This window comes from Mustela putorius, unplaced genomic scaffold (genome assembly GCF_011764305.1).
Source record: "Mustela putorius furo isolate JIRA1106 unplaced genomic scaffold, ASM1176430v1.1 tig00000421_pilon_pilon_pilon, whole genome shotgun sequence".
NCBI classification, from domain to species: domain Eukaryota; kingdom Metazoa; phylum Chordata; class Mammalia; order Carnivora; family Mustelidae; genus Mustela; species Mustela putorius.
The window spans coordinates 5,589,772-6,743,204 of NW_025421375.1; the positions used below are offsets into that span (position 1 = coordinate 5,589,772).

General features: G+C 40.2%; 5 protein-coding genes, 1 long non-coding RNA gene, 1 other non-coding gene and 2 pseudogenes across 13 annotated transcripts; 3 read left to right on the plus strand and 6 right to left on the minus strand.

The window, feature by feature from the left end:
- The first annotated feature begins 14,328 nt into the window (after window positions 1-14,328).
- Window positions 14,329-913,425, plus strand: ADAMTSL1 (ADAMTS like 1). 3 transcript variants are annotated; one of them, XM_004765700.3, is made up of 30 exons: window positions 14,362-14,695; window positions 269,159-269,278; window positions 562,662-562,789; window positions 585,956-586,001; window positions 619,310-619,546; window positions 659,750-659,876; window positions 672,781-672,855; window positions 676,546-676,703; window positions 682,116-682,227; window positions 685,746-685,884; window positions 698,951-699,001; window positions 703,527-703,731; window positions 704,956-705,103; window positions 707,657-707,741; window positions 726,629-726,930; window positions 733,036-733,165; window positions 767,068-767,278; window positions 783,246-783,425; window positions 789,031-789,184; window positions 790,085-791,210; window positions 819,053-819,180; window positions 835,319-835,447; window positions 843,668-843,847; window positions 848,424-848,558; window positions 884,038-884,250; window positions 885,875-886,055; window positions 889,153-889,360; window positions 908,549-908,658; window positions 909,400-909,620; window positions 910,902-913,425. In XM_004765700.3, exons 1-30 carry the CDS (start codon window positions 14,609-14,611, stop codon window positions 911,006-911,008), a joined length of 5,433 nt encoding a protein of 1,810 aa, XP_004765757.1. In that variant the 5' UTR covers window positions 14,362-14,608; the 3' UTR covers window positions 911,009-913,425. The 3 variants fall into 3 exon arrangements, with proteins under 3 accessions (XP_012918556.1, XP_004765757.1, XP_004765758.1); XM_013063102.2 differs by lacking the exon at window positions 698,951-699,001 and having other exon boundaries at window positions 14,329-14,695; XM_004765701.3 differs by lacking the exons at window positions 14,362-14,695; window positions 269,159-269,278 and adding an exon at window positions 530,585-530,787.
- Window positions 278,180-283,879, minus strand: LOC106007162. The gene is made up of 3 exons (XR_001181733.2): window positions 283,771-283,879; window positions 282,473-282,652; window positions 278,180-278,750 (listed from the first exon to the last, which is right to left on the minus strand). It is a non-coding gene; the product is annotated as an uncharacterized LOC106007162 (long non-coding RNA).
- LOC123391982 lies at window positions 653,144-653,609 on the minus strand (annotated as a pseudogene).
- Window positions 913,426-936,420: 22,995 nt separating the features above from the next.
- SAXO1 (stabilizer of axonemal microtubules 1) lies at window positions 936,421-1,039,424 on the minus strand. The gene is made up of 4 exons (XM_045079655.1): window positions 1,039,028-1,039,424; window positions 964,730-964,909; window positions 954,275-954,477; window positions 936,421-938,319 (listed from the first exon to the last, which is right to left on the minus strand). Exons 1-4 carry the CDS (start codon window positions 1,039,072-1,039,074, stop codon window positions 937,316-937,318), a joined length of 1,434 nt encoding a protein of 477 aa, XP_044935590.1. The 5' UTR covers window positions 1,039,075-1,039,424; the 3' UTR covers window positions 936,421-937,315.
- Window positions 991,754-991,912, plus strand: LOC123392004 (annotated as a pseudogene).
- Window positions 1,039,425-1,047,856: 8,432 nt separating the features above from the next.
- On the plus strand, window positions 1,047,857-1,049,550 carry RRAGA (Ras related GTP binding A). Its single transcript, XM_004782288.3, has one exon. It carries the CDS (start codon window positions 1,048,142-1,048,144, stop codon window positions 1,049,081-1,049,083), a length of 942 nt encoding a protein of 313 aa, XP_004782345.1. The 5' UTR covers window positions 1,047,857-1,048,141; the 3' UTR covers window positions 1,049,084-1,049,550.
- A 4,969-nt stretch (window positions 1,049,551-1,054,519) lies between these two features.
- Window positions 1,054,520-1,094,313, minus strand: HAUS6 (HAUS augmin like complex subunit 6). Of its 2 annotated transcripts, XM_004782286.3 has the most exons (17): window positions 1,093,897-1,094,312; window positions 1,089,029-1,089,124; window positions 1,086,582-1,086,660; window positions 1,085,338-1,085,470; window positions 1,083,611-1,083,758; window positions 1,081,877-1,081,942; window positions 1,081,134-1,081,182; window positions 1,078,400-1,078,570; window positions 1,076,726-1,076,919; window positions 1,075,970-1,076,096; window positions 1,075,406-1,075,508; window positions 1,066,829-1,066,910; window positions 1,061,435-1,061,501; window positions 1,060,993-1,061,178; window positions 1,059,025-1,059,160; window positions 1,056,854-1,057,930; window positions 1,054,520-1,055,390 (listed from the first exon to the last, which is right to left on the minus strand). In XM_004782286.3, exons 1-17 carry the CDS (start codon window positions 1,094,022-1,094,024, stop codon window positions 1,055,305-1,055,307), a joined length of 2,928 nt encoding a protein of 975 aa, XP_004782343.1. In that variant the 5' UTR covers window positions 1,094,025-1,094,312; the 3' UTR covers window positions 1,054,520-1,055,304. The 2 variants fall into 2 exon arrangements, with proteins under 2 accessions (XP_004782343.1, XP_044935591.1); XM_045079656.1 differs by lacking the exons at window positions 1,054,520-1,055,390; window positions 1,056,854-1,057,930 and adding an exon at window positions 1,058,356-1,058,901 and having other exon boundaries at window positions 1,093,897-1,094,313.
- On the minus strand, window positions 1,061,582-1,061,712 carry LOC123392024. Its single transcript, XR_006606698.1, has one exon.
- A 3,558-nt stretch (window positions 1,094,314-1,097,871) lies between the features above and the next one.
- PLIN2 (perilipin 2) lies at window positions 1,097,872-1,115,065 on the minus strand. Of its 4 annotated transcripts, none has more exons than XM_045079659.1 (9): window positions 1,114,976-1,115,065; window positions 1,113,779-1,113,831; window positions 1,113,499-1,113,694; window positions 1,111,436-1,111,518; window positions 1,110,343-1,110,628; window positions 1,109,351-1,109,529; window positions 1,108,393-1,108,527; window positions 1,107,217-1,107,507; window positions 1,097,872-1,098,318 (listed from the first exon to the last, which is right to left on the minus strand). In XM_045079659.1, the coding sequence occupies exons 2-9, from the start codon at window positions 1,113,806-1,113,808 to the stop codon at window positions 1,098,178-1,098,180; spliced, it is 1,341 nt and encodes a 446-aa protein (XP_044935594.1). In that variant the 5' UTR covers window positions 1,113,809-1,113,831; window positions 1,114,976-1,115,065; the 3' UTR covers window positions 1,097,872-1,098,177. The 4 variants fall into 4 exon arrangements, with proteins under 4 accessions (XP_044935594.1, XP_044935592.1, XP_044935593.1 ...); XM_045079657.1 differs by having other exon boundaries at window positions 1,109,351-1,109,532; window positions 1,114,972-1,115,061; XM_045079658.1 differs by having other exon boundaries at window positions 1,109,351-1,109,532; window positions 1,114,980-1,115,054.
- Between the last annotated feature and the right edge of the window lie 38,368 nt (window positions 1,115,066-1,153,433).

The following is a 1,153,433-nucleotide window of genomic DNA, read 5'->3' on the forward strand; positions in this document are numbered from 1 at the left end:
ATGACCTTAAAAAAAAAAAATCGTAAATTTTATTTAGATACAGAGAAAGGGCAATAATTTTAAGATTTAAAAAAAAGGAGTTTGAGGAGTAGGAAAGGAATAAATGAAACAAGATGGGATCGGGAGGGAGACAAACAATAAGAGACTTTTAATCTCACAAAATAAACTGAGGGTTGCTGGGGGGAGGCAGGTAGGGAGAGGGTGGTGGGGTTATGGACATTGGGGAGGGAAAGTGCTATGGTGAGTGCTGTGAAGTGTGTAAAACTGGAAATTCACAGACCTGTACCCCTGGGGCTAATAATACGTTATATGTTAATTAAAAAATTAAAAATTAAATAAAATTAAATTTTTAAAAACTGTTGACCAGAGAAGTTCAAATAATCAAAGCTTTAGTTAACAAAGTGGTTAAGAGACTAGGGGTGTCTGAGAACTTTCTAAATTGCACTCACATCACACAATAGCAATTGTCCTGGGGGAGCTGAAGGGAGACAGACTTCCAGGAGCTCACAGAGTGGGATGAAATGCTGACAAATAGACCAACAGAACATGAGCAACGACTCTCCCCTCATCACCCACCTTCCCACTCATTTCATGGATGAGTAAATAGCTATTCTTCATTCTGTCTCACTATTTGTAACAACACATGCCTTATTTAGGTCACAGGTTAATAACCACATTAAAATCCATGATATGACGAGCTACAGCAAAAGTAATCCACAGTGTCCAACGACAGAGTCATTGGATTAAATGCTTCAGCACCCCAGCGCTTCCATATTATTTTCTCATTAATTTTCCTACTACTCCTGTGGGGAGGTGGAAGCTACGATATCCGTTTGACAAATAAAGACACTGATGCAAGGAGAGAGCCAAATCCAAAAAAAAAGTCCAGGTGGGAAAATGGCAGCAGAATCCGGATTTAAAGACTCTCTATTACTAGATCCACAATGGCACAATCCATTGAATTTCACATTTTAAAAAAGTGCCTTTCTCTAAGTAGAAACAGAACAGACACCCTGGGCTTATGTTGGCTTCTTTTATGAGAAGAAACTTTTTTTCCCTATTTTTCCCAGGGGATCTGAAAGGCCCTCATTATAGAACTTGCTGTTTAATTATGTAAAGTGTTCATTTTTAGGGTTTGAAGGTACATAGTTGGACACCTTAGTAGGCAATTTAGATTGTTAGAGCAGCACTATACACACCTGTGGTCAGCCAGGCTCTCAGCCTCATGCCGGTCCCACTGACCTTGACATACAGAGCACCCCCCTCGCCAATCCTCCAGTAAGTCCTCTTAAATTGTTTCTGAACCCAAGACCATGAACTGATGCTTGATTACAAAATGCCACATCCTAACTATCAAAATTGGCCATCAGGAGTCTCCACTAACTCTTCTTTTCTACCCTTTGCTCTCATTCATTTATTCAATGAATATTCATTGGCTGTCCATGTATCTGAGGCACTATTTTAGCTTTGTTATCCAAACCATCATCTTCCATCCCCAGAGCAACTCACATTTACTAAAGGGGGACGAAACAATTATTTAACAACAAAACAGGTGAAATAATGCATTGGGGGTACAACGAGAGGACTGTGTCCATATAAAGAGGAAAAACTAAAAAAAAGTAGATCATTATATTGAAAGTAGTTTTAATATCGAAGGGGGAAAAGGATTCAGAAAAAATTTAGCTGTAAGGCTGTTCATAATAGGCTTATTTATCATAGAAAAGAATTTAAAAATATCATATGCAACTCTCTTAGAATGGGAAATAAGTTAAATCATTATGGTTCATTCCCAGGTTAGAATATTAGGCAATTTGAAGTGGAATGCTCCTAGCCTCTTCCCAGTCTCTCAAGGAGTGAGACAGAATCTTCTTCCACCACTAGTGTGTGGTTCTCCGCCAGGGGCCATGCATGGAGTGTCTGATGATGTGCTTGTATGGGAACTCTTCCTGGCTTGGGAGAGCTTTTCATAATGCACCTTTCTACTTCCTGCCCATGAGCTTTCTGGGAGGTATAGTCTTTGGTTGGTAGAGATTGTACTCAAGGATAATCAAACATAGACTCTTCTTCCCACAAGGAGTAACCACTTGGAACAAGGATGCTTCCTCGATGTTGTGTTTGGAATAGGATTTAGAGTGGACTGACAGTGAAATACAGTGAAAAAGGATTCTCTTACAGAGCCTCAGGTAGGCAGAGCACATAATTCTGCCATCTAACTCCAGCCATCTTGTAAGTGGTAATTCTTTTCAAATAGCTTGACTGATAGTATTGTTTTTCACTATAGTTGTTGGTTTTCATCTTTTTTTTTTCCTTCTCAATCTTTGTAGGTATTTTAGGGGAGAAGTTTAGGAAAGTATTTGCAGGGATACATGCCAGGAGTATTTAAAACTGACTGTTTTATTTGGCTTGTACAGTTTTTAAAAATTCCTTCAGGCTGGACATCAATTCTCCACGTTGCTGTAGATTCTACCCCTTCCTACTATCTTAAAATGGCTTGTATGCTCATTTAAATTCTTTCTTGGCCTTTGAAGCTATCAGTGTTTGCCATTCTGGTTGCATAGGCATAACTGAAGTGGAAAAAAAAACCAATCACCTGGACAGGTTTTAGGCTGCTATCAGAGATGTCTAACATTTCCATTTAGAAGTGAATAGGAATCAATAATAAGTTCATACAAGGAACCCTTAAGAAATCCTAGAATTTCCCATTCATTCCTACATACAGGGAGGGAACTTCTTTTGTAAACCCGTGAAGTCTGTCTTCAGTCCTTGAATGGGAGAAAGGAATGTGAGGCCTAACAAAATTGATGTATATGAAAGGACTAGGAAATGCAAGCTATAAGGAATGACATGTAATGGGAATTTTGCCAAGTAATAAAGCAATTGCCTTTCAAGCCAGGCACAGGGCCCAAATCAACTAGCGGAATCCTTCATGGTTCAGATCCTCTTCATTTTCTCTCTACCTCTCCATCTTGCTAGTCAACTCGGATGTTTTCCAAACATTTAGAAACTGGAATGTAATCCCAGAAAGTGAGGGATTTCCTCTGGGCAGCCACCCTGATCTTGGAAAGAAACAAGACTTCAGATTCCACACCCTTCTTCCTGGAAAGCCCATTTCAGATTCCTTTCTGATAAGTATTGGGGGAATGCAGATGACATTTAGGAAGACATAGACCTTCCCATCACTCAGTGGACTCCCCAACAGTGAACCCTGATAGTCTCATTTGGGAGAATTCTTCTTAGAATGAACCACTTGGAGAGGTGTAGAAGTATCTATGATCTATGTTGACCAGATAATCCATTTTTTTTCGAATTGTTACTCTTTTGTCTCAAAAACATTAAAATACAGAAGGCAGACTTTGAGACTTGGGAATATGTATTTTTAATAAGCCCGTCAGGTGATTCTGCTGCAGATGGTCCCCAGAACACACCTTGAGAAATACTAAGACTTTACTCACCTGAACTGTATCTGCAATCTTTCCACTGTGAACTTGTAATTATTCTTGATTACAAGGGCCCCAGGTAATAAAAATCTGCTAATAATTCAAAACTCTCCTTTTAGCCATCGACTCCAATAACTTCTCATATCTCTACACCCTGACAGAAAGAATTTCTTCACTTGAACAAGGAAGAGAAGCAAATGAATCTTCTGTTCATCAACTGGGTAATCAATCCAAGTTCATTACTGAGATCAAGTTAAAGTTCTTTGGGTGTTAAAGTTTCAATGGCACAAAAATTCAAAAAGGAAATATCAGTTTAGTGAAACTGACTTAATTCAGAATTTCTTACAGAAAAAGAACACAGGTAATGGGAAACACAAGTAATGAGGAATGTGAGCTTATTTGTTATTTAAAAAAAGGACAAGAAATATATTATCTCTAATGAAATTTAAGGGATATAGTGGATTGTGTAAAAATCAGTTACAGAAATGTAAATGTAGACTTAGCAAATTGGGCAGAGTATTTCAAGATCATGTATTTATACTTCTGTGAAACTTGTATCAGTCATGCTAAATAAAAGTACATCTTAAAAATACATAAATTAAAATAGTGTAAAAATTGTCCTTATCAAAGTCAATAAAGGATGGAGTTTTGAATATATATGATATTAATATTACGAGTTATAATTAGCAGGTATTTCTTTGTAGATTTTGCTCACTTTATGTATTAATTTTGTTTCATATCTTAATGATTAAGTTCAAGAGGAAAATGGAATCCTGTTAAAAGTGTATGTGGAAATATTTAGAGAAGTGCAAATGTTGCATAGATGAACAAGTTCCTGAGGTAATTTACAACTTTTACCCTTTTATAAGTATCCCCATAAGCTTCAGACTTTATTTTCTCAAATAAGTCTAGAATTCACTTAAGATGACTGCTAGTAGGGAGCTTTATAATCTCCGATAAGACTGTCACAGACTTTGAAAAGATTCCATATATGGTTCCATCAATGACTAAAGTAAGGGGGCCTTGTTTACACAACCAACACTATAATTAGCACATATAGCTTGGGGAACACATCATGCACTCTTAATTAGTATCTGAGATAGGAGGGTTTCAGGAGATGTTATTTGCTTTGTATCTCTGTCCAAAAATTTATTTATTTACTTTTTTAAAAAAGATGGAATTAGGCACAAATGGCATTTACTCCCAAAGTAAAGTCTTTACATGTTATAGTTAAATAAATTAATATTAGCTGTTTAATCCTAATGTTTCTTCCCTAGATTTTAAAATTATTTTCACTTAATGGCAAGTAATAGAAAAGCTTAAAAGCAAAAATGAAATCTACTCTGTTTTATTTTTACCCCCAGCCTAAAGACTTTTAAAATTTTAGATTGATTACATTTCTGTGATTTACTTTCTAATCAACTAACTTTCTTTATGCAACTAGAAGACTATAGCTAATCTTTATATTCTAGGGTTTTACAACTTCATGAGTTCTTGTGCTTCTCTTCTCCATTTCTCCTTTTCTTTTTGCCTCCATCCATTCCTTCAACGAATGTGAATGATGATCACCTTCTACATGCCAGACACTCTCTGAGCACTGAGAATGCAGGGTGAGAAGACAACTTTGGTTCTTCCGGGGGTTTACAGTCTAGTGGGGATAAAATAAGGAAACAGTTGCAATATGTTGTGTGGTGGGCACCATGATAGGGAGAGCATAGAGGGAAAGTAGGAGTTGAGTGGGAGGGCAAGAGAGGTCAAAGAGGGTTTCCTGGAGACTCTCCATTAGGTGGTTGTTAATTTAGGACCATTTCAGTCTTGTATTGTTTTGGTTGGCTTTAAGTTTTTATGCACAACTATATAGTCAACTAATCTTTGACAAAGCAGGAGAGCATATCCAGTGGAGAAAAGTCTCTTCAAAAAATAGTGTAGGTCAACTGGACAGTCACAGGCAAAAGAATGAAACTGGACTACATTCTTACACCACACACAAAAGAAATTCAAATCGATGAAGAACCGAGTGTAAGACAGGAAACCATCAAAATCCTAGAAAAGAACACAGACAGCAACCTCTGTGACATCGGCCACAACAACTTCTTACTAGATACATCTCCAGAGGCCAGGGAGTCAGTGAATCAGTCTTTTAACTCCAGATGGCATCATCATTCCTTGCACTTTATAACGATAGTTTTCTGAAAGTTCCCTTGACCTTCAGATAAGATTTCTCACAGATTCTAGCCACCAGGCCATTGGCCAAACTTTACCTATTCATCTGAAACAGCTATTGTGTTAAGCCATGGAGATTTAGGGCTTTATCTCTCACAGCAGTTACTGTTCCCCATCCCTTGATCCATATTCAGCCTGAGGCCAAATCCTCTGGAAATCCCAGATGCCCTCTAAGAGCCTTGTCTCTCCCCCTTCTCCATTACCTGCTCTTTGATCAAAGTAAGAATTTGTGTTACTTACTTAACTTACTTTCTCCAAACTTCAATTCTGAATTTTCTCCAATATTCCTTTTTATGTCTTGACTTACTTGATATTTTGTTTAAACAAATATCTTTACAAGCTGTCTTAAATTCTTCTGAAATTTTGGTACACACTCTTAAAAAGAGACAAGCCTTAAATAGTCACTTGTGCTAAGCCCCATGTAAGCAAACCAAGATGTAATATCTAATTTAATTGCAGTTTCAGCCTCTACACAGGAATGTAACCTTTTACTAGTCAATCTAGAATTCCCGGGTCAGCACCAGTGAGATAATCTGCCTGACAGACCCTTGCCTTTCCTTAAATGTAAGTGAATTTGCCTGAAATAATCTACTCTTTGTAGGACTTCCTCACCCCACCTCTACCTGCCTATAAAAGCCTTGGCTTTCGTGCAGCTTCTTGGAGCTCTTTTCTATCTGTTAAGACGGGATGCTGTGTGATTCATGAATCATTAAATAGAGCCAGTTAGATGTTCAAACTTTGCTGAATTTGGTTTTAACACCTCCAAATAATGAATAAAGGTGCTTGTAATAGTGTTTTACAAACTATAGAGCACTGTCACAAGCTTTAGTTCATTTAATCTTATAAATGAAGATCAGCTGTATCTTCTAAAACGTGTATTTTATTGTTGCCAAAAATCCCTTATTTTTGATTTGATTGAATTTTATTTTCTTACCACCGCATTATTTTTTATTTTAATTTAAAATTTTTTTTTTGACCAGTGTATCCAATTCAGAAAAAAACTATGTCATGCTTCAGACTTTATGTTCCCATTCTTCCCAGTGGGTAGTGACATCATTGGTATTTGCGTCTTAGAACAGGAAGGACAACATAAGAATACACAGAACAGTAGAGCAGTTAAAAATATATCAGTCATTACTTGGGGGTCAAAGTAACAATTGCTTTTAAATTCTGTTTCATATTATAATTTGTTTTACTTATGATTCTATGAGGAATTATGTTTACTAAATTGTTCCTGAAAAGCAAACAAAATCGTGTGTTCCCAGGTATTGTGTGATTCTTCTGGAACTATCCAGAGACTTGATTTTCTGATTTCTTTTTCTAACAAAACTAAAGGGGATTATGTCCACATATACACTGATATTTCTTTCAGAATAAGCCAAACAGCAGTGGGACTTGCGCTGTTTCCTTTTCTGATGCCTCTAGGGAAACTGAGGATAAATCTTAGTTTGAAAGAAAGAGGTCCATTTTCCTTTTTCATAAACACAGCTTTCAAAAAGAAAAGAAAAGAAAAGGTAGTTCTGATATCCAGTCACAGGCAACAACTGAAAAGTGGAATGTTGCTTGGGTACATAAATGACAGTATTTTGCTTTTGTTACATTGGGTAAAGCAATCTTGTGCCATAGAAACCCAGCTCCTGGGACTTACTTTGGAAGTCTTGTGTCACAGTCAAGAAACTTCAGATGCTGAGTTTGGAATAGTAATATACTTCAGCCCCCAGCTTTCTGGTATGCCTGGTCTGCCTGGGACCAGAGAGAGCATGAAAACAGCTACAGTGCCGGGTAATGTCATGATGAAGCAAAACATACTAAAACACCCCAAATACTCGGATTTGAAAATGGTATATTCTTTTATATAAGAACAAATCCTTGTAATAAAATGACCAATTAGCTGATTGAGAGCTATCTATGAAACCACTTGCTGCATCACAGTTTAAATCATATGTGGGAGCTCACCATATCAGCATTTGAGAGAAATAAGGTTTCTGATCACTGATATACTCTGATGGGGCTTTACAAAGCTAGTCCAAAGTACAGAATTCCTGTTTGCTCCTCACGGTGCTCACCGATGTGGTTTGCACTAGAATAAGGATTTGATGCAGTTTATCACACATCTGAGGGTCTGTTGTGTGATAGTTGTTGAAGATACAGAACTGACTGCGACAGGATACCATGCTTGCAGAAGGGCTTCTGAAATAATGAGGAACAAATATTTTGGAGATACACATTTCTCACATAAATGTATTTTGTGAAACTTAATGGTGACTTCTGGAAGAGCAGGGATTTTTTTTTTTTTTTTACTACTTTTACATAGTTTCATAATGGCTAGTACAAAAGGGAAACTGAATATTATTGTTGACAGACTGACTGAATTATGGAAAAATTGTTGCCAAGTTCAGGTAAACAGTTTCTGAGGTCTCCAGAGAGGAGGAAGGGAATTCATGTCTGTTTCTAAATGTAATTTTTTGATTCCTTTATAATCTCTGTTGTCCTTTGCTGTGTTATTTGGACAAATCCTTCAACACATGGAGAAAGAATGACAATTTTTTTGCAAAGACTGTTATTATATAAGATTTTCTGCGTGATAGAACCACACCCAATGGGCCTCACCCAACAGAACTTATATATGTTCCTAGCCTTAGGAATGTTAAGTGTGTTAGATTCGGCCCCTGTTGGGCTGTCATATGACGCAAACAGTGACTCTGAAATGAAGCCATAATATATGGTTTAACCTCTTAACAGTTTGTGATGTCATTTTTTATGTGGTAAGAAAAACAAATGCTGTCACATTTTATATGTGAGACTCCCGCAAGCCAACATGGAGAGATTAAGTGTGCGCATTACTTAACACACTATCATGGCCGCCGCATAAATGGATGCCAGGACACCCCCGCGACCTCAGGCATGCCTCAGCCAGTCAGTCAATGTTACAGAACGGAAAGATAAGTCAGCCGATAAGTCATAACCCTCATGGGACACTGTGCTTTCCCCTCAGAAGGAAGCAGAGGTAACTTAAAATATTTTGATCTGGATGTTAATTCACATAACTCTGTTTATCTGGTTTCAGCTAATCTTTATGCTTTCAATTTAAAAATCCACAAACATGATAGCTAAAAAGAAAGAAAAATCTGTATGTTCCTCTAAAAGACAGAATTAGACCGGAGATTAAATTAAGGCAGAGAATCAGTAAAACTGCTGGTTTCCAGTGTTTACGTTCTCGAAATATGGTTTTGAGTCATTTTTGTGAGATATAAACATACTACTTTATGTTTCCTATCATTTTTATTATGCACATAATTTAACAGTTTGTAATAGTTGAAGCCACATGTCTCTATGGACTGGAATATTGTTGAAACAGCTTCACTCAAGTGAGGAGACTTTTAACTGTATAATTCAGGTATGTATATTTTCTTTGAACAAAGTGTGTGACATTCAACTTGTCAAAAACGAATATTTTGCTTGACTGAACAGCTTTGCTCTGTGTTTTGCTTGTCTACCGAGGCAAATAATGGCTGACAAGAAGGGCATTTCCAGCTAGTTAAAGAACCAGAGGGGAATGAAGCAGAATTTGAGCCAGTTATCAGAAAATTCCTTTCTTGCTGAATATTTTATAATGTACATGATATACTAACTGGAAATAATTTAGATAAATCTTAACTCTGGCTAATAGAATGTGCACCTCCCCCTTCCTACTGCTTCTAAGTATTTAGTAAGAAATGTAATTTGTGTTCTGGTGGATATTCTGTACCTATTATTTAAATCATTTACTTTTTGTTTTCTCCTTATGGGGAAACTTCGAGGTGCTGATAAGAAACATAGTTAGCTTGGTACCAAACTTTATTTTATTTTTTAAAAGAATGAATATAGTTGGAAATTTTTACCTATTCGGGAATTGTTTGGTCTATGAATTTTTATCTGGAGTTTGCCTAGATATTTACCTGATGAGGCAGTTTACCATTCTGTTAGTGGCTTCTGTTCTTTCACTTAACCAGGGCTTTTTCTTTTTCTTTCTGTATTTCTCTTTTTGTCTCTGTTTCCATCTGTCTGTCTGTCTGTTCTGTCTCTCTTTCTTACCTATTATGTTCCTAGGCCTTTTGTAAATACTGGGATAACAGTCAATAGCATATAATGTCTGTCCTCAAGGAGTTTGCAGTTTGTGTTCTACTCGATGGTTATATTTCCAGGTCAGGTCAGTTGAATGGTGGGAAGTACTAATTCATCCCTTTGTTAATTTAATTTTGATTTTTGTCAAACATGACTTGCTAGGAATTTGGACTGGAAGGCATTGTACCCACATGGTAAACTGCTCTTACAGAATTTACAACCTAGTGGGAACTGAAAGACACATTTTGGTCAATTAGTCACACTAGTAAAAGTATAATTACAAATTAGAATAAATTTTATGAAGGAAAATAATACAGATACATGAGTATATATAAATAAGGAATCCAACCCAGATGTTGGAGGGGCTTAGTAATGAGGTAACTAGATAAAGGGTTGGGGAGGGAAAGGGATGCCCTGGAAAAAAATATATTCTAAGAAGTACTATGCCAATATCTGAGGAATACTCAAGAATGAAAGAATGATTGGACATGCCATATGGTTTTGTGAGGACAAGTCAGAAGAGGACCAAAGATCATTTGTTGGATTTGACCTCATGGATGCAACTGGTGACTGGAACAGTTTCTCTATCTAAGGTGATGGTGGCTGAATTTTGACTGGTCTGAGGATTAAATAGAAAGGGAATAAGGCAATAAACGGTGTAAATAAATCCTTCAGTAAGTAAGGTCATGAAGAAAAGGTAAGAGGTGGTTGGAGAGTGAATATATTTTTTGTTATACATGGCAGAGGCCGCAAAGTATTTAAAGATGGGAGACAGTTTTCAGGGCATTGTTGAATATACCACACACAGAAGGGAAAATTATAGTAAGTCTCCTTCCCAGTGGAAGGCAAGGGGGGAAATGGGGCCAAGAGCACTATGAAAGGATTGGCCTTGGAAAGAAAACAGAGGTAAACAGACGGCTATGGTTATAAGCAGATTTGGTGGGAAAAGGTAAAGGTGGAAGTTGTTCCCATTTGACTGCTTTGGTTTTCTCTGAAAAGCTGGAGCTCTGCCTATCTGGAAAGAGAGGCCGGTGAAGGAGGAGACAGCTGGAGGTTTGGAGAAAGGACAAGGTTTGAAATAGTCATTATAAGGGGCAGGATGGTACTGGAGTGAAAGGTCCAGGAGGCTCGAGGGGCAGTGTGGAGCCCATTGAAGTTGGAGAGACGATCTGATGACGCCACTTATCTGTCCTATTTTGTGGCTCTCACTTGCAAAGTTTGGCGCTTATGTAGGGCAGAAGCAGATAACTGAGTTTGTTTTGAGTTGGAATGTGAAGAAAACCAAGAGGCGAGGAAGTGGAGGGTACTGGGAAGTATTCTGGAAACGATGGGCTCTGGGGGGAGAAGTATGTTGTATAGAAAAGGACAGGAGCAAAAGAGAGGGCTGAAGAAGGATTTGGGAGGTAGCAAGCAGTCAGTGGAGTAGAAGTGTCCTGGAGATCAACAGGTAGACTGGTCCGTCCCAGAATCTTGTAGTCTGGTGTTCCAATGGAATGCTTCTGAGAGGGCTTACCAGTGATGCCAGAACAAGAGATGTCCTGCTGCAAGTCCCAGATGAAAAGGCTTGTGGCCCAGAGCAGAGGCTCTGGCAATACTGAGGCCAGCTTGAGAAGAAGAGCCAATGGTGGTGGCAGGCGTCTTCAGATAGTCTGTGTGGATTCCAAGACCTGAGGAATGTGGCAGTTCTCAGTCCTTTTGTTACAGTGAGGTTATTAAGATGTTAAGCAAAGACATCTGTTTTAAAACACCCTCCCTGTGTTTTATGCAGTATCAAAGAAACTTGATCTTCAGTGGATAATGATTCCCTCAATTATTTCTTATACTATCAGTAATATTCATTGGAAATAGTTTAAGAATTTATAGATTTTTGGGTGCCTGGGTGGCTCAGCTGGTTGAGGGACTGCCTTTGGCTCAGGTCATGATCCTGGAGTCCTGGGATCAAGTCCCACATTGGGCTCCCAGCTCAGTGGGGAGTCTGCTTCTCTCTCTGACCCTCTCCCCTCTCATGCTCTCTCTCACTCTCTCTCTCAATTAAATAAAAAAAATCTTTAAAAAAAAGAATGTATACATTTTTAAACAAATGGTGGAAGTCAACAAAATCAGACTATTTGTTAACATTGGAGTTTGGTGTTCAAGGATTTGGAGTTGAACCTCTGGTATGGAGATGTTCTACAGAAGTGCCATCTTCACACACAGAACTAATAATGTTTGCCTTCTCTTGTGTGGCTTTCCAAACACCAACTTTGTTCTCTGGTAGCTGGAGTGCCCCTCTGGTAATGGAAGCCTTCATCACCTTGTGGGTGGTTTACAGCAGCATTGTCTTAGCTGGTCTCCCTCCTTTTGGGCTAACTACCCTCTTTACCTTATACTTAACTGGCCCATTAATTTAAATTCCTGTTTCCTTCTGTTACCTCATTCAAGGCATAGAAGCTCCCCTTCTTTTTCTCTTTCTTTCTTTTTTATTCTGTCACAAGGAGGTGAGAACAAATTCATAAACTTCTTAAATGAGACAATGGACAAGTCACCTAACTTTTCTGGGCCTTAGTCTGTTCACCTATTTAAAAATAAAAATGTGCCTTTTGAGCTAGATAACCAAGCTCTCTGGGATTGGGATATACAGTTGGGCTAGAGTTCTCTTCCAGTGCCCAAAATACTGTTCCTGTGTGCCCCTCCAGGTCTGGCTCCAATCCCGATAGTATAGCCATTGAGGGTACAGCTCTACCTATCTGGAGGACAGTTTAAAGATTTAATTCAGCTAATGCTGCCTGGTATACCAATGCGGCTTCCCTTTTATCTTCTACCCTGGTGCTTTCCTTTCTCCCACCCCATCATGTTAGGACCACCACCCCACCAAGCAAAGTGCCTTGCCTTTTTTTGCTTAACCTGTGGCTCAAACATCCTAGCAAGACAAGCCATTTGCAATCCTCCACAGAACACTTTCCTATTTCCAGCCTCTGTGGCCTTTGTTCCTTTTTGTGTTTGGTATCTTATCTTTAAATATCTTACCCTTTCCTCTTTACCAACTGAGGCTGAAAACCTGGCCTATAATCCTTAAGACAAATTTCAAGGTTTTGAACTTCAAGCTTTGACTTTCTGGCATTCTAAGTTCAAAGAGGGATTTTATTTTTTTCTTTTTCTCCTCTGATTTTTTTTTTTGAGAACTCAGGTAATACACAGATAATGAGTAAATAGGTGAATTCTGAGAAGCAGCTCCTTGACTCTTTACCAGTTTAAAAAAAAAAAAAATCACCCTATTCTGGACGCAAACCCTCATGCTGACACATGTTAAACATTCACTTCCTATAGGCATTTCTACCCTGACTATGCCTCATGTGGTCAGCAGGCAGTTTGCGTCCAGTCTTTTCATGCAATTAAAATGGGCAAGATCCAAATCTGTCTAGGTCACTCATGGGCTAGGGCGCTTAAGCCCAGTGCTTGTCTTTAAGAATACGTGGCTTGAATGAATGGTTGCTAGGGAGTATGGCGGCGTCTTCATTTTATGCTGGGCTCATCCCAACGCGCGCACGTGGGAACTTCACAAAAGTTGTTTCACGAGCGCTGCGCTGAATCCTCTTATCGTAGAGTTTACTGAAGTGGGGCCAGCTCCCCGCCTCTGTAAGCTCTACTGCCAAGGTTCCGGAGGGGTGGAGTGGCCTGCAAGAAGGTTGGGAGAAGGGTGGGGGATTTACTTTCTCATAAATATGCTTTGGGAGACTGGCTCAGGAGCATTAGGTTTTCAGGAAGAAATCAGCCTGGGTCCCAATGGCAAAGAGCTCCAAAGGGCATGAAGTTTGCTTTCTGTTACAGAGAAAGCGTGAAAGCCTCCAGTCTAATTAATAAGAACACGACCCGCAGTGGACAAGGGGGAGAGTGCTCTGGCTTGCCCCAGAAAATCACTGGCACAAGAAGACAAGCGAAGTCAGCTTCACTGAACCCATTTCTTGGGCTCCTTATGGGTGATGCTGGCTCTTGTTTCACTGCGTCCCAACCCAGCTGTGCTGGGGCCCTGGCGCTCTCGAGCGAAGTCCTCTTCCCCCAGACTCAGGTTGCAAAACAGTAACTCCACGGGAGTATCTCTCTGCGTACTCAGAGGATGGGTCTCCACGGGCAACACACCATTATGTTTAGTGCGGCGCATTGTGTGGGGGTAGAGTTTCTTAATCATCGCCCCCACATCCCCCGTCCCTTGAGGGCCTTGCGTGGTTTCCAGGGCGGCTGCAGCGCGCCAAGCTCCAGGGACAGCGCGCAGGGAATGGCCCCGGAGACTCGTTCCGGGGAGAGCGCCAGCGTCAGGGGAGAGCCTCTCCCTCTCATCCAGTATTCTCCCGGGGCGGGCAGGGTCGGATTCCACACGCGTCCAAGGTGTGCAGTGCGAGACCCTCCCTTTAAAAAGAATAAATAAATAGAAGCCAGCGCTTAGCCCCGCTCGGGTTTCCCGAAAGGCGCACACAGTCGCTGCCGGGGCGGCTGGGTGTCTGCGCTCCCCGCCTTTGCTGGGCTGACACAGGAGGGGAGGAGCAGGAGCCAGAGGGGGTGCCGGGAGGGGGGGGGGGTTGGAGCGCAAACCATCCCGAGCCAAGACAAGCAGCACATTCACAAATAACGCCCCCGCCCCCAGCGCACGCGCTCCCATTCAAAGCAGCGGGGCTCGGCGGCCGCAGGGCGGCTCAGAGGACGCGCGGCCGAGCGGAGCGCAGCGCAGCCCAGCCCAACCCAGCCCAGCCCCACAGGCGCACGCCCCAGTCCGCCCGCCGGCTGCCGAGCCCTGCAGTCCGCGCGGGAGGCGGCTGCCGCTTCTAGGGAGGGGTCTCGCCCGGACTCCCCTCCCTCCCCGCCGGGGGACCATGGCACGGCCGGCTGCGCCCTGGCACTCGAGGCTCCTGGCTCACATCCTCGGCGGCACTTGGTGCCTGTTCTACGTCGCCGGACAGGTGAGGCGGTCTGCGCGTCGGGAGTTCCTCCCCACCCTCCTAAGACTTCTGGTCGGCTAAAGCGGCGAGAGCTGTAGCCGGGGCCTGTCCCGGGGCTGTGCTGCCACCCCAGCGAGGACAGGTGGCACGGGTTAGGGCTAAGGCGGCCTCTCGTGGCGAGCTCCGGGCTACCCGGGTCAAATCCTGCGCTGAGCCTCAGCCCAGCTTCCTGCGGGGTGTCCCGGCGTCCCGCTCGCGCCCGGGTCCTGCCTCCGGCGGGACAGAGTCGGGGGGAGGAGACGGCGCCTGAGCCAGGGTACGGTCCTCTTCCAGGGAGTCCGCGACCCCGCACCTTTTCCGGACAGTCCTTCGCGAAGACCCTTCTTGCAGGTCGAGGCTCGGGCGGTGCGGGGGAGGCTCGGCCTCCGGGACACTCCTCCTCACTTCCGTCCTTCCCGGGACCAGTGAACTTCTGACATTCTAGTCCTAGGGCCACCTGCGTCCGAGTGGCGGGGGCGGAGCGTTGTAAGGTGTGCAGGACAGCGGGGCTCTTGGAGCCTTGGCGGTGGAGAAAAGGAGGTTCTGGACGGCGTCCTGAGACTTGTCCTCACCACACCCCCTCGAATGCTCCTATGTTTTTTTCTCGAGCTAGAAGGGCGTAGGAATTGGGGCGTTCTCCGGAGTGGGTGGCTCAGGTCCCAAGGCAGAGCAGAAGGGCCCTGGGAGAGTGTTGGATTCACAGTCTGCTCAGGGTTCTGGTTTGTTACTGCAAGACCCCAGAGGGAGATGCTTAGGAAAGGGGTCAGGGGCCAGTCAAACCTCTGATGCACGTGGTGTCTTTGGCATTAACAGTTTCCAGAGTCAGGTAACTTTGATTAAAACTCACGAGTTGGGCAGTTTGTACCTAATGTAGCCTACATAGATTCCCTTTTTCACGGGATTACTTGGGTAATTCTGGGAAAATGCCCAAACACTCTTGGCTGGAATAATCGCCAGATAGCCTCCCTTTCCTCTGTTTTGCTTATGGAGACTTGTCCAAATCATGAGGAGGGGGGTGTGTGTGTGGATTTCCTTCCCTCTCTTTTACTTAACGTTTTGAAACTTGTTTCCGGTCTCTCTCTTAATGGTCATTTTGATGGCAGTGGTGAGCTTTTAGAGGCTGAGTGTACCCGACAGTGGTGGTTAAGAAGAACAAGGAGCTGGCTAGAACCCGAGGAGCAGGGAACACCCTAATAAACCAGAGAAATTTTCAACAAGGAACACCTGCCTAGATTGGAGTATGAAAAACCATTGCAAAGCTCCTCTTAATGATTAGCAAGTTTCTTTGCCAATAGGCTTTGCTCCATGGCAAGTCTTCTCAGAGGTGACTGCACTTTAGGATTGCCCAAAGGAGCTCTTGAAACTCCCCAAGTTCAGCCACACCTCAGCTGGATTACATCAGAACACTTCAGGGTTGGGGAGGTGAAGTTTCGGGGTCAGAATTTATGTGGCTCCCAGGTGATTCCATTGTGTAGTTGGGTTAGAAAGAGCTGTGTAAAAATGACCTGCCTCTCAGTGACCTGTTCTGACAGAATCTTGACCCCAAAAGGAAAGTCAAAGGAGATCAGGAAAGGGCCTAAGAGAGGCTGAGGTGAGAGCCTTAAGGTCTAGCATCCCGTCCTGGCTGCATCTCTGTCATTTTGGTCAAGGCCCTTGACCTTCCATTTCCTTTTCTGCAAAATGAGGGTGTTGGTCCATGTTCTCCAAGGTACTACCAGCCCCGCTAACAGGCACGTTGACACCTAAGCCAAACCAAGACAGAAAGCCTTCTGTCTTACTTCGATGTCATCGCAGGGGCAGTAATTTGACCTTATCCTTGAGATTTTGGTAACTTATCTGATAATTGAACCCAGCAAAGATGGCAAAGCACGTGCTAAGAGGCATATCATAGGATTTGTGTGTGTGTGTGTGTGTGCATGCTGTTTTCTCCTTCAGGTCAGTCAGTGCCTCTCGGTGTTCCTTAAAAACTGATTTTTCCTAGCATTACATACCTGTTCTTCCTTGCTCCACTTCTCAACCAACTTTCTTCTGGATAAAGATGATAGAAGCAGATTTGAGCCTTTTGTGTGTGTTGGAATCAGTTTATTGTTCAATTCCTAGTGAGTTTTTCTTGTTGCATTCGGCAGGGCTGCTCTCCACATGTGAGAAGCCTGACGAAACTTGTCATCGAAGGGATAGAGAAGAGTTTAAAGTGGTAGCTGGGTTCTGTATCCTGGTGGAACACAGTCCCCTGTAGAATTAACCTGGGTGATGGGCAGACATAGCTAGTCTTGGAACATGGCTTAATGTCCTCACTTAACCACACGGGCATTATTTCTAATCAGTGAATTAAGCAGACCAGAAAGTTGAGGTTATTTAATATCAAGAAGAAATCATTCTATAAACCATAGCCAATGCCAAATGATTTGAACATTGTTTGGAATGTATACATTCTTTAAGCTATTTTTAAATCAAAGCCCTCAGTACACAAAAGCATGACTATCCGAGTTACCAGAGCTCTCTGTGTATATATCATAGCCCTAATAGAAGGAGGGTCTGTGTTCAAGAGTTTCTGGCTACCTGAGCCCTATTTCCCCAAAGTCCAAAGAACAATCTTAATGCAAATAAAATTATTTCAAACACCAGCGTTTCCCCATTTTTTCTTGCCGAATATCTGCTTTTAAGGGGTTGTTTTCCTTTTCTTCTGTTCTAACGGAATTACTAACTGGCAAGATAATTTTCTTTCCCTGTGTAATTGGAAGGTAGTTCACTCTAGGCTCTTCTGAAACTGATTATTTTACTGATATCAATTTCATTTCATCAGCTGAATCCAAATTCATCCCATTGCTCAAATTGCTCCCAGGTAAGGAAATAAATAATTAATAGTTTAAACCAGTAGGGGTTATCAACTACTTAATGATTTCTACAACCCATCTGCAGCAAGCCACTGTAAAAATAAACAAGGTTGTGGAGAAGGTTGTGGCTAGATCTGCACAAGTCCATTACTATGGCTTAAAAATGTCACTTAGTAGCAGTTTATGTTCTTTTGTTGGCGTATGAGTGATAGCGTATTCAAACATTAAAATGGAACATTTTCACTTACTATGGTATTCTAAATTGCATCTTTGTTAGGAATTCAGTAATGAAGTAAATAGTTACAGGGTGGCTAGAAAGAATTTGTGCCTTTAAGAGCAGCTGATTTTCAACTAAAGACCTTAAAGGAAAGTCTTTCTTGTCTCTTTTGTTATCCTCTTGTAGCTCTTGCTCTTGTTTTATTTTTATTTACATTTTTACCAGGATGATTCTGCATGATTTAAAAAAACAAACAAACAAACAAAAAACAACACAACAATTACAGGCTTATAAGAAAACACAGCAAATTTTTATTCCACTCTTTCTCCTCACCTCAGATCTCATGGCCCCGAAGTGACTTTTTTGTTAGGTTTGTATTATTTTGAGTTATCATTAACATACAATAAACTGCACATACTAAAAGTATGCAATTTTAAGTTCTGACATATGCATACACCCAGAACATCATTACCCCAAGGGGTCCTCATTACCTTTGGCAGTCCCTCCGTGCCGCCCTTTCTCATATCCAAAATCACCAGGCAAACTGTGATGTGCTTTGTGTAAATATAGATTAGTTTGCATTTTCTAGAATTTTATGCTAATGTAATCATACAGTAGCAACGCTCTTCCCCAATTCTCTTGACCTGGCTTTTTTGCACTTAGTCTAATGATCTGGAGATTGTCCATGCTGTGTTCCTGAGTGGTGCTAAGTCGCATGTATATACCATAGTTTGTCGCCCAAGGCTTTCACCTGCAGTTGGGCAATGTGTTTCCAATTTTTAGCTGTCACAAAGTTGTTATGAAGATTCATATGTAAGTCTTTGTTTGGACCTGCACTTTCATCTGTCTTAGGTAGATACCTGGGAATGGAACAGCTGAACTATTGGTAGGTGTATGTTTATGTTTTTAGGAAAATGTCAGTTTTGCAGAAGGTTGTACCATTTTCCATTCTTACTAGTACTATGTACGAGTTCCAGTTTCTCTGCATCCTTGCCAACACCATGAGGTCAGTCTTGCATTTTAGCTATGCAAGAAGGTATAGTAGGAGCTTGGGTTTGAATTTGCAGTTCCCTAATGATAAATGATGATGAACATTTTCTCATGGGTTTATTTAAAATCCATGTATCTTCTCTGGTAAAATTTCTATTCAACCATTTTGCTCATTTCTTACTGTGTTGTTTTCACACTGAATTCTGAGAGTTGTTTATATATTGTGGCTATCAGTCTTTTATCAGTGAATCATTTGCAGATATTCTCTCCCAGTCTGTGGCTTGTCTTTGTTTTCTTTCTTGACTGTGTTTTTGATGGGCAGAAGTTTTAATTTTGATGAAACAGAAGTTATTACATCGTGTCTTGGTAGATTGCATGTTTCTTCTTGTTTTAAAGAAATGCTTGCTTAACCTAAGGTCATGGAGGTTTTACCCCAGAAATCTGTGGTTTTATGTCTTACATTAGTTCTGTGTTCCATTTTGAGTTAATTTTTGTATGTGGTACAAGATGACCCAAGTTCACTTTTTTTTTGTCTATGTCATTTCAATTGTTCTAGCATGATTTTTAAAAAAAAAACTTACTTATTTTAGAGAGAGAGAATGAGTGTGCACAGGCGGGAGGGTGGGGCAGAAGGAGAGAATCTCAAGTGACTCCTGCTGAGTGAGGAACCGAGTCGGGGCTCCATCTCAGCACCCTGAGATCATGACCTGCGTGGACATGAAGAGTCAGCTGCTAAACCGACTGAGCCACCCAGATGCCGCTCTAGCATGATATTTTTCAAAGGCTTTCCTTTCTCCACTAAATTGCCTTTGCAGTTCTCTGGAAAATCAGTTGTCCATATACGAGCAGGTCTGTCTTTTGGATTCTCTATTCTGGGGAACTATGTCTTTCTTGCCGTGTTAGTAGGACACTATCTTTAATACTTTACAGTAAGTCTGGAACTGAGAAAGCATGATTTTTCTATCTTTGTCCTTCATTCTCAAGAATGTTGACCCTGTCTGAATTTGAGAATCAACTTACCAATTAAAAAAAACATGCAGGGAGGGGCGCCTGGGTGGCTCAGTGGGTTAAGCCTCTGCCTTCAGCTTGGGTCATGGTCTCAGGGTTCTGGGATCGAGCCTGCATCGGGCTCTCTGCTCAGCGGGGAGCCTGCTTCCTCCTCTCTCTCTGCCTGCCTGTCTGCCTACTTGTGATCTCTATCTGTCAAATAAATAAATAAAATCTTTAAAAAAAAATACATGCAGGGATTTGATTTGGTGTTATGAGGGAATTAGCCTCCTAACAATATTCAATTTTATGGTCTTTCTCTACCTAGTTCAGTCTTTAATTTCTCTAAGTAGTATCTGGTAGTTTTCTGTGTACAGATCTTACATATTTTTTGTCAAATTATACTAAGTATTCCACATTTTTGGTTCTCTTTTAAATGGCACTGTTTCTAAAAAATTGTGCCTGATTATTCCTTGTTAGTATATAAAAACAATTGATTTTGGCATAGTCTGCAACATTACCAAACCTGCTTATTAGTTACAGTAGCTTTTTGTCAGACTTTCTGCACCTAGGGTCCTGTCATGAAAATAAAGACCCTTCTTCCTCACCAATATGGATATTTTCAATGTCTTGTTTAATAACACTGATTAGAACACTGCCTTTTCCTGATTTTAGGAAAAAGAATTTGATGTTTTACTATTAATTATTATGTTCGGTGTAAGTTTTTTGTAGATGCCCTTTATCAGGTTGGAGGAAGTTCTTTTTATTCTTCTATTTGCTGAGAGCTTTTATTAGAAATGAATGTTGGATTTTTATCAGATGCTTTTTCTGCATCTCATTAGCACATGGATTTTCCTTTGTCATTTGTTAATATGGCAAATTACATTGATTTTTCATGTGTTAACCACCTTGCGTTCTTGGGAAAACTTGGTTTGGTGATTAGTATATTATCTTTTCTAAAAATATTGTTAGGGGTGCCAGGGTGGCATAGCTGGTTCAGTTTCCAACTCTTGATTTCAGCTCAGGTCATGATCTCAGGGTCCTGAGATTGAGCCTCGCGTCCAGCTCTATGCTCAGGGGGCGCCTGCTTGGGGTTTTCTATTTCTCTTTCCCTCTGCCCCTCTGTGTCCCACTCAATCTCTTTCTCTCTCTAAAAAAAAAAAAAAAAAAAAAAAAAAAAAAAAGTTAGATTCAGTTTACTAAGCTTTGATTCACATATTTGCATCTATGTCCATGGAAGATACTGGTCTGTAGTTTTCTTGTGATGTCTTTGTTTTTAGTATCAATGTAATGCTGGTCTCCTAGAATAAGTTGGAAAATATTCCTTCAATTTTCTGGAAGAGCTTGTGTCTGATTTCTTCACTAAATGTTTTGTAGAATTCAACAGGGAAGCCACCTGGATTTGGAGTTGGCTTACTTAGTATAAAGATTAACCACAAATTTAAATTCTTGAATAGAGGGCTCTCCAGGTAATCTATTTTTTCTTGAGTTAGCTTTAGTAGTTTTTTTTTCATAAATTTGTCTATTTTGTCTAAGTTGTTGAATTTATTGGCATAAAGTAGTTCATAATGCTCCCTTATTTTTAAAATAGCATTATAACATGGAGTTATATCTTCTATTATTCCTGATAATGGTTATTTATGTATTCTTTCTTTTTTCCTGATCAATCTGCTTAGTGGCTCTTTAATTTTATAGACGTTCTTAAAGAACCAGCTTTGGTTTCACAGATTTTCTCTATTGTTTTCTATTTTACTCCTTCCTTCTCTTATCTTTATTATATATATTTTTCTGTTTTGTATTTTCTTTGGTCCTATTTTTCTAGTTTTATTAGGTGGATACTAGGGCCACTGATAGGAGACTTTCTATGTTTTCAAATATGGGTGTGTAGTGATCTTAATTTTTCTTTGGTGCTAAATGTGTTTTCATTTTTCTTTAGTTTAAAATATTTTCTAATTTCTCTTTGGTTTCTTCTTTGACTTACATGTATTTTTTTAAATTAAATTTAATTTTTTTCAGTGTTCCAAAATTCATTGTTTTCCAAAATTCATTGTTTATGACTTATGTATATTTTGAAGTGAGTTGTTTAGTTTCCAAATATTTGGAGATTTTCCAGGTATCATTGTTAACAATTTCTCATTTCAGTATGGTCAGAGAACACACCTGATGTAACTTGGATCCTTTTAGGTTTATTGGCAGTTGTTTTATGGCCCAGAATATGGTCTGTGTTGGTAAATGTTTTATGTTTATTCATAAAGAATTAATCTTTCTACAGATTTGTGTCTTCTAAGTTTCCCTAATCAGTCTAGATGTGGTTGGGTGGACTGCTCTATCAATGTCAACCAGATCAAGCTGATTGGGAGTATATTCTGTATCTTTACTGATTTCTACATATTTAGTGTATCAGTTATTTAGAGAGGGATATTGCAGTCTCCATCTGCTAGTGTGGATTTGTCTATTTCTTCTTATGGTTCTATCAGTTTTTATTTTGTTTATTTTGAAGCTCTATAATTGGGCGCATAAACATTTAGGATTATTTTGTCTTTTTGGTCAGTTGGCCCCCTTTTCATTAATGAATGACCTTTCTAGCCCTAGAAATAGACTGTGCTCTAAAATCACTTTGCTTTTGGCTATGTTCATATTAGATAACTATTTTTAGTTCTTTGAGGTTTTTCATAGACTGGTCACCTCCATAGTTCTTACACCGTTAATGTGATTTTTCATATTCCGTTAGAATCCCATTATGGTTTGATTTCTTCATTCTCTTTTATATTCTATTTTCATCATTCTTGCATGATCTTTTATTACATTTTACATTTTTTTTAATGTGACAAGTCAACATTAATAAACTGGAATGATTGGTATTAATGGTCAGTACTAGTGGTCAGCATTAATATATGGGAGTGGGTTCAGTGGGCCAAGTAGTATATTATTATTCTATTTTTTTCTGGTATGTTTCCTTTTTTAAAAACCAGTTTTATTGAGCTATAACTAACATATCACAGAGCTTATCCATTTCAAGTATACAACTTGGTGGATTTTTAAATTATATTGGCAATAATAAATTATAGGCAACCATCCCCGAGTCAATTTTAGAAATTCTTGTCAACTCAAAAGAAACTTTGTACCCTTTAACTATCACCCCTACTTTTCATCCACCCCTTTGTACCCCAAGCAGCCAACCATCTATTTTCTTCCTCTGTAGATTTCGTTACTCTGGATTTTCCTATGAATGAAATCACATCGTACGTAAGCCTTGGGGACTGGCTTCTTTCCCTTAGCATGTTTTCACTGTTCATCCAAGCGGTGGCATTTATCAGCACTTTATTCCTTGATAGTCAAAAAATATTCTGCTCTATACAGATACCATATTTTGTTTATCCATTTGTCTGTGGCTAGACATTTGGGTTGTTTCTCCCTTTTGGCACTGAGGGCTAATGCTGCTAAGAGCATACGCGTACAAGATTCTGTGTGGATATGTTTTCATTTCTCTTAGGAAAATATTTCAGGCTTCGTGGATATGCTGTCTTTGTTGCCACCCCCTCAACTCTGCCACTGCCGCAGGAAAGCAGCCACAGACAATATTATAAATGAATGAACCTGTTTGTGTTCCAGTAAACTATTTACCCAAATGGACAATGGGCCAGATTCGGACCATGGACCACAAAAGGCCAGTGACTGAGTCAGAGTCTCATGATGCTGTGATTTGGCCTGGGCTATTTGAATTCAGCATGCCAGGCTTTCCACGGATCCTGAATAGGTCAATGCCCTTCCCTTTGGGGAATGTTTATTTTCACGTTTCTTTGATAATTTCCTTCCTGGCCCCTTATGTGTTTGCTTTTTGTGGAACTCCTGTTAATTATTAAATCTTTTGGATCAACCATCTATGTTTTAAAAACCTTTTCTCTTGTCTTTATTGTTACTTTTTCTTATACTTGCTTTCTTTTTCTTTTTTTTTTTTAAGATTTTATTTATTTAGTACAGAGAGAGAGAGAGAGCATGCACAAGCAGGGGGAGAGGCAGAGGGAGAGGAAGAAGCAGGCTCCTCACTGAGCAGGGAGCCCTACGTGGGGCTCCATCCCAGGATCCTGGGATTGAGACCTGAGCCAAAGGCAAGCACTTAAGCAACTGAGCCACCCAGGTGCCCCCTTTTTTTTACACTTTCTAAGAATTTTCTCAATTTTATTTTTCAACGGAGTTGTGGTTTAGGTAATTTCAACTGGTATCTGTTGTTGTAGCTGAAACTTCACCCCCCCACACCTTCTTGCAGCACCAGTTGCCTCCAAGTTTGAAGCCTTTCTGGAGTTTCACAGCCCATGCGGTCTTCCTTCTCATCACTGTATCCCTTTGCAAGCACAATTCTGTTAAGTCGGTAACAATTCTTCTATCCATTTCCCATATCCCAAAAACTTACTGACATCTTTTGTCTGCTGTTGATGCCTCTCCAGTTCTCTCATCATCTTTATTGTTATTTTAGAAGACATTTGGGAGGGAAGAGAGAAAAATAAGGTGTTCCATCTACCGTGTTTAACTGAAAGTTTAACTGAAATAGTTAACTGCAACTATTTTACCTCTTTCGTTATATCTATTTTCCTTTCCCGATTCATCTCCGAACCCCAGTAGAGCTCATTTTAGTCATTGTGCCCATTTTTAAAAGACTCCTGCATTTCCCAGTGTACGTAAAACTTTGGTCAGTGTTGCAGAAAAGATCATGGACCTGAGTTCTAAAGAGGCAGGTGCTAGTTCCAGATTTACTGAGTGCGTGTGTAACTAGGAGTTAGACTTCTTCCGGGAAGGGCATCAGTGCCGCCTGCTTGCTAGTTGCGGAGCATGATCATAGGTTCTCTCTCCATTCCCATGTTTGTGTTTTAGTTTTTTCATCTTTGAACAAGTATTTATTGTCCCTTTGCTGCTTAAGTGTATATAGAATAGTCACACCTATTGGCTTATGGATCCAGCACAGAAATATTTTACTGTTTTGCAAATTTTGATGTTTGGAGAGAGTTTTACGAGAAAACATGGAGTTAACATGCTGTAAAGATCTGGCCTTAAAATATCCCATGCGGTATTAGCATGTGTTCTCTACGGCGTGATTGGGCTTGGACTCTCTTGAGGTAGAGCACGGTGACAAGGTGTAACAAACAGGGAAATCGTGTTCAGTAGTTAGTAATAGCCTAATGGTTTTAATAATTGATTTTACACTGGGATGAACTCTAGAACATGATGCCTTTTTGGGGGGGTGGATAGAAAGAGTCATGTTGGAGCTACTTGTTTTCAGCTCTGCTCGTGACTATGGGCTCACATAGCCAGAAGACTCAGGGATTCTTCAGTATTATGTATGGGTCACAAACTTCATCGTGCATTGGTCAGTTCGGCTGTTATCACTCAATTCCAAAGGTCCCCAAAGTCTAGATCCAAGAAGCTAAAAATCGAGGAAGCTCTAACTGCAGATTCCTGGACCTCACTCTCAGATTCGCATTCAGTGGGAAAAGGATAGGTCCTAGGAGTCTGCATTTGTGGGGGACCCTGTCCCCCTCACGCACATACCCACAGAGGATTCGCACATAGTTAGGCCAGAGATCATATTTTGGGAAACACTGATTCGATCTCTCTTATTTATGGATGCGAGAAATAAGGTCCTAGGAAGTTGAGCGACATGTCCTGGGTTGTTAGTGGGAGAGGAGGGAGCGGACCCACCCGTGTCCTAAATCTACTTGGTGATTTTTCCCACCAGAGCAAATGCTGCTCTTTTAGTGTCTAATTACATCATGAACTAAAGATATGAACCACCAGCTTAAAGTGTCTTTATTTGTAGTAACCTCAGTTTTTTATAAATGGTTTTCAGATGTTTGGGAGTAGCTGCAGGTCTCAGTCACTCTGCCTGCAGCGAGGAATGATGGGGAGTGACGGAGGCAGGAACCCTTTGTCCTTAAACCCCCCCCCCCCCCAGAACCTGCTGGAGCCTGGCTCCTGTGTATTTTCTCCTCGAGTCATCATGCCCCTGGAAGATTAACAGATACTTATTTAGAAAATCGGCCGCAGCCTCCAGGAACTTGACACTTGGTGAAAGGGAGAGGATGTGCCGCTACACACCTTCTCTACCCAAGTGTGATGCAGCAACTGTTGCTCCGTTCTTGGAGGAGAGGAAGGAAATGTTTCATGTGCCTGTTATTTACGATGTGCTCCCCATCTCTATCACCAGCCAGCCAAACAAAATATACACAGGCTCTCCACTGAGTCATGCGTAGGCTCTGATGTGGTACCACGTGTGGGAAGAAGGAAGTTTTCCTTACTGCGAACAGTCTGTCAGACATCTTGTACATTTCAGGAAGCGTGCTAATTGTGTATTTTCTTTCCGAAATCAGTTACAGAGAAATGAAGTTTTGTTTTGTTTTACTATTAAAGAACATTTGTTAATATAATCTGAAATTCAGATTCTTGTGCCTTAGAATACTCCCTGTTAGTCCACATGGGGCAGATTATGCCCAGGTAACAAACCACCCCCAGATCATAGTGACTTCATACAAGAAAGGTGTCTTTCCCCATCAGGCCGCCTCTTCAGCTTGGGTTGTTGGGAGGGGTTGGCTCACCGTGGGTGCTGTGTCCACACAGAGAGCTGCTCTGCCGGACCCCACCAGCTTCTGGAGCAGCCAGGGCAGGGAAAGGATAGCGTTGCTCTGCTTTCTACTGGCCATTAAGTGCTTCTCCTCAGAGTGACACATATTACCTCTGCTCCCCTGGTGTTGGCCAAACCAAATTCAAGAGGTTTAAAAAGGTAATGTGGCCATGAACCCAGACTTGGGGGACTTCCAAGCTGCCTAGGTGTTTGTTTTCTGATTGGGTATATATATGTGAACAGAGGTTCTCTGAAATTACTGCAAAAACACTTAAAATTTCTTTAACTTATTCATTAAAATTTAAAAATTTTTTTAAGTGTAAAATAGATGTAACAGATTTACCCTTGTAACCATTTTTAAGTCTAGGTTTTGGCAGTGTTAAATACAATCACATCGTTAGGCAGCCAATCTCCAGAACTCTTCATCTCGCCCAAGAAGCTCTATACTCACTATGTAAGAACTCGTTTCCCATTCCCCTCACCCCGTCACCCCTGCCCATTCTGTTTTCTGTCTGTATGAATTATACTGCTCTCTGTACCTTCTACAGGTGGGATCATAACAGGATGTCTCTTTTAGTGATTGGCATATTTCTCTTAGTGGGATGTCCTCAAGGCTCATCCAGGTTGTAGCAGGTGTTGGATTGTCCTTTTTAGGCTGAATAATAAGCCATTTTACAAAGTAGCACATTTTGTTTATCCATTCATCTATTAGCGGACACTTGGGTTGCTTCCACATTTGGCCCTTGTGAATGGTGCCACTATGAACATTGGTGTTCTGTTTTGTTTCGAGTGTGCTCCTTTTTCTCCATCAAAGAGAAGTGACGTCTTCTTCTGAACTCCAGTTTCCTCTTCACACCCAGGGGACAGTTATTTCAATTTAGACTAAATGCTCCCTTTTGAGACTCGTCTGCCAGTGGTTACAACAAAAGCTGAGCAAAACTTTGACTTCCCCCTACATGTTCTCCTGAATTGACAGAGCTAATGGATTCTTGTGTTTTCTAACCTACAGATCTTGACAGTCTTCAGAATAGTGACAGCAGAAGGCTAGGACATTATTTTTTCCCTAAAAATCTAGGAGCATGGCAAAAAGTTACATTTTCTCCCTTTTTGTTCATCTGACTCAAATATCATGTAAAAGGGTGGTCAAGTATGAATCAGTATGTAAAATGCAGCTAGGCAAATTAATTGGATGGACAGCATAGATATGTGTGGGACAGTGTAGGATTTGGGGAACAGTGATGAAGGAAGTAGAACAGGATTCAGACTTTGTTTGCTGCTTCATAATTGCAAGATTCTCAACACACAAGGTACAGAGCCTTTCTGAGTTTCATTTTCCTTTTGAATCTACAATGAAGAGCTTGGATTATATGATTTTAGTGTGTTAATATCAGTTAGCCATAACTTCTAAAATGAACAAAGGTTTCCATACTTTTCTAATATGAACTTTTAGCACAAAAATTTTAATAACTCTGACAGGGCTTTTAGAAATGAACATCAGATTGTGGCACTCCCCTGCCTAACACCTTCAGTGGATTCCCATTGGCTTTAGACCTGTGTTTCTGAGACTGTCGTTTATTATTGCCTCCTTTTTTAGACAGTTTAAGATACTTCCTCTTAATCCCCTGCGATCCCCATGAGATTTTAATGCCACAAATAAATAATCTATTTCCATGTGCTGTGGCCTTTGAATGGACTCACTGTATTATCTTCAAACCACTGCTATGGGGAGGTGTCCTCTTTTCCCCCATCCAAGAACCCAGTATTTCATCTGTTTGGGGATATTATTACCCCAATTGAAAATATATGCTTTATTTTTTAAAATATTGTATTTATTTGAGAGAGAACAAGCAATGGGGATGGGCTGTTGAGAGAGAGAGAGAGAGAGAGAGAGAGAGAAAAGCAGACTCCCAGCTGAGCAGGGAGCCTGATGCTGGACTCAATCCCAGGACCCTGGGATCCTGACCTGAGCCAAAGGCAGCTGCTTAACTGACTCAACACCAAGGTGCCCCACTTTCCTTATTCTTAATTAATTAGTTTACTTTATCCACCTGTTCTCCAGCTTACATGTGCCATCCCCAAGAAGTCCCTCCAGTCCCCCAAACCCCAGTCTCTTAAGTCTCTTCTGTGACTCTCTCACAATGCTCTGTTTGCTTCAAGCACTTGGGGTTGCAATGATGTACTTCTTTGTATTTTTAGGGTATGTCTGCCTTCCCAATATACTATAAGCTTGAGACCACGGATTGTCTTACTTCCCTCTGTATATGGCTCAGCATCTGGAAATGTTGAAAATGTTAATTGCTTTTCAAGCAAATATATAGCCAGGAAAAAAACCACCTCTGAACTGGGTATTGCTTTTTAAATGAATCTATACCCTGCTGTTAAGTATCCTTCCCAAAATGAAAACTAAATTGAATTGTATACCATTGTGAATCCCAGCAGCACCTATGTATGTGTATTAGTTAAAGAAACATTCGCTCCTGTAATAGTAAAATCCTGAAATCTCAGAGTTGTGACAGAATAGTGCTTTGTTGTTGATGTTCACAATAAAGTCGAATTGGCAGAGCTGAAAGGGGGCTAGGGGGTCTGCTGCCCGAACTTATTCAGGGTCTGGTCTGATGCAGGCTGCACTGTCTTTAATGCCTGGCTTCCAAGGTCACCCTGACACCTGTGTCCGGGTGACCAAGGGGGAAGAGGATGTTGGGAACTGCATAGGAGGTTTTCTTGGGGGTAGTCTTAGGAGTGGAATGTATCTCTCCTGCCCACGTCCATTTTTTTTGCGTTCCTGATGAGACTCAAATCTCCAGTAGGGTCCCAATCCTTATGATCCCACCAAAGAATCCAGTCAGTCGCATGGCTACACCACCTAGCCAGGGAGGCTGGGGGGACAGTTGTGTATTTGGGAGGTAACACAAGCTGGCCTTTGCCACAATGCCCTTGGAAAGTCACATATATCTGGGCAAGTGTATAGTTGATGTCTTGATGTATGTGGCTTTACAAATCATTGTCCGTAACTTGTGGGTCTTGGTGTCCAAGACCCAGAGAATGGGAATCACTAAAACTAGGAGTATGTGAGTTTTATTTTAGGAGAAGTTTTTGGTCCTGCATTTTCAAAATTATAAGGTGAGATATGATGGACTTGGGGTAGGGAAGAGGGGAAATCGGCTGTGGGTTAGAAAGGCACTATAGACATTCAACAGAACAAAATTTACTGCTATACAACAACAAACTTCCCAGGCTCTCTTGCACAGCTGTGTTCCTGATTGTGCTGATTAGCATCTTGTCAGCTGAATGTTAGCCCAGGTGGGGTTCTAGCGGGCGGCTGGCAGCATTGTCCTTCATCAAAGGGAGCCTTTTTACCAGTGGACTGTGTTCAGTTCCTCAACCACCTGATAAGTCTTATTCTTTTGATGGACTACAAATGAAAACAAGTTCTCCATTCCATGGGGGCTGATCAAATAGTGTCTGTTTGTTTAAAGTAAAAAAAAAAAAAAAAAAAAAGGCATATTGCATGTCTGGTTCCTAAGACTACAAGGCAATTGTAATTGATCTATGAAATCGTGATACTGTACTTTAATCTGGGCCAGAGGTTACTGGGCTGTCCTTCGGGTTTACAATTCTTCCCTACGCCATGCAGTGGGAGCAGAAATATGAGCCTGGGCATTTCTTTGGCATACAGTTTGTGAGCTTGTCCCAACTCCTGTCCCTGGCAGAAAGAAAGAAAGAAAGAAAAAAAAAGAATGAATGGATTCAGAGCACGGTTGGCTAGGTGGGCTGCCGTGTACCTTCTGCTGGATCGTATTGTGGGGCTGTGGAGGCTTTGCCCTTTTCTTTCCTTTCTGTCACTCATCTCCACAATCTAGTTCTTCCTTTAAAAAAGCTGGGAGGAGAAGCAGCTTTTGGAGGCCACCTCTCACCTCCAAATAGAAGAACGTTTACATTTTAAAATTCTAAGATTTCAAACAAGTTACTTGGCAAACTGGATGTTTTTTAACATGAGTAAACATTTTCCACCTCCTGCTTCTTTCAGTTCTTTTGTTTTTCCTTTTACATCTGGTGTAGGTTCAGATCAATGTTGTTCTACTTGTTTCCCCCCCTCCCTTTTTTTAAGAGAGTGCATGAGACAGCACGTGGGTGTGAGCGAGTACATTCCTGCATGAGAGAGCAGGGGCAGAGGGAGAGGGAGAGAGAGAGAGAATCCCAAGCAGCCTCCATGCCCAGTGAGAACTTGAGGCAGGACTTGATCCCACGACCCAAGATCATGACTTGAGCCAAAATCAAGAGTCAGACGCTTAACCGATTGAACCATCCCGGCACCCCTGTTGTCCTGCTTTCTATGTTTCAGATGAAGCTGGAAAGTGTTTGGCATTATCAGAAAGCTGGGGCAGTTGTGAACATGACCACCGAAGCAGGCTGGTGAGGTCACACGGGTATCATTGCTGGTGCCTCAGTAGGATTACTAGAGGTCTGTGCTGGCATTCCAGCCAGAACCAGAGCTGGATGGGGGCCTCCCCAACCCAAGGAATCCCAGCTTGGTAAAACTTGACCGAGCTGCTGACATGCAGCAAGTTGGCAGGTTCCCCTTCTCCTCCTGGGTATTACCACAAACGATCTCCTACACGGCAAGACAGCTGTGTAGACGCAGGGCAGAAGTGGCTCTGAGGGGTCCCTGCAGCAGCAGGAGTATTAGGGTTACATCTCATCTGACTCTGCCTGCGACGAGTTTGAAGTGTCCCTGTGTTTGGGAACAGGCCATTCCCTGCTGGGTTTTGTTCTAGGTTATCCCGCGCATAGAAGATGACTGCTCAGAGGAATGCTTATCGAGTGGGAGTTCAGGAGCCTGTATGCCACCCATGAGCTCCAGCAGTTCTCTCTGCCTGCAGCCGGACTCGATTATGTCTTAGCTGCCACTGTTAATGAGGCAGAAGCGGCTTCCACCGGGAGCTGGGCTGGCATGCCCAGGGCGATCTGCCACCTTCCCATCACTTGGGGCAAAGAGGGTCCAGCATGCAGAGCAGATAACCCTGAATATTGGGCATGTGGTTCTTTGAAGCTGTTTTTGAGGATGCATTTGACATTGATTGCATTTGACATTGAGTGACTTGCCAGTTACAGCGTATACCTCTCAAGGGTCTTTTTTGTGTCTTGTTGGTGCTTGTTTCAGTTAGAAGATTTTCTTAGGGGTGAGCTTGGCTTTGGTGGAAGTTGTCCCAACTCCACCAAGGCTTGGAAGAGTTGTTGCTCGTAAATTGAAAGTCGCCTCCTAAGTCAAGTCATTAGTTTCTTGGGTGGTTTCTGAAGCTGAAACTTGGGGACAGATGATACTAAATTATTTCATTCATTTTGTAAGTCTGTTCTGGGTTTGGTGGGTTCCCTTCTGTGCCTGCTATTCCAGAAAATGCTTGCATTTTGAATACGCTGATTGAAGTAACCAGGTTATTGACTACTCTCTGTGTTGTTTTTTTTTTTTTTTTTGGAAACAAATCTAAAGTGCAAGCTTTTTGGAATTTTTCAGGAATCCATAATCGGGATAACCCCTCTTATATTGTGACTTGACATAGGATCTTCTTTCCACATTTCAAGACATACTTCTTCAAGGGGCTTGACTTCTTCTTTTCTGGATTTGATTGACCCCCCCCCCCATCAAACTAGATTGTTAGAACCTTCAAGAAAAGAACCAAGTTCTAGGCATCTTGGATTTTCCCAAAGTGCCCAACCTAACATCAAGCCTGGCAGACACTCAGTAGATTAAGTTGTTCATGGTTTTTTGGCTGCTATGATCAAAGACCACAAAGTAAGTTGCTTAGAAAAAATAAGAACTATATTTTCTCACAGTTTTGGAGGCAAGGAACCCCAAATCAGGGTGCCAGCAGGCCATGTTCCCTCCAGAGACACTGGGTGGTGGTGGGAGCAGGTCATCTGTTCCTTGCTTCTTCTGGCTTCTGCTGGTTGCTGGCCTTCCATGGTATTCCTTGGCTTGTGGCTGCATCACTGTAGAACCTGCCTCTGTCTTTACATCATCTCCTTTGTGTGTGTCAAACTTGCTCTCCACCTCTCTCTTGTGATTGCATGATCTTCTCATCTCAGAAATTTTAACCTAATTGCAATCTACAAAGGCCTTCCCCCCACCACTGGGCACCACGTATCTTTGGGAGCCATTGTTGGGCTACCACAGCCATGGATGGTTTCTGCATATTCTTGTGGCCAGTTGTTGAATCTTCATCTAAAGCACTTAACCTCAAGGGTATTTGCTTCTGTGTGATTTTTGATGGACAGTTTGCCTCAAGTCATTTTTGTTTTCATATGATCTTTATTATATGATCTTTCATATGTTCTTTATTCTTTTGTTTTAAAGACTTTTGTAGTGAAAATTTCTTTCCTTGCAGTAGGAATGCTTTGGCCTTGGCTGTGACTGAGGACAAGGCATTGTAGCCATCAAAATTATAACTAAGGAAAAGTTGGGTGTGGTGTCCAGAGGAGGCTTGTTGTGCCTTTGTTGGTTAGATGGACCAAAGTCTTGCCATTAACAATATATTTAATTTCTCCATCATCTCAGCATCACTCACTTTAGTTTCTAAGTTTTACTCTTGTCTTTTGAATTTGCTTCCTCATGAATGCTCAACCCCATAATTCTTCAACTCCTATCACCTTTTCATTATACCTCACTCATCTTTCTTCCCTCCTGGGCCAACTTCAATGCCTCGGCCCATGATCATAACCACTCCTTCACTTTCTTTCTCTTCTATTTGCTGCTCTCACTTGACTAAACCTTCATCCAAGGTCATTATTCCTATGCAGCTGGGTGGGATTGCTTCAAGTGACCAGTAGTTATACTGTATTTCCCTTGTCTGTCTGCTCTTCCCCTCCTTCAGATGACCATTTTGTTCTTTTGTCTCATCAAACCTCTCACACTATCTTCCTTATCCCCACTTATACCTTCTTTAATTGGGAAAATACAAACCACCAGAAGAAAACATCTACATTTCCCCACCTACCTGCATCCGGTTAGCAGCACTCCTCTTCGGCTATACGGGGTAAATCACCCATTCTCCTAGCAAAGTCTGGTCTTCCCACTTGGCATTCCAGATCTCACCCTGATTTGCCTATTCAGAGATATTGCTCTAATTTTTCTCTTTCCTGCATTCTATTTCTTTTGTTTTTCCTCCTCCTTCTTTTTTTCTTATATGCTAGACTTTTCTCACTAGTCCACAAATATTCTATTACTTCTGCCATGTTTTAAAGCTTTCTCTTGTGACTACTTGTACCTTTATTTACCACCCCTTTTCTCCACTTTCTTATACATTAAAACTTTGAAAGAGTTGTCTATATTTGCTGTAAGATCTCTTAACTACATTTTGGTCAACGTTTCATGCCATCACTTCTCTGAAATTGTTTTTTATAAAGGCATCAGTAGTCTTCACTCCAAATCCAGTGGACATTTCTTAGTCCTCATTTTACTTACTCAGCACCTTAACATCAACGGTCATCTCCCTTTTTCCAAGAAGACATTTATCAGTTTGCCTCCATAGTTCACTCTCCTTTTCTTCTTCTTATGGGTTTGCTCTGCTTCTGTCTCCCTGCTTCTCAAGAATCAGTTCTTGGACTTTTTTTTAACATATTCACTTCTTGGTAATCTCACTCAGTATCATGGCCTTAACTACTAATTAGATTCTGACATCCAGATTTGTAACAGTAACCTAGAACTGCCCTGAACTTCACCCTCCCATATTCACCACCTTCTTAGCCCTCCTACCTGAATACATAATAGGCATCTCAAACATAACATGTAAAACGTAGTTCCTGATCCCTCCCACTCCACAAAAACAAAAACAAAAAGACAAACCTGTAATAAAGCAAAACTTGCTGTTTCTCCCATAGACCATCCCCCCATGTCTTATTGGAAGCTAACACATATCTTTTTTTTTTTTTAAGATTTTATTTATTTATTTATTTGACAAGTAGGCAGAGAGGCAGGCAGAGAGAGTAGAAGAAGCAGGTGCTCTGCCCAGCAGAGAGCCTGATGCAGGGTTCGATCCCAGGACCCTGGGATCATGATCTGAGCCCAAGGCAGAGACTTTAACCCACTAAGTCACCCAGGTGTCCCAAGCTAACACATTTCTATCATTTTCTCTGGTTCAAAACACTGGGGTTGTTCTTGACTCTGTTATTTCTGTCACGCTGCTCACTTACTAGCCATGCTCTGAGCTCCTCCTTCTGTAAGTGCAGAAGAAAGTCGCTTCTTAAGTCTTTGATGTCACCATCTTCGTTCAGCTAATGTACTGTTTGGCTGGATTACTGGGAAAGTGCCATCCACCAGGTCTCAGCTTCTGCTGTTAGCTGCTTTAGTCTCCTCCCAGTGAGCCTGTTGGGACATGTCACATACTCCTGCATACTCCACTTACTCCAGTACCCTCCCATCTCCCTGAGAGGAAGCGCTGAAGCTTTAAAATGGGTTACAGTGCCCTCTAAATGTGGCCACCTCTTCAATCTCCCATCACACTGGTCTCCCCCTTCCTTACTGTGTTCTGGCACATTGATCTTCGGGCTGATCCTCGACACACCACGCGTATGCTACCTCAAGGCTTTGTGTTTCATATTTACCTGTTTAGAAAAATAACATAAAAACAATGTCTTTGTGCTCATTTTTATTTCCCAAATTTGGAAACCTATATGAGCATGATGTGTTTTTTCTAAGCATATTTCCTTGCTGTTTGCTAAATAAAAATATTTCCATGTCAAATGAATTTACATTTGAGACTCTTGTGCTTTGTGTCATTTTCACAGACCTCCCTTCTCTTTGCAACAAAATAGTTGAAATGCTCATTGTCTTGTGCATTTTTGAGAATCACTGCGTCTCACTTCTTAATTATCATTCTTTTATCTTTAACTCTTGGGGGTATAGTCAATACTCATTGGCCCCATAGACCTAGCAGAAGAAGATAGAAGGCCCCCCTAACATAAGTAGATGTCCACAGATGACAAGGGACATGTTAATGTCTAAGTCTTCTCTCATCCAGAGCCTGTGAGGGAAAGCATACAGGTTGGGTGCTGGGTCATCCACACAACTGGCAACATGACCTCAGGCAAACCCCATCACCTCTTTGAGTCTTCGCTTCCCCGGGGTAAAGAGCAAGGGGTTGAACCAGAGGGGTTGATCTCAGGCCTTTTTCAGCCCTAACAATCTGTGAATGTGGACAGTAGTACTAGTCGGGGTCATACATCCCGGCTCAGTTATATTGAGGTCTCTCGCCTTTCCTACCCACTCTTGACCAGCTTTCAGATTAAAATTTTCCACTGAACAGGAACACCAGAGGCAAAGGACTTCCAGGCAAGTACCACCCCTGCTCACCACCAAACATCTTACCAACCCAAGCACTGCCTGCATGGATGGGCTTTTGTGTGTGAAATTGGCCAGCTTGCGTCCCCCTCTACAAATAAACCTTAAAGTACTCTCTCGAAAAGCGAGGAGCTGCCAGTGGTACTGGCAGTGAGTTTTATAATTATTTTTTGATGTTTTCCGTGTGACTTCTGGTCTGAGGGCAGTGTGTTCGGCTGGGCTGTCTCGATGGTTTTCCCATGGTCATGGTTTGCACCTGCTGGCTGTGCAGGAAACTGTGGTAGGAGAGCTCCTTGTTCCTCAGGCCCTCTCCTAACCTTGGGACATGCTGACTTCAGTCTCTGCAGCTGTAACCATGGCCAGCCTGTCTGTCATTATTTGTGTGTCACACGTGGCTGCTGCTAAGAAGGGGCTTGGACTACTCAGCTCATACAACCTGAATCAAGACTTGGAAAGCATTTTCCCTGAAATGATGTTGTAGATAGTGATGAAGGATGACCAGAAAAGCATATTGCAATGATCCGGGCTCTGGGTTGGCCTTACATTTAATACTCGCAGGTGCCCTTCTAGGAGGGGCTTTAGAGCGATGTTAGGAATAATGAATGTGATCTAGGTATTAATTAGCAAGCAGTAAAAGGTTGAGCTAAATTGGGACTCAGACCGTTCTGACTTCATAGTGCATCTCTGTACTATTCTACCCTGCCTCTTAAGTGCAGTCTGTGCTGGACTTCAATGCTTTATTTTAATGGGTTGACCAGGAGTCCAGATCTTTTATTGTGTATCAGTTATTTTATGGTGGGGGGGATGGAGAAGAATTCTTATTTTTAAACAAATTTAGAAGCTTTGGTAATACTAACCCTTTGTGGGTTGAGGGGAATTGTTTCACTTGTTGATTTAAGTTCCATTGTTTGATCATTACTGAAGCACCTCCTCTAATAAAAAATGAAGACATTTGAGGTTAGTTGAGCATTGGCCTACTAAAATTGTTGGCTGTATTATTTTCTGCATCTCTTTCTTGATTATGGTAAAAAACAAAACAAAACAAAACAAAAAACCCTACCAACAAAACCACAGAATTAGAAATTAGGAGAAGGGGGAGACTCTAATGCTTTCTTTTAAAACACATGGATCTTGAGGTTTGAGTAACAGTGACGGTGTTTTTGCAATTCCTATCTGTTTAATTGTGATGAGGTACACCTGCTTGCTTTTAAGAAGAGAAGTAATACAAGTTTAAGGAGGGAGGAAAGTGACGTGGACACCCGATAACTCTTCTCCAGTGATATCCTGATGAGTTAAGCATAAATGAATCAGAAACAGATGGATTTTTTTCCTCCTTAAAACACACATGGGTTTAAAAACCAAGGGAAAATATGCCTGGAAAAAAATGTTCTTTGTTCAAGCCCCAATGTTTGAGATATAATTTAAGATTTTCATAGTTCCAGCAAGTAGTCGTGCGCACTCATCTCTAATTTAGATGGGGTGTGTGCCCAAGTCAAGCATTTCAACTATTCTGTGGAGCTGCTGTCAGGGAGGCATAACGGTCCTGTAAAATGACATAAGGCACAAGGGCCTTATGTGCAAACTCGTTTCACATGGCTTCTTGGGTATTGAGTAACATGAACTTCATGTAATCTGATTCCTGAAAATTTCATAAGGTTTACCTCAATCTTTGTGTGTGAAAGTGGAAACAGTTTCAAAGGGAGAACTCCAGGTGCTGTGCTCAGCATCTCTACTCTCCATCCTCCTGCCGAGGGTGGAGTGTCATCTCCATGACCTTGTGCTCAACTGATTCTCCATTACTTTCTTTGGTCATTGTGTCAGGTTTGATTGAAGCCAGTATCCCCTATTATTTGTTCTAGCTGCAGGTGTTCCTAAGGATGGGGACTTAATTTTGACTTTACCCTAAACTGGCAAACTTCTGGAAGGTGTCAGCTGGATATCGGGAAATCCCCCTGACCAGCAAGAGCTGAGTTCTAGAAGAGATTACCCAGTCACCTCCCTTTGATCAGGTCCTTCACGGTTGACTGGAGTACTTTGTTGTGGGATCTCTGAGGAGTTGGGGTAATGGTGACTTTTGTGAGCACTCTTTTCCAATGATGAAGCTATTTGTCTCAAAGGGGTGCACTGCTTTCTCCTGATATTTCTGACTGGGTATACTGCCCCCCTGTCTTAAGTCAGACATGGAGAAGAGCCATTTTTTGGCAAATCATTAGACAGCTTTTCTGCCTAGTGCCTCTGTTCCTGTTCAGAGAGAAAATATCCCTCCTTACACTTATAATTGCTCCACACTGAACTCTTACCACATCTTTCCTTTTCTTTCTCACAGAAGCTCACTATTTTTTTTTTTAACTGGTATAATCACCATCTAGTTTCCAAGTTCTTTTTAGTTTCCAGTTCTTTTTAAGCTAATCTCTTCTTGGGTTCCCATTCATGTCTCACTCGTGAATTATGTTCTGTGCCATCCTCAAGGTCTAAAATACCTTTTCACTTCATCAGTGCCTTCATCTTATTCAAAAATCTTCAAGATCTCTTTAAAAATAATGTATACTTGGCTCAAAACAATGATTCATGACTACTGATATGTAAAATTCCACCTCAGGGGAAGCTATGGTTCACTTAAAGATAGAATGGTTCTAATGACCGTAATGAATCTGATTGGGACTTCAATTTTTTCAGTTGGTGTTTAATGTTCTACATCATTCATTCATTCACTTACTTAACATCCATATATTGAACCTACACCATTTTCTCCTTAGGCACTGGAGATACAAATATGACTAACATGTTACTTGGAAAGCACATAAACAGAGGAAGACAGGCATGTATAAGTTACAGTATATTTGACTGTATATACTTTGGTGATTTATTTATTTATTTATTTATTTATTTATTTTTACAGAGTCCTGTAGGCACAAGGAGGAGAGAGTCATAAAGTCAGTTCAAGAAAGGGGTGGTGGGACGCCTGGGTGGCTCAGTTGGTTAAGCAGCTGCCTTCAGCTCAGGTCATGATCCCAGCGTCCTGAGATCGAGTCCCACATCAGGCTCCTTGCTCTGCGGGGAGCCTGCTTCTCCCTCTGACTCTGCCTGCCACTCTGTCTGCTTGTGCTCGCGCTCACTCTACCTCTCTCTCTGACAAATAAATAAATAAAAATAAAATCTTAAAAAAAAAAAAAGAAAGGGATGGTGTGATGGATAAAGGGACATCAGACTTGAGTTCCTGGCTGAGTGGAAGAATGGTTGGAACAAGGGTATCAATAGAGAATAGCATTACAGAGGCGTGAAAAAGAATTGTGAGGTAGGGGTAGGAGGCTAGAATGAAGCAGTAAGCATAGTTAAAAATGTAGGCTGTGGTGGGACCCATCAGAGGACATAAGCAGGCTGGCAGATTAGGCCAGATTTGTGAAAAATCTTTGCACTTTGATAGGGAGTTTGATGTTAACCCAGAGTTCTTGGATTTTGTTCCCTGCTTATGTGTGTGTGTGTGTGTGTGTGTGTGTGTGTGTGTGTTTCAGCATAATAAAATGATCTAGTTTGTTTTTAAGGTTTAGCCATTGTTACACCATTGTGGAGGAAGGATTTGGGAAGAGAAAAGATCAGCTGGGGAGATGAATTAGCTTAAGTATTCCAAAGACTTGGTTGGGAGAAAATGGTGGCTCGAGCAGAGGATGTGGCAGTTGGATGGGAAAGGACAGACTCCTTGGATAGAATCTGGTAGCAGACTGACTTCAGGGCCAGATAGAGTGGGAGAAGTAGCTGCTGACTCTGACGTCACCGCTTGGGTGGATGATAGTGCAGTGCGGGAGAGAGTTCTTCCTGTGTTCCTATTTGGGGCCAGTAGATAAAGGTGTTAGATTGTCAAATTGGAATTGGCTGGGCAGCATCCAAGTAAAGCTTCCTGGTAGGCACTTGGAGACGCAAGATGGGTGTGCAAAAGGGCGGAGGGTGCTAGAACTAGTAACCTGTCATGTCTTTAGAGTTCTGTGGCCTGCATAGTGACTATGAAGTCAACTTCATAGATGCAGTTGACCCCAAATCACATTGGGTTTAGGGGTCCCAGCTCCCTTCCCCCAGAGTCAAAAATCCACATAGAACTTTTGACCCTCCCAAAACTTAATTACTGATTGCCTACTGTTGACTGGAAGCCTTACGAAAAATAGTTGATACCCACATATTGTGTATGCTATATGTATTCTCTACTATATTCTTACAATAAATTAAGCTAGCAAAAGTGATGGAGACATTGTAAGAGAAAATGCATTTACAACACTTCACTGTATTTGTGTGTGTGTGTGTGTGTGTGTGTGTGTGTATACATACATACACACACATACATGCATACATATATCTGTGTATATGGCCCCACAGCACCTCAACCTTGTGTTGTTCACGGCTCACCTGGACACTTGAAGTTCTCTAGGACAACACTGCTAATGCCTACTGACTCTTTGCTCTTAGCGATTTTCACATTTTCTTGACCAGTTGTTCCATTATTATCTCCTCTGTGGCTCTAGATTTTCATGTTGGTTCCTTTAAAAAAAAGTTATTATTTTTGGCTTCAACTTCAGACCTTTTGGAGTGATAACAATTGTATTTCTTTATTCTATTTTCAAGTTGTAGTTCTTGGGCCAACCATGTCTTGTATCATAAAAGGAAGAAGCCAAGAGTATTTCTCTTGGCTTCGACATTACAGGCAGGTGATTTCACAGCTGTTGTCTCTTGGAAATCTTCCCATTCTTTTCCTCATTTCATTGGGCAAACTGAAAACCCTCAAAGTCTGTGATTCTCAATTTGTAGTTATAGAAATTTATGGTTTGATTCCCCAACCAAAACAGCCAGAGTGGTAGTTAGAAGGCATTACATAAAGAGGCTTCAAACATTACTCTAGTTTTTGAATACTTGTAATTTATTCCATAGTTGAAGGGACAACTTTATATGCCATTTCATACAGAATCATGCAATTTCATATAGAAATGCAATTTCATATAGAATCAAAAGATTTTCACAGTTGATGCAATCTTCAACATTTATCCTATCAACACGGAGAATAACAAACATGTCAGACTTCATTCTTCAAAGATCCTGAGATTTCCAGATAGAGTCAGGAGTAGTATCAATATATAGTAATATGTATATGTTTATGCTTATTTAAAATATATTTCCTACTGATATTGTATGATTCCACCCACCTATCTGAGGTATATAATAGACAAATTCTCAAAGATGGAAAAAATGTAAGTTACTAAGTGTCTAGAAGAATGGAGAGTTATTGTTTAGTGGGTACTGAGTTTCTGTTTGGGATGATGGAAAAGTTCTGGAAATGAACAGTGATGATGGCTGCACAATATAGTTAATATATTTAATGAGACTGTGCTTTTAAAAATGTTGCTTTGTTACAAGTGGCAAGAGCTTATTCCTTTTTATGGCTGAGTAATATTTCATTTTACACACATACCCCACAATGTAACATGGACAGATGTAGAGAGGGTATAATGCTAAGTGAAATAGGTCAAAGACAAATACCATGTGATTTTACTTATATGTGTAATCTGAAGAACAAACCATAATCAAAGAGACCAAAAAAAATGACTCTTAAAACAGAGAACCAGAGATTGCCAGTGGGGGGAAGGGTGCAATCAGTGGTCAGGGGACTAAGTGAAATAGATAAAGAGAATTAAGAGGTATAAACTTCCAGTTATAAAATAAACAAGTTATGGAGATGAGAAGTTTAGCATAGAGAATGTAGTCAATAATATTGTAATAATGTTGTCAGGCAACAGATGGCGACTGCATTTACCATGGTGAGCACTCAGTAATGTATAGAATTGTTGAATCAGTATGTCATACACCTGCAACTAATAATGTATGTTAGTTATACTTCAGTAAAAAAAAAAAATTGTCTTGCATTCTCTAAAGGATAAATATACATCATAAAATTGCCTACTGAGTGTAGCTCAACTTACTCATCAAATTAGTATAATAATATCCAAGTTGTAGATGCTTGGAAATTATCAGTGTGGTCTTCTGTTTGGTAAATGATGTCTTCGTCCGAGCTCTGATGTGACACAGGACACTGCATCACACTCTTCCAAGTTCCCCATTAAATCAGTGGTCAGTTAGGTGCCCGGCCCTGGTGCTTTGTTACAACTGAGATGACTGGCTGATGTGTGCTTAGAAGCCAGTCCTTCCCACATGACCTGGAAACAATCTGTGCTTTGGCCTCCACAAAGAATGTTGCTACCAACCCAGCCATGGTAACCCCTCACACACACTGAGGCACCACGTCCTTGTGCCACCACCTCCTAGGACATTTTGGCAGCCACAGGCAGTGACCCACATCTGGGATGTCACCATTCCAAGGCCCATTACCTGCTGTGTGGCTGACATAGTTCAGTAGCTTGTGGTCTCAGTGAAGGATTTCTTTTTACCAACTGGTATGGAAGTATTTCACCATCTTTACCCCCAGGACTACCATTGGAATGTCAACTGTGTTTATTTACTACAAGGCACTTTATATAAGAGAGTTTATAAGAATAGTGTTCACTGAGTAGGTGATAATGGTTTATTTCTTAGGGCTTGACATATTAAACCTGGACTTGACCTAGATGGCATGTTGAATGAAGTCTTGGGTTTTGGGTAGTTCAGAGGTATTTCTATTGGTTTTGAGATGGGGTAAAAGCTCAGTTTTACCCTATCATGGGTTAATGCAGAGACTTTATTTTGCCGCCAAATAATCATTCCCTGAAGCTCATGGGAGGGTAGTGGCAGGAATGCTGTTTAAATTTTTTCATCACTTTATTTGGACATACATGCTTTTATTTTTGCCTCTTCTTTCTTTGAACCATTTAAGAAATATGAAAATGGTGTGAAAGCTCCTCAGGCCGTTCCCCAGAGACCTTCATCATGGCTCATAAATTTGGATTCTCGTTTGTGTTATTTTGCATTGAACTTTATTGGCATCCTTTAGAAAATCTGCTTCTACCACAGATAACTTTTAGGTGTGTTTATCATTCTTTGTACTGAAAGATGAGCTCAGTGTATATGTGAACAAGGAGAATGGAATGAAGTAGAATCACTAGTGTATTAACTACTTGTTCTAATCAGTTGCGACAGCCAAATCCACAGGGCCTAGCTGATAACAGTTACCGTTTATTGAGCCAGGTATTGTATTAGGCTTTTTACATAAGTTCTTGTGAGGGTGGTTCTAAAATTTAATGTTCAAGTAGATGAACTTATGTGAGTGAAAGTGGGCAATAAATAATAAAATGATAGACTTCTCTGAAAAACGTTAATCAACAGATCAGCTTTATTATATATAAAATATTTCATCTAAGAAATTCCATCTAATATTCCACCAATATTCCATCTAAGAAAGAAAACTCACATTATTTTATAGTAACTTAAGAATTTTAAATTTCTTGGAGCACTTCGGTGGCTTGGTCATTAAGCACTGCCTTCGGCTCAGGTCATGATTCCAGGGTCCCGGGATCGAGTCCCGCATTGAGATCCCTGCTCCATGGGAAGCCTGCTTCTCCCTCTCCCACTTCCCCTGCTTGTATTCCCTCTCTTTCTCTCAAATAAATAATCTTTAAAAAATTTTAAAAAATTTCTTTATGTTGATTCTTTGAAGAGTAGGATGACTATCCAAGTAATATATATGCACAACTTCATCAATTACATTGACAATGTCAATGTACATTGACATTTATGTCCCTAATAAAATATCTTTTGTGCTTTTCTGAATCTTCTATTTTTAAAGCATGGTTTTTATATATAAATAGTTGCCTCCAAACTTCTTTCAATTTTCATTCTTAATAATTTCAAATGATGGTCTCCTTCAAATGTCTCTTCTTTGTAAACCTTAATATTTTTCATAAAACAAATATTTTGAAAAAAAAATTTCATTAGTTTGTGCTCCAGTACCTGATAAGTCAGAGAGTATTCTGATAAATAGAATATATTATCAATTTTATATATTTTTAGAAAGATTTTATTTATTTACTTGTCAGGGAGCATGAGCAGAGAGAGAAGCAGACAGAGGAGAAGCAGGCTCCCTGCTGAACAGGGAACCCATGTGGGACTCGACCCCAGGATGCTGGGATCATGACCTGAGCCAAAGGCAGCCACCCAGGTGTCCCACAATTTTATATTTTTTAGTAATTTATAATTATTCCAGCCGAAATGACCTTATTTTCTTTGAGTCTGTATCTAGAAGACTTTTCTTTCACAAATATGTTTACAAAATTAAATTCACAGAATACTTTGCCACTATGACTTTCTTTAATAGTTTGCTAAATTTAGATGCTGTGAAATTTGAGGCCTTTCAAACTTTGTTTCATTCTAACCAATGTAAATTTTCTGATTAAAGATAGCATTTCTGGAATTTCTTCAAAAGATTCTTCCCACTTGTGAAGCTAATACAAAGTGCAATTAGAGACTCAAACTAAATCTTGTACTCCATCTGAGGAGCTGTAATTTAATTATTTCAGTTGTTTTCTTTCTTTTGTAGGAATAGATTTTAATATCTTCTTGTTTAAAAGCTTTGCTTTTAGAATAGCAATTTATTAAAAGCTTCAAAAACCCAACTCTTGGCATTTCATTGACACTTTGATTACTTCAGTAAAGATTTCTCATAGATTTTTAGCAGAATGTGATACAATTTAGGGTATTTGTTTATAGAAATAGGTCAATACCACTGTAGGTCAATAAGGGGTTGACTTAGGAAATAGTTCTGCAAGTTTTCTAGAATCTGATTAATCACCGAGAGCAAGGAGAAAAGATACACTGTTGTGCAGAAGTGTGTGTAAGCAAACTCAGGCTTCCTCAGGAAAATTTTGCTCCTAGCTACTTTTTTTTTTTTTTTTTTTTTTTTTTTTTTTTTTGTCAGAGAGAGAGCGAGCAAGAGCGAGCACAGGCAGACAGAGTGGAAGGCAGAATCAGAGGGAGAAGCAGGCTCCCTGCGGAGCAAGGATCCCAATGTGGGACTCAATCCCAGGACGCTGGGATCATGACCTGAGCCAAAGGCAGCTGCTTAACCAACTGAGCCACCCAGGCATCCCTGCTCCTAGCTACTTTGACTGGGTATGTGTACATAGATATAAACTATATAATTACATTGTTTATAGTTATATATATATTAGTATACTATAGTATAGTATATATATTATACTATGTATATTAAATAGTCATTTATATTAAATAGTCACAAATAAATCTTTTGGATATGTATTTTTATATATGTAACTGTAGATGTAACTATATACATGTATAGATGTGTATATACATGTTATACACATATACTTTATATGTATGACTACATATGTGTATGTATATATACACATCTACATGCATGTGCATACATATAGCTTAGTTAAGATAGCTAAGAATTATAAGGCACTGTCTTTGTAACACACATGCATATATATATATGTATTACACGGTATTTTGTAAATTACAGCTATTTTGATTGACTAAAACATTTTTGGCATTTTATTTTATGTTGTGTTATTTTATTTATGTTTGGAGAGAGAGCACGCGCATGAGTTGAGGGCAAGGGACAGAAGGAGAGGGAGAGAGAGAATCTTAAGCAGGCTCCATAATTAGCACAGAACCCAGGGGCGGGGCTCCATCTCCTGGTCCTGAGATCCTGACCTGAGCCCTAATCAAGAGTCAGGTGCTTAATTGACAGAACCACCCAGGTGCCCCAGGGCATAATTCTATATTATTTCAAGTATACTTCTGCTCTGTATTTTTTAATTTTGTGAGAACTTTGTTTCTGCCAGGATGCTATGTTTGACTAAATTTGTTTATATTTACATCACGAAGATAAATACTTTTATCTTCAACAAGTACTTATCTTCAACAATGACCTCTTAACTGAGTTTGCCATCCATAGCAATCACACACACTATTGTCAGCTTTTTCACTTAAGACAGAGTAAACTTCCCAAAGCTCCTTTCCCAGGAAGCATATGAGGAATCAAATGATTCTTGGCCTTCACTGAGTGGATTTCCCTTTGAAGCATCTTTGCCATTGATCACTTAACTGTTTGCAAATAAATGCCAGTCAGTGGAGCATTCAGTTAATTGTGTTGCTTTCTTTTTCTTCCTTGGGCAAAAAAGCTGGAATTGAAATGTGTGAGTGGAGGAGCAAGTATTTTGTCTCACAGAGCAATGCACAAACACTTCCTGTAGTTGCACATGCTGTACCATCACAGCATCATCTTCAGGTACCACCTTCAGGAAATAATCCATTTTTGGAATAGATACCGATGCTTGAGGCACACTGAGGTCCCTGGGCTCCTGTGGTCTAAGATTCACCATGGCAGTAAACGTTGAAAAGCATTCTGTTCTGTTTACTTATTCAACTTCAATTTTCTTTTGCAATGGAACCTCTGTACTTTGTTTCTTACTATGTTTTTTTTTTTTCATTTTTTGAGCTCACCGCTGTCGAAAGAGTTCATAGCAATATCACAAAGTATTACCAAAAAATTAAATAAGTTCAGCTTTCCACTACAATAAATGATGAAACCAATTTAACCAGAGTATTCAGACTATACCCAGTGTGCTCTCCAGGAGGACCACTCAGCCTCTGTAGCCTATACACATTTCATAAATAATTTATACTCCCTGCCCCTTTCCTTATCATCCCTGCTAACCCGTGAGCTCGCAGCTCTGTGCCTTTTGCAGGCTAAAGCATGGCTCATAACACAACTGATGATCCTATCTAGTGGCTGGCTCTACCTGCCATGGAGCATATTCCCCCAACCATCTGAGACCGGGGGCAGCTGTCCCAAGCCAGCGGCTTTAGGGAGTGTCATGGATACTGCCCTTGGAAGTGAAATATAATTTGTGTTAAGACAAGAAAGCATCTAGAAAACAGCATCAGTTGAATACTGGCTGACTCTAGATTTAACATCTTGTTTTAGTGAGAACTCTTTCTTTAAAAACAGCATTATTGGGCGCCTGGGTGGCTCAGTGGGTTAAGCCGCTGCCTTCGGCTCAGGTCATGATCTCAGGGTCCTGGGATCGAGTCCCGCATCGGGCTCTCTGCTCGGCAGGAAGCCTACTTCCCTCTCTCTCTCTCTCTGCCTGCCTCTCTATCTACTTGTGATCTCTCTCTGTCAAATAAATAAATAAAATCTTCAAAAAAAAAAAAAAACCACAGCATTATTGGGGCACCTGGGTGGCTCAGTGGATTAAGCCGCTGCCTTTGGCTCAGGTCATGATCTCGGGGTCCTGGGATCGAGTCCTGCATCGGGCTCTCTGCTCAGCAGGGAGCCTGCTTCCTCCTCTCTCTCTGCCTGCCTCTCTGCCTCCTTGTGATCTCTCTCTGTCAAATAAATAATAAATAAAATCTTTAAAAAAAAAACCAGCATTACTGAGGTATAATTGACCAATGATGAACTGCACGTGTTTCAAGAATGTGCAGATAAAATTGATATATTCTGACACATGTGCACATGTGACATTATCACCACAATCAAGATAAGGAACATACTCATCACCCCCTATAAGTTTCCTTTTACCCCTCCATATCTCTCTGCTGACCCTCCCACCTTCGCCCACTCTGCCTTAGGGAACCACACTGGCCTGTTTTCTGTAACCATAGATTTGTTTGCATTTTGTAGGGTATCATAGCATAGGGAACCCTATGGTATGCTCTTTGTTTTTCTTTTTCTTTCTTTCTCTCTTTTTTTTAGATTTATTTATTTATTTATTTATTTATTTATTTATTTGACAGAGAGAGAGAGATCACAAGTAGGCAGAGAGGCAGTCAGAGAGAGAGGAAGCAGGCTCCCTGCTGGGCAGAGAGTCCAATGTGGGGCTCCATCCCACAACCCTTGGATCATGACCTGAGCCAAAGGCAGAGGCTTTAACCCACTGAGCCACCCAGGTGCCCCTGCTTTTTGTTTTTCATTCAGAGTAATTATTTTAAGATTCACCTTTGTTAGCTGTATCATGACTTCATTCCTTTTTATTGCTTAGGAATGTTCTATCGTATGGATCTATCACCATAGGTTTAACTTTTTACATGTTAATGGGCATCAGGGTTGTTTCTGGTTTTGGGTTCTTATAAGTAAAATAGTGAAAATTACTTTTATTTGTTTATTTGACCCAGAGAGAGGGCATAAGCAGGTGGAGCAGGAGAGGGAGAAGCAGTCTCCCCACTGAGCAGGAACCCCGATGTGGAGCACTATCCCAGAACCCTGGGAATGTGACCTGAGTGGAAGACAGGTGCTTAACCTACTGAACCACCCACATGCCCCCAATTGGTGAGAATTCTTGGAATGAACAAGGATCTTACATATTAGTAGGGTAAGACCGTGGCAGAATCTTGAAGTACAATGTGGTCTCCTGTAATATAGAAGTAACTAGAAACTAGTTAAATAATTTTGGTTTAATTAATTCATCAATTTTAAGATTTATTTATTTATTTTAGAGAAAAAGGGAGAGAGCAAGTGAGTGTGGCAGGGAGGGGCAGAGGCAGAGGGAAGAGGGGAGAGAGAATCTCAAGCAGACTTCCCACTGAGTGCAGAGCCCAGTGGAGTTCAGCGCAATGAGATCAAGCCCTGGGCCAAAATCAAGTCAGATGTTTAATCAACTGAACCACCCAGGCGTCCAAATTTTGGTTTAATTTAATGTAAAGGTTAATAAAAATATTTTAAAAACAAAACTAGCAACAACAATAGGACAAATGCTAGGCTGGAAGCTATACCAGGACAATAGATGCAGACCATGACTATAGTGTAATCCTCTACAAGGTGGCACTATTACCCCCATTTAACAGGGGAGGAAATTGAGGTGCAGGCAGTTGAAGCAGTTCATCTGGGATCATAGAGCTAGTTAGTCACATCTGTATGATTACGAATTCTTATCCCGCTGGAAATTGCTGCCATTTTAGTATCTGACAACATTAAGCATCCAGTGAAGGGGTACAGTGTTAGAGAATATACTTGTATTAAACATTTAAAATGCATATACTTTTGGAACCTTTATATTGAGGGCAAGAAGATTGCATGAGAGTTTAAATTACGACCACTTTTCCAGAGAGGACTTCAGGGTACTGAGAGCCAGTGGTAGGAGTGAGGAACGTGTTATACCAGGGAGCCCAGCCCCGGGGTAAAGAGCTCAGTGAGGGGTTGAAGAGTGCTTGATGTAATGGTTTTCTGAGCAGGAATTGAAAGGTCAGTTGGTAAAGGAAAAATGAATTAGGTGATTTTGATCATTAAGCAGAACTTTGAATGAGTGAAAGTCTTGTATTTATAGCTCAATAGGGGAAACATCCTAGGTCCCTAAGAAGAGGAGTGGCTGATTGGTGTTTCCATGTTTCTTTTTCATGAATCAAATATTATAACTCTTTAAGACCCTTATTTGTTTGTTTGGAATCCCAGCTGTTCCAGACCATCACAGGCTGGTTCTCAGTCAAGAACACGGGCAGATGGTATGTTTCTGTCTTACTCCTCTTGGGCAAGCTAGTGGAAAGCCGAGGGCCTGGCTCATCTCTCTTCTCTAGGGCTGACCTGTGCAGTGCCTAGATGTTTCTTGGGCGCTCTCCACACTAGCACTCCCGGCCGGCATGTGGCATCAGTCTCTGTGCAGAGATGGCCACATGGGTGCCCAAGTTTCTAACTTGATTCCCTGAAATGCTTCTGACATGTCACCACTCCTTGTTTTGACACCAAAGGATGGAAAACTTATGACCGTCCTAAATTTTGTTCCATGCTACCACCATAGTGTTTGTATTAAGCTTTTTTTTGGAGACACATTAAAAACCAGACACGAAAACAATACCACCCATAATGTTATAAAAGGTACTCATGAACCTACCACCTAGAATGAATGTGTATTGCATTTTGTCATGTTTCTTCTCACTTTATGAAAGAATAAAAGATTATGGATAGTAGTGAAGTCCTCTTGGAATCTTTTTTCCTAATCCTAGTTCCTTTCTTCCCTAGAGACGCCTGCTACCATGAATTTCATCAGTCCCCTCATCCCTCTTTTATACTTTTAACCACATATGGATGGATGGATTCTAAAATTCTAAAAAAAAATTCTAAACATTTATATAAATTATATATATTATGCTTCATGAAACAGTCTGTAACTATTTTATGCCACACTACGCTTTGGATCTAATTATGAATTTTAATCACCTTTAAATATCTCCATTTTATGAATATAACAGTTTATGCAATTCTGTTGATAAATGTACAAGTTTATATCCATCAGAGTCACAATAAGAAAGAGCTGGCACACTCATGCTGCGTCATTGAGGACTATTTAATAGAGGATTTGCTTACAGCTATGTGGGCAACATGTTAGCATACAGCAAGGGAAAGTACAGTGTCCTGCAGAAGCAAGAATATACTTATGACCACCCCATGCTGGATGCAAGACTCTTGTTCCCAGAGAGAGACAACTGTCCACAGAGACCTGACATGAGCTGTATCCTTCACAGAGATGAGCCACAGGTTCTCAAAGAGTGGACACCTTGACTGCATTCTCTTTTCTTCCTCTGACTTATTGGGATTGCCCACCAGATGCTTTCAACTGGAAGAAAAAGGCCCAAGAGAGTCATTGCTGTAGTCCTTGAAGAATAGCTTCCCAGGCATGGCAGCATGGAAAAGGGTGGATTCTGGCTCTGGGAGGGTAAAGAGAAGGTAGGCAGCATACCACTCTTTGGTATAGTTTGCTACCACACGCAGTGCTTCAGGGGCCATATTTGTTCTGCATCCATATTCTCCTTTCTAGAGTTTCTTCAGGGTGAACATATAGCAGTGGAGGTGATCAGCTTTTTTTTGGCAAGATTTTATTTACGTGCGATAGAGCAGAGGTAAAGAGAGAGCACAAGTGGTGTGTGTGTGTGGTGGCAGCGAGGAGACAGAAGAAGAGGGAGAAGCAGGCTCCGCTCTGAGGAGGGAGCCCGGATGTGGGACTATATCTCTGAGGTCATGACCTGAGCTGAAGGCAGATGCTTAACCCACTGAGCCACCCAGGTGCCCCTGGAGTTGCTTAGTCTTAAGAATTGCAGATTATTCACTTTATGGATATTGGCATTTACCCCCCTCCAAAGTAATTGTATTTTCATCATGTTTGCCCACAGATTTCTTTTCCCATGTGCTCACTGGCACTTAACATTTTATTTTTGCCAGAATGGTGAGTTTGAAATGGTATTACAACTTGGATTTTGTTTTAAGGCTTTATTTATTTATTTGAGAGAGAGAGAGCATGAGAGGGGAGAGGGTCCGAAAGAGAAGCAGACTCCCTGCTAAACAGGGAGCTCCTTGTGGGACTTGATTCCAGGACCCCGAGATCATGACCTGAGCTGAAGGCAGTCACTTAACCAACTGAGCCACCCAGGCACCCCTACAACATGGATTTTTAACAAACCTTTTCTTGAATATCTGTGTGATTGATTACCTTTGCCTATTTTTATTAGATATTCTAGTTTTCCTGTGTTTTACTATTCATAGCTATTACCCTTTTTTCTACTGAGTTGTTAGTCCTTATCGATCTCTAAGAATTCTTTATGATTATGGATCCTAATCCTTCATTTCTTGTATATGTTGCAAGTATCTCCTAATATGTGGCTTATCTTTTAATTTTGTTTATAATCTTCTCATATTCTGAGTTTTTATGACATCATTCATTTTTTTCTGTGTTAAATCCTTTTAGGTTCTGTTTATGAATAACTTTCTGGCCCTGAGATCATAAAAATATTCTTTTATTTTCACTAATATTTTACTTTTTCTTATAAGTCTTTAATCCATTTGGAATTTCTTTTTGTTTACTGTGAGATAGACATCTAACTTACTCTTTTGCCTTGGAAAATTCAACTACTCCAACACAATTTACTGATTAACATTATTCTCCTATTTATGATGCCTTTTTCTGATACAGTTTCTCTTACAAGTATAAGATTGCATCTTGGCTTTCTATTCTACTGCATTATTATTTTTGAATATTCTTGCATAGATACCACCATGTTTTAATTACCACAATTTAGGGGCACCTGGGTGGCTTTGTCGGTTAAGGTCATGACCTCAGAGTCCTGGGATTGAGCCTCACATCGGGCTGTCTTCTCAGTGGGGAGTCTGCCTCTGCCTCTCCTGGTGAGGGCATCCTACTTATTTTCTCTCTCTCTCTCTCAAAAAATAAATAAATTTTAAAAGTCTTTAATTACTACAATTTAATATGCTATCGTGTGGTAAGTTCTGTTTCCTGGAAGGCAATTTCCCCTTCGCATTCTGCTGCCTCCTCCTCCTGTCTTCTTCAGAATGTCTTACCTACATTCAAACCTTGATTCTTTCACATGAATTTTATTATCAACTAGTCTATTTTCATAGAAATTTGATTGGAATTATACTGTTTGCCTATTTTAACTTGTGTAGAAATAAAACCTTTATGATATTAAATTCTTTCATTCTTGAGTTTGGTATATCTGTCCACTTAAGGTCTCCCATGCCCTTCAATCAAGTTTGTATTTTCTCAGAAAGATCTTGTACATCTTTGTTTGGGTTTCTTCCTAACTGCCTCATTGTTACTTCCTGGTTATTATTGAGAATGAGTTTTTTTCCTCCCATTATATTTTCTAATTGGTCATTATTAGTGTGAAGGAATGGTATGTCATTATTGTGGAGAAATGTTATATATTTCATTTATTATTTTTGTATCAGATTATGTTATTCTTTGCTCAGAATCTTCCACAGGATTTCCATCTGAATTAGTGTAACATCGAAAGTCATTTTGGTGACTCATACGGCCCTACTGTGATCTGGTCTCATTATCCGTTTTTGGGTTTATCTCCTACCTTTAGTTCCCCTGTTCCCTTTATGTATCTGTATAATATAACACCTTCTGCTTCATCATTTTTTCCTTTACTATACTTTGGTTTTCTTCTTAGGTCTTGTGACAAGTGGTCATTTTTTTATTCTTGGCTCTCTTCCTGGCTCCCCACACTGTAAGTTAGCTCTCCAACAATAGGGACCTCATTGGACTTACTGTTGTTTCTTCAGTGCCTGGAACAGTGCTGACACACGATAGGCTCTTAATAAATACTTGTTGAATGAGTGAATAAATGAATCCAGTAACTTTGCTGAATTCTCCATTAGAAAAATCCAAGTATTAGACCTCTGGCTGTCTACAAATCCCAACAGTAATGAAAGAGATGGACCTTTTATTTGCCCCTTCTCCTCAGGACTCGGCTGTGAGCTCCCATAGCTGGCTGAGAGCTCACATACGTGGACCCAGGTTACTCCAACATCTCCTGTGAAGCCTTGGAACCTTCTTGGCACTCAAGCCCTCTCTTCCCCTAGGCTGAGCTGCTTTCCCACAACACACTGGAAGGAATCCCTGGTGAACTTTAGTGTTTCCCTTAAAAGTATATCGGGGCCTCAGCATCGGTCTCATTGTCCCCTTTATAACACGGAGCTTCGTGGCGATTTGGCCGACAAACCAGAGCTGCCCTTAGGAGGAAGCTTTGTCATAGACATTACGGCTTTGCTGGAAGTTCTGGTTGTTTTATCACCGCTATTGCTGCTTAACAGTGTATTTGTCACAATGTACACCAGCGCCTTGTCCATCACTTCATTTATTCATCCTGCAAACTTTGACTGAGCAAGGGTGTGCTCAAGGCACTCTATTGGCTGGGGTAAGTCATATGGTAACTGTGGCAGACACCTACTCTTGGGCAGTTCGTAGTCTTAATGGAAATAGTTAAAATGCATCATGTTCAGGGAAACCAGGGAAGAAATCCGGGAAGAAGAGTAACTCATCCTACCTGGAAGAATCTTGGGAGAGTTCACAGAGAGGGCGGCTAAGCTTGGCCTTGTTTGTTAAAGGACAAAGTTTAAACGAACAAAAAGCTGTCTTTACAAAAGCAAAGTAGTTTTGGTCTAGAATTTCACTTATAGCAATTTGTGTTGCATATGGCTGTGTATACAGATTTACTTCACTCAGTATTGTTTATAAAATCAAAATGATGATAAATGTTTAAATGCCCATTATGGTGGCATGTGATGTAATGAACACTGGGGTGTTATATACCACCGATGAATCACTGACCTCTGCCTTTGGAACTAATCATATACTATATGTTAATTAATTGAATTTAAATAAAATACAATTTTAAAAAAAGAAAGAAAAAAAAATCAGACTAAACATGCCTGGCTGGCTCAATTGGTAGAGCACGTGACTCTTGATCTCAGGGTTATAAGTTTGAGCCCCATGCTGGAATGCAGAGATGACTTTAATATCTTTAAAACAGATGAAGTATAAATTATACAACTTTTCATGTAAGTATAAAAAAGATTTGGGTGGCATTTAATTCTTATTTAATTTTTATGAAATAAACCCTACAAAGATGTCTGAAAGGAAAAGAAAAGATCCATTATGGAGCTCCTATAATAGTCAGCAAATTTTAACAATATTAAGTAAGTCTGTATGCGCTAATTTAGAACGATAGAACATTACATTTGAAAACAAACCCCTCAAGTCTTAGAGTTAACACATATGGAAAGAAAAAGGATATGCTTATAGTGCATAGAAAAAATCTGGAAAGATACTATTTTAGTTATCTATTGTTGCAAAACAAACCACTCCAAAGCTTAGTGGTTCAGAATGAACAAGATTTATGCTCTTGACTTTTTGCATGAAAAATCTGGGCAAGAGAAATATGGGAAGGCTTCCAGCTTCTCCAGATAACTGGGGTCTCTGCTGAGGTAGAGTGGATGACTGGAGTTGGCTGGATGGCTTGAAGGAGCCATCTATCTGGCTGTTGATTGGGTTTCTTGGTTCATTTCCACACTACATCCATATTTAATATGGCTTCACTCACAAGTCCAGTGCCTTCGCTGGGGTTATTGGAAGATCAAGGGCTAGCCAGAGTGGTCTCTCTCTGACCCCTCTGTCCCCGCCCCAAGTGGCATCTCCCTGTAGGAAGCATGGGCTTCCTCATAGCCTGGCAATCTCGGAGTAGGAAGACTTGTAGTATGGCAGCTGACTTCTCCCATGGTGAATATTCTGAAAGGCCCAGGTGGAAGCTGCAAGGCTTCTTATAACCTGGCCTTCGAGGTTCCAGAACATTACTTCTGGCACATTCTATTCCATATTCAAGTCCTTAAAAGCAGCCTGAATTCTAAAAATGGGATGCCCCCTCTCCATGGTGGAAGAGCACAGAATTTTCACCTTCTATTAATTGATCATAAATCTATTTCTTTTTAAAGATTTTATGTATTTAGTTGATAGAGAGATAAAGACAGATAGAGAACCAGCAGGGAAAGGTGAGAAGGAGAAAGCAGCTCCTCATGGAGTAGGTTACTCAGTGCTGGGCTCAATGTGGGGCTTGATCCTGGGACCTAGGCATCATGACCTGAGTCAAAGGCAGATGCTCAATAGACTTAGCCACCCAGGCATCCCAATCTTAGATCTGTTCTTAAGATAGTCTTTATCTTAGTTTCTATATCTAGACTCAGTTATTTAACATGTTTGTTAATAGTAATTGCCTCTGGAGAGAGACTTAGAGGGTAGGGGATATTAGACTTTTATTTCATTTTTTTCCAGAATGGTTTAATTTGAAAAAAAAAATGTATAACATTTTTAATTAGAAATCAGCCCCTAAACATTGTTATTCATAACAAGCTCAGGAGACATATAATTGTGTTGTGCTCAACTTTTTTTTTTTTTTTAATTTTTTTTTTTTTTTAAGATTTTATTTATTCCTTTGACAGAGACAGATCAGAAGTAGACAGAGAGGCAGGCAGAGAGAGAGGAGGAAGCAGGCTCCCTGCCGAGCAGAGAGCCCGATGCGGGACTTGATCCCAGGACCCTGAGATCATGACCTGAGCTGAAGGCAGAGGCTTTAACCCACTGAGCCACCCAGGCGCCCCTGTGCTCAACTTTTTAAATCATCCCTCAGTGTGCCCATGAAGCATTTGCTTTCTTGCACCAATAAAAGGGTTAGATCCTGAGAATAGGGGAAGTAGGGGGCCAGTGTTTTAGTTGAAGTTAACAACCTTAAGTTCTAAAAGGGGAAAAAAAAAATCAAACCCAGTTAGGTCTGTTTAGGGTTTTCACTTAAAGTGGAAATCACTCCGTACAGGAAAGGTTCATGTTTCCCCTAAACTTCCTAAATTCCCACTCCTTCCAGTTTAGCTATTTGATGGGACTGGACCTGGAGTCTGTCAGACCGAAGGGGAAAAGGTCCTGGGCTGCTCTTGAACTCCTGAGGCCCCTTCGGAAGTGGGACTAGCATTCAGCTTGCAAGACAGAGGTTAGGTGCGAGTGGGTGTGAGCACAGTTCAAAATCGTGAAGACAATGGTAATGGACAGTGAGAAAGATTTCATCTACCACTTTGCATATACATGCCACAGCTTTCTCTTAATAATGCAGGGGAGCCTTCCTCCCATGGGACTGGGAAGCCTGTTCCCTGTGACCCTCAGATGCTCAGGCTGGTGAGTGACCCAAATGTCTTCTTTCCTGGGACGTGGAATAAGAGACTCTTCTGGCTATTCCATCAGCACAAGGAAAGGGAGACTTTTGCTTTTTAAATTTTCTTGGTTTGCTGAGGCTTGACTTTTAAGAAAAAAAATTCCAAATCAAGATTGTGGTTATAATGTCTTTTGGGCTTCTAATTTTGTTTCTTTGATTTATATTTCAGGAAACTTTTTTTTTTAATCTGAAATCTTTCAAAGGAGAAAAGAATTTTTAAAATACTGGCCTAAGTTTTTATAAATGACCACCAAAATACCATGGAAAGATCTGAATATTTCAATTTCTTAACCCAAATATGCACAGTTATCCATGAGACTAAAATAATGTAAATCAAATATTTTATTATACAGAAAGTTACCTTTTTAATGAAACTATTTTACCTTATAGCGCTTTTTGAAGGGATTATAATACTTTCCTTGGAGATGAATGCCATCCAGTGTTTTGCAAAGAGATGATTCAAGTCTTCAAACAAATTACCCTACATATAAAAAGGAGTTTGAGCACAGAATTCTGACTTCGTTTGTTTGTTGGGCTATGTTGCTTGGTACAAATAGTCTTGCTAGTATTAGACTATTGATAGTCTTGATGGTAATCGGCAGTATTGTAGAACTGACAATATTGTTGGCAGCATGCTCTTCTTTCGACAAAACCATTAGAAACTCTAGTGAGGTTTTATGTGAGTTAAGGAAAAAAAAATTGAAAATAAATTTTCAGAGTCAAGCAACTTCTGCTTGAAAAGTAGTTCACTATTTCTCATGTCACCTGCACATTGATAGGATGATTCCATGTTCCTTTCCTTGGCTCAAACTGGAAAGTTTGGTGTGGAGGTTGCTGCTTTTCTTTTCTTGTTAGCTTATAACAATTAAAACCATCCTGCTTTGGTGCCTCTTACTAGTTACCACTAACATGTATGCTAACATTGGAGAGCTGTTGGATCCTCAGAACCATATCTTATATTTTTCTAGATTTTCATGAAAACAAAAGCAGAATTAAAATGTGCTGCAGTGTTCCCAAGAAAACTAGTGTTAGAAAGACTAATCAGAGTTCAGACATGGATCAAACAGATATGTGTGTATGGAGATACACATACATGTTAAAAATATACATATAAGTATTTAAGATAGATCTATATCTATAGATATTTAAAACATATAAAAATAAGTGTTCCAGAGTTCCACAGACCCAAACACCCTAAGACTGAGAAATACCACTGGAGAATTAGAGCCTACAGGATCCCACTCTCATTTCCTCAGAATTCTGTCCTCCATCCCTTTCTGCCTTCCAGATACTGCTGGTCCTCCTCTTTAAGCCCCAGTGGTTATCACTGATCGGCATGTTGACATCAATGGACTCTGATGGATATGGCCACCAGGGCAGGTCCTCAAGGCTGCAATTATTGGCCTTATAGTCTTTTAGGCTTCTGACACCTTCATCCTCAAGCTGTCTCTTCATCTCTGCTGCTTTCTTGGCAGCCTAATTTTTGTCTCTCCATAGGTCAACCTCCAAAGGTAGGGGAAGCCAGAGCTCTGAGTTGGTCTTTGTTCCCTGCTGTAGTAAGTTAATTAACAACTGCTCAAATTCATGTCCATCTAGAACCTCAGAATGTGACCTTATTTGACAATGTCATTAAGATGAGACCATAGTGAATTAGGGAGGGTCCTAAATCCACTGACTGGTGTCTATAAGAAGAGGGAAAGGCCATGTGAAGAAGGGGGTAGAGATGGGAGGGATGTAGCTACAAGCCAAGGAACCCCAGCTGCTGAGAACCACCAGAAGCTAGGAAGAGGCTAGGATAGATATCCCCCCTACACCCAGAGCCTTTAGAGGGAGCATGGTCCTGGCAACACCTTGATTTCAGAGCTTCAAGCCTCTAAGACTGTGTTAAGAATAAATTTCTATTGTAAACCTCCCAGTTTTAATGGTAATTATGGCAGTCTTGGGAAATGAATAAAACCACCTACCAAAACATACTGGTCTTACCCCTTAACTCCATTTTCCCTAGTTGCTTTTCTCTTAAGTCTTCCTTCTAGATGTCTCTTCCTTTGTTCTTCCTTTTTATGTCTCAGGTCCTTTGACCTCTTTCTAGTTTACTATTTCAGAAGGGATGGGTAAGTTTTAGGTGTAGAGTGCAAGCAAGCCATCATTTCACACAAAACCCTCTTCTTAGTTCCTATGAACAGCTCTGTAGACAATACAGCCACAGTAAACAGTGTTAAGATCTGTTTTTCCATTCGACACTCCGATGAGATAATGGGGAAAAGAAGCAACTTGTAGAAACATTCCCTCTATCTTGGGAAATGCAGTCTTGTTTATTAAAGGCTCAAGTTTTGTGAGCAAGTTTATCACATTAATATTTGTTACAGGAAGATTATTTTCGCTGACGTTTTTCTTCCAAGTAAAATTCATGGAGTGCTAACAATGTCTTAGGCTGGATGCTGAGCCAAAATAATTTGCTTATCCTTAGATGAAGAATGGCTCATTAATTGGGCATTGGACAAAATGTTCTTTCCCTCTATTTGTCCTTAATTACATTAATTAGCTGAAGTTTCTGTGGCATTGTATGTTTTGTGCATAACACATTCCAGGGAAGTTCAAGTAAGGCGATTTAAAAATTGGATTTGCGTATCAAAACCCAAAACTCAAAACCAAACCAAAACCTACATTTCTCCTATGCCAATGAAAAGGAAAGTAAGCCTTAAAAATTACATTTGAGAACATGTGAGATCTTGGCTGAAATAAACAATATGTCCTAGTATAGAAAGATAGCCCTGCTAAATTCCATGACAAACTTGGGCTTGTCAGAAGTTAAGACAGACCATATCATGTCATTTTGTTATTAATACTGTCATACTTAAAATCAGAACTAAACCAAATTCTGACTAGGCAGAATTATAGTTTTGTTTTTTAAAGATTTTATTTATTTATTTGAGAGAGAGTGAGAGAGAGCATGAGAGAAGAGAAGGTCAGAGGGAGAAGGAGACTTCCTATGATGCTGGGAGCCAGATGCGGGACTTGATTCTGGCACTCTAGGACCATGACCTGAGCCGAAGGCAGTTGCCCAACCAACTGAGCCACCCAGGTGCCCCAGTTTGTTTGTTTGTTTTTGTTTTTGTTTTTACCAGCACAGTAAAAGTATTGAATTGAGTACCCTACAAATATTTTTCTGAATCTATATCTGTTCTTAAATTATTCTAAAGATTTCTGTCATAGGAATACTTTTTTTTAAGTATTGATTGATTGATTGATTAATTTGACACAGAGAGAGAGCATGAGCCTGGTGAGCAGTAGAGGGAGAGGGATTCAGTAGAGCTGAACTGGGAGCCCTATGTGGGGCTCCATACTAGGACTCTGGGATCGCCTCCTGAACCAAAGGCAGATGCTTAACTGTTTGAGCCACCCATGCACCACTCTGTTGTAGGAATAGTAGCTCACTCAACATAATTCCTCCTTCCTCCTGTGGTGGTGCCTTGGTGGCTCAAATGAGCCACAGACTCTTGATTTCGACTCAGGTCCTGATCTCAGGGCTGTTAGACTGAGGCCCACGTCAGTCTCCATGTTCAGTAGGGAGTCTGTTTGAGGTTCTCTCCTTCTCCCTCTCCTTCTGCCCCCTCCCCTCTCTCTTTAAAATAAATAAATAACTGCTTCCTTTGCTGTGCAGAAGCTTTTCATCTTGATGAAGTCCCAAAAGTTCATTTTCACTTTTGTTTCCTTTGCCTTTGGAGACATATCTTGAAAGAAGTTGCTGTGGCCGATATTGAAGAGGTTACTGCCTATGTTCTCCTCTAGGATTCTGATGGATTCCTGCCTCATGTTGAGGTCTTTTATCCATTTTGAGTTTATCTTTGTATATGGTATAAGAGAATGGTCGAGTTTCATTCTTCTACACATAGCTGTCCAATTTTCCCAGCACCATTTATTGAAGAGACTGTCTTTTTTCCACTGTATATTTTTTCCTGCTTTGTTGAGGATTATTTGACCATTAAGTTGAGGGTCCATATCTGGGCTCTCTACTCTGTTCCACTGGTTTATGTGTCTGTTTTTGTGCCAGTACCATGTTGTCTTGGTGATCACAGCTTTGTAGTAAAACTTGAAATCAGGCGATATGATGCCCCTGATTTTGTTTTTCTTTTTCAACAATTTCTTAGCAATTTGGAGTCTTTTCTGGTTCCATACAAATTTTAGGATTCTTTGTTCCAGTGCTTTGAAAAATGCTGGTAGAATTTTGATTGGGGTGGCATTGAAAGTACAGATTGCTCTGGGCAGTACAGACATTTTGACAATGTTTATTCTTCTGATCCATGAGCATGGAATGGTCTTCCAACTTTTTGTGTCTTCTTCAGTTTCTTTCATGAGTGTTCTGTAGTTCCTTGAGTACAGATCCTTTACCTCTTTGGTTAGGTTTTTCCCCAGACACCTTATGGTTCTTGGTGCTATAGTAAATGGAATTGATTATCTAATTTCCCTTTCTATATTTTCATTGTTAGTGTATAAGAAAGCAACTGATTTCTTTGCATTGATTTTGTATCCAGCCACATTACTGAATTGCTGTATAAGTTCTAGTAGTTTGGGGGTGGAGTCTTTTGGATTTTTCCATATAAAGTACCCCAATGTTCATAGAAGTAATGGCCACAATTGCCAAAATGTGGGAAGAGCCACGATGCTTTTCAATGGACGAATGAATAAAGAAGATATGGTCCATCTATATAATGGAATATTATGCCTCCATTAGAAGGGATAAATATCCAACTTTTGTATCAACATGGGTGGGACTGGAGGAGATTATGCTGAGTGAAATAAGTCAAGCAGACAAAGTCAATTATCATATGGTTTTACTTACTTTTGGAGCATAAGGAATAACATGAAGGACATTAGGAGAAGGAACGGAAAAATGAAGTGGGGGAAATCAGAGGGGAGATGAACCATGAGAGACTGTGGACTCTGAGAACAAACTGAGGGTTTTGGAGGGGAGAGAGGTGGGGGGTCAGTTGAGCATGGTGATGGGTATTAAGGTGGGCACGTATTGCATGGAGCACTGGGTGTGTTGCATAAACAATGAGTCTTGGAACATTGAAAAAATTAAATTAAAAAGAAAGTCAATACACCATATTCATGGACTTTCTTCTTATTGACCTATATAAATATACTTACTTGACCACCAAAAAAAAAATAAATCTTTAAAAAATAATTACTCCTTTAATACATTATAATTTCAAATACTGACAAAATTTCTGTGTGTGATTTAAAATGTGAAAAACTTGAAAGGACTTCTAAATATCTTGAATGTGTTTAAGTTCTCAAAGAAGGTAAAGGAAGTCGATTTTGTGCCTAGGATTTTGCCAAACAGAGTTTTAGACTTTTGGTTATGTGATTAATGTCATTTTTTATTTAGTATATGACCAAATGTGATACTTTTCCCTTCATCTACTGCCTTCAGGGTCTGCTACTGTTGGATTTTTCTGTATGATTATTTAACTAGTGCCATAGAAATAGGTGACAGTGGTAACCCTTCTCTCCTCACCTACAGCTTCACTGAGTATTTGAAATACATCGCAGTTCTAGTTAAATTTGTAACCTGACCTGTTTTCTTTTCCTGTATTTTCCTCTTTCTTCTACCCTGACTTCTGCATTCTGTTCAAGAGTGTCATGTTTTCAGTTTGATTTTCCAAGTCTGATCTGACTTACCCATAAAATGCGTCTCTATGACCATCTGCTCGTAGTGGTTTGGGTCCTGCTTATCCTTCAGGTCTATCTCAGGAGTCACTGAGAGGAAGGGCAGCATGTTTGTGGGGGTCAAGTTCAGCTGTGAGAGAGCATCCAAAGTCTTACAGTGCCTTAAGCACTGTAATGTAAAATACATTTCTCTTCCTCATCAAGCATCGATGGTCTAGGCTAGTTTCTGGCTTCAGGATCCTTGGCTCCCTTTCTGGAGTCTCCATTGTCTTGTCCTCAACACAGTTTTTGGTTTGGTCAAGATGGCTTCTCCTGCTCCCCTTTCATGGCTACATTCCATCCAGCAAGAGGGGCATGGGGATAAAGGAAAGTATGTCCCTCCCATGAAGGAAACTTGTTGGAAACTGTAGGTATCAATCTGCTTGCATCTTACTGGCCCAAAGCTAATCACATGGACACACCTAACTGAGGAGAAAGATATGAAAATAGGGTTTTTATTCCAGGTAGCTATTTGTTGAGCAAGGGACTTGGGGTTCTATTACTGAGGAAGAAGGAGAGAAAGAATAGAAAGAATAACCAGCAGTCTTGGTCACTGTTACAGAAAGAAAAGTCAAAAAGCTTTAGGGAAGGTCTCACACTCTGCCACTGACTGTGCGACCTTCTCTAAGACACCCACTCTGGATCTCAGTTTCTAATCTTCACTTATTTTGTAAACACTAATTGATCTCTGCTTTGTCATAGCTTTGCACTCAGTATGGAGTAGATAGGAAAACATATAACATTGTCCTTTTCTTCAAGGACCAAGAGTCTAGTAGATGGGAGAGATGTTCTTTTCCCTCCTTTTCGGTGTTCATCTCAGACTTTTTAACATCTTACCTGAGGACGCACCACCACTGGCACTCCTACCTTACAGACTTCCTTTGCATTCTCACAGAGCCTTTCTGTTTCACATCAGCACCTTGCCCAGTGCCTGGTATACAGTAAATTCTCAATGAACAGGAGCCATGTCAGGTTTCTGAACTGTTTACCCTTTTCCTTTCTGGATCCTCCATTAACATATTAACATGTTTATGGTTCATTTATAGAAGTCTTCACTAAGTTAATATCATTCTGGAAATGAACAGTTCAGTCAGGCTAGAAAATGATTTAAAAGTGTGTCTTAAACCAGTTTACTTTTTAAAATTTTTTATTTAAAAAATTTAACTTTACTTCTCCCATGTATGTCCTAATTTCCTTGGAAATTTAGTTTTTAGGCAACTTAGCATAATGCATTAAAGGATTTTGGCATCATTTGATTCTTTTTTATTTTAATTTATTTTTTAGATTTTATTTAAATTCAAGTTAGTTAATGTAACTTTTTAAATTTATTTTTTATTTAAATTCAATTTAATGAACATATAGTGCATTATTAGTTTCAGGGGTGCAGTTCAGTGATTCATCAGTCTTTTTTTTTAAGATTTTATTTATTTATTTGATAGAGATCTCAAGTAGGCAGAGAGGCAGGCAGTGAGAGAGGAAGTAGCAGGCTCCTCACTGAGCAGAGAGCCTGATGCCACTCAATCCCAGGCCCCTGAGACCATGACCTGAACTAAAGGTGGAGGCTTTAACCCACTGAGCCACCCAGGCACCCCAGTGATTCATCAGTTTTATATAATACCAAGTGCTCATCACATCATGTGCCCTCCTTAATGCCCATCACCTAGTTACCCCATCCTCAACCCACCTCCCCTCCAGCAATCCTCAGTGTACATCCTATAATTAAGAGTCTCTTATACTTTTCTCCCTCTCTGATTTTGCCTTATTTTATTTTTGCCTACCTTCCCCTGTATTCATGTTTTGTTTCTTAAATTCCACATATGAGTGAAATCTGATATTTTTCTTTCTCTGATTGACTTATTTCACTAAGCATAATACCCTCTAGTTCCATCCACTGTCGTTGCAAATGGCAAGATTTCATCTTTTTGATGGCTGAGTAATGTTCCATTGTATGTATATGTGTGTGTGTATACATATATACACTCTTCATCTTCTTTATCCATCATCTGTCAGTGGACATCTAGGCTCTTTCCACTGTTTGACTATTGTGGACAGTGCTGCTATAAACATGGGGATGCAGGTTTCCCTTCAGATCACTATTTTTGTGTCCTTTGGATAAATCCCTAGTAATGCAATCATTGGGTTGTAGGGTAGCTCTATTTTCAACTTTTTCAGGAACCTCCATGCTCTTTTCCAGAGTAGCTGCCCCAGTTTGCATTCTCACCGACAGTGTAGGAGGGTTCCCCTTTTTCCACAACCTCACCAACATCTGTTATTTCCTGAATTGTTCATTTTAGCCATTCTGACAGGTGTGAGGTGATATCTCATTGTGGTTTTGATTTGTAGTTCCCTGATGCCGAGTGATGCGGAGCATTGTTTCATGAGCCTGTTAGCCATTTGTGCATTATTGGTTCTAAATATGTGCATTGGCTCTGCTAATTTTCAGTGTGTGAACCTGGACAGATTTTCAATTTCTCCGGGCCTTTTTTCATATTTCTGATAGGTAGAATAATAACTCTTCATGAATTTTGCAACTACATATAAGGAGATAGTGAAGGATGGTGGTGCTACACTTGTCCCTTTGTTGTTGTTTTTGTCCCAGCGGTTCTTAAATGATTGCATTCAGTTGGCTTCTTTGAGTTCAGCCTCAGAAGTGCTTTGATTTCAAGCATCCTTCACCTTTGTGGGAAGCACCAGGGGTAAAAAGGAGCGTGCTCTAGGAACTTACTCTCTCTCTCTGGGACCCTTTAGTCTTGGGGCTGACCCATTTCTGGCCAGTTTCAGGGAGTTTTCAGGTAGAGCAACATGAGTGTGGTTATCTGACCCTAGCCATCCCGAGAACCCCTTGAGTCTAGGTTTCCTTTCCAGGACTCTGGGCTCAGAAGATTAATCAGAAGTAGAATTCCCATGCCAGTCCTAGACCCATGTTAACTCATTTTTTACACAGAACTTTATCATATAAGGACATGTCCCTTTGCAGCAGGAAGACTGGTTATCTGTACTACACAGATGACAAAACTTGAGTTTTGTAGAGGCTGAGCTAGTTAGAGGTCACAAAATAACTGAAGGGCAGAGCTGGGGATTGGATCCAGGTGTCCTCATTCCCAGTTCCATTTTTATTAGGTGTGTCTTGATCTTCTCCTGGCAGACCAGAATGGGAACTACAACCCAGGCAAGGTCTTACCAGCCTCAGGGGACACTTGAAGGCCTGTCAGGACAGCACACTCTGGGACTGGGAGGGCAAGGAAAGCTTGACCTAGAAATGTACTCTTCACTAGGAATTTACTTCACAATGTGTATCACAGGATACCTTCTGAATACTTTCCAGTCAATCTTCTTATATTTTTTATCCTGGTCTTTCACTCAATATCAAGTGTGATGATCTTGGTAGAAATAAGCCCTAGTTAGAGTGAGTTTTCTAACATTTCCCTTCTCAATGTGATTCTTTCCCTTATATATCCAATGTGAGTCCTGGCTGGTTAGCTCAGTTGGTTAGAGCATGGTGCTAATAACATCCAATGTTAGAGCCAAAATCCAGGACCAGCTGAATGTGTGTAAAGAAAACCTCCTATAGAACATGTTGTCTGAATCATTAATGACTATAATTGAGACACAGCAGAAAAATAGGGGATCTTGGTAAAAGCAATGCTTAATGTTCAGAAATTTTGAGTTCTAGATCTTCTTATGATCTCCTTTGTAGAGTTAGTTTCCTTGAACCAATTATGTAATTTTCTCCATATGATATTTTTAAAAAATTTTTAAATAGTAAATGATTCCTGATATAGTTGTGTATTTTTCCAAATTTCAAGTATGTTTTCATCTATTTTTCTTAAGAAATGCTTTTTTCCCCTTTGAAGACAGCCATCTACAGCATGTCATTGGCTCCACAGTGACGTCATACTCAAAGTACATGGCCTTGATGCCAAGTTTCCTGGTGAAGTAATTGTCAGTTGGTATTTAAGAACCCACATCAATTGAAGCTATTTCTCATGATGTCACCCTGCAGCAGGGCAGGGGTCCAGAAGATAGGATTCCCTTTGACCTTCAGGGCCCAGAAATGTGCAATTAGCTACCTTTTGGCAAAATGCCCTTGAGAAAAGAACATGAGATTAAGAGGTCTGTTTGAACAATTCCATGAATGTACTTTAAAATTATTTATTTATGATGATTTTTCTAATTCTAACCAGCGCCCTTTCTGAGGCTGAAGTTCTTTTTCCATTTTTATTGTGGAAAAATTTCAAACATAAAAAAGTCAAATATACAAGAGAGTACTATGAAAATCCTTATACCACTGCATGGATTCTGTGAACAACATGTTGTTGTGTTTGCTGTATCACATTGATTCATTCATCCCTTTACATGGATGGAGTTTTTAAGCATCAGTAGATACAAAAGAAGGCTAACTGTAGACTTAAGGGCATTTGGACAATGTAGGGGAAAATTAGAGCATGTCTATGAGTCCTGCAAGAAGATGGTTTATTACAGAAAGAGTGACTTAAAGATAATTATTGTTCAAGTAACATGGCAATAGTTTTGTTGACATCAGCGTACTCTGATGCCTGCATGTTTTTGACTGCAAAAGGGATGGACATTCAGTTCAGAAAGTGAAGTTCTAGTGGCTTTCTGCTTCTTCTTTTTTTTTTTTTTTAAGATATTATTTATTTATTTGACAGACAGAGATCACAAGTAAGCAGAGAGGCAGGCAGAGAGAGAGAGAGAGAGAGGAGGAAGGAGGAAGCAGGCTTCCTGTTGATCAATGAGCCTGATGTGGGTCTCAATCCCAGGACCCTGAGACTATGACCTGAGCTGAAAGCAGAGGCATTAACACACTGAGCCACTCAGGCACCCCACCTCCCTGCTTCTTAATGAGTAACTTCATCATGTAGCATCAGTCAAGATTGAGATCCAAATTGAAGGACACTAAACTGTTGTGGGCTTTTACCCCTCTGGCCTAACAGATATCTTTGGGAGAAGATCCCTTCAATTTTACTGTTGAAAGATTCCCAGGTATAACAGAATTCTATACCCTGTCTCTTCATCTTCTTACTTAAGAGATAAATTAAAAAAAAAATCCTCAATGATAGCCCGAATAGTCATGCTGGCTCTCACTTTTCAATTCCCCTTAGTGACATTTAGCTGTGCCTTTGACATCAAATAAGTTTATGTCCCACAGATTAGTATTTTTTAGTTTAGTCAAACATACAGCATATAAATCAGTCAAACTTCTACAAAGCATGGAAAGAGAATTGAGAAGTGAGAAAAGCATGTCCCTTTAACCACCCTTGTCTTTAAAATTGATTAAAAGTTTATAAGGTTAATTATTATTGACACATTATGGAAAATAGCTCTTTCTGGGCAGTAAAAGTACTTTGTTGGTCTCTTGATGTAACACTATATGCTCTGGGTGGTTTTAGTTAAAAGTGGCTGCTGTCTTGCTCAGAAAATATCATCACTGTGGGGTGACTGGGTGGGTCAGTGGGTTGAGTGTCTGATTCTTGATTTTGGCTCAGGTTGTGTGATCTCAGGATCATGGGATGTAATCCCATGTCTGGCTCCATGCCCCCCTTGGGAGTCTGCTTGGGATTCTTTCTTCCTCTCCCTCTGCCCCTCCCCCTGCTCACACACACATGCTCTCTCTCAAAAATAAATAAAGTCTTAAAAGAAAAAAGAAAAGAAAATGTCATCACTATGTTTTCTTCCCCCAGAGTTTTTGCCTTTAAAACTAACTATTTATTTCCTAGAATCATACATTCTTCAAACTCTAAAAAGAATATACCAATTGCATGATTGCATTTATATAACATTCTTGATGAGATCATAGACAGAATGGATAAATGCTTTCAAGAAGCTAAGAAGAGGGAACGAGGCAGGAGGCAGGTATGGTTATAAAAAGTGTAACACAAGTGATCCTGTGTGGGTATGAAACTCTTCTATGCTTTCATACATGTGTCTACGGTGGTAGGTGCATGAACTTGCACATTGGACAAAATTGCTCAGAACTAAACATGTCCATACACACGAGTAAGTGCAAGTAAACCTGTGGAAATCTGAACGAAATAGGTGGATTTTATCAATATTAATCTGCTGATTATTAGGACATGGTACTATTGTTACATTGATATGTTCCCATTAAGATAAATGAGTAGAGAGTACATGGGTTGTTTGTATTATTTCATAGAACTGCATGTGAATCTATAATGATCTAAAAATAAATTTAAGAGGGGCACCTGGGTGGCCTATTGGGTTAAGCCTCTGCCTTCAGCTCAGGTCATGATCTCAGGGTTGTGGGATCGAGCCCCATACTGGGCTCTCTGCTCAATGGGAAGCCTGCTTCCCCCCCTCTCTCTGTCTTGCCTCTCTGCCTACTTGTGATCTCTCTCTCCCTGTCAAGTAAATAAAATCTTTAAAAACATCCAAACACAAAAAAAGGAAAAATGAAAAATAAGTTTAAGAAATTTTATTCAATAACTTTCTTTTGGGAGAAATAGTTCTGTTTAAAAACAGAATTCACACATTGATTTCACCTAGATTTTTTTTTCCCTTGTAGCATTTTTACAATTACAGTGACATATATCAGACAACTTGGAAATTAATTAAAATCACCATAACATAAAACTTAATTTTTAAAACTCTCATGGTTATTTTTGCTTTATATCTATTTTCTGATGGATATCTCAGTAGGATAGTTTCGATTTCTTTTTTAGGTATGTTTTGCAAAAGAAAATAACATTATACCAGAATAGAAGTGAATAATTTATTAGGAAGAAGAAATATGATACAACTGAAATCTAGCATATTTTGTACTCTGTATCTCTAGAGAATATGCTTATGTTAAAGAGCAATGAATTATTATAGACCATAAAAGCATGCATATTGATTTCTCATTGATTCAATGCTGAATATTTGGAATTATGGAATAAAAATAATCCATCAATGTTAATTACTAATTGACGTTTACTAACCAGATTATAGACAGATTTTCTTTAATTAAAAGAATCATACCACTTACTATTTATAATTTATCTAATCATTGAGGACAAAACAAACCAACTGAATCCTGGTAAAGATTGCTATGGTATCCTTAAGGAAAATTCTGTTAGCTATAATTCATTGGAGTATTAATTGGGTTTTTGACAATTCTACAACTAAGAGGAATTTATTTTCAGAATTTCAATTCAGTGGGGCTTGAAAAATTGGTTCTGTAAGAGTTGGAGACCCCAAGAGTACGCAAGTGCCCATCAAAGGACATGTGATTGACTGCTTCTCCAGGCAATGGGAATGCTAGATGGCTTTGGTCTGCTCAGAACTCTCAGATATCCCAGTCCTCTGGAGGAGCCAATTCTATACCCCAGAAGTAAAGCCAGCACCTTTTTTTTTCTTTTTTTTTTTGCTTATGACTGCACATCTACTAGCCAGTGACTGCTGCCTATCCAATTCTTGTGTATTTTGTTCTTCTCCTGCCAAATGGTGAACAAGTGAGAAGAAGCAAAATAATTTCCTTTTACTGAGTATCAGTTTAGTGGAGCAAAAGACATTTGTTACCTTATTGCAATTCTAGTTTAAAGTATACACATTTTAGGAATGCAGAGGTCCTCCAAGAGTTTGAAGGATAGATCCAGACAAAGATGGGCCCAGGAGACCTGAATCTATGAGATGAACTCCTCAAGGCGCAGTTCCCACTTTAGGAAACAAGTCTGTAGGGAAGGCAGACAAGGAGTGAATAATTGCAGTCATTGCCTTAGCAGAGTGCTAGGTTGGAAGACATATGTTTATTTGCTGATTTGCTAATTTTTTCTTTTAACATTTTACTTATAAAACACAGATACAAAAAAAAAATCACAGAAATAAAATATATAGCTTAATGAATTATGAGGTGAAAACCACCCAAATCAAGAAACAAAACTGTGTTTCCATGTGCCACATTAGTCACAAACCCTTCCTTTTGGTAATAAATAACCACTGTTCTGCCTTTTATAGTGATTTTTTATTCCTTGTGTTTTACCACCAAAATGTGATTGAGCAAAGTGTGCATGCGTAGATAACATAGTTTAGACTTGTCCTTTGTAAAATACGGTATGCCTTTTAGTTTTCTTCTTTAATCTGCAAATCTACCCACCCCCAACCCATCTCTTTCTTGTGCTTTCATTTTTGCAGTATTGAATGAAGGCTATTTGACTAGTAAAGTTACTGTATCTAAGTATTTTTGATTGCCCACTCACAGTACAGTTTAACATGGTCCTCTGTCCTTGGTATTTTTGCAAACCATCTTTTAGACCCAGAGCCCAGATAAGACTCTGGTTCTATCTTTTGGGCAAGACTTTATCACTTATAGCACACAATGTCTTTATTGTCTTTTTTGTGGTTTTAGCAAATGTTGATACTTAATGCTTCTATCTCTTTATCCATTGAAATTTGAAATGCTGCTGTTCTAATTCTAGCATTTCTTTTTCACTTATTAGTTGGATTATATTTTATTTTTTAAAGATTTTATTTATTTATTTAACAGATCACAAGTAGCAGAGAGGCAGGCAGAGAGAGAGAGAGACAGAGAGGAGGAAGCAGGCTCCCTGCTGAGCAGAGAGCCCCATGTGGGGCTTGATCTCAGGACCCTGGGATCATGACTGAGCTGAAGGCAGAGGCTTTAACCCACTGAGCCACTTAGGTGCCCCTGGATTATATTTTAAAGAAATATTTCCCGTTGTCCTATTTGATCATGTAGTGGTACAGTTCATGTAAAAAAAGAAAACAAGTGCTGAGTGTTTCCTTTTATTTAGTAGTTACCAAGATGATGACAGGTTTCAATCATCCTTTGAAGGTGACCACTATTTTAAAATACGGTTGTGAACTCATGGATTTAAGGTAGGTGGGCTTCGGTCCATAGAAGATTTTATTATTGAAATTCAAAATTACTTAATTCAAATATTTCCCCCAAAACCATGATTACTTTTTGTGATAATGACATTTAATGATATATGAAATGATTTATTTAATGATAATGATGATATGGGCCCTAAAAGAAGCTTATGGCTATGAGGTTAATCACTGTCTTTTGGACATTCAGTTGACATAAATAGGAAATTAACAAAAATACATGTATGAATTCATTCCTAGAATTTGAATTTCTGGGAATTCTTGGTATATTCCTCTTTACAACTCTTGGGGTGTGTGTGTGTTTGTGTTTGTGTGTGTGTGTGTGTGTGTGTGTGTGTGTGTATGTGTACACCATATTCTTTCCAGATAATTTATACTAACCTGTATTTCTACTGCTACATTATTTGTAATTTTATGGTTAACTCGTTTCATTCTTCTTGCTAATCCAATTTGCCATAATTTGCTGTTCTATGTTCTTAATTTGGATTCCTCTCTAAGTTACTTAGTGTATTTGTAATTGTTAAAAGATGGGCAATAATAGTAATAATGACAGCAACAACCAATATTTCTTGATCAACTATTGTGAATCAGATACTTTACATAATATTTCACACTCAGTCCTCAACACAATCCAATTAGGTAAGCATATACTGACTTTCTAAGTGCTGAAAATGAGATGTAGGGAGGTTCAGGACTTCCAGTAAATCTTTCATTGAATTTTTTGATTTTTGATTTTTCATTTTTAGGTTTCTTACCATATTTCTCCTGATTTAGTTTACCTTTTTTTTTTTTTTTTAAATCTCTGCTTTTTTTTTTTTTTTTCCTCCTTTACAGAGGTCTTTGTATTGAGGATGTCAATCCTCAATTGAGGATGTCAGCTATTTTTCTGAAATGTTCTATTGGTTCTATAGTAAGTAATTTTTAAATGTATACACTTTTCTAGATTTTTTTCCAAATATTGTCTAACATTTCTTATTTTGCCCAGGGTGTTTTTCTTTTTCATAGTTACTCACCCTGGGACAGTAATAAAATCTATCCAGACTTGGTATTTGCCAACAGACTGGGTTGTGTAGCTTGCTCTTGGCCTTGCTCACTGACCCCTTGTGAACTGTCGGATCTCCTTTTCTGTTACACAGCTGGATGGCAAGTTGCTGTGATCGTTGCTGACTATTTGTCTAATGCAGCTTCCGTTGTCTGTGGAGGAATCTTCTCTTCCTCTCTTTCCATTTCGCTAAAACTGAACTGATAAATTACATCAAGGACTCCACATCTTACTGTGTACTGGCTTCATCATATCTGTGGCCTCCAGCATCTCATGGTGCTGTAATACCGTGTGTCAATGTAATACTGATTCCATACATCTCAGAACATGTGTGTCGCTAGTGATTCCTTATTCATGTGATAAGTGCATGCGTGTGTGTGTGTGTGTGTGTGTGTGTGTGTATGGTCTGTGTATGTATTTTCTTCCTGAGTATTGCAGATTCTCTGCACTTGTTGGAAGAGAAGAACTGAGAGGATGGTATGAGAACAGCATGCTAGCCATTACAGGTTGCTTATTCATGCTCTAGGGCTATGGCTGCCTACCTTTCTGCTTAGCTCAGATGCTAGGTCTACCACCAATGGCTCAGCAATATCCCTTCAGCTAGGTGACTGTGCTTTGTTTCAGCTGGGAAAGCAAGTGTTGCCTCCTGAAACTTGTTCTTTGTTTGCCTATAACAAAGGTAGTTACGTATTTCGTAGAATTTTCCCATATTCTTGAAGTGTGTTATTCTCATTTACTGGAGCTGATTGGACTTCATCTAGGTCTGGATCTTCATGCAGATTTTAGTGTACTATTAGGAAAACCTGTCTTATGGGGCGCCTGGGTGGCTCAGTGGGTTAAAGCCTCTGCCTTTGGCTCAGGTCCTGATCCCAGGGTCCTGGAATTGAGCCCCACATCGGGCTCTTTACTCAGCAGGGAGCCTGCTTCCTCCTCTCTCTCTGCCTGCCTCTCTGCCTACTTATGATCTTTATCTGTCAAATAAATAAATAAAATCTTTAAAAAAAAAAGAAAGCCTGTCTTATATGCTAGCTAGCACTATGCCATTTTCAAACTAACATCCATAAATGAATTTTGATTACAGGTTATTTTTGGAAGACTGCCACCATGTTGACAGCCCTTCATTGAGGTTTCCAACATAATTTCTTTAAATGCAGAATGATGTAGCCCTAACTTAGTGACCTTTTATACGGGATTTTCTTTTTATTCTATGTACTCTTAGTACTGGCTTTTAATTGCACTGACCCTTAAGATATTTTTGATGTAATTCACCAGTTGTTTCTTTTGAAGCCTCTTTCTGAATTCTGCTTAAGGAATCTGTGTGATAAAAGTCTGTTCCTCCTCTGATACCTTCATGATTAAATTATACCACTCACTGCTTAAGAGTTGTTTTCTTTCCATTTATATAGTGAGTTTGAGTTTGATACTTTGCATAGATATCAACTCTGCATAAACATCAAAGAAGAAATAAAACAGAAATGGAGTGTTTAATTACATTTTGCAGTAAAATCAAATTCTCCTTTATACTGGGAGAAGTTTTATAGGAAATAAGAACGATGTGTAATATTAGAGAATGATATTTTGAGGGAAATTTTTATCTTTCCTCAGCAAGGAAGAAAATGTTTTCTGGAATACTAAATGGGAGTGAGTTATGAGCAAGAGAGATCTGAGATAGAGGAGGTCAACTTTGCCTTCATGAGGTATCTGGTTTCAGATACATTGTTCAGCTACATTCTATTAAACAACAAGGAATCAGAGTCAGTAAATCAACACCCTTTGGAAGGATTTAAGGTCTTAAGCAGTAATAATCTTTCCTTTCCACATCTTACCTTTTTTATCCAGAGCTAAAGAAATATACATGAACTTCTGTTAGATTAAATGCTGTTTATTGTCTAAAAAGGAGATCACAAGAAATACTTGAGGTAGAAATGAGGTAGAAAACCTAGTTGTGGATTAAAAACATATGTCTTATCTACACACAAAATTATTCATAGAGTTTTTAATAGGCTGGATGTAGATAATTTTTGAAGTCTAATATTTGTAACTTAACAGTAGTGAAGTAGAAAATTATTTTCTAAAGGAAGAAGTTATTTTAACCATATGCAAACTTTTGTTGATGTTGAGTCTATATTATGTGCTATATTAAAATGTCTGTAATAAAATTCTTGGTAAAGGTAAAATCACTAAAATAATTCATATAGCACAACACTAACATGAAAAGATATGATGCTGTGATCATAATATAATATAAATGCTTCATCTCATGGGGAATTTACATAATTTCAGATAGAATTCAGTCAGGACCCCAGTTTTGCTTTTTGAAATAAGGTACAACCAAATAAACTTTTGTTTATTTGTATGTGGTTTTGAAAAGATAAAATGATAGAATAGTATCCTATTATGCTGCATTACACTATTATAAAGTACTTGGAAGAGACATACATTTACTTAAACTAGAAAATTGTTGGTTTTCTATTTCCACAGATGTCCTCTTTAATACCCTCTGTTTAGAAATGTTATCTAAATTCAAGGACTTACTTAGAGTGTCCACAGAATGAGTATACATAATAAAAACACACGGCTCCGTTGCTTGTATAATGAAATGAAGGCTCAGGGGAGTGTGTGAAAACAAAGGACACGTAACTGGGATTTTCCTGTAGAATATATGTAAGAATATGTGTCTATACGTAAATGTAGCTTCTTAATAAACAAATTGAGTGACTTAGCATTAGCCTATGTGTCATTGAACTAGAGCAGTAAATGTTAAGTCCTCTTGAAAATTTATTTATTTTCTTGGCCACAAGGAGGGCAATGTTAAAGAGGACATTTTGGCCACATTTCTCTCCTATGTTCTGGAAGTGGTTTACATATAAGGTCAATGATGTAGCGACATATTTCTCACAGTCAGGCCAGACTGTGTTTTATTTGCTGATTTACATAAATAAGTTCTAAGGCCCAATGAGGTTTAACCTGGTTTCAGTATCCAATGTCCCTATGTCTGGTACTGCTGGCTTATTCTTTTAATGTATAAATTTAAGTCCTTCCTTTTTACCTACCTAACTGCCTACCTAGTGAAAAAATTGGGATGATCATACATCGATGGAGTAATCTAACTCCACACTTCTGGGCTGACCTTGTTACTCAACTTTCATTTCTTGGCTAATCTTCAAGTAGTATATTCAGATGCCTGTTGGACATTTTCACTTGGGTTTCAGGATCGATTTTGCTTATTTAATAATTGTCTTTGCCCAGCTCCCATTTTAGACCATCAGTATTTCCTACTTCAATTTATATTCGACCATCTATCCAGTTACCTCAACAAACATCATGTGAGCCATCTTAGACTTCCTATGTGAACCCATTATATCTGAACAACAAGATCTCCAAACTGTCTCTCCTACCCTACACTGACTGCCTTGTTAACTCTTTTTCTGAACAGGATGATATCCTCCTCACCTGTCCAAATTATTCACACCTATGCTATTCCCTGTTTACAACTCTTCAGTGACTGACCACTGTCCTCAGAGTAGCCATGGAGCACATACCTCGTGGTGACCCTTTCCAAGCCTCTGGACACCTTGTTCCCTTTCCCTCATGCTCTATTTAACCTTATGCGTTGGTGATTCTGAGCCATGTGGTTATGGAAGCTACCATACTGATCCCCCTTCTATGCCAAGGCTATTTCCTTGAACAGAATGACAGTCTCCTCTATCTGACGTGCTTCTTCTCACGCTTTAAGTCTCAGCTTCAGTGTCCTCTTATACAGGCTGTTGCCTCTGGTTCTACTCCCTTCCACCACTCAGGTGGGATGGGGTGCTTCTGTACTCCACTGATACCATGTGCTTACTCTTGTCTTTGCAATCACTTTGGTATACCTCTGGCATTGCATTTATCAAAAATTATCAGCTATGTTCTTCTCTGTGAAACTCCATTGTTTTTTGAGGGCTGAAATCAAGTCTAGTGTATTTTGTACAGTTCCTGGAGCATAGAAAATGATGATTTGAATTATATATACAATTATAAGTATGCCAACTTTTGATTAATAGATGTTTCCTTAACCATTTATATATATTGCTGTTTATTTATGTTTTTTATAATTTTTTTGAGAGAGAGCTAGTGCTTGAGATCATGACCTGAGATCATGACTCTGAGATCATGACCTGAGCCAAAACCAAGAGTTGGAGGCTTAACCAAAGAGCCACACAGGTCCCCCTATTTGCTGTTTAGTAAGTTTGGTTTTTGGTACACGTATATCTTTTTGCACACATGCGCATATACATATAAATGACTAATTCCGTTTGTATACCAAGACTTTAATTCTTGAAATATGGCCTTAATGCTGTTTGTTTTGTGAATGGCAATCAGGTATAAGAAAATGAAATGTACCATCAGAACATTGTTTTCTTCAATTGAGTTTTTGGGGGAAGGGGTAAAGATACAAAAAATGTAGTCAAACAAACTGCCAAGTATCATTTGAACATTAAAACAGTCTTCTTTTCTGGAGCCAGCTTGTGGCTTTGAAGAATAATTCCTTGTCTTCTCATCTGACAAGAGCAAATTCCTAAGGATCGCCAAACCTAGTGAACAGTTATGTGCCTTAGATTTGTTTTGGCTCCAAATGCCCGATAACTAACCTCCAAATGCCCGATAACTATCAATGCTCATTTAACTCTGATTTTAAATGGGCTTTTAAATCTAAGATACACATGGTCCTAGCTAATTAGAGTTCTTAGGAGTCTTAGAATTGGCCTATCATTAAATTAACCAATGAGTATGAAATTAAAAAAGAAAAATCCTTAACCTATGAAATAGCTATGCTGTAAGTGGAAAGGTAAACATGTTCAGTAGATGACTTTATTTATTAGAGTAATTTTTTCCATGTCAACAGCTGTTTTTAAAGTGTGGCCAAATTTAAGTAGCTCTACAAATTTCAATGGGGGCTTTTATTCAATTTTATTTTCTAAAATTTACTTATGTTTTAGTGATTTTTCTGCCTGTACACTTGAACATGCCTGTCTAAACGATAATTTCAACTGCTTAAACATGACCATTGATCAGGAGAAAGTCATTCTTTTTGTTGTTTACTTTCTGGGGAAAGAAAACTAATTGAAAGCACACCATTGGTGTGTTTTCCTTCTGGGATTTTAATCAGCATTAGGTTAGACCTTTCCCCTAAACCCTCAGTATCTCTATTCAATATTTTCCATCTTTCCATTTCTCTATACCACATTCTGGAGAATATTTTTTTCCTTTTTTATCTTCTGATACATGAATTCTTCTGTTACCAAACATGGCCATTGGATTTTAATTTTGGTGGTTAAATCTTTCATTTCTACTACTTCCAGTTGACTTTTATTTTTTTTTTCTTCAAATCATCTATGTCACTTTTTATGCTTCCTTGTTCCCTGGAGATATTTTCAAGCTTGTCGTGATACTCATGATAAAGTTACTTTGGTAGTTTTAATATCTAAAGTCTCTACAGGACTCTTTATGTTTGTTGTTTCTGCTCATTCTTGCTCACATTGCCTTGTTTTCTGTGCTCCTCATTAATTTTCACTGCTTGCTTGCTGTCAACCTTGCAAATTGTGTGAGCCAACTTTTCTGGTCCAGGATGAACGTGCCCTTCTTCAAAGGTGCTTTGCATTTTCTCCTGTCAGCCACCTGAGGGCGCTATCTTAACAAAGCCCCTTTCTACTTATGGTTGAGGTTTTTGTTTTTCTTAAGATTTTATTTATTTGACAGAGACACAAGCAGAGGGGGTGGGAGAGGGAGAAGCAGACTTCCCGCTAATTATGGAGCCCGATGTGGGGACGGAAGGCAGACGCGTAAGGACTGAGCCACCCAGGCACCCCATATGGTTGAGTTTTTTTGTCCACTCAGGGTGCTAACAGTCCAGGTGCAGACCTACTCGAGGTACAGTCTGTGACCACACATGCCTACATACAGGCCCTTTGTCCTTTTTCTTTTGTTCTGCTTGGCACCAGGGAATCTCTCTTTTCTGTCCCTGGAGGCAGCTGGGAGCAGAGTGGGCTTGGTTCTAGGTCACTTTTGACAGAGGATGTAGCCACTGGGGCTCTTACTTACTGTGTAAGTAAGACTTTGGCAGTGAGTAGGCCTTAGCTTCTACGGTCAAGAAACAAAGGCTGAAGGGTGCAGTGTTAGTATAGGCCCTGGGGACAGAAGTGGCCGGAGGCTCCTAAGAAAGAGAAAAGGCACACTACTTGCTTACATATTTCCTGTACTTAACAATTCTACACTTTGAGTACTAGTCAGGTTTTGTGAATACATATTCACTGTTGACATGGCATGACCTGACGTTAGTTTTGTCATAAAGCCATGAAAATCATAGAGCAGTCAAATAATTTAAATATCTATGAATTAGCTGTGGCCCTACCAGGCATGAAGACTATGAACAGAAGTAAGAATCAAATCAGGCCGTGTATAGAACGGCAGACTCAAGCCAAATGGCAGAATCAGTTAATGCGCAGCTTTGCCGATTAAACCATTCCGTGTGTGGGGAATGAAATATATATATATTTTTTAAAGACTTTATTCACTCATTTGACAGAGAGAAACCACAAGTACACTGAGAGGCAGGCAGAGAGAGAGAGAGAAGGAAGCAGGCTCCCTGCTGAGCAGAGAGCCCGATGCGGGACTCAATCCCAGGACCCTGAGATCATGACCCGAGCCGAAGGCAGCAGCCCAACCCACTGAGCCACCCAGGCGCCCCGGGAATGAAATATTTCAAGGGACTCATCTGTGTAAATTTCAGGGACATTCAACCTCTTGGTCAGCCCCTAAAACTTCATCAGAATAAGCAGTGTCAGGGGATTGCCATTTGCCACTGAGATAGTAAAGCTGGGTCTTGCTTGGCACAATTATTTCCTTAGAACAGAGGTTCTCAACGCTGGCTGCATAATTCCATCACCTGAACAACTTTGGGGACAAAACAAATTCCCAGAGATTCTCTCTGGGGTGTATTGCAGTTAGGCTTTGAACATTTTCTTTTTTCCTTTAAAAAAATCCTTGGTGAAATAAAAAAAAAATCATTTAAATAAATAAATAAAAGAGAACTGATCTTTCAAACCACTTAAAAAAAAAAAAAAATCCTTGCTGATTTAAGGCATAGCCAGGACTGAGAACCTCTTCCTTCATGAATATGCATGTCCTTTAACCCTTAACAGTTTAGTATTGAAAAAAAAAGTTTAGTATTGAATATAAAGATAAAAAACACATTGTATTAAAATTTTACTTTGCATTTGACAATAAACTCTGCATGTGGTTATTAATTAAGGTTTTTGTTAATGTTGAAGAAAATTTGATGTTATTTAATTGACTAGCTTTATGATTCCATTCTAAAATGTTTAATTAGTTTTAGGATTTGGGATCTTGAAATGTAATAAGGCAGTTTGGCTAAATTTATAGACATAATTGGACTATTAAAAGAGCTTGAGAGACCAGGTTTATGTCTGACTAGATTTATTAGGATTAATAACCAAGGAATGTTTTGTTTGTTATTCAGACTTTTGAAGATTTTTGGAAAAAAAATAAAAACCCATGTATTAAATTTTAAAATGCAGTTTGAAATGTTTATGAGGCTTAATAATCTAATTTCACAAATGAGACAAAATATTAATCAAATTTTCTCTTGAAGGTGATTTTAAATATGTTATTTGGCTTACAAGGAATACTAGAATCTTTAATTTATAATTTTGTTAATTGAATATTTTCAGAATAGTCATAATGGTCTTTTTTTTTTTTTTTTTTCATTTCAAGAACAAGTCTCAAGAATACCAAAAACTTACTTGGACCACAGTGATTTTTTTCTATTTCCTTCCCAAAATAAAAAGATTTTTCCCCCTATTTCTAACGGTGACACACAATTCAGAGTGCAGTAAGGTGCAAGGAATGAAGGGAAAGACATTCATAGCCCCTGGTTGTGGTGGTTAGCAGTTAGCAATATCCTTTCTAACAACTGGCTGGATGATTGATGGGTTTAACAGATCTATGTATTTGTATCTTTCTGTCATCTCTCTATTAATATTTGACTAAATGGGATGATATTACATGTGCTCCTTTATAGCCTTTGATAATCTCTTTTGATCATTTGTCCTTATAACTTTCAACTGTAAAGATGGTATTATGTTCATTGTAGGGATTTACCATAGCTAATAGGAGCAGTGTACCAATTAACAAGTCCTTTTCCAAATTTTCCATTATACACATAACTGAGAAGAACATACCTGAGTTTTTACCTTCAGGCAATTGTGTGACTACCTCCAGAGGGGTCATTTCTAGAAGTGCAAATTGCTCTGAGTTACGAATTTTGGGATGTATTACCAAGTTGGCTACTAGAAGATTCCTAGGTCTACAAGATTCAAAGAAATAAACCAGTTCTTCTGAGGGAAGTTGGACATTTTCAGGTAATTTAAGCCTTTTCCTTCTTTTGAAACGAATTAATGGCTGGACTCTAGTTTGGATTTAGGTTAATAGTAGTGGGAAGAGTTTGAATGGCCGGATCAAAATCCTAGCCTTAATCTACCCCATCTACCTTTGGTATTTTAATTGTTACTTAAATTCCTCATTTTCTTATTTTGTTAGTAAAGTTAATATTTACCTTAAAGCAATTCTGAGAGAGAATAACTGTGTGAAAGCAGTAGATTGGAGCCCAACACAGAGGAAGAGCTCAGTATATATTTATTTTCTCTCTACATGGACATAAAAAATTGGAATTCAGTGGGTTCCTGCTAGGACTGACTGTCACTCTGAATTGTGTAAGAGGTGGGGCACAATTTAATTTTTCAGCTCCTGCTTGAGACTTCACACTCATGTCTCTTTCAGAGTGGCTGATGTTTACTAAAATTTTCAGTAGAATGACGTGATGATCCTGTTTGGTATAGAAGCTCCTTATATGTTTTTCATGACCGAAATATGTTTTTATGACATTACAACTTCCTTTGAAGAGATAACTAGCAGGTCATTTGAAATAGTTACAACAGTGTCTTTTTCCTATCTGTATCATAAAATTTAAGTGGACAGATTTAATCACAGGGAAAATAAAGTCTCGATAAACATCACCTAGTTCTGAGTATTAATACGAAGAGGTATATTTGGACTGAGACATAAAGGTGAGAATTTTCTTTCAGTAGGTAAAACAAGGAGAAAATGAATGCAAAAACATTTACTTTATTGCGTTTGAGTATATGCAGTTTAGCAAAAAGAATTTTTTCCTCTGAATGAGCAACATCACCATCAGTTGTGTGCCTGTACCTGGGATCCCTCAATCCCTGAGTATCATTTACGAAACAAACTTAGCGCATAGTTCAATTCCTTCATGTTACAAATAAGCAGAATGTGATTCAGGAAGGCTCTAACGAATATTTGATTTCCTTAAAAAGAAGCTCCTAGAGTTTTTGTTGGATGGACTGCAGACACATGGTCTTTTTCTGCTCAAGGCAACCAATAGCTGGAGAATCTGAAATGAATCGGTAGTGATTAACCAGGATCCGGCCGGGGGGTTGGGGGGGGAGTTGTGCTTGGACTCTAGGGTTCCTGTAACGCTGATCAACACACATGGCGAAGAGGCAGGAATAATAGATGGTTTTATTTATCAGCCTGAAACTTTTCAAAATGTGAAGGAAAATTCAAAATCAATTCAAGTGTTTGCAGATAGTTTTGTGGACCCTTGGCTTTTTCTCGGAGGCTCTGGGCTCATGAGCACAGAAAGGTTTTCAGGGGTGTAGTTTAAGGATGATTAGGAGGCCAGTCCCATAGTCCCAAGTATTTCTACCCAAGATAAATTGACCATCAGAAGACACACATTGTTTTCACTGCCCAGACGCAGTGACCGCTGTCCTTAGGGACTCCGTTCTCCAGTCGCCCATGTAGAGGCGGACCCATTCACGCACCTGTCATGCAAGCGCAGAAACTTTAGAAGGAAAAACCAAAAGAAATAGTTCTGAGTATATACATGAGTAAAAAAGGAGTGGACAGAAGCAGGAAATTCAGTGTGTATAACAGTGATCAGAAAGACCACCATTGTGTCAATCCATGTTTTCAGGTCTCCTCCCTTCTCTGTCCCCTGGTTGTCAGAGGTAGGAGGGATGCCTACGTGAAGACTGTGGAGAATTGAAAGAGACGACATCAGGGCATCCCTTTAACTCGCTGTCCTCGAGGAGGGTGTGAGGTGTCAGGTGAGCCCTCCCCATGTCCCGAGCTGCAATCCCAAACCGAGAGCCCAGCTTGCAGCACAATAACCTACTTCAAACTCCAGGTGTGTATGCAGCACTGGTATTTGGCCTTAAAAAAATTTATTACAGATGTCTGGAATTGAAGACTGTTGACTAGGTGCAAACATTACCTCATACTCCATTTGACACTAGCACAGTTGGGGAGGGGGAGATTATAAAGGTAAATAAAAATGTGCTAAAATGTAAACGTGCGCGATTTCTTCAGCAAATTGGGTTTTCTTGTTATAACCATTTCAGGGTTTTATGAGTCAGATAATAGAAATCCTGAAATGAGGTACAGATTTACAGCTTGTTAGGGGAACAGTCCCTACTAATCCCCTCGAATATTTGATCCTCACAGTCTCCTTCATGGACTTTGGAAGAATAGCTTTTTTAACGTCCTGTTCCTTTTAGAGCCTTGAGTCTGTAAAATTTAATGATGGGCAAAGGTTGACTGTCTCTTTGCATGGAAAGATCTGAAGCAATGGCAGTAGTAAGGGCACCAGGGCAAGTGACAGAGACTGGGGTTTTTGTCACTGGGTTCATGTCCTGTTTTCCCATCCTGGTGGTAGGTCCCCAGATGGGAAGTGCCATATTGTATTCGTTTTGGAGGATTGAGGGAGCAGAGCAGAGAGAACAGTCGGTACTATGGGATGGTTATCACCCAGGAAGCAGAATGCAGAGGACGGTAGATGCCATTTGATGACTATCAGCAATAGAATGTGGCTAAGGGAAATGAAAGGCCATAGCGATCTGACCTCAGTGTCCTAGGACGTAGACTGAAAAGTGACATGCAGATCTGACCCATACCGTTAAAGCAAAGAGGATTTAGAAGAAATATTTTTGGGATGAGGGACTCTTTGGATCCTTTGGGATGTATAGGATTAGCCTGTTTGTAATAGGTTACTAAGCAGCGTTTTTTTTTAAAGGGCTGGGAAGGGTGCGCAAAGTCTTGGCCAATGAAGTGACCTGAAGTGTGCCTCTAGAAGCATCCAGGAATGAAAGAATTGGTTAACCCTGAAATCCTTGTGGAAGACTGCCAGCATTCTATTGTGATGGTCCCAAATGTCCTGCGTTGGCTTTGGAGCTGTTGAAAACCTTTCTTGTCTCTCTTTCACAGGGTGGCAGAATCAAGTTCCCTAAGTGTGTTGCTTGACTGGTTGGAGTCAAGTGTGGGCTCTGTCATCAGGAGTGGGGGGAGGGGGAGTGGCTCTTGAAAGAGCTCCTGTATTCTTGTTAATCTTTCTTGTGACAACCCAGGATACGTGTGCTTGTCTTTGCGAAGACACCATTCCCAGGACCCCAGCCTCTTTCTGCCTCTTTCTTTCAATTACATGTGTTATGACAAACATGTTTCAGTCTGTGAAAATAGTAATTGTAAAATCCCTCTTATTTCAGTGTGTGACTTTTCATTTTGTGTTGCCTATCGTTTATCGCTGCTATGACTATTCTGACGTTTATGGCTGCGTTTCCTTTTGGAAACCAGGGGTGGTTGTCACCAGGAATTGGCAGGTACAAGAAAAGAGTAAAGTGAAGCTTCATTGACACTGTTTTAGTCTTTGAGATTCCTTTCAGAAGGTGAAATAAATAATAATTCGGAGGCACGACACATTTGAGCCCGTTAACAGTGTGGCTGGACTTTGAGTTCATGTGCTCTATTCTACCGACGTCGCTGCTGGAGTCACAAATATAGCATGGGGTTTTAAATATCAACCTTCATAATTATTCTTTCCCACAATGAACAGTAATCAGTTCATGCAGAATTAGAGATCAGATGGTTCCTAAGTGAACAGATTGTAAGTGTCCCTAGGGATTACTGCACTGATGGGAAAAAATCACATGCATTCTCATCATTCCATGTGTTATTAGTTACATAGTTCTCTTATAAAATGCCTTATTGGTCTTTTAAAAAATCAATTTATTGGAGGTGGTGGCCAAGAGTACCATCATTTTCAAGGAAAATATCTGACTTGACCTGCCAAGAGTAGCCAATTTGACATTAGGTCTGTTAATGATTTAACTTTCTCCTGCTGATGTCAGCGTGAGTGTTACCACTTTCAGTTATCAGTGAGATCTCTGTCTCTTGACAGAGGAAGAGAATACACATAGATCATATATGTTAGAAAAATGATTTTGGTTTTTATTATAAATTAGGACTATACTTTATATGAATCATGGTAAAAATTTTATTTTGGTCTACTTCATTGCTTCTTAATTTTTTTTCTTATTGCCCTCTAAGAAGCTTTATTTTAGACAGTATTTTCTCTAACTACTCTCCTTTACCCCACCTAAAGTTAAACACTAAGAGTAAGAAGAATTTGTTGGGTAGTGTGTTTTATAGTCCCAAGGCTGAATTTACACCCTTTGGGGAGTGAGTCCCTCACTGAAAATGCATGGTTTATTTGAAATGAACTGAGGTATAATAAAGTAATTTTTACAGTTTTATTTATTATAAAGCAATTTATGTTCAGTGCAGAAAAATCAGAATGCAAGGCAAAAAGAACATGAACCCATCCAACCAGATAGTCATAGATAACTTTGATGTCCCTACTTGCAAGTCCTTATCTTGATATGTTGTGTGTTTAGTATCTTAGACAAACAAAAATACTGTACTGTATATAATGTTTCATAACTTGCTTTATTCATTTAGTAATATTCTGTAAATACTTTTTTTTAGACTAAAAATAGACTAATACATTTTTGCTGACTTCCTGTTGCATCAATTTGTCATAATTTATTTAACCAACACCCTATTATTTGACATTTTGGTTGTTTTAAAAATCATTGCACGATTGAAAATCATTTAAAAAGTCACTATGCTTTTCTTATAATTAAGACTTTTAGCACATTAATTGCTTAACATTTTCAGGAAGAGAATTAAAACCCATGTACACAACAAAGCCTTTTTGTAAGAATCGTACACCAGTTTCCATTCTTACCAGCAGTAATTGAGATTGCTCATTTTCTTACAACTTAAACAACAGAAAGTATTATCATTTTTTAAATCATTTCCAATTTTGATGGGCCCAACCACTGTTTTAGCAGGTTTTCCTTTATTTCTAGAAAAGTGGTATTTTTTTTCATATACTTCCTGCCTATTTGATTTTGTTAGCCTTTTTCTAACTTAAAAAATCAGTATCTGATTTTTTCCTTCAGCTTTGTACAAAGTCAATGTAAAAAGAAAAGCCAATCCTGAATATAAGTTTACATTAGGGAAAAACAAATATTTGTATTTAACACATAGACTTGTTAAATGAAAAGTAGTAGTATTTAAATAGAGCCTGTTTGGGGACAGGAGAAGTTTAGGGGGATCAAGCAGGAATGACCTACAGATTTTGGATTTATTAAAAGGAGTAATCTTTCTCAAAGGAGAAGACATCTTGTAAGTTGTTAACATGGTACAGAGAGTCATGTGTCTATAACCTAATTCTTATGTGACAGGCTTGACCTTTTGAAGAGTTAGAGAAATAGTTCTGTTTCGGTGCTTTTGTAGACGACCGTTTATGAAATATAATCCACATCATTGATTCTTGCAAGTTCACATACTTTGTTGTTGGGATGCTTGGACTTCTTTCATTTTGTTTTTGTTCTTCTTGTTGATTCAATGAATTAGATCAACTCTTTGCCACCAAATAGTAACTAATTTTCAAGGAAAATATCTGACTTGACCTGCCAAGAGTAGCCAATTTGACATTAGGTCTGTTAATGATTTAACTTTCTCCTGCTGATGTCAGCCCTGCATCAGGATCCCTGCTCAACAGGGAGCCTGCTTGCCCCTCTCACTCTGTCTGTCTCTCTGCCGGCCTACTTGTGATCTTTCTCTCTCTTTCTCTCTCTCTCTGTCAAATAAATAAAATCTAAAAACAAAGAAAAAAACCAGAAACACCAAAAAACAAAGACACATTAACTTTGGACAGAAAATCCCACATATTTTTGCTAAAACTCGATACTAAAATATACAGGATAAAGACAAACATGTGGAAATCGCATGTGGACAAACTGGGCACCACAGGACCCAGCAGAACTTCTGTTGATAACCCAGTCCTGAGTCCCTTAACCTTTTCTCAGACGTTGAAAAGCCAGTCTTCTCCAGGGCGAATGGTCACGGTAGAGCTCCTATTGCCCAGATCCCTTGCCGGGGGCCCCTGTGTCAGTAACTCCAGTTTCCCACCACAGTGCCTGAGCCCCATGGAGGAGGACACAAACAACAACCTGGAGTGCTTTGATTTCTTGAAATCCGATTTCATTCTTGTACGAAAGCTGGGAAAGCCTTCATCAACCCCTTCTGAGTGATGTGCCTGTCTTCCCTTCCTCTGCCCTCCCCCTGACTCATGCAGAGCAGTGTGACTTCTGCTAGTTAGCTTCGCGTCCTGTTAGAGTCTGAATCTGGCCTGTGATGGAAGGAAAGAATACTCCACATTCATCGAGTCTTCCTCTGCCAGGGGCTTTCCTATTTGGGAACTCCTCAGATTTCCTGGTTGTACTGTTTGACGTGCATGTCTGTCTTCCATCCCATTTCCTTTGCTAAATGATCTGTAGTCTAAGGAGTGATTTGATTAACTCATGGAAATTTCTTGCATCCTCTCCAGAGGTGCTTCTCTGGGAGCACGGGTAGGTCTCTGTATCCCCAATACCCTACACCATCTCTTTGCTCCCCTCTCCTTGCCACTACCTCCTTTGCAATGGAGACCCTCAAGCACTAAGGGCTCCATGCTTGATCTCGCTCTCCAGCAAGGACATGTTTTGCCTCTCCCTGCCCGGCTTCCCATCCCACATTTTTTTTTTTAATTTTTAACCCCACTTTCGTCTATGAGACCCCACTTGCTCGTGGGATATACAGAGTGGGCAAAGCCAGCAGCAGGGAAGACACCTTTCCTACACACATTCAACTTTCCCTGATTATATACCAGACCCTCATGAAGAGGTTGGGGGGGAGCAGAGTTCAAGGCCGGAGTGGGACCTTTTCAGAGGCCAGCATCCTGTGAAAGTTTATCTCTATTTGTTCTGTTGTCTGCAATTCTCATGTTTTAGAAATGGGTGCCTTCTAGTATGTTGCTGCTTGTAAAATACATGTAATGCCTTTCGTATTATTTAATCTCAGCTATCCCATCTGTTCTAAATGACTTAGAAAATTTCACCAGTGATGGTTTTGTTAATTTTGTTTGTTTCCAGAAAAATACTTATGTTTGGTCTCTTTAACCTGTGGGAAATACATGTTAGTGTCCTATCTCTTATGACATAGAGGACCGAGAGGTCACAGAAGTAGAGAATAAAGATGAGATTCAAAACCTGGTTGGCATAATTTCTAAAATCATACCTGGTACATAATCCATGCTGCTTTCCACATTATCAGTGACCCTTTATGGAATTTGAAAATCAGACTGAATGGAAAATGGTATATGTGGAGAGAAGAATATTCATTTATATGAATTCATATATGATGTGAAGTTTACTAAAGCAAAGAGCTAATTTATGGGTTATAAATAACCTATCCCAATGCTGTATTCAAAAGATGACAGAGACAGATGATACATTCTTACCAGCATGGGATCTATTTCTCTAGATATTTACGTGGCAGGTCTTCATGGAAGAGAAGACTGATGATAAAAACACTGGTAGGTTATCTCGTTGGGTGGAGTTTAAAGAATTATGAAATCATGCAGAAGGGTGTAGCATACATCTGGCCTTTTATGAAGTTGGGGAAAGTGTGACATTCCCTCCTATTCAACATGTGAAATTACATATTTTGTCATAACTTTTTTTCATTTTTGAGATTTTTCTCATTGTGTGTTTTCTAGAATAAATGGATATTTATTGTGGAAGTAATGATTGAAGATGCCTTTAAGATTGTCCATAAATAATATAATAGGAGTCTGTCACAACTCATAGAATTCCAATAGAAATTCTTTGGTTATTGGGAATATGTTTACTTTTATGTCTATTGTCATAAATTTCCACTTGTGGGTAATCTGTTCTAATCTAATGAAAATTGGTAAGATTTTGTCATTGTCAGTGATGTCTATGTGGTCACCATTATCCTTGCTCTTTGTTAGGTTTCTCACAGAAATTACATGGTTATGCTTACTAATGTTTTTAAGTTGGAGGGTGGTTAATCCCTGAAGTTTTTCTAAATCAGAGTGCTATTAGGATCCCACTTTTATTAATGAAATTGACTTTTACATTCTACAAATTTTTGTTTTCTTTAGCATTTTCAAATACGCAATCATCTTGAACTTCATGACTAAAATTGTACACCCCCATCTTGTGGAATTTGGGTATCCCATTGAAGAATGGTTAAATCTAAGATATTCCTTAAGATCCTGATCTCTACACTGATTGAATCATACTTCCTTGTTTTATGTACCTTTGTGTATTTCTTGAGGTATCAGAGGTGTTCAGAAACTAATTAATGTTTGATGAGTTTGATGAGTTGGTTTTTTTTTTTTTTAAAGATTTTTGAAATTTATTTGACAGAGATCACAAGTAGGCAGCCGGGGGGCAAGGGGTGGGAAGCAGGCTCCCTGCTGAGCAGAGAGCCCAATGCAGAACCTGATCCCAGGACCCTGGGATCATGACCTGAGCCAAAGGCAGAGGCTTTAGCCCACTGAGCCACTCAGGTGCCCCGATGTGTTTCTTTTTTTAAGACCGCCCCCCCCAAATCCTACCTTTTATGCTTCTTCTTGTTACAGGTTATTTTCTACCTTGGCAGGAATAACCCTCTTAAAAAATTGTCATTGTATATTGGGTATAAGGGATACTCAGAACATTTAGCCACTGTTTCACCAAAGGCACTGGCTGATCTGGACAGCAGCTCTGGCCATCTACAAGAGACACTGGTGTAAACTGCTAGGACGGCTGGTCCATGCGCTCATCTGAGTGATTGCTGGTTAGGGATATTTGCTGAGCATCTGTCTTGAATAACTTTTTTGTCTTTGTGCTTTTTGCTAACTACACAGTCAGTATCATAGATCATGGAAATGTTGACAGAGAGACCATTGCAATCGTCGTTGAAAATGATCCTGATGAAAGAGCAATTAGAAAATCGCTTCCATGTCTTTTTCATGTGGACCTGTAATCATTAGATGGTTCAATGCAATTCAGAGATTTTTGTGAATCCGGTTTTACCCTTGTTTCATTTTCTGCAAATGAAACATACTTTGCAAATATTAATTCCCAGCACTTGTACATAATGTAGGAGTGTTAACTCTGCTGTATTTAAGATAAAGTTAACAAAGCAGGGAGATTAAATCTAAGTGCTGTCAGGTCAGTGGTAAACCCAGGATAAAGATTCAAAAGAAACATTTCACTTATAATCCTGATTTTTTTCATGTTCCTCTGTAGTCCAGGCTTGGGCTCTTCCAGGTAGACAAGAATGTTTGTTTAAATATTTTAAAGTGATTTATTGAAGTAGATGTGTCAGTATTTTCTGTATGCACATGAGATCCTTGAGAGATGATACAATTAAAAAGAAAATAGATTAGACCTCGCCCTGTTTGCAGGACCAAAATTCCCTTTAGCTGAAAGCAGATTTGGAGAAAGAGATTTTGCTCTTTTTAAAGAGGCATGTAATCTGTATGTTTATTTCCTTACTTATACCGGAGATCCTTTCTCATAATCAGAATGAGTTGCTTAGCACTGCCTGGGGGATTGCAAGCTTTTCTCCATTTTCTAACTTATGGAACAGAGAAAGGGAGGTGGAAGTTAGGGGCCAGTCATATCTTTTCTTTTAGCTACATTGCATATTAATGCATCTATCTCCCTTTTCTTAAGCTGTAGGACTCAGCTTCTTTCTGACACCTTCTTTCTGAAGAGAAAAGAAAGGGGAATTGGGAAACACTGTGATCACATCATTCTTTGTTAGGACCAGCCAAGGCATGGGGAATCACATATTTAAAAAACAAAACAAAAACCAAAAAAACTTTTGTTTGTTTATTTATCTAATTATTTAAGGTGGGGTGGATAGGGAGAGTGAGAGAGAAAATCCTTAGGCAGACCCCCGAAGAGCTTGGAGGGAGTTGCATTTGCAAGGCTCGATCTCAGAACCCTGAGATCGTGACCTGAGTCAAAACCAAGAGTCAGATGCTTAACTGACTGAGACACCCAGGTGCCCCCAGGAAATCATATTTCTAATGGGAAGTAGAAAGACTAGCTCAGAATAACTTTGAGTATTTGATTTGACCGGATAGATGCTAAGAAAAAATACTGTGTTCTCTCTGCTGGCAAAAGAAAGGCAGCTAGAGAAATGCAAGGCAGGTAGGCTGAAGTGACGAGTTAAAATGAACATAAAGTCTTACTAAGGAGGAATTTATATTTATGCCCAAATGGAAGTTAAGGGCTTACGTGTTCTAGTTCTAATGAAAACCCTTTCATTTTAGATTAATTTGGAATAGTTTGGCCAGCAGGAATGAAAAGACTAAAGATAAAATTTTAAGTAACTTCAGCTTTATTATGTTAAAGAGCATAGTAATTTGTTTCAGTTCAAACCTTTTATTCTGCTAATTCCTTGTCACATTGTTTCATCAGAGAAAGGATGCAAGAAAAGTCTTGCCAAGATGACTTAACTTAATAGAAGAGATACATTTAAAATTAGTGGTATGTGTGTATGATAGGAGTTGGAATGCTAGAAACGGAAACACACCGTATTAAGTATGTCGTATGGATGGAAATGCTGGTTCTGGAATCAGATGATTCAGCGCAAAGCCTGGCTCTACCCCCACCCCAGTGGACTTGAAACACTGACTCCGCCCATCTCTGTGTCTTCACCGCATCCCCTAAGTTGATAAAGTACGTGTAGTAACAGCACAGGCATAAGGAGAGAACTAAAGTAATGTTAAGTGCCTCAGACTCCTGCCAGCCCAAAGCTGGGGCTCTAGCCATGTCACTTGTTAACTACTGAGTTAGTGTCATTCCTTTTATATGCTAATGATTTTATCTGTTCCTTTCTCCTGGGTCAACTTCCAGTTCCTCTATATTAAGTGATCATAATTTAAATTTCCAGTGTCCAGAGTGTATTCAAGGTTGTTGTTGTTGTTTTTTTAAACAAAATTCTTTGCAAGCTTTCCGTTGTGTTCCATCCCAACTCCCCACCCACTGGTGCCGCCCCTCCCCCATCGTCCCTCCCCCACCCCCAGCCTTCATTAAGGACCCAGTACTGGCTTAATAATGATGAGTACAGACCTTGACTTGGTTTTCATTGGATGGCTTTTACTTCCCTGGCACACAAACCAAGATGTTAGACAAGATGGATTTGGGGATAGCAGAAACCCTTTTAGTCAAAGGTGAAGATGATACTGATTGTGCCCCAATGTTATTTTCAGGTAAAGTAACTGCCTCTTTTGTTACTTGTTCAGAATGGGGACAGAGGGGAAGATAAAACACGGGGATCCTTGGGCAAGGCAGAATGCATTCCTGGAGAACTTCACAATACACTGCCCTACAGTTTTGAAAGGTCATCACTGTGCTACTTAATATTCTTAATGTGCTGGGTTTTGTTTTCCGTATTGAATCCCAAAGTGCTTTCAGCGGCTTGTTAGCTGCCAACCCTCCCCTCCCACCCCCGCATTTTCTGCATTTTCTATTCCTTTCCCTGCCTCACTCCACCACCCATCTCCTCTCTTTTGCTTTCTAGGTCTTTGTGCTCCACATCTCATTTCCTACTCCCCTCTTGCCACCACTCCCTGTTGCTTTTTTTTTTTTTTTTAATGGTGAATACAGTAATTGTATGGTGTAAGCCCACAGGGATAATGCATATTTGTTTCTGCATAACTTTTTGGTAACTTAAGCCAGAGAAAAATCGTGAGTATCCACTTATTTACAAACAGTATATTCATAATCCCATTTAATGGAAGATAGCTTAGGCGGCTCTCTGATGTAACCTCCTGATTACTTCAGATAAAGAATCTACCCAAGTTTTCAGCTGAGCAGGCATTTTTCCTAAAAATTGACCCTGTGATAGTTAGTCTCCAGGCAGTTGTGTATTACCTGTGCCTTAGCCTTTCGAGTGCATGGTGAAATGTAGCATACCGATTTGGATGCAACCCAATCATATAGAGTCTAATCGAAACTTGTACCAAGTATAAAAGAAAAAAAAATTACATCAAGCCAGTTGGTCTAGTAATAGATTCCCCAAATAGAATATGAAGTTTTTGGTTAAGGACCCTTCTTGCATTTTGATACGAACTCTCCCAAATTAGGGTGTTGGTTACAAGTTCATAGAGCCCAGTTATCTTGTTGAACAAAGAACGAACTGACAATTGGTTGTGATGAAGAAGTATTATGTCATACATATGGGTGAGGGAATACATATGTATCCTATTATAAATCAGAACACTTGTCCCTCCTAAATATTCCAGCCAGGAAATGAACTTGTTGGAAATCGTATTTACACGTATGTTGGTAATGTTTATTACTTGTTCGTTCTATGTAAATGGCTCTACTTTCATTAAAGACAAATATCTGTTGGAAAAGAAAAATGCTGCTCAGCAGGGCTCTCAGCTCAGTGATGCCTGCGTCTCACTGAGCTTTGTGAGTAAGTGCTGGCTCTTGAATGGACATGTGACTATTTTGCACAGATAAAGAAAAGAGTTTCTAAAGACTAACCTGAAGGATTCTTTCAAAGATCATACACGCAGTAGGAGGTAGATGTTAGCATTTCACAAATGGCGGTTAGTATTTTAAGAAAACATATTTTCTGTAAAAATGGTCTTCCTCCTTCATATTGGATCTCTTGTCTTTAATTAAGCTCCTGATACGCTGAGTTAACTGCCACCTCCAACTATCTCCCACTGAAAATGCCACCCTGACAGCTCTGCCTTAATGTGGCCTGGAATGACTGGCACCACAGGATCCCTCCATTAATAAAAATGAAAATAATATTCATCCATAACAAAAATTGGGCCATTTTCAGACAGCCTGTCCTACAGTGTCCTGCAAGCCACCTCCCTTGTGGTATAGTCAATAAACTCTTGTCTCCTTTAAAAAAAAAAAAAAAAGTAGGGGAGGCACCTGGAGGGGTAGCTCAGTCAATCAAGCATCCACCTTTGGCTCAGGTCATGATCCTGGGGTCCTGGGATTGAGGCTCTCATTGGGCTCCCTGTTCAGTGGGAAGCCTGCTTCTCCCCCTCCTCCCCATTCCTGCGCTCTCTTACTGTCTCTTTCATTCTCTCTCTCTCAAACAAATAAATATCTAAAAAAAAAAAAATCGGGCCATTTTCTATTAATAAAAATTGGAGGGGTGCCTGAGTGGCTCAGTAGGTTAAGCCTCTGCCTTCAGCTCAAGTCATAATCTCAGGGTCCTGGGATTGAGCCCCACATCGGGCTCTCTGCTCAGAGGGGAGCCTGCTTCCCCATCTCTCTCTCTGCCTGCTGCTCTGCCTACTTGAGATCTGTCAAATAAATAAATAAAACCTTTAAGAAAAAAGTATTTGGACCTTTCACACGTCTCATCTAATCTTAGCCTTTCCATTCTTAACAAGTTAAAAAAATAGCCAATTTAACCCAATAAGTAGAAGCAGATACGTGTTAAAAGAATACATATTTAACATATGCACATATGTTTATGAATATACGTCCACATATGTCCACACATACGTATGCTTGCGGAAATTCAAGCACCACGTCATTTATTAATGGAAACCAATGCTGCCAGAGAAGGCAAAGCACAGTATTAAAACAGAAGGTGGTAAAAATGAAAGAAGTTGGAAAGAATATGGTGAGCCTACACAGGTAAAGAAATGATAAGGGAGGCAGGGGGCTGGGAGGCAGAGCTACACAGGGGAAAGGCTGAAGAGTAGAGAGTAGCTCTACTACTAGCATGAAAGTAATCCCAGGTTGCAAGCCCGTGGTAAAAAATAACATGGAGGACATGGGGAGATGGAGAGGAGAAGGGAGTTGGGGGAAATTGGAGGGGGAGACAAACCATGTGAGACTGTGGACTCTGAAAAACAATCTGAGGGCTTTGGAGGGGTGCTGGGGGGAGGAGGTTGGGTGAGCCTGGTGATGGGTATTATGGAGGGCATGCAGTCCATGGAGCACTGGGTGTGGTGCATAAACAATGAATTCTGGAACACTGAAAAGAAATTTAAAAAATTAAAATTAAAAAAAAAAGAATGTGTAGGAACTGTCATAGTCTCACAGATAAAGCTAATCGAGGAAGAAGCTTTTCTGGAAAGAAAGAAGGAAGTAAGGATTCCTCACTCCTGTATGTTGGGAGGATCTCCATAGCATGGGAGTTGTTTAGCTAAGTATTTTTCCTTTTAATAATTGGATATTACTAGGTCATCTGGGGAAGGAAATGTTTTGGAAAAGGAAGTGGTAATGAGGGGAAAAATCTTAAGAAGTCAGACTGGGGAATGGGTTGGTGGGTTCTTTGTAAGTATTTAATTTCCTGTCTGGGAGTCTTACAAGTGAGGTGACCTATTGGACCATTTGCTGTGACGTCTGCTGCTTTCCCGCCTGTTTTATCTCTTGGATGCCTAGAATAATCTGAGAGGAGACAACGGAGAGCAAGCATATGTTCGATACAAAGGCCCCATGAAATCTGTGAGCCTGCTGTGCATCAAGTAGATGTAATTCATTTATTTTTTTAAAGTGGTGATGATACGCTCTTTCCTCCAGATGACAAATTACAGAGCACATCTGAAAAGTCCTCTCTTTGGGGAAAACATTCTGCTGCTTTTTGTTCCTTGCATAGCATCTTTATTATGTATGATGAATAAAGAAAAGCAACGTTGACTGAAGAGCCCTAAAAAGAAAAAAAAAAAGATAAAAGAACTAGATTTGAATATGTGATTATAATAATGAACAGAAAAGCCATACACATACTATAGAGATATTATTAAGCTAGGAGAAGCAGTCCTTTGAAAGTATGTTACATATTCATCTAAAATATGAATTATGGCTAAGTCTTATTGTCTTGTCACTATGCTGGGGTCAGAATCTAGAGCTGGGTCAGTCTGTTGTAACAGAGGTTCACCATGAAAATTTCTCTCTCTAGGATTCAGTAGGTTAGCTGCAAATTGTGATACCTCCCTAACAAATACAGTAAGAAAATAGTGTTGCTTCTCTAAAAGAATATACTTTTCACTAGTTATTACTCAGACTTTTTTTTTGTCCTTATAGTGTCTTTGTTTTACTTGCAGTGGTAACGACTTACTAGTGATGTTTTAATATCATGATTATGATGCATTGATACTAGTCTTCAAGCTGCCCAGCGTCTTTATCATCTCTCATTTCTTAGTGTCCCCCTCCCAGCCATTTCAGACACTTGGCTTGTCTCCTAAAACCCCCTTGTCTTCCTCCCTGCACATAAGTATCTTCTTCTCTAATAAAAATCAAAGTCATGTAGCCTGGCCACCCTCATCTGCTCTTTTCCTATGTTTCATTTATCTCTTCCATGAACTCAGAACCAAAGAGGAAGGGCATTTCTTGCCTGGGCCAAGTCCCTTTGTCACCCACCATTGAGATCCTCTTTTTTCCTGCCTCAAGGGTCTTCCTATGTTCATTGTCTTTGTAAACAATGTACTTCCTCCCCAAACTCCATGCTTCTAGGAATTTGTAGTTTCCTTTTAAGTTGGGAAAAACATTCCTTTGATTCAAATATTCATTCATCATAATTTAGTGAACTTTGTTGAATGCCGATGTGTCACGTAGTGTTGGGTGTTTGCAAGCGACTGAAACATCTGGTTACCTCGAACACAGAAGGAATGTAATGGAAGGCTATGAGGTAACCATAAAATGGATGGAAAAGTTGAAGGATCTGGCCTTGGAGACAACCTAGACCAGAGCAATTCAGGAGAATCCAGGTGGCAAAGAATAAAGAAAAAATCTCTTCTTGCATGAATCAATTAAAAACACTCTTGGTCTCTGCATCATGCTTCCCCAAATTTGAATTCCAAAGAATAACTGTCTGATTGGCTTGGGACACAACCCCATCTGTGCACCTGAGAAAAGTAGGAAATCCAGACTGAGAGTCTCACTGGACTGCATCCAGTATGGGAGAAGTAGTTGGAAGGTGCTGTTACTGCCAGGAGTAAGAGAACGGGTATCAGTGAGGTCAAAATAATAGCTAGTCACTATCACCTATGACAGATGAGACAGCCACCATGCCAGCCTTGGGACTGGATGAAAAAAGGGAAGCTAACATTTACTAAAAGGAAAAAAAAAATGATAAAAGTGGTCAAATGGAATGGCAGTTTGTGATAAATAGTCCAAAGATGAACAGATGTGCATGTACCATGAGATATATAAAGAGAAATAGTCCCTTTTCAAAGACGAAGAACTCTGCGGAAACACAAATTTTGGCTAATCATGCTATCTTGCCCCAATGAGAAGAGAAGAGAAGAGGCTGGAGCCAGTCCAAAATGAACAAGTACCTGTGCTCAAGAGTGTATGGTCAGTGGTGGGGATGGGGGGAGGTCTAATGAAGGAAGAAGGAATTTGAGGACAGTATTGCTATGAGGACACAGAGAAAGTGTACCTAATCATAAGGTGGGCTGATTCTGTGGTAGACAGAATAGTGCCGTGGAGAGAAGAGCGCTCTAGGAAGAGAGACCAGCTGGAGGACAGAAACAGCATGACTGTTTAACATCATGGTGACTGTGTGGGAAAGGAATTTGAGGGAACAGAGTTGGAGGTATGTCTGAAAGGCACTGTGGCGGCCATCGAGGAACATATTAGAGAGGGCCAGTGGCATGAGGAGTGGAAAATGCCTGCTGGTTTGGTAGGTTGGAAGCCGGTGGTGAGGGAGGGAGAGGGTGGTGAGTGGAACAGGGCAGGCGGAAGCCAGGTGTGGTGCCCAGGAGGGAACTGAAGGTTCATGGGAAGGAAAGGAAGGAGGCTACTGTGGAGAGAAATGGAGAGAAAGGAACAGAGACAGACTCACAGCTGGTGGGGACGGAGCAGGGATATCTGCACTCTTCCGCGCTGCAAGGATGAGGGTAGAGAGGAAGAGACTGAGGATACGCAGGGGTGGGTCATGGAAAGATCCGAGTGACAGGAGGGAGTGTTGGCCTTACATGGAAGACATGACTTATCCTTTGATACTGGGGATTAGGACATAGGAACAGTTGTCAATCTACAGAAGTCTGTGGCTGGGAGGACGAGGATGTTGACGAGGACGTAGGCGCAAGAGGACACGAGGCACACTTGGGGATTAAAACCTGGGGTCAAAATTTGGTTCTGCAATATAAAAGCCTGGTGACCTCTGGAAAGTTACTTAACTACTGTAAGCCTCAGTTTCCCATTTGTAGAATGGAAGCATTTATCAAAATGAAAACACTGTATTGTCAGTGCCACCTAGGATGGATTAATAACGGTATCTATTAGTAGCTATGTAAGTATGCACAAACATAGTATTAATGATACACCTTCTAATATACCTAATCCCGTGTTTAACGGTGGAGTCTGGAGCCAGCATGCCCCAGCTCTGCCACTTACCTGCTGTGTGACCTTGGGGATGATAATAGTACTTCACTTCACAGGGTTATGGTAAAGATGAGATCAATTAATTCATATAAAACACTCAGTGAGTGTTCTATTATTGGTATGCTGATATTTATTTAAGGTTCCAAACAGTACCCTTCTATATTTATCATTGTCTGTATTTTGTAAGGGAGGGCGTCAAAGTGCAGAAGAGTTGCATGGCCTCCCCAGAGCTAGAGATCTGACAAATGGCAAAGTATACTTATGACCCAAATTCCCCTACTCCCCACATTTTATGCACCAGGCATGAACTATGACTTTGGACCCACTGCCTACTTTTGACCTTCAGGACCTGCTCACCCATGCTCTCATTGTCCACTATCACCTACTCTGTCGCTTCTTCTTGACCATTAGCTCCCAGGCTCGTCCTTGGGTCTAGCCAACCCCTTTTTTGAGCTGCCTTTGTGACCGGCCACCGAAGCTCCAGCTACTATGGACTGTCTGCGTGTAGGTAAAAAAGCCCGAGGGTAAATATAAATTTGATTTACCCAAGGAGAGTTCTACAAGTTCACGATGGAGGTCACAAATACTTAAGAGAGGGAAAGGATCCCATAATGCCTACCAAATGTCCCATTTGTGTCTGTGAATGCAGTGAAAGAAATCTGGCCAGTTCCAAAGATGGTGCTCGTCTGTGGGTGCTCTACCTACTCGGGGCTGTATTTCTTTCTCGTCAGCATGGTTGACTGTTTGATTGCCATTCGAGTCAGCACGTTGGAGACACCCGGCAACTTGCCATTTGGATTGTAGTATGGATGCTTGGTGTTAAAAGTCTGACCCTGTTTCTGCTCTTATAGCAAGTCTGACAGGAATAGCAGTTCCAAACGTTCCAAACATGGCGACCTTTCTTTGATGTGTCTTGGTGTGGCAGACAGATGTATCTAAACACCAAATCCAAAGTATTTCAGACTTCCCTGGCTCTTCGTAACAGCGTCAGGAGACAGAACGGGACTTCTGTGCTATCCGGCTTTACCATACAAAAGAAACGTATGTAAAAAGCAGATTCTCCGTATTTAGAAATGAGGTTCTTTGGGGTCAGGCTTTATTTAATTTAAATACACTTAGGTTTTACATTCAAACTGTATTTCCACTTCATGGACTTAACGAGTCAAACATTAGAGATTGAAAGGAGAATTCCAAGAGTGTTTTAAAACAATTAAGCCATAGAATGTCAATATTTGGACACCTAAAAAGAAAATATTTCTTTTAATGAGTGTTAATGTAATCATTAATATACCAAAGAAAGAGTTCATAGAGACTATTGAATTCACTAATGTCTTGAAGAAGGGCAGTTTTAGTTCAACTGCTGAGGAAATGTTTTATTTCAGTTAGGGATAAAAGGGTTTTATATACAAATGAAATGGTTTTACAGTATGGAAAGGATTTGGAGGGAAGCGAAAAAGAAAACCCTAAGCATCAGAAGTGTTAAACAGGGATGTGCAGGAAGGACAAGAAGGAGAGGGGGTTGGGGAAGAGGGTCCTCTCTGGAGAGGCTTCATTTTAGATCTTGGCTACTCCTGTAAGTGGTTAATAGACCCTTACAGATAGCCAGGCCTGCTGACCCATGGACGTGAACCTCACAAAATATAGGGCAAGTGAAGACACAAAACGATGGGGGGCCAGGGGAGGGCACCCGCTTTAAGCCCAAAAGAGAGCAGAAAGATGTGGAGACCTAAACCACATGGGTGCCACACAGATGGTTTCTCCTTGACACTCTGTTACCTCAAACCCATAGGACAGATGTCCACTTCAAGGCAGATTTAGGAACCTGGAGTCTCGGGAGTTGTCCACATCCTCTCCATCCCCAGTAGGAACTTTGATGTTCGTCCTTCTCAGAGGGACTGTGGAATAGGTCCTTCTGGTAGATTCTGTGGTATAACTAAAGATAACAACTTGGGACTTCCAGTTTCTTGGAAAATGTAGCGAATGAGTATCATTCATTAGAAGAAGAAACCTTGAGACAACAGGGCTTACAAATGTGTGGACTGAAGAAAAACAATTAAATAGAAACTTGGGTGCCAAAGAAGTGAAGAGATGGAAAAATGTAACCCACCCTCTGAAGATTTCATAAAACCATTCGTTTACTTAGCAAGTGTTTTCAAAGCACCTAACATGGGCTAAGCATGGTAGCTGCTGATGTTGTGGAGGGTTCAGATGAATAGACAAGTGTTGGCAGTGAAGTTTGTCCGCATTCTGACAGAAGATCATACCATAATGAGACAAAGAGCCAGAGGAACAAGCTGAGCTTAGGGTGCCTCATGGATGGCTTCTCAGGAGGCATGACACTTCACTGAAAACTGCAGGGGAGAAGATAGCCAGGCAAACACAAGCATGCCTGGAAGACTGCCTGAGACCTGGAGGACACCCAAAGCCTGCACAGCTCACTAGGGAAGTTGGCGGGAGAGGTAGACCGTGCTGCCGGGGGAAGCCTGCTGAAGGATGCAAGTTCCCATCATGGGCCACGTGCTTTACAGGACTTACCAGATTTAAACTTCACTATAACAGATTTTGCCTTCATTTCCCAGATGAAGAAGAAAGAACTGCAGGGCGAATAAGTGACTTGACCAGGGACACACAGCTTAGTGCCAGCCCCACCTAGAGCCCCTCTTCTACCATGGCTGTCCCTTTGCTTTCGTGCTTCCTGTGGATTTAGAGAAAAATAACCAATTTCCCAAAGATGGCTCTTTAAACCACAAACCAAGTGAGTCTTAACTTTTAAATAATACTGACTCTTTATTGTGGAAAAGTTTCACATCTGATATGTAATCCCTCAACCTGTGAGCGATGGAGTGTGTGGGATGAGAAGAAAAGGACCAGAATGTACTGGAAGCCAAGGTCTTCCTTTCCTTGGAGCTTCCATGTATCACTTAATGTTGAGGTGCATTTACAAAGTTCAGGTCACACTGCCTTTTCTTGTACTCATGCTGAAGGCAGAATTCACTGCTTCCTGCTCCATTCATTTCAGGACTATAGGACTTTTTCTGATTATAGTTAGTTTTGTACTGGTCTTTGTCTTCTACGAGCTATAAAATCTGGCTCACAGACTTGCGTGTTAGAGTGTGTGAGATCATGCATATGTCACTTCCTCATCCTGCTGTAAACTACATGTGACAGTACAGAGCACTCGGTATATATTGGTTGAACACAGGGGTAGGGCGGTAAATGAACCACCAGTTCCCAGGGGAAGGGAATTGCTAACCTGGAGCATTTGCCAATTTCCGTAGGGCAAATGCTCCCCTGGTTGCAAGCCAGCAACGTGGTGTCTCTGAGTGAGGACTTTGAGGAGCTGTGTCAGAAGGTTGCGTGCCATTCACGTACGCTAGACGTCAAGAGCCTCAATGGCGATGTAGCAAGATAATTAGCAAGTGCTGTGTTTTGAGTACTTGCCGCCTTTAAGGTCAACATAATTTACTTAATTTTTAATAATGGGTGTGTTTAACGATTGGCTCACAGAATTCCTGAGAATTTAACAATTGGCCCTTCAGAGCCGGGGGCAAGTGTTCCAGCACACACACCACTGAATCATGAGAGTGTCAGGCAGGAACCTCTTTGTGTCCGTCTGTGTTTTTAGGGCTTAATATATGTCCTGGAACTCAGAAGATACCTGGATCATCAATAAATGATGAATAACAACAATAGTAATAATAATAATAATCAGGAATACATGTGAATGGAAAACAGAGTTGCTGTTGCAACATGAAAGAGACCTTAGATCTATCCCAGAGCCCTCTTGGTCTCAGTTTCTTCATCTGGAAACAAGGGGCTTGCATGATTTTGACTGACTTTAGGCTCCCCATAGCTCTCACATTCTACATGTTCTCATGACCAGAAGTGAATTCTGTGCTTATGCCCACTGTTTTCTTAGCTGTATGCTTACATTGTGATGACAACATTAAAACTACCTCATTTAGGACTGAAGCATGGAGGGGAGTGGGAGTTTCAGACCTTGCTTTATTTTGAATAGAAATGAAGACTACTTTACTCACTTCCTTTATTACCGAATCATTAGAACATTTGTCTAGATTTGCTTTAGCAGGCTCTCACACATTTGGGTTTAATGAAGAAATCTGGTTAAATGATAAGAAACAGAAAGCTATGGGGCACCTGGGTGGCTCAGTGGATTAAAGCCTCTGCCTTCAGCTCAGGTCATGATCCCAGGGTCCTGGGATCGAGCCCCGAGTAGGGCCCTCTGCTCCTCAGGGAGCCTGCTTTCTCCTCTCTCTCTGCCTCCCTCTCTGCCTTCTTGTGATCTCTGTCTGTCAAATAAATAAATAAAAGCTTAAAAAAAAAAAACAAACCCAAAAAACAGAAAGCCAGAATGTCCTTGCTTTCAGATGTTTGATAAAGCTTAAATGCTAACTTTTTGGATCTCTGAGCTTAAGATTAATTTTGCCAAGCATTCACTTTTAGTAAACAACTAAAGATAACACCTTTAACATAGTTTAAGTCACCTCTCTGAAACTTATCTGATCCTAGAACCTCTTTTCCCTATACAACAGAGTAACACCTCGTGGGACACTGGTCCTCCATGAAACCCAGTTTGGTAAATGCCGCTGATGCTTCTTTAATAACTAGCCACGAATTGGACCAGAAATAAGTGGTTTTATTACTTGTTGATATGTGTTGGATAATTTATAATTTTGAAGTCTCATGTGTTCAATGATTATTTTAAAATTCTACTTTTCCAGGTGTTAAACTACCAAATCCATGAACTATCTGTACTAAAAAGCAAAACAGATGGTGTATTAGAGTAATCTCAAAGTAAATGTAGAAAGTCTAGGACCTTTTCCTCTTCCAGATTTCTTGAAGATATCCAGTATAATTTGCCACTCCATTTACGTTATTTGTAAAACAAAGCTGGTGGATTAGACACACCCCAGCATGGAAGATTTATACTGTTAGCCACGTGGTCAATACACAGGGAGCCCTAGCAATGGGGAGGATTATGGTCCTAAAGCCTTAAAAACATTCAGAGAAGTAAGGTGGGGGGGTGGGCGAGAGAGGAGTTTAATTAATCTAAATGTTCTCAGGTTTGAATGTTGACACACTCAAACCACCCTTAGGTCCAAGAGAACTTAAAACAAAATTTCCCCTGGGAGAAGAGACTTGATTTACATGGGACTTCTTTCATTAAATTCAGCGAAGCCTGCAAAACTTGCTAATGAAGGAAAATTATGAAGTATTCTGGCTCAATTTACGTGCTTTTTCCATAATAATTTGGCCTCAGACCATCTTATGCAGAGTCTAAGGTAATCAGATTTCAAAGAAATTAGCCCTTCATTCTTTAGCTTAGAGTTCAAAGAAGTATGTTTTGCTCTTATCAGAAAGATTAAGAGGACATTTAAAACTGGGCTGGTGCTTCCACAGTATTGTAAGACACATAAGTTATGTAAGACATGAGATTTTAACATATTTTTAGAATATGTGCCAGTGTCTCCATAGCAGTTTCCAACTTTTCTGAGGCATTACAGATCTCTTGACCCTTAGGAAATAGGTCTGGAACAGATGTTTAAGTCTGGGGGTGGCGAAATAGTTAAGTATGTCTTGGCTGTTTCAAGAATTGGGGATTTTCATGTCACTCCCTCCAATTCTATTCTGCACTTTGCAGTCAGAGGGATCAATATCAAGGTGCAACTCTGATTACAACTTCCCTTAAATCCCTTTAAAGCAATCCCAATGCTCTGAGTGTCAGATACAAACTCCTTAGCTTGGAGGCTCGACATGACATGATGGTCCGCCACTCTCTTCTTGAATAAGTTAGGATGCACTTTCCCGTGGTTTTTGCTTTTGTTTTTGTTTTTAATTCTGTGGGCTCACACAACTCTCAGGGGCCTACCACACACAGATTACTCAGGCACCAAGAACAACTCATGTCCGCGGCAAGGATTTATTCATTGTAATCTGCTCAGGGACTTGTGCTACCTGGGCATCTCCACCTCGAGTGTTTCTGGCTGTCCTCCTAGAGGAAGAAAGAGCTCTGGAGAGTCCCACCTCAGTAACTAGGTGCTCTGACCATGAAGTGACACTTGTGTTCACAGCTCATGGCCCTAACTAGTTGTAAGGTCTCATCTGATCACAAGAGAGCCTGCTGTGTGTCCAAAGGCAGAGAGGAAGTTAGAGAACACTGAGCAGCTCTACCGACCACTGCGAGCTTCAGGTTTCTTGCTGTTGACTCCCCTCCACAGATCTACACTCCAGATGTCATTAAAACAGCATCCATTTCACTGTTCACACCCTTCATGGCGTCACTAGATCTGTTCATCCAGCCAATTTGCCCATGTAATTCCTTCATTCATTCCTCTCTCTTCCTTCCTTCTCCTCCACTTCACACTGAGGCTCGGAATATTCCTCCTCCTCTTCCCTTCCTCTTCCTTTATAACTCAGTTTTTTCCATCACCTTTCTCAGGTGTTACCTTTCTCAGGAGGCTTCTCTCTGCACCCCACAAAACTGCCTTATTGGTCCTTTCTCTGGTCTCTAACATAAACCGTAACATGCTGCGTTGTACATGCTTATTTATTTTCTCTTAGATATGGGCAAATAAGCATTTCTAATTCACTGTTGTGTCCCAAGTACTTTGCGTACTGCCTGGCAGATAGTCAGTGAGTAAGCACTTAATTAATATTTGCTGTTTGAATTAGTTACAAGAGATTCCTTATAGTGAAGAACTTAGCATCATTATGGCTACGAGAAATTCCCCATACTTTAGTTTTCAGACTGTTGATTTCAGTTTTAAAAAATGAACCATCTCCAGGTCTGTTGGTTTTTTTGATGAAGACAGTTCAGAAAATGAATTTTAGATTTCCAATGGGCTCAGAACATAACTAGCTGCTGAAGGTAGTGGTGTCCTAAAAGAGGTTGACCGGCAGTTTCTTTTGATCTTCAAAAGAAACCTTCAGCTTCTGCATCCGTCCTATAGGAAAGTTAAACTTAAAGTAAGAATAATTTTATTTCTCATTCCACATTTGATAGTGTGTGGTGAAGTAACCCAAGGGGGCAGTTGAGAGCACCAATCCTCGTACATTGGCCTATTCAAATTCTGCCCTATAATTTGCCAAGTTACTCAGATGAAGCTCAAGCAACTCTTAAGAATTAACACAATTGTTAAGGCTGATTCTTAAAGTTTAAGCATTGGGGATTAGCTCTGAGCCTTATGTGGGAAAATTGCCAGAAAACCAAGGGGATAATAGTATATAAGCAGAAAGAAAGTTTTTGTACTATGCACACCCACAAACATTATTTAGAAATATATGCTTTTTTATTTTTTATTTTTTAAGATTTTATTTATTTGACAGAGAGATAGCTAGAGAGTAAATACAAGTGGGCAGGAATGGGAGAGGGAGGAGCACATTTCCTGCTGTGCAGGGAGCCCAATGCCAAACTCGATCCCAGGACCCAGGGATTATGACCTGAGCCTAAGGCAGATGTTAATGACTGAGCCACACACGCACCTGTATTATATGCTTTAAAGTATGAGGAAATTGTTACTAGAACATTAAATACCAGAGGAAATAATTTCATGGAAAAAGAATACATCCCAAGAAAGGATTCAAAAACAAATAGTCTATTTCTGTAAAATACTTAGCTCAGATTGTAAGGACATGTATTAGTTTTCTTCAGAGCCATAACTGGCAGAGATGAATCGTGAACCACAGTGAATAAGTTGTGAGGCCCAAACTTAACATCTGATGAAGGATAGGTGTTAATTCTAATTCCGTGGGATGCTGGGGAAGAGAACCCCCTCCGGGTATCTTCAGGGCTGCTTTCTCATCCCAGGAAACGCATGTAGCCTCAACAGAGGGGCAAAGCTCGCTTAGCAACAGAGGACCCCCAGGCTGAGATTTGTTCCATTTGGTCAATGTAACCCAAGACCCAAGGGGGGTCTTTACATAATTACCAAATCCAACACCATTTTGCAAGGTCCCCAAATGCTTTCAACTTTATATGTTATAATGCACAATTAATTTTGCTCATGAATTTTATGTGATTGTTGCATCTTGATATATAGTTACCTTGGTATATGTACCATGTTTGTTTAAATTGTTTTATAATTTCTATAGGTAATCAGTTTCTTGTAGACATGGATTCTGTGTGGAATGAAAACTATACACCTTTTTTATGAACTAGTGTCAGGTATATGAGGAAAGGTCAATATATGAGAATAAAAATGAAAAAGCTATTCCAAAAATGACATGAAAGTGCTGAAAAGTTCTTAAGACTTTACAGAGAGCCTAGAACGAATGTTTGATTTTGGGACAAAAGAGAGAGGAGTCAGAAAAGATCTTTCCCAATGGTGAAGTTAGTTGAGGATAATTTGGGAGCTAATTATTTATGAAAAATAATAGCTAACTTGTTTGCATTCTTCTTCTTTTTTTTTTTTTTAATTTATTTGACAGAGATCACAGGTAGGCAGAGAGGCAGGCAGAGAGAGAGGAAGGAAAGCAGGCTCCTTGCTGAGCAGAGAGCCCGATGCGGGGCATGATCCCAGGACCCTGGGAGATCATGATCCCAGCCGAAAACAGAGGTTTTAACCCACTGAGCCACCCAGGCACCCCTTGTTTGCATTATTGTCACAATATAATCATCACCTCCATCAAACACTATCTAAGGATTTTAACCAAAAAGAAGAGTGAAGGTCACTCTGATGCCCTTGAGAAAGAGTGGAAGAGGGCAGGCAGCTGCCCGCACTATTGGAACTTTGGTTCTCAGAGCTAGAAAAGGCAGATCTAGATGAAATCACTGGCTCTGGAAATCTGCCTTCCTCCTGTCTTAACTCTTTTGCTAGATGGGTCCTGAGCCTGCCAAAGTCCAGGACCTAACTGAAGCTTTCAGATAGAGAACATGCATGATAAGACATCTAAAAATCAGCGTTTCAGAGCTCACGAGAGTGATGAAGGTCACTGAGCCCAACTCTTTCATTTTACAGATGGGAAACCTGAGACCAAAAGGGGTTCTGTGACTTGCCCAAGCTCACACAACAAGTGAGTAACACAAAAGCCAGACTCTTCGCTTCCAGCCCAATGTATTTTCCATGACACAACACAACACTTGAGTCATCTGGAGAAAGGAGCCTAGAATTACAAGGGTGGGGCGGCAGTTGAAGGGAGATTGAGGTATGTGCCTTTGGCAAAGTGCTCCCTTTTAAGACAAAGGGGTTATTCTGGAGAAAATGCCCCCAGTGTTAACATTTAGAAATATAAAATACCCACTGGGATCCTTAGCTGTCAGAGTAAGAAGGTTCTTTTCTAGAGGGGAGAAAAAAAAAGGGGGGAGAGAAAAACCAAGTTTGCTGGGTCAAGGTCTAAAGATTGCAGGGGCTCTTTGTGGGACCACGTTCAGAAAAGCTTGCTTCGGTTTGTCAGAGGGAACCCCTCCATGGAAGGGTGACCTGCAGGACTCCGTGGCTAGTAGGAAAGGTGGCTTTGGGAAGGGTAGTAATACCTTCTAGCAGATGTCTCCCATCTGACCACCAAGTCAGAATCACTTTTATGGAAAGGCTGTCGCTTTCCAGGGTTTCTGGCATGTGCATTCCAAAAACGGATCAAGAACATCTGGAGAACTTGGAACCAGAAATACACTGAGGTCATGGCCTCTAGGCAAATGATCAGCAAACGGAGTCACTGAAATAAATCTCTCTTTCATGCAGCATGAGCTGAGGGTCTGGAAGCAGTGCCAAGGCCAGCCCATGTCCATGGAGTCTACTTCCGTCCTCCTGTTTCCCTGGGTTGGGCTTGTAATGGAGCCCAAGTCTCATATGTGAACATTGCTATCCAAGTAAGGAATTAAAAGTGTGAGGGAAGAGAATAGTCATAGATTCCTAAGGGATGCTGAAACAGGTGGCTGAAGACCCGATCCTTGAGCTATGGTGGGTATTAGGAGGAAAGTGGTGAGGGTATGGGCTTCTCCCAAGAGACTGAGAGACCTCCAAGATATTTTGATCCTTCTTAGCATCTTGGATCAGCTGATCGAAGAAATGCCATGAAGTGTGAGGGCTTTGTTTTTCTTGCTGTTCCAGGTACTTTCTGTGCCCAGGGAGAAGGGAAAGAAGAAACTTAATGTGCGTAATATACATTTTACTCCAAAATGGCATTAGCAGAAAAGGACCTTTCCAGTTAGGACCTCGAATCCAAAAGCATTCTCTTTCTTTTGGAGCTGTCTACCTCCCCCTTCATCTGCTCACCCAGTTATCATCTTAGTGCATATTACCTTGGAATTTTCCATTTTCTTGCTTTGGTTACTCTTAGATCTTAAGTACTGTAAGGGTTTTATTCAGTGATCCATTCAGCCCTTGGAAGTGTACTTACTGTAGGACTAGAAGCAATGATACTAATACAGCAATAATTGTCAGTGACAATTATAATTATAATAACAATTGTACGGGGACAGCATTCTGTATGTGGCTTGGAAAGCACTCTTACATTCATTGCATCATTTCAAAATTTGACTAAACCTGTGGAGATGGATGGTTCCCTTTGGGGAAATTGGACCTAATTGGAAGCACTTGCCCTTAGGCTCCCAAATAATAACTGATGGAAATTTCGTTCCAGCCCTGGTCTCCTGACTCCAAACCAGGTGCTTTTTTACTGGTTAAGAGGATATCTAGATTTCAGAGCCATGCATTCAGCCAGAAAACTGACTGACCAAAGTTGCTAGTTTTATATGTATACATCATGAGAAACGGAGGTATGTACAGTCTTGCTTTCAGTGTTTAATTATGCCAAATTTCAGAACAACAGCACAGTTTTGTAAATTTTTAAAGGAAGAAGCTTTTTAATGGTAAAGACTAATTCCAAACAAAACCAATCAAAGGGACTCTAAAACCTTAAATGAGGAAATTCTTGAGGAAAAAATTAGTTTTTTGATCCCTGATTTTGGTGCCACAAGGAATATATCTTTATTTAAATCATTTAACTTTGATTTTTCTCATCTGAAAAATGATAAAGTGAACCCAATGGTGCATCTTTTAATTTCTTATTCTGCATGCTGCTATAACAAAAATACCATACACTGGGCAGCTTAAGCAACCAAAACTATTTCTCATAGTTTTAGAGGTTAGGAAGTCCAAGATCAAGGTGCTAGTAGATTTTTATGTCTGGTAAGGACTATGGTTCACAGATTTTCATCTTCTCACTGTGTTGTCTCTGGTGGAAGAGTAAAAGAACTCTATGGGGTCTCTATAGTAAGGGCACTAATCTCATACACGAGGACTGCTCCAACCCTCCTGACCTAATCACTTCCTTGAGGCTAAAGGTGTATCTCCCAGTACCATCATTTTAGGGAGTAGGAATTCAATATATACATTTTGGGAGGACGCAAGCATACAGTCCTTAACACATCCCATGACAGAATTCCATGCTTCTATTATAGTAATTAAAAGAGCTGGAAGGTAAGCATTTAAAAACCTAGAACACATTTCTAGTGTGGGACCGTCTCTTATCTTGCCACCTGAGTGCAGAGTTACTGAGATGCTTTAATGAGGATTCAAGAGATAAAGTTCTCCATATACAAAACAGAAGCCAAGGTTTGAATGGTCACTTTTCATCAGTCTGGGTCTATGGGAAAATCAAGAAACTGGGAGACACGTTGCTCAAAGGGTTGAAATTGGTGACCCTTAGAGAGTTGTCTCAGACCATCTTCCACAGATTACCATCAGTCAAGGACAAAGTCAAGCATATTGAGTAAAACTAAATGGAAGTTTGTATTCTTAAAAATAAGAGGTTTATTAAATATACTTTTTCATGTCCTATATATGCTATCACCCTCCTCCACCCAGGACCTGTGCCAGCAGGGCCCCATGCATCGCCAGTTCAGAATCACTTTTACACAAACAATGAAACATGGAACAGGACATCAAAAACTAATAATGTACTCTATGGTGACTAACATAACATAAAAATAATACTAAAAAAGAAGAATGACTTCAAGGATGCCATTTCTCAGCAGGACTTATGCTCTGCTGGTGCTAATAGGTGCAAAACCTGAAATCCAGTGCTATGTGGAAAGTCAGGGCTGTTTCAGCAACCTCACAGGATGGATTCACAGTCCTATTAAAGCATGATTTGGGAATGGAAGCCCTGCTTTTGTAGGGACTGTCAATGTAAATGTAGGCTCTTGTTCACTCTCAGAATTTCCTAAAGGGCATTCATTTAAATCTCTGATGAGGGAACTCAGAACCTAGAATTATTCCATCAATAAAATACTAAAATGGCCCTTGGGAAATGAATGCACTGAGGGCTTCCACCTGATGCATTCAAAGCTCAACAATTTTAATGCAAGCCAGATATTCGTGAAAGGCCCAGAAAGTTGCAGGCTGAAATCTTAATGCAGCCGTCTCTGTGTGTAAAGTCTTTTAAACTGTAGGTTTCAAAGCAAAGTTGCAAAGACTGGAGGACTGTATTAGATCAGCAGGAATTGCTTGCAGAGGACTAGCAGAGAGGCCAGGGCAGTGGAGACTGATGATGGGTTGTGTCTGAATCATCCAGAATGGCATCAGGTGATGCACCCAAATACACCAGAACCATTTACCAGTTTCAGAATCATTTCTAGGAGTGTATGGAGCTTGTGGAAAATTAACCACTCAGTAGGGCCTTCCCTTCTCTGTTATATTTTTAATGAGTAAAACCAGAGTAGAATGCACATGAAGGAAAACCATGATAGAACTAATCTAAAGTGTAGACATCAGAAAAGTCCATACATGGTAATGGAAATAATATCCGTAGTGACATAAGCAGCACACATTGAATGTTTACTGCTGAATGTATGTTGAGATTCATTTCTCACAACATCCATATGGGAGTAGGTATTAATATTCTGATTTTATTGAATTAAGGACTTGAGCCTGGGAGAAGAGAAGCAGCATGCTCCAGGACATAGGCCAATGAGCTCAGTAGCCAGGGTTGCACAGCTTGAGAGTCAGCTCATGTTCTCTCACCCCTTCCTTGCTGGGGGCAGACTAACCCAAGTCTGGTAAACAACATGGAGGAAGTTGAGAAATGAGATCCATGATGATCTCATTTCATATGATGAGGAAAATTAAATTTCAGCTTCTAGCAATTAATAGCCCTCTTTAAGTCCTATTCCTGCCACTGCCTTGGGGTCTCCCAAAGCTTGGATATTAACCATGGAGCGGAGATTTTTTTGATACTAGAGAATGTTTTATTTAATGCCATTTATTCCAAGCTGCTGGTGGCCCAAGGTCTATGACACTCCCTTGGCATGTATTATTGCTGTGAGCCTCACTATGACACAGCAAGGTGGGTGGTATTCCCTTTTTGCAGTTGATTAAAAAAAAAAAAGTTTCAGAAAGTTTAAGTAATATTCTTAATATCCTACATCCTTTAAGTGCTGAGATGGCATAAGAACTAAGAGCTGCTTGACTCTGACAGCCTTCTCTCAGGATATGACCTGTGTTTCTCCTCCCAGACCACTCATTAGAAACAGCTAGTACTTCAAAAAATAAAAATGCCTGGGCCCCTTCCCAGACCAATCAAAAAGAATATCAGGATGAGGGAGGACCTGGGCCTCAGTATTTCCCAAAAACTCCTCAAAGGATTCTAATAAGTGGACAAGATTGAGAACCATTGCCATTTGTAGCCACCAATTAAGCTACTTTATGGAATATAATAATCTTTTTAAACAGCACAGCAACTGAATGGTTTTTTTTCTTTTTTTAGCTACTATGACAGATCTAATCTCTTCTGCATAGCCTTAGCCTTATATGCCAGGTAAATGGTATCTGATAGCTGATATTATCTGCTAAATTTTTAAGGATTTGAGTAAGGAGGGATTTTCCTGGTATGGGGTAAACATAAGGAGGGTCAGAAGAGGTACAACAAATGTTTGCCCATCCTGATAGCTGCTTCATTTTTCTAGTACACACAGAAATGGAATTAGTAACCATTGTGTTCAGGACCTATGCCCTGTGAATATCAGAGTATCCGGTCCCCAGGAAGTCTTACAAGAGCCTTAGGGGCACTGAGAAGAAAACTCATGTCATTATCCTGGACACTCACTTCAGGGAGCCCATATTCTTGATGGAATAACCACAGGTAATTCTTGTCATCGCTCCCAGTATCAGTCTTCCTTCTGCAAACTGGTGGTCAGCATGGCATGGCATGCCATGGCATGAATTCCGTTTTACTTGAGCTCAAAGAATAATAGAATGAAGGATCCTGTGGGTAGATAATTAGGTAATTTCCCCCAGCCACATTTGCAAGGTCCATGACTAAAGAGACTTTATGGTTACAGTATTTCTTCTATTTCTTCCTTCCCACCCAGACACAAAGTAAATTATTTTTAAAACTTGGAGGAAAATCTGGTCCAGAAGCAAGAGACTCCGCTATGTTTTAAAAGATTCCCTGAGATGATTCAAGTCCCCTAAAGGTACCATGTTAAAAAAATAAAATAAAATAAAAAGTTCCTAGTGATTTGTGTTGGCAGTTGTGATGATGTTGAATTTAACTTCAGATTGGTAGATGGCTAGCAGAATGGATTCTGAGTTTAAGTTGGCAGTGGTCCGTGTCAAGTTTAAAATCAGTGTGCTCAAACTGTGAAAGCTGACTTTGTAGTAGAATTTGTGACTGAAATGGTAAAGATATATTTTTTAAAAACATGAATACATTGGAAGAAGTAATGTACTTGTTGGATGGCAGATACTTAGCAGGCTCCCATGTCTCTGCAGGACATTCGTGATTGATCAAGATGCTTTACCTACTCTCTCGGCTGAGGCACAGTCATGTACTCAGAAACATCACCAGCACTGTGACCTATGCAGTGATTACCAGTAGATCAGATCTGGCACAAAAGATCAAACCTGGGGCACTTGGGTGGCTCAGTGGGTTCAAGCCTCTGCCTTCGGCTCAGGTCATGATCTCAGGGTCCTGGGATCGAGCCCTACATCGGGCTTTCTGTCCGACAGGGAGCCTGCTTCCTCCTGTCTCTCTGCCTGCCTCTCTACCTACTCGTGATCTCTCTCTGTCAAATAAATAAATAACATCTTTAAAAAAAGAAAAGATCAAACCTATTATAGTAAGTTGTAGTTTACAAATATTATTCAAGCCTGTTACCTTGTTAATGTTGCTGTTTGCAAAGGTAAAAACTCTATAGGTAATAAGGTGGAGGTGGTTATCTAAAAATGGCAGCGCTCCTCGTATGCCTTTTGAATGATAGGTGAATACGGCAACCTCTTTTTTTGTTTTTGGTTTTGTTTTTAGTTTTTGAACACGCTTCCATGTTCCTAAATCCAGCAGGGGGAGTATCCTGCTTTTGTAGACCCTGCTTTTAACACCTGCTTAGTTCTAGTGCTGACAGTTTATTTAAAAAACAGACAAACAAACAAACGAACAAAACACCCAGATTGGAGGAACCTATTGGGAAAAGACCCATTAGGCCGTAACAGGTTCGACCGTCAAGGGAATTAGAGGTCAATTTCTCCACAGCTGAAAGAGTCCTATCTGTGGTACCTCTTGATCTTCTCTTCTATTTGGCACCAAAGCCACATACAAAGCCACATGGGCTTCAAGGATTTTTGGTGGAAGTCCCATCTTTGTAATTGAACATGAAATCATGATCTGATTTTCTCTTGAGTCTAGTAGTTTGTGTGATCTCTTTGGATACTGGATAGGTTTTAACTTAAGTAATTATACCCAACCTCCCAAATTCCAACTTGGTTTATATGGTTTTCTTTCTGTACTCCCTCATTAAAGGAAAGATTGCGGCATTCCTTATAGGAACAGGCAGCCTTTCCTGGCATGTGAAATAATGTCCCTTTGCTAATTGGCATCACACTGGTTAGATCAGTACATAGGTTGTTGCATGCTTTAGTATAAAGAATATCAATCTTTGTTGCCCTCAAAATTGTGCTTTACTTATCAAGAATTAGCAAATGATGATTCATGGGCTAAATACAGCCTATAACCTCTGTTTGTACAGCACTTGAGCTAAAAATGGGTTCAACGTTTTTAAAACATCGTAAAACAACTACAACAAAACCCAAAGCTCCATACATGAATATGCAGCCAATATGCAACCCAGACTTTGTATGTGGCCTGTGAAGTCTACAGTGTTTTATAACTTGCCTTTTACAGAATAAGTTTTCTGAGTTGTACTTAAGATGATAATAATAATAATGACAGTATGAGTAAGATCCCACGATATAGTGCTTACTATGTAATGTTTTAAGCATCTTCATATTTTAACTTAGTTAATCTTCATAGAGACTCTATGAGATAGTGCGGTAGGAAAGCTTTAAGACTTTCTCCAATAATCCCTCTTCTGGCATTCGCTCTCCTGTGTGGACCCTTCCCCTTATGTGTGGGCTGTATTTTAGAGACTACTTTGATGAATAGCTATTTCCTTCTAACAGAATATGGCATGGGATATAGAATATTGATGAGATATTGCTGAGATTAGATTATAAAAGACTGTGGCTTCCTTCTTAGATTTTCTCTTGGGCTCTCACACCATCCCTTTCATCCCACTTCCTGTCCTCTTCCATCCCTCTCCTTCTCCATCTGATGGTTGCCATGGAAGAAACCAGATGCTATGTAGAGATGCTCATGTAGTTGGTGACTGAAACCTTCCAATTAAACCCATTTGTGAACTAGGGAGCCTATCCCTCACCATAATCAAGTCTTTAGATGAGATCACACCCTCAGCCAGCAAACAACTTGCCTGAGAGACCTTGTGAGAGATGCTGAACCAGAGACAGCCACCTATACCGCATCCAGATTCCTGACCCCATAGAAACTGAGATTATAGATAATGTTTGAAGTCCTGAGTTTGGGGGTAAGCTGTTGGTTATTAATAGGTAAATACAGATGCTGGCCCCTGGAAATGAAGATATTGCTATGCCAAATACATAAATGTGGAGTGGCTTTGGAACTGGGTAGCGGTAAAAGCTAGAGAACATATAAGATTTTTAGGAGAACATTAATGAAAGCCCAAAGCACCTTGAACACATTATTCAGAGAACTAGATATTTAAGGACACTGAGGGTGAGAAACTGCAGGAAAGTGAGGACTATGAGAGAAGGGGGATTTTCTTGGAAGCAGAAAGATTAGCAACACTGAGTCCTGTAGTTATGCGGAAAATAGAAAATGGGGCTAATGAATTGGCTGATGGACAAGCAAAGTGTTGAAGATGCTGCCTCATTTCTTCTTCCTGGTAACAGTAAACTGAGAGAGGAGAGACAGAGAGAGATTGAGAGATAAGAAAAAAGGAGCCAGGATTGGTGGCTTTGAAAATTATTGTCTATGAATGACAAATGAGTCTCAAATAAGAAATAGCTTCTAAGCAAAGATCAGATAGAGAGTACTGTCAGGAAAACATAATCAGAAGATGAAGCCAACCATGTGACTGCAAACCTGCTCTTGAGGACTCTGAGAGAAAATGTAGTGCCTCAGTTTACCAGTTAACCATACAAAAGGCCCTTTAGAGCAGTTGAGGCTGTACCTGCCATGTCCTCCCTGTGACACAGCAGGACCTCTGGGAAGGTTAAGGCTCTTGTTTCTTGGACACCTCAGCAGTAAGTAGCCCAAGTAGAGAAGGACAATCTGGAAGAGATTCATAGATGTGACTTCAGTTTAATGGCGTGAACAGAAGTAGTTTCACATAGGACCCATTAAGGTCTTATAACTGTTACATGTGCAGAAACATGAATGCTCAAAGGGAGGGAACAGAGGGCAGAAGGAAGATATGCTTTTGTACACTCAGAACTCTCTATTGTCAGGAAGCAGGCTGGGAGAGCTGCTCAGCTGCAAACCCAAGCTACTTTTCCTTAATAAAAGGAAAGATGACTCAGAGAACAGAGCCAAAAGCCCAGAGGACACAGATGAGAGCCATGGAGAATTATTCTCAGGCCTTTAGAGCTGACCAGGGAGTTTTCCACATTTTCCTGGCTAGATTTTAGAATTCCCATGGACTGTCACTCCCTTGTGCCTCCCTTTACCTCTGTGTGAATGGAATATGTACAGCAGTTATCCTGTGCTGTCTCACTACCATATTTTGGGTGTGTGTAGGGAAGGGACATTTTCAGTTTCTCAAGTCTAGAATCTCCATCTGAAGAGCTATACTCAGGAACTACATGTGAGGAGAGTTGTCTCCAACTGGACCTCACTTACCTAACAAGAGTCTGGACTTGAGATGACACTGTCATTGGATGAAACTTTTAGGGGCCTTTGAAGGGGATGAATCTATTTTCAATGTAGAAGTGATGTGAGTCACTGGGTGGGGGGTTCAAAGAGAAGACTGTGACAGGCAGCTTCTAGAGAGTGCCCATCTACTGGTGTTCATGTTCTTGAGTGCAAGCAAGATTCAGTGACTCATTTTTGACAAATACTCCAGTGCAGAAGTGACAGGATGTGACTTCCAATCATAAATTATAAAAAAAAAAAAATTGTGGCTGCTATCCTGGGTGCTCTCCTCTTACTCTCTTTTGCATTGCTAGCTCTGGGGAAAGCCAGATAGTGTGAGGAAGCCAGGTGGAGAGGCATTGAGGCTGCCAAGAACCATGTGAGTGAGTTTAGAAGCAGACCTTCCCCTTCCTCAGGTGAACCTTCAGATGAGACCACATCCTAGGCCAGTAGTTTGACTGCTGAGAGATCATGAGCTAGAAGCTCAGCCAACCACAACTGGATTTCTGACTGTGAGATAATAAATGTTTTGTTGTTTTTAACTGCTAGATTTGGGGATAGTTTGTTACCTATCAATAAATAACTAATATAGGTAGGTACAGCTATTACCAACATTTTGTAAAAGAAAATGAGATATAGGAATGTATTTTGTGCCATCTCGCAAATGAGGGGCGGAGCTCAGATTTGAACTCAGGCAGTCTGGATTCAGATTCTGCATTTTGAATCATAAAGATCATAAATAGACCAAAGTAAAATAGATGAGAATGTACATTTTTTAAATGACTCAATAGGGTTCGTAAGCATTAAAGTTCCCTTTGCTAGTATGGGTATAAGGGTTTGTAAGCACAAGATATATTCACCATTAGCATTCTTGAAAAGCAGGGATGGTGCCTTCTGGGAACTTTATTGCCAGGTGCTGCTGGGTATAAGCATATATTTTTTAAATAGTTCTTTTCTGTCAAGTAATATCTACTGGAAGTCCAGACTAGCATTCTGTAGCAATCTGGGAATGCCTGAAAGTACCCAAAATTTAGGGAGAATGTGTAGGAGTAAGCTCAAAGCAATGAAATAAGTCCTAGAGCCGAGTTCCCCCTTCCATTAATGTTTATAATATTGTACACATTATGAGTAAGATGTGGGTTTCAAACTATTTAAGTAACTTTGGCACAAGCAAAAGATGGTTGTTGTGATGTTGCATGACCTACTTAGAGAAAGAAGCAAAGGCATTATTCACTTTTATGTTTAATATCTTTAAAATATTTTATTAATAGACTTTACTTAATTTATTTTTAAAGATTTATTTTAGAGAGGGAGAGATACACAAGTGAGTGGGAGTGGGGGAGTGTTGAGGGGAGGGGCAAAGGTGGGGAGAGAGAGAGAGAGAGAATCTTGAAGACCACTTCACACTGAGTACAGAGGCTGATGATGTGGGGCTCTATCCTAGGACCCTGAGTTCAGGACTTGAGCCAAAATCAAGAGTCAGACGCCTAACTGACTGAGCTACCGAGGCACCCTGAGACTTTATTTTTTAAAGCAATTTTAGATTCACAGCCAAAATGGAGGTACAGAGATTTCCTTTATAGTCTCTGACCCCTCCCCTATCACCCATGCATAGCCTCCAACTAATACCTTTTAAAAGTCAAATCACCAAGTTCTCAGTGAAAACCCTCCAATGGCATCATCACACAATTAACTCAGTTAGTTCCTCACGTATTAATGTGCCAGAGACACATATATTCTCTTCGGTTCCAGAGCTGCAATAAACTGCTAGGTGATAACTTCAACTTGAGGAATTTAACAAACCTCACTATTTTTATCTGCCCGTTCTGTACATTTCCTTTTTGTGTGTGCAAAATGCCACCAGGAGACCAGGATTTTGTAGACACTGCTCAGTAAGTAGTGGCAGCTTTCCTTCTTTTCTTCTTAAGGGGTTGAGGCTCGGGTGTCAGGATCTGGGGACATGGAGCAAGTATGGCTCCCAGCGATGGAAGGCTGTTCCTGTCAGACTTCTGGGTTATGTTAAAGACATCTGTCAGTTGTCAGCTTGTTTTCTGGGGTTCCTTAGTGTAAGTGTTGACTGCCATAGCATAGACCTCTTGAAATGTGTGTCCGCCTCATTGTCGCTCCTGAGACATCATTTTTGTTTGCTTGGTGATTAACTACCAGTGAAAGAGGGAGCAAAGCATCAGTGACTTTGAACTTACTGGTGCTATCACTTTTCTGAAGCTAGGATTGGGTCAAAGAGAAGGAGACAGATAGATGCCCCTGCAGTACGACTTTATGTCTTTAAAATTTTATTATTTCTTTTCTTTTGTGTGTATGTGTGTGTTATGACTTCAACCCAGCTTCTCTTCTCAAAATGCCTAGTGATCAGGGGATGGATCCAGCACCCCTCAAAAGTGGGTCTGTCTACTGGGAATGTCGATTTCACCTCCGAGCTGGTGAAAACTATAAATGTTCAAGCCTCATCCAGGTGTCCTTAGTCAGCGTCAGTGGAGCTGGCCCCAGCAAGCTGTGCTTTAACTGGCCATTCTTATACACACCAGAGTTTGAGAAGCAAGCTTGGAAGGCTAAGCTGTAGGTGTGATTAACCCTGTCACAGTTTTCTGAAATCGGCAATACAGGTTTCCCCTGCTCTCCAAAAGTAGAGCTTTGCTATGAAACCTTTCATAAATGGAAAGCGTATAAAGTGAAGAGTGCCCACTCTTTTCTGAAAGTTCACATGATCCCTTCACTTTTACGAAAGGCCTATATCAGTATGGTAATGGCTTTTTTCATAAAAGCAAAAATCCCCTTCGGGATTTCTTTCAGTTGGCAAAAACAGATACCAGTATAGGTCTCTCCTAAAAGCAATGTGATGTAACAAGAAACTTGGGAAAGCAGGGGGCACCTGTAAAATATTTTCAGCTCTTCTGGTGAAAGTTACTTTGTTTACATAAAATTTTTTTCTTAATGCCTTATTTTTCTTCCGTGTAGCCACGATATTCGAAATGCCTTCTTAAGAAATCTTTTAAAAGAGGGAAAAGAACAAGTGGGTTCTCCTGTAACTCCTTTTCTCTGTGGGCTGTCCTGTAAATTTTGATGGCCTAGAGATTAGTTTTTGTTTTCATTTCCAAAATGCCGCTAACTTGACTAATTGTAACAACTTCAGAATTTGAATTTGAGTTAGAACTGAAATGTCTACCCTTAAATCCTCTCTTTACAAAACAAGCGATTGTTGTCATGGTTCCATGGGACAAACATAAACTTTCAGTGTCGTTAGAAAACAATTATTAGCAAGCTCTAATAACCATTTATCATAGATAAAAAGTTATTTAGTTAGATAACTTCTCAGATGACGCTATTTAAAGGAAGATGGGTATCTCTTAATGTATCTGGGGGGCTCCTCATTAATTGTCGGTTGAACTGTGCCAGGAAATTATTCTGCCATTTATATACTCTTTTAAGCTTATTGCAGATGTAGAGCCTCATGTCAAGGCTGGAACATTCTTAATCTCTCCTGTCTCTTCAGAACGAGAAGATAATAAACATTTCTGACAAACTGTAATCAGAAACTGGCTTGGTAGTTAGTGAACAGGTCAGAGGTGGTCATCAGGGACGGTTCTGAAGAATGTTCATAAAGAGTGCTCATTGGCCTAGACCTACAGCTCCATGAAAGTGGTGATAAAAGGCATAGGGGAGGGGGAGGGATGGAGGAGATTAAAGACAGGAGGTTTCTCCGTGGCTTCCACGAGTCACAGCACTCACTCTTCCCTCGTTTTGCTCTCCTAGTATTTCAGGGAGTCTAGGGATGTACCTAAACCATCCATCCCACCATAAACTAGGAGGAAAGAATATGAGGTCAAATTTGGGTTTGGGTACTAACCTCTGCCTCAGAGTGAGGCTGGGGAAGTTAGAGATATTGGAGCAGCTAGCTGAAAGGGATGTCCCAGCAAGGCCCCCATAGGAGGCAAGAGGTTTTGTCCTGTGTCTCCCTTCCTTTTGCAGTCCTGTGACTGATAACTGATGCTTTGTTCTTTGAAGGAGGCAGGTACCACATGCCATCTTTGTCTGCTGCTGCCACCATATTCCTCCTTCTAGCTGATTAAAGCGGGTAGGGAGCATAAATCCTCCAGTAATTCTTGTTTCTCTCACCTCTTCCTCCTAGTCTGTAGCATGAATAAAACATTACTTTTTGGTTGAAGGAGAGTGTTTATGTGATTAAGGCTGCCTGTGTGCTGAATCTGATTTTTATGTGTCCTGTAAGGTGAATGTCAAGTATATTACATAGAAAGAGACCCTTATTTACTAAGGGATACCATAAAGAAAAAGCAATATTAGAAAAGCTAACAACCTTTGTAACCAAAATATACATAGAGACATGATTAATACGTATGCTAAATTGTTTCCCATTGTGAACATGAACCAGAATTTTCTCCTCTATTTATATGTAATCTGAAAATATTTTTTGAGCTCCTACTATTTGCTCATTTTGATCCTGGTACTATCTTGCACAATTTGACGCCTGTCCCTGTTACTAAGTAGACCCTGGTCAAGCTCACCAGCTCATTGTCCTTCCCTCCTCCCCCTCCCCCCCCCCACCCAACCTCCTTTGCAATTTTCTGTTCCCCTCTCTCATCCTCTTCCCTTTCTTTTCCCTCTCTCTGTGTTCTTAACATTTTTCATGTAACTGAGTCACTCAATGGTATGACTGGTTTGAAAGTCATTCTAAAATGGCTGGTTCCTAAAAATACTTCTCACATTCATGGATTCTACATCTCTGTCAGGATGATTTACTATGTGTATATAAAGATAGTGATTTACCTAGCACAGTGTATTTCAAGTTCTGGAATGCATTGGAACCACCCAGAGGGTGTGTTAAACCACGAATTGCTGAGTCTCACTCCCAGAGGACCTGATTAGTAGGTCTAGGAAAGGGCTCAAGAATTTGCCTCTCGAATAACTTCCCAGCTGATACTGACGCTAACAGTCCCAGAACCACACTTCATGAACTACTGACTTAGAACATTGTCTTAGGGACCATTTGGTTTTGTGTCTCTCTTTGTGGAATAAAGAAGAAAAATTTGTGGTAGGATATTTTCTGGGGATGAAAGATCAGATGGGGTTAAGAACCTAAAGATCTTCCACTTTCTCCAGACTGCCCTTAATCCCCAGGAAATGCCCTGTATCAGGCTCATTAACACTGAAATGTACATTCCTGTTGATGGAGCCAGTGTGGCTGTTGGCTAAGGGATTTGATTTTCACCAGGTGGGAATGGAGTAAGTATTATGGTATATCTTCTCTTCAGCTTTTTCCTGCTGGGTAGATTGTGGACATCTGTGCATTATACTCCATTTCAGGATGTTTGTGTCCTTTTTCTCTTTCTTTGTGTGAAAACTCCAAATAACTGCTCATATGCCTCTTCAAAGACTATTCTAATCTTTGGCAATGAAAGCAAATGGGAAATTAGCTAAATGGTCTGGGTATTCAAATATGTAGTAATGTAGAGAGTTCAGGAGAAAATAGTTTGGTAAAATTTAATTGTTCAAGATGTCTCAACTTATTAAATAGTCATGTTCAGGAAGAAGAATGAAAATATTTACTTTTAAAAATGCTGGGATAGTCAATTAAAATACTTTTTCCTTTGTCAGTATTTATTTAATATTTCTTTCCTTCTTTCCTGTTTTGCATTATCTTTTTGCTTCTAATTACGTCTTAAGTTAGTCACCTTCTTTAATATCACATAATGCTTCATATGTATTGGCAAAAATGAATTCATAGTATTTTTCTTAATAATGGTAAATATTTTATAGTTTCTATGGTCATCAAAACAAAATGGTTTTGTTACAATTAAAATAAAAACAGCATTTTAAATTTGTATGAACATTATCATTTCCTCATTTCTGACCCTAATAGCCTGTAAGAAATAGATCTGTCCATTCTCCATTTGACCCCTCCACCAAGGATAAGCACTAATTACTTTACGAAATTAGTGAATAATATTCCAGATTGAATTAGTATACTCTTCTCTTGAGCTTGGGCATGGTTTGGTAGTGAGATAGATTTATTCTTATGGTATCACATTAAAGGTAAGAAATTCCTTACTAGGGGCACCTAGGTAGTGCTTTTGGCTAAGCATCTGATGAGGTTGTGATCTCAGGGTCTTGACATCGAGCCCTGCACCAGGCTTCACATTCACTGTGGAGTCTGCTTACGACTCTCTCCCTCTCCTTCTGCCTGTCCACCTTACACATTCTGTCTCTCAAATAAACAAATCTTTAAAAAACAAAAAACAAAAAACAACGACTTGCTAAAGTTTGCTAAATTCTGTAAATGTAATTTTGGCACATCTTTTATGCTTCCTTTCAAAGCTCTTTTAGTTGTTCAAAGTCTCCTTCAAATAGAGGTACTAATCTATGAGTAAAAGAGGTTTTAAGAAAGGCCCCCTCTTTTTTTGCCCGAATCCTAGGTGTAAGCCTGGAGGTATGACTCTACTGGTAGCCATCTACTGAAATAGAAATGGAAAAAAAATCTCTCAATGTGGTGTCTTCATTTTGAACTTGAGACAGCCAGGTTTCATGTATAGTCCATGGTTAGTTCTTACTACATTAGCCTTACTTCCAACTTTGCGCTTTGAATAGAAATAAGCATTCACCATTTGTATCTCTTGACTATACCCATTAGCCCAAGTTCCATTAAGGAGAGAGACTATCTTTAACTCGTGTCTGTCTTCCCCATGTAACACAACCAAATAAGCACTCAATACAAGTTTATTTGTTCATTTCATCTTTTTACTTCAACACAGCTAATCATAAACTCTTCCTCTCTAACTCATGTTTTGTCTATGTTCTCATTCTTTGCATGTTCCTTCCTTCCTTTCCTCTCTGAGTTAGAGAATAGAAATCAAAGCTAACAGCTCTTACTTGAATAATCTATTTCTAGTACTTCATCTTGAAACAACAACAGAAGCTTTTCTTTGAATCTCTAACCCTTTGAGTGAACACTCTTATTTTTAACTTTTTCACTGTTGACCTTCTGAAGAAGACAGCTGCCCCTTTCTTAGCACCTTCCATTCACTTCCTGACGAAGCTCCACTGAAACCCCTTTGTGAACATTACTCTTGACTTTCTAATTCCCAAACAATACCTTAATACCTTAATCCATCTTGTCTTTCTTCAAGCTCTCCTCTATCGTCTTCCCTGACACAGAGCCATCTCTATTCCTGTTTTTCATTATTCTGTCTCATAGACCATTCCTTCTTTGAGTCATTGTCACCTCTCCTTTCTGTTATTTAAGTGTAGATATGCTCCAAGCTTCTCTTCCTATCCACTTCTGTTCTTTGTTTTCCACTTTCTTTCTTCTATTTGTTTCAAGGGCTCACATGATTCCACTTTGAATTTTATATGAGTAACTCTTAGATCTTTATCTCAGTCCCACCATTTTCTATGAAGCTCCTGATCCATGTTTCTATCTAGCTCCAGAAACATATATTTGGGTTTCTCACCTAGATTTTATTTTGTTTTTATATTATTATTATTATTATTATTATTATTATTATTATTATTTTAGGGAGAGAAAGAGAGAGGAAGGGAGGGAGGAAGCAGGGGCAGAAGGAGAGGGAGAGAGAGAGGATCTTAAACAGGCTCTACACTCAGCTTGGAGCCCAATGCAGGGCTCCATCTCATGACCCTGAGATCATGACCTGAGCCGAAACTAAGAGTTGGACCCTTAAATGACTGAGCCACCCAGGTGCTCCTCACCTGGATTTTAACTTAAGTATATTTAAATATAAACTCATCAGTTTCTTTTTCTTCTCTCAAATCAGTTTTTCCTTTGATTTCTATACATCTGTGAAGAAAGCCATCTTTCCTGTAGTAACTTTAGCTCAAAACTTAAGTACCATCTTTGGTAATTTCCTCCTATTCAACCAAATCATCAAGTCCTGATAGTTCTTCTGTCACTCATGTCATCATTTTCGCTTGTTCTCTTCTCACCCTAGTGCGGTCCCCCCTTAACTCCTACTTGAACTATTGCTACCAAGATTGCACAGATCATTTTGTTTTTGGTTTTCTCTATTTTCTACCCATTTGAGCCATCCTGAAAACTTAGTTTTACTTTAATAAAACAACACAAAAGTTGTATTCTTTGCTGTTCTGAACATGTCAGTCTTTCCTCATGTCCTAACAAGTAAATTTTATTTATCTATCTATCTATCTATTTATTTATTTATTTTAAGGATTGTTATTTATTTATTTGAGAGAGAGAGAGAATGAGCAGGATAAGAGGAAGGGAGAAACAGACTCCCTGATGAGCAGGGAACATGATGTGGGGCTCTATCCCAGGACTCCAGGATCATGACCTTGAATGTAAATCATGAACTGAATGTAAATGCTTAACCAATTGAGCCACCCAGGCACCCCACAGCAAGTAAATTTTAAACTCATTGGTCTGATCATTAGAATGTTTTAGTCATAACTTGCCTGTCCCATGATAGCTAGTCTATAGTCTGTATTCTAATCATGTTACCCTCTTATTGTTTCAGGTTTGATCCCAGAGTCTGCTGGTTTTCCTAGACTAGGATGTTTCTTTTAGGTATTTACAGTGATTAAAATTATTTTGACATTAACACTTTATCAAAGGAAAAATTATGTTTAAATTAGTATGTTCATAGGGGCACCTGGGTGGCTCAGACAGATAAGTGTCTTCCTTTGGCTCAGGTCATGATTCCAGTGTCCTGGGAATCAGGCCAGGACTGGCCCCTCTGCTCAGTGGGGAGCCTATTTCTCCCTCTTCTTCCTGCTTGTGCTCTCTCTCACTCTCTCTGTTGCTATATCTTCCTCTCTCAAATAAATAAAATATTTTAAAAATTAGTGTGTTAATAAATAAAGAACTGTGAGTGAAGAGGACTTGAAAATTCCTGAAGCACTTCTTAGCGTTCTCAGGTTCTCAGCTTAGATAGGGAGAGGAAAAATGGTGTGCTCCAACTGAGCTGGGCCTGTGTTTTCCTTTTGGCAGCCAAGTGGGGCAGCAGAAAAGGCCAGACTATGTTCCTGTACTGGAGGAATTGCAGTGGTGGGGAGGAGCAGAAGTTATCCTGGAGAAGGAAGTCCATTTATTTTGTCCAAGATATCCTGTTATTTGTAGGATTGATTCCCTTACCATGTTGTCAAGTCTCTTTAAATGGCTACCTTCTCAGTAAGGCCCATCTTGGTCATCTTGTTTGAAATTATAAGCTGTTTCCCTCAAGTATTCTTTTCCCCCCTTTACCCTGCCTATTTTCTTTTACCCCACAGAGCTCCCCACCTCCTGACATTCCTTTTAGTTGTTTATTATGTTCATCATCTGCTAGTATTTAAGCTTTATGAGGATGGCTGTCATTGACTGCTTTATTGTGATAATGCTCTTTGAATGATGTCTGACACATAGTAGATGCTCAGTAAATATGTGTTGAATCAAGGAAGAAATTATTCAACAAATAATTTTTGTCATGCTGAATACATGCTAAGAACTGCACTGATTATGGGGACAGACAATGGAAAACAAAACAATAGTTGGTCCTTGCCCTTGTCTCCCTAATAGTCTAGTCCAGAAAACCTATGCCAACATTACAATGAAATGGATGAGTGTTTCGATCTGGGAACATTGAGCTACACAAGGGACATTTTGCAAGCTTTATTAAAGCTTCATTAAAGCTTCCCTGAACAAATAATAACCAAGCTGAGAACTCAGGATGATTATGAGTTGACCAAGTAAAGAATGAGACGAAAGAAGAGGTTTCTCCCATCATACTTACACATTACTTGTTGAGGGAATTGCAAGAAATCAAATGGCTAGCCTGCGGAAAGTGGAAGGCTGGTGTTGGAAAGAGAAGCAGGTAAGAGGTCAGAGAGGTCTTTTCAAGTTCTTCTAAGGATTTTGCACTTTGCCCAAGCACCAGTGGTCCCTCTGTATACACTCTGTTAGCTGGTGGAATAGAATGCATTTCCGAGTATGAATGTCTTCCAGTTGACTTTGCTCCTCAGTGGGTTGGAAAAATACTTTGTAAAGAAGCATGCATTTGGATAAAGTGTAATAGTTTTAATATCATATTTTTATTTTTAGTATTTGTGGCTGTAGAGCAGTCACGATTCTGACCATAGAATGTTTGGTTTGGTCTTCGCCAGCAGCTTGTTGTTCAATACTCACATTTTGCTTAAAACAGCACAGCACAGTTTAATGTTATTCTCCAGAGTAAGGTAGGGAAAGAAACTATTTTTAGGACATACTAGACATCTTTCTTAGTAAAACCTATTGTGATATAGGTCTCCTCTAATTAAGATATGTTAAAATCCTGCTTTCAGTATATAAGCCAAAGCCCAGACCATGTTATTAACATGGGTAGGGGTTTATGTTAAACTTTCTCTTAACACCCTCCCTTTAGTTCCCCTCTCTCTCTCTTATTATTGTAGAGTTCTCTGTGGACACATTAATATCCTGCAACTCTCTGGTTACCTGGAAGGACACTCTAGCCCTGTTATTACGTGACATTATTGGTTTTTCACCCAACCAGTCTCTGCTCTTTAACCACCAACAGCCTCACAACTTACCCCTTCTCTTTCCTATTCCCTTACGGTCTTCCTAGGTGATTCGCTAGCTACTCTCTAATAATGCTAATTCATTCTGCTGCTATTATGACTATTAGATCTCTTGGGAGTATTTGCATTATAAATGATAAAAGAGGCATTTAATCAGTTTGTACTCATGAAGCAAGCTTCAGTGCAGCTGAGTTGGAGAAATCTTGTTTCTCAAGAAAAAATAAGAATACATGGTGGGACTTGTAGTCCCTTGAATTTGATCCTTACGTGTCTGATACTTGGCCTATTTCTAAAGCCTGTCAGTTTCCAGTGGAATCTATCTGGATGATAAAACTCCTGTGTTATCCTTTCCAATGGAACTCCTTTCCAGTGGAATCTATCCAGATGATAAAAGATCACAAGAGCTTTACTGTCTTGTTTGTGACAGACTGCCCTGTTTGTGGTGAAGAAACTGCTTAGTAGTGTAGAGTAAACATATTGGCATTACAGGTAGAGGATCTCTGGTTCCTGATAATCATGGAAACTCGTAATTGCCTAGCTTCTTGGAGGCTTATTTTTCCTCCTTTTCTAAAATGTACTACTTTCCGTAACATATCAGCTAAGTATTAAATGATTATCAAAATATTTCAGAACTACAAAGTATACACAAATAGATGGTATTTAAAGCCTTCCTTCTAGAGTTCCAAAGATTTTATTTGTATGTGATTTAGGGTAACTGTTAACATGAAGAATTCCAGCTTATTGCAACTCAAATACTGATGCATAAAATTTTAAAGGCTTATATTTTTATTTGTTTAACTAGAACTCACAGTTATAACTTCTTCTTGACGGAAGTAAAATTGTTCCATATAAGAGAAATATATCTTCTCCAAATAGAATGTACAGAAATAACATCTGAAGATTTATTACAGAAAGAAAACAAATGGTGCACAATTAAAATAGGCATGTTCTCCAGGAAAAAATGTCTCTAGCAGGCCTCAAAACGCTGACTCTACTTTTGGATTTGTCTAGTCTGGCATACATACCAAGAATCTAAAGTATTTTAGGGTGATGCAATATTTTTATTTTAGTGATCATGATATGTGAAATCAAAGGGCACTCGGGAGACTGTGATTCAAAACCTGGCCCAACATGAGGCAGTATCCAGGGATGTCAGTGACCTGGCTTGACCCCACTGCTAGGCAGCCGCCTTCACGGCCATTAACTGTGCCCATCCATCACTGGACATGACAGGCACACCTCTGTCATCAGGTAGACCAGCTGCTCATGCTACTTGTCCATGTGAGCCTTGGTTGTTCATTCCTGGGTGGCTATTAATGGGACAGCATCTTGGGGACGTTTCAAAGTGGCATTTTTGTCTGTTGCCCTTCTGGGCCTCTGGGAATCTTAGAATAGTTCATTCTCCCCATACTCCAAAGCCAAAACCCAAATCAAAACCAAAACTTTTCCTGCCAGCATTTCAATTAATTATGAAATCAAGAAGGGTCTAATCTCCTTGAAAGATCAATGCGGAAAGAAAGGCTTTTTTTTTTTTCCGCTTAAAATAAGTCTGATTTCAAAAGTATTAAATGCATTGGTAATTATAATAGCTTTCAACTAATGGAAATTTAATGTTTTCTCTCAACCTGTAATTTTGATATCTTGCCTACAGGATTTCAAAGAGTAATAGAGAAAAGACAGAGAATAGAGAAGTCAGCTGGACAAAGTAGCATGACCTAGAGGACAGAACTAGCTTGGGGTCTACTTGACATGGGTTTGAATCCCAGCTCCACTGGTTCCTAGCTGTCTGACTTTAAAAAGTGACCACTAATTCGTACATGGATTTTGATTTAGATAATGAACTTAAAACACCTAACTCAGTATAGGATACGTGTGTTCCACTTTTGCAAAGGAATAAAAACATTAAGGAGAGACGGTTCTCAAAAGTTTACTGATACCATAATTTCCCTTGCAGCTAATGGTCAGATTTGACATCAATTAAAAAAAACTGACAAAGCTATGAATTCATAACATAAGTAAGTTAAAAAATGGATATAAAAGTCAAATAGTCCCTCTTCAGAGGAATAACAAAGCACTAACCCTAGAGTCTAACCAGCTATTTATGAAAAGAAAATGGAATCCCAGGACCTCACAGATCCCAGCAACAAGATAAAGCTAACACCAGTTAAGGCAGAACTTCACAGAAAAAAAATACGACACTAAGTTGTCTGGGTCATTATTTTAGGAACAACTGTGTTGCTAACCTCAACAGAAAGGTTATCTTGTGCCATTAAGAGAAGACTGAATTATGTTTGGCAAATATCTTTTATAATATAATATCAACAAGTGATTAAGATTTGGAGACATAAATGGATCTTTATTTATCTAGAAAAATCACCATGTAGAACATCACATCGACAGATTAAGGGGATATTACTCTAGTTTATTCTGAATGATAATAATGTCTTCCTTTAAGTTATTTAAAAAAAATAGCCCCTTACTCAAAGAATCATAATAAATCAAGAGGGTCTTCTAGTAATTTTGGTGGGCTCAAGAATTAACATGAGTATATATTATTATTTTATTAACTTTTCTTGTTATGGGATGGAGTTTCTTTCTGTAGAACAAACATTTCACACAAGGAGCTTTTATACTCACAATGCATTGAGTGAACTAAGTGAATTAGTTTCCAAGGTTTTTACTGGTGGGAATTAAAAAAATTTAGACTGGGAAAACTGTCAAGTTAACTCTATAGAGACGTGCATACATAAACACCTCTCCCCGAAACTTGCTTGTTTCATCCCATTTCTCCTAATGACTACCGTTGATCAAATAATGTTAAAATTAGGATTTTATGATACCCACTTAAAAAAATTAACTTTGTTCCTGAGTCAAGTAAAGATTAGGGAAGGAAGGCAGGTTGATTCTGTGGATGTTTATATATTAAACTAGCTAATCAGATGTTTGAATCTGATTCGTCTCCCTCCTTGGCATGTGGAAATAGGCAATTTTCCTTTTTAAGCATATGCTACTATATATCGCTATGACAAAATATACATGTAAAGGGTAGGGTTACCATATATCCTTGTTTCCCCAGGGCAGACATGATTTATGTCTTATGTCTTGACGTTCTGTCTGGTTTAGCATGTATCTAGTATTTTATTTTTTAATCAAGTGATATCATTAATGTCATATTAAAAATAAACCACGTTGTTCTACCACAGTCTCGTTCAGTTGTGCATGAGAAATATTTGCAGGGAACAGAGCTCCCCCTTTAAACTGTGATTAAATCAGAAAGCCAGCTGATGATGACCTGCTTCTTTTTCCCAGCCTTTTCCAGAAGCAAGGTAAGTTAACAGCTCTCTTTCCTAGGCTGCATACAGGCTGATAAAAGTAAGCCCTCTTGGCCGTCAGTATAGACGGAGAGTTAACTACTTACAGTCTTATGTTGTGATGGAAGAAGTCCTTGATACTGCCCTTCCTGCTGGCCATTTGGTTTTCCAACTAGTTGGGCTGTGGCACTGGCTACAAAGTGCACAGACTTTTCAGGCCGCTAGGAAGTGGGGCCAGTGGGGAATAGTAAATTATACATTAGGAGCACATGAAATATGTGTGGGGAAATAGAGGTCAAGCCATCCTGTCATGATGCCCATAGAGACAAATCTATGTACTTCCTTCTGCTGTGGTGATTTCAGCCCTGTCATCACTGCTGTGGTGATTTCTAGTACTGTCTGGTACAAATCCATGTTTATTTTGTGTTTGTTTTACCCAGTTGTGAGAATTATTGCAGAGTTACCAGAGGGAACTCTTATAAGCCAAATTGTCCACTGCTTCAAATTTTACTGGTTTCTTTCTGGAAGCCAGGTGAAATAGAAAATCAATTAGGGGGAGACTGGGTTTATGAAAGTCTGGAGATTTCATTTCTATTTAGTGCCCAATAAGATACCCCAGAAGTCTGAGTTTCAGTTCAAGCTACCATTTGTGCTATTGTTTTTTTAACACAAATTTCAGTAAACCCATTTGACCCTAATGAGTTTTAAGGATACACCACTGGGTGGGACAGGGGAGAGTAATATTAGTAACTGCATGAAAACCAAAGATACAAATTTGAAGGAGCATCAGGAGCTATTTCAGGAACTACTGATTATGTTGAAGAGATTGAATGTGGAAAAGATGACTGAGCACATAATGCTGCAGAAAGTGCTTTTATCACCACTCTGCCCCTTTCTTTAGAATAAATGGCTGTTTGCCTGAGTTATTGAGCCCATCCATTTCAAATTATCTTGTGTAAAAAAATGAAGCAAGGAGAGAGTTGTTAATGTATTGACTTTGCTAGTAGAAGAGTTTTGTAAATATTGTATAAATTTTATATCAATGTCATCAGCTGCTTCAAATAGAAAAATCAGGTAAGCTAATTCTAATAATGGCTTGATTATTTCCATTCAGTTGATGGAATAATGGTAAATATTGGGAAGTTAATTTTGTTGAAGATGAAGCACTTGACAATATTATTAAGTATTATGGTAGATTCTGTTAAAAACTCAGGCATAATGTGAGACTTTTTTTGTCATAATAATACTATTATACATGTTGGTGGAGGACTGAATCATCTTCAAAATGGCCTTGTTAAATTAAGCCTATAGAGCAAAAATTACTTGGAATTTACTGGGTGTGTATACAAGCCATGATTATGACCAAACCAGCTGACATTCTGCCAATTGTGGTATTTGCCCAATTGTCAATATTTGTAAATATTTTGCATATACAGAGTTAGGATGATTGATATGCAAAGTCAGCTGATGTTGAATATAAGAATAGAACAAAACAATTTAGTGTGGTGGTAAGTGCTTTTTCTCTTGACTTTCCACAAATCAGATTTTAGGAATGTTTAAAACTTTGAAGAATTGCAGCAGATCAACTTTAGTGTCCTTTAATCACATTGAAATGTTTTTGTAATGAACTGTTCAAAATTTTGGTTACATGTTGTTTAAAATTAGTTGAGTAAAATCTTTGACCAAATTATTTAAGAAATAAAGTGCTAAATTTTTTACCTCCAAAGCTTTTAGTGAATTGCAACTATTGGGGGAAAAGCTTGCAAACAGTAAGAAATTGAAATTTATTTCTCCATAAATATGGAAGGTGTTGAACAAATTAAACCATGAAATCTTAAATGATGTGCAAATTATAGATCACAGAAATAGTTACAGTTCATATGCAGAAGTCTGCTGAACTTGATTTAGGAAAAACTGCTTAATATAGCAAATATTATGAACATTAGGATTCTAATTCTGCCTGAGTATTGCAAAATCAATGATTTCTACCAGAGGAAACTAAAAAGGAACTTTACTGGTGTTCATTATATGGCAGAGACTCTTCATGGACAATCTCATTAAATCCTCACAACAACTCTCTGAGATGGGTTAAAATGATCTCTGCAGGTTAAAGACATTACAGGGTGGATTAGTCAAGTGGATTGTTCAAGGTTATCACTAATATGTGGGGTCTGAAACCAGATATGCTTGATAAGAAAGCACCACCTTTGGGGCGCCTGGGTGGCTTAGTGGGTTAAAGCCTCTGCCTTCGGCTCAGGTCATGATCCCAGGGTCCTGGGATCGAGCCCCGCATGGGGTTCTCTGCTCAGCAGGGAGCCTGCTTTCTCCTCTCTCTCTGCCTGCCTCTCTGCCTACTTGGGATCTCTGTCTGTCAAATAAATAAATAAAATCTTAAAAAAAAAAGTTTAAATTTAAAAAAAATAGAAAGCACCACCTTTCATTGCTACTTTCCACTGCCTCTGTGTATTGAGGGATCACATCAAAGAAAGATCTTACAATTTCAGATGCTCATTGTTAGAGCTTTTATTTAGTTTTTGTTTTTTTCTGCAACCCAGTTGAGATGGGAGGTTGTATTTTGGGAGTATTAGACTCATGAAACCTGGAGTTATATCTACTCAGTTGTTAATGGAGTAACTATTGAGATATCCTTAAAAATACTGCAGCCAGTTTAAGTCTTGGCTAATATGTAATACAGAAGGTGGGATTGTGAGGGGATAGCCTTCCAAGTCTGTGGTGATCAAGACTTCCACAGGAAAAAACCCACAAGGAACTATTTGCCCAATTGTTTTGAAGTGTTTTGTGGTAAGGTGCGAGTAAAGCCAACATTTATAGCTGGATAATGAAATGAGGATTTTTTCTGCAAGCCAAAATTTGGGGCAAAGAAAGCCATGAACAAGAATATATGCAGTGTAGAAGACCTGATTGGCTGAAACAGTGTGATATAGGCCAGTCTTCTTAAAATCTGCCATACATCAGAATTACCTGTGACTCTTAAAATAGTACCTGTTCATATGCCCCATGGAGAAGGACTGTATCTCAATTTCTGGCAGTGGGATCCATGCATGTTATTAAGAGCTTCCAAGATGATTAGGAACTACTAGATCAGAATACTGTCAAGCAATAGGAAGCTGGGAAAAAATTATCCCAGGGAAGTAGTTGAGTTCCTTAAAAAAAAAAAAAAAATGTGTATAGATTTTTGAGATAATGACAACCAGAGAGACTTTCTGGACCAACCAGGCAATTCAAATTATTTTTTACCTCTTTTGCTAGAGCAAGTGAAGATAATTTGGATAAATAAGAATAATTCCAGATTGTAGTGAATTCTCCTAAGTAGGATGGTAGAATCACTTATTGATGGTGAGCAGTTTTACTGGCATCAGTACCGAGTAACCCAATGGCTATCCACTTCCCTCCCCCTCCTTTATTTTCCTTCATCCAGTAGGTAGTGAGTTTTTACAACTGTGTTATGCCTAGTCTCATGTAATTTACGCCCCCGCCCAGTAATTTACTTTCTACCATTTCCGACTTTTGTCACCCTTGGGAACCATTGCTGTCATCATGACCAACAACAAATATTTATTAGGCACCTGCTATGTGTAGGCTAGTACATGAGGTATAAAAATAGGTCCAAGTCCTTTCCTGTAGAGAGAGGACTTTGATCTAGTTTTGGGACAGGGCATTCATTCACTGAGACCAAGGGCCAAGCAGTTAAGAATCAAACTGATGGCCAGAAAAAAGTCATTGCAAAGGACTAGGCGAATGCTACATGGAGGAAGTTGGGCTCAAGTTGGGTCTTAAAGGAAATAACAAGACTTTAGTAGTTAGAAATGAGGAGGGTAGTCAGCAAAGACCACGAAGCAGGAAAGTTGGTGGTTCTCTCTGAAACAATGAATGGACCAAGTGGGAGGATGGCTTTGTTGTTTCTCTTTAGTTCGTCTGAGGAGAATGTTAGGAATGGGCTTTATAGCTTTTGACCTCTGTTTTGGTTCAGGGAGTTGAAGGTGGAAGAAAATATTAATAATTTATTTAGCTGCTTGTATTTTTTTTTCTCCAGTACTTCCTTCACTTCTTATTACCAAGTCTTGAAAAGGTTAGAAGACAGGGAAGATGGATAAATTTATTTCAAAATGCCAAGGCAAGTCAGGGTGTTCCATGATCTTTCTCCCAGTCCTAGGATCCTAGAAGCAGAGCGCAGAAGGAGCCTTTAAGAATATGAATCAATCCCCTCATTGTACATTATCTGAATTCATCTAAGTCATCTCTGAAAGTTATTAGCAGAGTCATGCCTGGAATAGGGATCCCCTGGCTCCCATTTCAAGACTCTTTCCTCTGAAAAGTGTGCCTTGCCTCAGCCCTGTGATATGAGGAAGCTATTTTCCTATTTTTTAACTGTCAAACTAATTTGAAAGACTAATTTGAAAGATTCCAACTCATTTTTACTCCTTAGATATCATTCTTGGTCTTGAATGTACTGCAGTGGAGAACAGAGGAGACCCTGCTGTAAGCCAAATTCTGGAGTCTGTGGCAGGCTCTTCTGCTGCCCGACACAAATTCTGAGACTTTTGTGCCTCCGTGCTCTCACCTGCAAATGAAGATTCTTTTAGATGGGCACTAAACTGCTGTCTTTATTTGCTCTGAATTCCATTTTTCTTTTCATGTTGGAAGTGTCACTTGCCAGAAAGTTGGGATGTCTCATGACTAAGTAGATTTATTCTCTCACTCAGTGTACACTGATGTGGTGGGTTTTTCTACTTGTCAAGTGTTTCTTAAATCAGCAGTTGGAGTTGGCATTAGTGAATGGGTACCGGTGACTGTAGCTCTGGAGTCTTAGCACAAAGAAAATGATTTTGCCTTCTTTTGCTGACTCTGGGCTAATTTAGCAAGGAAGAAAAAATCTGCAGAGATGGTTTTGACGAAAACTTGGCATTTTGCTTTAACTCTGTCCACAAAGATACCCATTCATGATTAATGAATGCTTATTAAATTAGATGAATGGGGAGGTCCCAGAGGGAATTTCATTGCCCAAATACAAAAGCATTGCCCTTCCATAGAAATTCTCACGTATAGTGATAGAAAGTGCAGCTTTCTGCTGTGAATTTAACTCTACTTTATCCTCATACGTTGTAATCCTCATTTTTCATGGATCAGGCTATCTGTTGTTGGTTTTTAAGCCTTAGATTATTTTCTTCAGGTTGCCTCGGTCTTTCCTACCCTCGGTTCTAACGTGTTTCTGGCACCTTTATTTTTTAGATACTCATCTGGCATCTTAATTTTCAGTGTGATATTGACATACATAAGTTCAAATATGTTAACATTCTCATCTTATACAACACTCTTAGAGCCTAAAAAGTTCCTATTCTAAAGAGAAGAGAACAAGAAAAAGAGAGAGCTAGATATCAGAGAAGCCATTTGTACTTAAAATATAGAGTACTAAAACTAGTACTATAGAGTACTATTTTCCCCTCAGGGGAAAAATATCTGTTGTAGCCATTATGGAGAGAATCATTGCTTTCCTGCATGAGGGGTCCTGGATAATTTTTTTTCCCAGTGTTCAAATCCACCAACACAAAACCACAAGGATTTTTTAAAGAAATGGCAAGTTGAGGCTAAATTATGGAAGGTGTATATCATAAAGGAAATGTATTTGTTGTGATGAATTTTGGTTACTATGATGAAGAGACCCAAAAACGATAGTTGTGTAAGATAAGATTTTGTTGTTGTTGTTGATCTGCCATCATGCATGCCTTTCATCTAGTGGTTCACGATGGATGTTCCTGCTCAAATTGTCCCATACATACATCAGTCAGTAGGAACTAGAGAAAGAAAGAGGTAGGCATGTTCTTTCTTGTTAAAGACATGACCCATAAGTTGCACTAGTCCTTCTGTTCTCATCCTGTTGGCTAGAACCTAGTGATGTGATCACATCTCACTGGAGGAGAAGCTACAACACAGTCTTCAGTTTGGTGGCATGTGCACCGCGAAAAGTTGTTAGTATGTTAGAAAAGAATAACTGTAGTCTCTGTCACAGGAGATAAAATTTACAGAAGCCCTATTTTATACACTTAGCTATTTACCTAAATACTCATTAGTATGTATTAATAGTAAAAACAATAATAATAGCAATAAAATCTACCATTTACTGAACTGTACTGCCTCATGACTTATATATCTGTCATCTTCCAATGACTCTCCAAGTTAAGCAGTTCGTTATCTTACAGAGAGGGAAATGAGGCTCAGAAAAGATAATCAACATGCACCAAAATGCATAGCTGGGTCATCCTCTTGGGAATTGTAGGAAAATTCTCTGATTTCTGGAGATCTCAGAAGGCCAAGATAAAGAGGTGTGGATCCTCTTCTATAGGCTATCCAGCATTTGGAGAAAACTAGATGAGAATGTATTTGGAGATCAAGATGGATGGCTGAGTAGAGGGTGGAAAGCTTAGCAGCTGACTATGTAGGATCACAAGCCCTTACCTCAAACCAGCCAGGGTGAAAATCAAAATGTAGAATACATGCAGGAGATGTTATTAGACAACACTGGAGGGTCCAGACAGAAGACAGAAACTACACCGACTACCCGAATGAGAGAATTTCCTAGGAGAAGGGTTAACGAGGTTAACTAGGTACTAACTAGGTTAACTAACTAGGTAGCCAAAGAGTAAAAAACAAAGTCTAAGATAGTGGTCCTCAACCCTGGGTGATTTTATCCTTCCCCCAAGGTGTTTGGCAATGTCTGGGGATATTCTTGATGGTGGGAACTTATGGGGAGGAGCCACTGCCATCCAGTGGGTAGAAGTCTGAAATGCTGCTGCACATCTTAAAATGTATAGAACTAATCTCAATAACAAATAAGTATCTAATTTGAAATGTTGGTATTGCTGAGGTCAAGAAACCCTGCTATGAAGTATGGAGTGGTAATGACCACAAGAAGCAACTCTCCCTCACCCCATTCCTTATGGCTTCAGAAGTAGAGGGAAGTGACTGACATTAGTGACATTTAGGAGAAAGGGCCTTGTGGTCCTGACATTGATCTCTGAGGAGAGGGTCCAGGTCAGCTGGTGCTCATGGCCTGAAGACACAGGGTTATGGGGGAAGGATAAGTCTAAGTGCTCGAGAAACTGCAAACTGGATCCAGCCTAACAGAGATAAAATAGGCATACTGGTCTAGAATCAGATGTGGGGCTCAGGAAAAGAGGGAAGAAACAGAGCTCTGTGGTCTAATGCTCAATGTTACTCATACTGAGAGAAGTACTTCCCTAACCACTTGATTTGGGAAAAATTCAGTTTTTAGATTCTTGACCTTCCTGTGGAATCATGCAGGAGGCAGTAGGAGGACATTTGGTCTATCTAGAGAGAATAGCAGGAATGACACAGTTATTTTATGTGTGTGGGGTATTTTGCCAATGATAAAGCTACTGTATAGAGAAGAGCAGAGCTGAGAGTCAGAGAGAAACAAAGTTAAAGCCTCAGGAAACTTTGTATACCTGAAGCTTCCTATTTTCCAACTTCTTACTTCCTGGAGAAAACTGCTTTTATTTTTATTTTGTTAAAAAAGTTATTTATTTGTTTGTTTGTTTGTTTACTTCTTATTTAGAGTGAGTGAACAGGGAGAGGGGCAGAGGGAGAGAGAGAATCCCTAGCCAACTTCACGCTGGGCATGGAGCTGACCCAAGGCTCCATCACAAGACACAGAGATAATGACTGACGGGGCCACCCCCCAAAAAAATGTCTTTATTTTATAAGGCATTTGACTTGGGATCCTCTGTTCCTTGCAGGCAAAGAAAATGCAACAGATATGGTGAATGTGTTTACATATTTCTTGGAAGAAAATGTAATGGTCTCAGTCATCCAGTGGAAAATTTCAGACTGTGTTCGGGTTTTCTCACAGCCTAGTATGACATGACATCAAATAAAAGTTAAATTGTAAGGAGTTAAAATCTCATATAGAAGATAGAAAATATCCTTAAATTATTAAAATTAGAGTATGGGCTCTTATGCATTAACTAGTGGATTTTGATACAACAAATACTTTGTTTACTTTTCAATTTTCTGATAAGTGGGTATTCCTTTCTAAAAGCAAGCATAGACTTTAGTAAACTCCTTGAGTTTACATGCATCTATATAAAATTATTGAATACTTGGGTTGGGAGTCAATAATCTGCCATATTCCAAAAGTAACTTTGTAATATGAATTCCATACAAGATTTCAAGCTTTATTACAAAGCTGTGATCACCAGGACAGCATGGTACTGGCATAAAAACAGACACATAGACCAGTGGAACAGAGTAGACAGCCCAGATATGGACCCTCAACTCTATGGTCAATTAATCCTCGACAAAACAGGAAAAAATATACAGTGGAAAAAAGACAGTCTCTTCAATAAATGGTGCTGGGAAAACTGGACAGCTATATGTAGAAGAATGAAACTTGACCTTTCTCTTACACCATACACAAAGATAAACTCAAAATGGATAAAAGACCTCAACTTGACACAGGAATCCATCAGAATCCTAGAGGAGAACATAGGCAGTAATCTCTTCGATATCAGCCACAGCAACTTCTTTCAAGATATGTCTCCAAAGCAGCCACAGCAACTTCTTTCAAGATATGTCTCCAAAGGCAAAGGAAACAAAAGTGAAAATAAACTTTTGGGACTTCATCAAAATCAAAAGCTTCTGCACAGCAAAGGAAACAGTCAAAAAAAACAAAGGGGCAACCCATGGAATGGGAGAAGATATTTGCAAATGACAGTACAGACAAAAGGTTGATATCCAGGATCTACTCCTCAAACTCAACACACACGAAACAGGCAAACATATCAAAAAATGGGCAGAAGATATGATCAGATACTTCTCCAATCAAGACATACAAATGGCTATCAGACACATGAAAAAATGTTCATCATCATTAGCCCTCAGGGAGATTCAAATTAAAACGAGATATCACCTTAATCCAGTTAGAATGGCCAAAATTAACAAAACAGGAAACAACATGTGTTGGAGAGGATGTGGAGAAAGGGGAACCCTCTTACACTGTTGGTGGGAATGCAAGTTGGTGCAGCCTCTTTGGAGAACAGTGTGGAGATTCCTCAAGAAATTAAAAATAGAACTTCCCTATGACCCTGCAATTGCATTCCTGGGTATTTACCCCAAAGATACAGATGTGAAAAGAAGAGCCATCTTTACCCCAATGTTTATAGCAGCAATGGCCACGGTCGCCAAACTATGGAAAGAACCAAGATGCCCTTCAACGGACGAATGGATAAGGAAGATGTGGTCTATATACACTATGGAGTATTATGCCTCTATCAGAAAGGATGAATACCCAACTTTTGTAGCAACATGGACGGGACTGGAAGAGATTATGCTGAGTGAAATAAGTCAAGCAGAGAGAGTCAATTATCATATGGTTTCACTTATTTGTGGAGCATAACAAATATCATGGAGGACAAGGGTGTTAGAGAAGAGAAGGGAGTTGGGGTAAATTGGAAGGGGAGGTGAATCACGAGAGACTATGGACTCTGAAAAACAATCTGAGGGGTTTGAAGTGGCGGGGGTGTGGGAGGTTGGGGTACCAGGTGGTGGGTATTATAGAGGGCACGGATTGCATGGAGCACTGGGTGTGGTGAAAAAATAATGAATACTGTTTTTCTAAAAATGAATAAATTGAAAAAATTAAAAAAAAGAATTCCATACAAGAAGAATTTTTTTAAAAAGTTCATAGCATTGCTAAAAGTTCTAAAAGTTCTAGCATTACTTCAGGTGACAAATTTTCAACAGACATAGCTTCTTCTACATTAGAGAATCTTCTTCTTTGATCAAAATAAGGCCTCTGTGAAATCATATTGGATCTTTAAATACATTTTAAGTCAGGTTGTTGCAAAAATTGTTCTGGGAAATCTAGACTTTCATATATCTAAGTGCTGACTTTCAGGCTGATTTTACCTAGTTATTTTGACGTTCAGGCTGATTGTTTTCTATTACTGATTTTATTGATATTATTTGCTGACTTGATTTTATTACTGATTTTATTGCTATGAACTTTTTGTGATGTGTCACTCCTATTGAGGCCCAGAGGAAGATCCAAAGGGACATTGGGACAAGTGACATGGATCTGGAGCCCAACACACCTCCAAAGGAAGGGGGGAGTGGGGGAGTGAGGACTGTGTTACCATAGCAACATGACTGGGGTGCCATGTTTCTGTGTCAAAGAGCTTGTTTCAGTAAAACAACGAAATTGTTTTATATTCTTGGTGCTGGTAACATGATCATTGCCCATATGATGTATCGTTACTTTGTACACATTGAGACTTTACTGCTTTTAAAAGTCCTTCGAGGGGCACCCAGGTGGCTCAGGTTGGTTAAGTGTCCAACTCTTGGTTTCAGATCAGGCCGTGTTCTCCAGGTTATGGGACTGAGCCCAGCATCAGGCTCTGTGCTCAGTGTGGAGTCTGCTTCAGATTCTTTCTCCCTCTCCCTCTGTTCCTTCCTGCTCTCTCACACACACACTCTCTCTCTAATAAATAAATAAATAAATAAATCTTTTAAAAAAATAATTCTAATCAATGACATCACTTTACTGAATCCCTTAAATATCTAGACTGTAAAGGCTGGTAATCCTTTACTCTAGGTTGGAAGCTGAAGGATCTCATGGGAGGGAGGCATCAATGAAGGGAAAGGTAGCAATCCTTGGAACATCTGGCCAGTGGTAGATTCCAACTAACCATTTCAGTGGCATATGTTCTCTTGGGGTCCCTGGATTCTGCCCCAGAATTGGGTTCTCTCTGGACAGTGAGAAACTTAAAAAAACACAGACAACTTTTGGAGTGTCTTTTATCCATAGGGAACTGGATCAGGTTATCATTCTTCAGTTAACAATTAGGTTATTCATTTTATTTTGTAGTTAAATGGTATATCCCTATCAAGTCAGTATCTATATAGTATGGCACAAATGACATAAATAAAATAGATGAAAAAAGATACCTTGTCTGCTTCACCAGATGCTTGGTGGACTCAGCAGATTTTCTAAAGCCTGTTTGGTTATCTGTGTCTATGGGTACAGGGAAACATCATGGAAGAGGACAGTCATTTCCAATTTTTTTCTCTTAACAATGCTTTGTATAAATATCTTATGAGGTAGCTGAAGATATAAACAGATGAACATGAAGCCTCTGTGTTCAGAACAGGCAGGGTGCAAATGCCTTCACCACTATCTTTTGAAAATCATTGTCATACTTGGTCATTTCAGCCAACGGATCAGTCAGCCAACAAATATTTAATAATTCCTCTTGTAGACATGGCCCTTGCCTGTGTGTTGCAGTTTAGATCTGAAAGCAGGCACTAAATACATAAGCACAAAACTGAACACATATGTCACCCTGAGGTTAATGCCCTAAAGGAAAAGGACAGGATGCCAAGCAAGAAACAAGCAGGTGCTTACTTTGAGTTCAATGGACAGGTAAGGCTTTTCTGAGGCAGTGACATTTAAGCTGGACATCAAAGGACGAGTAAGAGTTATGGAGAGATGGGGATGGGAGGGGGAAGAATGTTCCACTCAGAGGACCCAGTGAGTACAAAGTGCCTGAGGGATACAAATTTGGTGGTTTTAAGAGATTTGGGGTCAGGGGAGCCTGGGCTAGACTTTTGGTTCTGAGTCTGTGTTTAGCAGTTCTGGAAATTCCATCAGGTTATCTGCTTTCTCTGGGTCTCATTTCTTCAGCTGGAATGTGAGGGGTCAGCAGTACCTCCTTGCAGGCTTGTCCTGGGGAGTAAAGATGACTGCCAAAAGCAGTTGTGCTCAGTAGAAGCACCACCCTTGGTATTAGCATCACCCCTGTCATTAGGTTTACTAGTTTAAACTCTTTTGGCCAGTCTTTTTATGTTGTTTTATAGTTAATCCAGCCGTGTTTTGTACTAAGGGATTGTTGGGTGGTGGCGGTCATATTTTGGAAGTCAGAACAGGAAATCCTCTAAACATTTAGAAAACTATTAGCCCAAACCAGAGTAAGATCCTCTTCACCACCCTGTCATGCTCCCATCTCTTCAGGACTTAGAGGTTTGAATGTGGGCATCTTCAAGTTCTATCCTGTTTCTTCAATCTTTCATGTAAATTTTAGGGAATCTTTTTATTTCATTGATTCTTGCTTTGGTAGTACTTGCTCAAAACCAAAACCCATAAAGCTGAGGCAACAGTGAGTATGCCATGCTCTGCTCTGTGTGGAAATGGCACCTCAGAGAGCGAGGGCTTGTTGCCTGGGTGGGAAGGCTTACCTTCATGGAGAAGAGCCTTCAGGTGGTGCAGTGGTGCCCCAGGTAAGCACTGCTTTCCACTTGGGATTTTGTCCTAGAACTTACAATGACATGAAGAGAGCAGGAGAGGGAGGAGACAGCTATTTCATTGCTCCTGATATAGCCCTTTTTTTCCCTTAAAAGTCCTCTTGAATTAGAATTTTTCATGCTCTTTCAATGAAGAGATGAATGTGTTTCCAGAAAGTATAAGAAAATTGGTTCTGGGGGCGCCTGGGTGGCTCGGTGGGTTAAAGCCTCTGCCTTCGGCTCGGGTCATGATCCCGGGATCGTGGGATCGAGTCCCACGTCGGGCTCTCGGCTCAGTGGGGAGCCTGCTTCCTCCTCTCTCTCTGCCTGACTCTGCCTACTTGTGATCTCTGTCAAATAAATAAATAAAATCTTAAAAAAAAAAAAAAAGAAAATTGGTTCAGCAAGTTTCATGTGTGACACTGTCACAATTTTTAAAAGCATGGGGCTACTTTCTGATTTCAGGAGACGTCATATATGTAATAATCATACACTGTGCTTCACCTTCTTAATTGTCAACAATTCTTGTCTCATTCCGGATACATTTCTTTGAACATTGCTTGTCCAAGTCTTTTTGTTGCCAAGGAAGAAGAAAACAAAATAGAAACCATGAAAGCCATTATGATTATCCATCACTCCCCTGCTACATTTATTTATTAGTTCTTTGAACAAATATTTACTGAGCACTTACCAACGCACCAGGCTCAAGCAAGCTTCAAGGATAAAACACGGGCAAGACTCTCATTATTCTGATCTGTGTCTTGCAAGCCATAACAGTGATCAGACAGGGTGTTTTGAAGCACAGGTGTCTTTTACTTTTTCTTTAACTGTTGGTGTTCAGCTTGCACTATTTATGATATATTGGCTAACATTCTAATGGTGTTAAAAGCGTGGAATGAGGACATGCCACTATCTTTTTTTCACAGTGTTTCAGTAGCCTGTACAGCTCCAGACATGAAAGGACAGAGATGTTTAGGTATAATGGAAAGTATTCATCCACATCTTTTACAGAGTATTTTTCTAATTATACAAGATATATCTTACTTATAAATGTATGTGTGTATACACTGTATGCATACACACACACACAGCACACATTGTTGAAAATTGAAAAAAAAATTGGAAAAGCCCAAGCCTATATCCAACAGATAGCCTCTGTTAATATTTTGGATTATGGTCTTACATGTTTTATTCTATGTATATGTGACATGTGGGTATTGGGGGAAGTGGAAGTTAATATATTTTTGAGTCTTATATTTGGTGCTATTATGCTAGGTATACATGTTTTCTTGGAGGTGGGGAAACAGTGTTATGTCCAGTTTATTAATCAGGAGGCTGTGACTTACCCGTGGCCTCTTGGCTATTAGTGGTTGTATACAAACAAAGAATATTACTTAAAAACCCTTTCTTTTCTTTTCTTTTCTTTTTTTTTAATATTCTGTTATTTTTATTTCACCAACATAGTATTAAGAAAATAAGAATAAATTTACACAAATAACAACGTGAGTAGCAGAGACCTTGGAAATGATGAAACCCTTAAGGTATAATTAATAATTTAGCTTAGGTCAAAATGATATGAATATATGCAGTTCAAGATTTTCTTGTCTTTATTGGTACAGCATTAGTCCTTTAGAAAGATGCTTAAGAAAGTATCTGTGATTTCTAGGTTGACAATGACAAGGATGGGTATATGTAACAAAAAATAGTTGTTATATGTATGTGGTTAAGTTGATATAGGTAGGGTAGAAGCCCAGTTTTATTCTTAAAAGGTCACAGTTATAACATATGGTCATTTCTTGTGTTAACAGAACACAGTTGATTATCACAATTCAAAGATTTTGGAAACTAGTGAAACATTTCATATATGTGGACTACTAAACAGATTTGAAATTCCTTACCACATGAGAACATTATTGGAAATACATCAATATATGCTCTATTACTAATGTTTTCTTTTGTGATTTTATCCCTAGAATTCCAACATTTGGCTGGTCTTAAAATTGTTGACACCTATGTACCAAATAAAATAAGATAAGAAATAAAGAAAAATATTGGTTTTTTTACTGGTAATAATACCGTTATGATAGAGACACTTAGATATACTTTTATATCCTTATATATAAGGAGGAGCCAAGGTTTCTTCTTAGTAATCTAGACCAGTTTATAATTTCTATGTATTGCGGTTCTTTTCTTTTCTTTTTTTTTTTTTACCTTTTTTTTTTAATATAATTTTTTATTTTTTATAAACATATATTTTTATCCCCAGGGGTACAGGTCTGTGAATCACCAGGTTTACACACTTCACAGCACTCACCAAAACACATACCCTCCCCAATGTCCATAATACCACCCCCTTCTCCCAAACCCCCTCCCGCCAACAACCCTCAGTTTGTTTTGTGAGATTAAGAGTCACTTATGGTTTGTCTCCCTCCCAATCCCATCTTCTTTCATTTATTCTTCTCGTACCCACTTAAGCCCCCATGTTGCATCACCACTTCCTCATATCAGGGAGATCATATGATAGTTGTCTTTCTCTGCTTGACTTATTTCACTAAGCATGATACGCTCTAGTTCCATCCATGTTGTCGCAAATGGCAAAATTTCATTTCTTTTGATGGCTGCATAGTATTCCATTGTGTATATATACCACATTTCTTGATCCATTCATCTGTTGATGGACATCTAGGTTCTTTCCATAGTTTGGCTATTGTGGACATTGCTGCTATAAACATTCGAGTACACGTGCCCCTTTGGATCACTACGTTTGTATCTTTAGGGTAAATGCCCAATAGTGCAATTGCTGGGTCATAGGGCAGTTCTATTTTCAACATTTTGAGGAACCTCCATGCTGTTTTCCAGAGAGGTTGCACCAGCGTGCATTCCCACCAACAGTGTAGGAGGGTTCCCCTTTCTCCGCATCCTCGCCAGCATCTGTCATTTCCTGACTTGTTGATTTTAGCCATTCTGACTGGTGTGAGGTGATATCGCATTGTGGTTTTGATTTGTATTTCCCTGATGCCGAGTGATATGGAGCACTTTTTCATGTGTCTGTTGGCCATCTGGATGTCTTCTTTGCAGAAATGTCTGCTCATGTCCTCTGCCCATTTCTTGATTGGATTATTTGTTCTTTGGGTGTTGAGTTTGCTAAGTTCTTTATAGATTCTGGACACTAGTCCTTTATCTGATATGTCGTTTGCAAATGTCTTCTCCCATTCTGTCAGTTGTCTTTTGATTTTGTTAACTGTTTCCTTTGCTGTGCAAAAGCTTTTGATCTTGATGAAATCCCAATCGTTCATTTTTGCCCTTGCTTCCCTTGCCTTTGGCGTTGTTCCTAGGAAGATGTTGCTGCGGCTGAGGTCGAAGAGGTTGCTGCCTGTGTTCTCCTCAAGGATTTTGATGGATTCCTTTCGCACATTGAGGTCCTTCATCCATTTTGAGTCTATTTTTGTGTGTGGTATAAGGAAATGGTCCAATTTCATTTTTCTGCATGTGGCTGTCCAATTTTCCCAGCACCATTTATTGAAGAGGCTGTCTTTTTTCCATTGGACATTCTTTCCTGCTTTGTCGAAGATTAGTTGACCATAGAGTTGAGAGTCTATTTCTGGGCTCTCTATTCTGTTCCACTGATCTATGGGTCTGTTTTTGTGCCAGTACCATGCTGTCTTGATGATGACAGCTTTGTAATAGAGGTTGAAGTCCGGGATTGTGATGCCACCAACGTTGGCTTTCTTTTTCAATATCCCTTTGGCTATTCGAGGTCTTTTCTGGTTCCATATAAATTTTAGAATTATTTGTTCCATTTCTTTGAAAAAGATGGATGGTACTTTGATAGGAATTGCATTAAATGTGTAGATTGCTTTAGGTAGCATAGACATTTTCACAATATTTATTCTTCCAATCCAGGAGCATGGAACATTTTTCCATTTCTTTGTGTCTTCCTCAATTTCTTTCATGAGTACTTTATAGTTTTCTGAGTATAGATTCTATGTCTCTTTGGTTAGGTTTATTCCTAGGTATCTTATGGTTTTGGGTGCAATTGTAAATGGGATTGACTCCTTAATTTCCCTTTCTTCTGTCTTGCTGTTGGTGTAGAGAAATGCAACTGATTTCTGTGCATTGATTTTATATCCTGATACTTTACTGAATTCCTGTATAAGTTCTAGCAGTTTTGGAGTGGAGTCTTTTGGGTTTTCCACATATAGTATCATATCATCTGCGAAGAGTGATAATTTGACTTCTTCTTTGCCGATTTGGATGCCTTTAATTTCCTTTTGTTGTCTGATTGCTGAGGCTAGGACCTCTAGTACTATGTTGAATAGCAGTGGTGATAATGGACATCCCTGCCATGTTCCTGACCTTAGTGGAAAAGCTTTCAGTTTTTCTCCATTGAGAATGATATTTGCGGTGGGTTTTTCATAGATGGCTTTGATGATATTGAGGTATGTGCCCTCTATCCCTACACTTTGAAGAGTTTTGATCAGGAAGGGATGCTGTACTTTGTCAAATGCTTTTTCAGCATCTATTGAGAGTATCATATGGGTCTTGTTCTTACTTTTATTGATGTGTTGTATCACATTGACTGATTTGCGGATGTTGAACCAACCTTGCAGCCCTGGAATAAATCCCACTTGGTCGTGGTGAATAATCTTTTTAATGTACTGTTGAATCCTATTGGCTAGTATTTTGTTGAGTATTTTCGCATCTGTGTTCATCAAGGATATTGGTCTATAGCTCTCTTTTTTGGTGGGATCCTTGTCTGGTTTTGGGATCAAGGTGATGCTGGCCTCATAAAATGAGTTTGGAAGTTTTCCTTCCATTTCTATTTTTTGGAACAGTTTTAGGAGAATAGGAATTAGTTCTTCTTTAAATGTTTGGTAGAATTCCCCCGGGAAGCCGTCTGGCCCTGGGCTTTTGTTTGTTTGGAGATTTTTAATGACTGTTTCAATCTCCTTACTGGTTATGGGTCTGTTCAGGCTTTCTATTTCTTCCTGGTTCAGTTGTGGTAGTTTATATGTTTCTAGGAATGCATCCATTTCTTCCAGATTGTCAAATTTATTGCCGTAGAGTTGCTCATAGTATGTTCTTATAATAGTTTGTATTTCTTTGGTGTTAGTTGTGATCTCTCCTCTTTCATTCATGATTTTATAAATTTGGGCCCTTTCTCTTTTCTTTTTGATACGTCTGACCAGGGGTTTATCAATTTTATTAATTCTTTCAAAGAACCAGCTCCTACTTTCGTTGATTTGTTCTATTGTTTTTTTGGTTTCTATTTCATTGATTTCTGCTCTGATCTTTATGATTTCTCTTCTCCTGCTAGGCTTAGGGTTTCTTTCTTGTTCTTTCTCCAGCTCCTTTAGGTGTAGGGTTAGATTGTGTACCTGAGACCTTTCTTGTTTCTTGAGAAAGGCTTGTACCGCTATATATTTTCCTCTCAGGACTGCCTTTGTTGTGTCCCACAGATTTTGAACCATTGTATTTTCATTATCATTTGTTTCCATGATTTTTTTCAATTCTTCTTTAATTTCCCGGGTGACCCATTCATTCTTTAGAAGGATACTGTTTAGTCTCCATGTATTTTGGTTCTTTTCAAACTTCCTTTTGTGGTTGAGTTCTAGCTTTAGAGCATTGTGGTCTGAAAATATGCAGGGAATGATCCCAATCTTTTGATACCGGTTGAGTCCTGATTTAGGACCCAGGATGTGATCTATTCTGGAGAATGTTCCATGTGCACTAGAGAAGAATGTGTATTCTGTTGCTTTGGGATGAAATGTTCTGAATATATCTGTAATGTCCATCTGGCCCAGTGTGTCGTTTAAGGCCTTTATTTCCTTGCTGATCTTTTGCTTGGATGATCTGTCCATTTCAGTGAGGGGAGTGTTAAAGTCCCCTACTATTATTGTATTATTGTTGATGTGTTTCTTTGATTTTGTTATTAATTGGTTTATATAGTTGGCTGCTCCCACGTTGGGGGCATAGATATTTAAAATTGTTAAATCTTCTTGTTGGACAGACCCTTTGAGTATGATATAGTGTCCTTCCTCATCTCTTATTATAGTCTTTGGCTTAAAATCTAATTGATCTGATATAAGGATTGCCACTCCTGCTTTCTTCTGATGTCCATTAGCATGAAAACCCTTTCTTTTCTTTTTTTAAATTTTTATTGTGTTATGTTAGTCACCATAAAATACATCATTAGTTTTTGATGCAGTGTTCCAAGATTCATTGTTTACCTATAACCCCCAGTGCTCCATGCAATGTGTGCCCTTTTTAATACCCACCACGCAGGCTCACCTATTCCCCTACCCCCTCCCCTCTAATCCTCAGTTTGTTTCTCGGAGTCCACAGTCTCTCATGGTTCATCTTCCCCTCCGATTTCCCCCCTTCACTTTTCCCTTCCTTCTAATGTCCTCCATGCTATTCCTATGTTCCACAAGCAAGTGAAACCATATAATAACTGGCTTTCTCTGCTTGACTTATATCACTTAGCATAATCTCCTCCAGTTCCATCCATGTTGATGTGAAAGTTGGGTATCTATCCTTTCTGATGGCTGAGTAATATTCCATTGTATATATATGGACCACATGTTCTTTATCCATTCATCTATTGAATGGCATCTTGGCTCTTTCCACTGTTTGGTTATTGTGGACATTGCTGTTTTGAACATTGGGGTACATACGGCCCTTCTTTTCACTACATCTGTATCTTTGTGGTAAATACCAGTAGTGCAATTGCTGGGTCATAGGGTAGCTCTATTTTTTATGTTTGGAGGAATCTCCATACTGTTTTCCAAAGTTGCTACATCAGCTTGCATTCCCACCAATAGGGTAAGAGTGTTCCCTTTCTCCACAACCTCTACAACATTTGTTCTTTCCTGCCTTGTTAATCTTTGCCATTCTAACTGGTGTAATGTGGTATCTCAATGTGGTTTTGATTTGAATTTCCCTGGTGGCTAATGATGATGAACATTTTTTCATGTGTCTGCTAGCCATTTCTATGTCTTCATTGGAGAAGTGTCTGTTCATGTCTTCTGTCCATTTTTTGACATGATTACCTGTTTTAAAAACTCTATCAGAGCTGACTGTTTATTATCCAGATAGTTTCTTATATATTTAGATACTTGGCGGGATGAGGAAAAATTAGAAATTGACGTTGTTGGAATGCCTGGGGGGCACACTCGGTTCAGCATCCAGCGTTTGATATTGGCTCAAGTCTTGATCTCAAGGTCATGATCTCAAGGGTTGTGAGATGGAGCATGGAGCCTGCTTAAGATCCTCTCTCTCTCCCCCACCCCCCATGCATGAGCTCAATCTTTCTCTCAAAAAAGAAACTGGCATTATCCTGGTTGGATGGGGGGCGTTCTGCTTCTAAGATGTGAAGTTTTTTCTTTGCTTTCTTTTATTTAATGAAGCATTAAAAAAAAGAAAACCCAAATCCTTCTGTAACATAAATGAACTGGCCCAACTATTTGTTTGTCACTTCCTAGAAAGTTCTGAAGGATATTTGTTCTGATGCTAGCGAATGTGCCTGTACCCACCTGGCCCTGCTGGAGAGAAAGGAGTGGATTTCTGGCACACAAGGCACCACGTGGGATGGCCTGTCACTCCCTGTCTGAGACCTCAGACTCCATATTGTGCATCCTTTGAATGGACTGCGGTGCACACACCATCTCCACTGGAGAGTTTTCCTAAGAAGCCGAGTAAAATGACAGGACTTGGTATCTCAACCAGGATGCTACAGTAGGAACAGGGTCTATTTCGGTGCGTGTGCATTGTCAGTTTAGTAAAAAGAGTTGTGTAGGCATTCTTACAAACTTGAGTTGTCACACAGAAGACTTGGGGCCTCACAGTCACAGCCCAGTTTTAGTGGTTCTGTTTTCAAAGCAGTTGCTTATAACCATCCTCCTTGTATTGCTTTTCCCCCTGTGGTGAGTGCTACCACACCTCAGCCAAAGGAAGTGTGGAAAAGTAAGGTCAATCTCATTGTACTTTGGTGGATTAAAGTTTTCTCATGGAAACTGTAAAAGCTCATCTCAAAACCCTTCCATAAACTATAAAATAAGCCCCTAAGACCTACTTGAATGACTGTCCATTAAATGTTTAATGTAGGTACAGAGACCAGAGGATTTTTGCTTTTCTAGGGTTTCCTTCTGAAATTCCACAGTCTTTCAAAGTTACAACCTCACGGAATTCTAGATGCATACTTCAGCTGGATGTCCCCTAATCATTGTGGTGGTGTGTCTTAGAGCCTGCTGGGCCTAACATCACTGAACGTGCCTCTGGCTGTTTAGAATATTTATGATCGAGAACAAAAACCAAGGAAATTAAGATGGAGCTCTGGCTTTGGTTTTAAATTTCTTAGATTTTACAAGTCTGAGCATTCATTGGCCATCCTGACAAGGTTAAGGTTCAAGATAGGAGCCTGAAGCCCTTGTGAGGGTAATCAGATATCAATGGAGCTTTCATGTTTCCTTCTTGAGGAGTTTAAAAATGTTCTTACTAATTGGCATTGCTACTCGTGCAACATCCAGTTTTTGAAAATGTTACTGCCTGAACTACTCACCAGATAGCGATGGCAAAAGCACTTGCCCAGTGTTGGCTGTACAGACTGTGGGCCTCTGCTGTACCCTTTCCCCGGAAGAGGAAAGAGGCCTGAGGAACTGATGGATATTTAGAGTGGTGACGTGATCTCCCTGTCAGCAAAAGCAAAAGCCTTTCTTGTCCTTTTTCTAAGATACCAACATCATAAAACCATCTTGTACACTTAAAAAGTTTTTTTTTTTTTTGGAAGTTATGAAATGTGAATACGGAAGGAGAATTTTTCCAGAACTCTGAAGGTCTGCCGTCATGAACGTGGAGGCAGGCTTGGGTCCCATGAGTGCGTGACTGCCCAGTCAGAGGCTTATTTCCTGCCTTGACTCTGGTGTTGGCTCTGGCAGAGTTTGCCGACTGCGATAGCGCAGAGGTTAATGTCAGGCCTGGGCCCTGCTTTGGAAAGCAGAGGAGTAACCCCCCCCTTCGGAGGGTGACACTTCCTCACACATTCTCAGCATAAACAAGGAGCAGGCAGCGAGGTATTCGTTGGCAAGGTATGTTTCTGTGGGAGGTAGGGAGCAAAAGCAGAGGCAATAAAAAGAGACTTAGATAGTTGAAAACTACAAATCTCAACATGGCAAGCAGTTTAGAGTGTGGTAGCTAGCCAAGAGGAGGAATCTTAAATGCACAAACATACGTGTCATCTCTGAGACCCTCCAGGTGGATCTACAGCGGGGAAAATGTCCTGATGCATTTCACCTAGCACATTCTCTAGACCGCACAGAGGAACCCCTCTGGGTTTCTTCCTTGCCTTTCTCCTCGTGCCGTCACTCCTGGCTCTTTCTCCAGTGTCTTTTCTCCTCTTTTCATTTGTCTCCCTGTACATGCTTCTTGGAAGAGCAGAGGCTAACCTAAATATAACATTTCTTTTTGATGTGCACGATTGCCCCTTTCATCAACCAGGAGTCTCTCATAACCACATGAACAGCATCTGGAAATATCCAGCTAGGCCTCGGGTTGTCCTTGTGGAAGAGAACTTTTACATTTAGGAAAGGAGAGACCTTCACCCCCTACCCCTCACCCCCCAGTAGGCAGGTAGTGGCCTCTAGAAGGCAGTCTTTCTGAGAGCTGCAGAGACCATAGACTTTGCATTCTCCATATAAAGAATGAGTCTGCACTTACTTTTCCTGTGTGTGGAACAGAGGTACAGTATTGGATCCGATTCTTTCCCCCTTCCCTGCCCCCGTCATGGGAAATCTTTTAGAAATACCAGAGTAGGAGACTTGACTATTTCCCTAAGTCATTTTTGGGGAAACAGGTTATGCGGTGCTGGTCTAAGGAATGGTTTCACAGACATCATGGATGACGAAATAAATAGATTTTTTTAAAAGTGAAAAGATCATTCTGTTCACCCAGCATGAGGGCTGGAGGCCTGTTTCTAAAGTGCCTCTGAAGACCCAGGCAGAGCTGGCTACAGATGCATTTATCATGAGTTGTCAGATAGAAGGTGCTAATCAAATAGAAGGAACTAATCCCCCCCAATTCGCAGGCATTTGTGATTCAAGTGTTAAAAATGAGGGAGAAATCATATAAGTGAATTCAGTACCTAGTGTCTAGACAGAGCATTGAGAATGATCTTTTTTAAAATGGTCTATAGATCCTGGGTCACCCAGACCCTGTCTGTAATTATGCCTGACCACCACGTCCATGTTCTCTGGGTTCCAGTCTTGCCTGCGGAGCTCACGGGTTCCTTTCTACCTGAGATCATTTGCACATGCTCCTCCCTCTGGCCCTGAAGTTCTTTCCAGGCACTTTTGATCTACCGAACTTTTCCTCACTTCCGAGCACCGAGTTTTAATGTCATTTTCTTCTGGTTGGCCATCTTTGAACTCTGAGTCTTGTTTTCCTCCCTCCCATTATCTAACTGAATTGCCTACAGTATTTCTTTTTTAGAGCACTTATATCAACTATGAATACATGGCCAAGTGGATGGTTGTATTTCATTGTCTCCGTGGCTTGGCTAGACTATAAGTATAGGAGCAAGGAAACCTCCTCTGCATCCGTTTTCATCACTGTGTCTTCACTCAGCACAGAACATGGTACCTTGAAGCACCCAAATAAATATTTGCTTCATGGACGGGTTGAAAAATGGGTAAGTAGAAAATGGGTGGTTGGAAGAATAGATAAATGGAAGAATGGTTCAAAGAATGCAGGGATGCTTAAAATAGAATTTTGTTGTTGTTGTTGTTTTTACCTAATCAGTAGTCTGACTTCAGTCACCTTAATTAAATATCAGGAGATAAGCCCTCTCATCCCTAAATGCCAGAAGGATCATCTATCCTCTGGAAAGCTGAAAAAAGCCTTTCTACAAAAAGAAGAGACCAAATGGGCATTGCCTTTTTGGGAGTCTTTGTTTAATATTTAACAGGCCTATTAACTTCAGTCACTGTCCAATCCTAAGATTAACCATTGGAGAGAAATTATGCCATTTCATCGGTGTGTATGCCATTTATTGTATTTCCAAAAGCAATGCTCCAATATTATGAATATTGTGAACTGCTCCTCCTTCAATGAATATGACTATAAATGAGGATTTTAAGATGAATGGGCTTTTACTGGTACAAATGAACTACTGGCATCAGTTACTTAAGGAAAACTATGTAAAATCCCACACCTTTGACCCACGCAGCGGGTTTCATTGATTCTTTCCAAAGCAGAGTACTTGCTCGGTCCTATGTTGTGCATGCCCAGAGAAGCTATATTAAAACATTTTTGTCTGTACATCTATTGTATTTATACACTGTTTTATTTTATGAATAAGCCAAGGCGGGACTTTTGCCTCTCATAAATCTTTTACAAGAACAATTCCAGCAAAAGAAACTGCAGACGTAACTGCCAGTTTTAAATTTCTAACAAATTACTCTGCCAGCCCCACGCGAGCTTCCAAGTTGAAAGCTTGCAATACTTAGAAATTTTATGGAGATTCCTGCATTTCGGCTTTGGGATAAACTCTGCCGGTGATAAAATCATGTTCTTATTTAGACCTAAGGAATCACGGCGTTTAATGTTCACTTGCAACTAGCCTCTGCTACTTTGTCCTTGTCTAGTGCCCTGCCCCCCTGTGCTTCCTTTCTTCACAAAGGTCCCCAGTGCTCCGTTAAATTCAGCACATCGTGGGCAGGGTGGGCATCACAAGCCCAAACTCTCCACCTCCAAAGTCCTACTCATCAAATAATCTCGCCTCCGTAAGTTAATTTTCCTACCGGACTGCTAGGGCCTTGCGCAGAGAGGACGCGTGTGAGTTTCGTACCTCTCAACACTGGATGGTGACTGGTGTCTTGAGGATGCTGGGTTCGTGTTTGTAGAAGTAAGCTAAACTGAGTGTCTTTGGTTGTTGCTGTTATTTATGGGACTAACTTTATGTCCCCTATTTTGCAAACATTTTGAAATGTGTACAAAATGGCCACCTCTTAATATAGTGGGATGGTGATGTGGAAAGCAAGCGCATTCAAACCCAGTAACATTATGGTGTATATGGCCTGTATTCTAATCCAATGTATGGTAGGACTTTAATAAGCTGTCGCGGAACATAGAATATTTTTCTCATAGACACTGATAAAGAAGTGGATAGTTTTATGCATAGACATGCATGAACATGACATTAGGTTCAAGGACTCTGTAAAAAAGCAAACGCAAGGTCTACTCTTGAATGATTGCTCCTGATCTTGTAAAATCTTACTGAGGGATGTTTGTATATCCCATTTTTATACTTTTTCTAAGCTATAAAAGTGCGCTTCTACCTCACCTCATTAAATTTTGAAATATTACAGTTTGGAATTAAATAAAAATACAGAATTTGGCTTGATTTTTCAGCCTGTATTATAAATCTTACTCTGGTACCATTTAAAGTTCTCTTTATATGTGTTTTTTCCTCCTATTTCAAAAGTCCTTAACAAGACTTTCTTTAAAAAAAAAAAGTTTAATATTACGCATTGAATAAATAATACAGTCACATGGCACAAAACACTACAAAATAAGTCTCTTTTCCTCTAACCCCCAGCACCCAGTTTAGCTCCTTGGAAGTAATCACTATCGACTGCAACTTATATATCTTTCCAGAGTTGTTTATACTTATATGCTTATACATAAACATGTGTATTATGTGTGTGTGTTTAAATGTGAATGGTGGTATACCGTATACCTTCCTTTGCACCTGTTTTCACTTTAGAGTATATGTTCAATCCTTTCTTTAACCTGGGTCAAATATTTGTATTACATTGACTTTCCATTTGTGGGTTCATGTGAATGTCTGTTGCAAGTCTGTTCAGTTACTGTTGTCTGTAATTCAGATAATCTGTAAAATGACCCTATGGACTGAGCCACCTACGATATTTTGCTTTCTTTTATTTCAGAAGTGGATAAGACTCTGGCTTCTGTCCATTGAGGGTCACAGTCTCTGTGATTATCCTTATTACCAGCTTCAGTTTCTGACATGTTGGGCAAGATGAAACACAAAACTGCTTTAGTAAGCTGCCTATAGAAATTTGGCAAAGAAACAAGAAATGCCTATCATTTATTTCTTATTATATTCTGCCTCCTTAAAAAATATCTTAATTTTGCTCTGACATGTCTACCCTACTGATTGCAGTCACTAATTCTTCTCACCCCCACCCCAACTTTCACAAATTCTCAGGTCCTGTGTTTACTTGCTTAGAATCCCGATGCTGTCCTCCCACACGGAGTCTATCTGCGCTTTACCTAATAACTTTTTGGCTTGTCCTTGCTGGACCAGAAAATGTCAGTGATGAGAAAACATATTTTCCTTTCCTCTTTGTCATTTCTTTCTTTACCTCAGAAATTAAAAAGGAGCCATGTCACCTGAGAACTCAAACTGGACTAGAGCAGAATTCTTCCTGTTGATGGTGATAATAATAATTCTGTGACTCAAACGCCTTTGCAGTGAGATGCATGGTATCATGGATTCTAAGAGTAGACTTCAGTCTTTTCTTCTTTTTTTTTTTTTTCTTTTTTCTTTTTCAGTTCAGACAATCCAAATTCTGTACTTTTTATTTTTATTTTTTTATTTTTTGAAGCCACTTGAAGGTTTATTTCCCTTTATAGTACTTTTTGTCATTGAAAACATCTCTGGAGACCGGCAGAATAAAAGCTTCACAACCTTAATGATGGAACTCTTCATTGCTTAAGATTTCAATGTGGCTAGTGAGGTCTAAATAGCCCCGCCCTTAATTTCATCTTGGTAGAGTTGAGAACAAAAACTGAGTAAGGGAAAAATCCAAATTCCCAATAAAATATAAGCAAAACAAATCTTTACACACAATAAAATATATCCTAAACACAAAGTAAGGGTATAATATACTCTGCAGCATGACACTGTCTTTATTTCTCAGCTGTACTTCTTCCATTTAGAAATGAGAAACCATCTTTTCTGTACTTTTAAGGCAGGGAGTGGGAGTAATGGAAGAAGGCACCATGACTTATTATCAGAAAGTCTTGTTCCAATCCAAATACTTGCACTTAACTAATTGTGTGACACGAGACAAGCCACTCAGCATCTCTAAGATGGCATCATCAACTGCTCTGAACCCGAGAGGGCATGTTTCCTTCCATGTCGGCTTCATTTGTTTCCCATCGATTTCTCCTTCTTCTGATGTGCTGTTACATTTATTTGCACCGCAGATCACGGGAGACTTGGTTTTGGCTCTTGTATAAAGCTGTAAAACCTTACTCCTCACCCTTTCTCTGACTGTCCCACAACACTGCTGTAGAGATCAAACATGGATCCTATATGTGAGATACTACATAGTATCTGCAGATAAAAAATAATGAGTCTACTGTTTCCTTACATGTGCACTGGATCAGTGCTCTGATTGCTTCACATGACTCCTGTCTCCTCCACGAGGCTCAGATCAGTGAACTCTGGAACAGCTGGATGGAACCACGCTACAGGCACATGGAACTGACTGCATCCACTCCCCTGGGGTGCCTGGGTGGCTCAGTTGGTCAAAGCCTCCGCCGTTGGTGGGGTGGGGGGGTGGAAGCTCTGCCTTTGGATCAGGTCCTGGGATGGAGCCCCACATCAGGCTCTCTGCTCAGTGGGGATCCTGCTTCCTCTCTCTCTGCCTGCCTTTCTGCTTACTTGTGATCTCTCTCTCTGTCAAATAAATGAATAGATAGATAGATAGATAGATAGATAACAAAGAAATGAACTTGTGGAAGGGACGCCTGGGTGGCTCAGTTGTTTAAGCATCTGCCTTTGGCTCAGGTTATGATCCCAGGACCCTAGCATTGAGTCCTGTGTCAGGCTCCTGGCTCAGTGGGGATCCTGTTTCTTTCTCTGCCTATAGCTCCCCTTGCTTGTTCTCTCTCTCTCTGACAAATAAGTAAATAAAATCTTAAAAAAAAAAAAAAGAAGAAATGAACTTGTCTGAAGTTGGTATCCTATCATTTGATAACCAATTATAGTTACTGATCTCTTACAAGTCATTCTTTCTTTTCTTTTCTTTCCTTTTTTTTAATTTTTTTATTTTATTTTTTTTGTATTTCGAGGAGATTAGTTTGTAGTCTGTCTAGTGGAGTCTGTGTAATGGATAAAATGCATTGATGGTTTCAGAGTCTTGGATAATAGAAATGCTTTGAATTATCCACAGGTAATTCTTATTCCATCTTCAGTGGAAAAATGACAAGACTGAGAAGTATAAATTATCGTTCAGTGAGTTAGGGTGAGGCATGAGTGACGCACAACATTCCAGATCACGACTTTGGGGGCATCTTCAATACACAGTGACAGATCAATTAAAAAAAAAAATGGGCATTTTGTGAAGCACTTACATTCCCTCAAGAGACATGGCTAAGATAGGCCTCGAGAAAAGCTAGTAATTTAGGGTAACATAAAATATTTCATCTTTATTATCTATTTTAGTCTAATGACTCTGTTTTTGGAACATTTCAGGCTTATACTATTTTTTTTTCTGGATGAAAAATGTCATGATAGACTTGGGCATGAATGTTAGGGAATATGCTCATTTTATGCTAGTCTTTTCAGATAAAGGCAAATCAGAACTTAACATTGAATTATCAAGTTACTGAACATTAAACTAGCTTGCAAAATATCACAGAATATATTTGAACGTTGTTGATGTTATTGAGTAAATAATATAAATTATAATAAATTATAATAAATGAGGGAAGTTGTATAATAATCAACTGTCCTTTTATTTGGTAAATACTTATACATTACCAGCTATAAGCTAATTAATGTATCTTAAACCATCTGTCCTTAATTGTAAATGAGCTAAGGAAGAAAATCAGAAATTTTTAGAGGAATAAGATATCATTTTGAGCAGCCTGTAAGGAGAAGAGTGACAGCATAAGTATTTGAGATTAAGAAATTAAACAAGATTCTAAAAATGTATTATGCCTAATTGAGTAATTATGTTTTATCCATTCAATCTGTGGGGTTTACTGATAGCAATGAAAAACAATTCTAATGCTTTTCAAAATACAAGTTAAAAATTATTTTTCTTTTTTTAAATTAATTTATTTATTTTCAGAAAAACAGTATTCATTATATTTTCACCACACCCAGTGCTCCATGCAATCCGTGCCTTCTATTAATACCCACCACCTAGTACCCTAACCTCATGCAAGTTGGTGCAGCCTCTTTGGAAAAATTATTTTTCTATTTTGCTTTTGATTTGTGGCCAGATACTTTGATGAAACCTCCCATTAACAAATACTTGCTAACATTACTTCCTCTTTAAATTTCTTTACATTTACTATAATTTTATTCCTTAGGCTGTGGAAAAGAAACTATTTTACATAGTGTATTATGTCAAGAGATCACTTTATTAAATAAATTCAAGTAACATACCGTATTACTATTACACAAGATTTCATATTTTTAAAAATAAGTTGGTATCTGCCCTTTTGTTTTGGAAGAGTTAACCCAGGGCTCACTCTAGTAACCAGGAGGAAAATACTGTATTATGAAATGAATAACTTAAATACATCTCCTCTTTTATCAGTCGTGTTTGGGAAGTATTCAGTTTTGGTCCTGGATGAGACCACACTACAAAGTGTTCAAACAGGGATAATTCCAGGGTCCTTTATCTGTCAGTGAAGCCAATGCAGGGGAAAGGTCAGGTTTAAATGGGACGCATCAGAATGGTGGGGGCATCACATGGGACAGAGCAGGAATCCTCTTGTCATTGTCCCTCAAGAAAGAGCTTGTGGATGGCATGCTTTGATTTCATTCATTTCATAAAATAATTGGAAAAAGTAAACATTTAGAAAAATAATTGGAAAAAGTAAACTAGACTCATCTTTTGAGTATCTCCCTATGCATAACTTTTTGGGCTTAGTGGTTTCATTGTCATAAAGTGCCCTCTTTTCTCATAGCTTCTGCCTCTTGCTGCTGCAGGGACCTTTGGCTCTGTACCTCCTTTATGAGCCGGTGTTCTACACCAGAGCCAGGACTCCGATTTCCATCCTGGCTCAGAATCAGCCTTCACAGGACTCTCATTTTATCCTTTCTTTGGCTCCTTTATCTCCCTTCATTTATGGAATCATGTATATTTTTATGAATCCCTTCCCTTTTTCAAAGTTAATAGAAATAGAAAAACACTGTTGCTCCTGCTGTAACTCCATATGGAAACCCACTTTTTAAATGAGCGGGTTGTAGATCTAAGAGCGCTGAGCTGTCTGTCTCGAACTCTTCCCTCTGGGAATGTGCAGCTGGATGGGATTCTTAATTCAAAGAGCAAAGAAGAAGGATATGTGTGTTGGGGGGTGGGGTGCATGCCAGGGAATGATCAATGTAGTCTATAGGGACACACAGGGAAAAACCTGTAAAATGTTCATCTCCACCATCCCAGACAATTCTCAGCCTATTCAATTTTAAGTTGACAGTAGCATCCTAAAGACACTTGGAATGTGAGAAGTCAGGATTAGATGAACTTTCTGGCTGTTTCTTTTGCCATTCACAATTTAGGGGTCCCATTTCATCAGAACTAATTCCAAAAGGCTAGGGTGCCTGGGTGGCTCAGTGGGTTAAGCCTCTGCCTTCAGCTCAGGTCATGATCTCAGAGTCGTGGGATTGAGTCCCGCATCGGGCTCTCTGCTTGGCAGGGAGTCTGCTTCCTCCTCTCTCTCTCTACCTGCCTCTCTGCCTACTGTCAAATAATACCTCTCTGTCAAATAAATAAATAAATAATCTCAAAAATAAGAGAGAACTAATTCCAAAGGGCTATCAGTAGGAACATAAATTCAAAGTTCTATGATCTCCTCCTTCATGTGTAATTTCTGTAGTCACATTTTGGAATCTAGTATATATTTAGTACAGATATAACATCTTTAAGAGGAGGGACTCTCTTCTGTTTCTCTGTATTCTGTGTCATTAACCAAGTATTGTGGATATTCATGAATAGATAGATATGTCAATAAAAAGATGATTGCACATAGCTTAAAATTAATGATCAATGACTAGATTTCTGTGAAATCTCATTGGCTTCTTTGCTTCGTTTAATTTATAGATGTATACTCATTTTGGGGGTTTGTAAATGCTAAATCTCAAATTTTATATGTATTTTTGAGAACTCTGTAGAACATAAGTAAGCTCATATTTTCTGGAGATATCTTCGAGTCATGAAGTTGAAAAGAAATAACAAATAGAAGTGTTGCTCACCGCCATCAGAATTATGCTGGTATTCAAAGATAGATTCATAAAGTGATATTTGCTGTAGATTTTGTTTGGCCATCTCAGAATAAATCTGGGAACATGGAAAGGGTTGATAAAGATATGGAGTTTTAGCAAATATCTTTGAAGCATTCCATACAATGGGGAAAAGCAGTTTCAAACTTCCAAGAGCTTCTCTGCTGCTGGGAAAGTAAAGTCCTATAAAACTTTTTTTATGGTTAACTCCAAAGTATGAAGGTCAGTTCTATACACTGTACTGACTCATGTTTTACCCAGAGGGACAGATTCCCAACTCTGTTGAGATGTGCCCGCAAGGATCTCCTGTACACAGAGAAGGAACCACTCTTGCCTTTGCTGGCAATTTGTAATCATAGAGTGAGGAGACTGCATGCCTTTAAGGATGTAGGTTTTCATCTTTAATTACAGTGGGTTAGCCCATGGGGTTTCATCATCCTTTCACCAAATTCACTTATTTGTATGTCCACTTTATAATTAGTGCCATTTTCATGTACCATTGTCATCTTCATGTATTTCATTAAATCAGCTCACTTTGAAGTTCAAGTACTTTAGAAGTAAACTTGCTATCACAACCATAAATGTAAAGTCAATGACATAGGCCATGAGCCAAAGGTAATTAAACATACACACAAAGAAAATTAAACAGTGTTGCTAGACTTTATACACTGCTGTCTAGGCGTCTGTGCTTGAGATCTGTTCACTCCTTGTTAAATGGGAGATTATCAAGTCTTGTGAAAGAAGTTAATGCATAGGACCACCACAATGATCCGGGCTCCTTCACTTAATCAGCATGATTGAAAGAGATGCAACAGGAGATAAACTTGTGGACCTTATGGTGTTATTTGATACAGTGTAACTATGTTCTTTTAGCTTATCTTGCATATTCTAGAAAACAGTTTCAATATACTTAAAATCCTAGGTACCATCAGTAGTGAGGCATCCCACATCTCAGGAAACACTACCATCCACTAAAGTAAGGCTTTCTGCACAGAAACTAAAGCAGAAATAACAAAGTTACTGAGTTTCTATTTCTCATGTTATTGAGAGGCTAGCCCTGTCAGTTAACTAACGAGCTTTGAGTTACACAAAGAAAGGTAGTTACAGATGTTCATAAATTTAAGATTCAGAAGGTAAGCTTTTTTAAGACTGGTTAACTTTATGGTGGCTTCAAAACACCCAAAATAATGGTTTTATTCTTATTTTTTTATGTATCTCTACTCTAACCCTCTTGAAAATAATATATGGTCCCTTGATACAATATGTACCTAGATATATAAAACATATATGATTATGATGAGACTAGCTCTTTACTGAAATGCTGTTCCTATATTTTTTGGTAATGAATGACTACTATCCTTCTTGAAATATTTTTGTTGATGTTTATTCTTTTAACTCCAACAGCAATTTCTGGAGAGATTTAAAAAAATATATATGGCTGTAAGGTTCTGCTAAGGATAGTAGCAGTGAGTTCGGAAAACAAGCTGTTAGATTAGAAACCATCGTGGTTAAGGGTATGGAAGACTCTTCTGGATTGTAATCCTAGCTCTACCATTTACTATCTGTGTAAATTTGGTGAAGTTTCTTCATCTTTTTGTGTCTGGTTTTTCACCAGGAACATGATAATAGTGACCATCACTTGTTTTCCTTTAAAAGTTAGTATAGGTGTATAATCTGTATAGTACCTCACACGCAGTAAAGATTGAAAAACATTAGCTGACATTGCTGCTGCTGCTGCTGACCCTAGATGACCTTTTGCCCTAATACTAGATAAATAAGAAAGCATCAAATGCCACCCAACTAACTTGGGTAGAGGTAGTGGGCAACTTCAGTGAAACAGAAAAAGGTCCAGAGTTTGAGAATTACTGTCATGAAGTCTTCCTGAGGCCATGGCACAACAGGAAGGGACTATTATTCATAGGGAGGCTGCCCTAATGCTCAGCACGTAGACCCGTGGATGGTGCTAAGCTTTACAACAGCAGTAGGACCGAGGAGCTTGGAGAATCTAGCTTGGAGGCGTGCCACAGCAGTGATTAAAAGCTTGTAAAGTAAGATCTATGGAGGAAGGCTAAAGAAATTTGGATTGTTTACCCTGGAGAAGAGAAGACTTAAGGGTGATTTAGTGCTGTTATTGAAGCCTAAGAGGGTTCTTTTTTAGAGTCTCATGGAAAGCTCTTCTGTAGTTCTCCCCAGATCCAAACAGGAGGATGTGGGCTGACAGTGCAGCGCAAAGGATTTCGGAGAGGTAAGAAAAACTTTTCAAAGGAGGCATTTTTTAATAATTTGAAAGAGAGACTATGCGTTTTTTCTAGAGGTCTTAGTAATAACCTGGTCCTGTGTTGAGACATAGGAGTAGGTATTTTGTCCTAGAATATTCCCCTTCTACAAATCAGTAAAGGACTGGCCCACCTGACTTTCAGCAATAGCGACTTTATTAAGATAACAGCTCTTCCCGTTAGCATAAATATAAGTAGCCCCCAGTAGGAAAGCCTACCAGGAAGGACTATGGCCTAGGTTTATTAAGAAGAAACACAAACATTTCTTAGTCTTGGCGACTAAGGCTCTCAGCTGGAGCCATGACTACTATGTGTCCTTCTGGATCCTTCTATAAGTTTTCTGAGTTGTCAGTCTAGAAATTTCAATATATTTAACATGTTCTCACTGAACTCACTCTGTGCGGTAGTAACTGTGCTAAGTTCTGGATATAAACATAATTAAGATGTATTTTTTGCCTTCAAGAAGTTCACACTCTAACTAGGGGAGGCAGGGCATTAAAAAACGATTACAGGACCGTATAATGTTGCCTTAGGAGTGTTTTGCTCTGAGACCCTGGAGGAGAGTGCCTAATTTGGCCTTTTGGGTCAGGGAAGTTTCCGGTGGAGATGACCCTTGATATAAATCTAAAGAGATGAACAGGATTTACCAAATGAATTTCAAAAAAAGAGGACCAAACTGAAGGAGATTCCAGGCATAGGGATCAGCATGTGCAAAGGCAGGAAGGATTAAGGAAGAATGGATTATTTAGGTGATTCACTGTCTAGAACTGTTCTACCAGTACAGTAGTCACTAACCACATGTGGCTAGTAAGATATACTTGAAATGCAGTATCTGAATTAAAATATGCTTTGAGGGTAGCATATAAAGATTTCAAAGACAGAGTACAAAAAAGAATATATTTCACTATAACGTTTTATGTGTTACATGTTGAAATGATATTATAGGTATATTCAGTTAAAATGTCGTTAAAGCTAATTTCACCTATTTGGTATTACTTTTTTTTATGTGGTTACTAAAAAAATTTACATTACCTCTATGACTCACCTTGGTGGTTTACATTACATTTCTGTTGGAATGCTCTGGTCTAGAATATAAAGTTCTGCTGGAAGTGAGGCAAAGGTGGAGACGTATTCAGGGATTAGATTACTACAGAGCAGGAGGTTTAGAAATTTTATCTGCAAATCACAGTGTAAAGTATACAATATACTGCCACTTATTACATACATACATGTATATACACATACCTATAAACACATATAAACATACACATAATAGAAACATGCATAGAAACTGAACAAAAAGTTTATCAAGTTTACTCCCCTGCTTTGCAGTATGTTCTGATATTCTCTATCCTATTCTATTTCATATTCTTTCATTGCTGGTTGAAACCCATTAAATTGATTCCCAAATTCACTACTCCACTAGTGGGTCACAGCTTAACTTAAAAATGCTGAAATACAAGCTTACCAACCAATCTGGCTTTGTCCTTTAGTTGCTGAAGTGCTTTATTTCAGCACGGTGAATAGTATTGGATTTATCTTTAGTTTCTATTCACGAGGTCAAGGTGGATTGGGTAGAAGTGAGGAAATGACCCGAATGTAGACACAGAGTTGAAATCACTTAAACAGTCTATGGGAAAGGTCAGAAGCCTCCAAACTATAGCCGTGGCATTAGCAGTAAAGAGTAGAGAATCAATAAGAAGGTGGTGAACATGAAGAGAAAAGCTGGTTAGAAGGCATATGAACGGGATTTGGTAGGTGGCTGGAGGGGAGAGGAGGGAGTGTAAGAGTCTGTAGACTTTGGTTTCTGGGTTGAGCCACAAGATGGAGGTGGTGCCATCTGCAGTGATAAGAAGTTCACACAGAGCCAGTTTGGGGAAGGTAGGGAGTTCTGGTCTAGACATATTGACTGGAGATACCTGCATGATATGGAGAGTGAACCGCTGGGCAAAGTCCTCAGTGTTTAGCTTAGACATGAGATTGCAGGTATAAATAAGAGAACCCAAGGACAGTGTGTGGCATGAAAAGAGAGTAGAGAAGAGGACTGAATTCTGAGAAATAACATGTGGAAAGCCAGAAGAGCCACAGAAAAGGGTAGGTAGGAGAACGTGATCTAGGGAAGCCAGGGAAGGAGAGAGGGTCAAGGAGGAGTGGGCAGCTGGTCATTCTAACAGAGAGCTAAATGCTGGGAAAAGCCGGTCTGCTTTGGTCTAGGAAGCTGTTCATAAAAGATGGTTCCACAGAGGCTTAGGATACTGCAGTTGGGTGAAAAACTACCCAAAAAAGAACAGAGATGATACACTGTAGACAGTTTTTCAAGAATTTTGGCTGGGGAGGGAATGTGAGATTAAGGAAAGGTGAAAAAGAGATATTGGAATAAGAATTCATGAGTAGATCGGGGCACCTGGGTGGCTCAGTGGGTTAAAGCCTCTGCCTTCGGCTCAGGTCATGGTCTCAGGGTCTTTGGGATCGAGCCCCATATCAACCTCTCTGCTCGGCGGGGAGCCTGCTTCCCCTTCTCTCTCTGCCTGCCTCTCTGCCTAATTGTGATTTCTCTCTCTGTGTGTGTCAATAAAATAAAATAAAATAAAATAAAATAAAATAAAATAAAATAAAATAAAAAACAATTCATGAGTAGATGAATTAAGAGTGGAAAATGGAGGGCACAACCTTGAACAACTGTTTTGGGTATTGGATTTGTTTTTGTTCTTGTTTTTGTTTTTGTTTTTTAATTTTTAAGAAGGAAAAACTTGAGTATCCTTATAAGCTAAGTTAAGTGAGCCAATGGAGAGGGAAAATATGAAGACAAAATCGTGGAAGAATTTCATGAAAAAAAAGCCTATCAGGAGATAAAGAGATCTTATAGCTGAGTCAGAGGCTGTGGAATGATGAGTGAGGGACAGGACTAAATGGGGAGAAAGGGGGAGAATGAAGGTGGTGGGGACACACAATGAGTTGCTGAGCAGAATAGAAAGACCCCTTTCCCACCCCACGCCCTGGGGAATTGGGCATCCTGTAGAGCTGGTGACACGAAATACACCCTCCAGCAGCAGCAGTCATCACCCTGGGTCAAGGGTGTGAGGAAGAAAGGTGGTGGGTAGATTCAGGATAAGTCATGCCAGAGCTTTAGAACCAGAGCTAAACAGGGCAAGAAGCAATGCAAAGCAAGAAGCAGGGAGGGGCCAAGGGAGTAAGGAACTTAATGAGGTCACAGATCAAGTGCATTTGGAATAAAAGACGAAGAAGAAAGGAGAGGAGATTGTAGTCAGGATTTAAGCTTCTAAGGTCAGTTCTCTGAGATAGAGGTTTTGTGCTAAATGGCATGTTCTCCAGTTGTGGTCCCAATTCCCTGAAAACAAGTGGGCAGGATAGGGAACTGTAATTGAAGTCACAAAATTATTTTTTGTTTGTTTGTTATTGGACGTTCTCAGGTTAAAAATTTGGTCCTTCCAGAGAATATCCATGGAAGTACTTTAGAATTGATTTGGGTAACAAGGAGAAATGTGGGTATGCATTTGTGTGTTCCCCAGTCTGTCCAGATACTTGGGATGTTGGGGATGCTTGCCTTATACAAAAGGATCTTCATGGTGAAGAAATAGTTTCGTGTAGTTCAGGATTCAGTTAAAAGATTAGTACCCTCAGTTGTGGCACGTGCTCTGTACATTATTAGGATATGATAAAAATGTAAGGAATGCTAATATAATTTAGGCAACAGTCATGTGAAAGCTGATTTCAGGCACGGGAGGTGTTATTTGTCAATGGCATTCCACTTTTCTGAATACACCTCACAGAGCTCAAGCGAATACATGAAGGGAATATGTCCGGTCATGCAGTTTCCTGTATCAGGGTGTTTCCCTTAAAGAGGGAGATAACTATTGTAGACATGGGCCAATAGCTCAGAGTGCAGCCAGTGTGTTATTTGACATACTGTGTATTCCAGAATGACTCAATTTGGGGAGCTTGGATGTCAGTGTTAGAGAGACCCAGGGAAGGGTGCTAAATAATGAGACTGGTCAGCCTCACTTTCCACGTGCCCTTTGCTAGAACATGATCTTCAACTTCATCCCCATTTGAGAAAAAGGACTCAGAGTTCTGTTCTAATACAGACAAAGTCTAAAATTTCCAAGCCCTTGACAGTGCCAGAAACTTCCTAAGGCTCTTAGCTACTGGCAACTGTTAGAACAAGGACATTGCCCTCTTTGTGGCCGAACTTGTGTTTTCCGGGAGGTCCAAAAGCCACAGGCCTTGGGGATTCTCCTTTTGGACGGTATTTGTCATTTTTTCCCCTGTTTTCAGGGAAATGATAGTTACAAAAGCACAAAATGGACAGATTGAAGGCCTCTGAGTATTTTTTGTTACTGTCAGTGGCAACTGTTGGCTTTTGTGTTTCTTACTACTGTTGTAAAAAAGCCTGATTTCATGTGATGGTCATGTTGCTGGATGTGCAACAATAGGAAGAAAGTAAACGTGACCCTCAAATGTGAGTCAAGATAGAACAACCCAAGGCTGGAGTGTGTCCATAGCTTGGAGAGTTTTGAGAAGTTAAGTCCTGCAGATCTTAACCATCCTTCAGAACGAACATATTTTGCTAGTACACTAATTGAACTGTGTATAAGAACTCAACTCTAAGTGTGTTAATGTTTTTAAAGTAGAGAATGTTATTTTTTTTACCTTGCAAATAATGTGCCGTAAACATTGGTATTACCAAAGATGGGTCAACAGCAGATATCTCAGAATTGGCATTGCTCAGACAGGAAAAAAGTAACAAACAGACAACATAGACCACCTGTAATTTTTATCAACCTGTTTCTGTAAGGCCCACTTCTCTTCAAAGTGTTAGTAGCTATGAGGCTGACAATTTTCCATACACACTGAGCACCAAGAGGGGCGAAGGAGGTCTCAGTCCCCTGGTTCACTCTGCCAGGAACCAACATAGAAAACCACCTGCTGTCTTAGAGGGCATCTCTTCTCTTTCCCAAAGACAAAATGATAAGGTTCCTTGCTAGTAGGGATTTTATGCATTTGCAGCTTAGGAGCAATAGTGTGGGTAATTTGTGTGGTGTTCAGTTCAAGGTTGGTTCCCTCTTAGGAACTGAGATAATGAAGGTGATATGTATTTACTTTCCCTTTGGGTATGTTCCTACAATTGTCATCATGGTCACTGTTGTCTTCATCACTGAATCACACTTAAATCCAGCACATTACAAGAGGCACCGGATAGGTATACCATGCCCATCACCACATCTTTTCCCTCCCCCCAAATTCTAGGAGTCCTTGGGATTCATGGATCAAATATACTCACTGTCGACTCTTGAGGATAACTCCCAAAGTCTGTGATACACAGCAATTCAGATGTTGAATTGTGGGCACCAGGAGGAGAAGTCTGCTTGGAGATGAGTGATTGAGTGCAGATGGGTGCCCAGCCTGATGACCATTCCATCTCAGCTAGTTTTGATGCCTTCTACTTGGTCACTTGAACTCTTATGAATGACTGTTCTAGAAATCAATCTAGGTGATATTTATAGAATCATTTAGATTGAAAGGGGTTATGTCTGGTTTTCATTTGTATTTACACCTTTGTAGAGGAGATTACATGCCAGAGTGGTATTTGCTACTGGGCATTGGTGAAGGCCTATTAATAGGGCCATCATGCATGTCTAGAAGCAGCACAGAATGGCCTCTTTCCTGAATGAAAATAGGAATACTTTCACCCATTAACTAAATCACACTTTTAGATTTTAATGTGCATTTTTGATGCCTGTGGACCTGTATGGAGATGAGAGACAACTTGCAGTATTCCTGGCAAGGACTTTAAAATAATGGGTTCTGACTCCCACTGAGTGAGTGACCTTGAGAAAATCACCTAGCATCCGGGGCCAGGGTGTCATCATTTGCTAAATAAGGTGGTACTAGGTACAACTTCAGAATATACTTGGGGACTAGGAATTCTACATCAGCATCCTCAAACCCTGTTTGAGGTTAAAGCTCTAAGAGATGACTTAGCACAGAAGGTCACTGGCCTGCTTTACGCTTGACTCATAAAACTCTGAATTTCTTACATTAAAGGGGGTGAAGGTGCAAGAGGAAGCAACTTTATTTTTTGATGAAATGTATAAGATGTTAGACTCATTTCCCATTTTTTAGAGCACTTCAAAACTCCCTATGTCTTGAGCTAGGGACAGGAGATTTAAAATCCTATCCCTCTGCATTGGTACTGGCCCAAAGCACCCACCAGCCGACCCATACCCCATCTGTTCTAATGGCAGACAACTCAGGCCCCCCTTTGGCTTAACAAACATCATTTAAGCATCTAGGGTCATTTCCTTTTATAAAACTGTAAACACAATGCAGGAAGCTCTATCCAGGATGTCCAGGCATTGCCAAAGAATGTGATGCTTGGGATGGAGATGCCTGCAAATAGATGTGACATAGCAGAGATGAAAGGGGAGGTTGTCTATTCTCAGTGGCTACAGAGGAGAGGGCTCAGCAGCCGTTGTAGAAGTGGGGAAAGGGGGCTGTTGGCTTTTCAGAGGCCTTGTCTCATGCACTGCCCTTGACCTTGTGTTCTCTGGAGTTCATCCCTGAAATGTTTCAGGGAGGTGAGCTCTGGACATTCCTGCTCTGCTGTTTGCATTGCACAAAGCTTAGAAACCCCCAGGGTCTCCGTGGGTCTTCTGTGTTTGCACAAGAAATAGTCAAGGGTCGCAGTAGCTTCCTTCTTCTCCAAGGCTTCTTTGGCTTCTCACTTTGGCCATTCTTGCTTCAGCAAATTTATTTTTTAACTTTGAGTTCTTCATATTCAGAAAGGGATGCTATTCAGCCACTCAGAACAAATTTATTTGAAATGAATGCTCTTTCCTTATTTCCCTCCCTCTTTTCCTCCTTCCCTCTTTCCTTCTTTTTCTTTCTTCCCCTTCCCACCCCTTCCCTCTCACCCTTTCTCTCCCTCTGCTCTCCCTTCCTTTCTTCTTTTATACAAGTTCTGTGAGGGGAGAAACAAATTACTTTCCTCTGAGCTCTTATGCAGATTTCTTTACTATGATGTTATAATGGTAATTGACATCTGTATCATTTCTTATTTGAATGAAGATACTGCAATAGCTATTACTCAGGTTATTAAACCTCCAATAACGTGGCATATGTAAGGTTTACTTATATGCATTTTTAAAAACTAAGCACCTAATCTGAGGTCACAGTCAATGTCTAAAAGTTTTATTTGAAGCAAAAAAGCCATGGTAGTTTAACCGTAGAGGAGCCATTAAGGATTCTCAGGACTCATTCCACCCTACCACACTCTTCTGAGGCAGGCCTTTGATTACTATGTAAATTAAATGGGTTTAATATATATATTTTGATGAACCAGTCTCAATATAGAGGTCTTGTAAATGTCAACTACAGTGCTGTACAGCACGCCAGAATCATTTAGTTTTGGCATATACCTGCACTGACTGCATTGATTTATCCAAGAAGGAAAACCGTTTCATTTCTAAAGGAAGAAGGGGCAACAAAATCAGAGCCAGTATCAGAAAACGAATTAGGGAGGAAGAGTAACATCCTTGGCCTGAGCCCACCCTGGGAAGGCGGTGTGACCCCAGCAGGAGGCCTCAGCAACTTAGAGCTGACCCAGCCTTTCTACCATTTCTTGGCTGAGAGCTAAGCTAATCTTGGGAAGCTCCTGCTGAGGGCAGTCTGTGCATGTAGAAGATGTGGATTGAATATTATCAATAAGCTATTAATTAAATCCGAAGAATCTCAAACTGGCATTTAATCCATCTGAATTCCAAAGGAAGTAGTATCGTGTTTATTAATAAATAAACTCACCAAAGTCATGAGCAACTAAAAATGTTGCACAATTTAAACATCTTCTCACATTGAATGCTGAGTTCCAGGTGGCAGGGGTGGTAATTAGGTTTTCTCTTTTATTAGTTTCTTTTTGATTGTCCTATGTGGTGTTTAATTACTATGTGATTGTACTATGTGGTGTTTAATTACTGTGACTTCCTCAAATCCTTTGAAACAGAAGACTGTTCCTGTGGTTTGTTCACTTTCTCTGAGTGGATAGCCAAACCCTAATAAAAGCATTGCTCAGTCCAGGAAATACCTGGAATATTTTATGAAATTTAGGTCAAGGCCATGTTGACATGCCACCAGATTAATATATTATTTTGCACATATTATTCTGTAGGTCAGGTATTGTCTTCCTTCTTGTGTGGACACAAGTAAACAATACCAACATGGTTCATAGCTTTAAAGAACTTAATACTTGCAAAAAAAAATCTCGTAAGCAAACACATGCATGGTTATAAGTGGTTGGAAGGTCTATGGAAGAAGCGATGAGTACACAGTGATAAAAATGATGGCTTGCTGAGGTGATCAGGAAAGAACTGTCTGAGAAGCTCATCATTAAAAGTGAGTCTTCAGAAAGAACTAGAAGCACCCTGTGTTTGGCAGCTGTGCTTTGAAGAGTATTCCAGTCAGAAAGAACAGAGCATTACAGGACCTCTCAGAGGCTAGTACAGGCAACTAAGTTGGCCAGTGTGGCAGCCTCGTGTGCCTAACTACAAGGATTTGGACTTAGTGGCTGAGGGACAGAATTTTGTTGAGTGATTTGAGAGTCTTTGTGTCTGGGGACAGGAGTTGGGGATGATACGTACATTGTTAGAGTATCATTTTTTAATAATATGTGGATTGTGGGTTGGCAGAGAGTAGGAGAGAAATGGGCTAGTGAGGAGTTTTTTGCACTGGTCTAAATGAGCCCTTTGACAGCAGTAGTGATGGAGATGAGTGGTTCCAGATATACTTGGAATTACCATTTAGGAGATAGGCTGTGGGAGAAAAGGCATATGTAAGGATACAGAATGACATACCATGATGTTGACATTTACCGAGATGGAAAGTGTGAAAGCAAAAGGGTCTGGATGGAGAAGGAGGATGAAGATTGAGTAGTCTATTTTGGGCAAGTAGAATTCCACGTGCCTGTGACATGTTCAAGTGGAAATGAGGAGTTGTATATAAAAACCTGAACTTTACAGGAGAAGTTTGGGCTGGAAATATAAATGTGGTAGTTAGCCACATAGCCACATACCGATGACATTTAAGCCACAGAGAGAAAAAAGGTGGCCAAAGGACAAAGATATGAAGGCCCAGAAGCATATTATGAGGTAAGGTAGTAGAGGAGGAGCCAGAAGCAGCTGTAAGAGAGTAAGAGAAAGGAGAGGTGGGTGATGGTATGGAAGTCAGTGGGATAATGTGATAATGAGTTCCACGCCTGAAAAAGAACCCCTCAGAGTTAACAAGTTAAGTCACTAGTGACCTTACTGAACAGTTTCAAGAAGGGAATAGTGGTCACAAGCCACAGTAGAGTGGCCGAGGAATAAAGGGGAGGTAGAGAAGTGTAGGCATCAAGTAAACACTATGTAAATGAAAATGAACTGTGAAGAAAAGCCAAGACGTGGAAGAATATCTCAGAAGTATTGTGAAACACAGGGAAGATTTTTTAAATGTCTGTTTGCCTTCAGTAGGTGGATGAGTAAGCAAACTATGGTCCATCCAGACAATGGACTATTATTTAGCCATAAAAAGAAATGAACTGTCAAGACTTGAAAAGACATGGAGGAACTATATATATGTATCACTGGGTGAGAGAAGCCAAGCTGAGAAAGCTACCAGTACTGTATGGTTCCAACTCAATGACATTCTAGAAAAGACAAAACTATAAAGACAATAAAAAGGTCAGTGGTTGGGTAGGAGTGCTGGGGCTGAGTGCTGGGGAAAGGAGATGATTGAGTAGAGCACAAAGGATGTTTGGGCAGTGAAAATACTTCGTATTTTACCTTAATAATGATCAATATATGTCAGGGTGCCTTTGTCCAGACTCATAGGATATACAACACCAAGAATGAACCCTAAGGTAAATCATGGATTTTGTATGATTATGATGTATCAGTGTTGGTTCATCCTGGCTAAAAATGTACCATTTTGGTGAAGGACTACGCATGAACTATGGCAGAAGGCATATGGAAAACTGTACCTTTCACTCAATTTTATTGTTAACCTAAAACTGCTCTTAAAAAGAGCCTTAAAAATGTGTGTATGCTGATAGTAGGAGGGAGAGGGGGTGGAGGGAAGAAGGGGATAATCCCAGGAGGTGGGAAGGGATGGAGAGGGATCAGTTTCTTTGAAAAGAGTCTTCTTGGGGTGTAGCCAGAGAAGATGGGGCCAATTTAGGCCGTCTCATGGGTGAGAAGTTTGGGCATCACCTTCTTAGAACTTCTGGCTCCAAATGAAGTATGGGATATATTCATCTAAAGGGAAAGTGGTGGGAAGAGATAGAGGTAGAAGATTTGAACTGAGAGAGAAGGTATCAAACAGTTATATAGGAGACTAAAGGGAATGCAAGCCTACGAGAGAAGTAAAAATAGCATTGCTGGGCGGTGCTGAGAGCTCGTGTAGGGCTTGGGAATATGGAGTTCAAGTAAAACCAGTATAGTCTCTAGCATGACTCATGCTAGAGAATAAGGATAATTTCCTTAAAGTTTTTTTTTAATTTTTTATATTTTTCTCTCCCATTGTCCCTTTTATAGTTGTGCAGTAGGATAAGTTCTCTCTTTGCCTCACGTTAAAAGCTAGACAATCCATGTGTTTCTTAGGGAAAAGAAGGTCCTACATGTATAGCAAGTTGAAAAACACTCTAGATTAGAAATTAGAATGTTGAGTTCTCTATATTTGTCTGTATTTCAGCCTTCAGTTTTCATCCAGAGGTAAGGTTTCTTTTCTTTCCACACCTCCTTTGTTCCCACTCCCAGCCAAGGCCTTGCTGACTCTGACTTTCACGCTCATCCTGGATTGGTGTTCAGGCAGAAAGGAGAGGAAAGGAAGCACAGAGGGTTTCTGTTCTGCTTGACCAATGCATAGTAAATGGGTAGATATTTTGGGGCCTGACATACATCTCAATCTGTATCATCTTCTGACTACTTTAATGGGTTTTCCTAGAATCCCCTTCTAAGTACTCCAAGTACTTCTCTTGTGATAGAGGATATGCATTCCTGTGACTACCTCTCTCTCAGCTTCTGTTTTAAAGAAGTCCATCCCAGCAGATATACTTGGTGGGAATCCCATTAGCCTCCCAGTTAGTTTTCATTCCCACAAGCCAAAAAGGCTTTAGGCTGGTGCTCTCCTTCATGGGCCAACTCTGGCCTCAGGAAACAATGGTGCTTCCTTTACTCTAATAAATTGCAGGTTGTGGATTTCATGTAGCCACCTCTCCTTGGCTTCCACATCAAAGCAGTTTGTCATCCCATCTCTCTTGTCCTCAAGATTTCTGAGACAGGGACCATAACTGTGGTCTCCTAATCCCCTCATCCACAAGTGTGATGCATTGAGCTCTAATTTCTCCCTTAGACATATCCCTGTCTAGTGTTGACTTTAGGGAGTGGGTATCCCTAGACACCCCTTCCTTTGGTGGTATTAGATCCAGTATTTTTAGCTGTTCCCACTGAACAGAGCTGCCTCTTCTCAAAATTCATCCTGAGCCCTTTACTGCCATCCTCAGGGATGAGGAATCTGTAAATGTCAGGAATCGTTTTCACTCTTTTTCTTTGAAACTTTGCATTCTGGTTAATACTTGGCATCGGAATTTTATGTTTATCGTTTTCTGATACCTCAAGTGAAAGTTCCAATTTGATATCCTTTAAACCATTTGTATATTTAAGAGAACCTTGATACGTATCTGAGGAGCACCGTTATGGAGGATATCTAGATTTAGTATTTTCAGGCGAGTAGCATAGACTCATGAAAGTTGGATGTGATCCCAAAGGCATGGTTTCATCATGGATCTCAGAGTTACAGCTGGACCATAAGAAGAACTGAAGACAGAAACAGACTGATGGACAGTGAAGAAGTGGTCAAATTCAAAGTCACTGTGAGGTTGAAGAATGTTGTAGTAGAGGTACCTGGCCAGGTGAGCTGGACAGGGAGGAAATGGTAGTTAGAATAGATTGTTCACTGATGATGACGGGCATTGAAGGATGGCCACAGGAGAGCATGGAAGAGCTAGAATGAAGGAAAAGGCGACTGTTGGTCAAATGATGAGAAGACAGAGTGATGGGTGGCTCATCTTCAAGGTGGTCTAGTCTGTGACTGCTGCCTGGACTGGTATAGGTGGGAAGACAGATGAGAAGTAAAAGTCCTGAGTGAACCAGGCATAGTGGCCACAAAGTAGGTAGAAATGAAGAGACAGGGTGAAGAGTAGAGAATTTAAATGGTGTGAGGATTAAAGGAGCTGTGGTTTTTGTTAGAATGATGCTGAAGTGAGAAGGACAAGCTGGAGAAACACAAGATGCCTCTGAATCAAGATTTTAAGATTCCTTCTGCATTACATGTCATGATCCTATCCCTTTTTCTGGGAGTAGGTATACAACACAAGAGAGAAAGGTATACCATATTAGGAAGGGCACAGCCAAGAGCCAGGAAACCAGAAACTACAAGTTATGCTGTTTCTACCACTAAATGGCTGTGGGATCTAGAGGCAGTCACCTCACCCTGGATGCCAAACCCTGCACTGAAACAGCAGCTTACAAAGCACTTTTGTCATCAAGTCGTCATTTTATAGGGGTCACTACCCTATGTGGTACACTTATCCTTTTTGCAGTTAGGGAACTGAGGCCCAGAAGCATCAAGTGATTTGCCCAAAGAGCACGGTTGGATTTGAGTGTATATAATCTGGTCCAAGTCACGTGCCATTCATTTCTACTCTATAGTCATCCTCTCTTTTCCCTCTAGACAGAGCAGTGCCCATCTAGACCAATAGAATGTGTATTTTGAGTTGAAAAAAAAAAAACAACAACTTCTCTATTACGTCAATCTTGAACATACTTTTAACTGAAATTGGAAACTATTAATATTTTAGGTATTTGTGAGTCTCCCTTTTTATATTAATGATTATCTGGCAGCATCATACACACATTAAACCAAAAGTATTTCTAATTATGCTTCCCCCCTGAAGCTCACTTGATATCTTTAACCATTCACTCTCCTGGGAAGAGGACAACATTGGACAGGTTGCTAATATTTCTGCTGCTTGCAGCTTTGTGTTGTGAAGGACTTTGGGAAGTCTAGGTTATCAGGTTTAGTAGGCAGGGAATGAAGACCACTGAGATGCCAGCCAATCTCGTGCCTAGAGCTGTGTGCCCCCAAATGTATTTATTAGAATGTTTTTCACTTTTAGGCATGCTTTACTGGGAAAGAATAGCTTTTCTTTTTTAAGCTTGTAACAAAGATAACTCTTTTCCATTTGTTTTTTCTGCCTTGTAGTACTCTCACTTTATAGAACCTTCCCAATCTTTAAGAGTAGGTAACCATTCCACAACTAATCTTGCACACGAGAGTACATAGCAGTCCTGTTAAACATTGAACAAGACTTGATGAAAATTGTATGCACATGGATCACAGAAAAACTCTTAAAAATCAGTATATCTGGGGCACCTGGGTGGCTCAGTGGGTTAAGCCTCTGCCTTCAGCTCAGGTCATGATCCCAGGATCCTGGGACCCTGCTCTTTCCTCTCTCTCTGCCTGCCTCTCTGCCTACTTGTTATCTCTGTCTGTCAAATAAATAAATAAAATCTTTTTAAAAAAATCAGTCTGTTTGAATGACATATTTTTATTTATTTATTTATTTATTTGTCAGAGAGAGAGAGAGAGAGCACAGGCAGACAGAAAGGCAGAATGGCAGGCAGAGACAGAGGGAGAAGCAGGCCCCCTGCTGAGCATGTGGGACTCTCGATCCCAAGACCCTGGAATTGTGACCTGCGCCCAAGGCAGCCGCTTAACCAACTGAGCCACCCAGGCGTCCCTGAATGATACATTTTTATATATATTTGTAAATCCAGTGATTTTTTTTTTTTTAATTTTTTATTTTTTATAAACATATATTTTTATCCCCAGGGGTACAGGTCTGTGAATCACCAGGTTTACACACTTCACAGCACTCACCAAATCACATACCCTCCCCAATGTCCATAATCCCACCCCCTTCTCCCAAACCCCCTCCCCCCGGCAACCCTCAGTTTGTTTTGTGAGATTAAGAGTCACTTATGGTTTGTCTCCCTCCCAATCCCATCTTGTTTCATTTATTCTTCTACCCACTTAAGCCTCGATGTTGCATCACCACTTCCTCATATCAGGGAGATCATATGATAGTTGTCTTTCTCTGCTTGACTTATCAATTGCACTATTGGGTATTTACCCTAAAGATACAAATGTAGTGATCCAAAGGGACACATGCACCCGAATGTTTATAGCAGCAATGTCCACAATAGCCAAACTATGGAAAGAACCTAGATGTCCATCAACAGATGAATGGATCAAGAAGATGTGGTATATATACACAATGGAATACTATGCAGCCATCAAAAGAAATGAAATCTTGCCATTTGCAACAACATGGATGGAACTAGAGCGTATCATGCTTAGCGAAATCCAGTGATTTTGTTGTTGGGTCAATCTCATCTTCTTGAAGAAACTAAGATCAGGGATAGAATTTTAATATGGAGAAAGTGATTTTTCTCAGTTCATTCATACCAAACTGAGAAACAAAAGGAGAATCCCCAATTTTTGTTTGTTTCCATTTCTTTATGTAGTTTTAAGAGTTTAGCTTTTTAAAGATTTTGATATAAGAATATGTAAATGGCATTGGCATTATTTTAACCAATTGTCTTAATACATTGAAGAAAAACCTATGTATCTGTGAAGAAACAAGAATGTGCTTGTCGTAGATAAACTGAATAAACTCTTTAGAAGTACTTAGGGCATAAGTACAATGTTAAGATTATTGAAGGGTATTACATGATAAAGGTTATAAATTGGTAGTTTAATATGTTTTAAAATGCTTTTAATTTCTTATAAGTCATTTTGGGGGAATACATCTGTTGGAGTAATTTTTTTTAAATGAAAACAAAATCTGAGTAAGCACATTTGCAACTACAGTTATTTTTAATGTTGAACTTTGAATTCCCACTTTTTAGGGCAACAGAATTCTTTAAGGGAATACCAGTACATTTATTTTGTCAAATAACATATAGAGCATAAAGAGGAACATCTTAAATATGTGCCCGTATTAAGTTCATTCTTCATTTTTGAAGAAGTGGAAAAGGCAAACTGTGATGGAGATTTGCAATTTGATTACTTTTTACCTAGACTAACTCTCCCCCCATTTTTAGCCCCTAAAGGATGCCTGAGGCACATACCACCCTTCACTTGCCCACTTGTAAAGCCTCCGCAAACCAGATGCCCCCCTCCACCCAGGCCTGCCCCTGCACCTATGGCCTGTCTCTAGATGACCTCCTGGTATAGTCTCAGACAGATGTTGGACTTGTTCTCCCAACGCTCCTCTGCGTAGCTACTGTGAAGGACCTTGCGGAAGGAGGAGGAGCTGACAAGGGGAAGAGGTAAAGAGGGAAAAAGTAAAAGAGGTTAAGGGACTAAGAAAGAGTGTCTGGCCTTATTATCTAAAAATCCTTAAGTGACAAAGGACATGAAAAAATTGATAAGAAAGTTAGAAAAGCCCATAATTAAAAGTGAAAACCCAATGTGACCAATTGCAATTGGAAATGATATGCCACAACTTAATGTTTCTGGGAACTCTGATGCAATCAACTACTAAGGAAAATGTTGTTAGATAAGGATTAAACAAATGAAGAAATTAAAAGCTTCTCTAGTACAATAGTATAGACCAACGTATGGAACAGAAGATTTGAGACCAATTAAAGAGCTTTTTTTTTTTTTTTTTTTTTTTCCCTTAGGATTTGGGGCCAAACATTATATTCATTATATTTTGTGTCTTTAGGTTTGACTACTGCTTAAGTCAATTTGTGAGGTCTTTAGGGCCACTGGAGTACTGATAGTCTGAGAAGTCTAGGAGAATTGGAAAATCAGTGGTTAAGTGTAGGTTCAGGCACTTTGAAAACAGATTTTTCTTATATAACTTCAAGTATGAAGGTTAGAACTCTGTAATACTGAAATGATATTTCAAGATATTTATCTAACACTGGCTAAAGCCATTGAAGAAGAAAGTTATTGTGTTAGGAAATCTTTCAATGCCAATGAGACTAGGCTTTTCTGGATAAAAATGCCCATAAGCTTGACTATGGTATACATCACCCAAGAAAAATCTATGTCTGGTTTTAATGTTGATATTTAGCCTTTGGCTAGGTTCAAATGCTGCAGGTAATTTCAGGCTTAAACCCTCACTTGTGTAAAGCTCTGAAAAATCTCAGAGCACTTAAGAATTATATGAAAGACAGACCTGCAGTCATCTGGAATTCTAATTCTAAACTTGGTGCAACTGGGGCTCTTTATGAGGAACAATTTGCTCTTTTGTGCCTGCCATTCGGAATTGTGTGAATAACCTTGTCCATAAGACATTAATTTTAAACAATGGTTCTGGATATTCTGTATAGCTTGTAAATATAATTCCTGACATTAATGTTAGCTTATTTCCCCCACTTTCAACACAACATTCTTGCTCTAGCCCTAAAAATTGGGTTATTTATTATTCTTTTCTTTTTGTTCCCTTAGGATTACTACCTTAGAAAACCCTTTGCCCCAATTCTCATTTCTATAAGACCTAGACCAAAGCATAGTCTTGCTTTCTTTCTACTCAGAGAATTCTAGATAGGGGTCAGTAAAGATGAGATAAAGCATTCTGAAAATGAAGGGAGGCCAATGAAATATGCCAAATGGAAAAGAGTATTTTTTTAAAGATTTTACTTATTTATTTGACAGACAGAGATCACAAGTAGGCAGAAAGGCAGACAGAAAGAGAGAGGGGGGAAGCAGGCTCACTGCTGAGCAGATAGCCTGATGGGCTCGATCCCAAAACTCTGGGATCATAAGCTAAGCTGAAGGCAGAGGCTTTGACCCACTGAGCCACCCAGGTGCTCCAAGTATTTGTTTTGATTCTTAATAAGAAGACTTCTCTCCTCTTGTTTCCCATTGTAAACAAATTTTCCTACTTCCCAAGCCACTTCACAGAGTGAACTCCAATTCCTTGCCATAGTGAAACTCAAGACTCATATCGGGATACTTCTTCCCATGCCAATTAGGTAGGTGTGGTCTGCTGTTTGCAGTCAGATTAGGATGTGGTGATGGAATTCTCCTAGCTTCCCATTAGCGTTCAACTAGAAGTAAACCTATCAGTGACAATATACGGCTCAAGCTGACTTTCTTTCTCCCTCTCTTCCTTCGGTGTTGAAGACCCAGAGTGAACAAAACAAACAAAAATCGTTATCATCATGTAATGTGCATTATAGTGGGGTATAATATATAGAAATTCATATTTCTGAATATTATTGCAGAAATATACACAATTAGAACATATGTCTTGTCAGGTGATGCTGCTGTTGGGGATAAAAATAAGGCAGACGGGAGAGATGAATAAGGGGAGACAAGGACTGCAGTCTGAAGTGGGAGCTTTAGGTAAGACTCTGCTGACAATCTGACATTGGAGCAAACCATGTGGGTATCTGGAGGAAGCGTGTTCAATGCCAGGGAAACAGCAGGTGTCCGTATGCGGCCCATGAGAGTGCTGGTGTGTTTGAGAGAGAGCAAGGAGTTGTGAGATTGGAGTAGAAGGAGAAAGGAAGTGAGAGCAGACATGATATGAGGAGAGAGGGCCAGGTTACCTCGGATCTTGTAGACTTTGATTATACCCCGAAGAAGATGTGAGCCCTCTGGAAACAGCACAGGAACTCATGGCCAGACTTGTCTGGATTTGAATCCCACCTTTGCCACTTACCAGCCGTGTGACCTTGAGCACAATACTTAACCTTTCTGGGCCTCAGTTACCTCCTCTGTAAATAGGGATGATAATTGGACCTTCATAGGGTTTTGATGATAAAATGACTTATTGTAGGTGAAGCATTGTATAGTGCCTGATGGCTGATAAACATTATATGTGTGTTAACTGGCTGGTTGGCCCTTGGAAGGCTCACACTGCTTGGAGAAATGACCCCAGGAGGCTCGGGGTGGGAACAGGGATCGCAGTGAGCAGACACTCTGTGTGATGCAGGCAAGATGTAATAGGGGCTTGGAGAAGGGCAGAGCGGTGGATGTGGTGAGAAATGGTCAGACTACAGATCCATTTGTAAAGTAGAATCAACAAGGTCAGCTGCCTAACCAGATATGTGTGAGAAGAAGAGGAGGGTCAAGGATGACTCCCGGGATTTTGCCCTCAGCAAATTGTCATCTACCAAAAAGGAGGAAGACTATGTGTAAAGCAGTTACTGCTTTTGAAAATCAGAAATTCTGTTTTTAGGCATATTAAGTGATGTGTCCCTTGCTCATCTAAGTGACATTGGGTAGGCAGATACTGCCTTTGTTTTAGAGCAAAGCAAGCATCATCAGAGAAGGTCCAGACCACAAGGAAAGCAGACCTCCCCAGAGAAAGGGATCACCAAATAGAGAGAAGCCTGCTGGCATTTGGCAGTTACAATTACAGTTTAAAGGAATAGAACCTAACCTGAAATAAACCGGAATGACCAGTGACTTGAAATCTCTTGCTTGTGCTTCATTCAAAGGAATTTACAATGAATAAAAACAAAGGCAAAATGAACAGCCCAAATCAATGTCTTTAAGAGCCATCACAAAATCCTCCATCTTCTTAAAAGTTAGATGGGAATCTCCCCCAATGCTGCCTCTCTGAGTTCCAGGACTATGATAATAACATTCTTCTACCTTCTGATTTATTGTTGTACAAATAAAATGGATATTAGTAAGCAGTAAGATAAGAACTTGGACTGTATGCTCTGATACTGCATATTAAATACAATCTTAAGTGAGTGATAACTGTAATGCTTTGTTTAATTGATTTGTTTAGAAAACTTTAAAATAATTTTATATGAGAAGGATGGTTATAGTTGATTAAAATTCTGCTCGTGATAATTTTGGCATAAAGTTGGGCATTGGTCCTTGATTAAGGCCAGTGTTATATTTTAGTTTTAAATGTGTTAGCTTTGTCTTTCTTTCATTTCAGGTACTTTGAAAAGAATGTGTATTTCTTACATTTTATGCTTTCCATATTTAAGACTTCTGATTTTGATGAGTTACGATTGCTGATTGCTTGCAATTTTAATAAGACTCAAACATTGGCCTATTATCTAACACCACAATCAGTCCTCTCTGTAAAGGAATCTCCCAATCAAAAATCTCATGGGGTTGAGTTAATTTTGTTATTAGACATTAAACTCTTGCTTTGCTTGACTTGGGTTGGATAGCTACTTTGTTGTATAAACTTTGTTTTTTGCTGTTGTTTTTCTCATTTAGCACATACTAGAGTTAATTTCAGGCATAACCTTCTTTTTATCCCCTTCCTGAGTACTTAAAAAAAGAAAGGGTGGGAGCTTTTGACCAGAAATTTTTCATGCTTAATTTTATATCAAAGCACTACCTTCTTGAAAGTTTTAGCAAAATATATTTAACAATGGGTACATTTTAGAGCGGAAGTAAACTGTCCATTTTTAAAGCAATTAAGTTCTGTAATACTTGCATTGATGGACTATAAGTTGGAAATAATATCCATGTGTTTAGCTAGATTTTAATGAGGAATTCTGGGTCATTCATTCATTCATTCATTTATTATATAATAGTGAATAGGGAGGGGGCAAAGGGAGTGGGAGAAAATCTCAAGCAGACTACACAGTGCCCAGAGCCTGATGTGAGACTCTATTCCACATCCCTGAGATCATGACCTGAGCTAAAACCAAGAGTCTGATGCTCAACCAACTGAGCTACCCAGGCACCCCTCTGGGTCATTTAAAGTCAGACAATATGAAAGTGGTGAGTTCTACAAATCAGCCCATACACTCATGTTAATTTTTTTTACACATCTCTCCAAAAATATACTTTCTTTTTGATAGATCTAGAGCTTTGTTGCCATGTTATTTTGGATTTTCATTTTATGTTAAAAAAATTTAGAGTTTTTTAAGGAGGCATGTTTGAGTTTAGGATATAGAAAGTTATATAGCAATTTAACAGAGATAATTTTGGGAGAGTTGAGGTAATGGATGTTTACATAATTTTCTTGACAATATATTTTGGGTTTCCTGTAAAAAGCAGAGGGAATAATATAAATTTCACTTTCAAGTAAAAGAAACAAGGCAATTTGTATCAGTACCATATCTCATTCCTCATGTTGGCCTTTTGCAATGAGAAATTGTAGAAAATGCGAATAGTGTCAGCTACAGTCCGTCCTTTATGGATGGAATGGAAGATGATGGGTCATGTTAGGAGGTGTCTGTGAAATAATAGTCCATCACTTCCTGACCTCTTTGGGCCCTATTATTTATATTAAATAATTAGCCTATAGAAATTGAGGTTAATGAAATATGGTTAGGAAATTTTTATAGTGTTTTAAACATTAGTTCTTTAAATATTCAGTTCAAATGCTTGGTTATTAAAAATTACTTGTTCACACCCATTAGGACTGCTCTTATACAGAAAAAAAAAATGTTGACAGAGATGTGGAAAGACTGGAACACCATGAATTGTTGGTGGGATTGTAAAGCATTAATTATAGTAGCCAAAAGGTGGAGTCAACCCAGTTTCCATTGATGGATGAATGGATAAAGAAGATATAGTATATACATACATATGATGGGATATTATTTGGCATTGAAAAGAAGAGAAATTCTGTTTCACTTTACAACATGGATGAAACTTGAAGACATTATGCTTGGTGAAATAAACCAGATAAAAATGGCAAATAGTGTACAAGTCCACTTATATGAGGTGCCTAGAATGTGCAAATTCATAGACACTATTCCAGAATAGTGGAATGGTGGTTGTGAGGAGCTGGGGAGGAAGGAACTTGGGGAGTTAGTGTTCAATAGGCACACATTGAGTTGAAGAAGATGTAAAGAATTCTGAAGATGGATAGTGATGGTGGTTGCCCAACAATGTGAATGTACTTAATGCCACAGAACTGTACTTTAAAGTGATTAAAATGGTAAATTTTATGTCATGTATATTTAACCATGATACAAAACAGTTACCTGTAAAATAAAACCTATTCCACTCTACGCCACTTGACGTTTAACATTCTTTCCAACTTTATCTTCTATCCTTCAAGTCCCTGGGATCTGAAGATGTTTCCCTGCTGTCCTTCATGACCACCGCACCCTTCTCCTGCTGGAGTACACCTGGAATGTCCTGCATGTCCCTTTGCCCTCCTATCTGCCTTTCCGGGTTCTGCCCAATGACAGCTGGAGAGTTTCTCTTAAGTCGGGAGAACTCTGTGTGTGTATACTGAACACCAAACAGTGAGCTGGGTGACATAATTGATCATCACCCATTCTCCCCACTTTACTATTTCTTAAAACCACTTATTTGGTAACAAACACAATTTTTTTTTTTTTTTTAGAGAGATTTTATTTATTTATTTGACAGAGATCATAAGCAGGCAGAGAGGCAGGCAGAGAGAAAGGGGGATGCAGGCTCCCCGCAGAGCAGAGAGCCCAATGCGGGGCTCAATCCCAGGACTCTGAGATCATGACCTGAGCCGAAGGCAGAGACTTAACCCACTGAGCCACCCAGGTGCTTCTCAAACATAATTCTTCACCTTAAAATTGGTTACTAATGTAATGTATAAATGGTGTCTTACCTATCTTATTGTTGTTAGCATTATCTACTTTTTGGAAAGGGTCATACCGAAGTGTCATTATAGTAAATTATCATTCATATTTCTGTTTTTTTTTTTTAAGAAAAAGGAATATCAAATAGGTGAGTCTTTGAATTGATAAACCCATGTGGAGCCTTGATCCTGCCCTGCCTCTGGCTGTGCTTCCTAAAGATCTTTGAATGTATCATTTAACTTCTCTCATCCTGATGGTTTTCTCTCTGCAATTCAGAATCTTCCTTATACTATAATGATAAGCTATAGCACCATCAAGATAGTGTTTAGGACATTATTTAAGATATTAGAGAATCACAGGTATTTCAGTCATGATCCTAGTGTCCTTTGTTAGCTGTGTAAGTTCAGACAAGTCACTTTCCTTGATTCTTAGCCTTTACATTTGCAAATGAGGATAGCAGCCACAATGAGCTTCTAGAACTAACAGTGATTTGTAAACACAACATTATATTAAAGATTAAAGGAACATTATAGGGGTGCCTGGGTGGCTCAGTTGGTTGAGCATCTGAACAGGGGTTCCGTGCTCTGTGGGCTATGTGCTCAGCAGGGGTCTGCTTCAGGTTCTCTCCCTCTGCCCCATGCATAGCCCCATCCACCTAGTGCAGAAACACTTCTTGTGCCTTAAAGGATATAACAGAGGTCACAGAGTAGTTTGAATAGTGAATGCTGGAGAGGTAATAAAATAAAATAAAATTATAAAGGTCCAAGAAAAATATCTCATGAAATCCTCTCCCGATTTAGTTCTTTGGGAATGATCTATGTCAGTTGCTAATCCCAATTTGATATTTCACCTGATATTTTTCTTCATCTGTAGATAGTTCTGGGATACCTCTTTCCCAATTAAGTTAAGATTTCAATCAATTGAAAATGTTTCCTGGGCATTGTCTATGCTTGGGGCTTGGACAACAAAATGATTAAGACATTGGCTTTACCCTGTGAATCTTCCAAGACATCTGGGAAAGACCAACACGTAATGAGACCATTACAGTTCAACATAACACATGCTGTAAGAAGACAGAGAATATTTCCCAGGGGAGGGCAGGGAGGGCTTCACGGAGAAAGTGGTATTTGTATTGGGTCATAAAGGATGAGTGGACTTTGTCAGACAGATGACAATGGCAGAGAAAATGGCCTAAATAGTACAATTGGGAAAGGGAAACGTGTGTGTGTGCGTGTGTGTGTGCACACATACACGCACACACAAGTATACCTTTGTTCCAAAGTCAAACATGGATAATTTGGGGATTATCTGCTGTCCTTGGTCTATACCACTACTTCTTTATTCTTTCTGTGGATGACTGAGAAACAATTCTAATGACATAGGAGCTTTTAGGATAATCCTTTATGCCTGGCACTCACACTTTAGATTTTTCCAGTCTTTCCCCTATGCTCATGGTCCACGGGGCTCCTTGTAAGGAATTTTTCATTTGCTCTAGAATCCCCCAGTTCCACCTCCCACAAAGATAGTCTGGTCAGGATACTTTAGGGCCACCAACAGAACCGCAAGTTGCCAAAATAAATGTTTTCCATCAAGATTTCACACTTGAACTTAATGAAATAGACATTTTCCAAACTGTTTCTTTAGAGCTAAGTTTTTCTTTAAGATTTGTAATGAAAATATTTCATGACCTGTTGACATATTCATATGGTGATTTTCAAAAAGCAGATTTCGTTTACAAAATGGACTTGGCAACAAGTAGGAATATCTGGGAAGTTGAACAAGGCTGTTGACAGGGAAAATTAGGGCTGAATCATAACTGACATTGTTCTGCAGCTGTGCCATTTTTTTAAGACTGACCAGTGGGACAGAGTTTGCAGAGGCCTTATGATAATAATGCTGAGATTGGCAGCTAATGACTGCATAGGTAGTAGCTCACAAGTACAGAAAAAATTGTTCCTGTAACTGATTTTTCTGGGTAAGTGCCAAGGGAGAAGTGATGCCACTTAGAAGAAAGATAGTAAAGATGAAATTCTATAGCATTTTTCAAAAGAGAAAAATTAAAAAGAAAACTAAATTAAAGAATTAAAAAAGAAAATTCTCAGCCCTATATTTTTCTTTTATCTGTGTTCTTCAGTTGTTCTGCTGATTGAACTAGTTGACTGACAGATATCTAGTTTAAGTTTATAGTAATGATGCAGTTTTAAGTAGAATATATTCTGTGTTCAAACCAGTAGTTGAAGATTAACAAGTTATGTTTAAATTCAGATGAAAACAAGGCAGCGTTCAAAATAACTTTAAAAATTAATCAGTTTCAACTACTGTTTTAGGTTTATGAAATGTTTATTAGTTTTTTCCTCGTGTTTCTAAGTTTCTGCTCTTAACATCAGTAGGGTAAAAGGATATAAGAAAGATAGACATTTGTCACTTAAAGTTCCCTAGTGACAAATATAACTAAAAATTCATCAAATTCCTTAGATGCTGTAAAGTTTTTAACCATTCCTGGAAACAGTATCAAAAGACCCTGCAAAGAGTATGGTATTTGAGCTTTGGTCTTGGAAGAGAAAGAAATTACTTTTTGGTGAGGAAGAGATCACAGAGGGCTTCTTGGAGAAGGTGGTATTTGGGGGCTTGGGATCAGGTGATGATGGGGTTCACTAGGGAAGAAGAAATATGGGATGGTAACTGTGCAATGGGATAACTCCAAAAGGAAGAGAAAAGAAGTACGTAATTATCAGTTGTATAAGGTAGATGGAGAGATAAGGAGGTCCCAGATGGAATCCAGGTTTGGAAGTTGATGTAGTATTTTATTTTGTCAGACATTTGGAAAATATTAAGAGGGTAGTTTTCATTTGATAACATAGCCAGAGTAGATTTTAGAAGTTAGAAACTGAAGTCAGGAAACCTATGAGTAATAGCTACCATTTTTGATTACCTAGTAAATATCACTCACAGTAAAACAAAATTTGGATGCCCTTTTAAAAATCCTTTAAAGAATTCATTTAGATTTTTATAGATGGAGAAATTAAGGTCTACGGTCACTCAGTTGGTGACAGGCTGACACTAGCCAGGTTTATCTGACTTCATCACCATTTTCTTAACCACCAAATACTCTACCAATATGTGAGCTTCTTAGTCATGGGCTTGATACTCTAGTTCTCTACTTTGTTCTTCCTCCATTACACACTTCACCTATGCATTTATTGTCCACCTGATTTTTTTCCCAGTTTTACTGAGATATATCAATAAATAACATTGCCTAAGTTTAAGGTGTACTGTGCAGTGATTTCATACACCTATATGTTGTGAAATGGTTATCATGAGAAAGCTAGTTAATACTCCCATCACCTCACATAATTACCATTTTTATGTATGTATGTGTGGTGAGAATCTTTAGGATCCACTGTCTTAGCCAATTTCAAGTATGTAATATAGTATTGTTAATGGTAGTCACCGTGCTATACATTATATCCCCAGAATTTTTTGATCTGATAACTGCAAATTTGTTCTGTGTGACCAATATCTTGCATTTACTCTACTTCCCAGCCTCTGGCAACCATCATTCTACTCTCTATTTCTATGATTTTAAGTTTTTAGGTTCCACATGTGAGATCATCCAACATTTGTTTTTCTCTGTCTGACTTATTTCACTCAGCATAATGCCATTTAGGTCCACCCATGTTGCCACAAGTGGCAGAACTTTTTTATGGCTAAATAGTACTCTATCATCTATTTATCTATCATCTTTCTATAATCTACCTATCTATCTATTCACCACATTCTCTTTATCCATTCAAACTTGATGGACATTTAGGTCATTTCATGTCTTGGCTATTTTAAATAATGCTGCAGTAAACAGGAGAATGCAGATATCTCTTCAGGAAAGTAAATTAATTTCCTTCCAATACGTACTCAGAAGCAGGGTTGCTGGATCATTTAGTAGTTCTTTTTGTAATTATCTGAAGAAATTCCATGCTGTTTTTCATACTGATCGTACCAATTTACGATCCCACTAACTGTATAAAAGGTTGCCCTTTTCTTCACATCCTTGCCAACACTTAATTTTTTATTTTTTAGTTTCTGTATCATTTCTGCTTCAATTTTTATTACTTCCTTCCTTCTGCTGACTTCAGGCTGTGTTGTTCTTTTTCTAGCTTCTTTAGCTGTAAGGTTAGTTGTTTTTGTTTTTGTTTTCTTCTGGAGGTAGGCCTGGATTGCTATATACTTCCATTTTAGGACCACTTTTGCTGCATCCCAAAGGTTTTGGACCATTATGTTTTCCATTTTCACTTGTTTCCATGTATTTTTAAATTTCTTCTCTGATTTCCTGGTTGATCCATTCATTGTTCATTTTTAAATTATTTATTTATTTTTGACCCATTCATTGTTTAGTAGCATGTTGTTTGACTTTCACGTATTTGTGGTCTTTCCAAATTTTTATTTGTAGTTAACTGCCAGTTTCATAGTGGTGTGGTCAGAAAAGATGCATGGTATGATTTCAGTCTTTTTGTGTTTGTTGAAGCCTGATTTTTGACCTAACATGTGATCTACTCTGGAGAGTATCCCATGTGGACTTGAAAGGAGCATGTATTCTGCTGTTTAGGGATGGAATGTTCTGAATATATCTGTTAAGTCCTTATGGCCCATTATGTTATTAAAAGCCATTGTTTCCTTATTTATTTTCTATATAATCTGTCCATTGATGTAAATGGGGCATTAAAGTCCCCTACTATTATTGTATTATTATCAATTAGTTCTTTTATGTTTGTTATTGTTTTATATATTTGGGTGTTCCCATGTTGGATGTATAAATATTTACAACCTTTTATCTCTAGGCATTCTAAAAATAGACATTCTAAAGGGTGTTAAGTGTTGTGTAGTTTTAAATTGCCTTTCCTGATGATTAGTAATGCTGAGCACATTTTCATATATCTGCTGGCCATTTGTATGATTTCTTTGGAAAAATTCAACTCCTTTGCCTATTTGTTAGTTTTTGTTTGTGTATTTATTTATTTATTTATTTAAATTTATTTGCTGTTACATTATATGATTTTCTTATATATTTTGGATATTAACTCTTTATCAGATATGTGATTTGTAAAGATTTTCTTCCATTCTATAGGCTGCCTTTAAAAAAAATTTTTTTTTAAATTTTTTAGACAGACAGGGATCACAAGTAGGCAGAGAGGCAGGCAGAAAAAGAGGAAGGGAAGCAGGCTCCCTGCTGAGCAGAGAGCTGGACACAGGGCTCCATCCCAGGACCCTGGGATCATGACCTGAGCCGAAGGCAGAGGCTTCAACCCACTGAGCCACCCAGGCATTCCTAGGCTGCCTTTTCATTTTGTGGATTATTTCTTTTGCTGTGCAGATAGATGCATTTTAGTTTGATGTAGTTCCACTTTTTTTTTGCCTTTTTTTTTTTATTGTGTTGCTTGTACCTTTGGTGTCATATCAAAAAAAGACAAATGTCAAAAAGCTTTTCCCCTGTTTTTTTGAGGAGTTTTATGGTCTCAAGTTTGCATTTAAGTCTTTAATCCATTTTGAGTTAATTTTTGTGAGGGGTATAAGATAGGGGTCCAGTTTCATTGTGTGTGTGTGTGTGTGTGTGTGTGTGTGACTATCCAGTGTTCATATTTACTGAAGAGACTATTTTTTCCCCAGTGAATATTCTTGGATCCTTTATAAATAATTGTGTGTGACTGTGTGGGGGGATTATTTGTAGATCCTTGATTCTTTTCCACTGGTCTGTAGGTCTGCCTTTATATCAGAGCCAAATTGTTTTGATTACTGTAGTCTTGTATATAGTTTGAAATTAGGAAATGTGATGTTTCCAACTTTGTTCTTCTATCTCAGGATTACTTTGGCTATTTGGTGGTTCAGTTTTATACAAACTTTAGAATTGTTTTTTCTATTTTGATAAGAATTGCAATGGGTCTAAACATGGCTTTGGATAGCATGCATATTTTAATAATATGAATTCTTCGGATCCATGAACATGGGTTATCTTTTCCATGTATTTGTGCCTTTTCCATTTGTTTCATCAGTGTCCTAGTTTTCAGTGTATAGGTCTTTCACCTCCTTGGTTATCTTCATTCCTAGATATTTTCTTGTTTTTGTGCTATGTTAATGGGATTGTTTTCTTTTAAAAAATATTTTTAGTATAGTTGACACAATGTTATTTTAGTTTCAGGTGTACAACATAGTACATCATTGATTATGATGTTAGTTGTGGGTTGTCATACATGACCTTTATCATGTTGAAGTATATTCTTTCTATACCCAATTTATTGAGAGTTTTTAATCATAGTGAATTTTGTCAGATTTTTTTCATCTATTGAGATGATCATATAATTTTCTTCCTCCATTCCATTAATGTGGTGTATCACATTTATCGATCTGTGTATGTTGAGTCATTCTTGCATGACAGAGATAAATGCCACTTGATTAGGCTATATGATCCTTCTAATGTGATGTTATATTGGATTTGCTAGCATTTTGTTGAGAGTTTGTACATTTATAGTGACCAAGAATAGTGGTCTATAGTTTCTTTTCTTGTAATACCCTTATCTGACTTTGGTATCATGGCAATGCTAGCTTTATGAAATGAGTATTTGGGAGTACACTGGACTCTTAAATTTTCTGGATGATTGAAAAGGATTGACATTAATTCTTCTTTACATGTTTGATAGAATTCACCAGTAAAGCGGCTTCTAGGTGGCTCAGTTGGTTAAGCATCTGTCTTCGGTTCAGGTCATGATCTCAAGGTCCAGGGATGGAGCCTTGCGGTGATCTCCCTTTTCACTGGGGAGTCTGCTTCTCTCCCTCTCCCCCACCCATGCTCTCTCTCTGTTTCGCTCTCTCTCAAATAAATAAAACCTTAAAAAAAACAAAACAAAACAAACAGAATTCACCAGTAAAAACATCTTGTCCTGGGTTTTTCTTTGTTGAGAGGTTTTTGATTACTGGTTCAATCTCCTTACTGGTTAGTTGTGTGTTCAGATTTTCTATGTCTTCATGATTCAGTTGTGTCTGTTACATGTTTCCAAGGATTTACTCTTCTAGAAATCTGTTTCTTAACCAAGGAGGTGAAAGACTTGTATACTGAAAAATATAGAACATTGATGAAAGAAATAGAAAAAGACACAAATAAATAGAATCTAATTTGTTGACATATAATTGTTCATGATATTTTGTATTTCTGTAGTGTCAGTTGTAATGTCTTCTCTTTCACTTCTGATTTTATTTGAGTCTTTGCTCTTGCTCATTGGAACAATAATTGCTAAGATTTTTTAAAGAAATCATCTTTATCTGAAGTATAATTTATATAAAATAAACACATTAAAAATTTAGTGGGTTTTGATAAATGTGTATGTTATATAATCGCTACCCAGATCAAAGGTTAGAACATTTTCGTCACTCCAGATACTTCCCGAGTTGCTCTTTGCCAATTAATTCCTTCTTACTGCTGCTCCAAATAACCACTGACCTGATTTCTATCTCTATCAATTAGTTTTACCAGTTCTAGAACCTCATATAAATAGAATAATATGGTGCGTACTTCTTCTGTATCAGTTTCTTTAACTCAACATATTTTTTAATAAACTTTGTTGAGGTATACTGAACATATAATAAAAGGCACCCACTTTAACTATACATTTTGATGAGTTTTGATGATTATATATACTTGTGTATCAGGTATACTATTAAGACATACAACATTTCCATCATCAAAAAATACTTCCTTGTCCACCTTCCTAGTCAGTTACCTATCCCTACTCTAAGCAAACCCTGATATGCTGTGTCACTGTATGTTAGATTTATTTTTTCTAGAGTTTGATATAAATGCAATAACATGACACATATTCATATAGGCCTGCCTTCTTTTGAATGTTGTGTGTGACAGTATTGCTATGTAACATTCCAGTGTAGGCATATATCATGATGTATTGATCCATTCACCTGTTGATAGATGTATGTGTTGTTTCTAGTTTTGGGCTATTATGAGTAACAATGATAATAAACTTCAGTATACAATATTTTGGTAGTTATATGTTTTCATTTCTTTTAGGTAAATACTTAGAAATATAATTGGTGCTATTTAATGATAACTTTATATTTCACTTTATAAGAAACTTCCAGACTGTTTTTCAAAGTGATTATCATATTATACTTCTATCAGAAATGGATAAAAGACCTCAACATGAGACAGGAATCCATCAGAATTCTAGAGGAGAACACAAGCAATAACCTCTTTGATATCAGCCACAGCAACTTCTTTCAAGATATGTCTCCAAAGGCAAAGGAAACAAAGCAAAAGTGAACTTTTGGGACTTCATCAAGATCAAAAGCTTCTGCACAGCAAAGGAAACAATCAACAAAACAAAGAGGCAATCCACAGAATGGGAGAAGATATTTGCAAATGACAGTAAAGACAAAAGGCTGATATCCAGGATTTATAAAGAACTTCTCAAACTCAATACACACAAAACAGATAATCATGTCAAAAAATGGGCAGATTCCATACAAATTTTGGGATTATTTGCTCCAGCTCTTTGAAGAATACCGGTGGAATTTTGATCAGAATGGCATTAAAAGTATATATTGCTCTAGGCAGTATACACATTTTAACAATGTTTATTCTTCCGATCCAAGAGTGTGGAATGGTCTTCCATCTTTTTGTGTCTTCTTCAATTTCTTTCATGAGTGTTCTGTAGTTCCTCAAGTACAGATCCTTTACCTCTTTGGTTAGGTTTATTCCCATGTATCTTATAGTTCTTGGTGCTATAGTAAATGGAACCGATTCTCTAATTTCCCTTTCTGTATTTTCATTGTTAGTGTATAAGAAAGCCACTGATATCTGCACATTGACTTTGTATCCTGCCACGTTGCTGAATTGCTGTATGAGTTCTAGTGGTTTGGTTCCCCTTTCTCCACATCCTCTCCAACACATGTTGTTTCCTGTTTTGTTAATTTTGGCCATTCTAACTGGATTAAGGTGATATCTCAATGTGGTTTTAATTTGAATCTCCCTGATGGCTAATGATGATGAACATTTTTCATGTGTCTGATAGCCATTTGTATGTCTTGATTGGAGAAGTGTCTGTTCATATCTTCTTCCCATTTTTTGATATGTTTGCCTGTTTCGTGTGTGAGTTTGAGGAGTTCATTATAGATCCTGGATATCAACCTTTTGTCTGTACTGTCATTTGCAAATATCTTCTCCCATTCTGTGGGTTGCCTCTTTGTTTTGTTGACTGTTTCCTTTGCTGTGCAGAAGCTTTTGATTTTGATGAAGTCCCAAAAGTTTATTTTCGCTTTTGTTTCCTTTGCCTTTGGAGACATGTCTTGAAAGAAGTTGCTGTGGCTGATATCGAAGAAATTACTGCCTATGTTCTCCTCTAGGATTCTGATGGATTCCTGTCTCACGTTGAGGTATTTTATCCATTTTGAGTTTATCTTTGTGTACAGTGTAAGAGAATGGTCGAGTTTCATTCTTCTACATATAGCTGTCCAGTTTTCCCAGCACCATTTATTGAAGAGACTGTCTTTTTTCCACTGTATATTTTTTCCTGTTTTGTCGAAGATTAATTGACCATAGAGTTGAGGGTCCATATCTGGGCTGTCTACTCTGTTCCACTGGTCTATGTGTCTGTTTTTATGCCAGTACCATGCTGTCTTGGTGATCACAGCTTTGTAATGAAGCTTGAAATCAGGTAACGTGATGCCTCCAGCTTTATTTTTGTTTTTCAACATTTCCTTAGCGATTCGGGATGCCTCCATCAGAAAGGATGAATACCCAACTTTTGTAGCAACATGGACGGGACTGGAAGAGATTATGCTGAGTGAAATAAGTCAAGCAGAGAGAGTCAATTATCATATGGCTTCACTTATTTGTGAAGCATAACAAATATCATGGAGGACAGGGGTGTTAGAGAGGAAAAGGGAGTTGGTGTAAATTGGAAGGGGAGGTGAATCATGAGAGACTATGGACTCTGAAAAACAATCTGAGGGCTTTGAAGTGGCGGGGGTGTGGGAAGTTGGGGTACCATGTGGTGGGTATTATAGAGGGCACGGATTGCATGGAGCACTGGGTGTGGTGAAAAAATAATGAATACTGTTTTTCTGAAAATAAATAAATTGAAAAAAAAAGAAAAAAATGGGCAGAATACATGAACAGACACTTCTCCAATGAAGACATACAAATAGCTATGAGACACATGAAAAAATGTTCATCATCACTAGCCATCAGAGAGATTCAGATTAAAACTACATTGAGATACCACCTTTACCAGTTAGAATGGCCAAAATTAGCAAGACAGGAAACAACATGTGTTAGAGAGGATGTGGAGAAACGAGAACCCTCTTACACTGTTGGTAGGAATGCAATTTGGTGCATCCTCTTTGGAAAACAGTGTGGAGATTCCTTAATAAATTAAAAATAGAGCCTCCTTATGACCCTGCAATTGCACTCCTGGGTATTTACCCCAAAGATACAGATGTCGTGAAAAGAAGGACCATCTGTACCCCAATGTTTATAGCAGCAATGGCCACGGTCACCAAACTGTGGAAAGAACCAAGATGCCCTTCAGTGGAAGAATGGATAAGGAAGATGTGGTCCATATACACTATGGAGTATTATGCCTCCATCAGAAAGGATGAATACCCAACTTTTGTATCAACATGGACGGGACTGGAAGAGATTAAACTGAGTGAAATAAGTCAAGCAGAGAGAGTCAATTATTATATGGTTTCACTTATTTGTGGAGTGTAAGAAATAACATGGAGGGCTTGGGGAGATGGGGAGGAGAAGGGAGTTGAGGGAAATTGGAGGGAGAGGTGAACCATGAGAGACTATGGACTCTAAGAAACAATCTGAGGGTTTTGAAGGGGTGAGGGTGGGAGGTTTGGGGAGTGTCATGGTAGGTATTCTGGAGGACAAATATTGCTTGGAACAGTGGGTGTGGTGCATAGACAATGAATTCTGTTACACTGAAAAGAATTAAATAAAATTTTTAAAAATGTAAAAAAAAAAAAAAAGAAAGAAAAGAAATGCCTAAAAGTTTGGTTGCCCCATGTCCTTACTAACACTCTGTAATTTTTTTTTTTCTAATTTTGGCCAATCTAATGTTCATGTTGTGATATATCATTGTAGTTTTGTTGGCATTTTCCAGACTAATGATGTTGAACATCTTTTCACATGAGTATTGCCATTCATACATCTTTTTTGTGAGTCCTTTACAGAATTTAATTTTGGTTTTGCCTTCCTATTACTAAGTTGTAAGAGTTCCTTACATATTCTGGATATGCTCCTTAATCAAATATATTTTTAGAAATATATTTTACAAATGTATTTATTATTTTTTAAGTTATTGCAATTTTTTGTATACTGAAAAAACTCTGCATACCCCCAAGGTGGTGAAGAATTTCTCTTATGCTTTTTCTAGAAGTTTTACAGTTTTATCTTTTAATTCTAGTTTTGTGATCCATTTTCAATTAATTTTTGTATATGATGTAAAGTAGAGGTTGAGGTTTATTTTTTCTCCAGATTGATAGCCAATTTTTATAGCAACATTAATTAGAAAGATGATTCAATCTCCCACTGAATTATGTTAGTACCTTTGTCAGAAATTAATTGTGTGGGTCATTTCTGGAATTTGTTTATATGTTTATCTTTATTCTGTTACCACACTGACTTAATCACTATTATAATAAGACTTGAAATGAGGTAGTGTAAGTCCTTCAACTTTGTTCTTCTCTTTACAAGATTATTTTGACTATTCTAAGTTCTTTGCAATTTCATATGAGGTTTAGAATCAATTATCAATTTATGCAAAAGTCTTGGTAAGATTTTAACTTGAATTGTGTTGAATTTATTGATCAATTTTTTAAATTTTTAAATTTTATTTATTTATTTATTTATTTTTAAAATTTTTTGAATTTATTGATCAATTTTGAGGGAAAGGAAATCTTAACACTTCTGGGTCTTTTAATTCATGAACATGATATATCTGTCCTTTAATTTAGATTTTCTTTAATTTTTTTCACAGCATCATTTTAGTTTTAAATGAAGACAACTTAGATATAGTGTGATAAATTTATTCTTATCTTATTTTAAATGGTATTGTGTCTTAAGTTGAATTTTTCAGATTTACATGCTGGTCTTTCTTTGTTAATCTTTCTAAGGATCATTAATTTTGTTGATATTTTAATAAAATATTCATATTTAAATATGAATTCATATCTTAATAAATATTCATATTTTATTTTATGAATATTTTATTTAATTTATAATTTATATTTCAATAAAATATTCATATTTAAGTATGAATATCCTGATTAAATATTAATATTTTATTAATATTTCAAAATAAATTTTAAATATTTATTGCTATTTTAAATATCAATAATTGTATTAATGTTAATATTTTAAATTAATGTTTTGATAATTTTTATATTAATTGATATTAATATTTTAAAATTAATTCACTTTAGGTTTTGCTAAATTTCTCCATTGTTTTCCATTTCATTGTGTTCTCTTTATTTCTCTCTTCCTTATTTTGGTCATATTTTGATCTTTAAATTTACTTTCTGTCTTTCTAAGCTAGAAATCTTAAAAGTGGACATGGAGATAATTCATATTAAATTTTCTTTTCTAATATAAAGTATTTAAAGCAGTATTTTTTCCTACACACTGTATTAGCTATGTCTCATAAATGTTAATATTTTCCATTTTCATTAAGTTTGAAATAATTTCAAATGTCCTTTGTGAATCTTGCTTTGACCCATGGTAGAAAGCTCATTATTTAATTTCCAGACATTTGAACATTTTCTAAATACCTTATTTTTATTTATTCTTAATTTAATTTTTTTGTGATCAAAGAATGTATTGAGACTCCTTTTAGGACTCAGTATATGGTCTATTCTGGTATACTTTCCTGGGCAAAGCTCCTATAGTCTCTCTGTGCTCATGCACAGTCTAGCCCTTTGCCAAGAACTCAACAAGGACCCATCCCCTGCATACCCTTCCCCCCAACCCCACCCCATACACACACATTCTCACAGAATTCTGGATACCTTCTTTGTGCCTCTCTTTTCTCTGGTGTTCTGCCCTGCGGATTCTATCCAATTTGCCTACTTTGAACTCTGATTCACGCCTCCTAATCTCCACAGGACCACAGTGCTCTGCTGGACTCCAACTCGCTGAACTGTATTAGGGAATTGAGAAATGCCCCTATGTAAGGATCAGGTCAGTTCTGGGGCTCACTTTGTGAGCTTCCCTTATCTCAGGAATCACAGTGGTAAGCTGTTTGTTGATCAATGTCTGAAAATAGTTGCCTTATGTATTTTGTTTGGTTTTATCATTTAAACTAGAAGGACTGATTAGTTTATTTCATCATGCCTGGAAGTTGAAGTCCATTCCATGAGTTTTTGCATGTAGATGACAATTTTGTATATGTGTGCCCTTTATATTTGAAAATGGATTTTGCTGGATATGAAATCCTCAGCTCACATTTTCTGTCTTCGAGTATTTAAATATGCTTCTCTTGAAGAATTCTGATGATAATCTAGTTTTCTCTCCCATGTAAGTTACTGACTTTTTTCTTCAATGCTAAGTGGATTTTTTTAGACATAAAGTCCAATAATCTCACCGGAATATGTCTTGGTCATTCTGAACATTAGTATTATCTAATACGGTTTGTGTTCTTTTAATAGGAAGCTTCCATAGTTTCCTTTAATTTCAGAAACTTTTTAAAAAATACATTGTTTTAGGGTTTTTTTTTTTTTCATTCTCGTGGTTTTCTTCAGAGACTCATTTACATTTTGGATTTTCTTTCAATATTTGTCTTTTTCTCTTGAATCCCTTTTCTTTCTTTCCTCCTTATTTTTTTTCTTTTTCCTTTTAAAAGTTCTCTTTTTGTACCTTGCCTTTATATTAAGATCTTATCTCTTGTCATCATGTTTGTAATCCTTCTAATTTAATTTTATTTCTGATATAATTTTTCTTATAATTCTAATTCCCTTCTGATGTAATTATTTCATTTCTGTGTTTTTTTAATTCTCATTTTTCTTTTCCTTTGTGTGTTGTACTATTTTCTTAATATGCTTTAGACTAGCTAAACAGCCTAGCTAGTTAAATAGAACATTACAGTTTTAAACTGTTCTGTGGATATGTCTTTGAGGTATATTTTCTTTCTCTGTAGCAGAGTCATTCACTTTCTTTCTCTATTTTTTTTCTTCAGTAACTTTGTGTGGGAGTTGACCTCAATATTTTTATGTTACTTTTTTTTATGTGAAACTCGTTTCCCTGATCTTTTAGAAGGAGCATCAAGATAGTTTTTCTAACATGACAGAGCTCTATCTTCTGCTGGTTTTATGTGCTATTAAAGAATATGTCAGGGACGCCTGGGTGGCTCAGTTGGTTAAGCAGCTGCCTTCGGCTCAGGTCATGATCCCAGCGTCCTGGGATCGAGTCCCACATCGGGCTCCTTGCTCCGCAGGGAGCCTGCTTCTCCCTCTGACTCTGCCTTCCACTCTGTCTGCCTGTGCTCGCTCTCACTCTCTCTCTCTCTTACAAATAAATTAATAAAATCTTAAAAAAAAAAGAATATGACAAAGTACAAGTGAAAGATTGGTTTTTAAATGAGACATCTCTATTAGTGAAACTGATTTGGGAGTTATTTACATGGAAGCAAAAGCGGAAATATTTGGGATGGATGAGATTTCCAAGAGAATAAGTGAAGAAAAAGAACAAAGGCCCAAAACCAGAAATTGCTGGAAATCCATACTTTCTGGCTAAAGATGATAAGGAAGGAAGGAAGGAAGGAAGGAAGGAAGGAAGGATAAGAGAAAGAGAAACGAAAGGAAAACAGAAAGTAAAGAAAAAGGAAAGAAAGGTGAAAGAAAAGAAAAAAAAAGCTTGAAAAAGAAGTTATTCCTAGATTTAAAAGGAGAAATGGTATGGTGCCTTGAGAGTTAAGAGAAAATTGTGACTGAAAAGAGATGGCAACAAGATTTAAAATGACGTAAAGCAAGTTAGTAAAATAAGGGCTCAGGAAAATCGTTGATACGGTTGGTTAGAGGAGGTGAGAGCAGCAAGTGTGAAACCCTTGTCTGACTAGTGTAGGGGTAGAGAGAAGGAGGGAAGAGTCAATGTGAATGGTGGAGTTGAATAAACTCTTTTTTTTTCCCAAGGTAGTTGCAATCTGATTATGTTTGGAAGCCAAGAGGAAAAAAATCTGTGTAAAGAGAAAAATAGAAGATGCTAAAGAGAGAAATTAAGTGAGAAACAAAGGAACACGAGGAAATGAAGGGATTTTTCATCCTCTGAGGTATGAGGGAAAGAAGAAAAAAAATACATAAAGGATAGACTTGCAGTTAAGAAGGCTAAGAAACATATATTGAATGATGCCTAATTAAAAAATTAAAGGTAGCAACTTGCTTTCTGAAATTTCCTGATTGTATTTATTGCCCTCCTCCATTTTCTTATGTGACCTTCTCTTTCCTTCACATTTGTTTCCCTTTTGCTGCTCAATTTTCATTCCATTCCCAGTAGTCTATATTCAGTGTGGAACGCTGTCCTGGGACGGAGTCCTGGCTGCTTAGTTTTGCGTGTCCACAGGCTGGCCCCTAACCATTAGCCCCTTGTATTCACCTATTATTGGACTGATCAGACCCCTCTCAGTTTCAGCTTTTAAATACCTGTTGGATATTTTGGGATTCTTTTCTTCTGTGGTGTTTCAAATATCCCATTTTTCTCTGTGCTGTCTCTTACATAAATATTACCAGGCTTTTGTTTTGTTTTGCTTTTACTGTTGTTGGCTTATCCTTATCATAGCTGGGGAATCATGGGGATACCTGTGTTGTCTATGTGATTTCTTTTTCCCTTCCTTCCTCCCTCTCTCCTTCCCTTCATTTCTTCTGTCTAGATATATTGACTTCTTAAGACCACCATGATTTCTGCACTCTTTCTAGAGTTCCTATGTTGCATGGTTATTTAAATACAGATTCTAAGGGAAATCAAACAAAGAGAAATGTGAAAACAAAGAGAGTGTGAAAAATACTTGCCCTTAATAGCACAATGTTATCAATATATCTGTCAGTTGAGCCTCTCTTCAGAGCTCTTGTTCTGGGCCAGTATAGGTCCTGGGAAGGAGAATCACCCTGAATTTGGATGAAAAGGCAGGGAGTAGAAGTTTAAGAGATGCAGAGATAAGGCAAGGAAGACAGTTGTTCTAGGTTGGAGTAAACAAATGTGCTATGTTCAGGTAAGAAGGGAAAGGCATACTCAAGAATCTACCTGATCAGAAGAAAGGAAGGACTAGCTAGCCCTTAGCTCTTGTAATGATACAAAATCAGAGGGTGGGGCTCCTTGTCTCACATTAGTGTTCTTCCTGGTAAAGTGGTTGGTTCTATGTATGGAGTAGATGGTGATGATAAAGAAGTCAGGGACACATAAGCAAAACTTACTGTATTTAGGGTAGGGGTAGAAATTTTCATTTAACCTAAAATTATGTGAAAGTGTATTTTTATGTTTTACTCACCTGTTCATTGAGTGCTTCTTAGGAAAAATGTCACATAATATTTTTTTTAAATGTATCATTTTTGTAGATATACTGAATAAACTCCTTAAAAGGATGCCATTCTAAATCCTTATGAATTTAATTTGCTACCTTCTAACTTAAGGTGATTTTTTTTTTTACATATTCAGATTTTTTTAAAGTGTTCGTGTATGTCCTTTATTTGATACACAAGTCTTGAAATTCATTTATTTCTGAAAATATTATTTACCAAGTGCCTGAGATAAAGACATGATATATCATGGTCTTTTTCCTATGCATCATATATAAACCTGGCAGATCATAAATGCTTCATAAAAGCGTTAAGGTAGGGAGGAAGTATTGGTTCAGTTAGTTAGTGATCACTTTTGTATGAAGGCAACAGAGTGATTCAAGGAAAAGTTAGGAGTGATCAAGGTCTTAGATGGTTAATATGATTTTGACCAGTAGGATATGGCAGTGGAAACTGAAGAAAGAACAGAGCAGACCATCCAGCAAGAGGGACTGGCTTGAAGAAAAGTACCAGAAGTATCTTGCAGTGTCAAACAGAGCAGTCTGGCTTGAATATGGGACATGTGTAAGGAGGTTGTGAGAATTATTCTAGATAAGTATATACATGTTATCAGGGCTGAATGGCAGGTAGAAGAATCTGTACTTAATTTTGTAGGTTAAAGGGATCTTTCCGAAGTTTTCAAGTAATAGATTTATGTGATCAGAGCTAAAAGATAACTCTGTGTGCAAGGTAGGTCAAAGATGTTAGAGTACAAAGTTATGGAGCCCACAGTTTTGAAAATTTCAAACTTGATTATGACAAAGCTGATTGGTTTTGTTTAGGTTTGAGCTGATGCCCTTGACGATTAGTGTTCTCTTCTCTCTGTATGTGTACACATGTCACTTTTTTGTCTGTTGTCTGAAAAGTAGGCTATGTAATGAGAAATGGTTTCTCTATATTCCTGGGCTATTTCATAATAAGCAGAGATGCCAAAAATTTCCAGGAGAAAGAGATCCTTAATGATATATAACAAATTAGATTGTGGAAGGTCAGGAAAACACTTTTTTCATTGAAAAATTAAGGACATCTGGGTTTTTCATTGTAAATATTTTACATGCTTAGGACTTAGTTAACTGATAATTTTAGGGACAATTTGCAGTAAAACATATGACTTTCTAAGCTCATTACATGCTACATATATTTTTTAAAATCAGAGTTGGATACCTATAACTGTGTTCTCCCAGGAGATGATAATCTTTTCTGAGGATTTTTATGATGTCAAGAACACGAGTGAATTTTAAGAAATAATCTGAGCAAGAGAATAGAGCTCAACTTTGTTTCACTTTCCCCTCAGGCCAGCACTATGTATTTCTGAAAAATAGATACAAAATTATCTCAAGTTCCTACAGCAAGTAGGCATCTCAGGATTACACACCCTGCTTGATCAATAATTTTATAGTGTGAGAAGGCATATTTTAGGTTTACCCGCTATAAAGTATCTGTCATTACAGGTTTATAGTAACATTCGAGTGCTGGCCATAAAAAGAGCAATGCATGTGAACCGGGCAACTTTTTTGAAGTGAAATTCAGATCCTTCAACCTATATTCCACAAAATCATATTTAAGGACTTAAGAGCTAAAAGAAGCATCAGCTGTCTTCTAGGCCAGTGTTGTGAATGTGTGTCCCGTGGATCACTAGTCCCACAGGTAGTCTGTAAATGAGAATTTCTTAGGGCTATATGCCATCCCTCTTACTTTGGATATAAACATGTATATATCCAAAGTTTTATATATATATATATATATATATATATATATATGTGTGTGTGTGTGTGTGTGTGTGTGTGTGTGTGTGTATAACTTTGGATATATACATATATATATACGCCTATATATGTATACATACATATGTATATACATACATATATATACATATATGCATACATATATATACATATATATGTATATATCCAAACATGTATATATCCAAGTTGGTTTGATTTTTTATAACCCAAAGTTTCTCAGACTTACTTGATCATGTGTGTATGTATATCATGTGTGTACGCATTCAATAAATTAACCCCCAGGGGAAATTGTGTTATTTAGAAGATGCTTTAGGAAACTAATTGTTCAGTCTCTTCATCTTACGGGAAACTTAGATTGAGGGAGCTTTATTCCCTCTCAGGTTCACACAGCTCTTCCCAGAGCTACGGGGCCATATTTCCCAATTCCCATAATCCCACTTCTCTTTTCAATGATCTCCTTGAACCACATGTGATAGATATACTACTGGCATAGTTGTAATTATCCATTTCATTTTTCCCCTACTTAACTGACAGAACTTTTCATAGAAATAGAAAGATGAAGCCAGGGACAAAGAACTCTCCTAATTACGAAGGTTCTATAGTGCTTAGCACTAAAGGGCCCGGTCTCCATGGTCTCCAAGGTCTCCATTTTGAGTCCACCTGTGCTTCCAGTGTCCTGCCTGTTCCTTCCGTGGAGGTGTCAGATCACTTCTGTAATTGCTGAAATGGGGTTATTCATGTTTTGCATATTCCACTCATGAATCACGAGCACCCCTTGCTTTCTTCATCCTCTGGAGCCCGTTTGCCACTCTGTCACTTAGACGATGATGCTCCAAACAGGGTCAACAGGAGCAGAGTAGTGAAGGGTGGCTTCACCTCGAAAGGGGGAGTTACGGTTTATTCAGCACTTACGTGCTAAGGATTTTTATTTTGGGAAAAGCAGTCAAGGTTGTAGGTCAAAATGAATAAAATCAAAATAAATAAAAAGAATAAAGCCTGTGGAAATAATTCGTGAGAAAGAGTACAAAGAGAGAAGGAAACTGTGAGTCAGAAACTCAATTCTAGGCTCTAACCCTTATTAGGTATGTGAACTTGCAAGGCACTTAACTTCTCTGACTTGATTACCTCACCTGTAAAACAAACGAATTGGACTAAGCGTTCTCTGACTTCCTTTCTAGCTCTAACTTTATATGAGTCTATGATCTGTGAGGGTTAATTGTCCATGACCTTGATCACTAAGGATAATCAAGATTTGGCTATCCTTGTTCAGACTGACAGCATCTTGATGGAATGGCTTGGAAAGAAAAGGAAAGGCAGAATCTTTGTTCATGTTTTTACTACCTTCCAGGCTACGCACTTTATTTCACTTAAAACTGCAAAATAAAAATCACCTTATTGTTTGCGATAGTGTATTTTTAAGGCTTCCATTGCATAAGGCGCAGTGTTCTTAATTTTTGGAGACGTCTAGCCTAGAGGGAAAAAAAATGGTACTTGAAAGAGTATTACTCGACTAGAGGAATCACATAGCAACAAGAAAGCAGAAAGTAAACTGGCCTCCCAAAGAGTCCTTTGCAGACCTCACCCGTAATGCCAAATGCAATAAAGGACATGGGCTGTTTCCATGGGGAAGATGTTGTAGAAAGACACAACCCATTAGAATGTATACATAGCCATAATTCTATTTAAGTTTGTGACATCTTATACAGCCTAGCCATTTCTCCTTTTGGGAAAACCATAGTCAAGTAATCCTCCCTGGAGAGCCGAACAAAAAAACATAGACCCTCTGGACCATGTCAGGGTTCTAAAAATTAGGGAAGCTCACCAAACAAATTGGCTGGGGGACAGCTTTAGTGATAGCAGCTGGATGCTCCATTCTGGGACCAGACTCATGATCAACTCTGCAAAATACGTCAGGAGGTTCCTTGTTTACCCTCCGTACAGATATTTCCTATCGTTGAACTCCCAGGGCGACGCTCATCACCTCCCCTCTTCTCTCAAGTTTTGTGTAGTGTTTGGGGGAAGCTATCCTGTCTGTCCCTAATCAGGCCAGTAGTGAGGGGGGTTGCTTGGAGGAAAGTGGGGGCACACTGCTTAAGGCTAACATCTCCCTTTCACCCCCTTACTCGGAATCCTGTTCTTGGAGCGCCTCAATGAAGGCAGCTAACCAGGAGAGAGAGTGAACCACCCATGAATAGACATTTGTTTTCACACACAATGCTAAACTGGGATTGCTGGCCCATGCTGTTTTGCATCAGCAGATGCTTTAAGAATGCAGTGAAAACATCTTATAAAGTGAAAACCTATCATTTGTAAAGCTGCAAAGAGAGAGCTTTGTTTGCCCACACAGCATTTCTCAATGGAACCCCCGAGGCCAGGAGTTTTTCAGGACAAGTTTCAACTCTGCTTAGCACACATTTATTGTGCTAAAGAGAAAAGGCCCGAATAAGCAGGGCCTACTATTGTGAATCTTGTAAAGACTGCATGAGTTGAAAATCGCTGTCTGTCCGTCTTTGAACTAGAGCCAATTCACAATTACCTGTGATCAAAAGACAGAGTGTAGGCAAATTAAAATGGAATCCACATAATCTCTTCTTGACATTGAAAATGCCACCCTCACCTTCTTGTTTCGTTATTTGCAACAGAACCGCCTACAAGTAGCAACAATTGTACTTTCGAGTTTGAGGCTGAGGTTCTAGCCAATAGGAAATGTGGTCCAAGTCTAGATAATAAGAATGGTCCTGGATGTCCAGTTCAAATATGATCAAAGAGACTGTGAATATTGCCATGGCACTTTTTAAAAGGATGAACTTTCACAAAGATCTGGTAATCCCCACATTAAAATTTTCTTGATTGTCTAACAAGAAGAGATGATAGACTATATAGATTTGGGATTTTTAAAAATGCAACTCTGTGCTCGTGTCAGCAGCGCATATACTAAAATGCAACTTCTTCCAGCCATTTGTGAATAAAATGTCATTTTTGTTCATTATCCTTCTGCATTCTCCCATCTTCTGTTCTCCTATTCTTCTTTTATTAATTCCACACCTAATCTTTTTTTCCATACCTGTGGCACCATGCCTGTTCTAGGGACATGGAGAGGCTGGATGCCGTACTTGTAAGTTATTCCTGTGATTTGGAGATAGAATTTATCCACATATAAGGCTGTGCTACCTTTCATCTCCCGCCATAATCTGTGAACTGGATGGCTTCTGATCCAGCAGTTTTACATTGTTTTCATGTATATAAATTTTGTAATTTCTAGGACATCACTGCAGATTTTAATTATATTAGCACCAGAACTTACCTCTAACTTCTGCATTAGAAGCATTTCCTCAGGCAGGCCTGGGTGGCTCCATGGGTTAAAGGCTCTGCCTTTGGCTCAGGTCATGATCTCAGTGTCCTGGGATCCAGCTATGTCAGGCTCCTTGCTCAGCGGGGAGTCTGCTTCTCCGTTTCCCTCTGCCGCTCCTCCACCACTTATGCTATCTCTCTTTCTCTCTCTCTCTCAAATAAGTAAAATCTTGAAGAAACCCAGGATGCCTGTGTGGCACAGTATGTTAAGCATCTGCCTTCGGCTCAAGTCATGATCCCAGGGTCCTGGGATCGAGTCCTGCACTGGGGCGGGGTGGGGGGGGGGTGGTCCTTGCTCAGCAGGGAGCCTTCATCTCTCTCTGCCTGCCTCTCTCTCTCACTCTCTGAGAAATAAAATAAATGGACTTAAAAAAAAAATAAAAAGCATTTCCTCATGAAATGCTTGAAACAATGCTTTTTTCCTTGAAACAAAACTTCCTGGGTAGAAATCAACTCTGAGGGGCAACATAAAATGTGAATACTTAGTTGTAGTGCTGAACATGGCAGTACTTTGGGCAAAAGGAACTGAAGTTCTGGATGAACATGGAAATAATACGATCTTTACAATGAAACGCTAAGATATGAGAAGAATATAGACCTCACCACTTCCTTCCCAGGAAGGAAGGAAGGAAGGAAGGGACGGAGGGGAGGGAGAAAGAAAAGGAAGAAAGAACAGATGGATGAACAGTTTCAAGACTTGAAAATAATTTAGACACAAAGAAAGAAAGAAAGAAAGAAAGAAGACAGATAGAAAAACAAATACCCATTTCCTTGAGCTTCAGACCAGAAAGGTTCATGTGGTCCAGACTGTTTCATGTGCTGCCGTTTTCCCCAACATTAAATCATCACTGTGAATCTGAAATCAGCTGCGTGCCTCAGGACATTACCTGGAAGACAGGTCTGCAGCCTGGTACAGGTGAGGAAGTTCCACCACCAGGTGTTTAATGCTGACCAAAGGGTGAGTCTGGACTAGCCCGGCTCTTCATGCCCACAGCGCCAAGCCTCTAAGTGCAGTTTCCTGCCACCAAACCACTGCTGATTCCTGGTGGGCAAATAGAATAAAACAGCTCCTGAAAGAAGCCTGTCTTTAAACAGAGAGGGAGCAGCTTTATACTTAGTGGTTTTAGAAAATAGTTCTTTATTAGACTAGAGCAAAGGATTTCCAGAGCTAAAGCCTCTTTTGAAGAAAGAATTTGTGGTGTTTACATTCCTCTAAGGCCCATGAATCTTAAATTGGAGAGAAGTGGGCAAAAATATCCACGTTAACTATTAAAAGCGAGAGTTTGGCATACAGCGATCTTAACGATTGTTGGAGGCCAGATCGCGGAAAATGTTAAAAGAAAAAATAGCAATTAGGAGGCAGTGGAGCCCCCAGAGTTAGTCTAGTCCAGCTTCTTTGATTAAAAACAAAAACAAAACTGCATCTTCAATATCAAGTTTGGTACTTAGAGTTCTTAATTTTATCCTTAGCATCTACTTAGAGATTAATGAGTAAGACAGCAGGATAAACCATTTAGTTTTCTCTGTCATGGACTTTTGAGGAGAGGATTATATGGATTTTTTTTCTTTTTCACTGTATAGTTATTTATCTCTCGAAGCTCTTTTCAATATTAAAATAAAAATTGCAAGAATAAATTTGCCATTTTAAATTCACTAGCATTACCCCCACGAGGGCAATGGTGAGTACAGGGGACACATTACATTGTTTTCCCTGACAGTGGTATAGAATTGGTGAAAATGTGGGGCCATGATGAATTGCTAGGCAGTAGCCAATCATCCAGCTTTTTCATGGCCTGCCCTTGCATTCAGAAAATGACTTTTTAGAAGGTATCATGAGAGACTCTTTCCAGCTGCATATGCAGATACCAGAAGTTTAGCACTGTGAATACAAAATCTCTTTGCACAAATTTCTATCCCTTACATAATTTGCATTTTATTGGAAAAAATAAAGTCTCATTATAATCCACTTCCCCGAGACACCTAGGTGGCTCAGTCGGTGAAGCATCTGCCTTCCCGCTCAGGTCGTGGTAGGGTCCTAGGAAAACGTAAGTCCTGAGCTAAAGTCGGGTGATAGAAGGCAGGAGGGTGATTCATGGCCCGGGCAGCCTACATTCTTTAAAATGTCTCTAAATTGGCCAAGCATGTGTTCTAAAGAAGCACGCAGTCAACTGTTTCCCGGGCTAATGTGCACAGCGTCTTCCTGGATGGCCTGGTATGGGAGAAAACCCCGGAATAGTTCTGAGTGATTCCCAGCAGTGCTTTCTAGAACACCACAACCTCTCTCATCATTGCGCATCTCCAGAATCCCCAATTTCTTTATGTCTCCTATGTGAGACATAGGATTAAACAGGTATGAATGAAAGGGAGGGATGATTATTTTAAAAGATTTTATTTATTTAATTTGAGAGAGAGAGCACACATGCACTCATGAGCTGGGGTAGGGGCAGTGGGAGAGGGAAGAGGTTCTCTGCTGGGTAAGGAGCCCGATAAGGGGTTGGATCCCAGGACTCTGGGATCATGGCCTGAGCCAAAGGCAGATGCTTAATCAACTGAGCCACCCAGGCACCCCTCCCTGAGAACTCTGAGCGGCTGGCCTCAGGATCTCACTCTTGCTGTCGCACAGCGCCCACGGTCATCTGCCGTCTGTGTGGGAGTGATTTATAGTTTTTACTCCTGCTGCCACTTGCCACTGCCCATAAAACTGAAGAGCAGAGGGAGAGTGACGAGTGGATAGCTTATTTTCTGTCATTAGCAGTATCGCTTTTCACTGTTCCTTGCAAATTGTTTTGTGACAGGAGTAGAGAGATCTAGAAGGGAGAAAGGAGGAACATGTGCAGGGGAAGAAATTAAGTTCCTCATGCCCGGCCACTCGAGACAAACAGTAAGCCCTGGGGCCCCCTTTCTTTATTCAGTAATGTTTTTGCTCTACTCTTTTCCTAAAGACTACATTCAGTCCCTCAGTTTTCCTTGAATTGTGCACCTGCCGCTGGTAGAGGAGGGCTTTCTGAATATTTTCCAGAGGCAGCTGTTATTCCTTCCTGACCTGGACCTGAGAGGAGTTGGCTAGGGACTTTCTAGTTCTCAGCTGTCAGACATCTTATGACTGATCAAGACTTATGGATGATCAAGGGCCATTCAATTCATATTGATTCCAGGTAGATCAGGGTATCCACCAGAAGGCACTGGGTCTGAGAACTGTGGCCCAGGGAATGCTGTGGGTAGGGGAGGTAGAGGACTGGAGAGATTTAGAGAATCTCTGAGCATTCCAGCCAGCAGAGTCCAAGATTAAAATCAAGATGTTCAGTTCAAGGGATGGAGCCCAATGATAGATGATTTCCTGGGACCTCCTTCCTTTGTGCCATCTTTTGAAAGAGCCACAAATCCCAACTGGGACATCCTGAGCCAGAAGCTTTTTGGGGTCCAGATCTGAGCCACTAATTTACTGTCCATCTCTTGCAGGAGATGGAATTGTGAGTGTGGCCATGTTTTCATGGTGACTACAGAGCTTGAGCTCAGTCGTGAGGACTCTAGGCTCAAAGGAAATCAGCACATTTTGCTTATTAGGAAAAGCTACCAGTTTACACAAAAAGCACTTAGGATCTTACTTTGCTCTGCCCACTTGTAGGTGATAAGGAACAAAATGAATCTGGGCACCCTTGAACAGTGTAAGTTAATCTAACCCACTCCTCCCAGGATCAGCTGAGTAGGGGGAGGAGGAATAAAAATTTAGTTTTGATCAACCTTATTTAATGAACTGAAGTAAAGCAAATACTCCTCTCATCTGCCTCTAAATCATAACCTAGTATTAGCTGATGTGAAAAACGTAGCAACAATGTTATTCTCTAAATTGATGCTGTTTCCATGTATTCATTCTTCAGAGAGAAGTGCAGAAATTGTTTCTTCAAGCTTTCCTTGCATTAAAAAAACAAACAAACAAACAAACAAACAAAAACACCACAAAAACAAAAGAAAAAAAAAAAAAAAAGACCAGCAAGAAAATGGCCATTTTGCCTTTAAATAAGATTGAAGAATTTTCTCCATCCTCAGTCAGGGCCAAGTTCTCATAACTATCTGTACTATCTTCCCAATCATTATATGACAAGAGTTGTTTTATAAATCAAGAGCTTATACTCAAGTTAGACACATTGAATTGTAATTTGGTTTAATATCCAAAACTAAAAATAATTTTTGCAGTGGGCAAAACCCCAGATGTGTTTTGTCAGTCTCTTTTTCACTTAATGGCTAAAGCTTTATGTATTTAAGGAAAATTTTATCCATGTGTTTCTCATTTATTTACACTTAACTCATCAGTATGTTTAGTATGAGTTATTTGATGTCCAAGAACCCATTTTTAACCATTTTATGTGCTTATTTTATATGCCTATGAAATGGGAAGTTATTCTATGCCAAGAAAAGGCAAACTATGTGAAGCCTGTCACCATCACTGTCAATAAATATTTCTCCCTAAAATTTCAAGATTGATTTAAAAATATGAACAAGGAATTTCTGAATAGTTCCAGGCTAATCAATATAATACCTGTATCTGTTCTCTTCAAACTATCTTGTGTGTTCAGGGGCTTTTATAGTTAAATACAGCCTTGTATAAACAAAGAATTTGGGGTCAGTGTCTTCATAAGGATATATGCCAGGTATTGAGCCCAAGGAAAGCCAAACACTGGCTTTTTCCATGCAACTCTTTCCTGATGGCTTTGGTTGAACCCACCTCACCAGTACTGTGCATCTCTTCAATTGCTGTGAGATACTGTGTATCTCTTCTTAGCTTGCTCGGGCTGCCTAGCAAATACCATAGGGTGGCTTAAACAACAGAAATTTATTCCTCACAGTTCTGGAGACTGACAAGTCTAAGACTTCACAGGGTTGGTTTCTGGTGAGGATGTTTCATGGTTTGCAGACAGATGCTTTCTCACTGTATCTTCACATGGTGTGGAATGAGAGAGAGAGAAGGAGAGAGAGCGAGCACGAGAGTGAATGCATGCACAGGTAAGTGTGAGTGCTCCGGTGTCTCTTTGTATAAGGATATCAATCCTATTGGATCAGAGTCCCTCCAACCTTATGACCTCATTTAAACTTAATTACCTCCATTAAAGGCCCCCTCTCCAGACATAGTCACATTGAGGATTGAGGCTTCAACATATCAGTTAGGAAATGCAGGGGACAAAAACATTCAGTCCATAATAGTGGTCAGTGATTAGAAAGAGAGAAAGAAATATTTTTAGGCACATAATCATTGGGTTTCAAATCTGGTACTTCAGCAAGGAAACCATTTCCCCAATAGTTTTGTGAGCTTTTCCTCCTCACCTGCTTCCATTCCGCCATCCGTGTTTCAAACCGACAGGATCCTGTTGAAAGTATTTCTTTCATCTTGCTGATGTTGTGGAGAGTCATCCATTTATTTAGCACGCTCTAGCCCAGGCACTCTGTTAAGTCCCATGAACAGGAAGATGAGTAATGCACCCTTAGGAGATGCTCAGAAGGTAGGGCAATTGGACAGTGTAGTAGGTGTTATTGAGGTCTTGCCCATTCTTCCCTTGCCATCTGAGTTGATCCTAATGCAAATGCACCTGCATGTTTAATGGAGTTAAAGTTAAATGGAATTTAATGGAGTTAGATACATTTCCCACAGTTTAACAGTTATTTGAGAGGGATTGAGACCCAGTTTCCCATAGCTACCATCTATCCTTTAATTCACCCTTTATTGGGTTTTTCTTGTCTCACGTTTCCTCATCTGTGATTTTGAGGTCGTCCTGAAAATAAATAACCTGCATTGAATACCAGGAGTTGGAAAAAAAAAGAATATGAGAAGTTGCAATATAATGATATGAAATGTAACAGAAGTCTTCATAGTAGAAGAAGACAGTAGCAAAACACTGACCAGTTATTTCTTTTGGTAGAGATTCAACATCCCCCACCTTGTACAGTATAAACCTTACAAAGGCAAGGGTACCATCTATTTACTGTTTTATCCTTAGAGCCAAGCCCAAGTATGGCATAGAAGATCTTATTGCATATTTGTTGAATGGATGATCCTTCTTTGCCAGAGTAAAATCTGAGTTTTAGAGGGGTATATAACTTGTAAAGTCAGTCAGTCAGTCAGTATTGATACTCAATCACACATGTTCTCATGTTTAGCTCAGGGCTTCTCCAAACCAACTCTAAAAGGATAAAGAGTTGGCTAGAAGATTATAGAGACAGGAAGTGGGGTTGTATTATTAAGGCTGAATTCTGAACAATTATGGTATACTGGGGGAAACAAAAGACTTTTTAAATATGATTGGATTGTAAAATGGGAACATTGGCTGGAAAAACAGAGATGAAGTGTGGTAAATATGTCGTGGTCAAATAGGGAGACGTAGTAGGCCATGCTAAGGCATTTGGGCTCCCACTGACTAATGATGGTGGTAGTGGTGGTGGTGGTGGTAGATCAATAGTTTTATGGAAGAGTTTTTATTGGTGGCAATATTTGGTTACATCTTAGAAAAAAACCTCTGATTTTCCTCCTCCACAAGTGAGGAGAATAGATGGAATTGGGTAGGACTAGAGATAGCAGAATGGATTCCAAATATGTTTAAGAAAGATAATTAACAAGACTGATAGTGATTTGTGTAAGCTGAACTAGAAGAAAGAGTTAAGGTCCATGTCTCGGCATGTCTGGCTGATGAGTTGGAACAGGTAAGAACCTAGTATTATGAGAGCTGATAGATCTTAAGGTACACCGTCCAGATGAGGTTATTTTATCTGGGTTCTAGAGATAAATCTTTGTTGGAAATGTAGGTCTGGAGGTATAGATCTGCATATGGGTGATAATTTGAAGCCATGAGGGTTAATGGAAAGAAGAAGAAGAAGAAACATTCAAATCATGCTTACTATACGCCAGTCACTGTTCTTAGTACTTATAAATATTAACTCTATTTAACTATTCAGTACACCTAATACTAAGAATACTGATATTAAGTAACTCTACTTATTCTTGATAACCATTCTTAACTATTAAGGTAGTAAATATTAATTGAGCTTCGAACTCAACCTTATGATATAGATACTGTTAATCCACTTTGTAGAGGAGGAACCTTAGACACAAAGGAGCTAAATAACTTTCTCATGATCGTATAGCTAGTGAGTGCTGGAGCTGGAACTGCTCAGTTGTGTGAACAGAGAAAGAAAGGACAAGTGTCACAACTGCAAGGAATGGAATTGGAGCTCAAAATAGATTAAGACCCCTTATGGGAGGAAAGAGGAATTTTAAGAAAAGGTGGAAATTTAGGAGATTGGAAAGAAGATTTTAGTTGGATCCCATGTCCCTGAGAGAGCAAGCAACGAGGAGGCTGGAAGATATTCATTGGATTTCACACGGGGAAAAGTCACTAATGATGGTAGTTTTAATGACATGATGGCAGTTGGTCATCCAACTCAATTTCTGAGGTTGGGAAAAGCTATGGGCAAAGCTCTAAAGACCAAAGAGCTTAACCAAGCTAAAGGAATCCATTCAGAGAATGAGACTGAACTGACAAGTTCACGCAGCAGATACTATCTGAAGAGATCTAAGGTGACCTGCATTTTCTGGAGGCTGCAGCTACCAACCCTGATACCCAAATGGGCAAGCCTTAGGCAGCAATAATGCCAAAAAAGGGAGGAGGGAAAAAGGGAAAACATGAATGAGGAACACAGCAAAACATGAAAATCAATTTTATAACCCATAAGGATGTTCCCCAAATTATCATTTTTTGAGACCCAAATTATTTGCTTTTGATATTGTTCATACATGAAGAAATAAAAGTGTTACATCAGACTCTGGAGCTCAAAATATCAAGAATAAAAAGAGGATTCATGTTAAATCCCTTGCTGATGGATATTGGCAGCCTACAAGAAACATGTGGGAGAAAGTTCTCAAGCTCGGAGTACAAGTGGAATGACTTTTGCACATGCAGGAAAAAGCATGTCCAAAGACAGTGGTGAAGGCTGAATGTGGGAGTTAGAAATCAGTGTAGGCAGGCCTAATGAGGTGGAGACAATTCTTTCCTCGGTCATGTTTTAAGGTAAGTCAGGAGCGTTTGGGTGTAAGGTGCTGTGGTCAGTGCTCTCTGTAAGGGACTTTTGCTGATACCTGCAGTGAATTCATTAGTTGTCAATGATAATTGAATCAATTCAGGATATTTGCCTGGGAGAGACTCTATCTTCATTCTGACTTGCCAGCTTTTAAAAAACAAAGCTTTAAATCGGTCAGCTGAAATTGGTTTATGAATTGCTGGAAATCCCTAGATAGATTTCCATCAATTCAAAACATCATGGACAATCCTGTATTTGCAGTGGGCTTTGAGTTATTCATGAAATCCTATTGAACATCTTTTTTGCATTAATTTAGTGATATTTCTCACTGACGTCAAGGTGATGAAAAATAACACTAAACCTAACTTGGCTGGCTGTGGAGAACTTGGAACCCCACCAGGCATGCTGCAGGCAATTTCTGGAAGGCAGGCAGGGGGACCCGGCATGCCTCAGAAACTACCTCAGAGATGAGCTTTAGAGACAAACGAATCTACAATTATAAGACTAAAACTTAAAAATATTTAACTGCTAACAGCAGTTTCTGAAAAGTTATAAAAAATATGAAAACCATGCACTGATGGCAGAAGTTTAAGCAGAAGGAGGTACTTTAAAACAGAAAAGTCAGCATTTTTATTTACTTACCAAACACTTCCATGGGTTTTACTATGTTCCAGGTACTTTTCTAGTGAACATATCAATATAAATACATTTAATATTCTTTTTAAAAAGATTTTATTTATTTGACAGAGAGATACCACAAGTAGGCAGTGAGGCAGGCAGAGAGAGGTGGAAGCAGGCTCCCCCTGAGTGGAGAGCCTGATGTGGGGCTCGATCCCAGGACCCTGAAACAATCACCTAAGCCAAACACAGCAGCTTAACCCACTGAGCCACCCAGTCGCTCCCACATTTAATATTCTTGATAACCCCGAATAGGTGGGTACCGTGATCATTCTCATTTTGTAGGACAGAGAAGATACATAGCTTCCCTGTGGTCATACAGCTTGTATTGAGCTGAGCTTTAGGGTTGGGGAGTCTGGCTCCAGGGGAAACCAAGAGAAACAGCCTATTATCTCTAATACTCAGAATGGCTTTCCCACATGGTGGGTTCTCCTTAATTCTAGTTCTACAACGTTGTGCCTTATGAAACTTTTTTCAGTATTATGGAGTTAGTCATCTCTTATGCCATTCCAGCATGGTTAGAGGAAGCACAAGCACAACATCAGTGCTCTTCAAGAGGGGATGATGCTGGTTTCCTTCTCAGTGTAGTTGGACACATGCTGAAAGCTTATAAATAGGAATAATTTTCACTGCATAAACTGTGAACACAGACTTTATGGAAAAGTTATAGACTACATAGTTCTAAGGGATTGTCTCCAGAGAATTAGTAGCTTCAAGAAGTTGCGAGGAGCAGAAGCGGAGAAGGGAAAATGTGTAAATAGCTTCTCTAAAGGAGCCTTCTCTTGAGACCTACATTTTTTAGATCAGAATCAGCACATTTGCATACTTGATGTTTGTTTCAAAGAATATTTGCATTTCTTATTCACTTGAGAAGGTATCTGCACCCTCATGTTCATGGCAGCACTATTTACAACAGGTGAGACATGGCCACAGCCTATGTGTCCATAGATGGATGAAGGAATAAAGCAATTCATTCTCTCTCTCTCTCTCTCTCTCACTCTCTCTCTCTCTCTCACACACACACACACACAGGAATATTATTCAGCTATAAAAAATGAGGAAAGCCTACCATTTTCAATAACACGGATGGACCTCTTAGACATTATGTTAAGAGAAATGACTCAGAGAAAGGCAAATACCATGTGATCTCACTTATATGTGGAATCTTAAAAAAAAAAAAAAAAGCTATAGGAAAAGAGATCAGACTTACAATTACCAGAGGCAGGTGGTAAGGGAAGGAGGAATTGGAAGGAAGTAGTCAAATGGTACAAACTTCCAGTTATAAGACCAGTAAGGACTAAGGCTGTAATGTACAACATGTTGACTACAGCTAACACTGCTGTGTAAGAGGGGGAAATTAAGAGAAATTAAGAGAGTAAATCCCTAGACTTCTCATCAAAAAGAAATTTTTTTTATTCTTTTATTTAGAGTGTCTGTATGAGAACATGGATATCAGCTAAGTCTGTTGTTTAGTCTGTTGCCTACAGTATATGTAGATCAAACCATCATGCTGGATCCCTTAGATTTATACAGGGATGTATGTCAATTATTTCTCAGTAAAATTGGCAGGAGGGGAGAATATAGTGTTTCTGACATGAGGACTCTTGGTTACGAGGTTTTTGTTTTGCACAGATTTCTGTCCATTTGATTGAAACATTGCTTGGAAGTGAGGTTCTTCATGTGCTATTATGAAGTCTCCCTCTCAGTTCTTTTTAGCCAATCGTATTTCTCCCAAGAATCTTGTGGCTTATTATGGAGGGGGCTTGCTTTTTACATAGTAGGTGTCTTATATAATAGTCAAAAGAACAGGCCATTCTTATTAAAAAGATATTAGTCGAAACTTCTCTCTTCAGATTCTGGTATCCAACGGTCTATTCATCATCTCCAGTCAGACTTCTGATTGATACCTCAAATTTAACATCTCTAAGATGACCATTCTCCTACCTGTAGCCTTCTCCATATTAGTTGAAGGAAATTTTATTCAGGTTAAAGTTTAGAGGCATCTTGAGGTCTCACTTTTTCTCATACCCATTATCCAACCCAGCAACATATCCTGACTCTATCTTTAGAGGATGTCCAACATCCAGTCAGATCTTGTTTTTAAGATCAGGCTACCACCTGTTTGAACCAGCATCTTCTCCTACTTGGCTCACTGTATTAGTCTGTTTAATGGTCTCTGTGGTTCTCCTATTGTCCCTCTACAGCAGCCAAAGTGATCTGGTAAAAATATGTCAAACAAACATCACATTCTGCCAGGAACCCTGCAGTAGGTCCTCCTTCCAAGTGGCACTTGAAATTTTTTTTTATCTTATTTATTTATTTAAGAGAGAGAGTGAGAGAGACAGCACAAGTTGGGGAAAGGGACTGAAGGAGAGGGAGAAAGAGACTCCCCACTGAGCAGGAGCCCAATGCAGGACTTGATCCCAGGACCCAAGGATCATGATCTGAGCTGAAGGCGGATGCTTTACTGGCTGAACCACCCAGTCACCCACTTGAAGTCCTTTAAATGGCCTTTGTTACTTCTTCTCTAACTACTTTCACCCTTGTTTCTCTGCTCTAGCCATCTGGCTCACTGCTGCTTCTCGGATGTCAGGCATGCTTCAACCTTGGAGCATTTGCATTGGCTGCTTCCATTAACTGGAAGGTTCTTTTCACAGATAGACCCATGATGAATTCCCTCAGCTGCTTTTGAATCTTACCTGAAATGTCACTTTCTAAAGGGGTTCACCTTGGTCGTCTTATTTAAAATAGGACTACAAGTTCTCCCAGTCCTCTTCCCCTTTCGTTTTCCTGTGGCACCTCTCACTTAGCAAATGGTAGAGTTTACTTTTGACATTTATCTTGTAGCGTCTTATTTAGAAAGTATATTCCTTAGGGCCAGGGATCTTTGTTTGCTTTGTTCCCTGAAACATCCCAAGTGTCTAGAAGAGCATCTGACACAGAGTAGATACTCAATAAATATTTGCTGAACACACAAACAAAAGAATTAACTTAAAAATGTGTGTTACATGGGACCTCTCCAATGAAACCATCCTCGGCTATCTTGTTTTTTCCTTTCCTCATCGTTAGCCACAAGTATTACAAATTCGTATTAACTGTATGTTTTGCTTTAATACTTCACTATGTAAAACTTCATATTCTTTAAACTTTCATGTAATATACCTCCTTACAAAATAGTCCTAAAAATAGTATTCACCATTTTCATTAAATCCATCATGAATGTATCATTATCTAAAACACAAAAATAAGCTCCTAGAGAAACATCTGCCAAGTAGGGCTAGATTTGCTATCATTTCATGAGTTTCATAAATCTCCTTTCTATTCAGAGAGTCAAAAAAAAAATGATCAGTTACCTCTTGATTAAAAAAAAGGAAACAAATAACTATTGATGTTATTTGAAAATGCAGAAGATGAACAATAATTTTGGTTAACTCAATGATTCTTACGACAAAACAGATTTGCTAGAAAAGGATTCCAGCCTTGCCTGAGGAGATGTGCACTGGAATCAGAGGGCCCAGTGTGAAATCTCCTTCTATTTTGATTTAAGATGCTAAGCAATAAACAGTCCTTGAAGCTACCAGTATCCAAGGACACAGATCTAGTGTTTTCCACCTTGTTTGGATGTTCAGTTTAGGCAACACATGGCAGCTGGACTCCATCCTGTTGTTAGGAACGTCCCTAAATGAAAGTGCCCGGTCATTACTCATGATCCGATTGGTATGCTTAGAGAAGTGGGCCAGCCAGCTTTCAGACTGAGATCGCCTTTAATGGGGGAGAAGGAGAAAACTTTGGAACTACGAAGCAGAAAACAAAGATAAACATAGAAACAGCATGGCCAAGTGTTAAAATCACAAAATGCTGATGGGACAATTTTATCTTTCTATAGTCAGCAGATAGGAGTAGGTGGGACCCTGAAGGGTACAGAGTCATCCGCCCTGTTGGTCTGACAGTGTGGGGACCATTGCTCCCAAAGACCCCTGCACTCATTAGCTTTTATTCAAAACTGTACTTTATTTGAAGCTACTACTCTTCCCAAGCTGACTAGAATCCCCCTATTTCACAACTATGAGAGTAAATAGTATAAGATACGTTAATTTCACCATGGCAGTTCCTCGATACTTAAACTAACGGTATTTTAATGTAGTAAATGTATTTGTTATTTATGAGAGCCCGTATCAAGGGGTTGAGAACATGGACTCTGGAGCCAGACCAGTCCCAGGATAAAACTGGCTGTTTGACTCTGGGCAAATTACCTAACTTACAATTTTTTCATCTGTAAAATGGAAATAATCATAATGTCTACTTCATGAATTCATGAGAACGGCAGGAGTTAATATATAAAAAGGGGCAGTATTGTAATAATATTATATAAGTGTTCGTTTTTATTCCAGTGAACTACCATTGTCATCACGATGCTGTTAATTTTTGTGGAGGCTCAACATTATTATTTGTACCTAAGAACTAGTTCTTGCCTTTCTGAGTATCTTCAACATAAGCCTGTGATCTATCACACCAAGGAAGGGAAACAGAAGAGGATGGGCGCTACTTCCTGCTACTTTACATCACTGGTTTCCAGAGGGGTCCCAGCCAGCCTGCTGAAGTGGGAAAACGTGCAGTGATAACTGCCAGGGGTGGAGGTCAGGGAGTGTGTGCACGAGGGGGAACGAGCCACACTCCCACCTGCTCCTCACACCAGTCTCCCATAGAGTGATATGGCTTTCCAAACCATTACTCAGTGAGAGATAACAGATCCTATTAGAAATTTCATGAATTCCAGAAAAAGACCACTTTTCCATGGATTCACTAATATATATGTATATGTGAGGGGGATATATAGATAGATAGATGTAGATATAGATCTACATCTATATGTATCTACATCTATATCTATCTATCTGTATAGATAGATCTACATCTATCTATCTATCTATAGGTAGATAGATAGATAGATAATTTTTGCCCATGTATCTGTTGTCTGTGGTTATGTATGTGCTCCCAAAGTTGGCAGCTTAAAGCAATACACTTTAATGACATCAGAGTTTCCGAGGGTCAAAAATCGTGGAGTAGCTTAGGCACTCTAAGGTCATAGCCAAGATGTAGACTGAAGCTGTAGTCATCTGAAAACTTGACTGGCCTGAGGATCCCCTTCCAAGTTTACTAACACAGCTCTTGGTAGGAGAGCTCACTCAGTTCCTCACCACGTGGGCCTCTCCATAGCACTGAACACATTATGGCAGCTGGCTGTCTCCAGAGTGCAAGATCCAGGGAGCACACAGGAGAGCCCAAGATGGGAGTGACTGTGTCTTTTATAAGTTAGTATCAGAGGTGACATAGCATCTGTATGATCACATACCAATCCTGGTATAATATGGGAAGGGGTTACTGGACATGTAAGTATCAGAGGCCGGGATCACTGGAGCTGTCTTGGAGGTTGGCTACCACAACCATATTTAGCTTTTCAAGGGGAATTCCCATCTTTTTTTGAATAAGGCTATAGGCATAAAATAGTCTGAGTTAAAAATAAAATGACAAGGGGCGCCTGGCTAGCTCTGTGGGTAGAGAATGCAATGCTTCTCTAAGTTTAAGGTCCATGTTGGGTGTAGAATTTACTTACGAGAAATAAAATGACAAAAATTATGTCTAAAATCATATTATTCATTAAACATGGTAATTTTAATCTATCTATATAAGATTACTGTATCAGACACAGTATACACATACACACACATGTACACACACACATTATAAATACAGAATTTTAGCCCTACCCAGACTTCCAGGTCAGAATCTACTTTTTGACCAAACGCTCAGTTAGCTAATATGCACATCATTTGAGCAACACTAATATAGGGCAGATTTTAAACATTTTCAATCATAAAACCTGATAGATCCTGAAAATTAATAATGGAAAGGAACTAAAAAAATTACCTATTCAGTTAATGTGGACATCAACCAAAGCTTTTTCTTTCTTGCCTCACAAGAAAATAGGTGGAGTATTGCAATGACATTTCAAAAAAAAAAAAAGGCAAAAAACCCATGTTTTGAGATAAGGATTGTTTTTATTGATGGCAGATGGGACTAGACTTCCAAAGGATACAGTTGGCTCTAAGAAAAAGAAATAGTTTTGAAAATCATCAACTGGTATTTGCAAAATGTCATCAGGGACTTTCTTTCCCCCTCGCCTAAAATGAATACAGACAATTCTACAGAAAGAGAAAGCCTATGTATACAATTCAGCCATGTGTTTGAAATGATTCTATTCTTTTAAGACGGCTTGAAGTGCCATGACAGTTGTGCAGACAAGAACTTAAACTAATTTGTTTTTGTGGTAGTAATGAATTTGTGTTGGTCTTGTTGGCATCAGGATTCATACCCACCCACTATTTCTTACAGGGTCGGTCCTGAGGGGGGAAGCCTGGTAGGAAAAGCAGTTATGCAGCCTGAAGCTTATTTAAACTGGCCATTAGAATATATTTTTCTCTAATTAAAAGAGTAATGCAAATTCAATAGAGAACATCTGAGAAATTAAAAAAATAACTTATAAGGAAAATAAAAGTTATTTGAAATCCCACTGAAAGAGAACTCCTTTAAAAAAGAGAGAGATTCTATTAATGTTTTGAGCTATTCCTTACACTCTTTTTCTATGTATGCCTCATATATATGTATACCAAACAGATGACGTACACATATCACATGAGAGGGAAATGCGTAACATTCTTGCTAGGAGGAAAAAAAAAAAACCAGTATATTTTTACAGTGTAAACAGAACTTCCAAAACTGTTGAGTCTAGGTGAGCATTTTCTGCCATCTGGACACTGAACGAAATTTACATGGTGTTTGCAACTGTTATCAGTCTTAGAACTCTACAATATTTTTGTCACCTCCAAAGGAAACCCCATACCAATGAGTGGCAAGCACCCATACCCCACCCCCACCCCACCAGCCCCAAGGAACCACTAACCTACTTTCGCTTTCTGTGTATTTGCCTAATCTAGACATTTCATGTTAATAGAGTCACATAATGTGTCATCTTTTGCATCAGGTTCCTTTCACTTAGCATGTCTTCAAGGTCCATCTACATTGAACCATCGATCAATACTTCAGTCCTCTTTATGGCCAAATAATATATCATTGTATGGCTATACCATATTTTTGTGTTGTTTATGAGTTCATGAACATACAAATTGTTCCCACTTTTTGGCAATTATAAATAATAATGCTATGAACATTCATATACAAGCTTTGGTACAGACATATGTTTTTAATTCTTCTGTGTATATACCTTGAAGGTTAACTAATGTGTCGTATGAAACTCTAACGTTACATGGACTCCATGTTAAACTCTGTATGTAACTCCTCTTTTAAAAACTTTATTTTAATTTTTTTTAATTTTTTATTTTTTATAAACATATATTTTTATCTCCAGGGGTACAGGTCTGTGAATCACCAGGTTTACACACTTCACAGCACTCACCAAAGCACATACCCTCCCCAATGTCCATAACCCTACCCCCTTCTCCCAAACACCCTCCCCCCAGCAACCCTCAGTTTGTTTTGTGAGATTAAGAGTCACTTATGGTTTGTCTCCCTCCCAATCCCATCTTGTTTCATTTATTCTTCTCGTACCCACTTAAGCCCCCATGTTGCATCACCACTTCCTCATATCAGGGAGATCATATGATAGTGGTCTTTCTCTGCTTGACTTATTTCGCTAAGCATGATACGCTCTAGTTCCATCCATGTTGTCGCAAATGGCAAGATTTCATTTCTTTTGATGGCTGCATAGTATTCCATTGTGTATATATACCACATCTTCTTGATCCATTCATCTGTTGATGGACATCTAGGTTCTTTCCATAGTTTGGCTATTGTGGACATTGCTGCTATAAACATTCGGGTGCACGTGCCCCTTTGGATCACTACGTTTGTATCTTTAGGGTAAATACCCAATAGTGCAATTGCTGGGTCATAGGGCAGTTCTATTTTCAACATTTTGAGGAACCTCCATGCTGTTTTCCAGAGGGCTGCACCAGCTTGCATTCCCACCAACAGTGTAGGAGGGTTCCCCTTTCTCCGCATCCTCGCCAGCATCTGTCATTTCCTGACTTGTTGATTTTAGCCATTCTGACTGGTGTGAGGTGATATCTCATTGTGGTTTTGATTTGTATTTCCCTGATGCCAAGTGATGTGGAGCACTTTTTCATGTGTCTGTTGGCCATCTGGATGTCTTCTTTGCAGCAATGTCTGTTCATGTCCTCTGCCCATTTCTTGATTGGATTATTTGTTCTTTGGGTGTTGAGTTTGCTAAGTTCTTTATAGATTCTGGACACTAGTCCTTTATCTGATATGTCGTTTGCAAATGTCTTCTCCCATTCTGTCAGTTGTCTTTTGATTTTGTTAACTGTTTCCTTTGCTGTGCAAAAGCTTTTGATCTTGATGAAATCCCAATCGTTCATTTTTGCCCTTGCTTCCCTTGCCTTTGGCGTTGTTCCTAGGAAGATGGTGCTGCGGCTGAGGTCGAAGAGGTTGCTGCCTGTGTTCTCCTCAAGGATTTTGATGGATTCCTTTTGCACATTGAGGTCCTTCATCCATTTTGAGTCTATTTTTGTGTGTGGTGTAAGGAAATGGTCCAATTTTTTTTCTGCATGTGGCTGTCCAATTTTCCCAGCACCATTTATTGAAGAGGCAGTCTTTTTTCCATTGGACATTCTTTCCTGCTTTGTCGAAGATTAGTTGACTGTAGAGTTGAGGGTCTATTTCTGGGCTCTCTATTCTGTTCCATTGATCTATGTGTCTGTTTTTGTGCCAGTACCATGCTGTCTTGATGATGACAGCTTTGTAATAGAGCTTGAAGTCTGGAATTGTGATGCCACCAATGTTGGCTTTCTTTTTCAATATCCCTTTGGCTATTCGAGATCTTTTCTGGTTCCATATAAATTTTAGAATTATTTGTTCCATTTCTTTGAAAAAGATGGATGGTACTTTGATAGGAATTGCATTAAATGTGTAGATTGCTTTAGGTAGCATAGACATTTTCACAATATTTATTCTTCCAATCCAGGAGCATGGAACATTTTTCCATTTCTTTGTGTCTTCCTCAATTTCTTTCATGAGTACTATATAGTTTTCTGAGTATAGATTCTGTGCCTCTTTGGTTAGGTTTATTCCTAGGTATCTTATGGTTTTATTTTAATTTTAAGTAATCTTTACATCCATTGTGGGGCTTGAACTTACAACCTCAAGACCAAGAGTCGCATGCTCTACTGACTGAGCGAGCCAGGTGCCTCTCCATCTTTAACTTTCTAAGAAACTGCCAAACTGTTTTCCAAAGTAACTGCACAACTCTGTAGTACTAACAGTAAGGTACGAGTGTTCCTATTTCTCCACATTCTTGCCAAGGCTTGTTATTGTCTTTCTCATTTTAGCTGTTCTGCTGAGTGTGAAGTGGTATCTCATTCTGGATTTGATTTACTTTTTGCATTTTTCTAACGATTAATGATGTTGAGCAATTTTTTTTCATATGCTTATTGGTCATTTGTATATTTTCATTGGGAAAATGTCTATTCAAACCTTTTGCCCAGTTTTATCTGTCTTTTTATTGTGGAATTATAATAGAGGGCCATACATTCTGAATACTAGCCCCTTATCAGTTAAGTGATTTGCACATATTTTATTCTATTCTGTCTTTTCTTTTTTTTTATTTAAGATTTTGTTTATTTATTTGAGAGAGAGACAGAGAAAAAGAGCATGAGAGGGTAAAAGGTCAGAGGGTGAAGCCGACTCCCCGTGAAGCTGGAGCCCGATGTGGGACTTGATTCCGGGACTCCGGGATCATGACCTGAGCTGAAGGCAGTCGCTTAACCAACTGAGCCACCCAGGTGCCCCTGTGGGCTGTCTTTTCAATTTGTTGATAATGTCCTTTTCATGAATGAATCTAAGCTGTAGATTTCAATGAAGTACAGTTTTGAGGAATTTCAACTGAATATGCCTGATATATGTGAAATAGCATACGGATCACACACGTACATAAAATGAAGGTCATACTCAATCGGGACTTTCAAAGTAATTATTTAAATAGAATTTCTGAATATATGGAATGTATGTGTGTGTGTGTTTATATATGTATATACATATATAGTCCTTTGAATTGAATGTATTTGAAATTCCTAGTATTCAATTGCCAGAAACACTTTTGAACAAAGATAAGAGGTAGAATCTCCTCCTTTCTTATGAATCAGTTGGAAGGACTCATTCACTTACTTTTGCATTACTTGCCAAGGGAAGTGTTTCACATTCTTAGAGTAAGTTCCATCTTTTATTTAAAAAAAATTAATAGAAGTGTAACTGATCATTTCTTTGGTTGCTTATGCTTAGGTGTCCAGTCTAATAAATCATTGTTTAATTTAAGGTCATGAAGATTTGTACCTGTGTTTTCTTCTAAGAGTTTTGTAGTTTAGATCTTTGATCCTTTTTGAGTTAAATTTTCTATATGGTAGTGTAAGGGTACAAATTCATTCTTTTGCATGTGGGTATCCAGTTGTCCCAAAGACCTTTGTTGAAAAGACTATTCTCATCCCCATTTAATTGTCTTGACACCTTTGTTGATAATCAGCTGTCCATAGATGTACGGAACTTTCTCTGTTGAATTTTTTCTCCATGCTGTTGCCAGTGGTTATTCTAAACTATAGATTTTTTAAAAGTTTTTATTTAAATTCCAGCTAATTAGCATTCAGTGTAATATTAGTTTCAGGTGTACAATAGAGTGACTCAATCCTTCCATATAATAACTGGTGTAAATTGTAGATTTGATCATGTTTTCCTACTATTGAAGTATCTTCAATGGCTTCCATGAATTATAAGAAAAAGATGAAATCTGGCCACATGCAGTATGCTAGGAAGGGCAGGAGTTGTGGAATAAACACAGTTTTGAATCTTGCTCTGCCTTGTAATCAAAGTGTGACCTGGAACAAATTAGTCAGGTCCAACTAGCACGTGAACATCACACGGTTAGGGACCTTGCCGGACTTGGTCACCTGCAGAAGCCTGACACCAGTGGGGAGCCTACTATATTGCCATGTTCAGAAAATATTCATTCGGTGGTGAACGAACCTTAGGTTCCTCATCACAAAATGGAGGTTACTGTAACTATTTCATAAGTTCTGATTAATGTTAAATTAATCAGAAAAAGATGCTCCAGCGATCTTCACGATTTTTTTCTGAAACAGAAAATACTTCCAGAAAGATGCACAAATAACAGTGTAATGAACTAAAGCCAAGTGAACACACTTGTTAACCACCACCCAGATCCATCACCCCAGAATCTCCCCCTAACAAGCCCCTTCTTATCACTGATTCTATCACTCTTCCCTATATATAGCCACGGACCTTTTAAGATTTGGTTCCAGCCTGACCTTGTCATTGGAAGTCCCTCTTGAGCATGATGTCTTTCTGTATGCTTCCAAATGTCCTTGGACACACTCTCTACCACGATGTGTCGTACTCTTCTCTTGAATTCCTCCGTCTCGCCTACTAAGTAGTGAATCCACCACACAGAGCAACATCCCTACCATTTAGAGTAGACATTCAATAAACACTTGGGGAATTAAATCAGCTGATGTCATTTTGAGCCCATGGAAACGAGAACTATTTCATTTCAAGCTATTATAATATTTTAGAAAACTCCAAGTAATGACAGTCTGGAAGAATAACACGGGAATGGAAGAAGGCTGCGGAACTCACAATCTGGGCAAATGTAATATTAAGCAGTCATCCAAACAAATTCTGTGTGGGTTTTAATTAGTTATCACTGAATCTTTGAAAAACGTGTCCACGGTCATGCCTCTGGGTGCAACAACAGTGTGTTGAAAACCCAGATTGCAATGCATAGTTGCCTCGTGAGACGAGAGAGGGAGTTTCCTACACGAGCTCGTTCAGTTTATCGACAGCAGCATGCATGACCACAACCAGTGTCTTTTGCCAACCTGGGCGGGGAAGGAGAAGGGACAAGGGAGATCTTCTAAACTGTGTGTCCCCCGAGCACAGCACAGCCAGCAGGGAAGCATCTAGGCGTTGTAAAGACAGCGGTTCAGTGTGTAACCAGGACTCCTTGTTAATAATGTGTGACACATGGCACAGCTGTGAAGGTTTGATGCCAGGCAGGGTGGGCTAGTGGGAAAGCGGGTGGAAGAACCAGACCATTTAGACCTGAAGGGTAGCCCGTCCTGCTAGGAGGAGCCAGCCAGTGATAAAGCCATTTTCCTTCCCAGCATGGAGAAACCACTTTGTGATTCACTTTCTACGCTGCCAGAGGGTTGTGCGGTCCTGCGCCCTGAGATAGTATTTTCTGATGTCATAGCAATGGAAAATGGGTGTGGGTGTATCTGAGTGGAGTGGGAGTGGATGGGGGAAAAATTAAAGGGAATTTAACTAATGGAGTGTGTGGATGTGTGTGGGGGGTGCCTATGCAGGCTCACGCACATTTTAGTAGGAGAACACAAACATTTTCACCAGAGCCAGAATGTTCCTCCAGCTTAGGGGGCTTGAAAAGTAATCCATCTAGTTTAGACGCTTGGCATGTTGTACATGGAAAGTTTTCACGTTTTGTCATTCCGGTTCTAAAGAGTCTTTATTGTCAAAGTTGAGCAGGTTAGCGACCCTGGGAATGGGTGGGGAGAAAGGAGAGGTGTGTGTCAGTTTGGCCGCATACACAAAGTAGGAAATGGTCACCCGGAAACTCACCACAGTCTCAGAAGTGCTGTTAATATCTCATTTTTTTTCTTCCCCACATGGCAAGAATCTTAACATATGTTTCCCTCATGTTTCTATGGCAATAGTGTGGCAATGTAATATATGAAGATTGGAACTTTATCTTTGTTTAGAAGAGGTGTCTGCAAATACATGACAGCTTAAGGGGATGGTCAAGTGTAGAGGGTTTTTTTTTTTTTTATTGTTAAAGAAGTGGCAAGTTACCTTATGGTTGTCAAGTTTCAGTACAATTTTAGTCTATCAGATGACTCATTATATAAAGTTGTCAAATGGTTTGTGTCATGTGAGAGTTTTATTTAGGTAAAAAGACATCTAAGCATATAGAGTCTCAAAAACAGTTTAAATTGGGGGAGAATTCTCTTAGACTCTGATTTTAGAGGGATATAGCTATGGAAAACCAGAAAATTACTTTGTATTTCCCCTTAAGCTATTAATGGGCTTCCAGGATAGTGAGATTTGTATTTCCAAACAAAGCACTGGTGACAGTCTTTCAGGATGTCTTTTTCTGTTGCTTATACAACTGGAACTAAAATATCGAACATAATACACGAATCAGCACTTTTAATGAAATAGGGAATCACTAAGATTTTATAAACTTATCAGTTCGAATGAACAAAAATTAACAATTTCTTCCCACCTCCAGTTCCCATCCTCCCTTTCCTGTTTGGGCCCAACAAATACCTAAGAAAGTAGGTCTTTAGGCTAGAGGATAACCTTAACACACAGATAACCCTAACAAAGCGCAGGAGAAGGAAGGCGATGAGAGAAAGGTTTCGTGGGTCTTACTGAAAGAATATCAAGGTCCCAAATTATTACCTTTTAAAAAAGGAAGAAGGTGTATGCTTCGTGCATTACAAAAAAACTAAACAAACAAAAAAGAAACAAACCATAGTCTATTTAAAGTCTTTTGTACAAAGATCATAAATTATAGATATATCTCTATATTGTTTTTTCCAAATGTGCATAAATTTCTGAATTTAATAATGTAATCTTTTAGCAGCAATACAATCTGTTTTGTATCTATGTCTGGGGAGAATAAACTATGATCAGCCTAACACAATATTATGATTAAAGGAGACAGAAAGCCCACCTACTAAATATAATTTTCCCTCTGAACACAATTCGTAGTGATGTTGAACTGTAAAAGCCTTAAAACCTCTTGAAAGCAAATGTGTTTCCTGGAAGTTCATATTATCATAGGAGTGAGGTTCAGAATCAGAGACTGATAATAGAGTTGGGGCAAGATTTGAAGGATTTTTGCAGTATTGTCTCTGTAAAAGATGAGAACTTTGCAGTCCAGAGGGAAACAGGGGCTCGTCCTAAGTCATGGTTTGTTGGGAGCAGAACTGTGGACTGGACACAAATTTCCTGAAAGAACTGATGGCCTTCCTTGACAAGACCTTCTCTCTTCATCTTGTTTCTCTCATTATCTTTTCTTTCTTGTCCTTTTCTGTGGGTGTCTATCTTTGTATCAATTAATAGATGAGGGGTGGGCCGATGAGCAGTAAGACATAAGGATGGATATGTGTTTTTTTTTAAGTTGTATTTTTATAAAGTTAATCATACTGATGATAAAATAGCAAAGTATTAAGAACATCATAAACAGAAGAGTATTTGTCCTTCATGTAATGCCAGCTTTTTATAATAGAGGGTGGATGGTGATCGAACTTCTCTTCAGCCCTGAGATTCTGTAATTCTGACTTGGAACTGCAAAATGGTGGACGTACGGTCTGGCAGCTGGTATGAGCTTCGTAGCCAGGAGGAAGTAGTTTGAGGTTAAAAAATTGTTTCTTTCCCCCAGGGAAACAGGGAAAGGAAGGAAATATTTGTCTGGGGAGAAGGTTCTAGTCACTGGTTCTCTTCCCACACTCCTTACTCTGAGTTGCCCATTGCCAGCCCACATTGGCCTCTTTGGGTCTCACATGCTATGGTCTTTGGCAAGGCAGTGTGTCCTTGAGCTGAAGGTAAGGCACCCACACCCCACTACAGGGCACCAGGTCCTGTGGAACTTCTGACCTCCTGTCAACTTCTCACCATCAGAGTAACCCCCACTGCTGCTTTCTCTACTTGTTCCATTGGCCTCCATCTGCCACAGGTGAGTTTTTACTTAATTTCACCTTTTTTGGGAGAACAGGAAGTTTCATGACCATCAAGCCATCTTCTTGAAACTGGGAAAGGAAGTATTTCAAGGCAAACAAACAAATTAATATTTAACAAGTGCTGCCCCCAAATTCTTTTATTTTGTTACTTTTATTTCCTTGCTCCTTTCAACCAGTTGTCACACTGATGTTTCTTACAAAAGTTTGACCAACTGGATATGAACATTTGTCATGTCTTCCTGGGCGGAATCAAACCAGCAGGGACTGGAATAGAGCTGTTCATTTCATTGTCAAGTGAGGGTCAAGACCCCTCTTTTATCACAATTTATCTCTACAGAGAAAAGCTAGTAAGTTTTTAAAAGATACTGATTTTGCATTTTAGATGGGCAAGAAAATACATTATTAAAATAGTTAGAGCAAATTAGGAATACAGACTACTGAATGAGATCTAAAACCCAGCATTACCACCAGACACGTAGGAACGTTTTTCTTCCAACAGACAGTGGTCTCCTCTAAATCCCTTAGGGTACGATGAATAATCAGTTTCTCTATCACAACCTCAGAGCATGAGCAGAGACAGCACAGGTGAGGGCAGTCCCCCCATGGTTTGGCAGCTTCTGTCTCCATCATCAACTTTTCTGGACCTTTTTGAAAAGTAGCTGTCATTCCTGGCCTGTGGTTTCACTCAATTCCATCAGAAACTAAAGCCTGGGTGGCCTGGAAGCCTCAAGAGCAGGTTAAGAAGCCAGAGAAACCAGTGTCCCCAAGGTATAACCAATCCTAGAGGTAGAAAATGTCTTAGGAAGGGAGTTTGGCCTGGCACCATATTGGCTTCGAGAAAAGCCCCCGTTTGGCTCCAAATCCTATGTTCTTCCTGCAATACCACTCTACCTAAGGCATAAGTCTTGGAGTCACTGGCTGTGTTTGGGTCTTATTTATTTTGACTAAGTCATTTACAGAAGTTTTGATATTTTCCTTTAAATTTTCTTTCCACACCTTATGGTATAGTAGGTCATTTGGGGATTCTATGGGAACAAACCCCAAAGTTATACCAATATGTCTTTGGCAAATTTGTCTCTCTATAATATTGTTTTAAATAAAGTTGACATCTCCAAGAACAACGTTATTGGAGTACACATTCTGTGAGTGTTGTGGGATCTTTTGGCAGAGATGTAGTTACTATTTGTTAAAGCTTCTTAGAGAAGGTCAGTTTTGTGGGATGCAAGCATCAAGAGACTCAGAGGATCAGTAGAAATGAGTCCAGAGGTTCTTTTCTGAGCTTTCACTTTGAGCTTCCAAGTTCACTCTCTGCTTGAAGTTCTCTCTCCTAGTTCTTATTCATAAGCTCTCCAGCACTTCTCATTTCTCTTTATCCTCCCCTGGGCCATGTTGCCTATGGGCATTCTGTAGAATAACCATCATCTCTCTCTCCTTTCCCTTAATATTATCTTTTCCAAGGGATTTAGGTTCTTACCTAATCTAGGATGATCACTCCTGGATAAGCAAAATGAAATGGAAAAACCACTGGGCTGTCTTTCAGAAAGCCTAGTATACTGTCTTAGGTCAACTCGTAGGAGCCACCTGACTTCCCTAGGGCTTGATTTCTCCATTGAGAAAAAGAGCTGGTGATATCAGGTGATCATAGTAGTGAGTCTTGAGAAGGAAAGTAAAGCACCTCAACTCTAGACTTCCATTTTGTGACATTGGTGATAATTCCTCAATTTACAGAATCACTTCTGATTATCACTCAAGCTCAGTCTATATTTCTAACTAAAGTTCATCATTTTTTTTCTTATGTGTACTTCCAGCCCCCAAATACAAATGCCCACCCTTGCAATTGTAATCTTCCTGCCAAACAAGATCTACTTCATTATTGATTTCCAAAAGTGCTCTCCCTGTGGACCTGGGACTGAACTATTATGGTCTTTTTTGATCCATTCTTGACTGTCTATGGCTATTAGTAACTTAGTGTGCCATATTTTCTCTTTAAGTATCTCATGTCTTTGTGTTTATTTCTTCCTGTCTACTGTGTGTATATGTATGTGTGTTAAAATATGCACAACATAGAATTTACTCTTTTTACCCTTTTGAGAATATGATTCATTGGCATTAAGTTCATCCACATTGTCTGCAGCTGTCACTGCTTCCAGCTCCAGAACTGTCCCATCATCCTAAACTGAAACTCTGTCCCCATTAAACCATATCTTCATGCCTACCCTTAAATGGCATGATGGAGTATCTTTGAATGCCAGAGCTAAATAGTTCAAGATCATCTACAAAAACCTGTCATTTGACAGGCCACATGCTTTACACCATGTACTCACCTTAATTGTGCTGGTATACCTGTAACATAATACACATATTACATTACCACTCTCTTAGCTTGCTTCTTTGGCTCTGACAACTCCAACTTCCCATCTGTCACATAAATTACTTCAGGAATCTACTTTTACTTTTTTCCTTTCACTCCCTGCTCAGAAACCAGAAGATTCACAGTTATAGTTCATTCAAATATCAATTTCCCATCCTTTTTGTTGCATATTCTCTACTGTCAGGTTGGTGGACCACCTGCTTCCACCATACATACACTTGTTTTGGTGGTTATAACATGTTTATTTTTTGGTCCTTAGAGATTCAGACAAGTTTAAGAAATAACCCAGGATTATAGAGTGAGGAATCAGATTCTCTTCCAGAGGGCCCATCTGATATAGTGAGGTAGTGACCAATATCAGCAGTAAGGGGCCACTTCAGTTAGCTTTGGTCTAGCTCCACATGGCCAGTCCAACTCAGGTCACTGCTCCTTTTCTCTCTTCTTCTTTAGCAACTAACTACCAGCATTATTGACTTGTGTGTGCCAGGGCCTGAGCTAACCTTTTCATAATGTATTTCATTGAATTCTCATATTTATCTGTATTTTACAAGTCCAACAACTAATTATTAGACTAGGGATTTTCAATCCTGGCTGCACATTAAAATTACCTAGGCTGCTATTAAAAAGTACCAATGTTCAGGCTTTACCCCTTGAGCTTCTGATTCTGTTTGTTTGGGATGAGACCTGAAAGCTGTGTAACTTGCTCAAGGTCATGCAGCCAGTAAATGGTGAAACCTGTATTCAAGCCCAGGTCACTGTGACTTCGGAACCCAGGCTCTTAATTTGGAGTTATCAATGCAAGTTGTGGATCAGAGTCACCTGTGAATCTGTAAAAATTGCATTATAGGGAAATTTTGATGGGAGCTAAGGTAAGAACTAAGTATAATATTTTTTAAAAAGAAATAGGGGCCCCAAGGTGGCTCAGTAATTTGAGGGTCTAACTCTTGGTTTTGGCTAAGGTCATGATCCCCTGGGTCAGGGGTCAAGTACCTCATCAGGCCCCACACTAGGTGGGGAGTCTGCTTGAAGATTTTCTCCCTCTGTCTCTCCCCCACCCATACTTGCTCTCTTTCTCTCTCTCTCAAAAATAAACAATTAAAAAAAAAAAAGACATAAGTAAATGAAAATAGCCCCTTAGATGACTCTAATGGTCAACTGGAATTGAAAACACGGCTTTAGCCATGATGCAGTATTACATCTCTTTAGATCTGATTCAACAAATGCATGGTTTCTTTGTCCATTGATAAAGAGGTGTTTGCGGGCAGGGTGGCATGTTGGAAAGTGCTGGGAGAATATGGAACAGTAACAACGTTGTATTGTTGAATATTAAGTAATGAAAATAGGGCATGTAATTCCTTAAGTAACCTACATTTGCAAGCAATTATTGAAATAAACTCCCATTAAACCATATATTTGCAAGCCTCATTTGGCACAATACAGTTCTGATCGTTCAATAGAAACTCCACATATGGAAGTAAGTATCCATAGTGGAAGGAAATAGAGACTATGACCTGAAGAGTTTTAGTGTAAAGATTTGTGAGTGCTCTGAACGTAAGAACTAACAAGGATGTCCAGTGTGCTGCTACTTGTTCGAACTTCTACAGAGGACAGTCTGTTGTTGCTGCAAAGCATGAGTACCATTTGATTATTAATATCATTAAGCTGATGGCTTGGGAGCATAGCCATTATCCTATTTCAGCTTCACATTCAATGCTGGTTATTGACAAATGGTGGGATGGGAGTCGAGATGGACTTTGCTGCAAGAAAGAGGCCCTGAGAGGATAATGTCTCTAAGGGCCCTGTAAAAAGTACAGTTATATAATTTGTTGAGATGAGTTAAGTGGTAATTATCCTAATGTTTGACATTTACAGATTCTTCCCATAGTCCTAGACATTTAACTTCTATGTTATGTGCTCAAAACTTGCCAGTGGGTGTGGTGTTTTTTTCCTTAAAATAAACAAACAGACTGAGATTTACCAAAGTCATTGTAGAACACAGGGAAATGAATTCACTAGCATATTTCTAAAAGGTTATCTGTAAATGTGATAATCTAATACACTTGAAAAGGGTTACCATGTTTGTCTCCATTAAAATGTTAAGGTTAAAAAAAAATGTTAAGGGTATATTGCTTTGCTATGACTTCTACTCTCTTTCCCTAAATTTTGACATGTGGTGCGGTCATCTTCAGGAGGGGCCAGTTTCATCATCTCAGCTCCTAGTCAAGCAGCACCCTCCATTCATGCAGTGCTTTATAAAGAATACCCCTCAAAAGCAGTCCCCTAAGAGTGCCTGGGTGGCTCAGTCAGTTGAGCATCTGCCTTCGGTTCAGGTCATGATCTCAGGGTCCTGAGATCTAGCCCCACATTGGGCTCCCTGCTACTGGGGAGTCTGCTTCTCCCTCGCACTCGCACTCTGCCTGCTGTTCCCTCTGCTTGTTCTCTCTCTATCTCTCGCGCTCTCTCTCACTCTCTATCAAATAAATAAATAAAATCTTAAAAAAAAAAAAGAGTCCCCTAAGAAATGTAGCATTTCTCTCATTTAAAATAAGAAATCTAAGACAAAACTTAGTTCATTTATTTGCCCACATGATCATGTAGCTAGGATGTAGCGACAAACTTCAAACAGTCTCACTTCACAACCCATTCCCTACACAACCTCCCTCTCAGTCATATACTGCTATTGGGGAAGAAGATAGTAATAAGACAGTAAGTCAAGTAAGTGGTGCAGTGGTCCCCAAATCTGGCTGCACATCAGAATTATGTGTCAAGCTTATTAAAAATAAAGATTTGCAAGCCTTAGAGAGGCTGATTACAAAAGTTAACGTGTGGTCATAACACAGTGTCTAGGGTCCTCTGCTCTACCAGCTGAGCTTATGCTCCCTGAAATAAGTCAAAGAAAAACAAGTACCATACGATTTCACTCATATGTGGAATCTAAAGAACAAAGCAAATGAACAAACAAGAAAAAGAATCAGACCTTTAAGTACACAAAACAAACTGATGGTTGCCAGAGGGAAGGGACTGGGGGATTGTCAAAATGGGTAAAGGGGAGTGAGAGATACAGTGTTCAAGATATGGAATGAACATGTGGAAATAAAAGGCACAGCACAGGGAATATGATATTGTAATAGGAAATGATATTGTAATAGCATTGTATGGTGACCGATGGTCACGACATTTGTGAACACAGAATGAGGTATAAGGATGTGGAATCACTGTGTTGTAGACCTGAAACTAATGCAACATTGTGTGTCAGTGATACCCAATTTAAAAAAAGGGGGGGGGGGTCAAGAGAAAACCTTGGAGATCATTTCTGTAGCTGCTCCCAGATGATTCTGATGTAGATGGTCAACATAGCATTCATACCCCTAAATCAGGTAATACATATTAGCACAGCACATTTAGTTAAGAAGAGGTTGCATTCTCTAAGAAAGGTGACTACATTCCAAATGTATGTAGATATTAGGGATGTAGTATGAATACTGAAAACAGCCTCAGCACCACAATATGTTAGGGGAGATCATTGATAAACCACAGCGTCCAGGTAATGTGCTTTCTTAGAGGTAAGTGACACTGTCACACCAATATGGCGCAGGAAAGAGAAGGATGACACCTATTTGTGGAAGCCAGCAAAGGCTTGCTTTGTCTCTACAACAGAAAAAGAAAGAAAGAAAGAAAGAAAGAAAGAAAGAAAGAAAGAAAGAAAAAAGAAAAGAAAAGAAAAGAAAGGATCCCAAGCAAGAGGCTGCAAGATCAAGGACCGTGAAGCAAGGAAAGCAGGTCTTTGGGCAATAACTTAGAGATGTTGGTGTGGCTGATCTCATGCACTGGGGTGAGAAATGAGAACTTGTGTAGTAATCAGTGACCACTCTCATGTTGAAATGAGGTGGTGAAGGATGAGGGCTGCCTCTGAAAAATATGCCTGTGGCTGAAGTGTGGGGCTGAGTGAAGGGAGTGAGTTTGGAGGGAGAGAGATGGAGATCACAGGGAGGCTAAGCAATAGGGTCAGTGAGTATAGAGGAAAGAGAGGGAGTTGGCGCCACACATCTGAGGGAACAAACTGGATGGGCAGAGGCAAGGAGTCAGGGAAGAGACTGCAATTTCTAGATCCCTACAGACAGTGATGGTAGCCCAGCTTTCTGGGAGAACATCTGTGTTTCTTGGAGGTGCTCAGTCAAGTCCAAGGTTTTCTTTCTATTTTTCTGGCACAGCCCATCATTTGAAATAGAAAATAAATTAATGTCAGCTAAAAGACAGGTGAAAAAATAATTTTATTCTTGAAATAATTACATATATAGGAAGAGAATTATAGTTTTTATTATTTTATTAATGTTAAATTGGGATTGATGGAAGCCTTGGGCCTTCCATATTCAACTTTGAAAAACACATGGGGATCTAAAAAAAAAAAGAAAAGAAAAAAACCCTTTTTAAATGTTTTCTGATAGACTAACGTTGAAAGCCCCAGCTCCATTAGTCCCACTGGTCAAACTTAAATCTCTTAACATGTAAGTCTTTCTGTAGTTGCTTTCCAGTAATAAAATGGGTGATGGAATTTTTAAGAAAACATTTTACAGCTCTGCAATAGATGAATTTTTCCACTGGGGTTTATATAATGACTTTGGAGAAAGCTAAAACAATGTATAAAATAGAACCCAGTGGAAGAAAAAAAAATTATAAAGAATTCCCACCTGAAATGATGGAATGCCTCAAGTTGTAGAGTTCTGTATTTCCTTTCACTATCTATTTAATAATTAAAGGGCCCCGTTAGCAACCAGAATTTACATTTTGCAGCACTTCCTTCTAGGGTGCTATGAATTCCATTGGCAGAAAACAATTACTTTTTCCAAATGTTGGGAGAGAAGCATTCAAAAGCGGTGACCTGGGCCTGACACTCGATCAAGTGGATACAGACAGGGAAGATTGTTCTTCCTGGCTGGACGATTTCTTGAGATAGGGATCACCTACTGGAGCCCTGAACCAACAATTAAGTCCTGACTTGCTAAACCTTTGGCTCTGTCTTGCAATCCCATAGAACCTGGTTTGGGTCCCTGCTGTGTGCCTTGTTGGCTGCATTTTCCTAAGCAATCAACTTAGATTTTCTGAATCTCATTTTCCTTCTCTGTAAGATAAGGATGATAAAACTCCCCTAATGGGATTATTGTCAAAACTATTAAAAATGTGTTCAGATTGCCTTGTAAATTAGAAAGACTTACATAATTGCAATTATTACAGTTTTAGGACTTTGTTCCATGCATAAACACAACTTGGTTTTATTTTATCTTGAGAGTTTTTTCTAGATAGAAATCTTCCTGTTTATGTCTTCTTCACCAGTGTAGCCAACAGCCAACATCGTGAAGGCACAGTAGGCTGAGTTGAGGGAATAATGAATGTAAGGGGGCTCTCGTTGTGTGGTTTGCATTTTCAAAATGAGCTATTTGCAATTGTTAACATAATTAATAACTTCCAGTGCTGTAGTATGCAAAGAAGCTGGTATATGACCATGGAGACTGGCTACCAAGATGAACCATAGCTCCTGCCGTGGTGTTCTGCTGGGGGAAAACCAATTATGAAAGCAAGTGTTGTTTTATTAGGACTGTTCTTAAAATACCCAGATGAAAAAGAATGTATTACAGAGACACAGGGAGGGTGGGATGGTGCTTTTTGTAGCATCTTCATTAACTCCTGCTGGAGTCCAGCATTCCACTGAGATTGTTTAGGAAGTTTAAGATTGATTTCATCTTGGGTGGTCGAATTGTCAAGAGCTAAATCTAACGCTCTGCTTCCCATGAACTGCTTCATAGCCAAGAGTCTCCTATGTCCCCATGAGTATGCTCGGCATACAGGTGGGAATGCATGTTTATGTATACATGCATCAAAGTGCATGCAGTAGGAAGACTGGAAATCAGGGGATGTGGATCTTATGCTATTGGTCACTAAAGAGCTATGAGAACATGAGGGAAGTCATCTCACCTGCCTGAATCTCATTTCTCCCAGGTGAAAGATAGAGGGGAGGATAAGATATTCTAGAATTCTATAGTCTTGTAACCAACTGACTCACTGATTAATTCAGAAAACCTCAGAATTTATAGTATTTTCATTCTAAACTCAGTGTTCCAAGGACAAGCTTTAGTCTACCTGGATTCTGTGGTCAGAAGGCATAGACTTCACTAAATTAGTATTAGATTCTTGACACCCCCTCTTCCAAGTCAGTAGGGAGTTCTCTGGGACCCAGACATCTGATTCTACAGTCTCCTATTCCTTAATGAAGAACTGATAATACTTCTTGGGAGGAGATTTTAAAACATTAAGAAAGTCTTCACTTCCAATGGAGAAAAAGCTTCCCAATTTGGTGATAGGAGAACAGAGTCAACAAAAGGGGAAGCCCTCTTCTTGTGCTGTATTCTACTCTCTGCTGAACTTCCTATTTTGATGAACTCTTGGAAATCCACAGAAACATTTTCTACCCCTGTACACTAGAACCCTCCCTCAAAACAAGTTCCATCCAACTAACAGGTGGCCAGAAAATCATGAACTAATAGATCCTGAATATATGCCATGTTACATGACCTTTCTGCAAAATGATTCTCCTAGCCATCCTATGTGATTGTTGTGTGGATTATACTTCAATCTTATAAACTTTACAAGTCAACACAAGCTATACATAGAAATCACAATTTTGCCCACTGATACTGGGCTACTGAAGTTTGAAATTCTAACTTAGAAAAAGAAGATATAGTCTATGTATACTATGGAGTAGTACACTTCCATCAGAAAGGATGAATACCCAACTTTTGTATCAACATGGATGGACTGGAGGAGATTATGCTGAGTGAAATAAGTCAAGCAGAAGAAGTCAATTATCATATGGTTTCACTTACTTGTGGAGCATAAGGAATAACATGGAGGACATTAGGAGAAGTAAAGTAAAGGAGAAGTGAGTTGGGCGAAATTGGAGGGTGAGACAAACCATGAGAGACTGTGGACTCTGAGAAACAAACTGAGGGTTTTGGAGGGGAAAGGGGGTTTGGGATGAGCCTGGTGGTGGGTATTATGGAGGGCATGTATTACATGGAGCACTGGGTGGGGTGCATACACAATGAATTTTGGAACACTGAAAAAAAATAAAATTTTAAAAAGTATTTCAAAACAACTAGTAAGTTCCACTAGACAGAGATCTTCAGTTTTGTTCTTTGTGGTCTCCCTGGGCCTAGCACAGTATCTGGTCCACAGAAGATACTCAATGAACATGAGTTAGGGGATGACTAGGAAGAGTAGGACTGCTTTGTGCAGGAACCTTGCTGCCCCTCCACCTGGATTGAATCCTAGCTCTCCCACTTCCTAACTCTATAACTTCAAGCTCAAAATTTTTATTGTTTTTTTAATTTTGTATGGAACAACAACCAAAAACCCCCACACATGAGCAATTAAAGTCAGTATAAGTAATGAAAGCCACCCTTGACCTAATTTGAGCTACTCATCCCAACTCTGCCCCAGAGAAAAGAGCTATTTTTATAAATGTTGCTCTGCCTTCTCCTTAGCCCTCTTTCTGTAAATTAACATATGAAGGTAAATAAAAATACCTTTATTTTGCTTTAAAAAAAAAGAAAATTTCAAAAATACATCCTGCACTCCTTCCTCCAAATGGGAATGCGATCCCCTTGTCTGTTTCTTATGATCTTCAGTCAATCCCAAGAGAGTGTGTCTGTATCTGTATATGTCTGTCTCTACAGACATATGGAATTTTTAGGTTCTGGATGTTTAGGAGATGCTAATGATTTCACATTCAAACAGGCCAAATAAAAGTATACAATATTTTGAGCCAGCCATTGTAGTTGAGAGACATATCTAAGTGGAGGGGCGCCTGGGTGGCTCAGTGGGTTAAGCCTCTGCCTTAGGCTCAGGTCTTGATCTCAGGGTCCTGGGATCGAGCCCCACATCGGGCTCTTTACTCAGCAGGGAGCCTGCTTCCTCCTCTCTCTCTGCCTGCCTCTCTGCCTACTTGTGATCTCTCTCTGACAAATAAATATATAAAATCTTTAAAAAAAAAAAAAAGAAATACCTAAGTGGCATTCATCCTTTCATATACCAACTATTTACTAGGTATATTCTTTGTATAAGGCATTGCTCTGCATGACACCGAGATGAATTAAGTCGTGGCCTATTCTTAAAGAATTAACAGCCCAATAGGGAAGTTAGGCTTAGCAAAAAGGACCAAAATACAGAGTAAAAAGCTGAGGCTGTAAGAGGAATATAGCTGAGGCAGGAAAGGTTTCTAAGATTTTATAAAATCTGGGGTTTTTTTTTCCTTTACCCTATGTGTTGGGGGTCCCCCAAACCACCTTCATGTTTATGAATTTGCTGGAACTCACAGAACTCAGCCTATGGTCATACTCATGACTGTGATGCAAAGTAAAAACAAAGGGTAAAAGTGTTTGTGCCCAAGTCCAAAGGAAACCAGAAGCAAGCTTCTAAGAGTCCTCTCTCCCAGTGGAGTTACACAGAATGAACTGAATTCCTCCAGCAACAAGTTATGGAAACACATGTGAAATGTTGTCTTCCAGGGAAGCCCAGCTGATGCTCAGCACCCAAGGACTAGGTGGGAGTGCTGGTCATCTAGGGACCCTCTTCCTAGCACGTTCCAGAATTCCAGACTCCCAGAAAGAAAGCAGGTGTTCAGTATAAGTCCCATTGTTTGTATACACATTTGAGGCACAGTGAGCTATTCTTTACCAGTTCTGGGGATGATGGGAACACTTCCCCAAATCCAAGTTCCAGATGCTAACAGAGGACCAACCTTGTAAGCAAACCTTTCAAAGGATAGCAGCATTTGGGCTGGTAGATTAACTATTTTTTGTATACCATCAAAAAAAAAAATTTAAAAAGTAGTAACAGAGAAAATGTCCCAGAATAATCAACTTGTCATTAGTAGACTAGAACTGCCCCAAACTGGGCTACTTGGAACACTTTCAAAGGGAGGCAGAGTTCCTTGTAATCATATCATTCATCCTTTCATTTTTGTGTCTCTATGTAGTATGTGGTGAGCTCTAGATGAGGGAGTGAAAACCACTTATTCATTTACATCTATCATATGAGTCAGTACCCTAAAGTCAGAGATTTCATTTAGACATTCCCAGTTTTTCACTGAATGTTTTGGGCCAGATACTGTGCTGGGTGCTGGCACACCTAGCATGGCCCAGTCGGAGTGTGTTCCTGACCTCACAGAACTCACAATTTGCCACGTTCCACTTCCTTAACATCAGCTTCATGATGCTGAGCTCAGACAGAAGGGGAAGCTCAGATGGGGAAGGTTTGATTTCTCATCAGTTATGGGGTTATGTGGTCCCCTGGGGAAGTAGTGCCTTTTATAGCCCACGGAACTCTGGGTGGGAAACAAAGGCTCTGACAAAACAGCTCTGGATCAAAACAGTTGATGCCATCAATGTGGCATGCCATGTCCTGGAGTGTCAGACCAGTCTCTCTAGGACCCAGAGTCATGAGTTCTATGGTGAAAGCAGTTGAAACCAACACCAACCCCATGGTTGGAAAAACTGGAGAGTCCTCTCACTCCAGTCCAAGAGGCCAGATAGTGACAGCACAGTGGTGCCTGGCAGCCCAACCACACAAGTATGGTCAGCACCTCCTCCCAGAAGTCCTCCTGGTTGGTGGCCTTCTTTTTCTGGATGATTCTCTCATTGCCCTTGACAGTGTTGGTGCACTCCCCTCTTCTACACTGAAGCTAGTATTAGGGTATTCTCTTGCAATACAGGCTAGCCCTCATCCCAGCAGACTGGAGACTTGTTTCCCCACTTGCTGCCCATATAAGCAGCTATTCCATGATCAGGGGTGTTCATGGAAGGCACAATCCTAGCTGATTTCCCCAGCGATTGGTTTTGATTCAACCTTGAGAAGCCGGTTGGATCCTTAAGCATGCTTCTGAGTAATCACGGTTATCGTACTGTGGGATGGTTTAGGGAAAGCAAGTACTAAGTCAGAAAGCCAAACTGCTAATGCTTGTGAGGATAGATGCACATTGATCCTAGTTATGATAAAAAAAAAAATCAACAAACCGACGTGACACGCTTTTGGTTCCACCTGACTCAACAGATATATTTCTATGTGAAAGTTGTCTTTTCTTCCCCCCATGGTTTGAAGAGTGAATGACTTCGTAAACCTAGCCGGGAATGCAGTCGAAAGCAAAGCACGACTCATGACTGAGCAAGAGGAGTGAACTGAGAATTGGGAATTATGGGTTGTGTTTAGTCTAACTATTGATTTAACCTCTGAGCAAGTTACTTAACCTCTTGTTCTCAGGAACGCTTCTCCACCTCTTGTATAATAATTTTTGACTAACAGGTGTTTTAACAACAAGTAAAAAAAAATTGGCAGGACAGCTGACTGGCTCCAAATTGACTGGCTCTGTCCACAGGCACAGCTCAGAGCCACCAGACCTTAAGAGCAATGACATGACAGGACCAAGAGCTGATGCTGGCGTTTTCCAACTCCATCCATAAAATCTGTGCTTATTTGTAGTACATTTTGCTTCTCTCTCAAATGACAAGGAATGTCAGGAGTGATTTCCTATGCTTTGCTGTGGCATGTTGCTTCCTCATCAAACTCCTATCTAAGGCAAACAATAACAGTAAACACTTCTCGAGGGCCTTCTTATTGCCAAGTAACCCTGTCTGAACTTTGTAGCTGGCCATCCATCAGCCTCATGCACAACCTATGGAGGAGCGCAGCTGAGCCAAGTGAGGCACAGAGAAGCTCAGGAACTTGTTAGTTCCTCAGCAAGCAAGGGACAGAGCTAGGATTTGCAACAAGGAGGTCTGGGGTCTGTCTATATGCTTGTCCATGACACTGTAGCGCCTCTCTATGAGGAAAAGTGGCCCTTCAATAGGAGCGTCACAAAGTCCCCTTCCTAAAACTGACCAAAGCCATGTGTATGCACTAGAGTGTGTGGCAGTATAAAAACTGCCCACTTTGGATTTTACCCTAATCTTCTGAGCCATTTCTCATCCACAAGATTGGATGAATAATGAATGCTTCCTTCTGGTGTGATTTTGAGGATTTTGAGGAGTGAAGGTACATGAAGCCCTAGACGGGTCTGGCATCTAGGTGGAGCTAAGTAGCCCTTAGCTCTGGCAAAAGACCATGGTGGTTGGTCCTCAGGGGGCAGTTTGACTCCGCCCCTGACAGGGCAATATGGAGCCTGGATAAAGCAGGACTGAGGGAAGTTAAGCAAATTTGCGATCAGGGGGTTTAACCACCACTTACCTCCTCTGCCATCTGGGTGAAATGAACCAGAGACATAAGGATACCCTCACCATTTTAGTACCGCCATCAGCCTGTGCCCAGTAAGGGCTATGCTCAGAGGAACCCCAGGGGGCTTCTGGAGCAGGTCCCCTTCTCCTTCACTGAGCCTACTGAGGAGCGCAGATCAGCTGGCTCTAACTGGGTCTGTAGCTTCTCCATCCTGAGTACATCCCCCTTTCCCACAGCCAGCAGCTTCCACTTCGCTTTATGTTTTATGGTGGTCGGGGGTAGGAGCTGGGGAAGCGGGACAGTGTTGCTTAGCAGCGAAGCTGAGAGCTGCCATGTGCTTTTGTGTTTCTTCAAGGCAGGGTTTTTGTCACTCCGGCCGGTGGAATCATATTGGCGTTCTCCCTTGTCAGAACCCCATGGGTCAAGTGTAGGCGTGTGTGTGCTTTATAGAAGGGTCCCCCGTCCTGCCTGGTGCCTGCTCGAGAGGATGGCTGTGGCTGGTTTTGTTTAAGAGACACTTCATGCTGCAAATTCTCAAGTGCAAATCACCTTTTGTTTCTTTTATCCCTGGCAATAATGAAGGGCTGAACTGGAGCTTAAATAATTCTTCCAATGAACACATTAAACAGACTCTTTCATTATAGAGGTTAGAGGAATGAAAATAATCTGCACAAAGCCACATTTCCTTCACAAAGTTTTAAAAGGAGTGAGGGAACTGCCATGGAGGGAACAATTAATTTTGTTTCTGTAGGAAAATGGGGAAGGGGGGGATGAAATATGTTTTAAGACTTTCGAAAAGATTTCTGGTGGGAACGTTTAACAACTGAGTAAAACATTCCCTGGGGAAAGACAGTGCTATTTGGGTCTGTGTTTCTGTGGCAGTTTCTTATTATCTTCAGAGCAGATGAAGAGTAGAATTCCTCCTGTTTTCGAGAGCTGAAACTTACTACAGAGACACATTTTGAGAATGGCATTTCTGTGAAGGCTCTGGAAGCCACTTGACATGTTCATAATACTGTATGTCCCTTTGTGGCTAAACCGACACAAAGTTGGCTATGGAAACCCTCTTTCTCCTAGTTCAATGCCTCTTTCATCCTTCCTGTGATGCCCCAGGTATTTTCCCATGACTTACTTCCATTTTTAGTTGAGTGAAGACTAATTTTTACAAATTCAGTAGCTTTTTCTTTTAGCACCAGAGCATTTGCAAACTTGACTGAAATGAGAGAATTAATATCTATGGGAATGAAATGCCTGGCCCAGAATCACCCAGCTCAGATGCGTACCTCAATATCTTTTGTTTGGTCAGTGTTCTTTCCAAGACACCAGATGGAGGACATTCTCTATGTTCAAAAGGATGGGACTTTTGTGGCATGACAGGGAAGCAAACTCTGACTCCGTATGATGATGGAGATGTTTCTCCCTGAATATTCAGAGCTGTCAGGAGGTCAGCAAGCTGCCTCAGAAAATGCAAACCCTTAGCAGGGGAGTCCTAACACAGGCTGGGAGGGCAGCTGATCTAGGAAGGGAGGTGGTGAGCATCATTCTAGCTCAGGGTCTGCAAAGCTGTGTTGTTGAGGTGGAACCTGATAACGCTAACAACCGAAGTGGTAAAACCACTCCCAGTGTATGTGTATGTTAAAAGTAGACTATTGAAGAATGAGAGGACTCCAGAAGCCAGAAGAATGAGAGGACTCCAGAAACCATAAAGGTGTAGTAGTAACAGAGAGTTAAGCCTTCTTGAATAATAGTCTGTGGGTAGTGTGCATTGTGCATAGTAACTACCATCATTTATTTTCAGTGATTGCCTTTAGCAAATGACTACCTCTGCAGAGCCTCAGTTTCTTCTAAATGGCTCATGGTAATGACTTCTAACACTTTGCAAATGGAGAGGCATTTTTTTGGAGAAAAAATTGATATACATCAGGTTATCAGTTTCAGGTGTACAGCATGGATGGTCTGATTTACATCTACTGTGAAATTATTACCACAATAAATTCAGTTAATCTCCATCTTCTTGTATAGACAAAAAAGGAAAGGAAAGGAAAGAAATAGAAAAAAAAATCCTTGTGATGAACACTCTCAGGATTTAATCTCTTAAACAATTTCCTATATATTACACACCAGTGTAATATAGAAAAGGAAAGGAAAGGAAACAAATAGAAAAAAAAATCCTTGTGATGAACACTCACAGGATTTAATCTCTTAAACAATTTCCTATATATTAACACCAGTGTTAGCTATGGTCATTAAAGTTGTATATGACATGCCTAGTACTTACTGATCTTATAATTGATTTTGTGCATTCTGAACTCCTTCCTCTGGTTGTACTTCCCTCCACCCTCCCTAATTTTTCTTCTCTTTTTTCTTTCATTCTACATGTAAGTGAGGTCATATGCCTACAGGAGTGAATTTACCTTTCTCTGAATTATTTCATGTAGCATAATGACTTCAGGGCCCATCCATGTTGTCATAAATGGTAGGATTTCTTTTTTTTTTTTATGGCTGAAAAATATTCTGGTGTGTGTGTGTGTGTGTGTGTGTGTGTGTGTGTATTTCTTTATGCATTTATCTATCAATGGACACTTAGGTTGTTTCCATGTCTTGGGCTATTATAAATAATGCTACTGTGAGCATGGGGGTACATATATATTTTTGAGTTAGTGTTTTTGTTTCCTTTGGATGTAGTCCCAGAAGTAGAATTGCTGGATCATATGGTAGTTCTATTTTTAATTTTGTGAGGATTCTGTATACTGTTTTTCACAGTGGCTGTGCCACTTTATAGTTCCACCAGCTTCCCTTCCTATATGCCCACACTACCGTTTGTTATCTCTTGTCTTTTTGATGATAGCCGTTCTTTTTTTTTTTTTAAAGATTTTATTTATTTATTTGACAGAGAGAAATTACAAGTACACTGAGAGGCAGGCAGAGAGAGAGAGAGAAGGAAGCAGACTCCCTGCTGAGCAGAGAGCCCGATGCGGGACTCGATCCCAGGACCCTGAGATCATGACCTGAGCCGAAGGCAGAGGCTTTAACCCACTGAGCCACCCAGGCGCCCCGATGATAGCCGTTCTAACAGGTCTCAGGTCAAAGTCATTCTAATCATCATGTTAGTTTTATGCATTAATCCATTTATAACTGCATGCAACTTACAACAACCCTCTCATTCTAGTGATAACAAATTGCATGATTATGCTGGAACACCTGTCTACAAGGAACACCATGAACCCAGATATAGACCTACATCTTTCTCAAAAACTAACCAAATAAATGGATCATAGACCCAAATAACAAGCAAAAACTATTAAAGCTTTAGACTAAAACATACCAAAAAAAATTTGTAACCTTGTGTTTTGGTTACAAGTTTTTAGATAAAGTACTAAAAGCATAATCCATGAAACAAAACAGAGATAAACTGAATTTTATTAAAATGAAAATCTTCAGCTCTGCGAAAGACACTGTTAAGAGAATGAAAAAAAAAAAAGCCACAGAGTGAGAGAAAATATTTGCAAAAGACATATCTGATTTAAAAAAAAAAAAAAAAAGGACTTACATCAGGGCACCTGGTTGGCTCAGGTGGTTAAGCATCTGCCTTAGGCTTAGGTCATAATCTCCAGGTCCTGGGATTGAGCCCCATGTCTGGCTCCCTGTTCACTGCGGAGTCTGTTTCTCCCTCTCCCTCTGCATTTCCCCTGGCTTGTGCTCTTTCTCTCTCCCTGCCCCCCATCTCTGTTTCTATCTGTCTCTCAAATGAATAAAGAAAATCTTTTTTAAAGAAAGGATTTATATCTAAAACATGCAAAGAGCACTGAAAAGTCAACAATATGAAAACCAATAAAAATAGGCAAAAGCTCTGAATAGATACCTCACCAAAAAAGATATACAAATGATAAAATAAGCATATGGAAAGATGTTCAGCATTATTTATCATTGGGGAGATGCAAATGAAAGCAAGTAAGTTACTACTATACCTACTGGAATGACTAGGGTGGGGGTTAGGGGGATGGGCAAAATGGGCAGAGGGGAGTAAGAGATCCAGGCTTCTAGTTATGGAATGAATAAGTCATTGGAATAAAATGTACAGCATAGGGAATATAGTGAATAGTATTGAAATGCAGTGGCATGGTGATAGGCGGAAGTATGCTTGTGATGAGCACCAGTGTAAAGTCACTGTGATACACACTTGGAACTGATATAATGTTGTGTATCAACTACATAAGAAAATAATTCATCAGTTGTACATCATGACCAGCTAAGGGAGAAAGAAAAATGGTAGGATACAGACAGAAAATGAGAAAAAAAATGGGGGGGGGGACAGAAACAGTGAAAAAATGAATGACATGGAATAAAGGCATAGAAATAAAAGCAAAAAACAAAAAGATACAATGAAAGAACTAAAAAAGATGGAGAGAGTCCATCTTTTTGGACTATGTGTTCAGCCTAAACACTAAGAAGGATCTAAAACACTGACAACACCAGTTTCTGGGGAGAAAGCAAGGCATCAGGAACTCTTCTTCATTGCGAGTGGGATTGCAAAATATTCAGCAATTTAAAAAAAAAGAGGTATCAAGGCATGCAAAAACGTTGATGAATCTTAAATGTATATTACTAAGTAAAAAAAGTTAATCTGGGGGTGCCTGGGTGGCTCAGTGGGTTAAAGCCTCTGCCTTCGGCTCAGGTCATGATCTCAGGGTCCTGGGATGGAGCCCCGCATCAGGCTCTCTGCTCAGCGGGGAGCCTGCTTCCTCCTCTCTCTCTGACTGCCTCTCTGCCTACTTGTGATCTCTGTCTGTCAAATAAATAAATAAAATCTTTAAAAAATAAAAAATAAATTAAAAAGTTAATCTGAAAAGTTTACTTACTGTATAATTTGAATTTTATGAAATTCTCTAAAAGGCAAAACTACAAAGACCATAGACGTATCAGTGGTTGCCAGGAGGAGAGAGAGGGTAGAATTAAGTGAAGCAGAGTTGATAACTTAGGGTTGTGGTTTTTATGTGATACCATAATGGTGGATACATTACACTAAGAACAAATATTTTTTTACCACATACTATCTGCAGATCATGTGCTCAAAAAATACTTATTGCATATTTGGGTCTTCAGTGAGTGTGGTAGCATGCCCTTATAAAGAATTAGAATTTAAGGAGTTAGAGACTATCGTTATATGTGTTATCTGCCTCTATATTAATGAAAACAATTTATAAGAATGTATTTGTACATTATATCCATATATAAAAACATAAAATTTCTTGTGTAGCTTTTTATGATGACTTAATACAAATGGAAAGCAAGTTTATTCTGGTCTGTATTTCTAAGTGGTTAACACCCCTCCATTTCCCTCTCTCCTTTTAGATTCTAACTCTTTTAGGGCAGAGATCTTACCTTCGAGTTGTTTTTAGCTTCTGTTTACAGTGTTTCTTATGTAGGAAGGTGCCCAATAATATTTATTTAAGTGACTATTCTGTTTTAATTTCTAAGAAAACATAACCCTGAATTCAAATTCCAGCTCTCCTATTGGGCAGGGTATGTAATCTCTCTGAAACATAATTTCATCAACTATGCAATAAAAATAAGGTTGAATTTGTCTTGCTTATTTGTGAGCATTCAAAAAGATTCTACTGTAAAGCACTCAGATCAAATCCTGGTATAAGTTAGGAATCCAGTAAATGGTCTTGAAGAAAGTAATGGTTACAGACTGATAAAAAGACATGCCAGTGTATTTGATTTACTCAGGGGGAAAAAAAAGGTTCAGTAACCAGAACAAGAAAGAAAGATGGTGGATTGGTAGGTGAGGAGGTGGCATGATCCATCGTTCGGCATCTGTTTGGCATAGTCTCAGTTTCCATCAGCCCGTTCATTGTCTGAAGGCGAGTTGCAACCTGTCTATCTGCATTATTGTAGAAGGGTATAATTTTTGGGAATTCCCTCTACCTAGCTGCTATTAACACTGGTGAAAATACCCAAGAAATGGATGTGCTTGAATTTTTATAGGTCTCATTTTCATAACCACCCAACCAATGGAATAGGACTTTTCATACAGTCTTGCACACAGCGTAGACTCGATTGCTAATTGTTGATTGATTCATTCCTGAGATTGGTCCAAAAGACCAAGGCAGCCAAGGATATTGTTAGCTAGGGGCTTCAGACCTTCCAATGAGCAGGCTTAAAGGTGAACATGAGTGGTTTGCAGTTCTTAAAGCACATGTCATTATTCTTGGAGCAACCACTCTATTCCACTCCTTTTATGGATCCAAGCATGAAGCTTGTATCCCCATATCCCCAAAATGTAGCAGATACCACATTTTGACAATATGTTACTACTACACCTTAAGGAGATACTAATTAAAATCAATAAAATACCACCAGACACCTACCTATTATGGTTATCTACCATTCTCTTTCTTCCACTAGACGATCTTAAAGTCCAGGGACCATATTCACTTTTGTGTCCACTCCCTCCTGCACAGCTCTTTTAGTATAGTAGAAACTAAATAAATATTTGTTGAAATAAAATAAGGTTTAAAAAGGCCAAAATCTGCATCATAATGTAAAGAAAGCTTAAAAACCTTAAAAACTTAGTATTTTTTTTTTTTACAACAGAAAACCTAAAAAACATTTAGAGTTAAAAAATATAGTTTGGGAAGTGGAGGGAGTGGGATTTTTTTTTAAATAAAGGAGAAGAAAGTTCACATATTTTAATGATTATATAGTATAAACAAATGGTACATCATATTTTCAGCCTGAATATGAAAAAGAAAGTTTACTTAACATTCAGTTACCTATACTTCACTGACAGAAATAAAAATTAGTAACAGATTATAGGAATTTATTTGGTAGGTATAAAATAGAAATGTCTCTTAGAGTCAAGTTTAGATGCTAAAGCTGAGTCAAATAGGAATCTGCAAAAATATTAAAATCTACAACATTCATGAAGAATGAACAAGATATTGGAAGTAGCCATTGGTTCTGTCTAGGAAAGATAAGAAGGGAAAATTAAAAAGTTTAAAGAATCCTACCTTTAATAAGTAAATAAATATGTATCTTACTTAATTATTTCACTTTTCCCAGGGTATTGATAATGCTCGATGATTCGATGCCAGGCAGTGAGGATATAAAAATTAATGACTCATTAGCTTATCCTCAGTATTAGCTAATTGTGATTGGTGACAAATTTTGTAATTGGTGACACATTTAATACATTTAGTAATGTACTCAGGGGACACATTTAAATGAAAGAGTTTGGTGAAGCAATTTGAAAAAGATGAAAACATTTTTTGTTAGTGATAAAGTTGCTGAAATTCCAGTTGATTAAATATAAGATACAACTCTATATGTAATATGTGCTTACATTATATATCTTTTCCTCATCTACTCCCAATTTAGTATGTGTCTTATCTCAAAGAGGAAAAATGATCTATATTTATTTCACTGGAATTTCTGTTTTATGATTACCAGCCATCATGTTCCACCAGGAAGTATTTATGGAGCAATGGGATTTTTTAAGGGACTTACACTGTAAACAAATAGATCAAGTACCAGTTCACTGAACTTAGGAGACTAGTTCCTCTGGGATGCAGTACTCTACAGGTTAGGACCTTGGAGTTGAGTCAGACTCTTCCTTAAAGGAGCTAATGGTCTGGTGGGGAGACAGACTTGTGAAGATAGAGTTGATCTAAGAGTTAACCAATAGACTTCTGTAGGTGTGCATGCCAGGCAGATGGAACTGAAAGTGTTAGGCATAGAGGAGCAGATGGCTGCTATGTGTTTGGACATCCACAAGCCATTCAGTGATGCTGGAGCATTAAGAGGAAAGGAGGAAAGAGCTGGATGGAGAAGAGGATGCATTGATATGTAGAGGACCAACGAAAAAGGTTTTGGGGGCCTTTAATGATTTTACCAATTTATTTTCAGAGAGAGTACATGAGTAAGGACAGAGAGGGGCAGAGGGAGAGGGAGAGAACCTCAAGCAGACTCCACACTGAGTGAAGAGCGTGATGCAGCCCTGATCTCATGACTCTGAGATCATGACCTGAGCTGAGAGCAGGAGTTGGACGCTTAACTGACTGAGCCACCCAGGCACCCCAGTTTTGGAGGCCTTCAAAAGGAGGTTGGGTTGTAATCGGTAGAACCTCGCTGCTAAAAACACGGCTGCTGGACCACAGCATAAGCATCATCAGGGAATGTGTTAGAAATGCAGAATCTCAGGCCCAAACCCCGACCTCCTAAATCAGAATCTGCATTATAATGAGAACCCCTTGCAGTTGACTCTAAAATACATTAAAATGTGAGGAACTGCATGAAAAGATAAAGAATTGTTAAATGTCATGTGAGAGAGAGACATGACTGGAATTTTTTTTTTTCTAGAAAGCTCACTCCAGCAGCAATGCTGGTGTTGGACCAAAGAAGGGATAAGATTAAAAACAGAGAGCTTGCTAATAATGGTCCTGTAGTAGTCTAGGGGATAACTGACCACATCTGGAAATGTAAAGTAGGAAAGACACTTAGAAGACAGCAATGACAAAATTTGGCAATCAATTTGTGTAGGGGGAAGATAAAAGATTCTAGGCAGACTAAAAGATTTCTAGCTTGAGACACATGGAAAGATGTGTTGCCAATGTAGATAAAGTCTGCAGGAGGAGGGGCATATTTTAAAAACTGGACATGATGAAATGCTGAAATATCCATTTAGAGGTGCCTATGGGACATTTGGTTGTGGATGCTTAATAGGTAACTGGGCTCATGCATCTGGAGTTTGGGCTAGACATACATAGTTTTGCAAGTTGTTATCTTATCAATGCTGTCTCACTCCATGGTCATAGAAGAAATTTCCAGGAATAAATTGTAGAGTAAGACACAAGTTGTATAAGGATGGAGCGACAAAGAGCACCAGCGTTTAAGGGATGGACAGATGAATATGAAACCATGGAGAGATTGAGAAAAACTCGAAGGGTGTGGTGTCATGGGAAGGAAAGCAGAAGCTAATTTCAAACAAAAGACAGTGGCTAACGAAGTCATGATTCGAGGATGTAAGATGAAGACTGGACAATGTCTATTATATTTGGTACCTGGGAAGTCGCTGATGACCATAGCCAGAGAAATTTTAGTTGGATGATGATATCAAAATGCATGGTTGCTACTGGTCAAGCTTGTGGTGCCATTAAGTGTAGTAAAGCATTATTTCTAGAAAAGTGCTGAGAGGAGGAAAAAATGTTTTTTTATAGGAACACAGAGTAAAAATAAGTTATATTTTCTCTTTCTCTCATTCCTCTTCCTCTTTTCTCTCTTTTTCTTTTCTTTTTCTTTATTTTTTAAGATTTTATTTATTCATTTGAGAGAGAGAGCAGGGGGGAAGGGCAGAGGGAGAGAGACAAACAGATTCCTCCCTGAGTAGGGAGCCCAGTGCGGGACTCAATCTCATGACCCTGAGATCATGACCAGAGCTGAAATCAAGAATCGGATGCTTACTTGACTGAGCCACCCATGCGCCCCATCTCCTTTTTTTTTTTTTTTAAATATGAAGAGGTAAACCTAGAAAATGGTTAATGGTGGATAAATAATGACAATATGTAGGTACGTAGGGAGGAGAGGGAAATAACTGCTGGAGCAAGATCACTACAGGAATGTAGTGAATTGAATTCAGATACAGGTGGAAGATGTTTGCCTTAGGGCTGAGAAAAGACATGTTAATGTGTGGGGCTTAGGGGGGCTTGGGGACAGGGGCATGTAGTTTTGAAAAAGTGGTCATTTTAGGATATTCACATATAAGCGACTTAATTTTTTTGGTGAAACAGGAGACAATGATATTCACACAGAAGGGAAAGCTGCTAGTAGAAATAGGAGTGCCAAGAGAGAATGAGGGAAAAAGCTGACTGGGAATGCAGTTGGGGAGGTGAGGGGCCTTAGCAGGCTGTATTTAAAATTACTCAACCTAGATTGTTTTAGTCTAGAAAATGTATTTTGGTAGTTTCTGCATTATCTAGTCCATCTATTTGATGAATAAGCATATTCAAATGTGTGTGAATAATCTATGATCTGTGATTCTAATGAATGATCAAAGAGGCCATTATTCAGATGCCTGAGAACTAGAAAGTGCTCCAAAGATGCCCAAAACAAGCAAACAGAAAGACCGTTCCATGACTACGGTGTTGGCACCAGTTGCTGGACATCTATTTTTTGTCTACTATTTATAGAAGAAGTGAGGAATGATAGTGGAAATAATAGCAATTACTTTAGCTAATTAATCTGCAACTTGGAGTTAGAAAGACTCTCAGAATTTATATAAATGCTTCCTTCATGTCCTGTGCAAATGCTTATAGTGCCAGAATCTTCATTATCTGCTAATTAGCCAACTTCATCTCAAGACATCATATTTAATTGTTTGAAAACTACTTTATCAGGATAGGTTATGGCTAACTTCCACTTCCCTTAAACTAGGTGTGCCAAATTTATTTCATTCAACAAATATTGTACACATACTAAGTTTAAGGTATTATTCTTGGACTTCCAGGATGATCAATAGGTCAGGGTCTCTGACTTTGATATCTTTATAGACCAGTAGGGGAGGTAAGACAAGTTCCCAAATGACCACAAAAGAGATGAAAATACACCCATTAGCGAAGTAATAATATGTTGTGCTTTCTTGTTTAAAAATGAGGTGCCAGGACTCATATCTCAATAAATTATGACATGTGTCTCCTACACCTCCTCCCCAATCCTGTTTACATTGGAATGTCTGCATGTTTTTCCAGCCAAGTGAGTCAGTCAAGATGGAAATGCTAATTTATTTGACTGAACATACTCTGCTGGCTCATACTGTTGGGGGAAAAAAAAAAGGAAAAAACCTCACTGGTAATAATGTTACTACCAAATTCTGTTTATATATCACTTGATAGTTTACAAATCACTTTTCATATATTAACCTATGTAATCATCACAACAATTCTGTAAGGCACATAGTAATATTCTCCCCCATTTACACCTGAAGGACCCAAGACTCAGTTTAAGTAATTTACCCATATTACCCAACAGGGAAGAGGTGAGTTATGCTATTCAGGTTTCATGACTCCAGATCTCAACTAGAAGATCAAGGCCTCTGGATTCAGTGAAGGGGTAATTATGGATACTTAGAGGGTCTGGGGAGGGCATTTAGAGAAAGAAGGCTTTAAAGAGTCATGTAATTTCAGGAGGAAATAGAAGGAAGCCTTTCTAGGTGGAGGGCATGGCAAAATTCAAATTGTGGATACAGGAAGTGTAGGACATGATCATGTAAAAGCCAAGTTTCCATATAGGTGTTTGAGAATCATCTGTTTAGAAGAGATGGCTGACTCTCCGAGAGCTAATAAAAATTTTAGGGCAAGAAAAGAGGGAGAAAAGAAGCTCATGAATGGAGCCCCAACATCACCTATGGTTAGTGGGTGGGAAGCACAGGAGGAACTACCAAATGAGAAATCAAAGAAATGGTCAAAGAATTACTATCATTCCCAGTTGCTATATAAACCATGGGGGAGAGGCTTTCAAGAAAGAGCATATGATCATTAAGGATGATGACGGAGGACAAGTGGATAAAAGACCGGCCTTGGAGAGCTTGGAGAGGGCAGAGGAGTGACAACAAAAGTCCTAATGTAAGAACCAAGTAGATGGGAAGGGGAATGAAGATCAGGAACGGGGCGTGGAGGACTGAGGCAAGAAAGTTTCCTCCCTCTAAGAAGTGAATCCTTCAAGTATTTGAAGATAGCTCTCAAATCTTCTTCCCTTTATCAGGCAAAATGCCATTAACTAATACCACTGATTATCATATGCTTTCCAAATAGGTACCATTGTATTTTCTTCTTTAGAAATTGTTGGTTTGTCAGTTGTCCTTAAAGTTTGGCATCTAGAAATTCACTCTGTATCCCATGTTCATGGTCAGTTGAGCATAGAGTAGAAGAAAGCTATTATATGTTTGTTTCTTATACTCTGTTTTTAACAGCAGCCCACATTTCAATTAGCCACATTTCACTTTTGATTTATTGATCTTGTAGTCCATTGATTCCATGTCATCCACATCCTTTACTTGCCAACTATTTGGAGAGACAACCCAGACATGGGAGATGGACACTGGAGCTCTGGAGTGGCAGAGCATGGGACTGACATCCAGAAATATACATGGTAGCCTGGACTTTCACACATCAAATATATGCTCTTGGGAAAGTCAATTGTCTTTTCTCTGGGCTCCAGAGAGAGTTATATTAGATGATTTTTAAGCCTCTTTCTAGCTCTAGAAAGTCTAATATTAACAATTGGCAAACAAAACACCTTCATTGATTTACTACTCAGATATTTATAGAGCTCAACATGTATAGAGAGAGTGGTTCTGAGCCCTGGGGCTTATAGACTCCTGGTGACATTATGAAGCAGAAAAGTACTTGGTAAAATGCAGGGAAGAATGGATAAAGAGCAAAGACCCAGATAATTCTTTCAAATTATTACCTACCAAAAGGTGTCTGGAAGGACAGTGGCCTAGGGCCTTTCAAAATACAAAATGAAGAATAGAGGGGCATCTGAGTAGCTCAGTCAGTTAAGCATCTGACTTCGGCTCAAGTCATGATCTCAGTGTCCTCCAATAGAGAGCACCCCCAGCTCAGCAGGGGGGTCTGCTTGTCTTTCTCCCTCTTCCTCTCCCCTTGCTCACTCTCTCTCGAATAAATGAAATCCTTAAAATATGAAGGATAGAGTTCCTACATCTGGCATTATACCAAGAAGTAATCATTTTATGCCATTTCACAGTTACCAAATTTATCTGTGGCATAACACAGTGAACAAAAGACTAGAAGTGTATTACAGTGAAACTTTTTCCAAGGGCTTAGTATTTACAGGAACTACAGCCACTTATATTGAAGAAGATGATGTTAATAACAACACCATCCATGATAGGGCAGTATCATTGGCTGGCTTTGACGTTATCTACCCAAAACATAAAATTAGTGAAGCGTACAAGAAATTTCTAGCAGCAGCCAATCTTGAAATTTGTAGGATGTGTCACAAAATCAGAGGGGCCTACCGAAAGATTATTATTTTTTTCCCAGAATATCAACTGTAGGTCAGTTTCTTTGACAGTTTTAAGATTCCAGTTTTCAACAGTTATAGATAATCTAGGAGGAAAACTGCCCCCCTCCCTTGTGTGTTCCGAAAGCAAACATAGACTATGAAGATAAATTTCTCCTTTCCCTCTTCAGTGTATGCTACTATGGTGTTTCGTTACCTATTGCTATGCACTAAATTAACCCCAAACTTAGTGGTTTAAATCAATAACTATGTCATTATTACCTCCCATAATTTCATGGGTTAAAAATTTCGTGGCTCAGCTGGATGTTTTTTCTACTCCATGTGATATCAGCTGGGACTATACTCATCTTGAAGCTTAATTAGACTAGAATGTCCAGGATGGTTTAGTCATGTATCTTATACCTTAGTATGGACAGGTAGAAAACTGGACTCAACTAGGGCATTGAAATATCTGTGTCTCTCCACATAGTCTTAAGGTTTTTTCTATTTCATGCAGCCCTCTCCATTTGGTACCTTTACATAGCCTCCTTAGCTGGGTGCTTGGACTTCATATTTGGTGACCGGAATTCCGCAAAATACAAAAGTGAAAGCTGTTAGGCCTCAACACTCTTTGGCCCTAAACTCTCATGATGCCACTTCTACCTTATTCTATTGGTTAAAGCAGGTCACAGAGCCAACCCAGATTTAGTGTGTATGTAGGGGACAGTGGAGGGGGGTGTTCATTCATTCATTCTAGAAGACATGGTTCAGTTGGGACCATATTGGAAAATAGTACAACCAGGGCACATGGTTCAGTTGAGACCATTTTAGCAAACAGTTACCCCTTGAAAAGTATTGAAAATGGACACCAAAAATCAAGAACTAGACCCAACTAAATATGACCTGGCTCCACTGAGCTCATTTTTCATAGAATAGAAAATAAGAAAAAGTATTTGATTGCTGGCTTTCTATTGATTTTTCTTTTAGTATAAACCCAAATATGGATTGTGAAAATTGGCAATAAAAATTATTTTTAATAAATCCGTGGTCAAGTGTTTGCTTTGGCAACACATATAATAATAACCTCATGGTCAAGAAGAAAGGTAGTGTGTATGTATGGGGGGCATATAATTGGTGATCCCCAGGCTATTTCAGTGAACAATTTATACAAGAGTCACATTATCATTAGCTTAAATGATGAATATGACTTAATTTTGCTCTACCTTATACTGTAAACCTTTGATATCTTTTCAAGCTCTTGTCCTTTTGGGCTGCTTCCATGAGTGGTACCTACAAATAAGCACTGTTCACTACCATGGAAAGACCACCATTTTCTTTCCTTCCCTGTTCCAGCCTTTATGGCGTTTTCTACTGTCAAGACTTCTGTACCTGAGAAGTTGAATGGAAATACCACGTAACTGTTGGCAGTGGTCACAGGTGAACCACTTCCTGCCACAATGCCCACCCGCCTTTTACCTGGGTATCCCTATCCTTTCTGTAGGTGCTGTTGTCTTCCTTGGTATAGGCCCTGTCCTTGTTAGGCACTCTTGCTGGTCCATGCCACTGACGCTCTAAGTCTATAGGGGCCAGATCTCCCACAGGTCAAATGAGAAAGCAGGCTTCCATGCTTTGTTAGCTATCATGCTTGGTTTTTAGTGCCACCCCTTTTTGTTTTTTCCTTAAAGTCTCACTGCCCCGAAGAAATCTGAGTAATAATAATCACTATGTTGAGTGTAGAGTTGTTCTTTTTTTTTCTTTAATATCCAAGTCCAGACCAATCTGAAATGACCTATCAGGTGCCTGGGTTTCCCATTTTTGGGTCACATTGAGATTTTTGCAACACACATGCACATATACACATTCATACATAAATATCACATGCATATATACCTTTCAGATGCTTTCATTTCCTTACAAAGATTATGCTTCTTTAATAGGAACAAATTATTACTAATATATAATAAAGTAATAATACATTAATATGACAAATATATTCACTGTTCCACATCTCTTTCCCCAAGAAATACATGGGCTGAATTTCAGAAATAACTTGGAAGTTGAGAGACAAGAGTTTTGGAGAACCAGCTGCCATCTCTGTGAAGTACACTGAGAATGACAGATAAGGGTGAGGAGGGAAGAGTGGACATTGAAAGAACGCTTGCTATGTGTTAAGTGTAAACCTTCCCATTTCTTGGTCATTTTCTTGAGATACTGAGTAAATATTTGAAATTCTTTAAGATATGTATACAATTTAAATACTGATAGACATTTCTCCCAATTCTTTGTGTTTACATTTCTTAGAGACCGGGCCATGCGGTATGTGTGTGCTGGTTGGGGAGGGTGTGGTGAACTCACATGATCTCAGTTACACTATTACTATTAAGGCAGTACCCATAGAACTGTGCCTTGAATACTTCCTTAAAGGGGAAGTAAATCTACACAGGACCATACTATCCTTTTTTTTCTTCTTGGTACATGTTGATAAGACTTCTAGCCAGTGACAGAGAAGCTTCTAGAGTTCATGAAACAGTAAAAGTTGATTTGTCTAGAAAATGCTTTAACTTATCACCTTGATACTTCTGTGTGCAATTAAAGCCATTGGGACAACTGAATACAGTATTGGATGTACTATCCTACATTTCAGTAGTAGGACAAAGAAACTTGCTAGAGTAGGGGTGAATTTGGAGCTGGGTATAGGTGTCTGGGTGAGGAACCAGGAGACAGAATCAGAGCTATCTCTTATCCACCAATTTTGATCATTGTTTCCCAATACTGTAGAGAACTAACTGAGACTTCAGTGGCAGAGAGAGTGAAAAGAAACCCAGGTGTTCTCACCATTTATTTAGCATCGTGGGGACTGGATGGCCTTTTTGCTATAGATAGGGATGGTGAATTGGAAACACGAGTTCTAGTCCCATAGCGCTTGGGAAGAAGAGAAGTTGTGTTAGCTGGAATCCAGAAACAGATGTCAAGACAAGATTAAGAATGCAAAAGGATTAATGGGGGAAAAGAGGAGGGAGGCAGAGGAGGCCAAAGAGCCAATGGATGACTACATTTCAGCTATCCCCAGTGGAGGGAAGAAAGAAAACAGAAAGGTTGGGTAAGAAGAGTCTCAGACCACAGTGAGGTGTTGAGAAGGGTTTGGCCAGCCAGTAAGAAGTTCTACAGAGAAGTCACGCATCATAGGTGAGGTTGAGGATCTCCCCATCTCTCAGGCATAGAGCTGCTTTGGTAACTGCTATGTGTAGCGTAGGGCTGGAAGCAGTCTCTGGGCAAGAAGGAAGTGGATTCAGTGCACATCTGGCCCATCTTACAATGAAGCTTTCTGCAGCAGGAGATATGACTGGCACATCTTTATGGCCTCCAAAGGAGTTAATATAAATTAAGCAAGGGCAAAGACAGAATTTCTGCCCTAATTAATCTTCATTTTGATTCACAATATGAGAGATACCAGGAGAAATATCAATCTTCAACTCCTTTCAGCTAAGCAACTTTAGAAAACCCTGAGTAATAATGTTGATCTAAATAAACATTGCCAAGTATACAGCTAAAGAAGATTGATTCCTACCACCACAGTGTGTAAGTAGAAGCCTTTATGTTCTTCCTTTTTTTCATCTTACAATTTTCCTCTAACTGCTCAACTCTCTTAATTCTTGCATTAATGAGTGTTTACTTTTGCATGTAAGATTTAAAGCATAAACCTAAGCACAAAGGAGCAATTTTAAGACCATATCTGTCTCTCTTTGTCTTTAGAAGATGTGACAATAATGTGCCCTTCTACTTAAGAGTAAAACACAGGGAATTCCGCCTTTTCTGTTTTGTGTGTTCTTTTGCTGTCTAAGTGTAGACCTGAGTCACAGCTGTTACCATCTTTCTCAGGTTGAGTATTCTAACTTTGGAAATTGTACTCTGCTCCCCACTTGGTAGGAATGGGGTATAATGTGTCTTAACGTGTTTGAGGAAGGTAAGGAAGAAGAGAATTTACTATGTTTCTTGGGGAAATTGTTGCCTTCTTTGAGTTATTTGGCTGCTTTGCCATCATGTATGTCATGGGCTTTGTCTCAAAACCCACATCTTTTCTCTACCTGATGGCTCAAGAAGGCAATGGATGTTTCCCCTCCTCTGAAAAGATAAGAGGCTGGTGAAGAGGGTCTCCAAAGTTCTTTCTAGCACTTCGATTTCAACACTCGTGCCTACAATCAGTTATGGAAATGCAATAGCTCACCTGCAGATCGAGCCCACATTATACACAGTGCCTCCATACCCTTTGATGGAATTCCTTTTGCTGCTACTTTTTTTTTTTTTTTTTTTTTTACACATTGTTCTGTGAGGGTACATTTCTCTGTATGTGTTTGTTCATTTCTTATTTTGCCGCCCTTGTTGTTTTAATGACTCCTTGCCTTGTCAAGGTCGCTATCTATTTACCTTAAAGTTAAAGTAGATCTCTTTAAGCATTCCCCCCTACCCCACAGCATAAAGGTTATTTTGCTAGGGTAATGGAGTTTCTTTTCATTGACATTCTGGGACAGATCTTTAAATTCCGCTACATCTGGTCACCTTGCCTCAAACCATATTATAGCTGTTACCCTAAATCAGACCTGAACTAAGCATGAACATCTGTACCAGGAATTATGAGGCCCAGCTGAGCACTTTGGACCAGTATGTTCCATCTCACTTCTTTCTGCTTTAACTGTTTAGCAATTATCTTTACAATCCTTAGAAATAGTAATTAAAGTTGGTAAAAGAACAAACAGAATACTGAAATGTCTTTAAGCTCCAAACACCAGGTATATAAATGTCAGTGGCTTAAATATGGTTATGAGAAAGTTTTTATTCACTCCCCGCACCAGTCTTCTTGGGGATCATATTTAGCCTTTCCTTGAGGGAGTATAACAGTGCTAATCAGCTCACAGAGTTGGCAGCCATTAGCTGGGGACACCTGAAGCCACTTCAAGAACTTTTTCATTTTCACAGACAAGCCTGCTGTGGCAGTAGTAGGGACGGATAGCTTTGTTTTAATCACCAAGTGTCCATCTAAAGAGATTGAGTCACCCCCCACCCCCCACCTTAAACAACCAACAGTACTTTCAGAGATAAGCAGATGATTTTCTAAGTGGGCTCTTCCAACCATGAAAGCAGTTTATTCAGTGACGGTGTCTCCCTGCTCTCTAGACACATTTGTGAACATGGGCACACACGGTGGTTGATCTCAGCATAAGTTGATAGAGCCTCTTCGGACAGGCGACTGTGAATTTGGAAATATTTACAAATACCATTACTTTGGGACATGGTCTCATAAGTGTCTGAAATACTTTTTCTGCATTTTAATAAGGAAATTTCTTTAGTAAGATTATATGCCCATAATTTTTTTGTTTACATCAAATTACTGTTTATTCATTTTCCCATCTTACTATATTTGAATATTCCTACCAGGAATGAAATTATAGGGATTAATGGAAGGGGAGCCATTGAAAGTAGGCTGGATATTGTTTTGTTTTGTTTTTTCATTGTATTTGTGTCCATTAGCATAGCCCTAACATAAATAGACTGTTAAATTATTAATTTCCTTTTCCATATCAGGGACCCTTGTTTATTGCCAAATGGAATTTACTAATGTCAGGCAAACTCAATTTGTTACCAAATGTCAGGCTCTTTAGTAAAGTTAGAAATATCTATATTTTTTTTGTTTAGAATCTACTTCTCAGTATATTTAGTCCCCAGATTTCATTTAGGACTATTCTTGTTTGCAGCTTAGTGTATAAATATTTTAGGGGGTAGTGATAGGATATTCATCCTTTGGCTTGATTTCCTTCAAACCAAAAGTTACTCATTCTTTTAGATTGGGAACAGATTTTCTTTTCCTTCCCTGGTCTCTGAGTCACTTAGATTTTGAGGATCAGATGGTATTGATATTGGGGGGCAGAGCTACCTTTGGGCTCTTGGAGTCCATATAAATTCTTACTTCCTCCTATTATTTGGTAGGGTTTCTCAGAAATGGAGCTAGATGTTTTTGAGCGTCCAAGGAAACTTCCTATTCAGCTATTTATTCAGTAAGCATTTAAACGTCACTTGTGCTCATGACCCTGACACCAATCATTTCAGTGTCCATTGGCATCTAAACATAGGTATTTATTCAGAAAACACAGGAACCAGGTACCTAAGTTGTTTTGATGATTATTTTAATCTAATGAGAATTTACAGCTTCACTACCTTAATTCTTAGTAAACGAAGAACCAAAATGCAGACATAAACAGATGTTACAAAATCCTTTTGGTCGGAAAAAACGGTGTGGTTTTCAGTGCTACACTTTGTAAGTCATATTGAAACCTAAATCTGACCCATGGGACATGAACTTGGCTACCTTTCAGTTTTCACAGAAAAACTAAACGAAGAAAGAACAACAATAAACTGATAATTTGAGGGCGTCTTTATATGTTTAAACTTCTATTATTTCCACATCCCTTTCTCCAAGCCTGGAAGCCAATGGTTGCTTCTCCTGGAGTCGTAAGAACATGATAGCTGCTTCAAAGCTCTGGCCATAATCCATTCCTATCATCAACATTGCAATTGCTATAGAAATTTCAGCTCTTCCTTAATGATGGCGGAGATTCCAAAATTTGAACCAGTTGCTCTGTGCTTTCATATTCCAAATTCTAGTCACAACCCATAGAGCAAACTTGTACAAAGTAGGATATTTGGTGGGGCAGCCGGGGGGTGGGTGGGGATTCCTAGCTTTTCTTCCACCAATCGTGTTCATTGTGAGCCGACAACTGTGGGTCAGAATACTAACCAGTATTCTCTGGAGCCACCAAGTGTCAGGTCAAGCAGGGGAATGCTTGGTGCCAGGTTATGATGGGAGTGAGTGTGAAGCCGGAGACAAAAGTTGACATAGTTTGAGTTTCTGACTATATCCTAAAGCCAAATATAAAACCTTTAGTTATTATTCAGTGACTTTGGTTTTTCAGTTAAGCTACCTTTACCTCCTTTTCCCCTCTCAGGAGATGAAGAATAGAGAGCTACTTGAAAGACTTCCTTGTTTCCTGTATTTACCTATGTCCCTCCCTAAAATCTCTTTATGTTTGATCGCTCAGCTCCACTCGAGAACACATAAACCACAACAATAAATTGCTTCCATGCCTTCCTGGATCTAATGAGACTCTTCTGGGAGCTGGTATTTCTACATTCCTGGGTTCTCTAAGGAGTACCCCCATGTGCCAAGGACCAGAAAGAGGAGTCAATGTTTGAAGCAGGAAATGAGATTATAATTGGAAAAGCAATCGTCCCCATAGGGAACAAATTCCAGCACATGACAGTCTTTGTGATTCCTGAGGAGCAGTCCTCAGGAGTCTAGAAATCCTGGAGAAACAGGTGACTCAGTCATGATTAATTTTTTCTTGCCCTGTTCCTACAGGTGAATAGCCCAGTTTGAATCCCGTAGAGACTTGAATATTTTTTTTAACATTTGATTTCTTAAAAAATAAAATAATTTTTATTTTTAATTTATTAATAAAATTAATAACATTAATAAATTAAATATACTAATTTTTAAATTTATTCATAAGTAAATAGTGACAGAGAGAGAGATAGTGAGAGAGGGAACACAAACGGGGCAGTGGAGAAGGAGAAGCAGGCTTCCCTCTGAGCAGGGAGCCCATCACGGGGCTTGATCCCAGAACCCTGGGATCATGACTTGAGCGAAAGACAGATGCTTAATGACTGAGCCACCCAGGCCCCTGAGACTTGAGTTTTTTGGAGACACTGTCTCTGATTCCTAATCCTAACATCGGCACTGGCTATGTGTAAAATTCCTCCCCTTCTCACATTTCTGTTTTCTGACTGAAAAACTAACACCATTGCATCTAAAACATAATGGGGTGCCAGTTTTGCTGCATCTTTTATAATATGCTAACTACCTTATAACTGCAAGGGGAGTTTTGCCATATCAGGTGTAAAGTAACTGTATTTCCCAAACCGAGAATCAGGAAACTTGGTCTAACCATGGGAAAAAGAATTTTTAAACTGTGAGTTATCTGGAAATTTTCATGTTTCAGTCAACATTTAGTTGAATCCAGGGCCTGGGGAATGATAGCGCAAAGAACCATAGGTGGCTCTCAAGTAACTAATTGTAACAAGTTGAATGTAATGTCCTGAATGTATTTTCATGGAAAACCAATAGAAGAATGCCTAAAAATGATGAAATGTAGTATGTTTGGATTGTCCTTGTTAATAATTTCTGTTGGTATAACTAGACCATTAGACCCAGTTGCATGTTACGTATCTGTTCTTCCCGGATGGTTCTTATCTCAACTCTCGTATCCTCACATTTGCCATACTTTCTCTCCACAACCTCATTCACCCCAACTTATTATCTACCCCCCATATGATGCCAACACTTACATATCATCTCTGGACCGGTCTCCTTGTAGTACACAAAACTCAGCTTCCTTTGCCTAACGCTCCACTAAAGCTCCACTTCTCTGGAACCAGACTTCCCATCTAACTCACACAATTGCTCTTCCTGAAGTATTTCCTATTTGTTGTAAGGGCTCCTATCCACTTTTCTCTTCTGGTCAAATCCAGACAGAAAATATAGACATAACCTGAGACTTATCACTTGCATTTAGCTGGCCACCAGATTTTCTGGTCCTTTCCTTTTCTCCTAGCCCCTCAGGTCTTCTTGAGTTCTCATGATCTGAAACTGGCCCCCTCATCTCCAGTCTTACCTCCTCAAGGCTACCAGAATGCACTTCCAAACTCATAAGACCAAGCAAGACTGGCTGCTTTGGTCTTTCAGTGAGTGTAATTCATAATCTGTTGCTATCCCATGCTCTCGTGTACCTCCAGACTCTTGCCCATGCTTGATTTCATAAAACACAAATATGGTATCTCATGCCTTACTGCCTTTCCTCAATCCCCCTCCCCTTCCCCTTGTCGGGCTAGTAAATCCTGACCCTTCCTTTAACCTCACTTTAAAGTCTTTCATAATCAACCTTGCTCTGTATTCTCATGGCATCCCGTGTTTACTTAGAATTTTTTCATTGTTGGGGCACCTGGGTGTCTCAGTGGGTTAAGCCTCTGCCTTCAGCTTGGGTCATGATCCCACTTTCCTGGGATCGAGCCCCGCATTGGGCTCTCTGCTAGGCGGGGAGTCTGCTTCCCTTCTCCCTCTCTGCCTGCCTCTCTGCCTACTTGTGATCTCTGTCTGTCAAATAAATAAATAAAATCTTAAAAAAAATAATTTTTTCATTTTACTAATTAGAGCAGGTTAGCCATAGTAACAAATAGTGTCTTACATGTGCACCTTCCAACACAGTAACTGTTACTTCTTGATCATGTTACAATATGAGGTAAGGGAACAGGTCATGGGACGGCCTTCCTGCATACAGTCATTCAGGGAGCCAGGCTAATGGAACCTCTGACACCTTTAACAATTGACGTCAGGATTTCCCTGAGGCTGTTACCATTCCAGACGGACCTGAGGGCAACAGAGCACAGAAGGAATGTGGGAGACTTTTATGAGTAGTCCTAGTGTATCACCAGTCACTTCGACAAGCTAAAACTCAGCCTTGGCCACCTTCGCTACAGAGGAGGCTAGAAAATGGGCTTTAGGTATACCAGTGATGATGAAAAGATGACAGCTTTTGGTGAGCATCTAGTAGACTCTGTTACATCCATGTACGCATGAGACAGTACCCTGAAAGGAAGAACTCTATCCAATAATACAGGTCCTGGTACTTGGTAGTACTTGAGTAAATGTGTGTACATATGAATAACTGAAAAAAAAAACCCAAATGAATAAAAGATACTACTTTGCATGGATTGACTGATTGATTGGTCAATTTAAAGATTTTATTTTTTTATTTGACAGAGAGAGACAAAGTGAGGGGGAAACACAAGCAGGAGTAGTTGGAGAGAGAGAAGCAGGCTTCCTGCTGTGCAGGGAGCCTGATGCGGGGCTCAATCACAGGAACCTGGGATCATGACCTGAGCCGAAAGCAGACACTTAATGACTGAACCACCCAGGTGCCCCACTACTTTGGATTTAAGTAATCATTTTGAAAATCAGTTTGAAATAGAAGTCTAAGATTTACATATTTATCTATCTATCTCTCTATATATATATCTCCTTCATTGTAACAGTATTTCTAAAACACACAGACAGTAAAAATTATTATCCATAATTTGATAGATACAGATATTCAAAACTAACTTAATAATGATCAAATTAATTTGGGTACTCTAAATTGCCTAATTAGTAATAATTGTTCATGAATAGAAATTAAATTAGAAACAGATAAGCACAGGATATCTATAGGGAGAAAGTGGTTATAATTACATTCCTCTAACTTGTATGTTCTTATCTATTCTCAATATTAAATTGAATTTTAGTTTAATTAAGACCTTCTGCCTTAGTATCACATCAAAGTATTGGGGAAGTTGAGCATCTTGGTAAGAGTTGTGATTTATAAATGTCAACATTCTTGGGAAATATAAACAGGCAGAAATGCTTTCTAAATCAAATACACAGCTATGATTGAGAATTAAAACCTAAACCAAATAAACTAAGTGTTTGCTGATAATTCTTCCTTTTTGTAGCATTGCATCTTCAGTCTTTGTGTTTGACATCTCACTTTCTCTTTTGGAGCATATTTGAGTCATTTGTCTCTTTCTTTTATCAGTTTAACAAAAGAAACCTGTTTTTCATAGGCATAAATTTCTCCCGAGGAAAATACACAGAAGTTGATTAGTCTCTTCAGATTTTTAGCTTTTAAAGACTATGACATTGCCTGACAAGGTGGCCACCATTTTGAATAATGGAGTTAGAATTAGAAAGAGCCTAAGATTGCTGGAGAAATCATTGATGAAACTTCAGTAGTGATCAGCATACATTAGTCCTTTTGCAAAGAGTGACACGAAAACACATGAATTCTAGGTCACTTTAAACTCAGGTTGTGATCTTTTTGAGAAAAAGCTGCACAAGTGTGGCTACTCTTTATCTGGAGCTTGAATGGCTGTGAGGAGTCCTTGAGCACAGGGAGGTGAATTTGGAATGCGCCCAACCGGAAGTGGAGAATCCCTGAGCTTCTGATCGGGGACGTTACAGGGTCAAGACAGGTTTTGAAGTGTATGTAACTACAGACTCCAGGAATGATTGACCCTGATAAGAAAAGAAATGAGAAATTCAATTTTAAGTGTAACAGGAATAAGTTAGGTTACCCAGAAGGATCCATTTCCAAGAATTACTTGCAATTCTACCTCTGCTTATTTAGTACTGGCTAATTCTTAAGAAACAGTGTAGGCAAAGAAACAAGATAACCTCTCATCAACCCTGCCTCTTGATGATTATACCAATTTTCGATTGCTGTATAACAAATTACCACAGATTTAATGGCTGAAAACAAGACACAAGTGTTATCTCACAGTTTCTGTACGTCAGAAGTCTGGCAGCCATGGCTAGATTCTCCAGTGAGAGTCTCACTGGGCTAAAATCAAAGTATTGGCAAAGATGTAGTTTTCCTCTAGGACAAAGGTCCTCTTCCAAGCTCTCCATTGTTGGTAGAACACATTTTCCTCTCACGCTTCCCATGTGCCTCCTGCCTTGATCTTCAAATCAAAAATGGCAGGTCAAGTCCTTGTCATACTTTGAATCTTTTTGACTTTCTCTCCTGCCCTCAGCTCAGAGAACGTTGTTTTTAAGGCCTTCTATGATTACACTGGGCCCACTTTGATAATCCAGGATACTAACCCTATTTTGAAGTCAGCTAATAAGTAAACTTTATTACATCTGCCAAGTCCCTTTGCCATGTTAAGCAATATATTCACAGATAGGATACTAGGGAGTTGGGGGGCCCAAGACTCTGTCTACCCCAGTGATACTGACTATGCTATATAACAGAATCCATTTACATATAAATTACAGAAAATTCTATTCCTTTCCTACAAGTTTAAGGATTAAAATTATTTGAATTTATTATGAATTATTACAGACATTGAAGAAGGCATAAATTAATAATATGAACAGCCACATATTCCTCAAATGATATTACCGATACCATAAAAAGGTGTGCAATTTAAAATGTATAAAAATTAAATTTATACTAACATGAAGATAATGCAATACCGATTGACAATATCTATTAAGGACATTATAAAAATGGTCAAAGAATTTCATGTATGTTAAAAGCTGAAATTTTTAATTGTTCCTTGAGGAGAATGTGCTTTTGATAGTAACTATGGCTCTCATCTGTTGATTACTTCCTCTAGGTCAGTCACTGTACTAAATGCTTTCCATGTATTAAATGTATTTAATATAATAAGTGTGTTTCCGTGTATCTCCTGTCTTTTCAGCAACCCAGTCATGCTGATATAAGTCCTGTCTTGTAATGTGTAGGTAAACATGTTTGGAGGAGTAGTGGGAAGCCTGGGTGAATCCACAGCCCCTTGAATTTATGGGAGTTGTACTCAACAATGTGTCCTCTGCCAGAGGTTTGAGGCCCTCAGTAGCGCAATGTGATAATGAAAAGAAGGGAGTTTTAGAGTCAGACCCATATTTGAGTCCCCATTTCAACACTTACTGACTTGCCAAATTCCTGAAACCGCTTTGCCTCCAGTTCCTAATTTGTAAAGTGTGGCTAATAACAGACACCTCCTGGGGCTACTGCAAGATAACTCGAGTAAAGAACCTGGTATGTGATAAGCTCTAGATAAAAGTTCTCCAGTGCCTCCCTCCAGAGTAGCTGAAGTGCATCTGATTCTAAAGTACTTGAATAACTCAGGAAGTCATGTGTGGGCACAGGCCAGCTTCTTCTTATCTGGTAGATAGTTAACAGGACGTGAGAATTCACCTAGATACTCCTATCAGTGGAAATAGGGATTGATCCCTGTGGGTACAAGATACCTGGGTGGCGTATACATAAGGATAGCCCGATAGATTAAATATACCCTTGACCTGGCCTCAAAGATAACTTATGATCTCTGAATTTGGCAGTCAATAAAGAGGTGCCAACTTAGCAGCGGACTTCCCTGGCATCCATCCAAGAAGCTGCATGCCAGAACATTCTAGTGGTTCTCACATTAATATGTATTTGCATGTGTTGTGTTTGATTGCTCTAATCGGACTTGAAATGCGTCCAAGAAGTTTCTTCAACTCAGAGACATTATTTCCTCAGTGTCCCCTCCCTCCAGGCTCTGTCTGAAGGCTTAATTGGCTATCTTATCTCCCTAGGTATGCGGAGACCAAAGCCAAGGGGCTGTTTTCCTGAGGGAATTTACGCTAATTCGGCAAGAGAGCCTTCATGAAGATTTCCTGTCTGACCTCTTGAATAGTCACAAAACTGAAGATCTGGTAGAGTATCTCTTTTATTTCTTCTTAGAAACACTGAAGTTCATTTGGCGATTCTGACTTGCAATGGTGGTTGGTTTTAGCAAATGTGAAGAGGTTTGAACGGTATTTTCTCATATCCATGAGGAGAAAGAAGCAAAGTGAGAGCTCAGTGGACAGACTGTGGGGGCAGCTTTCTACCCCTTTCTGGGTCTGGCTAGCTACAAACCTTTCAGTCCAGCGTTTAAGTTTGTCTGGGGCAGCCTGCAAAGGATTCACATGAAAATCACTGATGTTTTGCTAGTGAGTCTGAACAAGAAATGGTAGTAATTTAAATGAGTGAAAAAGGAAAAAGGAGATTTATATATGAATTGTTTGATGAGTCAATGGAAATTCCACCATCTTCCCATCCTGGTTCCTTTGTGGCTATTTTTACTTCAAAGTGTTAGTCACATTTATTTTATGAAAGTTTGTTTCTCTGGTGGTAGTTTTGAAAAAACAAAAAACAAACAAACAAAAAAAATTGGAAGTCTTCATAATGAGCTCTGAAATTAAAACAAGCAGCATAGTTGACTGGAGATGTCAAGAGAGGATCTTCTCTACTTGCAAATAGAGCTGTAATTTGTCATCTGTGCTTTATTGTGAGAATCGGAAAGAACTGCTGAAAATTTTAAGTGTGGCTCTTCAGGGTGGTGACCTTGTGCTCAGAAGTGCTCAGGCTGGAATTAGAGGAGCCCAGTGGATTTCCTTTGCAGTCAGAATATAATGTCTTAGGCGGGTGCCTGGGGGGCTCAGTGGGTTGAGCATCTGCCTTCGGCTCAGGTCGTGATCCCAGGGTCCTGGGATCGAATCCCACATTGGGCTCCTTGCTTGCTGGGAGACTGCTTCTCCCTCTGCCTGCTGCTCCCCCTGTTTGTGCTCTCTCTGTGTCTCCCTGAAAAATAAATAAACAAAGAATTCTTTTAAAAAAGAAAGAAAGAATGGGCTTTCCTCTGTACGTAAGGATCTTCTTTGTCCTAGCTGCTTTCAGGAGGTTCTGCCTACAATTATAATTCTTCATTCTTACTATTAGGTGTCTCGAGGACTTGAAGTGGCGGGGGGTGGGGGGGTGGGAGGGCGGAGTACCAGGTGGTGGGTATTATAGAGGGCACGCATTGCATGGAGCACTGGGTGTGGTGAAAAAAATAATGATACTGTTATGATGAAAATAAATAAATGAAAAAAATAAATAAAAAGATAATTAAAGGAAAAAAGAAAGAAAGAAAGAATGAATGAATGAAAGAAGGAAGAAAGAACATGTCCAAAGCAAACACACAAGTGGCTTTCTTTCTACCTCCTCTATCCCGCCTGCTATAGCCTCTCTTAAGAGGGCGTTTTGGGCACATTTATCTCATAAACTTCCCTTCTATTTACTGAATAAATCCGTTTTCTTGGTGGCCACTTGCGGCCACCGCTTACTGTTTCTGTCATTTCCATCTTCTCTATGACAGACGTTCACATTCTTCTCAAAGCTTGTGCCCCAGCATGGGCAGGAAGAGTGGTAAAGATTCCCAAGAGTACTGTAATTAATTTTCATAAAGTTCATATATATTTCTCACTAAACTCAGAAAATGCAGAGCTGACCTTTTAAACTTTTCTTGTTTGCTTAAGGCTTTTTTTGTGTGATCTGCTATGGTACACACACGTTCCCACCTAAGTTTTATTACCTCTTTCTCAGAACATTATCTCATAATTATCTTTAAATTTTGTCCCACTGATGTTAAACAAATCTGAAATATGTTAGCTCACTTTGGACTGGGTCTATGAAAAGATCAAGTAAGTATTGCTCTGTGGATACCATGGACAAACCTCAGAAGCAAGTCTAATTATTACATAATTTACACCATAAAGGAAATTGAATAATATTAACTAATTATGAACATAATGGAACTGTGATAGTGGTGCCACGGAATACAATTTTTGTCACTTGGCAAGCATTAAGGGGTGTTGCCAATGTTTTGTTACATACTATTACCTGGATTTGCATTGTAATAAAAACTGTTGATGCCCCAGAGTTTTCTCAAACCCACTGACATTGTAAGAGTGGAGAGGGTGGAAGCATTTAAGCTGAAAGAGGAATTACCTACCAGCATAAATAGAAGTGGGGTTGTACAAGAAAATGGGAAGGAAGAGAAAAGATCAAAGCTTCCTGAATACCAGAAGCTAATCCAGTATCCTAATAAATTTGTGAAATTCTGTCAATTTCTTTGGAAGTTATGTCTATTTGAGGACTTCTTTTGTCCCCTAGGATATAAATCTTTTAAAATATGAGTTTAGGGGTGCCTGGATGGCTCAGTGGGTTAAACCTCTGCCTTTGGCTCAGGTCATGATCCAAGGGTCCTGGGATAGAGCCCTGCATCAGGCTCTCTGCTCAGCAGGGAGCCTGCTTCCCCCCACCCCCGCTTGCCTCTCTGCCTGCTTGTGATCTCTGTCTGTCAAATAAATAAATTAAAAATCTTAAAATAAAAAATAAAGTATGACTTTATTTTTCTGAAGAGACATTAAAAGATGAATCACCACTTGCTATGTTTGTCTAAGGGGAAGAGTTCAAACATGAATTGTTACTTGTAGCATTAGCCAGAACCCGGAAACTCCTTTTGTGGCCCAGATGTATGAATCTCTGCTACATTGTGAGGAGGCTCTGAAGCGGAATGGGAGAATCATCAGTGAGAAAACTTCCTGGTATAGGTCACAAAAACCACTTCCCAGTGGTTGAGCATAATCTGTCCATTTCTATCTGCCTACAAGCAAGTCTTCATTAGTAGCCCAGTGATAATCATATTCACTCCTCCTACTGGATTAGCAGCTCTACTCCTTGAGGCGGGATCCACGCTGAGGCAAATATGCACAAGAAGGGCCTTATATATGTGAAAATCTGGGGCTCCTGGATGGCTTAGTTAATCGTCCAACTCATGATTTTGGCTCAGGTCATGGTCTCAGGGTCTGGCATTGAGCCCTGCATCAGGCTCTGCTCAAAACGGAACCTGCTTGTCTGTCCCCTCCCCCTGCTCTCTCCCTCTTGCTCTCAAATAAATAATAAATCTTAAAAAAAAATGTGAAAATCTTTCTAAATGCAAAGTATTTTTGTTAATTGCATGAATGACTTCAGTTTTTAATGAAGGGTTGAAAGAACATTTGGGATTGTCTTCCATGATGTTCTTTCAAGCCAGTATATGTTTATAATAAAGAATATGAAAGCAGGGGATTGAAAATTTATAGTTGTGGAAGTAACAAATTTATCCCAGTATGTATAACATTTTGGGCAGAAGTGGCATTAAGTGTAAGAAACACCTTGTCACACTGTTGGGTAAAATTATTGCTATCCTCATTTTAAGTCTTTAATTTTTCTTCTCTCATGCTCTTTCTTTTATTCTTTCAAAAAAAATTTGAAAACCAGAACAGCCTGACTTAACAGACTTGTGGAAAATTCTTTTACCTAAAACCTTATTTTGGGGGCACCGGGGTGGCTCAGTGGGTTAAAGCCTCTGCCTTCGGCTCCGGTCATGATCCCAAGGTCCTGGGATCGAGCCCCACATCGGGCTGTCTGCTCAGCAGGGAGCCTGCTTCCTCCTCTCTCTCTCTGCCTACCTCTCAGCCTACTTGTGATCTCTATCTGTCAAATAAATAAATAAAATCTTTAAAAAAAAATAAAAATAAAATAAAACCTTATTTTGGTCATTTTGACCTTAAAGTGACACTTCCTCAACCAAGACCTTGTGGCACAAATTGTCTTCTACATTGCATTAGGAAAACTTTCTAGTTTCCTACTAGAAACTCTCTCTCCAGCGGCTAATTCCATTGTCCATACTTCGAAAGGCAGAGTAAGGGAGCTGTTTGTCTAGAATCTAGAAACTTCTAATCCTTGTCTGAAACTGTATGTATGTGATTTGCATTGTTTGCAAAAATAGGATGTTTGTCAAAGGCCATTATTCAATATTGGAATAGTTGAGAAACAGCCCCTGTTGGCTTTGGTTGTCAGCTAGATACAAAATTAAGATGATAATTAACATGAAATTCACTACAGAATGAGATTTCCTTGAGTAGGTAGTTTAATGCAAACCTCACTTGCCTGCGGACTTGTGGTTCACAAAGCAGTTTTTTTAAGCCACTCTTGTACCTTTGTACAAAATGAAAGTCATTTAAGCAATTTCATATTTAATAATACTTTATTATAAAATAAATCATAAGTTATTTCAGTCGAGGGTAGAGTGTTCCTTGAATAACTGGGAAAATAGAGGTGAGCTTTCAGGAGAGGGACCCTCAGAAAGGCCTATTTTTTCATAATCATGTGTGAAAAGGGAGTTTGTTTTTAAGGTCAAGTCAGTAATTCTCTGAAGCTCGACTGAAATAAAAAATCCAATTGATTAAAAATGGTTCTGCTTTGAAGTAAATTAGTTTTTTCTTCCTCAGTTGAGATGGGGGAACTGGTGGGGACAAGTATTATTTCTATGAACTGAAAAATGAGTTCAACCAACACATAAACACTTACATAAAACGTAATATAACCATTCCCATATGTTCTCAAGGTGTTCACCAACCTCCTCCCCAACCTGCCAAGGGAGAGGAAACAGTGGAATTTAACTGCTAACATCTGAAGATAATAACTTCATTGCTTAATTGTACTTCTAAGTCGGCTACTATTTTTTGAGCATTTAGTGTACATAAACACAAGGAAGTAGCCCTGTGTCAATTAAGTTACAATTTAAGTTACTGAATGTGAGCAATTAAATGTTTTTAAAACAAATTTAAAAATTTGTTGATCTCTCAGCAGCATCTTCCCATCTGCCCTGATTCCATACCCTCTGGACTTTTCCTAAGACTGTGAAGCAGGTATTAACTTTTCATTGCAAACACACAACACTCAAAAGTGGGACACAGCTTCATAAAGCCTTATTGATTAGCGACTAGTGCATTTTTTTCTTAACTGATTTTATGCAGAGAAGAAATGCGCAGTGATATTGAAGGAGACAGGTGTTTTAAAAGTGGAAGTGCATTCCCATTCAGTCTGTGATTTTTGTGACATCCTTATGGGTGTAACTTGAATTGGCTATCCCATGGGAAGATATACTGAGACAGAAAGACTAGATTTGGTTTCTAGTACATTTGCCACTTCAAGTTATATAATATGATATCACTGAGAAAAAATTCAGAACACCCTACAAAGTATATATAATATGTCACCCTGTGAGGGTTTTAAATATTTTATTTGCCTGCGTTTGCAAGACTTAGCTAATGCATTCTGACTCTATTGGTCATGAACTATTGAAAAAAAATACTGTAACTTCAGCATATGAATATTTTATATAACTTCACATTTTCTGATTATTTGGTATTCTAAACAAGTAGTCTACATCATTTCTACACTTCTGTGAAGGAAGCTTGGAGAAGACCAAATAGGGATCAGGCACCTTTCTGTAGGGAGTTTCTACAAATTTCTCAGAACAACTTGAGATAGAGTAATAACAGCTCCGTTTGGCAATAGTGTCGACCAATTGGGAATGTAATTTTTGAAAGATACCACTCATAATTGTAATAAAACTATAGGAACAAAAGTCTGAAAAAGATGTAAAATAATTCAAAGGTGAAGAGTTTATCAGTGGCATGCCAATACTCATTAACCATCTATTTTCAATGTTAGTAGTCATCAGGGATTTATAAATTAAAACAACAGCATTCAGTACCCATCGTATTGGCAAAAAGTTAGAAGAACCAACCAAGGCAATATCAGCGAGGAAGAAAGGTAGTAAGAAACTCCTGTATTGCTGTTGGGGTACAAATTGATAGAGACACTTTGAAGAGCAACTTTCTGATGTCTATGAAGTTGAGTATAAGCATAGCCAAAATCCTATCAATTTCCCTTTAGAAGCCTACCCTAGAGAAACAATTACACAGATGTTCAACGAAGTATTGAATGTTTCAGCCTACAACTGAAAGAAAACCTTAAATATTCATTAGAAGGTAAGTGAATGAGCTATCGGCGGTTTAGTCATAAAATAAGATGCTCTAGAAGCAGTTAAAATAAATAACTAGATCTATATGCATTGGATCAATTTCAAAACTATAATGTTGAGGGGAAAATGATACTACTTTATAATGTACAATTTATATTAATTTTAGTATCACATAAATATTTATTAGATAATGTTTAGAGAAAATGATGATGTATAAACCAAGGGTGGAAAAAATTTGCTCCAGCTTTGTAATGTTGGTTACTCTCTGCATAGGCAGAAAAGAAGAACATCAGGTTGGGACCCTGTGCATAGTACACTTTAACCATATCTGTAATATTTTATTTTTCAAAAAAAGTTCATGGTAAGATGTTAATATGCTTAAATGGCTAGTGGTTGCAAAAAAAAGTTTATTTTATTATTCCCTGCACTTTTTATGATTGGAATATTTTTAAATACATGCATAATAAAAACTTCAGGAAAATGTCTGGCAAAAATCAGCACAAAATGCTGTTTTTATTAGCAGTGGTTGAACTGGCAAATCATTGAAACATAACGTGACAAAGCTCAGTACCCAAGATTTAGTATATACACAATTCACATTTTTGCCTCACCATATAATTAAGGAGTAGTCAAATGTATGACAACAGAATTCGAGATCATGAGGCCTCCTATCAGTTCATGAACTGCAGCTTTAGTAAATAATGTCAGGATGATGAATCTCAGTATTTAAGGAGAGAGACTACTTCTTACACTTGACCTTTGGAATTAACTGAAAAAAAAAAAAAAAAACATTATCCTGGGGGGGTGTTTTTTTTTTTTTCTTTTTCAATTTCCAATTTCCTTACAGCTTATACAGTTCCTATCTATTGTTTATGAGATAACCACCATTTGCTAGGAGTCTGTCATTTACTCCAAACAACAAATAGATATGAAGATTAATTATCTAAAAGACACGGGAACTAATAAAATGTGAAGCATTATAAATCCCAACTCTCAAACAAGCAGATTATTAAGGCCAAACAACCTCTCAGATAAAAAATATATATATATAATTCTGTTAAAAAATTAACATTAGTTAGAAATATATAAATAACGTGTGAACTTGAGGACTCTGTTCGAATACATTTTCAGGTTTCATGCTGTGAGATTCTTCCCAAAGAAACTGTCGTACTAGTGAAATTTTGGTATTAAAGAAATTCTTCCTAATTTCACACCAACGCTGTTCCTTTAAATGAGTGTTCAAATTCCTGAGATAGGGTCCATTCCCAGTTATCCCAAAGTAAGCCAGAGTACTTTGAAATGACTACTGAATATCTTAAGTAGCAGTTACAAATGCAAGCAACTGATTCCTTGCTGCTTTACTTTGGAAGTTTGCTAATAAGCACAGACTAACTAAGGACTGTGATTTAAATTGCTCCTCAGAAAATCACTTGGGGCACCAAAAAATAATTTATTGCTTCTTTAATAAAAAGAGCTAATTCAGCTCATGAAAAAAGACAACTTTCAGAGGAGTTCCTTAGCAGCTTCTGAGGTAGTGCTGAAACTGTCTGGCTGTATGATGAGTTCCAATGCCTGTCTCCAACAGACCACTGATGACCTGCTTGTGCGTGAAGGTGATGTCCAGTGTCCATCAGTAGTTGAAGGCAGCTGGAGGGGGGGCAGTGGCCGACTCCGCCAGCAGCTGGACAAGGTCACTGGCACCAGGCATCTGCGTAGGGAGGTGCTGAGTAGAATCAGAGAGGTCAGAGGACAGCCTAATGGAATCCTATAACGGAGAGTCCAAATTCTGCCACTTGAATTTAAGAAAATATGACAGAATACTGTGGGTTGTGGGCAGGAGCAAAGTGACCCCTTGATGCCTCACATCCTCTTGGAGTTTATATAATTTTGTAATTGGATAGACTTTTTTTTTTTTTAAGTAGGTGCTATTTAAAAGTAGGTAGATATTTAGGTGTTTACACTGAGATTATAATTGGGTGGGCCAATTGAAGCAAAACATTAAAAGGACATTCTTTACTAGCATGATATTATTGAATAGAAACAATCTCTAAAGATTGATTTTAAAATGCTCTATACCATTTTTACATTTGTTAGTAGTAACTTGTAAGTAAGAAGAAGGTCACGGTCATGTTTTTGTTCGACTTCAGAAATAACAGCATTATTGCTCAATGGAATGTTTTGAAAGGAACACATTTTAGTTTTCCTTTGTCTTTATTAAGTTTGATTTCAACTTGATATTGACAAAGAGCAAAAGGAATGCTAAAAAAAATAAAGATCTGTTATTTATATTACTTAATTGTACATATGTAACTTCTGCTAAGTGAAAAGACCTTTATCTACAATTATATAGTTTTACCTAAACTAAAAATGTGGAATTTGATGTAAAAGTGTCACTTATGGAGCCTAAAACCCAAGGAGGGTTTGTGTTGTTGGGTTGAGGCTTTCCAATAGGTTATGAGACTTGAGGCAAGACATATATCTTCCTGAACCTCGTTTTCCTGACCTTTAAGATAAAATATACTCTGGATGGCTTTGCAGCTCCAGAATACTGTGTTTCAAATTAGATATTTAATGGAAACTTCAAATTCTGTGGAATTGCTTTTTGGTGATATTGTTTGATTACCACTCCAATTATTTTTTTTTATTTTTAAAGATTTTTATTTATTTATTTGAGAGAGAGACAGTGAGAGAGAACATGAGAAGCGAGAAGGTCAGAGGGAGAAGCAGACTCCCCATGGAGCTGGGAGCCTGATGCGGGACTCGATCCCGGGACTCCGGGACCGTGACCTGAGCCGAAGACAGTTGCTTAACCAACTGAGCCACCCAGGCGCCCTACCACTCCAATTATTTTTTATGTCAGAACTAGTTCTGTGTTTCTAGAGTCAGAGCTTCCTACCTGTAATAGATTTCATCTTCCTTCTCAATTGTCCACAGATACGCACAGTCTGCCTGGGCTTCTACATGTACCTTTACCAACATAATATTCCAAAAGCTCCACTTTGCCCTTCATGTAATGAGTACTTGTATGTCAAAGCCAATTATATGTTTCAGGAAAGTTGAATTCTTCAAACACAGTTTAATGCCAAAACCCCTTTGTATGGTCCCCACTCAACTTTAACCTTGTTTCTGACAACATCTATTTAGATTGTCTTCCCTGCAGCTTGCTGAGACCACGCTGTGTTCCCATGTGCAATTACCAGCTCAGATCTTTGCTTATAGAGCCTCTTCCACCTGGTACATCCTTCTTCCCTCTTCTCTAGACCTTTCTTCGGTAACCAGCTCAGGTATCACTTGCTCATGTTCTCTCAGGATGGGCTTGTCTCTCCAAACTCCTACAGAACTCATGATCTTTGATTATGGAACCAGATAGGGCCCTGCCTTCTTAGGTTGCCCAGCGGACCTTACGCAGGTGTGAAGAGTCCTTGGCTTTGGCTTCAGGGCAGTCTGTCATTAGGATCTTAATCTTCATGGATGATATCTGCCCAGCGGGGAATATTAGTGCAGCTCTGGGGAAAGAAGCAGGAAATTGGAAATCTTAGTGGGTAAAATACGGAGCAACGACAGTGGGGGTAGGGAGAGGGAGGCAAGTGGAAGTTTGGCTGGAGCTACAGCAGGGCACAAGGCAGTCAACAAATTCAGACTAGGAGTGAATTCCTGGATCCCATCCCAAGAACATTGTCCATTGGCTGTCACATCCCTCCAACTTTGGGTCTCCATTTATTTTTTCATATCTATAGACCATCTGCCTTGGAAATCTTCTAAGCAAGGACTATGTTCCACAATACTTTGTCCAGCATGCAGAACAGAATCTAAAGCAGAGTAATAATAATAATGACATACTGACAATACAAATAATAGTAATAAGAATACCAAGTATCATTTATTGTCCACTTTCTGTACCACGTGCTACCTAAGGCACTTTGCATACATACCTCATTAATCTTGGGAAGAGGGTTCTATCCCCTTCTAACAGATGAGGATATGAAAAAGAAAGGTAAATTTCTCAAGATCACGAAACTTATTTGTCACTTTAATGATGAAAGTAATACACATTTTAAAAATGCAGATTCATCTCAACAACCATTTACTAAGCACCTACTATATTTAACATACTAGTCTAGGAGCTACCAGGGAATATATATGTGGGTTAAGCAGTCCTTACTCTCTAGTTTAGACCATCAACACTTTAATTCTAACTATTGAAATGTTTTTGTTTTGGGGGGAGGTCACCAGGGTAATGGCAAAGTAGTTAGATTATGAGTATCATTTTAGAATACCTCATCATTTTAATAGGAAAGTCTTTAGAAATAGCACTTGATTTATTTTGCCTTTTTCTTTTAAAGGGTTGGGCTTGATTATATATGAAGCAGGTTCAAAGTTGCTGCTGAACACACTAAATTTCAGGTGGACTTAATTTTAGTTTGAATTAGATTCCCTTGTAGAGTTATCGCTTTGCACACTCCATTGCCCTTTAATGGGTTTGAGTGGATGTGTGTTCAGAGGGCTGCTTGCCTCCAGTCTGAAAGTACAATTTAAGTAGATTGCTTTGGTTAGAACACTAACCATTGCTGGTTAGTGTTCCAAGTTTCTAGAGACAATTGATCTTCATGTATTACATATTAGCCCAACTATATGAATGAGTGAGTATGTGGAGAATATACCTTCCAAGCTTTGTTAAAGAAGTTGATTGAAACGATGGTATTCTGTGCTGAACTCAAATTTGATACAAATCATATGAAAATCAGAAAAAATGATCTTAGCTTTTCAAGTGTCTTACCTTCCTGGCAACTCAAAATTTATGCCACCGATGGGAATTTGGCTAAAAGATCATGTCACTTAATATTCAACCCACTGCATGTAACTGAAATATCCCCAATGGTGGTAAAAGCGTAAGTATTTGTTTCTCTTCTATGTGAAAGAAATTTTCCAAGGATAGAAATTTCAGGGTCACTATGGACTAAGGTGCTACGGACCCAGGCTCATTCCATTTTCTCCTAAATCATCTTAGCTTCTGCCTCTTATTCTTGAGGACATCTTGTGATCCAAAAAATGGCTCCTAGAGTTCCAACCACTCATATTCTGGGAAATAAAATGTAGGAAGGGACAAACAATAAGGTGATAATGGAGGAAAAGGTATATACCATATGGCTCTCAAGGACTTTTCCAGAAGCTTCCATTTGTATCCTCTGAATAGCTCACTGGCATGAACTAAGCCACAGAGCCCTGCCTAGGGGCAGGGGATTCAGGCTCATGCAGTCTTCATACTATGCAGAGTATGTACTATGTACCTAATTTAAGGAGGAAGGGAGAATAAGTTTTAGAGTGAGAAGCCAGTGGTCTTTTCCACAGGGATACACTAGGTAGGATCATGGAACTAAATCCCTAGTTTATATGTGGTCTGTAAAGTTTCAATCTAAGAGGAATGGACATAGATGCAAAAATCTTTATTTCCCAGAGTGCAAGGAGGGTAACTCCAAAGAAAGAACAAAGGCTATGCCAACATGGCTCAGTGGTTCTCTTTGATAGAAGGGGGCCCACCGCCATGCTGGTACCCTCTCCCTGATGCTGGATTGTAAGGGACATGCAGGAAAACTGGTTGAACTCTGGAGCAGCTAGTAGTGATGGTAACAGTGATGAGTATGGCAACAGCAAACATTTATCTAAGTGAGTTATATATGTAATAATCAAAGTGGCAAACACTTCAGATAATATGAGGATAATCCTTATGGGGAAACTGAGGCACGTTTTGGTTAACTAACTTGTCAAGGTCACACCCTTGGTATGTAGTAGAAGCTGGTTTCAAATCCAGTAGCCTGACTCCATGGTTCATGTTGAACTGCTTACACAACCCTTTGAGGCTTTCTCCTACTATCAGAAGTTATCCTTCCTATTTTAATGCAGAAGTCCCCTTCTTCTATGAATTTTGTGATTTTTATAATATATATTTGATTATAGTTATCTAGGGTATTTTATGAACTAGCACAGGATAACTTCTGTCTCAGGGTTGACTTTGGTTGCTTTTTGTAATTAAATTTCATTTTATTTTGTGTATTATTCCACCCTCTGCCCCATTGGGCCTGATGTAGAAGGCGAATTTAGTACAAGTTAGTGATTTGGGTCCAGGATTGTCTCTGTTGTATGTGCCCATCACCTCACCCCCATTCTCTGGGAAGCATATACACATGCCACTACAGAAAAGAGGGGAAACGTGTGTGGTTGTAATCTGGCTCCTTACTCAGGATCTTACTCATCTTACTGGTTCTTGGCATAGATGAGGTTTGTGGCCACTCAAAAGAAGACGAGGTGAAGGGAAATGCAGCTTAGATCTCCTTCCAGTGCTGATCGAGCTCTGGATCCTTGCTACTAACTACCCGCCAAGGAGTAGCCTCATCCGTCAAATTCACGTGAGAACTGTCTACCCTATCCATCTCACCAAGCATTATCAGTGATGACCATTTTGGCCATGATGTCCTCTTTCTCTAATAACCCCCAAGACCCTCTGGAATCCATAGGGTCTTTTAGATGCTGCACTAGATCCAAGGGACACTGGAATTCAGGGTGTGGACATGAGAGTTTGGAGTCTCTTTCATTCCTAGGTCCTTACATCATGCCACCATTACTACTCTGGCCGCTAGGGTGGCATGAGGACTTTTCTCTGAAGATTGTATCCCTTCCGGCTGAGACAAAGTGGGCAATGTCTTTTCTTCCCTAAGATCCCCAAACTTAAAAAATTAAAGTAGGTGTACATGCTGCCCTCTTGCCCAAGCAAGTCTTTCCAGTGGTCAAGAAAGGTAAACCATTTCCAGACACATCGATCTTGAATCCTTTCCATACTCTACCTTCTTAGCCTTTATAGAAGGTTCTCATTAAATTATATCTCAGTAAATTATATAAAAATGAACAAACCTGCCTTATTTGTAGATTAGTTGACTTTGTGCATAATTTCATTGCTCTAGCTACAGTTTGAAGGATTCCTGTGCTATGAATCTTTCATTTTGAATGGATTCCTGTGCTATAAATCTTGCTATTATTTTGAATTTGCACTATGGAGTTATGTTTTGCATAGTAGTAACAAGCACAAGCTAATTAAATACCTTAACTAGGGGGAAAAACAATTTAACAATTTAATTTAAATTTAAAAACAATTTAATTGTGATGCAAAGTAAGAGATACTGTTTTAGTATATAGTATATAGTATTTAGTATATAGGATTTAGTCATAGAGTTACCTCCCCGTGTTGTCTTGTGTTCCCAGTGATGCCTACATCAGGGAGAGATTATTCATCATCCAATGAATAATTCCTCAATGTAATGAATGCTGGTAGAAGTGGCAAGCATTTGATTTTCTTCCAATGAATTCTAAAGGTCATTCTACTTGCTGCATACATTTCCTGTTTTCTGAATAACAACTGAAAAAGAGTTTAAAGTCTAACAACAACTTTGGTCTAAAATAGTTATGCATGGGATGCCTAAGTAGCTTAATCAGTGGAACTTCTGACCCTCATTTTTTGGCTCAGGTCATGATCTCAGGATCATGAGACTGAGCCCCACGTCAGACTCTGTGTTGGGCGTAGAGCTTGAATAAGATTCTCTCCCCTGCTGCCCCTCTTGTCTTTCCCCTCCCCCTCTTAAAAAAAAAAAAGTTAGATACACTAAAAATGATGCCAGTGATCTCTACTTCATGGTACCAAAGAAGGCACAAAGATCTGACCTTTTAACCTAGAAGAAGAAACTAACTTAAACAAGTTCCAGACTGGTGTGTGTAATGAAAGAGGTAGAAATTTTGTGCAAGTTTATCTATAATTATTTGGGTATTTTCTACAGAGAACTTTCACATAGATTTTTTTAAATTACCAATTAGAAAGAATTCTATAGGCAGTCAAACAGCACAAGGCTTCAGAGGCTAAGCTTCCTGTTTTCCAGGAGTCAGAAGAGTAGGAAGATATTCACTTTTGCTTTGCTTACTATTCTGGGTCTTTTGCCATAGCAAATGCCTGGCCCTGACCCACCGTGTGGGTTAGGCAGTGTTTAGAAACTGAACAGTAGTCATACACAGACAGACTCAACTACTCAGTAACAAGCTGTTTTCATGTAGTAATGATAGTGAACTGGCCAGCATTTTTACAACCTATTTTGAGAAGAAAGAAAATAGGAGCTAGTGGTGGTATTTCTTGAAAGTCACCATTTCTGGCTTGAGAACTCATCCATATAGCTAAAAATCACACAATGAATAGCCAGGGTGTCCAGAACATGCTCAAGAGTCAGACAGTAATTAAAATGGAAGTCATGGGGCGCCTGGGTGGCTCAGTCGTTAGGTGTCTGCCTTCACCTCAGGTCATGCTCCCAGGGTCCCGGGATGGAGCCCCACATCAGGCTCCCTGCTCAGTGGGAAGTCTGCTTCTCCCTCTCCCACTACCCCTGCTTATGTTCCCTCTCTTGCTATGTCTTTCTCTCAAATGAATAAATAAAATCTTAAAAAAATAAATAAATAAAATGGAAGTCATAAAAGTAGTTACAGTTAACTCACAAGGACTCTTCTGGCCTCTCATTATGGCTGTATTATCCTAACTTTGCATTTGATTCCTAGTGGATTAACTGGTATTGCTATGGCTGACAGGTTCTAGGGTAGCCACATGATCCCCTCCTCCTTGGTGTTTATGACCTCATATAATTCCTTCCCTGGAGTTTGGGGAGGACCAGTGACTTGCTTCTAACCAACAGAATATAACAAAGGTGATAAGATGTCACTCCTGTGATTATGTTACATAGGACTCTATCTTGCTCAAGACTTAATTGAGAGACTTGTTTTCCTTTCTGTTGGCTTTAAAGAGACAAGATACCGTGAATCCTACAGACACAGGAAGTGAATTCTTCTAACAAATTAAAAATATCTGACGGGAACACTTTCCCAAGCGAGCCTCCAGATGAGAGCCCAGCCCTGGTAGGTGCTCTATAGCCTGGCAGAAGACCCAGCTAAACCATGCCCAGACCCCTGACACAGAAAGGCTAGGAGATAATAAATTTGTGTTATGTGTATCCTTTAATTTTGTGGTAGTTGGATACGCAGCATAACAAACTAACACAACTGCTTTCTTAAACGATTAATGAGAGATATTGCTATTTGACTGAGGTATTAATAGCAAGAAGAGAAGAGACAACTGACAAGGAGACAATAGATACAAGAACATAAAACATACAAAATATAAGAACAAAAGATATGAGCCCCCCAAAGTCACATTGCTATCTGAGCCAACATAGCATGGAAAACAGTAGCCTCATACACCAGTATAATTACTGAAAACATAATTGAACAATAAATGGCATTCATAGTGATGACTTTGAGTCCACAAGCAGCAGTGTATTGTGTGAAACGCATTCTGCTCAAGAAGGTAGAGAGCTATGTAATACAGTTGTGAAACAAATTTCATAATCATTGACCTAGCATTGGATGCGTTTGACCATGGATACAGAATTATCCATATCGAAATTGCCTGAGAATTTGATATTTATCCTAGGATTAAGTCAAAGAGATCAGAAAATAACAAAATACTTACAATCAAAGAGTTACATGTGCCTTTCTCCCAATATGATATGCCAGAATGTTTATTGAATTTTAAGTTGCAAATAAAATTCAAGTATCACTTATTTCCACATAGCCAATGGACAGCATGGCCTCTATTTCCAAGCTGGAATTAGAAACAATAAAGAATGCTGATAGCAGTGGTGGACCACAGGTTGGTCTTCCCTTTGGCGTGTAGGATATGAGAGGGAGAGAGGTTCCTTGGTGTGTGGAAGAGATCATAAGGGAAACAACTACTATCTAATACTTACTTAAAAGGCCCAAACTTGATGCATATTTGTATAGCTGTGCCATAAATCCACTTGAGGTTTACTTTTCATGATCTTCTCTACATCTTGTGAGGTTTGGAGTAGGAAGAGGTAGTGTGAGTAAATGTTGGAAATGCCCTGGATTGTGCAGAAAGGTAAGGCCGGGTAAGCTAGTTCCAGCTCAGACCCACAACAGCCATGTCATCTGTCTGGGATTTAGTGTTGCCGACTGTAAAATAGGGGTAATAGTCTCTACATAAATGTAGATTTTATACTATCTACCCCTTTGACAGACTCTTTTTAAGAAAATTTTGTTGCAGTAGTTTTTCAAATGGTGTCAATTTCCAAAAAAAAATAAATAAATAAAAAGAACCCATCTAAACAGTTTATGAAACCTATAAGATGAAATGTCTTGAGAAGAATCTCTTTATATAATTTGAACATGGGATTGCATTTCAGTTTCTAAAAGTACTTTTCATGGCAGGTGATCATTTGATCTTCTTGCTGTCCTGGGAGGTAGGTTTTATCAGCCTGTCATGTCGTCAGTGATTCTTACTGCTTTGCAGTGTGTGCATGCGTGCATGCACACTATGGATTATTGAAGAACACAGTTATCCAGTGTCCCATAACTGGTAAATGGTGGATCCAGGACTGAGACCAGACTTTTGTCTAAATCCCATCCTTACTCTGGAGTACTTTGATGTTAGCTTACCACTTACTTATAAGCAGCAGTGGTCCTCTCCCAAGAGGAAATGTGCCTCTGAGTCACCACACTGCCTTTTGATAGGCAGCGGTGTCAGGTTCCTACTGAGGGACTCACATCTGGAGTGGTATTTTAACTCTCTCACAGGCCTAGGGAACTGCTCTCTGCTCATGCAGAGTTGTAGGTAAGCGAGGAAATCCTTGTCATCAACCTCTTTCTAGTAACTCTTCTTAAGGAGTCCATTTCTCCTAGAAGATTGTACAAACATGATCTTCATCCTTGTGTCTAGAGCCCTGGAGCTAATTAACTCATGTGTAAAATATGGTTCCTCTTTTTTAAAAAATTATTAGATTCTAAAAAAGGAGCAAAGTTTGAACATGGCCTATCCCTATGTTCATATTGGGGATTATTCATTTTTAAAATCCTTTAAAGATCTGAAGTGTTTAAATATCTAAATCTAATAAACAAAATAATAAGTTTATACAAAAATGTTTATAATATGACCCCTGTGTTGGACCAAAAATAAAAATAAATTTAAAAATCTGTGTACATTTATAAAAACAGAGAGAAAGAAGACGCTACTACCTGAGAAAAGCAGGGCTTTCTGACTACTTTTTTATTTTTTTAATATCTGGAGTTTTTTCACTTGTGATCGAAGAGTAACTTTGTCATTTAAAATTGTCCAATAAATTTAAATAAATATGGATGAAAGGAAAGGAGAAAGGGAGGAAGGATGGAAAATGAGCTCTCATTCTACAGCAGACATGGAGCTCATTTACTTAACTCAAAGAAATGTTACTTGTTGTCGTTATGCAAGAAATAAGAATATATTGTATGTAATTAAGCAGTGTGTTCATCCTGTATTTCAATAAGTTTGTTTAAATGTCACTTATACATTTCTGAAATATGTATTGCTTATATTACTGACATGAAAGAACATGAGATTTTGATAGATACTGTAGAGTGTGTGTAATGTGGGATAAAGCCATTCAATTATGCATTCCTACAGCAGGCACAAGGGAGCACAGGGTGAATACAGTATGATCCCCCCCCAAAATTAAAAAGACCTGGGAAAGCTCATAACTTGTTTACGGAGGATCATCGATAGCTGGCACTCTTCTTACCTCTGCCGTCCCTCACACCCCCACCCCACCTGTAAAAGTCTCTAATTGTGTTATTCTTGGCTATTGAGAGAACATCCTTCAGGTTGCCTCTGAACCCTAGGCATGAACAGTCACTGGGGACTGGTTGGCGTGGCCGTTCTCACTGTGGTAGAATTATACTTCTGGGGAACTTAAAGCCCATAGGGTCTTTCTGTTGGTTTCTCATTGACCATGAAAACTTGAAAGTATTTGATCTTGGAGGAGAAAGGGAAGGAATGTGAAAAACAGTGGCAGGCCATTTTTAGAGAATTTAAAGACTTGTTTTCAAGGGAAAATATTGCAATAAGTAGATCTGCCTGCCCCATGAGGTGTGTGGGGTTTTTTTGTTTGTTTGGTTTGGTTTGGTTTTGGGTTTTTTTGTGGGTTATTTTGTGTGTGTGTGTGTGTGTGTGTGTGTGTGTGTTTCGTTTTTTTGTTGTTGTTGGTGGTTTTGGTGGGTTTTTTTTGTTTGTTTTGTTTTTTTGTTTGTTTGTTTGTTTTTTGTCAAATCTGTCCTAATGGTCTCTGGTGACAAATTGTCAGGGATATTATAGAGACGATGCATGGTTTAACACTCCTTGGTGCTTTCACTGTATCTTGTACCTACCCTTTGTGGTTGCTCTATGACACTGTTTTATAATTATTTATCTGTTTATTTGCCTATTACACGATGACAGTAATTCACAGGACACTGCTATGAACCAGGCAACCCTGTGTGCTGCTAGCATGCTTTTGGCACTTAATCTTTGCAGTAAGAGTAGAAAGCAGAAATGAACTCTATTTGACAAGTAAGGACACTGAGGCATCGGAAGGTTAAATAACTTGCTTACGTCACTGTGTTAGCAACTCCGTGCTCTTTCCCCCTGCACAGTACAACTTCTCAAGAAAATTAGCAGCTGAGTGATGCTTGGATGAGAATGGTAATAGGTTTGAGTAAGAGGAAAAGCTGTCTCTCAAGTAAATCATTTCTATTTCCCACCAGCTAATTGGAGAGAGGCGTTAAGAGGAAGGAATTAGTTCCACTCTGCAGTGGCCAGGCTGAGAGGTGTATTGCCCCAACGGGGGCCAGGGGTGAGTGACACAAGAACATTGTTCTGAGCGAGGTCCTGGAGGAAATTGCTCTCGAAATGGCTGTGAATGGCCATATTGAAGATTGATTTGATATTTCATTAACTTACAAAGCACGATTATTAGGTAAATTTTGCCAGTGTAGTGTACAAAGCAGCAAACTTCCCCCATTAATTTCAGCTTGCTCTAGAATAGGCGAGGTGATGTCTAGATAATATTTTTCTTGAGATAACTGCCAACCAAATACAAGTCTTTCTATCGAACCAAGTACTGTAAACCCAAGAAATCCTTTCTATGTAACTTCAAAGGACAGGCTGGAATGCCTTTTTTCCTCTAATTTTTTTTTAAATCAATAAAACAAGTTATAGGTATGATTCATAGATAATCTTTCTCCTTCCCCATGTACACAGCTCCCTATGACTATCTAGAGTAAAAGCCTGATATCAACTAATTTCTGTTAGGATGTAACTCTTTAAACCCTCAGAATTAGACATGGTTGGAATTCAGTCATGGAACTCTTTGGTAAGATATGAATTTTCTTAACTTCTCAGGTTTCTTTCTTTCTTTCTTTCTTTTTTAATGCAAGCTAGTTAGTGGACTTTTAAGCTTTCCAAGAACCACCCTTTGAAAGGTTTTGTGCCCTCTCTTTATCAAGTATTATTCAATAAATCATTCTCAATGACTATGCCCAATAAGCATAGTAGTCTATGGGATACACTGAAACAAGCCTATTAAACAGGGCCGCATTTTGGCTGCGCGCCCAATTAAAGGTTGTCATAATGAATTGAGCTAGGAGAGGAATGAGCCTGGTCAGGTTTCAAATGAAATGTCTGTTTTTGTATAAGTAACCGCTGAGGGGTTCCAGCACTGCAAATTGCCCAACGTGGTAGGATAGTCACAGAAGCTCAGAAATTCAGGAAAATGAAGTGCAGCCTAGTCTTCCAACTATGTCATACATTCATCAAAACGGTTTAGTGTCAGCTTTTGCTTTTAAATTCCAGTGAACAAGAAGCCAGCTTATTTTTATAAGGATAGCATGATGTGTATGTGTATTTTAAGGGGAATGTTACAAGAATGAGTTACGCTTGTCCCACCGGCTCCTTTTAATCCTTGACCATTTAAATGGAAAATCCATGTAAGCTGACTTTATTCCGTGGAAGTCACTTTTCAGGGGGGAAGATTAGGAGCTGTCATTGTGATCAGCCCACTCTGTACTTTACACAGAGCGCTGTTCTTATGCCCGTCTGAATTTTGTCCTTTATTTTGTTCATTAGAGTGGCTATTTCAGCCAGATTTCAAGCCAGGCTTTTATTGATTGTTCCCAAACAGGGAGAGAATTCATCTATTTACAAGATAAGAATTAACTGCTGGCTCTTAGTCTATGACAGTGTTCTCTAGATTTGAGCCCATTAAATAAATTAACCAGGAGGATACTGCAGAAGAATTGCCATCATTATTTGAAATTTGACCCAAAGAATTATTTCATATTAATTTTTTAAATGATTTTATTGTATTTAGTTTTCCCCAACCTCCCATTCTTCTCATTGGTGTTCATAAATGGAAGGCTGGGAGGTGGGTTCTGACTGACAGTCCACCACGAGGTGGCCCTATGTCTTTGTCATTCCAGAGTCACGGGTGGTGCTCTCGCTTACCCCTAAGGCAAATGAGCCCATGTGTTTTCTTGTGAACCTGTCTGCAGGTGTCAAAATAATCCAGATTTCTACATGAAATCTGGGCTGATGTTACAAATAAGCAGATGAAAATTATCCTCTTAGAATAGTTTTTATAGCGGTAAAGGGAACAGGAGAGGAACAGGAGAGGACTCCAAAAGAAATATTTAGATTATGTATTTCTGCTGGAAGGTGCCAGTTGGGGACTGGGTTCAGTGAGGAATGCTTATGACTAGGCCTCCATATTTTGCCTGGGTGGCGCCCCCCCCCCCCCGCACTCATCTGGCCTGACAGATGGGGATGAGAAGGGGGGAAAAATCAGTTTGTATGCTCATCCCTCCCTCCCATGACTCTCAGAAAATCCCTAGTAGGAGCTTCTGTGGATGTGTCTCAGAGCTCCAGCGACCCTGCTGTTACCAGGCCATCTCCTTCCCTCCCCACTGAGGAGGACAGTCCTGCTTTTTCTCGGAGGCCCACACAACAGGGCTTGAAGACTGGTGTCACCTCCACCAACAGAGAGCACCCGGCCTGGCCCACTCTTCCTTAATCCCTGGAGATGCAAACCTCAGTAACGTGGCCTGGCAGGTTCAGCCCACAGTCTGGAGAAAGTGGCCCGTTACCTGGGCCAGAACGGGGCGTCTTAGCTGTGCATCACAACCCTGAGTTCAAAGAAGATTTTTGAAAGGCTCTGGCCTTGGCAGGAAGACTTTTTCATTGAATCTAATTACCAGCTTAAAATGCAGTTGCCAACACAGAGAACCAGCTCCCATGAATTTCCAGGCCTGCTTATTAAGATGTCACTTAAGGCTGCAAATAATTGTGGTAACTGGCATCAATTCTTAGAGGGCTCTGTGAAGATTATTCTTCCAGAGACTGGCCTTTCTTGAAATATCTTATTATACCCGTATTCTCTCTCCATTTCTTGAAGTTATAATACCACATTCGAAGAAAGGCTTTGACAGAGGACAGTTTTAAAAGAGTTTCTTAGGGGGCACCTGGGTGGCTCAGTAGGTTAAAGCCTCTGCTTTTGGCTCAGGTTATGATCTCAGGGTCCCGGGATCGGGCCCCGCATCAGGCTCTCTGCTCAGCAGGGAACCTGCTTTGCCCCCTGCCTGCCTCTCTGCCTACTTGTGATTTCCGTCTGTCAAATAAATAAATAAATAAAATCTTAAAAAAAAAAAAAAAGAGTTTCTTAGGATCTTGCCTTGGAAACTTTACTGTTATTTGAGTCATCGTTGCACAACTGACCCCATGATAAATGCAAGTAAAATCCACGTGTGATCAGGGAAACTGAGTATTAGAGTCGTGATGTTTAACATTGATAGGTTAGTCTTTACTGAAAATGGTGCGCTTTTCATGGCCATTTTATTTTGTCATCTTGCTGTCTTTGTGTTTAATTAATGCTGTTCAATGTTTCTAATAGGAATACTTGCGTTCTTTGTTGCTGCCCTTTCTACTCTTACAATGACTTACTCTATTTCATCCTTCTATATTTTAAAATAAATCTGTAACCATGTTTCTGTAAGACCTGTTTCTGCAGACTTCGTTATTGCAAAGTCCACCACGTGGGGGCGCCTGGGTGGCTCAGTTAGTGAAGGGTTTAGGCTTTTGATTTAGGCTCAGGTCATGATCTCAGGGTCATGAATTCAAACCCTGTGTGGTGTTCCCTGCTCAACTCAGAGTCTACATGTCTCTCACCCTTTGCTTCCCCCTCCCCACTCATAGTTGCGTGCTCTCTCTCACAAATAAATGCATACAATGGAAAGAAGGAAGAAATGGAAGGAGGGAGGAAAGGAGAAAAGGCCACCACTTGGTGCATATCAGGAAGACTAGATTCTAAATTGAGTTGTTTTCTGATGCGATCAAGGACTGTTCATATTTTGGTTTCTTCGAGTGCACTAAAATGATATCAGGTTGACTGTCTGAATTATGATTATTAACAGGTCAAATATTATACAACTTGAACATATGATGGGGGGTGGTACCCAGAAATTCATCCTATCATGTTTGTCTAATGTGGAGAGTATGAAGCTTGCTGATCCTTTCATGACTTGATTTTTATAATGTTTATAATGTTTTTTGAAGAAAAGAGATAAGATTTTGGAAGCTATAGCATTCTCCAAAGGTCTTCTACAGTAAATGATAGTGACCTACGGTCCATGGAGAAGACATTTTTAAATTTCTTTTACTTGTATAATTTATGGATTACTTAAAGCAAATGTTCAGCGCTATGTGTTTACTAGGCCACAAAAACATTTAGAGGACTGTGTTGAAGAAGAATTGATACAGAAGAAAATATGAAAGTAAAGAAGATTACTCAATGCATGGCTCTAAAGAAAGGTGGAAAAAGCTTGGCCAACATAGATCATTTGTACACCCCTATTCCTAAGAGGTTTCAATTATTCAGCATGCATTTCTTACGCAGCATCTACCTCAAGCACTGTACTAAACATAAACCCTCAAGGAGCTGATTTTTGCTTTCTATAATTCCTATTTTAATATTAGATATAATATGCACAGGAATTACCTAACCATGGAAAGGAAAGATGTAATGAATATTTAGACCTCATGCGTCGAAGAAATTAAGGGGAAGTAAGATCAGTGGCGTGGGAGTCATTGTGCCAGATCTGGATTGCCTTTTCCAGAGTTTCTTGTTGGACAAAATACATAAAGCTGCTGTAGCTGGGGCTTTCTATTTCTCTCAGAGCACATTCCCCACAGATTCAAGCTATTCTCAAGACTGTATTCGAGCCTCAAGGGTCAGTGTAGACCTGTCCAGTCACTAAAGCTGAGTTTGTTTTCAGTTGTTGAAAGGGTTTTTGGAAGGTGATCCTGTGAGTTGTGAGATGAAGACAGATAACTGGGAATTAACAAGGACTTGTTTCAAGTGGGTGAGGATATTGCAGGAGACTCACAGAATCAGTGTCATGGCAGGCAAAGCAAGGGGACATTGGGTCATAGAATATGAGGGACAGAAGGAATGGTGATGAGCAGTTCCAGTTTGCTGCACCCCAGGAATGATGTGCCTTTATCAGTCATGGAGCTGCTGGGAGAAACTTCTTTGCCTTGGATGAAGGTCCTCCCCCACTGCTACCCCCACTCCTGTTCTTTTTATTTTCCAATCAGATTTCAGTTGTCCAAATGTAGTTGAAGGGAACGAAAAGCAAGAGGGTCCCAAAAATAGAAGAGTGAAAAGATAAATGGAAGGAAAATCAGAATTACAGTCTGCCACATGTATCAAAAGAAGGAGCAGGTCTGTTTGGACAGTCCTCTTCCATAGCAACTTATACAATTTTTTTTTTTTTTAACCATTTACTGAAACCCCCAGCATGGGATTTGAAAAGCAGTTCTCTCTGTGCCATAACCCTGGGAATTTTACCAGAAGGACTAAATATCCCTCTTCTTTTTCTACCAACCCCTTAACTGTTTCAATCACTCTGTTAAAATTGTTTGAACTCCCTTAGCTTTTCCCATATTCTGCGAGGTTGGAGAGTATGCTTTGTGATTCCCTACCTGTCCCCTTTACTCAGTGTATTGAGTAAAAACAATTACTATATATATATATATAACTCAATATTAGTAAGTACAGTTACTACTTGTTGCTATAGAGCATAACAGCAGCCATAATTATAGTAGAGAAGAGCTATTGGATTTTGCTAGATTTAAAAAATGTGATTGATAAACCTCATGAAGAGGATAGTGGGTGAAGTAATTAAACTGTAACTGGGAAAAAAAAAAAAGGTGCTCAGAAGGCAGGTGTGTGGGAGGAAAAAAGACTATTCATTTGAACTTGGGTACTGAAATGATGACTTATTCTCCTCCTCAGGCCAAGTAAAAAGGGAAATAAACCCGACACGAGTGGCAGAATCAGATGATTTTTTTTCAATAAGAGATTTCAACATATTATAAGGCAGATGGCATCCTAGAGAAGACATTCAAAATGTCGGCCGCAGAACAAGTAGTTTTTGTAAAAGGAGGTGAATAGAATAGAAATTTAGCAAAAGCAACAAACGCTCCCTCTAAGACACTATTCTCTCCCTACTGACCCCACCCACCACTACGGATCCCACGACACGGGCTGGTGATAACGTTGGCACGTCTTGCTTTCTAACCACAACTGTCCCTTTCCCCTACCCCAGGGGATGGGGCTTGATGAAGGTCTAGGCAGCACTGAGTTCAGGGGGGTCTGAGAGTTCTGAAGAGCAATAATCTTGCTTTCCCTGCCACAGAGGTTACCCTCCCCATCCTCTTTCTGTGTGTTTTTCCATCAGCGCTGGCAGTGTACACACCTCATGCCCCAGGTGTCAGGGACTGTGAAAAATCATGTTGCTGTGGTCCCAGCCCCCGAGCCAGATGGCAAAGGAAAACAATGCCTCTCTTATCTGCTTCTTCGTTCTTCCCTCCTCCAACTCCCCTTCCATGCTGCTCACTCAGACTTGCCTTATACCCACATTCTCCAGTGTGTGTTCTGTTCATGACAGCCAAGTCCATATTTTCTAGGATTCCCTCACCAAGGGTGCCATCTGATTCAGGCACTTGACACTAAGAGGTGAGTAACACATTAGCCTAATCTCTGGAGTTACTGACCCGGCCTCTTCATAATGTCCAAGACAAGAATGCATGGAATACTTGTAACCCCATCAGTCCTTTGAAAATAATAGTACTTTTACATAATACATACTAACAATGAATAGGATGCCTGGCATATAGTAAGCACTCAGTAAAATTGAGCTGTTATTACTTGTATTTTTTTATGTTGTGGATTTTTGGAGAGGTGGGGTTTTAGCAGGGTCCAACAAAGAATGATATGTGCAGTCCACATCCTTGAGTGTAGCAGGGCTTCACCTTTGGAGTGGCCCTGACCTCCAGGAGCTGTGCCCCCCTCCAGACAGCATTCAAGTGCCAAGTGGGGAGGTCTCCAGGTCAGTTCCTTCATATAACCTGGCCTCCGGTGGTTAAGGATCAAGACTGCCTCAGGGGTGGGGGTGGGGAGCTTCCATGGGCCAGCCTGCATTTCATTTCATCCTCCTGACAACCTGAGAAACAGGCCACCAGGTCACCACTACCTCATTTTAGGGAAGAGGAACTAGGGTCGGAGGGCTAAGGGACACGCTAGTAAATAGCAAGATGGGAATACACACAGCTTGCCTGAGTCCAAATCTCACTACTTCTAGGGATGTGGTTGAAAATTTGAAAGTTGGTTCTGTGGGGCTCCTGGGTGGCTCAGTGAGTTAAAGCCCCTGCCTTTGGCTCAGGTCATGATCCCAAGATCCTGAGATTGAGCCCTGCATTGGGCTCTCTGCTCAGCAACGAGCCTGCTTCCTCCTCTCTCTCTGCCTGCCTCTCTGCCTACTTGTGATCTCTGTCAAATAAATAAATCTTAAAAAAAAAAGTTGGTTCTGAAGAAATAATGATTTATTTGCTCAGAGATGTGTCTCCCAGGGGTGTTTTCTTTGGCCTTTATAATTTCAAAACAGCTAATAATTACAATCTTTATTTGATAGTTAGCTTCACATTTGAAAATGGTTTATCTCCATGCCCTTTAAGGCTATTTCTATTTTCTTTGTTAAAATGAAAATCCTATGTTCATTTGGTAAGATGTTTAACAAACTGTGAGTTAGATGTCCATCTAGGGTGATTTTCTCCATACATTTCTCTTTTTATCCTTGGAAACTATTTGGGCTGGTTCCCATTGTCCCAGGAGAAATGAAAACCACACTTTTGAACTTTAGGAGAAAAAAGCAATTCCTGTATCACTTTCCATTTCTATTTAGGATCAGTCAAATACATTTGTATGTTTTAGGACATTGACTGTAACCTGCTCTGGGTTCTGAGTTCTCCAGACTTGCATTCTTCCTTCCATATTCCCCACTCCCAAGACAAATTCAATTGACTGCAAAATAGATGAACTACTGATTTGAGTAGCTTAAGAAACAACGCGAGCTGATTTGCATTTTGAGGTGTGTGCCTGTGCACATGTGTATTTTATTCTTGGCCTCATTGTAAAAGATGACTTCCTGAAACTGGATTTCTGGGAAAGCTCAGAGATATTAATGGAATAGATGTATTCAAGCTCAGTTATAGAAACCTGGCCATTGTAGCCCAAGAGAATAGATGGGCCACCTTAGAGATTCTTGGTTAAACTTTTAGAGAAAACAATCAAGTAGCTTCAAGTTCTTTAATGGCCAACATCTCTTTAATTGTTTCCTTTAAAAAGTATACAAGATATCATTGAAATATTTATTAGTACTCGTGTTTTGTGATAAATGTGAATTTTATTCTGGGAAGACATCTAAGAGATAATGATCCCAAACTGCTATAAGTTATACCAAGGAAAACAAGTCCTTTGTTGGTCTGTGCTGTCAGTTAACTTAAGAGTTGCCAAAATGGGTTATTGTACACATCACTTGACTTTGAATGGTATGCTATGGTAATTGTTTGCTTAGGTAACATATTAAACTTCTCGTGCTTTTACTCTTCAGTGAAACAATGCAACAAATTAATAGGGTCCTGCTTTAGGGCCCAGTTTCCAAATGAGTTATGTATCAGCTGAAAAGTAGTAGGTACAAATAATCATCTCTTTTTCCTTTTCTTCATGAGATCTTAGCAATAGAAATAGAAGGCAAATAAGACAGAAGAACTAATTAAAGAGGAACAGCCACGATGTCCTCTTTCAATGTGCTTTTTTTATTTTCCAGAAGTAAACATTGTGGCCCTCAGAACTACATAATTTTCATGAATTAGAAACTATACTATCCAATGCTAGACTTCTGGTCTTCCCCTCTGCTGACCTTTTGCAACACTGAGAAACTTGTTAAGGCTTTGAAATATCCAATCTGGAAAAAATCTTGATTGTATCCCTCTGCAAATTCATCTGTGTTGCTTGGTACACTAGCTTAAGATGTCAGTTTTTTTAACTGAAAGCATAGACAGTTTATCAAACGGTGTTTTGGAGTTTGAGAAAAGAAATTGATTTCCCACAGAGAGTCAAATCTGGTCCAGGAATGAATTCAGCACATTGGCCTTTTAAAGGAAATGCTTGGCTGTATCCATTTGGGAATCTCTTTGAGCAATAAATTTGATGATTTAGGCATGTACCTTCTAGTGTGTCTACTGTGTTGGATAATGTTGAGTTATCTCTGATTAAGGGGAACATGCTTCGTTATGCTAAGTTGCTTTCATCATTATTCATTTTTTAGCTGCTTTCATGTATTCTCCTGATATTCTCACATTAATAACGAGAGTCAACTTGGATTTTGCCAGACATTTTTGGAAGGTTCCTAAGAACATTCCTCTTTCACTTTTTCTCTGCCTCTTCTTTCCCTGCTAAAGACTATACAATATTATGTCCTTAGAAGGAAAAATAGACTAAAAAACTTCTCCTCTTGTTTTATCGAGGTAAGAATAGGAATTTAAGGGACTAGCCAGGGCTTTATGTATGAAAACTTTAAGTAAGTTTAATTTTATATGTATAAAAACTCTAATTAAGTAATGGGAAGAATACAATTTTTATCCTACTATAGTCTTGTTCTCATATATTATACGTAAGCACGTGGGGCTTGGGATCTTGAAGACCTCAGTATGAATCCTGGCTCTGCAACTTATTATCTTTGTCTCTGGTTTTATTATAAAATGTACTTACCTTTAGGTTCTCCATCTGTGAAATAGGAATAATAATTTCCATATTATTGTTTTGTTTCAAGAATTTGTTGTGAAAAATATAGATGAAGTACTTGTAATATATGACACATCTTAATTTATCGAAAGTGAATGTCTTCTTTTCAAATTTTGTATATAAAATTTATATACTTCCTAAATAGAATATTTTATAAGAAAATCATTCAGTATGACTTGCTGTGACCATATTACTCAGGATTGTGATAGTGATTGTTATGGTAGATGAAATAAGTAGGTTATAAATAAATAGATGAAATCCATGCACTTTCCAGACAAACCTGATATTGTAGTGGAAAAATCGTAGTGTTGATTCAGATAGAACTGGCTTAAATATTACTTCTAAGATATTAAGCCTGTTTGACAGAGAAATTTATTAAATAGTTTCCTTGGTTTCTTTAATTCAATAGGACAAAAAAGATAAAGCTATATAAAGGTGAAAGAATCGTTTTGAAGGTAATCCATGTTAAATACTTAAACTAGTGCTTGGGATTTCCTATAGATCAGTTTATGTCAATATTCATTTAATATCTCCCCTCAGTCTTCTGTGGAGCTACTACATAGTCATACCAATGATGATCCCTGAAATATTTTATCTCTCACATTTTTCCCATCATCAGACTTCATCTGTTGTTTTAAGCTTCTTCCCACCAGATTGTTATTCTGTCTCCCACATTTGTCTTCCTGCCCAATGTGAAGATACCCTCTTGCTTGTCAGAGCCAGACAACAGCTTCTCTGACTGCCAGTAGAATGAATGAATCCTCTTCCATGTCTCCACCATACCCTGAACACATCACAAGTTAGCACTTATAGCACTTTTGTCCCCTTATTCATTTGTGTATATGCTTCTCTCCTTTTTTAAAAATATTTTATTTATTTATTTTACAGACATAGATCCCAAGTAGGCAGAGAGGCAGGCAGAGAGAGGAGGAAGCAGGCTCCACACTGAGCAGAGAGCCCGATGCGGGGCTCAATCCCAGGATCCTGAGATCATGACCTGAGCCAAAGGCAGAGGCTTAACCCACTGAGCCACCCAGGTGCCCCTATGCTTCTCTCCTTAAGACTAAATGCAGTCCTTGGAGGCCAGGATCATATCTTGTCTAATTTTGTTTTGTTTGTTTGTTCATCTGTTTTATTACCAGCGCTTGGCACAGAGTAAACATTCAATGTTTTGTTGAGTGGATTAGGTGGGTTGGTGGATGGATGGGTGGATGGATGGATGGATGGATGAGTAAGAGAAATAAGTATATTGTTGGATAAATGACCCCCAAAGCTCTTTCTAACGTGCCTTAAAAAATTAGCTAACTGGAACCAGGAATGCTGCCTCCCAAGAGCAGTGGTTCTATACAAACTCAGTGTTCATGGTAGACAAAGCTCTCAACTACCAAGTCTCCAGACGACAGGTAGCACCCCTTCCCAGCTTTTCCCTGACCAGGTTCTATCTAAGCTCAGACTTTGCATCCAAGCTTTTCATGAATCCCACAAGGCCATGCCCATTCTTGCTCTATAAAGAGAGAACAGCAAACGTTGCTGCAGGCTTACTGTTAAAACCTAACCCTCCTCCTACCTCTGGCTGCACCTCACCCCTGGGGTGCCTCTTGGGGGACCCTAAGAGAATGGGGGAGGGACTGCATTCACCTGGCAACACTTCTTCCTGGACATGAGTTCCAGGCTGAATCTGGTGACACTGTTGGTACCTTTTCCAAGTTCCTTTCAGGGTAGTAAGTTGATTTGACAAAGGCATTCAGTCTCTTAAATGATAATTAAAGAATGTAGGGCCTGTGTAATTGAAGAGTTTGTAAAAGCAGGCAGATAACCATACCAACAAGCCTAGGCTCAGGATAAATGCTAGATTAGAACAGAAATTTCAGACCTGGAATACATAAAACATAAGGTCTTAAAGCCAAGCCCTCAAAAGAATAAAACACACCTGATTATATCTTTATGCACATATATATTTAAAAAAAATATGAGGCAACTCACAAGCTCACCTACAAGAAGATAGAAAAACACAAGAGAAAATCAAGGGCAGGGCAAGTACAGACTATCCTGAAAGGTTAGTCTCGGGGAAATGAGAATGACGTGAGCCCATGAGATCCGAGGTGGCTAATGCCAAGTGTGTCTCAGATTTGGCCTGAGCTCCACAGACAGACATTCTCAGTGAAAGAATCTGGTCAGAAAATTGTCTTTGCCCTATGTTTATGTTAGAAATAGCACTGAGAAGAACAGAAGGCTTCTGTGTCCTCCATAGCTTCAGCATAACCAAAAGAAACAAAGAAGTAATTTTGTGGGGGAGGGGGAAAGAGAAGAAAAAGGTGAACTTACTGAATTATTATATAAATGTAAGTGGGAGAATCTGAGGTCCTGTCATCTTGAGCTGAATGCTAAATATCATCTCTGAACCTTTTAATTAGAACACATAGCAATATTAAGAATGCTATTTAGTGTCTCCTGCAGACTCACTGCTGTTCAGAATTTTGTCATGTATCTGCTCTGTAGGGGTACAATACACACTTGAGAAAATTGACAAGTCCAGGGACTTCTATGCCTAGCAAGCAGATAGATACAGATCGGTGAGACTCCTAAGCCTCCTGACTTAGCATGATATCATACTGCTTCCAGATAGACCCACCTGAACATGTAGAGATTGATTTGCCAGAAGTCTTCTGTTGCACAGCATGTCATGTTTGGGTTTAACCAGAAATTTACAAAGGTGGAGACTCTTTTGTCTATGGTAAAGCAAGCAGTCTTCAAGCCAGCAATGTGACTGTCCCGGCTGATAACTCTAATACAGGACTTGAGAGGCACCATCTGTTCAGACTTGTTTGTTTGTTCTAGAATAAGGGGGTAAGAACATCTCTGCTCATTTTTATTCACTATCTGTGGTAGCACCAGGGTAATGAGTGCGACTGGCCTGATACTAGAATTCGGCATTAAAACAGACGAAAGGCAACAAGTATCATTATAACAAAATCATTTCATAAGGTTCCCACAGAAGGAGGCGAGTAGAACCAAATCCACATGGAGGCACCAGCGGGAGTTGTGGACACGCCTTGCATCTCGTCACAGGGCTGTCTTCCAAAAAGAGATCAAGCTCAGCCTTGTTTTGTTAATGAGATCTGACAGAATTATTGCCTCGGGTGGTATATAAACACTGATTTTATTCTTTTAAAACAATTTAAAAATCATCAAAAGACTTTAAGCATCAGTTGTAATTATAGACACTATAGTACTCTGAGAAATACGATTTACCAGTTTAATTGATCTCAGAACTAAGAAAGGTGAAAATGAAAATACACAGTGATTTCTTAGGATATAATTTTACAGTTCTCAGAATTTGTGTTTCCAAAACAAACTTATCTTTCATTGTTATTACTTTTAAACAAATACAATGATGGATTTATGTCCTCTCATTCTGCTTTGAGTTAGCCTCAAAAAAGTGTTCCAGTGTCACTTGTATTTCATCTCTAATAGATGTTTTACAGTTACTGGGCTCAATTATTTTCAAAATTATTATTAAAGTTATTATAATATTATTGACTATGTTCCTTATGCTGTACATTACATCCCTGTGACTTAATTTATTTTGTAAGTGGGAACTTTTCACCTGTTAATCCCATAGGTTCCCTGGCCCCCTCTCCACCCTGAGCCACCTCTGGTAACCAACAGTTTGTTTCTTACATCTGTGAGTCTGTTTCTGTTTTGCTTCTTTGTTTTGTTTTTTAGATTCCACATATGAGTGAAATTGCATGGTATTTGTCTTTCTCTGACTGACTTCATTTAGCATCATAACCTCCAGGTCCATCCGTGCTGTCACAGATGGCAAGGTGTCATTCTTTTTTATGGCTGAGTAATGTTCCATTGTGTACACAGACCACAATTTCTTTGTCAGTGCATCCATTGATGGACACTTAGGTTGCTTCCACATAGAGACTATTATAAATAATACTTCAGTGAACATAGGTATGCATATATCTCTTTGAATTGGTGTTTTTGTTTGCTTTGGATAAATACCAGAAGTAGAATTGCTGGACTGCATGGTATTTCTATTTTTAACCTTTGTTGTTGTTGTTGTTGTAATTAGTTGTACCAAGTTACATTCATATCCAAAATGTAAAGTATAAGAAAGTGGTCCATGTAGTCAAAATCTTTTATATGTAGGTATCCGATTTTTCCGGCACCGTTAAATAAAAACTGCCATTTCCCCATTGTATATTCTTGCCTCCTTTGTCATAGATTAATTGAATATATGGATCTATTTCTGGGCTCCCAATGCTGTTCTACTGATCAATGTGTCTCTTTTCATGCTAATACTATACTGTGTTGATAACTATAGCTTTGTAGTATATAGTTCGAAATTAGGAAAAGTGATACCTCTAGCTTTGCTTTTCTTTCTCATGATTGCTTTGGCTAGTTGGGGTCTTTTATGGTTCCATACAAATTTTAGAACTCTCTGCTCTAGTTGTATGAAAAATACCCTAGGTATTTTGTTGGCGATTACATTGAATTTGTAGATTGCTTTGGGTGGTATGGACAATATTCAGCAATAATCTTCCAATTCATGAGCACAGTGTATCTCTCTTTTTGTGTCCTTTTCAATTGCTTTCATCAAAAGTCTTAAAGTTTTTAGAGTGCAGGTCTTTCACCTCCTTCGTTCAATTTAGGAGCTTAATTTTCATGCCAGCTTTGAGAGATCAGAAGCAGAGAGGAGTCAGAAAACCTGGTGAAGGTGTCCAAATCCTGCTCTCTCCCCATGCTCCATGTTCTTCTGTCCTGTGAATCCATTCACATTTTCCGGAGCAAGTAAATACTAGCATCCTTGCCTGAAATTGTAAGTCTTGTGAGATTTGGAATCAGGGGGCTTCTTCACAAAAGCCAAGTTCTCAGATTTTTACATGGAAACTTCCCAGCATTAGGTTTGTGATATCTTATTGCTCACTAAGGATCATCTTTCATTGCAGAAGCCAAAAGTTGGAACCTCAGGCCAGGAAGGTGTCCATTAGAGGCTGATATACTTTTTGTCCTTGACCGCTGCCTTCTTTGATTTGAGGCATTTGCCAGGTATACTGTTCAATTTACTTTCTCAGAGCTGTGCAGGTGATTGACACAGAGCCAAGTCTGCTGGGTGTCCTGGAGTGTGTTTGCTGGCTGAGTCTTGTATTGTCCTCTTTTTTCCTATCTCAATTTCCTTTCTCCTCCCTTCTCAAGCTGCTTCCCTTTAGTATTGCTCTCAGGAAAAAAATAAAATAAAATAAAACAAAACACCTTCCTCTTTGTTCTCTTTGATTTCATCAGGTTCAAATATTGTATTTTCTAATTATTGTTTGTTGTCCCTTTCATCTCCATGCTCCTGAAACAATGTGTCTACATCTAGTCCTGTATTCACCATGTAGCATCAGAATGATCTCTTTACCAGTGCTTCCCTTTAACCTCCTGTATCCGTTGTCCTATCCCCAGCTTGTAGACATTAAAAATATATTTGTCTACTCTTTGTTAAGAATATGAACTCCTTGGGCACCTGGGTGGCTCAGTTGTTAAACATCTGCCTTCTGCTCAGGTCATGATCCCAGGGTCGTGGGATTGAGCCCCTACATCAGGCTCCCTGATTGGCAGGAAGCCTTCTTCTCCCTCCCCCCCCTCACCTTACTTGTGTTCCCTCCCTCACTGTGTCTCTCTCTGTCAAATAAATAAATAAAATCTTTTAAAAAATAATATGAATTCCTTAAAAATGGAAGTCATATTTTCTTATTTTGCACCCTATCTTTTCCTTAGCCAGTACTCCTCTATCTCAGATAGTAATTTGGAATGTATCCCTGAAGTATTTAGAAATCTCTTGACCTAGGTGGAACTGAAACTAATCCTGGAGGTGACTAGCCAAGAAGCAAAAGGCAGGGAAAGGAAGAAGGTAGGAAGGGGAAGAGAGGAAAAAGGAGAGGTGAGGAATAAAAGCAGTAATAGATTGCGAGAATATTGTCATAATCACAATAGCTGTTAATTATTGAGTTCTTGCTAGGTTATTTGTCACTTATTTTATAGGACAGAAGCTCATCCATGTCCTCAATCACTGTGCGACATAAGTGCTATTTTACAGGTGTAGAAACTAAACCTCAAGTTCGGTAACTGTCCAGAAATGACCCAGCTAGTGGCCAAATGGAGATTAGATAGTTCAGTACACTCTATTCAAGAGTAACTTGCATGTGCCTACATACACCCTATGTAACCTTAATATTGCATGATTCTCCCATAATAAGTTAACCTCCTTAATGCTGATGAGAAGTTTCATTCATAGCCTGGTGCTAGTCATTTTAGCCTGCCCTGATAGCATGTTTTTCATACACTATTTTTTAAATCTGGCTTCAACTCTGGGTTCTCTTTTCTGATTTTCATCCTCTTTGAAAATTTCTGTTCAGTTACACTTTGGTATAAGGAGTCTCAGGCCATTCGGAAACCATACCAAGTATAAAACAAAATAGGATAAATTCAGTTTTGTTTTAGGGTAATATGAGGTAGGATAAATAAATATCACATGATTTGGCCCCCGAAGGAAGCCCTGTATGATGTCACAGGTATAGGTTTCTTAGTCAGACGACACCTGTGAACCCAGCTAAGGCTGGTTTTGCAACTTTTCTACTGCTTTTTTTTATTATGTTACGTTAGTCGCCATACAGTACATCATTAGTTTTTGATGTAGTGTTCCATGATTCATTTTTTTGCGTATAACTTGCTAACTTGCTGTGGTGTCTTTGGATAAATTAAGTCCTCAGTGTCCCGTTTATGAACTTTGTAAGGAGTACAAAAACAGAAAGCACTTAGCACAGTGTTGTACATCTCAGTAAGTGGCAACCGTTATTATTTACAATATTTATTATTTACAATATTATTATTTATAAAAAATTGAAATATAAAAGAATGGAACTTCTTTAAGTGTAAATTATGATTAGTACTCTGGTTAGGAAGAGGCTGAGTTCCAAGTTCCAAGCTCCACGTCCTCGGGTAAGATGCTCTGAAATTGCTTAACAAAATGTAGAAAAGGGATCTCCCAGCCTCCTGGCAGCAGGACTGCCGGTCATTGATGCTGAAAGCTCATCTCACTGAAGTGTGGGGGCAGGGGACAGGGGCACATGCGCACCTGCAGCCTGTGGGTCGTCCTCTATGTGGCCGTCACCAAGTGTCCCAGCGGTCAACCCTCAGGGCCAACATGTTACTCTGGGAAGCTGAAATTTGAAGAATTTCATTTATCATGTGCCAGATACCGTTTTAAGGGATTCACAAATATTTTAATCCTTGTGACAGTGCTAGAAGGTAGATGATATTATTAGACCAAATTTATATCCATCGAAAAAGGCACAGAGAGGTTAAATAACTTGGCTAAGATCACACAATCGGTAAGTGGTGGAGTTGAGACTTGCAACCAGGCAGTAGGAATTGTTTTCGTTGCCAAAAGGGAATAACATATCATAATAACTTTTATGTTACCTAAGTAACTTATGTGCGGAGGATGAAAATTAGAAACAGAAGAACTTGACTGATGTTTACCATTGTGTTAAACAAACGGATCTTAATTTCCTCATCTATAAAATGGGGATGATTAAAATGAATGACCTTGCAAGGGTGTTAGGAAGATAATATACCCAAAGATGTTTTTGTGAATTGTGACACACTCTACAAAGGGAAGTATTACTGACTGCTTATAATTTAAGCTTATATTATTCTAAGAGGTGTGGGTATGCTGCAGATTCAAACCTGCTTTCTACAAACTTGGAGCAACATTGTACCCACTTCCATTTTTCCTTTTTGAAATGTTTGCTGTTTGCTTACAGTTGGGAAAAAAAAATTCTAGTGATAGAAATTCATGTAAAATTCATACCAGACAGACTTGATTGTGATAACTGAAAGAAACCACTTGGGTTTATTATTATGCATTCTGTATGTCATCATTAGAAATTTCCCTATTGTTCTGCTGAATATGGCACATTTTTGCATTTTATAAACTGCTGGAATGTGTAGTATAATGCCTTTTTGTTACGGAATCAGTACCTATTATCAGAGTTATGCGACCATTCATTTGAGACCTAGTATAAACATTTAGACCATGGAACCAAAACCAAACTCTGCTCGAACTCTGTGTTCAGATTTAGTATATAGAAATTAATCTTACAATGCTATAGAGAAGCCCTGATTAACTTAATTCTTGCATCTAAATAAAGCACCTGAATTCAATTTAATTATCTTAACCATCTAATTAATAGGTTGTGATCTTTAAGAAAGTAAGTTTAAACTTTGCTGTTATAACTTTCTTCCTTTCTTTCTCTCTTTCTTTCTTTTCCTTCTTTCCCTTCCTTCCTTCTTTCCTTCTGTAACTGTTCTTCTTAGAAGATACCCTTGTTCATTTAAACAGCTTCCAGTTGCTTTTTGCCAGATAATTCTGACTTTTCTCTCTCATACTTCCCCCTTTAGTCTGTTTGAGTGACACAGCATATTGGATAATTAGTTCTTTTTGTTAGTCTGTAATTTTGAGGGGAACTACAGAGGACATCTGCCAGCTTGCATGTAGATGGTGGAAAAATTGTAACTGCTCTGAATTATTTCTCTGAACCTGTTTCTGTGGGGTGTGGATCCTAAATATGGAAATACCTTCCCAATACAGAATATATGGAAGGAACATGTTTTGCTTTCCACAAGTTATATTTATGTTTATGTCTCTCTTTAAAACAAATTCTGTTTTGGGGTGGGCAGCTGGGCAGCTCAGTCAGTTAAGTGTCTAACTTCAGCTCAGGTCGTGATCCCAGCATCCTGGGATCAAGCCCTGATTCAGGCTCTCTGCTCAGCAGGGAGTCTGCTTCTCCCTCTCCCTCTGTCCCTACCAGCTCCCACCATCACACTTGTGCTCTCTCTCCTTTTATCTCAAATAAACAAATAAAATCCTAAAAAAAAAAAGGGGGAGGGCACCTAAAGAATATATGCATAGATGGAAGCAGGGATGCTGAGATGAGTTTATTAATAGATGCAAAACTAGTCAGTATTCACTGGGTAATAATCAATTGCATATTCACCAAAACCATTTGCTTTCCTGTGGATAAGAATCATTTGTGTTACTGTCCATTTTCTACAACTTACAGAATTGAAAACAACTCAGTGAACTGCTCAGATAACCCAGAAAGGTGCACTACACAGGACACCTACGAGTCTCCATGCCCATAATTTCTTTCCCAACTTCTCCAGATACTTTGTTTCCTAAATATGATTTGAGTGCCTGGCCGGGCATTATGTCACAATTAACTACAGAAGAAAAACTGTCACCATAGAGTTTAAAATCATTTAGAAACAGAAACACACCAAGAAATACATGATTACACATTGTGGTAAGTGCTATCAAGGAAAGGTACAAAACAGCAGGAAAGTATAATAAGAGGAGCAACAAGGGAGGTCTGAGAGAGTATTAGAGCCATTTTTATTTTTTTTTTAATTTTATTTATTTGTTTGACAGAGAGAGAGATCACAAGTAGGCAGAGAGGCAGGCAGAGGGAGAGAGGGAAGCAGGCTCCCTGCTGAGCAAGAGTCCAATGCAGGGCTCGATCCCAGGACCCTGAGATCATGACTTGAGCCAAAGGCAGAAGCTTTAACCCACTGAGCCACCCAGGTGCCCTGGAGCCATTTTTAGAACGAGCCAGAGCTGGCTATGCAGACAGAGAGGATAACATCCCAGCTTCGTGAACTAGTTAAATCAATCCAGAGGCTACACATCTAAACCCTGGAATACTATTTGATGGTCCCCCATTTTTAAATCCTCTTCAGTTCATCTTTTCTCTCCTTTTCTCCCAAGCAGTGAACTGTTGATGTCACCAATATTTCTTAATTCTTAAAATGTCTTCAACTTTCTTATTGCATAGGTTTTTTGTTGTTGTCGTTAACTTCTGGGTCAGCATTTATTCAAAAAATTTGTGATCATGACCACCCACATAGTAAGAAACGCATTGTTTTTTCTGCCCTCCATATGCAAAACTAAGATAGTTATTCCACAAAGTAACACCCTTAATATGTGGGATATTCTCAGCTATTTTCTGTTTGTTTTTCTTTCCTGTTTGATTTCATTCTAAAGATGCCAGTGTCATGACCCACTAAATTGATTTTATAAGCCAAATGGGCAGCCATTTAAAATTTGAAAAGTACTGTTCTAAAACCAGAAGTTTTATTTACTTAGCTTTAGTATCTCTGTCATTCGTCTTATTAAAAAGCAGCAGATAAAACAGAAACCCCTTTAGAATCCTATCCTGAACTCTGTCCTCTGGTTCAGGGATTGAGAATCTCTTGATCCTTTTTCTGCAAAGCACCGGCTTGGATTTCCAAACAAAACATTCAAGTATACATCACAGTTTATTTTTTAAAAATATCTTATTTATTTATTTTACACAGAGAGAGAGATCACAAGTAGTCAGAGAGGCAGGCAGAGAGACAGGAGAAGCAGGCTCCCTGCTGAGAAGAGAGCCGGATGTGGGGCTCGATCCCAGGACCCTGAGACCATGACCTGAGCCGAAGGCAGAGGCTTTAACACACTGAGCCACCCAGGCACCCCGCAAGTACACATCACAGTTCTATACCCTGAGACCAAATATCTAAACTTGATGTTTAAAAGACTCCCTCTCCCTTTTAACTTAGCTTTAGTTCCCAAGTAATCCATGTTTATCCAAATGGTGCATTTGGACATCCCTTTCTGGTTTCCCAAACCCTCTCTACCTGTCATTCTTCTGGATAGCTTCTACTCTATCCGTCTGAGTTCCAACCAAGACTCTCCCAGCAAGACTTGGGGGTCCCTCTCCAATGCTTGTTCTGCCCTTTTATAAAAGCCATGGCCCTCAGGACGACTTTAATCTTATACCCTAAATATCTGTGGACAAGTAGTCTCCCTGCCAAGAATTGAAGATTCCTGAGGACAAGATACATCTATCTTCTAACTCCCACATCTGTCTCCTACTATTGTGGGAATCGGGTGGGATGAAGTCCTCTTAGTCCACCCCTCACATGATCAAAGAGCTTCAAATGACATCATCTTCATCTAAGAAGCCCTGTTTACAGCCTTAGAGATACACTAAGAGAACTAGAAAATGCTCATATGTATCTGTAGATCCTTGTTTTTTTACTAGGTCATATGGCCTATAGTGTGTTGTAAGTTAATTTTTTCATGTATTCCATCATTATCTACAAGTAGCACAATCATGCTGTATTGAGTTTTCACATTTTTAATTTCTAAAATGTGAAGACTTAAAAATACCACAGCTTTGGCATTATTCTTTTCTCATTTCTTTGTTTTTGAAAATAGATGTGGGAGCTTAAAACACAAAAGTGGGCTGTACCACTATTCACCTCTTAATGGGGTAACCATGGATATTGTTGAGTGAATAAATGAATGATACATAGATCACATCAGTCTAATGTTGGACAGGAAAAGTAGGGATTGGGGCAAGAACTAAAAAGTTGTCAGTAATAAATTTCACCCTCCTGTGATGGCATTTCTGTGTTTTGAGGCTGTGATTCAACTTCCTGGACCAAAGTTTCTTGTGTGACATGGTTAAGTTCCAAGTGCGCTTATGAGGGCACGTATTGCATGGAACACTAGGTGTGGTACATAAACAATGAATTCTAGTACACTGAATTTTTTTTTTTAATGCGCTTATGATTTTAAAATGAGTATGGGGCGCCTGGGTGGCTCAGTGGGTTAAATCTGCCTTTGGCTCAGGTCATGATCTCAGGGTCCTGGGATCGAGCCCCACATCGGGCTCTCTGCTCAGCAGGGAGCCTGCTTCCTCCTCTCTCTCTCTCTGCCTGCCTCTCCCCCTGCTTGAGATCTCTGTCTGTCAAATAAATAATAAACAAAAATGAATATAGATCATGTTTGGCAATTGTATTTATGACTACTCATGTTAACCAACCAAAGAAAAATTTCATGGAAGTAATATTTTACTCATCAGTTTTGTCAACTAACAGATTCATCCTGCTGGTCTTGACAAAGAATGGGTTGATTAGACTGAAGTGTAATTTAAAAAGTTGTTACTCTAATCGCTTGGTACAGTCTTCTCTTCGTCATTTCATATACAAGAGAAAATGCATATGCAAATTAATGTTAGTCTTTTTTAAAAACGTGCATAGATCAAAAGTCCCAGAGACTACTAAATTACGCAGTTTCTATAATATGTAGTTAGAGTTTGAATTGTCTTCCATCTGAAGGCAAGACAACCTCTGTCTATAAAGTGAATTTCCCCTTTGTCACTATGGATGATAACCCTCAGTTGGGCAAGGAGATGAGGAGAGACATGCTTCAACATTCCCTCTTCCACCTCCACCCCCAAGTTTTTTTCATGTTAGTCATAACACTAAAATGATTTAGGACAGAATGACATCTGAAAGTCATACTTTAATTTTGCCTCTTTTATAAAATGTGTGGCTGATGGTCCTCAATGTACATCCCCTGCCCTTAGAGATATTATTATAATGGAATCTTGTATATTATGCTAACAGTAGCTCAAAACATCAACTCACCCTGACTTTGAATAATGCAGTATGTGACCATTTGCAAAGGTTTTTGAAGGTAAGTAAGTGTTTGCTATTTTGGCAGAAACTTTCACAGGTACACTCACCACACCAAAAATGTGTTAATCTGCGTGACTTGAACAAAAGAAACTGCCACTACAAGCTTGGTTCTTGCCCCAAAGCTCTCACTGGATTCTACTTAATATCTTTTCCACCTGGTTAGCCAATCAGCTAGGAGTCTGTCTGAGCCAGCGAGGTTCTTCCCTCTCTTTCTGACTTCAGACAAAACACTTTTACAGGTTCATGATCTTGTTTCATCGGAGCGGTGATGGTAAGGGACATTTTCGGGGACTGAATTCCGGTTGTCAGGAAGACAGAACACTGGGTGTTGCTAGCTGGAAAGGCTTTGAGTTGCAAACTGCTGGCGCCCTCTAGTGTTGCTTTCCCGGGGTACTCGGCCAGCCCTGACGCTTCTGCGCTAAGATGCTTGCTGGAGGAAACAGAATGGAACTCTCTGGTCCAGTGATTCGACAATCAACTATATGAGTGTCTTTTTATTTTCTGCTACTCCATGTTTGTAACTAGAAAATGAGGGTAGTCTGTGTTCGATTTTTTGGGGATTCTAATAAGCAAAACACAGTCTTCACTCCGTCTCTGCAGGAACGTAGAGATTTTTAAGACAGCACATAGGAGACACCAAGGTTAGAGACGTTGGACCTGAAAGAGGTAAAAGACAGACTCTGGGTCCAAAGAACTTGAATTGTGATTTTTAAAATTTCACTTATTTATTATATTTAGATAATGTTTTTAGACACACAAGTAGCTCTTAGTGATCTAAAGTCTTAATTCTCACTGTCAAATCATCACCCCGTATTTCCTTCTTCTCTAACAACTATATCTCTCTATTATGTGCATCTATCCAATGAAACAGACTACAAATTTCCCTTTTTTTTAAATAGAAATCATGCTATGCAGTTATACTAAATGTTCTCATAAAAGATATTCCAAAATCAAATGTGACTTGTTTTCAAGTATCTTATTGGAAATTACTTTCGGTATTTGTTATTAGGAGGTATAGCTTCTAATGTGCTCGTAGCAACAACATCCTTTTGAAAAACTCAAACATTGTCTTTTGGATCTGTTCAAATATGGAACATCTTGATGCAACAAAATTTTGGTGATACTTAAATTCACCTCATAGCCACTGTTGGACACCTGATAGCTGGAAATGCCAACTCAGTGTTATTAAACTATTTAGATTAATTTTAGAAATGCACTAGAATGGTTTTGTGACATCACAAAAGATCCATAGTGAAGTGAATTATTGTCTTTTGCAGAAATATATTTTGAATTTGTGCTATCCATGGCCATTTGGTGTGAACTGTTGCTGGCTATTAATGATGTTCACAAAACTTGTATTTCATAAAAACCAGAAATATCAAAGTCTGTAAATATAATAAATAAATGAAAGGACATAAAAATATTTTAAAACATCTCAGAGAAAATGGCTTTAACTAAATGAGAAGAAACTCAAAAGCAACACAAGAAAAGTGATGTTCCATGAAGAATGTCATGAACATTGTAAAAGGGAAGATTTATATATATCTAACCCTGAAAGTAATTTCTAGAGACATAATTTTCTGGCTACTGAAAGATTTTAACAAACTGAACAACATATGGCTGGTTTTGGTTTTCTTTATAGTAATTCTACATTGAAGAATTTGAAAGAAGAAAACCTAAATGCTTTACAGTTATAGATACTGCTTCAAGAGAGAGTGGAAGTTAAATATGAGAGGCTGGCATGAATTATCAGGTTAAAATATTGTTCTGTTCTACAGAGATACAAAAATTATGTTACTCCATTGAAGTAATTAAACATCAACATTTGAACATTAAATTAATACATAAAACTAAGGAACCATTTTTAAATCTGTTTTACTTTAAGAATTTTACTGACAGTTCTAGTAGTTATTGCCTCAACAAAAGAAGTTTATCTAAATTGAAGTTAATGACAAATTATAAGAATTGTGAAAGATTATCTAATTCAGCTTTTTTGTCAATCTAAGAAAATCTATGAAAATCTCAACTATAATAACCATTATTTTACAAAATTAAGGCAAGGAAAATTAAGTGTTGGAATAGATATAATATCTATGAATTATGTATGTGTTTATATTATGACTCATCTAAACATTGCTGGTCTATCAAAAGAACCCTGAGACATATACAGTAATAATTAACATTAACCATCTTGGATGTCTCACTATCATTCATGAAAAACCCATAGCTTTATCCTTTTTCAGTCTTATTGTCATGGAGGTTTATTCATCAAGGTGGGAGGGTAGAATATTTTATTTAATGGTTTGTTATCTTGATTTATAACCTTTTAAATAGATTTGTGGTATGAGAAGCCCCCATGTGTTTCCCTTGTTTCTGCTCTTGCATATGTGAGGGCTGACCTGTAGAGGGAGCCTCTGGGCACGACCCTAAGACAGGGGCACGAGCACCTGCTGTCCCCACCAAGAGCTCTGATTTGTCCACATCTGTCAGGTCAACTGCTGCAAAAGCGAGATGCAGGTGCGTTTTATCAGTTCACTGGATGTTCAGGGTTGTGAATACTCTTACTCCCGACTGAGAGTTATTCAGGAGAATAGAGTTAGGATCACAAACCTTTATCTACACTGGGAAAGATTCTATGGTAAAGCCCTGTGATAGCTCAACTTGTAATACCACAACTCCTGGTAAGACATCCTAATTTATGTTTAAGTACATGTTTTTCATGCATTTCGTTGGTTACTTGAACCAAGATATGTCTCTTTTTAATAAAAGGATCCTCAATACAACTGCTTTTAAAAAAAAAAAAAGTACTCAGCTTATGCTAAGTGAAAAAAATGAGATCCAATTTCTGTCATTCTTTTTCAGGATTCCTTACACACCCTCAGGTGTGTCCTGATTTGGAGGAAGAGTTGACTTTAATCTGAGGTTGAAGCAGAGTTTGGAGTGTAGTTGTATTTCATTTTAAGTGATTTACAGGTATGACTGGAAGTAGAAATTCTGCCAGGTTATAGCTGTTGATTGGACGGCTTTCATCAAAACTAATTCTTTTACACTTGTACTGGATGCCTCAAAAAAAAAAACCGCATGTGAAAATATTAACAAGAGAAAATTTAGACATGAGGTATGAGGGGAGCAAACACTACCTTGTTTAGAAGGTTGGCGGCAACATCAAGCTCACTCTGACAGGTAAGCCCTTAAGCCAAGATAGTGAAAGTGGGACAAGCCAGCACTTCCCCAGACTGATTTGGGCACGCAACAGTAACACATTACTTATGCCCTCCGGTGGCCATCTTTCCTGCCCTCCTGTTATTTTTTGTTTCAAGAAGACAAGCATTTCATAACTCTCTTGCTTTCTCCTTTAGTCTTTTATCACTCTCTTCTACCCCACCGTCCTGGTGAATGGTGCATCCATATACTAACATTTTCATCTTCATTAATTTCATTTTTTAACTTTGAAATTTTAGATTATGTGCTGGGACCATGATGGCTTTGTTCACACTTGGCTTTATCCTCTATTAACTGGGTGGCCTAAATTTGTCTTGGACTCCACTTTCTCCTCTCTAAAATGGGAGTACTCTTAGTGTCCTCTCATTAGGTTGTTGAGAGTTGAGATGGGACTATAAGGAAAACTAGTAAAAATCCAACAGACACTCTAGAAAGGTGACTAGAGAGGGCTCTCTAGGGAAATGGCATTTAATCCGGGCCCTAAAGGAAGAGAGAAGGGGCCAGTAGGAAATCTGTCCCGAGAGGCATTAGTGTCACATTGCCTGATTTTTTCCCCTGTGTTGGCAAGTTGGTCACTGTGTGCCACAGTATGCTAGTTATCAAGGCGCTTTCAGGTATTGTATCTTTATACCATGTGTTCTTCGTCATGGTCCTGTGAAGTTTAGATCGGAAACAGGCTCAGAGAAGTCCATTTGCTTATTTTTTAGTCCATTTTGTAGTGAATTTGCTCATTTTGCTCATGTGCTGTTTCTATGACATCATCACGGCTCCTCATCCTGGATGCTCTCATGCAAATGCTTCTGGAAGCTCTGCAGGAATGGTGCCATCTTCACTCTGCTCTAGAAATCATAGAATTTTGGATTTCCTGCTCTCTAGAATTTGAAAGCCTTGCTCTTTTTGAAGGACTTAGCTAGTTGCTCTCCATCTCCCCCCTTCTCACCACCGTGTTTCTCTAATAAGATGTGTGAACAACCATAGACATGACCAGGGATGTCTGAAGTGTCGTCTTGGTTCATAAGCATTCAACTCTGTCTCTCTTGCCTCATCATCTCTCCTATTAATTCCAAAAGCCATTTGCACCTGATTCTTTGGTCATTGTTCCCCGAGATCTTGGCCAAGATGGGTGATGGCTTCACTAGAAAAGGTAGGATTTCCAGAAAAATGGAGCTGTTGGCTGAATTCTTCACCACAGGAAAAAAAAAAACGGCTCTTGATTTAGGCACAGGAAGGCTTTCTTCCCTGTATCCTAAGAATGTGCAGTGCTGAGAAACCCATGGAGACCTACAGCTTCAGGGAGCAATAATTGCTAATGGCTAGAATTTGAAGTTCTTTTTAGCAAGCAACAAGTTAAATGAGAAGTAGTTATTATAATTTAAGTGGGAGAAGGAAGATAATTTGAAGAAATATTAAAAAATAAGAAAGTTTAATCTTGACTCTTGACATTTTCAAAATGCTTGCTTAGTGTATATGGGAAACAAATGCTTTTTTAAATTTCAATTTCTCCAGTTACAGCTATCTTACAATTAGTCATGTTCATAAAGTGAAACACAGGCTGAAGATCCAAACCATAAACGCTATTTTGTCATTTTTTTTTCTGACATATCCAACTCTACAGAAAACACAATAAGTCCTACCAAATATCATACCTCTCTTAAAATCATAGACATAATTTATCTGGCTTCACTTTGAAAAAGGCTTTTCATGTAAGTTAATTTTGGATATTAAGTCCATGTTATTTAGCTGCTAATTTTTATTGTATACATTTTTCTGTCACAAATATATTGAGCACTTGTTAATTTTTTATGATAAAGTTCATCCATCCGGCCATTTTTAGAAGAAGTTATAGAATGATATGAAATGAAATATACAGTTATGAAGACTTTCTTTGATTACAATTGATGTTGGTAATCTTTGTATATGTTTATTTACCCTTTTGACTTCCTTTTCTGTTGATTGCTAGTTTGAATCTTTTGCCCATTTTATATTAGGTTGATTGTCTTTATCTTAGTGATTTGCATGTGCTCTTTATATATTCTGGAAACCAATCACTTGTCTACATATGGAGATATTTTCTTTTCAGCTGTGGCTTACTTTATATTTTTGCCTTTGTAGCATTTGCTTATATAAATATTTTTAATTTTGATGCATTCAATTTGTCAGTCTTTTCAATTCTGATTTGTGCTTAGTTTAAAAAATCCTTTTCTGTCCAGTATGGATTACCAATTTTCCTATCTTCTTGTTCATATTGATTTATAATGCTATATCTGTCAACAACCATTTCAATATATATTCTCCATTTAGTTTCATTACTCTGTTGGTTTATAGTTGTGCCAATGTTACATTTCTCTAATTTGCTGTCAGTTTATTGAATCCTACTATAGTATTATTTTTCAAAGTTGTCTCATCTCTTCACTGCTCAATATGGATTAGATTTGTTTTTTTTAAAAAACCCTGCTGAAATGAGTATGGCATGGGCTTAATAGAAGAAGATATGGATAATCTATATCTTCATGATATTTTATCCTCCTGTCTCTTAACTTAGCATATATACCCTGCTAGTTAAAATAATGTTATATCTTTTATTAAAGTTTCTTAATTTTCCCCATAGTGATTTTGAATACCTTGTTAGTTTTATGCCAAGGTTCTTTGTAACTTATATTTATAAAATATATTTTTTAAAATTTTATCATTTGCTGGTAAATAGGACCACAATTAATATTATGGAAATACTGGTTTTAACCCATTAGTTTTTTGTTTTTTGTTTTTTTAATTTATTTATTTGACAGAGAGAGAGATCACAAGTAGGCAGAGAGGCAGGCAGAGAAGAAGGCTCCCTGCTGAGCAGAGAGCCCGATGCGGGGCTCAATCCCAGGACCCTGGGATCATGACCCAAGCTGAAGGCAGAGGCCTTAACCTACTGAGCCACCCGGGCACCCCTATACTGGTTTTATATACTGGTTTTATACTAGCAATCCTATTAAACTCTGCTAGACTTTGTTTATATAAATTGCTTATATTTTCTGTATAGATAAGCATGATGTCTGAAAACAAGGACAGTCTTGTATCTTCCTTTTTAGCCTTTCATTCTGTGGTGTTACCATAATAAAAATTCCTTTTCATTCATTGGCTCATGCCACAAGCCATACTGGCCTCCTTTATTATTTTAATGAAAAAGGTTTTAATATTTTCCCATTAAGTAGTTGTTTTCTGAGTATTTGTTAGGTTAAAATGTTTCATATCACTCTTTGTCAAGATGAAATTTTCTATAATTTTACCAATATTTATTTCATCTGCATGACTCATCAATTTTTGGTTTATCTCTGGTAATATTTTCCCTTATGATGACGGATTTAATGATTTCTTTTTCTTAGGCTCTTTTGTCTATATTCAGAATTTGCTTTTTAGGTTTTGTTTGTTTGCTTGCTTGCTTTTAAGTGTAAATTTAGAATTTTTTATCTTGATGATGGACTATTCTTTTTACTATGAAGCAGTGACCCTCATTATCCTGATATAATCCTGTTTTCCTTAAACTCTATACTGCCTAATATTTTTCTAGCTATACCAGCTTTTCAGCTTTCAGTTAATAAGATATAATTTTCAATACTTTCACCAATTACCATCCCTATGTGTCCCATATTGGATTATTTTACTGCTGTTTTAAAATCAAATAGGAGAATCTTTTGTTCTTTAAGTGGTGAAATTAGTTCAGTTGCATTTGTGAATACTAACATTTTGATTTATTTTTGCCATCTTATTTTGCACTTCCTATTTTTAATGCATTTTTTTCCTTTCTTATCTGTTATTGTGTTGATCAAATTTTCCTTACCCATCTTTGACTGCTGATTGTTTTTCAGCAATATGTTCTACTTCAACCTCTCAGTAGTTTCTTTTTCACTTTAGGCATGCATGCATCTTTAAAGAAAATCTAATTTAATAAATACCATGCCCTCTTCTTTAAAAAGCCTTAGATTGCCTTAGATTCAGTCTCATCACTGTTTAGTTTTTTAGTTGCACTTTGTTTTTAAGCTTCCCAAATTAGACACAATTATTGCTATTGCTATACACAGCGACGTGATCAGCTGTAAATTTATTTAATCTTGAAAATTCATTGCACTGCTTCAGTATGAGGATTCCATAATCTTTTTGCAATTCTGAGGAAATCTCAGCCATTATGTGTTCACATATTGTCTTCCTCGATCTATTCTCTTATTCTAGTAGGATTCCTACTACATATGTGTTCTTATGTCTTATTTTTCTTTCACCTATTTTAACCTAATTTGCATATTTTCCTCATATTTATTTCGCTATACTATAGTATGCTGATTGCTTTGTGCATTTGCTTTTAGGCTTATCTTTTTTAATATCAGAGTTGTCTATAGATCTGTCTTTAATAAATTTTTGCTATGTTCTACATGTTTTGATGTGCAATTTTTTAAAAAAGATTATTATTGGAGGGAGGGAGAGAGCACGCACAAGCAGGAGTTAGGGGGATGGCAGAGAGAGAGAAGCAGACTCCTCACTGGACAGGGACCCTAATGTGTGGCTTGATCCCAGGACCCTGAGATCATGACCTGAGCCAAAGGCAGATGCTTAACCAACTGAACCCCCAAGGGCCCCGACATGCAATATTTTTTATTATCATATGATTCTAAATATTCCCTGATTTTCATTACAATTTATTATTTAGAAGTTTATAAGTTTCCTAATATATTTATCTTTTTGTTAGTATTCTAGTGCAATGTCAGTCATGTCTGTTATCTAATTGTTGGTGCAGGGTTCTATATATGTCCCCTAGATTTATATTATTTTATAATTGGTATTGTTTCTATATTTATAGCCTTCTTTTATTTCTGTCTACTTTGTCAATTCATTCAGGTATGGTAGAACCTCCTACCATGATGAAAAATTTATAATTTCCTTTTTCGTGTTTATTGAGTGTTTTCTTTTTATATTTTGGGCCATATTATTAAATGCATACAAGTTTAAAATTGTATCTTAAGACTTGTCTAAGTATTATCTAGTCTTTTTACCACTACTAATAATTTTACCTTGAAGTCTACTTTATTACCCATTAAAATAGCTTATCTATGATTTCTTTTAGTAGTATTTTCCTGTTAAACTTTTACATCTTTAACTTTCAATATTTTGTTTCCTTATGTGTTAAATGTGTCTTTTATATATAGTGTATGGTTAATTTTGCTTTTGCTTTTTCTTTATCTAGTGTGATCAACTTTTTTAGTTATTAGTCTATTTATATTATTATTATTGTCATTTTCACTCATCTATATTTTATCATTTCTCTTTTCCTATTACTTTATATTATCTTTTTCTCATGTTTTATCTTCTTATTTGCTTCATTCTGTGTCTTCCTTCAAGATTTTTTATTTTTAATTAATGTTTACACCCAACATGGGCCTTGAATTCACAACCCTGAGACGAAGAGTTGCCTCTCCACCAAATGAGCAAGCCAGATGTTCCAACCTGTATCTTCCTTCAAACAGTTTGGAGCATAAAGTTTCTATTCATTTTGAAGTTATCTTGAAAATAGCTGAAAATATTTCAGCTCCCAGTGTCGAGAGTTACTATATAACTTCAATCACCTCACAAACAAGACCATTTGAAATGCTTTACCCACAAGCATCCTCTTGCAGTTCATTTTCTGCTTTTCTCTAGAATCTTAGTCCTAATCTATCTTGATTTTATTTTTACTCCATAAATTAATTATTATTAGCATTGTATAGTACAGAAAGTCTGTTTCAGCATGCTCGTGCACCATTTTTTCTCCCCTTTTTTTCCTTCTTCATTTTCCATGAAATAATTTAGAGTTTCATGTATTCAATAGGTAAAAAAAATAAATACTTCCCTTATTAGTTTGTCTGCAAACGTTTATGATGCAACCCAATTCTTAAAAAGTAGTTTCCCTTGGTAGAGAGTTGTGAGTTAACAGTTATTTTTTTCTCTGTGCTCTCCAAAATATACAACATTGTATAATCTCCCATTGTGGTTATGGAGAATACAGCTGCCGTTTCAATTGACCTCTTTTCTTTACACCTTTAAGCTTTCTCTTTGTTGCTGCTCTGCAGTCCCTCTGTGATGTGTCTAGATACAGATTTCATTTTTATTCATTCTCGGTGAAGTTGGTGGGGTTTTTTTTGTTTGTACTTTTACTGTTTAAGAATTATTGTCTTTTATCAGTTCTGGAAAATTTCTAGCCAATATATCTTCAAAATTTACCTCTTCCCCAATATCTCTGTGATATCCTTTAAGAACTGTGAGTACGTAGGTCAGAACTTTTCACTTGATTCTCCATGTTTCTTTACCATGTTTTTCTTTTTGCTGCATTTGATTTAATATACATTTATCTCTATTTCAATTCATTAATTCTGCTCTTTAATCTATAATCTGAATTGTAACTTTTTAAGTTTTTTAACTTTTTTATAAACATACCATGTTCTGAATTGTAACTTTAAGTAGTTATTCTTTTTATCTCCAGAAGTTCTATTTGGTTCAAATATGCTTGGTCAATTCTGAAAATGTCCTGTTACTTGATAACTCCAAGAATTTTATTTCATTCTTTTAAATATATTAAACTTCCTATTATGTATTTTGTACCTGAAAATTCTAATATATGCAGCGCATCCTGCTCTAACTCCTTACATGGTACTTCTCCTGACTCTCATCCACGGTAGCTTATTTCTTCATGGGTTTGCTGATGTTTTCTCATTGTGAGCTAATTTTCTTTTAAATTTATCTGTGGTAAATTTTTGAAGCGTTGGTTCAAAGTGTGTTCTTCCATAAAGGTTTTATATTTGCTTCTACTAGGCATCTAGGAGCATTTCTAACCCAGGATTTTTTATGTGTTAATTTTTTAAGCACATAGATTCTTATCAATCTAGCTTCCAAACCAGTATGAGTAAAACCTGTGGTCTCCTTTTTCTTTTCTCTACTCTCCCAGAGCCAGGGCTGAGTTTTGACCATATCCCACCCCCTCCTCAGAAATCAGAGTTTTGTCCTGGGACCTCTGTTGGGAAATTATCCATCTGGGACCTTGAACTTATATGAGATTCTCCAATTCTCTAGTTTATTTTCTTTGGGGCTAGTTTGGCCTTCTCTTACCAGAATGAATAGCTCAGATAAACAACAACAACAACAACAACAACAACAACAACACACACACACACACAGAAATTCCAGGCTAACTAGCAAATACCTATATGGTAAATACCAGCTTTCAAACTCACTTCTTCCTCTTATTTGTGCTTTCTGAAGTATCTGGTTTCTGGGAAATTCTCTTTTTTGGGGGCCAGATCAGCGAAACCATGAAAAAAAAACTTTTTTCTCACTTGTATTTTTCTAGTATTTTCAGGCTTGCTGTACTAGGACAATTTCTCTGAGCATCATGTCCACCAAATTATTGGGAGGGGAAACCCCTACTCATAAATAGATTTGCTAAACACCACTTGAGTTTTTTTGTGTGTGGATGGACTCATGGTTACCAATATATACATATCTGTTATTGTTTTGAGTCATGGTAAATGACAGTTGGATAAATGATAGTCTCAAGGCTGATTTATTTATGTAAAGCTATTTTCCCTATATTACATTGTCCCATATTTCTATGCTTTTTGGTGCTCATAGTATTTTTTGTTTCCCTCTCAATCATCAAACTTCCTTTCTTGTGCCTATCTAAAGGAACACCTCACTTCCTAATATTTACCAACTTTTTCCCCTGAATGTGTTTAAAAAACCTTCTGTACCCCAACCTCCCCCCGCTGCCACTTCAAAACCCTCAGTTGTTTTTCAGAGTCCATGGTAACAGGTGGTGGGTATTATAGAGGGCACAGATTGCATGGAGCACTGGGTGTGGTGAAAAAATAATGAATACTGTTTTTCTGAAAATAAATAAATTAATTTAATTAAAAAAAAACTTTCTGTAAAAGTAATATATTTTGGGGGCACCTGGGTGGCTCATTGGGTTAAGCCTCTGCCTTCGGCCCAGGTCATGATCTCGGGGTCCTGGGATCGAGCCCAGCATCGGGCTCTCCACTCAGCGGGGAGCCTGCTTCCCTCTCTCTGCCTGCTGCTCTGCCTACTTGTGATCTCTCTCCCTCTGTCAAATAAATAATTTTTTTTAAAAAAGTAACATATTTTGAAAAGAGGAAAATAGGTAGCACTTGAAGTCCCACCTCCCAGATATAATCACTATTTATATGCTGACAGTCCGCTCTTGCCTTTTTGTCTGTGTGTGTCCCATCTACATGAAATCACCCTTGTGCCCCAGCAAAGGCAAAGAGAGAGCACTTTACCCAGCAGCCTGAAGAAATGCCTCAGAGCTCCTGTCAGCCAACAAAGGGCATGGGGCAGATGGAGCTTTTCCCTTTCCGAAACCGTGGTTCTTCCCAGAAAGCAATGCTGATGAAAGAATGACTCAGTTGAACAATTGTGTTGTTTATTATTGTCATAGAATTTATCAGCCAATAGCAAAAAATAAATAAGTAAAATTAAGTCAGGAGATTCATGCTGTCAGACTTCAAAGTATGTTTTATACATTTAAGTTCTCCAACTTCATTACATCTTTCTTTGTAGTGTACGTAAACTTCTCAGATCTTCCCCTAAAGTAGGCCACCTAGGACATAAGTGGCCATTCCTCTAATTATTTCCTCACTTGCATATAGATTTTCTCATTTTATACTATGAACACAGGTGGGTGTAGAGTGCATGTATCATCACATTTCTACTGTTGGACCCTGGATACGGTTGAGAATTTACTATACTGACAATCTTATATCCTGCTTTTTCATTTAATAACATAATGATGTAAGACTATTACCATATAATTATTTTAATAAACATACAGCATTCTGTCATATTGTTTTTCTGTGATTTATTTTCTATTATTTCTCTATTGAATTTTTTCCTAATATTTCACTATGGCAAATACCTCATTATGAACATATTCATGCATAAAGCTTTTTCTACATTCCCAATCTTTGTAAAGTATATAAATCTGTTCCTATAAACTAATCATCTGCTGCTTCTAAACCACCCTAGGAGAGGAAACCTGATAAATAAGCTTATTAGAAGTAAACCCAAGTTAAAAGTCAACAGACTGAAGAAAGATTAAGTCTGGGGACTTTGTGCCTTTTTTTTTTTTTTTGCCTTCCTTCATAGCTTTTATTTATTTAGTTTTTAAAGATTTTATTTATTTATTTGACAGAGATCACAAGTAGGCAGAGAGGCAGGCAGAGAGAGAGAGAGAAGCAGGCTCCCCGCTGAGCAGAGAGGCCCATGCAGGGCTCGATCCCAGGACCCTGGGATCATGACCCAAGCTGAAGGTAGAGGCTTAACCACTGAGCCACCCAGGCACCCCAAATAGCTTTTATTTTTTATTTAAAGTCAATTTAGTTAACATATAGTGTTTATTACTCTATTTAGAGGCAGGATTTTTGTGATTCGTAAGTTGCATATAACACGCAGTGTTAATTACATCAAGTGCCTCCTTAATGCCCATCACCCAATTACCCCATCCCCCCAATCTCTCCTCCAGCAACCCTGTTTTTTTCCTAAAGTTAAGTTGCTTATGGTTTGCCTCCCTTTCTGTTTTTATCTTATTTTATTTTTCCTTCCCTTCCTCTATGTTCATGTTTTGCTTCTTAAATTCCACATATGAGTGAAATCATACAGTATTTGTCTTTCTCTGACTGATTTATTTTGCTTGGCATAATACCCTCTAGTTCCATCTATGTCATTGCAATGGCAAGATCTCATCCTGTTTGATCCTGAGTAATATTTCATTATGAGTGTGGGTGTGTGTGTGTGTGTACATCCCATTTATTCTTTATCCTATCATCTGCCCATGGACATCTAGGTTCTTTCCATACTTAGGCTATGGTAGACATTGCTTCTATAAACATTGGGGTTCGTGTGGCCCTTTGAATCACTATTTTTGTGTCCTTTGGATAAATCCCTAGCAGTGCAATTGTTGGGTTGTAGGGTAGCTCTGTTTTCAACTTTTTTTTTTAATTTTTTTAATTTTTTATTTTTTATAAACATATAATATATTTTTATTCCCCGGGGTACAGGTCTGTGAATCACCAGGTTTACACACTTCACAGCACTCACCATAGCACATACCCTCCCCAATGTCCATAACCCCACCCCCTTTCTCCCAACCCCCCTCCCCACAGCAACCCTCAGTTTGTTTTATGAGATTAAGAGTCACTTATGGTTTGTCTCCCTCCCAATCTTTTTGAGGAACCTCCATGCTGTTTTCAGAGTGACTGCACCAGCTTGCATTCCCACCAACAGGGTAGGGGGGTTCCCCTTTCTCCACATCCTCCCCCACATCCGTCATTTCCTGACTTGTTAATTTTAGCCATTCTGACTGGTGGGAGGTGGTATCTCATTGTGGTTTTGATTTGTATTTCCCTGATGCCGAGTGATGTTGAGCAGTTTTTCATGTGTCTGTTGGCCATTTGGAGGTCTTCTTTGGAGGAATGTCTGTTCGTGTCTTCTGCCCATGTCTTGGCTGGATTTGTTGGTTTTTTGGATGTTGAGTTGGTAAGTTCTTTATAGATTTTATCTATTCATCTCATCCATCAGAACTTTGTGAAATTTTGATGTCAGAAAAGCCTATTGTGTCCCATCTCCTGCACCTCTGCTCCTCAGCCCCCAACCCCACTTCCATACTGGTCCGTGTGTTGAGCGTGGCTTAGTAAATGCCTTCCCCCAAAATGAGGCACCAATTTCTGTAGACATTTCATAGCTCAGACATTTCATAGCTCAGATTGTTAATGTGGTTTGGGAGAGGCATAGACATAAAGTAAACCTCATTCATGGAGATCCCATCGAGTCACTATTTATATATCATCATGCAGGCCAGAACTTACTTTGTCCTAACAGGTGTCTCCATAATGGAAATAAATAATGTAGGCCTTTTTAAAATTCAGGGTTTGTAAAAAGTACATATTTATTCGTTAGCTATATCTTTTTTTTTAAAGGTTTTATTTATTTATTTGACACACAGAGATCACAAGTAGGCAGAGAGGCAGGCATAGAGAGAGAGGGGGAAGCAGACTCCCTGCTGAGCAGAGAGCCTGATGTGGGACTCAATCCCAGGACCCTGAGATCATGACCTGAGCCAAAGGCAGAGGCTTAACCCACTAAGCCACCCAGGCACCCCATTAGCTATATCTTTGATAAAAACCTTCTACTAGGCAATTACTTATTAACACAGTGTGAATTATTCTTTATATTTGAAAGCAATAAAATCACATTTTTCTAAAATATTAAAAAAAATGCTGAACTATGACCCCTTCAGATGATCCTTAGTTATTCTAATTACTGACTTTCTATGGCATTTACAGTAGAAATGTTTCCTTGTTCAGAAGCATTTTTAATAATGCTAAGGATAATTAATGCAGAAAAGACAAAAATTGAGTTTGGCTCCTGGCCAGTTAAACTTAAATATGATCCTTTATGGAATAATTATTATTTTGCACAATTTAGCTAAAATCCCCAGATACTTAGCTTGCTTTATTCTTGCCTAAGGTGTATATTCAAATAGATATTTGTGAACTGAGGGCTTAGGTTTGTGTTCTGTTTCTGTCTGATTGATCTTCTCTTCTCTCTATAATTATTTGCTACCCCAGATAGATGGGTACTGATTTCATAGTCAAATTTATGTTAGGAGAATAAAGGTTTATATCTGGTAGGCACACAGCTATATTTTCTTTGTAATGTAGGCAAAGAAAAAAAGGCAGTTATACCTGCTTTTTATAAAGAGTGGTAGTGAAGTCAAAGTAGCAGCAAAGAATTAAAGAGAACAATTTTTTTTTTGTAGTTGACAGGCCAAATTATATAAATTTCAGGTGTATAACCTAGTGATTTGACACTTATATACATTGGGAAGTGATCACCACTATGAATCTCTCATCTGTCTCCATACGAAGTTGTTATAATATGATTGTCTCTATTCCCTGTGCTGCACAGTGAATCCTCGTGACTCATTTATTTTATAACTACATGTTTATACCTTTGAATCCCCTTCTCCTATTCGCCCATCCTCCCACCCCACTCCCCTGTGGCGACCACCAATTTGTTGTCTGCATTTATGCGTCTCTTCTGTTCTGTTTATTCATACTGTTTAGATTCCACAAATAAATGAAATTGTATGGTACTCTTCTTTCTCTGTGTGGCTTATTTTGCTTTGCATGGCACCCTCTAGTCCAGAGATTGCAATTTTTTTTTAAAGATTTTATTTATTTATTTGACAGACAGAGATCACAAACAGGCAGAAAGGCAGGCAGAGAGAGAGGAGGAAGCAGGCTCCCTGCTGAGCAGAGAGCCTGGTGCGGGGCTCCATCCCAGGACCCTGAGATCATGACCTGAGCCAAAGGCAGAGGCTTAACCCTCTGAGCCACTCAGGCACCCCAGAGATTGCAATTTTTGAAGTAACTTTACGTTTAATAGTGTTTCTGATCATGAAAATGTATTCACACCCATCACCCTGGGAGCCCATCTCTACCAAATCCTCCACTGCCCCTCCTGCCATTGCTGTCACTCAGGTTGGAAATGACAGTTCTTTTCTGCCAACCTCCCCCCCCCATTCAGTCTAGTTTCAGTTTTGTTTTTTTTTTTTAAGATTTTATTTATTTATTTGTGAGAGTGCGCATGAGATGGGAGAAGGTCAGAGGGAGAAGCAGACTCCCCGTGGAGCTGGGAGCCTGATAGGGACTCGATCCCGGGACTCCAGGATCATGACCTGAGATGAAGGCAGATGCTCAACCAACTGAGCCACCCAGACACCCCCTGGTTTCAGTTCTTATAGCTGCTTCTCTTCATCCTCCTCATGCTTTCTACCAGCTAAAGGCCGTCTCTATCTTTCCTAGATGGTTGCATTCGTATCCTGGTTACTCTTTGGTTTCGAGAGCCTCCCATCTCTTTCTGAACATTTTCATTTCTGTTCTTTCTTCTAAGGAGTCTAACTATGTCTCTACCCTACTTGTTAGTTTTCACCTACCTTAACATAACCTGTGGGGCTCTTCTCATGCAGCCTTCACCTGTCTTTCCAGACCTCTCTCCTCCTGCTCGGTTTATCCACAGGCCAACTCATCTACCAGACAGGATAGCACAGTCCCTCGTGCCCAAAAGACTCTTTGGGGTTCATAATAATATTTTAATTTTAATGAATTATAAAATTAGAAGAAAACATAAAGATAATGGTAATAATAATCATGAAATTAGCCTGAATATATTTAGCTTTATACCAACACAGCTGTAAAATATAATTTTTAATATGGTTTCTAATGGAGGAATGGGTCCACAAATGCAAAAGTGCCTAATGCCATGAAATCAATAATGCATCCCTGTTTGCATACATTAAATTCTGGCCCCATTAGATTTCTCATTGTTCTTCATGTACCACTCATGATTTCTTGTTTTCATCACTGTTATTCTCTATACCTAGAAGTCATAGATAGACCTAACTCATCCGTTTTTTCCTGAGAAAACTGTACCCATACTTAAAAGCACAAGTAGTTCTTTTTCCCTCCTCTTCCCTACCCTCCATCTATTTTATATCTATTCTAAATCATGTGTTTTACACTGCCATGCATTTTTTGACTCAGTAATGATTTTCTGAACACCTACTATGTATCAGGCTTTATACAGGAGGAGTCTAAGAGGAATCAAACACCCAATTCCCAACAGGTTTTCATCTCAATGGTATGCCTAAAATACTCTTTGCATTCCCTGCTGCCCATTAAAAAGTTAGCTTGACAGTGTCTTTTGAAACCTTGCCTTATACCCTAGGTAGGTAGCACGGATCACTTTATCTCTTCCATGCCCATACGATGTTTGGATGGCATATATTATATCATATAATATATTATAATTGTTTCAGAATGAGGCAGGAAAAGGTGTGGTTGCTAATTCCTTAAGGATACTGTGTCTTCCTTCATTTTTGAGTCACAGAGCCTGGCCTATAGAAGGGGTTCAAGGTATGTTTATTAAGTAAGTCACTGAAAGAATAATGAAGTCAGTTTTTTGGAACGCAGAACATATTTTTCCATTTTATCATAGAAACACTGTGCAAGGAGTTAACTCTTCTAGTCCAGCTTACAAATGAATAACGAGAAGCACAAATGAAATAAAATCCCATAGTCCAGTTCCACCTAAAAACCGTGGGTTGGGTAATAATGTTTCTATGCAAAATTTATTCAAAATACCAGTGAATGATATAACAAATCCTTCTTTCTTGGAGAGTGGATATTGGATTCAACCTTTGTTGGCTGGTGGAAGTGGGAGAAAAGTCTTCCAGACCTTAAGATCTGATGATGGTACCTGAAAAGCTTAGATCCCAAACTCCAGAAATGTTGGCTATAGGCACATGGACATAAAAGGACCAGGAAAATAAGGCCTTGAGAAGGAGGAAATGGTGAGACTAGAGACTCGTCTACTTACCAAAAAAAAAAAAAAAAAAAAAAAAAAAGAAAAAGAAAAAAAAATCCTATCCCCAACCCTCACTACCACTTCTGTCCAAAGCAAAGGCCAAGTCCTCTTACCCTGCCTGAATCAGTATTCTCATGCAGAAGTAAATTGTACTCTTTCTATTCTATGTATCTCTCAGGAAACAGATGTAGAGTTGGGATTGAATAGTTCCATTGTTTAATCCTTTGTTTCCCTTAAGATTCAATTACAGGCTTTAAACAGCAAGTGTTACTTACTGGGCTACTTCCTTGATCTCAATATCACAAATTACCTTTGAGTATTCATAGCACATTTGGGAAAATCTTAACAATCATTTTGAGCTTACAGATCCGGTCTATTTTATGTATTCTTCCTTGATTATCCCTCCCTCCCTCTATCTTTGTAATGGGCCTTTTGTTTGTAAATTCACCACTGCCTCTCATGCCAGTATGTCCTGGTTGGCATCATCATCAGAAAACTCTCATACATGACATACATATTAGTTGCCAGTGCTTTTCAAGGTCTTCCAAGTCTATCAGCTCATTTAATCTTCACTTCAAAGCACACAAAAAATTGTCAGTTTCCAGGACAAATCTGTTTTCCCCCCAAGTCATCTCTAATTCCTTATCTGCTGTATGTGTGTATGTATGTATGTATCTATCTATCTATCTATCTATCTATCTATTTTTCTTGAAATATAATTGACATACAACTTTATATTAGTTCTAGGTGTATAACATGATTCATTATTTGTATATGTGAAATGATCATCACAATAAGTCTAGTTATCCATCACCACACAGTTACAATTTTTTTTCTCTTGTGATGAGAACTTCTAAGACTCTCTTAGCAACCCTCAAATATACAATACAGTATTATTAACTCTAGTTGCCAGACTGTGTATTATATTTCTAGGACTTATTTATTTTGTAACTGGGAATCTGTACCTTTTGACCTCCCATCTGCTTTACATTCATCTCAAGCACCTACAATATTCCACATTATCATCTGTCTTTGTAATATCTTCCAGATCTTAACACTTGGTGTGGCCTGGATCTCAAACTCTGGAAAAGCTGGTTATGGGTACCTCTGAATAGAAGGACCAGACCTAACTCCAGGGCTTTGGGAAGGAGTAGCTGATGGAGACCAGAGCCTCTTGTTGGATTACACCTGCATTTTTCTTCTCCATGCCAAGGGCAAATACTGTCATCCTGAATGAAACTTTACAGAGATAGTGATGTCTCCATGGGGTTCAGAATGACAGTTGGAAGCTGACTGGGAGAAATGTGAAAAAGGGCCCCTTCAGGCAAAGAACAATGTGAGGAAAGATCTGGAAGCCAGAGAGATAATGGCTTACTTGAGGAAGTGCACTCACCTGACAGGAACATAGAATCCAAAGGGGAAAACAGAGATGGCTAGTGTCCTGGTACAGATAGGTGCTTAGTAAATATGAATGTATGGACATTTGAGTGAGACTGAAGAGAGATGTGCCGCAAAATCTATCTTCCCTAAATATCAAGAGAGAAGTTATTGCAAGAGGGATCGGTAGAGCTATATGCCTATCAGATGTCATCTGCCAACTGGAAAGATAATGCAGGATGTTTCAAACATATATGCACTACTTTTTGGTCAAACAGTATTATGATTCATTCAAAAAACACAAGTTCAAATTAAAGGATCATTGAATTCATGTAGAATTTTGTCATAAATTTTAGGCAGTAGACATTAAAATTACATGGATTCTCCTGCAAGTGGCTGGGAATATCGTTTGTATTAAATTCAAATTAAAATGCTGAAATTTACTGATCTGTTGAAGTGATTTCTTTCTCTACTTAGCTGGTTGAAGGTATGATGAAGGGGTGTTGAATTTTGTCAAGTACTTTTTCTGTCTGTCATGATAATTGTGTGGGTTTTATCCTTCAGTCTATTAGTGTGGTATACCCCATCAACTGATTTTTGTATGGTGATGAAAGTCACTAATCTGGACTATACACTCACATCTAATACACTCCTCCTCTGGGCCATTTTCCTCTTCTCCAACCAGAAACCATTTGTCAATTTTGTTTAACTTTCTGTTAGTGTACCACATCCTTCTTTGTACCTCCTCATCAGACTAGACAAAGCTTTCTCACACTGGACTTGTCAGCACCAGCTCTACCTTCCTTGATGTCTTTTTTGTAACCCCAGGCAATTTTTCTGCTTTTCTCTTGGGAGAACTACTGAGAAGTAACCATTGGCCACTTTTCCTACTGTCTACCTCTCTGTACTCTCTGATACCAAATCTTCCAAACATGTTCTCTATCACTATTTCCATTTTTACTCATTCCTTTCTCACTCATTTTAGTCAGGCGTTTACCCTCACCATTCCACCAAAACCATCCTCATCCTCATCCTCATCACATACTAGTGATTTCCATATTGTTAAGGGCTATGGCCAGTTGCCTATTCTGTGACCTGGTAGTAACATTTGACCTGTTGACCCATAATCCTTCCTCCAAGGAATCCCTTGGCACTTAGCTTCCAGAATAACCGTTCTTTGGCCTTTCCTTCTACACTTCTGGCTGTTCTAACTTTTTTTTTCCTTGTTCCTTCTCACATCCAGGGCTCAAAACTTGGACTGTTTCTTTATTTACTTGCATGCCTTTGGGATCTCTGCCCGTCTCGTGGCTTGAAATATGACTAATGCAGTGAGACTTGTAAAATTTCCTTCTGCTCTGAATCTCTCCCCTAAATTCCCAACTGGTGTATCCACCTGCTTACCTGATAGCCTCACTTGGATATCTATGAGGGATCTCAGCTGAACTTAAAGTGAACTCCTGATCTTCTCCCCCTGCCAGTTTGTGGCCACTCTATCCCTCCAGTTACTCAAGCCAAAAACCTTTAAGTCATATTTGATTCATCTTGGCCAGGCCTACAGCAAATTCTTTCTGTTCTACCTTCGATATATCCTAAATCTTGCCGCCGTTACCCATACCACTGCCGCTCTGGTCTAAGCCGACAGCACTTCTGCCCAGAGACGAGGGTCTCCTAATGCGTTTCCATGCCTCCGTCCTCACCTTTGACCCCAGAGCTTGTTCTCAGGACAGCAGTCGGGAGTGTAATAGAGTGATGTTGTCAGAGCACAAGTCAGATCACATCACCCCTCAGGTCTCCACTTCACTCAGAGTAAAAACCAAAGTTGGAACAGTAGCTAGAGGGCCCCGTGGATGCCAGTCTCCTGTCTCCTCCCTGACTTTTTTCCATTCTCTTCTTCCCCAGCTCACTATGCTCTAGCCAACAGCTTTCTTTACTGTTCCCCAGATATGCCTGCCTGGTCCTTTGTGCTTGCTGTTCCCTCTGCTTGGATGACTCTTCCTCAGATAATTCCCCCCTCGTCCAATTCAGCTCCTCTTTGATAGATAAGTTGCCTTTTTGACTCTTTGGCCCTCTCTGATGGCTCTATTAAATCACAACTTCCATCTCCTTTGCTTTGTTTTGTATGTCCCCATTTATCACTTCTTTATTATTTATTCAGCAATCTTGTTTATTCCATAAAGGTGTTGTATTTGTCCTTTTTGTCCCTCCCACTGCTGTCTATGTAGGGTCCAGAAAAGTGCCCAGTGCATAGCTGAAGCTCACTAAATATTTGTTGGTTGAATGAGTGAATTGGATGGAATACATATTTATAGTCAGACCTCTGGGGTTTGACTCACTCAAATTCCTTCTGTTTCCACTCTGAATCATGCCATCAAATACAATGTCTGAGTCACCAGGCCTATTTTTCTTTCTGAATTCATATGACAGCAGTGCCACTATTATGCCAATATTTTTTGTCGTCTTTATTTAGAGAAACAGCATCTCGTTCAAGTGTGCCATAGGACCTGTTAAAAAAGCCACTCTGGTTACAGGGAAAAAATGTCTTTTATATTTCTGTATATTAATATATTTTATAAATAGCTGGTTACAGGGAAAAATGGCTTTCATATTTTTATATGTTAATATGTTTTATAAACAGAATATGTATATCTCTTCTGGAAGGTTTTGGTAGAGTACAGATGATGCTTGAGGGGGATCGTGACAATTATATTTTCATGCTATTTTATAGTTCCCCAAAAACAAAGGTAGGACAGGCATTACGATCTGTGAGGTTTCTGTTTGTGGAACGCAGAGTTGGCCAGTGCCGAAATTAAAACAGTGACTTTGACTGCAGAAACCAAGTATTTTTAACAGAATAACATAGCTGCCAACTTAGATGGCAGCACGCACACACATGCACACACAAGTTCACTTAGCTAGAGGGCATCTTATTCTTTTTGTCATGAAGTCACTGTTCTTTGTTTTGACATGAAATAAAAAATTTTTTTGCAGCATCAAGGTAATATTCATGGGAGAGAAATTGGAAAATATAGAAATACAAAAAAACTAACCTCTAACTCCATCAGTTAAAGGTAATAACATAAATATTTTGGTGAAATTTGTCTTACTTCTATGTATTTATCATATGATTTATTTAAATAAAATTAGGAACATGCTATGACTCTCCATTTTTATGGGGGCTTTTCCAGAGAATTGAAAGATACCGTATTTACTGATTCGTTCATTCAATAAATTGGGTACCGTTGTATGCCAGGGAATTTTCCAGACGCTGGGTTTGTTTCAGTAAATAAAAAGACTTATTGTCTCCCCTCTGAATGCTCACAAAAGTGAGACAGGCAGCAAACAAAGAGATAAAGCATTATGAAATGTAAGCTGCTATGAAGAAAATGAATAAAGAACAAGGAGAGGGGAAAATGAGCCCTTGAAAAGATTATGAGAAAGGATGACAAGAGAGAGAAGCCATCAATCCCTAAAGGTTAGGAATAGCCAGTTGTGGTATGTGATAGGGAAATAGCATTCCCAAAAGAGGGAACGGCACAAGAGATTGAGAAAGGTCTGTATGGCACTGAATGGCCAGTGAGAGGAAGAGTGGTGTGCCATGGGATGCTTGAGTGGCTCAGACAGTTAAGCATCTGCCTTTGGCTCAGGTCATGATCCCAGGGTCCTGGGATTGGGCCCCACATTGGCCTCCCCACTCAGCGGGGAGCCTGCTTTTCCCTCTCCTCCCTTCTCCTGCTCTCTCTTGTTATCCCCATTTCTTTTTCTCTCTCCAATAAATAAAGAAAATCTTAAAAAAAAAAAGTGGTGTAGGGATTTGACTTTATTCTAAAAATTATGAGAAATCCTTGAACTCTGTTTAGAATGGAAATGACATGCCCCAGTGAATGCTTTTAAAGCTTTATTTGACTGTGATGGGCAGAAGTGAGAAGACCTATTCATGGCACTAATGGCTTGGAATAGGCTGGTGGCAAGGCAGATGGAGAGACGTGGACAGACCTGAGAACTGTCTCACAGATGGAGAGGATAAGACTTGCTGAAGGAATGGATGGGGAGGGCGAGAGTGAGAAAAAGGAAGGAAACAAGGATGACTCCTACATTTCTGGCATGAACAAGTGGGTGTCGGGTGGGCTGGTAATGCCATGTACTGAATCGGGGAGGTCTGGGAGAAAAACGTGTCAGCAGGAAAAGGAGTGTGAGAAGATGAATCCAGAGTTTGGTTTGAAACCTGTTAACTTTGAGATATTTGAAAGACATCCAGGCAGAGAAGTCAGAGAGGTAGTTCGATGGCAGCAGTTGAAAACAGAAGTAGAAGGGGAGGAAACTGACATTTCTTGAGCATCTGTAAGACTTAGATACCGCGTGTATGCGGTTTAGTACTCCCCAGACGTAGGTAAACCTATTTAATAGAGAAACCAAAAATCAGAGTGGTCCTGAATGTGAATAGTGGGAATACCAGGCCAAGACTTGAATCTTTCTATGCCTGGCTCCAAAATCCAGTTTCCATCCACCAAGACTAACAGTTGTTCCCATTGTTTAACATTTAACTGACCTAGACTTAGCTAGATGAACAATCAATTAATCATGCTTTAGGAGTATTTAAGAACGTAGTAGTACATGTGCTCATTTACTACAGCAAATTAGGGGCACCTGGGTGGCTCAGTTGGTTAAATGTCTGCCTTGGGCTCAGGTCATGATCCCAGGGTCCTGGGATCGAGCCCCACATCTGGCTGCTGCTCAATGGGAAGCCTGCTTCTCCTTCTCCCTCTGCTGCTCCCCCTGCTTGTGCTCTCTCTCAGTCAAATAAATAAATAAAATCTTAATACAGCAAATTATACAATGTATGCCTGTGTATGATCACTGCATCCCATCACTGCACTTCCCAGTCTTCTTATGAAACGTGTCAAATATGTTGTCGTAACAGCTCAAGCCCCAAATTTTCCATGGAGTATATTTTTAAATAAATATTTTATTTTTACTTAACTTTAGATTCATGAAAACCTTGTAAAGTTAGTACAGAGTTCCCATATGTTTCGCACACCTAGATTCCCCTGTGGCTAACATCTTACATGACCACGGTACATTTGTCAGAAATAAGGAATGGACATTAGTCCATTATTCATTAAATTCTAAACATGATTCTGATTGACAAGTTTTCCCCTAATACTTTTTATGGGTCCAGAAGCCCATCCAGGAAAATACATTATATTTAGGCATCATGTATCCTTAGGATCCGTTTGGCTCAGAGGGATTCTCAGACTTCCCATGTGTTTAATGATCTTGACAGTGTTGAGGAATAGTAGTCAGGTATTTTGTGTAAGTTCTGCAGATTGAGTTTGTCTGGTGGTTAGAGAATGGCCAGCCTGGTTTTAGGCTTCACGGGAGGAAGGCCACAGAGGGGCATACCCTCCCCTTATACTCATATAGAGGGTAACTATTGACAAGACATTACTCATGATGTTGACTTTGATCACTAGGCTGAGGTAGTGCTCGCCAGGTTTCTTTGCTGTAAAGTGACCACCTCCATCTCATGAGGCATATTTTAAATATCAGGGATTTCCTTCATGTGCTTCTGGAGCTGACATATTGTACCTACAGAGGTATTCATTTTGACAATGAATAGAATACTGAGTACTTGTCAATTACCTCAAAACAACACCACGTGTCATAGTAATATCTCCATTTTATGTGTGAGGGGAAAAAAAAAACCTGCTCAAGCTGGGAGGTTACATAACTTGCCTCCGGCTGCCTGGCTGTCCACTCTGGGTGGCATGGTCCTATGCCCACCTTTCAAGGGTGGAGCTGACCCCAGGTTCTGCCTCTTGCTTCATCTCTGCAGAGCTCATGACAGAGTAGAAAGGCCAAGCTGAGGGCACTGAAGACTTTGTCATCCTCCCTCTGGGGATTTCTCTATCTTTGGCTTTTAGGTCTCTGTTCCCCTTGCTCTTAGCATTTATTGTGGATGATTACAACAACTGAGGAAGAAGTATATTTGTGGGTGGGATGGTACTATTGCCATGTTTCAACTATCGGAAAAGAAGTCCAGCTTCTTTTTTTTAAGATTTTATTTATTTGACAGAGAGAGATCACAAGTAGGCAGAAAGGCAGGCAGAGAGAGAAGGGGAAGCAGGCTCCCTGCTGAGCAGAGAGCAGGGCTCAATCCCAGGACCCTGAGATCATGACCTGAGCCAAGGGCAGAGGCTTAACCCCTGAACCACCCAGGCGCCCCTGGTCCAGCGTCATTTTAACTTTGATTTCTTCAGATTCTAACAGAAATGATTTTTTTGAAGCCCTTACAGGGATTGCTGCCTTCCTATTTATCCTCCAAGTAATCAACATCCTAACCCTGCATTGATCAGCGGTGTTTTGTTTGTGCCACTGACACACTCTTGTGTCTAGCTACATCCATACTGCGTCAGATTCCAGACCCAGGTTGAATATCTTTGAATGAAAAGACTCGTACTGTTCATATCAAATGCTGTTTCATCCTTAGCAAGACTAGGATCTACTTCCTCCTCCCATGATAATGATGGAAAATGTGTGTTTGCACTTTCATCAGAGTTGGAGAGAAATTCCATCTAGTTGTTATTTTTAGGTTGCTGAAGGAGATAAGAAGCTACAAGTCTGTCTCCTAAATTCAATATGTATTCATACAGCCAAGATTAGATCTATCAAGTTAATTTATTTCAGAAGTACAGAAATTCAATTAAAGCTTTGATGTATTTTCAGGAGACTTAGAAGAAAAATATACATATCATTCATATATATTCTTTTGGAAAATGCAAAATGCAATAGGAGCCATTGGTATTCTTGACATTCCAGGGCTATTCAGTTTCCCATAATGTAATACATCTTTTATCTTAAAGAATCATAAAGGATATGGTTATGAAAATTTTGTATTTATGTGCATCTCCAATTACAGAGTCAATAGCATGTTGTTAAAATTTTCATATGTACTCCAATCTGAGAGACAGAATCTTTACACAGATAATCTTTCTTCCAGAGGCTAACTCTTGTCCTACAAATTTTCAAACATCCTACTACATATTTAGTCAGATTTTTATGTCTCCAAGTGAAAGCGGACTTAGATAATGTACAAATATCACTTGGACTAAATGTTGACTAACGTTGACTCTAGCCCCCCATGAGAATAACTATCACATGGCTTTCTTTAAGAGATCTTGCATGAGTAATTCTTATGATTGTGTGGCGATTCTCTGAGAAGGTGAATCTTTTTTTTTTTTTTTTTTTTTTTTTTTAGATTTTATTTATTTATTTGACAGAGCCAGAGAGCCAGAGAGCACAAGCAAAGGAAGCAGCTGGCAGAGGGAGAGGGAGAAGCAGACTCCCCACTGAGCGGGAACCCCATGTGAGGTTCGATTCCAGGACCCTGGGATCATGACCCGAGCGGAAGGCAGCCGCTTAACCATCTGAGTCATGTAGGCGCCCCTGAAATGGTCAGTCTTTAATTTTATACCCCTCAGACTTCCAAAAAGATGTCATGTGTCAGACGCTATGTCCTCCATGCCGGACTGTGATCCCTTCAGTGTGGGAGATGGGCCACCCAGGAATTCCGTCCCTGGAATTAGTACTCTTTGCCCTGTGCCACACACCCAAGCGGAGTGATCTGCCTTGGCATATCTGTTTACTAGCTCAGGAGTGACAATATGCCAGTGGTATTTAAGGCACTGTGCACAGAAAAGATTGCTTTATCCTACATTGGCCCTTTAGATCCATGTGCATCAATATTTCTGTTCTTATTTTCCCGCCATTCTCAGATCCCGCGCTCTGCTGTTTACGTGAGTTGCTTTTGGCATTTGGGGAAGTGTTTGGTACTTTTTATGTAAATGTTATGGAAAAATCACTTTGAGCTCTTCAGAAGAAAATCACTATACAAATCTTGTAAAACTAAAATATCCTTTTGTACAGAAACCTAATACAGACTGCCTCTAAGATACATAGATATGATTTACTTCTATGTCATATAAGTGAAATGAGGGTATTAAGAGAAACTTAAGTAATCAACTGAATCTTTTTTTGTTGTACTCTGCTGCATTTGAAAAGATTTTGTAACCCCGATAAAGTGTTCTATTTTACATAGAGCATGAATACTTAATGATACAGTTTCTCCCTTTGTCAAACTTTTATTTTAAACTTCGAATTCGATGTATCTTTTGGTTAAAGCAAAGCAAGATTAATGTAATTGTTCTACTAAAAGTTATGATTTTTTTTTTTTTCATTCATTCTTTGAACCTTTCCTGTACTAGGCCATGAGCCAGGCACACCAGAACATACCGGGGAAATAGACAGAAGGCTGGGATTCAGCCATTGCGCACAATTTATCGCCCTCTAGAGACCAAAAAGGGAACTTCAGTCACCTTCTCTGAGGAAGGATTTCTCTGAAGAAACCTCCCTTTTTTTGCTACAATTCTGATTTAGATTCAGAGTTCTAGGAGACATTGACTTTAGCCCTCTACGGGAATAATTGCAACACAGCTTTCTTTAAGAGCTCTTAAGTGAATAATTCTTATGATTGTGTGGAAATTCTCTGAGATGTTCAAGATTCCCACATAAAATTTTAAAATGGGGTAAATTTCAACAGAGAAAAAAAGAACTAGTTCTCTGTCATTACACTTACAGTGATTCCATTTCTATGGTTTCCAGTGAGGGAGTGACTCATTGATAACTTAGGGAGGAGGACATGCTCAGTTTGAACCAAACCCCTTTGGGCAGCCCAGTATGGTGGAATGAACTGGGGTTTGGGGCCAAATCTTGGGTACAAAATTGGGTATAAATCTTGCCTCTGCTCTCTAGCTGTTAATCAGTCTACCTGAGTGTGTTTCTTTACCTTTAAATTGGGGATAGAGTGGGATTACCAAGAATGTTAGATGATATTAGCACAGTGCTTGACTTGAAACAGGTACCAAAAAAAAAAAAAAAAAAAAAAAGGTTATGTTTCTCATCCCTTCTCTCATATTATACAAAGAAGAGAGGAGTAAAAGAAAAACAATGATTTAACTCTCTATTGAGGAGAAACCTTAAAAATTATCTTGAAATTACAAGGAAGGACTAGAAGTTTCTAGCAAGAAGACAGTATTTGGGAAAAGGTTGTGATTCCCTTGAGAGATGGAAAATATTTGTTACAGATATATGTGGTATATCAATATTGGTTCCTAATGACTTGCTTGAGTTTCTGAGATATTCAAAGAGTATGAAGTAATTAAGGAACATTTGGGGGAGGTTCTTAATTGACTGAAACTTTAACACAATTCACTTTCATTCTTGATAGAGGTAACGTCAGATAGGAACAAACTTTAATAGTCTAACATAAAGGAAACATAGAGAAATATTCTTGTTGAATTTAGGGAAACATTTAGAACATTGGTAATATATTGTTAATAATGTTGGAGTTTTTTAATAGATGAATATGTTCTCAGGACACCTTGGTAGTTCAGTCGGTTAAGCATTTGCCTTTGACTCAGGTCATGATCCCAGGGACCTGGGATGGAGCCCCATGGTGGGGTCTCTGCTCATCAGGGAGTCTGCTTCTCCCTCTGCCTCCTCCCTTTCCCTGATTTCATGCTCTGTCTCTCTCACATAAATAAATAAAATCTAAAAAAAAAAAAAAAAAAAAAAAAAAAAAAGGTGAGTTCTATTCTCTAGAAGAGCCAAGCAGTTACAATAAAGTTGGTTAAGGCTGCCTTCTGCCTTAATGGAGTAAGTGGTGATCCTTGTAGATTTTATTTTATTTTACTTTATTGAGTGATCCCTATAGATTTTAAGAGGACTGGATATGGCCTCACTTTCTTATTATCTCATCAACTTAGGTGTCGGAGTTATTTATATTAGAGAATCATGGCCAGAATTGTCTCGTTTTAGCATACATTAAAAATGAAACCATACTAGTGGGCATTATTAAACTAATTTAGGTGTTAACTGTTGGTAAGTTTTTTTTCAACTTACTTTCTTGTACAAAGGGAGAGTGAGATTGCCAAGTGGAACAGAAGAGAACTAGATCATGGAGTGCCGCCTCTTAATTTCAGCTCAGGTCACTATCTCAGGGTCCTGGGTTGGAGCCCCTCATCTGGCTCTGTGCTCAGTGGAGAGTCGGCTTGAGATTCTTCTCTCCCTCTCCCTTTGCCCTTCCCCCCCACTTGCACTATTTCTCTCTCTCTCCCAAACAAATCTTTAAAAAAAGAAGAGAAATAGATCAAAAGTGATAAAGACATCAAGATACCAAATTCAGAACGGATTATAGAGAAACGGAATAGGCTCCACATAAATTGTGTTTACTTGTAAAAATGTGGCAGATAATTTCTCTTCCTTAGACTTGACAAGGTACGTATTAAGTAACGTTTTTATCACTGATGAATGTTATCATTTTTACTAAGAGATGAATGTTTTATCCCAATATTTTTATAAACAGAAAATGAAGTAACTGAAGAGAAGCCTTTATTCTATTGTTTTAATTAAGCAGAAGAACACAGAAGTTCTTAAAAGTTCTTAAAAAACTTTTTAAGTCATAAATTTTTATTTTCACCACTTCTCGCTTTGTGAGCTCTGCAACAGTGGCATTGGCATGAAAACATGGATAGTTCCTGTATTAAAGTAAGGTGGCAAAGTCAATAAAGTGGTGAGGGATCGACCACAGATGTGGTGAATGAATATTGAATCTTTTTTCTAAGTTACTATTTCATGTTAATAGACCATAATTCATACCACAGGCATTCTCTAACTCCATACACTAGTATGACTCTCCCCACTCCCAACACATCCTTGAAAGCCTATGTCGCACATGCCAGAAAGTCTCTTCAGCCGGGCTGTGTTCTGGGGTGCTGGCTGACCACTGGATGTATGTTCCCACCCGATAGTCTGAATCAGACTAGAGCCTTGAGCTAGACTGAAAGGCCAGCATTTTAGGTTGCTAGAGTGAGAAACAGAGAATGGTATTTCTAGTGACCAATAAACGTGTTGCCCATTTTCTTATGACGTCTACATCTAAAGGATTGCACCCTAGTAACTGACACAATGATTTGGTTGCTCACCTATTTATGAATCCAGCAAACATTAAACCCTTTCTGTCTGCCAGGCTCTGTGACAGAGGATGTGCTTTAAACCCCTAAGGATTGAGGGCAATGGCCATGACCCTGGGCTTTGAAGCCAGGCAGGTCTGGGCTAGAATCTCGGCTCCCTAACTGATGCAGGGACTGGTGGTAAGTTGCTTACTCACCTTCCCTGAGTTGATAAATAACCCTGTTTTTATTCATCCCCCCACCCCCCGCTTTCTTCACTCCCGGCTCACAGCTCACGAGTGCCGTCATCTGGCTTCTCCTAACTTCACCCCACTGTGCCCTCGGTCACATTTTCTTAAACTTCCTGTTTCACTTCATCAATGGTATCTTTTCCAGGTTATAGTAATTTGCTTTTTTGTGGCAAAGTTTTCTTCTCACCCTATTAATATACCCATTTCAAGTCTTCTCTTGCCTGAATTAATCAAAATGCATTCCTTCTCTCTTGCAATTCAGTAGAAACTTTATTCCCTTTTTTCTGCTGTTCTTTCCTATGCAGAGTGCTTTTGTGTTTTTTTTTAAATTAATAAATTTATTTGATATAGAGAGAGACAACTTGAGGGGGAACACAAGCAGGGGGAGAGGTAGAGGGAGAAGCAGGATCCCTGATGAGCAGGGAGCCTAATGTGGGGCTCGATCCCATGACCCTGGGATCATGACCTGAGCCAAAGGCAGATGCTTAATAACTGAGCCACCCAGGTGCCCCTGCTTCTGTGTTCTTAGTGATCAGCTCATTTCCTTGTAGACTCGCTTCCAACCCCACCATCTCTAACTTTGAGGACCCTCCCGAAGATTACTAGGGGTCCCGCAACTAACAAATTTGGTTATCTTTTTTATCAGGACTGACCACTCAGAAGCAAAACACAGGTCTTCCTAAAATTCTTTCCCCCTTCAGTATCTGCGGTACTGCATTTGCTCTTACTGGGCCTCTGTGGCCATAGGTAAGCTCTGCCCCTCCTTCATCTCACCATACCAGTATAAGCATGCTCTAGAATTCTCTCCTCGTACCTTTCCACATCATCCTCCAAACCCATATCTTCAACTGTGAATTCTGGGTAGAAGAATTTCCCATCAAGACCTTCTGACCCATCCTCTCTCCGTAGGCCCAATATCTAAGCCTTCCTGGGATTTTTCTCCCCAGATTCTCTACAGCAGGTTCATACGTAGCATGTGTGCAGTGAAACTCATCGTTTTCTGAAGGAAGACCACAGTCTTGCTGAGTTTCTCAGTAGCATTAGGACTGCCCTAGTCAAGCAAGCATGGGTGCCTCGTGCAGTCATATTCCCTTTCCAATGAGATGCCAGATGTAGGCATTCAACCTCTGAGATGATTTGATCTTTTTTTTCTCTCTGCCCATGTTGATACCATCCTGATTAAGGGTCCTAAAACTTCGGCTGAATAAAAAATAGAAAATAAATGTTCTTCCATGTGCCAGTGGATAGCTTCCTGCAAACACAGTGTTAAGAATTCAGAGATTGCGGGGCGCCTGGGTGGCTCAGTGGGTTAAGCCTCTGCTTTCAGCTCAGGTCATGATCTCAGGGTCCTGGGATCAAGCCCCGCATCCGGCTCTCTGCTCAGCAGAGAGCCTGCTTCCCCCCTCTCTCTCTGCCTGCCTCTCTGCCTATTTGTGATCTTCCTCTCTGTTGAATAAATAAATAAAATCTTAAAAAAAAAAAAGAATTCAGAGATTGCTTTTGGGAAACAACGCCATGGGCAGCTGGCGATAATTTGCCGGGAGTGTAGAAGGGAGAATGACAGTCTCTCTGGCATAGACAATTCCAAGAGTTTCCTAATTGGTCTTTTCATTTCTGGCATCTGCTTCTTTTCACTGCAACCATACACCATTATGATTATTCTTCCTGAAGCGTATAGCTGTGATGGCTCACGACTGTCTACCACGTTAAGTAAAAACTCCGTGACCCGGAATCCAGTGTTCTCCCATTTCCTGCCCCAACTTCTGTCTACCCCTCCAGCTTTTTGGCCCCTTTGCTGCAGCCAAACTCAATTACTCATCCTTCCCCTCCCTGCCCCCTTTGCTTTGCTCAGAATATAGGATCCTTCATTCTTCTGCCTTAGCCTGCAAGCATGAGCTCATCTATCATTTTTTTCCTTGAGACTTTTGCTGATTTCTCCACCTATCTGGATTTTCTCTCATTTCTAAACCCCTGTGGTGCTTTATAACTTTCTGATACAGACGAGCAGTGGTGATGAATTGGGGTGTTGTGTGAGAACCAAGGCACCCAAGGGAACTTGTCCACTCCTTCCTACTGAGTCAGACCCTCCCTCCTGACAGCTCATTGCCCGGAGCTCACCACACCTGTACCTCGCTTGCCTCCTTGCAGTCTCTGCCTTGTCTTGCATAGTTTACTGCGTAATGGAATTGGATCAAGTTGTCATAACTATTATAAAGCAGTGCTGTCCTTGCCTTTTATTGGCATCTCAGTTAAAAGTTCTGAAATAGGGGTGCCTGGGTGGCTCAGTGGGTTAAAGCCTCTGCCTTCAGCAGCCTTTAAACTATATGGAAAGCGGAAACCCAAAACATCATTAAAGGAGTCTAGCACAGTACTGTGCAATGGAAATATAGGGCAAGCCATATATGTAATTTAAAATTTTCTAGTGGGCCTGGTTTTAGAAAGTATAAAGAGGTAAAATTAATTTTAATAGATGCTACTTAACCTAGTATATTAAAAATGTCACTTTGACATTAATCAATATACAAAAGTATTATGAGATATTATATTCGTTTTAACATAGTAAATCTTAGAAATCTAGTGTGGATTTTATACTCAGAGCATGTCTTCACTTGGGCCAGTCATATATCACGTGCTGCATAGCCCCATGTGGCTTATTCCTACCTTACTTAGCATTGCTGATCTAGGAGATCACCCAAGCAAAGATACTCTGGGTTCATACAGCAGCTGGAGTTCAGAACTCTGAAGCCGGGAATTATGGGGATGAGAAAAAATGGGTCAGGGTGCAGGGGTTAAGCGACTGCTTTCAGCCCAGGTCATGATCCCAGGGTCCTGGGATCGAGTCCCGCATCGAGCTCCCTGCTCAGAGGGGAGTCTGCTTCTCCCTCTCAGCCTCCCCCCCTCCCATGCTCTCTTTCACTCTTTCTCCCTCAAATAAATAAATAAAATCTTTTAAAAAACAAACAACAACAACAACAACAACAAAAAACAGAAAAATGGGTTGGTTAGGAAATCAGAGTGGGAGAAGTAAGTGGGGCCTTACAGGCTCAGGCTCAAGATCTGAATAATAGTTTGTTCCAGAATTAGTATAGTGACCATATAAGCAGTTCATTCAAATTCTGGGAGCCAAGAAACAAAATCAACTCCAAGCCCTGATTCCAAATGAGTTCATGAATATCAACCTTTTCCTGATGGGTTAAATCCAGTAGGTGATCATTTGAAGGGTTTGTGGGAACTTAGAACAAAGGATATTTACAAGGATACTTGGTCAAATAGTTGTCTGGTTGGTTGAATTTTATTTTCAAAAGATTTTATTTAATTTATTAGAGAGAGAGAGAGAGAAAGAGCACAAGCAGGGGGAGCCGCAGACAGAGGCAGAAGCAGGCTCCCCACCGAGCAAGGAACCCAATAAGAGACTTGATCCCAGAGTCCTGGGATCATGACCTGAGCAGAAGGCAGACACTTAACCAATGGAGCTACCCAGGAATCCCAGGTTGGTTCAATTTTAAAAGAAGGACTTAATCCGATGCCTGGCTGACTCCGTCAATAGAACATATGACTCTTGACCTTGAGGTTGTGAGCCTAAGCCCCATGTTGGGTGTACCTCTTGCTTAAAGAAAAAAAAAATAAATAAAAGGAAGGATTTATACTTGTGCTTAAGTCACTTCTTTTGTTGCAGATACATGTTTATACATGACTATAAGAGTAGAATCTCATTAAGGGAACTGGGAAACAAATACTTCATTTCTGCTCACAAACCTCCGTCTCTGCCTTCTACCCCTTCCCCTGCAGGGGAGCAGACAACGTAGCCTCCATGAGGGTAGACACGTCTTTTTTGTTCTTCGTTGAGTCCCTAGGACCTAGAAGAGTGCCAGGTACAGATCAGAGCACAGCCTTTCTTTAAAAAATTATTATTTATTTTTAATTTTTTTCATTAAGAAATGAGATTAGAGAGCAAAGAATATGGGGCACCTGGGTGTCTCAGTCAGTTAAGTGTGTGCCTTGGGCTCAGGTCATGATCTCAGGGTCCCAGGATCGAACCCCCCAGGGGGCTCCCTGCTCAGCGGAGAGCCTGCTTCTCCCTCTGCCTGCCATTCCCCTTGCTTTTGCTCTTTTCTCTTTCTCTCCCCAGCTCTCTCTCTCTGTCAAATAAATAAACAAAATCCTTAAAAGAGAGAGAGCGAGCGAGCGAGCGAAGACTCTGGTCTGGAGTCCTTACTCAGACCGTAGTTGGCGTAGCACAATGACATGCCCCTCTTGAGTTTTCAGACTTCCAGCTGAGGACCTGCAAGAAGGATGTCATGTCTTCCTTATCCTTTGACGTTGCTTCCTGCCCTCCTTAGAAATGCGAGCGTCGCCGTTCGTTTTGTCCTCTTTGAAATCTTCAAATCTTTTTGGACAAATTAGCAGACAATTTTGTTCTTTCAAGAAGGGCACATTTTTACCTTTACCGTAAATTAAAATACACTTCAATTCTGTGTCCCTCAGTTGGCTGCTATGGTTAAGTTACAGACACAGATGAGACACAGATTTTGCCCTTGGGGAAACTGTAAACAATCAAGACTTCTATTTTTTTAATAACCATGTCACCCTAGAGCCATCTGGTGTATATTTAGAGTAATGTAATTTCTACTCTTGCTTGATGATACTGATGTTATACAGCAAATATATTGCCATTTTGAAAAATAATTGGGTTAATTTCTGCATGTAATCCAACAGTGATTTAATCTTTCATTCTGTGCGAACCACAATAAATTCTGAATTAGTTCCATTTTTAGAAAAACAGTCACGAAAAGAGTACACTCAAAGGCCAATGTCTATTGCTACATGGAAAGTCAGTGATTTTTAAAATGTGTCCATCTGGCAGGCTTGTCTTAGGATGTCCAAATAGAGAGAGAGGAGACCATCAGCTAAAGGAAAATTGGTATCTAAACGAGATACTGATAATTAACATTTCTTGTGCACTAGCTTATTCCAGGTATGCTGCACTGAGGAGATTTTATGTGTGTTTTCTTATATAATTTCTGTGATAGTCCTCTAAATTACACACACACACACACACACACAAACACACACACATTATTTTCCTCTTTTTAAAAGTAAGGAAAACAAATCAGAGAGAAATTAAATGACTTGCCTGCATTTTGACTGTAGCAAGATGACATAATTGACATGCCAACCAAGGTTTCCCATTACTTTTCTATTAATATGTCAGTCCTAGTGGGAACACACACACACACACACACACACACACACACACACACTTTCACACCACTATCAACCACATCAAAATTAAAGTAAATACCCCTAGTAAAAGAATGAGTAATTCAGGAGGTCTAGTGTAACAAATGTTTAGTTGTGGACCGGAGACTTCCTAATTGATAATTCTGCAAGATGATATGTACATAGCTCTTTCTAAAGCTCAATAATAGAAACTTCTTACCTATGATGGGGTTAAGCTTAGAAGCATTCACAAATGCACAGATTTTCCAGAGACGTTAGGCATGTCTGTATTTTTCGGGGTATGGGATCCCATAGATTTAACCAGTTAATCATGATCTCAAAGAGATATATAACAATCCAAGTTAAGAACAGCTGTATTAACAAGCATAAAAACAGGGAGTGTTGGAATCATGAGATGCACTGGATTTTCCTCATGAAGAACAAAATACATCAATCATCCCATGTTGTAATGTTAATAGTAACCCATAAGAACAACTATAGCACCCATAGCTAAAGTGGTTATCCATTTATGACATTTATAAAATGCATTAAGATACCCTCGTGAGAAGCAGGATATAATACGCTCATATTGACTTAAGTTTTGAAGAAAGGGGGACAGAATGTCATTTATCCATCCATTTTTGTCCCCAAGAGTATTTAGTTCATTTGTTGCACAAATAAATATATCAAGCAACTAATGTTCTGGGTGTTTTGGACATAGCAGTGCTCTGACTTCCTTCACTTGTGGAGTTGACCTTGATAGAAGGGACAAGTAAGGGAAATAAACACCTAATATGTGTTTGGTGGGAAGTGCTCTAATGAAAATAGAATGAGTGTGATGGTTTTGACTTGGTCGTTTGGGAAGGTCCAGAAGGGGACGGAGTGTTTATTCAGAAGAGTGACTTGACCTGTCAGACTAGATCATTATTTTCCTTTTGTGTGGACTGGGGAATATATTCCAAGGCTTACTTTTGCATGGTAAGTGGATCATTTCAAAGTTTTCTCATTTGTATAGAGGCTAAGTGCATGTTGGCCACAAGTAAGAATCTCCTTTATTTAAGCTTTATTTTAATTGACTATAAACTTTGAGGGATGCAACTTTTAAAAATCTCAAGATGCCATAGTTTCAGTATTTTCAAAAGTAGCAAATCTGAGCCCTTAACAGAGCTGTCTAATGGCAGTGCAACACGAAAGCTCTCGTGGTATAGTTTGGAGGGTGCGGGCTGGCATTTTTTCCCACTTCTTTCCGAAAGCAGCATCAGGCAGTCAGAGACCCTGGGCCTGGATTACATAGTCTATAAAAAGCTCAGCTACCCACATTTGCTACTCCAGGCTACTGCAGTAAGACGAAGAGGCCAAGGTGCCTCAGGGCAGTTTCCAAAATACTGTTCTGTCTTATGTAAAATTGCTAAGTCTGAACATGAAGTAATGACCTGATTAACTGACAGTATAGACCTTTAGTATAAAAAAGACTTAGTGACAATTAAACTCTTCAATCAAAGTAAAGTAGAGAAGGAAAAAGAAAAGAAAAGAAAAGTAAAGCAGTAGGATATAAACATCACAAGAAGAAAATTTTGGAGCCCTGGTAAGACTTGGACTCTTTCCTTTAAGTTCCTGAATTGCAGTAAAAACATCGTCCATTAGGGGGCCTCATAATCCTGCTTTGATCTGGGTGTCTTGTCACTATAAAGAGTGACATATTCATTCTCTCTCTCTCTCTCTCCCCCCCTTCTGTTTCTCTGTCTCTGCCTCTTTCAATATCTCCCTCTTTCTCGTTGAAAAATAGATTAGTTAAGAATATGTTATATGTATGTATTTTTCCTACGTGGTTGTGTAATTCTCAACATTTGGACAAAGAAAACTGAGTACAGTGTGACACAGGAAGGAAAAGTCAAGAATGTGTCACCTTTATGTACACAGTCTGAACATTTATATCACCAGTTTCTGGTAGTTCCATGACGATTGAGAAATAATGGACTATCTTAAGGAACCCTGGATATTTTAAGGAAAGAGCTTTGTTCCCCTGGAGAGGCCTGTTGTGGTGGAGAGTCTTACTTTACCCCCTTCACTTCAGACATGCAACAAGGAAGCCACCTAAGTGATGGTTTCATTAATCCTTCAGTAAGAAAGGTAAGTTGAGTTATAATAAAAAAAAAAAAAAAAGAAGAAGAAGAAGAAAGAAAGAAAAAGAAATGATGGAGTAGAGTGAGGATACTAAAAATATTCCCATTTGCTCAAATGGACATTTTAGACTTGCTGAGTGGAAATTAATGGCTTATAAATGCATTTTTAAATTTTAATTTTTATTTATTTATTTATTTTAATGCATATTTTTTAAACATCCTCAGGTTTTTACCTGTGTCTACAGAAAGATATCCCTTCTGTTATTAAGAGTCTTTTAAATTTAATACAAAATGAGTCAAATGCATAGAATGATATAAAGGGACATTATAAAAATCAATGTGCCCATCCCTAAATTTAACAAATCTTAGCATTTTACCATATTTACTTTAGGTGTTCTTTTTCTAATAGGTCAAGATTTTAAGAAAAAAAAAAAAACTTAGGCTAGTTTGGCCTACTGCTAATGTTTCATGCCTAGTTAGAAGATTTTATATTTAGTGGAAATTCTTATGTGGTATTGCTAAAGCACTATGAATCAAGAGTAATCAAACATGATATTTCTTGAAAACCCTAAGGATGCATAGCTCTCAAGGTTCCTCATGTTACCCTTAACCAAAAGCCAAAACCAAAACACATGCTTCAGAAACTATTAGGCTGAAATATTCTCTGGAAGGACTAGCTCGGGGCAGGAAGGTTGGCCTGGACTCCTCTAGTGGTTGATGAGGATGTGATTCACTGTCAGGCATGGGATTCTTTCAGGAGTAGTCGCTGCGCTACTTGGAATCCCTGATCTATTTCCTGATGGAATCATTTATTGGGAGACTTCTCAAAAATATATTCTTCTTGTAAATAAAATGACATACATTCAGTACTTACTATCCAATCTTCTGCCCCATTGTATAGAGGTATAAAATAATTATGAAGTTGAAAAATGTTAACAGCTTAGCCTACGTAAATTATCATTCAGATTCTCTCTGTCAGGGTCTGACAAATAGCACAAAGGTCAGTTCAAATCTAATAATGGGATATGTGGGGAAACAATTGAATGCCTGCCCTTGCCTCTCTCCTCAGGAGGGGCTGGAGACATCTATGAGGGTGCAGTTCTCTTGGGATCTCCATGGACTAAGCAGGTAGGGGCATGGTTGTTTCTGGTGCCCCAAGAGAGATTAGATGTGTTCCTTTGTGGCGGGAGATTGTTATAATCACTTATCTTTTTAAAATTATTGTTTAAGTCAAATTCATTTTCTAGTAGAATGTCACTTGGGATTTGGTTTTATTTGTAGGAAGGGACTGGATAGCATGCTTGCAAGGCTTCCATAAAGGAAAACGGGTGTGAGATGAGGCAAGAAAATTATGAGAGAAGAACTGTGTGAGGAAATTTGTCTTACTGAACATTCAATGTTTCTACAAAGCTACTGAAAACCCAAAGAGCAGAACTGGTGCAGACAGAGACGTTAGTGCAACGTAGTAAATGTCCAGAAATAGATGCAAACATATGTGAGAAATTACTTTTGACAAAGATGGAACTGCAGTTCAGTGGGAAAAGTTTGGTTCAGCTAGATAAAATTGGATAGCATTGCTGACATAATTGACTATCCAGTATAGGAGAAAAGAAAGCTAAATGTCTGTCCATATTACCAAATGAATTCCAGATCAATTAATGGTATAAATATAAAATATGAAATAAGAGAAATATTAGAAAAAAATTTCCAAGCAAGACAGGAAACCATGAAACCAAAAGAAAAAACACATTAACTGTAACTTTTTAAACCAAATGTTAAAAGATACTATAAAAAGAAAAAGAAAAGAAAAAAATGAGAGACTGGGGCAAGAGTTGCAATGCAGATGAAAGACAAAAGGGTAAGACTCCTAATGTTAAAAGAATTTCTTGAATTTTAAAAAAGAACATATAACTCAATAGAAAAATGGGCAAAGGATATGGAAGTGGAATCCAGATTTCCTCTAGACATGCACATGCTCAACTTCATTTACTAGTCATTAGAAAAAATGCAAATTAAATTTAAAATGAGATATTTTAAAATCCATCACTCTGACAAAACTTAAAGAATAAAAGTATCCATTACTAGTAAGAATGTTAGGAAATGGGCAGTCTTACACGTTGCTGGCTGGCTATCCGACTGTCACCATTTGTGAGTCATCTCACAATATCAGATGAAATTTACAGTATACGTTTGCTTTGACTTAGCTATCCAACTTCGGAGACTCCCTGGAAATGGAGTATTGGGAGGTGAAGATACATGTTTCAGTTCATTTGCCCCGGTGTCTTTCAGTGTTCTAAACTGGAAACTAAGTCAGCTTTTGCCATCGGGGAGAGAGTAACTATGTCACACCCATACTAGGCAATACAGGGTGGCTATTTTCGATGGTCAATCGAGAGAAAATACCTGTTTCCAGAGGCTGCCAAGTCTTTCTGTAGTTAGAGCTTCAGGCTTCTCGACATGGGTCCAGCTGTCATATATCTAGTCACAGCTACTGTTTAGGATTTTCATTTTAACCTGATTCTATGCTTTGGAAAAAATGCTGGCTGAGAGGAGCAGCCCCCAAATTTTCACAGTGATCTCCCCTTCAGTAACCAGTCCACTAGAATCTCTCCTCCAAGCAGAGTGTTAGGGGAAGAATCACAGCTCAGGTTCCTAGGAGGCAGAAGGCGGCAAAGCACCAGATGCAAAATGGTACCGTTTTCTAGGTCAGGGTCCATATACAACCTTTCAAACACATCCCCATTCCCATCGTGGGGCCTTGACAACACAGGCACATGCCAGTCCCTGTGCCGACCCATCTGCTTAACTTCCACCTGGAGACTCCCTGTGGCATTGCTGCATCGGGACGACAGCTTATCCCAGAGTGATTGGGAGGTTGATCTCCAGAGTCTGACTCCCTGGGTTTGAATCTTACCTCAACTACTCCCATGAGCTGTGTGGCCCTAGACTCAGTTTCTTGAGTAAACTGAGTTAGTGTCCTGAGTAAAATGGGATAGGAAACAATGCCTCTATCACTGGTCTGTCATGAGAGAATCTCCATAGCACTCCTGGTAGAGGATTTGTTGGTGGTCATCGTCATCATTTGTGGGCTACCTTCAATGAGAAGCAGTCACCTTTTCTTTTACTGGCAGCTGAAACAGCCGGGTCTGTGGACCTGTGCTTGACACTCTCATTAATGGTCTTGCAATAAGAAGAAAGAAGAGGAAGAAGAGAAATGTGAGAGCAGCATTTTATAATCTATCCTCATGCCTCACTTTAAAAATAAAAACAAGCCACTTGGAAGATAGAATGTTTCAGCTGTGTGATGAGAAGGGGAAAGCTTGATTTGCCTTTGATACAATATAAAGGAACTACATTGATCACCTTATGCGGAATAAGAATTAAATTAGTCAGCTCCCCTTATCCTGGAATGAGGAACCCAATTTTCAAAAGCCAACTTACCTTCTCCTGACACAGGAGTCTGCATGTCTGTATGGGTATAGAAGAGGTCGTGGAAGGATGGACATTGAATATTAATATTACCTTGCAATAGGTATATGTGGTTTTGTATTCCAAGGGTAGCCTTATCATGCTTGTAAGTGACATTACACTGATCTTCATTGCAATAGTGAAAGTTGTTTTTAAATTCTCGACTGAAAGTTCTTATTTCTGACTTGTGCTAATTTTACCTTTTAGTAAATCTTCCCACTGTTGGAAGCTTGGCTAGGAATTATAACATCAACCAGTCCAGGCTTTTGGTATTTTGGTGTTCAGGCCAAATCTGGACAAAAACTAAAGGGTCCCAACCACTTGCACGTTTGTGGACTGTAACTACAGGGAGTGAGCACTAGGGGGCGCTGCTACATTCTTTGCCTGGTGCCAAGCGTGTCAGACGGAGTTGGCTAGCATCTTTCAGCTTAAAGCATGATGTGTGTATGCACGTACTTAGACAAAAAGAATGAGGCTTTCAGAGTAAAAACAGATGAAACTCTCAGCAGGTTTCACATGTCAGTACTTAATTTCTGCAGAGTCAGAAAGAAGGCTTTGTTTTTTAGGTTGTACTCCTGTGACTAACTACTTACGTTAACTTCTCCTAGAAAAGCTTTGAGCTTTTCTGTGAATCCCCAGTGCATTTAGCATTTCCTATGTAATAAGAAATAGACCTTTCACATCCCAGGATATGTATGAATAAAGGTGTGAAATATGAACCAATCATAAATACCGTGGTTTCCTCTCTTAAGGAAATATCTATGTTTGCAAATCCAGAGACAGGTGAAAATGAGGACTTTGTCTTTTCATACTCTGTTATTAAATCTTATTTATTTGGATGCAATTCATCGTTCTGTCAAAAATCCCACCATCTCCTTGTGCATTCTCCCACCTCCCTGCACCTTTCCTGATTTCCAGCAGGCCCTTGGTTAAGTCTTAGCTTCTACCCTATTTGCCAGAAGACCCACGGAGACTTTCACAATGAAACTGGGCAGCAGAGATGATAATCTGTTTCCAAATGCACTCGTGGTCTTGTTTCTCAGATGCCACTGACTTTTGCTTCATCAAAGGGCCCTATTTTTTATTTTTCATCTCTGCATGACTGTGACATTGAATCTGGGTGTTTTCCTTGTTCCCTATCCTAAAATCTGCTTCCAACCAATGTGTAATTTCTCTTGCTTTTTTCATGAGATTTCATTTCTTAATACTTCCTTGCTGACACCAAGCTTCTCTGATCATAGACTACATTTCTGCACCTTTGTGCTTAAGTTCCTATCCCCTTTCAGCCTTTCCCGACAAGGTCAGAGGACAGTGTGTAGGCCAGGAAGTTTACGTGAGCATGAGGACTTTGATAAAGCTGGAAGATGCTAGGTAGTCAATGGGTTGGTTGTAATAAGAAGGAATAACTTGGACCCTTGAGGTCTTGACACAGTTGCTTGGAGTTCTTCAGAAGTGAATACAAGAAAGAAAGCCAAGTGCAAGTTCTAACAGGCCCTAGTACTGGAGTATGTAGGGGCTTGAGGAAGTTTCCAAAAGTTCACTACAGACGTGCTCTGTCTAAAACACTCTTCTAAAGGACAGTAGTATAATGGGCAGGGGTGGGGTGGGGAGATGGTGGGAATGAAATTAATAGAGGAAGACCAGAGAGTTAAAGGAGAGGGACAGGGAGGTTAGAGCTAATTCTTGAAGCTGCTAGCCTCTGGCAGTTTTACTTTTAGTCCCAGGATTCATTACTTTCACATGTACCAGATAAGATGGCCGTGTTACCCAACAACCATGGTAATATACACCCTGGGCCCTGCGATGGTGACATCCCCCTTCAGCACTACCTGTTTTCCAGGAACATTTTTTTTTTAAATTCATTTTTCCCAAGAAATTTCATTAAGGCATGTTCAAAGGAAGCTAACCCCCTACTATCAGGCCTCTTCTGCTCTTATACTTGATCTGCCAGGGAAGTCCCAGAAACGGCCAGACCTCGCCCCAACCTTACTTCTACATTTTATGAGACTGCATTTTTTATCCATTAAAAAAATCATTTCTTAATATCTGCAACCTATTTTAAAATATGCCCCTAGAATAAATGTGACTGATAGTCAGGTGGAAGGTTGGCTAGACAATGGATAGGGAAGAGACAAGTCAAATATAACACATTGGTTTTAGGTTTAATGATGTTCAGAATGTAATTCTTTCAACTTTACTGAATGTTTGAAATTTTTCATAAGAGCCTTTTTGAGAAACAACAATAAAAAAATTCTTAATTCTTTTCTTTAAAGATTTTATTTATTTACATGAGACAGAGAGTGAGCGAGAGAGAGCACAAGCTGGGGGAGGGACAGAGCAAGAAGGAAGAGCAGACTTCCTGCTGAGCAGAAAGCCTGACATGGGGCTCCATCCCAGGGTCCCAGGATTATGATCTGAGCCAAAGGCAGATGCTTAACTGACTGAGCCACCCAGGCGCCCTCATTTCTTAATTCTTACATTTATAGAGAGCACCTTGTTGTGGACTAAAGGGGATCTAAAAAGATAATGCAAAAGGCAAAGAATTCCACAAACAAAACAAAACAAAACAAAAAATAAGCACCTCAATTCAAAAATGGGCAACGGACTTGAACAGACATTTCTCCAAAGATATGCAACTGGCCATTAAGCACATGAAAAGAAGCTCAACGTCACTAGTCATTCGAGAAATGCAAGTCAAAACCACAGTGAGATACCATTTCACACTCATTTTCATGGGTATTAGCCAAAATAAGTATTATTAATACAACAACAACAACAATAAAATAAAAGGTTTTACTGAGAATGCAGAGAAATTGCAACCCTCATGTATTGTTGGTGGGAATGTAAAGTGGGGCAACTATTATGAAAAGTTATTTAGCAGTTTCTCAGAAAGTTAAGCATAGTGTTAGCATAGGATCCCTCTGTTCCCTTCCTGGGTATATACCTCATTTAACTGAAAGCATGGATTTAAACAGATGTCCATCCATGTTTAGAGCAATAATATTCACAACACTTGAAAGGTGAAAAAACCCCATGTGTCCATCAACGGATGAATGGAAAAACAAAATGTGGTATATACATATAATGAAATATTATTTGACTAAAAAAATGAATTTTTGATGTGTGCTATAATATGGATAAATTTTGAAAATATTATGCTAAGTAAATAAGCCAGCTATGAAAGAAAAATGTGAGTCCACTTACAATGAAGTATCTAGATTCGCCAAATTCAGAGAGCTAGAAAGTAAAATCAAGGTTATTAGGGCTGGTGTTGGGTGGCAGGGATGACTGTTCAGTGGGCACAGAGTTTCTCTTTGCAGTGATGACAATTTCCAAAAATATACAGTAGTGACTGTTGTACAATACTGTCAATGAATGTATTTACTGTCACTGAATTGTATACTTAAAAGTGGTTACAATTGTAAATTTCACGTTATATGTATTTTACCACGATTTTTTTTTAAAGGCAAGAGTTCTTTCCCAAACAAAATGCATGCCTAAGAAAGAAATTAAATGAAAAGACAAGGCAGTATGCTATTATGCAAAATGAGGTAAATTAGTAATTATCTGAAAGAAGAGAAAGAAAATAAGCCAGAGACACAAAAGAACACTGTGGAGAAGGTGGGTCCAGTGCCAGACATCCAAGCAGAAGAATGGGGTTGGGAAATGCAGGGAGAGCTCCGCCAAGTAAGCTTTTCATCTGCAGCTTTCCCATTGTTCTTTGCTCTTCCCTTCATCTGCCCACCCTCGCCTCTGGCCATCTGAAGCAGAGGTCTGTCCCACCTGGCAAAGACCAAAATGTTTCATGGGTGGCCTGGATCTCCACACACCTTTCTGAGGACCTTGGACACCCAGTGGTCCGCTCTGCATCATCAACCTCTCCCTGGTTCCCACATTCTTCCAACAGCACTGAAGTGTGCCCAAACTGCTCTTTCAAATCAACCAACTCACAAAGCCTGCGGATCCTTCCTGGTCCTCTACACCCCTGATTGTCTCTGCCCTCTTTCTCCTCCCTTCATCACCACACATCTTCACTTGCCATATATACCTCTTTAATTTTTCATGCAGCACTTAAGCTCTTCTAAACTGGTTTCTCTCCTTGTTATTCAGTGGAATTACTACTTCCCAGGTCAGCAATGACCTTCCTATCATGAAGTCCAATGAACACTTCTAAATCCTTATCAGAAATGCCAAGAACAGCCAACACAATTGATGACTCCCTTCTCGAAATGTTCTCTGTGCTTAACTTCTAGTAGAGCTGCCCTTCACTCTGTCTTATTACTGGCTTTGTTTTTTGCATGTTGCTCCCAGCCCAGTATCATGTTGTCTTCTTTCTACAATCACCTTGTACATAATTCATCCCCTCGTGACCTAAAATACCATCTATATGCCTACCCAAGTCATAATCCCAGCCCAAATGTTGCTTAAGAATATGAGGCCCATTAGGCAAACTGCCTACTACCCCTCTCTATTTTCTTAGATTTTATTTATTTATTTGTCAGACACAGAGAGAGAGTAAGCACACAGCAGGGAGAATGGAAGGCAATGCTGGGCAAGATGCCCAACGATGGACTTTATCCCAGGACCCTGAGATCATGACCTGAGCCGAAGGCAGACGAGTAACTGACTGAGCCACCCAGGCGCCTCTACCCATCTCTCTTTAAATTCCTCAGCGAGCATCACAAACTCAGGGTTCTCCTGGAATACAGTTTACAAGACTGAGTGAGCCCATTCCTACCCTTTCTGTCCAAACTTTGCCTCACTGGGGTTCTGCTACCATGTCTTCTCTGATTCCCAAATGTCCCAAACTCTGGTTTTCTCACTGAATGGAGCCTACCAGCATCTAACCCGTGTAGATTTATAGGAGGCAACAAAACGTGACATGCTCAGGAAAGTGGGAAGTGTTGCCATTGTTGTCCTCATCGCTTCATTATCATTCACACTGGTCTACGTGGGTCAAGAAAGGAAAGCAGAGAGACGGCATCAAATCCATAAATACTGCTGTTTTTTTAGCTGTTCCTGAAAGAACAAGATACCTTTGGTGACTCTGTGGCATTTTTAACTATTTAAGGAGTTGGAACTCATTCATTCCTACTACCCCCTTTGGAAATCTTGGAAATCCATTTTTGATCCATATTTTACAATTGAGAAAACTGAGGCTGCCAGTTATCAAAGGAATCAGCCAATTCAGGGCAAAGAGTCCCACTATTATGTATTGTTTAGCCTCGGGTAGAGCTTTCATTCCATCTCAGCTTTCCAGCTAGCAATGCTGGCATTGTATAGACACCGACATAGTTGCTAAAAATGGTGACGGGCCAATTAAAGCCCCCTGCTGAGTCTTCCACCCACTGAATTAGATTCCTCACTCTTTCACACAGGACAAAGCAAGAATGCTTCAAGGACCAAATCACTTGGCAGTCTTTGATGGCATGAAAAACAACTGTTTGTGTAGCAAAATATTTTCCAGGACTAGAAGCCTGTAAAGCTGATTGCCTCGTGTTTGGTGCACAGAATAATTCGGCGAGCATGACCCTCTCAGCTTTCTGAAATAGGGCTCCCAGAAGGGAGAAGGTCCTGTGCTCCCCTTTGGTGGTATTCTCTGCCTCGTCCCCACGTTGGGCTACCTGGCTCCAGGACCCTCCGTGGTGCCTTGCTTGCTCTCTCGCCCATCCTCTCACCAACCGACCAACCAGGCCGACTGTTGGCCATCCCCGGGGTAAGGAGAGAGCAAATCCGATTTGGCGAGGCCGGCCCCTCCCTGCTGATGCCGGGACCTTGGCATTGCTTTCTCTGCCAGTCTGGTTGCGTCCTTGTTGCCTTTGGAAGCCTGCACTTTCTCTGTGGCTTTTGTGGTCTTTTCCATCCGCCAGTGTGGTCCCTTTCAGAGGCACTAGCGTGCCAGACCAGCCTATTTGAATCGGTGCCAGGCCACTTACTGGGGAGGTGAGGCCAAATCCCATATATTTAAAACTGTAATGCTTTGCTTGTCCACCTAGCTCCTGTCTCCTGAAATCATTAGTTGTGGTTTTACTTTACTGTTAAAACACTCTTCTTTTTTTTTTTTTTCTTTTTTCTTTTTTTCCCCTTTCTCTCAGCTCTGGCTATTTTCAGCTCTATATATTTAGCTAGTTGTGTGTAGGTAGAGATTCTGCTGTTCTACTTAAATCTTTCTTTTTTTTTTTTCTTTTCTGTGTGTGAGTGTGCATGTGCATGTGTCCTAAGGAAAGAATGTGTTTCCTATTAAGTGGGGGAGGCAGGAGGGAGTGAAGATAGAGCTGACCAGAGTTTGACCAGAACAGAAAGTAAGGGAACAGTGGCAGCCTGTCTGCCAACACGGGAGTAGAGAGAAGCCCACTTACATGGCCATGGGACAGATGTCCTCCTGATCTTACATTTCTCTGGGAAAACAGACCTTTGGTTGCTTGAGAGATGCCTTTTGTGCTCTGTTTTGCTTGGCGTATTTTATGATCCTCAGAAAATCACGGGGATCTCTTTCGCACATCTTGCCAGGTCCAAGGCTTTGCAGAGATCAAGCATGATCATACGGTGTCAGGCAGATAAATAACAACAGTTCCATTTCTGCAGCGGAACTAGGGGAGTTAAACGACTTTTCTGACACCCCTCAGGAAACTAAAGACACATCTAGGAACAAAACATGCGATTTCTCATCTTGGACCTTGCACCCCTGGCCACATCACCTCGTCTCTGTTTACTCTACAACTCTGCACACATGTTCTTCAAGTAAATATTTGATTCTGGGGAGATTTAGGGTGGAAGAATTTCTCAGCCCTCATCAGTGAAAGGTGCTGGATTCGCAGTGCTTTCGACCAAAATCTGCCATCTATCAATATGTAGCTGCAGTTTGAATAGCGTGTGTCCTGCTTCTTGGGGGGAGTGGGGACCACACTGCCGTCCCAGCAGAACACATTTTTACCAAAAGCCAAACGGGAGCCCTGAGAGCTGGCGATCCTTGAAGATGTGTTTCCTGGAGGTGCCCTAAATCAAGAAATAAACTCAAAGTACTGGAAAAATACCTTTCAAAGGTTGCTAATAAAACAGCTTGCCCAGGATGGGTAGATAGGAGCGCTTCATGAAAGAATCATGGGTTAATGAGCCTCTAACACAATGTCTACGAAACCCAACCTCTGAAAAAATGTGAGTTTCCCATCTGGCTTTAAAGATGCGGTTATATGTGGTAGTTTTAGACATGCCAAAATTCGTAAAAACTGAGAATTTGACTAATGAGTCGTATGATAGATATAGTAGGGCAGAACCTATAACTTCATTTTAGATGGATCTTTCTAGAGAAATGGTCAAAATCTGAATTAGTTTAAGAGCTTGATAAGAAACAAAGTGACAGCCGTGCCTGGTGGGGTAGAAAGGAGCCATGAGCAGTGTGTGAGGCAGGGGTGAAAACTGTGGGAAACTGAAGTACCTATGATCCTTATAAAGGGTGCCCAGCCCGCAGCTCTAACCATTGCCTCTCAGGCAGGATTACAGGCATGGTGTGGTTAGGTGTCTGTTTTTTGTTGTTGTTGTTGTTTTAAGAGAACATGGAAATCCTGATTTTTTAGGTAACTATCCCAATGTTAAAATATTAGAAACAAATTTTTAAAAATTTACAGCACTGTGTTGGACAAAGAAAGCATATTCTACAAGACACATTCAATGGATAGGTTGCCAGCGAAATTTTTTTCTTTTTAACTCTTCAAGGTGACAATTTATGTGATGAAACACAGAAGCTCTTAGGCGGAGTTAGCAGAGAATCTGAGCACCAGGGAAGCTGCGGGGTGATTTGCTACAAGCCAGAGACTGGTCCATGACACCAACCAGAGCAGGACATTGACTCAGAGATAATAAGTCTAACAAAAGTATTTCCAATAGGGGAAGAAGGGAAACCCAGGAGAGCTCATCAGAATATGCAGTCCTGGTTGGGCTGGACAGGTAGGAGAGCGAGAGACCCTGGGAATATGCAGGTGACTACAGAGAGTATTTTTAATTTACGCACACCTGGGATCCACATTGGAATAACACTGTATTTGAGCCGGTTAAGAGCAAAAGTTGGAACTGGCAAGTGAAATGTAAGAACAGCCTGTTACATGTCTGATTAATGAGTTAGGCTGTGCCAGGATAGTTTAATGAAAGAGACGGGGCACCAGTACGCACAGGACTTAGAGCTCAGAGCTTTTGGACATCAGTGAAGTATTGTTTCACTCTTAAGATCTTTGAAAGCGTGTGTTATTTATCTTTTACCTCTCTGCCCTTGCACAGTGGTTGGCACACGAGAAGTTTGGTGAATAAATGATCGCTCAAGATGTTGGAAACCATAACCCGTGATAGCACGTGATATGCTAAAGGGGACACAGATGAGGAATGACCCATCTGCTACCAAATTTATGGCTCCTTTTCAGCGCATATACTACTACTCAGAGGAGGAGTTTTAACATGATCCCATCTCCAACTATTCCCTCCTTGAATCTCTCGGTATCCCTGTTTCCTGATCTTACCTTTCCTTTCTAGGATTCCCCCCTCAGTAATGTAAATGACTGGCTTCTGCTGCTTCCTCCGCCTGCTTCTTCAGTGTTCCTGTTACCGGGAGTGGTCGAGTTCTTTCCACAGTGTTCTTCCGTCATCTCATCAACTTCCTGGCTCAGCTCTCCTTTATGCGTTGACATCCCCACATTGCCGCCTGAACTCAATTCCGAAATAAAACCTCCGGGCACTGTTATGGGCTGAATGGGTGTGTCCACCCCCTTCCCAATTCATATTTTGGAGTCCTAACAGCAGTGTGGCTGTATTCGGAGACAGAAATTCAAAGGAAGTAATTAAGGTTAAATGAGGTCATAAGGGTAAGCCCCTGATCTGACAAGGTTAGTGTTACACTGAGAATCCTGGGAGCTTTCTCTCTTGGCCTCTCCCTCTTTCTCTCTCTCTGCCCCTCCCTACTTCTCTCTCTTTGTCCTTGTGTTCTCTCTCTCACTGTGTCTCTCTGTGTCAAATAAATACAAATAAAATCTTAAAAAAAAAAAAAAGAAGAAGAAGAAGAAGAAGCGGAAATTCCCCATGCCACTCAAATGCCATACTTTCTAATGTCCTTCACCGCACACCTGGTGGCTAACAACTGTGCAATGATTCTGGCTCCACCACTTACCACATGACCTCGGGCAAGTGACTATTTTGCCAAACCTTTGTTTTTCTGATAAATGGTTGTAATAGTTTGTGACTTGCTTTACAAAGCTGTCATAAAGGCTAAGTAAGATAAAAGTGCTTAGCATAGTGCCTGGCTGTTAGTAAGTACTCAGTAAATGTTTATGCTGATACTAGTGGCAGCCACAATAATAGTATTTTCTTTTTTTTTTTTTTAAAGATTATTTATTTATTTATTTGACAGAGAGAGATCACAAGTAGGCAGAGAGGCAGGCAGAGAGAGAGAGAGGAGGAAGCAGGCTCCCTGCCGAGCAGAGAGCCCAATGCGGGACTCGATCCCAGGACCCCGAGATCATGACCTGAGCCAAAGGCAGCGGCTTAACCCACTGAGCCACCCAGGCGCCCAATGATAGTATTTTCTAAGGACTTTTTTTGGTAAGGTGTTAACGAAAAGCACTTTAGAATTCTAGGGCTCTAGACATGTTGGCTTCCTCTTGCTCCTTGAATATGCCAGGCACGTCCTACCTCAGGGCCTTTCCTCTTTCTGTTCCTTCCTCCTGAATGCTCTGCTGTCAGATGTGTGCATCTCTTGCTCTCTTTTTTCATCCAGGTCTTTACTCACGACTCACTTTCCCAGTGAGGCCTGCCCTGACCATCTTATCTGGATTTCAGTAACACCCCATCTAGCACCAAAGCTTTATATCCCTCTTGATGATTCATGCCTCCTTTTGAATTGTTATTATTAGCACACTGTTTATTTTAGTTACTCATTCTTTATCCCTTTCTTCCACTGCATGAAACCAGAGTTTTGTCTATTTTGTTCCCTAGCACTAATAGATTTTGACTTGTTGACTGAATCAACAAGCTATCATAAAATACTCAACATAATGCTATGCACTCCATGAACATGGTATGTTCATTTAGCAATCTAATTAGAGCGTTGACTATTAATTAAAAAAAAGAAAGAATGTATTAGCTATTGTATTTATACCACAATATATATTATATATATACATATTCATATATATATAATACAATATAATATGAAAATGCCTTATTAAAATAACCTAAAATAGAATGGTTTCAAATCTATGGTATACAATTCTAAAAGGAAGAAGGACACTTAAATGTTTGAAAGATGAAATAATGGGAAAACTCTTTTAAGCTACCAGTTATTATTGTAAGTTTTCAGAGATGGCACAGAACCAACTGTGTCACCTAAACCATAATTATCACCCCATGCTGTGAAAGATAGACCCAGCAGCTGTCAGCAAGGATACTGGGGACCTCACTATGTTTTTAGAGCAGTATTTTTTACATTAAAGTGAAATAATTTAAATTTAAAATAAAAAAAAATTAAAATTGAAAGCAAAAATAATATATAAATTTCATCATTACGAAAACATTCAAATTTTAAGAATGGCCTGCGATGTAGCATTAGTCTTATTAGGCACTGATCTCCTGAACACATAATTTGCAACTACAGTGAAAGCCACTCCTCTATTGTGCATTTCTAATTGTCTTGTCTTCTGTCTAGAAAGTATTGATTACTTTCTTCTTTTTATTTCTTTGCTAGCACAACTTTTCCATCTAGACAAATTGTGGTTTGGAGGGCAGGTTATTATAGCAAGGGAATGGGTTTGGTCTAGAGGGCCAGCACGTTGGTTTAGTCACCATGGACCAGCATCTGGTCATCTGTCCAAAAGCAACTATGGTTTTATGATCCAGAATTGGTTATCTGAGAGACTGACAGTTAATTGACTGAATGAGACTTACCAGTCAAATGGATTTAAGTAGTTATGCACATGGATATTCACTTATAATAAAGAATGATACTTCATGAGTTCCTGGTGCCATATAAATTGTCAAGGAAGGGTCAGGCACTCTCTCCTCCCTATGGGTGAGCTCTGGGCATGTGAAAACTAGAATCAGAAGTTTTTTTGTTGAATTTTTACATAAATAAACCCAGAACAGAAGAATCCAGGTGTCTCTAAGTGGTCACCTTCAGGAAAGGAGACCATCACTTTGCTATGGTGATGGTCTCACTTCAAGAACCATAGGAATTAACCATACCAGCCATGACTGAGTAAACACAACCATCCTCTTATTCATTGGACTTCTTCTGTTTCTATGTTTCATATCAATGGTTCAATTTTTTTTTCTTTTAAGCCTTTCTCTGGACAAGTGACATACAGGTGATGGGGTTTGAGTTTGCCAAACTGTGATCACATTCCAGGCCCAAGCTCCTTGAGATGACAACTTCTGAGTCTTCACCAACAGAATTGGATTGCCTCTAATTTTTTCAGTTACTAACCTGCAAACACCTAGACAGTGTAATACAGGCCGCAGTATTTTGCCACTACTTGATTTGATCTGACTTCTATGCATTTTAGCTAAAGAAGTGCAGTGGCATCTAGCTGGCCTACCTACCATGCAGGACCTCGTGACATCACTTTATACTACTCTTCTCCCAAGGGCCTTGGAGCGATTTTGAATCATGTCTGGGTTCCTAAGGCCAAGTTAGGTGCAGTGTCATTTGGGGGTTATTTTCAGATGCAATATAGTCAGTCATGCAGTGATTTCTTACCTCATAGTATGGGTATCAGCCAAGCTCAGTTCCAGATGGTATTTAAAAGGTAACATTTTGAGCTTTTATCTTTTATAGTTCTTACAGGTGAGAGAGCTGGTAAACAGAAGACCTGAGTCTTGCAAGTGGCCAAATTGAATTCAGATTAGTTCATACTCAGAAATTTATCAGAAACACATTTTTCTTGCCACCAGAAGAGAGGACAAATGGCAGGAAATGTAAAATTTGTGCATTACCATGCTTCAGCGCTTGGCTTACAGAAATGAACCTGTCATTGTATTCAGGTCCACACAAGTTCTTAGTTAAGAGGGAAGCACTCTATGAAAGCTCAAGAAAAGAAGAGACAAAATTCAATCTATAAACGTTCTAAATGTAAAGAACTCAATTCTTAAACCATCTTTCTGAGTATTTTTTTTTTTCCTTAAGTTTAGAGAAGTAATAGGAAATCGAGGAGAAATCACTTTTGCCTTACTTGGATTACTTAGAGGCTATCTGTTTACCCTGTTAAAAAAAAAATTCTTAATCTTGGAAAAGTAAGACACTGAGTCCAGAAGCCAAGATATTTTCTTGTGATGCCTTTGATACACACATTCCTCTTTGAATGAAAGATTCCTTAGATGTCTTCCTACTCTGAGATCTAGTTTCTTATAATCTCACTCATCTCTGTCAGCATGAATACTGGAATCAACTTTATTTTTAAACAGTTAGATCTATCAGTTTTTAACTTGTATTTTACAAAACGAATGTATAGATTTAAAACATTTAACTGTTATGCTGAGAACTACCATTTAAACAGGAAAGAGATTTTTATTAAATTTTCAAAAAAATCCAAAAAGAGAGGCACCCTCTGTTGCTATAACAACCACATAGGTAAGCTTTGGAAGCTGAAAATTATGCTAAATATTTGGAATGCAGTTTACTAGGTAGCTTCAGTCCCTGTGTCTATTTCAATATCTCTTGTTTCCTGTCATCTATATTCAGGAGTTTGCAGTTGGAGTTACTGGTACCTGTGTTGATTACAACCACATCACTTGTGAACAAAATAACCTCCTTTTGATGTGTAGTAGTCCCAAAATTACTGACTTTTTTTCCCTTTTGCTGGTTTCTTTCTTTTGATTTAATTATCCGTTTTAATTCACAAAATTACAGTAGCTCCATGAAAATACTCATGAAGAAATTTCAGAATTGCTCTTTTATGTAATTTGGTAAGATATTAGTCATTTAAAAAAATTTTTAGGGGAAGAAAGAGGAGGGGACATTGGCAAGAACACTATGACACATGGGAGCAGCATTCCTGTCCTTTCTGGGCTGACAATGCCTCCATTCATTTCACTAGGCCCTGGGGAATATGTTCTTCCTTTCTTCTAGCAGCATGGGTTGGCCAGAGAGAAAAAGGAAGAGAGAAAAGCAGTAGAGTCCTCTGTAAATCACCACATACCTTTTCAGCTGACAGACCAACTCACTGTCAGTGTGTACTTTAAAAGGAGGAAAGCTGAAATAGATTCTTTCTTAAATAGTACATGGTGATTCCTTCCCTAGTAAGAGCTTTTATCTGTGCTTGACTTTGGAAAGCAAGGCAATTGGGTGACAGTTCATTGGATATTTTCTTGTGTTTTTTTCTTGCTGTGGTATATAAAATTGAGTGTCGAGGCCCTTCAAAAATGAACCTATATCCTTCAATAAGCTGAACTTTCAGGAGCATTTAAAATTTCAAAGGAGCCTGTAGTGAGAAGATTGTCCACCCACAAAATGGTGTTTCTTATGGTTCTGAGATTTTGTATAAGTCATTGTATAGATCCTAGCCTGTCTATATTATCACATAGCTGTGCAAGAGAGCAAACCAGCCATGTGTTAAAATGTTTTTGGTCAACATTTATATAACAATGATAAATAATCCCTTCTCATCCTATGGAAAATATTCTATAGAATGAGGTAATATGATGTGATATCATGCCAAATATATCTTTTAGACTCTTGTTTTACATAATCTCTACAGCTATGTTATAAATTCCTGGAGGAAAGGGATTGATTCACTATTGTAACTTCAAAGAACTTAGCATAGGGTCTCTATGTTGTAAGAGCTCAATAAACATGTGCCAAATGAAGAAATAGTATTGTAGGATCCTTCTGCGTGGATTTATCCACTATGGAGACCTTCTCCATAGATTCTTCAAATCAACCTGAAACTTGGAGTCTTGTGAAAGTACATAGAACATCAAATAAAAATACCTGGGAATTAAATATCAGTAAAAAAAATAAAAGCCAGGGGGAGAATATGTAATGGTTTTCTAAGAACAGATAATATGCTCTCACTGTTGATAAACTTGGCAGTAATTTTCCTTTAAAACACAAAAATAGAGCACCATCATCTTGGTCACTAACTGGTTTTGCAGAAATGTCTCTTTTCATTTTGTAACTGAACTACTTGAAAAAAAAGGGGGTGAAGCACAGAGGCCCATGTCCTTGGAAAAGAGCATGGACAATCCCCTTGCAGTTTAGTTTGGGTGCTGTTCAAGGCCAAACCCTAACCCTTTCCCAGAACTTGAAACAAACAAACGGGAAGTGCTACCACAAGCACAAAGTGATGAGAGATTGTTTCCGCTGCATCTTTTATTCTTTTATTTGTGTCTTCCGGCTGCTTATTTAGATGTATTCTACTTTCTCACGGTTGTGCTCCTGCCTCTGCACAGTGAGTCTCAGGGACCAGGATTTTGGAACAGCAGCTTTTGGGAGGTTTATATTCTGGTGCTGTCTGTGCTAGACTTATTCCCATAAGAAACCAAAAGGACTTCCAATGGGAAATTTAACTGGAATATTAACTTGAACAAAGACAGGATTATCTTATTATCCTTTCCTAGAGCCAGGAAGTCTTTGTTGGGGAGCTGAATCCCTGACAAAGTCTTTATGGGGTGATAATTAAAGGGAATCAATGCCAGCTGAGAAATAGGAGTATTAATCTAAGAGTGACTGACTTCTAGGTAAGTCTTATTAATATTTCTATCATAATCCAGCTGACATATTGCCTAATTGGGACTTCTATTTAAAAATGCAAGATTATTTAGACACAATGACCTAACACTGTTTCGAGGTACAGTAGGGACAGGTAGGTGACCATCAGAATTTCATGTTTCCCTCCACAAAGTTGAGTCATCATGGGGAAGTAACCGTATGTAATTAGGACACTGACTGGTTAGTGAAAGGAAATATGAGGGTAAGTGGTGCATGTCCTTCTGGGAATACTGAAGAGGCATATGTATCTTCCCCACGGTCTCCTTCCCTGTTGTTCTAAATGAGGAGATCGCCAACACCCTAGAAAGGGGTGTGACCACAAGATGGAAAGACCCCAAGTTTCAGGATGACTCTGTGGTAGGGAAGTAGAAAGCCCCCCAAATGGGAACATCTATAGTAATCCGTATCCATGAATAAGACATAAATGTTTATTGTGTTAATAGAATTGGGGGAGTTTATCTGTTCCAGCACCTAGCATCACTTTAACAAATAGAGAAGGTAAATTAAAATGTAGCAAATAGAGGTCGTTGTAAAATGGAAGATTTGTTCCTATTCTCTCTTGATGCTAAATATTTAGAATTTATATTACTGGAAGTATCTTTTTGGAGTCCTATTAAAACTGCAGGATTTATAGAGGTAGAAGGTACAAGCACTCATTGAATGCTGACCCATTCCCATTTGCCCCTTGCCAAAAGATGACTTTCCTGGTAATCAGGAAGGCCATCCTTGATGCTCCTGCCTCTTTAATCTATCTGTCCCTCTCCTACCCACTTTCCCATGCAGTTCCCATTTCCTCCATGAAGCTTTCCCTTATAACTAAAGGCTCATTTCTTCTTTTGAGCTCAAAGCAATTAAAATATGCACAAGTTTTTGTAGTATCCCATATGCTACCAGTGAGAGCCCTCATATTATTATATTATTTTTAGTAAGTAAAGGCATCATTTGTCTAAATTGTAAAGTAGTAGAGGGACAGGAAAATTTTTTTAAGGAAACAGGATTAGGATACTGGAAATAAACACACCCTTTGTCTATACCAAGATGATTATGGGGGTAGGGGGTTAGGCACAAAATGTTCCAATACATATACCTAACTGTGGTATTGACCTCTTTAGGGGAACACTTAATATTATATCCCAGAGGGATGTAACAGCCACTGAGGCTTTTACTTCCCCACAAGAATTAAGACATTTATCAATAAGCAAAGAAGTGGAAAATTGGTCAGGAGTAATGCTGGCATCTTTACTAATCTTGGCTATATAGGCCTTCTGGTTACAGTCGTCTTTCAAATTTAAGAATGTATTTTTAGCTGATTTAGTCCTTGGCATCATTCTTACTCTACTAGTGAGAGACTCAATGGCAGCACCATTAGGATTGCAGGTTTTATGTGCTGAACCCACTTGAAAGTTAAAAACCAGATTCACTCCACCCATGGTGCCAGCCATGTGATAAACTCCATCCAGTTCCTTGGATGGAACCTAGATTTCAATGGACAAAATGTGATGTGAAGGCTCCACAACCTTTTACCCAATTCTGAGTGATCAGTCCTCCACAGTTGAGTATCAAATGTCTACATCTTAATCATTGTCAACTGTGCAGAAAGGCCCTTAGAAATTTTTATATGTACTAAATTCAGGAAATTCTCAGGTATGCTTCTTTTAACAATGTAAGTCATGCCCCTCGTGTGCACACAAATCGTAATTTGAAAGACCTGTTTAACATTAAGGCTTAAATAATTTGGAGGGTGAGTCCAAAATGAAGCCACGGAAGAGAAACTATGAATGGAGAATTTTAAGTATTTCACACTTGCAATGCAAAAGTAAAAGCTATGAATTATTTTTGCGAACAGTTTAGTTCAGCTATTCCAAGTGGTTATGGAAAAGCTTGAATCATTGACCTAATCTCTAGACACGGTTTATTTGAAACCTTTTTAAAAAAATAGTACATGATACCTAGTGTTCTTTCTTCTCACACTTTAAGCTTCAGATTAACATATGGTAATAATGCAGCATTGTTTGGTGGGCCAATTCTTCATATACCATGAAATATGGAGTACAAAAGCCCACATGTGCAAACTGAGTCAATATTTCTTTCCTTGAAATAAGTAGTAACACTTATTCATCTAGATTCTTTTCAATTAGGGAAATTGATGATCTCTTCATGGAAGGCATTAGGAGTCCACCAAGAATTCTGCAATGTCTGAATTATTTAATAAGACAACAGAAATGGGTGAAATGAAAAACAAGCTTATACTTGATGCAAAAAAAAAACAAAAAACAAAAAACAAAACTATTGTACCCATGTTGGCAGAAAAAAAAAGTCTGAAGAATTTCAGCACCCAGGTTAATTTTTATTAGATAAGGAGTGCATAAAGACAGAATTTGGAAAAGGAGTGATTTTCAGCAACTTTTCTAGAATAATTCTGCAATAGCAACAAAAATGAAAAGGAGTTGACTTGTTGCAAGGGAAGGAGACGATCATAAAAGATAGTAAGTAGACTTACCTGTCATTCATTATATTATCCTGTTTGCAGCTACATTTCAGAGTGTGTCAGCACTTCCATTATAAGCCTGTACTTAGTGGAATTTGGAACTTGGCCAACAAAAGATCATTTTGGACTAAAAGTTGGCACAGAAAGTTTCCTCCCATGAGCCAAAGTTGTTTTCATTATTTCTTCTTCATCGCCGTCTTCTTTCTCCCCCTGCCCCCTCCCCCACAAAATTCCATAAAACTTCATCTGGTTGCTTTTAAAGTTGGATATCTGAAGTAAAAGTGAAGTATAAGAGAGCCAACCCAGTGGTTTGAAGACAATACATCTTTTGTCCATCTGGGCAGAATTTGTATTTGGTATTTTATATGAAGGAACCAATACTATTCAGTTGGGAGTATTTAGAGAAAGAGTAAAAACTAATTTCAAAAGACCTCTTAGTCATTGCCTCTAACAAGGAAGTTAAAAGCGGAGAAATGAGGGTGAGAGAGACCTTACTCACTTACTCCCATTACTGTACACATTCCTTTATAGCTATTCGTAAAAACGGTTCTTCATAGCACTCGGGCATCCTTTCATACCCATCTATTTTACAGGTTTTATTCACGTATAACTTACATACAAATCAGGTTGACCCATTTTAAGTCGATCGTTCTATGAGTATTGGGAAATGTATGTAGTCTTCCAACTACCCACAGCCATAGTCAAGTTTCACAACAATTTCATCACCATAAAAAGTGCTCTCCGTCCATTTGCAGTTGTTTCTCACACCCTGGTCCTACCCTAGCCCTAAGCGACTACTGCTCTTCTTTCTGTCACTACAGATTTGCCTTTTATAGAAATTTAAGTAAGTGGAACCAGATGATAGATGATTTCTTGTGTCTCTGTCTGACTTCTTTTACATAATGTTCTTGAAGGCTCTCCGCGTTCTTGTATGAATCGGTAGTCCCTTCCTTTTTAATGTGGCAGATTTGTCCATTGTGTGAATGCGCCAGAACTCATTAATCCATTTATAAGTCATGGGCATTTGAAGCTGTTTTCCATTTTGGGACTATTACCAATAAAACTGCTATAGCTGTTCATACACCGGTCTTTAGGCAGGAGTGTTTTCATTTCTCTTGTATAAATACGTAGGACCGAGATTGCCGAATCTCATGACCCACAAATTTTTATTTGATGTCTTATTTTCTGTCAATTTAATATATTTTATTATTTATTCTTTCACCCATGTGTTATTTTGAATTGTGAGACTGTGTGCACATCTCTTAAATGTATTTCTGTCATTGATTTCTAATTGAATTCTGTTGTTGATAAAGTTATTCTCAACTCTTTTAAGTATATTTAGGCTTATTTTATGACCTACACTGGTGAATGCACCATATGCCATTGACAAGAACATCTATTTGTTATTGCCTGGAGTCCTCGCTTCGGCAGCACATATATTAAAAACATGTTATTGCCTGGAGTTCTCTGTGGATGTCAGCTAGGTCAGGTGCTTTATGAATTTTAAAAAATTTCTGGAGTTTACCTGACTTTCTATCTTCTTGGCCTAATTATTGCTTATAGAGAATTTAAACCTTCATCTAGAGTGATTGGCTTGTCTGTTTTTGTTTTCAAATTCTAATTTTGGCTTCAGTTGCTTTGGCGTTCTATTGTTAGCTACATAGCTGCATATACATTCATTTATAATTATTATATATCTGGTTGATTCTTTTATCTTTACAAAATATTCCTATTTTTCTCTAGGAAATTTTATACTACTATAGCTTTTCCAGCTATCTTGTGCTTATCATTTACATGGTATATTTTTCCATCTTTTTACTTAACACACATCTTTTTAAATATTTATAGTACATTTGTTGTAGATAACATATATACTTAGATCTTGGGGGGTTTTTTGTAGTTGTTCTTTTTAGATCTAGCTTTTTAAAAATTTAGCCTGATAATCTCTACTTTTTGGTTGGAGAATTTAGTCAATTCCCATTTTAATGTTCTTATTGGTATGATTAGAGTTAGGAACGACATTTTGTTGCTCTTGTTGTCCCTGTTTCTCCTTTGCTTCATTGTTTTGTATTAAAGTTTCTGAATATGCTATTTTAATTAGCGTTTTTTTATTTAATTTGGATGGTTGTTCTAAAAATTAAAGTTGACAGCCTTCCCTTATCATGATCTGCTTGAGGTTAACTGACTTCTGTTAAAACATAGAAACTCTTTATCAGTATAGCTCTTTCTCTCACTTTGTGTTTTTTTGTCATTTTCTACATCTATGATTATAGTATATATAATAAATACATATAAGACATGTTAAATGTAAGAATAAACCCCAATACAGTGTTACAAAGATTAGTTTAAACTGAAACATATCTTTTAAAGTAATTGAAAGAAGCAGATATTGTATACACATGCACACACACGCATGTATGTATTATATATGTACACTCACACACACAAACCACCATTTCTGGTGCTCTTTGTTCTTTCTGGTGAATCTAACTTACATTCTGTTGTCATTTCCTTCTGTTTTGGGAAATCTCTTCAGCATTTCTAGTAGCATAGGTCTGCTAGTAACAAATTCTCTTATTTCAAAATGTCTATACTTCCCCTTCCACTTTCTAGAATAGATTCAGGGAATATGGAATTCCTAGTTGATAGCTGTTTTATTTTTAAGCACTTGGAATGCATAATTCCAGTGTCTTTGGACTCTTGTGTTTGATGAAGAGTGAGCCCTGTTAGTTATATCTTGTTTCTTGTTTATGATATATTGTTCTTCCCTTGATGCTTTCAAGAACCATTACATAATTTTGTTTTCAGTGTTTTTTTTTAAGATTATATTTATTTATTTGAGAGAAAGAGAGAGAGCGAGCGAATGAGAGCTAGCAAACATGAGCAGGGGAAGGTCAGAAGGAGGAGCAGACCCTTTACTGAGCAGGGAGCCCAATGTGGGACGCGATCCCAGGTCTCCAGGATCATGACCTGAGCTCAACCAACTGAGCCACCCAAGAACCTGTTTTCAGAATTTTAACTGAGTTATCAAACTGTGTTCTTTTCTTTTATATGTCCTCCTTGGGGTCTGTTGAGCATCTTAGGTAATATTAATTAACCTAGCTGGTTAATTAATATTGGTTAATTTAATTGGCTAATTTTAAATGAGTAAAATTCACTATTGTTTTATAAAAAATTTAGTAAGTTTTAGACATTATTTTTTCAAATATTGTCCTGCTTATATTTATATAATTGTTTATAATTGTTCTTTTTATATCTATATAAAATATAAATATTTTATATCTCTTCTTTTGAGATTCTAATGGCATGTGTGTTGAAATGCCCCAGCTCTATGTTCATTTTTATTTAATATTTTTTTCCTTGTGTTCTTCAAATTTACTACTTAGATACTGCTTTATCATCAGGTTTCCTGGTTCTTATTTCTTCTTAAATCTGTTGTTGAGCCCTTTTAGGTTCAAGTTTATGGTTTCTATTAGATTATTTTTATAATTTCTACTCCTTTGTAAGCCTTGTCTGTCTTATAGTATATTTTTTTCTTTAACTATTTGAGCATATTTTTCTGTGCATCTTTGAACATATTTATAATAGCTGCTTTGAAGTTTTTGCTAAATGCAAGTTATGGGCCAGCTTGGAGTTCATTTTTATGGAATATTTTTTCAATGAGTATGATCTTTCTTTATGTTTTATTTGAATATCTAGTAAGTTTTGGTTGAAATGTGGACATTGTAGATAATATGCTGCAGCAATTCTGAATTCTATTTTATATTAGAAAGCTGGTGGTGGAGGCTTTGTAGGTAAGTAAATTTCCTGAATCGAAATGTGTCTGAAATGAAATGTTTCCCTTGTAATATGCAGCTGTTGCTCTCTCTACTCAATTCTTTTCCTCTTTTTTTTTTTTTTTTTTAATATGACTTCCAAAGCATCTTCCTTGGATCTGTGTAATTTAGTGGCCAGCCAACCAAAAATAGGGCAAAGGCTACACTCACACAGTCAAGTCAATAAAGTTCCCATTTCTGTTATTAATCTGTGTGTGAGTTCAGGACACACTCAAATGGAATAGAATATTCTTATGTGTCTCCAGGCTTTCATTTTTTAAATTTTTTTTTAAGATTTTATTTATTTATTTGACAGAGATCACAAGCAGGCAGAGAGGCAGGCAGTAGGGTGGGGGTGGGGGGGAAGCAGGCTTCCCACCTAGCAGAAAGCCTGGCACAGGGGTCGATCCTAGGATCCTGAGATCATGTCCTGAGCTGAAGGCAGAGGCTCAACCCACTGAGCCACCCAGGCGCCCCATCTCCAGGCTTTTAATTTTTGTCAAGCACATTTGGGTTAGCAGTTGGCCAGGCATATATGGAGAATTTATTATCACAGCACTCCTGTAACTCTCTCACTTCTAAAATCCTCTCTCCCTTTTATTTCTAGCTGTTCTGCTCCAAGTCAACTTCATCACCTTCAACTGATAAAGCTTTGGATTTTTGCACTTAGGCTTGCAGGGGCTCACATAAAAAGGCTGTAAAATCAGAGTTCTTAATCAAATACAGTAGCAGTTTTTCATAGAATAAACACTTATCAAACTGTTGCCAGCCTGGGCTATTCCCAGTCCCCAAATGGTTGTTTTGCATAATTTTATGTAATTTTATACTTCTTTTCCATTGAGAGAAGTTGCTCAGATTCTTTGCAGTGTCCATTCCCAGAGTCTGGACCTAGATCTATTTTATAATATGAAGTAAATTAAAGTAAGCTTATCCTTCTCTTGATATTCTTAGCTAATCATTAGATACATACCTACTACGTGGTAACGTGGTAAACAGTTACCATTGAACATGACTTGGACAAACTTTAAATTGTAAATATCCTTTGACCTAGCTATTGTATTGTTCTACTTCTAGGAATTATCCTAAAGAATAATTAGAAATGTGACCAAAAATACAAGTACAGACCTATTTGTTGATGTAGTATTTATAACACTGGAAAATGGGAAGGAAACTAAATGCCCAAAAATAAGGTTTTAGCATATCTGTTAAATAAAATGCCATGCTGCCAGTATAAGTAATGGTATAGAGTAGTAGATGTGTGTTTATTACTGTATGAGCAAAGCAGAGCACAAAGCAATATAGCAATATAGTTCCACCACTCTCTCACTTTTTAGAGTTTGTGGGACCAGGGAAGCCTAAACAGAGGGAAGAGAATAGGACTGAGACTAGAAACGAGGCTCAGTTTGCCATAGATGAACCAGCCTGGATCTGGCCAGCTAGCTGAAGCATTACCTAAATCAGAAACCGGTCATTTGATAAATGGGATAGTAACCCAAATCCCTAAACAAAGGTTCAGGTATCTCCCAAGAACCATTAATTGAAATGTTCAGACCAAGTACAGATCCTGGGCAGGGCTAGAGCTGGTGAAAAGCAAGTCATCGGCAGAATTCTGGTCAAATGTGCCATCTTTGGGGTATAATTCCCTGAAAGAAATAGGGTATTTACCAGGGTAATCAAATGGCAAGAAAAGCTGTTTATAGGAACCTAGGGTACCACACGTGTTCTCAGTCTTAGGGAATCAAGGCCAGTCATGGTCATCAAGGAACTGGAGGTGTTAGGACTAGATAGAACCAGCTGGGATGAGAAGAAAAAGCATATTTACTGAGAGAGTATTAAGTGCTACTAAGTGCTGGTTGTCCCCTCCTGACTTATCTCACCTTATCTCTCAGCAACTCTGTAAACAAGGTGAGATCTTTTGTCTTCACATTCTTCCTCAAACATGGCACAACTGCATGCCAAGCACTTTCTTTAGGGATGAGCCAAAAGTCGCAGAGCTAGAAAATTATAGACCCTAGAGGAGAATTCAGGTCTTTCTGAAAAACCAGTTCTGCTCAGTTCTTCATTCTGCAAAAAGATGAAAACAGGAAATAACTATCCCATGGATTCTGTGTGGATGCAGAAGGCAACCAAAAATGGACTGGACCACTCTCACAGTGGATAAGGTCATAGGACTGTAGGGTCAGAAAGCAGGCAGGTCATTACAGACAGGTGATCACAGAAGCCTTAAAGGATGACTACACTTTCTACCCTTGGAATTACTCTCTTGTGCTGGGGTATGGCAGGTGGTACCCAGAAACATCAATAGGGAAGATAGACCAGCAACAAAATACCAGATGGCTAGAGTTCTGTACACCAAAAAGGAAGAAGGACATGGCTATTGTTTAGGTCAGTGCTGGCCATTTCTTTGTTGTTAACGGCCAGAAAGTAGCTATTCTAGGCTTTACAGGCCGAACGATACAGTGTCTGACACAAGTCCTCATCACTGCCTTTGTAATGTGAAAGCAGCCATAGACAGTTTACAAATAAATGACCCTTCTTCTTCTTCTTCTCCTTCTCCTTCTTCTTCCTCCTCTTCTTCTTCTCCTTCTCCTCCTCCTCCTCCTCCTCCTCCTCCTCCTCCTTCTTCTTCTTCTTCTTCTTCTTCTTCTTTTTTTATGGTGAAAAAATTTAGAATTAAATTTAGCCAGCTGGACTTAGTTTAGATGATCCCAATTTTGTTGGCAACATCCAAAGTATCGTAGTCAGGAGCCAGGTGAACATATGTTTTGCTCTCTCCATCAGGCCTGATCAAGGTATTGACCTTGGCCATGTCAATGTCATAGAGGTTCTTCACAGCCTGTCTGATCTGGTGCTTGTTGGCCTTGACATCCACAATGAGCACAAATGTGTTGTTGTCTTCTGTTTTCTTCATGGCTGACTCAGTAGGCAGGAGGGAACTTGATGATGGCACAGTGACCAAGCTTGTTTCTCCTGAGGGTGCTCTTTTGGGGGTATTTAGGCTACCTTTGGAGATGCAGAGTCTTGGGTCATTGGATCGTAGGTGACATGTGGGTCTTTTTTTGTGTGACTGTGGACACCCTTTAGCATTGCTTTCTTGGCCTTCAAAGCCTTTGCTTTGGCTTCAGCTTTGGAAGGGGCAGGGGCTTCCTTCTTAGCTTTTGGTGCCATCTCAGTAAAAAGGATTTCCCAATAAATGGGTGTTCCGATAAAACTTTATTCAAAAAGAAAAAGAGCTGCGAGTTGGATTTGGTCCACAGGTTATAGTTATGGTCTCCTTGTCTAGAAAAAATACATAGTGTCTACCACAGTGGAGGCAGGTGTATATAATAACTTGAGACTTGTTAACTTGTAAAACCATGGTAATTGACTAGACAGGCAACCATCATCTTAAAAACAAGGTTTCTTGGGTCAGGCTAGTGTGGTGAAGCTCTTGGTAACAAGGGAACCCCAAGTACCTGGTTCAGAGGAAAACATTGGAAGGCACACATAAAGGGCTCTGTGGTTATAAAGATGACCTCTGCTGACCTCACAGTAATTCTCAGGCTGTGCCAGAGTGAGCAAAGGAAGAATCCTGGAGAAAATTAGATACTGAAAACCTCATATGATATTTGGTCTTTTTTTTTTCTCCTCTGTGGGATTGTGATATGGGCTCTGGCCCATAGAGGAAGGAAAATAAACTTCTGCTTAACTAGTCATTGTCAGGATGCATTACCATCTGCCCAGAGAGTGGCGTTAGTTCTAGACACTGCATGAGTTACTTACACAGACCATACAACTGAAGGATTTGCAAGTACTAAATAAGGAATATGGTGCTTCTAATCGGCCAAAAGTGGGTTGGGGGTAGAGTGGAGGAGGAGGTGATATATTGTAATAGCCATATTAAACTGTACTAAACTTGAAATAACAGGGAAAATATTTCCTTAAAGCTAATAGGAAAAATCAGTTACCAGACTCCGAACCATGAATCTAAGTTGTCATCCAGCTGCATGGGCTTATGGAGAGAGTTCCTGCACTGAGGTTTTCATTATAAAACACAGAGGCATTATTGGGGATAAATGAGCCAATATGAATGAAATACCTGTAATTGCCAACCTGAAATTTCACGCCAAAAATCGTCTGAATCCCAGGTTGATGTGGAGTGGTTTTCTTCAAGTTCAAAAAACCCACTTTATTACTGGATTGGGATACTTAGCAGGAGTCTGTTTATAAACTTGGATTCTTCAGGTTTCCTCTAATATTGGAAACAGAAGGAAAGGGAAGTTCTTCCTTGAATTGTTTTCCCTGTATCTACTCATTGTGGTCTTTTGTTTAATGTGCTAAAGATAAGAGTAATAGTGCCCAGCTGCCTGGGTGAGGAGAGCCAAGATCCTGCCAGGGGCTGGTAGCCACGCTGGGAATGTCTGACTGGGGTGGGTACTTTGTCTTATTCACCTGCCTAGACAGGTTGCCTTCCTCCACATTTGCACAAAGGAGCCATGTGGCAGGGCTGGAAGTCTGGGCCCATCTTGGATTCGATGGTAAGGGAGAATGCTCTGGCGGTGTTTGGGACCTTTAGAGCAAAATCTTCCAAGAGGCAGCAGGGGGCAGAGGGCAACCTGAGCTGAGCTCTGCAACCCCTTCTCCCCTATCCCAAGAGCAGAAATCTGCAGTATGAAGTCACATGATAAATAAGACCCAATAGAATACTAACAATAGGAGGAGGTCGGCTAAGCAGATGTTCTATGGGAATTCCCATGGGTTGTGAGAGAAGGGAAGGTTTGCCATGCTGCTTCTCAATTGTTGATATCGGACTGCTCTGTCCTTCTTTTCTCCTCCCTCCTCTCCCTTCTTCTTCTTCTGCCTTCTTTACTACTCTCTCCGTTTTATCAGTGCCAGGATCTGTTTCATCACATATTTGGCTGACTCTCTCCCTGCTACACCTCCTGTCATACACTTGTTCCTTTTGCAACATGTGTATGCCATGCTCCTGTCTCAATAATGCTTCTTAAATGCTTTTATGGTCACAGTAAGAATGGTTCGTATATACAGCTTTACCACCCAAAGGTGATGAGTTCATTAATTGTGGCTATGAGGCCACATGTCAGTAAATTATTAGCTTTACTAATGGGTGGGGAGCCTCAAATTGCCAGAGTGAGGAGAGAGCAGACTGGATGGCATTAAAATAGAATTTAAGAGGGCACCTGGCTGGCTCAGTCAGTAGAGCATACATCTCTTAATCTCAGGGTTGTGAGTTTGAGCCCCATGCTAGATGTAGAGGTTATCTTAAAAATAAAATCTTTAGGGGCACCTGGGTAGCTGAGTCCGTTGGACATCTGACTCTTGATTTCAGCTCAGGTCCTGGGATCTGGACTCGCCCTGGGTTCCCCACTCAGTGGGGAGTCTGCTTGAAGGTTCTTTCTCTCCCTCTGCCTCTCCCTCAGCTTCCACTCTCTCCTCTCTCTAAAATAATCTTTAAAAAGTAAAATAAAATCTTCAAAATGGAATTCAAAAATGAACATTTTAATCTGCAACTGTTGCTCTTAATCGCTTTGGGGCTTCATCTCTTTTTTTTTTTTTTAAGATTTTACTTAATTATTTGACAGATAGAGATCACAAGTAGGCTGAGAGGCAGGCAGAGAGAGAGGAGGAAGCAGGCTCCCTGCTGAGCAGAGAGCCCAATGCGGGGCTTGATCCCAGAACCTTGGGATCATGACCGGAGCCGAAAGCAGAGGCTTTAACCCACTGAGCCACCCTGGTGCCCCGGGCTTCATCTCTTTTGAAAACTTCATTAATTTCATCTTCTCTATGTATATGCATATACATGACATTTTGCAAATAATTTTAAAGAGTTCAGGTACACTTTCCAAACTTTCTCCTGGATATGAGGTTAATTCTTGAATGACATGGATCTATAATGATTTTTTTTAATTAACATAAAATGTTTTACTTGCCCCAGGAGTTCAGGTCTGTGAATCATCAAAATCCTCGGGATTTCAGGCAGCAATCTCCTCAAATCTATAATGATTTAATATTAAAATTGCTATAGACTTTAACGTAATAACAAAAAGGAGAAAATATATTTTAGCACAAAGATATTTGTCTCTAATCACCTTAATTAAGTGATTAAACTTAGCATCACCCATAGTGGGCCAACCTGGCATTATGCATCTCCTAATACTGCTGCAATATAAAGTTAAATTCCTACTCGGAGAAGTATCCTGACATACATCGAAACAAGGCTTTGGGCCTACTTCTAATTGATAGACAATTCAGGAAATTTTTTTTAAAAACGTTAAATGATATTTATTTCAAGGAAACAATAAGACAAATTCAAAATGTGAAACATTCCAAAATGTAACCTCCTTAGTCTTTTGAGATGGTCAAGATCTTTAAAAAACAAAACCAAAAAACAGCTGGGAAGACTATTCTAGACTAAAAGAAACTATATGAACATAACAATCAAATGTGGAATGCAAACCTTGATCATATTATGGTTCAAATAAACAATCTATAAAAAGGGTTTTTGGATAACAGTTAATGAATACTTAATATGAGCTAGATGTTGGATGATATTGGTGAATTATTGTTATTTATCTCAGGTGTGATAATAGTATTTAATATGTGAGTATATAGAAAATGTATTTTTATATATCTTATACATATGTATCTATACATGAATGTATAAAAATACAAAGTACATATGACAGAATCTTAATTCTGCTACACTGTATCATTCTTTCCATTTTTCTGTATGTCTGAAATCCTCAAAATAGAAAAAATGAATTAAAGGTAAACTTTTTTTGAGGATAGCATAAAAAGTTGTGTTCCAAGTCATGCATTTTATCAACTTCAAATTTTTCACTAGACTTTCCTGGTTCTGAATAATTCCCAGGGCCAAGACTGAGCATTTCATTTCATAACAGGTCACCCTTGACCAGGAAGTCCTGTTGCAATGATTTCTTTGTTTTTCTCATTCATACTAGAGATACATGTGACTAAGGATCTGTACCTTTAACTAAAAATGCAGCATCGCTTTGGGAGACTTTGTATCTCCGAGGCTTAAGTAATGCTTTCTGGCAAACCCTGAAGTTGAATACTTTTTAAGAGAGAACATACCAGAACTGCCACTGGCCACCATTCCTACCACCACCACCAGGCTTCTCTGATGTAATAAAAAGAGATACAAAAAAGCTAAGGAAATGTTATCACCTGAGATCATATTTTCCAACTGGAATTCATTGAGGACTAACAAAGTTGGACTTAACGGAGGCATGATTTGCCGGCATTCCCAAGTCTAATTAAGTCAGCCCATATTATCTCATGTCCCACCCAGTACAGTACTATGTAATGCTGCAGATTACTGGGGATTGCCAAGGACTTACTGCACAATATTAAATTGTATAGATAATGGCTTTTGGCATTTTTGTTAGAAGGGACTGGTTTCAATATGCAGTAAGGCAACATCATTTTACTCTCAACGGTTAGTTCATCACCAGCTTTTTTTCTTCTCTCTTTCTTTCTTTCTTTTTTTTTTTTTTTTTTCAGTCCCGAAAATAGCTTACCAAAGATTTGTCATTTCCTGCCTGGAGAAAGTTCTGGAGTATTTGTGTTTTTATAAATATCAGATGTGTAATCTCAGACATGAACTTATTATAACTAGCCCCAAGGCATCGTGAGCTGCAAGTTGCCACATGAAAATTAAAGGGGTCAAATTCAAAAGGGATGTGTGTCAAAAGGCTCTGGAAAATGGCATGGCCTTAATAAGCATCCCTCAGATGAACCTGTGATTGCTGCGGAAACTGCCATCTGTCTTTTGCTGTTGGTTAGCCTTCTAAATGCCTTTTATAGCCCCCCCAGTAGTGAATAGGGTCCCCTGAGCTCAATTGGAAGAAAAATATATTAAGTTGGCTCCTCTTAACTGAAGGAAAGGGAGAGGAGTGTTTAAATGACTTACTATCTCTGGGGCTCTATTTATTGTGTTAAAAAATACTGTACCTAGTATTTCATAAAGGAGAACTCTTTGAACCTCAGTTAAAGTCTTTTGGGGATCATTTGGTATCCTTTTGGAGCAAGGGACTTGATGCTATTGTTTTATTGGTAGCATTTATCATTCAGTCCCACTTCCTATTTTACCTTTTTCTTTAACAGGGTATGATAAAGTAGCATCATAAAAACAGACCTGCAGGTTTGACTTCACCTCTGCTCAGCTAAGCCATTGTTTCTCAATCCACTCCAAGGGAGCCCAGGTTCTCTGTGCCAGGATATACTCCCAGGACTGCGATGGGAGGGGACTTCACAAGTGGGATGAGGGTGACAATTAGACAAAAGAGTAAACTCCGAGAAGTCTAGAATTAAGGGAAGGGCATAGAATTCAGCAATTATATGCAGGGAGCCAGAGACCAAACACTAAAATTACCCAAGACCAGTGCAGTGTAAAAATAAAGAAATATGGTCCATGAGTTGTCGAGAGAAAGAGTTCTCTTTCTTAATTGGAAGTGACACAAGAAAACAAAACCAAATGACAAAAAGGAAATGTCTAGAATAAAAGGAGTGGGGAGCTGCTCTGACTCCAGTAGCAGGGACCATGCAGCACAAGGTACTGAATTTTGACTTAGAAGACCAGGGTTGGTCAGCTCAAAATATTTGATGACAGAGCAATGCCTGTGGCTTGTGTGTGTAGCCAACTTCTAGTGAGTTCTTACTGACTGGGAGCTGCCCGTCAGCAGGTGCTTTATGATCCTTTAAACATTTGTTCTTTGAAATCACCCTACAAAGCCAGCACTCGAAGGATTCTCATTGTCTGTGTATTAAAAATAGGACTGGGGGGCACCTGGGTGGCTCAGCAGGTTAAGGCCTCTGCCTTCAGCTCAGGTCATGATCCTGGGATCGAGCCCTGCATCGGGCTCTCCGCTCAGCGGGGGGCCTGCTTCCTCCTCTCCCTCTGCCTGCCCCTCTGCCTACTTGTGATCTCTGTCAAATAAATAAATAAAATCTTTAAAAAAAAAAAATAGAACTAGGGGAAGCATTTTCCTCAAGCGCATCTTGTCCAGCTGAGGACAAGAGTCAGCGCGGCAACCTGTTTACTCAGTCTTCACGGAGTCCTCACAGTAACTGTGTGACATTGGCACTGTTACTATCATCATTTTACAAAGGGGTAAACTGAGGCTTGGACGAGTTAGGTAAGTTTCACAAGATCCTGCAGTGAGTAAGGGTGAACACCAGATTTCAAATGCAGGAAGTGTCACTGCAGCGCTTGGCCTGTAAGGTGCCGTATTTCTGCCTCCCTGTGGAGATTTTACTGTATACGTTTGAGCTTCTTCCCCCTCAACATCTATCTGCGTCTTCTCCATTGATTGGGAAAAAGACTGAGTAAAAAACATTCAATATGTCTAACATTAGTTAGCCTTTAAGCAGGTGCCATAAAACAACTACTATTATCAGTTGGAAGGGCAGTTGATGTTGCTGTGTAAAGGTATGAGTAGCCTTGTTATTAATTAAGTTACCACTTAGAACTGAACTCAAGGATGAGATGTGGGATCTCATGAACAGAGCACAAGAAGCGGACTTGATTCTGAGTACCTCCGTGTTCCGTCTGGGGAAGGCAATCATGGGACCACGGTATGCACTGCTGTTTTCAAATCTGGAACTCTTCGCTTACGTCCAAGTTGGCTGCCAAGCCTGGGTGATAGAACAGAGGCCGGGGGTGAGAATCGGCAGGGGTCACAGATGCCCAGAAGCTACAGTAATAGGTCAGTGGATCCAAAGCTGGGTTGGTGATGGCCAGAGAGGAGCAAAAATCTGAAACCAAAAATGAAAAAAGATCCACACTAAAGCAAACTGCTTGGTAAAACTTCAAAACGCCAGGGAAATTGGGACAATCCTCAAGTATTCCAGAGAACTTGGAATCAAAATTATATCAGTCTTCTCAGCAACATTAGAAACCAGAAGGCAGTGGAACAAATGCTTCCAGAATTCTAAGTGAAAATTACTTTTATGGAAGCTCTTTGTGGATATGCTCTTAAAAACAGCATGAGATCCAGTGAGCAGATGACCCAATAAAGGAGAAAAGCAAAGGACATTTTTAAGATGGGGCAAAGAGGAGTCCCAGGCTGGCAACCAAACAGAAAGCCTCGAGCACTCAGCCCAGCAGAGCGGAAGTGTGCAAGCAGGAAGTTTACAAAAATTAAAACTAATGATTACCTGACAGTTTGGGGCTGTGGAAGAAATGATATTGGGAGGCATTTTACAGATGTTTGGGATGAATTGGTTGTAGGTTAAAACATTTTTAATAAGAATAATTGGACAATTATTTCAGTGGAGGTAAAAATTCTTGAAGAAAAAAATGTAATTGGCCACTGCTTACTCCATAGTACTCATAATAATGAAATACGGAACATGGTTTTCATAAAAAATTAACCCAAGTTACCTTTAATTATAAGATGAACATTATCGTACATGCCAGTAAGAAATTTTTAAAAAGACACACATTCATTATAAAGTATATATCAATTTCAGAGATATTGAAATGCATAAAAATAGTAGAACTTAAAATTGATGAGATACAATTTATTAGAATACTAAGCTAGCAGTACAAAAGGACTAAATTTCTAATTTGACATGATGAGAAACCAATACATTATTTTAGTTTGATAAATCAAGAGGTTGCAAACCCACATATCATTTTAAAGAGAGCAAACAGCAGAAGAAATGGCTAAAAAAAAAAGTGATTGCTTTATTTTGGTGGAGTAGAGGATGGACAGAAAACTATCTGCTTGAGTCCACTGGTTTTGCTTATAAGTCTTTGAGTACTTTTTGTCTTTTTACATGGTCAGCATACATTATTTTGATAAAAATTAAAACTATTTAAATTGTAACTGTTTCATATTCCACATACATGAAAAAAATGTCTCTCTCTGTGCCATTGGCAAGTCCTCTAAACTTGAGACACATGATTAGAGAGGCCCTGGATAGCATTCCAAATGAAGGATTGTATTTATTTCCAAGCATTAAGGCTGTACCATCTTTGGAAATCCCATTTCATTAAAGTTTGTCAGAAGTTCTGATTTATATGACCTCCCCCTTTTCTGAGTTCCTATTATACTTCTCCAGCCCTTCCATTGACTCCTCATGACCTTGGATAGCAGAGTTGGGGCAAAGGGAGAGGGGGCTTGCCCTGCTAGTAAAGGCTCTCTGGTCACCTGTGGAGCAGTTTCACAGGTAACATGGCCCTACTGAGATATTGATGCTTGGTCAAGAGGAAATGCCCCCGCCCCATTCCACCTATACCATCCTACCAATGTACTGAGCCATTGCCATGGTTACTGATAGAAGAATTTCATATTCCTTTAGTATGTTGTGGAAGAAAAATAGTGAGTCGTTCATACTACTTCTCCCTTCATTATGTGGGTTTCCTATTCAGCTATTTGAATAGAAAGCCTTCCCCCCCCCCCCCATGATTGGGTCTTGCCTCTACAGTGAAACAAAGTATTTGAGAGCCCAGACTCCGAATATTCTAGTGCTAAATGGAGTGCTAGGCATATAGCAGGTACACTATAATTATTTGTTGGTAGATTTTAGTATGATTTAAGTCCTTTCTTTGTTTAAGGCTGATAAGTGTTAACTACACACCTAGCAGCCTAATAATTACTTACTCGTTTTCTCTTTTAATGCCTTTGATAAGTTTCTTACTAATAATTAAAATTGGTGTAGATTTATAGGTGTTTTAAAAATCCCATGCTTGGAAGGTTTATAATGAAAGAGAGCTCTTTGAAACAAGGCAATTTAATTTTTAACGTTAAAATCTTACCACATATTTCTATTTTGTTCTCACTTTTGTAGTTGAGGGTGTGTTGTATATAGTAAGGAGATATAGCCACATTAATGAGACATCTTGGGTTTGAATTTAACTGACTACAATTCCCATAAAAAGAAAGTTCAGGGTACTTGGGTGGCTCAGTGGGTTAAGCATCTGCCTTCAGCTCAGGTCATAATCTCAGGGTCTTGGGATCGAGCCCTGCAGCAGGCTCCCTGCTCAACAGGGAATCAGCTTCTCCTTCTCTATCTGCCCCTTCTCCCTGCCAGTGCTTTCTCTTTGTCCCTCTCAAATAATTAAAAATCTTTAAAAATTTAAACAAAAATTTATTTATTAGCGGTGATTTAATACATAGGGACAGGTAACATAGAAACTCATACTTTTGTCTTTTCCATTCATCAAATATCCTCAAACAATGAAAAAGGATCCTGTCTGGGAAGCATCTAGCATGGTCTGGGTAGTCCATTGGCACTTTAGACGCGGAGCAGCAGGTCAGAGATGTAAAGTAATCAAGAAACAATCAAGGAATATTTATGTACAAAGTAAAAAACAAAACAAACAAAACTGAAGATAAAACTATGTGCTAATTTCTTCTTCTGAGAGAGGCTTCTGACCTCACCTTAAATTGCTTACCTTAAAGACCTTTCTCTAGACTTTCACTCCTCTCAGAAAGCAGAGCTCCTCTGGCCTTCCAGCGCCCACTGGGGATGCTATAGGCTGCCTTTCTTTCACAAGCCTTCTCACGGCCTCCTTACTTTGGGATGCTCCACTGGGAACTGGGAACATTGGCTGTTCCTTTTTGCCACACATGTGGCCAGGTCCATGCTACTCAGCTCAGCTCCCAGGGCCTGGGTTGGCAACCTCAGGTACCCTGAAGGTCAACAGAGTCAACCCTGAGGAGGTTTCACGTTTAAGTACCTCTTTGTACTTCCTGACACGGCCAGCTGAGGGCGCAAGGGAGCCCTTAGGGTAAGAAGAATGAATTGCTGAAGGAAGGTCAGGAGAGGAAGACAGAGCTCAGGAGAAGAAGACAGCTCAGGAGAGGAAGACAGAGCTCAGGAGAGGCAGTTTGGTTGGTGTGAAATAGCTGACATTGTTGAAACCAAAAAGAATAAAGAACAGCCCTGTCTAATGAGGAGAATGATGATGTTTTTATGACCATTAATGGATTTAGCAGCAAGATTTCACTTTTTCATAATCATGGAGTCCATTTGCAGTTTTGACCCGGGCTTGGAAGAGCCTGCTCTCCACTCCTGCCCCCTGCCAAGCGGCTTTCCTTTCATCCCACAGCCTTTTAGTTCTCCTTCCCCTGCAAGGCCTTCTAGGGGAGACCCACAGGCTGGACGGACAGCTCCCTCCCTGCAGCCCTCTACCCATTTAGACAGTTACATTGCTCCACACCAATAAAACGCATTTAACCTTGGCCGGTGGGAGATGTAAATATTTCAGGGTCTATTTATGTATCGGTGTAATATTTTTATTTCCTTGTCTAGTTGTCCTCTACGTGTCTTGTCGTTGTCGTAAAACAGTGGCTTGCAAATTTTTTTCTCTGTTATTTAACACTTTGTTCAAACTTGTTCTCACCTGGACCCTGGAATGACTGTAAAGCAACACAAACCTGGGGAATCTTTGAAGTGATGATGGGAAGAAGGGGTGTGGGTTTTGGCCCCCTTCGCGCTCTCCCACCCCCTACTTCCAGCAGGCCTGAGGGGTCTCAAGGAGCAGAGTCCTGTAAAAGCTGCTTTTTTAGAAAAGAAAGCCTTGTGACTTCTGAATGCTGCAAGGGTTATCATTTCTCCTGTGCTATACCCAGGTGCTTGTCACGTGATAGTAATGCAGTGAAACCTCAATCGAAATTCAGAATCAATAATCCTTTCCAAGGGTTCAGGCTCCAGTTTACCTTGTACTATTAGTGAAACAAAGGATTTCCTTAAAAACCCACCATTAAAAAAATACAAGCACACTGTGAACCTACATGAGAGAAGAAACTACTTGTAAACACAGTTGGTGTTGCTAATTTGGACAAGCTTGGTAATGCAACTTTTGTGTATTTCAAGGAGGGGGATTTTTTAGGATGCTAATTAGGAATCTTTTTCTTCTTTCTAACAAATAGTATGATTCCAAAAACATCCTATCTGTGTTACTCCTATGGATTTTAGGTATATTCTGTAATTTATTGTTGCATTAATTCAAAGGGACTCTCTCATGAGCCTAATTCAGTAACGTTTTACTGCACATTACATTTATACAAAAAATTTGAGAAAATTGTTTCTCTTTTATGCCTCATAAATTATATACTTAAAAAGTATAACCTTCCAGAGTGATACAGTTTTATTATTTGCATTTCCTTTCAGCACTAGTAGAATCATGTGTGTATGTTTACGGATCCAAAGTATGCTAGTGCAAGAGGTGACTAGTAGGGTCGCTGTCCCAGTATCTGGAAACAGTAGCTGTTTTCAGAGGGGTAGCTCTTGGCCTTCCCTTCTCTTCAGACCAGTCCAGCTCATTGTGTTTATCTAGTATTGACTTACTCCCTCCATGTTTCCCCAGACCTGCATGGCCGAACGTCAGAGCAGTTCAGAACTGGCCTGAGGTCCGGGAAAGGTCATAGACCATAGAATCCTAATGGGATCCCATGTTGGAATTATTCACCAAAGACATCATATTAATAAAGAGTTGGTCCCTGCCCTCAGGATCCTCCCAGTCTAGTAGGGAAGGTTGAAAGGTGAATACTTACAATAAAGCATGACAAGGGCTGCCATAAAGAACTTTCTCTGCCTATATTGGGCTGTGACTGGGACCTAACAGCCAGGGAGGCATTTGCCAAGTGTATGAGTGAGCACTGAACATCCCAGGGACAGAACAGGTGTGGAGAGACACAGAAAATTACACATTATTTAAATATCTATTACATGCTGCCTTGGGCATTCAAGATAAAACAGCAATGAAAACCCAGGCCCAGTTCCCATGAAACCCAAATCCTAGTATAGAGAGAATGTGCAGTGTTTGGGTCATGGCCATCGGTTTCATGTCCGTGAAGGGAAGTGCTTGAGAAGAGGCTGAGGATACTGGTTTCCAATAGAAGGGCTTGAAGAACAAATTTAAGAGTTTGAACTTTAACCTATAAGGTGGTTCCAGGGATTGTCCACCCGTATTGCCTCTGGAGGGCAGGGTGGATTACAACTTCCTATGGACAAAATTAAAACCACATGCTGTGTCTAAAAGTGTGACCGTGTTCATCCTGGCGTTTGTTTAAGCCCAAGTCCATGAGCTGATCCCATGTCCTCTGTTGGGCATGTATGAAATGCTACACGATTGCTTGTAAGAGGATTTGAAGAGGAGAAAAAAATTAAAGTGAGAGCAGGAGTCACAGGAAAAGACTGCAAAGTTGTGGCCCTGTGCACTGGCCTTGGCCTTGAACCTGAATTCCTGCTGCCTGCCAGTGGCTTGAAGCGTGTACATGGCTTCACCTGAGGTAGCCAGATGGATAACAGCAAATGCTATGCCAAGATGTTCCCACTGGGTACTTTAAACTTTCCTGGAGATAAACAAGGCTTCTGTGCACAGCCTGAAAATGTGTAATTTGGGACCGCATTTTTCACCCTTAGTTGGAAAAGAGGAATCAAATCTGTTGACTCTTGTCTAACCCCCTCCCACTGCAGCCTCTCCCACTCTTAAAGTTTCTTGAAGGTGTCCCCACATACAACTTTCTGCAAGGATGATTGATTTTTTTTTTTTTAATGGCAGTCACTCTAATAGCTTTGTCTCTAACAGAAACTGAGTTTGTAGTGATATTGAAGTGAACGATATACTGCTTCTGGCCACCACCCACCAAAGCACGCCCTTCTGTTCTTTAGAGTATTAATAAAGGGCACTGACTCATTCCACTGCCTTTGAACAAAGGCCTGGATTAAAAGTGTAATCTGTAGTTGCACAATTGTTTTGTGCAGATTAACCCCCTGGCTTTGACCCGACCCAGCTCTCTATCCAGAAGTTCTCAAATTTTTGGTGTGTATCCGAGTCCTATGAACTCGTGAAAATGCAGATTGCTGGGCTGCACTCCCAGAACTTTGGATTCAGTGGATTTAGCATGGGACCCAAGAATTTGCGTTTTTAGCAAAGCTCTCAGGCAATGCTGCTGTGTCCCTTGCACAACGCTTTGTAAACCATTCATCTTAGATCCCAGATTTACCTGACCTACTGAAACAAATTCTTCAAGGGAAAGGCCCTCAAATGTTGAATCTTTGTTCCCTGCCCCCCACATTCCTAGGTGATTCCAGTCATCAGGGAAATTTAGGCAAACCTGTTAATTCACCACAGTTGAGGTCCATGATCAATAGGTCTACTTATTTTAGCAATCATTTAGAGCAGTGGTTCTCAACTTTGGATGCATATTAGAATCACTTGGGGAGCTTTTTAAAGCATTGATCCCTGGGTCATATACCCAGAGATTCTGATGCCACTGCCAAATTAAGCCCAGCCATCTGTGTTTTTTAAGGGCCCCCAGAGGGAGCCTGGATGGATCAGTCAGTGATCCATCAAGAGTCAGTTCAACTCTTGATTTTGGCTCAGGTCATGATCTCAGGTTTGGGAGATCGAGCCCTGTGTCAAACTCCATGCTGGGCATGGAGCCTGCTTGTGATTGTCTCTCTCTCTCCCACTCTACTGCCCCTACTTCACTTATGCTCTCTTTCTTTAAAAAAAAAAAAAAAAAAAAAAGCCCCCCACCCAGGTATTTTCCATGTGTATTCAGGGTTTGGCTGGAATCCTCTTAGAAGGCTTTTACCCCCTTCTTTTCCCAACTAATTACTCTAGCACCCAGCTCAAATACCCTCCTGAGGAAGCCCTCCCTTGCACATCCACCACCAGGAGGGTAAAGTGCTTCTCTGCAGAATTAAGAATTCTGTCAAAACAATTGTCACAACACTTGCAATCATTGGGGACTTAGACCTTTCTCCTGCAATAAGGTAAACCTCTTGAGAATAGGCACCAAGTCTGAATTTTCTCAGAATCCCAGTGCCTCGACAAGAGGATTCAGTCAGTTTTGAAGAATGAGTAAAATTTTTGTTTCCTGTGATTCCTACTACAGCAGTGCAGAGGGCAGCCTTGGCTCTGCCGCTTACCAGCCGTGGACACTGGCTGTGTTATTTAGCTTGAACTGAGCCTCTGTTTCTTTGTCAAATGGACACCTTGTGGGCTGGTTGTAAGGTTTTGATGAGATCAGTATAAAGTACATCCCACAAAGCAAAGCATGTAGCAAGTGATTCAGTCAAAGTTAGCTATTTTTGTGTTCTGTTCTGTTCTGTTTGTTGTTTGAACTCAAGCCGATTTTCATCCCCAGTTCCCTGGCCAAACAGAGCTGCTGGGTTTGCTTTGCAGACTGTCAGCTCTGCCACTCTTCTCTCCGCTCAAGTCCAACCAGGCTGCATGCTTCTAGTTGTCACCAGCTCTCCTGATCAAGTGGGGCATGAAGACACTCTCCACAGTGAATGGGGACTGTGATGCAGCACCTTGCTTGGGTGTGGGCACATCCTGCTCTAGAGCCAGTAAAACTCCTCATTTGGGCACCCAAATCTGGAAGCTGTGCCTCCCACTGAAGTCCCTGACCAGAATGCACTTACTCGGATGTACAGATGAGTACAGCTGCGGGTTGGGATGACTACTTGGGCACTGTAGGTATGAAGTCCATCTGCCAAGATCCATGTGATGGTTGTTACAAGCTCCCCCATCCCTTCTCTCATAGCCACATTCCCAGTGGTTCATTGCCATGTGTTCCCCTGTAATCCTTATGATATCAAATCAGAGTAGAGTCTCCTACAAAACAACCCCATTTGGGGAGGATGCTGTTTATCTCCTCTGGGTTCTCTTTTCCCATTGGAGGGAATGATGACTCAAGGGAGACCTCTCTGAGTGGTGTTGTGCTACCCTGGGGGAGGGGAAGGTAGTCAACCTATAACCACTCCTCTTACTCTTCTAATGCAGCTTGTCTTGGTCTGTCTCTGAGCTGTAGAAGGGTGTTTCAGCCTCAACCCCTGTGTTTTAGGATTTTCTAAGTGATGTCTTATTCTTGAGCGGTTATTAGTTATTCTTCTTGTGAAGGGGATCAAAGTCAGGAATGACATGTTACCATCTTGATGACATCACTTCTTATCCCAGTTTATTTCAAGGCCAACATAACCTTGATACCAAAACCTGAAAAAAATTATAAGAAAAGGAAATTACAAATAAATATGTCTCATAAGTAGTGATATAAAATTCTGACAATGTATTAGCATATCAAAAGCAGTAACATATAAAAAGATTAATGCAGTATTAGGAGGAAAATTTACCCTAGGAATGCAAGATTGGTTAGACATTTAAAATCATTCAGCATAATACACCACAATAACAGAATAAGAAAGACTATATTATCAGCTCAATAGATTCATAAAGAACATTTGAGAACATATAATACCCATTCATGATAAAAACTTTCAGCAAATTAGAAAGAGATGGATACTTCCTTAATCTGATAAAGGGCATGTATAAGAAACTAAAAATTAATAGTGTTGTTAATCCTTAAATATTAAATTTTTTCCTCCTTAGATCAGAAACAAATCAAGGATCTCTATACCTTTAAATATAGTATTTTATTATATGATCTATTCAGTGCAATAAAACAAGGGGAAAAAAGACATAAAAATTGGAAATGAAGAAGTAAAATTCTTTTTATTCACAGGCAACAAAGATGTTTATCCTAAAGAATCTATGAAACACTACAAAATATCTCATAAGTGAATTTAGCAATGTCACAGGATACAAATTCAATATACAAAAATTGAGTTTATTTCTATATACCAGTAACAAACAATTGGAAATTGAAATTTGAAAAATGCTTTTTTATTAACATTAAACATATGAAATGAATAAAGGAAACATTTAAGAAAATATGTGCAAAACCTATGCACTGAAAACCACATACTTTGCTCAGAGAAATCAAATAAGACCTAAAAAAAGTAAAAAATGCCATGTGCATGGATTGGAAGATTCAGTATTGCTAAAGATGCCAACTTTCTCCAAACTGACTTATAGACTCGATGCAATTCCATTTAAAATTGTAGCATGTTTCTTTGTAGATAGTTAAAGGTCATTCTGAAATTTACATAGAAATGCAAAGAGCCTTACAGGGCCAAAATAATTTTGAAAGAGCTGAGAGAAATTAAATAGGACTTAAATGACCTGATTTCAAGACTTACATTAAGGCCACAATAACAAAGTCTAGTATGGCCATAAAGATAGACAAATAGATGAATGAAACAGAATTGGGACCAGAAGTAGACAGACCCACAACACACTGTCTTCAGATAACATTGCCAAAACAGTGAAATGGGGAAAGGAAAGTCTTTTTCTTTTAACAGGTATGCTGGAACACCTAGATAAATACAGGAGAAAAAATAAACCTCAATCTTTATCTCACAATACATATAAAAATTAATTCAAAATGAATAAAAGACTTAACCTTGAAAGTTATAAGCATAAAGCTTGTTGTAACAACATGAGAGAAAATCTTGAATGTCTTTATTGCCTAGAGAAGACAAAGATTTCTTACAACCTCTAACACAAACAGTATTAAATGTAAAAAAAAAAATAACAAACTTTAGTTTATCAAAACTTATAATTTATTCTCATCAAAAGACATCATTAAGAAAATGTTAAATCAAGCCACATACTGGGAGGAAATATTTGCAAAACATATCTGTCAAAGCCTTGTATCTAAAACATCTAGAGAATTCTCACAAGTCAATAATAAAGAAGCAACTCAACTTTTTTGAAATGGGCAGCAAGACTTGAACAGACACTTCACAGAGGATGATATACAAATGGCTAATAAGCTTACAAGTTCTCAACATTATTATTTTTGAAGAAGATGAAAACTACAATCATAATAAAATATACTACACCCTCAGTAGAAAGGATAAAATGAAAGACTTTGATGACACCAAGAGTTGGCAAGAATGGGGAGCAACCCAAATCATCATCTTTTGATGATGACTGTGTGAATTAGTACAACCACTTTGGAAAAGGTGATGGTTTTCTTATGAAATCAAACATACATCTACAATGTGACCCAACAATTCTACTTCTGTGTATTGACCCAAGAGAAATGAAAACAATATCCACAGAAAGACATGTACAAGAACGTTCATACCAACTTTATTCAAGTTCGCCTAATACTGAATCACCCCAAATGTCCATCAATAGTAAAATTGATAGCCAAATTCTGATCTATACTTTGCAATGGTATCTGGCAACTTTAAAAAGAACTAATAGTATACACAACAATGTGGTCAAATCTCAAGCATTATATTGAGTGAAAGAAGTCAGACACAAAATAGTATCTACTGTGTTTGCAAAAATAATCAAATCTTATTTATAATAATAGAAATCAAAATGGGGTAAACTCTGAGGGGAGGGCTTAGCTAGACGGAGGCGCTGGGGAATCTTCTGGGGTGATAGAAAGATTTTGATTTTGGTGATGGTTATATGGATATATATTTTTTTAATCAAAACTCATCTTTTTTAAATTAAACTCATTATATACTAAACATGAATGCATTTTTTTCTATATGAAATTTTTTACATAAAAAAGAAAAAAGGAGGGGAGGGAGGCAACAATTTGAGACTGGTCATTTGATTATTTTTAAAAAGGTCATAGCATGCTTTGAATTTTATGGACACTAATAAAATACATTTTATTATATATTGGATATTTGATATAAATAAGGCATCTTATATATTAATCAAAAACTGATTTAGAAACATTCAAGTGTTAGCACATTCTTTCTGAGTAATGCATATTCACACATTGGCCATGCATGGTTCCACTCATCCCTTCTGCCTTAGTAAATGAAGGCTCTTGGGTCTGGTTTGCAGATCAGAGCTCCACTTTCCATGTACTTGACCTCTTTATGGTAGTTGATTATTTCCCAGAATGCATTTTTCCTAATGTGAAACTTTTATGTGAGAATGTCTCTAATATAGGGCTACCTGCCATTATTTAAGTGAAATATGACCTGTTGCTTGCAGTCAGATTTCAATGCAAAGTTAACCTTGAGCAAAAAATTGAGACCAGTTAAATTTTTTTTCCAAAAGCCTTATTTATGCCAATGCCAAGGGAGAGAAAGAGCCAACAAAATTATATATTTAAGATCTGTTTAGCAAACAAAGAATGGGTATTTGGTTTGGAGTTGAGAGAAAACTTAGTAAAAGCTGAGAAACGCTTCAAATTACTGATCCTCACTTTTATTGAGTTTCACAGTAGGTCATTTTTAATTACATGCAACTTCTCTCTAAACAGCAGTGACGCTCCTGTTTCTGTAATAACTGACTGGGCAAAAACCTTTGCTCTTCTGGAATTGCATTTTACAAAATCAACTGAAACATAAATAGAATTAGACTTATGAGTGTTTGGCATGATGTCATCATGTGGTTGTGTTATTCTTGACTTAAATGACCTATTCCAATGAATGAACTGAAGAGACCTGTTATTGACCCCAGGGAGAGTCAGCCCCTGTGGGCATACTTTCTCTTTTTCTTTTGGGGATTTAGAAACTGACCCTCTGACTCAAACCGGGGGACTTTCAAGGATTCTTTCCTCAGAAGACCTGAAAGTCAATCAGAGCACGCAAGCATTCCCTCCCCACCCCGCCCTTTCTAGGATGGGTATGTCAGAGTTTGTCTTCCCAATTACTGATGAACATCCTGAGGAGAAGACCAGCAGCGAAGGGATTCTAAGACCACAGAATGAGGCAGAGATAGGCAACCTGCTTGGGTTTCTAATGTTCATTTTTCTAGGCAGATAGATTCTAATCTGTTGATATGAGTGCCTTTGGGCTAATGTTAAAACCATTATAAAACGTCCTGACCCTGAGATTAAAAGATAAGGGGAAAGAGGTACACTTTGAGTTCAAACTCAAAAGCAATCCAATAAGGTAAATACACGTTAAGAAGAAATATAACTTGCTTACCAATCTCGCCAAGTAGGCTTCTCATTCATTCATTCAACAAAGATTTTTAGCATGGCTTTAGTTTATGAGACTTTAAAGATATTTAAGATGATTTTCCTGTTTTAAAGTGATTATAATCTAGATATAAGTACAAGATATACACACCAGAAAACTAGAATTAAATAACAGTATAAAGCTCAAATAACAGAACACATCTGTAAAAGAGGTGTTACAAGTCAGTGAATTTGCAAAAGATCATCATTAAGATAATCACACAAAATTTGAGGAGAAAATCGAATATCTAAGAAGAATTGAATCTGGTTTTTAGCAAGTGCTTGACTAGGTGCCAGTTAAGCCAATGAAAAGACCCCATGTGCTGGTTTTCACTTCTGTGGAGAACACAGGTGTGCTCTCAGTTTATAATGAGCTCTGATTCTTAATGAGAGTGTGTATGTTTAACTGTCAAAACTACCAATTGTAACTGATCACATTAGGTTGTAATCAGTTACTTTCCTATTTGTCTTTCTCTATTCTATGACCCTGAGGACACTAATTGTGACAACAGTAATCAACACATTTAAGCTTACTCTATGCCAGGTGTTGTTTTAAATTTCAGGAATTTCCCATATATTCATCTAGTCCTCCTAAAAACATGATAACATAAATATTATCCCCATATTTATGATTTATTTATTTTTAAAATTAACATCTAATGTATTATTTGTTTCAGGGGTACAGGTCTGTGACTCATCAGTCTTACACAATTCACAGCACTCACCACAGCACATACCCTACCCAGTGTCTATCACCCAGTCACCCTATCCCTCACAGCCCTTCCCCTTCAGCAACCCTCAGTTTGTTTACTGAGAGTGAGAGTCTCTTATGGTTTATCTCCCTCTCTGGTTTTGTCTTGTTTCATTATTCCCTCCCTTCCCCTAAGATCCTCTGTCTTGTTTCTCAAATTCCTCTTATCAGTGAGATCATATGATACTTGTCTTTCTCTGATTGACTTATTTCGCTCAGCATAATACCCTCTAGTTCCATCCATGTCATTGCAAATAGCAAGATTTCATTTCTTTTGATGGCTACATAGTATTCCATTGTGTGTGTGTGTGTGTGTGTGTGTGTGTGTGTGTGTGTGTGTGTGTGTGTATAAAACATCTTCTTTATCCATTCATCTGTTGTTAGACATCTAGATTCTTTCCATAGTTTGGCTGTTGTGGACATTGCTGCTACAAACATTCAGGTGCATGTGCCCCTTTGGATCACTTTGTATCTTTTATCCCCATGTTTATAAATGATGGGACTAAGGCATGGAAAGCTTAAGAAAATACCCAGAAGACGTTTGTGGCAGACCTGGGATATGAAAACAGGCAGGCTGTCTTTAAAGCATCTGTGTTAATCCCTACACTGTGCACACTTTACCACATCTTATCTAGTATCATTGGTGCCTAAAACATTGGTTGATATGGTATCACTGGCTAGATGAACACATGGATGATAAGTAATTTTTGTAATGATACATTTTCTGGAAAGGTATATCAGTAATAATGCAAGCATTAATGGAGCAACTCCAGAAAGAGTCATTTTAGACTAAAGGATATACAACACCAATATGTCCCCCAGGAATGGCAGTGTGTCCCCATTCCATAGATGACTTAGGCTTTCAGTCCCTCCTCTGTTCCCTCCTATAGCTACAGCCTACACCATAGCATGGCTGATTGTCTAGTCAAAGGTCTTTGCAATAAACAGACACCTCCCAAACTTGCTCAAGTATTAAGTGTAATAAGAGAAATCTCCTGGGTATGGAGGAAAAAGAATGTCCTGGGATTAGAAAAGAGACATGTTTGCAGGGTATGAGGTATGACCAAACCAACCCCTAAAATGCATCTGCTACAAGTCTGGAGACCTTATACTTTTGAATTTCTATACAGTAACAGATTTCTTTATTTTTCTCTCACAGGAAGTTACACAATACTGAAAATGAAGGCAGTACTTGAAACCACTTACTGAAATGGGCACCGACCCATCTTTATCAGCAATGCTTACCCCAAGGTTTCTGGCCCAACCTAAGCTTTGTGCATTTCCTTTGAATATGTTGTTCTTTCATTCACTTGTTCATTTTCTTGTTAATGCACACGTTCATTCATTTGGAAATCTTACTCTCTTCTGCATCCTGTTTGTCAGGACTGGCACAGAGCAGGGGGTACAGAGTGGTGCATCAAAAAACTCAGACCATGACCTCCCACAGTTGGCAGCTGAGGGGTGTCAGCATATAACCATATGTCTTAGGGTACTTGATGGCTAAGTCCTGTGTCCTCATCTGTTAATAGGGTTAAAAACTGGCCTGGCCTTTCTCACATGATGAAATGAGGCTTAATGTACATGAAATCCTCTTTCCAAGTATAAGAACTTGATCAGAATGCTGTCATTTGGTCAGTGAACAGAAACATCATGATGGCAGCTAGAACAATTGACTCTTCCCTGGCTTATGGGAGGCAGTCTGGGGTGGTACATGGGGCCTGACTTCCAGGGACTGACATCTGAGTTTCATCTCAGACATTACCACATACTAGCCATGTTACCTTAGGCAACTTACATAACCTCCTTGGGCCTTAATTTTGTCATCTCCAGGAAGAAGCTTATAATGTCTGCCTTGCAGAGAATTTTTGTGGGTCCAAGAGGGTTTGTAAGCCAGCTGACTCTGCTTGGTCTTGAATAAGTACTGGCTGATATTTTTAGGATCCTGAGCTCTTCCAGAATCAGGTATCAGGACTTTGAGCTTTCCTAGATATACCCCTTCTGCCTCCCTCTCTTCTCTGTGATTCTGCCATCCCTTCATCTAGTTAACCACCTCCTGGCCTTATAGAAAATACCCACAGCCCATCATCCTGATGTGCCTTCCCAGGTGGCATCCCACAGTCCGTGGTAGCCTTGGTTTCACCAGTGAAAACCTCTGTTTCTCATACCATACTCTGGGTGGGTGCTGGAGGCCTAATGCATAATCCCAGGAATGATTCTATTGGTTCATTTGCAGAGTACCAAGTGAATGTCAAATATTTTATCCTCACAATAGTCCTGCGAGGCAAATACCACCCCCCCACCCCGCTTTATAGACAGGTGGAATATTATCGCCATATCACACAGTAGAAAGTTGTGAAACAAGGATCTGAACTCTTTCTACTGAATCCAATATCTAGGGACTCCCTACAGACAAGGCAAATTTCAGTTGTAAAGAAATACAGCCCTTAGGTATAGTACTAAGCAAGCAAATTGTTAGGGACTGTATCATAAGAAGTGCGTGGTTTTCCTAGAAGTAAATTCATAAAATCAGGGATTAACCAATATTTATCGAGCACCAAGTGAATTTCAGTGACTATCCTGGCTTCTCAGCATACACAGATGGAGAAGCATGATCTTGCCCAAAGATGCTCACATAAACAGGGAAGCAGATGTAGGGAGAATAAACAGGTAATCACGAGCACAAGGAAGAAATTGTGAGTTCATTCTGAATAGAGGATGGCCTACTCAGGGCCTGTTTTCTATGTAGGTTTTGGTGGAGTATGCCCACAGGCAGGAGAGGAGAGGTCCGTAAAAAAATAAGCAGCATGACAAGTTGACAGAAGTGTGAGACCATAGGAGTTCTCTGGAAAGACTGCAAGAACTCGACAGAACAAAATATTCGTGAAGAGAAATGAGAGATGAGCCAAAAAAAAAGTTGGGGTGAGTCGAGATGGTAGAAGTTCTTTGATGCCATAGAAAGGCATCTGGAAGTGAGCCTATAACCAGGAGGCAGGCGTAAGAAGTCTGTGTTCTAACGTAATGACTCTGGTGATGGATATTTAACTAACCTCATTGTGGTAATCCTTTCACAATATATACAAATACCAAATCATCGTGTTGTATTCCTTTTTTTTTTTTTAAAGATTTTTATTTATTTATTGGACAGAGAGAGATCACAAGTAGGCAGAGAGGCAGGCAGAGAAAGAGGAGGAAGCAGGCTCCCTGCTGAGCAGAGAGCCCACTGCGGGCCTCCATCCCAGGACCCTGGAATCATGACCTGAGCCGAAGGCAGAGGCTTTAACCCACTGAGCCACCCAGGCGCCCAATCAGGTTGTACTCCTTAAACATATACAACATTACGTGTCCGTTATCTCTCATTAAGGCTGGCAAAACTAAAAGTGAAACAATGACTCTGTGTGTCATTTAACCCCATTGTGTTGGTTTTGGTTTCTAAGATACCACAGAACCATCATGCCTTTCTCCTGGACCTGCCATAGGTCAAACCTTTGTCTAACCCAACCGGAATGGACAATGGAACTTAGTCCTGGAACATGGCTTGGGGTTCTAATATACCACACATGGCGGTAAAGAATGCACCCCTGAGGGGCACCTAGGTGACTCAAAGGGTTAAGCCTCCACCTTGGGCTCAGGTCACGATCTCAGGGTCCTGGGATTGAATCCCACATCGGGCTCTCTGCTCAGCAGGAAGCCTGATTCCCTCTCTCTCTGCCTGCCTCTTTGCCTACTTGTGATCTCTCTCTGTGTATCAAATAAATAAAATCTTAAAAAAAAAAAAAAAGAACGTACCCCTGAGGAACTGTAAACAATATGAATGAATGATTGAGGTCCCTATGCTAATTTCATCTATGATGTAGAAATTGAACTGTCTATTCAAGCAGCTCTAGGAAGAAAACCAGGAAAGCCACACTTGCCACAGAAACCCCACATTTGCTCTCCTACTGCCATTTTCTCTACCATGAGTTCTATTTTAAACTCGGACTTTCCTAAATCAGACACTAGAGTTTTAGAAGCTCAGCGTCAGTAGCTCTGGCATAGCTCGGAATCTTCCTCAATCCAGCAATGGAACGAAAATGAAAATAAAATTATGGAAAGGGCAGATGAAGTATCTTATATCACTTTTATTACATTATATTTTAGCAGCTGAGACAGGAGGGGAGAATATTATAGAATCAGCTTGCTGCAGTCTCGCCTATAATTATATTTTTCCTTGATAAGGTGTTGGCAAGGAGCCCATGAAAATATTGATGCGAAACTTGATCTCCCAGTGCTGTGGAATTTCTCCAGGCCCTGGACTGAGACTGAGAGGTTTTGGAAGTGTTTGGCAGCTATAGTAAATTCAGGAGCTGGAGGCAAGGAACAATTCTTCTAACACAAGCCCAAAGTCAATATATTATATAACTACGAAAGGCACACTCCTCACTGTACTTTGATGCTCTTGACTGAATCTTATCCAACCCCGCGTATCCTATAGGGGTGTAAACATACACTTCAAACAATATTTGGGGAGAAGGGTGGGATCCCTATAAAGTTTCATGGTTTTTTATTTAGAGATGAGTGTGTTCTTTCTAGGGATGCTGATCCTGAACTTCTCCAAAACCGAGTGGCAGTGAAACCTGTGTGTCCCCTGATATCACATAATTTGAGTTGTGCCTCCCCTTGCTGTCATTCTTTATAAGGATCAGTCCAATTCTGCTTTGCCAAAAAAAAAAAAAAAATGCTGCAAGGTAAGATACAGCATGAACAGAGTTTGCTGGGGACTACACATTTGTATGCAAAGTCATTTTAAATGAGAGCCTATATAGCAGTTCCCATAGACGAAGCTAGAAGCTATTTTATGGCCTGGCTCATTGGAAGACGTTTCAGGGCAACTGTGAGGAGGCTGCTGGCAGAGTGAAAAAGAACACAAGCTTGGGAACCAAACACACCTGGATTTAAGAGCCCACCTCTGGCATTAGATTTGGCGTGAGCTTGATGAGTATCTCAGTCTCTCATCACCTGTGAGGATGGGATGAATAGAATGGGGTTATGTATGTGAAACCCCCATAATGGGCACCTAGCAGGAGCTCAAGATTATGTTCTTTCCCCCTATCTTCTTTTCTCTTTTTCACCCTAGTATATAATTATCTGTGCATGGAGCAAACAGAATGCCAGGAAACCTACCTCACAAATTATCTAACAAGGGATCTGGTTACTAAGGTTTTTAAATGGCTTCTAGTGTGATTTTTTTTTTAATGTTACCATCTATTTATACCATGCCACTTTTGCAAAAATGATAGGAGACAGCTTTTCAAATAAGATAAATGCACTAAGCTTGATAAAACGAAAATGGAAAAAGATAAGGATGCAGGGACCAAATATCCTAACCCAGTTGCTGTAACTGAGTACAACGTTGGCCAGGGAAATACTTGGAATTTCTATTACACGTAGCCTCCATTATAAGAAAAAAGGAAAGATGACAATTTATACGAGGAGACAGTTTTGCCTAGTATTCAACAAACGTCCTTATTTGGGTAATTTTACTGGGACAATTTAGAGGCGCTATTGATTTTACAATGATAGGTGATTTTCTTAAGTCATACTCCTGAGACCCCGAGTAGTAGAGCCAGGCCTGACCAAGGCAGCAGGATGATGTATGGAGGGTCTGGGCAGATCCCAGACTGAAGACCTTGACTCTTAGATCAACTCGCTTCATCACCAGCTTAGGGATGACACCGTGTGTGGTTGAGTGGAGATTTCTTGGGCTTTGAAGTGAAACCAACCAAGGCTCAGACACAGCTGTGCTACCTCCTACCCACTGAAGCCTTGGGCAAGTTTGCTTAAGCTCTCAAATCATTATAAAAAGGGAAAGTAGTAAGAGAAAAAAAGAAAGGAAAGGAAATAAGTAGCACTCTACTTCTTAGAGTGTTGGTAAGCATTTAATGGAATAAGAAGTTTCATAAGGGGAGAGGATAAAGCCTAAATATCTGCAGTGGTCCCAGGGGAGCCCTGGTGTTCAAGTTCTAAGCACAATACCCATGTGTGTTGTAAACCCCCAATTCAGGCTCCGCATGCTCTTCTGTTGGAGATCCCTCAGGAGAGATGCTTGTGAGCTACCACCTTCTTACCAAATGCTTGTGCAAATATATGCACACCCATACGTACATATGTGCTCCTCTCTCCCCAGATTAGTTCTGGTATATTACTTCATAATCATAAAAAAAAGATTCCTGCCCTGCCTGTTTAAAGTGCTGCTGTTTCCACTTTCTTTCTACCTCATTGGCTAGTTGGTAAATTCAAAGTTCTCCATCCTACTAGTGAGATTATGTTGTCAATATGTTGTTTGTTGGTTCGCCCTTGAACATCCTTACAAATCATTTTCTCAAGAAATCAGTTCATCCAGCTCATTCCTGCTTTTCTTCCAAATTCACATGGCAGACAGAACAATCTTTAGCAAATAGAGTCTGTTATCAATTTAGGTCACAAGACTAAGGTTTGGTGGAAATTCAATAGAATTATATGAATTCTCTCTTTTATTTATTTTTATTTATTCTTATTTATTTTCTTTTTATGTAAAGCTACTACCACTAAGTGTTTTCTTCTTTAATTCCTTATAGAGAATATTTTCTTTTTTTTTTTTTTTAAGATTTTATTTATTTTATTTGACAGAGAGAGAGATCACAAGTAGTCAGAGAGGCAGGCAGAGACAGAGGGGGAAGCAGGCTCCCTGCTGAGCAGAGGGCCCGATGCGGGGCTCGATCCCAGGACACTGAGATCATGACCTGAGCCGAAGGCAGCGGCTTAATCCACTGAGCCACCCAGGCGCCCCGAAAATATTTTCTGTTGTTCCATTAGCCAAGACAAATCTTCATGCATATAACCATCTATGGTTCTTAAGTAATTATTTATATATTATATAATAAAAAGCTATTGATTCCATCCCCATAATAACCTGAAGATTATATAACACATTGTGGAAATATGTCAGCATCTCAATGTAAAGATAATCAAGGGGTGGTTGCCTTTATAGACACGTGGAAAGAGAAATATTCTTCTTACCCATGGGGCTCTGGTTCTAATGGGAAAGGAGCCATGTATTTACATGCTTGTTTATTCACTTTGAACATATCCCTACAGTTGTTAAGACAGGCGACTACAGAGCAGTGAAAATATTCTAAGCAGGTATTCAACTCATTTTGCTCTGTATCTTTGTTGACTGACGACCTACTGGCCACTGAAACTGGGAAGGCAGCATATTCTGATCCGCATAACAGAGTCGCCCCACACTGTAATCTGTATAGAACCCTTATGTGAGTTTGGTTAATGTACCCAGATTTTCTGAGTATAGATGACCCTATAATAAGGAAAACAGATTCTGGACCCCTCCTTGGCACTTCACACATTGTAAAGCCCAACACAAGACAACCTTACTGTTATTCACTGTCTCTGTTAAATAACCTCATACTTTCTCCCATTAGAACTGACTCTTCCAAAAACCTTCTGAATTGAAAATCTGAACTATGTATGCCATACCTATGTGAAGTGGTATTAAAAATAAGTGAATGCTTTTAGATTTTCAAAGTGTTTGGACATCTGCTGTATTTAAAAGAAAAAAAAATTTAAGTGCCTTCAGGCTTTCATAGAGTAACAAGATAGTTAAAGATTTGAAGGTTTTACCCACTTGAATTTGGGAAATTATAGAAATTTTTCCACAAAGAGAAAAGAAAATTCTGGATCCCCAACGTTAGCATCTGTAGGAATGACCAAATTGACTGCAGATCTTAGTCTATGCGGGTGTGGGGAGGGTGACTCATGAACCTCGCGTTCGTGGAGGAGAACTGAAGCAAGTCGCCAGAGCTCGTCTCAGGAGACTAGACAAGTTCAGGTGGTTTTGCATCATGCACAGCATGGTTAAGGGGAATCAAACAATTTACCTAAACCTTGTCTCAAAACTTAAGAGTCTCAATAAATTCTGGTGATATGCCGAAAGAATTTGTGCTCCAGATAGCTGGACCAGAAAGAACCCAAAGTTGCCTTTGGAGAGGTATTGTTTTGTTTTGTCTGTAGAACAGGCTGTAACAAATTGTAAGCAGCTTCCAAGGATTATCATGATCTTGAAACACTTTTGCTTTTAAAAGGAAGTAATAATTTCACATTTTTGAAACCACAGGCAATCGTTTTTCTGCCTAAAGTACTATAAGCCTTGGGCACATGAATAAATCAAGTGGAAATGGGGGGGGTGAATATTTGAAGTTACTCAAGAAAGATACTTAGGTATTTCTCTTTTTTTAAGTTTGATAAAATTACTCTAGAAGTGTCAGAGAAAAACAGTACCATATTTAAGAAATGATCTGCCGGGCTAATTATTTAAAGGCAGAACCATGTGGTTTATATCACATTCTGCAGATGCTATGGTCTTTGACATGGTAGCACACTTCTAATTTTTAATGTAGCCTGAGAGCTAGTTTTACAGATAGATGAAGTGATTTGACCAGACTTGCAAATGAATGCAAATATGGTCCTGGATGTTAGATTTATATCTTTCCTTGTTCATAAATAAATAGGACAGTGTTTGTAGAGATGTCCATTTATCAGGACTATGTAGGAACAGCAGAAGCCCTGTAATGATAACACCGCCACTTACCTAACTGTCACTGTGTGCCAGACACTGTCTCAAGTCATTTATTTTTATGAAGTATGACTCAGTGCAGGGGTTAGTCTCCTCATTATCTCTCCCTTATTAGTGCCCTCATTTTACAGTTCCAGAAATTGAGGCACTGTGAGATTATGTAGTTAACCCAAGATCCCACTGCTAGAAAGTGGTTTAAAAAAAAATAAAAAAGATTTTAGACCCAGTCAAGCAAATTCTAGAGTCCACTTCATGCTTAACTACCACACCGTGAGACAAAGTTAAGACTCTGCCTCATAGGATGAATATATTTAACAAGTGGGTTTTAGTATGGTACTAATCAGGGGCGCTGCCATTCATAGAATACCTTCCCCTTGGATGATCTGCTGTAACTGTATCTCAGAGAGGCATCCTAAGGCATAATCATGAAGATGGGTAGAAGCGCTGAATGTATTTTTGAACCTTGGGAAGTGGCCAAACCCCTTCCCAGAGAAATGGGAAGGTGTAGTCCACTGGAGCTGTCTTCTAAAAGCTGTGATAGGTGCAGGGGCGGACAGGCCTGGAATGGGTTTGGGATTGGGACAAAGATAAGAGCACAAGAGGAAAAAAACTCCAGGATACTGAGGCCCAGTGGGGAAAACTATACAATTGTGAAGTCATTTTTAGTGTCGATGGCTAGTTTCTCACATTAACAGGAAGAGCCATTAGCGGCTCTTCCCTTTTTCATAATTGTCTTTCTCTCCCAGGCATTCTACAATGAATACTTTGTTCTTTCTCTGATCTCTTCAAACCATTGACACCAACTTGTCCACCTCACTTTCTGCACAGAGAAAGTAGCCATCTTCCAGAAAATCCCTTGGTCTCTCACCACCAAGCCTGCATTTCCTGCATAAACATCTACCATTGGCAACTTTCCTGCCTCAGCGCCGCCCCCCACCCCAGCACCTGGCTTTCTACTTCCATTCAGGATGCTCCTCTTTCCTGACTCCCCAGAGACCTCATGTAACAGATGATCCCTTTATTCTATCTTCCATCTCTACCCTCCTCTGGCTCCTTCCCACCAGCATGTAATAATGTTTAAGATTCTATCATCATTTAAAAAAAAATCTCTTCTTTCATATCAAGTCCCTCCCCATCTCCTGCCCATGTTTCTCCTCTACAATCAAACGTCTTCAGAGAGTTGTCCTACCTACTGTCTCTGTTCCCCCACTTGCTGTCTCTCATCTATACCTTGCAGTCTGGATCTTCTCCCTCCCACATTACAGAAATCCTCTGGGCTAGGTCTACAGTGCTGATGTTACTCATTCTTCCCCTCATGTTGTTGATCACTTCCTTCTTGAAATGTATTAGTGACCTTGGAGAATAGAGTCAAGAGCAGGGAGTTTTAGGCTTCCTCAACACCACTCATTACCTGATTGTGTTCTGGCCATCGGGTTGCTTTTTTTTTTTTTCCTTCATCTTTTGGGCAGGTAACTTTTTCTCTGCCCATTTATGGAATACCAGAGTTGCTCAGATTCTTTCCTAGTGTAACTTCTCTTCTCACTGTGCACATTCTCTTCACGTCACTTTTATCAAGGCTTTTGTTCTGATCTCTGTGCTTATCATTTTTTAATCTATGTCTTTGATTCAGATATTGATCTAAATTACAAGTCTAAGCGTAGGTCCAACTATCTCACAGTCCTAGGTACTCCAAACTTGCACATCCCAAACTGGACTCATAATCCTCTCTTACCTTTTTAAGCCCTCTTCCCCTTCCTGTATCTCCTCTCCCCCAGGTACTCACCAAAAGCTGTCACGTGTCTATTTACCTGTCACTCAAGTGTGTTCCCTTTGTCTTCACACCCCCTGCCTCTGCTAATCCACACCAGACTCCAACCATCTCTCCTCTCTGACCACTACAGTCTCCTGACCAGTCTGCTGTGCTTGGCGTCTGTTCCAGTTCTTCCTCCAGGATGATCTGTCTGAAATACACAAATGATCATTCCAGTTCCCACTTCAAGCACTATAGCAGCTCCAGATTGTCCTCTGGACTAAACCTGGATTCCTTCCCTGATCTGCAAGGCTCTTCAAGAGCAAGTTCCTGCTCATCCCCTACTTCTCATGCTCAGTACTCCTCTCTCAGGTTCAGTGGTCCAGTCATGCATAAAATCTTGCCAGCTTTGAAAGCTGCATTCTCTTTCTCTCATCTGAACGACTACTTCTGATCTTCCCTTTGCCTCTGCAATACTCTCCCCCATACTCTGTCTTCCTCTCATTCATCCTCTAGGGTCCAGATTCTAAATGACTTCTTTTGATGAACTCTTTCTGGCCTTCCATATCCAGAATAAATGGCCTTTCATAACCCTTTTGAATTCTTGCATAATAGCACTTATCACGCAGTCTCGTTGGGCTTGAATGAGTGATTTATAAGTATTTAATAAATACTTAGGGTAACATAAAAAATAACATCTTATATTTTCTCTGATTATTTTAGAAATCAAGGTAGTTAAATTTGTCATCCACCACCTAAAAATCCTAAATCCATCGCAGTTTTGCATGACTTCACTTTGTAGTTCAGCGGACCTGAATGAATAATGGTTTCCCTGTGGCTCATGGAGATAGAGAACAAAATATACCAAAGACACAGAGGGAGAAAGAGCTTAACTAAGTGTGCATAAAAGCAAAGTATTATGTTAAATGAAAAAATACCTATGGATAGGAGGGAATTACTTCAGTAAAGTATACACTTTGGTGATGTTCATTTTGGTTCAGTTAATATTTATTGGGCATAAGACCACATGATGTTATGTTCTCTCTGTGCTGAACTCTTTTTAGTGTGAAATACATATTGTATGACAAAATAACGAATCAACTAAAATCCCATGCTGCTGCACTCTTCCCCTTCCTGCCCAGTCCCAACTTTACTCCCATTCTCTCCAATCCTACGTAAGTCTTCTTACTCTACTATCTATTCTGGAGGCAAGTCCCCCATTCCAAGAAGAGAGAAGCCATAGACACACTGAAATGATGAGGTAATTATAACTTGGGAAGATCCGGATTCTTTTTCTGTTCTTCCTTTTAAGCAAGTTTCAGAACTGTTCAGGCAGAATGTAGATCATTCCTTCTATTTCTTCTCCCAGGACTTGGTTTAGTAAGTTTCAGACCTTGTTCACACACATCACATCAGAGGATGGTATCCATTAGGGTTACAGAAACGGTTAGGAAGACTCAGAGAAGTATGAAAAAAGGGGCCAAGGCGGTGGGGGAGGGGAGGGTCTGTTAGTTCCAGAGCTCATCTCAGTTTAGTTGCATCTCTCTGACGTAGATATTTATATTGGAAAATATCACCACTTTTTACTTAGTAAATTATATGTGTGTACCTTGAGCTTTCAGCCTTTACTTTTTTATCTTTCAAACTTTAACAAAGCTGCTTATGGTTTAGCAAGTTATTTCATAGAGCGAGGAGGTGGCAGATGTGGCCAGTCCTGTCCCACCATCCTCTCTCCCTAGTGGTTTTCCATGTTTGGAGAAGTTGAGGGCTTTGAACATGTGTGTATTATTTTTTCCTGATCCTTCACTTGTTTGAAGTGAAAATACTTAAGATTTTCTCAATCCTTTGACATTCAGATATTCCGGAACTGAGAAAGGCTGCGCTTGAGAGAAGGGGCTGTTCCGTTTTAGCATTTTCTGTCTCTAGCACTGTATCGTGTATCAGCTGAGGATCATATCTCTCCCTGTCCTGCGTTTTTGAAAGGAATTGGACCCCAAGAACATTTTATCCTAAGCTTCTGATCTCTGGACTCCTCCCTACCAACAAGCCCTAGCATACCCACACTTTATAGAATATGGCCACCGGAGCACAGATAGTAAGCTCTACTTTGAGCTTGATGGAAGTCAGAGCATAATTCTCACTACTCTAAACATTTCTCATGTTTTTTCAAATGGTGTTTCTGCTTCGATATGTACATCAGCTGTGTGGATAATTTTGTAGGTCTTTTTAGTTCTCTTTTAGGAAAGCCTCCTCTGTCTAGATGTCTAAAGAAGTTTCCCTCCCTTTCATTTCAAAGCTGGTCCGAAGTCTTACTTCTTTGCTTTCCTTCTCCCTTTTTTTCCCTCTCTCCTTTGCATCTTAGTATCTAAAACTGAGGTCTCCTGCTCCTGTGTCTGAAACCCAGCAGTGATCAATGAAGTGAGTATCAGTGACAAGCACTCATCCAGCAGGAGCCAGTTTGGCTTAAAATCAACCTTTGTCGGTAAACCAAGAGAATACATAATCCTGATTGATTAGTCCCAGAGAACATATTTGTGTCATTGGTAGTCAGTGTAATTGAACTAAAAAGTTCTTCATGCTAAATCCTCCCCTTGGATTTTACCTTCTCACATGTCTATGCCACAGGTAAACCGTTTGGGTAAAGAATGAGGAGATGAAAGCTTATTTCAAAGCTTTGTTACAGTAGTGAATAGGTAACACCATCTGAGGTCTGTAAGCTTCTTAGAATTTGTCTTAGAAGATGTCATAAACTGTGATGCATTTGATCTAGCCCAGGATCCCTATGCATTTAGGTTTGAAAAAAATTTCCATTTACTGAGTTCTTGACTCTAATGTAGGTACTTTGAGTTCAATCCATCACAAAAACAGCTTTCCCTAGGAAGAATGTGACAGGCATGTTGGCTTTCTTGGGAAACAAGGTTCATAATTCTCTGTATGGAAGTCTCTGCTGAGGTCTGACAGAAGGTCTCTTGCTGGGGCCCAACTTTATTTTTTTACCTTTAGTACAGAGTACTCAATTATCACATTCTTCCCAGAATTACTTCATCTATTTCAAGGAAACATTGAACAATTGTCTCAAAGCATGTCTATGAAATCTAGAACCTACCGTCCTTATCATGAGAGTGGAAAATGTCTAAACTCAGGATTTTCCCCGTACATACTGAATTTTTTTGTTGTTGTTCAACTAAAATATCTTAAGCTCTAATGATTTATTTTTCATTTTTTTCTGCAACCTTCTCATAATCATACTTTAAACCCTTAAAGGAGTATATCTAACTTTTCTTGACTTTCAGTGTTTTGAACCATTTTAATTACTTGTATGACATCTCCTGGATCATGTCTGTATGTGTCTTTTAAATCTGGAACCCGTTGTGGAGATGATGAGCATGGGAGATTTGCAGATAGGTTTTGCTGGGGCTCCTGGGTGGCTCAGAAGGTTGGATTTCTGCCTTCGGCTCAGGTCATGATTTCCAGGTCTTGGGATGGAGACCCATGTCTGGCTCCCTGCTCAGCAGGGAGCCTGCTTCCCCCTCTCCCTCTACCTCTCCCTCTGCTTGTGCTCTCTCTGTCTCTCTCTCTCTCTCTCTCAAATGAATAAATAAAATCCTTTTAAAAAATAGGTTTTGTTGATGGTAATGATACAATAAACTTTGGCATTTCACGTTGGAGGGGACGAGTCCTGAGTATTTAGGATGATGAGGATTGGGGAGTTGTTGAACCTCAGACTTCCCTTTGGCCAAAATCATTGATATAGCAGTAGCAAGGTAAAGCCTTCAGGAGGGTATATGTGAAGTAGCTAAATGAGCTGCATTGAGGTAGAAGTGGGAACAACATCAATAGCACCAGGCGCCAAATCTGAGTACACCACATACTTGAAAACCAGCATCTGATACTCGATCTGACTTCAGAGCCTAGGATACCAGGGGGAAAGCTCAGCAGGGGGGATTGGAAGCACTCTTCTCATTCTTTTGGCAGAGTTTTTTCCTGGAGGGCCTCTTTTGAGATTCTGGTGGACATGCCCATACTAAGCTCCTGGGTCCTTGACAGACATGATTAGAGTGGCCAGGCAACTCAGACCTTCCTCTCCTGTCGCTGGAGGTTAGTATACTCAGCCAGAGGTGGTGCTGTACTTCCTCCCACACAGCTTCATTCAGCCTGTTCTCTATACGGACCTGGTCCCTGGCATGCACAGCCATCGGTCATACAGCATAGTGACTACCCTAAATAGGGAGGACACACAAGCTAGTGAAAATGCGTCTCAGAAGTAAGATGATCTGCTTCCATAGCAACGACCACTGGGCTCCATATTTCAGATGCTGTTGTCACTACACGGAACCATGAGCAGCAGAATTGGCCCCTTTTCATAAGCCCCAGGGCAGGTGAGACCCCAAATCATTGATGAGGAAAAAAGCAAGGGTACCCATCCAAATATTACATGTAGCAAAAAATACACTGCAACATAACACAACACAACACAACTTAGAGACTTCAGACCACTTGATGACAGTTGGCCTGGACCTCTCACTCTGCTCATATTACAGCTATCTTTTCCTGCCCCATTCCTGGACCTACCCACCTTCCAATCCCCTCCAATATGGACCTTGCCTTTGGCTCTTGAAGACTGTACATCCATTAGCTTTCTACTGCTTGGAGGTTCTTACTTCTTGGATCTAACTGAACAAACACACTTGTGTTATTATCATGCACCGTACTGGTGTAACTACATTACAGATATTAACTTCTACATCTAAGAGGTGACCCTATTGCTACCGCATTTTCTAAATGAGTTTGTCCTTGCTTGTCGGTCTTCATGTTGCTGGACTCAGCACATGGCCAACTCTCTGGGGACCCGGTGTGGCCAGAGTCAGCATTATCAGGACCCTGTCGATGGTCCATCAGTGCAGGGTGGACAGTGATCCTCGTGTGGCAGCAGGAGAATATGAGCTCTTGGAGCTGAGTAGTTTGGGCTTTCATTCTAGGTTTGCCACTTAGCAGCAAAAGGAATCTAGGCATGGTATAGTTTTCTCATTTGTAAAATGGGCATCACCTCTTGGGTTGGAGGGTTATGGAGGGGGGTTAGAAATCACACAGGGAAAAGTCTAGCACAGGTACTGGAATAGATAGCCTCTAGGAAATGATAGCCACTGCTATTCTTTCTGATTCCCTTAAAAGTATAGAAGTCCTTCTGTTTCATTAAACTGCACCCGGGAGAAGCCTGAGAAGTAAAAGTGACCTTAGGTTTTGGCTATAGTCTTTTCTTTTCTCTTTTCTTTTTCTTTTTCTTTTCTCTTTTTCCTTTTTCTTTTCTTTTCTCCTTTCCTTTTCTTTCCTTTCTTTCTTTCTCTCCCCCCGCCTCTGTTTTTCTTTGTTGGATTTTTGTTGTTGTGGGTTTTTTTTTTTTAATAAGTAAAATGTACCTGGAAAGCTTTAGATTTTCTCAAAGTTATCTAGCTAATTAACAAGAAAACAGAGTTCCAGAACGGAGGCTACCGGATTCCTCCCTGAGTCTTCTTCACCCACTACCGCCCTCTGCTACTGTCCATGTGCTGCACGGGCTCAGCGGAACACTGACAGAGCCCGACGCTGGAGATCATCTGTCAAAACAGAGACATTCTTCTACTTCTCTTCATTTTCCAGTAGGAGCAGTTCCTCATTTCAGATCTCTCCCTTCAGGCTTCTAGAATAAGAAAGCTATTGTTCAGAGGCAAACACAAAGCCCCATTGCAGCAGCCCGCTTGCAGCAGCCGTGGTCTCTGGACTTGATTCTTCCAAGCTTCACTGACGGTCATCTCGTATCTCGTTTAAAACAGGAACACACCGCAGTCTCTTTTTGTCCTGTGTGTGTGAGTGGTCACTCTTCTCTTCCAGGGCGAGAAGGTACATTCAATAGGACATACTACTTCAGCTAATATCACATTTGTTCTCTCATCATCATATAGAGGTTGAAAATTACTTCTTAGAGACAAGAAAATATTCCTGGGTGTAGGGGGCTGAAGTTGGACTATTTGACGAGTCTGGTAGCAGGCATTTGCCCGTGGTGATATTGTTACCATATGGATGGATGTGTAACTATTGAAAACAGGGATGAGAATTTCAGGGCGTTTTACTGGGACCACCAAGATGATGAATGACATATTTGATTCCAAGGAACTAAAGTGAAGAAGAATTTCACATTTTAAATTGGAGTATCATGTCAAAATGAAAACCTTATTATAAATAAAAGAGTATATATATATATATATATATATATATATATATATATAATAAAACCTCTTGAGCTCTGGGAAGGCTCTATAGGACACCAACATAGTTAGAATGTTCCAGAATTATTTTAAAAAACAATGAATCAACCATAGCTGTCACCATCATTTATTCCTTTCTTTCTCTCTAATGTAGTACTGTTCTTTTTCCTCCCCTGAATGGAAATTGGATGGCCCTGCCTTGAAATATTAAACTATTTGGGGGCTTTTCAGGCCCTTTTGCTCATTATATCTATCACTGGGGCCACTGACTGGTGAAGTGGACCCATCATACTCTGAGTAGCTTTTTGTTCCAAGCCCTGCTTTGTTTTAAGCTAGGTGTTGAATGCAACATCAGAAGTAAGCAAGCAGACATTTAGAGGCAGATGTGGGCACATTCCCAAAAGTTCAGTGCCAGGGGCCTTGTGTTTCTTAACAGAGGTGACCTGGAAAGACTCCAAAAACAAGATGAAAAATACAAAGTTGAATTTAGTTAAAGGGAAGGAGAAAGGAAAGCATTGAAAGCTTGAATCCCGTTAACTTGAAAAGTTGAGTTCTGGCTTTTTAAAAGCTTCCTTCCAAAACAGACCTGTGTTAGTTTAATCTCTGGCCAATTGTAGATTTAAATTGAGCTTCTCACACATATTAATCTTTTTAGGAGTGAAAATGGCCATTGTTGCTAATAGGGAACTGATTTAGTATTTTCTGTTCATAATGGACTTTTACTTACTTGGATGGTTAAAACAGAGACCATGGTTATTATTTTATTAATGGGTCCCTAGCCGAGCAGACTGGGAGTGGAACACAGTGACTGGGGCCAGCACACAAAGTCAGTCAGACCCAAATGCAACTCCTAGCACTCCTAGCCGCTTGGGACCTTCGGCTGTAATACCCCCCACCTAAACCTCACCATCGTCATCTATCAAATGGGAATGTTTTTATGACATTCAAGAAGGCAAATGGATGTAAAGTGTTATGTTCGCAATGTAGTAAATAAATTCTATATGTCACGGATACACTATGTTGTTTATCCTTGGAAAGATCTGGAAGTGGTATCAATAGATAAGGCTATTTTAAATTTAACTATTACAAAATAATTATTTTATACATATGTAAAATATACATTATTGCTGTATATATAATAGCTCTATAAAATAATAGCCATCTTCTGAAGCATATATTGTTTGCCACTCATTTTACTAAAGCCTTATATATATATGACCTCATTTAATCCTCATAATGACCTTGCATGTTAAGTACTACCATGACACCTGTCTTTCACTGTTGAGGAAAGCTAAGCACAGGGAGTTTAAATAATTGTCCTACATCTCCCAGAGGCAGAGACAAAGTTTGAATGCAAGAGTCAGCCCTCTTCACCACCTCATGGACCACACCTCAGTGATTGTCCCGAGTAAACGAGACACACATGGATAGTCACCACCCTTGTATCCACAGGCCACTTGAAACACAGTGAGACCACGTCGCAAAGAACAGTAAACGTGGACAGCCGCACCTTGTTCATCACAACTGACGGATTTATTCATGTGTCTGACCAGAGCAATATGGGTCGCTATAGCTCAGAAGGAAAATCATGAATTCAGGTGTCAGAAGCTCTGTATTCAAATCTTGCCTCTGTGTCTTTCGAGAAGGATAAACTTGTGTCCTTACCCTTGCTGAGCCTCTTTTACCTGTTTGGTGAAATAAGAATGATGACTCTCGGGGCACCTGGGTGGCTCAGTCGGTTAAGTGTCTGCCTTTGGCTCAGGTCATGATCCCAGGGTCCTGGGATCCAGCCCCATGTCAGGCTTCCTGTTCAGTTGGGAGTCTGTTTCTCCCTCTGCCCCTGCCCTCCCTGTGCATGCTCGCTCTCCCTCTCTCTCTGTCAAATAAATAAACAAAGAAAAAAGAATGATGACTCTCAGGGCTCCTGATTAGCACAGTTGATTAAGCCTCAGACTCTTGGTTTTGGCTCAGATCTGGAGTCTGTTTCTCTCCTCTCTCCCTCTCCCGCTGCCTTTCTCCCCTGCCCCTATATGTTCTCTCTCTTTAAAATAAATAAATCTTTAAAAAAGATAAAATAAAATAATGATGACTCTTAAGGTATTATTGCCTGCATTTAATAAGCCATACATGGAATTACTGGGTGTGTCAGACGTCCCCAAAGAAGGCCTCTGCCTTAGTGGAAAGTGCAGATTGTAATGATTTGATATGTTTTTCTAGTTTTCCCTACTGGCTTCAGAAAATTACACTTTGCACAGAGTGCACTTACCCATTTCTTTCAGGTTGGAATATATTCATAGCAAAATTTAGTTCTTCATGCATCAGCCCTGGGGCACAGGCCCTATTCACAGAGCAGCAGGCCCTGAGCCACTCACTGAGTGGACATAACAAGTCGAGTTGCTCCCCAGAACCTTCTTGCTGCATTCGGCTTTCAGAGGAACGCTGGACCCAGACTGAGACTCCGAGAAGCCTTCTACCTTTCTTGGAGCCTAGACTTCTGAAGACAAAAAAGCACTACGTGGGTGTTAGCTTGCAGCCATCTGGGCCCCAGCACAACCAAAAGTGGAAAATACCCCCAAAGATTTGGAAGGGGGGAGCACGTTTGAAAAGAGTTTTAACTAGTGTGGCAAATGGTCCGTCACCCGCTCTCCTCTCCTGGGTTTGTTTGGGTACATCCCCACCTGGTCCCCAGGTGTGTCAGAACCACAACATGCCGTTCGTGCTGCTGCCGTGGACCAGACTCGTGCAGGGGAAGCCGGGCTGTGCACCTCGAACAATGGCTTTATTCTTTCAGGTGCCCGAAGAGAGGTTTGAGTGCAGAAGGAGCTCTGCTGCAGGAGGCAAGCAGTGAAGGGAGGGAAGGAGAAAGAACGAAAAGAAAGAAATGGTGTACTTCGAGGACCTTGGTTCCAATGGAAAAAAAGAAAATCAGAAAGTAGGAAGAAATCCCCCTGGGAAAATATGAAGCAGGTCTTTCTTCCCCTTTGTCCCCTGAACCTAAACCTCAAGCCTGAAACAGATGTCCAGGTGAACCGGCTGCATATTGAGAAAGGAGAGGAACAGAGAGAAAACTTCAGCCTTCGAAAACTCAAGAGTTTATGTCTAGAATAGAAGACAGTTGCCAGAACGGAAAGTTGGGATTCCATCTCCCACATCTGGATTCGGAGGAATAAAGAAAGCTCTGGAGAGTTTGTTTTGGTGTTAATTATCTCACATTGGAAACCATCATAACAAGATGGTAAATTCTGGAATTTCCACTTTTCCTTTACCTGAAGAGGGTATATGTGTTACTTTGGCCAGACAGGGACCTCACATTATTAGAGACACGAATAAATTGGAAAGAACAGTTTTCCACCTCATTCTTTTATGGAATTGGCAGGAAAACTTTACTAGTCTCAAGGCAAAATGCAGTCTGTGATATTCTCAAAATTTTCTATAAGGAGAAAGGTGGTGAGAACTTCATAGAATTTTGTCTGAGAAGAATTGGCAGAGCACCATATTTTATATATACATATATATACCTATGTATAATTCCATACATTTAGGGAATACACACACACACATACACACATATAAAATTAGGTTTCTTATATGTTACTTTTAGCAATGGAAAAATAAATTGTATCTCCCATCCATGGGATGGGGCTTGTTAGTCCATTTGTAAACTCATTGCCTTGAAATAACTAAAATTGTAAAAACAAAACAAAACAAAACAAAACAAACAAACAAAAAAAAACCCCACCACATTAAATAAGAAGTGGTCTGCCTAAACACAGATTTTCTAGTTTGGAATAAATGCCTTGCATCTAGATTAATAAGGTGATGCAAGACACTACATCATCTGGCAGAAGAAGATTTAAAGCAGGTCAGGTTCTTTGGGAGAAGAGAAAAATAACTTTCAAGATGAAAGACCAAAAAAAAAAAAAAAAAGGAAAATCTGTGTGTGGTCCAATCCTTTTTTTTGTTTTTAACAATTTGCCAAAGGTGTTTAAACTGAGTGGTGATAGTTTTCTTAAAGTTTTAATGATTGACTTGCAAGTCATGATTCGTCATATTTTTGACCATGTGAGGAGCACATAAATAAGAACTTTTCTTTATTATTGGTGTTTGATTCTAAGAGTATTGGGAAATGTGATGAGAGTGAGTGCACTTAATAATGCTTGTCCTTAAGTAAGGGCAAGGGGATGTTGGCATGTAATAACATATTATACTTTTAAAATGTAATTATAAATACTTAGTGAGTTTAGACCAAAAGGCAGGGGAAAGTCTGACTAGAACAGGTCAGACCTCCCAGAGAGCTTAAATTTGACCTTCCTCCTTATCTGCTTCTTCTAGTTCTAGACTTGCAATGGGTCTACTGGACAAGACTTCCTTAACCTGTGCTCCAGTCATATCTTCTGAAGAGGAGTCTTTGCAATATTTATTGTCCTTTAAAAATATGTGCACTGATCTTTCAGAGCAACATTCTTTGAAGCAGCCAATGTAGTATAAGGATAATTTTGTCACAAGGAAATTAGACCCTTAAAAAAAGGAAATTTATATAAATATTCTTTTGTATTTCTCTTGGTGTTAGGGGCCATAGGTAATAGTTTCAAATGTCAAGGATCACCTAATTGTTTGTTCATTCAGTGATAATCACTCTGAATTTGCAGTATCTTCAAGAGCTGTGAGAAATAATAGGTGTGATTTCTTGTCCTAGCACCTAGGTAACTGGTAGGATTTAACAACTTTTTTGATTATCATTATTATGATGAGAACATTTAACATGAGATCTGCTCTCATAAAGCACATACACATACAATGTGTTGATTATACATACAATGTTGTCTAGCAGAGATCTAGGACATACACATGTTAACTGAAACTTTATGCCCATTGGTCCTCGTTTTCCCCTCTCCCAGCCCCTGGAAACCACAATTCTACTCTTGGATTCTATGAATTCGGCTATTTTGGGGACCACATGTAAGTGGAATCATGAAATACTTGTCTTTCTTCACTTAGCATCATGTCCTCAAGGCTTATTGTCCTCAAGCTCATCCATGTTGCTGTATATTACAGAATCCCTTCTTTTTTTAAAGACTTAATAGTAAGTATTCCACTTTCATGTTCTCTTCATCCATTCCTTCATTGCTGGACATTCGGGTTGTTTGTACATCTTGGCTATTGTGATGACTGCTACAGTGAATATGGACAATGCTGACATCACTTTAAGATCTTGATTTCAACTCTTTCAAATAAATAACCCAGAAGTTTGATGGCTGGATCATAGGGCAGTTTATTCTTAATTTTTTGAGGAACAATTTGTTCTGTTTTCTGTAGCAGTTACACCATTTTCCATTCCTACCAGTAATGTAAAAGGGTTCCATTTGCCCCACATCATCATCAACACTTGCTTTTTTGAGTAATAGCCACCCTGACAGACATGAGGCGATTCTCACTGTGGTTTCAATTTACATTTCTGATGATTATTGACACTGAACATCTTTTCAAGTACTTCTTGCCCATTTGTATGTCTTTTTTGGATAAAAATCTATTTGAGTCCATTTTTAAATCAGGTTATTAGTTTCTTGCTATTGAATTGTAGGAGTTCCTTATATATTTTTAAAGATTAAAATATAACATATCTCATAAAACAATATAAAATAGAATATATATTGAGGATATGCTTTGCAAATATTTCCCTTATTCTGGAAGTTGCTTTTAAACCCTGTTGATTATTTCCCATGATGGGCAGAAACTTTTTATTTTGATATAGTCCCAATTGTCTATTTTTGCTTTCATCATTTTTATCTTTGGTGACTTATCTATGAAATCGGAGCCAACACCGATGTCATGCTTTCCCCCTATATTTTCTTCTAGGAGTTTTACAGTTTTTGGTCTTATTAGGGGTTTAATCTATTTTGAGTTGATTTTTGGGTATACTGTAAGAAAGGGGTCAGATTTCATTCTTTTGCATGTAGCTGTCCGATTCTCCCAGAACCACTAACTTTATCAATAATTATTTTTAACATAAATATAAATATAAATAAATAAACCTAAACATAAATAAAATAACATAAACATGCCTCATCAAAAGGAAGAGGCTGAATGTCAGAGAAAAAAAACCAAACAAACAAAACAAAACAAAAAACAAGACCCAACAACTTTTTTCTTGATCTCAAGTTCAAAATATATAAAATGGATTTATCCTCTATTCTGATTTTAAAAATACAGTTGTATCTCATGTGATATTATTTTTAGTGCATCTTTGGGTAGGGAAACAACATACTATAGAGATTGATGCTAACAGCAATATTTTTCCAATATTGTAAAAACAAGGGAGAAAATACACAGTGAACTTTATGAGATTACAGATTTGACTGATCATGTGGGAGAAATGACTCAAAAGGTAGTTACATAAAGATTTTGAAATGATATACAAGTGCTTTACTGATAAAGATATTGTTCTGTTTCTTCCTCCTGTCTGAATCACAGATCCCTATCCAAAGAACATGTGCTAAGTCAAGTGATTCTTCATCTATACTCTGTGCTACTCTACTATTGGCCTTGTCTTATTACTCTTACAGTCTCTGCCTTCCTACTGGATTGATAATTTTTTTAGGTTAGGGATTATGTTTAAATTTTCTTTAAATCCCAGTACTCAAGATAATTCTATGTGTAAGTGTTCATGTCCCTTTGTCTTCGTACTTTGGCAATATATTCTTCTAATTGCCAGCCATGTCTAAAAATGTATTATTCCAGGGGATGCCTAGGTAACTCAGTTGGTTAAGCATATGACTCTTGATTTTGGCTCAAGTCATGATGTCAGGGTCATGAGATCAAGCCCTGAGTCAGGCTCCATGCTAGGTATGGAGTCTGCTTAAGATTCTCTCTCTCCCTCTCTAAAAAACATGATAATAATAATAAAACATACTATTCCATATTAAGCAGTTTCAATGTTTTATTCCTTATAGGAAACCATCAAAAGTTATTTTATTTTTTATTAGTGATAAATACACAGAGTACAAAAAATAAAAGTTATAAAAGAATACATAGGAAAAAATATCCTCCATCCCCCAGTCACCTACCTTCCCTAACAAGATGTAACCTGTGCTGAATATTTCATTTCTTATGAATATCTCTCAGAGAAATTTTATATACATAGACAATTTATATACATAGACAACATATCTTTGATAGGCTATGAGTCCACCATAGGCCCTTAATGCAGTAAGAAATAAAAATACAGCAAGCAGAAAATTCCTTATATGGTAGTATCACAGACCCTTGAGTATTAGCATGATGTGTCTACAGACACTTCCAGAAAAGTCTCCATTCTGGGTTCCTCTGCTGTAATGCTGTATAACTCTATGTGGACAGCCCTGGCCACAGAATATCACACTTGCCTATATAGGGGATCAAAGGGGCACTGTGGAACTCAACTGATCTCATGTATATCCTTTGTAGTCCTTCTTTAGCACAGAGGTAAAAATGGTGGTTGCAGAAAAATGGTTAATACCTAACATAACACTCACTAGGTACCATGCATGGTTCCAAGTACTTACTTTTTATGACACTTAAGCTAAAGCAAAAATTAAACTTAAACCTGGACTCCAGGACCAAACCTGTAGGAGACCTGAAGGCCTAACATAGCTTGCTTGCTATGAGGAATTTACCCCCAAGTAAATAGGATTGATAGCTTTCATTAGTTGTGGGTAAGTTCATGGACTTCTGTAATTGTTTATTGAGTATAAAGGGATGTTTCTTGGCTCAATTCATCAAACTGGCTTAGAATGAAAAGGGGCAAGTATCCCTCCATCCTAAAGCTGGTATTGAGTTGACTTTGGATTCAAATATTTCACGGGTTAAATTTAGCCAGTAAGGATGCTCATAAAATTCTGCATTGTTCCACCAGGGGGCAATGGAATGTCATAGTCATCGTTTCAGTTTTCAAAGGTTATAAGCATAAACTCAATGGTTACCATCTTTTTGTGTGTGTGTGTGGGGGGGGTGATAGTCCTTTCCTTCTAAAATAAGAATAGCCTTATTTTTGCTTTTTATAAAAGTAATATATGCCCATTGCAGAAAAACAGAAGAATTCTTACATGGAAATATTGGAAAATAGTCGTAATCTAACGTCACAAGAACGGAAATCATTATTAACAGTTTGGTGTATATCCTTCCAGACTTTTTTCTATAAATGTATATACCCTATAAATATTGTTTTTCTTCTTTTGCTAAAATAGGATCACATTCTACATACTTTTCCCTCTACAACACATCAAGTATCTTTGTTCCTGTTGTAAATAAGTATTTACATTATCATGTTCCCTTGAATGGATATACTGTAACTTAACTAATCATCTACTGATACACTTTTAAACATAGGAGTTTTGATAATATAAGTAAATATTAGTATACATACATTTTTATCTGTATCTCTGGTTAGTTGTTAAATTCTTCAGCAACTAACAACTACATAGTCCATGAGCAAATTTCTATCTTCATAAAGAAAGATAGTTTAGGAATTTTGCTGCTATGAGAAATGGTCACTTCTTTTTATTTTAAATCAGATTCCATTCCTGCTGACACAATGAGATCATTGATGTATTGTCGTATTCAAGGTTTCAATATTCCTCCATTTTTTTAAAAAAGATTTTATTTATTTATTTGACAAACAGAGATCACAAGTAGGCAGAGAGGCAGGCAGAGATGGGAGGGGGAAAGCAGGCTCCCTGCCGAGCAGAGAGCCCGATGTGGGACTCGATCCCTGAACCCAGAACCTGGGATCATGACCTGAGCCGAAGGCAGAGGTTTTAACCCACTAAGCCACCCAGGTGCCCCCAGTCTTACCTCCATTTTTGAAGAGATACTAGTGCAAAGAGGAGGCAGCACAGAGGCAGAAGGTGGAAGTGGTGTGTGTCTAGTTGATTATGGGTTATAAACAGGTATTTAGGGTAGTCAAAGAGATAAAACACCTTGATATTGCCTCTATCTCTATGCTGGATTCCGCAGAGTTCCAGAAAGACCAAATCTGGAAATGTGTGGTTTAGAGGCCAGACCTTATAGACCCTCACTGATGAATGAGGTCCCTCAATCCTGCTTATTTCACCTCTTTGACACAGTTTTCCTCTTTGTCACATGGTAGCACTTTGCCAGCTTTCTCAGATGGTACCACAAAAAAAAATGAACCAAACACATGGTTGGAAGAAACTTGAACTTCTAGAAGCAATGTTTTAATGGTAGGAAGGTATAATGTAGTGTGTGTGTGTGTGTGTTTAAATTTTAAGAGCCTAAGATAATTTAATCAAATAACTTACTCTGTCATAATATGTATATTTTAAGAGTACCAGAAGAACATTAAGCTGGCTCAAAAATTAGAGGTGGTGTTGAATCCTTCTTGTTTATCATTCCATACAACGAAAGCTTATTAAAATTGTAAAACCCTTTTTCAGATAGAAATGAGAGTGTGTCTCTAAAGCTATTTTGATATATTTTTGTAGTTAGAGAAAGACACTGATAAGAAATGCATATAGTATCCCAGACTCCATTTTACTTTAGACCAGTCTATGAATATTCCCACAAAAAAGGATGCATTCCTGAGCTTACTCAATAAATCTTCAAGTTTCCACTGTCAGTTCATCTTGTAGCACCAGACTTTAAAAGGGTTGTTTGGATCAAGCCTAATTTTTTTTTTTTTTAAGATTTCCCTAACTATACTAAGCAATGGTTCCTACTAAAAAATTCTATTACCTCTAACCTAAAAATCTCCTGCATCTACTCAATTCATATCTTCCCTTACAAAAAACCTTCTGTTCTTCACTTTGTACTACTTCCTAGAAGGCATCAAAATGAATCAATAAAGTTGACACATTTCAGGATTAGGCTGTAGAGAATAAGCTCCATCGTCAGAAGGATAAGGTAGCAAGAGAGTATCAAAGCGAATGAAGAATTTAGTACAAAGCTGCTAATTGGCCTCACAGAGAAAGAGAGATCTGTGGTCCATTAATTCATGTTCCAGAAAGCATAAAATGTGCACATACTATGCATGTTGCAGACATCTGTGCTGAAATCTACTCTGAGTTTAAAAATCTATCACTCCCAGCTCAACTCGCCCTGCTGAGCCCTATATCAATTGCTTAGTAATATTCGCATGGAGCTCTCTGAATACATATTAAACAAAATTACCAAGACTGAGAGACCTTAAATTTATCCTTGACTCCATCTCTCAAGCCTACATGTCAGCCATACCAGGACATTTTCTGTCTTAATTTATAGAAAGTTACTAGGTGAAATGTGTAAGGGAGTGCTTTTTTAATCGGAAAGGCAGAAGAATATATGCCCTAATCAGACAGCCTTCTTTGGAAGCTCTTTATTGAATCTATGAATAGGGCCACCCAGATTTGTTGTTTTTTTTTCCATTAATTCAGCAGAACCCTGGTGAAAAAATGAAAGTTTTGATTAAAAGCTTTAATTAAAAATATGCTGATAGTACCAACAATTGGTAATCCCTTTGGTAGAAGCATTATTAACATTCCATTTTCCTTCAACAGAAAATTGAAAAAGGATAAGGACTGAGTTCCCATGGCCGGTGGATTCCCAGAGGGCAAGGAGTTCTAGATCAGGGTTTTATTAACCAGAGAATGCTTCAAATGCTTCTTGGAGTTCTTTGGGGGTATTTTGTAACCCGAGATTAGCTTTAAGTGTTCCTGTGACATTGCTGGAGTTTTTCACTATTTCAAGTTTCCATAAGGATAACATTTCAGAATCTGAATCTAATTCCTCTTTCTTCATCTGAATTTTATTCCTTACTTATGTATTTGTTCCTAAGTAGAGTTGAATACGATGCCAAAGCGCAAGAGTGTAAGTATCTCCAGCTACAAGGTAGGATATGTATTTTATTTGTTTTTCCATAACCTAGAATAGGAAAACATGAAAATGCAGAGCTATCATTACAATCTTGTAAACTTCATCTCTAAAGTTAATATTCTAGTAAAATGATACCGCTATCTCTGAGACCCGAAACCCTCCCCACAGCCCACCTCTTTCCCTCACGACAGATTAGACGCCAGAGGAGAATATCTTTTACTTCATTGTTGCTCGGTCTAAAACTCCCTTTTGCCCTGTTTTCCAAGGAAGCTATACTGAATAGTGAATGAGAGCATCAGGCTTTGAATTAAATAGACCTAAACAGTGCAAATGCTGGCTCTTCCATTCACTACACATATGACCTTGGTTAAATCAGTTAATCAGTTTTCTCATCTGTACAGTGAGAATACCAAGAACATAGTTAAGGTTGGTTTGAGAAATAAATGAGAAATGCATTAGGTACATTATAATGCTTGGCATAAGAAATAATAAATGAACGCTAATTAACCTCAGAACTATTTCCCCACATATTGAATAGAAAAGGGAAGAAATGATAGTTGGCTTCAGTGGTTTTTCTGTACTTTGTTCCCTCCATGGGATAATTAGGGCCTTTAAGAATTTTTTTTTTTTGCAATTTTTAGAGAGATTAAATCCACAAAACATAAAACTCACCATCTTAAAGTGTAAAATTCAGTGGTTTTTAGTATATTCACAATGTTGCATAATCTCACCACTAACTAATTCCAGAGCATTTTCATCACCCCAAAAAGAAACCCATAACCATTTAGCAATTCCTCCCCTCCCCAGTCCCCTGGCAACCACTAATCTACTTTCTGTGTCTGTGGACTTGCTTATTTTAGACATTTTGTATAAATGGAATCAGACAGTATATGACCATTTGTCTCCAGCTTTTTTCATTCAGCATAATGATTTCAAGGATCATCGTGATAGACATATCAGTACTGCATCATATGCATCTATTACATTTTCATTACATATATACATTATATATTACATATATATGCATACATCATATGTGTATATTACATTTTTCTAGTCATCATTTGGTGGACCTTTGAGCTGTCCCATGTCTTAACTATTATGAATAATGCTGCTTTAAGCATTCATGCACTAGTGTTGTGGGGGACATGTTTTAAATTGGAACCTTTAAGAATTCGCTTCCCAATATCACAGGCTGGGTAGTAGAGATTATTGTCATTGCCCAACACAGATATTCGGAGCCCTAGGGATGTGTTAAATTTCTGAGAACAAGACGGTTTGATCCCTTCTCCTGTTTTAGAGCATTGTCACAAACAGACACACAGTCGTGCTATGGATCAATGAACTTTGGTTGATTTCAGCTCAATCATCATTCCATTTTTGTAATAACTATATACAATTTTATATCACACTTACAAACACATATACATGTGCCCACTGAACTCCAGTGACTTTTCTAGTACAATATAAGACTGGTCGTGGGGTGAGATGTTAGAGTTTTGTTTTTGTTTGTTTTTTTTTTAAAGATTTTATTTATTTATTTGACAGAGAGAGAGATCACAAATAGGCAGAGAGACAGACAGAGAGAGAGATGAGGAGAAGCAGGCTCCCCGCTGAGTAGAGAGCCCTATGTGGGACTCGATCCCAGGCCCCTGGGATCATGACCCGAGCCGAAGGCAGAGGCTTAACCCACTGAGCCACCCAGGCGCCCCGAGATGTTAGAGTTTTGTATGTGATGATATCCCTTCTCTTCCAACCGGGCCTTCCCTCATCTTTCCCATTCCTCCACACCCAAAATGAGATTCTTCCCTAAGAATGTTTGACTTCCCATATCTTTGATGAAGTTGTATGATGAAATCGTTCACTGGTAATCTATGGTTCAACATGTGCTGTTTTTCCCAGAGATAGATCCCCATCAGGGGAGAACAAAGAATAAGGATACTGTTCAACAGAAAAGATGATGACTAACGATGGCATTTTACTCCCCAGGGAGATCCTTGAATCAGGGTTCTTGTTTACTGTTCACAGCTCTTCATCAGTGAGGTGACTGTATCCTTGGCTTTCTCATGCACCAAAATTGTGTTTTTAGGTCTTTTTCCATCTTTTCTGTACCTTTAGCTATTTTGATCATGTATGATACAGATTAAGCAAAATTCATACTATTTTTAACCTTTCTAAGGGTGATCATTGTTAAAGTGTTGACATTATACCTAAAGTTCCCACCTAGAGGGGTTCATATCCACCCCCGCACCACCATACACACACACACACACACACACACACACACACACACACACATATCCTGCATTGACACCTGGGCCCAAGCCTTGTTGCTGACCTTGAAAAAGGTAATGCACAGCTCTGAGCCTACCTCCTTAACTCTAAAGGAGTAATACTATAAATCCTCCAGCATTATCGTGAAGGTTAGCAAAGTCTCTCGTACTTGATGAGTGCTCAGTAAATAGTGCTTTCATGATTACTGTGTTTCTCAGTGAGGGAAAGCCAGAATGTGGTTTCCTAGGCCCCACCTCTCCATGGACAGGGGTCAGGTGTCTGCTGCAGCACACCCATCCCCACGCTGGCCACATTTGTCGGCCTATTTTCTCCACTGCCTTAACTCCAGACTGAGTTGAGTTGAATTTAAAGCAAAGTAAAACAAAGGTAACTTGAAGGCATAAGATCTAGGAGCTACACAAAAACATCTTCACGGAATAAGGAGCCGATTTCTGGAGTCCTGTCGTGGTTTCTGTGTACTGGGCTGGAGGCAGTCAGATACCTGGGCTCCAGACTGGCTCTGCCAGTTCTGGGTAGAAGAGTCTGGGCCGGGTACTTAAACTCACTGGTCTTCCTCAGTTCCCTCCTCTAGAAGGCGCTGGCACTAACTACATCATGTTTGAGAATAAATAGGTGACACATTCTAGATCACTGATGAGCAAAGGGAGACAGCTATAAAATTAGTACAGTGATCTCAATTATTCTGGTGACAGGGGTGGGGGGGGGAGAGCACTACTGCCTAATTTAATGTGTAGCAACAGGGACCCTCAGTACTCCACAGTGTGGGACAGTCCTGTAAACAGAGAACTATCTTATTTAAAATGCCAGTAGCGTTGTTGTTGAGAAACACGGCACTTCATAAATATGTTTTGAAAAATCTAACCTCTACCATGAAGAAGTCACACTAAGGCCCCCTAAGATAAATAAATGTATTTGAATGGCAGGAGACAGGTTTCCCTTCCTGTGTTCTGTAACTATCAAATCTTCGCCATAATCCTAAACTTTCTATTTTCCCCATGGAAAAATGAGTAAGAAAATATGTGTTTGTTTGTTTTTTTTAATTTCCCACATTCTGCTTTCTGCGCCACCAGATAAGTGAATAAATCTTAATCTGAGTAAATCTCGGGAATAAATAGTTGTTGAGACACATAACCTAGAAAAAATAGTAATTGGAGTCATGAAATGAGGCCCCTTAAATGTGTTTTGAGTTTCATAAAATGCAAGACGGTATTTTTTTTTTCCCTGAATTTGGGTGCCTATTCATCTCACACTGTCGGCAGATTTACGTTTTATAGTAGTATATGAGTGGCATTAGAAGCAACAAAATCATCTGAAATTTATCTAGGCTTATTTTCTAATATGTATTTTTCTATCATAAAGATATTAAAATCACATTATAGGACATTTAGAAAATAGAGAAAAGAACAGAAAAATCACCTATAATCATTACATTCCCAAACTAACTACTATAAAAATGTCGGTGTATTTTCTTTTAGTGTTTTCTTACTTGATAATTCTCAATTTTTTTCTCTTGTGATTTTTTTAAATTTATTTTTTTAATTAACATATAATATACTATTTGTTTCAGGGGTACAGGTGTGTGAATCATCCGTCTTACACAGTCACAGCACTCACTATAGTCCATACCCTCCCCAATGTCCATCACCCAGCCACCCCTTCTCTCCCCCTGCCGCCCCCAGCAACCCTCAACTTGTTTCCTGAGATTAAGAGTCTCTTATAGTTTGTCTCCCTCCCTGGTCCCATCTTGTTTCATTTTTTCACTGGACATTATGTCTAATACTTATATGATTTCTTTTGAAATTTGATGTTTTTTTTTTTTTTAAATAAATGTCTGTGGCTGCAGGCTTTGGGAGGTGGAGATATTGTAGATTCTTCCATTTAAATGACTTTGAACTTAACAACATGTTGCTCCTTGAAGCAAATAATAAGGGAAATTTAATTCTTCAACATCTAGAGTTGTTTGTGTTTCACTCTAAAGCCGCTTCTTTTTTCCAACTTTTAATCCCCTAGAGTACTTCAAGGAGTGTAACTCTGAAAAGCAACATCAAACTGATTCAGTTTTCATGCAGAGAAAGATGCTAGTGATGAATTTAGATACTTTTGTGAGCAAATAAAACCTCCAGAGACTTTGTAGTTGAGCGAAGAAAGCGTTGGCCTCCAACCAAACCCAACGAGATGATTCTGGGGGTCTCGGCTGCTTTTCCAGCAAGTTTTAGCCTGCGTTACAAATACATTATGCACAATTATGTGCAATTTGGCACAATTTCCTAACCCTGCTTAGGAGAGGCTCTCTGTTTGGGGCAGAAGGGAAGAAAAAAAAATACTTGTGCCTAGGGGGAGCAATTCTCTTAGGTCAAGGCTATGTTACATAGAGAAAGAGATGGGGTAGAAGTATTGTCAAGCACAAAGAATCTAGGAATAAATGAGTATTAGAGGTCAACCACGTTTACACCTTTGAAATTGCTCACTCTAAAAGTCTTTTATTCAAACAGAAGATTTTGATAATTACAACACTGATGGGCACTGATTATTTCCAAGCTCTAATTGGCACAGGTGAATTAAGATTCATGCAATTTTTCAACTTGCCTAATGCAGGAATAGAGAGAAGGATGCAAAATCAGTTTAGAAGGTAGCTGGGAAAAAAATTCACAGATTTGATGAGGTGCCTAATAAGTTGGAACAGATATATTATGAATCTCTAGAAATCTCAAATATTTTTAGTATTGCAGTAATGCACAATAATTGTTTGATTGAACATAGGCCAACTCAGGAAATGAAAATTCAAGCAATTAACTTTTCTTTCCATAGAAAAAAGAGGGCCACTTCTCTTACATTCCATATATCCAACTTGGATTTGTTGTAATTGTTTGGAGAGAAGTATGCTGAACAGCAAAATGTTCCTTGCTTTGTGTTCGTGTTCTTAAGGAGTTGGCATTTTACAGGCAAGTTCACTATGTATAAGACCAAATAATTAGATTCTTGAGCAAATAATCATAATCCGTAATCAGAGATTGGGCTGTGAGAGTCCATCATTAGTTAGGTCTGAACAGCAAAATGTTCCTTGCTTTGTGTTCTTGTTCTTAAGGAGTTGGCATTTTACAGGTAAGTTCACCATGTATAAGACCAAATAATTAGATTCTTGAGCAAATAATCATAATCCGTAATCAGAGATTGGGCTGTGAGAGTCCATCATTAGTTCGGTCTGGGTGGCAAGGTAAGGAAAGCTAACTTGGGACTTGTGCTATTGATAAACTGATATTTCCTTCTCTGAATCAGATCATCTGTGGCTGAAGTAACCAAAATACCTGACCTAGAGTTTGTTGGTCATTGGACATAACCTTAAAGCACCCCTAGCTTATGGCATTATCAATAATTAAAACTTAAATAATGAAATGCAACAAACTATTGATTACTATGAGCAAAGAAATCCAGCCAGGTAGGCAGAGAAAAATAACCCAAATGAGCATAGATGTTAACCTTTCAGCTCTTACTCTACCATGGGTATTAAACACATTGTCTTTCTTTAAGAACAAAAGGACTCAAGCTAGCCAGGGGTACATAGGTTGATAACAGAAGTTCCTCTCCAGCCTCACACCTGAAAGTATTATTGGACATAAAGCTAATGGTGATGGGAATATCCCATCAAGAATATCCCAAGGTGCTTGACTGAGTGGGAGCTCTAGCCATCTTTCCCAGGAAAGTCAGCACCCTTCCTGTCTCAGTGAGGTGTTGACTGAGGGACAGACACCACTCCCACCAACCTACTTGTCAGGCGTCCTGCCACAAATTGTTGGCAATAGCTACTCTGATTCTTCTGAGGTCTCTCCTAAATAAACGATCATAAAACTGAGTTGTGCAGGCAATCCAGTTTCTTATAGCCTGTTATAAGCCGACCAACATATACAGGAATTAATTAATTCTTGGGGAGACAGTATAGAAAGAACTTAATCTTAGAAATCAGACTGACATTCAGTTTTGATTTGCCTCTCTCAAGCTGCATGATTTTGAATTACCTAGGTGTTTGCGGTTTGGTGTACTCATTTATAAAATAAGAATAGGTAATTCATCATATTTTTAGTAAGAAATGCTTCTGAACTTCTTAACATAGAACTCTGGCACACAGCTGCAATTACCATGGATGATCTTTTTAGAATCTTGCTATGGTACTTGTGGTGAATCTGTGTGATAGGTAAGGCAAATTGTAACAAAGTCATTCTGATCAATGATTGAAGAAGGACGAAATCAGGGCTGACAGCTCCTCCTTTCTAACATGTTACACCTCCAGGTAATACCTAGCCCCCCTTGGTTCAAGGGCAAATGAGAAAGTGAAATTAAAGATGGAGTAAGTGAAGAAATGTAAAATACGAAATAAAGGGAGTACAGAGATGTCCTCTGGAGAAACAAAACCATTGAAAATCGAAGAAGAATTGCACTTTCTAGCAACACTGTGGTCTAGGCATCCTAGGTACAGAACACTTGAACATTCTAAAATATTAAAATCAGGTGTGTTTTTTTAAAAAAAAAAAACATATCTGAGCTGGAATGTAAAGACATTCTTACAGGCTAAAACTGAAGACGAAGTGTGAAAACAGAGAGGAAAGCATGGAGTGGAGCCATCTGCCAAGTGTTAATGGTCGTATATTTAGTAGGACAAGAGACAGACAAAGCCAGAGAAGAGAGGGGGATGGGAGTAGAGACTGACACAAATCCAGGAAACCCCCACCCGCCTAAATGGCAGTACCTTTAGTAAGAAAATTCACTTGGCAGAGGAATACTTTAATTCATCTTGTCTTTACCTTGACTCTGAATAGAATGGAGAAAAGGAATTATTTCGTGTGTGTGTGTGTGTGTGTGTGTGTGTAAGAGAGTGAGAAAGAGAGAGAGGGAGAGAAATGGCCCCAAATAAGGCTCAGGTAACAATCCGGGTTAAGGTAGGTCCATGCTGATAATGCCCCAGGAATGGAAACAAGCCTAAACTCTCTCAAACAATAAAGTTTAATCTCTGACCTTAAAGAATTCCCAGAGAGAAAATTCCAAGGAGTGTGAGTTTACAGTGAAAGCTCACTAAGTCCAGATAGTCCTCATGAAGTACAATAAGCAAAAACAATGAACTCTATAACCAGACCCTCAGAGCCTACAGGGGTTGAAATTATATGGAATAACATGTCCATATTCCATGACTGAGATATATTCCAGATTGGCACTGGCATATACCCCTAGGATATATGTAAAACGATATTAATAGAAGCAATTTTCTTACTATCTCCAAACTGGAATCAACCTAGCTTTTCCATCAACGATAGACTAAACAAGTGAAGTGTGATATATTTACTCAGTGAAATACTTATAGCCAGAGCTCCTAAAAATTAATGAAGTACAGTTATGCTTATCAACAAGGTTATATCTCAAAAATATGGAAGCAAAAAGCCAGTCATAGAAGACTTTATCAGGTGTTTTTTTATTGATATAAATTTCAAAAGCAGAACATTATTTAAGAATGCATTCATCTGAGGGGTTTGAAGTGGGGTGGGGGGGAGGTTGGGGAACCAGGTGGTAGGTATTAGAGAAAGCACGGATTGCATGGAGCACTGGGTGTGGTGCAAAAATAATGAATACTGTTATGCTGAAAATAAATTTAAAAATTTTTTGAAAAAAAAAATGCATTCATACATTTATTTACAAAAAAAAAAAAAAACCCACAATGGATCAACACAAAATTTAATGTAGTGGAAGAGAATGTTGGAGAAGCCTATAAGCCTGAGTGGAGGCACAGAGGTGCTCAGTATTTAAACCATATTCAAATCATATATACCCATGGTATACATTCTTCGGATGCATGGTAAGTTCACAATAATAAGCAAATGCAAATAGCAATTAGAAGAAAGAGGCAAGAGAAACAAGACTTAGGCTGAGTTAGAGGAAGAATTTGAGAGTCTTAAAGTGGGAGGTGAATAAAAGAATCCAGATTGATTTTGAGTATAATTTCTCTTTGGCATTTTCTTGAGAGATAGTAATAATGATGTAATCTACTTTTTATTTAATTTTGGATGCCAGAGTGAAGTTTCCTTGAGTGCAACCAATCAAGAAATAAGATAGTTCAAAACTGTATGGATTATAGCCTTCCTTCGTTGTCTTTGTTTGAATAGGTATTTCGTGGTAGGAAAAAAAAATTGAACCTCCGTGAGTTACATACATGTATATGACTGGCTGTCACCATGCCCCCCCACTTTATCATGTTCTTTTTTTTGAAATCCATTTCTATTATGTTTCCTCATTACTCCTATGCACTAAAATCTCATTTTTATGTATTTTCTGAGTATTAAGATGTTTTTGGAGACACGCAGGTTTTTCATATAACTTCAGAAAGTTGGTGGCATTGTACAATTAACACACATTTTAGTTGTGGTATAGTATTTTCTCCTCTAAAAAAAACCTCCAGAAAATGTGTTTTTAAATTGATGATGTCTCTTCAACTGACAACCATTTAAAAAATAAAAAAATCAATAATTTGATTTTTTTCAAATAAGAAAATCAATAATTAAATCTTTTCCCTTTGTCTGATTCAAGTGCAGACAAATACATGTCCCGTTCTCTAGTATTCAATGAGTATTAAAATTGTACCTTTCTTCATGTAAGCAGTCCTTGTTTTTTGGCATTTTCCACTTTAGCCCTCTGTTTATTCTACTTGGAAAATCTTTATCTTTTCACCTACTGATGTAATGTGCTTATTTAAAGGTTTCTACCAATGTCCAAACTGAGAAAGGTAACAGCCAAAAATAAGAAAAAAAATGGAATATCATAGTTGAGTTATAAACCTATGAATTTTGTTTTAAAAAGATAGATCTAATATAGAGTCTCCAGGAATGCATGAGGTTCAAGTTTATTCATTTATAATAAAGTGTAATGATTTAGTTATTGGAATGAAAGTATTTTTGGAAAAGTGAATCTTTCAGATAATAGCAGATGGGCCTTTTTTTTTTTTTTTTTTTTTTTTTTTTTTTAGAGAAATGACATTACACAATGGAAAGAAATGGAATTTGGCATAAAAAATCTACCTGGGTTGAAGCCGTAGGGTTGTCGTTTACTAGCTGTGAAACTCCGGGAAAGTTGTAATAGCTGAGTTTATTTGTAAGTCTCTAGTAAGTAATGTTATTTTAAAACATTACCATTAACTTTAAAACTAACAATTTAATGAACAAGGTAGCCGCCACGGATGTTCTGGATACTTCACATATATTAATTCTTAATCCTCAAAATTACTCTAAGAATTATATTGTTAGTCCCAGCTTGAACAGAGGCAGAAATTGAGGCACAAAGAGAATACCTAAGGTTCGTAGACACGAAATTGCCCATTTAGTGTCAAAGCCATGTTTTGAAATCAGGCAATGGACAGACGGATGGATGGGCCGCAGAAAAGTGGGCATAGGTATGAATTACATGCATTTCTGCCTCAGAGAGATGAAATGTCAGTTACTCTTTCATTGACAGGACTTTCATCATGAGCATGCTCCTTACACAATGTTGGATCACAGGGATGCTCTCAGGGGTGGTAAAATGGGAAGGGCCTCCTGGTTCCATGCTGTCTGCTATGGTATGGAGTATGTCCTTATGGAGGGAACTGCAGTCCATGACAAGGGGAAAGGTCCGTAGAACTCATACCAGCTCCATAAGCACAATGTATCTGGCAGTGGAACTCTCTTTCTCCATGTTTTATTTAGGCAGATTTTATCATCACCATTTTATGCAAGAGGAGATTGAGATTCAGAAAGGCTAAGAGATTTGTCCAGTGTCTCACAACTCTTAAGGTGGCAGAGACAGGATTGGTAGGAGTGAGATTACCTCCAAAATTGGTTTGTATGCTATGCCCACCTGTGTGATGCCTTCTGCAGTGGGTCAGGCCTGTGGATACCATGATAAATTCTGGATGATATATGTGTTTGATTCAATTAGAGATCAGTGTATAAGCCCATGCTGTGATCATTTCAGCCACAGATATAATAAAACTTAGTACAGATATAATAAAATCATAGGCTTTGAACAGGATGAAAAAATTATTACTACTGAGACCTTAGGGTATTACTATTTGGTCCAAGATTTTGCAGAGAAAGCACAAAGCAATATTTCACTAATGGTTCAAACTGTTATGTCTTCCTTGTACTTTGCTCTTGATTAATTTTGTTTATATCCCTCCAAAAAATCTCATTCTCGAGTCTGTTCTTCAGTTGGAAAAATTATCTAAGTATGACAATGAGTGGGTATGGAACTGTAATGTTATAGAGTAATTTAGAAACTGATTGATTAACCTTAATGTTTATATAGAAACAAGAATTTGCTAAATTCAGCATTTTTTTTAAGGGAGAGTTCACATTTTAGGAAAAGTTCATATTCTATTCACTAGGTAGTTAGCTTGGGCTCTTGAACAGGACTGCTGTGGTTAAACTCTCAACTCTTACTTATTATGCATGAGATCTTGAGCAAAGTCATTAAACTTAATTTTCTTATCTGTAAAATGAATATAGTAGTAGTATCTATGTCAGGGCCTGGGTGGCTCAGTGGGTTAAAGCCTCTGCCTTCGGCTCAGGTCATGGTTTCAGGGTCCTGGGATTGAGCCCCTCCCTCATCAGGCTCTCTGCTCAGCAGAGAACCTACTCTCCATCCCACCACCCACCACCTGCCTCTCTGCCTACTTGTGATGTCTCTGTCAAACAAATAAATAAAATCTTAAAAAAAATAGTATCTATGTCATAGGGTTGTTGTAGTAAATGATATAGCCCATATAAAGCACTTTGCATGGTGCCTCATAATGCTGAGAACTCAGTAAATAATAGCAGTTCATATTCACATTAATAACGGAAATTGCTATAGTCTTCTTTTTATTTAGCATTCCTATGTATCTAAGTGATATTTTCCTGTTGGAAAGTGATATTTCCCTCTATTTCCTCTATTATGTATGTGTATTTCCTACATATACATGTTTATAGAACATCTTTATTTTTTAATTAATTTTTTTATTGTTCAACAATTCACTAGTTGCATGTAACATCTTTATTTTAAAGAAAGCATAGCACTTTCACACTGAATTCAGCAATGCCAGTATGAGCCAGGCACAGTTTCCTAACTAACTGGATGTAGATGGAGCAAAGGATATTGCTCTTGTCTTTTTGGATATTCCTCTTGCTTTTTTTTTTTTTTTTTAAATGGTGGAGAAATTGAGGTATAGTAATCTCAAGTGATTATGTCAAGTCAGAAAATTAGCATATGAGTTGAGGGAGATTTTTAGAATGTATTTATTCTAGATAGGGCCATTTTATTTTTTTACTTTTTATTTTTTGAAGATTTTATTTATTTGATGGAGAGACACAATGAGAGAGGGAACATAAGCAGGGGGAATGGGAGAGGGAGAGGGGGCTTCCCGCTGAGCAGGGAGCCCGAAGTAGAATCATGACCTGAGCTAAACGCAGACGCTTAACAACTGAGCCACCCACACACCTCCAGATAGAGCCATTTTAATAGATGTTGGTAAATATTCTATTTGGTACAAAATGCTACAAACGTTGCTTAAGACACTAAATGCTTTTTATAGGAATTTTCTATTGATTTTTATGTGTGATTCTTTTTTTATTTGCTATACCTAGGTAGCAACCTATCAGAATTTAGAAACTAATTCCTTGCTTTTAGCAATATCTGTCTCAGAATAAGGTCCTTGACTTTGCAGTTCTCACAGAGTTTTGAGTCATGTTCTTATGCCTTCTGTGTATGTGCATTATATATTCTGACCTTGTTCAAAGATCTCAATTTAGGTTTGCTTTTTGATATTAAACTCAGCAGAGCTATCATGCATTCCATCATTAGAATAATACTTTATGATTATACACCAAATGTCTTTCTCCAACAGTTGGTATTTTAATAAGGGTGGAGTGCATCTGAAACTTATATCACGTTGCAAACTGTATATATTGCCAAACCTTAAAAACACATTAGGCACAAGAGGGAGGTTTTTCTTTTTAATGGAATCTGATATTATCTGAGTTGTTACTCTTAGGTTTACTGGGTATTTTTATTTGCTTTATAAATACATGTTTGCTAAATTGTAATAGTTTTATTGTCCTGATAGGATTTTGTAGTTCTTTGAACATATATTGTTATATATGAAAGGAGAGTAAAATTATATTAAATAAGGTTTTAGAATCATGAAATACATGACACTATAAAATTTATCAACATTTTCTATATGAAGTTCTGAATTTTAGAAAATGTATTTCACCATCACAAATAAATGTGAGCATTAGAAGGGGAGGGGGAAGCAAATCTTACTCTAGTTTAAAATTTCTCTCTGGAACCAGATGCAGTTTTGATGAAACTCAGAACTTGAAGAGTAGATACGTTGTATAAAGAAAGCTAAGTTCCTTCCCTATAAGGGCTCTGGGCATAGCTCTGATATTAGACCTCTGAATGTACATGATCCATTCCCACCATTAAGGACAACAATGGGGGTGAGTTTCCAGGTAATTGTAACATAGGCAAATTGTTTATACACTATCAACAATGGGAATCTGTATCAATTCAAGAAGAGGCCTGGACAAGAGAGCAACTTAAAGGTCAGTAGGGAACTTCAACTGTACTTCCCCAGGGACTGACTTAGCTAAAGCTGGGTTCGTGGAAATAGCTCAGTAAGATTTGTTTTCAATGCAGCATCTAAAACAATCAAATAATCTGGAAACTGACTTAGAGATGGCAGCTCTCAGGACTAAGTAGTGCCAGCAAGAAAATCACTACCTGTAATCACCAAAGTTTAGGAGAAGAGTGAAGAGACACAGGGAAGGATACTAATGGGTAATTAGAGGTCTAAGTTGCATGCCATGGCGTGTGCTCTTTTGGACTAATAACATTGTATATGTGAATGGCTGTGGTAACTTACAAAACCCTTCAAGAAAATATCTCATGTGATTGCCATGATCATCTAATGAGAAGTAGGGCAGGAATAATCTACATTTATTTATTGCTGAGAAAAAGCTGAGACAGAAAGAGCGAATACCAGCTGGCTCAGGGTCTTAGTAGTAGGCTTGAATGGAGGTCTTCAGACCCCCAAGTTCAGGACCCTTTCCCTACCATACATCGAAATTCCAGATTTCACAAGTCTCATTTTCCTATATTTAATGTGTGTTCACCAACACTATGAAAAAACATTCTAAGCTCTATCATCAAGGTCTTTTGGTTTGGCTCTTAACTGAAGGCTTACTCCCATCTATTATAGATATAATACAGTATTGAAGGGTTGGGTTACATGTGGGGCTCTCTAAAATATATGCTTTCTCTACACACAACCACTTCCTGATTCCGGATTGAAATATGGGACAAATCACAATAAAATCATAACCATAGAAAAAAATAACAAAATGGGACAAAGCAACAAACTGGGGAACCATCCAACTTACTTATTCACATGCTCAGGCCAGGGGCACATCGTAAATGGGATTCTTCCCTCGGCATGTTGGAACTCCTCAGGAGACAGTGGACCTGGCAGTCAGGAAAGGCCTGAAGAAGGCTATTCCCAGGATCTTGAGGGATCCTTTGTCTTCTGGAACTTGCTGCTGTGACTTCTAAAATTATAGGATTATAGTGGATTATTTCTATAATCGCTTCCCATCTAACACAAGGATCCCATTACTCCGAGTTGAGCCACCCAGTCCCCAGAATTATGATCATTAATCATTATGTCACAAGAAGACTTCTGAATTAACTGTCTCAGCTGCCATTTATTGAGAATTTACTCTAGGCTAAACACCAGCCAAAGAGCTTTTCATTTTTGTGGGTTCTGGAACTCAACCTAATACATGCAAAGTATATGGAGTATTAGTTTAGAAAATGAATTCATCTTGGTAAAAACTCCCTCACTACTGGACAGTGAGGAAAGTTGTACTTGCCTTGTAATATCCCAACCATCTCCTTTCAGCTTACAACAGTCCTTTCAGGTTTTCTCTCCTTTTCTTCTCAAAATAATATCTGCCTTTGTTGGGGGCCAAGCAGAAGAGTCAGAAATCTGTCAGCTGATTCTTGGGCTCCCGTTGCCTCTATAATAATCTTCCATTCATCACCTCAGCATTGCCAACAGGAAAGCATGTAGAATCAAGGCAGATTCTGGAGGTCTAAATCCAGCGCTCCTCCCAACTCCATACCATACCTAGGTGTGCAAGGACACCCTAGCCATGTATTCCATCCCTGAGCTCATGAAATGAGGTGGGCAAGAAATTTCTCAGCATCCTGAAGGCTGCAAGGGGTCCCAGCGGTGGGAATCATGGCACCAAATCTATAATGAGCCCCCGACTGGCTAGCGCAGGATTCTTCCTTGAGGGAAAGCACCTTCCTTCTCTCTTTCTAAGAGAGGTGGAAGCAGGTGGTAAGATTGCTTTTGTTTACTCATACCAGCTGGCTCTGCAGTATCTGTGTAAAACCAGAAATTAAAGGGGAAGGGAGCTGCTTTCAGTTCTGCCTTTGGCCTAGAGAAGAAGTCTTTAACCAAATTAAAATGCGAGGACTGTTATTTGAGGACTAAAGGAAATACTGTATATGAAGCTCAGGTGTCTGACACGTAGTAAACACTCAATAAATGGTAACTATTTTGAGCTGTTTTTTTTTCAAAAGTATAATGAGAGTGAGCAAGTAGAGACCTTGAATAAAGAAATCTTTCAAGAATCTTGGCAATAGAGGCAGAGAGGGATGTAGGATTGAGGGAGCTTTTAAAATTTTACTTGTTGGTTTTTGCTTTTATTTTAAAACTGGGAAGATCTAACTTGATTGAAGTCACACCTCACAACTGACAAATTTCCTTGTTTGGTGTGACAAAGAAACACACCCAAACAGAAAAATGTAGCTTTATTGACTCTTTTCGGATGCTAAAACACATTAAGTCAACCCCAAAGTACCACCTGATTTCTCAATCCCCAGCCTCTTCACAAGAGGCTCTCTCCTACTTTACCTTCCCTCTTAAGACTTTTCCTCCCTCTTTTCTTCTCTCCTCTTTACTTCACCCTAGTTCTTTATTACGTACATTACCTTTATCTCTTATTCATTAAGTCTTTCCTTCCTCTTTCTCTCTGGTCAGGTCATCCTCTAACCAATCCCATAACCCATTTTTTTAAAAAATAGGATCAATACGTACCACAACCAATCCCATAACCCATTTTTTTTTAATAGAACCAAGACAAGGGTGGAGGTAAAAATAATTTATGTAGCAGGATCCTGGGGAGGAGTGGGACTGAGCGTAAAACTAGGAGTAAGGATGGTGGTCACCAGGGTGCAGGGCTAGAGGGTAATGAGATGAAGTAACAGGACAGCCCTGGGTAGCATGGGAGGGGAAGCTGATGGGGCTGCTGAGGAAACCATGGGCTGCCTCAAAAGTTCTAGAACAAGAAAAGAGAAAAATTTGACTTGTTTTATGAGGGATGAGAAGATAACATTTAAAAAATGATGAATATGGAACAAAGGCAAGAAAGGAAATAAACTATGTCATGGAACAACAAAGAAAAGGCGTGATCACTACAAGGCAGTGTAAATGTGAAAGAGGAAATTAGGAAATGAGCAGCATTGCCCATATTTGTGTTCTTGGGCCATTTCCTTTACTCCGTCATCCCACTGGGGATTACACGCCTTCATTAACGTCCCCCTTCCTGTTTTTCCATGCAACTGGGAAAAAGAAATCAAGCACACACTGAATGGGACAGCTAAGTTGGAAGGTACCCAGGGGCTGTTAAGAAATAGTGACTATTGCTTTACTTTCTCTTTTTTCTCGTTCTATATTTTAATCTTTGCTGTCTCCTTTCCCTTGTATGTTTTTCTTTCTGTATTCATTGAATCGGTCTTAAGATTTCTCACTATTTATTTCCATAACAGCCTTTCCTCCATTTATCCATTCCCTGAGCTTCCTTTTTTACTTGTATTTGTTAGTATAGGAATTCAGAAAGAAGAATATCGAGAAGAAGGATTACAGAAGACAGAAAATTGTGAGAAATAGACTGAGAGATTGAAAGTTTTAGAGTGAATGCACAATTTATAAAACAGTGAGTGCATAATAATTGGGAGAGAAGCAGAATAAATAGAAGAAATGAGATAAAAGTAGAAATAAAAATATTGAGGAAATAACAGAATAAGAAAATTAAGGAATATGTATAGTTTAAATAGATAATATAAAGCAAATTTAGGTTTTGTATGGCTTTCCTCCATTCCCTACCAAGAGCCTAAGAGTTATTTTTGAGTTATAAATAATTTTTTCCTGTTGACTTTACTCTTCTGATCATCCCTTCTGGGAAAAGAACATAAAAACTTGCTACTTTTTGCATTAGGCAAAGAGCAGTTTAATGAAAAACTTGGGGAAGGAAGAAAGTGCACATTTTCATGAATAAAATTCCAAATGACTCAGTCAATCTGGAGAGTTCACATTTTATATATTAGCATTTCATTTTTTAAAAAAGAATTCTCATGTTTTTCTCATTAAGGCTGAATACACCTCCATTTTTATCCATCCTATTTTCCTCACTTAATACACGGCTCCAGGTAAATACATACCACAAACAAATGCAGCATATGAGCCCTTACAAAATGGAGTGAGAGGGGTTGCCCATTTCCACCAAGGAGAAGTCTTTGTTCTGAAATAGCCAGAAACATCCCCATCGGACTTGATGGGAAACTCATGTGGATAGCATGTGTTCCTGCTAGCGTAGCGCCTTTATGCCACAAGGTGTGCTAGCATATTTAAGTATTTATTTGGATTTCTCTTGTTTTCTCTAGATCGCTCAGTTCTCCTCCTGACTGAAATCATGCAACTGGAATGCGTTTGAATGGGTGGAAATAATTTGAGTGAAATGATAATGCTCAGACGTTTGGCTCAAATAATGAAGCCTTATGCTGAGTTTAATGTGGAGAGACTCTCTCTCGTGCTTGGCCTGCAGGCCAGCAGCTGACACAAGGCAAACTAGTCCTCCTTCACATCAGTGGTTTGAATAGGTAAAAAGGATGGGGAAGACATTTAGTCTGACTAACAAATTATTATTTTGGTTTGTCCACTCATCTTTGCCCTCAAGTTTATAGATTTATGTTGTTCCTGTTGTGAAAAATCAATAGGTCTTTGTATCTGTTTTGCTTTTGTTTTTGTTTTTTTAAGGTACAATAGTAATATTAATAACAGCTACCAATTATTTAGGACTTACCTTGTGCCAGGTCCTGTTTTGGATATTTTATGTTCAGTTGTCTTAGCCCCATTTTATAAATTATGAAGCTGGAACTTGGACAAGTTCATGTTCTCGCCCAAGGTCACATGCCTATTTGGAGTGGATCCATATTTGAATCCAGGGCATTCTGATTCCTCCACTCCTTGCTGTCTGGTCATAGTGGGAGGACCAGGCCAAAGAAAGAATGTTCTTCATGTCCACAGAGAATGAGAAGTTTCCCTTAATGAGGTGTGTGCAGAAATCTGGAATTTATACTTGATGAGAGGCTATGGTGTCATTGGCTCTGTAAGGAAGAAGGGAAAGAAACTGAGCCCATTTTAAAAACTGTATATCACTGAGAGCTGCTTTGGAGCAGGGAGGAGAGAATTAGATTTTGACTCTCTTCCCATTCTCCTGGTGAAGTATTTTACCATAATCAGTAAGGATCATTTTAAAGACAGCCAAAGGATGAAAGAAAAAAAAGAAAATCAATGTTTGCACCTTTTATTTAAAAGGTAGTGGTTTTATTTGTTTCCTTTTTTCCCTTCCATAGCCTGTAAAATACTGTTTCTAGACAGCTCAATGAAATATTTTTCCTGTACTCTATCTGGGCTCCTTCCTGAGGGCTTCTGCTTTTTCAATGACTCCTGGCATATGAAGGTGATAAACCAGATTCATGCAATGATTGCATAGAGTCCCAGGCTTCCACTAGAGAAATTGGACGGGTGGCAGAGAGTTGTTGCTCTTCCTAGCAAAGTGGCTTGGAAAGTGACTGGCTATTAAAACAGAGACCTTTCCATAATTATGCTTGGGTTTTTGAGCTCAGATGCAGGGATCTGTTGTCTTTAAAAAGCTCTCGAAGAAGATCCCTTCCTGTTTTTAACTCCAGTGATGCTCACCGTACCAATTGTTAAACATCTTGCCACATATCTTGGTCTTCTCACATGTGACTTTCTGATTCAGAATTGCTTGGAAAGTTTAATGTTGCCAGAATCCTGGTGGGAGAGATGACTCCAAAGCCCATGTCTAAATTTAGCTACTTTCCCTTTCAACTGTGGTGAGAAGACTTTTTTTTTTCTTTTTCCTTTTTTAATAGCAAGAGCTGCTCTAGATTGGGAAGAGTAGGAGGAATGTTTGTTTTGGAGAAGCTCTACAGTCACATGGAATCTTACAGTAAGAAAAGGAAAGAAATATCAGTATCTCCAAAGAAACAAAGGGGCCATAAAAACCAGAGCCTGTTAAGGGATACGTTAATGGCAGGAAGGAGACCACTGCTTCAGGATATGTCCTGAATATGTGTGAGATTGGATTATGGACAACATCACAGTGTACTTTGTGTGGTTTCCTTGGAATTACCTCCCAACCCTGCTGAGCACCTGATGAGCAATGCTCCTTGTAACACAGCTCTGCTAGGTTGACTATCTCTTTAGGAGAGATTTCCAGAGGACAGTCTGATGCCAAATAAAAGGATGGCAAATACACAGAAGGAGATGTGAAAACTGCAGTTGATCTGTCCTGGAAATAGTCTATCAGGGAACAGAGCATAGCTGAGGGTAATACGGAGTAATAATACTGTGTCCTATCCTTACACATGTCCTTAAGTGAGGTAAGAAGATTCCAGAAGATTCTTTTTCTGGGCCCACCATGTACATACTATCCCTATGGGAAGATAGTTAAATACAGAGATGAGCTTTCTTCACCTGTTTATACCTATACTGCTGGGTTGTGGAGTTTTCCTGTGTGTGAGAGCCTTAAGTAACTTGTGTTAAGTTATAAACGCAATGGATATATTTAAATGTTTAAAATGTTGCTATTCTTCCATACTTTTTTTGGTCCATTTTCTCTCCCTCATTGATCAGGGAATTTTCTGGACCAACTACTCTTGACTAGAGAGTGCTGGGGAGGGCAGAGGAGAGGACAGAACTGTGGATCAGAGGGCATAACACCCCAGAACAAAGACTTTTTCTACATTGACTACATGTTTGACTACATATTGAAATTCTAAGTTTCCTTTGCAATAGCTAGGCCCAGGAGAGAGAAATATTTCTTTGATCTTGTAGCCCTCAACTGATTAGTCAAGCCAGCCTCAGTCAGAACTGCCTGGCTGAACCAGAAAATTATCAGAAAGCTGTAGAAAGTGGTAGCTATTTTTAACTCACTGAGTGTCAGAATCATTTGATAGTGTGCCATACATGATAGGAGATTTCTGAGACAGTGTAACTGCCTTGATTGTCCCATGGGACTAAGGTTGGATCTTGAATTAATGAAATACTTGCCCCTTGACCCAGAAAGACCCAAAAATTTTCAACAGAATGACGTCCCAACCAGAAGTCAGCCGTGTAAAGTAGTCATTGTTCTCATGGAAGCTTATGATGAGGCTGAGTTCAAGTATGGACCAGTATAGAAAACTGTGTTCCCATAGGGCTAAATATCTTTCGATGCAAATTTACGACGGTGCGCCTCAAACATCAGTATGGGTATGAATCACCTGGGCTAAATGCAGATGCTGATCCATAGGATTAGATCTCTAAGCCATACTCCAGATTCTGCATTTCTAACATACTACCAGGTAAAGTGGGTGCTGCTGCTCGGCAGCCCACACATTGAGTAGTAAGGCTTTACGTTACCAAATGCTTGGTACCTGATCATGGTAGATGATACTTAACCGATGTTGGCTCCTTTCTCCTTCTGTGACTTCATCTCATTCACTGTTTGCCAGGAAGTCTTACAGGAAGAGATTTGACTCCTAAATGTCCTCAAGTCCATCAGGCATGAGTTCCCTCCATCACTGGGACATGTTCTTTCCTTCACCCCCTGACATCTCATGACCACATCTGCCATCCTCTGATCTGCTTGCATCTCTGCTGTCCTTCTGGCCAAACTCAATAAGATTCCTTTTTCCAGGTTCCCCTCTTCTTAGTATTTCTGCTCCATTGTCACTATCAGCCACTTCTTTATTCTGGAAGCATTCTCCATTCATTGTTCTGCTTACAGAGTTCTCCTGATGCTGCTCACGGTTCGCCTGGATATACTCTTCACTCTCTTCATCTTCTCTACCACCTCCCTGCACTTCCTGCATGCCTTGAAACCATTTTGCAGAGAACCACCTCCCTTTACATCTGCTAAATCTATGCTTTGGGCCTCTATCTCCCAAATTTTTTTTGTCTACTCAGTAGTAGTCATTTATTGAACTCCTATTGTGCCAAACTTACTGAAAATACAGACATAAACCTTGCCCTCTAGGAGCGCATGGTCAAATGGATAGAAGCTGCAGGCAAAATTTGCAGGGACAAGGCATTTCAGTGATGCTATTGTGGAGACACTGAGTTATTTTTCTCTTTTACCCACTGTAGAAAATATGACCCAACAAATTTTCCACCTAAATCCTTCCTCAGAATTGACCTATTGCCTGCATTTCTTGGACAAAATTCCCTGGGCCTCTGGCTTTATCATCTATCCAGATTCCCACGTTCGCCTCCAAGATGTAGTGTTGCCAGATATCATTTGAGGGTAAAGATGGTATGACTCATCCCATGATGAAATGAATCAAGTGTCTCCTCTGTAAGTAATGAGAAATTTACTTCTTTTGAGTTTAAAAGATTTTGCTTTACTCTGTTACTTCTTCAATTTAGTTTGAATTATAAATTAGTTATAATGCTTTCCTAAAAAGTGTTGTGTGTTGATTTACCTTTAATTTGAACAATATGTAATAATAAAAATAAATCTTTCTAGCCCTTCTTTTTACAACACCTTTTATGTATAAGATCCCCAAAAGCTTTTAGTAATGTTAGCTGTAAAATGAATGTTAAGTTTTAATTTCAACTTCGAAAAGAATAATTATCCACCTTAAAGGTTTAACCATCTTTTTGAAAAGCACAAAATTGATTTTTAAATTCTCGACCCATGATGAATTGTGGTTTTCCCTACTCCAGCACTATTTGGCTGAAGTTTCACTGTATGCTTGTCACATTTATAGTCCCAAACTAGCAACACATGGTGCAGGAAGGGAGTTATAGGCAATTGGTTTGATAGGCAGGATTTGTTTTAAATGATGTGAGAATGTCAGTTACTCATTCTTGTTTCTCAAGTAGCTTTCCCCCACCTGCATCCTCTCTATTCCAAACTAGAATGATAATTTTATGGCAGCACATAAATGCCAGTGAAGTCAAAGAATGTATAATAAAACAAGTATCCGAAAGCCGTTAATTCATAATATCTGCTCTTAACTACTATTTTATTTAAAAATCAGTGAAAAATTATTAGTTTGGTTCAAACTGCTTTCTTTTTTGCTGTAGGAATAGCCTTCTTTCAGGATTCATTGTCTAAAATAGTTGTTTGATAAAGAGTGCTGAAAATATTATTTTAAACAAAGTTGAAAATACACTGTGGGTTTATTGAAAATGATCACTGGTTCTACCATTGCAAAATAATGGCAACAAAATTACAAATTACTGAGTGTTGAACCTTCGATTTGATACGGTTCAGCCTTTTAGCCCTCAGTGATTTCTCAACCATGATGGTTAGTGGTGAGGTAATTACTGGAGCCAGGCATAATTAGGGACTATATCACATTAAAGACCCTGGGATACTGGGATTTAGGTTATTTCTCTGTTCCAGGGTAGCAGAGTGCCTCTCCACAAGTTTGCTATCAGACTTTCTCGTGCAAAATCTAAAAAGATTTCTCTCCTTTCAGTGAATCTTTCCATTTTCCTGATTTACTAGGGACTTCATCTTCCTCCCCCCCTGCCTTCCAGCCTTCGTCTTTCCTTTCCACTTGATCTAAAATTGCCTTTATTTCTTATAAACTTAGCCCATAATCTGATCCAGTTCAACATTTCTTCTTCACTATGTGATGTTTTACTTTAAATTAGAGTGTGTTCTACATGCATTCTATCTCCTTTTATATTTTCTTTCCACATTTAGGCCTCTTTCAACTGACTTCACAGGCTTTCTTTACTATTTCACATTTCTTCTCACCAACCTTTCTCACTTATTCTTGACTATGATGAGTCAAAGTTCCGTAAAGTAATGTTTTTAGTATTCATTTTCCTTGCTTTTAAACCCCAAATTCCTTCCATTGCATAGTTACTGAAATTTTCTGTGCTTCCATGGGCAAAAATCAAAGTGTCCAAAGAGCAATTTTGTCAGCATGCATCCAAATTCTTAGAAATGATGTGGAAGTCATAAAGGTATTGATGTGGAAAGGATGTTCAGGAAATATTGTAGATGAAAAAATAATTTCCTGAAATCAACATTTATAGGAGGGTGCCATTTTTATGTATTTGCATAGAGCACATTACATATTTTATATTTTGAATGTAACATATAGAAAGAAAACCCTGTAGGGATAGATACAGCATAAAAAAAATATGTTATGAAATATTTTAAACATATAAAATGTATAGATAAAACATAATATAAATAAATAAATAATATAATGGTTACACACCTGTATGCCCACAGTCAAGTTTCTTCCGATTTACTGTTTCACTTATTTATTGGACACACATTTTAAAAGATACATAGCAATGATGTCATTGAAATTAGCTGTACAGACTTTTTCAACCTTGTTCCCCTTCCTTCCTCACTAGGGGCTATCATGTGTTGATCATTCTCATGCATTACTTCTAAATTATTACCCAACATATAGGCATCTATATATCATATGCAGCATTATACAATTTAAATTTTATTTAAATGGTTTCACTAAGTATTTAACATTCACGACTTGCTTTTTTTCTCTTAAAAATCATATTTTTAAGATTTTTTTCCATGTTGACACAGGTACTTCTATTCTATGTATTTTCATTACAGTATAATATTCTAATGTATGAATATACAATTAATGATGTATTAGTTCTGCTTACCAGTTGATAAGCATTCAACTTATTTTCAATATCTTGTTGTTTATACATTATATGTGTTTTATATTGTCTTTTTTAAAATTTTTTAATTTTTTATTTTTATCCCCAGGGGTACAGGTCTGTGAATCGCCAGGTTTACACACTTCACAGCACTCACCAAAGCACATACCCTCCCCAATGTCCATAACCCCACCCCCCTTCCCTTGCCTTTGGCAATGTTCCTAGGAAGATGTTGCTGCAGTTGAGGTCGAAGAGGTTGCTGCCTGTGTTCTCCTCAAGGATTTTGATGGATTCCTTTCTCACATTGAGGTCCTTCATCCATTTTGAGTCTATTTTTGTGTGTGGTGTAAGGAAATGGTCCAATTTCATTTTTCTGCATGTGGCTGTCTAATTTTCCCAACACCATTTATTGAAGAGGCTGTCTTTTTTCCATTGGACATTCTTTCCTCCTTTGTCAAAGATTAGTTGACCATAGAGTTGAGGGTCTATTTATGGGCTCTCTATTCTCTTACATTGATCTATGTGTCTGTTTTTGTGCCAGTACCATGCTGTCTTGATGATGACAGCTTTGTAATAGAGCTTGAAGTCCGGAATTGTGATGCCACCAACGTTGGCTTTCTTTTTCAATATTCCTTTGGCTATTCGAGGTCTTTTCTGGTTCCATATAAATTTTAGGATTATTTGTTCCATTTCTTTGAAAAAGATGGTTGGTACTTTGAAAGGAATTGCATTAAATGTGTAGATTGCTTTAGGTAGCATAGACATTTTCACAATATTTATTCTTCCAATCCAGGAGCATGGAACATTTTTCCATTTCTTTGTGTCTTCCTTAATTTCCTTCATGAGTACTTTATAGTTTTCTGAGTATAGATTCTGTGCCTCTTTGGTTAGGTTTATTCCTAGGTATCTTATGGTTTTGGGTGCAATTGTAAATGGGATTGACTCCTTAATTTCTCTTTCTTCTGTCTTGTTTTTGGTGTAGAGAAATGCAACTGATTTCTGTGCATTGATTTTATATCCTGACACTTTAGTGAATTCCTGTACAAGTTCTAGCTGTTTTGGAGTGGAGTCTTTTGGATTTTCCACATATAGTATCATATCATCTGCGAAGAGTGATATTTTGACTTCTTCTTTGCTGATTTGGATGCCTCTAATTTCCTTTTGTTGTCTGATTGCTGAGGCTAGGACTTCTAGTACTATGTTGAATAGCAGTGGTGGTAATGGACATCCCTGCCGTGTTCCTGACCTTAGAGGAAAAGCTTTCAGTTTTTCTCCATTGAGAATGATATTTGCAGTGGATTTTTCATAAATGGCTTTGATAATATTGAGGTATATGCTTTCTATCCCTACACTTTGAAGAGTTTTGATCAGGAAGGGATGCTGTACCTTGTCAAATGCTTTTTCAGCATCTATTGAGAGTATCATATGGTTCTTGTTCTTACTTTTATTGATGTGTTGTATCACATTGATTGATTTGCAGATGTTGAACCAACCTTGCAGCTCTGGAATAAATCTCACTTGGTCGTGGTGAATAATCCTTTTAATGTACTGTTGAATCCTATTGGCTAGGATCGCATCTGTGTTCATCAAGGATATTGGTCTATAGCTCTCTTTTTTGATGGGATCCTTGTCTGGTTTTGGGATCAAGGTGATGCTGGCCTCATAAAATGAGTTTTGAAGTTTTACTTCCATTTCGATTTTTTGGAACAGTTCCAGGAGAATAGAAATTAGTTCTTCTTAAATGTTTGGTAGAATTCCCCCGGGAAGCCATCTGGTCCTGGGCTTTTCTTTGTTTGGAGATTTTTAATGACTTTTTCAATCTCCTTACTGGTAATGGGTCTGTTCAGGCTTTCTATTTCTTCCTTCCCTAGTTTGGAAGTTAAATATTCTGTCTCTTTTATGTTGCATAACATTAAATATTAGCACCTATATTTGATTTCCATCAGTTTACAATTAATATTTCTACACTTCAGCCAAGCAACACAAATAATTTAAATTTTCTTTACCCCAATCACTTCCACCTCTACTTCCTTTTGTTTTGCTGAGTTTTTTCAAAGAAATTAAACAGAGTTTCAGATTCCTTGCTTAATTATTGAAGTCCTCTTTTAGGCTATATATTGACCATTATCATCAATAAATTATTCCAAGAATTGCTTTCTATGTATCTTCTAGAAAATGTAAAACTGGTTAACATATACAACCTAATTTCAGTCCAGTCACCAAATTAAAAACTTGGATTGAGCAGCAAGTGTATATCCAGAATTAAACCAAGTGTACTGAGGTATATAAGAAAGCCCTGACCTGGTTTCCTCTTCTAGCTTATCAAAGTAGTTATTCTACATTCTGATTAGAGAAATAATTTCACCCTGACTTAGCTCAGCCAATTGAATAATAGGTCTTACTAGGAATTTAAGGTCTGCAGTTCTTTTGATTCCACGTGTGTCCTAGATCCTGTCTGGGTGATGTATATGCACTATGTAGGGAGAAAACTTTGACAAGCCCATTTATATAAAAATTATTCCATGTTATACATTTTCATCAATATATTAACTTCTGAACACAGGAGTGAATTTTCAGAGAGCACTTTGCAAATACAGATATAGATGAGCACCATAATATTTTTAGGATAAAAAGTAAATACCATTAAAATTAATTGAAATTAGAATCTTGTATTAAATAGTTTGTAAGAGCATATATTAGAGATCAATATAGCTGAAGACTCCCACAGAGAGGCACAGATAGCTTCTTCACAGCAATAACTGATATTCCATTCATGTGTAGTTTGCATTGTTCCAGAAAGGACTGTGAAAGGAGAATATAAAGGAATACGTGCAGTGAGATAAAAGAAATTACAAATAAGCAGGTAATGAAGCTTGGTTAAGTGAAAAATTAGAATATTTCATTTAAGTCAGAATTTAGCAAAATATTTGCTTTGATGCCCTGTGTGTTAATTTTTTTGGAGAAGGGCTACAATTGTGGGTCTAGACTTCCTAGCAGCCAATGCAGATGGGGAGTGAGGGGCTCAGTTTATGATTCATAGTGTCAAAGAGGTTTTTTTTTTTTTAAATTGCTCAGGATAAACACAGCATTTCTGGCACAGAGACTAGAAAGTAATTTTTCCTCTGGGCAATCATGAAGCACTGAAATGTAGGGCACAATCATCTCAACGACTATCACAGTAAATTTTGCGATGAGATGCACAGGGGTTTTCAGTGTAGACAAGTGACTTCATAAATCAACAAAGGCATTCTGAAGTACTGAGTTCTAAAGTGATCTGAATTTGTTGGACTGTCCTTCAGGCAACCTAAATATTTCTCTCGGTCGGCCTTTGCTTACGTACTGCACAGCAGTAAGCATAAGATTCTTTACCCCATGGTAATAAGCATCTGGAGCGCAGCTCGTCCTCCCCGTTAGCCCTAGTACAGAACCACAGGCTGAAATAATCAGCAGCACCAGGTCTGGCCAACATCTCTCAGAAGTGTTGACAAACTCCCAACGAGAGTGCCTAAGAGAAGTCTTCCTCCCTCCCCAGTGGAGGAAAACCAGCATACCTGTGTTCAGGAGGCAAGTTGGAGCTCACTCTCACACATGGATAAATATAGAAAAACCTCAAAAAACTCACAAGGAGGCACCCCCAGAACTTTAACCTTTGCTAGTGTAAGTAAGCCTGTCTCCCGGAAGGCTCCAAGATAAACAGGGTTGCGTAATGTATGCTGAGATAACTGGAGGTGTTAATTTGTTTATAGTGGTTAACTCTAGGCTCCATGTTGGGGTCATCTAGTGAAAATGATTGCTTTGGCTGTAAAATGAGGAATCCGCATGAGCCCTTTTTCCGGGCAGTCACGAGTATGCTGGGTCTCTTGCAGACCCACACCAATTCTAATTAATAACAGCACAACCGTGCTCTGTTGATGAGAATCTCATTTATTCAATTGGTTCTGAAATATGGTAGATACTTTGGACATCAGACTGAGTTTTCTGAATACATTTCCTGTCAGAACTCTAATATTTTAAAAATCTGCCTTCTTTGCACTTTCGGATTTTAAAAACCTTTTCAGTGTAATTGTTATCAAAATCAGAGATTTTTTTAAAGGATTTTACTTATTTATTTGACAGAGATCACAAGTAGGCAGAGAGGCAGGCAGGGGGGTTGGGGTGGGGGAAGCTGGCTCCCCACTGAGCAGAGAGCCTGATGTGGGGTGGCTTGATCCCAGAACCCTGGGATCATGAGCTGAGCTTAAGGCAGAGGCTTTAACCCACTGAGCCACCCAGGTGCCCCAAAATCAGAGCTTTTTGTAAAATTGAGACTAGCATCCCTTTTACTAATTTGCTAAATTTTGTTAATTACATTTATTTTCTCCAGAATTCTGTTGTTAAAATGATTAATATTGAGCAAGATGAAATAGTATATAGTTGGTCTTTTTTTTTCCCCAGCAGAGAGCCTGAGTGTGGTTTTCTTAGCTCCTTATAAGAAATTATTTTTGCTCATTATCTTTATATGATTCAATGTTAATATTTAATTTACATTTGAATGAACAAAATGGTATATTTGGCAATACTAACAAGATATTTCTTTCACATGTTACTATTACAATTATAATGAAACTTTAATTGCATTACATTCACAAGACAAATAGAAAGCACTTCATTGTGTGTACACAGGAACTGGCCACTGAAAACTTTCAGTATGCCAGTTTTACTAGAAATTTTGACATGATGGCCCTTTAGAGAAGAGCACATTCTCTTTGAGAAAAAAGAGAAAGAAATGAGAAAGAAGGGCGCCTGGGTGTCTCAGTGGGTTAAAGCTTCTGCCTTCGGCTCAGGTCATGATCCCAGGGTCCTGGGATCGAGTCCAACATCAGGCTTTCTGCTCTCGGGGAGCCTGCTTCCTCCTCTCTCTCTGCCTGCCTCTCTGCCTACTTGAGATCTCTGTCTGTCAAATAAATAATAGTCTTTAAAAAAAAATGAGAAAGAAGCTTAAAATTCTGGCCCTCTTTTTCTTTAGCAAAAGTAGGACTGTTTTCTTGGAAATATTTCCAGTCCTTCCCAAACTTCAATACTAACAGGATTTTACTCAAATTTCCAAAGAGAAAAGTCATCCCTGGATGGCTTGAATGAGAATGTTTGGAACTTTCTGGCAACACAACCATATTAAAAAGTCAGATATAAATAATTGAAATATGAGCTTCTCCAGACATCATATTCATTGGCACAGGAATTACTCACATGCTTAATACTTCATGCCTCGTCCAAAATCAATGTTTAGGAGTACATTTCTGTCTTAAAAACCAATTTTCTTTAGTTCTTACAAAGAACCTCTAATTGGAAAGGGAGTATGGTTCAGCAAAGAAGACAGTGACTGAAGACTCAGATGATTTGGGTGTAAGTCCTGGGTCAACTACTTCCTAACTTAGCGGACAAGTCCCCTAAACTCTGAGTCTCAGTTTCTTTATCTGTTAAGAACATATTTATAAACATTGATCCCAGGAGCTTGCAGTGTTGTGATGAGGACCAACCTGACGTAATGGGTGTGAAAACATTAAAGGCCATCAGTGTGTTGCTATGAGCAGCTTGTTGTTTGTGCGGGGGCACTAGCTAGCCCAGCTTTCTGGTACCAGGAAAGAAAGAAAAATAGCCATGTATAGACTGTTTAAGAAGACCTTCTTTTAGAGAAGGTCTGCAACTGAACATGCAAACAATGGCATCCTAGGATCTGCTCTCAAATCAGCATCACTTTGCTTAAACCTACACCTTGGTGCAGTTGGTCAGGCCCTACAAAAACTACTCATTTCACTTCCCTTGATTTTTCCTGATATGCCAACAGTTGTCCACACTGATAGCCTTTATCTTCATCTCTGCTCCTCCCTCATTTTGCGACTTCTCTCCTTGGCCCCTGAATTCTGAGCTTCTCCTTGAGCCTACCAGCACTTACATGTCAAAAAAAGTCACAACATAAAGAAAAAAATAGTAGGTGAATCGAATTCAACCACCATCTAACTTGTAAATTGATGTAAAACAATTTATTTTTACATTTTTTTTACTCTAAAGTATAGTGAATGTAAGAAATAAATCAATCTTAATTATGGGTCAAAATAAAAAATACCAGCCTTCTTTCCTGTTTTTTTACCTATCTGCAACTTGGTGCCTGGCTCCTTCCTTTTTCCAATAGCAAACCACTTCCAATAGTTTTCCCAATAGAAAGAAAAACTTTGTCTCTGACAGTCTTAGGCTACATATGGCCTGGTTCACATGCTACTCAAGGCAAGAAGATGGTTAATCTTTATCTACATTTCGCTACTCAATTCAGGACAATATTTACTAAGCCCTTGTCACATTCCAGGCATAATGCTGTGATGCAGGAGACACATATATTCCTTCCTAGAGTGCTTGTACTATACTGCAGAAATGTTGCCAGATGAAATGGAGAGACCCCAGCCCTGAGGCCTTGACCCAGCAGGACACAAAGGAATCACCAAAGGTCTTATTGTTGTGATGAGGATTTCAAAGATAGACACACAGCACAGCAGATGAGTAACACAAGTGGGAAAGTTTATTAAGGCAAAAGTACACTCTTGAGATATGAGGGCAGGTGAGAGAAAGAGAGAGAGAGAGAGAAATTTGTTATAAATGATTCTGCTTTAAACATATGGGAAGTCCCATTTTCTATTCTCAAGAAAATAGGCTAAAATACTGGCCTTGAGCATAGATATACAAAAGTTGATTAGAAATTCAACATGACTTTCATTATTCATTCTCTCTCTCTCCAGATAACATTCATCACAAAGGCAAACCAACCCAAAAAATGCTGTGTGAATCTCCATTTTAGACAGCGTGAGACAGTATGAGAACAGCAGGTCTGAAGCAAAAGAAAGAATTCTTTACATTATGCTATTAAATGGAACACTTAATCAGCTTTTTTGCCAAAGGAGAACTTCCCATTTTGCTAAGTTGTTAAGAGGGCTGTGGGGAAAATATTTGCAAACCGAGAGGATATGGACCTATGTCTGCTGACTGGTTGTTTCATGAAGTGGTACTGAGTCAACATTGGTCAGAAAGACTAACTCACAGACTTTTGAAAACTTGGCTATAAGTAGTTCTGTTTATCACTTAGTCTAATGTTTGCTACACCAACTTGGTAAAGTGCATTTTTCGGCAGGGGAGTTCTGTCAGGTAGTTTCCTCTTCCTCTCTTCACTCCAGTGTCATCGTCTGTAAGCCATTTCCAGGTCTGTGAGATTATTTCAGCTTTCCTGCATTTATGTCATGGACAAGCAACAAAAAGATTTGTAACTGTATTTCCTTTTTTTTTTTTTTTTGAGATTTTATTTATTTATTTGACAGACAGAGATCACAAGCAGGCAGAGAGGCAGGCAGAGAGGAAGGGAAGCAGGCTCCCTGCCAAGCAGAGAGCCCTATGCGGTGCTCAATCCGAGGACCCTGAGCCCATGACCTGAGCCTAAGGCAGAGGCTTAACCCACTGAGCCACACAGGCTCCCCTGTAAACTGTATTTCAAAACAGTACTCTGAGGAAGTCTGAGCAAATTTACTAAGTTTTTAAAACATGAAGTATATGTTTCACCAGTGGTGACTTTAAATCCTAGCTTTTGCACCAGAGGTAAAGAGATGAGGGGCACCTGGGTAGCCCAATGGGTTAAGCCTCTGCCTTTGGCTCAGGTCATGATCTCAGGGTCCTGGAATCCAGCCTCACATTGGGCTCTCTGCTCGGCAGGGAGGCTGCTTCCCTCTTTCTCTCTCTCTCTGCCTGCCTCTCTGCCTACTGGTGATCTCTCTGTCAAATAAATAAAAAAAAATCTTTAAAAAAAGAGAGAGAGAGAGAGAGAGAGAGATGAAAAACATGAGTATAGCTTGTCACAAGGCCAGATCTTGACCTGAGGTATGTAGCATTCGGGATTGAATTAAATTCCCACGAATTATTCAGAAATCCCATCCACTGAGCAGTAAGATTATTTTGTAACAGGACTCGTGGATTTTATCCATTCCTCTTCAAAGAAGACATTGGAATTTACACTTCAAGTGACATAATGGAAACAGATCCATTTTCTGACAGGCTTTTTGATTTTGGGGTTTTTTTTGGCAAAAATAAATAAATGAATAGTTGGAAAGGCAAAGTAGAATCATATCTGGAGTTTCTGGAGCAGCTCTAGAGCAGCTCTAGAGCAGCTGGAGCAGCTCTAGAGCTCTAGAGCAAATTACATCCTGAATTGGATTCACTCAGATCCATACTTCTCAACAGCAAGAGAGTCAAGGGCTCTGAGCTGTGTATCTAGAATAGAACAGGGAGCGAAGTGTATTTTAACTAGTCTTGATTTAGCCTGGCTTAAGTGGGACCCACTGTAGGTGTTTTTAGTGTTTGTGACACAGATGCCTGTTGAATGAGTCGTATGCTAGAAGCTACACTAAAATTTATAAATGCTCAATTCTCTGGAGAGATCATGTATACCTGAAAGAGGAAATGCAAGATCTCATTAAACTGTCTTCTGCTCTCCAGATGGTTCTGAAATGACTGCCATTTATACTGGCCTTTCTCTAGAGGCTAACTTTTTTTTCCATTTTATTTTATTTTATTTCTTTTCAGTGTTCTAGAATTCATTGTTTATGCACCACACCCAGTGCTCCATGCCCTCCATAATACCCACCACAAGGCTCATTCAACCCCCCACTCTCCTCCCCTCCACAACCCTGTTTGTTTCTCAGAGTCCACAGTCTCTCATGGTTTGTCTCCCCCTCCGATTTCCCCCAACTCACTTCTCCTCTCCATCTCCCAATGTCCTCTGTGTTATTCCTTATGCTCCACAATTAAGTGAAAACATATGATAATTGACTCTCTCGGCTTGACTTATTTCACTCAGCATAATCTCTTCCAGTCCCTTCCATGTTGATACAAAAGTTGGGTATTCATCCTTTCAGATGGAGGCATAATATTCCATAGTATACATGGATCATATCTTCTTTATCCATTCATCCTTTGAAGGGCATCTTGGTTCTTTCCATAGTTTGGCAACTGTGGCCATTGCTGCTATGAACACTGGGGTACAGATGACCCTTTATTTTTGCTACATTGGTATCTTTGGGGTAAATACCCAGTAGTGCAATTGCAGGGTCATAAGGAGGCTCTATTTTTAATTTATTAAGGAATCTCCACACTGTTTTCCAAAAAGGCTGTACCAACTTGCATTCCCACCAAAAGTGTAAAAGGGTTCCCCTTTCTCCGCATCCTCTCCAACACATGTTGTTTACTCTTTGATGATTTTGGCCATTCTAAATGGTGTGAGGTGGTATCTCAATGTGGTTTTGATTTGAATCTCCCTGATTGCTGATGATGATGAACATTTTTTCATGTGTCTGTTAGCCATTTGTATGTCTTCTTTGGAGAAGTGCCTGTTCATGTCTTCTGCCCATTTTTTTAGGGGATTATCTGTTTTGCATGTGTTGAGTTTGAGGAGTTCTTTATAGATCTTGGATATCAGTCCTTTGTCTGTAGTGTCATTTGTGAATATCTTCTCCCATTCCATGGGTTGCTTCTTTGTTTTGTTGACTGTTTCCTTTGCTGTGCGGAAGCTTTTGATCTTGATGAAGTCCCAAAAGTTCATTTTCACTTTTGTTTCCTTTGCCTTTGGGGACATATCTTGAAAGAAGTTGTTGTGGCCTATGTTGAAGAGGTTACTGCCTATGTTCTTAGGAGTTTGATAGATTCCTGCCTCATGTTGAGGTCTTTTATCCATTTCGAATTTATCTTTGTGTATGGTGTTACAAAATGGTCGAGTTTTATTCTATATATGTCATATATATATATATATATATATATATATGACACACATATATATATATGACACACATATATATATGACATATATAGAATATATGCTCTAGGCAGTATATATAGAGTGCTCTAGGCAGTATAGACATTTTAGCAATGTTTATTTTTCTGATCCAGGAGCATGAAATGGTCTTCCATCTTTTAAGGGAAACTTTTGATTTGCTAATCAGCATTTGAATCAGACCTTTGAAGCTGACAATTCCTGAGGCTGATTCTTGCCTCTGGGAAGGCCTTTTATAGGTCATCTGCTATAACCCATGAGGCAGACAAGATTGTCCTTTGTGCTGAAAGCACTCCTGTCCTTCTCCTGAAACTGCTGGCCTGCTTCTCAGGTGCTTCTGTCCTTGTCCAGTCCCAGGTAATTGCTACCACAGTTGGTTCTCATGATGGAGAAAATTTAACTCCACATGGAATTGATCAAAAGGTTGACTGAATTCTGGTATATTAGTGTTAGTCCCTGGACTAACCCAACACAAAATTAGATTCTGGCTTTGTTATTACTCCTTGAAATTTGTTATTACTCCTTAAACCCAAGTCCCTTATGCTACAGGTGTTAGTTTTGTTTTAACATTGTTCAGTGCAAATAGAATACAAGCTCCTACTTAAAAAGTGTGCTCACTACAAAAAAATAGACCTTTGTTTGTGCTGTGATTATATTAATTGGCAAGGTTTAATCACTCTCTCACATTTTTCAAATCCTCTTTTAGTTCACTTTGTCATTTTTAAATTATAGGCATCAGGCCCAGCACATTCCTAAAGAGGGGCCCTAAGAAATGCATGTTTTCCTTCTATATGTACTATTTGTTTATTGATATTGATCTAGCTCTTATAGTTTCTAACAGAATCCCTGTAGATAAAGTTTATTCTCCATGCCATGCTATTCACTGTGGGCTTGGGATCTCCTAGTTTTCAACCCATATGCATAAATTAAACCTTATCTCTCAGTTCAAGTTTATTTAGATTTCTTATCCAATATTTATTTCCCCTTTCTCCCCACTCTTTTACTCTTATCCACAAATAGTGTTCTTGAATGATCTCCCAGTGGTCTATGAAGTTAGGTTATGAACTTAGCCTGAGTTGAGAGTGTTTTGCTTCCTTTCCAGTATGATACGATCATCCCAAAAGGAAATCCTGCCTTTTGGTATCGCTTTGTCCAGGAAAAAGTGGCAAATTCTCTGAGCTTAATTAAATATCATATTTCATAAGTCCATGATGCCTTGATGAAAGATACACCATTATTTTACATGCACCCTGAAAAGAAAAAGGCTCAAGACAAGGAATTTAATAATAATGTTGTCTAATAATCTAGGGGAACCTAATAACATAAGAGAGCCCATTGCAAATGAGAGCTATATCCTTACTATATGAGTAAACAAAAAGACAAGCAAATCAACAGAACTACGATGTAGAAAAGGACAGCTGGCCAAAAAACCTTGTATTTCTCAATATTAGCTCTGAGCAGAGGAGGAAAAAAGTCTTCCCTGATTATTTGAACTCAAACCCAGCACAAACACAGGTTTGCAGTCTACATTCACAAAAGTGCTTGGAACTCGTTATTGAATTTATAAGACCTATCTCAATTTCAGAGATGTTGAAATGTATTTTTAAAAAGTTTGTTCTAGAATTAATAAAAAGAATGAATTTTAATTGTTTAGAGGTTGGTGTTGTTTATAGATTTGCCTATATTTTCTTAACTTTTGAAAGATTTGGGTAAGCATCTTTACCTCATTGTTCTACTCAAAACTGGATTTCCAGATGTCTTAAGATCATTTATCACTGGATAAACCTCTCTGGATTCAACTTGATGTTTTCTCCCAGCTTCCATAAAGATGGATCATTTTAGAGGCTAATGTTCATAATGAGGTGTGTACATTTGAAAGACCCCTGGAGCAATGCAATATTGTCTCGCTCAAGGCCGTGTACATCAAGATGCAATTGTCAGATGTAAAATGACACTGAAAATATATTCAGCCCAACATCTGGCTTTATGGTATTGATTTTCAATACTCTCTTTCCATCAGATACACAATAGACTATCATCTTACTAATTTTCTCAAATTAAGTGGGATCAGACTCCTCATTCACATTGAATGGTTGACTCTCAAGAAATACCCTGATGCTTCATGTGATGTATGTGCTTTTGAATTACTTTATTACTGACCCATATGTCCTCCCATGGTATCAGAAAAAAATAGTGTCATTATGATAAAATAGAGGTATGAGATCATATTGAATTAAAATAACTTAAAAATGTTCCTCTTTAAATACTAAGAATGACCCGGAAACTTTCGTATCCATCAGATACAAGATGTATGTATATTTTTCTCTACTTTGGTCTAGATCAGGTTTTTCTACTCTAAAGCATCAGTCTAATGATTAGTGTTAATTAAATTTGGAAAATTCTACCCGCTCTGTTCCCTGCTTCAGAAATCACAATACACAAATGAGTATTACATGCTCTGAGAAACCCTATAGTAAGGAATACTGGTCACCTCTTTAGAGTCATTTACCCTGAAATCATGTCTTTCAAATAAAACCTGTCCTCCCTTTGTGTTACACACTTTAAGATGCTGATCTAGATCACCATCATTCATTTTGATCCTCTTAACCATGATTAGAAACAGATAGGAGGAAGATTAGGTGGGACCTTATGGGCTATTTTAATAGAAGACCACTGAAGGGTTTTATGAAAGGGAGTGATTTAATCTGTTATGCCTCATTTATTCATTTATTCAACAAATATTTAATGAGTGTCTATTATATGCCAGGCATTGTATTAAATGCTGAAGAGTGAGACTTGAGTGGTAGAGTAGATGGTAAAACAAACTGATAAGATGATGGTCATCCCCAGGGTCGGAAACTTAAGACAGTATGTTGGAGAAATGTCATGGCAAGGAAATCCAATTCAACACGCATCCACTGTAGTACCATTTTGGGGCTACATAGCTGTTCTGTCCTGGAGTTACAAAGATAGATCTGCTACATTCCAGGCTGCTGGGGAGCTTATAAGCTCGTGAGCAGAGCCACATTGTTTGGTGCCAAGTGTCAGAAACATTTGTAGTTCAAGACTTAAGAAGGCAGAGCAGTCTTCTCTTTGCCCTGAGAGAATCCATAAACGTAAGGATTGAAGGAGACTATAAACTTCTCTAGCAATCGATGTACTATTTTTAAGTTCCCATTTTAGAATATATTATGCTAGAGCTTTAGAAAATAATATATTTTATTACAAAAGATTATTTAAAAAGCATAAAAGGAAACTTTAAATAAACCAATGGCTGTGTTGTTGGCCAACTCAATGACAAGAGACCAAGGTTTCCTAGGGTTGTCTCAGTTCCTGACAGATTCCTAGTTTGGGTTCCAGTGCACATAGGTTCTTACAACAAACTCTCTTATTCTAGGAGATAACTTGGGGAAAGATCCCTTTTCCTGCAATAATCACAAATAACAACAACCCAAATAATCTAATTAGATGCACTGTAGCACTATAAGTTAGTGGTTATCAATAAGAATGATTAAAAGAAAGAATATTTGAAGTTAAAAGTATAAATAAAATAAGAACGCTTTACTTAGGAATGTGATTTTTAGCTGCTGAGACTCAAGATGGTGTCTTCCACTATGTTCTTGTACTTAAATCTAACAACTCCCTCTTCAAAGGCTTTAAGGTATAATATAGTTTTTCTATGACAGAAATCACATTTTTATTAATTATTGGCACAGTTCTATAAGACTTTTTCCTAAATGTGTGGGCTGTATATTCCTTGATCACTCTACCACATTTCAACAAGTTGGTAATATCATTTTTATAGCAAACATGCAAATGTAATTCAGTCTTTCCTTCAGTATGGGTAATCAAAACAGCTTTTACTGATATTTTTTAAAAGTTTCTTTTAATTTCAATTCTCACTGTTGGTAATGCCATATAGGCTTTTAGGATTGCTGTCAAATTTAGAAAAACTTTATCAAGTTTCTTACAAACATAGTTTCTGTTTGTAGTACTGCTACAGGTTTGTGGTCTCCAGAAATAGGAATTCACAGATTCTGTTTTGTACTTCCCTTACAAACATATGATGCATTTATCATTGTACGTGGAACATATTTCTAACAGGAGTGAATTTCCATCTTGACTTGGTGATAGTGAAAACCAAATCCTCAGCTTGAAATTTTTATGTGTCTAATGAATGGAAGAATTTTCCACAGACTAGCTTCTGGCTCCATACATTCCAAACCTTGTTTCTACTCATTATCCACACACTTCTGGTGCTAAGTGCCCCTTACATCAGAGTAAGTCTCAAAGGACCTCTGCCCCTGCACTTCTTGTCATAACACTGAGTAAGTCGATAGAGTGAGTAGTTTGAGGATGCCTGGAAGCCATTCGTACACCAGGACAGTAGCAGAAAGTGAAGAGTAAACAACGTAAATGCACCTCATTAAGTACAAATTCAATCTACTTCAATTTCAACTCCCTGTTAGCTGGATCTCACAAATGCTCTTGATCACTCCGGTGAAATTTGACCGGAGAGAAAGTATAATGAAAAAAAAAAAATTAAAATGGAGAGAGACAGCAGGTTTAACCAAGTGTGGTTTAAATATTTTATTCTTGAAATGTTTTGTAAAACAGGCTCATATGAACACATATGGGTCCAGGGTCTTGGACGGGCTTCTTGTAGTTGACAACTTTGAAGCTTTAGTTGACAACTTTGAAGTTTTATTAGTTTGTACCTCTGAGTTTCATTTTTCTCTTGTTTTTAACTGACTTAGGTTTTTTCTATCTACACTATACCATTTTCTATCGCTTGGTTTCCTCTTGCTCAGTTTCTTTTGACTCCCATGGAGTCCTACCTTCAGACTTCTTTCACTGCAGCTGTCATCCTTCAAGTCTCACTGTTTACTTCTTTCCCTCCAGACATGGTTGATTTTGGTTTAAGTACCCATGTCTAGAACAGTTGCCTGTAACGTGGCTAGGGGAGAGTGCGAGAGTGTCACAGGCTCTGAATAGGACTGCCGAAGGCATCACCCAGCTCCAGCATCAGTAAAGTAGGACAGTGAGTTCATGAACTAGGTTGACTGGGTGGTGATATCTGCCACTCTTGTTTAGTGAGGGAGAGAGCACTGAAAGGAATTCCATCTCTTGATGATGATGTTTCCCTCAGTCTTTCCATCACAATGAATCTTTTTTATTACAATAATGATGTATTAACTTTAAAATGCTTGTAAGTACACCACTTCGAGAAAATGTGTTCAGGGAGAGGAAATTGCTTCTCTGACATCAGCTGTGCTTCTGAGGTCCTCCTTTTAATGAAGGGTATGGAAAGATCTTTTTCATGTAGAGGGGTGTGGGGGCAAGCAGGATCCATGACTTGCATTTCTAGGACAAGTAAATATTTAAATACTTATGCATATGGAATATAGGATTCCTCATTTTTCAGAATTGGTTACATCTAAGTGAAAGCAGTATTACTGCAAGCTGGTGATCTGTAAGTTTATTTTCTTACTCTTCTCATTCCCATGTAGATCACCTCCCAAATCCTTGCCTGCACCCAGATCTTCCTCCTCTGTGCTTTCTATGTGCCTATCCAGAAGACTCATTCATCTAAAACCATGCTTACTCCAAATCTGCCTTTGCTCTATTATTTATTCTGATAGTGAAAGCCACAACTTTTCTTCCATGTCCACTACCCAAGACAAAGAAGAAGCCCTTTACATTTGACCTGTACATTGCCCTTCTCATTTAATTGGTTAATAAAATGAATCAGTTCCACACTTGAGTATCTCCCAAACCCACCCACTTCCCTCCACTTCAGTGCTACCATCACTAACATGGCCTTCATTGTTTCTTGATGAAATAAGGTATCAGCTCTCTAAATGGCCAATCTATGACTCATTTCTGGTTTAAATTTTTTTTAATCACTACCTAAATCATCTCTCTGTATCACGAGAAATGCTTAGAATTTCTCAGAATGAAGTTGAAACTTTTAGTTATCCCTAGGATAACTTTCAGAGCTTACCAGCTTGTCCAGGTGTTCTTAGTATCTCTCAGCCCATTAAAGAGGCTGTACTCTTTCTTGTTCCTAGGCTGTACTCTTCCTTGCATTTTTTGGATATCCCCTCCTAAAACACTTTTTTGTCTTCCGTTCCTTAGCTCAAGTGCCATCCTTTCCAGAAAGCCTACCCTGACATCAGGCCCCATACAACAGTCCAAATTAGAGATTGCCAACCTACCCTAGGCTTACCTGTACCATGACTGCCATTAGGCTCTAATTACCAGCAGAAATGCTATTGCTATTGTCAGTAACAAGCAGACATTCCTTGGAGGCTAGTTTCTGTACTTGATATACATTCTTCACTAATCCTCACAAAATGTTATAAGATTGACTTCATTAATTTATAATTTATAGGAGAGGAAGCTGGGACTTTGTGAGATTGATGAACTTGACCAACATGACACTACTAGTAAGCAGTAAGTGGCAGAGCTGTGATTTTAGACTGGGTTGATCTAGTGGATTCCAAAGCTAATGCTAAGTTCAGCCCAAGTGCTGCCCATTTATCACACTTTCTTGTAAACATCTTAAAAGTTTTTGGGGCACCTGGGTGGCTCAGTGGGTTAAAGCCTCTGCCTTCAGCTCAGGTCATGATCCCAGGGTTCTGGGATCTAGCCCCGCATCGGGCTCTCTGCTCGGCAGGGAGCCTGCTTCCTCCTCTCTCTCTGCGTGCCTCTCTGCCTACTTGTGATCTGTCTGTCAAATAAATAAAATTAAAAAAAAAAAAGTTTTTTGTAGTATGGCAGTTTATTTTTTTTGGAATAGTTTTAGAATCATAGCAAATTTGAGGGGAAAGCACAAATATTTCCCACATACCTTCTGCCCCATACATGCATAACTCCCCCATTATCAACATTTTCTACCAGAGTGGTACATTTGTTACAATTGATAAACCTACATTGACAAGTCATTATCACCCAAATTCCATAGTTTACCTTAGTGTTCACTCTTGGTTTTGTATATTCTCTGGGTTTGGACAAATATCTAATGACATGTATTCACCATCATATTATTATACAGAAAAGTTTTACTGCCCTAAAAATCCTCTATGCTCTGCCTACTCATCCTTTCCACTCCTTAATCCTGGAAAACACTAATCTTTTTACTGTCTCCATAGCTTTACCTTTTCTGGAAGGTCATAACGTTGTAATCATATGGCAGGTAGCTTTTTAAGTTCAGCTTCTTTCACTCAGTCATATGCATTTTAATTTTTCTATGAGTTTTCAAGGCTTGATAGCTCATTTCTTTTTATTTACAAATAATATTTCATTGTTTTGTTGTATCACAGTATATCCATTTATCTATTGAAGGACATCTTGGATGCTTCCGAATTTTGACAATTATGAATAAGGCTCCTATAAAAATATGTGTACAGGTTTTTGCATGCTTGTAAGTTTTCAACTCCTTTGAGTAAACACTAAGGGGCATCATTGCTGGATCATATACTAAGAATATGTTCAGTTTTCCAAGAAGCTGCCAAACTGTTTTTCAAAGCAGCTGTACCGTTTTGCATCACCACCAGCAATAAATAATAGTTTGTGTTACTCTGCATGGCCATTCAAATAGAAGTATAAGAGTACTTCATTGCTGTTTTAATTTGTATTTCTCTAATGACATATGATTTGAAGCATCTTTTCATATGCTTAATTGCTACCCATATATCTCCTTTAGTGAGATGTCTGCTAAGGTCTTTGGCCTATTTTTAGTTGTTCATTTCCTTATTGTTGAGTTCTAAGAGTTCTTTATGTATTTTGCATAATAATCCTTTATCAGATAAGACTTTTGTAAATATTTTCTTCCAGTACATGGCCTGTCTTTTCATTCTTTTAACATTATCTTTCACAGTACAGAAGTTTTTAATTTTAATGTAGTCCAGCTAATCAGTTCTTTCTTTGGTGTAATATCTAAAAAATCATCACTAAACCGAGGGTCATCTATATTTTTCTCCTATGTTATCTTTTAGGAATTTAATAGTTTTCTGTTTTTACATACAGGCCTGCAATTCACTTTGAGCTAATTTTTGCAAAGGGTGTTAAAATTTGTTGTGGCTTCATTTTTTTGCAGGTTGATGTCCAATTCTTTCAACACCGTTCGTTAAATGAACAGTCTTTGCTCCATTGTATTGCCTTTGCTCCTCGGTCAAAGTTTGGTTGACTGTGTTTATGTGGATCCACTTCTGAGTTCTCTGTTGTTTCATGGGTGTATTTGTTCTTTCACCTGTTCCACACTGAGCTTCTGACCTATATTTTCCTTTTCTCTAAAGAACATCTTTACAAATTCCTTCCGTATTTGTTGGAGAAAGTTTTTATTTCTCTCCACTTTTGAAGGATAATCTTGTTAGCACCCTTTTCTCTCAACATTTTCAATATTTCATATCCTTCCCTTGTTGCTTGTGTGGTCTATGGAGTAGCTGATACAAATTTTACATTCACTCCTCTATAGAGAAGGCAGTTTTTTTCCTCTGGCTTCTTTCAGGATTTTTCCTTTATCTTTCATTTTCTGCAATATCAATATAATATACCTGGGTGTAGCTTTTTACGTTTATCCTATCTTGTGTTTTCTGAGCTTCCTGGATCTGTGGTTTTGTGCCTGGTGTTAAGTTCAGGCAGTTTTCAGTCACTATGACTTCAAATATTGTTTCTATTCCTTTTTCTTCTTCTCCTAGTGGTATTCCCATTAAATATGTATTACATCCTTTATAGCTGTCCCACAGTTAATGATATTCTATTCCATTTCTTTTTCCCAGTTTCTTTTTTTTTCTCTATGCTTTTCAGTTTTGGAACTTGCTACTGAGATATCTATAACCTCAAGCTCAAAGATTATTTTCTCATATGTGTCCAATCCTGTGATAAGCCCATCCAAGGCATTCTTTATTTCCATTTTGGTGTGTTTGATCTCCAGCATTTCTTTTTTATTTCTACATAGAATGTCCATCTCTTTGTTTTCATTGCTCATCTATTCTTGCATGCTGTCTACTTTATCTATTAGAGTTTTTAACATAATAATCATAGTTACTTTAAATGCATCATCTGATCATTTCAGTATACTTTCCATATCTAGTCTGGTTCTGATACTTGCTCTGTCTCTTCAAACTGTGTTTTTGCCTCTTAGTATGCCTTGTAAATTTTTGTTGGAAGGTAGATATGATGTACTGGGTAAAAGGGACTACAATAAATAAGTATTCAGTTAATGTAGAAAGATATAAGGGGGAGGAGGCATTCAATAGTCTTATGATGAGGTCTAAGTCTTTTAGTGAGTCTGTGCCTCTGAGCTGTGACTTCCCAAGTGCTTCTTTATTCTCCCCCACTTCATAGGACAGGATGGTACCATGGGCTGAGTTGGTTATTGCCCTCCTCCAGGTCAGCTAGGCTCTGATAAAACCCCAGCAGGTTTGGCACTGTTGAAATATTTTCTCCCAAAGGCAGACTTTGTTAAGAAGAACAGAATACTCTGGTGTATTTCAAAATGGTTTCTTTTTCCTTCCCCTTGCCCGAAGCATGAGGGGGTATTTCTGCTGTTCACTGTAAGAACCTGTTTAAGCTCCTAAAGGTAAAACTCACAAAAGTGTGGGGATCACCCTGTGACTAGGTGTGACTAGGATCATTCACATGAAGCTTCTAGCAATTTGTCAGTTACAGTTTAGGTCTCCCAACCATGTCACTGGTTTCCATGGATGTTTTGCTTATGGTTCTGTCCTAGTGAGTTGTGATTCTCCGTAGCCACTTGTCTGTCTCTTCAGTTTGGCAGACAGCAGTTGCCCTATGACTGAATTTCTCCTATGGATCTAAGGAGAGTGGTTGATTTTTCACTTGGTTCAGCTTTCTAGTTGTTAGGTTGGAATGGCAAGTTCCCATCTTCTTACTTTCATCTAGCTCCTCAAGGGAAGAGAGTGTGCCTAATTTTTTCATCTTAGCAGTGCCTAACACATTGAAAGCTATTACTAAAAATGTGTTTAGTGGTAAAACTGAGTGGTGAAAAATTAACTAATGAAATAATGACTTTGGCATTCTATTCTAATAACATTGACTATAGTAGGTGCATTTTGTCTCTTCTTACCACACTTATCCCCTCCATCTTAGATGTCTATTTCTTTGTCAGCTAGCACAGTCTAGCCCTTGAGTTTCTTCAGGCATCCTACTTTCTTTAAAGTTTAAGAACATTTATTATGTTACTCAAAAATTTTTTTAATTCATATTTTTATTAAGCTTTTTTACATGCATTAACATTGAGTGTTTTTCTTTGGGTGGGGGCTGGTTATAATACATGAGCCTTTCATGTAAAAATGAACTTCCAAGGAATTTCTCAAATGTAGCTCTCCATGAAGAGATCAATAGAAAGAAAGATGAGGTCTCTTGTTCCATCATTTTATGGGCTACAATAAAATAATGCTATATAATTTTTGTAGGGGTGAAGTTTACTGTTCTACTCCAACGCAGCCTAGTTTCACTAAATCTAAATCAACTAGCTTTTATTTTGATTATCTGAGATGAATTTATGCTTTTTAAGTTGTTATTTTGTAGAAACATTTTATCTTTTTGCTTGATCCTTCATTTTTAATTGGTATAATTAACTCTTGAATACTTCAAAGGCTTTCTCCTTTTTTCATTAAACAATGATGTATAATCAAGGCAACTAATAGTTGTGAAGGATTTTATGACTATCTGAATCTAAGGAGCACCCTTCTCCCATAGCTCAAAGAATGTAGATTTAATGTTTTCTAACTGCTTTGAACCCACAAGGAATGCAGGTCTAAATCATATCAGTTTTATTTACCAGGTTTCCATCACCCTCTGAGGAGGTGCCCTTTTAATCTTGATCTCTTTCAGAATGGCCAGATGATGAATTCACCCAGATTTTCCTCATCAGCTTCATTTCTTTCAACCCACCTAAGTGTCTTTCAGCAAATAATCTTAAGTATCTTAATCACTTTTTCTCCTCTGGTCACCTCTCCTGCCAGGACCTTGGCATTGTGCCTAGTGGAGGAAAAGACAGTAAATTTTCATGTAAGCTCATCCATGGGATTTCCATTAGATTCTAGGTGCCACCACTGAGAGTCGCAAAGTCTCCCGTTACAGAAGCTAAACAAAAGTGTTTTCAACATTCTTGACTCCCTTGATTGGAAAACCATTACTCACTCTTTACTCCATTCCCCTCTTTTCCAGATTGTTTCCCATAGTTCCACATACCCCTTTCCCCATTTCCTTTGATTCCTCTCTCTCTTTCTCTCCCTTTGGTTCCTGGATTTAGTCTTCCATCCATAACAAGCCAGCAACATTCTTAATGAGACTTTCCTGGATTCTCCCTCTTCCTTTATTTCCAGAGTCAAACTTTCCCCTGGGCCCCTATGTACCTCTAATTTTTACCTCTCTCCAGCTTCTTGATGTTAGGATTAAGGCTCAATTTTCATGATTCCATTTTTTTCCTTATGAAACAATACAGTTCCAACAAACTTCAAAGAGCAACAGAAAAAAAAATCTTTTTTTTCCTAAAAAAACAATCACTTGACTCTCCAATCACATTACCTCCAGCAGACTCCAATTCTGTACCCTTCAGCACCTGTTCCTCACCTTCCACACATTTCTGTGTTTTCTCCATTTCCTTAAATAGGTGACAACTCAGTTGTTTCTTTCCAAACCACCACCACCACCACCACCACCCCAGAGGGTGGAAATGGGAGATGATAATGATGACAAAGGAGAATCAAGCAACAGATGGCAGGGGCATTTTCCAAATGTCTGTGAACATCTATAGTTTAAATTCCAGAATTAACTACAGATTTGGCCTTGGGCCACCCTGGATGCTGGAATTGCAAATTCTAGTCAGATCAAGCAAAGCTGGGGGGGAGGGGAGAGGTGGAAGGAAGAAAGATCCTTCTCAGATGAAGTGAAAGGGTCATACCACCCTTGTATTCCTGCAAATATTCCTTCTGGGAGGGAGAAAAGAGAAAACTTGGAAAATTTTAAAAATTGGGAAAAAGTTACACATGGCTCAATTTCATGTAAATGTAGCATAATGGTATTAGTTACTTTAAAGATAATTTCTAGCAGTGACTAAAATTTCAGATAAAGGAAATTTTAAGGCAGTGACAGAAAGAAAAGCAAAATAACACTCATATCAATTAATGTAATCTTGTGGGTATTCCTCCTTGCCTGACAGTTTCATGGCCCTGAATAGCTTGGTTTGGCTCTAATTCTTTTTAAAAAACAACAACTTTTGGAAAATGTTTCTGCTTTCTTTAAAGGATTATAAGCAGAGAAACTTACAGAGAAGTTACTTAATTTATCATAAACATCTTTAAACCAGATTATTTAGCTCTTGTTTGCAATGTTAAATTTTGAACAAATTATATATCCATTATCAAATTGGCAAGACATGAAGATTGAAAATAATCCAACCATGTTTTAGATACTCCTCCACAAAGACATCTTTTCTTTGCCAACTCATGAAGGTTTGATCTAAAACTCAATCCCGTTTTCCATTTCCAAAATTATGACAAGAAGAGAACTCTTGATGCTTTGGGTAAAGAATACCCTGTTCAAAGAACTTGTTCATCAAAGTAAAAGTAAAATTTTGTGCCTTACTGTTATCAGGGAGGTTTTCCACTTCAGTGGAAAACTATTCACCTGTTACCATTAATTAATAGTGTTTAACTGATTAAATAACCAGTGTTGTTAATATTAGTTTGATATATTCTACTCAAACTGTTTAATTGCATTTTGCCCCAACACAATGCCTCTACCCCTTAACATAAAGTGAAGGTTTGATCTCATGTCCTTAGTCTGCCATTTAATAATGGTATACTCATAAGAACATTTGGTTTTTCATCATTTGTAAAGTAGGAGTTATAACAGCCTTTAGAAGGCTGTAAGAATTGAATTTGAGAATGAATGTGAAAAACAGATTTAAAACAACAAAAGATTTCTTTATTCACCCAACAAGCATAGTTATTGAGTTCCTGCTAAGTATCAAGCTTTGACTTAAGACTACAAAGGTGGAAATTGAACCCATCTCAATGGCAATTTGCCACCCAGAAGAAATGATATCCAAACAATTAGACAAGAAGATAATTGCTTTAATTAAAGTGTTTGCAAAGCAAAGGAAGGACAGAGCAAGAAATTGGCCTAAGAAAGTAGAGAAGAGCTTCACAGAGGAGATAAGCATTTGACTTACTTGAAGGATAGATAAAATTTTGCCAAATGAACAAACAGTAGGAATTGATCCAGGGAGAAGAAAGAGAATGTGGGCAGACACAAAAGTATGGGAGAACATGGCACATTTATAAACCAGAGCTGAAGGAAAACAGCCGAGATGGAAGGATAGATACAGCAGTTCTTATTGGAAAGGAAACAATTGAATTCAGGATAGGCAGAGATGAGATGAGAACTAAGGGTGGTTTCAGATTATGGATGAGAAACTCATGAAGGAGAATGAGAAGTAGGAGCCCAGATGTAGATGGAAAACCAGAGGAAATTAATGTTTTAGAAATTAATGGAGAAGAGAATTTTAGGAAGAAGGAGTGGCAACAGTGTCAAATACAACTAAGAGATCAAGTAAGAAAAAGACTGAAATGTATCCACTGGACTAAAAACCCAGAGATCCTTAATAACCTTAGTGTGAGATCAATGAAGAGATGTAGAAACATTATTATAAGTTTTGGAGGTGTGACTAGGAAGTCAGAGAGTGAAAGTGTATTTGCTCTCCTGTGGCTGAGAAGAGGGGAAAAGAAGAGGAAGCCAGAGAAGAATAATCAAGGTGTTAAAGGTATTAGGGAATGTTGACTATTTCCAGCAGCTAGACTATGAAAAGAGCCAACTGTAACTGGGGAAGACAAAACTATTATAGGGAAGTTTTCAATTCAGGGGAAAAAGATTGGAACCTGTTTTTATGTTTTACACGTATATAGCATATATGTTGAATTTCTACAAAGTACATCTTGGCACTTTTATCAGTTAAAATGTGAGTATACTTATCACAGAATATGGCTGAAAAATAAATTCTAGAAACATGGGGATTTTTTTTTTAAATTAAAGCTGGAATAGATAGTTATCCATCCTTACATTAAGAAGTATATTATGTATGTACTGTGTGCTGATCATCATACTAGGTCCTAGTGATACAGTGTGGGCGAGGTAACCATGCTCTTTGCCAAGCTCAAACTTACAGTCCAATGTAAGAGAAAGATACCAAAGAAAAAAAATTATAGGGCTCCTGGGTGGCTCAGTGGGCTAAAGCCTCTGCCTTTGGTTCAGGTCATGATCTCAGGGTTCGGAGTTCGAGCCCTGCATCGGGCTCTGCTCAGCAGGGAGCCTGCTTCTCCCTCTCTTTGCCTGCCTCTCTTCCTTCTTGTGATCTCTGTCAAATAAATAAATAAATAAATAAAATATTTTAAAAAAGAAAAGATTATAAAATTATAGAATCTTTAGATTAAAAATTATAAAATTATTAAAACTATTGAAAAAATTATTGAAATACAATCATGTTCAGTTCTTTCCTAGATATGCAGCCTCATGTTTCTATCTTTCAGTCTTCAAATATCACAACCACCCTCATTACCACTCATAAAGCTTTTTTTTTTTTTACCATGTAACTTTTTTTTTTAATATAATTTTTTATTTTTTATAAACATATATTTTTATCCCCAGGGGTACAGGTCTGTGAATCACCAGGCATAAAGCTTTTTAATTGTATTCCAACAGCCATGTACTGGGCGTTGAACGTTGTCAGGTAATTGGGGAGGTATAAGAAGAAACAAGAATTTGGAAGACATACACTCTGCCATGATGCAACTTATCCCTAATTGTGCAAATGGACCTTAAACCTTTTAAGAGTAAAATATAATAAAGGATCACATATAATAAGTTTAAATGAGCCATAAGGTACTTTTTGCAGGAGTACTATGGGTTTGCTGTGATACATGCAAGACATTTCAATTCTTTTAATTAAACTAGTATCACATGAAGTTAGAACTATAAGAGAACCTAATGATCAGGAGATACATAAATTTATTTTACAGGTAGGGAGACTTAAGAGTCAGAGAAATGAGGAACTTACCTAAGATCCCACAAACTTAATTTTTAAAATTACAAACCTAATCAAATACTACCATTAGCATGTTTTAGAGCCATTAATCTATAGATCTAATCACAGATTAATGTTTAATGAAACAAGAAGATACTTATAATATAAGATTAAAAATATATTACCAATTTTCTGCAACATGCCAGCTTAACCATTTTTTTCCCTTGTATTCTCAGTACCTGGGGTAGCCAATTTTAAGGTTTTGTAAGTAGAGAGAGATAACATACATACAAACAATGAGAATTTGTTTCTTTCCAATTCCTGTATGTTGCTTCTTTTATTCTTTTCAAATTTTACTGGCTAGAACATATGATAAAGTACCTCCTGAGTTTAAATGCAATACTTGTAGTATTTCAATGATGGGTTTAATGGCTAATATACATTTTTATAGCTGCCCTTTATTACATTAGACAATTTTCCTTCCACCCATAGTTGAGGTATTTTATTATGAATAGCTATTGAATTTTTTAAATGATTACACCTGGATCTAATGAGATATTTGAATCTTTTCATCTATTCATATACTAAATTACATTGGTAGATTTTTTTCCAAAGTTGATCAAACTTACAACTTTTTAGTCAGTTCAACTTGGTTATACCTTTCAAATTTTCTGGACTTATATAATAAGGGTCACCTATCACTAAAAAGAGAGAATAGTAAAATATATCCCAATATTATCCCTACTTAGTTTCAACAATTATGAATATTTTGTTTTTCTTGCTTTATTTATCCCTCTCTCAACTCCAATTTGTTTTCTTATAATGGATTTTTTAAAGGCAAATATTAGACATCATGTCATTTCACCCACAAATATTTCAATATGCATCACTAATGATAAGGTATTGTTAAAACATACAACAATCCCATTATTGTAGCAACAGGAATTAATGGGAATTCTTTAATAAGTTAACACCTATTTTATATCCATATTGCCCCCAGAGTTTCAAAAGCATCTTTTTTACATCATTGTGTTCCCTTCTAAATTAGTACTTAATTAGTACTTCTAAATTAGTACTTAAATAAGATCCATATATTGCAAATTGTATATCTTAATTATGACTCACAAGTGTTCTCTGTTCTATAAGTTCCGTTCTCTCTCTCCCTCTTTCTCTCCTTCAGCGTGTGGATGTGTTAGGGAATTTGGTTATTTGTCCTAGAATGTTCTGCACTCTGAATTTGGCTCATTGCTTCTTCATGGTGTCATTTCACTTATTCTTCTAGCTCCCACTTTTCCTTGAAATTGAGATTTAGGGGCACCTGGGTGGCTCAGTTGGTTGAGTGTCTGCCTTCAGCATGGGTCAGGACCCCAGAGTCCTGAGATCGAGTCCCATCGGGCTCCTTGCTCATCAGGGAGCCTGCTTCTCCCACTGCCTGCTGCTCTCCCTACTGGTACTCTTTCTCTCTCTCTCTCTCTCTCTGACAAATAAATAAATAAAATCTTAAAAAAGGAAACAGATTTAGACGCACTATTGAACTTAAGTTCAACATTTTGGTCAGGAATAGTTCATAGGTGCTGCTGTGTCCTTTTTTTTTTTTTTCCCCTTGGTCATTTCTCATGTGTTTGTTTTTCTTTTTTTATAAACATATATTTTTATCCCCAGGGGTACAGGTCTGTGAATTACCAGGTTTACACACTTCACAGCACTCACCAAAGCACATACCCTCCCCAATGTCCATAATCTCACCCCGTTCTCCCAAACCCCCTCCCCCCAGCAACCCTCAGTTTGTTTTGTGAGATTAAGCTTTCTATTACATCACATTGAGAGGTCCAAAGTATCTGATTGTCTCAAACTTAATGATGTTAAGATTGATTAGTGGACTCAGGTGTAATCTAATTCCAATGTTGTCAAGTCTCCCATCCTTTACGAAATGTTTTTCTCATGCATTCATGATAATTGTCCATATGTATGATTTCATATCAAGTCTCAAAATAATGATGATATAATATGTCATTCATTTCATATTTGTTAACTAAATTATTTTTCATAGACTTTCTCTCATCATCCTTTAAGGTACAACAATATACAGTTCACACAGGAATCGCTTCTTAGCCTCTTGGCTAAGATCAAATGTAGTACAATTCACAAAGGAATGTCAGGATAAATGTTCATTTCTTCCGTTAATTCATTTTCAAGTATGAGTTTTTGTCTTCACAGCCACCTTTGATGGCCAATAAGTTGTTTTTGTTTTTTTTTTCTTTGTTTTGGTGTTTTTAGTGTTAATATGGTCTTCTGGATTTTATATTTTTGAGTTTTTTTAGCCCAATATAGTTACTGTTTTTGTTCTCAAATCATTCCATATTACACCATCAGGAGCCCTTCATATTTTATCCTCTGCCCTTTGACATGATTCCATTAATCTTTAAAAAGTCTTTTTTACTTTCTGACATGACTGGATTTCCCAGGCTAAGCTTATTTTTTTCTTTCACAAGACATGAAATTAGCCATTTCTCTAAGAAGCTTTGGTTACTCTTATGAGGTAATATGTGTTAATATATTGTATGTAATTTTTGCATCTATGTTCAAGAGTAAAATTAATCTTTTTTATAAACCCAAGCGTGCGTGCGCACACACACACACACACACACACACACACACACACAAACATAAACATACATTGCCTTGTCCTGTTTTGTTGTGATGTAGAAGCCTCACAGAAAATTTAAGGAGTGATTTCTTTTTTTTCTATACTTTGAAAGAATTTGTATAAGAGTGGAACTATCTGTTCTTTAAGTGTTTGGTGTATTTACCTTATAAACCTTCTCAGGATGGTGATTTCTTCATGGAAACATGTTTATTTACTGACTGTATTTCTTAAATAATTAGTCTGCCAACATCTCAATTGCTATTTAGATAAAAAAAAGTAATTTTTAATCTATTACATAGCATTTTTAGATGTTTTCTACTGGGAAAGTTACCTCAGCACATCTGGTATGATATATTGACTCATGATCTTTTTTTTTAAGTGAGGTAGAGATGGAAGAAAAAAGTTTCAATTACCCTAGAGTCTAACTCTTCATTCCTTTTATTGTTGAATTGTTGTGGCTTCAAAGTATTGGTTGTAAAGTCTCTTTCCTCACACAACTTCCTGTCCCATTTTTCTTGGTTTTCCATCATGGCAGAATTATTTAAGACGTGTTTATGGGATTTCCAACAGAGCTTTAAAATAGAACATTGGCCACAGTATGATATCCTGGCTAATTTTTGTTGTTGTTGTTGTTTCTTAGATACTGATTTTTAAAGTGGCACAACTCTATCTAAGCTTACTAAATCTTTTATAAAATTACAGAATTTGAGTTGTTGGTACATTATAGCGAGTAGTAAAAGGAAGTGGCCAGTTGAGCAAGAGCAGTGAGATGTTTGGTATAGTTGGTATTTTTAACTGGTTCTAGTGAAGATATTTTCTCAGCAGCTGAGCACTCAAATACAAGTGCGGTATAGTCCCTAATGCTTATATCATAAAATTCTGTCACTTAATCAATTTTAAATTCTAATTCTTCAAAAGAGGTTTATGCTTCAAAGAAACTAAATCTGAGATGTCACATAAAACATCCTGATTAATGCATTTACCAACATCTGGCATACATAGAATGTTCTCCCTATTGATTGGTTCTAAAAAGTTACTATACTGGAAACATAGCCTTTCCAAAAAATGAGAATGTGTTCATTATATTGAGATGATAGATTATTTTTTGCAACATAAACAACTTCTATTAATCATTTTTTAAAAGAAATAAGAGCTTCCACTTCTGCAAAGATGGGGTATCAGAAGCCAAGTTACTCTCATACCTGAAACAACTGAAAACAAACAGAATATATGAAACAGCTGTTTTCAAGACACTGGATGTCCGACAGTGAAAGGCAGTGACCTCTCAGTGATGATAAACCAAGTAACGTCTGTGATTGCTCCAGTGTACCTCCTTGAGAGAGTTCCTAGCCTATGGTGGAAGGAATGGCACTTGGGCAAAACCTGGCAAGTTCCCCAAATAAAGGAGAATTGGGAAGACCAAGATTTATTTCACAGGAGAGAGTACTAGTGAAGAGAAATCTTCACAGAGAAGGAACTCCAAAGACATGCAGAGGATCCCCTCTGAGTATCCAGCAAAGCAATGATCAGTGCCTGCATTTGAGAAAACCACTCACTGGCAGGAAAAGAACTCCCTGAAAGGATTAGGAAGAAGAATACCTGAATACCTGACAATTCCACCAAGTAGGAAATTGTGCATATTCCCACAAGCCAGCCTGGAAAACCTCAGAACTGGCCTTGGGTACCGTGCTAGAAAAGTCTTAACTTCAGTAGCAGGGAATAATTAGCTCTAGTCTTAACACAGCTCTAGTCTTGAAGAATAATCTTAAAAGCAAGACCCAGAAGAATCAAACTGATTCCCCATAACTTAACTGCAACCTAGAACAAAGCTCAAGAATGTTTACATAAATACAAAAATTTCTAGTACCCAACAAGGTGAAAGTCACAATGTCTGGCATCCAGTGAAAAATGAGCAGCTGTGGAAAGAAGGAGGAAAACACAACCCACAAAAAAGGAACAAAATCAATCAAAATCACCCCAGAATCAACATAGATGTTAAAATTAGTAGGCAGAGATGTTAAAAGATTTTATAGTTGTATTTCATGTGTTCAAAAAATGAAGTAGGGACATGGAAGATAAAAAGGACCAAATTAGATTTCTAAAGATAAAAACTGTATTATCCAAGATAAAAGGTCCCCTGGATGGGATTAGTAACAGATTAGATACTGCAGAAGAAAAGATTAGTCACCTTTAAATACACTAATAGAAAGATCTGAAATGAAATACAGAGAGATACAGAATTTTAAAATTATAAAGACAAAGCATCAAATGATGTGAAACAACTTTAAATGGCCTTATATACATGTAATTTGAATTTTTTGATGATGGGATGAGGTGGAGAGGAAATACTATTTGAAGAAACAATAACTAGAAATTATCCAAATTTGAGTAAAAACAAACAAAAACCATATATCCAGGAATCTCACCAAACTCTGAGCATAAACAACATGAAGGAAGCTACATCAATACTTATAATCAAATTATTAAAAATCAGAGTTAAACAGAAAATCTTAAATACAGCCAGAAAAAAATGATGTTTGGACAGAAGAACAAAGGTAAATATCGTAGCAGATTTTCTCATCAGAAACAATATATATAAGAAGATAATGGACAAATATTTTTTAAATACTGATATAAATATGTGTCCATCTTGATCTCCATACCTAGTAGAATATTTTTCACAAATGTGTGAAGAAAAAGACATTTTAGATACAAAATTTGAAAGAATTTATCATTTGAAAACCCACATTACAGGAAATGTTAAAGGAAATAAAAAAGAATAAAAATTATACAAGGTGGCTGGGGTGCCTGGGTGGCTCAGTGGGTTAAGCTGCTGCCTTCGGCTCAGGTCATGATCTCAGGGTCCTGGGATCGAGTCCCGCATCGGGCTCTCTGCTCAGCAGGGAGCCTGCTTCCCTCTCTGCCTGCCTCTCCGACTACTTATGATTTCTCTCTGTCAAATAAATAAATAAAATCTTTAAAAAAAAAATTATACAAGGTGGAAATAGAGAGCTGCAAGCTGAAAGGTGGTAGTAATGGTAACCCCATGAGTTAATATGAAATAGTTTCTCTTATTTTAAGGGTTTATAAAGGATAATCAACAAAACAAAAACAGTGTAATATGAGGAAGGTCATGTAGGTAAAAGTGAAATACACATCAACAATAGCACAAACATCAGGAAGAAGGAAATGAAGGTATATTATCATAAGATTTTTACTATCGTAAGAAGGAAATGAAGGTATATTATCATAAGATAGTATATGAGTATAGAGTGATATCGCTTGCAGATTAACTATGAGAAGTTAAAGATATATTGCAAACCCTAACACAACTGCTAAAATAAACAAGGAATTTTATTATTAGCCAAGAAAGGACCTGAAATAGAATTATGAAAAATAGAAAAGAGGCAGAAAAAATGAAAACAAAGAACTAACTTGGGAAACATAAAATGAACACCAAGAGTGTAGAATTAAAGCTAACCATAATCATATTAAATATAGAGGTCAAAACACACCAACTGAAAGACAGAGATTGTCAAATTGGATGAAAAAGCATGAGCAACGCATATGCAGTTTACGAGACGTACACTTTTTTTTTTTTTTTTGCAAACCATAAGAGACTCTTAAATATAGAGAACAAACTGAGGATTGCTGGAGGGAAGGCGGATGGGGGGATGGATTAAATGGGGGCTAAATGTCATTAAGGAGGACGCTGGGGATGAACACTGGGTGTTAAATGTAAGCGATTCACTAAATTCTATTCCTACCAATTCTACTTCTACCAATACTACACTATATTAGTTAACTAACTTGAATTTAAATTTTAAAAAATGAGAAGTGCACTTTATATAAAGACACAAGTAGGGATAGGTAAAATAGAAAAAGATACACTATGCTAACACTAATCAAAAGGAAGCTAGAGTGGATATATTAATGTCAGACAAATGAGATTACACAATAAAAAAAATCAGGAATAAATAATGTCATTTCTTAATGATGAAGGAATAAGTTTATCATGAGGACATAACAATCTTAATAATGCACCTAATTAAAAAAGATCTTCAAAATACATGAAAAAAAATGAGATAAAACTAAGGAAAAATAGACAAATCCAAAATTATAGTCAGAGATTTAAATACCTCCTCCCTCAATAATTGATAGAACCAGCAGACAGAAAATCAGCAAGATATAGAAGATTTGACCAACACAATCAACTCACTTGACTAATTGCCATTTATAGAATTCCCCATCAGAATACACATTCTTTTCGGGTGTAAATGAAACAATTACCAAGATAGGGCCATAATACAAGTCTTAATAAATGAAAAAAGATTCAAGTCACACAAAATATGTTTTCTAATTAGCATGTGATTGAATAACAAAAGGATGTCTGCAGAATTCTCAAAATGTTTGAAAATGAAATAACTATTGTTAAGTAAGTCATTGGTCAAAGAAAAAATCATGGGAAATTTCAAAGTTTTTTGAACTGAATGAAAGCAAAAACACAGCATAATAAAATTTGTGGGATGATGCTAAAACATTACTTGGGAAGAGAAGTTTTTAGCACAGCATGCATATGTTAGAAAAGAAGAAAGGTCTGAAGTCAATGAACTCAGCTTTCACTTTAAGCTAGAAACAAACTTAACACAAGATGAGATCTAAAACAACCCAGAGGAAAGGAAATAATATCTCAGCAGAAATTAAAGACAAGAACAATAGAGAAAATCAATAAAAACAAATAAATAAATACAAAAATAATAACATGGACAAATATCTGACAATATTGACAAAAGAAAGAAGTGTTAAATTACCATATCAAACTGCACAAAAATTAAAAGGATAAGGGAATACTATAAACAACTTTGTTCTCTAAATGCAACAACAGAGATAAAGTGGACAATTCCTAGAAAATCCCAAACAACCTAAACTCATCTAACATGAAATAGATAACTTGAGTAATCCTGTAACTATTAAACTCTTAAGAAATGGAATGTGCATTTAAAATACTGTCAAGAGGGAACCTTCGGGCCCAGATGGCTTACCTAGAAATGTCTATCAAGCATTTAAAGAAGAGGAAAAAAACAAAAAACAAAACACCAATTCTGCACAATCTCTTCCAATAGATAAAAAGGAGAGAAAATTTCCCAATTAATTTTATAAAGCCAAAATGAACCCGATACCCAAACCAGATAAAGATAGTAAAATAAAAAAGAACACTAAAGGACACAAAAATCTTCAGGAAACTCTTATTTTATTTCTTTTCAGTGTTCCAGCATTCATTGTTTATGCACCACACCCATTGCTCCATGCAATATGTGCCCTCCACAATACCCACCACCAGACATCCAACCCCACACCCCGCCCCTCCAAAACCCTCAGTTTGTTTCTCAGAGTCTTCAGCAAACTCTCACCAAATCAAACTCAGCAATACGGAAAAGGATAGTACAACCAACTACAAATAGCCTGGAAATGTACAGTTGATTCATCATTAAAAAAAAAAAATGGCCTTAATAGTTTAAAGGAAGAATGTCAGTTGGTACAGAAAAAGCATTTAACAAAATTGAACATTCATTCATGATAGAATCATGATAGATAACAAACTAGGAATAAAAGAGAATATCTGCCTGATAAAGGACATCAACAAAAACACCCTACCGGAAATATTATACTCAATGTGAAAGGTTGAACGCTTTCTCCCTAACATTGGAAAAAGGCAAAAAGATCCATTCTCACCACTCTTATATCAGTATTATACTGGCAGTCCTAACTGGTGTGATAAAGTAAGAAAAAGAATTTTTAAAAAGCATACAGAGTTGAAAGGAAGCAACAAAACTAACTCTTTGCAGAATACACAATTATAATCATCTGTGAAGAAAATCTAAAATATTTACCAAAAAAAATCTCCTAGAAGTTTAAGTGAGCTTAGTGAGATCAGAGGACACAAGAGAGGCACACAAAAATTAATAGTAACTCCATATACCAGCCATGTAAATTGGAAATTGAAATTGAAAACTAATAATATTTTTAAATGGGGGAAAATGAAATAGGGCTAAGTGTAACAAAACGTGTACAGCAGCTCTTTGATAAAAACTAAAAAATGCCGATGAAAGAATTCAAGTGAGACCTCCATCGATGGAGAGACATAGCTTGTTCATGGAAGGGAGCACTTAACACAGTGAAGATATTAATTCTTCCCAAATTGACCCACAGGTTTTGTGCAATGTCAGTCATAATCCAAGGAGGATTTCTTGAATATATGGACAAGATGACTTTAAAATGTACATGGAAAAGCAAAGGAATTAGAACAGCTGAAACAACTTGAAAAAGAAGTTGAAAAAATGACATTACCTGGTTTTAATACTTACTATACAGCTGCAGTAATCAAGACAGTGTGGTATTGGCAAAGAGAGAGACACATACATCAATGGAACAGAATGCAAAGTCCAAAATTAGACCTATACAAATAGGGACAATAGATTTTTTACAAAATTGCAAAACAATTCAATGAAGAAAGAAAATCCTTTCAACATAGTTTGTTGAAAATAATTGGACAATCGTATTAAAAAAAAAAAAAAACCCTTAACCTAAACCTTATGCCTTATATAAAAATTAACTCAAAAATGGATCATATATCTTAATGTAACATGTAAAACTATAAAACTTTCAAAAGAAAACAGGAGAAAATCCTGTGACCTACTATTAGGCAAAGAGTTCTTAGACATGATGATACCAAAATCACAATCTATTAAAAATAAAGATTAATAAATTGGACTTAATTAAAATTAAAATGGGTTGCTCATAGTTCCAGGCAAAGTGCTGGGTGTTTACTCTAAAGAAATAAAAACTTATGTTTGCACAAAAACCTATATAAGAATATTTATAGCAACTCTGCTCATAATTACCCCAAACTGACCAAGATACATTCAACAGAAGAATGGATTAACAGACCAGTACCTCTAGAATATTCCAGTACTATGGACTATTAATCAGAAGTAAAAAGGGACACACTATTGATTCATATGACAACTCTGATGGATTTCAAAAGCTTTATGCTGAGTTAAAGGTGTCAGTTTCAAAAATTACAGACTGTATGATCCCATTTATTTCACATTCTTTAAGAAACAGGAGGGTAAGCCAAGGTAGGGAAGAGGTCAGAAGGGAACTTGTACTTTACCAGCAGAGGTGAAAGCTGGAACTTTCCAGAAGGATGAACACCTGGGAGAAGAAATGCGCAATGAGAAGTCACACATTACTGAACTCCGTCCCTGGCTCCCACTTTTAATTCCCAGCCACATTTCCACTGGGCTGCATGGGAAGCACGGCTGTCAATATTTTATTTCTCTTATGTAGACAGGTTTAATATTATAAGTAAAGATTGTCATTGATAACACAGAAAGGGCATGAATTTTCCAGTACTGGGTTTGAATCCTGGTGCTATGACTTACTAGCTAGGTGATACTGGACACTTTAATCTTTCAGAGCAGCTTTCAGAGCAGCTCTTCTTGACTTTAAGAGTAAAATGGTAATAACTTAGAAGAATTTCACAGTAATACAGATGAAGCATGCAATAAAATGGGTGTTTAATAAATGGGAGTTATTACGAGTATAGCAGTTGCTCAAATGCAGTATCAACGGAGTATTTGTTATGGAAGTAGGCTATTATAAACGGTCAAGGGCTTCAGGGTATAATATTTGTAAGACGTTTCTTTCATCAGACTTTACTGCATAATACCAGCAGAGTAATTTTATTATTAATTAGCTAAATGCTGAAACTGGTGATAGCTTTGTCATATCGAACCAAGTAGAATAATGGTAGCCATTTAAATGTTTTATCACCTGTGTCTGTTAAACAATGCCATAAAATTGACAACTTATAGCTGCATCCGGCTCATCTCCATTTCATTCCTCCCTCATTTCCTATAAACTCTCCCTGGTGCTTTCTTTAGGTAGAAGGGCAGTATATTCTGGCTATTGAATGAAATCTTATACACACGCAAGGAACCTTAACCATTGGGAAGTATATTTAGAATATTTGCCATTTTCTGAGTTTGGGTGAGGTCCCTAAAATTGTCAGCCACATCGAAACACTCTCTGTCTCTCTGATCTAATCATGTAGCACCTCCTGTCCTGTGAGTTTTTCATACATTTCACTGAATCCCCATCTAATGGATCAGGAAATATACATTGAGTTCTCTCTGAGTAATACCACACCATGTTTGTATGGTATTCAGACTTACCCTATCCGGGGTATTTCTGTGGATTCTGTATCATCCTTCTCTTTAGCAAAAGAAGCCATGAGCTTTTTCCTGCTTTCTAGAGTTCATTTTTCATCCACATGTCTGCTGTGTTCCAGCTACTTGCAGCTGACATGCAGGGCACCTCTTTTTTCCTATGTACCACTTCCCATCTTGCTCTGCTACAAAGAATATCTCTCCTTGTCTCTGTGAAAGACAACTGAGGCAGCCCCTGGAAAGCCTTCCTGGGTGCTCATCTGAGGATTCCCTCTTTCTTCATCTCTGTTCCTACAGTGTCTGGTACAGCTTCTCTCAAAGCTCTTATATTGTTGGGTAACGGATTGCTTTCTTGTCTGTCTTCCCTTCCCTAATCCCCTGTGGATAAAGACTTCCTCTTGCTTCTTTTTGTATTCCCAACACCTATGCCAGTGTCTTACACAGAACGGACAATATTTAAATGCTATTGAGTGAGCAAGTGAAATTCCTTGCCCTCTAAAGTTTTTTTTCTCAAGGTTAACAAAAGAACTGAGTTAGTAAATAGTGTTAACTGTGGAACCTTCTGGATGATCCGACTTGTGCCTTCCAGACTTTGGTGTGTCCTGTGTCTAAGACCTTTGTATAGGATATAAAAACTCCTTCATGTTGTGGTGGCCAATTTCTTTAATTTCTTTCCCCTTCCTGGAAATCTCTTTAATTAAATTTTCCAGGTTCTTTTGCTAGTGACCTAAAGGCCCCAAGGGATTATGTGTGTAGGAACTAACCTGGCTTTGAGCCTAAAAATGGTTTATTGCTTCGGGGAGAGAAATTACTTTCTGGACAATTTAAACTGGATTTTCTTTCAGTGTATATTTTAGATAATAATGGAAAAAATCATAAATTAACCAGAACCCAAGAAAGAAGGCTTTACACTTGTTGTATGGCATAGTTCACCTGTGTAGGAAATGTGCATTTTAAGATATGCCAACAAAGCCTTGATTACCCTGTAGTCTCTGGTCCAGTTATATTCCCTTAGATCCTCACTCCATCCCCATTAATAATTAAACATGTAAACACATGTTCTCACTTTCCCTCTTTCTCTGACATCTCTTAAGGAGGAAATGGCTGACATGAATGCATTATTTATTCATTCAAAAAATACTAATTGAAAATCTGTTACAGGTAAGCACTGTACTAAGTTACTTAGAGAGATGCAGTTCCTTAAGGAACAAGAGAGTCACAACCAGCAAAATAAAAAACATTTCTGAAACAAGATTTTAAAAACTGTTATTCCTATGAGAAATACAGGGATGTGCTCTTGGAGGTCAGAAGTAGAGAAAGGCACATTGGCCTGAGGAGCATGGTAGAAAATTAGATATTGAAGCCAAATCTTCTTACAAAATGAGCAGGAAATCTATGCCTTACTTGCAATGCTGGGACGAACTAGGATGGTTTCCATGCCTTTTCAAAAGAATTTGGAGATTTAAAATGTACACATATCTTCAGTCCCAAATTTCATATCTTCAGTTTTCCAGGATAAGGTTAAGATAAACATATCCTTTAATAACATTTATCCTCCATGTCTTGATCCCACAGGCTAATGAGTACAATTTTGGTATGTTGATAATGCTGCTGAGAAAAGGGCAAAAATGTAACTCAACATGAGAACATTTGAGCTACTTATTCAAAGATATGCTAAATTTAACCTCAAAGAAATTATTACTTCATTGGTATCTCTGCATGTCTTCTAAAATAAGATCAATTTCCTTCAGTCTGGGACGTTTAAGATACAGCCTTGCTTAATGGAGAAGGAGTGTACAAGAGCTGAGCTATTAATGACCTTGCATTTCAAGACTCTCTGATGACCCTCCTAGCCAATGAAAGCACAAGCAAGTGAGTCTGGAAAACAATCGCCCTGTTGAACTCATGCTGGGAGAAAAGTCATGCAGTGCCCAGCGACCGTCAGTGCATACTCTTGGCTAAGCACTGTGCTAAGCTAAGGGACTGGAAAGATGAATCTTGTAGTCCCTGGGAGAGCACACGTAGCTTAGTGGGGCAGGAATGGGCACTCATTACCATAAATCAAGACCTAACTTAAGCTCATAAGAAAAGTGACACAATTACTGTGGAGTAGGCAGTTCTCTGGGAAAGCTTATGTGGAAATGACGGCACCAGATATTGAATAATGAACCTTGAAGTCAGAAAAAATAGAAGAATCAAAGTACCAAACATACATGATGAGAGGTAAACCCTACCCACATTGTCCTGCTTATTATGAGGAACGAAAATGATTCCCTCACAGTCTAGAAAGAGAAGCTTTAGATCATCCTTCTGGTGGTGGTTTTAGTTGAACCATTTGGATTTACCTACTGAGGCTCCTATATCATTGGGATGAGGCTTATTTTCCAGTGGAATCTTGAGATTTTAAGAAGTCTTCTGAACCACCCCTTCCTGACCCACCATACTTTCACTCTGTCATGGTATTTGAAACTCCATCATTCTCCACCATTCAAGGATTATCTCTTGGTCTTTGGTAGACCTCTTACCCATATACCCCTCAGAAAGTATTTGATTGACTGCTGTGGTTTGGATATGAGTTGGCAACTGTATTAAAAAAATTCTAAATTCCTAAAAAGAAGAATAGCAACCTTTAAAAACACTACTGAAAGAGCTAAGAGATGGTATGGGGGCTGAAATCAGAAATTGATAAAACCTGCTTTACCAGTTGGCTAGAGGTGTTGACATGAGTGCTCCTTTTCTTCCTCCTTCCCTCCATCCCTCTCCTCACCTAGAAAAGAATCTTAACATGACTGGAGTCATGGGAGTTCCCATACTAGAGTGGAGCAACATAGGAGAGAGTGTATAAAATGCACACATTCAATTTTATCACTGCCACCTCTTAACCAGATTTACCACTCTCTCTAAGAATTTTTGCTCTGGGGGCGCCTGAGTGGCTCAGTGGGTTAAAGCCTCTGCCTCCAGCTCAGGTCATGATACCAGGGTCCTGGGATGGAGCCCCACATCCAGCTCTCTGCTCAGAGCAGGGAGCCTGCTTCCTCCTCTTTCTCTGCCTGCCTCTCTGCCTGCTTGTGATCTCTGTCAAATAAATAAATAAAATCTTTAAAAAAAAAAAAAAGAATTTTTGCTCTGTCAACACGCCTCCCAAAAAAAGACTCTTAGACAACCATCAGAAGTTTACTAATTCCCAACCATTACTAAGATATCCAAGAGAACTTCCAAATCATGGGAGAATTTGGCATAAACAAATGAATGAATGCATGCATGCCAGCTTCTTACTTCACTATGACCCTGTCACTAGTTGGGTATAGTTCTTAGTTTCACAGTAATATTTTTGAGTGGGTTAAAAAAGAAAACTTTATATAGCCAAATTAAAAAGGGGGTAGGGGAAAGGTGTTAGTACTGAAACAAGAGAACTTCAATGAGAAGTTTTGCAGGAAAGTGTCTACCCACCTGAGATAGATGGAACTTCAACCTCACGTATATAGCGCATGTATTTTTCCCTTAACATACTCCACTTATTCCACCAAAGTTGTGGCTACAGAATTCCTAATTAGAACTCTTTGGGGGAGGGGCACTGACCCTGAAAGTTCTCAGAATCATAAACAGACCAGATGAGATGGGACCTTTTTTATGGTACTACGTGGGTAAGAACAAAAGACCAGGGATGAAAGCAAGAATCCTTGCCAAGGGGATTGGTGATGTCATATCTGAGAGATCTCCATGGCCCATGACAAGGAAGAGCCAGGGTAGAAGACAACTTGTCAGATAACAACTTTTCATCTTGCATCCAAGTTCTTTCCCCGTCCTCAGAGAATACCCACGTGTTCAACTTAAATTAGATTGGCAAATAATTTCCTAAGTATAAGAAATCACCATGTCAAAGGGGTATGCAAAACTTGGGATTTCTTTTGCATTTTGAAATTCAGCTTCTTGATTTCTTTGTGGCAACTGTAATTGTGAAACTAACCAATAGTAACAGCTACTATTATTGCTTACTACGGTTAGGAGTTTTTCTAAGCACAGAAACATGTTTTCTGCTTTTGAGGTAATAACATCTCAGAAGTTGAGGGTTTAGGCAACCCACCATGGGTCACAGTAATAATTAAGATACACCTCCAAGCCCAGGACTCTCATAGTCAACCACAGGGTCATTCTGTCTTCTGTGAGGAAACTGAGGCCCAGAGACATTTCTACTTGCCTGAGCTCACTCGGCAAGCTGGATTCATAGTATAGTCCAAATCTAGGACCTGCACACTTCCTAAATATTTTGAAAAGACTAGCCCCAGTCCCTTTTCAAATAAGAATGGGCAACAGTCTAACTCTTTATTTTTTCCAAGGGAGGATATTTCTTAATGAATCTGGTTAACACCACAAAAGATTTTAGTACTCAGCTTGGAGAATTGTGATATCTTGAAAAAATTTTTATCACTTGTTGCATGAATCTCATCTAAGGTCTTGCCCTGAAATCACAGCTGTCTTGAAAGACTTTAGGCAGAATGGCTATGTTCATGTCTCTGTGATCACTGTTCCCAAATGACCTTTTCTTCCACCTGCTAGTCTAAGACATATTCTGGAGCAAATTGGAAAAACTTGGAATTAAAGAAATCTAACTAAAACCCAGTGCTTTTAGTTACTTAAAAATTCTTAGTTACTTAAAAATTGGGTAATTATCAGTTTTGGTTAGAAGATTTCAATTTAGATTCTTACTAACTGAGTTGCTCAGTTGCTGAATAGGGATACACTCCATTGGATACACTTTAGGTAGCTGCTTCCATGGATCAGGCTATGGGTAATTCCTGTACTTTCGGAAAGAAATCAATTTTATAGGGAACAAAAACAGGTAATACAGCTATTTCATAGGCATATGTTGCTAAAATGTTAGAAGTGGCATTTATACCAAAGCAAACAAGATCACCATAAACAGATACTGTTAGGAGGTAAATATGACAGTACACAGCAAAAAGAAATATGGTTTTTAAAAACCTCCAGATTTGTGAGCCTGTTGGATTACAAACCTGCTTTTTTTTTTTAGTACAATTTAGCTTTATTAACATTTAATGTATTATTTGCTTCAGGGGTACAAGTCTGTGATTCATTAGTCTTACACAATTCACAGCACTCACCATAGCACATACCCTCCCCAGTGTCCATCACCCAGCCACCCCATCCCTCTCCCCTCCTGCAAACTGTCTTTGCCCACATTATTCTCTTGCTCTCTTAAAATCTCAGATGTTCATGCTCAGGCAGGAGCCTGGGACCTGCCTTGAGGCTTGAAGTTTCAGAGGTAAGCAGGAAACCTTCCAGGTTACGTTAACCGAAAACTTTCAATTAGCTAAAAAGTTTGCTTAAGCTTGTGGCCAAGTGTTGGCTCTCCTTTCCCAAGATGGGACGGGGCCTGCCATGCCATTCAAAATGAATTCGTAGCTGGTGAAATGTACTTGGTCCCCTCTCGCTTTCCATAACTGTGTTCAGGTGGATGTGGTCTGTGCTCTGTATGTGGCAGAGAATAGAGCCCCCATCCTTTATTCTGTACCTAGTGGAGGTCTTTGATGTCTTGTGTTGCAAAATTCTGTAGGCTGGAGCTGTCAGGCAGTTTGCCACCCACCTTCTCCACCTCTTCTGCCTCCCACCCCGGTACATTATTTCTTGAGGGTTACCTTTTGTTTTCAGCATCTTATAGTCTTCCAAGTATAGTAAAGCAATTTTAGACCATTATATAATTTTTGTCCAAAATTTAACTGCCTTTTGTGAAATCTATTGTTTACCTGGCATTGTACTTGACACTAAGGAGGAAACAAATGATAGGTAATATGATTACTAAAGAGAGTAAAGATCTCTCTAATTTTCAGGAAAACCAAAATCATCCACATACAATTCCAAGGCATCCTAAGTCAGAACACAATGAAACAGTAGCATGTAAATAGGAGAAGGTAAATTATGCTCTGTATAAAAATGAGGCAATAGACATGACTTTGACCGTTTTGACTGTATTTTTCTTTAATGTGCATAAATAAAAAGCCTCAGTTCTTTTGAATGCCTTCTTTCTTACTCATTCTGATCTTTAGCGTGTAATCCATAAAAGGCCATTGCTCCCTCCATAAATCTTCTTTAATTCAAAGCATAACTCTCAGAGCTCAAAAACTGAGCCGATTAGCTATTGCTGCTCCTCACTGAAATTGTCGGTATATAAACATCTCCCTTGGGTCACAACTGCAGTCGGCATAAAAATAAATCAGAAGTCAGCTATAAGTTCCAATGATTTATCAATGAGTTTTTTAATGGTGTGTGTCTGAATTATAGCATTTTTGCAAACCCTACCACTGATTGCTATTTTCATTAGTTCATAACATTTTTAGATATACATAAATATACATGCACACACATGTGTATTTGCATCTATAAATTCTGCATTTCATAATGGCATATTCTTTGCCACTAGATCAGCTGCACTATTTTTGGAAACATTACTCTCTTTACTTGGAAATCATAACCTCTTAGTCAATCTAAATATGACTTCATAACTTTTATAGCTTTTGCCCCATGCTTTTGCAAAACCTTATTGTGATTGCAAAAGAGCTCTGTGTGGTTAAGAAAAAGAAAAAAAGTGACTTCTCACGACATACCTTAAAAAACTGCTTTGGATTTCTCTTTGGTGTTGGAATCATGACATGGTTGACATGTTTTGTGTGCTAGTGTGTGAGCGGATCATCTAGGAGGTTACATAAAGAAGCATGTTTAAATTAAACTGAAATTTTCACTCTATTGCTTCTCTGGTCACTAATTAAATTAAAGTTGAATCACCCAGAACAATGCTTTCAGAGGTCCCTCTACCCTGGAAAAAAGATTAACATTAATTTAAAATGCAGAACATCATTAATTTTATTCATTAGGCATAAGTAATTCTCTTACTAATTCATCATTCCCCTTTAGGAGGAGGGGATCGTAGAGTTTTGTTTCTGTTTTCAAATTGCAAAAGTTTTTTTTTTTCATTAAATGAAATTTCATTTTAACTTTATATTGATCCAATTATAGTAAGTTTTAAAGCAGAGCTTCTTAAAATTTTATATACATAAAATCGCCTGGGGATGTCTCTGAACTGTGCATACTGATTCACAAGGTCTGGAGTGAAGCCTGAAATTCTACATTTTTAACAGTCATCAGCTGATACATCTCTGCTACAGGAATGACACTCTGAATACCAAGGTTTTCAAGTCTCAGAGGCATGAATTATTGCAAGCGTTTATCTATAGCGTTATTTTTCTGTGAACTACACTGGTTTCCTCCAGTGTATTTGCCCAAGTTCTCACGCCAAGTTCAGCATTTCTTACTCCAAGTTGCTTATATAGAGGTTGCCAATCCAGAGGAATGCCCCCGGTAAACCTTTTAGGGACCTGGAACTGATCTGTTTCTAACCATTCACCACATGCATCTTGTACAGACTTTGAAAATGTTGTGGTTGTGTGCACAAAACTGAAACGTGCTTCAGATACATACATGTAAGTGGGTTTAATGTGACCCCTGCAGTCTCACCCCAAGCTGACCTCTACTATGTCACCGACTGCCAGACATCATAGAACTGAAAGCTGCTCTGTGAACTCCTTTCTCCCGGAGATACTGAGACAAGGCCAAGACTAGGACAATGCCTGAGTAGTCCCCCCAAAACCCCCTTGCACCAGGTGCAGACCCCTCCAAGGGAAAGCAAAATTGTGCATCGCGAAGGGGGGAAAGGTTTGCCGAATATGCTTGAATGAGAGGAGCAAGAAGGCGATGTGACTTGCACCACTAACCAGTATTTATAAAGACAGTTAGTTGGGGCAGGGTGAGGGGATTCAAATAGTTAGCCCTGTTTGGTTTAGCCACAAATCATCTATATAGACATCAACTAGCAGGCTGAATGGGTCATGTCACATTTGCATATTCTAGGTCCCCACAGAGATGGTAGGAAAATGATGCCAAACTGTCAAAATGGATACACTAATATTGAATGGCAGATGGATAATGTGAGCCAACTATGCAGAACGATTATCACCTGTACTCACCAGGTACACCCCTGAGCCACTCCTGGGCCATCAGCCACTAGTCACCTGCCAGATGATATCAAGGAAATAGACTTCAATGAAGACAATCTTAAGAGACCAGCTCAGGTTCAGAAATGCCCCAGAGAGGGGCACCTGGGTGGCTCAGTGGTTAAATCCTCTGCCTTCGGCTCAGATCATGATCTCAGGGTCCTGGGATCCAGCCCAGCATCGGCTCTCTGCTCAGTGGGGTGCCTGTTTCCCCCTCTCTGTCTGCCTCTCTGCCTACTTGTGATCTCTGCCTGTCAAATAAATAAATAAAATCTTAAAAAAAAAAAAAGGAAGAAAGAAAGAAAGAAAGAAATGCCCCGGAGGTGTTTTTATTCATTGAGATGTTGAGTTTATAAGTCCAGAATACGAAGTCAAAGGAGTGCTGGTTACATGACTTGCAAGAATCCAGCTCTGTCAGAGGCAAATCCCATAAAACATCCCATTTGTGGAAGAAGCTAAAAGTGTACTGATGTGGCCCGTTATTTACAAGTCTCTTTTGGACTGAACTTGTGTGTTCATTCAGGGACAATTATAAGCATCCTCTGAGATGTTTAAAGCCACAGATTCCTAAAATTTGGAACAAATTTCGCTGGATGTAAGAATTTGTGTATGGGACACTATACTAGGAATTCCAGATCTTAGAATTGGAAACAACATCAGAGGTCATTAGTCCAAACTCCCACTCAAAGCTGGAATCTCTCTGCTGCATTCCTTGGCAGATGGTCATCCGGCCTCTGCCTGAACATTTCCAGGGATGGGAAACATACCTCTTTTCAAGACAATGCAGCTCCTAATGATAACTCTAAGTGTGAAAACATTCTTGCAAATACAGAACCCAAACTTGCTCTTCTTCATTTTCTACCCTGTGGTCCAGTTTCTGCTCTGTGGAACCATAAAGGACAAATCTTCACCTTCATCCGCCTTGATGGAGAAAATCTCTCAGCAGCCCCAAAGTCTTGTCTCCTTCAATTTAATAGCCTCTGTCCGTCTTCCTTCCTTGTGTTTTCATGACCCAAACCTTACCCACCCAAATGAGCAGATTATCAACACCCAAAAACCATGATCCACAGAACTGAACATAGTAATAAAGTGATCAAATCCAGTGTTGACGCAGAACTATTGTCTTGGTAAACTGGAGTTTTATTTTTATTCATGTGGCATAAAATCGTGAATTTTTTCCACCAGCCATATGATCTTGCTTTTACTGAGCTTAGAGAAAACAAACAAACAAACAAAATCCATATGCTTCCACATAAACAATGAATGGCAAAACACTGGTCTCTTCCTCCTTCAATATTGAATAATAGATTTTTCTTTTTAATCTAAATTTAGAATCTGATATATATCCCTTGAAGGAGACCAGCTCATTAGCTTTGGCCTGTTGTTCTAGTTGATCAAGATTTTTTTAACTGCTCATCTTACCTGGGTGCTACCCACAGATTACATAAAAAGTATCTTCCATGTCTTTAATCAAATCATTAATGAAAATGCCAAAATGACTGAGTCTTTCACATCTCTCTTTATACTGGCATTGATTTACTAGTTTCACTAGACCTGGCAGAGAGCCCAGAACATAGCAATTGCTCAATAAATATTTGTTGAATTGACTGTACAGGTTTTCAGCCATCTGTGTATGCTTCAACTAGAATCTCATGTGGCTCATATTGTTCTATCTTGCCCATTACACTTCACCAAAGATTATCAAAGACTTCACTAAAATCGGTCATATATTAGAAATGAGTACTAGATTAAATAAGTAAACCCAAATTCTAGTACTTGTTTGCTGTGGCCTCAGAGAACAATTTCTAGTCTTTGTTTCCACATAGGAATTACTATTATCTGCCCAGATACCCATATAATTATATAAAGAGCAAATGTAATAAAATGTGTGAAGATCTATAAATTACCAAGTCTTGGCTACACACACATTAGGGTTCATGATTACGTTATGTCATTCCTTGGATCTACTACTCAGTCTGATATTACTTAGGTTTAAAAACAAAAAGGTATGATGAGTTTAACATCACTTGTCCTTCATGAGACACAGTGGGTGCTAATGATCAGCACTTTATTTTTCTACATGCTCACAAAGACGTCTCAGAGGCAATCATTCTGGATCTGGAGCTAGCTGGTATTTAGTCTACAGCTCATTCTAATTCTAAAGCTTTTCTTCTCATGAGTCCTCCATCGATTTCATTCCTTTTTTATTTTTTTTTTATTATGTTAGGTTAGTCACCTTACAGTACATCATTAGTTTTTGATTTAGTGTCTCATGACTCATTGTTTGCCCTTAACACCCAGTGAGTGCTCCATGTAATCCGTGCCTTCCTTCATGCCCATCATCAGGCTCACCCATCCCCCACCTCCCCTAAAACCCCCAGTTTGTGGGGCGCCTGGGTGGCTCAGTGGGTTAAAGCCTCTACCTTCAGCTCAGGTCATGATCTCAGGGTCCTGGGATCAAGCCCTGCATCGGGCTCTCTGTTCGGCGGGGAGCCTGCTTCCTCCTCTCTCTCTGCCTGCCTCTCTGCCTACTTGTGATCTGTCTCTGTCAAAGAAATAAATAAAATCTTTAAAAACAAAACAAAAAACCCTCAGTTTGTTTCCCAGAGTCCATGGTCTCCATGGTCTCCCATGATTCATTCCATTTTTAGAAAGCAGATGATGGTAGGTAGGAAGGAAGGCACGGATTGCATGGAGCACTGGGTGTTATACACAATGAATCATGGAACACCATATCAAAAACTAATGGTGTATGGCAACTAACATAACACAATAAAAAAATTAAAAAATAAAAAATAAAATTTAGGCTGTGAGGCTGACAATATGTGTATAAAACTATAGGAACAATACTAGGAAGAGCATCTTATTTTCTGTCTGCTGGTGCTTCTCATCATTTGTAACATTTTCAACCCATGGTTCTTCTGTGAGCTCTCACTAATACCAGGACCTTCAGTTTGGGGCTTTGATGTCTTCAGAAACCACTGGAAGTCCCTGCCTTCTTTGTTTCCAGCTTTGACATAGTTTTGAGAACCTGCACTATACTGGAAAATTCAGGGGTTTTATGTGTCTATTCAAAACAAGGAACACTGTTTAGAAGGCATCAGGATTTGAATAAAATATTTCCATCTCTTCTACTGTGGACACATATATTATTCAAAATCTTTAAAATAGGGATGCCTGGTTGGCTCAGTTCTTAAGCATCTGCCTTTGGCTCAAGTCATGATCTCAGGGTCCTGGGATCAAGCCCCTTATTGGGGCTCCCTGCTTGGTGGGAACCCTGCTTCTCCTTCTCCCTCTTCTGTTCCCCCTGCTTTGTTCCCATTCTCTCTGTCTCTCTCTCTCTCTCTGTCAAATAAATAAATAAATAAATAAATAAAATCTTTTAAAAAAATCTTTAAAGTAATTTTGGCTAGATTTTTTTTTTTTTTTTTAAGCAACACACCTTCTGGCAATTTTATTTTTTAAGATTTTTTTTTATTTATTTATTTGACAGACAGAGATCACAAGTAGGCAGAGAGGCAGGCAGAGAGAGGAGGAAGCAGGCTCCCCACTGAGCAGAGAACCCAATGTGGGGCTCGATCCCAGGACTCTGAGATCATGACCTGAGCTGAAGGCAGAGGCTTTAACCCACTGAGCCACCCAGGTGCCCCCTGGCAATTTTATTTTAAAAAGAAGCACAAGTCATGCAAAATGAGAATAACTGAGTAGGCCCTTATAGGCCCTCACCATGCTAGCTACAACTAGAAAACAACCAAAAATTTTCATTTGTATGCTTCACCACTTAAAAGTTATGAACAATTTTAAAATCTAAAAAAAAAAAAGGGTTATGAACAATTTTAATGACCACAAATTGATTCCTCATATAGACTGTGTTGAAAGCCCATTATGATCAAAATGGTATCAATGTTCATATTTCTTTCCCCTGAAAGGGCATATACCTTTATGAAATGAAGCATAACAGTATTATTTGTTATTCCCTCCATTCTGGACTGGAGAATTTTACCCATGGACTGTAATATAAATTATTGGAATTTCTCAGAGACTGCAATGAATTGATTTCATTTAATCCTGCCATTTTTTAAAAAATCTTTTTTTGAACTTCCCTGATGGCTGAAATTAGGGAAGCCAAATCACTTTAATAGACTTGATCTGGATGTATGTAAAGATGGTAATACACCTCAGAAAAAACTGGGCAACCACTCATACAGATCAAATTAAAGGTACAATTGGAAAAGGAAGCCATGATTTTATAACCAGTTTTATATTAATCCCAGAGATCTGGACAGAAAACTCAGTTTATTCACACAGAGTTAATTAAGCCTGAGTACTGGCTAGAATCAAAACTACACACTTAACAATAGACTGGAAGAACTTTCAAATAGTTCCACAAGTTTCAACAGAGTAACCCATAAAACTCCAACAGACTTCATCCACCTATTGTGTATGTCCTGACTTACAGAACATGGAATTTCCACTGGATTCAACACAGAATGTGTCCACATAATACTCTGCTGTTTAGGGAGAATTGCAATTCTCATATCTTTCCACCAATCCAAAGAACTGTTAGAAACTATAAATTCTAGTGTTTCACCCAGGTTGGTTATGATGACAAGTTGTCTGGCAAGGAAATGCTGAGCCTTTATGTAGCCTTCCAAACTCAAGAAAGGTACTTGGTAGATCCTAGCTTCATCAGCTTAGAAAAAAGCAATCACATGGCGGGGGGGGGGGTACGCTTTTATATTTAGCCCTTGTTTTTGTTGCATCAAGACAGAGAGCTATTGGGAGATTTCAAAACCCCTTGTTTAAAAGAGTGTCACACAAGCCTTGGGCAAGGTCCTATAGAATCATTTTCAAGGAGGCCATGCTGAGTTGGTAAAGAAGAAATGATACTGTTACTGGAAGCCCAAGCACACATTCCTTCTGTCTCACTTCCCAACAATAAAAATTTAAAGTCAATTCTGGCAAATTTTTATAGACACTTAAACTATGTATCAGGAACTATGCTATAGTCAAGAATAAGAAGGCAAGATTCTTGGTCTCCATGGAGCCTATGTTCTACTGGAGAAGTGGTGAGGGATAGATGAGAACAGAAAACTGGAAAAAGAAAAGAAAACGTTCACCAGTGATAAAGGTTTTGATGAACATAAACCAGGGTGATATGGTGAAATATCTGAGAAGTTCCTGCAGATTGAGGGGAATAGTCAGAAGACTGTGAGAGTGGTCTTGTCACTAACCCATTCTCTTCCATGAAGATAGATTGAACTTCTTTTATCTATTTGCATGAGTCTTTGATTGGAGTCTGAGTCCATTACTTGACTGGGAACTTCATGAAGACAGGAGCCATACCTGGTTTTGCTCACCACTGCATTACCTGACACAACTTCTGACAACATGGTAGTACTGAATACATGTTTGGAATGCATGAACACATTGAGAGAGTAGAGTGAGCAGTGTTGGCTACTGTGACACAGTAGTTCCTGATACTGGCCAATTCCATGGCTGGGCAACCTAACCATTCTTTTTATGGTTAAAAGAAAAAAGCCACTGATTGCTCACTCAGCTAAAGGATGTTGAGTACCTACTATATACAGAGACCTGTATTACATGCTTTAGGAGGTAAAAAAATAAAAATGCATGGCCTCTGTCCTTATGGAATTTGTAACTCTTTTAGTCTTTTCATAAATGAAAGAGAAGTAGACTATAGCAAGTATTCATTTATCCAACCAAATAAATGTGCCAGGCACCACTCCACAGTGAGTCCCTGACTTTACAAAATTATGGTCGACTAGGGAAACCAGACTTAGTCAAATATTCAAATATATAACTGCTAGTGTGGTATATTTTATGAAGAAACACGCTGTTAAGAGAACATGTAATAGGGGTTAGGATTGGGGGATCTGATCTGTTTGGTCAACTAGGAAAACTGAAGTCCAAGAAAGGGTGCTGGGGGAGAGATACACTAGACAGATGTGGAAGTGAACTTCAACCTGAGAGGAGGTCTGTGAGGCCAGGACAGAGAGCAAAGAGGAACAACTTTGGTAAAAATTTGACCTCCTACTTTAAAGAATAGGTAGAAATTTTAAAAGCAAGAACCCAGGGTAAATCCAGAAGGACAGGCCAATGAAATGGCAATAAAAGGTAATAGGACTTAGTACTAGAATAATAGAATTTTTCAGAGAATTTAAAGATACTTGGAGGGCTTATAGTGGTCTGGATTGGTTTGAGGATTGAAAGTCTGAAGGAGATTGTGACCAATAAGGGCAGAAGGAGGTTGAAGAAGACTGGACAAGACCTTGAGTGCTAAGAGAGGGAATGATGTAGGAGATGATAGAGCTTCTCCTTCCTCTTCTATCTTTTACCTCCCTGCAGCCAGTGTCAGGGAAGGACATGGCCCCGATCACCCATCCCAGCTCCCCAAGTACTTCATCCCCTTACTGTTCTGCTTTTTACCCAATATCATCATCCTCTTTTTTAAAAATTAAGTTATTTATTTATTTATTTATTTGGGAGAGAGTGTGCACCTGACGAGGGAGAGAGGTAGAGGGAGAGGGAATTCTCCAGCAGACTCCCCGCTGAGTGTGGAGCCCAACACGAGGCTCCTTCTCACAACAAGAGCATCATGACCTGAGCCAGAATCAAGAGCCAGATGCTTAATCAACTGAGCCCCCCAGGGACCCCCAGCATCCTCTTTCTTTTCCTGCCTTTGGCTCTATCACTGCAACCCAGGTCTTAGCTGCTCAGGACACTTTTCCTGAACTTCTTCCACCTTGTCTCTCTCCTCCTCTCCACAGACAAGCTTCTTCAAGCAGCAGTCTACACTGACTGCACTTCCCGGTGCTGCACTTGAAGGCCTCAGCCCACTGCTCACCATCTTCCACACAACTACTCCTTTGAACAGTTCTTACCGAGGTTATCCATGGATTACCTCTTGGGTGTTCAGTGCACCAAGACGAGATGTTTCGGCCCTTATGTTACTATATATCTTGACTATGGACTCCTCCTCTATTAGTTTTCAGAACCACATTTTTTCTTTCTTCTTAGCGTCTTCATGGAGTCCTTTTCCTCTAATCATACTCTCTTATCCTGTTTTCCCTGGAAGCAGACTATGGGGTAGAGAGCTGCCTGAAGTTTTGTTGGGGAGAATCCTTGGCAGGCACACCTATAAGAAAGAGAAGAAGGCAGGAGTGGGCAGAGAAAAAAAAGCTGACCCACAGTGAGGTTATAGCCAAGTCTGAGGGAGCTCTGGAGTTGGAATAACACTTCAGCCTTATCGCACATCACAGCCTGGTGACCAGGCCTTCGTATCTGGGCATCAGCCAGTCCTTGGCTGTGGCCACCATCTGGGAGAGCTGTGATCATGGGTAAGGCAATTCCCTGTGGCTGGCGGGGATTCCCAAGGAAAGATACTGGCTGTTCTGGGCACCTCACACTCTGCACATTGAAACGGAACCCAATACCTCCACTCCAATCCTTCTGCGAACCCACTTAATTCCCCACCTTTGATAGCGAGCGGCAGCAGCCTCCTTGCAGGGGGGTTACTAGGTCCAGAGACAGCCTCCTTTTCACTTCACCATCCCAGATCGTCTCCATGTCCTATGAGTTTTACCTCGTTAACATCTTTACATCAACTCCTTCTCTCCATTTCTACTGCTGCTACTTTGATCCAACCCTCATTTCTTCCTCCCCCTTCTCCCACTAGGACCTCTTTTTCTGGTCAGGGTAGCCTACAGTCTATTCCTCTGTCATGGTCCAGGCTTAAATATCTTTAACTGACTTCTGAAGGCTCCAGGATCAAGTCCGAGCTCCTGAGGATGTCACCCAATACTCAGTCTTAACTAACTGGCTCTGCGGCATCTGACTTACAGAGACGATTCTTGGGAGTTTAAGAAGGCAACCCACAACACTAGACAGATCATGTTCTATTTGGAAGTAATTTCTTCTCAGTCAGAAACAAAGCCCTTGGCCCAGGACAGTGATAAGCAAGGCATTTCATTAAATGCCAGTATTAATCCCTGGGGGTCATGTGACCTTTTGAGCTGGCTGGCCTTGGCAAGAAGGCAGCCCCTGCCCGCTAGCTGGTCTAAGCTGAGACCAAATGTTGCCACTAAATCCTGATTGAGCATGACTTAGCCACCCAGCTGTTAACACTGATACACTCTCAGTGCCAAGACCAGGCGTCATTCCCAGGGCACTTACGCATCCCTGCTTGCTAATCCTGGCTGTCTGCAGGCGCGGAAAAGAGAGGAGCAAGGTCACCCCCAAGACAGTGAGAGTAGTGGGCAACTCTTGCCACCATGCGTCCGGTGGTGGGGGCTGTGTCTTCTGGATTCTCCACAGCAGGCCAGATAACATCAAGCAGAATATAAATTCTCTCCTCTGGCCTGAGGTGACAGGAAAGCATTCATTGCACATTTCTGGTCTTAATCTTTGGGCAGAGACAGGAGGAGGAGGAGGGAGAGAGAGTTAGAATATGAATGATAGGAGAAATGGAGGGAGAGAGAGGCGATCACCCCCAAGCTTGTTATTTTTGAAAAATAACTTCTGATGAAACCAGAACCTCTCTCTGAAAAGTGCCCGCCAAGTTCTGCTTTAAGGGTAGCAAGCGCCCCTTTTGATCTTTTGCTGGAAGCCCAACACCGCCAGGGCAACCCCCCCCTCAACCCCCATGGACAGCTGAACCGGGCCTCCCAGCACCTGGGGTGGTGAGGGATGTTTTTGCTTTGGTGTCAGCAGGACCTGAAGGCAATATTTTGGAACTGAGGCTGGCTTCCTCCTCCTCTCCCCCTCCACCCCCTCACCCGCCCCAGCCCCCAGCACCATCCCCCTCACTCAGGTTTCAAGCCTGTCCCTTCCGAGCTGCCCTCTTGCAATCGCTTTCTTCTTGAGCTCCTGAATGTTACCCTAGAGGGGGCTGCAACACCGAAGGCTTCCTCCTCGCCGCCACCATTTGCTGTTGTTGGCTGCGAGTCCCCTGCCTGGCGCCAGAGTCTCGGCAGCCAGCGAGGACCCTGCGCTCCGCTTAGGCAAACAGACAAGCCAGCGCCGAGAGAGATGCTGTGCACGCCGGCAGCACTGCCCCCAATCCCCGCCGCACCCCCGCTTCTACATTCTCAAGCTCATATGTACATTTCACCAAGTGTGCCTTTCACCAAATGTGCAGGCACAGCTGCCATAGCTCCTTTCCAGAGCCCTTGTGCCCTCCTCCCCATCTAGTCTCACGCCCTTGCTGCACGTGCTGAGGGGTTGGCAGGTCTTTTCCTTCTTTCTGCTTTGTCCTTTTAAAATGGATCCGTGTTGGTTTTCTGCAAAGTTCCATTTAGAAGCTCATTTAGAAGCGCATTTTATGCTGAAAGCCCAGTGCCTTCTTCACTAGGTGATGACCAGCCACTCTAGCAGGGACTTGCAAGTCCAGCACCAGTAAATCCCATGTCCTCCTGGCAACACAGTCACCCCTGGTGCCTTCATTTTAATTTTCCCTTAGAGACAGGTTCCAGCAAGGCAATGAGAAAACATAACTTCCTAAGGACTGGTTTTGCTCACTGTGACTCCTTACGGAAGATATTCAGGGCTTTTTTTTTTTTTTTTTTTTTTTTTTTTTTTTTAGAAATAGATGGCAAATATAATAAATGAGAAAAAAGCTAACTTGAAAAAAAAAATGGAATATTTAGGCTATACTGGGTTTGCAGCCGAATCCTCAGCCTTGCTCCCAGACGCTTAAATCAGTTCTCAATGAATGACTGCTGGGCAACATGCTAACACTTTGCATTATCCTCACATTTCAGCTTCTTACAATTCTGTCATTTAGTTGGTCATGAAACGGAGATGTAGAGGATAATTTGTGTGTCCAGAGTCCTAGAATAAGAAAGTGGTTGACCCTTTGACCCCCAGTTAGCTTGAGCATCAGGGCTGTTCATCATTACAATGTGTTGCTTCATGCCACCCAGGAACTGGCTATTTGTCCTCAATTTTATTTTTTATTTTTTTTAAAGATTTTATTTATTTATTTGACAGAGAGAAATCACAAGTAGGTGGAGAGGCAGGCAGAGAGAGAGAGAGAGAGGGAAGCAGGCTCCCTGCTGAGCAGAGAGCCCGATGTGGGACTCGATCCCAGGACCCTGAGATCATGACCTGAGCCGAAGGCAGCGGCTTAACCCACTGAGCCACCCAGGCGCCCTGTCCTCAATTTTAAATCTTCCCTCAAAACCTGAGATACTATCACTGTAGCTAGCCGCTACAGCTGACGGGTGGAATTCTTCTGCTTCTAACGTTTCCAAGTAGCCTGCCTTCCATTATACTTGTTATTATTATTTTTTGTTTTGTTTTGTTGTTCGTATTGTTTTGTTTTGTTTACATATATAGGTAATTCTACTATTGAGTGATGGGCATTTCTGAAAACCTTGCATCCTGGAGAACACACTAAAACTAACAGGATTTTTAAGAAAAATAGATAGCAGGCCACTCAACACCCATGGAACTTTGTGACCAGAACACCTCCCAAAACAATAAAAAACCTATAAAAACACTAGCCCCGTTTAAAAGGTGTGTTAGATTCCTAACAAAAACTACTAAAAGTGTAAGACTTTATCTCTAAAACACAAAGCAAAAGTGGCTTAATAGAAGGGGAGATAAGGAAGCACTGCGCCATTTAAGTAATAGAGGAGGAGACAAAACGCACCAAGATAGGAGAAGGAACAACAAGCCATTCCGGGCAGAGCACGTGGCCCAGTAGCCCACAGGAAGGAGACGGAGGGAATAGCGGGAGGGCACCCAACCGCAATCCTCCACCACTGGCCTAGTAAGGCGGTGCTAGCACAACTTGCATAGAACATGGGTTGGAGAAATCATGTGTCAACCAATCAGAAAGAGTTCTGCTTCTGATGTCATTCCCCCACCAATCACACATGCACTGCTTTGCCCTACAGGAACACGTGGTAGGGCGAATTCTTCCTCCCATAGGAGATTCAAGAATTAGAAAAGCGAGGATTGTATCTTACTTATTTACTATCTCTGATGCTTAACCTTTTCCTTATTTAAAGTGACTGGTGCTCACCAGCTTTAGAAATCATACTGGTTTTCATTTCCCTCGTTCATCAAAGGACACACACATATACATGTACATACAGATGTTAGCATATGTAATTGATACAATTGTCTCTGATAAATATTTGGGTCCTTCAGAAGGCATGTAAGAGTTAGCAGTGGTGTATTTTTCATATATATCCTTTAGTTCAAATTTTTTTGTATAGTGTTAATTACAATAGACCTGTAAGTCATGATGGAAGGTATATACCAGATTGGTACTAAAGATTACTCAATGCTAGAAAAGGATACTGTTTGATTTTTGAATCATTACCATCCATCGATCTGTCCATTCATTCAACAAGCGCATACTATGGGCCAGGCACCCCACTAAGAACTAGGATACAGTTATCAGTCTAGAACACTTACTTCCAAAAATTATTCTATGTCTAAATTTGGGGGTAAATAAAAGTGACATTTTCTATTAGTAAACAAAAGACTGTTTCAGTTGTATGTCTCCTGAGTTCAAAGCCAAATGTTTCTTTCTTATCTTATAAGTAGGCTTTCCTTAAGAGTGTCTCAAACTGAGTATTATGCCTAGCCCTTGAAGAGATGATAATATTTTAGAGATTTTCCCAGTAGTCACTATTGAATAGTGAAAACAGGAGAGGGGAAAAGCAAAAGGAATTTTATTTTTATTTACCAGAATACCAGGAATTTCTTGACTTCAAAATCTATTTGACTACACCATAGTATCCTAGCTTTATAAATATTTACTTATAAATATTCTAGCTTTATGACCAAAGGCCCAAATTAATTACTCACCCAAAGTGAGAAATTATTTATCATGGCCAATTAGAAATGAATATGTTAGAATATTATTTAGCAGTAAAAAAGAATGCAGTGCTGATTATGCTACAAAATAGGTGATAACATGCTCAGTGAAAGAAACCAGGCATAAAAGGCAACATATTATGTGATATCATTTATATTTCCTGTGCACAAAAGGCAAATCCAAACAGATAAAGAGTGGATCAATAGGTGTAAGGAGCTGGGAGGAGGAAGGAATGGGGAATTTAGGCATATGAGGCTTCTTTCTGGGGTGATGGAAATGTTCTGGAATTCGATGGTGGTGATGGTTGCACAACTTTGTGAACATAGGCAAAACTACTGAATTCTACATTTTAAGAGAGTGGATCTTATGGTGTGTGTATTATATCTCTATTTAAGCAAAAAAAAAAAAAAAAAGGAAAAGGAAAATGCTGACTCCCTTCATTCTTCCAATAGCTGAACTTGTGCAGAGAAATCCAGATGAGTGAGAGATTCATGTGAGCTGGCAAATACTGGTTCTTAGTCACAAGGCTACTCTACATGCCTTACTGCTAATCAGTTTTAAAATAAGACAGGATTTCAGATTCAGTGTTCTCTTTCTGTTGGGGATAAAAAGGAAGATCTGGGAAATTCACTGTGGACTGACTTGAGAAGGAAAAGAATTCACCACAGAAAATACAAACAAAGCTAAAACCTCCTGTGTCATGTCAGAAGATGAAGAATGGCATGATGCTTCTTCAAAGGCTGGCTGAGTTTGTAAAAGGAATCCTCCCCCCCCCCCCATAATAGGAAATATGAGGGAGACAAAAAAAAAACCTTGAGATATGTGTGTCCCTGCAGGCTTAGAAGGTAATGATCTCAGTCTGGGAGAAATAACATTCTGAAATCCAGTTTCTCCGAATGGTTGCAAATGAAGTTTTGAGGTATGGTACCTGCAATGAAAAGGTCCTCAGTTCAATTTTTAACCAAGTTTTTGGTGCTACACAAGTATGCAAATATTTGAAAGACAAAAAAAAATAGACTAACAAATTTTGATGCCAAATAAAAAACTGAACACGGTAAATGCTTACTTTGGAACAGCTAAACAAGACATATAAATTCGGTAGTACAAGAGAGCGCCACCTAGTGGCAGGACAGTCGTTTGGTGGGTGGTCCCTGCCAGAAGACGGTGGGTAGGGCCCAGCGAGAAGCAAATAGGAACTGAGTTTTCTACTAGGTCTTTCACTACCTGGCGCAAGTCAGCACCTTACCTCGTTTTGTGGAACTGAGTAGTGGTTCCAGCTCCCTGCATGCTTGCCCCTCCCTTGTCAGGACTGGTGTTAAACAGTGCCTTGACATGCCTGAGCTTGATATTTCTATCCTTGCCACTGCCCCTGCCATCTGCTTGGAATGAAGGCTTTGGGGCTGGATATACCTCTTTCCAAATGGCCAGTCATACAGATCTTTGAAAATCTGGCCTTTGATGTATTTTATAAGGATAAGGAAACATATATTAAAGTCAGCCCTGCTGTAGACCCTAGGCTGCATAGTGGAGTCAATACTGAAGTAGTAATTTCATCTTCAGTATTTGGGGAGCTTAACTGTTGCTGATGACATCATAGGAAGTCGCTGATGAACTGACAACCTTTTACGATCTAGCTGAACGTACACTACTTTTGTCTTTTTCTTTCAGTGTATAATGAATGCCGGTGCTTATAGAAACGTAGAATTATCTGCAAAAGAAAACTGAATCTCCTTAGAAGTCGGAAAGGCGGGTGCCTGGGTGGCTAGTTGGTTGAGTGACTGCCTTCAGCTCAGGTCATGATCCTGAAGTCCTAGGATCGAGTCCCGCATCGGGCTCCTGACTCTGCAGGGAGTCTGCTTCTCTCTCTGACCTTCTCCTCGCTCATACTCATTGTCTCTCTCTCTCAAATAAATAAATAAAATATTTTAAAAAAATTATTTAAAAAAACAAAGAAGAAAAAGTTGGAAAGACAAAGACAGTGAGGTGTTCTTTCCAGGGTTTTGTCTTTGGCTCCATAATCAGCTGTGGAGGTTATAGGTAGGTAGAAGCTGCAGGGTGAACTGGAGGGAGGGTAGGTAAACCTACGTAGGCTGGAGGTTATGGGAGAGCAAATGACTTCGTACATCAATATGGAATGAATCAAAGTTCTGGTTCATTTCAAGTTCTTTTTCAGCCTAGGTGTGTACTGATTTTTCATTTCTTGCTAAGGTCTGGAAGAGCTGCTGTATATTTATGGCCCTCACGGATTCATTGCGCATGGCTTATAGCTCCCTATCATCATATCATCATATCATCACTCCTATCCTCCAGGGGAAAAGCTGTGTATTTTTTTTTAAGATTTTTATTTATTTATTTATTTATTTGAAAGACAGAGATCACAAGTAGGCAGAGAGATAGACAGAGGGAGAGGAAGGGAAGCAGGCTTCCTGCTGAGCAGAGAGCCCGATGCGGGACTTGATCCCAGGACCCTGGGTTCATGACATGAGCGAAGTCAGAGGCTTTAACCCACTGAGCCCCCCAGGTGCCCCAAAGCTGTGTATTTTTAAATATTGCCAGAATTTATTTGAAGAGATTGTCTCGGGGCGCCTGGGTGGCTCAGTGGGTTAAGCCTCTGCCTTCGGCTCAGGTCATGATCTCAGGGTCCTGGGATCGAGTCCCACATCGGGCTCTCTGCTCAGCGGGGATCCTGCTTCCTCCTCTCTCTCTGCCTGCCTCTCTGCCTACTTGTGATCTCTGTCTGTCAAATAAATAAATAAAATCTTTAAAAAAAAAAAAAAAAAAAAAAAAGAAGAGATTGTCTCTATATGCCTCAAGCAGAAGTGGATCCAAAGTATAGAGTAGCAAATCCTTCTATTCATTCATTATTTGTGGAGTAGAAATAAATGGCTGTGAATGGGATGTCATTTTGTGTTCTAATGACGAAGACATAGATTATTTTCAAATTTAAAGAAGAATTGTGTGGCTTCTGCTATAGATCTGATATTGTTCTGGGGTGGGGCACATACCCAGAAGCCATTTCATGTAGAGGTAAAAATGAACTAAAGAAAGCCTACAGGGGTTTACCATGGAATCAAGAAAACATGAGAATGCCAACATAGATTTAGAGAAGTTTTAGAATGTCCATTTTATTGCGGTTAATGAGAGAAGGAAAATTAAGAACCAACTAAGAGTCAGGCACTATGCTGGGTGTTTCACAAATGCCATTCCTTTTCATCCTTACACTGATTTTTTATTATTTATTTTTATTTTCAAATATTTTATTTTTTTATTTTTGTTTTATTATTATTATTATTTATTTTCTTACCACAGCACATACCTTCCTCAATGTCCATCACCTGGACACCCTATCCCTCCTATCCCCCTCCCCTCCAGCAAACCTCATTTTGTTTCCTGAGATTAAGAGTCTCTTATGATTTATCTCCCTCTTTAGTTTCATCTGTTTCATTTTCCCTCCCTTCCCCTATGATCCTTTGTCTTATTTCTCAAATTCCTCATATCAGTGAGATCATACGATAATTGTCTTTCTCTGATTGATTTCTCTGATTGACTTACTTCCCTTAGTATAATACCCTCTTGCAGATGGCAAGATTTCCCGGGGGGCGGGGGGAGGTTGATGGCTGCATAGTACTCCACTGTGTGTGTGTGTGTATACCACATCTTCTTTATCCATTCATCTGTTGAGGGACATCGAGGTTCTTTCCATAGTTTGGCTATCGTGGACATTGCTGCTATAAACATTCGGGTGCACGTGCCCCTTCAGATCACGACGTTTGTATCTTTAGGGTGAATACCCAGTAGTTCGATTGCTGGGTCACAGAGTAGCTCTATTTTCAACTTTTTGAGGATCTTCCATGCTGTTTTCCAGAGTGGCTGCACCAGCTTGCATTCCCACCAACAGTGTAGGAGGGTTCCCCTTTCTCCACATCCTCAAGAACACCTGTCATTTCCCACCTTGTTAATTTTAGCCATTCTGACTGGTGTGAGGTGGTATGCACTGTGAATTTGATTTTTATTTCCCTGATGCCAAGTGATGTTGAGCACTTTTTCATGTGTCTGTGGGCCATTCGTCATCCTCACATTGATTTTGTTGAGCTAACAGTTACTATTTTCCTTTTGTGGGTGAGGAAATTAGAACTCAGAGTAACTAACGAATCATGCAGCTTCTGAATGGTGGAGATGGGATATGAATTCAGATCTTTTGGATTCCAAAATCTATGCTCCTCCAGTGTTGATTTAAATGCAAGCGAAAGGGGGAAAATGCATATTATGAGTTAGTAGGATTCTACCAGTCTTCACTATTTTGAATTTCAGCCTTAAAAGAAGGAAAAGCAAGCTTTAGGATTAGTCTTCAAACTGATTCCCAGTATTTCGACTGTGCATTCCTTTTCTCCATTAAGAGAATATTCAGTTCTTGAGGACAAGATTATGTCTCTGGCTTTACCTTAAATAACTGGCAAAAGGATAACAGATGTAGGTGATAATAGTATTGTGATAAGGGCCAAAGGGCATACTTGGGTGTGAGGGTAGCCAAACATCCTTAAAATTTTCACCCAATGCCAAAATACTATATTTAATGTCATGCCTCTTACCAATTAAAAAAGTGTGCAAATTTACCAAGACACTAATAATACTAGCAACCACTAGTGTTATCAAAGACAATGTTCTATAGACTTTGCTAATCTTATTTAATTTTCTCAAAATAATTCAGTAGTGTAGGTATTATGATTAACCTCCTTTTCCAGGTGAGGAAACTGAAATGCAGAGAGTTTAGGTAACTTGCCTAAGGTTAAATAGAATGATCTGGATCCAGGATTCATACCATTTCAGATTCCAGAGTTCAAGTTCTTAAACCCTGTGCTGTTTGTCAATAAACTTAATATACAGACTCATTTTTCTGTGGTAGAAATGCTTCCTTCTCAAGATTGACATTCTTAGGGGATTATTCTGATGGTGATAACCATAGTCTCTCTTCACTGGCTCAGGTTAGTGACCCCTAAAAATATAAATTTTGGTTCCAAAGTTCACCAATCTGTCACTATCATTATAAAGCAAAGATATGTTTTATTTTCAGGAAAAATGAACTAAGATCATCAGTAATAAAGGCTTTGACCATGCTTCTCAAGCATGCAAAAATAAATTGAATGTTGGACTTGATAAGATGAAATCTTCATTGTTTGTCTACATTCTTAAACATAAAAATGATAACCTGTGGTGCATCTTTTAGTCACAGTATATAAAACAGTTCTTCAACATCCCGTTATTTACAAAATGGGCATTTTATAGTGACCTTTGATATTTCCTTTATTCTAAGGTTTCCAAGTTTTGTTGTTCCATTTTATTGATGGGAAAACTGAAGATTTAAAAGATTTGCTATAAAGACACTTTACCAAATGATAACAAAGAAGAAAATACCACCTGAGACTCATATACAAAATACTGATAGTATTTGATGCCCTACTTGGAGATATCTTGGAAGTTTTTCACATCAGTTTAAGTTTCATAGAACATCTTTGATTGAGATCATTTGTATGTATGTAGAAAGTCCCGTACTCTTCAAAACCTACATTTTAAAGTTACTCTTATCAGAATGATCAGAATAATTGTCTACATGCTTGGTAGACACATAACCCTGTGTCAAATGCTTTTCAGGCATTATTATGTTTACCCTTTATAGTAATCTTATGATACAGATATTATTTCCTGTATTTTAAGGAAGAAACTGTGGTTTGGGAAAATTAGTAACTTGTTCAAGATTATACAGCCAGGACGTGATAGACCCAAGGCCTGATTCCAGATCTGATCCCAGAGCACAAGTTTTTTTTCTCTTCTGGCACAACATTCCCTTTGGCCCAATTGTGTGAGCACCTCTAGTGAGAAGACAGAAGTTTTATAAACGTCCTATAAAGTACAGAGAGGAAAAAGCAACTCCAAAGTGATCTGTTAGAATTGAAGCTCAAAAACTCTAGATGTGGGCTTAAGTGTAAGACAGAAACTAAATCTGACTCGCAAATTCTCAGTGGGAAGGTATATCCACGGTTGGAAAAATGTTGACATAAATATTAGTCTGGATTCATGCTAGCATATATGATTTTCTCAGGATTTAAAGATATGAGCTAAAAATGTTCTGCTACTCTGGATTTATTTTTCTTTCTTTAAAATGCAAAAAAAAAAAAAAAAAGAAAAAACAAACGGGTATGGGAGTTGTAAGTGGGACTTAAAAATCATTCAAAAGTCTACTGAATCACAAAAAGTCAATGTGCAAGTTTGCAAATGCAGATAGTCTGTATTGACATGTTTATCATAAGGTGAATATGAAGAAACCAGATCACTCAGAAGGCCAAATGGGTCCATTTCAAGTCTGGACAGTCATTCAAAGCCCATTGAGGTAGACGGGGCAGGTTGATTCTGGAAGTGAATGGAATCAGCCAAGCCAGTATCATATATCTAAATATAGACAAAATGCATCTGGGTACAGACATATATTTCCAGTAACTCAGGTTCTAACCTATGTCATCTAAAAAATAAGACTCTTGATGTTTGGGGCAATAATGTTTGTCTTAGAATCAGGCCTACCTTGGACTTTATCCAAAGAGAAGGTTTAGTTAAAAGTACCTTGAAAAAACTTCGTTGTAAGGTGACTTCCCACAAAAGCCAACCACCAGGATGGACTATAAAGACAGTCCTGAGGGGTGGAAAGTTGCTTTAAAATTTAAAATTTATATGAACTTTTTTTTTTTTTCCAACAAAACTTTCCTTTTGCTGGAAGGGTACGTGAGGCGATCACAGGGTCTGGGCCACACAATCACTATGCTGATTGTTTACATATTTTTTGCCCAGTTTGGAACAATGGTAGTAGAGAGTGTTTTGAACTCTGTTTACCACAAGTAACAGAAATCAAAATAAATATCCAGTTGGCTTCATAATGAAGCAAATATTTTCTGTATTATGTAGTAATAAAAGTCAGCGTGCACTGTAAATAAAGTTTGCTCAAGGGCTCTGTGAAAAAAAGCCAAATGTCGAATGACAGCCAGCATTTTATGACAGAGCAAAGAGAGCTGAGAAATTAGTCACAATCCCCCAAACCCAAATGCTATAGCCTGTTTGGTTTGCTTCTCCTTTCTTTTGTAGAAAGGGGAAAGTGTAAAGTGCCGGTAGGATTGGCTTCGTGCCCTTGATGTCATTACTCATTGAAATAATGGGGAAAACGAGTGCCAAACCTATGGGTAGGAGAGGGGGGAGGGAGACGCCACACAGACCTCCGTTCAGTATGGAACAGAAAGCAAAGCAAGGGCATTGTCCCGAGGACCATTAACAGGGAAATCGGGCTGTTTGTTCCACCTGAGGTGAAACAAAATGTCCCACAATTTGAAGTGTGTGTTTAGAGGCTTAGCAGGACACTGAGGGGATGTGCCCTCTTGGAGCTGTCTGGACGTCTTTCTGTCCATTCTCTCTTGAAAGAGAATACCTTCCTTCTCAGTTTGACACACCTCTCTGCCAAATGAATTGGCTTCCTTTCTCTACATGTATGCCCCTCAGGGGCCTGATGACAGCAGTCCTTCCAATGCAGAAGAGCCCAAACTATGATGTATTAAAAAAAAAAAAAAAAAAAAAGGCAGGTGTCAGGTACACATGGTAGTGCACTTGTGGGATGCGAGCATGTCAGTTCGGCTTATAGGTCTCCATCAAAAGCTTGGAAAACACTTTTTGGGACTCCAGCAAAAGCAAGAGGTTTTGTTTTCTTTCTCTCTCTTCCTCTCTCTCTCTCTCTCTCCTCCTCCTCCCTCTCTCCTTCCCTCCCTCCCATGTACACAAAATACTTGTTTGACCAGAAAACAAAAGAGAACCCAAATCAATTAATAAACAAAAACCCGAAGCCTCAATAATAAATCCTTTTATAAATTTCTGAATACCCAGTTAAGAATCACTCCGGGTGTTTTGTTCTTTTATGATGCTTTTGTTGAGCTGCTCAGGAAGAATGTCAAGACCGAGCCTTGGAGAAAGAAGTTTGGCATGGACAGCTAAGGCTGTGGGGCCAGCCAATGTGGGAAGGACACAGGGCACTGAATGAGCTAGTCATCCACTCAGCGTCCAGGGAAAATTATTGCTATTGTAATCGCAAACTGAGAAGCTTGAAAACTAGCACAATGAGACCAGGGCCAAATGTCACAACTGCCAGGGAGAAAAGGGAAAGAATTATAAAGGTCATGACCTATCTTTCCAAATTTTTACTTTGAAACTACCTGAAAGAATTTAGAAAAATTATCTACCATGGACACATTTTTAAGTTAATATTTAAAATTGTTCATCGTACGTTAGATTTCATGATTGAAAGTTTTTCCCTTTCTATAAAATGAAAAAGAAGTAGTGTGATCACCAATAATCATATTTTCTCCAAAAACAGAAATATGTACACAAAATAAAATTTAGTTTTTGTTAAATTTTCTATGTTCACAAGTCTGTAAGTTTTGAGAAAGTTTTTTTCTGGGTGATGATGTTTTTTCCATTATTGGTAGTACCCTGACAACAATACAAATTATACATATTTTCATAAGTGATATGTTTCATTGCATACTTCCCTAAACAGGAGATATGGGGCTTTTTCTTTTTCTTTTTCTAAATAATTCATCTATCAGAGGATAACCATCATCTATTGCTAGAATGAGACAGGGTTACTCATAAATCCTATTTCTAATATTCACATTTATTCACATCAGTAATGAAAACATTGATTACGCAAAAGGAATGAATTTGAGAGTTGAAGAAATTTTGTAAATAACATGACTCATTAATTCTTTGAACTCCTTCTGAGCTAGATGCCAAAATTCTCATGATAATTAACCATTAAAACTTATATTTAATATTTTATCAGATAACAACTCAATTATATCATTTAAAAGCAAAGAATTATAAATGGCTTGACTGGCAAAATAATTTGTAACACTAGAGCCATTGACCTTCTCAGTTTTTGTCTTTACCGAGACATACCCAATGATTGCTAATTATACTTATTATTATTTTTCTTAGAGCCACTTTATTTAACATAATAAATTCAGGAAGAATTGGGGAAATTAAAAGATAGCTAATTTAATATAGCTTTGCTAATACAGTGCATTTTGATAAAATAGTATTATCACATCCTGTGTCTTAAATATGTTATTATCAAAACCTTATAATTACAAAACACATATCTGATAAAAGACTTGTGTATATGAGAATGTATGAGGACTTCTCAGAACGCAGTAACAAGAAAAAAATAAAAACTGGACAAAAAATCTAAACAGATACTTTACCAGAGAATAAATACCAAATCTGCACATGATGAGATATTTAACAGCATTAGTAAAACCACACTGATTTACTACTTCATGCCCAGTAGAACAGCTAACATTCTAAAAACTGACAATAGCAAGTGTTGACAAGAATGCAGAGAAACTGAAACTCTCTTAAATTATTGTGGGGATGTAAAAATGGGACAGGCACTTTGGAAAATTGTTTGGCAGTTGTTTATATGAAATTAAAATAAACACTTATAAAACCCATCAATCCCATTGCTAGATATTTACAAGAAATGAAACTATATATCCAGGAAATTATATATATATATATATAGGAATGTTTGTAGCAGCTCTATTTATAATCATCCAAAACTGGAAATAAACCAGATGTCCACCAAGCGGTGAATGGATAAACATATCATGGTCCATCCATACAATGGATGTATATTCAGTGTTAAAAAGGGGAGAAGACAAACTTCAAAGGGACACAAGGGAACATTATGAAATGATGGGAATAATTTTATATCTTGATTGTCAGGGTGGTTATACAACTTATATATGTCAAAACTATATATAGAATTGTATACCTAAAGTGGGTAGGTTTTACTGTATACAAATTAAATCTCTATAAAGATTATCTTTAAAAAGAAGAACCAAAAAAATAAGCCATTTTGTAGCTGCAGAATTAACTTACTTAATGGAAATTTGCCATATGACTTCATCAGCAAAGTTGGTTGGAGGAGTCTGACTTCATTTTTAATGGAAATGGATGTGTTAATACTTAGGTACATAATATTTTTAATTCTAAGAGACAGATTATTACATATATTATACATTCATACATATACCCATACATACTTACACGCATACAAACATACCATGGAGAATTTCCTGTGACCTAGATAAAGTTAATGTCTGTATGATCTACCTCACCAAACTCTCTTTGCTTTGCTCTCAACTTGATGCCATCTGAAGTGATTCATTTTTTGACAATAGTTGGAGAATGGAAGAGACAATATGGTTAAGGGAAAATTGTCATGATTCTCATTGTCCACTATGAAATTCATCTGAATTCAGAATAGCTTTACATAGAGCAGAATCTCCTGTTTTTAAAGTTGTACTTTGTCTTTGCAGAAAATCGCACGAAACAGGGAAAGACATGAACTCTAAGTGTGGGTTTATGGTACTTTCCTTAAAGGAGTTTTCACTGAAACCAATATTTTGAATCATTCTTTTGTTTGGTGCTCCTCGTTTTATACCCTGGGGTCACACACCAATGTAAGTTTCAGGTACTTTTGAAAAGTCAAAGAAATGTGCGTTCAAATGGGGAACTGGTTAGGAGGCTATTAGAACACCATAACTGTGTGTGCATTTTCCTACAGTTCAGTTTTAGGAAAAAAGTATAAATGGAAATTGAGAATATGGAAATTCTTCCTCTTAAAACAATCATGTTTACATATTCCCTGGAAAAGCTTTGGGTACTTCATGCATACTTAATATGAAGATCAAACTCATAGGACCTGCTGTCATTATAGGCTTTGCAAATATGTATATTTAACCTAGCTCATCATCAGTTCAGAAAGGATTTTATGTCTGTACTTTCCCTTTGATTTTACACCTGGAAAATGAAGTGCAGCTTTACCTGTCTAAATGAGGTTCTTGATATGAACGGGTGGAAAACAGGAGTTACTTTGCTAAAACTGTGATTTGAGCAACTTTCAGAAAAGCTATTGCCACTTACATAAGTGCCAGCTGAAAACTTGTATGACTCAAACAGCTCTTGTGTAAATATATTTGTTTATCTAGCTACCCCGGAAAAGAAACCTTACAAATTTCAGCTCCATGTGTTATTAATTTACTATATCTGGACTTGCTGTTTCATCGCCTGCAATTTTTCAAGCAAGTCAGTAAAAATGGGAGACCAGTGATTTGATGTCAGTGTCCCAAATATGTCCCAGGGATATACACCTAGTCCTCTCGGTGACAACTCTGGCTTACAGTTTGTGCTACCAGACAAGGAATCCAGAGAAAAATGTTCTAATCCTATTTTATCTCTCTTTATCTCTGGTTCTCAGCATTTTGGCTACCCTGTACTCTTTCCCTTCCTTTATATATAATGGAACCAGAGCTCATGAAAATTTAAGATTTCATTGTGTTTTATAAAATAATTACTTAACACACATGCAAAATGGAAATTTGATGAAAATGGATCACTGATGAGCAAATAAGGAAAATGATGTCAAACTTAATGTAAAATCAAACACATTTGCCCAGTTGTGTATTTAAAGATACATACAAGCTTTTTAGGCCTCCTAAACTTTCTTTTATTCATGCTTCAAACATAGCGGTAAGAACAAAATAGAATTTTCTGTTTAACCTATTTCACTAATGCTGCAATTTTGCCCCATTGTGCAATTCATAGGAAGTGGTGGCCTGTCACGCTATCTATATGCCCAATTGATTAGGATTTTTATTATATCACTTCCTGTGGATCTCTGAAATTTATACTATATTGAAAACTGTTTAATCCATCAAGTTAAAATTACTGTTCATTGCAGCGTAAGCTTTAGGTATGAGAAATTTAATATGGAACCTGATAGCCTCCTACTTATTAACATTATAATTTCTTTCAGTATTTTACTGCTTGCTTATAAATACATTTTTTGTTAAAACAGAATAGTGCATTCATAGTCACGACTGTATACAGGTACAAGTTGTTCACGTTTCTCAAACATTTGGAAGAAATACAAACAAAAACCATATGTTTTAAATATTCCATGGAATACCTTTCTCCCATTTGTTCGTACGTGGCAAACGTTTTTTTAAGCTGGTACTATTCCCAAGGAGTATTGCTTACTCTCCAATTTTATGGCAAGTATCCCTATATATATACTCATAAGTGCATTTTTCACTTAAATATAATTTTTTAAAACCTAATATTAGTCTCCTATTTTTTTTTTTAATGTTTAATCCTCAGGGCAGCCATCCATGTCTCGTAAGCAGCTTGTAAGATGCTAGGCAGACTTGAAAGGACATAAGTCAACTCTCCTTTTTCAGACCAAAGTGTTCTTCGGCTGATCCAAACAAATGAGAATATAATCAGTTTTCCAAAAACAGTGATTTTTAAGCATGAACCCAATATAGTAATAGCTGTTGATCCTCTTCCCAGGAAAAAAAAAAAGTACATGAGTGTACATATACCCACAAAATGTTGCACTGAACTTGCAAAGACCACCAAACCCATCCATGTGGAAGGGGTTCAAAGATCTTTAACAGCTTCTGTTTTAGAGTTTAAAGAAAGAGACCCCAAATTCTTGCTTGGTAACTTGCTCTGTTTTGGATACTTTATACTCCAAAAACTCTTATCTTTAACTGAAAGCCCTCCCATTTCAACTTGTTCTCTTCATAGGAGTCATAAAAAACAGCTAGTCACCAATACCTTTCGTATTTGTAAAGCCATATTAAACCACACCTTGGATGAGTCCCTCACCAAGATAAATAATCCCTGCTAAGTAATTCCAGTTTGGCTATACCTTTTCTCAGAGGCCCCATTATTCAATTCTTAATCATCTTTGTTGACTTCCTCTGAATAGTCTTCAAGTTTTCCATACTCCTCTGAGAAGGATGAGCCTATAACTATTCCTCTGACTGTAGCAAAGGTCTATAGAGATGGCCTCGGTGCTTAGCAAGCCTCTCGAAACCCACTATCCTAAGCATGGTGGATGCACCCTTTTCCTGTCATGTTGGAAATCTAAGCTAACAAATTGTTGCAAATTCCATCTCGGTACTCTTCATTGCTTGATTGTTTTCCTTCTGGAAAACAGTATCTCGTATCATGGCCACCAAGGTTGTGAGCTCTACTCTTCAGGCAGGCCATTTCTGGAATTCCAGGGGCATTATTTACAGCTGGAACAAGGCAAATGGCTTTGCTTAGTACCTACTGGATCCATTTTGGATCAATTTCAAATAATCTCTGAAAAACTTTCACTACCTGATTTTTTTCTTCAGTTAACACATCTCTATTTCATTTTCTTTTCAAATTCGGGCTATTTTCTAGTACTCACACCTACTTGCCTTAATCTCCCTGGAAACCTGAGCTACCTCCTTATTCACTGAGACACTGGTTCAAAGCTCATTGACCTCTCCAATTTCAATTTGTACCCCAACTCCACCATGAGGTTGTTCCTGTTTTCTCTTTGTCATAGAACCTACCACTATCTGAAAGTACCCTGTTCATTTGCCTGTTTAATTTTTTTTTCCTACCTTTTCCCCTGACTAGAATAAGGACCACAAAATCAGGGATCTTCCCTAGCTGTCTCACTCACTCCTGTAGAAGAGTCCCTGACATATGCCAGACCCTCACTAAACGTATGTATTTTGTGTGTGTGTCTTAAAAGAAACTGTCTCACCTTCATTTATCACACGTCACAATCATCAAACTCCATGTCCATATGAAAAACTGCTATTTTTCCATGTGCTTTACATACATAATTGCTAAGTATGTGAAAGTGCTGTGGACTGTCTAGTTATTGAGCTAACTTTGAGGTTTTACTTTTAAAAACACCAAAAAAATGTTTTGATAGATAAAAGGAGATGGAAATACTGACTCATCAATTAAAGTAAAATCGAGTTACAGGAAAGTTTTACAGATTTACACCATCATGAAAAGAAGCATTTCTGCATGAGGTGTTTTCCTTCTAGAATATCCTCCCCATTCTCCAGAAGCCACAATGCGTTCTGAGAAATCGTAGACTGAAATATAGCATGCCAAAGGAGAGGGAAGAGCTGAGGAAACCTCCAGTGCCTTTCTGTTCCCCTCAGGATGGAAAGAGAATTCCCACTTACACTTTTCTATGAGCAGAATATGTGTCAATAAAAGGGTTTTTTGAGGAATCCCTTGGCTGGCCTATATTCTGTCTGAGCTCACATATAATCACTGTGAGGCGTAGCTGACATCCACCCTCCACCAGGGACAGAACGGGGATCTGCCTCTGTCTCCAGTCAAATCCATGAGACAGAAGAGGTCAGTTTCAGTGAACTTGGCTTCTGATGTTCAGAATCCATGAGTGAGTTTGGTGCTGCTTTTCCTTGAGGGAAGAAACATTTCGATTTATACCCTATCACTTCGCTACCGTTGCTTAGGGTGCTTATGAGATCTATAGGATTTCATAGAAGTAATCACAGAATTTGAAAGGTCTTTGAATGGCTGTTTTCATTTTAACCAATAGTTTTCAAACTTTTTAAATGTGCCCCACAGGAAGAAATACATTGTACATGGTGACCCAGTTTGCGTACCACTGAAACACACACACATTCCTGAAATAAGTTTCATCAAACAATACTTACCCTAACTCTATGAACTACATTATATATTTTCTATTCTCCTCTGAGCTATTCTTTTTTTTTCCTTTTGTTTTAATGCTGATCATTACACACTATGTTGATTTCATGACCTACTGATGGATCACTACCCACAGCTGAGCAATAACGCTTTAGCCATTCCACAGAATGACAAATGTGAGATCTGAGCACTTTACCGGGTTTTGTCCTGACATTCTGTGACCTTTAGTGTCTTTTCTCTTAAGGATATCAATCTTCAAACTCAGTTATGGATCGTAGTAGCCTCTCTGTAACTTTCACAGGATGTTCAGAGCATCCTTAAAAGAAAAAGACCTGATGAAGGCTAATACACTGTAAACAAGACTGGTGCCAGAATGTGCTGAATCAGAGAGGGGTATCTGTCCAATGACAATGAAAATTCTGAGTGTGTTACAAAGACACTAGTTCCCCATGGGTAATTTGTTTTTAAAGTCAGAGTTATAAAACTTTAAAGCTAAAAGAGACCCGAGCAAGTCTAGTCCAGTCCTTTGATTTTATGACAAAAAAATTCCCATGCACAATCTGAGAAGTTCAGAGCCTGGGTCTCGTTCACTTATCGACAATATTTTAAAAAACACTATTTGCTGCCATGAGCAGATATATTTTGAACAAACAGAACTCTTCTGTTTTCAGAAATAACGCAGGACTGAAGTTTTTCAATATTATAGAAACACAGGAAGTGTTATTTCTAGTATTTAAAGAAGACCGAGGATTGATGTCTTAGCTCTGTATTCCAGAAGTCACCATAATAACTGAAGTGTAGAAGCTGTGCGTTCATACTCCACCCATCTGTCTGAAACAGTTGGCCCATGGGCATGGATTTTGCCATTATTTAGACATTCAGCAGATAGTATTTGAGAACTTATATTCACTGTGGACATCTTAGAGTAAAATAAAATGCTTGGTTTCTGTACTACAAATTATGCTATCCAGGAAATAGTACATCGTAAACAATGTGTATTTCATTGGTCAGACTTCATTGGTACTTTATTGGACATAATTTATCTATCATTCTGGATACTAGTTTCTTGGTATGGACTTAGATCTTTTGATTTCAAGTCCTCTGTTGTACTCAGAACCCTATCTCCCTAGTTATTTTATTCATTAATAAATATTTATAATACCTTAGATGTACCAAGCACTGTTCTGGACACTGGAGCTACAAGATCAAGTCTCAGCACTCAGGGAACTTAACATACCAAAGGGGCCCATCCTGAGCAGAGAAACCTCCAATATGGTTTAGTTAACCGGACTCTTTGGACAAGTATCAAACTGTGTCAAACTCTACAAAAATCGATTTCCTTATCTTCAGTAGCACTAAGGAGACAAGTGTTTACGAGGTTGGATTCATCGGGTCATTTAAAAAGTTGTGAGCTCATTAGCTCGCATTGCTGGGCATTGCTCGCGTGGTTTTGAAGTACAATCCCTAAGTAAGATTCTTCCTTTGATTTTAATCCCTGCAAGTACATTATTATTAACCAACAACAGTTGACAGAGAAATGAGAAGGAAAGAGAGGGATAGAAGGAATGCCAGAGGAGGTCAGGCTGCCTCAGAATGAAGCAAGCACGTATAAAATTCAAGAGCTGCCAACAATATTTTCAGAGTCATGACTACTCACAGTCACAAGAAAACCTACTAATGCTCACAAATCAAATAGAGTTGAATCTAGCAGAAGTGGGAAAACTGTTGGCACTCTTTTTCCAGAATTGCATTGTTTTGATGTTCTGACTCAAGTGTTAAGCATGACATTTCATGATCCGGCTAAGCCTCAGAGCAACCACACCCTATTCTTGGCAAAAATATATATCATGTTACATTACCAAGAAGAACACAATGGAAAGTTTTTTAAAATAATAAATAAACAACACATCTTATTTATAAATCTTGTCAAGATTTTCAAGGACTTGCCTAGCTCCACAGTGAAACCCCTGTTTGTTTGCTGTATAAGGTGTAGCTTGCAGAGTAACTCCTTGAACACTGAGCTTGTTTTCAATCTCGGCATCTTCAGCCCCAACCAACTGGGGGTGGGGGAGGACTATCCTCTTTAGTGGTAAAAGTAGATCCAGGTTTTATGGCTGGAGAGAGTCCAGGGCACTCAAACTGAAGCAGACGGTTGTGAAGAATTATTTATGGCAGATTTTGTGATGCCTGTGTCGTACTCTGATTTAATAGGGGGGGAAATGAAATCTGAAGCAGAGTGAATTCAATTTCCAAATTTTACTAGGTGTACATGCAGGTTTTACACCAGGGTACTATCGCTACCCCCAGCTTCTTTTCATGGCTCTTGTTCTTTGTAAAAGTAAGCTCTTCCTTGAACAGACCCGTGAAAATACTCTGTTGGGTCACCCACGAGAAGTCTCTGGGATAATTCTTCTGAAGTCCACACAGTGCATGTATTCTCTTATAACATACACAGTGGATGACATCCTTGTCTACAATGACCAAACTCACAATTCAATAGAAATCTCCCCTCCAAAAGAAGGGGAAATAATTACAGAATCCTGAAGCAAATGGTGCCACAGATTAGTTTTGCTGACTCTTCATAAAACCCTTATAGTGACATGCAAGCAATAGCATGGGGCACTTAAAGAGATCAGAACCTCGTCCTTTGGCATGGAAAATTATATACATGTGTCTGATCTAATTTTTAAACAGTGTAACTTTTAAAACAAGTCCTGACTATTTTCCCACACCTCCTCTCCAAAGGGAATATTGTGGATACAAGAAAGTGATGTAAAAAAGAAGCAAAATAAATCTTACCATTAAGAAACATAATACATAAATGTCCAGATTTTATTTTATTTTTAGATGTCCAGATTTTAATAAATATCTTATTTTATATTATTTTTTCTCTCTTCATAAGTGTTTTTTAATAGTAAATATATGTCACAGAAAATTTACTATTTTAAATATTTGTAAGAGTACAGTTCTATGTCATTAAGGACATTCAGATTATTGTACATTCGTGTCTATCACCCATCTTCAGACTTTTTCATCTTTCCCACCCAAATCCCTACATGCATTAAACATGAATTCCCTATATGCCCCCACCCAGCTGCTGGTAATGACTATTCTATTTTGTCTCCACGAATTTAACTTCTCTAGGTGACCCATACAGATGGAATCACACGTATCTTCAAGTTTCCTCCATGTTGTAGCCTGAGCCAGAATTTCCTTTTTTTTTTTTGGTTTTTAAATATTTTATTTACTTATTTGACAGAGAGAGAGATCACAAGTAGGCAGAGAGGCAGGCAGAGAGAGAGGAGGAAGCAGGCTCCCCGCCAAGCAAAGAGCCCAAGGCGGGGCTCGATCCCAGGACCCTGAGATCACGACCAGAGCCGAAGGCGGAGGTTCGACCCACTGAGCCACCCAGGTGCCCCTTCTCTCTTTTTTTTTAAGCTGAATCATATTCCATTGTATGTTTATACCCTATGTGTTTATCTATGCATCTGTCAACAGAAACCTGTGTTGCTTGCACCCCTTGGCTATGGTGAATAACGCTGCTGTGAACATGGGTATACAGATATCTGTTTGAGTCTCTGTTTTCATTTATTTGGGGTATATATTCAGAAGTGGCATTGTTGGGTCCTATGATAATTCTGTTTATTTTTTTGAGGAATCAGGCTTGTGCTTTTATAATTCGTACATTCAACAAACATTTAATAGATTCCTCCTGTCAGGTAGCCGTGCCACAAGTTGGGAATGAACAGACACGACTCAAAAACTGTCTTTAAGGCTGACCATCTAATGTTTGAGTAGTTTGCTTTTGATTGTGGTGGTGATTTGCAGTTGTTTGAGTAGTTTGCTTTTGATTGTGGTAGTGATTTGCAGTTGACATATTAACTCTTCTTCCCAGGCTTCTTAAGACCAGTAATATTTTTGTACAGTATATGGCCAAAGTGCTCTCATGACCCCAAGCTTCACTAATGTGAGGCTTTGAGCAACTTAGACAACTAGAACCAGATGGAAATAGTACATTGTCCCATATGTTAGGTGACTCAGGACATTGCCAATCCCTCCCTCATATACCTCATCTGTAATAGTAGCTTCAGGAGAAAATCATTTCAGCTAAACCAGACATTAGATTAATGGAACCGATAGTGGTATTTTATTAATTCTACTAAGGTATTAAATTTGAATATGAGGGAACAAATTTTTCCATTCGAATGGCATTATACCAGTGGAAGTAACATATAAGAAATAATAATCCAGAGTGAATAAATTTTCTTAAATAATTTTGAAGTTTCTCTGAATAACTAAAGGTAACAAGATGTTAACCTTAGAAAGAGTAGGGTAGCTTTGAAAAGTCTGATAAATCATGAAGGCAACAAAAATGGGTTTAATCACCATAAGGATAAAGAAAAAGATTGTTTTCATCAGCATGAAGTCTCACTCTTATTTTATCATCTCCTTCAAAGTGTTCCACAGATGGCTTCCTTTTTACAATCACAATATTTTGTTTTATACCCTTATACCCTGCCTTCTTCCAAACAAATCAAAAGGTTATTTAGGGTAAAATTGCAATGTAAAAATACCAAACCACTTACATAGAATAAAAGAATGTAAAGATCAAGGAAGTGGACAAACTCTTTCTAAAACCATAGGCTGAGGGAAAATCTACCCACTGAGCACAAATTTTTATTCTGAAATTCCTAGTAGTCAAAGCAAAGAGAGAAACTCAGGGAGTTATATAGCCCTCATTATTTAAAAAATGAAACATATGCACCTGTCAAAGACACACTTTTTGTATTTGACCATTATATTCTAAGGATTTGCCAGGGGATTCTTATATAATTAAACTATGTAAGCAAAATTGTCCTAGATAATTTTAGATCTCAGGAGTGCTACATATATACATTTCTGTTACCGGCCATTAGTCAAAGCCAGAGAAATGATGTTTGTTCGCAGATTCGAAGCTGACAGAAGACTATATATATAGTTTGACCTAGTTATTTCATAGTTTTGCATAATCCCGCCAGAATAGTATCACCTCCAGATGATAGTATCACCTCCAGTCCAAGATGGCTCTTCCAGTCTTCTAATCATCATTCCCATCAGACAGAGGAGGAAAGGGTAAAGCAGAGTATGCTCCTCTTCTTAAGGACATAACTTGGAATTACATCCTCTACCTCCACTTACTTCTCCTTAGTAAGAATCATGTCACATGGTCACATTACCTGGCTGCAAGAGAAGCCAGAAAATATGTCTCTTCTGGTTGGACATGTATGTGTGTTAGCAAGGCAGCAAAACAGTAATGGATATCCAGAGACAGCTAATATTTCTGCCACTAGTACACTATGTAAAATTTTTGTCCCGTAACATGTAGGCATGACCTTAAAAACGAATCTATTGAGAAAAAAAGTAGATGCATATAATTACATTGAACATTCTTCTTACAAGGCTATCTGAATCTGACAAGTGCATTTTTATCAGAGTTTGAGTGATAGGAAAGCAAGGGGACATACAGGGTAAGTTGGGGTGGGGGTACTGGCCAAGGGAAAATATGTAAGCAAACACACAAACCAAAACTAGGCCTGTATGGCCATTCAGACAAGGAGGTGCCTCTCTAAAACAGACCTTCCCCAAATCCTCACCATCGTGAGCCTCGGACCTTAATACCTCTTCGTTTTGCACACCCCCGTCACGTCTCCACCTACAGTCCTCCTAGAGGTATGATCAAGCGACATGCAGCAAATTTATCTTTCTAACCTTGAATGAAAGAAACCTCAAGGCTAGGATTCATGTCTCCTCCAGTGGCTCCCAAAGGCTTTCAGGATTAGCTCCCACCTACAATCATATCGAAGGAATGGGGGTTCTCCCCTTTATCGCTGGAATTCTACAAGGTCAGTAACTACTAGTTTCTGTGCTGGGAAACCAATGTAGGATTTTGACTTCTAGGAAATGCATGTGTAAAAAAGATAAGTCTCTGGATTTTTTTACTTATTTCTTCCAATCACACCCCATATTTCCCCCAGAGGGCACCTGCAGATGGGTAACTTTTTGTTGTTGTGGGCTTGTATTCAATTCTCTATGTTGTTACCTAATATAATGTTTTCTCTTTTTGCCATATTTACCAAGATCCAAATTCCTCCATGCAGTATTTTCAAAAGAAAGGCCACCACAGGATACAAACATAGTGATTCAAAGAGGCACTTGCACCCCAATGTTTATAGCAGCAATGTCCATAATAGCCAAACTATGGGAATACACACACACACACACACACACACACGTAATGGAATACCACTCAGCCTTCAAAAAATGAATTCTTGCCTTTTGCAATGACCTGGATGGTACCAGAGGGTATTATGGGTATTATGCTTGGTGAAGTAAGTAAATCAGAGAAGACAAATATATCATTTCACTCATATGTGGAATTTAAGAAACAAAACAGATGAACGTAGGGGAAGGAAGGCAAAAATAAAATAAGACAGAATCAGAGAAGGAGACAAACCATTAGAGACTTTTAACTACAGGCTGTAAACTGAGGGTTGCTGAAGCAGAGGTAAGTGGGGGATGGGGTAACTGGGTGACGGGCATTAAGGTGCGCACATGATGTGATGAGCACTGGGTGTTATATGCAACTGATGAATCACTAGACTCTACCTCTGAAACTAATAATATGTTACTATTATTATTCATAATAACACACTAATATGTTACTATTGATGTATATGAAATACTATATAATATGAATATGAATAATAATATGAAACTAATATATTAATTTTTATGAACTTTTAATTTAATTTTTTTAATTTTTAAAAAAGCCCACCCTTTTTTATTTTTAATTTTTTTATTTTTTAAATTTTTAATTTTTTAAAAAGTCCACCCATTTTGAAGTAGGAAAGATAAAACATCTAACTTTACCCACAAACTCCATGTCCTTTTCAGAAACTTAAAAAATAAACTATGCTTCATTTATTCTTCTCCTACCCACTTAAGCCCCCATGTTGCATCACCACTTCCTCATATCAGGGAGATCATATGATAGCTGTCTTTCTCTGCTTGACTTATTTCGCTAAGCATGATACGCTCTAGTTCCATCCATGTTGTCGCAAATGGCAAGATTTCATTTCTTTTGATGGCTGCATAGTATTCCATTGTGTATATATACCACATCTTCTTCATCCATTCATCTGTTGATGGACATCTAGGTTCTTTCCATAGTTTGGCTATTGTGGACATTGCTACTATAAACATTCGGGTGCACGTGCCCCTTTGGATCACTACGTTTGTATCCTTAGGGTAAATACCCAATAGTGCAATTGCTGGGTCATAGGGCAGTTCTATTTTCAACATTTTAAGGAACCTCCATGCTGTTTTTATGGACATTGGGGAGGGTATGTGCTTTGGTGAGTGCTGTGAAGTGTGTAAACCTGGTGATTCACAGACCTGTACCGCTGGGGATAAAAATATATGTTTATAAAAAATAAAAAATTATTAAAAAAAATAATAATAAACTATGCTAAGGGGCGCCTGGGTGGCTCAGTGGGTTGAGCTGCTGCCTTTGGCTCAGGTCATGATCTCAGGGTGCTGGGATGGAGTCCCACATCTGGCTCTCTGCTCAGCAGGGAGCCTGCTTCCCTCTCTCTCTCTGCCTCTCCATCTACTTGTGATTTCTCTCTGTCAAATAAATACATTAAAAAACTTTAAAAAAATAAAATAAAATAAACTATGCTATAAATTATTTTTAATTATAAGTTCTTTTCCAGCATTCCTTTATTTGATAATTATTATATTTCTTTGATTATATTTATAATTGTGATATGAGATAATCTTTCTCACTCAACAGAGAGGCCATTCATCTAGCTGGTATTAGCAAATATAACCAGCATACAACAGAAATAAAACTGAAGTCTTCACAACGATCTATTTTATTTTAGAGGAAGAGAACTCTGATTTTCCATGGCTTAACTGCTATTCTGAAATTCAAATTTAATTTTAGCTTTGATCTACATTTAGTTTTTGGAGACCAGGATTTCTTTTGCAATTTCCCTGCTTGCTTTTGTTTCCTCTTTTCTTCTTTTCTTGACACCATATCTGTAAACATGGCATATGTGCACCGACTCACATGTTAATTTGACAAGTATTCATCTAATGCCAACTTCATATGAGGCTTTGTAGAAGAGCTGTCTGAGCTACACTTTAAAGGTTAACAAGGATTTGAGCAAGATAGAGATGACAAGGAGGACCTTCAGGCAGAAGGGACAGAATGAACAAATACGCAGGAGTGGAAATACTTGGAGCACTGGGGTAATATCAGGTATTTCAATTGGGCTGGAGCATGATTTTCTATTATCCTGGGACTAGAAGCAGATCAGGGAGGTCCTTGAATGCCAAGCTGAGGAATTTGGCTTTTGGTTTTTCCTTCTACTCTCTCAGTATCGCCTATAAATCTGTTAACACTCCTTCACCTTATTGTCTGGCTCTGGGATAATTATTTTATCTGAGAAGGATGATGTCATGGAAATAGTAACTGAACTAAGAATCAAGGGCCTTAGATTTATATATTACACTTGGGTTAAACATATGACTATTACAACCATAATTCAAACCTCAGCACTTAAACTGGTATCTCTCCGTGTCAAAAAGGCTACAAGAGATAGTTTACCTGCTTCCACAATATTTGTCAAGCATTACACCGTAGGTGCCCAATAAGTGTTTGTGGAATCTAATTCAGTAACAGACCTCTGTGATCCATGAGGCAGCTCCAGCAATGAAGAAAAAGGCAGAAGAAGAATCACCAGTTTGGAAGGGATGAATAATTCTAGCCTCCCCATGTGGTTCAGAGCCGTTATGCATTTGGTACATTTGTTTGCTTTCTCAGGGCAGGGGAAGAGAGTCCTGGAATTCAAACCTAAATTATGATGATTTTTTAACCAGAATTTATTCAGAATTTTCAAACACACAGAAAGGTTGAAAGACACGTACTGTGGATACTCATATGCCCACCAATTAGAATGGTAATGTTAATTAATCTCTTACCTTGTACTGAGCTATACTCTGGAAATACCTTTCTCCACAGCCCACAACTACTCTGTGATGCTAACCCTTATACTCGTCATAGAATGGCTTAAAACAAAAAGAGACAAAAAGCCAGGTTGGTGACTTTTATCAATTTATTTTCTGAAAGACCTCCTGGCTATAAGGGAAATGACTAGAATTTGAACTCTCTGGCTCCAAGTTCTGGGTTCTTTCCACTGTACTAAGTAGCCTCCAGAATCCCTCTCCACTGTTGGCCAGGGTCACAGATTCTAACTGGGTATCTACAGTGTAAGAAGACCCGAATTAAGCATTGTAGACAATAAAAAGAAATGCAACCTGAGGCTCTTAGGGCTTTCGGCAACTCAAGATGAATCAAATCGAATTTTAAAATCTGCTGAGTCCCTTCCTTATGTAACATGCAAGCGTACTTTATACAGAGAGATCACTAAGGTTGTGACTTGTGACTGTGAGACAAAGAATTTAAAAACTTACATTTTTCCTTTTTAAGCAACCTAAAATAGAGGGTCAGGGTGAGTAGAAGCCTTGGTCCTACATGTCCCTGCTTTCTCTCTGCTTACTCTGTCCTCACCTGCAAAGTTTTTCCTCCTTTCTTAGCATCTCTTAAAAGTCTCTGTATATCTCAAGATGGTTTTCAATTTCTGTTTCTTCTGTTTTGGTCCTCCTTACTGTGTCCTCAAACTAGCAATAATCTCTCCTTTCTCTGAACTCCTGCAGCCTGCTGCTTTGCTAAGAGGTAGTGTGGCTTAGTGATTAAGAACACAGATGGCCCCTGAGATCCTGGCTCTTCCCCTTCATGGACATGTGATCTTGGAAAATTATTGAATTCTCCAATTCTTCATGCCTCAGTTTTCTCACCTGGTAAAAGGGATAGATATATCGGTCAAGGATTCTGTTTCAGAGAATTAAATTTCCTCTTGCTAACTGATGCAGAAAGTGCTATATTATAAAGGAATTAACTAACTCACAAGAAGTTGGAATTGCTAACAAAAAAGACTCTAGTTGGAGCTTCCTGAAAACTCCCGTGCTACTCTGCAGTAACAGATCACCACAGGAGCTCTGCCTCTTCAATAAACAGTAAATCACCAGATGACGAGAAATGCAAGGTCTGCAACATGGTGGCCCACTTTCTATGAGCCAGCTGCTAAACTGCATGGAAACTTGCCTCTGTTCACCCTCAAAGCTGGTGACTAGTTGGGGTGATTGCAGATCAACGGCATTACTCTAGGCCATTTCAACGAGCAGAGAAAGCAAAATGTGGTCTCTTCCCCATTTCTTCCTTTAAATCTTATGGGAGCACTCCTAGGCAGCCAAATCTAAAATACCTCTGTACCCTAGCTGCAAGGGAGTCTGGGAAATGTAGTTTCTAGGTTTATGGCTTCTGCATTTCAGGAGGGCAGTAGCTGGGACAAATGTTGAGTGCTAAGTGACCATAAATCATATCTACTTGAGGATAATCGACATACCTCCCCATCAGGTGGTGGTGAGGATTATACAAAATAATTAAGTACTTAGAACAGTGACTGGCACATGGGAGACACTCAGTAAAGGCAGCAATTTTCATCAGTCAACGTCTCCCGGGCAGTTGTCGAGGCAGAAGACCTTAGATACAGCTCCAAATTTCCACCTGCTAGTGAGTAATATTGATGAGTCCACTTACCATATAAGAGCACCAGTTTTGCTCACTATAAATTGAGGATAGTAATCACTCGGTAACTTGCATAATTTCTGCTCATGTCACATGAGTTCATGCGAGATGATTTGGGAGCTACAACGAAGGTTCCAGTCTCTTTGGTGTTAAATGAAAATTAGCTGAATTGAAGAGGTCCAGACTCGGGCTCAGATTCCTGCTCTGCCCCTGAGAGTAGCAGTGGGCTTCCTGTAGCTTCACCTTATTCATCCCCACACCATGGTTTCCTCCACTTAATTTGCAGAATTATCCCACGAAATTAAACAACTTCCATACATGCCTTTGAGGATAGTAAGGCTCAGGTGCTGCCATTACCACCTCCTACAAGAGGGGAGATGAGGTCCTACTCAGTTCGTCAAGACCCCTACCCCCGAGTTCTTTCCAGAAGATTCTCTGCCCTCTCCACTCCAACTGCTGCAACTGGAGGGCCAAGCCAGGAGGAGACAGGTGGCTCTGGCGTGAATGCTGTAATGCATTCTCCCCAGAGAGAGAAATTCTGAGAGTTTAGCTCACTCTTTCCTGCCATAAAGCACACTGAATGTTAACAGCTTGCTCCTGTCCAAGCTGGTGTTTTTTAAATTAAGTATTGTTAAATCTATACCATTTGGAATGATGCTTCAGACAGCCCTGACACTCTCTCACTTGCTTCTGCTTTCATTTCACCTAATATATTGCACAGGGAGTCAGTAACCAGTATTATGGCAGCTGGGGCCACATTAGCAGACAGCTTTAATGTAGATACCTGCCCAGGGAAAAGGCTCTCGGCCAACGCCCTGCTCCCATGCCATAAGGGGCCTTTCCCGGGGCTGCTGTTAGTAAGGATCTAGATCACCTCGGTTTTATGTTATTTTTCCTTGGCAATGGAAAAAGTTTTAGAGATGACAAAGGTGGGAGACAGAGAAATTGGAGATTAAAATAAGATATATTCCATTGTCAGGGAACATATACCCAGGGTTAAACCTGGGTAGCCTGCCTTCTGCTCCTCCTTCACTATAAGCATCGCCCTCCGATATATGTGATACCACTGCCAGCTTCTGGAAGTGTGCATGTGGGTGTGTAGGCGTATACACACACAGAGATATAATGCACTTGCGTGCATACACATAGGGAAGTACGTGTATATGAGAGAAGAGTGATTCAGGGTCAGAAGGCCCTATTCAATGGCCAGTTCTAGCCAGTGGGGCCCACGACAAGTCATTTAAGTCGTCTGAGCCTCAGTTTCCACGTTTATAAAATTGGGTGAGTACTTAAATGCCTTCACAGAGTCATCATAAAGGTCAAGTGAGATTGTGGGTGTAAAACCTTTTGCAGCTATTAAAGAGACAACATAAACTTCAGTAATTATCAAAAATAGCTCACCCCCAAAATTTACCCCAATCACCCTCCCCCAACTTGGTTTTGTTCTCTTTTTTCTAAAATTACAGTGAGCTTAGAGTTTTCCCTGCACTGTGTAATTTTTTCTAAAAACTCCATTTATTTATTTGACAGAGAAAGAGAGGGATCACAGCAAGCAGGCAGAGAGAGAGTGGGTAGCAGGCTCCTTGCTGAGCAGAGAGCATGATGTGGGGCTCAGTCCCAGGACCCTGAGATCATGAACTGAGCCAAAAGCAGAGGCTTAACCCACAGAGCCACCCCAGCGCCCCTGCACTGTGTAATGTTTGATCATGCAATTGCTTTTCCTAGTCTCCCTGGGCATCTCCAACAGGAAAAGAAATGCTAGGAGTACTGGGACCAGAAGCAAGAGACATTGTGGTGGGTGTCTTCTGGGCACTCAATAGATGGTTGAGGGCTTGACTCAAAAATATCACAATATCCAGAGACTGTAAGGACATAAAGGTGACCACCATGCTAGACATCAACATATCCATCAAAACTCTAAGGCAGAAATCTCAAACTCGGCATATTTAGGTATTGTTTATTTCCAAAGTAGCAAGGAGTCTAAGACGAGCATTACTAGTAGCTAGCAGTTACTCTTTGAGAAAGCCAATTTTTTCCCTATTATTCTGCAAATGATATCATATCATTACTCTTGCCACTACTATTCCTTCTCCCCTCACCCGTTCATCCCTTTGGATGTGCTTTTGAGTGATGGTTGCTTGTGAAAAGGGAGAAAGTGATGTTCAATAAAATATCCCATTTTATAGAACTAGTTGGAACTCTTCAGCTAATGACTCTGATAGAGGGAAAAAACCCTAGAATAGAAAATTCTAAGGTGTAAAGGAAAGATAGACAACACAGCTTTATGAATGAAAGATGATTTCCATCACTCCATTTCTTTAATAGAATGATTTCAGATAACACCAGCAAAACAGTTTTACATCTACTTGTGAGTTCTCTTCAGCTCGTGAGCATTAGCTGATTTTTCACAGGTTTATAAAACTATTCTCTCTGAAAGGGAACAACATACTTCAAAATAAGATCTCTGTATTGTGGATTTTTACTGTCCATTTTTCTAAGTGAGGGGCAAGGTGGATCCCTGTATCCCCTGACTTTCCTAGCGGGTTGAAAATGGGAATTTTAAATCTCTTCTGTCTTTGATAGACCGTGTGAAGTAAGTAACCTGACATTGAACAAGCTGCTTTTCTTCCCCCTTCTGAGAAGCAATGCTGCAGGTATGTATATGGGCAGACCTGCCTGTACTCACATGCCCATTATGGCTTGATCAGGTTTTCCATAGTTGTGTATTTCCCGACTCTTGTCAGTATTTTTTATTAATGAGAGGAACATCTTCGGCCTCCACCATGTGTGTTTCTGGGCTATCGGGAAATCTACAAAGGAAAAACATCCTGGCAACACACCTATAGAAACGGAAGGTCAAGTTTGTTATTTCATTCTCTCAAACACTCAATGATTTTTTTTTTTTTAGCAGATAAGGGGAAAGACGTCCCTTGTTTGACACTTGACACTTCCCTAAAACTGTCATCAAATCCTCCTCTGGTAGAGTCAAATCTTGATTGCTGGTGGATTACCCAGACTTAGACACTTCCTGACCTTCTCTTTGCTGTTCCTGGCCTTGTCCTCATTTCACTGCTCATTAGCACTTCCTCGGGAGCCTCTCCTGTCCAAGCCTCTTGCAACAGTAGAAGGGAAGAGGAGGTGGGTTCCCTTCAGCCCTTTCTTGTAGTTGTAGCTGCTCTGATAAAGGACTCGGATAAGGAGGAGGGTGAAACGGTTGGTTAAAAGGTTTGGGGATTAACTGAGGATTTAATTCATCCTTTCTTTCCCACCCCTGCCAAAGCAGATAGTTGAGAGTTGGCAGTGTGTCAAAACCAGGCGGTTCCTCAGCCCCAAATTTCAGTCCCACTCATCCCAGTCTTTGTTAAAGGGCTTTTTTTTTTTTTTAAACCAGGGGATCTAAGTTTCTAATTGTGCCTTTACTGTAAACCTTGGATATTTTAAATAGTCACTTTACAAAGAAGCAACTTGCTCCCCACCCCCCCCCCACCCTAGATCAAGTCATTAATACCCAAAGGTAACTTATGTCACTATTTAGGTTTAGTAAGGAACCTCCAAAAACTTATATAGCCTCCCTTTTCCGAGTCAGGAGAGAAAATAGAGGAACTTCATGGAAAAGGAAGAAAGCGGCTGTACAGAACACGTTTCAACGGCCCATTAAGTCAGTTTTTGTCTCTGGTTCTTTCCCTTTATAGCATATGTTATATATTGACAGGGATTAAGTTTCTCTCCTGAATGGAACAATACAGAGTCACAGGGAGCTACTGTACTTTACAAAGCAACAGGCATCCGCACAAGCAAATGGCAAACAGAAAGGTATCTCAACAAAGAACCAACCAGGTTAGTTTCAAGGAGAGGGCTTTGCTTCATCTTTTGCAATTCGGCATCTTTTGCATTTCTCTCTTGCTACTGGCCGCACGCTCCGCTCGCCTTTCTTTTTCGTCCCGTACCACCCCCCCCATCCTTTTTTTTTTTTTTTTTTTTGCTCGCACTGTTACACTTTCTCTCTGTCCCCCCGGCTTTGTTATTCAGCATGTCTGATTAGCAGGAGCCTGATTGGCTGGCTGCCTGCTCCGAGAGAGATTCCATTCAGCTTACCCCCCACCCACCCACCCACCCTCGGTCAGGAAATGTGAGCGGGGCTGATGGAAGCTGATAGGCAGGGCTGGAGTGTTAGCACCAGGACTGGATGTGACAGCAGGCAGAGGAGCACTTAGCAGCTTATTCAGTGTCCGATTCGGATTCCGGCAAGGATCCAAGCATGGAACGCTGCCGTCGTCGGGCAACTCCTGGCACACCGCTCCTCTTCCTGGCTTTCCTGCTCCTGGTAAATGCCTTTTCATTTCAATACGTGGCTATTGCCACTTAGTCTGGGTGCTGTTGGGGGGTAGTGTGTATATGTGTGTGTGCGTGTGTGTGTGTGTGTGTGTGTCTTGATCTTCAAACACCAGGTGAAATAATTTACACGATTAAAAAAAAAAAAAAGGAGCAGGAAAAACTTCTTTCAGAACTTGAACCCCAGCTTTCCAAGCCAAATAAAGTGTGCTTGACTTTGGGAGATAGCGAGAGGTGTATAATAATCTCCAGACTCCAGTTTTGGGATCTACTGCATAGAGTTCGGTGAGCTGGGGACTGTGTAAATAACGTGGTGTGCATGCTTGGAATTTGGGTAACAGACGTCCTGAAATCAAACTCAGTCACTGTGGTGTTCCTGGAATTTTTGAAGGATGGGCTGCAAGGGGCTTTTCTCCCCACTGCCTTTTATGACTCCTTCTCCTTCTCTGCACACGTGCTAGGGAACCAGGTAAAAGAGGGAAGGAGAGACTGTTTGCAGCCAACCCAGATTATAGCTCGTAATTACTGTAACTCCTCTATGGATACAAGTTAATGCTAGTATTTATGAATTGAGGATTATGGTCTTTGATCTCAGATCAGCTCTTAAAGAAGAAGAAAATGCTGACTTTGTGTGTGTGTGTATGTGTGTGTGTGTGTGTGTGCGTGCGTGGCTGCTTTCCATAGTCACAGTGATAAGATGCTCTGTACTAGAATCAGCACACACTGCATTTTTGACTCAAAGTAAATGTTCCGTTGTGACTCATACTTGGTTTTATGGGCAGAAAATGAACATGGACTGTCCAAAAAAAATCTACACTCAAAATATTAATAGCAATGCACATTTTTTTTAAACCAGAGCGTTCTGGGCAGGCAGCTTCATAAACCTCATCTGAAGGTTCGATTCCAACATTTGCACACATCGATTCCAAACAAACGTGATTGTAGCTCTCCTTGTCACATTTGTGGCATGCCAGCACTTCCTCGGAAGGTAATAAGGCAAGAAGGGAGCAAGGTAAAAACGTAACGAATATATAGGTTGCATCGATTCGTTGATGCTAAAGGAATGTTATGTTCTGATTAGACTCTGACAAATTTGATCTGTGCTATGATTTTGAAGAAGGAAAGCAAGCCATTTGGTACAAATTGAAAAGCTCCACAAAGATTCATCAGCTAGAGTAATCAGACAGTGTTTAAATATTTTATACATTCTCACTTCTTATTTGCATCATTGTGGCCAAGAAATCATAATGCTGTGCTGCAAATGCTATAAATATAGAAGCATATTTTCAGATTTTCAAAGACATTTAAAGGCATGCTGAATTTTAAGCAGGAACGGACGAAGTTTTAGCTGTTGTGAGGAATATGAAAAGCAGAATGTTTAGGTGTGCCTTATGACCAGGGAGCAAGCAACTTATGAAAGGTGTCTCATATTTTCCATATGGGATGTGTTACTTATATACACACCATTAGTTTGCCTCATCTTTCCTTCTTTGTGATTTTTTTTAAAAGTGTGTGTTTGTTCCCCCATTTAATTACATCATAAAGCCAATTACCAGTACACGTTGCTTTTCTCATATCTTCATATGGAAATATGATCTCATCATATTTTGGAAAAACTGTCCCATTCAGAAATAGACTGTTTTGCTACCCATTGGTAACTGCATTAGATCCCTCCTTGACATCTTGAATGCTAGTATCTGTATTTGAGCATATAATTAGACTTACATGGGGAAAAAAAAAGGAACTGTTTATATCAGATTTAAAACACAAAACATACTTTGTTTAAATCACAATAATTGTATTGTGAGGATAAAATGAAGTCAAACCCAGGTTTGGTTTAAGTCTGTATTTAAATGAATTGGGATTCTGAGAATCACAAGAACAGACTGGTGAGCACCAAGAGATATCCCTGTGCAGAGTAATAACAGCATAGGTAGTACCTTCCATGGATTTTATGTCTACATGTGCCAAACACCAGGCCAGTTGTTTGGAAAGCATTACAAGGAATCTGCACAATCATCTTGCAAATAGACATTTTTTTTTAACCTATTTTGCAGATAGAGGAACAAGCTTATGTTTGAAAGCAAAGGTCAAATAATGGAGAGAAGATAACTTGGTTGCTTTGTACTGTGGTTGTAAAATGTTTAGCAGTGATGGAAGCAATGATGTTAAGTCAGTCCCCAGTCTTCGTTGGAGACATTTAGGGTTTTAGCCTCATCTTGACCATTAAAGCGATGTGCAATGTCATGGACACTTTCTACTTTGGCTCATGCACTGCCCCCTTCAGCTCTGTAACCACAATTAAATGATGGGCCTAAGAGAAAGTGACCTACAGCCTCATCAGCCATTGACTTAGACCTAGAAGTGTGACATTGTCAAGCTCGACCTTCGATCTGGCTGGAGAAATTGAACTAGGTGGCTTGTTTTTCCCCTAACCATTTTAAACATTAGAAGAGTCTATCTACTCTGATAATCAATTTATTTGACTTTTGACTTTAACTTTAACTTAACTTAAATGGAAGACATCCTTTTTGTTTAGTGGTGAATCCAGTTTCTACCTCAAAACTATGTTCATTGTCACTGACAGCTGCACCATCTGTATCATGGCTTCGTTCTTGGGGATGTGTGAATATCGAATATTGTTCACCCTCAGTTTTGTCAAAATCCTTTCCTCTTAGAGCATGCTTCCTGAAAGAATGAGGTCCCCGTGTCTTTTGTATCATATTTTCCTGCAAAGCTCATACTTCATAGACTTCTTTTGTACTCTGGGCACACAATAGGACAGTATACTGATCAGGAGATTTCACCCTGAAATTTGGGTCAGACGAAGCCACATCACCCGGCTTCCTCACTCTTCCTACCCTGCTCCCCTCTTTCACTCTCCCTCCTTTGTCCCAACTGTGTAGCTCAAAAGGAATGTGGCAAAAACCATGACCGGCCATTGACATATGGGTCCCTCCAAACTTGAAGTCAAATCACTTCTTGTCAGAAAGGCATTTAATCAAATTTGCATTTGCTTTTTGTTTCTTTTAAGTGGTTTTAAGCTCTTTCGCCTGCTATTGTGGGAGTTGCAAGAGTAACACTCGGAATTATAATAAAGTACATGTGTTTTTCTGTTGAATTTCTTTTTCTTCTCTGCACTAATTTATACATGGAAACTAGTCAAACACAATAGCCCATTCCCTTCGGTCGCTCTGGCACTGTCCTCCACTATTATCTAAGTGCATCTATCTTGGATGGCGAGAAGCACCATTAGCTTGTGGAATGAATATTAAATCCCTTATTTACAGCAGATTGTGGGCTGCTCCAATGAGTGGTGTGTGTGTGTGTGTGTGTGTGTGTATGCACGCACATGTGTGTACGCACGCACACACAGGTATCTTTCTATAACTGTTCTCTCTACATCTATTTCTTATTTGCCTGCCCAGATTGTTTTTAAATCAAGCAGAGGATTTTCACCTGAATCTACAGAACATAGTGAGGTATTTATATATACATTATTTTCTTCATGTTTTCGTGAAGTTTCTTGTCTAGACATGGTCAGCTGCAGTTTTGTTTCCCCGGACTCCTGTTTTTAGTGTTTCGATCTGTTCAGGACCATTTTCTGGCCCCTTTTCTTATTTTCATATGAAGCAGTGCTATTTCTTCATGTAAGTGGAAGGAAGTATGTCCAATAGTGGTCACTAGTGAACTACAAAAGAATTCTGTTACACCAGAAAGTTTTCCTTGAAATACCTCCTGGATATTAAAAACTTTGGATAAAAGAGAGAGAAAATGAACTTGTGGACATATTTGATTGTGCATTTATAAAAGTGCTAATACATTTTGATTCTGCTTTACCATTGTGTGTGAATAAGATGGAAAGTGGTCCTCTAGCACACCATGGTGTAGGCTGTTACTCAAACTCAGATGCCCCACAAAGTTCAAATAATAACAAAATTAAGGTCAGCATTTGTGTAGTTTTAATCAGTAAAATGTGGCTAACCACTGTACCTTACTCATTTAAAACAAAACAAAACAAGAAACTCATCTGTGTGGTTGCATTTTGCAGAGGAATTGTCTGGAGGAGACACGGTCTGGACCTTTGGTTCTCCCTTTTATTACAGATTAATCAAAATATAATTTTAGATTCTTTTGGGGAAAATATTGTGTCCTCTGAATGTCTGCATTTCGTGCAGCACCTAATAGAAGGGCTTTTACACACATGTGTCAGAGCTGTTTGTGAACTCATTTGGGGGAGGAAAGGACTCACAGAGGCGACTACCTGGCTCGCTAATTCTCCACACACGTGGTGTTCCCTTCACGTATACAGTCCAGTTTCTCTGGTCAAGTGGCAGCTCTGCTTTAATATTATCTAGTTCGGGTTCCAGGTCTAAGTGTTTAAGTTTCTCATATCTCATTGTTTCATTCTACCCTTCCCTCATTCTGCATATTCTCCCGTTTCTTGTGGTCTCATGAGTAGAGTGGCCGAGAAGTGACCTCGCCTGGCATGAGGGCCCTTGCCTTTTCTTGAGAGAGCACATTCCTTGAATCATCATGAATAACCTACCAGTTAAGTGCATTGAGATAATCAGAGGAAAATGTGTCTAAATCAAGTTTTACAGCCTTGCTGTTTTTACTAATTTTCTTCTTCTGGAGAGCTGGCTTCCAATTTTGTGTTTTCACCAGAATGAGACAAGTTCATGTCGTTTTCTGTCTCCATCATAAAAACCATACCATGTGGTTGAATTTTGGCTTGATCGGCAGTGCTGGCTCATGAACGGCTTAGGACTGGCATACCAGAGGTGATGTCAGTCCTAAAAGATCCTAATTGAAATAGGCCAGCACAGCTGTGTGGGGAGCCTGCCTGTTAACCGGGGTAAGCTGTTGCTATCAACCCCTTCTTTCCATGAGCTCAAAAATAAATGACTAAATCTCCCCAATTCCCGAACTTCAAGATTAAAACCTACATTGAATAAAGCTTAACTGTTCTGGTTTCCCCTCCCTGGAGATTTTGTTAACTGGAGCACCCAGCATGTGGAAGGCAGTTAGGAATTTTCTGGTTATGTCAGTCAAGAAGCTATCCCGATGGTAGTGGTCTGTAGCCGCCAGTGACCTCTGGCTTGCTATTTGTTGGATTTCCAGAGGCTCAGTGTTTATAAATCAGTGTGGATATTTTCCTACATTCATTCATGATCTCTATTTCAGTCATGGACATATTAGCTTATCTTATGAACTACTACAACCTTCTCTAGGAGAAATACCGTAACGTCTATTTGACTACCCTACCCCAAATCCTCCCGATGTTTGGGGAGCATTTAGCAATTGTTTGTCAGAAACACAAAAAATTGTAATCTACAATGTTTTAAGATGTCATTTCTTCTAGTTCTAGGGCTCCCTCACATTTATTTCTGTCACTGTATTTCTCCTACTGTGTTTCCATTCCTGTCCAGTCCACAAAACCATGGGTGGTAGCAGGAGTGACTTGTCCCTCCCAACTCTGTCAGGATGCCTGGTAATTAGACCTCAGTGAATGTTGTTGAATGGATGAATAAAAGGATGGATAAGAGAGACTTGGCAAGAAGAGTTGAGAAGAGGACGCCTGGCTGGATCTGATGGTTAAGCCTCTGCCTTTGGCTCAGGTCATGATCCTGGGGTCCTGGGATCGAGTCCCTCCTGGGGCTCCCTGCTCATTGGGGAGCCTGCTTCTCCTTCTGCCTCTCTCTCTCTCTCTTTTGAATAAATAAATAAAATCTTTAAAAAAAAGGTTTAGAAGATGGTAAAGTACAAATAGGTGAACATCCATTTTACCTGTGAGACATTTCAGTAATTCTGGCTTGGGTAAGACCAAGTCAACAACCTAATAAATTCTAAAGAGAGGACAAATATTTTGTTTCTCTCTCTTTTTTCTTTCTTAAACATGTACATCCATACAATGGACAAAAAGTGAATAACAATCCCTTTTGCTCCTGATAAATAGAATGAATGTTGCATGTTTCATGTCTTTTATAATCCGTTTGGTTATCAAATATTTCTCCTTTTATGAAATATTTCTCCTTTTATGAAATTTGCCCTCAGGAAGAAAATCCTATTTGGCACACTCTTATAAAACTGGAAGGTAACCATAAAGTCTCAGTTTAGCAGAGATAATGCTATGGATTCACCAAGTCATTTGTTTTTATGACCGGACACAAAAATAAACTGCATTTTTCATCCTTTTCCATGATTGGATGGTGCGATGTGATTGAGTTTTAGTCAGTGGAATGGAGTTAGATGTGACAGGTAGCAGTTCTAGAACGTACGTCTGCCATGTCATCCACCCAGCACTCCGCATTCTGTCTCTCTTTACCTGCCTGCTGGATGCAGAAACGCCAACAGAAAACTTCAAGGCCTTAGGGAATGACAGAGCCACCAAGTAGAAGGTCTGGGTCCCTGAATGACTTCCTGGAGCAGAGCCCCAGACCTGAACATTCGATTACCCACTACCAAGAAATAAACCTTTGTAAACCTTTGTTTACCTTTGAGGAAAGGTGTTGCTTGTTATACTGGAAATCTCAAAATTAAAAATTAAAATTAAAATGTGCTGGAAATTTAGATGTCATGCATACTAATACTCACTTATAAGTCAGGCTTAATTCCACTTTCCATTTATTATATGGAAAAATTGAAATGAGAAGATGCCATGTCATCTTCATGATGGTTTAATCTTTGTGGTGCGTAACTCACTACATACCCCCTGACTCCAGAGCATGCTCTAAGTATACAATAAGTTGCACACCACAAAGACTACAGGACAAACAGGGAAATGGGGCCATGCTCCTTTTTCAAAGAGAATCAAGGAATTAGTGGCACAGTAAGAAATGGGGAAAAGAACAAGGAGTGGCAGGGCTGTGGTAAATGGTCAGAATCTCTGGAGCAGAACAAGACCAACCATCCCAGCCAAGGACATAGAACCCTCCAGACCAAAGGGAAGGCCAACAAAACAGAAAGAGATATGGAGAAGCAGAAACCGAGGCATCCACCAAGTTGCTCTCCAGACAGAATGTCAGTAGATGAAGGAGTGAACAAGTGACAGGAAGGGGAACAGACACATAAACGTGAAACTCCCAGATATTTCACACAGCAACATCCAAAGGGAAATGTCTATCTTGAGTAAACCTAGTCACAGCTATCTCTAATACATTTTTTTACAGCGGTCTCAGGTGTCGTGAAAAAGCACTGGTTTTAGAGTGTAACTATCCGGGTTGTAACATGGGTAGATCACCTCTGTGATCTTGCTCTAGTCACAGAACTCACTCCCGCTCTGCTCCTCATCTGGGTCTTATGATTGCCCATCCCACCTAACTCTCCCAGATGTCGGGAGAGAGAAAGGTGGCATTAAATGTTGAGGTGTTTTGTAAACTCTATAGAGTACTCTAAAATTTCAAGTGATTACATTCATTCGTGGCATTTATCTGTCACCAACTGTATACTCAACACAGAGCCAGGGTCTATGGAAGATAAAGAAAGTTCTTGCAATGAGGAAGGAGCTTGGTAGTTCAATGGACATTTTGTTGTAGTTATTTTTAAAAATTTTCACAAGCACTCTTCTGTAGGGAATGGTTCTCTGATGGGCATGACTATTTTCAGTTGCCCAACAAACTGGCTTGTCTTATAAGGAACTCTTCTGTACCTGTGTAGACCCTATCTGTTTAATCCTACCCATGTATCAATGTAAACTACAGCTTCCCACAGATTATTAATGTGTATTATCTTTATGGATATTATCAGACAGTACTTGGCTTCAGACATTAAAATTTGTTTCCAATTTCCACAGTTCAGAATATCAGTTTGTGTCGCAGAACACACTAGCACACTTTTTAGCTAAGACAAATTCCTCAGGGAAAAACTTTCCTCGAAACAAATTCTTATCATTGTGAGAATTACCATTAATTAGGGGTGGCCAGCAGCGAGAGCGTTTTCATCTGCCCCAATATGACTGGGGATCACTTTGGCAGACTTTGATCTGATGCAGTTTCTGCTACATTGTGCTTATTTTATAACAGCCAAAAGATCCATGTAAAAAACAAGCATATTCCATTTGGGATCTTATCTCTGTCAGTCCTATTGCTTTAGTAGTTATATCTACCTGCGTCCCGAGATTTTTCTCTACAATTCTTATTGAAATAAATTAATTATAATAAAACCAGAAAGGCCTGGTGCATGCAAAGGGGGACAGTTGAAATAAAGGGAATAGCAGAAAAATCACATGTGGGAGCATAGACCATTTATAATATAGGAGATTTATTCCACTTCTGAGGCAAGAAATTGCAAGACTCTAATAGTTTCACCACCTGTGAATTATTTGGGTGCACTTCATAAGCGGGTTCTTTCTTCTATTTGTTTAAAGAAATAAGTGGTATGTTCGCCAATTCTACACTACATTAATTTTCACAGAGTTTCCATTTTCATCTTCATTGCTTTTTCAGATTTTTTTCCAAAGCTTCTGCCATTCTCCAACTAAAGCTTTGGGTATTTTCCCCTTCAATTTTTGTCCAGGGACTTTCTCTAAGTCAATTCAGTCTGTTGGCATAAATGTTGGGACAGAAGAGGGAAAGAGTATGATAACCTAAGACATCCTGACATCAATTCCAAGAGCACTAAAGAATTGAGACAGGAAATTATGAGCAACCTATAATAAATTCAAACTGTCCAATAAAATAAATAGACCTCACTTGGTTCCCATCTTAAGGTATGGGAGGATGTCTAGTTTCTGAGCCTGCTCAGCCGCCTCGTCTCAGTCCCCATATGAAGTGTGTGGGGGTATTGTGCAAATGTTGTACTTGATCCGCAGACCCAGAAATGAAAAAGTAAATGGAAACAATAAGAACCCTTACTGTTCAGGTGCCAGAATGAGATTTCGGGGAAAGGGTTTTTTTTTTTTTTTGTTTTTTTTTTGTTTTGTTTTTTCTTGTTTTTAATAGTTTGTATTTTCATTCTAGTTGTTACAACCATTTGTCATTGAAACCAAATATAATTTCTCTGATGGGCCACGTGCTTTTATTCTGACGTTGTTGCTTGTAGCCAGTCCGAGGTAACAAACATGCTTTGATATTACTATTACAACGAGAGTTTCACTGATACTTGGATCCCCAGGGCATAAATTCACAGCATTTTAGAACGGAAAGAAATCTCTGAGATGGCATACAATGTGACCTTAACTAACTGGGATCTGTTTGAAGGCAGGCATTTGGTTTTATTTTGTATTGGATATAATTATATCCCCCACACCAGACAAAGAGTTTGATTTATACAAAGTGTTCATGAATAAATGAATTAATCATCTAACCCAGTGCTTTCAGTTTGCCACTAATCAGATGTAAAATATAAATGTTTACAAAGAGATTTGAGACATATTTGCCAGGAAAACCTAGTAGTTAGGATCCAGATCCCGGAATCTAGATCTCTTTCCTTTGAGTCTGTACTCCCTCATTTTTGTTTTGCGTTTATAGAGAGAGCTTAAGGTGCGGGGGAGGGAGAGGAGGGCAGAGAAAGGAAGAGAGGGAACCTGAGCACAGCTCCAAGCCCAGTGCAGGGCTCCTGGCAGGGCTCCATCTCATGACCCTAAAATCATGACCTGAGCCTAAATCAAGAGTCAGATGCTTAACCAACTGAGCCAGTCAGAGGCCCCGAGTCTGTACTACTTTGAAAAAACAGTTCGTTCTCTTTCTGTTATGTCTTCTGGGACCTTTAAATAAGAGCCAGCCAAGCTGGCCTTGGTAGAGAGGGGTTGAAATGTTGAAATGTCATATGCAGAAGAAACCAGGGAATCCATGAAGCTGCCGAAAAATCATCCTGAGTAAAAACTCAAGGATCATCGTTGGTTTATAAACATGAAGATAACCTATCAAGAAAGTGGGGGGCAGGGGGGATTAGGGTCTATAAAACTTGTCGCTGGCCCTAAACCTGTGTCGTATCAATAGAGCTTGTTTATCTTGCTTTCCATATCAACGAAAAATGTGAAAAACATGGTGAAGTCTATGGGGAAATAATTTCACGTGGGACCTCGCTCGTAGTAAGTAACCAAGAAATGTTAGTCCCCTCCCTTCCCTCGGTGCAAATTAGCATATTCAATGAGAGCCTGGGTACACTGTGTGGAACAAAATAGACATGGTTCTAAAGACAGGTCTTTCCACATAAAATGTCAGAAAGGATTGAGAAGGGGAGCAGGGAGACAGGAATTAATTGGCCATTGGTTTTATGTTGCTGTCATGGTATTATTTTCTTTAAACTGTGTATTTAACTATCGCTGATGTAAGGGGATCTCTGCCCAAAGAAATAGACACATTAATTCATTATTTATTGTGATTCAAGAAAGAATGTGTAGGAAAAATTCTAAAACTCTCAAGATTTATATTTAAGCTCGCTTCTTCGAGTTCTGCTTTCTTTTATTTTCTGGAATCCTCTTTTTTAGTCATACTGACATAAGCTTAATGCAGCTATTACTTTGTCTCTGTGTTTATTGATACGTTAAACACCTGTCTTCTCCACATTAGAAGTACGCTTAAAGCAGGCTCTCGTTCAAGGGAGTAAAAAGCCAATCAGTGGCACACAGAACACTAATGATAGTAGATTTTTTTCCTCAAGAGGTTTAGCATCCTCTGCGGAAACCATTTGTATGCAGGAACTTTATGAATCTTCAGGTATCACGCTGGTAACCAGCCGGCAAGGAGGGGTTCTGATTTCCTGTTACTTCTGTTGTGTCCCTGTTTCCAGCCCCAATGTGTCTGAATCCAACAGCCCTTCTGATCCCAGATGGTTCCCCCTTGGCTAAGTTCAATTTGGTGGAGGTGGGACTCACATCAGTGGGACTTTTTTGCCTCCAGATTCCAGGATCTCTATTTTAAGGAACCCCATCCAGTGCTCTGTGTCCATTTTTAAGTTCTAGATCACTGAAAACAATGGTACCCAGACTTTGGGATTTCATAGACAATTAAAATTTCAAAAGTAAATGAAGATGTGTTTGCAGGAAGGTAGGCAGTATAGGAAACAAATGCAACATTTCTATTTCTTTTTTATTTTGTTAAGGACATCAATAAAATAAAGCGTGATCACACTTACTTTCGTAAATGAAGAGAGTGCTTGCTTCAGGGTGAGAAACACTTGACACATATCTAACACTCATAATAATCTTGGACTGCTTACACTTATTTCCCCCCATGTTCCAGGTAAGGCAATGGGGCACAGAGAGTTCATTCTTGTTAGTAGCAGCAAAGTGCCAATTCGAACTCAGGCAGAGTTCATTCCTGTACTCACTCCTCCAGGCTGTCTCAGTGGTGCAAGAAATGGAAAGGTTCTTGGAATAAGCCAGAAGTTCCAAGTACAGACTTTCAGAAGAAAATCTAACTAAACCCGTTTAGCTTCACGGAAATCGAACCAGTGTCCTGCTGTATCTTTTCTAACTCTTCACACCAGTGAAAGCTTTCTAATGGCCTGGCCTGCTGTGTGCCACACACTTTCCTTGGGACATGAAGATAAAAAAGACCCAGTCATACCACCAGCACCCCTCTCCCCAGAAAACTCACAGCTTCTAGACAAAGTTTTAAAATGATAAAACGGAGGCTGAGCGGAGGATAGAAGTCCTGCAGTGGCACAAAGAAGGAAACTGGAAGGAAGCAAGAAGCAGACATGCATCGCCTGTCCTTCCCTAGGCTCCGTGCGAGGCAGACAGGAACTTAGCTCTGAAGGTCAATGAGAGGACATGAAAGAAGGACTTCAAGGGACGCCTGAGTGTTTCACTCAGTTAAGCATCCGACTCTTGATTTGGACTCAGAACATGGTCTCTGGGACTGAGCCCCGTGTTGGATCCAGGCTCAGTGAAGAGTCCGCTTGGGATTCTCTCTCTCCCTTTGCCCCTCACGCCACTCCTGCTCTCTAGATCAATAGATCGATAGATAGATAAATAAATAAAATCTTAAAAAGAAAGGGGGGATATCTAAAGTGAGTATTAAGGGATCGGGGAAGTTCACCAGGCAGACACAAGAAGGAAAGGGAGCCATTTCAGGCAGAGGGACCTGCCTGGGCAGAGGCCCAAGGGAAGGAAGAGGGAGTAAATTCACATGGCTCCCATCACCAGCTCCTGCGGGTGATGCTCCCTAGAGGCCAGGGCCGGGAGCAGTGACCCAAGTTTGTGCTTTAGGAAGACAGTAGTGGCGGCCACATGGAGGAGACAGGTCTGGCCCAAAGGACTGCAGAAGACTGATGCTTCTCTCCTGGAGAGAGGCCCATGAAGGCAGCAGCAATGGTAGAAAAGGAGAGAATGAAACTGTGACCTTCCCTTGCCTTACATCTTGAGGCCTCAGAGGCTCTTAAGGCCCCAGCTATGTTCCAAGTCTCTTTGGGTCCCCCCACTGAGCACACAGCCCATAGCCTCACACTGAGTAAGTGCTTAAAAGCATGCTGAATGAATGTGGGAAAGAGTGAACTGTTTTATTCAAGACCTCCCTGCTTTCAGAACTCTGGCCTGGTTCGTCAGAGATTTTTTTCCCTCCCAGATTGTGGAAGTCCTTCCAAAGCAGCAAATGGTATCCTATCCTGAAACCTTAAGAATGTTCCATCACTCTTTCAGGAAGAATTGAAATGTAGGCCCAGCCTCTCTGCAGAAATGGCTCCCAACCCTTGAGCTCTCAGTGTACCTTTGCCAATAAGTAGAGCCCATTTCAAAAGGGGCACTCATGGCTTTTGGAAAGCACTGTGGCCTCACGTAGCACAGAGTTCATAGGGCATCACTTGTGTACCTTGGGTGATTACTGTAGTTAGAGATGGCAGTATTTCCCTGGGCCTTGGTACTTACCTGTTTTCTCACAAAATAGTGCCCCATTCCCCTCTTCAGATTCACGTCACAATGATGAGCCCCCCTGGGAAGCCAGCAACTGCCTTTGCCCTAATTCTTGGAGCTCCCCGCTTTATCAAATATGGGCCTCACACATGGAGCTCTCTTTGGAAGCAGGTGAAACTCCAAGAATAGGGACAGCATTAAGGATGAACATTTAAGTTACCTGCCCTGATTAAATACGGATTGTGGTCTTCAGAAAATGAGCCATATCTGAAATTCATAAACTCCTCTTTTCCTACCAAAAACACAATGTGACTGAAGAAAAATAACCCACAAATTTTATTTTAAAAAGTATGAGTTCCATGTCACATAAATTCTTGATTTTTTTTTATGTGAATCCAATTGCTACAGTGTCGGATTTTTAATCAGGCACTGGAATCCTGTGGGACGGTGATTTCTTCTGGTTATGAGGAGTCTCCTGTGTGCACACAGCTCTTTTCTCAGTATTAGTACAAAACTGATTATAGCTTGCCCTCACCTCATAAAGTAGATTTGCTTTGGAAGAGCATCAAACAGGTATTTGTTTTAAATCAAATGCCCCTCTGACTTTCTATTTTGTTCATCTACTTTGATGAACAAAGCTTTTGCTTTGTCCTCCTTTCAAAACTGACTGCAAACAACATAAAAATCTCTTCAGATTTAGCAAAGGGAAAAAGAGGGACTTTCAGTCTCCTCCGAGGTGCCAATACTGTGCTGTTTGTTGACATATCTTACCTCAAAGAAGCCTCACCACTACCCATTTCACAGATAAGAAATCCAAGGGCAAAACGCTAAAGAGTGGTTTGAATTCCTCAGCTTTTGGTGTATGTGTATTCAATTCTTATAGCAAACAAATCTTATTAAAATCTGCAGTTCAGACTATTTTCCATGTTGTTGGAACTCTGTTTTTTGGACTCTGTCAGCAGAAGCCTCCCCAACGTGCCGAGTGATTTCCAATTCCAGAACCAAGTTCATTAGAGTTCATTGCCTGTACCGTATTTCATCCATCCTAAGATACACAATTCTTTTCTGATTTTAGAAACTAAGTTGCGTCTCATAATTGCTAGCAGTGAATAGTTTCACAAGTGGCTTCTTTATTCTAAATGGGACATAAAATAATCACGTGACTTCAAGTGATATCATGTCGGATGCGATGGACTATTCTGTCAGGGTCTTTCCAATAGTTAACTGATGGGAGCCAACCTAGGCTGGAGATTCAGACGCAGAAATAGGATTATGGACCCCTCCCTCCCCTCCTTCCTCTGTTCACCACCTATTCACCAAAGACAGAGAATTCCTGTCTTAGTTGCCGGGCTAAGGGCTAAGGACGGGAGAGTTTGTGTATTGAGCGAGCTCATTTCGATTCTATTCCATACCCAAGACAGCCGCCTCCTGGCTAGGTCCTCCTTCTTAATGGATATCAGCCTCCGCATTCTTCTCTGGAAGCGATCTGCTGCAAGGCAATAGTATTTCCCAATGTTTGGTCCCTATCAGAAGCAGCTGAGTGCTTGTTAAAGTTATGAAGGTCCAGACTCCTTCTCCTTCCGTGAGCCTGGGCTCCCGTGTACTTTATTGACTCTCCAGGTGATTCTGAAATACACCAGTTTGAGACAACTGGTGTCTTTGTGAACAGCAGGAACTCTTGGGCCAGATGGCTTGGTTTCAAATCCTGGTTCCACCAGCATGACCTTTCCGGGTTTTTTTTTTCCCCCCGGTGTCTCAATTTCCTTGTCCACGAAACAGCGACCAGCAGTAGCATCTACTCCAGAGGATCATCGTGATGTTTAAGAAAACAGTTCATGCACCACATTTAGCACAATACCTCAAACGTATAGCAAATACCCAGGAAACATCGGCAGTGAGGACTGCTTTCTTCCCACAGGCTGAACTTCCTCTATCTCACTCCCAGAAACTATTCTCATCTTTTCCTGCATTCAAGGCAACCGACAGCTTTGTGTCTCCCGTGTGAGCGCAAAGAAAGAGGCTGAGAAAAAAACTGGGATTCCTCTTAGTTGGGGGGTGGGAGTGAGGAAGCCCCCAGAAGCCAGGAAATCTAACACAGAAAAGAGATTAAGGTGGATTCCAGAAAGTCATCCTGCAAATTCACTCATATTTGCTTGTCTAATTCAGGATCCTAACCCTTCTCTACCTCAAAGTCACCATAGGAACTTGGAACTAAAAACGGCTGGGCAGGGACGCCTGGGTGGCTCAGTTGATTAAGCGGCTGCCTTCGGCTCAGGTCATGATCCCGGGGTCTTGGGATCCAGTCCCGCATCGCACTCCTTGCTCGGCGGGGAGCCTGCTTCCCCCTCTGCCTCTGCCTGCCTCTCTGTCTACCTGTGCTCACTCACTCTCTCTCCCTTTGACTCTGACAAATAAATAAATTAAAAAAAAAATTAAAATCAGGAAACCTGTTCACTCCCACAGCATGAAGTTTCTCTTAAAAAAAAAAAAAAACGGCTGGGCAGCCTGCTGCCTCCTCCCCTAAGAGTTTGGATTTCACTGGTCTGGAGAGGCACTGAGACACTGGCAATTTTTTCTCGAGTTCCCATATCATTTAAATATGTAGGCAGAGTTGATAACCTCTGACCAATTGAATATTTTAAAGGTTCTCAACACCTCGCACCTGTTAGGGGATTTGTCTGGGATCTTTGAAGATGCTTTGGGGCTCCTGAGTGGCTCAGTCAGTTCAGTATCTGCCTTCAGCCCAGGTCATGATCATGGAGTCCTGCGATTAAGCCTCACATTAGGGAGGTGATTATGATGCATAATGTGAAAACGGGTATCCTGTTATGTTACACAGATTGCATGGAGGGACCCGGAACTCTCCTGGGTGAAAGGACGTAGTGTAATCTGAAGGGTCATCTACCAGCCATTTGGATGCATAAACTATTTAAAAATAGGAACCATAAATATTTTATACAAGATAGAAATTAGAACCTTTCTGAGTCCAATTTAAAGAAAACAAATAAGGCAGATACTCTGAGGATAGCTCATATTTTGCATATACTAGTCACCTCATTTTTAATTTTCTTTATTTTCCTTTTTCTGGAGATCCACTATGTTAGATTCAGCATTTGGTCTTATTTCCATTGCTCTCTTGACAGCCAAGTTTAACTCTCGTCTGGACGACTTACCCATCCTTTTCTGACTTAATTAGACACGAAGATTCGAAATTCCTCTTAAATGTTGGGGAAGTGGGTGTATGGTGGATTTCTTCCTAGTCGTTTAGACAGCTACTTTTTATCCACCAACTCTCATCATTTCCTTTTTCCTAAGATGCCCACAAACCTTCTGAGCCTCATTGAAGTATTGTGGGGATCAAATGAATTGTGTATGGACTTTGAGACTATAAAACTCCAATCACAGCATGCCGTGATTGAGAGCCTTCCCTGGCTTAGCTGTCAGCCTCCTCAAGGACCAATCCCTCACCTAGAACTCAAGGCCCCATCCCAGACCACCAGTCCAGCCTTACCAACAGCTGCTTTGACTCACTGAAAGCCATGCTACAGAGGATCTGAACTGGAAGCTGGCTGACACATGGGTTATGTGTCATGTAGATGATGGTAAGACAGGTCTGATTCAGGCTACGAGTCAATGGAATGGGAAAGAGGGAACAGAAAGGAGATACACCGCCAAAGTAAAACATGTAGTACAAGCAATTGTGTGTGTGTGTGTGTGTGTGTGTGTGTGTGTACATGGGTAGGGTCAGATAAAGTGGAGCATGGAGAGGTTGGAGGGAGGGGAAATGTTGTTTAGAAATGTTGTTAGGGATGCCTGGGTGGCTCATTCAGTTAAGCGTCTGCCTTGGGCTCAGGTCACGATCCCAGGGTCCTGAGATCAAGTCCCATATTGGGCTTCTTGCTCAGCAGGGAGCCTGCTTCTCTCTCTCTGACCCTCCCTCTGCTCATGCTCTCTCTCTCTGATAAATAAATAAAATTTTTAAACATAATAAAAAAATAAATGGTAATTAATTTTTAAAAAAGAAATCATCCTAAATAATAAAAACAGAAATAATTGGTACTAGATGTCCCCCCAAAATGAAACGCTTATATAGTTAAGTGTATTAAAAGAAAGGAATGGAGGACTGAGATACTGAGTTTGATTTTGGACGTGTTGACAAGGCATCCAGGCTAAGTGGAAATAGAGTCCTGGAGATTAAGGTAAAGGGGTTTTTGTGTAGCATCTACAAAGAGAAGACAGTTCAAGGGAGGGAAAGTGGGTGAGATCAACTGCAGAGGAGACAGGAAAGAACCTTGAGGATTCCAGCATTTACTAGTGAGGATGAGTAAGAAAAGACAGGGGAGGAACAGGCCAGTAGTCGCTGCCAGAGAAGCCAGGGGAGCATATCCCCCAGCAAGGTCTGAGAGAAGGCCAGGGGATGTGGTGAATTACGGGATCCTGATGAATTTCAGAGGAGCCCATGTCACTCAAGCTGTGGGGCAGAAGCCCAATCGCACAGCGTTAAGGAATTTGGGGGTATTGAGGAAGTGGGTGCAGTGGACATGGATTAGCCTTTCAAGAAGTTTAGAAGTGAAAGGGAAGGAGGCAGGAGACAGTTGAACTCTCACCACGGACACAGTGGAAAGGAAAGGCAGAAAACAAAAAGCGGGAGCTGTGAGATAAAAGTGAGCTTGGTTTTAATAAAAAGGAGAGAAAGCGCTTTAGTCTTATGGCTCAAAGAATGCTGATAGCAGCCGTGTGTGAAATTGATTTCTGAGGCCCGGCAGCAGAGACAGGGAGGCTGTGAGGCAAATAGGGTAGTAAACCATGATTTAGCACCTTCACTTTCTGTGCTTATTACAAAACAGGCTTTAAAAAAGATGCCTGTGGTGCGTCTCAACAATCTTGATATTGTCTGTGGCCAAGATCCATTTTAATATATTCCTGAGGCATTTTAGCCATTAGAACATTACTTTAGACAGCCATCTATTAACTTTTCACATTGCTAAACATGGTTAATGCCATACATAGACATAGTATTTCTACTGGTAAGTAATATGGAATGGTGTTGAAGGAGAAAGAATTATTCTTGCTGTAAACCAAAAGATGACAGGCTCAAAATGCTTGTGCATTGAGAGAGGAAAAAAAAAAAAAAAGTTTAACAGACTGTCAGAGAAACAGTGTTTGCTCTTGCTTTATTAAGCCTTGCGGGTCAGAGAGGGGCTCACCAAAATCACAAAATAAAGTATTGTGTCCCATATGCAAATAAACCTTTCATAAGTGGATTTGCTAAGGGCTTCTTGACACTCTCATTTAATTTACAATTGAATGGAAGAGTGTATCATTTCCCATATGTGTAATACTGAATGACCGTCTTCAATTATGATTTTAAAATGCTAACAGGACAGGGAATTTAGCCAGCTGAAAACAATAAATACCTTTCAGGAACTTGACCTGGAGATAGGAAGAGACAACTGGCATTCATGTCTCTGATTCAATATTATTTTCAATCTCAATGCAAGTAGGTCTGTACCATTTACAGATAATAAGGACAAATTAAAATGGATGAAGACAAATCCTTTTAGAAAACAAAGTCTTTCTTACAGTGACTTAAAATAAGGAACTTCTGCAATCCATTTACTATGCACAATATGAAAGAAAAATCACAGGTTATTATGCTTATAAAATAAATGATTGCTTAACTAGAGAATGCTCATCCTGAGTCCCAAATAGAGAGTCTCTGTTTCAAGAATTAGTTACTTTGTTATAAAACAATTCTTATAGCTGAACTAGTAGGATCATCTCCACTTGAATTTCCTTTAGCAGTTGTACTGGTCAACACTTTGATACTTAAGCCCTTTTGTTTTAAAAATAATTTTGACAACAACTCTATGCATTAAATCGAGCAAATGTTCATGTCTCATTTTACAGGTTGGAAAATTGATTCGGATATCTGCTTTAATGAGATAGTCTAATTTCGAATCACAGAAGTTCTTCAGGTTAGACATGCCTTAGAAAGTGGTCAAAATTTCTTCTCAAGTAATCGGCTTCAACTGTGGTACAGAGAGCTAAGTTGCCTAAAATACTACAATGGTAAAGTCAAAGCATGTCCAAAGTAGCACAATGGCCAAGTCCTGAATCCCAGCCTGTGGTTCTCTTTAGATTTGCCATCAGTATTCTTCACATCTGTCCTCTGAACTATTTTGAAATTGAAAGGACTCACCAAAAAAATCAGTTAAACACTGAACACCCAGTGAACATCATCATCTTCATCAAGCCCTGTGTTAGACATTGGCCGGTGGGGCGGGGGTAGGGGCAGGGGTGGGGTGGTGAGGCTCAATATCACACACCCCCTACCTTCAAGAGTTCATTTCCGTATTTCATCTCTATTAATTTCCTTTAAACATAAGAGCTCTATGATTTCAATGTTTAGATTGATTTTGACATGGAATCTAATGGAAATAGATTCTCCCCAGTCCAGAACCCTTACTTTAAAAACTTGTATCAAAACCTGCTTCTGTCAAATCATGTTTCCTGATTAATTCTGGTCAACAATACATTTTTCTGGGATCTATGGTTATCTGTAGTGTGCTAAGGTTTGCCTTTATGAAAATCTGATTTAATAAATAGACTTTACTTTATTCTATAGTTAAAAGCCTAGGCCTTTACTTCAGGACCTCCTCACCCACTCTTCCGCACTCCCTCCTCCTCCTAGCAGGCTCCTGTCCACAGCACACTGCTTCCCCAGGTCCAGCAGGAGGGCCCCAAAATATGTGTACTCAGGGATGAGGGTTTTTGGGACTTGGGTGAGGCCAGATGAAGGCAAGATTTGACAGGTTAATCATCTTTCAGCTTTACACATTCTGGATAAATTTAAAGTTGGCTTCAAGAGACATATGAGTCAGCAGAAATGTGACTGTCTTTTTTTTTTTCTATGAGTCACATTCATTTTTTTTCTCTTCCATTTCTTTGCCTATCTGTAGCTTTTGTGCGTGTGTGTGTACATATATATGTATATATACATATATATGTATGTATTTCCTCCTCTGTCTTTAAAGTATCTGAATGCATATGAATGAGAGCAAAAGCTGACAGCCGTTATGAATTAGATGCTCAACTACAACTTGTCCCAGCCTGTCTTGTGTTAATTATTCATTCAACGAATATGCACTGAGACCGATTACATATCCGGTGTGCTGGGAACACAAAGGCATATTCATCTTTGTCAGAGCCCTTAAGAAACACACAATCCCTTCCTGGGGATGGATGTGTAAACAAGTCACTACAGCACAGTGGCTGATAAATGCTAAAACAGGCACGTGTATAAAGTCCTAGCAACATGCTCCAATGAACACAGCAAAGGCTGTGATTGATCCTACTGGAGACCAGAGAACGTTTCACTGGAAGATGGCACCGGAGCTGCATCTCCAAGCGGGATCAGGCATGCACATGCTGGAGAAAGTAAAAAGATGTGAGGAAGATGGACAGGAGGGAGGTCAAGGCCATAGCAGGACCACGAATAGAATATCAGAGATCCCAAGCAGCTCGTCTGGAGTGCAGAGGGCACAGGTGATCAGGGACAGCATCCCTGAGTCCAGCATGTTGATTTAGGGTCAGGTTAGGAAGGGTGTTGTCTGTCGCACTAATAATTTGTCCCTTTTCTTATACCCAATGGTCCTTAACCCTATCTGGAGAATCCAATGAAAGCTATGAATCCTCTTTCTGGAAGTATGATAATAACACACATATGCCCAAAATACAGTTTCTGAGTCCTCATAGCACATCTGGAATCCATTACTGGATGCCACCAGCTGTAGACATGGAACTCTAGAAAGTCTCTTAGCAGGGAGTAAACAGTCTAGCTCTGTCTTCTAGAAAGATAACTGGCAGCTATGCGGAGGACAGACTGGAGGGAGGGTGATCAAAAACTCAGTTGAGAAGCCTATTGCAACATGCCAACCATGAGGCCCTAGAACCAGAATGAAGACAGTGCAAGGGAGGATAGGGAGAGTAGGAATGGAAGGGAAAGGCATTTCAGGATTGGAATTGATAAGGCCTGGTGTCTGATTCAAGGTAAGAAAGAGCATGTTGAGCATCAAATATTTTGTTATTGTTTGTGTTTCTCTTCTCCCACTAAATTATAAATTTTCTGAAAGGTGTTGCTGCACCAGACTGGACCTGGGAGTGAGGGGAAGCAGAGACATGAGCATTTAGGATGAAGACTTAATATTCGTGGAAAAAACAACAAGTCGCTCCACCAACCAAGAGGGAAAGGGTCAATGGGACAGTATACTCTGGGCCGATGGACAGTTGCTAGTAGGTACTGAGAATCAGCTGAAATTATTGAAATTATAATCTGGATGGCAGACAATCATATCAGAGCAACAAGTCAACTTGCCAGTTGTCATCTGTAGGCCTTACTTACAGGAGTTCCTGGCCTCAGAGCATCTAGGGGGTTATAGATGCAGAAGAAATCTGTTGACTATCAACATGGGACTATATCAAGCAATGACAATGCTTCTGGTATCCTGGCACACTTGGTTGGTTTGCTTTACGTTGGCTATGGAAAACTATTGTCAGGACCTTAAATAGCCCCTCAATTTGATTTACTTTCAAACAGCAAAACTTGTGAAACTATTGCAGTTATTCAAGCTGCTATCTCTAGGTATAGGTTAAAACCAGAGGGGAATGTTATCTATTGAAGATGCAGAGAGGTGGTAGCTGAGAAAATTGTTGCTTTTTAAAACATGTGTCTGCGTTACAGATGTAGCGCTTTTGACAAAATTCATTTCCTGTGTGAAGGGTGGGGGTGGCACATACGTGAACTGGAGAAAAGAAGTCTTAGAATTTGATACCACTTGGCAATTTTAAGTAACTGGAGCTTTCTCTGCCCCCATCTCTGTTCACCTTCTCTTATCCCCCTAACCCCACCCCATGCTTATGCCATGCCCGATGTATGTTGTTGAGAAACAAATGACAAGTAAACAAGTAATCTAGGACTTGAAGCAGAACATACTTCCAAAGCCTTCACTGTCTGTTAGATATTTGTCCAAATGTCTTACACTTTCTTCTAAATGATGTGTATAATAATTTCACTGACCACTGAGATAGCTCAAAAAAGCAAACACAATCTCTACCCTCAAAGAATTGAATCTAATTGGGAAGATAACTGGGGCATCAAATGATAATCCTGAAGAGCTACAATGTCTTGTTTTAAATGTAGCTCATTCTATACTAGCTCTTGCAAATGGAATATCAACTAATTGTAGATGAAGCAGGATATTGAGGTAGTGCAGAGCTTATCATTGTCTTACCTTTTCTGGATACAGGGAATTGAATGCAAGCAAAAGCAGAAACAAGAATGTAGAAAAGAAGAAAATATAGAATAGTGGGTCAAGGAGAATGTTTTAGATTTGAATCCCAAACATTCATCCCACAACGTACAAATGCCACTTAAGAGAGAAATCACCTGACACAAGCACAGGAAGAGAACCTAAATTACACCCCAAGCCCTGTGAAGCTTCCTTCAGAAAATTGAGGTAGCACATTTTTTTTTCCCCCTTGGCCCAGATGACTCCATGGTCAGCACCAGGAGAGTCAAGGAAGTTCTAAAATCAGAGCATTGATAGTGGCAGGAAGTTTACTGCTGATTTTTTTTTTTTTTTTTTTTTTGTAGCTTCTCTATTATCAGCTACAGTTTGAGTTTTTGTCCAGGAGGCTCCAAGTCATATTAACTTCTTAACTTTCCAGTTTTCTCAGCGAGTCACAAAGTGAGCCTTTTCTCTGTCAGGAATTCTTTCTCCATGATTCCAAACCCCAACATGTGCTTTCCAGAGCCTCAGATGTTTCGTTAGTTCTACAGATGTTTTGTAAATGCATTCCAGCAGAATTTGCCAGGGCTGCAGAGGGAATCTAAGGCTGATGGGAGTCACAGTTTGGACAGGGCTCGCGTTAGATGAGATGGAACCGGAAACCAAGACTTCTAACTGGCTCACCAGGAAGTCAGGAATTCACGAGAAGAGCGGAGAAGGAATTTCATTTCAGGGGGTGTTTCAGACATGCCCGTTTTGGGGAGTGGAGGGGTGCGGAAGCCCCTGGAGATGTTTCTTCACTGTTTTCCTTGGTGCTTGGCCTGCATATTATTTTCCACTGGGGATTTTTATTTTCTAAGTATAGAAAAAGGAGCAACCAAGATGAGCAGCTTCATTTTCAGAACTCCAGGTAAAGCGGCTTTTTCACACTTGTGACATACTATAAAGGCTCTGAAATATCCCTCCAAGAGAAAAGGGCCAAGAATGTGATGACCATTGACACAAATATGGAAATAAGTGGTTTTTAAAAAAAAAATACTTTACTTATTTTAGAGTGAGAGCTCAAGCTGGGGAGGAACAGAGGAAGAGGGACAAGCAGATTCCACACTGAGTGTGAAGCCAGAGACGGGTCTCAATCTCACAACCCAGGGATCATGACCTGAGCTGAAATCAAGAGTCAGACGCGTAACTGACAGAGCCACCCAGGCGCCCCAGAAACAAATTATTTTTTAAAACTGCTACAGTTTGTACAGAATACAATTCTCCTATTGTCCAGTTTTCCTTTGTGAAAAAAATGGAGTTACTCATCTCAGCCTTTTGCTCCTAATTGTGCAACCCCCAGCTTCAGGAGCAAACTATTAAATTAAAGCAAATTGCTACAGTGGAAAAAGAAAACCAGACTGACAGGGTCTTTCTAGTAGAAAATATCTTTATGCACATATATGATCTGGAAGATCATATTTTAGAAGACATATATATGTATGTGAATATACATACACGTGTATGTACATATACAGCATACATACCTGTTTATGTATACCCTACATATACACGTACATGGGTTGTCATCCGAACTTAGAGTTTGGAGTCTTCCATCGGAAAGAATGCGTAATAATATTTATATTAATATTCTATCAGCATTAAAACAAATTAGAGTATTTCTATTTGCTAAGTTTATGTTTTTAAAATACTAGAAACTGGGATGCCTGGGTGGCCCAGTGGGTTAAGTCTCTGTCTTCAGCTCAGGTCATGATCTCAGGGTCCTGAGATCGAGCCCTGCGTCAGGCTCTCTGCTTGGCTTCTCCCTCTGCCACTCTGCCTATTTGTAATCTCTGCCTATCAAATAAATAAAATCTTTAAAAACAAAATTTTTTTAAAAAGTTCACCATCTTAAAAAAAAATACTAGAAACTGACAGCAAGAGAATATTTTACTATGCTTTTCCTCGAGATAAGCTGACTCAAAATACTTAATGACCAGTTGCAAATTTCCTGAATACTGATCTTTGCTCACATCAGCAATTATTGATTTTAATTCAGCTGGCTGTGAAATTGTATTCTGGTGGACCGCTCCAAAATGCCCAGAGGTTTCTCAGCAGTTTTTTAGATGAGCTGTAATCCAGCCTTGTCCTTGGAAAGAATACAAAAAAAATCAAGTTACCATAGCTCTGAAATGAAAATCTTACTGAAGCATTTGACATCGAGCAGAGTCAGGTTTTTGTTTCCTAAAAAGTAAGGAAGTTCTCTTAATTCCATCTTCAAGTTGTTATTCCCACTTTGAGAAAGAATTCTGAGTATGAAATGATTTTTTTAAAAGATTTATTTATTGGGGGGGTGACAGGGAGAGGGAAAGATTCTTTTTTTCTTTTAATTTTTTATTTATTTGAGAGAGACAGACAGAGAGCACAAGCAGGGGGAGGGGCAAAGGAGAAGCCAGAACTCGGTCCCAGGACCCTGAGATAATGACCTGAGCTGAAGGCAGACACTTAACTGACTGAGCCACCCAGGCACCCTGAGACCCTGAGAGCGAGTCTTAAGCAGATTCTGTGCTGAGCTCAGAGCCCAATGTGGGGCTTGAACCCATGACCCAGAGATCACAGTCTGAACCAAAACCTAGAGTCAGCCACTCAACCGACTGTGCCACCCAGATGCCCCCAAATAATTTTTTTTAAAGAAAGCAGCATTAGTTTTTGTCATGCTATATAAAAAGAAAATATGTACTGAGAAATGCTGTTTAAAATGGAAAGAAAGGTCAATATTTGAAGCTAGGCAGAAGAAAATGTTGTCAGATAACAGGTGTGTAAAACCTCACTCAACCAGGTGCTAACCCTGTAACTTGTCCGGGGAGGGATGTGTCTATTTGTGGCAGAAATTAAATAATTCACACCAGCATGTCAGAAAGGACATCCAGCACTCCACATATGTTCTCATGGTTAACCTTCACTATCACCCTAGTCAAGGAAGTATCAATGTCCCCCTTCTGCAGATGAAGAAAAGGCTCAAAGAGCTCTGACAATGTGCCCAAGGCAAGTTGACTAATCCGTGACCAGTAAAGTCAGTCTGCGACCCACAGCTGATCCCTTTCTCCTACATGACCATGTTAGGTTGTTCAACCTCTCTGAGCCTCTATTTTCTTGTTAGTAAAATAAAGTGGGGGGGGGATCCAACCTGACTATGGCTCATTATAAGGGTTAAATACGATAATTTGGGGGAGATCCCAGCATACTGCCTAGCGCATGGGTACTTACAAAATCCCAGCATTTGGGCCTCACCAGCAACTCTCCAGGCTCAGGTGTGCTTAGGTGCCCTGACGGGAATGAGAAAGGGGTATGCTAGGGCGCATGCGTGAACAGGTGCTGCGGAAGAGAAAAGGTACCCCAAAGTCCTTCTGAGGTCTGCATAGCTTTGACGCCGTGTTACAGAACGGACTTTTCTCCTCGGTAGCAAGGGACAGGCTTCATGCGGTGGCCTCTGAAAGCCCATGCACTCTGTCACTGGCAGTTCATCATCTCCCCCAGCAGCGCAGCTGTGATAAGAACCAGATGACCCAAATTTCCTAAGCAAAGCCAGCAGCAGATATCTGGGAACGCGCATGCCTCAGTATCCACACGCTCTGCTCTCTACGAAAAGTACAGTGGAAAGCTAAGGGACTTTTACAAGAGCCCAGTTACAGCTTAACATCTGTAAGCTCCCAAATCAGGGAATCACAGCCCCTCCCACATGAAGTTGGTGGCAGAACCAGGATTCCAGATTGCTAAAGAAGCCAAAGATTAGGTAAGATTTATGGAGACCTGATAGGTGGAGGAGTGTTACAAGTGGAACCTGCGGGTTCATTTTCAAAGCTTGGGACAGGGACAGGCGGTGTCTGCGTGTAGGTTTCTCCGCTTGGCATGAGCTCGCCACGGAAAAATGGTCCTCTCATTACCAGGGGGTTGGCCCTCTTTTTAATTTAGAGGGACGCCCACATCCGGTTCGTGCAGTCACATGCACAGCTCCAGATGGCGTAAGTGAGATGCCGTGTTGGAGGAGAGGAAAACCAGAGACTCAGGTGCCTTTGGGCTGATCTTGAAATAGTAAGAATGTCTCACTGTGTCCTCCCGGTAACCCATTTGGCTACATTTGAAGATCTGTTGGGGTTTGAAAAGCAGTTTGCTTAGGAATGTAACTTCATCCATTCTGTGACTTCCATTTTACAAAAACCTATCACCCGTTCCCTCAGCACCTTCTTCCATTTATGCTGATTTCCAGATAGCTCTACCTCTTGTTTCAGCATTTGGAAAAAATATTTTCCAAGGCCTCTGTATAGGTAATGAATAGAACTCCAGAGTCTTTCTGTTGTTAATTTGTGCTTCACCCTACAACATTTTTCACAAGTCCTGCATAACCAGGCTTCTGGATAAAGTGGTCCATAGGAGGTCATCCTAAGAGTCAGTGTCGAAGGTTCGGGGGCAGTGAGAGCGCAGGGAACTCTCACTTCACATGATTACTCCAAGTGCTTAACTCCTTGTAGCTGTCAGGCTTAATTAACATGGTTCACCTGACACTTGGTTACTGATTTCAGAGCAATTGACTCAAACCAACCACAAAACCATCAGGTGAAAACCACATTTAGGTAAATCAGCAATAGCGGGGAAATGATGCCATCCCAAGATTGAGGGATTTAAGGAAGCTATTCAGATCTTCTAATATTTTGGGGTAAATCGGCTGGGGAAACAGTGGTCTTATGCACAGATAGTAATAGTTGCCATTTCATTCTTGGCTATTTTGTAGTAAACGCTCACCAACTCATCTGACACTGTTGCTGAGATTCCCTGCAGTGGGGTCAAGGGTGATCTCTTGGTCACTGTGCTTGAGAGCATCCATGACCTGGTTTCTGAGATGCTGAGATTGCAATGCTACATTTATGTGACAGAAATCAAATTGGAAAGCATTGACTTTGGTATATTTTAAAAGCTTAGACTTTTGTTTTCAGAAGCAATCATCATTGCTTCTAGGCAACTCATCATCTAGTCTTTATTTTTTCTGCCTCAATTTCTCTTGCTACATGCAATTCAATGTTAACACTTTAAAAAAAAAAATGCTGTTGTGGAGAAAAGGAATGTATATCCCTGAACAAGAGAGAGTAAGCTCCAGTCCCATCTAAACCAGGCACAAAATTGTTTATACTGAAGACCCTCTTAAAAACTGAAATAAGCAAATGCTGGTAGGTCTTAAATGACCTGCAAGGCATTGCTGCATTGACGTTTCTGGTCATAAGTACTGCGCGCTAACCAATTGCGCCACTGGAGCTCCGACGTTTCTGGTCATAGATGTAAAAATCTAGCAGGTTAAGAGCAGGAAAATCACGTTACTTTCTAACATTAAACATGGATTCAGTTGACATGAATTACGTTTATTCCATTTGATAAAAGACAACTTGGAGATTGTTCTAGCTTGAGAAACAGGCCCATGGCTTACTTCTGGGTTCCCATGTGATGGCTCTCAGAGCAATGTGGGCACTTCGTGTGTCTAGTTGTGCCAAGACTTGCACCTGTAACGAGATAAGAAGATTTAGTCAACACAGCGTTACCTGAGAGACATTTGGGTGCTGCTTTAGACAAGGAACATTAGAAACAAACAAACAAAAACAAAAAACAAGCAACTTCGGCACAAACATTGAAACAATTTGTTTCTCTAGAAAGGCAAAATCTCAACTATACATTTTTCCCAAAATATCTTACCCCAAGAGCAGCCAGAGGGAAACCTCCCAAGGATTTGGCATTCTAGTGTTCTTATCTCACATGGAAATGGGATTCACATGTGAATGCTGCATGGGGCTGGGGTTTTTTGTGGGTTTTTTTGGTTTTGTTTTGTTTTTGTTTTTGTTTTTTTTCAGTTGTAATGGTTGGATAGTATCGTAATTTGTGATCACTCATCTTACTTATTTTAATTGTTTCATGAATCCTAGCATTTGTGATGTTGGTTTTCCTCTCAGATTTATTTAATTTGAATAAAATGAGGGACATTGCATCGGACAAATGTATGTTTGTCACACGAGGAGTCACGGCATCCAGCAAATACCACAGCTCTCGACAGAACTCCTTCCAGTCCCACAGAGCAAACTAAAAGGGAGCCAGAGGATGTACAATAAACTCGCTAAAAATCTGAGGCATGAATTTAATGGGCATATGGACAATGTATAGTTCATTGCCAAAGAGTCTTTTCTCCCTCAGTATATAATTAGGCTCTGGAAACTGGGTGCCCCATATTGCCTTGATTAGAAATTTATCTTATTAATCCTAAAAACCAGGCTTTGGAGCTCAGTTAAATACTTCCTTTAGAAAAAACAAACTTTGGGGTAACCAGTGTGTTTCTGTTACTCATTCTATCCCACATTTTGTAGGGTCCTCAAACTACTGACAAATCATGCCATGAGGCAAATGCAATGTGGCAGGTGGCTGGGAGGTTCTGCTGTGGGAACATCTGGGTTTACAGAGAGATGATGACTTAGGAGTAGAATGTTGCAGGTAACCCTGCAGGAAAAAACACTAGTACCTTCCCCGAGCACCTCCTACAACCTTTCAGAGTGCATATGTGTTTATAAATGATGGTAGCAATAAATAATGGAAATAAAATTGACAAATGCTTATATCATGTTAATTTAAGTCCTATTAACTTCTAAAGAATATATGTATTTTTTGTGATAAAATGTATAAAATTGACCATTTTAGTCATGTTTAGGTCTACTGTTCAGTGACATTAAGGATGTTCACATTGCTGTACAACCATCACCACCATCCATCTCCAGGTTTCTCTCCATTTTCCCAAACTGTAACCATGGACACATTAAAAGAGAATTGCCCATTCTTCCCATGCCCCTCCCCTTGCCCCTTCCCATGCCCCTCCTACTCGCCGAGACTTTCTGTCTCTATGGATCTGACTACTCGGGATGCCTCACAGAGTTTTTATCCTTTTCGTCTTTTCATGTCTGGCTTATTTCTCTTATCATGATGTCTTCAAGGTTCACCCATGTTCCAAATGGATTTTAAGGTGGAGTATTATTCTGTTGTGTGTATCTGTCACCTCTGAGTTATCCCATCATCCACTGATGGGCACTCGGGTTGTTTTCAACCTTATGTGATTTTTTTTAAAGATTTTATTTATTTATTTGACAGACGCAGATCACAAGCAGGCAGAGTGGCAGGCAGAGAGAGAGGTGGGGAAGCAGGCTCTCCGGTGAGCAGAGAGCCCGATGCGGGGCTCGATCCCAGGGCCCTGGGATCATGACCTGAGCCGAAGGCAGAGGCTTTAACCCACTGAGACACTCAGGTGCCCCATTATGTGATTTTTTTTTTTAATATGTTAACTTGTTTTAATTCTGACAATCTTAGTCTTTATGCTCCTTATTTTCTGATCAGAAACGGAAGCGTTAAGAGATCACAGCGGAGAAACTCTGGAGACAGGATTCTGCTCCAGGCTGAGTAGGTCCTTCAGTCCATGCTCCTAACCAATATGCTAGCCTAGGATGGCCCTTTACAAATGATTTATGAATCTAAATAAATAAATAAAGCTCGCATTAGTTAGGTAAGCCTTGATCCAACACTCTGAGGTGAGGTTTCTGACGTCACTCATCCAGGTTTTAAAAGCTCCAAGGAGTCATCAGTTTGACAACAGAACCCCACAGCTCTGATCTATAAAGAAGCCCATTACTGCAAAATAAACCATTTCCTGAGAGGCTAGAGAATGTTCTTTTCTTTTTCAGCAGTCCCTCCTTTTTGGATGATAATACCTTGACTAGACCTAGGTAGGCCATGAGAAGAAGATTAAAAAAGTAAAAATAACCATAACATCAATAACAAGAGGAGTTCCCACTTGCAGACCTACTATGTGCCAGTCGCCTTAATGACATTATCTCAGGTTCCCCCAATGCTTCATAAGAGGTGAGCCTCCTGTTACCGCCATGTCCCATCCTTCCACAGTATTGCACGCCACCTGTGTGCTCTCTTCAAAGGGAAACCTGAAGATGAAATGGTCATTTTGCCTAACATGTTTATTTTCCTTACGGTTTGTTTTTTCCCAAATTTAAATAGTTTTGAAATTGTTCTGTTTTCTATAAATATGTTCTTGATTGATAGGAGAAGATACCGTCTTTAATGTGTGGATATCATCTTTAATTTACTCGGTGGAATAATTTGGCCCCAGTTTATATATTAGCTATTTGTAGAACCATTGCTATGGATTCAGTCATGGCCCGCACTGTGATTCATATCTTGAAGTCCTAAGGCCCCACGGGGTGGTATATGGAGATGAGGCCTTCCGGAGGTAATGAGTTTAGACGAGGCCATGAAAGTGGGGCTGGGATTAGTGTCCTTAGAATAATGGACACCACAGAGCAAGCTCTTTCTCCTCTTTCTCTCTTTCTCTCTCTCATACAAAGCAGAGGCCATGTGAGTGCACAGTGAGAAGGTTGCCTTCTGCAACCCAAGGGGAAAGTTCTCACCAGGAGGCACCCATGCCATCACCCTGTTCTCTGACTTTCAGCTTCCAGAACTATGAGAAAATACGTTTTTATTGTTTAAGCCACCCAGTCTGGTATTCTGTGATGGCAGCTTAAGCTGATTTATACAACTATGTACGCAACTATATTGACATTCTCAATTTATAATAATGGGCAATATTTATTAGTGTTTACTCTGAAACTAGTCTTAGGCTAGATGCATTTAACTAATCTTCTTATATAATATGTCTGTGTGTATGTGCCCATAGAGGTATGGTTATAATATTATGCCCATTTTATGGAAAGGGAAATTATAGCATAGGTAGGTGGCAGTTTAATTGTTCAAGGACACATAGTAAAAACAGAATCCATACCCAACCCAGGCAGTTTCTAACTCCAGAGCCTATTCTATTAACTATGACATAAATTTTATCTTTGACTCTTAGGTGAAAAGTAAGGCTCAACATGGAGACCAGTGCAGATTTCACAGAAGCCTGTCAGTATCAAGCAGATATGTCTGTCAAGAGGCCATCCTTCATTACTGAGGTTACTTCATGGAGTTATTCTAATTAACAAGTCTGAAATCTGGAAATGATGTTCCTTTAAACATTTTAAAGAAAAAAAAGTCAATTGTATGAAATGTTAAATTTTGGAAGGTCATACTGATAAGCACATTTCAAGTTTCTTAGAGCAGAAACATCTCTGACAACAGCTTCTCTGTTTTCAGAGAGAGGTAGTAGAGCAGAAGACTTCTGAGCCCAGGACAAAATTGTGACTCCTTTTTTTTTTTTTTTCTTTTTTCAAAGATTTGATTTATTTATTTTAGAGAGAGAGAGAGAGAGAGAAAGAGCACAAGCAGGGGGAGGGACAGAGGGAGAGGGAAAAGCAGACTCCCCACTGAGCAGGGAGCCCAATGTGGGCCTTGATCCCAGGATCCTGGGATCAGGACCTGAGCCAAAGGCAGATGCTTAACCAACCGAGCCACCCAGGTGCCCCAAATTCATGATCAGTGCAAAATTTATTTTTGTGCAGTTTATCTTCCTCTCCCCCAGATTCCTATTTCTTGCCCCTTTTCTCTTTGCTCCATTGCCCAGTCTCTTGTCCCTTTCAGTCATGGCCCAGGGTCCCTAAACTCAAATATGCCCCTCCCCAAACATAAACACATTATTAAATCAGAAAGAATCTGATTCATGTTTTCGTCTCCAGCAAGGCTACCATAAACCTACTTAAAGAACACCCTCCCTTCAGGATGCGTTTTAGGGTTCAGTGGGGACATGACACTGACCTCCCCTTTTTTTTCTCACAGAGCTCCAGGACGGCACGCTCTGAGGAGGACCGAGATGGCCTGTGGGATGCTTGGGGCCCATGGAGTGAGTGCTCACGCACCTGCGGTGGAGGGGCCTCCTACTCGCTGAGACGCTGCCTCAGCAGCAAGTAAGTCCTACACCCCAGAGTGTGGGGAGTTTGTAAGGCCCAGAGATAGCAGGTTCAATGCATACTTTTGTGATTGGGTGTATCCAGAACTTTTGGTGCTGCACAAATCCAGATGAAAGGAAGGTACCAAAAATTAAATCTGTGCATCTATAACTAGGGTATTTATATATTTTGAGGTGACAAGTAATATTCTCTCATTTACCAAGCAAATTTTGTCTGTTTTCATGTTAAAACTGGAAGGAGAATTTATGGTTGGAAATAGACCTTGTATGTTCAGCTCCATAATATCTTGGACTTGTTAAATCAGCTTAATATTATTGCAAGCCTAGCAATAATATTAACATTGACAACACATTCAGTTTCTGGTGGATTCCAGTGCCATCAAGCACTTCACAAATGAGGGATATGTCGGTTTGGTGTTTTTGATGTCGCAATGGCTGGAAGTTCCCTAAGGTTATTCAGTTCAATGAATGATGAAGTTTGCACATAAAGAGATTTGGGTGACCAGAAACTGCTGTGGGAATTGGGCATGGGCATGAGGGCAGTGGGGAAGGTCGAGAGTGGCTAATGGGCTCTAAGCTGAAAGTAAAGGCCTAGAGACTTTAGAATGAAAATCTACTTGTAATAATAATGCAGAACTGTATCTTGAGCTGTGTGGTCTATAACTAGATTTTTCTCCAAACTATAAAATGCAAAGTAGGATAGTAATATTTTTTAATGAAAGATTTTTATTGACACTGAAAAGGGTTACATGTGACAAGTTAAAAGTTTTGATGGAAATAATTATATATTATAAAACATGAAACAGAAGAAGGAAAAACACATATATCTGCTGATTCTTGTAGACTTTTCATAAATAGCAGAAAGTAGTAAGATGTAGGTTCAGAAAAATGTCAACTTACTCTAATGAGTAAGACTTTCTTGGAGTCAAAATCCAAGTCTCATTCCTTTCTCTGTTCCCCAGGCTTGCACATCATGGTCTGAGAGGTAGGTGTTCCTTCACTAAATGCACTATAACTGGAGGCCATTTTGGTTCCAGGCAGATCCAGGTGGAAATGATGTACCCTGGGAAACCCAGCCAAAGGGTATATCCTACAAGAAACCAGATCAGTTCTGGTATTTAGCCACGCCCAGGTTTGGGTCTAGTCTGAAGATGGAGCTGTTGGATTGCCTCCACTAACATATTTGTTTGTCATCTTCGGAGGCCAGTTTCATATCAAACTAGATCCCTGCACTGATTAGGAAAAACAGACCTTCCATTTTTACGATTCACCTCTTATCTTAATCTTAAAGCTTCCTCCATCTGTGTGGCATGATGCTACACGGTGAGAGCACCATGAGCTATAACTGATAACACATCCATCAGTAAAGCCAAAACGTGCAAATTTGAAATGTTCCTTTTATGCAGTTTTCTCAGATTACCATGCCTACAGGAGTGAGCCAAAGCATGTGTCTCACAAAGGCTGGGAAGGAGTATATGGGAGCTTTCATACTGGTTCACTGATGCCAGTGCTACGGTGTGAGACTCTTGTACTGAGTGAGAGATGGACAAGCAACTTAAGGGATAGATTACAACCACAGATAGAACTCTATCATTTGACAAAGCATCAAGTATTGATGTTATGTGAAATTCACAACTACTCTTATAAAAATCACATAGGAACTAAGGACTCCAAATGTTAGCATTTTATTAAGATACTGTAAAGGATATCAGCTGTCATCTGCTCACAATGAATTGGAAAAGTAAAATGTCAATTCTAAAAATATAAACATATAGGCTGTATGTCCCTATCTGACATGAAACTATTGAGAAAAAAAATACATCGGGTGGCTGGGTGATAGACGGTAGGGACGGTATGTGCTATGGTGAGTGCTATGAATTGTGTAAGACTGGTGATTCACAGACCTGTACCCCTAAAACTAGTAATAGATTATATGTTAATTAAAAACAAGATTTAGAGTCCTTAAAAAGACACAAGCCTCATACCTTATGTAAGGATTTACTGGAATTATGTAATATCTCTAAATGCAAAATCTTGCTGAAGAAAAAGAGGCAGAATATGTTGTGGCCTTAAGTTGGGAACAGATTTCTTAGATACAAAAGTAAATTCATGATCGATAAGAACAAAAAAAAAAAAGAAAAGAAAGAAAGGAAGAAAAATACAGTAAGTAATCTAATACAGTAAGTAAACTCACAGGAAGTTAAACTTTGTGGGGAGGGGCACACCACCAGCCCCTGGATGGTCCTCTGTGGCCTTTTTATTCATTTTGAATAGCTAATCAACTTAATGGATTTTCTCCCCTTTCCACTCCACATTTAGACATCCAAATTTCATTTGATCACCTTATACTCTTGAGAGAGATCAGAGGTTATCAATGTACATGTCCTTCGAGGCCCAGCAGAATATGTATTGTCTACTGGTAAGCATTCAAATTCAACCTAAATAAATCATATCCACTTGCTTGACCAATTTTCCAGGCGTGGTGATATGTGCTCACAGGTCACTTTTAGCTCTGATATTTTTAAGTCTATCAACTAATAATTATTCTATTCCAAATATGATAGAACTGTAAAAGCAGTTAAAGTACTCAGCTTCTATGGAATAAAGGACAACTACTCAACTTCTGGAGTTAATTATGTTCTGTGATGGCTGGGAGCTTGTGAAGAGGGTTTCTTAACTTTCTGAGTTTGAGAACTCTTCTCTGAGTGATCTTGTGAAGGGTCCAGGAAAATAAAAATCAGTGGAGGGAAAGCAGAGTGACAATATGGACAAGTATTAAATATAAAATCCTTCTTCTCACTGGCAGTGCTTGATGCTGGAGAAAAAGCCCAGACCTAGCAAAATACTGAGCAGAATCTTTTCTTTGGGGGCGCCTGGGTGGCTCAGTGGGTTAAGCCTCTGCCTTCGGCTCAGGTCATGATCTCAGGGTCCTGGGATCGAGCCCCGCATCGGGCTCCCTGCTCAGCGGGGGAGCCTGCTTCTCCCTCTCTCTCTGCCTGCCTCTCTGCCTGCTTGTGATCTCTCTCTCTCCATCAAATAAATAAATAAAATCTTTAAAAAAAAAAAAAAGAATCTTTTCTTTGACTTCTACTCCAACAAAGGCTCACAGAAAGTAAACAGTGCTTATTTTTCCCAATTTCTGATATTGGAGTGTTGATAATTGCCCTTACTTGCAACCCTGGTTTGAGCAATAAAGGAAGGCACCATATAAACTTTTTTCTACAGCCTTTACTAATTTCTATAAGATTATGTTAAATTTCATTGAGTAGCTCTGATAATGCCACTGTTTTTAAAATTTATTTATTTATTTGTTTGTTTGTTTATTTTCTGCATAACAGTATTCATTGTTTTTGCACCACACCCAGTGCTCCATGCAATCCCTGCCCTCTCTAATACTCATCACCTGGTTCCCCCAACCTCCCATCCCTCGCTGCTTCAAACCCCTCAGGTTGTTTTTCAGAGTCCATAGTCTCTCATGATTCACCTCCCCTTCCAATTTCCCCCAACTCCCTTCTCCTCTCTAAATCCCCTTGTCCTCCATGCTATTTGTTATGCTCCACAAATAAGTGAAACCATATGATAATTGACTCTCTCTGCTTGATTTATTTCACTCAGCATAATCTCTTCCAATCCCATCCATGTTGCTACAAAAGTTGGGTATTCATCCTTTTTGATGGAATTGCCACTATTTTTTTCTCTCCAAATTTTTATTTAAATTCTAGGTAGTTGACATGTAGTGTAATATTGGTTTCAGGAATAGAATTTAGTGATTCGTCACTTGTATACAACAGCCAGTTGATACAGGACTATTGCTAATCTTGCCTCACTATGTCTTCTTTTGTTTTTGCATCATAATGTCTGCTTTTGTTTTTTGTTTTTTTCATTAGAAAACAAGCTGTACCTACTTGTACTTTATGATAATTATTTTAAGTGAATTAAAAGTGTACCAGCTACCATGAGAAGCTGTTGCTTCTCTCAGATTCTTCACTTTCTCCCACCAAATACTCCAAAATAATATTTTTAACATATGCATTTTTCTGACTGATCTAGTAGTGTGTCTTGTTTAGTAGAAATTATCCTTCTTCAGCCTAAATTACTTAAGCATATAGTTTTAAATTTGATACTAAGGATCTGTCTCTGAGAGCTCTAACTTTGTCTTCGGCCAGTTAATTTAAGTTTTCCCATAAGGAGTTCCAGATGCATAAGGCACTTAAGAATACTGTGCATAACATCATATGTACCACTGTATTAGGTCTGTGCCAAGACCAAGGTCAAGGGGTAAACGGCAGTTCATTTGAAATGGCAATGAGTCAGATAGCTGGATGCTCTCAAGTGCTGTGTCAACCTTTATATTGGTGCCTGAAGAAGACTTAAAGGTCTTTTATGACATTTTTTGCTTTCTGAAATGCCAAATTAATTTCCAGACTAATATATAGTATAGATTAATAGATTAATACACTAAGAGTAGAATATTTTGTTAAATCCCAACTGATTAAATGAATGTCTCATCAGATTTATATATACCCAAACAGCAAAAAAAAATGGCTTGCTTATAAAAAATGAAAGCATTTTTTTCAAGTTAATAAATTTTGTACTGAATTTTCAAGTTGAATAGAAATTTTGGAGCTGAATAAACTTACTAGATGAATAAGAAATAAAATCATCACACTGTGGAAGTGCCTAAAAAAAGAAGATTATGATATTATTCCAAAGGGATGTGGTGCCAGAATGTTGTCAATATAAATACAGAAAAATTAAAATAAACATCCTCAAGGAGTCTTATCTCACACTAATGGGGAAGATCATTCAAACTTGTCATTTCATAATAATTGTACTAAGGGAAAGTAATCTAACTCCTCTGATATTTTTAATTGCAAACATAATTTTTCTCCCATAAAAATATTGATACTTACAGTAATATAAGCTTTAGTTAGCAAGTAATTTCTACACCATATAATAATAAATAACAAAAGAAAAAATTTAACATTAAGATTTGACTTCTTAAACAAATATTTTTTTCTTTTAAAGTCATCTCATCTCTAGCATAATATCCAATTAAGATTCACAGGACTTGTTTTAAGAGGTTTTAGAACCTTCAGCTAAAATGAGCCCTAAAGCAAGATTTATCTGTTATTCTTCATCTAGTGTTCTATGTTATCAGCCTTGTTTTCATTGGAAATACTTGAGTTTTTGTTTAAAAGAAAGATATGCAAGTTCAGAATGGGTCTGACTTCTCATTTATGTGAGATGTTCTTTTCACTGTGTTAGGGAAGATTTCACATTTTAGGATGTTTAAGGGTTTCTGGTTGCCTTCCTTTTACTTTCAGGGTTAAAGCCTAATCTAAATATATAACCAGTACTTCTAATAGTTCTTTAATGGTCCAGATCATATATCTTAGAGGGTTGTTCTCCCCCCAACCCCACCCCCAGCCACCAAGGTCTGATCTCCTTTCAGGAAAAGAATACTGAATGTTTAGAACCAATTTATGGCCTATTTTATCCCGTAAACTTGTTTGTTAAAATTAAAAATGGTTGGAAATCTGTTTGGTGTTCATAACCCCTACTAGCCATATTGGGAATTTGTAACTCTTCGTTGTCTTTTTTCTGTTTATTTAAAAAATTCCTTATTTGGCTAGTTCAGTAGCCCATTTGAAGTCTTTATTTCTCCTTAATTTCCTTTTTCTTAAGAACTACTTTATTGAGGTATCTTTGACATGTAAAAAGAACATATATATAAGGAGTACAACTTAATGTTTCAGTATATTCATACATTGTGAAAAGATCACTACAATGAAGCTAAATAATTTATGCATCACACCTACATAGTTACTGCATGTGTATGTATATGTTGAGAAGATTTAAAAGGTCTCCTCTCTCAACTTTCAAGTAAATAATATAGTATTTTTAACTGTTACCGCCATCCTATACATGAAATTTCCCAAACTCATTCATCTTGCATAACAGGAACTTTGTACCCTTTGACCAACATCTCCTCATTTCTCCCTCTCCTCTGCTCCTGGTAATTATACTTACTCTCTGTTTTTATGAGTTTCACTATTTCAGATTCCACTTGTAAGTGAGTCATGCAGTGCTTGTCTTTTCTGTGTCTGGCTTATTTCACTTAGAAGAATATCCTCCAGATTCTTCCATGTTGTTACAAATGGTAGGACTTCCTTCTTTGTTAAGACTAAAGAATATTCCATTGTGTGTATATACCACATTCTCTTCACCCATTTCTCTGTCAATGAACATTTAGATTGTTCCTATGTCTTGGCTATTATGAATAATCCTATAGTGAAAATGGGTGTAGATATCTTTTCAAGACCTAGATTTCATTTCCTTTGGATATATGTATTTAGAAGTGCAATTGTTGGATCATATAGTAGTTGTATTTTTAATTTTTTGAGGAACTTCCATAATCTTCCATAATAGTTTTACCAATTTACCAATTTGCTTCCTACCAACAGCATAGAAAGGTTCCCTTTTCTTTACATCTCACAAACACTTGTTACTTTTGTCTTTTTGATAATAGTCATTCTGTGGGTATGAGCTGATACCTCATTGTTGTTTTGATTTGCATTTCCCTGATAATTAATGATGTTGAGCACCTTTTCATGTGCCTGATGGCCATTTGTATATTTTCCTTTGAGAAATATCTGTTTAGGTTCTTCGCCCATTTTTAGTTGGATTATTTTATTTTTTACAATTGATTGTAGGAGTTTCTCATATATTTTGGATAACTCTTTATCAGATACACAATTTACAAATATTTTCTCCCATTATGTAGATTGCCTATTAACTTTGTTGATTGTGTCCTTTGCTATACAGAAGCTTTTTAGTTTCACCTAGTCCCACTTATCTATTTTTGGTTTTGCTGCACGTGGTTTTGGTGTCATGACAAAATTTGCTAACACCAATGTCAAGAAGCTTTTTCCCTATTTTCTTCTAGCAATTTTACAGCTCCAGGTTTTACATATTTAAGTCTTTCATCCATTTTGAGTTGATTTTTGCATTCACTGTGGGAATAAGTGTCCAATTTCATTCTTGTGCATATGGATATCCAGTTTTCCTAACATCATTTATTGAAGAGACTGTCTTTTCCCCCATTGTGAGTTCTTGGCACCCTTGTCAAAGATTGGTTGACCAAATATGTGTGAGCATGCCTAAGAGTCTTTGTTTTGCTCCTTTGGTCCAAATGTCTGTTTCTTAATGCCTTGCATACTGCTTTGAGTACTATAGCTTTGCAATATAGTTTGAAATCAGAATGTGTGATGCCTCTGGCTTTGTTCTTTCTCAGTATTTCTTTGGCTATTTGGGGTCTTTTGACGTTCTACCTCAATTTTAGGTTTGTTTCTCTATTTCTGTGAAGAATGTCATTGGAATTTTGAGAGGGAGTGTATTGAATATATAGATCACTTTGGGTATTAAGGACATTTTAACAATATGGACATTCTTCCAGTCTGTGAGCATGAGTTATCTTTCCATTTATCTATGTCTTTAATTTCTTTCACAATTGTTTTTTAGTTCACAGGATATGTCTTTCACCTAACTGGTTAAGTTATTCCTAAGCATTTTATTCTTTTTGTTGCAGTTGTAAATGGGATTGTCCTAATTTCTTCCTCAGGTCATTTGTTATTAATGCATAGAAATGCCACTAATTTCTATGTTGATTTTATATCCTGAAACTTTATTGACTTTATTTATTAGGTATGATAGTTTTTTGTTGTTGGAATCTTTAAATTTTTCTATGTATATGATCATGCCATCTGCAAAGATCACTTTGTTTCTTCTTTTCCATTTAGATGCCTCTAATTTCATGTTCAGTTACTTCAACTAGGACTTTTGTACTTTGTTAAATAGAAGTAGTAAGAATGGGCATTCTTGTTTATATTGGATCATAGAGGAAAAGTTTTCAGCCCCATTGATAATGATGTTAGCTGTAGGTTGTTCAAATATGACCTTCATTGTTTTGAGCTAATTTACTTTTACACCCATTTTTAAAGGCTTTTTATTATTATTATTATTATGAACAGATAACCGAATTCTTTCAACTCTTTTTCCTGCATCTGCTGAAATGACCATGTGGGTTTTATCTTTCATTATATTAATGTGGTGTATGAATTTGATTGATACATATATATTATACCACCCTTGCATCCCACAGATAAATCCTTTATGGTCATCCTTGTAATGTGCTATTGAAATCCATTGGCTAGAATTGTATTGATGATTTTTGCTACCATGTTCATTAGGGATATTGGCCTATAGTTTTCTTTATTTGCAGTGTATTTGTCTGGCTTTGGCACAAGACCAATACTGGCCTCATAAGATAAGTTTGGAAGTGTTCCCTCTTCTATGTTTTAGAAGAGTTTAGGAAGAATTGGTATTATTACTTTTTAATGTTTAGTGGAATTCATCAGTGAAACCGTTAGGTTCTGGTTTCCTTTGTTGGGAGATATTTGATTATTGATTCAATCTTCTTATTAATTATTAGTCTGAACTAGTAAACAAACAGACCAAGTCCACAATTATCAGGAAAAAAAAGAAATAATAAAGATGAGATCAGAAATGAATCAAATAGCACTGAGAAAAACCACAGAAAAATTGTTTTTTGTTTTTTGAAGAGATAAATAAACAATCAACAAACTTTTAGCTAAAGGAAAAAGAGAAGATGCAAATCAGAAATGAAAGAGAAGACATTATAATGGATGACTCAGAAATTAAAAGGACTGTAAGGGACTGTTTTGAACAATTACATACCAACAAATTGGATAACCTAGAAGAAATGGGTAAATTCTTGAAAACATATAACCTTCTAAGAGTGAATCTCCTCAATTTTCATTCATTCACTTAATAAATACTTAGTGAACAGTACCATGGATAGGCAATTATAATTAAGGATAAAAGGCCAAAAGGTCAAGCATCTCCTTTGGGGGATTTACCAAATTATTAAGTTCCTACTTGAGTTTCTACTGATTATAGTTGCAGAATATTTTCAAAAGAGAATTTCACTCAGTTCTGCAATTAGGTAATACATATGTAGCAATGGTCTTATCCCAACTGTACTTGAGAATCACCTAGACATCTTTAAAAATACACACACACACACACACACACACACACACACACACCTGGGCCCCACTGCAAACCAATGAAACTCAAATCTCTACAGGTGAGCCCTAATCTTAATAAAATTTTAAGAAACTCTCAAAAAATTTTAGTGTATATCCAATGTTAAAATTGCTGCTTTTTAAAAAAGATTTTATTTATTTATTTGACAGAGAGAGAAATCACAAGTAGGCAGAGAGAGAGGAGGAAGCAGGCTCCCTGCCGAGCAGAGAGTCCGATGCGGGGCTCGATCCCAGGACCCTGAGACCATGACCTGAGCCGAAGGCAGAGGCTGAGCCACCCAGGCGCCCCAAAAGTGCTGCTCTTTTGAAGGGGATGATAGTGAAATGATTCAGCCTTCTGGGAATTTAGAGATTGGGGCAATAAAGAAAAGAAGAGATTTTCTGATAAAGAAATTCATATAAGTTTTGATTCCTCACTCAAGATTCTAGGAAATGATCCAATCTGTAACATAGGAAGAAAGTCCTGGGCACCAGCTTATCAGGACATAGAAGTAGTGATTTTCCCTACACTTCTGCAAGCCAAGAAAACAACTCTTCTGAGTACTTACACAATTGTCTAGTATTAGTCAAGGTCAACCTTGCCCAAATTGGCAATGGACTAAGTGATTTCTCAAGGTTTTTTTTTCCGTTCCAGTTTTATGACTCTTTATGCCTCCAGGTTGTTAGTGAATGACTAAGTTAATGCCCAGTAACTGGGTATCTTATGTAGATTTACAGAGATCTACCTCCCTTTGATTCATTAAATTTCCTATCCATAGAATGGAGTTTAACTTTCTACCTTCAATTCAGCATCTATCATTACCCTTAATAGGCTTCCTAATAGTACTCGAATTCTGTCATCTGTTTGGGCCCAATATGTGCAATAGAAAAGAGGAGTTTATTTAGCCTTAACTGTTTTGCTTAATTTCAGCCACTGGGGGAGAGGGGGTTGGCAAGAAGGAGGGGGCAGGCCGGAGAAGAATAAAGAGAAAGAATGGGAGATTGATAGAAATTAAAAGGACACCAGATATTATGACCAGGGATATCCGAATTGCATACACTAGGGGAAGGATACTTTACCTGGAGGCAAAAAGAATAAATATAGAATACTAAGTAACATCACATTCATGTACAATCATCAGCTGAAACCCATAACTACATAGGCCAACCTTAAGTAGCTGCACAGCCAATCCCTACCTCTGGGCTTTCAGGTAGGTCTTACGGGTCGAGACTGATATCTTTTCCTAGTGGGAGAAAGTCACCTGTTTGGGAACCTGGCTCTCCTAATAGTGTGTTTCACTGTCTCTGTGAGAACCTTTTACCTTTTTCTGTAGACTGTCCCCTTTAGTTTTTTAAACTACTACTATTGACCCCACTATTTTCTAGCTATGTGACACTGGATAGGGTTTTCAATTTTTCTGGGATTTCGTTTGCTCATTTATGATGTCAAGGGGGCAGTGCCTGGAACAGAATAGGTGTTCAATAAATATTTATATCCAACAAATGTCTAAGGTGTCCTTCAACTCTAAAATTGAATGTGTGACCCTGAGACAGAGAGCTTTTCTCCTCCACATATGCAGTCAAAACCCATTTTGCTGCCAGATAGGAAGAGGAACAAAGGCTGCTCTTAATATGAATGGTTTTAAAGAAAAACGGTGTTATTCTCCAGGCCCCCATCTTGCAACAGACATCTGGGTGATATGAGCGGATTGAAGAGCTTTTGTCTGTAGCCAAAATAATCCATAAATTCCCAGCTCCAGGGTTGTGTCGGGTGAGGTTGTGAGAGTCCTAGAGTTTCATAATATACATTTTCCTCATGGGGAAGACGGAAAAGTTGGACTTGATGTTGCTAAAACACATTTGTTTTTATTCTCATTCTTTGCCTCTTTTGGCTACTGAGCAAATGTAAGATTATTTGCAAACCTTATGGCATGTGTATATGTATAAAAAAGTACATGTCCTTCCTGCTAGTGGATCTTGAGCCAAAGGCAGCAATCCCCCTACCCCATACCCCGCCATCTTTCAGAGGGAACAAATGCATCATGGTGACAAATATAACTTTGAGTAAATAGGTGAAAATAAACAGAATCTGTTAAAAAAAAAAAAAGTCGGAGCTTCCTTCCTCTGGTAACTATTTTGTTTCATTTTACACTTTTCATCTTCATTTTATTATAGAAAGATTCCAATCAGGTTTCCAGGGTCAAAACTTAGCGCAAATATTAGACCAAAAGTTCTCTGTGGTCTCCGGATAGCATTTCCTTCTGTTCTACAGCGTCGCTCTTTCTTTGACCCACTTTCCCTTCCTGCCTTCCTAACCTTCCTCTCTCCCTCTCTCCTTCCCTCTTTTCTTTACTCAGAAAATGCTCCTGGAGTGCTAACTCTACACCAGGCCCTCTGCTAAGTACTGGGGCTCAGAGACATAGACGGCAGGGGGAGAAAAGCATATAAAAGAAACAAAAAACATGTTTTGTTTTTTTAAAGTGAAAACACCCCTGGACAGCTAGAGGACTCTTCTGGTCCTTTCAAAACCTGACCACATTGTTTGTCACCTACGATATCCCTCCGTGCCCATGCCCAGCTTGCAAAACTCTTACTGTTATTTAAAGTTGCATCCTCTGCTGTGTCCCTCGGTCTCACTTTGCTATACTTTCCCACCACTTTGAGTTTCCTTTCCATGACCTGGCATGTGTTAGAGTTATGTGTCTGGCATTGTCCCCTGCTACATGATCAGCGTATGGGCACAGGTTTTATCGTGCTTGTCTTTAGATCTTCTGCCTGGCACACAGCAGGTACCTGCCTACTTCAGTGTTGGACACATTTATTGAATAGAATATTAGGGCCAGGAACCTGTTGTAGGGCTGTTTCTGGAGTTACCTCTTCTTCCATCACACTCTTGGGACACATGGGGCCCATATGGGACATCGTACTTAAAATACTATCTTTTTAAGTACTTTTCTCTCACCAGCTTATCCCTTTGTCCAACTCCCTTTTCATGTAGTATCCAGACCATACCCACTAGTTGTTGACTATGAAGTAGACACTTGTGTGTTTTACGTGGGCTGGTGTGGATTTTTTTCCAATGAAATTATGACATAGAAAGAGTCAGAAAGGTCCTCATTTTTCTATCTTTCCCAATGCCTTTCATAGTACTGGTTCAGGTTGGAGGCTCAATAAATGTGTTAAGAGACTATGAATCTGAGAGCCTTATACAAAAGCTTGTTTGCCAGAAACCCTGCACGAGGGTTCATTTTCCCCGTCAGACTGCTTACTGTACGTTTTCTCATTAAATTTTCTGAGCGGTATGCTTGGAGCAGTTTCTGGCATCATTAGAAGTTGGGCATGATCATTGTGGTTTACATTGTCATTGTTATTGCTTTCGGCTTTTTTGATTGCACGGGCATACTCCTCATTTTCAGAACCTCAACCCATATTTGTGAGAACACAATGCCTTGTTGTAACACGCCTGTCTTTGAAGAACAGGCAGAGATATGTAAAATCATACTTGTTTGGGGAAAAAAAAAACCCTTGGCAGGGATTTTTGTAGTTGTAATTAAGAACACACCAAACACTCATAGTAGTAGCAAATAAACCAATTTGAAACTCAGGGGATAAACTCCAAAATCCAGCCTACAATATCCTCACGTGAGTCTAAATTTTAATTGAACAGCTCTGCAGCCTCTTAGCTGCTGCTAGAGAATCTATAAAGGTTAGAGAAGATTTCCTTAGTTTCCTATGGTAAAGAAAAGATCAAACAAGCAGAGGGAATGTCTTCTCAGAATGTTTTCTCCAAACCTACATCATCTCCATTCATATTGAATTAGTTCTTGACATGAAGTTTTAACCCCCTCTGTATGCATGAACTGAGGTCTCCAAGCTGGTAGAGTATTCAGAATGTTTTTCTAATGAGAGATTAGTATAGAGCAGAAGTGGTGAATTATAAAATTAAGGTTACAAAAATATGCTGTCTATGCCAAAGGAACACTTTAAAGTCGAGGTCTCCATTTATGGCACCATTTTTAAAATTTGGGTCTCTGCCCCCCCCATTCTGTTTAAGATTGCTTTGAAAATGCAGCTTTTAGGCCAACTGTTCTTTTGGCATCTGAGGCCACGTTAGAGCGTCTGGCAGATGGAGAAGAGCTAGTGTGACACTAGGGCTGTGTCTGTTCCCAGCAGCTCACCTACTGATGGATGATGCCTGGCAGCCTGCCTCCTTGTTGTTTGTTGTATTATTACGACAGAAAGCATTTTCAAAAGCTACATTTATCAAGCTGTCATAATAGTTTGGCTTGTGTATCTATCTACTCAGAAAAAAAAAATAAATCTCTCCCTCAGCCCTAATCTGTTTGAGCCACGTGAGACATCACACACAGAGGGGCAGTCCAAAATGAACAGGGCATCCTGTGTGAACGTGAGGACCTTTCAACTAAATGCCTAAAAGAAGAGATATTTTTTATGCTTACATTTGAAAGTCCCACAGCACACAAGACCTGTCTTCCCCTGTTTCAAGGGTACTTTTTCGTTGCGGGTTGTATGTGTTGCAGATGCATTATTTCTAGAATTTAGGTGACTTTGTCGAAGGAAGGAGATTTAACCTCAAGGAGGAAAAACACTGAAGTTTGCCACAAAGAAGGTCAAAGAGATTTATTAATGTTTAAGATCTGTTTTTCTTTAGCAAGTATCATCGATCAAGCATTACTTGTTTGTTTTTTAAGATTATATTTATTTATTTGAGAGAGAGAGAGAGAGAAAGCACAAGCATGGGGGGGGGGAGAAGAGGGAGAGGGAGAAGCAGACCACCTGCTGAGTAGGGAGCCTGGTGTGCGACCCAATCCCAGGACTCAGATTACAGTCTTAGCCAAAGGCAGACACTTGACCCACTGAGCCACCCAGGTACTCGAAACATTTCTTGTTATGGAGAATCTTGTAAGCAAGTTTCTTATTACTTGAGATAGGTCTGGGAGCTCATGGCTGTTGGAAGTGGGTAGAGAGAGATTCAAAGTCTGTCTGGAGTAAACATACACTACTTAAATGTGTGTTAAAAATATTTCATATCTAGTGGTGCCCAGTGGCTCAGTAAGTTAAACATCTGGCTCTTGATTTTGGCTCAGGTCATGATCTCGGGTCATGAGTTGGAACCCTGAGTCAGGGCTTGAGATTCTCTCTCTCCCTCTCTTCTATTTCCCCCCAACCCTAACCCCTGGTCTTGCTCCTTCTCTTTCTCTCTCAAACCCCTGGTCTTGCTCCTTCTCTTTCTCTCTCAAATATTAATGTTAATAAAGCACTCACTGGGGATGCATACTAGAACATCTCCAATTATTCAGAGGTATGGTATATAATGACTATATATTGGTCATGCAGATAACATGATTATCTGCAGATCTGTTTTTATTGAGGTATAATTAACATATAACATTGTAGAGGTTCAAGGTATACAATAAAATGTGTTGGTTTGGTGGTTTTCCCCCTCATTTTTCTCATCCTCTAGGCACCTTGCTTTTGCAATCATCAGCTCATTCTCTATATTTATAGGTCTGATTCTATTATTTGATTGTTTATTCATTTGTTTTGTTTTTTAGATTCCACATATGAGTGAAATCATACGGTCTTTGCTCTCTTCTCAGGCTGACGATTTTTCTTAATATAGGATCTTCTAGGTCTATCTGTGTTGTTCCAAATGACAATACCTCCTCCTTTGTTATGACTGCATAATATTCCATTGCATATATACATCACATCTTCTTCACCCATTCACCAGTCATTGATTACTTAGGATGCTTCCCTATCTTCACTATTATAAAAAGTGCTGCAGCAAATATAGGGATGCCTATATCTTTTCAAATTAGTGTTTTCATTCTCTTTCAGTAAATACTCAGGAGTGGAATTATTGAATCATACAGTATTTCTATTTTTAATTTTTTGAGGAAACGTCCTATTGTTTTCTACAGGGGCTGCACCAGTTTACATTCCCACCAGCAGAGCACAAGGGTTCTTTTTTCTCCACATCCTCACCAATACTTGTTATTTCTTATCTTTTTTTAGTCATTCTGACGGTTGTGAAGGGATTTTTCATTGTGGTTTTGATTTGCATTTTTCTGATGAGGAGTGATGTTGAGCATCTTTTCGTGTATCTGTTGGTCATCTGGATGTCTTCTTTGGAAAAAGGTCTATTCATGTTCTCTGCCCATGTTTTAGTTAGATTGGTTTTTTTTTTTCTTCTTTCTTCCTTCCTTCCTTCCCTTTTTTTCTGTTGAGTTATGTAGATTCTTTCTATATTTTGGATATTAACCTCTTATTAGATATAGCATAAAAATTTTAAGGCATACGACATGTTGATTTGATGCATCTGTATCTTGCAATATGATTGCCACTTTTGTTAATATCTCTCACATGTCACATAGTTATCATTCCTTTTCTGTGGTGGGAACAATTTCTCCTAGAAACTTTAAAGTTTATGATACAGTGTTTTTATCTATAATCACCAGGCTGTGCATTAAATTTCCACCATTTACTTGTCTACCAGTTGCCAGTTTGTACCCTTAAACTACATCTCCCCAATTCCTCCACACACACAGTCCCTGATAACTACCATTCTATTCTGTTTCTGAGTAGATACTTTTTGAAGAAGGGGTGGTGCTGAACTTGCTCCTCTTGCTGGGATCAAGCACCACACCAAGAAAGTTTCCTCATGAATCAGGCTCACTTTGATTCTCATGAAAGACATTCTAAATTGGAATTAATAATGATTTAAACATGGAATAAAATGCAAAACACTGAAGGCTTACTTTTCTTAAACAAAAGAGTAAAACAGAGCTAAAGGAAAGAAGAGAACATGGGGCTTAGGGCACCCACCACTTAAATGTCCTCTGACTCCTCCTTCTCCCCTATGCAAGGCGTGATCACTGCCAACCATCTGTGATGTCCAGACTCTAGTTCTTCTAAACCCTAGGATTTATCACCGGTTTGACCCATGGATGAGGACAGTGAGCATCTGAGGATAGGTTTATACACAGTGTCCAGAGGTTCATGTAACCTCCTTATTTATTTATTTTTTTTTTAGTTTTGCAATTCTTTTTAAATTTTTTATTTTTTATAAACATATATTTTTATCCCCAGGGGTACAGGCTGTGAATCGCCAGGTTTACACAGTTCACAGCACTCACCAAAGCACATACCCTCCCCAATGTCCATAACCCCACCCCCCTTCTCCCAACCCCCCTCCCCCCAGCAACCCTCAGTTTGTTTTGTGAGATTAAGAGTCACTTATGGTTTGTCTCCCTCCCAATCCCAACCCTCCTACACTGTTGGTGGGAATGCAAGCTGGTGCAACCACTCTGGAAAACAGCATGGAGGTTCCTCAAAATGTTGAAAATAGAACTGCCCTATGACCCAGCAATTGCACTACTGGGTATTTACCCTAAAGATACAAACGTAGTGATCCAAAGGGGCACGTGTACTCGAATGTTTATAGCAGCAATGTCCACAATAGCCAAACTATGGAAAGAACCTAGATGTCCATCAACAGTTGAATGGATAAAGAAGATGTGGTATATATACACAATGGAATACTATGCAGCCATCAAAAGAAATGAAATCTTGCCATTTGCGACAACATGGATGGAACTAGAGCGTATCATGCTTAGCAAAATAAGTCAAGCAGAGAAAGACAACTATCATATGATCTCCCTGATATGAGGAAGTGGTGATGCAACATGGGGGCTTAAGTGGGTAGGAGAAGAATCAATAACCTCCTTCTTAATGACCAAGTTGATTAGTATCAAGTGTTGTTTCCTGAAAGAACTTCTTACGATAATGTATCTGTGGAAAATGAAAAGCAGACCAATGGTGCATCTGTACTTGGTCCTCTTAAGTGTTCTCAGAATTTGTTATTCCTCTTGAGGTCTTTGTTTAAAAAAAAAAAAAAAAATCCCAGAAATGTAGAAGTGCTTTAACTGGCTCCTTGGGGACACTGTAATGCTCAAATTGAAGTAAGAGAGGAAAACTATGCTCCAGTACTACACAAAATCCTGGTTCCAGCTGTAAGTCTGCTTATCTTGTCTAATCTGTGCTCATTTTAGGATCCACAATCTAAAGGACCCAGAGTCCCTCCATCAGCTTGAACTGCTGATATGGTTTTATATCTGTTCTCTTGTGAAGAGTTCATGGTTTCCTTCCAGGTAACTAAAAAGAGAGCATAAGCAGATGAACAGTCATATTTTAAAGTTCTTTGCCCGAGTCCATATTTGAGAGCCAGCAGGTATTCCAAGATATACTGTAACCTGTTTTGACTGTCACCTGTTTTGAGCAGCCCTCTTTGGTTTTGGGAAAACAAAAGCAAACTCCATGAGCAGTATTTTGAAATCCTGGAGTCTGAAACACACAGTTACTACATTTTCCTGAAACTCTTTACTGTCACCAAGGATGAGTCTGGTTATGTCCCCACAAGAATCTGTTTGCTTAGGGAGAAAATGAGAACAATTTTGAGGTAAAAATGGCTGTGCGTTACTCTTTTTTTAATTTTTTTTCAGTTTTTAGTGAGAGATAAGTTGAATATGCCTCCCTCTTTTAATGTCTTAAATGATGTAAGTGGGAGGATGGGGAAGTATGGGACCAACAAATTGCTAAAGCCTGGAAAGAGCTTTTCATTTTCCCTGGTAATTTATCTCTTCTGTGGTTGTCAAATTATAGTAATTGAAACTAAGATATCAGGATTTTAAGAATTGGAAGAGTTTGGATGGTTTGTTGTGTGTTAATGAGAGACCAATAAACTGTGCCTCAAGCTTACACTAATCTCATTATAAGTGAATTAAAGTCTGAATAATTCAGAAATAATAGCTTGTGATTGAGATGATTTCCATTTTTGAGAGGAGGAATTAAGTCAAAATTAATGACTGGCTAGGACTAAAGTGCTAAAATAAGTAAGTAATTAAGTAAATAAGGAACTTCCCATTACAAATCTGGTTTGGAATATATTTGAATATTTGCATTTTGTTCTTTCATACTTGAACCAGTTCTGAGTCCTTAACTGGTACGAGTCCTTAACTGGTACAGTCCTCACTAAACACAGCCCTGAAACTTCTCTATAGTTTAAGTTGAAAGGATGCATTTACTTAAAAATCTCTGTTATCAGTGGACTATAACGTGCTTTGGAAACCATTCTGGATTGAAATTTATGTTTTCATTCCCAGAGGTGAATTTTATTTTGCTTAGATATGAAGGAAGCCATTTGGCTGCTTTAGTTAATGAACTGCTAAAGAAAGGAAGAAAATATTTTTTACTGCTTGACCCTCAAACGAAGCTTTTGTGCCCAGATAAATGCCTTGGATGAAGAAATTCACACTTGGCATGAATTAAATCCGTGTGGTGGAATAGTCACTTCATTAACTTAAATAAAATTTATATTCAGGTTTAATAAATTTGAGCTTTTAAAACATATAAGCTTCTCTGCCCTGCATTTCTTTTCATGTTACATTTCATAGAGGTTCTCTTGGAGAGGTTCACGATACACAGTGTGTGTGTGTGTAGGTATCTTTTACTTACTAAAAGTGAATTTACCAGAACTGAAGAGCAGCTGATAAATGGATAACGGTAACAATAAGGTGCAGTTAAGCCCCAGACCAACTCTCTGCTTGGTTTCCCAGATTTCACCTAGTGTTAATATTTTACACACTTTTTTAAAAGATTTTATTTATTTGTCAGAGAGAGAGAGTGAGCACAAGCAGGGGGACAGGTGGGCAGGGGGAGTGGTAGGCTCTCTGCCGAGCAAGGAACCAAAGGCGGGATTCGATTCCAGGATCATGACCTGACCAGAAGGCAGACACCCAACCAACTGAGCCACCCAGGTGCCCCAATATTTTACACCTCTTAAGCACATCTTGTTCTTTTTTTGTTGTTTTACATGCTCCAGAGTTAGACAAATCTGGGTTCCAGTCCCTGGTTCTCTCTCTTCTCAATTTTCTCATGTATTAAATGGGAATAATAAAAACGTGGAGAGTTGTCAGAAGCTTACTGATAATGTACACAGAATATGGAACCCTGGTTCGGATACCTACAGAAGGCACTCAATATATCATGCAGGCTAGAATTACTATTGTTACCCACAATTTCATAATGTCTTTCAGTAATGAGGACCTTTCCAAAATCTAGCATTACCACTTTAAATCATATTTCAGTCAGTTAAGTGAAATAAATAAAGTAATACTCTATAGTAACGGCGAGGCTTAAGTCAGGGGAAAAAATATTTGTAAATCAATATGAGGTGTTAGACAATTATTAGACGTTCTTTGAAAATTGCAGCAAGTATTTCTCCTTGTTTTATGTTTGCTTTTGCTTTTGTGAAATAAGAAGGATTTTAATCAGTCTTTTATATTATGTGCCTTCATCTCCTATTTTTGTTTTTTACTTTAAAGATTTTATTTATTTATTTGATGGAGAGAAGACAGCAAGTGAGGGAACACAAGCAGTGGGAGTGGTAGAGGGAGAAGCAGGCTTCCCGCTCTTCCCAATACGGGGCTCAATGCAGGACTCAATCCCAGGACACTGGGATCATGACCTGAGCCAAAGTAAGACACTTAACAACTGAGCCACCTAGGTGCCCCATCTCCTATTTTTCAAGGATGCTTTTAAAAACGTGTGTTCGTGGTTGCAAATATATTGGAAAAGGCTCGTTGAGGTTAATGAAGTGGGTATTTTTCTGCTTGTTTTGGTTTGATATTCAGTAAATGATATCTTGATATTATCTCCTTGGCATTTGAACAGAGCTTTTATAAATTATCTCAGCTTGTGATCACAACTTGGTGCCTCACCATCCCAACATACATTAGACCTATGAGAGGGGTAAGACCTTGAGAGGACAACAGGCTTATACAAGGAGAAGAGCAAAGTCTATGACCTACATCTTCAAATTCCTAATTTAAAAATGTTTTCATTATTCCTTTTGGGGGATAAGGCTAGGAAAAGAAAATAAAATTAGGTGAAAAGCATAGAGTCTTAAGGTCTTAATGATTAACACCAGAGTTCACTTCTTTAAAAGCAAGAAGTCATTGTGTCTCCTCGGTTTTAAAACATTTAGTGGTTCCCCTTTGTTGCCAAGTTCAAAATTAGAAGGTTTTTCTCTCATCTGCAGTTCCCCATATAAACCCCCAACTCTAGGAAAACCAAGCCAGACCTTTTTATATGTCTATGCCTTTGCCTGTGGTTTCTTCTCTACATATTATTAACCTTCTTTCCATATTTATTATATTTTTAAAGCTATTATGCCATTAATTGATCAAATGTCTATGTAATTCTTACTGTGTGCTAGGTACCATAGGAAGTGCTTCACAGATACTAACTCAGTTAATCTTCATGATAATCTCAGGAGATAAGATATATTATCCCATTTTACAGATGATAGAACTGGGATATTGAAACTGCAGAAGAGGTCAAGATTCCAGAAAGAGGATTCTGGTTTCAAAGTGGGTGCTCTGAACTGTTACACCATGTCACTTATGTACTGAGAATTGCAAAACTGAAAAACTTACCACATTCAGCTAAGACCAGTGTCTAAATGGCATGCTACCTGAGGCCTCTGGGCTGTAGAATTCATCACCTTGCAAATTTACTATCGACTGGAGCCTAGTTATCATCTTTTTAGACTCAGAAATCAGGTATATTTCAGCAATCATACCAAGAACAGATCCTTTTCTTGGAGGTGGGCTCACAATGACTTGGTCCATGAGATTAATGTTTCAAACTAGAATGCTAGTGTATTTAGTAACTTACAATGAAAAATAGGACTACTACATGAACCAAAATACCCCCATCAGCATGACAAGCACAGTCTGCCTCTCAGCAGTCCTGAGAAACCAGATCATTCTTGGCAAGATGTTTGGTCAACATGGCATCATAATGAGGGTGTTCCTGGGATGAACAGAGCATTCTTTGGCATCACCAAAATTAGCATGAGGTGTCTATATCATGATAGCAACAGCCTTGCCAATGGGACCTAGAGGACATGATGTTCATTGACCTTTCGCCTAGGCATTGTTGGGGGGGGGGGCACTGACAACCATATATCTGTGTCATTCTCTTCTTTTCTATGATTGTAATGCCTGGCCAGCCCTTCCTTGCCTTTCCCACATTCTATTGTTAATGCATGTTAATAACCTCAGACTGGTCACAGTCAGGTCCTTAGGCCTGGGACCTTTCTATTTCTTGAAGATAGCCTTTGTGTAATTGTATTTTCAGATGCTATTCTATTTTTGATAACATCCCCAAGACCTAATACATACTATTTAGCTTTTCCTACACTGAATTATAATGACATGAGTGGTTTTCTTAAGGCCAAGGACAAAATCATATTCATTCTTCTTTGTATTCTGAGAAGTAAATGCATTGCCCAGCACATAGTAGCTCAGTGGACGTTTGCTGGATAAACAAGTAAATTAGGTAGTGGTCAATCCTTTTGATTATGAGTGTAAGCTCTGAAGCTGGATGGCCTACCTTCAAATCTCAGCTCTACAACTTAATACTTGTGAGATTTGGGCAAGTTACTTAACGTTCCTAAGCTTCAGTTTTCTCATCTGTAAAATAGGTATAATAATAATGCCCTATTTCCCAGGGTTTTTGAAAGGATTAAATAAATTAATACATACAACAACCTTAGAAATATACTTGGGATTTCATAACTATCGGTTATTAGTATAATCATTCTCTCAGCATTTTATAACATATTTTTACTTGTTTTGTAAAAAAGTATGATTTATTTTACAAAGAGCAGAGTACTGCTATCCTTGTTTTTTAAGTGTCACCTTTGAATATTTAATTAAAAATTGGTTTGGTTCATAGAAATTGAGTAAAATGAACCTCCCATGTAATGATGATGGGAGTGCGGAATGATACAACTTTTACGGAATGCAATTTGGCAATATTTATCAAAAGCCTTATAAAAGCTCATTCCCTTTATTTCAGTATTTTCCCCCTAGAAATTTATCTATCCTACCAGCCATAGTCAGAAACTTAGATAAAACATACACATGGACATAGTTTATCACACTATCATTTATCAAACCGCTGATTGGAAATTACTTAAATGACAAGTCATGGAAGAATGCTTACACAAATTATGTTATCTCATTTAACGGAATATTATGTAGCTCTCAAAGTTGTGTCTTTAAAGTTATTTAACAGTGTGGGAAAATGCTTCCAAAAATTTTTAAGTGGAAAAACCAAACTACAAAATGGCATAGGTGATGTGATTTCCTCTGCACTGAGAAGAAATCAATAAAATCAAAATAATAGGGATTATCCTTAGATGAAGCAGTTCTGGGAGATTCTGTTTTTGTAAACTTTCTTTCCCAAAACCTCTACAATGACTGTGTATTTTAGAAGTAAAAAATAATTCTTTAAGAACTATGAGATTTCATGTCCTTACATGTGTAATTTTAAGACATGTTTATCAAGTCCCATTCTTACCATATTCCAGACATACATTTGTTCAGTGAAACATCTCTTCAGTCTTATGCCAGCAATAATTAGGAAGGCAGGATTCATTTTCAGTAAACCTTGCATTAATATTTATTTGGTTAAATAAGCACTAACTGTAAGTATTTATTCTGAAAATTTCTGGAAGCAAAATGAATGCTTAGTTTCCGCCCTCATGGAGAAATCCATTTCCACACACAACTTCTTGAGATCTGCTATTTAATATTTGATAGGAACTTTCCTAAGAACATTGTTACTCAGAAGAAAAGACTCTTACTTGTATTAAGAGAAACTTGTTTTTATTTTTATTCTCTTTTTTTTAAGATTTTTTATTCATTTATTTGACAGAGAGACACAGTGAGAGAGGGAACACAAGCAGGGGGAATGGGAGAGGGAGAAGCAGGCTTCTTGCTGAGCAGGAAGCCCGATGTGGGACTCAATTCCAGGACCCTGGGATCATGACCTGAACCAAAGGCAGACGCTAAACAATTGAGCCACCCCGGTGCCCTGAAACTTGTTTTTATAAGCAAATAGATTCAATTTTGAGCCTTTCACAGGTAATAATGAATCTGTTTTTTCTTTTTGTCCTCCAGGAGCTGTGAGGGAAGAAATATCCGATACAGAACATGCAGTAATGTGGTAAGTATTGAGCTTCTGTGACTGTGATAATGTATTTTTTTTAAAGCTTTAGAATAAAATCTATTTTAAAATTCAGTAAATGCAAACAAAATACTTGAAAAGCAAACTTTTTTTTTTTTTTTTTTTTTTTTTTTTTTTTTTTTTTTAAAGATTTTATTTATTTATTTGACAGAGAGAGATCACAAGTAGGCAGAGAGGCAGACAGAGAGAGAGGAGGAAGCAGGCTCCCTGCTGAGCAGAGAGCCCGATGCGGGACTCGATCCCAGGACCCTGAGATCATGACCTGAGCCGAAGGCAGCGGCTTAACCCACTGAGCCACCCAAGCGCCCCGAAAAGCAAACTTTTTTTAAACTACAGATATTATATTTTTTTTAAGAACTAAATAACGTTAAGCAGTTTCATGTAGCCTGAACAAGAAATTAGTTAGTGTTTCTGTAAGTTATTTTTCTCACCCTATAGTGATAATGCAACCTGAAAAAAAATAGGTATCTTTAATGTTCCTCAATACAAACTTTCAACTGAAACTAACTAGACTATTTCAAAATAGGGACTGTATTCTGTACTTCTTCTCTGCTTTCAGACTTTTCACATCTAAGTGTCTTGAGAACCAATAAGAGGAATGATAAAAAGGAAACTACTGGGGTCTTGTGAAATAAGTATTAGTTGATCAAACTCAGATTTGACAAGTTCATTTATCCATTCAACAAATACTGTTCCATGCCAACTCTGTGTGAGGCACTATACTAGTACAAGGGAAAATAACATGTGGTCACTGTCTGGAAACATCTGTGATAAAGAGATGCAGAGAGAGAAGATAGATGTGCACTTAACCACATTCTAGCACAAAGTATGACAAATGCTCTAAGAAAGGGATAAAATTCTTTGTGGGTTAAAAATGGAGAGACATCTAAAGTATCTTCAAGGAAAAAAGGTTTTAGATGGGGCTTAGAGGACCAGGAGGGCTGTGACAGATCCACAATGAGTGTGAGGGGGTGACAGTCGGTCCAAGTAAAGGGGACACAAAATGTTGAAGGTGTGTTCTGCACACAAATTTGGATGGGATTGTGCCTAGCAGTATGGAAGAAAATAATGGAAAAATATATTTTGAGGTTACACCTTGAATGGATTTGAATGCTACTCTTCCAGGCTTATATTAGTTCAGTGAATGATGGGGGATCACTAGAGGCTTTAGAGCAAAAGGACGGTATTGTAGTTTCTTTCACTTCGAGAAGATTAATTCTGTAATGATAGGAGGGATGTTCTGGAACAGGAAATGATGGGGAGCCGGATGCAATCAGGTCTTAAACCAGAAGGAAATAGATGAAAGAGATAAAAATCAAGGTCACTTTCCAAGACCTAACAAGCAATTTAAATTAGAAAGAGGAGTTGAGGTGAGAATAAAGGAAACAGAGGGGTGTGTACAAATTTTGAATTCTTGAATTGGCCCATGTCTGTTAGAATAGCTCTTTCCTCACTATCTACATGATTGGCCTTTTCCTTATTCCAGTCATCTCAAATGTCACCTCCTCAGAGAGGTTTCCTTGGTCCCCTCATCTGATTGCTTGTCCCACTGCCCAAACCCGTGTCTCACAGCAACCTGGCTTCCTTTGCAGCACTTTGGCTTTCTTCGTAGCACTAGTCTTTACCAAAATTTATATTCTTTGATTACTTGTCTGTTTTCTGTTTTCCTACTTTAGAATGCAAACTCTATGAGGATAGGAGCCTCATGTATTGCCTTGTCCCCTTTATCCCCCCATGCCTGGAACTGTTGACTCACACATATTAAGCATATGGTAGAAATTTGCTGAATTTAAATGAATAGTCAGGCTTCTGAAAGAATGGTGGATATCATGACCAAAACTATGAACATTGGGAGGAGGTTTGGGAGAGGGAAATGACAAGTTTGGTTTAAGGACCCCATGGAGTGTGACATGCAGGCTGGACTTGTAGGTGTTATAGTCAGCTGTGCGATGGGGATTTGATCTTGGGAAAGGGATCAAGGCACAAGCCATAGAAACACAAATAAGATGTATAACATTTGAAGATTGGGAAGCAATTCCTTAGGTAGAGCATGTAAAATCATAAGAGGAGAGAAGTTCTGTATTGAGATAGAAAGAAAAAGACTGCCAGGTAATCCGCAAAGAGAACCATGAGAGAAGTAGCAGAAGACATAAGAATTCCTGAAGGTGTTCAGTAGGATCAATATTGCCGATAGGTTGAACACTGAAAAAAAGCCTGCTGGGGCAATGATTTCTATGATGTACTAGGAACAAAAATCGAGATCACAGCGGCTAAAAAAGAATATCAATGGGAAAAAGGAGTCGATGGGTATAAGCTATTCTTAGTATTCACAGAGGTATCTCATCATCTGTGGAGTCCCATAAAGGTAGGTGGGTAATTAGTCTGTTTGCAATGAGTAAACCTTGAGAGAGAAGTTGACCTAAAGGAGAGATTGATCATCTGAGGAGGTGAAGGAATAGTTCCTTCCCAAAGGAAATAGTAGGTAATAAGAAGAGGAATCTTGGTAAGGGAAAAGACCATAGGCTTCACTCTGAGAAAATAGAAGCAAACTGAGAGAGGAAGCATGAGGAACTAGAAAGACTTTGAAGAAATGTTGAGGCTGCTCGGGATACACAGTCTCAAGCTTCTCTATAGAGTTTTCTCAGTCACCTGCTGAAAGTGGAGGAGGTGAGTTGAACTTGAAGACCTAAGCAGGAAGGCCCACAACAGCCCCTGGGGGAATCAAGTGGATACCATCAAAGCAAACAGGGAATGGTTGGGTGTCAAAGAGGGGTTCAGCTGAAGCCAAAAAACTTGATCTGGCGGAGAACAAGGGGAGAAGGGCGTTAGGACTTAGTCCAGTGGTACAGCAAGGCACTGGGGCAGGAATAGAGGAAAAACTGGCCTTAGAGGTGACCTGCAGCCAGAGTACAGATGAGACAGGCTGAGAGAGAGACCAAGATGAATGAAAGTATATATATATTTTTAACCCCCAACCAGGGAGAGAGTGCATGCAATTAGAAGGCATGATCATTGGGAGTCAGAGTTATTTTTCAGTGGAAAATTTTGCCTAGTTCATTTCTTTATTTCCACTGAGGATACTAGGAACTGCATAGGATCAACTGCCAGTAGGTTAAAAAAATTAAATCTGTAGTTCTTGAATTTCAAAAAAAATGGCATTGACAGAGTTTTATTTTAGAAATGGTATAAAAGAATGATTAATAGAAATATACTTTAGCTCATTGGTTTTCTTTATTATCCTTTTTAATGTAGTGATAGCTTGTATATCACTACCATGATGTTATTTTTTTTTAACTCCCTTGATATTATTTAAGAATCTCCATAATGTCCATTCGGGTTCTTTAGAGCTTTTAAAATAATGGAAAGGGTCCAAACTCTCCTATGCAGATGAATGCCTAAAGCATCATGAGCAGATGTCTGCCTACCCTTTTCTTAAAGCTCTTCAGAAGCAGCCTACAATTTCCTTCCTATCATTATGAGCATTCTCTTGGATAGAGGGAGGCTGAGATTCTGACCTAATTTTATTTAAAACCTATTGTGTTACCTGCGCCAACTCTTTATAACTTGTAGAATCAAACTGACCCTGAGTCTTATTATGAGAATCTGAAGTTTTCAAATCATTTAAAGCTTATTTTTTTTTTTTCTGGCTTTTGGCCACAACAGAAGCAGCATTGCCAAAAAGCAAACGAAAAATCCCTTAAGAAAGAATCTTTTCATAATCACATTCCAGTTTCTCAAACTAAGAAGTTCAGGGCAATTCAGTTAAATATTCCGCTTTTAAAAATAAATACTTGTTTTGGAAAAACTCAAGGGTCTCTTGTTAGCTAAGCCTCCAGGGTCAGTCCTTAATTCCTGACAGCTTCCTGAGGCTCTTTTCACCCTCTTCTCCACAGATTCACCCTCTTTTCCTATTCTTTGTAGGTGCCACATAGGACAGTTCTTAAGTCCTTATTCTCCGAGGCTGAAGAGGCTAAAGTATCTCCTTGCTTTTCTAATTTTTCTGTGTTGCCTGAAAAATCAGTTCACGTCCTTTGATGGTTTCCTTGTTAATTACTCTTTATTGACACAGACAGTGACAATAAAGAAAGTTCCCATGATGTTTGCCTAGTCCTCGTAGTCATGCTACCTTCTTCTTCTTTTTTTTTTTTAAAGATTTTATTTATTTATTTGAGAGAGAGACAGCATAAGAAGGAGGAGGAGCAGAGAGAGGGAGAAACAAGCTCCCTGCTGAGCAGGTAGTTCTATGTGGGACTCTGTCCTGGGATCTTAAAATCATTACCTGAACTGAAGGAAGATGCTTAACCGACTGAGCCACCCGGGCACCCCCATGCTACCTTCTACTGTTTCTAGCTGTTCCAAGTAGACTATTTTAATTTCTAAGGACATAGAGCATCCAACCTTTCCCATTTCACAGTCCCTGTTCCCTTGTAGGAAAATGGCAGGGCCATCTCTCCCTAGAAGGAAAGACTAAGGTTACTATTGGGAAAAACAATAGGTGTCACCTAGCAAACCACTCAAGTGGGTCATTTAGGTATCAGATCTTCCCTGGCACCCTTCACATCTTCATGCTTATTCAAATTAAACCTCAAATCTGGGCCCCTTAATCTTAAGTAGGCATATTAAATTGACTTTCAAAGTGTTTAGATTGTTACTTATGAACTGTTTATTTATCACCTCCTTAATCTTCACAAGAGTTGACATTTAGGAAACAGTGACCACAATGAGCAACGTTGCTGATGGGACTCAAGTTCTTTATCACGGTCTTATTGCTCCACTACCACATTTTACTATTCTTAAAAAAAGAAAAATCTCTAAGACTAAAGTTGGAAAACCACATTTCTGTATCTCTTTCAGAACTCTTCTAGAGGTGAGTAGGCAGGGATTTCTGGGCTAAGAGGTCAGGAAAGATCCATGTCTGGTTTCTCACTAGTGTATACTCAGTGTCTAGCATGAAGTAGCTAACAACGGCTTCTGAAACAGTGTATCAGGGGACACAGCCACCTGACAGGGCTGCCCTGGGATATTTTAAATATTTCAAAGGAACCACAGCAACTCTTTTTTTTTTTTTTTTAATTTATTTGATAGAGGTCACAAGTAGGCAGAGAGGCAGGCAGAGAAAGAGGATGGGAAGCAGGCTCCCTGCTGAGCAGAGAGCCCGACGTGGGGCTTGATCCCAGCACCCTGGGATCCTGACCTGAGCTGAAGGCAGAGGCTTTAACCCACTGAGCCACCCAGGTACCCCACCACAGCAATTCTTGATATGTGTTGGGCACTCTGCAAACTACTAGATCATGCTATATTCCTTTCTGTAACATCTTTGCCCCACACCCAGTTCTCCTGAAGCTTTGATTAAAAACAAGGACTGAGAGGGATGCCTGGGTGGCTCAGTCCATTAAGTCCCTGCCTTCAGCTCAAGTCATGAATCCAGGGTTCTGGGATTGAGCCCCACATTGTGCTCCCTGCTCCATGGGGAGTCTGTTTCTCCCTCTCTTTCTGCCTGCTGCTCCCCCTGTCTGTGCGCTCTCTCCCCATCTCTCTCGCTGTCAAAATAAATAAATAAATAAATACAATCTTAAAAAAAAAAGGCAAGTACCGTGAGAAAATCAACATGGGACTGGAGATGAGGGTGTCATTGTCCAATCCAATTTCATACATTGAGAAGTTTTGCAGTACTCAACAAGTGCAAACTTAACCAAGACTAAGTAAACCTGGTTATTTATGAATGAAATAAAAGCTAATTTTTCTTAAAAATAACAACAAAAAAAATATATATATATATATCCCCCCCCCCCGCCAAATAGCTACTAAGTCACTAAGATGCAAATACCTATTGAGTTGTTTGGACCTAATGACTTAATCGATGGAATTGCTGAGATATGACAGGGGCTATGAACAGATGAAGCTTAGCAACCTCTATCACATGGTGGGCATTCAACACATCTGGTGAATGAATGATGAAATCCTAAATAATAAAACATTTGAGTGGAGCATTTCCAAAATGATAGGAGTGTTTCCAGGCTACAATGGGAAAGAGTGTTATAAAAAATGGAAACGCAGTTTGTTGAACAATTTCTGCTGTGACCTACTGTGTCCCACGCACTTTTTCTAGGCACTGGGGCATCTTAGCTACAGAGAAAGGTAAGCCCCTGCTCTCATGATTACTCTCTAGTGAGAGAAAGCAGGTTATAAACAAATAAAGAGAAGTGTGACAATTTCAGAGTGAACAATTCTGAAGGAAATCAAGCAGGGATGGCCTAAAGACTGACATGGGGGGAACTGCTGTTGGGGGGTGGGGGGTAGTCAGAAAATTCTCTCTGACCTGACCTTGTGGCCCCGTTAGTACATGTGAAGGGGGAGGCATGAACTAACCCACTTTCTTGAGGCTCTGGTAGGTCAGTTTATGAGGAATGGTACCAGGTATGGTGCAGGGAAAGAGGTGCTTATCTGTGCTGAGGAGCCTGAACGTACCCCCAAGTGTCATCTTTAAGGGGCATTGTTTGCAAGAGGACCAGGAGGCTGACAGGAAGGGGATTGCTCTAATCACCCCTGCCTGTGTATTTCTCTTCTCTTTTCTCCTAGTCCCCAGAGCCAGTCAGTCTCAGACTGAAATACATGAAGGGCAATGGAAGGTTCTCTTAACCTCAAGTAACACATTTCTTACCTGAGAAAGAAATTCTGAGGGAAAGAATGTTGGTTTCTTCCTAATAAATGTTCAAAACCCTCCCCCTACTCCAGTGGACTTCCAGAGAGAGAGCCCTGGGCATCCAGAGTGGTCCTCCACAAGGCTGACTAGACTAGGGAGCACTCGACCTAAGAATCCTGCTTCCTGTAGGATCTACTCATGATTCCCTCCTTAATGATTCTCCTAGCTAAAGAGCAGGAATTTTCCTTCTACAGTAATCTTCCCTGAGACAGGAAGCACTCTCAATTTAAACTCTGACAGCACATGTCTCTTCCACGTAACTTTTTTAGGACTTCAGTTGTAAGTTAATATGACAAAATAGCAGCTAGCCTCCACTATCCTTACACATGTGCATTTAGCCTTATAATGGCCATCTCTGAGAGGCCATCGAGATGTGTGGCTAGGAACTGAGAGCGACTTAAAGGACACACTTCATTTTTTAACCCATGGACATGAAGGACTACAAAAATATTAATCTCTCAGTGGGCTGCCACTTAGTAGTTACATGCTTTTGAAACAATTCGTTCATCTCTGTTTTCTTACCTGTAAAAATCCCCTTCTTACATATATGCAAAGAATGTTTGTTAATACAGTGTCTGTGGTAATTGAAAAACTGGAAACAAATAGAAAGGGGCTGGTTAAATAAACTGTGGTACGTCCATATCATGGAAACTCTACAGTCACTAAAAAGCATTAAGTTGGGTCTGTCTGTACAAGCCTGTAAAGTTTTTCCAAGACATAGTAAGTGTGAAGGAAGCAGGTTGTGGAGTAGTATCTTTAATATGATCTCAGTCAGTTTTTAAAAGTCTCCAGCTGAGGTTTGTCTGTTATGTGGCATACCGTAAGGTCTTGAAGGACCGTATCAAACTGATCACAGTGATGACATTATGCAGAGAGAGGTTTTGAGTAACTTAAGGAGGACTTTCCTTTTTTTAATATGTATACCTTTGTAGTACTTTAGGTCTTTTACAATGAACGCATGTATTCTTCTCTTACAGGTATAAGTTTAAAAATATAGAAAAGAAAATGAGGTCAGGGCAAAGTAGTCTGAAAGTCATGGAATATATAAATTTAGTTTTTAAACTTTGGGGGAAAAATTCACAGTTTTTCTGAGGGTTACATGTGGAAACCTCTAAAACGCAGTGAGCATGCTCAGTTATGTTGACTCTGCCCTCCCTCAGTCTCTTTGTTCAATTCCCCCTTTCTGCAGCAAAGTACTCTTTCCAGGAGAATACCCTATTTATAAAAGTGAAAATTAGGTCACTCTAAATTCCTGAAGGTCAGCTTCACTGTGTAATATCATGGAGAACTTTTCTTGATCATTTTACCACATAAACAGGCTCCACATATCCTGGAACAAGAATATTAGTCCTCATCTCCAGCAGAGGGGGTGGGATTATGGACATTGGGGAGGGTATGTGCTTTGGTGAGTGCTGTGAAGTGTGTAAACCTGGTGATTCACAGACCTGTACCCCTGGGGATAAAAATATATGTTTATAAAAAATAAAAAATTACAAAAAAAAAAAAAAAAGAAGTGCAGGCTTATAATGCCCCTTCCTGTGGATGAAGTATAGGAAAACAGACTTTTAAAAAGATTTATTTATTTGAGAGAGAGAAAGAAGGAGAGCACAGATGCATGTGTAGGGGGAGGGGCAGAAGGTGAGAGAAACTCTCTGCTGAACAGGGAGCCCCACCCAGGGCTCGATCTCAGGACCCTGAGATCTCAACCTGAGCTGAAATCGAGAGTCTGACGCTTAATTGACTGAGCCACGCACGCGCCCTAGAAAACAAGACTATCTACACAGTGCCCACTCCATAGGCTGAACAATTATGTCTCTGGCAGCTTTATCACTTGGCTGGTCTTTGGCCGGACAAATGCTTGGTTGGAATTGCTATATATTCTCAGAAACATATCCCAGCAGACCAATCAATATCCACCCCCCAAAGATATTGAAGAGTCTAACTTCCCACAAAGCTAGAATGAATGTAGAATGGTGACTTAACTACTTGTAGGGCTTTATGGTTTGTGTGTGTGTGTTTTTTTCCTTTCAACATTGGGAATCACTATTGCTGAGACAAAAGGATGTTCTTTAGGGAACACATTTTCAGGGACATCTTGATTTTCCTGACATGGATCATAATTCTTTCTATTTGTGCTGAAATTAGTAACAAAGGAAAATAATAAAAATAATAAAATGTAATATTAATAATATTAATAAAATATTAATATTAAATTTAAAAAATGATAATATAAAAAGGAGGTAAGTAGTGATAAGGGACTTGTATTGTTTCCCTGCGGACAGAGTTCCTGTCCAACCTCTGTCAGCATGAGCACTAAGCAAGTTTGAGCAGCCGGCTAATGAATTCATCTCTAAAGCACAAGGATACAGCATGCCATGTGGATAACTAGAGGTTGATTTGGGTTCAGAACACATCATTTCTCTTTCAGTAGTTCAATGCTGAGCCTTTAGAATTAAATGGTTGAAGATATCTGCAGCAATTACTCCAGGAAAAAAAATAAAAAGCCCTCATACTTTATGACGAACTGTTTTATCATTTGTGCAATAAAGAAATAAACATTTTTTTAATGATTCACAGATTCCTTCATTTGGTGGATCTGGTGGATATAGATCTCTCTACAGTGCTTGCTGCCAGGCAGCCAGCCAAGTTTTTGGGGGATTTTTCCCTCCCCAGCGGGTTGGGCCCTTCTGCTTTTCTTCTCCCCTAGGCCTTCTTTTGACTGCTGCACACATTTCTTTTCTTTTTAATGCTTTTCCTGACATGTCTTTATCGGACCCCTCCAAAGTCTCTCTCTACTTTTCCTTTCTCCTTAATGTGTTCTCTTAATGTGTTTCTTAGCCTCTGCCTCAACTTTTTACTCTCTGGAAGGGGCGGGGGGTGACATGAACATGACTCCATGGGGAGAACACGGGCTGGGCAGCTCATCATTGCTCACTCTGTGGTTGGGCAAGTTCTTTGGACTTTGACTCACAGCCCCAGTTTTCTCAGTCATGAAGTGGCAACAAGAGGCGTGTTCACTTCCCACTACTCCTGTACAAAAATCCGTGCAGTGGTGTAACCGCATGGGAGACAAACAATGAATTCTTGATTCTTCTACCACCTTCTGTTGGCGAAGACAGGTAAGGAATGGTCTTCCCAAAGAGCTAAGTTCCTCAGCTGGGGATGATCTTGCCCTCATCCCTAACTCAAGATAACATGAAGATTTCCAAATCGTTGGGGAAAATACAAAAGGAAATATATTGTTATGACTAATTTCTGCTGTTGACATCCTTCTGGTGTATTTAAAGGCTGTAGGGGAGTTAACCCCCTCAGCTGGTCACAGTTAGTTCATTCTAAGCCAGCAACATCCCACAGAGACTGTCAGAGGGAACATTGACAACACTTGTAAATAGCCTTTGAGTGACACGAGCTGGCCTCCCTGAAGTCACATGTTCTAGTTCACACATGTTCTGCTAAATGATAAGAACAGCCACGCTCTTTTCCTGTGACTAGATAGCTAACGGTCAAGCAACCACTTTCTTAAGGCCGTTAGGATGGACAGGAATTCCTACTTGGTCCACCAACCCAGAATTTGTTTTCTTCAATAGTCATGATCAGTTGCTATATTGAAACTCTGAGGAAAAAAGTCAGCTAGACCTTTTGCAAGTGTGTGTCTTGTTGTTAATGGTCCAGTACTGGCTTGATTGATTTTTGAAGGGAAGAAAAACCCTTTCATCGATTCACCTGATGCAGGGGTTTGAAGGATTGTCTACCATTTCCTAGAGTGTTGGGATTTATCAGACTAGAAAAGCCGGTGTGAGTGCCTCTCCCAGCTAGCTCCAGGACCACAGGCAAGCATTTTTCTCCTCTCTGTGCAGGAATCTCTGTTGAAAATGAATAGAACTCTGATCATATGCCTCACAGGGATCCTGGCAAAGTCCTAGATCTATAGAAGAGAAGGATTGGAAAGGAACTCCATTGTTTTGGTTATCTGCTCAGGGCCAGGCCGAGTGCTAGTGACTAATTCATTTAATTCTCATATCACCTTGAGAGTTATTACTTTGATTTTACAGATTAACGTATCTGGACCTTTAAAGAGATAAAATACTTTATCTAGTGGTTCCACTGGTGCTGCTAGGTTTCTATAAGGCCGAAATCCATGTTCTTCTCAGCACAATGAAAAAGGGTATATTAAGGATATAGACTGACTCATTTAGCAAATAACAAAACTACCACACCAAAGGGTTAAGACTCAAGCATCTTTACAACATGTTTTTTTTTTTTTTAGAAGAAGAGATATTCAATTAAGTTTACTGTAGCAATTACAATTCTTGAAGTCGAAGTATAGGAACTGCTGAGAATTTTAAATGTGCAGCTCAAATGCAATTGAAGAGGCAAATTTAGGTATCTTGCTGAAAACATCCCCAATTCCCTCTCCTTTGAGCTTCTCCTGTCAAGAGGCTATAAATTTATGGAGTCAATACTTCTCAAAACCTACTCTCTCAAGTCCCAGTTTCTGAATTACACAAAATGCATGCTGGCCTCTGGTGACCCAGAGAGAAGCTCAAAGCGGGGATTTGACAGTGACTTTGAAAGAAATTACTACTGCAGTTCTTCCCTTGGCAGAGTGCCTTGTGGAATGAAACGAAACAAGCTGTGATGCATAGGTTGCTAACGTGCAAATACTTGTCTGTGCTCAGCCTGCTTTCCATGAGACTCGAAATGATAAGCAACACCAACTCTTCCAATTAACACCAAGATGTGTTGAAATTCAGGCACCATCAATTCCTACACTTTTTCCTCTGAGAGATCACTCCCAGACCTTTGTGCTGAGCTTCTGAGTGAAGACCGTTATTCAATTAGCCCACTTTCCTACTGTATTGTGCTTCTACGAATCTTTTCTTCCTATGCTTTTCTCTGCATTTTAAGCATCCTTCTGCTTTTTAGAGGAAACTGTGGAACTTACAAAGGCTATCTTGGAGGTATTTTTTTCATTATAACCTCATGATGAGCAAAGCTACACATGGCACTTAGGGTGCGTTTAACTTAGGCTTCAAATTCTGTTTGGAGTCCCGAGTGAAATATGGTCATCACAGAAGGATGGGAAAGTGAAGCATCATTTAGGTGACTTTGCCTTCAAATCTTTGCCCAGCAAATGTCCTTCAGAGCTCATTTGTCCTATAATGTACCATTCTCCTTCTCCCAAGCAATATATTCTTACAAAACTCCTGCTCTCCACAAACAAAAGATTTTAAATGATGTATCACTACGTTTCACAAAGTGGAATTTATAACTTTTTAATTTTTCTTTTTCCTCCTTCAAAATACTGCTGGGATTTTTTTACTTGGAATGCTTATAGATCCTGAAAAGCAACTTGGACAAAACTCTCAATCCTTCTAGAACTGGAGTTTGGAAAACAATTTTCAGACAACTTTCTATGGAGCCACCTTGACCTCCTTGCCGGGTGGTGAAGGTTAAGCAGCCAGATTTCTATGAACATCACCCCTACTGCCTTCCAATCGCCTCTGCTCTTACATAAGATTTTTTGGGGCGTGGGAGTGGAGGGTTGTGGAAATATCTCTGCAACAAAACAAGAGTATGAAACCCCCTGCTTTATAATAGTCCTCCTAAAAGGTCTTCTAGTTTCTGATTATTTCTAAGGAAGAACTGTGTCCATCTTATATATATTTATGTGCAAGGCTAATAGCAAGAGCGTTTCTTATAAGCTGATGTGTACTTTCCTATGACTTTCATTCAACTTTATTGACTCTGTGCATGCCATTATGCTAGGAGCAAATGACAACAAAAAGATTTGTTAAAGATTGTCTACCCTTAAATGTTTTGAAACTGAAGCTGGGAAGACAAGAAAGCCAAAATACACATATTTACAATTCCATGCAGAAAAAGTTGTGAAAGAAAAGTGTAAGGAAAGAACTAAGAGAATTTCAGATGAATTTGGTATTCCCTCTGTTTCCAAACAGGCAGTAGTGTCAACAATAAAACCAATGACACAGCCAAGTTCAAAAGCAAGAGTAAAAGGTCCATATAACAAAAATGGAGTGTACGAACAAGATGGCAAGCAGTGCTGATGGTCACGGGCTTTTGGGATCCATAACTAGAAATAAGCAATGATTAGCCCCTTCCAAGGGATAACCAGGGCTAAATTTACTTGTACAGGAGAAGGAGCCCCTGAGCCAGGTAGAGAACTTCATGTCAGAAGCCTGGATGTGCTCTTCGTGTAGGCAGTAGTAGCTGAAGTTTGGTTTGGTTTGAAATGATGACGTTTTGCCTGTAGTGAGAGCTTTATCTGAAACAGTGGGTCTCCAGAGGCTGTTAGGCATGATGGACTGAAACTACCAAAGGACACTTGGGCTCATGATTGGGTTTTCAATTTCCTCTTTATGGATTAAAACCCCAACTTTCAGGGGTGCTGCAGTGGCTCAGATTGTTAAACATCTGTCTTGGGCTCAGGTCATGATCTCCAGGTCCTGGGATCAAGCCCCACATAGAGCTCCCAACTCAGTGGGGAGTCTGCTTCTCCCTCTTCCTCTGCCTCTCCCCTTCCTGTGTGCTCTCTCTCTCTCTTAAGTGAATAAATAAAAAATGCTTTTTAAAAAATAAAGTAAAATAAATAAAACTCAAAATTCCAGCCTGGTAATCTGATTCTGAACTGGGAGCTGTATGAACCACATGGAGATGATCACAATGGTGAATTCATGATTATTGGAATCCACAAATAATAAGGATTGACTGTATCAACTTTAAAGTCTTAATAAAACTGTTTCATTTGTCAAATTTTATCTGGGGTGAATATTAATTTTGTTTGTTTTCTTGATATAGCTATTTATTGGAAATTTTTTGAAATTTTGGAAATTTGAAATATTTGTAGACTTAGTTTCAATGGAAAGGGTTTGCTTCTCCTGTTTTTCCTCTTTGTCTCCAACTGCCCTAAAAGTTTTGTGATCATTTGTCCCTGGCCATTTGCAGACATGTGCAGAGTGGCAAAAAATTTCAGTTGTCCAGCCAGCACATTCCCAGCTGAGGTGGTGCCTTCTTGTTTCAGCTCTTCTACTATAAACAAGTGTCTTTTTCACAATTTACGTAATGTAAATTTTTTACATTTTTCTGTTTTTTTAATGGTGATTTTTAAAGTGCCCCCCCCCCCCCAAGCATAGTGCTGAAGTGCTGTCTGGTATTTCTAAGCACAAGAAGGCGGGATGTGCCTCATGGAGAAAATGTGTGTTACATAAGCTTTGTTCAGGCATGAATTATAATGTTCTTGGCTGTGAGTTCAATGTTAATGTATCAATAGATATTAAATAAGGTGTCTTTAAACAGAAACACACATAAAACAAGATTATATATTGGTTGGTTGGCTGACGTATGAGCAGAGACTCATTGGGACTGTGAGCAATGATAGTATTTTCTAATTCAGTGTTTATGGTGACTTAATAGAAAATAACCACCATGAATAATGAGAATTGACTGCATGTGTTTAAAAGAAACACATTGGGGGGAAAAAAAAACTACTGAAAATAAACAGTAAACGAGAGGGGAAACCAGGCAAAGATGAAGTAATATATTGATGAACAAAGAAAATAAACTATTAGAAATTGTACAATAAAAGAATATTGTAGCTGAAAGAAAAATCTCATTAAATGAGATGAATTCCCGACCGGACAGAAAGAGAGAACTAGTGAATTTGAAGATAACAATTAGAAATTTACCCAAAATACAGCTCAAACTTCCAGGTACCTGATATGACAGAGCCTTTAAGAGATAGAGAACAAATAAAATATTCACTCTCTATATACATGTAAGAGGAACTTTCAAAGAAGAGAATGGGGGACATGACATTTCAAATATTCCAGAAGGGAATTCTGAGGACCAGAGTCCTCAGACTAGAATTGTGGCTGAAGAGAAAAAATAAAATACAGACCTACACATGTCATAGTCTTTGACATCAGAAGAATAGTCTGACATGAAAGAAAAGGGGAAAATACTAAAAGCTACCAGAGGAACAACAAATAACCCATAAAGGAATGAAAATTAGACTAAAGGCAGACACTTCTCCATCACCAAGAATCTAGAAGATAATGAGTGCTAATTGAGAAGTGCTAGTAGAAAAGAAGTATCAGTGTAGAATTTGGTACCCTCAACTATCAATCAATGCTATAGGCAAAACCCAAAATGTGTTCTGATATACAAAGACAGGAGACTTCATTACTCACAGATTTTCACTAAAATAATTATTACAGGATGAGTTTCAGAAAGAAAGAGGTAGACTCTAAGAAACCATACAGGCATACAAAAAAACAATGATGATCCTGCAGGGGTGTGAGAGCGTGTCTGTGTATGCATGTTTGTTTCATTACTAATATTCCTAGTTCTCCATTCTTAATTAGCATATGAGAGTATGGAACTTTTCTAACCAAGTTAGACAATACCATGTAAATGAGGAGCGTTGGCCACTGAAATATGAATTGAAATGATATATATTATTTTCAGGGGGAAACAATCAAGGTCAGTTTCATAATGGCCACACTCTTCTGCCTTGTAGTAGTGACCAAGGAGACCTCGTGTTCCAAAACCTCGCTTCTCACAGGTGGTTTGGGAACCAGCAGCATTAGCATCATCTGGGCTCACATGAGAACTGAAAGAGTCTTGGGCTCCATCCAGGTCTGCAAGTCAGAATCATCATTGTAAGGAGATCCCTCAGATGACACGTCTGTGCATTAAAGTTTGAGAAGCACTGTTCAACCAGTTAATACATCCTCTCCCAATATAAGTCACTGAGTTACCCCACAGATACCCCACAGTTACAGCTGCTGTGCAGAATCAGAGATTCTATGAGTGTGAGATGAATCTTTACTGAATTAAGCCGAGTAGATTTTGGAGATAGTCTGCATTTTCAAAATCACCTAACGGGGGGCACCTGGGTGGCTCAGTCAAGCATTATCCTTTGGCTCAGGTCATGATCTCAGGGTCCTGGGATCAAGCCCCGAGTCAGGCTCCTTGCTCAGTGGGGAATTGCTTGAGATTCCTTCTCTCCCTTTGCTGCCCTCTACCCCCAGCACTCATGCTCATTGGCTCTTGAGCTCTCAAATAAATAGAATCTTAAAAAAAAAAAAAAAAAAAAATCACCCAACCTATGCTAACAGCTGTAGTTAAGGTGGTAGTAGACAGAAGGGTCCCCCAAATATACCCATTCCTTATTCCCCATAACTTGAGAATATATGTCGCATTGCATATCAAAAGGAATTTACCAAAGTAATTAAGGTTGCAGACCTTAAGACAGGAAGAGTGGCCTGAATTATCTAGGTGGGTCTACTCTAGTCACGTGACACCTTAATAGCAAAGAATTTACAGCAGCTGGAGGCAGAAAAGATATGACAGAAGAAGTCAGAGAGACCACAGCATAGGAAGGCTTTTAAACACTGTGACTGGCTCTGAAGCAGAGGGGGCCCTGCTCAAGGACCAGAGAGAGAAACCTCTAGGAGCCTGTTTGCCTCCAGCTGATCTAGCATGGAAAGAGGGACCTCTGTCCTACAACCGCAAATAATTGAATTTGGCCGAAAACCCAAATGAACTTAGAAGTGGATTCATCTCCTGGCTCCAGAAAGCAACTTAGCCTTTCCAACACCTTGCTTTGGCCTCAAGAAAGAAAACTGTAAGGAAGCCAGGGACCCAGTCAGCAACACTCTACCTGGACTTCTTTCTTCGAGAATTGTGAGATAATCAATCTGGGTTTATGGTAATGGTTAAGGGAGCAACAGAAAAATGAAGTCATGGGGCGCCTGGGTGGCCCAATTGGTTGAGCATATGCCTTTGGCTCAAGTTACGATCTTGGGGTCCTGAGATTGAGCCCTGATGTTGGGCTCCCCATCTCTCTTCCCACTGCCCCTCTCCCCATTCACTTGTGCTCCCTCGCTCTCAAATAAATAAAATCTTTTAATAAAAGAAATAAATTGAATACAGTCAGTAAACCAATGGTTGAACACAACTTGTTTTCAATTAATGTTTGTGTATTAACAGCATTGTGGTGTTTAGTAGATATTAAGATCTTTGCAGTATTTGAGAAGAGGATGAAAACACCAAATACAGTGAGATTTTTACAAAATTCAAGTTGGTTATCAAAAATTTTAAAGTACCCATTTAAAGAATGGAAATGCAATCTATAATTTCCAAACTAGCAGAAGAAATACTAGAAAACAAAGAGAATCTTGCCAACTTAATAGAAGTTCAGGAAGAAGGAAAAAAATAGCAAAGAAAAGCCAGAGTAAACAGAAAATACAAAACAAGATAGTGGTTGCTCAAACTTAACAAAGCAATTCCACAGTTTTTTTCAGTGATTGTTTCTATTCTCAGCCCCACACGAATTATATATATTTTCTTGATTCCATATCCTTGCCAATGCTTGATATTATATGACCTTAAATTGTCTAATCCTGTGGGTATATTCCTGGAATATACCCAACTTGGTCACATATATTACAGTTTATGTATGTCTGGTTTGGGTTTCCTAAGATTTTATTCAGGTCTTCTGCATGGATGTTTATGAGTAATTTTCTTTCATATACAATCCCTACCTGGTAATCCTTACCCATTTTGATAAAATGGGAAGCGTTCCTTCTTTTTCTAGTCTTTGGAAGAATTTATTTCAGATTGTGATTGTCTGATCCTTTCATGTCTAGTAGACTTTGCTTGTAAAGTCATGAGCAAAGTTTTTTTCTTTGTGAGATTTTTAATTACTGATTGAATTTCTTTAAAGGCTATTATGAAGTAGAGCATGGTAGTAAAAAGAATGAAATTTGGGGCCACACTCTCCATGTTCAGTCTCAATGTTGAGTTACTAACTATATAAAAGTCATTTAACCTCATGGTACCTCGGTTGTCCCAGCTGTAAAATAGGACACGTAGTTGTGTCATGAGGACTAAGTGAGTTGATATAGGTAACCCACGTAGGACAGCACTAAATTCATAGTAAATGCTAAATGTTTATTTTTATTTTCGTTATTTCTATTTCTTCTTGAGTATTCTTTTCCTTTTGAACAGATTTTGCCTAAGACTAAATTTTCATATGTTATGGGCATGAAGCTGGTCATGCTTTTCTGTTACTATCTTTTATATCTGTGCTCTTTTTGTGTCCATTAATTGTGTTTCGGATTTGTTTTTTTTTCTTTTCATCTTACCGTTTAATAACATTTTCAGAAATTCATCTAATTTATTAGTCTTTTCAATGGCCAAACTTCAGCTTTCTTGAGTCTATGGTTTCTATATTTTTCATTTCATTGATCTTTGTATTATTTGCATTTGTATTATTTATATTTCATCTGCTTTCTTTGGATTTTTTTATTGTGCTTTCCCTAATTTTTTAGGTTTGATGCTCAGTGTATTAAGTTTCAGACTATCTTGTTTCCCCATATAAATGTTCAACCAAATACTGCTTTGGTTGCTTCCCATAGTGCAATAAAGAGAATTTCATTATTCAGTTCTAGGTATTTATAATTTGAAGCAAAAGTAATGGAAATTTGACAGTTATTTACTAGTCTACTAACTTCCAAATATATGGCAGTTTTCAAATAATCTTTATTGGTCTCTAACTGTTATATTCTAATTTTGTTAAAAGTGATTTTTTTAACTCAATTTCTTTGAAGTTTGTTAATATTTTCTTTATGACCTAACATCCACGTGTTGTTGGAAAAAACATGCAATCCCTGATCTAGAGGCGTAAGCTTCTATATATGAGTATATCAAACATTTTAAATGTGCTTTTCAAATCTCTTACTTCAACGATTTTTTTAACCTGCTGGAGAGAAGGATTTTTGAAGTGTTCTACTTTGTTGGCTAATTTGCCAATTTCACCTTGTGATGTCTTTGAATTCTTTCGAACATGTCCTATTAATAGATATGCATTCTAAAAAGGTTTTATTCCTGGGGAATTTTACCTTTATTCATAATGTAGTGACCATATTTATCAGTAGTAGTGCTTTTTGCCTCAAAATCTATTTTGTCTGATATTATTATAGCTAGTCTACATTTCATTATGTTAGATTTATCTCATATATCATTTTCATTCTTTTACTTTCAATATATCTCTAAGTTTGAGTATCTTGTGTAACTTTACACAAGATTTGTGTAACAGATTAAATTGTAATCTGGACATCTTTGCTTTCACTCTTAGCATTTACTATGATTAATGATAAAATCAGAATTGTGTCTACCAGCAGATTTTGGGATCTCTAGTTCCTACTTCAACATTTCTTTTTTTTTAATTTATTTAATTTAATTTTATTTTTAAGGATTTTATTTATTTATTTGACAGACAGAGGTCACAAGTAGGCAGAGAGGCAGGCAAAGAGAGGGTGGGGGAAGCAGGCTTCCTGCTGAGCAGACCCGATGTGGGGCTCGATCCCAGGACCCTGAGATCATGACCTGAGCCGAAGGCAGAGGCTTTAACCCACTGAGCCACCCAGGCGTCCCTCAACATTTCTTTTCTCCTTGTTTGCCTTCTTTGAACTACTGAGACTTTTTTATTACACTTTTCCATCTACTGGTTTTAAAGTTATACATCATTTGCTATTCTTTTAGCGGTTATTCTATATCTCAATATACATACCAAAGAGCTAAAGTTAAGTAGTATCTGTACCTACCTATCAAACAATTCAAGTCTTTGAAAACATTTTCATTCTAATTACCCTCCTGGAAACTTATATGCCTTTGTTGTCAAGTGTTTGGGCTCCATTTTTATTAACCCCACAGATTAGATGTTTTGTGTAGTCAGTGCTTTATACAGTCAGCTCATCTTTATTAGCCCCACAGATTACTCCATATAGTCAATGTTTATTTAGCTATACTTGAAATAGTCCATTTTCTTTGATCTCTATTCTTTCTTAAGTCCTAGATATTCAAGGAGTACGTCCTTTAGAAGTTCTTTCAGTGAGGGTTAAATGGAAATAAGTGCTCTTGGTTTTCTTGTTGTTTGTGTAAAGTATCTGTACTTAGTTCTCTTAAATATTAATTTTGCTGTGAAAATAATTATCTCTCTTAACACTTTAAAGAGGTGTGCATTGACTTCTAATTCCCATATTTGCTGTTGAGAAGCCAGTTGGCATTCTAATTGTTTTTCCTTTGTCTTTTCTGTTACTTCTTTTATGATTTTATCTTTATTACTGGTATTCTGCAGTTAGCTATGATCTGTGTAGAACAGATCATCTGTTTATGCTGTTTGATTTTCATTGGACTTTCTGGTGCAGGATTTGTATTTTTAATTTTTTTTAAATTATTTTTCCAAGAAAATTCTTGGAAAATAATTTTCTCATGCTTTCTATATCTTTGCCTCTCTGTACTGTGTGTCTTCTGTAATTTCAACTCTTCTCCCTTTTTTTTTTCAACTCTTCTTTCCATTTAACAATGTGTCTTCCTTACTGCCTAATGTCCTCCTTAATGCCCATCCCCCCATCCCCCCTACCCACCTCGCCTTTCTCAACCCTCAGTTTGTTTCCTAGAGTCAAGAGTCTCTCATGAAACAAACCCTCAGTTTGTTTCCTAGAGTCAAGAGTCTCTCATGATATTCTCCCCATCTATTAAGTCTCTAAGCCTTTCTGTATATTTTATTTGCCTACCTTCCATTTTAACATTTTTTAAGAATTCTCCTTTAGCATATTAAATTTTATTTTGTATTCTGTGTCTGATAATTTTCCTACATGAATTTATTGTGTTTCCTTATTTCTACTGTCTCCTTTTCATGTCACATTTTTTTCCTCATATGTTTTGTGATATTTCTATGTGCTTTCATGATTGTTGAAATTTAAGACCACTCTCCTTGTAGCCTAGGTTAGTGTGTGTACTTTCTGGGAGAACTACATCTGCTTTTGAGGGAGAGGATGTTGGGATGGGGTAGTGATCAGAATGAATCAAGACCACTTTATACAAAGTTCTTCACTGTCTGTTTTGTGTGAATTGTGTCCTAGATTCTCTTGAGTCCTGTTATTCGGAATTCTGAAGGAGACTTTTGCCCCATTCCTCATAGGCGAGTTTCCTTGTTTTTCTCTGTGAAGCTGAGTGCTTTTGTTTTGCTGGTATCATCCCATTTTTGTTGTTGTTGTTGTTGTTGTTGTTTTTGTTTGTTAATAAACTCTGCTATTCACAGAAGTTTTAGGTTCACAGCAAAATTAGGCAGAAAGATTTCCCATGTGCCTATGCCTAGCACAAGCAGAGTCTTAGCAACTAAGCCTAAGCTAGCAACAACCCTCACTGGAGTGGGGGTGCATTTATTACTATTTATTTATTTAACACTTATTACAATCAGTTGACCTACATTGACATATAATCACCCAAAGTCCATAGCTTACATTATGGCTCATTCTTGTTATTGTATATTCTATGGGTTTGGACAAATGGATAATTTCATACGTCCACCATTGTAGTATCATACAGAGAAGTTACAGTGCAGTAAAAATCCCTGTGGTCTATCCATCACTCTCTTCTTCATAACCCAGAAACCACTAATCTCCTTACTATCTCCATATTTTGGCCTTTTGCAGAAACGGAGTGGGGTTGTTTCTCCCCTTTTCCTAGTCCTCTCTGAGGGTTTTGTCTTAAGGTCTAGGCATTAGGTGGGGGATCTTGATACTCTTCCACAGCTTATATCCCTTGTACCCTCTCTTAGAGGCTATGAAAATGGAAATCTCTAAACCACCAGGAAACCAGCAGATCCCTTTAGGATATCCATTAATTTCCTCTCTGAATTCATGCTTTCTCATTCCTTTTGTCTCTGAGAAAAGCTCCTTGCCAACTCAGCTGTCCATTTAACATTTCTTTTATTTTATTTTTATGAATTATGGTGTTTTTAGGTGTTCTGTGGTAAGAACCTTCCTCAAAGAATCTAGTCCTACATTTTGTTATGTCTAGAAGTCCCTTCATCCAGTCTTTGATTGGATTGAGTAACAGATACTTCTCTGGCATAAAGTTTGTTCCAGGCTCATCATAGGCCCTTAGTAAGCCAAAAATAAAATACAGGTTGGTTAGTCCAAGAATGAAAGTAGTTACAGGGTGCTACAGCATCTCAGAAGGAGTTGCCTGGCACAGGCGGAGAATGGGAAGCTGTCAGGGAAGATGACCAGGAAGTGATACCTAAGATTTAAGGAGTCAGCTGGGTGATTATGGAAGCCATATTGGATAAAATCAGTCAGAGGAACTCAGCATTGAGGGAATGACAAGTATTCCAATGTAAAGTGTGGGGAGGTTGGAGAGAAGTCTGGAGAACTGAGCCTTTAGAACAGAAAAGTGCGGTCAGCTCCCGCAGAAACATGCTAAGGTATTTGTCACACTGCCACACCACACTGAACAGGAAAAACAGGTTGAAAGAGTTCTAAGGAATACTGACAGTGTGCCTCATGGCTCTTTCCTTTGTCACCTTGTCTGGATTCATGCTTAAAGGGAAACAAAATATGAAGAGAAGTAATCTCTATCCAGAAGTTATCTTCTAATTTCAAATTTTCTGCCACTCTCCCTGTAATCCTGTAGCTTGATATATGGCCTCAATACCCACCCTCCTCCTTCAAATGGTGAGCATCACAAAGTCAGGGACTATATCCGACTATTCCCCATAGCCTGTTTTTTGGCAAGTGTCTCTGTTTTTTGAACATATATAATTGACAGTTATTGGGATTGATGAAGTAGAAAGCATTATTATTCATCCAAAACTGACTCTAGATAAGTTGAATCCATCTGCATCCCTCTTTACCTTAGCCTCCTGCTGCCCACTGAAGGAAATGGAAGGTTTACAGGCAGAAGACAAGAGAATCAACTTTGGAGCAATGAGCTCTTCAGGATGAGTCTGGAGCTCGGAGGCCATGCTTTAAGTTTCAAAGGACAACCTGAAAACACTGGGCTTTAGGGGTCAAAAAATATATTTCTCTAATTCCTTTTTGGTTTCTTAAAATACGTCCGTGGTCCAAGATCAACAAACTAAGAAGTATGAGCACATAGGAACAAAGCTGAGTGTTGTCATCCATTAAACTTATAACCCAGTACATTTGGCACGTGATATTGTTTGATTAGATTCATATGTTAAGGCATTCAGATAAGTCACTTTAATTAAAATGATGCTTAAACAATGAAATAAAGTAGTTCTGGAGATAGCAAGACAATGGGGAAGGCAAACCTGGATGAAAAAAACCCAATCTGAAGTCCTTCTGAAGTCCCCCTAAATCTATGTAGCCCAATACCTCCAATAATAGCCATAGCAAACACTTGTTGAGTACTTACCATGTGCCCATATGGATTTAAACTTACCTTAACCCATTTGTGTTCCATTAGCCCACAAATCTACCATAGGACAGTACCAGCCACCTTTCCACCAGGGTAAATCTTGAGACCCTAGGCAGGGATAGACCTTTCCCTTTCATTTAAGAGCCTACTCCTTTCACTGTGTTCTGAAAATGGCACCCAATGGTCCAATCAATGGCTATAACTAGAAGCTGGCTAGAGAAGGATTAAAGGAACAGTGATGGACCCATCCTCCTGGGCGAGGTCAAAAGAGAGAGGAGAGAAGGCAGAGATTTGATTAGTGATGCATGTAAGTCCTAAGCCCATAGGAGTAAAAGGAAGGAAATTTAGAAGGGAACTGTGAAAAGATAGCAAACAACTTCTAGGTCCTTACCCAAAGAGTGCCTAGTGGTTATCTCAAGCCATTCACAGTACTGTATCATCTGCCTCCAAAAAGGAGCCCTTATTAGATACAATGCCAGGAAAACAGACAAGCTCTCGGGATTCACTGGCAGTCAAAATGAAGTGAAGCTTGCGGGGCACATCAGGCGGTTTGTGCCAGACAGTGATGGAGAGAAGGTGAGGCAAGAATGTGGGGGTTTCCTCTCAATTTTCTAACATGGTATTTATCCTGAATTGCTCTAGACAGTGTCCTTTTTCATTTTTCTTTCAAGTGACTGGTACAAACCCTGCATGTTCTGGAAGACAATTTCAGTCTTCATATTTGCTCCTTTGTAATATGCCAAGCTATAGTACCCTTTCCCAATAAATAGAAACAGTGAAATTGTTATGCAGTCGTGACAGTTTAAGTATTTATCAGCTAAAATATTTCCTTTGTATAGTCTTTCCTCTAATTTGACTCTCTGCCACAAATATTTTGGTAAATGCAGTTTGAAAACAACAACAACAACAAAAAACCCTATGTAATTGTGTGCTTATAAAATGAAATTGTATGCTATGTCCCAAAAAAGATTATAAATGACCACTTCCAATATGCTGATTTGGAAGGGCAGGGGAAAACGTTTATTTTAAAACTATAAAAAAAAAATCATAAAAAGGGAGAAATGCTGGGGTGCCTGGGTGGCTCAGTGGGTTAAGCCGCTGCCTTCGGCTCAGGTCATGATCTCAGGGTCCTGGGATCGAGTCCCGCATCGGGCTCTCTGCTCAGCAGGGAGCCTGCTTCCTCCTCTCTCTCTCTGCCTACTTGTGATCTCTCTCTGTCAAATAAATAAATTAAATATAAAAAAAAAAAAAGGGAGAAATGCTGATTTAAGAAAAGATACTGCTAAATTGGAGCTAATTCAAAAAAAGGGACTAAAAATAATAAAAGGCCTCAAGGAATGAATATTTTCAAAATTGAGAGAATTTAAGAGTCTAACATGACAAACTACAACCAGTCTTACAAATACCTCTGGGGAATTAGATTCCAAGAGTCTGCATTGTTCAAAGGAGAAAAAATAAAAGTACTGAAATAAAAGCTACCCAAAGGAAAAAAAAAAGAACTTCTAAAACTAAATGTTTTAAATGTTTTTGCTTAGATCAGCTCTCGGATGCCTGGAGTCATTAAAAACTAGCCAGGCAAAGCATTTGTTTCCAGATAACAAGCTCTAATCAAGTAAGTTGGGTGTGGTTAATGATTTATTATATCATACATTTTTGAATCTCTTATGTCTGGACCTGAATGACACACTGGAGTGGTTTAGAGCTAGCTGTTCAGTATACCCGTAATCAGTGTTCATTTAGGAGGCACAGAGTAGGGCACAGCCAAAGTCTGAATAAACTAGAGAGTTCCATACTATGTTACAGGGTCCCAAATCTGTAAAGATGTTCTTTGATTGAGCCTAAACCTGATCCAGAGTAAGGCATTAAAATGGTTAATGATTAGATTTTGTGGGGACTTACCCTTAAAGATGTTATTTTCCAAACGTGTTGACGGTTTGGAAGAAGAATAAAGAAAATCAGCACATCTTTTACACCAGGAAAAAAAAGAGAACAAAAACAAGGACTTTTAAATAGGTCTTGTATAGGAAAATGTCATGTCCTAAGAAAGTCTGTTGGCATTTTCAAAAAGGAGGAAGAACGAGCCAAGAATGACCTCTACCTTCTATAACACCACCCTCCAGAATGGACCCCATTTTCTGCACTTTGCACTCACAATGATGTGTTAGAGATTTAAATATTGTGTTCTTGAAATATAATAGAATTGCCTCCATACAGACTGTCTAGACAGGGCAGGGATGTCTGTTTAATTTCATTTTATGTAGCAGCTAACAGTCTTTTACAAATAAATGATTTTGATGATGATGTTGATGTTACTGTAAGCAGGTGGCCAGAATTTGGGGGATAAAGCTTGATACCTTAACATTAGCCCTTTATAGTGCATGCATATAACATGGAGTGTTATATAAAATTTACAAATGTCTGGCTATTTATTGAATAATAAATAATTTCAGCACATTTTATGTTTCTTAATATTACCCTGTTAAATTTGTTGATGTGAAGGAGGAAATATCAATCTGCCTGTTCAGAAAGCAGGCAAGAATCCCTACTCACTTTTCCTAGTGTCTGAAATGCACAAGTATTCTTGTATATTTGTATTTTAAAGAAAGGGTATTTAGATGTCCCAGCAATGAGAAAGCTATCAAGATTTAGATTTCCTGCAAGAGATGAGAAAATAGAGTTGGAGTTTCTACAATGAAAAATAGCACCTCTATTTCATTTAGTTCATATTGTAGTCACTCATTCTTTTAACAAACACTGAGTACTATTCTATGAAACAACCCAGCCAAAGATTCCTGTCCTTCTGGAGCTTATGCTTCCGCAGAAGGAGACAGACAATTAAAAATGAGCATGATAAAGGAGTAAATTATATGGTATACTTGAAAGTGATTAAGTATGACGGGGGAAAAAGGAAATGTTGAGAGGATAAGTAGGAATCAGTAATGGGAGTGGATGTTGTAATTTTACGGAGATTACTCAGGGTAGGTCTATTTGAGAAGGTGATATTTGAGGAAAAACTTGATGGAGGTGAGGTAATTAGCCACTTGGAATCTGAGCAAAGAAAATTCCAGGCAGAGAGAATAGATAAAACTTGTGTCCTAAGGTAAAAGCATCCTGTAGTATTCAAGAGAGAGCTGGGAATCCAGTGTGGCTGGAACCAAGTGAAAAATGATGACAGTAGGGGTGATGGGGTCAGATCTTTACCTCCAGCTAAGATGAAGATTTTGGCTTTTATCTGAGTGAATCGCAAAGTTGTAGCAGAAAGTTTATACAATTTGCTCTGTGCTTTAATAAGCTCATTCTGGCTGCTACACTGACAAAAGTCTCTAGGAAAGCAGGGTAGAAAACAGACCATCAGTTAGGAGACTATGGCAATAATGCAGGTGACATAATGATGGCCCAGACTAGGCTGTGGTTAGAATCTACATACTTTGTCTAAAAAACCAGTCTTTCCCAATGGATCAGATGTGGGAGTCAAGGATGAGTCTAAGGCACTGGTTCATAAAGTGTGGTCACCAAACTAGCGGCATTAGAATCATCAGGGAACTTGTACAAATGCATGTTCTTGGACCTAACCCCAGATCTACTGAATCAGAAACTCTGGAGGGTGGGGTCCCAGCAACCTTGTATTTTTCACAAGCCCTCCAGGTGTCTCTGATACATCCTCAAGCTTGAAAACCACTGCCTGAAAAGAATGGAGTTGACTGTGACTGGGAAGGATCTGGGGAGGGAACAGATCCGGGGAGAGGAAAAGGATCAGGGGTTCAGGTTTGGACCGGTGAGCGGGTGACGTTTTAGATCTCCAGATGGTGAGGAAGCCCTTGTGTATCAAAGTCTGAAATTCAGGAGAGGAGTCTGAGATGGAAATAGAAATTGAAACATTGGTTCTGTTTCTGAGAATTAAATACCGTATTACATGGGTTGTATCAGTGGATATTTGCTGTTTAGTTATTTCCCCTTAACTTTTTTAAAATATTATCTTTATAATTTTATTCTTTATATTTTGTATTATTTAAATTTTGTGAGTTAACACATAATACAAGATTGGTTTCTGAAGTAGAACTTAGTAATTCATCACTTACCTATGATACCCAGTGCTCATCACCGTGAGTGCCCTCTTTAATCCCGATCATCCTTCTAGCCTATCCCCCACCAACCTTCCTCCACCAACCCTCAGTTTGTTCTTCATCATCAAGAGTCTCTTATGGCTCGTGGCTTGTTTCCCTCTCTCCTTTTTTTCTTTTCCCCTTTCCTATACGGTTGTCTGTTTTCCTTCTTAAATTCCACATATGAGTGAGGTCATATGGTATTTGTCTTCCTCTGACTGACTGACTTCATTTAGCATAATACTCTCTACCTCCATCCACATCATTGCAAATGGCAAGATGTCATTCTTTTTAATGGCTGAATAATATTCCTCTGTGTATGTGTGCGCGCGCGCGTGTGTGTGTGTGTGTACCAAATCTTCTTTATCCATTCATCAATCAATGGATGTTTGGGCTCTCTCCATACTTAACCTGGCAGGCGAAATACCATGATCACCCCAACTCTGAATAAAAGAAGCAGAGAGCCACGTAATGGAGACAAAAATATACAAACAGGACAGCCTGCCATCTACTTAAGTGTGCTAAGACATTTGTAAGCTCTAGGTATATATTTTTCCAGATCCTCCATCCATTTATTGTGAAGGAAACTTATAATCTCTTCCTATTTTACCATCAGTACATCAAGGATTCCCAATGTTTCTTGGATAAAACTGAGAACTAGTAAGTTTTTCTAAAGTCATCAAGTAGCTGATAAATTTCTCTATATGTTTATATCATGAAGTAGCAATCCCAAATTGCTAGCAAAGAGAGCAAATGCCTTACTAAGCAGCTCTGGTTTCCTGCATGGAAACGTTTATGAGGAACGAGTGGATAGGGCAGGATGAAGGGGCGATAAAAAATTCAGAAAAACAGTTACAAGATAGAGAAGTAGAGTGGGAAGCATAGACTTCTTCCATGGCTACAGTTCATGTCGCCACCTAAACACATTTTCTGTGTTTTCTTGATTATTATCAGTTATTAATAGTGACTCTGTAAACAAAACCACAGAATCAAAATATGGCTCTCCTATAATACATTAAGTGAAACAGCAAAAGTTACCAGAAGAGGTCAACCATCGAATGACAGAGGTAAAGCAGAGACATGTCCCTCTGGAAAGAAAATGTCTTCCTTAAAAAGAGAGAAAATAAAGAAATCTATTTTCTGTATTATTTTTTCAAAATCATCTTAAAGGCCTTTGAGATGCTCCCACCTTAGCTGCCGAGAGATCATCTTTTATATTCCATCCAGTGGGTAAACTCTGGAAAGCCTAACTCCCTTTTATCCCACAATGTAATCTGATCCACCTATCATCATCAGGGGACATCTGGGATCCATCTTATCTTTCCCACTGGCTAGTTGATTAACCAGAAAGTGTTTTGAATTGGATTCATATATGGCAGAACTCCACGGATTTTATGAATTATAATGGGAGCAAATAAGAGGTCAGATTTTTATTTCTGTCCTTTTAAAGAAAAAAATTCTGTTGCTATTCACATCGAGTATTTAAAAATTGGAGAGAAAACCTGTGATATTGTATTAAAGGCTAAATACAGTAATTCATGGGATCCTCTATTTTAAACAAAATACATTTTTTTTTTCAGAGTGAGGAAGTCCTGAGTCAGTACACTGATACAGGCTTGTCAATCCACAGGCAGATTACAATTAGTTGGAAGTAGACAGAAGGCCAGGGAAAGTGTTAGATTGCTCTTTCTTGCCCCATCTCCACTTGATGGCGTTTCTAGAGACATAAGAGAGGCTGGAAGTTGGGGACCTTTAATCCAGGGCATCTTTCCCACACCATGTTTTTTGCCATATTCCTGATGGAGGATGTGTCTGGTTCAAATAGCCATTAGACTTTTCAATAATCTTAATTGTTTTCATCATTACTACCTATGAGCCAGGTTCAGTGCATAAGTATATAAATCATTCACTTGTTTTCTTCTTTCATTATCCTCACTGAAAACTCATGATTCTTACTACTAAGATTTTATGAGACCCAAAATCACAGTGTTCATATCCATTACCTTCTACATTCAGTATAACCTAAGGAAAACCACATCTCATGGGCAGAGCTGTTGACGTGGTATCATAAAGCATCTCTCCAGAAGCTAATATTTCAAAGGTGATGCCCAGGATAAAACAGTAAATATTTTTTCAAAACAATTAGGGCATCTGTTTCTAAATCTGATTTCTGGGGGGATTAGGAAAAATAGTGGTCTCATGAACCAAATTATAATTAAAAGCTAGAAACTTGGTATAGGGTGAATCTCTATACAAATGAGAGCTGTTCTGCTGTAATTATTATGATCATACTGGAGGGACAAGAAGCTATGATGACTCTGCTTGAGTTTCTGCACCTGCAGCTGGGTGATCCCAGCTGTATCGGGGTTCAACGAGGGTCTTGAACTATGCTTGAGATGTTTTGGGTTCAACAAAGGAGCTTTTGCCAAATCCTTCTTCCCTTAATTTTTAAACATGTGTATTTCAAGGGAAATTTGATTCATATGTTTCTGATTCATTTACACTTAAATCATCAAAATGTTATTTTGTAAGAGCTATTTGATGTCCAAGAAGCTTTCTGAACCTGTTTTATAAGTCCTCTTAAATCCTTTTTCTTAAAACAGGAAGTTGCATTTTGCCAAGTACAAATAAACTAAAACATTAAAAAGGTTCAAGTTCAGTTTCCAACTCTCAACGCCAGGTTTTAAGTACATTCTCAATTTAGCAAAATGTATTTTCCCACCCCTACAAAAATATGGGTGGAAGAAAAGGCAGTAATGATAAAAGTGAGTTAAGGAATTCCCAAGCATTATTATTCTCAGGGACATTTCTCCACTTGTGAAAGTTCACGAAACCTGTGACAGATACTCTTGCACTGATACAGGTGAGTTGAGAACAGGACCAACAGTCAGCTCCTCGATTTTCTGTTTACTGTTTTCATCACAGAAAAAGAAAACCTAAAAGTGTTAATATTATAACTTTTGCTTATTTTACTTTTAAATGCCTTTGAGTCTTCTTTATTTTAGTAAAGATGGCAAGACTCAACACATTTGGTTGAATAGAAGGGACTGTAAGAGACTAGGCAGTTTTATGTCCTTACTAAGATGATGTAACATCAATTTAAAAACATAACTGACACTCTTCTCGGAATTGGATAAGTGCAGAAAATTATCTCTGGTTCATACTAAGAGGTCTCTTAATTATATATTACCCTCATTACTTTAATGCAGAGATGATTCAGCCTGACCCTGTAATTCCCTTACCACTGATTCACTTTCATTTCTAGAAAAAAGAGGTGAAGATTAATTATGAGAGGGGTTTGTGACCATTCTGAACAATTTCCCCAGCGTTCTACTTTCCTTAGTCCACTTCAGCATTTCTTTTGTGCTACTGAGAAATCATGTGATTCTTGAGATGGCAGATATTATGCAACTGAAAACACTTAATTTAAACATCATTGACTGGGGGCACCAAGTGGCTCAGTCAGTTGAATGTCCAACTCTTGTATTCAACTCTTGTATTCATGATCTCAGGGTCATGAGATCAAGTCCCCTGTCAGGTTCCATACTCAGCGGGGAGTCTGCTTGAAATTCTCTCTCCCCTCGCTCTGCGCCACGCCCCCGAACAACTTGTATGCACTCTCTCTCTCTCAGAAAAATAAAATAAAATAAAATAAAATAAACATTATTAACTAAGCTATCAGTTCTGATGTAGGAGCTCACATTCAGTGGCCACCAAGGAAACTTGTTGATCATAGATAGCAGCTTTTATTAATGGTCTCTGTTGTGTCTCAGATGGGGGAACTTTAGGAAGAGGATGTGTAGATTGGAAGGCAATGTTCAGTCATAGGGCTATCTCAGGACAGAAGCTAATGAATGAGAGCTAAGCAGATTTGTAAACAAGTTGTGGTCTTGTTTTTAACATGAACCCATGAAGAGTGACTGCTAAAATCTGTTTTTGCTTTTATTTTGGAATACATGATCTGAAAGGAGCCTGCATTAAAACACTGAAGTTCAGACAGTTTGTGTTACCATCGTACAACTTACCTGTTGTGTGATTCATGGCATAGTTTTGTAGGGTGTGGTTTTTGTTTTAGTTCTCATGAAGAAAGACTATCACAAAAGACAAAGTACAGCATGCTTATTAGCTGATAGGTTTTTAAAAAAATTTTTAAGTTGTAGCCTATCATTTACAAAATTAATAAGTAATGAATTTTTTTTTAAAGATTTATTTATTTGACAGACAGAGATCACAAGTAGGCAGAGAGGCAGGCAGAGAGAGAGGCGGAAGCAAGCTCCCTGCTGGGCAGAGAGCCCGATGCGGGGCTCGATCCCAGGACCCTGAGACCACGACCTGAGCCGAAGGCAGAGGCTTAACCCACTGAGCCACCCAGGCACCCCAATAAGTAATGAATTTTAATTATACTTTTTTTCAGACAATATTTGAAATCACTTAAGCCTCATTGGGTACCTATGTGTCTATACCTATATTATATAATTTTTCCCTTAATACTATATTTTATTCACTCCAAGAACATGTATTATAATATCAGTAAAATACCTTTGAGATTTTGTATTGCATTTTAAACTATTTTGTGTTCATCTTAAATAAGTGTATGTTTATCCACCATCTTGGCTAGAAAGAATTTATGCTGCCCCAAATATTAAAACCTTACATGTGGCTTGGTATTACCACTAAAGTTTGAATAAAGAGTCAGAAATTCCCTTTTATAAAATAGAGTAATGCTATTCTCACCGTGCTTCTTTAAAGAGATTTTCAGAGAAAGCAACCTTGTATAAGAAGAACCCTTAAAAATGATGATGTGGTAACCAAGACCTGCTAAAGGCCACATGCAAACCCCTATTTGAGGTTTTTAAAAAAATTATAGAAAAGGCCTTTCAACAAATGAATAGGCTTTTTTTTTTTTTTTAAGATTTTATTTATCTGAGAGTGAGAAAGAGAAAGAAAGCACAAGTGGGGTTTAGGGACAGAGGAGGATGGACAAGCAGACTGCCCGCTGAGCAGGGAGCCCAAAGTAGGATTCCATCCCAGGACCCTGGGATCGTGACATGAGCCGAAGCCAGATGCTTAATTGAGCCACCCAGGCTCCCCAACAAATGGATATTCTATACTCTTCCATACTAAATTCTAATCTGAACACATGGAGAATGAAATAAATATATGCAAAAGGCTTTCTGAGGAATGGGTGATTCTTGCCTTTTTCAAGTTGAGTATCATTTGCTTTCACTAAAATATATCAGGTTTTAGATAATAGCCATCCTGGGTTATAGTTTTAATTTTAAAATGCCCTTTATAAGATATACATTTAAAGCATTCTTATTTTCCACTGGTCTCTGCCAATGTGATTTAAAATTCAAATTCAGAGAATCTCGTAATTCTCCAGCTTTTTCTCTTCAGTGGGTTCATTGAATAATCATAGTAATAGCTACCATGTACTTTCTTTCTTATGCCAGTATTTGGCTGACATAAGCCCATGAAATTCTCACAGTGACCTTGAAGGCTAAGTAGTATTATTGCCTCTGTTTAAACAAAAGGAAACCTAGTCTCAGAGAGACCCACTATATCATAGCTTTGCTCCCATCTGAAAAGTCCAAACCTTTGCACTCTGCTGTGTTGCCTTATGCTAAGGAAATTCTGATATAAATGCTCTTTTCTCTTTTTTGCTCCCCATATTTAATTCTAAATACCGTGCAGCCTAAGTTTTAGAAAAACTCACAATTACACAAAAAATGTTTGAAGGAAACTATCACAGCTTTGTGCTGTGAGCTGTTATAATACTGTCATAGCTTTCATTATTAGAACTGAAAGCAGCAGACATGTTTTTTGACTAACCCTCTGACTTTAGTAAGGTCTACTGAAGTTACAAGGAAATCAAAATGGTATTTCATTGGGGAGGGATCCGTGGACCAATCAACATATTTCAGAAAATAGATTCCAGGGTGACGACTTAACCAACGAAATGGGTATAAATCAGATCGATCTCAAGTTGGTTACTTTTTCCATTTAGCTTTAATCCAAAAATATATTTCCAGGTGATCACTTTCTCAAAGCTCTACATTGTTCAAAGCCAAAGAATCCTATGACCCCCTCATGATATACAAGTGTCCATCTCTAACACCAGGACATTTGTGTTATTTTCTAAGACTTTGACAGACCACATGGCTGCCCCAGTTCCCTGTTTGGGCTGCCCTTTTCACCTGTGTGTCCCTCTCACCTCTCTTCTCCAGGACTGCCCACCAGAAGCAGGTGACTTCCGGGCTCAGCAATGCTCCGCTCACAATGATGTCAAGCACCATGGCCAGTTTTATGAATGGCTTCCTGTGTCTAATGACCCTGACAATCCATGTTCACTCAAATGCCAAGCCAAAGGAACAACCCTGGTTGTTGAACTTGCACCTAAAGTCTTAGATGGTACCCGTTGCTACACAGAATCTTTGGATATGTGCATCAGTGGTTTGTGCCAAGTAAGTGCTGGTTTCTTTCCATTCTATTTTCCCAGAAGGTTTTAGTGCCTCTATGTAAATACCTTTCATATAGTCCTGCTATTTCAATCATTCAATGTCCCTTTTTATAGAGTTTATGAAGGATGACAGATTTGATAATTGAGGTTTAATTTCAGTTGAAACTACAAATGTTGTAGTTTATGTTAAGGAAAAGAGGGCTGGAATTGTTTTTCCTTTCTTTGAGTCTCTGCTGAATATGAAAGGCTGAAAGATCTTGACTGTGTGTGTCAGTTTTGTATTAGACTCTGAAGTTGCCTCTACCTTGGTTGTCCCTAAAATGTATTTGCATGTGCATTTCTGGCGTGTGTGCATGCGTGCGTGCGTGCGTGTGTGTGTGTGTGTGTGTGTATTTGGAGGTATCGATTTTCATTTACTTAGAGCTTCAGAATACCTTGGGTAAGATTAGCTCTGAAGTTTCCACGTGAACTCCTGGCAAATTTATTTCTTCATTATTGTAATTGTAATTTTGTTGAAAGTTCAGGCAAACTCCTGAAAGGCATGGAAGTGTGAGCTAAGTCAGATTTCCTCCAGGCAAGTCTTTAAAATAGGGATAATAAAGAGATCTGATTTCTGGTATCAATTTATCAGTTGGGTGGGGAGTTAGTAACTAACTAGTTAGTTAGTTAGTAAGAAGTAAGAAAGTTAGTAGTTAATATGTTTGCGATGTATTTGCCATCTTCAACTTTGGATTAGGGTGACCAACCTAGTTTTTGGAGCAGGTAGTTGCTAAAATTTCCCATGTGCTATACTTGACCATATACTTTTTGTATTTCACTAAGTAGACATTCTGAGAATCTTTGCTTCTTCCAAGACAATATTGGTTGAAATTTTTCTCTCTTCAGAATCTCTAATATCTCAGCTAGCAATATAAGAATAAGTGTAAAATATGTTTCAGTAATTTGTCTTTTCAAATTCACATGTTTGTTTAAAACCTAAACCTATATTTACATATAAAAGGAATAACTGTAATGTGAATTACTGTAAGAAACGTGAGGTATCCTGAATGATTTTCTGTATATGAGAGGCGAGACAGACATGCTAAACCTTCATAAAATCTAACATCATGAGACAGGGAAATTGCGGCATGTCCATGCACTTCCCAAGTGGAAGGATCAAGGTAATATATATATATATGTCTGTGAATGACTTTATATACAAGAGATATGTGAATTTCAGATACAAATTGGAATATAGAATCTTAACTATTTTAGAGCTAGGAAACACCTAAGAGATTATCTAGTCAATGTCCTAAAAAGCCATATATTTGAGTATTACTTGTGATATTTGGTGCCTGCTTCCTTCTCTGGGATTTTCACTGGTGTGGAATTGTGAAATCCATAACAGCTTTGGGAATAATAGAGAATTGTAAAGCAAATGCATATAGACAAGAAGCTATGTTGTAGGGAATGGCAAATAAAATAATAATTTCTTATGTGTTTTTCCTACTGGAGTAAAACCAGACAGAGTTCCATTTTGCAAATTGAGAAAAAAACCCAGAATAATTACATGATTTTCTGAAAGTTATATGATTGATCATGAAAGGGAACTAAATTCCTGGTCTCTTGATACCTAGTCCAAAGCTGTTTGTACTGTATTACACTGATGAATGGACCAAAATAAACAAGACAGGTCAGCAAATTAGGTTTCATTTATTTCTGTGGCATGGGAGTTCAACGTGGCCTCTTTCTTTCCTCGACTAATCCTGCCAGCTGGCCTCATATATGTTGGCAACCGAAAGGGAATCCTATCTCAGCAGTGAAAGTATGAATTTTATATATAGTAAATATGGAGTAATAGTGCTGGATGTTTGGTTTACAAGTATAAGATGCCTCCTTCACTTCAATTCCTATGAGTTTAACTTTTTAGATTGGGGGGGGTGGAAAATGTAAATTATAGAGTATCTGAAAAGAATATCTAAAAGGGGCAAAAGCATGGGAAAGGAAATGAAATAACTGGGATTGCTTTTAGGCACTAATACGCTATTTGGCTAGAGAGCAGGGCACCCCCAAGGTCTACTGTAAGAAGACAGAGAGATTGTTTGGGAGAAAATCATAGATGCTTGAATCGAAGACGGGCAGGACTCTGCAAACAGTGGGTGGCCAGGAGTGTTTTGGTGGAGAAAAAGCAAAGTCAGAGCTCTGTCTTTAAAAGATTTAATATAGCTGCAGTTGTTGGACTTTGAAATGCAAGGTCCTAAAACCAAGGAATCCATCTGGAAGGAGACTCTTAGATCAGCCAAGGTGAGGCAAAGTATGAGCCTGGGTCAGGGCAGTGACAGTGAGGAAATAGTAAGAAAACTAAGCCTAAAACCAGGAAGGAGTTTTCATTTTGATTAAAACTAGGGCAAAGGGCAGAAAGCAATAAATCAAATTAATCATGCTCAGGGGATCAAAAATTATAACTCAATATGAATTTGTAATGGGTATAATTTTGGATCCTTGCTACCATTACTGTAACAGCCTGTATTTTCATGATTAGAGCCTACTTCAGCTTTATAAAAAAGAGGGAAGGAGCAGATGATAGCAAGATGACGGAGGAATAAAGATGGAATGTTTAAATGCAGTGTAGACATTTTTAGAAGGACAAAAGTAGAGTCAGTCAGTGTAAGAAAAGCACTCACTACTACTTCATCGAGTTTAAATGCATACATTTTTTTCTACTTAGAAAAAAAATTCCTTTACTTAGCTTCTATCTGTGTATTTGTATTTTTAGTCTTTGGTAAGTAACATCAAGAAAAAGTCATATTTTCATAATTTTGAAACTGTCAGGAATCTCAATGCTAAATGAAATGTGCAGTTTTTCACTTGAACAGTTTCTCTAAGTTTTCAAAAAAAATCATTTTCTCTGCTCTATTTTCCCTCATTTCTACAACATTTGTTGGGGATTCTTAGCTCTTTCTCTGGCTTGCTTTCTGCCTTATTATAACTTTCTTGGCAAGCTGTCTCAAATATTTTTGATGCCTGACAGATATAAATTATAAGTATAAAGAAGCAAATATCTACCTTTGGACATAGCCTTGCTTTGATAAAAAATGACAGCGTAACTACAGAGAGTTGTCATTCATAAGTACTAATTATTTCTGTTAATACCTGTTTAATGCTCAAGTAAAGAACCACTTCCTCAAACTGGGCCTTTTACTATTAAGCTATTAAATACAACTATCAAACTATTAAATACAACTATTAAACTACTGAATACGACTGTGGAATCTTAACCCTTTCTAGCCAGGAGATACCTTAACAATCCATAGAGAAGGAAACTGAGACCAGAAAATGTCCCAAGGTCATGATTGAGTGGCTTGTCTCTATTTGTTGGGGATTTGCTTCAGGAAAATTCTAGAATCATCACCATTTATAATAATGCCTTACTCTTAGTAATATTGGAGTGTCGTATTAGGCAGTATAATCGTTCATAGTAGTAATATTAATCATAAAGTAACTTCCATTTTTGAGTGACTACCATACCTAGGCATTTTTTGTCTATTTTTTTCTAATACAATTGACCCTTGAAAAGCATGGGTTCAAACTTCATGGGTTCATTTACACATGGATTTTTTTTTCAACAAATTACATTAGAAAAAATTTGGAAATTTGCAACAATTTGAAAAAAAATCTGAAGAAGAACCAAGTAGCCTAGAAATTTCAAAAAAATTAAGAAAAATTTAGCTATGTCATGAATGCATGAAATATAGGTAGAGGTAGTCTATTTTATCATTTACTAATGTAGGACACGCACAGATCTATCATAAAAAGTTAAAACCTATCAAAACTCACACACAAACACAGATTGTACAGGATCTCTGCATTTCGGACATTAATAATACCCACACCACCTACAGTGTTTTGTATCAGTAAAGCAATATTGATGGAGACATTTCATCTTGTAAACAGGTGATATAAACTTACTGTATTGGTAAATTGCAGTACAGTCCAGAAAATATATTTTCCTTATTATTTCCTTAACATTTTCTTTAGTCTCTAGCTTACTTTATTATAAGAATACAGTCCATCATACATATAACACATGAAATATTTGTTAATCAACAGTTTATGTTATGGGCAAGGCTTCCAGTCAACAGTAGGCTGTAAGAAGTTAAGTTTTTGGAGAGTCAAAGGTTGTACATGGATTTTCAGCTGCACAGGGGTGGGCAGCTCTAAACCTCAGATTATTCCAAGGTCAGCTGCACTTACAACTCTCCGTATTAGGCAGCATTATCTTCATTTCACAGATGAAGAACTGAGGCTCAGTCACAGCACCAGCCCAGAGGTACTGAGTTCTGTCTGACTTCCAAACTCCTACTTCTCTGGTGAGGCTGAGTGGCTAGAGATAGGAACCATCTGATGTTCCGAAATGGTTCCCAAACTAAGCTGCATACCAGAATCACTTGGAGAGCTCTTAAAAGATACGACTCTTAGTCCTCATCCCCCAGAAACTCAGATTTATTAGTTCTCTATAGAACTCTCTCCTTATCCTGTTGGTTGACCAGATTTATGAAGCACTTACGGGCTGAGAAGCAGACAGGATTTAAAGTCAAAGGACACGACTTAGAATCTGGCTCTTCTTTCATAATCTTGACCAGCCTTCCTGAATTCTGTTTTTCAATCTGGGGGAAATAAGGCTGTCTCTCAGACTATCATGAGATATTCATATGAAAATGCCTAACTGTAAATTGCTGTGGAAATGCAGAAAACCCTAAACATTTTAACTTGAAAAATACATAAAATTTGTGGTTCCCTATGTGAGATGTCATAACCCTGCAACAACTCAAAAAAGTTTCTAGAAGGAGATAAAGCAAGTAACTTCTTATTCCGCTAAGAGCATTAGAAAAGGAGAACTTAAATCATGTATTTCACCATCATCATTTCTTAACTGAAATGTTAATATCAAGGACAAGAGTAAGAACCTGATTTCAGAATCAAGGACAATCTTTAATTTGAACATGAGAAAGTTACTACCCTCTACTTAGTTGTTTTTTTTTTTGCCTCTAGAACACAGAAATTGTTATAGTTCTTCACAGACCAGCATTTGGAGAACATTGTCTTTGAGATCTAGTCCAACCCAGAGAAATATTGGTACTAGGTATGATTTTCCCAGGATCTTACAACTCGTTAATGGTGGCTAGAGGTCAGAGAATGTCAATGTTTATCAACATTTTTGACTATGCATGTCCCATGGTCCAAGATTTTATTTAGTTTCAACACTATCATTTATACATGAAATCAACAGGTTTAGTGAATATATCTTTTCAAACCACACTCCACCCCTTCCCTCCCACTCTAGAAACTGATCATCATTGGCAGGTCACTGTGCTGGTGTCTCTCCCCAACTTGTATCTCAAACTAAGAAATACTGGGATTTCTATTTGCTTGTTGTAGTTCAAGATCAGATGAAGTTGGAGGGAAGGCAGAGTTGGAGTGGGGTACGGAGGGCAGGGCGGGGACAGCAGCATTCGTCATCCTATGAATAGTTTGGAGCAAAGGGTCTGGAGTCAGACTGCCTGGTTCGAATTTAGGCTCCATCACTTGTTTATATGGGACTTGAGGCATAGGAGCAAGTTCCTATGCCACAGCTTCCTCACCTGCAAAATGAGGCTAAGATTTGTAACTACCTGGTAGGATTACTAGGAGGATTAAGTAATCAAACATTTAAAGTTCTTACTCTAAGCTTGATAAATACTAGCCTGTAGAGATAGTAATAGTAGTAACCCAACTACTTCTTGCCGTTGACTTTTTCTCTTTTTGAGTGCACGGTTTAAGGCAGTTATACATACAAAAGGGGATACCGATGTCCCAGTGAATGAACAGACCTTCTGTTAATTTCCTATTGCAACCTTCTTTTACTAATAGCTCCACATTGTGCCATTATCAGCTCCTGGCCCAGGGTAGTGAATTGCATCCTGTCCAGAGTTAATGAGGCATCACAAATAGGATCAGCTCTATTAGTCCTGCTGTTATTCATTTATTTTCATTATCCAAATTACCCATTTATATTTGCTATAAAGCACAAAGCTGGTTTCTGTTTTAAATATATAAAAGTGAGTAGCATAAATTTACAGATAGAACATGTGCTGTTGTTAAAAATAACTTTGAGGTTATTTTGAAGTCAGATTCCAAAAAGTGTACTTTGTAGCTATAATTAATGAAATTCATCAGCTGATACCTAATTTATGTGTATCAAAAAGACCAAGTGTCACTATCAACTGGCTCTCTTGTAATGAATCTACGTATTTATAATGTCGCGTATGGCCATTTTAGAAAATAAGCCATTTCAAAAAGGAAGAGAAGACTTTCTTTCAAGTAATTCCTCATAGGGTATTGTTTTAACATGAATAGTACAATTAAAAAATAAGCTGTAAATTGGATCATGGAGTTTTGACATTTACATTATGGCAACATTACAAAGAACTGAGTTTCTAACAAAGAAGTTCTTTCCATTTTTAATAACTCCTGTAGTGAGTAGTTAGAAAGGAATTAAGTGGAATGATTATTTCTCCATCTCTGTCTGTGACCTAAGTCACTAGTATCAAATGTCTACCAGTTATTCTAAAGGTGGTGATGTCAGGAACAAGGAGTTAGCCGTTTTCCTTCTGTGTTTTGTAATCCACTTCTTTGTGGAAGTCTGGTGTTGCTTAACAGATGTAATGCATATTCTTTCTTTCTCCCCCGGTTTGCAAGATACGGTAAAGATGAAGTGAGCTCATTTACTACCTTACTAGTTAATTTCTGGCAAGTTACTTAGTTTCTGAACATTGTTTATTTCTTCTCTCAAAAAACTGCTCCATGTGGGGTACTGAGGATAGGAAGTAAAGTAAGTTCTCTTTTCTCTAGAGCCATACCTTTGTAGGGTTACTGTGAAAAATTCAGTTATTTAAAAAATTATTCACTTAACAATACTTACTTTAGGAATTACCAGTGTGTATGCTTGATTACCAAAGACAGATGAATGAAGAGAAAAAAACAAGTCTCTGAATTTACATTCTGAGGAGAGAGATGAGGAATATATAGAAAATTATACTTTCATCCTATATACATGCCCCTCACTGATTACAAAAAAGTACACTCAAGTCACTAGACTATATTCTCCTCACTGTAAACAAAGTGCTTTTTGTAAAATACAGATTCAGCTTCGTTTCTTATCTGCTCAAATCATTTCAGTTGCACTCTTTTGCATCAGGGTAAAGAAAGCCCAAATTTCTTACACAGTCCGGTTTCTTTACTGGGTTGCTTAAAATAACAGAAATGTTTTCTATCACATTCTAGAAGCTAGAAGTCCAAAATCAATGTGTCCTCAGAGCCATGCTTCTTCTGAGACTCTGGGTGGAATCTTGTTGCCTCTTCCCAGCTTCTAATAGTGCCAGCTTCTAATAGTGGCAGTCAGCCTTTGCCTTCATCTTCATGGGGCCATCTTCCCTCTCTGCCAATCCTTTTGTCTTTACATAACCTTCTCCTGGTGTCTCTGGTTTCTCTTCTTATAAGAACACCAGTGATATTGGATTAGGGCCCATTCTAATTGAGTATGACCTCATTTTAACTTGGTTATTTCTACAAAAAGGATCTTTCCAAAATAAGATCATATTCACAGGTAATGGGGGGAGGGAGCGGTGAAGGAACTTCAACATGTTTTTTTTGGGAGACACAATTCAGCCCACAATAGCATGCATCCCTGTTTATTTATATATAGTGCAAACATAGATACACACACACACACACACACGTATATACATATGTTTTTAATAGTGTGTAGGAGCAACAATGGAAGAAATTCAGGCTGTGTAAATAGGTGGAGTATTTAACCAAGACACGGGGTCAAGGAATGCTCAGAGGAAGAGAACGAAAATGCTCTAACCAGTGCCTAGAACTGAAGGAGGAGAGTAAAGGGATAAAAGACCTATGTCTTGAAGAGAGTCTTCTTACCCAAATGTAAGAAGACTGGGGTCTTGTGATATTGAGGGCAAAAAGAGTGCCTTTGAAATAATTCCAGCAGATGGAAGATAAGGTAAATATATATTTTAGAAAGAGCACTCCATTTTCAGTGAAAGCAATAGATTGGAAAGGGTCAAAAAATCGTAGTGAGATGAGAAGGAGAGATTCGAATACAACTTCGAGGTAGAATCCATGGACTTGGTGATTGGTTAAATGCCGCAGGAGAGAAAAAAATGAGCGTTGGAGGTGGTGCCTGGTTTTCTAGTTTGAACAACGTGTGGTGTTGCTCTTCCTTGAAATGAAACGTAGGAGAAGAGTCAGGCATTGGTTTGTGGCAGTGCTGAACAATGAGATGATGCATGTGCAGTGTACTGTGTGCCATCTGGTATGCACTCCGTGACTTTGCATCCTTCTCCTTCCCTCCTAACTCTGTCTTCTTAAGTCCATTAAGTTTGTATATTCCCAGGCCTCTATATGCATGGTTAGACATTGGCCAGGTTAACCTTTCCTATGACCATGTACCAGCTGGATGGCAACTCAACCCAAGTGTTCGTCTCAGGAAAAACTGAAGTCAAAGTAGCATGTGGCATTTCAAAGATCCTCAAACTGTCTTCTTTCTTTGAAGAGACAAGAGATATAAAAAGTAACATTCCATAGGTCCTCATTCATCTCATGATATTTCCTTCCTGCCATCCTAGTTTGGTCCTTTTTAAATGTATGTATTATGTCTACTTGCAGAAAACATTTTTGTTAAATGGGAATATTTTTTCCATCTTGATGTTCAGCTTGTGGGAAACCTTTCTTCCTATAGCTTTCATAGGAGAGCCTTTTTTTGGAACGTTATATCCATTTAATTTTTCCATTGAAATGAAGCTTGGTCTGGGAAAGGCAGGATTGACTGTTTTCCCAAAGTGATTTGGTGAAGTAGTTGAAGAGAGAGTGAATCTAATGTAGAAACAAATTTCAGGTTTTGTCCTTTTTGGTGCAATCTTGTTTGCAGAATAGATTGTGTATGTCGCTATGTGCTTCTTACGCCAGTTCTTTGGGATATCTTTATCATTTCCATTTGATAACTGAGGGGATTGAGACTCATAGAAGTTCATACAACTAGACAAAGACAAAGCTACAATTCAAACCCCATTATCCCTATTATATATCATCTGTTTTCTGGGGAAATTTTTTTGATGATTTTATTTATTTATTTGACAGAGAGAGACACAGTGAGAGAGGGAACACAAGCAGGGGGGAGTGGGAGAGGGAGAAGCAGGCTTCCCGCAGAGGAGGGAGCCCAATATGGGGTTCGATCCTTAGGACCCTGGCAGAATGACCTGAACTGAAGGCAGATGCTTAATGACTGAGCCACCCAGGTGCCCCATCGGCAAAGATATTTTTTAACAATAAAACACAGTATCAGTAAGCACACACCTTTGTTTTAGGGGTATGACTGTAGATAGCTCAGGTAGGAAACCCCCTGACTTGGGGATTTTGTGTTCCATTAAATGAAAGCTCTATCAGGATCTGGCAGCTTTTTTTTTTTTTTTTTTTTGAGATTTTATTTATTTATTTGACAGATCACAAGTAGGCAGAGAGAGGGGGAAGCAGGCTTCCCACTGAGCAGGGAGCCCAATGTGGGACTCAATCCCAGGACCCTGAGACCATGACCTGAGCTGAAGGCAGAGGCCCAACCCACTGAACCACCCAGGCACCCCAGGATCTGGCAGCCTTTTTTTTTTTTTTAAGATTTTTTTATTTATTTGACAGAGAGAGATCACAAGTAGGCAGAGAGGCAGGCAGACAGAGAGGGGAAGAAGCAGGCTCCTTGCTGAGCAGAGAGCCCGATGCGGGGCTCGATCCCAGAACCCTGAGATCACGACCTGAGCCAAAGGCAGAGGCTCAACCCACTGAGCCACCCAGGCGCCCCTCTGGCAGCTTTCTTGACTCTTCACATGATGCTTTGTTTCACAGATGATTCGTTGGGCCTCTTTCTTGCAAAAAATACTCAAAGTGCTCAATTTTTCCTAATTATCTTTAAGAGTGCGTCAGTATTGTTAGTTACTACAAAGTTTGAGATTCCCCAAGACTACTCTCACTTTTCATACCAGCTTCAAGTTTGGGATCTCCAAGACTACCCTCATATTTGATAATTCACAAGAAGGACCCACAGAACTCACTGAAAGCTGTTGTAATCACAGTTACAGTTGGTCACAGCAAAAGGATACTGATCAAAATCAGCCAAAGGAAAAAAATGCATAGAGCAGGATTCAGAGGAGTTCACATATAGACCTGCTAGTTGTCCTCACCCAGGAGAGTTGTATAGATGGTCCTTGCTTCTCCCAGCAGCAATATGTAACAATATGCATGGAGTATTGTCAAGCAGGGACACACCCAAGTCTTGGTGTCCAGAGTTCTTACTAAGGTTTGATCACAAAGACATGGTTGACCACCTGCATGGCTGACCTTGGTTTCCAGCCTCTCCAGAGGTTGAGTTGATACAATGCAGCCCCAAGCCCTCACCATAAATCACATTGTTAAAATAGACTATCTAGCATGGCCCACAGCCCTCCCACAAACAAAACTCCCTACTGGTCAGGGAATCACAAGCGTTTAAAGGTTACCTCCCAAGAACTAAGGGTACAAGCCACACCTCTCTTTGGGCAAAGTTTATCCTTTACTGTGCAGTGGTTTTGGGTAGCTATTAATTCAAAAACTTAATACTCACTTTTAGTCACTAGGCTATCCCTTGGGGTATAGAGCTATGACCAGAACTCAAGCCCACCTCTCCAGGAGCCAGAACCTCTGCTTTCTGCAGCAATCATAGCTAAAGAAAAAAATATTCCCTGCTTCCCCTTATTTATTGTTTCTTACTTTGGAGAATCCGCCTTATTACCTATGCAAGGATTCCATGGGAATTACTGCAACATTTACACCAAATAGTTATTTGTGTGTGTGTGTGTGTGTGTGTGTGTGTGTGTGTGTGTGTCTTGAAATGTTGTGCAGAATAGTGCAGCTGCTTGGAAAACAGTCTGGCAGTTCCTCAAAATGTTAAGCAGAGATACCATATGAACAAGCAATCCCACTCTGAGGTATATACCCAAGAGAAATAAAAGCATGTGTCCACACAAACAGAATTGTACTCAGTTATTTATAGCAGCATTTTTCATAATAGCCCAAAGCAGAAACAACCCAAATGTCCACCAACTGTTGAATGGATAAATAAAATGTGGTCCATCTCTATGGAATATTATTCTACAATAAAAAGGAATTCAGTACAAGTACATGTTATAACCTGAGTGAACTTTCAAAACAATATGCTAAATGAAAGAAGCCAGTCACCAAAAGGCCACATATTCTCTTATTGCATTTATATAAAATGTCCAGAATAGGCAATTCTATTGAGACAAAAAGTAAATTAGTGGTTGCCGAAGGCTGGGGGTTAGGGTAACAGGGATTGACTGCTAATGAGTGTCAGCTTTCTTTTGGGGGTAAGAGACTGTTCTAAACAGACTTTGGTGATGGTTTCACCATTTCATGGATGTATTAAAACCATTAAACTATATACTTCTACAGTATGTGAAATATACCTCAAGAAAGTTGCTCTTTAGATGTGGTACAAAGATTCAGAAGTCTATGGACTATAGGAGAGACACTATGAGAGTGACCTGTTCTCACTCTTGGACAGAATTATTATGACTAATCCTTTAGTCTGCATGGATGTCTCCTTCCTTCATTATTGTTCCAAGAAGTGACTTCTGACCCTAAGTATTTATATGTATTAAAACTGACTTAGAAACTGGCATGCAACGGGTCTTTAATGAAGACCTGTTCGTTCATTCAACATGAATGAATGAATGAATGAATGAATGACTAGTGACATCAAGTTGGAAGTTGCACAGCTTTGGGCTTGAGAAGATCTTTTCCCAGTATAGTAAATTCTCAACAAAGCATTATTCAGTTAGCTGTAAGAGCATGTTAACTCTGCTGTTTAATTCACTGTGTGGATTTCACAGGAGGCAGTCTAAAACCAAAAGGGGAGTTTAAAATCTTGCAGTTCGGGGTGCCTGCGTGGCTATGCTCTCAGCTCAGGTCATGATCCCAGGTCATGATCCCAGGGTCTTGGGATGGAGCCCTACATTGGGCTCTCTGTTCAGCAGGGAGCCTGCTCCCCCCCGCCCCACCGCTTCCCTGCCTGCCTCTCTGTCTACTTGTGAGCTCTCTCTGTCAAATAAATAAATAAAATCTTTAAAGAATTAAAAAGTAAAAAAAAATAAAATCTTGAAGTACAATCCTTGTATTACATCTGAGATGTTTGAAATCCAGAGACGTTCCCTCAGATTTTTAAATAGGGCTGCTATGTGGTCCTGAATTAGACTCCATGGGAATAGGAAGACGGTCGTGATCCCTGTCTTCAAGAGGCTTACAGTGTCACGGTGAAGAGGCTGAAACACGAGGAACTATAATTAGCAGCAGCATGTGGAGCGAGAGAGAACTTGAGTTTTGGACTCAATCAAATATAAGTCTGAAGTCTGACTTCTGAACTTACAATCTGTGTGAATGTGGAGTCGTCTATTAGGTTCTTTAAGCCTCATTTTTCTCACCTATACAAACAGAGGTAATCATGCCTAATAGAATAATAAGAACTGATCTTTATGGGTCAGTTCACATCCCAGGCACTTGCTGTGCAAACACTTTATGTATTTTGTCTCCTTGGATCCTCATGTGAACCCATGAGGGCGGGGGTATATTGCTACCATTTTTGTAGAGGAGGGAAAAGAGGTTTAGAGAGATTAAGTATTGTTGAGTCATTCATTCAATTTATTAAGCATCTAATGTTGGGCATCTTGCTCGAAACGAGGAGTGTATGAGGAGGAGCAAATTGAAAGTGCAGTGGAACTCAGTTTTGAGGAGGTTGGAAGGCCTTGATGTCCCCTGTCAGGTTACCCTTTTCCCTGACACCCACTGTCCCTCAGGGAAACTTCCCAGAAGAATTAATATTCATTCCCATCCCTTGCACCTATTACTCTGTTTCCTTTGTCTTTATATTAATCTTCACGACCATCTAGCCAAGACCCCCTTACTGGAAGACACTGTATCCAACTCATCCTTTGGTTTTTTGATTGATTTGCTCAATAATAAGACAGTTGCATGGACAGATCAACAAGTCAGTAAATCTCTCTGTTGACTAATTTTGTCTCCTGATGACTGAACCCTCTCTAAATCACAAAAAATATTCATTCCAAATGTCTTTTTTACCTTTTAATTTATTTAGGCCTTGTTCTCATTTCCGTCAGGCTGTGAAACAAAGTCCATTGATGTAAATTTTTTTCGTTGTATGATATTAGGCTAGAAATACTTTAGAATTTGGGGTCTCCTGCCATCCATTCTTTATTTACTATGGCATAGGAGAAGGCCCACGTCTACCCAGAGCCTTTGCCATCAACATAACTGTTGGTTTGCTTAGTACATCATCCAGATTCTCTGGCTGAACTCCCATTGCTGAAACCCTTAGATCTTTCCTGGGATTAAACTCACAAAATGCAAGGTTTCCAAAGGCCATAAATATCAATCAGGATTCCAGTGTGATGTAGTTTCTTTCCCAAGTGTATATTAGAAAACAGATCTGGAGATTGTTTTCTCCTACAGGATGTTCTGCGGTTAAGTTAGATGATCTTCAGACATAGTTTTAATTAGTTCAATTCTCTCCATAATTAATATAGTTAAGTTTGGGGTCATAAAATGCTCATTTTCCCAGAAACTTGAATTGTGAGGTTTAAGTATATGAGACATTGGAAAGATCTGAAACTTTGTCTTAGGTTTAAAAAAAAATGTTAAATTAGAATAGTAAAATAAAATTCAGGAAGCCTTTTTGAACCTGGGTGTCTGAAGACACTTCCTATAATTGTTTAAAAATGTTAAGAATCAAATCCAAATATGAAAGGTAATTAGCAAGTAATTATATGCTGGCTGATTGTCATATTTCCAAGGAAATATCAAGAAACGGTTTAATTTTTTAAATATTATAGTTACTTTAATTGTCAAAATCCTTAATAAAAACAATTTAAAGCATCAGATACCTTCCAGATTTTGAGGCATGAATAATTTTACCCACATTTTTGTCTACTCATGGTTGCCAATGACCCTTCTGGAACACTCCTAAGAAGGGCTGCTTGCCAAAATCAGGAGAATCCACCCAGGCACCCAAAATTAGTTTAATATACCCCACCTGTCCTTCCTATTACTTTTTTGGGGGGGGGTCTGTTTTGAGGAGCTTAAATCAAGAAGGTACAAAGTGTTTTTGCGGTGGGATGCCTATTTGTGATCCAAGGGAATACTTAAGAATCTGAGAACTAGACAGAAGGGCAAGAAATGACCAGTGTGGTTAATAGAACCCAGAGGCCAAGACAAATTCAGAGGCCTTAGGAAATATTTTGAACCAGTGGCTTTGAAAGAACCTTGGAGATCACCAGGTGAATCACCTCATTCTGTTTCTGAAGACTCTGAGCCTCAGAGCAGGCAGGTGACATACCCAAGGTCTCCGAACAAGCAAGTGGGGGAGCCCAGATTCAAACTTGGAGGCGCCCTTTAGTCAATTCTGAGGGCAAGTGCTTTTTGTATGTGTGATTTTAAGACCCTTTAGAATATAAAGGATTCTTTTGATTTGGAAGATTCATTTGGTCAGTCTCTTTTTACCATGATTGAGTGCATTTCTGTCTCGGAGCTAAGTTTTCCTCCCTTGTGGCCAAATTATCACAGAACATTCCATTCACTTAAAAATAGTTGTACTATAAAAGAAAATACAAGTGGAAAACCTTGCCAACAATAAACATTCTAAAAAACTTACACACACACACACACACACACACACACACACATACACACACATGACATCCATTCCTGCAGAAATGACCAATGCAAGCCAAGCCTCTGGCACCTGCAGGCTGGAGGGATCACACCATGGCCATGACCTGGAGACTGGCTAGTCCCACGTGTACCTACGTTTATGATTCAATTTGAATATGACTTTAGTTTCTTGGCCAGCAGAGTTGCAGGGGATTTCAAGAAATAAACAAGTATTTTAGGGAAAGAGGGCCAGGGGGTGAGGGAGGCTTGGAAAGAGTTGACCAAAGTCACATTAAAATGACTCTGAAAAACAATCTGAGGGTTTTGAAGGGGCGGGGGGTGGGAGGTTGGGGGAGCAAGGGGTGGGTATTGGAGAGGGCACGGATGGCATGGAGCACTGGGTGTGCTGCATAAACAATGAATTCTGTTATGCTGAAAAGAAATTAAAAAAAAAAAGAAAGAAAGAAAAGACACAGAAACTAAAATAATAATAAAAACAATAATTTTGGATTTTGAAAAAAAAATGAAAGAATATAGCCAGTGTATCATCCTCCCAAGCTGTCACCTACTGTGTGCTTGGAGTTTGTCCTCTCTGTCCCCTAGGGTTCTCCTGTTGGGGATATTTCTTCCCATCAGGTAACTCTTAGCTTCTAAGGCAGAAACTTCAGTATTCCTGTTGGTTGACAGAAAGACTTGTTAATTTGACTTTCTCCATTGATTCTCCCATTCAGGCGACAGTTTTTTATTGAGTAATATGATATCATCTCTGTGCAGCCATTTCCACTCTAGATTTTTATGTGACCTAGCTAGGGATGGAATTTTTTCTTCTCCTTTTTATGAGTATTGATTGCAAGGACATAATTTGCTTGAGAAAAGGATGCAAATTGACTTGTTAAGACAAAGACCTACTCAATGAGCACCTGCCCTTTCCCTGCCCCCCACGTGTCCAGAGACAGGCTTGTGCAGCTCCGGCTGAAGAGCTGAGTGTTCAGATGAAAGTGGGATCCCACCAGATCAGAGGAACCCTGAGTCTCTTCATGCACAGGCTTTTTTTTTTTTTTAATCCAGAGAAACATTTTTATGCTCCTTTAAAACATGCTTTCTTAGGCAGTGTGTATGGAGAATGGTTTCATCGGGGCTATGTAAGTCTAGCCCAGTATTTCCCCAAGTGGTCTCCAGGTTTCTCTCTATAATTTGGAGTATAGTTTTAGTTTTCTCCCCAGATGATTTCCATAGCTCTGAAGTAGAGGTTGCAAGCTAGCAATCCTCCAGCCAAATGCACACCCCCCGCCACTGACAACTTGTATTCAGTGCACGTAGTGTGGTTTTGTAAAAATCTGACTTAGTTGCCAGTATGCAAATATAGTCCCACTAGAACTTCAAAATTCACAACATAGCCTTTTAAAAATCAGATCTGCAACATTTTGGTCTGTACCATGACCTGGCAACCATTTTAGAGAGTCGAAGCGCTGTGGCAGCCTTGAGATGCCCCCCTTACTCCCTCCCTGCGCTCCCAAGCGCCCTTTACTTCCTGCGCAGCCTGGACTTTGGAGCTGTCTGTATCTCTGACCTCCCCCAAAGGATGCATAGGCTAGAAGTTTCTTAGGGTAAGGGAAAGGAATTCACGTCATCATCACAGTAATTGTCAGAGTAAGAAAATAATCCACCTCATACTGAGCCTGAAACACGCCAGACGCTGTGCCAAGTACTTGACCTATCATTTAAACCTCACCTGAATCCCATCTGTACTCCAAAGGGTTAATTCACCTGCCCAAGGTCATATAGCTTGTGAGTGGCTGAGTTAGGATTTGAACACCAGTATGTCAGATTTTATTTTATTTTTTTTTAAAGATTTAATTTATTTATTTGACAGAGAGAGAGATCACAAGGAGGCAGAGAGGCAGAGAGAGAGGGGAAGTGGGCTCCCTGCTGAGCAGAGAGCCCGACATGGGACTTGATTCCAGAACCCTGAGATCATGACCTGAGCCGAAGGCAGAGGCTTAACCCACTGAGCCACCCAGGCACCCTGTCAGATTTTAAAACTTGGACTTTTCGTTTTATCATACCACCTTGCAGAATCATAGCACCCTCCCAAGTAACCCTTCCTGAATTGCAGGCCTATAAGAATGTACAACCAGATGCCAAAAATTGGGGGCCCTATGGGCCACTGGTTTTCCAGCCTCTGTCAGAAAGAAGCAAAGACAGAAGCTTGGTTAAGGTCAGCAAGGCTTCTACTCTGATTTTGTCCTCCAGCTAAGGAAAGCTCAGGAAAGCTAAGGAAATCTAACGCATATAGCCAACCTCTTGGATAAAAGGAACTCTTGTGAAAATTTATTCTAATTTGATTTGAGATCACATTAAAGTCTTTAAAACACAGCATTTGAATATCAGGTAAGGAGCACCTACTCAAGTTTTTGAGTGCTTTTTTTTTTAATTAACATATAATGTATTATTGTTTCAGGGGTACAGGTCTGTGATTCATCAGTCCTACTCAAGTTTTTTAAAACCTTAAGATAAGCGCCGATGGTTATTTTAAAAGGAAAAAAAAATTCCCCATTCTTGAAATTATATATCTTATGATATCTTTCTTCCCCTTGATTCCAGCTTTGTATTATCTTTAAAAGCCTACTGCTTTTGAAATATAGAATACTGTAAATTTACTGTTGGTTTCCTTTCACATTATTTTCCTTCATTTCCGTTTCTTTTCTATGAGATTTCTCAAAACCTTTAACTCCTTTGATTTTTTTTTTCCTCTCCTCTTCTAAAAATGCTAGGAATAGATATTTAACAGAGTTTCCTTCTGTACACTTAGTTTCAGGGTAGGAAAATAAATGCCCCCCCCAGCAAAATATGTATCTCTGCTCAAGTTCTTTTGGTTACAAGAAATAAAATGTATCCTCTTCAATCAAAATTCTATTTTGATTGAAATCAATAATCCAGAAGGGATTATTGGAAGTATAGGATCAGTAATAGGAATATCAGCTATTTATTCAGAAGAACAGTTACTGAGGGATTAGAATTAAAGGACAAGCCAAAGGGCCAGATTTCAGGAAGCATAGGAACTAGGGCAGATGTATATAGATTTGGAGGAAGACTTCTGTCTTTCTCTGTTCCAGTCGCTTTTTAAGTGCTGGAGAAGACAAATTTGGTCTAATCTACGTGTCTCTATTATTGAACCGATTAGCCATGACCAAGGGATGAAACAGCGAATACAGTTATGGCCACTAGGGATTTCTTAGCAATTGCTGCATATGACTGTGGATATGGTGATTGTTTTATAAATTTTTACTTGCTTGTATATTTCTAAATCAGGGATTCCATCCACATAAAAGTAGATTTTATTGAGTGCGTGAAGCTTCAAAGGCTCTTAGAACTTTCTCAAAATCTAGAATGTTAGTTGTTTAGAGATTCAGTCTGACAAATATCCCAGATCTTTTCCCCTAATAGGAATTAATTTCTTAAGGCAATAGTTCTGCAAGTTGCATTAAAGTTCTACCATCTTCCATGGCTATTAGTAATTCTAACAGGGTACGGGAGTGTGGGCTCATGCATGAAAAAATGCTCTTCCAGGTTAATAAATGGATATGATTTTGCCACTGACTGCTGTCTATGAGAAAGTAGGTACCCCCAGCATTGTTCTGTTCTCTGGACTGTGGGGTACATCTTTCATCCTTTAGTGGGTGAATCTGATGGGCTGGAAATGCTCAAAAGTTAATATTGATAGACAAGCCATGGAAAACCTCTGTCTTGGTTCATTCTAAAATCTTTTTGTACTAGGACAAGATGAACCTTCTGCTGCAAACATGAGCCTCCTCTCTTCTTCAGCCAAAAGTTCACCAGGGTTCAAACAATGTTTTAATGGATTCCAGCAAGACTTCTGTGGGGCTTTAAGGAAGAAGTTTCTGGTGTGTAGCCTGGAGGAATGTATCTAGCACAATACCAGCCCTTGGATCAGGACCCACCTGGCTTCAAGCCCCAGGCCAGCCTTCTAGTCTGCTTCCGATTTGGGGGGGACTTGGCAGCTTGCCTTTATTGTTCCAAAGGACTCCTGCCTTTCCTTAGCTCACAGCTCACATCTCACCTCCTCCATCAGCCCTTCCCAGGCTGATGAGAAACAAGTCCCATCTGTACCCCAACGCTAGTACATAAGACCTTTTATTCTCTCGTTCAAACAAATAGAGACAGACAGTTCTCAGTTGTCCGTATTGATAAAGGCGTATGTTTCTATACAGAATCTGTTATTATATCTCGTCTGTTGAAACTTTTCTTCCTCGTAGAGAGGTGTTTGACACATGGAGATAAATAAATCGGACGTTGAGGAACAGCAAGACTAGGCAGCCAGCTAAGGGCCCAGCAAATGAGTTCAGGGTGGTAAATTCTCCCTGAGTTTTTGATGCCTACTCTGAAAATCCCATCTTCCTTCTTTATCTTAGACCAGTGGGCAACTTCTGAGGGGCCAAATTAAGTCACTTGAATAACGAAGAATAATACTTACATGGAAAATGAAGCTCCATTTTTGAGTTTTAAAGGATAGCAGAGAATAATTTTTAAAAACACACATTCGCATCTACTTTCTTGCCTTTTTCATTTCTTCAGCTCCCCAGCCATATTTGTCATTATAATTAATGGTTGTAAGACTGCTCCCTTTGGTCAACTTTAAGAGCTTTACATTCTTACAATGAATTCTCATAACAGCTTTTAGAGGTGTGATTGGAACCATATTACAAAAGAAACCAAGACATCGAGAGATGTGAGAACTGGACAAGGTCATGCAGCTAATAAGTAACAGAGCTTGAATTCAAATTCAGATCCGTTTGGCTCCAACGCTATTCCACTATACCATACTATACTACCCTATACTCCGTACTACATTCCACTATATTATGCTATACCATGCCACCTTATACTGCACTAGATTATATTACCGTATACTGCACTACACTATCCTATCCTATACTACACTACACTATATTATATTATACTGTATTACTTATTGAGTAGTATAGCATACTACATATGCTATACTATCCTACACTATACCATATTATACTATACTACACTACATATACTATACTATACCATATTATACTATACTTTATATTCTATACTATACTATATTATACTATACTATATTACATATGCTATACTATACTACATTGTACCACACTTATCCTATCCTATCCTATACTACCCTACACTTTCCTACATTACATTATGCTATACTATACTACATATTCACATATACTACATATATTATACTATACTACACTATACAATACTATACTATATACAACATATGCTATACTATACTATACTATACCATATTATACTATACTGTACTATACCACACTATCTTATCCTATACTATACTACACCACATTATCCTGTATTACATTATGCTATACTACACTGCATACACTATACTATACTACCGTATACTATACTGCCTCATCACTATACTTTACTACTCTACACTATACTATACTACCCTATACTTTTTACTACACTACACTATACTAAACTACATTACATTACACCTCACTGTACTACACTACATGGTACTATACTACACTATGCTATAGTATATTTTACTACCCTGTGCTATTCTATACTGAACAATGTAGTATGGTAGAGTCCATATAAAGTCTGTTCAGTGGAAGAACAGGATGTGCCAACACATGGGATTGTTCCACGTCCACATAGAAGAAGGCCAACAGGACCAGCTGGTATTCCAGTAATGACATCACTACAAAGTTATGTCCTCAACAACTACAAGCAAACATACATGCATGTATTTCTTTACCCAGTTCCATCTCTGTATTAATTATTTGTGCCTTTCACTTTTCTACTTCCTATGTGTTTATGTGTGTCTGTGGTAAAAAATACATATTATAAAATTTAGCGCTTTAACCATTCTTAGGTTTACAGTTCAAGTTCACTGGCATTAAGTACATACACAATGCTCTATAGTGGTTGTTGTCATCCATCCCCTGAATGTTTTTATCTTCTCCAGCTGAAACTCTATACCCATTAAATAGTGATTTCCCATCCCCCCTCCTCTCAGCCCCTGGTAAATATCTTTCCACTTCCTGTGTCTATGAGTTTGCCTATTCTGGGTACCTCGTATAACAGGAATTATACAGTATTTGTAGTACTGGCTTTTTATTTCACTTAGCAGAAACTCTTCAGGGTTCATCCCTGTTGTACCATGTATCAGATTTTCCTTCCTTTTTATAGCTAGACAAATAGCCCATGGTATGAACTGTTTAAAAAAGATAAACAGGCATATTAAAAATATTGAGTTTATTGGGGCATTTATCAATTAGAATCAGGCAGCATCACCTTGGACATGACTGGGACCTCACCCACAGGAGCCAGGGGAGACACTTATTTAAAGTACAGAAGCAAAGAGAGGCAATTACTTGCGTGGCTATAGCTTAAAGCTTAGTTGGCTGTTAGGGATTGATTATCCTTACTGTGTTGATTTTGTAACCTTGAGGCATATATAGGCTTAGATTTGTAGACTGCCATGACATTAGACTCTAATGGCCTCATTATTTAATTAATTTAACAGTACAGACCACATTTTGTTTATCCATTCATCTGTTGATGGGCACTTTCATGGAAACGATGCTGTTAGAAACATGGACCTACAAATATCTGTTCAAGTCCTAGCTTTCAGTTCTCTTAGATGTACATCCAGACCTGGGATTGTTGGGTCACATGGTAATTCTATGTTCCATTTATTGGGGAATCTCCATACTGCTTTCCACAGCCACTGTACCATCGTTCATTCTCACCAGCTCTGCCTACTCCCCTTATACCCAGAAGCTTATAAAGCTCTCTAAAGCATGGCTGTGACTTCTCAGCTGTTTACCCTCTAACAGATAAGACAATACACCCCCATCCAGGGTGCCCAGTAAAGGACTTGTTCATTGTGATGGAGATCATGGCCCAGAAACTTCTTCAGCTTCTGGGAGGCAATTAACAAAAGGTTGGGTGTGGAATTTCGTATTCTTCCTTACCTTTTCTCCCTCTGCTGCTTACAGGCTCAGAGAGTGACCATGAAAATAGCAAGATGCGAGACGCTGTCTGCAGGAAAGAAAAGTAGAGTTGGGCCTCTTTGCATACCAATGAGGTGTTCCAAGGAGCTGCAGGCTGCTGTGGAGGTGGGGGGGGGGGTTGATTTATGATAGCATGAACACAATTGGCAGGCTGAGTCCACGTCTGCAATTTAAATGCCACATACAAAATGGAGCCTTTGTCTTAAGATCTAATGAGACCCAATGGCATTTTAGCATTGGGTTGAGAAGCAGCTGAGAATAGCATTGTAGTTGAGAAAGCAGTGATGTCTAAAAGAAAGTTCTAATCCCATGGCAAAAGACGTGGGACTTGGGGAGCTATCAGATAAGCACTTGGTCTGGGAACGCAACCTTGAGTCTATATACACTGTAAAGCAATGCATGATTTATTCAACTGCGGATTCTGCCCTCACTTTAGAACATTCTTACAGACACAGGTAGACACAGCTTTTGGTTCAGGCCCAGAGAGAATCACTCTTTCAGAAGCACAAGCAGGATGCCAGCTTCCCACCCAACTGACACTTCCTGTGGCCCTCATTTTCTCTTTGCGGTTCCGCTGTGACAGGAATCCTGAGCGTTTCCGGAGCTAAAGCTGCCCATGCTCCCACTTTCTGGAATTCTGTGAGGTTCTCAAATAAAAAGCTAATATGAAGGGGCGTCTGGGTGGCTCAGTGGGTTAAAGCCTCTGCCTTCGGCTCAGGTCATGATCCCAGGGTCCTGGGATCGAGTCCCACATGGGGCTCTCTGCTCAGCAGGGACCCTGCTTCCTCCTCTCTCTCTGCCTGCCTCTCTACCTACTTGTGATCTTTGTCTGTCAAATAAGTAAATAAAATCTTTAAAAAAAATTTTTAAAAAAAGCTAATATGAAAACACTCTGTTCACCTTTCCAAATGTTTTTATTTTGCCTCTGACAGAGAGGGTCAGGTCTGCGTGTAAAGGTGCTTTGATATTGGACCGTGTCATTCTTGCCTCACGCGTTGGCCTCTGACCCCAGGCCAGTGAGGAAAGCAGAGACAGGTACCCTGTGTGTGAACAGGGTGTTCATGTCAATGTGCTACAGAACCGGCAGTGTCTCCATCGGGGTTTTCTTCTTCCTGACACTGCGTGGTACAATTCCAGAGTTCACCTGCCGGTCATACTCACTGGCCATTGGCAGGGCTTGGGAGGTCTCTGCCGGGTTAAGCCGCCCAGATGTGAGCTGTGTTTGGACTGTGTTCAGTTTCTTTCCATTCTCTCCCTCCTCCCTCACTCCCCCTTCCCCTTTGTCTTGCCAGCTGCTACTGGAGATGTTTTTCCCTCTGTTTAAGGTAATAGCCGACTCAGTGCCAAAGCCAAGCTACAGGCAAGCGTTGAAAATAAATTTACAGAGGGGCTTATTTTCATACTAGTGGAAAAGGTCTTGGAATCGTATGTGGAAGTTCTTGTCTCCCTAGAGACTGTCCTTCGGAAGCATCTTCCCTTTTTGAATGCCCTAAGCCAGGGCTAAGAAACAAACTGAGTGAACATGGACGCATGGTAGGCTAGGTTTTGAAGCCGAGTGGTACAAACTGCAACTGTGTCTTAAAACAGTGTGTCCTCATAGAAGAAGCTGCTACAGATGTGTGGTGCTGCCCTGCTTCTCAGTGATTAGTGTGTAGTAGTTGTAGTAGGTGGTGTAGTAGGTGGTCTGGTGTAGTAGGTGGCCCAGTGTAAGAGGAATAATGTATTAGAAAGAGGTTGGAATGCCAAGTCTGCCATTTTCTAGACAGGAAAAAGAAGGGAAGAACCAAGGCAGTTGCCCAGGTTTGTCACCTGTGCAGTCAGTTTTTGTCAGGCTTTGTGAACTCAGCAAAACACCTGACAGAACCTGGCCCACAGTAGATGCTTCCTGGGAATTGTGATTCTTTCCCTCTTCACTAGTTATTTATCGTTGTCTCTTCTTGACATCAGATTTGGTGAGAAGTATCCTTTGGCACAGTCTACAGTTTCTTAGTATAATTTCCCACTCTTCAAGAATAATCGTGGCTGACAGTGTTTATTTTCTACCTTCCTGTCAACTCTGATGCAACTGCCATTCACTAGCCACAAAACAGGAGGCTTCGCAGACCTCAGCTGGGAAGACCACTTGCTGAGACAAACAACAAAGGAAATTCATGTGTCCTTGGTCTTGACACATTCATTCGAAGGAATTTAAAAATCAAACTTGCAAATCAGTGTCCACGTGTTCTGTGCAGAACCACACTCATAAAAATTATCATGCCGCTACTAACAAATGTATGCATCTACTCTGGGATAAATATCCCAGTGAATGATTCCTTGTGACTTGCCTGTGCCTACAGAAAAATAGTTTAACTTTAATAAAAGTGGAATTTTAATGTAGAAAATGGCATGAGGTCAAAACCATGCAAAGGGTCCATTTGATGTGACAGCACTCAAAAACCTTAAAATCAGTGGTTAAATAGTGTTTTTCTAGCAAATAGTGGTTATTTGGTAGATCCAGCCTGGCAGAATTTGGTGACTTTTCCATTTTAGATTGACACAGATGTATTGATAAGGACACATAGCATAGTTTTGAAATATAAACCAATTATCCAAAGTTTGTATGACTTACACATAATACAAGCAGACGAAATGTTACTTGGTTTAGTATGGCCAAATTATGGTTGTTGCATGAGCCATGAAAAGTTCTGTTCTTCTTTACCCATGGGGGACAGGGAAGAAATAAGAAAGCCCTGAAACAGGTAATTGGTATCCTTAGAGAAGTTAGAAGATAGCACATAGATAAGCTTTCTGTACTCTTTTTTAGGTGATTTTTAAAAAATCTGACCAAAAACCAATTTTAACTCAAAAAACTTAGATTTTAAAATATTTCTAAACTTAAGTGTGAATTTAAGTTTCTCAAATTAGACATATGCTGAGTGTTGAATTCTGAAAGATTTGAAATTTTTAGTTTCAGCTGATTTTAAACTAGGACTATTATAAGAAAGAAGAGTTGACTTTTATGAATGCAAGTGGGTGGCCAGCAGAATTTTCTTAATCTTTCTCAATGGGAAAAAATGTATGCTGTCCTTTCTTTTTATCTCAGAAACTTTGAGTGAATTTGTTTTTGTCTAAAATGAAAAAAGGGGCAGTTTATTTTTGCCATATCCAACACTGTAATGACTCAGCAAAATGCAACTGGTTTTCATGAACTCACAAGCCTAGATAGAGTTTGAAAGGGTAGCCAAGGGCGTAACCATCAGTCTTCTTCCCACCCCATCCAGTCACCACATCCAGCAGCTAACCTTCCATTAGACTCAGGAAATCTGGGGCCCATTAAAAATCAGCAAGTCCATGCTTCTCTTAGGACTTTATGACTGCTATTTTATTAGTTTATATGGCTAATTCTGATTAAGAAACACTTCAAATTCCCAGTTTCAAGCAGGCTACTTTTCCTTTAAAAAAAAAAATTATTTGTTTTGGCTTGCACATTCATATTCAAGGTTTGCTCCCCATTAAAATAAATAGATACTGAATATTTCTTATACCAACTGAATGTGCTGAGTACTCACTTTCTTTCATTATATTCAGGGGTCATATTAACACAGTCATTTGGGTGCGGGCTCCCATGGAGCAAACGGGACCCCAAACTCTTGCTCTAGCCCCTGAAAATGTATTTTCCCCCAGAGTTCAGGGGGAAGAAGACTGAACATGACTGAACTTGAGAAGTCTCTTTTGTGTTGACAAAGACATTTAGCGATTGTTCTCTCTTATCCGTATTTGAGAGTGGCCCCAAGTTAACCAGATTAGTGGTCTAGAAGTGGAGAGCTAAGGATATTTTAAGAATTCTAAGCATTCTTCTCTCATTTGAGTGGGCCGCAGAGGACGTGACTTGCTACTCCAGAGTAATTCAGGAGGGGCTGTTTTCATTTCTAACAGAATCCTTAAGAACTCCCAGTTCCGGTTTCCAAACTCGCTGCTACTTCATTGGCTACTTTCACAAGGTAGAGGGAAGTTAAAAAAATAAAAAAATAAAAAAAAATTCAGTGATGTTCCATCTGGTCTGCCTTCTAAAGGAGAGTCTTATTTCTTCCACAGGATTGGAGTCCTGATCTTACTTTATATTTGTTGTTGTCAAATCCAGAGAAACTGAAATGGACCAGAGCTTTTACAAACCTGACTCTGTACAACCAGGCTCCAGGTGCCCAGATCAGCAAAGGCACTTTACAACCTCAGACACATTTTCACATAAAGGAGCAAATACCTCCCTTTTGCTCAATGAGCACATGTCCCCTACCAAGGAAATCAACACATGCAGCCCAATAACTATGGGGACTATAAAATGGAAAATTTGAAGGGCACCTGGGTATCTCAGTGGATTAAGCCTCTGCCTTCGGTTCAGGTCATGATCTCAGGGTCCTGGGATCAAGCCCCACATCGGGTCCTCTGCTCAGCAGGGAGCCTGCTTCCCTCCCCACTCTCTGCCTGCCTCTCTGCCTCCTTGTGATCTTTCTTTTTCTGTCAAATAAATAAATAAAATCTTTAAAAAAAATGGAAAATTTGAGAATAGAATTATCCCAGAAATTCCTGGGTAGTTATGTTGTAGGCCCTGTAGTAGATCTTTCTTTGTAAGTTATCACATGAAATCTTTACAACAAGTATATCAAGTTGATCTGATTATCCTCTTGAAAGTCATGAGAGAACTGAATCTCATACTGAGGGGCTGTGACATATTCAGGTAAAGGCAATAAATCATGACATCCAGGCTGAGTCATTTGTTCCCCCTCTGATGTCATGCTGCCTCTCCCGTGGCTTAGGACTACACAACATGTAGATTCTTGGTAAAAGTAACGATGTTCCAAGGTAAGAAATGGCCAGAGATAAAAGTCTGAGATGGGACACTCTGATCCTATTGGTCTTCATTATAAAATTTCTCGAGGGGGAGCAAATACTTTTAACAACTGCAAACCTCGTTCAGAAATGAAGATTGTGTCATGGCTCTCTTTTTTCCATGAGAGAGTAAAACACTCATTTTTTTTTTTTTTTTCAGTAAAAGAAGTTTACTATCCCATCCAGATATTTTGGGATATGACTTGTTTCTCTGGGAATAATCTCATATTCACAACCTTTAGTTTCTCAAGCTGATCCGAAAATTTTCTGCCTTGTGCTAGTATGACAGCCATATGGGGCAGAAATTTAGAGGTAGCTAACAGATGATATTTTTATGTAAATTCCATTCTGATCAATTTATCAGGCCCTGTTCAAGGACAGAAATAGCAATGGAGAACCCAGGAAAAGAAAAGGAAATAAATATATCAGTTGAGGACACTTTTGACTGACTTTGAATCAGAATACTAATAGCACCATCCAGAAGCTTCAAATTAGTATAATATAATATATTTTGGGAAGTAACCAGGAATTTATTTGAGAGCCAAGGAATGGTGGAGGCCCTTCTGGCTGGGGATAGGAGATGCTTAGAAAGTTATAGTGGAGCAGAACTATTTGGGGAGAAAGATAACTCTCTCTTTACTTTTCCTTTCTCTTCACTTCTGTTCTTAATGCACACATACAAACAGCGCACTACTGCTTTGAGGATATTGACTTCAGGAAACATATCCAAACATGTAAATGAGAGCTTTATTGTACACAGAATTTTGCTGAATTATGGCTACATCTGAAATTTGGAACTCTTTAGATGTAAAATTTCCCAGAATTTCCCAGAGACATGTGTATGAGTGAGTTCTGACCATCATAGCAGAATGGTTACTTTGTGGTGACTTACTGAACAGACACATTCCAGTAAGCTACACATTTGTACCAGAGCAGAAGACCAGCTGCTATCTTTTCTTCTCAACAAAGGACTCTTGTGTTTGAACAAAAACTGTGTATTGTATGCCCAGCAGCAGAAGGGAGTCTGAGCAGTGATGTCAAAGTATACCATGATGTCACCACAATTCACAAAGAATTACAGTTAATGCCATGTGAAGCGAGGCCAAATTCAACACTTTCCCTCTTGGGTACTTCACAGTCTAAAAGACAGAAGCAAGGCTGGAGGTCATGCCTTTGTATAATTTTGTTTCACATTCTCCAGACACCCTAATTTTGGAAGCAGGGGAGGGAAGAAGACAGCCTGTTAAAGAAAAGTCCACTGACCATGTGCTGAGAATGAATTCTAGTGCCTGTATGCACAAATGTCTATGCTAAGATAATTCTTGGGATTTTCTGCTGAAGCCCACTAGACAGACAAGTTTAACTGAAAACAATATGCAAATAAATAAATAAATAAATAAAAACCCGATGTTTTTAGGAATAAATTTACACAAAACAATTTGGCCCAGACCCTAAAATAAACAAGAAAGGAGCAACATAAATGAGATTGGGAGCAATAAAAATTTAACAAATGTTGGAAATAAGATTTAGCCATTCTCTTTTTCACTTTCAGAGTATGTTTATCCAGCCATTAAGCGATTAAATTCTTGATCTCAAGAAAGGCAGTACTGGAAACTCTTAAAAATATTTGCAATCTAATAAATTCACTATTCTATTAGCTGTCTCAAACCTCTAATGTGGACATCTATTTCATCTTCCATTTACTTAATAATGTGAAATGACAAACATCACAAAACCAGAGGTGATTGCCCAACATCTCTAGAACTGCAGGTAATACGGATACGGATAAGGATAAGCAAGAAGGTAAGGAGCACAGGGGAATACTTCTAGCTCAAATAGTAAAGAAAATAGAAATAGGACCCTTAAAAAACAGCACTGGGTCACATCTCATTGTGGTGAGTTCTCCTTTAGATTTTAATCACAGAGATGGTTGAAGTCCCTACCCTTTGGAGATGGAGAAGGACGATGGTTCTGATCCAGCCAAATGACCGCCAAAGGCTGGAGCCCACGAGGAGTAATGGAAAGAGTCAGGCCTCGGACTGTCCAAGCCAAAGTCTCTTAGGAAGAGCCAGAAAGTCAGGGGCTCAGGAGACCAAGTTCGAAGTGAGCTTCCAGATCAGATTTGGTGTCAGAGCTAGAGTGTGGAGCCTGGAACACTGTGCCTAGTGGAAAAGAGATAAGAGAGAGACTCTCTCGAACGGTTAGGGGCGCCTTGGTGGCTCAGTGGGTTAAAGCCTCTGCCTTCAGCTCAGGTTATGATCTCACGGTCCTGGGATCAAGCCCCACATCAGGCTCTCTGTACAGCAGGGAGCCTGCTTTCCCCTCTCTCTCTGCCTGCCTCTCCGCCTACCTGTGATCTCTGTCAAATAAATAAATAAAATCTTAAAAAAAAATAATAAACATTTTTACCCCAAGGCAATTTTGGAGTAGTGGATGAAGGACTAGAGACATAGCAGGCAAAGTAGTAAGTAGAAATTGAAGTGGAGATTATAGTACTATAAAATGGTGCATCCTTAGAGGTGTTTTTCTTTTTGACAGCTCTTCTTTGGTCTTTGGAACTAGTGGCAGAGAGTTTAAGGGGTGGAAGCTGTTGTTATGTTCTAGGGTGGGATAAGGAGGAAAATTCTTTGACACCATAATATATCCCTTTCCCCTGTGGCCTTGTGTATATACAGAATTCATTCATTCATTCAACAAATTTTTATTAATTCTTTGTTATATTATTGGACACTAGGGCCTTGTGGTGTTATATTCTAGTAGGAAATAGAAAATAAACAATAAACTTAATATGCAAATTATGTTAGAAAAAGAGTGCCATAGAATTTAAAAAAAAATAGAATAGCGTAGAACTTGGGTCTGGGATGCTGTTTTAAATGGTCTGGTCAAAGTAGGGCTTACTGAGAAGATGAAAGTTTCCCACAAAGGGTTAAAAGAGGCTTTGGAGGTGTCTACAGAAGAATGTTCCAGTCAGAGGCAATAACCAGTGCTATCTAAGATAAGAAAGCACTTGTTCTGTTTGGAGAACAACCAAGCCAGGAGAGTGAGCCAGAGGGAGATGAAGTCACAGAGGTAACTCAGATGGGATAGAGGAGCTTGTGGGCCGTTGTAAGGACTCTTACAATGAATCCAAGAGGTGAATCCAAGAGAAAATTGGGTTGTCCTACCAGTGATTGGTAAACCCGGAAGAGAGACTGTCACGTATTGTGATGATCCCTTTGGAAAATCTTTGCCTGGAAAAAAGGGAATTAATGCCTTCACGTATTTTTTTTCTTTTTCACATTGTGGTGTATTAGAGCACAGAAGAGCTATACCTTATCCATTTGGCCTAATAACCTGTGGGTATTTGCCAGTATTTCCCTGTGGCATTTGTGTGGCTGTTGGAAAAAAAGCAACTAATGTTTTTAAACCAATTCAATCGCTCCCTCAAAAAAGAAATCATGCCCATTGAAAATACATTTTCAAAGCTACCAAATGCAAAGATCCCGCTTTTTTCTTGGTGTTCAGTCTCAGTACTTGGAGCTATAGGCGGATATCGCTTTTGGCAACAAGCTGTCGCTGACAGAGACATGCTCATCCTCATTCTTCCGGTCTCTTCATTGCCTTCTAACCCCCAAGAGGAATACAATACATCACGGAATAGAGGAATCACTCCTTGATGACATAGTCCTATTCAGCTTGGGTTTCAATGCTGTCCCAAAAGTGTGATCTTGGACAAGTTGTTGACCTCTTTGAGTCTCAGTTTTATTTTTGTAAAAAAAAAAAAAAAAAATCTGTCTATTTTGCAAAATAGACATTTAATGAGAGATATTATGAGGATAATGTCAGGGATTTTAGGAGAATTAAATGATGTTAACTAGATTTATTGTGATGACCATTTGCAATATATGTAAATATTGGATCATTACATCTTATACCTGAAACTAATGTTATATATCAATTATATCTCAATAAAAAAAGAAATAAGTGAGAAGATATATATAGCAAGTGTTTGGCAAACATTAGTTTACTCTCTCTTCTCTAGGTGGCTTTCCCTTGTTTCTCTACCTCCATACCTCTCTGACCTTCAGTCTTAGAGATCTTACTCCTTTTCTGTTCTCACCTATTTTGAGGGAATTATCTGATTAAACCCATTTGCCCTAGATTGGGACCATGCCTACTACTTATGTGTATTCCCTACAGCACCATAAGAACCAGCATAGTGCCTTATGCTCCGTTGGTTTAGTTTAATTTAAGTATAATCAACAAATTCATGTGTTACTCCTCCCAAGGGTATTTGAACAACAAACAAAGGACTAAACCAGTGGCTCCCAACTTTGTAACACAAAGGTGTTCTTTATTATTTTTTTCCTATGGGCCTTGTGTTTTGGAAGTTTCCATCTACTCAAAACACTGCATGTATTAAGTAATAATTTGTTTTCCCATTTTATGACTTAAAGACCTGAGTATAAGTAAAAAATAAATGCAATAAAGATCAGGATTCAGTTTATTTGTATAATGAGATGGTTGGGGCTTGGGGGAACCTTATGTGGTTTTATGGCAGGTAAATATATTTCCATTAGGCTTTGAAAATACTAAACATAGATCATGGACCACTATTAGCACCTTTGTGAATGGCCAGGGATTTTGTTTTCTCATATTCGAGAGGTGTGAAGCACAGTACAGATGGGGGTTTACCTTCCCACTTACTTCCTATATGTGTTTCCAAGTCACATAGCTCAGATGAAGCCGCCTATTCATCCCTGGGCAGAAATCCTGCTCTGGTAGCCATAATCTTGATAAGAATAATCAACCTTGTTTTCACCATTCACCATTGTCACAATAAATATCATATACTGTGTCTTTTCAGAGTTCATAGACATCCTACTATAACCTATAGTCAGGAATCCCAAGTTGGAATTTTGGTTTTGTTAGTTACCTTGGGGAAAGTTATTTATTTTGTTTGAATCTCAATGTTATAAATAGTACTTGAAATTATTCAAATCTTAAGAAGATATCAACTTTTTGATAGGTAGCCAGTGTCTAGCTTTACTAAAGATACTTTTCATAAACTATCATGGTATTTCAGGCAGGACATAGACAGACAGTCATTAACATACAACAATTTTCACGCTCCCTTCTTCAGTGGACTACCAAAGTTAGAAAGCCACTATAAAATCCAATGAAGTCTTCATTGGAAGCTCTGAATAGGGAAGGTTAAAGTGAGGGTTGACATTTCTTTTTTTTTTTTTTCACTTTTTCATAGTTTATTTACTCTCATAGCTCCTCAGAGGAGGAAGTCATTTCTCCTTTGTTCTAACAGAACCAAAGAATTTTAGTGGGATAACATGAAGAGGTGTTTCTTTTCTTCTTTTTCATTTTCCATGAACAATCAGTCCTCTTCCTAATTTCCCAAAGAATCAAAGAATTATGATGAAATGTTTCCCTGGTTCTAATTTCATAGTAGAATAATTTTTTTTTAATTTATTTTCAGCGTAACAGTATTCATTGTTTTTGCACCACACCCAGTGCTCCAGGCAATATGTGCCCTCCTTAATACCCAACACCTGGTTCCCCCAACCTCCCACCCCAGCCCCTTCAAAAACCTCAGGTTGTTTTTTAGAGTCCTCTTACACTGTTGGTGGGAATGCAAGTTGGTGCAGCCACTTTGGAGAACAGTGTGGAGATTCCTTAAGAAATAAAAAATAGAGCTTCCCTATGAACCTGCAATTGCACGACTGAGTATTTACCCCAAAGATACAGATGTAGTGAAAAGAAGGGCCATCTGTACCCCAATGTTTATAGCAGCAATGGCCACGGTCGCCAAACTGTGGAAAGAATCAAGATGCCCTTCAACGGACGAATGGATAAGGAAGATGTGGTCCATATACACTATGGAGTATTATGCCTCCATCAGAAAGGATGAATACCCAACTTTTGTAGCAACATGGATGGGACTAGAAGAAATTATGCTGAGTGAAATAAGTCAAGCAGAAAGAGTCAATTATGATACGGTTTCACTTATTTGTGGAGCATAACAAATAACACAGGACATAGGGAGATGGAGAGGAGAAGGGAGTTGAGGGAAATTGGAAGGGGAGGTGAACCATGAGAGGGTTGACATTTCACATGTAGCATATTGTTTTAGAACTTTTCATAAGATGACCCTGACTTTCAGGAAATAAAGTGAAAATGGCAAAAATATTAACCTGAATTATTAAGATGAAAAAGAAATTGTTTTGAAGGATGCTATCTCAATGGTGACAAGTTGTGAAGTTCAGATTGCCTGACATAGTAGGAACCGTTTCTTGGGGTCAGTTTCCATTAGGTCTCTGGGCTTAAGGGGGTCAAGGCTATGGTAAAGGCAGAGGGAGAAAAAAACATAAAAATGAATTTTAGTTTTTTCACACCACAAGGCGTCTGTGCCAAGGTGCCTCATATGTGTCAACCTCAAGGAGTCCCTCTTCCTAGAAACCAAGAGGAAGTTTCTGAAAACTAGAAAGGAAAGGTATTTCCCCATGTCAATCTAGCTTCCAGAATATTCTGTTAGTGACATATGCCCTTTCCCAAAAACAACACTGAAGTGTTCTGGTGCTAACAACATAGCTTTAAAAAAAAAAAAGTGGGGGCACCTGGGTGGCTCAGTGGATTAAGCCGCTGCCTTCAGCTCAAGTCATGATCTCAGTGTCCTGGGATCGAGTCCCGCATCGGGCTCTCTACTTAGCGGAGAGCCTGCTTCCCCCTCTGTCTCTGCCTGCCTCTCTGCCTACTTGTGATCTCTCTCTCTGTCAAATAAAATAAATATAATCTTTAAAAAAAAAAAAAGGCCGGGGTTGGGGGAGAAAGAAAGAAAAGAAAAGTAAAACAGAATTCTGCATTTTTATAAAACTTGATTAAAAAGTCACATTTCAAACTGTACGGTCACCAGAATTACACAGTTATAAAAAACACACACACTTCATGTGGCATCACCAGCCCCTTCAGCTTCTGTGCCTGATTCATTCTTGGCATCTCCATTTTCTGCATAATTATTCCCATCCTTTCCAACATCAGCTTTCCCCTTTTCCCCTTTGGGTACCTTCTCTTCTTTCTTTGCAGGGGCCTTTGTAGGCTTGAAGGAGCAGGTTCAGCAGGTAACCTTGCAGATCTTGTCCTTGGCTCATCCCTCACCTTGACTTTGTCTCCTCTGGCATACTCTTGAGAATTTCTCTTGGGCATGGTGGCCCTGGTAGTGGGACAGAGGCCCTGGATGTGAGGATGCAGCTGCATGTGGGCTTTGTCAATCCAGGGGTCATTCTCGCCTCTTCATCACACTGCTCAAGGCTGCTATTTTTAAGAGAGATACTTGCGGTGAATCATCTAAAAGGTGGTCAGCCAGCTCATTTCCCAGACTCTGGAATAGTAAATTGGTGTAGTCTCCTCCAATGACAGCCATCGTCTTTTGAGTTTGGCCTCTTGAGTACAGTGCCGTAGAAGATGTGGAGCCACATAAAATCTCAATGGCAAAGAGATTTGCCAATCAAACTACAGTTGATTAGCAATGTCTGTCATGGGTCCTAGCAGGGAACATAGCTGCACGTATGCCATATTTTTGCTAACCAGCCCTAAGTGTTATAAAGTCTATTTGTAGATTAAATCTGACCAGCCCAATACTCTGTACCTGGATGATTTGTTTTGACTCCTTAAAATTTGCTTTTATCAAATGTTCCCTGACTATTAGGGTTCATCAAAGATTACTGAAGAATCAATTCTTTGAAAGGTCTTGTATTTATTTGCTGAGTTGTTACTGGGACACTGTTACATGGCGTTGTCTTTCGGAAAACTCACAGCAGATATATATCTAGGATTTCAGTACTTTGAGTAATTTTAGTTCTCCTGAGCCAGTTTGTCATTCATTCATTACATAAATATTTATTGTCTCCTACAAGGACCACATTATCCTACACATTTTCCAAAAGATACAGTAAATGCTATAACTCTTGCAATTGCTCATGTTTTCCTCATATCCAGATATGTAATCCCCATTTAACAAGTGTATAGGATTTTATGTATTCTGTATACATTCTTCCTGGCTTTAACTCATCTTTCTTATTTTTCTCTTCGCTCCATCTTCCCATTGTTTTTATTTTATTGTTTTGTATTATATGTATTATGCTACACATATTTCTGCAAAAAGGTGAAGCATAAGCAAATCAATCAATATCTAAACGTTTTGAACCTAAGGTTAAGGATACACTACCTTCCCTCTTAACGTAAATAGTAAATGAGTTATAATGTGTGTAAGAGCACTTATTCTTCCCCATAAAGTTCTATCTGAATTAAATAATTATAAATAAGAGCAGCTGTGATCAGATTTTAGTTTTCCATATTTGTCTTTCCCCGTGCTGAAAATAAAGCGATTTAAAAGTTTCTTACCTCATGGTGTTGGATCAAGAAAAGCTTGACATCACTGGCTCAGTATTTGATGCTAGAAGTTGAGGTCCTTATGGGAAACCATTTGAAATGTAGCCAGTGTGAACCCATCTAAGCACGTCAGTTTGGGGCATGGTGTCAGCTTGTGGGTTGTGTTTATTTACATTCTCCAAATTATTCAGATAATAATCTTTCTTTTTCCTGTGGCTCGTAGTGAAGACATTTTATTATACATATTTCAGTGTCTAGAGAATTTCAGTCTTGTGTTCAGCCTGTTCACTTTCTATCAGTTCTGCAAGACTAAGGGAGAGATTTCTATCAGCACGCAGAATAGCCCTAATGCCTAAAATCCGCATGGCATGCTTGAAGTCTATAAGCTAATGATAACTGGATATTATCATCCTAGTTTTTGTTTAGGAAGGGTTCTCCCCCCCTTCCATTTAGTAAATCCTGAAGGAGAATGAAGAATGAAGAAAAATATTCTACTCAAAAATAGGATGAAGGACTGTTTGTTTGTGTTTATACATATGTGTATATATGCAAAAAGCCTACAATCAAGATAGCAAGGCAAAAGTTTTTGACCCACTAATGGTGTTTAAACAAGGAAAACATCTTGGTGCTTTTCACTTTTTATATCACCTGAGATAAAAATTTTATTTAAAAAAACAAAAAAACCCTACTAGGGATACAGAGGAGGTCCCGCCACTGTATCAAATTGACAACTAGTAGCAGAATACGAATAAAATACATTAGGTCAAAATACTCAGCTAGTTTTCCACCCCTTACAAAAAAATTCCATGTGGTTGCCAAAGTTATGAGTGGTCATTATCTCACTTTAATGTTTTGTCCAGAATGGGGTGGGTCTGGGAACTCGGTGACCCGAACATTGCCTTCTATGACATTTCACTAATAATGAGCATAGGTGCACTTGGGAAATAGTCTCTTAAAAATACTGGCCCTTTATTGTAATTCTTATTCGTGCATCAGGACAGAGGTTTTGGTTTGATGTGTAGTTGTCATTTATATGTCTGTTCCTCTATTTACACAGAAACAAATAAGCACATGTATGCACATATATGCACACTTTTGTTTACATGTGTGTCATCAATGACTACAGTCTAAGGCTGCTTACCTGTCACCTACAGTGGCTTCATTAACAAACCATTATGTTTGCTGTGTGTTTCATTGATTCACCAGCATTTGATGCACACATCAAATGTTAAACACTGTGCCAAACAGGAGAAATACAAAGACTAATGAAGCATGGGCTCTCAAATAGCCCATGAGCTGATACAGAGACAGATATAACACTAGATTAAACACAATATAAGTTATACAACTATTTGAATTGGGTGTATATAAAAGAAACCCCAAACTAATAATAGCTTAAGCACATAAAGGATTTACTCTCTTTAAAAAAAAAAAAAGACAGGATGCAATCAGTCTAAGTGAGGCGAAAGGCCAGGCTCTTTTTTCCCGTTCTGTCCTCCGTACTGCCAGGCTTCTGTTCTCAGGATTGTCTCATTTTTTATTTCAGCACCTGGAGCCAACAGGAAGGAAGGAGAGTAGGGGGCAGGTGGGGTCATCTAAGTTGACTTCTTTTAAGTAGTCTTCCCAGAAGTCCCACAGAACCCTTCCACTTTTATTTCATGAATTGCAAATGGTCACAAAGCCAGTGGAAAAAAAAAAAAATGTGTTCTTTTTAACTGGACATAGTGCCACCCGAAGTAAAACTGGAGTTCTGCTATTAAAAAAAAATAGGGAAGATGGATGTTGGGTAGCGACCAGTAATCTCTGCCACATAGACTCATGAACAAATGGCTAAAGAAGCATAAAGTAATAAGGCCATTCACTCTGGAAACTAAAAAAGTCTTGTTTGAGGAGCAGACACTTAATTTGGGATTTGAAGGATGAGTAGGAGTTTGCCAAATAAAGAATTGGGGAAGAGCACGTTAGGCAGAAATAGTGGTATGTGCAAAGGCACAAAGAGACCTATCATTATAACTGCCAAATAAACCCATTTCTGTATTTCTGTTTTTTCTTTGTTATTAATAATAGCTCTCAAAGTCACAGTTTAACTAATTTTTAATTACTCTGTTATCCCAGACCAACACATTGAGACAGACTGAGATACGTCAATAATGATTTTCTTGATATAACTGCAAACAGTTTTCTACTGGGACCAAAATAAGAACATTTTATCTGATGATAAAGTCTTCCCATGTTTTAAAAATAATTGAGTAAGAATATTTTGGCACCTTAAGAAGGAACTGATACAAAGGGAGAAAAAGTGTATCAGGGAGATGTTTGTCTTTTCAATTCCAAAGTTAAACAAAGCCCAGTTAGAACTCACTTGGTTCATGTCCTAAGGTCCATAAACTTACATCAAGAGCTCTAAGTTGGTGGTCCGGTCAAGTTAGCCTTAAAGTATGTCATCTTCTATTTAGCTGCTCCTAATAGATTCTTACTTTGGATCTGTGAAGTTGGATTTTTCTTTTCTTAAAATGGCTTTGGAGCCATAAGAAATCTTTAGGCTTAGAGAGAGATTTTCATGGTAATCTCCTATTTGGCTTCTTTAGAGACATCAGAGACCACTAAAAATTCTCCAGAGCAAGTTAAATCCTTTGAGAAACCTGAAATTTCTTTAATTTAAGGAATAAGCATAGTTATATTTGAGACGCCTGAGAGTAAATTTCCGTGCTCCCTGCCTATCCCCCTCTATAGTGCTGAGTCTCTTGTAAGATTAAGATTATTTCTTTCCAGCCCCAAAGAACAACACCTGAGTCAATGGTTCTTTGAACCCGGCCAAAATTAGGGTTGCCATGTTTTGTTTTGTTTTCCCAAAGGATTCGACCCTATTAAGGCAATCCTATGGTTTATTCTTCTGACATTTCTTTGTTTTCCTTTTTGTTTTTTGCCAATTTCGGTTTGGATTACCTTCTAATTAGCTGGTAGGTATCTACACATGACAAAAATGTGCAGTACAACTCACAGCAATACGTCCCTTTTGTCTAGCTAACTCTGGAACCTCTTTGGTATCTCAGCTCCAAAGACTCTTCTTCAGGAAAGCTTTCTCTGGCCTCTCTAGCCAGAAATCAAATTCCCCATAATTTATGTTCTCAGAGTATCATGGATCTGTGTTTTATAGTTTGTATCATGATTATCATTTTACATTGATTGTGTGTGATGATTTAAATATACGTGTCTCTGCTACTAGACTCTGAGTCCCAGGAGGGTAGGACCGTATGTGCTTAAACCCTTTGGATTTTGCTCTTAACACAGTGCCTGACCCATAGCAGATCTTTAGCATTGTTGGATAAATGATTAAGTGACTTTTTTGGTGGTGGTGGTAAATAAGTTACTTCTGCCCTCCCATTTCATACCATGTTCAGAATACAAGTGAATATGGAATTATTTAGCTCCTATGTAGGTGCATCTACAGATAAAAAATTTGATAATAAGTTTACTCCAGCTTCATAGAAACACATTACTGAAGTCTTAAGCCAGCATGTGTTGGCTGTGTATGGATGGAGCCTGGGTGAATTCTGAAGAGGCTTCACTGCAGCCTGGGAACATATTGACGTGAATTGCAGTTTGACCATAATGACCCCTTATGGACAGAACCAGCCCTCTTTGCTCCCCGTTATGTTTTCTTGACATCTTTGTATTTCAAAAAATGCCCAATCATTGAAGGAATTACTGCCTTGTCATTTATTTTTAAAGATGCCTGTATGCCTGTGTATAAAAAATACATATTACCACATTTAAAAATAAAACACATATATAACACAATGCTAAATAATTGTATTTTTCAAACCTTTGGCTAAACATGTGTTTGCAATTAATAATTAAAAGTACAAAGAAGAAAATCAAGCCTTAAAGAAAGGTCATATTAACAACTGGATTTTTGAAAGACAACAAATTGTGGGGACTTTCTGGAAAGAAGCCCCTTTAAATGTCACTGCAGTTCTCATTTTATTTTTTAATCGAAGACAGTTGTTGAAGTAATTTGGAAGTGGAATAGGTCTTTTGGTACTAGATCTAACTGGAACTATAGAAGTACAACTTGATGCAGTTTGGCTTTGAATTTTTTTGAACTTGAACATTGGAAAGGAAAGAGTAAAAGTACAGCTTAATTTGCCCACATACGTGATAAGTGCTTGTGATTTCGTTAAGACTGATTTGGACTAAGCATAAATGCTATGTCAGATGTGCTTAGAACTCAGCTACTTATTACCAAAGTGACCTTGGCCAGATTCATGGCCTCAGCTATAAATGGAGATGTCTTACATGATCATTCTCAGAATTAATGAGATACTTGTATTGTGCCTGGTGGGACATAGCCAGGCAGAGAGGGCCTCAGTATTGGTTATCTCTGCCACCCTCCACGTCAATGCTCCTCTCCCACCGCACACACATCCAGTAATCTTGCTTCTGGTGGCTGATTCTGTGATTGTTTCTCTTTTCTTAGTTGAAGCACTAGCTAGAAAAGGAACCATTTTCATTACCATTCAGCAGCCTTGGTGGCTCAGTGGTAGAACTCTTTCACCTGTTATGATTCACCAATTCCTATTGAGGGGTACAATTTGCCAAGCACAATAGCAGTTGCTCAGAGTACATCAATGGACCTAACACACTACACCCCTACCCTTACACAGCTTCTGGTCTAAGGAACAATATGGAATGTGAAAATAATCCATGAAATCTTTTCTTCCATAATTGTATTTTTGTAATTTTAGTGAATCATGATTATTACACTGGGAATGATTTCTTAATTAAGGCTCAATCATATCAACAGGTCAAGATCTTCCTCTCTCCCTTACTTCTTCCCTGCCTGCCCCCATCCTCTGCCTCTCCCCCTTCCACCCCCCTCTTTCTGTTTATGTATTTGAACTGTAAAAGCATCTTTGTCTATACTGTTTTTCTTCTTCCTTAGCTTGGAAATTTCAGTTGCATTGGTTCCTCTATGGGAAGCATGTTTTAGCCTTCCTCAAAAGTGAAGGGAGGGTCCCTGCATGGTGATGGGCCTCACGATGGAGCCCTGCGGCAGGCAGCTGGTTGAACCACACATCTCTTCCTCCTGTTAGATTGTCGGCTGCGATCACCAGCTGGGAAGCACCATCAAGGAGGATAACTGTGGAGTCTGCGGCGGGGATGGGTCCACCTGCCGGCTGGTCCGAGGGCAGTATAAATCTCAGCTCTCCGCAACCAAAGGTAAGATGCCACAGAGATGGGGCAATCTGGGGGTTGGCGGGCTAATTGATCTCTTCTGGTCTCGTGCTGGCTCCCCTCAAGCTAGGAATAAGGCCACTACCAAAACGGAGACAAATCTGAACATATTGTAGAAAGCACCATGCACCTGCTTTTGCAGTAGTTTAGATAGAGCAAGTCAGGTAATCCAGAGGACAGCTGTCTCTTGCTCTACAGCAGGACTGAATTCCACGTGGATCAAAATACACTCTATTGGGGCGCCTGAGTGGCTCAGTGGGTTAAGCCACTGCCTTGGGCTCAGGTCATGATCTCAGGGTCCTGGGATCGAGTCCCACATCGGGCTCTCTGCTCAGCAGGGAGCCTGCTTCCTCCTCTCTCTCTCTCTCTCTCTGCCTGCCTCTCTGCCTACTTGTGATCTCTGTCTGTCAAATAAATAAATAAAATCTTTAAAAAAAAAATACACTCTATTGACAGACATGCCCGACATGAGGACAGACTGCCCCCAAGCCTCTGCCTGATACATAACATGATGTAGTATATAGCAGGGGGATAGAAGGTAGAGCACGTAAATCTAAACAAATTCACTCCTACACCGTGATGTCATGCTGTCTTCATTTACAAAACGACCTCTGATTGGTGCTGATCGTAGGTTCTTTCAGAATTAATATCGGACAGTGATTATAGGAAGCCGTTTACAGACTCTTTCTTCTTCATCTCTCTATACTAGCACAGTGAAGTCATGCTTACTAGACAGTAAGTGCTGGGAATGTCACACCATCGTCTCATATCCTGATGACAACCTTCTAGCCAGGCATTGTTTATCCTTGTGTTTTGAATAAGATAACTGAAGCCGAGAAAGATTATGTGACTTGCACAGTCATGCAACTCTAAAATGGTAGGCCCAAGATTCAAGCCCAGAGTCTGATTCCAGAGCCTAAGCACTTCCTCATTGCTTGGACTGTCCCACAACCCTGCTGATCATTTCCTTGATGGGCCATTTTAGAGCAATTAGCTGGATCAAAACAAGGTACCACAAATGTCTGCCCAGCTGGGTCTTGCTGGGGTAGATGGCACCTGTCTAGTGATACCTAAAACAGCCACTCAGTCACACAGTGACTCAGATCATTTAACAAAACACTGTCTTCTGTCACAATCACTGACCTAGGTGCTACATCAGAAAAAAGATAGAAATAAGGCAACTCTTGTAATCAAAGACATACGTTTTTTATAATAATTTGACCTTGCTTGGTAGACTGTCTCCAGATTTTGCCGTTATCTAGAATCCTTCAATAGATCTTTGATTTATCTTTGCACATGTCTCCCCTGGTTTGGGAACTGAGAATGAGTGTCTTTTACTGAATGTGGTTTTGTTCTTCTATTTGTTGACTAGCTGGGAAAAAAACAACTGATGCTTGGCAGGGTGTTTGGCTTTCAGTGGACTTGTAGGTCAAAAAAAAAGGCCATGGATACTAAAGAACTATTCCCAGAAGTCAGGAAAAGGCAGTTTGTCCAAAGGACTAGGCTCTAGGCGGGGAGGAAGAGGTGGTAGCAAGGAAGACTAGGGACTTTTAAACACAAAAAGCATTGGAGGTACCAGCTTAGGGAACTCGACATGCTAACACCCCTGCCGGCAATGAAAAATGTGAATCTGGGGGGAAAAAAAGACTCTGGCAGAGAAAATGAAAGATGAGCTAAGTTAGACATTGATATAGTACATTCAGGTGAGATTTTTTTTTCTTTCATGTGTTGGTAGCTTCTTCTCTACGATGACAAATTAAAGAATTTGGAAGATGAAAACCAGAGGATAGAGGCATAATTCTTTTCTTTTGTAAATCTCTGAAGTCATGGTGGCATATAGGGGAGGGGTGGGGGAAGTTACATTTCAGAAGTCACGCTTGTAGAACACTTTAAGAAATCCTAGAAGAGGTCAAATCTTGCTAATTATTTATGTCATGTAAGTGAATCAATGTTCATTATTTAGGAATCTAGGAATTTCTGCTAGGCACAGATAAAGGGGATGGCTTCCTTTTGTGCCATAACTGCTGTATAGTGGGCTTAGGAGTAAGGGACCCTCCATTCCCACTCATGCTCTCTCCCTGAACACTCTGCCTGGATAGGTATGGGGGGTCAGTCATCAGGGACCTCTGGGGCCTCAATTGCTGAAATAATGTGGAGAAGCTCTGAAAGAACAAACCAAAGCAAATGAAGAGCCATAAGTCCTCCCCAGATCTGCAAATAGATGTTTCAATAAAAAGTGCTCTACGAGAGTAGGTAAATTACATAATGCATAACCTGATGATTATCCATAAGGACAAAGTGCAATTGATTCATTTACCTTAGTGCTGATGACGCCTCGTGACAAAATGATTTATCTCAATAAAGCCCAACATACACACACACCTCACCACAATCTATAGCAGATGCTGAATAAAGTGCCTCGCTTATGTTTTCTCCACCCCAGAAGAATCTTCTGCTCTACATTTACAGACTGTGAGGTGACCCCCAAGCAGGGAAGAGTAGACCACTCTGCAGGGCCCAGGGTGCTGGCCAGGTGAGCAGTGCTCCACCCCTGAAGGCCCGGTGGACCTATGCCAGCTCTCTCCCCTGTACTCTGCCAAAAGACACTGTGAGCCAACCACGTGCTCTTTACGAACCCCTAGCACTAAGATTCCCCACATTGAACTCATTTTCTTCTGAACTTACATCCAAGATTTCTTTCTTTTTTTTTTTTTTTAATGTTATCAAGCCTTGAGGAAACAAAGAGAAAACAGAAGAGTGGAGAAAGACCATGGTGGGAAGTGCCAGAAGGAAATAGAAAAGTAGGAGGAACTTATCCAATGGCTGCCATTTGCTGGCAAATAAGAAAGAAACCATCTTTGTATCAAAAGATAGTGTAATTGCCTAATACAAATACAGACAAGAAAGAGAGCTAGATCAAAGCACACTTCCCCCCCTCCCCACTTTTAAAGGAAAAGGTTGTCCACTGATAGCATTCAATCTTTCCATCTTTCCTGGTCACTTCCTTTCAACTTCTCCAGCCCGGCAGCAACAAAAGAGAATAAATTTAACTAACATTAACTTTTGATTCTTGAAATTAAAGGCTCACTCTCTTGCAAATTGTACTGGCTTGCACCCCATTACATATTTTCCAAGTATATGCAATATACTTAGAACTGGAGCCAGTCTATTTGCTATCAATTTAATGTCTCCAGCTTTGCAAAACTCTCATATGAATTTGTGTGTTTTGAAATCACCTGGATATCTCGAAACTCCTCGGGGACAGACAGACAAAAAAACAGACCAAACAAAAAACTAAATAAAATGTGTTTCCATATGGTAAAAGAAGTCTTGGGGAAAAAGTAAAGCAGGGAAGAAGAATAGGAGATAAGGCTGGGCTGCCAGCAACAGTGTTACAGGGAGTTGCAATACTACATAGATTGGTAAAAAACAAGGACTCACTGACTGCTAAGATGGCATCTGAACTGAGGCCAAGGTCACCACGCAAAAGTCAAAGGAAAGAGAATTCCAGTCATAGAGGCAAATACAAAGGCCCTTGGTAAACGCAAATCTCAACGTATTTCCTGAAGTGCAAAGAAGCTCATGTGACTTAAAGTCAGTTTAAAGAAGCCTACAGGAAATGACGAAGGCAGGATTGGTTGCAAGGTGGGATGAAGAATGGCAAAGATATTGTAGGATTTTGTAAGGATTTTGGCTTTTAGTCAGAATGAGATGAGAAGTCATGAAAAGATTTTGAGCAGAGGAATGACTTGATTTATTTTCAGAAGGATTACTCTATGTACTGTGTTGAGAATAGACTATAGTTGGTCTCAGTCAGTTGGTCTCCTAACTAGGAGGCTGTTATGGTGAGCCAGCCCTGGGAAGATGATGGCTTGGACTATGGGCAGTGGTGGTGGAGGTGATTCCGTACTGCATTTCCGTGAATCTAAGACCTCACCGATTGAAAGATGGGCTATTATTTTATGCACCACTATGGAAGAAACAAAAGCTGCCACTGAAATTAAGAAATGTTGACACAAAACCTCCTGACCTTTTAGGGTTTTTATGTGATAGTTTTTAAAGATCTACTTTAGATTTAGATTTTCTTTAAAGCATGGATTATTCATACATACAAAAGACCTGAAATGTTACTAAATTGGTAAACAAATGTTACTAAATTGGTAAACAAACTGACAAAAAACTTTTTCTCAAGATCTATAAAGAATGTCTGAAACTCAACACCCAAAAACAGATTATCATGTCAAAAAATGGTCAGAAGGTATGAACAGACACTTCTCCAAAGAAAACATGCAAATGGCTAACAGACACATGAAAAAATGTTCATCATCATTAGCCATCAGGGAAATTCAAATCAAACCCACATTGAGATATCAAACTGTAATTTCTTTTTAATTATTTTGGGCTGAATTTCCACATGTCGTGGGGGTACCTGTAATACAGAATTGTAAAAAGAATTCACAAAAGAAATAAAATACATTGGTACTGAACTCTTTTTTTTTTTAACAGCTGTATTGAGGTATAGATGACATACAATATACTAGATTCATAAATTTGTGAATTTTTACATATGCATACACCTGTGAAAACAAACATACCCCTCATCCCAAAAGTTTTGTTGTGCCCTTCTGCTCTGCCAGCCCTGCCCCCTGGCAACCACTGATCTTTTTATCATAATGGATTTAACTACATTTTCTAGAATTTTACATAAATGGAATTATACAGTACATGCTATAGTCCAAATGGCTTCTTTTATTCACCATAATTATTTTGAGATTCATTAATGTAGCATGTATCAGTAGTTTATTTTATTTTATTGCTGTATAGAACCACAGTTTGTTTATTCATGCACCTGCTGACAGGCATTTGAGTTGTTTTCACTTGGGAGGTCTTATAAATAAAGCTGCTATGAACATTCATGTACACATTTTTGTATGAACCTATGCTTTTCTTAGATAAATTCCTGGGAGTTGAACGTCTAGATCATATGGTAGATACATATTTGATATTTTAAGAAACTGCTAGACTTTTTTTGAGAGTAATTTACTATTTTGCTTTTCTACCAGCAATGTGTAAGAGTTTCACTTGTTCCACATTCTTTCCATCACTTGATATTGTCAATTTTTTTTCTTTTAACCATACTAATTGGTACATATTCATATGTCATCATTGTTTTAATTTGCATTTTCCTGATGACTAAAGATGTTGAATATCTTTTCATGTTGTATTAGCCTCCAGTTGCTGCTGTATCAAATTGCCACAAACTTAATGTCTCAAAGCAACACATTATTTTATGGTTCTGGAGGGTCAGAACTCTGAAATGGGTCTTGTTAGATGAATTCAGTGTTGAGTGGGACTGGAAGTCCTAGGGGCTAATTGATTTTCTTTGATTTGGCCTTTTTAGCTTCTGTTAGGTTATCTATGTTCCTTGGTATCTTTGGAGTCTGCAGTGTAAAATCTTTAGATCCTCTTCTACCTCTGTCTCCTCTTCTACCTCTCCCAGTTTAAAGAGTCCTCGTTATTACGTTGGGCCCACCCAGATCATCCAAGATAATCTCTTTAAATTCTGCTGATTACCAGTTTTAGTTTCATCAGCAATCGTAATTCCTCCTTAACATAATGTTTTCATCGGTTCTGGGGATTAGAACATGGTCATCTTTAGCGGAGCAAGAGAGTAAAATTATACTGCCCAGTATGGAAATGCTTATTTCTTCTTTGGGGTAGTGTTGGTTCATGTCCTTTGCCCAGTTTTTATATGCGTTTGATTTCCTACCATTCAATTTGGGAATTCTCAATGCATTCTGGGTACATGTTCTTGGTCAGATGTGTGATTCGAAAATATTTTCTCTCCATAGGTACCTTTTTGTTCCCCAAAACTGACTTCATATTAGCTTTCATAGAGCAAAAACTTCTGATTTTGATGAAGACCAGTCATCAGTTTTTTCTTGCTAGGACTGTGCTTTAACATTGTACATAAGAACTTGCCTCATCCCAGGTCACCAATCTTCTCCTATATTTCCTTCTAAAATTGTTACAGTTTTATACGTAAGCTTTTATATCAGTGACCAATTTTCAGTTAATTTCTATATAAGGTATATGTCAGTATTATAAGATATATCTAGGTTAATTCTTTTGTGGGAGAGGTATAACAATGTCCAACTCTTCCAGCCTCATTTGTTGAAAAGATGTCCTTTACTCTCTTAAATTGCCTTTAAAATTTTGTCGAAAGTTCATTGGCCATTTCTGCATGGGTCTTTTCTTGGACTCTCTAGACTGATCTATGTGTCAGTCCTTCACCAATACAACATTGTCTTGGTCACTATAGCTTTAAGGGAAGTCTTAAAATAAAATAGTTTGATGCCTCCAACTCAAAGCTTCTTTTGAAACTCATTTGGCTATTCTATATTAATTTCTTTGCCCTTCCATATAAATTTTTCAATCTACTTGTCCCTATTAATAAAAAATATTGCTGAAATTTTGATTTACAATTTTGTTAATTCTATAGATTGATCCATGGGGAATGGGCATCTTTACTATGTTAAGTCACTTAACCTATGAGCACTTCATGGCTGTCCATTCCTTTAGGTCTTCTCTCATTCCTTTCATAGGCCTTTATTGGTTTTCAGAGTACATGTCCTTGTACTTTCGTTAAACTTGTACCTCTTATTTCTTGCCCTATTGCACTGACATTTTATTTTTTATTTAAATATCCAATTCTATATGGCTAGTTTATTTTTAAGTGTTGGCTGCATATTTTACAAACTTGCTAACTCAGTTATTTGTTCTGAGAGTTTGGGGATTTTCTACATAAACTATCATCTTGTTTTACAAATAAGGGTGGCTTTACTTCTTCCTTTTCAAATTGTAAACCACTTATTTATTTTTATGACCTCATTGCACTGGCAAGCATGTCTAATATGATACTGAATAGAAGAGGCAAAAAAAAAAAAAAAAAGAATAGACGAGGCAGTTGTGGATATCCTTATCTCATTTCTAGTCTTAAGAGGGAAAGCATTCAGTTTCTCACCATTGAGTATGAAGTTAGCTGTCCTTTATCACATTAAGGAAGTTCTTTTTTATTCTTAATATGCTGAGAGTTATTATAATGAATGAATGTTGAATTTTATCATGCTTTTTCTGCTTCAAATGATTGTGTTCATATGGCTTTTCTTCCTTAGACTTTTATTGTGATGGTTAACGTTAATTGATTTTCAAATAAAGAATCAGCCTTGTTTTCCTGGGATAAACTCTGCTTGGTCATAATGTATTATTCCTTATCTAGATTACTGGATTTGAATTGCTGGTGTTTTTTCTGAGGGTTTTTTATATCTATGTTCATGAGAGATAGTTGTCTGTAGGATCCTTTTTAAAAATTTTTTTAATAAACATATAATGTATTATTTGTTTCAGGGGTACAGGCCTGTGATTCCTCAGTCTTATACAATTCACAGCACTCACAATAGCCTGTCTCCTCCCCAGTGTCCATCACCCAGCCATCCCATTCCTCCCACCTCCCTTCCCTCCAGAAACCCTCGGTTTGTTTCCTGAGATTAGGTCTCATGGTTTGTCTACCTCTATGGTTTCATCTTGTTTCATTTTTCCCTCCCTATGATCCTTTGTCTTGTTTCTCAAATTCCTCATATCAGTGAGATCATATGGTAATTGTCTTTCTCTTATTGACTTATTATGCTTAGCATAATACCTTCTAGTTCCATCCATGTCGTTGAAAATGGCAAGATTTTGTGGGTTTTGATGGCTGCATAGTATTCCATTATATATATATATATAATGGAATTATATATATATATATTCATATATATATATATATTCATCTGTTTATGGACATCTAGGCTCTTTCATAAGTTTGCCTATTGTGGACATTGCTGCTATAAACATTCAGGTGTACGTGCCCCTTCAGATCACTACATTTGTATCTTTGGGATAAATACCTAGTAGAGCAATTGCTGGGTCATGGGGTAGCTCTATTTTCAACTTTTTGAGAAATCTCCTTGCTGTTTTCCAGCATGGTTGCACCATCTTGCATTCCCACCAACAGTGTAGGAGGGTTCCCCTTTCTCTACATGTAGGATTCTTTTCTTATACCATCTTTGCCTAGTTTTTGGTAGCAGTGTAATGCTAACTCATACAATGATTTGGGAAGTGATTTCTCTGTTTTTTTTGGAAAAGATTGTATAAAATTGATGTTATTTCTTCTTCAAATGCTTGGTAGCATTCACCATTGAAAATTCTCTGGGTCTGAAGATTTTTGTACGTATGTACTTAAGTTTTTGAACATATAGAATAAAGTTATACTATATAACCTTCATCTTCTTGGATTCTCAACTTTGTCTCAGCTCAAGGAATCCTCCAGGCTTGGGTTTCCTACCTCCTGAGATGCAGCCAGGAAAATCTTTCAAAGCAGGAAGCTGGGGCAGTGTTAACACTTACCTACCTTTTTTCCTGATTCTCACAGATTGCTGTTCTTCTTTGCCTGATGTCCAACATCTTGAAAACCATGGTTTTATATAATTTTCTGACTTGTGGTTGTTTCCAGGCAGAAAACTAAGTCTGGGTGCTATTAATCTATTTGTCAGGAAAGAGAAGTCTTGATGCTGGGCTCTTAACTCAGGTTTGCAACTGTGTAACTAGCTTTTGACTCTGACTTTGGCAGTATTATTAAGCACTTCTGATTCCTCATCTCCCTATAACCCTCACAACTGTTTAGTTCCAATAAGGGTGTCCCCCTATTATCCTAGAATCTTCTTCCAAGCTGCTGACACCCATTTTGCAAGTTTGATACTGGCCGCTTTGGTGTTAGCAACTTAGTTAACTATGTTAACAACTTCGCTGTTAGCAACTATGCAGGCAAAGATAACTGTGGCAGGATTACTGCCTCCGCAAGAAAAAATATAAGTCAACATTGGTTGTGGGCTAATATCTGATTTCACATATATTAGAATGTGAGAGATCGTTTGTCTTAGAGTCTGTGAAATATGGTATTTTGACTCTTGTGGCAATAGGATTTTCTAACTGATTAGATATAAATATGAAGTCAAGGTTGGCTCCAAAGTTTTTGGCCTGGATGACTCTAAGGATGAAGTTCCCAACCATTGAGGAAGATTGATCTTGTTTCGCCTCTTGGATATGAGTCCTCCATTGTGTAATGACCCACAACCTCGATGGGGAGAAGTTGAAGGGCTCAAATGCTCAGCTTCACCTTATTTCATTGGATACATTGTAAGGTAATAAAGTTAGCATGAAGATAAAAAATATACTATGAAAACCTCCTCAAGATTGGCAACTGTATGTACTGCTATTTTTATACATAGCCAACCACATTAATGATGACACTTTTGTTTAAAAAAATTATCAGTCTCATAGATGCAGAGGGAAGACTCTAAAAACATACACATCAACAGGTCTAACAATAGGGCAAACTCAGATATCAGAATAGGAAATCCTGTCTCTTCAAAAATTATCATTATGACCTTTTTGTGTTATAGCAATGAATGACACAAAAAAGTCTACATATGATGAGACTGGAAAACAAATAAAAATATTCAATAGAAAGCTGTGGAATATACATATAGCTGTAGATTCTTTGAGGAAATATTTTAGGTAGAATCTTTACAACAATTTTCTTGAGAAAAGACATTTGTAACCGTTATTGGTGAAATGACAGCATTTATGATTCTCATGGAAAGCTTGTCGATTTAATTAAGAAAGATGTTATCTGATCTCTGAAGCAAGTCTTCCAGAATTGCTGACTAAGAACCTAGAAATAGTCCTGACAACTGGCATCATGGTCCTGTCAACAAAGCCAGAATAGATTAGGCCAGATGCCCTTTGTCATAGAGCAGTGTGTCTTTGTGGAAAAGGACACCCTCAGGAATGTGAGGTCCAATGAAAGAGGGTGTACCCTTCTGCCCCACCAACCGAACCTATTGAATTAATCACTAAAGAAATGGGTGATAAAGCCACACTCTCTTAATAAGACAATTATTAAGACATATCCAACAAAAGAGTGGCTTTTTATCAACATGCAGAATATAATATCAATTTTTTTTCCTATCTTTCTGTCAAATTAAGATCACCACTTCTTAAATTACATTTTGAGATAACACTGTGTTAACAGTGTTAATAAAAACTCCCTGGGTAAACTCTTTGGGGATACCCTGGGTTACATAGAATGAAATAAAGTTCTTGGGTTCAGGGTTTCTTTTTCTTTTTTTTTTTTTAAGATTTTTTTTTTAATTTATTTGAGAGAAAGAGAGAGAGCATGAGAGGAGAGAGGTCAGTGAAGGAAGCAGACTCCCCAGTGAGCTGGGGGCCCGACGTGGGACTCGATCCCGGGAGTCCAGGATCATGACCTGAGCCAAAGGCAGTCACCCAACCAACTGAGCCACCCAGGTTCCCCCAGTTCAGGGTTTCTAAGAAACCAATGTGCTTTATGGATTTCCATGAGCAGGGCAGAGCATGTGATATTTTCCCTTATTTTTTTATCTTGGGTCCCTTTTTCTTGGACCATTTTGCAGGGCTGCTGCTTGGCTGGCCTTTTTTGACACTGAATCTCTGGTACCTAGGAGGGAGCCTGACACTAGGAGACACTCAAAAAATATTTGTGGAAGAAAGACATGAACTTGCCGATTGCCTGATGAGCTGTCACTTGTCCATCGACCTTTTACAGAACCACAAAAAACCAGACCATGACTCTTCATACTTCCTGTGCCTTGTGCTGGACTCTTCAAGTCTGCACCAACTTGAGATGCTCCCTGTTTCCCTGTGATTTAGGCAAGTGCAGGGGGCATGAAGAGACATTCCATTCTAGCCCCATCTCCTGTCTCCATCCTAGCCTCTTCCCCCAACACCCTTCTGGGTTTCTCCCCATCTTCCCTGGGAAGCATACCAAGTTAACACATCAGCCAGAAGTTAGGGTTAATGCCCCAGTAAGTGGAATACGAGTGGCTTCTCACCAGAACAAGAGGGAGGCCGCCTGAGTTGTGTGTGGGTCAGAAGCCTGCCGCTGAGCCTTGCAGAGCCAAACAGAAAGCTTCCCTTTTACTTGCACTTTATTTGACCTGTGGATAAACAAAGACTTTCTATTTCCAGAAATCCCATTGTTTTAACTGCTTTGAGTTTCTTTTGTAAACTTAAAAATCCATGTCTTTATGCAAGACATTTAAAGCTCTATGGGCCCAGTCTGAACACTTTTTGTTCCTTTTCAATATTCTCCTTACATGTTTTGTGCTTACAGCCACAGTCTTGGCTCTCTGAGATTCAGCCTTTCCTTCAACAATGTATGACATTAAAAACCGCGAGAAGGTTGTAGTGTGAGTGGAATATTCAACATTGGAGAGAACTTGGTAAATGTAACCTCTTTAGGGAAAGAATTGAGAGCATATGATTTTTCTTTCTCATTCAACTGGCTATGTTGGAGGGTTTAAAATCATTGTAAAAATAAACAGTCTTTCAGTTCCTGTCCTTAAGGAGATTTGGAAGAGAAGGAGGAAAGTAATATTTACAAAATGCCTCCTGTGTTCCAGGCTATACATCTATATATTGATATCAATATCTGTATCTTTTTACAACAATATTGTGAGGCAAGTGTGGTTTTCCCTGTCTTACAAATGAGGGAAATGAAGATCAGAGAAGTTAGGGAACTTCTGAGATGCATTTGTAGAAATCAGATTCTCCTAAAGAAGGATAATGGTAAGTCTCAGAACATTGGGTTATCTTATAGGATTACTCTTATGGAAACTAAATTTTTCCAATGAGAGCATGATAATGTATAATATCAGAAAACTATGTGTGAAACGAAGAATCCCACAGAGCTTCTGAATACGCTGGTGAATTTAAAGTGCCTGCTTTTTTCCTTTCCTTCTGGAATGCCCTCCTCTTTTTTGACCATGGGCCTCTCCCTGTACTTCTCAGAGGCTCTATTTCATCATCATGAAATGGAGATTGTAGCATCCTCTTTGCCTATGTCACAAGCTTTGGGTGAAGGAATAAATGGTGAATTTAGAAAGTGAAACTCTTCAGTGGCAGGTAAATTAGAGGTATTGTTGTCACAGATGTCACAAGTCAGAATGCCTGGGATGTGTTTGAATATAGAATATACCTCTAATTAAAAAAAATAAATAAGTAGGTTCTGCTTCCAGTGAATTGAATCTCAATTTGCAAGTAGAGTGAAAGTAATCCATTTCTAAATCTGGCTGTGATTCAGCATTGGGGAAAAAAAAAAAAAAGTGTTTTTTTTTTTTTTTAATTTTCAAGCAGAAAATAATAATAATAATTTTCAAGCAGAGAGGGTATGTGAGGGGAAATGTTCATAACCATTCCTGTAACACTTACTATATATAATATTACATGTAGATAGGGTGAAGGATATTAAAGAACTGAGAGGCATGATTTCCGCCCTTGAGAGATTTAACAAATACGAACAAAGATGATTTCTCCTGTTCTTATTTTTCCGAATAATCCAAGATAGTTACTTTGCTAGAAAGAAATTCAGATCTTGATATAATACAGTCATCCTTTGACTATTCAAGTTTATTTTCATTTTCAGAATCTGGAGAAGTTTAGTAATGTAAAACCAGGTTTTAAAATCAGAAATGGAAACTTATAAATTCATTTCTCAATAGATCAAAATTTACATATATGTATTTTAAAAGGTCAGGTCCCCCATAAGTTAACTAGTGACCAGCTTCATTGGCATGTTTTATTTTGAGGGAAATGGACATTTTGATTCCCAAATACTGGTGTTCCTATTTCAAACACTTAAAAGATGATTGTCCTTTGGGGGAGTGTATAAGTCAGTGAATTTATATAGCAGCTAATTGATGATTTTGTATCAAATTATGTGCCTTTAAGATACCCCTTTGTTTCTCTCTAGTGGATGATACTGTGGTTGCTGTTCCTTATGGAAGCAGACATATTCGCCTCGTCTTAAAAGGACCTGATCACTTGTGTAAGTAAGCTCAGTTGTTTTCTTTTGGGTATTGAGAATTTTAGTCACTATTATTTTTTGTTCCCAGAGGAGATTAAAATACAGAAGTGCAAATCCTTCCACTCTATCATAATATGATATTTTGAGGGCTTCTGTTTATCTTTTGGCTGCTTGATGAGATAGCAGAAACCTCAGGGTAATTATCTTTAACCACACTCATCCTGAAAAATACAAAATAGATGCTCCCAATAGGTTTTTCATGAGTCAAGCACATGTTTAGCTTTTGTGAATATTATTTCTCATTCTCTCTCTTCTTCCTCTCCAATCAGTCTCAGTCTTTCTCTTGCCTTGCCTCTCCTTTTTTTTCCTTCTTCCTTCCAACCTTCCCTCCCTCACCTTCATTCTTTCTTCCTCTTCTCATGTTCTATTATTTTATCAATTCAGGGGTCATAGAAGCACCAGACAGCCTTAACTGGACATTTAAAGAAAGCCATAGTGGTATGGTTAAACATTCCATGTATTAAAGACAATACAAAGCCCTCATATACTGAAGATAGCTATTGGGATTGAGGATTGATGGGTAATCACAACCCTAAAGATCAAATGGTAGCATGGCCCCACCAGAATTTAGAAAGAATTGATATCTTCACTCCTGCCAAGGCGGTAGTACACAGCTACATATTTTCTTTTTTTTATTATTAGCATTTACTATTGTTGAGAGGTAGACCTGTAAATTACCAGCAGACAATTAGAGGCCACAAACCAGGGAAGGGGTATAAGAGGATACATTGTATTTTCTACAAAATTCAGTTCCACTGAAAGGCTTGGCTTCAGCTGGTCCCTTGAGCATTTCTGATCTCTCTGCTGTGACTGTTCCTGGATTTCTAAAGAGCCATCTATCATCTTCTGTAATTTCTCCCCTCCCACACACATGCCTAGGAAACCAATTTAGGTAGCAAGCATTATCTTTTGGCAATTGGATTATAAATGAAATCATTCCAGAAAGACAAACAAGAGGAAGATAAATTGGAGCCTGTGAAAGTTCAGATGGCCTACTATAGTCTTTCTAAAAATAAAAATAAATACATTTCATGGGAGAGGCTGGATTTGAGGGGTCACGTGAAGGGAAGGAAGAAGGTGCAGTTCAGGCAAAGCCAGAAGATGCTGATATGTCACCTTATATGGATCCAGGCTCTTGTCGAACCCTGAACAACCCTCCAAAATATAATGTTCACATTATATCATCAAGGGATGATATATGTGTGTACACTATCACCATTCAAATGATTTGCTTCCCCCCTGGAGGATTGGACAGAGGTAACTGCTCGTGTAACAACCCCACTCAAAAACAGTATTTTTCTGAGCAGTGACGGGCCTGCTCAGAATAAAGCTTCCAGGCAGAGATCATCACCAAGTAGGAGACTGACTCCTCCATGCAGAAGAAAGACCCCCAAAGAATAGATTGAAGTGAAAATTCATTTTTATAAATGTATGAGCCTCCCAGTTTTCCTAATTAATGTGATCATTAAGAAGCTAAAGACTGAGCCTCATTTGCTCAAATTGTCCCAAGAACTCAGTAGGTGAAGTGGCAGATGATATTTGTAAATGATGGAAAGCAAAATGGAATTTTTCCCCCAACAGACGTCCTGTTGACAACATACATGGAACTCAAGAAATTTTTGTCTTGTATATCTGGAATATAATATAATACATAATGTAAAATGAATATGTGAATAAATGACACCCTATTTCTCTTGCAACCCTTTGAACTTAACTCTCAGTAGCTGGTCTAATATGGGACTAACCTGAAATATTTGGGGCCAAACCAGAAAAAGACTAGGCAGGCAGTCTGGTCCAGCCCCAACTTATTTTCAACCAGAAGTACCTTGGGAAGTACCGCTGGGAGATCTGGTGATAAAACTGAATCAGTTGCTCAGATCAGACTTAGACTTCCAGGATTTTTCCAAAACTAAGTTGATTCATGTCTTGGAGATACATCTGCAAATGAGTACACATACACATAAGGTGGCTTGAAGAATGAAGGCTAGAGGACGGAGATCCCATGATGTTGGCTTTGCTCTGATGACAACAGCTGTGGTTTCCCCTCCTGTTCCTTCTTGGTGTTGCTCATATTCTTCTGTGAGGACCTCTCTTCTCTAGGTCAGGGGGATGGAGCCTGACCTACTCCAGAAAAAGGGCTACACAGACTTCATTTGAGGGTCGTGGGCATTTCATTGGACACCAACATTCTTTATCTGTTTGTATTCCAGCTTGAAAAAGACAACACTTGGAATAATTTAGCACCTCCAGAGGTCCTAAAACTATCCTAGATCCCCAATCTGTAAGACATAGAAGAAGGGAGTCATTCTGGTTGAATGTGGGGTAGGAGACCCAGTGGCTCACCTGACACTATATCCTTCTGCAAAGCTAAAGATTTTTTTAAGAGTTTATTTGTTTATAAATAAATAAGTAGACAGAGATCACACGTAGGCAGAGAGGCAGGCAGAATCAGGGGGCAGGGGGAAGCAAGCTCCCTGCTGAGCAGAGAGCCTGATGCGGGGCTCGATCCCAGGACCCTGAGATCATGACCTGAGCCGAAGGCAGCAGCTTAACCCACTGAGCCACCCAGGCGCCCAAAGAGAATCTTTTTTTTTTTTTTAAGATTTTATTTACTTGTCAGAGACAAAGATCACAAGTAGGTAGAGAGGCAGGCAGAGAGAGAGGAGGAAGCAGGGTCCCTGCTGAGCAGAGAGCCCCATGTGGGACTCGATCCCAGGACCCTGGGATCATGACCTGAGCCGAAGGTAGAGGCTTTAACCCACTGAGCCACCCAGGCACTCCCAAAGCTAAGGATTCTTATGCAAGTTTAGAAACCTTTAGACTTAGTCTGTCCTTCTTCATACAGTGGTCAGTTGTTTTAAATCATTTCTCGATCACATGAGCATTTGACCCACTCTGAAATACACAGTGTAATTACCATCATCCTCAGCTTGCTCACATTTCCTCCAACAAAAGACATTTCATCACCTTTTTCATTGGCCAAATTCAGATTGGAATGCTCCAGGAATCAAGAAGTTCTTTTTCTCTTTGGCACTTAACAAAATATCATATATGCACATAATACTATATTAGGTACCCAACAAGACTTTAAAAAGAGAGTGAACTAAAAAGAATGCTGACTTCTTTGTCCTCATTACTATCATTTCTTCATGACGAGCCACAGCACACACGTGGTAAGAGAGCAGATAGTACAAATACACACAAGGTAATACATGGCTACAGGTGCTGAGAGGAACTCTGCGCAGGAACTCTGAATCTCACAGATCAAAAAGAAAACTGGAGGGTATTCTAGACAGAGACCCATAGAGACCGAAATCAGTAAGAGATGTACAGGAGTGGTTTAGTTAAGGAATAGGATGGTGGGAATGTGGACTACCCTAATGTGATCATTGGGTAGTCAAAGATTTCTGGACTGGGAGCCTTGAACACTTGGCTAATGAGTTTTAAATAATTTCTCTTGCAACATAAATTCCTCTGTGATCGAGGCCCCCATAAATTTTGGTTCTATCCCAAGTTCAACGGCATCAGTCATATAAAGGATGGTACTTGTCCCTTACATAGCTGTAGACTGTTTTATGAAACATGCTTGCGTATGGTCTGGGGCAGCCCTGGGAACATCTTCCTCCCCTTTACATGTGTTTGAACTTGTAGATCTGGAAACCAAAACCCTGCAGGGGGCTAAAGGTGAAAACAGTCTCAGCTCGACAGGCACCTTTCTTGTGGACAATTCTAGTGTCGACTTCCAGAAATTTCCAGACAAAGAAATACTGAGAATGACTGGACCACTCACAGCAGATTTCATTGTCAAGGTAAGTGCCACTAGCTACCTTGTTTTCAAGACATACCCAGAGCGTTACTTATAGTCTCCTGAACAGAGAGAGAGAATTGGGGTTTGGGTATAGATTTAGAAATTCTATTATCTGGAATAAGTTTAATTCATGAGTAACAAGGTATATCCAGGACTTTTCAAGATCAGATGATATTTTTAAGGTCCTAAGAAAATTCTTGTGTGTTTATATACATATACAATTTAATAAAAACAAAGACCAGCACATCATTAGTGGGAGGACAGAAACTGTTTTTGGAAACAAGTTAGGGTACAGTCATTGACTCACATAAGGTGTTCACAGTCAAAGAGAAAGACAGACTAATGGTCCATAGACTTGGTCCTATGTCCCATTACAAGTTCTGTTTTCTCTGTTTCCTCCTATCAGAGCTTCCCTACTCTTCAAGGTAATATAAAACACATTGCTGGAAGCAACATATCCATTCTGTAGGAAAAATGTACATACTTGAAGAATGTTTGGGAATCACAATAAAATAAAACATATTTTTTTCCTTCAGTAGGTCAGGAGGACCTGAAGGATTTCAGCTGCAAAGCTGTAAAACTTGTAATGTGTCCAGGACTCCATAAATTTTTCATCATGGGACCTAGAGCCAGAGGACATTTGATTTAAGCTAAGACTCAATGACCCTGTGGCAGCCGGAAGTAAGAATGCACATAGGAAAATGGGATAGACAGTGAGGTTGGATGGAAGAAGGGTTCCAGAGCACTGTTCTCTGTCTCTGTCTGCCTGGTAGCTGTTTTAAATCCGGTCCAGATGCCAGCCACACTCATGTGGACAAGAAGCTGCAAACCAGCAGAGACAGCTCACAAGAGAAATGATGCTGTGGGTGGTTAAATCACTTCATTTCAGTGTACAAATGCAGCACAATAGTGAGGGATGTCTTTACTTTTTGCAACCCTTAGAGTGCTGCTGGATAAACCATTTGTATTCCTTCCCCTAGTAACCCTGCAAGAGTTAATACACATACTGAAAATAGAGAATTGGATTCAAGTACTATTGTTCACATATCGGTAGCTGACAGTGTTGCTGATGCATTTTATACATCTAGCTGCCTTCTACTCATCACCACTTGGATATCCCATAGGTACAACCAGCGCAACATGTCCAAAACTGGACCTGTCTAGCCCCAGAAACCTACTTAATCTTCTTTATTTCCTATCTTGTAGAATAAATGGGCTATTCACCCAGCCACATCAGAAAACTTTGATTCACACTGATTTCCCCTTCTCCTATACACCCCCAGTTAGACATTAAATTTTGTGCATTCTACCTCCATACCACCTGAAGATGATTCTTTCTTTCTCTCTTTGCCACCACGGTCTTAGGGTAGGCCTTTGTATTTCTCCCTGATCATGCATGTGCCTCCTTCTAAAGCTGCAGCCCAAAGGAGAGAAAAGGACTTTCTCAGCCAGGAAAGGGTCTTTTTCAGTCATGGTCCACCCTTCACTAGAACTTTCAACTTAGCTCTCCTTGTGAAAGCAGCTAAGGTACCCATTCCATTTGTCCCCATTCTAGAAATTTCAAAAGAATATCCTAGAGAAGAGAAGACATACTAAGCCACCAAAATAGTAGAAAAATTGTGATTTGCATTTACATCAATTAGAGCATTAGACACAGATCATTCGTTCACGCATCTTTCTGAACAGCATGAAGCAACACCCTGGGCATCATTCAGCATCCAAGGAGCATGAAGGGATGCCTGACTCCCAACCCCCTGCTGGCTGGTCTGAGGCAGAGTTTTTTACAATACCAGGGAGAACAAAGAACATAGTAGGGGAATAGCCAAGGTTCACAAGTTACCCTTTTCCCAACTGAGAGGAAAAACGTATGGCATTTCATAATGCATCAACTGGGAGATCCTTTGTGTACTTGATGATGTTTTTTATGCATTTGAAATGTCTTCTTGATTCCTTTGATTTTATATGGACCTAATGTTCATCCGTTACCCACTCACACACTTGCCCTGTCCTGTGACTCTTTTGTGACAGTGATATCAGTTGCTATGCAAGGTGACCAGTTTTTGTCTTCTCTTTTTCCTTTCAGTGTCAGAAGTCCTTCCACTAAATTAGAAACACTGGATCATTGTAACTATAGGAAGAAAAGCTTGTTTCAGAACACTCTTTTCCTTTATTAACTTAAGGAGGCCCAAATTACATATGCCAGATGTGTTTAGCTCCCTAAAACTAAATTCTAATGTGTCAAACTAAAGCTTTCAATATCTCTGGACAACAAGAACCTGACATCTGAGGATTTAGGGTGTATAAATCTCCAGAGCTAATGATAACAAAGGTCCCAGAATTAATAAGACCAGAAACAAGGAACATGGCAGCTCATCTCTGTGAGAAGCAATTAGGCCATCAGAGTTAGACATCAGGTTGGCATCTTTATTTTAAACGTATTTTTCCCACTTTCAAATGAAAAATTAAGAGGAAACTGAAAAGAGCAGTACAAGGCCACCACTAAGAATAAATAACTGTGTCTCCACAACACTAACGCTAACTGACAGCATTGCTTGGTACCATGAAAAGAATGGCAGCTTTCAAGCCAAGGCAGACCTGAATTCAAATCCCAGCTCTGCTCTTCCCTAGCTGTGTGGCTTGGAGCAAGTCACTCAATCTCCCTGAGACTCATTTTTCTCATTTTAATGTAAATGTGGAAAGATAATAAAGAGTAGTTCTAAGATTTGATTTAATGCAAATAAAATGTACCCTGCATACAGTAGGAATGTAGTAAGTGCTGGTTGCTGTGGTAGTTGTGTAGTTGTTGGTTATTATTAAGAAAGGGTTCTTATAGAGAAGAGAGAACCAGGAATATTATCACTGTAGAACCGAGTAAGATTATGTGGTCAGAGATTTGGATACATCACGACTGTTTTTATCTATTTGAAATAACAATACCCCTGTTCATTTCCAATCTCTTCAAATTTAGATATATTGTCTCTGCATTCTTGGTCATGTACTTCAAATTCATTGGACTCATTAAGAACTGTAGTCTCTCTAAGCTCCTGGTTTTCTTTCCTTCAATGTAGTATTAACTAATACTACCTCTTAACACCAGAACTTCTTGACATGTGTTCCTTACTCTCAGGTCATAAGGTACTTTTACTGGTAACTTCCAGGAAGCTGAGAATTTGACATGTTCCTCTTTAACCAGATCAAAAACTGAGCCCAGACACTGTACAGGTATTCTAGAACAAGTTTTCTCCAAGGATTTTGATGTTATATCCTTCCCATTTTTGTTTTTTCCTCCACTTTCCTAGGACTTAGTTTAATTCCAAGCATCCCAAAAGGGATCTCCGCAAAACAATCCATCTCTCTAAGCCTAAATAAATCTTCTGGTCTTTTTATTTTTTCACAGACCTGGTGTTCAAATGAGAGTCCTCTTCTAATACCTTTCCAGCATGAAAACCACACATCCCAAGAGAGCTATAGGCTTTTGTGAGCTTAAAAAAGAGAGAGAGAGAGAGAGAGAGAGAGAAATTTTCCAAAGAATGTGATTAATACTACATCCCTGAGCAAGCAATTAGGTATCCTGTATCTGACACATAGAATTGAAAAATATTAATCTGTAGGCTTTGCTGTCCTTTTGTGAAAGATACTATATTGCTTCAGCTGGTTTTGCTTTAAAGTAAGTGATTGCATCACTGTTTATTCTAATTAAGAAAGACCTCAATGTTCCATGGGTCAGAATGCCAGCATAATTATGAGATATTCTATAGCTCTCTCTCTCTTCTTTCTCCTTTTCCAGCTCTTGCATATTATCTGACAAATATTTCCAACATTTTCATCCAAAGTCCAAAAACTAGTCTAGGGTTTAACACCTACTCACTGTGTTCCAGTGTTCCTAGATGTATAATCCAGTTCTTAATCCAGTTGTTCAACTCAGTGGCAGAGAAACAGGCTGTTTTTTGAAGGCCAAATCCATCAGTTTATCCTTGAAACACTTGAAAACCTGAACGAAGTTGTAGACCACATGATTTACTGTTAGACCTCTACTGTCTTGAAGAGGTGGCCCTCTTGGTTGTCCATGGAACTTCCTTTAGTCCAAGCCTTGCCAGACTGTCTTAGTGTTATACGGCATGTGGTTAGATCTTTGTGAAATCAAGACACTGCTCCTGTTGGGTATTTTTTTCTTCTCTTTTAGATTATGTTTTCTCAACCTTGTACTTTCAAGAACTATTAAAGAATTATTGCCTCACTTCTCCTCTTTCAAAATGCAACGGGTTTGTAATTTCTGTAAGGACATGTTGTATTCAGAGTACTTGCTTTTGTAGTGTAAGTTGGTGTTTTTCAAAGCTTGGTACTTGGACCATCAATATTTCCATTGCTCTTGCCCTGCAAGAGCCCAGGAATTTGCATTTTAGCAAGCTTCCAATTGGTAACTCTGCACATTTAAATGTATGAATCACAAAAGTGTGAGGAAACACCATGTTTCTGAGTGGGCAGAGCCATTTAATTCTTTAATTCCTTTTTTCTTAACTAAAGACAGGATCCTTCTTTTTTTTTTTTTTTTTTTTTTTTTTGCAGTGTTTGGCATTTATAATTTCCCCAGAACAAATTGTCTACTTTGGAACCTACATTTAAAAATCTACATATATGGGCGCCTGGGTGGCTCAGTTGGTTAAGCGACTGCTTTCAGCTCAGGTCATGATCCCGGAGTCCCGGAATCGAGTCCCGCATCAGGCTCCCAGCTCCACGGGGAGTCTGCTTCTCCCTCTGACCTTTTCCTCACTCATACTCTCTCTCAATGTCTCTCTCTCAAATAAATAAATAAAATATCTTTTTTTAAAAAAAATCTACATATATGGGATGCTGGGGTGGCTCAGTCAGTTAGGCATCTGTCTGATGCAGGACTTGATCCCAGGACACTGGTTCCCTGCTCAGTGGGGACAGAATCGGGGCCTGATTCTCCCTCTGCCTGCTTCTCCCTGTGCTTGTGCTCTCCCTTTGTCTCTGACAAATGAATTTCAAAAAATCTTTAAAATAAAGAAATAAGTAAAATAAAATAAAAATCCACATACATATACACATCACATATAAAAATCCACATAATTTGGCTGTTATACCAGAGAAGTTGGAAATACAGGAAAGAAAGAGAATGAGTAAGTGGCCTGGATAAAGATCCTACCTGAATCGCAAGTAGAGACATTGTGATCCCTTGTTCCATAACAACCCAACTGAAAAGGATGGTTGTGATGGTGTCTGGTTGTTGGGTAAGATTGATGATATTGCTATAGCCACTTCTCTCCCAATGCAGTTCTTCATGTAGCCTAAGACCATCCACGCCACCATACATTGTGGTCCAAAGTTGGAAGGGACCAAGAAAATCCCTCCCTATCATACCAGGTTCTCTCTTTGCTTTCATCTCCTGCAGATCCGCAACTCGGGGCCTGCTGACAGCACAGTCCAGTTCATCTTCTACCAGCCCATCATTCACCGATGGAGAGAGACAGATTTCTTTCCTTGCTCAGCAACCTGTGGAGGAGGTAATGGTGTCCACTTACCCTTCTCAATGTTGGCTTCTGTGAGGGAAGATTTGGCTGTTATGAAAGTAGTCACTTCCATGTGGAAGAAATTGATGCTGTGATGGGTCTGATTCTTTATACTAAATGGGGCCAAATCCTGAAGCCCTCCCATAAGGAGGATACCTCCATCTGGATGCCCTATGAACATTTCCTGTTGGTAGAGTTCCATTAGTGGAAACAGTCTTGACTCTATTCTGTTCCTTGGAGAATAAACTATTCACCTGGTTGAAGAGAACTTACTTATTCAGGAGCCAAATAAAGAGTGTTTGTCAGGCCTACTACCTAGCACATTATGTCCAAAATAATCAGAGACTACTTTAATTAAGGAAATAGTTTATTACCAGGAAAAAAGTCCCTGTACTATAGACATAGACTCCATTATTGTTAAACCCTATCCCATCATCTGTGCCATAAGTAGAAAGCACTTGCCTGTTTTATTCATGAAAATACAGCTCTCCTGAAAAGTCACATAATGAATTCTTATCTCTACTCTGTTCACATCTGCAACACTGATTGCATTTTGTGTTACTGGAAAGGTATTTCCCCCTACTTTCTGCTCATGATAATTATAATGGTTAAATAATAATTGCTCAAAATATTTTATAATTTATTTAGCCATATCCCTATAGAAGATTTAGTCCATTTAAACTTTCCTATTATAATGTCATGAATAACTTAATACCTAAGTATTTCGCTCCTTTCAAATTATTTCCTTGGAATAAATTCTCAAGAGTGAGATTCAGAATTTTTGTGGCTATTGGCATCTATTACCAAAATTCTTTCCAGAATGGTAATAAGCAGCTTATGAGTAGTTGAGTTTCATTGCCAATGGAGCCAGTATTTGTGGATTATAAGAATTGTTTAATTTTGCTGATTTAATGAGCATAAAATTGTATGTATATTCCTTTAAAAAACAGCACATGAAATAAATTCTGGCTCCACCTTCAAAGAAGCTTGTTAATTGGACAGTGGTAAATTAAGTAGTTAATCCACATGGGTATCACTAGATTATTCTGACAAGAAAAAAGGATGGTACCTCAAAATAGAGACAAACTATTACCTATTAATTTTTTAGACAGTAAGAACACATGAAATAATTCATCTTCATCAGCATAATATTAACACACCCCTAAAAATGAGGTTCTAAGAATAACATTGGGTTTTAGCTTAAAAGCAGTTAGTCAAAAAGACCTTCACGTGCTTCTACTTGGTTGTTAAATAGCTATTAATTTGACATTATAAGCATTTCAACAAAATAGTGTTTTCATTTGTTCTGTCTGTCCAGAAGAGAAAGATGACTTTTATAAAAAGTAAAACCCCAATTACTTGGATTTTTCATGAGAATATGTTATTTTGATACACCTGTTAATGACTAGCAGAGGAAATAGTTTTGGAGAAAGAAATCCGAACAATTATTTTTCTTTTTTTCTTTTTTAAATGCAAGTCATGCTTTGTGAGAAGTAACAATTCAGTAATATGCCCACTATGTCCGTTTCACATAGAGTTGCTGATGGAGTATAATTTCAGTAACCTTGGCGATGCCTTGCTGTGTAATAAAGCAACTCCTGTTAGATTCATATATATCCAACTCCTCTCAGCCTTATTTCCCTCAAATCTTAGTGAAGGAGAAGCATTAGTGGTCTTCAAATGTTTTGAGCAATCAAACCCTTGCTTCAAAGGAAATCTTACTAGGAAGCCCAGAATAAAGGAGTATTATTCAAAATGAAGATAGGAGCCATGTGGAAATTAGCTTTCCTCCTGCTTCGTGGACCACAGCTTGAAACTGAGTGAAGAAATGATCTCTGGGTTCCCTTTTATATTTTTGGTTCCACATTCAAAGGGTTGACCATCTTGCTAAGTGTAAAGAAACAATTGCTAATCCAATTATCTTGTGAATTGCTTGAAAACACAATTATCTGGCCATTTTTGTCATTTATTTCATTTTTGTCCTACATCTTCATTTCACCCACTCTCGATAGCCTGACAACAATATCTGTAGGCTGAAAATTATGATTTACTTCTTGCTTATGCCCACATTTTACTACATGATAAATTCTGTCCTTGAGTAGAAATTATTATATGGAAAATTACAAAATTATAAAAAATATAAAATGATTCACTTATAAAATTATAAGTTATAATTTTAATTATAAAATGCTTAGTTTATCATAACATTATCTGCTTTCAAGTATAATCTAATTGAAAAATAAAAGTATACTTACTATTTATAGGGTGATTTTTCCTCTTTGATTTTCTTATAAAATAAAAAGCTTAATGGAACATGTGTTCTTACCTATTACTTTCCATGCTTTTCATCTTTACAGTAAAATTGTTAAAAGGTCTTTTTTGGGGTCTTTAATGAACAATTAATTTTTGTGGGTGGTCTGAGAACACAGCCCCAAGCCAGGAATTCTGGTTTTATAAGCTTTCTTCTGATTTCCTAAAATCTTTAGCAAGTCTTTAATTACTCTAATTCTAACTTGGTAACACATATCTAGCAATAACAATATTCAACCACCTGCCAGGGAGAATATATTTTGGAGGTTGATTAGGGTTAGAAAATACAAAAGCCTAAGTTAAAAAAAAAAAAAAAAAGTCCCCATGTACTTTTATTTTTCACGCTAAGAATCCAATCTTCATCACCGTCTCACCAGAAATGCACAAGATGAGAGAGAGGCAGGTGGGAAAAGTCTCACACATCATGAACGCTACTAGGTAGTACCCAGCAATGCTATTTTTTAAAAGAATTCTCCAAACAGTGGAAATGTGTACACAGAAACTAAAAAATATCAGCTAAAGACTTAATTTAAGGAGCAATGGCAAAGGATTTCAGGTGAAGAAGAAACTGAACATTAGGGGAGTCCTATTATTGTTGGTGGTGGTGGTGTTGCTCTGGAGGGATTCATCCTACATTTACTCAGCCAAACCCTTTGTCTTTGAGTATAGACAAAGATGATATTCTCAGGTGGCTGGCAAGACCTGGTCTTGTGCTGAATCCCATTTTCCCCCATTCATCCAGGGGAGCGGTGTTAGAGTTTATGCTATTGATTTGGGAATTTATTCTCCCTAATGCCCCAGATACAATGGAGGCAGTTTTGCATCCTTGCAGAATTTAATGCTTGGCAAATAAACACCGATCATCTTTTTTGGATACAGAAATCTCTGTTACACTTTCAGATTATACAAAGCAAATTAATAAGGAATGATTTACAACAGTCTTACTACCTAGCTCTGCCCTTCTATAATCCGAACCTTAGAGTAAAATTTAATTGTTAAAATTCGAGTGGAAAAATAATATTTGAGGTCTGCAAAAATTAATGAGCCTCCCATTTATCTGTCTTTTGTCCTGGAAATTACTGAACCATTGGGGAAGAATTTCCATTAATGTGAGATGGCCAAAAAGCATAAAGAAATCTATTGCATTATATTTTACCATGGTTTGTGTGTCTTAAACTTGCGTGGATGGTTTGATACTACAGGTTACCAGCTGACATCGGCCGAGTGCTATGATCTTCGGAGCAACCGTGTGGTTGCTGATCAGTACTGCCACTATTACCCAGAGAACGTCAAACCCAAACCCAAACTTCAAGAGTGCAACTTGGATCCTTGCCCAGCCAGGTCAGTCAAATTTGCCAGTTTATTTGTCATAAATATAAATCGTGTTCCTGCTAAGCTTCTTAAATCTTTTAATGAAAAATAAGCATCGCTTCCTAATCATGCATTATTGGTTACCCATGCCCCTCAGTCTTGCAGCTAGATGATGCCCTCTTAGGGTCTACAGATTCTCCACGTGGGGAGCAAATAAACACCGAAATAACAAATAATGCTTAGCTCCCTTAAGCATTATTTTCTCTTCTGATTTATTTTGATTCTGGTACTTCTGTCTCTCCTTAACAAAGTCCAGGCCAGTGTCATGGTGTGGTCTTCCCAGGAGTCTTTCCATTTTAACTCTGTCACTGGAGTTTGATGTGATCAAAGCAGACCATATTCAAGGACCACAGCTGACCCATCTGAGCCAGGGGTGGTCCATAACTCTAATTTTAACAAACTCAGCCTTTGTTAAGGAGAAAGCAGAGTTATTGTCAATAGTCAGATTTTTCTTAAAGGTCATTTAAATTAGGAGCTCTAAAGAAGACCTGACATTTTCATGTCAGCTATGGCTTTTTGGAAACCACAAGTGGCCCTCAATTAGATTTAAGGATCAGATTGATTAATGAAACATCTCAGATGATGAGGAGTCATGAAAGTACAGGTCAGCAGTCTGTCTGTGGTGTGATATTCGCCTTTGTACTTGCAACACTTCCTGGTAGATCTCTTTATCATCTTCCTTATCCACACATAGGAGAGAAGAAATTAAAAAAAAAAAAATTCTTCTGGAAAACTGATTGTGAACACCAAAAGATTAAAAATCCTTCCCTCAGCTCCTTGGATTTCTGAGAAACACCTCAGTATTACTTTTAAATCATAGTTTAGTAAGTATAGATACATAAAAATAAAACTTGAGATAGTTGAAATAGTACATGAGCAACATGCATGAAAATTACTTTGAAGTTTTTGTTTTCTGCTGTTAACTTCCCAAAGTTTATTTTCTTGTACTCTGTTTCATATTCATGGATTCTAAATTCTACATGTGATGCAAAATGGCCTATTTCAAATACTTAGCTCATAAAACTGAACTCCGACTAACAGGTTTCCATTAAAGACACAGAATCAATATTTTATAATTATATAATTTAGGTGAGGTTTAATTTAGTTTAGGTTCATGTTACACCAGATAATTATGTATTGAAAATTGGAAATGGTTTAAAAACTGAATGAGGTGTTAACATTTTGCTTGGACTTTTTTTATTTTGGAAATATTAAGAGTATGAAGCACTTGTAGCCAAGACAATTATAACTAATGCAATTCAACCCTATTTTTAAATTATTCTTCTTATTATACATCTTTATATCTATACCAGAAGACCACTTATACGAAAAGCATAGTTATCCTAATTCAGACAGATGGCTTAGCCAGAGGAAGACTTTGAAAGTCTTCACCCGTTTTCATGATAATTTATGTGTAAATTTCCAGAAGAAATGAGGGATTCACTCCCACAACTGGGGAAAAAAACTCCCATAAAGAGATGACTGTGGAAGACAGTTGTGAGATAAAAGTATTTTGTTAACAATTTTAAGAAAATATTTATAATTTACTCAATTTTGGGGGGGGGCTCCTGATTTTTATCTATCTTCTCTGTCGGAGTCATACTTGTGGCCTATTTCTTATTATCCAAAAGCAAAAGGCCATGTTATAATGAAAGAGGTTTGCCTCTGAAATTTTTGCTTTGTCTCCATCCTATGTTATTTTAAAACATCTAATACAGCACATGTATAAATGTTGGGACAGGTGGCTATTAAGGAAAAAAAAAAGAAAACTGAGAAAGGAGAAAGAAGAAGTAAGTTAGAGGCAAATGTCAGGAAGCTGCTTTTTTATTGCAGAGGTAATTAAACAAAGCTGTAAAAATTAACACTTAACAGTAGGAGAGATTTAAGAGGAAACCTCTTTAGGAAATATAGATTTGCAGCCCCAAGGTTAAGATACTTCAGGATCACTGGGAAATTCATTGTCCTTATTTGCATACCTGGGGTCAAAGCAAGTTTTCTGAATTCCAAGAGAAAACAGAAGTGATGTTCCAGAGAAGAAGATACTGTGTAACAAACTGTGTTACTATGTAACAAATGTTTGCCCTCCCTTTAGACATCACAGTCAAACCCTCAAGAAACTTCTTTCTAACTACAGATATAACTACCTCATAGTCAAATCAGGAGTGACACAATGATATTAAACTATCGCCTTTGTGTCTAAAATTAGAAACACCCAAAAGGGAAAATGTAGATGTCCTTAGTACCGACAGTCAGATGGTTTTTTTTTTTTTTTAATTCCAAAAGAAATTCCTTTTATCAAGCCCCTGAGGTAGTTGTTCACTTTACTTGTGTGAGACTAGGAATTGGGGGCCTGTTATGTATTATTTGAAAAGCAAAATCCCATTCACATAGCCAAGTTTATTGCCTGTCAAGCCTGGGAAGTACCATGGACAGCAAAAAGTGCACTAAATAATTTGGTCTGGAGCCCTTGGTTCATTCCGGACCTCAGTTTTCTCACCCACGAAATGGGGGTGAGAGGATTGTTTGTTGCATTAAGTTAGCGGTGTTCAGACTTGGTCTACAGAATCTGTCACTCCACAGAGTTGCCTCCCTGAATTTCATCTGATATATTTTGAAGTGTTTTTCAAACATGTTAAACTAATTTTAACTGATTCAAGTTCAGCTAAATTATAAGCATTGTTGGAACAGTTATAAAAATGTTATCCCACCAAAGTAACTACTTTTTGCCCTCATCCTTAAGTTCTTCAATGTGTCTATTTGGCCAGAAAAATAAGTATCCTAAGATTGCAGGATGAGCTGTTTAAAACTTACCATTACATATCTGCTTCTCTGTGATAATAGGAATTCTCTCATTGCTACACATCTGAAACTAAAACAAACCAGAAATAAATTGGCTATGATGACCATTTGCCATAATCCAGGATGCCCAATTATTTTGTTTACCAAAACAGCCTTATTGTTTGCAGTAATTTACTTTGTAATAACTAAGTGTTTATAGTTGAACTAGTGAACCAAATGACATCCCCATCTCGTTTCGCTCACAGACGATATCCTCTGGTTCACATGGTTATGGATTGGCTCATCTAATGGTTCTTGAAGCTAAGGAGATGGTTGACACCTAGCCCCTGTTTTCGAGATTGTTTTTATGTTTTTATGGGGTTTTTTTGTTTTTTTGTTTTTTTTGGTGCCTAATGCTAACTAAGAAATGTCGATGAGTTAAAAGCCCATAATGAACACAATAAACCTCACTAACAATCTCCAGTGCCCACAAATCACCAGTGTTAATGCTTTTGCTATGTTTCTTTCCAGTCTTGTCTATAGGCTGTAACATAGATGAGATCATACTGTGTACAGTGGACACTTGGAATTCAGTGATTTAGCATTCTTGGTTTCCACTATTCTAAAGCAAGCCTGAATATCCATGACATGTAGTAACTTGACATTTTGCTGAGGCAGGAATATGAGTCCCTTCTACTACTAGACCAACATTTGAGCCTACCTGGCTGCCAGAAGTTCCATCCCAAGAGAGCTTTTGTTGCTCTCTGCTGGTGTCTTTTACGCATTTTTATGAAGTGGTAAAATGGTTTGTTTCCTAGCCAAGAGTGGTCTCAAAAAGGAAGCCAAAAGTTAACACTTCTAATAGGGGGAAGAGAGAGTGGAGGTAAAAATTTAATGGCTTTTAGCTAAAATTAAGACTGTTTCCCATTGGTGGCTCAGAGCTATGATCTCAGAGCTATGATATCACTAATCCCATCATAGGCTCTCTCCAATGTTCCGGTGGTGGTCCCAGCTAGGGTAAGCCCAGAAGTCCAGGGGCATTTCCCTCCTATAAGTCAGGGATCTACTGTTTCATTTGTTTTCCACTGCATTCCTCTCACCCAAGAGTGTGGACCCTTTCCCGCATCACTAAGACGTTTAGAATCTAACCGAATGTAAATTCCTCCCTCGTGCCTGCCCTAATTACAGTTTCTGTCTTACACCACAGAGAAATTTTTTTTAATGCCTTTTTCAGTTGTTTGTGCAGTGCTATATATCATCTTTGCCTCTCAGGTGAAGGCTAAAATCCATCATGTGATGCCTATGGTTCTGCAACAATTAAAAAGGCATCATTTTAGTTCAACTAATAAGCACCTTATGTTTTCAGAGTGGCTTTAAATGTAAGCTATACTACATTTGGCCTCATATAGCTCAGTCTATGAGACTGGAATGACTGTTAATGCTGTCTGGGAGAAATTGTGCAAGACATTGTTTGTGAGAAGATCAGAGACGCACCTTTGCGGATCTGTTCTGGCACGGGTCCCCTGTGTTCCCTCCAAGGCAGTAATGAAGGGGGCTTAAATTGGCAAGGGTTGGAAAAGTGAAAAAAGTTCTCACTCATCACACTATCAGGATCACAATTATTAGCAAACAAATCTGTTCCTTGCTGAAACTGCATCCAGATTCCCCCTTCCCTCAAGGGATTCAGAGCAATAGTCCTGAGGAAATGCCCAAACATGTTTGTCCCAAGCGGCCATTCTTGGTGCGTTCCAGTGGACTTTTTTGTCCAGCTCCATTTAATTTGACAGCAAATTGCATAAGTCATCTCTGGCCATGATCCAAATTGCGAACAAAATCTCAGATTGAATCTTAATGCAACTTTAAAATAATCTGCATCGCGAGAGCCATTATGTGTAGTGGGCATGTAAAAACTTGGTCACGCTAACTTGGTGACTAACCAGTCCATTGGCAGTGCGGACTGGTGATTAGGAGGGGAGCTTTGGAGTGAAGAGGCTGGCTTGAGATCCTGACTCTGCCATTTACTGATTGAGTACCCTTTGGCCAGTTACTTGTTCTTACTAAGTCTCCATCTTTTATCCTGCGAAATGAGGAAAATAACAGTACTTACCTCACAGGGTCATCATGAGGAATAAATGCTCTAAGATATTTAAAGAGCTTAGCAGAATGTCTGACACATGACAAGCCCTCAGAAATGTTAGTTGCTACAGCTATTATGACTAAAATCATGATTATGATAATGTTGGTGTTACCTCAGAGAGAAACTGCTAAACTTTCCAGAAAGCAGCTTTCTCCTCCATGACCAGAAAAAGATGGGACCCCAGAATTTTCTATGGGTCTAGAAATGGAATTCTCTGTTGTTTTTATATAGCAAGAAACATGAATTCCTTAAAAAAAAAATCTTCATCAAAGTAAATCACCTGTACCAGAGTTTTAAAATACAACAACCATGAGAAATTAAGATAATTGGCATCTCCATAAATCGCAGCGTGCAACTGCCTAATAATCCCCATTTAACCAGCTGTGAGACATTGCCATTTCATTCCAATGGGATTTATGCCAAGTCACCAAAAAAGGAGAACTCAGTGTAAGGGCTAGAAAATGGTTGCCTTGTTAGCAATTAAAATACAATGAAATGTTTTCCTCATCTTCGAAGTCTTTTTGTTTTGCTACAAGATGTAAATGTTTTAGAAAAGCACCAACTTCTGTTCAATCAACCTCATTTGAATATATTCCTCTAAGACGCCAACGAGTAAACGAGAAGAAAGATCACCATAAAATCCTGTGTCCACTTTCATTCATTATCTCTAATGAGGTTAAAAAGTGGAGTTCTGGTTCTTTTTAGGATGCATGGCCATACCCTTCCAAGTTATTAGTGATAGTCTCACACACATTATCAGACAATCAGTTTGAAACTCCATTATTGGGGCGGTTCAGTCTTTCTACCAGACCAGCTCATGACTACCAATAATGATAATCACTTGTTACAGTACCTCTTATACTTTTGAAATGTGTAATTATTTATGCAATTCTCTTAATTAACCTGCAAGTTAATTTAACAGGCATTAGCATCATCCTCCATTTTAACCTCCTTCACTTTGGCTTTACTAACTGGTAACTTCTTTTCTTCTCTAGACCCGAGTTTTGCTACTTGTAAAATGAGTAAAATATTCCTGTAGGAGAGTAGCTACAAGGATTAAATGAGATAATATACACAAAGCTCTTAGCAAGGTGCCAAGCACTCAACAGAAGTCAGCTATCATTATCAAATTGAGAGCCAAACCTGTAAAATGACATGCTCAACATTACTTCTTTACGAAGTTTATAAAGAGCTTTCACATCCATTATCTCAATTCAGTTTTACAATCCCTGGGAGGTTAGCAAAACAGAGATTATTATCTGTATTTCCAGATAAACAAACTGAAGGCTAAAGAGGTTGAGGGATCTGCCCCCAGGTTAGATTGTGCAAAAGAAAACTGTGTTGTATAAAAAATAAAAAATTATATTTAAAAAAAAAAAAAGTGTGTTGTAAATCTAAGTGCTTCCAGTTCCAGACTTAACCTTCTCTAGAATGGAAACTCAGCTGACCCGATTCATGCTACTGATACCTTATTCTTCATGATGCCTTTAGCACCCCATAAAATCTGGTTTAAGCCCAACATAGACCCCCACAACCAGTACAGTACTGACAACTTTGCATGTCTATGCGAAGTCCGGTCCTCTGGGTCTTTGAATAGACTGCACATCCAGGTTAGACAAGCCTCTTTTATATAAGCATAAATACTGATGTTTACTCCATCCAAAAGGTGACCAATCACTTGAGAAAGTAGAGGAATAGATAAGAAATATTAGTCCCACTGACTTAAAAAGCAGTTCAGAAATTGCATTAACATCAAGAATATGAACCACAGAAATAGCAATGTGAGGAAATCTTAATATATGGGGTCAAATGATCAAAAACTCCCCAGTGGGTTTTACTGCAGAATATGTGCCTTAAAGACATTTTCAAAGCCTGGATGATGGACAGGGTTCTTTTGGTCTGGTTCTGAAAGATAAATGAATGTTGCCTAGTAGATACAATGGTTTAAAAAAAGATTGTGACCTCTTTACAGAATATTTTCTCATTTGCTGGATCCCATCTTGCTTAGGGAGGCCCGTGGTGCTTTAAGAAGTCACCAAATATTAGAGTAGGAAAGATTTTGAGATGATCACCTAGTTCAGTAGTTTTCAATTTGTGGTTCACAGAGCTGCAAGTTCTGCCTTCAGCAGCCACTAGGAAGAGGAGAGGCGAGCTAGAGCTCCAGGTGACGGGGGTTTCTGAGACCCTGCTATTACTTTACCTTAAAACTCCCGATTTCATCCAGCCCTTAGCTGTGGCAGAAGTTCAAATGTAAGGCTCTCAAGATCACAGAGAGTGACAGAGAGGAGAACTGACTGTCCATTTCCCAGCTCCTCAGGGGGTCCTTTTTCTTATTATACCATGATCCTTTGTGCTCTATGACCCAGGAAAACATGAAGGCTTATGTCCTTTCCAACTTTTGGTCACTTCTTTCCTGTCCCATCCTAAACTGTGGCTTAGGAAGAGATGTGGAACTGTTGCGCACAGTTGTCAAGAAAAGGTAAAATACTCTCTTCTGTGCCATTGCTCCCTCCACCATGCACAATTTCATTCATTTTTTTAATGGAGTGCCTAACTGGTACAGATTTGATGCTTGCTACCATGGCAAAGGCAAAGCAAAATCAACCAGGAAGTGGGGCCCAACACTGCCCAGAGAGAGTTATATAGTGACAAAGCATCATGATACCTGAAAGACACATGAGACAGGAACAAGGAGAGCTTTTTGAGCTGTCATGGCTATTTCTGGGAGATACTCAATGGAAGAGATGCAGAGTTAAGCCAAGCAAGCTAGAAGCACAGGTGTCATTAAGCTGTCCTCTCTCCTCCCCAAATCCCCCAATCACCTCTGCCCCCAGAGCAGCCTCCCTTAACTTTCAACCCCTCACCCCCAAAACTGTTTATCCCCCTTGCACAGATGGCAGAGCTAGAGGAAGGCAAGGAATGAGACTAAAAATGTGCCCAGTGAGTGACAGTTGGTTGGGGAGTTTCTTCGACCTGGTTCTGTTTATTTGCTTTAATTCTGGATGGTACTGCTTGCCTCTGTGTCTGCATACCAACAGCATGACTTCTTTTAGCGAATATGCACTAATTGCCTTTGCCCACGGCATGGTGTTAAGAGATCCAGTAGAGAACCAATATGGATTCTGCCCCATGATATTAAACTAAAGGAAAGTTATACATAATTAGAACTTAGTAGAAACTTAAAAGTGATGAGCACAGTTAGTGCAGTGGGTGTTTGGAAGAGGAAGAGTGAATTTCTGGCTAGATGTTGAGAGGGAAATTAAAGACAGGCTTTAGAAGAGATAGACCTTGACTAAGAAATTTCACTGGGTATCATGGAGCCACTTAAGATTTTTGAGCTGGGAAATAAAATACTGGTTTCTATGATAGCAGTGAGCAGACTGGGTTGAAGCAGACAGTGCTTGTAAGCAGAAATCTATTAGCTGACCACGCAAAAGGCCCCAAACTTGTGTCACAAGGAGATGTGCTTGGCCAGACTTCCCAACTGGCAGAGCTGAGTTCCAGTAGGAAACACAGGAAGGAGAAACAACCAAAGACATCCTGTAGAGTCTAGCCTGGGTGGAGGAGAAGATGGTAGTGTCTGAACACTAACCGTGATCACGAGGGAAGATAATGAACTATCTGGACACATTGAGCTTGACAAAACTAGAGCGTATCCAGCTGTCCAGAAGTCTGCAGCTGAGGAGAAGAAGAAAGAGGTCCTCAGAGATTCTCACAAAGGGACATCTAACACCAAAAGGACTTGTTATGGTTCATTTCCATTTAGAAAAAACCCAGAACCCCACAAATTAGGCTCTCATAGAGATAGTTCCATTAGGATTTTTCTTGGAGAGAGAAATTTGCTAAATAGTGTGAGCCTGAATATGGATTGATTTTGAAGCCATTTAAAGTCAAGGATATTGTTCTAAAATAGCTTCTGAGATGATTTCAAAACAGACTCGATAATCTTTAAGTGACACTTGGAATTTGAGGTGATGGTCTCATTTCACCCATTTATTTCATATTTTTAAGTGTTCCTGCCTTATACTTTCTCAAATTTGTATTTTGTCTTGCTTAAATATTTTAATTCTTATGACTACACATTATAGAAAACTGGGAAAACAGAAAAATGTAAAAATACAAAGGCAAAACATCAGGAACTAATAATCATTTTTATCTTTTCCTAATATAGTTCTGTGACATATGTATGTGTAAATACATATAAATAAGTATATATGTTATTTACACACACATAGATACATATATATGAACTATGAAACTGATTATATAGATTGATGAATACATGAGTTTTCTTAGTATTGTGGTTCACATGGTAGGTTCTACTTTGCATTGAATTTTCTTCAGTTACCATTATGTTTGAACATTTTCTGTATCATTAAAAATAGTTCAAAAGGCTTCATGTTTATGACTGCATAATATTCCATTACATGAGTCTGTCTTAACATAGAAGCCTTCTTCCACCATTGGACAGTTCAGCAAGGTATGTGCCTTGAGAGGATGAGGTACCCTGTTTTTTTTCTACTGACACCCTTTGAGTCGAGAATGACCTCCTCCTCGTCTTTTCATTTTCCCACCATAATCTCTGATGTTGCAGAGTCCAATGGAGTCAGGTCGCTGCCCAGTGTAAGAAGTGCATGCGTGATCACGATAGTTAAAGCAATGAAGAATGTATGATTTTGCCCAAAACCAACTGTTTCTTACATCTTCTCTTGTGATCATTTTTTTAAATTGTTTTTGCCTCCTCCACGACTTCCCACCTATCATGTCTGAATGCCTGCATATGCACACATATAACACACACACACACACACACACACACATCAAGCCCTGAACACGGGAAGAGCTTCTTAAGGTCCCTGAATGGCATCCTTTTCATCATTCCTCAATATGTACACTTTGCCTAAGAAAAAGACCAAGTGTCTTAAAGGTAAGCAATAGGAAGTTACATTTAGGCCATAGTGCCTACACTTCTGTGACAGTGTGCTGAAAGGCCAAGGCCATAGCATGAACCCCTAGAGAGAGCAGAGCCCATGCACATGAGCATACATTAACAAGACTGGACAGAGCACCATTGTTTTGATATCTTTCTGTTTTCACAGGTGCCCCAGAATGATTTTATGAGTCTTCACCATGACCCATGCCATAGAAAGACAAATATAGTTATAGTTTTGCTGAATCCAGGTTTAGAGGTCCTTGTGCAAACAAAAACACAATTTCTAAATCAGTCCAAAGCAAAGCCCAACATCTTGAATTCTATATACACCCCCTTTTATTCCCCTTCTCCTCTAGCCTGTTTTCTTCAATGCCACTGACTCCATTTTAAATATCATCAGCTGATAAATCAATTGGCAGAGATATACAGTGTTCATTCTAATATTGAGGATAAGAAATCATAGCTGTAAAATTTTTCAGAAGAGAAGACAACAAACTGCATTTTGCATTTAGAAAGTGGTGTTGGTGTGAGTAAAAATGCTTGGGTTAGCTCAAATATAATAGTTAAGTCAATTCTATGATTTCTTAATAAACTTCTATTAGATGTATATCCAAAGTTATTAGAAGAACTTTGGAAGGTTAGAACTCTTTTTAAACTATAGCTCCTTTAAAAAGAAAATTCCCTTAATTACTAGACATAAGAATTATTGGAGGGGCGCCTGGGTGGCTGAGTGGGTTAAGCCTCTGCCTTCGGCTCATGTCATGATCTCAGGGTCCTGGGATCGAGTCCCGCATTGGGCTCTATGCTCAGTGGCAAGACTGCTTCCCCCTCTCTCTCTGCCTGCCTCTCTGCCTACTTGAAATCTCTCTCTCTCTGTCAAATAAATAAATAAAATCTTTTTAAAAAATAATTATTGGAAAGAGAGCACATGTTTATAATAAAAGATAGGACCAGTCTTTCACATTCAATTTTTCTGTCAGAAGAAGGCAGAAAAGAAGAGGAACTTTCTCTAACTTGGAAAAACAGGGAGAAAAGTTCAATGTTAGGACCCATTCCATTTTTCTGTTAGAGCTGCGGGATTTTGACTTTACTCAAAAGGCAGCATCGAGTTTCATGAATATTGTTACTTTATGGAAACGCCCATCTAGGCAATGAAAATCTAGCCTAGCAAATGAGTACAAAAACTTTGATCATACAGATAAATATAGAACATTCAGTCATGTAAGATAAACAAGTAAATTAATATGCCAATGGTTGTCTCGCCTGGGAATACATATCTATTTTTCATAGCTTTGTTTCCCCTTTCCTTTAAATTTAATTTCTTTCATGTATCCTTGTACCCTTCAGTCATTTCTTCAGAGAGTATCCTCTTTATCACTCCCTCTTATTTATGATGATCTCAAGTCAGTGCTGTTTTTATCTGATCCACCTGAGCTCACCCATTTTACCCAAAAGCTAAGGTTTGCTAGCCATGGAAAAAGAATACGCAGCCATCAAAAGAAAGGAAATCTTGCCATTTGCAATGACGTTTATGGAACTAGAGGGTATTATGCTGAGCAAAATAAGTCAGTCAGAGAAAGACAATTATCATATGATCTCCCTGATATGGAGAATTTGAGAGGCATAGTGGGGAGATTTGGGGGGTAGGGAAGGAAAAAATGAAACAAGATGGGATTGGGAGGGAGATAAACCATAAGAGAATCTTAATCTCACAAAACAAACTGAGGGTTGCTGCGGGGAGGGGGATTGGGGGAAGGAGGGTGGGGTTATGGACATTGGGGAGGACATGTGCTAGGTGAGTGCTATAAAGTGAGCAAACCTGGCGATTCACAGACCTGTACCCGTGGGGCTAATAATACATTATACGTTAATAAAAAATTAATTAAAAAAAATAAAAAGTAAAAAGAATATATTGTGTCATCCTATGTCAGAGAATGAAATTAAAATTGAAGCCTTAGTTTATTCATTTAAATAAAAACATCAACATTTATATCAAATGTGGATATATAAATATACACCCATCCTTCTTCCCCAGGGATACATAGAGGCTATGTGAGTTCCTTCATTATTCAAAAGAGGGACTTGCCATCATTCGTCAGTTGCAAAATACATCTCTTCTGCTCATGCCCTACCCTGTTCTGTACCACGGTGACAGCTATGTGTTGAGCCCTCTCTGTTTCCCACTCTTGACAGAAGGTCTATTATACTAGCCGTTTTATCTGAGACCAATTCATCATAAATCTTCCACAAGCCAGGGGATGCTGCAAGAAAATCTTGCCAATTAGAAGCTTTAGCTGAAATCAGTGAGGCAGTTTAGAGTCCGTAAGGCCTCTGGGGACTTCCACACAGCCTATAATATCATTTCTTGTGAATCCATTAGCCATATACCCTATAAAGTCATTTCTTATGGCTCCTTTAGACTGTCTCTGAATCTCACATGTTTCCCAGGGCACCAGATAGACCAGCAATGGTCACAACCAGCACTGTAATAGTGGTTAACATTATATCACATTTTTATAGACCACAAAAACGATTTTTCATATTTTTTATCCATTTTAAGTGTTCTGCCTTTATCTTGGTAGGAAACTTGCTTTGATTGCTAGTTGCCTACTATATTCGCTCGTTCTCTCTCCCTTTGTAACAATAACCCGGTGACTGCTTTCCAGATATTTACTAAAATCTTGAGATATGCCAAGGGAAGAAACGTACTTGCTCATGCACATTCCCACGTTTTGGCAATCCCCAGGTACATACTCGTATACGGAGCTCTCTCTTTCATCGGGAGTGAGACAGTAACTGTAATTGCTTGTGGAGCATCTGGAAGTAACATGAATAATGATGATAATAATGACCTCATAGGATGTATAATTGGGGGGATTAAAGAACATTTACAAGCTTATTGTGTCATAGTTAGTGATGAGGTGCCAAGTTTTCTCGCCACCACCCTTTCCAGTGGTATTTCCTGCTTGGATCAGAGAACTAATTATAGTAAACGGTGCCCTTGAACTTGCCCCATCCTCACACATCTGAGAGTATAAAGATACTGAACTGTTGTAGTGTTGTTTTCAGAGACGATTATTAATGTTGTTTTGCATTTGTCTAACAAAATTTGTATAATGTAATCATTTAGTGTTTATTTTATTGTGTGTACCTTCTACTCAGAGGGTTGGCATTATTGTTCCTAACAGTGACGGATACAAGCAGATCATGCCTTATGACCTCTACCATCCCCTTCCTCGGTACGTAAATCAACCATCCTGATGCTAGAATTAGTAAATCAGCCTTCTGCTTCTTTTACGTATCTATGTAGCTGTAGACTGTGTGTTTTCCTGTAAAAGTAAGCTGGTAGATGGCATATTTTGCAACCCATCCTGAGCTCTGCTTCTGCTCGAACTCTAAGCTGGTCGTTCAAAAACCATTTTAAGATAGGATCCTATTACATTGAAGTGGACACAGTCATTGACGCTGATTAGATACAATGTACGGGTTATGTTGTGTCTTTCTTTCACTCCGTTTGTCCTCTTCTGTTTCTCTGTAGTAGGGCCCTAGGCATTAAAGCCCTGTTGCTAACTGTTAAGCAAACACTGCCGGAGGCATTATCACAGAACCACAAATGTGGGATTCCAGATGCGGTATTATTCTGCCTAGGGGCTTTAAATATCTTCTTTATGTTGCAGAGAAATTATAGTTGTGTACCAAAAGGCAATGTTTTCCCATCCTTATTGTTCAGAACATTTGGGGGACATTTTTTTCTCAAAATACCCAATTCCATGTGCTGTGCTGCTTTTTTAAAGGACAGGCCTTTTTTCAACTAGAAAAGAAAAAAAAAGTGACTGAGGAACTTTTAAGAGACCTTGTTCTCTTTATTAATATATTCATACGAAAACTGGAGAGGCTAAAAATAGGCCAGTTCTTGAGTGTGTGATCTGCCACACTGCAAACAGGTCCCCAGACAACATAAATTAGAATCAGGCTTTGACGGAACCCCTGTGCTAGGAGATGCCTTTGCTCTATCTTCTTTGCTCACTTGGACTCGAGGGCATCAGCTCCTCTTTAGAACTCAGAGTTTCCATCAGATCACAAATAGTGTGACTAATCCATGGTAGTTTCCTGAATCTCAAACCAAACCAAGCCTAGAAAATAACTTTATTCTGAACTAAAAAAAAAAAAAGAAAAAAGTTTGATTGAAAATTTCCAAATGCTTCATGAAATGGAATCCAAACAGGGGCTCATGAGGTCATTGATCTCAGCTTCCCAGAGAGGCTCCCCTGTCCTACTCCTTCCAAGTGATCACGCTCATATGCCCTACATTTATAAACGAGTGTATTTGCACAAATATCCATATGTGTATTTAGTGCATACCACACAGGTATGCACACAGAGATTTAGATAATACATGTACCCCAGTGCAAGCTATCATCCAGCCTCTACTTAAATATTTCCAGTGACTGGTACAGAACCCACTTTTCACCATCCTAACAGTAGCATGTCGAGAGGGGCATTGAATCTTTTTCTTTTTAAGTTTTTCCACTATTAGTTAGCTCCCTCCCACTTTTCTATGACTATATTGATAAAGATGATAAATGACTTCAGAATGCTGATAGATCTGCTGGCTTGATCCAGAACCAAACTTCTATAGTAAATGCTTCTTGAAAAAAGAAATGGAATGAAAATATGAGAAGATGAATTTAACTGAACCAAGATTTCATCTGATTTCAATGTTTCTGTATCTGTAAAATAAGTATCTACAGGACACATACCTGTTTGTGGGAAGGCCATATATTTTATCATAAAAGTAAAGTTGGGTGTCAGGGGTGAACAACATTGAATTTATGTTTTTCTTATAATAGCACTCCTAAGTTTCTTTCATATCTGTGATTTCTCTTGTTTGTATTTCTCCGGTATGACTAGTGCCTGTCTTAGGTTAAACTTCATTTCTTATACGTTCTGATTTCCCCCAAATGTCAGAATCCCAGTATTCTCAATGACAGATTGAAACGGGCCTCCTTAATGTTCTCCTGTGTACACGTTGGCCTGTCCGTGCATCACAATGGAAAAGGACAATCGCAAATAAACAGACTGTATTTCCTACTCCTTGCACTTCTGTTACTGAGCTAATTCTAAAGTTAGATTCTGCTAAAGTTCTGCTTAATTGATAAAATCTTAGTAAATGGAAGCAATTTCTACAAATATGTTTCTACAAGAAGAATTGAGTCTCCAAAATGATCCAGAGTTTAAAACTGAGGCTCAAAAATGGTTCTCAGATGGCAGCTACCTTCTGATCGAGGCAGAAGGCTTTCCATATTGATTATTTAAATGGGTTTTGGACCACAAGTATAGATGACAAAGCAAAGTTAATGAATTTTTAGATTTTTTTCTTGCTTTCAATCTTTGAGACATATACCTGAACATAATAGGAGAACGGAATCTTATTTAATCATAATAAACATACACAAATTTTCCATATCACTCTTAGTTTTGAGAATTTCTTAAACACACTATGTGTTTAAAAAATTTAAAGCCATCAGAATTAAAATACGTGGTATATGAACTCATTTTTTATTCTTCCAGTGCAGGGATCTTGGATATGTGCTTTTATTTCCCCTACCCCAAGCACTTACCTGGTCCCTTTCTTAAGATATTCTAACTGATGCCTTCTCTCAGCTTTTATTATACTTTCTTTAAAGCACTCAGACATGTTTTGCCTTGAAATTCCTCATAACCCTATTATTATGGCAAGAATCACATAATAATTTAAAAAAAAATTTTTAATAGAAGTATGGATATGATGGACCCATAATATAAATTCTTAGAATAATGTTAGCATCATTTGTCTTTCTGTGATCGCTGACACTGAAAAGGATACTTATTCCTGTTTGTGAAATCACATTATGGGTCAGGTCCAAGTGTTGAGACAGGAATTAATCACTGTCTCTTTAGAAGGGTCAAGTTTAGGGACGTTTGAGTACCAATTAGAAAGTGTGCTTTATTTATGGCATCTTAATGTTTTAAGAGATTAAATATGCATTCAAAAACATATTCCCACTTCACTGTCAGATCAAATCTAATGTGAATATGTACTTATATATCATTCTGAATCAGACCTGTTATCCATATACAGAGGGAAACTCTCCAGAGATCTACATGGAGATAAATGAGAATTGGTCTTAGCCTTTTGAAGAGACACCCTCTACAGAGCTGCTTCATTCTCTTGAAAGGGCTCATAAAGTCTTCTAAGGGCTAAACAGAGGGTCTCAGTTTCCCCATAATAACATTTTCTTTTGTCTCTCCTGGGGAAATATGCATAGGAAAATACAGTACTTGGCAGCACGTTTAGGCTGTTGGCAATAGAGGTAACAGTTGTTGCCTAGACTCAAAGGGTGCAGAGAACATGTGGAGGAAAATCCTCTGTTACCTGGGAAACACACCATATCCACGCTCATGCAAAAGAGAAGTCAGGTTCCCAATATACATGAAATCTTACTTAAAGGATAATTGATATCTCCACGGTATGCCTGTGAAATATTTTTACATTTAACTTTCCAAGTAGATTGACTTGGTGACATTTTGTTTCTCTCTCATTAAAATTATATGTCTCCTAATTCTAAGAGAAATCTTGAAGTTCCTTAACAATCCTCAGCAACAAGCAGAACATATGCAGGAAAGACAGGCTCAGTCTCAGTATTTCTGTTTTTAAAAATTCTATATTCTCTAAATCTGCAGGAGGAGAGAAAAGAATCAGGCAAAAATATCTGTCAGCTTCTGGTCCCAAATACTTCAGAGCTGTGTAGAGATCTAAAAAAATCAATGGAACTCTCTTAAATGTTATTGATAATACTGTAATCTTCTCCCTTAGGTAACTGTATCTTTAGATTCCAATACCATCAGCCTTAAAATCCAAACCAAACTTTCTTCACAATTCCCACAGTTCTTTGTCCGGGGAATGCTAACTGCCAGTATCCCTCAACAGTTAGGGAATGAGAAGATAATACCTAACATTATTACTTTTGCTTGTTAGTGTAATGATGGGTTAGTTTCAACATCAAAATTGTGCTGAATACATATAGTCCCAAAGCTGATGATTGTAGAAACAAGGGAGAGGGGATGAACGTTTGGTCTACCTTGACCATTCATGAGCTTCTCAATGTAAAAGTATCCAGAAGCTAAGTGATAAAGCAATGCATTGAAAATAGAAAATAATAGCCCAGGTGCAAGCTGTTAGTGTTAACTGAGTAACCAGTTGTAATCTTGACAAAGATATTGAGTGACACTTAGTAAACATATATTTTTTATATTTTAATATTATAAATACTAATATTAAGTATCTATATTAAATATTAAATCTATTTTAAATATTATATATAACATAGATACAGGATATATTTATAAAATATGAAATAATATAAATATGGCACACAGAATATATACTCAAACTATAAGGAGAGGGACCAAATAGCCCTCTTTTGAGTAGGTTACAGACAGCCCAGGTCGCCCTGTGGACAGCTCTCAAAAAATTACTCTCAAAAGAGTTATTTCTTACACTTGACGCAGAGCTTCAAGGTTTCCAGAGCACTTTTGCCAACACTGAATCCTTCGCTCTCCCTCGTCCGCTATTAGGCATTAGATGGCTTTCCGATCTCTGGACTGTAGCTTCTCAGAACCTGATTGCCCCAATAGGCACTGGGAACGGGGTTGGTCAGAAAGGTCACTGAGGAGGTTTGGCAATGTGCATGTCCGCCCTGATGACTCCCCTTGCTTCTGTAGGTGGGAGGCCACCCCGTGGACCGCGTGCTCCTCCTCGTGTGGGGGGGGCATCCAGAGCCGGGCAGTTTCCTGTGTGGAGGAGGACATCCAGGGGCATGTCACCTCAGTGGAAGAGTGGAAATGCATGTACACCCCTAAGATGCCCATCGTGCAGCCCTGCAACATTTTTGACTGTCCTAAATGGCTGGCACAGGAGTGGTCTCCGGTAACTGTGCCCTCTTTCTTTGTTCGTTAGGAGAGTAAGTCCACTCTTCCCTCTCATCGCCATGACCCCGCCAGCTACCCTGGGCAGCTCCCCACTGCTCTCGAGGTGTCCAGAAGCCATCCAGTTTAGCTCCTGACATAGGCACGCCTCAACTCCAGCATAGCCAGATGTAAACATGTAGATATACATAACTTCTTTAAGTTACTCCAAGAAGCCTCTGTCTCTCATAACGTTCCCTCAAGTGGCAAAGAGAGGCCAGGGTCTGTCAAGATTCAATGAGGCCAAATGACTGATCCACAATGTCTAGAAGCTGCTCCGATGATAGAACTCAGTAGACCACAGTTGGGTTTTGGGTTTTATTTCTTACCCCAAAAGGGTAAAGAGTAGATGCCGATTAAAACTATCTGTATTTTCATTGAAAAAAATGTGAAATGGAAATGGAAAAATAAGTAGAACAGGGAGGAAGTAGGATAATTAAAAGCAGAACATTCTAGAACATAGGGAGACTATTGCAGCAGCTTAAATAATATGTTATTTGGGGTTTCCTAGCTGCTAATTCAAAAGGTTTAAAATGGCAAAAACGATAGAAAGATAAGGAGGTAAACTCTGTGCCCCGAGCCACAGAGTTGGCAAAAGACTTCTTACTTCACTGTGTGGCTTTGGGGCAGCAGGATCAGAGCTGTGATGTTTCTCTCTATCTAGACTTGCTCCCTGGCTTCTAGAAGCACTGGAGGTGCTGTCTACATCTGGCCATTGAGTCAACCCCCTGAAACATTTTTGACCATGTCAGTGTAGTCAATCGGATCAGCCATGCTGCATTATAAATTTACTATGATGGCAGTTTACAAAGGGTTAATGTCCATGTGGGAGCTAACGAAGTGACTAAATAAAGTCAAATGCAGTATTAGTAATCAAAAGTGAGCGCACTCTACAGTTTCTTTTCTCCTTCTTTTTGTGGCTTGGTTTGGGACTCAGCACACGGGGGTGCTTAAGGAATGCTGCCGAACTGATCTAAATCTAAGAAATTGAAAGTGATTGAATTTTCAGCCACCTTCACCCTAAATAGCCAAATAGAACAAAGACTCCATGAATGGTAAGAAATGGTACCAAGCCACCGGGAGTCCTTAATCTAAAAGCAGCCCTAAAAAGACTCTTGGGTGAGAAACGAGGCAAAGGAAACAAAACTTGGCTATGAGTCTCCTCTCTCTTGCATTCTCCTTCCAGTGCACGGTGACATGTGGCCAGGGCCTCAGGTATCGTGTGGTCCTCTGCATCGACCATCGTGGGATGCACACAGGAGGCTGTAGCCCCAAAACCAAGCCCCACATAAAAGAGGAATGCATCATACCCACTCCCTGCTATAAACCCAAAGGTAACTCAACAGGTGCTCCGTTACGGGTCTTTTCATTGTTCCGTGTCTTCTTTGGGGACTGTTAGAAACTCCTGGGATAATTTTAAAGATCTCTGGTGTTCTTAATTAACCCTTGTATGGACCTTAGACTCTACTAAATGGACTTAACTCTTCCTAAAAATCTTTCCAATCATTTTGCTTGCAAATTGTTATTAAGTGCTACATACTTACATAATTCTCTCCTGGGCTATGAAGCTGTTTGAAGACTGTTGCTGAAAAGTATCAACTGCATGTGCTTAAAAGGAGATATTGTAGAGATGTTGGAGAAATACATATGTAATTTACTAGTCACATTTCTTGCTGTTAAAAATAATGCGGTCAATCAGTCAATCAGAGAGTGTCTACTTTGGGAAGCAGCAAATGCGTTAGGAGACCTCATACTTCACATGGCTGAAACAGAAAGGGGTTGCTTCTTAAATTGAAAATGAAAACATTGATATGAGACAAGATTCCAGAACCATAATTTGAAATGGCAATCTGGAATAAATCGGAATTTAACAGATACTGCAAATAGTTTATAAAAAGCGAATTTTAGAGAAGTTCTACTGAGTGAGCAAGGTTTGTTACAATTGCACAGACTGGCACTTACGCTGATTGGACTTACTTTGCTGATATTGCTGCCAACCATGTCAAGAAAATAGAAAATACCCAAGTCGCAAACAATTCAGAAGTAGAGAACTCCTTATTATAAGCTACCTCCTATTATTAAATATGATTCCCTTTTGTTTCTTAATTCAACCATTACATTTCTCAGAAAATCAGCCACCGTGTACCTCTTTATTTACTATAGAGTGCCCTTGGTGGGAGTGAATGCCATCATGAAATCTAAATAATATGATGGAAATAAAACCAAAAATACCCCAAATCCTGATTCGGCGTAATAAATACATCTCTCTCCCTCCATTTCTCAGTAAACTGAAGCTCAGTTTCCTCATCTGTAAATGGGGCTAGTAATAGTAACTACCTCAGAGATCATGTGAGTATTACATGAGATATAGTGCAGACAGGATGCTTAGCTCACTGCCTGAGTATTAATTAATTAATTAATACAGTCCGTTCTCCACATGTGTCATCTTCCACTCCTGACTATCATCAGCATCCTCAGCTACAGGAGGAAGAGGCCACCAGTACCTCTGACAGGATCCGCTTCCAACAGACAATAGAGAATGGCAGGCCTCACAGTGCCGGCTGAACGCCTCCTCACTGAAACAGAAATGGCAGACACAGCACGGTTGCCTGAGTCACTTAGTTGGGAGACATGGGCTACCTGTAAAACGATGTATGCATAGGGGGCCCGTGTCCCTGTGTTTAAACGTTAGCAGATCCTTCCGGCCTTAGCGGTTTTATGTTTCTCACTCGCTTTGTCTTCTGACAAGAAAAGATTGCTGCACACAGAGGACAAGAAGTGATGCCCCTAACTTAAATAGTCCATTATTTATTAGCGCTGTCTTTACCAGGCCGCTTCAGAGAAAGAGAAGCAGTTTGTGGTTAACTATCAAGAATGAAATCTGGATTTTCACAACTAAGTAGTGAGCGTGGCTCTCTAAACATCATTAAAATGCCATATAATTCTATGGTGTATGCATAGAGAGGCATATTTCTTTCATCTTTACAATTATATGTCATAAAATGGTGATAGAGCTTCACTGGCTCATACTATAAAGGCAAATATCCCTATAAATGATCCTAATAAATATGTCAAAATGGGAATCTTGGCAGTTACTTCTGTAGGAGCAGTTAGAACCCCCTGTCTTTCTTTTTCTACTTTACAGTTTTCTGGTTTGGGTTTTTTTTTTTTTTTTTTTTTTTTTTTTTGCAGGAAGTAGTTAGGAAGCTTGTCCTGAATTGTGTGGCCAAAGCTAGATAAAGAGGTGAAGCAGTCAAATTATGGGTTATGGACCCTAAATTGTTCATATTCTGGCTGTCCATGAGCCTTAAGGGGGTGCGGGAGGAGCCAGAGACCTAAAGCAGTGTTTTGTGAATTTTGGAGTGGCAGCCTAGTTTGTTTGTGACAATGTGGCATAGATCACTTCCCCAGAAAGAAAAAGGAAAAACGAGTCAGAAATTGTTGAAGTATTACAGTATAATTTATTGCACTTTGTGTTCGTCTCTAAAGATAAATATTCTATCTTTTTAATAGGAAATCGTGAAGAGATGCTTTGATGACTCTTTGTATACATGTTGAGTCAGTGTTACTAATGACTTTCATAATAATAAAAAAAACCTCCTCTTTGCTCTTCAACATAATAAAAGGGCAGCAAAAAGACTAGTAGATTAGTATTACTAAACATTTAAAAAATTTTTTTTCTTAATATAACCATCTTCAGAAACAGGACTTTATAATAAAAAAAAAAAAAAAGAGAGGAATTTACCTAAAAACTTACCACTTGCAGTTATCGGCATGGTTTCTAAGTAGTGCGAAATCAGGAACTGGTGAAGAGATAAAGGAATTTCTGTAAAATTCCAAATTGGTTCTAACCTCTTCTCTCTTATGTGCATGCACTTAATTCTCAGAGAAGCTTCCAGTAGAGGCCAAGCTTCCATGGTACAAGCAAGCTCAAGAGCTAGAAGAAGGAGCCGCTGTGTCAGAAGAGCCCTCGTAAGTTTTAAAAACTGCAAGATGTTTTGCTTTTGAAACTGACTGGTTTTAAGAAAGTTGTGTCTCACTGGATGTGGCTTCCCTAGGCTTTGAACCAGGTGGAATCCTCTTGCCAAGGGTCGAAATGAACCTTGAGGGCTGTCCCACTGGACATTTATCAGTTCCTGGGTATTTCTTAAAACGTCTGATTGCATGTTTGCTCTCTAAATACTTTTCAGTTTGGAAGTAAGAAAATGAAGGGGGATCACCTCCCCCTCTTCTCCAAAATCTGACCTCCTCTTTTCCAAAGGGTCAAGGTGAGAAGGCCCAGCCTCCCTCTGATGATGCAACATAGATTTGATGGGAAAGTCTGGGCAGCTTTTCACATTCCTTATATCCCAGCTTTGCAATATAGCCATTCACAAAAGATAAAGCATTGGTAAAATATGTCTGAAGGCAAAGGAAGTATATTAGCATGTAAGATATGAAATGGTTTCTAAATTCAACCTGTAGTTTAAATTTCACCAGAGATAAAAATTAACAGTGTAATCTATATATTCAATAGTAATTTAGAATTTTCTCAGATCCATCTTGTTTGGATCTCAGTCGGATATGGTATGCCAGACCACGAATTGTGTTTCTGAATCACACCCAAAACAGCAGAGGATTAAAAAAGAATTTCAAAATTTCAAGATTGGTATGACCAAAGTTCATTTATAGAGAAATGAAATTTGTTTTGCGGTCACTTGGTTTCACATTTGACAATGCATTTCTGACTTAAAAGAACAATAAGCAAAACATAAATTAATTTTGTGCTGTGAAGTTACTACAGCACGTTTTCCTACTTTTTGGAAAAATGACTTTTAAAAAAAGCAATTAACGATTGCAGAACCTTGGAGGAAAGGCAGTGTTTAAAGATCACAGTGCAACCTTTACATGACTATATGAGGACTTAAAACTTTTTGTTTCTCTCTGGCTAGTGCCCGGCTGGACAGGCCTTTTTGCTGCTAGAGAGGAAGTAAGTGGTTTATTTTAGATGGGGATTAGCTCTTTATCCACTAAGGCCCTGTTTAAGACACAGAAAGATGCCATATAATTGGAGCTAACTGTTCCTATATGCATTCTTAGGTTAGATACATTTAAAATGAGATATATTATTCTATGTAAATAAACTCTGCTCTCTTGTACACAACATTTTGTCATTTGGTCTGAAGCATAACCCTATACACAGTATCACATTATAACAGATGTTAAATAATATAATAAAGTTGAAATTAAATCAAAACATCTTATATCAATAATTTAACATCTTTCCCATTATTAGATAGCTCTCAAAATGAAGGTTTTAAGTGGAGCTTAATGTCCCTGCAGAAGGATTGCATAGACCCTGGTCAACCATGTTTTGTAACGAGAGTTTTCCAACTAACGGTCTGATTAAGATGCATTATGTTTAACTTTAATCTTAATAAATCCCTAAAGTAGTTAACCACATAGATTTCACCATTGAAACTATAGCCATATATTAGATTATTAAATTTTACTCCTGGTGTAATGGAATTGCCATCTTGGCATGATTAATTTGAATTGAAGTAGATTGTAATTGGAGCGCTGGTGTCGGGTAAAGGAAATGTATACTATTATGCTCAGAACAATAATTACTTTTATACCAAAACGAAATAAGTGACAGCTGTAGAATAATGTAATGAAAGATATATGGTTTCCACGTCTTAATGCACTTTATATGTTTAGCACACTGAACCCTAGGAAGGGTCCAACATGTCACATTATTTTTTTATTGATTTTGAATTTAAAAAAACATAATTTTGCATGGTCTTAATTCTTTCTTTTCTAAACCACATAGACTAGTTTCTAAATGTATGCAGCAACCTATAATTACTCTCCATAGTAAAATGAACAAATGATATACTGTCAGCAAGTCTTTTCCTTCCCCCCACTGAAGAGACTCACATTGCTTAAATTAAATGGTAGTGTTTAGAAGCTGTGGCCCTCACTCCTGAACTCATCAGAGAAGCCTGAATCATGGTCTAGAACTATTATCTCTCACTTTGGCTCTGGTCTACTATGGAAGAGTTCCATAGTAAAAACTGTAAATATCATTTAGTTCCCCGATGTAAAATAAAAATATTATCGCCAGCCTATCTCATTAAACAATATAGGAAAACCAGTAGCTTAAAGTCTTTAGCATACGGAGATGCTGTTAGTGAATACTGGATGCTTGTGGCCACCCCAGAATGAAAAAAAAATAATAATAATTGGTTAGCACTCTGGCCAAAGATATGTTGGAAAGTAATCACTCTAAGGTGTGTTTAGGAAAATAGAAAAGAAAAGAAAGAAACTCTGATTAAAAAGTAAACACTGAATTTCCAAGACATAACTAAAACTTTATAGAACAGAAGCATGTACTGGTATGGTTGTTCCCCTGAACTAAACGCCATGTAGAAGATACACATGCAGATATCAGCCAGAGAACACCTAAAATTGGGTGCCGAGGTGGCTTAGCCAGTTATGTGTTGGCCTTCGGCTCAGGTCATGATCCCAGGGTCCTGGGATGGAATCCCGTGTCGGCCTTCCGGCACAGCAGGGAGTCTGTTTCTCCTTACCCCTCTGCCCCCTGCCCTGCTGGTGCTCTCTGTCTCTCACTCTATCTCTAATAAATAGTATTAAAAAAAATATAAAATTGGGGTGCTTGGGTGGTTCAGTGGGTTAAAGCCTCTGCCTTCAGCTCAGGTCATGATCTCAGGGTCCTGGGATCAAGGCCCTCATCAGCCTCTCTGCTCAGCAGGGAGCTTGCTTTCCCATCTCTCTCTGCCTGCCTCCCCGCCTACTTGTGATCTCTGTTTGTCAAATAAAAAAATAAAATCTTTAAAAAATAAAAAAAATTGAAAAATAAAAAATATTAAAAAATAAAATCTTTTAAGAAATCAAAATAAATAAATAAAACCTATTAAAAAGAATATCTGAAATGAGTATCACAATTAAGTCACAATATGGTAATGCCCTTAATATATTGAATTCATTGTATAAAGTTGCAGCTTTATTAAGAAATACTTGTAGATGTGGACTGTTTTTTTCTAGCAACAGATGGGTTTATTTATGATGTGTTCGATTCATATGGCACAAAGGATGGAACAGCATGATGAATATCTTCCTGTGATATAAAAAGTATCTCCTAACCCATTTGGGAGAGTTTTACCCTCTAAATTGATTTTTCACTAGTGGCCATGGTTTGTCTTGATCCAGGCATATGTTTTTACCAGATTTTTTGGACAACCCATGGCAAGAATCTTTAAGCAAGGTATTTTTGTCTCTCCTCTTCGAACAGGACAGTGTGAACAAGATCTAACCCTAAACAGATACTTAGTCATGTGGGGCTTTACCCAGGAAAGCTGATTAAGCATGGGCAATCCTTTTTTTCCCTTGTAGCCAGATTTTTTTTTAAATTTAATTTTATTTTTTTTTCAGTGTTCCAAGACTCATTGTTTATGCACCACACCCAGTGCTCCATGCAATATGTGCCCTCCTTAATACCCACCACCAGGTTCATCCAACCCCACACCCCCTTCCCTTCCAAAACCCTCAGTTTGTTTCTCAGAATCCACGGTCTCTCATGGTTCGTCTCCCGCTCTGATTTCCCCCAATTCACTTTTCCTTTTCTTTTCCTAATGTCCTCCATGTTATTCCTTATGCTCCACAAGTAAGTGAAACCATATGATAATTGACTCTTTCTGCTTGACTTATTTTACTCAGTGTAATATCCTCTAGCCCCATCCATGTTGATACAAAAGTTGGGTATTCATCCTTACTGATGGAGGCATAATACTCCATTGTGTATATGGACCATATCTTCTTTATCCATTTATCCGTTGAGGGGCATCTTGGCTCTTTCCATAGTTTGACAACTGTGGCCATTGCTGCTATGAACACTGGGGAGCATATGGCCCTTCTTTTCACTACATCTGTATCTTTGCCCACTAAAGCACAGACAATCTTATAAATAAGTACATTAAGGTGAATTTGCCTTTGAGGATCCTTGCTAAGGAGTCCACAGACATTCCTGCTACTCGGTTAACACAGAGGGAATTATGGTAAGAGACTTCTAAAAATAATAAGATTCTGGTCTGAGTTGCATTTTTACAAGGCTAAGAACCATCCTCTTCCAGCACTAGAAAGGGGCATATGGAATGATGGAAATTGGTTTCTGAGAGGACGGCACCATTATGCTTGCCTCCAACTGATGAAAATATCATTTAGGATTCATTATTTATTTATTTAGTTAGTTAGTTAGTTCTTAGATTTCCTCAGTTACTTTTTTTTATCATTTTCTTTATTTTTTAGTGTTTTGTTAGTTTCAGGTGTACAATATAGCAACTCAGCACTTGCATGGATCACCCAGGGGTCATCACGACAGGTGCCCTCCTTTGTCCCCATCAGCTCTGTCACCCATTCCTCCCACCTAGCTCCCCGTTAGTAACCATCAGTTTGTTCTCTCTAATTGAGAGTTCATTTCTTGATTGTCTAGAATTTAAATGTCAGATTGAGCCCAGCTGGTTGCTTCCACTGTCAAATATATGGTATTTTTGAATTTCAGAATTTCACTCTTATTTGCTGAGGGATCAGAACTGCAATGTGATAGTGTAATTCTGTTCATTAACCAGGTAGAAGCTTAATACATTACTGATTTGAATTCCTATCTCCTATATTTAACCTACCTTCAGTCTTAGGTGGAGCTCTTTGCGGAAACACAACCACCACCTCAAGCTAACTACATGCAGCAATGGCTTTGACAGCTCCATTTCTTGGACAGAAATGATACAGTGGGGTCCTCTAGGACCCAGGAAGGCAGTACGTCTACTGTTGCTGCACGGGAAATTAATCAGCTAGCCTTCCTAACAAGTCTGATCTTGTTTGGAATAGGAAGGAAATTGTTCATTTCCTTAATTCCCTCAGGCCACTAACAGGCCCCTCAGTGCTCTGAAGGGTGTCATCTGTTAAGGAAGGCATACAAAAAGGCTATGGCCTGATGATCCTGATGTCCTGCCTTTCTCGTTTTGGACTTTCTGCTCTCTGAATCAAGTCATTCCAGAAAGAGGGAGGAAGGATCCATTGGGTACCTAGGGAAGCCAGTTTCCTCCATGACTTATTTCAGTTGCCAGGAGTTCTGCTTAGAGCGCTCACCTGAGCAAGCAACAGGTGACAGGTGACTACTTTGGACACGAGGTGACCAGCACAACCATTTCAGCAAGCCAACCCTCCTTCAGACATTAGCATGTACCGGGTAGGGAGTGGGTGGCCCTCTATGCCTATCTTACCCCTAAAAAAAAAAATCTTAGTTTATCTCATCAGATTTTCAGTTAACACCTTTATTTGCACGGTTAAGAAAACATTTTTATGCTTCAACACAATAGGCCTTAAATGCATTGCCATAAATAACCTTGGTGTAAGCCATTTCAAAAAAAAAAAAAAAAAAAGGATGAAGCACAAGGAAAACAAGCAGGCCAAAGGCCACAGTGATATCTGGATGCCAGATGGCATCAGCTTAGTGATGGGGCTGATTCAATAAGAAGCAAAGGGAAATTCCTGTCATGCATCTGTGTGAACAGAACCCGTAAGGAATTAGATACAGAAAGGGAAGTCAGTAAGAGTCGCCATGGTGACCCTAGAGTCATTAAATGCCTTATTTACCTTGTTGGAAATAGTATTTAAATATATAATATTTGAGCATATGTTTACATGAATCCATATTTATATCCAGAAAAGTTGTCTGAGAATGTGGATGGCTGAACTCAGCAGTTAAGAATGTGAATTCATATTAAAAAAAAAAAAAAAAAAAAGAAAGTGACTAGAAATGTAAATTGTGTGACATGTGTTTTTATATTTTCCCCCAAAGAATATTCAAGGAATCAAACATCAGCAATGGATCCAGATACTTTTGCTGTTTATATCCTCAGCACAAGGTGCCTGAATTATTTTCTCTTCATGAATCTCAGGCTACAGGAAATAAAAGGAATATTATATATATATATATATGTCTTGAGAATCAAAAATCATCTCATCTAAGATCAAGCAGTTTAAATATGATCTGTAGATCATTAAGCCAACATAAGGGATGTTCAAGCAGAATAAGGTTGAGCATTAGAATTACAAGATGAAAAAAAAAAAAGCTACAAAAGCCTTTAATTTTGAGAATTGGCACATCGTAGAAACTAAAGCCCTATACTGCCCAATCAGCCCTAACCCACAATAGTCATGACCTTGCTCACTTTCAACTCCTTCCTTTCTGGCTTCCTTCCCATCTACCCAAGTCATTCTCTTCCATCATGCTCTCTGCAAGAGCACACTTAATATAAGTTCTCTGGCTGATTAGGTATTTTAGATGACTATGGAGAGTCCACACACCTGCTAAATTGTTCACATCTTCTAACAAAAGAAGCTAAATTTGCTCATAAGTCACCTGCTCTGTCCCAAGCTTTGCACCAGTTTCAAATACTGTAAAAATAAACCCAGTAGTCCTTGCCTTCAAGGAACCTTGAGTGTGTCATTGCAGGAATGATAGGGTTGTGTCCATAGTCATGAAGGTTGGTCATTTATCCACAGACTGAACAAGTGAGCGAGCTGTATTTTAAAAATGCAATCTGGTGTTTCGGTATGCACAGCGTAATAGTGTTACGGATTTAAAAAGAAGTGTAAGAAAATTATTTATTGAATTCCCAAATTCTCTCCACAACCATATGTTTTTCTGAGTTAAAATATTAGCATAGTTCAGCTAGGGTGTGGTAATTCACAAATATGAGCATAAATGAGAAAAGAACACAACATACATGGAAAGAATTGGGGGGTGTTGATAGAACTGATGTTTGGCAGATCGCAGTAGAACTTAGTTGAATCTTCGCTCCAAAACCAGTACTTGAGGAAGGATTATTGGATATTTTCACATAGCCAGTGACCAGGTATTTTGTATACGTACAAAATACATACCTCAGCAATCCTCACTTGTACATTGAGAAAAGGCTGCAGAAACCATAGGTAATTTCCTAAAATTGAAATTTTTTTCAATACACCATGCTGCCGACTATGTGAGTCGGTGAGGGTTGAGTCTGTGTATTTGTGGGCTCAAACTAAGGAGACAGCCCTGCTGAGATCTAAGTAAAAAGCAGTTTAATTATTGATCAGACCTCCGTAAAGAGCAACAATATGCCCAGCAGGGGTGAAGTGTGGGCTCCCATGAAAGACTGGCCTGGTGTTCTTCTCGGGTCCACCACCAGCTACAGGAGACCCTGGACAAGTCACTTAACCCTTTGGCTACAATTTCCTCATTTGCAAAATGAGCATAATAACAAAGATTATGACAAAGATTAAGTTAGTGCATATAAAGTACACAGTATACAGGAAGCTCTCTTCCTTCCATAACTTTCATTAACTGGGATTATGACTGGGCCTTTTCCAGCATCATGCCTCTTCCCAGAGAAACTTGCAGGGAATAAAAACATGCAATAGTCACTTATTTACAAATGGAGAAATCGAGGCAGATGTTTTATCTACCAGTATGGGAGAGAAAAGTACAATTTAAGCTGAAATTCAGCCAGTGGTGCCCCAGCTAACACCACCGTCTTGCCTCTCTTCTGTTCATCGAGCCTTTTTCCATTGCAAGCATCAAACTCCCAACAGAACTTATTCTAGAGGACAAAGCTTAACTACCTCTTTTTGACTAAAAAGGGACCTACGGGGAATTGCAAAAATTAATAAGGAAAGTTAAGAAAGAGCTTGGGTGGAAAAGCATCCTCTCTCAACTCTGGGTTAAACAGAGTCGATCCCCATAGATTGTTCCCAACGTGCAACGAGACAGAAATATCAGTAACAACCTCAGCAGAGCAGACAGAGCCATTTTTATGTAGTCATTAGAAAAGGCTTTATGGCAAACCAAGAAGTTCTAAATTTGTCAGCCCCTCCCAAGGCCTCCACTGATTGCTCATTCTGTAGCTACTTTCAGAAAACTAAATCTGAAGTATTGCTCAGCTCTGCCCCAGAGAGTGACAAAGACAAATTAATGGGATCCACGTGTGCCAAAATAAAGTATGGATCCTGTCACCACCAATATATGTTAAGTCCATTAAGGTCATTTTTAATGAACTGAACTTTTCATTGGGAAGCTTTGCCAAACTTGTTGAATTAAAGGAAAGAAACCTTTACAAAGTTGCAAAATAAACCAATTTCACTCCACGTGAAGAAAAAAAAAAAAGGTCCATGGAAAGTTTTCTGAGTTTACACTATTTTAGATTTTTATCAAAATCTGGGAAAATGATACGCATTAAAAACTCCATTTTGGTATTAAGTTGAAAACTACAAATGCACTAATAGCATTGTAAGCTATAATGGCATGCGAGTCCCTGGGACATGGCTTTTTAAATAATCAGACCAGCCTCAAGGAAAAATCCAACTTTTAAACTGTGTGTGTTCTGTATGTATAGGTCAGAAAAGCAATAGGAAAGGAAGATGGTCTGAAATGACTCTCATAGCCTCATTTTCTGTTTGCAAAGACTTAATTTGGCTCTGTTTGTATCTGCTACCTACAGTTAGTGGCCTATCTTTTCTTTTTTCTGTGCATTTTGAGTTTCAAAGAGTAGACGAAAAAGAGGAGCTCTTCTTGGGTTCTCCTAACATAGGAACAACTCCAAAATGCCTCAGAGCGTTCACTGGGGTAGCTGCTTGTGTGATAAGACAATGTGACATCAGAGTTATGGGTAAATTACTGAAGGTAGCCTCTGGCTCACAGCTGCCCCCAAATCCTTGTCTTCGATAAAACAACATTTTTATTGAGATTGAATCGAAGTGTGATAGACGTAGAATTTAAACTTGCCTCAAGCTACATGATAGACTAATACCCCATCAAAACAAAATGAGATCAGCACATACTGCCTGAGTATAGCTATAAAAAATATAAAATGGAGAAGCCCACTACTGAATTTGGGCACAATATATTTTTTTTAAAAGACCATAAGAAACTTCCACAACACGAAAAAGTTTTCATTTGCCAGGCCCATACCTGGAACGGACAGGTATGATTTAATTTCTTTTTGAGTTTCAAGACTGTGTCCTCTTTAGCTTGCTTTCAGGCTTTAGACCCAAGAACCAATCCAATACCAACTCACTCATAGCATCAACTCTCACCATACTGTGTGTCCACTCATTTGCTCATTTAAAAGTGTTTATTTATTGAGTGTCTACTATGGGAAGTTCTGCCTTCACAGAGATTTGGTATGGTAAGGGAGAGAGTTACTACATAAAGATTCACACTTGATTTTCAGGGGCTGACAACCGCTATGAGTAAATGAAGAGGGGCTCTAAGAGAGTCTAACAGGAACCCCAGCAGCTCAGGGGCGGGGGGGGGGGCGCGGGGGGCAGAGAGGTAAGGGGAGGGGTGGGTCAGGAAGTCTTCTGAGAAGGGACTTGTCAGCTGAAGCCCGGAGGATGAGTGGGAGTTATTCTAAGCTGAGAGAGAGAAGGAGAGTTGTCCAGGGAGTGACCCACCTGCCAAGATCTTGAGTCAGGAAAGAATTACACACATTTAAGGAAGAGGAGGAAGACTAGTGGGGCTGGAGACTGGTGACCAGGGGGAGAAGAGCAGGAAATGAAGATGGAGAAGGGTATAATGTAACCTCTGTAAGTAGTTTGGCTTTGCTTCTGGGTATACTGAGAAACTGTTTAAAGTTTTACATTTTAAGATCCCCTCCACCTATAGCATGAAGAATGGCTTGGTAAGGTAAGAGAGGGGGAAAAAAAACAGTCTAGTGGCTGTGTCCCACAGAGACATAGTAGCTTCAGTGGTCATGGCTTACATGGCTACCTGACAGCCAGTATGGTGACGCGGTAAAGAGTATGGATTTTGAAGTCAACGGGCATGGTTTCCCATTTATTTAGCAGTAGCACATTAGAAATCTCTGTGCCCCAATGTTATCCTCTATAAATTGGGATGAAATAGTTATGTTAAAACATAATTTTCAAAAAAGTAAAATTGTGATCCATATAAATAAAAAAATGAGAACATGTCAATGTTTTTATTTAACTCCTAAATCATTAAGGGAACTAGTTGTCAAGTTTTACAGGTGAGGTAAACACAACACCAGGCAAGGTAGGCACAAGGCAAGATTTATTAAAGGCGCTCTCCGGTGAAGTTTTGGGTCTCAAGAGAAGGAGAGCCAGGAAAGTCACGGCGGGAGGAGGTCGGCACTCTCCGGCGAGGTTCCACAACTTGGGAAGGGGGTGTCGGGCAAGTCACGCCAGGAGGGAGTCGGCGGAGTCTTTTATCGGGCCAAGGCAGGGCATGGGCTCACATCCATACATGGTAAGGTATTGGTGATCGAAGGGTATGGGGGGGGGGTCTTGATGCTCCTGTTTCCTGCATAGGTATTGGGTTACCTATGGAGACATGAGCTGGGCATACATCCTTTTGGCAGGAGAGTCAAGGGCTAAGAAAGCGGGGGGCGGGGGGGCTGGAAGATGGCGGCCCAGCGGTCATTTCTATTGTTCCTCCTGCGTTCTTGGAGCCTCGGACCCAACACTAGTGAATTGTTAAAACTTGTTCAAATGAGAATTGGATTTAGAAAGTCTGTATTTTCTACCTGACCAAAATCCTTTGCATTGACATGAACAGAAAAGAAATTTCCATCACTATGCATTGGAAACATTTGTGTCATCACAACTCTCTACAAGGAAACCTCTGTCTAGCCAAAGACAAAGCCTCATACTTCCATAGAATTAGACAACCTCCCACCCTGAAAGTCTCCAGGCAATGTCAACATTCCATTGAAAGGATCTCTTTTGCTCATTTCACAATGTTTCTGACAGTATCCATCTCCTAACAATGTTATAATGAGTTAATATATAGAAAGAGCTTAAAACACATCAGTAAACATTAGCCATTATTATTGTTGTTGTCATTGTTATATCAAGATGGTGGTAGTGGAGACAGAAAAAAGTACATGAATTTCAAGATACATTTTTGAAGGAGAGTTGATAGAATTGGGGAACCATTTGGAAGCGAGGAGTTGGAAAAAATGAAGCATCAAGAGTACTCTGTGTACTCAAGCAATTGGATAGCGAATGGAATCATGTGCTGTGATGGAGAAGATTGGAAGAGGAGTAAGATACTGAGGAGGGAAATCAGGAGTTCCATTCTGGGTGTTTTTGGTTGGAGAAGCCTTTGAAATATCAAAGTAAAAGTGTCAATCAGGAGAGAGAGCAATGTATAGTGTACAGAGCACGATACCTACTAGCTGTGTGAATGACTACGATTTCCTCGTCCATCTAGTGATCATTAAATGAAAGTAAGAATAGTTCTTACCTGGTTGTCATTAGGATTTAACAGTTTTTTGTTTGTTTGTTTGGTTGGTCTTAAAGATTTTATTTATTTATTTGACAGAGATCACAAGTAGGCAGAGAGGCAAGTGGGGGGCGGGGGGAAGAAGACTCCCCGCTTCACAGAGAGCCTGATGTAGGGCTTGATCCCAGGACTCTGGGATCATGACCTGAGCCAAAGGCAGAGGTGTTAACCCACTGAGCCACCCAGATGACCCGGATTTAATAGTTTTTATTTATAAAGCTCTTTGGGTAGTGTCTGGCACATACGAATTGGATAAGTTTTTGATAAATAGATTAATTATTTTAAATTAGTGTTTACTCCTTTCAAAGAGTAAAATGGCTCCGAAACCCAAAACTTATCCCCCCCAAAAAAGGAGGAGGAGTAGAAGAAGTGGTAGTAGTAGTAGTAGTAGTAGTAGTAGTGGTGGTAGTAGTAGTTTGGGTATAAAGCTCAGGAAAAAAAAAAAGACTCAGACTAAAGATAAAATACTTCGAAGTTGCCCACACATTGGTGGTGTATGAAATCATAAGAAGATAGCACCCAGCAGAGCTCCATGGCACAGCAACGTTTAGAGTTCAAGGACAGAAGGAAGACCTAGAAAAGGGGACGGAGAAGGAATTGACCAGAAAAGAAAGACAAGAGGTGATTGTCACATAAGTCAAGAGGATAAAATAATTCAAGAAAAAGGGTATGGTCAGCTTTGTGGGATGCCACAGGGAACAAGAGAGCTGAGCGCACACTGGGAAGCGCGACACTACAGGGCCAGGATTCTCAAAATCTGATGATTACCTGTCTTTCTGCTGGCTTTTCTCTTACAATTAAAGAACTTGTCAACTCCTGATAGTTGACAAGAGCCCTCCTTAATGAGACTCGTTCTCCTACCTTGCTGGGAACCATATGGAGGAAGAGAGGTCAGAACTGCAAGACGAGTGTGACAGAGTCCTCAAGGACATGGCTGTGGGCCTTGACAGAGCCCCTTAATCTCCCACATTTTGGAATTCTGAGAGAACTCTGATACCCCACCGCATTTCCTTCTAGTATAAAGTCTTTGAAAGAAGAATGTGCCCTTTAATCCAGCCAGGCTTTCTTCTCCCACTTCCAGCATTGAGCGCTTCTGCAGGAAAGTCATGGAGGCATTTTTGCAAAGGCCAGCTGCCTCTCACGGAACCCGAGAGGGCATCATTATCTTGAGAAAGTGAGGTCTGCTTCTTGGGAAAGACCACTAAATAGAGTTCTCCTGCTACTGCCTTAGTCTGTGTGGAATTGGGTCCTTCCTTCCTCTATCTAGCCATCTATCTCCTTCTTTTCTTTTCTTTTCTTTTCTTTTCTTTTCTTTTCTTTTCTTTTCTTTTCTTTTCTTTCTCTCTCTCTCTCTCTCTTTCTATCTTTATTTCTCTCTTTCTTACCAGCCAGGAGCATCAGACGGGGCAGTGCCTACATTTTTTTTCTCAAATAGATATATTGGTGTTTGATTCAAAATCCTCATTGTGTTCTGTTATTTTAATTTCTGGAATTGGTCTATGCTTGGATAGAATCACCTCCTAGTGATGAAAGACTCTCACCACCCACATGTGATGCTTAAGGATTTGAGGAGCTGATGAAAAAACAAGTGGTACTATCGGATGTTTTATGGAGTAATGTCCCAGACACCTTTGAAAAATTGTGCTTGGAGATTTTTTTTTTTAAGATTTTATTTATTTATTTGATAGAGATCACAAGTAGGCAGAGAGGCAGGCAGAGAGAGATGGGGAAGCAGGCTCCCTGCTGAGCAGAGAGCCCGATGTGGTGCTTGATCCCAGGACCCTGAGATCATGACCTGAGCCAAAGGCAGAGGCTTTAACCCACTGAGCCACCCAGGTGCCCCTGTGCTTGGAGACTTTAATATGAGTTGCATAACTAGCAAGAATTACTTGCAGCTCCAGAGAGTTGTAAGCGAACAAAAGCAGTTGAGAAATATTTTCATAATTCCATATTCAGGTCAAGTATCCTTGACTAAAGATCTTTCACAATAAGTTAGATTGTTATTTATTTGGAATGATTTAGGTGTGGTTCTAAGTGAATGGAGAGGCCTATTTTGGATCAGTGTTCTCCCAAAACATTAATGCCCTAGCTATATCTTTAAAGAATCGTTTGTAGGCTGTCTTGGTGCTAAGGGTTTTACAATTAATTCTAAAATCCCTAAAGTGATTCAATTAGAGTCGCCTTCCCTTTGTAGGCTTCCAAAGGTTTTTGTTTGTTGATTTATTTTGGAGGGTTTTGAAAAAATCTTTTACTTTGAGAGACACTAAACCAAAAAAGTTAACTTGAGGTCTTTGATCTCACGTAAAATTGAGACTGATGAAAGAAGGTGTCTCTTGTTCCTTTTTCCAAGTTTCTGTCCCACCCAACAGCAATTTGTTTTGCTCAAGCTTCTAAATGCCTCTTCAGGTCAGATGCCAAAAATGCCTAGCTTTGGTTTAGGAAACTGCACCTTCTCCTAAAGATTTTACTCCATGAATGGGGGGTTGCTCAGAACCAGGAGGAGAACAAACCTTTCAAAGCTAAAGAAAAAGAAGAAAGAAAAGAAGATTGCTTTCAAAATAGATGAGGCAATGTAGAAAAACTGCATCGTTACTAACAAAGTATGGTGACTGTTTTTGTCCCCAAATGATATATTTATGTAAAAGACTTTCTGGTTAATGGGGGTAGAATTACTTATACAGTATTTTATTTTTCCAATATACTATTTTCCAGATCCTTCTGTAGCCACTAGCTAAATGATCAAATTTTACAACGGGTAAAAGTCAGGATTTTCCTGCATTTATAAAATGAACATCTGTCCAAGATTTTGTCCAATTCATTAATTAAGGAGGGTATCAGGAAGATGTTCCAACCAATTCAAAGGACATTTCAAAGACCCATACATACTTAGACAAATAAGATGTTGGAATGGATTGACAAGTGGATGCAAAATGGATCTGTCCACAAGACAGCAATTGCATTCCACTAGACACAGTTAATCTGCAATTCTGTGGGCAAGAATGATTTGCATTTTCCATTTTCTATAATTTGCAGAGTGTAAAATAGTTCACAGTCAATACAAGATTGCAGTAACTAGGAAGGAGGCTTGACAGGGCCCCCACTAACCTCTTAGGTCTGTGTTAAAGCCTTTTATCATTTTTCCTCCACTATTTAGTTCATTCCCTCCTCTCTTCTCACCCTGAGATCCTGCCACGACTCTCATAAAAGAAAGAGGATGAGGAAATCTGCAAAGCCTATTAGATATCTAGCTGAAATATAATATCAAAAACTAAGCCAAAATTGAGTATTTTTTTAAAGATTTTATTTATTTGAGAAAGAGAGAGAAAGCATGAGAGGGAGGAAGGTCAGAGGGAGAAGCAGACTCCCCACTGAGCAGAAAGCACAATACAAGGCTTGATCCTGGGACTCTGAGAACGTGACCTGAGCCGAAGGCAGACGTTTAACCGACTGAGCCACCCAGGTGCCCCTAAGTATTTCTCATGTGATTTCCTAGAAGTTTAAGTTTGCGTTTTGAAACTAGAGACTGAGTTGAGGCTGGTAGGAGCATTACAATAACACCCCTATAAAATCATTCTTATTTTGAATAATACCAATGATTTCTTTGAGGGGAGGGGGTGAGAGGGATGAGATTGCTGGGTGATGGACACTGGGGAGGGTATGTGCTATGGCAAGTGCTGTGAATTGTGCAAGACCGATGAATCACAGACCTGTACCCCTGAAACAAATAATACATTATATGTTAATTTTTAAAAACTAATTTAAAAAAATAAACATGTAGAGGAGAAAGGAGAGGAAAGTAAGAGGAGAAAAGATAAATAGGGGAGGCTGGCTGGCTCCATCAGGAGAGCACACGACTCTTGATCTCGGGGTTGTGAGTTCAAGCCCCACACTGGGCATGGAGCCTACTTAAAAGAAAACAAAAAACAACTTAGTTATAGACCATGTGTGCATAACAGTGGAGCCGAACTCTGGCTAAGATCTGCAGTGACATGAGATTAATTAGCCAAGAGTGAGTGGTTTCTGTTTAGCACTGTATTAATATAGCAATTATTATTATTATTTTGGTCCCTGCTTCTGATTTCATGATAGCCACATATAAACTAAACCAGGTTGGGATTTTACAAGTGAATTTGATTATCACTGCTTTCTGTTTCATAAAAGGGACTATGGTAATAATTCCAATGAAAGGATAAGCTTTTTGTTCATGAAATGAGCAATTAAGCTTGCAAATTGAAGACCAGACAGAAACATAAATCATCTATTTACCAGGTTTCTTTTTTAATTTCCTGGGGATGGGAAGACTCCATGCAGAAATGCTATTGGTCTCCTCTCGAGTTCAAGCCCTTCTCTGAAAGAACTCATTTATCCAGTCATTCTGCATTCATCCCCCAACAGTGCTGCTCACAAAAAGAACTTTAAAAGCACCCAAATTAAACTTGAATAGTGAGAGCTTTTTCATGAAATATTTGTACATCAAAATGATTAAAAAAAAAAAAACACAAAACCCTACTGACTCCATTTTAAAGGTCCCACTTGAAGGATTCTGCTCAGCAAGTACCAGGCAAACCGAGTTTCCTAAGCCTTACACGGAGACCTCCAAGCTCATTTGCCTGCCCTCTACTTGACCTTGCTTCTTTCTACTTGTGGCCAGAAAGCTCCAGATAGTAAACACAGAGTTGGGAGATCTAGGGATGTGGGGGAGAGTTTCGTATGAAAAACAGTTATTATTCACTTGGCCATTTGCTCTATTAGATATTTTTCTTTTGAAATATGATCTCCTGCCTTCAACAAGAGAGAATATATTATATCATACAGTGCATGCACTGGAGAAATTAAGATGACTGCCAGAAGACAGCACCGCTTAAAAGCCAAATCATTTTTAATTGGTGTGAACTTGACAAAGACCTAAGGATAGTGGGTTGGGAGATAAGCCAGAAAGGCTATTTGACATTTGATAAGACTCTCGCTTGGGAGACATAAAATAGATGTTTATTGTTTTTGCTATTAACCCTAAAGGTCCAGATTAAAAAAAAAAAATAGACAAATGCCCATGTGTATGCCCCCCTCCACACACACACAATTTATTTTCCTTGAAATGATGCTTCAAGATAAACAAGGTTCAAGCATTGCAATGAGTTCCTGAGGCTCCAGTAATGTGCCCTTTCTACTTCGTGTGCTTTTGGTATATATTCCTGGTCCTGAAATGAGACCAAACACAAAGTGGGGGACATGATAGGCAACGAGAGCAGAGGGTTTGGTTTGTGAATCATTTATATTCCAGATTTCATCTGGGACTCACTTTGGAAGATTAAACGTGTATCAATTTAACTGCTTGTCATTCTTAGAAACTTCTATATGTGGAAAAGATGGGAACTAAGACTTAAAATGAGTTTGAAGATCATTTATGAATCTTGGTGTGTTTGGTATCTCCGCTAAAGTTTCTATAGCAGGAGTTGGGAAACTACAGCTGACAGGCCAAATTCAGACATTTCTACTACCATCCTCCCTCCGGCTTTTATAAATAAAGTTTTATTGGAACACAGCCATTTGCTTACATATTGTCTATAACTGTGATCACTGTGATCCTTGTTGTGTTGTTATGGTCTCTGAAGATGGCTGTTAGAGGTGACAGAACATTAATTCTTCCAGCATAGGAAAAGCTAATAGGGTGCAATGCTTTTTGAGATCTTGTCATTTTTTTAATTTAAAAATAAAATTCAGCACCACATTACTAAATAAGAAACATTATTCACACACTATTGTCAAGGTTGGCAGACCGTTTTTTGGCTTTTTTGGTTTTTCTTACATACAAAATTGTTTAGTTTGCATTTTTCTTTGTCTACACGTGGGTTGTAACATCCAGTGCTTGTGTATTTGTCGTAATTCTTATTCCAGGAGCCATACAGATATATGTGAATGTGTAAATGAGAAGGTTACAATTAGTTTGATGGCAGAGTTGGGTTTTATATTTATAAAAAGCTCCTACAGGTAACAATGTTTAAAGAGAAGGAGACTTTTTAATTTTTTAGGGTACTGTTTCCCCCCACCCAAGTTCTCTGGGTGCCAGAAGATAGATCAAGCATTCAAAGACAGGAGAGGGAGGTGACATAGTGATGAGAATTTCTTGGGAATAATTCTGGATGGCTCTTCCTCCCTCATCCACCTTCCAGACAAGTTTGTATGTGACCTTCATTCTCTCCTAGGGGATGGCTCTTCATGCATGCCTCAGACAGCGTGAGCTTTTGGGGGTCGGGGGAGTCTGGCTCTCCTGGCCAGCTCCAGGCACAGCCCAGGCTCAAGCCCAGGAAACATATTTGTTATGATCCTTCCAATTTGAAAACTTGGATCAGTTTTGGGCTAGAACTTCTATTTCCCTAAACTAGATCTGAAACATTTGCACTTGCTAGGATTTAATGCTATTATCTTCTTATCGGTCCTTTCGTTTTCTGCCAAAATCAAGGTTAGGAGACCAGGTTTGCATACCTCCACAGCACGACTCTGTGAGAAAGCAGTAGGATCGTGGAAAAATGAAAACTTTTTATTCCAAAGTACTTTTTTCCAGATTATTATACTAACTTGAAAATGTTCATAGTTCCCTCTGGACATTTTTCCCTAGATACCTCTCAAGGTCTTTGCAGTCATGGCCAGTGTTGATTAGTGAGAGGGAGTCTTTTTAGGGAACTTGGGTACTGTCCCACATTATAGAGGAACTCAGAGAAAAACCAAATTCTCACGAGAGTGGCTTCTCTGAGGGGTTGGGGGAGAGGAGGGCTGTCGACCAAACTTGTACGAATGCAGAATCTCTTGTTTACTGTGCCACGTCTGTGGATTTAAATTTGCAGCATGGCTTTTCTCTATGATATAAAAAGAATTGTAGTCCACACTAATTCAAAGAATGTGTGAGGAACAAGACTTTGCTCCATTCTTGGAAACTTACAAAAAAGAACTCCTTTCTATATATAAATAAATCTTGGGAAGCACATTGAGCCGAAAAGCAAAAGAAAGTTACAGAATATGAGATCCAGATCAGAAAAAAAAAAAAAAAAGAAAGAAAGAAAAAGAAAAAAAAAACCCTCTTTAAATATCTCCAAGGGCTTATTTTGTGATACTTTTTAGGATCAGTATTAGTCTGCTATAAGAATAGCCAGCGTCTTGCAGAAGGCACAAGTGCTGGGATTTAGAGAGAGAGAGGAGGAAGCGCCGAGTCCCTGCTCTGAAGAGCTAGCTAGTATCACTGTGGGTGCGAAGCAGGGAGAAAGCAGGTGGTCTGTAGCTGGAATGTCTTCCAGCTGGGAGTTCATCTGACACCAAAAAACCAATCCAGAAACGGTGGCAAATGAGCTCATGAACTAAACCAAAGCACCCATCGCAAGACAGGGCAGCAGAGCCCTGAGCCCATCCTGGGACAGCGCTGGGCCGGGGTGACAGGTGGGATGCTGGGCTCCGCAGTCCCCTGGCTCCCCCGCCTGGGGCTTCTCATCCTATCCTCTTGTTTGCTTGCCGGCTGCAGGTTCATCCCTGAATCCTGGTCGGCCTGCACAGTCACCTGCGGTGTGGGGACCCAGGTGCGAACCGTGAGGTGCCAGGTGCTGCTGTCTTTCTCTCAGTCGGTGGCTGACTTGCCTGCTGACGAATGTGAAGGGCCCAAGCCGGCATCCCAGCGTGCCTGTTATGCGGGACCGTGTCAGGGGGATGCTCCCGAGTTGAACCCCGAAGAGACGGACGGCCTGTTTGGGGTCCTGCAGGATTTGGACGAGCTGTATGACTGGGAATACGAAGGCTTCACCACGTGCTCCGAGTCATGCGGAGGAGGTAAGGAGGGGGCCTCTGGCCCAGAGCCCCACCATCTTCTTGTCTTTTCCCTTTCTCCGCTCTCCCTGCGAGAGACTGTGTCACGTGACCGCTTCTAGTCCAGGAAGGATGGCGGGGGGGGGGGGGGGGGGGGGGGGGGGGGGGGGGGGGGGGAGCCCTTGTAAATGTAAGGCGCACTGAATGAAACACAGATGTAGTTCTCTTCGTGCCTGAGCGGCGCTCAGACTGTCCGCTGCGAGTGGCCAGCACAGCTCAGGCTTTTGCTTTCAGTTGTCATTCTGATGTTTTGCAACATATCCCAGTGTATCTGACTGAGAGACTCGGTTGACGCTGACCTGGCAAGGCTCTCAGCACTCAGTGTTATTTATCTGTGTCCTTGCTTCAGTGCCTGTGGTATGGACCAAGGCCCAAGAGGACAAAACATTCTGCTCTGCCCCAGAACGGGGTAGAGTTCCCTGATGGATTCGGCTGATTTCCCGAAGCAGTATCTCTTTACAAAGGGAAAAGGGTATAGAAACCCACTTAACACCTTGGTTACCTGGGACCAGAAAGGACTTTAAAGGCTGACCCCTCTGCCATTTTACAGATGAGAAAACAAAGATCCAAAGAAGCTGAGTGACTTGAAACCACACACAGCTAGTGAATGACCCCTGGGATTAGGCTGTTATTGATCTCTTTCTCTGTCTGGAATCAGCACAGCACACTTCTTAGGCACTTAGAGAATTCCTGAAGCTTGCCCCTTACGAATATTATTTAACGGATGTTAAATGTGTATCAACCTGGTCTTTAGGGGTATTCATCAATGATAATAGATTCAGTGATTCTTTATTTCAGGTGTCATAATGAGACTTGGGGTTGGAGGGGGAGAGGAAGGCATTTAAGTCAGCAATGAATTCTTCATGGTTATGATCTTTCTTACACTTTAGAAAATACATCATTTCATAATGCCATTGCCTCCCACATCTACTCCCAAGAGAGATTCTGATAGGTGAGGAAATGCTGGATAATTTCCTGCCAGACCCCTCTCACTGGCTATCAGTAAAACCCTTTTGGCATGTTAAGATTCTGCATTGCCAGCAAAGTTTCTCAACCGGTATAAAAAAATATCAAAATTATTTTCCAAAACTGTTTTGTAAACCGTGACATTTTGGAAAGTCTTTTAAAAAGGCCTTTTGTCATTATTGAGAATGCACAAGTACTTGGGCCCAAAATGTTCACATGCACTTGAAAAGGAATGAATAGTGGAACAAGTACGTACTAGCAAAGAATCCATCTTCTCCATCAGATCTTTGAGCAAGCATTTAGTAGTTTTGACCTTGAGGTTCTTGTTTGTTTCTACTTCTTTCAATTTCAAACCGTGTAATTCTTAAGTGTTTTAATGGAGGGCCCTGTTATTTTTAAAACCTAAAATTTTCCATCTGATTCTGGAAGAGTTTCCTGGAACTCGGCTAATCTCTGTTCTTAAGGGGTTCTCCACACACACTGTGGACATCTTTTCTTCCATGGTCACAAAGGGAGAAGTGTTCAATAAAGCTTCGAGAATTCCCGAACCTGGGCAGGAACCGAGAAATCAGGTGGAAGGACCACAGCTGAATGCCCACAGTGGCTTCTTTCCAATAAAACGAGTGACTCAGGAGTTCAGGTGGTGTACTTTTATCCCCAATTTCCATGATCACCTGAATGGAACGATCATTATCTCTGGTCTAAAATGCCTGTGCTTTGGAAAAAATTTTTGACTTGTGGTCTCTCAGTTATGGTTCTCAGTTACAAGTCAGCCTGGAATTTTACAAGCAAATGGAAAAACTAGACACAGTCATGGAATAATAAATATCCAGATACCTTTATCTTTAAGATTCTAACCATTCTGCCGATCAACCAGGGGTATAAAACTCAAAGTGTAGAGAGCCTGCGGAATGTTTTTAATTTCAAATGTTTTCAGAAGATAACTGATTTGCATATAAGATTTAGATGGTTGATACACAATTGATCTCGGCCTGTAGGAACTGAGTGTTTTTGTATAACATAAATTGTGCATCCTTTATATCCAAGGCAGGGTAAAGTTACTGAAATGTCTTATGTCTTTAACTGTCAACAACTTTGCACACTTACCTACACTTATGTAACTGTGCCAAGGTAATATATTTACACCTAAAATGTTAGAGTTGAAAATTCCAAAGTGGTGAAAATACGTTTGGGTTATCTGGCCCATATGATGCCCATATGCACTAAAAAATCATTTTGCTCCATGGGATATGTATATTTTTGAAGTCAGTGTTTGGCAGTAACATTGTATTATCAACTTTGATCTTTCACCAAAATCTAACCCACGAGGTTATATATATTTCTGATCATTCTTGCTGAAACCATGCAGGATTAACAGAGAGATTTTTAAATCAATTTTGGGTCGTAAGGCTGGTCGAGCTCATTTCATTGTCTTCCCTATCTCCGTAGCAGAAACTGGATAGACACAGAAGTAACCTTTCACCTAGCAGAGGTAGCAACCAGAAGGAACTAGTTAGCAATTTAGGCTGCAGTTGGTGGCTGTGTTTCCCCAAGCTGTCATCAAATATCATGGAACAATCATGCTGTTCTGGCAGATATAAACACCGCAAATCCCATTTTGTGGAAGATTGAGCCTAACCTGCTTGGATATGTGTCCCGCGTCCCACTATCATCTCCTTGTTATATTTGAATTTCCCATACGTGAGCTCATAGTTGTGGTCAAGGACAGTGGCTTTGAACCTGAACAGCTTTATTATATTGAACTCCTCGATGGTAAAATCAGCATTAAAATGAGCTGAGGGAAAACTTGAAACCACTTCAGCAAGAGTGAAAGGTGAAGGCTTTACCTGCCGCTCCCCTTCCTTATGAGTCCTCTCTCCTTTGATTCTGTCAAGAAAGGAAAACTCAAAAATCGTGAAGTACGGTACTTAAACATGTGTTCTGTGTTGGTTTAAAATGTCCTCCTAAGTGCAAATCCTAGCCTGTTTGGAAAGAATATGCACTCGATGAGCTAACTTCTCACATCCTGGCCTCACTCCACTGGGCCAACTATGCTTTGACCTCACAGGTGAGGTCTCCACACACCCTCCCTCTTGCAACTTCTCATACTCCCACACTCCCCAGCTCCCTCCCTCCGTGCGCCTTCCCCAAGGCGTCCTATGCTTAGAATGCTCTGCCCTTGAGGCATTTTGTTCATCATGCCACAAAAATGTATTGTGTGTTGACCACAGGGCTGGTCCCAGATACTCCTTACTTATGACAGAACTCTGTCCTTAGCTTCCCTCAGCACCCCAGGCCCCGCCTAAGAATGCCTAGGCAACTGGCCGCTATGGCAATGGCCATTTAACACGGTGTCAGAGGCCTAGTGTTTTGTTTTATAATATGTTAGATTCGAATTTAGTAACTCTCGAAGGCCACTTACTCTTGGCACTGAACCACCGCGGAGGTGATTTTTCTCTTGAGCTAGGATTTACTCGTTTGGGATAATAAAACTTCGTGTTCCATATATCTAAGAGAGGACTATACTGAAGTCCTTCTAGAAACTTTAGCCCTTGCGACACTTGTTCTGTGCAGTCTGAGAAGGACCTAAGTGCTATGAACTAGGGACCCACAAAATAGAAACAGAGCACCTCCCTCACACATCCCACACCTGAAGCACTTTCCAATGGGGCAGATGACAAGAGCTGTGATCACTTCCTGCTGATGTCATCGACTCCATTTCATAGTGCTGTAGCAGAAAAAAACAATCTATTTTAGAGCAATGTCTATAATCTCTTGAATATTACCCAGCAGGCAAATGAATCGAAAACTTAATTTCTTTTTTTTTTTTAAGATTTTATTTATTTATTTGAGAGAGAGAGAAGGAACACAAGCAGGGGGAGAGGGAGAGGGAGAAACAGATTCCCTGCTGACCAGAAGAGAGCCCGACTAAGGGCTGGATCCCAGGACCCTGAGACCATGACCTGACCCGAAGGCAGACGCTTAACGACTCAGCCACCTAGGTGCCCCCAGAACTTAATTTCTGATAAAACCACAGCTTTTGATTCTGGATGGAAGAGTTCGCTTCATCCAGCACCTTGTCGTCATTACCTTAACAATGCCAGACTATTCCAGAGGGAAGTATCAGTGATGATTTCAACAATTTCTTGTGAAATGTTTTGCTATATCATCATACCATAAATTTCAGATGGCTCATCCCAGCTGCAACCTAGAGAGCAACACCCTGTTGCCAGCATTACAGAATATGAAGGGGTAGCTTGAATGTCTAGTATAAATCGCAAATGCTCCACCCTGACCTGGCCATGATATATTTAAATTAAACTTTGAAACTCATAAAAAAACTTAGAAAGAAGAAAATTTACATTTATGGCCTCAAGGTAAATACTGTGACTGATTTTTAAAAATATTTTATTTGTCAGACATCTGGGAAGAAAGAAAGGTGATTCAGATTCTGGCTTTCAAATGTCACATTTTTAGGGTGCTTGAGTGGCTCAGTCCATTAAGAGTCTGCCTTCGGCTCAGGTCTTGATCCCAGGGCCCTAGGATCGAGCCCCGTGTTGGGCTTCCTGCTCCTCAGGCAGCCTACTTCTCCCTCTGCTTCTGCCCCCCTCTCTCTCTCTCTCCTGAATAAATAAAGTCTTTAGAACGTCACTTTTTAAATTATAGTCTTGCTGAGTGACCTTGAAGCATTAGGGTATTGATTGGAGCAATAACTCCTTGGAGAAGCATTGAGTAGATGGGAAAAAAGAAGCAACAGGGCTAACAAGTGTATGGCAGTCATACTCTATTAGGTACTAACTGATAAAGTAAGACAAATAAAAACAAGAAAATATATATTTATATATAAAACTAAAAGTAAATATTTAGCTTCAGATAAATATACTTAGATGCACATATCTTTACACAGCTGTGTGTGACTGAAAGCAGACTATCAACACTGTGCCGTCTCGCCTCTTCCTTACACTGACTTTGCTGAAATGATCTCGGTCAGATGTCTAGGTTATTCCCAAAGATCTCCAGCAGATGTAAGCAGCCTTTTAGGATTTTTAAGTGTGAGCGCTGTCATTAAAAGCTCCAGCACTAAGCCACTGCCTTGCCATGTATCAACTTCATGACCTTAGCAAGTCTTTCCACCTTCCTAAGCCTCAGTTTCCTTATCTGTCAAATAGTACAAAAATAGTGCTTACCTCATGGGGTTGTTGAGAGAATTGCAGGGTGCGGGTCACGCTGTCATCATTTGGCACCTGGCTCATAATGTACAACCCATGGACTTCAACTCTTTTTATGACTATGGGCCCCAGAATGAAATGTCTGGTCATTATTATACCCAGCTAAATGTTTCCTTGCTCCATGAACATTTCCATAAGGGGTCCTGCATACCACCTGGAAAGACTTGCCAATAACCCTGTGCCTGTCCCAGCTCAAACTCCTCCTTTCCTAGCTCTGTGTCAGAGACATGCAAGTGTCAGTGAGAACATCGTTTCCCACAGATGTAGAAAAGATTGTGTTTCATGCATATAGTCATTGTGCTCCTAGTTCTCTTTTTTTGTCCCAATTTCCAAAGCTGTCCCCGTTACTAAAGAAACAAACCAGATCCAAAAGGCAACCAACGAAGACTGGAGCCTCCAGTGCAAGGCCCCAAGAGAACAGCCATTTTCAGAAAATTAGATATTAAAACTCAGCTCTTAGCCTCCCTTCCAAATATAACCATCTCCGGTTGATTTAAAATACAACATATAAAGGTCTTGGGTCATTTTTTTTTTCTCACCCTCCTCTCCTTCTGCATTAAATTATCACTTCTCAGCTTTGGCAGCCATATAACTTTGGTGGCATTTTCCTAAAGCATTTCATGAGTCCTGGTGCAAGTTCTCTCATGACAGATGTAGGCCTCCTCAAGGAGCATGTTTACAGATGCCATAGCTCACGAGTACTTTCTCCCCGATTGAGCAACGCCTGACAAGATGGGCAGCTCCGGGGTTCATGCTGCAATCTCTGACATGCAGCCAGAGTCTAACCATCACAGAGGCCTCCCACCAGCTGCCTGTCCACACTTCATAATCCCACTCACGCCCACTCTGGCCTGACAGTGTGATTCGTGTGCAGGTGTCCAGGAGGCTGTGGTGAGCTGCCTGAACAAGCAGACAAGGGAGCCTGCTGATGAGAACCTGTGTGTGACCAGCCGCCGTCCCCCGCGACTCCTCAAGTCCTGCAGTCTGGAGCCCTGCCCGGCCAGGTAAGGGGGCACTACGCCTACCCTGCCACCCAGCAGCACGTTCCAAGGGAGGTGTTGTCCATGGGCAAGACCAGAATGCTTATTCAAAACCCAGTGTTTTGAAAACCAATTAGCATCAGTTCTGACTTTTAGTCAAATCCACTTAAATGTAATTGAAAGCAGGGCTTTGGAACTCCAGCCCCATGGTCAGGCTCAGGGTCCAGAAGGCTCTGTGCACTGAAATGAGTCCCATGGCGTGACCGGAACGTGCACGTGCCACACTGCCAATGTCTCCCAAAGGGGATGGGATGCAACTGCAGGCTTCAGGGTCTCTGCCACTTTCAGGCTAGCTCGCAAGCCTAAAACACCATGGTGATGGATTGGCTCACGGGTTGCCAGGCGCAAGAAACTGGAATGACTGGGTGGTATAATGGATCCACCGTGAAATCTGTATGCACACAGCATGCAGATTCATTATAGCACGCTCTCCAGTGTATGTGTGTCAATCTGCATGCATAAAATCAATTAGAGCATTTCATTGGTCGGTCCTGCCTGGGTCCCCTTTTTACCCAACCTTGAGTCTTAGCTAATCAATCCAATCACTGTTTAGTCCACACAATTTTATGCTGTCTTGAGAGACTAGCCTGCAGATACTTCTTTGGAACAAATCTCTGTGGAAGCTAAACCATGTTATCGATGATTCTGGTTTCAAAGGGAGAGGTTTCAAGAACCAGAGCCAGACATTCAAGTCTGCTGATGGGATGAAGACTGTTATAAGATGTGACCTTATCTTATGAAATGAAAGGGAATGCTGTTTCAGAACGATATTTCTTCTACTTCTGCAAAGTAACACAGAAGAAGTAATGTGTTGCCTTCAGGAACTGACAATAATTTGCAGATGTGGCTTATTTCTCAGTCAACAAAATGCCTTCCTTTGACACTTAAAGGATACAGACTGCAGGCCAGATCAGGGTACTTCTGCTGGTCACCAAGATGCCCCATATATTGATCTGAATGGCAGGCTTGGTGTCCCATTCTGACCCAGAAAGGAGGAGAGCCACTGGGGCCATCTTCTCCATGACATCCAGAAAAGCCATCAGCCAGTAAAATAGAGTCACAGGCTAGATCCAGAAAAAACTAGATCCAGTGCCTAGAATCCTGAGAAGCCTCTTTCCTATCCATTTCATCTGGTCCCACATCTCCAACTAACCTCACCATTCTCCAGTTGGGCGGACCTAACTGCCCAGGCAAGGGATACAAACCCCTTCTGTTTGACTCCATTCTCCCCAGATCAGAAAAAGCCGAGTGGTTTTGGCATGGGTAGCCTATAAGGGCCTTGCATAGGGGGTCCAGAGGTTTTCCTCTGAGCTTCATCACCCACCAGCTTGCATTGGGCAAGATGGCTGCCCTTTCTGTTTCCACATGTGCAAAACAAACAGGCTGTGTCTGAGGTCACCACATCCTGCTCAAATATCCCATGACTCTTTGTTAGTCTATAGGCAGACCCAGCGGACAGCTACTGCCGTGGGCTGATAATTGATGTCATTTCTGTTCCGCTTTTTTACTGTCACTTTAAAAACAAGCCTAAGTGTCTAACCACATTCTGGGGTTGTAATGACATCCACATGCGGTGGTGGGCTGAGAAGTCAGCACCCAAGACCAGCTGAAGATCTTGTGGGATTTGCAGCCACTAAACCCAGTCCTTCCCGGGCAGCAGAAGGGATAGGACACAAGGTGTTACTTCCCATCCTCAAAGTACTGACCACAGTTAAATTAGATGAGCTTAATTTACTCTATGACCTTTATACTGACTCCAAGACAAGAACTCTTGTTAGGCTAAACTTTATTACATTTGCTCCAGATAAACGCAGTGCTTTGATCTCCCACCAGCCAACTGTCAGACTGACACGCAAGACCTCTCCTACAAGGCACAGCCAGGGGTTTCTTGGGCGAACCATCCACAGCTGAGTGTGTGTAGACTGATGCTAATTAAAACAACAGAGAGGGCCAATGGACAGTGGCCTGAGATGACTCACTCTCTTCATCTCGTGTTAAAGAGCCAAAATCAGATTTTCATCTTAAAAGTGAGAGATGAATGGAGGTGCATCTCCTATTTTGGTATGATGCTGGGGGAAAGCCATCTCTCATTCAGAAAGTAGGTATGAGATGTACACAGAAGGGAAAAATGGGTTTGGTAGGGACATAAGAGTGCGTCGTTTTCCTAAGCACCTTCTAGAAGGTTCCGTGGTTAGTAATTTAAATCTTTAATTCACAGTTCTTACTGTGTACAGATGAGTGTACCCTGCACATTTTAGGGTGTCCTCTCGTGGGCTCTTGGTCTGTATTGATATCCATGTGTTCAGAACACCATAGCATTTTCGCTGGGACAAACAGAAATTATGTTTCTAGTCTTGGTCACTACATATATGTCTCTGAGAGGCGGCTGCTGGTTAAGAGCTGAGGCTTTCCCAAACAGTCATCAGGGAGCCACTTTTCCTCTCATGTGTGGTCAGAGTTCTCCAATCACATGAAGAATGCCATAGGCCCAGAGGGTATGTGCCATCTGGGCTATCTTTCTAAGATTAAATGTACCTTCTCCTGACTTTAATTCTGTGTGGATGACTAGGCTGGTATCAGAAGCGTGTGTCCAACTTTCTCCAGGATTAGACAGATACAGTCTTCCACCCAACTCTCCACAGCAATTAGGGTATTTTCAAGATGGAGGTATTCTGATTGTTCCAATGTGTGTGTGTGTGTGTGTGTGTGTGTGCGCATGCGCGTGGGCACACGTCTGCTTGAACATGCATGAACATGGACTGCCTCCATTTCTATGGCGCTTTAAAAAATCGTATTTACCTGTTGAAGAGGACTATATTTTAAAGTCATCCCTATCAGCTCTAAGTCCAAATCCTCCTCTCTGTGGAACGAGGAGCTGACATAATGTTTGACACCTGGCAGGTGCTTATTAAGTGTTTATTGAATACATGAGCATAACAGACTGGACCACATGTATAAGGAGTAATATTTAGATCCAAGTATTAAGATAGCTGGGAAGACACCAGTGTTCTGTCTCCTTTTCATTGACCTACCCCCTCTCTTCCACCCACTAGATGATGCTGAAAGTGCCATTATTAGAGTCCCTCCTATAACTTTAAGGCTTTAAATACCAATTGAAAATATAAATAGACTTGGGAAAAGTAATCCTTTATGTTAGCAGCCATGGATAGCAAAGTCTTTCCAAAATAAGAGTAAGTGGGCAAAGTCTAATGGAGGAGAGAGTGGACATAACGGAGGTTGAATGAATTGTTAGCATTACCCAGGGAGCAGTTTGTTGGGAGAGATGGAAAGTAGAATATCTCCATTAACAACCTTGCCTAAAATTGGCAAGAAGGAAATAGGACCATTTTTACTCATGATATGACAAGAATACTGCATCAACATTGAGAGCAAAGAGGCTATAATTACAAGGAAGAAAAATTATTTTGGTTACCTTTTCCACCATCTGAGTAATTTGTGTCTAGAAGCCTCTCCATTTGTTCACCTTCATGGGTGGGTTTGACCAGTTTACAGGAGAAATGTCCAAAAAGGAACTAAAATCCATCATTAGGAAAGAGGTTGGTCTCCTTTTCCCAATAAGAAAGCTTTCTGAATATTATAATTATAATTCACTTTACATGAATATTCTCATTCTTTAAAAGTCAAGCGTAGCAGAAGTAATCAAGGAAGAAAGACATATGTCTCCTTTTCACCACCATGCCCTTCAGTTCCAGAACCTTCTTCTCCCCAGAGATAACCAGTTAGTGATTTGGTACATATCTTTCCAGACCCTTTTCTATGAATATATATGCATACATGAACAGATACATATGGTTTTCTTCCCTTTGGATCTTATTATATATATTTCTTAACAACTTGATTTTTCTGTCCCATCCATGAGACCACTAAAATAAAAACTAGAAGATGGAGTTTGACCTGTATTCAGACATGCTCCATTATGTTTAGCTACATGACCTTTAAGAGCTTCTATGCCTTTTTAGATCCTCAGATTCTTTATCTCTAAGATAAGATCATATTAAGAACTCAGAAAAATTCTCTTTTTATTCTCTTTCATTTATTGGCAAGATATACTTGTAATTTGAAATAAAACATCATTTTTTTAAATTTCAGGACTTAAATTTGATTAGATTTTCTCTCTTATTCTACTAAGTCTTAATAACTAAGTTTTACTGGCCATCTTCCTGGTTTATACTAGCAATGACATGAACAGCCCAAGGAAAGCCAGAAAGCACTACCTTTAAAAAAGAGAGAGAGAGAGAGAGAGAGCATGACTGTTATTAATTATAAGCATTTGATAGCTTGGCCAGTGTGTGTTGAAAAGATTTGGTAAACGTATGTGGAGGAGGGGAAAGAAGTAAGCAATGAAAGCCAGATGGCTGAAAATGAAGGAAATTCCAGGCAATTTCTGCAGCTTTGTTCTAACATACTTTTTAAACTAAACTTTTATTTCTGTGCAACAGGGAACAGCTGAGTGGTGCAGAAGAGATAAACAGTGAAGGGAGAAAAAAAGCCCATAATTCCAGGAACAGGACTTGGTTTCTGCCCCTTTCCCCAACCCCAGTCTCTTTTCTCAGACCTGGGGTTGTTCCTCGAACCAGCAAGAACTATAAAAGAAGTTTGAGAATCCCTATCTGAGACGAGAGAGTTAAGAAAAACGTCTTAAAGGTCACAGAGTCTCCTCTTTAAAAGCAAACTTCAGAATGCCTGTTTTATTATACACTAACAAAATCCATGCGTACTAGCAGCAAATGATTTCCAATTTCTAATTTTCTTTTATATTGGCCGAAAATGGCTAGAGCAGAAGGTGTTGCCTTTTTTACACGACAGTGTTTTAATTTATTTGATGGGGCTTTCAAAGTTTTGCAGGCACCTTCCCCTTTGACAACTTGTTTTAAGGGTTACTGTTTCAACATGCTCTCCAAATATCGGTTTATCTTCTGCTGTGTTCCCAAAGTTTCCATATGCTGCCTTTTGGCTCTGTCCATACCAACTTGTAAGCACTTAAAGCAAAAGCACACCAAAGCTCACTGGCATCCACAGAAATTGAGTCCAGATTTGGAGGCCATATTCAGGCGCCTTTGGAGAGTTAGTGCTATTACTATCGTCATCCTCATTGGTAACTCCAGATGCATAATTACACCGTCTCTCTCTTTTCTTCCACTGATGGACAAGTTACAACAGAGGAACCTGCCAAGACCTGTTTCTTTACTATTGGACCTGACTGGCCCAATGGCAGCCTCGGTTATTTCTCTCCCCAGGAATGCATTGGCCCAGTGATCAAAATCATTCCCAGCAGCATTTTGACATCAACAAGGATAAACGTCATATGTATGCTTACCTTTGGGCTTCAGTCTCCGTTTATGAAGAGAGCCCTTTCCATGGTTACATATCACCGGTTATATCAACCTCCAACCTCCATGAAATTAGCTTTGATGGTATTAGAAACTGTTTTGCGTGCAGAGATTTAGTGCGTGAATCTGGGCTAAAAATCGAGGGATCAAATCTACCTTCCCATCATGTCACCTGAAAGCACAAATGACTCATTCTAAAAAGATAGAAAGATCAGCTTTAGGAAAATCCTTTCAATTAAGTCCTAAAAGGGAAGCTTTCCTGGTTTCTTAACATCTCTCTAATTGGACAGCCCTTCAGACCTCATGGTTCTGCTGGGTTCTGGGAAAGTCCTTATATAGGCCATTGATTGAGGTTAGCCATCTGCACACACACACACACACACACACAGGGCAGAAAATGTTTTAGATCTCAATTTAGTAAAATGAACATGCACTAGGCTTCTTCAGGTCCTACAGTCTGCTTGTATTTGGATCTCAGAAATGACTAGAAGACAAAATCTGTCACTGGTTCGTGGAGGAGAAAGATTTCGAAACAGTAACTGCTGTGAAGGAGGCAAGCACAGGGTTCTGTGGGAGCATGAGGCTGAGGGAAGACTTCCTGGAGGAGGCAACACCTGTGCTGAATCGTAAGGTATAAGTAGGAGTTACCTAACGCGAAGAAGAGAGAAGAGAGATGTTGCAGGCAGAAGGAAAGCATGAACAGGAAGGAAGGGCAAGAGTGGAAGCTGGTATTAGAGGGTAGGCAGGGGCCAGATCCAGGATAGCCTGATAGGGCAGGTTAAGTTGTTCAGACTTTAAGTCCTAGAGGTAATGGAGAGCCATTGAAGGGAGTTACGCAGGGAGAGCAGAATAGTCAGATGCACTTAGAGAAAAATTCTGTGGGGCTGCTCATCCGACAGAATGGTGGCTATCTTGGATTTTATGATCAGCACCTGCACTTTTTCTCCTGTAGAGTCACAAAGAGTATGCTCTATGTGAGCCACACTGTCACATTTTCCCTGAGAGTAATAATGACCTCTTGCCTGGGGTATGTGAGCATTTTCCTGTGCTCTCAAAATCAAGCCAGTGTGGTGTGGACTCAGCCTGTCCACCTGGCAGAAAGATAGAGCCCCGGGCAAGGGTGTCATGAAGGAGGAAATGAGAGGAGCAGCTGGATAATCCGTAGGTCCTTCGAGATCTAGCATTGTGTGATCCTTCGAAGGTAATCATAATTATCCAGAGAACCGAAGCTTTCCAGGAACAAAAAAGTGAATTCTAGTAGGAAAACACCTTGAGTCAAATTTAAGTTTGAAGATAAAGCCTCTTTGTTAGTCAAAAAAAAAGGAATTGGCCTTAACTGTAAATTAAGGAGCCATGAGAAGTCTATAGGAAAGAAGACTTACATTTCCACAAGAAAAATGTAGGCAAGTGCAACCAGGCAACAAAGATGGCTGAACACTGAATTGATGAGCATTTTTAAAATATTGCAGTGGTGTTTGTCCATGTGTAAAAGAACAAAGTATTCTGCCTCCTTCGGGTTAGAATTTTATAGTGCCCTTCAAGATAACTAGAATTTCTCTTCATTCAACCTCCATTAAACAAATCTATCGAATACCTATTTTGTGCTGGGTGTTGTGTTGAGGATACAGTGATGAAAACACCCACTCTGTTCCCTGAAGCAGAGTTAGGGGAATGGTCCTGAAGAACCCATTGTGTACTTCTTTTTTTTTTTTTTAAGGTTTTATTTATTTATTTGACAGACAGAGATCACATGTAGGCAGAGAGATAGGTAGAGAGAGATGGGGAAGCAGGCTCCCTGCTGAGCAAAGAGCCCGATGTGGGGCTCGATGCGGGGCTCGATCCCAGGATCCTGAGATCATGACCTGAGCTGAAGGCAGAGGCTTAACCCACTGAGCCACCCATTGTGTACTTCTTATCATGGCTCCTTTCAAGTGCTCCTTCTAAAGATGGTCATTAAACTAACCTCCTCCCATGTTCTTCACTGCTCCAAGAGCTGACGTATCTGAATCAGTCATCAATCCCGTTGCGTGTAAGACCATGAGGATGGAAATATCACCACCTGATAGCTCCCTGTTGTAGATATGGTGATGAAACACTGGAGTTTCACAGTTCACAAACCTTCCAGCTTACAAATCAATCAACAGCTGTAGAGTGGAAACTCCCAAAGTAAATCTTTTTCACTTTTTTTTTTTTTTTGCCTTTTCTTATAAACCAGTGTTTCTAAAGTCTGAAGTAATAATTTAAGGGCAAGCAATAATTTGGCCAACACTTGAATTGAGAATTATTGCTGCCTAAGTGTACCTGATGCCTTCTTTGGAAACTTTGAATGAAGGCCTCATGTGCAATTTGAGATGGAGGGCTTTTCTGTGACCTTAGCATTAGAAATCTGCTATGTTATTATATTCCTTAAACTTGGAAAACAAAGAAGTAAGAAAAAGACTTAAGAAAGAGATAGAGAAAAAAAAAAAAAAAAAAACAAAAGAAAGAGATAGAGAGGGGCGCCTGGGTGGCTCAGTTGGTTAAAGCCTCTGCCTTCTCCTTCAGACTGAGAAGGAGAATGCCCTAATTTGTGCCCAATACACCTGGGGGTTACAGTTGAGAAACAGTTCATCCTCCTGAAAACCTTGTTCTTGTCATGGCACCAGCCCAAGGTCAGGCAGTTAGGTTATCTGCCACGGTCTGTCACAGAGCAGAGCCCAGCCAACTTTCCTGTGGTGAATCATTGTTCTTTCAAACCTGTCTTTACCATTCCTTTTTTTCTTCATCATTTTGTCTAATTATCCTTACTAAAGCTTCAGGGAATTTCTGTATTTGTGTTAGTGACACACTGAAGCTTAGAATAATTGCCTTTGGATTAACAAAGCTCCCAGACCCACCAGATGCTCCTTGGTTTCTCATGGAGCTTTTTATTTCACTTACTGAGCGACTATCCACAGGCCGTCAGCTGCATGCTAGAACAGCTGGATGTGGTATGTTCTCTGTACACTGGGTCCTCAGTGGGTGGGTCCTCAGTGGGTGGACGTAACTGCCTTCCTAGCTGGCCAGAGAGAGCGCCTCAGGTGATTCAAAGATCTGAAAATGGCCTCCTACCCTGATTGCCTCAAATCTGGCACTTATTCAGCTATCTTGATGGTGTGAAATAACAAAGCAATGGTTTGCTTTGATGGTGTACATGCCTCTGGGAGAGGTAGCTCATAATCATCTTAGCATAATTTTTTTTTAATCTTTCCTAAGAAGACTCTTGGTACCCAGGGAACTTGACTTCTGGATAAGAACTAAAAGGAAACTTGGTGACACCACAACCCAATATTTCCTACCAGGAAGAGGAAGACTGCCTGGAATAAGGGAGAAATCATAGGTTTTGAGATCAGATAGATGTTGGCCTCCTCGTTTGCTTTGTGGTGTTAGGCTGGTTACTTTAACCTCTCTAAGCTTGGTTTGTCCTTAACTGTAAAACAAAGATCATTGTCCAAACCACAGACAGGGCTTGTAGGATGATCATATGTGTAAAACACTCAGCCAGTTCCTATGTCATGTAATAGAGACACTCAAAAAAGACAGGAGTCTTCCATACCTCTTAAATCTCTATGCAGGAAACCATACAATGTACGAAAGTCTTTGTATTCATTTTATAGTTGTTATAGTTTATTCCTAAACTTTCTTAACCAGCAAGCCTAGGAGCAGAATAATGGGGAGGGTATAGATAGAACCTAGCTTCAAGCTGAGTTTCTTCAGTGGCTCTGGAACAAGAAGCAGAGAAGCTGGTTCTCATGGATTCCATCAAGCCTACCAAAGGCAGCAGCTGTTCATTTAACTTGAACACCCAGTCCAGTAAGGTATGTTTTTTCTAAGAATGGTAACGGGATGATGAAGTGGGAGCAGGGAAGATAGAGGCTAAATATTCGTAAAAGTTAATGTTCTGTATGATATTGTTATTGAAAGCAAGTCAGGCCCATGGGTAAGGGAGGTGTGAGTCCTAAAAATGAGCAGCTGTGTCCTTATGGTCGGAAAAGCCTTTAATGAGTCAGGAAGAAATCAGGAAGCTTGTATAAATGATGTTATTCCTAACCAGTTGTCTCTTCAAATACTTGTGGGAGAGGGAAGAAATAGAATAAGAAAGAAAACTTAAAAAAAAAAAAAGTGAAGAAAAGAAGTAAAATCCAACCCAGGGTACAGATAAGGTGTAGGGCATCTTGTGCCCACATCCTTGCTAACTTTCCCAGACCATCTTTGAGCAATGTAGGCTTTCCTGAACAGCTTCCATTTGGGGGAGCTTACAATATACCAGACACTGTTCTTCACTTTACATACATTACTTTGTTTAATTTTCTGCATGGTTTTGATTACTATTCCTAACCTAACTTTACACCCGAGGAGACTGAGTCTTTAGAAGGATTATTTAACTAGCTGGTAGCAGGTTCAGATTTGGAACATGTTTATTTCCAGAGCCATTACTAAAGAACTTGTGGTTCGGTCCTTGCCTCTATTAATGATGTTTATACATCATAAAAGTTATGATGTATAACATCCATTCTGTCCTTCCATCCCTCCGTCCATCCCTACACACCTCCCTCCCTCCATCCATCCTTCCCCTACCCTATTCTACACATGGGAAGTACACAGTGAACAGAACCAGTCCTCTTTTCCCATAGGAGGTTATAACCTAGTGAAGAGCATCCAAAGAAGTTAAGAGGCTCTTCTTTCTTTAACTCCAGCAGATAACCTTCATCTCATACTCTCAATTACTAAGGGTAGAAGTAGACTCGCTAGTGCTTAAGGGACAGCAAAAACTTTATTACAGCACACACTTCTTGGGGCAAAGCCAATATATAGAAAATAAAACAAGCTGAAAGAGAGACTGAATAGACTTAAAGTGAATATCTTAAAATCCAGACTGTGTCATTAGACAAAGCACTCAATTCCTTAAAAATAATAATAATAATAATTATAAGGGAATACTAACTCATCCAGAGAGATGCAGTCTGGACTTATGAATCTGGAAGCCAACTGGCTATTTTGGAGCCTTGCTTCTTTGCTCTGCCACTAACAATTCGCTGGCTCAGTTTATGCTTAGTTGATGGCCTTTTCATGTTGTAAAGGACCACCACCATTTTCTCTTATACATGTGTATGCATGTCTCTTTCTCCACTGCTGCCCTGGGTCCCTGACTCCTTTCTATGGCACTGTCTCCTCTGACTCTTTCTGAGCACCTCTTTTCTATACCAGACTTAACTCTAATTACCTTGCCTTCTGACTATCCAAAATCCCAGATGACCCTTCTCTACCACTTGGGCAGGGCTGCAATTTTTTCAACCCTTTTTCTCCCACCCCCTGTCCATTTATTTGGTTCAACTCAACTAAGAATTAGGAAAGCAAAACTACTTAAATTAATTCACACTAAAGTGTAAGGGGCTGTTCCCAATCATTCATTCCAGCCTTAAAAGCATGGGCTGGAATGATAATATCAGTTCATACAATTTACTCACTCCTCGGCCTTGGCAGATGGTTTAACTTTCAGAACTTCCATTTCTTTATATTTAACTCTTAGGTAATTGTTGTGAGGATATGTATATTAAGTGCTTAGCATAGTACTGGGCACATATTAAGTACTCAGTAATTAGTAACAGGTGTTAGGTGTGTTTTTTTCTGATAGGTGGGCTCTCACCTTTTTCTTTTTTTTCCCCTAAAGGAAGCAGAGACAAGCTGCCTAGTGTGAGCCACAAAGACCTGACTGTATGTTATTCTAAAAGCTTCAGCCCCTGGGGAGTGGGTACTTTCTGCTGGGTAGGGGAAAAGCCAACTCAGTTCAGCAAATATCTGTTAAATTCTTGCCCTATTGTCAGGTCTGAAGGAACAAACACATCTAAGACTTGATCCTAGGGCTAGGCACTAACATTTGTTGGTGGCTAGCACACAAACAGATCATTACAATGCAGTCATAATGGCCATGATAGAAATTGAAGGGCTGTTGTCTGGGAGCTATAATAGGAGTTACTGAATTCAGATCAGGGAAAGGCACTCAGGAAAGATGACCACTGAGCTGAGTCTCTTGTTCTTACAGATGTTTAAGTATTTTTTCTGAAACTCTAATTAAATATGTAATTGATATACTACTTGGATATTCCTTCTAAGGTCCCGATGCAGGCATTTCAAAAGCTTTTGGGGCTGTTTTGTGTCCTGCCTTTCTGTCCCCTTTCAGTCTTCCAGATAAGCCTAAAATGCTTGATTCCTCCATATTATAAGAGTGTATCTGGTGGTTCTCAATTAGTTACCAGGGAGCTGATACATTTATGTCCCAGAACCACATAACATAATAGCAATGATGCCAACTGTTTAAAATAGGCCAGATTAATTTCCTGCCAGCTTTATTGAATCTTTGTCCCAAGGGTAATACTGGAACATGAAGTCTGATTATTTTTCTGTAAGTTGCATGTCCTCTCCAAGGTACCATGCTGCCCTCAGACAGACCCTGATGCCTCAGGATTTTTGAGAGAGGATCTAGGACATAAGGCATTGTATTTGTGTGGGATCTTCAGGCAATGGTGCAGAACTATAGACAACAGAAGGACCACTCACTATGTCTCATACAGTCTCTGCCCTTTCCCTCCGTTGTACACTCAAGACGAAGAACTCCTGGGTTAGATAGTTTTACAAAGTTCTCTGAGTTCTGTGCAACTTGGCATTGTGTAAATACAAGATACTGAGCTATTCCTCTCTGCTATTTCTTCTTTTAAGCCACCGCTTCATCTCTTGTCATGTGAGATATTCCAGAAGGTTGGTTTTAAGGGCCCCACTGTCCAATTGGTCCTCCAAACACTTGCGTATGGTGCAGATGCCATCAGAAGATTTGCTTAGCACACAGAGACAGCAGCATTATGGAGAAACCTCAGTTTGGGAACTGGCCCTCAAATTGTTTTTGTGATTTAAGGAGTAAAGACAAGGGAAATTTATATTCTGGACGTGGCAAAAGCCCACATGCCAAACATGGGTTTCTCCTTTATTAGAGTGAAAAGTGTATGTGGGAGGACTCTGTAGATCATTGCTGAATATGCCCAGGGTGCTCTTGGAGAAGCTGAATTACAGTTCCTAGTGCTAGAAAATGAACCTTACACGTCACGGATGGATTTACCAGGGAAATTTCCTGGAATTAAAAAAATCTCTGTGGGTGGTCTGTTGCCCATCCCACCCCTCACCCCACCACACTTTTCCTGCCTCACCTCCTTCCCCAGACTAGCAACCAAGCAAAATCAAAGATTGCAATGCCCATGGCGTGTCCAATTTTAAGCTCTTTTAAGCCGTGGAAAATCACAGAAGGAAACTGTTATAAGCCAGGTATTTATTGATGTAAAATTCACCACAACTAGACAGATACCATTTATCAATGCTCTTTTTGTGAGGAAAATGATGCCAGAATTATAATGTGGGGGAGAGGCTGATAATGGAGCCAGATCTTCCTCACTAGATGCACCCCACAGTCAAGCTCAATTTTGTGGTATTTTTTTGCACTAATGGTGGGTGATTTGTTTGCAACAGGGGGAGACAGTAAGATGACAGTTAGGGGGCCAGAAAAGTTTCCATTTCTCTCCTCTCTATCCTAGGTTATCTGTTAGACATTTCCATGGGCCTTCTGAAGGCACAACCCAGGCACACCTAGAAACAACTTCGTGAAAATGGGCACCGTCATGTACTTTATCCTTAATTTAATGGAGGTTGACAATATAACCGACCCATGGTGGAGTGAAGTAAAACCACATGTGGGCTGGATTGACCCTCCCTTGATCTAGAAAAGAGAAGTGCTGTTTGTCAGCTCACCCTTGCATACTTTACTCCTCTAGGAGGGAAGCTCTGCAGGACAACATTGGCAAGAGGTAGACTACTTTTCACCACACATGGTCTTGCTGCAGCTGTGTATCTATCTAGGTCTAAAAAGTGGGCTCAGGGATTGTATCCCTTTCTCCTGACATATAGAAAGGTGGTGTGTTGAAATCTTATGTACTTGGCTATGATACATGGTATCTTGCCGCATCTTTTCATACTTGAGTGTGTAAAATTCCTTTCCATCATCTCTCTGAGCATAAGTGAACACTAAATGTAAACCTGTCCCACCAGCCAGTTCCATAATTGTTTAATTGTTTGCCACCTATCACATTTGAGGACCTTCCAAACAGACAAACTGGTGTCTGAATTGGGTGGGTCTTTTGAGCATCAAATGTATCCATTTGTTCACAAAGAACTCTCTGGGCCTGAAGAATCAATTGAAAAGATGAAGCATGGGTTGGGTTTCTACTCCAAATCACCATGCCCATGGCAGATAATGCTAAGAGGTCAAGAGACTTCAGCATTAGTCCATGGCATTGGGAATCCATGTTTGTTTGTTGTCACCAGTTTTGCCAACCAGTTATTAGAAGCTGGGTTCTCTCACTTTCAGTGACTGAAAGATCACAGTCACTTGAGGAACTTGGTGGACATCAAATTCTCATCACTTTCTGGTCTGTCCTATTAGAACTTTTAGTACCAAGAGACCATAGGGCTTTATTCTTTACACTCTAAAAAGCCACAGAGTGAAAAGGAGTTGGGCTGACAGATTTGTCTAGAATCTAAAAATTTGATAAGTGAGTCTCCCTTGGTTACTGGGGTTACAGAATCCCAGAATGTAAGTAATGGCCCAATTCCCATTATTTTACCTGTGAAGAAAGTGAGGCCAAAGGTACTAAGTGACTTGACCCAGTAGCTATGCCTAGCAGAGCTCAAACTAAAAGCCTGAATGATAATGTTTCTCAACTTAGAACTCGGTGTTTACCATAAACAGGTAGAATCCAGAAATTGATATTGTGAATGAGAATTTAGATCTAGAGCCAGACTTCCTGAGTTCAGATTCTGGCTCTGCTACTTAACAACTGTGTTCTTGAGCAAGTCACTTTACCCTCTCCCCAATCCTCATTTCCTTATCTATAAGATGAGTATAAAATAATACCTACCTCAGGGGTTCTGTGCAGCTTTGATGGGTTTGAGGTACTTATGTGAGTTCCTCATTATTGAAGAATAGATTCATCTGTGTAAGCGTTTTCCAGTGCCAAAGATACACTATGAGAAGGAATCAGGTGACAGAATAGAGGACATAATATATTCTAAACTAGACTAAGAGAGATGGACATAATATACTCTAAACTAGACTAAGAAAGAATTCTTTTTCTCTTTATCTCATTAGCACTGTATTTTATATATAGCTAAGGAGATACTAGTTACCTCAGGTAAAAATCTTTTATCCTTTCCGAAGATACTGGTATCAGTCAATAAGAAGAACATTCCTTCCTCTTTGAGAGTAAAGAGCAAAGGATAAGGGGTTAGGAGGGATATAAATGGAGAAGGGGGAGAAAAGTCCACTGCATTCATAGAGCGCAAGGATTTTTCTAGTAATTTAGTATGAATAAATAATAACCAAGAATTAGGAATTCAGTTGACCTCCATGTGGCATAATCTTTTGGAGCTCATGGATTCCAGTGTTCCTACTCAGAATTTACTTACTGGGTTGCCCCACTATTTCTCTTTTCCCAGCTGGGAAAATGGGTGGCAGGCTCTGAGGATCTGAGGACAGCTAGAAAGTTCTCTGTGGCCTGGGAAATGTTGGGCTATATGAAGCTAAACCCTTAATTATCCTAAGTGTGGGATAAAGCAAGTACAACCAAATGGCAAAACAGTTCCTCTAATTTGGATATAGTAATAGCAGTAATTCCAATGAACCACAAAGCCATTTCTTTCTGTTGGCCTCTGCTGGGTATGAGAAACAATGACTACAATAATACTGATGCCAGCTGCTAGGTGGTATTTTGCTCCGATCACCTGTACAAACTATAGGCTAACAGGTAAGAACACAGTTTAGAATTCTAGAGGCAGAATTCTTAGAATTCTTAGAATTGAACCATGGTGTGTGTGTGTGTGTGTGTGTGTGTGTGTGTGTATAAAATAAAAGTACTTATGTCTTAGTTGCCATGAGGATTAAATGAGTTAGATCATGTGAAGTTCTTAAAACAATACCTAGTACATAATAAACATCCCAAAACTATTGGAAGCTGCTTTTGTCACTGTTGTCCCATTTTACAGACATAGATGTTGGCATTCAAAATTGCTAACTTGCAAAAGGTTATAAAACGCAGGTAGAAATATGCTCCAACCCTAGTCTGCTGGAATCCACAGTCTGGATGGGTCTGATTCCTTGGCATTATGCTCGAGGGCCTCCTACTCGATGAACATAAGTCAGGGATTTAGGGCAATTCGTCACTAGTATTTGGATCCAAGTGTGTTTAAAAATAGTGTTCCAGGGATGAAAGTGCTAGCAATAAATGAGCATTGTGGATAATCAAAAACAAATGAGGGGTTTAATAAGCCAATATAAATCCTAATGTGTGGATTTAAATTTATTCAGACTTTAGCCTGATAATAATCCCTTAACTCACCCTGAGATAACAAAACATCAAAGAGTGAAACGTGCGTTCTACTTGAAGAGATCTTTGAACCTAAGTTGAAAAATAATTTTAGGTCGTTTTTGTGTGGTCTCTTATGAAAACATTTGTGAAAGACCTCACTCTTGCTCCTCAAGTAAACAGCCTTCAGGGCTGGAAAGTGCACGAGTTGCTGTTCTCTATGTCCTATGGGGGGTGGAACATCTGTGTGTGTGTGTGTGTGTGTGTGTGTGTGTGTGTGTGTATTCCTCCCCGTCCCAGCACTGATGGAATGAATCACACCCTTCATCTATAGCAGCTGCTTCCTCTTCCTCAGGAATCAAACTCTGGAGACTGAGACAGGGAGATCTCTCCAGGGGAGATGGCTCTATCTTTTGTTTTCCTCTGTCAAGCTAGGTTTGAATGGAATTTGAGATCTGATTAAATACAGTAGAGAGCCTCCTTGAAGCACTGCCTGTGTTCCCCTGTGCCACTGGCCTATTGGAATTCTCACCAAAGCCTGACAACCCTTAGGATGGATGGGAAGGGAGCAGACTGGGCACCTATTCAGCAGCATCCTTTGAGCTGTGAATTTGAACTGTGCTCAACTTAAGTCATCTTTGTCACTGGGGCATTGGCTGCCCACAGTGCCTCTGTTTCGAGGCTCTGTTACCCACCCTATACTTACATCAAGGAAAATGAGAGTAAGAACCAGAGTTTTCCAAGGACCTCCTAGTCTTTCTACTCTATCTTCTTCCAGCCCCAAGCATGGAAGTAGATAAATTAGCATGCCCCAAGGGCATCGTGCTTTCCCACACCTCATTCTTCCTGGAACACCCTGTTTTTACCTCTACTTTGCCCTGGCCACCTCTTACTCTTCAAGTCTCAGCTCAGATATCACCGCCTTCAGGAAGCTTCCATGACTCTTTGTCTTCCCTCTTGGCCCCCAGTCTCTATTATTATACTTCCCTAATGTTCCTGTTCATCTGTTTCATTCCCATAGACCCCACAGAAATGCGGTCTGTGTCTGTCTCATTTCTTCACATTGAACCTGGCCACAAAAAATGCTTAAGAATCACTAGTTGAATGGGGGCTTAAGTGAGTAGAAGAAGAATCAATGAAACAAGATGGGATTGGGAGGGAGACAAACCATAAGTGACTCTTAATCTCACAAAACAAACTGAGGGTTGCTGGGGGAGGGGGTTGGGAGAAGGGGGGTGGGGTTATGGACATTGGGGAGGGTATGTGCTTTGGTGAGTGCTGTGAAGTGTGTAAACCTGGCGATTCACAGACCTGTACCCCTGGGGATAAAAATATATGTTTATAAAAAATAAAAAATTTAAAAAAAAAGAATCACTAGTTGAATGAATAAGTACATGAATAACACATATTATCATGTCTTGTAGTTGTCTCCAAAAGCCCTTAAGGTCAAGAATTTTTTTGGACTCTGTGTCCCCATCATTCGGCATAGTATTTAGTACACAGTACATTTTCAACAAATAAACGCATGGCTGTAGGCACACATACATGGGTGAATGGCTGAGTACATGGGCAAAAGAAAAAATTCAGTCTACCAAATCGACAAAACAAGTATGATGAAAGGAAAGAAGAGGCAGACTCTTGCTGGAGATAACAGAATCGGGTTTGCACATCCTGATATAAAGGACTGACCTTCCCAGGCATTTCCCTTGCAGAGAAACCCCATCAGTATCCATGAGTATAAATGTCCAGAAAGGTTTCTGTTGACAGTATAAACAAATGGATTACAACTGCTCAAGAGAACTGACTCCAGGAAGTGTATTCGTTTGCTGGACTACTGTAACGAAGCCCCAGTAGCTGGGTGTCTTAGAAGAGCAGAAATGTACTCTCTCACAGTTCTGGAGGCTAGACATCTGAAATCAAGGTGTTGGCAGGGCCAAGCTCCCTCTCTGTGTCTCTGAACCTGGAGGGGAGGGATCCTTCCTTGCCTCTTTCTAGCTTTGGGTGCTTTGTCAGCAGCCTTTGGAGATCATTGGCTGGTAGATGCGACTCTAATCATTTTCCATGTCTGTCTCTGTGATCAGATCTCCCCTTTAGCATTGGTGGTCTAGTGGGGAGCATAGCTGCCTTCTAGATTTCCCCTTTTTTTTTTTTTTTTTTTTTTTTTTTTTTTTTTTTTTTTTTTATAAACATATATTTTTATCCCCAGGGGTACAGGTCTGTGAATCACCAGGTTTACACACTTCACAGCACTCACCAAATCACATACCCTCCCCAATGTCCATAATCCCACCCCCTTCTCCCAAACCCCCTCCCCCCGGCAACTAGAGCGTATCATGCTTAGCGAAATAAGTCAAGCAGAGAAAGACAACTATCATATGATCTCCCTGATATGAGGAAGTGGTGATGCAACATGGAGGCTTAAGTGGGTAGAAGAATAAATGAAACAAGATGGGATTGGGAGGGAGACAAACCATAAGTAGATTTCCCCTTTTTATAAAGAGCCCAGTCAGTCATGTTGGTTGAGGACCCACCTTAATGACCTCATTTTAACTTGATTACGTCTGTAAATACCCTATTTCCAAAAAAGTCATATTCTGAGGTCCTGGGAGTAAGGATTTCAAACTTACCTTTTTGGGAGGACATTATTGACCCATAATAGGGGTAAAATCCATAATTGAGGACTTTTAGTGAAGACTGTCACCTGCGAATCAGCAAATAGATGGAGGCCTTTATGGCCGGATTTGATGGAGACCAAACAATTCCCTTAACTCCAAAATACTTGATCCCAACTCTTAAAAGCCTTCTTTTCTATTTGGGATGATAACTAGAGAAAAATATGTAAGCCAATAGAATTCCATCAGATAAGATGCCCCATCTCTTAGTGTTCTTGTATCACGACGTAGTCAGTGTTGTAAAATATAAACAAGGGTCAAATGAGGGTAAATTTGATAGAGTTGCAAAGAGGGTATAGTCAGTATGGGTTGGAATCAGAAACTTTCCCTGAAGAAGAAGGGCTTGAATCATACCTTGAGACAGGTACATGGACAGCTTTCTAGGCAGAAGCTGGAAGCAAACTCACAGGTAGGAAAAGGGAAAATGGTGTGTTGGGAAGCCAACACATGCTTAAGCTTGGCAGAAGCTTGCTTTATTTGAAGGAAGTAATCTGCAAAGGAAAGGAGTTCATTTAGTGGAAGACCTTCAGGTTGGATGTTAATTTATTAAGGATGTTAATCAATTAAGATAAAGTAGAGAGAAATAGGAATAAAAACCAAAAGATGGTTAGAGGACAAAAAAGAAAACATTTGTATTTATGATCTAAGAAAGTCCTCCTCTGATCTGTCCACAAGGAGAACAAGCTTGCAACTATTTTTAGTAGGAAATTTCCACCTAGAATTCTAAGCAAAGCAAAAATCTCAAACTTCCAAGGACAAGAGTGATTATGTGGATCATAATCCTCCAACCTGTTTCCCGGCAACTCCTATCTGAGCCATAACAGCCAGCAGAAATTCTTTCATTATAATGTGCAATCACCTAGAAGACAGGGTGATCAGAAAATGGGAAGTAGGGCACCTGGGTGGCTCGGTCAGTTAAGGGTCTGCCTTTAGCTCAGGTCATGGGATCAGGTCCTGCATGGGGCTCCCTGTTCCACAGGGAGTCTACTTCTTTCTCTGTCCCTCCTCTCACTCATTCTCTCAATTTTCTTACAAATAAATAAAGTCCTTTTTTAAAAAAGGGGAAGCGGGTGCCTGGGTGGCTCAGTGGAATGGGCCTCTGCCTTCGGCTCAGGTCATGATCCCGGGGTTGGAGCATCGAGCCCCGCATTGGGAATCTCAGCAGGGAGCCTGCTTCCCTTCCTCTCTCTCTGCCGACAGTGGCAGCTCATAGAGGTCTTAGGGGCATAGGAGGAGAGGCTGAAGATACTCTGTACATTTGGGCCAAGCTTTAGATCCATTTGCCATTTGATATGCTCCATAAAGAAGGTATGTTTAAAGCAAATGGCATGGTAGTAATGAGATAGTAAATCTATACGCTGCTGCAACCACTTTTTAAGGAACTAATTTTTTTTAAAAAAAGAAGACTTGACAAAGAGTTATTTGCAACGTTGATAATATATATATATATATATATATATATATATATATATATATATATAATTTTTTTTTTTTTTTTAAAGAACTGATTTGGAAGGTAAGGCAAACTGTCCTGGTTAAAAGAGTCATTTTGACCACATGTTTTCCAGTGGAAATGAGGGCTTTGCCATCTCAGGTGTTTGGTAATCCTGACTATAAATATTTTTATGGAGCCAAAACCTCATGCCAAACCAGCTGACTTCCAGGAGAAGCCTGGCTGTATCTCTTGTTTCCTGAGCTCTGCAAGCTACTCTTTTACAAAGAGCCCTGATTCGCATGGTACTGTTTATCATATATGCTTTTGGTTAATTTTTGGTCTATAAACATATTTTTACTCTCTCTTATCTAATGCTTCCTTTGATCTTTTCATTTATCTTTTCCTAGGCCATTTGAAGGAATTTTCTAAAATACAGAGTTTGTGTGTGAAGCTAGCTAATCCATCTGCTATGCCATGTAACTGTTTTCCTAATCTTTTTTATCTCCTTGCCTGTGACCTTCACGATTCCCTCCTCTTGTCCTTATCAGGGTAAGATTAAGCTGAGTTCCCTTCCCAGCTTTGGGGAAATCACTTGTCTCTTTGAGCCTCAGCTTGCTTATCTATGAAGTGGATATAGTAATGCTTGTTTTGAGTACTCCTGAGGAAGAAGGATCAAGCAAGATCACATAGATGAACAGACCTTGTGGATTCCAGTTAGCAATATCAACGTAATTGGTTATGAGCTCCATGCTGCCTGTCTTCTGAAATTCTGTAGTACTTGTGGTTCAGCCAAATGGCTTAGCAATTAGCTTGTTGCATTGCTATCATCCAACATTGCTTGCTATGTCTCCTGGGCGTTTGTCAGTTCCATCTTTGCTGAAAGCATGTTCAAGGTCATGAGCATGTTTCCCACATCCGGATCTGTCACACTGCTGAGCCATGAAGGCTTAAATGATAAGTTAATGCAGGTAGGTCACAAACGTCCTTTCCCTCGGTTTCCATAACATATGGCTACTCTATCTGATTCACTCCAGGAAGAGTTCTCACTCTACTCATTTAATCTCTATCCTCACAATAATCACCCACGCATTTATTACTTATTATTATTATTTATTATTACTGAGTAATAACAGTCCATATTAGCTAATGTTTAGAGAGCCCTTTATCTGTGCCACTCTCCTGATGCTCTTTTCATAGATGTTCTCATTTAAGCTTATAACAACCCTTTGAAGTGGGTATTGCTATTATTCTTATTTTATTTATTTTATTTTATTTTATTTTATTTTAAGATTTTATTTATTTATTTGACAGACAGAGATCACAAGTAGGCTGAGAGGCAGGCAGAGAGAGAGGAGGAAGCAGGCTCCCTGTCAAGCAGAGAGCCCAACGCAGGGCTCTATCCCAGGAGCCTGGGATCATGACCCAAGCTGAAGGCAGAGGCTTAACCCACCGAGCCACCCAGGGGCCCCAGTCTCATTTTAAATATAAGTACATCGTCAAGTAACTTACCCAAGGCTGTGCAATTAGTGAGCGGCACAGTACAGTTCATTCACGAATAATCCAGTTCCAGAACCCAGAATCTTCTACATTATGCTGCAATGCCACCGTGAGCCTCTACAATGAGCTGGGCACAGCAGTGGTGCTGGAGATATTAAGATGACTAGGTCACAGCCATTGCTGCCTTTGTGGAGTGCAATCTAGTGAGAGAGATGGACACATAGATACCTACAATGTAGTGAAGGTGAGTCTAAGGGCAGAAAAGAATGCCTCCAGGAGGAAAAAGACAGTAGCATGCCACAGAGGGAAAGATCTAGCTCTGCCTCATGGGAAGGAGATCCAAAAAGGACTAGGAGGAGGGTAGTGTTTAGAATCTAACCTGGGAGTCAGAAGAGTTTGCAAGCCAGAGAAGATGGGTATTCGTCTGCTGGTACTCAGCAAGGCTGAGTGCAGGGGGGACCTGAGATTAAATCAGAAAGGTCTATTCAAAATCCTTTGGGAATTGAACCCGGGCTTGTGGATAACCAGGAGCCAATGAATGTTTTTTATAACTTATTTTGAAATCATTTTAGCTTTAGAACATGTTACAAAAATCATAGCACTCTCTGTTGGTGTAGAGAAATGCAACTGATTTCTGTGCATTGATTTTATATCCTGACACTTTACTGAATTCCTGTATAAGTTCTAGCAGTTTTGGAGTGGAGTCTTTTGGGTTTTCCACATATAGTATCATATCATCTGCGAAGAGTGATAATTTGACTTCTTCTTTGCCGATTTGGATGCCTTTAATTTCCTTTTGTTGTCTGATTGCTGAGGCTAGGACCTCTAGTACGATGTTGAATAGCAGTGGTGATAATGGACATCCCTGCCGTGTTCCTGACCTTAGCGGAAAAGCTTTCAGTTTTTCTCCATTGAGAATGATATTTGCAGTGGGTTTTTCATAGATGGCTTTGATGATATTGAAGTATGTGCCCTCTATCCCTACACTTTGAAGAGTTTTGATCAGGAAGGGATGTTGTACTTTGTCAAATGCTTTTTCAGCATCTATTGAGAGTATCATATGGTTCTTGTTCTTTCTTTTATTGATATGTTGTATCACATTGACTGATTTGCGGATGTTGAACCAACCTTGCAGCCCTGGAATAAATCCCACTTGGTCGTGGTGAATAATCCTTTTAATGTACTGTTGAATCCTATTGGCTAGTATTTTGTTGAGTATTTTCGCATCTGTGTTCATCAAGGATATCGGTCTATAGCTCTCTCTTTTTTGGTGGGATCCTTGTCTGGTTTTGGGATCAAGGTGATGCTGGCCTCATAAAATGAGTTTGGAAGTTTTCCTTCCATTTCTATTTTTTGGAACAGTTTCAGGAGAATAGGAATTAGTTCTTCTTTAAATGTTTGGTAGAATTCCCCCGGGAAGCCGTCTGGCCCTGGGCTTTTGTTTGTTTGGAGATTTTTAATGACTGTTTCAATCTCCTTACTGGTTATGGGTCTGTTCAGGCTTTCTATTTCTTCCTGGCTCAGTTGTGGTAGTTTATATGTTTCTAGGAATGCATCCATTTCTTCCAGATTGTCAAATTTATTGCCGTAGAGTTGCTCATAGTATGTTCTTATAATAGTTTGTATTTCTTTGGTGTTAGTTGTGATCTCTCCTCTTTCATTCATGATTTTATTTATTTGGGTCCTTTCTCTTTTCTTTTTGATAAGTCGGGCCAGGGGTTTATCAATTTTATTAATTCTTTCAAAGAACCAGCTCCTAGTTTCGTTGATTTGTTCTATTGTTTTTTTGGTTTCTATTTCATTGATTTCTGCTCTGATCTTTATGATTTCTCTTCTCCTGCTGGGCTTAGGGTTTCTTTCTTGTTCTTTCTCCAGCTCCTTTAGGTGTAGGGTTAGGTTGTGTACCTGAGACCTTTCTTGTTTCTTGAGAAAGGCTTGTACCGCTATATATTTTCCTCTCAGGACTGCCTTTGTTGTGTCCCACAGATTTTGAACCGTTGTATTTTCATTATCATTTGTTTCCATGATTTTTTTCAATTCTTCTTTAATTTCCCGGTTGACCCATTCATTCTTTAGAAGGATACTGTTTAGTCTCCATGTATTTGGGTTCTTCCCAAACTTCCTTTTGTGGTTGAGTTCTAGGCTGTGAAGTGTGTAAACCTGGTGATTCACAGACCTGTACCCCTGGGGATAAAAATATATGTTTATCAAAAATAAAAAATTAAAAAAAGAAAAAAAAATCATAGCACTCTCTTTTACCAATTCTCTTGGTTCCATAGTCATTAACAAAATAACAGCATTATTTTGGAGAAAAGTTTCAGGTGATATACCATTGCATTTCAACACTTAAGTGTTTCTTCATAAGTACAAGGATGCTCTCCTAAATAACCAGAGTATAACCATCAAAACTAAGAAATGGCATTAATTCATCATCACCATCCACCAGCTGTCCTAGCAATGTCCTTTACTGGTCCAAGATCCAGTTCAGGGTTTCATGTTATGTTTGGTTGGCATTTCTTTTTGGACTCTTTATATCTGGGACAGTCTTTCCTCATCTTTCATATTCTAGATATTTTTAAAAACTATATGGCAATAACTTTGTAAAATGTCACTCATTTTGAGTTTGCTTGATATTTCTTCAGGATTTTTTAAATTTTTGACAGAAGTGTGCTGCATCCTTCTTAGTGCGTGGTATCAAGAGACAATGAATGATGTTACGTCCCATTCATTTCTGATGATGATAACTCATTATTTGGTTAAAATGATCTCAGCCAGGTTTTCACTGTAAAAATAATAAGGACATTGCACTTATTATTAGTAAATGACAAATAGGTATCTTTACAGAGAGATCATCTGAAACTAAGTTAATACTCTATTCCTCATCAACCTTTTCCTGACCAGCATTAGTATTCATTAATGGCTCTTGCCTGAATCAGTTATTATTATGGTTGATAAACAGCAACTTTCTAAATTCTATCTTCTAGATTATTAATCTAATTTTATTATTAATGATCTAGATTATTAATAGGCATTCTTTAAGATACAGCTTTCTTATCTTGTTTATTTATAAACTTCTATTTTACTCAAAAGATTAAAATCCATTACTATCAAATTGTCCTGGACATGGCCGGTGGGAGCCCCTTCAGACTGGCTTCCATGTCCTTTTGACAGAAAACCCATCATTCTTTGAACACTTCCCAGTTTTCCGACACAAGATATTCTAGGCTCACTGGGGTGCCTGGGTGGCTCAGTGGATTAAGCCTCTGCCTTTGGCTCGGGTCGTGATCTCGGGGTCCTGGGATCAAGTCCCACATCGGGTTCTCTGCTTGGTGGGGAGCCTGCTTCTCTCTCTCTCTCTGCCTGCCTCTCTGCCTACTTGTGATCTCTGTCTGTCAAATAAATAAATGAATAAAATCTTAAAAAAAAAAAAAGGATATTCTAGGCTCACTTTTCTATTTCCAATTTCTCTGCCCTGGAGCTATTTCTACAGGAATTAATTCCTTAGTAGAGAATGCTATTTATAATCCAAAATCTGGGCACTTGATATACTTGATTTTACTGAAATGCCATTGCTTTTAGGCCTCTCAGCAGAGAGATCTAAGAAGTATTCTATGTGCAGTTACATACATTCATTTGTATCTGTTGATATGACAGTGTCTATCTGGGTACGTGTCCATTAGTTAAAAAGCATGAGTTCATACTGCTTGCAATAGCAATCCAATTCCACAAGGTTTATCCTTCCCCCTTTCCATATTTGCAACTTCCTTCTCTAACAGTAAGAAATGGGCCCCTTCATGTGTTTATGTATTTGTTCTGTCTTCCCTGTATGTTTGATCTCCAGGTACACTGGCCCGGTGCTAAACTCTGTCACATACCAGTGAACAGCTCCACACTAAGCCTCAGGCTAAAATTCAGTTCCTACAAAGAGGAAGAAAAAAAAGAAGTTGGGGTGAGGATCCAGTTAGAAAGTTCAGGTCCAGCCACCATAGTGACCCTTCACCCCGGTGACTGCACTGGACCACAGCTGAGCCCAGAACATACTGGTCTCCGCCCCACTGAAAACTCAGCTCAGACTTCCGTGAGGTTTTTAATCAGAGGAAGCAAGTGACCAGAATCACATTTTGGAAGCACTGGGCTATGGATAAGTCAGAAACTGTAGGTTATAGTGATAAATTAGGAGCTACCAGTAATAGTATAAAACCTTAAAGGGGCACCTGGTCCTAAACAATGTCACAGTTGGAAAGAGAATTTTCTTCATCCTACCGGAGCCTTTTGAAAGCTGGCCATGCTCCATGGTGTCTGATTTATTGTTCCTTGATTGCTTTCTACCTCCTGACCTCAGAGATATCCTAAAGGAAACAGATATCTTTGGGGGACCTTAAAAAATCATAATAATGTTAGGTAGACATGTCAAGTTGAAGGGTTATGCACAAGTTTAAAGAATGTTGCTAACAAATAATTGAAATTTACATGGTGTTTCGCCTCTCAATAACTGCATCTTTAAATTTTGAATAAAGAAACAAGCCCCACTTTCCTGCAAAAAACAGGGTAGGAGAAGGTTCTTAGGGCCTAGGTTGGGGTGGGGAGAGTCTACCATTAGATATTATGTGCATTTATACCAGCAACCAACAATGAGTTGCTGGAGGCAATGGCCAGTACCTTCTCTGAAAGGGTAGGGGAGAAAAACATTGGCAACTCACATAATGAGCCCTTGTCCAAAAGAAGGCCCCAATTCCTCCTTTTATATAGCTAATACAAACACAAGCTGCTAACACATGCCAACCACTATGGGTCCTTGATTGCTCACATTATCTCTGATGGCCACATTTACAAAAAATAAACATATCCTTCAGGGGACCACACTCAGCCTTTGCCCATTTGCTGCCAAGGATCACTGCCACTTTCCCAAAATAACCACTCAGAGTATATTTGTAACCTTGGCTGCCATCAGTGTGTTGGCTTCTAGTATTGAAGAATAGATCTGTCATCTTGCCATTTGTCATTTCTGAAGTTATAAGCACCAAGGATCCTAGAATTTGCATCTCAGCTCTACTCTGTACAGCTCTACTCAACATCTTTCTCCAGAAAGACAGTATAATATAATATTTAGGCTCGCGGGAGCCAGGCTCCCTGGGTTTGAATCCTGGTTTTCTTGTTTACTTGCTGTGTGACTTTGGATGAGTTACTTGACCTTTCAAAGCTTCTGTTACGTCACCCTGTAAAATGGGGGAACTTATGGTACCTTATTCGTAGGGTTGATATAAGTAAGAATGAGTTCATATATGCATCCCACAACTTGCGTGAGCTTATCCCTGAGTCCAGCTAGGACCTCTGCAAGAGGAGCTGGGACAATGCAGAGCTGGGGTTTGTTAATACATGTGCTGGCCTCTGTGGGAGGGAGCACCCTCATTCTCAGCACCCATGCGTCCAGGTCTATCCATGGTAGACTTGGATGTGATGCATGCAGCCTTGACATCTGCATAGGTATTCTGGGCTGTGATTAATTAATCATTTAACTTCTCCAGGCCTCAGCTTCTTGTTCTGAAAATGCAGAAAATAATAGCACTTCCCTCACAGGGCTGTGGATAGGATTATAAAAGAGAGCGCATTTAAAACAACTAGCACAGTACCTGACTTGTGGTATGCTCTGTATAAATGTTAGAATTACTATTGTTATCAGCGGTAATGTGTTATGTCAGCTCGAATGCTGTCATATCATGGCTTCTGGCTTGTGGCTGAGGGTCTCTACCCAGGCCAAGGCAAGGGGCTGGCCAGATGCAAGCAGAGTGACCGGCTTAGTGTGCACGAGGCTAGACGTTGGGCAGAACTCCATCACCATCAAGGAAACAAAATAGGAATTGGGAAACCAAGGCTAAAATTTAAAATCCAATTATAATCACAGGCCTACCCAAGTACATCTGATGCTGGACAGAGGGCAAGAAGACTAATCCCAGCCTTCAGGGGCAGGAGGTAACACTCTGTCTCCAGTCTACCCTTGGTCAGGAGTCAGTTGCTCGGGAGTTGGACAGGGTTCACCTTGATGCCACAGGGCTTCAGCTGTGATATGTCAGCTTCCAGAGCCTTCCCTGCAAGTAGGTTTTGATAAAAAGGACAGGAATGTGGAGAAGAAGGTCAACAATATAGTAAGGGAATGCTGGAGGACCCATAACGTCCTGGCCAAGGGCCTAACCATGAAGCTAAACACCTGAAGCCTGGAAGCTGAAAGAAAACACAGTGATCCTGTTTACCATCCTCCTCATACAGAGCCACGATCTTTTCGCCAAAACCATCAGGGCAGATGTGTTTGGAATTCAGGATTTTCTGTACTTTAGAAATATGTTAGGATTATTGTAACATAAATTTTGCATTACCCCTAGTAAGTTCTAAGGGAAAATGCCATAATCCAACAGTCTAACATGGCTGCAGTAAAATGTATAAATATTTACACCAAGTGGTATGCAACCTACGAAAGCATCATGTCATTTCAGGTCCAGTGCTGTCACGAAATACCTTGCAGCAGACTAAAGAAAACTCTGTGGTGGTCAGGGCTTTGGGGACTTTGGAATTGCTGCTGGTGGTCGGTCACTCAGCGATCACAGCTGCAATGGTTGACCAAACAAGCGTTGAAAGCAAAGACGCACACCCAGTTCACTGGGGCTCGACTCCCCATGCATCACCTCATACTTCCCGAGCAGCTGTGTTTTAGGCCCCATTCTAGGTGTGGAGGTCACAGCAACGTACTGGTTTCCCAGGGCTGCCATAACCCAGCACCCAGCACCACGAACAAGGTGACCTAAAACAATAGAAATGCAGTCTCTCACAGTTCTGGCATGAAGATGTCAGCAGGGCCATGCTCCTTCTGAAACTGTGAGGGTGAATCCCTCCTTGCCTCTTCTAGCTTCTGGTGTCCGCCGGCCATCTTTGACACCCCTTGGCTTGGAGATGTAGCTCTACAGTCTCTGTCTCTGTCATTAGTCTCCGTGAGTATCTCTCTCCTTTCTTAATGAGAACACCATTCATAATTCACAATATATAATTTAAATAAATTTTAAAATGTTTAAATTTTTAAATTTTAAATAAATTTAATTTAAATAAAAATTTTAAAATTTTAAATAAAAATATATAATTTAAATACATTAATTAATTTAAACTTCAAAAATAAATTTTAATTTTAATTTAATTAATGGTTATTTATGTAGTATTAGTTAAAAGCCCACCCTACTCTAGTATGATTTCACCTTACGTGGTTATGTCTGTAATAACCCTATTCCAAATGAAGTTACATTCTGAGTTATTGGGGGATAGGACTCCAATGTACCTTTTAGCAGCAGTGAAGGGGAGGGGGATACAGTTGAACCCGTAACAAATGCTAAACCAAAATAAATATTGCCCCATGCTCTCCTCAAGGTAACAGTCAGATTACAGCATTGAGCACAGCAAAGAAAACATTCAACAGGGAAACAGGGATAAAAGAATTGCAAACCATGTATTTGATAAAGAGCTTATCTCTGTAACATAGCAGGAACTCCTACAACTCACTAACAACAACAACAACAACAAAATCTAATAACCCAATTTAAAAATGAGCTAAACACTTGAAAGCCATTTCTCCAAAAAAGATTACCAAGACCCAACTGTGTATAGAATATTCTCCACATCACTAATCATCAAAATGCAAATCAGGGGTATCTGGGTGGCTTCGTTGGTTGAGTATCTGCCTCTTGAGGCTGGCTCAGCTCATGACCTCAGGGTCATGAGATTGAGCCCCACGTCAGATTCCACGCTGGGCATAGCCTGCTTGAGATTCTCCCCCTCTGTCCTTCCCTACCTGTTCTCTCTCTCTCTCTTTCCCTCTCTAAATAAATAAATAATAATTTTTTTAAAATAGTAAAATAAAATGCAATTCAAAACCACAATGAGATCATCCCCTCACCCCTGTCTGGGTGGCTATCATCAGTAAAACAAAGGACCACGGCATTGGCAAGGATGCGGAGAAGTTGGACCCCTTGTGCACTGTCGGTGGGAATGCAAGCTGGTGCGGCCACTGTGGAAAACAGCATGGAGGTTCCTCGAAGAATTAAAAAGAGAGCTGCCCTATGAGGGTGTCAAAGAGATACTAGCACTCCCATGTTCACTGCAGCACTGTTCACAACAGCCAACATGGGGAAACAATTTAAATATCCTTCAGCAGGTGAATGGATAAAGAAAATGTGGTGTGTACACACAGCGAAATACTATCCAGCCTTAAAAAAGAAGTCTGCAATGGATGAACCTTGAAAGCGTTGTACTAAGAGAAAAAAGCCAGTAACAGGAGAACGAGTAACGGCATGATTCCACTTACATGTGGTATCTGAAACAGTTATACTCACAGAGTCGAAGAATGGATGATGATTGCCAGGGGCTACAGGAAGGGTAAAATGAGGAGTTACTCGTCAGTAGGCATGAAGCTCCAGTTCAGCAAGAGGAGTTCTACAACTCTGCTGTTCAGCATTGTACCTATACTCAACAATATTATGTTGTCCACTTTAAATTTTCTTAAGAGGGTCTCTTCTGTTGTGTTCTTAACACACTAGTTTTTTTAAGTGTTGAGAATTTCTAAAGGGGACAGTGTTCATGAGACTATATAGGAGGTGAATTTTGCCAGCTGAGGGCTTCATCCCTGAGGAAGTACCATTGTCAATGAAGACATAAAGATGAGCAAAAGTGAGGGGCCCCTGGGTGGCTCAGTGGGTTAAGCCTCTGCCCTCAGCTCAGGTCATGATCTCAGGGTCCTAGGATCGAGTCCTGCATCAGGCTCTCTGCTCAGCAGGGAGCCTGCTTCCCCTCTCTCTTTGCCTACTTGTGATCTCGCTCACTCGCTCTCTGTCAAATAAATAAATAAAAATCTTAAAAAAAAAAAAAAGTGAGCCAGGCATAGTAGGGGGGAAACCACTAATGCCCTCATCCTCCAAGCTCCTGTTCTTTCTCATCACCGGGCCTGTGAGAAAGCCAGGCCCCAGAATCCCGGGGATGGCCTCTTAAGTACCTCACAGGCTGTGAGCCACAGCCAGCCCTGCCCCCAGGCTTGCTCCTCCCTCCTGGCTTGTCACACTCCATCAAGAAACAGCCAAAGGCATAGATTGCTGGAAGGTTCTATCAGCAGCCAGCCAGACCCAAGGCTCACAAATGTAGCCCCTCTGGAGAGAAATGTGGGGGGTGGGGAGAGTCTGCTTTCCCTTTTTTTTTTTTTTTTTTTTTTTGTTTCTTTTGGCCTAAGTTGATTCTAATACTTTCAATAGTAAAGTACTTAATGCACAGATCGCTTCTGCTGACCTCCTCCCTTGGGTATGCAATGTCGTTTTATCATCGGTAAGCAGATAGGTCTATTTTGTGAATTTGACAAACGGTGTTGAAGTGCCTTCATGGCTGCCAAATGCCTCTACTCCAAGGTCCCAGGGACTGAATTTATGCCAGAGGTGGAGGCAGCAGTGGGGGCAGCGGTCGTGCAAGGCCTGCGCGAGGACAGGCTTTAACCTTGGACAGCGTTCACCGTGTAGGCAGCTCCTTTATGAGACACCCGTTGCAGTCACCCGCCTTGAGCCTGGTTGTTGGATTTTGTTTCACAGCCACCACGTTTTAGCATTTCACTTGTAAGTGGGGAAAAGCACCCTTTCTTGAAGCACAGAAAACACAGAGAAAAGTGTACCAATCCTGCATGTGTGGCTTGGTGATTTTTCACCAGGTGGATCCAGATCTAGCACCCAGGTCAAAGAAACCTCCCAGAGTCCCTCCGCTCCAGCCCCCCTCTTCTAGCGACTGCCCCCCAGGGGTGACCCACAACCTGATTTCTAGCATCGTAGATTAGTTTTGGGTTTGGAACTTTACGTAAATGAGAGCATGGTATGAATTTTTGCTTTTGTGGCTTTCTTGCCTCAATTGTATGCTTGTAAGACTCACCTGTGTTGCTTGTCCTTATAGTTTCTTTGCACTGTCCAGTGTTCCCATATGACGATATCGTAATTTTGTATTCACTCAACTATGGTTGGATATTTGGGTTGTTCCACATTGGGGCTATTCTCAGTAGCGCTGCTTGGAATATTCTTATATATGTCTTTTGGTGAACATATGCATGTTTGGAAGGGGGGGGTGTGCTGTCTTCGTTGTCTATTTTTACACAACAAAGTTCCGCAAATCCTAGTAGCTCACAACAGAAATAAATGTGTTTTTGGTTTTTTGGTTTTTTGGTTTTTTTTTTTTTTTTACTTCTCACCATTTAATGAGTGAAGAATCTGGTAATGCCTTGGAAAGGCATTTCTGACTCAAGGTCTCTCATGAGGGCACAATCATCTGAAGGCTAGACTGGGTCCAGCGGATCAGCTTGCAGGTAGCTCACTCATGAGACTGGCGCGTTGGTGCCCACTGTCGGTGAGCGGCCTTAGTTCCTTTGCATGTGGACTTTCCTGAAGACTGACTGTGTATGCCCATGACCTGACAGGTAGTTTCCCCCAGAGTGAGCAAAGAGAAAGCCAAGTGGAAACGATATCCTTTTTATAATTTAGCTTTAGAGGTCACAGAGCTTTGCTTCTTCCTCATCCTATTCATTACAAGCGAGTCACCAAGTTCAGCCCAGACTCCAAGCCTCATCTTTAGAAAGGACAGGTGGCAGAGAATGTGTGGATATATTCCAAAACACAGCATTTTAAAGCTAGGCATTAACCCAAACTAGGGATCTAAAAATAAGTTTATAGGAATTCCCACAAGGATCTCAAAGAAATATATATTCAATCCAGCCTCTTCTCTTCTATTCATTGAAAATTCTGTGAATGTTTATAGGACAGTTTTCTTGGAGACAGCATAGCACAATTGAAAAGACAAAGGCTTTGGAGCCAAATACACCCAAGTCCGAATCCCAGATTCACTAGTTACTAGTTACAGGTTTGGGGCAAGTCAACCTCTTAGATTTTCAGGTTTCCTCAATTATAAAATGAGGGGAATCAATAAAGCCTATCTCGTGTTATTCTAGAGGTAATTAAATGGGATAATGGGTGTAAAGTACTTACTATGCGGGTAGGTCCCTTCCATTTGCTCACTTATTAGGAAATTATTAACCACGTGTATTAACTATGTAGAAGGGGCTATACTGAATACTGTGAGCAATACAAAGCAGATGCAGACACAGAGCTTGCCTGCAAGAGGTGTGTACTCCAGTGGGGCCCTTGACAGACAGAATAACTGTAACATAATTGAGAAAATAATCAGTGTCTGGGGCAGGTACATATCCCCTAAGCAGGTACGCATCCTTTGAACATGGATCAAATTGGGATTAGAAATGGAAGACATTTTGAAGGCTGGGCAAGGAAAGGACAAAAAGTATTCCAAATTCAGGGTAACAGCTTGAGGAAAAACAGAGCTGGAGAACCAGGGGGCATGAGTTGAGAGTAATGAGATTGTTTGCTACACCTAGGACTCAAACACAGGATAGATGAAAGGAGATCGTGGAAATAGGGGTTAGTAAGGCAGTTAAATATCGGAGTAGCAGAAAGAGTCTGATGAAAAACATTAAGGCCCAAGATTTTTAAGCCAATTTTCAAGGCTAGCTACAAAAGCCAAGAGGGCCTAGCTACTGAAGGATCTACTCGCCATGCTTTTCTTGGCTGACTTCTGTTTGTAGGAATTTTGTGCCTGATATTGTAAATAGAACTTTCCAAATCTGATCATTAAAGAACACTTCCTACTCCGAGCCCCAAAACCTGGGCTTTTTCCTTATCATTCCCATTTTGGAGGCTGCATCAACCGAGAAATGGAGTGGAATTGTTTTTATAGGCCTTCAGCTCACTGTAAATGAGCTTCTCAAGACTTGGCTGTTTGGAATGGCCAATTATGCACTCAGCTCCTCTGTGTGTATTTGACTTCTCCTTCCAGATAATGAGCCATTCTCTCCACTTATTTCCCCTCAAGAAGACTGATCTCTTTAGCAACTTTACTTTTGTTACATTCTCCAGTCCAGGGCAGTGATGATATTTATACATAAGACAGAGACATTTCTATGCTATGTTGGAAGTTTGAAGGAAGTGGGAGCCAATGACCTTTCGCTTTGAAGCCAAAGAAAAACAAGCACAAATTCTTCCATCTTGTTAAGAATGGGGACCAGACAGATTAGCAAAAAAGGCTGTTCCATACACAGTGCCCAAAGCCTTTCTGCGCTCAAACCTGTGTTATTTCTAGCATATCACTTTATTTTGATGAAGTTTGTATATTTCACCCCAATAGACATGGTTGTAACCATTCTTGGTGATTTCCATTTTATCACCCTCTTTGTTTATTCAAAATGGATTCTAGAGCCTGTAGGAGTGGATGTGTTCTAGGCTTGGGATAGAATTCCTCACCAATCTTGTGCTGGAATTTCCCACCTTCCCAGGTATGTATTTTTACTCAATTGGCAACACTTGATGTCATGATGTTCTCTGCACGGGTCCTAAGGATGTCCTCGTCCTCTGTGGTTTTTCCCCAGGTGGGAAATTGGCAAGTGGAGTCCATGCAGTCTTACCTGTGGGGTTGGCCTGCAGACCAGAGATGTCTTCTGCTCCCACCTGCTTTCCAGAGAGATGAATGAAACCGTAATCCTGGCTGATGAACTGTGTCGTCAGCCCAAGCCCAGCACGGTGCAAGCTTGTAACCGCTTCAACTGCCCCCCTGCCTGGTACCCTACACAGTGGCAGCCGGTGAGTTCTGGAGTTACCTGATAGTGGAATTTGTGTATACAACTCTGATTCAGGGCAAGGGACACTGTCTTCAAGGAGCTCTGTCCCATTGAAGGAATGTCCAAAGTCTGTTCCTCCCTCTCTTCTTAGTACTCTCTCAACCTTATTCAAATCCAGATATTTTCACTATAAATACTGTGCTCTGTCTATGGTTCCACACCAGTGGAACCAAAAGCAATTCAAGACCCATCTGTTAAACTGAGAATATTCATAACAAGTTTTTACCAAACTAAGAAAACATTTTTAAAAAAATAAGGACAGTGTGGTTGGTTTTCCACAAAGCTGAATTGGTTCTGAATTTGTGCCCTCTCTAGTTTTTTTCTGTTCTAAAATTCCAAGAGGCCAGGGTACTAGGGAATGACTTTTCTTTTTTTTTTTTAATAGAATTATTTACCAAAATAACAGATTAGAAGTCAAATCAATTCCAGAATTTTTAAAATTTTCCTGGTCTTATGAATTCCGAAAGTCTAGGGAGTATTGTTTCAAAGCAGGGGTTGTCAAACTTCAGCCCAAAACCAGATCCATCTCACAAGCAGTTACTGTAAATGAATTTTTATTTGAACCAAGCCGTGCCCATTCTTTTATGTATTGTCCGTGGCTGCTTTGGCACTGGAGAGGCAGAACAACATGGTTGTGACAGAGACCATTTAGTCTACAATACCTAAGATATTTACTCTGTCCTTTCACAGAAAAACTTTGCTGACCCACCCCCAATGTATTGACCTATGTATTATTGACCTATGTATTAATAATTAATAATAATAATATATAATTATAATTAATAATTAATAATGACCTATGTATTATTACATAGTAATAATACAAACACAACTATTTTACCATAACATTCTATCTAAAATTAATGTGTGTTTTTCAAGCTTCAGTTAAGTAATTTTTTGCATACCCTTAAAAAAACAGAAGTTTTAGATTATTTGGATAGAACCTTATTTTGCATCTGTTCTTTATGCAGATGTCCATATGGTGATAATAATGGTCACAAAAAGTAAGCCTGGAAGGTGAGGGGGACATGCATTCCAGTTTATCCCAGTTTTACTAAAATGGTTTTTCACTTTCAAAATTATCCCAATTGGGGTTCCTGGGTGGCTCAGTCAGTTAGGCGCCCGACTCTTGGTTTCAGCTTAGGTCATGATGTCATGGGTCATGGGATCAAGCCCCCCTATCTAGCTCCACATGAAGCTCCACGCTCAGCAAAGAGTCTGCTTAAATATTCTCTCCCTCTGCCCCTGCCCCCCCTCACTCTTGTCCTCTTTCTCTAAAAGTATATAAATCTTTAAAAAAATTTTAAGCATCTCAACTAAAATGATAAATTACATGGTTATCCAACTGAGGAGAGAGCATAGCAGCTTACACACCCTTGCCTTAGTGCTGAGAGAGGGCTGCCATTTCTAGACCGCCATGCATCAGAGGTTGCTTTTCCACTATCACTTGACAGAGACCCTTCCTTCTCTCTGCCCATCTTGGGATGATGATTTAGTAAAGCGCTCAGTGAATCAAAGAGTAATCAGTGAGCAAAACTCTAAAATATAAAGCATCTGGAAAGAGATTTTGACTATTTCCTTTTAGAGCTTAAATGTATATGGAGCTAAACTCATAAATACCATGTTACTATGTGATGGTTTGTGGAAATCAAGAGGACGTTACATATTTTGAATGCCTATGTACCAGTGTTCTGTTTAGAAATATTATTACATACCTAACTAAAGTTAATCCTCTCAACGACCAGTGAAAGTAGGTCTTATTGTCTTCGTTTTAGGTTTAAGGGAACTGAGGCTCATACAGGTAGCAAATTCAGGGTTGGCTATCAACCCAGCTTTATGCAATCCTTTCCCCTATACCTCATTGTTTGAGACTACTGTGGCTGAAAGAGCCATCAGGGATTATGTATGAGTCCCCTTGTTCTACACATGATGTAACTGCAGCCTTGATATGGCCTTGCCAAGATCATAAAGCCTGGTTGAGACCCCAGGTCTCCTGGTTCTAGTATTTTTATACTGTTAGCTTTAACTAGAATGAATCCCTGACCTCAAACTGCACCACTAACTAATGCCAATGCTAAGACAAGACCGGGACTCAATTTCCAGTATTAAATCTCTATTAGGTCCATAGAAAGTTCTGGATAAAATGTTTATTGAATGACAAAATGAATGACTAGATAAAAAATACTGGCCCACAAGCCCTGAAAGTTCTGACTTTATATGTTCTATAATATATCTTTGGTTATGGATTCTAATATTGACCTAGCAGTGAATCTCAATGAAACACCAACCTCTTTTATTTTTTAGGATTTCATTCACTCATTCATTCATGAGAGAGAGAGAGAGAGAGAACATGCAAGAGCAGGGAGAGGAGCATAAGAGGAGAGAGAGAGAGGATCTGAAGCAGACTCTCCACTGAGCACAGAGCCCGATGATGCAGGGCTCAACATCAAAATTACGAGATCGTGACCTGAGCCAAAACCAATTTGGGATGGTTAACCAATTGAGCCAGGGTGCCCCCCCCCCACAACCTCTTTTTAATAGCCATATGTGTTGCTGAATAATGGCAGTGACCTATGACTTTTTTTCCTTCACTTTTTAGAACACATCTCTATACATGATTTCTTTGGGTCCTATTGCCACCACCACTACCGCCATGCCCAGTATCCACATTTAATACAGTGGATTTCCAAAAAGTCCATTATTCTTCCATTTTCCGCTTCTTAGGCCTGTTAAGACACAAATTTTTTTGAAAACTTTTTCTACTTTCTTCTTTTAGGGAGAGGCCCTTTGGAGTTGAGTCAGATTTAAGTCCATTTTTCAGATCAGGAAACTAATAGAAAACAGCCCTTTGAAGTCCATCCAGTGAGCTACTAACTACACTTTATTAAGATCTTTCAAAAGTATCTTCTTTACACGTAATACATAGTAATTGTGAAATATATTCTAACATAACAAGAAATAAGGAACATAGAAAGTGAAAGTCACCAGTGATTCTGTCCTCTAGAGAAATCCCCCATAGGCATGTAGTGTATAGGATCTGTTTTTAGGAGTCCTTGGTCATTTTTAGGCATCTTTCTAAACCTAGAAAAAACAACAGACTGTTCTTACATGATTTCCTAGAATACTACTTCTTTAGTTAAGCTTTGTTAGATAAAATCAGCTAACATTGATCACTTGGTAAAGGAAAGGAAGTCCTTGTTTATGCCATATGGTGAAATAAGTCAGAAGTAACCTGGGGAGCTCCAAGGTGATTGGCCATTGTCTTAGGACCCCCCTTAAGTAAAAAGACACCAGCTGTTGACCTTCCATTTGCCTGATTAGCCCTCTGGTTCCTTGGTAGTCCTTCTTAGAACAAGGGAACCTGTTGCGCATTCATGTGCTCTTTTTTTTTTTTTTTAATTTATTTTCAACATAACAGTATTCATTGTCTTTTGCACCACACCCTGTGCTCTATGCAATCCTACCCTCTCCAATACCCACCACCTGGTTCCCCCAACCTCCCACCCCTTTTCTATTTGGATTTACTAGAGGATAGTGCTGAGGTCTCTAATCCTTCCACACCCACCTTAAGCCTTTCTTCATATGAAAGAAAAACAGATGTAGTGTCAACTTTCATTCAAAGGATGACATAATAACGTGATGAACATTAACTTTTGAGGGGAGAAACTCCTTCTCCTTGCTCTTTGAATACTAGACTACCACTGACTTCATGTGTACACTTTTCTTCCTGGGGGAAAAAAAAAAGCACAAATTCCATGAATTGTCATTTTCCAGGAAAAAAGTACAATGTCCTTTGTCTTTTGTAGAGCATTTGCCTGACAACTGGCAAGTGGCCAATAGTCACCCATTCTGCAGGTCTGGAGAGGACTAGCATGCAGTCCAGGTACATATGTTAAAATTTTATTTTAAGAAACAAGTAGAAGGGAAACAAAAATCTAATTCTAGCTTTTGCTTAGGGGGCCTTCTTTATTTCAGTTCAGTGACTTAATGCTGCATCCCTTGTTTTTTTTCCTCTGGCTTTGTGTAAACGACTCATTTATCTTTATCAATTTTGCTTTAATACCCTGTTGGTCTGTGTTTAGTTTTGAAACATAGTGCATAGGTGTCCTGAATCTTCTCTAACTTATTAAATACACCCATCACCATCATCATCATCATCATCATCATCATCGCCTTTGGTGTTGGCTATGTGTTGCTTTATATACACCACACAAGGGATCATATCCTGCTGGTGTGTTACAGCACCATGATTGAGAACCACTGTGATACACACCATAAGTCCATCTGAGACACTTTGATCATGACAGTATTCTGCTAGGGAATTTTTCAGTTACATTCCATTGCCATATAGTAAAGCCAGATGCCTTAGTCAAGACCTTCATCCCTCAGCACATCTGCTCCTGCCCATCTCCTACCATGCTTCTTCCACCCCTGTTTGTACATTCCTGTTTTCCCATGCTTCCCCTGCCCACAGGCAGTTCACCCCCCTCTGCTTGTCCAACTGGGTGGGAGTCCCACCTTCTCTACCAGGGCTCCTCTGCTCTTCTCCTGCACGGAAGTGACATGATGTTCATGGTCAGTGCTGCTCATTGACCAGTCACATACTACCTTCGCTGGATGGGCACTTTCCTGTGACTTCTGAGTTAGACCATAAGGTTGATGGGACAGAGACCAAGTGTCAGCATAGAGCTTAGCGCTGAAAACTTCCATGGCAAAACTGCAGTCTATTTGTTGAGCATTTACCCATTTCAGGACCCTTTCTCTCTTTTTTATAAGATTTTATTTATTTATTTGACAAAGAGATCACAAGTTAGGTAGAGAGGCAGGTGGGGGTAGGGGAAGCAGGCTCCCTGCTGAGCAGAGAGCCCGATTCGGGACTCAATCCCAGAACCCTGATATAACCTGAGCAAGAGGCAGAGGCTTAAGCCACTGAGCCACCCAGGGGCCCTAGGACCTTCTCTTTTTCATAAGAGCAGCACTTACTGTGTTTCAAGCACAGTTCTAGGCACTTTATAGATTTAACTCATTGAATCCTCATTATCCTTTGTGACCATTACTACTGTCTTCCCCATTCCACAGATGAGTGGGTGTAGAGACCTGTGACGTTAGCATGAATTCCAACTTTATATAGTGTATATAGTGGAACTCTTTCTACTGTTCTCACATTTTCTTTTCTAATCCCTAAAGCAACCCTTCAAGGAAACAAGGCTCAGAGAGGCTGTCCTTGTCCTGGGTCACATAGCCAAAAAACAAGCAAAGGGGTCTTGTAGGCTCCAAAACCCCTTCTCTTCTCCACTGTGCAATTCAACTGTCCTGAGACCTCTTTACCATCTTCTCCAAAGTATTAAATTGTGACAAAATCTGACACCAGTCTAAAAGCCAGCAATTTACATTAAAAGTCACTATTTGTTGCCTTATCCAGGGCAGTTAATCTGTAGAAGTTTTTGTTGCTGCTATAACAAATTATCACACATTTAGTGGCTTACTACAATGTGAATTTACTATCTTACAGCTTTGGAGGTCAGAAGTCTGAAATCAGTTTCACTTTGCTAAAATCAAGGGGTTGGCAGGCCCACATTCCTTCCAGAGGCTCTAGGGGAGAATCCATTACCTTGTCTCTTCCAGCTTCTAGAGTCTGCTTGCTTCCTTGGCTCATGCCCCTCTTCCAACTTCAAAGCACTTCACTCCAACCTCTGATTCTGTCCTTTCTCTCTGATTCTGCCCTCCTTCTTCCCTCTTATCAGGACCATTATGATGACACTGAGCCCACCTGGATAATTCAGGCAACCTCTCCATCTTCAAAAGCCTTAATCACATCTGCTAAGTTGCTTTTATGATGTAAAATAACATTTTCACAGGTTCCAGAGATGAGGACACAGATATCATTGCTCAGCCTACTATGGTCTGTACTTAGATTACGGACTGACCAAGCATTAATTTCTATTGGCACAAGATCCTTGAGATTAAAATCTGCCTCCAACTATCACTCTGCTCACCGCTTTCTGTGAGCTTCATATGCCTCAGTCTTTCTTTATTAATTTTTATTCTAAAAAAAAAAATGAAAAGAGAAAAGAGATAGATGCTTGAAGGGTTAATTGAAATGAATTAGGGAGTCCACTCTGAAGCATAATTTATATTTCTCTATATTACACATGTTTTATGATCATGATTGTGTCCACCCAACTGTGCACACATATTGCACACATCTGTGCAGAAACTGAAACAATCACCATGGCCCCTGTTTTCTCCCTTCCTTAAAACTGTGATTATGCGGTCATTTCCCTATAATTTTTTTTTAAATCAGGGTTACAATACAAAATGCCTACAGTGTAGCTATATAAAAAGATATATGTGAGAAGAGTCCCTGCTGGCTAAATGAAGAAAAAAGAGGAATTTTAATGACAACTACAAATGCTTGAGAATTCATTTTTTTCATTTTTTAGATTAAAGCACACACACACAGAAAAGAATGATTTTGGTCTGGATTTGAGGGCTGAAGCCTGGCAGAAAAAATCAATTGAGTCATCAGTTTTGTTACATTCCAGTGACTAAAATATAAATCCTCATAATTTAGAAACCATGCTTATTTAACATGTTGTTTCCAGGAGGAAAAAAAACCTATTAAGATGTTTGTCTCATTTTTGGTAGTTGTTTTATAAGAAAATGGACCCTTGATCCTTTAGAACCAACAATAAATGTAAGCAAAACAGAGATCAGAAGTAAAATTTCATATGTGCAGTGTTTTCATTTTTATTTATTTAGCAGAACATTCTTTGTAATAATTGCCCTGGATTTTAATGGTTGTGCTGTCCCATGCTTCATATAGTAACAGAATATTAAACCCAGAAGATAAACTGTATTTCTAGGCAATTCTAATCTACAGAATGGTTGGGGTAGAAATTTTGTCCTTTAATCATTTTGAGTGAGATTCCAGTCCTTGTTTTCTTTATTTCTCTGAGCCCTAATCACCGTTTCTCAGTTTGACCTCTGTTGTATACCAAGCACTGTCTCTCGAACCTCTCAGTCTCGCATATCACAAAATTACCTCAAATTCTAAAGGTCTAACACCAAGCTACCCACCACCTTTGCAGGAGACCCAGTCTTCCTTCCTGGGTCATACCACCTTCTAGAATGTTCTCTAGCCCATTCCTGTGGTTCCAGTCCTCACAGTGAACCAAACCATTACAAACAGCCTTTTACTTGTGTCGCCCTCATTGTTTTATTTCTCATCCATTGTGCCCCAAGCTGGTATCAATGGTTCTTTACTACACGCCCTCTGTTGAGCCTTTAAAATATTAACATGTGCTGAGGGCCCCCAAATAGATGGTATGGAGTGTTATTTAGACTCAGTGGACTGGGAGGCCTTTCTCTGTGGTGCACCTGTTAATATCTCACAGGGCAGTACTCTCTATAACCCATCAGCCTTCGTTACCTGAATCAATTTCTACAAACTGGATCATGTTACCCCTACTTTAAAATCCTTAATGACACCCTATGGTCTTAAGATTTTGTCCGGATATGCCCAAGACCCTTCAGTTTGCCCCTCATGGCGTAGGACACCCCTACCTCTGTAGAGCCTTCCCTGATTTTCCATAAAGACTTAGTTGCCTCTCCTTCGTATTCCCTCTTTTGTAAAACTGATCACATTCGATAATTTTCCCCCTCACTAGACTGCAACTATCTGAGGCTTAGTAACCAGTTTTTAGTCATCTTAAACTCCCAACACCTAATAGGGTACCTGGCCCTCAGCAAGTAAGTGTTTGATGAAACAATGAATGAGTGAATGAAGAAAGGAATGCAATGAGTTAAAAACTACAAACTGAACATGTTATGTTGAAACTAGAAAGCTGACCTTAGGAATAACATAAATGTCACTTTGTGTTGGGCTCAATAATATGACTTGAGTGACCAAGGAAATGAACTCAGCATTCAGTAAATGAAGCCACCCAGATGAAACCAAAGGTGTCAAGACAGGCAGAATCTTTTAGTGTGTTGATCATGGGAGAGTCTTTTAAAAACACAAGGCACTTAGGCTGCTATAATTGTGTATAGAAACATAACTTTTAGGGGCACCTGGGTGACTTGGTTGGTTAAGCAACCAACTCTTGGTTTGGCTCAGGTCATGATCTCAGGATCATAAGATTAAGCCCAATGTGGGGCTCCACACTTAGCACGGAGTCTGCCTGGGACTCCCTCTCCCTCTGCCCCTCCCCTCTCAAGATAAATGAATCATTAAAAAAGAGTTACATTCCTTTTTTTTTTTTTAAGATTTTATTTATTTATTTGACAGACAGAGATCACAAGTAGGGAGAGAGGTAGGCAGAGAGAGAGATGGGGAAGCAGGCTCCCTGAGGAGCAGAGAGCTCAATGTGGGGCTCAAGCCCAGGACCCTGAGATCATGACCTGAACCGAAACGAAGGCAGAAGCTTAACCCACTGAGCCACACAGGAGCCCAAGAAATTAAACTTTTAAGTGCTCCCCTTATTGTAAATTTTTTACTTTCTTATAAAAGTAATGAATCTATGACCTTATTATCATAAAACACATATTATGGCAAAGATAAGCAACAAAATACTGTTTTTTGTTATTTATTCAATTTATGGCACATATTTAAAAATAATACCCCTTACTAGAGCTCTACCTCTTATACCACAATTTCATTTTAAGTGATTCATAAAGGCAAACATTTTTCATTTAGTTTTATTAAATTTCTCTTGATGTTCTCTTTAAAATTTTCTTCTTTGCCTCCTGCTTCCCACTTCAGAACTATCAGCCTTGTCAGACAATCTCAACCTGTTCACAAAGTTGTCACAGACTTTGGAAACTTTATTATTTGAAATTTTATCTATGGTTTTTAAGAATTTCTAACAATGCCTTTTCAACAATGTAAACCCACAAAGAAAACTTTTTTTTTATTAACATATAGTGTATTATTTATTTCAGGGGTACAGGTCTGTGATTCATCAGTCTTACACAATTCACAGCACTCACTATAGCACATACCCTCCCCAGTATCCATTCCCTGCCACCCTATCCTTCCCACCCTGTCTCCTCCAGCAACCCTCAGTTTGTTTCCTGAGATTAAGAGTCTCTTATGGTTTGTCTCCCTCTCTGGTTTCATCTTGTTTCATTTTTCCCTCTTTTCCCCTATGATCCTCCATCTTGTTTCTCAAATTCCTCTATCTGTGAGCTCATATGATAATTATCTTTCTCTGATTGACTTATTTCACTTAGCATAATACCCTCTAGTTCCATCCACGTCATTGCAAACGGCAAGATTTTGTGGGTTTTGATGGCTGCATAGTATTCCATTGTGTATATACACCACATCTTCTTCATCCATTCATCTGTTAATGAACATCTGGGCTCTTTCCATAGTTTAGCTATTGTGGACATTGTTGCTATAAACAGAGAGGTGCAGGTGCCCCTTCGGATCACTACATTTGTATCTTTGGGGCAAATACCCAGTAGCGCAGTTGTTGAGGAACCTCTGTACTGGTTTCCAAAGTGGCTGCACCAGTTTGCATTCCCACCAATAGTGTAGAAGGGTTCCCCTTTCTCCAAGGAAACTTTCTGAGCAAAGATGAAACAAATGTTTAAGAGCAAATTCCCTGATAATATTAACTTATCTAGAGAGTTGTCTACCATACCTGGAGGGTCACAGCACCCAGCAGCACCCACATGGCATCTGGCTAAAACCCACTGCCAACTTACTTAGAAGAAGCTTCTGGTTAATGATAAGACAGCTTGATAAAAGGTGGATGTTCAGCCCATCAGCTGGATGTTTGTGTCACATCTTTTAAACATCTGGGGGATTTGGGGATCTTTTGTTCATCCAATCATCAATTCAACAAGCATTTATGAAGTGCATGCTCTTTGCCAGATGCTACACTAGACACTGGGGAATAGAAAGAGGAGTGCATTCCCTTTCATCAAAAGATGCATAATCCCGTGTGTGAGCAGGGAGGCGCTGCGGGGCAGAGCTTGGTTCACAGGCATATAAACAACTGGCCCTTATAGGAGAAATGCAGTACCCTTTCTCGGGTTAAGGCAGGGTGGGAGGTGACTCATTCTGTGAGCCTTTGAATGGGGCCTTCAAAGATGTCTTAAAAGTTTCCAGATAGCAAAGAGGCAAAGGACACAGCTCACAAAATGAACAAGGTGACCAAAGGCCTAGGCAGAGAAGGGATCTGTATGCCAGGGAAGGGTGCATTATTCCCATGGCAGGCCAGCAAGGAACAGGGGCTTGGCAGCTCAGCACAGGTTGGGCTCAAGCATGAGCATTCTCCTAGGCATTCTCAAGGAGTCTGAGCCTTACACCCTGGGTACTAAGAATTTCCCAGAAGTTTTCTGTGTAGTTCAAATTCCCAACAATAAGCTGATTTTCCTTACATTTTCTTATAGCTGTCTTGTCACCATATGGTCACAGACTCATGCATGGCAGTGAGGGGACTCCCCTGAGGATCTGTCCCTTAAACCAGGTCCTATCTACCCAGGGATGACCTGGCTAGGTTCTGTTTCATGAATGGTCACCCCCCCTTGGCACAATCATATTACAGCACCACCCTTTAAATAAGACCAGTGGTTTTCCTCATCCATTTCCTCAGTTTGAAAGAGAGAGAAGATTAATCTGCATTTTTCCTTATTGCCACATTCGCTGAGAGAATTAGATGAGAGAGCTCTTCTTATGAGGCTCCTTGTTTGTTTGGGGAGCAATTTATTCAAATTGAAAGGAAGCCCATGTGTCTTCTTAGATATTTAGAAAAAAGAAAAATTCAGCCATTAAGCATTGAAGAGATCTGTAGTCCTACAAACCCAACATATTAGTGAAGTGCCGAAAATGTCAGTCACCAGGTAACAGAAACTTTAAGAGCACATTCTCTATGCCTCCACAGACTCAACAGGACTCATGGGGGATTTGATTGTGAGTTATAATCAAAGGATTAGAAGAAAAGTGGTTTGATGCGATTTGGAGGCTTAGGGGATAATGATTTTATGAATCAGCTATGATTTCTCTCAAAGAAAAATATATTGCATTTCCACTACAGTGTAAATGTATTTATATCCACCCCACCTAAATGTCATTTTCCTCCAGGATCAGTTATAAAATGAGCTACTGTTTAGCTCACACCCTGAACAGTTTTTTACTAGGAAAAAGAAATTGTTAATTTTAAAAGAAAAAAAAATTAGAGAAGGCGTGGAAGAAAACTAGAGCTAGAGACATCCGATCTTAAGGTCTCTTACTTGAGAGGTAACACTCTCACACTGGGGGGAAGTTTTGAATGCAATTCTCAAACACTAATATAAGCAATGAAAGAATCCAAATGCTCTTCTTCATAGAGTTAACAGGATAATGGATGATAATTTCCAGAGGGATAAGAGCTATGTAAAGAGCTATTTAAAAATAAAAAATAATAAATAAACAAAAGGATAATAAATAAACAAAATGAACAAAAGGAGGCTAATAGAATAGAGACTACTTTGGCTACCCTAGTCTAGGAGGTTAAGAATGGGTTCTCCAAGCAGGTAAGAATGAAATTAAATCTGAATCATTAGAAACACTCAGCCATGAAGATGTAAGAGGAGGGTGGGCCAGGTGTGAGAAGAGCAAGTGCAAAGGCCCTGTGGGAGAAACAACACACACACACACACACACACACACACACACACACACAACCAGTGTGGCTGAAATATGCAGAGAAAGGGGAGACGTGTACAAGATAAGATTGCAGAGGTGTGTCAGGTTCTGCTTGCTCACTCCTAGAACCGAGAACCTAGAATCATGCTTGGTATTGAATAAATTTCTGTCAAATGAATGAATGAAGTTAAAATTTAAGTAAAAGAGTCTCAAAATTCCTTCAGGGCAGAGACAAGAACATGTAAGTGCTTTGCTGGTCAGGGTTCCAGGAGTTTGGATTTTATTCTAATCACAAGGGAAAGTCATCAAAGGCTGTTAAACATAGGAATTAGATGATCTGGTAAATGCTTTGAAAACATCATTCTTGCTACTGTGTGGAGAATGGACTATAGATATGTTGAATGTTTTCCATTGCTCTGGTAGATCCACTCTACCTTCCCCACCTGTGTCTCAGGAGGCTGACCATATAGACTCAACCAATGGCATTTTCAGCAGGCTGTCAGGAGAGAGGCTGTCTTCAGACGGAGTACACCATCCATATCCCGCTAGGACCTAACCGAGAAAACTAGAGACTGGTTAGGAAGCTCTGTAGTCGTCTAAGCAAGAGCTGATGATATCTTAATTTCTTATATGTTGTGGAGGTAAATCTTATTGATTTTGAGGGACATCTGAATGTATTTGCTCATGAATTGACTATCAGGGAAGAGGTGGTGAGAAAAAGGAAACTCTCAAGACCTTCCCTACGTTTCTGTCTTGCCTATGGCACCATCCAATAGAGGGGAAAGACAGAGGAGGGCAGATCTGGGGCAAGGATGGAAGGGCAAGTTCAAAAGTTCCATTTCGGACGTATTTGGGTCAAGATGCCTGTTTGTATTTAAGTGGACATGTCGAGTAGGCGGAGGGGAGAAGTTGGAGCTTGAGATTCAAATTTTTGACTCGCCAGCATAAACTTTGTTTTTTCCAGACTGTTACAATTTGAGCAAAATTACATTAAGTTCGTGGAAAAATTTTAATAATTCATAGAATGGAAAGAATTGCAGAGCATGGTTAGTTGTATAATGATAAAGGAGTCCCAAAGAAGGGCTGAATGCTGAAGGTCATAATTAATACGATGATAGAATAACTGGGTGGTTGGAAGTGAGGATTCAATAAAAATAAAGGGAGGCTGGACCTCAGAAGTCATGCAGGAGACTACGAAAACAAATGTAAACCCTTCGCTGTCTGTCCAACAAGAAGGCATATTTTAAGTCAATGGAACTCTTACCCACTAATTGAATTTCCCCCAACCTCCAACTTCAATTCCACAAATATTTATTGAGGATTTACATTCATAGAAAACACTGTGTTAGGCAGTGTGGGTACAAAATGCATTGCAGAAGTAAAATGCTTTGAGATTTTGTTGAACTGCTACTAAACAAGAACTAAAATTAAGGTTTGCTTCTGCCATCAGTGACAAGGCCAGGGAACCACTGAAATCAGTCAGAGAGGCTAAAGGCCTGGCCCACTCATGGCTTGAATCATTAGCTCTGAGGCTGTAGATGTGTCCTTAATTATAAACATCAGAGTCCTTGCGTTCCTTTGGATCACTACATGTGTATCTTTGGGGTAAATACCCAGTAGTGCCATTGCTAGGTCATAGGGTCTACTTTCAACTTTTTTTTTTTTTTTAAGATTTTATTTATTTGACAGAGAGAGACACAGCAAGAGAGGGAGCACAAGCAGGGGGACTGGGAGAGGGAGAAGCAGGCTTTCTGCCTAGCAGGAAGCCCGACTCGGGGCTTGATCCCAGGACCCTGGGATCATTACCTGAGCTGAAGGCAGATGCTTAACCGACTGAGCCACCCAGGCGCCCCTACTTTCAGCTTTTTGAGGAACCTCCATGCTGTTTTCCAGAGTGGCTGTACCAGCTTGCATTCCCATCAGTGGTGTAAAAGGGTTCCCCTTTCTCCACATCCTCACCAGCATCTGTCATTTCCTGACTAGTTAATTTTAGCCATTCTGGCTCGTGTGAGGTGGTATCTCATTGTGGTTTAGATTTGTATTTCCCTGATGCGGAGTCATGTGGAGCCCTTTTTCATGTGTCTGTTGGCCATTTGGATAGAAACTTTTTACATTTTAAATCCAAATAAAGGCTGCTCACCACTGGTTTGAATGGTCGGAAGACTCTAGGATTAAAAGCCCTAACTAGACAAAGTTGACAGTTTTTTTAACTTCATCATCTAGTAGTTCCGTGACCTCAAGCCAGGCACAATGGCAGACAAAGGGCAGGTTTGCATGAGCGGCATCCAAATAACTACCAGTTCTAACAGAGGCTTTCCTGGGTTGTACGGCCACTCCATGTTTATTTTATGCCCATTGGAAATGGTGGAGGGGTGGAGAGATAGTTCATCCGGAGAGTTGGTTCTCAAAACTGGTTGCACAGAATTACTTGGGAGATATGTTATTTTTTAATTTAAAAATCTGATGCATGGGGCCCACCTCCCAGAGTTTCTGATTTAATGGTTCTGAGATGGGATCCCTCTAAGCTTCAGTACTTTTGAAAAGCTCCCAAGTGATTTTAAAGTGCATCCAGGGTTGGGACCACTAAGAGAGGGTGACAGCTGGGCCACAGCACCATTCTGACTATATTCAGTGTATCACCAGCCTAACCTTGACTGTGAGCACAAATCCTACTTGCATTTCCAAGTACAGTTTACTGAACACAGACACCCCACCACAGTGCACACGCGCGTGCGTGCACGCGCGCACAGACACACACACACACACATTCTGAGAGGCCAGTGCCGCAGCAGGAGCTGCTCCTTCAGCAAAAACCCTCAGGTTTGTTTATCCAGGCCAACCTCCCACTGAGCCTAAGGGCAGCAGGTGGAAGCAAAAGGAGTATTCTGGAAGAAAGCAGAGTACTCCCTAGAATGTTGCCAGTAAAGCATCCCCAGCACAGAGCAGTCCTCAGTTCCTGAACTAAAAATAACAAAAAGATCCAACTAAAAATGACAGAAAACCCAAAGTCACAATGGCTTAAATAAGGGAAAAAAATATTGCCTCCTCCAAAAGTATTGCCCAGACCATCCAGGGTCTGTGTGGTGACTTCACAATCAGGAAGCTAGGCTCCTTACATCTGCCTATCATTCTCCAAGACGGGAGGTTAAATTTTAGGCCTCATGTTCACCTTCCAGCCAACAAGAAGGAGAACAGGAAAGGGGAAATGTTACCCTCATTTTAGGGTCATCTTCCTGAAAGGGCAAACCACCCTGTCGTGAATATCTCATTGGCCAAGCCCCGAAAGGCCGAGTGCACCTCCACAGGACATCAACAAATATAGTTTGTATGCTGGGAAGTCTGTGCCCAGCTAGAATATGGGGGCTCCTTTGTTACTGCAAGGGAGTGGCCTACTGGGACAAGAGCCAGCAGTCTCGGCCTGAGAGCGCCCCCCTTTCCCTCATGCGGTGGGACTGTAACTATTAAATGACATGTAAACAATGTATTTGACTGGGGTCCCACTGAAATCCACTGACCTAAGACTATTTTCCTGTATCCTGAATTCCAATGGCTCTTGCTCCCTCCCATTGCCCTGAGAAATCACCAGTCCTGCAAGAAGAGTGTTCCAGGGGGGTCCTTCAGGAAACCAGGGTAGAATGGATGCTTACACTTAGAAAGGCCTGCCCTCCGTGTAGATTAATTCTTGCAGATTTACACCAATGGCAGGAGATCTCTCCTGTTCCTTGTGGAAGCTGCACAGATTACTTTCACTGAGTTGTAAATACGTTTAACACTCTATTATACTAACCCTTCAGACCAGCTGTCTTGGGGGGCTGCAAATCATAGTTGAGGGACAACTTTTTTTTTTTTTTAAGATTTTATTTATTTATTTGAGAGAGAGACAGTGAGAGAGAGCATGAGCGAGGAGAAGGTCAGAGAGAGAAGCAGACTCCCATGGAGCTGAGAGCCCAATGAGGGACTCGATCCCGGGACTCCGGGATCATGACCTGAGCCGAAGGCAGTCGTCCAACCAACTGAGCCACTCAGGCGTCCCGGGACAACGTTTTATGATTCAAAGGCCCTGGAAATTCCTGGATGCTCTAGTGAAATACTTGAAATTAAGACTGGAAGGAGTAGCTCTTGTTGCCAAATTCATTTCCGGGAAAAGAAGCAACATCCTTGGGGTCGGTTCTTGGTTTATCTTCTTCTGTTGTTTTGTCCCACTCTTGACACAGCCAAGGCTAAGGTAAGGATTGGCTGTCACCCACATACCACTGCCCTAGGTTCAGTTGATTTTCTCTTCCTTCCCCAGTGTTCTAGGACCTGCGGAGGGGGCACCCAGAAGCGTGAGGTTCTTTGCAAACAGCGCATGGCTGACGGCAGCTTCCTGGAGCTTCCTGAGACCTTCTGTTCAACCTCGAAACTGGCCTCCCAGCAGGCCTGCAAGAAAGACGACTGTCCCAGCGAGTGGCTCCTCTCTGACTGGACAGAGGTAGGTATGCTCCTCAGAAGGAGAGGATGGACGACACCAAAGGAAGAAAAGAAGGCACCACAAACTTACACAAGCAGAAGATGAGAGCAGAACGAGACAATCCACCTAACATGATGGAGAGGTATTTTTGTAACCAGGTACACCACAACGTGTATAACCTGCTATTAACTAGGCTGCAGGGACCTGAGGTAAGTTGCCAGCCCTTCCATAACAATCAGAAGCATGGAGCTGTAAACCGGCTCCTCATGGGACAAAACCAGGCCTTGTTTGGCTCAGAATATTTTTCAGAAGACCCCGTTATCCTACCCTTATCCGCACACCCACCTTCCTGACCTCCCGGCACCTCCTCCCCCCAGATGTTTTTAGTCTCTTTTCAGGAAAGGCAAAGCCTCTCTGATTATTCCCTTCCAAGTTACTGGACAATAAGGAACATGATTTATTAAGAAAAGAAGGCCAGGGAAATTCTGTGTCTTTACTGTCCGTTTCTTGGCTGCAAGATGTTAACAACTCCCCAGCAAGAGAACATGATTTCCCCTGTTGTTTGCATTTGGGGGGATGATTACATCACCTTCCACCGTTCCTGACTTGTCTCTTAAGTTAGGGATATACCCCCAACTGACCTACTTTTCTAGATAATTCCTATTCGAACACTAGCATAAAATAAGTCATTTACACCCAGCTCCAACTTGTTTTCAACCCCTACACTCCTGCTGGGAATTGCCTACAGCTCCCCCAGCTTCATAGGCCTGTGTGTCTCCCAGAAGGAAGCCCCCCCAAAAGTATTGCCTCATAAGCCGATTTAGCCAAGGACAGAATCACCAGGCCTGAAGTGAAAAATCTTTGTGTCAAAACCAGATTCAAGACCCTGCCCTCTCTTGCACTGAACCGTTTGGATTGGGCTTGCTAATCCCATTCCCTTCTTCATACGGTTGTGTGTGCGTGTGTGCTGTATGTATACAATGGCATGGGACTGCTGTGGGTCAAAACCTTCGCAGGGACCCTTGCTTCCACAGGAGGCCAAGCTGCCCCTGAAAATTAAAAATGCTACCTTTTCCAGCATGGGTTCTTAGAATTCTTGCCCCTTATTTTATCAACTCATACAGAGTTCATTCAGATGGTGTCTACTAAGGGCATTGCGAGGGTGAGTTAACCTGCATCACCATAGGTTTTGTAATTTGGCAGTAAAATTTCCTTCTGGTGGTGTCTCACTCCAAATGTCTCAGAACGGAAGTAGGTATGATTATTTTTCTTAAATTTTAGAAATAATTTTCTTTCAGCACAATAAGGGATTAAGGCATGTAAAATCAGCATGTTCGTGTGCACATGCACGTGTGTGCATGAACATGTTAGTGTCAGTTTTTCCGTGGAATGTTGATTTGGGTGGGGTATGGTACTATCTAGGAAAAATCTAACAAAACAACAGTGCAGGAAAGTGTACTGGTGTAGTTGCCAAGTGAGTGACTCTGGAGGAAGACTTCTTCCCAGGGCCATATTTTAAAACATGTCCTTCCACTAAGTCTTTCAGTGATGCTGGCCACGAGTGAGATGCTGAGGAAGGGACTTGTGGGTATTATAATTGTCCTCCCCTGTTCCTGGAGTTTGTGGCCTCTGAGCACATGGGACACAGAGAATTCAGGCCTAAAATTTTTTTAGTCCTGTAGATTTGAAGCAGGGACACTTGTGATTAGGCACTAAGAAAAGGAGACTGCCAAATTGAGGTCCTCTGGGGCCCATTAAGTATCACAGACCTTTAGAACAGTGTCATGTGTGCTTAGGAGTTAGACTCACAGGAGCGCCTGGGTGGTTCAGTCGGTTAGGCATCCAACTCTTGACTTTGACTCAGGTTGTGCTCAGAGTCGCGAGGGTCGTGAGATGGAGCCCCACATTGAGCTCTGCACTGGGCGTGGAGTCTGCTGAAGATTCTCCCTCCCTCTCCTTCTGCCCCTCCCCCATCGCTTGTGCACCCTCGTGCTCTCTTGCTCTCTCTCTCTCAAAAAAAGATTACAAAAGGAGTTAAGCAAACTTAGATTCCAATCCTGACTCTGCCACTTACTGGCTCTATAACCTCAGGCTCACTATTTAACCTTTCTAGGCCTCAGTTTGTGTATGTGAATACTGGAGATAATAATGTCTGCTCATATCGTTCTTGGGAGGCTTCAGTTAAATGATGCATGTAGACTACCTTGTGCCTAGTAAAAGTGAGCCCTGTTATTGTTATGATTCTCTTCCACCCCTGCTCATTGTCAGGAGGAGAGGAAATAAAAGACAGTACTTCCCTTGACCAGCTGGACCCAGGGTCATGGCCCAGGCTTCCCGCAGGCTTTATCATTCTTTCTAGGAAGAGGAAATTACACTTTGGGAAGTAGGACAGCTTTAGCCCTTCTCAGTGGAATATTCTTAAGTGCTGGGTTATCTGGGTTGATGAATGGAAATTCCAAACATTGGGGAGGAGCTAGGAATGGTAGGAAGTAGGAAGTAATCACCAATTCACTGGGATTTAACTCAAGCTGGTGCCATACAAATGAGCTCTGGGGGGTGTTCATGGAGCTCCCATTGGCCCTGTCATCCCAACAGCCCTTGCCTTGGCCTCTCACTGAGATGAAACACACATTCCACATCCCCCACTCCCAAGGCTCCCCTAGGAGAAAGGAAGACCTGGATGATCTATGGGTGTTTTTCATCCTCAGCTATCTGGGCTCAATCTTACAGTTACTGCACAGAATCCCCCAGAGACAGAATTAAGCCAAAATTTTAGACACTTCAAATAAAATTACTTTCAGATTCTATTCTGAGACGAAAGTTCTTACTTCTTTAAAAGAATTCCTTGCATCTTTTGAAATAGTTGGCTATTACATATTTTTAAATCATACTTTTATGAAAGTCATTTCTCCCAAAAAATATAAAAGAAATTAACATCAGAATAGTCAGTTTTAGAGACAGAAGGAACTTAGAAGATTCTATAGCCTGGTTGTTCTTTTAAAAATTAAAGCCACCAGACCCTTTTTTCAAATGAAATGTTTCTATGAAGCCAAGAATCTAAAACAGATAAAATCAGAGCTGCTTTGGTTGAAGTGTGGGTTAGGATCCCAGATCTCCAAGGGTTAGATCTCCAGATCAACTGAAAAGCCCCTGAATCGTTTCCTCAACACAGAACAGGCTTTAAAAATCCCTACTTTTACTTAGTTTTATTTTAGAGATATGAAAATCAAGCCTCAAGAAAGAACTAGACTTGATCAAAATCATAAACTGATCTTGACACATAGTCTATTTTTCTGGTTGGTAATACTGAACTTACCATGCTTTTTTTTTTTTTTTAAAGATTTTATTTATTATTTGACAGAGAGACAGCAGGAGAGGGAACACAAACAGGGAGAGTAGGAGATGGAGAAGATGAGCAGGGAGCCCGAAGCAGCACTCCATCCCAGGACCTTGGGATCATGACCTGAGCTGAAGGCAGACACCTAATGACTGAGCCACCCCGATGGCCTGACGCTTTTTAATTTTCAAGGCTCTTTGCCTCCATCCCACCTGATCCTGGGATTTGGTACTGGCATTTACAGTCATATAAGGGGTGGATGGAATCTGGAATCCACAATCATTAGGAAACAAAAGCAATGGGTTTCTTACCTCCATTTTTTGCATCTAAAATATCTCCCAGGGTGCTGTGTATCAGAGCTTAGTTCATGTCAGTGGGTTAGCATATAAAACTTGAAAATGTAATATTTTTTGGTTTTAGTGTCATTTTTCAAGTTAACGTGGCACCCTGCCATGACCCCAGTTCAGGTCTTTATCATCTCGAGCCTGGACTACCGTGGCAGCCTCCTTAACTGACATCCCCGCCTACCATACATCTCCTACTCCCTTCTCTCCCGGACACCGTTGCCAGATTAACCTTCTCAAAACACCTCTTTCATCATTTCACTCCTCCCTCCAATGGCTCCTCACTGCCTTGTGGACCAATTCCAAGCCTCCTGTCTGAAAATTAAAAGTCTCCAACGTCTGGCCCCAAACTACTTCATGAGCTCCTGACACTCTCGAATTGTTCCCTCTCTTCAGTCCAACTGGTTTAGCTCTGCCCCCCGCCCCAAGCCTGCCTTGGATTTTTGCACTGAACACTTCGAACTTCATTCTGGATATTCCCCTATCTCTCATGATTATCCCCAGTTTCTCCACACATGCAGACTACCCATCTTCAAAACCTAGGTCAGGAAATCACTAGAGCACCGTCAGCATTCAACCATCATTAGAATGAATCTTGTAATACTCGTCTTGTACTTTTATATTTCTACTAAATTTTTGTATTACTATCTAATTTTTTGAACCACTTTATTGAGGTGTAAATAACATATGATTAAACTCCACTTCACATGATGATTTCAAGGTTTATCTGTTTACCACATATCCAGAAGAACAACATTCCTTTTATGGTAGAATAACATTCCCATATATAGACCATATTTTTGTTTATCCATTCACCAGTCAGCACACATTTGAGTGGGTCCCACTTTTTTGTCTCTGTTGAACATTCGCATACAGTTTTTGGATGGATGTTTGCACTTCTCTCCAGGAGATACCCTGCAAGTGAAATTGCTCGGTCATGGGGTAAATTCATGTTTTTGTTCATAAGAAACTATCAGGCTGTTTCCAAGAGGGCTATACTACTTTATGTTGCCACTAGCAATATAGGAAGCTTCTAATTTCTCACATTTACATATATAATAACATTTGTTACTGTCTCTTTTTATTATGGCCATTCCAGGGAATATGAAGTGGTATCTTGTTGTAGTTTTGATTTCTCTCTCCCTCACGTGGTATTTCAGTTTAACAATGCATTTGGATATCCCCCCCCACCTCATTATGAGATGACAGCTCCTTGAGGTTACAGACCACTTTGCACAATTTTTTCCATACTATCTAGCACCCTACCTCAGACAAAGTAAATGTAGAACAGTTATCTGATGCTTGACATTAAAGTATTACATTTGTGAAGGAAGGAGGAAAAAATTCACCAGTGTCACCGCTGTGGGTGAACTTTCAAATATATTATCTCATTTAATTCCCAACCTTGCAAGCTTAGTGTAAGAAGTGGAAACAGACTCTGAGTTGCCAACTGGTAAATCACTAAACTGGGATTGCAACAGACTCTATGACTCTGTAACTCTAAAGCCCAGGCCACATAAATAAAAAGAGTTTCTGGGTGCCCGGATGGCTCAGTGGGTTAAGCCACTGCCTTCGGCTCAGGTCATGATCTCAGGGTCCTGGGATCAAGTCCCACATCGGGCTCTCTGCTCAGCAGGGGGCCTGCTTCCCTTCCTCTCTCTCTCTGCCTGCCTCTCTGCCTACTTGTGATCTCTATCAAATAAATAAATAAAATCTTTTAAAAAAAAAAAAAGAGTTTCTACAGGAAACTTTCGAGTAGAAAAATCTTAGAATGTGTTTACAATATGGACATTTGGGTCTTCCCACCATGCTACATAATTAATAGTGACTGTTGATTTTCCAGGCAACTTTTCTCACATTCTGGTGAGTTTGGGAGTCCATACCAGAACCCAGTAGCCTCCAGTTCCCCGCATTTACATGCAGGTGGTCCTTCTTTCCTCCCCAGTGTTCCACGAGCTGTGGCGAAGGCACGCAGACTCGAAGCGCCATTTGCCGGAAGGTGCTGAAAACCGGGCTTTCGGCTATCGTCAATTCCTCCCTGTGCCCTCCCCTGCCCTTCTCTTCAGCCATCAGGCCCTGTATGCTGGCCACCTGTGCACGTGAGTATGTCAGAGCTCTTGGGAATGGGGGGAGACCAGACCCACCCAGAAGCAATTGTGGCCACGCAGTAGCCTTCCCTAAACCCCAGACCGGTGCGAGATCATCAGGCAGGAGAGCCCAAGGAGGGCAGCAGGCTGGTGAGCTCAGCTGGAGATGGAAAAGGAATCTTAATTACACGTGGCCAGGCCGAATTCTCTTCTCGGCTGGAAAAACAGTTTGCAGGGGGTAGAGCAAAGTTCACTTGCTGGCATAGAGAGATCTGGAAGCTGGAGTCAGCATATTACTAATGAAGCCTAGTGTTGTCCACTCTGGGGTTTTTAAAATGCTCTAAACAGATTTGTTCTGTTTAATATTAATCCCTAGAGTTGTAACACCTCTGGGCTCCCGTCCCCCAGCACTAGGGCCCTGGTGCTCTGCAGAACCCACAGGGGAAAGGTGGAAAGGGAGAGATTCTCCTTCCCTTTGTCCTCTGCCTCTTTTTATGATGCTTGCTTGCTTGCTTTTTCTTTTTCTTTGTTTTTTTTTTTCCAATCCTTATAATGGGAGGAACTGCCTTTCCCCTGACATCCTCTCCACCCCCATCTAGAACCTGCATCTCAGCTTCTAGGGGTAGAAAGCCCCAGCAGGGCCAAGGCAGGTTACCCCACTGCACTGTATTAGTTGGAGTATTGCTTTGCTGAGCCTTGATGGGCCTCAGCTGGTAGCTACTTCCTCCCGGGAAAGCCATATGGCAGTAAATGAAAGCCCCCGCCAGAATAAACTCAAGCTGCTTCTTCCTCTCTCTCTGTCTTCGCCCTCTCCGTTCCCCCTCTCTTGTCCCCGTGTTCACCCTCCTTGTCCTCTGCCGTCCCTTCTCTTTCTCTGGCCGTCTGGCTTTCCTTCCATCCCCTTTGTTGCAGGGCCGGGGCGGCCATCCACCAAGCACAGTCCTCACATTGCGGCCGCCAGGAAGATCTACATCCAGACCCGGCGACAGAGGAAGCTGCACTTTGTCGTGGGGGGGTTCGCCTACCTGCTCCCCAAGACGGCAGTGGTGCTGCGCTGCCCCACGCGGCGCTTCCGAAAGCCCCTGATCACATGGGAGAAAGACGGCCAGCACCTCATCAGCTCGGCGCATGTCACCGTGGCCCCCTTCGGCTACCTGAAGATCCACCGCCTCAAGCCCTCGGATGCGGGCATCTACACCTGCTCAGCGGGACCCGCCCGCGAGCAGTTTGTCATTAAGCTCCTCGGAGGCAACCGGAAGCTGGTGGCCCGGCCGCTGAGCCTGCGGGGCGAGGAGGAGGCCCCTGCGGTAAGGAAGGCCGGCCCGAAGGAGGCCCTGCAGACCCACAAACACCAGAACGGCATCTTCTCTAACGGCAGCAAGGCCGAGAAGCGGGGCCCCGCCGGCGACCTAGGGAGCCGCTACGACGACCTTGTCTCCCGGCTGCTGGAGCAGGGGGGCTGGCCCGGGGAGCTCCTCGCCTCGTGGGAGGTGCAGGACTCCACGGAAAGGAACACATCCTCCGAGGAGGACCAGAACGCGGAGCAGGCCCTCTGGCACCTGCCCTTCACTATGGTGGCCGAGCAGAGGCGCCTGGACGACATCCTCAGGAACCTCTCCCAGCAGCCCGAGGAGCTTCGAGACGTCTACGGCAAGCACCTGGTGGCCCAGCTGGCCCAGGAGATCTTCCGCAGCCACATGGAGCACCAGGACGTGCTGCTCAAGCCTTCGGAGCGGCGGATGCCCCCCGTGGCCATCTCCCCTCATAAGCACGTGTCTGGCTTCAGCAGCTCGCTCCGGACCTCGGCTGCCGGGGAGGCTGCGGGTGGCTCTCGCCGGCCCCACCGCAAGCCCACCATCTTGCGGAAGATCTCAGCTGCCCAGCAGCTCTCGGCCTCCGAGGTGGTCACCCACCTCGGGCAGACTGTGGCCCTGGCCAGCGGCACGCTGAGCGTGCTTTTGCACTGTGAGGCCATAGGCAACCCGAGGCCTACCATCAGCTGGGCCAGGAATGGAGAAGAGGTGCAATTCAGTGACAGGTGAGCCTTGCAGCAACCCGGTGTGTGTTTGGGGGTGGGGGGTTTGGTAAAGAGCTGCATCTCGTCTAAGGTGTTTGATTCACTCTTCCTCCAAGGTGGTTCCAAGGGTAGGGCTGAGGGCCCTGGGCCTCAGGGATGGCATCCTGGGTTTCAAGTCCTCTTTTAGTACCAATAGGACTGCTGGAGCGGAAGGTATTTAATTTCTCTAAACAGTATGCTGTCCTCTTTATAATGTAATAGCAACAATGCCACCCCATCCTCATAGAGTCCCAGAGATTAATGAGATACTCTCCAGATAGCTTTGAACTTTTGGCAGCAAGCTATCACTCCAGGCCAAAGCACTATTACGTTACCGCTCTGTGAGCAGGACCACTGGAAAGCTTATACATCAGGATACTGTCTCTGTGTGTGTGGTCCCCCAGGGCTAGGGAGAGAGGATAGCCGGCACCTGCTGCTCTCCGTGGGTGAGCCCATCCTCTGTCTGGGCCGGACAAAGCTGTTTGTTCCAGAAAGCTTTTATTCCCGGTCAGACCTGTGATTAATGATCCTAATATCTCATGGTGTCTCTGTGCAGATGACAGCACGTATTACTTCCTGGTTTCCTTGGGCCACAGCCATTTATAATGTAAAATCAATGGCAGTGGTAGAAGTTATAATGATAATATTTTTGAACACTGTGTGCCAGGAACTGTGCATAATTCCCACATCCATTCTCTTTTAGTCTTTACAGTGGCCCTGACGACAGTGATTGCTAGCATTAATTGAGTCATGACTGTCCACCAGGCAAATGTGGTCTTTCTTTGTTTATTTCACCAAATTCTCACAGCGGCCCCAAGAAGCAGGTACAGTCTTTAGCTGCACTTCACAGAAGAGAAAACAAAGCCTGGGGACTTGCTGAAGATCTTATCTGTTAGCTGGCAGAGCCAAGGCAGGTGACGCACATACAATGGGCCGTCAGTAGAAGAATCTTACACTCTGAGTGAGAGAGGGCTCCTTCAGATCCTCTGGTTCAGCGTCCTCATTTTAAGTTGTTATCTGCTTGGAATCCATGGAGAATGCTCTTTCCATTAAACGTAACCCTAAATACTGTTGTTCTTTGGCCGTCCCCGTCCCTAGCTTGCTGGTTTGGGGTAAGGAAAGAAAGATGCCCGTATGTATTGTGCCAGGCAGTTTGCCGGGTTTTTTTCTATGTAAGTGCACTTGTTATTCTAACAGTCAGTCTCCAAGATTGACCTTGTCCCCCAGGGTCACACAGAAAAGCAAGGTTTTGCAGCTCACCCAAGAAGATCATACCTTAGCAAGAGTCAGACCAAGGATTCAATATCAAGTTTGAGTCCAAAGAGTTCACATTTTTGTGGACTCTTCTGAGACCCAGTGAACAAACATGATTTTGTCAAGCCCGTCCACATCTTTGGTGCCTTTTGAAATGTCAGCAATTTGCCTTTCAGCCTTAATACTTATAGACCAAATAACTTTAATACTGACGATACTAAGTATTTTTCCTGTGTCCTCTTACTTTGTGTCAGACACTATGATCAGTGCTTTAAGGGCATTATCTTATTTAATCTTCAAAAATAACCTTATGGGGTAAATACTGTGGTATTTATGATAAGGAAGTAGAGGCACAGATGTGGGACCCACAGAAGCTCTGGAGATAAGGTCTGAATGCAGGATTCGTGTGACAGGTGGTTTGAACGCACACCTTGAGATCTTCTCCTCTTGTGGGCTCCTGAGTCCTCCCCAGCTTGTACTTTCCTTGATCAGCTTAATTGCTAGGATTCCCGCAGACCTTTCTAGAAATCTTTCTAACACATTTTGGGGTCAAGCTGAGGTTGGAGTAAATCCCCTTAGGTCACTGAGTCAATGAGAGGTAGTGCCAGAGGATGTTGGGGGCAGGCTAAGAGTGGTGCCCTTGTGCTTGAGTGGGTGGCCCACTGGACCTCTGTTAATGCATCTGTCATACCTACTCTGACAAAATCATGTCGCCATCTCCATCAGCCAGTCAGCTTCTCAAGTGTAGGAACCATTTATTTGTATTTCCTTGGCCTTGTGCCCAGGATTGCACTCCTGGAGTTGAGGGAGAAATAGTTGGTTGTGCACAGGAGATGGAAATTAGCATTTCTTGACTAGCAACAGACCCAGAACTTCGCACTAGCAACTTTTTCATAGCCACCATCTTGGTTGACGACCACCACAAGGGGCAACACAGGAGCTCCTGTCTCTATTTCAGAGATAGAAAACTGTGGCCCAAAGTAGTTTAGGAGCTTGACAATGTTAGCTAGCTAGCAACAGGCAGAATCAAGAGGCAGATTGGAACCCAGTTCTGCCTGCCTCAAGCCCATGCTGTTTTGAGTGAATGGGTGAGTTCATGCTTCCATACATCTGTACTTCCCTAGGGATGCCAAATTGCTAGTGTTTACCAGCTATTTCCAGGGCCACTTCCTTCCTCCTAAAAGCTGTGGACAAGGCAGGCTGTTGGGAAGGGGTTAGGGGTCACCAGGACTCTGCTGTACCTGGAACTTCAGGGAGAACATTTGAGTCTGTGGCTTACTCAGAGGTCCTGACCATTTCCTTGAGTCCTGGAGATACTTTGTATGAAGTCCAAGGGTCCCAGCCCATCTGGGTCCCCTAGTGACTAAAGATAGGACGCAGATGGAGTCAGATGAGGACTGAGGGCTTCAGGCTGATCTTGCTGAAACCCTTTACTTTGTATGGCCTTAGTCCCTTCATCTTAAAGAGCAGGTGGTTGGGGGTTGTTCCAATTCGCCTCTAAGGTCCCTTCTACCTCCTTCACTCCTTTACAAAAGACCAGAGAGGAAGAAAAAAACCCGTATGCTGCTGGGGAGTGGGGAGAGCCTTGAGGCCAATAACTTCAAACTGTTGCACAAGCTCTTTCTCGGTGCTCCACAAATGGGGGTTCACGGATCGCATGAGTTAGGGACGTGTTCACTTAAAGCTGAACAGATGTATTTACTGCTGGATTTCACTTGTATTTTTTTAATATATTGCTTGATATTTTTTCTCTTTTTTATTATAAAAGCAATAAAGAGACCATAAAACAATTCAAATAATACCTAAATCTATAAAGGACAAATGCAAGTCTCCCTCATCCTCCCACATCTATTCCCCAGAGTCTGCCTCTCTTAATAATTTGGTATACATCCTTCTGGAATTTTTATATATTCTATTGTATTATATATAAAACACATATACACACATATGATTCAGTTTTGTAATGGGATATGACTCATGTTTAGAAATTTCACGTGGATTCTACTCAACAATAGGTCTAGGAGACATTGCATTATAGCATGTAGAGATCTGCTTCACCATTTTTAATGGCTGATTACTGTTTCTGAGTGCATTTAACTATCCCCCAATTGAAAATTATTTGGGTTTTTTCCAGATTTTTAAACTCCTTTAAGCATTCCAACATGTGTTGTGACTTTCCAAGTGAACAATAGAGGATGCATTATTTTCCAAGCAGTTCTTTGATCAATGAACAATTTTTTGCTCTCACTATTTCAGGGATACCAAGAGTTCTTGAAATACCACTTAGGAAATATTACTTTCACCTTTCAGGTTTCACCTCCTTGGGTGCTGAGGGTCTAGCCCTAATGTCTTTCAGATGAAAAGCGTTCCATGGAATCTTGCTAGAAAAAAGATACATGGCAGCCAAGTACTTTTAAAGATAACGAAGGTGCTAGACTAGGACAGCGGAAGGCTAATCCTGGCTCTTTGGTCACCAGGACGTTGGTGGGAGTGTGGGTGAGGAGTAGCATTAAGAGGGAGAGCACGTGAGGGGCACGGGCAAACAGTTTTACAGTTTTGGCCACTCTCGAGATTTTTCTCGATCTCACCTTGACACAGCTTTCCGGTGCAAGTCAATGGCACACAGTAAGGAAAAATAAGAGCTTTTGGATACTGATCTCCAACTCATAATTTCTTCATTTAACTTAGCTGTCCAAAAAGAAATAGGACTGGCATTTCATTTTCAATAGGGTTTTCCAAGTCCTCTTTGAGAAAAGAAAGTGAATATATCTCCACAGAGCACATAAGAGGAACAGAGCTGCCATTGGGACCGCTTTGCTATGGGCTGTTGGTGACCCTTCTGTGTTGGGTTTCATTGCTTGTCATCATCCCTGAGTCCAGTAGCAGTTCAGAAATGCTCATTTATTTTCACACAGAGATGTGCTGAAATGCCTGGTGTTCTAGTTCAGTTAGTCTGTTTTTGCTTTAGTACCAAATCCATCTTTCTGAAAGAATCTGCAAGATTCAGCTGGCTATTGGTGTGTGGGACTTATATATTCAAGTGTATTCTTTGTAGCCTGAGCCAGCAAGATAGGTCGAGAGAGGAAAACAGTAACCGAGGAGAAGTCTACTCCTCCTTTGGCTTTGAAATATGCCAAAGTTTTATCTGCAAGAAATTGTTTTTATGAAAGAATCGTTATCAAGTCAGTTACTACTGTATCTCATTATATATATATAATTTACTAGTTGAAATGAATTCACATGATTCTTAGAAGCCTATGCCAACTTCTCAAGCAATAGTTTACTGGATGTTTCTGAATGTATTAGAACAAACTAGTTCTAACCGCTTCTCCTTTACTTCACAAACATTCCCATGCACCCTCAGAGTCAGACCCTATATTAGATACTGGGGATGGAGGAAAAGAAGGCTCATACCCTGTCAGTGAAACTCAGTCTTGTTTGCAAGCCAGAGAAGTAAATGCAGTGTATAAGTACTAAAAGATGAATAAGGATATTTATTCAACCCATAAGAATTTATTGACCTATGTATTATATCACACACACACACACACACACACACACACCTCTAGTCACTGGGAATATTGTAAATGAAAAGTCTGTGTTTCCCTGCAGTTTAGATCCATTTAGATTTCTGCTCAAATTTCTGCCACAAGAAAGGTTTTCCTTGATCTAAAAGAGCAGTTCTCATTATCCCTTTAACTCTGTTTTATTCACAGAAATTTGCCACCGTCTGATATGTATTTGTTGATTGCCTGTCCGTAAGGGTGGAGAGTGTATTTACTGCTGTGTCCCCAGTGCTGAGAATAGTGCCTGGCACCAAACAGATGGAAGAAAGGGATGGAGGGAGGGAAGGAGGAAAGGAAGAAAGGGAGGAAGGAAGAAAGGGAGGAAGGAAGGAAGGAAGGAGGAAGACAATGAATACAGAAAAGTACACAGGTATTGGGGGTAATAAGTGTTGGGCAGAACACTTCAACAGGGTTGATAAGGAGTGATTTGGTGACTACCTTAGATGCATATCCTGCAGAGGTTACCTGTAAGCCAAGACGTGAATGATGACGTGTCTAGCCATATGACATCAGGAGGAAGAGCACCCCCTGGACAAGGGAAGAGAAACCTAAAAACCCCAAAGTGAAATGAGTGTTGAAGGAACCCCGAAGGAAGTTCATTTGGCTGGACCGTGGTAGGCAGGAGTGAGAGGGGATGTGGCATGAGGCCATGAGCTTACCTGAGACCAAGAGAAGGAATCTAGCTTTTAGTCTGAGTATCCCAAGGAGACTTGGGAAGATCTGAGGGAAGCAAAATGATCTAATTTCCATTTTCATAGACACACTGGCTACTTTGTGGCCAGTGGATCATAGAGGAACAGGAATGGAAGCGGGGGAGTCTAGTAAGGTGTCCTTCGCAATCATTCCTTCAACTTCACAAACATGTGGTTGGTGTTAGATACAGTGGTGGGCACCAGACAGAAAAGAAATAAAAGTCACTGCTCTCCAGAAGCTAGGAAACACTGAAGGGCTGGCATGGAAAAAAAATAACTTGGGCCCTGAGGTTTTGTTGTTTGTTTGTTTGTTTGTTTTTGTTTTATTTTTTCAGTGTTCCAAGATTCATTGTTTATGCACCACACCCCGGAGTTTTTTTTCAACTCCAGTGGAAAGAATACTTCCCTTAGAACTTCTAAACATTTAAAAGTGAGTCAAAGAGGAGTTCCCAAATTCAGTGTGCATAGTGATTACCAGAAGCTCGTTAGAAATGCAGATTCCCACATCCTCCCCTGCCCCAGAAACCCTCTGTAGAGCAGAGCCCTGTAATGCACCCTTTACAAGCACCACAAATGACTCTGAGAACAAAGGTTCGAGGACAACCATTAAGAAACACGTTGAGTTGGTGGGAATGCAAGCTGGTGCAGCCACTCTGGAAAACAGCATGGAGGTTCCTCAAAATGTTGAAAATAGAACTGCCCTATGACCCAGCAATTGCACTATTGGGTATTTACCCTAAAGATACAAATGTAGTGATCCAAAGGGACACATGCACCCGAATGTTTATAGCAGCAATGTCCACAATAGCCAAACTATGGAAAGAACCTAGATGTCCATCAACAGATGAATGGATCAAGAAGATGTGGTATATATACACAATGGAATACTATGCAGCCATCAAAAGAAATGAAATCTTGCCATTTGCGACAACATGGATGGAACTAGAGCGTATCATGCTTAGCGAAATAAGTCAAGCAGAGAAAGACAACTATCATATGATATCCCTGATATGAGGAAGTGGTGATGCAACATGGAGGCTTAAGTGGGTAGAAGAATAAATGAAACAAGATGGGATTGGGAGGAAGACAAACCATAAGTGACTCTTAATCTCACAAAACAAACTGAGGGTTGCCGGGGGGAGGGGGTTTGGGAGAAGGGGGTGGGATTATGGACATTGGGGAGGGTATGTGATTTGGTGAGTGCTGTGAAGTGTGTAAACCTGGTGATTCACAGACCTGTACCCCTGGGGATAAAAATATATGTTTATAAAAATAAAAAATTAAAAAAAAAAAAAAAAAAAAAAGAAACACGTTGAGAGGAACGGGGGAGGAAGGAGAAGCTCAGAGTAGAATGATGCCCTTGCTATTAGTTCTGGTAAAAGATCTGGTGACAGGAGACAGAATTCGCACTGAAGTGACACTTAGGGATTCCGGACACCTTCCCTCGCAGACTCTCACCAGCCCACACATTTGCACCTTGGTGAGTTGGAGTTCGCACCAGGCCTTGGAGTTGAGGCCAACCCACAAAGTGCTTGTGTGTGGAGGGAGCAGACACAATGGAAGTTAACAGACTGAAATCTGCCAGTGTCCAGGGAATATTCTGGACTGGCTGGAGGTGAAAATAACCAAGTGTGGCCACCTGGTTCAGCCCGAGAACAAAGAAAGACTGGACTTGCCAGCACAGCACGGAGGGTGTGTAGAAACGGATTTTCACAGGATGCAGTGCCACGTGACTTAGAAAACAAGAGGACTCTGCCTCCTTCTCTCTCTGCTTTCATTGCTGACCCCTAAGCTCTGTGGACCTGCAATTGACCAGTTTCACCATAGTGCTCCCCGGCCAGGTCCATCAGGAAGGAAGTATGAGAGTCTCATCTCCTGGGTCTCAGGCACTAGGAGTACTGGAATGGTTTGAAAACATTAATATGATAGCCCTACAGTAGCCAGCCTATACCCAGAAGTATTTCGCATAGAGGAGGCTACTTTAGGTGCTCCTCCAGGGTTAGTTATTATGAATTTTTTTTAAGTTCCACCTTCATATTCTTTTTTTTTTCTTTTTGCAGTTCAAAGAGTTAAATATAGGGTGACTCCCTTATTTTTTTCCTCCAAATTTTTGTTTAAAATGCAGTTAACGTATAGTGTAATATTAGTTTCAGGTGTAAAATGAAGGATTGATTCATCATTGGCATACATCCCCCAGCACTCATCAGAAGTGCCATCCTTAAGCCCCATTATCATCTTAATTAACCACCTGCCTTAAAATAACCATCAGTTTCTTCTCTATAGTTGAGAGTCTGTTTTTTGCTCTTTTCCCCCATGCTCATTTGCTTCATTTCTTAAATTCCACATATGAGCAAAATCATATGATAATTGTCTTTCTCTGACTCATTCCATTAGCAAAATGTTCCCTAGCTCCATCCACAATGGCAAGCTTCCATTCTTTTTTATGGCTGAGTGATATTCCTCTGTGTGTGTGTGTGTGTGTACACACACATGCATTGTGTACACACCACATGTTCTTTATCCATTCATCAGTCAATGGACATTTCATCTCCTTCCATAATTGGGCTATTATTGATAATCCTGCTATAAATATCAGGGTGCATGTATCCCTTCGAATCAGTATTTTTGTATCCTTTGGGATACCATTGTTGCTGGATCTTAGGGTAGTTCCATTTTTAACTTCTTGAGGAACCTCCATGCTGTTTTTCAGAGTGGCTGCACCAGTCTGCATTCCCATCAACAGCAATGTAAGAAGGCTCACCTTTCCCTGCATCCTTGCCAACACCCGTTTCCCATGTTGTTCATTTTAGCCATTCTGACTGTATGAGGTGATACTTCATTATGGTTTTGATTTGTATTTCCCTGAGAGGAATGCTGTTGAGTATCTCTTCACGTGTCTATTAGCCATCTGTTTGTCCTCTATGAAAAATGTCTATATAGGTCTTCTGCCCATTTTTTAACTGGATTATTTGGTTTTGGGATGTTGTGGTTTTTTTAAAGATTTTATTTATGTGAGAGAGACAGGGAGCATGAGCTGGGGAAGGGGCAGAGGGACAAGCAGACCCTGCCCTGAGCACAGAGCCTCACTCGGTGCTTGATCCCAGGACCCTGAGATCATGACCTGAGCTAAGGCCAGATGCTTACGTGACTGAGCCATTGGGTGTTGAGTTTTATAAATTCTTTATATATTTTGAATATTAATCCTTTATCTCCTATGTCATTTGCAAATATCTTCTCCCATTCCACAGGTTGCATTTTGGTTCTATTGATTGTTTCCTTCACTATTGCAAAAGCTTTTTGTTTTGATGAAGTCCCAATAGTTTCTTTTCCCTTTTGTTGCCCCTGCCTCAGGATACATATCCAGTAAGAAGTTGCTACAGCCCATGTCAAAGAGGCTACTGCCTCTGTTCTCTAGGATTTTGATGATTTCCCGTCTACCTCATATTATCAGGCTGCATGCAACATACACTTCTCGGAAAGAGCTTCACCGCCCTCCCCCGCAAAAAAGTTGTTTGTTTGTTCAAAAAGAAGAAAGTGGTCTCTGAAAACATCTCTTAGCTAATCTGAGCTCTGAGCAAGATTCCATACAGGCTAAGCGCGTCTTGCTAAAAACACAGGCTGGCTTCATCAGAAACCACACGCACTTGCTTCCTATGTGTCTGGTTATTCTTTCTCAGTCTTTGTGCCTTTCTCTTCCCCTACCTGCGTCTTGTCTACTTCTTGGGAGTCTTACTGTAAATCTGTAAATGACCCCAAGGTTCCAGACTTCCCCTGGATGCCCACGATTGTCATGTGTCCAACACTAGCCCGAGTCTCTCTTCTGACTCTTATGCACAGTTGCCTGCTGGATGTCCCTACCAGATGCCTCACAAAGAGATCAGCTTTGTAGAATAAAAACTAAGCTCCTGAATCTCTATCTCAGGAGGGAGTACTTCCACCTACCCAACTGCCAAAGCCTAAATATTTCTAGGCTGTTCTTGCTCTACCATGGCTCCTTCATTCCTCCCTTCTCTGTTCTCACTGCCTTTACTTTGGTTTACTCTTGTCCACTCTAGATGATTTCAACTGCCCCCAGCTCTGCATTTGCCTTCACTAGACCAGGGGTTGGCAAATTACACCCAGTAGCTTTTACATTTTTTAAAGTGTTATTAAAAACGACTTTAAAAGGGTTATTGAGAGAGCTATTGAAATTGTGCCCAGAGCCGTCGAGTCTGCTTGCTGAAGTTCTCACATTCGGTAAGGGGTAAAGCTGGGATTTGAACCCAGGTTATTTGAACGGTTATTAAAAGAGTGGCTTTTACATTTTTTTTAAAGGGTTATTGAAAAGAAACAAGAAATAGAATAGACAACAGATACTATAGGTGGTCCTCTAAAGACTAGAATATTTACTATCTGTCCCATTAGAGAAAAAATTTACTGACTCCTGCTCTAGATCATTTTACATGCTACTGCCAGAGTATCTTTCTGGCAAACCTGTCCATGCTGCTCCCATGCTTAAAATTCTTTTAATGGCTTGCCTTCACTTGAGGATAAGTTCCAAGTGTCTTCGCATGATTTGCAACACCTTTAATCTCTCTGTCGTTTGATCTCTTACCATACCATACCCCACCTCACCCCTGTGAGTGATGCCTTTCAGCAATACACAATTACTTGCTGTTTATGAATTTGCTTGGGGTCTTAGATTTGCCTCATCCTACCCTTCCTTACCAGAAGCATATCCCCAAGGCTCAGCTGCGCTGGCATAGTAGAGCTGGAATTTGAACTCAAGATGACCCCCTCCGTGACCCATATAGTACCCTATATGTTGTACTCTATCTCAGCCCACCCTACCACTGCATGTTAGAATTCGCTGTTTGTTTTTCTATCTTACCTTCTACATTATGTTACTCTTCCTCAAGGGCAAATATTTAAGAAGGTATGTCAATTTCTCCACAATTCCAAGAATACAATAGACACCCAACAGGAGATAAACTAATGGGTGAACGAATAAAGGAATGAACACTAGTGATTAGCAGGGAGGTTTCCTAATTACCAGAGACTGTAGTCTGCACGGTTTTGCATAATCTGAACATTATTAATATGCAAATATGGCAGAGTTCCAGAGTGGTACCCACTCCCAACTAAACATTTCTGCCCTGCCCACGTGTTCTCCATTACAGAAGTATCAGGAAACCCTGAGTCCTGTGGCATGCAACTACAGTTTGAAAAGCCCTGCTGGAGAATGAATAAGTACCAAGAATAAACACCCTGTAGCATCCTACCTCCTATCACATCCAGGCCAATGAGGAAATCATCATCATTGTTATGATTGACAATCAGTGACCAATCGCTTTGAGCTAGGTGCTGTTCTCAGTGTTTTATAGGTGTTCGTTTATTCTTACAATAACATTTTGAGGTTACTATCCCAAACTTCCAGATGTTGAAATTGAAGCACAGAGATGTTAGATTAACTTGCCCCAAGTCCCACACTTACTATGTAGTGAAGCTGGGATTTGAACACAAGGAAGTCTGGCCCCAGGGACTCTTTCTTTGTGTTGATTTTAACCTTAGTTTAATCCAAGGGCTTGGCCATTATTTTAAAAAGAAGCCACTGGGGTTAGCTAGATCTAGCATAAATTAACATTCCGTCTTTTAGCCAGCTGGCTTGCAATCTGTGGGGCTTTCGTTTTTTTATTTGGCACATGTGTGTTAGGGAAAGCCTTTCTTCTATTTCCTTTCCTTCTACCTTTACGTAGACATCTCCAGCTATAAACATGCCTGGTACCAGGCACACAACAGCTACTCAGGAAACACTGTAATTGTGACATATGCATTTGCATCTCTGGGTGTGTTTACAGCATTGATGGCTTGTGTACATGGGCATCTGGAGACCTAGAGACCTAGACCACAAGCAGGCCAATGCTAAACGATTCCTTGCTTTTCAGCTACTCTGCATAAACATGGAACACTTACTGGACCCTCCTGTACTTCACCACACTGAACTGTGATTCAGGCAGACACTAACTCCAGTTTGCCTTTAGGGTGTAACACCGGCCCCCGAGTCTCACAATTAACTCTTCCCCATGCCTTATGTCAGGAGGCCCTCATAATATGGACAGATATACGCTCCGTATTCCTACGTCCAAACCCAAATCCAGAAGCAATACTTGTAAAGACACCACTGACTTCCTTGCAGAAAAGAAAATCCAGATTCTCTAAAATTGGCACCAGAAGTCAGATTACCAAATTGGGAAGAAAAGCTGGCTGAAGAGGGATCCTTTCTCTGAGAAAACCTAAATCCTGCTCATAGTCCCACACTGACAGAGAAGTTCTGGCTCACTGTTCAACACTTTGGCCCAAGACTGAGCTGCCAGTGGACATAACATGCGTAGCTCAGCTCATAAAAGGCTTCACGCCTTTAAACAAGACTTTCCTAAAGGTTGTGGGATTTTTCAAAGGAATGAAGGTAAACACGAAGAATCATACAAAACTGGATACTTTTAATATGTATCAGAAAATGCTGATTCTTTCTTAAGGGTGAAAAGTGGAACCCAGGTAATAGTCAGTCAACATGGAATCCTAGGGAAAGAGGTAATACCAAGGAGTTTCTGCCTTTTAACCCTTAAGCCTGTCCCTGTTTTCCTTCTATTCTAGGTCTGCCTGATCTGTGCTGGACATATCTAATGCCCCCATTGGTTAGGAGGAGCAGTCTGATGGCACATCAGTTAACATAGAAGGCAGCCCACAGTTGTAGAAGGACACTAGAGCTAGAATCAGGGCAACTTAGGCTGGAATTCCAGTTCTGCCATTTCCTTTGAAGTGAGTCTGCCTTAACCCCTCTGAACCTTGGTTTGCTCATTAGTTAAGTTACAAACAATTACACCTGCTCTGCAGAAGAGCAAGAATGTGAAAAACAGATAATATCTGTAACGTGGCTGGCACACAATGGATACTCGTACATCAGTATCTGTAATTATTGGCGTATAGTTAAGAGGTCATTATACCACAACACCTTCCAGGACATCACCAAGCAAGGAGCTCTGTTTTCATTTTGCAGAACCTAGGAACAACCTATGCAGTTGTTCAAAGAGTTGAGCTAGAAGGGCAGGTAGGAAAACAGTGTGATGGAGAATTAGCCTAAATCCACGCAACAGGAAAGGGTTCTTACATTCTTTTGACATTTTCTTTTTTGCTATTGTTTCTGGTCTGGTAGAAAAGAGAAATCTGTATACTCTGCATGCTTATACTTCCCGGACAGTACTGGACAACTTTCCAAAGTGGTGTTGAATAGGAGATGAATTAAGGAGTATTTGGAAGGCTTTGGTGTGGGCAACACAGAGTATTTACAGATGGAAACGTCTCAGAATGGAAGAGAGAATCAAATGGGAAATGCCTCCAGGGTCAAGATCAGAACCACAGCTGTGAATAACGCTATATGTAAAAGTCATAAGCACATGAAATGCAGGCTCCAAGTTTGCAGAGACTATAAAAACTGGAAGCAGGACAGATAGGGAGAGAAGAGACCGGTTTCAGTTTGGTTTGGCTTATTTCCTTCATAGAAGTAATGGCAGTGGGAATGACAAATGCTTTTCCCAGTTGACAATTGGAAGAAAGTTGGAGGAAAAGGGGCCATCTCAGTAAATACCTAGGCCTCGAGGGGGGAAAAAAGTATTGAAGGTCAATATAAAGGTCACAAGAGCATCTGAGAGCATAACATTGGCACAAGTGAAGCGCTGACTATTCCTTGAAAGGTTAGGGGTTCTTGGAAGATCCCCTTCATGGTTCATTTATTCCTAGAAAAGTGGTCCTAGAAAAAGGCAGAGTTCTGAAAAAAAGTTATACGGTTAACAGTTATATAAAGTGAACAGTTATGTAAATAAGGAACTGAAACAAATCAGAAGTGAAAATTCTTCCATGTTCTAGGTCCAGGTCAGCAAACTTTTTTTTGTCAAGGGCCAAATAATAAACATTTTAGGTATTTGCAGACCATCTTTACCATCATTTCCATCATGATGGCCTAAAGGTGGTCACAGAAAGCACTGACAGGGCATGATGGTGCTCCAATAAAACTCTAGTGACAAAAGCAGGACCAGCTGACCAAAGCTTGAGCCCCCTTCCAGGTAAATTGGAAATTGAGTCAGAATCATTTCATGCAGAGGTTGATAGTTCAAAATGAATTACCCAGCTAGCAAATAAAACTACATGTATTAGCAAATTCAAGGTTTCATGAGTTGCTGAAGAGACAAAAGTTGAAGAGTTTGGCAGAAAGTATTAGGACAGGGTTAAGAATGTGTGGTCAGGTGGCCTCTCCCATTCCAAGAATATTTTCTATACTTCCACCTGGAGCAATCGTGAAGCTTCCAGCATCAAATAACTTTTGGTTGGCAATTACATTAAAAACAGCCAAGGTTATAAAAAGTTGCCCTAGCCAAATGGTGACATGAAACTCTTCTTGAACTTCAAATCTGTTCCCCAAAATATCTGTGCAAAACAAAACTCTCCCTTGCAAGTCTCTGGGCTACTGTAATTTTTGGTTTCAGGAAAAAAAAAAAAAATCCTTGCTCACAGTGGAGGTCTCACAGCATTCTTTTTTCCTCCTCCAGCTTCAAGCTATTTAAAATCTAGAATATTCTTGTTAGTGATTATCCATTTCCCTGAGTAAATACAAACTTTGGCATAAATTACCCCCCACCAAAAATGAGGCCAAACCACATGCCTTCAAGCTATTTAAAATCCAGAATATTCTTGTTAGTGATTGTCCATTTCCCTGAGTGACTACAAACCTTGGCACAAATTACCCCCCACCAAAAATGAAGCCAAACCACATGCCTTGCTATTAGGCCCCAGCGGATGCCTGCATATGGTCAGTTTTTTAAAAGGTCACTCCCCATTCCTGATTCCACCAGGCACTAGCTGAGCAAGTTACTTCTCTGAGCTTTTGCTTCCTCTCTCAAAAGGGATAAAAATATCAATCTAATCACATGACAGTGAGAATAAAATTATGGAAAGCTTATACGCTTGTCTAATTAACGGCCCCCACTGTCATTTTGTGGTAGATTTGATGAACCTAATCTAAAAAATTCCCAGGTAGGAAAAACAAAAAAAGTTTACATTTCAGGGTAAGTTAAAAGCCCTCAGCATCTCCTCCTAGGAATTTGGAGCTGATGTTCTTTGCACAACTGCCTCTCACTTCACTTATTTGCTTGTAAGCTCACTTTTTTATGAATTTCATTCCTTTATTCTCTACTTATATGCTTTTGGGGGGGGGGCATTGCAGGATTCTGACTTTTTTTTTTAAGGGTTCTAAGATTTCAGTATCTGGTTCATAGTGTTAAAGCAATTACAAAAATGTGTAACTGTACTTAGAAATTTCTGAGTCAAGAGTAGAACTGAGCCACTTGCCAACCCTAGTGTCATGTGGCCTCAGTCTCTGTTCCTCTTTTCCACCCACAGTGCTACCCCCAAGGTCAAGGTCCTAGAGCTCATTCCTTGCTCGCTTACACAGAAAACTCCTTGTCCCTCCCTCATGTGCCTGACTGATGTTTCATTCCTTGAAAGCTCCACATTCTCAGTCCTTTACCCTTGTCGGAAGAATTCATCACAAAATCCAGAACACATATGCTCAGACATGAAGAGTGAATGGTGATGGTAATGGTCATATCAATCACAGCAGCAACAACCTGTGCTTCCGTAGCTCTGACCACATTCTTTATTTGTTCATTCTGAGAGAGAGAGAGAGAGAGAGAGAGAGAATGCATGCACAAGTAGGGGCAGAGAAAGAGAATCATAAGCAAACTCTAGGCCCAATGTGGAGTTCAATGCAGGGCTTGATCTCATGTCCCTGAGAGCATGACCTGAGCTGAAACCAAGAGCTGAAAACTGAACTGACTGAGCCACCCAGGCACCCATCGTCCATACTGTCTGTCTGTCTGTCTGTCTTTCTTTCTTTCTTTCTTTCTTTTTTAATTAACAGATAATGTATTATTTGCCCCAGGGGTACAGGTCTGTGAATCATCAGGCTTACACATTTCACAGCACTCACCATAGCACGTACCATCCCCAATGTCCATAACCCAGGCACCTATTTCTCCCCCTTCACCCTCCAGCAACCTTCAATTTGTTTCGTGAAATTAAGAATCCTGTACCCCTGGGGATAAAAATATATGTTTATAAAAAATAAAAAATTTAATAAAAAAAAAAAAAGAATCTCTTATGGTTTGTCTCCCTCCCCAGTCCCATCTTGTTTCCTTTTCTCCCTCCCTTCCCCCCAACGACTCTCCACCCTGCCTCTCAAATTCCTCATATCAAAGAGATCATTGATAATTGTCTTTCTCTGATTGATTTATTTCGCTTAGCATGATACCATCTAGTTCCATCCATGTCGTCGCAAATGGGAAGATTTCATTTTATTTAATGGCTGCATAGTATTCCATTGTGTGTATATACCACATCTTCTTTATCCATTCATCTGTTGAGGGACATCGAGATTCTTTCCACAGTTTGGCTATTGTGGACATTGCTGCTATAAACATTGGAGTGCATGTGCCCCTTCAGATCATTACATTTGTATCTTCAGTGTTAATACCCAGTAGTGCAGTTGCTAGGTCATCATAGGATAGCTCTATTTTCAAATTTTGGGGAAAGCCCCATACTGTTTTCCAAAGTGGCTGCACCAGCTTGCATTCCCACCAACAGTGTAGGAGGGTTCCCCTTTCTCTACATCCTTGCCAACCTCTGTCATTTCCTGACTTATTAATTTTAGCCATTCTGACTAGTGTGAGGTGGTATCTCACTGTGGTTTTGATTTGTATTTCCCTGATGCCAAGTGATGGTGAGCACTTCTTCATGTGTCTGTTGGCCATTTAAATGTCTTCTTTGTAGAAATGTCTGTTCATGTCTTCTGCCCATTTCTTGATTGGATTATTTGTTTTTTGAGTGCTGAGTTTGATAAGTTCTTTATAGATTTTGGATACTAGTCCTTTATCTGATATGTCATTTAAGAATATCTTCTCCCATTCTGTTGGTTGCCTTTTGGTTTTGTTTACTGTTTCTTTTACTGTGCAAAAGCATTTGATCTTGAGGAAGTCCCAAGAGTTTATTTTTTCCCTTGCTTCCTTTGCCTTTGGCAATGTTTCTAGGAAGAAGTTGCTGTGGCTGAGGTCAAAGAGGTTGCTGCCTGTGTTCTCTTCAAGGATTTTGATGGACTCCTGTCTCATATTGACATCTTTCATCCATTTTGAGACTATTTTTGTGTGTGGTATAAGGAAATGGTCCAGTTTCATTCTTCTGCATGTGGCTGTCCAATTTTCCCAACACCATTTGTTGAAGAGACTTTTTTCATTGGACATTCTTTCCTGCTTTGTTGAAAATTAGTTGACCATAGAGTTGAGGGTCTATTTCTGTGCTCTCCATTTTGTTCCATTGATCTATGTGTCTGTTTTTGTGCCAGGACCATACTGTCTTGATGATTACAGCTTTGTAATAGAGCTTGAAGTCTATAATTGTGATGCCACCAACTTTGGCTTTCTTTTTCAACATTCCTCTGGCTATTCAGGGTATTTTTCATTCCGTATAAATTTTGGGATTATTTCTTTGAAAAAAGTTGGTGGTATTTTGATGGGGATTGCATTGAACACACATGTAGATTGCTCTAGGTAGCATAGACATTTTCACAATATTTGTTCTTCCAATCCATGAGCATGGAATGTTTTTCCATTTCTTTGTGTCTTCCTCAGTTTCTTTCAGGAGTACTTCACAGTTTTCTGAGTACAGATTCTTTGCCTCTTTTGTTAGGTTTATTCCTAGGTCTTTTATGGTTTGGGGTGCAATTGTAAATGGGATCAACTCCTTAATTTCTCTTCTGTCTTCGTGTTGGTGTGTAGAAATGCAACTGATTTCTGTACATTGATTTTATATTCTGACACTTTACTTAATTCCTGTTTGAGGTCTAGCAGTTTTGGAGTGGAATCTTTTGGATTTTCCACGTATGGTATCATATCATCTACAAACAGTGAGAGTTTGACTTCTTCTTTGTCAATTAGATGCCTTTTATTTCTTTTTGATGTCTGATTGCTGAGGCTAGGACTTCTAGTACTATGTTGAATAGCAGTGGTGATAGTGGAGAGCCCTGCTGTGTTCCTGACCTTAAGGGAAAAGGTCTCAGTTCTTCCCCATTGAGAATGATATTTGCTGTGGGTTTTTCATAGATGGCTTTGAGGATATTGAGGTATTTACCCTCTATCCCTACACTTCAAAGAGTTTTGACCAAGAAAGGATGCTGTGCTTTGTCAGTTTTGTGTTTTTTTAGCATCTATTGAGAGTATCATATGGTTCTTGTCCTTTCATTAATGTGTTGTATCACATTAATTGATTTGCAGATATTGAACCAAACTTGCAGCCCCAGAATAAATCCCACATGGTTATGGTGAATCAACCTTTTAATGTACTGTTGGATCCTATTGGTTAGTATTTTGGGGAGAATTTTTGCCTCTGTGTTCATCAAGAATATCGGCCTATAATTCTCCTTTTGGGTGAGGTCTTTGTCTAGTTTTGGGATCAAGATAATGTTGGCCTCATAAGATGAGTTTGGAAGTTTTCCTTCCATTTCTATTTTTTGGAAGAGTTTCAGGAGAATAGGTATTAATTCTTTCAGTGTTTAGTAGAATTCCCTTGGGAAGCCATCTGGCCCTGAGCTCTTGTTTTTTTGGGGAGATTTTTGATAACTGCTTCAATCTCCTTACTCATTATGGATCTGTTCAGGTTTTCTATTTCTTCTTGGTTCAGTTTTGATAGTTTATACATGTCTAGCAATGTATCCATTTCTTCCAGATTGTCAAATTTGCTGGTGTATGGTTGCTCATAATTTGTTCTTATAACAGTTTGTATTTCCTTGGTGTTGGTTGTTACCTCTCCTCTTACATTCATGATTTTATTGATTTGGGTCCTTTCTCTTTTCTTTTTGATAAGGCTGGCCAGGGGTTTATCAGTCTTATTAATTCTTCCAAAGAACCAACTTCTAGTTTCGTTGATTTGTTCTACTGTTCTGGTTTTTTTTTTTAATTTTTTATTTTTTATAAACATGTATTTTTATCCCCAGGGGTACAGGTCTGTGAATCGCCAGGTTTACACACTTCACAGCACTCACCAAAGCACATACCCTCCCCAATGTCCATAACCCCACCCCCCCTTCTCCCAACCCCCCTCCCCCCAACAACCCTCAGTTTGTTTTGTGAGATTAAGAGTCACTTATGGCTTGTCTCCCTCCCAATCCCATCTTGTTTCATTGATTCTTCTCCTACCCACTTAAGCCCCCATGTTGTATCACCACTTCCTCATTTCAGGGAGATCATATGATAGTTGTCTTTCTCTGCTTGACTTACTTCGCTAAGCATGATACGCTCTAGTTCCATCCATGTTGTCACAAATGGCAAGATATATACACAGTGGAATACTATGCAGCCATCTACTGTTCTTTTTGTTTCTATTTCATCAATTTCTGCTCTGATCTTTATGAATTTTCTTCTCCTGCTGGGTTTAGGCTTTCTTTGCTGTTGTTTCTCCAGCTCCTTCAGGAGTAGGGTTAGGTTGTACTTGAGACCTTTCTTTATTCTTGAGGGAAGACTTGTATTGCTATATACTTTCCTCTCAGGACTGCCTTTGCTGTGTCCCAAAGATTTTGAACAGTTGTGCTTTCATTTTCATTTGTTTCCATGAATTTTTTTAAATTCTTCTTTAATTTCCTGGTTGACCCATTCATTCTTTAGTAGGATGCTCTTCAGCCTCCATGTATTTTAGTTCTTTTCAACTTTCCTCTTTCCCTTTTCCTTTTAGTTTCAAAGCATTGTGGTCTGAAAATATGCAGGAAATGATCCCAATTTTTTGGTACTGGTTGAGACCTGATTTGTGACCCAGGATATGATCTATTCTGAAGAAGGTTCCATGCGTATGCAAATGTGTATTCTGTTGCTTTGGGATGGAATGTTCCAAATATATATGTGATGTCCATCTGGTCCAGTGTGTCATTTAAGACCTTTATTTCCTTGTTGATCTTTTGCTTGGATGATCTGTGCATTTCAGTGAGGGGGGTGTTAAAGTCCCCTACTATTATCAAATTATTGTTGATGTGTTTCTTTGATTTTATTAATTGGTTTATATAGTTGGCTGCTCCCATGTTAGGGGCACAGACATTTAAAATTGTTAGGGGCACCTGGGTGGCTCAGTGGGTTAAAGCCTCTGCCTTCGGCTCAGGTCATGGTCCCAGGGTCCTGGGATCGAGTCCCACATCAGGCTCTCTGCTCGGCGGGGAGCCTGCTTCCTCCTATCTCTCTGCCTGCCTCTCTGCCTACTTGTGATCTCTGTCTGTCAAATATATAAATAAAACCTTTAAAAAATATAAAAAATAAAATAGAATAGAATAAAATAAAATTGTTAGATCATCTTGTTGGACAGACCATTTAAGTATGATATAGTGTCCATCCTCCTCTATTATTATAGTTTTTGGCTTAAAATCTAATTTATCTGATATAGGGATTGCCACCCAAGCTTTCTTTTGATGTCCATTAGCATGGTAAATTGATTTCCACCACCTCACTTTAAATCTGGAGGTGTCTTTGGGTCTAAAATGAGTTTCTTGTAGACAGCATATCTATAGGGTCTTGTTTTTTAATCCATTCTGATAACCTGTATCTTTTGATTGGGGCATTTAGCCCATTTACATTCAGGGTAACTATCAAAAGATATGAATTAAGTGCCATTGTATTGTCTGTAAGATGACTGTTACTGTATATTGTCTCTGTTTCTTTCTGGTCTGTTACTTTTAGGCTTTCTCTTTGCTTAGAGGACACCTTCAATATTTCCTGTAGGGCTGGTTTCGTGTTTGCAGATTCTTTTAGTTTTTGTTTGTCATAGAGGCTTTTTCTCTCTCCTTCTATTTTCAATGACAGCCTAACTGGATATAGTATTCTTGGCTGCATATTTTTCTCATTCAGTGCTCTGAATGTATCATGCCAGTCCTTTCTGGCCTGCCAGGTCTCTATAGATTGGTCTGCTGCCAATCTAATATTTCTACCACTGTATGTTACAGACCTGTTATCCCGAGTTGCTTTCAGAATTTTCTCTTTGTCACTGAGACTTGTAAGTTTTACTATTAAAGATGGGGTGTGGACCTATTTTTATTGATTTTGAGGGGCTTTCTCTGTGCCTCCTGGATTTTGATGCTTGTTCCCTTCGCCAAATAAAGGAAATTCTGTGCTATAATTTGCTCCAATATACCTTCTGCCCCCTCTTCTTCTTATTCTCCTGGGGTCCCTATTATTCTAATATTGTTTTATCTTACAGTATCACTTATTCCTCGAATTCTCACCTCTTGGTTCGGTAGTTGTTTGTCTCTTTTTGCTGAGCTTCTTTATTCTCCTTCATTTGGTCTTCTATATCACTAATTCTCTCTTCTGTGTCATTTAGCCTAGCAGTAAGAGCCTCCAATTTTCATTGCACCTCATTAGTAGCTTTTTTTATTTCAACTTGGTTAGCTTTTAGTTCATTTCTCCAGAAAGGGATTCTCTAGTATCTTCCATGCTTTTTTCAAGCCCAGCTAGCACCTTCATAATCATCATTCTGAACTCTAATGCTGACATATTACTAATGTCCATATTGATTAGGTCCCTAGCCATCAGTACTGCCTCTTGTTCTTCTTTTCTTTTTTCTTGTTCTTTTTTTTTTGTGTGTGTGTGGTGAGTTTGTCATTTTATCCAGATAAGAATGGATGAATGAGAGAACAAAATACTAAAAGGATAGTAATGACCCCAGAAAAAATATACACTTCCGGAAAGTGGTTGATTTTCTGTTCCTGGAATTGCTGCTCTTCTTCTCTTCTATCTCCTGTTGAGTTTACAGGTGTTCAGAATGGTTTGATAACCATCTAGCTGAGCTCCTGGGACCTGATGATATTTAGGTCACTTCCACTGCCTCCATCTTGCTCCTGCCCCCAACCCCATCATCTGTATTCTTTAAATATGTGAGCTTAAGTGAAATACCCACAACAATCCTAGACAGGTGCTATAATTCTCCTCATTTTATAGATAATGAAACTGTGAGACTGAGGTAAATGACTTGTCCAGGACTACCAAGTGACTGAGTGGTAAAGCTGGGATTGGGACCCTGACAGTTTACCTCCAGCATCTGAGCTTTTAACCACTGTGCTGTATTGTCAGCAGGGTCATTTTGAGCTCCACTGCTCTGAAGGTAACTCAACAATTATCTATTTAGCATGCCAGCTCTATGCAGGATACTCAGGAAGGAACTGTGAAAGAAGCAGAAGAGTCTCAGCCCTTGCGGTACTGTTTTCCAATCTAACTAAAGAAATGAGACATTGTTGAGCTGAAAGCATTTTGTAGTACAGCTCAGAACAACTCTGGAAGATCAGGAAAGGGAGAAATTCTCATGGACCATGATAACACAGTCAAGTAGAACTTGACTCATTCTTAATGGAATGGGAAGATTGGGAAGGATAGATGGGAGGAGCAGGAGCATGAAATCATCCCCAAACTAATGACAAGGAGAATCAAAGAGGCTACCTTGACTTTGATAAACAAGTTAATGTTGGGATCTGGGATAGGTAATTTTGCAAAGATGAGAGCAAGATACTATTCTAAAGAGAAGGGATGTGCCTATGATTTCCAGCACCCACTCCTGTGTTGGGACCTAACATAGGTTTAAGAATGCATGCTTGTCAGGTCAGAAGGCCTGAGATAGTACAACATCGTGACCCGTGTAGAAGATGCATATTTCTGTGTCCAGAACTTTAAGATTTCCTCTTGAAAAGGAGGGGTTCCAAGATGGTAACATAAGAGAGCACCACTCACATCATTTTAAAAAACACTAATTTCTTAGCTGCAGTTGATATTGAAACTGCTTTTTTTTTTTTTTAATTTAGAAAACAGTAAGAATGGGTCAATATACTCCTTTATTTGATCCTTATAAGAACTGTCTGAGGTCAGTATTAGCCTCCATTTGCAGAAAGAACTTAGAGGTCCAGAGTTGAAACTCTTACCCAAGACCTCCTCCTGTCTCTATCACTCTTGACTGAAGTCAGAAACATTCCTCTCCACAGCAGCTTCATGTGGTTGGTCATGGAGTTCACTTTGAGAAATAGGCCTGCACAAGACAGGGATGGTCATTGTTGAGCCAAGGATTCAGAGGATATCCTGATGCCACCCCACTCACAGAATTGCTAGAGACTTTCCTTTAGACACCCAGAGCGGCCTCCTTTCAACTAAGAGTACTTTCTCACTCTACATTACAAATGCAGATGAGGCAGTTTCACCTCAAAGAGCTTATACTTGGTAGGACTGACCCCTGGCACTTTCTCCGAATCCTACTCATAAGGTGGACAAGGGCCGTACTTACGTAACTAAAACAATGATTTGCACTCTAAGCTGCTCCTTCTTTTCTAGAATGCTGGAAAAGACATGCTGTCCCAAAGAAGCTCTCAAGTAAAGGCCATCAGAAAAGCAAAACTCTTTTATTTTCTAGCTAACTGTATAAAGCAATAGGTTTTATTTCAGTAAACCAAAGGGAAAGTGGAGGTATGGGTATGGGAGAAAAGCAGCTAGTATTAATATTCCTAATGTGACCACAGGACCATTTTATATGTAGGCCTTAATTATGCCCCATTCCATGTCCCCTCATTCTCTGATTCTTTAAATTCCAAAACAACTCCAGAGAAATCTTTCTGGTTTTGCTTGGAAAGCAGCACTATAGTTCTGTGTCTGTGCATTCTAAAACAGGCCTGTCAAATCCAAAAACGAAATACAAGTTGACATAAATCAGCTACTAACAAATTAAGTTAAATTAATAGAGCAGACGCCTGAAATACAAAGAAAACTTTTTATTCCCCATGAATCTCTCTCCCTAGATAGCAAGCTAGATAGAGAGACTAAAGCTGAACTCAGGCTTCACGGCAAAGCCCTTCCTTTTGCCTTGTCATGTTTCCTAGAGAGCCCTGCGTGGGAACCCTCTTCAGAACTACTGCTCCTCCTGGTGGCAGCCTCCAAACCACCAGCTACCAAAGTTGAGGACATACTAAAAGACATAATAAGTTGGAAAAAAAGAGTGCTAGACCAAGAATCTCTATTTCAAATTCCAACTCTACAACCAAATAATACTTTACCTCCTTGAGCTGAAGAGTTTGGTTTTATGAGTGTAAATCATTTGTAAGTATATGCAAATTCAGATTTTGCCCAGTAGGTTTTGTCCCTTAATATTTAAGACCGTTTTTATGAGGGCAAATACATCATCATCTCTATCTTTGTATATATGTTACATAGAATAAAAGAACATGCAAGTGGTAAATCTAGATCTAGGTTCATTCCTTTCCACTCTCACTGTTCCCATCCTAGTTCAGCCTCGTGTGGCTTTTCGCCTGATGTGAAGGCTCTCCTCCTTCTCTTCATCACCTCTGTGGGAATCTTTTCTGAGGTTCAGACCTGCTCAGAAAGCATTATGCCTCACTCAGTAGCATCCGTAAGTGGTGCAGCTACAAAAGCTGTTCTTCCCACCTTAAAAAATGGGTGGTTCAGGCCCACTGCTGGGAGCAGGTTCTATACCTCCTACCCGAGATCAAACAGATATAGTAGTTCTATGAGGCAGGAGAGGAATGATCTGAATGTGGAGATCTAATAAACTGTCAGAGGGCTACAGAGAATTGGCCAATAACATACTCCCCTCTCTTCTTTTCTGACAATCTTTACCACTCCCATCCTTCCTCACATTTAATTTTTCCTTCAGGATGCCCAACATTACCAACAAAAGCATCACTGGAAATGCCAGAAGATGGTATGGAAATTCCTGCTATACCTTATTTTCGCAGCTCAGCTTCCTCTGCTGAGTAGGAAGACCTACTTCAGCTGGGTTTTAGACGTGGATAAGCTAAAATATCAGAAGGTGAAGGGATTTGCCAGTGGTGACCACTTTAAACAATAGCAGGATCAAAGTTCAGAAGACTGGTCTTCTAGCCTCCTGGTCTGAATGTTCAATTCAAGAAACCTTTCTGTAGGGAAGAGAGAGACGGTGCAGGTTTTAGGGAAGCAGACATCCCAATGGATTTGGGAATTTGGCATATTCTAATCCCTGCCTTTTGAGTGCAATAAAACTGAATAACAATGCTAAACTCAATCATCATGAGTAGTCAGTTCTATTGATATTTGATTAAGCCTGCTTTTATTATTGCTGTTTGGAAATCATTATGGAGGCATACATGCTCTGGGACATCATCATGATTTAAATCATAGTCAATTTTTAATTTTTTTTTTTAAATCTAAGCCTGAATACCTGAAGAGATTTAGCAATATAATATAGTTGTGTTTGTTAAGATTCTTTTTTAAGATAGTGACATTGATGAAGTCTTAGAATATAAGTGAGGTTCGGTGGGCTGAGGTTCGGAGCCGATGACCAAGAAAGAATTCTTGAGACATCTTTGGTGCAAAATGGTGGTTTATTAAAGCATGGGGACAGGAACCTGTGGGCAGAAAGAGCTCCTGCCCCGGGGCTGTGACGAGTGGTCCATTATATGCTTGCAAGTTGGGAGGGGGGCAGGCAGTAAATTTGGAAGGAATTTTGGAAGCAAGGTTTCCAGGATCTCAAGGGGCTAGCTACTGTTAGGAAAAGGGTTATTCATTACTAGTAATAAAACCTTTGTCCTGAGACCCTTTAGAGTGGACCATATGCTTGGGAATGATTGTCAGCACTATCTTAGAGGGTTTAGAGATAAATTTTCCAAAGGAATTGCTAAAGTAGACTTATAAGATCCTTGTTGGGGATAGGGGGTCAGTCAGGCTAGGATTGCCCTTTGACATAGCAAAGATTTAAGGTGGGGGTAGTTGAGTCCCTAGAGGAATGTCACTCTGCCTATTTTAAGGGCTTGTCAGTGGGTAAGGAAATTTGATAACTTTTCTTCTGCCTCCATTTCCCACATCAACATTGTTACTTATTATATAGTTTACCAAAGATAAGAAGTGAGTATTGTCATCTTTCTTTTACTAGCTTCTTTGAAATAGCCTAACATGTAACTGTTTGAGAAAATTCCCTTAGCATTTAATGGATGCGTGAATGAATGAGTGGATGAGTTCTACCGCAGTCTCTCATGGCCTCTTTCCAAACCCTAACGAATCTAGCTCCAGCTCAGTGCCCCCAAAACTTGACTCTCTTCAGCAGTTGTGTTGATGGAGTGGAATGGCACCGAATCAAACACAGACCATTCAGAAACTTCCCTTTGGCTGAGGTTTTCTGTTTCCTTCCCCATTTTTACCAGAACTGCGTAGCAGATTAAAGATTGATACGTGTAAGCCTTGTTTTTCCTCTTTCTTGCCTTCCTTCTGCCAGGAGGTAAGAGTAAGAAATGCAGTCATTTCAAGGCCAAAAATGGAGCTGAAGAAGCATGATCCATTGCCAGATTGGCTGCCCACCTCAGAATAACTAAAAGCTGATGAGAGTCGGTGCCAGAGTGTCAATAACATAGTCTGGAGAGGACCCAGCAAGAGAGATAATGAGGAAGGGAAAGAATTGTATAGTGAGGACAACATGTTGCTGGGGCAGGAGGTCTGATTCCTAGTCTGAATTTCACCACCAAGTCTCATGAGTCCTGACATTTTCATGCTTTCCCTCCCCCCTGCAACATTTCCTGAAAAATGACCCCTATTTCCAGCTTATGTCCTGCGGGTGGATGTTGACATGCTATTGGGTGAACAGATCTTTGTTTGGCCTTGTGAAACTAGAGAGATAGAAATTATCCCAAAGATGGAAATGACTGATTCTGGAAGCCTCTAAGCCCCCTGTAAGGCATTGTTGTACTATTGAATGGTTTGCTGACCAATGCACTGGATATCTGAGCTTCCTGTCCTGTCCTTCTGGATTCCCACCTCCACCTAAACAATCCAGCTGTCATCAGCCTCATCAAGTCACGGAGACATAAGTTTAAGCCCTCATTAGTCACTAATCTGCTTAACTGCCATGAGGTAGCTAGTGGTTCTTAGAAATGGCATAAATCCAAACAAGAACAAAGGTAAAACTAAGATTGGAGTGGGTTTTGAAGCTCTTGCTAGGCACTCACAATGTGATGCTTGTAATTCTTTTAGAGAAGGCAAAATATTGGAACTAGATGGTGATTGCTCTGGAATTTTCTACCATTGTCTCGAAGGGCAGGTTTTGCCTTTATTTTACTTACCTTTTTTTTTTAAAAGATTTTATTTATTTATTTTATATATAGAGAGAGAGATCACAAGTAGGCAGAGAGGCAGGCAGAGAGAGAGGAGGAAGCAGGCTCCCCACTGAGCAGAGAGCCCACTGCAGGGCTCAATCCCAGGACCCCGGGATCATGACCTGAGCTGAAGGCAGAGGCCCCAACACACTGAGTCACCCAGGTGCCCCTTTACTGACCTTTTCTACAAAGAGTCCTTTATTAAGTTTTATGGGAAGCAATAAGATCTAAGTTTTATACCCTATGGATGGATATATGTATGACTGCCTAGAATTGAGAGGTAGTTAGACATAGGATTTCCTTCAAACACATGCATCAGTATCCTCTCCTCAATATTTGACTCTTGGCTTACTCTCACACAACTCCAGGCCTTTACTCCAGATGCTTTTCTCCATGTCTGGAAACCCTGCCTACTTTCCACCATCCAACAAAGCTCTAACCCCCTTCGGCTTGGGTCATGATCCCAGGGTCCTGGGATTGAGCCCCACATCTGGCTCTCTGCTCAGCAGGGAGCCTGCTCCCCCCCCCCCACCGCCCACCTCTCTGTCTGTCAAATAAATAAATAAAATCTTAAAAAAAAAAAAAAAAACCTCTACTCCTCCTTCCTTTTCCTTAAGAAGCCTTTCCCAAATCCACCTGCACCATTCATTCCAGCATCTCCTCTCATCCATGATGTGGGTGTTATATGTATTCAGAAAACATATACTGTCTACTCCAACTGGCATTTTTAGATCAAGTAATCAACAAGCTGCACAGGCAATCAAAAACCTCATTTGGGGCTGCTAGCAGAATCCCATCAGTCAAAGTGGCAAGAGAGCCTGTGTTCCTGAGTGTCACTGTGGCTGGTTTGTCTCTGTTTTAAAAACAGGGTTCCAGGGGCACCTGGATGGATCAGTTAAGCTCCAACTCTTAATCTCAGCTCAGGTCTTGATCTCAGGGTCATGAGTTCAAGCCCCATGTTGGGAATAGAGGGTACCTTAAATATAAAAATAAAACAGGGTTCCTTCCTGCCTTACCAGTATTGAATGCCAGAAAGGAGTCAACTGACCTGATTAGGTCTCTATTTCTTTTCTGTTACTCCAGGATTCTTCTGCAGCCAGATGATTCCTTACAGATCCTGGCACCAGTGGAAGCTGATGTGGGTTTCTACACTTGTAATGCCACAAATGCCTTGGGCTATGACTCTGTCTCCATTGCCGTCACATTAGCAGGTAACATGAAAATTCTGTGTGGTTCGATTGGGAGTGACACCATGGGTGCCTAAGATTTGCCAAGCAAGTCCAGGAACACATAGATAAAAGAGATTCACATGCTGCCTTCAGGGAGGTTATGGCCTATAATTATAATTAAGTGGAGATGAAGTATAATAGTTGGTAGAATGAAATACATGGTATAAATGATAACCTAAGAGTGTGCCCAGACATTCATTTCATCTGGGAGATTTTAGAGTCAGAACGAGTGGGTTTTGATAAGTAGAGATGGCGCAATACTCCAGGAAGACAGAACAACATGAGCAAAGGAGTTGTGTACAAGTAAGTAACATGTTCAGGAACATGGGTTTTGACCTGAGATTTTGAATGCTCATTTGGGATCCTATCATTTCTCCTTGTTACACATGTTGCAAAGAAGTCTTAAAGACCCACGGGTCATTGGAATTCCTCAGTCATGGTTTGGAGCAGGAGTGTTCTCTCCAGTTTGTTTTATGTCAACCTCTTGCTCTAACACACCTGTCCACACTTTCCCTTTATCCGTAAGGTTAGGCAAACATTCTGCACATGGTGATTTAAGAAAACTGCTGTATAAAGTACAGTGTCTCCCAATATTGTGGTCTTGTCATCATGTACTTTATAAAAAAAAAACCTCTCTTAACCTAGGACACAAATCCTTGCCTTCGAAACGAGAAAAGACCTAGGTACCAACTGTACCATCCCTCATTTCTTAGAGGCCAGGTCCTGTAACCCGAGGTCATGTAACCACTCAGCTAGTCATGGAGGTAAGAAGGGAACCGAGGCCTCCTGACTCCGTTCATTGTTCCTTCCATTTCCCCAATGATCCTGCCGAAGTAGGATCCTCTTTCTCAGATCTGGCCCATGCAGTCTTTCTGGCGGTACGTTGCATGTGTTTGTCTTTATTCTTTTCAATTGCTGCTCCTGTCAGATGATTCAGTAAATGCTAGAAAAGCCAACGTCACCCCACACTGACCTCATCGGTCCATGCTGGGATTATGTTGTCACACTGTTCTCTAGTCACACATGCTACTCCCTTGCATATCTGTTTAGCAACAGCATTTCTGCCCCCATGACCTAAGGCTGATCTGGAAAGGGACCTTTAGCAGGAGGCTTTCCAGGGAAGATGAAAGTCAGCAGTGAATAAGGCAAGCTAAGATCACCCTGGGGTGGATTAAAGACTGATATTATTAATGCCTATTTTTTTGAGCAGAACATTTGCTTTCCTCCTAATGTATTCCAGTTACAGTCTTCATTCCCCTCTTTGTACAGAGTCCAGATGCTCAGCACCAATCTCTTAAAAGCTCTTCTGCCTTCCACACTCCAACCTGCCTTTCGCAAGGGCACTGCTGACATCCTTCCAATAGCTGGCAAACAATGGCTCTTAGAGGATTAAGTCTCTTATTTATATTTATCCAGATATGGTTCAGCTCCATCACAGACTGAATACCCATGTTCACCTGAATTTAATACGATTAATGGAAACCTGTCTGGAATTAAGTAAGGCAATTGTAACATCAAACTTGTCTTCAGCTCTTTGAAGAAGACCTAGTGGAGGCTGCCAAAGTGTTCAAAGCCAGAAAAGAGAGAGCAGCCAAGGAGGCACCGGGTAATGGGAGGAAAGGGTCTGACCAATGAAGTAGATCACAAACACCACACCTAGGACCTAGGGGACTGGGTCCTTGTACTTCAGTGCTGGGCTTTGTTCAGGTCCGCTGATGAATCTAGTGGTCTCACTAAAAATTAAGGCTCAAAATGCATTTTAATATATTGCCTTGTGATTGGATTTGTGTCTTTACCTGGGATTATCATCTACACCTGTGGCATATCAGCTACTCTTCTTAGCATACCCTCCACCAAGTACCGTGGGACATTTAGCAATAAATAAGGCCTGAATTTTGTGCTCCGTAATGCATACAGACTAGTCAAGGCAACCGAGGCATACAGGACTACTTAGAATGGAAAGATAGTTATAGTTTCCTTCAAATGTAAGCATCAAGTTCCTTTGTAGTGGCATAAACACACACACACACACACACACACACACACATATATACACACACACACACACACACACACACAATTTAAGGGGAAAATAATTTACCCCTTAAAGTGTCAAGCATTTATAAATTTCCTGACCAGTGATGCTGGGTATTCATAACCTCCCTGGGTTTTCATTCTCATTTAGAAAAATGAAATTAATAATATCCTGTGGGATCATGTTGAGTTAAACAAGATGGCGCATGTGAAGAAGAAGCACTTAGCCCCATGCCAGGCATCAGTAAATTTTTCATTTTCTTTCTCTAGCTTTGCTAAAATGAAACACATCCTGAAAGCCATTCTAAAATGTGTAAAACATTAGTCCAACTTGGCTTCCATGTATTTTTCATTATAAGTCTTCACACTGAGATTTTTCCTGTATGGATTTAGGAACTGATTCAGCCCAAATGCAGTCTAATCTTCATGGTAAATCTCTGTGCTTCTGGACTTCCAAAAACATTGCAGACTTTTTGCCTTGACTTCTGTATGGATGTCAGGCCAAAAGGGGGAAAAAATATCTTTTTGCGGCTAAAGATACTGAAGTGTGTCCATGATTTTGTAAGGAAGGTATGAACTTTGGTCTTGCCAGTGTGCTTGAGTTGACTAGAGGTGGGGAAACTTCATAGTAATTCGAGGGAGCAGGCAAAGCATGACAGTTAAGCCTAAGGGCTCTGCAGTCTCCTGGTCTGGATCGGAATCCTGGCTCTGTCACTTCCTGGCTGTGTAACTTCAAGGAACTTCTTTGCTCTTTTTGACTTGGCTTCTTCATTTGTAAATGGTGATAAAAATAGTACTTGATTCAGACAGTTCCCGTGAAGACTCAATAGAAAATGCTGATAATTGTGCAGTCCATATTTGTTAGCTATTATTATTGTGAGGAAAATGCATAAAATAAAAGCTGAATTATTTTTATAGGAGAGGAGACTCCTTTTCAGAGACTAGAATGCTCACAAGCCCTTTGGAGGGCGCCGTACCCTCAATGTCTCCATGCCAGCTCAGGAACTTGGATTAGCCATCTAGAAAGGGCTGGGCTTCCTGGATTCAAAAGGGAGACACCTTGAGATAAGGAATACCTCACATGGGCCTGATGAACTCTCAGTGGTCCACAATCTTGGCCCACAACCTCTTCCACGGAGTTACCCCATCCTCTGGAGTGACTGTTTGCCAATTCTGCCTCTCAGATTCCTTTTAGGTCTGTTGCCACTCTGTACGCAATTTTTCTTTAAACATATAAACACCATTCAACTTCAGACATGCTAGACAAACCCTTCCTGGTCTGCCTTCTTTGGCCCTGTAAAATACTGTCTTCAGTATCCTTTTGCTTTCCTCCAAACTCATCCATTACCTGATTTGTCTGTCTCAGAGACTTGAGGGTACTTTGTAAGTGTGTGTCAGCATGGAGACAACTAGCGTCTCCCTGTCCACCTCCCTGGTTCAGAACGGAAGCTCACAGCCAGGTAGACACAGGGCCACAAGATTCCTTTCTGTCCTGAACGAATTAATTGGATACCTGTTTCACTGCTTAGAATGTAGAGGACAGTAGCATACCATGGATGGGTGGGTTATAGCAGGTAGGAAGGAGTATAAGAATGGCCCCAGAAGGTCACATACCTAACATTTTGAAGTATTGATTATTGTATATCCACTATAGATGGCTCTAGGTAAAGGAGAGTTTCTGGTGTGAACAGAGATGGGCACAAAGATTGGAGAGCCATCTCAACTAGTCAGATTCAACGCTCAGCCAGGTTGCTCAGGAACCTTCCAATCTGAATGGCAAAGGCAGGGTTTTGAAGGAAAGCAGTAGTTTCCTGGTAAATTGCTTCAGTCTGGCTCAGTGGAGTTGAGCTCTACTTACCAATGCAAATGAGTCCTGTCCAGGTGTAGACCATGGATGAGGTCATTGCCATAAGGGAAAAGTTTTTGGTTGTCATTGATTTTATAAGATCACAAAAGAGATACTGTAAGCCCTGCCTGACATCATCACTGGAAAATGAGAAGAAGATGAGAGATGAGCATATCTTTCATTGAAAGGCGAGAATACAGATGAGCTCATCTGAAGTTTTCTCAGGAAGAGAGAGACAGAAAATATTTCTCTTTTCCTGGCATGCTTTTCTGCTTTTTTATGAGTTGAACAACTGACACATACTGTGTCTAATAAGGAGATCACAGAAAATAAAATATAAAGGAAAATAAAAATAAAAGGCCATTGTCCTTGAAATTCATCTTTCCTTACCCTCTCCCCATCATGATTTAGCAGCTGCAGTAAAAGACAAGTAGTTTTGTAAGGTTTTTATAACACAACTCTTTTCAGATTGGCATTTCTGAAAATTTGTCCAGCAATTCTGTAAACCAGAGAAGAACTTTGCTTCACAGACAGACTCAGAGAGAGTCCTATCACCGGTGGCAAAGATAGACAAAGGCGGGTTTTCTCCAGTGCATTAGATGAGAAGGAAAGGTAGATATGTTTGGCTCTATTTCATATGGTGCTCTGAACAACAGGAAAATGGCCACTAACGAATCCAAGTTGCCATCAACAGATCTTATTATCTGATATGCTACTGAGTAATCAACATCCTCAAGTTTTGTTCAGTAGGTACAAATGTGGAGCATGCCTGCTAAAGAGCCCCAGCTTTTATAGAACTTAGATAAAATGGATAAGAATATAGCAGGAGAATCCACCAGCTTGGAATAAAGGAAACAAAGAAGTACCAATGATCCAAGCTAGTCCACCTCAGATTCTGAAAAGGCAATTTTCACATCTATCCAAAGGAATGAGGGAAGGATGCATGGTCGGACAGATAGTGGGATATAGCGTATCCTGGGTTAGTCATTTCTAGGACAGGCTGCAGTATTATGTGTTTGTACTAGGTATGAGGTCCATTGTCAAGGGTTCTGCACTGGAGTTAACTTTTTTTTTTTTTAATTTTTTATAAACATGTATTTTTATCCCCAGGGGTACAGGTCTGTGAATCGCCAGGTTTACACACACAGCACTCACCAAAGCACATACCCTCCCCAATGTCCATAACCCCACCCCCTTCTCCCAAACCCCCTCCCCCCCAGCAACCCTCAGTTTGTTTTGTGAGATTAAGAGTCACTTATGGTTTGTCTCCCTCCCAATCCCATCTTGTTTCATTTATTCTTCTCCTACCCACTTAAGCCCCCATGTTGCATCATGGATGGAACTAGAATGTATCATGCTTAGCGAAATAAGTGGAGTTAACTTTTTAAGAACTGTTTTCCAGAGCGGCTGCACCATTTTACATTTCCACCAGCAAGGTGTGAGGGTTCCAGTTTCTCCACGTCCTCAATAATGCTCCTTATCATCCTTTTTTTTTTTATTATAATCGTGCTCATGAATGAGAAGTACTATTTCACTGTGATTTTAGTTTATATTTCTCTAATGATTAATGATGTCAAGTAGCGTTTTTGTGCTGATTTGTCATTTATAGATCTTTATCGTTGTAGTGATAACTTAGTTAAAACAACACAAATATATAATCTTATGATTCCATAGGTCAAAAGTCTCATATAGTCTCAGAAGATAAAATCAAGATGTCAACAGGCTGCATTCCTTTCTGAAAGCTCTAGGGGAGAATTTTTTTCTTTTTTTGTTCATTTGGGTTGTTGGCATACTTAGTCCCTTGAAACCTAGGACTCTGGTTCCCGTTTTGTTACTGACTGTGGATGGAGCTCCATTCCCAGATTCTAGAAGCTATTGCATTCCTTGGCATTTGGCCACCTTTGTCCGTCTTCAAAGCTAGAAATGGCAGGCTGAGCCCTTCTCGTGTTGCTTCTCTCTGACAAACTGTCTCCCTCTTCTGATTTTAAGGGCTCGTGTGACAGACTAGGCCCACCTAAATAACCTAGAATGATCTCTGTATTTTAAGGTCAGCTGATTAGCAACCTTAGTTTCCTTTTGCCTGTAGGATAACAAAGACACTGATTCCAAGGATTGCATATAGGCATCTTGGGGTGGGGCATTAATCTGCCTACCATACCCTGTCTGAAGGCACAGCTCATTTTCATTGAACTATTGCCATAGAAAAATGCAAATCTAATGTAGATAGACTTTCTAACTTTTCCAGATAAGTCAAACGTTTCAAAATATTCACAAATACACACACACACACACACACACACACACACACTTTCAATCTCTCCATTTTTTACTGAGCCCAACTAATTCAAACTTGTAAAAAATTATTTTTGGGCTAAACACATCTGTGCTATGAACATAGCCTGGAGGTTACCAGTACCCTCCAGTCAAATCTTCCATTTTCTGTATTTTCTGATCAGCTATTATACCACATTTCCCAGTGTAGTCAGAGTATTACACAAAGGGTAATAATTTATTTTATTAGATTATACTAACTAAAACCATGTAATGATTTGGATGAAAGAGAAACATTTATTTTTTACTATTACAAAAAAGGAAACTTATTGTAATCATGGAATAAGTAAGATTCTAAGGCAAGTATCTGCCTCATTACAAAATTTAGGAGCAGATTTTGAACTATAAATCTGTGTCCTTATTATAAACAGAGGGGTTTTAAATAGATACACTTTTGGGTCTCTTGAAGACCTGAAAGTTTCATGAATTTCTTACATGCAAATCAAGAAGAGCAGTCCCTCCACCTGCTATACACTTCCCTTACCTGAAATTCTAATTTTTACAAATTTCCCTCCTTTTACATTGGGAGGCTAGAAGAAATATAGGTTTTGCCAGTAATGCCTTAGGAAAAACAACAGGTTAGAGGAAAGGTTCCCAGAGGACTTGTGATGAGAAAGGGCACCAGGTAAGCAGAGTGGACTGAAGGTTCAGATGCCGACTCTCAAGGCAGGAGGTAGAAGTGAAGTGAAGGAGACCCTACATGAGAGACTGCAGGACAGGAAGGAGTTAAAAATCCCTGAGCTATAAAATGTGAAAGGCATTTGGAAGGAGAACCAGACTAAGAAAAAAAAAAATCGTGCATTTCAATATAACTATTATCTATAACAAAGCGACTCTTGTTGAAATGGCTAGGTAGCCAGATCTTGAGAAGTTTCTGGCCAGCATGGGATGGTAACTAGTAATAGTGTCTGTATCTGTCATTATTCAGATGTGCAAGATGTTGTTGGCCTTTATAAGGGCTTTCATGGGATCACACTGATTGTGGCCCCTTAAACTCTATTTAACTCATGAGTCTCAAAATCTTCAACTGGGAATTCTCACTTCAGGGAGTTTTTGCAGACTTAACTCCAATGGCCCTTATTAGAAGCCTGTGATAAATTGCAGAAGCCAGTGTTTCTTACAGCATTGTTTGCATATTCTCACTTACTACAGGCATTACCCATCGATGAAAGCTGGATCAAATGCAGTTTAGTTTTAGATATTGAAAGTATGTGAAATTTGTAAAACCTCTTCACACTAATATTTTCATTAGTGGGTGTCACTGCCTTGTTCACCTTTCTCTCAAGTCGAGATTTGGGACCACTGTGGATATCACAGCTGCTTTCCTGAACATTGACGTGGGGGTCCCCAGCAAGTCAGCCTGGCATACACAATCTCGCAAGTAGATTCTTTCTGGAGTCTCCAAGGAGACCAGCCCTGGAGTGACGTTTAAGCTCTGTGTGTCTGTCCAGATACTGATGGCAGTTTCAGGAGAATCCATTGTATTGAAATTACTTCTCCTGATTATTCCAAAACCTTCATAGTTCTTCAAAATGGAAGCAGTTGAGCTTTTTCTCACCAAAAGATTTGGTCCTTCTCTTTCTGTCCTTTCCCTCTTTCTTTTCTTTACACTGTCCATTTCTCTCTGTCTTCTTAGTTCATCAACACCCACCGTAACATTTCCTCTCTGTTTTAGCAGAGCTGATGCTGATGATTGCTCACATTTGTTCCAACCTCTCACTGTGCGATGGAATTACTCTAACAGCTTTACATGCATTAGTGTACTTATTCCTCAGCTCTGCAGCTATAGAAGTAGAAAAACAAGGCAGGAATAACTTGCTCAGTCCTCAAGCATGTGACCCAGAATCCATTCCTGACTGGTAGTCTAGAAGGACTCTGCCAGTCGCTAGTTTATGCTTCAGAAACTCAAATCCAGACATTTGGTAGTCTTCAAACCTATTGCCTACGGTCCCTGTTTTTGTTACTACCCTGTACCCCAGCAATCCTCAACATGCCTCACCCGGCCTAGGAACTCATGCACATGCACCCTTTCCAGCAGAGATTACCACCAGCTCAGTCAGAATCACAAGCCTTTGAAGTACAATTCATTTTTGATGGCTACTATTAGCCACCAAATGATGTTTGTGACTCATGTTAGAAATGAAAAAAGATCCGTTTGGTTCACTTAATGAGTCAACAAATATCCACTAAGCCTGGGTTAGCATTTGCTAGCCTGTGTAACAAACAAAACCATAAATATATGATGGCTGAAATATCATAATTATTTCTTGTTCACATAAAGTCTAAAATTATTGCTCAAGAGAGTTTCTGTAGATTGGGTCAGGAAGTGGCATATTTCTCACAGCCCATCTGCTAGAAGTCGTTGCCTTGCTCACACATAACTGCAAAGAGTCTGGAAAGTGACCTAGCTGTGTGACAGGAAGAAAAAAGAGTTTGGTTAGTAACAAATCCGTGTCAGCCATGGCTTTTAGAATGGAAGGCATCATGCTGTTAAAAACAAAGTTCCTATTAGCAAAGGCCTGGCCTTGGGCCCTGAGAAAAAGTTACTTAAAATGCTCTCTGTTCTTGGCTGCACTCAAAAAACAAACCTTCCATCTCCTCTGGCTCCTCTCTCAATCACCTTTATACTGGGCCAAAGATATTTTTCAGGCACATATGTTCAGATTTTTTCCCATTGGGTTTTGATTTTACCCAGAGTCACACATGTGGGAAAGAGGCACGAGCCAGAGCCCAGACTACAGAGGAATGTATTTCTGAGCATTTGCTCCTGGGGCTGCTCATTCGTTCATGCCTGTCTCTCCATGGCTCGTCCCTCAGGATGAGGACAGTGCCTGGGATGCCGAGCATCCCTGCTCTAAAGGCAGTAGGAGGAGGCACACCATTGGATACCAGCACACAAGGTTCAGCTATGCCTTCCATTCATGCTTTGGACAAGGGCTGCCCTGTCTGACCATTAATGAAGCTCTACTTCCCCTGTTCCACATTATTTCTAACCAGAACCATAATCCAAAAGCTAAGGGCTGTGATATCGGAAGTGAGCAAAAACAATTCTCTTAATGCTTCTGTTTCTGTTTCTCTCTGACAAACTTGATGCCTCACATTAGACCCAATAAATGGAAACACTTGCCTCTGTTCCCATCTCCTTGTTTTTCTTGGGCATATAAAACAAGGATAATCTCCTTCTGTATAGATCTTATTCGACTGTAACACAAATTCATAGATTAAACAAACGCGTCATCTAGAAACCCTCTCAATTACGTCAGGAAGCAGTGCACCTGGGATCTACTGGCTGAGTGCAGTCGCAGAAGGGAGTGGCCACCGGTGGCCCAGGCACACAGGCCTGAGAGGCCACATTTGGCTCATGCTGCCTAGGCCCGGCGGTCACAGCCCATGCTCTGGACACTTCTGTTTTGCCTCTTACAAGAGCCTTTTTTAATACAGTATTCAATGACATTTGGTTTTTAGCACTGTCTTCCCACAAACATCTAATTTCTCATTTCTCTCACCCTCTCTCTGCATCTCTCCTTTTTTGCTTCTTAGTTAACCTCTGTAATTAAAGTCAGACTCGTTCGTGCTACTAGAATCAGACACAAAGCTAGCTAGGCATGGCGTTCTTTAGCCGTGCTCCCTTATTAGGTGATCATCCAGGTGGTCTAAAATAGGCTCATATTTTTGTTGTTGTTGGTTGACCATTAAAATCAGAGCTCCAACATGAAAATTTCAAATAGGGAACTAGTAGTGATCTCTCAAAACAAATCTCCCCAACTCATCACAAATCCAAGAAATTGGTTATAGAAAAACCAAGAATGTGATTTGTTGATTATCAGACCTGACTGTGTATCAGAATTACCTATGAAGTTGTTGAAAATATAGATTACAGCTTCTGTCCCAGAACGGACAACTGTGTCAAAAGGCTGAACTGTGTCCTGGAGAAGCCTCTACTTGTGCATACTGGAATGGGATGGTTATACGCACTGGATGAATCTGTCTCCTTGGCAACCATGATGGAGTAAATCAGAAGGCACCCAAAAGCATTTCGTGGTTGCCTTGTTCTTGGGGTAGGTAGAACCTTTGTGTCCCAAGCCAAAGTCATGGCTCTGTGTGCTAGTTTTTTTTTTTTTTAAGATTTTATTTATTTATTTGACAGAGAGAGAGAGACCACAAGTAGGCAGAGAGACAGGCAGAGAGAGGGGAAAGGAAGCAGGCTCCCCGCCGAGCAGAGAGCTTGATGTGGGGCTCGATCCCAGGACCCTGGGATCATGGCCTGACCCGAAGGCAGAGGCTTTAACCCACTGAGCCACCCAGGTGCCCCTCTGTGTGCTAGTTTTAAACCACCTGAGATTCAAATGTAGGTCTAGAATGGAACTCAATAATGTAACAAGCTTTTTCTAATAGATCTAAGAGGCGTGGTTAAGAGACATTGTTTTCATTGTATATTTCCATTGATTATAAATACTTGGGTGACTTTGTGATTTGTCTTAACAGTGGATCATAAAGGTAATAAGAAATATACAAGTAGCCTTTACTGATGACAGCCCCTCCAGTGACAGGACAAAGGCCATTACTTTTGAGCAAAAGCTCAGAACAATTAATTAAGGGCTGGGTTTAATTCAGTGACTTTTGAATTTTATAGCTATACACTTGCAGCTATAAAACCCACTTTTATTATTAAAATTCCTATAGGAAAAATAACTTAGTAATTGTGAGTCTGAAACTCTCTTGTCCCTAACCTACTTTTCTCCACTGGCACCGTTGTTTTTATTACACAGTGAGGCAACTTGTAGTATAGCAGAACAGATTATGTTTTTAATAAGTACCCTGGGAGTTCTGAGGCAGCCAGTCCACAGATCAGGATTTGAGATCCCCTATAAGAAGCACTGGACCTCAGGTCAAAATCTAGCATCAAGTTTAGCCCTATTCCTTGTTGCTTCATGGCCTTAGACAATCCATGAAGCCTCTCTGAACCTAAGTTCCTTGATTTCATAAAAGAAATACTTGACCCGCCCTGTTATGAAAACAAAAACAAATTCAGATAATGTATATAACACACCACCTGCACACATGTATTCACTTATTAGATATTTATTGAGGACCTACCGTCTGCTAGGACTCAGTGGTAGGAATGAAAAGAGAACAAGAGAGCAGTGATCCCTGCTTTTATGGAAGCCACGTCGTGAGGGATGGGGGACAGGGAATACACAAATGAATTATAAATTCTGATAATTCTTTGCTTATGAAGAAAATTAAGTTGGTAGCGAGATACATAGCCACTGGCCAGGCATAAAGGGGTATGTGCTTCAGATGAAATGGTTAGGAAAGCTCCTATAGGAGGTGCTACTTGCGCCTGAGGACCAACCGAAGATGACAGCCATGCAGAAGTCTGTAGCTGGAGGATGGCAGGGAAAGAGAAGAGCCATGGTAAATGAACTGATCTTTTGGAGAAAGGGAGAGAAGGTCAGGATGGCTGGAGCAGTGATAGATGGGGAGTGTGGCCTCAGCGAGGTAGGAGAGGTTGACAGCTGAACACGTAGAAGACATGGTTGTTTGATCATGAAAAGGAACTTGAAGTTTTGTTCTAATTGCACTGATAAAGCACTGGATAATCTAATCCGAGGAGTTACATGATCTGATCCGTGTTTAAGAATGATCACTCTGGCTGATGCAGGAGGAGGCTTATAGTGGAAGACAAGTGGAAGTGAGACCAGTTGGGCTCTGCAACAGTCCAGCCAGAGATGGTAGCAACATCACATCACAGTGACAAAGGGGAGTGTGGGGCTTAGATTCAGGGTCTATTTAGAGTTCAAGCTGGAAAGCTTCCTGTGGGCAGGGAGGGGAGGTAGGTAAGCCAAGGTGTATTCAGGGCCATTCCAGGTGCGTTCCCTTATTATCACCTGCATTATTCTCAGAGAGCATAGCACAGACTCACTCATATTCACGTCACCTCATCCCTGTCTCGAGTATATGGAATATAGGTGAAATAAGAGGAAAGAGCCCTAAATATTCACAACAGATATGGAGAGCCAATGCACATCTTCAGACCTTACTCAAGTTTCTGCCTTTGAACATAGCTTTAATGAGCATAATAACATAGAGCCCTTAAAAGGGGGGAGAGGAAAGGAAGGAGGGACAGCTTGTTCTAGGAGTCTGTAACAGGGCAAGCAGGAATAATGAGAAATAGGTGAAGGAGAAAACAAGAAGTAAAAAGCATAAAAAATGGGTTAAAGGATTGAATTAAATTATGCTTTTCTTCACAGTTAATGAAGGCACAGAAGGGTGAATACCATCATAGAGTGTCCTGCCTATAAAATGGTTAAAACAAAACTAAATCCATTTGGCTTGCAAAGAATTAAGCGTAGGGTATATAAAAATGATTTCACATGGACCTTTTTTCCCCCCAAAGTGCTCAACAAATGATTCTTTTCATTGTATTTTATGGTCAGGTACCTAAAGCGGTGAACTTTCTCCCCAGCTGATAAAGGCCTATTAAAATGTAATGTACCCAGCACTTGACTTCTGGCAAAATGGCATAGAGGCACTTTTCCCTATTCTTGCTAAATACAACTAAAATCCACGGAGATGATACATGAAACAAAGTGAAGAAGACTAAAAAGTGGAGAGCAAAAAGCAGACCAGCTAGAGACCCTGGGAAGTGAGAAACACTATTGTTACTTCATCAGTTTTCTTTTTGCTTCCTAACTTCCAGGCTTGGAGCTGAAGAAGCCAGCCGTCAGGAAAAACAATAGGAAGGCACACACGCACATACACTCACACACAATGCTTAACTAAAGACTGTTCTCTCTAGCCAAAGGACCAGGAAAGGGGTCGCCTACCAAGAGAGAAAACCTTTGGGAAACTCTACTTCAAAACAATATACGGTGGCCCATCCTCCCCGACACCAGCAGAAGTTGCATGGGGAACCTCAATTTCACCTCATCAGACTGAAATGAACGTTCTTCAGTACCCCCACAGATGTGGTGTCAGAGAAGACTGATTTCATCTCCACAGGGTGGAATGTGGAAAAGACATGGGGAACCTGGGGAACCTGGAATTCCATCCTCATTGTGCGGCACCCTCCTTACCCTTTTCTCTGGGGTGGTATGACAGATGGCCTCTTGGAGAGTCAGAACCTTCCCCCACCACCCAGCAGCAGTGAGGCCCTCCCATGTGGTGGGATCAGTGGAGACCAAGTGGGAGCCAGAAGTCCCACCCCTGCTGAGTGACAGAGGAGGTCAGGTTGAGAATCTGGACCTCCACTTCCACCGCAGAGTAACAAGGCAACCCCTCCCTGCCCCCCCCCACCTTAGTGGTTGCAGAGAAAGCCAGCTAAAACAGTAGGCTTAAATAAGATCCAGATTTGCATAACGTAATATGAAAATGTCCAGGTTTCAATTGAAAATCACTCATCATACCTCAAACCCACTTTCACCACTCTTATTCCGCATTCTTACTCAGTTTCAGCACTCTTACTCAGTGCTGGAAGTTCTATCCAGTGAAATAATGCAAGAAAAGGAAATGAAAGGCATACAGATCAGAAAGGAAGAAAGAAAACTATTTGCAGATAAAATGATCACCTACTTAGAAAATACCAAAAAGTCTGCTCACAAAACGTCCTAAAACTAGCATGTAAGTTTAACAAGGTCATGATATATGCAAAATCCAACTGTATATCTATATATTATCAATGGACACTGAAATTAAAAATATAAAATATAATTTATCATCCCTCAAAAAATCCAAATGATTAGGTATAATTCTAACAAAATGTGTATAGAATTTATATGCTGAAAAATCATAAAACTCTGCTGAAAGAAATTAAGGGAGATCTAAATAGACCTACACTGTTCATGGATTGGAAGATTCAGCACAGTTAAAAACATCAGTTCTCCCCAAATTGATATAATGGTTTAAGTCCTATCAAAATCTCAGCAAGATTTTGTGGTTATAGATAAGATTATTGTAAACATATATAGAAAAGCAAAGAAACTAGAATAGTAAAGAAGAATAAAGTGGAAAGTATCAACCTACTCAGCTGTAAGATTAATTATATGCTTATAGTAATTAAGACTATGTGGTACTGGTAAATGATAGATGCACAGAACAGTAGAACAGAAGAGAGAACCCAGAAACAGGTGCACAGAAATATGCCCAACCTATTTTGACAAAGGTACAAAAGCAATTCAATGGAAGAACAAGAGCTTATTCACCAAATGATGGGGTACATCCATAGGCCAAAAAATGTGAAGTTTGATGGAAGTCTCACACCTATACAAAAATTAACTGAAAATGTATCTCAGACTTCAATGTAAAATATGAAACTATGAAATTTTACCAAAGAAGTATAGGAAAAATCTTCAGGATCTAGGTGTAATAAAGTTTTGACTTAATATCGAAAGCATGATCCATGAAAGGAAAACTCAATAAATGAGACTTCATTAGAGTTAAGAAAATTTATATTCTGTGAAAGATCATGTTTAAAAAGATGAAAAAAAAAAGCCTACAAAAGTGGGAGAAAATCCTTGCAAGCCACATGTCTAACAGAAGACTAATATCTAGAATAGAAAGAACTCTCAAAACTCAAAAGAAAAAAATAACCCAGTTAGAAAGTGTTCAAAGGACATGAAGAGACATTTCACCAAAGAGGATACAAAGATGACAAATAAGCACATGAAAAAATATCCAACAGCAGTAGCCATTAGGGAAATGGGAACTCAAACCACAATCAGGTATTACTACACACCTATCAGAATGGCTAAAATTAAAACCACTGACAACACTAAAGGCTGGCAAGGCTGGAGAGAAACTGGATCACTCATATATTGCTGATCTTACATTCCATAAAATGATACAGCCACTCTAGAAAACGATTCAGTTTCTTGAAAAATTAAACCTGTAACTACCATATGATCTAGCAGTGGCACTCCTGGGCATTTATGATGAATGAAGACTTATGTTCTCACAAAGCTTGTACAGAAATGTTTGTATCAGCTTTATTTGAATAGATGCAATCTGGAAACAACCCAGATGTCCTTCAACAAATGAATGGCTAAAGAAACTGTGATAAATCCATGCCATGGAATACTACTCAGCAATAAAAAGGGACAAACTATTGATACATACAACCATAGTACCATGATAGACCCCAAAAAATCTCAAAATTATTGAGTGGAAAACAAAGTTTAAAGATTACTGTTTTTATAATGTTCTTGAAATGACAAAATTATAGAAATGCAGAGGAAATTAATGGTTGTCAAAGGATGAAGCAGGATTGGGGACAGCATGTGGGCTCCTGTATGTACGTTCTGTGTCTTAACTTTATCAATTTCAGTGTCCTAATTATGATACTATAGTTTTGTAAGATGTTGCCATTGGGGGAATCTAGGTAGAGCACACACGGGATTGATCTGTGTGATTTCTGACAACTACATGTGAATTTGTAGTTATCTCCAAGTAAACAATTTAATTAAAAAAAAAAGCTGAGGTGACTGGCTGGCTCAGTCAGTAAAGCATGTGACTCTTGATGTCGGGTTTCTAAGTTTGAGTTCCATGTTGGGTGAAGAGATTACTTAAAATCTTTAAAAATAATAATAATAAGCCCTTAAAAATAAGAGCTATAATATCATTTGTAAATTTAATGATAAAATGCATAAATCATCACAGCTTGTTAGATTACTATGCTCCATCCTCAGATTCTTCATTCCATGTTCTTTTCCTGAAATTCTGTGGTAGATGAGCGGATGGATGGATGGTTTCTATATCGCGCAGTTACAATTTTTTTCAAAGGAAAACATGATCAGTGGGAAAAGCCTGGGTATACAAGTTGTTCATTGTGGGTCACCCCCGTGTTTCAAGGGAACGCCCTGAGCCCACAGTCACCATCTAGTAAAATCTCACATTCCTTCCCACCTTCAGGAAAACCACTAGTGAAGACATCACGAGGGACTGTGATCAACACCGAGGAGGCTGCCATCACAGTTGACGTGGGAAGCACCATCAAAACAGTGCAAGGAGTGAATGTGACAATTAACTGCCAAGTTGCAGGTGAGAAATGCATTCATGTATTAATTCATCTGTTCAAATATTAATGGAGCTCAGTACTAAGTTGGAGGATACAAAGATAAATACAAATTCTACATTCAGGGACTCAGGTCTAGTAGGAAAGCTAAGGCAGGAACCTCAGTCACCCTGAAAATGGACAATGCTACAAAAGTTTGGAGGAGGAAAGATGAATTCTGGGTGGGATGGAGGTGGTTTCTTATTTCAGCCTTAAACACTACATGTGCCAAGATGGAAGCAAAGAGTGTTCCAAGCGGACAAACGAATGTGAAAAATTCATGGAAGTAGGAAAGCCCAAGACTATAAGGGAACAGTGTGTGTTTTGGTCTGGCTGGAACCCAGAATAGAGAAACAGTGTGGAGGGGCTTAAGTTGTAGTAAGGTGGCTTGCAATTGCACCATGGAAGACCTTAAAGGCTTGGCCAAGGAATTCAGGAAAAGGCAGACAGAGAGTGGCATTAAAGAGCCAGACTTGCAGAAGAGTAAGCCAACAGCAGTGCATAGAATGGACTGAAGATAGGAAATATTGGGACAGAGAGGCCAGTTAAGAAACTGTCACAGTAGTTGGGGTGCCTGCCTGGCTCAGTGGGTAGAGCAAGTGACACTTGATCTCAAGGTTGTGAGTTTAAGCCCCATGTTGAGTGTAGGGATGATTAAAAAGTTAAATCATAAGAACAAAAGCTGTCTTGGTAGTTTAGGGAAGAGGTAATGGGGGCCCAGGCTCAGGGCAGTGGTGATGGATAGGTAAAGAGTGGAGGAACACCAGAAAGGTGGCAGAGGTAAGACCAGCAGGAATCTGGAGCTTGCTCTCATCCAAAGTGGGTAGGAGTCATGATGGAAAACCGCCAGTGCTCTTGGGAGTTGTGATCAATAGGAACTGCCCTCCACTTGGCCTTGCAAACTCAGAGGCCTACAGGGACCAGAAAGTCAGAGGGCAGCGGAAGAGGCATAGACAATAGGGGGTGGTAGTATGTTCTTTATAAAGGTATTACCTGCTGTTAAGAAGCCAAAAACATCAGCACAGAGCCAAGGCCCGGCTGTTGATTCTCCCTTCCTCTGGACCACTAGTGGGTGGCGTCTATCCTAAGGGTCTTCACTCTCACAGTACAAAGAAATGAACAGCTCCTGTGCCAGGGTCCAGCTCCAGGCCCCTCATCGCCATCCTCATCAGACACCCCCACATGTGGCACACCCAAAGGTGGCTTCCCCAGGCATACTCAGCGAGCACAGTGGAGCGGCAGTGGCATCCTTTCTCTGGGGCTTTCTTTGATCCGATTTCTCCACCCCATCCTTGGAGGTTTTGCCTCCGCCTGTGATTTATAGGACACATAACCCAGTTCAGAATAAGTAGGAGGAAGATCTTAATCTAAAGCATGTTGTTTCCAAAGAACAGCCAGTCTGGTTTCCTCTGAAATATTCTGGTAGCTCCAGGAAATCAGAACTATAAATCTATCTCTGTCATCAGAAATTAGCTTCTCTTTATAAAGCTTCCCTTGGCCTGCGTGTCCAGCCTCATCAGTGAGACCTTCCTCAGTCATATCCCGTCAGGCCCGGCCCTCCCAGAGAAGGAGTCAGACAAACCCTCTCACAAGGGCTTCCCATTAAGGAACTGGCCTTCAGGCAGGGCCTGGTGGTGCAGGAGGGGCCTTCTGGCCCCAACCGGCACCCCGTGCCCGACCACCATAAACACGTGCCTCAGAGACACAACACTGACCAGAGATATAGCCAACTGTGCTGGGTCTCTTCTTGAGAGACAAAATGGGGAAGAGTAAGAGAATGGGGAGCAAGGGGACATGCAACAAGGAAGTGGGTGCTTAAAGGGGACGGGGAGAACCAGAATCCAGGTGAGGAAATACGTACCGTGGGGAACCAGGGACACTAAAACCAGCTTTGGCCAATTCTGTCTCGCCACTTGGTGCCCTGTGTCCCTGACCCCACGCAGAGACTCACTCTTGGGGACTTCATTGTGAGAGCTCAGGTTGTTGTGCCTACTTCTTGCCTGGCCTGGCCATGACAGGCTTGAGTTTTCTTTTTATGCAGAGAATCATTTGTGTTAATCATGGTTGACTAAAATAAATCTGTGTATCTTTGTCATTGTGTCTTCTGTTAAATAAGGTATGTATTCAAAGTGGTGGGCAAGAGCCTGCTTTTGATTACACAGTGAATTTGCTGGACAAAGACATCATCCTTGAGCTACATCTCCAGTCAAAATACTGAGTGTTATAAAGGTTAAGAGCAGTAGGAGTGACTTTTACTTTACTAATACAATTGCCTCAATGGCTCTCTTATGGGGTAATTTTAATGGCTATTTTCCCCTCCATATTAAGAATATTACATAATTTATGTAGTATAACTCATGTCCTCCTATATTTGAGTTGTTAGCAGTTTCTCATGAAATAACTTCTTGTACAAACATACTTTCAACTTGTAAGATGCACCTCACAAACTGCTCCCAACCCTTAAACATAACAAGTATTAAGCGGTGAGTATGGTGAGCATTCTTTCTGAAAAGTCATCCAATCCAGTTGATCACTCCCACACTTTTTCCTCTGCTTGAGAAGAGTTGAGAAGACCTTGTAGGAGATAAAAATCTGGGGGAGAAGGGAGTGTTTCAGCCACTGGGACCAGCATGTGAAAAGGGCCTGAGGTAGAAAGAGCAGGCTGTCTCTAAAGGAGTAGAATATGGCTGTGGTGACTGTAGTACAGACAACAGAGAAGAAAGTAGCATGACCTATTTCTGGAGGTGGGGGCAAGAGCAGACAGGGGCTAGCTCTTACATGCTTTATAAATTATGGTATAATTTGGGATTTTGTCCTAAGAACAAAAGAAGATTTCAAGAGACTTAAGAGATAAAATTCTTAGGACTGGTGATGCAGAAATAAATAGTTGAGGAATCAGCGGCAGGCAGTATATTTATTCGGGTAGGCTAGACTATGCTAATAAGTAGACCCCCAAATATATCATGGAGCAAACAAAATAGAAGTTTATTGTTGTTTACCCAGGAGTCCAAAGAGCTGACTGCCCCACATAGTCAGGGTCACAGAATGCTTGTGGCTCTATTATTTTAAACACGTGCCCCCCAGGGTCTCCTCCCGGATTATCTCTAACCTGTCAACCAGAAGAGGGGAAGAACAAAGCATGGAGGATGGTTGGGAAGGCTTTGAAGGGCCACACCTGGAAGAAGCATCTGTTACCACTTCTCACGGTCCCTCTCATCACCGTCCCTCTCCCCACCATAAGGGATATTGAGCAGTGGGGCCAGGATGGGCACCCAAGAAAAAGAAGGAAACGGGTTTTGTGAACCCCTATCAATGTCTGCCTCAATCCGTATGGAGAAAGGTGACATGCTAGACACCTCCTCTCCAGACTTCCATGGTTCTTCAGAATAACTGCCACAGCTAATATTTTAGTTACTGCAACCTCTCCTTTTCTCGCATCACGCCATGGAAGAAGCCGCTGGAACGCGTCCTGTCAGGCAGCTCAGGATGCTGACAGGCTTGTGTGGTGTGTGGTGCCAGCAGCCTTCCAAATACAACAAGGGGTCTGGTCAGCAAAAATAATCTTTCCGGATTAAAAAAAGAATACTCTAGTATCACCCTCCCTGGAGACTCTGTGGAGCTGTGGAGACGAAAGTTTCTAATCCTCATAATCATCTAACCCATTGTGACTAGACTCACTTAATTCTTTCAAGCAACAGGGAGAGCATTGTGTTGCTGATAAGATAGGCCAGCAAAGGGAAAAAGGCAAAGCAGCGTTTTTTCCCTCCCCTGTTTTAGACCAGTCGTAGCTGGGAGGCTAGAGCTTGGAGCTTATCCAAGTAACTTGTCAACACCATAGCACAGGACTGCGTTCTGTGGTGGAGCATCTTTTCTGTCATTTTTTAGACATTTCTTCTGGTATAAGGTGTGGTCACATCACAACAGCCTAGGAGGGGGAAAAAATCTCCCACAACCTAACCAGCTTCTGGACAAGAAGAGCGCTGACAAAGCACACATGGGTTCTAGAAACCCCTCTTCACAATAATCTTGGTGTTATAGCTACAGCAAAAAGGTTCATTCTCAGAGTAGAAACAAGGATTTGACAGTTCAGAAACAATAGTGTAGCATTTCTGATGTTCTCTGAAGAGGTAGTCAGGTACAGGGCGTGCGGTATGGTCAACATGGTAGGCTGGGATCTGTGACATCAAATGACTGAGTGTGAATCTCTGCCCGGCCATTGGTCGGTCACTGACTGGCTATGGGGGGAGGAGTAGGGAGAGACAGAGGCTCTGACCCCGCGTCATCAGTCAGGGATCCAAACTAACATCACTTCAGGCAGATTTTTGTTTCATCTCTTTGACAAATGTGATTATCTTTATAAAATATCTTGGCTTATAGCAAATGTTCACCAAGTGTTCTTTCTCCTCTCACATGCTCAGGATATCTTGCACAGTCCCTGACCATTGTGCCCTCCCTATGTTCAGCTATTCTGAATGTCGGTATTGGGCATGTGTCTCTGGTACCTTTTCAAGGGACTCTGGCTTAAACAAGGGCTGGTGACATACTCTAAAGGCTCATTATCATCTCTTGAGGGGAAAAAAAGAACTCTCTGGGGCCTCCTCTTCCCTTCTTCTGTTTGTAAGATGTCAGAGCCAGTTGTGAAAGAGACTGAAAAGATTCTGAAGTATCTCAGTGTCATCTTCTGCCGAGGCCCCCAGTCCTATGCAGGAAGCCCCCAACATGGGACACCAGACACAACTCGACCATCAGCAAATTCTTGATGCAGGCCATACTGGAGTGAGCCTGACAGAGATTTGCTAATAAATATATCAAAGAATGCGTACTACATAATTTCTCTCCCTTCGGCATGGGCATCACTTCTGTAGTTTTAGCTCTACAGAGACTGGAGGTAACCTCCTTCCACCCTTAGCTATCCTGAACGTTTGCATTTCTCCCATGAGCCGCCTTCTCCTCACCTAGAGAATTCAGTCATTGTGGTAAGCACCCTGTTGCACACTGGCAAACACCCCGATTTCATGGAGGTGCAGGAGGCAGAGTGATTTAGGGAATTAAAGATGCTCGGACCCACTTCCTGGGGAAGTGAGAAATAGCTCCAGGTCTCTCTCGGGGCCTGGGTTCTCTCCCTCTGCCTCTTGTTTCACTCCCTGCCCAATTTCCTCTCTTCTCCTGCATGTCTCTGCCTCTGGCTGTCCTGCAGGAGCATGGGCCCTTCCAGAGAAGGAGGCACTGGGAGCAGCAGCAAGTCTTGCTGCGGGATGGTCCATGTTGCCGAGATCCTCAAGAATGTTGGTGCTGGAGACACACACACTGTCCCATCAGTTCAGTGGTGGAGGGAGTGTTCCCGCTTCCCTTCACTTTGTGGAACCAAGGGCCCATTTAGTCCAGCTGCCTGGCTCTAGAACATTCTTAGGTCCTAGCAGGGACTGTGTGCTTGCTGCCCATAGCACTCTTCAAAAGAATGTGCCAACAAGGGAAATACTTGCAGAAAGTGATCTGTAGGACCTCAGTTCTCCTTGTGCTTTCAGGAGAGAAATGGCAGGGAATGCTTTCTTCAGCTTACCTTTCGGAGGCTTTCTCCTGAATGCTGTGGATTTTTTTCCTTTTAACCTAAAAACTAAGCTCGGGGTCCAGAGCCCAAGCTCGCATGACAAGGCATCATAATGCTCTTGCTCTCCCTAGTGGTGCTGCAATGAAAACTCAGCTTTTCTGCCTCTTACCTGCCCCATCTGTCCAGGTGTATTCAGGGGCTGGGCCACCCTGGTCCTTGTGCAGTTGAGCGTTGGGCGTCATGGGACCCGCCTCTCCTCGATGTGACAGGCATGCAGTCTCTGAGTCTTCATCCCATTTCAGCAGCCCTCCTCCTTCCAGCGAGTTTGGTGATCCATGGTATTTCTCATCAAATTATTGTTAATCGGAGTAAAAGAGAAAACCAGAGAATCCCTCCTCTATTCCTTGTAATAGGGAGGAAGGCCCTGCAGACTAGCCAGATACTTTAACCAGCATCTTGGGCCCCTGCTCCAGGCCCAGCTGAGGCAGCAGAGCAGCCAGGATACCCGTGACTTCACACAAGGCCGTTCATCATCAGTGAGGGAGTGTGAGACCACCTTCCTGCCTCTACCCTACTTCCTCCTACTGGGAGCTCAGGAGCAGGAAGTCCCCAGGGGCCCATATTTGGGGCTGCTACTGAGCCAGGGGTACAGAGTAGGCCGCTGACAAATTCTGTTCAGCAGATTCAAGGACAAGTAACAGATACACAGGCCGTCCCTTGAAGATGTCTGTGTCCTCACCAGTAGGCTGCCTATTAAAGGCAACACTGTCTTTGCCCCAAATGCAGCATGTAGCCCCAACTCAGAGAAGCTCAGAACTAAAGGTTAAGCCCTTTGACCCTTCCTGACTTTGACCCCCATTGACCAGGATTTGATATTATTGACTTACCCTAGATACACACTCAAGAGCTGTGAATAAACTCGAGTGGAGCCAGCAGGCCGAGGGTGAGAGGAATGGAGCCTTCTGCTCCCCAGAGACCTGTGAATTGATGCCCCAGATTTTCTGCCTCTGGGTTCACTCCAAGCTCAGCGTCCTGCGGAGCCTCCCACACAGACTGTCTCAGAAGGCTCGTCCTGGGCCGGGGCCTGCTTGCCAGCACGGCAACCACAGGGAAACGTCCTGAAGAATTAAAGCTGCCACCTTGGGCTGCTATTACAAAATGTCCATAGACAAGGTGGCTTAAATGTCCAAAATGTATTTCACCTAGTCCTGGAGGCGGAGAAGTCCAAGATCAAGGTGCCAGCTCCTGCGGGTCTGTTGAGAGCTCTTTTCTGGATTGCAGACCACCATCTGACCATGTCTTGACATGGTAGAGAGAGGGCTAGCTCTCCAGTCTCTTCTTTTTTTTTTTTTTTCAAGATTTTATTTATTTATTTGACAGGCAGAGATCACAAGTAGGCAGAGAGGTAGGCCGAGAGAGAGGAAGGGAAGCAGGCTCCCGGCTGAGCAGAGAGCCTGATACAGGGCTTGATCCCAGGACGCTGGAATCATAACCCGAGCCGAAGGCAGAGGCTTTAACCTACTGAGCCACCCAGGCACCCCTCCAGTCTCTTCTCATAAGGGCACTAATCCCATCATGACAACCCCAACCCCATGACGTCACCTAAACCTAATTACCTCCAAAGGCCCCACCTCCAAATACTATCACATTGGAAGGGAGAGGACTTCATCTTATGAATTTGCAGAGAAACACATTCAGTCAATGATGCCCCTAGAGGACAGAGCCCAACTTCCTAAGACAGGTACTCCATCCTAACTCATTCGCACTTTCCCCAGCTCTCTCACAGACGTTAAACTTGGACTGATGAAAGAGCAGAGTACTTTGTTTTTGTCTCTTTCTTTTGTCTCTTTCTCTGGGGTGCTATGGCCACAGCTCTGTGTTCTCTTATTCTAAGAAAATACATAGGCTCCAAAAACTACAAGCGTGTTTTCCATGTATAGTGTCAGTTCTGGTCAGGTTCCAGCAGCTTTCATTGGTCTCGTTCATACTAGACAAAATACTAAGATTTTATAGATTTTAACTTTTTATTGAAGGGTAGTATCTGTACAGAAAAGGGGACATATCACAAAGGTCCCACCAAACCAGCTCTCGGGTCAGGAACCAGAGAATAACCAGCGACCATGCCCTTTGTCCCCAGTTAGTCTCCACACCCGTTTGCCCCTCCTTCTCACTAAAGCCACCAGCCCAAGTGCTAACAGCCTGTGTTGATGTTACTGGGTTTTGTCTGTCACTTACAGAAAAGAGATCATCCAATATGTACTCTTTTCTGTCCAGCTCTTCTCACTCAATGTCTGTTTCATGTGCTTGTCAATCATTCATCTTCACCGCCGTATAAATTTGGGACTTATGTCCATCCCTGGTTTCCGCACAGAGTTTGGGTACTTTCCTTCATCTTGGCAAGTGCCCTTTACCAGCTGCCCACTTGGCTGTTCTGTTAACTGGCCTCTTTCTTCCTGCCTCATCAGTGTGAGCTTTAAAAGACCAAAGCTCTCGAGACCATGGAGAGGTCACAGGCATTATTTGGTTTGGCCAGAGGTTGGTAGAAGACACCCAGGCAGATGCTTCCTGGGAGGGTCTGCCAAGCAGTGGTAACTGCCTCCAGGGTCACCTGAGTGTGTTCCGCTGATGCGTTTATTTATTTATTTTTTTTTCTTCTTAGGTGTGCCCGAAGCTGAAGTCACTTGGTTCAGGAACAAAAGCAAACTGGGCTCCCCTCCCCATGGGCACGAGGGCTCCTTGCTACTCACAGACGTGTCCCCCTCGGATCAGGGTCTTTACTCCTGCAGGGCAGCCAATGTCCATGGAGAGCTGACCGAGAACACGCAGCTGCTGATCCTAGGTAAACACCCCGAGGCTGACCGTCCAGCCCACCCTCACCCTCCCTTTATCCCTGATGCAACTACCTACATAAAAGCAATATGCCTTCCCCTCCTCCCTCCTTAGGGCCTTCCAGTAAAAAGAACACAGACCCAGGGGCCAGGCAGACATCATTTTGAACACTGGTTCTACTGCTTATTCACTGTGTATGACCCTTTGTGATCTTGGGCGACTCACTTAGCCCTACTAAGCCTTAGATGCTGGCCTTGATGTGGATGCACGACGGGGACTGTCCATGTATAGGAAGGTGGCTACCAATGCCGAAGAAGTAAAGAAGTTATTGTTAATTTCTTCTGCGTTAAGGACTTCTTTGAGCATCGAATGAAAACTATTGATGACCCCCTCCAGAAAAATTCACACGATAACATTTTTCATAGAATTTCAGAAAGTTCATAGTCCAGCCCACCTCAAGTCCACACAGATACCCCCGCCCAGTCCGTTCAGGCTGCTAAAACAAAACACCACGAACTGGATAGCTCATAACAACAGAAGTTTATGTCTTACGTAAGACATATGTCTAGAAGACATTATGTCCTCTAGAGGCTGAAGTCCAGGATCAGGAGGTCAGCGCAGTCGGGTTCTGCTGAACCCCCTTCTCTGGGTTACAGACCACTGGCTTCTTACTGTATCCATCCATGGCAGAAGCGACAAGCCAGCCCTCCGTGGTCTCATGTATAAGGGCACTAATGGCCATCTTGAGGGCTCTGCTTCACCTCCTAAAGGCCCTAATACCTAATACTAAGACCTTGGGGGTTAGTACTTCACCTATGAATTTGAAGGGACACGGGTATCCAGACTACAGTACCTCCAAGTATAAAAACCCATAAGAACACAATTCTTCACATAACATAGGTATTAGAAATAACGGCCCCTGGGGCACCTGGGTGGCTCAGTGGGTTAAAGCCTCTGCCTTCGGCTCAGGTCATGATCCTGGGGTCCTGGGATTGAGCCCTGCATCAGGCTCTCTGCTCAGCAAGGAGCCTGCTTGCTCCTCTCTCTCTGCCTGCCTCTCTGCCTGCTTGTGATCTGTCTGTCAAATAAATAAAATCTTTAAAAAAAAAAAAAAAAAGAGAGAAAGAACAAACGGCCCCTGGGGCACTATCTAATATTCCTGTTGCCCAGTGCTGTACTCAGCCATGTTGGGAGCAATAACTGGGTTACTTTTATCCTGTGGACGAGGGACCCTCAGGTTATCTTCCCCAGAGTCTGGAACTTGGTGGGCGCAGTAAAAAGGCTTGTTTTCATCTTACCACTTTTTTTTTAAACCGATAATTAGAGCCCTCGTGCTAGTTTTCTCACTAAGAGAAAGCTCTCATTCTAAGGGAAAAAAGAAGGAACTGTGAGAAATACAAAGACTCACACTCCATACATACACACACATTCATACATTATAGACCTCCTTGGGGAAAAATAATTAACCTTTATATTGTATTTCCATAGCCCCAATTGCTGATAGACGAAAGCCTAGGGTCTCTAGCTCCTGCCCACTCAGGTTTCAGAGGGGCCCTGGAGGGTTTTCATCTCACCAGTGGCTGCATAAACCACTAGTCATCTTAGAAAGCCACAGAAAACCCCTTGGTGAAGGATGTCATCTGTTCTGTGTCGGTTTTCATGCGAGTCTGGAGTCCAGGGCCCAGACAATGTTGCCCCACACTGAGTTACGGGGCTTCCTGCGGGCTTTTCCTCCCAAATAAGCCTGGCTTGTCATCTGCACTGACAGACAGGAAATCATGGCTGCATGGTTGCGACCATGGCTTTGCCAATGAAGGGTGCACGTTCTGCCTGCGAGCTCTGGCAGGATTGTGACTGAAAACTGGCATGACTGTGAACACAGAGCTGGACAAGGAGGACGTCTTCCCATTTTAATCAAACATGATGAGGAAAAAAAAAATCACTGTTTACACTCTTAAGTTGAGGGCTTTTCCTGATCAGAAACCTTGGTTTATTAATCCAAGTATTTTTAGTTGTATACTTGCTTTGTGGACATAGAAGTAATGTCTCTTTTTTCTATTTTAATCAGCCAAAAATTTGGTTTAATTATTAAACAAGGGGCTTCATGCATAAAACTGAGCTTTCACACCAAGCCCTGTGACCTGACCCATAGCATGGAGAATGGATATGTAATGAGACTTTCCACTTATTTATTCCTGTGGCCATTGGATGAATATTCATGATGTATTGCCTCTAAGTTCCATCTCGAGCATTGGGATAAATTTAAGAGGTGACCTCTGCCCTTGGAGAAGTTATGGTTTCCCTTGGAAGATCAAATGGACATGCACCAAAGAAGAACAATATGATAAAATCTCTACGGGCATTAGGAGGGGCTTACATTTGGCCCAAGAATAGCTAATGGTTTTGAGATGGGACATAACGTCCCTTCTTGGCTTTTAGGAAATCAGCAAGGGTTTCTTGAGTTTAATATTCTTTTTTTTTTTTTAAGATTTACATATATATTAGAGAGAGGGAGAGAAAATGCAAGCCGGAAGGCTAGAGGGAGGGAGAGAAACTCAAGTAGACTCCCCACTGAACAGGGAGGCCAACATGGGGCTGGATCCCACAACCCCAAGACCTCGACCTGAATGAAAACCAAGAGCCAACATGGAAATGACTGCACTACCTAAGTACCCCTTGAGTTTAATATTCTTGAGGGAATATTCAGTATTCAATTTCGATATTCCCAAGGGAATATTTAAAAAATGAGTGATGGGCATTAAGGAAGGCACTTGTTGGGATGACCACTGGGTCTTGTGTGGAGGTGAAGCATCACTGGCTTCTGTTCCTGAAACCAGGGAGGCACTGTATAGTGACAAACTGAAATTTAAATTGTAAAAGTTAATTATTTAAGTTTTAAAAGATGGGAAGAAGAGTCTTGGTTGGAGTAAACTGCTACCATCAGGTCCTAAAATCATGGTATTTCAGAGTAGAAAGAGATCTAGGAAATGATGAGTTTCCTCCCCATTTTATAAACAAGGAAACTAAGGCTCAAGGGAATTAAGTGACTTGCCCAAGTTAGGGAATGACAGAGCCCCAGCTCAAATGGAGCATTCCCGAACCCAAACATTATGTTTTCACTTATACCATATGAGGAATATTTAAAAATTATATATAACACATATATAATGTAATATTTAAATAATTTATATATATTAAATATACATAAATATATATTAAAATTTGAAGCTCTTCATTGTTTTCTGTATGCAGTGGTCTTTTGCAGTCAAGGCAGAGTAGACAGAAGGCATATTTCTGAAGCAGACTCTGAAGCCATCGTGACTTACTTGCCACCCCCTTAACAAATAACTGACAAAGTGACAGGCCCATAATAGGCTCTCACAGGACACTGATGAAATATGACCATCAGTTACAAGAGAAATACTCCTGCTCCTCTTCAGACTCCAACAAGAGCTCTACAGAAAAAAAGTGGGAGTCCACCTTGGGAGATGTAGGAAGCAGGGAAATGGGATTCTGCTTCTTGTCTCAGAGAATCTTGAGTCCTCTTACCACCAGAAGCTTCGTTAGGTCCTTGCCTCTTTATTCGTCCAGTGGAAATGATAAGCCACTATAATTCCCATTTTTGTCACTTTGGGCTCCAGTTAACTAGATCTCTGATGACTTCACTCCTAACTTTTTCTAAGATTTTGAAGAACAAATCATCCCTGTCCTGCTTATCTGGTCCTACCTGGGCATAAAAATCCAGACCACAAAGCAAATTCATTTTATCAACTTCATAAAGAAACCTTTTTCTTTTTTTTTTTTTAAAGATTTATTTATTTATTTATTTGACAGAGAGAAAGGTCACAAGTAGACAGAGAGAAGAAACCTTTTTCTTCATGGAAAGTGTCACTCATAGACTTCTTTTAAATAAGGAATTCCTAGGGCACCTGGATGGTAAAGTCAGCTAAGTATCTGACTTGATTTCAGCTCAGGTCATGACCTCAGGCTCTTGAGATTGAGCTCTGTGTCAGGCTCCATGCTGGACGTAGGATCTGCTTAAGATTCTCTCCCTCCCTCTGCGGCTGTCCCTCCCCCAACCTTGCATATGCATGTGTGCACTCTCTCACTCAAATAAAAAATTCCTGTTGTGATGTATCCATATCTGGGGCGACAATAACAGAGCACTCTACAGCAATAAGAGTTAAGTGAAGGAAGGAGTGAAAACTAACACAAGACTTGGCATATAATAAATGCTGAAGAAGTGTTAGCTTTTTAAGAGTATTTTTATAATATGGTTTAATTTGCCTACACATTTATAGAGATCCAGTGGCACTGTGGTATAAAGTGGTATTCAGTAAGGAACTCCTAAAATCAACATGCCTGATTCTTAATACTGACCTTATTGTTTTGGGCATCAAATATTGATAGACACACCTTCTCTGTGAGGGAAAAAAATGATGCTGAAAGGCAGCCATAATGCCTGCCTTACGTGCATGCCCATCTTTCCTTCCCTCCTGCCTTACATGCATGCCCATCTTTCCTTCCCTCCTTAATATAGCCTCCATGCTTTAACCTGCCTGACTCCCCCATTTGCCTTCCCACAGATCCTCCCCAAGTCCCAACGCAGTTAGAAGACCTCAGGGCCTTGCTTTCAGCCACTGGACCGAACCTTCCTTCAGTGCTGACATCTCCTCTGGGAGCACAGCTGGTCCTGGATCCTGGGAATTCTGCTCTTGTTGGTGAGTCCAAATCTCTGGAACGTTGGGCTGAAATCCAGGGCTGGACAGGATTTATGCATGGGTGACTGCTTGCAGGTGGGATGGAGGCAGCAGGAGGGGGTGGCCAACAGGAAATCACTAAATTGCCTACAGAATCCAGACTCACCAGTGGAAACTTGGCTGACTTTCCATGTGAGGTGAGTGCAGATCTTAGTCTGGACTCTAAAGCTTGTCTAGATTCCAACATGGCTCCTTTCTGAATCGTCTTGGGCTGATGCCACAGTCCAGATCCTCTCAGTCAGATTGACTCACTGAACAGTAAGTAAAGAGCAGAGCAGAAAAAATGGCTCATATATCTCCATTCCCTTGCCAACAATACACCCATGTATGTGCCCATGACCTTGTCCTAGAGCTTGTCAACTAGAGTTTTAATCAGCTTTCAAGAAGAAAAATCTAGATGATTCTATTTAGGTTAGCCTTCTATATAGATAGGGCCTGCAACCAACCCAGATGGACTCCTCCAGCAAGTGCTTAAATAACTTTGCTGAGTAAAGCTTCCCTGGCATCTGTCAATGGGAACCTTCACCAAGTTATTGCCCATGTGGTTGGTGCTCTCTGGTAGGAGAGGAGGTACAGGGGACCATCGATGTCCTGGGCCCTCCACTCGAGAATCATGGAGATGCCACGGGAACCTCTGTACTCCTGCCTTGACTTCTGGAGAGGGTCAAAGTGGAAGAGAAGAGTTATATGCCTTCAAACCCTTTGGGACAGGTCTACAAAATGGGGGAAATCCTCATGCTAGCTCTTTGAGGCCCCAAATGTTGGTAATGGTAACTAAAATTATTCCTTTGGCTCAATGTGGAAAGTTCCTCTTCTCTCCTCCCTATCACCTAACAAGGAGTAGGAGACCAAAGTCTGCCTAGTCATACTGATAAGTACGCCTTATCAACATGGCCACAGGGAATGGTATAGGATTACTAACAGAAAGATTACCTTCAGTTTTCATTATGATCTAAATAACAAAGACTGCTCATAGTATATGAGCATGTGGAAAAAGCTTATAATTTCTGTTTCTGATCTGATCCTAAAAATAAGACACATATAATGACAAGTAGCCCTATTCTGTTTCTCATAACTTATACAAGCTTGGCATTGAGTTTTTCCACATCGTATTAATCAGAATTCATGGATGTTTCTTACTGCTTTCTTTTGGCTTATAAATGGTAAATGTATTCCAAATTAAATGTGAGCATTGTAAACCTTTTTTTAATCTTAGACTCATCACTGTGAGAAATTGTCACAACTATTCATCATAGCCCAGTCATTAGCAGAGGGTGCAGCAATTGTTTCGTTTCAAGTTCAATAACTCTTGGGTCACTCAGATGCCATTCAGCATGCTGGAAATATGAACCTGCTCATATTTTTCCATGATAGTTTTACTTTCTTTCTTCTTTATTCTGGAATGATATTTTGTCTCATTGTAGCCATGAGCAATAAGAATTTATTGTGCTTTATGCTGCTGCGTTCCATCACTAGTTCATAGTGGTTTGTTACCTTAGACTGGTATTTAAATATAACCATTGAAAGACACTGTAATACCCTAGTCCACATCCAGACTGTTCCATTTGAATGGGACAGCAAGTCAGTTACCATAAAGTCCCTGAATACAACTTCTGGGGCAACTCTAGCAGGGACTGTTGATGCCACGCCAGCACTGGAGAAGTCGGAAGGATCTACATGGAATTGCAGAGATGAATTAAGAAATGATGTCAAGTATCAAGACTCCGGGAAGTTCGTCATTTGAAATAGACCAGGGTCTAGCTGATGCTTTGGATCTGAGCACAGAAGGATGGGTGGGATTCAAAGAGGCAAGGAAAGGAAACAGGCATTGAGGGTGAAGAAGATACTATTATGCTGCAATAATAAGGTGTAGAATGTACATCCGGTATCAGTAAAGAAAGAGCTATAAAATACCACTACTTTGAAAGTGATGATGGGCAGCTTAACCGGGATAGAAACTAGACCATTTAAAGGAAAAAGCCTCAGCCAGAGCTTGTCCCCAAGAATTCTAATACACCTTCTCTACCTTGAGCCTCCCCAGCTATCGACTCATCCTGATCTGTTAGTCTAGTTCCTCTTATTTGCACTGGCTCCCATCCCTGGCTCCTCCTGGTGGCCCTTTGAGACCAGAGTGCCTGTTCCGGGTACAAACTTAGATCAGAGAGGCAAGTCTGTGTAGGGTTGCTGCAGGCTTAGAATGGGAAACTGTCAAAATGTGGAGGACCTTGATGATTAGACTAAGGAAATAGATTGACTATGTGGTACAGATATTTAGAGGGTTTTTAAGTAGGAGAATGATGTACTGAAAGTAATATTTGAAAGAATCTGGTATTCTGCAAGAGTAATCAATAGCAGGAGCAATTTAAGGAAGAAACCCTGTTTTGAACGTAACAAATGTTCTTGGTCAAGATGGGTATGTGGCAAAGATACTGTTAATTGCCCTTTCCACAACCAACACATCTTCAATCAATCATGTCATTCTTTTTCATTCAGCCCAGGCACTGCCTTAGATTGGTGGCAGTTGACAGATAGGATGAAAGCCATTTGCCAACCCTGTTGTTGCCAGTAAACAGTGACATTCCTGTGTATGTATTTCTCCCATCGATGAGATAGATACGTTGGCTGCAACAAATTCAGAGAACTTGTGGTTCTGTGGCACAGGGATAATAAGTCATGGACCTTGATTTTTATGTTTTCATGGGAAGAAGGAAAGAAGGAAAATCGGGGTTTTTTTTAAAGCCATATATCAGAGCTGGGGCACCTGGGTGGCTCAGTGGATTAAAGCCTCTGTCTTCCGCTCAAGTCATGATCCCAGGGTCCTGGGATCAAGGCCCACATTGGGTTCTCTGCTCAGCTGGGAGCCTGCTTACTCATCTCTCTCTCTCTGCCTGCCCATCTGCCTACTTGTGATCTCTCTCTGTCAAATAAATAAATAAAATCTTTTTTAAAAAATCTGTGGAAGAATATTTAGAGATACAGAAACATAACTGTTATGTACCAGTTAATGAAAAAAGTTGTGAGCAGTATATGGAGTATGATTTTGTTTTAGACAAAAGATGCATATAATGTGCATATTAACGACTAGGAAAACGATATTGGTACTGGTTTTATATGACCTAGGCAATTACAGATAATTTTCATTTTCTTTTTGCTCATATTTTTAATTGTTCTACAATGGAGTTGTATTGCTCTCATAATAAAAACACCAATAAAAGTTATTTTTTATATAATATAAATGCTAATGCCCTATAAATGATACTGTGAAAAATATTAATTTTGAGTCTTAGTGACCCCCCCAAAAAAAATTGAACAGAAGGCTGCAAAAAGGTGTAGGTGTGTGGGGAGGCCTGAGATGCTGTTATTGTAAAATTGGAGCCTGGAGACCTGGACCAAGACCACTAAAGGGGGGACATGGGCCTTGCCCTCCACAGTAGTTGGCACAGCTCAGGCCTCCCAGCTGAAAGGACAGCTGTTAAATAAGGATAAAGAAAATTAGTACCCACCTTGCCTAGGACAATGGAACTAGGTAGGCTGGGTCCACTCTGCATAGCCAAGCCTCCACTGGCAATTTTCCATGTCTGTGTCATACAGCAAAGTGTATGAGAGCAACACAGGACTCATTGGTCCCAAGTCTTCATTTACAGTCATGGAAAGTGAGACCCACATGGGCCTACGCATGTGTCGCTCAATCAACATTCCTTCTTGAAAGTTTCGGCAGTGGCTTAAAGTGAAATCAATGCCAGAATGTCTGTCAACTAAAATAGTCATTTTTGGAGTAGAATCACCTACTAGGAATCTCAAGGCTTAAGTTGTAATGGAGAAGAGTTAGATCTGATATATGGCTTTTTTTTTAAGATTTTATTTATTTATTTGACAGACAGATCATAAGTAGGCAGAGAGGCAAGCAGAGAGGGAGAGAAATGGGAAGCAGGCTCCCCGCTGAGCAAAGAGCCTGAGGCGGGACTCGATCCCAGGACCCTGAGATCATGACCTGAGCCAAAGGCAGAGGCTTTAACCCACTAAGCCACCCAGGCACCCTGATCATTCCATATTTTATTCCGGTGGCTGCATTGGTGGGAGGTATCATAAATTCAACCAACTCTCTCATGTTGAACTTTGGATTCTTTGCAATCTTTTGCTAGTATAAAAATATAGATGAGATGAGTATTCTTATTCCTAAAATTTTTGTGTATATCTCTCTTAGGATAAATTTCTAGAAGTGGAATTATTGTGTCAAAAGTTTTGTATCTTTTAGTTTGTGCCGTTTTCAAATGGTCCTCCAAAAAAGTTCTACTTCTTTATATGAGCACAGCACTATTTGAGAATTCTCACTTCCCTAAAATTTTATCAATAGTAGGTATGACCAAGAGTTTTTAGAGTTGCTATTTTAACTGATGACTATACAACAGTGTAAAATACAGTATGAAAATTATATCACTTTAAATTTTTCTTTGTGATTTTTAAGAATTCTGATTTTTAATATTTATTAGTCATTTGCATTCATTTGTGAGTTGTCAGGTCCTTTGTTCATTTAGTGAGAGTTATTTATCTTATTTTAATAATTTGTAGGATACATTACATATTTATATATGTTTTACATAAAAGTTTTTAATAGCTTTATTGACAGATAACTGGCATTGTATATTTAAAGTCTAAAATTTGATGTTCTGATACATGGATACACCTGTGAAACCATCACTACAGTCAACATAATGAACATAGTCATCATCCCCAAAAGTTACTTCATGCCCTTTTATATAAGCATTGCCCCACCCCATGTCCAACCACCCCCCCCAACAACTGATCTGCTCTCAGTACAGATAAATTAGATTAGATTTCTAGAATGTTTTATAAAAGAACTCATACCCTGGGGAGAATGGCTTCTTTCACTCAAGATAATTATTCCGGGATTCATCTGTATTGTAACACACATCAGCAGTACATGTTTTTGTCAACTAGTGTTCCACTGTACAGATAGACTGCCATTTGTTTCATTACCCACTTGTTGAGGGACAGAATGGTCATTTCCAGTTTCTGGTTGTTACAAACGAAGTTGCTAAAGGTATTCATCTACTCACTTTCGTATGGACACATGCTTTCATTTCTCTTAATTAAATACCTAAAAGTGAAATGGCTGGATCACGTAGTAGGTGTTTGTTTTTCCAGTTTTCCAGACTTTTTTCCAAAGTAGTTGGACTACTCCACATTCCCCCGCCTGTGTCTTACAGTTCTGGTTTCTTCGTGTCTTCAGCAGCACTTGCTATAGTCAGTCTTTTGAATTTTAGACATTCTTCCAGGTCTGCAGTGGTTTCTTGTTGTGATTTTACTTTGTATTTTCCTGGTAGTTGTTAATGTTGAGCATCTTTTTGTGTGTTATATGCCTTCCTGATTTCTTCCTGGGTGAAGTGTTTATTCAGTTTTTTCCTGTTTGTTTGTGTGTTTGTTTTTAATTAGGTTGTTGGTTTACTTACTGAGTTCTGAAAGTTCTCTATATACTTTAAATGCAATTCTTTTATCAGATATATACATTTCCAAATATTTTGTCCCAGTCAATGGCTGTCTTTTTACTCTTTTAGTGTCTCTCAAAAAGCAGAATGTTTTAATTTTTATATAGTTCAACCTATTCATTTTTTTTCTTTTAGAGAGGGTTTTTTCCTATTGTATCTAGGAAATTTTGCTTATTCCAAGGTACCAAAGATCTTCTCCCATATTTTCTTCCAGAAGCTTTATATCCATATTATTTGGATTTAGGCTTTACAGTTAGGTCTGTCATTTATTCTGAGTTTGTTTTTACCTAAGGTGTAAGGTATATATTGAAGTTCATTCTTATACATATGTTACCCAACTTGTTCCACTACCATTTGTTGAAAAGATTATTCTTTCTCCACTGAATTGCCTTGCCACCTTTATGGAAAATCAGTTGTCATTGTATGTGTGGGTATATTTACAGACTATTCTGTTTCAGTGATATATTTATCTCTTTACACCAACACTACACATATATATAGCCTCTTTACACCAATACCACATTTGGCCCAATACCTTATGAATCATGAGGTTTTCCAGCCTGGCTGATAGGAATAGGAGCTATTCTATACCCTGTGTGAGCACCAGAAACTGCTACCTCGATTTCTTTCCTTTTTTCCTGCCTCTTCACTTGCATGCACTGATGTACCTTCTACTGAATCCTCAAGGGGGATCTTCTTCAGATTTCAGAAATTCATTTATTCATTCCATCTCTGCAGTTCTCTCTTTTCTGATACTCCATTCTGTGAACTTGAGCCACCTTGATCTCCCCATGCTTTCATCTGCCTCTCCTAAACTCACAAGTCCCCTGGGTTCTACATGGGTTTCCCTGTGTTACAGCTTGAAAACTCTGTGAAGGCACTGAGCTGGGGAAACATTTTTTTCCTCATTTCTCAGGGATCAGTGTCCTTCATTGTCTAATGTCCAGTTTCTTGGAAACCAGTGCCTCTTACACTCTGTTCATTTTTTTATTATTTTAAGCAGGAAGGTAAATTCTGTCCCTTACTCCATTTTGGTCAAAAATAGGCATACAGATATGTGCAAGATATATGTCTCGTGTGTGTGTGTGAGTGTGTGTATACCCACATATATATGATGTGTATGTTTTAAATATTTGCCTAGACTAAGCTGATACCCACATTTATAGTTGGCAAACTATAATCCCTGGGCCAAATCTAGGTCACTGCTTGTTTTTGAAAATAAAGTTTTATTGGCATGCCGCCATACCCATTTATTTACCTATGTATTGTCTATTACTTCTTTCATATCATAATGGAGGAGTCAAATACTTGTGACAGAAACCATACAACCCAGAAACCTAAAGTAGTTCCTTTCTAGTCCTTTACAGAAAAGGTTTGCCAATCACTGATCTAGTCCATCCACCTCATTATGTAGAAAGAATACCAAGGTCTATGATGGTAATCACCCATATCCTGTTTCTGAGGTGGACCATACTCTCTGCACTGTACCACTCTGTCCTTTATCCTATTGCTAGGTTAGGCTTTCTCCTGAAGTAAAAGCCTGAAAGAAAAAAAGCAAGCCAACAAACCTACCTTATAGTAGTAGAGATCTTTCTCAAGAAGGTCAGGAAAGAGAGGCCCTATATTTTTGTCAAAATTGGATGACCTTGGGTGTTTCCAATAAGAAAACACATGATTATATGTGGCTTAAGAAAAGCAGTTCAGTCTCTTTTCTCACCCTATCTTATTTAGATCCAGAACCTGTTAGGATGTCTCACAGAATATATCCATAGGGTTTGGCCACCCCCACCTATATTTAGCTCCAAACTCTCCTTCATGAGCAAGTGGGCTGTGATCCCCCAGGCAGAGGGGCTCCTGAATTCTCTACTAGAACCTCATGCCATGCAAGTCCCACAGAGAGCCAAGCAGAACAAACCTTCTCCTGCCCCCTTGTGATTTACCAAGAGGAGAGAGATTCAGGCATTCAAACCTGAGGTTTGCAGAGTAAAGTTTTTCCATGAAAGAAGTCATTGTGCCTGGCCCCTCTCCCCAGCCGGGGGCTCAAGGGTCATAGCCAACACACACAGCAGCCTCTCAGCAGCATCAGCAGGCTCCCCAGGGCCCTGCATGGCAGCAGTTCCACTTCTCAGAGCCCTTCCAGTCCTGGAGAAGCCAGGCGGTGAGGCCAAGGCCCACCCACCACAACCAGGTGGTGGTGTTTTCCTTCTGACCACTGGAGACTGGTGGCCTGCACGTTTTCTTCTCCATTCATTTGAAGTACTGAGCATTGCAAGGCACAGCTGGCTTAGATGCAGTTCCTACTAATCATACCACACTGATGAGGGAGCAGTGGCTGGAATGTTTGAGACCCAGGTCTGGAGTCTAAGGTGCAGTTGATAGTCATTGTTCGCATGTAAACCCCACAAAGTAGGAGGATATTTCAGAAAACAGTTGAATAAATATTAATGTTCAAAGTTGAAAGCCTTGGTGAAGGGCCTAAGGAGGCAGTCCCTCAAAGACAGATAATTTTGCTCATTGAATAAATATTTGTTGAGTGCCTACTATGTCCCAGACCCTATGTAGGGCTGGGGATACACCATAAATATGATAGACAAGCCTAGCTTTCATGTATTTATTCCAAAAAAAATTTACTGAGCATTTACTATACATTAGGCACTGACTTAGATCTGAAGATACAGTAACAAACAAGCAGAGTAAGGTGCCTGCTCTTGTTTGGTTTGAATTCCCATGGATGCTTCAGGTCTGGTGGGGTGAGTTATTTAAGTAAGAAGACTGATCAAAAGAGTAAGTACCAGTGCTCTGGGGGCATGTGGCAGGACAGCTCCCTTGGTCTGAGCTTTAGGCAAGATTTCTTGAAAAGGAGATATTTGAGCTGAGATTAGAAGAGAGGCCAGAAGTGAGACAAGTGTAGAGTGAGCAACCCAGACAGAGGAGATTCAGAGCGTACCAAGGCAGAGGAGCCAGCAGAGGTTCTGAAGCAAGAAAGCTAGAGCATTTAAGGAAGCGTCCAAGCAGTAACTAAAGGGAGAACAGCCTAGAAAGAAGACAGAGAAACAGGAGCAAGTTGCTGGCACTCTGAACCCTGGTAAGACTTTCGTACTTTGCACTAATTGCAATGGGAAATCTCTGAATAGTTTAAAAACAGGAGAGAGACATCATCTGATTTGTGTTCTTAAAAGCCAGTTCTGGCTACTCTTCCAGGGAAGAGACTAGATAGAGCCCACCACTTAAGAAGTATTTCAGGTGAGAGAGAACCATGGGTGAGAGCAGAAATTTAGGGATATGTAGGATGTAACACTGAAAGAACTTGGGAAATAGGTTAACGTCAGAGGACAATGGTAGTCCATACAATTCTCTGGAAAGCTCGTGTACCTGCTATGTGCCCGTGACACATTTCAGACTCAAGTCAACATGTTGGAATAAAATGGAGAAGGCCTAGGTGTACAAGTGTAGAAAGTGTTAAAGGATAGTCGAAGCTTCTGTTGTTAAATCCTCGTTCATTTCCCTAACATATCTGTCCAGTCTCCATTAGATTCAGCATCCCATGCCCTCCCCCAGCATTGGAGGAGCTCAGAAGCAGTAGGAGAGAGAGAAAAGTCAGTCATGTGAGAGAAAAAGCTCTAAAGAGTTACAGAAAAAAAGCCAAAGGAAACATGAGAAAGGACCCCTTTCTTTGGCGAAGGAAAAATCAGAATGGGCTTCAGAGAGCAATGTTCAAACTCAGTCTTAAGTGATGAGTAAAAGCACTCCAAGCACCAATGGATAGTATATTAGATAAGTGCTATGGAAAAAAAAAAAAAAAAGCAGGGCAGGAAGAATGGATAGTGCCTGTGTGGGAACGAGGATGCAGTTTTAAGTTAGATTGAAAATACAGGGCTCATGACGCAAGTTACCTTTGAGCAAAGACTTGAACATGAGCTATTGAGCCTCACATGTGTCTGAAGGAAGAAAAGAAGGGACAGGATGGGAAAAGAGGTGGCAGAGAGGAGGGGAGGCAGTGGAAGAGCCAGTGTAGAATCCTTGAGGCAGGGACATGCCTAGTGTGTTCAAGGAACAACAAAGAACCTAGTGTAGTGTGGCAGGAATGGAGTCATTGAGGTTACGTGTGGAAAGAGAGAAGATCAGAGACGTAACAAGGCTGAGGGCAAATTGTGTAAGGCCTTGTAAATGGTCATGTTAAAATAACAGTGAGAGAAAGAACTATAAATGCCCGAATTTATAAACAGACTCAATATCACACTGAGCATCATGGGCTTTTCCAGGATTAGGCAAGGGCAGGCAGAAGTGATTTCTTTTATTGGAAACCATGTGGCCAACTGAATATTATAGAGCTGACTCTAGTAAAACAGAGGTTTATCAGGCTGGCTCTGGTACAAGCCAATATTGCTGACTTAATTTGACTCACATGTGTTGGGCACCTGCTACCTCTACCTGGCCCTGAGCTGGGCTTCTGCAGGCACGCGTCTGGCTGTTTCCTTTATCTAAGAAGAGGTTCCCAATCGCACCAGAGTCCCCTGAGAAGTTTTAAAAAAAGAAAAGTTCCCCAAGAGACCAATTAAGACAGAATATCTGGGGGTACTTTTAAAAACTGGATCTCAAAGCTTGAATGGACTTTGAAAGTCACTTCCACATCTCTTTCTACTCCTCTAGAAGCCAGTGTGGGGAAATGGTAGGCTTTATCATTTAAAAAAAATTTAGCCTGGCATTCAAGACTCCTTGCTATTCAGATCTGGCCTCTGTTTTCATCCTTGTATCTTATTCCTATCTCAAGTAATCACTCCATTCCAGTCAAACTTTTCCCTAGTAATGGTCATGGCTTTGAGCCTACCTTGCCTGGAAGACCCTCTCTTGCCCCTTGCTTTCTAGCAAAATCCTAGAAGTCTTTAAGGCACAGTTCCAGCCATTCTGTGAGGCCTTTTTGTAGTGCTTCGTCCTGAGCGGATCCCACCTTGCTGACCTCCTAAGGCATCTGCTCCAGACCAGGGTTGGGCAAACCTTTTCCACAAAGGACCAGACAGGAAGGAAGTACTTTACACACTGAGGGCCATAAGGTACCTGTTGCAAGACTCAAGCCTGCAGTTGTCCAGTAAAACAGCCGTGGACAATAAGAGACAGAAGGGTGGAGCCATGGTCCCGTAACACTTCATTTACGGAAACAAGGCTGGGTCTGGTGCTCGGGCCATGGATAATCAACCCTTGCTCTGGACCGCTGAGAGGACCACTGAGCAGACCACAGTTTGTATTATTAAAGTTATCTCCCATATATGTCATGTCTCCCAACTAGATTTTAGGTCCTGGGGAGGAAAGAGGCTGCATGAATATTGTCACATGAAGGGCACCTGGATGGCTCAGTCAGTTAGGCATCCGACTCTTGATTTCAGTTCAGGTCATGATCTTGGGGTGTTAAGATTGAGCCGCACGTCAGGCTCCTTGCTGAACGTGGAGCCTGCTGAAGATTCTCTGCCCCTCCCCTGCTCCTATGGGTGCATACCCACACTCTCTCTCCAAAAAATAAACACTCTCAGGTGATTTAAAACAGGATTAGCTAGCAGGAACTTGGCTTAGAAAGCATCTTGAGTCATTTCCAGCTCTTTTCTCCTATAATGTTATCATCTGTCGCACATACTTCCACCCTCACCCCACCCGGTGCTCTTCCTGACTATTCTGCTGCAGATTGGATCGACCTCTTCCTGCATCCTATTAGGAGGCAATTCACACAGTAACGGTCAGTCAGTACTCAAGGCCACACCTGTTGGGAAGCCACTTTTTCATATGATTGTTTGGAAGACAAAGATCTTCACCGCTTCTTCTCTAAAGATAGTTTCGGGAACTGCAAGTTCTAATGGCCAACTGTTAGGTAAAAGTTAATCCACCATGGGAGGCCATCCCATCAGAAATTACAGACATGGCAAGAAAAGTGAGGCAGAGAAATGGCACCAAAAAATAATAACAATAATAATAAATAGGAGAAGGCTAGTCTACTTGATAAGAGAGAGGGAAAGAAGAGAAATTTATCCTGACCTTTTTTGAAAAGACATGAGTTGGCATCTGTTTCCTCATTTATATTGAAAGCCTGAGGTTTTATGTCACAAGGAAAACGCTTTTGACTTCCTATAGCTTTGCCCACAAAGAGAATATGCTTTGCTATTAAGAAGAAAGGTCAGTATTTGGTGGTGGTTTATGGCACAGGCTTATGCACTTTTGTCTTTTCTTTTTCATAAAATCCAAAGGAGAGAAGAGAGACCCCATGGGGACTGCAGGAAGTTCTATAGCCCATATACTATAAAACTAAATCAGGATTTCAGCGGGCATTTATGAGGAAGCCACAGGAAGGAGGGCTGTGGTTCTTTAGATTGGAGTGAACATCCATAAATTTAAAAAGACACCAGAGCATAAGTGACACTTAAAATAGTTGGACACAGAAAGCGAGGCAATAAATCTCCCTGCCTAGCCACTGTTCCAAGCCACAGCAAGCATCTAGGCATGAGCTTATTTTAAGACTCCAAGTAGTCAGGAAATGGGGACCCTGAGAAACTTACATTTGCCCCTGCCCTTTCTTGGCACAGGGACACAATTCCCAGGCCCGCCTGCCCTCACCACCATGTTTAACAGGAATGACGTGAATGAGTTGGATGTCCCAGAAATAGACAGGTATTAAAAGTTCATCACTGGGAAAATGAGGACCTCTACACTTTACCTAATAAATCCTTCCCCAACCCTGAACTGGCTTTTGAAAATACCAACTCTAGTGCCTTGCATTCTTGTGTTTGTGTGGTGCTAGAGGTAGTTTCATGGTTGTCCTGGGCCCGGGAGGCCTATGGTAGAAGGGAAGATGCGACTGTGACCTAAGGCCCCTGCCTCAGTCGTGCAATGGAGAGGACAGTGCTAGTACCTCAGCTAGAAGACCTGCTTCTAAATCCTCAGTATCTGCTTCCCCATTTATAAATAATTTATCTTAGTCCATTTGGGCTATTATCAAATGCTATGGAGTAGGTAACTTATCAACCACAGAAATGTATTTCTCATAGTTCTGGAAAGAGGAAGGCTAGGTTCATGGTGCCGACACTGTCATATTCTGGGCTAAGTCCTCTTCCTGTTTCATAGTTAGCACCTTCTTGTTGTGTCCTCACAATTGGAAAGGGCTAGGTATTTCTGTGGGTATTTCTGTCACTTTTATAAGAATGCTAACCTTTCCATGAGGGTACCACCTTATAATCTCTACACCTCCCAAGGGTCCTATGTCCTAATACCATCACACTAAGCATTAGTATCTCAGCATATGAATCTGGTGGGCAGGGAATGGAGGGGGAAACTAACATTCCAACCATAACAATAATCTCATCTTGCAGAATTAATTATACTAAATGAGATATCATATGCAACCTGCCCAGTTCAGTGCTTGGCACAAAGTGGAGGCTAATCAGTGTTAATTTCCTGCCTCCATCCCTCACTTACCTATTGACTCTATGAACCAAGAAGTCTATTCTCTTCCTCATTGTGGCATCTGGCACAAGTTATTCCCTATAGGACCAGAACTTGCTGCCATTTTGAGTGTAAACGACTGGCTAAAATATCATTCTGGAGACAGGTGCCTTATTGAGGGGTTCATTCTATGCCAGGTATTGGGTAGGAACTGAGAAACATGGTATATTGTGCCCCCTGACATCAAGGGACACATCTAGTTAGAAGACATTGACACAGAAGGAATAGCAAGAAAGCAGTACAAGTTGAGGAGGAGGAAGAATAAAAAGAGTACTGAAAGGCAGCTCTGTTGGATTTATAATGAAAGACCAAGGTTTCAGTTGTCTCCTGAAAGTTCTGTTCCCATCTGTTCATCTAAGTCTGTGCTCTCTGTTGGGACCCTTCATGTGCACATTAGAGTTTGCACTGCACAGTGGTTCAGAGTGCAGACTCTGGAGTCAGAAAGACTGGTTCAGCTGTGTGGTAACAGCTGTATGACCCTGAGCAATTTCTGGAAGTTCTCTCTGCTTTTGACTGTAAAGTGGAGGTAATAACTGCATATACCTCCAGGGATTTTGAAAGGAGTCAATGAAGTAACACATATGGAGTACTTAGAATGGAGCTTTGGCCTACAGTAAATGCTCAGCTAATGCTAGTCATTACTATCTTGGCAATACATGCTCTTGCCCTGGCCTTCCCCTTCTCGAAGTGGAACCAGGAAACTTAAGGATGCCCTGGAGATACTGAATTATGTACGTGCAAGTTGCTAAGAGAATAAATCTTAACAGGTCTCCCACAAAACAAAAATGGTAATTTTGTAATGGAGATGGAGGTGTTATCAATGGTGGTAATCATTTTGCCATAAATAAGGGCGTCAAATCAATACATTGTACACCTTAAACTTTCACAATGTATATGGCAATTATATCTCAAGAAAACTGGAAAAGAGGAACAAATGCCCTTGTAGCCCAGATCCTGAACACAGGGTTAACCTACCTTTTCACTAACTGGCCCATTTTATGCTATTCATACTTCCTTTATATATTTGCCAATTAACATTCCTTTTAGTCAAGTTCCCTATGACAATTTCAAACTCTCCAATAAGTCCAGCAAGGAAAAGGGAAAGGCTTTTGCCCACTACGGAACCAAAAGGGTGAAAAGGGCATAAACTTTGGCATAGGACTCAAACAATGGTCAAATCACATAACCTCTTTGAGTCTTCCTTTCTCCTAAGTAAAATGGGTGGCTAACCATTTCTCAAGACTGATTTGAGAGTCAAATGAAATTGAATATGTAAAAACATTCTGTAAACTCTAAAGTACTCTCTAAAACTTAGTCACCTCCCTGATCCTGGGGCTAGATGTAAGGGTGATGGTAAAGGTAGGATTTTTAGGACTCCAAGGAGAAAGCACATTCTCAGGGGATATCTGGATCACTTAGGAAGCCCTTGCTTCCAGCCAAGAGCAGTTTCCTTACTTGTTCCTCTTTGCTGCATACTGAAGTGTAGATTGCATTGTTTTTTTCTTTAAGGGACTTTGGGAGAGGATGCTGACTCTCCTGAAGAGAGTTCTCATAAAATACGGACAACTCACAGCACCTGAGTTGACTTCATAGGGAAGTGGGACCTGAGCAGCACCATGGAGAATATGTGGGATTAGACAGGCCAAGAAAGGAACACAGGTTAGCTAGGCTTGCCTCGTGAGAGCAGAGGACAAGGCGCTGTTCCACAGTCCTGCTTGGCCCATAGAGTCCAGATGGCTGGATTCTCTTGTTTTTTTTTTTTTTTTGTACAAACAGAATGGAATGGAATCAAAACTCAGGATCTGTTTTGAATCAGTCACCTATTTCTGATGAAGTTTTAGAATTTAAGTGAGGTTCAGTGGGGTGAGGTTGGAGGAGATGACCAAGAAAGAATTCTTGAGACATCTTTGGTGCAAAATGGTGGTTTATTAAAGCATGGGACAGGATCCATGGGCAGAAAGAGCTGCTGCCCCAGGGCTGTGAGGAGTGGTCCATGATATGCTTGCAGTTAGGAGGGGGTCAGGATGGCGTAAGTCTCTAAGGAATTTTGGAAGCAAGGTTTCCAGGACCTTGAGGAGCTAGCTATTGTTGGGAATAAGGTTATTCGCTACTGGTAATAAAACCTTTGTTATGAGACCCTTCAGATGTAGGTCAGTGGGAATGATTGTTGACAGTATCTTAGAGGGTTTAGAGATAATGGGAGTTTCCAAAGGAATTGTTGAAGTAGACTAATGGGATCCAGGTTGGGGGTAGGGGCAGGTCAAGCTAGGATTGCCCTTTGCCCACAGCAAAGTCTTAAGGTGGAGGTAGTTGAGTCCCTAGAGGAATGTCACTCTGCCTGTTTCAAGGGCTTGTTGGTGGGTAAGGAAATTTAATAACTTTTCTTCTGTCTCTGTTTCCCACATCATTTCCATGGGTAGAGGTTTACAGTCTCTTATCTTTTCGTGTGCTATGCATGCTGTGTTCAAGAAAAGTTTGGAAAAGCTGAGTTTGGCAAATATTATGGAAATCAAGATTGTTTAACCTCCTGCCAGAATTCACTTCAGTTTCTTTTCTCTTTTGTGAAGCAGAACTACCACCTAGCTTCTGCTTTATGCTGCCTTTTTGTCTCCTGGATAAGGAGTCATTCCAAACACACACACACACACACACACACACACACACTCCTTGACTTCTCAATTTTGCCCATGGATGTTGACCTTGACATTATAATCTGAGGGCTTCCTTAAACTTTAAGGTTCCTAGAGGTTTGGGGGGGGGGTTGTTTTGTTTTTTGCTTTTTGTTTGTGTGTGTGTGTGTGTGTATTTTAAAGGCAGCCCATTTAATTGTCCTTTGCTCTTGAAAGGAAAACAAAAAAGAAGAAGAAGGTACACTTTTCTTCAGGGCATCAGTTTTAATATCCTTTTTTATGTCAAAAAAGACTTTCCAGGCTTGCAAGAACTAGGAATGCTGGTTCCCTGCGAGGAGAGTAACAAGGTAGCTGAGGAAGAGGCAGGAGAGGGATGAGAGGGAAAATTTCACAGCATTCCAGTTAGTCACCCTTTAAATTTGAATCAAGGGCACATATTAACCATTCAAGAATAAATGAATAAAATCTGGACTGGAAACCTAACTTCATTCCACAAATATTTCTTACAACTCTACTATCTGCCAAGAATTACACATCTTGACTCAGCTTAAAGTGTGGGTCTCCCATTCTGTGGATACAGAGGACGAACAACTTGGGAGAACCCCCTCCCTTTTGCTGGTAGAAAGGGGAGCCAGGCAGTGAGCTGGAATCCCATTTCAGCTCCCTTAAAATCCCAGTGGGGTACACATTGGTATAGCTGGGTTTTGATTTTGTTTCAATGTTTTCCTGAGCATCCTGGGAAGGACCTTTTGCCAGCACATCCCCATGCCAGGGCCGCAAGTAACATTCCTAAAAACAGAAGAAGATCTGTACCATCCCTGAAAACCTATCCAGCTTTTAAAAAGGATTTTGTTGACTATCTGCTGTTCCCTAGCTGCTATAGCCTGTTGGAGCAAATCTTAGAAAGTAGATTAGACCAGCAGTAGGTTCAGTCCAAAGGAAAAAAATGATGATAATAATAATTGTACTCTTATTCTAGAAACATAACCTAGTAATATGTCTGTATCTTTTTAAAAGTTCAAACTCTCTTTCATCGTTCACCTTGAGTACTTTATCTCTGAAAGGTATGTAGAAAGACAAGTTTCATTCCAAAAACATCATTCTGTCAAGAACCTTTTTATGCGAAACTCCATTATGATTATGGAATTCTCCATTTCTCTGTTGGCAGTGCCTGCTCAGAAATAATGAGCTCCCTGTAACTTTTGTTGCCAGGAGATAAGACCAAAAACTCATTCAAAACCCTTTCTGGAACAGGGCAGGGACCGTTGTATCTAACGTGTGACTCTTTGAAACGGTATCAAGAGAGATAAGCCAGCACATGCCTGTCTGTTGTCCTGCCAGCTTCCTGAGGCCAGAAAAAGAATTTAGGCCCAGAAGAAAATGACCACAGTGTTCCTATGTGAACAATAAAGACTGTACTGACTCTTAATTCTTTTCCTTGTAATCCTGCTGTTCTCAACTTTAATGAACTTTTGCAGCATCTCAGATTCTCGCTCAAAGCCACAATTCAGGGAGTGACTCATCACAGTTAGCTCTGAATGCGTGTCAGGGACATAGAGAGGGCCTCGAGATCTGGGCGAAGATATTTCTTTGAAGCACACTGAAATCTTTCGCAAAATGGTATAGCTATGAGAGAGAAAATATTATAAAAAGTGAAATTGGAGGTAAAACAAACTTTCGTTAAGAAGTCTTTACAGAGCTCTAAATATAAGCTATTAATTTAATAAACCAAAAACATATTCTGTCCCATGACTTTTGAAGGATTGTCCCTTCTTCTTTCCCCTCTGACTAAAATTTGCTTCAGTTTCTTCTCTTTTATAAGGCAAAATCTCACAAAATCCCCTTTGAAAATGTCTATTTGGGCCATTAAACACTACAGACAAATCAAAGCCTAGAACATAATAACTGTGCTTTACTCAAATCCTGCTGATGATTTTTTTCTCATATCTTTAAAAATACTTAAAATCTGATTAAACATACATGAAATGAAGCCCCAGAGACCTCATGTTCTGAGCTATCAGCAATTTTTCTGCTTTGGGTGCTCATGTTTATCAATCCCACAATCTTCCAAATCCTGAGGTCTTGGCAGATGGAGAAGGGCTTTCTCTCACACATGTTTTATTTCTTGATTTGGTATAAGACTTGCTTTTATCATTACCATACTGTTATTTTGACATAATCTCAATTTTACAAAAAAACATTGGAAGTATAATACAAAGATCTTTTTCTCCCTGATCCAAATGAGCTGACAACACAAAAGCCCATCACCCAGTGTGCATTTCCTTCAAGTTGTGCCAGTTGCCCTGAGAATGTCCTGAATAGCAAAAGAATCCATCCCAGAATCGCACCCTGCCCTTAGCTTTCATGTCTGTTCACTCTTCTTCAATCTGGAACCACTCCTCTGGCTTCCTTGACTTTTATGACCTTAACCGTTTTGAAGATTATGGGCCTGTTATTTTAAAATACGTTCCTCAATTCAGATTTGTCTCGGGTTTCCTCAAGATTAGATTCAACTTAGGCATCACAGGCCGAAACATCACAGAAATAATGCTGGACTCTTCTCCTCACACCCAGTCACGTGATTGTGATTGCCATTGGACCACTGCAGTTGATGTTAATTCCAATAACTTGATGAAGATTGTATCGGCCAGGCTTTTTCATTCTAAACTCTTTCTTTTTTCCCCTTATAGTATGTATTTTGAGAAGAGATGCTTTGAGATACTGTAAATATCCCACTCCTCATTTAGCTTTCGATTTATTCATTGACTTACTTATATCTGTGTGGACTCAGAGATTCCTATCTTGTTAAATGGGCTATTGCTTTCCTCTTTTATTTTGATGTAAGAAATTCCCCAAAGTCATCCACTAGAGCTCTTTTAAGGTAGCTCCTGTACCGTTTGATGTCCATATAAATCTTTGATAACTTCATTACTCTCTGGCTCACCTTGAACTTTGTCTTGGAGAATAGTATTGAGAAACCACGATCTCTGTACCGGGTCTGTTTGTTGGTATTGGAGTGTCACTGCTCTCAGTCCCTCTCAGTGCAGAGAAATAAAGACTCTATTTATCTATACATATATACATACACACATGGCCAAACACACTTGATGTATTTCTATGTCTATACACTGGGATCTATGAGTCCTCCCTCGCATCTCCAATCATTATCCAACACCACAGGATTTATTCTCTTTTTCACCTTTTCAGTATTTACAATTATTGCAAACCTGGCTCCCACTATCCTTAATATATTTATTTATTTAATCAAACCCTTTCGATATAACTAAGCTCCTATCACTGTTGTCTCTACCTGCCCCCCTCAGGTTCTGATACCTCTCACCAAGCCATCACCACCCTCTTCACCCTGCTCAGACCCAGCACCCCACTCTGGTCTACCATGACTACCCTCCCCAAACCCCTTCTCTACTCCACCCTCCCCCCCGCCACCACCTATGAACCCCGCTGCCTTTGGCTTCACCTGTTGGGTTTTAGACTGAATTGTTTATGAAAAGAAGGGAAATGGGAAAGAAATAGCTGGTGTGAGAATTTCTGAACAGAAACCAAATTGCTTCCAGGTTTAGAAGCTAGAGGGTGAAACAGGTAGAGAACAAAAGTGGGCGCTGGACAGTATCCGGTCTTTGTGTTCTGTGTTGCAGGAAGGATCTGCTTGGCCAGATCACTGATTATTCCCCTCTAAGCCAGGTACTTTTTACAACGTCAAGTTTTATGTAGTCAGGGGGTGCTGGCATGTTTTATGTTTCTGACTTTGAATAATACGGTGCTATCTGTCACTGGTACCCTTTCCAGCCCTGCTGTCTAACACAGGAGCTCTTTTCTTTCTTCCTTTCTTCCTTTTTCCTTTCCTTTCCTTCCCTTTTTAGGAGCTCTTAACTTGGGGCCCTTGCACTTTGAGGCTGTAAGCTCCCTAGCATATGAGTAAATGTACTTTTCTCAGGTGCAAGAACCCACAACTTTCTTCAGATTCCCAAAGAGATCCATGAGCCAGCAACATTAACAACTTGCTATACATTAAAAACTCAAAAACAGATTCAATCCTACCAATAAAGGAATGCAAATAAGAATCAGATAATATTTATTGGATGAGACTGATAAAGATGAAAGACATTCATAAATATCTGTATTTGCTGTAACAGATTTCCACAAATTTAGGGACTTGAAACAGCACAAATTTATTCTCTTACGGTTGTAGAAGTCAGAAGTCTGAAATGGGTCTTTTTGGAGCTAAAATCAAGGTCATCCAAACTATGGTCCTTCTGGAGTCTCTGGGGGGAAATCCACTTCCTTGCCCATTCCAGCACCTAGAAGCTGCCTACATCTTTTAGCCTTTCTTCCTTCTGCATGGCCAACATCTAGCCACTTCTTCAATCTCTGACTTTGACCCTCTGCCTTTCCCATTGTAAGGACTCTTATAATTACATTGTGCCCACCTGGATAATCTAGGATAATCTTCCATCTCAAGATCCTTTCTTATCTATAAAAGTCTATTTGCCATGCAAAGTAACATTTTCATGGGCTTCAGGGATTAGTATGTGGTTATCTTTGGGGAGACCACTATTCTGCCTACCAACCACAATATGCAAGAATGAGTTGACATGTATTGTCATGCATTGTTGCCCAAAACATAAATTAGTCTACCATTTGGGGGGGGGACAATTTGGCAATGCATACCAATATTTTTAAATGATGCTTATTGATCCAGCAATGCCACCTCAGTAATGTAACCTAAGAAGATGTCTGGATACAAAGATTATATATACTAGGAAAGTTACAGTGTAGCTTATATTAGTGAAAAATTAAAGATAACATAATTATCTATAAATAGAGATTTGATTAAATAAAAGTTCTGAAGCATTCACATACAGAATCTTAAGCAGCAATTTAAAAGAATGATGTAGACCTATATATTCATTGGTGAGACTAAGATTTATCAACTTTCCATAAATATATGTGCACATGTACGATTAGAAGGAACAATGTTCATAGTGATTAGGATTGTTTTATTCTTAATAGTTTTCTGGATTTCTAATTTATAATGAATTATCACTAGATGTTTCTAAAACAACAAATTGAGCCTATTACCTAGCAAAGAAGGTATTGAATTCATCTTTCTTCTCTTCTGAAAATGGTTATTGCCTTTGGAGGTAAAAATACATCTTGCATGGGTGTTTGTTTTGTGGTTTTACTACACTGTATGTTTTTAGTGTTCAGAAACTAATTATCTCATACCGAGACTGGGGCTGGCCCTTAGACGAAGACTAGACTACCACCTATTTGTAAATAAGGTTTTAGCTGGGCATAGCCACACTCATTTCATTCCCTTTTCATTGATATATTGTCTGTAGCTGCTTTCAAGTTATAATGGCAGACTTGAGCAGCTGTGACAGAGACCATATGACAAAGTCCAAAATATTTATTGTGTGGCCTTTTACAAAAAAAAAAAAAAAATTGCCAACTCTTGCTCTGGACTTTCTTATCAAAAATGACAACAAAGCTTTCTACTGCTTAGTTTTTAAGAAATTATTTCAACAAAGAGATAGCAGTATATGAGCACGTTACTGGAAACACTTTTCTTTTGTCTCATCCCTGCAAAATTGTAATCCAAAAATGCATTTTAGGAGAAAAAACGTCTCATTACTATAGGAAAAGTTAATTCCTTCCTTATTTCCTGGTACTTCCCAGCCTTAGTCTTTTAGAAAGATCTAGGAACAAAACTCTAGCAGAATGTTAATTGTACATTTTAATGTGGAGTGTAGGTGCCCTGTGAGGTTATTGAATAATAGGCATAATTTGTCCCCACACTGCGTGTTTTTGCTCTGCCCAAGCTCTCTCTGCTGTCCTTGAAATGGCTATCAGAAGCACAGTAGGAACATTAGCTCTTACATCCATCTGTTGTACAGACATTAGGTAAACAGCCCTGTCTCAAAATGCATCTCCCATTCTAGACCCTCTACTTTCCCCTGATATGAGTGCTTGGAGAATGGGAAAGCCCATAAAGAATAAATTCAATGAAGAAGTTATCTGTTCCTGGAAAAGCAGCATGTACTCTGCCTCACCCAGGGCTAGCTTGTCTGGAATCCCCAGTTTCCTAAGAGGATTGCATTGGCTTTAGGGACTCTTAAGTCCAGGTGATTCTTTCCAAGGTCAGAATTGGCCCCGAGGATCTGAACCTACCACCTCTCCCGTAAGCCATCAGGGAGCACACTGAGTGTTCCAAGGGAGCCTCTGGACTCTGTAGCCAGCTATGAGCATCAAATACAGTAAGTATTAGAATCCAAAACAAATCAGTACCAGAAATGCATGTTGCAAGACAAAGAGGGGCTATTTGGATAGCCCTCTCTGCTCTTCAGATCCATGTCCCATTGCCGTGATGGCCTTTCCAGCCTGGGTTGTAGGTGTCCGACCTCCTCCGCCTAGGACATCTCTACTTATGGGCCCTTCACAAACGACACATTCTTCCGTCCTAGCTGCCAAAGGCCAGACCTCACCTGCCAGAACATGTCACGACCCGAGCAGAGTGAGCCAGTGGTGTCCGTGCAAACACTTAGCACCGACCCCTCCCCTCCCTGTGGCTTCTGGCCCCGATTCAGCTCCCCTGCTAGACTCCCTCCACCCCATTCACCTTACCCAGGTTGTTTATTATTTTCTTTACTATGTTGAGGAGTTTCTGGAGCCTCAAGACCCAGGAGGCTTCTATGGGAATAATAAATTCAGACAAGGTGCTCGCACTCCCCCAGCAGCTCCACCCCCAGCGCCCGCTCTGGAATGCCTCATCGGCAGTTGCTCCTTCCTGTGACTTGCCGCTGAACCCTGTGGCCTGCCCCAGTCAGGCCTCGGAGGATACCTGCTATGAATATCAGCCATTCTTCACATCCACGGTCAGCAGAGGAGAGCTGAAATGGGGTGTGTACCGGGCTGAGTGGTGGCTCCTTTTTCTTTTTCTTCTTTTTTTTTTTTTTTTTTTTTGGCCTGTGTGGGTTTTTATTTATTTTGCAAATGCTCTGGCCCTTACACGAGCCAAACCTACACTGAGTTCATGAAGGCATGTTGGCGCTGAGCTGCTGCTGGCTTTTGTTTTTTGTGTTTTTTGTGTTTTTTTTTTTCCCCCTAATCTGGATGTTTTCTAGCTGGCCTGTCCATTGGCCTGAGCGAGGGCGTGAGGACAGCTGTATTCCTCAAGGGACAAGAATATTTAGAGAGGCTGGAACTGCCTTTTCTTTCTCACAGCAGGTAGCGCCTTGATTCTTACAGAGCACTTCTTGAAAGCCCTGAAATACTGTCCCCTTTTGGACCAAACATGCAACATCAGCCCCATTCCTCCCAGAATCTGGACTTGGTGGGTGTAACCTTGAAACCTACACAGAGAGGGGAGCTCTGACTTGGGATCCTGCTCAGAAGTATGGTATGGCCCAAGCAGGAGCCACATTCTGGGGTTCATTAAAAGGCCATCTCATCAGTGGGCTGAAACTCCCTTCCTCTGCTCCAGACAGCCTCCAGCCAGGCCTCCTCTGGGGTCACCCCAGTCTCTCCTCCTGCGGGCCGGGTAGCACCTGCCAGCAGCCTGAGGGTAGAGTCAACCAGGGACTTATAAACCCAGAAATTTGAAACTTTGAAAAAATGCTGATGTGTTTTTAAAGGTGCGTTTTATGCCAAGAGCCTGCTGGCAGAGAGAGACACGTGGGAACTCTGTGTATTATCCACTTGAGATAGTTTCAATCCCCGTCAACACTACCGTGAGTTTAAAGAAATTGGACCAGTTTCTGAGAGCCCCTGCCTCCCTCCCAACCCCATGGCCCCAGGTAGTCCAGTCAGCCCCGGATAAGCGTGTTGTTCAGCACTGCCAAGCTCTAAATCAGACAGTGCAATTCTGTGTTCACAGCCGAGACGCCATATGTATGGACATCCTAAATGCCATTCACCTTCCTTACCTGTGAGAGAATAATCAGATTCTAAGGTTATGGATGAGGGCAGTAGCCAAGCAATAACCAAACCACTTTGGAGAAGGCAAGGCTTTAATCAAGTCATAAATCTGGATGGAGCTACTTTTCATGCTGAGAAATATATCAAGTTCTTCTACCAGATGCCCAGGAGCATGGAGACATTAGCATACCCCCTGCCAGTGGAAACCCAAAGCTTGCCCTAGGGGTAAAAAGACATTTGGGGAATGGAAAATGGGCTTGTATAGTTCCTTCTTTCCAGGAATGTTTTAAAGTTAGTTTTCTTTGGGCAAATGTACATGGGAATAGTCTTGGCCTGGTTATTTGACCAGCTTATTGGGAGGTCCCAAAAATCGGGAGTGAAAATTAAAGTTGTGTGTCTTCTCCCACAGCCTTCTGGGGTCCAGCTGACAAATGGGGAGTAGGAACAGAGTTTTTTCCGATATGAATTAATCATGTCTCTCAGCCTGCTGCCTAGTGCCAGTTCCCACCCATTACATGCTGCCTTAGAGACCATTCCTCAAAGTCAAGGGGACAGCAAACCTGAAAGGGGGACCAGCCAGAAAAGGCAATGGGGTAGACTCCCCACTCTCATCCATCACCCCATGGCCAGAGAGTGAGGCCAATACACACTGTATACAGCACGTGCAGCATGCAGATCCCTCCATAAATGTAAATGGCTGAGTGTTTTCCAGTTTTGTAAAATTAAATTAAGGAAAGGACTCCCAGACTGACTACACCAAGTGCCAAGTTTCATCCCAGCACACATCATTTTTATAGTAAGTTTTAACTCCGTGAAAAATACAGGATTATAATGGAAATGCTGACAGGCCTGGAGCCAGCTCATGAAGTAAGAATGCCACGTCTTTAATATTTTTACACAGCACGTCCTAATCTGCCACGGCTTTCCTTTCCTTGAGATAGAAGTTCAATAAGTGAAACCCTCCAGAGCACTACTTTTTTCTCCTCCTCTTTCAGATCGTGGATCCCCATTTTCAAACCATTCCTCCTTCTGGGATCTTTCAGTCTATTTCCATTTTTTACTCTTTACAATTGGTTTCTCAAGCTCAGATGCCTTTTCCTGAGTTATTTGGCTGGAAAGGGAGGAGAGAAGGGAGAAGATGCACCCTGAACTCTTGTCTTCTTCTCATGAAATCTACAAGCTTACGGAATTCCACTCTGGATGTGTGGTTCCCTCAGGCAATGAGCCGCTAAGGAATGCCTATGTTGGCTTGATCTAACCTACAAAGAAGCCCATAAATCAAGCCGCTTGCCTCTTTCTCAGCAGACCAGAGATCCTGCTGATTTTTAGCCCTTCAGTTCAACAAAAAGACCTACTAAAGAATGACCATCATGAGTTCAGAGCTTCTTTTTAGACAGGTGTCCCAAAGGCAGCCCTATCTCACCATCTTTAAGGTAGACCAGCATCTTCCAAAGGGTGCAAGGAATTAGAAGCCAGGACCACCAGCCCTCCCAGTTTTCTCCCCACCACATTTCCCCGATCTGTTGATTCAGTGTGTTTTCTTGAGTGAAGCTCTTTTCATTACAGAAACCAATGTGAAACACACAGAGATGAAGAATGTCAGTAAGGTCAGTTTGATTTAATCAGGGATGTCAACTGGTGGCAGGTTACAGCCAAAACAACCCCCAATGGGTGCAATTTCATATTTAATTTGACTTTCTTATTTTTGCACATCTCCCTCATTCCAAACTTTTATTATTCTATAGTTAATGTGTTAAAAAAAATAGTAAAAAAACCCTCACACATGTATGAATCACACCTGGCTTTGGCTCAGTCTGGAGCCACAGTAGACCTAGGAATGGAAGCCTATAGGCAATAATTTCTTTTACTGGTTACAAAGGATTGATACAGAGAGGCTTTCTGCTGCCAGAACTCTCATTAGCTAGGCAGCCTTCCCAAGCATGCTTCCTCCTCGGACACCTAGCCAACCCAAGATCTGTCATAATTGAGGTCTGAGGAAAGAGCACTGTCATTCTCTGCTGAGTGACTGCTTCCTGGGGTAGGCATTGAAGTTGGGAGGATGGAGATGGCCAACATTCACATAGCTGGGAGGGAAACAGAAAAGGAGATGCTAGCCCCTGTGTGAGATGTGGTTACCATCCTCCCTAAAGCAGAGGGGGCAGGGGAGCGGTTCATCATTTGGTCTCTCTGGAGGTGTGGAACACGTTAGCCCATGGTTTTGGTGTCCTTGTAAATGGCACACAGAGAAATCGCTCACCTTCAAAAAAAATGATTGATACTTCTTTTACTTTAACAAATGAGAAATGTCCGTGACAGAAAGGAACGCTGGTTACAAGCCAGGTTTTCTCATTAGCGGTGAAACATGGATAATTATTCACTGGGAACATACACTGTGGGAATTCATGTTAGATTTCTTATTTTGACTATTGCGGTGGGCAAACCTCAGAGACCACTGTGTACACATAGAGACATGCACATAAATATGTACATAAAAGCACGGAGGGCTGCACTGCCTGTGTGCAGAGGTGGATACTACTTCAGAATACAAAGTAAGTGCTTAAGGAGAATGAGATATGTATTCAGTTCAAAGCATTGAAAGATGGTTTAGTGATGGAAAAGGCAGATGGCCAGTAAGTTTGTTCATTTGCTCTAGTTATAATTAGTTTATTTCAGTCTTTCCTTTTACTATTGAAAGCAGACTTTCCTAATGGCATATTCAAGATGATCAGTTACACTTCCTAGAAGTACATCTTCTCTGGTCCCTAGACAGATGGGAAGGAAAAGTCAATAAACTGTATAGCAGGACACTGTCTCAGTAAGGAAAGAATATTGAGGACTGTCATAGTTAGGATAGACATTCAACAACCAAAAACGAAGACCCAAAATAGCAGTCAACAGGATAAGATTGTATTTCTGTCTCACTGAGCAGTCCAGAGGAAGGCATTTGAAGCATGGCCTGATAACCTACCATGTCATGCAGGGACCCAGGCAAAAATATTTTGAAACTCCTGTCACTCTGACATCCTTATCCACCTAGGCCAAGATGGTTTTTTCTACATACAAGTTCTCAATAACAGGATGGAGGAAAGGGGAAAAGAGCAAGTTCTTTCCTTTAAAAGCATATCCCAGGCAGTATACACATCACTTTCCCTCTCGTTTCACTGAATACAATCATATGTCTTATGCCTTATTGCAGGGGGGGTATGGGAGACGACTCTATACCAGGCAGCTAGATACCCTACTAAAATTCAGTAGTTCTTTCACTCCAAGGAGGAGAGGACCATTATGATAGGATCACTAGCAGTTTCTGCCGTACGGAGCAACTGAACTAAAGTCGATGGAATTGAGGGGGACAGAAATACAAATGAAAAGGATCTGACTTCAACAGGGCTAAATAAATGAAGGTGAACCTTCCAGTAGGAACTTGTAAAGTTGGGCAGAATATAGGCATTTGAGGAAATATCTGACAGTAACAGGCTGGAACAGCAAATTTTTTTAAATTTCTTAAACCCTCGTAGAAAAAGCATAGAGGGACACTTGGGTGGCTCAGTCCGTTAAGTGTCTGCCTTTTGATTTTGGCTCAAGTCATGACCTCAAGATTGTAAGATATTGTAGAGACTCTGAATTCTGTTATGTTCCCTAAAAGAGTGTTTTATTCTTGTTCTATTGGACAGTTAACTTAGCTGGACTCAAAGCCCAACCTCTGTCTTCCCTGCAATGAAAACTAAATGAATTTTCTAGTCTGTTCTTTCAGCTTCTACCTGCTATTCTTTTGCTGGGTCCTGTAGGTTTTGTCAAACAATTTGGCCAGGACTTATGTAGATTTTGAGGTTTATCCTCCCATGGCTCTTCCAGGCTTTTCTCCCTTAACTTTTCAGCTGTTAAAACAGCTCCCAGACTCTGTCCTCTGACATCTCAGGCCACCTCCCTGACCCACATGGGCTTTGAGGTAGAAAGCTACAAGCTGTCAAATCACACTTCTTGAAGTTGCCAAGTTTCAAGCATACACTGCCCTCCTGTTTTTGTCACTGCTTTTGGTCACTCTTCAGGGCTTTCAAAAAGTTGTTTAATGGGGGTTGTTGTTGTCCTTTAGATGTTATGACTGTTATTTGCTGGAAGGTCATTCCAACCAAGTTATTCATCATTACTGGAAGTTAGAATCCCCAGTCAGGTTGTTTAAAGAGTTTTCTGATCAAGAGCTCCTCCATTCCTGTTTTGCAACATTTGAAGCATTCCTAAGCATCCTCTTTAATTTTTTTATCTTCTTAATCACCCATGGTTATTGGGTTGTGGATGTTGGTCCAATTCGAAAGATTCAACACCCAGAGGTAAATTTTCTCTTAAATTCAATAAATGGGTGCGCATAGCATTGAGTGGGATGTACTGATCATATAGATACCTATATTTCTAAATCTACTAACCAGAATTAGAATGAGTTTACCTATTGCCTGAGAAGGGAGTGGGAGGACTATGGGGGAAAGGATTATTTATTCAGTTATTTTCATAAACAAATGAAGCTATTCATTCACTACACAAATTCTTACCAGTCACTTGTTTCCTAACAGCCAGTTTCTTTAATCTCTCCCCTTTCTGGATTTCCATGATATTAAGTAATCTCAGTTTTCCTCTGATCTCTCAGACCATTTCTTTGCAGACTTCCTTAATACTTCTTCTTCCTCCTTCAATCACTAAATGCTAGAGTTCTCCCACTGTTTTGTCCTGAGACTTGATTTCTTTTCATTGAAGACTTCATCCTTACAAATGTATATAATTGGTTCCCAAAATTTGTCTCTAGTAAATATCTCTGCCTTAACTTCCATTTTTATCTCTGCCATCTTGAAGGATTTTCTATACTGTGGTTCCATGACAACCTTTAAAGTCAATATGCTTAAAACTAAACTCATCTATCTCCAGGAGTGCAGATGAGCAATAGCTTCTCTTCCTGACTTGCCTATTTCTGCTAATAGTCTCACTAGTGTTCCAGTCTTATTTGCTTTTTCTCATTGCCTCCATTCCTCTCCTCCTCACATCCTATCAGAGCTACCTTTGCAAATATATTTCATTTCTTACCCCATCTGAACCGATACCATATATTCTTTCTCTCGAGGAAGTGCATCTTGCAAAGAACTACCTTAATAATCTTTCTTTTTCTTACTTATTTTTAATTTATTTTCAGCATAACAGTATTCATTATTTTTGTGCCACACCCAGTGTTCCATGCAATCCGTGACCTCTATAATACCCACCACCTGGTACCCCAACCTCCCACCCCCCCTGCCCCTTCCAAACCCTCAGGTCTTTCTAAAGCCAACCTAGATCAGATCACTCCCTCTCTTCAGAAACCTACAAGAGACTAGATCCTGGCTGTCCAGATCCTCCCCATTTCAACTCTCACACACCATGCCACCCTCATTTATGTTTTCTATGTCCTAGCCTAGTCAACTAGTCTTTTCTTCTAACCACATCACAAGTTTTCTCATCTTTGTACCTTTGCTCACGCTGCTTCTTCTAGGCTGCCCTCCCCTTCCTACTCTCTATCCCTGGTCCCAGTTTATCTTAATCCCAAATAAACTTTATATATAACATCTCTTCCATGAACTTTTCACTGGCATAGTTGTTTCACTGCACATTGATCTAAGCAATATAGATTGAATAGGTCTGTTTTACCCTTGGCACTTGGCTACCTCAGACAGGAAGAAGAGGGATGAGGATGATGAGTTTGAGATGATTTAGAGAAGTCCAGGAATCTTAAATGCACGTTAAAGATCATCTAACTCAATGGTTATCAATAGTGGAATCTCCTCATGCAGAAGCCCAGTATATTCTTTTGTGGTTAAAATGGTAATAGAGGCACCAAAGCCCCCACTTTATGCATATTTCCTCTCAGAGTCTCCTTCTCAGGTACCTCTGCAGACCTTAAGGGAAATATCAACTTCAAAACCATTGACTAGGGGTGCCTCGGTGGCTCAGTCGGTTAAGTGTCTGCCTTCTGCTCAGGTCATGATCCCGGGGTCCTGGGATCAAGCTGGGTATCAGTCTCCCTGCTCAGTGGGAAGCCTGCTTCTCTCTCACACACTCCTCTTGTGTTCCCTCTCTTGCTGTCTCTCTGTCAAATAAATAAATCTTAAAAAAAAAAAAATACCCAATAACAAACAAGTCAATACCCTCACAGATTAGAAAACTGAAACCAGGGAACCCTGTCAAATTCTAGAGTTCTCTTGGGGAGTCATGAATCTGTGTCAGTACATTTGAAAGTAACCCAATTGCTTTTCTTTCTAAAACTTTCTGCAAAACTGATTTTGACCCTGATAGGTTTCAGAATAGAGGCATGATTGCTAGGAAGGTCGCTACTCAGACATACATCTTGGTTGTTCCTCCTTATGAGTCTTTCTCAAGTTGAGTTTTCAGAACTTCATGTCATATCAGTCCTCATGCCTGCCCTTGGAAGGAACTCTGCCCCATCTCATTCACACTGGGAGCACCAGGCTGGAAGGCCATTGGAACACGTTCAAGACCCAAGACCCAGTCGGGCCAAAAAGATGTCTTGGCTGTTTACTGTGACCTCTAATTCCAAGAAGAAGGGAGGATTATAAATGTAAATTGCTATGCAAATGAACCTCTTATTTAGCTGACTAGGATTCCTGGCTCCCAGATAAGTAACTTCATCAGCCATAGAAAACAGCCTAAGGCTGTTACTACTCCTTTTTCTGCTTAAAAACTCTCTCAGAAAATCAGTCCTAATGGAGTTGGAAAATTGAAGATTAGGGCTAAATATAAGAGACTTCCTTGCCAAATATCTCATGTTTCCTTGGGAATAGCAAGATTCTTATTTACCAATTTAGAATATAGTCAGCCTCACCAAGGCTCTGTCCCGACTGACCAAACAGAAAAATTCCTGGAACCAGCATCTTAACAATCTATGACACCTTTTTCTTTTTTTTTTTTTTAAAGCAGATATGATTGAGACATATATTGGCTTGTTTAAGGAAGTCTGAAAAGCTATACTGGTTACAAGCCACATTTTTTTTTTAATCATGCTATTTGCCTAAATAAATGTACAGTTTTCCTGTCTCTTCTTAGAAAATGAAATCAGCATCTGACTCAGACTACCTTTGGTCCTGGAGGGGGTTAGATACGGCTGCTCCCAGGAGATCCTCAGCTCACTGATTTCTGCACACTTCTCCCTAAGACCATTCTTACCCCCATTTAGAACAAGAGTATAATGATATCACGATGGACTGAATAACATACAGAAGCCCAGATGCTACCAGGAGCAGGCAAGGAAACTGCTCCTCCAATGTACCTGAGTAAGAAGATGTGGGCAATCAGCACACAGGTGGAAACCCTGCCCTACCCCAAGCCTTGAATCCATAGGCCTAGGGGAATTGTGGAAATCCCTTCTCCCTAAGTGTATCAGTTAGCTATCACCACATTACATAAAATAATAGTAAGATTCAGTGGCTTAAAATAGCAATTATTTATTCTTGCTGATCTTAAGGTCAGCTGATCTAAACTGAGTTTGGCTGAGGTGAACTTGGCTGTTCTCCACTGTTCTTTCACCCACGTTTGGGACCATTAGGCCAGTCCAAGTGTGTCCTTCTGGTGATAGCAAAGGCACATGAGCACAAGTGAAAACACAGTCTCTTGAGATTTATGTATGGAACTGGTATCCCGACACATCTGTCTCATTTCTTTTATGGTGGTAAAAAACTCATAAAATGTACTATTTTAAACATTTGTGTTCAGTGGCATTAATTGCCTTCACATCGTTGTGCAACACTCATACTTTCCATCTCCAGAACTTATTATCTCAAACAGAAACTCTGTACCCATTTAAAAAATAGTAATTTCCCATACTCCCCCCTTCCCCTTCCTCCAGCCCCTGATAATCCATATTCTGATTTCTGTTTCTATGAACTTGACCAGACCAGGTGCCTCCTGTAAGATTTGTGCTTTTGCCTCTGGCTTCTTTCACTAAATGTGTTCAGGGTTCATCCAGCTTGTCACACATAACAGAATTTCATTCCTTTTTGAGGCTGAATATATATAATATATATATATTATATTTTATAATGTATTATTTATATATATTATATATAAATAATATATTTGTTCATCTACCCATCTACTGATGGGCATTCAGGTTGTTTTTACCTTTTGGCTACTGTGAATACTGCTACTATGAACATCAGTGCACGAATAGCTATTCAAATCCCTGCTTTTGATTCCTTCGGGTATATACACCAAAGTGGGATTAGTGGATCATGATGGTAATGCTACATTTAATTTTTTGAGGAACCTCCATATTGTTTCCCACAGTGGCTGCACCATTTTAAATTCCCACCAGCAAAGCACAAGGATTCTAGTTTTCTCACATCTTCATCAACACGGGTTATCTTGTTTTTTAAATAACCATCCTACTGGATCTGATATGTATCTCATTGTAGTTTTGATTTCATTTCTGTAACAGTTAGTGATGTTGAACATCTGTTCATGTGCTTCTTGTCCATTTTTATATCTTTAGAGAGATGTCTATTCAAGTCTTTCACCCATTTTTTAGTTTGGCTATTTATATTTGTTGTTCAGTTGTGTGAATTCTTTATGTATTATGGACATTAATCCACTATCAAATCTGTGAATTGCAAATATTTTTTCCCATTCTGTGTGTTGCCTTTTCACTCTGGTGATAGTGTCCTTTGATGCACAAAAGCTCTCAATTTAGATGATGTCCAGTTTATTTTTTGTTGCCCTGTGCTTTTAGGATCATATCCAAGAAATCATTGCCAAATCTAGTATTATGAAGTTTCTGCTTATGGTTCCTTTCAAGAGTTCTATACATTTAACTCTGAAATTTAAGTTTTTGATCCCTTTGAGTTGATTTTTGTATATGGTGTAAGGTAAGGCTATAACTTCATTTTCTTGCACGTAGCTATCTTGGTTCCCCAGCACCATTAAATGGTCCTGGCTTCCATGTTGGAAATCATTTGACTATATAAGCCAGAGTTTATTTGGGGGCTCTCTATTTCATTTCATTGGTCTATATGTCTGTCTTTATACCAGTGCTATAATTACTGGTATAAATTACTACAGAATTTGCACTACAGGACATGTGAAACCCCTGAGTTCATTCTTTTTCAAGATTGTTTTGACTACTCAGTATCCCTTGAGATTCCATATAAACTTCAGGATGGATTCTACTATCTCTGCAAGAAATAAAAGAAGAAAAAGTTATTGAGATTTTAATAGGGATTGTACTGAATTTATAGTTCCCTAGCAGGTATTGACATCTTCACACTATTAGGTTTTCTAATCCATGAACATGACACAGCTTCCCATTTATGTTTTAATTTTTTTAGCAGCATTTTGTAGTTTTCAGTATACATGTTTTTTATCTCCTTGGTTAAATTTATTCTTAAGTATTTTATTCTTTTTGATATTATTATAAATGGAATTATTTTCTTAATTTCTCTTTCAGATTATTAGTATATGGCCTGACTCATTTTATTGGCCAAAGTATTACATGACCAAACCCAAAATCAGGAGGTAGGAAAATTACAGCCCTCCCCTCATTGAAGGCTACTGCAAAGTTACATGGCAAAGGGAGTAAGTGCAGGGAGGAATGAAAACAGGATCTTTAACAATGATATCCCATACTGAATTTCTTACAGTCAATTTTAGCATTATTTTTCCAGGACCCTTCTTTAAAATAGTCTGTTCGAAGCACTTCAACCAAACTACTACTGTGAAAATGTTAAAAAAAAAAAAAAAAAAGGCGGGGGGGGGGTGGAGGGGAAGGGATAAACAAAAGGAATGATCAGAAAAAAGAAAGAGCTAACTAGGTGCCTAGGTAAATTTCTGGTACCCAGCTGAGCAAGTAGCAGGTATGGAGGAAAGAACACAAGGCAAGGAGTCAGGTCAGTCACTTGATCTTGGGGAAGTGTCTTAACATTTCTGGGCCTCAGCTTCTTCCTCTGGCATTAGACTAGACAATCTCTAAGGACCTTCCCTGTGTTAACCCTGCATCCTATAGAAATTCTAACAGTGTTTCCTCCAGAATAGAAAACAAGCCAACATTGAAAAATTCCTTCTCTTCTGGATCCATAGGCACACACATCCATGCAGGTAGCCGTTCTTTGTACAGCAAAGGAAATAAACAACAAAACCAAAAGGCAGCCTACAGAATGAGAGAAAGTATTTGCAAACAACATACCTGATAAAGCTTTAGTATCCATAATCTACAAAGAACTTATCAAACTCAGCACCCAAAAAATGAATAACCCAGTTAAGAAATGGGCAGAAGACAGATACAGCATCACTCATCATCAAGGAAATCCAAATCAAAACCACTATGAGATATCATCTTACACCTGTCAGAATGGTTAAAATTAACAACACAAGAAACAACAGGTGTTGGCAAGGATGCAGTGAAAGGGGAACCCTCTTGTGCTTTTGGTGGAAATGCAAACTGGTGCAGCCACTGTAGAGAACAGTATGGAGCCTCCTCAAAATATTAAAAATAGAACTACCCTATGATCCAACAAGTGCACTACTTACTAGGTATTTACTCAAAGTATACAAAAATACAGATTTAAAGGAATACATGCATTCTAATGTTTATAGCAGCATTATCAACAACAGCCAGATAATGGAGAGAGCCCAAATGTCCATCTAATGGTGAATGGGTCAAGAAGAGTAATGGAATATTACTCATCCATGAAAAAGAATGAAATCTTGCCATTTGCAATGACATGAATGCTCTAGTGTGTGTTATGCTAAGTGAAATAAGTCAGAGAAAGACAGATACTGTATGATCTCACTCATATGTGGAATATCATAAAGAAAAGAGATGAACATAGGAGAAGGGGGAAAAGAAAAAAATGAGAGATGGAAACAAGCCATAAGACACTCTTAATGATAGAGAACAAGCTGAGGATTGATGGAGGTGGGTTGGGGATGGGCTAGATGGATGATGGGTGGTGCGTGTCAGGGAGGGAACTGGTTATCATGAGCACCGAGTACTGTATGTAATTGATGAATGACTGAATTCCACTCCTGAAATCAATATTGCACCGCATGTTATCTACCTAAAATTTAAATAAAAAAAATAAAAAATAAACTTCCAAATAAATTTTCTGTGGAAGCTAAATTGAAGATATAACAGCAAATTCAGCAAGTGCTCTGAGTTTAGAGAAAATTAGTTTTTTCTCACAATTTTGCAGTTTACTTTAATAATCCTATGCTACAAAAGCTTGGGGAGACACAATATCTAAGTTTAATATTTTAGGATTTTAATGTATCAAAGTATGTTTAGTGACTACATAGATAGGTGCATGTCTACTGCAGGCTTGGTAAAAGCAGTTAGAAGGCCAAGTTTCTTGACTGGCTGAAAAATGAAGTCAGCATTTACACTTGTTTTCCTAGATTCTGTTAAAAATTTTAACTAGAAAATCATACACACAGTAAAATAGTGGCAACTATTAGACTTTCACCAATTAAAGTTTGATTTTTCACTATTACTGTGTAGCATTTTTTTCCCAACTCACTGCATTTGAAGATGTGATTTCCATTAGTACAAAAATCAGTATAGAAACTAATTAACTTGAAAAATATTCAATGAGTGGATATTGCTTCATTTTTTTTAAAAGTTCGTACAAGGACAAAGAAATAGGCACGTTAGGTACTCTAAGAATTTTTCCTTCATTGAATGAATAATAGTCATCTTCCTGAAATTCCTGAGTAGAAACATCTATTAGGTTGGAAACAGCAAGCATAAGAAAAATGCCGTTGGTGAGGAGACCCCACAGTACATGTGCATCTACACATCAGGTGTATTACCCCATTTCACTTTATCAATGGCTTCTCTCCCTCCTCCTCTCCTTCTAGGCTGTCCCATCAAAGGTCACCCTACCCCCAACATCACGTGGTTCCATGGTGGTCAGCCAGTCGCAACTGTCCCAGGACTGACACATCACATCTTGGCAGCTGGACAGATTCTGCAGGTGGCAAATCTTAGTGGCGGGTCTCAAGGGGAGTTCAGCTGCCTTGCTCAGAACGAGGCAGGAGTGCTCGTGCAGAAGGCCTCTTTAGTGATCCAAGGTAAGAAACCCTGAGGGCTTTGGAGCGGGGCTTAGTTCTTGAAGAAGAAAGTCTACCTGAGAATCGAATTCTCTAGTAAAACTAAGTGATGTCTGATCTCAGTGGCTCCTAGAGCATGCAAATCAAGCCGAACCAGGACTCTGTACATTGAGGTCCTTCAGAAGAGCCACAGGCTCTGTCCCAGCAGAATCTGGAAAAGTCTGTGCTGCTCTTGCAAATGGGTGTTTCTGCTGCTGCTTGTTGCTGCCACTGAGGACAGGGAAGCACCATGCTATAGCAAAGCCAGGAAGTTTCATTTATGCTTGTTTAACTAGTTAGAGTCACACATACACACACTTATATGCATGCAAGCACACCCACACATGCGTGCAAAGCAGCTTATTAAACTAATGCAAGTTTTCTCCATTAGTGTGGTTAAAAAAAAAAAAAAAAAAAAAACCTCTGGATCTGAACTACTTGGTTATTGCCTCCTCTCCTGGAGAGTCAAGCTGCTGCCAGGACCCGCTTATGGTGCTCATGGGTCTTGCGCTGCAGTCATGTGCTAAGTGTTCTATAGGTAACTTTTCTGTGGCTCCTGCATTAATCTTCCAGGAACACAGGCGGTTCAGAAAGCCCTTGGGGGAGGCCTGGCTTTAGCTACACCAAGAAAAGGTTTGAATGAGCCTTAAAGAGTAGGAAACAAAACCAAACTCGGTCTGGTTATGGAAACCAAGTGAGGCTTTCAGGTTTTCCAGAGGCTATTTCTACCTGTGGCCCATTGGGGACTATTTTGAGGGAAAGCAAAATTCTATTGCATGCATTCTAAAATGGGGGATTCTGCTGGGGACAGAATTTTGTGCCAGTGTAGCACAGGAGGGAGATTTTGCTGAGCAAATGGGTTTTCCCCTTAAACATTCTCCCCTGCCATTTGGCTTTCCGGACAGGAAAGTAAATGTTCCCTTTTCTTGCCAACCAGCCATTCTCAGCTGAAAACCAGAAGCCAGTGCCTATCTGCAAGATTTGTAATATACGACCTTGCAAATAAGCACTCACAGTTTACCAGCCCCCAGTTATTTTTAACAGCTTTCCTACCAGTGAGCCCCAGATCCCCAAATAGAAAATCCACAGAAACTGAATTTCTTCCTGATGTCATCGTCTCATGGAAATGAGTACTCTCTGGGTAGGCTGGGTTTTTTGTGGGGGTTTTTTGGTGAAGTTTTTTTTCCCAAGTTCAACTCAAAGGTGCACATACAAATACGATTGCAAAGTATCTCTGATATTTCTGCAACTCTTTGTTGAAAAAGAAAGTCACTTTCTGGCAACCCACTAGGAAGAAAAAGTACTTAGGAATCTTACTTAAAACTAAGGACTCCAGCCACTGGTTAAGTACTCTCTGTGCCAGGCACCAGGCTCAGCCCCTTTGCTTTCATGACATCCAGTCCTCACAGTAACTTCGCGAAGTAGGGGTTTGGGACTCATTTCATGGATAAGTCACTGATGCTCCTGGACACCAGGCCACTTGGCTACCTAAGCGGGGAAGGGCGCCCACTGAAGGGCAGAGGGTCATTCACGGGAGCTCCTGGCGCCCACAGAGCATGGGCAATGTGCAGTCCTCTTCTCACCTGTGATCCTCCTCCTGTGACAGATTACTGGTGGTCTGTGGACAGACTGGCAACCTGCTCGGCCTCCTGTGGTAACAGGGGCGTTCAGCAGCCCCGCCTGAGGTGTCTCCTGAATAGCACAGAGGTCAGCCCCACTCACTGTGCGGGGAAAGTGCGCCCTGCTGTGCAGCCCATCGCCTGCAACCGGAGAGACTGCCCTTCTCGGTGAGTGTGCCGCATGCCGGCTCAGGCCTCCCCAACCCCAAGGCTGGGCCCTGTTAGCCAAGTCGGCGGCTAGCCTGTGTCCGGCACTGCGGAGGGAGAGACACGGATGTCAGCAAGGATGGCTGCCCCCCAAGGCCCTGTGCTTCTCTACAGGTCCCGACTTGCCAGGTCTCCCCACCCTGTGGAAAATAGCCCTCAGGTTGGGCCTCCTCCCTCGGCAGCTGGTTCTCTCACCACTCAGCGGGCTAAGGACCGCGCGGGGCACCCCAAGTGCCTGAGAGGGTCTGTTCAGGGAGCAGGAGCATCCCAGGCCCTAGCCAGAGCTCGCTCACATCCTGTAATAAGAAATTTGCTCTCTGGGGGCATCTGCGTCGCTCAGTCACTGGGCCTCTGCCTTCAGCTTGGGTTGTAATCCTGGGGTCCCTGGATCAAACCCTACATCAGGCTCCCCACTGAGTGGGGAGCCTGCTTTTCGCTCTGCCTGCTGCTCTCCCTGCTTGTGCTTTCTCTGTCAAATAAATAAATCTGAAAGAGAGAGAGATTAAGGAAGGAAGGAAGGAGAATGAAGAGGAAGGAAGGAAGGAAAGAGAAAAGAGAGAAGAAAAAGAAAATTTGCTCTCTAGTCTATAAGAGGACAACTGTGTTTGCAGCTGAGGTGCTGAGGGCAGAGGGGTTACTGGCCTTGATCCCAGACTCTCCCCTTTTTTCAAACTTCAGAAACAGTGCTACTCAGTACTCTAGGTGAGGAAATGTTACCCTCTTCTTCAAAGGGTTGCATCCTGCATTAAGGCAAAACACATCTTCATTTTCTGTACTTGCCTCCATGTTGGATAGAGCTTCTGGCCTCTGGTCCCAGAGTAACCACCTCTGTCTCTGCCTCTTCCAGCTCTGAGAAGCTGTGAGTCCCACAGAGCCTCCTACCCCCAGTTTGCTGGCCGTAGCTGAAGGGGTACTGAATGGGCTTAGAGTTGGCACCAGCGTGGCATCCCGAGCCTGGGGGGCCTCGCGATGCCCCCTTCCTACCTGTCTGGGGGACTTTCTTACACGACTCAGACACCCGCTTTGTGTTTTGCCAGCTGAGTCATAAGGAGCAGCTGAAACCAGGAGAGACTCAATGAAATATGAAACACGCTCATTAATATCAGCAGTTTGACTTGCTGACGGGAAGGTTTCCATGGGAATGATTAATGTCCTTTTATACCCTTCCTGAACTGTAACATAGCCATACCTCTCCTTTCTCAAACCTCCCCACCCCCGACCCCAACTCCTGAAAAATTGCTGAAATGTATATTTGGAAATAAAAGTTGATTGAAATGCAGGCCTGACATTCACCGGGGATATGAGGGGCTGGAGGACTGCCCTCGCCAAGCTATTTGAAATGAAGACGAAGTCTTGGACCTGCCGAGGGTCTTTTGATTTGCTGTGGTGATGGTCAGAGTCAATCAGCCTCATTTATTCCTGCAAATGAAACAATGGCTGTGTCAGCTTGGGTTTCAGTGCCCCCAGGAGCCTTGCAACACCTCGTGCCGGCTTCCAAAGTGGCTCTGCTCCTGTGCACTGGAGACCTGCACATAGTCCTCTCTCTCCAGCGCCGATGGAGCAGGGAGGCTCCACCAAACTTTATAAGTCACAGCTCCGGATTCAAAAGGAATTGGCTCCCTGTCTCTGCTACTTGCCTCTCCTGGGAGCCACGTGTGGTGCCATGGGACCAGAAAGTGGCCACAGGTCCATCTTTGACTGGTTTCCCCGCCACGTTTCTCAGGCACCTCAGCAGCCTTCTCTGAACACAAACAAGGGTCGCCCTGGTTGTCTGTGAATAGGGCAGGGAAGTCCAGCTTGGACCCTGGCGGCTGTTTTACCATTTCATTTAGATAAACTCTGTCTCGGGCATTAAAACCCAAGAATGCTCTTTTCTGTCTCCCCCCCACTGTCCCCTTTTCCCCTTCTTTTTGAAAACTAGCCCTAGGTGCAAACATGCACAGAGACCCCCTACAGGGTTGTATCTGGACCGAGGATTTCAGTGTGTTTCCCAAATTCTAGCTGGGCCTTGTGAGAAAAGCTATTTCCGCAGTCCTGGCCCATCTCACTTCTGATGGCCCAGACTGTAGCCGGAACCAAACATCCTGAGTAATGACAGTCTCCCCATAGGCAGCCCGCGAGCAAGTGTAGGGCCTATGCCCCATGACTTGTGGAGGTGGGAAACTGTTGCACAAAGCCAGAAGGAACTTAGCCTGTTTCCCAGGGATTCAACAAAATCCAGTGAGACGTGGGTTAAGGAAAGGTAGAAAAGAGAGTGATTTCTAGCAGACGAAACACTGACTCGGGGGAAAGCCAGAGACACAGTATGGATCTGACTTCCCTAGGAGCGCGTCCCCCTTCCTCCACACACCTGGCTGGCTTCAGGAAGTCCCAGAACCACAGTGCAGCATAACTAAGCTACAGGACTATCTTCCCAGAGCGTTCCCTCTGCAGGCTCATGGATTTGGGGCCGGGGAGACAAGTGATGCTCAGACCACTCTTTCAAGATGCAGCTTTGCAGTCAGTTTCCAAAGGGTATTTGTTTTCTGTGGCTGCAAATTACCACAAATGTGGTGGCTACAAAGAATAGACATTTATTGCTCACAGTTTGGAAGGCCGGAAGTCCAAAATCAAGGCGTCGGCTGGGCTGCAACCCCTGGTACTTCCTCAAGCCTTGCTGACTTTCAGTGGCCCCAGGCATCCCTCGGCTTATGACCATGTCACACCAGCCATTGCCTCTGTAGTCACACTTTCTCCTCCTCTAATCTCTCTTCCTCTTCTAAGGACATTTGTGAAGGCAGAGAATGTAGGATAATCGCATCTCAAAGTCCTTCACTAAGTCTGCAAAGTCCGTTTGTCTGAATATGGTATCAGTCCCAGCTTCTGGGGATCTGATATCTACATCAGATCTTTTGGGGGACCATTTTCAGCCTTTCACTCCATGTGTACCATGAAAAGGGCCATGCCCCAAGATTAGTAGCTATGTGGTGAGAATAAGGAGATGTTCAGGCTCCATTTCTGAGACGATATGGCATCATTCCTCTGCCCAAGCCTGACCCTTTGCTCTTCCTCTGCCCAGGTGGATGGTGACCTCCTGGTCGGCCTGTACCCGGAGCTGTGGGGGAGGTGTCCAGACCCGCCGGGTGACCTGCCAGAAGCTGAAAGCCTCTGGGATCTCCACCCCTGTGTCCAATGATCTGTGCACACAGCTCGCCAAACGGCCAGTAGACACCCAGGCCTGCAACCAGCAGCTCTGCGTGGAGTGGGCTTTCTCCAGCTGGGGCCAGGTAAGAGGATTTTATTTGAAAGATAAGTCTAAAGGTGCAGACCCAGCCACGGTAGGAAGTAAAAGGCCACCACTGCCCCATCCTCTGTGATGTCAGACCCTTCACATCCCATCTGTCAATCAATTCACCTGCCCAGTGTCCATCTTTCATACTCATCTGTTTTAAAATGTTGTTGGGATTTAAAAAAAAAAAAAAAAGGCAATCCAGTGTGGTGCTTGGCAGAAGTGACATGATGGCTTACACTCCGTTTCTTTCAAAGTCTGTGTTCAGAACCTACAGGGGACCTACTTAGCGTCTAAGAGCGGCTTGCCCTGCTAATCAGATAGTACCCTTCCCTCTAGCTGTGTGGCGACAACTGTTGTCCGTCAGAGTCTGGGACTGATTCATGGGCTGAACTTATTCTGCCAGGCATAGTTTCTCACTGGTTGGTAGCTGAAACAAGCCATTGAGCCTGGCCTCCTGGGATGGCCCAAAACTACACAGCACTCTTAATTCTCTGTGTATGTGTATGAACTAATATGACTGAATGTTTTGGGCAGCCAGCAACTCAAAACGTGTTGGAACTGGCTATCTATACATTACAGTGTTCATGTTTCTCCATACCCACCCTGAGGTGCATTCTTTGGAAAACAAGCCCTTGAACTTCCCATTAAATTAATACATTGTGGCCATCTCTAATGAAGATCAAATGTTATTTGGAGGAAATCTGGCCACAGAATTCACTTTCAGTCCATAGGCCATTTGTGTCCCAGGTGAGTCCGGGATAATGCTCAACGCTGGCCAGCCAACACACTCGGCCATGAGACTCCTTTTTGGCACCTTTACCAACACCCCCCCTCATTTCCAGTGACCTAATGTATGTGCTTCATAATCAAAGAGGTATGAGCTCCCTTTTGCTCTGATGCCTGGGGGATATCATCTTTCTCTTACCTGGAAAAGCCCACTTCTGCTAGCTTTCATTCTGCCCAAGGCAGCTCAGCTTCTAGACCCTCAAGGCTTACTGGCAGTTTGTAAAATTACAATTAGGAACAGACCTGGCTTCACACGAGAGATGTTTCTGCACCATATCACTGAGGTCGCTAAAAGGGACATACATTGTCTATATTGATCATTCTCAGTGATTCCTTCCTCCAAAAGAGAAAAAAAGTCCTTCCCCCTTCCTTCCCTTCAAACAACACTCTCATCCTCTTTCTTCTAAATCTTTCTAGACAAGTATGTCTCAAGCTTTAATGTGACTCACTTGTGGATCTTGTTAGAAATGCAAATTCTGATATGGCAGGTCTGGAGCAGAGCCTTGGATAATGATTTTTTTTTATCATGGTATAATTGACATATACCCATTAGGTTAATTTCAGGTATATAACCTATGATTGGATATCTATATACATTGCCAAATGATCACAATAAGTCTAACATCTGTTACCATACCTACTTAGGAAAAAATTTTTTCCTGTGATGAGATTTTAAGATCGACTCTTAGCAACTTTAAAATATACAAGAGAGTAATATTAACTATAGTCACCATGCCGTACCTTCCATCTCCAGGACATGTTTATTTTATCACTGGAGGTTTGTACCGTTTCAGCCCCTCCACATATTTCACTTACCCCCACCCCCACCTCTGGCAACCAACAGTATTCTCTGCATTTATTATGGTTTGGAGGGAGGGGTTGTTTAAATTCCACATATGAAACTACACAGTATTTGACTTTGTCTTTGTCTTACTTGACTTTCATGTCCTCAAGGTCTATACATGCCATCACTAATAGCGAGAGATCATTTTTATGGCTGAATAATATTCTGTGTGTGTATGTGTGTGTGTGCATGTGCACGCGCCATATTTCCTTTATCCATTCATCCACTGATGGATACTTATGTTGTTCTATATCTTGACTGTTGCAAATAATGCTGCAATGAACATGGGGGCTATGTATCCTTTCAAGTTAGTGTTTTCTTTTTTTTTTTTGATAGATACCCAGAAATAGAATTTCTGGTTGATATGGTAGTTCTACTTTAAATTTTTGAGGAACCTACATACTGTTTCTTATAATGGCTGCACCAATTTATTTTCTCACCAACAGTGCACAATGGTTCCCTTTTCTCCCCATCCTCATCAACACTTACTTCTTGTCTTTTTGGTACTGGCTGTTCTAACAGGTATGAGGTGATATCTCACTGTGGTTTTGATTTATATTTCACGGATGCTCAGTAAGCTTGAGCACATTTTCATGACCTGTTGACCATCTGTATATCTTCTTGGGGAACATATCTATTCAGATCCTCTGCCTTTTTAAAATTGCATTTTTTGGTTTTCTGTTATTGAGTTGTAAAAGCGCTCAATATATTTTGGATAGTAGCCCCTTAGATGATTTGCAAATATCTTCTGCCATTCAGTAGGTTGCCTTTTCATTTTGCAGATGGCTTCCTTTGCTGATGTAGTCCCACTTGTTTACTTTCCTCATGTTGCCTTTGCTTTTCATGTCAGATTCCAACATACAATTGCCAAGAATGATGTCAAAGAGCTTACTGCCTATGTGTTCTTGGATTTCTGTGATTTCAAAAATTATGTTCAAGTTTAACATTTTGAGTGCAATTTTCTTTATGATGTAAGAGTAGTTCAATTTCATTTTTTTTATCTGGCTTTCCCAGTTTTTCCAGCACCATTTATTGAAGAGACTGTCCTTTCCCCCTGTATATTCATGGCTCCTTTGTCATAAATTGACCATATATGCATGGGTCTAATTCTGAGCTCTCTGTTCTGTTCCATTGACACATACCCTCCCCAATGTCCATAATACCACCCCCTTCTCCCAAACCCCCTCCCCCCAGCAACCCTCAGTTTGTTTTGTGAGATTAAGAGTCACTTATGGTTTGTCTCCCTCCTAATCCCATCTTGTTTCATTTATTCTTCTCCTACCCACTTAAGCCTCCATGTTGCATCACCACTTCCTCATATCAGGGAGATCATATGATAGTTGTCTTTCTCTGCTTGACTTATTTCGCTAAGCATGATATGCTCTAGTTCCATCCACGTTGTCGCAAATGGCAAGATTTCATTTCTTTTGATGGCTGCATAGTATTCCATTGTGTATATATACCACATCTTCTTGATCCATTCATCTGTTGATGGACATCTAGGTTCTTTCCATAGTTTGGCTATTGTAGACATTGCTGCTATAAACATTCGGGTGCATGTGCCCCTTTGGATCACTACATTTGTATCTTTAGGGTAAATACCCAATAGTGCAATTGCTGGGTCATAGGGCAGTTCTATTTTCAACATTTTGAGGAACCTCCATGCTGTTTTCCAGAGTGGCTGCACCAGCTTGCATTCCCACCAACAGTGTAGGAGGGTTCCCCTTTCTCCGCATCCTCGCCAGCATCTGTCATTTCCTGACTTGTTGATTTTAGCCATTCTGACTGGTGTGAGGTGATATCTCATTGTGGTTTTGATTTGTATTTCCCTGATGCCGAGTGATATGGAGCACTTTTTCATGTGTCTGTTGGCCATCTGGATGTCTTCTTTGCAGAAATGTCTGTTCATGTCCTCTGCCCATTTCTTGATTGGATTATTTGTTCTTTGGGTGTTGAGTTTGCTAAGTTCTTTATAGATTCTGGACACTAGTCCTTTATCTGATATGTCGTTTGCAAATATCTTCTCCCATTCTGTCAGTTGTCTTTTGATTTTGTGAACTGTTTCCTTTGCTGTGCAAAAGTTTTTGATCTTGATGAAATCCCAATAGTTCATTTTTTCCCTTGCTTCCCTTGCCTTTTGTGTTGTTCCTAGGAAGATGTTGCTGCGGCAGAGGTCGAAGAGGTTGCTGCCCGTGTTCTCCTCAAGGATTTTGATGGATTCCTTTCGCACATTGAGGTCCTTCATCCATTTTGAGTCTACTTTTGTGTGTGGTGTAAGGAAATGGTCCAATTTCATTTTTCTGCATGTGGCTGTCCAATTTTCCCAGCACCATTTATTGAAGAGGCTGTCTTTTTTCCATTGGACATTCTTTCCTGCTTTGTCAAAGATTAGTTGACCATAGAGTTGAGGGTCTATTTCTGGGCTCTCTATTCTGTTCCATTGATCTATGTGTCTGTTTTTGTGCCAGTACCATGCTGTCTTGATGATGACAGCTTTGTAATAGAGCTTGAAATCCGGAATTGTGATGCCACCAACATTGGCTTTCTTTTTCAATATCCCTTTGGCTATTCGAGGTCTTTTCTGGTTCCATATAAATTTTAGCATTATTTGTTCCATTTCTTTGAAAAAGATGGATGGTACTTTGATAGGAATTGCATTAAATGTGTAGATTGCTTTAGGTAGCATAGACATTTTCACAATATTTATTCTTCCAATCCAGGAGCATGGAACATTTTTCCATTTCTTTGTGTCTTCCTCAATTTCTTTAATGAGTACTTTATAGTTATGTTCTTATTGCCATTTTGTTTTTCTAGTTCCTTTCTGTTCATCTTCTGCTCCCTTTCCTTACAGTTTGATGGCATTCTTTAGTGTTATATGCTTAGATTCCTTTCTCTTTATTTTTTGTGTATACATTATAGGTTTTTACTTTGTAGTTACCATTGAATTCATATATAACATCCTAGGTATTTAACAGTCTATATTAATTTTATGATCACTTCAGTTCAAACATATCCTAAAGCCCCTAAATTTTTATTTCCCTGCCAATTTTATGTATATTATATCATTTTGCATCTTTTTATTTTGTGAATCCCTTGATTAATTTTTATAGATAATTGTAACTGATTTTACTACTTTCATGTTTTAATCTCGACACTGGCTTTCTAAGTAATTATCTACTACCTTTACTATATATTCATTTTTACCAGGAAAGTGTTTTTCTAGTATGACCCCTTCTTCCAACTTAAAAAATTCCCTTTAACATTACTTGTAAAGCTGGTTTAGTGATGAACTCTTTATTTTGCCTAGAAAACTCTCATTCTCTCCTTCAATTTTCAGCAATAACCTTGCCAAGTATTCTTTGTTGTGGATGTTTTTTCCATTCAGCACTTTGAATATGTCATGCTATGCTCTTTAGGCCTGCAAAGTTTCTGCTAAAAAAATCAGCTGATAGCCTTGAGATTTCCCTTTTATGAAATAGTTTGGTTTTTTTTTTTTTTTAAGATTCTTTATCTTTCATCTTTGCCATTTTAATTATTGCATGTCTTGGTGTGAACCTCCTTAGGTTCCTCTTATTTGGGGATCTGCTTCCTAGACTTGGATGTCTAGGAAGTTTTCTGTTCCTTCCTCCTTGGAAGATCCTTAACCTGTTTTCTCACTTTTTTAATTTTTGCTCTTCAGTTTGGTTATCCAGATCTCTGAACCATTCTTCTGCATCTTCTAATCTGTTGATTCTCTTTAGCATATTTTTCATTTTAGTGCTTGAGGGTTGTTTTTGTTTTTTTTATCTTATGTCTTTTTGTTGAAATTTTCACTGAGCTCATCTCTTTTCTCAAGTCTAGTCTCTTTACCACTATTACTTTAAACTCATTATCAGCCATATTATGTTTCATTAAAATTTTTGTCTATGGTATTATCTTGTGCTTTCATTTAAGACCTATTCCTGTCTCATTTTATCTAACGCTCTGTGTTTATTTCTGTGTATTAAGAAGGTCATCTACAGCTCCTGGTCTTAAGAGATACTGTAGTCCCCTATAACACTATTCCCCCAGGTAATCAGAACCAGTTACTCCAGGGGTAAAGGGCTGTGTGCACCCTCCTGTTCTGGCTGTGATTGCTTTAGATACATTGGTGGGTGGGACTGGCCTTGAGGCCAGCCAGCTACAATGACCTGCTTTGCCTGTTTTAAGTGCACTGGCCAGGGTTAAAGCTGTTCAGAGACCCAGCAGCAGGCACTGTGGCCATCTTGATAGGTAGGCTGGCACTCAGCTGTCTGTAATTAGCCTCTGCCACAGCTGCAGGCACACCAAAGGACAGAGTTTTCTCTCTGTGCAGCCAGCTAAGAGCTCCAGCTGCACAAACTACAGGTACCTTGGTGTGAAGGGTTTATCCATCCCCTTCCCAGGGTAGGAGTCACTGTGGAGTTGCACCAGTCCCTGCCAAGGTTGCCTGCCAGGTGCCATGGGGCAGGAGCTGCTCTAGAGGGATACCAGTCTTGGCCGGTATGTTGGGTGTGCAGAAGAATGCCAGGATGGGTCATGCAGAGCTAGCAAGGTAAATGAGGTGTTGTTAGCTGGATCCCCCAAGCATTCAGTTAGAAGATGTTAAGAAAGGGTGCCTGGGTGGCTTAGTGGGTTCAGCCTCTGCCTTTGGCTCAGGTCATGATCTCAGGGTCCTGGAATCGAGTCCCGCATCGGGCTCTCTGCTTGGCAGGAAGCCTGCTTCCTCCTCTTTCTCTCTCTCTCTGCCTGCCTCTCTGCCTACTTGTGATCTCTGTCAAATAAATAAATAAAATCTTAAAAAAAAAAAAAAAGATGTCAAGAAAAATGGTGCCCATAGCACTTTTTTTTTCCCAGATAAATCTGCAAATCCCTGCTCCTCCAGCACATTCTATGATTAGTCAATTAACATTCTAAGATTAGTCAATAAACTTCAAATATACTACAGTTGCTTTTCAAACAGCTGCTTCTGTGCTTGTCTTAGGCCAGTTATTTAGCATGTTGGCTCTTTAAAGACAGGGACTCAGTTCTCTATCACCCTCCTGCTCTCCTACAGCTAAGCCTGGTAATTTGTTTTTAAGATTTTTTTAAAAATTTGACAGAGAGCACAAGCAAGGGAAGCAGCAGAGGGAGAGGGAGAAGCAAACTACCCACTGAGCAGGGAGCCCGATGCAGGACTAGATCCCAGGCCACTAGGATCACGACCTGAGCCGAGGGCAGACCCAGCCTACTGTGCCACCCAGGTGTCCCTAAGTCTGCTGATTTTCAAAGACAGACTATACATCCAGTGCTGGTCTCCAGGGTCAGGGGTACCTAGTGTGGGGTCTGATCCCTCTCACTTCTCCATGCTTATGATGTCCCTCTCATTTGTGGTTAGTCACACTGGGGGTTTAGTTCCTGACTGCCCCTCCTACGCTTTTTTTAATTAACATATAATGTATTATTAGCCCCAGGGGTACAGGCCTATGAATCACCAGGTTTACAAACTTCACAGCACTCACCCTAGCACATACCTTCCCCAATGTCCATAACCCCACCACCCTCTCCCTAGCTCCCTGCCCCTGGCAACCCTCAGTTTGTTTTGTGAGATTGAGTCTTTTATAGTTTGTCTCCCTCCCGATCCCATCTTGTTTCATTTATTCTTTTCCTACCCCAAACCCCCCATGTTGCCTCTCAACTTCCTCAAATCAGGGAGATGATAATTGTCTTTCTCCGATTGACTTATTTTGCTCAGCATAGTACCCTCTAGTTCCACCCATATCATTGCAAATGGCAAGATTTCATTTTTTTTGATGGCTTCATAGTATTCCATTGTATATATATATATACCACATCTTTATCCATTCATCTGTTGATGGACATCTAGGTTCTTTCCATAGCTTCACTATTGTGGACATTGCTGCTATAAACATTCAGGTACACGTGCCCCTTCGGATCTCTCCTACCCTTTTTGATGTGCCCTTCTCTCCATGACTAGCTGTGGAAGCAGTCTTCGGGTTGTTTACACAGTTAGTTGCATAAATGTAATTGTTGTTTCAATGTGTCCATGGGAGGATCTTCCCACGCCACATCTTCCAAATCAAGAGTAGAAGTCCCTCCTAAATGCCTTTTAAACAAGATACACAGCAGGTCCTCATAATGGTACAAATCTGGCCAGCCCCCTAGGAAGAGGCACTGCTGCACTGTGACTCTAAGTAGGAAGAGTAGCAAGGCCTCCACAAGAATTGGTTTGCTTGTTAGGTGACATGAGCCAGACTCCTTATGCCTAAGTCTAAGACAAACAGCCTCTGTCACCCAGTTGTTTCTGCCCACTTTGTTGAGAGTTGTTTTTTTTTTTTCCAAAGATTTCATTTATTTATTTGACAGAGAGAGAGCACAAGTAGGCATAGAGGCAGGCAGAGAGAGAGAGAGAGGAGGAAGCAGGCTCCCTGCCGAGCAGAGAGCCCGACGCAGGACTCGATCCCAGGACCCTGAGATCATGACCTGAGCCGAAGGCAGTGGCTTAACCCACTGAGCCACCCAGGCGCCCCTTGTTGAGAGTTTTTAAATCACAAATGGGATATTGACTTTTGTTGGATACTTTCTTTTGCATCTATTGAGTCCATCTATTGAAGGACTTTTATCCTTCATTTTGTTAATGTGGTGTGCCATACTAATTGATTTGCAGATGTTGAACCATACTTACATCCTTGGAATAAATCCTCACTGATTGTGGTGCATGATCTTTTCAGTGTATTTTTGGTTTGCTAATATTTTGTTGAGGATTTTGGCATCTATGTTCATCAGAGATTCTTGTGTCCTTTTCTGGTGTTAGTAATGCAGGTCTTATAAAATGAGTTTGAAAGCATTCATTCCTCTTAGATTTTCAGGTAAAGGTTGAAAAGGATTATTATTTCTGCTTTGAATGTCTGGTAGAGTTCACCGATGAAGCTATTTGGTCCTGGACTTTTGTTTATTGGGAGGTTTTGATTACTAATAAAGAGATCAAACTAATAATCAATCTGTTCAGGTTTTTTTCTCTTTTTTTCAGGAATCAGTCTTGGTTTGTAGAAATTCATTTCTTCTGGGTTGTCTAATTTGTTGAAGTTTTATAATAATAGTCTCATAATCTTTTATATTTTTTGTGTTATCAGTTGTAACAGCTATTTCATTTCTGATTTTCAGTCTTCTAGTTTTTGGTGATGCTAGCTAAAGGTTTGTCAGGTTTTGTGGTTTTTTTTTTCAAAGAACGAAACTTTAGTTTCATAATCTTTTCTGTTTCTACTCTGCTCATTGTTATTTCTTTCTACCTACTAACTTTGGGCATCATTTGTTCATTTTCTGTTCTTTGAATGTAAAGTTAGGTTGTTTGAGATTTTTGTTTTTCGAGGTTGGCATTTAGTGCTATGAAATTTCCTCTTTGAACCATTTTTGTGGCATCCCTTAAGTTTTGGTATGTTACATTTCCATTTGTCTCCAAGTTTTTATTCTCTTTTAATATCTTCTTTGACCCCTTAGTTGTTCAATAACATCTTTAATCCTTACATATTTGTGAAGTTTCCACAAAATTTCCAAGAAAATTTTCCAAGAAAATTTGTGAATTTTCTTGGCCTAGTATATGATTTATCGTGGAGAATGTTTCACATGTAGTTCAGAGTGCACACACACACATCTGTCAAGTCCATTTGGTCAAAAATGTTGTTTAAAAATGTTTCATTACTGATTTTCTTTATGGATGATTTATCCGTTCATGTTAAGTGGGGTGTTAAAGTCCCCACTACTGTATTACTGTCAGTTTCTTCCTTTAGATCTGTTAATATTTGCTTTATATATATAGGTATTCCTATGTTGGGTGTGTAAGTATTTACAAATGATATGTAATGCCAATCTTTGTTCTCAAATGTGTTTTGCCTGCTCTAAGCACAGCAACCAGTGCTCTCCTTTGGTTTCCATGTACATGGATTATTTTTTCCATCCATTCACTTTCAGTGTGTCTTTGCTTCTGAAGTGAGGTTCTTAGGGGCAGCATTTAGATGGGTCTTGGTTTTTTTCGTCCATTAAATCATGCTGTGTTTTAATTAGAGCATTTATAACAGATTCACACTTAACATAATTGGTATGTTTATACTTACTGCTTTTTTATAGTTCCTATCTCTTCCTTTCTTCCTTTGTGGTTTGATGACTTTATTGATATGCTTTGATTTCTTTACTTTTTGTGTATCCACCACAGGCTTTTGTTTTGTGGTTACCATGAGGTGTACATATAGCAGCATATCTATAGCAATCTTTAAGTTCATAACAATTTAAGTTTGATTCTATTCTAAAGCTCTTTTTACTCTCTCCCCATTTTGTTTTTCATGTGATATTTTACATATTTTTAACTAATTATTGCAGTTAGAGTTATTTTTACTACTTTTGTCTTTTACACTTCATCTAGGTTTAAGTATCAACCCACTACTTTTTCTGTATATTTACCTTTACCCGTGAGTTTTTACTTTCATGTTTTCAGTTACTAATTAGTGTCCTGTGTTTTTAGCATGAAGCTAACCCTTTGATATTTTTTCTTCTTTTGCTACTGAAGATGTTTTTATGAAATATATCCTCTTTTAACATTTGTTTTAAGGCTGATTGATGGTGAATTCCTTTAGCTTTTGTCTGTCTGAAAAAATAACTTTGCTAGGTAGAGTATTCCTGGTTGGAAGTTTTTTCTTTCTGCCAGGTGCAGGTCAGAAGACAATGACACAGTATATGTCAATGTTTTTGCTAAAAAAAAAAAAAAAAAAAATTTAAATAAATTTGCTGATAGTCTTATCAGAGTTTCCTGATATGCTTGTTGGGGTCTTTTTTCTTACTATTTTTAATAGTCTCCTTATCTTTAACTTTTGACATATTAATTATAATGGGTCTTAGTGTGGGTCTCTTTAGATTCATCTTCTTTGGAATTCTTGGGGTTTCCTGGCTCTGATTATCTGGTTCCTTTCTTCTTTCCCCAGGTTAGATTTCTTAAAGTAAGTTTTCTTCTCCTTTTTCTCTCTGCTCCTTCTTTATCCTCTGTGATGGAAATATTGGTTCACGTTCTGTTGTCCCGTAAGTCTTGTAACTGTCTTCGCAGTTATTTCATTCTTTTTGCTCCTCTGATGAGTTCCACTGCCTGTTTTTGAAGTGACTGGTCCTTCTGCTTCATCTAGTGTGTTGTTGAACCCCTCTAGTATATTTATCAGTTTTACTTACTGTGTTCTTCAGCTCTTTCACTTCTATCTCTTTTTGAAGTTTCTCACAGTGTTGATCTATCTTTGTTCATCCATGCTGGATTTCTAAAAGCTTTAAGGTGATGCCAGTGTTATGGGTCCAAGGACCACCTTTTGAAGAATAGCAAGACTTGAAGTATTACAATCTCACAATCCTGTTGATATTTTCCTATTGGTGATAGAGTTGGGATGTGCTTCAAGCTATGGATGCCCTTCAAACCTCCACCTTCCACTCCTGTGAGAATGAAAATGGTAATTGTCTCTGACAAGAAAATCCTTTCAGAATAGTGTCATGCAAATATCTATTCTTTCATGTGCCTACCTCTTTAAAGTCTAAAACTAAGACCATTTTCTCAGCTCTAACATCATGGCTTTACGTAATACTTCAACTTTCTTCTTTTAACCTGACATACATTTATGAGGCACCTGTCTTGGGTGGGGGATGTGTTCTATTCAAGCATATATGAAGGAATGAAACTGAAAACAGCCCCAGAACGTTTGAAATAGAAACATGGCTGGACAACAGGTGCCAGATCATGAGTCATCTTGTATGCTCTAGGAGGAGTTTAGATTTTATTATGAATGCCACCTGGTTGGCTTTTAAAAGATTATATATTTAGCAGCATAGTATTGAGAAATGACAAGACTGGAGAAAAGAAACTGAATCTACTGGAGAAATGGTGCTAAAAGCAATGAAAGCAATGGAACTGGAGAGATCTCATAGAAGAGATTCTATCAAAGTATGAGACCCATGACTTCAGTAGTGCTTGGATATCACAGAGGAGGAGGAAACGGACACATGTGTAAATGGACTGAACAACTAGGTAGGAAAACAGAAATAAGAGGGTGAATTGGGTAAGAAATTGTTTTGAACATGTTTAATATGTGTAATATCCAATTAGATATTTTCACTCAGCAGTTGGATGTAGAGGAGGGAAAGCAGGAGATGAAGAAAGGCACAGGCTAGAACCTTTGGGAACACTAATTAATGGGCAGAAACAGAAGCAGGGAAAAGATAATTTAATGAGTAGAAAAAAAATATATTCACAAAAAGTAACAAAGGAGTTTCCAGAAGGGAAAGAAGGATCTAGGTATCAAAATGGATCAGAAAGAACAAACAAGAAAAGGTAAACATTATCTGGTACTCAAGGAAACTTGAGTGACAGTTACTGGCAACCTGTGAAGAGCAGTTTCAGCGTGTCAATGGGCACAAGTCAAATCAGCAGTGAGTAATTTCCAGTTGTAGTCAAGGAACATTAGCAAAATGACTAGATGTACTAGGTAGCCCTAAGTTCCCATTCCCCCATAAAAACATTAAAAACCAACCAGAAACTGGCTGAAATTACCCTAGAGGAGTAAAAGCCCATAATAACCAAGCAAACGCTGAAATTAAAATCTACCTTCAAAAAAGCAGGAAATTATATGGCATTCTCATTCATCCTTCCCCACCCTCTCCTCAGCATGGCACAGTCTCAGCCCAAAGGCATCAGCAGTTCATTTCCCTCCCTCCATCCATAAGGAGTACAGAAAAGCCTATCTGCAGTGTTCTAACCTAGCGGGGAACCACCTAAAGGAAGGGTCTCTTCTCAATTAAGATCTCAAGCGGTGGGGAGGCAGCCACTGCTTGTGAAAGCTGAAGGGGGACTACAGACCTGCAGACACCTGGGCCAAGAAATTATAAAGACATTAAATAGACCACCAAAGGCCTTGAGGACGTGGGGTGAGATGCCTTAGGAAATAAAGACATTAGAAAGGAGACATATTAAGAAAACTACATGCAAGGCCCAGGCAAGACACATGATCACAGTAAAGACCTGAACATAACCTAAGCTTTCATTGCAGGCTGATGCCTAGGCTCAGAGCACACCCAGCTAATCAATGAAGGAGTGCCCAGGCACAGAGTCTGTGTACAAAAACTGGGAGAGATGTTTTTTCAACTGTTATTTAAGAAGAAAAATTCACAAATATTGGGAAAATACCTTGAAACAAGTGAAAATGCAGGATGCAGAAGACACAGTGCTCAGAGAAAAAGAATGTATTTATAAATGCTTACATTAAAAAAGAAAGACTTCCAAAAACAACCCAACTTCTGGTGTTAAAGAAATAAAACAAAAGCAAACTATTCAAAGCTGCTAGAAGAAAGGAAATAATAAAGACAATAATATCTGTAAATAAAAGAAAAATCAATGAAACCAAAAGTTGGTTCTTCCAGAAGATCTACAAGATGAACCAACTTTTAGCTACATTAAGGGGGAAGAAAAAAAACCAGAAAATTCAAATTATTAAAATCTGAAATAAAAGTGGTAATACATTAGTACTATGTATGAACAGTGGTACACCAACAAACTGAATACCCTAGATGCAACAGACAATTTCCTAGAAACACACAAAATAAGACCACATTGTAAGGAAGTAAAAATACACATAGACCTGTAACTAATAGGGAAATCCAATCGGTAAGAAAAGCCCTGGCCCAGATGTCCTCACTGGTGAATTCTACCTAATATTTAAGAATTTATACCTACATTTATCCCTCCTAAAAATTGAAAGGGAAGGAGTACTAGCACTCCCTAACTGGTTCTGTGAGGCCAGGATTATTCTGATACCAAAGCCAGAGGAAGACAATACAAGAAAAACTAACAATAGCAAATGAAGTATAGGGGCATATTAAAAGGATTACAAACCTTCAGGTAGGATTTATTCTTGTAATATAAGGATGGTTCAACATATAATAACCATGATAATACCATTATACCATATTAAAATGATAAAAGGAAAAAAACCGCATGATCTCAACGGATGCAGAAAAAGCCTTTGATGAAATTCAAAATTCTTTTGTGATAAAAACTCAAAAAACTAGTAATAAAAAGAAACTACCTCAAAATAATAAACACCATAGGAACACCTGGGTGGCTCAGTCATTAAGCGTCTGCCTTTGGCTCCGGTCCTAATCCTAGGGTTCTGGGATTGAGCCCCACATTGGGCTCCCTGCCCCTGCCTGGCAGGAAGCCTGCTTCTCCCTTCTTCCACTCTCTCTGCTTGCGTTTGCTCTCTCACTGTGTCTCTGTCAAATAAAGAAAATCTTTTAAAATAATAATAATAAACACCATAGATGAAAAACCCACAGCTAAAAAAACCCATTGCTATCACAGTCAGTAGAGAAGACTAAAAACTTTCCCTATTAAGATGAGGAAGAAGACAAGAATGCAATGTTCACCACTTCCATTCAACATAGTATTCGAAGTTCAGAGTGATTAGGCAAGAAAAAGAAAAGTCACACAAGTTAGAAAAGAAGTGAAATTATCTCTGTTATAGATGACACAATCTCTTCTGTAAAAACCCTAAAAATCCCAATACCAACACCAGAAGAAACCTCTTGGAGCTAATAAATGAACTCAACAAAGTTGCAAGATACAAAAATCAATAGAAATCAGTTGCATATCTATATATGAATTATGATCTAAAATTATGTATTCCTTATATATTTTATATATAATTTGATATATAGCATGATATATAATATATATACAACATATATTTCAAGTTATATATTTTGTACTTCAGGAAATTAAGAAAATCATACTACTCAGCCATCAAAATGAAATGTTGCCATTTGCAACAACATGGACAGAACTAGAATATATTATGCTAAGTAAAATAAGTTAATCAGAGAAAGACAAATACCATACAGTTTCATCATATATGGAATTTAAGAAACAAAAGAGGTGAACATTCAGGAAGGGGAACAAAAGAGGGGGGGGAACAAATCATGAGAGACTCTTAACTATAGAAAACAGGGTTGATGGAAGGAGGTCTTTGGGGAATGGGATAGATGGACAATAGGTATTAAGGAAGGTATTTGTTTGGATAAGGACTGGGTGGTTATGATGAACCACTGAACTCTACTGCTGAAACCAATGTTGAACTGTAGGTCAACTAACCAAAATTTAAAAAAATAAACTTAGCTCTAAAGTGCCAGAAACAAAAAAGAACAGCATTCTACTTATAAACTTAACCAAGGAGGTGAAAGACTTGTACACTGAAAACTACAAAACATTACTAAAAGAAATTAAAGACGACCAAAAGAAACGAAAGAACATCCTGTGTTCATGGACTAGAAAACTTATTAAGATGTCAGTATAGCTCAAATTGATCCAGAGATTCAAAATCCCAAGAACTTTATGCAGAAATAAGAAAATCCAACCAAAAATTCAGATGGAGTATCAAGAGACTGAATATCCAAAAAAAAAAAAAAAAATTTCTTGAAAAAGAACAAAGTTAGAGGCTTCACACTTCCTGATACCAAACTTACTACAAAGCTACAGTAATCAAAACAGTGTAGTTCTGGCATACAGTGCAAGGGAATGGAATAGAAAGCCCAGAAATAAACCTTTGTATATATGACCAGATGAAGTGTGCCAGGATCATTCAATGAGGAAAAATACAGCTTTTCAACAAATGGCGCTGAGAAAACTGGGTAAATACATGCTAGAGAAGAAAGTTGGATCCTTATTTTAATTATGTGCCAAAATTAACTTGAAATGGATCAAAGACTTAAATGTTAGGGTTAAAAGTATAAACTCTAAAAAGAAATGAAGAAGCTTCATAATACTGGCTTGGCCATGTTTTTTTTTTGAAAGGACACAAAAAGCACAATTAATCAAATAAAAATTGGATCAACTGGATGTCATCAAAATTGAAAGCTTATCTTCATCAAAGGACACTATCCCCACAGAATGTGAGAAAATACTTACAAATCATAAATCTGATGAAGGATTAATATCCAAAATATAAAGAAGAGAACTACAATTTAACAAAACACAAAACCTAGAATAAACATTTCTCCAAAGAAGACGTACAAATGGACAATACACACATAAAAAGATGTTCAACATCACTAGCAATTAGAGAAATGCAAATTAAAATTATAATGAGATGCCACTTCATTATTTTTAAAAGTAAAATTAAATAACAAGCGTTGGTGGAAATGTGGGAAAATTGGAACTTTATGCACTATTGGTGGTAATGTAAAATGGTACAGCTACTGTAGAAACCAGTGTAGCAGTTTCTCAAAATACTGAACATAGAATTCCATAAGATCCAGCAATTCCACTACTAGATGCACACTCAAAACTACTGAAAGCAAGTATTTGAACAAATATATTTATACAAATATATGTACACTAATGTTCACAAGTAGCATCACAATAGCCTAAAGGCACAAACAACCAAAAATCCATTGACAGACGGTTGGATAAACAGATGTAGTATATACTTACAATAGAGTATTAGCCAGCCTTTAAAAGGATTGAAATTCTATACATGCTACAATAGAAATGAACCTTAAGAACATTAACTGAAAGCTAGGCACAAGTAAATTACACTCCAGTATCCCTGCTGAACATAGATACAAAGACCCCCAGCAAAATTTTCACCAGCTAAATTCAAAAATATATAAAAAGAATCCTACAGCTTGAGCAGATGCAGTTTACCTCAGATGCAAGGATAGTTCAACATCCGCAAATTGATCAATGTGATACATACACCATGTTCAACAAAACGAAGGATAAAAATCATATCTCAATAGATGCAGAAAAACCATCTGACAAAATTCAGTACCCATTCATAACACACACACACAAAAAAAAAAACTTTAAAAAGTAGGTAAAAGGGAACTAGAGGGTATTATGCTTAGTGAAATAAATCAGAGAAAGACAGTTATATGATCTCCCTGATATGAGGAAGTTGAGAGGCAACATGGGAGGCTTGGGGGTAGGAAAAGAATAAATGAAACAAGATGGGATTGGGAGGGAGACAAACCATAAGAGACTCTTAATCTCACAAAACAAACTGAGGGTTGCCGGGGGGAGGGGGTAGGGAGAGGGTAGCTGGGTTATGGACATTGGGTAGGGTATGTGATATGATGAGTGCTATGAAGTGTGTCATGAGATCAAACCCTGTGTTGGACTTCACACTGAGCGTGGAGCCTACTTGAGATTCTCTCTCTCTCTCCCTCTGCCCCTCCCCCCATTTGTACTCTTTCTCTCTCAAAAAAAAAAAAAAAATAGGTAATAAGGTCCTTTGATATAAGCATTACTGGTTTTCTTTTTTAATCTGACATGAAAAGCAAAAACTACAAGAGCAAAAATAAGCAATACAACATCATACTAAAAGCTTCTATACAGCAAAGGAAAGCATCAACAAAATAAAAAGGCAAGCTACTGAATGGGAGAAAATATTTGCTAATCGTAAATCTAATAAGGAGCTACTATCCAAAATAAATAATGAGGGGGACCTGGGTGGCTCAGTTGGTTAAGCAACTGCCTTCAGCTCAGGTCATGATCCTAGAGTCCCAGGATTAAGTCCTGCATTGGGCTCCCAGTTCAGCAGGGAGTCTGCTTCTCCCTCAGACTCTCGCCCCTTTCACACTGTCTCACTCACGCTCTCTCTCTCAAATAAATAAAACCTTTAAGATCTATGTGTGTGTGTGTGTATCTTTATATAAGGAATTATTGTGACTCAATAGCAAAAAAAAAAAAAAATTTTTAATGTGTGGAAGATCTGGATAGATATTTTTCCCAAAAGATATATAGATGGCCAACAGGTACATGAAAATGCATCTTAGTACATAATCACTACTTGTCAAGAAAATGCAAATCAACACCACAATGAGCTATTACTTCACATCTGTTAAAATGGTTATTATCAAAAAGACAACAGCGGGGTGCCTGGGTGGCTCAGTGGGTTAAGCCGCTGCCTTCAGCTCAGGTCATGATCTCAGGGTCCTGGGATCGAGTCCCGCATCGGGCTCTCTGCTCAGCAGGGGGCCTGCTTCTCTCTTTCTCTCTCTCTGCCTGCCTCTCCGTCTACTTGTGATCTCTCTGTCAAATAAATAAAATCTTTTAAAAAATAAAAATAAAAAAATAAAAATTTTTTTAAAAAGACAACAGCTGTTGGCAAGGATATGGAGAAAAGATAACTCCTGTACACTGTTGGTGGGAATATAAATTGATGCAGTCACTATGGAAAACAGCAGGGTTATTCCTCAAAAAATGGACGACAGACCTGCCATATGAACCAGCAATTCCACTTCTGGGTAGAATTTATCCAAAGAAAATGAAAATGCTAACTCAAAAAGACATATGTACCCCCATATTCACTGCATTATTTATAACAAACATGCACACAATCTACATGGCCATCAGTGGATGAATGGATAGAATAAGTGTGATATATAGAGATAATATGTACCATGGATGCTATTTCATGTATGCGTATATATATATATATATATATACATATATCATAGATTATTATTCAACCATAAAGAAGGAAATCTTGCCATTTGTGATAACATAAACAGATCTTGAGGGCATTAGGCTAAATGAAAGAAGATACATACCATATGCTTTCTCCTACATGTGGAATCTAAGACACACAGAATAGATAGTAGTTGCAAGAAGCAGGGAATTAGAGGGTGAGAGAAATGGTTGAAGGGGGTCAAAAATAAAAAAAATTTTGTGAAAGATTTCTGCTTATCATTTTGAAGGTGAACACCTCCCCCATGGACCCCTGTAGCCCAAAGATCCCCCAAGAGCTTTTTTTCTAAAGTGACCTGTCAGGGCTGGCTGTCCACTTACTCTACTCAAGTAGCAGACCCTGGCTAAGGGCCCGCTGCTGTCTCGCTTATGAGGACACTGTTAGGCAGGCGGGGTGTTTCCTGTGGCGGTCGGACCCTGGTGACTCTGGGAGAAGCTTAGCCACCGCGAGCAGCAAAAGGCCCTGAGCAGGGATTGACTACACATACCTAAGTCTACTTCCATTTAACCGCACTGGGTCTAACCTGGAAACAATGAAGCCGAAGAAAGCAAAGAAATGATGGGACTGGCTAATCTGAATGAATTTAGCAAGAAAATAACCAACCACAATGCCCCATGGACTGAAGGGGCACCTGGAGGGCTTTCTGCCTGAAAGCTGACCACACCACGTTCTTAGTGCTTTCTGCCAAGACCCCTTTGATGGGGTTCATCTGGGAAGGGAGCGCACGTGCTCTGACTGGCTCTACACGACCATTAGCCGTTTGCTAACAGAATGCTTACTGACCACAGGAGAGCTAACCATTAATGCCATGGTACAAAGAAAAGAAAGCATGCCAGTGAACGTCCTTTAGGTGACACACAGAAGGGCAAGACAAATGATGGGAAGGCCCCAGACAAAACACGCTGAGGGATTCTGTGCCCACCCCCCCGCAGCCTGAGCATTGCACCCTGCACCCCCCTTGCCACCCTTACCTTGGCTAACATACATGTCACCTTCTTCTGCTTCCCAGTGCAACGGGCCTTGCATCGGGCCTCACCTAGCCGTGCAACACAGACAAGTGTTCTGCCAGACACGGGATGGCATCACCTTACCATCGGAGCAGTGCAGCGCCCTTCCGAGGTAGGAGAAAGCCGCAGACCTCCATTCCCCAGGCCCTGTGTCAACAGCATGGAAAGCAGTGTTGGGAGGACATTTCTCCTCCAGCATCCCATGGTCTGCATGGTCAGACGCCCTGCCCTTTCACCTCGCTCTCCCTGGGGCCCCTGTTCTCCCAAGAGATAGATGGCCCCGGGGCGGCCTTGCACTTACTTAATGGACCAGGCTGGCCTCCTCCTTTTGGAGATAAAGAGCACAGAGGGTGCTGTTCCCCTGGGGTTGGCCTGATGCTGCAGGAGATCTGCACTAGCCCTGGGATGGGCAGGAAGTGAGGCCCACGTGGGGATCACTAGACCTCAAGGGCTCCAGTAGCCCCTCACGTTTGTTGGCCCCCCAACAGAAGTTAGGCTAAAATGAGGATGCTGGTCTCTGGGTCTAAAAACATTCCCATCCAGTCCCTGCTCCCAGTCCTACTGGCCTGTGGATGTTCCCTTGGGGTGAGGACTTATGATCCCCACCAAGCCCCTTCCTCTGTCAGCCCGAATCCTGGAGAGACTTCATTCCTGGACCATGCAGTGATACAGACTTCACAGAGCTGAGTACGAGGCCCAGTGAGAGCCAATGGCCTTTTGAGATCCTACAGCCACTCACCAATAGAGATCAGAACCCACCTCTGCTAGCTCCAGAGGCCTGAAGGGCTGCCCAGCCTTCCCCGATCCCACCCCTGCCGCCGAAGACCCTAACCCTGCCCCCCACCTCCCACAGGCCCGTGAGCACCCAGAACTGCTGGTCAGAAGCCTGCAGCGTACACTGGAGGGTCAGCCTGTGGAGCCTGTGCACGGCGACGTGCGGCAACTACGGCTTCCAGGCCCGGCGCGTGGAGTGCGTGCATGCCCACACCAACAAGGCTGTGCCCGAGCACCTGTGCTCCTGGGGGCCCCGGCCAGCCAACTGGCAGCGTTGCAACATCACCCCATGCGAAAACAGTACGTGCCAACCCCAAAGAGCCTGCGGCCCATTCCCCAAAGGGCATGGGGGGGGGGGGCAAAGAGCAAGCCTGGGGACCAAACCTGAACCTAGGGCCCACGATCAGGTTTCCCAGGGACCGTGAGCTGGGGCCAGAGTTGGGTCTTTTCAGAAGGGTGCCTGAGAGCAAACCAAGATGTGTGCAAGGATGTTTACACTCATGTCTGGGCCATAAAAGTTGGCCGAGTCTGCCCCCCGGGGCACCGAGCCAAGCCAGGGGATCGTGGCTCTGCGCAAAGCCAGGTGCTACTGGCCCAGTGCTAGATGAAATCAGCCTCCAGCTTACCTGCAGTAGCTTGGCAGGTACCCAGAGAGGACAAGCAGACAGGGCGTCCCCAAGGGGCCAGGCTACTAGACAGAAAGTATTGTCCGCGCAAGGAGAGCGCGCAGCGCCTGCCCATCTGGCCTGCACCCGTCAAAACTCTGCTTCCGGCAGAACAAGAAGCAGCCACGCTCCCTCCCCCCTCCCACCCCAAGGGGGCCCACTGCAAGGGGGCCCCACCCCTCGGGATCGGATACTCCTTCACTCCCCCATTCCTCAAGTTTGGATTCTCCTCTGCCCAACATTGGCATTTGCATCCAGTTGGGTATTCTTTCTTCCTCTGGACCTGAAACAAACTGGAGTTGGGACAAAGGGAAGGGATGAAGACAAAGTAAGAGGCAAAGAAGAAGAAATTTTAGAACGTGGCCATGCAGGGGTCTCCCAAACGGGGCCTCTCCGAGCATCAGGTCGCCAGGGCTGAGGCAGATGCCCCATGGGCACGCTGTCCCCTTGCTTATACACCAAGGAGAGGTGATCTTTGTTCTCTGGGTGGCGCTGACCCATCTGTGGGCCAAGAGCTCACCACCATCTATACTAACATTCAGTCTAAGTAGTTCAGACTGTGTTAGTCACAGAGGTCCACCCCCCAAATCAGCACCAAGATTTAAGGTCCATCTCATTTAGAGCTAGCATACCACAGTGCTCAGGTCAGGCACCGTCAGGGGAAGGAGGAGAGAGGCTTAGATGGACAGGGTAAGGAAATAGAGGGGGCGCCCGCATCAGCCAGCCCACCATGGCACCCCGGGGGCAGCCTGGGAGGCACGTGACTGAGTTCCACCAACACAGGACGAGCCTCCAGGTGCCAGAGAGCAGTGGCCCCTCCTGCCCAGGAGCCCACTGCCCAAGGCAGACCCCAGCGAGCTCCCTGGGCCCCAGGTCTTGGGCTCTGTTTCACATCTTGCTTCTGTCCCCTTCCCAGTGGAATGCAGGGACACCACCAGGTACTGCGAGAAGGTGAAGCAGCTGAAACTCTGCCAGCTCAGCCAGTTCAAATCTCGCTGCTGTGGGACCTGTGGCAAAGCGTGAAGATGGGGCCCAGAGCGGAACCCCACCCTGGCCACACAGAGGACTCACGCCACCACCTTGGACAGAACTGAAGCTTTCTTTGTTTATTTATTTATTGCCCTCTCCCCATCCCCACCACACACACCCTCGTCTGACCTCCTCTCCCACCCCAGACAGGAGGACCTCAGCATGTCCTCTCTCTCAGTTAGCTGGAGAACAGGATGTCGGGGCAAGACCAGGAAAAGGGTCTAAAGGAGGTCACAGAGCAGACGCCTTCCCCACCGTGGGTCCCAGACAGACCCTGGAAGAGGCCGGCACAGCTCCTGAGGACAGCAGGGAGTCAGGGCCAAGAGCAGATGAGAGACGGGAGGGAGGGTGACAGCATTTGTAAAGCCTTGAAATGGACTTCAGATCACCAACTGTGTCTCCCCTGGTAGCATGCTGTCACCCCAGGAGTGTGCTGCTGCTCTGTGTCCTCCTCTGCCTTGGGAAGAGCAAGCAGGAAGGGGAGGACACTGTCCAGAAGAACCCAGGCCAGAACTCAGCGCTTCTGGTGGGGAGCCGTGAGAACTCAAAGCACCAATACACAGCAGTCAGGAGGAGACCATCCGGGGGGGCTACAGCACACGTGAGGCCAAACACAAAGTGGGGGTAAGGGTACAGAAGCCAAAAGAAGCCTGTGCACGGTCCTCAGTGGGGCAGTGCAGGTAGGAGAAGGGAAGGGACACTGAACTCTGCTGCCCTCCTAGAGGGCACAGACTCTGGGGGCCCACGCCATGCAGTAGGACACATACCCTCCCCCTTGCATTGGAGGGGAGTCCACACTCCCAGTGCCATCTCAGCGAACATGGCGGCCTCTACACCCGGAGAGAAGCTAGTGGGACCTCAGGCTCTGGTTTTGCAGGCAGGACAGCCCTGGCATCTCTGCCTAAATCACAAGTCCCACACCACCACCACCCCAACCCAGGATCAACTGCGGACATGCGCCCAGGGCATTTTGGGCATGAATAGACTGGGTTTTCTGCCTAGATGGCCAATGCTGCTCCACTTAAGGGACTGGGGTCAGTATGTCAGAGAGGACCCACCAGGTCACGAGAGCCACTTCCAGAGCTGGCCAGGACATGGGGTGGGACAGCTGGCTTTGTGCGGGCCGTTCCAGGAGCACGATGAGAGCTCCCCTCTGGTTTACACAGCAGCTTGAGGCAGGGGGACAGGGTGTGGTGGCAAAGCCGTAGGGTAACTAAAGCTTGTAGGAGGGTCCTCAAAGGCTTTTCAACCTGTTCCCCCGATGCAATGAAGTGCTACGAACCTTATGAAAATGAATTACCACCCATTTTAGGAATTCATAAGCAAGGCAGCAAACACCCTTCCATAAATGCCCATCAGCTACATTTAAATGGCTGTAGACAGTCTTGTGGCAAACCTGAAATTCTGGGACTATTTGGCAAATTGCTTTCAGCAGAGGGGCTTTGGCCACCTCCCCCTGCTGGCCACCATCACTCAACCCTCAGATCAGCCACCCCACCCCCCACATACAGACTTGCAAAATGCCACTCAGCCCCAGGGCCACCCCTGATACCAGGGCGCCTGGAAGTCAGAGACAGGGCAGTGGCGGGGGGGGGGGGGGGGGGGTGTAAGACAATATTAAGCTGTGTTCTCCACAGGGGAGCTATGGACAATTAATGTGGGTCTCTTTCTTCCTCACCACGATGGGCTCTAAGAAATCATGTTACTAAAAATCAGTGTCCTGTTTATTTAAAATAAAAGAGAATGTTTTCTATGTCTGTATATCTTTTGTGAATATTTATTAGGATTTCTTGTATAAAAAAAGTGCAATATTAATAATTGTACATTGTCATCCAGAAAACAAAGTATTTGGCAGACTTTTTATTAACTTCCTGCGGTTGTGTTCCTGTAATTACTCAGTGGTAATTATTGTATTGTTCCTATTTTTAATAGAACCTGATGTTTAACTCCAGGTCCATTCACTGTGTACAGAATTCATTGTAAAGCTAACATGGGATGACAGGGCAGTAAGAGGGGATTCACTTGTGACTCAATAGTTACGCACGGAACGAAGAAGACCAATTCCGTACTATTAACTGACGTGGTTGGTGATTTCTAGTTCAAAAGCTATGGAAAACCAGTGGCCGATATTTACGTTTCCTAAATGGCAGGTGTCCTCTGCCTCGTGTCAGGCTGCAGCAGCTGGAGTGGGTTTCAGAGTGAGCCTGGAGGACCCAGGTTTGGGGTGGGAAGTAGCGAGCTCCTTGCATGAGATGAATGTACATTTACTGTTTGTTCTGTGAATCGTGACTCAGCAGCAGCACAAGGTGATTATAGCGGCTGAATAATGTGGAAGGAGGCACTTCCTCCTCTAAAACACAAAACTGTATTTATATTTTTTTGTACAGATAATACAGCTTATTTATTTAAAACTGGTCGTCTGAGTCTCTGTTAAGCCCAGCCTTCCCTGTCTTATTCTACGCAGGGGGTGAAGGTGGTTCCCAGCCACTTACGAGGACTTGGCTGACATGGAAGACTTAACAGTTTTCAGCTCTACCTGGGAAACTGGGGGTCCGTGCCCGAAGGGCCAGATCTGTAAGTCAACCCAAAGGAGCTACATCTGTGGACATGCCCATATTCAGGCTTAGTACTGTCCTTGACAATCATCTCATTTACAGCCCTGCACAGTGGGAAGATGGGAGCCCCAGGACCTTTCAAAAGAAGACCTGGAATCTCTGGAGGCAGGTGCAGACTTGGGTGCAGGGATATGCACAGTCTGATGTAACCGTGTGCTGAAATTCTGAATGGACACCCTTAGTAGGACCTGACATTTACAGATCATTACTACATGTCATCCTCCCATGAGCCCTAGGACCATCCACTTGTATATAGGTAGATAGAGGCCCAGAGAAGGCTGGGGTCAACCAGCGGATGGAACAGGGATCAACCTCCTAGAAGCCTGGCTTTTTAGCCAGAGCCATTTTCCCACCCGCTCTGCCAGCAATGGCTCCCATGCATAGGAGCAGACCACGCCTGGCCACCTTCGTGGGCACCGTTCTTCCCTACTGCTTGAGGACAGTGGGACATGTCACTTTCTCATCCCCTAAAATCTATTCTGATGGCATTCTAAGGCCCCAAGCTCCCAATTTGTAAAACATTTTAGTAGAAATAAAGCTACAGTAGGAAGCACAAGAGAAAAATCAAAGCGCCCATGGAGTTTTGTTTTTGTTTTGTTTTGTTTTATCAACTGGCTCCTGCGAATGGGCAGCCAGTCCCCAGGCCCAGAGGATGGCTACACAAGGACCTTGGTGGGAGGCACCTGAGAGGACCCCCCAGCCCCAAAGCCCAACTCCAGCCTGTCTTCCAGCAACTCACGCAGCATATTACAGTCTGTTAATCCATGTAAAAATAAACTAGAAAGCTCTAGCTGAAATTCCAGTTATTTTCTAAGGACTTTTAGGTTTCACTTTAAAGAAAAAGCCAATGCTAGAACTATAAATACTCACATGCCAGAAACCAAATAATATTCTACAGAGACCCTGGCGGGGGCGGTGGGGGTGGGCAGGGAGATGGGCAGGGGGAGGTTGCAGAATGAGTCAGAGAAGCCAGAGCAAAAACCCAGGAAGTTTTGAATAGTGGGAAGGGCACAAACAGAACGTGTGGAAAAATGTCCAGCCAAAATCACAGATCTCAGCAGGGAAAAAGGAGAGATTCCTAGAAGGATGCCACCAACCACAGTATAAAAGTTTGGAATCTAAACCACAGGCCAGTCCCAGGGTTGGAATTCCTTCTACCAACCAAAGACCCCTTGCCTGGCCTCTGAAGTTTCCAGGCCTTTGACAAGATGAGCCCAGAAAATCTGGGGCCCAGCCAGACCAGAGTGATCACTAACCGCCAAAGCTCATCCAGGCCTCAGTTTCCTCACCTTTAGAAAGAGGATGTCTCACAAGAGAGGGTTTTTGTGAGAAAACTAGGTCATTTGCACTGAGGAAATCTGTGATCGCCCATTGTGTCACTGAAGCATCCACTGGGTGTCAACCATTCTTATCACCCACGCGACCCTGAAGAAGGGAGGTGAGGGACCAAGCTTGGCAGCATTCATGCTCTTTCATATCCCCATCATCAGCTTTGCCAGACTGTCGCCATGTTTCCATTTTTGACTGAGAAGGACATCAGTCATTGCTGCCAAGTTCAGCACTACACAACCGTGTAATATATACAACAGCGTAAATAGGAGAGGCCTTAGTGAACCAAGACTCACCAGAATATTCACACACTTTCAGAAATACTTCCCAGGACAGGCATTGTCTGGTAACCTCAATGTACAAATCTAATTTTAATTCAGAATACCCACATGTACACAGAGCTACCATTTCTTACAATTTACTTAAAAATCACAGAGAACTGTTCATTCAAAAGCAAACATATGTGTAATATAAAAGCTCAAATGAAGGATATCTCACTTACCAAGGGGTATACTTCCTCGCAAACAGCACGCTAGTATCCCCTCACCTCCTCCTGCCAATAAATCCAAAGAAAATAACCCAATTTTCTTAATGGTTCTCAGCTAAAGTGAGACAAGTTAGAGCTCGATAATCTATCAGTGGGCCTCCCCAAAAGAGGCAAATTCATCCACAAAGGGTAAGGGAATTGTGGGTTGAAGAGAAGGATAGAGCTCTTGGAAATAACCCAACCCACCTGTTGAGTGAATTACCCAAAGAAAGGTAAATTAGGAAACAAAATAAGGTGACATCCCCTAGGTTTGGTCCCTCTCTGTACCTCATTTTGGTCAGTGAACGAGCCACGATTTAAAGACTTCAGGATTCAGACTCAGTATACACGGAGTAATAGTTAAATAAGGGAAGGTTATCTACCCGTATCTCATACTGTCAAAGAAGAAAGTACTGGTGTGGACACAAGCCTTCACCAGTACAGAATTGAATGCTCAATGAATCTACCCATCCTGTAAGGCTAAGGCAGACCCCAAATTATCATCTGTCCCCCCCACCCACCCATGCTGTCCACGGGGAGATGCTTTTAAAGGTCAAAGGTGGGCAAGCTCATCAGATATTGTTATCTTTGGCTGAAGTTCAGCTTCTTATTCATAGCACCCCAAGGTTTTCCACTGTTGGCTGCTACCTCTAACCTGGAAGGCAGAGATGGTAATCAAGCTTTTGCTCACAAAAACTGGGCTGTCACCTTGCCTGTCAACTCAAGGTTTACAACTTCACTCAGATGGGTTCTGGGAAGCACCTGGTCCCAATCAACCCCATGTGTCACGCTTATGATAACACAATATACAGATGTCACTCACCTCTGTGTTTTCCAAAGGCAAAATCCGTCTTCAACCAAGAATTTCCCAGGCCGCTCCTAAAGATATGGTTTATATATGTGTAAACAGAAATTAAATGTGCAGTTTTATGTGAGTGAAGAGAAAGCAGACAGTGGGGAATGGTTCTCCTGCTGAACATAAATAATGTTTGTTTAAGCGGAATGTTGAGGAGGGCCTGAGAGACTGCGTGGTCAGCGTCCAGACCAGAAAGCATGCCTCAGAAACCTGCCTCCTTTTCCAAGATGACATAAACAGCCCTCCTCGGGGCCTTTGTGATGGCCAGGGTTGACCTTGTTACAAATCCCATAAAGGAAGGAAGACAAGCTGTGAACAACTTAGTTACCAAGTGAGCAACTCCAGGAAATACTTAATGGTCAGGGCAGGGGGCGTGCTGATGGAATGTGTCATTGGGCTTGATTTTCTGTTCCCCAATCCTCACCATCACTTCTTTAAATAACAATGAAGGGGCCGGAAAATGACTTAGCTGAGGTCACTGGAGGATGATGAAGTTGTTCGGTCCATCATTTAGGCAGTTCTGTCCTATGGCTGAAGCTTGGCATGTCACAGGCCCAGGGCCAGGTGCCAAAATGATGGGTCAGTCACAGTCAAGCTGAATGTCTTCACCTGCACAAGCCCTTCCTATTAGAATGGAGATACAGTAATGACCTGAGAGCAAGCCCTGGATGATTTGAATCCTCCACTCCCTCTGCAATGGTAAGGTCTAGCCTTGGCACCAAGGTCTTCTGAGATGGACAATAACCAAGTTCTCATCTGGTCCTAGTGGACCTCAGTCTACCTCCCACCCACCCCACCCCACCCCCTCCAGGTAAGCCTTTATCCCATCTCCTCTCCTCTCCTCCCTGATTTCTCTTCCTATCACTTAACAACTTCCTCTTCCCTAAGCACCAATCCTGAGCTGGGCCCACTCTGGACCCTGGGGACATGAGGGTGGAAAGCCAAGTCCCTGCTTTCAGGGAGCTCAGAGTCCAGTCAGGAAAGCAGACGCATCTCACCACAAACGCCAACATATCCTACTCTATAAAGTCCCAAGTTTGGGGGGACTCTCTAGCTCAGTTTTCTTCCTCATATGGTTCTTTCTGCAGTCAGCACCCAGGGATCGCTCCTTCCATTCCTCATCCTCTCTCAGCAGGGCTTTGCAAAAGTATCCTGACAGAATAAATCTACTCTCGCCCACTCTCTCCTCCAATCCACTCCCCACACAGCAGCTAGAACTATTGTTATACTGCCTGCAAAGACATCAGTGTAAACTGAGGCATACGTGTAAAATTACCTTAAATCTACACCTCAGAGAGTTAGCTCACACTGAATTACCCCGTCATAAATCCACCCTCCAAAAGTGATCACTGCAAGCCTTATCAAATACGGTTATCTAAGTCTGCAACAGAGGGTTTGTTCATTACAATGAAGTTCGTTAATTACATACCAGTGAAATGAGCTATTCTGAAGGTCTGGAAAGCCTACCCAGCACCAGCACCCCTGTGAAAACCAGTCGAAGAATCCGGCAAATCCAACAGCCTGGAGCCCCAAGTCCAGAGCTGGCTTTGGTTCTGTGCCTGCCCCCACCTGGCTTAGTTTGCTAGATTTGACTAGAGACGTTTTGGGTTGATCTTATCGTAGGAACATTCACCCCTGGAGTAACTGTCAGAGTGCCTAGGGTTGGACAAAAAGACTTGAGTTCAAAGAGCAGGTTATAGGACTGTTGGGCCAGTGTGCTAACCTTTATGCCTGTGCCACAATTCGGGCTGGGATTGTTTTTGGTGAAACACATCACCTTAGGGAGTGAGGCTGCGTAAGTGGAGACAGAGTTCCAACCTCTCTCCATGGAGCAACCCATTTTGCCAAGATAACCCAGAAATCGGTGATTAGCCAAAATGATTTATATCCACCCACAAAGAGATCTTCTCAAAAGATGGTTTGGGTTATACCAGTCCTCGATTTCAAAACCTTGTGCACCTTCCCACTGGTGTCAGGATAAGAAATGGACTCCTTAAAAAGTCCTGAGGTGCCCTGTAACCTCATCTCTGGTCACTGTCTCTGGGCGACTGGCCTCAGTTCCTTGAAAGCCCCATGATTCATTCCCTTCCCCCTTTTTACCTTCCCAGAAGCCCTAGAATATCAACCAGCACACCCACGACCACCTGCTCTCTCCTTATGAGATCTTTCCTGGGACCTAATACAAGCAAATATGGAGGCTATAAAATGTGTCCATAATGCTTCCTCAAGATTGCTACACTTAACAACTTTCCCCCCACCCCCCGCTGCCCTGCAGCAAAGCTGGGAAGCTGGGCCCCTCAGCTCTCTGACAGCCCAGAGAGATAGATAGAGCCTGAGACCCAAAGTCAATGTCAAAGGCAGGGAATCCTGAGTTCACAAAGCTCTCTCCCCACCCCAGCTCTCTTTTCTTCCCTCATGGCACATATCCACTTATTACAGGGCCAGGTTTGGATTTGTGGCAGAAAAATAGAATCAAATTACAATTATCTATACTATCCCCTCCACTTTTTTTATTACTAAAGTATAATTGACATACATTTTATTAGTTTTAAGGGTACCACACAGTGATTCAACAATTCTATATATTACTCAACGCTTACCATGATACATGCAGTCACCATCCATCACCGTGAAATGTTATCACAGTATTATTGACGATGTGCTGTTTTATCTCTGTGACCTATTTAATTTATAACTTTTTTTAAAAGAATTTATTTATTTGACAGAGAAAGATCACAAGTAGTCAGAGAGGCAGGCAGAGAGAGAGAGAGAGAGAGGAGGAAGCAGGCTCCCTGCTGAGCAGAGAGCCTGATGCGGGACTCCACCCCAGGACCCTGAGATCATGACCTGAGCCAAAGGCAGTGGCTTAACCCACTGAGCCACCCAGGCGCCCAATTTATAACCTCTTAATCACCTTTATTTCACCCATCCCCCCACCGACCTCCCTTCCAGCAACCACCAGTTTTTCTCTGCAATTAAGAATTTGTCTGTTGGGTTATTTTGTCTTTTAGATTCCACGTATGAGGGAAATCATATGGTATTTGTTTTTCTCTGACTTATTTCTCTTAGCATAATACCTTCTAGGTCCATCCATGTTGTTGCAAATGACAAGATCTCACGCTTTTATGGCTGAATAATATTCACCCATTGTATGTGTGTGTACACACACACATATACACCACATCTTTATTCATTAATCAGTGGACACTTGGTTACTTCCATATCTTGACTACTGCAGATAAGGGTCCACTAAACATAGAGGTCATAAATGATCCATCTAGGACAAAGGAGGCAAGAATATACAATGGAGAAAAGAGGGTCTTTCCAGTAAACGGTGTGGAAACAACTGATGTGCTACAAGCAAAATGAAACTGAACCACTTTCTCACACCACCCACAAAAATAAAGCAAAATGGATCAAAGACCTAAACTTGAGATCTGAAACCATAAAACTCCTAAAAGAAAACATAAGCAGTAATCTCGTGGGCTTAGCAACATATTTATGCACATGCCACCTCAGGCAAGGGAAACAAAAACAAAAACTGTTGGAACCAAAATAAAAAGCTTTTTCACAGCAAAAGAAACCCATCAACAAAACAGAAAGGCAATGTAGTGAATGAGAGAAGATATTTGCGAGTTATATCCAATAAGATGTTAATATCAAAATATATTTTAAAAATCTGTATGACACACACAGAAAAATCTGATTAAAAAACGGACAGAGAACCTGAATAGATGTTTTTTCCAAAGACATCTCAGTGTCTAACAGACACATGAAAAAATGTTCAACATTATGAGTCACTGGGGAAACACACATCAAACCACAATCAGAGATCACCCCACACCTGTCAGAATGGCCAGTATTTAAAAAACAAGAAATGGAGGCGCTGGGTGGCTCAGTTGATTAAGCATCTACCTTTGGCTCAGGTCATGACTTCAGGGTCCTGAGATTGAACCCCGCATCGAGCTCTCTGCTCAGCAGGGAATCTTCTTCTCCTTCTCCCTCTGCCCGCCCCCCACTCTCCCACTCGTGTTGGCAAGGATGTGAAGAAAAAAGAACACTCATGCATTGTTGGTGGGAATGCAAATTAGTGCAACCACTGCAGAAACAGTATGGAGTTTCCTCAAAATATTAAAGAAATACTATATGAGGGGTGCCTGGGTGGCTCAATGCGTTAAAGTCTCTGCCTTCGGCTCAAGTCATGATCCCAAGGTCCTGGGATCGAGCCCCACATTGTGCTCTCTGCTCAGCAGGGAGCCTGCTTCCCTCTCTTGTCTCTTTCAGCCTGTCTCTGTGCCTACTTGTGATCTCGGTCTGTCAAATAAATAAATAAAATCTTTAAAAAAAATACCATATGATTCAGTCATTCTATTTCTGGGTATTTACCCAAAGAAAATAAAAATACTTATTTGAAAAGTTACATATAATATTCACTCTTCTAACCAGTTTCCCAAAACAATGATCTTTTGTTCTGCTGAAATGATGGTGGGTAGGAATACACAAGAAAGTGACCAAGAAAAGTTAAACTGTGTGATGTGATAAAAGGACAGAGAGATCCTGAGGGAGAAGACCTGAATGACGGTGGCTGGAGAGACTGGAGAAGGGAGAGGGGAGGGAGGGAAGGAGAGGCAAGCAACCGTCTCAAGAAAGCCATGCTCACCCTCCAAGCAGACGCCTCCCCCCTCAAACACTCAGCACAAGGACCGTGATGTGTCTAATCCTGGTGTCTGGAACCCTAACTTCCAGGAACCCATCCCTATATACTTAAGACCCCTTTCTCCCTATGGGTCATAGTGCAGAGAAGGGAAACAGAGGAAAAGTTTCTAGAAATTGCAAGATGCTCTGAGCACCTCTTCCCAGGGGCCACATGGGAACCAGGGCACTAAGTGGAAGGGCCAGGCCAGTCTCAGTGCAGAGCCTCCTCAGAGACCCTTACCTCACTTCTCAGGAGGAAGCCTGCTAAGTCATCCAGCCTTCAGATGTCCCCCCAGGCCTCCCCAAACCCTGTCCTCCTTGTCTCGGCCACCCAAGTTTCTGGAGTCACGCTTGATTCCCACTTCCTCTCACCGCACCTCCAGTCAGCAACGCCCCACAGCCTGCCTTCAGAACATGCCTTTTCTCGTCAGCCCCCTTCCACAGCCAAGTGAGGGCTGTCTCACCCTTTAGGCAGTAAGCTTCCTGCCAGACCCCCTGCGGCCCCCTCACAGCAGACTGGGTGACCACGGGGACAGTGAAAGCAAATACCAGATCTGGGCACTTCTCAGTTGCAAACTTCACGGTGGCCCCCTTGGAGTAAGAGCCAAATTCCCGGCCGTGGTCTCTACAGCCCTCACAGAAATATGCCCATCTCAGAGCCTTCCCTCTGTGCGTTCCCTCAGGTAGCACCCCTCCTCAGGGTCATCTCCTCAGGGTAGCCCACCAGCCTGATGACCAGAGCTAAGACAGGCCTTATGGGGGACAGGAGGAGGAGGAGACACGTAAGATGGGACATGCAAAAGGAGAGGACAGGGTTTTGAAGTCACTAACCCTCCGCGGGGGGATGGCTTGGATGGAGTAATGGAAAATAAAAGCCAAAAAGATGCTGGAAAGCAACTGAGGGCCATCTGGGCAGGTCCCTAGGAGGTGCCCCTGGAACAAGAGCTTAGTGAGAACCACAGCAGGCCCAGGAGTCTGGAAAGGGGCCCCATGACAGCCTCGAGTCAGATGGGTCCCCAGGGCGGATAGCAAAGGTGAGAGGTACAGCATCTCCAGAGCTGCAGAACCCTCAAAAGCTTGGTAACATAGAGGTAAGACCTCCCTCAACCCCTCCATTTGAGAGATTACAGTAAAACAAACACAACACATGTGACTGCATGTTACCGAATCACCAGATGAAAATACCTTTTTCCTGGAAAAAGCCCAAGGGATCTGTTTCCTATAATAAAGAAAATCTAGTCTTAATATGATTTCTAACGAAGAACTGAAAAATATAAAGGTCCCTTCAGGGGCACCTGGGTGGCTCAGTCAGCTGAGCATCCGGCTCTTGATTTTGGCTCAGGTCGCCATCTCAGGGTTGTGGGATGGAGCCCACATCAGGCTCATGCTGGGTATGGAGCCTGCTTATGATTCGCTCTCCCTCTGCCCTTCCTTCACCACTAGGGACGAACTCTTAAAAAAAAAAAAAAAAAAAATTAAAGATCCTTTCAAATACCCTTTAGCTCCTGGATATCATCATTCATTCTCACATATTAGTCTTGTCAGTAAGTGGGTTAAAGCCTCTGCCTTCAGCTCAGGTCATGATCCCAGGTTCCTGGGATCGAGCCCTGAGTCAGGTTCTCTGCTCGGCAGGGAGCCTGCTTCCCCCTCTCTCTCTGCCTGCCTCTCCGCCTACTTGTGATCTGTCTGGCAAATAAATAAATAAAATCTTTAAAAAAAAAAAAAAAAGGGAGGAGTCAAGATGGCGGAGAAGTAGCAGGCCGAGACTACTTCAGCTAGCCGGAGATCAGCTAGATAGCTTATCTAAAGATTGCAAACACCTGAAAATCCATCGGCAGATCGAAGAGAAGAAGAACAGCAATTCTGGAAACAGAAAACAACCACTTTCTGAAAGGTAGGACCGGCGGAGAAGTGAATCCAAAGTGACGGGAAGATAGACTCCAGGGGGAGGGGCCGGCTCCCAGCAAGCGGCAGAGCAACCACGCACAAAATCAGGACTTTTAAAAGTCTGTTCCGCTGAGGGACATCGCTCCAGAGGCTACCCGGGGCAAAGCCCACACGGGGTCAGCGTGGCCTCAGGTCCCGCAGGGTCACAGAAGGATCGGGGGTGTCTGAGTGTCGCAGAACTTGCGGGTATTGGAACGGGAAAGCCGGCTACAGAGACAGAGCTGACAGTAAGCTCGCAGCTCGGGGTGACCTTGAACCTGTCGCAGGCTCGGTGAGCTCGGAGCGCGGCCGGAGGTCAGGCAGACGGGAGTAACTGGGCGCGGTTCTCTGAGCGTGCACTGAGGAGTGCGGCCCTGGGCTCTCGGCTCCTCCGGGCCGGAGACCAGGAGGCCGCCATTTGTATTCCCGTCCTCCGGAACTCTACGGAAAGCGCTCAGGGAACAAAAGCTCCTGAAAGCAAACCCAAGCGGATTACTCACCCCGGCCCCGGGTAAGGGCGGTGCAATTCCGCCTGGGGCAAAGACACTTGAGAATCCTACAACAGGCCCCTCCCCCAGAAGATCAACAAGAAATCCAGCTGAGACCAAGTTCACCTACCAAAGAGTGCGGTTTCAATACCAAGGAGAGCAGCAGAATTCTAGAGGAGGAGAAAGCAAAGCATGGAACTCATGGCTTTTGCCCTGTGATTTTTTTTAGTCTTGCGGTTAATTTAATTTTTTTCTTTTTCATTTTTTGTTTTTTTTTTCTCGCCTTCGGGTAAAATTTTTTTTAACTGTTACCTTTTTCTTTTTTAACGATTCTTTACTAGTTTATCTAATACATATATTTTTTCTTTTTTATATTTTTCTTAGGTGTTTTCTTTTTTTTTTTAATTCTTTTCTTTTTTTTCTTTCTTTTTTCTTTTTTTTTTTCTTTTTCTTTTTTTCTTTCTTCCTTTTTGAACCTCTTTTTATCCCCTTTCTCCCCCCTCACGATTTGGGATCTCTTCTAATTTGGTTAAAGCATATTTTCCTGGGGTTGTTGCCACCCTTTTAGTATTTTACTTGCCCCCTCATATACTCTTCTCTGGACAAAATGACAAGACGGAAAAATTCAACACAAAAAAAAGAACAAGAGGCAGTACCGAAGGCTAGGGACCTAATCAATACAGACATTGGTAATATGTCAGATCTAGAGTTCAGAATGACAATTCTCAAGGTTCTAGCCAGGCTAGAAAAAGGCATGGAAGATTTTAGAGAAACCCTCTCGAGAGATATAAAAGCCCTTTCTGGAGAAATAAAAGAACTAAAATCTAACCAAGTTGAAATCAAAAAAGCTATTAATGATGTGCAATCAAAAATGGAGGCTCTCACTGCTAGGATAAATGAGGCAGAAGAAAGAATTAGTGATATAGAAGACCAAATGACAGCGAATAAAGAAGCTGAGCAAAAGAGGGACAAACAGATACTGGACCACGAGGGGAGAATTCGAGAGATAAGTGACACCATAAGACGAAACAACATTAGAATAATTGGGATTCCAGAAGAAGAAGAAAGAGAGAGGGGAGCAGAAGGTATACTAGAGAGAATTATTGGGGAGAATTTCCCCAATATGGCAAAGGGAACGAGCATCAAAATTCAGGAGGTTCAGAGAACGCCCCTCAAAAATCAATAAGAATAGGCCCACACCCCGTCACCTAATAGTAAAATTTACAAGTCTCAGTGACAAAGAGAAAATCCTGAAAGCAGCCCGGGAAAAGAAGTCTGTAACATACAATGGTAAAAATATTAGATTGGCAGCTGACTTATCCACAGAGACCTGGCAGGCCAGAAAGAGCTGGCATGATATTTTCAGAGCACTAAATGAGAAAAACATGCAGCCCAGAATACTATATCCAGCTAGGCTATCATTGAAAATAGAAGGAGAGATTAAAAGCTTTCAGGACAAACAACAACTGAAAGAATTTGCAAACACCAAACCAGCTCTACAGGAAATCTTGAAAGGGGTCCTCTAAGCAAAGAGAGAGCCTACAAGTGGTAGATCAGAAAGGAACAGAGACCATATACAGTAACAGTCACCTTACAGGCAAAACAATGGCACTAAATTCATATCTCTCAATAGTTACCCTGAATGTGAATGGGCTAAATGCCCCTGTCAAAAGACACAGGGTATCAGAATGGATAAAAAAACAAAACCCATCTATATGTTGCCTCCAAGAAACTCATTTTTAAGCCCGAAGACACCTCCAGATTTAAAGTGAGGGGGGGGTGGAAAAGAATTTACCATGCTAATGGACATCAGAAAGAAAGCAGGAGTGGCAATCCTTATATCAGATCAATTAGATTTTAAGCCAAAAGACTATAATAAGAGATGAGGAAGGACACTATATCATACTCAAAGGGTCTGTCCAACAAGAAGATTTAACAATTTTAAATATCTATGCCCCCAACGTGGGAGCAGCCAACTATATAAACCAATTAATAACAAAATCAAAGAAACACATCAACAATAATACAATAATAGTAGGGGACTTTAACACTCCCCTCACTGAAATGGACAGATCATCCAAGCAAAAGATCAGCAAGGAAATAAAGGCCTTAAACGACACACTGGACCAGATGGACATTACAGATATATTCAGAACATTTCATCCCAAAGCAACAGAATACACATTCTTCTCTAGTGCACATGGAACATTCTCCAGAATAGATCAAATCCTGGGTCCTAAATCAGGACTCAACCGGTATCAAAAGATTGGGATCATTCCCTGCATATTTTCAGACCACAATGCTCTAAAGCTAGAACTCAACCACAAAAGGAAGTTTGAAAAGAACCAAAATACATGGAGACTAAACAGTATCTTTCTAAAGAATGAATGGGTCAACCGGGAAATTAAAGAAGAATTGAAAAAAATCATGGAAACAAATGATAATGAAAATACAACAGTTCAAAATCTGTGGGACACAACAAAGTCCTGAGAGGAAAATATATAGCGGTACAAGCCTTTCTCAAGAAACAAGAAAGGTCTCAGATACACAATCTAACCCTACACCTAAAGGAGCTGGAGAAAGAACAAGAAAGAAACCCTAAGCCTAGCAGGAGAAGAGAAATCATAAAGATCAGAGCAGAAATCAATGAAATAGAAACCAAAAAAAACAATAGAACAAATCAACGAAAGTAGGAGCTGGTTCTTTGAAAGAATAAAATTGATAAACCCCTGGCCAGACTTATCAAAAAGAAAAGAGAAAGGACCCAAATAAATAAAATCATGAATGAAAGAGGAGAGATCACAACTAACACCAAAGAAATACAAACTATTATAAGAACATACTATGAGCAACTCTACGGCAATAAATTTGACAATCTGGAAGAAATGGATGCATTCCTAGAAACATATAAACTACCACAACTGAACCAGGAAGAAATAGAAAGCCTGAACAGACCCATAACCAGTAAGGAGATTGAAACAGTCATTAAAAATCTCCAAACAAACAAAAGCCCAGGGCCAGACGGCTTCCCGGGGGAATTCTACCAAACATTTAAAGAAGAACTAATTCCTATTCTCCTAAAACTGTTCCAAAAAATAGAAATGGAAGGAAAACTTCCAAACTCATTTTATGAGGCCAGCATCACCTTGATCCCAAAACCAGACAAGGATCCCACCAAAAAAGAGAGCTATAGACCAATATGCTTGATGAACACAGATGCGAAAATACTCAACAAAATACTAGCCAATAGGATTCAACAGTACATAAAAAAGATTATTCACCACGACCAAGTGGGATTTATTCCAGGGCTGCAAGGTTGGTTCAACATCCGCAAATCAGTCAATGTGATACAACACATCAATAAAAGTAAGAACAAGAACCATATGATACTCTCAATAGATGCTGAAAAAGCATTTGACAAAGTACAGCATCCCTTCCTGATCAAAACTCTTCAAAGTGTAGGGATAGAGGGCACATACCTCAATATCATCAAAGCCATCTATGAAAAACCCACCGCAAATATCATTCTCAATGGAGAAAAACTGAAAGCTTTTCCGCTAAGGTCAGGAACACGGCAGGGATGTCCATTATCACCACTGCTATTCAACATAGTACTAGAGGTCCTAGCCTCAGCAATCAGACAACAAAAGGAAATTAAAGGCATCCAAATCGGCAAAGAAGAAGTCAAATTATCACTCTTCGCAGATGATATGATACTATATGTGGAAAACCCAAAAGACTCCACTCCAAAACTGCTAGAACTTATACAGGAATTCAGTAAAGTGTCAGGATATAAAATCAATGCACAGAAATCAGTTGCATTTCTCTACACCAACAGCAAGACAGAAGAAAGGGAAATTAAGGAGTCAATCCCATTTACAATTGCACCCAAAACCATAAGATACCTAGGAATAAACCTAACCAAAGAGACACAGAATCTATACTCAGAAAACTATAAAGTACTCATGAAAGAAATTGAGGAAGACACAAAGAAATGGAAAAATGTTCCATGCTCCTGGATTGGAAGAATAAATATTGTGAAAATGTCTATGCTACCTAAAGCAATCTACACATTTAATGCAATTCCTATCAAAGTACCATCCATCTTTTTCAAAGAAATGGAACAAATAATTCTAAAATTTATATGGAACCAGAAAAGACCTCGAATAGCTAAAGGGATATTGAAAAAGAAAGCCAACGTTGGTGGCATCACAATCCCGGACTTCAAGCTCTATTACAAAGCTGTCATCATCAAGACAGCATGGTACTGGCACAAAAACAGACACATAGATCAATGGAACAGAATAGAGAGCCCAGAAATAGACTCTCAACTCTATGGTCAACTAATCTTCGACAAAGCAGGAAAGAATGTCCAATGGAAAAAAGACAGCCTCTTCAATAAATGGTGCTGGGAAAATTGGACAGCCACATGCAGAAAAATGAAATTGGACCATTTCCTTACACCACACACAAAAGTAGACTCAAAATGGATGAAGGACCTCAATGTGCGAAAGGAATCCATCAAAATCCTTGAGGAGAACACAGGCAGCAACCTCTTCGACCTCTGCCGCAGCAACATCCTCCTAGGAACAACGCCAAAGGCAAGGGAAGCATGGGCAAAAATGAACTATTGGGATTTCATCAAGATCAAAAACTTTTGCACAGCAAAGGAAACAGTTCACAAAATCAAAAGACAACTGACAGAATGGGAGAAGATATTTTCAAACGACATATCAGATAAAGGACTAGTGTCCAGAATCTATAAAGAACTTAGCAAACTCAACACCCAAAGAACAAATAATCCAATCAAGAAATGGGCAGAGGACATGAGCAGACATTTCTGCAAAGAAGACATCCAGATGGCCAACAGACACATGAAAAAGTGCTCCATATCACTCGGCATCAGGGAAATACAAATCAAAACCACAATGCGATATCACCTCACACCAGTCAGAATGGCTAAAATCAACAAGTCAGGAAATGACAGATGCTGGCGAGGATGCGGAGAAAGGGGAACCCTCCTACACTGTTGGTGGGAATGCAAGCTGGTGCAACCTCTCTGGAAAACAGCATGGAGGTTCCTCAAAATGTTGAAAATAGAACTGCCCTATGACCCAGCGATTGCACTATTGGGTATTTACCCTAAAGATACAAATGTAGTGATCCAAAGGGGCACGTGTACTCGAATGTTTATAGCAGCAATGTCCACAATAGCCAGACTATGGAAAGAACCTAGATGTCCATCAACAGATGAATGGATCAAGAAGAGGTGGTATATATACACAATGGAATACTATGCAGCCATCAAAAGAAATGAAATCTTGCCATTTGCGACAACATGGATGGAACTAGAGCATATCATGCTTAGCGAAATAAGTCAAGCGGAGAAAGACAACTGTCATATGATCTCCCTGATATGAGGAAGTGGTGATGCAACATGGGGGCTTAAGTGGGTACGAGAAGAATAAATGAAAGAAGATGGGATTGGGAGGGAGACAAACCATAAGTGACTCTTAATCTCACAAAACAAACTGAGGGTTGTTGGGGGGAGGGGGTTTGGGAGAAGGGGGTGGTATTATGGACATTGGGTAGGGTATGTGTTTTGGTGAGTGCTGTGAAGTGTGTAAACCTGGTGATTCACAGACCTGTACCCCTGGGGATAAAAATATATGTTTATAAAAAATAAAAAATTATATTGAAAGAAAAAAAAAAGAAGAAGAAGAAGAAGTCCTGTTGGAACCCAAGCAATATTTCTGTAGCTCTTTGTGTGTATCCAGAGGCAATTAGCAAGAAGTCTGAGCTCTGAGCACAAGGGGCAGCGGAGAATCCCTCACACACATACAGTTCCCATTCCCCGAGCTCAGACACCTGTACGCCGTGCAGCCCTCGAAAGGCATTTGAAATTCACTTTTTACTTTCAACATCAACAGCCTCCTGCCTCTCTCTGGCCTTCCCCTTCTTTCAGATTCCCGGCAGCCTTCCAATGTTCACCCACCTTGTTCTACAAACATCATTTCCTCCACTTCCCCAACTTACTTCTCCTTCCTGAGCCCCCATTTCCCACCCAAGCCGGGATGACCACAAGAGCCGGGGGCAGGTGTGGATGCTGAGAGAGGTCCTGTGCTGTTGCTCTCACAGCTCAAGAGCGCTCCACGCCGGACAGAACACTCATGTCCACTGTCTGGTAAATGAACTTTCCCAGGCTCCCTGTGCATTGCACTCTGGTAGTGCTAGAACCTCCCATCTATCATGAAGCCAAATAATTTCAACGGTCAGCGACCCCAATGTTTCAACACTTAAGAGTTGACCCTGTGGCATGGCAGGATCAACTAAGGTTCATAAATCATCAGAGAAAGGTTCAACCACATGTGTGCATGCATACGTATTCTATTGTATTCTAAACATATTCAAGAACAATGTATGATGAGCACTTGGCAGGGTTTCCCCATGTGTGTTCCAACAGGTTTTACACAATAAACGGGCTCTATTGTCTGAGGTGGAAACGGTTGCTTCTGCCAGCTCAGGATTCATCCCTCCCCTTGCCAGGAAATTATCCCTCCGCTTCCTTTGGGGACCCATCCCCTCCCAAGCCCTCCCACAGTTCCTGTAGTCTGCACGGGGTTGACCTCATCCACACACACTACTCAGTCTAGGGGTGGACCCTGATTCAATCCTGGACAAGGAGGATTTTCTTCCTCCCTGGCCATGGCAATCAGTTCAGGGATCAGCAAGAGACTCAAGCCAGGCAACAGAGACTCATGTCAGAGATTTTTACTGGAACCACTGGAAGGGAGAAGCCCTTGGTTAAAAGGATGTTATAAGCTTCAAATTGCTAGAAACCACCACATGCAAAAGGCCTAAGAAGGCAACAGAGAAGAAAATAAAGCAAAAGATGAAGACCAAGCACCCACCACATCTCCTTCAAGCTCCTGGATTCAGCTGTGTCTGAATCCCACAGATAAAGCCTTAGATTGTTCAAATGCCTGAATCAAAAAATTCCCATTTTTGCTTAAGGACTTGTAATCGCAAGAATGCTAATTCACGTACTGGATTATACAAAGTGGAATAAGTTTCCTATACTGTAAACTTTCACAGAGCCTTCAAAATATTATTATGCAGTATGAAACTCAACAGGGTGCTAGAATCTGCAGCTTCTCCCAAACTTCGGTGGCCAGTGCACTTTTTTCAAAGACCATATCACAGTTTCTATCCCATAGAAAACACCTTCAAAAAAGCTATTAGATATTACCTATAGTTAACCTCTTATTCAAACACTCCAAAGCTCCATGGCCAGTGCACTTTTTTCAAAGACCATATCACAGTTTCTATCCCATAGAAAACACCTTAAAAAAAGCTATTAGATATTACCTATAGTTAACCTCTTATTCAAACACTCCAAAGCTCCATTCCCTTATAATTCTGAACAAATGAGACAAATAGGAATTCATTTACCCAACACTGTTGATGCATTTGCCCAGACTTTAAAAATGTAGGTATAGAATTTATCATTTGTATTAAATTGGGCTCCTAAGCAAAAACTACAGTTGACTTCTCCAAACTTCATAAAATGTATGAGCAAGTTTGTATGTATGTACTTTTTTTTATTATTATTATTATGTTTGGATCACAATTTCTGAGTTGCCCTACTTTTGAGTTCTCCATTTTAAACCATTTTTTGGTCTCGAACTCCACTGCCAAGCTGTCCTTTCTGGCTCCATCTCTGGCTTGGAAGCAGAACCCCCTGCTGCTCTTCTGAGGACTAGCAGACCAGATAAAAGAAGTTCACTGGAAAGGTGTTTTAGAAAGAAGGGCGGGAGAGAGGGCGGGAGGAAGGAACGGCAGAGAGGAGCCAATATGAGCAGAGTGAGTGCCAGGCTCCGGGGCGTGTCCTGCTTAAAGTACTCGAGTTTCCATACATGAAATGCAGGTCAGGGATTTTGGCAACTCAAAGGCAGCATGTGTCCAGGCTCTGGCCTCAGTTTTGGACATGGAAGTTTCCAAATATCTGGTCTTTGATAACAGGAGGTGTTACAACCCTGAGCCAAACCAAGAGCCACACCCAAATGATAGTAAGCACTGAACTCTGCTTAGGAACTTTAAAATGAAAAAGTGGGGTTTGTGGTTTGTTTGTTTTTTTTTTTTTTTCTTAAGTCCAGGAGAGAGCCTATCATCCCCAAAATTCCATTTCTTAGTTTATAAGTCATTCATTGGCAGAGATGCCAAATTTTCATCATTTTTCAAACATTCCATCTGCCTATGTTTCTCATGTCGCTATTTGCCTACTTCCAGGGTATTTGTGGGCTCCCCTGTTTTATGATCCCCTGACATAAATTGGAAGGGGATCAGGGCAATGAGGGAGTGACCTCGCTGCCCCCCTTGCCAGTGAGAGAATAGCCTTGGCCCTGGGGAGGGAGGCAGGGTGCTGGTGGGCAGGCAGGCTGGTTTGGGCACAAAAAGACCCAAGAAAATCAGTGTTAAGCTTCCATCACAGGGGGGCACTTGGGTGGCTGAGTAGGTTGAAGCCTCTGCCTTCAGCTCAGGTCATGATCCCAGGGTCCTAGGATTGAGCCCCGCATCGCATCGGGCTCTCTGCTCAGCAGGGAGCCTGCTACCTCTTCGCTCTCTCTGCTTGCCTCTCTGCCTACTTGTGATCTCTGTCTGTCAAATAATTAAACAAAATCTTTAAAAAAAAAAATTCCATCACAGGCATGGAAAGCTCCTGAATCCTTTTGATTAATATGAACCTGGGCTTGCTGCTACACCCCAAGTCTTGACAAGAAAAACCCATCAGGACTTGTCATGTTGGTGTCCAAAGATCCAGAGACAGGGACCAGGGGCACCTGTGATGCAGAAGTAGGACATATAAAGCAGAGCCCAGCCTAGCATTACCCTGATGCCTTTTCCAGAATCCAGAGCATATGTTCTGGAAGGTTTACAGGCTCCGGGGCTCGTGTTGCACCCCCAACGTGGGGAGGAGCCAAGCACCTGCTCAGCCAGGCGTGTGGAAATTCCAAGCCTGCTTTGCCAAAGAAAACACCCCTGCTGCCTGCCACCCCCCCCATATTTATGCTCAGAAGGGCCTCTGTCTTCCCGCTTCCAGGCTGCTGACCAGATGTGGGCTGGGTGGATGGCAGGGCAGGTCTGAGGAGCCAGGGGGCCATTTAATCTGCAACTAGAAGCTGTGCACACCCCCACCCAGTCGCTTACTTCCTCTTGGCAACCGCACAACTGAAAAGCACTTAGTGAGGGAGCCGATTCCTTCAACTCATCTTTATGCCCTGAGCACTAGATCCCAAAAGGGGGCATCATCGTGGAAAGGTATGGGCGTGCCGATCCCGTTGGCTCGAATCTGTCAGTTTCACGCCTGCTTTAGAGGCAGAAGCTTGGAGTGGGGAAAAGGAGGACAGTGATCCTAACTGGTATGTTATTGCCAATATGCTCATGGCATCGAGACTGCAATGAAAGGTATTCCGAGGACACAGCGTGAAAGCAAAACCATGAGACGGACTGTTTGCTCCCCCAGTCACCCCAGTGTGGAGCCTGGCCCCGGCCAGGACTACTCTTCCTCATGGCTCAATCAGGCTGTGGTCTCTGCTCAGCGGCCAGCTGTCTCCAAGCCACCCCCACCCTAAACCCTCTTGCTCTGGAAAACTGCTGGTGATACCTGAGAAGGGTAGGAGGGAGGATGGGTGAGGCCAAGGATGCAGGTGGGGGGAGCACCATCTGATGCCACGGGCGCTGGCTTAGAACAGCCTGTGGTTCAGAAGTGAGTGGCCCCCACCACCTGAACACACAGGTTGACCTAGTACCTATGCCACACTGCCCACGTTTGCCCTTCTGTCCACTCGGGGTGGGCTGGGATGTCGCCCTCTAGGCACGCTGTCCAGTTAAGAAAATGCCCACAAGGGGTGCCTGGGTGGCTCAGTGGGTTAAAGCCTCTGCCTTCGGCTCAGGTCATGATCCCAGGGTCCTGAGACCATCCCCGCATCGGGCTCTCTAATTAGCAGGGAGCCTGCTTCCTCCCTACTCTCTCTCTGCCTGCCTCTCTGCCTACTTGTGATCTCTGTCTGTCAAATAAATAAAATCTTTAAAAAAAAAAAAAAAAGGAAAGAAAATGCCCACAAAATCCCATTTGTGCTTTATCACCTTCACCTGGGTCCACCTACAGAGGTCAAGGGCAGCCTCCCTGTTGGTGCTGGTCTCCTTCCTGCCCCGCTCACATACCCTACAGTAAGTAAACTATAATAAAGCAATAATGAAATGATCAAATGCTCTAGTGAGGAAGACGGGGGGAGGGTCGTCAGTGGACAAGGGGTTTCAGGAAAGGTGAAGGAGACGCGAGGGAGATGGGAGAATGAAGACCGAGAAACGCAGAAGGGAAGCCACAGCTTCGAACAAAACTGTCCCAAGAGCACTAGAGCTGAGAGGGAGCAGGCATGCACGGCAGAGCCCGGCAGGGGTTTGGGGTTGGAAACACCAGGTACCATAGAAAGCGGGGGACAGATGGTGCTAACAATGGTGATGGCATCTCCACCCTCCAGTCCCCGCCTGGCCTTGCATCTTAGATCCAACCCAAGAAAGGGAGGCTCGTCCTTCAAGACATGGACCCTGTGAACACGCAAGAAGTATTAGAATCCAAGGTCCTTTAACCTGTTCTTAGTGCTGTGATTATACCTTAATGGGGTGGGGGGCAAGAGGGGGTTCCTGATCACCAAAACTGAGAGTGATGTAGCAGGGCCTTGACTCATGTAGGTGGCCCACGTCCAGTCAGCCAGAGGATAGGGCCTGCCCTGCTGACGGCACAGGCAGGAAGACACCACTGTGGGGAGTAGGACCTCATCCTTGCAGTTGCCGTATCTGTGGGATCACCTGCTTTGGGCAGCACAGCCCAGGGCTTCCACACCAACAAATTTCACTAGCTGCAGCCCATTGGCCACACTGGGAGACTCTGCTTTCCACCAATAAAAGAGAGTTTGGGGACCACCTGGGTGGCTCATTCGGTTAAGCGTCCCACAACTCTTACGTGGAAGCCGGATACACAGAACTGATTAATAAGAAGCAACTGTGACAGGGCAAGGTGGGGGAGCCCATCTGCTCGGCTCTCCCTGTTTCCCTCCTCCTGGCCCCAGTTACTCCCTAAAATGCCATTTCCAGGGATCACAGGGAGCAAGCCCAACTCAGAAAAACCAAAAATAATTATGGGATGGGGGAAAGGTGAATATTGTCCTTTGTAGATTAGGTCAAATAGAACACATGAGCAGTCCTGCTTACCTTCGTACTTGCGAACAATGGCCCATAAAATCATGAGTAGATTCAGCAAGGCAGAAGTCAGCAGCCACCTTCATCGTCTTCATCATCCTCACCTACACCTAAATGAGTGTTAACCATACACCAGGGGAGAGCAATGGACATATATTATATCACTGACACCAACAATGAAGCCATGGGTCCACGACCGCTATTACATTTTAAAGAACTTGCCTGAGGTCTTCTAGCCAGTGGGTGACAAGGGCCAGGAAGCGAGCCCAGGTCTCCTAGACTTCCTCCTTACACATATGTTCTAACCGCTGGGTTCCACTAGTCCCCATAAGAACTACTTGGACCCCCCTTTCTGTAGTTTGTTTCCCATATTTTTATTATTTTAACCACTTTCATAATAACGTAATTTTGAGACCAAAAAAGGACAGAGAGCAGGGGAGCACAGATTCCTTAATTCTGGGAGAAGCTGGCAATGTAGGGATGCCCTACGTGGCTCATCTGGCCTGGAATCATCGATCCATCCTTCTTCAACTTCTTTGTACTCCCCAGAAACATTAGAAAAGCTTCTCAGTCTTGATACACTCAGCACCATTCTCTTATTTCACTGACAAGGTGGGAGAGAGAAGATTAAAATTCCCAATCTACCAAAACAGACCATGTCTAAAACCAATTAAGTCAACCAACAATTAGTACATGCATATGACTTATGAACATTAAGGAAGACACTAGCAGAAACAGATAAAAGAATTTTAAATTCTTCTCTGGGGAAACAATAACAGGGGAGGCCAACTACTAGAGCCTAAGAGATTGTTGCATTTTTATAAGCATCTAGCACTACGTGGCTTTTCAAGTCAACTGCCAATATTTCTCTGATTTGTCAAAGTTACAAAATGAAGGTAATAAAACCTACCCTCCTAGTGATCTCCTTTAGCTTAATGCACTCCAGGGAGGAACTCAGACAGAGAAAGTGTGGATTGATGTGCTTGTGGAGCCATGCGAACTGGGACACAGCAGATAGGAGGTACTTGACCCTGTGGGAAGAACACTGGCTGTGGAATCAGATGGCTGGGTTCCAATCTTGACCTTGGTGCCCCCATGCTGTGTGGCCTTGGGCAAGGCCCATTAACTCCCTGAGCCTCTACCCCAGAGAGGCAGGTATTCAAACCCCATATAAGCAACAAGAGGATTTAAGGATTTTGATCCCAACCCAGTGATACAAACCAAACTCACAGTGAGGCTGCAAGGCATGGGGACCTGAAAGGTCTGGGCCAGGTGAGCGACAGCCTTGGAAAGATGGGACCCCAGATAAAAGATACAGGTGTCTCACCCATGAACCAGGCACTGAACCTAAACCCAGGTCTCCAGACCTGAGCTGAAATTTCCTCCTCCAAACACTGTTCTGTGTAGAAGATTTAGGGTTCTGTGACCTCAGAAAGGAAGTGAGTGTCCCAGGTGTCAGCCTGCATCACTCTGAGTGAGGTTCACCCACACCGTGAGCCCACCTGACCCCGGCATAGGCCCTCCTGGACAAAATCTTTCTTCAATTCTTTCCAATTAAAAAAAAATTTTTTTTAAATCACCAAATTACTTAGCCTTAGTATCAAGCATTTGACCCAAAAGAGAAACCTCCAGCCCTTTAGGGCAGGGTCCAATTCATCACTATGTCAAGCTTTGTCACAAGTCTTGTCACAGCTGTTATCCTATGAAAAGCAGATCAAGGCTTCCAAGAACATGCCCAGCATAAGCTCCAAGCACTTTAAAGAGCTCACAGTTTCTGCTCACAGCCCAGAGGAAGCCTGACAACTACCCAGTTGTCAAGGGTCCCTTTGCCTCCCCCTTGTCCTGGAATCAGGGCCAACACTGGTTTGGGGATAAGAGAGACCTGGCAGGTCCACGCTCCCCTGGGACTGCCATAGGATACCTTTCTCCCCTCTCCACTCCCTGTGCCTAAAATCACCCAGGCCCCATTCGGACAGCACTATTCTTGCCAGTTTGTCATGGCATGAGATGGTAGAAAGATGTCCTGTAAAGGAGCCCTGGGCCGAGAGAGAGAACACAGAATTCCAGATGGAGTTCAAAGTACACCCATCAGTACTGGAGTACAATGGGGGCCATAGTCTGAAATCTCCCCAAAGGCCCAAGGAACACAGCCCATTCTCTGCATAGACAGCAAGTAGGGGTGAACTTATAGACCTGCAGATTCATTTCATTCCCCCCAAAAAAAGTTTATTCTTCAGCACTTCATACTTGGCAAGAGTTAATTGCAATGTCAAGTCATACAATGATTAAATTCAGAAAAGATTTCTGGTTCAGAGAAAAGCCCTTGAGACCAGCTTTGATTCCATCAGCACATGGTAAGGGACCCAAGTGGGAGAGGCAGCAGAGGGAGGGTTAAGGGGAATACTTAGCCAGTGATTAAATGTCATTTTCCTTGAGTCAAGCGATTCTCATTTTATTCAAGTGTCCTGGAAAATGATGAACTTTTTTTTTTTCATTTTGGGGAATTCTTTTTTGGCCAATGAATAACTCTCAATCATCTGCTTTTAAAAGTATTGTGCAATTTCTAAGGAATGATTTTTTTTTTTTTTTTTTTTTTTTTTTTTTAAATCAGGCTGACACTGCCAACTCCTGCTGGTTGGGGTTTTCCGAATCACCTACAGAAAGACGGCTGCTCTGTGGAGAGCCTGTCTGGGACACTGGCCTATATATCCTGTGCCCCAAAGCATCTGTTTCCTCAAAGATGTAGCCAGGGGGCTCAGCATATGAGGCCGGGCACCTGCCCATATCCTTAGGAGTAAAGCTGATGCTGTATGTGGTCTGGCCCTCCACAGGGATATTTCCTTGTGGGCCGGCCCAGGGAGGTTTACAGCTTTTGGTATTAATGGGTGGGTGGGGCACATAATGGGCCCGAGTCGTGGTCAGACAATCCAAGGGCTCGGTGGGAATGTTCAGCTGGGGAACGGGCTTGACTAGCTCTGGGCGCATGCTAGGCCACTGCTTATAGTCGTCCTTGGTAGTAGAGGAGCCTTCGAAGTGACCACACTTCTTGACTGAGAGCACTGGTCGGCACAACTGAGCTGGGGCACCCTTAGGGTATGTGTAATGGGCCTGCACTGTGGTCAGAAGGTCCATCTTTTCTTCAGGAGGGACATAGGTGACAGGAACTTTGGAGAACATCTGGGGCGTTGGCCAAGCTTGGTATTTATCTCGAAACTCAGTGGTGTTAGAGAAAGGCATGTCAAAACCACAGGGCCTGGTCGCAGGTTTCAAGCTCTTGGCTGGCTCTCCCCTCAGGCCCCGGTAGGATTCCTTGTGGGTGGTAAGGCTTTCAAAGGGGATTTCACAGGGTCTGAACTTCTCCGCTTCGTACACAAAGCGCTTCTCCATTGGGTGGGCCACGTAGCTCATCTTGTAGTTAGTCAGATCCTCCAGGGGGATGTTACAGAGCTTGGGCACAGCCAGAGGCTTACAACTCAAGGTGTTCACTCGGCTCTTTACAGAATAGTCATCCTGGTGTGTAGTTCTACTATCAAACCGGGTCGATACTGGCCGGTAGTGGTGTTCTGGACGCAGGAGCTCTCGTCTTGGTTGGTTCCATGGTAAGTAATCAGCTGAAAATAAAACAGTAGTGGTGACTACTTATCAATCAAGTCCACTTAACTTGCATGTATTCTAAGGGGCCTCAAAGCCTTAAACCGGTCTCCAATGAGACAAGGGAAGAGGAGAACAGATCTCTTCTACTACGTCAACCAAGGGTTTAATATTTCAACTTTACGGTATTTGGAAGTTACTATGCAGAACAGATGAATTGACAGGAGTCTCATCATAACCCACAATGCTACATGCAGGGATTTTAGAGAGTCCACAGCTGTGGGAGGATCTAGAATTTGATTCCAGCTGAGGAGTGCACTGGCGTACCTTGATCGAAGAATGGTTCTATTCCTCTATGGGGAAGGGGCCCTCTCTGAATTAGCACAGAGTGGAAAGATATGCAGGGTGTAGTGAGATAGGGGATTCACAGCCCACCACTGGTGGGCCACCAGCCAGACCAAGCAGACCTCCCTTCTCATCCATGGGGTGATCATGATTACATCCCTTTAACCCACACATGTAATCCACATAAATCAAATATGCTGCCTCAAGAGAATAAAGGCATTGTATTGGCTGGAGAGAGAACAGCAGATGCCACATGCATAGAGTTTATCATGTGATAGGCAATATTCTAAATACTTTCTATATTAACTCTTTTAATCTTCAGACAGTCCTAATCAGATGGGTGCTTTCAATATGCCTGTTTTATAGATGTAGAAACAGAGGCACCGAGAACTTAGGAAACTTGCCCAAGGTCACTTGCCTAAACGTGAAAAAGCATGGCTGCAAACCCAGATCCAGAATCCAGCTCTGGACCCACTCTACTACCTGGTTCTGACAATCGAGGAACACTAACTATGCACCAGCTAACTACACTCAGGAATTTCCATGCATAACCTTGTTTCATCTTACACTCACGCTTTATATGGGTGTAATTACCTCTATTTTACAGATTTCCAAAAGCAGGATTCAGAGTGGCTAAGAAACTTTTCTAAAGGTCACATGGCTAGGGAATTAAGAGTTGGAATTTAAACGACATAGTTGACTCCAATATCATGTTCTTCCTACAGCCTCTATTATGGCTAGGAGCACAATATATCTAGAGAGAATGAAGGTTAAAGGAAAATGAAAAATAACCAGGGAATATTTGCAGAAGAAGGAGAATTTCAGAATATTTGAAGAATGAAAAGCATAGGTCAACCATATCTAGGGCATGTCGGTCTCAAGAGGAACCTTTGCTATGGGACTGGCATGGCCATGATAATGAGAGGACTGCACCCGAAGAAAATAGGCCCTAAAAATGGCCTCCATGCATACTGAGGAGCAAGTTTTGTCCTCAAATCATACTCTAGGATGCTTTTAAAGTAACTTCCCCATAAATCCTAGGGGCATATTTGACACTGAAATCTAAATGAGAAGAATAGGGCAGCAAACCATACCATTCAAACACCTTGATAGTGCTTCCACTCTTGTCATAATACTGGGCTCCCACCCAAGTCCTACATTGTCTCCACTGTGTCCATCAACTACCAGATCTAAACTAACCAGTATGAAATCCTAGTGAACCTTCTGAATCCACAGGGAATTCTCCTACTTACAGCTTTACAAAGAGTTAGGAACAAAAACAGCTTCTGAGGAGTCTTGGTTATATAGGGCCAATACCAGTGGAGTCCATAGGCACACTTCTTAAAAACATTTTTACTGAAATAAAATCTTTATAACACAAAATGCACCATCTTACCTTTTTAAATTATGGAATAATGTTTACAGAGTTGTGCAACCATCACAAAAACTCAGTTACAGAACAATTCTACTATAAATCTATAAAAATCTATAAATCTAAATCTAGATTTTATAAATTAGATTTTATAAATCTAAAAATCTTGATCTATAAAAATATAGATCAAGCCCATCTGCAATTGATCTTCACTCCCATTACCAGTCAACCATTCTATCTGCTCTTGGTCTCTATAGATCTGCCTTTTCTGATCATCTTATATAAACTAAATTGGACAGTACCTTGAGATCCATCCCTGTTGCAGCATGTATCAGTTCACTCCTTTTACTACTGAATAGTATTACCCTTTCCATTCATTGACTGATGAATATTTGGGTTGTTTCTACTTGTTAGCTATTAGGAAAATTTCTGCTATAAACATTCATGGTCTTTGTATGGGTATATATTTCATTTCTCTTAGGTAGATACTGAGAGCAGAATGGCTAGGTTATATGGTATATCTACGTTTAGCTTTTTAAGATAGTACAAACTTTCCCTAGTGGATGTACCATTTTACCTTCTCACCAGCAAGTTGTGAAAGTTCTAATTCCTCCACACCTTCACCAACATTTGTTTTTAAATTATAGACACTATAGTTGGTGCTTACTAGTATGCCACCACAGTTTACTTTACATTTCCCCCTATAACTCATGATGGCAATAAAAAGAAACACAGAGTTAAAGAAAAGGAGCAGACACAGGAATATTCCCAAACTTCCCTATGACCCTGCAATTGCACTCCTGGGTATTTACCCCAAAAATATAGATGTCATGAAAAGAAGGGCCATCTGTACCCCAATGTTTATAGATAGCAGCAATGGCCACGGTCACCAAACTATGGAAAAGAACCAAGATGCCCTTCAACAGACGAATGGATAAGGAAAATGTGGTCCATATACACTATGGAGTATTATGCCTCCATCAGAAAGGATGAATACCCAACTTTTGTAGCAACATGGACGGGACTTGAAGAGATTATGCTGAGTGAAATAAGTCAAGCAGAGAGAGTCAATTATCATATGGTTTCACTTATTTGTGGAGCATAACAAATAGCATGGAAGACATGGGGAATTAGAGAGAAGGGAGTTGGGGTAAATTGGAAGGGGAGGTGAATCATGAGAGACTATGGACTCTGAAAAACAATCTGAGGGGTTTGAAGTGGCGGGGGGAGGTGGGAGGTTGGGGTACCAGGTGGTGGGTATTATAGAGGGCACGGATTGCATGGAGCACTGGGTGTGGTGAAAAAATGAATACTGTTATGCTGAAAATAAATAAATTAATTTTTTTAAAAAAAACACAAAAAAGAAAAAAAAAGAGCTGAACAAAATGGAGATAAGCCCTATGCTAGATAGAGAATTCAAAGTAAAAGTCATAAAGACATTCACTGGACCCTAAAGAAGAGTTTGCAGTGAGAACTTCAACAAAAAGACAGAATATACAAAAAAGAACAGTCAAACTGAATATATAACTGAAATTAAAAATATACCACACGGGAATCAAGAGCAGATTAGAGATACAGATTAGAGATACAGAAGAATGGGTCAATAATCTGGAAGACAGGATAATGAAAGCAATCAACGCAAACATCAAAGAGAAAAGAAAATATCTAAAAATGAGGATAGGTTAAGGGACATCTGCAACATCACCAAACATAATAACATTTACACTACAGAGGTCCCAGGAGAAGGAGAGACATATGGGGACAGAAAACCTATTTTTTTTCCCACAATTTCTCGTTGTGCCTTTATTATGATGTGTCATGACCAGCATTTTTTTTTCCTCTTCCTAATGCTTTTTTTTTAATTAAATTAATTTATTTTCAGAAAAACAGTATTCATTATTTTTTCACCAGAAAAACTATTTGAAGAAATTTCTAACCTAGGAAATAAAAGAGACATCCAAGGTCCAGGAGGCACAGAGAGCCCCTAACAGGATGAATCTAAAGACATCCACACCTACATACAATAATTACATACATACATACAATACATATAATAATTAAAGTTACAACGATTAAGGATAAAGAGAATCTTAAGAGCAGGAGGAGAAAACAGTTACATACAAAGGAAATGCTATAAGGTTGTGAGCTGTTTTTTAGCAGAAAGTCTGAAGGCTAGAGTGGCATGATATATTCAAGATACTGAAAGGAAGAAAAAAAAAACCTACAACCAAGAACACTCTACCCAGCAAGGCTCTCATTCAGAACTGGAGGAGAGAAAGGATTTCCCAAATGGAAGTTAAGAGTTCATCACCAGTAAACTAGCCTTATTAGAAATGTTGAAGTGACTTCTTTAAATGGAAAGAAACTGCCACAACTAGAAGAAAATATGAAAGGATAATATTTCATAAGTAAAAGAAAACATACAGTAAAAGTAGTAATCACTTATGATGCCAGTATGGAGGTTGAAACACAAAAGTAGTAAGACCAGTTATATCTACAAAAAGTAGTCAAGAAATACACAAAAAGAAGTAAAATACAACATCAGGTACACAAAATGTAGATGGGGAGGAAAAAATTCGTGCTTTTAGAATGTATTTAAACTTAAGCAATCACCAACTTAAAATAGACCTATTGACTGCCATACACATAGGAGATTGTATGTGACCCAATGGTAACCATAAACCAAAAACTTGTAATACACAAAAAATAAAGAGAAAGGAATCCAAGTATAGCATTAAAGAAAGAAAGCCATAAAGCCACCAGGAAAGAGAACAAACTACAAGGAAAAAAGAAAGTAACAGAGAAAAACTAAAAACAACAAAAACAACCAGAAAACAATTAATGAAATGGCAATCATTAGAGTCCGGGACCACCAGACAGATTCACAAGTGAATTCCACCAAACAGTTTAAGAAGATTAATACCTATTTTCCTCTAAACTATTCCACAAAAGAACAGAAGAGGAACGAAAGCCTCCAAATGCATTCTATGAGGCATTACCCTGATACAAAAAAACAGAAAAAGACACTATGAAAAAAGAGAACTACAGGCCAATAGCCCTGATGAACATAAGGATGTTGAGGACAACAAAATATAAGCAAACCACATTCAAAAATACATTAAAAGGATCATTCACCATGATCAGCTGGGATGTATTCCAAGGATGCAAGGATGATTCAATATTCATAAATCACTCAACAGAAGCGCAACATCAACAAAAAGAATAAAAACCATATAATCCTCTCAAGAGATGTTAAAAAAAAAAAAAGCATTCAACAAAATTCAATATCCCTTCACAATTTAAAAATATCTCAACAAAATGGGTTTAGAGGGAACATATTTCAACATAATAAAAGCTACATATGAAAAACCCATAGTTAATACCATCCTCACTGATGAAAAACTGAGAGCTTTTCCTCTAAGATCAGGAATGAAACAAGTATGTCCATTCTTTCCACTTTTATTCAACATGCTGCAAGCCGAAGCCCCAGCAATCAGACAAGAGAAAAAATAAAAGTTATCTAAATTAGCAAGAAAGAAGTTAAGTTGTCACTACTTGCAGATGACATAATACTAAACATAGAGAACCCTGAAGATTCCAGCAAAAAACTACTAGAATAGATGAATTCAGTAAAGTTGTAGAATACAAAATTAATACACAGAAATCAGTTGTGTTTCTATACAGAAATAAGAAAATAACAAAAAGGGGTGCATGGGTCATTCAGTTATGTGTCTGCTTTTGGCTCAGGTCATGATCCCAGGGTCCCGAGATCTAGCCCTGCACGGGGCTCCCAGCAGGGAGTCTGCTTCTCTCTTTTTCACCCTCTGCCCCTCCCCATCACTCATTCTCTCTCTTTCAAAAAAATAAAATCTTTTAAGTAGCAAAAAGAAAAAATAATTTTATTTACAAGTGTGCCAAAAAGAATAAAATACCTAGGAACTTAACTAAGGAAGAAAAGACCTGTACTCTGAAAACTATAAAACCCTGATGAAAGAAATTAATGATACAAATGGAAAGATATTCCATGGGTTAGAAGAATTAATATTGTTAAGATGTCCATATTACCTAAAGCAATCTACAGATTCAGTGCAATTCCTATCAAAATACCAATAGCATTTTTCACAGAACTAAAAAAACAATTTGTAGACAACCACAATACAAACCCAAAGAGCCAAACCAATCTTGAGAAGGAATAGAGGTGTCCCAATCCCAGATTTGAAGATATACTACACACAGTTATAGTAATCAAAACAGTATGGTACTGGCACAAAAACAGACTTACAGATCAATGGACAAAATTCAGACAGAAATAGACATATACATATATGATCAATTAATCTCTGACAAAGGAAACAAGAATATGCAATGGGAAAAAGACACTCTCCTCAATAAATGCTGCTGGAAAAAAACAGGATAGCTACATGCAAAAGAATGAAACTGGACCACTTTCTAAAACCACATACAAAAATAAATCAAAATACATTAAAGGCCAAAACGTGACACCTCAAACCATAAAACTTCCAAAATATAGGCAGTAACCTCTTGGACAAATTTAGGATGATTTTCTGGATCTGTTTCCTCAGGCAAAGGAAACAAAATTTTTAAAAAACCATGGGGAAGGTGTTGGGCCCCTGGGTGGCTCAGTCAGTTAAGCATCTGCCTTAGGCTCGGGGTCATGATCCCAGAGTCCTGAGATTGAGCCCCACATAAAGCTCCCTGCTCAGTCAAGAGCCTGCTTCTCCCTCTCCCTCTGCCCGCCACTCTGCCTACTTGTGCACTATCAAATAAAATCTTTAAAAAAAAGAAAAACTATTGGGACTACCTCAAACTAAAAAGCTTTTGTGCAGCAAAGGAAGCCATCAATAAGAGGAAAAGGTGACATACTGATTGGGAGAAAATATTTGCAAATCATATATTTGATAAGGGGCTACTATCCAAAATAAATAAAGAACTCCTACGACTCAATAAACTCAATAGCAAAAGAAAAAAAAATTCAATTTAAAAAACGGGTATGGAGCACTGGGTGTGGTGTATAAACAATGAATTCTGTTATGCTGAAAAGAAATTAATAAAAAAAAAATGGGCAGAGAATCTTAATAGACAGTTTTCCAAAGAAGACATACAGATGGCCAACCGTTACATGAAAAGTTGCTCAACATCATTAATCTTTAGGGAAATGCAAATTAAAACCAAAATAAGATATTACCTCAAACCGGTCAGAATGGCTAGTTTCAAAAATACAAGAAAAACCAAATGTTTGGTAGGATATAAAGAAAAGGAAGGCCTCATACACTGTTGGTGGGAACTAAGTAAAGTGGTACAGCCACTGTGGAAAACACTATGGAGGTTCCTCAAAAATTTTGTATACAAATAGCATATGAGTCAATAATTCCACTACTGGATATTTGCCCAAAGAATATAAAAACACTGGGACACCTGGGTGGCTCAGTATGTTAAGCATCTGGCTTCAGCTCAGGTCATGATCCTGGGGTCATGGGATTGATCCCACATCAAGCTCTCTGCTCAGCAGGGAACCTGCTTCTCCCTCTCCCTCCCTGCTCCCTATGCTTATGCTCTATCATATGAATAAATAAAATCTTTAAACAAAAAAAAAAGAAAGAAAGAAAAGAAAAACATGAATTTGAAAAGATATGAATCCATATTTTGTTGCAGCATTACTTACCATAGTCAAGATATGGAAACAACCCAAGTGTCCACTTACAGATGAATGGATAAAAATGTGTATTTATACACAATGGAGTATTACCCATAAAAAGTATGACATTTTGCCATGCATGACAAAATGGATGACCTAGAGGTTATTACACTAAGTGATAAGTCAGAGAGAGAAAGATCAATACCATATGATTTTGCATGTATGTGGAAACTAAAAAACAAAATGAACAGCAAAACCAGACTCTAAAATTGAGAGAACTGGTGTTTGTCAAAAGGGTAGTGGGAGTTGGGCCAAATGGGTGAAGGAGATAAGAAATACAAACTTCTGGTTGTAAGTCACAGGGATGAAAAGTATAGCATAGGGACTATAGTCCATAATGTTGTAATATACTTACCATGATGAGCATTTTATAACATATATAATTGATTATAAATTTGTTATATGTCAACTGTATACTTCAATTGATATTTTTCAAATTTTAATAGTAACAAACAGTGTTGAATACCTCTGCATGTGCTTATTAGCCATTCAGACGTCCTTTTTGGTAAAATGTCTTCAAGTCATTTGCCCATTTTTTAAATTGTTTATCATCTTACTATCAAGTTATAAGTTATCTGCACATTCCAGATACAAGTCTTATACCAGATAAGTGATTTGTAACTATTTTTTCCCATTTATCAGTTATGGTCTCATTTTCTTAATAATTCTTTTGAAGCACACAGAAGTTTTAAATTTTTATAAGATGAAATTTTTTTCCTATGTCTTGGCCTAAAAGATTTATAGTTTTACATCTTACATCTAGGTCTCTGATCTTTTCTGATTTTTTAGTATGATGTAAGGTAAAGACCTAAGTTCATCTTTTTGCATACAGATCTTCAATTTTTCCAGCATCATTTTTCAAAATGACAAAATTTTAGCCATTCTAGTTCATTTCAATTTGATATATAAAATTCAGGATCAGCTTGACAATTTCTGGGGGAAAAAGCAGTCTGTTGGGACTTTGATAGGAACAGCATTGAATCTTTAGATCAATTGGGGAGCAACTCTAGCTTATTAAGCATTGTATCTTCTAACCCATGTACATGGATTATCTCACCATCTATTTACATATTTCTCTCAGCACTGTTTTTGAAGTTCAGTGTACATGTCTTAAAGGTCTTTCTCAAAAAATTATCCCAAATATTTTATTAATTTTGAAGCTATTGAGGAGAACTTTTTCTTAATTTCATTTTCCAATTGTCAATGTTAATATATAGAAATACATTATATATACTTGGCTGAATTTATGTATTCATTCTAGTGATAATCCCTTAGGATGATCTGCACACAGGATATCAGATAATCCCCTAGGATTATCTGCACACAGGATTATGTTGTCTGAGAATAAGAGAGTTTTGTGTCTTCCTAATTTAGATGCATTTGCTTATTCTTCTTGCACTACGTACTGGCTATAACCTCCAGAACAATGTTCAATGGAAGGGGTAGGAGCAAACAACTAGACTGGTTCCCAATCTTAGGGCACAAAGCATTCAGTCTTTCTGCATTGTGTGATATTAGCTATAGGGCTCTCTGTGGATACTCTTTAGCAGGCTGAGGAAGTTCCCTTCTAATGCTAGCTTGTTGACAGCTTTTATGATGATCAGATATTGTCAAATGTCTTCTCTGTGTCTCTAATCATGTGGTTTTGTCTTTTACTTTACTAATGTGGCATATTAATTTATTTTTGATTTACTTTCTTATTTCTGAATGCAAACAACCTTGCATTCCTGGTACAATCCTTACAGTTTTATGATTATTGGTTGTTTTTTTAAAATAGAACAGAGTAGACATTACCTACATAATTACCTTTTTATCAATGCACTTTATTTCCTTATGTGGATTTGTATTACTGTTCAGTATTAATCCAGTCCAAAGGACTTTTTTATTTCCTATAAGGAAAGTTAGCTAGTTTTCATCTTGGAATGTCCTTATTTTCTCTTAACATGATCTTTTGCCAGTTATAGAATCCTTGGTTGACAGATTTTTCAGTACTTTGACTAGGTCATCTTTCTGCCCTCAGTCCTCCATTGTTTCTGATGAAAACTTAGTTGTTACTGTCATTTCCCTGTATGTGGTAAGTTTTTGGGGGGGTTTTTTTTTCCTCCTTTGCTTCTTTCCAAATCTTTGCCGTTGGCTTCCAACAGTTTAAGTATTATGTGACTAAATATGGATCTCTGTTTATTCGATTTGGACTATGCTTCTTGGATATGTAGATTAATATTTCTTCCGCCTTTTTCTTCTTCTGGGGTTCCCATCATGAGTACATTGTACAGTTGATGATATACCACAACTCTGAGTTTCTATTTTTCTTCCTTCTTTCCTGTTCTTCAGATTGGATAGTATTTATTGATTTATCCCCATTTTCGCTGATTCTTCCTTCTGCCAATTTAAATCTACATTTAAGACACTATAATTATTTTGTTATTGTCCTTTCAATTCCAATGTTTTCATTTAATTTTTACGGATTCCTTTTATTGGTATTCTCTAATAAGAAACTATTATAACTATTATAATCTTCAAACACGATTTCCTGGGGTGCCTGGGTGGCTGAGTCAGTTAAGTGTCAATTTTTTTTTTAATATTTTACTTATTTGAGAGAAAGAGTGAGAGAGAGGCAGAGCATGAGCAGGGGGAGGATCAGAGCAAGAGGGAGAAGCAGACTTCCCACTGAGCAGGAAGCAATGCAGGGCTCAATCCCTGGACTCCGGGATCAAGCCCCAAACTGAAGGCAGATGCTTGTTTAATTGACCAAACCACCCAGGCACCCCTAAGCATCTAACTCTAGATTTTAGCTCAGGTCTGAATCTCAGGGTTGTGAGATCAAGCCCCACAGTAAGCTCTGTGCCTACTTAAGAGTCTCTCCCCCTTCCTTCCGCCCCCCCCACCCCCAACCCCACCCCTCCACTCAGTCTTACACAGGTGTGCACATGCTCTCTCTAAAAAAAATAAATAAGAAATAAAAATAAATCATGTTTCCTGTTGTTCTTTGGACATATTTATAATAAGTACTTTGAAATAGTCTGCCAGATCTAATATCTAGGCCTCTTCAGATGTAGTTTTTGTTTTGTTTTAAATATTTTATTTATTTATTTGACAGAGATCACAAGTAGGCAGAGAGGCAGGCAGAGAGAGAGGGGGAAGCAGACTCCCTGCTCAGCAGAGAGCCTGATAATGGGGCTCGATCCCAGGACCCTGAAATTATGACCTGAGCTGAAGGCAGAAGCTTCACCCACTGAGCCACACAGGCACCCCCAAACGTAGTTTTTATTTACTGCTTTTTCTCCCTGAACTACATTTCTCTGTTCCTTTTTATACCTTATACTTTCTTGCTAAGAACTCAGCATTTCAGATAATATGCTATAACAACTCCTAATGCCAACTCCACTGCAAGCTGTTTTTGCTGTTTAGTGACTTGCCTACAGTAATTCTATGGAGTCTTTTGTCCCCAGCAGAGTGTAGCCACTGATGTTTTGCTTAGTTTCTTCTTCTAATTGTTTTTAAGCCAAGATTCCTTAAAGTCACCCTGTGTTAGCATTGTTTAGTAATTAGCCAATGATTATCGAAAGTTATGCTTAAACACCTTATGCCAGTAAGTCTTTCAACCCTTTGCTAATGAATCTGTGTGTGGGTTAGGGAACACAGTCAAAGATCAGACCATTTACAACTCTGCCTTGACTATTCATTTCTTCTGGGATTTCTTGTATCTCCTCTCTACCTGGACCAGGCATCATCTTCAGCCAGAGAAGAAGGCCCTGTCTCTTATCTCTCTTGAGCCTGCGTACTGCCTTGCCCATATACAGTCTTCTGTATATGGCACACGTAAGAGCTAATCAAGGCCTTTCCTATTCTCTGGATGTCCTTACTAGATTTCTGGCTGCTCTGCTGCTTACCCCAACTAATTCTGCAACCCCTGACTAGCTACAGAAGCTGTCCTCACTGAGTTTTTTTGAACCCAGTGGGTATGTATTCTACTCCAAGACAAGTTAGCCCCGACTGGCAGAAGACCTTTTGGGCTTCACAGCCCAGCCTACCCTGGGCAGAACCACCACATAGATTAAACCTGGAAGGAAGGGTGATGGAAGCACCACCAGGATAAAAAACCACAAACTCCCACCTTTTATAATGATGGCTTAGCAGTTTTTCTTGAATAAATGCTTCTTGACTTGTTGTGTGTCTTTAGTTGATTTCCAGAGCCCTAACATGGTTGGTTTTTATTGTTTTGTCCAGTTTATTGTTGCTTTTTAGGAAGAGGATTTACTGAGCTCCTCACTCCAACCCTCCAGAAGTCTGGACATCCCACCCCCAGGCATACTCTTAAGTTTATTTTAGGCCAATAATACTACCAACTCTTTCTTTTAAATTTGCCTCATTTTAATTGAAAATCTAATCTTTCTCTGAGAGCCATTAATGGCTCTATCAGCATCTTGAAAGCATTAGGGGCCTTGGAGGGAACCATCTTGCTGAATATAAACCACATGTTTCCCTTTCAGACTTCAGGCCCCACTCAAATGGGGGCATCTACCTGTAGATGCCTACACACTGCCTCAAGGTGCGTGGGGGTGGGGAGGAGAGGGTTTTTCTGGCCCTCTTCTGTGATGGATGAGGTGTTAAGAAAACAGGTTCCTAGGCAGCAAACTGCCTCATGTGATTTCTGACACCCAACAATACAGTCAAAACCACATTATTATCCAACCTCTAACTTCCTCCACCCAACATGTATTACAAAAAAGCCTGCATAGGACCCTGAAAAACCTCAAAATTCCACATGACAAACTATATACATGCCTGAAAAGCTATCAGTAAAGCCCTTCAGGGCCAGGGTGTCATGTGGGTAATTGGTAAGAATCTCTTTAGAAGGGATTGCATTCAGTAATATGTCTTTAAGGAAAAAAAAAAAATCCTTAGCTAAACCTAAAGCTGAGCATCAAGTAATTACACTTTCAATCTTCCCAATTGCAGTGTTTTGAAAACGTCAAAATTACAACCAAATGCTGCTGGAGCATATTTAATGGTGGTTTTCTGGACTCCGCCAAAGGTGCTGGCCATAATAGAAGAAAAAAGTTTGCATATTTTTCTTGTAGAGCTATAGTACATGGAACACAGACATAACATAGATGGCACCCGTTGAAATACACACATTTAATGACCTTGGACTTTGGTTTTGTTCTTCTCCTTTGGGAGAAGAATCAATATATGTCCATAAAACTATGAAGGATGCTATGGAAAAGACTTCCTTGAGCACCTGGGTGGCTCAGTGGGTTGGGCCTCTGCCTTCAGTTCAGATCATGATCTCAGGGTACTGGGATCAAGCCCCACATTGAGCTCTCTGCTCAGCAGGGAGCCTGCTTCCCCCTCTCTCTCTGCCTGCCTCTATGCCTACTTATGATCTCTGTCAAATAAATAAATAAATAAATAAATCTTTAAAAAATTTTGAAAAAAAGGATTTCCTAAGGAAGCAAATGTCCACAAGAGACAAGTCATGGAAAGGTGATACACCAAGTGATGAGGCAAGGGTGTGGCCCCCTCATTCATGCACAAGGCTTTGCAAGGGAGAGTAACTGTCCTGCTTCACTCCTGCTCTAAGCAAGGACCCACAGAGTAATGGACTAGGTGGGGATTTGAATAAATCTAAGTCCAGACTGTGTCACCTGGAGCCTTATAAACAACGATTCATTCATTGATTTCCTCGCTAAAAAAACAGACATTTTTCATGCTCCCCCTAAGGAGCATGTGAAAGAAAGGAGAGTTTGCAGATGGACATACTCTACCAGAGTCCCTACTCCTTCTCCCATCAGCAATAAGGGCTCACTCTAGTTTTGTGCTTTCTTCTTACCTTTTTACGGTCCATGGCACCCCTTTTCTTGCCTTCTGTAAGCACTAGATGGAAAGGGAGATGGAGGAATCCTACCAAAACCAGAATGCCACCTCACCGTGCACCTGGTTGTCATGACTTCTTTGTACAGCATCTACTACAGTGCCTGCTTTATTGCTGAAAAAGATCCCTGCCACCTTAGAGACTAAGGCCTAGCCAAGAAGACAAATGCTAAGCAAAACAAAACAAAACAAAATTACACAATGAATGACAAAACAGAGGATTGTAAGACTCTCTCGGGGCATCTGATAAGATGTAGATAGTCTGGTACGGGGGAAGGTCTAGAAAGGCTGCAAAGGGCGTGATATTTCTGCTGCTCATTGAAGGATGAGTGCTAGACAAGGGAAGGGTAGAGGGCTCTATACAGAGGAAATAGCATGTGCAACAGGCCCTGTGACAGAAAAGAAATGCAGGAAAGGAACTGAAAGAAGGTCCTGTGGCCAGAGCAGAGGGGCACTGGTGGGGAGGCTCCAAAATCTGCAAAGTACCAGAGGAGATGGTAAAGATTTGGGATTTCATCCTAGGGACCACAGTATTTGCAAAGTTTCAACAGAGAAGAGGTCAGATCATACCGCCATTTTTAAAAGCTCTCCCTGGTTCTTTTCTGTGGAAAATGGATAAAAGCAGGTAAGTTTGGAGATGTGCTCTGGTATATACCCAAGTGTAGACATGGAGAAGGCAGGATGTGGGCTTTGCTGGCAGGAAGCAACAGGAGGACAGGAGAGGGAGGAAAAGAGGGCTGCAATGATATACCAGAGAATGTGCCAGAAAATAGGCTACATAGGGCACAAACATAGGAGGGACTGTTGGGGACATGGAAGGTTAAGGCACCAGTGCAGAGGGGATCTCAATAAGGCCAAAACTCTCCTGGAAGAAATAGTTAAGAAATCAAGCTAGGAGCCCTGGATATTGGGGTGCAAAAAGGAGGAGGCATTTCAGGGTATGACCACGTCCAAAATGCAGCCTGGCAGAAGGTGAGAGTGGAAGAGAATGATACTAAAGATGAGGTGGCAAAATGACAAGAGTCCAGCTTCTTGGAAGAAGCAGAGAAGCTAAGCCATGCATGGTGCCTTTGAAATGATAGATGTAGAACCCCTAGAAGGGCTTCTGGAGGATTCCTACATCCCCACAAGTCTCCCCAGCCCCGCTCGCCTAAATGTTTCGATTGACTAAATAAAAGTGTCTAAGAGCACAGTTATTTAGGGACCCACAAAGATGTTACATGAACAGTCGAACATCTATTCCTGGGGCAACCATGTGCCCATATGCATCACAAGCATAAGAGTTAGGGATTACGAACTGGCCTCCATCTCCATGGTCTGAGCCTGTGGCTTGTGCTCCACAGAGTGACCACCACACCATGTTCACCGTCCCTACCACTCCACATCCCAGCTCTCCTACAGGACTGTTAAGTCAGAGCAGGTCATGATGCTTGTTTCACAGCTGCTGAAACCATGCCTGGGATGGAACAGATGCTCAATAAACAATGAATCAGGGGCGCCTGGGTGATTCAGCTGGTTAAGCATCCAACTCTTGGTTTCAGCTCAGGTCGTGATCTCAAGGATCGTGAGATGGAGCCCTGAGTCAGAGATTCTCTCCCTCTGCCCCTCCCCACCCCCCTCTCTTAAAAAAAGGACATAAATTTAAAAAAAAAAAAAAAGAATGAATCCCTTTTATATGAAGTACAAAACTAGTAAAACTAATTTATGGTGTTTAAAGTCAGCATAATGGTTCTATCCTAGGTGGGATTAATGTTCTATTTCTTGATCTGGGCACTGTTTACAGGAATGTGTTCACTCCAGAATCATTGGTCTGGGGGCACCTGGGTGGCTCAGTCATTAAGCATCTACCTTTGGCTCAGGTCATGGTCCCAGGGTTCTGGGATCAAGCCCCAAGCAGGAAGCCTGCTTCTCCCTCTCCCACTCCCCCTGCTTGTGTTCCCTCTCTCACTATCTCTCTATCAAATAAATAAATAAAATCTTTTATTTTTTTAAAGATTTTATTTATTTGACAGACAGAGATCACAAGTAGGCAGAGAGACAGGCAGAGAGAGAGGGGAAGAAAAATAAAATCTTTTTTAAAAAATCATTGGCCTGTATAATAAAGATTTGTACATTTTTCTGTATTTACATTAAGTTTCCATATTTTTTTTAAATGGATGAATGAATCAATCACTCAATCAGCAATGGAACCTAACAAACTTGAAATGCTTCCTCAGTCTAGAATTCTAATCACAAGTTATGGCAAGAGGTGGCACATCTTTTCTATAAAAGACCAGATATTAAATGTCTTGGGCTTTACAGGCCATACAGTCTCCATCACAAACACTCAGATTCACCGCTATAGCACAGAAGGTAGCCACAGATAATGCATAAACAAATGAGTGTGGCCACGCTCCAACAAAATATACTTATGAATGCCAGGGTTTGAACATCATGTAATTTTCACATTTCCTAAAATAATAGTCTGATTTGTTTTAATCATTCAAAAATTTAAAAGTCACTCTTGGCTCTCCAGCTCTACAAAAACAGGCTGTGGACCAGATTTGGCCTGCAGGATGTAATTCCCCTGACCCCTGCACTCCAAGAGTGTACCTGTAAAACCCATTTCCTGGCCTACCTACAGATTCAGCCTATCCTTCCCCAACCTGCCCCTCCAGCACTCTCCCACCTTTGTAAGTAGGCAGACACTCCATCTTGTCACCACACGGGTATTTACTGTCCCGAGGCTTGATGGGGTCCATTCGGCAGACAGGGTAGGGGTTATAATCCTGTTTATACGTTGTGAGTAGATCCATGTTCTCTTCACTTGGGACGAACTGGTCGGGCTGGTAAATCTTCACTGGTAATACTTTGTGAGGCCCAAAATCTCTCCTAAAAGGAAAATAAGCATATGGCATTGACCCAGGAGAAGGTTCCTAAAGGTTTCCATTTACCCGATTCTACAAATGTTTGCTGTAAAGTCATCTGCTGCTCTATCCCCTTAACTGCTCTTCCTCCTCTGTTTCCCACTTTCTCAGCTCCCTGGCATCAGTGCTCCCATTATCTCAGGGAGTATGAAAAACAATAGGTCAGAACAAGCATGATGGTCTTCAATGAGGCAGGAAGCACTCCCTTCCCAGAACATCCTTCAGTTACAGCAATGCCAAGATGCTAACTGCACCAACACCAGGAATGATCCTGGCCAAACCAGAGCTCAGATGGGGCTTTCACTGCCTGCCAGGGCAGTCTTGACTCCCCACTGCTCAAGGCAAACTCTTTTAAGCAAACATTTCCCCCCAAGGGCTGCTGATTTATACAACAGCCTGTTTTTTGCTTGGAATCCATTTATCCAACTGGACAAGTGGAAGGGAGATTTTCCCTCGTGGTGCTTGCCAAAACAACCTCGCCAAGGGAAGGGGGAGGTTTCCGGACAGGAAAACATCAGGCCCAAACACCAATAAAACCTACTTCCCGGCCAAAATATGGAGCAGCATTACTGAGCCATGCTTGAATAACAAAGGTAACACGCTCCACTGTAACCTGTCTTGCATGAATTATACACATGGTTGTGAATAAACACAAACTGGGGCCTGAAAGTGCTTGGTGGGGTGGGAGGAGAGAGTTAGGAAGCAGGAGAATTGGTCTCTCTAGGGCTCTAAGGGGAAAATGGGAGATGCTTCAGTTGAACTCCCAGTACCTCCCTCTGTGTAGATTTAAAAATCTATCTCAGCAGTAGTTACAGGGTCTTCCACTTGGGCTCCCTTCCCAAGGGCCCCATGTTGGCAAAGAGCAAGAGGAAGCTGAGTGACCTGATGCATCTGGAAGCTGACTCTGTATAAACTGGGGCTTATGGAGGGAACAGGATAAACAAGAAGCCAAGGGTCAGTTCCATATTTCTACTCTTTTCAGTGTACAAGTGCCTCATGCTGATGTCTGTTTAATACTTAGCCAACTACAGCAGGGAACAGGAAGTATGGCCCTAGGCTGCATAGCTGCAAAATGGCCATCATCAGCTTGTGTGCTGCCAAAGAGGAGATGAGCTCGCCTCACTGCAAAAAAGGGGTGGTGATGGCCTGAGGTGCCACATGCCCATATAAACCTATGTTCGTTGATGACAACCCAAGGATTCAGCCCTCTTCATTTCCAAGGAGTAGCAAGATATAACTAGGGCAAGCAAAGAACAGAGCTGAATGGAGCATCCCCCATGGAGCACCCCCAACCCCAAAGCAGCCAGGAGCGCTTTCCAGTCACAGGCCCACCATATTCTGTCACCCTTCGCACAGAGACATCCTCTTCTGCTGTCATTTTAGCCAGTGAAACAACTTCCCCCTCCGAGAGACTGGGAGAACCTTCCTTCAAGGACCACCAAACTCAATGACAATGAAAACGTGCTTAATTTTCCTGCTGTTTCCACAGGAAAAGAGCAGATAAATGAGAACGAAACTCACCAGCTCATGGGCTATCCTGAAATTGGTTACTCAAAGACAAAAACTGATACAGCAAAATCCTTGCTTATCATATTTAGGGAGTGAAAATGTTAACTGAATCTCCTTCTCTGGTACAAAATTCAAGTTTCTTTGTGAAAGTACACCCATGGTTGTATTTACTGATCAGCAATAACAAAGCAAAGGATCTTTGCAGTACTTGGAGGCAGAGGAGTGATCTACTTCTGAAGAGTCATAAAGTTTAAAGTGTATTTCATTTATACCTCATCAAAAAGTATTTACTGGGGCTGAAGAGTGAATTTGATCAAGGTTGGGTGTTACATGGAACTGATGAATTATTGAACACTACATCTGAAACTAATGATTTACTATATGCTGGCTAATTAAATTTAAATTTTAAAAAAAGTGAATTTGATCAATATATATGTGTTTCCTCATTATGTTTTTATGTTGAAAACTCAATGAAATCTACCATTAACCACAACATAATTACACATCCCCAATCTCAGATAATATTACAGCTTTTAAGGTCTTGTAAGCTTTTCTCTTATAAGAGAAAAGAATTTTATTCTTCCCAGAAATTGCTCAAATTTAATTTTTTTTTTTTTAAAGAACACACCAACTTCTTCCTGTGTTATACTCCCTACCTAGTGCCTGTGCCCCTTGTGACTATGAACCAAGACAAAAATTGGTCAAAGATGTTAAGTCTCTTTTAGGTGCATAGCCATAAAAGTTATATAGTATGGAAGGCCAAGAGTTAAACTCCAAGTTAAGCAAAGGTTAAAGTGGCCCTGCTGGAAAAGTCCTAAAAACTTGACTTCCAGTCATTAGACAAAGCTAAAGAAAGATGTTTGACCAGAGACTGACAAAATAAGAAATAACATAAGGGCCAACAAGGGTCCTGGAAGTGGGAAATCGAGATTTTCAAAGTGATGAAGGACCATGTAATTATTTTTTTTAACCTACTGTTTATCCCCAAAAACTTCAGTACTTGTTAGTATGTCCAATTAATCCATCAATTAAATGGAATCCATTTTAAAAAGAGTTTCTCCTCTTGCCCAAAGCCAATCTCTTCACCCCTTATCATAATTCTCCTGCTTCTCAGGAACCTGTCCATACAGCTATATACAGAAGAATGAAACTCAATCAGTCTCTTAAACCATATACAAATATAAACTCAAAATGGATGAAAGACATCAACATGAAACAGGGATCCATCAAAAACCTAGAGGAGAACATAGGCAGGAACCTCTTCAACATCTGCCTCAGCAAATTCTTTCAAGACACGTCTCCAAAGGCAAGGGAAACAAAAGTGAAAACAAACTTTCGGGACTTCATCAAGATAAAAAATTTCTGCACAGCAAAGGAAACAGTCAACAAAACAAAGAAGCAGCCCACAGAATGGGAGAAGATGTTTGCAAATGACACTACAGACAGAGGGCTAATATCAAAGATCTATAAAGAACTTCTCAAACTCAACACCAAAAAACAACAACAACAACAACAACAACCCCACAGATAATCATGTCAAAAAATGGGCAGAAGACATGAGCAGACACTTCTCCAAAGAAGACATATAAATGGCTAACAGACACATGAAAAATGTTCATCATCATTAGCCATCAGGGAAATTCAAATCAAAACCACACTGATATACCACCTTACACCAGTTAGAATGGCAAAAATTGACAAGGCAAGAAACAACAGATGGTGGAGAGGATGTGGAAAAAAAGGAACCTTCTCACTGTTGGTGGGAATGCAAGTTGGTGCAGCCACTTTGGAAAACAGTACAGAAGTTCCTCAAAAAATTAAAAATAGAGCTACCCTACAACCCAGCAATTGCACTACTGGTTATTTACCCCAAAGATACAGATGTAGTGAAAATAAGGGGCACATGCACCCCAATGTTCATAGTAGCAATGTCCACAATAGTCAAACTGTGGAAAGAGTCGAGATGCCATTCAACAGACAAATGAATAAAGAAGATATGGTCCGTATACACAATGGAATATTACTCGGCCATCAGAAAGGATGAATACCCAACTTTTGCATCAACATGGATGGGACTGGAGATTATGCTAAGTGGAATAAGTCAAGCAGAGAAACTCAATTATCACATGGTTTCACTTATTTGTAGGACATAAGAAATAGTATGGAGGACATTAGAAGGAAGGGAAAAATGAAGGGTGAGGGAATTGAAGCAGGAGATCAACCATGAAAGACTATGGACTCTGGGAAACAAACTGAGGGTTTTAGAAGAGAGGGAGGTGGGAGGATTGGTGAGTTTGGTGGTGGGTATTAAGGAGGGCACAGATTGCATGGAGCACTGGGTGTTATTTGCAAACAATGAATCATGGAGCACTACATCAAAAACTAATGATGTACTGTGTGGTGTCTAACAGAACATAATTTTTTTAAAAAATGATCTTGTCCATATACTAGTCTGTGAGCTAACTGTTTCCTCGTACTGGCTCCTTTCTCTCAATAAACATTTTTCAATTTTTTCCAACTTTAAAGGAAAAAACTGAAGTGATACAGCTCATTACAGTCCACTGCCCTCCTCTCTCTCTTCCAGAAAGGGTTGCCTACACACAGACTTGCCTTCCTTACCTCCCATTCACAGTCCCCCTACCATTCAATTTGGTTCTGCTAGCCCTTTCTTCTAGCCCAGGCCCCCTGAAGTCCCACCAGGTTTTCAAGTCCAGTCACTGCTCTTCAGGCCGTTATTCTCTAGAACCATCCTGTAAGCATCCATACTGTGACTCATCTTTTGCATACACTCTCCTTGATTTCTGTGATTCTCCTCCTCATGTTTTGTCCTCTCTTGCAATCTCCAATACAGGGTTTGGCTCTTTGTCAGTTTATTTCATTTCACACCTTCCACACATAATTCTAACATTCCCCAGGGTTAAAAGGCACCCTCTCAGAAAACCACTAGAGAGGCTGAGAGCCCAGCCCAGCACACTGAGAAAGATCCTGAGGCAGATTCACAAGGCTTGATTCATGCCCCTGATCCTGGCAAGGACACACTGAGCCTTCCTTGTCTGGGCTGTGAGACAGGATTCTAAAGGACCAGCCTCCAGTATCCGTCTCCTGCCATACTCTCTCATCTCCTCAATGCTCACTAGAGCTGAAGGTAACATCTGTCACCACTTCACATCAGTTCTGTACAAAAACATGAAGAACAACTACCTATGAGCACTGAAGAGCAACCAAGACAGGCATATGCTAGAGCAAAGCTAACAGGCAGAAGTAGGGACTGGTACTGCATGAACCTCTGTGTAAGTTTCCATTTTGTGGTGGGACCTTTGTTTTTCCCAAAGCTTCCAGTATGAAGGCAGGCTCCAATCTGTGCCAAGCCAAGCAGCATAACATAAACAGAAAACCTCCCATATCCGACTGAAGAACCAGAGGACCAAATCTGAGGCAACCACACATGCTGGAAAATAAGGAAAAAATCCTAGAAAGGAGAAAAGCCAAGACAGGAAGCTCTGGCTTCTGTACATAAAATGCACCCAGGGCTCCCCCTGAGTTCACAAACAACCATGCTAATGATAAATTACTGAACTGATGGGACCCCTGGCTGGCTCAGTCAGCTATGTGTCTGACTCCTGATTTCAGCTCAGGTCATGAGCTCAGGATCATAAGATCGAGCCCCACGTGCTTAAGATTCTCTCTCTCCTCCTGCCCCTTGCAACTCATGTGCTCTCTCAAAAAAAAAAAAAAAAAAAAAAAAAAAAAAAAAAAAAACCAGAACTGAGACTGGAGGTACCACCGAAGACAGTTTGCATTTTGAATCAAATCAAATTACCCTTCTATCTGTCTTTAAAAACAGTAACATAAATAAACTCTTTGGAGGAATGAAAAAATAAATCGAGTCTTTGCAACAGAACTTGAACAATATACAGGAACAATCTAATATCACTGGCATATATGCAGAAAAATATGACCCATTCTTAAGAGAAAAAAAAAGATAATCCTGGGTGGCTCAGTTGGTTGGACGACTGCCTTCGGCTCAGGTCATGATCCCAGAGTCCCAGGATCAAGTCCCGCATCAGGCTCCCAGCTCCATGGGGAGTCTGCTTCGCTCTCTGACCTTCTCCTCACTCATGCTCTCTCTCACTGTCTCTCTCTCAAATAAATAAATAAAATCTTTAAAAAATAATTAAATAAATAAATAAATAAATAAAAGATAATCCTGAAGATCAAGCAGACCCAGATGCTACAGTTAGCAAACAAAGATTTCTAAAGCCGCTATTCTAATTGTGCTTAATTATAAAAAGCAAAATAAGGTCAAAATAAATTAAAATGTAGAAAATTCATAAGAGAAATAGAAACTATCTAGAAATAATCAGATGTAACTTCCATGAATGAAATATACAATTACTGAAATTAGTCACTTAATATCAGAATAGAGCTTGAGGAAATACTTTGTGAACTTGAAGACAGATGAACAGAAACTATTGATTTTAAAAACAGAAAAAAACGACTGACAGTGTCTCAGAGAAAGAAAAAGCACTTGAAGAAATAATGGTCAAAATGTTCCCAAATTCAATCAAAAACCCACAACATCAAAGGCTCTGAAATTCCCAGGCAAGTCTAATGCTGAGACCTCTTTCTGCATTTCTTCTTAATTCTTGGGCCCAATCTATAGGGCAGGGGAGTAGGTATATTCCCAAGGGTACAGCTCTGGGTAGAAAATGGGTATAAGTCAATGAGTAGGGAAAGACTTAGCCCACTACCAACTTTCCTGCTTTTTTCCTAGCATTTGAAGAGGATTCCAAATGCCTTTTCTCTTTTAGCTCTCCCCCAACCCCCACCCAACTCCACACAGTTTAAACAAGAGTCTTGTCAATAAATAAAGGAATATGTGATACCAGCTGGCTGCCTTCTGCCCTTGAGCCAAACCCATCAAGTCAGAACCCTAGTCTTCCTTCCTTCCTACGCCTCCAGTTCACACCCCTCCCACCATGACCCCCCCTCCCCTTAGAATAAAATGCAACACCATCTTGAAGACTTACCTCCTTCCTCTCAGGTTATCCATTCCACCATCCTTAGAGATCTGCCTAACAAACTAATGTCCTAGAATGGGGCCCAAGTGTTTTACATGGTGACATGCCTAAGGGGAAATGAGGCTTGAAGTGCAAACCTCTTATTCATAAATTGATCTCCCATCCATTCAAACTAAAGGCAAATCCTATAGAAGAGACTCACGAAGGGCTGCAAGAGACTGCCTCGTGCTAAGAAAGGCTAAAAATCACAAGCATTCCCCTCTTGGCACCTGCTGTAAATCCCTAAGATTTACAGTCAGTAAGAGTTGTGTGCAGCTGTAATCATGCCTCATGCTGGGATGATAACCTTTCCAGAAACCAGGTGTTTTTTGTGTCTGGACTTAATCACCCAACCCAGCCAAGCCCTGAGCCATGTGACTTTTTGAAAATTCAGCAGGTGGCAGCCCCATGTCCAATCTCAGAAACTAAGTTGGGTCCCTTTACATAGAGAAGTGGCTGGGATGGTCAGGTAACAAGGGTCCTCAAGGCAGAGAAGTGACAATCCATGCTGACAGAGGGGTGTGCCGATACAGGGCTGACCGGTTCCTTCCCCCAGAAGCCTCTGCTGGAGCACTCAGATGACGACCTCTCTGCATTTCTTCAGACAGAAGTCTGCTGTATATGCAAGAATACTGACCAGAGTCTCTGCTAAGCTTCTGTGGTTCAGAAAACATAGTTGGTAACATCTTGGTTTTTGTTCATTTATCCTAATAAAAGCTCACTAAAACTTTTTTTTTTAATGAATCCTGGGGGCACCTGGGTGGCTCAGTGGGTTAAGCCGCTGCCTTCGGCTCCAGTCATGATCTCAGGGTCCTGGGATCGAGCCCCGCATTGTGCTCTCTGCTCAGCAGGGAGCCTGCTTCCTCCCCTTTCTCTGCCTGCCTCTCTGCCTACTTGTGATCTCTCTCCCTGTCAAATAAATAAATAAAATCTTTTTTAAAAAAAAATGAATCCTGAGACGTTCCCAGTCTATGCAAACTAGTGTCCAGCATGGCAGGCACCAGGCTGAGATACAATGAGCTTGAGGTGCAGGTGAGTGAAGAGGTGCCCTCTGCTCATCTTCCCCTTAACTCCTCTCTCTGGGGAAGGATATAAAGGAGAGAGAGAAGAATTTCTGCTCTTCTTCCTTCCCATGGGTAACCTTGATCCTGTCACCTTTTCTTTTATGACCCTTACAGTCATGAACAACTTGTTTTGGAACTTCTTTTAGTATCAGCAATCCTCCACTTTGGCCACATTTTGACAGGAATGGTATTGTCACTCTGGCAGAGACAGAGGGAACTTCTGGGTGATAGGTTTATGGCTTTTAGTGACATGAGGCAAGGATAATTGAGGACAGGTCAGAAGGGAAGCTTTCATTTTCGCAAAGCACCATCGGGAGGAAGGAAGGCGTGTGGGGCCCATATGGGGACCTCAGAGCTAGGTGATGGGGCAGGACTCATGCTACAGAGGACTTACCCTCATCCTCCTAAGCTTGTGACCAACTAATAAAGAGCAACCTTCAACATCCAACCCTCAAAGCATTACATAAGCCTAGGACTCTTCATCAGCACTGACCAAACATTCTGCGTAAACCAAATCATGTTAGATGTCTGTCTCACATGAAGATGATCTGATTCAAGGAAGCCTGGATGGCTCAGTCGTTAAGTGCCTGCCTTCGGGTCAGGTTCATGATCCCAGGGTCATGGGATCAAGCCCTGCATTAGGCTCCCTGTCCAGAGGGAGGCCTGCTTCTCCCTCTTCCACTCTCCTTGCTTGTGTTCCTGCTCTCGCTATGTTTCTCTCTGTCAAATAAATAAATAAAATCTTTTAAAAAATGGAAAAGATGATCTGATTCAGGGGGAAGTGCTGAGGGGGGAAAAAAAAGAGATGATCTCAGTGGAGTCTTGCATCAGACATGGCCCTCAACTCCCTCCCAGCCTTAATATCAGAAATCCATTGGCTTCCTTTATCTCTTCATGGGTTTTTCTGCCTCATAACTCATACATGGACTTCCTTTGGATCTAGAACATAGCGGCTTTTTGTAGGAATCCTTCATGCCTCCAAACCACAATCTCAAAAGAGGATGTAAACAGGCCCATTTTGGGGAGAACCTGGAGGCAGAATGAGTTAGAGCCGTTCTGCTTCACCTGAACTACTGGGACCTTTACTAGGAAAGCACAAAATTATGAGCTAAGAGGGAGCAATTGGAAGAAAATTTACCAGGTCTTGAGTCCTGTAATGTGCAAGCTCTGTGCTGCATTAATTTACATAGTCTAGGATCTCCACCTCTCAGCCATCCCCCCCCTGTAGGGATGAGGAATGCCGGAGGTAGAGAAGCCGTCCCTTTCTCAGGTCCCATCAGGGCTCCAAGTATACAATCTGGGACACTGCTCAACCACCGTCCAAGATGTTTCTACTCCACTAGGTCACCAATCACAGGTCACAGATCACCACCCAGGGGTCACTAACCAGGTGTCAGCAGCAGATTCTGATAGCCTTGCCACATGCAGAGCAGACCCGAAATTGATCGGTTTCCCCACCCTCTCAATGGAAATCTCTCTGCAACCCTACTACCCTGAGCCAGGTGGTTCAGTCTCTCAAACTGAATTCTCTAAAGAATCTGAGAGTTTAGAGGTCAAGAGCAATCTAAAAGGACTTTTGAACAATGCAGAGGTAAGGGATGATGACTCTGATGCATTCAAAATCCACACATAACTTCTGCCTCCCCAAAACAAAGTGTTAATAGCCTACTGTGAACCAGAAGCCTTACCAGTAACAACCAATTAACATATTTTATGTGTGATATGTAATATGACATATTCTTATAATAAGCTAGAAAAAAGCTATGAAGAAAATCATAAGAGAAAACATTTACAGCACTCTATCTATTGGGGAAAAAAAAAAAAATCCACAGGTAAATGGACCCTGCGGTTCAAACCCATTTTGCTTAAGAGTCAAATGCTGTTTAAGGGTCAAAATGGTCATTCTTGAAAAACATTCAAGGGGATCCCAATTCAAAGTCTGGGGCATGATTTCCAAACAGCTCCGTCCCTATCAAGTTTCCTTTCACCACTATCCCCATCACGACCTGGAGCTTAGGTGCCAAAGTCCTGAACTCCCTTTCCAGCCTCCCCCCACCTGCCATTGTTTCCTCCCTTTATACTTTCTTTAACCTCCAACCCTTTGGTACGTGGATCATTTTAGCTTTCCTCACCCCTAGACTCGCAGTATCAATTCTTTCTCTGGAAGAAGAGGTTGGGAGGGGTGCCCAGGTAGCTCAGTTGTTAAGTGTCTGACTTTGACTCAGGTCATGAGCCCAGAGTCCTGGGATTGAGCCCCAAGTCGGGCTCCCTGCTCTGCAGGAAGCCTGCTTCTCCCTCTCCCACTCCCCCTGCCTGTGCTCCCTCTCTCACTGTGCCTGTGTCTCTCGCTGTGTCTGTGTCAAATAAATAAATAAAATCTTTAAAAAAAAAAAAAAGAGAGAGAGAGAGAGAGAGATTGGAAAAAACTGAGCAGGCTAACAAATGTAGGATTACTTTTCCAAGATACAGTACATTGATTCTGTACCTTGATGCACTAATACTGCATATTATACTCATATCGTACCTTAGCCCTGGACAGTACTCTATTTGTGAGCATTCACACATTTATTCTGCTTGCACTCACCTTGATGTGGTCAGGCCTTCCATGGGTATGGATGCTTTCTGGTACTCCATCTTGGGCTTGAAGGACTCTCTGGGCAGGTAACAGTGATAGAGAGGGTAGTTCTCGGTGTATTCGGAGAGTAGACATGGTTTCTCTATTTTATCATAAATCTTGGTAGGGAGATGTGGACAGTGATGCCGCCTACAAAAAAGACACAAGTCAGGTCTGTTATCTTCTGGGAAAGAATACAGCCAGTCTGATGATGCCACCTTCTCGAAATGGGACCCCAGGTTTTCAAATCAAGACTGCCAGCATTATTGCTGGGTATTTACCCTAAAGATACAAACGTAGTGATCCGAAGGGGCACGTGCACCCGAATGTTTATAGCAGCAATGTCCACAATAGCCAAACTATGGAAAGAACCTAGATGTCCATCAACAGATGAATGGATAAGGAAGATGTGGTATATATACACAATGGAATACTATGCAGCCATCAAAAGAAATGAAATCTTGCCATTTGCGACAACGTGGATGGAACTAGAGCATATCATGCTTAGCGAAATAAGTCAAGCGGAGAAAGACAACTATCATATGATCTCCCTGATATGAGGAAGTGGTGATGCAACATGGGGGCTTAAGTGGGTAGGAAAAGAATCAATGAAACAAGATGGGATTGGGAGGGAGACAAACCATAAGTGACTCTTAATCTCACAAAACAAACTGAGGGTTGCTGGGGGGAGGGGGGCTGGGAGAAGGGGGGTGGGGTTATGGACATTGGGGAGGGTATGTGCTTTGGTGAGTGCTGTGAAGTGTGTAAACCTGGCGATTCACAGACCTGTAGCCCTGGGGATAGAAATATATGTTTATAAAAAATAAAAAAATTTTTTTAAAAAAGACTGCGAGCATTAAAAACAGGAACTTAACTTTTCTCTACTAAACTAGGAAGCGACCAGAATTTTTTTTAATGCTGGATAGCAGCAAACGGCTCATCACCCAAATTCCTTAAATCACAACATTATACACAAGCATAACTGATGGTCAACCACACAGATGCCATACTGCCTGTTTAAATATGAAATACTTCCAGTGCCCTAGTGGGTAAATCGCTGTGGCCCCAAGCCTTTTGAGGGATGCTCCAGCTGGTCTCCCAATCACCCAGCAGTCAGGGTTCAACACCTGACCTGACCCTGCACTGCAGGGCTGTGCACTAAGCCTTTCCTAGTTAGCTGGTACCTGGATCAACTCAGAATGTCACCTTTCCAGATAAGGGCCATCACACGGAGCAAAACCCCCTCAGTTCTGAGCTCGCTCCATGCCACTGGCTATGGAAACCTGTTGCACACTGAAAGCCTGGCTCCTCCTCGGGTCTCGCCTCAGCTGTTGCCCCCACAGAAAGACTTCCACTGGTTATCTTCTACCTAAGATCCACCCAGCAGCCTTCCCCTGGCACAGAGGCTCTCTCATCCCAGCGCGTGCCTCTCCCATCACCTACTGCTCGCAGTCATTGGCTGGTCTGCTGGTGAGCCTGATCACGGTCTCTTGTCTCTCAAGCTCAGTACCTTCTCTATCTTCCTCACTGCTAGAGTCCCTTATCCTGCCTGGTACACCGCAGACTATCTGCCAATGAATAATTACTGATCAAATGACAAGATACAGAAATATATTATTAAATAAACGTGAGGTCTCTTTACACAACTAGATGAGAGAAAAGAATTTGAAGTTATAATTCATGGCAAGTTTTCCCATTTTGCACACATGGTAATAAATGAACCTTAGAATTCTACTTATCGCTGGACAAAGGGTGGCCGTTGGAGCTCTCAAAACCTAAGCAGTCTGTCAATTATTCATATGCCACAGACAACTCTTACCAACCAGCTGGGGCACCTCTTGTCTTCAGACATCAACACAGCCACAAACCCACACATTTGTGATCTCCAACTTCCTTCCACCAAGGAATAGCACAGAATGGCTTATTTTAAAACTTTTTTTTTACGTTGATTTTAATTAGAGAAACAAAATATACAAAAAAAAAAAAAATACACAGTATTCTGGGGCAGCACATGGGGGAAGAGAGAGAGAGAATACATCACTCTTCTCATCTAAAGCATTTTCCAGGCAATGGTTAGCATGCTATTTATTCCTGCTGTTAATAAGTTCCTCCCTCTGTATCAGTGTTTTCCTGCCACCACAGTTGTTACCAGTACTTTTCTTCCACCTCCCAGACCCTAGAGAAAACAATCAACACCTGTTGGGTTCATACGGCTAGTACTGCATATTAACAAGTACCTTTAGAGAGAACACTCTTTGCAGGGCACCTGCCGGCTCAGTCGGTTAAGTGTCCACACTTAGCGGGGAATCTGTCTGAGAGTCAATCTCTCTCTCTCCCTCTCCTCCTCCACTCTGGAGTCACTCTCTAAATAAATCTTTATAAGACAGAGAAAGAGATCCCTATATGATTCTTTTCTCATTTGTAGGTTTGTGTATCAGAAAAGCCTTAAGATAGCACAAACTTGCCACATTCTTTTTTTTTAACATTTTTGTTTGTTTGTTTGTTTTTAAGTAATCTCTACACCAAGATGGGGCTCAAACTTACAACCCAGAGCATCAGGCGGCACAGGCTCCACGAACTGAGGCAGCCAGGCACCCCTACTTTTTATTTTTATTATTACAGAAGTACTACTGGTTCCCAATATTTTAGATTTTCCTAATTATTGACAAGGAAATCTTCCACATAAATATGCCACCCTGAGGGTACAAATTTCAGTGTTAAATACACTTAATAAAAGTTTAGTTGTTCTTTTTCAAAATGCATGTTGTTGGCATTTCATAGACAAAGATTATTGTGTTTAACATTTTATATATTTAATAAAATGGGCCCTAATCATGGCTACATGAGTCAGTGAGTGCTTTCATCTTCTGTTCACTCAAGAGATAATTGTGTTTGCACAGTAAACAAAATAACCGCATCCCATGCTATGTAAACATTAGATATCATTACCATTCCTGTGTTCACCATCAGTCCAATTACCTGAGGTTTCAATCTGAACCAATTAGCACCCTATCATTTCAGGATTCCTACAAACCTCAAATCAAAAGCCAAGAACTGCTGCCTACCAAAAATGCCTCTGCCAATCTATTTTGTTCACCCGCGCTCTGAGAAAAAAAAGTCATGATTTTATTAAGAATAACTTTGATTCAAGCACTTGCAATAAAATCGACCCCACAGGCATAGCAATATTTTCCCTTTCCAGGGCCCTTGTTTTGCAAACCAGTAAAACTTTGTTTTTATATAATCCCCCCTTTCCATAAGGTTACTTTTTTTGACTTCACACTATAAAGACTTATTCCTCAAGAAAAATAAATTTCATGGCAAAATACTACATTGTGATTGGTATTGTGAGAGGGGATTTCAATAAAGCAATAAGCTTCCACTCAGACACTGATGTTCCTTGAAGTGGAATGTTATCTGTCTAAAGGGAAGGCGGCCGGGTTGTTCTGAACTCGTTGCTAGTTAACTAAAATCTGTCTCACTCTGAAGTACCAAACTCTTAATTGAAAGTAAATGTTTCACCACCTGTCTGCTCCTAGGACCCCCTCCTTTGCCTTACTCTTTAACCCAAAGCCCTGAGTATACTCTCAAGTCGCCAAGCACGGTATCTCCTCCTTGTCGGTCTGCCACCTTTTTCCCCAAAAAGGGAAACACTTCAATTCTTAATTTTTAGTGGGCCTAGGAGTGATTAAAGAAAGTGTGTGGAGGGAATCTTGAGTGGCTCAGTCAATTAAGCAGCTGCCTTCGGCTCGGGTCATGATCCCAGGGTTCTGGGATCGAGTCCCACATCAGGGTCCCTGCTCCATGGAGAGTCTGCTTCTCCCTCTCCCTCTGCCTGCTGCTCTCCCTGCTTATGCATGCTCTCTCCCTGTCAAATGAATAAATGCAATCTTTAAAAAGAGAGAGAGATTGGAAGAAAGGAAGGAAGGAAGGGGAAAAGAATGTGGAATCACCAAGCTTGGGGTATTTTATTTTTTTTAAGATTTTATTTATTTATTTGACAGATAGAGATCACAAGTAGGCAGAGAGGCAGGCAGAGAGAGAGGAGGAAGCAGACTCCCTGCCGAGCAGAGAGCCTGATGTGGGGCTCAATCCCACAACCCTGGGATCATGACCTGAGCTGAAGGTAGAGGCTTTAACCCACTGAGCCACCCAGGCGCCCCAAGCTTGGGGTATTTTAAAGTAAGCCTGACAATCATGAGCCCAAGAAAGGAGACCTCTTCAAACTCTGATACCCATATCCTTTGAGGGGCTGCCATGGCCACCAGGCTGGGGGTACACACTCAAACCAGCCCACTAGGGGCCACTAGGCAGAGAAGGCAAAAGGAAGGGAGGCTTCCTTACCAGGACCATCTAAAGTCTTTCCACTCCAGAATTTACTAAAGGACCACAGGAAAAAGGAAATAATCCTGACTTTTTCTGATATTTGGTAAAGGGAATAGTGGAAACCTTTCAACAGAACATAGAAAAGGTGAATAATAGTTGACTCTGAGCACTGACTCCAAGCTAGAACTATGGAATTTTAAAAATTGAATTTTAAAAGGGGTCATGGAGGGATGCCTGGGTGGCTGTCTGTTACGCACCCGCCTTCGGCTCAAGTCGTGATCCCAGGGTCCTGGGATCAAGTCCCGCATCAGGCTCCCTGCTCAGGAGGAAGCCTGCTTCTCTCTCTGCCTACTGCTCCCCACTATTTATGCTCTCTCTCTCTCTCTCTCTCACTGAAAAGTAAGTGGATAAAATCTTTAAAAATAAGTAAAGAAGAGGAGCTATGGAGATTATCTAATCCAATGTCCTCACAATGCTGACAAAAAAAAAAAAATCAGAAGTTCAGATAACCATGTGTACAACCCAGCCATGGAAAGCATCTAGTTCTCTTTTGCATCTGAATGACCAGACTCATTTCCTGACATCTAGGTCTGTAGGATCCATAGAATGGATGAGAGAACATTAAAGATCTGACAAGTTCCTCTAGCATTGCAGCACCTGATAGAGAATACAAGCCAGGTAGGAGAGCCACACACATTTTAAATGTTCTAGTAGCTACCTTCAAATGGTAAAAGGAGGCAAAATTAATTTGAATATATTATTTAATCCAATATATTCCATTTCAACATATAATCAATATCAAAAATTAAGATATTAATTTCATACTACAACTTCAAAATCCAATAGGCATTTTACATTGACTGCATGTCTCAATTAGAAATAACACATTTCGAGGCACCTGGGTGACTCAATCAGTTAAGCGTCCAACTCCTAATTTCAGCCCAGGTCACCATCTCAGGGTCGTGAGATCGAGCCCCATGTCAGGCTCCACACTCAGCACAGAGTCTGCTTGAGATTCTGTCTCTCCCTCTGCCTCCTCCCCACCCCCACTCACACACACACGCACTAAATAAATACATAAATAGATAAATAAAATCTTTTTAAAAAAAGGAATGGATACCACATTTCAAGGGCTTACTAGCCCCCGAAGGTGGTGGCTAGTAGCACAATCTAGAATCTGAAGGTTCACAAGAAAGAAATGCCAACCCTTGGATGCCAGCGTTCTCCGCAAGCAGAAGAAAGAACAATGTACCTAGAAATATTTTTCTTGATTCATATCACATTTATCTCCTACTTGGACTCTCTGACTTGCCTTCCTGGGACATAAACAGAGGCCCTAAGAGACAGGAAAAATTGAATTTTCCTTTAATTCTTCTCGCTCCACAGAGCCAAGCTTCAGTTCCATGTGCCTGTGACACTCTCCAGAACTGCCCTCCTTCCTGCCACTTCCATATTCCCAAAATGCTTCTCGTTCTTCAAGGCCCATCTTGCAAGCCATGCCTACCACCACCACCACCACTCTTGGAAGCTGCTAAGAATGCAACTTCACTGTCACGGGCTAGGACTCACTGTCTCCTCTGGGTGTGTGCCTGGCTGTGTCCCTACCTCTTTCAGGAACATTTTTCTATACCGCCTTACATGGGCGTTTACTTATAAACTTTCAGATCAATTCTCCTCATGGCTGCAAACACAGATGTTCATCCTGGCAAAAAGCTGATGAACAGCATGGCAATTCTTCTGGCCACCAACAAGCACCACAAACAATAGCCAGGGTACTGTAACTGAATTTCTCAAGCACAGAAGCTTCCAATCCTCTTTTTTTTTTTTAAGATTTTATTTTATTTTTTTATTTTTATTTTAAAAATATATTTAAATATATTTTATTTATTTTATTTTTATTTATTTAAGATTTTAAGATTTTATTTACTTATTTATTTTTTTAAAGATTTTATTTATTTATTTGACAGAGATCACAAGTAGGCAGAGAGGCAGGCAGAGAGAAAGTGAGAGAGGGAAGCAGGCTCCCTGCTGAGCAGAGAGCCCGATGCAGGGCTCAATCCCAGGACCCTGGGATCATGACCTGAGCAGAAGGCAGAGGCTTTAACCCACTGAGCCACCCAGGTGCCCTCCAATGCTCTTTTAGATGGTGACCTGTTTGTAAACAATATAGCATCTATGGATAGCAATGACTTCTCTTGCCTCTACCATGGTTTCCCAGACTCCCCCGAGTTTAGCCTGGTGTGGGCAGGGAAGAAGGCTCTCCTTCACTCCGGAAGGCAATGCACATGGCAGAGAGGGACTTTGGAGGCAGGAAGATCTGGTTTCCAATTCTAGGCCTGTCACTGACTGCTTGTGTACTGTTAAGGAGCCTTTTTTTCCTTAGTTAATGTAATTCTTCTGAGCTTCAGTTTCTTCCCGATATGTAGATAACTTCTACTTTGTAGGATTATGTGGATTAAATCAAATACTGGAGATAAAAGGACTAGCCTAGTCCAAGGCAAGCAGTCTGAAATTAATAGGCTGTTTATTGAGCAATTACTATCCACCACATGGGCTAAGAGTTTTATATGTTATCCCGTCTAATCCTCATAGTAATGCCACAAACAAGACACTATTATCCCCATTTTATAAACATGAAACTGAGACATGGGAGGTGTGATTTTGCTCAAGGCCACATAGCCAGACTGCAATGAAATCAGGACTAAAACCCCAGATCTTCTGCCTGATTCCAAAGCCTGTGCCCTTAATCACAGCCATATACTGTGTGGTTTCAGGGGAGGCCAACCTATACCGAATACCTCTGGTTTCTGGATGCCCGGGTAAATGTAGGGACAGCCCAGTTAATAGGCTGCTCTTAGACCTGTCCCTTCCCCTTCACTACACTCAGAATCTTCCAAGGCAAGACACACTCCTCTTTCCCAAAGACCCTAAAACTATTCTGAAAGAAACCCACAAAGACATACAATTCCAAATACTCTTTAAAATTCTGACCTTTCCATTGCTTCTTGGCCTTGGGGCTAAGATCAAGTGCAAAACTCTGACCTTTCCACAGATCTTTGATGTCATCCAAAGAAGAGCAAATCATTCAAGCAGTAACAATAACAACCAGGAAAACAAAGAACATGGAACGCCAGGTCCAGAGGACCCACGAGATCAGCCAGCCCTACCGCTTCCTCAGGCAGATGTGGACGCTGGGACCAAGAGATGCTGAGCTGCTGCCTGAGGTCACACAGCTGGTCAGCAGCAACGTTCAGCCCACGTCCCACGTCACCTCCCACATAACTGACTTCCAGTTACAATCCAATGTAAAACTCAAAGTTCACACTCTTTAAGGATTTACAGCCCATTTTTCCTTTTTTCCAGTAGTTAGGAGTCTGTGACCTGTCACAGCTGCTATGTGAGGGAAGAAAACAGAGCAGAAAATGCATTCTTGGGTCTAGTAGTGGAGAAACTGCCAAGGATCAGCAAACCTCCAGTCATAAAAGTCACATTCCACGCTGATAGTTCAGAAAGAGTCCAGGGTGTCTAGAATAACAAAACTTGAAGTTCCTAGAGGCAGGATCTTCTCAGAGGAAAACCCATGTCTCTGGAATGGTCTCCTTGAACATGAGCAGCTCACAAAGCCAACCCAAGTAATCTCTGCTGGTAAGTAAAGCTAGTGCTTTTCCTGAAATGCATATTATATACTTTCAGTGACTGATAAACTTCCAAATTGTTTACTAAAATTTCTTCTTTCCTCTTTATAACATACCCAAAGAGCCAAAGGACAAGTGAAAATGTTTTTATTAACAGATACATGGGACCATTTTTGAACATACATAGATATATATTTCATGCCGATGTTGAGACATAAGGACTCATACTCCCTACCTACCTTTTCTATACAGATCTTTAAAGAGTCAGAACAGGGGCACCTGGGTGGCTCAGTCAGGTAGGCCTCTGACTCGTGATTCCAGCTCAGGTCATGATCTCAGGGTCGTGAGATCAAGCGCCATATCAGGTTCCATGCTCAGTGCAGAGTCCGGTTGAGATCCTCTCTCTCCCTTGCTTCCTCCCCCTGCTCACACACAAGCGCTTGCTCACTCTCTAAAATAAATAAATAAATAAATAACATCTTTAAAAAAAAAAAAATCAGAACATTGTGAGAAATCTGGTAACTCCAGCTTATGTTCTGCCCACAGTACTAGGGAAGTGAGCAGGGAGTATAAAGTAGAACTCTTTGGTGGCAACTTGTCTTTCAGCAGATCAGAATTAGAGTGACAGAAGGCAGGTCCAAAATCTTAAATATGGGAAGGAGAGTAAGCAACCTGAAGACCATTTGGTACAAACATGACAGGTGCAAACGATGACCCAACCAGCAGCGCCTCAGAGGCCACAGCGAAGAGAACCTGAGGTCACAACTGAGTTTAGGGAGAAAGATTGTCTTGATTGATTAGCCATTTCTGTCAAGGATGCCAGGCTAGGGAAGTGGGGAAGAGTGGATCAATCAGCCAATCAACAAAAGGGAAGGAAAGAAAGGAAGGGAATACTGGTGGAGATGACCACACACCATTGAAAATGGTGACTGGCTGGAATGACACCTTTGGAAAATATCCAGAATGACAACAAAGCCATAAAAGTATAAATGAACTCCCTAAGAAGACAAAGTAATAAAAACAAGGACAAAACCTTGAAGAGCACTAGGTTTAGGAAATAGGACAAAGAAGTTGCAGGGTGGGGGAGAAAAAAAAAACCTCACAATAAAAAGAAAATTCAGGGGCACTGGGGGGCTCAGTCATTAAGCATCTGCCTTCGGCTCAGGTCAGGATCTCAGGGTCCCGGTTCAAGCCCCATCTCAGACTCCCTCCTGGGCAGGAAGCCTGCCTCTCCCTCTCCCACTCCCCTTGCTTGTGTTCCCTCTCTCACTATGTCTCTGTGTTAAATGAATAAAATCTTAAAAAAAAAAAAAGTAAAAAAAAATTCAGTGACGTAAAGGTCAAATAAAGACTTAAGTGTTCAACAGTTAAATGCCACAAAAAAAAAGACCTGAGGACAGACAAAAAGACATCTCTTCTGTTGACTGAAAATTGCCTTTAGTGGAGCCATGAATTGAGGCTGCTGAAGTGGAGGGAGAGAGACCACCATGCTGAAAAATCTGGTAGCAAAAGTGGCAAGAAAAATCGAACAGGAGCTCAAGAAACTACCCAGGAAGTACCTAAGAATTGTTAACCATGTGATCACCATCAGGAGCCCGTGGACAGAAGTCAGATCATCTCTCTGTAGGTAGGGAAACAGATTAGAAGAGCGGGATCCCTTGATGAGCAAAAATAATTGATGGAGCCAGAGCCTGGGCTGCAGAGGAGATGTGATGGAGGAAGGAAGGTGGACGAGGCTCAGGAGACAAGATGAGAAGGGAATCAGCAGCACCAGTTTGACAGCCTTGACCCAGAGTACAAGGGCACCAGAAGAGGGAGAGCAGATGAGGTGGGAAGGCAGCCAGAAGAGATGTTCAAAGTGTACACAGGGCACTCAGGGCAGGGGGGGTGGAGGGGGATGCTGAGGGACAACTAGAGAGAATGCAGACCTGCTTCCAGGAGTAGTATGGTCAAGGGCAGGGCCCAAGAGGCCCAGCTGACCCATGTCAGGTGCAGGACTCTCTGCAGCAGAGCTTGGTGTCTCTGGGGAGAGCTGTGGCTTGGCAGACAGGAATCTGAGGGGATATGGCAGGAGAGGAGCCCTGGCAGGCCATGAGCACTCAGGCTTGGAGGACAGAAGGGAAGTCAGCAAGAGCCAGGGGTCTTTGGGAGAAACTGCGGGCCTGGAGAGAGCAAGACAGAATGTGTGCGGGGCTATTCTTCCCCTTGTCAGTCAAAAGGAAGAAGAGTTTCTTCTGCAAAAAAGTACTGACATTAACTGGAGAAACCATTTCAAGAAAGTTCAATTGGTCAGGGCATCTTCAGAAGATACAGGGCAGGGACTCTGGCAGGGGCCCCATGGACCCTTGGAAACAGACACATGGAAGAGGAGAGAGAGAGAAACAGGCCAGTTGCCAAGGCTCTTTCTCTTTCTAACTCTTAGAGAGTCAAGCCTCCCCAGAGACTTGGCAACGCTCAACCCAGAACTTCATTCCTACCCATTCCCCTTCACTTCCTTCAGGTTTTAGATCAAAAATACCTCCTTCTAGGAGGACTTCCGAACCCCCACATCAGTTCATGTTCACTCTGCTCTTGCCCACATTCACACACACATGCTGGTAATCTCTTGCTCAAGTCTAACCTGCCGGGGGGTCTTGTTGCATTACCTTGGTGCATGGCTCCTGATGGGCACTCAATGTATGATTGCTGGAAGCATACAAGAACAGGGCCAGGTATGGTCATGGCCTCGCAGAGAACAATTACAAACGGCTGAAGAGGAAACCCAGCACCTATACTCATGTTTGTTTACCCTTGTTGTATGGCTCTTCCCCTTGTAAACAAAGCCTAGAAATTGGTTTTTAAAAACAAATCTTTGGACCTGTCTCAAATCTCTCTCTCTCTCTCTCACATACACACACACACACACACACACACAATTTGAGCTGAATTACAAACCCAGATGTGAAATCTAGAATTATAAATGTTTCCGAAGAGAATATCTTTGTAACTTAAGGGAAAGCAAAGAAAATAGTAATTATAAAAGGAGGAATTAGTTAGACATTGTCCAAGTCAAAACCTGCTCAAAGATACCATTAAGAAAATAAGCAAGGAAGCCACACACTTGGAAACAGCATTTGCAAAACAGATATCCAGTCAAAGACTGAGATCCACAACATATAAAGATTAAATATAACTCAATAATAAAGACAAAAAATAACAACCAAAGATTTGAACAGACACATCACCAAAATGATACACGAATGGATAATAAACATAGACAAAAATGCTTAATATGCATCATCAGGAAAACATCAGTTTAAACTGCAGTAAGATACCACTACACACATACCAGAATTGTTAGAATGTTAAAAACTGACAAAAGCTACTGCTCACAAAGTGAAACAACACCAATTTTCTTCCATTGTTGGTAGGAATGCAAAATAGTCCAAGACTATTTGGCAAAATACATAGCCATTTCAGGGTGCCTGGGTGGCTCCGTTGGTTAAGACTCCAACTCTTGGTTTCCACTCAGATCATGAGTTTGGGGTCAAGAGACCTATCCCCATATCAGGCTCTACATTCAGCACAGAGTCTATTTGGAGTACTCTCTCCCTCTCTCCCTGCCCCTCCTCTGCCCTTCCCCTGGCTCCTGCTCACTCATGTGCTCTCTCTGTCTAATATATTAAAAAATCTTTTCTTTTTTAATGTATGGTCATTTCTACATTCTGGGCTACCTCCTAGCCCAGCAATTCCATTCCTAGGCATTTACCCACAAGAAATAAAAACCTTTATTCACAAAAAAAGAGTTAGTCAAGAATGTTCACAGAGGCACACTCGTTTAACCAAAACTAGAAACAGGCCAGACATCCATCAATGGGAGCACAGGTAAACTGTGGTATAATCATTTGACGAAAAAGTACTCAGCAAAAAAAAAAAAAAAAAGTACTTTCAGTCATACAGCAGCAAAGAACATTTTCAGCAGAAGAACAACAAATCAAAAGAGCACATGCTTTATGATTCCATTTATGTGAAATTCTAGAACAGGAGGAACTGATCTTTAGTGGTGGGAAAAAATCAGATTGTTGGTTACCACTGGGAGTGAGAGAAGGGACTGACTGGGAAGGAGAATGCAAGAACCTTCTGAGGTGTTGGTAATGTTCCATATATGGTATGGGTCTGGGTTGCACAAACAGTGGAATTTCTCAAAACTCAGCAAATACCACCTCAAGATTTAGGAATTTCACTGTAAATTTACCTCAAAAGAAGAAAAAGGACAAAAATATCGTGCTGCCATTAACGATATGAATGCTGAACTATTTAGGGGAGAAGTCTGCTGACTTCTGTGACTTACTCTGAAATACATAAAAAAAAAGATGGGTGGATGGAGGGATGGATGGAAAGATACGTCGATGTTAATGCTAGAATCCAGGCAGCGGATATACAAATGTTCACTTTAAAATCTTTTTTTTTTTAAAGATTTTATCTATTTATCAGAGAGAGAGAACAAGCACAGGCAGACAGAGGCAGAGGGAGAAGCAGGCTCCCTGCCGAGCAAGGAGCCTGATGCGGGACTCGATCCCAGGATGCTGGGATCATGACCTGAGCCGAAGGCAACTGCTTAACCAACTGAGCCACCCAGGCATCCCTAAAATCTTTTTAATTTTGTTGGATGTTTGAAATTTTTCAAAATGAAATGCTGGGGAAGAGAAAGAACAAGAAAAGTCTCCAAAATTTTCTAATCTTTTATAAAGATTTTATTTATTTATTTATTTGAGAGAGCACGTGCGTGTATGAGCAGGGGGAGGGGCAGAGAGAGGGGGAGAGAATGTCAAGCAGACTCCATGCTGAGTACAGAGCCAACCCAGGGCTCAATCTCAGGATCCTGAGATTACAACCAGAGACGAAATCAAGAGTCAGCTGGTCCGTGGACTGGGCCACCCAGGTGACCCTAAAATTCTCTGATTTTTAGATGTGATCATGACATTGTGGTTATATAAGAAAATGTCCATACTTTTCAAGATGCATAATAAAGTATTAAGGGGTAAAATGACAAGATGTCTTTAACTGGATGAACCAAATCTTAATAATTATCAGTGTTGGAAATGTGTACATGGGGTTTGGTTGATCACTTTCTTTTCTTTTTTTTTTTTTTTTTTTTGCAGATTTAAATTCTTTTAATGAAAGAAATATTAAAACAAATCCCTAAGAGGTAGGGCCTACATGAAACAAGTGTGTATCTGCTTAAGCAAGAGTTCCCTTGAGGCTAATAGGGCTTTAGTCCAACCACCTGGGACAAAACAGGATTTTGATTTAAGCTGATGATAAGTGCAGAGCCAACAACCTAAGGAAGCTTCCCTTCTCACACTCTGAAATTTGTATCAGCTGCACTGGGCTTGTTCCCACATGGCCTTTCAGTGTCCTCCAGCCAAAAAGCAGCAAGCTCACATACTTCACTGGAGTTTCACTGTCTTCAAGAAATCTATTAAGCACCCTATGAATTTTAGATGAAATCCGACAGCTGTGCTAAACAAATCTTCCCAAGGCTCTCTTTCAGGCATTGCAAAAGCAACCAAAGCCTGTTTAATCTCGATCTTAGAACAATCACTGTCCTCAACCCACCACCACCTCACCCCGACCCAAGATGGCTTTGCTTGCTTAGCACTCTGTGGTCACTCTTATCATACCATTAGTCCCACAACATTAAAAACTGCTTAGTGCTTATTTGCTGCCCAGACTAGGCTCCCCTTCTGTGGGGGATGGGGGATGGGTGATAAGAAGGATATTTTGTTCACTATTATAACCAGCTAGGCTCAAGGTCCAGAATACCTACAAGTTGACAAAAATTTTTTTGGATGACTGGATGACAGAACTGTAGAACACATAGTTTACAGAAATTTTCCATGTGGTCTCACTCCTTTTGTGACCCTACAGCTAAGGAAGACAGAAATTACTAACCCCCTTCCCATATCCCAGATGTGGGAGCAAGGCCAGGGGGCTCAAGACTTGGTCAACCTCACAGCAAAATCAGTGGTAAAACCAGGACGAGGGCCAGTTTTGCTGACTTCTCAAGAGACGCTCTTTTCATCATATCTAGTTCCTTTCTGAAGAAAATTCAAGTTAATCACTCAGAATCTGAGACCCTTTTCCTCCCACAATCACAGAGCTTGGAGTTGGGGATGGAGTGGCCTCTGACTTACAATGCTGAAGAATGAACGGTACCCAATGAGCATGGATCTTACTTAGAAAGCAGGGAGAGTCTAAAGTTGGATAAACGCCACTGCCTATAAAACCCCAGATGTTTGGCTTGATGTTTCCACATGTTAAATGTCTCATATAATTAATTAAGGTAGAAAGACAACAGTTTTACTACTATATACCCTGTCAGTTTCCACCAGCTAGCTGACAGCCACCACCGCACATGCATTAATTTGTTTCATACTCTCTCCCTCCACACAGGCCCTTGTTCTCATTTCGCATAAAGAGCCATGAAGGGCTGTGAAAACACAGCCCCTTTCTGGGAGATGATCAGAAACTGGCTAAGAGTACCATGAGCTGTCATCTTTGAGGTCAGATTTCCCCAAACTACAGTAGCTCCTAAGAGACTCCTGCTTCTCTCTCAACTTCAAGTTTGGGGAAAGAACTGGAAGTTCTGCATGAGTCTGTAAATAAAAGACCAGCCATCAGCTCAGGTGTGCTGCCACTACCTTCTCCCTAACCCTGTGTATGCGGACATCTAGCCCAGCCCTCTTTCAGCTCTGAGTTTCAGCAGGTGAACTAGCAATGGCTTGAGCAGGGCCAAAGGTCCACGGAAGATGCCAGGCATAGCTGCCTTCCATCTCCTCCAGCACAGCATCCTGACATCCCAACTCTGGGGCTCAGTACTGTCTTTATGTCCTACACAAAGTTATTGAATGGCCTGAGAGTTGTCAAGTGCCTTACAAATTACTGTGAATTACCAGGTACTTCACAGGGTTTACAGACAGACATCCCACAGCCTTGAGCCCCACAACTTGGAGCTGAGGTATCTTTAGCCTCCATGTCAGATTTTCAGATTTTCAATGCCAAGGGCTCTGTCAAAGTCTCCGGAGACTCTTCTGTCTCTAAACATAAACCTGTCTCCTGCTATGGATATTGGAGGAGAGATGGCTTCCGTGCATTCTCTCCTGCCCCAGACCTCCCACCAGAGACCATTTCCCACCTGAGTAACCACAGAAAGGAACACTTTGTCCTTCAAAGCAGCATGTGGCCAAGCAAAACATGCAGGCAGATCTGAATCTAGTAGTCAATGCCTCAGTTCAGACAGTGAGAATTTTCTCCACCACTCGCTCATTAGCTACCAACCTGATCATTAACTCAACATTCCCATACCCCACTGCTGCTTGCCTGAATTCTGGAAACCTTTGGAATCTCAACTGATAGCAAAATTTCAACAGCTATTCTAACCTCAATCAAAAAAAGATTTACTATTGCTAATCTGCATTTTTTTTTCTCTCTGCCTCTAAGGAGCTTTTCAAAATTTGAGCCAAATATCCTATAATGTCATTAAAGTGAAAGAAAAGTAATTTCAACAATGAGTGGAATGACGGTAGAAAAACTGCCTTATTGCACTAAATTTATTCCTCCGTGTAACATAAATATTTTTAAACAAGCATTTGATTCCTAGGGACTGAAGTCACTATTCATGACACCCCTTTCCCCACCCCCCAAAAAGCAGAAGGCTGAATTTTGAGTTTAATTATTACCACAGCTGAGCGGCTGTAACAAAATTATTTCATTGTGTTGTGTGCTCATAATTCAATATGTCAAAGTCGTCTCTGATTTCGTTAATGATTCTTCCCTATTTCTCAGATGTTTGGCTTAAAGGGAAAATTTTTAAGTCACCTCTTTCCAACTGTACTCTTTCAATATATTCTTCTCTCCAGCAATTAAAGTTTACTGCTAGGAACTTTATATGGATTGTGTGAAACACAATCATTCAATAAAATATGTTATCATATGTGTTAACAGCAACACGCTTTCTTATCTCTGAAGAAATATCCTGCTTTATATTGACTGCCCAATAAACAATAACAGAAAATTCAGGTTATGCTTTGTTACTTGACAAAAACCACAAAGATTCCTGGCATAAAGAAACCAAGTTGCAGAAATTGTTCTTTTTTTTTTTTTTTTTCTTTTTTTTTTTTTTTTTTTTTTTTTTTGGTTTATATGTTTTAGCTAAAATCAGAACTTGTTAAACCCCTTGGGCTTCTGGAAGAATGCAGAGGATTTAAAGAACATTTCTTACTGGACCTCCCAGATGCTGGCAAAGGTCTAGGGAATGAGGAGGTGTTAGGAGAGAACAGACAGATCTACACACATGATGGGTGTTAAGTCCGTTCTTGATTTCTGGTAGAGATAGCCCTTCTTTACAGAAAAAGAAAATTCACAAGAATAAAATTCTTGGCTCTCAAGAATCTTTTTTCGTCTCCCATCACAGAAGAAACAAACACCAAACAGTTCTATCACACCAGCTGACAAATGTGGCCTTTGCGTTTTCTTCATAAAGGTATAAACTGCATACTAGATTTGTACACTTTCAAAGGTAACAAGATGAGTCATTAACATTTAGAAAGCACTAGTATTTATTAAGCACCAAGGGTTGGGCACAGATCTTAAGTCTCTATGTGTAGCATCTCACTTAATCTTCACCACAACCAAAAGGCACAGAAAACACTTCAGACCTGAGGTTGTGGGCCATGGTGCACCAAGACCCCAGAGGCCACAAAAGTCCAGTCATGAGGGGCGCCTGGGTGGCTCAGTGGGTTAAAGCCTCTGCCTTCGGTTCAGGTCATGATCCCAGGGTCCTAGGATCGAGCCCCACATGGGGCTCTCTGCTCAGCAGGTAGCCTGCTCCCCGCTCCCCCGCCGCCTGCCTCTCTGCCTACTTGTGATCTCTGTCAAATAAATAAATAAAATCTTAAAAAAAAAAAAAAAGTCCAGTCATGAGAGCCACACAGGGGCATTCATAAGGGAGAGGACCAGGGTCTCTATCTCTGACCCTCTAAGCAGCCTAAGGGGGGCAAGGCTAGAACGTCCCCCCACCACAGCTTCTAGCAAATCCCATCCTTCCTCATATTCTCCAGTCTTTGCTCTTGCCTGTTCCTTTTTCTCCTTTTTTTGTGTTCTCATTATGTTAAGTCTCAAATCCTTCAGGATCAAAGGTGGAGACCACTTCCAACCCACAAGACTCTAGGAGGCAAATTCCACTGAGAGACACAGTATCAGCAGCCCCGGATGCTGGTTATTTTGCCCTCTGCAACCAAGGGTAAAGTCAAAACCCCTGCCCAGAAGCCTTCTCACTCACTGGAACCAGATCATAATGCTGCCCCCAAGCTGCAAGGGGAGCTACAAGTCAAAGGTCTGGCTTCTTGGTCACCATAATGGACAAAAGGCAAGAGAGATGGAGTGTGGAGAGTAATCTGAGTGGCCACCAACAGAATCTGTTCTCAAGAGGATTCTAACAAAATAAGGTAGGTTTATGCATTGTCCCCATAGAACAGGGAGTTACCAGATTAAGGGTTAGGGAAAACTCCAGCGAGGGGAATAACAGGTTTTAAGGATCCACCAAACTGAAATCATGCCTATTTATTTACACTATCAGAGGCGAATCACTGATTCTCAAGCACTGGCACCTTTACACCAGCAGCCAACATAGATGCCATGCAGTCACATATCCCAGTAGGGCTGGACAGGATGTCATGGAAAACTGCAAGCCAAATGCAATTTCAGAAGACACCTAGGTGCATGGGTACTAATTAGTCCAGATTATTGCACCATATAGCTCGTGCACACACAAATCTTGGAAAAAATGAAGCAGCCGTAGCTCAGATTGTGCCTTGCACTTGTTCTCATCGCCTCACCTGCTGACTGAACGTGAGCCACACGAGGATGTGCCTGGTGTGCTGGCTACAGAGACAAGCCTCATCCTGCCGACCGACTCCAAAACAGGGTTTTATTCGGTTCCTCTGGCTGTGTGAGCAGATACCCCCATGCTGGTCCGTTCCTGTGCAGCCTTCCCAAACTGTTTTCAAGAATGTGAAAAGATGCAGAAATCGTCCTAGACAGAGTAGATCATTTGGTCTTACCTATCCTACCCTCATTATCCGATAATCCTGACCGACCACTCACAAATTAAACACTGCACAACAGTACGTATCTCTGCTCCTTTGCTTATTCATTTGCCCATATACGGATTCATTCCCGCAGCCTTCCCAAAGCTCCCGCTCCACGCCATGCACCGCGCTGGGTGTTCAGGTTAGAAAGAAAAAATACATATTCCCTGATAGAAGGACACATGTATTATTTCCTTTTTTTTAAGATTTTATTTGAGACAGAGTATGTGTGCCGAGGGAGAAGCAGACTCCCTGCTGAGCGGAGAGACTGATGCAGGTCTCAGTCCCAACACCCTGAGATCTGAGCTGAGCCTGAAGCAGATGTTTAATCCACCGAGCCCCCCCAGTCACCCAAGCACACATGGATTACTTCCTATCTTTAGCTCTTGACATTGGCGCTCAGGAAAAAGAGGCCGTTGTGCCTCATGAAGACATTGGTGCCAGTGTGCACAAACAGGCAAGAAAAGCATGGACGGAGGACGCGGGCTGGGAGTGGCCAACGATTCTGGGCAGAAACCACATCATGAAGAGTCTGGTATGCCATGTTTAGAAGTTCACACCTTGTCTTCTTGGCTAGGGATGAGGCAGCACAGCGCCCCCAGCCCACCCTCCCACCCCACCCCCCACCTCTCCCCACACGTGTCTGACACCACTAATCACAGCACTTCAGGGCACGCATCTCAGACATTCTCTGCCAACCACCCAGAAGTGCCACCTAAAAAAGAATCATTTGCCTTCTCTGCTCAAAGCAATGAGAAGTTCACAAGTTTGGCAGCAGGCGGCTGCCAAGAGTGGCCCTGTGCTGAGCCAAACTGGACCAGGAGAGCGGTGAGTGCTGATCAAGAAAGAGCCTGCAGTCACCATGAGAGAGGTCAGGCCACTGCAGTAGCCCTGAGCGAGGTACAAATGCAAGACACACACGCCCGTGACGTCAGAATTAGGTCAAATGCCACGCTTTGGTCTAGTCACTGTCAGAAGGCATAGGATGGTGGAGAAAGCATTTAAAGCATTCCTCACTGGTGTCGGGGTGGCTCAGTCAGGTGTCTGCCTTTGGCTCAGTTTATGATCCCAGTGTGCTGGGATCGAGTCCTGCATCACGCTCCTTGCTTCTTGCTCTCCCTGTGCTGCTTCCCCTGCTTGTGCTTTAATAAATAAGCATTCTTCAAACAATAAAATCCAGGAGCCAGGGCCAGCTGAAGGCTGTGCCCAGGGGCCAGTGAGACTGTCTGAAGTAGGGAGAAAGCACACAGTAGGAGAGAGATGGGAGCTGTGCTCTATTCAGCAGTACATACACTAAAATGGAAAGAGATGTGAATTTCACTCACCTTGAAATTCCATGACAACAAGTTGCACACTGATCCCAGCAGAACCATAATACCTAGGTGCCCTCAAGCTATGAGTCAATCCCTGCAACATTTGGTGATCAATGGAAGATTATTGAAAGGTGATTAGTCTCAGTTTCCATGCCTTAGGAAAAGATATGTGATATTTAAGTTTCAACACACACAGAGAGAGAGACAGACCCATGTGTGCACAGGGACAGAGGACACAATTAGGAAGCATTCCAAACCAAGATGTGGGCAAGAAATTGGTTTGAGAAACTGCTGAGCGCTGGGTATAGGAAGAAGCACAGGATAGAACGGGTTTCCATCTCTTGGCCAGGCCTCTGTTTCCTTGACTAAGATGAGAGGACCGAACAAGACAATCCTTTCCAACGTAACAATGCGAACTCCAGACTTGCCTCTCAGAAGAAAATAACTGGGAAATGTGGGGATGAGATCTTGAGCACAGGAAAGTCAGGCTAGATCCTTCTCGAGTGGATCTGCTGAGGGTAGCAACTCACATCCAGACCCTTGGTGATATGACTGAGAAAACTGGAAACACATTGTAAGTGGTGGCCTGGGGAGTGGACAACATTCTGCTTTAAGATGCAGACTGTTTTTGAAATAAAACTTTAAAACGTGTCATAAAAAGCAACTATTCCTCAGGGGCAAGAGTGGCCTAAAGTGTCTTTGATTGTAACTGTGGGAAAGACTTTCATCTGCGCTCTTTACGAGGTTAATTGTAACTCTCCCCCAAGCTCAGAAACCCTTTTCTGAAGCTTGTGGTTGTAATCTCACACTCTGCATGATAAACCTTCATTTTTCAGCAGGCACATTCCAAAACGTTAGCGCTTATGGTTCAGAAAGCAGTCAAATGAGCACAAGGGGAGAAGAAGCTCTCTTTCCGCCAGCCCACAAGCATGCATAAGTGCAGACACACACACACACACACACACACACGCACACGCGCGCGCACGCACATCCACGCACTCAGCCTGCTGACCTCCAACTACACGCAGCCAAAGTCCTTGATCTTCTGGATTTCTGCTGAGTGATCCAGCGTCACCAGAAAGGACACCACACACCCACACTAATGGGAAGCACCTGGCACAAAGCCCGGCACACAGTAATCCCTCAAGAGTGCATCACTGCTATCGCCATCGTCTTATCCTTTTTATTATTAAAGAAAGAAGTTTTTACTATTGCTGATGAATTACGACTCTCATTAGTATTTAGCACTAAGCGAGGCGTATTTCCTCCAACAGAATAAATGAAGCACCCCTACAGAATGGCACTGTGGTTGCCTTCTTTTAAAAACAGGCATGAGATGGGAATGCCTGGGTGGCTCAGTCGGTTAAGCATCTGCCCTCTGCTCATGTCATGATCCTAGGGTCCTGGGATCCGGCTCCTTGCTCAACAGGGAGCCTGCTTCTCGCTCTGTCTGACACTCCTCCTGCTCCTGCACTCTCTGACAAATAAATAAAATCTTGAAAACAAACAGGCATGAGACAGACACCATAAATTTATTGTCTGGACAGATGAAGAACCCCACCATGTTGTTTTTTGACAATTCTCTGATCTACAAGACCTCAACTGGAAACTCTGGTTCCTACTTCCTTTCCCAGCTGCTCATAGGAATTAATCCCCTGCTATATTCCTGACTCCCCAAGAGCAGGCTAATAAAATTATGTTATCATTTATTTATCATTTACCACTTGCCAGGCAGCGTGCTAATAGCTTTTCTGCTTATGAACTTACTTCATCTTCTCTACAGCCCCAGGAGATGCCCCTGCTGTTCTTCCCACCTCCCCATCTGTGTGAGGTGTCTGAGGCTTCGTGAAGGTAAACGAGCTAAGGTCATTCATTCATTTCAGGAGCTACGTGGCTGGTAAGGGATGGAACGCAAACTTGAAGCAGGTGTTTCTGCATCCAGTGTCCAGGTTAACATTTTCTACTCAATTATAATCACTTTAAAAAGTGCTCTTAACTTTAGGGGATTCTTGAGCTCCCAGGAATTCTATGGAATATGGTGTGTGCGTATACAAATTTACCTTGGAGAAAATCTAAAACTTTTACCGTATTCTCAAGAGACTTGAGAATATGTCCCATCCAGGACTTATAAGAGTAAGCAGATTCATCTTTATATTCTGTACACCACTAGCATTCTTGTCTCTGGCACCAAAAAGCTAGGTCTAGCGCATGCTGGGTACTCAACTATCTGCTACCAAAGTGGCCTCAATTCTCTCTGCTTCCTTCCTCGGTGACTTCCTCCCCTAGGGATGCAATGAGAGTGATGAAGTTTTTGAAGCCCTGTTCTTCAGCAAGAAACATACAAGAGACCTCCATTTGCATGGTTTTCCCACAGCACAGCCTTTCCCATTGTTGCATTTCACACCACACATGAGGAAAGAGCAAATGGGACCCCATCCTGCCCTCTCGTCCCAGAAAACCAGACATCTGCTTGTCCTGGCTCGCAGAGCCAGCCAGCTGAGGACAGAAATGTGCTGCCTGGCAGAGCACACCTGGCTGGCCCTTCCTGCCTGAGCACAAGCTCCATTTTCAGGGTCAGCTGGCAAATAACCCTCCACTGTAGAGACAACCTCACATTGTAATAAAGGCAATTGGGCAGGGTGAGCTTTTGAAAGACACAGACTGATTTTCTGTCTGCAGCTGCACTTACAATGCTCTCCTTTCCAACAGAATCATGTGCAGTGGCTATAAAAATAATCATTATTCCATTCTGGGCACGTCTGGGTGCCCAGGCACTGTTCTAGACGCTTCTACCCATCATCCTACAGTCTGCACAAATAGCTTGGGCAGATGTGATCAATATTTTGAAGATGGGGAGCCTGAGGTCCTATTACAAGTTAGATAATTTGCTCAAGAGCTGAGCTCTAACCTTGTTTTGGGCTGACAATATTGATCCTTACATGTCCCTCTTTCTCCACGCTTCCACATTCTCATGGAACAAAAATTACTCATTTTTAGAAGTCTCCTCAAGTTGGAAAATAGGAAAGACTTCTTAAGACATCTTAAGCATCAGTTCACAGCACTCTACTAAAATGGGATGGCACAGAATTTTTGCTTCTTATCCACCACAAATGAAGTTGGGGAAATTAGTGTATTTCTTAAGTCTACTCTGGATGCCTCATGAAAACCCGTTTTTTGAATGTCTAATCTTCAATCACCTTCAACAAATACAGATGCAAGGCACTCAGCTAGACAGTATGGAGAGATCCAAAAGAGGTAGTTCCACACCCCTCCCCCATGAATATGCCAATCAACAGAGAGATTAATACACAAACTGTTCAATCAATTACGAAAACAAGATGAGGAAAACTTCCCAGCACACCCACGGGCCTAGGAGAAAGAAAACATGAATATGCTTATTTTCATGAAGCAGGGGAGGACAGGAAGGTATGCGATCAATTCTGACTTCACAGGAAGACAGCATCTGGGTGGAGAATGGGCAGGCTTGAATATGTCAGGGGTGAGTGGGCAAAAGTGAAGAGGAGTGTCTACAGCAAACAGAAGAAGCCGAGCAAAGGCTCAGGGAGGAAGAGGCACAGCGCGCTTGATGGGACGGTCCACTGCTCCGCAGGCTGAAGCACTTGGCCTGGGGATTGTGCAAGGAAGAGCTGACCTATCTGCTCAGTTCAGTGAAGGCAAAGGGGAGCTCCAAGAAGGATTTTGGATTGAGAGAATAACCTGATCCACTCCATTTTCCATGAAGATTAATCTGGCAATAGTGTGCAGACTGGAGAAGAAAGAGTCTAGAGGTAGGAAGAGCGATCACAGTTTTCTGGTTATGAAATGCTGAAGGCCCACACCAGGTATGGAGACCATCAGGGGTTCACTCTAGAGCCATTTCACCAAGACTCAGTGACACACCAGATCAGAGGAATAAAAGCAAGCAAATCCCTCACCAGCCAAGGTGGGGCATCAGAATTTGAGAAAGGAAAGGATGTCCGTTTCTTTGAGTGGATGGATTCTGACCAGCTCGTGTTTACACTTCAGGATTAACAAATTGGAATCATCATCAAGTTGAATTTTCAGGGTGGCACACACCCTGGGTTTTCCTAGAGTCCTATTCATGCTCTGAGGTTGCCGAGCTCCCTCATACAGCTGTGTTCTGGCACCTTTTGGCTTAAATTGTTGGAATCAACAGGAGGAACTGAGGCTTTGCTCGGGAGTGTGTGTGTGTGAGCACGCCAATGATTGTGAGTACAGGGGGACGCGACATACGGTTTGTGGTAGGTCATGTTTGGAATCTGTAGTCTGAAAGGAAGCTTTAGGAGATGAAGAAGTCGAGTTTTAGCAGCTCATTAATCCTCCAGACCCACCGAAACTGGTGTGTGTGGCTCACTAAACACCCATGCTTGCAAGGAAGGCCTGGCCTGAAGGCCAGTCTGGTCCCAGCTCCCCAGCCTGAGCCACAGCAGGAGGGTGGGAAGGGGGCACTGTGCTTGGGCTCAAAGAAAGCTTCCACCCCGGCTGGCCCAAACTTGCCTTGTAAGATTTTCCAAATACACGAGTGCTCCTCAGCTTACTGGCAAGTCACTCCCTTTTAAAATCCATATTTTTCTAACATTAACAACACTATATTTGATTTGTGGGAGGAGGTATATGTATAGTTTTTATGCCAAAAGCCAAACCCATTATTGAAAAGTTGGAAAGTATAGAAGTGTAAAGGGGTGGGGGGGATCAGTCAGGACTCTATGACCCATCCACCAGTTAACATTTTGGTATATTACCTTCCAGTCTTTTCCACCTGCATTTTTAACATAGTTGAGAGATTTTCACCTTTAAAATGCAGTGATCCCAGTAGAGCATTATCTAAGAGCTAAGGAATAAATAGACTTATAGACTCATGAAATTCAAATCTGACCAGCCACTAGCCCAACACCTGACAGCAGAGCAGGTGTCAAGTGTAAAACCAACTTCAAAGTCTTTCCTAAGAACCTCGGGAAATGGATATGATGGCATCTACCAGAAATCACTTTAGCAGAAAAGCTTGTCCTCCATGCTTTCTTTGTGACTCCTCACGAGTTCTTTGTGACTGTGATAATTAAATAGCTCGTTAATGGAAAAAAGGGAAGGAGCAAAGAAGACACCAGCCCCCATTTGCAGCCATCAAATACCCTGGACTGTTTTCCTAACAACACGTTCCCAGCTCATTATGATTGTATTTCTACAACCCCTTTAGCAGGTAAGCAAGGCTAGTCCACACCAATTTCCGATCAAGTCTGGAAACTGAGGCACATACAAGGCAAGAAACATATCTAAGGTCATACAGAGAGCTGCTGGCAAAGCCAGGACTGGAACTCAGGTGTCCTTCACCCTCCCTTTCCCAACGGGCCCCCAGACTAGACCCTCTGAAGAAAGCACCAGGGACGCCTGGGTGGCTCAGTTGGTTAAGCAGCTGCCTTCGGCTCAGGTCATGATCCCAGAGACCTGGGATCGAGTCCTGCATCTGGCTCCTTGCTCAGCAGGGAGCCTGCTTCTTCTGCCTCTGCCTGCCATTCTGTCTGCCTGTGCTCTCTCTCTTTCCTCTCTCTCTCTCTCTCTCTGACAAATAAATAAAATCTTTAAAAAAAAAAAAAAGAAAGAAAGAAAGAAAGCACCAGACTCAAGCTCCTCACACAGAGTCTGGAACCCTCTCTGAGTCTGTGTGAGGCCAGTCATTTTAGCTATTTCACTAAGGCATGAAACAAAAACAAAATCCACTCTCCCTTTTTTGCCCCCAACATTTCTCAAATGTATTGTCAGAACTGATATTCACAAGTGTGTGTCCTCACTCTTGAGCCCCTGGGATGTAGTAGGAGTTCTACCAAAATGCCATCACAGCTAGTCCTCCTGGCAACTTCACAGTGAAGAGCGTAAGCCCTATTTTATAAGTCTTTTTTAGAAAGAGGAACTCAGCAGCTGGCCCCAGCTCTTAAGTGCTAGAATCTGGAACTCTCATTCAGCCTTGCCCAACTCTCCAGTCTTCTCCTCTACATTTTGCCACACTCAAAGTTGAGGGGCCTTTGGCTCCTGAAGACTGAGTGAGCTAGACTGTCCTCACCAGGGAAGGAGGAAACCCTATTCCTGATCCAGGGGGCTATGAGAACCCACCAAGGGGGCCAATATGCAGGGCAGACCCCTCTCACTTCACACCCTGTAACCATCACTGAGGCAGGTAGGGCTGCATTCCGAGGACTCAAGATTCTCAACTCCCCAGGGCAGCCTGCAGGGTGGGGATACAGAGCCCCATCCACCCAGCTCAACCCAAAGTGAACACAAGCTACAAAATTAAGAGGTCCAAGCAAAATAAAGCTACAACCTGCTCCCAAATTTGGAGAAAATGCAAACCTTGTAACATAATATGCCAAGACTAAGAAAATGAACTTGAGGAAACCTCACTTATAACAGAGTTGAAGAAAAAAAGGGGGGGAGTTAAGGGGCACCTAGCTGGCTCAGCTGGTAGAGCATGTGGGTCTTGGTCTCTGAGCCTTGAGTTTAAGCCCCGTGTAGGGTGGAGAGTTCACTTACTTACCTACTTAATTACTTACTTAATTAAAATAACAGAGTTGAGAAGTCAGAAGGGGAAGCTCTGGTGCCATACAACACCTTAGAGATCTTTGCAGACCAACAGGAAGAGAGGTACCTTGCATTCCCAACAAAGAGATGCCTAATCTTTACTTCCCCAGCAGATTTTCTTCTTGCCTGGCAACAGCCCAGCCAATGAGAGACTAACACAACTCATCCAATGAAAAGCCACTACACTTCAAATTCTCAGGTTATTCCAATGAACTTTTTATTTATAACAGGCTTCCCAATGTCCCTCTTTCCTCTACAAAGGAGCCATCCTCTGGTCTGGGCATGGTTCAGTTGGTTAAGTGGCAGACTCCTGATTTTGCCTCAAGTCATGGGGAGATTGAGTCCTGTACCAGGGCTCCAAGCTGAGCATGTTGTCTTCTTGAGATTCTCTCTCTCCCTCTCCCTCCACTCATGTGGGTTCTCTCTCAAATAATAAGTAGATAAGCAAGCCTTCCTCTCCTTTTCTCTGGACTCGCCTATGGTTTTACGGTAGTCCATGTGTCCTGAATTGCATTTCTCTGCTGTTTCCAAATAAACCCATTTTGCTGGTAAAATAACTGGCAGCTTTATTTTAAAGGTTAAGAGTATATAACATCAACATAGAAGAGAAACCAATAGGCACAGAGGTGGACAAGGCTGATTTTTCACTGAGATAATTTTTTCACCAAAGTCATGTCATTCTGCTGGATCTAGAAAGATCTGCCTTTTTCTTTCTTTTTCTTCTTTTTTTTTTTTTTTTTTTTGACAGACAGAGACCACACATAGGCAGAGAGTCAGGCAGAGAGGGAGAGAGAAGCAGGCTCCCTGCTGAGCAGAGAGCCCGATGTGGGGCTCGATCCCAGGACCTCGAGATCATGACATGAGCCGAAGACAGAGGCTTAACCCACTGAGCCACCCAGGGCCTGCCTTTAAAAAAACAAACAAGAAAAAAAAAACACTACCAACAACAACAGAAACAAAAAATAATGAAAACAAAACTGCCTTTGAAGACTCACTAAGAGCTTTGCACAGTGGCAGTATCGTAGCCAATGAGGTTTATCCGAGGCGCGATTATTGCTAATTGAAGACTCACTAAGCGGTACCTTGGCGATCTTTCCTTAATTCATTCATTGAACTTCTATATGCCAACTCCATGGTAATTTATGGAGATACAAATTAAAAGCTATGATCCTCAACCTCAAGGCTTACAGAATTCAGTCAAGACCAATAAGTACTTATGCTCCTTGGTAAATGCTCTGATGGCTGTATTTATATAAAAGCTCAGGAGGATCACAGAAGGCTAAGCATCTAAATCAGGTGGAAATCAAGGAGGGCTTCAAAAGGAGGTAGTATGCAAGCTAAGAAAAGCTAACCAGATGGACCAGGAGCAGAGAAGACATCCAAGGAAAAAATTAAAACAAGAATAAAGGTACAGAGGTATGAGGGCTCACAGTATACTTCCAAAACTATAGTAGTCCTGTATTCCTGGAACAGAGGAACGACAGGTGAGAAGGGCTGCAGAGTAGGCTAGAATGGGTGGCAGAGGCTAATCCTGGAAAGACCACAACACACAAAGGAGTTTTCATCTGATGCTGCTTGTAACCAGAACCCCAGATGAGCTTCCAGCAAGGAAGAGAAGACCATGCATTTTTAGGAGATCACTCTGGCCACAATGTGAAGAGTAGACTGGAGAAAGCAGGGGCTGGGAGGCGGGGAGTGCCTGTTACTAAGTATTGTACCAGTTCCATCAAGATTCACAGGATCTTAAAGCAGGCTGGGGTGTCAGGAGTGGAGAACAGGGACTGAGAGGTTTTCAGGTCTTACTGTCCAGACTTGGAACATCTACACTCTGTTCAGTGTTCACTGCTGTTAATGAACCAAGGCAAGCCTCCCTTTAGCCAAAGGGAGTATTTCCAATGGAGACCTGGATGTTGGAAATTTACATACACTGGCGTGATTATAGCTGGACTGGTATAGAGGTGTGATTCATTTTGTCTGTTGGTTTGTCGGCTAACAGAGCTACAGAGGGCTTGGGTGAAAAGCTGCCCGGGGAAAGGCTGAGACTTTGCAGCTCAAAATGCAGCCCAGAGGGCCTCCTGTGAGCAGCAGCACCCCACTCTGTCTCTGTCTCCCCTGCCCTTTCAGTTCCGGCAGCTACATTCCAAAGACTAATGAGAACAAGGTGCAACATGGTTTAACAATTTTGATACATTCCTTAGCCAAACACAATTTCTTTAAAAACACATAGACTGCATTACAGTGACTCCATCGGGCAAGACACATGTCAGCGTAAAAGAATGAGAATTTGCCAGGTATGTGTAACATGTCGATAAATTAAACTCAGTTTATTTTCACAAAACCAAATGGTCAGACTTGCTCGTGGTTTCCTACCAAGGAATAAGAATTACTCCCAAGAGAGAGTAATCAAAGTGTAATTAGACCGGTCTTGGAATTTTTTTTTTTAAACATACTATCCTTTCTTCACACATGATTGCACCTTCATTTTTAGCAAGGATCCTTAACCCAAAGAAATAGTAACAGGCTTTTCTAAGTTTGGGTCCTTCTGTGATAATGTGCAGTCATAAAACAGGTTTTAGGGGTTTTTTAAGGCAATCGATTTACGGTTAAGACAAAATGTCCTCACAATGTACCCATTCATTTGTTCATATAACAAATAATATTATTGCCTGTTGGTTTGGTCTATTTGAAATGCTGGCAAACAAAAAATCTATTTGCCTAATAATGACAATTTTTAGCCTCTGGGCAGGAACTTATCACTCTGAAAATAATCCATCAAGTTTCTATTTGAATGAAAGACCTTTAAGTAAGAACTATTATGCCAGGGTGACTCCAAACTTTCAAAGGTAACAAATAGTCAAAGAACAGAGAAGCAATGAAAGGATGATAGATACAATTTTAAAATAAATCAGACTAACGATGGATGATATCTGCCTCAGAAAAATGGCATAGAGACTTGACCTTATGAAAAGTGACACTTCTTTTCTCCTGTGGCTTAACAGAATTGGCATAATATTCTCCAAAAAAGAATTCTCAACCATGTTTATAAAGATTGGAAAAATTTTCACCTGGTAGTATCTGCAGTTTCAGTAAGATTCAATAATAGTAAGTGAGGGGAACAAAGTTGCCACATATGGTTGTGCATGTTGTGTACTGCACAAGGATGACAGGCTGACACATCTAAGGGGGTACTGTTCATTTCAGAGACATTGTCAATTTGTGTATTTTGACAATTTCTCAGGAGACAGTAGGTGTTGTTCTAATAAGCTCAGCATGACAGTTTTCTGACAGATGGAAGTAAAACACATTGGAGAAGGGATGCCTGTTTCTAATTTGCACAAAGGAATCATACAGGCTAACAGTGGCTGTGATGCAGAACTTATGATTACTGCATGTAACACAACTCAAGTGATTCTTTGGGATGAACTGCTACTTCGAATCAGACTCCCTAGTGTTTATTCAGTAAGCAAATCACCACGATAATCGCCAGGTGACTAACCAGGATGTTACTGAAGACAGTGTCATGATTCCATCACTATATAAGCCAACAACCTCAGCAGAGAGAAGAAATGGGACCATGAGACCACACACCACACCCCTCAACTTAGGGCTGGCCCCATGTTATCTCCCCCTCCTTCTCACACCCGGGGCGGGGGGGGAATGAACCCCAGGATGGCAAAGTTGCAAGATGGCAGCAGCACCAAAATTTTGGTATGACTGATAAACCTTCATCACGACTATGGAGCTTTCAGGGTTTGCCACCATAGCACCAACTAGAATTACTTGATAGATACACTAAGGCAAAGCCAAGTTACCCACTGTCCCATTCCACACACTCTCCTCAGGTTGCCCCCCTGGCCAGCCTACTATGACTGCCTGCATTCAGTAATGCCAGGGGTGCGGTGGAGGTAAAGAAAGAACAAACATTCAAGACTGTCTTCCTCAGGGATGCCTGAGTAGCTCAGTTGGTTAAGAGTCTGCCTTCAGCTCAGGTCGTGATCCTGGGTCCTGGAATCAAGCCCCTTTTTGGGCTCCCTGCTCAGCAGGGAGCCTGCTTCTCCCTCCCCTCCATGAAGACACTCCAACAGTTCCCCTTGAAAATGACCTCAAATTTAAATTTGCTCTAGGTAATGTGCTCTAAAAGCCCTGAAACTGTGATAGCATCTGCTTACTACAGAGACCACGGTCAGGTCCTCAAGTGTATTTGGTGGAACACAGAATGCGCAGACAGAAGTAATGGGTTTTAGTCTCATGTTGCAAATTCCTAGTGACAAAGTGACTCTGAAAGTGTCATTTATCTTCTGTGCTCATCAGTGTCTTCTTCTTCAAAATGTGAATGATGGCATCTTCTCTTAAAACGTGGCTATGAGGCTACAAAACTCATGTAAAAATATTTTGAAACAAAGCAGAGAAGCACAAAGAAAGCTTAACAAAAGAAAAGCATCCGTTCAAACTTACCTACACATCCTACCCTCATGAGTCACCCAGACCCCCAAATGTCCTTCCAAATTCTACGGACAGCAAAAATATTCCTAACTAGACATTTAGGAATGTCTTATTGCACGTGTATTATGTTAGGCTATATGCACAAGACTAATAAAATTTCAGCTTACATCTGTACAGCAATCTATACTTTATTAAGTTCTTCCATTTACATTAAACCATGGCACAGCTATGCATTTTTATATGCTGAATGTATATTTTATAAAGCACTTGGGCTTTGCCTAATAATGTATACACTATATGCACGCTCATTGTATATAACTAGGAGTACGATATTATTTAAATTATTACATGATGTATACTGCTGTGTCTTTACTTTTATAACATATCCACAGCCATATTTATGATTTATATGATGGTGAGCACTTTGTCAGGAATAAAACCGCTAATTAAAACTAGACTCCTATGGGAAAATAGGATTTGCTTTATGATGATTCACTTTATGCTGCTTTCCAGATCATAATAGCTCCTCAGACTAGGATCTGAACTGAACGTGGTTTATGAAAATAATTATTAAAGGAAGGTATAAAAACCTGTGGTATTCTGAACCCTTTCCCCATGAATTCCAAAATTTTTTATTTTTAAAAGGGAGAAGATCGTTGGACTTTCAGTGCACAAGAAGTTATAGAATGAAGTTTTATTGATTATAAAAAGGCCTGAATCATCTCTCCCAACAACTATCCTTACTTTCACGGAAAACAGCAAATATCCCACCACCCTCCTTCTAATGGAATCATCTGAGAGTGGCTTTGAGACAAGAAAATTAACAAAACAAGTAAAATGATGCAGAAACAGAACATTTCATGCCTCTTTCCTTTGCTATCCTGCTCTTTTCAAGTGAAACTAGAACACCAACTCCTCATCTGATACCAACAGACTAATTCAATTTAGCCCAAACTGAAGTCCTGTTTTATGTATTAATACAGTTCTCACTGATGTTTATAAAAAGCGTAGAGATTTTTAGGTTATTGATGTTATCAGAACCTAAAGTGCTCAAATAGCCATTGTTATTAATAAAGATTTATCTTCAAGACCTTCAAAAATATACATTTAACTTCTAGAGATGACCAACTCACAATTAAAGAACAAGAGCTATAGGAAAATTTACTTTTTTAGCGATCATACATGCAGACACACACCTATCTCATTCTTCAAATGTTTATTTAAAAAAAAAAAAAAAGTCTGAAAGTGCTAAACAAGTCAGAAGCTACACTGTCACCAAAAGTACCTCGAGTAGAATATCAAATTCACTTTGGATCACGTTGAAAAAAAGTCATGAACGAACTATGTCCCTCAGTTTCTCAGCATGCGGGTGGCATGCAGCTTTCGACAGAGTTTAATTTAAGGGGCACAATAAGCTCTTACCTGTCCTAAAGTAACCTCTAATATCATGCTTAAAGCAGCCAATCCATAAACCATGGACTGCCAACGTGGGGAATGGAAAAATGGGAAGAAAGAAAAAAAATTTTTTTTTTTAGTATATAACACATAGACAAGGCATTTCTTTACCTAAATTATCTCATTTAAATCTTAAAAAGCCACTTGGGGATGTATCATCATCTTCGCTATATAGAGGGGATAGCCAATGGCTCAGAAAGATGAAGGAACTGGCCCAAGGCCACACAGGTGCAATGTCAGACAGAGGCCCACAGCTGATCCCAAACACCCCCTCCCACATGCAAAGAAGAATTCACAGATCAAATACCTTAATTTTTCTTCTAACAACCCCCCAATAACCCAGGACCTACCTCCTGTAGCCTTCAATAACAGGAATTTAAAACAAAAAGTTAATAACCACTAGTAAACTAGCAGAAAGCAATTTAAACAATAATCCCATTTACAACTGCATCAAAAAGAATAAAATACCTAGGAATAAATTTAATCAAGGAGGTGAAAGTTAATCAAGGTGTGTGTATTCTGAAAACTGTAAGACAGGGGCACCTGGGTGGCTCAGTGGGTTAAGGCCTCTGCCTTCGGCTCAGGTCATGATCCCAGGGTCCTGGGATGGAGCCCCACATCGGGCTCTCTGCTCTGCGGGGAGCCTGCTTCCTCCTCTCTCTCTGCCTGCCTCTCTGCCTACTTGTGATCTCTGTCTGTCAAATATATAAATAAAAATCTTTAAATTAAAAAAAAAACTGTAAGAGAGGACACCAATAAATATAAAGATATTCTCTGATTATAGATGGGACAAATTAATACTATTAAAATGTCTGTACTACCCAAAGCAATCTAGGGACACAATGTTACCCCCCATCAAAATACCAATAGCATTTTTCACAGAACTAGAATAAACAACCCTACAATTCATAGGGAACCATAAAAGACCCCAAATAGCCAAAGCAATCTTAAGAAGAACAAAGCTGATTTCAAAACACACTACAAAGTTATAATAATTGCAACAGTCGGTACTGGCACAAAAACAGACACACAGATCAAGGAAAGAGAGAATCAAGAATGCAAAAATAAATCCACGACTATGCAGTTAACTGATCAATGACAAAAGAGACAACAAGAATACACAATGGGGAAAAGAGTCTCCTCAACAAATAGTTCTGGAAAAAGTGGAGAACTACATACAAAAGAATGAAACTGGACCACTTTCTTACACAATAAATCCAAAATGGGTTAAAGATCCAAATTAAAGACCTAAACCCATAAAAAATCCTGAAGGAAACATTGGTAGTATTAAGAAAATCTTATTTAAAATTAGAAAATCTTGGGCACCTGGGTGGCTCAGTGGGTTAAAGCCTCTGCGTTCAGCTCAGGACATGATCCCAGGGTCCTGGGATCGAGCCCCGAATCGGGCTCTGCTCAGCAGGGAGCCTGCTTCCCTGCTCTCTCTCTCTCTCTCTGCCTGCCTCTCTGCCTACTTGTAATCTGTATGTCAAATAAATAAATAAATAAATCTTTTAAGTAAATAAATAAATAAAATTAGAAAGTCTTATTTAAAAGATTTATTTATTTATTTTTGAGAGAGAGCACAAGCAGGAGGGAGGGAGTACAAGCAGAGGAAAGAGAGAATCTCAAGCAGGCTTCCCGCTGAGCATGGAGCTTGACAAGGGTCTCAATCTCACAACCCTGAGATCATGACCTGAGCCAGAATTAAGGGCAGACGCTCAAACTCAACTGACCCACTCAGGCATCCATACAGGCAGTAACTCTTAAACATCAGTCCGCAATAATTCTTTAATCAATCTCCTTGCACAAGGACAACAAAAGCAAAAACAAACCATCAGGACTATATCAAACTAAAATGTTTTCGCACAGCAAAGGAAACCCCCAAAATGAAAGGCAACCTACTGATTCGGAGAAGATATTTGTAAATGGTATCTCCCATAAGGAGTTAATATCCAAAATATATCTTTAAAAATCTCATACAGCTAATACACACACACACACACACACACACACACATGCACACAAATTCCATTAAAATATAGGCAGAAGACCTGAATGGCCGTTTTTCCAAAGACATGCAGATGGCCAACAGTCATATGAAAAGATGGTCAGCATCAGTCATCTTCATGGAAAGGTACATCAAAACCACAATGAGCCATCACCTCACACCCAACAGAATGGCTAAAATAAAAAAGACAAGAAATAACAAGTGTGACAAGGATGTCAAAAAAAGGAAAACCCTGTGTCCTGGATGGTGGGTTTTTCAAAAAACTAAAAATAGAAACACTGTATGACCTAGAAATTCTAATTCTGGGTACTTACCCAAAGGAAACAAGAACACTAATTTGAAAAAATATACACACCCCTCTGTTTGTTTCAGTATCATTTATAAGGTCAAGAGATGGAAGCAATGTAAGTGTCCATTGACAGATAAATGGATAGTGGTATAAATGGAAAATGGATGAGGTATAAATATACAATGGAATATTACGTAGCCATAAAAAATAATGAACTCTCACCATGGGCAACAACATGGACTGACCTAAATATAACTGTGTTACATGAAATAAGTTAGACAAGGGAGGACAAATACCATATGATTTCACTTACATGGGGAATCTGAAAAACAAATCTAAACAACAGGCTCAGAAATAAAGAGAACAAACTGGTGGTTACCAGAGGGGAAAGGGCTGGGAGCATGGGTAAAATGGGTGAAGGAAATTAAGAGGTATGAACTTCCAGTACTAACTCAAGGGAATGTAAATTACAGTATCAGGAATACGTTCATAGTATGGTAATAGCTTTACAAGGTGACAAGACGGTACCTCACTTATCATGGTGAGTGGTCTGTAACGTATGTAAGTGTCAAATCACCATGCTGTACACCTGAAACTAATATCGATGTCAACTACACTTCAACTGGTGAAGTGTACCTGTTTATTTAAGGTATCAATAGGTACAAGGTTATCATACTTAACAAAGGCTCTCGGGTAAGAAGTTACCTGAAAGGCATGAGCCCTCAGCCTATTAACACATACTAATAGGACAGGATGGCTTTGCAGGTTACTTGACTGGCTGAGTGCTTCATCAAGAAATGAAAAGCCCTAACTGACCTGGATACTTGCCAGAAAAGAGGATTCGCTTTAGGCTAAGGCTTCTAGATCTCATGCTCACAGAAGCCAGAACCCAGATGAATGTCTTCCAGAGAAACACAAGGGACTGCTAAATTTAAAAGTGGTCCAGGACTGGGCGCCTGGGTGGCTCAGTGGGTTAAGCCGCTGCCTTCGGCTCAGGTCATGATCTCAGGGTCCTGGGATCGAGTCCCGCATCGGGCTCTCTGCTCGGCGGGGAGCCTGCTTCCTCCTCTCTCTCTGCCAGCCTCTCTGCTGACTTGTGATCTCTCTCCATCAAATAAATAAAATCTTTAAAAAAAAAAAAAAAAAGTGGTCCAGGGCTGACATAGGGGCAGGAGCCTATGGAACCAGCAGAAAGGGATGCCATTAATAAGTCTTCCCAAAATGCCAGGCAGTATTTAAACCTTGGATGAACCCTAGGAGATAGTTATGATGGGTCACATTATCCCATAGATAAGGAAATATAGCTGAAAAGATTAATAGACTTGCCTGCTTCACCCAATGTACTAGTTTCCTGGGACTGTCCTAACAAAGTAGCACACACTGGAAATAATGTATTGTCTGAGGTTTTAGAGGCTAGAAGTTCAAAATCAAGGCCTCAGCAGGGACCGTTCCTTCCAAGGGGATACGAGGCAGCATCTGTTCCAGGCCTCTTTCCTAGCTTTGGGAAGTCTCCAATATCCCAGGGCCTGTAAACACTGCTCGCTCGCTCTTTCTCTCTCTCTCTCTCTCTGCCTCCACACAGTCTCTCACCTGTATGTCCGTCTCTTCCAATAAGGGCACCAGTCATGTGAGATTAAGGTCCGCTCTAATGACCTCATGCAACCTTGATTACCTCTATAAAGACCATACCTCCAAATAAGGTCCCATTCTGAGGTACTGGGTTAGGATTCCCATGTCTTTTGGGGGCATGATTCCACCCCTAACACATAGCTATTAAGTAGACAGGCTGGTTCCAATTAACCAATACTCTATAAAGCTGACCTCCCAGGGAGGCCAAGCCTGCTCCGGTGACAGAGCAGGGACTCCAAGTGAGAGGGCTAGACAGAGACACAGGCATCTAGAAGCAAGAGGAGGAGGGAGACAAGCACCTTGGGAGCAGGTACCATTCTACAGGTTTATTTTAAGAACCGCCCACACATCTGTGGAGAGCCTTTCTGTGACCACACCTGCTGGAGGTGCGGCATTTGCTAATGTCCCACAGGAAACACTGGGCCCCGTCGGCCTCAACCTCTGTCCTCCGCCTTCTGCCCAGTGGTTTGACCAGAGTGGGGGGTGAGGCGGCACACAGACAGGTTCCTGTCATCACCACAGGGAAAGACATCACACCAGACGACTACAGGAAAGAGATTTCACAGTCGCTATGAAAATACAGAGGGCAGCGTGACTTTCCTCCCGATATGGGAGGCCTTCATGGGACCATGGGCTTCGCTGTGGGCAGAATTTCAAGGGAACAGGGTGTAAGACAGAAATACAGAAGGTGAAGAGAAACAACACCTACTGAAAACCTATGCTGGGCGCTCTCAGGGAATCCACCACACTCCATCCTTAAAATAATCCCATTCACAGGTATTACTACCTCCAATATAAGAAGCCAAAGCCAGGGAAATTTCACAGGGAGGGATGAGACCAACCTAACCAACTAACTAGGAGATAGTTATGATGGGTCACATCTTTCTATGGATAAGGAAATAAAGCTGAGAAGATTATCGTAATCCAACCCCAAACGTTCTAGACAGCACAGGACCCAGGTAGCTGGCTCTCAAGATGTAGGAAACTCTAAAAGGAGTAAAATCAATTCATCTTCTCATCTCTGGGTTACTAACACAATTCCAAGAGTGTGGTCCAGCCTGCAAATATCACAGGGATCTTACTCCAAAAAAATCAAGTCTGTTCAAAGTCACAAGTCTCAAATAACGTACCCCACCCAAACTCGAAAAACAACTCGGTGTTGTATAAAAATTGGCAATTTCCACAAACAGAAATCATCATGTAGACAGCAAGGGTGGCTGTGCCTGTGTGGGTTGTTTGTGTCCATGTGTTTTTACGTGCGCATTTCTGCCCTTATGCCATTAAAACTAAGGCACATTTTATGACAACAGCGTGCCACATCCGTAAAAAATGGATAGGTTAAAGTTACTGTTTTCTTAGGATCTGTCTGACATTTGACAGCCATGCACCAGTGTACTATCTGGAAAGATTTAGGACCTCTGCTGTAAAATTATTTATTAGTTGTTATTTATACTACGTGCTTACTGGCAGACCACCCAGCGCTGTAACAACAGCAGCAGTCAGGCCGCATCTCTCCAAAACAAGCAAAGGACCACAGGGGTGGCCTTTGGGTGTCACCACTGAAAGATGTGGCTTCCAGCAGGGAAGTATGTTCTCTGTTTTGAAGGTTCTGCCATCCTTAGAGAGACCAAGTGAATGGAAAATGCCTGGGCTCAACAGGACTGGGCTCTGTTCTGTCAACTCTTAAAGGGCAGGCAGCTCCAAAAATCTCTCACAACTCTTCAGAATCCTGGAGGTTTTTTGGTTTTGTTTTGGTTTGTTTGGTTTGGTTTGGTTTGGTTTTTTGAGGACTGGGATCAGTTAGCAGTTGCCCATAACCCTTGGACGTGATCTGGGGCTAATCTCAGCGCCTGGAGTCTCTGGCTGCCAACATCTTTTTGACCTTCCCCATTTGGCTTGAGTAAGCTAATGAGACATATTTGAACACTCTTAAAGGCCTCAAAAGAAAAGCTCATTATACAACACTTAGTTTTATTAAATACATCAAGGTTGCTATTCCACTAGACCATCCAAAAAAGAACTGAGGTTTTTGGGTTTTTTTAGAAATATAGATATTAACTATAGTATGCCTTATGCTAATTTAAATAAGCAAAAAAAATAAAGCAAACTTCTCCCTTCTACCCTCTCCCCAATACACACACACACACACACACACACACACACACACACACACATACTCTTCAGGATTTTGTGGTTATTTTCCTTCAGTGATTTGTCTAAAAATATAATCAACCTAATACAGATACATAAATATCTTCTCCTTCGGTACATGGGATGATTCCACATTAAACCCCTCATTCTAGTGGTCAACATGTCTCTCCCAGGATATGCTGACATCAGCCAAAATCTCATCATGGAATAATTAACTCATTTAGGGAACTCCCTGCTAGCCCAGCTCAGTTGCATTCTTCTGAGAGTGAAGTTACCTGTTCAATCATGGCCCTCTGAGTCTACTAACTGGCCTGGAACTTCTAATTCCAAGACCTGCTCTCCTACCGCTAAGGCAGGGTGTTCTCCAGGCTAGTAGGAGGGAGCACAAAGGGATGGGGCTTCCACATCCTTCCAGAAGCACTGCTCCTACTTAGTGATTCCCAAATCTGACTGCATCCCAATCACTTCTGGGAAGCAAATCCCACTCTAGGCCTAGTGAATCTGTATACATTTCTGTAGTTTTTTTTTAAAGCTCCTCCAAGTAAATCAGGTTTAGAAATTACTGCACATTTAGGGTGCCTGTGTGGCTCAGTCAATTACATGTCTGCCTTTGGCTCAGGTCATGACCCCAGGTCCTGGGATCAAGTCCCCCATAGGGCTCCCTGCTCAGCAGGGAGTCGATTTCTCCCTCTCCCTCGCTGCTCTCCTTTCTCCTTCTCTCCCTCAAATAAATAAAATCTGTTTTAAAAAGTCATTGCACATTTATACTAACCACTCAAGAGTTCATAAGAATCAACTTCAACTTCCAGAGACAAGAAAAACACTGGAGGCAAGAGTGAGACCATTAAAAACAAAGAACGGAAACACATTATTTTTTTCTTAGAAAAAGGAAAAGCATAGTATAGTGGATGTTGCAAATGACCACATTATTCCATAAAACAAAGAGAAAATAAGTGACAATAATCAAAATAATAATGGCTTAAATCAGGTATTTTGAAATAAGAACATTTGAACAATTTAAAATAAAACTCATAGGGTGCCTGGGTGGCTCAGTTGGTTGAGCGACTGCCTTCGGCTCTGGTCATGATTCTGGAATCTTGGGATCGAGTCCCGCATTGGGCTCCCAGCTCCATGAGAAGTCCACTTCACCCTCTGACCCTCTCCCCTGTCATTCTCTCTCTCACTCACTATCAAATAAATAAATAAAATCTTAAATAAATTAATTAAATTAAACTCATACTTTAATGCCAGATTTTCCTTTAAGTTTTTATACAAATTTTGAAACATACAAAAGTAGAGGTACTAGTTTAGTAAGTACCCAAATATCATCCATTCTCCACAATTACCTAGATTTTGCCATATTTGCTTCATTAAACCCCTCCTTTGCAGAAGTAGTTTAAAGTAAACCTCAGAAATCACATTGTACATTCTTAATATGCATCTCTACAGAAGAGGCATTTGACAGAATTCAACATTCTTTCTTGATAAAAAAAAAAGAAGAAGAAACCCTCAAATTAAGAATAGAGATGAAAGAGAATGGCATTGGAGGACCCTAGGCTCACCTAGTTCCACAAATAAAACCAGGTAACTATCAAGTCACCCCAAATACCCGCAGAAATTGACCTAAAGACTAGCAGAACCAATCCCATAACTGAAGGCAGAGAGCCCACATCGAAGAAGATGGGAAGTATAGAGGTATAGTTGGGAAGAGACACAGATGATAGCCAGGTAGTGGTGAAGCAGTCATGGTCACAGAGATCACAGAAGAAAGAAGACTAGCACATGGGGGAGCACGTAGATTAATGAATTCCCATAGCTACTGGCTTGGAAAGCAGGAGGGCCCCAATTTCCTGGATCCTAGCAACCAGTGGGGCTTAAAGCCTGGAGTTTTAAAAGTCAGCATGCTTGACTTGGGGAGAGCCTGGAGGCATTGGGTCTGCTCCTGGAGAGAAGGCAAGTAAACTAGCCTCAGACAAAGGGCACAGGAACAGTGATCTATAAAGTACCTAGGGCACACAGTGGCAAGAATATCTGCTCATCTCAGAGCACATCCCAGAGAGGCAGCATTCATGGAGATTCTCTTCCAGAACAAAGGAACTGGCCATATCATTTCCCTCCCTTCTCCCTCTCAGCATAAGCACAGGACCACCTACAGAAACCAGCACAGCACCAGCACTCACTAACTATCCTGCTTACACCAAGCCCTACTGCCCCCATGTTCTGGTGGAACCACCCCTCCCGGTCAGGCTGCCCTCAGTCCCAGAGCAGGAGGCCCTTTCCCACAGAAGAATGGCCCAAACCCCTGCCAACGCCACATCTCCCAAGGCAGGAGTTTTGTAAGGCCTCAGCTCCAGGGGCAGCAGCAACAGGTCTCATGCACAAAGAGACTAGAGCATCCTAGTTAAGTGTGTCATGTGCAGGCCAGGGAACAAACACTACCCACAACAGATGAAAAGAGCTCCGGAGAGGACTCGCCTGAAGGCTAAAGCAGCCAGGGCACAATAGCAGAGCACACACAGCACACACTGGAGACACTCCCAGAAGTAGCAGGCCCTGGGGACCAACCAGGGGACACTACACTGCAGGGAGGGCACTACAGGACCTCTTCTTCATAAAGTCATTACCCTCCAGAACAGGAGACATATCTGACTTTCCTAACACAGAGAAATAGGCAGAGACTTAGGCAAAATGAAAAGACAATGGAATTTGTCCCAAATGGAAGACCAGGACAATGCCATGACCAGAGATCTAAGTGAAACAGATATAAGTTACAAGCCTGATGGTGAAATTAAAGCAATGATCATAAGGATATTCACAGGACTTGAAAAAAGAGTGATATCAGTGAGAACCTCAACACAGAGATAAAAAATAACATGGCAAAGATAAAGGATTCAATAAGCAAAATGAGAAACACACACGATGGAACAAACAGCAGGCTGGAGGAAGCAGAGGAATGAATTAATGACCTAGAAGACAGAGTAATAGAAAGTAATCAAGATGCACAAAAAAGAGAGTGTACTATGCAACATGAGAATAGACTTAGGGGAACTCAGTGACTCCATCAAATGTAGTAACATTCATATTATAGGAGTTGCAGAAAAGAAGAGCGTGGAAAGGGAAGAGAGAATTTATTTGAAGAAATAATAACTGAAAACCTCCCTATTCTGGGGAAACAAATAGGTATCGGGATCCAGGAGGCAAAGAGAACTCCCAAAAAAACCAACAAAAGCAGATCCACACCAAGACATATTGTAATTGAAATGGCATGGGGCACCTGGGTGGCTCAGTGGGTTAAGCCGCTGCCTTCTGCTTAGGTCATAATCTCAGGGTCCTGGGATCGAGTCCCGCATAGGGCTCTCTGCTCAGCAGGGAGCCTGCTTCCCTCTCTCTCTCTGCCTGCCTCTCCATCTACTTGTGATTTCTCTCTGTCAAATAAATAAATAAATAAAAATCTTTAAAAAAAAAAAAAGAAAGAAATGGCAAAATATAGTTGTAAAAAATACTAAAAGCAGCTAGACAAATGAAGACAGTTAATACAAAGGAAACTCAAAAAAAAAAAAAAATCAATGATTTTTTTTTTTCAGCAGAAACTTACAAACCAGAAAGAAGTGGCATGAAATATTCAAAGTGCTGAATGGGAAAAATCTGCAGCCAAGAGTACTCAAGAGTACTCAACCAGGCTATCCTTCGGAATAAGAGAGAAAGATTTTCTCAGACAAACAAAAACTAAAGGAGTCATGACCACAAAACCAGCCCTGCAAGAAATATTAAAGGAGACTCTTTGAGTGTAAAGGAAAGAACAAAAGTGATGATATAAATGTAGGAAACACAAAAGCAGTAAAAATTAATATTTCTGTAAAAAAAAAGCAAAGAATTCACAGAATAGAAGGTCAGAAAATATGATACCATAAAATACCTGGATGGCTCAGTTAGTTAAGTGTCTGGTTTTAGCCCAGGTCATGATCTCAGGGTCCTGGGATTAAGCCTCACATCAGGCTCCCTGCTCTGTGGGGAGTCTGGTTCTCCCTCTGTCCCCTCTCCTCATTTGTGTGTGCTCTCTCTCTCCAATAAAAATATAAAAATTAAAAATTAAAAAATAAAAATATGACACCACACACTTAACACATGGGAAGGAGAAAAGAATGGGTTCTAATTTAAACAATCATCAACTTCATATAGCCCGCCATGTGCAGAAAGTTATATATAAACCTAACCACAAAACAAAAACCATTAATAAATATGCAAAGAATAAAGAAAAAGAAATCCAAATATATCACTGAAGAAAACAAGCAAACCACCAAAGAGAAAGACAAGAAAGGATCAGAAAAAAAACTTCAGAAACAATCACAAAACAAGTAATAAAATGACAATGGATACCTATCAATAATTACTTTGAATGTAAATGGACTAAATATTCCAATCAAAAGACATATGGTGCCCAGTGCATAAAAAAACAAGAACCATTGATATGTAGTCTACTAGAGACTCATTTTAGACCTAAAGACACCTGCACATTGAAAGTGAGGAAACAAAAAAACTAAAATAAAATAATTTTTAAAATAAATTTTTAAAAATAGAAAGCGAGGAAACAGAGAAGCATTTATTATGCAAATGGATGTCAAAAGAAGGGTGCAGCAGCAATATTTCCATTGGACAAAACAGACTTTTAAAAAAAGACTGAAGGGGGGCACCTGGGTGGCTCAGTGGGTTAAAGCCTCTGCCTTTGGCTCAGGTCATGATCCCAGAGCCCTGGGATGGAGCCCCGAAATCAGACTCTCTGCTCAGCAGGGATCCTGCTTCCCCCCATCTTTCTGCCTGCCTCTCTGCCTACTTGTGATATCTCTCTCTCTCTCTCTGTCAAATAAATAAATAAAATCTTTGAAAAGAAAAAAAAAAAAAAAAAAGACTGTGGGGTGCCTGGGTAGCTCAGTAGGTTAAGCCTCTGCCTTTGGCTCAGGCCATGATCTTAGGGTCCTGAGATCAAGTCCCACATTGGGCTCTCTGCTCAGCAGGGAGCCTGCTTCCCCCTCTCTCTCTGCCTGCCTCTCTGCCTACTTGTGATCTCCCTTTCTCTCTGTCAAATAAGTAAATAAATAAATCTAGAAAAATAAAATGAAAATGAAAAAACAACAGTTCAAAACCTTTGGGATGCAGCAAAAGCAGTTCTAAGAGGGACATTTATAGCCATACAGGCCTTCCTCAAGAAGCAAGAACAATCTCTCCCCCTGCTTGTGCTCACACACTGTCTGATAAACAAGATCTTCAAAAAAAAAAAAGGCAGGAACTATCTCAAATAAAAAACCTAACCTTGGAGCGCCTGGGTTGCTCAGTGGGTTAAGCCTCTGCCTTCGGCTCATCATGATCCCAAGGTCCTAGGATCGAGCCCCACATTGGGCTCTCTGCTCAGCAGGGAGCCTGCTTCCTCCTCCCTCTCTCTGCCTGCCTCTCTGCCTACTTGTGATCTCTGTCTGTCAAATAAATAAATAAAATATTAAAAAAAAAAAAAAACTAACCTTACACATAAAGGAGCTAAAAAAAAAAAAAAGAGGGAAAACAAACAAGACCTAAAACCAGCAGAAACAAGGAAACAATAAAAATTTGAGCAGATATAAATTATTTAGAAAATAAAAACAAAACAAAACAAAAAAAACACTAGAACAGATTATTGAAACCAGGAGCTGGTTTTTTTTTTTTAAACAATCAATAAAATTGATAAACCTTTAACAAGACCTATCAAGAAAAAAAGAGAAAGGACCCAAATAAATAAAATCACAAGTGAGAGAGGAGAAATAAAAGCCGACACCACAGGGACACCTGGGTGGCTGAGTCTGCCTTTAGCTCAGGTCAGGATCCTGGGATCAAGTCCCACATCAGGCTCCTTCTTCAGTGGGGAGCCTGCTTCTCCCTCTGCCTGCCACTCCTCCTGCTTGTGTTTTCTCTCTCTTTCTCTCTCTCTTATACCTTCTCTGTCTCTCTGACAAATGAATAAAATCTTTAAAACACACACACACAGAAAATACAAACAATTGTAATACAAACAAGTATAAGAAAATATTATGAAAAACTATCTGCCAACAAATTGGACAACCTAGAAGAAAGGAATACATTCCTGGAAACATAAACTACCAAAACTGAAACAAGAAGAAACCAAAAACTTGAACTGACCAATTACCAGCAATGAAGTTGAATCAGTAATCAAAAAAACTCCCAATAAACAAAAGTCCAGGACCAGATGACTTCACAGATGAATTCTACCAAACATTTGGTTTTTTTTTTTTTTTAAGATTTTATTTATTTGAGAGAGAGAATGAGAGGGGAGGAGGTCAGAGGGAGAAGCACACCCCTCGTGGAGCCAGGAGCCAATGTGGGACTTGATCCCAAGAATCTGGGATCATGACCTGAGCCAAAGGCAGTCACTTAACCAACTGAGCCACACAGTCGCCCTCTACCAAACATTAAAGAAGAGTTCATACCTACTCTTCTCAAACTATTGAAGAAAAAAAAAAAAAAAAAACAGAAAAGGAAGGACAACTTCCAAATTTATTCTAGGAGGCCAGGATTACCCTGACACCAAAGCCAGATAAAGATGCCACAAAAAAAAAAAAAAAAGAAAGAAAGATAGAAAGAAAACTATAGTCAATATCTCCAATGCACACAAATTCAAAATTCCTCAACAAAGTGTTAGCAAACCAAATACCACAGTACATTCAAAAAAAACATTCACCACAATCAAGTGGGATATATTCCTCGGTTGCAAGAGTGGTTTAATATTCACAAATTAATCAACATGATACATCACATCAATAAGAGAAAGGGTAAGAACAATATGAGCAATTTCGATACACACAGAAAAAGCATTTGACAAAGTACATCTATTCATGATAAAAAACCTCAACAAAGCAGTTTTAGAGAGAACATACCTCAATAAAATAAAGGCCATCTATGAAAAACCCACAGCTAACATCATCTTAATGCGGAAAAACTGAGGGCCTTTTCCCAAAGGTCAGGAATAAGACAAGGATATCCACTTTAACCACTTTTATTCAACATCACACTGGAAGTCCTAGTCACAGCAAATAGAAAAAAAATGAAAGGCATTCAAATCAACAAGGAAGAAATCAAACTTCCACTGTTTGTAGATAACATGATACTCTATGTAGAAAACCTGACAAACTCCATCAAGAACTGCTAGAACTGATAAATTCAGTAAGGTTGCAAGATTAAAAAAAAAAATCAATATATAGGAACCTGTTGCATTCCTATATACCAATAATGAAGCAGGGGAAAGAAAAATTAAGAAAACAGGGCGCCTGGGTGGCTCAGTGGATTAAAGCCTCCGCCTTCAGCCCAGGTCCTGATCCCAGGATCGTGGGATCAAGTCCTGAATCGGGCTGTCTGCTCAGCAGGGAGCCTGCTTCCCCCTCTCTCTGCCTGCCTCTGTCTACTTGTAATCTCTATCAAATAAATTAAATAAATAAATAAAATTTTAAAAACCAAGAAGGAAAAATTAAGAAAACAATCCCGGGGTGCCTGGGTGGCTCAGTGGTTTAAGCCTCTACTTTTAGCTCAAGTTGTAATCTCAGGGTCCTGGGATCGAGCCCCGCATTGGGCTCTCTGCTCAGCGGGGAGCCTGCTTCCGCCTCTCTCCCTGCCTGCCTCTCTGCCTACTTGTGATCTCTGTCAAATAAATAAATAAAATCTCTTTTTAAAAAATCCAATTTACAATTGCACCAAAAATAAGATATCTAGGAATAAACCTCACCAAAGAGATAAAAGACCTATATTCTGAAAACTACAAAACACTTATGAAAGAAATTGAAGAGGACATGAAGAAATGGAAAGACATTCCATGCTCATGGATTGGCAGAACAAACACTGTTAAAATGTCTATACTACTCAAACCATTCTGTACATTCAAGGAAATGTCTACCAAAATGTCAACAGTATTTTTCACAGAATTAGAACAATCAATACTTAAATCTGTATGGAAACACAAAAGACCCCAAAAAGCCAAAACAATCTTGAAAAAGAAAAGCAAAGCTAGAGGCATCACAATTCTGGACTTCAAATTCTATTACTAAGCTATAGTGATCAAGACAGTATGGTACTGACACAAAAACAGATATGTAGATCAATAGAACAGAAGACAAAATCCAGAAATTAAGTCCAGAAACAAACCCACAATTATATGGTCAATTGATCTTCAACAACAGAAGCAAGAATACACAATGGGAAAAAGACAGTCTCTTTAACAAATGGTGTGGAGGAGTGGGGGGACTGGACAGCAACATGCAAATGAATGACTCTGGAGCATTTTCTCACATCACACACAAAAATAAACTCAGTATGAATTAAATACCTAAATGTAAAAGCTGAAACCATAAAAATTCTAGAAGACAGCACAGGCAGCAATTTCTCTGACATCGGCCATACCAAGATTTCTTAAATATGTTTCCTGAGGCAAAGAAAACAAAACCAAAAAACAAACTAAGGACTAAATCAAAATAAAAAGATTCAGGGGCACCTGGGTGGCTCAGTTGGTGCCTTCGGCTAGGGTCATGGTCTCAGGATCCTGGGATCAAGCCCCGCATCGGGCTCCCTGCTCAGCAAAGAGCCCGCTTCTCCCTCTCTCTCTGCCTGCCGCTCTGCTTACTTGTGCGCGCACTCACGCATGCTCTCTCTCTGTCAAATAAATAAATAAATAAAATCTTTTTTAAAAAAATTAAAAGATTCAGCACAAAAGAAAAAAAACAGCAGCAAACCTAAAAGACAACCTACAGAATGGGAAAAGATATTTGCAAATAACATCTCTGATAAAGAATTAGTATCCAAAATATATAAAGAACTGATATAACTCCACACCAAATAAAAAACAAATCCAATTTAAAAATGGGCAGAAGGCATGAGCAGACATTTCTCCAAAGAAGACATACAGACGGCCAACAAACACATGAAAAAATGTTCAACATCACTCATCGTTAGGGTGATGCAAATAAAAACTACAAGGAGGTATCACCTTGTACTTGTCAGAATGGCTAAAATCAAAAACCCAAGAAACAATAAGTGTTGGGGAAGGATGTGGAGAAAAAGGAACATAAATTTTGCTTGGGGTGGATACAAATTGGTGCAGCCACTATGGAAAACACTATGGCACTTCCTCAAAAAAATTATAACTAGAACTACCCTATAATCCAGCAATCCCACTACTGGGCACTTACCCAAATACAAAAACACTAATTTGAAAGGACATATGCACCCCTATGTTTACTGCCACATTATTTACAACAGCCAAAATATGGAAGCAGCCCAAGTGTCCATCAAGAGATGAACGGGTAAAGAAGAGGAGATATACATATATATAACAATTATTATTCAGCCATAAAAAGGAATGAAATCTTGCCATTTGCAGTAACGTGGATGGCAAGTGAAATCAGAGAAAGACAAATACTGTATGATTTCACTCTAGGTGGAACTTAAGAAACAAAACAAATGAATATCAGAAAAAAAAAGAGATAAACCAAGAAACAGACTCTCAACTACAGAAAACTGATGGTTACCAGAGGGGAAGTGGTCGTGGGGAATGAAATGGGTGATGGGGGATTAAAGAGGACACGTATCATGATGCGTCATATACAGAATTACTGAATCATTATATTGCAACTGAAACTAATATATAACACTGTATATTAACTATATCAGAATTAAAATTTAAAAACTTAATAAAATCAGGGCACCAGTCTAGCTCAGTTGAAGGGACTCTTGATTTGGGGACCATGAGTTCAAGTCCTACTTTCAGTGTAGAGATTACTTAAATAAACTTTACAAAACTTTAAAATAAAAAAAAAAAATTGGGAAGGGGCACCTGGGTGGCTCAGTCATTAAGCATCTGTCTTACAGCTCAGGTCATGATCCCAGGGTCCTAGGATTGAGCCCCGCATCGGGCTCCCTGCTCAGCAGGAAGCCTGTTTCTCCCTCTCCCAGTCCCCTTGCTTATGGTCCCTCTCTCACCGTGTCTCTGTCAAATAAATAAAATCTTTTTTTTTTTAAATAGGGAAAAATATCTCTGGGAAACTGCATATCCACATGCAAAAAAAAAAAAAAAATGAAGCTGGATCTTTGCCTTACATCATACATTAAAAGTAACTCAAAAAAACTATAAAACCCTTCAAGGAAAGCATAGGCAGAAAAGTTTTGTAACAATGGATTTGGCAATGATTTCTTGGTTCTAACACCAAAAACAGAGAAACCAAACACAAATAGGTAGACTTAAATTTAGAAACTTTAAAAGAATGCAGAGAAAACCCACAAAATAGAAAATATCTACAAATTGTTTTCCTCTGATACAGAACTAATATCCAGAATAAATTTTTTTTTTAATTCTTACAACTCAAGTAAAATGGCCAATTAAAAAATGGGCAAAGGACTTGAAAAGATGTTTCCGCAAAGGAGATACAAAAATGGCCACTAAGGGGCGCCTGGGTGGCTCAGTGGGTTAAGCCTCTGCCTTCGGCTCAGGTCATGATCCCAGGGTCCTGGGATCGAGTCCCGCATTGGGCTCTCTGCTCAGCAGGGAGCCTGCTTCTCCTCATCTCTCTCTCTGTCTGTCTCTCTGCCTATTTGTGATCTCTCTCTGTCAAATAAATAAATAAAATAAAATAAAAAATGGCCACTAAGCATATGGAAAGATGCTCAACATCTCTAGGAAATGCAAATCTAAAATGAGACATCACTTCACACCCACTAGGATGATAATTATTTTTAAAAGTTTTTTTAAGTAAGCACTGGTGAGGAAAGGAACAATTTGCTGTTCTAAATAGAAGTTGTTCAAGTCGTGGGGCACCTGGGTGACTCAGCTGGTTGAGCAGCTGGTTCTTGCTTTTGGCTCAGGTCATGATCTCAGGGTCATGAGATCAAGCCCCATGCTGGGCTCCACACTCAGTGCACAGTCTGCTAGAGATTCTCTCTCTCTCTCTGCCCCTCCCTTAGCACATGTGTGCCTGCCTAAGTAAATAAATAAAATCCTAAAAATAAGGGGCGCCTAGGTGGCTCAGTGGGTTAAAGGCTCTGCTTTCAGCTCAGGTCATCATCTCAGGGTCCTGGGATCGAGCCCCACATCGGGCTCTCTGCTCAGCGGGGAGCCTGCTTCCCCCTCTCTCTCTGCCTGCCTCTCTGCCTACTTGTGATCTCCGTCTGTCAAATAAATAAAATCTTTTTAAAAATCCTAAAAAAAAAAAAAAAAAATTTTTAAAGGAAGTTAGTGAAGTAAAGTGAGACTCTGGAAAGGGACAGAGGGAAGGAGAATCTAAAAATGTTTAAAAGAACTGAGTACATTTTTCAGTCCACATTCTCTAATACTCCATCTTCAAAGGGGACCCTCTGGACATTGCTCGTGGGAATGTAAAATGGAGCAGCCTCTGCAGAAAATAGGATGGAGGTTCCTTAAAAAGTTAGAATTACCATGTACACAAAAGACTTAGAAGCAGGGACTCAAGTAGCATTATTTACAATAGCCAACAAGTGCAAAGAACCCAGATGTCTGCCAACAGATGAATGGATAAACAAAATGGATGTGATGATATACATGTACAATAGAATATTATTCAGGCTTAGAAAGGAAAGAAATTGACACATGCTGCAATAACCTGGAAGATATTATGCAAAGTGAATAAGCCCGACTAAAAAGGATGAATATTGTATGTTTCTACTTACATGATACTTAGAATAGGCAAATTCATAGAAAGAGTTTACCCAGAGCAAACGGGAAGGGAGAGTGGGGAGCTACCATTTAACAGGAAGAGCTTCTGTTTAGGAAAAGTTTAGAAACTGGATCATGGCAACGGCTGCACATACAGCGAATAAACTTAATGGCACTGACTCGTACATTTAAAGATTGGTTCAGGGGCACCTGGGTGGCTCAGTCATTAAGTGTCTGCCTTCGGCTTGGGTCATGATCCCAGAGTCCTGGGATCGAACCCCACATCGGGCTCCCTGCTCTGTGGGAACCCTGTTTCTCCCTCTCCCACTCCCTCTGCTTGTGTTCCCTCCTCGCTCGGTCCCTGCCAAATAAATAAATAAAATCTTAAAAAAAAAAAAAAAAAAGATTGGTTCAAATGGTAAAATTTGTATCACATTAAAAGATTAAAACAACAAATTTCTAAGAAAAGCATGCATATTTTCTTATTCTAGTGATGTATTCTCTCTTTTTTTAAGATTTTATTTATTTATTTGACAGAGAGGGAGAGATCACAAGTAGGCAGAGAGGCAGGCAGTGTGGGGGCGGGGGGGGGGGGAGCAGGCTCCCCTGCTGAGCAGAGAGCCCAATGCGGGCCTTGATCCCAGGACGCCAGGATCAGGACGCCAGGATCATGACCCGAGCTGAAGGCAGAGGCTTTAATCCACTGAGCCACCCAGGCGCCCCTCTAGTGATGTATTCTTAAGCATTTTAGAGTATGTGACCTCAAAATATAGTCAACTCTTCCAAACAGTTGTTGATTCTCCTTCCTTCTGTCCAGAGTCTCAGCTTAATTGACCAACCTCCACTTAGAGCAACACATTTCTTTCTTTTCTTAGAACTTATCATTGCTACAACCATCATCTAAACTAGGAGTCAGCAACCACAGTCCTGTGTTTTTGTGTGTGTGTGGTGTTTTTTTTTTTTTTTTTTTTTTTTTTTTTTTGCTGCTTATAAGAACAAGGTCTACATTTTTAAGTAGTTGATAAAAATTAAGAAAAATATTTTAGGATACATAGGAGCATCTGTAATTTTAATAGCAGAGTGATAATAAAATGTCATCAGAACATGGCCACGCAGAGAACGTGGCCTGCAAAACCTAAAACATTCACTCCGTGGCCCTTTCCAGAAAAGCTTTGCCAATCCCAGGTCTAAATGATCAGCTCAGAAAAGGCCGAACTCCAGTGTCAAACCACACCCAACTTGCCTCTGAGCTAAAAACAACACTCACTTCTTTAAAGTTCTGATTAACATGGCCATTCTCACACTGGACTGGCCTTTATTTTCACGAATCAAGTTGAGGTCATTGATTTCTGAGAGAAGCAGAAAGTTATTTTGAAGCTGATGGGCGTAAGAAATTGGGGAGAAGAGAGATTGTAATATTTGAAGAGGTGAATGATAGTGGCAGAAAACACTAGCTACCTACCCCAATATCTGTATTCCCCTTCTTTGGTGGCAATAGACTCCCCAGTTTTTAGCTGGCCCAGCTAGGAAGTTTTGTAGGATACGGCTGTGAGGACTCCACAAAGAGTACCATTCTTTGATTTGGGGGTTAGGAGAGACCATTCCTTCCTGCTGCCTAGAATATGAATATAATGGCTGGAGGTTCGAAAGCCATCTTGGATCATGAGGCAAAGTACTAGAGAAGGCAAGTCAGCTAGAGAGAAAGAGCCGTAGTCCCTGACATTGTGAGTTTCCCTATCAGCCCCGGGGCTGTCTTCAGTGAAAGAAAAACTTTTCTCCTGTGTAAGCCACTGTTATTTTAGGTTTTCTACACATGCAGTCAAACCTTATCTTTAATACCAAAGCAATGTAAAAAAATACTATAAGACACACAATTCAGAATGGGATTTTTTAAAGACAAACCTGTATGGCCTATTGGGAATAGCTAAAGCAGGGTGGGGGAAGGCAGATGGCCCATTTGATCAGGGCCTTACATTAACAAAAAGTTTAAAAAAAAAAAAAAGGCATGTCTCATATTGTTAGTGCACTGCAATGTGTAAGCACGGGCTTGTATACGTACAAAAACTCAGAAAAGATACGTAAGAGATCAAGAGCAGTGGTTGTCTTTGGTAAAGAAACCTGGGGGACTATTTGACCCCTTTAACCTTGAACTTAACATTTCCCTTAAAATTGTTTCTTGCTGGGGTGTCTGGGTGGCTCAGTTGGTTAAGCATCCACCCCTTGATCTCAGTGCAGGTCTTGATCTCAGGGTTGATAGTTTCAAGCTCTGCTATGGGCTCCACGCTGGGCATGGGCCCTACATTAAAAAGGGGGGAGTGGTGTGCAGGCACTTGGGTGGTTCAGTCAATTAAGCATCAGAGTCATGGTTTTGGCTCAGGTCATGATCTCATGGGTCGGCCTGAAACCTGGCTTGGCGTGGTTTCTGTTCTGTTTATGCCCTTCCCCTGGCTCGTGCACTCTCTCTAATAAATAAATAAATAAAATCTTCTAAAAAAAAAATTCTTGCTGAAATAAAAATAATAAAGTAATAGTACAAATGCTCCAAATTCAAGCCCAAATTCTGTGTAAAGCTTAAAAGATTGCTGATGAAAGGTTGGGGACAGTCATTTGTATTTTAATGTGGATCAGTTTAGTCAGATTGCTTTCTATCAATAGACAAATTATTCATTTATTCAAATACTTATTATGACCCTACCATGTGCCACTGTCCTAATGTCCCACTGGCATACAAAAATCCAACAACTAAAATCCAAACTGCAAACAGCAAAAGGGAGTATTGAAAGTCAGGAAAGGAAAGAGAAGCAATCATGAAGTGTGGGACACAGGGGCAGCAGTCTCCATGGTGGTCTTCCGCCAGCCACAGGACACTGAATTCTTGAGAACTGGGGAAGTAGAAAGCCAAAAAGTGGAAGAGAGCCAAAAGTGGGAGAAACTTTCCCTAAGTCTCACGTCCAACTTCAGATGCCAGCAAGCCGACCTTTCACCTGGTGTCAGACTATCACTCTGGTCCCACTCAGCCCATACGGGATGTCACGGGGGAAGAACAGGACAAATCAAGAAGGGGCTGGAGTGAGGAGAAAGAAAACTGGCCCAGCCACTGTGGAAAACAGTATGGAGAGTCGTCAAAAAATTAAAAATAGAACTATCCCACGATCCAGCAACCCCACTGCAAGGTACATACCCAAAGGAAATGAAAACAGGGTCTTAAAGAGATATATCTACACTCCCACGTTCACTACAGCATTATTCATAATAGCCAAGATATAAAAATTTCCTAAGTGTCCATCGACAGATGAATCGATAAAGAAAATACGAATACATATATGTGTGTGTGTGTGTGTGTGTATGTACACACACACACAATGAAATATTATTCATCCGCCAGAAAGGAGGAAAACACACGATTTTCAGTAATATGGATGAAGCTTGAAGGCATTATGCTTAGTGAAATAAGCCAAGGACAAATACTCTGCAGTATCACTTATAGGTGAAACAAACAAGTCTAACTCAGAAAAACAGAGTAGAAAAGTGGTTTCCAAGGACTGGGGGTGGGAAAAATAGGGACGGGTTGGTAAAAGGACACAGACTTTCAGCTACGGGAAGAAGGAGGTCTGGGATCCAATGTAGAACATGGTGACTAATAGTTGATAATACCGAATTACAGAATTGAAATTTGTTCCGAGTAGAACTGAAATGCCCCCCCCACACACACACACAAATGTGAGGTGATAGAGGTTAACGAAGGGTCTCCCCTTAGTTATTCACAATTCACATTCCATTCACAATGTTTACCAAACCATCATGATGTACACTTTAAATATCCTACAATTTTGTCAATTATACTTCAATAAAGCTGGGAGGGGGAAAAAGAGATAAAAAAAAAAAAACAACTTTCCCACACATGGGGGGGGGGGTTTGCTCCACCCACTGCTGGGGACTTTTTCAAGGACAGGCACTTCTCTAGAAGCCCTTTTGAGCATTCATGCAACTTAGCAACTCAGCTAAGACAATGCCGACCACACCACGGCACACAAAATGTATTAAAACCCAAACTGAAAGCAATTCATCACCCAGCTAACTGGTGGATCAATTTAGTCGAAATGAACAAAATCACTCACGCATGCAGAAAGCTGTTATTTCCAAACAAAAATCCATACTCCGCCTTCAAATAAACGGCAATGCCTCATTTTAATCAGTGCCACGGCAGCACTGGCAGACCGAATGGACTTTCTACAACCTCTAAATTTCCCTGAGAATAAAAGCCTGATACTGACAAGATGGTTATTTTTCATATCTATGGGCAAAAAACAATCATCTTTAGAGACTTTTTTTTTTTAATTCTACTACATTTTAAAATTAAAAGGAAAAAAAAAAAAGCAGAGAGCGGTAAGGTCCAAAAAGGATTTTCAGAATTCAGTCACCCCCAAACTGTCCCAGCGGAAAACTCTCCAAGATGCTGTTGGTTATTCTGTACAGGGAGACAGGCCACTTCTGAGATTACGGCTTCGGCTGAAACTAAAAACTCAACTAGGAATACCCAGAGATACAGCAGTGATGACATAAACAGCCTAAAAAAGCAGCCCCCAGTTATAAAATGTGGCAAGCGGGGGGGGGGGGGGGGGGGGGGGGGACGCAGACGCTTTTCTGGCGCTGTGCGAACTCCTGAGACCCCAGGTGGAAAGTGTGAAGTAAGAGAAGCAATTTGGTATTTAAATCTGCGAGGAGAGGAATACAAAGAATGAAATGGAACAAACATGAGGGGAAATGGAGACTTCTTGTGGTGTTATTCCCCAAGTGGAAGCTCTCTGCCTACTAAAACAGCTGTGAGAAACCCCGACGTGCTTACACTCTTTCATTACCGAAGCCACTCAGCTTTTCCTTTACTCATGCAATTTCCATCACCTCAAAAAAGAATACTCTCTCCGAAAAGGGACAGTCCATTAAAGCTTTTGTTTTTATTTTAAATAAACAAACATCATTCACTATTTAAAAAAAAAAAATCTTAGGTGAAGGTGAAATTCATGGGCACTTGTTATGTACCCCAGGGGCGGGGCGGGAGTAGCCTAAGGGTTTCAGCGACTCTGAAGATGTCTTCAGGCAGCCCAGCACCTTGCTCTGTGGAGAGGCAGCCCTGACACTATCAGGACTGGAACCCACATTTCCCGCCCGCCTATGAGTCCGTCTTTCCATCAAGCTCTCTTCTGATGGGAAATAAAGATCATTCAGGCACTACTCACTGTTTTGGTTTGTTTTCCACACCTCTGGTCCTACTAAACAAACACAGCATTTAAGCCAGTTTTCACAAAAACTCCTGGACACCCCAATCTTTGAGAACATGGCTAGGAAGATGGGAGCAAATGGATTCTGAGCACCCAAAACACTGAAGTTGTCACTTATCTGCTATTACCTCGTAAGTGCAGACCCTTTTCTTTACTCCTTTATGTGTATCTGGTTAGGTCACTCTCCAGAATAGAAGCAGCTGATAAATATAAGGGGGGGGGGGGATAAAAAAAAAAAAAAAAAAAAAAGAAAGAAAAAAAGGCAATTCCAGGCAGCACACTGACTGTGCAAACAACATTTCAGGGGCCACTGGGTGGTGCAATGGGTTAAGCACTTCCCTCTTGGTTTCAGCTCAGGTCCCAGTCTCAGGGTTGTGAGATGGAGCCCCACATCAGGGCTCCAGCTAAGCACAGAACCTGTGTAAAACTCTCTCTCTTTCCCTCTCCCTCTGCTTCTCCCCACTGCTCGCTCATGTTCTCTCTCTTTCTCTGTCTCTCTAAAATAAATAAACCTTTAAAAAAAAAAAACACTTAAGACAGGTCCATATTTCTGTTAGCAGAAAAAAAAAATAGTTTCTTAAAGAAATCAAGGCATATATATATAGTAGCATTGTAGGAAATTTTCTTTCCAAGTGATTTACCTGAGCAGTGAAATGGGAAATCCTTTCTCAATATAACTGCATAAAGGAAACTTAAGTTTATTATTACCTACCAGATACTGAACTTCCAAACACATACTAAGGCTCTAGGCTAAATACGTTACCTACATTATCTCATACAATCTTCATACTATCCTCACTTTAACATGAAGGAACTAAGACATAAAAGGTTAAAAAAAAAAAAAAAATCAGGTCTAACCCCAGAATCTCTAAACCTAGTCACTACATTATGGTGTCCTGCACTCCTTTCTAATTGTCTTATTCCATACTCCAATTGCATGGATTTTAAACTTCTTAAAAACAGGGATTAAGTCTTCCACTTACAATAACACCAGGAAATCTAAGTGATGTTCAGAGCATTAAAAAACCATGGACACCTGGGTGGCTCAGTTGGTTAAGCAGCTGCCTTCGGCTCAGGTCATGATCCCGGCGTCCTGGGATCGGGTCCCACATCGGGCTCCTTGCTCCGCAGGGAGCCTGCTTCTCCCTCTGACTCTGCCTTCCACTCTGTCTGCCTGCGCTCGCTCTCTCTCTGACAAATAAATAAATAAAATCTTTAAAAAAAAAAAAAAAACCATTGAAATACATGCTGACTAGACAGCACTACCAAATAACTTATTAACTATCCTATTTCTCCAAACCCTATAGAACTACTTAATGAGTCATTTGAGCCCGTTGCCACCCTCTCTGGTGGGAGAGGCAAAAACCGGTTCAACCCCAGGGTCACTTCCTTCCCTTCTGCGCTAAGAACCCCAGGGCCATGGGTGATGGTCTCAACAAAGCACAACAGGAGACACACCTTGGAGCTCATGGAGATGCCCTCTTGACTGCACGGAATATGCTTTAAAAAAAAAAAAAAAAAAGCTACCCAAGATTTTGCCTAACAAGCCTTAAATTTCTTTTGTGCCCAGAGTTAAGACAGATTTTAAGACCCAAGGCTGAGTCAATATTTCTTACTGTAAACAACCTAGTGCAACCTAAATCCTATCTAAAATAGGACTTTTTTGTTTAAATATGCAGTGACTCTTGAACAAGGCAAGGGTTGGGTACAAACGCTGTCAAATACCCACGTGGAACTTCGACTCCCCAGAAACTTGATAAACCCCTGTTGACCAGAAGACTTACGGATAAGTCAATGAACACATTTTGTATGTTACATGTATTGTATACTGTAGTCTTACAATGAAGTCAGTTAGAGGGAAGAAAATGTTAAAATCAGAGAAAATACATTTATAGTAATGTACTATATTTACCAAAATAAAGTAATCTGTGCCAGTGGACCCCTGTTCAAGGATCATCTGTATATGTATTTCAGTGTGAGCTTTCCATAATGGAATATGGTAGGTGAGTCAACCCAAACTGATAATGAACAAAAATTTTACGTGTTTAACAACCGAAGCCAATTTTCCAAAATCCCCAAGACCCAATTGTACAATTTCTGCTCTTTCTCTTGCTCATTTTCCATATTTCCACATGCCTACTGAACTATTCCAAATCTTAGCAGCCTGACAAATCTTAGCAGCATGACATAGGGATAAAGAAAAAATGAGGGTGAAAGGTAAGGCAAGGATGAATCCCTCTGTGATCTTAACCCCAGGCCAGCAAAGAGCAGAAACCCAGCAGAGAATGTAACATTTGGCGACTTTGTTTTCACTGGTCTGTACTCGGTTCCCCCAAAGGCGGGTCAAGAGCTAGGGGTGTTTTCTTAAATGTCTGAACGCTTTTTGGGTGGGAGAAGTAGGAGTGCTAAGGCACCTTACCCCTCACCCTCTCCAAATACTCAGGCCTAAATTATTAAAACCAAAACAGTGGCCGCAACCACAAGATCTGAACAAAGAATTCCACGTGTCAGGAGCCGCCACAACGTCACCGCGGGGGCTCCAAACGTGCAAATCCTAACACTCCCCTTGCTCCGAGCTCACAAGAGCAACCGGGGATTCTGTGTTGGCTTCCATTGTTGGTTTTTCTCAAAGGAAAGCACACCCCTGCCGGCCAGAATACGTTCCTCGGCCCCCTCCGCAGATACATCACAGGCTCAAGGAATAAACAGGCATCTGGTCTACCACACGAGTCTCCACCGGCCTGGCGAGTGTGACGGGGCGCCCCAGGGTGCCGACCAAAACCACAATCCTGTGCCAACGGGAGGCACGACCAAGGACGGTCAGGGTGTGAGGCCGTCTCCACGGATGAGCATCGCCTCGGCAACCGCCTCGGGCCTCCACATTTCCTCAACCTCCAGAAGCTTCCCTTGCACACCTTTCCCTCCAGCTGGCTTTCAGATGAACTGAACCGGGATGCTGGAGAGGAGCCAGGCCAAAGGAAAGGCGTGTGTGCAACGGCACGTTAACGGCAGCTCACGGTGAGCTCCACGCCCCTTCAGCGTGCAAAGTGCGGGTGGGCTCCCCAAGAAGGGCTTTGCTGCTTGGGCAACAAAGTCAAGCTAGCAGCTTTTGCGATTTCAGTTCCATTTCGCCTCCCCCCCCCCCTTTTTTTTTTTTTTTTTTTTTTTTTTTGGAGAGAGATTATATTGCCCTCTGGTGGGAACAAGGAAGATAAAGTTGTATTGTGTTTCCCCTTACTTTTCTCTCCAGGGTCACTAGGGACAGAACATACCATTTGGGATTATGGGCATGGGAGGGACCCATCTTTCTGTTTTCCAAGAGAAATAAAGACCAGGTTTTTTATTTATTTTCTTTAAAGATTTTATTTATTTATTTGACAGAGATCACAAGTAGGTGGGGGGCGGGGGTGGTTGGAGCAGGCTCCCTGCCAAGCAGAGAGCCCAATGTGGGGCTCTATCCTAGGACTATGGGATCATGGCCTGAGCAGAAGGCAGAGCCTTTACCCCACTGAGCCACGCAGGTGCCCCTAAAGTCCAGGTTTTTTTTAAAATCAGGAGAGATGGGACCCCTGGGTGGCTCAGTTGTTTGAAGACCTGCCTTCAGCTCAGGTCCTGATCCTAAAGTCGCAGGATCAAGTCCTACACAGACTCCCAGCTCTACTGGGAGTCTGCTTTTCCCCCTGACCTTCTCTCCTCTCATACTCTCTGTCTCTCTCTCAAATAAATAAAACTTAAAAAAAAAAATAAAATAAGGGGCACCTGGGTGGCTCAGTGGGTTAAGCCTCTGCCTTTGGCGCAGATTGTGATCTCAGGGTCCTGGGATCGAGCCCCGCATCAGGCTCTCTGCTCAGTGGGGAGCCTGCTTCCCGCTCTCTGCCTGCCTCTCTGCCTACTTGTAATCTCTCACTATGTCAAATAAATAAATAAAATCTCTTAAAAAATAATAAAATAATCGGGCTCTCTGCTTAGTAGGGGCCTGCTTCCCTTCCTCTCTCTGCCTGCCTCTCTGCCTACTTGTGATCTCTCTCTGTCAAATAAATAAATAAAATTCTAAAAAAAATAATAATAATAATAATAATAATAATAAAATAAAATAAAATCAGGAGAGTTCTCAGAATGTGAGCAAGCATTTCCATCTTTCAGAAAAAACAGTTGGCCGGCACCCAGTTTGTGAACGGGGTACTGCATATTTATGTATAGAATTTTCTGGTGGGTCTGGAGTCTAGGGCACTTCGTATACTTAGCATACTCAAGAGAGTTATCATACATGGTGTTAGCCCAGTTTGGGGAGCCTGACATCTAGGGTGCGTGGTAAGAAATAGCAGGAAAGGTAGGGTGGGTTAAGTGTAGTTTGCTCTTTGACCTGTAGATGACTACCAAAGGCTTTGAATTAAAGCCACATGATCCACTGTTTAGTAGGATTCCCATCACAAATAGCACGGTGCCTGGTCCCTGCTAGAGCAGAAATGAGAACAGGACTTAGTAGTTCAAGCAAGCCCCTCGAACATCATCCAAAACTCCAAGATGTTTTGTCAGTGGACAAGACTTTCTTGATCAGCTTTCAGCCTTCCTGAGAGAGGGGTGGAAAGACCCAGGAGGGCCACAGCTTAGCCCCAGATTGCCAGATGCTTCCACTGTCCCATACACACTTAGAACCGTGGAGGCTCTGCAGGAGAAACAGAGCCAGTGATGCTGAGGGACCGTGTTCTCTGCACCTGTGGAGGTCAGAGAGTCCGTGAACTAGACCACAAAATAGACTTGGAAAGCATTAAAACCTCCCTGAGAGGTTTGACTCATACTTATGATGGGGATGGGGGTGAAGTGAAAAGTCCTTCCCAAAGGAGGACTGAGAGACAAGTCAGAGCTCAAAAGAAAAGACACTTCCTGAGGATGGTTGTAGATGGTGGGGAGTGCAACCAGCCCGTGCTCCAAACAACCCTGGCAAAAAAAAAAAAAAAAATTCCTGCAAAACAGACCACATCTTTACATTGCTTCTTTTCCATCCACAACTGGAAAGATTTGAAAGCCTTAAAATTGCTCCGCTTCTCCTTGAAGGAATACACACCTTTAGTTTCATGGGTTGATACTCGGAGTAGCTTCCAGTTTTTTGAAGTGTGGTCCATTGGCCACCTGCTTCAGCTTCACCAGGGTTCATTGTAACAGTTGCAGATTCCTGGACCTCAGACCCACAGAGTCAAACTATTCAGGGGCAGGGTCCAGGAATTTTCACCTTTGCAACAGCTCTCCAGGGGGTTCTTAAGCATACTGGAATTTCAGACCTTTCCATTAAGTGGAAGCATAGGACAGTCAAGGGGAAAGCACAGCCTCTCTCTGAGAGTGGCACCTGGGTGGCTCAGTGGGTTAAGCCTCTGCCTTTGGCTCAGGTTGTGATCTCAGGGTCCTGGGTCCTTTATCTCTCTCATGATAAAGCCATTATTGCAAGGCTATCAAGTTATAATCCATGGTTTGAGAAAGCCTCTAGCCCAAGGATTCTCAGACGAAGGATATATGGCAATATAACAATACGACAAATTTGACATCCGGCTATATGATAACAAAAATTTTTTCTGGGAAGGGACGCCTGGGTGGCTCAGTCACTTAAGCATCTGTCTTCAGCTCAGGGCATGATCCCAGGGTCCTGGGATTGAGCTCCACATTTGGGAGGGGGGTCTCCTGCTCAGCGGGAAGCCTGCTTCTCCCTCTCCCTGTCTCCCACCTGCTTGTGCCATCAAATACATAAAATCTTTTAAAAAATAAATAAAATTCATTTCTAGATAGAGCAGTGCAAGAGCAATAGGAAGCCTTGATTCATGAAAGTGTCAGAATTTCAGGAGCTGCCATGTTGGCAGCAAGGAGCAAAGAGGGCTTCCAAGCTCAGAGCCCCATTTAGAAAGGCTCCAAGGTGGTGTGAAGTACGATGTCATAAAGAGAGCAAATCCTGGGTCATCCCCATATTAGAGTAGAACACGTTTCAAAAGTCCACACACTGGTGGCAGGAAGTTTGAAATCCATTTCCCAGAAAAGCATTGCTCTCACGGGGGACTGGTGTCCCAGGCTAGCCCACAAAAGCCTCCTAAATGTAAACCGCTACACATAGACATTAGCAGGTAAAGTCATGGAAGCAACAGATGAAGCATTCTTAAACATCACCCAAAGGCTGTTAAAGGACTCTCAGAAGGATGCCTGGGTGGCTCAGTTGGTTAAGCGTCCGCCTTTGGATCAGGTCATGATCTCAGGGTCCTGGGATTGGGCCCCACATCAGGCTTCCCGCCCAGCGGGAAGCCTGCTTCTCCCTCTCCCTTTGCCTGCTGCTCCCCCTGCTTATACTCTGCCAAATAAAATCCTTTTAAAAATATAATTTTTTTTAAAAAGTAAAGGATTCTCAGAAAAGCAGGAGCACCAAGTGAAGAGACAGGTTCAGTAGGAGCGATGGATGGGGAGGGGAGGCTGAAGCACGCACACGTGCTTAATGCATTACGTATGAACGCCTGAGAACCCTCTTCGCTTCCTGGGTTTTCCAGGCACATATGGATCTCAGCTTATCCTTCATATCACATGCACCCATAGTTCTTTGCTCTGCAATAGTCTTTCAAGTTCAATCATCATATTAAAATAAATGTCCTTCTCCCTTTCCAGAAATCTGGGGTTTCCGTGTTGAAAGAGACCCTGGAGATCATTTTGTCAAACCTCCTGTCCAACGCAAGAATTCTTTCCACAGCATCCCAACAGGCAAATGCTCAGCTCAAGGACCTGAGGCAGTCCACTTCAAGTCTCTGTGGTCCTGCTACAAAATTTTCAATTTGTATGGGCCCCACACCAGTTTCCATGAAGTGACCACTCCATGGTGTTAGTTATATCCTTTCGGTGACCCAGAACAAGTCCTCGTCAGCCTTTGTTACAAGTTGACGGTCTATCCAGCCCCTGCTCTTATCAGGCTCAAGTTTTCTCACTTCTAGAATGCATTCCCCCTATCCTGGCCCTCCTGGTCACTCGTTATCCTTTTTAAACTGAAGGGTCCAGGGCACCTGGGTGGCTCGATTGGTTAAACATCCAACTCTTGATTTGGGCTCAGGTTATGATCTCGGGGGCATGAGATGAACCCCACATCTGGCTCTGCACTCAGCAGGGAGTCTGAGAGTGTCACCTCTCCCTTTCCCCCAGCTTGCACACTCTAAAATCTTAAAAAAAAAAAAAAAAAAAAAAACACAGGGGCATGTCCAAATGGAAAAGCATCCTTCAGTTGTGGTGTGACCAAGCCAAAGTCCAGTGAAATAATTATTTCATCTGACCTGGACACCCTCCTTCCATTCAGCCTGAAATCAAGTTAATGCTTCTTAGCAGGTCCATCACAGCAACAGATCACAACAAGTTTGCGGTTAAGTAAAACCCAAGACCTTTACATAAGCTGTGGCCAAGATAAACCTCTCCCATTAGGGAGATGTATAATTGATTTTTCACCCAAACGTAGAACCTCATGTTTACTCTTGTTAAATTTCTGCTTGGTTTGGGGCCCAGCATTCCAGCCTGTCAAGATAATTTTGAATCTTGGTCCTGACACCTATCACACTTGCTATATTCTTCCCATTTTCTAGCTTAAGTATATTTGATAAGGAAAACTCCTAGGTCTTCATCCAAATTTTGATAAAAATGTTAAACAAGACAAAGTTAATGGTGGCATGGTTCTAGTGATGTTGTTCCATGTAGGCAAAAAGCCAATCAACTGATGGCTCTATGGGCAAGCTTGTTCAAGGAGCTATGAATCTACCTAATTACACTACCATCCAATCCATCTTACAAGAATTTTATCTACAAGAATATCTTGGCAAGAGTCCTCAAGGGACCAAGTCTTTCTTTTTCTAATCATTTTTTTTCTACCCACACCCCTATTACTTAGAATAACCCCATCTTCAGTCACCCCAGAGCTCAGCTGACTGGACCAAGGGAAAGGACCCTAGTCAGAGGGTATCAGAGGGACCACCTCATAGGTTCCCCTGTTCCTCTCAATATTTGGAAATAGTACACTCGTCTCTTTGGTTATCTGAAATAGTGGCATCTGAACTGGGGCAGCCACACAGAGCTGCCGTACAGAGGAATTCAGTGTGCCCAGAAGAAACTGGATCAGCCACATCCTCAAGAATCCATGAGGTCTGAGAAAGACACTCATTCTAACCAGCCATTCAGTAATTTTTCAGAAAAGTCAAGAAGACCCCTGTCCCTCCTCACTGTGACTATCTCTACTTTCCCTCACTTCTCTAGGCTCACCAGCAGAGGCTCTAGAAGATTTCTTCAGACCCCTTCAGGATCCAGAGATGAGAACTGACAGAGCTCAGAAAACACCATTACAGAGAACAGGGGCTATCTCATCGTCTGAGGAATAATTTTTATTTTGATTGTAGTAAGAACTTTTTTTGATCCTTAAGATTTCATTTCTCTGACCCACCATATCAAGATTACTTTACATCTCTTCCACATCCTCCTCCCCTCCCTCTTTGGAATACCTTGACTCCCCCTTGTTTTCAAATGTGGATTTGACTCGTTTGCAACTTTGAGGTATCCATTTTCTCTCTTGTGATTTTCAATAGTGCTGGGCCTCTGTCCCCCATGGACCACAAAGCAATTCCTGAAATGCTGTGTAAAGGTGAGATTTAGGAATACTGGGGTACATAAGAAAGCCTGCATGTAAATTAGTGCATTCGGAAGCTGACAGGATTGTGCCTGGACCCCAGCCAACAGGCATTCTCCTATTTCTCCCTGTAATGTAAATCTTTCAATTACTTCATTTATTGGGGGGAGGGTACAAACAGGGGGAAGAGCAGAGGGAGAGAGAGAAACAGACTCCCCACTGAGCAGGGAGCCCCATGCGGGTCTCAGTCCCAGGACCCCGGGATCATGACCTGAGCTGAAGGCAGACGCTTAATGACCCTGTAATGTAGGTCCTAAAAATAGCATTCTGTTTCAAAATCAAGAGCCTGTGGGATTTATTTAAAATTATAGTGGGCATATAATATTACATTAATGTCAGGTCCACCACAGTGACTCAACAAGTCTATACATTCTGCTGTGCTCCTCACAAGTGGAACTACCATTTGTCACCACACAACGTTATTGTATCATTGACTCCACTCTCTAGATGTTGTGGTAACAACAATTACAAGGAGATCAGCCCTCTGAAAATTCAGTGTAGAACACAGTATGGATGAGAGGTACAATGCTGTATGGCAGAGCTCGAAAACTTACTCATCTTGTGAAACTAAAACTTAGCCCATTCATTATTAGTCACTCCCCATTTAGCCCCTCCCCTCAGTCCCTGACAGCCACCTCTACTCATTGATGGTGTAAGTTTTTCTTAGATAACTCAGGTAAGTAGAATCATGCATATCTGTCTTTCTATGACTGGCTTATTTTCCTTGGAAGAAAGTCCTTACAGCTCATCCATGTGGTCACATACTGCAAAATTTATTTTTTTTTTTTTTAAGATTTTATGTATTTATTTGTCAGAGAAAGAGAGGGACAGAGAGCGAGCACACAGACAGAATGGCAGGCAGAGGCAGAGGGAGAAGCAGGCTCCCTGCTGAGCAAGGAGCCCGATGTGGGACTCGATCCCAGGACACCGGGATCATGACCTGAGCCGAAGGCAGCTGCCCAACCAACTGAGCCACCCAGGCGTCCTGAATTTCCTTCTTTTTAAAAACTGAATAGGGGCACCTAGGTGGCTCAGTCATTAGGCATCTGCTTTCAGCTCTGGTCGTGATCCCAGAATCCTGGGATTGAGCCCCGCATTGGACTCCCTATTTGGCAGGGAGCTTGCTTCTCCCTCTCCTACTCCAGCTCACCCTGCTTATGTTCCCTCTCTTGGTGTCAAATAAATATATAAAATATTTAAAATAAATAAAAATAAAAACTGAATAATTTTCCATTGTACATAGGTCCATTATCTATTCTTCCATCAATAGTCATTTCATTTTCTTCCCAATCTTGGCGATGGGGAGTAGTGCTGTGATGGACCAAAGGAGTCGTACTAGCTCTTTAGGGTCCTGGTACCAATTCTTTTAGATAAATACCCAGAGCTAGAATGGCTTGATTACATGGTAGCACTATTTTCAATTTTTTGAGGAATCCCCGTGCGGTTTTCCATAGTGGCTGCACCATTTTGCATTCCCAATTCCCAAGGCAATCTACAGAATCGTAGAAAATATTTGCAAGCCAGGTATATGATAAGGTGTTAATTTCTAAAATATAACAAATTCCTATAACTTGAAAAGTTCTAGTTTATTTTTCTTAAAGAGATTTATTTATTTATTTGACAGAAAGAGAGAGATCACAAGTAGGCAGAGAGGCACGCAGAGAGAGAATGGGAAGCAGGCTCCCTGCTCAGCAGAGAGCTTGATGCGGGGCTCGATCCCCGGACCCTGAGATGATGACCTGAGCCGAAGGCACAGGCTTTAACCCACTGAGCCACCCACGCACCCCCAAATAATTCTAGTTTAAAATCAGCTAAGAACTTAAATAGACAACAGGTATATGGAAAAAAATGCTCAATGTCACTAATCATCAGAGAAACATCAATAAAACCACAAGATACCACCTTATACCAGTCAGGATAGCTTTTCAAAAAAAGACAAGTGAGGATCACTAATTTTGAAAAGCCCAGAGACATTAAAGAACCTGAATGAGAGATACCTGGGTGGCTCAGTCAGTTAAGTGTCTGCCTTCCACTCAGGTCATGATCCCAGGGTTCTGGGATCGAGACCCATGTGAGACTCTCTGCTCTCTGCTCTCAGCCTGCTTCTCCCTCTCTCTCTGCTGTTCCCCCTGCTTGTGCTCTCTCTCTCTCTCCCTGTCAAATAAATGGATAAAAATCTCTTTTAAAAATAAATTTAAAAAATAAAGAACCTGAATGAAATCACAAACCTAATAATCAAAACCAGGACTGGATTTCAAACATTCTAACTCATTGTCCCCTGTTCTTTCCCAGACATTACTCATTTGAAGCAGGAAAGAAGAACAAGCTGGTCAATTAATCTTCTGCCTTTCATTTTGAGCTCTTATTCAGACTTTCTACAGATTTTCTGTATCTGAAGAACAGGGTTGAAATGCATCCTATTTGAAAGAAAGAAAAATGGATAATGAAAAGGAAACGTCTTGACTTTTTAAAAATAATCAGGTACAGAACAGTGTTTCTGTTAACCAACTGGCACAGGCAGAAATTTAACTTTTTCCTTCTACTACAAACTCAATGTGTTAACATTAGAATGAGGGGCTTTGGGATATTCTGGATATTCCAAATATGTGAATCTATTTGGGAAGTGGCTAACTTGACAACCTTTAAGAGGGAAGGACCAGATTGTTCAAAGTTACTTTGTTTAGGTTTTTGTTTTGGGGTTTTTTTTTTTAAGATTTTATTTATCAGGGCGCCTGGGTGGCTCAGTGGGTTAAGCCTCTGCCTTCAGCTCAGGTCATGATCTCAGGATCCTGGAATTGAGCCCCACATCAAGCTCTCTGCTGAGCAGGAAGCCTGTTTCCCATTCTCTCTCTGCCTGCCTCTCTGCCTACCTGTGATCTCTCCCTCTCTGTCAAATAAATAAATAAAATCTTTAAAAAAAAATTTATTTGTCAGAGAGAACACAAGCTGGGGGAACAGCAGGCAGAGGGAGAAGTAGGCTCCCCACTGAGCAAAGAGCCCCATATTACACTGGATCCCAAGACCCCAGGATCATGAACTGAGCTGAAGGCAGACACACAACCCACTGAGCCACCCAGGCGCCCCTCGAAGTTATTTTGAAGGAGCCAGAAAGGAAGATGATGAAATGAATGGTAGTATATGCTAGGCAGTGAGAAGGTCTTTAATACCAAATTCACGATTTTTCAGACTTGGAAGCTCTAAACTGAATTAGAAACTACCTTAAAGTGAAGGTCTGAACTTGAGAAGTCTAATCGTTGCTTGACTGAAATACAGGCATCCCTGTATACACAAATAGAACCATGCTCGGCAAAACAGTAAGGCACAGACAAGTGTTACTAAATCCATATCAATTCTAATTAATTCTAATTCCACTTGTGTGCAGAGCAGATTAAATCGGGACCATCTGGGACGCCTGGGTGGCTCAGTTGGTTAAGCAGCTGCCTTTGGCTCAGGTCATGATCCCAGCGTCCTGGGATCGAGTCCCACATGGGGCGCCTGCTTCTCCCTCTGACTCTGCCTTCCACTCTGTCTGCCTGTGCTCGCTCTCACTCGCTCTCTCTCTGACAAATAAATAAATAAAATCTTTAAAAATAAAATAAAATAAATCGGGACCATCTCCAGCCTCCAAATTTAATCAAATTCCCCAAGCGCATATTAAGCACATCACCCTGTCTGAATTCTCTGCGGAGCTTTTTTCACGGCCTGCTAGGTAATAAACAGAATGAATACCCCTCCCTAGAGTTTCTGCCCCCACAGAGAGCTTGTTCACTCCTCCCAGGACCCATTACCCAGAACATGGTCCACCATCTTGATATGGATTTAGTAACACTTGTCTGTGCCTTACTGCTTTGCCGAGCATGGTTCTATTTGTGTATTTAGTACTGACTCAGTCCTCACAACCACCCTCCGAGAGACTCTAGGATCTGCATTTTACAGAGGAGACTGCAGAGGAAAAGACATTGCTGTGGAGGGGTCCCACGTGACACCGCTCGTGCGTGCAAAGGTTGGAATTTGAATCCAGGTCGTCTGGCTCAGGACCTGTGCTAACTCCTGCAGTTGGCAGCCCCTCATAGTAAACCAGCAGTGACTTGTTAAGAAAAATGACAAGAATGCAACAAAGATACCTGGAAGGAACTATGGGCAAATTATAAATCCATTCGGGAGTTTTAACCCAACAACAGACTTTGAGATATTGGATATTTATTTTAACAGGAAGGGGCAAGGGAGCAGAGAGGAGGGATGTTGCTCTTTTCGGGAAATGGCTTCATCTGTGTTATTCACCTGCTCAAATCCATCAGGGGCTATCTTTGCTGCCCAAGATCGTGTTCTTTGACATTTAAGAGCTCCAAAGCCATGATGTTCAAAGAGCTTGAGGCAGGACCTGCCTCTCAAGACCCAAGTGTTCAACGTGGATGTGATCTATCCACATCTCTATGCCACCGTGCCCATGCAGCTGGTATAGACAGTCCTGACCCCAAAGTTTTCCTTCAGAGTTTGTAAGTGCCAGCATGCACACCCCTCCCCGCTAGTCCTCACCCCAACTCTAAGAAAAAGGCATGATCATCATTCCTGTTCAACAGATAGGTTCAACCATCTGCACAAGCTCAAAGAGGCAGAGCCAGGGTTTGAAACAAAGCAACCCTTTCCCAATGGCCCAAGCACGTCACCTCCCCTTCCTACAGTCTTCTCTACTACCTCTTCTCCAAGGGAGCTCTCCCACCTCAGAAATCCTACGTTAGTTATTTTCTTGATCTTATTCATTGGAAGTTTGCTACTTCCCCCACCCCCAGGAAACAGGTCATCTTCCTGAATGAACTGTAAATCAAAAGGTCAGTCCAAAACATCGATCAAGGGAAGGGGGTCTAAAACTGCCCACAGCAGATAAAATTAAAGCAGGGTACTCAAAACTCTAAACAGATCCATTTGTTGATTATAAAACTGAGCAGATCGTTTCCATTGCTGGAATGTGGATTACTATGAAGCTGTGCTCTAATTTCCTATTTGAAATTTGCCTCATTATGTATAATTATACTCCTTTTGTAAGATGAAAGGTGTATATGGACAATTAAACATTAATTCTGGTATCACAAAGATTCCATAATTTTTAAAGAGCATATAACACACCAAGTGCATAAATACTATAATAAAAATAATTTGGTGTTAGAGTAAAAGGGTTTTTTCTTCCCCCCTTGGTTCCTCTATCCGGGTTCTGCCAAAGATAAAAAGTCACCAGCAAGCACCTATCAAAAGCTGCTCTTTGTCCTTTTTTCTTAATCAGAATTTATGAAATCAATTTTATTTAAATTAAAAACAAGAATTCTTCTTGAAATATGTAATATCAAACCAATTCCTTGATTTTTTTCCCTTCCTCTTAATTTGTAACAGAGACTCTGAGAAAATAAAATCTAAGGTTAAGGAAATTTCCATCAATGTGAAGAAAATATTTTCCAAAATTAAAATAACAAGTTCCTCCCTGGTTAACAAAACTGATTTAAGTTGCAGATACATGACTGCCCCTGAGATCACCTTCCTCCCCAAGCTCTGTGAAAGGGCCAAATCCACATCCTTTTCAACAGCTCACAAGTCCTCTATGGGACTACCTTTTTTATGAAATGCTGCACATACTACCAACGCTACATAAATATTTCCTGATACATTACCCAGTCCTGGAATTTTCTGCAAGATTGCACAAAGTCTTTAAAGTAGTGTACGGCAAGCCATAAAATAATCAGATATAAAAGCAAGCTACATCAACCCCTTGATTAACTTTCTTTTTTCTAACATGAATTTCAGGAAAAAAGTAGTGCTATTACATTTTAATCTCAAGAGAGAGATTTGCTATTTATATTATTTGACTAAAAAGCTTTAAGAATTACACCTTTTTTTTTTTTTTTAACTATCAGATAAGATTTCTCAACTGTAAGGAGCTTCATATTACCACCTGTAATCAAAAAGAGCCCAGCGTGAGGGGCCCCTGGGTGGCTCAGTCGGTTGGGTGTCCAGCTCCTGGTTTCGGCTCAGGTCATGATTTCAGGGTTGTGAGATCGAGCCCTACATCAGGCTCTGAGCGGGGTGTGGAGCCTGCTTGAGATTCTCTTTCTCCCTCTGTCCCTCATCCCCTTCCACTCTCACACCCTGTCTTTAAAAAAAAAAAAAAAAAAATCCCAGTATGACTTGAAAATAGACCATGGACTATCACCTATAGTATCTAGTGTCTGATACACGCTAGATGAATAAAATTTAATTGACTTAAATTGTGTCCAAAGCTTAACAAAATGCGCCCTTGTGCATTAAAATTAATCTCAATCCTTCAACTGCATTATCTGCAAAATAAAAGAGCTAGTGGCCATTAAGATCCCTTTCAATTTCAACCTTGAAAACTGAACTTAACACTTCATCCACAGCCTACCCCTCCAACCCCAGTTTCAAATTTAATAATTTGGGAAAAGAATAGCTCAGTAAACCAAAAGCATCTACAGGAAGAACAGAGGCTAAGATCAGGAGTCAAACTTCCAAACTAAGCAATGCTCCCCGTGCAGAAGAACCCCCCAGGAAGACAGTAATTTATGAGAAAGTGCTTTTACAATTTTTAAACACTATATAAATGTAAGGTGGTATATTGCAGAACAGCATTTTTTCCCATATGGTGAAATGCTGGCAATCTTCAAATGTAATTGAAAATATTATTCTCTCAGGGCGCCTGGGTGGCTCAGTGGGTTAAAGCCTCTGCCTTTGGCTCAGGTCATGATCCCAGGGTTCTGGGATCAAGCCCCGCATTGGGGTCTCTGCTCAGCGGGGAGCCTGCTTCCCCCTCTCTCTCTGCCTGCCTCTCTGCCTACTTGTGATCTCTGCTTGTCAAATAAATAAAATCTTTTTTAAAAAAAGAAAGAAAAAGAGAAGAAAATTCTCTCATATCCAAATGCAAGGTCACTACACTCAAGTTCCCAATATAGCTTTGTTGTCCAGATAATTAAAAGTTGTAGGATGGTGAGAAAATATTTAACTGCTCACTTTACTGTATCTCTTCAGCTGGTGAACAGTTTATCTTATTTGGGACAGGCTGTACTTAAAAGAGAACATAACATTTCATGGTAATAAGCCCAATGGCCGAATTTTGATCAGACTATTGTGCAGAGCCTTGAGCGCAATACAGTAAAATAGATCTTTCATAAAACCAGCAAGGCTCACTAAGACTTTTGTTCAGTGGCTAGAATCCTTACATTTAGGTATTTGAAAGGCCATCACTTTGTAATCCAGCGATCTATACTTCTCAAAGTATACCACTTCCCGAGCTCTGCTGGGCCCTTCAATCTAATAGCTCACTTTAGAAAACAATATGGTGGGGTGCCTGGGTGGCTCAGTGAGTTAAAGCCTCTGCATTCGGCTCAGGTCATGATCCCGGGGTCCTGGGATCGGGCCCCATATCGGGCCCCATATCAGGCCCCATATCAGGCCCCATATCAGGCTCTCTGCTCAGTGGGGAGCCTGCTTCTTCCTTTGTCTCTCTGCCTGCCTCTCTGCCTACTTGTGGTATCGGTCTGTAAATTTTTAAAAAAATAATAATTTAAAAAAATTAAAAATTTTAAAAGAAAGAAAACATCTTAAAAAAAATTAAAGGAAAACCCAAAACCCCACAGCTTTGTTTCTCCTTTAGGCTGGTCTCCAGTTTAACGAGGAGTGACAGTTGATTGGGAGAAGGCTGCCATCTTGTGGCCAAGAGTGAGAACTTGTTCCAAGAGCACTGCCCATGCCCAGATCCTCTGACAGAGTGGCTCCTGGAGGAAGGAAGCCTTCCTCTCCAGCTCCTTGTGCATCCCAAGCCTCCCCGCTAACAAGAACTAAGTCTTCAGAAATTGCAGTTCAGAGGACAAGTAATCTTGCATACACCTAGCTTTAGGAGGAAGATGAATGGGAGAGGGGAGGGCAAGGTTTGGGTTTCCCGATGAGTAAAGAACTTCTATTAGTCTGGCTTAAAGAATTCGAGACAGAAGCCCAGAGAAACCAGATAACTCAGTCAGAAACCCATCTCCCCTCTCCCACCTAAAGGGCTCGCTCCTCTGAAAAGGCGAGTTCTTCTTCACCCATACTCTTCCTCCTGATTTCTCATCACTTCTCCCCCATAACTTCAGTAGGGAAAGCCAAAAATTATTGACATCTAGAGCTTAGAGAACAGCTAGAAAATTCTTCTCATTTCATCCCAGATTTAACTGGTGGTGAGGAGGGTGAGGACTTCTGGATAATCAGGCTCCATATCCATGCTATCCCAGAACTTTCTGCAAGGATGAAAAGGACCCCCATCTACACCCCCTTTAGAGTAGCCACGACACACAGATAGCTACTGAGCACTGGAGTACTCCTAGGGCAATGAGGAACTGAATTTTTCATTCTATTTAATTAATTTTGATGAAATTACACACATGTCTGGTGACTCCCCTACTGGACAGCACAGCTGTAAATTTTGCCTTCCTTATCCATTTCAGCATGCCACCTTAATACCAAAAAAAAGTAATAAAAATAAATCTATCTTGTTATTCAAAAAGCTATGTTTTCACTACCCAGTGGAGAAAGTGTGTTAGTTTTATATAGCATACAAAAATAGAAAACATGGAAAAAAAAATAGAAAACATGGTCTTTGCTTTCCAGGTATATGCGACCAAAGGGGTGGGGATAAACATGCAGGCATATAACTAGAACCAAGATTGGAGCTACAGGGCTGGGTTAATGGAGACGTGCAACCCAGACAAGGCTTTAAAAGGTCACACAGGAGGAGGAAGGGACACAGGCATTTAGAGGAGGGCCAGGCTAGGGCAAGGAAGAGAGATAGCTCTGAAGGTTGATGAGACATCAGGTAGGTCAACAAGCACTTTGAGAAGTGAAATAAGACAGAAGAGTGGAGGAGTGACAGGTAGGAGTCAAACCAGAGACCACAGCCTGAAACCATAAAGTGGAAGGGCAGATACAAGACGGAGAAGGAAGCAAAGAAAACCAAGGACAGACTCTGCCTCTGATGGTGAACAGCCCCCTTGTAGGGATGAAGAAGGCACGGAGTCATCAGGAACACCTGGAGAAGCAATTCTCCTACAACAGCGCAGATTAAATCCTAACGACAATCCTACCGGAAGAACCCAGTATCTTTGGAGGGTGATGCGAAGGGCCTCCAGAGGAGAGGGAACCAACGAGCTTTTGCCTCGGTCCCGTGCAAAAGCAGCAGCTCTCGGCTAAGTTTCTGCTCTGGTCCCACCTAACGCTGCTTCAGAGCAAGTCCCCTGCAGGGATGTGACCTAGATCAGCGGTTCCCAGTCCCAGCAATCAATCAGAATCACCTGAAGCCTGCCGGTGGGGCCCACCCTCATAGGAGAACGGCTCAACAGCCTGGGCAGCTGGGAGTTTTAAAGCTCTACAAGTGATGCTCATGAGCAGCCAAACTCAAGGGACCATCTCAGGACTACAGAGATGCGTAAGGTTTCTAACCTGGTGTCTGGCATTCCCTTCACTTCTCCCTACCACCAGCGCCATCTCCCACACTCCGGTAGCATGCTGCAGTGGGCGAGCACTTTCGGCTATTTCAAGATGTCAAGCTTGGGGTGCCTGGGGTTAAAGCTTCTGCCTTCAGCTCAAGTCATGATCCCGGGGTCCTGGGATCGAGTCCTGCATTGGGCTCTCTGCTCAGTGGGGAGTCTGCTTCCCCCTCTCTCTGCCTGCTTGTGATCTCTGTCAAATAAATAAAATCTTAAGGAAAAAAAAAACATTAAAAAAAAAAAAAAGATGTCAAGCTTGATCAAGCACAATCCCGTAGCAGGAGACTCACCCACCGAATTTCATTTAATCCCCAGCGAATCCTGGAGAAGTTCAGTCACCTGCCCAAGATCCCAAGGTTAGCTTCAAGTCCAGAAGAACCGGCCCTAGGGTCCACCCTTCTATTGGCTGCCTCTCGGAGTGCCCCAAGCCCAGCAACTCCCCAGATGTCCTGGGAAGCGGAAGGAGCAAGTCAGAACCCAGGAGACATGAGAGAAAGGAATCAGCCACAGAACTTTAAGGAAAACCCACCATTTCTCCCTGGGACCACCTGCCTTTGTGGAACTTCACCCAGAGCTGGTCCTTAAAGGCAACTGGCCAGCACAGGCGTGCAAAAGTCATTTTCTTTCCTTCTTCCTGCTCCACTCTGCACCAGCGTGGAAACCGGTTTTACAAACACCTTACACTTCTCTGATCCAGGAGCCATTATCTCTCACTCAGAGGAAGCCTGTTACAGTGGAAGGACTCCTCTTCCCCCATCCTATCCCCTTCAAAAACAAGTCCGACGTCAGCGGTGCCTTCCAACCCCGCCAAGCGTTTAGATCAAGGACCTTTTCTGGGCTCAAGGGCGAGGAGCACAGACTGGGTGTTGGGCCGGTGTTCAACCTCTGCTTGGTTTTGGGTGAAGGAACACATTTAAAGGCCCAAGGATAGACACGTTCACCCAGACTGAATCAACGCGGCGGCACTGACGCTAGCTGACAAAACTGCGGCCCAGAACGTGTCCGCACGTGGATGACTCCACCAGCCTGGGACTTCCTCTCAGCCCAAACGAGAGTCTCTGCCTAAGTTTCGGGATTGAAAACCCAGGCTTCTGGGTCCTCGGCCAGGGCTCGGCTCTCTTACCCGCAGGTGCATAGGTCACAGATGCATTTCCTCTTCAGCGGGGCCATCCCGAGGCCCGGGTGTCCACGCAGAGCATCCCCCGCAGCCACCTCCGCCTCCTGGGCCCCAGCCTCCTCTCTGGGAGCGTGCCGAGTCTAGAGGGCCTTGGCCAATGTCCCAAATGTTTACTTCAAAGCGAACTGAAGTGGCCCTTCTGCAAAGGCCGGTCGTCTGCTCCCCTCCTGGAGCTGGCCTTCCACCAGAGCAGCAGTGAGCGTGGACTGCGCGCCAGCCCGGGTGACCTCCCCCTGCAGGCGCCGCCCCGGCCTCTGCACGCTCCAGCCACGCGCCTGGAGCAGCTGCGCGAGCCCAGGATGCCCAGCCGCCCGGGGATGCATGGGGCTTCTGTGACGTCCGTCGCCAGGGACAGGAGCCGCACCTTGGGGCGGCGGTGATGTCACAAGGGCCGCTTGTGAGGGCAGGAAGCTCCCAGAGCTTCACCTGGGGGGCCCAGGACAAAGGTCCCTTCCTTGGACTGTAGAGAAATCGAAGGGTGAAGGTCACGATGTCTTTGGAAAACCTGCGAGTCTGCAAGTCCACAAAGGCCATGATCACGTGTGCACCAAGGGCTGAAACTCCACTGGCATGTCATTGGGCAACATTTTTCTATCTCTAGGACCCATGACAACAGCCCCCTTCTTGTAGAAAGGTTTCCTTTGACTTCCCCATGGCCGACCTTAAATACCATTTCCAGATCTTCCTTATAAAAATCAATACCTTTGGCTCCACCCACCCATCGACCTTGTGCTCTTGAGAACAAAGCAGGTGCCTATGCCTTCAGCCCTTAAGGGGGTACTTAATCACCTCTCGCAGGGCTAGTAGTGACTCAGTGGTTCTCAATTTTAGAAGTCAAGTGTAGCCTTCAGAATCACCTGGTTTAATAAAAGCTAGATTGCCAGCCCCCACACAGGACTTCTGATTCAGTAGGTCTGGGGTGAGTGGAGAATTTGTATGCGAAGCAAGTTCCTGAGAGTTGCTGATGCTGCTGGGCCAGGGACCAGCCTTTAAGAAGCACAGCTTTGGAGCCCTCCCACAGCACGTGGCTCACCTGGTCCCAAGAACCGGTACAGATCCTGCCCAGAAGACACCTGCAGAGCACCATCTCTTGTCTGGGACTGCCGTTCCAGCAGGAAGCCTGGTGATTCTGATCGTGAAGCAAGCTCAGGAGACACTGCTCCAGTGAGATGTTTGGGATCAGATATCACTTCCCACTTAGGGGAAGTAGGAGCTTCAAGTATGAATAGTCCTAGGATGCCTGGGGGCTCAGTCGTTAAACATCTGCCTTTGGCTCAGAGGCCCCTGGGTGGTTCAGTGGGTTAAAGTCTCTGCCTTCGGCTCAGGTCATGCAGCATCCTGGGATCGAGCCCCGCGTCTGGCTCTCTGCTCAGCCCGGAGCCTGCTTCCCTTCCTCTCTCTCTGCCTGCCTCTCTGCCTACTTGTGATCTCTGTTTGTCAAATAAATAAATAAAATCTTAAAAAAAAAAAAAAAAAAAAGTCTGCCTTCGGCTCCGGGCATGATCCTAGAATCCAGGGATCCAGCCCTGCACCCAGCTCCCCACGTGGCGGGGAGCCTGCTTCTCCCTTTCCCATTCCCCCTGCTTGTGTTCCCTCTCTTGCTGTGCCTCTCTCTTTCTGTCAAATAAATAAAATCTTAAAAAAAAATAATGGACAGTCCTATGTTGCTTTTCTTTCCCATGTTTGCTAACTTGTCCCATTAGTTTTAGCCAATGAGTAAGTGATTAAGTCAGAGCCGCCACAGCAGAGGGATATTTAATATGACGAGTTTGGGGATTTACTTTCTTCCACGTTAGGCTCTAGAACAGAGGTCAGACTACTATTGCCTACAGGCCAAATTCAGCGGCCATCTGTTTCTGCATGGCTAGCAAGCTAAGAATGGTTTTTGCATTTTTTTAAAGATTTTATTTATTATTTATTTGACAGAGATCACAAGTAGGCAGAGAGGCAGGCAGAGAGAGAGAGGGAAGCAGGCTCCCTGCTGAGCAGAGAGCCTGATGTGGGGCTTGATCCCAGAACCCTGGGATCATGACCTGAGCCGAAGGCAGAGGCTTTAACCCACTGAGCCACCCAGGTGCCCCTGCATTTTTTAATGATTGGAAAAATTAAGACTCCTACATGACCCACAAAACATAAAATTCAAACTTCAGTGTCTATAAATAAAGTTTTGAAGTTTGTAAAAAAAAAAAAAAAACTTGCAGAAATGTTCCTGGTCTTGCTTGCAGGACCACAAAAGAACTAAATATTTACCATCTGGCTTTTTACAGAGAAAGTTTGCCAACCCAGATCTAGAAAGTCAAAAAGGTAGATTGAAAGGAGAGCAAAGCTTACTGATCTTAAGAACCGTAAACGATGAAGCTGTTCCTTGCCTTCCAGTAGGAAGTCAGGGTCCTAAAGGGAAAGATGGAAACCTTCCGGGGTGAGGGGAGACCAGATGGAGAGGTGGAAGTTCTTGAAAGCCAAGGCAAAACCTGCATGCCATCCCTTGCCATTGACAGGGAAGAACACATAATCGATTCTTCCAGAGAAACTAAACTGCTGAACACCAGCCATCTCTTGAGAGCTGCCTAAACACTATCCATGAATCTTCCAGAAGGAGGATGCCCCATTCATGCCCCCAGACTTTAATGAGAACCACCTCCCATGCAGACCACCCTTGTGGATAGATCTTGTCAACAACCCGTAGTACTCCCAACTTCCCGCAACCCTGCCTTCAAAAGAGCAGAGATTTTGAAAGATGGAGGTCATGTGGCTAATATAGCCTTAACACAAGACTTCCATAGAGCTGGTGTGCGACAGGACAACCTGCCCCACTTTCTACACTTGCTGCCCATGCCGTGTTTGTTCTTGCCAACTCCACCGTGCCCATCTAAACACCTCCCTAGCCCTGTTTCAATAATCCCTTGCTTGGGAAGAATTTACTGTCACTTGCTATCCACTAAATACTTCTGCATCCCTTCCTGCAAGTTCTCTAAAACTGACAAAATCTATTATATTATGAATCAAAACGCTGAAGCAAGGGGGTGAATCAGGATCACACAGCTGGTAAGTTCTGGAACTAGGATTCAGACTCACCTAGGTCTTTCTTTTCAAACATTTCCACCCAAGAAAAGGATGAAGTAAAAGAATTAATGGGGGGAGGTGGACACCCAGGTGGCTTAGTCCTTTAAGTGTCTGCCTTTGGCTCAGGTCATGATCCCAGGGTCCTGGGATTGGGTCCCACATTGGGCTCCTTGCTCAGCAGGAAACTTGCTTCTCTCTCTCCCTCTGCTACTCCCCCATTTGTGTGCTCTCACTCTCACTCTTTCTCTCTCTCTGACCAATAATAAATCTTTTTAAAATTTTCATTTAAAAAAAAATGAGGAACCTGGAGATCTTAAAGACCACTGCAAACAATATTTTATCTTGAAATTTTACATTAGCTTCTTTTTTTTTTAATTTTTTCTTTATTTGACAGACAGAGAGAGATCACAAGTAGGCAGAGAGGCAGGCAGAGAGAAGGCAGGGAAGTAGGCTCCCCATTGAGCAGAGAGCCTGCTGGGGCTTGATCCCAGGACCCTGAGATCATGACCTGAGCCAAAGACAGAGGCTTAACCCACTGAGCCACCCAGGTGCCCCTTACATTTGCTTCTAAATAGGACCATTTTTATTTACTATTTCCCCACAATCTTTCTTTAAAATTAACAGTGAAGCTACACGATTTTTATTCTATAGCCTTATAACTAACTCACCCAACCCCAAACTCATTGCTGTATATCATCTGAAAATCTACTCTTTGTAGAACACTGTTTTGTTTTGTTTTGTTTTGTTGTTTTGTTTTGTTTTGTTTTGTTTTAGAACACTGTTTAAAAACGTATGATTGGGGCGCCTGGGTGGCTCAGTGGGTTAAAGCCTCTGCCTTCAGCTCAGGTCCTGGGATGAAGCCCCGAGTTGGGCTCTCTGCTCAGCAGGGAGCCTGCTTCCTCCTCTCTCTCTGCCTGCCTGCCTGACTACTTGCAATCTCTCTCTGTCAAATAAATAAATAAATAAATATTTTTAAAAATAATAAAATAAAAACATATGATTGGTTGGGACACCTGGGTGGCTCAATTAGTGAAGCCTCTGTCTTTAGCTCAGGTTATGATCCCAGGGTCCTGGGACCAAGTTCAGCATCGGGCTCCTGGCTCGGCAGGGAGCCTGCTTCTCTCTTTGCCTCTGCTTGCTTGTGTGCTCTCTCTCTCTCTCTCTCTGACAAATAAATAAATAAAATATTAAAAACATATGGTTAGGGGGCACCTGGGTGGTTCCATCAGTTAAGCACCCAACTCTGGATTTTGGCTCAGGCTGTGATCTTAGGGCTGTGAGATCAAACCCTGTGTTGGGCTCCATGCTGGGTGTGGAGCCTGCTTAGTATTCTCTCTCTCCCTCTGCCCCTCCAAGCCCATGCTCACTCACTCACTCTCTCTGAAAGAAAAAAAAAAAAAATTCCATGGTCAGTCCTCTGAATGCACAGTGCTTTAGTAAAACATTGTCTTTTCATCACCCTTAAATATTTAGGGTTACTAAATTTCTGGCACCAACAGAAGACTAGCCCATCGTAACACACAAACCTCCACCTCTCCACTGCTTAGTCACTCCACTGACAATGACCAGAAACTGCCGCTTTCCTAACGGTGCACGGGAGAAGAATGAGGCACAAACAAGTCAGCTGTAAGAGAGAGGGAGCCGGGGATGACAGCTGGAAGGACTGTCGCCGGGAACAACTCCTCGGTCCCATATTTATTAGATACAAGAGAGCAACAAAAGAGAAGAAAAGAAGGTTATAGAATAGTCATATGTTTAGTAGGTAAACTAGAAGGAATGTGAGTCATATGTTGGGTCACAAGTTTTAGAGGTAAACAAGGTTAAACAAGAAGAGGAGTAAGGTGTGTTCGGTCCAGCAGCAGGGATTTGTAGTTGAGCAAGAGCACTTAAAGGGATTACCTTAGGAGGAGGCTTCCTCTGAGGTCGGGGAGACCACAAAAAAGTGAAACAAGGTGGTGTTCCACCTGGAGCCAGCCGGGCGCTCCCAGCTGCTTGGTTTCCATGACTTGAATCATCCCCTCCACCAGAGGCCTGCTGCTAGTACATGCTTTTCTCAAGGTCATCTTTAAGCACGTTTGCAGGACCAGTACAACTCCTCATTAGTTATACTTCAAGCGGTGTATTATTCTGAGGGACGGTTACAAGAAGCATCACGAGCAATCCTACTCCAGTCCCCTGGCTAGTCAAGCTGGCCACTGGACTGAATACTGGAGACAGGGACAATACTCTCACGACACTTAATCTAGATGGAGGAACAGACAACCAAAATACTGCCCAAACATGTCACCATAAACTACCAAAAGGTGAAGAAGCAAAAAATATAAGGGCAGGCTCCCTGCTCAGTGGGAGTCTGCTTAGGATTCTCTCTCTCCCTCTGTCTCTCTCTCTCACTCTCAAATAAATAACCAAAATCTTTTTAAGATAATTTCTTTTAAAAAAGGTTTATATAATATGACCAAAAGCATCTATCCCAGGAATACAAAGCTGTTTTAGCAGGGGAAAATCAATTTCCTGTACCACTTCAATTGAATACAGGATTAAAGCTACCCTATCTCAATAAATTCAGAAAAAGCATTTTATAACATCAACATTCATTCTTGACAAAAAATCCTGAACAAATTAGGAAAACAAGGGAATTTCCTCAACCTAATAAGGGCATTTACAAAAAAGCTACAAATGCCATCGCACTTAGAATTTAGACTTCCTAAGACACTGTTAAGAAAATAAAAAGACAAGTACAGATTGGGAGAAAAACTTGCATCTCAGTTATCTAATAAAGAACTTGCATCCAGAATACACAAAGAACCCACAACTCACGGTAACACAACCCACTTTTTATATTTTTTAAATTTTATTTATTGGAGCACTTGGATGGCTCAGTTGGTTAGGCATCTGACTCTTGGTTTTGGTTCAGATCAGGATCTCAAGGTCCTAAGATCAAGCCCCAGGTCAGGGAGTCTGCTTGTCCCTCTCCCTCTGTTCCTCCCTCTCAAATAAATAAGTAAATAAATTTTCAAAATCATTTTATTTATTTGAGAAAGAGAGAGCACAAGCAAAGGGAGGGGCAGAGGGAGAGGGAGAAGCAGACTCCCTGCTTGTGAAGGGCAGAGCCCTTCAATGTGGGGCTCAAGTCAGAGGCTTAACTGGCTGCACCTCCCAGGAAGCCCAACACAGCCCAATTTTTTTTTTTTAAGATTTTATTTATTTGTCAGACAGAGATCACAAGTAGGCAGAGAGGCAGGCAGAGAGAGTGGGGATAATCAGGCTCCCTGCTCAGCAGAGAGCCTGATGCGGGGCTCAATGCAGGACCTGAGCCAAAGGCAGAGGCAAGGCTTAACCCACTGAGCCACCCAGGCGCCCCACACAGCCCAATTTAAAAAAAAAAAAAAAGGACTGCTAGAGAGATTTCACCAAAAGAAATACATGAATGCCTAATAAGCACATGAATAGATACTTGTGTGCAAAGGAGTTCACCCAGCAGGCCTGCAACTGTCATCCTTAGAGAGTCCCTGTTACAAGGACTATCACTGATTGGCTAAGAACTTGGAATTCAGGAGCATTCCCATCAATCTCTGAAATAATCACTGTGTATAAGCAATGCGGTTTATGCGGAACACCTGCTCATCTAGGAACATGGAATTTTGGTCATCTGAGGTAGGTGATACTTACAGGGTGAGCCCCCAGTAAAAACCTTGGGCTTCCTAATGAGATTTGCTGGTAAACAATATTTCACATCAGTTGTCCCAACTCATGGAGGAATTAAGTACATCTTGTGTGACTTCTCTGAGAGAGAACTTTTGGAAACTTACACTGTTCCCTCCACATTGCAGCCCTTGCTTCTTTTCCCTTTGCTGACTTTGCTAGGAGTCCTTTCACTATAATAAATCATAGCCGTATGACCTCAAGCCCAGTTCTGTGAGTCCTCCTAGCAAATGATGAACCTGGAGGTGGCCATCAAGAGCCCAAACACAAAGGGCGACTGGGTGTTTAAGCATCTGCCTTTGGCTCAGGTCGTGATCTTGGGGTCCTGGGATCATCCCCGAATACGGCTCCCTGCTGGGGGGAGGGGCGTCCTGCTTCTTCCCACCCCCCACCTCCCCCACTTGTGCATGCTGTCTCTCTAGCAAATACATACAATCTTAAAAAAACACACACACAACACCCAGGGGCACCTGGGTGCATCAGTCGTTAAGCGTCTGCCTTCCGCTCAGGTTATGATGGTCCTGGGATTGATTTCCTGCACAGGGCTCCCTGCTCAGCAGGAAGTCTGCTTCTCTCTCTCCCCCTGCCTCTCCCCTCTTCTCATTCTCTCTCTCACTCTCTCTCAAATAAATAAAATCTTTAAAAAATAAAAATAAAAATTGGGGTGCCTGGGTGGCTTAAGTGGGTTGAGCCACTGCCTTCCGCTCAGGTCATGATCTCAGGGTCCTGGAATTGAGCCGCAACAGACTCTGCTCAGCCGGAAGCCTGCTTCTCCACCCCCCCCCCACCCCACCCCGGCCTGCCTCTCTGCCTGCTTGTGTTCTCTGTCAAATAAAATCTGTTTTTAAAATTAAATAACTAAAAATCTTAAAAAAGAAATCATAGTTCATATATGTGGTAAACTATTACCCAGCCTTTTTAAAGGAGATCCTGTCACGTCCAACAACATGAATGAACCTGGATGACATTACGCTGAGTGAAATAAGCTAAACGAAGAGAAAAGCTTGCAGGATCTCAATTATGAAGAATCTTAAGTCAAATACATAGTAGCAGAGAGTAGAATGGTGGTTCCCAGGCAGAAGGAGGTGGAAGAAATGGGGATATTGGCCGAAGGGTACAGAGTTGCGGTTAGGTAGGATGAGGAAGTTGTAGGGAGCTAACCTACCGCACGACTATAGTCAACACTGGATTAAACCCGGAAATTTGGCTGAGAGCGGATTTCACGCGCTCTCAGCAGAGAAGCGACTATGAGTTTTGTTGGTCTGACTACGATATCATTTCCAGATCACGTTGTACGCCTTACATATGTGCAATTTGTATTTTAAAAACGGACAAACTGCGTTGCATCATTTGATTGGTGTGTGACTTGGTAAAAAGGACTTAGCCCCTCCACGCTTGGATGTACTCACTGGAAAACAGGGGTGGTTATTCACAAGGTTATTTATTCACAGGGTTATCGTGAGGACCGAGCTACCAGCTTCCCTACCGTCGTTTCCCGGAGCTTTGGGATTCTCATTACATTTGGGTTACCGCCAAAGCAGCTGTGAGAAAGCAACTCGCTTCCAAGTGGAAAAATCACTAAGTGGGAGTCAGTACATCTCATCACCTAGCTTTCCCAGTCTCCCCTTCCTCGTCTGCAGGGCTCATTGACCGTGCCCTCGTACGCAGCAAACCCGGACTCTGAGGAGGCCTCGCTGGGCTGAGGCCCTTCACCTGCGCGCCGCCCTGACTGAAACGGAGCGCGCACTCCGCGCTCTGAAAGCGAGCTGTGTGGTGCTGGCCGGGGGGGGGGGGGGGGGGGGGATGTGGCCACGAGATGGCAGCATTCTCCCAAACGACCGCACACGTACAGCTTGCAGCTGTAAACCCAGTTTAAAGAGGAAAAGCGACACCACAGTGCTGGGTTCCCTTTGCATTTTACCCTTCGGGTGGCCCCTGCTCAGGTTCATTGAAAGAGCAAGTTTCTCACAGATCCCTGGGCCCTGAGCGCCGAGCGCGGACGCTCTCGCGAGATCGCCGCCGGAAGTGGGTGGCCGCCGGGACGCCGCGGCTCGATTCTCCGGAAGGTGAGCTCTGCTCGGAAGCTCTGCAGCCGCCTCGCCCAGGGCGCTCGCCTCCGAGGGAGAGTTCGCCCCGCCGCGGCCTTTCCAACCCAGATCTCTCGCTCTCGGCTGACCCGACCGCACAGCGCCGCGGCCCGGCCTGCGCAGAGCCCGCCAGCCCCGACCCCGCCCTCCCTCCGCGCTGCAGTTAGGCCGCGCCCTGAGGCCCAGTCCGCGGCGGCTCCGGCGGGTGATGCCAAATACAGCCATGAAGAAGAAGGTGCTGTTGATGGGGAAGAGCGGGTCGGGCAAGACCAGCATGCGGTCGATTATTTTTGCAAATTATATCGCCCGCGACACCCGGCGCCTGGGTGCCACCATTGATGTGGAGCACTCCCACGTCCGATTCCTGGGCAACCTAGTGCTCAACCTGTGGGACTGTGGCGGTCAGGACACCTTCATGGAGAATTACTTCACCAGCCAGCGAGACAACATCTTCCGTAACGTCGAGGTTTTGATTTACGTGTTTGACGTGGAGAGCCGCGAACTGGAAAAGGACATGCATTACTACCAGTCGTGTCTGGAGGCCATCCTCCAGAACTCTCCGGATGCCAAAATCTTCTGCCTGGTGCACAAAATGGATCTGGTTCAGGAGGATCAGCGTGACCTGATTTTTAAAGAGCGAGAGGAAGACCTGAGGCGTTTGTCTCGCCCTCTGGAATGCGCTTGTTTTCGAACCTCCATCTGGGACGAAACGCTCTACAAAGCCTGGTCCAGTATTGTCTATCAGCTGATTCCCAATGTGCAGCAGCTGGAGATGAACCTAAGGAATTTTGCCCAAATTATCGAGGCCGACGAAGTCCTGCTGTTCGAGAGAGCCACGTTCTTGGTCATTTCCCATTACCAGTGCAAAGAGCAGCGCGACGTCCACCGGTTCGAGAAGATCAGCAACATCATTAAACAGTTCAAGCTGAGCTGCAGTAAATTAGCCGCCTCTTTCCAGAGCATGGAGGTTCGGAATTCTAACTTCGCTGCTTTCATCGACATCTTCACGTCAAACACGTACGTGATGGTGGTTATGTCGGATCCGTCGATCCCTTCTGCAGCTACTCTGATCAACATTCGCAATGCCAGGAAACACTTTGAGAAGCTGGAGAGAGTGGATGGTCCCAAGCACAGCCTTCTGATGCGTTGAATATTGCCAAATGCCCTTTCTGAAAATGCTGAATTGCCTTCCCCCCCCTCCTCCCCGCATCTTTTTTTTTTTTTTAATATTCATAATGTCCTGTGCTTAAAAGTGGGCTTTGAAATGTGTGCTGCTTAACTACTTTCATCTCTTCCCTACTCCTTCGTCTTTGAACCCTGAACGCTATTTACTCCGCTATCCAGTAGAGCTTCGAGATGGCCTTTCTGAAAAGTTGGTATGGTGCAACACTAAAGTAGGTGGTGTGTGTGTGTGTATGTGTGCGCGCGTGTATGTGTGTGTTCTGATTACCTGGTTATAATAGATATACACATTAAAGCCTTTACAGTATCTTCCTGTATTCCTTACCAGACTGCAAAGATGGAATGTTACTATTTTATCAGCAAGGTATTAAAATGCATTTATAAATCCTTCTTGGCTTCAATCATGAATAAACATTTGCTGTTAGCAATTTAAAATATGGTCTTATTTGAAATAATTAGAAGGTGGTTAGTATGTAAACCCAGGGTCTGATAGCCCAAAATTAATGCTTAACTGGTAAATTTTAATTTAGTCCCTAAATTAAAGTTGGTAATGTGATAATGTGAATATGTGATAATGTGAAAGAGAATTTTACCTTTCCAAGTACTTTTACATTATGGAAAATGTCCTTAAATTTATCTAATTCCTATCACCTTAGTGATAGTGAATAGGGGCTGTAAGTAGAGCAGCTAAGGGTAGGGTCTCTGAGGGTAGACCACCCGAGTTCATATTCTCCATTCACTTGCTTGCTCTTTGTGAACTGGGCAAGGTACTTAATTTCATTTCTGCTGTCCTCATTTACAAAATGTGGGTAAGAGTAGCACTACTTATGAGATTGTTACACACACACACAAATTAAAACATAGAAAGCATTTAGAATGGTGCCTGACATACTCAGTACTATGTGTCAGCTATCAATAGGACCACCAGAGCCATTCTCCTCCCTGCCCACTTAAATAAATGCCTACCCCCAAATCACTGAAGCCTAGCTAAATGTTTGAGCCCTTACTAAATGCCAGGTACTCTTAAATACTTAATGTGTATTATTTTATTTAATCCACAACCTGAGGTAGATTACTTTTATTTATTTATTTATTCATTTATTTATTTTAAAGATTTTATTTATTTGACGGAGATCACAAGTAGGCAGAGAGGCAGGCAGAGAGAGAAGGGAAGAAGCAGGCTCCCTGCCAAGCAGAGAGCCCTATGCGGGGCTCCATCCCAGAACCCTGAGATCATGGCCTGAGCTGAAGGCAGAGGCTTTAACCCACTGAGCCACCCAGGTGCCCCAGATTACTTTTATTTCTTAATAGGTGAGAAAACTGATAGATCTTATTCAGGTTATGCAGCTGAACCTAGACAATAAGATTACAGACCTACCCCTTTCCTGACCATTACTCCTCACTATTTCCCCCACTGACAGAAAAGTTCATCCTAAAATCTTAGCTTTTCAGGTATACACTACACCCCGAATTTTACAGATTAAGGAAATTGCAGCCCAGAAAGTTTTTTTTTTTTTTAAAGATTTTATTTATTTATTTGACAGACAGAGAACACAAGTAGACAGAGGCAGGCAGATAGAGAAGAAGGGAAGCAGGCCCCCTGCCGAGCAGAGAGCCCGATGCGGGACTCGATCCCAGGAACCTGAGATCATGACCTGAGCCGAAGGCAGCGGCTCAACCCACTGAGCCACCCAGGCGCCCGCAGCCCAGAAAGTTAAGTGATTTCTCAAAGAACAATGTTTTGTTCACTTTGGGCAAATTCACTTCCCCATCTTTATCTATCTGGAAATTGGTTAATACTGAATCAGTGTTAGATTGCCATTTCTAGGGAAGGATACTAAGGTTCCTAATTTGGATTAGCAATGTAGTAAGGAGAAATCAGAAAACACTTAAAGTGTCCTATTCCAACTGCCTTATGCTTTTAAATGAAATTTAAGTATTTTAGAGCCAAGAGATCCCTGTGATCCACTCTTCTCACCATTTTACAAGGGCACATTTCCTTTGAATAAAGACATTAAGTGGAAGTTAACAGAGTTTATTTCCCAGGCCTTCAGAGCAGAGGTTGTGGATGACAATAATGTCCCTACCCATGAAGAGCAAGAAGCTATTGAGATCTAAGTTACTAAACTCTTCTATGGAGGGCCTTTGGCAGTAAGTTAAGACTCCAGATGTTAAAAACTTAAGCGTTCCTTTTTAAAAGCATTTTAAAATAGCACATTTAGTATATCTAATTAAAATGGCAGTAACAAAATAATTTTACCTCAATCACTTAACCTCTCAAATTTCTTTCGTTGATTAAGTTACTGGTGGAGCTTTGTATGTGATCATTCTAGGATTGTAGGGCATGGTTCTTTCTGATATTATATAGGAAATTCCAGAGCCAGGTTGTGTAATATTGAATGTTTATTCAAGACTATAGTAAAAAACATATTTACAAATAGTCCCATAGAGGACTCAACAAATTTTTTTTTTTTTTAATTTTATTTATCAGAGAGAGAGAGGGAGAGAGCGAGCACAGGCAGACAGAATGGCAGGCAGAGGGAGAAGCAGGCTCCCTGCTGAGCAAGGAGCCCGATGTGGGACTCGATCCCAGGACGCTGGGATCATGACCTGAGCCGAAGGCAGCTGCTTAACCAACTGAGCCACCCAGGCGTCCCCTCAACAAATATTTTAAATAAAGCATGTGGACTTGCACAGTGCCCAAGGAGAAAGCAACTATGTATCTACAAGATAATGTGAAAGAGAATTTTACCTTTGCAAGTACTTTTACATTATGGAAAATGTCCTTAAATATTTATTTTGTTTTAGAATTCTAAGACTAGGGGGGTGAAAAATAAGGTTTCCTGTATAAAGTTCTCAAGAATTCCTGTTTTTTCCCTTAGATAAAACTGACTTCATAGATCATGGTAAAAAATGGTTTCAAAATACTTGTTTTTTGTTTTCAGTTAATTTCCCCCAAAATGTTTTTGTTTTTTAGCCTCAAATACTCCTGTTCCACTTGGTAACATTTTTCATGTTAAGCATCACACTTGTCCTCTTTAAACATTTAAAACAATTAGGACATTCTGTCATTCATTACTAAAGTTTCCACTTGACACAGAAGTCAATTGAGAGGGGCACCTGGGTGGCTCAGTGGGTTAAGCTGGTTAAGCTCTGTCTTCAGCTCAGGTCATGATCCCAGGGTCCTGGGATCGAGCCCTGCATTGGTCTCTCCACTCTCTTTCTGCCTCCCTGTCTGCCTACTTGTGATCTCTGTGTCAAATAAATAAATAAAACCTTTTTTTAAAAAAGTCAATTTACACACCTTTACCTTACAAAGAGTGAATAAAGAGGTACATTCTGTGTAATCTGCAATGAATGTAATAAGAAAAAGTACATTTACAGCAATTAAGTAGCCCTCTACCATCATTTTAATCCCATAACATAGGAGGGAAAAAAAAATTCCAATACTTAGGTATTTGCTAAAGATGATCCATGGCCCTTGAGAATAAGTCTATGTGGACACATACCTCCTGTATCTACAAAGATAGGTATGTCCATATGTGTATCATCAGTATGACTGGAAAGATCACATACATACAACCATAAAATATGATAAAAGCACTAAGTGGAAAACACTAAATGAATAAAAGATAAACTACAGATTTTAGAGAAGGGCTAAATCCATGCATATGGAAGGGATAGATTAGGACTGCAACATGGAAGTGACATTTGGTCTGAGCCCTAAAGGACAGCTATAATTGTGAATTAAAATTTCTAAAGAACCACACTCAAAAGTAGTTCAGTAAAAAAATGGGAAACAATAGTGGAAGGGAAATGAGGAATCTACATAGGGGAGATTATATGCCTTTAAATTTTAACTCTATTCTGGAATTAACAAGTAATGGAATTTTAAACTAAGTGATCCTAAGTAGGTCCTAAAGCCAAAAAGGTAGCTATGCAGGCAATACTGGAGAGGGAAGAACCTGAAGGTAGTTAGGTCATAATCATAACAGTTTAGGAGGAAATGATAAATCGGGAGTTATTTTTGTTAATACTCCTGGCATATAAAGGACAGGAAAGAATGCCAAAACTCCCAGCCTAGTCCAGGTATGACTTAACAGTATGATTTTTATAAATCCATACTGTTCAGAGACATTTTGATCTTTTGATTCTCAGTAATTAAAGGCCTCCCACCCTTACTGGTGAACTTGAACTATCTTATCAACTAACCTCTAAAGCAGTACCTATGTAATAATACACTTGCTTCTTTAAGGTACCCCAAGGCTAAATGTGACTTCTGTATTCCCCAGTAGTGCTTCTCAATCTTATTACTGAACTTAAGAATTACTAGGCAAGCATATTTAAATCACAGATTCTTAATCCCCATTTTAGACGTATAGAATCTACAGCTTTTAGGATGTATCCCAGATTATCCCTTGAGTCCACCTTAGACAAGTCACTTAAGCTCCCTAGCTTCAGTATCATTGTCCGTAAAAGAGGTAGAATAACCACTACCTTAAAGTTATGACAATTAAATGAAACAGTATGTATTAAATGTCTAGGAATGACCCTGGCATATTGTGGATGTTAACAGCCCTATCTCCTCCCTAATACATTAATTTTGGATTTACAGGTTAGTGGGCTTTCTTCCGGTAGACTGGAGGATAGTTTCCCAGTAGATCTATAGTCATTGATTTGTTGTATTAATTAATAACAGGAATATAGCACCCTAGAAGAAACTGCTCTTCTTTGTTTTCCCCTGCAATTAAGGGAGTTGTATGTGCTTTTCTTCTCTCTCAAAAAGACTGACCTTCAAACTGATCAAACAACTTAGCAAAAGCCCAAAATGAGTGAAAAAAGATGAACAGTTGAGCCCATCCACCTCCAGAACTGTCTCCTTCAACTTTTTCCCCCTCCTGACCAGTTTCTTGACAAATGGACAAGGTTTTGATAGTTAAGAATTGGGGTACCATTAAGTGCTATCACCTTTCCAGTGCATGCTCATTGCTCCTGGTTCACAAAGGTATATATACACTTGGATGGTAGAGATGAGCCATTTTCTCAGCCAGGGGTCACGACAGAGTGAGGCAAGTTACTGTATGAGAGGCCTCGCCTCTGTCTCCCATTCAGTCTACAAGGTCAACAGAAGGCCAACTCCTACGGCCATATCCTTTTATCCTGGCCTTTCAGTTACTTGTAGAAGGTCTTGTGGTATATTAAGGAAGGAAAACAGGGTCAGTCTTAGCTTCACCAATGACTTAACTGTGACACTAAGCAGGCACCCCGAATTCAGTTTTCTTAAGTTACTTTGAGGCTATGCATAGTCTGTGGTATACTGATGGTTTTTGAGAAGGAAAGTAAAACAATAAAAATTATCTGCTTTCCCTAAAAACCATGCCCCCCAAATAAACCAACAACAGTAAACAGAGACTAACAAATTTTTAATTTACATTTTTTCCTGTTAAAATATAAAACTAGGGTTAAATTAAATTCTCAAAGTCTAAATTAGACTAAATATAAATCTGCTATACAACCCATTGAATGGATTTATATTTTGACAGTGTTCCTTAAAAGTGTCTAGTCATTTTCCATCTTTTTCCTTTTTTCTAAATTCATTCTGCCCCAGTCTTCACTTATCATCACATACACTTTATTCCATCAAACATTTTCCAGGACCAACCTACTACTTAATCATTATGCCTATTTAGAGCTTTCCCAAACTTAAACTTTTCTCACCTTGACTACATATCCCAAGGTACTATTTTCTTACTTTTTTTGGTTAGTACTATAATGTTCCATATAGAAACAATAAAAGTTATATATTTCCCTAAAATGAAAGATCAGTATTCAATGGTTATTATGTTAACCAGTTAATAAAAGTGTGTCAAAAACCACTCATGTTTGCTAATCAACTGAAATTATAACAAATTAAACTAATACTTTACTATAATGCTTACAAATTATTCAAGGAATCAAAATGGCTTCACAAAACTTGATATCTGCTTCCCAAATACTTCCCATTTTAACCCCAGACCCATTCAAGGAGACAATCCAAACATACTTTACCTAAAAACTATTGTTTGCTAAATAAAAGACATTATTTGGGATTTTTTTTAGACCTTGAAAAAGAGTTATACTTCCAACATGTATTTAAATTATAAATCCTTTTTTAGCCTGTACAATGCTTTAAATTTAGGTACATCATAGTTAAATTGACTGGGCTTCTGCTTCATCTCTTCTAAAGTCTGACGGAAATTCATTTGCCTCAAGGCTCTTACTCAAGATTTCTTCTTCTGCAAAGGTGATTTTTAAAAAAGAGAAAAGGATAATCAAACATTACAAAGAAAAAAATTAAATAGGACAGATTCCAAATAGCCAATTACAGTCTTCGTAAGTAAAATGTTCACGTGCAAATAATTATGATGAAACTTACCATTATTCTCACTGAGGTACCTTTTCTCCAGAGTATCAAAACATCCCTCTTAAAATACTTCTCAATATAGCAGTGTCTAATTATTAACGAGCATATCAGAGTGACATACGATGCATCTATATCACCAGATCTATATTTGCTCTAACATGCTTTATGAACAGAATTTTTTTTAATTCTCTATGATGAAAATTTTCAACATACAAAAATGAAGAGAATTATCATTAGCCCAATGTATCCATTAACCAGCTTCAGTAATTAATATTGCTAGGTGAACTATGTACCCCAAAAAGACATGTTGAACTCCTAACCCCAGTACCTCAGAATGTGGCCTTATTTGGAAAGAGGGCCATTAACAATATAATCCTTAGGATGAGTTCATTCTGGAGTAGGGTGGGTGCTTAAACCTCTCTATGACTAGGGGCCTTATAAAAAAGACACAAAGACACACAAGAGAAGAAAGCCATGTGAAGATAGAAGCAGAAATTAGAGCTGTGCTACCACAAGCCTAGGAACACCTGGGGCTACCAGAAGCTGGGAAAGTCGAGAAGGATCTTCCTCTGGTGGCTTCAAAAGACCACGGCCCTGCCAACACCTTGATTCTGGATTCCAGCCTTTGAACTTATTGTCTCCAGAGACAATTTCTGTTGTTTTAAGCTACCCAGTTTGTGGTACTTTGTATGGCAGCACAAGGAAACACACACTTACTAACCTTTCGTATTTTATCACCTACCCCCTCAAATTTATCTCAAAACAAATTACAGATATTATATTACTACAAGAATGATATTTGAGGGGGGCCTGGGTGGCTCAGTGGGTTAAAGCCTCTGCCTTTGGCTCAGGTCATGATCCCAGCTTCCTGGGATGGAGCCCTGTATCGGGCTCTCTGCTCAGGGGGGGAGCCTGCTTCCCCCTCTCTCTCTGCCTGCCTCTCTGCCTACTTGTGCTCTCCGTCAAATAAATAAATAAAATCTTTTTAAAAAATGGTATTTGACATACATAGTGTTACTCAACATTTTGAGAACCATCCTCCACTAGCCAAGATTTCGACAAGATTTACTTTTGATTGTATTATAAAAGCAATAGGTTTCAGGGTTTTATTTTCCACTCTGTCCCAGACTAACTGTAAACAAACACCTGTCACGTGATATTCAAAAGTACCCATAGACGTGAGATGTTCACTCTTCTCATGCTTGTCAAAGGAACAAAGAAAATGTTTTATCACATTAACAATAAAGACCATGCAGCACTCAATGCATACAACATTACAAGAGGTTGAGAGAAAAATTCAATAGATCAATATGCACAGGTCTAGTTAAATCTTACCTTTTAAATTAGGTAGAAGTTCTCCAAGACTACATGGTATTGCAGTTTTCAATCTTTGTTCAACTGGAGAAAACTTAATTAGTGGTGAAAGAGACCGTTTTCTTTCACCAAGGGACATGCGTAAAGATGGTTTTTTATAGTCAACGTGCAAATCTTGAGTGCCCAAAAAGTCAAGCATATCATCTGTTTGCATGTTAGTGGGCATAGGACTCAATTCTGGTTTGTGTCCTTCAAGTGTTTCAGGATTAGAAAGGTCACTTTCTTCCCTTTTCTTGGATAGAGATTTTTTCAGAGCCTCATATCTACGGCAAATAGCCTGTAAATTACAGTCTGATTCTGGAGTAGTTGGTCTTTCTCCCACAACACTATCTGGAAAAATGCCACTGTGCATAGGACTATTTGGCTCTAGTTTAAAATTGGCCTCTGTACTACTGGAACTATTAAGACTTAAGTTACCAACTTCTTCTGGAAGCGTTTCATGTAATATGCCAACATCAATATCCTTTAAGCTCCTGGAACTAGTTCCACTTGATAATTGAAAAGAGTCCCATAACATACTTTTATGCATGAAAGGTTCCTTGTAAGAAGCTTGCAAGTGGTCAATAGAAGACCCCTCCTCATTGCTAGCCATCACAACTCTCCTATTACCTGGAGCAGGGGAGACTGTCTCTGGTTGGCTGGTTTCTAAAGGCTTGCTCTGTAACACTGCATGCTCCAAACCTTCCTTGCACCTTATTTTCTTACTTAACAAATCTGACTGATTTTGTGTCGATGGTCCACCTATGTAACTGGTCACCACATGTTTCTGAGGCACACACTTGAGGCAATCTGAAACAACGTTCTTTTCAGGTAAATGGAAATGGCTACAATGGGATACAGTGCTTGCTGCAAGAGAGCTGGTCTTGCTAATTTCTCCTGGGTTATGCAACACAGGTAAGGATTCTGGCAATTCTTCTCGCGACACAGGTAAGGATTCTGGCAATTCTTCTCTCTGTTCAGTATCCATCTGAATTGGTTCTGTACTTTCATTATCTTCCATTTCGACAGCTTTTCTCCATGAGCTCCTGATTTCACTTACTAATTAAATTAAGTGGGGGACACAATTCATTAATATTTCCAAACAGAGCATGCAATTAAATTTTTCATTTCTAGTGCTCAACATAAAACTGGCGAGTCAGTATATGTTCCACAGATGTGCCCAAGGGATGACAAGACTAAGCAATAAACCAAAGACCAACAACATCAAAAAACTCCTTCTCCATCTGATCACAAATAACAAAAGCTTTCCCTGAACTGTGCATATACTTTAACATAGCACATACGAATTACAGGTATTAGAAAGATGTTTTCTCATCTATCTAAGCAGTGTTCAGCAAACTTTCTGTAAAGGGCAGAAAGTAATATTTTAAGCTTTGTAGGCCATTGGTCTGTGGTGAAAACTGAACTGTGCCACTATAACATGAAAGCAACCACAAACAATTATGTTGACAAATCAGCAAGGCTGTGTTCAATACAACTTTATTTACAAAAATACACAGGGCAAGCCAGATTTGGTTCAGAGCCCGGAGTCTGCTGACCACTGATCCAGGCTGTGGCAAGGTTCAACCTGAACTGAATCAATTTAACTTCAAGTATGAATTCAGCCAGGATGATGTGCCATAAGGACAATAAAATCAAAATTTGGCCAACACAGATTATAGGTTATAAGAAAAAAGTACTGGGAAGTCTAGCTAGCTAGAGAGGGGTAGAAAAGATTTCCATATGCACAATTTTGGGCTGATGCCGCTAGCTGCTGACTGGAAGGAGAGAGCCTAGGTACTCTATAAATGTTGAGCACAGGTCAGATGTGGAGGCAGAGGGTATTTTAAAAGTACTCAACTGAAATATTTTCTAGGAAAGAGCCAAGTAAAACAACAAAAACAAAACTGTGGAGTATCACGGCAAAATAACACTGCTTACAAACTGCCGTTATCAGTGAGAACACCCACATGTAATACTTCTGTAAAAGTCCCTTACATCCGAGCAAATAAAGAGCCATTGCCACTAAACTGAAAGAGAAAAGAATTCTAAAGTGAGTTTCCAGAAGATCTGTCAAACCATGGTTCTAACAGTACTAATGTATAAGTAATATCTAAGAAGAAAATAAGTGATAGAAATCATTATTCACTTACTCAAGTTTTCTGGCGTTCGGGGAATTTGGTTCCTTGTTAAGAATGGGTTAGACACTAAAGAATCAAATAGTTCCTCTAATTTTACTTCTCTTCCTGAAGAGGGCTGTGGTGAATCAGATAAAACGGCCCTTGCAACCTAAAACAGAAAAGGTAAAGCAAAAATTACCACATTCATTGGCAGAATGCAACAAAAGCCCTGATGAAAACAAATTAGCCCGATAGTCAGCAGCCCCTACCACAGCAGAGCGCACAAAAGGTCACTCAGAACATAGCTGCCAGCCACTGTATATCATCTATCAAGGCACAGTCCTATAAGGTGAAATTAAACCCAAAACTGTTTCCTCCCTTCTTATCTTAACTGGATATTCCATATAAAGAGAAGGTAAAAATCTTTATACCTGAGAAGATTCAGAAATAATCCTGACTTCACAGTGACCTAAGGTACTATCTGCCACATCTTTGAAATTTACAATTCTGTATCAGGTAAAGTGACTAGTTTTAAAGCAAGGAAAGTCTTAATTATATAAACGACTTGCAGTTTATATAATACAGTAACACCTCTATTAACAAATGAAATACACTCTGACAACATACATCTTTGCCAGCAACCTCATTATCAGATAATAAATTAGTGAACAAGGCATAGGAATATATTCTAAAGTAGAGAAAGTATACAATATGAAAACAGTACTGTATATTAATTTCAATAAAACAGGGAAACAAAAAACATGCGCATTAAAAATACTGCCCCAAGAGCCTTAAAAAATAAACATCCTACAACCATAATCAAATAGACCCCCACACCCACCCCATGAAAAGAGAAGATTTCTTAGAATTCAAATACTAAATAATTCTTGTCACAAACACTATTAAAGAAAAGTAATCTCACTTTATTTTCAGAGCTTTATGAGATTTTATGACTCTCCTTTTCCATCCCATCCTGCTGCTAAATTCTTTTCATTGAAAATGTCTTTCCTTCCTATCAGATAAGAAAAACAGACTGACCGTCCTTTACGTGGAGTCCATCAACCAACAAGGAGAAATAATATAAACCTGAAATATTTTAAAGTATTTACAGACCATGAAACAGTTAAAACTCCTAATGTTACAAATAAGAACGTGACTAGACATCCAGCTCTCTTATTTGGACATTGTTCACTTTCTTTGATCAAGATGGAGATAAAGGAGGAAACTCCAATACCTAAATCAATATGCACTAAACCAAATTTTTCTTTCAGTCTCTCAGCAATATAAAGTAGCTGATTTATTTTCAGGCTCCTTATCCAAAATCAAACAATGCTATGGGATGTTGTGGGAAACTTAATAAAAATAACATCAGAGAATGGCTTGAGAATCTATGTAAACTTCTGCAGTAAACAGTACAATTTTACTATCAACCAATAGTAGCATTATGTAGACACATGCAAAGTCACTTGTCAGGAAAACTAAGGTCATGAACTATGATGCATTTAATGACTTCTTAAAATATTTAGAAAGCAGAAGGATAAACACTATGCTTAGTGATAATACGATATTGCATATAGTTTTTGTTCTAATATTCAAAAAAAAGAGGAAGCTTAAGTAAGCAACAGCAACATTCAGATTTTTTTTTAAAAACAGATTATTTTGATAGAGTATAATCACTGGATGTATTTTTCCAACAATTCATGTAATGGTCCATTCCAAAAACACCATACCTGTGTTATTTTTATACTTTCGGAGGATGATATTTATAGAATGGGACATGGTTTCTAAACCATGGATATAATCTTAAATAAGTTTATATTAAATCTATTTCTACTTTTTGGGAGAACCAATTCTGCTTTAACCAAAATTTTCATTATCTATGCCCTCCTTTCCCAAATTAACCCCAGTTATTCAATAATTAACTATAACTTCACTTATAATCTCAACCCCAATGAGAAAATAATAGATATTTCAGAGTACTTATTACAATCTTTTTCTAACCTCTTCTACCAGATGATCTTGCTCTTTTTGGAATATATCCCTGTTTTTAGCTGGCAGAGACCCTGTGAATGCAGTATTCTCTGTACTCCTTGCAGTATTTGATGATAGAGAGTTTTTCACTTCAAATTTTGGTGTCTTCTTAGAAGGTTTTTCATTTCCTTCTCTAGGAGTTCTTATCTTCATGTCCTGAAGGAGGCAGACATGTAATGTTAAAACTTTAAGGACTCTGGCTGATCTTCATTAGAGGCTCTTGAGTTATCACAAACCTATAAAGGCTATCATTATTGTGAAATCATATGTTCACTGGCAAAATTAAATAATTCCAGTATTTCCATTTAGAAGCAACAGGACATATATAAGTACAAATTAACTGGGACAGCGGGAAAAATAGCATTTTAACAAAAGTTAGTATGATCAGATTAAACATTGTTTTAAAATATACCTTTTCAAGTAATCTAACACTGTTTCTATCTGATGACGAAACTGGCTGTGACAGGAAAGCTTCAGGTCTAAAAGGAAAAAAGATAATAAATCCAAGTTATGTACAAGAAAGAATTCCTTCACTTGCTAGATCTGAATAATCTAAAGAAACTGTCTGCCCCGTATCTGTCCGTTACGATTTCCCTCAATTCGTCCCGGTCATCAAAAGGCAGTTTATTCTAGGGAGGGATGGTGACAATCAGAGCAGCACTTCAGCCCCATTTGTGTATCAGCCTCCCAAACGGTAAACATTTTTCCTTAATCGCTACATATTTTAAGTCAACATTTTTTTATAAGGTTGAATGACTTCATGAACACTCAAAACTTGAGTACGCAGTAAACACAAATTCAACTAACAAGAATCACATTATTATATTATCCTTGGGCTTCAGATCACAGAATTTCACTCTAACAGAGACCTTAAAATTTTAATCTTTCATGTCCAAAATCAATTTATCTTATGCTGAATCTTGTGTGATAGCACATACTTTAGTTACACTTATAGTCAAATTATAATGTTGCTCAGTTTCAGTTTCCTGCATTCTACACATAGCATTCCTACCCTCTTAGATTCTCTTGGCCCTTTGGATAAACATAAAAACCTTACACATCAATTACAAAATAAGTTATTAAACTTTTAAAGCTGTCAAAGCAATAACTTCATCTTCATCTTCAAAGAGCTTTCAAATTCAATCACGGATGGGGTCTGCTCACTGGTCAAAGCTTTTCTACTTTATTACCACAGAGACCACTTTCAGTATCAAGCATGTTGGTGCTCTGCTTTCTGTTCATAGCCAGAAGTACAAAATTAGTAGCTTTAAAGTATCTCAAGTAACAGCAAATATGCTTTTTCAAACTTTTCAAATATGAGCTTCTTGGAATTATCTACCTTTCAAACATAATTCAAGACCACTGAAACTGCTTAAAGCTCAACTTTGCCTCCACAGGATATAATCTAGATGTCAAAGGAAAAAATTAATCATCTACTGTGACTTTATCTTAATTTTTCCAAAAAGTAACATTAAAATGATCCAAAAGCCCTCTGAAACACGGTTAGCAATCTAAGATGCCACTAGGATGCCAACACCAGACTGTGAGCTCCTGGAGGACAAAGACTATGTCCTTCCTGACTATTGCCAGGATCTAACATAGCGCCTGGTACTTGAAAGTGCAATACCTGTTTGTAACTAACGGATGGATTGACTGCATCAATGAATAAACCATCACTTGAGCATGAGGTTCTAGGAATAGACACCACCAAATTTTTCTATTTGGATCATTCTTACAGAGTCTCATAAAAGACAAAAATGGAAACATATTCTCTCCCTTCCTCTCCTCCTTTTCTAAATTGGAAACATGCTATCAGCCCTGCTAACATCTCAATCCAAGCCAATTTTAAAGCAGCCCTGGCTCAGTCACCCTCAATACGCTTGCTACGCCAAAACTGAGGCCCACAAAATCCTAGCACTGTAACAGATAAAGAGAGAGCGTGTTGCTCCCATTATGGCAATTTATGCTAAGGAAAGAGTACATCCAAAAGAAAATAATTGAAGACATGCTTTTTATAGTAGTAAAAAAACTGAGGAAAATCTAAGTCTAAAATAAATGAAATGTTACAAAGTCATTATAAGTAAAAAAATCAGTAAAATAACGTTAACATACAGAAACGACCAAACAACTGTACTTACATATATTAATGTTTAGAAAATTCCAAATGTATTAAATTTGTTTGTACATAAACTCCAAAAAAAAAAACTTGCAAAAAAAAGTCCAACAACTGATTTGTTAGAAATTTTAGCTAATTATTCTTCATTTTTATTTCATTGTTACAATATATCTACAAATAACAAAGATATAAGGGAAATTATAAGAGAGAGAGAGGCAATGAGACGTCCATTTCTAAGATGAAGGCTATTTAGTTGGCATGCAAGCAAGATCATACTGCCCTATATCTGAAATGCAATAAAGGAGAACTGTAGAGGTTAAAAGTCTAGAACTGTACTGCCACCACTAGAAATATCATGGAACCCTCCCTTCCAGAAATCACTGTAAAGAAAGGTTGAGCCCAGAGTGTACAACAAAGGTACCATCAATCACTGAATTCTGGCTTTAAGTATGGTAAAGCTTCCATCAGCCCACTCTGATCAAAAACAGCCATGAGGCTTATGGAGAAAACTACTTCTATTTTGGTATCTGTAGATGACAACTGGATATTAAAGGGCTAATAACAGGGGCGCCTGGGTGGCTCAGTGGGTTAAGCCTCCGCCTTGGGCTCAGGTCATAATCTTAGGGTCCTGGGATTGAGCCCCACATCTGCTCAGCGGGGTGTCTGCTTCCCCCCACCCCGCCTGCCTCTCTGCCTGCTTGTGATCTCTGTCAAATAAATAAATAAATAAATAAAATCTTTTTTTTAAAAAAAAAGGGCTAATAACACACAGTAATTACCCTAAAAATTACACTATTTCCATGTTTTTTAATTGATAGCTGTTATTGATCATATCCACATATGAATTTCCAAATTAACTACACTGGTACTGACATTAAGATGATGCCATACAAACAACAGCAGAACTACACGTTAAAAAAGGATACTATCTTAAGTACAGTCTACTCGCACTACACATTACTAATAAAACATTTTATTACAAAACACCTTTACTGTAAAGAATTCTATGCAACAAGCTTTCCACATGACTCAATTCTTCACCTTCCTTCTGTTTTGCTATCAAGCGCGAATAATCGTTCATATCCCATCGAGCTTTTATTTGTCCCTCACCACTAACACCCTTCTTCTTCACTTTCCCCCTTCAATACCCCAAAGCTATAACTAAAGTACCAGAAGATAATTAAAAGATCTAAATGCCTGGAAGAGTATAAGTCTGGAATCAAAGTATATTTAATACAACCTCTTTTTCCTATAAGAAGAAAATTCCATCTGAACTAAATTCTTAGGGGCTAAGTGTCTGGCTCTTATAGAATTCTGATAGTATATCTTAGTACAAAATTCTACTTCAAGAAAGAATCTTGAAGATGAATGGAGTTCATAAATAAAATCTGATCTATGAATCAATCTACTGCCTCCATCAATCTTTAGTCCAGCAACAAACATGAATCAAATATTTCATTTGCTCTCTCAAGGAAAGACAAACCAAAAACACAGATGAGACTGGGAAGCATCAACTATTCCCCTCAGGATGCTTTAAGAACAACAGTGATAAGAGAGTGAAACACTGAAGCCCAGTAACTTGAGTATCTCTTCAATGTCAAGTCTTCACAATAGATGTCTTCCTTTTTTTTAAGGTACTCTGAAAATCAACATCACATCCAGATCTAAGAATAAAAATATATATTCCACATGTAATCCTGACCTCCTGTAAATCAGAAAATTACTACACAGGAAACTGCCAATAGCTCAATTTTTTTTTTAAGATTTTATTTATTTACTGGTCAGAGAGAGAGAGAAAGAGCGAGTGGAAGCAGCAGGCATAGGGAGAAACAGGTTCCCCGCTGAGCGAAGAGCCCAAAGTGGGACTTGACCCCAGCTCCCTGTGATCATGACCTGAGCCAAAGGCAGATACTTACCCAACTGAGCCACCCAGGCATCCCACCAATAGCTCAATTTCACATCTAAATTTTTACTCTTGTTATGCTGTTTGAACTTAACTAAACAAGAGTATACAGAATGACGAGAAACTTCAATTCATTTAAAATTTATAATTTTCATTTAAATTATCCTAAGCAATTTGTTTCCATATCTGTGCCTCAATTACATGGGGAAGCTGGACTAAAAGATCACTATTTAGGTCAAAGGGTAGTCAGAAAACAAAAAATAATAAAACACCTATACAGTATGTCTGGGATTTGTTGTTGTTGTTGTTTTAAGATTTTATTTATTTATTTGACAGACAAAGATCAGAAGAAGGCAGAGAGGCAGGCAGCGCGGGGGCAGGGGTTAGGGGGAGCAGGGAACCCGATGCAGGGCTTGATCCCAGGACCCTGAATAATGACCTGAGTGGAAGGCAGAGGCTTTAACCCACTGAGCTACCCAGGTGCCCCGACAGTATGTCTGTTTTTGATTGCTTCTTAATAATTCTTAGTTTCAAAAAAGAATACATATATACCCCAGGTGGATTATATACCTTTAGAGATTTTGGCTTATATAATCTGGCATCTGTTTAAAGAGCCAAAATAGGAAAATTAATAAAGAAAACAGGCAATAAAGAAAATAATACTCCTGAAGGATATTATAATAAACTAAGGTTTAGTTTTTTCATCTGTTAAACTTCTGAACTGGGTTGAATCAGAAGTCCTCCCGTTCTTTTTTAAAGCATGGAATTCTTTTTATTAAATGGCATGTAAAACCCCCAACATATAATACAGAGAAAAGAACTAGCTGCTCAGGCTGAAATGGGAAAGGGTCAGATCAGTGATGGGCTAAATTAGATTAATCCACAGCATCAGAGGGCACTACAGAACAGTCTGAAAACTAGGAGACTAGATGATCTCAAAAGCTCTTAATTCTTGGATTGTCAAAGCCACAAGTGGTTTTAAGAAGTTCACAGGCACAAAAAGGCAAAAATTCCCAAGCTTGCATTAGATAATTTCCATATGTGCTTTTTTCCCCTTCAAACATTAGATAATCCCCTATGAATCCCTGCATTTAGACAAACAAGAGAAAGGGGACAAATGCGTATTTATCAATCTATAATGTATAATCTATAATGTATGTATGAATCTGGGGCACCTGGGTGGCTCAGTGGGTTAGGCCACTGCCTTCGGCTCCAGTCATGATCTCAGGGTCCTGGGATCAAGTCCCGCATTGGGCTCTCTGCTCAGCAGGGAGCCTGCTTCCTCCTCTCTCTCTCTGCTTGCCTCTCTGCCTACTTGTGATCTCTCTCTCTGTCAAATAAATACATAAATAAATAATCTTTTATTTTATTTTTTTTTAAAGATTTTATTTATTTATTTGACAGAGAGATATCACAAGCAGATGGAGAGGCAGGCAGAGAGAGAGAGAGAGAGAGGAGGAAGCAGGCTCCCTGCTGAGCAGAGAGCCCGATATGGGACTCGATCCCAGGACCCTGAGATCACGACCCGAGCCGAAGGCAGCGGCTTAACCCACTGAGCCACCCAGGCGCCCAATAAATAATCTTTTAAAAATAAATAAATAAAATAAAATAAATAAAAAATTTTGAATCTTTCCTGAAAATGTGGATCCACGGTGGAAAAATATTCTCTGGTTATGAAAAGAAAATTACAGATGACCCCATAGAAAAGAAGCATGGCAATTAGATGAAGATGAAACTAAATTAATGAAAAAGGAAAATAGTCAATATGAAAATCACATTTGTTTTACCTGTTGCCTAGATCATGTCCAGTTCCCAATGTATTACTGGCTGTCATGCAATCATTTTCTTGGTCGTGTTGCTTAGGTGTATCTAAAGGAAAATAAACATTAATTACTCTTTAATTATATTTATATATTCTAATATCCAGGGATCTTTTGAAATTCTAGAAAAACTTCTGAACAGAAGGAAAAAGAAAAATAAGACTAATATAAATGCTAACAGAAAAAGACAACTATTCAGCAGCTCTTTCTACCCATCAGTCCTGCCCCCATGCTTTAATAAAATAAATAAAATTTAAAAAATAAATAAATAAAGACAACTACTCAATGGGACACCTGAGTGGCTCAGTCTGTTAAGTGTCTGCTCAGGTCATGATCCCAGAGTCCCAGGATCAAGTCCCACATCAGGCTCCTTGCTCAGCACGAAACCTGCCTCTCCCTCTTCCTGCCACTCCCCCGTTTGTGTGTGCTCTCTCTCTCTGACAAATAAATAAATAGTATCTTTAAAATAGAAAAAAAAGGAAAAGACAATTATTTAACTGTTAAGTATAGAAATAGGACAGATAGAGAGTATCTAGAATAAACTCTTATAAAAAGAGTGGCAGGTTAAGAGCTGAAATAAACAACTCTAAAATTTGTATGGAACCAGAAAAGACCTCTAATAGCCAAAGGAATGTTGAAAGAGAAAACCAGAGGCATCACAATTTCAGACTTTAAGCTGTATTACAAAGCTGTAATCATCAAGACAGTATAATACCGGCACAAAAACAGACACACAGATCAATGGAACAGAGAACCCAGAAAGGGACCAACTAACCTTCAACAAAGCAGGAAAAGAATATCCAATGGAAAAAAGACAGTCTCTTTAACAAAGAGTGTTGGGAAAATTGGACAGCCATATGTGCAAGAATGAAACAGGACCATTTTCTTATACTATACACAAGAACAGATTCAAAATAGGTGAAAGAGGGGCGCCTGGGTGGCTCAGTGGGTTAAGCCGCTGCCTTCGGCTCAGGTCATGATCTCAGAGTCCTGGGATCGAGTCCCGCATCGGGCTCTCTACTCGGCAGAGAGCCTGCTTCCCTCTCTCTCTCTCTGGCTGCCTCTCTGTCTACTTGTGATTTCTCTCTGTCAAATTAATAAATAAAATCTTAAAAAAAAAAAAATAGGTGAAAGACCTAAATGTGAGACAGGAATCCATCAAAATCATAAAGAACACAACCAGCAACCTCTGCGACCTCAGCCGCAGCAACTTCTTGCTAGACACGTCTCCAAAGGCAAGGGAAACAAAGGCAAAAATGAACTACTGGGACTTCATCAAGAAAAAAAGCTTTTTGCACAGCAAAAGAAACTGCAAAACCAAAAGGCAACCTACGGAATGGGAGAAGAAATTTGTAAATGTCTTATCAAATAAAGGGCTGATATCCAAAATCTATAAAGAACTTATCAAACTCAAACACCCAAAGGAACAAATATCCAGTCAAAGAAATGGACATGAACAGACATTTCTCCAAAGAAGACATACAAATGGCCAAGAGACACATGGAAAAGTGCTCAACATCACTCAACATCAGGAAAATACAAATCAAAACCACAACGATACCACCTCACACCAGTCAGCATGGCTAAAATTAACAAGTCAGAAAACGACAGATGCTGGGGAGGATGCGGAGAAAGGGGAACCCTCTTACACTGTTAAATGAAATGAAATCTGCTGCAGCCAATCTGGAAAATAGTACACAGGTTCCTCAAAAAGCTGAACATAGAGCTACCCTAAGCCCCAGCAATTGCACTACTAGGAATTTACCCCAAAGATACAAATGTAGTGATCTGATCTGCCAAAATTTATGGCAACAATGTCCACAATAGCCAAACTATGCAAAGAGCCCAGATGTCCACTGACAGATGAATGAATAAAGAGGTGGTATATATATATACACAACAGAATATTACGCAGCCATCAAAAAACTGAAATCTTGGGCGCCTGGGTGGCTCAGTGGGTTAAGCCGCTGCCTTTGGCTCAGGTCATGATCTCAGAGTCCTGGGATCGAGTCCCACATCGGGCTCTCTGCTCAGCAGGGTGCCTGCTTCCTCCTCTCTCTCTGCCTGCCTCTCTGCCTACTTGTGATCTCTCTCTGTCAAATAAATAAATAAAATCTTTAAAAAAAAAAAAAAAACTGAAATCTTGCCATTTGTAAATGACATGGGTATTGTGCTATGCAAAATAAGTCAATCGTAGAAAGACAATTATTATATGATCTCACGGATATGTGGAATTTTAGAAACAAAACAGGATCATGAGGAAGAGTGAGAAAAATAAAATAAGACAAAATCAGACAGGGAGACAAACTGAAAGAGACTCTTAATGAAAGGAAATAAGGGACGCCTTGGTGGTTCAGTTAGTTAAGTGTCTGCCTTTGGCTCAAGTCATAATCCCAGGGTCCTGGGATCTAGCACTACATTGGGCTCCCAGTTCAACCAGGAGCCTGCTTCTCCCTCCCCTTCTGCTGCTTCCGGCGCTTATGCTCTCTTGCTGTCAAATAAATAAATAAATTCTTTAAATATATATATATATATATATGTAAATAAACAAAGGAAACAAATTGAGAGTTGTTGGAGGGGGAAGGGGCTAGAGAGATGGGATCACTGGGTGATGGACATTAAGGAGGGCACATATTGATATAATGAGCACTGAGTTTTATATGCAACTGATGAATCACTAAATTCTACCTCTGAAACTAATAATACACTCTATGTTAACTCAAGTGAACCGAAATAAAAAAAATTTTTTTTCAAATGATAGGTTTATACTAAACCAAATTTCAAAAAAAGTGCCAGTCCGTAGTTCTCCAATATGATATAGCCTTGCTTCTTGTTTTGGTACACAGATCATACAATTACCACATAAATCAACAAGGCCAGGGGTGCCTGGGTAGCCGGCTCAGTTGTTAAGCATCTGCCTTCAGCTCAGGTCCTGATCCCAGGGTCCTGGGATCAAGCCACGCTTTGGTGGCTTCTCCCTCTCCCAACTCCCCATTTGTGTTCCCTCTCTCACTGTCTCTGTCAAATAATCTTAAAAAAAAAATCTTAAAAAAAATCTTAAGGAGCACCTCGGTGGCTCAGTGGGTTAAAGCCTCTGCCTTCAGCTCAGGTCATGGTCCCAGGATCCTGGGATTAAGCCCCGCATCGGGCTCCCTACTCAGGAGGGAGCATGCTTCCCCATCTCTCTCTCTGCCTGTGTCCCGGCCTACTTGTGATCTCTGTCAAGTAAACAAATAAAATCTTTTAAAAATCTCTAAAAAAACTTAAAATCTTAAAAAAAAATCTTTAAAAAAATTAGCAATGCCAAAAAAATTATACTATTTAGCATATTTCAGCTCAGCATCTAAAACATCAGTCAATTTATTTATTTATTCCTCAACACATCAATAATTATGTGCCACTGCTATACTAACAAGGACAAAGAAAGAAAAGATAGAGACCTGGCTTCAAGGAGTCAGTCTAGGAAAAAGACTACTGAGGAGTAGAGAATGATGGCATGCTGCTATAGTATGAGAGAAATATGCACAGGAATGCAAGGAGACAGAAAGGCACCTGGCCCAAGAATGCGGAATGTGATGAGGACATAAAGGTACTGGGAGAAGAGGGTACAAGTTCGGTGTATAGCATAGGGTGTATCTGAGTGGAAGCATGGAAGGAAACAAGATTGGTGCAGAAAGCCATGGCTCCGTTACAGAGTATTTGCTATTCCAGGAACTCCTCTTCTTTTAACATGTTAGCTTCTGAAAGACTATCCCTATATATACATGTGTCCAAAGTGTTACTGTATAAGAATCCAATGTGTGTGGGCACTTGGGAGGCTCAGTGGGTTAAGCCTCTGCCTTCAGCTCAGGTCATGATCTCAGGGTCCTGGGATGGAGCTCCACATCGGGCTCTCTGCTCAGCAGGGAGCCTGCTTTTCCCTCTCTCCCTGCCTGCCTCTCTGCCTACTTGTGATCTCTGTCTGTCAAATAAATAAAATCTTAAAAAAAATAAAAATTAAAAATGTGTGAACTTTTCCTTTTAATCCGCCATAATAGTATGCTGTATTATGAACATTTTCAGTATCTTCTGCTTTTGCACCTATTAATGATGATGGGATTACTGATATTCATAAAACATTCTAAAAATGAACACAAATACAAGAATTGTATCACAAAACTAGTAGACAACAATAAACTAATTAAGAACACCATAAATACTAGTTGCTGGTGGTAGGCAGAGATGAGGCACTTTTCTTCCCCCTGAAGGTGCTAGAAAGCCATCAAAGTATAGTACACCAAGAGATGAAAAGGATCATATTTTCATATTTACACTACAGAAGGATCACTGATAACCATTTGCAACACAGAATAGGTAGAATATGGAGGCAGAGTAGCTAGTTAGAACACAAATAGAAATAGAAAACCAAACTATAGCACTTAAGATGTGAAGAGAACAGAGGGGATGGACACAACAAGGTAATAAGGAGGTTAAAACAAAACTGAACTCACCAGAACAAAGCAAACCAAGCTGCAGCAGACAATGACTCCTACCATAAATACACTAGAACTGCAAAATAAAATGTAAGAAAAAGAAAGGAATACCCAAAAGCACAAATAAAAATCATCACATGCCAGGACTAAAGATGGAAAGAATTTAAGCTCAAACTGAGACGCAAGGCTAAATGGCAGGCTCAGGGGCTGAACAATGGAGCTTTAATGCCTGCATAACAATCTGAGAAACTGCCATAAGGCCAGAACATTGCAAAGGCTGCTCAGACCCTGAAAAGATTAAAAAAAATTCTGCCAGCTTAACCAGGGAAGTAACAGAGAAGCTTGCTGTCTACCTGGAGTCCTGGGTTTAAAAGAAAAAGAACGGGACGCCTGGGTGGCTCAGTTGGTTAAGCAGCTGCCTTCGGCTCAGGTCGTGATCCCAGCGTCCTGGGATCGAGTCCCACATCGGGCTTCTTGCTCAGCGGGGAGCCTGCTTCTCCCTCTGCCTCCATTCTGTCTGCCTGTGCTTGCTCTCTCTCCCTCTCTCTCTCTCTCTGATAAGTAAATAAAATCTTTAAAAAAAAAAAAAAAAAAAAAAAAGAAAAAGAAGGCAGGGGGGGAGGGGGTTAAATCTACCTAGCCTACTCAAAGGGAGGTATGAAATCCAAAATTATATTGGCTACTTGTGGGAATCCCAAACTAAAGACATTAACTGCCTAGTTCAAGGGAAATACCAGAGACCCTACGCCACCATGCAAAGACCATTCTACAACCCAGGGCCCAGGTGACTCCTTCAGAGGTGGATCCACTGAAGTTGAGGTCACAATCCAAAAAAAAAAAAAATTTTTTTAAATTTTATTTTAAGTAATCCCTTCACCCAAGCATGGGACTTACATTCAAAACCCCAAGACAAAGAGTCACATGCTCTTCTGAATGAGCCAGCCAGGCAACCCCACAATCAAATATTTTAATAGGAAACAAACGACTATGTAAATGAGTAGACAGGGGCATCTGGATGGCTCAGTCAGGTTAAGCATTTGCCTTCGGCTCGGATCCCAGGGTTCTGAAATCGAGCCCCACATTGGACTCCCTGCTCATCAGAGAGCCTGCTTCTCCCTCTCCCTCTGCCTGCCACTCCATCTTCTTGTGCTTTCTCCCTATGTTAAATAAATAAATAAAATTTAAGAAAAGAAAAAAAAAAGAAAATGAGAGGGCAGAGCACACAGAACCAAAGTATCTGAAACACAGGGATATTTAAAAAATTGAATAAGATCAAATCAATACATTTAAAATATTTGGCAAAAAAACAAGAACCATAATGAAATAAGATGATATCATGAAAAAGAACGAGCAATTTTTGAAAAAGAAGCAAATGAAAAGAAATGAAAAGCACATCCATGAAAGCCAAACACTAAATGGACATGTCAAAAAAGAGATTAAATATAACTAAAAAGATAATTAGTGAACTGTAAGCCTAGAGCTACAAAGACATTATAAATACAAATGAGAAATTTAAGATAAATGAAGGACTGGGGTGCCTGGGTGGCTCAGTGGGTTAAAGCCTCTGCCTTCAGCTCAGGTCATAATCCCAGGGTCCTGGGATGGAGCCCTACATCCGGCTCTCTGCTCAGCGGGGGAGCCTGCTTCCTCCTCTTTCTCTGCCTGTCTCTCTGCCTACTTGTGATCTCTGTCTGTCAAATAAGTAAATAAAATCTTAAAAAAAAAAAAAAGTTGTAGTTGTTTACTACAAAAAAGTATAAAATAATATTAAGATCCCCATCTCACAACAAAACTCTACCAATTTAGGGGAAAAAAGGAAAAAAAAAAAAGGAATCCTAAGAGTACAAATTCTGCAATATCTTGAGGACAGCATTACCTCAAAGGACCTATCAAACACTTCTAAAATATGAATTTCCACTGCACTTCCTAAACAGACACAAATATGTCCTCTCTTTCAAGGCAGACAAGAAATCTCCAAATTGATATGAGGACTAATTTCATGGTTTCACAGGACTTAAACTAAGTCTTGTACAAGGGTAATGGTCTTTCCAAGTTGAAGTGAAAACAAAATGCCAACTATGCCAAGAGTTCTAAGAGTCATTCCATTATCCTAAGTAATGCTCTATCTGAAGCTTTGTCATTCATCAAACTGTGCAGTCTTTCCTATGTCTACTCTTTTGCTAGTGCCTATCCCAAGCCTTGCTCTCTAATCTATGACCTTTCCTAACCAGTGTCCTCTTCATGTATACTTGAGTCCCAAACCAATCATCCACCCCAGCTATGTTCACCCTTTTCTTCCTAAGTCCTGTGGACTTAGGTTCACGCCATGACCTTTGGCCTGCATGAACTCAAATATGGCCTACATCTATCACATTCTCCATTCTGGCTACATAATTCACAGGTTTTTTAACGCATTTATTCCTTCTCTTATTCACCTAACATTTACTGAACTCCGTAACAATTTCTTGTACACATAGGCAACCAGGGAAAACGGAATATAAAATGGGTTATCAGGTATTATAGAGAAATTCATTTTAGGTGTGATAGTGGTGTAATAGTGTGATAGGTATGACAGTGGTATAACAGCTGAGAAAACTGAGATATTATAGAATTACTATAATTTTTTGATGGGACATTACCATGGTAGTTATATAGGAAGTCTTTATTTTTATGGGAATACATGCTGAAACACTTAGAGTGAAGTGTAACAATACCTAGAACTCCAACTTGGTTTAGCAAAAACACATACATACACATATAAAGCAATGCAGCAGATGATGATAGTTAAAACAGTTGGTATTCAAATAATTATTGTACTAGTCTTTCATGTTAAACAGCTGTGGGCTTCTACACAAAATCTTGTAAGCAAATGTTTATAGCAGTATTACTCACAATAGTGAAATAGTGGAAACAACCCAAATGTCCATCAATGGATGATAGATAAGCAAAATATGGTTTAGTCATACAACAGAATATATTCATAAAAAGTAATGAAGTACTGGGGCGCAAGTACTGGGTGGCTCTGTGGTTAAAGCCTCTGCCTTTGGCTCAGGTCATGATCCCAGGGATCGAGCCTCACATTGAGCTCTCTGCCAGCCAGGAGCTGCTTCCTCCTCTCTCTCTGCCTACTTGTGATCTCTGTCAGTCAAATAAATAAATAAAATCTTAAAAAAAAAAAAAAAAAAGGAATGAAGTACTGATACATGCTACAACTTGAATGAACCTTGAATATACTGTGCAAAGTAAAAAATTCTGCAAGTGAAAAAAAACAGACACAAATAGCCTCACCGTATATGACTTGCATGGACAAATCCATAGAGAGAGGAAGTATATTTCGTGATTGCCCACGGACTGGGAAAGGAGAAAGTGGGGAGTGACTGCTTAATGGGTACAGGAGTTCCCTTTTTTTTTTTTTAAGATTTATTTATTTTTGAGAGCAAGAGCATGGGGGAGAGTAGCAAAGGGGAAAAACGAGGGACCAACAAACTCTGCACTGAACACGGAACCCAAGGCAGGGCTCAAACTCAGGATCCCGAGATCATGACCTGCGCCGAAAACAAGAGTCAGATGTTTAATTGACTGAGCCGCCCTAGGATAGCCTCCCCTAGGATTTCCTTTTAAGGTAATAAAAATATTCTGGAGCTAAAAAGTGCTGATGGTTGCACAATTTTGTAAACTTACTAAATGCCACTGAGTTGTACACTTCAGTGACTAAAATGCTATGTGCACTTCACAATAAAAAATAGTGGGGGGAAGAAACAAGATAAAAATGTAAAGGAACTGCTATCACAGTGAGAACTACTGATGAGGAGGAAGTTTAAGAAAGAGAAAAACAGGGGTGCCTGGGTGGCTCAGTGGGTTAAAGCCTCTGCCTTCGGCTCAGGTCATGATCCCAGGATTCTGGGATCGAGCCCCATGTCGGGCTCTCTGCTCCGCAGGGAGCCTGCTTCCTCCACTCTCTCTCTCTGCCTGCCTCTCTGCCTACTTGTGGTTTCTCTCTCTGTGTCAAATAAATAATAAAATCTTTAAAAAAAAAAAAAAAAAAAAAGAAAGAGAAAAACAAATAACCAACCTGGAAGAGAAGCAGGATACTGCAAAAGAATACTCCTTGCATATACTTCTTCTGAGGCAGGATCAAATGAAAGAGGAGACATTGGTGGTAAAAGATCCACAGCCTTAAAACAGAGAATTCATCATTTTGAAACATATATTTACTCAGTACCATAATAACACTAAGTTAATCTATGAACAGATGATTTTTCCCCCTACAAAGATAGAACTATCAAGCATATAAATTATCCTGTAACTATTTTTAAACGAATGAGTACAATATTAGAACAATGGGACTACTCCACCTCCAACTGTGCCTCAAATATAATACTACCTAATAGCAAAAGAAATGTCTCATTCCTTTTAATATAATTCTCTGAATCTAAAAATAGTAACTATAATTCCAAAGCAGTCAGTGAATACCCAAATACATACTTAGAAAAATAACAGAAACCAAAACATTTGAACTTTAGGCTCAGGTGCAAAGATGACAACTTACACATGCATAGCATTCCTAGACCATTTGTAACATAAAATCACAAGACTGCCTTATATTAAACTACTTTCCAAAGTCAACATTACTTACTGGAGTCAAACCTTCAATTAGACTGAAAGGAGACAGGCCAAGAAATTCTTTCCACTTTTTATGCCATTCTCCTTGTTTTTCAACAACAGAATGTTTTATATTGGTGACATCTTCCTTTATTTTACACCTACAATAGCATAAAAACAGAACTTCATTCAAATCATGAATAATAAAAGTACTGAGTAAAATTTAAGAATACAACGGTTTGCAGAGAAAGGGAAGAAAATATATTTGGAAGTTCAACCAGTATAGTACATAAAAACTGAATAAACTCTCACAATGAACATTCAGAACCTAAAGTACTTTTTTCCTTTTAAGACCAGAAAGCAATCATACATCTATTATTCTGTTTATCTTTAAAATATTCTTTTTCCCTAGTTCTGAATTCAAGTCCAAATTCTACACCTATACTCTGTCCACTCCTAAAGGCAGTTCTACCTCCCAATTACTCTACTCACATAACAAATTTTTCTGAGGCTTAGTTTTACGTAGACTCCAAAGAAAAGCTTGAGAAAGTTAAAATTATTTCATAAAGAATTATCACTAAGGGCAAATAATTTATTCTAGACAAAAAGAAAACTACATTAATTGTCCTTTCTACTTAATGTGTCTCTCCAGAACTTTCTGAGTTCTAATAAAATGTTCACATTTGTTTTGCCAATGCTAAAGAATTATCAACTACATGAGTTCTGCTGAAAAATTATAAAACTACCCATTCCTCTCCCAGTAATGCAACAAAAGATCTTTCTACAGTACCTCATATACTTCAGATCTGATAATCTCTCTCTCTGAAGTTTGGTCTCCTTTTCCAGGAAGTGAAGGTCTATTGTCATTCTTGCTGGGTCAGCCTGACAACGTTCATATTTCACTACTTTCAAGACTTCATTTAATAACTGAATAACTGTTAACAGGTTCAATTTTCCAGCCTCATAAACATTTCCAATGTGCAACTTAGGATTCAGAGGGGGAGAAAAAGTGGTTCTTTAGATAATAAACTGTTAAATAAATATATTTATGGTTTTTACTATTGTATTAAAAAGTTACCTTAAAGAAGAGTGAAACAAGTCAAATGTCTACCCAAAAATGAAGCCAAGTAAATAATTTTGGTCACAAAAACTACTGTGAAAGGATTTAACATGCTGTGCCATATTTTTATATAATGCAAAAAAAATTGCAAGCTAGAACATAAGAAATCCAAATAAATGGAAAGCAAAATAAAGACTGAGGAGAAAGAGCAGGTTTGGAGAAAGATCATGAATTCATATTTTAACAAAAGGTGCAAAGTGATGGCCCATGATAGCTGATTCCAAACTTAGACATGTTTATTTGGCCTGCACAGCTTCAGTATTTTAAAAATCATCTGAATTAGCTGCTAATCAACTAAAAATCTTAGATTTCACATGAAAATTATTATTTCTCTAAAGACCTCATCACTTCCTACTTTACCCCTTTTGTTACACACAATTAGCATATATTACCTATCTAGCCTCTGTAAGAACCTGAATTTGCAGACTCTGATTTTTACATACCGGAAATTTGCAGGGCTGACATGTTACCTATTACAGTGAAAGCTTTTCAGTATCACAACACTATTTTACCTTTGTATTTTCCTATACTCTAATTAATGCCTGGCATATAGCAGATACTTAATAGATTATGAGTTCACTAAGAAAAAAAAAGATACAGGCTATCCAAATGGAAATGTCATATAAGCAAGTGGAAATAATTTGATGCAGTTCAGGTCGACAGAGAGACTAGAAATACTAATTTGGGAATACCACTGTATACAATACTGATGAAAACAGAACTAAGAAAATACAGATGAAGAAAAGTAGGGGGGAAGAAAAGCAGGCACTAAAGGAACCATGGAAACACTTTCATTTGAAAGTTAAAGAAAAGAGTAAGTAGAAAAACTGAGAACAGCTGTCTGAAAAACCAGAGAGTAAAGACACAACGTCACAAATGCTAATGGGAGAAGAGACTAAAATCCTTAACAGAATCAAGAAGAAAGAGAAACCAGAGTACAGACATTTTAAAAAGACATTTAGCAAATAGATCACTACTGCTCTCCTTGAGATCTTATAAAGAACTTGTACCATACCATCTTCCTACTAAGTAACCCCCTCCATGCATCTACTGTATGATGTAGCACCGTAAAAGGGATGAACAGTGAAAGTTTATGTATATAAATATACACACTCTAATATATAATATATACACAGTTAACAATAGTCCTCTGTATGAATGCTCTATTAGATTTAGTCACAAAAATAAATTCTGGAGTAAAACATTGTAAGAAAAAGAATATACATTATTTATGTTTACATTATTATGTATTAGTTATATATTGAATACATGTATTTATTATTACTATATATAATAATTACATAAAGAGTTTTCTCAGTAGTTTACTTAGTATCAAATGCTTACCTGACACATTTGTTTCTCAATTCTGTCAAGTAAGAGCCTTGGAATATTGATAGCAACATTAGTTCCATCTAAAGTATATTGATTAACAAGATTAAGGACTGCATTAACAACTTCTCTTTCTTTTTCCAAATACATGAGCGTTTCATTCACTGAAGCCCACAAAGACCGAACCTTTAAAAACAAAGACTATACATAATCTGTACATATATCAAAGAAATGTAAAACACAAATACATGCTCACTCTCTAGAACAAATAAAGTACTCCTATAATGATTTCTGATGAGGAAATTAACTGCCTAAAAGCACTGATACTACTTCCAAAGGGGTTTTAAAACTAAAAAATTTCTCAGGAGACAAAAATAATTTCTCAGGAGAATTTAGCCCACCATGATTTTCAAAACAAATCTAAGAAACTTCATACTACCAAGATGCAATTACCATTTTCTATGTTTTGACATGCAGTATAGAAACTTCCGAGGCAGGGGCACCTGGGTGGCTTAGCTGGTTAAGTGACTGCCTCTGGCTCAGGTCATGATCTCAGGGTTCTCAGATCAAGTCTTCCACTCCCTCTGCCACTCCACCTCACTCATGCTCTCTCTCAAATAAAGAAAATCTTTAAAGGAAAAAAAAAAGGAAGAAAGAAAGAAAAAAAAAAAGAAACTTTTCAGGGAGAAATAATAAAAGATTTTCAGGAAGGGAAAAAACACTACATATCGATATTAAGATTCTTTCAAGTTTCAAAAGGTAAAAATATGAAAAACCATGTATTTGGTTTTTTTAAGATTATTTACGTTATTTATTTCACAGAGAGAAAAAGAGAGAAAGAGAGAGGGAGAACACAAGCAGGTGGAGTAGCAGAGGGAGAGGGAGAAACAGGCTCCCCATTGAGCAGAAAGCCTGATGCAGGGCTTGATCCCAAGACCCTGGGATCGTACTTGAGCCAAAGGCAGAGGCCTTAACCCACTGAGCCACCAGGTGCCCTGAAACCACGCTTCTTTAAAAGCAAAGAATCTTAAACATGTATTAACCTGTCTATGTTCATTAAATGCATGTGTACAAGCATTTACAGGTGGCAGCTGCACCTGTGGTGAGCAGAGCATAACAGCTGTACAATCACTAGGCCATATGCTGGAAACTCACGGAACACTGTGTGCCAACTATACTTCCATTAAAATAGTAAACAAAATTTTTAAAGAATGTTCATAGCACTCCCATTTGTAAGTCAAAAACTGCAACTAACCCAACCACCTACCTAGAGTAAAAAAAAATATGTTGTGCTATATTCATAAAACACTCCATAGGACTGAGAAAGGAACACACAACCTACACACACAACGGCACAGATAAAACAGCATGAGTCAAAGAAGATAAACACAAAAGAATATATTCTACACTCCCCTTTAATGTAAAGTTCAAGAAGTGTTGAACTAATCTCTAAGAAAGAGGAAAGTGTTTACTCTTGTGGGGGAAATGGTTGTACATAAAAAGGGGCTTGAAGCTTCTAGAGTAACGTTCTGTTCCCTAAACTGTATTCTGGTTACATATGTGTATTCACTTTGTGAAATTTTATCAGGCTATGCACTTACGACTTCTGCACATGGGATTCCTTAAAAGAATTTATAAAAGTGGGAGGCGAGCAGCGAAATACAATTACACCCCTGTTTATGTTTGTGTCTTCCCACCGTACAAAGTTAAGTCCCCAAAGAAGACTCGTTGACTGGCAGTCTAGGGGTCTCACAGGATTGCATTTCCTTGGTGGAAAAAGATCCAAAAACTGGTTCTCAGATTTTTTTTTCTTTTTTTTTTGATTCTCAGAATTTTATTTTTATCTTGTTAATGGATAAAAAATTGACCAGACTCAAGGAAAGTGGTTATAAACTCAGGAGAGAGCAATGTGAAAACTTTCAAACACGTTTCACATCAACCTATTAAATTTACAATCAAAGATACTGTGTTCAGTAATAGAAGTATTCATATTCACAAAGCTGGAAGATCCATGAAGGAAGTGACTTTGACTCTTTCTTTCACTGCTAGAGCTCTAACATCTAGAAGAGTTGGCACATGGCAGGTATCAATAAAAATTCACTGAATGGATGAATAATTATTTCCTGAGGAGGGCACTCACCTTCCCCAGTGACAAACTGTCTGGGAAGCCAAATTAACAACCAAAGCAGCTCAGTGATCATAAAAACAGGATGAAGAGCTTGAGAGAGAGTTCATCTAAACATAAAGGCCTAAGAAAACACTCCAATCGCACATCAAAGCCACCCTCTGAAAACCTCAGACTATTTATGTCTGCCACATTCCTCCCTACTGCCAAGCCAGCTTCAGTGTGACTTCTCATTCTTCTTCCATACTTAATGTCTCCCTTCAGTTAACATATTTTATTTACATAAATTAATACTACTGATTAAGTTACAATCAAGCTGAACTTTTAACCATATTTAAGACTGCTTTTGTATATATTTAGTCTTATAAATTATAAGTTAATTTTTCCATTATATTCATGCTTTTTAAAGGCACCCTGTTGATACCTTTATATATCACTTATTAATGAGTTTTTTAAAAAGTAACAGTTTAACAAAAAGAAATGACAAAAACAGAATATAAGGGTCCAATTAAGTAAGTCAACACTGCACATCACGAAAGTAAGAAAGATTATCACTTCTCAGCCTTTTGACTAAGATCACGAAAGTAAGAAAGATTAAATTTCTCCCTTAAAAAGTCACCTCACCTTTTGGATTTTCTCTTGTATATTACTTTGGTCATCATAGGGTTCCATTCTAGTTAAAAAATAAATGATCTCATTAGTCATTCATTTTAATTTCATGGTAATTTACCACCAAAAGAGTGAATGATCCATAAACCCACTCACTAACAACCATTCCAATTTTTAAAAAAATACAATTCTAGCTCAAAGCAATCACTTTTTTTATAGATTTTATTTATTTATTTGACAGAGAGAGAGCAAGAGAGCACAAGCAGAGGAAGCAGCAGAAGGGGAGGGAGAAGCAGACTACTACTAAGCAGGGAGCCTGACTCAGGGCTTGTTCCCAGGACCCCAGATCATGAGCCAAAGGCAGACCCTTAACCGACAGCCACCCAGGCACCCCAAAAGCAATAAATTTATTAGAAGAAGTGAACTAGGAATCAGAATTATGTTCTAATCCTATGGGACTCAGTTTCTTTACTAGTGAAATACAGGAGCTGCACTAAGGCAACTTTCAGCTCTAATGTAAAAATCACTTACTTTTTTTTTTTAAACTTTTTTTATATTTTAAGATTTTTTTTTTAATTTATTTATTTGACAGACAGAGATCACAAGTAGGCAGAGAGGCAGGCAGAGAGAGAGGAGGAAGCAGGTTCCCTGCTGAGCAGAGAGCCCGATGTGGGACTCGATCCCAGGACCCTGAGATCATGACCTGAGCCAAAGGCAGCAGCTTAACCCACTGAGCCACCCAGGCGCCTCTCACTTACTTTTTTATTTGGTTTTGCTGTTCCATACATTCTGCTCTCAAACTTCGTACTTGTTTAACTGACAATCTGTAAGAAAACATAAAAAAACAATTATAATTCCACTACAATTAACGGGTATAGGCCACTTTGATATTTTCCCCCATTTGTTATCTTTTCTCAAGGCCTCTGAAGACTACTCTTCCAAATACAGCCAGGGGCCAGCTAAAGGAGTCTAGACTTTCTCCAAGACTTACAGTGTGATCTAACATACAGGTTGCTATTGAGATGAACCAGGACTTCTCGGCTCATATACACTCTGTCTCCAAATAAAATGATGGAAGTAGGACTACTCTGCTCTCTTATCCTCGTCACACATACCTAGGGTTATGATAGGCAACATTGTAGTTTCAAGATGACTTCAAAGTATTCTTTAGTTTTCACAACAGGTAACACAACATTTACAAAGTTGTCTTGGGGTGCCTGGGTGGCTCAGTGGGTTAAGCCTCTGCTTCAGCTCAGGTCATGGTCTCAGGGTCCTGGGATTGAGCCCCACATCGGGCTCTCTGCTCAGCAGGAAGCCTGCTTCCCCCTCTCTCTGCCTCTCTGCCTACTTGTGATCTCTCTCCCTCTGTCAATATATAAATAAAATCTTTAAAATAAATAAATAAAAAGTTGTCTTACTGTAGTTGTTTATAATCATTAAAAATTTGACACAGTTGGCGCACCCAGGTGGCTCAGTGGATTAAAGCCTCTGCCTTCGGCTCAGGTTATGATCCCAGGGTCCTGAGATCGAGCCCCATATGGGGCTCTCTGCTCGGCGGGGGGCCTGCTTCCCTTCCTCTCTCTCTGCCTGTCTCTCTGCCTGCTTGTGATCTCTGTGTCAAATAAATAAATAAAATCTTAAAAAAAAAAATTTGACACACTCTATTTCTTGAGACTAGAAACCTTGCCTGTCTTGTTTAATGCTGAACGACAGTGCCTAAACAATATCTGGCACACAAAAGTAACTCAAATAAAATTCTGCTGACAAGAGGAACCTAAATATAACACAAGATGAGATGGTTAAAGAAACTATGAAATACCTACTTGATGGAATATCTACTTATCTACTCAACTATTAAGTAGATATTAAAAGCAATATACTTAAGAAAATTCAAAAAATAAAAATATTTTTTTAATTTTTTAATAAAAGCAATATAGTACGGCAATACAGAAAAATTTACAGAATGAAATATGAAGAGAAAAAATACAAAATAGAATGAGCAAAATAATTAGAGCATAAAGATGTAAATCCATGTTTAAAAAAATGAAAAACACCTAAGACACTGAATTTTTAAACTAAGGTAATATTTTCCTTTGCTCTAAAGTTTCATGTACATCTGCACAGTTTTCAAATATCTTATTCAGAAGTTATCTGGCTTTAAAATGAAAATAGGACACTAAGGGGTTTTGAGGTAGGCACAGATTACTGCCACTGAAGGTACACTGATGACATTTGCTAAGGAGAAAGGAATTTTCATTTTCTTTTGGGTGGGGTGGGGGGAGAAAGAGAGAGCACTCGAGGGAGGGGCAGAAGGAGAGGGAGACAGAGAATCTTAAGCAGACTCCACACCCAGTGCAGAGCCATGAGGAGGGCTAGATTTCACAATCCTGAGATCATGACCTAAACCAAAACCAATAATCAGATGCCTCACCAACTATGCCACCCACATGCCCCTGGAATTTTCATTTTCTAACTATCAATGTATTACTTACTGTGCATTTTCCTGATACTTTCGGGTAACACAGTCTTCTCTTTGCAAAATGTGTAAAAATCTATTACGTGCCACATGGCATCTGGCAATGCATTTGTGCATATCTTGTGATTTTACATTAAATGTCTCTGTAAAACGTATAGAAGAATCTATATGGAAGATAAATAAGATCACAGAAAATATCAAATATCAAAAATTGGAGATTCATTAATTTTAAGAGATGAGTAATTCAAACAACTAACAACTCCTTAAAAACAGGTATGCCACATAAACAGATACAACTAATTTTAACAAAAGCATGGAAATCTATTTTTAAGTAGGCAACTAAAAAAGGGTATCTGAAGTTGAGTTGTTTTATACAATCATAAAAACTTTGAAAGTTTTTCTGCCCCAAATAATTCTTATTATCACAGCTTGATATATCCATGAACAAATACACTGTTATACAAGAGCAACTTCTTACCAGGATCTCTTCACAACAAAGAAAGAAAATCAATTAAAAGAGATGAGGTTAGATCACAACACGTCTTTTGCTGTTTATTTTTCTATCTAGTAAGACCAACAGAACAACCAAACAAAACCAGTCTCCATTTCTCCGGTAATTCTTGGCTGCGTTAATAATGATCAAAGCAGAACCTGAGAACAATCCATCCAAACATTTCAGAATCCACATTTTTAGCTGTAATAAATCCTACATTAATGGCTAAATGGATAAACAGATAAATGGAGATCACTCCAGTGCACCTAACATTACTAATCCAGGTCCTAGTGCTATCCCCAAAGAAGCCACAAATTCTATATATTCAACTGGGGATGAGTTCACGGAATGCAGAAGTCATCTAGACACTAAACATGTGACTGGAATTGATTTAAATCAGAAAGCAGAAATAGGAGAACCCATGCTTAGAAGCCTTATGCACAACAAACTCTTGCTAACTCCAAACATACATACTTCATATGAAATACTTTGGGCTAGTGCTCACTTCAACAGCACATATACTAAAATACTTTGGGCTACATGTAATTGGAATAGACCATCTACGAAAAGAAAAACTGGTAACAATGCTTATGTTGCATTTAATTTTACCTATACAAATACTTAAACACCAAAATCATATGTATAAGTTCTTTAAAAATCATGCATAGAAAATAAAATGGGAAAAAAAGGTTTACATATCGTATCACAGAGAAAGGATAGTAATAAATAAGAGCTCCTATAAATGAAAAAAAGCAGTAACTTAAGAGAAAATGAAAAATTATGAATATAGTGTATAAAAAACACAAGGTGCTCTTAAATATATGAAACAATTTTCAATCTACCTAAATAAGAGAAATACAAATTAAAACCCCACCCTCAGATTCCACTTTAACCTATCAGACTAAAAAGATAAAAATGTCTGACCACACACAATGTTGCTATGTGTGACAGAGGTATAAACTGATCAATCTCCACAGAAAATACACAGATAACTAACAAAATGCACAATTCCTCTGACCAAGCAAATGGTAAATGGTCTTCAGGAATCATACACACACACACACCAATAGTTACTTATGTTCATTAGAGGCTTTCAAACTACAGTTCCTGTAGAATATTAACTATTACCTTGTGAGGTAATTTAATGTTTTTATCTTACCTTGCTTTATTAAAATCTCTTTATGACTTATAAATTATGAAAAAAATTTAAAACTGAAAACAAAAAAATTCTTATTAAAAATATAACTTACTTTTAGAATGGGTTTTGATATATTTTATTGCAACAAATCGTGCAAAATGATACATCAGATGAATAAACTTAGGACCACCAGGAGAAAGAAAAAGTGACCCAACAACTTGAGGAAAGCTACTTCCACATTCCACCTATGGAAAAAAGAAATAAGACAATTTGAAGACTTTATTAATAATAAACTTATCAAGTAATAACCATAACTCTGGGGAGCCCCAGCTGCACAGCTGGTTAGGGGTCTCTTGGTTTTGACTCAGATCATGATCTCAGGGTCGGGATCAAGCCCCCCTCTGGCTCCGCACTAGTGCAGAATCTGCTTAGAATCTCTCTCTCCCTCTGCCCCTCCCAACCCATGCCTCATGGGTGCTCTCTGTCAAATAAATAATAGATCCTTTGAAAATAGTAATAGTAATAGCCATAATTCCTACTATGTAAAGATTATTCCATTTGAACCAGAAATTGAATATTGGAATATTTCTAAACTCTTGGTGGACTTGGTCACAAAAACTAATTATAAAGCCACAATTATTGGGACACCTGGGTGGCTCAGTTGGTTAAGCCGTTGCCTTCAGCCCAGGTCGTGATCCCGGGGTCCTGGGCTCCTTGCTCAGCGGAGAGTCGGCTTCTCTCACTGCCTCTGTCTGCCTCTCTGCCTGCTTGTGTGTACTCTCTCTCTCTCTCTCCGGCAAATAAATGAAATATTTTACAAGTAAATAAATAAATAAATAAAATCTTTTAAAAAATAAAAAAAAATTTTTAAAGTTTCTTTAAACAAAAACTATGACATAAACTTGCAAGAACTCAGAAACCTATTTCCAATGCATCTAGGCAGCAAAGCTGGTTTCCTAGATATACACAAAATCCTAACCAAAACCACCAAAAATATTTTAACAAATATTTCCTCACTATTATACTGTTAAAGACTTCACCTCCAAAAAATTAATGTAAGATTATACTTCAACAAAGCCAAAAATAAAATTTAAGGTAGTTGGTTTTTCTTTTTTTTTTTTTAAGATTTTATTTATTTATTTGACAGACAGAGACCACAAGTAGGCAGAGAGGCTGGTAGATAGAGAGGGGGAAGCAGGCTACCGACCAAGCAGAGAACCCGATGCAGGGCTCGATCTCAGGACCCTAAGACCATGACCTGAGCAGAAGGCAGACGCTTAACCCACTAAGCCACTCAGGCATCTCTTAATGTAGTTTCTAACTTAAGTTTACATCTTCCAGAAAGAGAATACTTACAGAAATCTTTTTTAACCATTCATAGCAATGTTTCCGGAATTCAGTGTCACTCTTTTGGTCAAATGGAGGCCAACAAAGCCTTAAAAGAACAGATATAAAAGCATTAGAATTATGAACAAAAAAACTTGGGGAAATTTTTAAACATGAAACTTCTGTCCATAAATGCTAAATGAACCAAAGTTAGTATTTATAGATTTCAACTAAAGAAGGACAACAACCTGTGAGAAATTGGGTATTTTCCTTTATAAATTACTATAAGGTTGAGTCCAGTTTACCACAAATCATCAGTGTATAATATTAAATGAAGGAATGAAACATCATTAAAATTACTACAAATTAGCTAAAGAAGACAACACTCTCAATGAATTCACTGAACTAAGCAAAAAGATGGTATTAATAAATTAGTATGTTAAGCCTGGGGTGGGGGGTGAGAGAGAGAGAAACATAAATGATTGCACAGGAAGAGCCAGAAGGAATGACGTGAGAGCTTTGGACTCGCAAAGACAACCCATAACACAGTCAGTGTGTACTACTGTTTTGTATATAAACAATATATAAAATGATTAAAAAGTTTTGCCTCTGTTTTAGTCAAAAACAATAGACTTAAAATTTACCTATTACTTTCCCCTGATAAATTTTTATTCTGAGACATAATTATTTGTTTAGGACCTCAGTTTTTAATACTTCTGTGTCATACATTCTATAGTCATGTAAAAAATTGAGTATGCATGGAATAATAAGGACTAAAAGGCTAAAATGTCAGCAGTGATATTTTCTGGTTAGCGAGTTTAGGAATGATGTTTACTTCTATCTTTACATTTTTCTGTATTTCCTGAATTACTTAAAACGAACTGTATTTTGTTTATAATCAGAAAAGGGGGGGGCGCCTGGGTGGCTCAGTGGGTTAGGCCACTGCCTTCGGCTCGGGTCATGATCTCAGGGTCCTGGGATCGAGTCCCGCATCGGGCTCTCTGCTCAGCGGGGAGCCTGCTTCCTCCTCTCTCTCTCTGCCTGCCTCTCTGCCTACTTGTAATCTCTCTCTGTCAAATAAATAAATAAAATCTTTAAAAAAAATAATCAGAAAAAGGGGGAGGGATGCCTGGGTGGCTCAGATGGGTAAGCCGCTGCCTTCGGCTCAGGTCCTGATCCCAGGGTCCTGGGATCGAGTCCCACATCAGGCTCTTTGCTCGGCGGGGAGCCTGCTTCTCTCACTGCCTCTGCCTGCTGCTCTGCCTGCTTGTGTGTACTCTCTCTCTCTATCTCTGGCAAATAAATAAAATCTTTAAAAAGGGGGGGGGGGGCTGGAAAATCTATTTTTATTTGGGCAGAATAAGTCCTATAGCTTAAAGATAGAGATTTCCAGAAAAGATGTTTTAAATGTGCTCCTGGCCACTCACAGCTTTAACTGGACATAAAATATTAAGAATAAATTATCAAAAATAACAATGCCTAAACAATTCACTTGTTACTTTTCTTCTTAAGATTTATTTTTAGAGACAGAAAGCACAAGTGGGGGGGAAGGGCAGATGGAGAAGGAAAGAATCATAAAGCGGACACTGTGCTTTTCTATTTAAGAGGATAAGAGCAAAATACAAACATCAAAACAAAGTTAAACACTTTTTCTGGTGGTATAAGCCCAAATCACATACAAAATATCTTGGATCCAAAGTTTACAGATATTCATGTTTTTATCTCCTCCTTAAACTGATACTCAACAGTATCTAACATTAGACTAAACATAATAGGAATGATTTTCACCTACAGCACTTAACACTTAAATATCACTGACAAAAATAATAAGGATTTAGAGACACCCAAAAAGTAAAAATAGACAAGGAGCACCTGGGTGGCTTAGTAAGTTGAGCCTCTGCCTTTGGCTTGGGTCATGATCTTAGGGTCCTGGGATCAGGCCCCACATCGGGCTCTCTGCTCCTTGAGGAGCCTGCTCCCCCCCCCTCTGCCTGCCTACTTGTGATCTCTCTCTCTCTGTGAAATAAAAAAATAAAATTTTAAAAAAAGGTAAAAATAGACAAGACAAGTAATATTGCATACAGAAAAAGGAGTAAGGCAGGGGGTAATCAGCAGCAAAAAAAAAAAAAAAAAGAGAGAGAGAGAAAGTAAGGCAAAACTATACAAATAGATTGGTACCAATTAACAGCATGGCCTAATTGTGACTAAGAAGAATGTTGGGAACTAAGTATATAAAACAAAAGTCTTATCTATAAAATAATCAATGATTTTAAAATATATGATTTTAAGATAGGTACCAAAGAAAAATCACTCAGATTTACAAAGGTCAAGCACTAAATTTATAAGATTCAAACCTGACTTTTGTGATATCAATTCATATAGTGAAAGGACAAAGCTGAAATTCTGGCTTATACAGAGCCTACTCCCTTTTCAAATTTGAGAATGACTACTTAGAAAAAGAAAAGAACTTGACTCACTTGAAAATTTCTTTGGTGAGAGACTGGTCCAGTGTTTGAAACAAAAAATAAGAAACAATTTGAAAGGCATCACGGTTCAACTTGTCAAACATGTTCCTAGTAGTTTAAAAAGAAAGAGAAGCAGAGGAAAAAAAAAAAAAAAGAAAAATGGTTAATAAAACTAGACAGCATCAAAAGCTGTGTAAGAGTTTAACACAAATTAGTATTTTTCATTATCTTCAAGAGGTCAAAGCAAATTAAGTTTCTTTAATTCATATAAATTTTATAATTAATAAAAACAAGTAGGGTGCCCAAGTGGCTCAGTCATTAAGCAGTTGCCTTCAGCTCAGGTCATGATCCCCGGGTCCTGGGGCGGGCTCCCTGCTCAGCGGGAAGTCTGCTTCTCCCTCTCTCACTCCCCGATTGTGTCACCTCTCTCCCTGTGCTTCTCTCTGTCAAATAAATAAATAAAATCTTAAAAAAAAAAAGAAAGAAAAACAATAAAAATTTTCTGATTCTGATAATATTGATCAAATAGAACACTGGGAGAACTTCCTTTATCGAGGGGCACCTGGGTGGCTCAGTCGGTTAAGCCTCTGTCTTCAGCTTGGGTCATGATCTCAGGGTGCAGGGATGGAGCCCCACATTGGGCTCTCTGCTCAGCAGGAAGCCTGCTTCCCCCCACCTCTGCCTGCCTCTCTGCCTACTTGTGATCTCTGTCAAATAAATAAATAAAATCTTAAAAAAAAAAAAAAACTTCCTTTATCGCAGAGAATATTCTACAAAAAGAAAAGGAAAACCTAATTAGGTGGAGAGAACTAACTGTGGCCTATTATATCCTGAAAATGATACAAACCAATATCTACTGAATAACAATAAAAATAGCTACCAATAGTTTATCATTTCCCAGGTAGTATTTTAAGCCTTTGGGCAATAACTCATCTAATCTTTACCGCAACCATAAAGTTAAATACTGTACTAGCTGCTTTACCATGGATTAGTTCTAATGACATCAGATTATAGTTTTTTAAATTTAGAAAGATTAGATAATTTGCCAAAACTATCCAAAATCACATCGGGAAGCAGAAGAGCAGTGACTTGAAATATGTCATCTGACCCCAGAGTCCAGGTTCTTAACCATTACATTTTAACCCCAGAACCACCCTTATATGATGTAGTTCTACCAAGTTTTTTAAAGTTTTGATTGTCCTGATTTTCCTAATCAAGACAAGCCTTAAAAAAATACAATTACATTAAAAATAACAACCAACAGGGGTGCCTGCGTGGCTCAATGGGTTAAAGCCTCTGCCTTCAGCTCAGGTCATGATCCCGAGGTCCTGGGATCGGGCCCCGCAATGGGCTCTCTGCTCGCTGGGGAGCCTGTTTCCTCTTCTCTCTCTACCTGCCTCTCTGCCTACTTGTGATCTCTCTCTGTCAAATAAATAAATAAAAACGTTTAAAAACATATAAATAAATAAATAAATAAATAAAAAATAAAAATAAAAATAACAACCAACAAACCAAACCATATAAGAAATGCTACACAGCTATAAGGGATCAAGAGTTAGTGTAAGGACAGTACGGCAGCCACTGGGCCAGAGTCATCAGCCACTTTTGGATGGATGTCCACTCCTCACACCCTGTGTCCGGTAAGAAACAGAAAATTCAGGCTTCAGGAACTGCCAGAGCCAGGAGGAGAAGAGTTTTCTGAACTTCATCTACAACAACCTGCTGATGAAAAAGGATCCGCCTCAGATGTCATGTTCCACTGCATGGCCCACCTGTAGGATTTTAAGCTACACTTTGGCAATTCCCAAGGCAAACCAAGTCAAACTTGGCACAGAGATACAGCTGCCATTTTTCAAAGTCCTTGTAGTAAAGTCTGAGTAGTAGCAGGGGAAATGGAGTGGGAGAAATGGGGTGGCTAGGTGACAGACACTGGGGAGGGTATGTGCTATGGTGAATGCTGTGAATTGTGTAAGACTGATGATTCACAGACCTGTACCCCTGAAACAAATAATACATTATATGTTAATTTTTAAAAATTTAAAAAAAAAATTTTTTTTAATTTAAGTTCTCTTAGGGCGCCTGGGTGGCTCGATGGGTTAAAGCCTCTGCCTTCAGCTCAGGTCATGAACTCAGGGTCCTGAGATCGAGCCCCGCATCGGGTTCTCTGCTCAGCAGGGAGCCTGCTTCCCCCCTCCTCTCTCTCTACCTGCCTCTCTGCCTACTTGTGATCTCTATCTATCAAATAAATAAATAAAATCTTTTTTTAAAAAATTAAGTTCTCTGGGTAAATGAAAAGGGGATAAAAATGGAGCACACATCCCAAGTTAAAAGTTTACACTCAGGGGGTGCCTGGGTGGCTCAGTGGGTTAAGCCGCTGCCTTCGGCTCAGGTCATGATCTCAGGGTCCTGGGATCGAGCCCCACATCGGCCTCTCTGCTCAGCGGGGAGCCTGCTTCCCTCTCTCTCTCTGTGCCTCCTCTCTACTTGTGATCTCTGTCTGTCAAATAAATAAAATAAAATCTTTAAAAAAAAAAAGTTTACACTCAGGAAAGAAAAGAAATAACCTGTCAAAGTTATCAGATAAAAGATTATAAGAACCCTCCCCCATTATTCTAGTATAAAAAGGTCATATGCATGGGTGGAAAAGAGAAGAGTTCACCACAGTAGTATCAAAAGAAGTTAAAAGCAAAAGAAGCAAATAACTATAAAGGAAAAGTCTCAGAAGAAACTGAGGATATCATCAAAAAGGGGCAGCTCATTAGAACATAATAGAATATATCTAAGGATATTCTATGTGCTAATATGAAGTATTTTTAACACTTAAAACAGAGATCTGACATCTTTTCATGTCTGGTACATTTTCAACAATTATCTGTAGGGATATCTCAATTGTGTGATGCCTTACTTTCAGACTCAAAAAAAAAAAAAAAAGCTGGCTTAAGAGTTAGGCAATTACTTGGGGTGTCTGGGTGGCTCAGTTGGTTAAGCCTCTGCCTTCCACTTAGGTCATGATCTCAGGGTCCTAGGATCAAGCCCTGGGTAGGGCTCTCTGCTCAAGAGGGAGTCTGCTCCCAGCACCATCACCCCCAACTGCTCTGCCTACTTGTGACCTCTCTCTGTCAAAGAAATAAAATCTTAAAAAAAAAAAAAAAGTTAGGGAAATACAAAAGGAGCTGTGATGCACTGGAATGCAGGACAAATGTAGGGGAGTACACTTTTGAACAGAAAAGGCTTTGTTCTCAAGTTGAAATAAAATAAGTTGAGATTAAAGTTCCCATGCTTATTCATATGTCAAACAACTCTTGTCCTTGAAATGTTTCTATTTCTCAACTAACACAAAGGAAGATCCTTCCTATTATCTCTCAAGCCTGATATTTTTCACATAGTATCCCGTTGTCTTCCTTTTGACACTTAATAGAATTTTTAGTAAGATATTTGTTGAAGGTTTGTTCATCCACTAGACTGAAATTCTGCAAGGGGAAAGTTTATGCCTATTCTGTTCACCTTGTGTACCCATATTATACGTAAGTGAATTTAAAAAGCTAAAAAAAAATGTTAAGTAAATTTGACAGTATATTCAAGTCTGAAGCATTTTAAAGAGGACACCTGTTTCAAAATAATAGCTCCCTCCTAACAACCAACTAAAATGACTTTTAGGGATAATCTATGATGGTGCTGGGGAGGAGGGAGCACAGATTTTAACTAATTTTCAAAGGCAGAAAACAGACTGCAGCTGGAGAGAAATCTCAAATTGCTAAACACTGAAGAGAAGGTTTGTGGTGGAAATGGCAAGCTTCAAGCTTCTCTGCCAGCACAAAGAAAAAGAAACTATACTGTGGGCAATTAAATCATGTGAAATAACTGGACTATTTATTAATACATAAGTATAACCTTAGAAATGCTCTCTACTGGTTGACAATTTTTAGAATAGGCTTCTAACCAAAGCACTTCTATATGTAAATAATAGTAACCTCTAAACAAATAGTTAACCAGTAAATCTTAATTATGGCTCTAAGCAAAAAAAAAAAAAAAAAAAAAAGTATGGATCTAATCTTTGACAGTAAAAACTATACATTTGAAAAAAAGTCAAGAAGAAAGCAAGGGAGGGCAGGAAAGTGTGAGTGAGCTAATGAATTACCTTATAAGTAACAGCAACTTTCATTGTGAAATTACATAGTGGGGAATTAAGAGATCGTTTGAAGTGATACATCAAGAAATAGATGTCTAAGCACACTGCCACCAGAAGAAATGAAACAATAAGAAAAGTCAAAAGACTGAAAACAATTAACAGCCTACTTATCTCGAATTTCTCTTGGGCTATATCCCGTAAGTTGGTAAGTTTAGACACAGAAATACATACAAAGTCTCTAGATTTATGTTCATAACCATTATATTAGTGACAAAGTAGAGAGGGATTTTTACTTTCCATTTTCATACCCTTTTCTACTATTTTTTTCTGAACTACGCAACGTCTCGGTTTGTAAAAATTATCAACTAGAAAACAATCACCATGAAAGGCTCCTTGGGTCCCAAAGCCCTTGAACATACTGTCCTCACACCCGTCCACGAGCAACTCTCCATCCCTCCCCGGACGTCACAGACCACCCAGCATCACCACTAAAGCAGGATGAAGCCATCCCTCCAGTCTTGCCCCAACTGCAGACACGACCCCTTACAAAGCGTTCCCGGCACGGTTCCGCGACTGAGAGTTTCTGCCACCAGGCTGGCACCCGCCAAGAGCAAGGGCTTTGTAGCCAGTGCCGGCACAAAGTAGCCGCGGGACTACTTGATTCATCACCCAGCGAGGTCCGCGAAAAGGGTGGGTCCCACCAGCGCGTCCCAGCTCCGACTCCCCCGCCCCGTCAGCCCCGGCTCCTTACACGCCGAGGTGCGTGTGCGACACGATCTTTCCGCAGGCAATGGTGGCCGGGCCTGGCTCGAAACCGAGCGCCTGCAGATACATCCAGAGATGCTCCTTCTCGAAAGAGGTGACCCACACAGAGCTCATCTTCGCCGTAGGCGGTATCACTGCAAAAGAAGGAAGCACAGGCCCGAGAGATTCAGAGTGGCTTTAGGCTCCCTCCCTACGGGCAGCCTGAGGGAGCGGCGGCCCCTCCATTGCCACCGCCTGTTCCTCTGTCGCCCGGAGCCATGTCACCTCAAACGACCATGAAGTCTCAGGGAAACGGAGCCTTTAACGGTACTACGGTACAGCTGCCTCAGCAGAACCTACAAAAACCAAGACTCCCGCGCTTCCGGAAAAGCGGTAAGCGCTGGCGCTGCCTAGCTTCCGGTAGAGGAGGGACTTCCACGGCCGACTATACTTCCCGCCATGCAATGCACCCTAGTTTCCATCTCATCCCGCCAGGCCTTGCCGAACAACTACAAAACCCACGGTGCATTGCGTCGCCAGCGAAGTCTTTTGCGTTTGCGTAATTTCAAACGGATCTAGCAGTCGCTCCGAGGCTTGGCGCTTTCTTCTGTTTTGTGGCTTTGGTTCCTTTTGCTCCTATTGGTTGATTTCGTCAGGTTAAAAAAACAAACAAACAAAAAAACAAAAACGGAGCTTTGGGACTGTAGCTCGGTGTAGAAGAAAAAGCAGTGGGTTCCATCCTAACCTATCTCACTAGCTGTGGGTTGTAACGACATCTAAACACTAAGCCCCAGGTCTGTCATTAATAAAATGCCCTCTTGTATGCCCTCAAATGCTGAATGTACCTTTCTTCTTAATGCTATAAGAAATCTGGCAGCAGGGGCGCCTGGGTGGCTCAGGTCATGATCTCAGGGTCCTGGGATCGAGTCCCACATCGGGCTCTTTGCTCTGCGGGGAGCCTGCTTCCTCCTCTCTCTCTCTCTCTCTGCCTGCCTCTCTGCCTACTTGTGATCTCTGTCTGTCAAATAAATAAAATGTTTAAAAAAAAAAAAAGAAAAGAAAAAATCTGGCAGCAAAACTGCCTCGGAGGGGGCTTTATGCGATGGATATTGACTAGCATAAATAAAGAATGGAAAGGCCAGGAGAGTAAAGTTCAGAAAATGGCAAATCATGTGCCACTCCACTCAATCTTTATATGCCAGCAATCCAACTTACATTTTAAAAAAGAGCTTAGGCTCCATAGCTCAGGGGTTAGAGCACTGGTCTTGTAAAAAAGAGCTTAATGTGTCATTCTAGGTGAATGACCTTATAACTACCACCAAGGACAAGAAATAAAACTTTTCCAGCCATTCCTGAAACCCCTCCTTTCCCAAGAAAAGAGCCACCATTCTCACTTTTATAGTAATCACTCCTTTGCACTGTCTTATAGTTTTTGCCAGTTAAATGTGCTTCTCTGGACATTATAGTTCAGTCTTACCCTTTTTATACTTGCTTTGCCCTCTTCTTTTTTTTTTTTTTTTAATTTTCAGTCTTTAACAGATTTTTTCTTTTTTTTTTTTTAATACTATCATTTAATATACAGGCTTTCCTCCATTCTCCCTTCCTCCTTTTTTTCTTACAACTTTTCTGTTGAGGAACAGGTGCTGTTTGACCTGAATAATATGCCTTACTCTAGGTTTTACTGATTGTAGATTTGCTGTAGTTCAAAATGTTCTTCTATTTCTGCCCTCTGTATTTCCTTCAAATTGACCCCTGGATCCAGAGGGATTGATGAGATTCAGATATAATTCCTATGGCAAGTCTAGATGATTGGTGGTGCTGTTTCATCAATCTGTACATAGCTTTATTTATGCCATTGACAGCCATTGATGCTGAATGCCTAGATCTATTAATATAGTGGACATTGCAAAATGTCAAAATTCTAATTTATTATTTGCTAAGAACTGAATGTTGGTTCCTCCCTCCCTCTAATTCCTGTGTTGAAACCCTACTCTTCAATGTGATGGTATTAGAAGGTGGGGTCTTTGGAAGATAATTAGGATTAGATGAGATCATAAGGGTGGAACCCTCCTGAACAGGATTAATGTCCTAAGAGTCACAGGAGAGCTTGCTTAAGGATCTGCTTTTTCCACCATTTAAGAATTCGAAGGGAAGTGGATTTACTGCAACCTAGAAGGGTCTTCACCAAACCCAACCAGGCTCATGTCCTGATTGCAAACTTTCAGCCTCCAGAGCTGTGAGAAATACATCGCTGTTGTAAATCACTCAGTCTAAGGTAATTATAGCAGTCCAAGATAATCATTTTTTTCTTGTTAGTAACAATTATATGATAGAAATTTTCCCACATTTACTGTTTTATCCAGGGGTAAGGATATAAGGAAAAACAGGGCGTCTGAGTGGCATAGTCAGCTGGGAGTCCAACTCTTGTTTTCTGCTCATGTCTCATCTCAGGGTTATGGGATGTGTTAGGTTGCACACTCAGTGTGGGGTCTGCTTGGGACTCTCTCTGCTCTCACTCTGCCCCTCCCTGCCTCTAAAATAAATCAATAAAATCTTTAAAATATAGGTGTATATATAAAGGAAGATAAATCGTTCATTCTTTCCTTTAATTTTTTCTTTTTCTTTTTTAAATTGTAGTTCAATCGAGTAACATACATTATTTGTTTCAGGGGTACAGGTCTGTGATTCGTAAGTCTTATATAATATCCAGTGCTCATTACAACACATGTCCCCAAAATCCATCACCCCATTACTCCAACCCCCAACTCCCTTTCCTTCCAGCAACCCTCAGTTTGTTTCCTGAGATTGAGTCTCTTATGGTTTGTCTCCCTCTCTGGTTTCATCTTGTTTCATTTTTTTCTCTCTTCCCCTATGATCCTCTGTCTTATTTCTCAAATTCCTCATACCAGAGAGTTTATATAATAATTGTCTTTCTCTGATTGGCTTATTTCACTTAGATAATACCCCCTAGTTCCATCCACATCCTTGCAAATGGGAAGACTTAAATTATTTTTGATGGCTGTTTTTCCCTTTATTTAACAGTTAATTGGTTTGTTATCCCCTGAAGGTGACCAATTAAATTTTTATATGTATAATGATACACGTCGATATTTAAAAGGGTTTGCACTTGATGGGGTTCAAACTATTGCAATTATTATCCTTCCTGAAGTTCAAACTGCCCTATCTTTAGTCAATGGGAAACTCTTCGCAAGTCAGTTTCCTTGCCATCTGGAGTAGCAAGAAGTTCAAGGATCATCTTGTAAATTTTCTGCCTCAAACCTGGAATCAGCCATTTCTCCAAGAAGCCCTGATTTTTTTTAGTGGGAAAAGACATTTCAAAACTACGATTTGGACACTAGGGATGCTCAAAACTACTGGGTCAACCACTGTTTCTACCATTTAACACTTATTTAATGTTATTTTACACCAGGTATTGCTCTAAGCTTTTCACAAATGTTAATTTGTTTATTCTTCATAACAAACTCTACTATTATGCCCATTTTACAGATGAGGAAGTAGAGGTATAAGGAAATTAAGTAACTTGTTTAAAGTCACATGACTAGTAAGTGGCAGAGCCAGTATTAGAACACACAGTCTTTACTCCTTGCCATATATTTCCTCCTAGTTGATCTATTTTCAATCAGATGCCCACCACTAGGCTAGGAGAAAGAGAAAGAAAAGAAAAAAAAAAAAAAAAACACTGACCCACAGACCTATTAAGATACCCATCCTGGCTGGGGCGCCTGGGTGGCTCAGTGGGTTAAAGCCTCTGCCTTCGGCTCAGGTCATGATCTCAGGGTCCTGGGATCCAGCCCAGCACTGGGTTCTCTGCTCAGCGGAGAGCCTGCTTCCTCCTCTCTCTCTGCACGCCTCTCTGCCTACTTGTGATCTCTCTGTCAAATAAATAGATAGTCTTTAGAAAAAAAAAAAAAAAGATACCCATCCTGGGAGGCCAAAAATAAAGACAAAAAGTGTCAATATATAACTTAAAAAAAAATTTAATCACTCTGATTCAACATTATACACAGCACAATTTTTAATTATAGGCATATCAGTGATTAAATTTTGAATTACATGAAATGATATATGCTGCAGAACTAGGTTCTCTTACAAAAGTTTACACCAATCAGTTTCATTACAATTAAGACCAAGTAGCCAAACAGAAAGAAAGAAAGAGATTATAACCCACAAGAGGTTAATCCCCAAAGCCTCAGGAATAAACACATGAGCAAGCATGAAGTTTAATGTGACCCAAATTGTGTATTCAGCCAAAGGGAGTATGTTCTTGTTAGTTATTCAATGTTTTGCCCTGAGAGGACTCGGGACCATTAGCATGTGAGTGATCTGATGCATCCTCCTCTTCCAAAGCTATGATATCTGGAATTTCGTCAGTCTCAGATGTCAAGTCTATGACCGTGAAATCAAATACCTGAAAAAGAAGAATCTTGGATATTAAAAAAAACACTAACGAAATGTGCAGTCATGTCCAGGTGAATTCCTGGATACACAACTGCTTGTGAATGGCCCTTACTTTCTCTGTAGACAGGCTTTCTAACAAGGTATTCATGGTCTTATTCCCACAATTCACTCATATTATAAAAGCACTAAGGAAACTTCTCTTTGAAAGGAAACTACCTAGGTGGAACTTACTAAATGAAAGTGTTTTTTAAAATACAAAATATCAGGCCTTTCTGGTTATTCTTCTATTAATTTACTATTCTGTTAAAAACAGTAATGCTCTACTTTTATCATAAGTCCGACTTACAAATATAAACCCTTTGGGAAATGTCTAGGAAGTGAGGAAGGAAAAGGTCTTTTAATAGTTGGAAGAGCCATCACAAAGTCCTAGTACTTCACAGAGGAAAGGCTTTCAGGGATAAGTTCTAGGAACTCTTCCTTTACATGCAAATTTGATAAGCTAAGTGATGTTTCCTAGCCAACAGCAGATTAGAAGCAGAAAATTAGTAAGGTCTAATAAATTATGAAAGGCTGGAAGCTTGACAGCAGAGAAAAAGATTGGCTAATCACCTACCAGAGGCAACATAACTAAAAAACATAACATAAAACATAACAGAAACATAACAAAAATCATCAAAACGCAGAGACGGGGGAGGAAAGAAAGGAGTCATTGTTTAACAGGTACAGAATTTATGCTCGGGATGATAATGTTCTAGAAACGTAAAGCAGTAACAATGGCGCAACATGGTGAATGTACCCAATGCCATGGAATTGTACCCTTAAGAATGGTTAAAATGGTAAATTTGATGTTGTGTATATTTCACAATTAAGAAATAGTAAAAGAAGAAGGAAAACCAACCATAAGAGGGAATCTTGTTTGTTGTACTTTTCCCTACAAACTCGGGTGCTCAGAGAAACGTCTGGTCTGAGTACAGACTTAAACCATTTGTTCCCGAGGCTCTCAGTTTGCCCAAATCTAACTGCATTCTATTTATGAATGCTGAATTTGCAAATATTCAGTGCAACCTGACATCCACAAAATCCAACAATGAGCTTACAAACTCATTCAGAATGTTAGCCAGACAAGTCAACTATTGCAACTTTAGCCTTACTAGTTAAAAGATATGCATGACTTAGCGCTCTCTTCTGAACTATCTCTACTAATTGTATGGGGGGGGGTGTTGATGTGGTTTGGGGTTTTTTTTAAAGATTTTATTTAAAAGAGTGAGTGAGAGAGAGAGCATGAGCTGGGGGGAGGGGAGAAGCAGACTCCCCTGCTGAGCAGGGAACCCTATATGGGGCTCAATCCCCAGACTGGAATCATGACCTGAGCCAAAGGCAGTCACGAACCAACTGAGCCATCCAGGTGCCCCATATTAACTGTATTTTTTTTAACATCCGATATCACTTCCTTTTTTTTTTTCTTTTTTTTTTTTTAACAAATACACAAGAGAACAGGAAGCTATGACACAAGAAGATTCAGGCCAAGAAATTTTCTGGGCTCCAAACAGGAGACAAGCTGCAGTTTTCTCCCAAAGGACAGTGCTGGGGAGGGCACCTGGGTGGCTCCATTAGTTAAACTGGCTCAGGTCATGAACCCAGGGTCCTGGGGTGGAGCCCTGAGGCAGGCTCCTTGCTCAGTGGGGAGCCTGCTTCTCTCCCTGCCACGCCCCCTGCTTGTCCACTCTCTCTCTCTGTAATAAATAAAAATCATAAAAGAAAAAAAAAAAAAAGAGGGGTGCCTGGGTGGTTCAGTCAATGAGCATCTGCCTTCAGCTCAGCTCATGATCCCCGGGTCCTGGGATCCTGCTCGATGGGAAGACTACTCCTCCCTCTTCCACTCGGCCTGCTTGTGTTCCCGCTCTTGCTATGTCTCTCTGTCAAATAAATAAAATCTTTGAAAAAAGTTTTTAAAAAAGAAGAGTGCTAGAACAAGCACAACAACAAATACTTGCCCTTTGACATCAATAGACATCAATCTAAACCCCATCCTTCTATCTTTTCAAACTGTTTCCTCACCTCTCCCATGAGGAAAACACCTAATTCATTTGGTTGCATATGAAGAATGAAGGTAGAATGAGCCTAACTTGTAAAGGGGGCCTAATAAACAGTAGCTTTTATTTTCATTAGTTCCTTAAAGACCAACACACACACACACACTACCTCCAAAGTCACCTACAGGCTAAATAATTGTTGGCCTAAAGCAGAATTCTTTGCAAAAGGTTGATTATCTCACTCTCAGAATTTTAGAGGAAAAGTTTAGAGTGCTGCTGTAAAAAATAATAGTAATTTAAAATGTGCCTCTAGTACCTGAGATGCTTTAGAAGAGCCATACAATTCCTCCTCCATAAATCCAGAATGATCCAGAGTGTCTAATTTCCATTAAATTCCTGGCTACCAGCAAAACCTACTTGGGGACTGTGAATAAAATAGAGTGTGGGGCAACCAAGAGGTAGTCACAGTCCATCAGGTTTCCACAGTGAGTTTACAGTAAAATGTTACAGTTGTGCCTGATCATCTACAGGTGAAAATCTACAAGGTTTTTACAAATGTGGCACAAGAGAAATCATTTCATACACCTATAAAATGAACCCGTTTTTCACTGACAAAAACAGTGTAGTCTAGACCACTGATGGAGTGTAAATATTCTCTTGCAGAGAACACCCCTCAGGGTTAGAGGCCAAACTCAGAAACAGATAGACTACAAAATTACTGAAAGGACAGGAAGCTAGCAACACATTCTTTCCAAGGAAACCAAATGACCATGCTAGGATTTCTGTGACCCTGTATACTTTTTTTTTTTTTTTAAAGATTTCATCTAGGGATGCCTGGGTGGCTCAGTTGGTTAAGCAGCTGCCTTCGGCTCAGGTCATGATCCCAGCGTCCTGGGATCGAGTCCCACATCGGGCTCCTTGCTCCGCAGGGAGCCTGCTTCTCCCTCTCCCTCTGACTCTGCCTTCCACTCTGTCTGCCTGTGCTCGCTCTTGCTCTCTCTCTGACAAATAAATAAATAAAATCTTAAAAAAAAAAAAATAAAGATTTCATCTATTTGAGAGAAAGACAGTGAGAGGACAGAAGGTCAGAGGGAGAAGCTGACTCCCCATGGAGCTGGGAGCCAGATGCAGGACTGGATCCTGCGACTCAAGGATCATGACCTGAGCCAAAGGCAGTTGCTTAACCAGCTGAGCCACCCAGGCGCCCAGCTCTGTGTACCTTTGTGCAGGTTGCTCAGCATATGACCTTAGGGAGGGGCACCTTTCTCATCTCACTTCTTGGAGTCCCGTATTTACTATGACAACTTTCCAGAAGGTGGCGCTACACATACGGAGACTAGGGGCCATTTTCCTATTTGCCTAAAGGTGGCCTACTGGTGGCCTGAGGCCTTGGATAGATGAGACTGTTCCAGAAATAAAAATACTGGGGGACTTGGGTGACTCAGTCAGTTAAATGTCCAACTCTTGGTTTCGGCTCAAGTCACGATTTCAGGGTCGTGATTTGGAGCCTGGGGTCTGCTTGGTGCTCAGCAGGGAGTCTGTTAAAGATTCTAGCTCTCCCTCTCCCCACCCTGTGCATGTGCTCTCTCTCTAAATCTATTACCATTCAAAATAGATTTGCCTGTGTGGCCTGTTGACGTGCTTGCAAGCTGGAGAGCTGGGAGTGCCTTGGTTCTGCTTTATTTGAACAGTGTGGTACAGCGGGTACTACCTCCGGGTGCACATCCCCTTCCCTGCTGTAGAACACCCTCTCGTACCCCAATGATTTCTCTTTAGCTAAGTTTGTGGAAGTGGCTAGAACTCTCAGCGTAGGAAATCATCCCAACAAAATTAAAGTGAACCTAGTCACTGTTAGCTCCTGTGTATTCATCTGAGCAGGTAAGCCAAAAGTATGTCTTAGGACACTACAGAACCCAGACTGAAGGTCTTATTTGGAGAGGACTACAGGTAACCCTAGTCCTATTTTTGTCAAAGGTTAAAGTAATTTGTTTCTGGGGCACATGGGTGACTCAGTGGGTTGAGGCCTCTGTCTTCAGTTCAGGTTGTGATCCCTGGGACTGAGCCCCACATTGGGCTCTCTGCTCAGCAGGGAGTTTGCTTCCCCACCCCCACCCCCGCCTGCCTCTCTATCTGCTTGTGATCTCTGTCAAATAAATTTAAAAATCTTTTTAAAAAATTAATTTGTTTCCTCTTTCCTTTGCTTCCCAGAGAGTAGTCCGTAGGTCAACTGCAGCAGAAATCACTAGAGATGACGCTCTTTTTTTTTTTTAAGGGATGCTTTTAGATTGGTTTTTTTAATTATTTTTTTTTAAGATTTTATTTATTTATTTGACAGACAGAGATCACAAGCAGGCAGAGAGGCAGGCAGAGAGAGGAAGAAGCAGGCTCCCTGCTGAGCAGAGTGTCTGATGTGGGCTCGATCCCAGGACCCTGAGATCATGACCTGAGCCAAAGGCAGCGGCTTAACCCACTGAGCCACCCAGGTGCCCCTAACTTATTTTTTTGAAGGGATGATTTTAAAAAGTGCAGGTGCCTGGTACTATCACCAAGACCTAGTAAACAGAATCTCTAGATGTGGAACCCAGGAATCTGCATTTTATCAATCTTTACAGTTGATAATCCCTGGCATAGAGAGAGGACAGGAGAATGCTCCCTGATGATGTTATTCCTGTGCTCCAGTTTTCCTGTGCTCCAGCCAGCGTAAACGAAACATCTACTCTTTATAATGCTAAGTTTTTTTTTTTTTAATTTTATTTATTTGAGAAAGAGAGCAAGAGAGCATGAGAGGGGAGAAGGTCAGAGAGAGAAGCAGACTCCCCATAGAGGTGGGAGTCCAGTGTGGAACTTGATGCTGGAATCGATCTGGGATAACAACCTGAGCCAAAGGCAGTCGCTCAACCAGCTGAGCCACCCAGGTGCCCAATGCTAAGTTTTCTTTAAGCTGTTGGCTTCACCAAGTGTTGGTGAAAGTGTGGAGAAGTCGGAACCCCCATAGCTTGCTGGCAGGCACGTAAGATGCAGCAAACAGTGTGAACAGTCTGGCAGTTCAGTTAGACACAGTGACTACATGACCCCCTCCCAATGCCACTCTCACGCATACACCCAACAGAAATGAAAGCAGCGATGGGCTCTCTGCTCAGCAGGGAGCCTGCTTCCTCCTCCCTCTCTCTCTGCCTGCCTCTCTGCCTACTTGTGATCTCTGTCTGTCAAATAAATAAAAAATCTTAAAAAAAAAAAAAAGGTAGGGAATTTTTCAATTAGCAGATTGGGGCCAGAGGGAGGGACAAGTAGTGTTCTACCCAAGGTATTACTTGAACAGTCATCAACAAGCTTCCCCTAAGACGATAAATACCTTTTGGGGGATGTTTCTGGTCTTTCCATTCTCATCACAGTTCATGCCTTCTATTACAAACTCAAACAGTGAATTAAATAATTTTTTAATGCAACTATAAATATAGAAAAATGCAGCTATCTACACCTCACTAGACCATCATCCATGCAGACCTCAGTGTGAGGTCATTCCTGGAGCTCACCCAGTCCCAACTCCGTAAGAGCCCAGGAGACCAGACTGGCAAAGGACCCTCCATGCCATACCCCCACATCTACTCTCCCAGGCATCATTTACACTTCATTTCTTGAAAAATTTATGCACAAGTATCTATCCTGCTTTGTATTCCTCCCTCCCTCACCAGCCACCTCCATGAGCTAAATGGTTTTCTGAAAGGAATAGCTCTAGCGACCCCCAGGTGGCTCAGTTGGTTAAACATCTGCCTTAAGGCTCAGTTCATGATCCCAGGGTCCTAGGGATCAAACCCCCCCTCAGACCCCTTGCTCAGTAGGGTGCCTGCTTCTCACTCTCCCTGTGTCCCCTGCTATCTCAAATAAGTGAATCTTTAAAAAAGGAAAAGCTCAAATAGACCAAATTTCAGTTTTTCCCTTTTCACTTCATTAGCTCTTTAGTATCTGTAATGCCTTATCAAAGTGGACATATCTCCCTAATCACCTGGTAATATGTGCTTACACTGGACTAGCAAGGTAAAGACACTGTATGTCACTGCGCCACAGGTGGTGTCCCCATGCTTCTAGTGCAGAACAGAAAATGATTCCCCATCCCCAAACATTTCACTTTCCTCTGTGAGAGCATCAGTAATTCTACATTACAGATGAGAAAGCTAAGTCTAAGGAATTAATGGCTAGTATGCCATGTTCCTTTGATCTTTACCCAGAACTAAGCAGTCTGTCTTATTACATGCAAAGGAGAAAACATCTTTGAACACTCAAGCATGCCATGCCAGCCTTCATGCAGCCAAATGTTTAAACCTTCCAATTACTGTGCTTACTCAGCTTTTCCTCCCAAGAACTGTCCTCCTTGGGGAAAAGTCTGTTAAACCAAAACTGCCCATTTATGCAACAAGAAAGCTCTAAGAAGCCAGATCACGATTTGAGACATGTTGAGAACAGAATGGAATGCACATAGGCACAGACTTACGACCCAAGGACAGACAGAACTACAAGCGTACAGAGCACGTGGCAAAAAATGAGGGCTAGTGGTGTTCCTCTGGAAGCTAAGAATAGTCTTTACATTGTCTGCCTCATAAAGGTTTGAGAACAGTCCCAATTTCGATAGCAATTCAGTTGGCACTACAACTTTTATGATAGGGAAACAGGATTAAGAAAGTATGTGTAGTCTAGGGCATGTAATTTTCAACCATTTAGAATAAACCACAAGATAGGAGCCTTGGAGTTTTGAGGCAGAGGGGCAAGGTCATGGTCCACTTGGATTATGAAAAAAAACAAAACAAAACAAAACAAAAACCCTGTAAGTCCTAGTAAAAGAAGTGTTTGGTAGACAGTTGCTCTAGAAAATGCCAGTTACTGGGGACAGATGGGCGTGTGGATGGACAGATTCCATTCTGGAAGCCCATGAACCGTGGCCTTGAAACAAAGTCCTGGAACTTTCACCACCTTCCTGGAAACAAAGTCCCCTCTCAACTTCAAGAAGCCTCTAAGGGAGTCCCTCTCTTCCAATACATTTGATTCCTGGAGTTACCTCAAGGGGAAAATTCTTTTGTAACTTTGTAAGCTTTTGTAACTTTTGTAAGCTTTGATGGGTCTTACATCAAAGGTGCATGTAGTTATATGCTGCCTCCTTGTTTTCTTGGGGAGAACGGGGGGAGCCAGGGTAGAAAAGGGAGACAAATCCTAAGACTTCAGTTCTGAAGAGCAGCCTTGCTAACCTTATTGTAGCGGGAACACACAGAAGCACGTTGCTGTGTTTCACCATTTGCAAACTATTTCTCTAACAGTTCAGCATACTGCAGCTTTGTTGTTAAGGAGATTCGTGAGATTCCCTCCCAACTGACCAACATCGAGGGGCTCCAAGTCTGAACACCTAGGAAGTGAGCAGCTTTCCTGCTGAGGGTCTAAAGTCTGACTACTCCCATCTGGTCTTCCAACAGTATCTCACCAACTAGTGAGTGACTTTCTCCCAAAATGAGGACACAGCCAATTCCAGGCCTGCTGAGAATGACACTGACCAGTCTCATAGTTCAGGGCTCACAGTTTTTAACAGCCCTTTAGCAAAAAATGCCTGCCTTTATATAGTGTCACTCACTCACTTCCTTTCAACTTTTGATTCCTTTCCAGCAGGGCAGGCAGCAATGAGCAGCCTTGTACTGGCTTAAAAACCCCTCTCCCAAGGTTGAGTAAATGGGGAGATAAATAGTGCGCCTGGATAGCTCAGTCAGTTAACCGTCTACCTTTGGCTCAGGTCAGGGTCCCAGGACTTAGTCCTGAGGCTGGCTCCCTGCTCAGTGCGGAGTCTGCTCTCTCTCAAGTAAAATCCTTCAAGTTTAAAAAAAAAAAAATGTGGGGAGATAAAGGCAGTAATTGTCCCCTCGTAAAAATTCTTGTATACACATTAGCTTTATTTTGTTGAAAACCTATCATCAGGAGCCTGGGTGAGCTCTGTTGGTGATCCCTTCTCTTGAGATCAAGCCATTCCGCCTTCCTCAGCAGGGAGCCTGCTTCTCCCTCTCCCTGCTGCTCCTCCTGCTTGTGCTTGCTCTCCCTCCCTCTCTTGGTCCAATGAATGAAGGAAATCTAAATAAATGAAATCTTAAAACAATCTGCTACCAAAGACTCGATTCCTAGCACTAGCCTTCCAATGTTACTGCGCTAGCCAATTCCTTGGGGGGCTGACTGGAACTAATGTATGTGTGTTAATAACCTGGTCATGCAGGCCAAGCAGCTCTAGGAAAGCAACACACAAAAGCACATGGAACACACAACATAAAATTGATCTGTTCTGCAGTGAATTTTATTGAATACATAGGGCGCCTTCCTTCATAGGGGGGGGAAAAAAAGATTGTACAGGCATGTTTTGTGAGACAAACCAGTGAGAAGCAGCCTATTCAGATCAGACCATAAAGCAGACACTAGCCCACAGCACAGCCCAGGGGAAGGTACTTTTATTCAATACAAACAGCAAAAATGGTAACAATGAATGAGACCATAAATTCATGGAAACTTTCTGGGAGTCCTGGAGAGACTCTGACCAACCTAGCCTTCTTTTCTTACCAGCCAGGTAAACAACAGAACTCATCTAATGCCAAACATTTTAAGGCTCTGACTCCAGTTAGAAGTGATTACAACTGAGGACCTTTTCTCTAGCTAAATGCTTCCCCAATTCAAAGGTGTCTAGCAGGTTAATGGCAACATCAAGTCTCTGGCAGGCTGCACCCGTCCTGGTGACAAGGACAGCTCTAAGCTGCTCTGTGCTGAGGCTGCTGGGCCTCCTGACTACTCATGTCCTTCGGTGCACCTCGGTCCTGAGCACTCTGAGACTCGGTCAGCTGAGGATAAAAGGGACCTACCAGCCAGTTGAGAGGTGTGTTGTTAACAAGATAATCCATCACGTCATCTAAAGACTCCTTCATTTTCTGCAGCTGCCCCTTGCTGGAAGTGAGGAGGCTGTCAGACACTTCCTTAAAAGAGGCAGCACTGCGGAAGCCTGAGTAGATATCACCAGCCATGACCCCCAGGTGACTGGCCTGGTCTTGGATGTTCTGTGGTAACCCCTGGACACTGGACAGCAGGGTGTGGCACGTGGTCTGGAGCTGCTGCGTCAGGCTGCGGGCAATAGCCAGAGTCCGTGACTCAATGTGCTGAAAATACAACAGTTGACAAATCAGCAGGGGCTCCAACAATGCTATTTAATCCATCAGTTCAATTACAGTAAACGGGTTTTGTGTCCACATATACGTGGATTCTTTGACTTTTTTTATTTTTTTAAAGATACTTATTTATTTTTAAGAGTATATTTATTTATTTGACAGAGATCAGAAGCAAGCAGAGAGGCAGGCAGAGAGAGAGAGGAGGAAGCAGGTTCCCCACTGAGCAGAGAGCAGATGCAGAACTTGACCCCAGGACCCTGAGGTCATGACCTGAGCCGAAGGCAGAGGGCTTAACCCAGTGAGCCACCCATGTGCCCAATTCTTTGACTTTTAAAAGCCCACATAAGATCCCTGAGTAGAGCAGTGTTATGCACTTTTCAGAGATATGCATACAAGCTGCTGCAATCCAAAGAACCACCTCCTAGGACCACAGTGTGCTACTGCTACATCCGGAACATTAGTGCCCTTTCACCTAGTTTATGCACCCAGGAGATCCCAGCTTAGCACGGAGCTCTTCCAGCAAGCCCTGACTCACCCATCCTTACTCTAAGGCTGAGTTAGGCTCCTTTCATCTGTGTTCACTAGCATCTTGTTTGTGTCATCAAAAGCAGTACAAATATTTGTATCCCCCACTAGTCTGGTCTGTACCCAGTAGGAGGGGGAGGCCCATGTTTCCCACAGAAATACTACTTTCTGTTACGGGTAATATATGTGTCTGTAGATTATTCAAGTTACTGCACATTTTAGTCTTTTGTTACTTAACCTAGGTACATAGTCATGTTCAAACTTCTGACAGGATCTTCTGAGAATGATGGGAAAATGAGAATGAAAAATTGAGTAAGAACATCCTCAGAAACTGCAGGGGAGATGTCTTACCTCAGCACAGTGGGACTCATCTGTATCATCATAGCCAATGCTTCTCTTCCACTCCACCCAAGAGAGATAGAACTTATCCTGAGCACCTTGAATTTTCTGGTTGGCACTATGCACATTCTTCCTGGCAAATTCAATCTAGAACGCATTGAAATAACACGAAGGAACAAACCAGTCATTCAGGTTAGCCTGTTGTTCTCAGGTCTATGGTATCAATCAGGTAATATAAAAAAATTTCCATGAGAGTTTAAGGAGAGATCCCTGCTATTAATTTTACTGTTTTTTTTGTAAATCAGCCAGGTAATCCTAGTTCTTTACTGCCTGTTTCACTACTAAACCACAGTCTCCAATTTATCTCCAGTTTAGCAGACGGAAAGCAACTCAAATTTAGTACATATATTCACAGAAGATAAAATCACTGAAGGAAAAGGAATTAAAACCTCCTCTTCCCTGTTGCCAGCTACCTCTTTCCCCTTCCAAGAAACGGCAGGACATATGATTCTGTAATTTGGCAACTTTCAAAGGCTACACAATAGCTCCTTTATGATGTAGCAATTTAGTTTCCTACAACTTGACAGGCCTTGCTTATAAGTTTTTGCAACTCGAAACTACTGCAAGTATCTACAGGATACACTTCCAAAAATGAAACTGCTCAAGGCATAGATGTACTTACCCAGACAGTCCCTATATCCCCCAGAGGTACACGAGTACACGCATAACTCCTTCCGTTCCCTACTTCATTACCCACAGCGTCAAGCTTTGCCAGTGTGAGAGGCCAAGAGAACATTGCTTCCTAGAGTTCAGCTATCTATACCTGCTTTTCTGTGAGTATCCTCTTTGCCCATTTTACTCTTGGATTTTTCATTAAGATTAAAATTCTTAGATTTCATGACTGCATCTACTCTCATTTGTTGAAATAACTCAACTCACCTTGGCTACCTTTAAATGATATCTTACTCACCAGATTCACAGTGGAATGGAGCTGAGAAATGGTCTCTTGGCTTTTTTGCTTGGCTTCTTGAACCCTGCTGAGCGCCTGCTGGTAGGCACGTGACCGGAGCTTGGTAGACAGGGATCCCAATCGTACATAGTAACTTGGCTTCTGTACTTTATCAAACCCTTCAACTTTTTTTGCTTCTTCTTCTGAAATCAGAATAAAAGGGGGGGGGCCATAAGGGGTCACAGCTAGTGATGAGGCCTGGCCTTATCTGGATCTTACCTGGTCCATTCTACCCACCCACCTAGGAATTACGCTCTTATTTCCCCAAGACAGCTCCTGCCTGCTGCTGGGCTTAACTACCCAACAGTTATCACTGCATCCTGCATTTTCATCTAACACATCTCAATCCATTCGAGTCAGCTTCTCGGACAACATCGTATTTGGCACTGAATGCGTAACGATTGTATAAAGCAGACCATTAAAGACAATCCACTTACAGAAAATTTCTCTAGGGTAATTTCTCTCCAGAGTTTCCAAACTTACTATGTGGTATTCAACGTGAAACTTAAGCCTACTTTAGGAGAAAAGTCTACAGACACACCTTATCATTTGCCTGGGAAAGAAAAGAGAGATGGGACTACAAACAGGCAAAAAGGGTCTTCTGGCATGACAAAAATGCGGCACCACTGGGCTGTGGTGATGGCTGAGCACTCTAACTCAGACTCACACAGGTGACTTCTATGGCATATGAAGCAGATCTCAATGGAGCCGTTTTAAAAGACTGCTTTTAAGATATAAACCATTAGTTCAAGACAAAAATCCAATTACCTAGTTCTTTACAAAAAAAAAATCTTACTTATTTAAGAGAGCAAAAGTGACAGATCAGAGGCAGAGGGAGCAGACTTGTCACTGAGCAGAGAACCCGATGCAGGGTCCCAGGACCCCGAGATCATGACCTGAGCCGAAGACAGACGCTTAACCAACTGAGCCACCCAGGCACCCTAACCAATTACCTAGTTCTTTCTCCGTGAGAGGGAGGTACTGGTCCACCAGCAACTCAGATTTGGTGAGCGCATTCTCTACTCCATTGTTCACCAGATGCATCATCCGACTTCCCAAGACTGTGTTAATGCTGCCACTGACCACAGACTTGGTCTTCTCCACACTGCCCGTCACTGCTCCTTTGGTCTTGTCTATCACCGCGGTGACAGTGCTGGCCATGGAATCCTTGGCCCCTGTCACCGTAGTTGTCACAGCATCTTTTGCCCCCGTTACAGCGCCCCGGGCACTGGCAACCACCTATAAATAGAGAACACACCACTGGGCTGAGGAGCAGCACAGCCATAAACACCAACTACGCAGCCTCACTGAAATGCTGAAGGAGGAATCTGGCCCTTTCACTTCCAGCATTAGGTGTGAGGCAAGTCACTTAGAGTTGGTTAAGCCTCCATTTCCTCATCAGCTCTATCTCCCCTACCTGCCACTGCCACCATTCAAGGGTTGCTGGAGGAGCTATTGAGGTAAAATGATGTAAAATTTGTCACAAAGTATTTTTTTAAACTCGATGAATGTGTTCTAAGGCACAAAGAGTACTACAGAGAAGAAAGGGCACTTTCCATGTTGACATAGTTATAGGGAAAGCAGCTCACGCATGGCTGTGGGCAGACGGAGAGGTACGGCACGTGCCCACCTGGCCTGATGCACAGGGCCCCAGGAGGCCTGCACAGGGCCCCAGGAGGCCCGCACAGGGGCAGAGCAGTCATTCTCCATCCTACTGGATACCAAGTAAGAAAAGGTTCTGAACACCACACCCGCATTTATCTAACACCACATGGGGACCAGTTTCTTGTGAGAGCAGTACCATCCAGAGGCAAAACCACAAATAAAGATCAAACTAAAAGCATTCTAGTCCAAAAGTGGCTAGCTCATCTCTGCTTCTTAGCGGTAACCTGACAGTAATTCAGCAAGGAAGGGAGTGGCCTTTCAAAAACACATTCAGAAGAGAGTATCTTTTGTTTATGATACGCACAGCCTGCGCTCAACAGACAGAACACGGAGATGAAGACATACGAGGCAGCAAGCCTCAGTACTCCCCACCAAGCTCACCTGGTTTGTTGGCTGATTCAGAATAGGCAGTTTCTCCTCAATCCGGTCTAGCCCCTTACACGCATAGGTGTTGGCAACCGCAACTAGAAGAATTGCAAATGGGGAAAACGTTAAGTGCAGTTAAGAATGAATAAATACTACAGTGTACCTTGAAACTTGGGCCTTATTATTAAAAAATGGCAAAACTGTTGATCCTCATTTACTATCGATGCACTGCCTAGTGTCTAGATCAACAGCAGGCTGCTGCCAACTCTTTTCTACAGACAGGGAAATACGGGGGTGGAAGGAAGCAGCAGGCAGAGGCAGCAGCATGCCAGGTTAAGAAGCTGGCTAAGAAGCTTCTTCCTCATCAACTGGTATCTAAGGATTAGTAATGCCAAGGGAAGCCAGGCTTCACCGGAACCATCATTCCAGGAGTGAAGTAACTGAAATTCCCAAAATGAGCATTCCCATTCCATTTTAATTCCCACTTACACTTTCCAAAAGTGGCGGCATATTCCGGTTTGTCACCAGCCAACAGTATGCAAACAGCACACCCTGGATCTGGCCAGCAAGGCCCAGTTTTAAATCTAAGCTTCCCTTCCAGTAATGACCCATGCACTAGTAAGTTCATCTGCGAAGGAGCAGAGTTTGGAAAACCAGGCTCTAAAGCTTCCTTATAGTCCCAAAAGTCCATGATCCAACCATTTAGAAGAATGATTTAAACCTTTACTCAAGCAGTTAAAAAAATAATCTCAAAAAGAAATTTTTTTAAAAAGCTGGTAATAGGGGCACCTGGGTGGCTCAGTGGTTTAAAGCCTCTGCCTTCGGCTCAGGTCATGATCCAAGGGACCTGGGATCGAGCCCCCCATTGGGCTCTCTGCTCAGCAGAAAACCTGCTTCCTCCTCTCTCTCTGCCTCTCTGCCTACTTGTGATTATCTGTCAAATAAATAAATAAATAACCTTTAAAAAAAGGGCGGTTAGAATGGACCCTTCATACACTACTGGGTAGACTGTAAAATGGAGCAGGGGCTTTGCACAACAGTCTGGTAGTTCCTCAAAAGCTTTACACAGTATTAGAGGACTCAGCAGTCCCACTCCTAGGTATACAGAATACGTAATTTGTTGTCATTAAGTTCATTCACAATACGTGTAATTATCACCCTATTATTTCCAGAACTTTTTCATCATCCTAAACAGAAACTGGTATGAGCTTCCTTTAAGTGATGGGAAAGGTTCTAAAATCGATTGCAAAGATACTTACACACCTCTATGAATAAAATAAAAAAACACTTCATTGTATACTTCAAGTGGGTGAATTGCTTATGTTAATTGCAGCTGAAAGATATTACTTTTTTTTAAAGATTTTATTTATTTATTTGAGAGAGAGACAGTCAGAGACCATGAGCGAGGAGAAGGTCAGAGGGAGAAGCAGACTCCCCATGGAGCTGTGAGCCCGATGTGGGATTCGATCCTGGGACTCCGGGATCATGACCTGAGCTGAAGGCAGTCATCCAACCAACTGAGCCACCCAGGCATCCCTGAAAGATATTACTTTTTAAAATAGTTCATGAAGTCCTTTATTTCAGTTCACCCACTAGCTCCTCTTGTGATCTCAGCTGTCAGTACAGAGGCATCTCTAGGTAACTGTTTCGCTCTCCTGATGGTCTATTGTTATGAGGCAGGTCTTCCAGAACAATGAGGGCCTTGTGGCAGTTTCTAAGGAAAGGCAGCTAGTGCCTGGGTAAAGGCGAAGTATTCCCTGACCTTGCCTGTGTGTGCTATGAGTGTTAAGGCTGGCATTCACATATTCCAGCCAGTTCCAGGCTCACCCCTCCCCATCCCTTGGGACTGAATTTTTTTTTTTTTTAAGATTTTATTTATTTATTTGACAGACAGAGATCGCAAGTAGGCAGAGAGAAAAGAGAAGCAGGCTCCCTGCTGAGCAGAGAGCCTGATCTGGGGCTCGATCCCAGGACCCTGAGATCATGACCTGAGCCAAAGACAGAGGCTTTAATCCACTGAGCCACCCAGACGCCCCTCCCTTGGGACTGAATCTTGAAGGAAGAAAATCAGAACTCACTTTGTGGTTCCAGCTTCTGGATGAAGGGCAAAGCACTCGTCACAGCCACGGAAGTGATGGTCTTCACACCCTTCTCTGCCATCTCGCACACAGACTTCAAGCACGGATACTGATCCTTTGTACTGATATAAGCCGAGGAGACAAGGTCATACGTGGAGCTCACCAAGGGTAGGTTGACTACCTGAGTCACCACATTCTGCAACCAAGTGGAGGGACGTGTTAATGCCTTCAAAACACCCGGGGGAAGGAAAGGGATCAGGACACTATTTAAAATTCATACCGGTTGTGTATCAACTGCAACAGATGCCATTTTTCTTCTCAGAGAAACAGGATCTGTGGGAAAGACACTGCTTTCAGGACACCAGGACAAGAATCTCTCAAATTCATTCCCAAGTAAAAGCGAATCTCAAGAAGAGATAAAAATTCAAGCTGAGGTTGTCTTCTGCACTTCTCCCCACTCTCTAGCTCTCAGCTCTCCCCCTGGGCAAACCCGCTTTCAGATATTATGTGTAAAGTTCCAAGAGAAGAGAGGATCTGCAGGGAATAAAAGCAAAGACCCTGCACCGTTGATATGTTGGTCTTGTTTATTCACCAGGATACTAGAAATGCCTTTCGAAGAGAATCATCTGTTCACAAACACATTGGAACCAAGTTAAACCCCGTATTAAAACCAGAGAGAGGGGTGCCTGGGGGACTCAGTGAGTAGAGCGGGTGACTCTTGATCTGGAGGTTGTGAGTTCAAGCCCCACGCTGGGTGCATACATTACTTAAAAAGAGAGCTTTCAAGTACAAGACATCTTTGGCGGTCAAAACTATCAAGGCTCTGGGGGGATTTATTCCTTCCTTGGGAAAGACTGCATTTAGTCTAGGAGAAACTAAGCACGAGAGCTCTGAAGAAACACTCCAGGAGGCTCCTCCACGTAAACTGTGCCTCCAGTGACCCGTATACACCCACATGAAACCGCCTCACTGCTAAGCAGCGGAGTGGGGAAAAAACCTGCACAGCCCGGGCCCGCCGCCCGGTCAAAGCTAGACAGTTCACGCTCCGCCCGCGCCGAGGTCCCAGCGCTACAGGAAATGAGTAAGAGCCCTTCTTAGGGCGCAAGTCAGGCGCCAGTGCCCACAGCCTCGCTGTCGCTACTACCTAAAGAAATTCTGCTGAAGCAGATCTGCTAGCCCATTTCCTTTTCTGTAACGGACTTGCGGGACAAATGGAAACCGTTACCCCGCGACCAAGCCCAGAAGCTACACCCGCACTGCAGCTGCGAGCGAAGAGACTCGAAGGACAAAAGCCAAGAGGGAAAACGCAGGCCCAGGAGACCGCCCCTTCCCGACCCCGACCCCGACCCCGACCCGGAAACCGCCCCGAGGCGGCGAGGCGGGCTGGCTCCGGGACCACCGCACCCCGTCCCAGCCTACAGCCCCGCGGGGTCCCCGCGCCAGTGCGCGGCGCACGGAACGGGGTGCGCGCACCTACCGACCCACTGCAGCGGAGAGCTCACGACCCTGCGAGTCCCGCGCGGCGTGCGAAGTGGGGGCGCTGGCGACCGGCCTGTATTATACCCACCCGCCCCGCCCCTCCGCGCCTCAGCCGCACGTGATCCGCGGCCCAGGACGCGGAACTGCCCCAGGCCCCGCCCGGAGTGGGCGCCCCGCTGGGGGAGGGGGGGCGGGGAGGCTGGTGGCGGCGGAGTCGCGCGCCCCAATGGGCAGTAACCTGTTGATTCCCGTCAGTCCTCAAAATAGGACGCTCTTTAAAAAACGCAAACCCTGGCTCCTAGGCTTATTTTTAGCAAGTAAATCACTTCTGAAGTTTGGTGAAATTCTAACCCGAAGACGGACCCGTGGAGACTGTTTTATGGTTCTGTGTTTTTAAAGTCAGTTTTTCAAATGTATTTCTCATTTAAAGCTGAGTCGCAGTTTCCAAAAAGGGCCTTGAAATACCGTCGGTTGGCCCCCTCCTTTTTCTCTGAGCCACACGCAAGACGTAACCACTCCAGAATGATAGCGGTCTGTGCTGACAATGCAAGATGGTCTTTTTTCTTTCTTTCTTTCTTTTTTTTTAATTGTAGGTTATGCCTTTTTAAAGATAGTTAGGAAGTTAAGTCGCCAACATTTGAGTTCCAGGCTTTTTGCCTTTAAAATGCAGGGACTTGCACCAGATGATCTGAGCAAACAAGTTTTGACAAGGGCCCTGGTAGGGTGGGAGTTCCGTGGACTTCCCCTCCCGCACCCCGACCTGCGGCAGGGGATACTAGCGACCTGCAGCAGGGGATATTCGGGGCTGCTGCCGTCCGTGGCCCTCTTGCCTTCTTGCAGGGGGAATGTAAACAAGGGACAGTTGGCAGGTGGCAGGGGATCATATTTAAAGCTCCAAACTGACCCAGTAAAAATGTATCCCTTCTACAAGACCAAATTCATACATATAAATTCCCTCAGCTGAAAAATACGGTATTTCTCCCTCCCTCTCGCACCGTATGATTCAAAATAAAACACAATACCAAACTGTAAGATAAATGTTTGAAAATCCAAAAAGGCACTGAATTGGTTTTTAGGTTTCCCCCCCGCTATGTGATTGACATTTTCAATGCTTCAAGCAATCAAATTCTTTCTCTTTCTCTCTCTCTCTCTCTCTCTTTTTTTTTTCTTTTTTGAGTTCCAGCTTTGTTTCAGCTGTAAGCAGATGTTTGGTGTGCCAGTAGTGAATCTAACCCCTGGTCTGATGTAAAATAGTAAGAATGTATTGACTTTTGAGTAATGACTCCTTGGATCTTTTTCTTTCTTCCTTTCTTTTCTTTTCTTTTTTATTTTTTTACTTCCCTCCGATTTGACCTCTCATTTTGAAACCTAACACTCTTGCCCTTTCACCTACTTCTTATTTCCCTTTCACCTACTTTTGAGTCATGCATCCTCCTTAAAGAGGCCAAGCCTACACAGCACCTACAACCCTCTTTTGTCTTCCCAAGTCACTGAATGTGGAGGCAGCGGCAAGAATAATGTCCAAGTCTTCGCAGTGATTCTGATAGCCTCTGAAGTTTGGGAATCATTGTTTCATACTAGTGTTTTTTTGGTACTGTGGGAGGGGATTTGAGCCTCAGTCAGAGTCCCCTAGGGTGCTTGTTCAACTTTCTGCCTCCTTCCCCAGACCTGCTTAGCGGGGGATCTCTGGAGAGTGAGACTCAGGAGCCTGTGTTTTTAATACGCCTTTTGAGCCCCTGTACTCTTCACATACAGTTTCGCATGTTCCTCACATTTCAGCCTCGGAACAGTCTGGAACCCCATCTTATTAATGAAGAAACAGCCTCAGACACGTTAGGGGATTTGCTCACAGTCTTAGAGCTGAGTAAACAGCAAATGATGCAAGACTACATCCTACAGGCATGACCTCGGCTGGTTACCTCATTTCTCTTTGCCTTAGCTCCCTCACCCAGAAAGCAGGAATACTAATAGTCCTCGGTGCTCTATAAAGGACATATGGGTGTTCACGATACTCGGTTTTCAACTTTTCTGGGGCTTAAAATGTTTCAAGAGACAAGGTAGAGGAAATAATGTAGCAATGAAAGAAAACGATCAGACCTGTGATCCTCTGCCGTTTAAGGTAAACCACAGACAAGTAACACTGTACAAAACAAGCAAACTACACTCTGCTGTTGGAAGTAAGGAGGACAGTTCCTTTGGGGGCTGATAAGGACTACTGACTGGGTGCAGTTATGAAAGGTCCTTTGAGTGATGCGAATTTTTTCTCTCCTTCTTCTTCTTCTTTTTTTTTTTTTTTTTTTTGAAAAGGAAGCGGGAGAAAGAGCACACACCACACATGGGAGGCAAGGGGTGGGGGTGGGGGGCGCGTGCAGAGGCAGAGGGAGAGGGAAAGTGAGAATCCCAGGCAGGCTCTGCACTCAGCAGGAGCCCGATGCCCCGCGTAATCTCATGACTCTGAGATCATGACCTGAGCCAAAAGCAAGAGTCACTTAACCAGCTGAGCCACCCAGAGGCCCCACTGCTAATTTTTTCTTGTGCGGGGCACTAGTGACATGTCTGTGCTCTTTTCGTGAAAGCGTATTAAACTTATATGAATTTATGTATTAATATATATATAATATATTAAACCTAAATATTTTTTGCGTGTATGTTCTACTTCTCTAGATGAGTTTTGAAAAGTTGAGAAAAGAGGCGCCTGAGTGGCTCAGTTGGTTAAGCATCTGCCTTTGGCTCAGGTCGTGATCGCAGGGTCCTGGGACTGAGCCCCTCAGCCGGCTCCCCACTCTGTGGAGAGCCTGCTTCTCCCTCTCCCTCTGCTTGCCACTCTGCCTACTTGTGCTCTATCACTCTGTCAAGTAAATAAGTAAATAAAAATCTTTTTTAAAATACTTTTTTTAAGTTGAGAAAAGAAAAAAGTATAGTTGTGCTTCCTTCATAAATTTTTGCAAGGATTTTTTTTTAAGATTTTATTTATTTATTTGATAGAGATCACAAGCAGGCAGAGGCAGGCAGAGAGAGAGGAAGGGAAGCAGGCTCCCCACTAAGCAGAGATCCCAAAGTGGGGCTCAATGCCAGGACCCTGGGATAATGACCTGAGCCAAAGGCAGAGGTTTTAACCCACTGAGCCACCCAGGCACCCCCCTATTGCAGGGATTAAATGAATCAACGTCAGGTACCTAGAAATGGTAGCTATTATTTAATGTTTTATAACCACACCCAGAGCTGTTTTGTCCAAGAGCCATACTGGACATTGGGCTGAAGAGAACTCAGCTCACAGGGGAATCAGAAGGGGCTCCTAAGGACCAGCAGCATCCCAAGCCCTGCCTAGTCTTCCTGAACTCCAAAGTATGGGAGACCCTGTTGACAAAGAAACCTATTCTAGAGTTTATAGCAACTTAGCCTCTTTGAGTGTATAACTGATACAAAGTAATAGTGAAATAGCAAGGGAAAAAAAAAAATAACTGCCAATAAAGTTTCCTCTTCTAGAGGAGGGGCAACAGATTCTCTCCCTGGCTGATTTCTCTTTAGTCTGGGGTTTAGCGCTGTGAGCTCCAGCTACCTTCACCTGCCCATGCAACCAACATGCATCCCTCTCTCCCTCCCAGCCCTCCCTCTTTGGACAAACTCTCAGTCTCTCTGTCTGGAATGCCTACCCAGTCTACGGCCATACCACCCTGAACGCGCCCGATCTCGTCTGATCTCGGAAGCTAAGCAGGGTCGGGCCTGGTTAGTACTTGGATGGAATGCCTACCCATCTAGCAGACTCCACTCACTCTGGGCTACACAGCTCTTTTCTGGGAGGCCCTCCTCAGGCCCAAGTCCACAAACTCATATACAGCAGAACTGAGCCTCAAACCAGGTAGGTCTTGCTCCCGAATCTATGGTATGTGTTCTTAGGCAGTGAATAGAATTGACCTTCATAGGCCTCAATGCCTATATGAAGGAATTAGATGGTATCTAGGGCTCCTTCCAGCTGTATTGTCTTAATCCAAAAAAATAACAATACATTGTTTACGGTGTTAAATGTTCTTTCTACAAACATTATCCCAAACCAGTCAGGTGCCTTTTCCTATTCCTGTATGCTAAGACAACAGCATTCAAAAACAGCAGAAATAATACTATGTTTGTTTCTTTTCATCTGAGCTGGAAATTAGATAAAAACTGCTTTTCTCATGAACCAGAGACAAAAATAATGGGTCACAGCTAATGAGTCAGGAGGCCAGATGATTTCTGTTTTGACCAGTTCAAACTCCATGCAAACTGGTCACTAGCAGGACGAATTTCCTGGATGACCCAATGAATCTACTTTCCTAATCATGCCCAAGCTTGATCCTCTACCATTCTTCTTTTATTCCCTTCCAAATACCTTGGAGAGGAAAAGGCACTCCTCTTTCACATGGCCTTTAACTTGACTTAGTTTCCAAACAAACCAACCTCCTCCTCCTTCTCAAAGAACTTCATGTATTTTAGCTTGTCAGGGCCCCTTCCCTTCTCTATCTGAAATGGATAACTCAAGGAGAAGTATATAAAAGATAGATCTCATCAAATTTCAAATCCATGTCTTGTCTGATTTCTTTCTTTTCCCTCCATCTTGTAGTTTGTTATACATTTGAGATTTCACAAACTTGAAATTATCCTGGGCTATCACAACTTCATGTATTTTTTTTCTCTTTCAGTGAATGGAATTTTTTTTTTAAGATTTATTTATTTATTTATTTATTTGTGCGGGGCCGGGGGGGGGGAGTGAATGCAGGCGCAGAAGGGGCAGAGGGGGGGGGAGAGAGAGAATCTGAGGCAGACTGAGTGTGTAGTTCCATGTGGGGCTTGATCCCATGACCCCAAGATCACAGCCTGAACTGAAACCAAAAGTCAGTTGCTTAACTGACTGAGTGACCCAGGCACTCCCAAGTGAATGCAGTTATTAAGTGAATTCATAAATATAGCTTACTTTTGATTATTTATTTATTTATTTATTTTAGATTTTTAAAATTTATTTGACAGAGAGAGATCACAAGTAGGCAGAGGCAGACAGAGAGAGAGGGGAGGAAGCAGGCTCCCCACTGAGCAGAGAGCCCGATGCGGGACTCGATCCCAGGACCCTGAGATCATGACCTGAGCCGAAGGCAGTGGCTTTACCCACTGAGCCACCCAGGTGCCCCTGATTATTTATTTCATATCCAATTTATTTTCTGTCACACACAAAGGACTTGTATTGCCTCATACAATGCATAGAATATAAGAATACATTTTATTTTTTTTTATTTTCTTTAAAGATTTTATTTGAGAGAGAGGGAGAGTGAGAGAGAGAGAGAACAAGCGGCTGAGAGGCAGAGGGAGAGCTCTCTCCACTGAGCAGGGACCCCAACATGGGACTCGATCCCAGGATGCTGGCATCATGACCAGAGCAGAAGGCAGACACTTGACTGACTGAGCCACCCAGGTGCCCAAGAATACATTTTAAATAGGCAAGAAAAATAAGACAAAGAGTGTGATGACACTTACTGTTTTCAGATTATCATCATCACATCAGGTAATTAACGTTCACAATAGGAGAGGCTCAGTGACTCAACTAGGATGAAGAAACAGCTCCTAAAATAATAATCTATTGTATGAAGAGAAGCTGCTGCACTAGAGCTTATCAATTATAATAAGTTCTTTTGTAGTTTCTTACTGCAGCATAAGAGTGTGGGGGGAAAAATAAAAAACAAAAACAAAACCCATTGACTTTGAAATCAGAGCCCTGACTTTTCCCCTCCAGTTTTATTGAGAAACAGTAGACATATAACATTGTGTAAGTTTAAGGTACACAACGTAATTATTATATGTACACATATATATGGAAAAAGGATTATCACAATAAGGTTAGTTATCACATCACATACTGACAATGTGTATGTGTGTGATGAGAACTCTTAAAATCTACTCTCTTGGGCGCCTGGGTGGCTCAGTGGTTAAGCCGCTGCCTTTGGCTCAGGTCATGATCTCAGGGTCCTGGGATCGAGTCCCGCATCGGGCTCTCTGCTCAGCAGGGAGCCTGCTTCCTCCTCTCTCTCTCTCTCTTCCTGCCTCTCTGCCTACTTGTGATTTCTCTCTGTCAAATAAATAAATAAAATCTTTAAAAAAAAAAAAAATCTGGGACGCCTGGGTGGCTCAGTTGGTTAAGCAGCTGCCTTCGGCTCAGGTCATGATCCCGGCGTCCTGGGATCGAGTCCCACATCGGGCTCCTTGCTCGGCGGGGAGCCTGCTTCTCCCTCTGCCTCTGCCTGCCATTCTGTCTGCCTGTGCTCGCTCTCTCCCCCCCTCTCTCTCTGATAAATAAATAAAATCTTTAAAAAAAAAAAAAAAATCTACTCTCTTGACAACTTTGAAATACACAAAGCAGTACTGTTAACTCTTGTCACCATGCTGTACATTACGTCCCAGAACTTAATCATCTTAGAGTTGGAAGTTTATACAGAGTTCCAACTTGGAATCTATGTATATTTCGCTGATAACAATAACACCTACCTCAAATGATTATAGTGCAAAAGAATAAGACAATGAATATAAGGCCCCAAACATAGCAGGAGACAAATAGTAGTTTCTTAGCTAGTGTCATTGTCATTCTCCTATTAATTCCATTTTGTTCACAGAAAGTAGAGTCAGGTAAAATTCAGGTGATGAGAATGAATAGAATTTTAGAGCAGAAAGAGATCCTATCAATGATCCCATCTAGTGAGTCCCTGTGCATATGACAATGGTCTGGGGCACTTTTTAAAAAATCTAGATTCTGGAGGGTGCCTGGGTGGCTCAGTCGTTAAGTGACTGCCTTAGATTCAGGTCATGATCCCAGAGTCCCGGTACCCCGCATCCAGATCCCCGTTCAGCCAGAAGCCTGCTTCTCCCTCTCCCACTCCCCCTGCTTGTGTTCCCTCTCTGGCTGTCTCTCTCTCTCTCTCTCTGTCAAATAAATAAATAAAACCTTAAAAAAAAAAAAAATACAGATTCTGGGACCTCATCCCCAGAGATTCTTTTTCACCAAATTTAAGAAATAGTCCAGGTGGCACCTGAGTGGCTCAGTTGGTTGAGTGTCTGACTCGATTTTGGTTCAGGTCATGATCTCAAGGTCATGGGATCGAGCCGCATAGTGAGCTCTGTGTTCAGGACAGAGTCAGTCTGAGATTCTCTCCCTCTCCTCCTGCCCCTCTCTCAGCTTGGGCTTTCTCTCTCTCCCTCTTTCCCTCTCTCTCACTCTCAAATAACATAAATAATAAATAAATAATCTTAAAAAAAAAAAAATAGGAGCGCTTGGTTGGCTCAGTCCCGGTGGGACTGAGCCCAGCATCAGGCTCCATGCTCTGCTGGGAGTCTGCCTGTCCCTTCCCCTCTGCCCCTTACCCAACCCCCACTCCTCTGCTTGTAAGATTCTCTCTTGCTCTCACTCTCACTCTCGCTCTCTCTCACTCTTGCCCTCAAATAAATAAGTAAAATCTTAAAAAAAAAAAAAAGTCCAGAAACATTTGAAAAATAGCCCAGGTCATTCTGATTCAGGTAATCCTTTGAGAAATACTGCATTCCAGCCAGACTTCTAAGGGACAAAGCAGCTGAGTGATTTGCCTAGGGCACCACAGCTGGCAGCGTTGATACCAGAACCTGAGATGCCTGGCTCCGTGGCCTTCCCACAATGTGTACAAAAATATAACTTGAGGGACACCTGGGCGACTCAATTGGTTAAGCCGCTGCCTTCGGCTCAGGTCATGATTCCAGAGTCCTGGGATCGAGTCCCACATCAGGCTCCTTGCTCAGTGGGGAGGCTGCTTCTCTCTCTGCCGCTGCCTGTGGCTCTGCCTGCTTGTGTTCTCCCGCACTCTCTCTCTCTCAGTCTGACAAATAAATAAATAAATAAAATCTTAAAAATATATATATATATATATGTATATAACTTGACAAAAGGTCTGTTGCACTGAATCATTTTGGCATAAAGAATTGCCCTTTAGGGCGCCTGGGTGACTCAGTGGGTTAAGCCTCTGCCTTCAGCTTGGGTCATGATCTCAGGGTCCTGGGATCGAGGCCCGCATCGGGCTCTCTGCTCAGCGGGGAGCCTGCTTCCTCCTCCCTCTCTATCTGCCTCTCTGCCTACTTGTGATTTCTATCTGTCAAATAAATAAATAAATAATCTTATAAAAAAAAAAAAAAGAATTGCCCTTTATAATACATACAGTTGACCTGTGAACAACAAGGAGTTGAGCTGCAGGAGTCCGCTTATACACAGATCCTGTTCAATAAGTGCAATACAGTATTATAAATATATATTCTCTTCCTTACAACTTCCTTAATATGTTCTTTTCTCTAGCTTACTTACTTTATTGTACAGTATAGAAATACAAAATAGTATAGAGTACATAATAACACAGTGTGCTATTAATAGTTACGTGTTAATTGGGGGGACTTTTTTTATTAAAGATTTAGTAAGGCTTCTCATCAACAGTGTGCTATTAATAGTTAAGTTTTGGGGGAATCAAAACTTGGGGGAAGCAGATTTTTTTTTAAAGATTTAATTTGTTTATTTGTAAGAGAGAGAGAGAAGCACAAGCAGGGGGAACAGCAGGCAGAGGAAGAAGCGGGCTCCTTGCTGAGCAGAGAGCCCGATGCAGGACATGATCCCAGGACCCCAGGATCATGACCTGAGGAAAGGCAGACATTTAACTGACTGAGCCATCCAGGTGCCCCTATATGCAGATTTTTAACTGCACAGGAAGTCAGCACCCCAAACCCTGTGTTGTTTAAGAGTCAACTGTGTTTATTAATTTAAACTCTAACTCAAGGGGCGCCTGGGTGGCTCAGTGGGTTAAAGCCTCTGCTTTTGGCTCGGGTCATGATCCCGGGTCCTGGGATGGAGCCCCGAGTCAGGTTCTCTGCTTGGCGGGGGGCCTGCTTCACCCCCTCTCTCTGCCTGTCTCTCTGCCTGCTTGTGATCTCTGTCAAATAAAGAAATAATTTTTTTAAATATTTTTAATTTTTTATTTTTTTTGTCAGAGAGAGTGAGCACAGGCAGACAGAGAGGCAGGCAGAGGCAGAGGGAGAAGCAGGCTCCCTGCTGAGCAAGAAGCCCGATGTGGGACTCAATCCCAGGACGCTGAGATCATGACCTGAGCCGAAGGCAGCTGCTTAACCAACTGAGCCACCCAGGCGTCCCTAAATAAATAAAATCTTTAAAAAAATAAAAAATAAAATAAAATAAAATAAACTCTAACTCAAGCTTACTTACCAGGACCAATGCTAGAAAGATAACCAATTCCCAACCTCAAGGCCTAATAATCCAAGAACTTGGGATTTGGGTGTTACTAGAGCATAGGAGTTTGCAAAATTAGTGACTTTGTCCCGAATAACCTAAGCAGCTCTGCCTGAAGGTCACAATCCATTGTGTAGCCAGGTCCACAACAATCAGAACTTGACCATGAGAAAATTGAAGCAGGCAAAGTATTTTCTGAGGGCTCTGAGCCTACTTTTTCCACCCCTTTTCTCTCCTTAAAAAATGTTCCTTTCCCTAGGTGGTTTAATGTTCTTTGTCTGCTTTAAGTCTCTGCTACGGTATCCTCCCCAACACACTCCAATCGTAACAAGCCTGTGATCTCAGTGAAAAAGTCAAATGCGCTTTGTAGATGATGAATTTGAACCAAAATGCTAAAGACAAGTCCAGTAGGTCCTCTTTTCTGGGGGCAGTTAATAAAAATCTTTTTTTTTTTTTTTTTTTAAGATTTTATTTATTATTCATAAGAGATAGCTAGAGAGAGGCATAGGTAGAGGGAGAAGCAGGCTCCCCAAGGAGCAGAGAGCCTGATGTGGGACTTAATCCCAACTCCCTGGGATCACGACCTGAGCCAAAGGCAGAGGCTTAACCATCTGAGCCACCCGCACCCCCAGTTTTTCTCTTTTTTAAACAATTTACAAAATACATTCTCACGGGAGGAGGAAGGACCTGCTTTTCCTATTCTGTGCTCTGGCTCACGGTCACCAGTTCAGGCATACCCAGTTTATAAGTGCTGGAGTTGGGTCTCAGATCATGTCTGCAACCATCAGAGCCAAAGTTCTTTCAGCTGTCATGCTATCTCGGTAGGGGGAAGGCCTGAAAGTTCCCAGCAAATGTTTGTGGAATGAATGCTCATATAATGCTCAAGAGGGAATGAGGTAGTAAGTAAGAGGGAAAAAAAAGGTGAGGACCATTTCCTTAGAGGACCAGAAAGGAACTGTTTTTGGTAGATGGTGAAGAAGAAGGCTATACGAAGTCTGCCCCCAACACACACACACACACACACACACACACACACACACACACACACACACACCCCCCCACCCCCACCCCCTTCTCCCATATACGACCTGTGTGTCAGTCTCTAGGCTTGATCAGTTCCCCAAGGACATCAGATCTGTGCTTACCACGTTTATATCCTTTTTGCTCTTCCTCCGGAGTTAAGAATTGTAATCAGGTCATTTTAATTTGCAGCCACAAAGCCCAGATGACAGCCATGGAATTCTAGATCAGGAAGAAGCCCGATTGGTTATCTATTCGGTGGGTCTCTCATGCTTCTGTGTGCATGAAAATGGCCTGGGGCACAGACCTTCAGTCCAAGCACCTCCTTACTCTTCAGATGGCTGCCTCAGAAGTTTTGTCGGAAGCAAAAATCTGTGGCCAGGCACAGCTGTCCCTGTGGTCTGTCCTTGGAAAACCTGTCCTTGTGGCCTGATCCTTCCATGTTTGAGTCTTCCTATTAGGAAGGTAGGAAGTAGGGGCAGGAAAGGAGTGATTTGTTTTGTTTTCTTTTTGTTTAAGTATGTTAATTTTGGAAGATGACTGAGCCAAAAGTTTCAGGAGTGACTTAGCTATTATATCCACTGTCATTCCACATCCTAGCTCTGGAATGTGATTGGGCAAAGATTATTTTCCTAGCCTGGCTTCTGACGGGGCCAATATGAACAGTTCTTGATGAGTCAACAAAGAACTGAGAAAGTTAGGGGAAACATGACTTTACCAACCACTGCCAGGGCCACTTCCAGAATCATCCCACCCTCTGAGCAGTAGAATGAAACTCAAGGTGAAGTTCAGTTTGTGTCATCCAAGGATGAGTCATTCCTTTGATCTGAGCCAATTAACTAAAGTTCTACATTCAACTTAATATTTTATTACAGAAAAATCCAAAAAGCTTCCCTAAGTAAAGACAAAGGGGTATATCATGATCTCCCAAGTTCACTAGATATGCAGAAACGTGCTGATACAAATACTACAAAATTCATCAAGAATTCAGGGGCGCCTGGGTGGTTCAGTGGGTTAAAGCCTCTGCCTTTGGCTCAGGTCATGATCCCAGGGTCCTGGGATCGAGCCCCACATCGGGCTCTCTGCTCGGCAGGAACCCTGCTTTCCCCTTTCTCTGCCTGCTTGTGATCTCTGTCTGTCAAATAAATAAATAAAATCTTTAAAAAAAAAAAAAAAAGAATTCAGAGCTGACCTAAAATTTAAGACCAGACTGGGGCTAAGTAATTCTGATGTCATTTTAACTGATCAAAACAAACAAAGCAACATAAACCTGTCATTGATGATCTCCGAATGTTAGAACACTGAAATGAAAAAAAGTTAAAATAAAAAAGATATGTGACACAAAGTTATGCTGTTGAAAATGCCATCTATGATAGCTGCATTGCTTTCCCAAGGCTGCTGAAATTTTCATGTTTGACTTTAGCGAACTAAAACCATTCTGATCTACCGTCCCAGGAGAAAGGACCATTTTCTGAAACTGAGATGTAGATCAGCCAACTACCACCATACCCCCCCCTTCACCATTTACACTCATTTCTTAGATTCTGATTAGTTATAACAGGATGGTTATGGAATATGGACCCAAAAAAACTCTGTTCCCTCCTCTCCCACATTAAGGGGCTTTGGGCTGGTTTTACAGATTGAAAAATATAATCTTGAAAATGCAGACAAAGAACTAAATACATATGTACTTAGGTAATATACAGCTGAATTAAATTGAATGTCATGCATATCATACATGCTGGTGTTTTATTCCTCTTCCAACTCTGCTCTCTTTTTTTTTTTTTTTTAAAGATTTTATTCATTTATTTGACAGACAGAGATCACAAGTAGGCAGAGAGGCAGGCAGTGAGAGAGAGAGAGGAGGAAGCAGGTTCCTGCTGAGCAGAGAGCCCGATGTGGGGCTCGATCCCAGGACACTGGGATCATGACCTGAGCGGAAGGCAGCGGCTTAACCCACTGAGCCACCCAGGTGCCCCCCCACTCTGCTCTTTTTACAAATTCTCTGCTCCTCAAAACCATTTCAGAATTGAGGAAACCACATAGCACTTAGTTTGACAAAAGTTTTAGATAAGGAGGAGAGTTATTGGGAAGGAGAATATGTTGGAAATAAATGCAATTTCCTTTTTTGAAGTGTTATTTTATTTTTGATCAATCAATCTGCTCCTAGGATCTTACCATAAAATTTTGATTATAAAAATAATATGTGAGAAAAAAATAATATGTGAAAAATGTAATATATGCCTATTGAAAAAACTTTAAATCTAAAATTCAATGAAATAATAATAATCACCCATAACTCTATCACCTAGAGATAACAACTGGTAATATTTTGGATTACAGCATATCTATATGTGTTCTATGTAAATGTATTTATCTAATCTTATACTTTCATGAAAGTAGGTTTATATTATCAGTATTATTTGAACATTAAATTTTCTATAGCTATGTGTCCATGTACCTCCTTTCTGTTACCCAGTTACCTACATAACTCCATTCTGAGTAATATGATCCTTCAGTTGAATAAATCTCTTAGAAAACAAAAGACTTACAGGGTGCCTGAGTGGTGCAGTTGGTTAAGCATCTGCCTTTGGCTCAGGTCATGGTCCCAGGGTCCTGGGATCAAGTCCCCCATTGGGCTCTCTGCTCAAGCGGCGAGCCTGCCTCTCCCTTGCCTTTCTCTCTCTCTCTCTGTCTCTCATGAATAAATAAATAAAATCTTAAAAAAGAGAGAGAGAGAGAGATACAAAGACTTAACAAAAATTCAAGGAGGGAATACAGAAACAACCCAGGTTGAAATTTAGAGGATAGAAATAGTATAGCCTCTTTTCTTTCTTTCTGTTTCTTTTTTTTTTTTAAATATTTTATTTATTTATTTGAGAGAGAGCATGAGCAGAGGGAAGATGGAAAATGGAAGAGGGAGAGATGTTTAACCAACTCAGTCATCCAGGCACCCCCCATAGCCTCTTTTCTGTTCAAACTAAAGCAGTGCTAAGCGCAGTCCAAGAACTTTTGTCTGGGGATCAACATAAAGCTCTTTTTAAAACATCACCTTCCTAAAAAAAAAAATCTAAGTAAAAAAGAATGCCAGTTGGACAAAACATATGTTTAAATAACCAAAGTAAACCGATTTTTCATCTGCTTCTCAACCTGTAGGTAATAGAATGATCTTAATACTTTCATAAATAAACATCATAGCTCTCAGTGTCTATCCAGAATATAAGGATTCAGATGTTTAAAACCCTCAATGTTGTCATTAAGAAGAATAAAAATAATTCATGGTCAACTGCATTTTTTTTTAAGATTTTATTTATTTGGGGGAGCAAACACGAACGGGGGGGGAAGTGCAGAGGGAGAGAGAGAGGGAGACTCCCTGCTGAACAGAGAGACCCCAACATGGGGCTCCCTCCCAGGACCCCAGGATCATGGCTTGAGCTGAAGGTAGAGGCTTAACCAACTAAGCCACCCAGGTACCCTATGGTCAACTGTCTTTGAAAAATACAAATAATATAGCAAATCTGCAGAAAAAAAAAAGAAAAAGAAACAAAACATAGAAAGAAACATCATAGCTATCCCTAAGTTGAAATAAAAAGAGGAAGGATAACTTTCTGATGTAACTATAAAATATTTATTGAAAGGTTATTAAAGTATGGGAATTTTACAAGGAAATCTACCAAAATGTTAATTATAGTTATCATTTGGTGGGAGTATTATAGTTCATTTTTTCATATAGTTTATCTCCATTCTCTAAAATGAACTATATTGCAGGAAATTAATTAATTAACTAATTAATTAATTAAATGAACTATATTATTTGTGACAGAATAAGAAGCCTTTATAGTGAATACTTTTTTAAGGTTGAACTTAATGCTCAAAAATTAAATACCTAGCTGCAGGAGTCACTGATGATTGCTAAACTGTACCTAGCAACTTGATTACAGAAAGCTAATAACTGGGTAGAGCTTACCTGTCCTAGAAAATCCACCTGAGAATGTTACACAAGTACCTGAGTCAGGAGGCCCCATAGCTGCTTGGAGATGGCTGGTTAGGAAGTCTCAAAACTGCAAGTCTAATTCATGAACGAAGGCATATTCTCTCAAATGTTCTGAAAAAGTTGGGAATGGGAGTACAAACTGAGCAGAGGCAGCAGCAAGATAACAGACCCATTCCTAGTCCCCTTTAGGTCTCTCCACCTGCCTTCTCCAAGCAACATGCATTCCCAACCAGCCAGTACCAACCTCCAGAACACCTTGGTGGTGGGGCATCCCCAAGGGCACAAGGTTTCACTTCCATAAGAGGTCTCCCAACGAATCATTTCCTTAAGAATTCTTCCTAATTCTTCCAGGGCATCTTTGCTAAGCATCTAAGACATGACTCCTCCCCTTCATGTATTTGTAAGAACTTCAAGGATCCTGGGCCAGAAGCCACACATAGGCCATCATGTTCTTCACAGCTCCCCAACAGGTGAGAACATATGTGGGTCACAACTTATAACCTGTCACTTACTTAATTTATCTATTTATTTATAGATAATTCTTATTTGGGCGCTCTGTAACTGAAGTAAATTTTAACATATTCATGTTAAATAAATGATCTGGATACCTAATTCATAATACCATTTCCTATGAAAGATAGAAATCAAGAACTGAAGAGCATTTCCCAGAAAATGAGTAAGGGTGATTTTATCACATTTATTCTGTAAATGTGTGTGTCTCTCTCTTTTTTACACACAAACATACACCTAGCTTGATACCTATACTCCAAACTACTGAGAAATCTCAGTTTGTGGTGCAATTTATTTTTAGTCAGAGATATACACAAATAATTTGTTTCAAAATTACAAAGTATGTATTTTTGTTTTGTTTTGTTTTGTTTGAGAGAGAGTGGTAGAGCACATGTGCAGGGGGGATGCAGAGGAAGAAGAGAGAGAATCTTAAGCAGGTTCCGTACCCAGCATGGAGCCCAACTTGGGGCTTGATCTCATGACCCTGAGATCATGAGCTAAGCTGAAAAGTCAGATTTTTTGAAAGATTATTTATTTATTTATTTGACAGAGAGAGAGAGAGATCACAAGCAGGCAGAAATTTGGGGTGGGGGGGAAGCAGGCTCCCTGATGAGCATAGAGCCCGATGCAGGGATCGATCCCAGGACCCCAAGATCATGACTTGAGCTGAAGGCAGAGACCCAACCCACTGAGCCACCCAGGTACCTCTGAAGAGTCAGATTCTTAACCAAGTGAGCCACCCAGGTGCCCCACAATGTATGCCATCTTGAGAGACATATCAAATAACTGACAATGGTAACTTGAGGTAGGTGGTTAGGGACCAAAAAAAACCCTCCCATTTTTCATATCACATATTTCTAAAAACATTTGAAAATGCATAATGAGCCTAAATTTCTATTTTTGTAGGCAGAAAGCATAACAAATTTTAAAAACAAAAAGCTTCAAAATGTGAGTGACTTGAAGGTTTCCCACAAAGATCGGGTACATGGGAAGGATGTCCCCTCCCGCCATTTCCTTTAATATTGTTCTGGAAGTTCTAGCTAATACATTAAAACAAGGAAAGGAAATAAAATGTATACAGTTTGGGAAGGAAGAAATAAAACTGTCTTTGTTCACAGATGACATGGTAGTCTATGTAGAAAACCCAAAAGAAATGCAAAAAGAATTTCTAGAGCTAGTAAGTGATTATAGGAAAGATTATTGCAGGATACAAGGTTAATACACAAAGAACAGCATGCATGACACATTTTTCATGGCACCCAAAAGAACAATACACGTATTCAAGGAGGCCCCGTCATGCAACGAAAACAACAGGTGGAAAATTCATGACCCCTGCTTTTGGAGAGCTCCAAATACAGTTACTGTCTGAGGCTTCTGACGTTATAAAGCAGAAAGGGAATATTGATCCGTGTGTGTGTGTGTGTGTGTGTGTGTGTGTGGCACTTGTACACAGAACAAATTCCTGCTAATCATCATTTGATAAAGTACAATTATATTTTTAACAAGATAGAATAACTTCAACTTATATGCCCACAGAATATGCCAGACATAATTATATACACACAAAAGTAAATATTATAAAGAATTAAAAATAACAAGCTGGTAGGAAAATGATGTGCCCATCTAATGACTCCAGTTAAAATGAATTTCATGAAAAGAAAGACAATATAGTGCATTGATTAGAAGCACAGCCTAGGGGTGCCTGGGTGGCTCAGATGGTTAGGTCTCTACCTTCAGCTCTGGTCATGATCTCAGGGTCCTGGGATCAAGCCCCTCATCAGGCCCCCTGCTCAATGGGAAACCTGCTTTCCCTCTTCCACTCCCCCTTAAAGAGACTTTCTTCATTTCTTCACCAAACCAAGAGCTGCTGCTCAAGCTCTCACTTTCCTTTGGCCGTTCTGCCTTTGACACATTCCTATTCTCTAGCCACACTTCCTACCTGTAAGGATATATGAGCAAGAGGTAAGTATTATAATGCTCAGGTCAGCTGCTATGAGGGTTGAAAAGACTCAGCTCTTCAAGTTGCTCAAAATCTCCTCCACCACCCTTATCCTGTCATCCTTCTTCCATGCATCATTTCAGGGCCAACAATTCCTAGAACACTGAAGCATTCTTGCTTTCTTTCCCAGCCAAGAACACTTTAGGAAGGAAGCCCTAATCGTTCTGACAAAACATTCTGTCCATTCAAAATGAAGTCCCAAAGGAATTCTGGGAACTCAAGCCAACAGTCTCCCGGATTGCTGCTGGCCAGTTCCAAGAAGAGCCTAGAAGGAAGAACCTGCTGATGCTTCTGCCTCCCCTCCCCCCACCCCACCCTATGTTGTATGGTGTCAAGCTCCCAGCTTACAATGTCCTCATTCTTCTGGTGACACCATTTCAAGAGACTTACACAGCTTCCTCCTTTGACTAGCATTATGACATTCTCTGCCAAACCATAAGGGTGACCTGCAAATAGTAGTTTTTCTGGCCTGTGTACATTCCTAGAATCTCTAGGTTGACCAGCATAATTACAAACCCCAGAACATTAATAAGGACGATGAAAAGTGGGATGAAGAATCGTAGACGGCAATTGTTAACAAAGAACAACAATAGGGGGCGCCTAGATGTCTCACTCAGTAGGCCATGCAGTGCTTGATCTCAAGGTTGTAAATTCAAGGCCCACATTGGGCATAGAGTTTACTTAAAAATAAGTAAACAAATAAAATCTTTTAAAAAAGAATAACAAAAGAAACCTCAAAGTCTGCACATAAACTAAACAGAAAGCTTTGTGAAACTGAATCTTGTAAGTTTACATAATTTAATAAAGCCTCGGGGCGCCTACTGACTGACAGTAGACCAAGCAACTCTTGATCTCAGGGCTGTGAGAGCCTACTTAAGAGAAAAAAAAAGGGGGGCGCCTGGGTTAAGCATCTGCCTTTGGCTCGGGTCATGATCTCAGGGTCCTGAGATTGAACCCCGCATCGGGCTCTCTGCTCAGCGGGGAGCCTGCTTCTTCCTCTCTCTCTGCCTGCCTCTCTGCCTACTTGTGATCCCTGTCAAATAAATAAAAGAAATCTTAAAAAAAATAAATAAATAAACTTAAAAAAAAGAATAGTGATTGACCATAATTTAATAAATTACAATTATATTTTTAAGAAGATAAAATAATTTGGGGCGCCTGGGTGGCTCAGTGGTTAGAGCCTCTGCCTTCGGCTCAGGTCATGATCTCGGGATCCTGGGATCGAGCCCCACATCGGGCTCTCTGCTCAGCGGGGAGCCTGCTTCCCCCTTCTCTCTGCCTGCCTCTCTGCCTACTTGTGATCTCTCTCTATCAAATAAATAAATAAAAATCTTTAAAAAAAAAAAAGAAGATAAAATAATTTTAACTTATATGCCTATGGAATATGCCAGACATAATCACATAAATGTAAATATAATAAAGAATTAAAAATAACAGCAAGCTAGTCAAAAAATGATGGGCCCATCTAATGACTCCAGTTAAAATGAATTTCATGGGGCGCCTGGGTGGCTCAGTGGGTTAAGCTGCTGCCTTCAGCTCAGGTCATGATCTCAGGTCCTGGGATCGAGTCCCTCGTCGGGCTCTCTGCTCAGCAGGGAGCCTGCTTCCCTTCCTCTCTCTCTGCCTGCCTCTCTGCCTACTTGTGATCTCTCTCTCTGTCAAATAAATAAATAAATAATCTTAAAAAATAAAATAAAATAAAATGAATTTTATGAAAAGAAAGACAATATAGTGCACTGATTAGAAGCACAGCCTAGAATCATCCAGATTTCTGTTTGATGCCCAAACAGTATCCAACTTGCAAGAAATGCCTCTAAGAGAAAATAGGAGGGAACCAGGAGAGGTTGATAGAGCCCTCGGACTGTGCTGTAGGGCTCACCCGCAGCAAGGAAGAGAGGGAAGGAACTGTGGGTGAGCAGAAGCATGTTAGTTCACAGTGTTTTCTAAGGAAAATTCAGCAAGGCTGGTGGGGAGCACTCAGCTCTCCAGAGAAATCCCATCTCCAGTGAACGAGCCTGCCTTTAGAACCCTGTGCACCCCACCCCTGGCCTGGGGCAGCCCATGGGTAGCATGGTCTTAGCTCAAATACATCGTGGTGCATTTCACAACATAGGAGGGCCCTCCAGTCTGTTGCTTCCTGCAGTTGGAAGGATATCTGAGAGGTGTATCTCATGGCCACCACACTTAGCTTCCTCTTCAGTGAAACAAGACAGAACCCATACTCACCAACTAGAGCGGTTGTGTTGCTTAGAGGAAGCGGTGTTTATGAACACTCTGTAAACTTGAAGGTATGTGATATGTAAACCATTATTTACCCGGAACTGTGCCCCAGTCATGAGGTGTGGTTCTCACTTCTTATCTCTGTCCGCCTCCTTTAATGCAAGTCTGCAGCAGTCTAACTCCAGTCTGCCTCTGAACCCCTCATTCTTTTTCTTTTTTCTTAAAGATTTTAGTTATTTATTTTTAGAGAGAGATAGAGGGAGAGTACGAGCAGGGAGAGGGGCAGAGGGAGAGGGAGAGAGAGAATCCCAAGCGGACTCCGTGCTGAGCACAGAGCCCAGTGCAGGGCTCAATCCCAGGACCCTGAGATCATGACCTGAACTGAAATCAAGAGTCGGACACCTAATGGAGTGAGCCACCTAGGCATCCCTGAACATCTCATTCTTCTGGGCTACCCAACTAGTTATTTCCTGGGCCCAGCCCTGCCTAGAAAACGGGAATGGAAAATGTAGAGCTTTGGCTCATAGTCAAAACATCCTCAAACAGACAGGCAGGCAGCTGGGTGCTGACTGGTCAGTCTAGGCCCATAATGCCCCACTTCATGAAGCTGGACATTGGCTTCCTTGCTTCCATGCACATCAAGTTCTGTAATTTAACACTTGCTACACCACTTGGGAAATAGGCAGACCATTGGCTTTGAGAGCTTTACATCTGTTATTTTATTGATTTTTTTTAAAGAATTTATATATTTATTTGACAGAGAGAGATCACAAGTAGGCAGAGAGTCAGGCAGAGAGAGGAGGAAGCAGGCTCCCTGCAGAGCAGAGAGCCCGATGCGGGACTCGATCCCAGGACCCTGGGATCATGACCTGAGCCGAAGGCAGTGTCTTAACCCACTGAGCCACCCAGGTGCCCCATTTTATTGATTTTTTAAAAATTTTTTTAATTGATTCATTTTATTTATTTTTTTTTTTTTAAAGATTTTATTTATTTATTCGACAGAGAGAAATCACAAGTAGATGGTGAGGCAGGCAGAGAGAGAGAGAGAGAAGGAAGCAGGCTCCCTGCTGAGCAGAGAGCCCGACACGGGGACTCGATCCCAGGACCCTGAGATCATGACCTGAGCCGAAGGCAGCAGCTTAACCCACTGAACCACCCAGGCGCCCTAATTGATTCATTTTAGAGAGAGCGAGCAAAAGCAGGAGGAGGGAGAGGGGTGAAGGGAGATTGAGAAGCAGACACCCTGCTGAGCAGGGAGCAAAATGCGGGACTCCATCCTAGGACCCTGAGCCAAAGGCACACACTTAATGACTGAGCCCCCCAGGTTCCCTTTCATCCTTTTGAAACCATGGGAGCTTTTTGAAATGCGAGAAAAGCAGATCAGGGAGGCCAGCAGACCCACCCATCTCCCTTCATGTCAACAGCCTACATGGACAGCAACTGTGGTTCACAGAGCAACAGCGTTACAAACATCATAAATATCCCCTCTCAAACCCAGGCAGACTCAATGAATGAAAATCTGCCTTTTAATGGATACCCCAGTGATCCCTGTGCATGTGCCAGACCACTTCCGTCTCCCTTTAACCGCAGTTAAGAGGGAGGCCAATGTAATTTGCCAGATAAATCCCCAGGTGAAAATAAAGAGCAATTAATAACACTTTTCTTAAGAAATTACATTTTCCAGGGCGCCTTTGGCTCAGGTCATGATCCTGGGGTCCTGGGATTGAGCCCCGTATCGATGCTTCTCCCTCTCCCTCTGCCTGCTGCTCCCCCTGCTTGTGCTCTCTCTGTTAAATAAACAAATACATAAATAAACTTGAAGAAATACAATTTCGTTTTTTTTTTTTTTAATTTCCTTTGCTTCTTCACTCCCCTTCTTCAAAACCTACAACGCCTCTTACTGAGCTCCCATTCTGTCCCAGACACATCATTTTTCTAACCCTCAGATCATTTAAAAAGGTATTTTTAGGGCGCCTGGGTGGCTCAGTGGGTTAAGCCGCTGCCTTCGGCTCAGGTCATGATCTCAGGGTCCTGGGATCGAGTCCCGCATCGGGCTCTCTGCTCAGCAGGGAGCCTGTTTCCTCCTCCTCTCTCTCTCTGCCTGCCTCTCTACCTACTTGTGATCTCTCTCCGTCAAATAAATAAATAAAATCTTAAAAAAAAAAAAAAAAAAAAAAAAAGGTATTTTTAGGGTGCCTGGGTGGCCCAGTGGGTTAAGCCACTGCCTTCGGCTCAGGTCATGATCCCAGGGTCCTCGGTCGAGTCCCGAATCAGGCTCTCTGCTCAGCGGAGAGCCTGCTTCCTCCTCTCTCTCTCTCTGCCTGCCTCTCTGCCTACTTGTGATCTCTCTCTATCAAATAAATAAATAAATTTTTTTTAAAAGGGTATTTTTATTCTTAAAGTGCAGATGAGGCCCAGAGGGTTAGAAATCCACCCAAAGTTAAACAGCTGTAAATTTTCAGCCTGAATGTGTCCCTTTCTGAGTCCTGCTGGTCTCTTTCCCCTGCATGACTCCCTCCCTCAAAGTCTGGCACGTGCCCCCACCTAGACCTTGCCCATCTGGGCCAGATGACTTATGTTTTCCTGTCACGCAAGGCTTCTGGACTTGTCTCTCCCGGACTTCTCCATCTCATTCCCCTGTCCCTTCCACTGCGAGTTTACCTGGATCATTTCCTCTTGGCTCTCAGGCATCAACCAGCTACTCTTATCATCGGAGAACAATGGGAAACACCTGTGCCTTGTGGTCATCTACAGCCAGGGGAGGAGGAAGAAACAAGAACATGGCAGGTAGGTGAAGAAGTTCTTAGGAGGGTAGGATGTGGTGTACCAGGGATGCCCTGTTTTGATCCAAATAAAAAATGCAAATGGTCACTGTGCCTATGGTACTAAGTTGTGCCTTTGCCGGGGAGAAGGATTCCATAAAATGTGATACCTGCCCATAAGGAACATGAATTCATCAGGGGACCTGGGACCCAGACACGTAAAAGCCCCATGAGCAAAGCACACAGAAGCACAGAAGGGATTATTTCTGAGTGGTGAAGAGCAGATAGCATTTGAGGATCGCCAAGTGGAAAGGTGGGGTGGGAGAGAGTGGGCACACTGGGCAAGGGGAGAACACACAGGATAGAAGGGAAAACATCTTTGGGGAGTGTCATGGGTAGAGTCCTGTGTGGTTGATCCCCAAGTATGTTAAGAGCCTGTAGAGGGAGATTAAAAGGGGTAGATTGGGAATGGTGCATGGGAATAAGTTTGGGAAGTGATATGGTCAGAAATGGGCAATCATGTTACTACTTTGACACACAAGATGGATCAAAGCAGAGACCAGCTTGAGAGAGGTGACTGATTTGTACCAGAATGAACCTCAGAGAACAATGTAGACAAGTGGCCCTGAAACCCGTTGTTCAAACGAGATCTCGCTCACCTGTGTGAACAAAATGGATTAAAGTTAAGTTGCTCTGATTGGGGAAAATTCAGGGAAATTATCCTCCCTCTTATTCTCTCCCATCCTTTCTCTCGGAGCAGATTCTGCTTGAAAATCATGATCAACAGAAATCGACAAACTAGGCATGCCTGGGTGGCTCAGTCAGTTGGACGTCTGCCTTCAGCTCAGGTCATGATCCCAAGGTCCTGGCATCAAGTCGAGGGTCGGGCTCCCCGCTCAGCCTGCTTCTCCCTCTGCCTGCTACTCCTCCCTGTTTGTGCTCTCTCTCTCCCTCCCTCTAACAAATAAGTAAATAAAATCTTTAAAAAAAAACAACTATAACCAAATCCTGCTTGCCTCTTTTTTTGAATATAAAATCCCATTGGAACACAGCTATGCCCATTCGATTATATGTTGTCTGCAACTGCTTTCATGGTACCATGACAGAACAGAGTAATTGAAACAGAGACTATTTGGCCACTTTACAGAAAAGGTTTGCCAGCCCCTCATCTAGAGCCTTGCTACTCCAGTATGATCTCCAGACCAGCTGCATTGGCCTGCACTCGTTGTCCCTATATGGGAAGGTCGATTTAGGAGTCTTTACCTTGGAGGAGACGACTGGAGCTAGGAGTTGTGTGATACGGTGATGGGTCAAGGAAGAGAGTCCAGAAAGAAGAGAAAGGAGGGTTTGAATAAACCTTAAGGAATACCAAGATTTAGGGAGCAGGTCAAAAAAGGAGAAATCACAGGGGAAAGTACCAACTCTTATTGGTACCAGTAAATCCTGACCCATTGACTTCTAACGTTTTTGATGAGAAAATCTGAAATATTCCTCTCTTCCAAATGCCTTGAAGAGTTTGTATCTTAGGAATCCAGGACAAATGATACAGGGTAGATATGCTCTTGCTTCTCACTATATAAATGCCCCGTACACATCTCTCTTGACCTTCTTCAAAGCAGTATTTTGAGGACATGAATATTTATTCTTAAAATGCAAACTCCTCCCTAAGTAGAAATGTGCATAATGCTGTCTTTATCAGATATCTAGAATAATATGGTAGATTCCTTCTCTCATTTAAAGGCATACACAGGGGCACCTGAGTGGTTCAGTGGGTTAAGCCTCTGCCTTTGGCTCAGGTCGTGGTCTCAGGGTCCTGGGATCGAGCCCCACATTGGGCTCTCTGCTCGGAGCGGAGCCTGCTTCCCCCTCTCTCTCTCTGCCTGCCTCTCTGCCTACTTGTGATCTCTCTCTCTTCCTCTCTTTCTGTTAAATAAATAAATAAAATCTTAAAAAAAAAAAAAAAGGCATATACAGGGGCGCCTGGGTGGCTCAGTAGGTTAAGCATCTGACTTCGGCTCAGGTCATGATCTGAGGGTCATGACCCAGGGTCCTGGGATCAAGTTCTGCATCAGGCTCTCTGGTCCGTGAGGAGCCTGGTTTTCCTTTTGCCTCTGTCCTGGCCGCCCCAGCTTGTGTATGCACTTTCTCTCTCTCTCCCTCAAGCAAATAAATAGAATCTTTTTTAAAAAAAGGTGTATACAGTTTTTTAAGTTGGCATACATGTCAGGAAAATCATCATACAGCTCAAATGTATGGATGCTTTTTTACAACCCCGGTCTTCACATGCCTTGTCTGCAGACAAACTCTTACTTTCTTTTCCCCTTCAGGGACTGTGCATTACAGGCAAGAGGAACTCGAGAAAACTGGACTTCCAGATGTGCCTATATTACTAGTTTATAAGAAAAAATGTTATCTGAGCACACCTCTAAAATTGCTTTTATTGACTTTCTTTACCTCTTATCTGAAAGATTTCTTTTTTGAAAGGTCAAGATGATAAACTAAGAATTGTCAGCCGTTTGATGGGACCAGATTTCTAAGATAAAAACAGATACTTGGCTTACTCTGTATACATTTTTTTTTTTTAACTCTGTATATCCTGGAAAAGACCTGCAGAGGTCTGCCTTTAACAATCATTAGTTGTGGGCTCCTGGGTAGCTCAGTGGTTAAAGTCTCTGTCTTTAGCTCAGGTCATGGTCCTAGGATCGAGCCCTACATCGGGCTCTCTGCTCAGCAGGGAGCCTTCTTCCTCCTCTCTCTCTCTCTATGCTTCTCTGCCTACTTGTGATCTCCATCTGTCAAATAAATAAAAATAAAATCTTGAAATAAAATCATTAGTTGCTTGGAAGATTCAGGATTCTGATTGCTGAGATTTTCCTGAAAGCAATTTTTTAAAAAAGATTTTATTTATTTATTTGACAGAGAGAGATCACAAGTAAACAGAGAGGCAGGCAGAGAGAGAGAGGAGGAAGCAGGCTCCCTGCTGAGCAGAGAGCCCAATTCGGGACTCGATCCTGGGACCCCGAGACCATGACCTGAGCTGAAGGCAGCGGCTTAACCCACTGAGCCACCCAGGTGCCCCCTGAAAGCAATTTTTTAAAAAAGATTTTATTTATTTATTTAACACAGAGAGAGAGATCACAAGTAGGTAGAGAGAGGGGGAAGCAGGCTCCCCACTGAGCAGAGAGTCCAATGCAGGGCTTGATCCCAGGACCCTGAGATCATGAGCAGAGCCGAAGGCAGAGGCTTTAACCCACTGAGCCACCCAGGTGCCCCTCAAAGCAATTTTCTAACACATGTTTTACTTTTGCTAATGGCTTCTTTTTTTCTTACTATTTCTACCATAACCTGGAGTCATTGACCAAGTGTTGACTATTCCAAAGGGAAAGATTTAACAAATAATCTCTAACATTACAGTGACAGTGTTAATCCTCATGTGCTCACAAGAATAAAATTTTAATGGTATGTAAACTTTATTCATACCCCACTGATCTGTACGAATTATCTTTCTAGAAAACAGAAATTTCTGCTAGCGACCAAAATAATCTATATCTGTGCTAAACACATACTAGCCAGTAGCAATGTGAGGCTGTAGAGCATCGGAAATGTGGATAATGTGACTAAGGAACAGAAGTTTACATTTTATTTACTTTTAAATTATTCAAACTCTTAGCTACCTGTGGCCATGGTCATCTGATTCAACAGTGCGATTCTAAAGCCTTTCATCCACACCTGAAAGATACCACTTCATTCATGAAGAGAGGAGCACCACCTGTTACTGTGACCTACCTCATGAACAGGTGATTTACGAAATGTTGCCTGGCATTTCTTTTACTCATAAGAAATAGACTATTCAAGGGGGCATTTTGAGAGTCTCTCCCTCTGCCCACCCACCTGTGCTCTCATGCGTGCTCTCTCTCAAAATAAATAAATCTTTTTTTTTTTTTAAGATTTTTATTTATTTGACGGACGGAGATCATGAGTAGGCAGAGAGGCAGGCAGAGAGAGAGAGCAGGGAACCAGGCTCCCAGCTGAGCAGAGAGCCCGATGCGGGACTCAATCCCAGGACCCTGAGATCATGACCTGAGCTGAAAGCAGAGGCTTAACCCACTGAGCAACTCAGGTGCCTCAAATAAATCAATCTTTTAAAAATATATATATATTTTTAATCTATTTATTTATTTGACACAGAGAGAGAGATCACAAGTAGGCAGAGAGGCAGGCAGAGAGAGAAAAGAAAGCAGGCTCCCCGGCGAGCAGAGAGCCCGATACAGGGCTCGATCCCAGGACTCTGAGACCATGACTTGAGCTGAAGGCAGACCCTTTAACCCACTGGGCCATCCAGGTGCCCCAGTAAATCAATCGTTTAAAAAGAGACTATTCGGGGCACCTGGGTGGCTTGGTTGGTTGAGCAACTGCCTTTGGCTCAGGTCATGATCCTGGGGTCCTAGGTTAGAATCCCACATTGGGCTCCCCCGGCTCTCTGGGGAGCCTGCTTCTCCTTCTCCCCCTGCCTGCCACTCTCCCGGATTGTGCTCTCTGTCAAATACATAAATTTAAAAAATCTAAAAAAAAAAAAAAAACTATTCAAGGGGTGCCTGGGTGGTTCAGTCAGTTGAGGGTCTGAGTCTTGATCTGGGCTCAGGTTGATGAAGTTCTAGAACATAGGTGAGGTTGAGTGGGGTGAGGTCCGGAGCCGATGACCAAGAAAAAATTCTTGAGACAGCTTTGATGCAAAATGGTGGTTTATTAAAGCACGGGAACAGGATCAGTAGGCAGAAAGAGGGGCTGCCCTGGGGTTCTCAGAGGCAGCTGGTTGTGTACCCTGGAGTTGGGAGGAGGGAAGGAAAAGGGAAGTTTCCATAGAACTTTCATATGCTAACGAGGACCTACAAGATACCAGATACCAGAGGCCCTGCCCTTGCTAAGGTCATTTTGCCCTCCAGCAAGGTATTAACATTAAGATGGGTGGGAGACTCCTAAAGAATGTCACAGATGTTCCACCCAGGAGTGGGGGTTGGAGAAGGTTGGAGGGTGTCAGCTTTTGCTTTGTCCTCAGCCAGCCTTCTGTGCCCTCATCAAGATCACGATTTCAGGGGGCGCCTGGGTGGCTCAGTGGGTTAAAGCCTCTGCCTTCGGCTCGGGTCATGATCCCAGGGTCCTGGTATCGAGCCCCGCATCGGGCTCTCTGTTCGGCGGGGAGCCTGCTTCCTCCTCTCTCTCTGCCTCTCTCTCTGCCTGTCTCTCTGCCTCCTTGTGATCTCTGTCAAATGAATAAATAAAAATCTAAAAAAAAAAAAAAAAGATCATGATTTCAGGGTCATGGGATCGAGCCCTCCATCAGACTTCACTCAGCTCCAAGTCTGCTTGGGATTCTCTCTCTCCTCCTTCTGGCTCTCACCCATTTGTGTGAGCTCTCTCTCTCTCTAACATAAATAAAAAATAAAATCTTAACAACAACAAAAATAAATAGACTATTTAGGGAATTTCCAGTTGGTAAGGGAGGAGAAGGCAAGTTGAAAGCAAAGCACAAATTGACCGCCCCACCCCCCATTCCCCGCCCCTTCCAAGCGGGATCTGTGTGACATCCCCAGGCTTTCCTGGCTGCCCTAAGGCTAAGGGAAGGGGAAATGAACAACCACTAGGAGTTAACTTAAAGTTGTACTCCATCATTTACAAATGTCTTAGTGATATACAAGAAAAAAAGCAATCTTATCAATCGCGTAACTTTCATAGACTCAATTTCCCGGAGCCATTTTTTTTTTTTTTAAGATTTTATTTATTTATTTGACAGAGAGAGATCACAAGTAGGCAGAGAGGCAGGCAGAGAGAGAGGAGGAAGCAGGCTCCCCGCTGAGCAGAGAGCCCGATGGGGACTCGATTCCAGAACCCTGAGATCATGACCCGAGCCGAAGGCAGCGGCCCAACCCACTGAGCCACCCAGGCGCCCCAATTTCCCAGAGCCTTAGCGTCACCCTCTGCTCCATTGTGATGTGGGAAACAAAGGCAGAAGGGAACTGAAGTAAAATTCAATGTCCCTATAACCTGCAGCCCATTGACAAATACTTGAGGACTTGAGGTAGGTAAACTATAACATTCCTCCAGAAGATTCCCAACGGTCTTTAAAGATTTTTATTTACTTGACAGAGACCACAAGTAGGCAGAGAGGCAGACAGAGAGAGAGAGAGAGAGAGAAGCAGGCTCCCTGTTGAGCAGAGAGCCTGACGTGGGACTCAATCATGAGCCGAGTGATCTCATGATCTCAAGAGGACCCTGAGATCATGACCCGAGCTGAAGGCAGCAGTTTAGCCCACTGAGCCACTCAGGCGCCCCCAACAGTCTTAATGTTAATGCCTTGCTAGAGGGAAAAACAATCTTAGCTTAATCATAGCCAGGCCTCCAGAATCCTGCAAGTCCTTTTGGGCACCTTTCTTTGCCCTCACCTCCCCCAACTCCAAAGTATATAATCAGTCACTCCTCACAGCCCCAGTGCAGCTCTTTTCTGCTCACAGGTCCTGTCCCAGTGATTTAATAAACCATTTTTTTTACACCAAAGACGTCTTAAGAATCCTTTCGTGGCCATCAGCTCTGGACCCCAATGACACTCCAAACAACATCACAATGGAAGTGATCTCTGTACCAGTTACTTTAGTAGAACTTGGAAAAGGAGACAGAAATGAAATAATGTCCTTCACCATTCTCAAGGAGGCTACAGTCTGTTCGAGGAGAAAAGACTTATCAATTAATAACACTAGTTGAAGGTACAAAGTAATGGAAACAGAGACTCATAGCCTCAGGAGAGCTGAAGCTGCCTCCCACTTAGATTAGGGGTGGGGTGGGAAGGGTTGGAGGGAGTTGCAAGGAAGTGCTCATAAAGGGGATGGCGTTGAGGTGGGGGTTTTTAAGAACAGGTGAGGAACAGGAAAGGGAATGTTATTAGCGAATAGCATGATCCGCAAGGGGAAGGCTTAAGTGTGCTGAGGCTGTGGGAGAAGGTACTCTGGAAGGTAGTAGAAGATGAGACTAGAAAGATAGATCTGGGAGATCCCTGAAAAGCATGCGAAGGGACTGAACTAGAACAGAGGTGAGTCACTTCATTATGGAAGGGAGTGAAATGAAGAGTATTTGGGGCGGACAGAGAGGCAGGGACAAGATCCTTACTGCTTGCTGTGATGAGCTTAGGAGTTTAAATTCACTCCTTTTTTTTTTTTTTTTAAGATTTATTTATTTATTTAACAGACAGATCACAAGTAGGCAGAGAAAGGGGGGGGGCAGGCTCCCCGCTGAGCAGAGAGCCTGACATGAGGCTTGATCCCAGGACCCTGAGATCATGACCCAGGCAGAAGGCAGAGGCTTTAACCCACTGAGCCACCCAGGTGCCCCAGTTTCCTTGCTTTTTACAAAACAAAGGTAATAATAGAATCCACCCCTGTGAGTACTACCCAAAGGGCTTACAATAATACCTAGCATGCAGTAAGGGCTCAGTAAATTCTTAATTATTACTATTACCACAGAATGAAAAAGATAGGCAAAGGCTCAGGGCGCCTGGGTGGCTCAGTTGGTTGAAAGTCCAAACCTTGATTTCAGCTCAGGTCATGATCTCAGGGTAGTGAGATCGAGCTCTGTGTGGGACTCTGCACTCAGCCGGGAGTTGAGGTTCTCCCTCTCCTTCTGCCCCCTCCTCTACCTCCTCTTTAAAATGAACAAATAGGGGCGCCTGGGTGGCTCAGTGAGTTGGGCCGCTGCCTTCGGCTTGGGTCATGATCTCTAGGTCCTGTCCCACGTCGGGCTCTCTGCTCAGTGGGGAGCCTGATTTCTCCTCTCTCTCTGCCTGCCTCTCTGCCTACTTGTGACTACTTGTGATCTCTGTCAAATAAATAAATAAAAATTTAAAAATAAAATAAAATAAAATGAACAAATAGAGACACCTGGGTGGCTCAGTCAGTTAAGCATCTGCCAGCGACTCAGGTCATGATCCCAACTAGGATCAACTCCATCGTCCTCTCCCTACTCAGCTGGAGAGCCTGCTTCTCCCTCTCACTCTGCCTGCTGCTCTTCCTGCTTATGCTCTCTCACTCTCTCTCTCTCTCTGGCAAATGAATAAATAAAATCTTAAAAAAAAATAGGGTGCCTGGATGGCTCAGTTGGTAAAGCAACTGCCTTCAGCTCAGGTCATGATCCTAGAGTTCCTGAATCGAGTCCCACCTGGGGCTCCCAGCTTCATGGGGAGTCTGCTTCTCCCTCTGACTTTTGCCCTCTCCTGTTCTCTCTCACTGTCACTCTCTCAAATAAAGAAAATCTTCAAAAATAAATAAATAAATAAATAAAACAAAATGAATAAATGAACCTTAGGAAAAAAGATAAGCAAGTTCTGTTTTCTATGGCTGAGATAGAAGTGTGGTTTTACCTTTATTTTTTGGTTTGTTTTTTTATTTTTTAACTTTATATGTATGTGCTAATTACATTGATGAAGTATTTAGTTGTCTCAAGTATCAATATATAGTACTAAAAAGAATTCTTGGGCCCATATACAGTCCTATTAATAACTAAGTATCTAGGTAACACAAACTGGACCAAAGTTCAGAGCCAGTTAGAGTTGCTGAGTTACTCATTTATGAGACCAGTAAACCTTTGAGGACCACAAGGTGGTTGTAAAACTTAACAGGAAATGACTCAAATCTGGAACAAAGTTAGTCTCATGTACAGTGAGAAGTTGTGCAAGAGAAAAATGATGAATGTTAAATGCCAGGATGATGTGATACATTGCTCAACATACTGGTGTGCAATCTGTCTTTGCAGGGGTCAAGATCATCATCTCACTTTAGAAAAGGTTTTCCCTGGGTTGGGGTGGGGAGGGATGGGGTGGCGGGGTGATGGACATTGGGGAGAGTCTGTGCTATGGTGAGCGCTGTGAATTGTGTGAGTCTGATGATTCACAGACCTGTACCCCTGAAGCAAAGAATACATTATTTAATTTAAATAAATAAATAAAACAATAAGAGGAAAAAAAAAAAGAAAAGGTTTTCCATTTACCCTCGACAATTTCAGCCTCTGGGTCACTTCTCAAAGTACATTTGCCTTAAACCAATAAGCGAAGAAAATCTTTCTCAAGTGCTGTGAGTGTACAATTTCCCTTTTCTAGACTTTGTCATCAGGGTCATAGGCGTGTGAATGAGGGTCCAGATCCCCTGAGGAGACTGTTCACGAATGTAAGAGTTGTTCAGAAGTGACTATGATGGGGGAAACAAAAGCAATAGAAATGTAACTTAAATTAAAATCTCCTTAGAGATTGGGGTGCCTGGGTGGCTCAGGGGGTTAAAACCTCTGCCTTCAGCTCAGGTCATGATCTCAGGGTCCTGGTATCGAGCCGCCCCGCATCAGACTCTCTGCTCAGCACAGAGCCTGCTTCCCTTCCCCTCTCTCCGCCTGCCTCAAAAAAATCTTAAAAAAAAATTTCCTTAAGAGATTGCTTACAGCCAGTGACAGACACCTGAAACTTGAAGAATGTGACCTTCCTCAAGGAGCTCGAGGCTGCCTTCATACCTTTACATTAAAAGGAACCTTATCTTGGCAGCAGCTGGCCCCTCAGGGCCCAGAAAGTCTTGCTTCCAGATTCCTCGGAGAGTTGTGGTACCCCTGACCCCCACTAACTGAAAAGTACACAATCAGTCACTCCTCACAATCCCAGTATAGCTGTTTCTGCCCACAGGTCCTGTTCCATGAATAGGGAAGGGGTGAAGGATAGGGAAGGGGGTGAAGGTCTAGCAGGAGAGAGAGAGAGGAGGCCCTTGACTCCCCTGACTGGGTTCTGGAACTATTCCTGGCAGGAGGAGACACTGAGGCAGAGCGGAACAAATGGAGACACAAGAATGTCAAGGCCACAAGCTTCCCGGTCAGTTCTCAATAAAAGACTGCCACCGAAAACCCTCAGTGGCAATCCTTTCCGGACTCCTCTCACTTTAAAAAGGCTTTCTTTCCCCCTTTCTGCGGTCACCTTTACTTCATAAACTTTGACTTCATTTCACCCTTTTGTGTTCTCCAGATTCATTCTTGGACTCTATGAGACAAGAACCCTGCCATCCTGCAACACTTAACACCGGGCACTGGGAGACAACAGTCACAGGGGTGAAGACACACACTCTCACAAAACTGAGAGGAGTTCCGAAGAATGACCCTCTTGAATCAGTCAACAACATAAGGGGAGGCGGTGTGGTGTGGAAGTAAGTAGCTTTAAGGCCAGACAGATGTAGGTTTTAGTGCCAGCCGTCACCTTTACCCAAGGTATATTCACAAGGTAATTCATTGCAGAACTGTTGATAATAACAAGTAACTAGACATATACTAACATCTACCTAACTACATATCTACCAATAGGGGACCAGTTAAATAAACTATGGTGTAACCACATGGAAAGTTACCCAAATGGAAAAACAAAGTACAAAGCAGTGTGTAAAGAGGGAACTATTTTCTATCTTATATCTGCTTGTTTAGGCAATAGAATATCTCTGAAAGAGTATTTAAGAAACCAGGGTGCCTGGGTGGCTCAGTGGGTTAAACCGCTGCCTTCGGCTCAGGTCATGATCTCAGGGTCCTGGGATCGAGTCCCACATCGGGCTCTCTGCTCAGCAGGGAGCCTGCTTCACTCTCTCTCTCTCTCTCTCTCTCTCTGCCAGTCTCTCTACCTACCTGTGATCTCTCTCTGTCAAATAAATAAATAAAAAATCTTTTAAAAAAAAAAAAAAAAAAAAAAAAAAGAAACCAGTTAAGACTGATTGCCAGCGGGAGGGAAAGTGGATAGCTGAGGAAAAAAAAGTTGGAAAGAGAAACTTGGCATTTCACTTTTAAATTATGTGATTTTGTCACCTGTTCTAAAATTAAAGAATGGTTAAAAGGACATATGTCTGGAGAAAACTTACAAAAAGAAAAAAAAAATCTTTCCTTTTTACTAGTTACGCAAACTTGAACAAGTTACTTAACTTTTACAGGGCTCGGTGTCCGTAGGTCTAAGCGAGGATAACAACAGGACCTTATAACCTAGGTTTGAGTAAAGATGAAATGGTCAAATATAAATCTACATTAAAAGATTAAATTTACATTTACATTACTGGTGCTTTGCCTGGCGCATAAATTAATAGACACATAATATTATTATATTTGTTGGGATTCTGATAATGAAGGCTAGAGAGAGGTTGCAAAGAAAGAAGATACTGGCTCTTCCTGTATGGAGCTTACAGATACATATATATCTGTAATGTATATATATCTGGATAATCTCATATATGTGTGTATATATATATATATATATATCATTTTTCTCTTGCACAGTTGTGCATATATATAAATATATCAGTATATACAGATATGTTTATATTTTTATATATTTTAATATATTACATATTTACATATATATAACATATCTCTCTATCCCCTCACCCCTACCCTGCTTTGTAATCAGTAATTTCATCCTTGCAGTAATTCTGACCAAAAATCTTAGAATCATCCTTGAATCCTCTTTCTCTCACAGCTCACATTTAAACTATTAGCTACATCTGTTGCTTTTTGACGTCATTATCAAAATATTTCCAGAATTCAGACCTTCCTCCTCTTTTCTTTCTACACACCCTAAGCCAAACCATCATCTTCTCTTGTCTGATCTTCCACAATAGTCTCTTAGGGCACCCCACCCCCCGCATCCTGTTCTGTTCTCAGCACAGCATGGGTGTAATCCTCTGCTCATAATCCCTAATGATGGTTCCACTCACTCTCACTGTAAAATTCAGAGCCTTGAAGACATGACCTGGCCCTACTGCTTCTTTGACCTCAACTCCCCCTTACTGTGTCTGAGTCACATGCTGGCCTCCTTGCTGTCCCACATGCATGACAAGCTAGGAGATTACAACAGATATTTCAAAAAATGAGAACTCCAGCCAAAAAAATACTTTAAGAGTGTGAAATTTGTACAACACAAACACCTCCTCAAAGGATAGAGAGGGAGCTCTGAAGTCAACAATTAGAGGGGGGAAAAATACTTTTAAAGCACACAGTGACCATTTAATAAAACTGACAATGTAGTCAGCCAAAAAGGTGTCCAAAAATTTTTAAGATATCAATATTATATAACCAGATCCTCAGATCACAACACAATAAAATGAAAAACTCGTTACAAGGGTGCCTGGTTGGCTCAGTCGGTTAAGTGTCCAACTCTTGATTTCGGTTCAGTTCATGGTCTTGAGGTTGTGGGATCGACCCCCGTGTTGGGCTTTACAATCAGTGTGGAGTCTGCTCGCCCCTCTCCCTCTGCTCCTCCTCCATTCTCTCTCTCTAAAATAAATTTTTAAAATCTTAAAAACAAACAAACCAACAAAACCTGAGAACTTCTGGTCATCAAATGACACCCTCAAGGAAATGAAAAGGCAAACCACACATGGGGGGCACATATTAGCAAAGTTAATATATCAGTTAAAAGTTTGGTATCCAAGATCTATAAGGAATTCCTACAGTTCAATAATAAAAAGACAAAAAACTCATTTTGCAAATGGGCAGAAGATTTGCATAGTCACTTCACCAAAGAAGGTAAGAGAGTGGCCAGTAGGACAAGAAAAGGAGCTCAACCTCACTAGCCATCATGAATGTAAAAGTGGATGGGGTACCCAAACATCTGCTGCGGTACCCAGCAGAGTAGCTAAAATGTTTCGACCAAAAATTCATACATTGCTGGTGGTAACTAGACTGAAAAGCATTTTAAGGGGTGCATGGGTAGGGCTCAGTTGGTTGAGCATCTGACTCTCGATTTTGGCTCAGGTCGTGATGATCTCAGGGTTCTAAGCTGGAGCCCCACACTGGCTTCCATACTTGGCAGGGAGCCTACTAGACATGCCCTCTCCTTCTTTCTCTCCCTCTGCGCTTTCCCCCACTTGTGCGCATGCGCGCGCGCTCTCTAAGATGAATAGATCTTTAAAAAAGAATTTTAAGATATTTAATATTTATTTTAATTTTAAGACATTTAATACTTAAGATATTTAATATTTAAGTGTTTTATTTGTAACTTTCCTATGAATTTTGTTCACATTGATCAATATACACAGAAAACAGGCAAAGAAGAAAAAGATGGTGTGAGGGAGGGTCCCAGAAAAAATAAAAATAGGTGTCCAAGGACTGAGTGTTTAAACAGAGGAAACTAACGGGAACAGAGTAAGTAACAGAGGAAAGGAATAGGGGTCAGAGGCAAAATGTGAGCTACCAGAAGGAAGAAGGCAGTTTGGAGGAGGGGAATCCAAGTGGGAAGCCAGAGGAAGGCTTAAATGAGGTGACACATGACATGCCTACAATATTGCCTGACACATAGGATACACAGTATCCAAATATATTTATTAACTATAAATCAGGAGGAAAACTGAAAGGGCAGATATTCAATTAACTGTTTATTCAATAAATGTTTAGTTGCTCTGGTGGTATATAAAATAAATTGGTTTTAAGTGTTCTGTGCTAAATTAACATTGCATTGGGACGCCTGGGTGGCTCAGTTGGTTAAACAGCTGCCTTCGGCTCAGGTCATGATCCCAGCGTCCTGGGATCGAGTCCCACATCGGGCTCCTTGCTCCACGGGGAGCCTGCTTCTCCCTCTGACTCTGCCTTCCACTCTGTCTGCCTGTGCTCGCTTTCGCTCGTGCTCTCTCTGACAAATAAATAAATAAAATCTTTAAAAAATAAATAAATAAATAAATAAATAAATTAACATTGCATTTTTTCCATGATTCTATTTTTACTCTAGCCCCCCTCCCCCACTGTTTTAGATCTATTGTTGAGGTAGCAATAAATATTTGAATGTAACTTGGGTTTCTCTTTTTCTGGTAACAATCCTACAAGAGGTGAATAATTGCGACTGCCTTTCAGAACAATGTATTTCTTAAAATATAACCCCTGGAAGATTTTACTAGTTACATAGCACATTTAGATATGGCCTTAAGAAAAACACTACTGGCAACAGGTCTTTAAAGGGGGAAAGGACGAAAGACGACCTTGAAGCTGAGCAGCTGGGAATGCCCAGCCTACTCAGGGCAGAGTAGGAAAGCTACCTGCTTCCCTTTTTTAGTTATCTCCCCTCTCTCCTCCCCAAAGTGCCTGTTGTTGGTTAGATGAATCCTTTGAATGTGCCTGTTTAAATATAAACTTTACCCTCCTTCTTTTTGTCCACAAGACACCTGACTAATGTCTGACCTTCATCGACTTTTCTATTGGTTATTGTTTCTATCTAATAAAAGTGAGACTGAGGAGTTATTTGGGGCAGCGGTCTTTTCTACTGTTGTCCCCCATACTCTTTCTCTTGCAGCTGACTTGTTTGTGCCTAATTTCTTCTCCCATTCCCCGCTGGAAGTGGTGCCCGAAGAGGGGCCAGAAACAAAACAGGAGAAGAAGCCCCAACGTGAGTTCTTGCACGGCTGAACCTTTTTCCCGCTGGTGAGTTGTGGGTACTTACCGCAGGGTATGGGTAATCTAGAGAGCACAAACGATTATCACCCTTACGTTTGCTTACTGAGACAGATCCTAAAGGCAGGAGGAGCAAAAGTCAGTGAGGGCCAACTTACGGAGCTTTTAATGGTAATTAAAGAACATTGCTCCTGGTTCCCTATATTACAGACTTTAGATTTACAGACATGGGAAAAAGTAGGTCATGAGTTAAAACTTTTGTATACTAAAGGAAAACCAATTCCAATGACTATATGGCCTACTTGGACCCTCATTCACTCCGTTCTAGAGACTTTACAAACCCCTGATTCAGAGAGCGATAATGAATGTTCAAGAGAAACTAAAAAAGAGGAACCTGAACATGCCATTCAGGAGGAGAAAGAAATTACTAAAGTCATCAGAAAGGAGTACATAAAAGAGGAATATTCTTCTTCTCCTCCAATAACGGAACAAAAGGTGCAAATGGCACTGCTGCCATTGGCTTCATCCTATAAGAAGGCACCATTTAATGAAAAAGATGAAAAATATATGCTATCAGCTATTGAGAAAGGCCTCCTTGAAGCACAGCGAGCGGGAGACCAAGATGCCTTACGTTTTAATATCCCAGTTATTACAGAACATGTCCTTCCAGGACATGACCCTAACAACCCTAATGGTGTCTATGAGGCCAAGCAGGAGCCATTTCCCTTCAAATTATTGAAGGAACTAAAACAAGCAGTCCGAAACTATGGAGTTAATTCCCCATTTACAATGGGAATCATTCAAGGCATCGCAGAAGGCAATCGACTTATTCCAACTGATTGGTCATTGTTAGCAAAAACAGTTCTATCTTCAAGTGAGTTCTTACAATTTAAAACATGGTGGCAAGATCATGCAGAAACAGCAGCTGCCCATAACAGAGCTCCTAATGTTCCTATTTCCATGGAACAGCTCATGGGTGTTGGGCCATGGGCCCAGGTGAAAGACCAGGTACTGATGAAACGATCAAGCTATTGAGCAGCTCCGGCGTTGCTGTTTGAGAGCCTGGGAGAGAATAGAATCTCAGGGAGAGAAGTGCTCCTCTTTTCAAAAAGTGGTACAAGGTCCAAAAGAACCCTATACTGATTTTATTGCGAGATTACAAGGGGCTGTCAAAAGACAGATAAATATTCTTGAGGCTGCGGATACCATTCTGCAACTATTGGCTTATGAGAATGCTAATTCTGATTGTAAGGAATTGATAGCACCCTTTAAAGGCAAAGGAACATTGACAGATTACATTAAGCTGTGCCAAGGAGTGGGAACAGAGACCTATAAAGCTGATCTGTTAGCTCAAGCAATGGCTGCTCTGACCACAGGAAAATTTAAAGGACGATGTTTCAACTGTGGACAAACAGGACATACTAAAGCTCCATGTAGACAAAAAGGAAAAGTCTTTCTGCAAAGTGTAAAAAATAAAACACCTGGTCTCTGTCCCAAATGTAAAAAGGGAAATCATTGGGCAAGTCAATGTCGCTCCAAATTTAGCAAGGATGGAGTCCCCCTTCAGGTAAATTTATTTTGGGACAAGCCTTCAGCCCTGAAAAACAAGGGGGCCAATTCTCCCATAACACCCAGCTTTCAGACAGATGTACCATTTTAAATTTATTACATGACACAACTGGTAGTGCTGGATTAGATATCCCCATTCCCAAAGATTATTTTCTGATGCCTACCAAGCTTCCCATTAAAACTCCAACTAATATTTATGGCCCCTTACCAAAGGGGACCACTGAGTTACTTGAAAGGAGAGCTAGTCATACTTCAAAGGGAGTACTAGCTTACACTGGCATTATTGATTGCAGATTATGCTGGTGAAATTTCAGTTGATGATAACTACTGTGGCTCCATATCACTCTCAAAAAGGAGACTGCATTGCCCAGTTGTTACTTTTACCCTATCTCCAGGGTCAGTCTAAAAACAAAATCCAATGGGTTTGGAAGTACTGGAAAAACTGGAGTGTATTTAACTGAGAAAATTTATCAAGATAGACCAATTTGTCATCTTAAAATACAAGGAAAGGAATTTTCAGGTCTAATTGATACTGGAGCTGATGTCTCTGTCGTAAGCTCACATTACATTGGTCTAAAAAATGGCCATATAATTCCTCTTCTGCTACAATTACCGGATTAGGACGGCTGGCAATGTGCGTCAGAGCTCCCAAATTTTCTGTGAAGGACCTGAGGGTCAAAAGGGTTA

Excerpts from the sequence above, each read along its gene's own strand:
- ADAMTSL1 (XM_004765700.3), top strand. The coding sequence starts at position 14,609 with ATGGCACGGCCGGCTGCGCCCTGGCACTCGAGGCTCCTGGCTCACATC. Across the intron at positions 685,885-698,950 it reads TTGGATCCTTGCCCAGCCAG|TGACGGATACAAGCAGATCA; the intron begins GTCAGTCAAATT and ends TGTTCCTAACAG. Across the intron at positions 767,279-783,245 it reads ACCCTACACAGTGGCAGCCG|TGTTCTAGGACCTGCGGAGG; the intron begins GTGAGTTCTGGA and ends TTCCTTCCCCAG.
- PLIN2 (XM_045079657.1), bottom strand. The coding sequence starts at position 1,113,808 with ATGGCATCTGTTGCAGTTGATACACAACCG. Across the intron at positions 1,111,519-1,113,498 it reads CCAGAAGCTGGAACCACAAA|TTGCGGTTGCCAACACCTAT; the intron begins GTGAGTTCTGAT and ends CAATTCTTCTAG. Across the intron at positions 1,109,533-1,110,342 it reads TCTCACGGAGAAAGAACTAG|AAGAAGAAGCAAAAAAAGTT; the intron begins GTAATTGGTTAG and ends TTCTGATTTCAG.
- SAXO1 (XM_045079655.1), bottom strand. The coding sequence starts at position 1,039,074 with ATGGCCCCGCTGAAGAGGAAATGCATCTGTGACCTATGCACCTGCGG. Across the intron at positions 954,478-964,729 it reads GAAGGCCTGACCACATCAAG|GAGAGATTTTGGGCCTCACA; the intron begins GTGAGTGCAAGC and ends TTTTCCTTTTAG. Across the intron at positions 938,320-954,274 it reads GTGTCTGCCTACTTACAAAG|CTGATTACTTACCATGGAAC; the intron begins GTGGGAGAGTGC and ends TTTTATTTTCAG.
- HAUS6 (XM_004782286.3), bottom strand. The coding sequence starts at position 1,094,024 with ATGAGCTCTGTGTGGGTCACCTCTTTCGAGAAGGAGCATCTCTGGATG. Across the intron at positions 1,078,571-1,081,133 it reads TACAAGAGAAAATCCAAAAG|GTTCGGTCTTTGTGGGCTTC; the intron begins GTGAGGTGACTT and ends TTGTTTTTAAAG. Across the intron at positions 1,055,391-1,056,853 it reads ACTTCTACCTAATTTAAAAG|AAGAAGAAATCTTGAGTAAG; the intron begins GTAAGATTTAAC and ends TCACCTTTGCAG.
- RRAGA (XM_004782288.3), top strand. The coding sequence starts at position 1,048,142 with ATGCCAAATACAGCCATGAAGAAGAAGGTGCTGTTGATGGGGAAGAGC.